Here is a 1153433-nt window from a genome sequence, read left to right on the forward strand (position 1 = left end):
GGGAGAGACTCAGACAAGAACCTGGAAGGGTAGAGGGAAAATTATTGTCCCTTCCTTACATACATGACACAAATTTTGTTGTTAATCATGACAGCTAAGTACTTAGAGTTCATTTATATTAATTTCACTTATTAATTTAATTTAAAACTTGTTTAGTTATAACCTTTTGGCCAGTTATAAAAATGTGGATAATTATAAACTTTATGTTAAGACAGAGAAAATAAGCTCAAATCTCACCATATCAATATACCCACAACTGCTTGTTAAATGAGAAAATAAAAGCAATATGCATAAGTTACTGCAATTTTATTTCTCCTTCCAGGGTCATATTTTCACTACCAAAAAGAATGAGTATTTAGTAAAATAGAATAGTCTTGGGGAAAATACACATAATTGTCCTAATTCTATTTATAGGAGATAAGTTTCAAATCTCCTAAGTTGTACATTATTTATAATTAGCTTGTGTTTTGCTTCCTTTGTTTAAAATTTTGAGGTTATCCCTAGCCAGTTTGGCTCAGTGGATAGAGTGCCAGCCTGCAGACTGAAGGGTCCCAGGTTTGATTCTGGCCAAGGGCATATGCCTGAGTTGCGGGCTCAATCCCCAATAGGGGGTGTGCAGGAGGCAGACAATCGACGATTCTCTCTCATCATTGATGTTTCTATTTCCTCTCTAAAATCAATAAACAAATATATTAAAAAAATAAAATTTTGAGGTTAAACTTTTTATTTTGAAAATATTTTTATAAACTACAATAAATGAATGAGCATTTAAACCACTTTGATTTATTTAAACTGTTTATTTTTTTTTCCTTTATGGGAAAGTCTAAAGTTTGTAGTATTAATTACTTATACCAAATGCTTTTTTATATGCTTATAAAAAGGTACAATTATACGTATATAACAGTAAATCAAAGTTACACATTCTGACATGGTCTTGTTATTGGAGAAAAGTGTGTTTGGTCTTTCTCTATTGCTAGTGGGAGTGTGGTTCTTGGAGCACCCCTGGAATGACCATGGGAGGATGAAATATGGCAGAAAGCTTTATTACATCCCTTCAGTAAAGCCAGCAGCAGAGTCAGAGTACAGAGTTTCCATTTCATATTGCAGCTGGGTCCAGTGCAGTATCAGGCCAGTTGCAGTCCATCAGTCCATTGTGTGGGGTCCACATGACTCTGGGCCACATTGGTGAATGCAGTCGCATGAGAGTGCACCCTCTGCAACAAGAATCCCGAGAAAGCAAGAGAGTGAACTCCTTTATTTAGGGGATAAAATATCTTAAATCTCCTGCCATGACTTCTCTGGCCAATGACCTATTCCCAGGTGTGACTGACAGACAAGTACCTTCCCTTTTTCATCCAGACTTTCCTGGGCATGAGTCTATTCTCCCCGTCTGGTCCCTTCCCCCATCAATCTACAGGGGTTGGGTCGGAGGTTCCCTGGGGAATGATAATGCAAAGCTGCACATATGACAATAATATTTGGTCTCCCCTTTGCTCCTTTCCTGTTAGTTATAACTAAGTTGCTTACAATGGTATCAGTCTGATTGAAAGTGGGACCTGAATATTTCATGAGAAGGAACTAAGCAGAACTTTGGTTTACTAAAAATCCTTATTGAAACAATTACCTTACGGTTCTATCCAAAGTAATTACTTGACCTTTTCTAAACTATCCAATTGTCCATGCAAACACAGAGAAGAAAATGAGCATGTGCTCCTGCTGGGAAAGCTCTTCTTTCTAGCAGTCACTTAAAGCAGTCTTATTTCTGACCCAGAACTTCTATGTGTACCTTCACAATGGCCCAACCATTCTTTCTTTTGAGTTTCCTTGTAAAAAATATCGAAGACCCTTTCATTACATGAAACAAGCAATCATTCATCATATACTTTTCATGAATAAGATATATACATATGAACATGTGTAAATACCAGTATGTATATTAATTCACACATGTAAATATATATGTATATACTCATTCTCAAAATGAATTGTTTCTTGGTATATGTTAACTTTGAAATAAACCCTAGTGAGTGTTTTCGTTTGTTTTTTTTCATGTTAGGAAGGCTCTTTGTGAAATTTATTCAAGTTGTCAAGAAATCAGATGAAAATATATAAAAAAAGGAAATACAAATTTTACTTTTGATTTTCACTAAAAATAAATATTCATACAATTTTATACAGTGTCACCTAGTGAGTGTTTGAGATTTATTTTCTACTAAAAACTATGAGGTTGCAAAACCTTTTCAAGTCTAGATTACTTAATATCTCATTTTAATTAAAGTAGTTATCACAGACTTGTAGGTTCCAAATAAAAGAAAAATTTACTAAAATAGAAACTATATTTATTTTGAACTTTCATTGAAAATTAATTTATCTGATCTTAAATTACACCATTCTTTTGTATTTTAAGTAGACTTTGACTAATGGTGATATGACTTAAAATGACATTTGGCAATGAGAGAAAGGCATATGATTAAACAAATATTATTTGCCATCATCCATTTCCAGGACTTGTTTAATCTGAAGAGCTAGAATGGCACTTTTTTTTCTTCGTTTAGTTTTCTTTATGATCTTGTTATATATTCAGCTGCATGATCTGAACATCATAAAGTGTGTGTGTGTGTGTGTGTGTGTGTGTGTGCATGAATGTGTTAGAAGGGGAATGAGAGGAAGGAAGGAAGGAAGGAAGGAAGGAAGGAAGGAAGGAAGGAAGGAAGGAAGGAAGGAAGGAAGGAAGGAGCAAAAACAAAAACATATAGAGACATGAAACAGAGAAACAAAAAACAGAAACAGCAAGAAACACAGAGTTTACATTGCTTTTTAAGTGCAGTTTGCATAAGACTATCCAGACTGAAGTCTAAATTAATATCTGCATCTCAATCCAAAGCCACATTCGTCCATATCCAAAGCTTGAAAGGAGGCCAATCATCTGCCCACAATCTTTGTTACTCTTTAAAAAAATAATAAAGACTGAGGCAGAGATTTAATAAGAGATAAACATGTTTAATGTCCACCTGTTCCCCTTGCATAATTTTCGATTGGAGCCTGAACTTATAATTTTATTAACAGCATAAAATAAATGAGATTAACTAAGTTCTACTCTATAATAACACAACAAAAACACTGAATGGATCTTTAAAATGGATTTGCCTATATATTTTTGGTTTTTCAGTTGAGATGATATTTTGGATTTAATTTGAGGAGGGTTTTGCAAGAATCAGAATTAATACTTAGGAGAGAATTGGATGATTTTAGAGACAGAAGTTTTTATCTTTTGCTTTGAATTTAGATTTTAACTGAATAAATAAGAAATATTACTGTGTATAAGCCAGTAAGAGAGTTTAAGAAGCATGGATTTTAAAAATTTTTATCTACAAACTGAGTAGTTGAGAACTCACATGCAAAGTATTTCTGGGCTTGTTTCACTCATGGTCCAACATCTTAGCCTACTCTTATAGCCCCCGCTCCCCACCCCCCTCCACGCCAATATGTTTTGAAACCTAGATTAGAATTTCTAATACCTATATATATATATTTTTTCTCCTTTCCATCATCTCTTTTTCTTCTTTTTCTTTTTTTTTGTTGTTAATCCTTACCCAAGGATATTTTTTCCATTGATTTTTAGAGAGAGTGAAAGAGAGGGAAGGTGGGGAAAAGAGAGAGAAACATCCATGTGAGAGAGACACATCAATTGGTAGCCTCCTGCAAGCAACCCAACTGGTACCAGGGATAGAACCTGCAACCCAGGTACCTGCTCTTGACCAGAATCAAACCCAAGATCCTTCTGTGTTCAGACTAACACTCTAACCATTGAGCTACACCAGCCAGGGCTCACTTCTCTCATCTTTATCCCTTCTCGTACTTGGGGCTTACAGATTCATATTCTCTTTAATATAGATAGTTAGGAAAATAGTTTTCAGTAAGAATGTATGATAAATACTTAGTTTATAGAAGTCCTTACAAAAATGTTTTCTAACATATTTTCTTTTCACCAACACACAATCTGAGAAAAACTTATTCTCCTCTATTCCACTCAGCATTTCTAAGCTTTTAGCACTTTTTTACATTTTTCTAAATAATTGATTTTCTCATCTATTTTTCTTCATTTATAAGTCCATTGAAAGAAGATATTGTTACTTAACCATCTCAGAAGAGTCAGCACATAGCCTTTTGGTGATATTGTACTAAGAATACAATCCATATTTGAATGAATGAATGAATGAGTAAATGGCATGAGTATAAAGGGAGAAATAATAGAAATCCACATTTCTCATAAGAAGTATTGAGGAAACTAATTTTTAAGCACTTGGGTGTCTATAATTTTTGCAGAGACAAAAACAGACTAATTTATGGTTCACTCTTACCTCTTAAGATTTTTCCTGTCTTCACAAAATCTCTTGGAGCATGCTATATATCATGGCTGAGTATAATGAAAGGGTTCCAATAATTTAATCAGTTAGAAATTGGTGAATAAGTAGATTCCCCTAGCAATAGTTCTTGTTAAGATAAATGTATTGTTGTATTTTTTGTTGTTTCAGTCTTTTCAAGTTTCTTTCTCATCATCTTACACAATATAGGAACTGCTTAATCAATGACATGTTTTTAAGTTTCAAGACAATGAAGAAGCATAAGAAAATCAATTTGTAAATTTGTAATTCAAGATTCAGGCTTGAACACTTCTTGTTTACAGCTATTCTTTATGATGTTAACTAGTTGGTATTATCAGAGGGCATGTAATAAAATTATTTTTGGTTTTTGTTGATTTCAATAAAATAGACTTGAGCAAAGTGAAGTTTTACTATTTGGTTGTCAAACACAGCATAATTTTATTACGTAAGTTAAGGTTAACTATGCATTATTTTAAACCAAACAGAGTGACTAGCGTTTAGATCACAGACATAACCATTAATATTGTTTGGTGTTAAAGCACTAAATTATCAGGTAAATTTCTATTCAAAAAATAAACAGGACAAAATGGAATCACTTTTGCTAAGCCATGTCACCTAATTGCAGTTTGGTCCCTCCCAGGAGTAGAGTTTTAAACCAATCAGTCTGGGTTTGTTCCAGATTGATACTATTGAAATAATTTGCCTGGTAAGACCTCCTGCCTTCCCCTAAGAGAAGGTATTCTAGCTTGAAATAATCCACTCTTAACTTCTTAGTTAGGCCCTCTTTCTGCCTATAAAACCTTTCCATCTTGTACAACTCAACACAATCACATTTACTCCATTGAATTTTGTTCTTGAACATTTCTGAAGCTTTTCTTTCTTGGGTACTTTGAGGGGAGCACAGGAATATAAGAACAGTTGTGAGATTGAGGAGACAGAAGGATGCTAGGTAGACAGGGGTGGGACATGGGAGGAGGAAGTAGAAGCCTGGAACCTAACGACGTGAAGTTACTAAGACAGTAACTTCCCAACTGGGCGGGGAAAGAAGGGCACTTGTGGGAGGCATAAGCTTTAAAATGTGTGGATGTTACTAAGACAGGCAGCTTACAGCAGTGAGGCGTGTAACCAATCCCAGGGACGTTACTCAGGTAAAATTCTTTGAAAGAACCAATCAGAAGCTAGCAAAGATGCGTACAAAACAGCATGCACTTTTCTCTCTCTCTCTCATTCTGTCTCCTGGCACTGGGTTCCTGACTCTTCTATGGCACAAAATGTGCTCCCCTGGGCCCACGTGGCTTAAGGCCATGTGGGGCTGGCTCCACACACGGACTAAGAGACTTTAACACCGGCTGTAACATGGAAAGGAATCTCTGGACACTGGCCTGACCATGGAACTCCAGCTGCACCTTTTCTAGGACCGGCTTCTCTCAATAAACTTTGCTCCTGCTAACCGTTTTGTCCATGAATCCATTCTTCAGTTTTGTGAAACAACGAACTCAGACTCAAACCCCATGTTCTGGTTTCAAGATGTTCAAAATAAAGGAACATTTGAACTCATCAAGTGATAAAACTTTTTTATTTATTTACCCAATAAGAAATCAGTAGAAAGCCATAAACCAGTGTTGAAATTAGCCCTACTGAACAGTTGATCTAAATCTTTGAGGGGATAACTAATTCTGTAACTAGTTTACTCTTTTCACATTTGCAATAATGATAATGTTGTGGGTGGCAGGACCAGCACCAGGTGTCTGACCAATGAGGTTAGACCAAACCTGGGTTCAGCAACCTTCATACTTGGGTTCTGGCTAGGAAAGAACAGAGACAAGACCCAAACTGTAAGAGAACATTTATTTGGTAAATCACAGAGGTAGAAGAAGTAATTCCTAGATGAAACTGGTTTAGGAAAGGAAGGTTGGTAAAGGAAGGGCCCTTGGAGTTTGGGAGTGAAGCTAACGGTGAAGTGCCCCGGGCAGGGAGGGGTAGGGGAAAGGCACGGGTGTACTCCCAGCAAGGAGAGCACGCTGGGTCCTCCATCTGAAGGGTTTTAGGGTGGAGACTTTAGGGGCGGTCCCAAGAGAATATCTCAATAGAATATTCAGTAGTTTTCCAGATGTGTACTTTCAGGGTTGTGGTCTCCACTCCTTGATTGGCCAGCACTAGGACAGGGGATCATCATTCAATGCAGCTGGTCCTGAGGCTGGTTTTGTTGCTTATCTGGGTTTGGAGCTGAAACACAACTTGAGGCATAGATGTTTTCTCTAGAGAGGAAAGGTCAGGGGGTCCTGGTCCAAACGCATGACCAGCCATATGCTAGGGGAGGAAAAGTCACCCTGGGGGGCTATGTCCCACCCTACAATTGTCCTTTGCTGGGCACCTGGGGCTTTGTACCCTGGTGACTTGCTGTACCTGGCTCATGTCTTTGCTCTGCTCATGTCTTTCTAACTGCCTATAACAATAACACTTTATAAAAGCATATATTTCATTTAGCATTTTTATATATCTTCAAGAACTTTTAAATAAGTTAACCTTAATAATCATATATTTTCTTAGTTTATGGATCACTGGATTGAAAGGATTGCTGAAAGTAGGGTTTCCAGATAAAATATAGGATGTATTTAAATTTTTTTTTCAGATAAATGATACATAGTTTTTAGGATAAATATGTAATATTTGAAACATACTTATAAAATTATTGATTGTTTATCTGAAATTCAAATTTAAAAGGGAATCTTGTATTTTTAATCTGGCAACACTAGCTATAAGGGTTCTTCTCTTAGAGTGAATTATAATGAATTGCTATTTACTAGAAATTTTACTTTCCTTAGTGTACTACTCTCTTAAAACTATTAGCATGAAGCACTACAATACTCATTTTTTAAAATTTTATTGTTGAAAGTATCACAAATGTTCATTCCCCCCCCCCCCCCACCAATTGACTCCCTCGACCCGGCACCTGCCCCACCCAGGCCTTCACCACAACACTCTTGATGACACCTAACATTCAATATATTAGAAGCAAATCTATAAGCTTCAGAATATTTGGAAATTATTTGGTCTTACTATTAGGCAAGAGTAGAAATGAAAGAATTAAATTCGTGGTTAGAGTGTTATGCAGTTACACTTTTTTTTTCTTTAAGGCGGAAGTTTAGTGAAATATGTTGGAAAATTCTGCGAAAATGCTAAAGGTAGAACATCCTTTGTATAGAAAAGATTTTAACCTTTCCCCAAAGGAGGTCTTACTTTTGTCCTTGGCTTCTAGGAGATAATCTCTAAACCCTTGGGATGTTGTGCCAGATTGGAGAGTCTGTTTGCCGGGAGCCTTGGAACATCCAGATAGTAACAATGTGATAGGGGGTGGAAACTCAGCTGGATCAATAATGTAATGTAGGGTGGAGGTTTGAGGTCGAGGGGAATCAGCTCAAACCCCTAAGGGGCTGGAGAGGAAAGGCACTTGGACAATCAGCGTGACTTATGTGATGACATCCTGTAAAGACTCCAGACATCCAGACTCCGGTAAGCTTCCCTGGCTGGAAGTACTCCATGTCATACAAAATACCACATGTCATACAGTGGTTCTCAACCTTCCTAATGCAGTTCCTGTTACTAATGTTGTGGCCCCACCCCATAACAAAGAAACAGAATTTCTGGAGGATGAGACCCAGAAATCAGGATTTTAAAAAGATTCCCAGGTGATTCTAATGTGCAGCCAAGGTTGAGAACCACTGCATTAATCTATACTCTTTTCCTATAATACACTGTAACCATGAGTTCTGGGAGTCCTTCTTACAAATAATCAAAACTGGGGGTGAACCCTCCCAAACCTGAATTATTGAGAATAATTCTTAATACCCTTAATCTTGTTTTACCTTTAAAGTAATATTATTAATTACTTTATTTTTTAAAAAGCCTTTCAAAAACAAAATATACTCCAAAAGGGAATAATTTAACTTTATACTCATTATCTATTGTTGCATAATACACCAGATCAAATTTTTGTGGCTTACAGGAACATTGTGCCACATTGTGCCACTAGTGCGAAGCACCTGCCATCATAAAAGCACTGATGGACAGTCCCGCAGGTACTTTTAGTCGTTGTTTGTTTGATTGTCAGCCCTCTGTGCCTCTAAACCTAGAAAGCAACTTGGGCAAGCGTTTTAAAATTTGAAGAAACATTTTAAGGTTTTTAAAAATAAAGATATGCTGTATAAGTTAGATGAATGTAGTGTGTAACTGTGAGGTCCAAGATGACATTTTTAACCTGCTCTTGAACAGGCATTAGTTGAGCTAGATAAAATAGAAAACACTTCTTCCACAGAGTAGCTAAGATAGGTTAGAACATTTTACTAGCTCTCACAGTTTTGAGGACAGATTGAACTCAGGAATCTGTCTCTCTCCATGAGACTAGCTTAAGGTTTACCTAATGAGTACATTGGTCAGAAAGAAAATAATCCCAGATGGAAGTGCTGTGATATAAGAGCAGTGAGCAAAAACATTGGTAAGTTTGTTGCCAAATCAAGTAAGCATTGACTGAAAAAGTCAATGATAATAATGTCTTAAAAGGTGAGATTCAAATAACAAAAAATAAGATAGATATATAATTTGGTTCAGGGTATTTAAAATAGCCTAAAATGGTTATATTTTTCAGAGGTAAGAAAGATAATAACTTTGGATATTTATAGGTATACTTATCTAGTGTATAGGCAGAGTATAATTTCCAAATAAGTGGAGGAGAAATAGAATGTGAATATCTACTCAATTGATCCCAAATATGTCAAGAAAAGGAAGAAAGATCCAAATAAGAAGCAAGACAATAAGACAGACTATCTTTAAAAGACTAAGTGTTCCAACTAAAATCAAAGATTTTCATATCAGCTACATAATGTTTAAAAAAGATATAGTTAAGCATCAATATGCTAAAATATTAATATTCAAAATATTCAAAATTCAGGCAAATTAAGCAATAAAAATGTGTATTACTATAATAATCTGAAACATGACAGATTTTAAACAAGTCATTAATTATAGAGATAAAGTAATCACCAAAATTTTTTTCAAAAGTTTCAATTTAGCAGAAAGTTATAACAAATTGAAATATGTATGACTTATTAACATAGTGATATATTATAAACACATAAATAAAAACATCATAGAATTATGGAGAGAAATAGCTAATCACTAATAGACTGTGAGACTTGAACATATTTTCTTAGTAAGAGGCATATTAAATGGACAAAAATTAGTAGTAATAATTTAGAAAAACTATATAACAGTACAAACTTGATCTAATGACAGATGTCAACTTCCACTTAAGTTGACAATACAAAGCATTTTTAGTAATAAAATCATTAGTAAAAGTAATTTTAAAAATATAGAACATAATTATTTGTAATAAGTGTTAAAAGATAATACTTAGCCAGAATTGGAATGCATGAGCATATAACTAAGAATGTATAGTACTATAACTCAGTTTTTCTGACCTTAAAAATTAGTACCTCTCATTGATTGTCTCTATATCAAGTAGAAGAGTATGACTTACACTGTGTTCTGAAGATATAAAGCTTACTAAGAATAAACCCCTAGAAAATTTTAAAATTCTGAATATATCAACAGCCCTAAAATGACATTTAAAAAGTTCTTAAGGATTCACCTCCTAAAATTGCTCTGGGACAGACATTTTAAAGATAAAATTATCTTAAACTTTCTAGAAATAGAAAACTTACATGTTTTGATACTGTGATAAAAAATAAAAAAGGGCATGTTATGCAACTTGGTGCTAAAATAGACAATGAGAACATAAAAAAACAAAAAGCACAGATAGTGACAGCAAGTTTTCAGTCTCATTCCAACTCTGATTCATTAGTAGTAGCTGCTGACAAGTATTATGTAAATAATAAATCATTAGCCTCATTTGCTTTCACCAATTACAATATCTGCCATGAATACACGTGGCTCTACAGATGACAGCATCCCATTCTTACTATAAAAAACTATTTTGAAATAAATGTAGACATAAATTCCTATATAACATCATCAGAATCAATTTCAAGACCACAGTAGAAAAGGATCAGCTACTATGATTAAGATATGTTCACCCCAGGAATCAATGAATGGAATTATCTTGGAAAATCTATTTATATATCACATCAATAGATACAAAAAAGAAAACATGTAAGTCTCTCAAATGATGGTATACATTTTTAAAAATATATATTTTTATTGATTTTATAGAGGATAGGAGAGGGAAAGAGATAGAAACATCAATGATGAGAGAGAATCATTGGTTAGCTCCTTCCTTCCCTCCCCCTACTGAGGATCGAGCCCACAACCCAGGCATGTGCCCTGTACGAAAGGCTAACATAGGCCAAATAAACAAGTTTTAAGTTTATGTGGGCCATCAAAAAACAAAAGCTTCAATTTTCATAGAAATATAGGTTTATTTCGATAGAGATATGCTGAATACAAAGAGCTGAAATAAATGAGTAATTGTTAAAATAATAGAACATTTTAATAAAAAAATTTTTTTTCTTGAACATTAAGTGAAACACAAACCTATTTTTCTTGTCCTCCGAAAGCAAAATATTTCCTGTTGCACACACCAAACAAGTCAGTCCAAGACTAATGACGTGGCAATCGGCTGCTAGAATATTCGCTGCTAGTATTAATGGAGAGAAATTGTGTGCCTGCACGTTAGGCGCATAAGGGAAATGAATACAACACTATTATAGTAATTAGTCATTAGCGAATGTTGTAGTTCATTATTAATTATCCTGTCTAATAAAGAGGGAATATGCAAATTGACCATCACACCATCACAATGATGGTGGTGCCCACAAGCAGAGGTGGGGTTCCCGTAACACAAGATGACTGCACCCATAACGGAGGCAGGGTTTCCATAACACAAGATAGCTGTACCCACAGCAGAGGCCAAGTTCTTGTAATGAGCCTTAATGAGCAATCAGAAGGGACCTGAGGCTGTGTGCCACTGGCTCAGGGCAGGGGACCTGAGGCTGCACCCCATGTCCTGGCACCAGGCTGGGGGACCTCAGGCTGCTCCCCCTGCCCCGGGCTGGGGGAACTCAGGCTGCACCCCCCCACCCTGGTGCCGGGCCAGGGGACCTGAGGCTGCACCCCCTCCCAGCAGGACTTGACGGGGGACCTGAGGCTGCACCCCCCACCAGGCAGGGTTTGACGGGGGGACCTCAAGGCACGTCCCCCACCCGGTGGGGCCTAATGGTGGACCTTAGGCCATGCCCTCAGCCCGGTAGGGCTTGACGGGGGACCTCAAGGCATACCCCACACCCCAGTGCCAGGCCAGGGGACCTCAGGCCACGCCGCCTGACCTGGTGCTGGGCTTAGGGACCTCAGGCCATGACCCCTGCCTTGATGCTGGGCCGGGGGATCTGAGGGTGCACTGAGGGACCTGACGCTGGGCCCCCCACCTGATGCCAGGTTAGGGTACCTGAGGCTGCGCCCCCCCACCCAGCAGGGTTTGGCAAGGGTGGGGCTGGTCGGGTCTGGATCTCGCCCAATAGGGGTGGGGACGGCTAAGTCTGGGTCTCACATGATTTTGAGGCACCAAGGGTGGGCAGGTACTTGATTTTGGGTCCCGCTGCAAGCCCCAGACTCTGACAGGAGGAAGATTTTCATATACATTTTATTAATTTTCTTTCATCTCTGATGCTTCTATTATAGAGAAAGGGCAAATAGCAATATTAAAATATTTCTTCTAATTAATTCCCTTTTAATGTGCACAAATTTCATGCACAGGGCCACTAGTTATATGTACTAGGCTATTGTAAAAATTAAGTTATGAAATTTTTATTAAAATATTTCTTACACACTGTTATATTGGCTGGGCAGCAAAAATATTCGTTATGGGCCACATGTGCTGTGAGTTTGACATTCTTGCTGTAGAGGAATCGAACTGTGAACTCCTGGTTCATAGGTAGACGTTCAACCAATCAGCCACACCATCCAGGCATGATGGTATAAATTTAACAACTCTTCCTTGTAAAGTACTCTTAAAATTAGCAGTAGCAGGATCTTTTCTTAATATGTTAAAAATTTTCTGTCATAAACTAATAGCCAACATCATATTTTATGGTGAAACTCTTCTGTCACCAGCATAGTATTTTTTGTAGGTGTTTTTGCTTTGCTTTGTTCCATTTTAGAAATTCTATCCAATACAATAGTCATAAAAAATAATTAATTGGTTTAACTTTTGAAATTAAGGTACAAAATTATCATAATTCAAAGTTATAATGCAAAAGTGATATTTTTGCAAGAGGAATTAAAACATGAAATAACTAAAAATAGCCCTAACTGTAAATGCTTAGACTTCTTCCAATGAGGATACAGAAAGATGTGAAAGGCATGTCTCATGATAATAAGAAAAACATGAACAAATAATAACTATACTATTTTATGTGGCTAACACAGAGCAGTAGACAACAGAAAACCTTGAAGATGTAATTCCAGAGAAAAACAAGCCTTTCTTACATGAGGAACAAGAACTACAACTTCCATGTGTGGGGTGGACATTGGGCTGGGATAAGTAAATTGAGGAGTGACCCTGCCATAGAGAATTTTTGCAGGAAAAAACAGAAGGCAGCTGAGACTTACATGGGCCATGAGTAGAAAGAATGGAATAAAATCAGAAAAGCTCAAATACAATAACACCAAATCAAATGGCCAAACAATTCTTCCCTTACATAAACCCTCTGATTTTACCTGGAAAGTGCCATGGAAGAGGGGCTAGATAGCAGAGCGTAACTGCATCGTCCCACACATTCTCACAGGGCCAGATTCCAAAGCCCTAACAAAATTGAAATGTAAAGTGAACAAAACATATCTCAAACAGTAGCCCCCTGTCCAACTTAACTACTATCAAGAGCAATACCAAATACGTTCAAGATGGTGAAAGTTTTGGCTTGAATACAGGTGAACCCATTCCAACTTCAGCTCAATTTGAATTAAAGAATCAGAATGATTAGCTATTACCTTAACTAACTGACAGAGGGAAGGGCTTGTGTCATTTGAAAAATAAAACAAATAAAAATGCTATACCTATATATTGCTGCATTATAAACTACCCCTAAACTTCATGACTTAAAACACTAATAATTTTATTATATTTCACTATATATTGCTATAAAGTTTTACATAAAGTGGGACTCTCCAAAAATGTCTTGTGAATAGGTAAATATTTTAGAAACGTGCAAAAAACTTTAGGTTTATGCACAAAAACACAAGGATAATTCTGCCTTTGTAAAATCTTTCAAAACTTCTAACTAGAATATTAAAAATTTACTACCAGCTTAAATTAGGAATCTTAACTCGATGAAAAAAATTACATTTTATTTTCTGCAAACTGCTGCTTTTGAGCTCTCTATAACTGCCCTTTTCTGTGTTTGGCAAGTCTCTTAATGATATCTTAGCCTGAGCTCATAAAATTTTAGTTATTAAAAGAGTCTAATTTCAGTGATTATACCTTGGTCTTGCTCATTTAAATGCTTCAATTTCAAATTTGATTCAAAGTGCACTAGAAATAAGTACAAGTTAAAACATGCTGAGTATGAGAGCATTTCTGTGCTTCACAAGGTGAAGGGACAGGCTGCCTGTGAAGTTACTTAAGGCTCCTAAAGGAGCATACTATGACCAAGCAGGAGGGATTGGAGTTCAGGGATCCTCTCAGAAGTCAATGCCATGTAACTGTGAGGTGCCCAGCCAGTGTGGCTCAGTGGTTGAGTGTCCACCTATGAACCAGAAGGTCAGGGTTCAATTTCAAGTCAGGGCACATGCCCAGGTTGTGGGCTTGATCCCCAGTGTGGGTGTGCAGGAAGCAGCCGGTCAATGATTCTGTCATCATTGATGTTTCTATCTCTCTCTCCCTCTCCCTTCCTCTCTGAAATCAATAAAAATATATTTTTTAAAAATGTAACTCTGAGATAACTCACTTGGGTCCCCTCCCTGCAGTAAGAAGCTTTTCTGTAATAAAACTTTGCTTTTACTCAAAAAAAGAGAAAGAAATATAACTGTGAAAGATTGAAAACTAAGGTACCTTACAAATCCTATCTAATAAAAGAGAAATATGGTAATTGGCGTATGACCGCTACCCTTCCCATTGGCTAATCAGGGCGATATGCAAATTAACTGCCAGCCAAGATGGCAGTCGGCAGCCATGCAGCTGACGCGAACAGGGAGTCTTGCTTGCTTCAGTGATGGAGGAAGCCAAGCTTCCCCGCCTGCCTTGCCGGCCTCTCAGCTGCACTCTAAGCAACATTGTAACAAATATAGAAGCTAAACAAAACCCCGGGCTTCAGCCAGCAGGACTGCAACATTGTTTCAAATACAGAAGGTAAACAAAGGCAAGAAACCTGCTTTCAGCAGCGGAGGTCTCATAGCTGGAGCCGAGCCTCAGAGCTAAAGCTGACCCAGAATTTAAAAAAAAAGGAAAAAAGGACAGGTTGGGAGCTTCAGTCACCCGCCAGCCTGAAAATGGCCCTCAGCCCCTCACCCAGGCTGGCCAGGCACCCCAGTGGGGACCCCCACCCTGAAGGGGGTGTGACCAGATGCAAACAGCCATCATCCCCTCACCCAGGCTGGCCAGGCACCCAAGCAGGACCCCCACCCTGATCCAGGACACCCTTCAGGGCAAACCAGCCGGCCCCCACCCATGCACCAGGCTTCTATCCTATATAGTAAAAGGGTAATATGCCTCCCAGCACCAGGATCAGTGGAGCCGCGAGGCCTCCCAGCACCAGGATCAGTGTGACAGGGGGCAGCACACAAACCCCCTGATCGCCCTGCGGCTGTGTGTGACAGGGGGTGGGGCCACAGCCTCCCTATCCGCCCTGCTCTGTTAGTGACAGGGGGGAGTTCCTCAACCCCCTGATTGGCCCTGCTCTGTGCGTGACAGGGGGGAGCTCCCCAACCCCCTGATCGCCCTGCGGCTCTGTGTGTGACAGGGTGTGGCACCCCAACCCCTCCCTCATCGTCCCTGCCCTGAGTGTGACAGAGGCGGCACCCCAACCCCCTGATCCGCCCTGCTCTGTGTGTGATGGGGGCAGTGCCCCAACTCCCCAATCAGCCCTGCTCTGAGCCCAACCAGGGGCTGCACCTAGGGATTGGGCCTGCCCTCTGCCACCCGGGAGCAGGCCTAAGCCAGCAGGTCATTATCTCCCGAGGGGTCCCAGTCTGCAAAAGGGCACAGGCTGGGCTGAGGGACCCCCTCTCCCCCCTGAGTGCACAAATTTTTGTGCACCAGGCCTCTAGTTAATAAATAAACACAGAGATTTGAAGCAGATGCTGTAAAGTTTAGAAAATACCCAGCAGACATAGAAGAAACAAATTGCTGAGTTCCACCTATAAAGACGAGCTAAATATTGCACTGTCAAGTTGGTTTGGAACATCTGATCTCTCTCTTAATTTGAACTTATAAAGCTACTAGAGGCCTGGTACATGAAAATTCATGCACTGGAGGGGGGTCCTTCAGCCCTGCCAGCCCCCTCTCATAGTCTGGGAGCCCTCAGGAGCAGGAGGCGACCCGGCGATCAGGGGAAGGCAATGCCCCATCACACCTCTGGTGCTGCCACTGCCAGCAGCGCAAGCCTTGGCAGGCCCTGATTACCTAAGCCTCGGCCGGCCCTGATTACCTAAGCTTCGTGTAGCCCTGGCAGCTGGGCAGCTAACATCTGAGGCTTGCCTGTGCCCTGGGCCGGCCCTGGGTGGCTGGGGGGCTGAGGGGACTGGGGGACTCCAGAGGCAGGTGCGCGGAGCAGCCAGGGCCTTGCCACATGCCTGCAGCCCCGCCACCATCTTGTGGCTGTGGATACCGCCATCTTTGAGGTCGGGGCAGTCAGTTAGCATATTCCCTCCTTATTGTTTGTGGGCGCTGCCATCTTTGAGGGCGGGCAGTCAGTTAGCATATTCACTCCTTTTTGGCTGTGGGTGCTACCATCTTTGCAACAGCATGAGAGTCAATTAGCATATTCCCTCTTTATTAGATAAGATTATACCAACAAACAAATTAGGAAATTTTACATTATAAAGCCCTTGGAATTGTAAATTGTAAAACAATAAATAAATTGAATTGCATGGGGAAAAGGGAGTGAAGACACTTTGTCCTCATTCCCAGCAATGCTAGGCTGAAAGCTCTTGCCATGCGTTTGGAGAGGACAGTGGTCTGCCCTTTCAAATCACCGTCGTCTTCCCAATACTCTTCCCCTTGTCTTGGGACAGGCAGGAGAGGATGCAAAGGCATTTCTTTTAAGTGCTATTCTTGTTGGACAAGACAATGTGAGTACCTTGATACCTCACATATCAAGGATGGGGACAGTGCTGAGATGGGTCTAGTTGTCATTGTTTCTCTACCTAATACCAACTGGCTCTGTGCTTTTTGTATTTTGTGTGACCGAATGCCATCTCCTAGTGATACCTTTCCTGGTTCATCAAAGGACTGGATTCTGCCTCCACATGACCTCCTGGCATGGGAGAGTCACTTAAAGTGCAAGCTTCTCCCCCACTCCAAGCCTTGCCAAGGGCCACCTACCTCCCATCTTGTGCAGTTGGGGTCCTCTCCCAGGAAGTGGCTCTCTTAGAAGTTTGGCAAGAACACCTAAGATGATGTAACCATCCAAAGTGTCCATCAGATCTATGGGAAGGCACTTACCTTTGCCAAATTAAGTGGAGGTGATCTAGGCTCTAATTTCAGCTCTTCCTCCTCTCTTAGACCCCTTCTGTTTAAAGCAGCAGAAGAAAGAGATCTATCTGACTCAGCAATTTTCTGATAAAAAAGCATTATTTATTGGAACTTAAAAAAAAAAAAAAGCATATTTCAGGCACTTTCTAGTGAAGAGGTTGGAAGAAAAAGAGACCAAATGGTTGTTGCTGCAGAACTATGTTCTTCTGAAGACCATTTTCTTACTTTTAGTCTACTTAATATATCTCTTGATAGTTCACCAAAAGACTTTAACCATCTTTCTTATACCAAGAAACATGAGTTCTATATAAAGAGCCAGGTATTCTTCTGACTCTGGAGCATTTAGAAACTTTTCTGTATGCCTACTTTAATCACTGCATTATTGAGTTAGCCACCCTCCTGCGCCCACTGAAAATATAGATCTCAATTAGTACGTCTCAAGCACATTTATAAGTGTACCTCTGTGTTGGAGATTTATGAAAATGAGGAAAAGTTAACTATGGCATTTTTGATCCTCTGCAATCTCTATAAATGCAAAATGTACACAAGCTTGTATCTGAAACCATTTCATATTGTCAGGAATAAAATGGAGACATTCTACCCAAAGAGATGGATGGCAAATGTTTCTTTTGGGCCATTTTTAGTTGCATAGTTGACATTTCAGCATAAATAAAATATTCAAAGTAGCATGAAAGGTGCAAATTAGGATCGGTAATAGCTCTGGCATCAGCCATATTAATATCATTTTCTGAAGTTATTATCTCATAAAAAATTCTCATGAGAAAGACAAAGAATGAGCTATATAATTACACAAAATATAGGCATCTTACAATTGCTCCCTGTGATGGCTCTTAAAATGATTGCTCTCCATGTGAATACTTTAGTAGTTGTAACTGTCTAATTAGAAATACTTAGGTATAGTAAATTAAAAAGTTTATTCCATCTACTGTAACTCTTGAATAAATCACACCAGCAATTAAGCAAAGAAAAAGTATTCAGAAGTTTAAATCAAAGTAAAAGAAAACATATCATTTTCAGTTTTGCTGTACTTTCTGAACTCTTCAGTTAGACAGATTGTCATTACCACACCTATGCCTTTAAGGGACATGTCTGGTTTTCTCACTGCCACAGAGCAGAAAAGTGGTTTTATGGTAGCAACACTAGCATTTCTGCCATTTCCTAACACCAAATTTGACACAAATGGAACACAAAATCCTATAATTTTCCAAATAGTGACACCAGAGATGTGGCACCATCTTAAATTACTGTCAGCTCTATTCCCTGGATTGATGGCTTACAGCTGAAAGAGGCAGAGCTGGAGATGAAATTCTCTCATGACGACTGCACAGGATCTTGGTCAACATTTGGAATGCTAAGAATTTTTCAATACCCTGATTACATGTTAAGAACCTCGAATACTAACAAGTAAGCAAAAATACAGATATTGGAATATTAATGAAGGTTTTTGTTTCTTTTCTTAGAAAGAAAAATAAATAATCATACTATATTGTATATTATTATCAATCACATTCCTAAGGTTATAAGGAACAGGTAGCTAAAACTCCATTGCAATGAGATAATTTTATTTGTAACTTGCATTCTATTATAGCAAACCTTATCTTTGTCTAATAATAACTAATTATAAAACACATCTTGTACCATTTAATCCTTCAAATAACCTGATGAGGCAAATGGTTTTCCCATTCCATAAAGAAAGAATTGAGAGACACAAATATTAGTCACCTTATTTCAGATCACAAAGCCAGTAGCTATTTGGCATGGAAATTGAAATTCAGCTTATTTCAAGGTTAATACCTTTTTTATATGCCACTGTTGTTTTTACATTATAGAAAGGGTATAGGGAGAGTGGTAAGAGGACATACTTTTCAAGGTTTCAACCAAACACAGATAGGAAACTTGGATTTTGGAAAACATAAATATCTTGGCTTTTGAACAACTGTTTTGAAAATGTATGGGTTGATTTCATTATGAAAGCACCTATATGAACTACATACCATAAAAAACAAAGGCAGGTAGATGGGTGCTGGATACACTTTTATAATTCAGCTTTCAGATGTGGGGATGTCTCTTTTAGGGCACTTCTTTATTTTTGTTTTGTCGTTGCTATTTATGGCCTCTACTGTCTGATTATAATGTCTCAAAAAAAATCAAGAGAAAATATATTCTGCTTGCAGCGACTTAGATGTTTTATTTTCCCTTTAATTTAATAAGTAATTCAAGTTCTTTATAAGTCTCTAAAAATCAGGCTTTTAGAAATAGCAAACAGTCTAAGTTGGCAAATCAGAAAGGGACATTTTCATTTGATTTACCATCTCGTTAAAATTTGCGACACTGCACTGATTAATGAGGATGTAAAAATAGAAACCAAGAAACTCGAGACAGAGAAAGATGATTCTGAATTAGAGTGCTATTACCAAATATCAAACAAGAGGAGATGGCTTTGGAGTTTCAGTGGGCATTGGCTCTCTGTTGTCTGACCAAAGTAGGTGAATTCCAACTTCGTGATTTTAAAAATCACAATCACCCTTAATTTCCTTTGTCTGTTATAAGACTACATGATCAGAATAGAAGACAGATTTTTAAAAAGTCAATATAAGCAATAGTGTCAGAGAGAAATTGGCAAACACTTGGCTATTTTCTTTCAGCCCAGCAATTTATTTTTAAGGGTACCTTCCAATTATGACATAAAACCTTACTTTAACAATAAAGCTCTAGGTCTTTTTGAAAATAACTTGCCAGTGGCTCTGGATACTATAATGAACACCAAATGCTGGGGATCCTAAAATCATGAAGTCTTGGGAGGTAGTCAATAATCTGACACAAAACAAATGTTCACATCCACTTGGCTTTGCTTTACTCGGACTACTCACAAGCCTGGCAGGCAGAAACTGGAGCAAAGTGGCAAAAGGAAGTACATTTTGAGTAAATGCTGACTAGGAAATAACAACAGGAGGGAGCCAGGACTAGTGTGTGTAGCAATTGGAAATGAGAAAGCTCAATTTGAGCTAAATTGTTGGGCCATCCATGAATCATATAACGAACGAACCTTTGAAGTTCCAACTGTGTCAGTCATTTCCATCACTAGGCAGCATCTCTCTGCCCAAATCCACATTTGAGCAGATATGGGAAATGTAAGGCTTATAAAATACTTAGTGACAGTGATGGTTGTTGGATATTAAATGTGTGCTCTTGTTAGAAAGCAGCTATTTGGATGTGGTGCTGTCCCTTTGTATTTACAAGTGGCTACCATTACTATATTTGAAGGTAAGGCCATTTCTTTAGGGCCAAAGTTTTGTGTGAACATTGAATAATACTTACAAAAAAAACACACACATGAAAAACACAGAAAAAAAACCCCACATAGCCCAGCTGGTGTGGCTCAATGGTTGAGTGTGGACTTATGAACCAGGGGGTCATGGTTCGATTCCTGGTCAGGGCACATGCCCGGTTGGGGGCTTGATCCCCAGTGTGGGGCATGCAGGAGATAGCCAATCAATGATTCTCTCTCTCATCATTGATGTTTCTATCTCTCTCTTCCTCTTCCTTCCTTCCTCCCTCTCAAATATTAATAAAAATATATTTTAAAAAATAAAAAATAATATAAAAACACATAAATAAGCAATAACACTCTGACTTTTTTAAAAAATACATTTTTTTTTTTTTAGAGAGAGAGAGAGAAAGGGAGAGGGAGAGAAAGAAACACCCATGAGAGGCTGCCTCCTGCACGCCCCCTACTAGGGATTGAGGCCAATGCTGGGGAACCAGCTACAATTCAGGCTTGTGCCCTGAACAGGAATCAAACCAGTGACCTGTTGGTACATGGTATGAGCTCAACCAACTGAGCCATACCAGCCAGGCAATAACATTCTGTCTTAATGGAAAGTCAGGACTAAAACACAGATTGTAAACAGTGGTTATAGCATAAACTGAATGTACCCATTTATTGTGTCAAGCATTGACCTGTGTGGTAGCCACTTTAATTCACAAAGGGTCTCTGTTTTATGTGTACAGTGCTATGTGTTTTAAAAAGGTATATAATTAAACAATCATCAAAATTAATGTGAAAGAAATTATCAGCATATCATAACGTTTCTTATGCTTATTTGCAGACAGCCTCCACCCACTTTCCCCTTTCAGAATCTACTAATGCTCTTATTATTTATATTACCTGAACTTAGTGTTCTTATCCTATCCTATATAATAAAAGGCTAATTTGCAAATCCACCAAATGGCGGAATGACCCGGTCACTATGACACACTGACCACCAGGGGGCAGACGCTCAATGCAGGAGCTGCCCCCTGGTGGTCAGTGTGCCAGAAGCCAGGCTCACAGCTGGCGAGCGCAGTGGCGGTGTGCCACCAAGGCAGCCCTAAGGGTGTCTGACTGATGGCTTAGGCCCAAAGGGAGTGGGCCTAAGCTGGCAGTCGGACATTCCCCCGAGGGCTCCTGGACTGTGGGAGGGCACAGGCCAGGCTGAGGGACCCCCCCTGAGTGCATGAATTTCATGCGCCCTCTAGTAACTTTATATAAATGCAATTATACAGTATATGCTTGTTTATGCCTGGCTCTTTTACTTTGCATAATTTCTTATTATCACCAGCATGATGTAGGAGGAAAGCTGACATATTTACTTTTGAAATTCCAGAGATACAAACCACCCAGGAGATGTCTTGGATTATGGTAGAATATTATTGCATTTACTTTTCATTTTTGCAACATCTCTGACCTATGGCTTGGCCAACTCTTACAGTGATCTTAAGGTCAAGAGTACTGGTTTTTGCAGTTTAATGGCTAAATGATATTGGCCAATGATTTACATTCTCTACCACTTAATTTCTTATGCATATAACGAAGATGATAGTAACACACAAGATTCAGAGCTTTAGTAAAGATTAAATAACAATTGATCTCAACATGCGAGACTACTAGTTTTTGCTTAGCATATACAAAATAGATAATCTACAAAAATCATAGCTTTTCTTCAAACTGTCAGAGAGATCAGGTCATAAGCCAAAAAAAGGCAGGCACTTTGAAGGAGAAGTGGAGTGTGCGTGCTGACTTATGTAGGGCAGACCACAGGAGAAAAATGAAGCTTCCACTACAGGTGGGAAAAATAATTCAGCTAAACTTTTAATGAATGCTACAGGCTCTGTGTGGCCTAATGTGAGAGTTCAGAAGCCAGGGAAGCAGACCCAGGGAACTTTACACTCATTCAGTGGCTCTTCTGCACAGATCTTCACTGAATGCTCATGAAAATAGTTAGACTAGGATGGTTGACCCAAGAAACCACCTCAAATTTGCAGGTTTCTTGGGGGAGAGTACTTGTCATCTATGTAAAGTCAAGTAAGGTTGCTTGAATCTTTTTTTTTTTTTAACAGAACGAAAGCCCTCATATTTTGGGGGAAGGGCAGCAAACACTACTCTCCTCAAGACACATGCGGAGATTGATGGTGGCTGGGGAAGAGAAATAGGAACTGTTCCTCTATCTTTGAGAAAGGGACAGGAAATAGGCCTGAGCCAAGAATTAGACATTTTGTACAGGGGAGGATGGACAATAGTATGTCTAAATGTTGAACATGAAGACACATGGGTACAACATCTGCTTAAGTGTGAGACTGGATCAGGACAACAGAGAGAACTTCCCCTGGGCTGACAAGCATTAAGATAACCGCATCAGCTATCTGGTTTCGGAAAGGAGCAAGAGCCTGGAAAAAGTCCATGAGGTAGTGAGGACTGGACAGGAGGAATTTAAGCAAAATTCTCAGGCAACCAAGCCTTACTCAAGGTAAAGGTAAAGAAACATGAAACTGGAAGTGCACCAAGAGTAACTACAGCAAAACAAAATCCCGAAACAACTCAACAAATGAGTAGATTGACTGTACATCTCACACTTAGTGTCAAGCAGAAAAAAGAAGTATGTCGGTCTCCAGGTCAGAAAATAATTTACCTCTGTCATTAATACGCACAATGTCTAGAATTCTAAAACTAGAGACACAAAATGGAAAAATTAACAACCTAGGTTAAAAATACAAAGTAATAAACAAAATCAGATTGAGAAATCATCTATTTTAACCATTGACAAAAAATTTAAAGAAACTATGATTAATAAGTTAAAGGCTCCAGTACAGATGGTATAGAACATACAAAAGAGGATGGGTAAAATCAGGAGAAGGAAGCTACAAAAAGTGTCAATTTGTAAGACTAGAAAAAAAGGTGGCATGAGAGATGAGGAATGCCCTTAATAGGCTATTTAGTATATGTGATACAGACTTGGATAGAAAGAGTAAACTTTCAGGAAGTTCAATAGAAATTAACTAAACTGAAATATAAAGGGAAGAGAGAGAGATAAAGAAGAAGAAAAAGAAGAAGAAAGCGAGAGACCAGAGTAATGCAACATCAAGTAGTCTAAAATATGTATAATTAGAATCACAGAAGGAAAAGAAAGAGTAGAAAACAAATATTTCAAGTGATAATGGTTAATAGTTGAGGTTAATGGCCAAGAATTAGACAAAAACAATGCAAGACATCAGACTACATATCTAACATCAGAGAACTCCAAACAGAATTAGTACACACACACACACACACACACACACACACACACACACACACACACTATATTTAAACAACAGAAAATCAAAAGTAAATAAAACAATTTTATAGGCACCAATAAAAAAGACACATTACATATAAATAAAGATAAAAAAATGTAGCAAATCTTATGTGATAAATTTTTCCAGCAAAAAGACAATAGAGTTGCACCTTTTAAAGTACAGAAAGTAAAACATAATTTTCAATACAGAAAAATAATCATCAATAGAGAATTGTATTTCTGGGACAATATCCTTCAAAAATAAAATAGAAAAAAGACTTTTCCCCCAAATCAACAACTGAAAGAATTCATTACCAGTAGACCAGCCTTATAAGAAATGTTAAAGGAAGTTCTGAAGACAGAAGTAATATTGTAAGACAGAAATTTGCTTATATATAAATCAATGTCCATGGAGATGACCCAGGCTATATAAAGACCCCTTACAACTCAATAGTATTTAAAACCCTAATTTAAAATATAGACATAAAGTTTGAATAGACATTCAGATGTATGGATGGAAAATAAGTAAGTGACTAATTGTTCAAGATTCATTATCCATCAGGGTAATGGAAATTACTTATAGCCACAGTGCTATATCACTACATACCAATTAAAATCACTAAATGAAAATGGTTAAAAATATCAAGTGTTGGAGAGGAGGCAGAGCAATTGGCATTCTCAAATATAGCTGATGGGAAAGCTATAAAAACAGTATAAAAAACTTTAAAAACATATGGACATATCTTATAAAGTTAAGATCACACATTCCATGTGATTCCAAATTTTACTTTAGGAAAATGAAAACACAAGCTTACATAAAGATTTACATAAGAATATTAATTACATTTTTATTCATGAAAGTCCAAAATTGGAAACAGTACAAATATCGTGAGCACATAAACAGCTAAAAGAAGTTCTGATATATTTGGAAAACAGAATTTTACTTTAAAAAAAAGCAAAAAATAATATTGATATATACAATAACCTTAATGAAATTCAAAATTTTTATGCAGAATGTAAGAAGCAAAACACATAAGATTTTATACTGTTCATACATATATACATGAAACTGCAGGAAAGACTAATCTATAGCGAAAGACAGCGTATCAATAGTTGCCTGGAGCTAGGATGATTGTTTAGGAAGCAGTGATGATGAAGATGAGAAGGAAGGCACAAAATTAAAATATTTTTACTTTTGGAATATAATTGTTTATTTTAATTTACTGTTGCTGTTCAGTAACTTTTGTATATACCTTTTATTTCCTATTAGATTTTATGTTCTTTGATTCCCTGAAAGCTATTTAACTCAAACTTTTGAGCAGTTCTATTTATGTAGTGGTTATTCAATATTTATTGGCTGACCAAAAAATGAATGAGTAAAGTAATTGTCACCATTTATAGCACCGAACATGGGGAATGAAGCATCATTCATGTTTAACAGAAAGTTAATTGGAATAACTAGCTGTTTTTGATTAAGCACCTTTCTCAGTTATTTAAATCCTTTGGAAGCATTGCACTTGGCTGTGATATAAAAGGATTACTTAAGATGTTGCAGACATCAATTAAGGTGCATTTGTTTGTGTATAATTAGATGAGGACCTTACCAATAGTAATTTCACTGAATGCAAATTATGGCCCTATTTAGGTAGTGACTACTGAAATCTCTTCCTACAAAGCCATTAAACAATGAGCATGTCATTGCATCTCTAAGTTGAAAGTTGTTATTGGTTTTATTCTTTATCAGCAGTTTCTTGTTCTGCTACTAGTTTGATAAGACAAATAGAATAAATTCAATAAATTTCCAAAAAGGGCTTTAAAACATTTTGTTAAAACTTTCCCTAAATTATAAGAAATATTCATTTTCTTCTTTTTCCATTTTTTATTTTGGTAATTTATGCTCAAAGTTCATGGAAGATATATTTCCATAAAATATTTTACATTAGTAGAAGATAGTAACTAGTTGATTCATATATTAACTCATAGAAAGCTACTCATCATATGAAATGAATCTTCCACAGTGAAGATTCATCCTGGAATTGTTACCCACATGGGATCATAATGTGCCTTTTCTCTATATTCTGGCTTGGATAGTAAGAGTATATTCATATTGATTTGCAACAGTCAATACATGTAACATATGAGTGTTCACTCTTTCGTATAAAACAATTACACTTTGAAATAATCTTTTGAGAAAACTGGAAGACATTGAGGTGAATGTATCTTTGAGTGTAATGTTCTGTGCTAATGAAAAAAGTAAGTGACCGAAGCTTATAGTCTCAAAAATATTCTGTGTTGTAAAATTAGAGACATCTCCAATATTCTGGTATTTGCCTACTGATGGGGAAAAAAGGTAGCATATATTTCTTCTGCAGACACTGAGAGTGTAAGGAAATGACTGCTGTAAAGATAAAAAAGGGATAGATTGTGACAGATGAGAATTTATTATTTGAAAGTACAAAGCAAACTTGTGTGTATAAAAGAGAAGCTTGAGTGAGGTCTCTGAAAAACTTAAAGCTATAAAAATAAGTCATCAACATATATAAACAAAATGAGCAGAAAATTAATAAGCTAATTTTAAAAATAAATGTTAGTTAAAGCCTATTTGTCATGAACATTGAGATACTCTTTTATTTTGTAAGAGGTTATAAAAATATTTTAGTAAAATGCTTTTAATAGGGTAATGATATCTGTATATCACTGTCATCTTTTACAATGTTTTATTCATTAGAATAAAGTAGAAGGAGTAATCAGTGAAGTTGTTAGTAGAATGATAAGCTAAAAATCTATCATTTCATTTTTCCAAACTTTTAGCTTCCTGTTAATTTAAGACAATAAATATCCCCATGTATACAGTGCATTTTCCATATATACATATAGAGAAATATGCATATATGCATATATATAGAGAGAGGGGGGGGGGGGAGAGACTATCCTATATAATAAAAGCCTAATATGCTAAGTGTCTGACCTTTTGCTCAACCATTCAACCAGTCGCTATGACGCACACTGACCATCGAGGGCAGATGCTCCAACTGGTAGGTTAGCTTGTTGCTGGGGCCTGGCTGATCAGAACTGGGCTAGATGGGCCGGACATGCCTTGGAGCGCCCCCCGCGGCCCCTCCCCAGCCCCAATCATGCACCAGTGGGTTCCCTCGGCCTGGCCTGCACCCTCTCACAATCCAGGACCTCTTGGGGGATGTCAGAGAGCTGGTTTCAGCCCAATCCCCACAGGCCAGGCCAAGGGACCCCACCAGTGGGTGAATCCATGCATCAGGCCTCGTGTGTGTGTGTGTGTGTGTGTGTGTGTGTGTGTGTGTATTACTTTGAGAAATACATTACTTTGAGAAATGTAAGCCATAAAGTATAATTTCGTGTTATTAATATACTAATTCTTAAATGTTCACTACACATGGACATGAAGTCTAGCTACAAGTATACTTATGGGTGTTAGAATTGCTCTATTTCTAATGTCTGCAATTCTAAAATCCTCCAAAAACAATCTCCATAGCTCCATGTTTTGTTTTGTTTTATATATTTTTATTGATTTCAGAGCGGAAGGGAGAGGGAGAGACAGAAACATCAATGATGGGAGAGAATCATTGATCAGCTACCTCCTACATGCCCCCTATTGGGGATCGAGCCGGCAACCCCCGCATGTGCCCTCACCGGGAATCAAACCAAGACCTCCTGGTTTATAGGTTGATGCTCAACCATGGGCCCATACCACATGGGCCATAGCTCCATGTTTTAACTTATTGTTTAGCTGCCTCCCCTTACCCCCCATCAACTGGCTATGAGCAGTCTTTGCCCATCCCTTTTGTTCTAGTTCCTGTGCCACTTCTAGAGCTTCCTGACTTCTCTGTCACTAGAACCTGGATTTCCCTCACCACCTTCTTTTTCTCCCTTTGGTATTAGGCTCCCAAGCACTTGAGAGCACCAAGAAATGATCTTCTCTGACTTGAGAAGATCCTGCTATTTTCTTCACAATCTTCAAACTGGTCTCTACACAAATTCTTATTACATGATTCACAATGTCTTTACAATTTTCTTAGTAGTAGTAATAGTAAACAGTTCTATATTGCCCACATCATGCAAGAGAGAGTTTTAAGGACTTTACATACATTAACTTACTTAACTCCCATAGACACATAAAGGTGTTCAGGTGGGAGCATTTTTAGGAAAAAAATTAGCATACATATGCAGGAAAAGTAAGTATTTATTATGTGTAATGTGACTTTGTGACCCACTTTTTCAAAAAACTTATATAAATCAATTATTTTTTCTCATTTAGCCAATTCAACAGAAATTGTAGAACATATTCCTGAATGAATACCTTATACGGCTTGTAAAATGTAGTACTTGATCAGACTTCCTTCCAACATTCTTTCCTTTCTTTGCTTCTCTAACATTGCTTTGACTTAGTTCTTTTATTCTCTTCATATTATATAAACTCTTTTAATTTTCTTATTTTCCTTCTCTTGTATCCTACATAAAGGTATCCTAAAGCTTATGCTTTGACCCATGGGCTGAAGCAGATGCCTCTCATGAATGCTTCCCATCCTCTCAGCCTTCTGACTCAAGCGTGAATTCTGGTAGACAGTTCAGAGCAACCTTAGACTCATCTTGGCTGTCAGTATCCCACCTCAAGTGCATAATGTCTTTCAGCATTCCCCTTCAGGTCATTTTCTGAGCTGGGTAGTTCACCCACGGAGCAGTCAAAAGATTCACCAAGAATTAACCTCTAGGTCAATCCTCTACCAATGGGAACTGGTTGCTAAATGCTCTCTAGCCTCTAGCTTTTAGGTGAACAAATCTAGGAGACATTTTTATTCTTTATTAAGTCCTGGGGCAACTGAGTCCTATTATTTACAGCAGCGATTCCATTCTCCATCTCTTTTTTATTTTTTTTTAACATATTTTATTGATTTTTTGCAGAGAGGAAGGGAGAGGGATAGAGAGTTAGAAACATCCATGAGAGAGAAACATCGATCAGCTGCCTCCTGCACACCCCCCACTGGGGATGTGCCCGCAACCAAGGTACATGCCCTTGACCGGAACCGAACCTGGGACTCTTCAGCCCACTGTCTGAAGCTCTAGCCACCGAGCCAAACTGGTCAGGGCCATTCTCCATCCCTTAAATTTCAGTGATATCTATACACAGATACCATGGTCAATCATTTTTTAAAAAATATATTTTTATTGATTTCAGAGAGGAAGGGAGGAGGAGAGAGATAGAAAGATCAACGACGAGAGAGAATCATTGATTGGCTGCCTCCTGCATGATTGGGGATTAAGCCTGTAACTCGGGTATATGCCCTGACCACGGAATCAAAACGTGACATCCTGGTTCATAGGTTGACACTCAACCACTGAACCACCATGGCCAGGACTCCTTCTTTACTCTTGTTACCTATCTGTGACTCAGGCCAGCCACTTTCTGAGCAATAGTGTGAGGGTGGTGTGGAGGAAGGACATTCAGGGACAGTCACAGCTTTAGTTCAGCACTGTTGTGAGAGCACTAAGCCTCCTATATCTATTATCCTTTAAGACATAGTTTCCTTAGGTTGCTTACATTCAGTCAATTGATATGACATGTATTAAAGCCCCTTAATTCATCGGGTCATTATGTTATAATAATTGCTTTTCTTCCCTTTTTTTTTGTCAATTCACTTTGGTAAAAGCCTGTACCAAATTGAAAAAAAAAAAAGTACATATTACTGTTTCTTCTTCAGTTTTAATTTCCCCACATTTATGTGCTGAACTGAAGCAATGCCCATGTTTCTTCTATGACCTCCCATCTCTATATTTTAAAGATTCACAGGACATATCTTTTAGGAGCCTGATTCATACTTTTAGGGACATGTTAACTCTCCCTTACTCCTTGTATGTAATGAGTTACATTTAAGACCTTGTGTCCCTCTATCTTTACAATTTCAGAGCACCTAACAGTTTTTTGATATAATATATGCATTGAAGTCATGATCTCTTTTCTGCCTCATTAAAGAAAGGTTTCTTTGTATATATTTTGTTCATTTTATTTATTTGATAGAAGTCAGTGAAAGTAAAGAAAATTAAAACAGCCTCATGTTGTTAAGTTTAGACCTGTATTTATAATTACTCATTATACCAGTTATTAAGAATCACTTTTATAGTACTAATTTTCATAAGCTAATAAAATTATAACCACGTACAATACGTAGGCTTTAGCAAAATTTCTTTTATCCTGCTGGAAATAATAATGGATCCAACTGCTTTCAGTCTCAATTAGTAAAACTACTCATCTTCAATGCAATTTTCTGTCTTACAATAGCACAGTAAAGTGTCTCAAATAAAATACTATCTAGAGAGTTGTACTTCAAATTTGGCTTTAAAATTCCATTTTTTCCTTCATTAAAGGTCTTTTCTTGAAGATGTATTTACTTGGCTAAAATATGGCTTGAGATTTACAGCTAATTCATGCGGGAAAATGTATAGTCTAGCTTATAAATATTCAAGACAGTAATAATAGAAAGAAATATAGAGAACATATTTTATCATTAGAGGTCAGTGGTTCTTTTTACATTATACTGTTGATTAAATACCTTAGAATAGACATGAAAAAGAAGAAAACATTTTTCCTTTGCAGAAATAAAAAATGAATCTTAGAGTTTCCATTTTTATGAATTTATATGTTCCCTGTGTTCTTAGGATTTATATTGAGAAAGTGGTATGTTCTATTTTTGACATGCAGAACTTATTTAAATATTGTGAATCTCCATGTTCCATTTGAGAAAGCTCTCATTTATAGCATTTTCTTTGGATCCTCAATTTCTAAATGTAGATTACCAAATAAAATTCTTTGCCACTTAACTTAGATGGAAAAAAATTAAAGCTTTGTTCTGGTATGCTTTATTGTTTTGGGTAGAAATATATTTTTCTCAAATAGTATCCAACAGTGATAAATTACTGAACCACCAAAATTATTTTGGTAGGCCTTATATATGGATTCTAAAGGTATAGGAGGCTCCAGTGTGATTCATGTTTAATGACAACATCTATTAGAATATTGTAACTAATACAGTTGCATTCCCTTCTGTGAGAGGAAACATGCTTGTTTTATGTTTACAGGCTGGATCCTGCTTACAGTTCAGCTTCCTCCCTTTACAAGAGCCATCCCATCTCAGATTGCTAATATGCCAGCTTGGTCTGCCTGTTGCTATGGTTTCCCAGCAGTCATTGGCTATGCCCTATTGCTTGAAATTATGCTTAGGCATGTCCTCATAGAATTTCATTGTTTTCCTATAATTTTGGTTGTTCTCAATTTTGCATAGAGCAGTAATCCATTTTTTGGTACCCATTTTTCCACTGAGTTAATTTGACTACAGCTAGAATTGAATGTCACCAAGGTTTGTCTGGCTCAGGATTTATGGGGGTTTGTCTTGTTAATGGCAGACCCTAGACTTGTAATATCCCTATTGCTCATGAAGTTGAACAAATGGCATGACATCTGAATTTGTTTTAATGGCCTCTTGAACCTGTAACATATTATTTACATAGGACGAGTTTCAATGTTGACCCAGCTGTTGGTTTCATCTAAGGGCTTACCTTTTGTTCATTGTGACATGGTGGAAATACGACATTTAGCAGCATCTGTGAAAATCTAGGCCTCACAGTCCAATTACAAAATGCATACTACCACCGTTCCATAGGCTATTAGCTTGGCTGGGAGCGTTTTGCTCTGTTGGTGTCATATTTTGTCAGCTACTCTTTCTGGGAATATGCTAGCTTTCTTAATTTTGTTCTCTATTCTCTTTCCTTTTAAAAAATTTTTTTATTGATTTCAGAGAGTAAGGGAGAAGTATAGACAGAAACATCAATGATGAGAGAGAGTCATTGATCGGTTGCCTCCTGCACACCCCCACTGGGGATCGAGCCAGCAACCCAGGCATGTGCTCTTGGCCGGAATCAAACCTGGGACCCGTTAGTCTGCAGGCCAATGCTCTATCCACTGAGCCAAACCGGCTAGGGCTGTTTTCTATTTTCCGAATGGCATGCTATTTGATGATATTGTATCAAGAGTAAAATTTAATAATCAATTTTTATTTTTCCATTTCCAGTAAAGTTCTTATGGTCCTATGCTATGATGCAGTCTTACACTTCAATGGACTTCAGACTCATTACCCTATAATATTATTGGACAACAATTGCTGAACATTTATTAATATAAGATCATTTTAAAAATAAGTACAAATAAAAAGAAAAGAAGAAAATCTTAATTTTTATTTTTGTATTGTTTAACATTTTTATTTTCTTCTACTTAAAGTTAATTTTTACATGATAATGTTGGCAGTGGTAGAGTATAAAGAGAAAAAAACAGTGAGAACGCAGGAGAAATAAATTCAGGAAAAACAATAGTATGACTTAGTCTGGTTAGGATAATTAAATATTATATAAAGCTATATGTCACATACTTTGCACATATACATTTATATTAAAACCTTTAAAATGATCTAAGACATTTATCTTACTCTCAGATATATCTGTCTCTAATTTATGCTCAGCCACTCCCCATAAATATCTTACACTTAAATTTATAAGACTAGTTTTAGATGGAAAGAAACAAATTACAATCCCTATGTTCTTTAATTTGGCCATGACTAGGAAGCATAACTTCGTTGTTAGTTTATAAAAAAAAACCTTGAAAGAATGGTGAATTTTTGACATAGGTAATTTGAAAGGTCGGCCCATAAGCCAGTGTATTCTGTTGAAAAACAGGAAAGCAGCAAATATGTACATATTCCCTTAAAAGTTAACTTAAATTTAAATGTATCCTATATCTTGGCATCATATATTTGAGAATCATTTAAGTCCATTTGTTAATTGGGCCAAATATATTTTTTGAATTATTTTAAAAAGTTATATTAATATTGTCAAGGATTATTGATTTGTAACCTCCAGATTTTAACCTCTAGAGAATATTAGTTATTACATTTATTAGGATTTTTATGTCGAACCATAATTACTCAGTTCAAATTTTAAACCATGTTTCTATAAAGGGTTCATTTTCACTGCAAACTTGGTGATAAATTAGCCCAATTTAGCTGTAACAAAACCAATCTGTATAAAAAGAGAGCACAAAATTCCTTTCAGTTAGGAACATGGCAAAGGATCCATTTCTCTTACTAGAGTATAATTACTGGTAAAATAAAAGGATAAGCAAAATAAAGATGGCCTTGAAAGTGATACAGATTTTCAATTGGTGATCACAAAGGATTTTGAGAATATTCAACTGGACAAGGGCACCAACAGAGAACTATCTTCTAGATGCAAAATCTCTGCATTAAACTGCTACTGTTGATGAATTCCTGTTCATAATGCTGCTTTATGATACATGCAATTTTGTATTATTTCATGTGTACTCCTTGCCTTTGCTATTATGAGTCTATGTGGTGTGTCACGAAATTTGGAGTCAGAAGTACTGGACTGTCTTCCTTCTACCACTTGCTTCCCCTATTACCTTAAATATGTCATTTTAATTTTCTGATTCTCTCACTTATCTGTAAAATGAAGAAAATTTTTTGTGAGAATTAAATGGAGGGAAATTTTGACAAAAATTTTAAACTGTAAGATAATAACACAAGTGTTAATCAATTGTTAATTTAACAGTTGTGGAGACTTACCTCCTGGGTTTCTGAGGATGGCATGTATTCTAAAGTTGAAACTGTGTTCTGCAAGAACACAAGACCATATTTATTTTACTCTATGGAAAGTATTCTTAGTCACTACAGAAAATGCATGAAATTGAGATGAATGAATATAACTATTTTAAGAAAGAACATTTTTTTCCTCAAAAATGGCTTTGCAAGCCACTTTCTACTTTCACTTCCAGTCTCTCAACATAACTCAATACTTTCAGAATTTTTATTATTTTAGCTTAAACAAATTTCTCTTCCTTGGAGTAATTCATAGTCATTACAATGACATAAGGTGTTAAAAAATGTAAATAAGGTAAAAAAAAAAAAAGCCCAAACTAGTATATTGAAAATAATATGGACTAGAGAGTCCAACTGATATGGGCTCAAATGCCAATCCTTTTATTTTCTTACTCTGATCTTTATGAACAATTTTTAAATAATTATACCTTAATTTGCTGTTTATATGATAAGAGCAATAATATTCACTTTTCCAAGATATTTTTATGAAAGTGATATGAAATAAAACATACAAACTATCTTCTGTAGTGTACAGCACATAAATCCCTAATAAATGACAGCTTTTGTCATCACAAGACTTCCACTTCTCATGGGACTGTTGTTGATATTTTTATTTATTTAGTTATTTTTTTTTTTGCTTCACATTTTAAAAGCAGTTTTCAGCTATAGTAAATTATATAATTTTTATTTTTGAAAAGCAACTTAATGTTATTAATTCTTCAAACTTTCTTTTCCTATTGCTTGCCTGCTTAGCCTTCTAGTTTACAGTTTCAAATACCTTTTACTTAAATAACAGTTCCCAGGCATGTTTACCCTCTAGGTAAGCTTTATTTATTTATTTTTAATATGTTTTTATTGATTTCAGAGAGGAAGGAAGAGGGAGAGAGGGATAGAAACATCAATAATGAGGGAGAATCATAGATTGGCTGCCTCCTTCATGCCCCCTACTGGGGATCAAGCCTGCAGCCCGGGCATGTGCCCCAACCAGGAATCAAACCAGGAATCAAACTGTGACCTCCTGGTTCATAGTCTGATGCTCAACCACTAAGCCATGCTGGTCGGGCAATAAGCTTTATTTTTTAATGACATATTGAAAATATATGCCTCAAGTGTTTAGATTCATAAGTATTGGAATGGACCTAATCTCTTTGTCTGGTTAATAAGTTTCTGTTAACAGCACTTCTTTGCCAACTTCCACTTTTATCCTTAAAATCTCAAAGGACTGACTACTGGTTAAGCTTGAATTCCACTAAACTGTCCTACCTGCTACCCCTTGAAGAGTTGTCAGTGTTCTTTCATCTAATATCTATGTTTTAAACTGCAAATATAAATGAAAGTTTTTATATTTATTGTTAATAAACCTTAGTTGACTTGTTTTAGCACATTATTCTAGCCTAATTTTATATACTTTTATTCTGATCCTGTCAACCAAATATTTTAACAATTCTCCCTGCTTTGTAATATTGACTGAATGTTTTATGTATCTTTAGAAATTTTTTTACTTTCAAAAAAGTTAAATAAAGCCCAAAGATAATCTTATGACATACCTCTAGAGCAATTTCTCCACATTGACCACATGTATAATAATAAAAGCATAATATGCTAATTAGACTGGACAGCCAAACAACCTTCCAGATGTCCTTCTGGACGACCTTCCAGAATGATGAGTGGCAGTGGGGGTGGCAGGGCCAGTGAGCCTGTGCTGACAGGCCAGACATGGCAGTCCTGGCACGCCCCCCCCCCCCCCCTTTCGCAGAGGCAGTGGGAGAAGCTGCAGCTCAGGGCTGGTCCCTGAGCTGCCCCTTCCTCCCTTCCATAGAGACTGGGGGGACAAGGAGCAGCATGGTCCCAGAGCCTCTGTAGAGCTGTGATGGGGTGCAACCATGGTGCCTCAACCTCTCATGGCCCCTCCCCCAGCCAGCCCAGCCCTACATCCTCCCCCACCGGTGGGCAGGGGGTGGGTCCAGTGCTAAGGAACAGTAAGCCCAGCTTCTGGTTGAGCAGCACTCCCACCCTTTCCCCTCAGCTCAGCCAGAAGCTGGGCTCATGGTTGGTGAGCACATTGGAGGTGGCGTGAGCCTCTCCCACCTCCACGGCAGGCTGGCAGTAAGGAGCAAAAAATCCTGGACTGCGAGAGCCATGGACTGAGAGAGCCCTGTCTGAGTGCCAGCTTAGGCCTGATCCCTGGGCGTTCCTGGACTGTGAGAGGTCACAGGCTGGGTTGAGGGGGACCCTCCCCTCCAGTGCATGAATTTTGTGCACCAGGTCTCTAGTTTCATCAATAAATATTCATTTTTAGGTAAGAGTTGCTCATTAGTTCACATGATTATAATATAACCCCATGTCTATTTTTCCATCTTATCCATGCTGCTATGAAAATATTTTGCTGAATATAAACTGAAATAAAAATATGCTATTTATAGAGCAGTCACTTAATCCATTGGTCTAATGGTCCAATTGTGACATAGTAAGTTAATTTTTACATGATGTTTTTAGTAAGGAGGGTAGTTATCAATATTACTTTTATGTTCCTTAACAAATCATTTATTTAATAATTCATTATGGAATTTTTACCTAGATATCAAACATATTGATTTGTTATGATAGATTCAATTAATTTTTCTATTCAAGAGTCCACTGCCATGTATTTTTATTTCCCCAACTATCATAATATTTTTATGTTATTTTATAGAATAACAAATATATAGGGAGCAGCACACATGTGCCAAGCCCAGTGATGAGACAATGTTGAACTAGACATTTATAGTATGAAATTTATATGACAGAAAGTTAGACAATAAATATATCGTCTAATACATAAATAAAGGAACTCTATAAAGAAGTAGAATTGGAAAGAAAAAGAACAGATTGCTATGATAAAGAATAATAGAGGCAGTTTTTCATAGAAAGAATAGGTAGACAGTCATTATTTAAGGGAGCAATATATTAGATTAAAATGGGTCAGCTGAGTAAAGAACCAGGAAAATAAAATTTTAGGCAGAGAGAACAATGCAAAAACCCTATACAGAAAATATTTTAACTTTTCTATAGTGGGACTGAGATCCAGGTGACCGACTAACGTGGTGAACAGGGACAGGTGGTTTGAGATGAAGTTAGAGATGCAGTAGGGAGTCAGGTCACTAAGTGACCTTAAGACTCCTGACAGGGAGATTCAATTGTACTGTGTAAACTGGGACTCCATTAAAGGACTATACATGGGCAGTGACATGATCATCGTACCTTCTCAAAGTGATTATTCTGGCTGCTGTGAAGATAGAGGGTTGGTAGAATTGCACAAGAACAAAAGAAGGAAGGCTAGTTAGGAAGATTTGTAATATATTCCAGTAAAGATATAATAAATGAGTGATTTTAGCTCAATTTGCCCAAGAGAAAACATGCATCGATTCAGAATGACTGAATCCTTTAAAATAAGTCATAAATATGTTGAATGGCCAAATTGCAAATTTAACAATTTACTGAAACCATTATTTATTTATAAAGTTTTGAGATATTTTGATTGAATTGAATAGCTTTAATAAACTTTGAAAATTTCTGAGATATTTTAGTCAAGCAATTTAAGTTTTAATTTATTTTGAATTTATTTTTTTATTTGTTATGAGCCATTTCACTGTGGCAAGCCAAAATCTAGTATATTCCTGAATGTTTTACTATTCCCTGGATTGGAAATATGAATGTCTTCTATATCTCCCATGATAATACTTGTGCATACATATTAAATATTGGAACTTTAAAATGAATGAATTTTTACCTTCCAATAAATTTACAGGCACTAATTCATTAATAAGCTCAACCAAATTAATATTTGAGAATTTATTAAGTACTGAAATGGGAACCACTCCAAAAACAGACATTTAAATTAACTTTATCAACAAATTCACTGCAAAACAACTAAAGATTTAACCATATTAAAACTACTGTGAATCAACTTATCTTATATATAATGAAAAAGTCCTCAAAAATCTCTTGAAACAACAATGTTTGAAACTATATAAATATTTAGTATTAATGTGTTGGAATAAATTTACATTTTTGGCCATTGGGTCTTTATGAATTGGCCTTTAGACAATTAATTTTATGCTAATTTTAATTAAAAGATAAACAAGGTTTTGGTAAATTGATCATTTGGCTTGAATTCTGATATTGGCAAGTTCAATAGAGGGTAGTGGATATAATACTCTGGCTGGAGAGACAGTAAGATTTGACCCAGGGATCATTTTGAAGAGCAGGAAGAAAGGAGAGGCCAGTAATTACTCCTACAATTTTGAGTTTGAAGACATGGTAAGTGCTAGTACTATTTACTAACCTAGGGAAATTGAGGGCACAATTGTGTTTGCTGACAAGAGGAAGGAATATTTCCAAATTGATATTTTTATATACTTGGAATGCTAATATAATAGCCATGTAGAGATCTCAAGTAGATAGTAGGATATACCCATCTGGATCTAACAATAGAAGACCAATATGAAGGTAAACATTTAGGAATCATCAAAATATGGATGGCAATTAAGAACAAGAGTGGGAGGTGAAGAAAGAAGCAATAAGATTCACACCTGAGGTTCTCAACATATAGACTGTGTCTAGAAGTAATTCAACTGGGAAAGAAGTCTAAAAAGAGTAGCCAGGGAAATGTGCTGCTATTAAAAATAAGAAAAGAAAGTTCTCAGGTAGACTAAAGTTGTTAGGTATCTATAATAATAAAAGTGTAATATGCTAATTTGACTGGAGAGCTGAACAACCTTCCAGACATCATTCCAGATGTCCTTCCAGACAAAGCCGTGGCAGCGGGGGCCACAGCAGAGGTGGTTAGAGGCGATAAGGCAGGCTGAAAAGCAGTTAGGGGCAATCAGGCAGGCAGGCAGAGTGGTTAAGGGCCAAGGCAGAAGTCATTAGGGGCGATCAAGCAGGCAGCGAGCAGTTAGGGGTGATCAGGCCAGCAGACAAGCAGTTAGGGGTGATAAGGCAGGCAGGAAAGTGGTTAAGGACGATGAGGCATGGAGACAAGCAAGCAGTTAGGGGAGATCAGGCAGGCATGCAGAGTGGTTAGGGGCAATCAGGCTGGCAAGCAGTTAGGAAGCAGTGGTCCCAGATTGCAAGAGGGATGTCCGACTGCCGGTTTAGGATTGGTCCTAAACCGGTAGTCTGACATCCCCTGAGAGGTCCCAGATTGTGAGAGGGTGCAGGCCAGGTTGAGGGGCTTCCCCCAACCCCCTCATGCACAAATTTTGTGCACTGGGGCTCTAGTAGCCAATAAAACAGCAAAGTTTTATCTACGCCATCCTATTTGACTTCCCAATTCCCCTTTCTCTTAAGCCTTCCACTTCACTATTACTCATAATTTCTGTGCTTTATTTTATGAACACACACACACACACACACACACATATGCATGCATATATACACAAATGCAATGTGTATGTATGTGATTATGTCTACATTCTATTTCATCCTTAACTATGAATTCTTTAAGGACAGGCACTCTGTCATCAGTCTTTATATGTCCAGCACAGTATCTGGAAAAGAAAAAGTGCTCAGAAATATTTGTTGAATTGTATCATACTATTTCTCATAAGAACTTTGTATCAGTCATCAAGATACAACTATTGGTGAAACTTATAAGAGCATCTTGCATATTCAAGCTGAAATAAAAAGTATATTTCAATTCTTAGTGGGCATTTTATCTTTGCACCTGAAAACCAAGACTACCGTTTTGGTTGAACACATCCTATCTAATAATAGACAAAGATGCAAATTGACGGTACCTTCGCTACACCCACCTTTGGCTAATCAGAGCGATATGTGAATTTACCTCCAACAAAGATGGCGGCTAATTTGCATATACTGGCTGGAAGAGAAGACTGAAGACAACGTAGAAGGAAGCCAAGAAACAGAGCCAAGGTAGCGGAGACGGGTGGGAGAGATGTGGCAGAAACGGGCAGGATAGAAGGGGCAGAGGCTGGTGGGGTAGGAGTGGCAGAGATGGGAGCTAAGTCCTATTCTTGCAGGAATCTTCCTGCAATGGGCCTCTAGTCTAATCTAATAAAAGATAAACATGCAAATTGACCGCAGCTCCACTATACCCACCAGCCAATCAGGAGCGAATATGCAAATTAACCCAACTAAGATGGCGATTAATTTGCATACTAGGCACCAGTGGCCTGGGTCTGGGAAACATCATAGGGCACCCAGGTCACTCCGAGGTAGGCCCCTGAGAAGCCTAGGAAGGGCCTGAGCCAGGGGGCTCCTGGGCAGGGCCTGAGCCTGCAATCAGAACCGAGGGGGGCCCCTGCCCAGGCCTAACGCCCTGGCCAGAGGCCATAGGCCTGGGCAGGAGCCGAGCTTGGGATTGGTGTGAACTACAGGGGAAACACCTTTTCTTACCGTTCATTGGCTAAGCTCCCTGTATGCCACTGGTAATATTCTTAGTGACTTGGGTAATAAGAATCCAAGAAGGTGAGCTAGGTTTTTTCACCACACTCCTGGAGAAAAAAATGGAGATCTGCTGCTGGAGGGCTAAGAAATGTCATATCCTGCCCTAGCTGGTATGGCTCAGTGGATAATGACTCAGCCTGCAGAGTGCAGGGTCTGGGTTCAATTCTGACCAAGGGCATGTACCTAGGTTGCAGGCTCCTCCCTGGCCTGGGCCCAGGTCAGGGCTCATGCAGGAGGCAACCAATCAAAGTGTTCCTCTCACTTTGATGTTTCTCTCTGTCTTTCCCTTTCTCTTCCACATTCTCTAAAAATCAGTGGAAACATATCCTCAGGTGAGGATAAAAAAAATAATAAAGAAATGTCATATGCTATGAAAGACACATCTTGAAAATGCCTAAAGAAAGTTGTCATTTTTTCATGGTGAAGGAACTGGAGTCCGTGTTGATGAAAACACCTTGGTGGCTGCGGTGACTGGCAGTAGCTGCAGCAGCAGGGTGATGGGGTTGGCGCCTTCCCCTGATCATCTCAGTCACCTCCCACTAAGGGATACCAGACTGTGGCTTAGGCCCCCTCCCCAAGGGGAGCAGGGAGCGGGCCTAAGCCGTCAGTAGGACATCCTCTGAGGGCTCCCAGTATGTGAGAGGGGGCAGGCTGGGCTGAGGGACCACCCCCACCCCAGTGCACGAATTTCGTGCACCAGGCCCCTAGTACTGTTTATGTTTATCTCTAAAGTTCTTCCTTTGACTTTTTATGAACATATTTTGAGAGTATGTATTTAAATCACAAACACTGATCTCAGAGCAGAAAATTTGCAAAAATCATGCCTACATGCTACACCGGCTACTGGTCCAAAACTACAACCTGCACCTGTAGCACTAAAATTGTTTTTACTCATCCTTGTATATGTCATCAAGGTCAGCATGAGTTTGAACCATTACTTAAGATTTTGTTATAAAATGTTAAAAGTTGTAGCATGTGAGAATGATTGGTTTTCTGAAATGCTTCTCTGCTCATTTGCACATAGACAAAGGCCATGCGTAAGCTCCTCGACAAGGTATAATCTTGGCATTATGCCATTTTATGAGCAAAAATTCTAAAGATTTATTTGTTCCTGCTATTGAAATATTCACTGAAACTATTGTTAAAGAGAAAACCACAGGCCCAAAAATGGCATCACTTGAGCTAAAGCCCACGATACCAAACCTAGATTTAATACCTGATCTAATTGCTGTTGCAACCTCTCCGAGAAATACAATCTTAATCAAACAGGGTAGATTTTTCTTGCCTACACCAATAATCTGCCACCTGCACTCTCTCCATCCCATATATAAAGAAGAGGCAATTTGCATGACAAAAACCTTTACAGTTCTCACTGCTAACCCCCTCCCCACCTCCAAGAGGTTCTGGTCTAAAAATAATCCTTTATTTTCTTTAGTTAATAGCTCCCTTGCACCACCCTTCTTCTTATGTAAACCTTCCATTTTGTACAACCCCTTCTGAGTATCCTTCTAGATGCTAGATGGGAATCTGACTGATTCATGAATTGCTTAATAAAACCAATAAGATCTTTAAATTTACTTGGCTGAATTTTGTTTTCAACTCACTGAAATAAGAATGCGTTCCAATCTGTGAATAACACAATAAAATAATAGAATAATGTAGCCTAGTGCATGTGAGAAAACAATGTTAAATCAAAATGGAATGGGAAAAGTCCTCAAAATCGGTAAGCATACTCCAAAGGATATGTGTTTAAATTGGTCTGAAGGTGAATATACATGTAATAGATTTTCTAGTATTTCAACTTCATCTTTTGGGGTTATGGAATCATAAAGCCACATATCAGCATTAAGATGAATCTTAGAAATCCTATGACTCAAAGGAGGAAAGCCATAGGATGTGAGGCAATATTAGGGGGAGCAGGGAAAGCTGCATTCATATGTCAACTTTGATTGCTTTCCTACCAAGCCACATGCTTGTCAAAGTAGAGATGAAAGCTTTTTCATACCAATCTTGTTCAGTACCTTAAAGGTTCCCAATAAACAGTAATGGTTGCCAGATAATTATCTACATTTATTTATACTTGAAATTTAGGTACCAGCAACAATGGAAAACATTTTTATGTAGCATATTACTAATAATAGCAGCATATCAATCTACTATTTCAAATGGTCTTCACTGGCTAACTACACACAGAGAGAAGTGAGAAACGAGGGCCAGTGTTAATTCAAAAATTAACATTTGAAATTGATCAACAATGAAGCGCATCATTTCACATGCAGTTATATTTTGAAATATTTGAATTGTTGATGTTTATTCTTCATCTTGTCCTATGAATTCTGTAAAATAAAAAAGAGAGTAATTCAAAGTGGATAAAATAGAAACTGACTTTTAGTTCATTACCTTTAAAGTATAAATCACCTATAATAACTCCCATTAGCACTAATGGAAATTTGCATGTATTAAATCCTTTTGGTGCCTGGAGAATATACCACCGCTCTTTTAAACCGTTTGGTGCTTTTACCCCTGGGTCTTTCAAAAGTGATGAGCCAGCAAATAGTGTTCCTGGAGTGGAGTAAGATGATAAGTAAAGTATCTCCAATTTTCTGTCCTTGAATATAACAGTCATTTTCCCCTCTCAGAAGTACATGCTTACATACCTTAATACTCTCACAAAACTATACTTCAGAGGAGCTCAAGTAAAAATATACTGAATCACATGAGGGGGACGATGGTTATTACTTATGAGAATCTTATAAATTTCTGTAAGTATAATTACAGTTGGTTATAAAGACATTTATTTATACTCTTAAGTACATAATAGTTCACTTTAAAATGACCATTTTGCTTGATTAACTTAAAATTGAAAATATCTACCAAAAAAAAGTCATACTTTAATGCATCCAGTTTTTGTTTTATAGGAAATTTTTTTTTGTATTCCCACTAACACTGCACAATAGTTTTAATTTCTCAACATTTTTCCAATACTTGTTATTTTCTGTTATCATGATAGTAGCCATTTTAATGGGTATAAGGTGGATCTCATTGTAGTTTTGATTTGAATTTCCCTAAAAATTAAGCATATTGAACATCTTTTTTTCATGAGGACCCACTAGATTGTTAAGCTCCTTTATTTTTCCAACAATTTTTATACTTTCTAGGAGCCCTACCTGGCATAGCTCTGTGTTCAATTTCTCAGCTCAGTCATAGGTATCATGCCCTCTTCTTACCTATTCATCATTTATGTAGAGCACTCTATCATTTCTGAATTTGCTGTAGTCCATATTTGTTTCAGCTTTTCTCAATTTATTCTGTGATAAATTAAATGGTAGTAGTGTAAGTGAAATAATATCATGGTATTGTTTTTATTGATAGTGTTTTTTTCCTAATGGCTATAAACACATTTATTCATAAACTTAATCTAAGTCTGAACTTCTGATCTTTCCTAATAACCCTGACATTTTCTCAGTGTAACAACTCAGTTCCTCCAATGGAGATCAACTTAATCACATGATTAAAGAATATCAAACACAGGTCAGGGCTTTGAAATTAGAGTGATTTGTTTATATCCTTCTTTCGGAGCTTAATAAAACCAGGGCTGTGGAAAAATCACTAACTTTTTCAAGCTTAAGTTTACTCAGGTGTAATTGGGGGCCCACCTAGCTTTTCCTCTAGGTGGGTGGTAGAGAGTAGAAACTGACATAAATTAGACATATAAAACATTTTTTTAAAGAAAGTTCTCATATCAGATATTTCATTGCTGTCTGTATAAAACTTGATATATTTCAAATTTTCAAACATTTCATAATGTGTATTTCATCCTCAAGAGAGAATTTCAAGAGTTGAGGAAGAACAAAAATAATTTATCAGTTTATGTGTTCCAAGATTGTATTGGAAAACATAACATTTTTAATCAAGATAGTGTTATATACGAGAGACTATTAGGGAAAACTAATGGAAGTGAAAGTATTAGTTAAAAAGCTATAACAATTCCCTAGCCAGTTTGGCTCAGTGCCTAGAGCTTTGGCCCATGGACTGAAGGGTCACGAGTTTGATTCTGGTCAAGGGATGTACTTCAGCTGCAGGCTCGAACCCCACCTCGGTCGGGGCGTGCGGGAGGCAACCAATCTATGCGTTTCTCTTACATCGATGTTTCTCTCTCTCTGTATCTCGCCCTCCCTTTCATTCTCTCTAAAAAAAAAATCAATGGGAAATATCCTTGAGTGAGGATTAACAAAACAACAAAACAAAAAAGCTCTAACACTATTTCAAGTGAGAATAAATAAGGCCTTAACAAAAGACACGAGATGGAGAAGTAAGGGCATATCTTAAAATTAGGAATAAATTCAACAGCAGCTGTAGGTGACTTTTACTTGGGAAACAAGGAAAAGAATGATTCACTAGAAGTATGTGCTATGGTGTCAAAGTGTGCCTCTCACTTGGTGATGCTCTTAACAAAGAGAGAAGAAGGAGCATTGAAGGATTGGAAGAAATGGAAACACACTTGTTTTCCTCACAGAGTTTGATATGCTGAAAGAGTTTCTGGGAAGAGAGGTGCAAGGCCTAGAATTTGGGGAATTTACAGGGGCAAGATAATAGATTTGGCAGAGATGAGAGTTGCCATCAATGTGCATGAAAGATAGGAAAAATAAATACAAGAGAAACAAAGATAAGCCACGTAAAGATTGTTTTTATGACTAATTTAGATGATAAAGAATAGAAGCTGAAAACAAGAAAAACAGTTGATGGAGGAGTCCAACAGGCATCAGGAGGAAGCACTGTTCTGCATGACAAGTAAGAAGAGCAGAATAAGTGGGAAAAAGCGCAATGATGCAAAACACCAAAAGCCTTAAAATGAAGGTTTATAAGAGATCTTTGGAATCAGTAATCAAAACTGCAAAGAAGTTCAGTAGACACAGAAGCAGAGTGCATGGGATTTAAAAGTATCTCAATTTTTATATTTCCCACTTGTATCAACCTTTATTATTGCTTTTGAGCTACTCTGAACTATCTATTCCCTGGGTAACTTTGAACACATTTCAAAATTACATTTCTTCAAGAAATTGAAGTAATCCTTTAGATTGGTAATGTTTTGTTTGAGAATACTATGGCCCTATGAATATTCTACACATGTATGATCTATTTGCCATGAGTAGAAAAAAATTTGAGTTAATCACTTAATTATTTTAAGCAAAAATGACACCCAAATTATTATGGTATAAGTAACTTTACTGAAAATTTTCCTCATTATTAGAAACATATATTTAATAATACATGCAATGTACACACACAAGCACAATTGCTATAGTACTTTGTATATTGAGCTCTTCTTTATCTAAAATAGTCAATTATACTAAAAGCACAGACAGGTAGTTTGACAAAATAGTGAATACTATTGGGCATAAAGAGGAGATGGTAGTGGCTTGGGTATAAAGAAGAGTGATGGGCAGGTGCTTTAAGAATGAATAGCTGACAGAGTACTGGACTTCTAGGAACACATGGCCAGCAAGATTGCCCTGGGATCCTACATGCAGATTCAATGCAACCTTGGGAGTTTTAGGAAACAATTGTCAGCTGTCAGCTCAGAGCAGACTGGAGCTCTCAGCCCATCTTTAGTCCTTGACACGTTATCTGGGACAGTGAGGACCTGGAATGGGACATATTTCAGACTATAATTTAGGCCTGACCTACACTCCAGTTTGTGTGTTAAGAAACAATTAAGTACTTTGGTCCAAAGATGAAAATTTACTCCTCCTTGGGAAATATTAAGAAGGCCAAATTTTTTTTACTTAAAACCTTTCATCAAAGTCCTAAAGTCCGAGACAACGTCGTAAAAATTGTCCTTCAGTTTTAAGTAACAATATCCATAACCAATTATAGCAAAATACTGTGCAGTGGTCTAAGTCTGCTCAGGCTGCCATAACAGAATATCAGATGCAGATTGGCTTAACAGACACTTATTTTCTCACGATTCTGAATATCCCAAAGTTCAAGATTAAGATGCCAGCTGGGTTGATTTATGGTGAGAGCTCTTTCTAGTTTGCAGACAGCTGCCTTCTCACTATGTCCTCACATGGCCTTTCCTTCATGTGCTCAGGAATAGAGATCTCTGGCGTCTCTTCCTCCTATCAGTACACAAGTCCTATTGTATTAGGGCTCTAACCTTTTGACCTCATTTAACCTTAATAACTTTCACAAAGACCCTATCTTCAAATATTGTCACATTGGGGATTAGGGTTTCTATATATGAATTTTGGAGGACACGATTCAGTCCATAACAGATGGGATCCATCTGATACAGAACTTCTCACTGACAAAAATGGGAAATTTCAAAGATTAGTAAACTCTCTTTTATATGCCTTGGTAAGTAAAACTCTAATTTTAAAAAGGATAACTACCAATCAAAATATATTAATAAAAATATTATATTGCCTGAGACTGACTTTTAATTCTGCCCCAATTCATCTTTAGTCAAAGCACACAAATTTATTGATTTGTATTGATCCTGATACAAATATAAATAGATAGCAGCAATGGTAGATTTATACATTTGTATAGAAATTATGTGTTAGGTAGGCATAGTGGTGTAACTTTCAAGTATTTATAATTAAGTCTCTGACTAACCAAGCAGTCAGATAACAAAAGTTCATGATGTCAATTCATATTTCCCTATTATAAATAATTCATTCTCCTCATATTAAGGAATAATGTTTACCTCCTTTAAAAGCATCATGCAGCCCAGCAAATGTGGCTCAGTGGTTGAGTGTCCACCTGTGAACCAGGAGGTCAGAGTTCAATTCCTGGTCAGGGCACATCCTGGGTTGAAGGCTAAATCCCCCATGGAGGCCGATCAACAGTTCTCTGTCATCATTGATGTTTCTATCTCTCCTCCCTCTCCATTTCTCTCTGAAATCAATAATTATATGTATATAATGCATAGGAAAATTTCTGTATATGAGTATGTCAATTCAAATTAAGCTATAATTTTAATGAATATTTCAACATTTATTTTTTAATAAAGTTATTTTCCCAATAAATCAGAGAATCAGATAACTAAAGAGCTTAAAAACAACCTAGTCCTAGACAATATTTATTTTAAAGAAAAATCCATTTGCATATGTACTTCTTAAATATATTTAACAACAATAAAATGATACTTAAATACACTAATAAAGCTTGCTAACAAATATTTTTTGTAGAAAAGTCAGTATTCAAAGTGAATATTCAACAGAGTATCTGTTAATTCCAGTGGCTAGGGTAGTTTTCTAATAACAAAAATTATCTTTAAAATAATATTAAATATTATAAACATATACACACAAAGTCATAAAGGAAAAGAGCAAAATTATCCATAAGGACATCATCCAGGCAATCCATACTGATTTGTTAAAATGAAAGTGAAAAGTCCATATAATTAGAATATTTAACAAATAATAAGTAAAATCCTCCCTATCCAAAACCTGCACTCATTTTCTCTTCCAGCCATAGCCACTTTAAGTATTTGTGTGTTATCTTACATTTTGTTATACATAGGAGCATATCAATTTGAATTGAACAAAATTGCTAATTGTTGACCATCAATTTTATGTTACTCAAATAAACAAGTACATCTCAAATAATGATAATTTTGGCAGATGAAACACTGACAGTATAGAAAAAATAAGTTTTAAAAATTGTATTAAACAATGCTAATGATTGAATTCTCTAGGAGGATAATTTATAAAAGGTATAGGCCTAATGATTAACCTTTGAAAAATGCCAAATACAGTTTACATTTAATTTTGAAAAATAAAACAAAGCAGAATTTTTTTCATAGGCTTAAGAAAAGAACCATCAGTGTATATTGTTGCCTAAGTCAGTGAAAAACCAAGACAAGAACACTAAAACGGACAAGAAAAGCAATTTGGGTTTAGTTACATACACAAAACATTAAAAAAGATTAACAAGAGACTAGTATGAGTAAAGGATGTCCGAGTTTATAGATTATTCTATCTAGAAGTTTCATATTAAAATAACAACAACACAGTGCAAATTGTCTTTGAGTCAAACAAAGATGTTTTTAATCTGGATCAAGACTTGGGCAATTGTAAAGGCAAAAGAGAAACCAGAGGAGAGGCAGTGGGTAAATGAGATGAGTTGAGAGCGAGGAAAGAGTGACAAAAGAGTCCTTCAAAGTGAGGAAGGATTAAAAGCCGTGGTATCAGTAGGATTTTGAGGGAAATGGGCAAGCTAAGGACAGAACGCCAAACTAAAATATGCTCTCCTGTTCCACAGGGTTTGGCTAGGCATTTGGGATTCTCTGAAACAACTAATGCGAAAATTAGCTGAATGACATCTAAACTGATAAAAGTATGAAATATTCTAACACAGTTCAAAAATATCAATATTACTTAGTTATTATCCATAACTTTCATGGAAAAAAATAACACAAAGAGAAAACATTTGAAATATTGCAAATGGGGATTTAGGCAAAATTAAGGGCAAATTTAAACATATAGAGGCTTTAGTAACAGAGAGGAGAATGCCATTAACCTGAACCTATGTACATAAAAGTCTTCCTCGGGAGTACAACTTTTAACACATTAAATTATAAAGACTAAGGACATTGAGTTTATTATTAAATATCTGTCATATATTTATATGCTAATAAATAATTGATTTTGATTAAAAAAAATTTTATCAGTATATGCATTCAGGTACCTACACCTGTTGGGACATTTTTGTGTTTTTTGTGGGTACTAATAGGTTTTATTTCTTCCTAATATGTGTGTATGTACCAGCAAATAAAAATTCAATATGAGTATGTCCCAAAAGGAATATTGAAAAATTTATTTTCCAAAATAATACAGCATTTATCTTTTATCTAGAGTAAACTTAAAAATTAATGGTGACTTCAAGTAATGTTGCAAAACAATTTTAAGTGTTTTTTTCTCTTTTTGGTAATTTTTGAATAAATAAGTTTAAATTTTTCTATATTCTACATTAGGCAATATTTATTTTACTTTGATTGAATTAAAAATGTGTTATTTTTTCTCTGTTCCTGAACATTTCAAAGTAACTGAACAAACATCTCATTAATCTTTCCCTGAGCTAGAATCATTTAAAAAATTATTATTTGTACTTAAATACAAAGGAATTCAATGTAACAGACAGGGCCCACTGTGTTTTAAGAATTATTTTTCCCCAAATCTCCCTGACATTTAATTAGATAAAGAAGAAAACCAGACAATGAGGAACTTGGTAGCGTTATCCCTTCCATTTGCCATAAGTTTAGGCTTCTTCCTGAATTAAATTCGCCATAGATCAATATAAATTTTTTTCATTTTGGGAGAACACTTGATCTTGTTACAGGGAACATTGATATATCAGTAGATAAACTTTCATCTTCTTATAATTTTAAAATTGAAAACAAACTATTCTACATTTATTCTTGAGTGTGTCTTTCTATCAAGTTCTTGAATGTAAAGTAACTCTACCTTTGGTCTTTATAATACTCATAATGTTGGAGTTTTTTTTTTTAATATATTTTATTGATTTTTTACAGAGAGAAAGGGAGAGAGATAGAGAGTTAGAAACATCGATGAGAGAGAAACATCGATCAGCTGCCTCCTGCACATCCCCCACTGGGGATGTGCCCGCAACCCAGGTACATGCCCTTGACCGGAATCGAACCCGGGACCTTTCAGTCCGCAGGCCTACGCTCTATCCACTGAGCCAAACCGGTTTCGGCATAATGTTGGAGTTTAAAATAGAATGTCTACCCCTTTCTCTTGAGCCTGCAGCTTTCATGAGGACAGACAGATATGATGCAGATGTACTAGAGCCAGCCTTCACTTTTGGAGTTCCCAAGAACTTTTCCATTGAGAAACTATTTGCAGCATTCATCTTTTATCCAAAGCAAACTTAGATATTAATGGTGGCTTTCAGAAAATGATGACAAAGCAATTGGGCTTTATATTTGGAGGAATAGTTCAGCTTGAAGAGAGTTCTGTTTATTTTGTAAGAAATGTTGAAAACACATTGCTCTGATTGATAATCTTCTTGGGCTTTCTAGGAATTAATATGCAAATTCAATTTTTCATCGACAAGGGATTTTCCCACTTTTCATGTTGTGTTCATTACTTTTATGTATGTGATGTTAATATAACAACACCTTCCGTTCCCTACTAAGAGAGATAGTTGAGTGTTGGGCTCTTTCATATTTGCCTTTGATCTTTATCTTAAAGAGCTCCTTGTAGCAGAAGCTTAATGATTTTGAGCCATAACCTTGACAAAAATCAGGAAGAAAAATAAAATTGGAAGAGAAGATAAAAGGGTGAACATAAATAAATGTAGAATCATATACTTTTCTTAATAAGCTCTCAGGAGTTCTTGGTTGAAGAGATTATGCTGGGAGTATGAGGAGAATTGTAGATGATACTCCTGCAGTTCACAGGGAACAGAGACAACCTACTTCAGAACCGGGCCACGGGTGCCAATGAGTGGATGTGGGAAGCATAGATAATGAGGACTAGGAAGAGGGGGAGACACTACATTCCAGGAGTGCTGAACTGTTCAAATTCTTCCTGACAGCTCCTATTCACCGATATCCAAACTGAAATCACAGTTGCTTTTTATCTGCAGTGGGCAAGTGGGAGATATTGGCAGGAAGAACACAAAGAGAATCATCCAAACAATGATGTGAGGACAGGATGACTGCTCCAAGGTAGATTTTGAAATTCCATAGAATAATCTTTCAACTCAAGCATCTAAGAGCAAGAATAACTCATTTTTGAGAACAGAGCACAAAATAAATACTTGGATTATCTTGACCACAAAGTTTGTTTGTTTAATAATGGATAAAATTGAGACAATAGATAAAAATGGAAAAGGAAAAGGAAGTAGAATTATGTGGTATAATGTATTTGCAGTTATTCAGTAATGTGGTGACTATATTTTTTACATTTATCAACCATTGAAGCTAATAACCTTTATTTTTTGAAATATTTTATATTATTGACATTATCCCCTTAGATAGTTTGTCTTTCTAAAAAATGATCAACTGGAGTAAATTACTTCTCTATGATACTTTCAGCTGTTTGAGTTAACGATCTAAATTTTGCATTCAAATTTATACTGGCAACCCACATTCTTTCAATAATGTATACAAGTTAATCGTATTTCCCAGAAATCAATCCTTATTCTTGAAAATATTAAAAGTTAATGTATAACATCATGAAGTAATTTCTGTCATACACTGAAAAGAGGATAAAGAACTGGGATGAGATGAAATCTCTTAAACTCATATCCTTCTATCAACAAATACTCTTTAAGCACTAATTTTATGCCAAGCAGTTTTTTAGGTTTTATGAAAGATAAACAGATAGTCGTTCCTACCCTTAAAGAATGTTGCCAATGACCTAGTTCTGATTCCCATTTTTTCTTACCTTGGATGTTGCAATCATTATGTTTTTTCTTGATCCAGTTCTTTCTCTTTTATGGTTACCTGAGTTCTCATGTCACACACTGCTTAAAACTTTTGTTTCTCCTTGCCCTAAACTGTTTAACACGCAGTCTGAGATTTTCTAATATGTAATTCCAATTGGCCTTTCTAGCTTTATCTTTAGCAGCATCCCTCCCATGTTCACTACACACCTACATCACCAAAATACCCATTCTATAAGAATTTTGTGATTTTGTAGCTATTACTTTGACCTGATATGCCTTTTTCCAATCTTAAATATCTTCTTACAATCAAATGTGAATTCAAATCCCACCTCCACCAAGAAAGGCTTCCTCTATCTCAGTGGTTCTCAACTTTCCTAATGCCGCGACCCTTTAATACAGTTCCTCACGTTGTGGTGACCCCCAACCATAAGATTATTTTCGTTGCTACTTCATAACTGTAATTTTGCTACTGTTATGAATCGTAATGTAAATATTTGATATGCAGGATGTATTTTCATTGTTACAAATTGAACATAATTAAAGCATAGTGATTAATCACAAAAACAATATGTAATTATATATGTGTTTTCTGATGGTCTTAGGCAACCCCTGTGAAAGGGTCATTCGACCCCAAAAGGGTCGCGACCCACAGGTTGAGAACCGCTGCTCTATCTCTTCATACCTTGAAGGAAATATTTTTTATTTTCTATTCCAATACCATATAGTATATTAAGGCATTTTTCAATCTCTTCTTGCACCATATTTAATTGATTTTTTGTGTCCCCCTTGCCTTGAAACTATTTCAATTGTTATTATTTCTTTCCCTGGTACAAATGTTTTTCTTTGAGGACCACTTGAAATCCCTTTTTCAGGAATAGGAATATTCTAATGCCTTCCCTCTAGGTTGGACATTACATCATAGGACTACATCATAGTTACTTTTGTCATAATCAATAAATATATAATAATTGGATTGCAGGTAATATAATTTGACTTGATTTCAACAACAATTAATTGGAAAATCCTTCAAAAATAATTTTTATAAAGGAGTAACCCAGAGGTTAGCTGTACAAATTAGTATACTATTAATGAGTTACTTTATTTAATATTTTGTTGGATTTAATTTGTATTCAAATTATGAAAGCACTGCAAGTTATGGTTAAGAATAATTTCTAGTACAATAAAACATCAAAGCAAGTCTTTATTTTATTAATAATCATGGGTTATTTAACCCCCGATATTTTTGTTTGACTACTACTGGGTCTGGCTAATGAATGAGAAATTATTAGAGAGAAAATAAAGGAGCACAAGTGTACATCAGATAAGAAATATCAGAATGAGGATGACCCATGGTTTAATTAAATGTTCTAATCACACTTGATGGCAAGGACATTTGCCTAGAGGGCGATTTCTCCATGAGAATAATATTTAAATATATCTATATTAATTTATTTGATTCTATAATTAATTATAAGTCATATATATATATATATATATATATATATATATATTTCAATACCCCTTGAACTTAGTAATGTTTTCAACTGTATTATAGCTTTAACAGATTCCTGATACTGATTCAAGGCAATCAAATCCAATAACATTCACCACGTGCCTATGATAAACAGTCTCTATATACTGAGCAATGTTATACAAAGACATAATAAAAACGTCTGTTTTAAGAAAGTTGACTAACAAACACTGTTATAAAATAATGGGATGGAACAGTGGTAATTTTTTATACACACACAAAAAAAAAATCATAGGAGCCCTAAAAAGAAGCTCTTAACTTGTGTTGGTGTGGTTAGAGATGGCTTTCAGGCCAAACTAAAATCTGTTAGGAAATGTGAAATAACTTTAGGCAGTTGGAAATGAGGAAAGATGGAGGGAATGGAAATTCCAAGTAGAGGAAAAAGTGTCATTAAAAGCAGAGCAAAGCATAAAGCAGCCACGCTAGAAACTATTGATAGTGCAGGGCTACTGAAAGACAAGCCATTCTCACACTGGTGTCAAGTATTGGGCAGTGTTTCTAATGTCTTAGAATTTGGTGACTAAACTATGGTTGCTTTTTCTTTTGAGTTAGACCTTCCAGAATAACAGTATAGTAAGTATAATGATAATAATATATCATTAAAATATATAGATTTCATTAAACTTGCAATTGTGTATAAAATATAATGCATAATAACATTTGTTGAAGGCTTATGTGCCAGACATTGTGCCATCAAATTGAAAGACAATCTGTCATCCAATTTTATCCTCACAAAAATAATTTTAAATAGTGTTACCAACTCCATTTGACAAAATGAAAAATAAGAAATAAAGAAATGAATTTACTTGTCAAGTTCTAATTATTACGAAGTATTGGAATCCAGATCATTTTAGATGACTTTGCTGAACACTTTAAATCTCTCTGAATCACCTTGAGGTGATAACCTTTCACTAATTGCATTTTCCAGCAGAGAATTTTTAAGTGATGAGTTTTCAGTTTTAAGGAATGGCTTGTCAGTTGCTGTGTTCTCCACAACGATGTGGATTTTTCTATGAAAAAGAATAGCAATCACAATTGTCCCTGACTTTCTTAGAGAAATAATTATTTTTCTCTCTAAAACTCTTGAAAATTATCCCATTTTTATCACTTTGTAGGTTATCATTGTCCATTCAGTCATTCAGGGTTAGATCATGATTATTATATTTTAAAGTCTATATCATTTTCCTTCTTTGAGCTGCCATGTTTCTCTCCAAAAGTGAATGCACTATTTCTGCTTTTTAAAGATGTTGTACTTAGTACCTAAATGACATCAATACTGTGACTTGCTAACCTTGATTAAATTAACTTTCTATTCTGAAACTACCCCATATCATATTTTTCCCTTGAGTTCAGATAAAATTAGCATTAATTTGTGTTGTCCTTAACTTGTTTTCCACCTTTAGAAACGTCAAAATTTCTGACACTTATAGAACTATGTCAACTTTAGCACCTTTCCTTCTCGATGTTATAAATAAATTCCACATAGTCCCACCCAAAATTCCTCCCTTTCATTTCTCAATCTTTCTTTATTCAATAAAAATATTTATTATGTGTGTGGCCTTTACCTTATGCTTCAGGTTTATATTATTTCATATGCTATTTTGGTTTTGAAACTTGAAAGAAATGTTTTTTTATTATTATGAACAAATTTATAATTTTCTTTATATGTTTGACACAAACCATGGCATCATGCTATAATGAAATCCCTACTTGAGCTTAAAAATATCCAACTTTTCACTTATCTGTAACCCAAATCCTTAATGTACTATATCATTAACTTGAATTACCTATCTCTTTTGACTAGGGGCTCTCAAATGTTCATATGAAAATAACCACTTGAAGACCATGAAAATGAAAATTGTCTGGCTGCAACCTTAGATGTGTAAGAACATCTGTAACAAACTTCATTATATAACACTAACAAAGAGGGGTCCTCAGCCATATTTAAGAATCACTGCATAAGATTGACACAAAACACATTCACAGAGCTATACATTTGCTATGGCAGCTCCTTGACACATCTTCCCTGGAAGCTCACATAAGTTGTTTATTTTTAAATAGTTTTATTGGGGTAAAAGTTTATGTATAGTAAAATGTATTCATTATAAGAATACAATTCAATGATTTTTAGTAAGTATATTAAATTGTTTAATTATCATAATCCAACTTTAGGATATGTCTATTAGCTCTAAAAAGTTCCTTAGGTCCTTTAACAGTTTGCTGTTTTATTCTGTTTGTATATCCAGGTGTCCCCCAAAATAGGTATGCACACTTTAACAGCTGAGAGCTCAATTTTGAGAATGAAATGTATTTAAATAAGCACTGCCTTTATAATTATTCAAAGTGTGTGTATACAGTTTTTGGGACACCCTATATTTATTTACCTTTTATAGACATTTAATATAAGTGGAATCATTCACTATGTGGTCTTTTTAATCTGGATTATTTCACTTAGCATAATAGTTTAAGATCTATTTGTGCTATAGTATATATCTGTGGTTTGTTCCTTTTCATTGATGGATAGTATTTCATTGTGTAATTTATGTTTTAAAAACATCTATTCACCAAGAGACAGACAATTTGAATTGTTTTAAGTTTTAGGCCATTATGAATAATGTTGTGAAGATTTATGTATGGGTCTACATGGACATTATTGTTTTTCTTTTTGGGGGAGTACTTTTAAATAATAGGATTTTTACAATTGATTTCAGAGAGGAAGGAGATGGAGAGATAGATGAAAACATCAATGATGAGAGAGAATCATTGATTGGTTGACTCCTGCATGCCCACAACCTGGGCATGTGCCCTGACTGGGAGTTTAATCGTGACCTCTTGGTTCATAGGTCGATGCTGAACTACTGAGCCAAATCAGTTGGGCTCAAATAATTGATTTTAAAGGCTACATTTTATTTTCATAATCAAAATATTAAAAATAATTTTTATTCCTTAAAAGGTTTATTTATATACATTGCTTATGTTACATTAAATATACAGTTTATGAATCATGTGCCAGAAATCAGTATTTGTCTAATCTAAGCTTCATGTCTCCTTCCTTCTTAAGTAACATAATTTTTTACTAGATTCATTGTCGTTGAATCAAAAGACTTCCCAAATTCAACTGCAGTAAAATGTGGCTATGTAATTTCTGGAAAGGCTTCTTAGAGAAAGTTTACTTAAACTTGGAGGGACAGCTACTTGCAATCATGCCTTTTATACTTCTTTCAGTATTTAGTGATGGTATAATATCTGGGAATCCAGCAGCCATCTTGGGCTAGACTAACCAATAAAATAGAAGCCATAAGCTTGGGCAGAAGAAAAAAATAGAAGTTTGGTCCCTGCCAAGATAGAGGGAACAGTCAATAAAAACACCCTCATTTCCGACACCAATTGCAAATTCAGGAGTCACAAGGACCACTCTCGATAATTTGGTAGGATGATTCACAGACCTCACTGAAAGCTCATAGTTATGGTATACTAGAGGCCCGGTGCATGACTTCAAGCACGGGTGGGGGCCAGTGGGGGAAGGGATCTCAGGTGGTTGGCTGGATGGCCCCACCCCCTGCTCAAACTCCTGGCTGAACTGCCTGTTGAACTCCCAGTCCAGGGGACAATTTGCAAATTAGCCCTTTATTATATAGTATTACAGTTAGATACAGACTAAAATCATACAAGAGAAGAGGCACATAAGACAGAGCTCAGGAAATTTTCAAACACAAAGCATCTAATTTCCAACTGAGTGAGAGAGAAAAGTAGAGAGAGAAACATTGATGTGAGAGAGAAATATTGATTTGTTGACTGCAAACATGTCCTGATTGGGATGGAACAAGCAAACTGGGTACGTGCCCATTGGGATGGAACCTGCAAACCAGGTATGTGCCCTGACCGGGAACCAAACCCGCAACCTTTTGGTGCATGGGAGTACACTCAACCAACTAAACCATACCATGCAGGACAAGTGATATATTTTTTAAATGCTAAAAAGATAATTTTTTCTTAGATATTTGAGGATCTACTATTTCAGCCTAGAGTACGGTTTCCTGATTGAGCCTCCCGACTGCAAGGTCTCTTCCATCCAACACCTATTGCATTATTCTTTCAGAAACATCTGTTTATTCCATTCCATTTGAACAAATTGATGCATCATACTGCAGTTTTTGGTAACATGAGAACAAATTCTGAACCTGAGCACACTGCTTTCATCATTTGGATAATTCCCAGAACTTATTCATCAGCTTGTAGTGCTCTTCTCTCAGCACATAAACTGTTTTATTTTCCTGACATCCCTGTTGGTAATGCCCATGGTCTGTTGAATCTCAATATGACAAGATTTCAAAACCATTTGCTTTAAAATTTAACTTCCCTTTCTTGGCTTGATATTTTTCTGCACAAGTCATAGGTTGTGTATATAACCTTCATTTTTCTTTTTAATTGAAAAAATTTAGAATATCAATAAACACTTCAACAAATATTTTCCCTGATTTTCAATAAACATTTTCTTCTGACAAACAATACTATAAGAGAAAAGATCCTATCATATAATTACCAAGTAATGATAATTAGAATGAAGAGCCTTGAGTCCGTTTTAAACATTGCTGCAAAAATATAAACCGCAGCATGTACCTTTCTTATTTGTCCATCTCTTGTCAGGTAGAAAATTTTTATCCTTGATATAATTTTAATTATGTTTCCTGAATTATTTATGATCTCACCAAAATAACTGCAAATGTTTCAGAGAGGTGCCAGAATTTTAGATAATTTCTGATTAATAAAGACAGCAAAATCCATCGTGTACCCATGTGTCCTAAACATTGTGCTAAGTATCACTCAGTCCAGATGAAGCAAATCATCACATGAGGACACTGAGGTTTGTATAATGACCTAACTTGTCTATGACCACAGAGCCAGTTGTGAGAATAAAATACATGATTTGTCCGTCTCCATAATTAATGTGACAAACTTAAGTTTGGAGACCTTTCAGAAGCTGGTACCACTCTAACAATATTTTTCATTTTGATCTGTCACACGTCATCTTCTAACCCTTTGTGCATTTATCACATCAGGCTTCTGAACTTTACAGCGTTGACAAGAGTTTCTGTAACTTTCTCATATCCTTAGTGTCTCTCTTAATTTAAATACACAGCCTTCTCTTTTTTTTTTATCATAGTGGGAAAATGTAACCTACCTCCCCATCACTGTTAAATACCACCATCACCTTTCTTTATTGCTTCTGTCTCTTCTGATATACTTTGTTTTGAATCCTTTTATTTCTCACCTATAAGCTTAGTTGCTTTCTTTTCTAGTTCCTTCTCTTTCCCATAGAAATATGCTTAAATATCTTCTATTCTTTTTTTAATACTATTTTGAAACAGGTGATACTTCTTTAAAACTTTCTTGACTCTTTCTAGGGTTGGAATGGTGGAGAGAAGGAGGTTGAGCCTTTAGTCAGGGGTGGGCAAACTTTTTGACTCGAGGGCCACAATGGGTTCTTAAACTGAACCGGAGGCCGGAACAAAAGCATGGATGGAGTGTTTGTGTGACCTAATATAAATTCAAAGTAAACATCATTACATAAAAGGGTACGGTCTTTTTTTTTTTTAGTTTTATTCATTTCAAATGGGCCGGATGCGGCCCGCAGGCCGTAGTTTGCCCACGGCTGCTTTAGATTGACATACTGGTGGCCCTTGCTGTGCAGAACTGATAAGGGCTGAGTTTGGGGAGGCCAGAAATGGTCAAAACCACAAAAACAAGTGGAGTGTAGATTGACAGAGGAAAGGAGAGAGCATTCTAGATTGAGGAGCTAGAATGGGCAAAAGAGGACAGGTTTGGGCAAGTACAACAGATAAGGTCATTAGCCTTTATTAGCAGAGAGAGAAAGTGGGCATAGTTTGTGAGAGAGCTTCAAATTCCATCCAAGGAGGTGGAATTAAATTCAAATATCTGGAATGCCAAAGCTATAAAAATGATTCTGAAAATATTGTGGTGGAAACATCAGAAGAGACACAATACCCAAGTTAATACTGGAGGAGAGGTATACAGGCAGGATACAATAAAACATAATAAAAATAATTCCCAAATTTCAAGAATGATAAGCCTGGAGATTGATAGTCCTTAAGGAATGGTACAATTTTGTAGGATAATATCAAAGAAAAGTACTTAAATTCATATTCCTGAGAGCTAGAAAATTCCTGAAGTTCTCAGAAAAAAAAAGATTTTATATTCAAAGACCAATTTCAAATGTATAGTATATTTTCAAAACTAAAATTCTAGGGGCATACACACTAAAATGTTGAAATTATTTCAGGTTGTGATGTATTTAAATATAGTAATTTGTGTAAATCACTTGCATATTCAATTAGTTGACCTTTTGTGACTAGATCAATAGTCTCAGGGTGATCATTAAATATCAGCCTCATTTTTCTGGATATCAAATTAGCTTTCCAACCACTTAATATTTTTTTATGTTTTTTTATTGATTTCAGAGAATTATTGATTGGCTGCTTCCTGCATGCCCCCTTAATATTTGTTTTTAACTCTTAGAAAGTTAATCTAAGAAAATGAAGGCCTGTTGTATCTTGACGTAGTAGGCCTGCTACTTCTTTTTTTCCTAAACTTGTGTTTGGTTACTGACCCCAGTGTTTTACCCTGACATGTGAATACAGAAAGAACCCAACATTTAAATATCTCATTAATAGATGTATACAGTATATCAACACAAGTGATGGATTCACCTAGTCACTATCGTGAAGCAGGAATTTGGGAGGAATATAAGCAAGCTTAGGGATTTCTTAGAATTGGGGTCCATAGAAAAGCGCTGGGCTGCAGACTGGGAGAAGGTGCATTTCCACAACACAAGGAAGCCAGGTGCAGTTACATCTCCATAAGACAAGGGAGCTGCAACAGCTGCGTTTACATAAGACAAGGGAACTGGACTAGCCAGGAAAGGTCTATATTTACAAAATAAAGAGAACGAAGCCCTTCATTCAGTTGGAAAAGAAGAAAGCCCAGAGAAATGGAAAGACTATGAGGGAGGAGGGCTTTAGGAATCACTATAGTAACCAATTTGAAGGGGGATACTGACCAATCAGAGGGGTATCAGGACACAGGAATTGCAGCCTTTATAGGCCATAGAGAAAAAGGACTCAGTGGGACCCTTTCCCCTTCCCTACTTGAGAGTCAGTTTTGTGGGACTCTTTCCCTCTCCTCATGTGGGAGTCTGTACTTGTTCTTCAATAAATCTCTACCTTTGCTATACCACTTTCTGTCCATGGATTCTTTCTTCGATTCTGGCGGACAAAGAATCCGGGTTCCAGTCCAAAAGTTCGGTATCAGTTGGATTAACAGGAATTTTCTACCTCTGATCTGGAACCCTGTAGGAATTTGCCTTTTTTATCATTTGCCATTTATTACTCTACTAGACGCCCAGTGTATGAAATTCGTGCACTGGATGTGTGTGTGTGTGTGTGTGTGTGTGTGTGTGCGCGCGCGCGCACGCGCACCTTCCTCAGCCCAGCCTGCACCCTCTTGCAGTCCTGGAGCCCCGTGATAGATCGCCCCACAGAGGGAGGCCCCACCCACCCACCTCAGCCCACCAGCTGGGTACTCTGGGCCTCCCCCTGGCCGGGGCTCTGCAATCCATCCCTCCTGCAGAGGGAGGCCCTGCCCACCCACTGCAGCACCCCAGCCAGTGTCCTGGGCCTCCCTCTGCAGGGCAATCGTGGGCTGATGGCGGCACCCCCTCACCAATCTCATCTGCCTTGGCTGGCCTGACACCAGTGCCTGTCATAGTGTGGTCATCCGGACCGTCATTCTGCTGTTCGGCAAATTGGTTGATTTCCACATTACCCTTTTATTATTATAGATTATTTATTGAGCACCTAAAAAGTGCTAGTCCTATTGGCCCAGCAACAATGCAGCACTTTGAGGAATTATATTCTAGTGTGTAGAAACTGACAATAAGTTAGCGAATAAATAAACAATAAATAAGTAAAGAAGAAAGAAGTAAAGAAACAAACAAACAAACAGAGATTATAAAATGGTGTAATTTCTGATCATGGAAACTGCTCTGAAGGAAATAATTATGGTATTGTGAGAGAGAAATCTGTAGAGAGAAAAGTCAACATTGAGTGGTCAGTGAAGACCCATCTGAAGACCTGACGTTTTGAAATAAGACCTGAAGAATAAAAGAGATAATCACTCTAAAACCAAGTGAAGAGTATCCCAGGGAGAGAAAATAAGAATTAAAAGCTAAAACTATAAAATTCTTGGAAAAAAATCATACAAATAAATCTGCATGACCTTAGATTTGACATACAGAATGGGGAAAATATTTGCAAATCATATATCTTTACAAGAAACTTGTACATATAGAATACATGAAGAACTTTAACTACTCAATAATGCAAACACAAATAAAATAAAAATTGATAAAAGATCTATGTAGGCAATTCTACAAAGACAATGTACAAATAATGAATAAGCATATGCAAAGATTCCTGACATTATTAGTCAAGAAAATGTAAATTAAAAAAAACACAATGAGATGCAACTTCACATCCTGTAGGATGGTTATAATGAAAAAAAATAAAGTCAGATAATATCTTGGCAAGGCTATGAAGAGATTGAAACCTACATGCACTGCTTTGAGAATGCAATATGGTGTAACCACTTAGGAAAACAGATGGATAGCAGTAATTCAATTAAATATATACTTACCATAGGATCCAGCAATTCCATAACTCAGCATTATTCATAATAGCCAAAAGGTAGAAACAAGCACATGTGCATGTTAGAGACTGTGGGAATGAGAGAGAGGGACACACACACACACACACACACACACACACACACACACACGAGTGAAAGAGACAGATAGAGAAAGAGAGAAGAGCACTGACTCCCTGAATCACTTGGGGTGGAGGAGAGAGAATTAGTTGTTGAGGAATAACTCTGCTGGATTAAAGGAAAAAGAATGTAAAATAACCCTTCTCTTTCCCAAGTTCAGAGAGAGAAAGGTAATCTGAAGGGTTTGGAAAACTGAAATTTGGTTAATTTAAGTAATATTATATTATGAACTAGACTCAGACAAAATTATCTAGCAATTTTAACTCCTCTGGTCCTAATTCCAAAGGAGAGATGATACAAAGGCACTGGTTATAAGAGAATAGAAGGAATCCAAAGGCAAATCATGGCAGTCATTTTCACAGTGGTTGGCTCTGGGGAGGGAACATGGTGCTGAAATGGGGTGGGATTTATAAATGTACATTTCTTAACTCCGTACCTCATCCATGGAGAGTTTGGCATATGTCTTCGATGTAAAGGATGGCTGAGCATATGGATTAACAGATTTTACTGCATTGCCAGGCTCCTGTTATCAATATGTATGATGCATAGTACCAGGAGTGGAAATAAATATAATGTAAACTTTTGTTAGGAGAAGATCTGCATTAATTTTTGTAGGGCATGTATAAGACTATGGACGATGTAATATTAAATCAACATTAGCTACAAAGAGATGATGAGGTTTCCATGAGAAAATAAATCATAATAATGCCTTGCATTTGTATTATACTTGAATGATTACCACATGCAATCACATAGCTGAGCTCATTTCATTTTCACAACAGCCCTGTAATCTAGGCAAAATAGCTATTACACTATTTTAACATTTTTGCAAGTCAGGATAATTCATGTGTCAAAGTTTACAAAGTAAATAAGCAAGAACTTATTGAGTACACATCTAATGCTCTGTCTATTGCAGCACAGCTGTTCCCCATGGCAGGGAGACCAGGAATGGAGGGAAATGCGGGCTACATCCATTACTGGGCTAGCAAGAGCCCCATGCCTTCATTACAATGGGTAGTTTCTGTTTTCATGTCTTAGGGTTTTGTTAAGGCAATAACCTAAAGCAGAATGCCCTAGGGCAGTGATGGTGAACCTATGACACACGTGGCGAACTCATTTTTTCGGTTGATTTTTCTTTGTTAAATAGCATTTAAATATATAAAATAAATATCAAAAATATAAGTCTTTGTTTTACTATGGTTGCAAATATCAAAAAATTTCTATATGTAACACGGCACCAGAGTTAAGTTAGGGTTTTTCAAAATGCTGACACGCCGAGCTCAAAAGGTTCGCCATCACTGCCCTAGGGCAACTCTCAGAGGTGCCAAATAAATAACCAAAATCTTATCGAGGCAATGAAATTCCTAATGCTTTGTGTAATTTTTTGAAGTCCACAAATACAGTCATCTTTAAAGCACTGGAACAGAGTTCTAATACCCAAACTCAGCATTGATATTAGGCTTTCTGTGACTTCAAGGGACTTATGGAGATTATGAAACTGTCAATGATATATTGAAGTTTTGGGAAAGCTTCATAAGGTAGTCTTCAAGTAATTAGATAATTAGGGTGTACGTGTGTGTGTGTAAAAGAGAAAATATAAGCACTCAGCTATAAGGTAGATTATAATCAATAAGTAAAATGACAATCTATACGCACTATAATAATTTATAAATCTGCTATTGAAATAAGTAAACTAAATTAATTAAATCTTTATAATTTACCACTATCAGTCTTTTCTCTTTGCCTACAAAACTAACTGTAGGAAACAATATGAATTGACTACTTTCACTGGATCATTTGATATTATAAATTAAAATTTTATTTTAGCATTATATTTCAGGATTGGCAAAATGTTTCATTACTGAAACCAATAATTTTTAGAGACATTTAGAAGGACATGGACATATTAGATTGTTAATTACTCAAAACTGGAATGTTTGTCTTTGATATACTACAGGAAACATCGTGCTAATGTATGCACAAAATGAAGTGAGATAAAGCGCTGACGCTCACGGATATAGCCCAAAGCTCTGGTGGCTTGATGCCGAGATACTGAGTGTAGTTCCAGGAGAGGAGCTTGGCAGTGCCTCTCTCCTGCTGCAGAGAATGCTGCCCCCATGATGGTTCCTGCAAAACAAACTCCAAATGAAATTTTAGCTTTTCACCTTTTTCGTAAAAGTGAAAATCCCCTTTGGATTGTTTTCGGTGTAGGGAAACAAATGCTAATTAGAGCTTTCTTAAAACGGAACTGGCATAAAGTGAACTTTCAAAAAGGGGGGATGCCTGATTTTATTGTCTGTGCACTGAACACATGTCTGGCACATAGGAGCCTTGACTAAACGTTTAATCAATTGAATTGAAGGCAATGCATTACCACATTCAAGAGATTTGAGGCATGATTTTATATTATAAACATTGCAGTATTCCAACTGAATACATTTCAGTCAGTCTGGAAACAAAATCAGAAAATAAGTAATCATGAATGGTTAGCAATATATAGCTATATATCTGTACCAATCTTTTCCTTTAAAGACATACTTTGAAAATCACCTTGAAAATGGTAAAATCCTATTGAAAAGTTAGGTTTCATTCAACTATTTAAAAATATATATATTTGTATTGATTTCAGAGAGGAAGGGAGAGGGAGAGAGAGATAGAAACATCAACGATGAGAGAGAATTATTGATCAGCTGCTTCCTGCATGCCCCCTAATGAGGACTGAGCCCACACCCTGAGTATGTGACCTTGACCGGAATCGAACCTGGCTGTAGGCCGAAGCTCTATCTACTGAGCAAAACTGGCTAGGGCTCAACCTTTATTATGGATGGTTTTCCCCAGTGGAGAGTGTGTTTCTTAACAGTGAGAACTGTGGCTGATCTGTGGGTGCAGATTAGGCTTCTCGGAGCTGAGAGCCTATAGCAACATGTATTTCCCTCCACAGATCACCCTAGAGAATAAATGTGCATATTAAGTGCACATTAGAATACAATTCTGAGAAGTCGAGCATTGATACTTGTTTTGGCACCATTGTATACCCAAGACCATATATATATATATATATATATATATATATATATATATATATATATATACACATGTGTATATATATATACACATGTGTATATATATATGTATATATATATACATATATATGGCATATAAAAGGCATTCAATAAATATTTATAAAAAATCAAAATTATAAAAGTTTTAATATAATTTTGCAGTTTATATCATCTTCTTTAATAGGATGTATCTAAGGTAAATTACATTTGATAACATTTATTGAGCCATCATTCTGTGTAGGAAATTGAATCATACACTTGGAGACAAAAGAAATATTTTACAATGGCATTAAAATAAAGCATATGGAATTGCTTAAAAGACTATGAACAGATGTTCTGGCATTTGCTAAATATAATGTAAATAGATTATTTTTTTTTCCTTTAATTGAAGTATAATTGGTATACAATATCCTGTTAGTTTCAGGTGCACTAATAGTGATACAATATTTATATACATTAAGAAATTATCACCACAATAAGTCTAGTTACCATTTGTCACCATACAAAGTTACTATGATATTGTTGACTATATTCCCTATGCTGTACAGTGCATCTTCATGACTTATTTACTTTGTAACTGAAAGTATGTATCTTCACATATTTCAGCTCAACTCCTAACCCCTCTGGTAACCACCAGGTTGCTTTTGTATCTGAGTCTGTTTCTGTTTAGTTTTGTTTATTTGCCTTATTTTTTAAATTTCATGTAAGTGAAATCATATGCCACTTGTCTTTCTCTTTCTGACTTACTCCACTTAGCATAATACCGTCTGGGTCCATCCATGTTGTCTCAAATGGCAAAATGTGATTATCTTTTATTACTGAGTAATATTGCATTGTATGCCACATCTTCATTATCCATTCATCTATCAATAGACAGTTAGGCTGCTTCCATATCTTATCTATTGTAAATAGTGCTGCAGTGAACATAGGGATGCATATGTCTCTTTAAAGCAGCAGTTCTCAACCTGTGGGTCGCGACCCCTTTGGCGGTCAAATGACCCTTTCACAGGGGTCGCCTAAGACCATCCTGCATATCAGATATTTACATTATGATTCATAACAGTAGCAACATTACAGTTATGAAGTAGCAACGAAAATAATTTTATGGTTGGGTAACAACATGAGGAACTGTATTTAAAGGGCCAGAAGGTTGATAACCACTGCTTTAAAGTAATGTTTTTGTTTTCTTAGGACAAGTACCAGAAGTGGAATTGATGTATCATACAGTAGTTTTATTTTTAATTTTTTGAGGATCCTCCATATGGTTTTTCATAGCATCTGCACCAATTTACATTTCCACAAACAGTGCATGAGGGTTCCCTTTTCCCTACATCCTCACCAACACTTTTTATTTCTTGACTTCTTGATAATGGCTATTCTGACAGGTGTGAAGCGATATCTCATTGTGGTTTTGATTTGTATTCTCTTGATGATTAATGATGTTGAGCATCTTTGCATGTGAGTGTTAATAGATTACTTTTCTTTCACCCACTTGCAACAGAACTGGCTAGGAAAAAAATAAGAGAAGACCCAAATCAATTATTTTTGGATTCCAGGGCTGTATCTGTCTTTGTACCTAGTCACATGCTGTGATTCATTCAGTTATTCCTGGGGCATTCTTTTGTCAGAATCTGGAAACATTTCTCCCTTATTCTTTATATTGCCTTTCTTGTCTAATCCCAAGAAGAGAAAACAGGATGAACAAGGAAAACTGATACTCAGGCACAGAATGTCAGTGTGTAAAAGTGAACTAAGGTGAATCCTGGCAAGGGTTAGTCATGTCCCCTTTTGCTTCCATTCTGTGGTTGAAGTTTAACTGGAGCTTCAGGCTCTTTGTAAACCTATGAGGAGTCATTATGACCCCTACCTCAGGCAGATCCACAACAGCCAATGCAGTAGCTGACCCCCTGCTATCCTTTCATTAAAACCTCACTTTAGGGCTAGGAAGAAAAGAAATCAAATTGATATTTAGAAATAGAAAAAGAAAGTTGTGATTGGCAATGCATCACCTCTGTATCACACAAATGCTCTCTAGATTTATATAGAACAAAAGTAACACATTGATTAAATGTGAGGAAAATTCATATCCACAACTTTTTAATATCTCAAGCAGATACCAACAAGACTTCCAAAATCTCTGTTTTTTGTAAATTTTGAATTAAAAATAAGCAAATCTCTTGGAAATACAAGGTTGCAAAATTTTCTTCTCTTTTTATATTTTCACGTTTTCAGCCTCACAGTACTTTTGCTTCTCACCCAAGACACTAAAGTAGTTCACAGATGGTCTCCAACTTGCCATTTCTCAATTATAAAGTGTCCCAAATGTAGCTTATAGAGTAATTTTCCTTCACATTCAGTTTAAGAACTACATTTATTCCAGAGGCTACTTCCAAGTCACTAGACTAGATAGAGGGGATGAGATGCACTGCCGGGCAGCCTGAACTCCTGAGGAAACTACTTTGGAAAAACAAGAAGAATAATCCTTAGACCTGGCAGCAAAAATGTAGAAATACATCTTTTTTCAGAGATAATGTAGACATGATCTGGGAGTTCATTCCTGGAAGGAAGAATAAGAAATAGGAAATAGAAAAGAAATGGGAAATTCCACTGGTTGCAGGGGTCTATTTGAATTGATATATTAAAATCAGATGATCATAAAGCCTGGCTGGCATGGCTCAGTGGTTGAGCGTAGACCCATGAACCAGGAGGTCATGATTCAATTCCCTGTCAGGGCATGTGTCCAAGTTGTGGGCTCTATCCCCAATGGGGGGACATTCAGGAGGCAGCCGATCAATGATTCTCTATCATCATTGATGTTTCTGTCTCTCTTTCCCGCTCCCTTCCTCTCTGAAATAAATAAAGATATATTTTAATAAATGATCATATGGTCTACACAAGCCCCTAGGAAAATATTCATCATAAGAAAAGAGATCTTGCCCTAACCGGTTTGGCTCAGTGGATAGAGCATTGGCCTGCGGACTCAAGGGTCCCAGGTTCGATTCCGGTCAAGGGGGTATACCTTGGTTGCGGGCACATCCCCAGTAGGAGGTGTGCAGGAGGCAGCTGATCGATGTTTCTCTCTCATCGATGTTTCTAACTCTCTATCCCTCTCCCTTCCTCTCTGTAAAAAATCAATAAAATATATTTTAAAAAACACACAAAAAAGAAAAGAGATCTGATTATAAGATAGTGACTGCTGTGGGAATTATTTTTCATTCTAATTCTGTAGATTTGGTCTGAGGGTTAGGGTGAGGGCAAGCAAACCCTGAGAACCATTTCATTGGCATAGCATCATCAGGTGCAAAGAGCAAAGCTGTCCTGGCTCCTTCAAATGCTTTGTGCAAACACAGTCTCCCAGATGCAGGTGGCTGGGGGTGTTTGACAGAAAGAGAAAAATGAGCTATGAGTGAACAGAGAAAAGCAGAGGTGGCAGACAACAGTGCTACCACTGCAGGGAAACCAAGCGGATTAACCTAAGACACCTATATGAGAAGCACAGTTGAGAAGAAAGCCTTCAGGGTGGTTGAAGTGTGGTGATTCCTGCATTCCTTGGAACAGTCATGCATTCTGTGAGGGATTTTCTTCCCTCTCAAGGTTTCAGCCTGTCTGTGCAATCCCAGCATTTGTATTTCTATCCCTGATTTGAAAAATGAATTTCAAAGGCATAATAACTGCTCTGCCTGTATGACCTACTTGTACCTTGTGATCAGCATGGGCAAACCCTAATTTATTACTTTGGCTCCAAATGCAGCAACTCCCGGTGACCTGCAGGTTTTGATTAATGGCCCACGCACTTGACTTACCCAGAATAAAACCCCGAGACATCTTGGACTCTTCCCTATAGCCACTTGATGAGTGGAAAAATCTTCAGTTACCTCCAGCATGCTTTTTACTTGCACATTCTGCTGTTTTCACTTGGATTGTTATCTTTAAGATAATACTCTTGATAGATGACAATAGCTCTGATTATTTGGCGAGTGCTTACTTACTAGGGGCCAACAGTCCTTTCATAGGACTGACCTTGTGCAATGCTCAAAAAATCTAAAATGAAGGCACTAATGTTTGTGTTCTCCGGGTGAGGGAAATGATCCTCGAAGAGATTTAATGATTTGCTTATAGTTACCAAACTATCAAACAATAGAGTCAGGATTTGAACCACAACAGCCCAGCTCCAAAGCCCCAAATCTTACACATGTGCTCATGTGCCTTCCACAGAAATGTGTCACTTTCTAAAAGAACAATATCAATAGTCTCTTGCCTGAATCCTGTCTTTCAACACAGTCATGCTCAACATTAATTTATCCTAAAGCTTGTTGTCAGAAAATGTTGTGATGCTATAAAGCGCTAGTTGTGTCCACCTCATATAAAACTTCCATGGCTACCCACCGCCCACACAGTTCGGTAAAACTCTTCTCTCTGCAATTCTAGAATTTCTATGTTTTAGCCATGAACTACAGTTTTCACCTTATTACTTTATTTTTTATGTATAACAATTCCTAAGCAATCTCTAACTTTTCTGATATCATAACTCAGTGCCTACAGCTTCTTCTACCATCATTGCTACCATATTGATTTCCTACTCAGTCTTTAAAGATATTTTGAAATAAAGTCTTAATGACCAAAGATGCACATTTTTCTTGACAAAATCTTATAGGGGGAGCATTATGTCTCTTGGGCCCACATTGTACTTGGTATGTACATCACTTAAGACCCTTAACTTTCATGGCAATCACTTGTGTATAGGTACTATTCAATTTATCAGAGAGCAAATCCTCCTAAGATTAGAACTTGGCCTACCAGTCATTTCCACTTTTATTTTACATATTGATTAGTTAATTAGTTAATTAATCACATACTGAATTACCCTGAGCTGACAGGAGGTAAAGGGAAGGTGTTGATGAGGGGAATAACAGAACAGAGGCAAAGATGCAGCATGGCCAAGGGAAATGGTAATGTTCAACAGGATAGAGTCATGAGTGGCATATGGGTTCCAAAGCAGGAAGGAATAGGTCAGGCTTACAGCCCTAGCTGTAGAGTTGTGGGCAATGTCAGCTATAGGCTGGAGGAAAGGGAATGAGTTGGTGAAGCTACCAGTATGTTTTGTGGCGGTACAAAGAATGTTAGGACAGAGTTGTTTTGAAGGAAAAACAGAAATATGTGAGACTCACACTGGATGGTTCAATTTTATAAATAAATTATTGATGGAGCCATCTTCTGGGGTTAAAGATGAAACAGCAAGATTATGACTTATGGAGAAGGGAACACATTTACAGTATCTCCTGAGCGAAAGGATATTAGAATCCAACAAAGTGGAGGAAAATATTGATGTGCAGCAAGGAGACTCAGCTGAAGGTAAAATGGATTCTAGTGGATCCAGTGAGTGTGATTTTCTTATAACACAATACTCAGAACAATTAAGAAACATGAAGTTATCATATAACACTATAAAAATTGCATAGAAACAGTTAATATTGATGTTACTTTTTAAATAAATAATGTGCTTTTGGGGTGTGTCTATGTCCACATGGAGTAGCTCTTACTTCTATGGAATAGTGTATTTTATAGAGGTAAGGTATATGTATAGATATATTAATAAACTTTGTAGTAGAATTAAATTATATATTTTAGTTAAACATAACATGCACATATTAATCAAATGTCAGATTACAGATGAGAGGAGAACATAAATAATAAAATCATACTTTTTTAAAGACAGTATTATGTTAATACTCAAATGTATCTGCTTGTAACAATAAGTATATTTGACTAGGATGATAATGATGCAAATAGCTCAAATGTTATAATTATTCTTAGACTAACAAGTTATATATACTTTACTTTTTATAAAACTAGTGTTCTACTAGTATATTATACAGCTACATCTATTTTCTAAATAATACACACCCATGCATATAACAAACACTTACCAAAAGATGCCATTGCACACATCTTATCACCATCAAATAAACAAGATCTAGATACTATAGCATTTGTCAAAGGTCATTTATATTTGAAATTAACTTCAGGCTCTCAACCCTTGCCCTCCTCTTTATCATGGCACTAATTAGCTGCAACACTGCCTTGTTTCGTCTTATTTTATATAGGGAAATAAAGAAATATTCTAGCCCAGCCAGTGTGGCTCAGTGGTTGAGCATCTACCTATAAACCAGAAGGTCACGGCTCGATTCCTAGTCAGGGCATATACCTGGGTTACAGACTCAGCCCCTTCTGAAGGAGGTAGCCGATCAATGATTCTCTCTCATCATTGATGTTCCTATCTTTTTCTCCCTTTCCCTTCCTCTTTGAAATCAATAAAATATATTTTTTAAAAAAGAAATATTCTAGTTTTGTTGCACAATAAATCAGCCTAAAATCAACTGTATCTTAATCCTATTTTGACTCTGGAACCAAGTTCCATTAAATTTCTGTCATATTCCTTGTGACTAATTCCTTGCCTTCTATTCATTTGCTCAATCCTTCATTCATATTTATTGGTACATACCCTATGGCAACCACTGAACTAAGCCCTCATGAAACAAAGACTTATGGGATCCTCTATCTTGAGGAACAAATTGAAGAATCTATCTCCCAGCTTTTCAGGGTCCATATCTTGCCATCAGGTTATAAACTTGTTTATCCCATTTCCTCCTCAACTCCAGGACCAGATTCTCACAGTTCTTAACTTCACCATTGAGGTTCCATAATTCACCCATCACACAACCCCTCCACTGGTCTGCATTGCTGTGCTTATGTAGTATACTAGAGGCCTGGTGCATGAAATTCATGCACTGGGCAGGGGGAGAGGGGGTGTCCCTCAGCCCATCCTGTGCCCTCTTGCAGTCCGGGACCCCTCAAGGGATGTCCACCTGCAGTCTTAGGCCCCTCCTTACAGGGAGCAGGCTTAAGCAGGCATCAGACATCCCTCTTGCAGTCGGGACCCCTCACTCCTTACCGCCTGCCTGCTTGCTTCTCTTTAACACTTGGCTTGCTGCTTCTTAGCACTGCCATGGAGGCAGGAGAGGCTCCCGCCACCACTGCTGTGCTCGCCAGCTGTGAACCCGGCTTCTGGCTGAGTGGCACTCTCCTTGTGGGAGCACACTGACCACCAGGGGGCAGTTCCTGCATTGAGAGTCTGCCCCCTGGTGGTCAGTGCACATCATAGCGACCCGTCATTCTGGTCGTTCCACCGTAATGATCGCTTAGGCTTTTATTATATAGATGTTGATAGGACTCATTGGAATCTTCATCTTAGATGTTCATCTTTGACCACCAGTTGATGTCATTTTTTTGCCCTTTCTACTCACAAAGGATCAGAGCCCTAGCACTTTCCAAAAATCCTCCAAAAATTATCCAATTATACCAGCAGTTGTTTTAGACCCATCTCTCCAGGTTTTATTTCCTGGAATACCTTTTCATCGCTTTACTTTTAACATATTTATTTCCTTGAATATAAAGTGTGTTACTTGTAGAGAGCATACATTTAGCTCTTTTTTTTTCTTTTCTTTTCATCTAATCTCCCATTCTCTGCCTTTTGATCAGAATGCTTAATCTTTTCCCTTTAATCATTTCCCTTCCCAATGCATTGACTCAGTCATTCTATGTTCTGTCATCATGTTCGTTAACCCTGTATCCTGTTGTGTCAAGTCTTCAGTTTATTCCCCTCCTATGATTTCTTTATTTCTGACATATTTTTAGTTCTAGGATTTCTATTTTATTCCTATTATTCAACTTTGTTGAACTTTCCCATCTCATATATTCTGGCCATATTTTACTCAAGTATTCTTTTATTTCCTCTACTTATAATATACATAGTTACTTGTAAAATGTTGTTTGCTAAATCCAACATCTGGAACATCTTTAGGTCTTTTTTTAATTTATTCATAATTGAACTTTTTTTCCTGCTTCTTCATATACCTAATGGTTTTAGTATATGCTGTATATTTTGGAAAATACCTTGATGACCTGTGGGTTATTTTAATATATTTTAGATAGTATTAAGTTTTGTTCTGGGGTGGAGTTATAGTGCCATCAGATCACACTAATTCAGTCAAGGGTTGCTTTCAAATTTTATTATAGGGGGTCAGGTTTGGTTAGCACATACTCAACCTTCTGGGCCTTTAAGTACAGTTCCTCATGTTGCGACCCAACCATAAAATTATTTTCGTTTCTACTTCATAACTATAATGTTGCTACTGTTATGAATCGTAATGTAAATATCTGATATGCAGGATGGTCATAGGCGACACCTGTGAAAGGCTCGTTTGACTGCCAAAGGGGTCGCGACCCACAGGTTGAGAAACGCTGTCCTAGAGCATAATAACTATTCTTACAGCATAGTTTTTGTTTGTACAGTGTGGCCCTATTTCAGTTTCAATTGAAAGCCTGGTATGTCTATCCAGGGGTCTGTCCATTCCAAAAGGGCCTAACCTCCAATCTGTATTTAATGGCTTCACCATTGTGCAGCTTCACAATCTTTTCTAGTCTTTTTTCTTTTTTTCTCTTTTGTTTATCCTCACTCAAGGATATTTTTTCCATTGTTTTTCAGAGAAAGTGGAAAGGAGGAAGGGTGGGGGGGAGAGAGACAGAGAAGAGAAGGAGAGAAACATCAATGTGAAAGAAATACATCAGTTGGTTACTTCATCCCAACTGCGGCCAGGAATCCAACCTGCAACCCGGGTTGCCCTTGACTGAGAATCGAACCCATGACCCTTTGTTGCATGAGCCAACGCTCTAATCACTGACATACACCAGCCAGGTCTCTATTTTAGCCCTTAATAGATGTTCTCTATTAGTTTTTCTAGAGAACTACCTGTGTATTCACAGTTTAGATGCTAAGCAAAAGCTCTGAGCTAATTTTACAGAAATTTTTAGGGCTAACTCTCTGAGGTCTCTGATATCTTCCTTCAACTTTGTTGGCATTCCTGAACCACAGTTTATGTTTTTATTCAGAGACTATCACTGTTTCCTTTCTTTCTTTCTTTTTTCTTTTTTTTTTTTTTTTCAGGGTGCTATTTCCTTTAACTGCAGTTTGTAAAAAAAAAATCGCACAAAGAAACCTGGGAGATATGCATTGTTAAACGTGTGTTCTTCTTTGTTTTAGGGACTAGAAAATTCAATTGGTTACTGAATACTCTTTTTTTTAATCCTCACCCAAGAATATTTTTCCCATTGATTTTTTTCAGATAGTGTGGGAGGTAGTAAGGAGAGAGAGAGAGAGAGAGAGAGAGAGAGAGAGATCTATGTGACACACGCCCTCTTGGGGCTGGAGATTGAACTCACAACCCAGGTACATGCCCATGACTGGGAATCGAACCCGTGACCCTTTGGTCTGTGGGGCTGGCACTCTAACTACTGAGCAAAACTGGCTAGGGCTGAATACTCTTTTTAAACAGTTGTAAATTTGTAGCTTGAATAGTTATTTAGCATGGGAGGGTTTCAGTACCATCTAAGACAGCGGTTCTCAACCTGTGGGTCGCGATCCCTTTGGGGGTCGGACGACCTTTCACAGGGGTCGCCTAAGACCATTGGAAAACACATATATAATTACATATTGTTTTTGTGATTAATCACTATGCTTTAATTATGTTCAATTTGTAACAATGAAATTGTGGGTCCCCACAACATGAGGAATTGTATTAAAGGGTCGCAGCATTAGGAAGGTTGAGAACCACTGATCTAAGATATCATGGCTATAAATGGAGCCCCATTTTCTCTGGGGTTGCATCTTACTCATTTATTCCATGTCTCACAAGGATTTTGCCCTTATACCCCACACCAGCTACTAAGGAAGCCTGTGTCTAATACCAGTGGTCTGAATCACTATCTGTTGTTGCTAAACCCACTGATCCTGTACATTATCTACAATTATTTTATGGTAAGTGCACAAGTATTATCTTGATCTCTACTTTTTCCACTGTTCTCTTTATTGGACATTATCATTCCCTATCTAACCCCGGGTATCTTTCTAAGCATCTGATTCTATTTGCTACGAATTTTACGATACATTAAGCTGATATCTGCTTTACAATGAAAACTTTTTGATATTTTAGAACTTTTGAGATGTAAATTGATGGGGAGCAACACACAAATCTGAGTAATTGATTGGCCTTACAGAGGAGAAGGGACTCATTAAGCATGTATATTTGATTTCATATAATAATAACACTTGTAGATTCTTTCCTATATTCCAAACACTACTCTAAGCTTCCCAATGTATTGACTCAGTTATTCCTCACAAAATTTCCCTAAGGTAGGAGTTCTTACTTACATTTTACACAGATGAAGACCTTCACATTACAAAAATGATTAAACTTTTGAGTGAATGCAATATAAAGGTGAGTGTAATGTTGTGAGGCATAAAATTTTAGTGAAGAAGAAAGTACAATGGGAAGAGAAGATGAGAAGCTGGGCCTTGCAAGTGCACATCAAATGTTACCATTATTGTTCACCAAGTTATCTGTTCCCTTCTAGTAACAAACTATAGAAATGATCCCGGAAAGTATAGTCTTATCTGTTCCTTTCTAAACAGAGCAAATGCCTTCTATAGCTGTAGACTGATTTAGATTAATGAAGTGTCATTTGAACAACATTTCTGTGTATTTATTTGAGATACAAGAAAAGACTTAAATACATTCTCTGCAACCAAGATTTTAAAATGTTAAGATTTTATATAAAGTGCTTCATTGTCCACATAAAATAAAAATTGGATTAGAAACTGAATTAATTGATGGTTCATTAAGCAATAAAGTGAATTAAGTATTGATCCTGAATACTTTAAGAATGAGAAACTAATTCACATCTGAATTTGATGGAAGGTATTCCTCACATTAAAAATCATTCATTTATTAAGAGATAGAATATAAAGATTAATAAAAGTAATTCCTAGTTTAATGAGTGCTAAAGAGGCCTCAATTGGTTCAGATAGGAAGCTCATAAAAACTGTAACAAAAGATTGATGACATTTTTTAGGGTGAGATCAGGAGTGGTTAAAAGAGATTTATGAAAAACAACCATCTTTACATTATTTTGTATTTTGCTATGACTTCCTCTTGCCTAATATGGTTAAAATGGCAGAAGCCAGAGTGATTGTCTTGAAATCTACATTGAAATACCTGAACAACTGGAAAATATAAAGGTGGAAAATGATGTGATTAGACTTGAATTAAAAAGAAAAAACAATCAAATTTTCTCTAAAAAAATAATAAATTGTAGAGAAGGAGCTAAAGGTGGGAAGAGAGTAAAGTATTTAAGAGGTTATGGCCCCCCAAAAAAGGTTATGGCAAACTGCAAAGAAACATGGTGACAATATTAATTAAAGCAGTGGCAATAGGAAGTTGTAGAGGAAGCAATACATATGTAATATATTAAAAAGCAGAATCCATGGCCAATAGGGATGGGGTGTTGGAAGAGCTCAGGAGATTTATCTCAGTGCAGTGGCAGATGCAATGGTGTGAGCACACTCCGCCTATACAAGCTTCCTCGGCACACGGGGAAGTGGCAGCGCCCGCCTGAGCAAACCTCCTAGAGCCCTTACATAGTACCCTGATCTTTCCTACTATTGGCTGCCCTAAGGATTGTGTAAACTTCTGATTGGTCCAAAATGTTATATATACTGCTGCACTTACACAATAAACTTAGATCTGGTCACTGAACCTGGTCTCCGGAGTTGGGCATGCTTCGTTAGGGCTCCGTTGGCCTCACCCCCGCGGGACCCCCTGCTTCACAATAGGGATGGGGTAGTAAGAGACATGAGAGAATCAAACATGCTTACTGAGTTTTATACAGCTGTGTGCATGGAGAAATGCCAACAAGTACCTTGTGCTGGATATCTGTCATTCCCTTTGCAAGTCCTTCCTGCTTTGTGCTTAAGAAGCTGAATTACATAAAATTGTTTGATACTCTCCTTTGCCCTATGACTTCTGGTTTAGATTTAGCAGAAGAAAGGAAGAATGGGAGAGAGTGAGTACACTGTATTTCCTTGGTCCCTCCCTTCAGAGTCACCTCAGGTCATGTGTCTTCTCTAAGAAACCTTTTCAACTTTGAATCTCTCCTTCTGAGTTCTAGTAAGTGTCTTTTTACCAGCCCTAAGGAGATTAGGGTTAGTATACTGTTTATTGTGGCCTCTTCTTATGCCACCAAACCTCTGTAAATAGTCCACTTGAATATAAATATTCTTTACATTTTTCTGATTTGTTTGACACCCACTTCTACTGGGACCCTGACTGAAATGTAGAATTCTGCTTTCTACAAAGATGGAGAAACAGGAACTAGATTTATCCTTCTGCTGAAGCAAACAAACAAAAATAGTGGACAACAGATAAAAATGCACAATGATTCCTGAGAGATAGGATACAAAAAAGGTGAGCTCCAAGGTTACTCCTCACTTTGACTGCTGTGAGGAAGTTCTAAACCAAGGTACAAGGACAGTACACAGCTGGATATGTAGGTGACAGTGCAGAGAGATCAAGGAAACTAGAGTTTATAAGGCAGAGTACAAAAAGGAGAGAGCTGTACACAGAGAGAACTCCAGAGATCTGCAGAGAATTTCCCTCAAGTATCAGACAATGAACTGATTAGCCTATGAACTATCCAGGCCTGGGGCAAGAACCATCTGGAAGTATTAAAGATAACAGTGCCCAGCATCCAGGAAGGACAGAAATAGTTGCTCCAACCAATCACACTGAAAACAAACAAACAAACAAACAAACAACCCTCATAATTTACAGGATATTGAGGAGAGTATTCAGGTAGACTTGCCCTGGTAAGGGACAATACATAGTCCTAGATTTCACAATGCTTCAGAACCAGTAACTAAATAAGCAGGGAAAGGGGATGAAAGAAAGATAATATGAAAATGTTGAAATAACTAATGAGAATTATATACTTAATATAAATATGTGTATGTATAGTAAATATAATATATTGTCTATATATTAAATATAATATAAATATGTTATCTTTATATTAAATATAAATGCTGTAATTATTCCAATTGAAAGAGTTTGTCAGAGAGAATAAAATCATAAGACCCCACTTGATGCTGTCTACAAGTAACCTAAATAAAAAATTTTAAAACATGCTAAAAGTAAAATCTTGGAAAAAGATAAACTATGAAAATCTTGTTCATCAAAAATCTGTAGTGGCAGTATTATAAAAGATAGAAATACATTACAGGGATAAAGAGAATAATTCCATTATGATAAAGGAGTCAACTTATCAATGTGAGGAAGTAAGACCTGAGCAACTGGGGTGGGACCTGCCCTTGGGTCCTGAAAGGGGTCAGACCAACATTGCCTTCAGACCACCTCTCTATGGGCAGCCAGGCAGGCAGGTACAGAGCCAGTCAGGTCTTGATGCAAGCTCAGAGGAAAACAACATGACCTTAATGCGACCTTACTAGGGCCTTGGACTAATTATAATAAAATTTGCATTCTGGTTTTGACCCCACCCCCCATGGGCTTTTCTGTATGCATTATAGGTAAGGGCATGCCCAGAAGAAAGATAGTTTCTGTCAATCATCACTGACTGCATATGAAAGTTTCCATCCAGAAAATCCCTCTTTTAAACCCAGGAATTTGAGGCCATTCTCTCTCTCTCTCTCTCTCTCTCTCTGCACTGGCCTGCTCCTCACTTGGAGTGTGTTTTCAATAAACCCCACTTTGTTTTATTTTCCTTTTTCATTGACGTTAAAAATCTTTTCTGTGTCAACAAAAAGCACTGAGGTACCAGCCGTAACTCCAATTGGTAACATCAACAGCCAATAAGGATCCTAAATATGTATGTACTTAACAACTGGACATTTAAATACCTGAAGAAAAATTTATAGAACTTAAAAGATAAAAAGAAAAGCACACAATTTCTCTTTTATCTAGTACTGATAAAATAAATGGAAAGAAAATCAGTTAGATATCTTAGAAATATATAGATATCACATTTTTCTGTGTATTAATCATATGTATATCTATTTTATCACATTTAATATACATCTATATAGCATATATGTATATATATCTTCAATATATCTATAGATGTAGATGATATATATAAATATGAATATATCTGCAATATCTCATACATGGTACATCAGATTCTATCCAGCAACCACCCAGAGAACATTAACAGATATATAGATTTTATATATAGAAATAAAATGTCTCAATACACTTAATATGATTTACATTACAGTATGTTCTCCATCACAACAAAATTATAAGCTACTGATCTACCAACCATATGAATTAACCTAAAAAACTCTATGGTATTTAGGGGAAATCTAGTGAATTCTATAATATATAATTAAATGAATATAAACTTTTCATTTGAGTTTATAAATGAAAAGGCAACAAACAGTATATTCAAAATGAGTGAATGTTCTTATATGTAAATTAATTTACACATAAAAAATACTAATTAATTTTTAAAATCCTAATATTCTTTAAGATTTTGGATTGTAAACAGCATACTCTTATATAATTCATGAATAGAATAATTTTGAAGTAATTTACAAATAATTGGAATTAAATGGAAATGACAACTCAGTATACAAAATTGTAGTCATAATATTCAATAAGATTCATTAAAGCATTGCTCAATAGGATTTATAATTTTAATGTGTATATTAAAAAACACATTTAAACTCAGTAAAATGTATAAAAACTTTGAACATATTCTTCAAAGTCAAGGTGCACAAATAGTAACATATAAAAATGCTCAACATCATTTGTCATCAGGAAATGTAAATTTAAATACATTAAATACTCTACTCTTTCATTAAAGTGGCTAAGATAAAAAAGAATGACAACATTGTGTGGCCCAGGATTTGGAGGTTAGCTGGCAGGAATGTAAAGTTGTACAAACTACTTTATAAAATGTGTTATCATTTATTTGCAAAATTAAATATTTACTTACCATTTTATTGAGAAATTTAAGAAGAACATACCCTATAAAAGTGAAAACATATGTCCATGCAATGACTTAGTTATACATGGATCTCATACTAGCTTTATTCATAATAATAAAATATTGGAAATAGCCTAAGGTGTCCAACAACAGGTGAATGGGTAACCAATTTGTGGTACAATGCAATAAGAGCATAAAATGAATAAACTACTGATCTACCAACCATATGAATTAACCTCAAAAACTCTATGGTATTTGGGGGAAATCTAGTGAATTCTATAATATATAATTAAATGAATATAAACTTTTCATTTGAGTTTATAAATGAAAAGGCAACAAACAGTATATTCAAAATGAGTGAATGTTCTTATATGTAAATTTTATTTCAATAAAATTTATTTAAAACAACAACAAAGTATTGAAATTGTATATTTGAAGTACTAAGGGGAAATAAACCCTGCCATGTATAAGTGAAATCATATGGTATTTATACATTACACTTTAATCAAAAGTTAAAATATAAAACAATCATTAACAACTGGAAAAGTCTTTGCATCCCCTAATATAATGGGCATTTTTCTTAATATATAAAGTGTGCCTATGAATACATAAAAAAACAACAACCCACCATCAACTTCTTTTAGCATCACCAGTTGACAAGAACAGAGTTCACAGAGTAGGAAATGAAAATGTCTCAAATACTTAGGTGCTCAATCTCTATGATTAAATCAGCAAATATCCAAAAGTTTGACCATACACCATCTTTACAAAAGTATGAAGAAACAGAAATTTGGTAAATTATTGGTGAGAGCATTAGTCTTTAAAAAAGGAATAGAGGGGGCAGAAGCAGCCAGGGAGAGGTCAATTTGGGGAGAAAGGAGACATATGTCATACTTTCAACAATAAAGAATTTAAATTAAAAAAAAATAAATGAATAGAGGACACTTATTAAAGAATCACCCAAATCCAGAATGCTGACAACACCAAATGCTGGCAAGAATGGGGTGGAACTATCATTGCTGGTGTGAGTGGAAACTGGTGCAACCACTTTGGAAGACAATTTGATGGTTTCTCACCAAACTAAACATACTTTCACCTTATGATCCAGCAATCATGATCCTTGGTATTTTCCCACAAGAGTTTAAAATTTATCTTTACACAAAAACTTGGACAGATGTTTACAGCAGCTTTATTCATAAATACCCAAACTTGGAAGTAACCAAGATGTCCTTCAGTAGGTGAATGGTTAAATAAACGATGGTACATCCAGACAATGGAATCTTACACAGCACATAAAGAAATGAGCGATCGAATTATCAAAGACATAGAGAAAACGTAAATGCATTACGAAGTGATAGAAGCCAATCTGTAAGGCTGCATGACATTCTGGACAAAGCAAAACTGCGGAAACAGTAAAAAGATCGCTAGTTGCATGGAGTTGGGAGGGAGGATATATAGGCAGAGCACAGAGAATTTTTAGGGCAGTGAGAACATTCTGTGTAATACCATCATGATGTATCCGTATCATTATACATTTGTCCAAAACTATAGAATGTAGAGCACCAAGTGAACAGTAGTGTAAACTATGAACTTTGGGTGATTGTGATGTGTCAGTGTAGGTTTATCCATTTAATAGTTGTACCACTCTGGTGGGGAATGGAGCTAATAGGATAGGCTAAGCATGTGTGTGGGCAGAGGATATATGACAAATCTCTGTACCTCTCTCCCAATTTTGCTGTGAACCTAAAATGCCTCTAAAAAGGTAAAATCTTTATTTAAAAAAGGAATTGAGGCTCATTTGGAAATATTTCTCCATATTTTAAATATCCACGTTCTGCTTGTAGGAAATTGTCTTAGAGATGTGTTCATATACATGAAAAATAGCATCACTTACACAGTCTCTCTCTCTCTCTCTCTCTCTCTCTCTCTCTCTCTCTCTCTCTCTCTCTCTATATATATATATATATATATATATATATATATATATTTTTTTTTTTTAATATATTTTTAATTGATTTCAGAGAGGAAGGGAGAGGGAGAGATAGAAATATCAATGATGAGAGAGAATCATTGATCGACTGCCTTCTGCATGTCCCCTTTTGAGGATCTAGCCCAAAACCCAGGCATGTGCCCTGACTGGGAATCAAATCATGACCTTCTGGTTCATAGGTCAATGCCCAACCACTGAGCAACACCAGCCAGGCTGTCCTGTCTATATAATAAAATACTGAAAACTTCCTAAATGCGCAACAGTAGGTAGGTGGCAGAGATAGCTCCTATGTACTCACCAATATTATTTTATTTTTCTCTTGGTCATACTGCATTTATTATTCTCCCTATTATTGGATGGGCATTGGGCTGAGTTCTGTGGGCCAAAGGAATGTGGGCAGAAGTGAGGTGCCTGATTTCTAAACCCACTCTCAAAAGTCTCCAGTGCTCTATCTATACACAGGTATTTACATCATAGAGCTCTAGGGGTGGGGGAGTTGGGTGAATGCAGGGATTGGAATAAATAACAATCACTACAATATTATAGCAATAATATTATATAAATTATTAGTTTAAGCTTCATATTCTCTCAATTTAAATAGATTCACATGTCTTCCTGTTTTTTAAAGTTTTCAGTAATATGTTTTGCATTTTGTGTAATGCTTCCCAGCTTATATTTGTTTCCTTTTTTAATGACATGTTGTGTTGAATTATTAATCCTTTCCCTAACACAGATAACTTGAATAATCATTACTCCAATACTGAAGTCTCCTAATTTTCCTGACACTGTCTTAAGTGTATAACAGTATTAATCAAACTAAATCTTTACAAAACTTGCCCGAGATACATAATAATAGCCTGATATTATAGATAAGGAAAGTGAGGCATGACAACTTTCATTAAATTGACAGAGTTAAATATCCAGCCAGTAGATGAGCTAGACTTCAAACTCTTTCCTAAACACAGATTTATATTCTCTCTTATTAAACTGCTTTTGCATTCTGGAGAATCGCACTTGATTGCTAGAAAGTATTTTAATACACTAATGAGTATATTTGCTTATATTAAATATGTGATTTATATTATTGTCTATAATTGAAATTGAGATGTTAAAAATAAAGTTTTACTTCACTTGTACCAACTTCTTAAAATGATGACAATGCCATTTTTTCTTCTGAAATATATATTATAGAATATGAATAATGCTGTTTTAACAAAGTGAGCCTGAGCTCAACTATACAACACTCTCAGAGTGGAGATTTCTGGACGTCATTCTTTCAATCATTTTCATTCTCTTACTTGACTAGTGTCTATTCAGACTGTGAAAGTTCTCTGTCCCACATTTGGTAAAATATATTCTCCCACAGAATTATTCTGAACATATATATTCTTAAAACTAAAAAACAAACAAACCAAAAAGAACTGCTAAAATTTTTGCATAAAGCTTCTCTGAGAAATGATAATTTTTAATTTGACCTTTACCTATTTGAATGGGTATCTGGTGTAAGATTAGAATGTTCTGCTTTAAGAAAGTTTCTTCTCTCTTCATAGAATAAAAATAATTAGTTTATATACTTAAGCCTTCCAGAATATTTGCTTTTTGTGTTCTGTATTAACATACCACATGATCTCACTCAGATGTGGAATCTAATGAACCAAAAAAACTGAATATCAAAAATGGACCCAAAGACATAGAAGCATGAACAGATTGTTAATACTCAGAGGGAAGGCAGGGGAGTGTGGGAAGAGATCAAGCAATGAATTTGTATGCATTTATGCATAACTAGTGGACACAGACAATGGGGTGGTGAGGGCCTGGAGGGGAAGACTGGATCAGGCTGGAAGAGGTTAAGGGGGGGGAAAAGGAGGACCTATGGAATACTTTCAACAATAAAGGTTTAAAAAAGAAAAGAAGATATTGCTATCAGTCTATTAAAATTTTAACTTTAAAATAATGTGCAAAACATGATTTAATTTTAAGTTTAAAATGACTTTTTATTGAGTTTTAAAGTGCATTATATATTTCCAAATAAGCATATTTTCTTTAGTACTAGCATAAAAATACATCCAAATGTCAGGCAATTAGAAAATTTTCATTTTAAAACATCTCATCTATTGTTGTCCATTTCTTTTGCTGTGCAGAAGCTCTTCAGTTTGATATAGTCCCATTAATTTATTTTTCCTTTATCTCCCTTGTCTTTGGGGTCAAGTCCATAAAATGTTCTCTACCACCCATGTCCATAAGTTTGGTACCTATATTTTGTTCTATGTGACTTATAGTTTCAGGTCTTATGTCTAAGTCTTTGATCCATTTTGAATTAATTTTTGTACATGGGGACAAACTGAAATCCAGTTTCATTCATTTGCATGTGGCTTTCCAGTGTCCCCAGCACCATTTATAGAAGAGACTATCTTTAATGTGCATATCTGGCTCCTTTGTTGAAAATTATCTATCCATTTATGTGTGGTTTTATAGCTGGGCTTTCTATTCTGTTCCATTGATCTGTGTATCTGTTACTCTGCCAATACCATGCTGTTTTGATTATCGTAGCTCTGTAGTATATTTTGAAGTCAGGTAGTGTGATACCTCCAGCCTTGTTTTTTTTTTTTTTTTTTTTTCAGGATTGCTTTGGCTATTCTGGGTCTTTGTGGTACCATACAAATCTGATGATTTCTCATTCTATTTCTTTAAAAAGGGACATTGGGATTTTGATGGCGATTGCATTAAATCTGTATATCGCTTTGGGTAAAATGGCCGTTTTAACTATGTTGGTTCTTCCAATCCATGATAGAGGGCTGGATAAAGAAGATGTGGTATATATAGACACAATGGAGTACTACATGGCCATAAGAAAGGATGAAATAGCGTCATTTACAACAACATGGATGGACCTTGCGAACATTATGCAAAGTGAAATAAGCCAAGCAGAGAAAGCTACAAACTATATGATTTAACTCATATATGAAATATAAAAATGAAACTTATGTACACAAACAGCAGTGTGGGGATTGCCAGAGGGAAGGGGGTTGGGGAATAAAAGGGCCCTAATATATATGGTGACAAAAGATTTGACTTTGGGTGGTGGGCACATTTTATAAATCTATATACAGATTTTGTAAATTAGTAATCCACACATGTAACCTGTATGTTCATGTAGACTAATGTCACCCCACTAAAATAAAATAAAAATCTATTGAACTTAGTGATCATACTAAAAAGGATTGCTTATGTATGTACATTAATTTCACTTTTACAGATGTCTCTCAAACTTTGTTTCTTTTCCCAATGCATTGAAACATACTAAAAGATAGCAGTGAACTCTAATTGTTTACATAAAAAATCTTGTAATTTCTGTTTTGGTCACAATAATAGGTTCCTGTAACATAGTCTTATTTTAAGAAAAAAGTTTCTCACCAGACTCCAGATCTACTGGCACCTTGATCTTAGATGTCTAGCCTCTCGGAACAGGGAGAAATAAATGTCTGCTTCTTTAAAAAAAAATCATTGATAAGATAAATTCATAGAACAACCAAAACCACGGAGAAAAGCCTATATTTAAAAAAAAGATATTATGAAGATTGTACTTTTTAAATGTTAAATGACCTCAAATAGTAGTATAACTTCAAATATACAGAAAAGAGTCTATCTGGAGGTTTTGGGTTAAGATTGGACAAAGCAGGAGTTAAATTTGGGAGAGGGCAAGGGATGCCAAACTTAGTTCAAACAGGAAATGCAGTGGCTTCCAGGTGTCATGACCTTGGCCTGCCTCCTGTGCTCCTTCAACATCAGAGGGAGCCAAGCCAGGAAGCTACCTTGCAAGTGATATGGGCAAGGAAGGCTGCAGGTGAAAAATGTGTTCTCTGTCACTAAAAGTACATAGTTTCCTAATTTAAAAGAAAGGTTAAAGCAGGAGGAGGCTGGCCTGATGGAAGCCCAAAATAAATTAGGAAACATCACTGAGAAGGAGTAGTAATATAATGGATAGCGGGGAGAAAGTGTTGCTCTAATTGTTCAGCAGTCAGCTGGAAAGTCTTCATTTAGAGTAAAAAATGACTGGGTTGTCAATGTGCCGTGTTCAAATATGACAACTGAGTGCAAACTGAAGGTCCTTTATAAAGATACAGAATTTATTTGTATGTTAAATTATTGTTTATTCCTCTCACACTACCATTAGTAGTGATCCACATACCAAGTAATTCAGCTTATTTCTGTTCACTTAAAACTATAGCATGCACATGACAGCCTTCATTTGAATACAGTTATATATATATGTATATATGTATATATACATATATATATAATTTGTATATATATTTTTCTGAGCTATATTTTGTTTTAATATGTTTTTATTGATGAGAGAGAGAGAGAGAGAGAGAGAGAGAGAGAGAAAGAGAGAGAGAGAGAGAGAAAGATCTATGTGAAAAAGAAACATCAATTGGCTGCCTCCTGCACCTGGGCTTGTGCCTTGACTGAGAATCCAACTCTCATCACTGCATGGGAGGATACTCAACAAACTGAGCCACGCTGGCCAGGGCTATATTTGTTTTTCATAAAACATGCTCACACATATATAAAACTTTCCACCAGGATATGAACTTCCTGAGGTAAGAAACTATTAATTTATCTTTTGTATCCACTCATCATTTAATGTAAATCTTTTCATATATGAGCTCTCAGTGAAACACAATGTAGTTTGTGTTTTTCACAACCTCTTCACATTTGAATCTAGTGCTTAGGAAAAACAAATCCCACGTTTGCTTATATTCACAGTGAAATAACTGAATTCCAGGACATTGAGCAATTGATATACTAAAGAAAAGTGGGCATTTAAAAAAAATTATTGATTGATATGAGAAAGAGAGAGAGAGAGAGAGAGAGAGAGAGAGAGAGAGAGAGAGAAAGAGAGAGATTTGTTGCTCCACTTATTTTTGCATTCATTGGTTGATTCTTGTATGTGCTGTGACTAAGAATCGAACCCACAACCTGGGTATATTGGGGCGATGCTCCAACCAATACTCCTACCAACCGAGCAACCCAGCCAGGGTGAGCAGGGCATTTTCATTTCTTATTATTTAAAAATTTTAATATATTTTTATTGATTTCAGAGAGGAAGGGAAAGGGAGCGAGAGATAGAAACATCAATGATGAGAGAGAATCATTGATCAGCTGCCTGCTGCATGTCCCACACCCAGGATTGAGCCCATAACCCAGGAATGTGCCCTGATCAAGAATTGAACCGTGACCCTAACTGGTTGGACTCAGTGGATAGAGTGTTGGCCAGTGGACTAAAAGGTCCCAGGTTTGATTCTGGTCAAGGGCAGGTATTTTGGTTACCGGGCACATCCCCAGTAGGGGGTGTGCAGGAGGAAGCTGATTGATGTTTCTAACTCTCTATCCCTTTCCCTTCCTCTCTGTAAAAAGTCAATAAAATATATTTTCTAAAAAAAGAATTAAACTGTGACCTCCTGCTTCAGAGGTGGACACTCAACCACTGAGCCATACTGGCCAGGCTAGCAGGAAATTTTTAAAAAGAAAGAATTTAGTGGAAAGAACTCTCTATATTACTAAGTTATTGTTTTTTTCTATAAAAATGTATTCCAGCCTTCTCCCTCACAGAGGCAGATAATTTCTGTTGTCTAGAATTGGCAGTGCCCTTTTATTTACTCCTCTTACCTCTCATTTAAATATCATGCACTAGACTATCATTCCTGATTTTACTACTTTTTACTGCCTATGGGCTTTTCTCAACTCATTTAAAAGACATTATGCTTTGATAATGGACTGTCTGAAGATGGAACTAAATTATAATTTTTTTAAAACTTCAATTTAATCAATGCCAGAGGCTACCTAGGGATATAGGGCTTCTCATGAAAAGTTCTATTCTAGTTAAACTCTTTATATATTGCATCTTATTAGAAAGTTTTCAAAGTGTATATGTAGGGTGTGGAAAAGTAGGTTTACAGTTGTTCATCTAGAAAATAATACAATAATTAATAAGTAATAAGCTCTGTTTCACATACTCCCAACTGCAAGCCTACTTTTGCCACACCCTGTACAATATGTGTTGATAAACATGTAAATATATTGCTAAAGTAATATTCATCACTATAGCTAATATCATTAATATAGTGTCTTCGAATTTGTTTAACTTTATAGAATAAACATACAAGAATGAAGCCAGTTTTAACAGTAGGAACACGGGCCTTAGCATTTGGCAGATACAGCTTTGAATTCTTACTCAGAGTTTTTCCAGCTATGTAACCTTGGTGACATTACTTAACTTCTCTGAGTTATCCATCTGGAAAATTATGACAACAAGCCTTATAACAAAGGTCTGAATTAGGTAACATTATAAATCACTAGCCTTCAAAAACATTAGCATTCCCCCTAGAGAAAAGTGAGAAAAGCTACTAGTCTAAATATAGATCCTATTTGGTTATTTTTTTCTCTCTCTAAAATACATAACCACCAAAAGAAAATGACATGTTTACCCAGCACCTTAATCTACTTATGACTAACATAAAGACAAAAATACAAAACAATATACTAAAAACCAGATTCAGTAAGAATTCCTAAACTGGCTATAGATCTTCTGGTAAAATTATAATTAACTCATAGTTTCATAATGAATTTAGAAAGTATGTTTATTTCTGAAAGTATATATACATTTCTTGATGGGTTTAGCACAGATTTAAAACAAAAGTAGGAAAATTGAGTAGTTTTGAAAGACATCCAAGGTGAAGTTTTTATGTCCCTTCAGTAATGATAATTAATACTCTCTACCAAATGGTTGTTCAAGCCACTTATCTTGGGTTAATTTTTCATATTTCTATTTCCCTCACTATGCCATATTCAATATGTTGTTAAGTCCATTGTCCTCTACTTCCAAGATATATCTCAAATATGTCATTTACTCTCCATACCCACTACTATAATAGTACAAACCACTGTTATCTCTCATTTGAACTATTACATCAATCTCCTGTATTACATAGTGGCTGCAATAAAAGAAACACCCTAAGTAACCATTGCTTTCAAAAGTTAGCTATTTTTTGTACATATATGTCCAATTTCCCCACAACCATTTATTGAATAAACTATCTTTACCTCATAGTATGTTTTTGTCTCCTCTATAAAATATTAATTGACTATAAAGGCATGGGTTGATTTCTGGGCTCTCTATTCTGTTCCATTGATCTATATATCTGATTTTATGCCACTATCGTGCTGTTTTGATTACTATGGCCTTGTAGTATTGTTTGATATCAGGTAGCATGATTCCTCAAACTTTGTTATTCTTTCTCAAGAATGCAGTGGCTATTTGAGGTCTTTTGTGGTTTCATACACATTTTTGCAATATTTGTTCTTCTGTGTCTTGATAGAAATTGCATTGAATCTATAGATTGCTTTGAAAAGTATGGAGACTTTAATGATGTTAATTCTTTCTATCCATAAACACAGTATATGCTACCACTTATTTGCATCTTCTTTAATTTCTTTCTTCTGTGTCTGATAATTTTCTGAGTACAGGTCTTTTACACCCTGGCTTAAATTTATTCCTAGATATCTTATTTTTTTAAGCCATTGTACTAGTAAATAGATATACAATGCACAAGAACAAATTCAAAATGGATTTAAGACTTCAGTGTTAGAATTGAAACCATAAAAGTTCTAGAAGAAAACATAGACAGTAAAAAAAAATCTCAAACATTTCTCTTAGCAACATTTTTTCTTATATGTTGCCTTGTGCAAGTAAAATAAAAGAAAAAATAAACAGATGGGACTACATCAAACTAAAAAGGCTTTTCACAGCAAAGGAAACCAACAAAATAAAAAGACAACCCATTAAATGAGAGAACATATTTGCTGATATATCTGATATGGGTTTAATATCCAAAATTTACAGGGAACTTACAAAACTCAACACTGAAAAAAGAAACAATTCAATTAAGAAATGGTCAAAGGACCTGAGTAGATACTTCTGCAAAGAGGACATACAGATGGCCAACAGACACATGAAAGGATGCTCAGCGTCACTAATCATCAGAGAAATGCAAATTAAAACCACAGTGAGATATTGCTTCACATCTGTCAGCATGGGTATCACCAATAAATCAACGAACAGCAAGTGTTGGCAAGGATGTGGAGAAAAGGGAACACTGATGCACTGCTGGTGGGAATACAGATTGGCGCAGCCACTGTGGAGAGCAGTGTGAAGTTACCTCAAAAATTAAAAATGGAACTTTCTTATGACCCAGCAATTCCACTTCTGGGAACTTATCCAAAGAAACCAGAAACACTAATTCGAAAGAATAACTCATTGCAGGGTTATTTACAATAGCCAAGATTTGGAAGAAGCCCAAGTCCCCATCAGTAGATGAGTGGCTGAAAATGCTGTGGTACACTTACACAATGGAATACTACTTAGCTGTAAAAAGAAGGAAATCTTACCTCTTGCAACATCATGAATGGACCTAGAAAATATTATGGTAGGTAAAGTAAAACAGTCAGAGAAAGACAAGTACCTTATGGTTTCACTGACATGTGGAATTTAATGAACAAAATTGACAAAGTGGAGACAGACTCATGGATAGAGATAACTGACTTAAGAGCTGTTAGAGGCGAGGGTGTTGGGGCCTGGGTGGGAAGGGTAAAGTAATTAAGCAAAGAAAAAAATAAAGACTCACAGACACAGACAACAGTATGGGAGGGAAAGCTGGTGGGGGGAGAGAGGAGAGGGTAAAGAGGGGGTAAATGGTGATGGAAGAAGACTTGATTTTGTATAATGTATTTTGGTAAACACAAAATACACTATACAGGTTATGTATTGTAAAATTGTACCCCTGAAAAATATATATTTTATTTAGCAATGACACCTCAATAAGCTCAATTTAAAAAAGTTGTTTCTTTCCTAAGATAAAGTAAATGTAAAGTTAAAATAATCCAGAGCTGGCATGATGGTTCTACAAAGTTATTAGAGAAGCAAATTCCTTCCTTTTCACCATGTAGATGTGTCTTTTAAAGCTCATGGTCCATGATGACCTCAAGAACTCCAGCCCTCACCAGCAGCAATATGGAAAAAAGAGGGCAGAGGGTGTGTTTATTTCTCTTTAAAGGGACTACCTAATAATGCACATGACATAGTTTTGCATAACACTGGTCAGAAATGAATTTCATGGCCCACAAGTTACAGGGCGCCTGGAAAATATCTTTAAGTCAATGTGACCAGCTAACAGTTTGGGTTCTGTGTTTATCTGGTTCTCATCTACTCTCTGCATACTGTTGTAGTATGTTCCTATTATGTCTCCAGCTATCTAATTATATACTAAACCAGGGGTGGGCAACCTTTTTGTGAATGCGTGCCAAAACCAGCAAAATCTCTGACTCAAAATTCTTCTGCGTGCTTACCCTAATTTTTTGAGAACGTGTTATGCCTACTTTATATCTCTTAAGGTGTACGTATGTGAAGAACCTTGAAGAAATAATAAAATTCATTCGAGCGACAAAAACACAGTATATGATGATGAAAAATACATTTATTTTTTAATGTATACATGTACACTGATAGTCCGACAGAAAACTTTATGACTCCGTTTGATATTGCTGCTGCATCACTGATGACAGAGATTTTACATCAGGTTTATATTTCATGACTTTCAGAGATATGCACGAGCTACTACTTTCAACCATCAGGCTACTCCTGTTACAAGACTTAACAAAATTCATCACTGAGAACAAAGATTCACAAGCGCATGTGGATGAAACCAAAACACTGGTCAGATCTAGGCAGGCAGGGAGAGTTAAGGCAGAGGCATAGAAATTTGCTCTTCCCCTTTCTCGTCAATCCATGTCTATGGTCTTTAAAATAACTTGTTATGTAAAATTATTTATTTATCTAAGATGCACCTAAAATGAATTTATCTGAAAAATTAAAAAGTCGATATTAAGAAAAAAAATTGTAAATGGAAGATTATAAGAAAGGGTTTCACGTGCCAGCAAAAGTTACTGGCGTGCCATGTTTGGCACGCGTGCCAGGGGTTGTCCACCCCTGTACTAAACTATATCCCATTTCATGGTCTTCATACACTCTATGTTCTCTGCTTAGAGGTTTCTAAACACTATTCCTCCCCAAATAACTTCTTATATTTTAGGTTTTACTGTAATATCACTTAATTGAGTGGATCTTCCCTGATAATCCAATGAAAATTGCCTCTTTCCATCAACTCTCTCTCAGAGGACCAACATTTTTTCCTTCATAACACAAATTATCAATGGCATTTATTTATCTGCTCTTTTTCTTGTTGGATTTCAGTCTAAAAGGTCTATGAGAATGTGGAATATGTTTCCTTTTTATCAGTGTATAGTGCCTAGTACATAGTAGATGCTCAATAAGTATTAGAAAGTGAAAAAGTAAGGCATAAGAGAGGGATTAAGGAAAGAAGAGAGAAAATATAAAAATTTTATGGGATGATTGATAGTTTACCTTTCATCTTCCTATTAGTCTATTTTCCATTTTTCTTGTCTAACAGTTATAATTCAGAAAAAATACATTCAGTTCAACAAATATTCATTGACTGAATCATTTGATCATAATGTGAAAACAATCAGAATTGTTCTTAAAATGCTTGTTTTTTTGAAATAATGTTTTGAAAGTCATATCCACTGGATTCACCTCTCCAGGTGAAAATGAAACCGAGTGAATCCAAACGTTTTAAATCATGTTTAACACAATCTCCTAAGGAACTACTCTGAATAGCTTTCTGAATCATATTTATGGATAAAACCTAACAGATCTCTTTACAAGTTCAGGCACAAAAATATAGGGATTAATTTCATGAATGCTTAAAAACTGCCCTGTCTGCTGCTGTATTTGTTTGTAAAGAAGTAAAAGTAATTAAAAGTCTTTTCCCTATACGGTAAGGAATATGAAGGTATTCTAGTGAATATAAAATCACTTGTTTCCTCTAGAAATCAATCCAGTTGGGGTAAGTGTCCCTGAATATCTTATGAAAGTTTGCCAATCCTAAACATCTCTCTTGAACTTGCTTTGTGTTCAATTGTCAATAGCAATATCTTGTTTTTGCCTTTCCCTGAAGAACACTTCAGTAATGAAATAAAAAAACTAATTGAAACCAATATTTGTCCTGAATAACATTCTCAGTGCTCATAACTATTCTAGTTTGTAGTATGATTAGTTAAATTTAAAGGCATTTCTGTCATATTACATTGGCTTCATTTGGAGTTTTCTCTATTTTTTTTCATCATTTATTTGGGTTTGCTTGTTATTTTGTTTAGCCTTGTCGGAATTTAAATTTCCTCTCATTTTACTTCCCACAAGCCATCTTTCAGATGTTCATACATTTTTTAAAAACTTATGCCAAAGAACACTTTATAGCATTGGTGAAACAGTGCACTGCCAATACTTTTAGTTGAGCTGTATTTTATTTTTAATGAAAGGAAGTATTACTATTCATTGGAGAATATGTTTTCAGCTCAGTCACATTTCCAGTTGGCTGCTTTGTAGACATATTTTTTTTTTCCTTAAGAAGGATTTATCAGAGACTTATAAGAAAGGAAAAGACTTCTGAAAGCCATTACCCTACTACCAGAAAATGAGTACATTTTTGATGTAGTGGTCATCATCATGTATGAAAATTATCTTCACCTAAATAGAACATAATTTTTCAGTGTCTTATATAATTAAAATGCATATTTAATAACTCATTTGCCTCAAAATAGGGATGCTGTAGTAGGCACAATGATATCTCTCCCTGCCCCCCCACCCCCCCATGGATATCCACATCCTAATCCCAGGATTCTGTGACTATGTTAAGATTGCATTATATTCATTTCCTATGGTTGTTGTAATAAATTACCACAAGCTTAGTAGCTCAAAACAATATAATTTTATTATGTTACTAGAGGCCTGGTGCACGAATTGGTGCATGGGTGGGGTCCCTCGGCCTGGCTGGTGATAGGGGCCAATCAAGGCCGATCGGGGCTGGCCGGCTGGGGGGAGGGACCACGGGAGGTTGGCTGTGGGAGCGCAATGACCACCAGGGGGCAACTCCTGCATTGAGCATCTGCCCCCTGGTGGTCAGTGCATTGTCATAGCGACAGGTTGACGGGTTGTTTGGTCAACTGGTCGTAAGGGTCACTTAGGCTTTTATATATATAGACTAGAGGCCCGATGCACGAAATTCTTGCAAGGGACTTGGTCCCTGCTGCTGCGGCAGCCACCTCTGCCTCATCCCCCACCTGCTGCCTCAGACTTTGCAGCCCCGTCTTTGTTCGTTAGGTCGTCCAGAAGGACGTCCTGTCTAATTAGCATATTATGCTTTTATTATTATAGATAATTTTGGAGGTCAGAGTTTTAAAATGGGTCTTCAGGGTTGCATTCCTTCTAAGGGTTCCAGGGTAATATTTTCTACTTATCTATTTTAGCTTCTAGAGGCCACACTCATTCCTTGGCTAGTGGCTCTATCTTCAAAAGAGTCAAAATAACAGCTTTACAGCTTTCTCTTTATTTTCTTCCCTTCCTCTCCCTCTCCCTTAATTTGCTTTCCTCTCCTCCCTTTTTCTCCCTCTTTCTCTCTCTGTCTGTCTCTGTCATTTTATCTCTCTTTGTGTGTCTCTGTCTGTTTACCTGTCTCTGACTCACCTGCCTCAATTTATAAGCACCCTTTTGATGACATTGGGCCCCCACATGAATAATACAGGATAATCTTCCCTTTTCATGGTCCTTCACTTAATTGCATCTGCAAAATCTCCTGTGCCATGTAAAGTAACATATTCACATGTTTTGGGGATGAGGATGTGAACATTTTGAGGGGGTGTTGTTCAGCCTACCATAGTTGCAGATAAAATCATGGTTGCTAATAAGCCAATTTAAGCGAAGGAGATTATTCTTGATCATACATTTAGGCCTAGTGAAATTACAAGGGTCCCTGAAAGGAGAGGGAGGCAGAAGAGTAGGTCAGAGTGATGCAACGTGAGGAGGACCCTATCTGCTGTTGCTGTCTTTGAAAATGAAGAAAGGAGTCCATGGGCCAATGCAAGGAACCTCTAGAAGCAGGAAGAGTCAGATCTCCCATAAAGCAATACAAACAGCCTGGAGAACACTTTGGTTTTTAACCCTGGGAGACCCATGTGAAACTTCTGACTCATAGAACTGTAAAATAACTTTCTGTTGTATTAAGCCACTAATGTATAGTAATTTGTTAGCAGCAGCAACAGGAAACAAAAACAAGAACCCATTTTTAAAAATAGAAAACTTTTGCATAGTCTCATAACATTTGTCATGCAATTCATAATACATTTTAAATAATAAATCAGATTATGAGAGGTGTGTACTTCCATGAGAGCATTGTTGCTTCACTTATTCTTTGGGCCACTTGAGTGACTCGGGCATTGGGAAAAAGACTTCTTGAGTTGATGAGTTTGTGTCCATAGTCATTGTCTTGCTTTAAATATCATACAGGGAGAATATAGTGCCTACTGTGACATTCAGTGCATTTGATATCTTTTAGACATATTTAACTATAAATTTGTAATCTTCAATTTGGTATCAACAATCCCAGGCAATCAGAGAAAATATCTGTTTCTGTAATTCAATGATATTCTGAAATAGTTTAATTTAGTTAAAATAATAGTTTGTAATCCGCAAAGGTACATATCTTAATTTTATAATGCTACTTTTTGATTATTCTCTTACTAGAGGCCTGGTGCACAAAATTCATACACAGGTATGGTCCCTAGGCCTGGCCTGCGATCAGGGCCATCTTCCCTGGCTTCCCGCAGCTGGCCCTGCCCCCCACCACCGCCCACCCCAGTTCCCCCTTCACCATGGGGTGATCAGTGCCTGCTGGCCCGAGAAAGGGACCAAGAGGTGATCAGTGTGCCTCATAGTGAGTGGTCAAGTGGGCATTCTGGTTGGTCTGCCGTTAGGGTCAATTTGCATATTACCATTTTATTATATAGGATATTTTATAGTTTATGTGGTATTTGACTAATAGCCACACCTAACAAGAAATCCTAAAAAGATGGATGACATTTTATTTTGAAGATATGTTATCCACAAAGAAATGACCTTTAAAATGGCATTGGCTATAGTTAATATAAGAAATGTTTGCATTTCCCACAAGTACTCAGAATTCTGTGTGTGATACCATTGCTATCTATATTATATAATTTTTAACATCATGTGGTTCTCAGGTGCTCATTTTTGGATCCAATTACCAATGTTTGAATATTAATTGAGCTACAAGTCAGCTTTGAGACGTTGGGCAATTTAAACTTCCCATTCCTCAATTTTTCCCCTTGTAAAAATGGGAGGGTGGTAATAATATCCACTTCAAAGTGAATTAAATGTGTTGTGGTTGCCAGCCTCACAGATGGCCGCCTATGATTGATCCCTGCCTCCTGGTCTTTACTGTGTGTAATCCCAATCAGCTGCCCTGTGCTCAACCTGTCTGTGGGGAGCACCGTGTCAGGACAAACTGGGGTCTCTAGCAAACAGCTGCCACGTTGGAGTCCTATGTCTTCATCAAGCCTTCAAATGACTACAGCTGTTCTGGCTATTTCATGTAAATAGATTTACAGGTTATGTACATTTTTCGCACTCGTGGGGGTTTTTGTTAACTTAGCATAAATGTTTTTACAGTTCATCTACATTGTAGCATGTATCAGTACCTTATTCCTTTTTATGGCTGAATAAGTTTCCGTGTGTGAATAGAGCACATTTTGCTTATCCATCCAATGGATGGTGGATATTTGGGCTGTTTCCACCTTTGACTACTGTAAATTGTGCTATAATGAACACATATTTGCCTGAGTACCTGTTTTCTATTCCTTTGCATATACAGGGTGGGAAAAAGTAGGTTTGCAGTTGTATGTGAAACACAGAGTTTATTCTTATATTATTATTTGTCTATTTATTATTGTATTATTTATCTTATTATTATTATCATCATTATTATTTCATATCCTTACTTATGACTTACTAGTATCTTTTAGGTAATGATGGCTGGTAATTTAACCAACAACTAACAAAAGTGGATACTTAAACCTATTTTTGCTCACCCCTGTATATTTAGGAGTAGAATTGCTGGGCTATATGGTTATTTTATGCTTACATTTGGGAAACTGTGAAACTGTTTTCCACAGCTCTACCCCATTTCACACTCTTATCAGAAATGTATAAGGATTCCAATTTCTCTACAACATGGACAAAATTTATTTTCCTTTCTTAAAAAAATAATAGCCATCATAGCGGGTGTAAAGTTGTATCCCATTGTGAGTTTGAGTTTAATTTTCCTAATGATTAATGAAGTTGAGAATCTCTTCATATGACTGTTGGCCATTTATAAATCTTCTCTGGAGAAATGCCTATTCAAGGCAAATTTTTAAAATTGGGCTGTCTTTTTGTTGTTGAATTGTGAGAGTTATTTTTTAATATTCCAAATACAAGGCTTTTATCAGATATTTGATTTGTAAATATTTTCTCTCATTCTATTAATTGTCTTTTCATTTTCTTGATAATATCCTTTGTTGCATAAAATTTTAAAATTTGCATGAAATCCAAATTACCCATTTTTTCTTTTGTTGCATGTGTGGTTTTCTTCTAAAAGTCTCATGGCTTTAGATTTTATACTTAGATTGTTGAACCATTTTAAGGTCATTTTTGTATATAGCGTGAGAAAGGGGTCCAACTTCATTCTTGTGCATTTATATATCCAGTAGTCTCAACATCATTTGTTGAAGAGAGCATTTTTCCCCTTTGAATGGTCTTTGTACCCCTTTATAAAAATCAGTTGGTCATAGATGTATAGGTTTCCTTCTGGACTCTCAATTCTATTTCACTATCTATGAGTCTATATGCTTATCCCAGTACCACACTTTTTTGATTACTGTAGTTTTGTAGTAAGTTGAAATCAAGAAGCGTGAATCTTTCAAGTGTGTTCTTCTTTTTAAAATATTGTTTTGTAAATTTGAGATCCTTTGCATTTCTATATAAATTTGAGAATCGACCTTTACATTTCTGCAAAAACACTATTGAAAAATTGACAGAAATTACATTGACTATGTAGTTTGCTGTAAACAGTAATGCTATCTAAATAACATTAAGTCTTCCAATCCATGAACAGAGGATGTCTTCCCATGTATTTAGGTCATCTTTAATTTTTTTCAGTAATATTTTGTCATTTTCACTTACATGTCACTCATTTCCTTGGCTAAATTTATTTATAAGTATTTTATTATTTTGGATGCTAGTGTATAGGATATTTGTTTTTTTAAATTTCTTTTTAAGATTGCTCATTTCTTGTGTATACAAACACAACTGAATTTTGTGTGTGGATCTTAAAATTACAAATTTGCTGATTTTTTTGTTAGTTCCAGTAGTTATGCATTCATTGGGATTTTCTACCTGTAGGATCATGCTATCCATGAATACATATAGATTTACTTCTTTGTTTCAAGCTTGGATTCATTTTATTTCTCTTTATTGCCCAGTTGTTCTGGCTAGAACTTCTAATACTAAGTTGACTAGAAGTGGTGAAAGTGAGAAGCCTGTCTTGTTCCTGACCTTAGTGGGAAAGTTCTCAGTCTTTGACCCTGGATTATGATGTTAGCTGCTGGTTTTTTACAAATGTCTTTTATCATAGTGAGAAAGTCTCTCCTTTTCCTATGTTCCTGAGTGTTTTGATGATGAAAAGGTGACTGCTCCCAAAATGCCAGTCAGATGACAACATTTACTGCTCCTAAACTTTGCCACAATGGTAAACTTTTGTCATAGACAATGACTTTTGTCCTTATATCCCATTACTTCCATTCCTGCCCCTAATTTTTGAACCAGCCAATTAAATATGTTCAGGAGCATGCAGAGCACATTATGATATAAAGGAACATACACTTTGCCTAATAAAGTAGAAAAAGTATGTAGAAGACAGAGAGTAAAATCAGGAATGCAGGGATATTGTAACATACTCAAAACCCAAGACCATACACAAGGAGCATGAACTCTAGTTTCTTCTCGTTTTCTTTCCATATCATTAAAATAGACATATATTTACTTCTAACATCTATTCAAAATAAATGTTTTTATGACTATAGTTAATCTAAAGAAATCATTTTAAAATGGTTAATTTTATAGTGAATAGCTGCAAATGTTATTTTAAAGGAAATAATTGAACCAACATAATTAATTGTATTCTATATTATTTGGAAAAATTACAAGTAGGTAATTTACAAATATATGTTTGCTTTTCTAGTGAGATTTGTAAAGTCATTAAAAATATTTGGTAATTTGTGGCCAAATTCATGAATTCAGTGCATGGTATGACAAAGGCTACATGATGGAAATATAGACTTGTGCTCTCTGTTGCTAGCTACTAAACTGAGGTTTGGATAAGATACTTTGAGATTATTTTAGGTAATATCTAGATTTAATTTTTTTTATTTTTAAGTAATTTCAGGTTCACATAAAAGTTGCAAAAATAATAGAGACTATTTCAATATACCTTTCATCCAATTTATCTAAATGTTACTGTTTTATACTATTTGCTATATCACTTTATCATGTTCTCTGTCTTTCTCTATGTTTCTGGTTCTGTCTCTTCTCCTCTCTCTATATCTATCTATATCTATATCTATATCTATATCTATATCTATATCTATATCTATATCTATATCTATATCTATCTACATCTACATCTATATCTATAGCTATATTTATATCTATATCTAATATGCTAAATGTCCTTCCCTCCCTCAGAGTAATGATGTCACATAACAATGCCTGGCTTCCTCTCCCTGGTGACCACTAGCCTCCTTGCAGTTTCTTCAGCCCAGGAACACGACTTGCTTTATAGCCAGGTGCAAACATTTCACACTTTAACCAAATGTCTGTGAAGCATTTTTCCATGCCTCATCTCATTTGACCCTCACAAAAGTCCTGGAGTAGGTAGATAGGAGACTTTATGGAAGCCTATTTTCTTTTCATTAGCTGGAAAACGGAGATTTAGAAAGTTTGGAAACTTGACCCGACTGAAAATAAGTAAGAAATGATGGACCTTGAAAGTGACTTCAAGTTTTCTCACTGCGCAGAATATAGTCAAACACTGCTGCAGTTAAACATTTTACTATTTGTCCTCCCTGCGTGATCTATAATAATAATCTGCTTCGTGTTGATATTTACTGCTGTGTTGCTGATAATTACCTAAAAGTTGGAGTGCTTCTCTGGGCTAGAAAAAGTTCAGCTAAATCAGAAAGCAGGTCTAATTAAGCAAGTTTATTCTATATCTATAAAAGGCTAAGTTGACTCGCACATGCATGATATATATAAAGCTCTAGCTGGGGCCAATCGAATGCGTGGGTTTCCATCTGTCATTGTCGATCGTGAATTGGGTTGACACTTCTATTATAGAGAAAGGGTGAATAGCAATATTAAAATATTTCTTCTAATTAATTTCCTTTCAATGTGCATGAATTCATGCACGAGGCCACTAATATATATATATTTTTTTCCTTAATTATTTAAGAGTAAGTTGCAAATGTGATGTCCCTTTACCCCTTAAACATTTTATTATGAATTTTCAAAAAGCAGACACTCACTTATATAATCACAATACAGTTAGCAAAATCAGTAAACTGAAACTATAAGCCTTATTTACATTTTGCTAATTATCCCGTCACTGTCCTTCATAATAACAACAGCAGCAATAACAAAATATAAACAAAATCTTGCCCAAGATTCAATCTAGAATTACACTTTATGTTTAGTTGTCATGTATTGAGATAATTTTCATGGTAGTGGTTGGATGGCCATGATAGTCAATGTGTCATTGATTTTTTGTTATTTTTCCTCTGTTGGGCTGATAAGAATCTTGTCTCTGATGTTTTTTAATTCTATTATCATTCTCTTCAAATGGATGTACTCACTTTGTAATAATTATTTTATACAGTAGGTTTTCATAATGATGGTTTTCTACATGGTAATATCATTTAATGTGAGAGACCAAATAATAAAAAAAAATCAAAAATTGTTTGCAGTAATTAAAATCCTTAAATGTGATGGTATTCTCTTAAAATACTATTTCAATATTAACGAATCCTTTCCAGGATTAGTTTATTAACTTATTTAATGATATAAAACAATTTCTTATCCATCTGCCTCTGCGGCAAAAGTTTTAGTGTACTTGAATATTGTATTAAATAATATTTTAATCTTCATCTATTTATTTATACTGAATACAAGAGAATTCAGATCTTCATTTGTTGTGTATAAATATATTATATTTTATGGATGTGGTCTCACCTTAATATATTGATCTCTAGAAATAATCAATATATGAGCTACAATTTAACAATTCAAGGAATTAATTTGAAAAAGACAGTCAATAACTGTCACCTTGAAACAATAGCTTCATTCCCCTTTCTCATAACGCAGTAACTGCTCCTCTGCTGCTATCAATGTCACTAAAATTGTGTCAGTGCAGTGATTATAACTTGGTCAGTTTTCCAAACAGAGATAATTTCAACATCATAAATGTGGTATTTGGGTGTTATGCCACTTTAGAATTCATATCAGCTTCTTTCTTGGCCTTCCTTCCTTATATTTGTGAAGATTTAGAATGGCAATATTCCAAGCACAATAGTCAGTCCTTTCTCTCATTTGCTGTTCTTACATTTGTATCTGTTAAAATTCAATATGATAATTTTAAAGTTTTCCAATCAGTAAACACTTTTTTCCCCGTGTATATATATAGGCCAGCTATGGGTGATGAATATTCATTCTGTGGCATATTAACATATAACATACATTTTTTGACTCTGAACATATTACCTATGAGAGATTTTTCACTGAACTTGCTACTGCTGCTGTTGATTGGCAGCACAGCCCAGTCCCCATACCCTTCTTTCCTACTTGTGACCCTAACATATATTATGAATGTTATAAAAGAAACTGGAACTGATTTCACTAGTTTAGTTAGTGAAACTAAAATAAATGGAAATATTAAAACAGCACTTTCTATGTAAAGGGCTCTGCCAGATTCTTCAGTAGGTGACAATCAGTCATTCAACATTTTGGTCCTTTAATATATCCTATCTCAGGCACCAAGGCATTAGAAAGCTTAATATAAATGATTGGGCTGCTAGGATTTTATTAACCCATGGTTCTTTTGTAAGTTCTATGGAATTCTTGGTGTTTATAAATGATTGGGCTGCTATAACTTTATTAACCCATTGTTCTTGTAATTGGGGTCTACTGAATTCTTGGAGTCAGCTTAATGAGGTATACCTAAAGTTGATGAGAACTCTGAAGTGGAAACTGTGTTTTATTTAATAATATAGGTTAGGTATTTTTATTAGTGTGCAAAGATAAGGTGATTAAATGCCCTTTCCCTTGGCTTTTCTAATAAGGTTCTGTGAAAGTATTGGATATATAGTTTGTGCATTAGCTACAGAACATATTCTATAATGTATGCCTTACTTATCCTTCAAAACAAAATTCGTTTGTTGCAAAATTTTCCTTAATATCCCATTGTTGAAATAATAGTGCAGTAAATGGAATGCCATTTAAAAAAAACAACCTTTCAGGACCAGAACTTGTTTAATACGAGATAAATCTTTATCTAAGATATACAAATCAATTCAGTGGCGATTATGGTTAAGTTATTTACATCATTAGAAGAAGAGGTGGGTTTACCAGTAGTTATAATTTATTCATGTATAGATATGATACTTTCTATTCAATAATGATCTATAGCCAGCTCTCAATTTATTTACATATATGTTTATACAATGTTTGCATGAATAAGTTTGCTCTGAGAATATTCACAATGGAATTATGGTACCTGTAAAATAGTTATATGTGAAATAAGTGGAGAACATGGTAAAATAGAGTCATCTAATGAAAATACATGAATCTGCCCTAACCGGTTTGGCTCAGTGGATAGAGCGTCGGCCTGCGGACTGAAAGGTCCCAGATTCGATTCCGGTCAAGGGCATGTACCTTGGTTGCGGGCACATCCCCAGTAGGGGATACGCAAGAGGCAGGTGATCGATGTTTCTCTCTCATCGATGTTTCTAACTCTCTATCCTTCCTTCTCCCTTCCTCTCTGTAAAAAAATCAGTAAAATATATTTTTTAAAAAAGGAAATACATGGATCTGATGTTTGTAAGTGGATGTGTAGGGCACTTGGAGAGTATTCTATTTTCAGCCATATCCTGTTTGGAAATACATTTCCCCTGTTAAAATATATTTTAGGCATTTTGATGAGAGTTTACCTAAGAAAATAAAATCCTAACTTTCTTGATAATAACTAGGAAAATAAAAATCAGCCGGCTTACCATGCTTATAATGATCTGGATATCCAGAGACATTGTATAAGAAAGTCAACCCAGGGACTGTTGTCAATTGTATCTTCTTAATGCAGCTTTAACATGAAAAAGAGGACTATGAATAGATAATGTAATTGCTGTTGCTGGATATAACAAGAGTTACTGCATCTTTTTAATTTATAAAACTGGATTTGTATATGTCTTCATCAGCACCATATGCTTTTAATCTTTTGGTATGCTGCAAAGCAAAATGTGATTACAACTACTGCACAATAATTTTTCTAATTTATATTCATCCCAAATGTTTACAATGTATTAATTAGCTGTGGTTGGCATCTTATTCACCCTCCACTACTATTGCTACCTGTTTAAAGATTGGTAATATTCCTACGGTGAAAAAACAAAAATATCAATGAGTCATGGTTCTACAGCTTATTTCTTAAACTTTAATAGTCTTATCAAACTTGTTAGCTATATATCCTCCTATCATTGGCCCCACGATAGCATATACTCAACTTCTAAATGGGATGAACAATGGCTGGTGCCAAAAGAGGTCATATTTATATTGCTGGGTCACTGAACTTCTGTCTCTTTAGTTTCCATGCCTATAAAACAGATAAAGCAATACTTGCACATGTTTTTCAGAGTGCAAACCGAGATAATGGATGTGAAGACATGTTAAAATTTTAAAACATATGTAAAAGATAATCTCCCAACCCTATCTTGAAAAATACAGAAAAAAAATTTGAATCAGTTAGAGAACTTGGAAAAGTTTCGGTATGTTTTATTTGTAGAAAAGTTAGTCCCCATTCTTAGGAGGGGTAGAGGCAAAATTGGAAAATGACTTTATGAAGAGACTGAGGAAACATTTCAGTGACATTTGAAGTATGCATTTTCAGGCCCCGATGGTGTTACCTGGAGAGTTTCACTGTCCTGAAATAGAGGTGGGATAGAGACAAAGTACCTCAGCAACAACATCTGGTGAAAGAGGCTGTCACATCTAAAATAAGGAGAAAGGGGCAAATTAGAGCAACCGTGGTTACCTATTTTCTAGTCTCTTCCTTCTTCCACATGTCTTCCCAATTCCTTCACAAACTGTGGCTTTTTGTGTTGCTTTTTAGTTTTAAAGTCCAGCCACCTCCCCGAACCCCCTCCGTAGTTAGGGAATGGGGAAGGAAGGCTAGGTGGGAGAGAAATCAGAACTAAGTCAATACCCCCAACGATTGTATGCTAGAAGCATGTTGCTGTACAACAACATCGCCTGGGGCCTCTTTATTGGTTTATCAATGAACATCCTACTGCTTCCCGGAGATGTAGGTCAGGCTCATTGAAGACAGGAGTCACCGATCACATGCAGTCTTCGTTACGTTTCCAGACTGGGTGCGCTGCTAATTCCTGCACATTGGAGCGCATCTGAGCCACAAGAGCGGAGACACCTGTGCCTTAGGGACGCTGGGAAAGTCCCATCTACCTCCGGGAGACTTTCCCTAGTGCTTTTCCCATCCCCTCAGCTGCTCACTCCTCATCCCCATCCTTCCTGCCGTCTGGCCCCGAGCTTCTCTGTTTAGCGGGTGCTTTTCCCGCTCTCTCCCCTCTCGAATCCCAGCTGAAGCCCCAGAGCTCCACACAACTGGGCATGTCTAACAAGCAGGGAAGGCTTGAGCTGCAAGAAGAAAGCGCTTGCACCTTCTGCGCTCCCCTCCCCTCTGCAGCTGTCGCCTGCCAGTCAGGCGATCCGACGTGCGGGGCGACCCAATGAGGGCCCGCGTCCTTCGCGAGGGCCCCGCCTCTCCCGGCACCCCCACCAATGAATGGCTGGCGGAGGTGGGACGCGTCCTGCTCCCGCCTCTCCAGTTAAGGCGGCTCATGCGAGTGGGGGGGCTCGGCGCGAGCGAGGGACGACGGAAGGGACGGGCAGGTGTGGGCGCTGGGCCGCGCAGCCCGACGGCTGGAGTCGCAGGTGCTCGGTGCTCGGGCCGGTGCGGACGCGCGGAGATCCCCTCGCCGCGGGAGGCGGAGCAGCGCGGGAGCCAGGCGCTGCCCCGCGACCCTGCGTCCGAGAGAGCGGAACCCAGCGCTTCGCCCGTGGACTGTCCGAAGTCCGCGCTATGGAAGAGGAGAAATATTTGCCTGAGCTGATGGCAGAGAAAGATAGCCTGGATCCATCTTTTGTGCATGCCTCGCGCCTTTTGGCGGAAGGTAGGACTTGTCCCCGCAGATGGGCGCAAACCATCGTTCGCCCATCTCACCCGAGGCTGGGTTCGGAGAGTGAAGTTGGGGAGGGACGCCTGTCTCCTTCGCAGAAACTGTTCCCCCGAAGATGCTAGCTCCAGAGCCTGTTCTCTGGGCGGGCAGCGATGCTCCCACTCCTTTATGTCTTAATTTGGGGCAGACCGAAGCGACCAGATCTAATGGCAGTGGTGATGTGACCTGTTAGGATCATTGATAGAGAAACCATAAAGTGTATCGCGGTTTGCAGGGATGTTTTCACTTCGCAGAGGGAAGGGGGATCAGTTTGGGAGTAAATAGTGACCAGTGTAGTGTTCTACGAGCTTCTTGCTGCATATCAGCATTTTTTTTTTCTTTTCTTTCCTGCATTTGGGAAGTGATGTGAAACCCTTTAGTCTAATTACAGTCTTTCCTATGGAAAGTCTTGGAATTAGCCCAGATTAAACTATGCACGTACTATGCATGTTCTTCTATGTTTGTGAATGTGGCAGAGGCTAAAGTGGTTATCAGTTTATTTGAAGTGTGATAATTGGTTTACTCTGCGAGTTACTGGTCCCTGGGAACACTTCACAATTGATCAACTGTTTCAGCAAGTGTGCATTTTCTTTTGTGTACCTGTAATGCCAGAGGAGATTTCATTCCCAGAGGAACATATATGTCTTGTCTTTTGCGTGGCTTTGAAAGGTTTTTTAAACACACACACACACACACACACACACACACACACAAACTTCATGAGAGGAATATTAATCAAATTACTCCATTTATCTCATTATAATGCCATCTCGCTGATAAAGATACAGTATCTGTAGTAATCTACACAAGCCTTTTTAAGAACAACTTTAGATTTTTTTTTTTTGATGAGTGCTTCATTAATAATGAATTGCTTCATTATTAAACTGACTACAGTGCAGTTTTGTAGCTGAGGTTTTTATGGACTTACCTATAGCCAAACTAAAAGTGACAACTTCCTCTTCCTCAGCCCTTCAGCATTAAGAGAACTGTTTTCTTTTTTGAGACTTAGTTGTACATGGCAGGGAAAATTCTGATCCTCCATGTGTGATTCAAATAGACATTAGGTTTATTCAAATATTTTAATAATAGATTATAATTTTAATCATAAAGTATAAGGTGTTTTATTCCATTTTTGCATACTAAACAATTAAAAAAGATTTATAATCAAAATACTGAACTTGTGAAACAACTAAACTGTTTTTCAAGAAACAAGTTGGTATTGTAGAGGATTTGGGAAGGTAAAAGACAATTCTGCTTACTACTCTCAAAAATAGAAATTAAAGTTCAAAAGTAAAGTCAATTACAAAAACTATTGAAAAAGTAATACATAAAATAAAGAGTATTGAAAATTAATGAATTATTAAATGCTTAGGATTGTTCAAAATAATTAAAAATGAAACTAAGCTTGCAAGATGGTTTACTTCAATATGTTTTCCAGAAGTGTCTTTAGCTGATAATGTCTTTAAAGTGAAAATAAAAAAAAACAACAACAACAAATAAAAAGTGATCATTTTCTCTGAACTGCTCTTTGGGACAGCAGGATCAATAATTAATTCATCTCTCACTAATGAGAGTTAGTGTACTTTTGAAAACTGCCACGCTAAAGGGATGCATGTGAGAAAACCTTAAAAGAGTACAAAGTCTCCTGTGGTTGCTGAAACAGTCAGAGAAATCTATGCGTCTGGTTCCTTAACATTTTTATCTTACCCAGGAACCTGATTTTTTGATACTTAGGAACCTGTTCAGATGTCCTTGTAATTTAATTTTTTCCCAGTAGGGGGAAGTATGCCCTGCTTTTGTAAAGCCTGAAGCTCCTAAATAGAGAGAAAAGCATCTAAGAAACAAAGAGAGATGTCCAAATTTCACAGAATCATAATGAGGAAAAGAGAATGAAATAGATGATGGTAATAATCTTGGAGTTTATAAAGAGGTGTGCAAAGAGATGCACAAGGTATAAATTAATTTTCTAATTGTACTTTTTCTGGGCTTATTAAAAAGTATCAGGTGAGTGTGCTTTGGAATCTTTAATACATCTTAATGTGCATTTTACATTATAGATCTTTCATTATCATTTCAAAGGCCGTTTGCCAAGATTTCCAGGTTTCTGTTCAGATCTCTAGAGGAGAGTATTGTTGAGATGATTTTATATCTCATACCTGGAAATGCACTGATTGAAAGCAGTGGCTATAAATAAACCTGACATAGATATTCATTTGGAAGGAAGGTGCACACTGAAGTACATTTCAGTCAGTACTGTGCAGACAGTCTCAAGACTGAGTGAGTAATAAAAATGATCCAGATGATTCACTTCGGAATGATTTTTCCGGAAACTGATATCTGTAAGGGTAGTGATATGAACCAATGAGCTTTCATAATGGTTTACTTTGCTGTTGTGATTGGTGATAGATGCCAATTAGTGCTCAATATTGATTGCTTTGTTTGGAATTGAAGGCCATGGGGTTTAAAGTACTAGTACTAGTTTTTTAGTTCTTTTGTCATTTTTGTTGTGTGTGTTTTTATTTCACTGGTTTCTGCTGTCTGTTTTCAGTAGGAAGGATCCAGAGAAAGCTAATGGAAGAGCCTAAACATTTTATGTATTTTAACTGTTACTTAGAAAATATCTTGAATAATATGGTTCAAAGAGTATTTATAATATGTTTGATTAATTAAAATAATTATTTTCCTGTGATTATAATATTATTTAATTACCCATTTGTTATGGAAGGTGCTTTTGAATATGATAAAACAGCAAACTCAGCATGATCCTTAAAGTTGCTTGCCAGATGAAATTAGATGAGGTTATTTATACCTACTACTTCTGGGAAGTGCACTAAACTGTGAATTCAGATACCTGGATTTTAATTCCACTTTTGCCTAAACTGATTCTTGATAAGTAAGTTTCCCTTCCCTGGGCCCAGTTTCCTTGTCTCTCAAATTAAGGAGTTGGACTAGATGATCTATATGTATCTTTGTAATTCTAGTTAAGTCTGGGACTACTGCTGATACAGAGGAATGGTGTTTGTGTATTCAGAACACTAAAATCAATGGTTGAACATTTTTTTGAAAAATTTTTCTTCCTTCCTAGTTTAATGATTAATGTAATTTGAGGCATATACATTATTTTGGGCACTCGGGACAGATTTATGTTCTGAAGTCTATTGAACTGTTATGGAGACTTGGGGCTGAAAATGTATATACATGGAAATATTCTTGTTTGCATTCAAGCAGGCCTATCTGCTGGCAGACATAGATCTGTTCAAATCCATAGATCCCATTATAGTGATTCCATACCTTCTGGAGGATTAATAAGTTCTTATCAAATTGAGAGTGTTTTGGGTCCTCTGATTGGCATGGCTTTGTAACCTGAATTCTTCATCATTGTTTTTGACTCAAATATTGCCAAATATCCCAACAGTTCAAATGTGTTTTTTTAATTTTTGTTTTTTAAACTCTAGGTTCTATTTTCAAATTTTGGTGAAAAGCTTGGCTGTCCATTTAGGATTGGACTCCAAGCTGCCGATATAGCTTTTAAAACCACACAAGAAATGGGGATTAACATTTATTTCAAACATTCATTTGTAGTGACTTATCTACATTTAGATTCTCAATAAAGATCATTTTTAATTTAGATTGTGTTTATTAAAATATTTTTCATAAAGCATGGTGCGTTCTTAAGTGAAGATATTGGTATAATGTCTAAAATCAGCTTCTGATAAGAAATGATAATCATGTGACTTTTCCTTTAATTAATGTAATCTCTATTTTTTTTCCCCTCTCAATGTATTTACTTATGTTTCTTAAAGAAAAGAAAACTGGCAGAAAAGCTAAATTAAAGGTTTAACTTTGATCTGCAATTAAAAAACATTTACAATATTGTAAAAAAAAGTCTGATTAAACAAACAATACATTCAGGATAGGGTGGTGACACTTCTGCCAACTGTAAAATTTCCTCCCTGACTCTCATCAGGCCTAGTTTTTTACAGGTTAAAAATGCTGTTTCTGACAATATAGGTGGTATTTTATACAAGTATATAAATGGGATATTTTGTTCAAATATAACAAAAGCATAAGCAGAAATTATATAGATGTAACATGATGCTTTCAAGATTTCTCTTAACATGTTAATGGCATCATGGACTGGACCTCAGCTTGAAGTTTGATTTTGTAAGAAAATAAACACTGCCTTATTTTTTACTTACTTCTGAGTGAAATTTGAACTCATAAATCAAACTATGAAATAAATAACCTTATGAAAAAATGACTCCAGTGAAGGTTTTAAAATATCATGTTCCCTTAGTCAATGGTTACTTGTCAGTATTTTACTTGGGCTTGATTAACTCTAGTTCTGTGTCTTAAAGGTTAATTTCAAATCTCCTGGGGCCTCTTCATAAACCCATATATCCTTCTTTCTGGGAAGCTGATTTCATTCTCTGTTTTCTGGGGGGAAGCGGATGTGTATTTTCTGATGCCTTCAACCTCCTACTATCTAAAAAACACCATACTTCTTCCTATTATCTTTCATTCTCAGAAGATGAACTGTTTCTTTTTTTGTTCAAGGCGGATTTGTTCACCCGTATCCTTAACCCTGATACCCACCATCTCCGCCAGACTTGTTCTATAGTTATATCCTTACTCCAGTGTCTCTAACTTCTTCCTCCCTGTCTACTCTTTCCTTGTAGCAGTCTGTAAACATGATCCAATCTGAACCACTTTTAAAAAGTAGAATTCTTTTTTCACTTGCCAAAAGTAATAAAAGTAATCTTTCTTGACATTTATCTTCCTTCATTTTCTTAAACTTTTCAATAAGTCTATACTAAGCTGCCTCACTATTTCAGTTTACCTCTTCAAAGCTCATCATAAAACCAGTGTCCCTAGTGACAGAATCATCTCTTAATTGCCAAATCCAATAAAATGTTTCTGACCTCTCATCAGGTCTCTTGGCTGCATTTTCCATTGTTGACCTTTTTCCAATTTTTTTTTTTTTGTGTGTGTGTGGCTTTTCCTTTGACTTCCAAGCATTGCAGCACTATTGGTTTTACTCTTCTCTATTTCTTACCCGCACCATCCTCCATCCTTCTCCCCCCTGCCTGAACACATACTGTGCTATCAGAGTGATTCATTCAAAATCAAAGTGTGACCATGGCACACTTTTTAATAATATTCTCTTTTAGCAGGTCACCTCTGACACAATGTCAGCAGAGGGAGAGGGGGCACCACCCTGATACTTCTGGGTGGAGGTGAAAGTTCAGTCTTTCCACCAGGTGTCCATTGACAACACTGGCAAGGAAGGGAGGAACACATTGTTCCCCTTCCCTCGTGTCCTCTGGAGGAGTGGGAGACCTCATTCCTGCTGGAACATGTTGAAAGTTCCAGAAGGAGTGAGACTTCTGATAACTCCTACTTTGGAAGGAGAAGGGTGGCTTGTTACTGTTCAGAAGGGTGGAAATCCAGGATCTCCATGTGGCCCCATTGACACTCTAGGAGGCCTCCTTATTGTGGGTGGAATTAAAATCCCTATTCCCCATTCAATCTTCTTTAATTCTGAGGAGACAGAAGGAAGCTAGGTAGATAGGGGTGAGACCACAGGAATGGAAGTAGAACTGGGAACCCAACTAAGCGGAGTTACTAGGCCGTGGTCGGCAAACTGCGGCTCGCGAGCCACATGCGGCTCTTTGGCCCCTTGAGTGTGGCTCTTCCTAAGCCTTAGGAGTACCCTAATTAAGTTAATAACAATGTACCTACCTATATAGTTTAAGTTTAAAAAATTTGGCTCTCAAAAGAAATTTCAATCGTTGTACTATTGATATTTGGCTCTGTTGACTACTGAGTTTGCCGACCACTGTATTCCAACTGGGAGGGGAAGATAGGGCATTCATGAGAGAGGCATGGACTTTAAAATGTATGGATATTGCTAAGACAGGCAGTGTGCAGACAACCAGTCACAAGACAGTAAGGCATATAAACCAATCCAAAGGATATTGCTCAGGCAAAATTCTTTGAAAAGACTTATTAGGAGTTAGCAAGACTACTCACCCCTTAAATTAAAAGGCACACACTTCCTCTCTCTCTCTCTCGCTCTCTCTCGCTCTCTGGCACTCAAGGGTTCCTGACATTCCTTCCAGTGATGGGGGAGCACATTTCCTACTTTACATGGCTTATGGACATATGGGCCTCCACACATGGATCATCAGACTTTAATTAGCTTGGATACTAAACTGCTCCTGGCTGTCACATGGAAAGGAAGCTCTGGACACTGGCCTGCTCCTGGAACTCCAGCTACACCTTTCCCAGGACTGGCCGCTCCCAATAAACTTTGCTCCTGTTCATTGTTTTTGTCTGTGACTTCATTCTTCGATTTTCGCAAGACAAGAACTCGGACTCAAGCAACACCCACACTTTTTGGTATCAATTCCACCCAGAGGGCAAAAGGATGCCTCTTAACAGCTGGGTCAGATTGGAAGTCTAGGCTCCCTATTTAACCTTTCTTGACAGGGGTGAGCAGGAGACATCTTTTGTTTCTTTTTATTTTTTTCCAATGTTGCTTAGCTGGCGCAGGAGGCTTGTTGCTAAGTGTTTTCTGTTTTTCTAGGTTGCCCTTTTTCTAGTCCTTTGGCCAGAGAAAGCAGGCTTTTCGTAAGGCTTTTGTTTACCTCTTTTGTCTGTTTCTATTGATGTTTATGGATTGCCAGCTTTCCAGTACCCACTTTGGCATATATGAGATACAAGAAAAACTAGGGAGACCATTGCCTTGCTGTTCCCGGGTCTTGTGGAGCCCAGTTAGCTTGCCGCCTTCATTCCAGACTGTGGTTTATCTATATTAATAAAAGGGTAATATGCTAATTAGACTGGGCATCTTCCAGACGTCCTTCTGGACAAAAGCCACAGCTGCTGCAAGGGCCCGTGGTATGGGAGAGGCGCTGCTGCCGCCATGGGAGAGGCCTTGCTGCAGGCCAGTCCAGCACCCGGCTCCTGCGGCCCCTTTCGCAGAGGCAGCGCAGGAGCGGTGGCAGTGTGGGAGAGGCCAAGGCACGGGCTGGTCCAGCGTCACGGCTCCCAATGCAGAGGCAGTAGGGGAGGGGGCTGTGTGGTCCCGGTCCCAGTACTGCCCCTTCCGCAGAGGCAGCCACAAAGGCAGCAGCTCAGGCCTGGTCCTGGCACCACACCTCCACAGAGGCTGGATAGGATGCAACCTGCTGTGCCTCAACCTCCCTAAGCCCACCCCCCAGCCAGCCTGGCCCCAGATGGCCCACCACCCACCAGTGGGCGGGGGGCAGGGCCAGCAGTAAGAAGCGAGGGCCGAGGGCCAGCAGCCGTGGTTGGCTGGCAGTGGCACCAGCAGTGGGGTGATGGGGGCAGTGCCTTCCCCTGATCAGCCCAGTCACCTCCCGCAGAGGGAGGCCAGACTGTGGCTTAGGCAAGCTCTCTGAGCAGGCCGTCAGTAGGACATCCCCTGCGAGCTCCCAGACTGTGAGAGGGCGTAGGCTGGGCTGAGGGGACCCCCCCCTCCCATGCATGAATTTTCATGCACTGGTCCTCTTAGTTGATATATAATACCCCATCTCCATTTATTTGTGTTTCTTTATTTATCGGCCTTAATTTATTTCTTTATGACATTTTCTTGTGAATGTATGCTAGGCCTAGTACATTAATATTTCATTAGCAATTTATATAAGAATAAGCATAACTAGGATAAATCCATGTTAATAATGGGCACCTATTTTTTTATATATATATTCGCTTTATCCAATTTCAAAGAGACTTTGTGACATGGTACCTGAGAGTGGGAACAAAGTGAGGTCTGATCATTATTTCTAGTTTCTGTTGAAGTATACAATCTAGATTGAAGCTCTTTCTTCCCACAGGAGCTGTAAAAGGGAAGAAAGTTTTAAGAAACACTTGGAAATAAGTCTACAGTGTCACCAGCTTTCTTATGCCCTTATTTGTTTGAGCATCTGATTTGATCTTTTTTGCCTGAATATATATTATGAGAAATGTATTTTAATTGTCATATTCTGATACCAGTTTGCTTTTATAAATGTAAGATTTAATATATTCATAGATTTAAATGTGTTCCTTTTGCTCACATTGTGAATTTTAATAAAATAAGCATGATGTGGAAATAGATTTAAAAAAATGACTACCAGGTAATAGCTGATTTCCCAAATTCATCTTAGCAAATACCCATATTGTATCACTTCTTTTTCTGGAGAATGGAGAATCCTGAAATGATCATGTATTATTTGTCAAAAACTTGAGAACTCACAGCCAAGCATCCTTTGCTCAATCATTATTAACTATCATGGGAAATAAGTCATTTGTAGCATATCCACCATTGCTTACCTTTGCCTCATGAACATAACTTTCAAAAAGATTTTGTTGTAGAGAAAGATAATAATCAAGAACACCTGAATGACATTTTTTAGGCCATTTACTATAGATACCCTTACAGTTTAGCTACAGTTTGGGGGAGAAATATCGACGGGCGTGGACTCTGCTGTATTTGACTATAACATACATGCCCTTGAATGTGTGTTGGTAACACCTGTCTGGAATATGTGCTTTTGGTATATGAAGAGGTATCAGATGTGTAATTTATTAGTTTTTAAATTGTCTGGGGAATTCAACAATATGCCTAAGGTATAAATAACTAGGATTGGGAAGATCTGCTGGATTTTATGTACTTACGATATGCTGGGAATTTAGAGGAGGTATGACTCTTGTTGGACATGGTAATTATAGATTCATCATCATCATCATCATCATCATCATCATCATCATTGCTGTCCACATTAAGGGGGAGATTACTCTTTATCAGGTACTGTGCTAACATGCTTTGCATGCATTATCACACTTAACCCACCCACCAATGAGATAGTTATTAGCATTAACTTTTTTTAACAAATGAGAAAATTAAGAATTGAAGAAGTTAATTTATCATAAGTCACAAAGCAAATGAATTATAAAGCTGAAACCTGGCTTTCCATATGTAACCATTACACCAAAGTCCATACGTAACCATTACACCATACTGCTCCTGCAGGGGAGACACAACTGGAATCAGGCTTGGAAGGAAGCCTAGATATTAATGTGTGACGTATGTCTAGGAGGTCAACATGGTTGTTGTCCTTACCTTCTGAAATATGTTCCTGATGCAAGTATTGGATACATTATTACACAGTATTGTTAAATAATTAAAGTGCATATGTAAAAGGCAAGTGCAATTATAAATAGGAAAATTGGTCCGAGTGCAGAATTGTGTTAAGGATTATCGAGGCAGCTTAACTTTTCTGGATGTCTTATATTGACTGTTGTTTCTAAGGAAGTTTGGTGATTCCAGGCGTATTGTTTTGTTTTTTGTTTTGATCCAAAAAGGGATTGGAGAACTTCGTGTGATTTTCTAAGGTATTTTTCTTATTTTCTGGATGCTTCTAGAAAGGAAGAACAACTATGAGTCTCTTTCTTGTGTGTTGAGGCAGTGTTGGTTTGTTTAAAATTTGGAAGCAAGCAGATACACATATTGTCAGAAATCAAGAACTCGGAAACATGGTTTGGTTTAAATGTCATCTACCGGTTTTTGAGGTTTTAGGATTCAATAACTTCCAAACAGATTGGTTGGTATTAGTATACTGTTATCAGAAATGGCACAGTTGATGCTCATCTCCTTTAAAAAATTAAAATTTTACTTTTCTAATAGAAAAGCAGAATGAGTGTGTTTCCTGTGGAGTGTAGATATATTTTGCAAGTTCATAGAATTGTATAACAGAAAATGATGTGTCCTGACTACAGCTCAGGAGAGGGAGCCTCTATGATAAAATTTAGTAAAGAGGATGAAGGAGAAGAAAATTTGTTAATTTTGAGAAGAAAGGGATAAATCAAGTAATAGCTACTTTAATTGAACATGCATTCTGACTGAGGTCCTTATCCTATCTAATAAAAGAGAAACATGGTAATTAGCCATACATCTGCTACCCTTCCCATTGACTAATCAGGGTGATATGCAAATTAACTGCCAGCCAAGATGGCGGCCGGCAGCCAGGCAGCTTGAAGCGAACATGAGGATTGCTTGCTTCAGTGACGGAAGACTCCAACGTTCCCTGCCTGCCGCTGCCGGCCTCTGAGCTTGCAGTTTGAAACATTGTTACAAATATAGAAGCTAAACAAAACCCCAGAAACCTGCTTTCAGCCAGCTGGGATCTCAGAGCTGGAGTTGAAACAGTGTTTCGATTATAGACCCCAAACAAACCAGATACCTGCTTTCAGCAGTGGAGGCCTAAGAGCTGGAGCCAACCTCAGAGCTAAAGCTGGCCCAGAATAAAAAAAGAAAAAAGAAAAAAAGGAGCGGTTGGAAGCTTCAGTCACCCGCCAGCCTGAAAACAGCCCTCAGCCCCTCACCCAGAGTGGCCAGGCACCCCAGTGGGGACCCCCACCCTGAAGGGTGTGTGACCAGCTGCAAACAGCCATCATCCCCTCATCCAGGCTGACCAGGCACCCCAGTTGGGACCCCCACCCTGATCCAGGACGCTCTTCAGGGCAAACCAGCCGGCCCCACATGTGCACCAGGCCTCTATCCTATATAGTAAAAGGGTAATATGCCTCCCAGCACTGGGATCAGCATGACAGGGGTCAGCGCCCAAACCCCCTGATCGCCCTGTGGCTCTGTGTGTGACAGAGGGCGGGGCCACAACCTCCCTATCCGCCCTGCTCTGTTCGTGACAGGGGAAGGCGCGCCAACCCCCTGATCAGCCTTACTCTGTGCCTGATAGGGGGGAGCTCCCCAACCCCCTGATCGCCCTGCGGCTCTGTGTGTGACAGGGTGCGGCTCCCCAACCCCCTGATCGGCCCTGCTCTGTGTGTGACAGGGTGCGGAGCCCCAACCCCCCCCCCACCCCCACGGGCCTTTCTCTGTGTGTGACGGGGTAGAGCCATAACCTCCCCATTGGCCCTGCCCTGTGTGTGACAGTGGCGGCGCCCCAATCCCCTGATCCGCCCTGCTCTGTGTGTGACAGGGGGCGGTGCACCAACTCCCCTATCGGCCCTACTCTCTGAGTGACAGGGGGGAGCTCCTCAACCCCCTGATCAGCCATGCTCTGTGCGTGACAGGGGGCAGCGCCCCAACCCCCTGATTGGCCCTGCTCTGTGCGTGACAGGGGGTGGCGCCGCAACCTCCCCATTGACCCTGCCTTGAGTGTGACAGGGGGCGGTGCCCCAGCTCCCCAATCAGCCCTACCCTGAGCGTGACTGAGGGTGGTAAAGCAACCTCCCGATCCGCCCTGCTCTGTGCATGACAGGGGGCGGTGCCCCAACTTCCTAATAGGCCCTGCTCTGAGCCTCACCAGGGGCTGCACCTAGGGATTGGGCCTGCCCTCTGCCACCCGGGAGCAGGCCTAAGCCAGCAGGTTGTTATCTCCCGAGGGGTCCCAGACTGCGAGAGGGCACAGGCCTGGCTGAGGGACCCCTCCCCCCCGAGTGCACAAATTTTTGTGCACCGGGCCTCTAGTATTATATATAAAAAGGCAGCTAATGTATCTATTTTATGGGGAAATATAAAGAAGCAGACTAGAGGGTAGCATAATCAATTAATATTTCTTATTTTTTTAAATATTCCCTCAGTATTCATATTTATTTATTTATTTATTTTCCATCACCATTTATTAATTCCCTTTATGCCTTCTTCCACCTCCACTCACCCCTCAAATTAAATGTTAGGCAAATGTCCCATTATAATGTGAAAGAGTGTCAAAAAGCAGCCATTAAACATAGAAACATTTAAAGATATTTAAGAATATTACTTGTTTAAGGAAATACCAAGATATTGCTTTGAAAAAACTTTTAGAAGAGTTACATATCTGTTACCACAGAGTCTATTGTTTCCTTTAAAATACTTTTCTCCAGGGAATTTAAGAAATTTGTTTATTTAGAAAATTGATTTATATGCAGTAATACACTTATTGTATAATAGAAGACAAGTGATGGCTGGTTACATAATATAATACATTTCTTATTATATGTTTAGGCATGTAAGTATTATAAATAGAGAAATTTCAATGATTGTTATTTTGAATTAAAGAGCATTCATGTCTTAAGAGGGACTTAGGTTTTTCTTTTTGGAAGGCAAAAACTAGAGCTGCCATTTATCCTTCCAAGTTCTGATGGAAGAGGGGGCCTTTAAGGAATTGTGTGAAGATAAAAGAGCATTTGGTGTGCCAAGGGAAGATGGCATTTTATTAAATGATAGTGTTTTGGAATGGACTTCAGAATGATAGATGGCTATGCATTAAGCTAGTATTCTGAAATTAGAGCAAGATTGGAAATTATATAATACCCATATAGGGAAAAGCTGGTAGAATAAAACAGTATGATAATGAAAAGCCATTTAATGAAATTATATGAAATGGTAACTATTTTGAATGATTTGCAATAAGCCAAATGGTATAAATAACTGGGATTGGGAACATCTGCTGGATTTTATATACTCTTTGAGTAAAATGAGTAGGTGTGTGTGTGTGTGTGCGTGTGTGTGTGTGTGTGTGTGTATGTGTCTGTATGTTTTTGTAAAGCATATGCTAGACAGGTAGTCAGTGAGAAATAGTACAGAGTTGGTCTAGTTGGTTCTTAATGCCTGTGACTGAGTTCTGTTTTGATTGAGGAGGAGGAGTTACAATTAAGTAAACAATTTTCATAGGATCTGCAAAATGCAATAATAAGGAAAATTGATGATTTTTAGGAGTCCCAGGAAAGGCCCCTAAAAACATCTCCAGAGACCATGGAAAGCTTCAATTGGGAGGGGCATGTTGGTTGAGATCTAACAAATAAGTGGGATATGGCCAAGATTCAGTGAAGAAGGGGCTATAATTGAGGAGAATTATACATGGATACAGCAAACAGCATCTCTAAACTCTGAAAAGAAAAAGAATATTTATTTAAATAGGTAGGAGTTCAGTGTTATATTGTGATTTATAATAAGAAATATATATTTTTGTCTTCTTCCCTGGTCCCTGCACTGAGCACCTAAAACCCTTGTAATTTCCTAAGTGCTGAGAGCTGTAAGATGTCCTTTTTATGTTAATGAGGTAGCTTTTGTACCCCACCTAAGGATGGAACCTGTAACTTCAGTCCCACTTCCCTAACCTCCAGGAAGGTGAGAGGGGCTAGAGGTTGAATCAACTGCCAAATGGCCAAATTATTTAATTATTCATGCCTATTAGTGAAGAGCTTTATAAAAACCCAGAACTGGGTTCAGAAATCTTCCCATTGGTGGAACACATGAAGATTTAAAAAGCTCAATCATGGAAACTCTGTGCCCTTCCTACAACAGTCCCCCCCCCTTCCCATGCATCTGTTTCATCTCTGTGCTCCCAACATACATCCTTTGTAATAAACTGGTAATCTAATAAGTAAGATGTTTCTGTGAGTTCTGTGAGCTGCTCTAGCAAATTAAGGAAACCCTAGGAGGAGATCACGGAACCTCTGGTTTATAGTCAGTTGGTTAGGAGTACTGGTAACAACCTGGAATTGCAACTGGCCTCTGAAGTGCAAAGGAAGCATTGTTGGAATCCCCAATTTATATCTGGTCAGTCAGAAGCACAGATGACCACTTTGCTTGCAACAGGCTTATAAAGTGGGGCATGGGGCAGGCTTGTTGGGCTGAATCCTTAACCTGAGGAGGCTTATGCTATCTCTGGGTAGATAGTATCAGAATTCAGTTGATTTCTTGGACATCCTGCTGGTGTCTGAGAATTGCTTGGTATTGTTTGGGACTCTCCCCTACCCCACTCCCACCACACACACACACACACACACACACACACACACACACACACACACACACACCAGGTTGGAATTTGGTCTAGGAAGCCAAAAGATTAAGTGTGTTTGAAAGATGCAGTAAAATAGCAAGCATCAAGAATAAGTGGGTCTAAAGAGAATGGTAGATGCTTATCACACTTATCTTGTCAACTGTGCTAGAAAGTTTGCACTTTATGCCAAAAGCAATGGTAAATCATTTAAAGGTTTTTAAAGGGGCAATTGTGACATCAGAATTTCATTTAAAGCATAATGTGGCTGTACTGTTGGGGAAGGATTTGACAGATAGTAAGACATGGGCAGACCATCAGATAGATTGCGATCTAGGAGAGGATTTATGGTGACATGAATTCAAATAATGAGAATGCAGATGAGATGAAGTAGACAGAGCTAATAGAAATTTAGCAAGTGAAATATAAAGAATCATACTGAATAGAGAGGATGAAAAACAAAGGGTAGTGAAGGCTATTGTCTAGGATGCTCTTAGTAATTTGTTTAATGGTGGTATCAGTTATTGAGACAAGAATTAAAAGGACATTAATGCTGAATTCAGTTGGATATGCATTGAAAGGCATGTGGGGTGTTGAGGTATAAAGGCAGGTGGAGAGCTGGGTCTGGAAAAAGGTCTGGCTGCAGGCAGTGGTTTAGGTTTCATTAGCATGTAGGTCAGTGGTTCTCAACCTTCCTAATGCCGCGACCCTTTAATACAGTTGCTCATGTTGTGGTGACCCCCAATTTCATTGTTACAAATTAAACATAATTAAAGCATAGTGATTAATCACAAAAACAATATGTAATTATATATGTGTTTTCCGATGGTCTTAGGCAACCCCTGTGAAAGGGTCATTTGACCCCCAAAGAGGTCACGACCTACAGGTTGAGAACTGCTGATGTAGGTGATATTTGACCTTAGGAGAAGAAGAGTTCACTCAGGGAGAGCATGGAGAGAGCAACAGGAAGGAGATTGAGGATAAAACCCTGAGGAACATCAGCATTTAAGGGGAAGACAGAAGAAAAGTGGTCTGCAAAGCTGAGGAGTTCTTAGAATGTAGGTAGGAAAGATGAAATGTGTCCAGAGTCAAGTAAATACAATATTTGAAAAATGAGGGATTTGGTTAATATTTTCAGGAACTGTAGATAGGACAAGTGAGACAAAGATTTAAAATGTCTAGTGGATTTGGCAACAAAGAACAAATTGAGAGAGGAGTTAGATAAAATTCCAAATCCATTGCATGCACCTACTCTTTTCTTTGACAGTTCTTATTGATTTTTTGGCGCATGTGACTTTGTTGACCACTGCTCACTTTAAATTTGGACACTATTAGTTCTAAACTAACAAGTTAGTGACAGCCACTTTCTCGACACATTTCCTCCTGAAATGTGTGATTCTACAATCAATGTAGAAATTTACCTTCTTTATTCTTGTCTGTGAAACTATGATCAACAGTGAGCATGAGACCAGCACCTAAATCTGTTGTATGCATAGATCCTTAAAGCTTATAGTATAATCACTTATCCATACTGAATAACAATAGTATGTGAAAAGATACATGTATTATCTTTCATAGGTTTGTTTCAAGGCTGGAGAAAATACCAACTTTATTGGACCTGAAAGAAGACATGTGCTTCTGCAAAATTTCAATTATATATATTTTAAGGTTAATCACTATTTTATGAAACGTGTGTGTGTGTGTGTGTGTGTGTGTGTGTGTGTGTGTACTGTGGAATTTCTTATTCTTTATTGTGGTAAAATCAGTTTCAGAGTTACTGTTATAGTAGAAACAATATGGTCGGTGAAGTGAAAATACTAGTGTTTGAAACCCAGATCTGCTACTTGGCTGCTTTGTGATGTGGGCAAATTTCTAAATCTCTTTGAGTCTTTGTTCTTATCTATGAAATATGATCTTGTCAAGTGTTTCATAGATCAATCAAGCATCTCATGAACCTCATGCTAGTGTATGTGCAGTATTTATGGCAGAAATCAATGAAGAGTCTTTCCTTTACTCCACTTTGTCTGGTTTTCTTACTTTAACAAAAAAAGTATCCCTGTTTGGGTAGCTTAGGTTGGTTAGAGCATTGTCCCGATATGTCAAGGTTGTGGGTTCAATCCCAGGTCAGGGCACATGCAAGTATGAACCAATTAATGCATAAATAAGTGGAACAACAAATTGATGCTTCTTTCTCCCTTCCTCTCTCTCTAAAATAAATAAATAAAAAATAAATAAAAATAGAGGCAAAATTTGTGAAGAATGAAGTGCAGCTTTTAGGTATACAATTTGATGAGTTTTGATAGTTGAATATTCTTGCATGAGCAGTGCTCTTGGCAAGATAGAGAACATTTCCATCAGCTCAGACTTTCCTTATACCCACTACCTATTAATCTGTATTTCCTTTGGCAACTGCTGTTCTGATTTCTACCATAGATCACTTTACTGTTCTTCAACATTATATAAATGAAATAATTCACTATATACTCTTCCTTCTTTTTAAGTTCAATAAATTTTTGAAAGTCACTCAGGTTGTTGCATTTATCAAGAGTTCATTATTATGTTTCATGCTGAGTAGTGTTCCATTATATAAATGTCACAATTTGTTGAACTTCTTGTGGATGGAACTCTCAGCTATTTTCAGTGTAAGCTTATCTATCCTATATACTAGTAATAAAAAGGTAATATGCAAATGGACTGAACAGCAGAACAACTGGTCACTATGATGTGCACTGACCAGTAGGGGGCAGATGCTCAAAGCAGGAGCTGCCCCCTGGTGGTCAGTGTGCTCCCACATGGGGAGAGCTGCTCATCCAGAAGCCCTGAGACAGGCTCACGGCTGGCGAGCGCAGCTGTGGTGGCGGGAGCCTCTCCCGCCTCCACGGCAGTGCTAAGGATGTCCTGGAGGGAGCGGGCCTAAGCCGTCAATCAGACATCCCCCAAGGGCTCCCAGACTGCTAAAGGGTGCAGGCTGGGCTGAGGGATCCCCCCCCTCCACCCGAGTGCACGAATGTCGTGCACTGGCCTCTAGTATATATAAAAGCCTAAGTGACCGCTCAACCACTCAACCAGTAGCTATGACATGCACAGACCACCAGGGGGCAGACACTCAATGCAGGAGCTGCCTCTAGTGGCCAGTGCGTTCCCACAGTGGGAGCACTGCTCAGCTGACCAATGGCGCCAAACACCGGGCTCAGGGCTGGCAAGCCTCTCCTGCGGGCACTCCCCTTGCGCGCGCCTCCCCCATATGGACCGGGACTAGGACTGGCATCGGGACTAACTAGGTGCGAGCCCGCCGCTGCTTCTCGGTCATGGGAGAGCAGGTATTGCCCTAGGATGGCACATGGAAACCGCAGCAGAGAGGCAGCAAACCTACTGAGCAATGGCAGCGGCAGGCACAGCGGGGCTGGGATGAGCGGGATCGGCCCGGTGCCAGGCCCGGGCCTGGGCTCCTCCCCGGCCGCCTGCTGCTTTGAGCACTACTATATCCCTCCAGGAATGTAGGACTGCTGGTTTCTGCCATCCCCGCAGGCCAGGCCGAGGGACACCACTGGTGCACGAATACATGCACCGGACCTCTAGTTACAATTAAACTGCTATGAACTTCCCTGTACAAGATGTTTTTGCACATGTATTCTCTTTACTTGGAGTGAAAATGGTGGGTTTTTGAGTGTGTATAAATGGTTACCCTTTTATTACATGGGATTGTCAAATAGTTTTCTAAAGTGTGTGTGCTATTTTACTCTCTCACCAATGATATGAAAACTCTGGTAGGCCCCCTTCCTTGCCAACATTTGAAATTCTCAGTCTTTTTAACAACAGCTGTTTTAATGATGTCAAGTGGTCGCTTATTGTGGTTTTTTAAATTTTTGTAAGATACAGCTCTCTCTGGAGAAAGAAAGACTGCCTCTTATTTCTTTCTTTGGAAGTTCAGGCATCACAGTAGCCTTTCTTTTCTTTTTTTTTAATTTCCATTTTTTTTCTTTATTCATTAAGGTATTACATATGTGTCCTTATCCTCCCATTGCCCTTTACCTACCCATCTGCTCATGCCCTCACCCCCCAGGTGTCTGTGTCCATTGGTTATGCTTATATGCATGCATACAAGTCCTTTGGTTGATCTCTCCCCTTTACTCCCACCCTTCCCTACCTTCACTCTGAGATTTGATGGTCTGATTGATGCTTCTCTGGCTCTGGATCTGTTTTTGATCATCACTTTATATTGTTCACTATATTCCACAAATGAGTGAGATCATGAGATATTTATCTTTCTCTAACTGACTTATTTCGCTTAGCATAATGCTCTCCAGGTCCTTCCATGCTGTTGCAAATGATAGGAGTTCCTTCCTTTGTAAAGCAGTGTAGTATTCCATTGTGTAGATGTACCACAGGTTTTTAATCCACTCATCTGCTGATGGGCACTTAGGCTGTTTCCAAATCTTAGCTGTTGTAAATTTTGCTTCTATGAACATGGGAGTGCATATATCCTTTCTGTGTTTTTTAATTTGCATTTCCTTTATGATTAATGATGTTGAGCATGTTTTCATGTGCTTTTTGGCCATTTGTATGAATTCTCTTATTTGAAACTAGAGGCCTAGTGCAAGAAATTTGTGCATGGGTAGGGTCCCTAGGCCTGGCCAGCGATTAGGGCCGATCTGTGGGGCGACCAGTGGGTTGCTTGGGGGGCCCCCGCTGGTACCTGCCATGGCTGGCCTGGCACCCCCACTCACCAGTCAGCCCTGCCCCCGCCCCCCCACTGAAGGTCGCCTCCCTCTGTGGGGCGACTGGCAGGGTGATTGGGGGAAGGGGCCTCTGCTGGCTCCTGCCTTGGCTGGCCTGGGGCCTGTGGGCTGGGGGCAGTTCCTGCATTGAGTGTCTTCCCCCTGGTGGTCAGTGCGTGTCATAGCCACTGGTTGTTTCGCTATTCGCTCAATTTGCATATTAAGCTTTTATTATATAGGATAGGATGATTGGTGAGATTGTTGTTGTTTTTTTTATTGTTGTAAGAGTTATTTATATATTCTGAATTTGCATCCTTTTTCCAGTATATGTACTGCAAATATTTTCTCCCAATATGTGGCTTAGCTTTTAATTTCCTTGTATATTTTGAAGAATAGAAGCTATTAATCTATTCTGAGGTTTAATTAATTGTTTTTTTTTATATGTAGTGGTGTCTGTATCCTCTCTAGGAAATTTTTGCCTTCCTCAAGGTCATAAAGGGCTTCTCAGTATTTTCTTCTGGAGGATTTATGGTTATAGAACTCATAGGCTTTATCTGTGGAACTCATTTAGCATTTAAGCATAGGTTTATAAATTATCTAGAAGTAATTTTTATGTAAAGTTTTTTTCTTAGATTTGAATATCCACTCGTTCTGGCATCATTCACTGAAAATACATATTTTGCTCACTGTCATATTTAAAGTGTTCACAAATATAGTGTAAACACATAAACTGTGACAAAATAAAGATCACAGTGTTTAAATATATGTGAACTACCTTACAATATTGACCATTTATAGGTCTGTTTCAACATAAAAGGAAAAAAATAACTGCCTTAGAATTATTAAGGATGACATGTGTTTATAATATGCTTTATAATTATATATAGTTCTATGAAATTGTCTTTTTCTCACAATTTAGAATATAATCCTTGAGGAAAATATGAATGCACTTTTCTTATTGTAACTGAGGAGAAGACTAGTTAGTCATCGTTGGTGGTTATTGATTCTGACAAGTATAGCATTCTACCAATAAAGAAGTCAGGTATTTGCTTCTAATGAACAGTAGTGGTATCTAGAAAAACCTGAGTAATTGCACTGTCCTGAGTAGCAGAATAGGTTGTTGTATCACAAAATAGTAGGGAAGAGTTGTACACATTAAACATTTTAATTTTAAAAGACCATATAGTTTTAGATAATAGGTTATATGCTTTTTCTATTTTTGCGAGGAAAAAATGTTATATAGAAACAATATATAGGTTGGGGCAAAAGTTGGCTTACAGTTGTAAGTATGTGAAACACAGCACTCATTCTCGTATTATTTCTTAACTAGAGGTCTGATGCATGAAATTCGTGCATGGGTGGGGTCCCTAGGCCTGGTCGGTGATCAGGGCTGATCAGGTTCCCCACCACCCCACCTCCGCCTCCTCCTTCCTTCACTCCCTCAGTGCCCTACAGTCGCTGCTGTTCACCTGCCATGTTCCACGCCACCCCCTGGTGGTCAGCACATGTCATAGTGAGGATTGAACCTCTGGTCTCCTGGTCGAACTCCCGAGGGGACACTTTGCATATTAACCTTTTATATGTAGATTATTGTATTATTTTACATATGAACAACTGTAAACCTAGTCTTATCTCACCCTATATTGTACAGAATTGACAGTCTTTTCCTGTATAAAATAGATATACCCAAAGATGAATAACTGAGACCTACATCTGCATCCATAGTGATAGCCCATTTATATCTCTTGATCTTCAGTGGCATGTTAACTGTCAGCATGGCTATCACCCTGAAATGTGACATAAAGATTTTGAAATTGCCCAAGGGCATAAGTGACTGTTGACTTTACATTAATCCTTAGAGCACAGGTACCAAACCACTGTCATTTAGTAAACACATAGGTAGTCATCATGTCAACAGTAATAACCCCAAAGAAGATTTAACAACTATCCAAACTGACAGAATACATCAGTGCTGGTACCTGACAAGCTAATTCTTGGGGAGTGTGTTTATACAGGTAGGAAGGCTGCTCCCTGAAGGAAAATGATCTGATAATGGGGTTTAGAAGTAGGGATGCAGTAGACAATTTTGTTTGCATTTGGAAAGGAAAAACACTGGACTTAGATGTCACCAAGTGAATGTAGCATTAGAAAATGTGTTACCATGGAGGTATTTAGAACCTCCTATAGATGTAAGAAAAGGAAAAATAGTTATTTTATTTTCCTCAAAAGATATATAGTGATACTTCCTTGTAAATGAAAGTTTTGATTAGGTGTCCTATGAATATCAATTTTATGTATATTTTAAAATGTTCATAGCATTGACAATAATTCCTCATGTTACCATAACAGAAAACTGCTTTTGAAATGTAGCTCAGTATGAAATGTTTGAATGTATGACTATATTAAACAGTAGTCCACAGAGATATTTAAATCTGTGAAGGAAAAAAAATATATATATATATTTAATAATATTAGAGAGTTTAAGATCCATATAGGTGAATAGGAGAGAAAAGGGTTCTTGATGCATCTAATGTTTACTGTTGGTAGCTCATTTTGACTACACCTAATTAGAAATGAAAAAATAAGTACAGCTTTCTTAGATGCAATTCACCTTTAGTCCCTAATAACTGATCCTATATATTAAAAGGGTAATATGCAAATCGACCGAATGGCAGGACAACCGGTTGGCGGGGGACAGGGTGACGAGCAGGTGGCACCAGGCCAGCCAAGGCACGTGCCATCAGGCAGAGGGCGGTGATGGCGATGGGGTGGGGGGGCGGTTGGCAACCAGCAGCAGGGTGATGGGGGCTGGCGCCATCCCCTGATCGCCCGTCCGGTCGCCTCCTGCAGAGGGAGGCCACTGGAGGCGGTGGCACAATGGGGTCAGGCTGGCTGCTTGCCACTTGGGCTGTACCCTGATCGGCCCACCAGTCACCTCCTACAGAGGGAGGCCATACGTGGCTTACACCCGCTTCCCCTGGGGAGCGGGCCTAAGCCATCAGTTGGACATTCCCTGAGGGCTCCCGGACTGTAAGAGGGCACAGGCTGGGCTGAGGGACTCCACCAAGTGCACAAATTTTTGTGCACTGGGCCTCTAGTATTATATAAGTGGTATTTTAGAGGATTCTCTACTTGTTTTGACCTGAATTCTCTCTGTATTCTCTTAGAACCCCACCCCCTTCTTAGAGCACTATATCACATACCATTGTCCACCTGCCTGGAACCAAATGGATGAGTGGCCATCTGACACTTTCTGAAGAGGAATTGGCATTAAAACCAGGAAGCCACCAGTTAGGGCCAGTTCCTAATAGAGAGAAATTCTAAACTCTGGAGTTGTAGGTCTGATCTCCAGACAGACCAGAACAGATGCACTGTGTGAAGCCAATATGGGAGAGAATTTACTGAGACTATCCAATAAGTCTTTTAAGGAACCGAGCTGACCTTGGTTTCTGAGAAACCCCATTATTTTTCCAAGATTTTCACTTTTTGATCAATATTTAAGATGGCTCCAATTGGTTTATGTTATTTGTGACCAAAATAATGTTGACTAAGAGAAAGCAGGACTGGTTCTAGGAAAATAGCAATTTCTTATAATGTTTTAGTTTGAGTTTACCTAAAAGCAGACCCTGAGATGAGGATTTGAATGTAGAAACTAGTACTGATAGAGAGCACTAAAAAGAACTAAAATGTCGCCCTAGCCGGCTTGGCTCAGTGGATAGAGCGTCAGCCTGGGGACTGAAGGGTCCCAGGTTCGATCCCAGCCAAGGGCACATGCCTGGGTTGCGGGCTCGATCCCCAGTTGGGGGTGTGCAGGAGGCAGCCGATCAATGATTCTCTCTCATCATTGATGTTTCTATCTCTCTCTCCTCTCCCTTCCTCTCAGAAATCAATCAATAAATAAATAAAAAAAAAGAACTAAAATGTCAAAGCAACTTCATTAATCTCTAAAGAGCTGGAATTTTTTGTTTGTTTGTTTGAATGCTTGTGAGTCTAGTTATCCTATCAAATAAAAGAGAAATATGGTAATTAGCCGTACGTCCCCTACCCTTCCCATTGGCTAATCAGGGTGATATGCAAATTAACTGCCAGCCAAGATGGCGGCCTGCAGCCAGGCAGCTTGAAGCAAACATGAGGCTTGCTTGCTTCAGTGACGGAGGACTCCAACGTTCCCCGCCTGCCTTGCCGGCCTCTGAGCTTGCAGTTTGAAACATTGTTACAAATATAGAAGCTAAACAAAACCCCAGAAACCTGCTTTCAGCCAGCACGGATCTCAGAGCTGGAGTGGATACAGGGTTTCAAATATAGAACCCAAGCAAACCAGATACCTGCTTTCAGCAGCAGAGGCCTCAGAGCTGGAGCCAGAGCTAAAACTGGCCAAGAATTAAAAAAAAAAAGAAAAAAGGGGAGGTTGGGAGCTTCAGTCACCCGCCAACCTGAAAACAGCCCTTAGCCCCTCATCCAGACTGGCCAGGCACCCCAGTGGGGACCCCCACCCTGAAGGGGGTGTGACCAGCTGAAAACAGCCATCATCCCCTGACCCAGGCTGGCCAGGCACCACGGTGGGGACCCCGGCCCTGATCCAGGACACCCTTCAGGGCAAACCAGCCGGCCCCCACCCATGCAGCAGGCCTCTATCCTATATAGTAAAAGGGTAAAAGCCTCCCAGCACCGGGATCAGCTGAGCCGCGAGGCCTCCCAGCACCAGGATCAGCATGATAGGAGACAGCACCCAAACCCCCTGATCGCCCTGCGGCTCTGTGTGTGACAGGGTGTGGCGCCCCAATCCCATGATCAGCACTGCTCTGTGTGTGACAGGGTGCGGTGCCTCAACAACTCCCCCCCCCACGGGCCCTGCTCTGTGTGTGACGGGGTAGAGCCATAACCTCCCCATCGGTCCTGCCCTGAGTGTGACAGTGGTGGCGCCCCAACCCCCTGATCTGCCCTGCTCTGTGTGTGACGGGGGGGGGGGTGCCCCAACTCCCCTATCGGCCCTACTCTGTGAGTGACGGGGGGAGCTCCCCAACCCCCTGATGGGCCCTGCTCTGTGCGTGACAGGGGGGAGCTCCCCAACCCCCTGATTGGCCCTGTTCTGTGCGTGACAGGGTATGGAGCCCCAACCACCTGATGGGCCCTGCTCTGTGCATGACAGGGGGTGGCGCCGCAACCTCCCCATCGACCCTGCCTTGAGTGTGACAGGGGGCAGTGCCCCAACCCTCCAATCAGCCCTACCCTGAGCGTGACTGAGGGTGGCATCGCAACCTCCCGACCCACCCTGCTCTCTCCATGACAGGGGGCGGCGCCCCAACTCCCCAATCAGCCCTGCTCTGAGCCCGACCAGGGGCTGCACCTAGGGATTGGGCCTGCCCTCTGCCACCCGGGAGCAGGCCTAAGCCAGCAGGTCGTTATCTCCTGAGGGGTCCCAGACTGCGAGAGGGCACAGGCCGGGCTGAGGGACTCCCCATCCCCCCCTCCCCGAGTGCACAAATTTTTGTGCACCGGACCTCTAGTCCTATCTAATAAAAGAGAAACATGCAAATTGACCATAACCCCAACAACCTTCCCATTGGCTAATCAGCATATCCTTAAGCAAATTAACTGCCAACCAAGATGGCGGCCGGCAGCCAGGCACTGAAGCGAACAGGAGGCTTGCTTGCTCCAGTAATGGAGGAAGCCAAGGTTCCCCGCCTGCCGCTGCCGGCCTCTGAGCTGCACTCTAAGAAACAATGTTGCAAGTGTAGAAGCTAAACAAACTCCAGAAACTTGCTTTCAGTCAGCAGGGCTTCAGCCAGCAGGACCGCAACAGTGTTTTAATTATAGAACCCACACAAACCCAGTACCTGCTTTCAGCAGCCGAGGTCTCAGAGCTGCAGCCGAGGTCTCAGAGCTGCAGTGGAGCCTCAGAGCTAAAGCCGGCTCTCAGCTCCAGTGACAGCCATAGAAGGTAAATAAATCCCAGAATAAAAGAAAAAAGAAAAAAAGGAGAGGTTGGGAGCTTCAGTCACCCGCCAGCCTGAAAACGGCCCTCAGCCCCTCACCCAGACTGGGCAGGCACCCCAGTGGGGACTCCCACCCTGAATAAACAAGATTGCGGCTAATTCGCATACTGAAGGCGGGCGGCAGCGGGAAAGGCTGTCCGAGGTCCCTGGACCCAATCTGTGACCCTGACGGGTGGGGGGCAGTGCTTGAGGCTCTCCGCAGTCCTTGACCTGGATCTGTGACCCTGCTGGGCAGGGGGCAGCGCGGGAGGCTGTCCACGCTCTGGGACCCGGATCTGTGACCTGGCATGCGGAGGGCACCACAGGAGGCTGTCGCGGTCCCGGGACCCAGATTTGTGACCCTGCCAGGCGGGGGGCAATGCTTGAGGCTGTCCACCGTCCGGACCCGGATCCGTGACCTGGCAGGCGGGGGGCACCGCGGGAGGCTGTCCACTGTCCTAGGACCCGGATCTGTGACTCTGCCGGACGGGGGGCATCGCTTGACACTTTCCGTGGTCCCGGGACCCGGATTTTTGACCCTGCCGGGCGGGGGGCAGTGCTTAAGGCTGTCCGCGGTCCCGAGACCTGGATCCGTGATCCTACCCGGCAGGGCGGCAGCTCGCACAGGGGCGGATCAGCCAGGGTTGGACAGGGCAGGACGCCTGGCTTCCGCCCAGCCCGTCACTCTGGGCAGGTGAGCAGCGCAGAGAGCCTTTGGACAGGGGAGGCAGGCTGGTGGAGGGTGGCCTGTACTCCCCACATGGCAGTGGTGACAGCTGTGAGTGCACCAAGCGGAGTCTGCAGGCTGAGCTGAAGTAGCGCCTGCAGGCCATCAGAGCCCAGGAGGGGCTGCGCAAGATCCTCCTCCTGGCCCAGAAGGTGCAGGATCGCAGGGACAGCCACTGTGGTGGGCCAGACTGACATCCTCCTGGCCGCACCACGAGGGTTTGCGGATCTGCAAAGCCAGAGGCCTCCGGTGTGCACACCCCCCCCTGGCGTGCAAACATCCCCCAGCACACTGTCACCCTCCCACACCTGCAACAGTTGCAAACCAAGGCGTGCACAAGTTCCCCCTGCCTCTCCAGAGCACTTCCATCAACCCGGCATGCCTATCACCCCCACAGGATGTGCACACATCCCCTCTGATATGCTCACGTCCTTTGGAGAGTGTCTGGGTGTTCTGGGTACTGAGGGTGGGCGCCTGTGAGATGACAGTGAGAGGGCGGAGTGGTGATGCCCTGTTCCCACAGAGGCCAGTGCAGCTGTGAGATCACCTCTGGGGGGTTAATGCAGGTGCTGAGGCAGGAGCAGGTGCAGATAGACACACCTGGTGGACACGGGTGGCCCTCACTGAGGTGCCTTCAGTCAGCGTTCAAGATCAAGAACCCAGAGGCGGAGAGGAATTCCGTCCTCTCAGTGAAACAGTGGGATAGTCCGGGTGACTGTAGAGGAGGAATGTGCACTTTGGGTGCCAGCACCCATGAGCAAAGGCTGCCCTGACTGAGCCTCGCTTGCTTGGGGCCTAGCTCACTCCTGCCGGGCAGCTGGTGACAGGACGTGCTTTTCCGAATTAATGAGAGAAAACGTTGATTCTCCCGCTGCCCACGAAGGTGGAAAGTGAAGTGGGGAGACATGTGGGGAGTGAGTGAGGTTCCCTGTCTGGGGGTTCCAAATCTGCTGTTGGTTTCTTTCACCGCTGAGTAGAGATATACAGGGTGTCCCCCCAAATGTATACACACTTTGAATACCTACTAATTCCAATGGTTTTAAGCATAAGAAAGAAACAACAGTGGAGCTGTTATCTGTTAAAAGTGTGGGCACAAACAGGCAGTTGGACATTCCCTGAGGGGTCTCAGATTAGAGAGGGTGAAGGCCAGACTGAGGGGCCCCTTTCGCCCCTTACCCCAGTGCACAAATTTTGTGCACCGGGCTACTAGTCCTATAATAAAAGACTAATATGCAAATTTTCCCCTTGGAAGTTTGATTGGGAGACCAGGAGTTTGACTGCTCACTATGATGTGCGCTGACCACCAGGGAGCAGGCGAAACATGGCGGGTGACCAGCTGTGGTGGGGCATTGAGGGAGCGAGGGAAGGAGGAGGTGGGGAGGCGAGGAACCTGATCATCCCTGATCCCTGGCCAGGCCTAGGGACCCTACCTGTGCACGAATTTTGTGCATCGGGCCTCTAGTAGTTATACATAAGTTAAAACTGCCTGTATTAATCTAACAGCATGGAAATAAGAAGGAAAATAATACAGCTATTGGGTTGTCTTATTCTCTGGTGACATCTTTATTGCTGATGGCATTTAGGATAAAAAATGTATTCTATTCATTTTGGATGAAGTTAAGTCCATACTTATTTATTTATTTATTTATTTATTTATTTATTTATTTATTTTAAATATATTTTATTGATTTTTTTACAGAGAGGAAGGGAGAGAGATAGAGAGCCAGAAACATCGATGAGAGAGAAGCATCGATCAGCTGCCTCCTGCACATTTCCCACTGGGGATGTGCCCGCAACCCAGGCACATGCCCTTGACCGGAATCGAACCTGGGACCCTTCAGTCCTCAGGCCGATGCTCTATCCACTGAGCCAAACCGGTTTTGGCGACCATACTTATTTAGTAATAGGTACATAGTATCTTATAATTTTCTCCAGAAGTAGACCTTGAAACAAATCCTGGAGTGCAAGTAATTTATTTTGAAGGTGATCTCAAGAAAGGGTGAAGTTAGATATGAAGGAAAGGCATCCAGCAAAGATTTTTTCATTTGTTTGTTTGTTTGTTTTCCTCAAGCAAGTTACTGATATAGGCAACTAATTCTTAATCACATTGGAAAAATTTGGGAGTCAGTGTAAAACATACGCAATCTGAGATTGTGAAAGATTGTTTACACCGTAACCCATTACCTATTGGTTGAGAGTAGCTCATCAATTTTATCCCATTTCATGCTTCTCATTTTGGGGTAAAAAAGCAGACTGATGGCCAGCAATAGCTCTTAGGCAAGAAATGTATAGGCCAGTGATGGTGAACCTTTTGAGCTCGGCGTGTCAGCATTTTGAAAAACCCTACCTTAACTCTGGTGCCGTGTCACATATAGAAATTTTTTGATATTTGCAACCATAGTAAAACAAAGATTTATATTTTTGATATTTATTTTATATATTTAAATGCCATTTAACAAAGAAAACTCAACCCAAAAAAATGAGTTCGCGTGTCACCTCTGACACGCATATCATAGGTTCGCCATCACTGGTATAGGCCCTGGATATTAGAAGATGGGCAGATGTGCCCTGAAGTTAAAAGGATGAGGATAGGCAAGTATAGACACTGAATTGAATAGGATGGTATAATATGAGATTGCTTTGATTCATTTTTTTTTGGTTGTATTGGACAGACAAAACATGTGAAAATCCCATGTGCGTTAGAAAAGGGTCAACTAAATAGGGAGAATGATGGTTTGTCTACCTGCCTCTCCTGTCCTCTCAAACAACAAATCGATCAACAGGAACTGGGTTTGGAAAGTACCTCCCCTGAAATGTTTCTGTATGAATGAATTTTAGAATAACACTGTTCTTTATTGAACTGAGGCAAAATATTGTAGCTACTTGATAACAGCCTGCCACATTACAAATCACCACTTGCAAGGTTACACAAGGTGCCTTTAGAAAAGCTAAATGAATTACTTCAAACAGTGTGTTTGTATTCAAAAGGGAAATAGCTGGTAGTTTGAGAGTGACAAGTCTTTTCTTTGGGTTTCAAAAGGCCCATTGCCATGCTCTGCTTTTTCGAGTGCTGCTGGGAGCTGAAAGCCTGCAGTGAACAGGTAAATGGAAGATATTTGTAATTGAGAAAGAAAATTAAAAAAGAATTTTGGTGAAACAGTGACAAGGTTATTCATTTTCCTATTGTAATATTTATAGACTTTGAGGTTGGTTAAACTAAATGTAATTTTAAATATAACATTTAGTTAATTTATTTTCTTAATCCTTCTTCAATTAACTTTCTTATTTAAAAGGTATTTCATCCTTTTTAAATATTTTTATGTTTTAAATCTGGAAGAGTCTATAAAATTTAACTGCCATATGTCTCAAAAAATATACCCACACAAACACATGTACATATGTGCGTACATGGCATTTAGGGGAGGTGTACACACACACACACACACACACACACACACACACTCACACCAGGTTACAGTAATCCTGTCATTTCCGCCTATTGGGGTGGAAGTTAATCATTAGCAACATTGGTTTGTAGTTGAGAGGAGATAGCCACTTGTTCAGCAACAGTGGCATGCAGGAGATAGTTTTTCAGTGTTCTGTTGTATCCTTACCTCTTATTATCTAATGACTTACCATATGGGCAAGATCAAATAAATTCACTTTCTGCCTAAATAATGTTTTAGGATATATTGTACCACAAATACCTTCAGGGATTCCTATTGTCTCTCTTAGTTTACTTAACAATGTTTTATGTAAAACGTTCAGCTTACTAGTTCTCTGGTAGTTTGTGAACCCCACCTCATTTTAAAAATAATTTTTTTTCTTAACTTATATTAGTCAAAGTACACATTTCCTGCTATTATTTCTCTGAATCTATTGTGTTTGAGAATGTATCTTTATATTAGGTAATTGAAATGGTTGATTTGATGAACCTTAGTGGGTAGAAGTAGGGACATGAAACACTTGCTTATTCAATTGTTAGTCATAAGAAATTATATTTATGGGATTTCTGGAAACACTGCCACCTTAAATGTCTTAATCTGTGAACTCCTTTTCTAATTTTAGATTCAATTATTGTAGTAAGAAATGGGACAAGATAAGACCAGTAAATTTCAAGATAAAGGACCTAATGAATTAAAAAAAGGTAGATTTGAAAAAAATAAGTCAAGATGACCAATCAGTCTACTCAGAATTACATGATACTATAAATACCTCAGTAATTACAAAGCCACTCTACTATCATGTTTCACAATAATAATAACTTGAAACTATCAATAGTTTTGTATTAGTGCTTGCAAAAAAAATAGAGATTTGTAGATTCTGAGAGGATGAAGGCTACAGTAAACGAAACAAGAACAGCCAACATATGCTCCTTAGTATTATCAGTCCCATACGTATAGCTTCAAAAAGCTACCAAGTTGAATTTGAAAATCACTGTGCAAACAAGCTTTTACTGAAATGATTATAACGGCTGTATTAGAATGAATAGAATGTGGATAATTTTTATTTGTGTCTTAGAATTTTTAATGAAGGGAGTAAGTAATAAGTGATTTTGGTGTGACATGTTCCTACAAAGAGAGATACACTGAAACACTGATAATTGTGATTTTTAAACCTAGCATTAATATTTGTGATTTCAAGTAAACATAATAAACTTTCCAGCTAGTATTTTTAAAAAAGTAATATGATTCAATCACTTCTTATACTCACTGCTTTTAGGTGATTATATAAAACCTATTGGCTTGGCCAGTGTGCTCAATGGTTGAGCATCAACGTATGAACCAGGAGGTCACAGTTTGATTTCTGATCAGGGCACATGCCCGGGTTGTGGGCTCGATCCCCTGTGTGGGGCGTAGAACAAAGAAGGCAGTTAATGTATTGAGCATTGGTTACAGGCTAGTCAATGTTCGAGTGCTTTACCTTTCCTGAAATCCATCTAACAGCCCAGTAACAGGGTTGATAATAAGGACAGCAATAGTAACAATGGCATTTTTTTGCTCACAAATGTCCAGATGAATGCTAAAGTTGGTGCTTAAGCTTGGGACTGAGGGTGCCAGTGTTCACATCCCAGTGACAGTATGTGCTCTCTGTGCCACCTTGGAAAAAGTTCTTATCATTCTGCATATCTCATTTTCTTCTTCTGTGAAGTGGAAATTATATTTGTCCTAACATCAAGGTAGTTTTGAAGATAGGTCCATATGAATCCCTGATAAAGTGCATGCCATTCAGGAAGCACATAGAGAAATAGCTGCTACTTCTCCTCCCCCACTGGTTTAACATCATTCATTTGCACAACAACCTCCAGAGGTAGATACTATTTTAGCTTCATTTGGGGAGACTGAGGATCAAGAATACAGATAACTAGCCCAAAGTCCCACAGCTTATATGAATTCAATATTTTCTGTCTCCATAGCCCGTATTATTTCTCTTCTTGTGCAACCTGAGTGCACAGAAATTATTACTTTGGTCCCCTTCCTCTGACTACTGGCTTATCATTGCTGCCACTCTGGCAGTTTTTGAGAAAAAATAAATTATTCAAACGTAGATGCAGGTAAGAAACTTGGCAAAAGTTCCTGCTGACAAGGGTCCCTGGATTACCCACCCAGAGTCAGATATCTGGGCCGAATGCCCCCTATAGCTGCTGCTTAATGTCTAAAACTCTTCCTTAGCCCTGAGATGAAGGGTTTTGTTTGTTTGGTTGTCTTTTTAGTTTGTGTCAGTGAAGAACTTCATTCAGTTGGCCAATTTACCATGTCATATAAGAGTATGTAGGATGCTTTCCCTGGAATACAGTAGGACACCTACCATGTATTCTGAGATGGAGCACCAGGATCTAGGAATAAATTTCCCAAAATAGGCAAACAATGGTTATTTCTACAGATTCTTTTTAAAGCATGAGGAATAAGATTAAATATACTACTGCATGGTTGTTAGGACAGTTTAAAAGAAAACAAGCTTGGTTTGAACTGCCCGGGTTTGACTCTCTGCTCTGCAGCTGCTGACTACATTGGCTGGTTGTTAACCTGCATTTCTTAGTGTCTCCCTGTAGAATGGACATACCAATAGTTTTCTTTATTTACTTTACTTTGTGATGTTGTAAGAGGCTTCTATTAATCAGCACTTAGAATAGTGTTGGTACTCATTTAGCATCCAGTCAATGGTGGTAGTTGTTTTCTTCTTATATATCATATAGACCTCTGACTCCCAAATCAAAACAGGGTACATTATAGATTAAATAGAACACTATGAACTATCCTGGGAAAGTAACCAACATTCATTATGTCAATGAGAATGTGTGCCCTAGATTTACAATTATGAATGAATGAAAGAACTTTTAGAAAATGATCCATTTGTCAATTGGAAACTGCCTAATTTATTTTCTTATTTTACAAAGTGCCAGTGTAATCAGTGATCACATTTGCATGTTTACCTTACCTTGAGTGTCAGGATTAGGTCACAACTCACATCCCAAACTTCAGAATTCATGGGGAGAATAAAAATAAATTTTTATCACTGACATTTATTTAGGACTTACAATATGCCATGTACTCTATCAACATTTTACATGCATTATCAATTTCAGAATAGCTTTATGATAATAGGTACTATTGTTCTTATACAATGCATCCATAATCCATTCTTTCAACTGCTTTCAGGCATTTCTGAGCATATTGTCAATGTTTTATAAACTGCCCATTGCAATTAGGATGAAATGCAGTGTCTAAATCACACCTACTCTGTTCCTCTTTCCTGGCCTCGTCCATGTTTCTGATCTAATTTCACACCCCTTTCATTCCACTGCTCATTTTATCCCAGCAGCACTGGTTTCCTTTCTCCTCCTTGACCAGCTATTGGCTCTTTTCTGTGTTAGGGACTTTGTACTAACTGTTTACTTTCCCAGGAAAGCATCATCCCAGAACTTTGCGTGGCTGATTTCATCTCATCATTCTTTCCTCAGCCCAGAGTGGCCTTCCGTGGCTAGTTCAACTTAAGTTGTCTCCTTCCTCACCCTCCTCTGTTCCATTATTGTCTTTTTTTCCTTTCTGAAAACATCGGTCACTAACTGAAATTTATTAACTTACATATATTCTTATTGCCTGTCTCTTTTTACACATTGTGAATTCCATGACTACAGAATCCTTCTCCCTTCACTGTATCTAGAAAAGTACTTGGCATATATTAAGCATTCAAATATTTGTTGAGTGGACAATTGGGTGCAGTTTAGAAAGATTACAAAATGTGTCCATCATCTTGAAGCTAGGGAAGTGGCAGAACTCAGTATATTGAATTGAAGCCTATTGCTCTCTAAGGTAGAAGGACATATGAAATGCATGAACAGCAACTGAAACAAAAGCATAAAGGTATCGATGTAATAGCTTTTTGACATTTGTTTTATTTTGTCACCCTTTTTGCAAGAAAGAAATGTCCTGTTTTACTTCTTATTGCACCATTACCTCCCATGTGTATGAGTTTCTGTCAACAGTGATATTCCGGGGCACTCGTTTCTGTCTCTGTTAAAAGTTAGAATACTTGCCTGTGCTATTCTGCATGGCTGTTGACTAATGGGAGAATTCCCCAAGAAAAAGAACTCTGGCATCTGATCCCCATGGCTGTGTGTGTGGAGGAAAAAAACAATCCCCACAGTTATATCAGAAATAGCAAAGTTTTATTTTCTCCCCCAGAACAACAATGCTAATTGCAGTAGTTTGTAAGTCCAACAGTCAAGTACTTTAAGGAGAGGTGGGAAGGCATTTGCTTGTCAGGATCAGGTGAAAGTATACACTTCATGGGCACAAACTATTATTGCAATTATTATAATGATAAAAAAGTTTTAATTGTAAGGACTACTACAAATTACAGTGATGATAGCATTATTTTCTCTTTCTCCTGCTCTCCTTCTCCTGTGTGTCATTTTTTTTTCTTTCCATATTATAGATACTTTTTGGGATGAAATGGGACCTGAATCTCAAAAATTTTTCAAGTTGTACATCTTTCAGTTTTATTTGAAAGAGAAAGAAATGAAGACATAAGGAAAGGGAGAGGGACAGAGAGAGGGCAAATAGAGAGAGATAGAGAAGGAGAGGAGAAGAGAGGAGAGGAGAAGAGAGGAGAGGAGAGGAGAAGAGAGGAGAGGAGAGGAGAGGAGAGGAGAGGAGAGGAGAGGAGAGGAGAGGAGAGGAGAGGAGAGGGAGAATTTTTCTGATCCCCAAAAGCAAAAGAATCCCAGTGAAGAGTCTCAGTGACCAAGCTCTGTCTCAACCAGCTCTTTCCAGGGGATGGACAAGAAGAGAACAAGGTAAATGAACTCACGTGTCCCTAATTTTACGTGAATGGGAATAATATATGTATAACTCATACTTTTTCATACATACAGCAAAAATCCTCCCATTTTTAAGATGTGAAGACAGTCTTTATGCTTGAAAGCAGAACTGTGTGCCAAACACAATCCTAGAAACGGTGTCAAGGAAATAAATGTAGAAGATATTCACTGGCCTTTATAATTTCTAGGGAAATTTGGGAAATGTAAAACAAACAAAAATTATAAAGCCAAAATGTTCTTTTTACAAAGAGTATAATGTTATATATGCTTTTTATGGTGTGTGTGTGTGTGTGTGTGTGTGTGTGTGTGTGTGTCTGTGTGTAAATAATTTTTATTTACTTGGAGGGAGAAAAGGAAGCCATAGCCAAAATTAAACAAGAGAAAAACCACCCAACATTCCAGTCTGAGACTATCCTATCTAATAAAAGTGTAATATGCAAATTGACCATCACTCCAACACACAAGATGGCCACCCCCATGTAGTCACAGATGGCCACTACAAGATGGCCGGCAGGGGAGGGCAGTTAGGAGTGAGCAGGCTGGCAAGGGAGGGCAGTTAGGGGTGATTGGGCCAGCAGGGGAGGGCAGTCAAGGGCATTTGGGCCGGCAGAGGAGTATTTAGGCATCGATCAGGCTGGCAGGGGAGTGGTTAGGGGCAATCATGCAGGCAGGCAGGTGAGCAGTTGGGAGCCAGCAGTCCTGGATTGTAAGAGGGATGTCCGACTCCCCGGTGGGATCGGGCCTAAACAGGCAGTCAGACATCCCTCGAGAGGTCCCAGATTGGAGAGAGTGCAGGCTGGGCTGAGGGACCAAACCCTCCCCCCCACACACACACAAATTTCGTGCACCGGGCCTCTAGTTAATGATAATATGTTTATATATGCCATTCTAGTTGCTTTATAGTATAATTTTTTTAGTCATGATCATATTTTACACACACTTTTGTTTTTTGTTGATTCAAGCTATCAACTGACCAACCAGGAAAAGACAAGGAGTAAGTTGAAAATTTTATGAAGCCTTTCTTTGAATTGAATTTTTAAGAAATTGAATTTTAATTAGAAGAGGAGGACCATTTACACTATTTGTTTTCTTTTAAGTAATCAAGAGTACCTTCACACAAGATTTAAAGTCATTTTATTTTATTTAAAAGTATTTTTTTATTTATTGATTAAGATATTACATAGGTGTCCTTATCCCCCCAATGCCACCCCCCCCCCACTCATGACCTCACCTCCCTAGTGTCTGTATCCATTGGCTTGTATGCATGCATACATGTCCTTTGGTTGATCTCTCCCTTTTATACCCACCCTCCCCTACCTTCCCTCTGAGGTTTGATGTTCTTTATATTCCACAAAAGTCATTTTAATGTTCTTTATGAAACTTTGAGACAAATTAAAAATAAAATCAGTAAATAAATATTGAATTGATTCATTCAGAGGCTATTAGGCATTATTATTAATGCAAAGATATCTTATATAGTTCTTGGTCTCAAGGAGATTATAATCAATTTGGTTGGAAATTATAGAACTGGTAAAAAATCTACAATAAGATTTAAAAAAGCTGTTCAAAGTTATGAGAAGGCATTATTTATTACTAAATGAATGAAAATACTTGAGTCTGAAATAGATAACATTTTTTTTTCGAAGAGGTGACACCAAATTATTTTGAATGGATGAATAGGGAAGAGTAGAGATGTTATTCTGGCTGCATGATGGTGGAATGAAAGCATAGAGACCCACAAAGTACGAAGCATTGCTGCAGACCCATCGACCGTGAAATGTTCTCCAAGTGTAAATCTGGCATCCATAATATTGAGTAGTATCATCAAGCAATGAATATTATCTTTATTGTTTGACAAGGCCTATTAAAAATATCAAAGCCTAAGGGAAAGAACACATTTCTAAGAAATTTATTACGCCTCTCCTCTTATTAATGCATTCAATAAATATTATTATGTGAACTGCTGACAAGAATAATCTCCTCCTGTATAATAGGTAAGCTGTTCATTCATGTTCCCAAATGTCCTACTTTAAGTTATTATAAATGGTAATGGAATTGGATTTTAAATTACTTTGAATATTTAGTCTTCTGTGGGATTCGTATTATTCTCACAACTTTAAATATTATTTGTCCTCTTATCTTTAAAACTGTATCTACTGTTTTCTTTTTTAATAATTATGCATTTGAAGTAAAAAGGTGATGCCATGCATGGGTGCAGGAAAACAGTTTTTGTTGGTTTTGAAAATGATTTTCATAATGTGTGATTATATCAAGCGTAAAATGTTAGGCAAATTTGTAGGTGAAAGCTTTAGTACCTGGAGTTATTATTAAGTAGTTATCCTCTAACCCATTTGTGGGAAAGTTGTGCTACTTCATTCTCATCTTCATTTATTAAAATCCCTGAGATTCCTTGGCAATTTCTACCAACCTGACATCCAGTATATTGAATGAAACCGAGTTGTCATGAAGCCAGAACTTTGTATTCAGGCTCTCTAGGTTTGAATTTTGGCTCTGTCAATTATAAGCTATATACTTTGGGACCAGTTGTAGACTACACTGTGTCTTAGTTTTCTTATTTGTAAAAACAGGGCATGTATCTCAAAGGGGAATCTTAAGGATTAAATGAGTGAATAGCTAAAGCTACTCATAGAGCACATCTTTGTATGTTTGTTAAATTTTAAAAATGCACAAACATACTAAAAGTGCCAATCCATCTGCCATGATATTATTTTAACATTTTATTTAAAATAATTTCATACTTAAATGGAAGTTACAAAAATGAAAATGTTACAGAGAATATTAGTATACCCTTTATTCAAATTCAACTCTAGGTAGCATATAGGATATTTTCCAAGGTTAGGGATATTCTATTCTATAACTAACATTCAATTGTCAACCTCAGTAATTTAATTTTGATGCAATGTCATCTTCCATTCTTAATCCACCTGTATCAGTTGACACAATAATGTCCTTTATAGCATTTACTTCTCCGGTATAGGAGTCAGGTATTCCACTGAAGAGTGAGTTATGTATGTCTCCTTACCCTCCTTTATCTAGAACCTTTCCACAGCCTCACTTTGTCTTTGATGACTGACGTTTTTGAAGAATACTGTACCACTATCCCCCTTTATAAAAATGGAAATGTCCCTGTTTATTTATAATTAATAGTTTTTCTCCTTGCATCCTATAAGAAGTCTGTGAGGCACTTGAAGATCCCTCTAGATTTAACATCCATTGATAATTCGTGCTTGATACAATCTTTAATATGATGATGGAAAAAATGCTCATTTTGCAACTCTAGCACTCCCTCTGCATATACCTGCCAGCCTTTAGCATTCCACTGAAAGCCAAAGCCCCCTCCCTCCCTCCCTCCCTCCCTCCCTCCCTCCCTCCCTCCCTCCCTCCCTCCCTTCCTTCCTTCCTTCCTTCCTTCCTTCCTTCCTTCCTTCCTTCCTTCCTTCCTCCTTCTATTTGAGTTCTATATTTATATCAATATTTATATTTCCTAAATTAGGTTATAGAATTCCTCATTAGAAGTTATCTATTTAAATAGAATTATAAGACACTTGTCTAATTACACTCAGATAAGGGAGTATCATCAAGAGAGGACATTAGGCACATGCACAAACAAGTCTAAACATGCTTCGGAATTACAGTATTTCATCAACAATGGCTGACCTAGAGGAAGCACCTTGTCCTCTCTTATAACTAAATCTTTATTCATTTGCCAGGAGAATCAGTATGCGTCTTACATTCCCGGGGGTTGACTTTGGAAGATTTTCTGAATGGCAGACCATTGCCCTTGGAACCACTCCATTTATCATTTTAAGCAATAATAAAAGTATTTTCTTCTAATTTAATTCTAGTCCTTGGTGCAAGAACAGAGCACTACAGTTAATAAAAAGATAATTAAGAGACAACATGTGGGTAAAATCAGTGCCTCAGTAGAACTTCTGAACATATGAGAAAGCTGCCTCTTTAAGTGTGAACTTTAATTAAATAAATTTATCATATTAGTTATTTGAGGCAAGGCGTTTTTATGAAAATGTGCAGCATGGACTTAATCATTAGTAGAGAGTATAAGAGCATGCTCTTTTCATAAATATGAAAGCCACTTTTCTGAATTATTCCACATGGTGAATAAGACCTTTATTGAAAAATAGAAGATATGTAATGTACTGGTTTGCACATGGACAGCAAGGGGGCAATTTTCAATTTGGTTTAAATGGCAGCCTGAATCCCACAAACTTATAGGGGGGCAAAGTGAAAATTAAACTTTTTTTGGTTTTATTTTATCTTATTATAGAATCAACATTGGATTCCTAAATTAGTAATTGTCATATACTCTTGTTCTATACTATATTTATTTATAAATGGAAGGAAGAGAAAAATAGACAATATTTTCTCAATATTGCATAGTTTCTTTTGAAAAATTAGGGTAGACATTAAGTATACAATTATCAAATTAGATTTTGCTACATTAATATGTGTGATTTATGAAAAATAGCTTGTAGTGTTTAATATACTACCTTAGAAAGTGACATTTAAAGATCACTTTCAGGTTAAAAGTTCTATGATCTTAGAACTTTTTAAAATGTATTTTATGGTATTTGTTCCAAAATCTACTGAGGAGGGCATAAAAGTTGAGACTTTCCTTAAGGATATATGAATTTTCTGTATTTTTTATCATTTTGACTACAAATATTATACATTAAAAATAAATGTATAGTGACATATACACTTATAAATCATCATGACACTGAAGCAATAGTGGAATACTTTTACTGAGAAATATTACACATTTCACCTATCAATTACTTTAGAAAATTTACATAGAAATGGGTGAATAGACATGTTTAAAGTATCTTTTACACAGGATTTTTCAGCACTGAGTTGTAAAAGATTGATGAAACTGATTATTTTTCTAGAAACTCTTTTGCTAAATGTACGTGGCCAAACTTTAAAGGATTATTCATCCGAAAGTATTACATTAAAGAATGATAGCATGTGAGTTAATTTGTTCTATCTTCTTTCACTATCCCAAGTCCTTACATGCCCCCATTCCCTTTTGAACACAGTCTTTCAGCATCTACTTTAGGAGACATCAATTCTCCCCTGCTTGTTTTCCTTGCTTTGCAGTTGCAGTGGGACAGCATGCTTCCTTTTTAATTATTTTGTAATAAGTCTGTTGCCCTTTGGGGTTTTCCTCCAAGTAAAATCAGGCAATTCAATTGAGTTCTGCACCAGTCTTTTGAAGTTGAAGAAATAATTCCATCAATAATAATGACATTAGAACAAACATCTTGCTGGGTCCAAGTTTAATAAGAAAAAAATCCCTTCTTTGTATTAGTAATTTTACCTAATTCTATTAATTTCTCAAGCTGTTGTGTTAGTAACTTTCTTTTTGTTACAGAGGTAATGAAAGCTAGGCATAGATACAACTTTTACTTATAGTATTTTGATTAAATTTATCTTGACTATACACCAGCTATATGCAAATGTAGAAAAATAACTGAGAAGTGTTAACTTATGTGTAATTTATTTGCCAGTTAGCAGTTCTGCCTGAAAATAATGTAGAGACTGAAATTTGAATTAGGAGTATTTGTTCCAGGATAGTATTCCATTAAAGAATATATAAAAGGGATCCTAATACATTGACAAGAGAAGATTTGACTTTGGGTAGTGAGCGCATGGTGCAATATACATATCTTGTAATATAGAAACCTGCACCTGAAACCTTTATGTTGATGTTGACCAATGTCATTCCAATCAATTTAATTTTAAAAAAGAGAAAACATAAAGGAAAACTCATTTTTAACTAAATGAGTAGCATTGTAGGAAAACTCTTTTTCATTTCCACTGAAGCTTTTGGATTTGAAAAATTGAGCTATTCTCTATAGAGTCCTTCAAATAGGAAATTAATGCTTACCTACAGCCTTTTTATTGATATCAGGAATAGTGGTATTCTAATTGAATGCAATTATGCAGTAGTGTTGGCTAAACATTTAAGCACTGATTTTGTACCTGTACAAAGTGCTTATATCATTTATCTCTTTTCATAGTGGTGATTACTCTGTGTAGTAGAAATTATAATGTGCTTTCTTTTACAAAGGAGGGATCTGAGACTTAGAGAACCTAAGGTAAAGAGGTAAAGCAACATGTACGATCCACGTGTGCCAGATCCCAAAAGCCTACGTTCTAAATAACTTTATGTATAATATATCCTTGTAAAATACTTAGTGCACTTGATGTCTTTAAGATATTCCCATATTATCTATCTATCTATCTATCTATCTATCTATCTATCTATCATCTATCTATGTATCTATCTATATAAAAGGCTAAGTGTCCGTCTGTCTGACTGGTTGCTATGATGTGCACTGACCACCAGAGGGCAGAAGCTCAACGCAGGAGCTGCCATTACGCTCACTGGCCATTTAAAAATAAATGGCACCACGGACCTGGTGCCGACAAACCAACACTTGGCTTCCCCCAAGTGGGACACAGGCCCCCCACCACTCCGGAGCGACAGCCCACCAAATCGCAGCCAATACTGCCGAGACCCCATGGCACAAAATGCCGCCCATGGCCCAGCCCAGCCTGTAAATGGTGGCTGTGGGCACTGGGTAATGACATCACATAGCAACGCCCAGCTTCCTCTCCCTAACAGTTAGCCTCCTTGGAGTTTCTTCATCCCAGGAACCCAACGTGCTTTATAGCCAGGTGCAAACATTTTACAGTTTAACCCAATGTTTGTGAAGCGTTTTCCCGTGCCTCATCTCATTTGATCCTCACAAAAGTCCTGGAGTAGGTAGATAGGAGATTCGGTAGAATCCTATTTTCTTTTCATTAGCAAGACACGAATAGCGATATTAAAATATTTCTTCTAATTAATTTCCTTTCAATATGCACAAATCTGTGCACCGGGATGCTAGTCTATATATATAAAAGGCTAATATGCTAAATGTCCCTCCTACCATCCGACCAGTCGCTATGATGCGCACTGACCACCAGGTAGCAGATGCTTAACGCAGGAGCTGCTGAGCTGCAGTGACTTGGCAGAGGCAGTTCTCAGGCGATGCACCCCGGAACCAAAGAGGAGGGAGCCTGATTCCTCACGGGGCCACATGATTTCACCTTTGGCCGTGGGTTATGTTGTTGCTGGGGCACTGTTGGCCCTGAATCTGGTTTACTGCACACTTGGCGTTTGCGTTTCACACCCTGTACGACAGCAACTTTGCAGGTGCCCTCTTGTACTCCAGGACTCCTCAGGGGATGTCGGAGACCTGGTTTCACCCTGATCCTCACAGGCTAGGCTGAGGGACCCCACCTGCCGGAGGAAATCTGCTCACTATGCAGATGGCAGATGCTCGGAAGGGACCATGGGAGGTTGGCTCCAGGGGGTGTCTGGGCCATCTTACCCAGTCCTGCCTCTGGCCACCTTCTAATTAATTTCCTTTCAATGTGTACGAATCCATGCACTGGGTCACTAGTTTTGTATAAATCTGCAAAATTTCCTTTTCTTATAAAGCTAGAAATTTCTTGTTTGTGTTAAATTACTTCAAATGAAGGACATGCTCTTTTTGGCATAATCTTTAGTATAAATATCCTTGGAAGTAGAGTAGAGCCTAAGCTTCATAGTAGAGCTGTGGCTCTGGTGGGCAGATTTAAAAATGTACCTGAAATATTAACCACAATACTATTATTTACCAGAGGAGTCAGAGCAGACATACTTGCTATTGCCCTAAGCTTTCAAAGGAAATCCCTGTCCCTTCTCTCCCTAGAGACAGTTTGTGTGTATGAATGAGTTTGGGAATTGATCAAATAGCCCTCTTCTTTATAAGGAGTGTGATAGTTATTTCAACCAAATGTTTTGGCCTAGCACTCCTCAGAAAAACTTTAAAAAATTCACTGTAGGGTAAATTATTAACTGTTGCCATTTTTCATGGCTTGCCTGATGAATTCATTTTCTTTTATTTAAAAGATGCTTTATGTTTGATTAGTATATTTGATTAAAATAGAAATCAATTGAGGAGGGGCATGACATTAATATTTTGCTTTACCAAATTAGGGCAAGTATTTGAAAAATCAGAAAGCACTAAGATATATATATTTCCTCCTGAAACGTCATTAAAGATACATGAGGGTTCATTTTTCTTTTCCTACTTTGTCAGCATTTGAAAATGGCTTTATACGTTTCTTCTGAGAGCTGACTTTGATTAAATGCCCTATGTACTGAAAAGTTTCTTATTCCTTTTATTTTGCAAAGCAGGATATTTAAAGTTATATGCTGTAGATTGCACAGAACAAGAAACGAATTCCTGTTATATATTCTTTCAGTCCATTTGATAAAATCTGGGAAACCACAGTTGAAAAAAAAAAATGAACTGTTAGTAGAAAAGAGGGTTGTGGAGGTTTTCCTTATTTTGATATCTCAGGTTTATTTTAGCTAAGAGAATATGTTTCGTTTTTTAAAAATATATTTTTTATTGATTTCAGAGAGGGAGGGGGAGAGAGAGAGAGAGAGAGAGAGAGAGAGAGAGAGAGAGAGAGAGAGAGAGAGAAAGAGAGAGAGAGAGAGAGAGAGAAGCATGAATGATGAGAGAAAATCATTGATTGACTGCTTCCTGCACGCTCCCTACTGGAGCCTGCAACCACCCTGACCGAAATCGAACCATGACATCATAGGTAGAGGCTCAACCACTGAGCCATGCCAGCTGGGCAGAAAATATGTTTTCTGAGGTGCAAAATCATGTAACTCCATGTAGCTTATGTAACTGGTTGAATAATCAAAAAAGATCTTGTCCACATCATGGAAATCCTCAGCTTGGCTATGTTTACCTGTCCTGGTTCTCTGGCTCTTACAACCTCCCTTTTCTTCTTTTAGAAGCAGTTTACCATAACAGGAACCCCTCATTTTAATATATATTCTTCCACTTTGATGAAATTATTTTACTGATCAAACTAGGTTAATACAGGCTTCTGGGTATAGTTTTAACACTGATTTTTATCAATAAAATTAATTACATTAATATTTGTAAATTTTCCAGTTAGAACATATTATTAGGCATGAGTGCATATATTTGTATATATTATGATGGCCATATTTCTAGAAATTCTCCTCAAAATAGAGGTATTGGCATAATTTCCCTCTGTATTACATTTAGAATATAGATCAACTCTTTTAAAGATGTAAATAGCCAGGCCAGCGTGGTTCAGTGGTAGAGTGTCGACCTATGAACCAGGAGGTCATGGTTCGATTCCTGGTCAGGGAACACACCCAGTTTTTGGGCTTGATCCCAAGTTGGGGACATTCAGGAGGCAGCTGGTCAATGATTCTCTCTCATCATTGATGTTTCTACCTCTCCCTTTCCCTTCCTCTCTAAAATTAATAAAAATATTCCTTTAAAATATGTAAACAGACATTGTTTGAACTGATCCTTGCCAATACATATGTCAATATTCACATATATTTAGGCCAAGCTTTGCTTTCAGCTGAAAGTGATTGAAGTGGAGACAGAAATAAGATCAAATGTAATTATTTGATGCTATGTTTTCAAAAGGCTTTAGCCACAGTTTTGAATAGAGGAACTACATTTAAAACAATATTCAACAAAGTCTCTTTTAGAGTAGTAAAGCTAGGATTTTCTTTGTGTAGTCTGCAGAAGGTTTAAACATTTAATTAGCATTTTCTTTTTATGATATCTGGGCAACAGAAATGAAATTTATGAGATCAAAATGCTAAAAAAAACACCAGAAAATCTGAGTGTAAAAGTCACAGAGAATAGCGAAAACAAAGAGAATGCAGCATTCCTTCTTGTATGCATTATCACGATGAAGAACATTTCTGAATTGAACTTTGCACCTGTGTTCAGATATTTAGTCATCAGTCTTCAAAGCCCTTCCAGCTTCATGGAAATAAATGGTCGCTGTGTTTTTAGTTTTCTAGTATATGAACATTTTGGGAATAAGCCATAGAACTCATAAAATACCATAATTCACATCTCCTCCTGCACAGAAAGTTACCTTTACCTCCTTAGTGTGAGCAAGGGTGGAATGTGCTATCTGGCCCTGATGACCACAGTTGCTGATGTGAAAATATTTATTTGCCTGACTCTGCCCATTAACCCACTTAATAGTCATGGCTGCTTCAGATGCAATTGCTGAAACATGGCAAGGCAAGTGCAAACTGCTGTGTTCCATAGAGATTACATTCCCAAAACATGAGATTTGGATGCAAAAAGGCTTAGGTCAGAGATCTGTAATGGTGATCTTAAGAAACAGATTAAATCTATTGCTTAATCTATTTCTACTTATCAGCCTTCAGTAGGGCACTGAATTGATACCATGGAGACTCAATTCACCTACCTCCATAGAGAAGGATGTTGGATATTAGAAAAAACACATTTCTTCTTTTATACCGGAGCTATGCTTTCCTTGAGGTCTAGCCCATTGTCTTTAATTTATTCTCAAAATAAATGAAATTGCCACTTGACAGTGCCTGTGTGCTTTCCTTATTACCTCATATGGTAATAGTTGTTCAACTCTCACTTCTTTCTCCACCTTCTTTGTTTTTAAGGCAGACTGAGACCATGTGGGACATTATAGACAGATGGATTTGAACTTTCCTTAATTTTTAAAAACAATCTATAGTTGCCTAACAATGGAAGGATCCATTTAAACATATACAAATGCCTTTTAACTCTCCTTAAACTTTGGCTCTTTATGATGTATAAAGACATTCCTAAGATAGAAAATACAAAATATTTCAACTTAACATTTGTGATAGCTAGCAAAACCCAACCTCCCAAAACTGATAAAGCAGATGAGAAAGATTACAACTTCATGTATACATTTAAGTGGGAAAACTCTAAATAAATTATTAGCAAACTCAGCAGTCTTTTTAAAAGTAGCAGATGACAGGAACAAGTATTGTTTTGTTGTTTTGTTTTGTTCCGGGAATGACAGCATGATTCAATAATCAGAAATATGATTCATATGCTCTATCACACTAAATGATTAAAGGGGAAAAGAAGGCACGAAATGCTCTTAAAATCTACAAAAAAAAAGGCATTTAAAAAACACCAGTAGATTCTTATTGCCCTGGGCATAGGGTGTTTCCTTCATCTGTGAAAGATTTCGTATCCACCATGTAGTGAATATACACTGTATCAAGCCCTTGGCTTGGCATTTTATATGCTTCCTAACCCATTCTCATAGCATTTAGCGGGGTCAGCGATGACGTCTTTACTTTATATATGAAGACCCAAAGGATGATGAGGTAAGAGGTGGAGGTTTTAACCCATAGAGTGTGACTTCAAAATTCATAATTTCCATTAGTTCCTTATTACAGCCCTTCTTTTTCCTTACGGTTTTCTTTGTATCTTATTAGAATGAGTTGTTATTGTTGTTTTTTGTTTTTGTGTGTGGAGGGGGAGGAAGTTATTAAGTCTTGTTTTCAAGTCTTCTGAACATTGTGCTTTTATTTTTCACACTTCAAAGTAAAGGTGAAATGACAGGAAACCGTCCTGGAGAGTGGACTTCTCAGTACAGTCACTTCCCGTCTGCAGTTGGTTTCCAGCCTGATGAGCAGTGTGATTGTTTTCAGTTTAGGTTTCTATGTTGAGGCCTCTGAATCTTAGTGCACCTACTCTATTGGATTCATGTTTGCATTAGGGATTTAAAATGGACCCACAAGCACATATAGCTGTATCATGTCAGATTTAAGAGGTTCTGTGACCACTGTAGAATCACAGAGAAACAGGATGTTTTCTGCCTTATAAAACACTATAAGTTTTTACAACAAATATCCCAGGAAGGTATAGCTATTGTGTGTTGCGTGAGCTATAGCCACTTGTGACCAAACTGCATCTTCTATTTAGACCACTATGTCACTTCTCTTTAATGTCAGACTCAGTGGCTAAACTGACACAAATTTCACAGGCTGGGAAGGCACTTCTGAATAAATGATCTGAGTATATGCACTGTTTCTCCCATACCTTTTGCCATTCTGTGAGGGTTATGGTTGTGACACCTGACGCAGTATCTAAAAGCAGAGGCATGTCCTGCAGGGGTAACATGTAGGCCAGCTTTGGTTTGGAGTTTAAATTGTGTTGATGCCATTAGGGCAGATGTCTTTAAAGAAACAAGCAAAGCATTGGTTTTTAGAGTGCCTTGTTCATTTATCTACTTGTGAGGGTATAATTTATAAAAGAGGTATATTTTATTTTTCTTCAATGCTGCTGAGATTGACCCTGTTTAGGAATAAAATTTAGTCAGTTAACTCCTGGGGTGAGGGTGTTTGTTTTGTTTTGTTTTGTTAACTAAATAAGAGTTTTCTTCCTTGCCGTATTATCAAAGGTCCTCCTATTTAAATTCAATAAATATCATTCCTCTAAGGTTTGGTTCTCAATCAGTGGTTTTCTATCCATTTTTGATGAGTACCTTCTTCTGCATCCTTATATGATGTCTAGTCTTGTCATTATCTGTAGTTTTTCTTTGGAAAGTTACCATGAAGATACTAAAGACATTATTAAGGCTTAAGCTTCAGCATGCTGCTTCTCTAGTTCACTGCAAATACCTGCCTTCAACACTCTTTTTTTTTTTTTAAAGATGTTTTAATTAATCTTTAGAGAGAGAGGAAGGGAGAGGGAGAGGGAGAAACATAAATGTGAGAGTGAAACAATTGGCTGCCTTCTGCATGCCTATCTAATTAGGATCAAGCCAGCAACCTAGCCACGTGCCCTGATTGGAAATCAAACTGGCAACCTCTGGTGCATGGGGCGATGCCCAATCAACTGAGCCACTGCCTTCAGCCTTCTTATTCAGGGTACCTGAGCACTCAGCTCTGCGGGCTAGTACAGGTATAAATATATTTTCCAATCTTGGATGGTTTACTTAATAGTCAGTTTACTTTATTTTTTCCTTCTATTTTTCAGATGAACTATTTAGTGCCTTCAGCACTTTTCCTAAAGTTTATCTAGAGCTAATTACTTCAAATATATGACCTTATATCTTTCATCACAGAAGGAAAAAAAGGGCAGTTATTGGAGTTTGCTATTAATTCTTGATGAGCACCTTCTTCTGCATCCTTGTATGATGTCTAGTCTCATCATTATCTTTAGTTTGTTCTCATAAAGTTAACATGAAGATACTAAGAAATTAATAAAGTTTAAATCTCAGGGTCTCTCTTTTATATGTTCTTTACATAGGAACAGGGAGGGCTTCCAGCAAGGTTTCCAAGGTTTTATGATTTTATAAATTTGCCAAAATAAGATGATTTTACTTTATTTTCAACAGTTTTTAATTTTTTATTTTGAAATACTTCAAACCTGCAATAAGGACAAAAAAACAAACAAAATAGGGGAAAAGAGTGTTGGTCCAACTGTGGAATTGAGTGCAGTCTGTAAGATCAAAGGCACTAGGACCTGCACATAAGCACTGTATTCTGTTGATGAAATTGTGTCCTGTGGAGATAAGGTTAATAGTTCTGAAACCTCTCACTATATATGTACAGTGGAATTGAACAAGGGGGTACATGTATGATGGATGATAGGAGCCATGTTTCTCATTGTTGGAATGAGAGATGATAGACAAGCAAGGAGAGAAGCCTAGAAGGATCCCTATGGTAATGGATTCAGGTTGAGGATTTAAGTATGAACTCAAATGTTTACCATAATTGATATTAATTATATATTATATGATATTAATTATAATTAGGTTTAGATTTATAGATATTGTATATTATGTGTGCATGATCAATATACACAATGATCAATATACAATCCTTGCTCTGTCTTCTGAGAGAGCCTAGAAACAGTGATACCCCAGGAGCAAGAAAGCACACCCAGCTCATATTTTTATAAATGTCTACTTATTTATATATATATATATATATATATCTATATATATATATATATATCTATATATATAGATATATATATATATATATATATTTAAAAAACCGAAAACAAAACAAAACAGGATCCTTGGAGAAACTACTGATGTGGAACTGGAACAGGATATAGACAAGATGAGTCTAAGCATCTTGTAAAACTAGAAAGTAAGGAAGTTCTTTCAAAAAAAAAAAAAAAGGGAAAATCCCACAATGATAAGAATATGTCAAAAGGATACAAGAGCCTAAGGAGAATCCCCAGTGGCAAATCTAGAGAAATTTGGGTAAAAAGTAAATAAAGCACTACTTGACTGTAACCCAAAATATAAAATAAATATCCATGAGTTCACACTGATATAAATAATTAATATACAAATAAATAAATGGGGAAAGTACACCAATATCCTATGCAAGAGAATTCTAAATAATTGATGTAGACATTTTGCCCAAAGGAGGAAGAAAGTGAAGAATAACTCCTCTCTCTTTTAAGCGTGGGCGGTGCATAGTAACTTCCTACCTAAGAATACTGTGAGGGAAGGGAGGAAAAGAGTAACTTTACAGCAAAGAAATCTGACAAAGGCTGCCTCAGCTAGGTAATCAAGGTCAACATCAACTGTGCTGTCACGATAAATAGTATGTGTCCTTGTTATAAGGTGATGAGAATGTCATTTTAATTCTGTGGTCTTTCTCCCTAAAACACATTACCCCAGTTGAATGTGAAAAAAAAACAGCAAGAGGCAAATGCTATTTGAGGGGTAGCCTGCAAAATACCTGCTGAGTACTCCTCAAAACTGTCAAGATCATAAAAACCTAAGAAAACCTCAAAAATATCAAAACCAGTAGAAGCCTGAGGAGCTTGAAAACCAAGAGTAATGTACTGTCCTGGATGGGAATCTGAAGAAGAAAAAGGACATGAGACAAATCTAAGGAAGTCAGAATAAAGCATGGACTTTAGTTAATAACTAGAGGCCCAATGCATGAAATCCATGCATGGGGTGAGGTCCCCTCAGCCCAGCCTGCACCCTCTCCAATCCGGGATCCCTTGGGGGTTGTCCAACTGCCGGTTATCTCTCTCACAATCCGGGTCCGCTGGCTCCTAACCGCTTACCTGCTTGCCTACCTAATCGCCCCTAACTGCCCCCCCTGCCAGCCTGATCACCCCTAACCGCCACTGCTTGCCAGCCTGGTCGCCCCTCACTGCCCCCCTGCCGGCCTGGTCCCCCCTCACTGCCCCCACCCCCCACCATCCTGGTCACCCCACACAGCCTGCTGTTTGGTTGTTTGGTCGCCCCTCATTGCCCACCCTGCTGGCCTGGTCACCCCATGCAGCCTGCTGTTCAATCGTTGTGTAAGGGCATGCCGGTCAATTTGCATATTACCCTTTTATTAGTATAGGTAATATATTAATTTTGGTTCACTAATTACAACAAATGTACCATATCAATATAAGCTATTAGTAGGAAGAGGAACTGGGTGTGTGATATGTGAGAACAGTTTGTACTATCTTTCTGTGCTAACTTTGTTCTGTAATAAAATATTAAAATGTTAAAAAATGCACTGGATTAAGTTTGCCACATTTGTGCTTTAAATGTGTGTTAGAGGGTATGTGAGGGCATACATGTTTTTGTGAACTACTTGAAAGTAATTTATTGACATCAAGACACTTAAACACTACCCTAAACATTTCAGCATGTACTTTTGAAAACAAGGTCATTCTACATAACAGTGCCACTATCATACCTGAGAAAATCAACATTATTCATTAATATTTAATTTATATAGTTTATTTAAAAAGAATAAGGATCAAATCAAGGTTTACGTAGTACATTTGGTCGAAATGTCTCTTTAGTCACCTTTATTAAATGACTTTCCTCACCTTTGTCTTTCGCAATAATATTGAATTTGTTTAGCAATTCAGTCAAGTTATTTCATTGTTCTCTTACAATGTTTGGAGTGTCTACTTAAGATTACATTCAGGTTAAACTTTTTTGGCCACAGAGGAGATATGAATTTCCTGTGACATAACTGTAGAAGGCACATGCATTCAATTTGTACCATTATTGCTTTTGCTAAGTTTATTAATTTGATTAAAGTGTTGCAGATATGTCAATTAAAAATAATAATTTCAACACTTTAATAAGTAAGTTATAGAGCTATAGTTTGAGACTATGTATATATACTATTCAAAAATATCTTTCTCCCAGTGGTCTTAGCATCCATTGATGATGATTTCCTTAATCATTGATAACTTGAGTGTTGTTTATAATGTTTTTATAATTCTACTAGGGTCCTGTGCATGAATTTGTGCACCTTGGAAGGAACTATAGGCCACGAGGCTGCGGTGGGCACAGGGGTGGGTCTTGGCCCATCTTCTGCAAACCTGCCCGGCCCCTCCCACCACGGTCCCTGGTCCCCTATCTGCCAACAGCCCCGCTCCTGCCACCACTGCTCCCACGTGCTGACGGCGCCCTCCCCGCTCACACCCGTTGATGGTGCGGAGTGATTAGGGCTGGTGCTAGCAGTGGTTGAGAGTGGAGGCTGCTGCCCCAATCGACCCTCAGGAGCAGGGGGAGGTGGAGAAGTCCTCAGGGGCGATTGGGGATGGCGGCTGCCGCGCGCACCTGCTTATATTGGTATGGTACATTTGTTGTAATTAGTGAACCAAAATTAATATATTACCTATACTAATAAAAGGGTAATATGCAAATTGGTCGGCATGCCCTTACACAGTGATTGAACAGCAGGTTGCATGGGGTGAGCAGGACAGCAGGAGGGGGGAGTGAGGGGCAACCAAACGACCGAACAGCAGGCTGCATGGGGTGACCAGGCCAGCAGGGTGGGCAATGAGGGGCGACCAAACAACCAAACAGCAGGTGATCAGGACCAGCGCTGGGTGCCAGCAGTGGGTGCCAATGGGGCTGGCACTGGCAGCAGGTGCGAGTGCCGGGTGGCACCACAGCATGTGGGAGCAAAGAATTTTCAGTAACCAACAGAGGCTTGCCCCAATGACAGCGACCAGCACCCCGCCTTGGTCTGGCACTCCTCGCTCACCTGCTCCACTGTCCCGTTGTGACAGACGCCCACCATGTTCCACACTCTGCTGCCTGCTGCCAACGCCCACCATGTTCTGCGTGCATCCCCTGGTGGTCAGCACATGTCATAGCGACTGGTTGTTTGGTCTATTTGCATATTAGCCTTTTATTATACAGGATTTTTTTTCTACATTTAACTACTTGGATACTTAGTAAATACATTTTTCCTTCCTTGTTAAATTTTTCATATTTGAATATTTTTATTATTTCATGAACAATTTTTAATTTAATATTTTACACTTTATTAGTTACATTGTTCTCTTTTTATTTAAGTTGTCCCAAGTTTGGTCAATGGGGGTACATGTAAAAGAAGACATTTGAAGCTCACTTTTTACTTTTTTCACTAGAATCCTGGAATCAAGCATTTCTCTAATAATTATAGAATTTTCTCTAGTTTATTTTAGGAATAAATTCAAGAGGATGGGTGTGGTTATTGTTGCTGGGGTGCTGTTTCTTCTGGAATATTAGGGTACCCAGCTATGAAATGCACACATGTGTACATTCATCACATGAATATATACATATGTGTATGTATGCAAAAATAGGCGTATTTGTGTTTGTGTTTTAATAATTAAAAGATAATTTTCATCCTTGTAATTCAAATCCAAAAATTCAGAGTTCTTACCCATTTTACCCCATTTCATATCTGCTCTCTTCCATAGTGAAAATTTTGATTCTCCAAACATCAGTATATTTATTCATTTGCTTTGCTTGCACTTAAGTTTATACTATAAACTAGTTATGGAATTTCTACACTGATGTCACTATCTACTAGTTTAAAGAGTACTACTAATTAAAGTTAAAAATGCTTGGCAATTATTTTTATTTCTATGGCATATGTAAAAAGGATTATGATCATAGTACTGCATCTAAAATAGGTTTAACTTTGCCGAAACCGGTTTGGCTCAGTGGATAGAGCGTCGGCCTGCGGACTGAAAGGTCCCAGGTTCGATTCCGGTCAAGGGCATGTACCTGGGTTGCGGGCATATCCCCAGTAGGAGATGTGCAGGAGGCAGCTGGTCGATGTTTCTCTCTCATCGATGTTTCTAACTCTCTATCTCTCTCCCTTCCTCTCTGTAAAAAATCAATAAAATATATTTAAAAAAAATAAAATAAAAATAAAATAGGTTTAACTTTTATTGTGTTTGTGTTAATATCATTAGTTTGATATATGATGATGTGTATTTGGTTCTCTTTGCATGTTATTTTAGAATTTTCATTTTTAATTAATTTTGAACCATGTAAAACATGGTTCCTATTGTTCTGTTTTCTAAATATATAAATTAAATCATACAACATATAACTATTGTTTTTCAGATATAAAAATGCATTTAAGTTTCATACATGTTTTGCATGATTTGGGAGTTTGTTTCCTTTTCATTCTGAATTGTATTCTATGATAAGGATGTATTACAGCTTGTTTATTCATTCACCTAGGTTCTTTCTAGGTTTTGTCATTTATGAATAATCAATCTAGATATTTTCTTAAGGGTATCTGTACGAACATAAGTTTTATTTTAATAGGGTAAGTACCATGAAGAATGATGGCTATGTTTGTATGGTAAATGTATTTTCCTTTATTTATTTATTTATTTTTTTGATGGAAAGAAAGTGATTTATTCAGGTGCCGACAACTTGAGAAGATAGTAGGATCATGCCTTATCAGCCATCTTAATATCTCAGGGTAGGCGAAAGGGATTTTTAAAAAAGTTTTAATTTAAATTTTATTTATTTATTTATTTTAAAGTCTTTATTACAGAAAGTATTACATATGTCCCCCTGTGTCTTTTCAACTGTGTAAGACACTATCAAACTCTGTTTAGACAGTACTTTTTAATTTCATCACTTCACTTATTTTGTTTCTTTCTAATGTGATGACTTAGAAGTGCTATGTTTTTTTTAAAAAAGCTTTTCTTTTAATAAAACAAAACTGTTTTCTGAGAAAATGTAAAAGAACTAAAGTTAGGCATACAATTAAAATTTTATATATATACACACATATATTTATATAATATATATAAAATAAAATTAAGGCAAACTGTATTTTCTGTAAAAACATACAGGAGCTAAAAATAATGACTTAGTTTTTTGGAATAGGTTGAAAATAACGCTACTGACATATTCAGTTGGGACTTAAAACCACAAAGCTTTGTTCTCTCTTTTTTTCCTAAAGGCATATCTATGACTTTTTTAAAAGTGAGAAATGACAAAAAGAAGATAAAATGAGAGAGATAGAAAGAGATGCCATTCTGACATAGGAAATTCTAAGATTTTTTACATGAAATTATTGCATTAGACACCATGTGAGGGAGGGAAATATTACTGATATTGCCATTCATTTTGTTAACTTTTAAATGGGTTCAGAATGTTTTTTCTATTATAAGCTTTTAAATGAGTGTCACTGAAAACATTGTATTATTCTATTAAGTTCTTGGGGGTGGTGGTTTGCATTTCCACTGCTTTCTTGGGAAAATTATTGGGAATACTCAGTGAAAGAACACAAGATAAGTGCATATAATATCTTATCACAGAGGAAATAAATATAATTCTAGGGCCAGAAGATAGAATTAGCAAACACAACATTCTCTGTAATAATTATCCTCAGAAAGTTTTGAGAAGATAATGTGAATTCCAGTTTCAAGACTGCTAACATAGAGGCAGAATGTTGGTTGGTAAAGGGGCAGGTTAGGACAAGTGGCGTGTTGTGGTACCAGCTGACTGAACATTAAGATCCAAACAGTATAAGAATATCAGGAAGTAATGGTGAAGTAAATATGATACAAGGTATAAGAGAAGGGTGTGAATTGGAAGGTAGAAAAAGAGCAGCATTTCTTTAACAATTTATTACCCAATCTATCAAGTATGTGGTCATCTTTAGATTTAAAAGTTAAAATGGAAATAGATCATGTGAGCATTAGTCTACTGTTTTGTTATTTTGAGCTAGCTCCAGGAAAACCTAAAAGAAATTGCAACATCCTTAGTTTGCAACATACTAAGAACTCTATGATTATGTAGTACAATTTGTGTTAAATCTTTTCATAGGTATTCATAGTTATCAACCAAACCACTTAAAATGATGTATTCTAACACAAAAAAAATTAATGATTTTATATTTGAAATTTTAATTTTAGTTGGGTTTTGGTCCAGAAGAAGAATCTTATGGGACTTTCACCTGACTCCAAAGCTCAGATTTAATCTTTGTTAAAATCTATTTTAGCTATTAGAGATTGCTATAGATAATGATTTTGTAACGATGTTGGAAACTGTGCTGGGTGATTTATTTTCAAGTACTTTTCTTTTTTATTGAATTTATTGGGGTGACATTGGTTAATGAAATTATTGTTCTTCAGGTGTACAACTCTACATACATCATTCGTGTACTGTATTATATGTTCAATTACTCCTGTGAACTGGTCACTTTTCACTGCCCCAGTCAGCTCCAGAGGAGCAGTACAGATTTTTATTTTTTTTAATATATTTTATTGATTTTTTACAGAGAGGAAGGGAGAGAGATAGAGAGTTAGAAACATCGATGAGAGAGAAACATCGATCAGCCGCCTCCTGCACATCTCCCACTGGGTATGTGCCCGCAACCCAGGTACATGCCCTTGACCGGAATCGAACCTGGGACCTTTCAGTCCTCAGGCCGATGCTCTATCCACTGAGCCAAACCAGTTTTGGCGCATTACAGATTTTGATGATGGTAATGCTTATTCTTTCTGTCGAACTTGTCCTCTCTACTTTGTGACTATTAATTTCAACTTTCCAAACTAGCAATTTTTAGTTTACCACTATAGTATTTTAAAAATAATATTTCGTTTTTTTAAGTTTCAGATTGAGGCCTGAGGAATATGAGATATAATCCTATCTAATAAAAGAGAAACATGGTAATTAGCGTATGACTGCTACCCTTCCCATTGACTAATCAGGGCGATATGCAAATTAACTGCCAGCCAAGATGGAGGCCGGCAGCCAGGCAGCTTGAAACTAACATCAGGCTTGCTTGCTTCAGTGACGGAGGACTCCAACGTTCCCCGCCTGCCGTGGCAGGCCTCTGAGCTGCAACTCTAAGCAACTATGTAACAAATACAGAAGCTAAACAAAACCCCAGAAACCTATTTTAGTCTGCCGGGCTTCAGCCAGCAGGATCACAACATTGTAAGCAAAGGCCAGAAACCTACTTTCAGCAGCAGAGGCCTAAGAGCTGGAGCCAAGGCTCAAAGCTAAAGCTGGCCCAGAATAAAAAAGAAAAAAGAAAAAAAGGAGCAGTCGGGAGCTTCAGTCACCCCCAGCCTGAAAACAGCCATCATCCCCTCACCCAGGTTGGCCAGGCACCCCAGTGGGGACCCCCACCCTGATCCAGGACACCCTTCGGGGCAAACCAGCCAGCCCCCACCCATGCACCAGGCCTCTATTCTATATAGTAAAAGGGTAATATGCCTCCCAGCACTGGGATCAGCGGAGCCGCGAGGCCTCCCAGGACCGGGATCAGCGTGACAGGGGGCAGCGCCCAAACCCCCTGATCGCCCTGAGGCTCTGTGTGTGACAGGGGGCGGGGCCACAACCTCCCTATCGGCCTTGCTCTGTTTGTGACAGGGGAAGGCGCCCCAACCCCCTTATCGGCCCTGCTCTGTGCCTGATAGGGGGGCGCTCCCAAACCTCCTGATCGCCCTGTGGCTCTGTGTGTGACAGGGTGCAGTGCCCCAACCCCCTGATTGGCCCTGCTCTGTGTGTGACAGGGTGTGGCGCCCCAACCCCCCCACCCCACGGGCCCTGCTCTGTGTGTGACGGGGTAGAGCCATAACCTCCCCATCGGCCCTGCCTTGAGTGTGACAGTGGTGGCCCCCCAACCCCCTGATCCGCCCTGCTCTGTGTGTGACAGGGTGTGGCGCCCCAACCCCCCCACCCCACGGGCCCTGCTCTGTGTGTGACGGGGTAGAGCCATAACCTCCCTATCGGCCCTGCCTTGAGTGTGACAGTGGTGGCCCCCCAACCCCCTGATGGGCCCTGCTCTGTGTGTGACAGGGGGTGGTGCCCCAACTCCCCTATTGGCCCTACTCTGTGAGTGACACGGGGGAGCTCCTCAACCCCCTGATGGGCCCTGCTCTGTGTGTTACAGGGGGGAGCTCCCCAACCCCCTGATGGTCCCTGCTCTGTGCGTGACAGAGGGAGCTCCCCAACCCCCCAATGGGCCCTGCTCTGTGCGTGACAGGGGGGAGCTCCCCAACCCCCTGATATGCCCTGCTCTGTGCATGACAGGGTACGGAGACCCAACCCCCCTGATGGGCCCTGCTCTGTGTGTGACAGGGGATGGCGCTGCAACCTCCCCATTGACCCTGCCTTGAGTGTGACAGGGGCGGTGCCCCAACCCCACCAATCGGCCCTACCCTGAGTGTGACTGAGGGTGGCATCGCAACCTCCCAATACGCTCTGCTTTGTGCATGACAGGGGGCGGCGCCCCAACTCCCCAATTGGCCCTGCTCTGAGCCCGACCAGGGGCTGCGCTATGGATTAGTCCTGCCCTCTCCACCTGGGAGCAGGTCTAAGCCAGCAGGGCGTTATCTCCCGAGGGGTCCCAGACTGCGAGAGGGCACTGGACAGGCTGAGGGACCCCCTCTCCCCCCCGAGTGCACAAATTTTTGTGTACTGGGCCTCTAGTCTATATATATAAAGGATAATATGCAAATTGACCAATGGCAGAACGACTGGTCACCATGACTTGCACTGAACACCAGGGGGAAGACGCTCAATGCAGAAGCTTCCCCCAGCCTGTAGGCCTCGATCGCCCGAATAGGGAACCAGGGGTGGGTAGCGGCAGACGCTGGCAGTGCCAAGCCAAGGCGGTGTGAGCAAGCAGGGCCTCGTTTGCCTGGCTGGTCGCCCCACACTCAGAAGGTGACTGGTGGTGGGGGTCCGGGGCTGGTGAGCAGGTGGGAACGGCCAACCTCTCGGTCCCTCCTCCGGTCAGCAGGCTCTGATTGCCCGATGGTGAACGCGGAACTGTGGGTGGGGCAGAACAGGTGGTGGGGGGGTGGGTCTGGCTTCTGGCAGCGGGGGAAGATTGGCCCCGATCTCAGGCCAGGCTTAGGGACCCTACCCGTGCATGAATTTCGTGCAACGGGCCTCTCATCTATATATATAAAAGCCTAAGCAACCGACCAACTGAACAACTGGTTGCTATGATGCACACTGACCACCTGGGGGCAGTGATACATCTGATATGAGGTTAATTTCTAAAATATATAAAATACTCATATTTCAACAAAAGGAAGAAAAGCAATTCATTTAAAAATGGTCAGAGGCCGAAACCGGTTTGGCTCAGTGGATAGAGCATCGGCCTGCGGACTGAAGGGTCCCGGGTTCGATTCCGGTCAAGGGCATGTACCTGGGTTGCGGGCACATCCCCAGTGGGGGATGTGCAGGAGGCGGCTGATCGATGTTTCTCTCTCATCGATGTTTCTGACTCTCTATCTCTCTCCCTTCCTCTCTGTAAAAAATCAATAAAATATAAAAAAAAAAAAAAAAAAAAAATGGTCAGAGGACCTGAATAGATACTTCTCCAAAGAAGACATACATATGGCCAAGAGACATACAAAAAATGCTCAAAGTCAGAGAGATGCAAATTAAATGAACAATGAGGTATCACCTCAAACCTGTTAGAATGGCTATCATCAATAAATCAACAAACGACAAGTGCTGGCAAGGTTGTGGAGAAAAATGAACCCTAGTACATTGTTGGTGAGAATGCAGATGGGTGCAGCTACTATGGAAAACAGTGTGGAGTTTCCTCAAAAAATTAAAATGAAAAGCTGCTATTTTTTGAGGATTCCATAGAGATCCCAACAGGACTTGAATTTGTGATTATTGTAAGCATTACCAATCTGGAACCTAGTATTGATTAGATTTTTGAAAACTGTGATATTAATAATTTTTAGAGAAAACTATTAAATTTCCACTTTATCCTTTCAAGAGTCCAGAAATACTGAGACAATAATGGGGTGGACCATAATGGGAGGTTCTGAGAAGGAGACTGTTGGATGTTTACGTTGCCTACTTGTCCATTATGCCTTCTGTTTTTCTAATAGAAGCTGGATTTTGTTCTAGTACCTGAGCCTCCTTCATGCAGCTCTGTACTTCTGAGGAAGCTACCTCTCTCACTAGCTTCATGGATGGATTCCAATTTAAATCGGTCATTGTGATATTTTCCTAGCACCTGTGGGCAACCTAACATAGTCCGGTAAAACTGAAAGGCAGGACTATGGTCCTGGATCCAAGAGGGGTGTCTTTCTCTTCAGGTAAGATGTGATGAGGAGCCACGACTCTTATGAGCTTCTCTTTGGTTGGGTGGCAGATAAGGAGAGTCAAGTGCTCTGTAACCTAATTCGACTAGTACTTTGTGGGTGGACTGTAGTTCTCTCATGACTTGCCATAATTCTAGGTGTCTTAATGTCTCAAATAATCAGTTTCCGTATTGAAACTAATTTGTTTTCTGTTACTAGCAGATAAAACCAAACTATAGATTCTTGTAAGATAGTTTGAGAGAAAAAAAAGTTTCAAAGTAGAAAATAATGAGCAAAGGAGAATAAGAATCTACTTGGTTCCATCTGTGAAGGTGTTTATAAATGAAGAAATACAGTATTAAGGACAGTACAGTCATTAGGTTTCAGATGTTTGTGTCTTAGGTACATGTGTGTGTTTCAAGTAAATGTAAATTTTAGATGTGTGTGTGTGTGTGTGTGTGTGTGTGTGTGTGAGATTCAGGTATGTGTTTTGTTTCAGTGAGAAAGTGACTGGCATCTTTTATGTTTTGGACTTAACTTTTCTTAGAGTAATTCCATAATTAGGCAATGGCTTGGTCAAATGATTATAATAATTTTATTCTATTCATATTGGGATTGGGTAGGACGAAAATCATTCTCAATTACATGTAGAGAGGACAATTAAACTTATTTATTCAATAGCTATTTATTAAGGGACAGTATTTATCACATACTATTTTGAGCACGGAAAAGAGAGGTCTTAATAAAACGTGTTTTTTTTTTTTTTTTTTTTTTTCACGGAGCTTATAGTAGATAGACAAAAATTCATGGATATTAAAATGTTATATAGTATTTGTTTGAAGTTTAAGTAAAAGTTAAAATGTTTTCTCTCTTCTAAGAATAATCATTTGTCCCAGTAACTTCTGTTTTTATTACTAAAAATAAGAGTGTAACCCAGTTTCAACAGTGTAATCACCCTCATAGAATACAGCATATGAACACATTAGAAAGGCAAATTGTTAGAAACATATTAATTTAGGAAGCCCTGTATCAATTCATTACTATGAAGTATGATAAATTAATGTTTATAAAAAATATCTTAACATGCTCCATAAGAATTCATCAGGAGACAATCAAGACAGATGGATGTCTTTAGCAGTCCATCATCACTAGGTAAACCATTTATGCCACTTTATCTTAAATAAGTACTGCAAGTTAATGCTTCCAGAGAAAGCAAATTCTTCAGAGAACAAGAATAAAAGGAAAAGGGAAGTGATTAAAGATGTTCTTTGGATATTAAGAGGTGCTACAAACAATATTTTATAATTTTTGCCAATAGTTTTCAGCTACAACTATATATGCAGAATTTATTAGGCATGATGCAAAATACTGTTGGTGATTTTATTTTCCTTACTGTTGAATATTTTTCACATGTTTGATACTGCTGGGGAAATTGTATGTTAGTGCTTATATTTGGACCTCTCAAACAGTGATTGAACTATGCAGCATGAGCATATGAGGCATGGACTATGCTGTGACCTAGAATGGCATTTTGCATGTCCTTTAACACAACTCCCAGTCAATTACAATCATTACAGATATATATGATCATATGGTGATTAGGGTCCTAGGCTATTCAGGAAAAGCAAAATAATTAAACCAGTCAGGCTGTTAACATGTGTAGCTGTTAAATTCCTCCAAGTGGTAGTATCACTTGATTTGGTTAAGCTAAAACATCATAGTTTGTGTGTGTGTGTGCGTGCATGTGTGCATTTTTTAATCCTCACCCGAGGATATTTTTTCATTGATTTTTAGAGAGAGTTGAAGAGAGAGGTAAAGACAGAAATATCGGTGTGAGAGATACACAGATTGGTTGCCTCCTTCATGAGCCCTGACCAGGATCCGGGGAGGAGCCTGAAACCGAGGTACATCCTCTAGACAGGAATCAAACCTGGAACCCTTTGGTCCTCAGGCCACTGCTCTATCCACTGAGCCAAACCAGCTAGGGCCATAGTTTTGTTTTTAATTGACCTCTGAATTATGAATTGATTTTTATTTTCCCTTACTTTTAGAAGGTTTTGGAGGCTAGTGAATTGGATAAATATGTAATAATATTTAAACATTAAATAAAATATATTAAAATGATTAGGAATTTCTGCTAATTGCTAGGGACTGTTCTACTCACTTTCCTCATATCAAATCCTCCTGACTTTCTCTAAAGTGGCAGAGCTAGGATTTGATCACTAGCAGTCTGAAATGCAGGGATAGCCACCACTATGTTATTGTTGCTGTAGTCTGCTCAAAACAATCCTGTATAATAAAAAGGCTAATATGCAAATAGACCTAACAGCCAAATGACCAGTTGCTATGACATGCACTGACCACCAGGAGGCAGACGCTCAATGCAGGAGCTGCCCCCTGATGGTCAGTGCGCTCTCACAGGGGGAGTGCCACTCAGCCAGAAGACCTGAGCCAGGCTCATGGCTGGCTAGCACAGCAGAGGTGGTGGGAGCCTCTCCTGCTTCCGTGGCAGTGCTAAGGATGTCCGCCACTAAGGATGCCCAGCTGCCAGCGCTAAGTTGTCAGTTGGATATCCCCCAGGGCTCCTGGACTGCGAGAGGGCACAGGCTGAGCTGACGGATCCCCCCACCCCCCAAATGCAAGAATTTTGTGCACCTGGCCTCTAGTTTTTCATAAGAAGAAAAAAGTAATTACTCTATTACAAACTGAAAATCCCAGCTGAATCTTGGAGTTTTAATTTTTTAACCATTGATTTACATTTTAATTGTCTCTAGACATACATAAAGAGAAACTCCAGGTTTCATGAAGATCGTTATGTTTCTAATGCCAATGTGAAAAATATGAAACAAATATTTACATTTCTATTTAAATAAGCACATCTCAAACTGATATAATAATCATATTTCTCAATTAGTCAGATATATGATTAATAAATTCTTTAATGAACGTTGTGAATAGGTCACTAAAATTATATTGAGGGACCTATGAGAATAAGTATATCCTAATTTTTAGATCTTAGAATTTTGACTAAGTTCAAATTTTAATCCCTCATCTAAGGATGGACTCTGTCCAGTCTAGAAAACATGAAAGAAAGCAACACAGGGTAACTGTCACAAGATTGGTGGGGTAAGAAAACCCTGGACTGATCAGATTAGACCAGGCCTTCTGGGTGAGGCTCTATGGGCATTTTGGGGATAATCCATTCTTGTGGTGGACTGACTGTATTGTAAGATGCTTAACAGCTTTTCTGGCTCCTACCTTCTAGATTCTGGTAGCATCTCCCTCAGTTATAAAGAACAAAATATTTCTGGACATGTCCCCTGGGAATGAAATGACCCTCAGTTGAGAATTACTGGATTAGCCAATATTAGAAGGAATATCAAAGAGAAGAATAGTCCAATCAGGGGTGATGAGCAAGCCAGGAGGAAATGTGTGTTTTTTTTAAAAAAAATACTGATAGGTCAGATATGAATTCCTTTGAGAATGCAACTTTTCTTTCTATTGATATTTGGATAATGATTTAAAAAATTTTTTTTTTGAATTTAAATGCATTTTATTTTTAGACAACCTACATGACATCTTTTTTTTCTTAAAAACAATGCCTCCGCTCCAAATTAATCAAGGTCAAAATAAATGAAGTGCTCAAGATAACATCAGTCCCATTTGTCCTAGTCTTGGTGTGTGGATGAAAAGCAGCAGCCAGTTACAATGACAGGTGATGGAGCCAAACTGCCCAATTTGTTAACATTTTCCCATTTCTAAACCATCCTTAAAATAAATATTTGGATCATTTTATCATCCAGTTTACTCACTGTTTTCTTTCACACATTTGAAGACATTATTCAGCTGTCCTTTGGCTTGCATGGCTATTTTTGAGAAGTTAGCTGTCAGTTCCCTATCAGTAAATTTCCTCTTTCCTCTAACTCAGCGGTTCTCAACCTGTGGGTCGTGACCCCTTTGGCGGTCGAACGACCCTTTCACAGGGGTCGCCTAAGACCATCCTGCATATCAGATATTTACATTACAGTTCATAACAGTAGCAACATTACAGTTATGAAGTAGCAACGAAAATAATTTTATGGTTGGGTCACAACATGAGGAACTGTATTTAAAGGGCCAGAAGGTGCCCTAACTGTTTGGCTCAGTGGATAGAGCGTCGGCCTGCGGACTGAAGGGTCCCAGGTTCGATTCTGGTCAAGGGCATGTACCTTGGTTGCGGGCACATTCCCGGTAGTGGGTGTGCAGGAGGCAGCTGATCGATGTTTCTCTCTCATCGATGTTTCTAACTCTCTATCCCTCCTCTCCCTTCCTCTCTGTAAAAAATCAATAAAATATATTTTTTAAAAAATAAAGGGCCAGAAGGTTGAGAACCACTGCTCTAACTACTTATATTAAATTTCTCTTTAATTTTTAATTTCATGTTGATGTTATCAGACATATGATTTTGTTTTTATTTATCTTTCTTAGGATTGATTGGAATATTGAATGTGTGGATTGATGTCTCATCATTTTTGGGGAACCTCTTAGATATATTTCTTTCTTTTTTATTTTTTTGCTTTTACTCCGTTTTCTCTGTTCTTTGGACTTCTGTTACAAATTTATATTATACTCTTCCCTCTTCTTTCTATATCTCTTATATGCTCATATTTTCTTTATGCTTCTTTTCTTAAAGTTTCCCAAGTTCATTAGTTTTTAATTTAGGTATGTTTTATCAGCAGTAAATCTTTCTGTTTATTTTCTAATTTCATTATTTAATATTTATATTCTGAATACTCATATTCTTTTACAAATCTTTAAATATTACCAATTCCTATGTGAAATTTTTAGTTTCAGACTTTTTCTCCATAAATATTGCCTGCCAGTCAGCTGCTGACAATTTTCACTTCTTGTGCTGCTTACTAGTCTGTGCCTGTTTTCTGTTGTTTGTGTTCTGTTCATATTGCGTTGACTTATTGTGTACATGATTTTCTTTGTTGCTGGATATTGTTATTAAAAATTACCTGAAGACATAATTATTTTTCTAGGATGATGATATCTCATTCCAATGTGAATATTCTTTTGCTCTGTTAGATTCCCAGAGATTCAAAAATCATATTAATCATGTTTCAGGGCCTGAGATATTTCTGGATTGTTCAAACAACTAGCAGCCTGGCTGTCGTTCATTGCGGGCTGATTCCTTCTGGGATACCCTTACTCCTTTTGCACTGTATCCACCCTTGACTCCACATTTTTGTCTCTGTAGCTGGAGAGACAATCAACATGCTAATGGTCCCTTTTCTGTCTCTTCTGTGTTGGCAGATGTCAGGAGAAAACCCAAATGCTAACCTTTTCTCTCCAGATTTCACTCTTCTCCTGGGTCTTGGCCCAGTAATTACTTTCTTTTTTGTTAGTCCTTTATTGCTTTTAATATTTTAAAGGTATTAGGTCTAGTAGGAGGATAGGTTCAAATTATCGAGTCTGCCACTGTGAAAGCAGAAGCCCTCTCCTAATGCCAATCAGTAATTAATTTCAAAACTTCATTTACTTAATCATTCAGGATTCCACATTTTGATGCTTTATGGTTCTGTGTATTATACTTTTTCCTTTAGGTTTTAAAAAATAAGTACTCATGATTATGAAAAGCAAACTATGTGTTCATGTTACTTATTTAAGACAATATGACACATTCTTTTAGACTCAAACTGTTCTAATCAAGACATCTGCTGGTCATTCTTCTAGAAAATGTCATTTTATTTATGTGCCTATTTCCAAATACTCTAGCTAGTATTTAATTCTTTGAACCTTTTGTATTTTGTTAATTCTTCTTATCACATATACCACATTGTATTGCCAATTATATGTTTGGAAACAGCTTCTCAGTAATAAAGATTGAATATCATTAATATGTATATCCACAGAGCCTACCACAGCATCTGGAATTTAGTAAGTCCACACTAAATGTTTAAATAAATTAAAAACATAACTTTTACTTCTATGTCAGAAATGTTCATCGAGAATAAGCAAATGAACTGACATTGGATATAGACCTGCTGAATACAAAAACCACAAACCTGTTGTTAAAGGATCCTGTTTTTTTAAGCTTTATTTTTTTTCCTGCTCCTTTAAATATAGAGTCGTTGGATCAAAAAGAATCTTGTGACTTTAACGTGTGATTTTAGATTTGTGGAGAGACTTGGTTTCCTTTTGAAAAGAGCACAGAGACATTTCCTCTGCATTATTTAAGTGCATGTATTATTCTCTTTGAATTTATTCAGTGTTCACAGCAATAAATGATAATGTGGTAAAGATGTTGAAGACAGCAAGAACATAGCCCCAGATTTTGTTCTTTGACACCTTATTTTTTAATCAGATCATTTCTTTTTGAAAAGATATAAAGATTTCAGGCCATATAATTTTTATAGTCCACCTGCTCTTGATATCAGCTCCTGTAACAACTGCGACTTATTTGGGGTCCTTGATTTTAATAATAGTACTTGGCTCTTCAGAGATCGGAAATTAAGGATGCCTGGGAAAATGTGTCTAGGTACATATCTCAGGCTCCTTATATCCAGCCAAGGTTGAGGGATGCAGATTCTAAGTCTACTCAAGCCTACCCCATTTTGTTTGAAACTTGCTCTTCTTCCATTGGGAGAAAACTATATAAGCTCTGAATAATTGGAAAAAAGAAAGAAGGAAGGAAAATAAATATACTCAAATATTTTAAAGAAAGAGGATCCAATCTTAGCTGTGTGATTTTTTTGCTTTGCTTCCTAAGACCACCAGTGTCACTATGAATCATTATAATGAATCCTATGGAACTTCAGTCCCCAGAGACCTTTAAAAAAATACATTTTAAATGCTGAGGGCATCTTGTTTAGTTAGCTATTTTAGACCCCTAACCTTTAAATGGTCTATTGTATATTAACATTTCTTTGTATTTCATAAGAATTTTTAGATTTCATGTTAAAAAAAACAGATTAGATGTGCTTTGCTGAGAGATTTTAAAGGTCCACTGAATAAATCATTGTGTCACTAGTTTTATTTAGAAGTAGCACTCAACCTTATTCTTGATCATATTATTCAGCCTTTTGTTGAATGATTTCAATTTGTTACTGAATGTTACATGTAGCTGTGTAAATGTTTTTCTGTACAGTGATTCTTATACTTGAAAGTCAGCTTTACTGAGTTATTTTGGGATTTAACTATAAAACCCAAAAGGATTCTTAAATCAAATCTTTTATAATTCACGTACAACTCATATGGCTTATGGTGAAACCAAGATTAAATTGTTGAGTCCAGCCAGCATTAGATCAACTTAACATGTATGAAAATACTATGTCTAAAATGTTTAAAAACGTAAAAAATTATGCAATGTCATTTTTAAATGTTATTTGTAAATAAAATACACATTTTATTGAGAGATAGTTTGTGGCATATAAATGATAATAGAACCTTAAATTTATCTTCAAATGTCTTGTATTAATCAACAAGCTGAAATTCCTGAGTGACTTGCATCATTGAAATATTATTTGTGTTTTAAAGAAAATTCCAATTTAGTAAATAAACCAACACTATAAAATCAGTTAGTAGATTAAGAAGATTTTAGTGGATTAAGGAAGATTATGCAGAAATCCATAAATTTGGAATGGTTTAAATAACCTACAAAAATATTTTTTAATTTCAATATTATATGTATTATTTTTTAAATGGACATTTTCTATTTACTATGTTTGGAAAGACTTCTTCCCAGTACCTGCTGTGTCTTTTCATATGAAAAAATCTTCAATGACTTTACACAGGAGGTGGCTCTCACATTCCTAAGTCACTTATCTCTGGGAGGAGGACTTAGTAGTTCAGGAAGTATCTAAGCAATCAAACCCAGCTCCTATCTCCTCCTCCTACAGCAAGCATGTCAAACTCACGGCCCACAACAAATATTTTTAGGGCCCAGCCAACATAACGGTATGTAAGAAATATTTTAATAAAAATTTCATAACTTAATTTTTACAATATCCTGTTATATATAATTATTAATAACGAACTACAAGGTTTGCTAATGACTGATTACTATAATTGTGTTGCATTCATTTCCCTTACGCGCCTTAGGCGCAGGTGCACCATTTCTCTCCACTAATACTAGCAGCGAATATTCTAGCAGCCGATTGCCACGTCATTGGTCTTGGACTGACTTGTTTGGTGTGCGCAACAGGAAATATTTTGCTTTAGGAGAATAAGAAAAATAGGTTTTTTGCATTACACTTATTAATTTGAGCAGTTATTCAGTGACTGGTAAGTTAATGTTCAAGAAAAAGTATTAATTTTTATTAAAATGTTGTATTATTTTATGTTAATGATTACTCATTTATTTCAGCCCTTTGTATTCAGCATGTCTCTATCAAAATAAACCTACATTTCTATGAAAATTGAAGCTTTTGTTTTTTTGTGGCTCACATAAACTTAAACCTTGTTTATTTGGCCCATGTTAGCCTTTGAGTTTGACATGCGTGTTCTACAGACACTCTCCCATAGGAAATCTGTGTTTTTCTCTCTCTATCATGCCCTAGTACTTAATGGGCAACACTTCCCACCCAATGAAGAGGTGTGAAGCACATTATGTGAATTGGTGAGGAGATAAGGAATGTGGAATTCTAGGGTTCAGAATTGGAAAACTCGCTTGTATTAATGTTATCATTTTGAATTTCTAGTTTATCAGTAATAACATGATATTTTGGCCTTTCTACTGCCTCACTTTTATTTATCAACTTGAATATTTATAGGGAAAAATAATGCTTTCTATTGGAACCCTCTTAGCTTTCTAATACAACAATGTCAAGTTCAAAGAAATTGTGATTTTTATATTTTTTAAAATTTTCTTTCACTTATGTCTTGATTTGTATGTATAACTCTATCCCTAAATTAAGTGAATGAATGAACATTGTCAGAGACAAATGAAGAAAATATTATTTTGGGTATTGTTGATGAAAGATGAAAACTTTTATGCATTCAAGTTTGAAAGAAGTGGAACTGAGAGGAAATAGATTATTGTGATCTGTTTGGGTGGGGAGGAGAGTATAGGTGAAAGTACCTATTGTCCAGTGAAATTTTGCTCCTGTGGGTCAAATGTGTATGTGACAGAAACTTGCTAGATGCTGCTTAGCCAATTTCCTCTTTCTGGACAAAAAGGAAAACAACTGCCTAGGTCTCCCTTTCATATCAGCTGCAGCTGTGTGAATGAATTCTGGTCAAACAGATGTGAGTGACAATGATGTGAGCCGTTTCCAGGCATGCATCTGTTCCTTTTCTAGTGCATTCAGTCAGCTGCTTTTCTTTATGATGCCCAGGTTATATACTTTTTTGCTATCTGAGGCAGGATTGGCCTCATAAGATCATACTCAGCCTTTTCCACCAGTTGCCTTTTAAGTAGGTTTAGATTTCAGGTACCTTACTCATTTCTAGGCAGTTTTATTCTCTGAAATTTTATATTATTACAGCTTCTTAGGGTTATAATCTTATTTTGTATTAAAATAATTCTGTAATATATCAACATTTCATACATACATTTGTATAATCATAAACAGTGGTTCCAATATGATATATAATCCCTTTTCTGCATTGGTGAGATGGTATAAAATGTGTGTAGTGGAGTTCAAAAAATAAAACATACCAGCAGTCATAGCAATGATATACTTTACACAAGGAAATTTTACCATGGAGGCATTTTCTGCAATATAAATCAAAACTCAAAAGTAAATAAGTGAAGCATCAAAAGGGATAGAACAGGATTTGACTATACAAAGAGAAATATCTGCAAAGGATAGAAGACAAGGCTGTCCAATTTGCTGTGGACAAAATCTTATAGTTTGACTAGAGGCCCGATGCCTGAAATTGGTGCAAGGGGCTTGGCCCTCCAGCCCCGCTGCCTCGGCCCTCGCAGCCCCGGCTTCGTCCGGAAGGTCATTTTGACGGTCATCCGGACGGTCGTTCTGCTGTTCGGTCTAATTAGCATATTAGCTTTTTATTATATAGGGTAGTTACTTTTGAAATACATCTTATACTTGAATTGAATGCCAAAGTGTTTTATCATCATGTGTGTCTCTTGGCATACTGGTAAAGCCTATTTGAGAAAACAAACACACATAAGACATTTAAGTTATTCATTTTCTATTACAATGGAGATATATGGTCCAGACTTATTTCATCTCTGAAATTTTATGACTACTGGCTTCCCCCACTCTATGATCCCACTAAATCCATTCTATCAAGGGCCAGTTCTTCCCTTTATAATTTTGTTCACATTGTATTTTACTTTCAAAAGAATTGAATGTTCCAGGAAGATGTTATTTGATAAAGACTACACATTATCTGTTTAGGTAAAGATTGATGTTTACAAGAATTCAGATGATTAATTTATGACATAAATTTATTTTGGGGACATAGCCCAATATAATAGATAAACTGAAGGGGATTTTTAGAACTGTGTGTTTTTTGCACATATTTGTATTTATTTATTTTATTTTTTAAAAATATACTTCTACTGACTTCAGGGAGGAAGGGCGAGGGAGAGAGTGATAGAAACATTAATGATGAGAGAGAATCATCAATTGTCTGCCTCTTGCACGTCCCCTCTCCCCCTCCGGGGATCAAGCCCTCAACCCAGGCATTTGCCCTGACTAGGAATCAAACCAAGACTACCTGGCTCATAGGTTGATGCTCAACCACTGAGCCACACCTGGCCAAGCTGCACATATGTGTATTTAGAGGAAGAAAAAGAGAGAAAGAATTTAGGTTGGGTTTGAAATTTGCATAGCTTTGCTTTTTTAAATTTTGAGTATTAATTATAGATCGAATTTTGTAGTGCTGTAAGAAAAATTCATTAGTTTAGTCATCTATACCTGGGCCTGACTTTCTACTCCATCGATAGAGAATAACTCTGAGAGAGGTTCTTAACCTCATGTTTAAAATTATTGAAATGAAATCAGTGATTGTGTTATGATTGTTTATTGAATCAGTATGTTAGTATATTCATGTTCAGGTTTCTCTGATAAAGTAATTTGCCCTGTGATTTACTCTTAACTGGGAACACCTGAAGAAATATTACATTTGTAGAAACATTATTTGTTGAGGATTTTCATAATACTAAAATAATATGCTATTTATTTTTCTATGGTGACTAGCACCTATAAGTGTTTACCAGGAATTTATTATTCAACCCACAAAATTCTTAGGAATCTCATCTTTATTTTCTACTGTTCAATCCAATAGAAATAGGTGGTCTGAGATTCTCTTGAGAATAATTTTTCTCACCAGATAAGTAAAAGCCAGACTGTTTTTCAATATTTAGATATTAGTTCTAAATGGTATTTTGTTTTTGCATTATCAATGCCTAATGGTGGTGTGGTGGTGCATGTGTGTGGGCACATGTGAGCAAACACTTTTATGTACAGATGAGGTATGTATGACCTTATACAGCACTTTGAAGAATGGCCTGTAAATCACCAAAAATGAAGCTAATCTGCTTCCACAAAATAATATGATCTGCCTCCATTATTCTCTGTCTTTGATTCTTCTCTTCAAAGCTCTTCCCCTTTGCCTGATGTTTCCCACCACCAGAAAGGAGAGTGGTGGGGTGAGAGATACTTAAAAACATGCTTTGCTCTTCCCACCATCCATCTCTTTTTCAAGGAATCATTTACTACTTTTTCTTGTTATTTATTTTTAAAATTTTTATTTTTCAATCACAATTTATTTTCTGTATGATTTTGTATTGTTTTCAATTATCTTTTAAAATAATTGTTGCATGGAATTCTCAAAATATAGAGATGGCAGTATGTTTTATAATATGAAAATCATTGGAGGTTACAGATGTCAAAGATAGCTTACCTTCATATGAGGGTTAGATAGCAATAAGAGTTCTGTGGATTAAAAACAGAATTTTTGGAGTTTTCATTATGTATTAGAGGCCTGGTGCATGAATTCATGCACCAGTGGGGTCCCTCAGCCTGGCCTGCGGATCGGGCCGAAACTGGTTCTCCGACATCCCCTGAGGGGTCCTGGATTGCGAGAGGGCGCAGGACAGGCCGAGGGAACCCATCGGTGCATGATCGGGGCCGGGAGGGATGTGGGAAGTTGGCCAGCCGGGGAGAGACTGCAATAGGGCTCTAGGGCATGTCTGGCCCATCTTGCTCCATTCTGATGGGCTCGACCCCAGTAGCAAGCTAACCTACTGGTCAGAGCATCTGCCCCCTGGTGGTTAGTGCATGTCTTAGTGACTGGTTGACCAGTCGACTGTCTGCCCCCTGGTGGTCAGTGGACATCATAGAGACTGGTCGACTGTCTGCCCCCTGGTGGCCAGTGCACTTCATAATGAGCGGTTGAGTGACCTTAGCATATCATTAGCATATTATGCTTAGATTGGTTGAATGGCTGACCAGATGACCAGACACTTAGCATGTTAGGCTTTTATTATATAGGATACCTTTTATTTGTTGTAAAGCTTTGTTTAAATTTAAAATCCATTTTCACATGGATTTTCACTTTGGCTTCAGGCAGTTTTTGAGATGAACTGGTGGAGTTTTTATCCACTCACCTCTAAGGCTTAAGAGTATCAGGTTTTGTAATTTAAGGGTACTGCTCCCATTTCTTTCACAGTCCCTGACCTAATTCTAGAAGAGCCAGCAGTCTTGCTTGCCATAGAAACCAAAGTGGCCTTTGAGTTTGTGGTTAGATATTTTTAAGGCATATTGGAGTACATGTCTGGATAGCAAATTATACCATTTAAAATAATTAATTTTGATGTTATTGATGTGTCTCTCTCTCTCTATGTGTGTGTGTGTGTGTGTGTAATAATCTAATTTTTATATATGACATACAGAGTCCTTTATGCATTGTTTTATTCACTGATGTGTCTCAGTTATTTTGAACAATGGCTATCATATAATAGACACTCAAAATATTTGTTTAATATAAAAAATAATGTCTTAAATATGGATGAGAGAAGTTTGACAATAGCAACTGTGGTATTATTTAATCTGTTTCTGCTCATTGCTTATTTGCATATTATTTTTTTCTGCCAATAACATTTTTATTACTTTATAATATAAATTATTTCTGTATGTGTAGGTAAAAAATAGATAGATAAAAATGGTTAGATAGGAGGTTTTGTTAAATGGTGCATACTGCCTGGCCAGTGTGGCTAAGTGGTTGAGTGTAGACTATGAACCAGGATGTCAGGGCACATGCCCAAGTTGCAGGCTTGATTCCCAACAGGGGGTATGCAGGAGGCAGCCAAACAATGATTCTCTTTCATCATTGATGCTTCTCTCTCTCTCTCTCTCTCTCTCTCTCTCTCTCTCTCTCTCTCTCTCTCAGCTCCCTTCCTCTCTGAAATCAATAAAAATATATTTTTAAATGGTGAATACTGCCATACTGCCTCTGCCATGCCTTGGGTGTCTGGACATGAAGAAGATACACTCATAGCAGTGTGTGAACATGTGAAGTTAGACAGCTACACTCAGCAAGCCAGTGGGGGGGAAAATCACATCCATTCATCCATTCATCCATCCATCCCTGTCTGTGCATCTGTATGTCTATCTATGTATCTATCAATCATCTATCTATTTATATGTGTATTATATCTATTACATAGGATACATATTATTTCAGACTTGAATATGGATATGCATGTGAATATGCATGTACATAATTATTTGTATCCTGAAAATATTTTTAAATGAAGCTGGGAAGGTTGAGTAATGTCTTAGCTATATAAGGGTAAAGAGATAAATGAGGTCAGGGGAGTTGCTGTGTTTCTAATTTTGACGTACCAACAGATTATGAAATTGAATTAGGAAGTCAATTATTACTTTGGTGTGGGAAACAGAACACAGTTACTGAAAAAGTAACAGCCAAATTCCTACTCACTGTTTATAAAATTTTGGAAATGGTATAACTATTATAAAATACTATTTCAACTGTAATGGAATGAGTGTACTAATTACAGTGTATAATTAAAGTAAGCCCAAGCCCTACATTTAGTGCCAGTTATTTTTAAATAAAGTTATTTTCACATATAGCTTGGAAATTACATCTTAAAAAACAAATACGTATTGCATGTGCATTTTAAGCAACTATATAGAATTTTTTTACCCGAAAGGTTATTTAAAGATGACTTTTTGAATATCAATAAAAAAACATTTCTAGAATCAAGGAGACAAATTACACACCCCTGAAATATCCTTGTGTCATTAATTTTATGAAAGTATATAACTTTGAAATGTGTAAACATCTACATAACTGAACATTAGCTATCTTTTATAAAAATAGTTTTCTCCCCTAATAGCTCTAGGCATTATGCATAAATGCCTTTATAATAGTGATTCATGGTTTAAGGTTATAGGGTAGACTATGTTATTCTGCTAATGTATTTGGCCAAAGCAAAAGTGAAAGCTTAATTCTCAAATTAATATATTTTAGTTAGAAGCATGTATTTTCCCCTGTGTAGTTCATTTTCTCTATTATTTGAATTAGCTAGATGTCATTTATGTGATGTCTTCAAGTATCTTGGACATTTTAATGTGAACTGCACACAATTGTTTGAAACATCTTTAAAAATTCATAACCCTTTCTTACAAATTTCAAAATGTCTTTCAAATGTCTGCCACATTTTAATTATACCTTTTCTGTTCTATTTTGAATATAAACTTCTTTCATGTGTTTACATAAGATTAGAATTTTTATCCCCACATTAAAGTCTGTATTTATAAATTCATGGACTTTTTCTCTACTAAGCACACTAGAGGGCTTTCATGTTTATTAGTCGGAAAGACCAAGCTCAGGAAAGCTCATTTTTAATGCTTAGTGTGACAAATACTTGAATTAGCAAATGTGTGTCTTACTAGAGGAGTAAACTCCTTCAGGACCCATTATTTCCAGAAGCAGTGCTCTTAGAGTAATCTTAAAGAACACTTCCCGTAAATGATTGATGATATATTGTATATGTACCAGTTAGAATTCATGTTGATTTGATTGTACCACAGTGTTTCCTCAGTAAAATACAGGTTTTCAGAAATACAGATTGATCTATGTTCACAATTGAGTTTGCAAGTTTTACCTTGATATTATGATACATATCTTTATCACATTTGCCTCAGGTTGTGATTAAATTTTAGGGAAAAACATAAGACTGTTAAATTTGCTTACATATCCAAGGGGGACCTTGAAATTAACTTTATATGACAAATTCACTTATTATAATCTAATACCCCCTTTTTGAGGGAAATGTTCCTGTTCTGAATCCCTGTTCTGATTCTTTCCCATAAGATAAAAAGCTTAAATAGTTGCTTTAATTATTGTAGAAGTTCTTTGATTGTTGTGATTTTTATCTTGCATGATGGAATGCGTAAGGTCTAAGCAGGTTATCATCAACCTGCTACCATCCTTATTAGACCTGGGCCAGGGGGCCCCTGCTCTGAGCTTTATGCCTTACAGAAGCCCCTTATGGTTCTTATCAGGTTGTGCCTTTCTCGTGGGGCAAGGATCCTTGTAGGGTCAATTCGTTTTGACCATATAAAGTCAGAATGCCCACTCTCAGTCTCTAGAACATTTTCTGAAAACTCAAAATCCCTGCCTATTTGGCCCCAAGCCCACTTCTAGGGCCTATTTAAATATGTTCCTCGGGTCCATCTTTCTGAGAGCAGACCTCACTGCTAGTGTATGAGTATTTGGCTTGTAGGATTCCAAGGCATGCTTTGTGCCGGGGATATATGACTGAAACTTGGCTATCTGGTCTGGGTGTTCATCTTCCCATGGACAGACCACACTATAGATGTGTAGGCCCAGAGCGAAAGAATCCCAAGACATGGCTGTCTGCAGGGATGGATTTGGTGGTGTGGAATGGACATCCACACAAATGGAGGCATGGCCTTTAGCAGTGCTACACAGAGCGGAGAATGTGGCTCTTCCTATTCCATGTTCTTGCATAGAACTTGGAAAAGTACTAGACATCTAAATTCTATCAGACCATTTACCTAATTGAAGTATGTTGACTAAGAAGTAATGAATAGCAATACCAATATTAAGTAAAAAGGTCTATTTATAAAGTAAGAAGAATAGGATACATTTTACAGTTTCTGAACTTGGTTTACAACTTCTAAGTATTTAGACTTATGTATAGGGGTTTCTATTTGCACTACTATCCCAGGTCCTGCAAATGGTAGGAGTTGGTCTTGATAGAGGTTCCAAATTCAGTTTTCTAAAAGCAACATTTTCTTTTTATTAGAGACTTGCATTCTTTTTTTAATAGAATTTTAGATCCTACAGGAAACTTTGAGGTCATTTCGTCCACTCCAAAATGAATGGAAAATCACTTTATAGAGTCCATGACCAGTTCTTATTCTGCCTCTGTTTTAATCCTTTTAGACACAGACAACAACTTACAAGTCAGTGCTTCTACTTAAATCATTAATTTAAATTAAAAAATAATTTCTAATAGTCCTTTTATTTTTTCTCCATTTGTTCATATGAAATAGAGATAGGGCTCAGTGTCCCTATTCTCCAGTCTACACCAAGAATTAGCGCTGGGCCCATTTTGTCTGCACTGAGACTTTTTCTGGGGATGAGAAGTCATGGATTTTTCTTAGTTGGACTGTGCATACCTTATGTATTTTTATACACCCCATTCATTTTTATATTCATTCAATGAAGATTTATTGAGTGTCCAATGCCCAAGGGCTTTTTTTACATTCCTTAGCTCAGAGAGCTGTCATTATTTCACAGTATTAATTTAATTTTACTACAATAAAAAAATTAGCTCTGCTTTATAAGAAATGTGTTTGTTTTTCTAGGGGAGTTTTGTTTGGTGACTAAGAAATTTCTCATTCAGGCATGCCGGGGTCCAACCCCAGCAGGTCCAGGGGTCCCCAAAGGTGTGGACGGAGTCGGCGAAGAAGGAAGGACACGGAGACAGCGTTCAGTTGATCAGCAGCCTAGCCAGGATCTCTAGCCCGGATCTCCAGCCAAGTTCTGGTCTGGATCTCCAGAGAGGTTCTGCTTCGGATCTCCAGCGAGGTTCTGTAGCCATGTTCCCTCGCTAGGTTCTCCAGCCAGGTTCTGTCCAGGCTCTCCAGTCAGGTTCAGTGTCCAGGTTCCAGTCAGGTTCTCCTGCCAATCTCTGTAGTCAGGTTCAGTCCAGGATCCCTTGCCATGTTCTCCCCCTAGGCTCTGTCTCTAGGCTCCGAGGCCAGTCCCGGTCCAGGATCCTCTGGCATGCTCTCGCCAGCAAAGTTCTTCTGTCTCTAGGCTCCGTGTAGGTTCTGTCTTCTGAATTCTGTCTCCTGAGTTGTGAGTCTTTCTGTCTTGTTACAACTGTATTTATACCAGTTGATTCAATCCTATCAATCTCTATTACAAAGGTTAGGGCGTTTCTTATCTCCATTCCAGGGAGAAAAGATTATGTAGTTTAAGCATGATTGTTCGTAGTTAAAGGGATTAATTACCCGCCTGGCACTTAGTTGAGGGGTTTTATTCCCTCCCTAACTTCAGGGGAAAATCCCTACCTGGGGATTCAACCTTTCTCGGAGAGGTGACTTTGGTTAAAACACAGCGCCAAGAAGGTGAGCAAACAGGCATTGCTTCTTCCTTAAATTTATTTTATTAAAAACTTAGCTGATGGAGAAGAATATTGTGATTTTACTCCCTCTTCCAAAGACTATGTGGTGGGAAATCAGATTAATGGATTGTTAAGAGAATGTAAATGTTAAAATGCAATTGATATAGAAAATCTTAAGGAAGTCATGCCAAAATTTTAAAACTAATTAAAAAATAGCAAAGTTCCAGGATAAAAGATCATACAAATATAAATTGTATTTCTATATCAGCAGGGAAGGATCCAAAAATGAAATAAAAAATAATTTCATTTACAATAGCTTCGAAAAATAATAAAATTCTTAGGAATGAGTTTTTAAAAAGGAGTTGTAAGACTTGTATGCTGAAAAATCACAAAACATTGTTGAAAGACATCAAAGCAGACCTAAATAAAAGGAAATGAATCACATTTTTATGATTTTAAAGGCTAAATACTGATAAGATGGCACTATATTGACCTACATATTTAATGAAATGCCTGCCAAAATTCCAGCTGCTGTCTTGCATAAACTGGCAAAATAAACATAAAATTTATATTGGCATCCAGGGATCTATAGCCAAAACAGCCATGAAAAAAATAAGCAAATTTAGAAAACTCACACTTAATGATCTCAAGACTTACTGTAAAGCTATATGAATGTCAATGGCATTAACATTATGTCAGACAGAGAGATCAGTGGGATAGTTTTTGAAGTATAGAAATATACCTTTATATTATGGTCAATTGATTTTTGACAAGGGTTTCAAGAACATTCAATGTGGAACAACTAGTTTCTCAACAAATGGTGGTGGTACAATTAATTTTTAAAAAGTAGAAATAACCCAAATGCCCATCAAGTAATGAATGGATAAACAAAATGAGATATATTCATACAATGGAATATTATTTGACCCTAAAGAGCAATATAGTATCAGTACATGCTGCAGCACAAATAAACCTTAAACATTATGGTAAGTGAAAGAATCCAGGCACAACAGGTTACATATTGTGTAGCTCCACCTATATGAAAAGATCACACTCAATTCTATTTAAACACCTTATGCTGTTGACATATTAGGAATTTTTATCTTCAATTAGTAATAGCTCACCTTTATTCAATTCTGCAAAATTGATTTTTAAACACAAGGAATGCCTAATGCAATTAGGCTTTTGAACAGGATTGAGAATAAATGAATACAAATTCAAGCACATGAGGTATTGTATTTCTATAAAATTAGTTTAACTGCAGAATGAATGCTGATTTAGATAAATATCACAATAAAAGTCTGCTCAAACATGGTCTTTTAATTTGAACCTAGACAATGAAGATTGAGCTGCTACTGATTTTGAATGTTTTTCTTTCTTGTTTTCTTTTTTTAAACTTTATTGTTGAAAGTATTACATATGCCCCCCTCTTTCCCCCATTGTGTGTTGTTTTATTTGTATTAAGATAGTATATCTCAAGATATCTTTGGCAAAAGTAAAATCTCTCAGTTATTTTTTTTCTTATAAATGTGGGATATATGTTCTATTCATGCTCTAGAAATAAATATGGTTAATATGGGTATGAGAATTTCAGAAATAAATTAGTAATGACTAAAGACTGCTTCTGCTTAACAGTAGTAATTCATTTTTAAAAAGTGAATAAGTTGAATAAAAAGGCTGAGAGATTATTTTCTAACATTTTACATAAAAATTATAATGCATGACATGTCAACCAATTTCCTAAAATATAACCAAAATTACAGTTAAACAACATAAAGGTAATAAGAGATAGCCTATCTAATAAAAGAGAAACATGGTAATTAGCGTACATCCGCTACCCTTCCCATTGGCTAATCAGCGAGCTATGCAAATTAACTGCCAGCCAAGATGGCGGCCGGCAGCCAGGCAGCTTGAAGCTACCATGAGGCTTGTTTGCTTCAGTGACAGAGGACTCCAAGGTTCCCCGCCTGCCTTGCCGGCCTCTGAGCTTGCAGTTTAAGAAACATTGTTACAAATATAGTAGCTAAACAAAACCCCAGAAACCTGCTTTCAGAGAACCAGGATCTCAGAGCTGGAGTTGATACAGTGTTTTGATTATAGAATCCAAATAAACCAGATACCTGCCTTCAGCAGCAGAGGCCTCAGAGCTGGAGCCAGAGCTAAAGCTGGCCCAGAATAAAAAGAAAAAAAAGGAGCAGTTGGGAGCTTCAGTCACCCACCAGCCTGTAAACAGCCCTCAGCCCCTCACCCAGACTGGCCAGGCACCCCAGTGGGGCCCCCACACTGAAGGGTGTGTGACCAGCTGCAAACAGCCATCATCCCCTCATCCAGGCTGGCCAGGCACCCCAGTGGGGACCCCCATCCTGATCCAGGACACCCTTCAGGGCAAACCAGCCGTCCCCCCCATGCACCAGGCCTCTATCCTATATAGTAAAAGGGTAATATGCCTCCCAGCACCAGGATCAGCGGAGCCGAGAGGCCTCCCAGCACCGGGATCAGCGAGACAGGGGGCAGCGCCCAAACCCCCTGATCGCCCTGTGGCTCTGTGTGTGACAGGGGGTGGGGCCACAACCTCCCTATCTGCCCTGCTCTGTGCCTGATAGGGAGGAGCTCCCCAATCCCCTGATTGGCCCTGCTCTGTGCGTGAGAGGGGGTGGCGCCGCAACCTCCCCATCGACCCTGCCTTGAGTGTGACAGGGGGCGGTGCCCCAACCCCCCAATCGGCCCTACCCTGAACGTGACTGAGGGTGGTATCGCAACCTCCCAATCCGCCCTGCTCTGTGCATGACAGCGGGCAGCGCCCCAACTCCCCAATCGGCCCTGCTCTGAGCCCGACCAGGGACTGCACCTAGGGATTGGGCCCGCCCTCTGCCACCCGGGAGCAGGCCTAAGCCAGCAGGTCGTTATCTCCCGAGGGGTCCCAGACTGCGAGAGGGCACAGGCCGGGCTGTGGGACCCTCCCTCCCCACCGAGGGCACAAATTTTTGTGCACCAGGCCTCTAGTTTGGTTATAAAAATGCAAAAAAATGTCACTTAATGACCACTAAACAATGAGGTTGTACAAAAAAAAAGTTTCTTTGAACACTTACTGCCTCTTTCAGAGGTCACTCTCATTTTCTTTATGGTTTTCAAAACATGTACATGAAATTAAAACTAATCCAGATTATAAAAATGTTGTATTGCATTTTGTGGAAATATATATGAATTTTAAAATGTGTCATAGAAATAAATATATGTTTTCTTATGTAAACAACAATCTAAAGATCTTCATATTGGAATTCACATATAGTCTGTTTGTTTCTTTTTTCAATTAAAAAACAAGAGACAGTTTTTTAGAAAAATTTATTTGAACAGACAATTTCATGATTAGGCCTGATGGTAAGTGTGTAATGAGTGCTTGGAGTAAAAAAAAAAAAAAAAAAAAAAAAAAGTGTGATGTGGTCTCTGACCTCTAGAAGTCACAGTTTAATGAGAAAACACTTGTAAATGGCACATTACGAAGTGACGCAAGTGCTGTATTTTAAAACTACAAAGTGGTAAGGGAAGCCTGGGATGGGGTAAGCATGCAAAATGAGCAGGGCCTGCATTAAAGAAAGAGTTATCCTTTATTGGTTAGAGGAAGAAGAAAAGATCATAAGCAAAGCCTGAGACTCTCAAAGCACATGGTTTGCTAGGGTGTGTGTGAGGATAGAATGCAATTTTTCCCTCAGGATGTCAAAAAATAAACTAGAATGTGGCAAGAGACAGTAACGGAATGGTTGATCAATTTTTAGTGGCAGGAAAAAAATCAAGAATTTCACCTTCAGGTAATGAGAAACAGGTAAGTGTCAGAATAGCCACACTCGTTCATTCAACAAAGGAAATTCTAATGTTCAGTATAACCAGGAAATAAACAAAACTCAAATACCACATTCCAGTAGCAAAGAGAAATATGCAATGCTCAAGTCTGTGTTTACAAAGACAGCTTGGATGTGAAAGACAAGTTGTGCATGGGTCTTCAGGGAAACTGTGGCTCCTGCCATTGGTGAAAATGATGGCAAAGGGGAGGGAGCAGTGGCAGAGCAGCTGCAGGGAGAAGCTGGATTTGAGAGGAGCTGCAAAGATGGAATCAGTATGACTTGAAGACTACTGCATGTAGAATGGTGAGGACCAGGGAGTACTAAGGCTCAAGATTTGTGTTCTTGATTTTGGGTGACTAGGAATAATGTGGTGGAAAGGAATACAGGGCGAGGATAGTCTTTAGAGTTAAGATGAATTCACTTTGAGGTGTATGAGTTTCATATGTCTTGGAAATTTTAGAGTGGATATGCAAGAGTAAGACATTGAAGAGATTTAAAACTCAGGAAGGTTGTTTGGGCTTGATGTCGGAAAAGATGGAAGATGGTAGATGCGGATTGTGAGAGTGGATAAATTCAACTGAAGGTGTGCTTAATTCAGGTCAACTCAAAGACAGTGATTTAGGTCCTAAGTTAGAAAGGAAGGGGAAAAAATGTTATCAAATTAAAGGACCTGCAGTACAGGTAGGTCTCAAGGAGGTTAGAACAGGGTTTAGGAAGGCAATGAACCAGAGTAGCAGTAGGTGGAAGCTTCATATTTACTTGATACACATCTTCTCCACCTATTCTCTCCTAAATGTACGCCCAGTGACTGAACTCCTTATTAGAAAGATCACCAGCATCCTTCTCTTGCCAAATCCAAGGGTCAAAATGCAGTTTTCATTACTAAACTTCTCTCTCCTCCTTCTGCCTCTCTCTCTCCCTTAGTTCATAACACTGAACTAGTCATACTTCTAAATTCATGTTATGGTATTAGATAGTAGTTTTATGAAACAATTTCTTCTTTTATACGTTTTAATTTTTTTCTTATTTTTACTGTTTTCATTTTCATCTTCTAGGAACTCCAGTTATACATATCTTGGTGAGAGGTAATTTCTCCTTTTGAAAAATAAGTGTTTGAAATTTGAATTTCTCTTATGATTAGTGATCTTGAGTATCTCTCCATATGCTTATTTCCCATTTGTGTGTCTTCTTTGGAATTTTATTTTTTAAAAAAGTATATTTTTACTGATTTTAGAGAGGAAGGTAGAGGAAGACAGAGATAGAAACATCAATGATGAGAGGGAATTATTGACTGGCTGCTTCTTGCATGCCCCCCACCAGGGATTGAGATCTCAACCCAGGCATGTGCCATTGACCAGAGTTGAACCTGGAACCCTTCAGTCCATAGGCTGAGCCAAACCAGCTAGGGTTGGAATTTTCATTTTTATTCATCCATGATCTTCCCATAATTGCTTTTCCACATAGGACCCAGCAGAGTTCCTACTATTTTCAGTGTTTTGAGAAACTCACTTTTATTATAGGGTTCTTCTAGAATACCTGGATTGTGGGGATGTTTTCAGAATTCAGTTTTTTGTTGTTGTTGTTCTTTTATTATCCTAGGTGCTCTTTCTTGTTTCTATAAGAGAAGTAGGTGAGATTCAAAAATTAAGCCATTGAAGGAAAATGGAAGTCATAGAAACACTTCCATTCTGTGGAATGTGCCTGATATATTTTGTAGAACAAAGTAGCAGAACTTTGTCAAATTAAGTTTATGCATAATTTATGAACCACAACTCTTCTTTTATGTACATATTCTAAAGAAATCCTCACACACCTTTTTCACTTCAAGATGGATCTAGTATGGGTAAAAGATATTTTACTGATTTATATCTAACATTTTGCCCAACAACAGAGGATATAAGCCCTTTTCATATAATATTCACAAATCCTGATTAAAAATATACAGTCATGCCCTAACTGGTTTGGCTCAGTGGATAGAGCGTTGGCCTGCGGACTGAAGGGTCCCAGGTTCGATTCCGGTCAAGGGCATGTACCTTGGTTGCAGGCACATCCCCAATAGAGGGTGTGCAGGAGGCAGCTGATCGATGTTTCTCTCTCATTGATGTTTCTAACTCTCTATACCTGTCCCTTCCTCTCTGTAAAAAATCAATAAAAATATATTAACAAAATATACAGTCATTTGGAAAACAGTGTAGAGATTCCTCAAAAAGTAAAAAAAATGTAATTACCATATGACCCAGCCATCTAATTCTGGGTGTATATCCAAATAATTAAAGCAGGATCTTGAAGAGATATTTGCATACCCATGTTCACTGAAGAATTATTCATAATAGCTAGGAGGTGGAAACAACCCAAATGTCCATTGAGAGATGAATGGATAAAGAAAATGTGGTATATAAAAGGGAGCATTATGCAGATTTTACGAAGGAGGAAATTCTACCACATGCTACAACATGGATGAACCTCAGGGACATTATGCTAAGTGAAATAAGCCAGTCACAAAAAGAACAAATGCTGTTTTATTTCACTTATATGAAGTATCTAAAGTGATTAAAATTGTAGAAACAGAAAGTAAAAAAGGTGGTTGCCAAGGCTTGGGGGACAGTGAGAGGGGAAGTGAGTGTTTAATGCATCTAGAGTTTCAGTTTGGGAAGATCAGTTGCATGACAATGTGAATATACTTAACACTACTGAACTGTATACTTAAAAATAATTAAGATGGTAAATAATGTTAGGTGTTTTGACCACAACAAAAAATACCTTCTTACATAGCTTGCATCTGACTTACCCATTGGGTGAATTGCAAGGTGAATGACCAGCATGACCAAAGGTTGACACTGTGTAATCACATGATCCTAGTATTGTGGGGATAACCACTACAAATAAGTCAATGAATGCTAAAATAAATTCTTGAATAAACATATACAGTAAGGGACCAATAGTGAAAGCAGAACAGAAAATACTAAAATCTCTGAGTGGTCCTGTGGCTGAGCTGGTAAAAGTGCCTGTCTTGTAAAATCTATGTAGTTTAACATTTTTAAAAGAAGATAGTTGTCCTACCTTAATGTATTGAATATGCTTTCTCAATAATATAGCAGCCAATTTTAAACAGACTATATAAACAAGTATAAAAATGATTTAACACTTCTACCCAAAACTATTCAGTTAGTGCTGAATGATAATGGGTGCCTTGCAATTTTTATGGATACCTATGTTGTCTAAATGTTCCACAGTGAGCATGCATTAATTATGAAATAAAAAAGAATTACTTTACAGTAAACATTTAAAAAATAAAGATGATGTATACATCATTTTCACTGGTTTTAAAGCTAGGCAAGCTTGGCATACACTGTTCTGTGACTGTGTTGTTTACAAATGCGATTACTGAGCTATTAGTTGTGTAGATATATATGTATGGACAGACATCTCCCCAAAACTATAAGAAGGGCAAAAGAAATATCAAACATTTTGAAAGGAATGTATGAAATTGAACAGAAAAAGCAGTGGACATGTTACTTCATTCAGCTCTATTTCTTGATGGAAAAGTTATTAATCAAAAATTGATCAAATTTCAAAATCTAAAAATGTCTAAGGTAGTTTTGTAGAAAGCAAATAATATCAGACATATCAATTTATTTTTATAACAGAGTGACAAGGGGGAAGCTATACATTTAAGAGATTGGGAATTGAGCCAGCTTCTTCAGTGTGAACTGTTATAATTACCCTAGCGATCTAGGAAGTACAATGTTATGTAGGTGCATGTACCTAAAGGACAGTGATCAAAAGTTTATTGTCAGTATCAGAAGACATAATGAATTTTCTTTCTTTTTTCAGTTGTCAGGGTTTTGTATGTAATAATTATATAATGGATTGAAATTCTTAAATAGAGAGTGCTTCTTGTTTTAAAAAAAACAGTCAAAGTGACTTGTTAATACTCTGGAGTACAAAAGTAAGAATCTGATGCCATCATAGTAAGGAGATATTATAGACATACAAATAACTTCTTTTCAGATAGCTCAGTGTAAGATGATTGTTTTTAGGAAGATTATAGCATCTAACTGAAAAAGTATAAAATGACTTTACACAAACTATGCAGTGTGGCATTCATTCAGGCATTATCTGGTAAGAAATGTAATCTTACTTAAACTTTTTTTTAAATTTCTCATGGATCAAATAAATAATATGCTGTAAGATTACTACCTGGAATGTTGTAGGGATTTTACATATGCTATATGAAAGTACTTTGGGAAAGATGTTAATTAAAAATTAAATAACAAAAAACAAAGCTGTTTTATAATGTAGTATCTCTCCTAACTGCAGAAGTAGTCAGCCCTTTAACCATAATTGTTAAACATGCAATATAACTTAATATGAATTAATTTCTCTCTCTAAAAACTATCATCACTTATTTGTCTCAAAAATAACAGAAATAGGAGGTTGTTTCATCTATAAGAAAACTAAAAAACTGACCTATTCATATTTTAATTAGGGAGTGCTTTGAAAAAGTACAATTGACCAAAAGCAAGGAGAACATAAATGTTTATAGGTGACTTTATGCTAATAATAACTGTCCAATAATCATAAAATAAATAAGGGAAATGAATTTTCCAAGAATTCTTCAAAACATTGATTTTACATAGTGAATTCTATGAAGTGATTCTAGCTATATACATTCTTCTCACCATTTCATTTCTATTATTTTAGAATAATTCACCATCATTTCTCAGCTAGACAAATAAAAGTTGGTTTTCTTGATTGCTTGCTCCTGGCTATGATGGGTTTTGCATATTACATCTGGTGTTATCTTTACAAGTAAAAATCAAGTATGGCTTCCTCCTTCCTTTACCAAAACCACCCAATGGCTTTCCATTATTCACAATAAAAAGCAGAAAATCTCACTTGTCTACAAGGTCTTACATAATCTTTCCTCAGAGTAAGTCAGGCTGTTTCTCCAGCCGACTATAAAACTTGATTTCCAATCTCTCCTGACTTTATTTTTCTCATTATTTAGGGTTCTGCTCATCTCAATCCTATAAATCTAAAGTAATAACCCCACTCCTTGACTTAACTTCCCTTTATATTTTTAATAGCTTTGTTGTATTTATTCTTTATGCCCATATATAAATATGCATGTGTACATATATTCATTTTCTAATTGTTCATTTGCCCTATCAGAGCATAGATTTCATAAAAGCAGACACATTTTCTTGTTTTCTGTTCTAGCTGTGATACCCACAGTAGAGGTTTAAAAGTTTTTGTGGAATACATTAATTTTTAAAAGAAGCAATGTATAAATCGTGTACATTTGCTCAAAAATATTCATTTTGGGAACATTGCCATAGGGCAAAATTAGTAATTCCTCTTAAACATGCAGACAGACAATTTCAGGTTGATGAATGTGAATGATAGTATTTACATATTTAATCCTTTATGTGACTTTTCTGTGATCTCCTTGGTAATTGCCTTTAAGTTTGATTAGAATATAAAATAACATGCTATTTATCTTTACTACCCTATCTTAGATAATGGATAATTACTATTTTCAGTTACTTTTTTCTTAGGAGTAATTCTAAGTAAAAATAAAACATATAATTTCAAAGTATATTTAATTATACCCATTGCTTCTAGGGAAGTTATTAATTCATAGAAGACAGATCTTCAATTATCCCATTTTAGTTTTGATTGGCAGGGGTCCTTTTACATCAGTTGCAGCATTCATGTAGCTGTTAACATGGTGCTGTTTCAGCCCTTTTATCAAGATTCTTCACAGTCTCAAGAAGGGAAGTAATAACAACCACCATATTTTACAGTGGCTTCCCATTTCACTTATTGTTGTTTTCTTGTGATTTTTTTTCAGAAATTGAAAAATTCCAAGGTTCTGATGGAAAAAAGGATGATGAAGAAAAGAAATATCTTGATGTCATCAGCAACAAAAACATAAAGCTCTCAGAAAGGGTATTGATCCCTGTGAAACAATATCCAAAGGTATTGCATTGCATGCTTTGGTCTCATAAAATTCAGAAAAAATAAAACAAGAGGATATTTTATTCATTGACTTTTATAAACTAAATATTTAAAGTTTCATTATATTGGTGTACACAAATATATGATACTTATATAGAGAAAGGAAAACTTTTAAAAGGACCATGATGAGAATAATTGTCAGCTGAAGCCAATAGCATTTTTGTTCTGTGAGTGTGGGAAGCAGCATTAGATATTTTAATAATTTATTTAACATGCTAGTAGTTCAGTGTTTAAATATGTACACTCATTTGATTATTTTTGGTTCATGTTGGAACATGATTGGTTCATGTTAAAATGTATATTCTTATTATAAAAAGGAGTGGAATTTAGAATGGTACTAAATATGTAACACTTGCCAATCAGAAGGAAATTATTTTATACAGGGATGCAATAGAGTCTTTATTAGATCCTTGGATTATAACCATCAATCTTCCGTAATCAGGAGACTACATAGAAATAATTATGATATTGTTCTCTTCTAAGTACTTTTTTACTAGACATTTTGTCATATGAGGTTTAAATCACCAGATTCAGGATTATAAAATATATCAACCAATGGCATGATTTCATTGTTATATTCATAAATTCCAATGGGTAAAGAGAGGTTTTGATTCTTTTAAAATGCGTTAAGTAAGCCACAAATGGAAACTCAAATATTCAAGCTGGTAATTTACTTTCTGAAGAGTGAATCTGAAGCAAGGACCATGTAATTATTCTAATAATAAAGATTATAGAAATAGATGCTGTACTTTACCAATTGCCTTCTAATGTGATACATTATAGTAAATATAATTAAGTGGAATGTTATGTTTATAATTATTTCAAACAGGGATAAAACTGTTGCAGTCTACCAAACCATGAAATTTAACTTTCAAATGAAGTTTTCAGGCATGAAAGTTTTTAGTTTTTGTCTGTTTCTTCCTTTTTTTTTTTTTTTTTAGCTAGATTGCAAGAAAGGTGCATTCAATAGATATACTTTCACATTAAATTATATTAGATTTACTTTATAATCACGTTTTAATAAATATTAAATTAAATTGAGAAGTCAGAAAAATAAATGAAAACTTTTACATAATAATTAAATATGGTAGAAATAGGGGGTATTAAGAAAGTTGTATCTTTTATTAAAGAACATAATTACCCCATTGGGTAATTATAGTCTAGAGTGCAAGGTAATTATAGTCTAGAGTGCAAGGATTTTTCTTTAAATAATACACTTAAATATTATATAAATTGATACTGTTTCTCAGAATAACACTTGTCTATTCGCTGGACATGAAAAAGTCAGTGAAAAACTCAATGTCTGCTTCTGAATAAAATTCAGCTTTATATCTTTGACCAAATTAGGTTGTCAAGTAGTAGAAGGCATGTCAAGTTCAGATTGCTCTGCATGTGACAGTATGTGTGATTTTATGCTGACTATTAAAGTAGTTTATTTTAGTCATAGTAATTAATATTGGAACAATATTTTTCAATTTTTAAAATTTACAAATAGTTGATATGAATCTTATATAGGTTATATTAGTTTCAGGTGTACAACATAGTGATTCAACATTTTATACCTTACAATATGATAATTCCACTAATTCTAGAAAATATCTATCACTATGTAAACTTATCAGACTATTATTGAATATAAAGTATTTTGTGGCATCTAATTTTTGAGATTTACTTTTATAATTTATCTCAGAAGCAAATTATTATACCTTTAGAATCACAGAATCCTTTAGCTTGGACTAAACTTGAAAATCACAGAATACATAAAACTTTCATTTTGGATGAGGTACCTGGGAGGTTATGAATTGTTCAAAGACATAGTTTTGATACACATGGAGATACTTAGAGAGATTGCTGTTGATTTAGACTAGAGGCCCAGTGCATGAATTCGTGCACAGGTGGGATCCCTTGGCCTGGTCAGTGATCGGTGCCGATTGGGGTATCTCATCCAGTCCTGATTGGAGCCGGTAGGAGGGGGATGGAGGTTTGGTTCTGTGGGAGGTTGGCTGGCTGGGGGAAGGGGCCGCAGGAGGCTGGCCGGCTGGTGGGGGTGAGGGGCCACAGGATGTTTCAATTGGGGTGATTGGGGCTGGCCAGCCAGGGAGAGGGGCCACAGAGGTTGGCTGGCCGTGGGAGGTTGGCTGTGGGAGCACACTGACCACCAGAGGGCAGCTCCTGCATTGAGTGTATGGCCCCTGGTGGTCAGTGCACGTCATAGTGACAGGTCAACCGGTCATTCTGGTCTTCAGTCATAAAGGTCGCTTAGGCTTTTATATATATAGATTCCTCAGTTTTTGTGAGTCATTACATTTTTAATTTGACTAATAATGCTCACATAGTTCTGTTACTTTTTCATGTAAAATATGGAAGAATGAAAAAACTATAGGTCCTAGTAATTAATAGCTTTATGTCATATTATCAAATCTCAGTTTATGCTTTAGAGAAATTACCATTTTAATTGATGAATAGAATGCCAAATCCCTGCATTATTTTTTAAAAGACTGTGCATTTCATACATCTAGTTATCACACATAAGAGAACTCTTATTAGAGTTTTTACAGGAAATAAATACTGAGAAACAGAACAGAATTGTCTATGTTGACCTACATTTGTTTTCATTTACTCTTTTACTATATGATAATAATATTAAAATAAATCTTTTGAAAAACCATATTTTATTTCAAAAGTGCTAATTCTCTCCTACTGAGTGATTTTTGCCTGCTTCTCACAAAAGTATCAGTGTGATTGAATTAAGATATGAACACTAAACTTGAGCCTTAGTTGATGTATATTTGTGAGCTATAAAATATGTGTTGTGGATGATACTGTGAACTGCTGAGAAGAGCACACCAGTATTTATGGCTTTAAAGTTTAATGTTTATAATAAAAAGGTATTTATCCTTCTGGGGATTTATTGAAAACAGATCTGTTTTTGATAACTTCTCTCAGAGCCATCTTTGCCCTTGATGCCTGCTGTCTATTTGAAGTGCTAATTAATGTGGTCCTGACCCAGTCCTTTCCAACAAAGGGCAATAAATAACTATGGGGGTTCTTGAGGAAATGACTTTCTCCTGACTTTACTATATGACCTATCCAGATAGATTTTGTTTCAGTTAGTCTTCAATTCCTAGTTAATTTGCTGACTTAATTAAGTAATAAATGGAATGGAAAGAAGTTTAAGATTTAAAATTATTTAACATATAAGGATGGTTTTATACTATGCTAGAGGCCTGGTGCACAAAAATTTGTGTCCCTCAGCCCACCCTGTGCCCTCTCACAGTCTGGGACCTCTCGGGGGATGTCCACCTGCAGGCTTAGGCCTGCTCCCTGGGGGATCGGGCCTAAGCTGTCAGTCAGACATCCCTGTGGCAGCCTGGGAGTCCTCAGGGGATGTCCACTTGCCAGCAGCGAGCAGGCCTAAGCTGCAGTCGCACATCCTTAGCACTGCTGAGGAGGCAGGAGAGGCTCCCGCCACCACCGCTGTTCTGGCAGCCATCAGCCTGGCTTGTGGCTGAGCAGAGCTCCCCCTGTGGGAACACACTGACCACCAGGGGCAGCTCCTGCATTGAACATCTGCCCCCCGGTGGTCAGTGTATGTCCTAGTGACCAGTCATTCACAGTCTTTTTGCTGTTAGGATCAATTTGCATAGTACCCTTTTATTATGTTGGACTAGGGGCCCGGTGCACGAAATTTGTGCACTGGGTGTGTGTGTGGGGGGAGTGTCCCTCAGCAGAGTCTGCCCCCTCTCACATACTGGGAGCCCTCACGCGTTGACCCCCATCACCCTCCAATCGCAGGATCGGCCCCTTGCCCAGGACTGACGCCTCAGACAGAGGCGTCAGGCCTGGGCAGGGGACCCTCATTTCCCCCCATCACTGGTTCTGCCCCCAGCCCAGGCCTGATGCCTCTGGCCCAGGCATCAGGCCTGGGCAGGGGACCCCCAGACCCCTCCGATTGCTGGCTCTGCCCCTTGCCCAGGCCTGATGCCTCGGCCAGAGGCGTAGACCCCCATCACCCTCCGATCGCCTGATCGGCCCCTTGCCCAGGCCTGACGCCTCCGCCAGAGGTGTCAGGCTTGGACAGGGGACCCCCATCTCCCCCCAATCACTGGCTCTGGCCCCCGCCCAGGCCTGAGGCCTCTGGCCCAGGAATCATGCCTGGGCAGGGGACCCCCATCTCCCTCTGATTGCTTGCTCCACCCCCCGCCCAAGCCTGACGCCTCTGACCCAGGCTTCAGGCCTGGGCAAGGGGACCATCATATCCCCCTAATCCCTGGCTCCGCCCCCCACCCAGGCCTGATGCCTCGGCCAGAGGAGTTGACCCTCATCACCCTCCAATCACCAATCACCGGATCGGCCCCTTGACCAGGCCTGAGGCCTCCGGCAGAGGTGTCAGGCCTGGGCAGGGGACCCCCAGCTCCCCACAGTTGCAGGCTCCGCCCCTGCCCAGGTCTAACGCCTCTGGCTGAGGCGTCTGGCTCGGGCAGCAGGGACCCGCAGCTGCAACGGCCCCACGATCGTGGGCTCCGCTTTAGGCCCAGGCAAGGGACCCCTAGCTCCCGGGACTGCCAGCTTCGACCGTGCCCAGCTCCCATCACTGGCTCCACCCCTACTTCCTGCTATCACTGGCCAGGGCAGCAAAGGCACCTGATTCTCCGATCATGGCTGGGGGGCAGGGCAAAGGCGGCCCCAGGGCCGCCTTTGCCCTACCCCCCAGCTCTTAGCTCCCCCCTGGGTTTCCGATCACTGTCAGTGGCAGGGGGCTTCTTCCTGCTTTCCCTTTCGCCTCCCTGCATTGTCCCTACATATGCAAATTAGCCGCCATCTTGTTGGCAGTTAACTGCCAATCATAGTTGGCAGTTAATTTGCATATAGCCCTGATTAGCCAATGAAAAGGGTATCGTCATACGCCAATTACCATTTTTCTCTTTTATTAGATAAGATAGAGGCCTGGTGCACGGGTGGGGGCCAGCTGGTTTGCCCTGAAGGGTGTCCCAGATCAGGGTGGGGGTCCCGCTGGGGTGCCTGGCCAGCCTGGGTGGGGGGCTGATGGCCGTTTTCAGGCTGGCCACACTCCCTGGCTACCCAAGCTCCCAGTCTCTCCTTTTTTTCTGGTATTTATTCATCTTCACTAATTGAAAGTTTGTAGCCTTGAGCAGAGCCCAGGGCCAGCCAGGGCAGGCGGAAAGCTTGGCTTCCTACATCGCCGGGGCAACCCAAGCCTCCTGCTCGCTCCAGCTCTGTGGCCACTGCCATCTTAGTTGGGTTAATTTGCATACTCACTCCTGTTTGGCTTGTGGGCATGGCTTGTGGGTGTGGCTTGTATGTAGTGGAGTGATGGTTAATTTGCATGTTTCTCTTTTATCATATAGGATTAAGAATCATTTGTATAGCTCTAATGCTTTATGTTTAATCGCATAACTTAGAGAAAATATGCCCCATTATTAAATTATTTTTAAAAAATAGGTTTTCTTACTTGATTTTAATATTTTTGTTTGTAACAAATTTTTGTTTGTAAATAAATAGACCTTGTACATCTATTGTTTGCATTTCCAAATGTTTTAGAATCAGAGAAATTATTCCTGGATAGTCAAGTCTCCAAGGAGGTATAATGTGGCAATATGTTATTCTATAATCCTAAGCGATTCAAGCAGAAAACTCACCATCCTTAACATTGTCTCTTTTTCCCCAAGTTCACATGTATTATATTTTATAGTCAAATTTTTTTAATTGTTTTTTTTAATTTTATTTTTTTTATGTTTTTTTTAATTTTAACATCTCTAACTGGTATGCATATTATAATCAAAATAATTTTGCATCTTTATCAGGCAAGCAGTGGTCAAAACTCATTGTTTTGGTCTGTAAAGTGGCACATGTAAACTTGGTCATGGCTTCGTATGTTGAGTTATTTATGGTATTGGAAATATGCATATTGAATTTAATCACTGTTTAAGATGTTTCCAAAGGTTGCATTATGATTTAGTGTTGATTATGATTTAGTGCAAAGCTATTACATTTGCAAAACAGAATAAAACCGTAGTGTGGGGTATATATTTGGTATTGCTGAGGACAACATTCATGCTTGGAAGAAGGAGAATAATACTGCAGTTTCTTTGCCCTCAACAAACAAGTGCCTTACAATACCTAAGAAACAAAGATGGCCCTGGCTGGCTTGGCTCAGTGGATAGAGCGTCAGCCTGTGGACTGAGGGGTCCAAGGTTCGATTCCGGCTAAGGGTACATGCCTGGGTTGTGGGCTCCATGCCCAGTGAGGGGTGTGCGGGAGGCAGCCGATCAATGATTCTCTCTCATCATTGATGTTTCTATCTCTCTCTCCTTCTCCCTTCCTCTCTGAAATCAATAAAGAAATATATTAAAAAAAAAAAGAAACAAAGATGGACATAAATGGCCAGAGCTATATTATGTTTGTTACTGCTAGATATGCAATGGGAGTGCCTATCAAGCGTGGGCAAGTTGAGAGAGCATGAGAGGATAGGAAGGTGTACTTGCTGGGAGAGATCTACTTGTCATTTGCTACTTTACCTCTCTATATTTCAGGCTCTCAGTGTCTTTTAAAAATATCTTTTTGATGTTGCCTACAGAATTCTCTGAAATACATCAGAACTTCTCTAAATTAAATTTGCCCCAAGGCCCACTTTTCATTTCTCTCCTTGAGTCACTGCCAACATTTTAAAGCAGTAGATTGCCAGGAGTATAAATCGGCCCCAAATGTGGCCCTTTTTAAGATCAAACGCAGCCATGTTCCCCTGTGCTGCTTTGCAAATCAATTCCTTATGTAGATTAATGCAGAAAATTAAAGTTCTAAAATATGTTCAAAAGCATCACACTTGCTCTATATTTCATCTTACTCTGCGCAGTCCCAGAGAGAGGGGCTGCCTTCCTTGCTTGGTTGGAAGCAGTTCCACAACCAAGCCTCTCATACCACAGAGCTGTTTCCTTCTTTACACTTTGAAAAATGAAAATGTAAGTCCAAGTCCTTGATTAGTGATATTTTTTCTGACTTTATAAGTAACTATCAGATCATTCAAGGGTAGGTTATGGAGACGAGGGGTACTAACCGAGGAAACTATGACCACATTTCAAAGCCAATATAACCAGAGGTAGAAACACCTCTCTATTTTTCTAAGCAATGTGGTTATCCCAAACCCACTCTGTAGTTTACATCTTAAACCCATTTCATCTTTACTTGACAGAGACCATTGCATAGCATCACTTTGATTTTCTAAAGGAAACGGAAGAAATAATTCAATGAGATTTATGATTTCAGTTTCATTTATATCAGTTTCCTAGTCCCTCACCTATGAATTTAAATTAAACTTATGGACACTGACAACCATATAGTGATTGCGGGGAGGTAGAATGGAGGAGGGTAAAGGGTGAATAAACAGTAATGGATGGAGACTTGTCTTGGGTTGATGAACATACAATACAGTGTAGAGATGATGTAGAATTGTACACCTGGAACCTGTATAATTTTGTTAACCAGTGTCACCCAAATAATTTCAATAAAAAGGAAAAAAATAATTGAGGAAATAATGACACTCAGATTTACATTTCCTATAACAAAAACCAAAGTGCTTGTGGACTCTATTCTTTCCAGTAGAATGATATCTGAAATAACCCTGTTTTCTAGCAAAATTTAGGTATTTGCAGTGATACTGTCTTTTCTGATGAGTTTCTTGTAATTAATGCTCATCCCATGTATTCCTTTGAGAACTTAATTTTTTTGTCTCTATCTCACATTGACCCATGGATTTCTAATTCTGGTTTATATATGCTTCTCTCCACATCCTCTTTTTTATGGGCTCAGCCACTTCCTCACAAAATATGTATGTCCTCATACTTCTTGAAATAATCTGTCCTTCTTTTCTATGTCTGTTTTAATGGGTTTTATCCATCTTGTGAGGAGGTCATTTCACTTTCATTCTCAACTGAAAAGCTAAAAACTACTTCAAAGGATCATGAAATTGCAAATCCCTGTTGAAATGTCCACACCTATATCTTTACTCAAGGGTTCCTTGAGTGCCTAAAGATCTTCCACCTCACATCCCAGTCTGTAATCTTGCCATTCATTATTTGCTTGTTTCATCATGTGTTTGTTTGTTTAATAAACTTAAGTAAGTTTCTCTGTACGCATTAGAGCACAGATGGCTCTTTCATTCCTTTTGATGTTGCAGTAGAAGTGGCTTTGACATAAATCTTTAAGAGACTAGAGAAGAAATATAACTTTTAGGATCAAGAGGCAAAATGTTACCAATTGAATGGATTCCTAAATTATTGTTAAATTTGAAGGACTTATTGACATGTAGAAACAAGTGAATTCTATATAAATTCAAGTAGTTATATGTTAATATCTTGAGATTAACAGAAAAACAAACTCTCTAGAAAGATACAGGAAATATACATTAATGCATCCCCTCGAAACCTGCAGGTAAGGGTTAATGCTACTTGCATTACTAAATTATGACCTTACTACACCTAACTTTTGAAAGAAATTTAAATCTATGTAGAAAAGTTATGAATGAATGTGACTTTTATGTTTTTTTTTAATTTTAAGTAATGTTTAAAAGAAATGTCTATAACATTTGTATTTCTATCATTTTGTAAGTAATTTCCTTAAAAAATATATGGGTTTCACAAGTGTCTCACCCAAATAAAACACTACCAAACTCTTATTATTAATATCCATGCAAAAAATTTTAAAATGTTACCAAATGTTCACTAGTGTTCAGAGCATCACTATTCACAATAGCCAAAGAGTAGAAACAACCTAAATATTCTCAACAGATGAATGGATATATAAAATGTGATATATAGGTGCAATGGAATATTATTAAGCCTTAAAGAGCAATGTAATTCAGATACATACTACAACATGGATTATCATTGAAAACATTGTGCTAACCAAAATAAGCCAGACACAAAAGGACAAATATTGTATTATTCCACTTACATGAGGTACATAGAACAATTTTATAGACACAGAAAGTGAAATAGAGGTTACCAGGGACTTTGGAGAGAGAGGAATGGAGAGTTATTGTATAATGGCTATAGACTTTTGTTTGGGATGATGAAAAGTTTCTGGAAATAAATGTGGTAGTGGTTGTTCAACATTGTGAAAGTACTTATTAACACTGAATTATATATTTAAAATAAATTTATGTTATAATATTTAATTGAGGCAGAGCATTTCTAAGAAAGATGGAAAATTCTGAAGTCATACGTAAGTTATTAAAACATTTCACAACATAAAATTGAAACTCCAGTACAAGTAAAAATGATGATGACAACCAAAACCCAAAGGCACAAAAAGTGCCAAACTGGTGTGACTGAGTAATATTTGAAAAACATGACAGAATGATCATTTTCTTTATATGTAATGGACCCAATTTTATAAATTAAACAAGAAACCAGTGATATCACCAGATAGTTTTTACACATATAATGTTGAAAGCAAATAGGAAAGGAAAACAAAACAAAACTTGCACTTCACTTAGAAAACTGCAAGTTAAGATGAATATGTAATGCTTCTATTCTTTATCAGACTGACAAAAAAGGTTGATAATAACCAATAATATAGTTAGTGTATGGGCAAAAATATACTTCACTTTATAACCTGTTCATCAGAGCACTGAGATTCAACCATTTTGGGGATCAAATTTGCAAAATCAATGAAAATTTCAAAGGTACAGACTTGGAAGCAGTTGATTTATTTTCGAATTTATATATTTAGTAGAGGCCTGGTGCACAAAATTTGTGCACAGGGTTTGCCGGTCGGGGGAGGGACCTGGGGTGGTTGGCTGGCTGTGGGAGGTTAGCTGTGGGAGTGCACTGACCATCAGGGGGCAGCTCCTGCATTGAGCATCGGCCCCCTGGTGGTCAGTGTGCATCATAGTGACTGGTCTACCAGTCGTTCCGGTAATTCGGTCATAAGGTTGCTTAGGCTTTCATATATATATGCTCGCGCACCCGTGTGTGTGTGTGTGTGTGTGTGTGTGTTTGTGTGTGTGTGTGTGTGTGTGTTAGAATGGTAGGTAAATGATAGGAAAACAGATATAAGTAAAAGGAAAGGTTTCTTTTCTGTTACAGGCACTTTTGTGCTATTTGAATTATTATTAACAGGTATTTTTCTAGTAATAATCATATTTTAAAAATTGTTTGGTCTATTGAAAACATTTAAAGTAGAGAAAATTAGTTGGGCTAATTAGTGATGGGCTGCCTCCTGCACACCCCACATTGGAGATCGAGCCTGCAACTCAGGCATGTGCCCTAACCAGGTATTGAACCATGACTTCAACTACTGAGCAACACTAGCTCTCTATCCTTCCCATTATACAGAAAAAGAAATTAAGTCTCTAAGAGCTGACTTGCCAAAATCACGTAACTAGGAAATGACCAATTCAGGATCATATCCAGCCACTCTGAATTCACAGCTTGTTGTCTTTGCCTCATTACACTGTATGATTTTGCTATTATTATGTAAGGAAATAGCATCTTCAAACATCCAGTACAAAATGTAACCCAAAGTATGACTCCTCAAAATCTGTTATGAACTTAAAAACCAGGTGAAAATTTTTTCTTTATAAAAAATCATACACTTCTATTTTTTGGTTTATGAGTAAACTAGTAGCCCTTTGCACAAAATTCGTGTACTCGGGTGGGGGGGAAGGGGGCCCCTCAGTCTGGCCTGCACCCTCTCCAATCTGGGACCCCTCGGGGAATGTCCAACTGCCTGTTTGTGCCCTCACTTTTAACAGATGACAGCTCCATTGTTGTTTCTTTCTTTTCATGCTTAAACCCTTTGGAATTAGTATTCAAAGTGTGTATACATTTTGGGGGGACACCCTGTATATCTCTAGTCAGCGGTGAAAGGAACTAACAGCAGATTTGGAACCCCCAGACAGGGAACCTCGCTCACTCCCTGCATGTCTCCCCACTTTTCCACCTTTACAGGCAGCGGGAGAATCAATGTTTTCTATCATTTACTCGTAAAAGCACGTCCTGTCACCCGCTGCCTGGCAGGAGTGCACTAGGACCCAAGGCAGGACTTGAGCAGGCACTCCTCGGCACTGATGGCCTGCAGGCACTACTTCAACTCAGCCCCCAGGCTCTGCTTGGTGTGCTCACAGCTGCCACTGCAGCCATGTAGAGAGTATAGGCCACTCTCTGCCAGCCCACCTCCTCTGCCCAGAGGCTCTCCTCATGCTGCCCACAGGCCCAGAGGGCCTGGGCAGGGTGGGACACTGGCACGCACTGCTCATCTGCCCGGAGTGATGGGGGCGGAGCGGAAGCCAGGCGTCCTGCACCGCCCAACCCCGGCCGCTCTGCCTCTGTGCACACTGCCCACTGGCCCGAATCGGCCGGGGCGGGGCAGGGCGGGATGCCTGCCCCCTGTGCTTGCTGCCCACGTGCCCCAGGCAGGGTGGGGTGGGGCGGGACGCCTGCACCCAGCCTCTCGGAGCCTGTGCACATGTGCGCTGCCCACAGGCCTGCCATCTTTGTCGGAATAATTTGCATACTCACTCCAATTGGCTGGTGAGTGTAACACAGAGATGGTTAATTTGTATGTTTCTCTTTTATTATATAGGATATGCTTAAATGAAGAGTGTAGTCTAAAACTCCAGTTTAGAGAAACAGCTAACTTTAAAACATCATAAAATAAATCTTTCAATCTGGGACCTCACACTTAGACAGTTAGGGTTTCTGTGAGTGCCCACTATGTCAAACACTGAGAAAGCACAGTGAGCTACTGTTCTATTCCTTCAAGAACACTGGTGGTGAGAGTTCTGAAGCTACTAAGCTTTAAAAATATTTAAGGAAATTTTCTAAAGCCACGCATTGTATCATTGATAGTGTTAACATTGCAGTTCAGGTCTGTTTGCCCCACAGCCTCTCCTCTTTGCATTAAACCATTGTTATAATTCACTTTCTTTTATATGAAGAGGCATTGAGATAATTCTGAACGCAGACTACTAAGGCCCACAGATGGAAAAGCAGATGTATTTCTCCTCTGGTGTTAAGTGAGGCAGAAATAATAGACTCATTAGTTGGAGTGTATCTCATAGGTCGTACAGTCTAATCTTCTACCCAATTCAGGAATCATTTTTACAAGATCTGCGATACTCATCAGCCTGTCTATGAATACCTCTAGTGATTAAAAAGAAAATTTGCTGTATTATGAAACAGCTGGATGTAATATTGAGCAGTATTGCTGTTCATTGTTTTTTCTCATTGAAGTAAAACCTTTATCCCTGGAAGTTGACAGTGGACCTGGTTCTGCTTTCTGCATCACTAAAGAACTTACTTGAACCATGGTCTTACTTGAACTATCATTGATACGTCGTCTTCATTTGGCTGCTGGACACCACAATTTATTTTTATCTCCTGTTGTAAAATTTATTTCATTTCTCATCCTCTTCTCCTGGTTTCTCCTCTTCCACACAACTTCTTATTGTTGAAGTTCCCCAGGAGTTATCTATCGGTGCCCATTCTCTATCTACAACCTCTCGGTCATCTTGCCCATGGCATGATTCTGGCCAAAACCTCTCTCCAAGACTTAGATATGGAATTGCCTACTCAACATCACCTCACGGATGTCTAGACATCTCAGAATCAACCATTACTTTTCTTACCCCAAATGCCCTTCACTTGTAGTCTACCTGTCTCAGTTATTGGCAATAGCATCCTTTTACTTGGTAAGGTCAGAAATGATGAACTCTTCCTTGACTCCTCTCTTTTTTCTACACATTCTATCCAATTTGCCAGGCAAACCTGGTATTCCTTTCTTCAAATCAGATAGCTCCCATAATCTTTACTGCTATTACCCTGGCCTAAGTCATCATCTTTTTTTACTTGAATTACTGTGATAGCCTCTTAACTCATCTTTCTGCTTCTATACATGCCTTCCTCTATCCCTATCCAAGTACTCACCATCACGTGTTGTTGTGTTCCCCCCCCCATAGAATGTAGCACCTTTTAACATAATTTGCAATATGCTTATTTGCTATTTTTGTGGTTTTCCATACTAGAATGTAAATTTCAAAATGCCAAGTCTCTTTGCCTTTCTTGGTTAGTTATGAATCCCAATCATCTAGAACAGTGGTTCTCAACCTTGGCTGCACATTAGAATCACCTGGGAATCTTTTTAAAATCCTGATTTCTGTGCCTCAGCCTCCGGAAATTCTGTTTCTTTGTTAGTAATGTTGTGACCCCACCCCCTAACAAAGAAACAGAATTTCTGGAGGATGAGGCACAGAAATCAGGATTTTAAAAAGATTCCCAGGTGATTCTAATGTGCAGCCAAGGTTGAGAACCACTGATCTAGAACAATGCCTAGCACTTGGTAGGTGGTTAATAAATATTTCCTGAATGAATAGAAGATAATTTTATATAGCCTCTTCTCCAGACACTCTTGGGGGAAGAAATGCAGTTCCTATACATTGGATCTAGAACAAGGATCTACTGATTCTTACCTCTTGCCTCTTCTTACAGAATTTCCAGGGGACCTATCACAGTTGCAGCAGTGACATCACAAGTCCTCTGAAAGAGACCCCAGTATTACTGTTCTCATTGAAGCCCTGATGCTATGCTAATCTTGGCAGAGAGTCCAAGTACTGCAAAAAGAAATTACAGTGAAAATGTCATTCAATTCTAATGCCTACATAATCGGTTACTTGGTTTAACCAAATTTTCTAATTAAAATGATATTAAAAGGTTAACTCAGAAATTACTTTCAACTCATTTCTGAATATCATGTTATAGTTTTTATTATATAATTATCCATTTTTAGTAAGTGCAGTATATTGAACATCATTTGACCTTTTACAAAGAGCCTTATGAAGCCCTCCTTATTTTCATTCTGAATATTAATTCCAGTTAATTATTTCAGTCATCCAGGAGATAATTTATTGGGTCTATATGGCAGTCACTTTGTCTCCAACTTATAAATGTGAAAATGGAAAAGTTGATTTCACTGGTTCCAGAAAGACCTGTAGTACACTTAAACTACTGTTCTAACATGGCTTCAACCAGAATGGATCCAGAAGCTTCAGGATGGTGTTAGTTTACATAAAAGCCTGAAGGCAGATTGTCTTTAACAATTGTCTTTAAAGTTTAGAAGCTAAGACCTGAAAAGGAGGCAAGGAAATAGAATGATTGACCTTTTTCGAAAAACAGCAGAAAGGAGTAAGAGAGAAAGGGTATTGTTTCAGATGTAGGGTTGAGTGGAGCAGAGGAGTTAAGATCATGGTGATGTTTGCTACTACTGTCACGTCCTCTCAATAGAGAACCCTTAATTTATATGGATGCTTTTGGAACTAGGTAATTTTTAGTCTGGCCTCTTCTCCTATAGAGTTTCTATGTTCTGGGAAGAAATCCGTAAGAATATACTAAGATACAGAGTTTCTTGAGATGCAAAAGAGCTATGAAGGCACAGTATAATATAATGGGAAAATAATAGCATTTTGAACTTGAGACTTAAGTCACAGCTCTGCTTTCATTCAAGGATGACAGTGGTGAGCTCTGTAAACAACTTCATCCTCAGTGTTTTTTCAGCTGCAACATGAATATAATGGCAAGCCATGAAGTTTCATCAGGAATGCAGAGAATATATGTACATACTTGGCATGATACGTAACGGCACATACTGTAGCTTGCATGAGAGTAATCCCTAAGTAAATATTATTATTTTTTCACTTAGTCACACTCTTTTTGGCTGGGAAGCACATTTTTGTGCCAGATTCTGTATGTGTGATAGTTATAATTAGTTCCTCAAAGGGAGAACAATTAAGACATTAATAAAAATAGGGATAAAATAAATGAAAGGTGATGATGATGATATTGGCAGTAAAAAGTCTTTTATTTGTTGACTATTATGTATTAGGCATTTTTTCTGGGTTTTATATTATTACCTAATTTAGCCCACTTAATATCTCTGTGGAGTAAGTGCTATACACAGAAGGAAATTTAGAAACAGATCATTACACTGTTCAGTCCCATGGACATTTCATAATGAATTAAGACTAATGAAAAGAATAAATTTTAGGCATGAATGCTATCTTCTATAATTATAGTATTTAATTATAGTATTTTTATAAGCTAAATTTCATCCTTATTTATTTTTTATTTTTCATTTTTATTGAATTTATTGGTGTGACACTGGTTAACAAAATTATACAGGTTTCAGGTGCACAACTCATCATCTGTACACTGTATTGTGTATTAACCACCCCAAATCAAGTTTCCATCCACCACCATTTATCCTCTTATACCCTCCTCCAACTCTACCCCACCAACTCCCCCCCCCCACCGCCCCGCCCAGCAATCACCACACTTTTGTTATCCCTATTTACTTAAAAACATTTTGAAAGAGACCATGTATACTCCATGTCCTTGTTTTTTTTTTTTTTAATTAAATCTTTATTGTTCAGATTATTACATTTGTTCCTCTTTTTTCCCCCCCATAACTCCCCCCCTCCCAGTTCCCGCCCCACCCTCCGCCCTCACTCCCCACCCACTGTCCTCATCCATAGGTGCACGATTTTTGTCCAATCTCTTCCCGAATCTCCCACACCCCTTTCCCCCACAAGAATAGTCAGTCCATTCCCTTTCTATGTCCCTGATTCTATTATAATCACCAGTTCATTCTGTTCATCAGATTATTTATTCACTTGATTCTTAGATTCACTTGTTGATGGATGCATAATTGTTGTTCATAATTTGTATCTTTACCTTTTTCTTCCTCTTCCTCTTCTTTTTTTTTTAATTAAATCTTTATTGTTCAGATTATTACATTTGTTCCTCTTTTTTTACCCCCCCATAACTCCCCCCCTCCCAGTTCCCGCCCCACCCTCCGCCCTCACTCCCCACCCACTGTCCTCATCCATAGGTGCACGATTTTTGTCCAGTCTCTTCCCACATCTCCCACACCCTTTCCCCCCCCAAGAATAGTCAGTCCATTCCCTTTCTATGTCCCTGATTCTATTATAATCAACAGTTCATTCTGTTCATCAGATTATTAATTCACTTGATTCTTAGATTCACTTGTTGATAGATGCATATTTGTTGTTCATAATGTGTATCTTTACCTTTTTCTTCCTCTTCCTCTTCTTAAAGGATACCTTTCAGCATTTCATATAATCCTGGTTTGGTGGTGATGAACTCCTTTAGCTTTTCCTTATCTGTGAAGCTCTTTATCTGACCTTCAATTCTGAATGATAGCTTTGCTGGATAAAGTAATCTTGGTTGTAGGTTCTTGGTATTCATCACTTTGAATATTTCTTGCCATTCCCTTCTGGCCTGCAAAGTTTCTGTTGAGAAATCAGCTGACAGTCGTATGGGTATTCCCTTGTAGGTAACTGAGTTTCTTTCTCTTGCTGTTTTTAAGATTCTCTCTTTATCTTTTGCTCTTGGCATTTTAATTATGATGTGTCTTGGTGTGGTCCTCTTTGGATTCCTTTTGTTTGGGGTTCTCCGCGCTTCTTGGACCTGTAAGTCCATTTCTTTCACCAGGTGGGGGAAGTTTTCTGTCATTATTTCTTCAAATAGGTTTTCAATATCTTGCTCTCTCTCATCTTCTGGCAGCCCTATAATTCTGATGTTGGTACGCTTGAAGCTGTCCCAGAGGCTCCTTACACTATCCTCGCATTTTTGGATTCTTTTTTCATTTTGCTTTTCCGGTTGGATGTTTTTTGCTTCCTCGCATTTCAAATCATTGACTTGATTCTTGCGCTCCTCTGGTCTGCTGTCGGGCGTCTGTATAATATTCGTTATTTCAGTCCGTGTATGCTTAATTTCTCGTTGGTTCCCCAATATAAGATCGAGGGTCTTATTAGTTTTCGTGTAGATCTCATTAAGTTTATCGACAGCTTCTAAACAGTTCTTGAGAGACCTTAAAAGTGTGGTTCTGAACTCTATATCTTCCATTGACAATTTTGTCCTGTTTCTTTGTCTCCGCATTTTGTTATGCTTCCTTGGTGTCCATGTCCTTGTTTTAATGTTTGGAATTTGAAATTGAAATTTGTGAAATGACATAAATTAGAGAATAAATATTATACATATAATATTACATTTTGAAATGAGTAAGTTTATATAAACCATGTTGGTATTATACTTTTACATATTTGTTTTTTGACTTATTATGTACTGCTTTGTGTTAAACCATATGAGTACCTACCACTACAGTACTTTTTGCTTATTTCTTATGTTCTCATTTGAAGACATATCTCTTAGAGATAGAAATTGATGCTGCTGTTGGTTTATTTTTTAATTGTATGTACTAACTGAGAGCAAAATATTCTGTGTTTTAGTTAGTTGGGTATTTATTGAATCATTCCAGAACTATCCAACAAATATCAAAGTTTCACAAAGTTCTTTATTATCGCTTGTCTGATAGTAACTTTATTTCACTCATATGCTTGGCTGAGTAATATGAAATTAGAATGATAATCCATGTTGGGTTTAGCATACCTCATTTAATTTTCTTTTTTAGAGTATGGTATTATATTTAATCTAGTTAAAAAATATTAATCCATGGTGTCATAAAAATCTACAAAATTACCTGTTTAGAACAGTAACTCTCTGCACTAGAAAAATCTAATGATTTTTCTACTAAAAACTCTAATAAATGTTCTAATAATTTGTTCATTGTATGACTTTAGCAGTAGAATCTAACAAAATACTTGGAAGAGTATTTCCTTACTGCAATTCAAATAGAATCTTAATGTTAGGTCAAAAAATCAGGATTCATATTTTAAGGTAAAGTTTTAATGAGGAAAATTTAATTTCTGAAATGGCCAATACACATTTTAATTTTTATCAAATAAAAAATCCTCAAATTTATGAATACTAATGATAGTTATGGTTACCTTTTAGAATCTAATTTCAAAATCTTGAAATAGTTTTTGATTTTATAGTTTCATACAGTTGACTTTATCACTGACATTTAATCGTGTATCCCATTACCACTTGCTTTAGTTCAATTTACTTAACTATTCAAAGAAATGTTTTATTAAGATTTAATGTAATCTTCAAAATTCTCTCTGAGGTTGACTATTTTTATTATTATTATTTTAAAATACATTTTATTGATTTTTTTTACAGAGGGGGAGGGAGAGGGATAGAGACTTAGAAACATCGATGAGAGAGAAACATCGATCAGTTGCCTCCTGCACACCCTCTATTAGGGATGTCCCCGCAACCAAGGTACATGCCTTTGACCGGAATCTGGCCTGGTACCCTTCAGTCCACAGGCCAACACTTTATCTACTGAGCCAAACCGGTTAGGGCTGAGGTTGACTATTTAAAGTGTAACTTCTTGGTTGATAAAAATATAAAATATGGTGCAAGACACACACACAAAACACATAGTTTAGTGGAACTTGGGAAATATTTTTCACATGGTTATCATTTTTATATTTGTATCACAGATGGTTTGAAATTATTAAAACCTTCTTTATACACTAATTCTGTACCTAAGCTATCAAGTATAATTGGGTTGATGGCATTACTAAGAACTTTTTATTTTTTAGTATGTATAGAGTTGTTTTTGACTACATTGTTGGAAATGTATGGGGAAATGCATTAAATTAACACACAAAATTCTGCTGCCAAACAATATGTTGTCTAACTAACTAGACAGGTGAATTGCTACAACCGTATTTTACACATGTCAGGAGAATAAGCCTATTCTGTGCTCTGAAATCATGATGGGATTTCCCCCAACACACACCTGTGGGATAGAGCTCTCCAGTCTTCACAAAAAGGAAAGATCCTGCAGAAACTATCACTCCTTCACCCCCATTTTTATCCTTCTTGCAAATGACTTCTGTGAGCTCTTGCATTTTTGTAAACTGTGGAAGACATATCTGGAAATAGTTTATTCTGTGCATTCTAAAACACTTATAGGAGCACAATTGTTTTAGGTGATCTGAATAGTGTTCACACATTAAAGAAAATGAATAACTTAGCAATGAAGCAGGGATTGAGAGGACATTTAAGTTAGAACCCTTCTTTTTTCAATACATAGTCTAAAAATCGTGGCTTATATTATTTGCTGTTTTTAATTAAAATTTAATATATTCTTAAAGTATCTGGCAAGATGTCCTATAAAATAACTTTGATGAAACAATTTCAGGGCTTTTTATTCCATTTTTCTTCTATGCAAATATAGGTTTAAAACTAAATCAAGCAGAAGAACATAGGAATGGAAGAGGGAGAGATCAACAGAGAACAGACAGAATCCGAGTGACACCTGGGTGCTGTTGTGTCCCTGGGGCCCAAGCATATTTATCTGACCTCACTTGTGCTGGAGTCTTCTTTGGTCACTCCTCATGCAGCCTCATTATGTGCCACCAGCCCTCTGCTTGCATCTCCCATTAGTCTTGTCCAGGAAGTGTTGCAGTATAGTTACTAGGAAGATAATTAACCCAGTGATAAAAGAGCTTCCACTAGTGAAAGAAAGAAACCCTGTGCCCAGGATTCTAGTACCCCAAGCTCCTTAAGAGAGACCTGTTTTGTGACTCCAGAGAAGGTGGATGGGGAGATGACAGAGTAGATCGCCTATGAACCATGTGTGGGATTGTTGCCTGTAAAATCTTTCTCTCAATGCTTTAGTCGAAGTCTGGGTGGAGGACTTCTAGTGGTAGCAAAATAATCTCCCTTAGCCTACACTCATGGTTCAAGAGAACTGAGTATAATTATGTCAGGTAATAAAAATAAAGTGGCAAAATAGTGTTCTTCATTGGGTTTTGAGGACAAGAAAAAGGTGACATCAAGTAGGGTTGAGTGGGTCTCAGTGTAGCTGCTCTCAGATCCTTGTCCCTTTTCCCAGCATACCATTATATAAGCATGGTCTTAGGAGAAATCACTGATTATCTTTTACTATTTTCTCCAAGTCTTTAAAATAATTCAACAACAACAAAACATATTGGAATGCATGTTTATATTATTTCTCTTTAAACACATATTCTTTTAAAAAGGGAGAGCCATTGTGCTTAGTTATCATACTTTGTTCCCCCTTCCCCCAATGTAAAGGCTGAAACTTCTTATATTTTTAAGGGCCATGCATTATGTTTTCATAGCACAATGCAGCACAAAGTGCTCTTTTGCTATTTGATGTATGCATAGGCCTCAAAAATATGACTTCACACTTACATATATTTTTATTAATAATCATATTTTATTTTATAATATACAGGCATTAAGAACATTCATCATTTGCTCAGCGTTAAATTTGCACAAGCAAATGTGGATTTGGAATTTGATTGTGCAGAATGTTCTATTTAAAACACTAAGCGGGTTATTCTCTCATGCTTGTGCAATTCATTCCTACTTTATAGTAATGAATTTAAGACTTGGAAGAGAGTGAAGCTAATCCTTGAGAATGTGAAGTTTAATGTTTATCCCATTGAGCAAGCTATAAACTGTGAAATAATGTTTCAAAATCCAGAGTTGCCCCTCCAAGCCCTAAATTCACATACATAATCACTAGTGAGCCTCACATGACCCAAAGCCTTGATGCTATCAGGTGGATCCAGAACTCTGAATCTTTACCCTGCTGTGTTTATGGAAACTAAATGTGCAATTTAAAGAACTTGTAACAGGATGAAGATATTAATTTGTTTATTTCAGATCTGAGTTATGTTCCCTGAGGATTCTTGTCATGCACAAGTTACTTCTCAGTCATTCCTACCTCAGTAATGTGTGCATATGAGTGACAGCCACAGAGCAGCCTGTGCCAATTTATGGCCACTGTCTCCATGGAGCAAGCAGGTGGCAACGAGATAAATGAACTGCAGAGAGGAATTTACTCAGGTCAAGATTGGAATACGGATTTTCCATCCCTCATCTCTAATTGTATTTTAGACCATCTCCTACAAAAACTCTACATCTTCAACTTTTTGGGTAAACTGATTGAGTAGTAACCATATATCACAGTAAGAAGAGGTTTTTTTTATGTCAATTAAATATTTTCCTGAGAGTCAATAGATTATTAAGTAAATAAATAAATGCCTTTTTTTTAAAAGGAAGAGAACTCATATTTAACCCATTAGTCTTAATATGGATAAGAATTAGCATTTAGTGAATTCTTATTGAATTCCAGGCATTGTACTATCTAATTGTATTATCTCAATTAAGCATCACATAGCCCCATATAATAAGTATTCCTCTTTCACAGATGAGGACAGTATGGCATAGAGAAGGAAAGTATATTGACTAATCACATAGCTATCAAGATTTGGGTATATGTCTCAAACCCAGAAATCTGACTCCAGATCACATACTTACATTAGCTGTTTCTCTTCTTTATATGTCTCTATATATAATAAATATTGTCTGCATAAAATATATCTCTTTGCAGATACTGCCTTTTTGCTGCATGTTAATGCCATTCTTATTTTAAATTATACACCAGTGCTGATGCTGATTCTTTGTTTAGATGGTCTACTTACATTTTTTTTTATGCTGCAATATTTGAGATGTGTGTGTGTGTGTGTGTGTGTGTGTGTGTGTGTGTGTGTTTACGCACACATGTATGGACCATTTTTCTTCTTGTGCCAATAGGGACTACAGTTCACCACCCAACATCTTGAATGTCTTGCTGCAACTTCTTACAGAGTTTGTTTAATTAACTTGTGTCTCCAAAATGTGTGTTATCATCCATCTTAGATGGTACAGGCCTGCAGAAGATTAAACAGCATTTTTCCATGCCTCTGGTTCTATTTTATTCATCAGTTTATTTTGTTCATTAGATTTCTTGTTCATTTATTTTGATTTTTAGATTTAATTGTTGATAGATATGTATTTATTGACATTTTATTGTTCATGTTTCTTCTTCTTCTTCTTCTTCTTCTTCTTCTTCTTCTTCTTCTTCTTCTTCTTCTTCTTCTTCTTCTTCTCCTCCTCCTCCTCCTCCTCCTCCTCCTCCTCCTCCTCCTCCTCCTCCTCCGCCTCCTCCTCCGCCTCCTTCTCTTCCTCTGCTTCTTAAAGAACACTCTTCAACATTTCATGTAATACTGGTTTGGAGGTGATTAAAGGAGTTTTTTTCTTGTCTGTGAAACTCTTTATCTGACCTTCGATTCTAAATGATAGCTTTGCTGGGTAAAGTAATCTTCTTTGTAGGTCCTTGTTATGCATCACTTTGAATATTTCTTGCCACTCTCTTCTGGCCTGCAAAGTTTCTCTTGAGAAATCAGCTGACAGTCGTATGGGTGTTTCCTTGTAGATAACTAACTGCTTTTCTCTTGATGCTTTTAAGATTCTCTCTTTGTCTTGAATCTTTGGCATTTTAATGATGATGCATCTTGGTGTGGTCCTCTTCAGGTTCCTTTTGTTTGGGGTTCTCTGTGCTTCTTGGCCTTGTAAGTCTATTTCTTTCACCAGGTAGGGAAAGTTTTCTGTCATTACTTCTTCCAATAGGTTTTTAATATCTTGCTCTCTCTCTCTTCTCCTCTGGCATGCCCATAATGTGAATGTTGGTATGCTTGAAGTTGTCCCAGGGGCTCCTTACACTGTCTTCATATTTTTGGATTCTTTTATCTTTTTGCTCTTCTGATTGGGTGTTTTTTGCTTCCTCATATTCCAAATAGTTTATTTGATTATCAGAATCCTCTACTCTACTGTTGAATCCTGTAAATTGCTCTTTGTTTCAGTTAGTGTATGCTTAATTTCTGAGTGGACCTTTTTCAGGTCTTTGAAATTCTCACTAAGATCCTTGAAAGTATCACTAAAGATCCTTGAAGCTCTCATTAAGATCCTTGAACAACCTTATAACCATTGTTTCGAACTCAGTATCTAGTAGTTTGCTTGCTTCTATTTCATTTAGTTATTTTTCTGGAGATTTCTTCTGTTCTTTCATTTGTGACGCATTTCTTGGTCTCTGCATTTTGGCTGCTTCCCTGTGTTTATTTGTATGTATTAGGTTGAGCTTCTATGTCTCCTTGACTTGGTAGAGTGGTCTTGTGTATTAGATGTTCTGTAGGGCCCATTGGTTCAGCCGCCCCAGTCACCTGAGCTGGGCACTCTAGGTGCCCCCTATGTGGGCTGTATGCATGGAACAGACTGAAGAATTTCAGAGGGAAGGTGGAGGAGGGTGGGAAGAGATTAACCAAATAACTTATATGCATATATGCATTACCTATGGACATAGACAATAGGGTGGTGAAAGCCTAGGTAGGGCAGAACCTGGGTGGAGGGGGATAGTGGGGGGTGGGGGAAGAATGGAGGATATCTGTAATACTCTCAACAATAAAGATTTAAAAAATAATAAATATCATTTTTCTTTTCTATAACCTTAGAATTATTTTTTTCTTACTTAAACTTTAAAGTAATTATCACTGAAGAAAGAAAACAAAAAAAATCTTAAATCTAGATGAAACCCTATTGTTTATTTTTCAAAAAGACATCATTTCAGGAATATTCTCAGGGAGAAAAGAAAAAGATTAATTCTGAGACTCTGATTGTGAAATATAGAAACATATGGGTTTTATGCAACAGTATGGGGATCCAATTTGGTTTTTTGTGCCAGAAGAAGGAAGGGAGAATAATACCTAGTAACTGCATAATAAAAGGCAAGTTCTGCCATAGTAAGTTCTTACATCTAATTTAGAGATGAGGAGATCAAAGCTAAGGGAAATGAATTCATATCTCAGGATTACATTAATGGTGTGTGGTTAAGCCAGAATTTGAGAATCTGAGTTCAGAGTCCATCTATACCCCCCCCCCCCACCCGCCCCCCCCCCCCCCCGATCCTGCTGCCTTGTTACAAAACATGCAGGTAAAAATTTCTGGGGGTGCAGGAGGGAAGGAAAAGTTACAAAGTGAAGCTGAAGGAAAGAGTGTCCTGGGAGAATTGAGATCAAATTAAGATCAACCATGAATCATAAAGGATTATCTTTGGCTTTTAAATGTATGTAAGAACAAGATAAAGATCTTTCAGTTGCTTACAGAACTTAGATTAAAATCATTAACACATTGATTTGGTGTCTCCTTTATAAACACTCACTGGGATCTGGGGATATAAAGACTTCTCTGACAAACCCTAAAGGACTAGCAGTCTCCTTGTGGGAAAGCGACTTACACATTCAAGCAAAATATCCAAGTCAGTGGTGATAAAGGAACCAAAATTTTTTTATTTGGGGGCTTTGAAAGTTGTCCATTTAGATCAAGTATTTTTCTAAATAATTCAGATTTCAGTCTTTAGTGGAACACAATTTAGAAAGCAAGGACAAGATTGTGGTTTGGTGTTTTATCCACTGAAATAGGAATACCCTGAATTCTGATTGCTCTACCACTTGTTAGTTGCATGAATGCAGGCAAGATATTGTCCTTCCCATGTCAATGATCCATGGCCATCTTTGAATCAGGGATACAAGGAGTACCAGCCTCACAGGGTTTCCTATTGTTGTTACTTTAAAAAAAAATTAAATGAGATAATGCATGGCAAATACTTAACATATCTTCTACTAGACCAGTGCTGAGCACTGGTCAACAGAGCCAAATATCAACAGTACAACGATTGAAATTTCTTTTGAGAGCCAAATTTTTTAAACTTAAACTATATAGGTAGGTACATTGTTATTAACTTAATTAGGGTACTCCTAAGCTGGCCTTTGCTAAAAACGTCCTCAATCTGATTGAGGTACGTTCGCTGAGGTCGACCCCTTCCAAATCTCCCATCCATACTCCTCTTGTATACTTGTTTCATCTATCTCCTTTCGTTCATCCTCTCTATATGTCCAAACCATCTCAACATACCTTTCTCAATCCTGGACACTACATCTTCTTTCACTCCACAACGTTCCCTGTACGTGAGCGCCCGCATGTGGTATTTTGTGGAAGAGCCACACTCAAGGGGCCAAAGAGCCGCATGTGACTTGAGAGCCGCGGTTTGCCAGCCACTGTACTAGACTATGGTAAATGAGCTCCCAATGCAAGCTATAGTTTCTAAAGATTTAAAAAAATTATCAAATAGACACTTCTCCAAAGAGGACATACATGACAAGATGCTCAATGCTGCTAATTATCAAAGAAATGCAAATTAAAACCACAATGAGATATCAACTCACACCTGTCAGAATTATTATCATCAATAAATCAACAAATAACAAGTATTGGCAGGGATGTGTAGAAAAGGGAACCCTTGTGCATTGTTGGTGGGGATGCAGATTGGTGCAGCCACTGTAAAAACCAGTATGGAGTTACTTCCAAGAACTAAATATGGAACTGCCTCGTGACCAAGCCATTCCAATTCTGGGAATATATCTGAAGAAACACTAATGTGAAAGAATATAATCACTCCTATGTTTATTGCAGTGTTATTTACAGTAGCCAATATTTGGAAGCAGCCCAAGTGTCCATCAGTAGATGAGATGATAAAAAAAAGCGGTGATGCATTCACACAATGGGATACCACTCCACTGTACAAAAAAGAAAAAAAAAAGGAAATCTTAGCCTTTGCAGCAGCATGAATGGACCTAGAGAGCATTATGCTAAGTGAAATAAGCCAGTCAGAGAAAGACAAGTACCATGTGATTTCAATCATAGTACAATCTAGTAACAACAGGAACCATCAAGCAAAATAGAGACAGATTCATAGATAGAGAGCAGGCTGACAGCTGTCAGGGAAATAGGGGTTAGTGGGTTGGGGGCGTGAGGGATTGAGCAAAGAGGAAAAAAAGAAGAAAACTCATGGACATGGACAACATGGTGATTGCCAGAGGTGAGGGTGGGCTGGTAGGTGGCGGGGGAAGGAGAGGAAGGTATATGGGGGATAGGTACTGATGGAAGGAGACTTGACTTGAGGTGGTGAATACACAACATAGTGTACAGATGATGTGTTGTGGAACTGTGCACCTGAAACCTGTACAGTTTTGTTAACCAGTGTCACCCCAGTAGATTCAATGGAAAGGAATATAAATCTATTTAGCTTGATTCCCACATCCACTGCCACCAACCACATGGTGGCAGCAAAAATATTATCAGGGCCATCACTGAAAAGAAACATTTGCTCCCCCAGATAATGAGACTGGAGCATAGCAATAAATGAACCAGCCTAACTTAGCTGGATTGAAGGTAGTATTTCTTCTTGGCTAGTAACTTTCTAAGGTTCTTCCTCACCCACGCACATTACTGATCTGTTTTTACCATGGATTTTAAAAAATGAAGAAAGGACATTAAGTATGAATTCAGAATGTACTACATGCCCATCACAGAGCTAAATACTTTTCATCTTTTATTTAATCTTTTTAACTATTTATGATATAGACACTATAACGTTACTTCACACATGAAAAAAAAATATTTCCGTTGAGTTAGATAGATTGTCTACTGCTAGTACATATTAGATGTAAAAGGTTGGAACACTTAGGTTTATACGGATGAAAATGCTGTATCTTTGCATCACCATGTTTCTGGTATATCTTTAATTGGGTTATTTATTTATTTATTCCTTTTTCCTGTGATGTAATAAGTTTTACATGCTGCACCATATTATACTGGACTTTAAAAGAACCAATGTTTTGTGAATTTTTACCAAGTGCTTTATTTTAATTATATCACATATATTTTTCCATAAGTTAATTTGTTTGGTGAATATTTATTGAGCACATTATTGGTGTCATGCACTATGCTAGGCAGTGGTACTATAAAGAGCAGTAGTAATTCTTGTTTTTTAAATGCTCACTTTTCCTTGAAAGGTTTTTTTTTTTTTTTTGCTTGGGAAATAGACAAGTTATTGGACCACTACAATACAATATGGACAGACTCTGAGAGGTGAACTGCCAGGTGGTTCGGAAGCAAGTAAGGTAGCTACTGTCCTACACCTCAGAATAATAAAGGACTCTTCAGAGGATCTGAAAGTGGTCTAAGACACTTAGAAATTAACACATAAATGGGAAGAGGCAGGAAAAGGGCAGAGATGAAGGGATAGAATTCTAGGTGCTACAAGTGAATACCCAGAGGCCTTTCTGCTATTGCTGTGATGTTAATAAGCAACTTTGAGTGCAAATGAAAGAAATCTGAGGGTTTACTTTTTTTCCCCTCTTGTTTTATTTCTTATGATGAACCTTGTGCTGAATTGTATCACCATGCTTATCACATTGCCCTATAAATTTCTGGTAAAGTCCAAGACTCATGGGCTTCTTGAGGCCAGGGCCTGCGTTTTATCTCCTTACTGGAGGCCTGGTGCATGAAAATTCATGGACTGGAGGGGAGTTCCCTGAGCCCAGCCTGCCTCCTCTCACAGTCCGGGAGCCCTCAGGGGCGGGAGACAACCCAGGAGATCAGGGGAAGGTAACGCCCCCACCACACCTCTGCTGCTGCCACTGCTGGCAGCGCAAGCCTCAGCCATCCCTGGTTACCTGAGCCTCAGGCCTGCCCTGGGCGGCTGGTCAGCTGCATTGGCGGCTTGCCTGCACCTTGGGCTGGCCCTGGGCGGCTGGGCAGCCACCATCCAAGACTTGCCTGCACCTCAGGTGGCCCTGGGTGGCGGGGCAGCTGCCATCCGAGGCTTACCTGCGCCTAGGCTGGTCCTGCTTGCCTGAGCCTCAGTCAGTGGCGGGTACAGGAGGACCCGAGGCTCCCGACGGGGCTGAGCGGACTCTGGTGGCAGGCGCTGAGCGGCCGACCCCACCCTACTGTGACAGTGTGATGGTCGATTTGCGTATTACCTCTTTATTATATAGGATTCTTAGTGTCTGTCAGAGTGCCAAGCTCATAGGAACAGGCAAAAAGTGCCTTGGTAAATTATCTAATTTATGTGCATATTATGGGCCTTGTTCTTTATATTAGTAAATAATGAGAACTAGAGATTTAGTCTGTGGTGCAACACTAAACTGTTTTAAAAGTGGATACCAGGGCTTCAGCATTATTTATATACTAGTGGCCTGGTGCACAGATTTGTGAACATTGAAAGGAAATTAATTAGAAGAAAGATTCATGCGGTAATGACGTTGCTGCAAATATTGCATGTCAAAGTGGTATATATAATATAGCATTATAAAACCAAAACATGCGTGCGATGGGCGCCAGCAAGAGCTTTATATGTATTGCTCATGCGCGGGTCAACGTTTATTTTTAAATTGCCAGTGTGCATCCTATGTACCAGTCTGTCGGTCGGACATACGTATGGTCAGTCACTTAGCCTTTTATATATATAGATTGGCTATAATAAATTAAAAATAATCGCTAAAGATAATCCAGTTGCAAAGAACTCTTTTTAAATTAATTTTCAAAGCCAATTCATGAAGTCAGTATGTTCTATAAAGGTTAACATAAAAATGCCTCTTAACCCATTGTGGCATAATAGTACTTACAATTCCAGTTTGCTTGCTTCAGAACATTTAATATTTTTCCTGCATGTCTGTTTTTATTTATTTGGTCCTAGTTTCAAAATGAGTAACATGTGTAAGAGCTTTATATTATCCTTTCATATGGAGACTTTTTAGTGCTGAAATGAATGATGTAGTCACTGGCTATTTGGCCTCCTCAGATATCAGATATAGCGAAAAGCAAAGAACCCTTGCTGTAAAAAAAAAAAAGAGAGAGAGAATGTTTTCAGCATTATCACTTACATGCGCACCCTTCTTAACAAGACACTGTAAGTGGTTTAATGATTACATTTATCATCCCCTCTAGCCACCACACTTTCCATATTACCCAGGAAACCCTCTCAGACATGTTGGCAATTCCAGCCCTTTAAGAATTGAGTTCTTTGTTGTTACATATTCCTCTTCTGATATAGCATCAGGGTAAAGGGCCATTGAATAGCAGTGTGTTTTGTGATGTTCCGGAAGAATCACAGCCACAGCTTCATTGATTTTAAAAAAATAAATAAATAAATAAAAAGAAGAAACGCTGATGGAACTGAACGAAGTGAAATTAAGCAGTGTCTAATGACTGGTGACTTCTGGGATGTGGGATCTTTTCTCTTTCTCTCTTTCTTTAAATATATATTGATAATGTAATTTATATATAATAAGAGAACACTAGCTTACTAAACATATTGCCCTTATTTGGCAGATTTAAGGAAGATCTTCTGCTTAGTAGAGCATTTCTGGGAAGAGTTAGGAAACAAAGCTTGCTTACCTCAGTTTGGGCCATATCCAAAGTCTTTGAATTCCTAAGATTGATCATCCTAGGGAAATTTTGTCAACACAGTGCAAACTTATAAAAGTCATGAGAGCAGGCAATTCCATAAGCAAGAATAAGTGAAAGATACCCAATACATAATTTCTGAAGAGGAACTCATCTGAGGACTAATGTGCATATGGTCAGGTAAATATCCTTTTGTAGATCATATATTGTAAGCATTTTTGTAGGAAGGGATCTAAATAACTGAGTATAAATATGACTGCTGGGGTTGTGAACTTAGACATAAAAATGTAGCCTCTTACAGTGGGAGCTGCTCATTCAGAGATTCACTAGGTCAAAGTTTGAGACCCCTTTATCAGTAGAGGACCCTATGCTTACATCATCATTATTAAACAAGAAACTTGCACAGCTGAAAACTTCTTTATAAGAAACTAGAGGCCCAGTGCATGAAATTTGTGTGTGGGTACAGTCCCTAGGCCTGGCCTGTGATTAGAGCCATCTTCCCAGGCTGCCCATAGCCGGCCCCACCCTCCGCCACCACCCACCCCGGTTCCCCATTCACCATCAGGTAATCGGATCCATCAGAGGTCGGCCATTCCAGCCCGCTCACCAGCCCTGTCCCTGCTGCGGGCTGCTCTCTGTGTCTGGGGCGACTGGTGGGGCAGGGGTCTTGGCCTGGTGCCACCTGAGTCACCCACCACCCACCCCTGGTTCCCCGTTCGCCATCAGGTGATTGGAGCCTGCCAGCCAGGGAAAGGGATCAAGAGGTGGTCAGTGAGCCTCATAGTCACTGATCAAGCAGTTGTTCTGGTCATTCCGCTGTTAGGGTCAATTTGCATATTACCCTTTTATTATATAGAAGATGGTTTATTGGGCTATTTTGCTAGCCATAAAAGGACCAGGTCCTGGAGCATGAAGTCTCAATGACCGGCAGTATGACTCCGTGGAGAAGACAAGCATGCCAGTCTTCCTGGACTCCATCAGTGCTTTTATACGTGATATTTTGGGAACGATGTAAGTTGTTTCTAAAGAATTTACATTGGTTACAGATAAGGGGGATGGGAAAAGCTGAAACAGGGCAGTTCTATGGTAGGTGCACAGTCTGTAAGGAAGCAATATTTAGTATAATTGATGAGTTTCAGGACAGGCAGCAGTCCTGAAGGTCCATGCGTAACAGTGCAGTGGCATCTAGTGGTTGGCTATCAGACTCCTGGAGGTTGATTGAAACTCCAACATACATTCAGGAATATGAGCAGTCTTTTGTTAGCTGGCCTACAGCTTTTAACTAGCTAACTGGTCTCTTTTTCTCACTCTCTGGCCGGCTGTAATTTAATTTAGAGCATCTCAAGAATTTTTTCTAATCGTTATAAAAAAATGTTCTTTGTATCAGCATGTGAAAGTATCTGTCAATATTTGCAAAAGTTAGCGTTGCTATAGATGTGTAGACTTGTCATTTTTTTTTAACCCTTGAATTGGGGCTGACTCGGAGGAAATGAATCTTATTTCTCTGCTTCTAGGGCATAGTGCTGCCATTACTCCTATGCTTGATTATGATAATCAGTTTAGGTATACTAATGAAAGATAAAATTATGATTTAGGAGACACCTTTCTTTTAGTCACTTTACACATATTAGCATCTAAGTGAAGTTTTTCTGCATGCATCCCCTTAATTTTTTTAAAGATAAATAATTCATTCCTGTGTGGACAAGCAACCTTGGCTTTCAAATGAAAGTATTGTAGTAGGTAATATATTTTATAGGAATGGGGATCAAGTGTGTAGAAACTCATATAAAAGCTATACTTCAAAGTTGAAAAGTATGTAAAGAAATTTTAAAATCTTTTTATTTTCTTTAAAATCCATATATAAAGTCATTACTTAAAAGCAAGACTTGGTAAAATAAGTGAAAGCTGAGCAAAGAGGTTGGAACCAATAATTTTAAAAATATTTTCTTTGGTTAGGTGATTTGGGACACTGGTCACCCAAGATGCAACCTTGAATGACATGCAACTTGGGGAGAGATTATGAAAATAGAAAGATAGTGAGGAAAGTTTAAATGTTAATGGAGCAAAGATAGTCTCTTCAACAAATGGTGCTGGTACAACTGGACATTCAAATTCAAATAAATTAGTCTAGACTAATTTTAGGGGTTTTATACCCGGCCTAGACAAAAGTTAACTCAAATTGGATCATACACCTAAATATAAAATGCCTAACTATAAAATTCCTAGAAGGAAACAAAGGAGAAAGTTTAGATGACCTTGGGAATGGTGATGACTTTTTAAGTAAGACAACAAAGGTATGATCTCTGGGATAAATAATTAAGAACTGAACTTTATTAAAAACTTCTGCCCTGCAAAAGACAATATTAAGGGTATGTAGAAGACAAGCCACAGACTTGGAGAGTTTGTGGTAAAAGAGATCTGTTAAAGGACTCATTCAAAATGTAAATATTACATTTAAAACTTAACAATAAGAACATGACCTATAAAATATTGGCAAAGACCTTTATAGACATTTCAGCAAAGAAAACATACAGGTGGCAGATGAACAAATGGAAAGATGTTCTACCTCACATGCAGTCAGGTAAATGCAAATTAAAATGAGATACCACTACCTTGCCTATTAAAATGGCCATATCAGAAACACTGACCACACCCAGTGATGGAGAGGATGTGGAGTAACAGGAGCTCTCATACCTTGCTGATGGGATTGCAAAATGGTGAGCCACTTTGGAAGATAGTTTGGAGGTTTCTTACAAACTAAATATATTCTTACCATATAATCCAGCAATCATGCTCTTTGATATTTACCCAAAGGAGTTGAAAACTTATGTCCACACAGAAACCTACACACAGATGTATGTAGCAGCTTTTCTTTATAATTGCCAAAACTTGGAAGTAACTATGAAGTTCTTCAGTAGGTGAATGGATAAACTGTGGTACATATAGACAATGGAGTATTATTCAGTACTACAAAGAAATGAGTTTTCAAAGCATGAAAAAACATGCAGAGAATTTAAATGTGTGCTATTAAGTGAAGTAAGCCAATCTGAAAAGGCTTTATGCTGGATGACTTCAACTATATGACATTCTGGAGAAGGCAAAACTGTGGGGGAAATTAAAGAGCAGAGGTTTTCTCCAGCCAGCATGACTCAGTGGTTGAGCATCGACCTATGAACCAGGAGGTCATGCTTTGATTCCTGATCAGGGCACATGCCCAGGTTGTAAGCTCAATCCCAGTGTGGGGTGGTCCAGGCTTATATTTTTTCTTATTTCTAACAATGACCCCTCTGTCCTTCCAGTTGCTTGATCCAGATATTAGGATGTTATCCTTGATAACTCCTTTTTTCTTAACTCTCATAGTGATTCTGCTTCCTCAATATGGTTGGATTTGCTCATTTCTCCTCACCTATTCTGAGATACAATCATCTTATTTGTATTTGTACTAATGCAACAGCTGGGTACCCAGCTTTCAGTTTTGTCCTTCATGGTCATCCCATTTTCAAACAGTAGTCAGGTGACCTTTTAAAAATACAAATCCAACTATGAAGCTTACTTTTAAAAAATGTGGTGGCTTCCCAATACATTGTATTTCTAATGTTTGACAAGGTCTGTTACCTGGTCTCCCTTCCCGATTTTATGAACATGGTACTGTTTCCCTTACACGTTGTTATTCTTTATCCACTGCACTTTCTGTCAGGCACAGTCTCATCTCAGAGTATTCATATCCTTGCAACTTCTTACTGGGATATGCTTTTCATTCTATGTAATCTCCTTATACCCCAGAACTGCTTATTTTTAAGATATTAGATTAAATGTTATTTTTGCAAAGGAACCTTTCTTAAATCCTCAAATTAAACTATGTAATATCTGTCATTCAACAAATTAGAGTAAATATTAATCAATAAGATGAAATTGAGATTCAAATAGCTGAGTAAATTTTTAAAGAGCATGTAGCTATTTCACATGAACTCGAGTCCGCTAGAACATAGACATGACATATCCAGGTATTGAGGGTGATTGCTGATAAGATTTTTGAGCCATTTTCAATGTTTGTTAAGGAAAAGAAACATGAGTATTAGTAGTTCTGAGGGACTCGATATAGACAAATGCCTACTAAGTTTTATAAAACATTAGAGCAGCGGTTCTCAACTTGTGGGTCGTGACCATCGGAAAACACATATAGCATATCAGATATTTACATTACAATTCATAACAGTAGCAAAATTACAGTTATGAAGTAGCAACGAAAATAATTTTATGGTTGGAGGTCACCACAACATGAGGAACTGTATTGAAGGGTCGTGGCATTAGGAAGGTTGAGAACCACTGCATTAGAGGATAGAGTCTACAAACCATTAACTGGTTAACTTGTTGTAAATGCTGTATGCTATCTTAAAAGAGTTTATTTAAAAAATACATATCTTGTTAGCATATTATACAGGAAAAATATGTTGTTAGAAAAACTGGCATAGACCTCTAAATAGAAATGAGATACAACTAGCTTTTTAGGCAAGAAAATAAGGGAGACTTAACAGTGCTATCTTTTATTAAGGCACTTACTTATTTCTTCATGATATAATGGAGGAGCTATTTTCAACCTTTTCCATCTCATGGCACACATAAACCACTGAAATTCTGCGGAACACCAAAAATATGTTTTTTGCTGAACTGACAAAAAATAGATATAATTCTGATTCATTCACACCTGACAACTATTGTGTTGGCGATTGCCATTTTTTAATTTGATAATCTAAGGGAAAAGAGGTCAGTGCCCCTGACAAAATAGTGAGGTATTGTATCTTAAAAATTCTTGTGGCACACTGGTTAAAAATCACTGTAATAGAGAAATATGAGGCAGAGGTAAAAGTAATTAAGAATATTCAACTAATGATCCTGATTTTATGTCAGTTTCAGAAAATGCATTTATTGGTGGGCTATGTTTACTGCTTTTATCACCGGCTTGAATGAGACACTGAGACTAGGATCATCACACTGTGTTGTGGTTTCACGGGGCACAGGATGGCAGTTGTGTTAAAAATCTGAATTAAAAGATATATTGTACCTTTAAAAAGGGTATATTTTTAAAGGACTAAATATAAGAACATGTGTTTTGTTTTTGACACATGTCATGAGTACTGTTGACATAAATCCATAATGTAGGGCAACTTTAAGAGCAGCCTGTTATTCAGAATAAGGGAGCCCGTAATCCTATTCTGCACTGCCTAGACTCTTAGAGTATTACACTCTGCTCTGAGGCTGACATTCTAAAGTAATAATAATAAAAAAATTAACACCAGAGACTTCATAGAATTACCATTGTATGAATAAGAGTTGCTCAAAATTAACTCCTATGAAAAAAGAGTGAAAGATCTGCAGGGAAAACAATACCAAATGAACAATAGTATAAACTTTTGACTACTTAAAACTATATAACTACATAGGTAGAGTGTAGAATGGCAAAATGTAAAAATCAGATCATTATACAACATTAAATATCCTATATAATAAAGAGGTAATATGCAAATTAACCCTCATGCCCCCACAAGATGGCTTCCTATGACCAGGCCAGCAGGGGGGTTAGTGAGGGACGACCAAATGACTGAACAAGCAGGCTGTATGGGGTGACCAGGCTGGCAGGGGGGTTAGTGAGGGATGACCAAACGATTGAACAGCAGGATGCATGGGGTGACCAGGCCAGAAGGGGGGGCAGTAAGAGGTGACCAGGCTGGCGGGGGGGGGGGGGCTTTTAGCATTGACCAGGCCAGTGGGGGGGTGCTGTTGGGGGTGACCAGGCTGGCAGAGGGGACCATTGGGGGCAATAAGGCCAGCAGGGGTGAGGGCAGTGAGGGGCAACTAGGCCAGCAGGGGAGGCAGTTGGGGAAAAACAGGCCAGCAGGGGGTGGGAAGTTAGGGGTGACTAGGCCAGCAGGGGCGGGCAGTTGGGGGTGACCTGGACAGCAGCAGGGGGAAGTTAGGGGCAACCAGGCTGGCAGGGGCGGCAGTTAGGGGCAACCAAGCAGTCAGACAGGTGAGCGATTAGGAGCCAGTGGTCCAGGATTGTGAGTGGGATGTCCCATTGCCGTGGATTGGGCCTAAACTGACAGTCGGATAACCCCCAAGGGGTCCTGGATTGGAGAGGGTGCAGGCTGGGCTGAGAGTATCCCCCCTCCATGCACTAATTTCATGCACCGGGTCTCTAGTCTGTATATATAAAAGTGTAAGCCACCATTATGACAGGTCAACTGGTCGACCAAACGACCAAATGAATGATCGCTATGATGCACACTGACCACCAGGGGTCTGACACTCAATGCAGGAGCTGCCCCCGGTGGTGAGTGCACTCTCACAGCCAACATCCCGCAGCCAGCCAACCTCCTATGGTCCCTCCCCCCAGCTGGCCTGCCCTGATGGGCCCCAATCACTGGCCAGGCTGAGGGACTCCACCTGTGCACGAATTCATGCACCAGGCCTCTAGTTTCATATAAATGACCATCTGCGATTTCCCACATTATCTGCGATTTCCTCTTCCATGGTTTTCGTTACCTATATTCAACCATGATCTGAAAATATGAAATGGAAAATACCAGAAATAAATAATTTATGAGTTTAAAATTGTGCACTGTTTAGAGTAGTGTGATGAAATCTCACACTATTCTGTTTCTTCCCTCCCTTCATCCAAAGTATAAATGCCATACATGCTACCTACCCATTAGATACTTAGTAGACATCTTAGTTATCAGATGGGTTTTCAGAAAAAGAAAAGAAGACCACATTCATCTAACTTTTTTTATAGTATTCTAGAGGCCCAGTGCACGAAATTCATGCATGGGAGGAGGGGGAAGGTTCCTCAGCTTGGCCTGCACCCTCTCCAACCCGGGACTCCTCAGGGGATGTCTAACTGCCGGTTTAGGCCCAATCCTGCAACCCGCAGTTGGACATCTCTCTTGCAATCTGGGACCGCTGTTTCCTAACTGCTCACCCGCCTGCCATCCTGATCCCTCTAACTGCTCTCCCCTGCCAGCCTGATCCCCCTAACTGCTCTCTCCTGCTGGCCTGATCCCCCTAACTGCTCTCCCCTGCTGGCCTGATCCTCCTAACTGCTCTCCCCTGCCAGCCTGATCCCCCTAACTGCTCTCCCCTGCTGGCCTGATCGCCCCCAAACTGCCTCTGCCTCAGCCCTGCTACCATGGCTTTGTCTGGAAGTTAGTCTGGAAGATGTCTGGTATAATTAGCATATTACCCTTTTATTAGTATAGATTGTTATAATTATTCTACCATTAATTACTGTTGTTAATCTCTTACTGTCTGTAATTTATAAGTTAAACATTATCATGTGTGTGTATGTATAGAAAAAACATAATAATAGAGAGGTTTGGTACTATCCACAGTTTCTGGAAATCATTGGGTCTTAGAACATATCCCCAACAGATAAGGTGGGTTACTGTGAAATAGCAGCTTCTCAAAAGTAGACATAGCAGACACTGATTGCACCCCACCCAGTATGTACCCAAATGGCGTCCTACCTGAGGTACCTTCAAATTGCTTTTTGAGAGCTTTTCCTCAGTTCACACACAGATCATGTCAGATGTGCCAAGGAAGTAATGACTTTGATAGCAGCTCTTGGACAGTGACAGAAGGCATTGAGGCATAATTACTAAGGTTCTTCACTTCTTGGATGGATAGTTGGGAGGGATGGTCTATACTGCCTCACAGAGGTCCCCAGTGGGATTGAGCTGGAGTTGCTTCCAGAAATACCTGATTAGTAGGCTTTTCTTGGGTTTCTTACCTTCCTTTTCTGACTTTCTCACTTTTCTAAGTGCTTGCTAAAGTCCCCTCCAACATAAACTAATGACACTAAACCTTTTGACTCTGCATCTAGGGCAATCCAACCTAAGACAAATGCTTACTGACCCTCCTAAAGTTCTCTTTGAAATGCATGTAAATATACCCAAGGAGATGCCAGGTTGCAACACTGTACAGTCAGGGGATATTAATTAGCAATCTTTCAGGCTACAGACACATTTCTACCCATCAAAACACAAATAGAAACCCAAACTAAAACAGCAATCTGGAAGAAAGCAGAGGTTTGTCCTTCCATCCTGATTTTGTCTCTTATTTGACCTTGGTCTTTGACAAGGGGAAACTTGGCTACAGTTTACCAACTACTATTTTACAATATCTTGACAGATTAAGCCCACTTTTCTTCCCTTATCAGTATTCTTCTTTCGATAATTTCCAGAAATTGAGTATAATCAGGTGAAAAGTGTGGAAGTTCTATAGCAGGAGAAGTGGTATAGATGCAAAGAATACTAAGATCTATGGTTGTAGCCCATGTTCCCTCCTCCCCCATTTTTGGTGAGTTAAGATGCATGGATTATTTACAATTACTCACTGATATTTCACACTCCCTATATTTTTTGATAAAGCATTAGGAAAGGCAACATTTTTAGCCCAGGGAAATCACACTAGAAAATCGTTTTTAAATAAAATACATTTAGCTAAGCATTCCACAGATCAGCTTTCCTTCTAATTTAATATCCAATTATTTTAGTCCCATAAAAATGAAAGATGTCACATGAAATCCACCTACTCTGTATTTTAGCATGTGCCAAAGTAAAGGATACTATAAGTGCACAGAGAAAGCAAGTAAATAAAAATTTATAGATTGACTGCATAGATATATCAAGACTGGCTATATATTTATATTTCAGAGGGCTTATGAATTCTCTGAAGCCTATTAATGGATGTTGGATTAAGAACCTGTGATCAGGGGGTGGGGGTAAAGAGACCCGAAAATATGGTGACAGAAGAAAATTTGACTTGGGATGGTGGGCACACAATGCAATATGCAGATCTTGTAACATAGAAATCCACACCTGAAACCTATATGATCCATTAACCAATGTCACTCTGATAAACTTAATGTTTAAAAAGTTATATAATAGGCTGGCATGGCTCAGTGGTCGAGCATCAAACTATGACTCTGGGAGTGATGGTTCGATTTCCGGTCAAGGCACATGCCCAGGTTGTGGGCTCAATCCCCCAGTGGTGGGTGTGCAAGAGGCAGCCGATCAATGATTCTCATCATTGATGTTTCTATCTCTCTTTCCCTCTCTCTTCCTCTCTGAAATCAATAAAAAATGTATTTTAAAAGTTATATAATAAAAGATATCCATGATCATCTACTCCTCAACTATCCATTCATAGCTCAAATTTATTTTATTTCTCTCCATGTTTATTATAGAAGTTTCCTGACTGTCCCTGCCTGTAGCCTTGTTCCCACAAATGCACCCTCCATTCAGCTGCCAGAATTATTTATCTAAAATGAAAATCTGTTTGTAAAATCTAAAATCCTTAATATCATGTGGGATGTTTCCCATTATTTGTATGCTACTGTCTCTCTTGTTTTATCTCTTGTCATCTCCTGCATATAAATACTTTCCATGGTATGCTTGCTATGGGCCAGAAACTGTATCAATCATTTCACTCTGTTTATCTCAAAAAGCTGCATAATTTTAAAGTATTGCTATGAGATTTAGGATTCTTTATGTAAACTATAGAATGCTAGGAGGTTAAGAGACATACAGAGGAAAAGCAATATTGAAGGAAAAGATTTCCTGGAAAATTGTATGTTTGTATTTATGGAATAAGATTAATAGACCATAGGGTTCAGGCTATTTTTAAGTTTATATTCAGATGTTTAAAATATTCTAAATGAATGTTTGAAAATAAATCAGATGAGCAGGGTGAAAGGATAGCAGTTGCAAAGCTGGAATTTCACATGGTATACTATAGTCGGAGGGCGGATCTGGCATTCAAGGGCAGTAACAGAGCATAAACCTTCAGCAGAGAAGCTGAGTTAATTACTGCTAAGGCAGCCCTGATGGTGAGCCATCATTTAGTGGAAGGTTTGACTTAGGCCATGTGACTCTAATGGTTTAAAAGTCAATGACCTTCTCATCAGTATCAAATAGCTCTGATGAAGTGTATATTGTACTGATAAAGGTGCTGCCTAATGAGAACTATGGAGATTGAATCAATAGTTAGAAGATGGGGTGATACATTGTAGTCTCAGAATATATATTTTTTCAGGTTTGTCATAATGCATAATGATAAAAAACTTTCTCACTCAAATTAACAAAGTCATTTTTATAAATAATATATATTCTCTCTCTTTTAGCCTTTCCACTGGCTTCTTAGGGAAACTTTTTTTTTCCCTGAAGTTTTTTGTCAGTGGCTCTTAAAAATGAAATAAAATCTTAAAGTAAAGGTATAAAATTACTGTGTTTTCAAATTGTTTCCCATCTTAAAAAAGTCAAACAATTTATTTTCAGTACTGCCCATTTCAGGATGAAAAGAGCAGCACTATATTTACTAAGGGAAAAGTGCATAGCAAGCAATTACTTATGACTTGCCAGTGGCCATTTTATATACTGTCTTGGAATAATTTAAAATAACCAATTTTACACTCCTCCTGTAAAAACTTGCTGGCAGTTTGATAAGATAAAACGTCAAAGATGCGGGTTTGTTTGTAGTTAACCTTATATTTCGCTATAATGGCAACAACTATAGTTTTTGGTGACATTTCTCCATTTTCCTTAAATTTTTCTTGAGGGATTAATCTATATAAGTCATATCTGCAAATTTTAATGGTTCCTAAATTCTAGTTCACAGTCAATTTCACACAGAACCATTTCTAGGTTTAATTAACCTCCTAGATGGTCTTGACAAGCTTCGGTTATTCTGTTATTCCTTTTGTTTGACAATAGACTTCTATTTTAGGATTAAGTGAAAATGCAATATGAACAACTCACTGTAGAATCACTTTTTTTTATTAACCTTTGAATTGGCACAGTAATAGGAGATAAAATTTTTAGTTAAAGTTTGCATAAGTAGAAATTTAGAAGCCTACTTGGTTTACAAATAACAAGAATTTCACATAATTCACAGTTGATGGTATGATTTTCTCCTGAAATATGGATCTTTTAAAATACCAGATGACTCATATCAATATTGGTTTTATTGCAGAAGTGGCATTGCATCTTCAAGTTATCTGATTATTCAAAAGAGCAAATGCATTCCAAGGGCACAACTGTGGGAAAGCAAATGCAATTACAGAATAATTGAAGTTTGTCCAGATCACCTAGATGGCTGAAGAGGAGTGTAGGATAATGTTTATTCATACAATATTTGGAACCAAGAAAACAGAGGTTATTGAGTGTCTTTACATGCTATTGCTTTGACTCTAAGTCTTATTCAGAACATAGGAATCAATCATGGTTGTGCTCCTATACCATGGAAGAGTTAGCCTGCAAGTCTATGATTGACATCTGTCAACTGTGGCCCTGGGCAATGACAGTATAGGAAACGTGCAAATGAATAGGGCAGGAAAACAAACATGCATAAAAGTAAACATGGGAAGGTAACCCATTGTAAACATTCCGATGTGATCTGAATGAATCTCATTGAACTATAATTAAGCCTTTTAGAGGAAATTTGTTTTATTTAGTTTTGGGGACATCAGGGATGTGAACTCAAACATTCGAAATAACTTATTAAACCTTAAGTTAGAGTTTCTAAAGTGGCAGCCCATGAAGTATATGTTTAATCCTCATAGTGCAGTGGTTCTCAACCTTCCTAATGCCATGACCCTTTAATACAGTTCTTCATGTTGTGGTGACTCCCAGCCATAAAATTATTTTCGTTGCTACTTCATAACTGTAATTTTGCTACTGTTATGAATCATAATGTAAATATCTGATATGCAGGATGTATTTTCATTGTTACAAATTGAACATAATTAAAGCATAGTGATTAATCACAAAAACAATATCTAATTATATATTCAATATGTGTTTTTCGATGTTCTCAGGTGACCCCTGTGAAAGGGTCGTTCGACCCCCAAAGGGGTCTCGACCCACAGGTTGAGAGCTGCTGTCATAGTGTTTAAGAAACAGGAATTAGTGGGCAGCATTTAAAACATTGGTATTTCATGTAGAAAATCTACTGTTTTAAAAAATTAATGAATGAAAAAAAATGGAAAAGAGGGTAATTCTGGGCTCCTGTAGCCTAAGGCCATTAATCAGTTGGTGAAAAATAGATTTTTTTTTTTTTTTTAGATAGGATATGCCCCTTTTGATTCCCCAACTCTTCACCTTCTCCTGTTGTTCACACTGCGGCCAAATAACAGTTTAATATAAATCTTGCAATACTTTTTAATTTATATCCGGCATTTACATTCAGGTTATACCTGAATAGCCTCTGAAAATCTTGAAACTACAATTCTTCTCTAAATAAAACTGACTTTCAAATTATGTAGCTTAATATGAATCATCTCCCCAAAGTTTATCTCCTTCAGATGCCAGGAGTCTGCAAGATAAAACAATCAGTCACAGAGTCTGAGAAGTACATTGGTTTAAGAATCAGCTAATTTTCATGAACAAATTGGACCAAAGCAGGCCAAAATCTGCTTCAAAATTATTTTCATGTCATGTGAAGTCAATACAATGAGGTTTGGCCTCCAGAGACTCACACCAAACATTATGAATGGGACAGAACGCATTTTAAATAGGGAGCTCAGGCCAACTTTGCAGGTGCTGTTACATATGTCACCAAAGAGCTATGAGCTTGGCCTCAGGGAACAGACCAAAAAAGGGTGTGCTTAAATTACTATGCTTTTCAAGTGCTTGGCAAGCCTATGCCAGGCAGAAGCCAGAATCTGAAGTGATTGTGGCTGTTCACTGCCATAAAGCACCTGAGCTAACCACTCACTGACACTTTAACATCCGTGATAGTCTTATGTTGTAGTTGGTTTTTTACTGTTCTGTTCATAAGGGAGAAAAAAATTAAAGCCTTATCATCAATAAAATATAATTATAAGAAACTAAATCTATTCTCTAAGCAAAAGTAAACACTATTCCTTATGCAATAGTCATACAGAATTAAGATAATCTTGAATAAACTGTAATGGATAAAAACGTATTTATGTAATAATGGAATGGTACTGCATCTTGAGTTATAATGAGTTCCTCATATTTAAAGGTGAATATCTTCTGATGGGGGATCATTTAGTGAAACTGCCTTTTATTTTATGATTTGAGAAAAATCCTTCACCTGCCTTAGTTCCATTTTTCATGTGTAAAGTGTTGTCATTACATTCCTCAGTCCACAAAAGCTTACAAACTATAGCCTGTGGACTGATTCTATGACTTGTTTGGTAAAGTTCTATTACATACCCATTTGTTTGCATATTATCTACAGCAAATCGTTGTTACAACATAGCTGAGTAGTTCCAAGAGACCAAGTGGTCTGAAAAGCCCCAAACATTGACTGTCTGGCTGGCCCTTCATAGAAAAAAAATGACCATGCCTTGATACTCAACTAATTTTCGTGAATAAGTCAGACTAAAACAACCCATGGTAATCTGGTTAATTAGAAGGTAAGAGAATGAGAGACCTGATCCTTTTTAAACCCATTATAATAGATGCATTATGAAAATAATACTATCCTATGTTTCTACTAGGTATCTTTCTGGAAACAGAAATCTAATAGTCAATAGATTAAAATGGGTACAGATTAATCATTTTTATTATTTTTAATATGTTTTTATTGATTTTTAGAGAGAGAAGAAGGATGAGGGAAAGATAAAAACATTGATCAACTGCCTCCTGCAAGCTCCTACTGGGGATCAAGCCCACAACCCAGGCATGTGCCCTGACCAGGATCCAACTGCTATTTCTTGGTGCATGGGATGATGCTCAATCCACTGAGCACACTGGCTGGGCAGATTCATCATTTTAAATCAGGCTAAAACTGTAAAAAGTTCCATTAGTACACTTTGGTTCCTTCCAGATCCCCAAGTTTCAGCTATGGTGGCTGCCAGCAGTTAATCAAAGGCAATCCATTTGTTGACCTAAGAAACATCCAAACCTATTGAGAATTTTATAAAAGTTTATTTGAGCCAGACATGTGCTCTGGAGAATAATAATTTTTAAGCATCTTCTGTGCAGTTGAAATTAAGGAAGGAATTTAAAGAAGATTACATGGAAGTGGGAGAAGCCAGGTGAGGACTGAATTACAGAATACATAGATTATGTATTTTCTTGATGGTGGTTATAGTTTATTTCAAAGGTGCGTTAAACTAGATGCACACCTCGCTTAAGCAAAATATAAGCCTTTTACTAAAAAGTTATATGCCTGGGGCATGAAAACCCAGCAGAACCTGCCCAGTTAGGAATTTATGATCAGATTACAATTAGTTTCCATAAATCCCCCCTTTATTTGTCCACGAATTAAAGGAATGGTTCTTAAACTTTAGTTGACCTTAAACTTTAGGTCACCTGGAGAGCTGAAGATTCTTGGGCTCCACCCTCAGAATGTCTGATTCAATAGGGACAGGTAATAATGTTCATTTCTAACAAGTTTCCAGGTGATACTGGTTCAGCAGCTTGGCCAAGGGACCTCATTTTGAGAATCGCAACATTAAGTACTTAGTGATCAGAAATTGACAGATGTCCACTTGACATATTCACATGCACATTTCATTATAAGCATGGTTTTAAATGACAAATAGATAAATCATTTAAGCAAATAAACAAAACCTTAAAACAACAATGAAGAGTTGAATCTGGGTTCTGGCTCTTTCTCATGTACTCATTAGCCAATTAAAAACTTTGTTTTCTCACAATTAAATACTGGAAATGAATTTCAATATCCCTTACAGAGTCATTTTGCACTATTATTGATTATTTAATGACCTGAAAATTACTCTTAAAATGTAAGACATTTACAAGCATTTCAAGAAGATTTGCTAGTTTTTAGAAATGTTCTTACTTAAAATAAACTAGATTATTTCGCTGATTTATATTTCAGCTTATTCTCAATATCTTGTTAATGATCAGTTTTTATTTATATCAGTAGAACCTTCATCTACTCATTCAGAACACAACCCACCATAAAAATAATAAACCATTCATTAAAAATTAGACAATGTACTAGATACCTTATATGTATGACATGTATCTCCCATTTACTTCTCAATTTCCACTCTTTACTGGTCAACACCCTGTTTTCTGCTACACGAGGCTGAAAGACATGGACTAGATCAGCTGGCTTCTATGTCCTCTTGCTTCCTTGTGGGTTCCATCAATTAGGTTCCAAGCAGAAAGTCAAGGGTCAGAGGAGAATAGAGAATGCAGTGAGGGTATCTGTTCCCCTTTTTCTTCTCTGTGACATTTCCTAAGGAAGGCTATGTTCTATCATTGTCACTGTTGCTCTCATGATGCCTTACTTATAGTACTTATTGTCTTTCCTGGTAACCTCTCCTCCCTCCTCCCTTCTGACCTGATGGAGGTATAACTCACCTGTGCTACCTCTATGTACTACTTTTCTCTTTTTAATTAGCTCTCTTTGAATTATTGGAATTTCCGTGGATCTTGGTGGGATCCTAATAATGACACCCTCACAATGATCTTATGTTACAGATGAGGAAACCAAAGCTTCAAGATGTGGCAGTCTGTACATTCAGACTCGGTCCTAATTCCCCAGTATGCTCTCTTTCTGCTACCAAACGTTCTTAAATTTTGATACATGTAAGGATTACTCAGAGAGTTTGTAAAACATATTGATTAGTAAGCTCCATCAACAAATATTATGATTCTAGTATGAGAGATACATTTTCAATATCTGCATTTTAACAACAACAACAGGTTTTTCTGGAAATAATAATGTTAACAATACTAATCTTACTACCTTTATACATATCACTACTAATTAAGATTTATGTTCCCTATTAGCTGGTATCTTCATAATAATCATAATGAAGAATGTACCATTCTTATCCTGATTTTACAGAACTGATGAATAGAGAGTATAAGTACCTTGGTTAAGATTATACACCTCAATTCAGTGGCTCAAGTATATAATTATGAGCCCTGTTGTTGAATACCCCACTATGCAGCTGACTTTTGGACTATTTTAAGTGAACTGCAGCAAACTACCAATTGGTCCCCAACTCCTCTGCCTCTCTGTTTTCTCACCTTATCACATGTCCCTGTTACTTCTTAAAAGGGGTGATTCCACCATGATATGGCCCTAGCATTTCTGATTTACCTCTTCATGCCAGGAGTGTTTTTGGTTCTTTGTTTATTAATTTGAATAGGCAGTCACATCTAACCATTTTGGAATTACAAAGAAAAGCCAAATAAGACCATAAGCAGTGAAGTGAGTCCCATTATATCTGAGTTTAGTATTTATGTACAGATATGTGTCATGTCTTAAAATATGCACAGGCATTATTTTAGCTGATCGTATAAAAGGAACTTCAGCTGCTGCTTCTGCTTTGAAATAGCATATTAAACATCTAGAATTTTGACATCAAGTGATAATAATAATTTAGTTCTTTATCCCTAAATCCCCAGCATAGTGTTTTCTGAAAACCTACAATACCATTCTCCAATAGAATTTTCTGTGATAATGAAAATGTTCTGTCTGTACTATCTAATATATTAGCAATTAACTACATGTGGCTTTTGAGCACTTGAAATATGGGTAGTGTGACTGAGGAATTGAATTTTTAATGCTATTTAATTTCAATTAATTTAAATTTAAATAGTCACAAGTGACTAGTGGCCATCATATTGGATGGAATGGTTCTAGAAACCACATTAAACAGCATTCTTTGGTTACTGCTTCTTTTACTGAAAAATTTAAAGAATATTTTAATATATACGTTTTTTATTGATTTCAGAGAGGAAGGGAGAGGGAGTGAGAGACAGTAGCATCAATGATGAGAGAGAATCATTGATTGGCTGCCTCCTGCACGCCCCCCACTGGAGATCGAGCCCCCAACCCCAGCATGTGCCCTTGACCGGAGTCAAACCCGGAACCTTTCAGTCCACAGTCCTGTACTCTATCCACTGAGCCAAAACACCTAGAGCTAAAGAATATTGTGTTCTTTTTAAACTTGGACCTGGTTAAGATATTTGTCATTAAAAAGACATCTTCTTTGTGCGTGGCTCTTTTTCTGTTGTTATTTAAGTTTAACCCTATGTATCAAAACCATACTTGGTTTATGTATTCTGTGTCTAATAACATATTCTTTTTTGCTCCTCTGTAATATTTTTTTATGACTGCATTTTTTATACATTGGAACTTCACCTTCTGTAGCTGTGATGGATATTGTCAGAGTGCTCTGATATGTGAACAGTTCCCCATGGAATCATGACAGTTACCTATGAAAATGCAGTCCAAAGGTGTCTTCCACCAATCTTTAATCAAGTGTATCACTTGTTGTGGAGTTTTAATGAAGTTATAAACATAGGAAATTTAAAGCTATCATTTCACACTATTTTAATCCATAAAACATAGAAAGGTGGCTATTACTTTATCCATCTGCAGCAAAATTGAGTGATTGTAACAAGCCTTGGAATGAATATATTGAACACGATACTCATTTTTCAGTTGAGTTTGATATTCGACTTCATGAATAAAGAAGGTCCTATTTATCATGCAGTGATAGTCACACACATATTTATCATGCCTATAAGGGAATAAGTTATTCCTGAAACTGTTATGTTACTACATAGTAATTATATAATATAAAGTAATTATAAGCATATTAGGTATATAAGTAGAATATAAACACGTCAAATTTGCCTTTAATTTTATGTTAATCTGTTTTCGGGCCAGTATGTAGTTTTAATGTGTTCTTGTAATTATTTTCATCTGGGAACATTATTAATTCTGTCTTGCTTATAAATACCACATTAAAGATATATTTAGAAAGATGCACATTTTAAATTTATCAAGCTGAATGTAAAATAATTAATGCAGTTCATTCATTGAACAGAGTTGAACGGCTGTTATTTTAAGTGTCTGTGGTATTTCCACATTTTCCATACAAGCTATTATTTAAGAGAAATGTACAGTCTTTGGCTTAAATATTGTCTAACTCTTAAAAATCACCTCTCATATATTTCTACTAACATATTTATTAAAATATATCATTAAGAGAAAATTGTACACAGTGACTATTTGGCCTTAAAATCCATGTATATCCAAAATCACAAAGATCCTTTTACCAATTATAAGACCAAAGGAAATAGACTGAAAAATTCAATAGCAGAAACCATTGCAGCAAAGCTATGTAGTTACTAATAATATTCCCATTTAATAGCCTGGAAATGGGAGCATGGAGTAATTTGCCTGAGGGCCTGCAGGGAGTAAGGGTCAGAGCCATGATTTGAACCTAATCTGGCTCTCAAGTCCACATTCTCAACCACAACTACATAGTATAAACTAGAGGCCTGATGCACAAAATTCGTGCAAGGGGCTGGGCCTTCACAGCCACCGCAGCTTACCTTGGCCCTCGCAGCCCTGGCTTCTTCTGGTAGGTAATCGGGAAGGACATCTGGAAGGACATCTGGTCTAATTAGCATACTATGCTTTTATTATTATAGATACTTAACTGCCCTTGTCCTGGATGAAACTGTGGCCTAATAGTAGGGTGATTCAAAAGCATTTAAATGCAGGAAAGTTACTGGTTGTAGGTTATACTCATGTAAGCTGATATAAAACAGTGAAAGAAAACGTGTGTAATTCTATAACAGGTAGGAAAGATATGGCAAAATTTATTTTTCAAATATTTTAATGTTAGTGATTAGCTATTTTTAGCCGCTTCTCAGCACAATCCATGGTGTCTGGCAGGTTCTAGGTATATAATAATTGCATAATTGAATAAATGAATTAGTCAAACAATGACTGGATCAATCAATGAGAGACTTTACAGAAAATCCTAGCCAAAGTTTTCAAGGATCTTGAAATATTATAAGGAAACCAGCAATGCTAGGTTTGAGAGGTAAAGATAGCTTTCTTACTAGTAAAAATCTTTCAGAGATTTTTGAAATTGAAGACAACTGGATTTGTAATGTATGGCTAGAGAGGGCAAAATAGTACAAATTAGAAGTTGCAACACAGCAAATTTTGACACAAATTAATAAGCAATTTTCTAATTGTTGTTCTCATTTGTATCTTAATTTATGAAATGTAAGAAACCTTGGTATGATAAAAATGTCAATCCTTTCTAAATTGAATATATCTTACACTATCAATTTGTAACCTATTAATACATTTGTTAGGTTTTAGGGTAAGAAGTTTTTTATTTAACCAATTCAAATTGGCCGTTTTTGAGTATTTCATTTGCCTTTAAAATGCTTCAGTATTTTTAAGTCTAAGAGGAGTTTATTTGGCCATGACAAAGAAGGAAATCCTGCCGTTTGACAACATGGACGGAGCCCAGAGGCCATATGCTGAGTGAAATTAGCCAGATTGAGAAAGACAAATACTGCAGGCTTTCATTTATATTGGAACTAAAAAAAGTCAAACTCATAGCAACAGAGTAAAAAAATTTAAAGTTTACCTGGGGTGGTATGTGGAGAAATAGGGAGAGGTTGGTAAAAAGGTACAAATTAGCTATAAGAATAAGTTCTGAAAATCTAATGTAAAACATGGTGACAATGGTTGTTAATATTGTATTATGTAATTGAATTTGCTAAGAGAGTAGAACTGAAATTTTCTTAAATTTTAAATAAGACTAAAGAAAGTAAAAATAAATATGTTAAAAAAATTTTAAATTTATTTTGAAAGCCTGTGCTCCTAAGAGAGATTCAGTGTTTAAATTGAAGGAACATTAGTAGTACATAGAATTATGAATATTTCTATTTTAAAAACACAACATATACATAGTCATTATACATGTCTTTTGGTTCCATTTTAGGATTTTAAATCTTTAATTCTATCAAGATAAGCTGACCCTCTTCCTGCCATACCCCTACTCTGAACCCCAACAAATGAAATTTGTCTTTAGAGTTAAAGGTGTTTCTCATTATCATATACCTTCTCACCATATTGTGAAAGATGCCTCAGTCCTCTTTCATGACTCCCTTATTCAACCACATAGAGGAAGGCTAATTTTACAAAAGAAGAGATAGGAACAGGAGGACTCAAATTAATAAATGTTGTGCATATTTCTTTCTGGTTGTTCAGCCAGGGAAATCTCTTTATCACGTTAAATAAATCATGTTTCGAAAACTAAAGTGAAGATTGGCAGTCTCTCTCTCTCTGAATGGGAACCATCAAAATGGCACCCATAAAATCTCTAAAAAAGATAATAGAAGGTGAGGGAACCTGTTTAGCTCCATGAAAAGTAGAAAACTGAGATTTGGGAGAGGAAAAAAAAGCCTTTCAAAGAATATGTATTTTTTTAGGAAGGAGACAAAATATGCCAGAGGCCTGTTAATATTGAATGGTGTATTAAGATACCTCACCAGATTGTTATTAAGTTTAGAGGAATAATGAATACTCTTGAACTATGACTTGAAAGTTTATGAATCAGATAAGAAGAGGGATGGCAAAAAAAAAAAATCCAAAAGACAAATACATTTATAGGTGACAGAATAGACTTACACAAAACCATTTTTAATCAAAAACAAAATTGTATGGATAGCACAGCTTAGATGGAACATCACTATTTATAAGACTCAAATATCAGTGCTAAGTTTAACCACAGTATACATTATCCTTTGTAATTACTGAACTACATGTTCTGATAATAAGAAAAAATATAAAAAATCCAATGCCTGACCTTAAAGAGTGGCTGATTTTAAAACCAGGGGGATCACGTGCAAACTTAGAAGTGCAATGCAGTGTGGTGCCTGTGGGAACACACAGAAAAAGGTGGTAAGGAGGAGGGCTCAGGAATTATTTTCTAATATCACTGATTCTTAAATTGAACAAGTTTCCATTGAATTACAAAGAGACAGTCCAGGAGCTCTAGCTGGTTTGACTTAGTGGTTAGAGTGTCAGCCCGCAGACTGAAGGGTCCCGGGTTCGATTCTGGTTGGTTGCAGGCTCACTCCCCAGTGGGAAGGCAGCCAATCAGTGATTCTCTTTCATCATTGATGTTTCTATATCTTTCTCCCTCTTCCTTTCTCTCTGAAATCAATAAAAGTATGTTTAAAAAATAAAATAGTTTAAAACACACACACACACACACACACACACACACACGTGTCCAGGAGATATGTGAATAAGTCATGAAACAAGTTGGCATAATAAGACATTGGAAATGTTTTGTGGCACAGAGTGCAGAGTTCAAGTTGAGAGGAACACTTGAGAGTAGTGGATGACTTCCAGCTGGTAGGAAGTTGCAAATTGCTTGAGATTGGGTTCACCATTGAGGCTCCAAGTCAACATTTACTTTGTAACACTTGAAGCCAAAAAGATGGACAAGGTCGCTCAGGTCGGAGCAGAAGGCCACATTCAGATCCCTCGGGATATGATATTTAGAATCTCCGTCTCTTTACAAACAGTCAGAGTGAGATGAGGACAGAAAAGTGTCCATCAAATTTAGCAATTTGGAAGTCACTTGTAACCTTTGCCAAAGCAATTTAAACACACAAGCACTGAAAAGGGCATGTGCAGGGAGGAAAAAAAAATCAATGAATCATTGTGATGTTTTATCTATCCCACATCTTATCAAGGCTCAAAAGGGCAGTTGTTTTACAGAGAACACATGCCATTTGTTTGTATTTTAATTGATAAATGCAAATCTGTCGACAAAACAGAACATAACTGAAACAAAAGGGATAGTGTTCATAAATGTTCACAGGATCGAGACTACCTGATGGCTGTCAAATAGCACCAGAGGAATTGCATGGCTCAGCACAAGCATGTGAAACGCATCTCATTGCAAAGTGCTACCAGTGATAAGGGTCAAATGTTCTCTTTTGTGGCCTAATGATCGTTAAAAAAATCAAACAACTTGGGCCAAATGTAATTTATTGATTGGTGTACAATATAAAAATGACGGCATCAATAATTCTAAGTGAGATATTAGGGGTCTGGATATACTGTTTTAAAAATGTCAGTCAAAATTTAAGGATTCAGGATTAATTTGTAGCATGTTTTAGGAAATTTTAAAAAAATAAATCATTCTCAATTTGTTTGATGATAAAACTGACCTTGTTTAAAATGCATGTTATGCACCATTAGTGGACCCTGGTGTTTTAAGAAAATAAGGAGTAAGGACACATTCACTTGGGAGCCACATGGAAATAGCTTCATAAAATAAGGTCTTTGCTAATTAGAAAAATAATTTATCTGGACTTTTAAAAAATTCTACCTTTGCCAAACGCTTGCAGAAGGCAAGCCAACAGTATGCATACATAGATTTTTTTCCTCCCTCTGATTGATTCTGCCACTTGGTTTTGTGTGAAGGATCATATCACACTTGTAAGATTAACTGATTTCATCCTGTTGCTTACAACTTTGAAGTTTGACTTTTTATAACATCTACCATTTGGCTTTCTAGCCTTGGACAAGTTTCTTGCCCTCTCTATACTTTTCTAAAGCTTTATCGGTAAAGCCAAGATAAAGACAGCACCTGAGTCAACAGCACATTCTAATCCCCATATCAGGAGTAGTAAGCCTGAGGTGAGCTGGACCATTAGTGTGTAAAGTACTGAGCAGAACATAAACATGTCATTTGACTCTCCTTTCTACGGCCCCATAATATAAAAATTAATTGTAGTTTAAACTTAAACTCATTCTTTCTTGAAGTAAAACTGAATTTTGAAATAAATCAGAAAGTAATCAGAACATTAATTTTGGAATGGAGAATTTACATCTGCTTGTGAATATTTTTAAAAGAAGAGATAAACTGGCAATTCAGAATCATTTTAATACTGCAGTTGAACCACTCTTAAATCGAATTATGGCTAATAGATTGGCAACCAAGAAATAGTTATTTACATATTACAATCAAGATACACCTATTGTAGGTTGTTTTGTTTGTTTCTTTATGATTTGAAGTAGTTGAGAATTCACACTCTGTAATCAATGTGTACTAATTCATTTCCCCTGATTCTTGGTCTGTAAAATGGGCATAATAGGCCTGTTAATAAGTTAATCTAGGTAAAGTGCTCAGAATAACACCTGGGATATGGTCATTAATATCAGATGTATGCTGTCATTGTCACTGTTGATAGTACTTTGTATACGACTTCTTTCACTTAGATCACCCAATATAATAAAAACCTAATATGCAAATCGTCCAAACAGTGGGTGGAATGACTGGTTGCTATGATGCGCACTGATCACCAGGGGGCAGATGCTCAACTCAGGAGCTGCCCCCAGCTCGCAGGCCCTAGGCCAGCCAAGGCGGGTGCCAGCGGGGGCCCCCCATTGCCCTTCCAGTCACCCCACAGAGGGAGGTGACTGGCAGCAGTGGCAGTGGGGGTTGGGGCTGGCCAGTGAGCAGGGCCGGTTGAGCTGGTGGTACCAGGCCAGTCAAGGCAGGTGCCAGTGGGGGCCCTCCGATCGCCCTGCAGGTTGCCCCACAGATCGGCCCTGATCGCCGGCCAGGCCTAGGGATACTACCCATGCACAAATTTCGTGCATTGAACCTCTAGTAATATAATAATGTGATGAATAATATTCTTACAGGGTTTCAGGGTTTTAACAGTTTTTTACATATTTTATTCTATTTCAGTATTTTTTGTGATTGCTATTATTGTCATCCTATTTCTCAAGTGAGGAAAAAATAGGCTCATAAAAGTTTAATGACCTACTCAACGTGACAAAAATATTATATATTGGAGCTAGGTCATTAAGACATGCCTGTTTCTCCTTTTAATCAACTCACAGTTCGAAGAAAATACCTACAAACTCTTATTATTTAATTTTCTTTATGGAAAGTAAATATTTCTTGTAGGTGATGTTGGATTTGGTCATTACAGTATTTTCTGGACACTAATTAATTCCCCAGAATGGAAATTATTTTTAAAAAATTCTCTTTGCATTTACTTTTTTGCAAGCTTGGTTGAGATATTATTGACATACTAGAGGCCCAATGCACGAAATTCGTGCAAGGGGCTTGGCCCTCAGTGGAGGCTTGCCTTGGCCCTTGCAGCCCCAGTTTCATCCGGAGGGTCATCTGGAAGGACGTCTGGAAGGTCTTTTGGCTGTCCGGTCTATTTAGCATATTACGCTTTTATTATTATAGATAACATTGTGTAAGGTTAAGATAGCACTAACCTTACCTGGCCTCCAGAACTATTACAGCTTTCTGCAAGGGTTCACCAGCCATTTGCCAAAGCTCTCTCTCTCTGGTGCCATTGGGAATGAGCACAAAGAGCCAGCCCTGGGGTGGTAGTATGTGTGGTGAGGTGCACACAGGGCCATTCGAGAAGAATCTGTGAATTAGGCATTTCCAGTGGCCCAGGGTGGGCTTTTGATGGAATCCACAATGCAGTTGGTAGATCGATCATATCCCTTTAATGCCTTCCAAGAGTCCTATCTGTCATCCTCCCAGTCTTTTCCTGTCCTGCAGTGTGCAACTCAGGATTCAGTACTCTTGACGGGCCAAGAGAGAAATGGGCTTCTTTGGCAGCATCTAGCACAGGTGGAGAAGCCCAGGTGCTCATTGAAATGCAGTCACTTCCACCCAACAGACAGATGACGGGGTAAAAAGTCCTCTCCGCTCTGAGTTGTGCCACCTTGGAGGGCCGATGCAGGTAAAGTCTCACTGTTCCTCTTACCCTCTCCAATGCATACACACTCATGTTTTGCTCCAGGGGAGAGCTGGAACTTCTCTGCTAAAAAACCTTGATTTCCAAAAAGGTTCACTCACTAGTGAGTGATTAAGACAATGCTTTTGAGAGGATCCCAGACCTTGGCTGAGAGGGATTGGAACTGGTCCATGGGCCACTGCAGAATCCAAAGCCAGAATTGAGGTCTAGTTGCCTATTACCTATAGCACAGCTGGACAAGATTCTTCTTGGGTCCCAGGTACATGGTCCTGGATCCCTCATCTCCCACAAAGGCACTTTGTCACTGGATGGATACAGAATCTTTCTGGCTTCTGAGAGTCATTACTAATTGTGTCATTGGTGATTATGTTAGAGACTGGGATTTGAAAATTCTCTGGTACTGGAATATGTCTTGTGAAATCTATCTTTTCTGTTAACTTGTCAGGTAGCTCATCTCAACTGATATATGCAAAATATCTAAGGTATTTCATATATTTTTAAAAGTCTCTAGAGAGTCAATTGTCTACAATATTATGCAGTTATGGGCATAGATGTGCTGTAATTATTTAAAAAGTAGCATTGGGAGAAATATGAAAGAATAATAAGCTTTATTATTTTCACCTAAAAATGAGTTGGCATGATTCTCTGGAAGACTTTTGGGCAAAACAAGACTATATGTTTATTACGTTATTCTGTATTTAATGTTAAGGCTAAATGTATGTCTCTGAAACCATTTTTCTAAATTAGCATTTCATGATTCAGGTTTTCTCAGGAGTTTGTGATATATACATATATCACATTAAAAATTTATGTTCTCATCTGTCTGCAGCAATTCAAACCTGACTCTAATACTGTTTGCCCTCTTCCCTTAAGTTTAGATTTTGGTTATCCTAAATTTATATAGATTTCAATATATTCCAGGAAGCAATTGTTTAAATAGAGCCCGAATACTGTGACATAATGCGTGCATAAAGAGTGTCATTTCTAATGAAAGGATTCTTCTAGATTTTAGTCTGTAATATACCATCCGTGTAGTAGCACAATTCCCTTGGCTTAAGTCTCAAAGAGATATTTGTGATAGTCCATCCACTGACAGCATCATTGGCTTTAATCAAATTACCTCAAAGGATTTTGAATGACATGTACTAGAAATAAGTGGTGCTTAAAATAAAGTAATAGCTAACGATATAGATAAGGTGTGTAGAATGGATGAATATGAAGATGGCCATCACCGTTCTGGCTCATGTTTTTGTTTTTCTGGAAAGTATATCAACTTATAGTAGCCCCCCGCTCCTTATCTGTGGAGGATATGTCCCAATACCCCTAGTGGATGCTTGAAACCAGATAGTACCGAATCCTGTATATGTTATGTTTTTTTTTCCCTATGCATACATACCTATGACAAAGTTTAACTTATAAATTAGGTACAGAAAGAGATTAAAAGCAACAATAATAAAATAATTTCAACAATACATGATGATAATAAAAGTTATGTGAATGGTATTTCTCCTCTTTCTCAAAATACATTGAAGTAAGGGGATGGTTCACATCCCAGGCAGGATAGAGTGGGATGGCCGGAACGCTCTTCATGCCATTCAGAATGACACACTATTTAAACTTTATAAATTGTTTATTTCTGGAATTTACCATTTCATATTTTTGGACCGTGCTTTAAGCCTCAAAAACCAAAACCATAAGTCAAGGGGAACTACTCTATATAGGAATTCCAGTGAAGATCTTTGGTTGAAGATCCTTTTGAGGCACTGGCTGCTTTGTTATTCAAAATCTGTTTGCATTGCACCCTTTTGCTAAGGACATAGAATCCATTGAACTTTCTGGAGTATACTAGTAGTCATGTTTGTTGCCACAGAGTAGTCTGTGAAATAAAAATACACAGGAAGCTTACAAAGTAATTTAGGATCTTTATTAGGTTTTTCTACCATCCTTTTCATTATCTAACTCTTAATTTTTTTGAAAGGATCATTGTCTAAGGTATGGGGTTCTTTTTATTACCTTTTTCTATTTCATTTTCAGTCTCCTATTTTACTCTTCTCATGGGAATTCAGTGAACAGATTTTCTGGTGTATAAATCCCAGTGGAGATGCCTTATTTATTCAGCATTGCTTGAATCTTTTGTGCCCAAAGGGTTTCTCCTAGTTTCATTGCTTTATTTGATATTTTAATATTCTTAGGATAGAGATATATATGACTAAAGCCACAGGAATGCTCAAATATACAGTATTCATTTGCCCCATCAAAGTTACTGTAATATGTTTTCCTTTAACTGGAGAAATCAGTCAGATTTGTAGATTATAGGTTATTTCTTTTCCAATCTTGTGGAAAAATATTGCAAATGTAAATGCCAAATTTAGGAGTATAGGCTCAGTTTAACTATAGATCTTCACATTTATAATCATGATACATTATGTGAGGTGAGATTTAAAGTGAATAATAGGTATTTCCTCTGTAATATATGTATTTTTTCTATCAAGGTATCTTGCCTCATTACTTACCAGGTTTAAACTTTATTCTTAATTATTCACATGCAGTTATAAAATGATTTATAATAAATCATTGCTTCTCAAAGTATGGTTCTTAGAGCAGCAACATCAGCCTTGCGTGGCCACTTATTAGGAATGCAAATTCCCGGACCAAACTCAGACATTCTGCGTGAGAAAGTCTGTGGTTGGTGTCCTGCAATGTGTTTTCTTAGTTGAAGCCAATGCAGCTAATGTATGAGAACCACTGTAATAGATCATCTAACTTACCAACAAAAAATTAGGTATATCTGAACTATCTAAATTGCCTAAACATATTGTCTGATTTAACAGGATAATTGTTGGATCTCTCCATCAAATGATTTTGTATAAGGTATACTATGAAAGAGGCAACACATAAAATAGACATTCAAAAACATTTTTTGAATGAATGAATGGTTTTTATGTGGAACTAATTTGTGTAAGCCTTATTTCAGAGATTTACAAAATGATGCAATGTCTAGAATATTTGCATTCCATTATCTGTGTTTAAGGGAAAGGTTAATACATTGTACATTTTTTCCTAAAGTGGTAATACATATAGGTTTATCTGTGAATCTAGGAGTGTATGTGTATACTTTACCTTTTAAAATAAGCATACAATATCTGCAATGTATATTATTTGAAAAATAGAATTAAGTTGTAGCAACTGATCTGGTCTGAACTTGGTTGTCACAAGTTGCCATTAATTGCTGTAGTTCCTTAGCTATAGAATAGTTTACCGTAGAACTGAAATGTGGGATTCGAGGTACAGACTTCTGTGGGTTCTTGCCCTATGAAGTTTGAAGAATAAACTCACAGACAAAAAGGTTTCTTTAGTAAAAAATGTAGAAGTTTATTGGAAGCAGATACAAACTCCATTTGGGCAGGGAGTTCCCCAAAGGTATTATATATTCTGGAGACCACCCTTTCCCTTATTGTGCCTTTCCCACCTTGGGAGCTTAGCCTTGTAATCAGTTCTCAGGATCCCCACATCCACACTTCTCCCCTTTTTTGTTATCCTATTTGTTTATGTTGGAGCTACTTTAGACCTCCCAGTGGCTTCCTTTCAGTTGTCCTAGCTGGAGACCTTTTATTAATCCTTAGGTCAAGGCTGCTTTAATTATTTAGGCCAAGATATTTTTCTGAACCCCTTACTTCCTTCCTGTCTACCTAATTAAGCTAGCTAGTTAACCCTTATCAGAAGAATAAAATCCTCACTTCATATAGTTAATGTAGTTATTACAAAAATCTACTATAATTAGAAAAAAAAATTTCTGTCCATAAGATTTCATTGTAATTCATCACTCCTCCCCCTCACTACTTCTCTTAATTTCTTGGCAGTTACTGTTCTACTTTCAGTTACTCTAAATCAGTTTCTATATCCTCAAATTTGTACAAATAGAATCATACAATATGTGGGGTTGGGGGAGACAAGGCTTCTTTTGGGTTAATTTCATACAATTATTTTGAGTATCATTCATCTCCTACCATGTGAATATGTAATTCCTTTTTTGTTGTGGTGTAAAACTTCATAGTATGGGGGAGAGAAACTAAGATGGTGGAATAGGTAAATACCGAAATTGCTGCCTCCTACAACAACTTAAAAAATACAACAAAAAGACAAAACGGACATCATCCAGAACTACAGGAAGTCTGGCTGAGTGGAAAGTCTACAACTAGAAGGAAAGAGAAAAGCACACTGAGGGTCAGGAGCTGCGGAAGTAAAGTGCAAAGGTACGGAGGCTCGAGCGCACACGGAAAGGGGCTGGTACCTGAGGACGCGGCTGTCTTTTTGAATCGGGAGGGAGTCACAAGCTCCCAACTGCTCTGAACTCCAGTTCCGGGAAGTCTCTGGGGACCCAGGACTCATATGGGGAGAAACTGGATTGTCTGGCAGCAGGAAGAACTCGGAACTCGAGGGCAGCTTTCCCTCGGAGGTGCTTGCAGCAATTAAATTACCAGGACACTGAGACGCACGCGGTCCCCTTGCTCCGCTCTTTGATTCCCTGAGACCCCGCCCCACCCAGGCTGCAGTAGAGGCTTTTGCATATGAATGCCCTGGCCCTTTGCAACCTGAAAATTACCTAACAAATTGCAGCTGGGCCAGAGAGACCCAGAACTTCCAAGAGAAGGTCCAAGGCCCCACAGCAGCTTGCATTGCTTCACAGCTGGGCCTCATCAGGGCACCTCCAAACTCCAAAAAAGGAAGGGGAATCTGCAGTTCTCTTCATAGCTCCTGCTGGGTAACCTCAGGCAGATGCTAAATTAGCACCTCCTTAGATCCAAGAGCCAGTGTACCCAGTTGTCAGAGGGGGACCATCCAGATTACAACTCCTCAGATCCATAAGGGACACACTCAGGGGGCAGACTCAGTGAGCACCAAAGCCCCACTGAAGCAAGTCTTGCCCCAGAAGGGTGTCTTCAACACAGAAGTTCTCCCACTGCAGACACAGCTGATTCTCACTGCCAATTGGCCTGGAGGTCAATTTCTCCCAGTGATCCTACAACAAGCAAGGCATAATTACAACAAGACTGTGCACAAAGCCCACAAGGGGGTGCACCAAGAGTGTCTACCTCAGGTAACTGGGGAGACTGAGCCACTGGGCCCTACAGGACACCTAGCACACAAAACCACTCTACCAACACAGGGAAGCATAAAAAATGCAGAGACAAAGAAACAGGTCACAAATGACAGAAATGGAGGAAAGCAAACAACTGGGTATAGAGTTCAAAACCACGTTTTAAGGTTTTTCAAGAATTTTATGGAAACCACTGATAAATTTAGTGAGACCCTGGAGGATATGAAAAAAGACCAACTAGAAATTAAGCATACACTGACTGAAATAAAGAATAATATACAGAGATCCAACAGCAGACAAGAGGATCCCAAGAATCAAGTCAAAGATTTGAAATACAAAGAAACAAAAAATACCCAACCGAAAAAGAAAAAAGAAAAAAGGTTCCAAAAATATGAAGATAGTGTAAGGAGCCTCTGGGACAACTTCAAGCGTACCAACATCAGAATTATAGTGGTACCAGAAGAAGAGAGAGGGCAAGATATTAAAAACCTATTTGGAGAAATAATGACAGAAAACTTCCCCTACCTGGTGAAAGAAATAGATTTACAAGTCCAGGAAGCGCAGAGAACCCCAAACAAAAGGAACCCAAAGAGAACCACACCAAGACACATCATCATTAAAATGCCAAGAGCAAAAGACAAAGAGAGAATCTTAAAAGCAGCAAGAGAGAGACAGTCAGTTACCTAAAAGGAGTACCCATAGGACTGTCAGCTGATTTCTCAACAGAAACCATGCAGGCCAGAAGAGAGTGGCAAGAAATATTCAAAGTGATGAATAGCAAGAGTCTACAACCAAGATTACTTTATCCAGCAAAGCTATTATTCAGAATAGAAGGTCAGATAAAGAGCTTCACAGATAAGGAAAGCTAAAGGAGTTCATCACCACCAAACCAGCATTATATGAAATGCTGAAAGGTATTCTTTAAGAAGAGGAAGAAGAAAAAGGAGCTCTTACCATTTGCCACAGCATGGATGGAACTGGAGAGTGGATAAATACCACATGATCTCACTCATTTGTCGAATATAATGAACAACATAAACTGATGAAGAAGGACTGATCCAGAGATGGGGAGGCATTGATTGGACTGTCGGGCCTTGGAGGGAAGGTAGGGGAGGGTGTGGGTAAGGGGGAAAGATCAACCAAAGGACTTATATGCAAGCATATAGGCCTAACCAATGGACACGGACAACGGGGGGTGTGGGGGCGTGAGGGCATGAGCGGTGGGGGGGGGGGCAGGGGTAGGGGGTAACGTGGGGATAAGGACACATATGTAATATCTTAATCAATAAAAAATATATTAAAAAAAAACTTCATAGTATGGGAAGTAGTATATCACAGGTGGTTCATTCATTGATATATTAATGAATATTTGGTTGTCCAGATTTGGCTATTATAAATAAGGCTGCTAAGAACATTAGTGTGCAAGTCTTTGTATAGTCACAGGTATTTTTTCTCTTGGGTGCTTAACTAAGATTTGAATGGCAGGATCATATGTAAGGTGTACATTGGCATTTTAAGAAATTGTCAAAACATTTAGCAAAGTGGTTGTATTATGTTATTTTTCCACCAGCAGTATATGTGAGTTCCTCCACATCATGATCAACACTTGGTATGGTCACTCTTTTTAATTTTAACCCTTCTACTCTGTAGGTAGGGATATCATTTTGTGGTTTTCATATTCAATTCCCTAATGACCAGTGATATAGAACAGATTTTCATATGCTTATTTGCTATCTATTTTTTTTTCACAAGTTGTTCAAATTTTTTGAATTTTGGACTTTCTTTATATAGTCTGTGTACAAGTCCTTTATAAGATATGTAGGGTGGGGCTAAAGTAGGTTTATAGTTGTTCATATGGAAAATAATACAATAATAAATACTAATCTATATATGTAAAAGCCTAAGCTACCATCCATTTGACTGGAAGCTATGACACGCAGTGACCACTAGGGGCAGATGCTCTGACTGGTAGCTAAGATGCACACTGACCACCAGGGGGCAGATGCTCAACGCAGGAGCTGCCAAGCTGCAGTAACTTGGCAGCTGCGGTTCTCAGGTGACACACCCGGAACCAGAGAAGAGGGAGCCTGATTCCAGGGTGTGTCATCCAAGAATCATCCTCTTGCAAATCGGGACCCCTTGGGGTATGTCAGAGAGCCGGTTTTGGCATGATCCCTGTAGGCCAGGCCCAGGGACCCCACTGGTGCACGAACTGGGCCTTTAGTATAAGAATAAGCTGTGTTTTGCATACTCATAACTGTGAACCTACTTTTTTTCCCACCCTGTATGCTTTGAACATATTTTCTCCCAGTCTGCAACTTATCATGTTATTATCTGATCTAGTGTTTTCTGAAGAGCAGACATTTTAATTTTGATGACATACACTTTATCAATGTTTCCTTTTATGGACCTTGCTTTTGGTTTCATATCTAAGAAATATATTTTTTAAGCCTAAGATTACAAAGGTTTTCTCATATGTTTTCCTCCAGAAGTTTTAAAGTTCTAGGTTTTACACTAAGGCATATGATCCACAACTTTTAGTTAATTTTTATAAGTAATGTAAAGGTTAGATATATTTTTTCTTCCCTTCCCCCTTTTCCTTCCCTTCCCTTCCCTCTTTTTTTCTTTTGTCTTCTGGTCCGCTCCCTTTCATTCTTTCCTTCTCCCCCCTTTCCTGCAGTTTGTTGAAAAGACTATCCATGCTCCCCTAAATTGACTTTAAGCCTTTGTTGAAAAGTAGTTGTTTATATATGTGTAAATATATTCCTGGACACTCTAGTTTGTTTTACTGATTTATTTTTCTATCCTTATAATTAGCCTCAGAATAAGTAGTGTTACTCCTCTCACTTTGTTCTTTTTCAGAGGTATTTTGGACATTCTTATACCTTTGAATATTAAAGTCTAGTTGTTAATTTCTATTTAAAAAACTAGAGGCCTGGTGAATGACATTTGTGCACTCCGGGGGGAGGTTCCTCTCAGTTGGACATCCCCTGAGGGGTCCTTATTGCTGCCGTGGAGGTGGGAGAGCTCCTGCCACTGCTGCTGTGCTCTCTAGCCATGAGCCTGGGGAGCAGCACTCCCCCTGTGGGAGCGCACTGACAACCAGGGGGCAACTCCTGCATTGAGCATCTGCCCCTGGTGGTCAGTGTGCAACATAGTGACTAGTCATTCCACTTTTGGTCGATTTGCACATTAGGGTTTATAATATAGGCTACCTGGTGGTTTTTTTTAAATATGCTTTTTATTGATTTCAGAGAGAGGAATGGAGAAGGGGAAAGAGAAATATCAATAATGATAGAGAATCGTTGATTAGCTGCCTCCTGTGTGCCCCCTATCGGTATCAAGCCAAAACCCTCAACTTGTGCTCTGACTGGGAATCGAACCATAACCTCCTGATTCTTGGTCAACATTCAACCACTGAGCCACATTGGCCAGACCACCTGTTGGGGTTTTGATTGGAATTATATTGAATCTTTAGATAATTGTAGATGATACAGGTTTGGGAAAAATTGACATCTTAACAATATTGAATCTTTTAATTCTTGAACACAGTATATCTTTACATTTATTTAAACTTTTGTTAATTTTCCTCAGCAATATTTTGTACTGCTCTGCATATTTTGTCAGATTTACCTAAATAATTCATATATTTAGATGGTATTATAAATTATATTTTAAATCTTGATTTTTTATTGTTTGTTGTCATTATACAAATAGAATTTTTGTATATTGATTTCATATCTTATAATCTTGCTAATCTCACCTAGTAGCAGCTTTTCTGTGAATACCATTGGATTCTACATAATTAATAATGTCATCTGTGAATAGAGTTTTACTTCTACTTTTCCCTATAAATGCCTTTTGTTTCTTATTCTTGCCTGATCTCACTGGCTGGAAACTTCAGTGCAATCTTGAATAAAAGTGGCAAAATCAGACACTTTTGTATAATTTCTCATTCTCCATTAAGTATGATATTATCTTTAGGATTTTGGAAGATGCCCTTTATAAAATAATAATTTTTCTTTTCTTCCTAGTTTGGTGATCATTTTTTTCCAAGGAATGGATGTGGAATTTTCTCCAATATTTTTTTTAGCATTTCAGCGAGATGATTGAAATGATTATATAGTTTCTCTTTTTTAGATTATCAAGTTGAGAATTTTATTGATTAATTTTCTGTTGTTAAAAACAACCTTGCATTTCTGAGGTAACAGCCCTTTATATATAGTTGGTCCCATTAAAAAAATATTTAGAATTTTTGAGTCCATGTTTATGAGACATTGATCTTTAGTTTTTTAATAGTATTTTCATCTGATCATGTCATCAGGCTAATGCTGGCCTGATTGAATGAGTTGGGAATTATTTGCTCCTCTTAAATTTTTTGGAAGAGATTCTGTACAATTAGTATTATTACTTCCATAAATCTTTGATGCAATTCACTAGGGAAGCCATTTTGACTTATGATGTTATTTATGAGAAAACTTAAACAAAAAATATATTTATTTAATTGATGTAGGACTAAATAAATCATCACTTTTTTCTTGAAGAAGTTTGTAGTTTGTTTTTCAAGGAATTTTTCATTTCTTCTATTGTCAAATTTATAGCACAACATTATTTCTGGTATCTTCTCATTTTTCTTTAAATATCTCAAAATTCTGTAATGATATCACTTATTTTATTCCTGATACAATTTTGTATTTTTCTCTTCTTCCTGACCACTCTATCTGTAGGTTTATTCATTTTATTGATCTTCAACAAGAACCATTGATTTTTCTGTATTATTATTAATTTTTGCTTTCTATTTTATTTATTTCCACTTTGACTTCTTTTGCTCCTTCTGCTTCCTTTTGATTTAACTTGTTCATATTTTTTCTGTTTCTTAAGTTGGCACCGGAATCATTTATTTGAGACCATTCACTTTTATTGTAGGTACTTATTGGTACCTGATCCCCTTAAGGACTGCTTTTTGAGACCCCACAGAATCTGATTTGTTGAGTTTATTTAGTTTAATGAGACTTGAAGAATTGTCAGACCATGGTCTATCTCGGTAAGTAATCCATTTATACTTGGAAAGAATGTGAATGTACTTTCCTTGGATAGAGTGCTCTAAAGACTTCAATTAGGTCAAAGTGATTGATAGTTGTGCTTATGTCTTCCATTATCTTACAGATTTTCTGTACTCTGTATTTCTGTTTAAGCAATCTGTTGTCTTTTACAGTCATTTGAATAATGAAAGTCTTATATATTTTCCTATAAGCTTATCATTTATAGTATTCATTATTTTATGTAGATATATATTTCCCTCTGGTTTTATTTTTCTTATAGCTGAAAGGCATCCTTTACATTTTGGGTAATAAAGATCTGTTGATGAATAATTTCATTGTGTCTGAAATAAATTTATCTCATTTACATTTTTAAGAGATATTTTACTTTGTATAGAATTCTAGGTTGACAGCTTTGTTTCTTTCAATACTTTTTAGTCTTGCTTTACTTTCTTCTCCCTTGAGTCATTTCTAATTGAGAAATATGCTCTTAACCTTATTGTTTCTGCAATGTATCTTTATCCTCTGGCTGCTTTAAATTTTTTTAAGGAGAAACCAAGATGGCAGCATAGGTAAACACTGGAAATTGCTGCCTCAAACAACCACTTCAAAAATACAACTAAAAGACAAAACGGACATCATCCAGAACCACAGGAAGGCTGGCTGAGTGGAAATTCTACAACTAGAAGGAAAGAGAAAAGCACACTGAGACTCAGAGGAGGTGCGGAAGTAAAGTGCAGAGGTATGGAGGTGCACTCAGAAAGGGCTGGCAACTGAGGACACGGTTGTCTTTTTCAATCAGAAGGGAGTCTCAAGCTCCTGACTGCTCTGAACTCCAGTTCCGGGTGAGGCTCTGGGGACCCAGACTCATATGGGGAGAAACTGGACTGTCTGGCATTGGGTGGAACTCGAGGGCGGCTTTCTCTCAGAGGTGCTTGCAGCGATTACCTGGATACTGAGACGCTGGGCCTCTTAGGATAGGACTGAGGAACAGCCATAGCTGCTTGCTCCACCGTTAATCCCCCGTGACCCTGCCCCACCCAAGCTGTGTGCAGAGGCTTTTGCATATGAGTGGCCTGGCCCTTTGCAATCTGAAAATTACCTAACAAACTGCAGCTGGGTCAGAGCGACCCAGAACTTCCAAAAGAAGGCCCAAGGCCCCAGAGCAGCTTGCATTGCTTCACAGCTGTGCCTCATCTGTGTACCTCTAAACCCCAAACAAAGAAGAGGAATCTGTAGATCTCTCCATAGCTCCTGCTGGATAGCCTCAGGCAGAGGCTAAATTAGCACCTCCTTAGAGATCCCAGAGCCAGTGTACCCAGTTGTCAGAGTGGGACCATCCAGATTATAACTCCTCAGATCCATAAAGGACACACTGGGTGGGCAGACTCAGTGAGCACCAAAGCCCCACTGAAGCAAGTCTTGCCCCAGAAGGGTGTCTCCAGCACAGAAGTTCTCCCACTGCAGACATAGCTGATTCTCACAGACAATTGGCCTGGAGGTCAATTCCTCTCAGTGATACCTACAATAATCAAGGCTTAACTACAACAAGACTGTGCACAAAGCCCACAAAGGGGTGCACCAAGAGTGTCCACCTCAGGTAATTGGGGAGGCTGAGCCACTGGGCCCTATAGGACACCTAGCACAGAAAGCCACTCTATCAACCCAGGGAAGCATGAAAAATGTGGAGACAAAGAAACAGGACACAAATGACAGAAATGGAGGAAAGAAAACTACAAGATATAGAGTTCAAAACCACACTTATAAGATTTTTCAAGAATTTTCTAGAAACTGCCGATAAATTTAGTGAGACCCTCCAGGATATGAAAAAGGACCAACTAGAAATTAAGCATACACTGACTGAAATAAAGAATATTATACACAGTTCCAAACAGACTAGAGGATCACAAGAATCAAGTCAAAGATTTGAAATACGAAGAAGCAAAAAACACCCAACCGGAAAAACAAAAAGAAAAAATAATCCAAAAATATGGAGATAGTGTAAGGAGCCTCTGGGACAACTTCTAGTGTACCAACATCTGAATTATAGGGGTGCCAGAAGAAGAGAGAGAGCAAGATATTGAAAACCTATTTGAAGAAATAATGACAGAAAACTTCCCCTACCTGGTGAAAGAAATAGACTTACAAGTCCAGGAACTGCAGAGAACCCCAAACAAAAGGAATCCAAAGAGGACCACATAAGACGCATCATAATTAAAATGCCAAGAGCAAAAGACAAAGAGAAAATCTTAAAAACAGCAAGAGAAAGACAGTCAGTTACCTACAGGGGAGTACCCTTATGACTGTCAGCTGATTTCTCAAGAGAAACTATGCAGGCAAGAAGGGAGTGGCAAGAAATATTCAAAGTGATGAATACCAAGAACCTACAACCAAGATTACTTTACCCAGCAAAGCTATCATTCCAAATTGAAGGTCAGATAAAGAGCTTCACAGATAAGAAAAAGCTCAAGGAGTTCATCACCACCAAACAAGTATTATATGAAGTGCTAAAAGTTATCCTTTAAGAAGAGGAAGAAGAAGAAAAAGGTAAAGATACAAATTATGAACAACAAATACACATCTATCAACAAGTGAATCTAAAAATCAAGTGAATAAAAAATCTGATGAACAGAATAAACTGGTGAATATAATAGAATCAGGGGCATAGAAAGGGAATGGACTGACTATTCTCAGGGGGGAAGAGGTGTGGGGGGTGCGGGAAGAGACTGGACAAAAATCGTACACCTATGGATGAGGACAGTGAGGGGGGTGGTAAGGGCAGAGGGTGGGGTGGGAACTGGCTGGAGGGGAGCTATGGGGGGAAAAAAGAGAAACAACTGTAATAATCTGAACAATAAAGATTTAATTTTAAAAAATTAAATAAATTTTTTTTTATCTTTTTCACTTGTTTTGAGTAATTGAATTATGCTGTACCTTGTAGTTTTTTCTTCATGTTTCTGGAGCTTGGGGAGTAATGAACTTCTGCAGTCTTAACAGATTTGGAAAAATTTTGTCCATAATATCTTCAAATATTTATTCTGTTCATTTTAGGTACTTTACTTACATGAATATTTAGGCTCTTGAAGTTGTTTGCAAGTGCACAGATTTTTTTGTTGTTGCTGTGTTTTATTTTAAATAGTTTCAATTGTTATGTTTTTAAGTTCACTAATTTTTTGCACTGCAATGTTTATTCTGTTGCTCACCCCGTCCCATGTATTTTTCATCCCATATAATTTTGGTTTTTGTCTCTAGAAGTTATTTGAGTCCTTTAAAAGTCTTCTAAATCTCTAACTTTTTGGACATATAGTTGTTTAAGTCGAGGGCATATATAAATATGCAAACATCTACTTACACAAAGATAAATGCTATAAAATGGCTTATCCTTCCATTGATTTCTTAATATTAATTACGCTAATAGTATAAAACTCTCCAAATCTTGCCAACAGCCCTTTAAAATTTAACCTGCATGCCCTGGCTGGTTTGACTCAGTGAATAGAGTGTCAGCCTGTGGACTGAAGGGTCCAGGGTTCAATTCCTGTCAGGGGCATGTGCCCAGGTTGCGGGATCGATCCCCAGTGGGGGGCATGCAGGAGGCAGCCAATCAATGATTTTTCTCTCATCATTGATATTTCTGTCTCTCTTTCCCTCACCCTTCCTTTCTGAAATCAATTAAAAAATATTAAAAATTAACCTGCCTGATGTTCCATGGTCAATTTTATCTAAATTAGCACATGAATGAAAGTTAGAGGGAAGACACTGGATTTTTTATTTTTTATTTTATCTTTATCCATCATTCATATGTCTTACAGATTAACTGCTAATTGATCCTAAGTGTAGAATTTATTTTTCTGCAGTGCAAATTAAACAATTGCCTTCCTCTTACATTATTCAATGCATTTTTCACTTTTGCCTACAAATTAGTTAGAGAAGAGTGATTAAGATAATTGTCATTTATAAATTGATATCTATTCCAGAGAATGAAGTTTTAGGAAAACATGTAGTAGGAGAGGCAGAAATACAATGAAATATTATGGTTCCTTGAATCAGGTAGGTACCTTTTTAATTAATAAACTTTATTTGTTAGAGCAGTTTTAGGTTCACAGCGAAATTGAGCAGAGAGTACAGAGTTTACTCCCATCAGGTAAGCAATTTTGATTAGATGAAATATCTGTTTTTCCCACAGGCAGAGGCCAGAGGGGAAATAAAATAAAATAAAATACATTAATTCTGACCATTCATAGGAAACTATTTGAGAATATGGAAAGTTGCTTTGTGCAATGTTTGACTCAGCTGTGGCCATACTTTCTGATATCAATGAGAACTGAGAGAAAAATACCTGAAACTGATTACCTATTTGGAGATGTTCATTTTCTTAAAGTTATTATGTATTTCCAGGTTGTGTTCACTAAATTATTCTCAGGAATAAGCTTTTGTAGGCCTCTCTGTAGTTGTAGCATAGCAAATGTCATTTAGGTGAGTTATGCAGGGGCCAAAACCTTCATCAATGGAGTCTGGCATGTTCTGAATGAACAAGGGAGCCTCAGGTTGCTTGGAATTATAAAAACCCTTTGGAAACAGACTGGCAGATGAACAAACAAACAAACGAAGGAATGAAAACCCTGAAGAATACAAGAAGCACAACTTTAGGAAATGTGTAATTGGAAGTGACTGGAGATCAACAACAATAGACTTAGCTAGCAAGTAGGGTAATTTTATACTGAATTTGCAGTGTGCTCCCTACAAAAAACCAGTCCAATGCATCTGCCTTGGCCCTAGGGGCTCCTTAATCTACTGAGGTTTCATTGGTCCAAAAACTGGAATAATAATTATGATTAATAATTAATATGTAGTGAGCATTGGTAAGCCCGGTTCTTAATGCTTTACATATAATCCTCAAAACAAGCCATAGTGTTATTTCCGGCCTTGCTTTGTAGGTGAAGAGATGGCAGCGTAGGAAGGTAAGTAATATGTTAAGAGACTCAAGAAGCAGAGCAAGGATTAGGCCCAAGTTGGCTGGTGCTTTTTCTGGTGAAAACTCAGTATCTATTATTAACTGTTAATTCTGACAGCTGACTTGCAGCCATGAATTACAGCCATATGGGCTACCAAGTAATTGGGGAAAAACACATTTTACTGCAAAGAAAATTAAAAATGTCAACAATTTCCATTACTCTGGAATAAGTGACTTATTAAATTAATTGGATAACTTTCTATTAAATGCCAGGGGAATAATAGTTTCAAATTACTATTACTTTGATTTTCCTCATGAGTAGCAGAGAGGTAATTCAATAATTATTGATATTTCAGGAAAAAAATTATTACAGAATTTAATCTTTATGTATATTATACAACCTAACTGAAAATGTAGAAGAGTATAATGCAATTATAGCCCCTATGTATATGAACTCAGCAACCTTTGAGGCCAATTCTAGCTCTAAGTTTTTAGGATATTCCTCGTAAGGCCCCCAGCCTGTTAGTACATGTACTGTTCTGAAGGCACTGTTCAGGGAGATCAGGACTATGGCGGTGTGTGTCCTTTGAGAAGGGTAATGTGCTCTTGAATCGTCCACATAGGCACCAGATGGCATTGCAGCTACGTTCCCCCATGGCAGAGCAGCTGCTGGGTTGCAAAGAAGGATGGGACATGTTCTTCCATTCCCGATTATTTTATCACGCATAGGCTGTAGGAATGATGTTATGCCTGTGGTAACTTTATTTTGCTATGGGAGGACTTGCCTTTCTAACCCTACTGGGTAATATCTGAATTGTTTCTTGGTCAGTCTTCTTTGTGACACATGCTAAAATCATGCACCTAGATATAATTCAGTGATATAGTGATGTTTCTCCTTTTATTTTCATTAGTTTGAAATAAAATTGAAGTCAGTAACATCAGATTTCAAGCTCCTTGGAGGAAATGTCCATTTAAATGCAGGCTAACATTTGTCATGTGCATTGCATTTTAGTAACTTCTATTTCTTTTAAAAATCAGACTCTTAGATAATAAAAATTATACCTCTGTACTTTTTCTCTCTTCTTTCTTTTTGATCAGTACAATTTTAAAGAAATTTTTATTGTTATTTTTTTAAAATCTTTATTGTTGAAAGTATTACAGATGTATTACAGATGTTTCATTCCCCCCCCCCGCCATTGACCCCTTCCACCCCGCTCCCACCAACACCCCAGGCTTTCATCTATTGTCTGTATCCATGGGCTATGCATATATGCATATACATTATTTGGTTAATCTCTTCTCCCCCTTCCCCCTTCCCTCTGAGATTCCTCAGTCTGTTCCATGTTTCCATATCTTTGGATCTATTTTGTTCATCAGTTTATTTTGTTCATTAGATTCTACATATATGTGAGATCATGTGATACTTAGCTTTCTCTCCAGTTCCCTTCATGTTGTCTTAAAGAATAAAGAGATTCTTCTTTTTTATAGCTACATAGTATTCCATTGTGTAAATATACCACAGCTCTTTTGTCCACTCATATACTGATGGGCAAGAGAGTAAGAGGTTAACCCAAGAACTTGTATACCTACATGCCTAACCTATGGACACAGACAGTAGTTCAGGGAAGGCCTGGGGAGTGGGTGGGAGTGGGGAGGAGGGGGGTCAACCTGAGGGAAGAAAAGGGGACATCTGCAGTACTTTCAACAATAAAGATAAATTTTAAAAAAAGAATGAATAGATACTGAAGTGTACCCTTTTAAATCCTAAAGAATAGAGTAATAAGTAAGTTTTAATTTCTAGAATCTTAATAATATGCAGATTATTTTATCATAAGATGTTTGAGTCTTATCTTTAAACACTTAAATGTGTGTGTTTTTTGTAGTGATTTGTGTAGGCACCAGTGTTAATTTACTTGTGATATAAGAATTAAAAAATCACTGAATCATTTATTTCTCTTGAAGGGAAAGGAAAATAGTTGTAATTTAATTTGTCATGAAAATCTTGTTTCTGTAATGGGCAAAATAAATTTAATGAACTATATAATGGGAGTTCTGTTCTCAACTGAAGCATATTTTAAGAAATGTGAGAAACCATTATTATAAATCCACACAATACTTCATTAGGACTATTTACAGAAAACACATTTTTCATCTTTAATGATGCAACATGAATAATTTAATGTATTTTTTCTTTAACTTTCATTATTAGTTCAGAACAGTTATATTGATTTCTGAGAAACCTTTAAGCAAATACTACCTCTTCTACTTCTTGGCGCTATAATCATATGTTGGAAATAACACATGAACATCTTTCTTTCTTTTTTTAAATATATTTTTTATTGATTTCAGAGAAGAAGAGAGATGAAAACATCAATGATGAGAGAGAATGATTGGCTTCTTCCTGCACTCCCCCACTGGAGCTCAAGCCCACAACCAGGCCATGTGCCCTGACAGGGGATCAAACTGTGACCTCCTGGTTCATAGGTTGATGCTCAACCACCAAGCCAGGCATAAATATCTTTCATATTTCCAGAACTGGACTCTGAGTTCAGTCTGCAGAGTCTCCTGATGTCTGTTTTTCCTCTGGGAACAGGTTAATTTCCACTGGGTCCTCTCCCCTGGACACATGCAACAAAGTGTTAGTAGGGCTTTCTCTCTTCACTGAGTCTATTGGGGGAGCTCTGTCTTATTCTACCCAGAAATGGGGGAATGTCCCAATTCTGGTGGAGTTTCATCCCCAGAACTCTCCAGCATTATTGCATAATGATGAATCTCCAAAAACCTCTTTGGCTTCTGCATGTGGTCTTTTGTTCTTTAGGAGCTAAAACCTAATCCATGAAGGTAAGTGGGGGCAGGCATTAAACCATCTCCTTCATTGTCCTCTTTTTCACAAAGCATTACCCCTTCCCTTCAGCAAAACAATATCAAATACATACCCGGGGCAGATGGGAACAAATTGAAAACCCCACTATCCAGTGCCTTTTTGGATTTGCACCTTACAGAATCATATGGCCACACACAAATGTGTGCTCATTGGAGGAGAGTAAGAAAGGAATAATAAACTATTTTGTTTATATCCTTCTCTAACATATGGTAATTAGGAATGTGTTATATTTACCATGTAATTTGGTCCATAATTATATTTAGTATTTAATCTTTCTTGATGATATCCATTTTTCATTCTTTCTAATTGTTTCCAATGGGACAATGTGAAATTTGACAAACAACTGGTGTGGTGAAGTACCTTGGTGATAGGCAGCTTTTTACAAGCCTATAAAGTACGTGCTCTATAATAAACTAGAGGCCCAGTGCAGGAAATGTATGCATGGGTACAGTCCCTAGGCCTGGCCTGCGATCAGGGCCATCTTCCCCAGCTGCCAGCAGCCGGCCTCACCCCTGCCGCCACCCACTGCTGGTTCCCTGTTCCCCATCAAGCGATCAGAACCTGCTGGTGGGGGGAGGGACTGAGAGGTTGGCCGGCAAGCCCTAACCAGGGGCCTGCGGGCTGGGGGCAGCTCCTGTGTTGAGCATCTGCCTCCTGGTGGTCAAGGCACATCATAGCGACTGGTCGTTCCACTGTCCGGTTGATTTGCATATTACACTTTTATATATGTGTATGTGTATATATATATATAGTTTACCTCTAAAATATAAATCTACATTTTTCAAGATATTATTTTTACTGCAAGTGAAAAATCCAATTCCTCAATTCTAGTTTTACACAGTTTCATTTAAGCTCCAATCAATTATTGTTCCCCCAAATTTCTGTCTTTGACAGGGGCATCTCACATACTTGAGGAAAGAATTGAACATTCAAATTCTGGGACATAGAGGATGGAGCTGGGTCTCAGGATCAACTAGTAGGCAGGGCTCAAACACAATAGTGCACTATTTATTTCCTATCACCTTTCCCCCTTGTATTTCAGCTCCATAATCTCACACTATATACAGTACTTCCTATACATGGCAGGAAATTAGGTTTCTCTCAGGTCTCAGTTTAATATTTAGAACTCACACAAGAAGATAGGCTCTCTTGCCCAATTCTATTTTTTTTTTAAACACCTAAACTTTTACCTAAGCACTAAAATCTTTCTTATTGAATTCATTGGGGTGACATTGGTTAATAAACGTATATAGGTTTCAAGTGTGCAATTCTATGATGCATCATCTATATATTGCATTGTGTGTCTATCACCCAAAGTCAGATCTCCTTCAGTCACCATATATTTCACCCCCTTTACCCCAGCCCACTTCCCTCTGATAACCACAATACTGTTGTCTGTGTCTACGAGTTTCTGTTTGTTTGTTTGTCATGTTTATTTATTTGTAGCTGCCAGTTTTATCTCCCATGTATCAGTGAAACCATATGGTTCTTGATGTTTTTTCCTGTTTGATTTATTTCACATAGCATGTTATTCTCAAGACCCATCCATTTTGTTGCAAATGGCAGTATTTCATCTTTTCTTATGGCTGAGGAGCAACATAGAATAAAGAGGGAGAAGTGTATTTACTAGACATTCTTATAGTTTATTATCCCTGTTTTTCAGTCCAGACCAGGACAAAGCATACATCTTATGAATAAATAAATAAAATCTTCCTAGCAATGTTTATATAATATGCAGCAAAGTGGTTTATTAACACACACACACACACACACACATTGTGCATTAACTTCCTCAATAAACTATAGATTTTTTAGGCTTGTTTTGTCTAAATATTTATTTTAATAATTTTAATGATTTTTACAAGAGTGGTTAATTTGCCAATCTGTAAATAATAGTATATCAAATTCATAGAAAAATCACCTTCTCTTTAAAATAAGAGAAAAAAACATACTAAATAAAACATGGAGCAACACATATCGTTACACAGAGAAACCCAAGACCTACATTATTCACAGTGGACAGACAGTTATGGATTACAGTGAGCAACTGTGCTTAGTTCACAGTTTAAAGCAATTGGTTTCAGATATGCTGCACAGAATTTTACCAGTGGACTTTTCCACATTGATTGTCATCACATTTCAAGTCAGTTGGAATGCAGTTTGCCTATGGAGAAGCAAGATATTATGATACAGATTTTGAGAGGAAATCAGTTAAAAATATAGCTGGCTTCTCTATGAGCAAGTCTCCCAACAGTGACATACAAAAATGTTCCCTTTTAGTAGAAAATGCAAAAAAAATATTGATTGTCTCTAAAGTATATCATTTGCCATTTTTGCATCAAAGCACTTTAAAACCTTTTAACACCACGGAAGTAGAAACTAAAGTACATTAAATGTACTTTCTGTGGTATAATTTACTTCATAATATTATATCTTAGATATAGAATAATTATTGCATTTTATGTACTCGTTCACAAATTCAGTAACTTTTTCTTTGAATTCCTGTCATAAATAATCACAAAGAAATTTTCGTTTTTGTGCTTGCCTGATAACGAATAAATCATAATTTAAGATGCTTTGCTTTTAAAAGTCAAGTAATCAACAGTTTCATCTTTGTTTTGAGGAAAATTGTTAAACATTATCCCGCTACCTAAAGATGAAATTATATATGTGTAATAACTTAAGTAATCAAAACTACTTTACGTATTTAATAATATAACTATTTTCTAAATCTCTGGTAAAACTGTGTACCTCTGATAAATATGTTAAGAACCTTAGTAAAAAAAAAGAAATTGTACAAATGCATACACAATCCCAAAATAACATTATTTTATATTATTATTAATTACTTGTATATTGTTTTATGATATTGGTTATGGATTCTAAAGCAGAGTCAGAAATTTTTAAATTTCTCAATCACTTAGGATTTATATTTAGGCTGTTTTATGTTCATAAAATATGTCAAGGTATTATGTAGTCAGAGTGAATTACAAAACTGCTGAAGACTTTGGGTGATTTTGCAAATGAGATATGCAGATATTCTCAGTCAGCAGCATTTATTAAGTTATTTTGCTGAAAACAACAAAAATGCCATTGTAATTATCTTACGTGTGCATTTTCAGATGTACGGTAAGATACCTTTTCCCTTATGTTGCAAATGCATTTAGAAAGATAAATGCTGTAGTTCTTAGCTTCTAAAAATCAGTGGTACACTATGCCTGTTGTTATTAAAGATAAATGTTTTATTTATTTACTTTTTTAAATCCATGATACACTATGCCTAATGTTATTAAAGATGAATGTTATATTTCTTAATTTTTTTTTTAAATCAGGGAGACACTATGCCTATTGATAATGTGCATTTCTAATGTGCCCCACTCTCATATTGCCTTGTAACGTAATCTTTCTCTTACTAGGTCATTATTTATTTATTCATCAATGCATTCCTTTTTAATTAATAGAGCACCTATATGCTGAGTTCTCAGTTGTTGAGGTGGTCAATTAGGATAATAAGTCAAACTGAAAGTTAACAATAAGGCAAAAAAAATGCCTCTAGCCATTTTTCTTCATGAAATGACACCAGGTGAAAGTCAAATGGACACAAAGCAGATGTGGAAATTATCTCACTGTCAAGGAGCCTTAACAAAACTCCTGTCTTTTGTGGATTTGGGGGATGAAGAAGAGGGGGAGAAGGAAAAGGGCTAGGAATGGAAATTACTGAATCACAAATGGCAACCTTGCCTCCTCAGAAAAGGACCCCAGAAAAGGAACTCTCCCTGGAGGTATCTGGGAGCTGATATGTGCATGAGCATGGCTGGCCTGCGTGAGCCTTGGACTGCCATTCTTTTTAGGAGCCTGCAAAGCACTAGCTGTGCACCATCCTGGTATGGGAAGGGCAGCTCCCCCACATGAATCCTGGCAGGTAAAGCCTTTCAGTTGCCTATGGTCAGGCAACATTTATATGTGCAGAAGAGGCAAATCTATAGAAACAGAAAGATTACTGGTTGCTTAGATCTAGGGGTGGAATGGAGAGTAACTGCTGCTGGGTAGGACTGTCTTTTACCAAGGACTTAAATGTTTTAAGGTTAGATTTCAGCAATGGTTGCACAACCCTGTGAATCTACAAAGGAAGGAATTTTTTATTTTTAATGGTTGGATTTTATGACTTATATCTTAATAAATCATATTTTAATACATGAGTTTAAAATATTCAGACACTTCTTGAATGGGGTATGTCAGAGAATGATGACTGGGCAGAAATGACAATTTAACATTTACCTGCAGGATTCTTAAGACAATCTTTAGACAGTGTCCATTGCTTAAAGGAATCATGGCCAAGCAGAAGGGTCATTGAGTTTATTACGTCATGTTTCTGGTTTAAGAAATTTCCTTTCAAATATGTGGTAACTATAATATTTTCTAACTAGAGGCCCGGTGCACGGATTCGTGCACTGGTGGGGTCCCTCATCTCTCAATCCAGGACCCCTTGGGGGATGTTGGACTGCCAGTTTTGACCCGATTCCCACAGTCCAGGCTGAGGGACCCCACTGGTGCATGAAATCTGTGCACTGGGCATCTAGTATCCATATAAGATCTTTGGTTAATCTCTTCCCACCCTCTCCCTTTCCTCCTTCCCTCTGAGATTCATCAGTCTGTTCCACGTTTCTATGCCTGTGAGTTGAGCATCTGCCCCCTGGTGGTCAGTGTGCATCAAAGCTACCAGCCAAATGGTCAAACAGTCGAATGGTTGCTTAGGCTTTTATATGTATAGACTAGAGGCCCGGTGCACAAAAATTTGTGCACTCTGGGGGGAAGGGGGTCCCTCAGCCCAGCCTGTGCCCTCTCGCAGTCTGGGACCGCTCGGGAGATAACGACCTGCTGGCTTAGGCCTGCTCCCAGGTGGCAGAGGGCAGGCCCAATCCCTAGGTGCAGCCCCTGGTCGGGCTCAGAGCAGGGCCAATTGGGGAGTTGGGGCACCGCCCCTGTCATGCACAGAGCAGGGTGGATTGGGAGGTTGCGAGGCCACCCTCAGTCACGCTCAGGGTAGGGCTGATTGGGGGGTTGGGGTACCTCCCCCTGTTACACTCAAGCCAGGGTCGGTGGGCAGGTTGCGGCGCCACCCCCTGTCACGCACAGAGCAGGGCCAATCAGGGGGTTGGGGCGCTGCCACTTGTCACTCACAGAGCAGGACCCATTAAGGGGGTTGGGGCTCCATACCCTGTCACGCACAGAGCAGGGCCCGTGGGGGGCGGTTGGGGCGTTGCCCTCTATCAACCACAGAGCAGGGCCGATCAGGGGGTTGGGGCGCCGCCACTGTCACACTCAGGGCAGGGCTGATGGGGAGGTTATGGCTCTACCCCATCACACACAGAGCAGGGCCTGTGGCGGGGGGGGGGGGGTATGGGGCGCTGCACCCTGTCACACACAAAGCAGGGCCGATCCGGGGGTTGGGGCGCCACACCCTGTCACACACAGAGCCGCAGGGCAATCAGGGGGTTGGGGAGCTCCCCCCTATCAGGCACAGAGCAGGGCTGACCAGGGGGTTGGGGCGCTTTCCCCTGTCAGGAACAGAGCAGGGTGGATAGGGAGGTTGTGGCCCCACCCCCTGTCTCACAGAGCCCCAGGGCGATCAGGGGGTTTGGGCGCTGCCCCCTGTCATGCTGATCCCGGTGCTGGGAGGCATATTACCCTTTTACTATATAGGTTAGAAGCCTGGTGCACGGGTGGGGGCCGGCTCGTTTGCCCTGAAGGGTGTCCTGGATCAGGGTGGGGGTCTCCACTGGGGTGTCTGGCCAGCCTGGGTGAGGGGATGATGGCTGTTTGCAGCTGGTCACACATCCTTCAGGGTGGGGGTCCCCACTGGGGTGCCTGTCCAGTCTGGGTGAGGGCTGAGGGCTGTTTTCAGGCTGTTGGGTGACTGAAGCTCCCAACTGCTCCTTTTTTTCTTTTTTTTTTTATTCTGGGCCAGCTTTTGCTCTGAGGCTCCAGCTCTTAGGCCTCCACTGCTGAAAGCAGGTTTCTGGCCTTAGTTTACCTTCTGTATTTGAAACAATGTTGCAATCCTGCTGGCTGAAGAACGGCGACTAAAGCAGGTTTCTGGGGTTTTGTTTAGCTTCTATATTTGTAACATAGTTGCTTAGAGTTGCAGCTCAGAGGCTGGCACCGGCAGGCAGGGAACGTTGGAGTCCTCCGTCACTGAAGCAAGCAAGCCTCATGTTCACTTCCAGCTGCCTGGCTGCCGGCCGCCATCTTGGCTGGCAGTTAATTTGCATATCGCCCTGATTAGCCAATGGGAAGGGTAGCGGTTGTATGCTAATTACCATGTTTCTCTTTTATTAGGTAGGATACCCCTAAAGGGGTATGATGAAGGACTTTAAATTTGGATTTTTTCGTTTTCTCTTCTAACAGATTCATATCCGTTTCAGTTAAAGATTTCAGAAGAGCAGGTAGGAATACTACCTGTTTTGGGTATAAAGCAACCCAAGTAATCTGCTCATAGTGCCCAATCCTTGAACTGATACTGACCAACTCGATGGTATTTTAAATGAGCTAATAAAATATTTTAATTATACTACTGAATTTATATCTAACCTTAATGTATTATACATATTCTTTTAGAATGATTGGACCCATTATTATATAAAATAAAATACTAAACAATCTGGTATTTGATTTTTAAGTAGCCTAAGCTTTGAAAAAAACTAGATGCCATCCAAGAAACAGAACAGCATTAGGCTATTTAAAAGTGTTTCAGTTGGAAATAAATGTAGATATAGAGTGTGAGCTCCATAGGGACAAGGACCTTTGTTTCATGCACTTCAATATCCCTGGTGTAGAACAGTGCCTGGCATGGAGTAGATGCTCAGGGAGCAATTGAATGATTATGTACTTATCAAACATCAGCTCATATATTGATTTCATGACAGTGTGTAGAGCGAAAGAAGTCCTGTAAAGAAAAACATCTCTAATTTGGACAAGTAAATGCAGTTTACAGGAGACTTATGTGACATTTAGATAAAAGATTTACTTTATAAATTCAGTATTCCATGTGATGGCATCATTGTGGCTTATTTAAATGAATAGAAAATTATAAAATGTAAGAATATAGCTGATATTAAGGTATTATTTTTGTGACTGTTTGAAAAGCCAAATAAATATATGTGAAGTATTAAAAGTGAAAGGATGCAGATAAAAAATGAATTATGTGCCTGCATGTCCCTGTATGGAGTAAACATTTAATCATCTACCTCCACCAATGACTCCATGACAATGTCATCTATGAAAGTATACTAGAGCCCTAGCTGATTCTTCTCAGTGGATAGAGCATCAGCCTGTGGACTGAAGGGTAACAGGTTCGATTCCATTCAAGAGCACATGACCGGGTTGAGGGCTCCATCTGTAGTAGGTGGTGTGCAGGAGGCAGTCAATCAGTGATTCTCTCTCATCATTGATGTTTCTACCTCTCTCTCTCCCTTTCCCTTCCTCTCTGAAATCAATAAAAATACATTTGGAAAAAAAAGAAAGTATACTAGAACTATTTTTATTTAGACAACTAGAGGTCCGATGCATGAAATTTGTGCAAGAGTTGGCCTTCCTTCCCCTGGCTTCTGGCACCGGTTTCCCTCTGTCACCCAGGACCTGGGTTTCCCTCTGGCCGCCAGCAGGCACCCAGGACCCAGGATTACCTCGCAGCCCAGGCTTCGTCCGGAATGTCGTCCAAAGGACGCCCGGAAGGACGTCCAATCTAATTAGCATATTATGCTTTTGTTATTATAGATTGTACATGCTGAACAAATTAGGGTTTGTGTTTGAGCTGTGGTTATAATTACAATTAGTACTGTTTCTTGATACTTTTCACTTAATAGTGTTTTAAATTAATCTTTTGAAATAAAAATAATTTGAGCATGGAGAAGGTGTCCTTAGAGTTGTATAAATATGGCAAAACATATGGCTCAGAGACATTGAGGAATGCTCCACACAGGATGAAAAACATTTAAGACATGACCAAACCTTAGTTGTCTATAGAAGCAAACCTTAGTTTTTTTTATAGAAGCAAAATGTGATTTATACACAAATATGCTGAAACATAGTAAAATATTATTTTTTTATTCTTTAAAATATATTTTTATTGATTTCAGAAAGGAAGGGAGAGGGAGAGAGAGATAGAAACATCAATTATGAGAGAGAATCATTGATTGGTTGCCTCCTGCACACCCCACACTGGAGATCGAGCCCACAACCTGGGCATGTGCCCTGACTTGGAATCAAACCGTGACCTCTTGGTTCAGAGGTCAACACTCAACCACTTAGCCACACTGGCTGGGCAGTAAAGAATTATTTATAACAAAATGAACAGGACATCATTAAATTCATGTTGAATCATTTTTATCAGCCTATTCTCATTTCTTTAACATTTCTATAAAACACAGATTATCTGTAAATGACAGTGTGGTTTTAACACAGCCCATGTTATTTTAAAACTTCAAATATGGAATAAGCACAAGATATACCAGCTCAACACGTTTTAAAGGACCCACAATTTGTTTACTTGATATAAATGGATTCTTCTTCTCCAACATTGTATGCTTTTTTTCAAATTTAAGTACATCCTTTTGATGAGAGCAATTTCAAATGGGATTTTTGTATTTAACATCAAGCAGAAGTAATTGCCTTTTTCATTTTTGGTAGGCCTTTCTACCTAAACTCTCTTAGTTATATGCATTGACATTTACTGTTTTATTTACAAGTGTTTCTCAAGTTTGTCTCCTGGGCTTTCTATTCTAACCCCTCCCGCTTAGCAATTTCATGACTTTAAGTGGCACCTTATGTAGAAAATTGCTAGGCCTGTATATTCACCTAAACATTTTCTCACAGTGTCTATTAATGCATGGCTACTAGATTTTTTTTTCATATGGAGGACACCTCAAATTGAATATATCCTGAATTTTCTCTATAACATTTTCTACTATCTTCCACAGTTTTACTCATGATACAGTACATTTTCAATCCTCTGGGTATCGGATCTAGTTTGATTACTAATTCTTTCTATCCTGCTTATATTCACCCAATTCAATTAATTGTCAAGTCTTACTGAGTTTTGCTAGTCTTTCTCTTATTTTGTCTTCTGTTTTCTGTGACCACCATTCTACTTTATGCTCCTTTCATCATTATTAGGTTATACCGAACAACTTCTGACTGGCTCTCCCATTTTTATTTCCACCCAATTCCACTGCGTGTTTTTCATTCTGCCTTTTTTTATGCTCCTGTCTTTTCCCATGCCCAGTTCCCACCTCCCTGATCACAGGTCAACCAACCATGTGGAAGACATTGTTTTCTTTCATTGAATTCTCATAGCGTTTACTTTGTACTTCTGTTATGACATATCATTGTTGCTTTTTTATTCTAACAGTTTATGTACATCCCCTGTTCCTTTCACAGCAGTGTACATTTCCTGAAAGAAGTATTTACGTCTGGGTCACTTTATATCCTCCATACATTTCACAAGTTTTAGGCTAAACCATTGTGTTTAGTAAATAACTGAATTCATTCCATCCCTGATTATATATTGATTTATTTTTTGAATAAAATTTAGTTTATGACAGTCTATTAGTATTATATCTAATGGCTAATTTAAAAACGTTTTTATGTTTCCCTAGTTTCTTGAATACTCATCCTTGTCAATTTTTTTTAAATTGAAAGTGATTTTCCCTGATAGAATCTTCTATAAATTCTAAATGATTTATTTGCAGTCAAATAAATCTCTATCCCATTGTTTGATGATTGCTGAGATGAGAACCTAAAGTGTTGTCTTATCCTCTCTTCTTATACAGAAGAATATTTTTTTTGATCTGCAACAGTGGTCTCTCTCTGAACAATCTGCCCAAAATTGCTTTACTTAGTTGGTTATTTTTGTGTGTGTGTTTTTTAAGGTATATTTTTATTGATTTCAGAGAGGAAGGGAGAGGGAGAGATAGAAACATCAATGATGAGAGAGAATCATTGATTGGCTGCCTCCTCCACATCCCAAACTGGGGATCGGGCTTGCAACCCAGGCATGTACCCTTGAGTGGAATCGATCCCAGGACCCTTCAGTTCTCAGGCCAATGTTCTATCCACTGAGCCTAACCAGCTAGGGTGCTTTACTTTGTTTTAATAGCAACAAACACAAAGGTACAATGCTAAAGGTTGATTTATTGTTGAGTTCCCAAAGTGCAGAACAGAAGCTCTATGAATCTCCTGACCAAGAAAGGGATTCATTCCCCAAATCAGGAATAGGATGGAAATGAAAATAGTGTTCCAATAGTATCAACATGAGGGCAAGAGGGATTTTAGGATCAGGAAATGAGGGAGTTCAAGTCCAGTTGTGTCATATGAAAGAGGAAGAATGAGATGAGGCCCTCAGCAGAAACCATCACAGATTCTTCACAAGTAGCCCTTGTGGTCACACAGCCCTCTCATCATAAAGCAGATGTAACCCTAGTGTCCCTGCAAAGAGAAGTAAGTGTAGTGAATTACCTCTCCTATTTGAGGAGGAACAGAGTTGCTGGAATTAGTTCATAAACATTTGACCAGAAAAGAGAAAGGTGTAAAAGGAAAAGAGGGGGGTGGTTTGGTTTTTATACATGCATTGATGAAATATTGTTAATCACGAAAAAATAGTGAAATGGGAGATTATAGATAAGATATTCTGGGGTATCCAATACTTAGAGGATGAATTTATAAATTTTGAAATATGTATACCAAATATTACTGAAAAATTTTTCACCCAATTTTAAACTATTCTTGGGGTTTCTGTGTTAAAAGTGTCTCCAAAATATTTTTTCCAAATGTCACTATTTTTATAAGCCTTGCTTTGTCACAAATTATGTTTCGTTTCTTTAAAAATACATTGAAATGTGTTATTTTGGTTAATTTTACTCAACACAATCCAAATATTTGCTTTTAGAGAAACTTCTAAAATCTGATTAAATTGCTCATAAGACTTTTTGAATATAAAAGTTATCACAAAACTTAAGCCTAAGTGGATTTGACATACAGATTTAATTTTCTTAATACACATGTGGACAAAATACTTTCAAATTATTTGACAATATCTAACATACTGAAAATACGATGGTCTTCATTCTGAGGCAGGCTAAGCTTCTCTTAAACGAATGGAATGTTCTTCAGTTATTCTTTTAAGTCTAGACAAGTTTAAAGTTTCTCTTGAGGCACTGTCCAGAGATCTCCATCCTGCCTGTGCCCTTCAATGCCAGCCCATAGTGGGAACTCGGGAGGCAGGAGCTCTGCTCTGCATGTGCATGAAGAGCCCAGCCCTACATAATAAGCCAAATCCTAACAGCAGTTTGGGGAGCCATGCTTTTCCTTAGTGTGTGCTCCCTCCCGTTCTCCTTCCCCTACACCTTGTTGTCAGTGAACCTTTTCTTTTGAATCTGTTTTACCTCTTCTCTTGCTTTTTATCTTGGGGGTGAAGTGGGGGCGGACAGGGGGGTGGAAGCAGAAGGGCAAGAACTCCTTACCCAGCGACAACTCTCTTAAGCCTTAAGAATCTGAGAAATCCCAGAGTTACTAAATTATGGTTAAATATTGAAGACACTGCTGTGTAGTGCATGAGTTGTTTTCTGTGTTTAAAAGAGATTTGTTTCAAAGAAAGGATTTGAACCAACTGTTGTCTGTGAACTGAGAATTCACCTGTCAGGGATTATGTCAATTGCTTTGTTTGAAGGGGGACTGAGTATACATTAAAGCAGATGAGAGAAAAAAATCTCTGGTTAGAACAACTTTTGTATCGGCTCTTCAAAGTTTATCTTAAAATAAATTTCCAAAAACTAAGCACAGCATCAAAAATATGTAAACCACTGCATGATTACTTTTGATGTTTTAAAATCTCAAATGGAAATCGTCTCCAGTCCTTCCTGAAAAAAAGGCATTCTGAACCATTTCTCATTGTTGGTTCCAAAAACTCCAGATATTAGGAAAAAAACATAAAATCACTTAAGCAAACTTAAACTATGGTAAACACATACTCATTAGCAAAAGCAACGGTAGATTGTATATTCATAAATTCTAAAAACACATTAAAAGAAGGATGGCTGGCTTAAAATAATGTTATGTACTCATTAAAAGTACTTTATGTCAGTTTATGAAAGTAAATCTCTATGCAACATCTTTATTTACTTGAATGTTTCTGTTCTATTTCAAAAGGTAGAGTGTGTAAAAAAATTAAAGAGATCTCACAGCTTCAAGACAATTTGTTTTCAAATTGGTTATTAATAATAAACAAAGCTACTGTGTTGAAATAGAAGTTTTGAGAAATGTGTCATAATAATCAAGACAGAACACAAAAACTTCTGAGAGTAGGGACCATGTTTATGTTTTGTCAACAGCCTGTCCTCAGCCAGAAATGAGTGAAATGCTACCCTTTCCTTTCAGAGTCATAGTTATCAGTAGAAACATCACTTTTCCTGCTTTGGTATTTTTGCATTTGGTGGTTTGTTACCACCAGTAAAGGGGCAAGAAGCTTCTGTAACAGAGTACTGAAGAGGAATTTGGTAAAATTTTGCTCAAATTTAATTGCTCTCTTTGATTTGTTTTTAAAGTTATGCAATATTTTTTATTTTTTAAAATATGTTTTATTGATTTTTTACAGAGAGGAAGGGAGAGGGATAGAGAGTTAGAAACATCGATGAGAGAGAAACATCGATCAGCTGCCTCCTGCACGCCCCCTACTGGGGATGTGCCTGCAACCAAGGTACATGCCCTTGCCAGAAATTGAACCTGGGACCCTTCAGTCCGCAGGCCAACGTTCTATCCACTGAGCCAAACCGGTTCAGGCTAAATTTATGCAATATTTAATGCATTCAAAGAATATGTGTAATTTTCATATAGAGTGTAAAGCAAAGTAAAATTAATACTCATGAATCCCTAAAATAAAATAAAGTCTAAATGTTACCTACTACTTTGACACCGTCTGTATGGTAGTCCACTTGATTACATTTCCTGCTTTACTTTCCCAGAGGTTATTAATATGTTGACTTTTTTGTTAGTTACCATTGTTAATTGAGGTTTAGACTTACTACTTAGCCATATATATATTTACAAGTAAAATTGTATTTGATTTTTTTTTGTTTTGTGTTTTATAAAAATAGTGTCATATATCTAGAGTTTGAATTTTCATTCAAATTTTATTTCTCGGATTTGTTAATGAGATTTCATAGTTATCAGTAATTTGTGTTTGTCACTGTATAATATTCTACTATGCTATTTCACAGTTTACTTATTTATTTGTACCAGTCATGGTTTTCTCAGGAAAACAACCCACTCTATATCCAATAGTGATAATATATAATTCAGGACTAACATGACTTTTGAAAGAGATGGGGGGGCGGGACTTTAGGAAAGTTACCGTGTATGGGCAGTGTAGATGTGAGCCTGAAACCTACCTGCACCTACATCTGGGATGTTATGGAGAGGTCTGTGGGGCTCCCATATCCACCCAGTCGGAGATCATGTAGAGGTCAGTAAAGCAGTCTGACCACCAATGGCTTGCCAAGAGTAATGGAATACAATTGTCCATCTTCCGATTCTCATGCAACTTGCAGTTATTGACAAAATCCAACACGAAAGGAAGAATATGTGGGGGAAAATCTGGGAATTGTTTCTGAGACATAAACAAGTGTTGGTATGGTATCCATTTGACAGCACACCATGCTTGAATTAATGGGCATTTCTCCCCAATTATTTTTACACTTCAAGTATTGAGACTTTGAATATTCTCGTACATGTGCTCACATTTCTCTAGAGATTTTACTAGGTTTACTGCATTCACACAGTTTTAATGCATTTACAGACATTTACAAGACATTGCCAAAATGGTTGTGTCTATTTACATCCCTGCAAGCAGGGTCTACCAGTCTCCATGGCTCCTCCACATTCTGGCCTTCGTTTGCTTTCTGACGTCTTCATTTCTGCCATCATAGTGCATGTAAAATGATATCTCATTGTCGTCTTAAATTGATTTTTGTTTAAATTCTAATGAGGTGAAGTATTCATAAATTTTTTCTTTTGCCATTCTGCTCTTTTGTGAATGACATTTTTATGATTTTATCTACATATAATGTCTTTTCCTTACAGTTTTTTACTTATTTTTGTAAACTAATACTATATTAGTAACATGTAATAGAAATAGTTTCCAACTTTGCAATATATTTTCACCTACTTTGTAGTGTATTTTAATTAATGGATATTCTTCATTTTAACTGGAGTTTTATTTTACAGGTAGGAGATTTTAATGTCTTGTTTTAGTACTCTTAGGCATTATTTCCCTCTATTTTCATCTTAGAAATTGTAAATTGTTGCCTTTCACACCTAAGTCTATAATTCATCTATATATATTTTTCGTTATAGTTAAGGAAATATTTTTCTTTTTCTTACTATGGATAGTCAGTTTTGCTATGTGTTGAATAGGTCCTTCTTTTCTTGGCATAGTCACAGTTTCCTATTATTGCTGTAGCAGTCACTGCCAGCTTAGTGGCTTAAAACACAACACACTTATTATTTTACAGTTACAGAGGTCAGAAGTCTGAAATGGTTATGATGGGCTCCAGTCGGGTGTTGGTAAAGCTGCAGTCCTCTGGAGGCTCCAGGGGAGCATCTGTTCCTTGACTTTTTCAGTTTCTAGAAGCTGCCCTTATTCTTTGGCTCAGGGCTGGCCCCTTCCAAAATGGAATTGTACCACAGCAACCTCTGACTCTGCTCCCTCCTTCTTAAATTTATGTGGGGGTTGTGCACAGCTGGATCATCCAGGATAATCTGTTCATCTCAGAACTCCTAATTCAATCACAATTGCAGTGTCCCTTTTGCAAGCTAACATATTGCAGATCCTGGATATTAGGACATGGCTATCTGTAGAGGACCATTGTTCTGTGTCAGTGGTCAGGAATGTCACCTGTATCATACAGAACTTTAACATCAGCAGAAGTCTGTTTCTGTATTCCATTGTTCTGTTGTCTGTCTATGCCCTAAGTCTAGGACTACACTTACACACTATCATAACTGACGCAGCTTTATCATGAATCCTTGTATGTCATAGGAATAGCCTTAAGTTACTCTTCTGCTTCAGAATGTTTTGGCTATTCTTGGTCTTTCACCTTTTCATATAAATGTTAGAATAAGTTGATAAATTTATTAAAATCCTATTGTGTTTATAATTAGAATTGCTTTGAATTTATAGGTGTGATTGAGAACACCAGAAATCTATGTAAACAGTGTGGTTTCCAATTCATGAACATGACCAATCTCAATTTATTTACATTCATTAGATAGCTTTATTAATGTATTTTCTATATTTTAGATAATCTCCATAAATAGTGTGACCATACATAGTTAAATTTATTCTTAGGAAGTCTATTTTTACTTTTTACTGCTGTCCTAGATAACATCCCTTAATTTTTTTCTAATGATATGTTTTGATATACACTTGAATTTTTTATATTGAATTTGTATAAAACACCTTGCTAAATTACTTGAATAATTCTGTAATTAATTAAAGCTTTTTATGTACTTAATTATATAAACCATAAATGGTACTTGTTTTTTACTTACAAACACTAATAACATTTACTTTATGCCATGATTTGAACTATCAACGATAAGTAGAACACCAAGAAGATGAATCTTTACTTTGTTTCTGATATTATTTTACTAATTAAGTATATCATTCTTACTGGTTTTCAGTAGAAACCTTTTTTGGGTAGAGGAAACTTTTACTCATTTTGAAAATGATATTTTTTATAATGATTGAATTTTATAACAGTATTTTTCTGTTCAAATAAAATGTTAACCTTTTTTTTCATTAATTTGTTAATGAGCAAATTGCCATTGGGGGTTATAAATCTTAAACTACCTATGTACCTATCTATGATAGAGATAACTCCGACATCATGTTTGTTTGTGTGTGTGTGTGTGTTTTGTTTTGTCTTTTTTGTATACAACAGGCCTTGGTTATGCTACTGTTTTGTTGAATAGGTTTTGTTTCATGAGTGAATTTGGTCTATAAATTCCATTTTCTGACTTGGTTTTGGTATCAAGGTTATGCTGGCCTCCTGAAGTGAGTTGGGGCAATTTCCCTACTTCTTTCTCTGAAATAATCTACATAGATTGGAATAATATATTTCCTAAAGCTCTAGTGATACTCCTTTATACAACTGCTTGGGACTAGTATTTCATGGTAGGACATTTCATTATGATATATATTGAAAATATTTATGTGAGCTTTCAACTTTCTAATTTATTTTTTCTCCATTCTTAATTGAGGCACTATTTACATACAGAGAAATGCACAGATGGTAAATGTGGAGCTTGATGAGTTTTGGACAAAAAATATACTATACTATACCGTCAATGAAATAGAGAAGAGTTTCATCACCTCAGACATTTCCTTCATGTGACTTTCCAGCCATTCAACCCCAACTTCAGTTCTCAATAGGCAGCCACTCTTCTGAATTCTAACACTGTGTATTCCTTTTGCCTCTAAAATTTTGTATTAATGGAATCTAACATGAGATAGTCTTTCATATCTGACTCTTTCATTGGACATAAATGTTGGTGACATACATTCATGCTTTGTATCAATCAGTAACTACTTCATTTCTGTTTATGCACTAATTTTTTGATCCACTTTTCTTGGATGGGGATTGGTTTATTAATTTAAAAGGGATTGTGAATAAGATGTCATATATATTCTTGTGCAAGTCATTTTGTGAACATATGCATTTATTTCTCTTGGTTAAATACTTGTGTATAGAATTACTGGGTCATATTGGAGCTTTATATTTAAATTAATAAATAACTGCCAACTTCTTTCCAAAGCAGTTAGTTAGTTGTTTCATTTTTAACTGCCAACAGTGAGTGCTCCAGAAGTTCCACATTCTCATCAACATTTGGCCTTTTTTCTTTTCTTTTTTTTTGTTATATCAATTCTGATGTGCATGTGTGTGTGTTCAATTATCAACTTGTTGGAGTTCTTTATAGATTCTAGATATTAGTCATTTTTCAGATTTATGCACAGGGAGTATTTCTCTCCATCTGTGGCTTGTCTATTTAACTTTTTAACGGTTTTTAGATCAGCAAAAGTTGTAGTGAGTGCTCTTTGCTTTCCAGTTAGGTAACATTTCCCAGCTTAAGTTTGCAATGACATTCTTATATGCTTTCTCCCTAGAATCTTTATAATTTTAGCTTTTATGTTTAGATCTATGATAGATCTCAAAATAAGTTTTGCCTTAAAAGTAAGGCATACATTTTTGTTTTTGTTTTTGTTTTGCATATAAATATCCAATTGTTATAGCACCACTAGTTAAAAACACTTTACTTTTCAAATTTATTGCTTTGGCACCTCTGTTGAAAATCAGTTGACCATTTATGTGTTGTCTGTCTGAACTTTATACTGTTCAATTTATCTATTTGTCTATGGGCACACAATCCATACTCCAGTACAGTATTGAATACATGTGGTAAGAGCAGACATCCTTCTTTTACCCTGAAAGTAGTAGCAATGCATTATTTTCTCACCATTAAGTATATTTCTTACTGTGGAAAATTTTTGTTTTAGAAGGCACTTAGTTAATTTTATTTATCTTGTCCTTCATCCCCCAGCTTATTTTTTGAAACATTTTAAGCCATGTGTATTTCTTAAATCAGTTACTGATTATCCTAGTGATTTGGTTTGATAATATTCCTTTTAGTAGATAACAACATACTCTGATAAGTGCTCTTAGTTCACTTGTTTTCAACCATGTTTCAGGCTGAATAAAAAAATTAGATAGACCTCCCCCACACTGTTCCACTTAGACAAACTGTTTTGTATATATGCTCTATCTGCAGTGTTTTAAACTTTTCTTTATGCATCCAAATCCTTTATTTGCTGATCCCAAAATCAACTCTTTAACACAGAGAATGTAAGACTAAAGAAAATTTGAGTCTCTTTTTCTACCCATCATGAAATTTGCAATAGAATATAGAGGGCAGTGCTTAACAAACATTAATATCAAGTTTTGTTTTAAACATCAATTTTAAAGATTAACTTTTGAAATTTTGAAAATGCATAGACATGTTAAAATCATTTATTTCAAATGTGACTAGTAAAAAATTGCCTTTAGAAACTTTTTAAACCATAGTGTTTCTCCCTACTTTCTTAAATAAGTGAGTTATTTATTTGATACTAGGGGCCCGGTGCACGAAATTCGTGCACTGGGTGTGTGTGGGGAGGTGAGTGTCCCTCAGCCCAGCCTGCCCCCTCTCACATACTGGAAGCCCTCAGGCGTTGACCCCCATCACCCTCCAATCGCAGGATCGGCCCCTTGCCCAGGCCTGATGCCTCGGCCAGAGGCGTAGACCCCCATCACCCTCGGATCGCCTGATCGGCCCCTTGCCCAGGCCTGACGCTTCCGCCAGAGGTGTCAGGCCTGGGCAGGGGACCCCCAGCTCCCCGCGGTTGCAGGCTCCGCCCCTGCCCAGGCCTAACGCCTCTGGCCTAGGCGTCCGGCCTGGGCAGCGGGGACCCGCAGCTGCATCAGCCCCGCGATTGTGGGCTCCGCTTTAGGCCCAGGCAAGGGACCCCTAGCTCCCGGGGACTGCCAGCTTCGACCGTGCCCAGCTCCCATCGCTGGCTCCACCCCTACTTCCTGCTATCACTGGCCAGGGCGGCAAAGGCGCCTGATTCTCCGATCATGGCTGGGGGGCAGGGCAAAGGCGGCCCCAGGGCCGCCTTTGTCCTGCCCCCCAGCTCTTAGCTCCCCCCTGGGTTTCCGATCACTGTCAGTGGCAGGGGGCTTCTTCCTGCTTTCCCTTTGGCCTCCCTGCATTGTGCCTACATATGCAAATTAACCGCCATCTTGTTGGCAGTTAACTGCCAATCATAGTTGGCAGTTAATTTGCATATAGCCCTGATTAGCCAATGAAAAGGGTATCGTCGTACACCAATTACCATTTTTCTCTTTTATTAGATAGGATAGTAAATGATAAGTTTAGCATATTACTAATTTGGCATTCATTTAGGAAGGGACATCCGTTTTAAAATAGATGCCAGATTAGAGGTCTGAAATAGATTTCTATGTGTGTGCATGTATGTGTGTGTGTGTGTGTGTGTGTGTGTGTGTGTGTGTGGTGTGGTGTGGTGTATATGCATATAGCAAAACTCTCTTCTCAATGATGAACTTTGAAATGCCCATAACCCCTTAATTTTTCTTGGTGCAAATTCTTCTTCTTCTATGCCTTAAAACCGCCATTCTATTGATTTTGTTTCCTAGTTCAATTTTGTGGGGAAATTGCTTGGACCAAGAGGAAACTCCTTGAAGAGGCTACAGGAAGAAACAGGTGCTAAAATGTCTATCCTGGGCAAAGGATCAATGAGAGACAAAGCAAAGGTACTGAACTTTGAATTTGATATTTAACACACACAGGAGGTTACCTGTACCACTGACAGCCAAATTTACAAACACATCTCAATGGTTCTCCCATCATTTCCTATGAGTTTCACCTTCTGCTGCCACTCTGTTTCCTTTCAGATATGCCCTTTATTTACATAAAAACAAATTATCAGCCCTTTTTTTCAGAATATGTAATTCTGTGTTTTTATTCTTTCTAATCATTGGTGTAGGTTATAATAAAATGTTTTTGCTTTTTGAGCATCTTCTGTGGGATGTTTCTATATGTGTATGCTTATTTTCTTTAATTCCCCGATCGGATCCCTTTTCTCTCTTCCACTGTGTCACCTAATCACATTCATCTTATCCCTCTGCTCTATGGCACTTTGATCTTTTCATCAGAGGCAACTTTATATACTTATCTCCCAATCTAAGAGAGTTCCACTTTTAAAAAATGTTTCAATGATATTAAACAACGTACCTGGCCCCACAAGAACAATAGCCTAAGAAATATATCAACTTTGATGTTTGAAATGATTTATTGCACATCTGAACTTTATCATTTCTCCATTTTATAAATTGATAGCAATTGTCCGTGTGTTAGAATTCAACACTTTGGAAAATAAGTATTTCTAGGGATGTACTCCTAAAGGATCATTTAAAATTCATTGAGAAATGGTGGATGTTTTATGGTATTATCATTTGACTACGCCATACTTTTTTAATTTGTTTGTTATGGAAAATAAAGTGTTCATATATTTTTGTGACTATGGTATTACTTAGACAATTGCTTAGGAATTGTGTCTTCTAACTATTAATGGAACATCTTAAATGAAGGAATTTATAATGAGAAATATCACTGAACTGGTGCATGTTGCATACATAACTTCTTTTACCTTAATTGTAATAAGTCTATATATGGAGTTTGAGGCAGACTCTCCAAATGATGCTTTGTTTGAAAGGACTGATAGTCCATTCCATTCATTTCAAAAGGGATGCTTCTTACTAGTCTCTTATTTTAAGTAACTTTTGATTACTCTATACAGTATATAATTGCAAAAGTAATTACATTCTTGTCAATTCTCCTGCCTGTAGATTATCTGAGTACATGTAGAAGAAATAATAAAAGTATTTAAGAGGTGGTAACCCAAGTTATAAGCTTTAACCCTCCGCCAAAAAACTATTTAGATTTTCTATAGATGAGGACAGAATGACACCATAATCTATATCTGTTTGTTGTATATTGTTTGATATTGTTTTTTGTTATATTTTCTCCAGATATCTCACACTCTTACAATATAAACTTGGTATTGTGTGTTTTCGATCTTTGACATACTCTTCAAGATTTAGATCAGATATCATCTCCCCAGTAGGGCTTTCCTGAACAACTATAACAGGCTAATTACCCTATTTTCATGTCATACATTTTACTGACATTTTCTGTTTTTCTCCTTAAACTATAAGCTTCCATTGGCCATAGAAATGTCCCAGTCATTTTTGCCAACCAGAGGTTTTCATGCAGATGGCTGTATATTTTTTACTCACTTATCTTTTACATATATACTTGGACATTTTTTCCACTTCATAAAGTTTTAAATTGGATGCCTTTCCCCCGTGAGCATATTAAGTACTGGCATGAATATTTAAAAATTTAGCATGAAGAAAATATGCTTCTATTAAATTTCTATTAAGTTTAAATTACAGATATTACCCGTTATTTAAGGTCCTGTTTTCATTGATTACTTTTTGGCGGTTCATCACGTTTGGCTATGCTTTGTGTATTTATATTGTTTTTTTACAAAATAAAAACATTTAATGATAACAGTAGCAATAATAATAATAATAATGATGATAATAATGTATTACATTATAAAATACATTTCTTTAGAATATAGTTAAGTCCTTAACTGCAAGGGGTGTTGGACACACAGCTGAAATAAAAGTACACACATGGGTACATAAAAGTTTACCTTAGTAAACACTTTAAAATTAAAAAAAAAATCATTGGTAAATTTTAGATTACTATGCTGATATTTGCTTCTCTGCAACATTGCCTGAACAGGCAGGAATATTTCATATGATTTTCTTTTTCTAACATATACATAAAACTCAATGGATTTTGCACTGTAAGTGTGTATGTGTTTATGTATATACACAGCTACACAGGCATATATTTATGCATTAATTGAAATAATTACTAGACATACTGTGTGCCATTCACCATTCTAGTTGACAGGTAAAAATGGGACAAAAATTGTTTTCCTCTTGGAGCTTACATTCCAGTGGGAGAAGCAGACAGTTTACAAGTGAATAAACACATTTTATACTTTCAGGCACTGATCATTATTATGGTATAGGCCCAGTACATGACATTTGTGCCCTGGAGGGGGGGAGGGGAGGCGAGGGGCTCAGTCTGGCCTGCGCCCTCTTGCAGTCTGGGACCCCTCGGGAGATATCCGACTGCGGCAGGGAGCGGCCCCAAGCTGGCAGGGGGATACCCCCTGCGGGGTCCTTAGCGCTTCCATAGAGGTGAGGAGGCAAGAGATGCTCCCGCCACTGCCACTGAGCTCGCCGGCCATGAGCCCGGCTTCTGGCTGAGCCGCGCTCCCCCTGTGTGAGCGCACTGACCACCAGGGGCAGCTCCTGCATTGAGCGTCTGCCCCCTGGTGGTCAATGCAAACCATAGCGACCAGTTGTTCCACCGTTAGATCGATTTGCATATTAGCCTTTTATTATATAGGACTAGAGGCCCGATGCATAAAGATTCGTGCAAGAATAGAACTTTCTTTTCCTGGCTGCTGGCACTGGCTTTCCTCCAGCACCCAGGACCCGGGACTTTGCTCTGGCCACTGCCTCCCGTCTTCGCTCTGGGCTGGAGCCACCTTCCACCTTTGCTCCGGGCTGGAGCCACCTCTCGCCTGCTCTGGCCAGCTCCATGGCCACCGGACCTGGCCCTTGGCAGCTGGCCAGGGCTTGTGGGAGGCTTCGCTTCCTTCATCACTGGGGCGACTACGTGTGCTATGAGTGCCGCCATCTTTGCGGCTATGATTGCCACCATGTTTGTGGCTATGAGTGCTGCCATCTTTGTGGCTACGAGTGCTGCCATGTTTGCGGCTACGAGTGCTGCCATGTTTGCGGCTACGAGTGCTGCCATGTTTGCGGCTACGAGTGCTGCCATGTTTGCGGCTACGAGTGCTGCCATGTTTGCGGCTACGAGTGCTGCCATGTTTGCGGCTACGAGTGCTGCCATGTTTGCGGCTACGAGTGCTGCCATGTTTGCGGCTACGAGTGCTGCCATGTTTGCGGCTACGAGTGCTGCCATGTTTGCGGCTACGAGTGCTCCCATGTTTGCGGCTACGAGTGCTGCCATGTTTGCGGCTACGAGTGCTGCCATGTTTGCGGCTACGAGTGCTGCCATCTTTGTGGCTACGAGTGCTGCCATCTTTGTGGCTACGAGTGCTGCCATCTTTGCGGCTACGAGTGTTGCCATGTTTGTGGCTATGAGTGCTGCCATGTTTGTGGCTAGGGGCACCGCCATCTTTGTCGTGGAGTGACAGTTAATTTGCATATCAGCCTTTTATTAGTATAGCTTAAAATAAAACAGAGGATGGGCAAAGAGGTTACTTGTGGTGGGAACAATATTTTGATACAATGATCAAGTAGGACTCTGCATAATGAAAAGGAACCAACGATAGAAAAATCAGAATCGAGAGATAGAATTCCAGGTGCAATGACTCTAAAGGAGAATCTGTATTTTTATCTGTAACCACATCTTTGTAACTATTATGACAACTGTAGCCATATCTTTGTTTATAACTATGTTTATTCCCATTTAGCTACCACCTTATTTCTTTGCTCACCTTTATAGCAAAACTCATTGAAAGAGTTATTTACACTCAGTTAACTCTCATCAATTCTTTATTGTTTTTTCCTCAGTCCTCATGACTGGCTCCTCTTTCTCGTCCAGCCCTGCAAACCCAGGGATTAGTCTTCAGACTACTTTCTTCCCTTTTGTGATCTCATACCATTATATGTATGCATATATTTATGTAAGAAGGTGTATGCATATGCATGTATATTAATGGAATACATATGTATTATACATTTAACTACACATATTATATCATATATTTACCCATATATAAAATAAATATAAATGCCACATAGAGAGAGGGAGAATAAACCAACATATTAAAAGAGAGAGCTAGAAATATTTAGAGAAATAACTTTGCCAACTTTTAGGGCCTCAGTGAACACAATATGAATCATGTAAGTCTTGAGATTAAAGAATACCCCCTCTTTTTGTTTTTTTGTTTGTTCAAAGGCAAAACTCATTGAAAAAGGAAATGAAAAACCGCTTGTATAAATTGAATGGTGCTTGGTAGCTCAAGCCTACATAAGTTAGTGGTGTTTGTTTGAAGATTATATCAGCAGGCATTAAGGAGCTTAATACACACACCTAGCCTGTTTTTCAGAATTGTATTCAACAAATACATATTCATCCATACATCCATACATCCATACATCCATACATATATACATAAACAGTTGACTCACTGAAGCATACCAGGTGCTCCCTGTGCACCTGCAGGCAAAGCCTGGGTCAGCATCTCTTCTGAAGCCCCATAGTCAGATACCTTTGCAGTTGCAGACTAACTGGTTTAATAGCCTTGCTTATAATTACTGTCTTAGCTCAACTTTCTAGGAAATATGCAGATGCTTCTCTGTGCTGGGTATACTGCTGGGATGCTACCCACTGTATGTCATAAATTTGATCCTTACCTTGAAGGAGATATTTGAATAGTTGTCTAAGTCAGCACCAAATAATTGTGCAAAAATATTTCTTACATATTTGCTATGTGTCCAACTAGAGATAAATATAGAAAATAAGAATTAGACATGACTCAAGCCCTCACAGAACTTAATTAAATGGCCTGATCTGGTTAAAACTTTGTTTAAAAAAAGTAAGAAATTGTCAGTTATTTGAATCAGTAGGTGAAAGAATGATAAACTCATTTGGTTTTGTTTTTATAGGTCTAACAAGACTTTTTAATCTTTAGAAAAATACAAAGTTTTAAGATTTGTTACAGGATCATCATAAAATTAACTACATAATATAGAAAATAGTTCTAGAGTTCTGGTGTAGTAAGAAGATTATAACAAGTTGAATGTTTTTATTCATTATTTTTGTTTTTGGCAGTGATGGGTAAACATTTATTTTTAGTTTGTTATACCTAGCGAATAACTCTATATGCAAAGAAAGAAAACAAAAATGAAATAAAATGTAGTAGTATCCAAGATAACACCAGTAACAAAATCATACCTTATATTCATGAATTCGTTCCCAAATAGGTCAAATCCCAAAATATGTGAGCTCCTTCTATTCAATCTAAAACCATCTAGGAATCTTGAAGAGAAGTTAAATTTTCATTTGTGTTGATCAAAGGTACCTTAGAACATCTAGAAAGTAAAATATACAGTATGTTTGCAGTATTTGAAAATACCTGAGGAATTTAACTGGCAGTGCAGAAATGTCTTTAAAGTCTAAGTTCCCTGTGCACCATATGGCCAGCTGGTTCTAAATAACCACACATCTGCCGGCTTCTCTAACAGCAGCTTCTAAGGATTCTTCAGGGTTAACTGACTTTAGCTTCAGATAGAGTTGCTATTTTTTAGTGATGTGGATGGCAGAGATGGGGAAGAAGAGAGGAAACAGTGGTTCCACAGTCTTATCTTTTTTAAAAAATATGTTTTATTGATTTCAGAGAAGAAGGGAGAGGGAGAGAGAGATAGAAACTTCAGTGATGAGAAACAATCATCTATCAGCTGCCTCTTGCACACCCCCTACTGGGGACCGAGCCACAACCCTGGCATGTGCCCTTGACCGGAATCAAACCATGACCTCCTGGTTCATAGGTCAACGCTCAACCACTGAGCCACGCTGGTCTGGCTACAGTCTTACCTTTAAAAAGAGTGAGAAACAAACATATGTCCAAGGGAAAAAGGCTAGAGAGATTTGAGAAAATTAGACAAGGGCTGAACACTCCCAGGTAAGAATGAGGAAATAGCAGGAAATCATGAAATCATATGATTTGCATGCTTTTCTATTGTTCTTAAGTGGAAATCACAAATGGCCACGTTGAAAATAAAGTGCTTTTGTAATGAAAGGTGTTTTGGCACACTATTAATAAGCTTGGTCGAAATTATGGCATGTGGTTTTAAAACATGTGAGTTAAATATATGTTCAAAGCAAAGCGCTGTTTGGTCGTGTTTTATTTGACAATGTGTGATAATTCTCCAGGCAAGTCTTTCTCTCTTTGATATGCTAATAACAAGTGCAGTTTCTATTTCATAGCATGTCATGTATTTGGTGATGGCAACTATAGTAAATCCTTTCTGATTCCATGGCACAATTGATTTTCATCAACAATAAAATCAGCTAAAAATCTTCAAAGTAATGCGGCTGCCTGGTGGGCAATGGGAGTGTGCACCCCTCACCAGACATCCTATCTCATTTGGCTTCTGGGCTAATGCCTCACATCAAACAGTCTGGTAGTCTCTCAGATCCTGAGGGGTGAGGCCGTGCTCACTGCTTGTCATTCAGGCTGGGGTTGGTTACATAGGCTCCTGTTTCAACTCTTTAATATCTTCAACAACAAAGCAATTTGTAATCCCACAAAATCAAGAGCCTAGATACTCTGATTTTCATTTTGGCTGTGTCCCTGATAATCTGTCCAGTAGATCAACAACATTTCTGTCTCAAGATTTCTGCCTCGCTCATCTTGGCTTCCAAACAGAGACAGAGAAATAAGCATAATACTGTACTGTGCTTGACTATCACTTGAATTTGTGAAGAACAAAGAGTGTATCATAAATTACAGGTAGGTAGGGTGTTGACTTTTGGCTTTTTACTGTATTCTTATGTTTCTCTTATCTGAATTCTGAGAACTTATAGTAACATAGCCCACTTGAACAGGAGCAGATGTCATGAGCAACATTTTGTTATAAATATATATATATTTTGTGAGGACACACTGAAACCTGTGTTTCCATGGTGAACCAATACAATATTATTTCAACCTATGATATATTTGGATTGCAAGTGACCAAACCATCAAAATAAAGTTTGTGTTGAAGAGTGAAATATATCATGATATTAGTGAGAAATAATTTTTCACATTAGCATCTTCAACCATTTTATATACAGTCATTCACTATAATGTGCTTTGATCTTTGAAAAAAAAACACTAAAAGTCATAAATCTACTCATGCTCAGTTCTTCATGAGCTTTAATGACAGAGCATGAGGTAGCAATGTTTTATGTATTGGGAATCAAAGTTATAGTTTATTTTATTTAACTTTTAGCTGAAGAACTTTAATATTTTATTTCTTTTTAATTTTATTTCCCCATCACCATTTATCACTTCTATACCCCTTTTCACCTTCCCCATTGCCTCCTGCATTTTCTCTAGTCAGATTTTATTCACAGCTAAAACATTTATTTTAATTTTTATAATTAAGACCTGCTTTTGGAAACTTTTAAGAACTAATGTCTCATCCATATACCCTGGATTATATACAAAAATATACTTTTTAATGTTACTAGCACAGTAGTTTTTTCACCATTGTCATTTGTTATTTGGGCTGCACCCTTGTTTCCCACAAGGAGTGAAATAAGGGAATCACAGAATCAAGCTATCTCACATCATGTTGGGAATTTTTATTTATTAAGCTATTAAACATCTAATATAAGAAAACCGAGAAATTTCTAAACATTTCACATTTTATAAAACAGAATTATAATGGATTTCTTTTTTCAGAGGAAGCCTATCTGTTTTTGTCCTGTTGTTCACCCAAAATATTACAACCGAAATTCAAATGAGATATAACCAATCTCAAAAGAGGCCATATATGTCTTGGGAATATTTAAATTTCACATTCTGTGACAGTTTGAAAGATGGCTGCAAATTCTTTGGCTTCCACTTAAAGATAGATAAGTAGTGTCTAATTCTCTTCCCCTTAAATCTGGATGTTCCAGCAACTTGCTTATAACGGACTGCAGAGGAGGTGTTGCTTCATGATTTCTAAGCTTAGGCTGGAACACAGTGCATCTTCTGCCTCATTTGCAAGAACACAGTTTTGGCGCTCTAAGCTGCCTTGTAAGGATTCTGACAACCCTGAGCTGTCCCCTGGGAGGAGGTCAGAGTTTATGGAGAGGCCTTGTATACGTACCAGTGGGAAGTCCCAGTTGAGCCCAGCCTTTGAGTCACCTCAGTCCAGGTACTACACATGCAAGGAAAGAGCTCTCCAGATGTTATCAGCCTTTAGACATTTGGGTGATCACCAACTGCTTGAATCTTCCTGTCTGCAGCTCCAGGTTCAGGGAGCAGATTCGAGTTATCTCCATTGTACTCTGAGTCCCATACCCACAGAATTCACACACAATAATAAAATGGTTATTTTAGGCAACTAAGTTTGGCATGGTTAGTTATGCAACACTAGATAACTGGAGCACATTCCTACTGCTATATACATATATATTCTTCTCAACATTGTTAGCGACTTTCCAAATACTAGACCCATTCTCTGGCATTTCTACTGCCCTCACATGGCAATTACTATAGACTCAGATAATGTCTGGGGTTTTGTTTGAATTTGTGTGTTTTATGTTTTGTGTTATTATCCTATAACTTACCACTTATTTTCAATTTATTTATGCCTGTTCACAAATCAAATGATTGAAGCACCTGACAAAGTTTTATTTCAGAGTTTCCAGTAAGAGAGAAAGCTTCCAAGAAAGTTAATTCAACAATTTCTTCTTTGTACAGGCATTTTATGAGACATAGACCCCTCACCCCCCACAATAGAACATTCTAGTTAAAAAATATTGTACCTTTGAATGTCTGGTTTAATGTCACATGACTTAAGGTTAATTGGGTAGCTAATTCCAATTTCTTTGTAAAGCTTCTTAATTTCACTACAACCTAAAAAAGCAAGAGCTCCTGCATTTATCAGGGATGCTAGATGGATCCCAGAAGGGAAATAAACTGCACTGTATAGAAAGCACCAAACCGCGATTGAGACAATATGTGTGTTTTTTAGTCCCTCTTTTTTACCAAGTTGGTTTTTTAAAGATTTGTCTTAGTCAAAAAAAGAACCATATGGCATTTTTGTGCTGAGAATATGAACTAAATTTGTTGCTTTATAAGTAATTTATTATATTTCTTATAGATAGCAAAACTTAGATATGTATTAAGTTATACAGTACATGGGCCATCAATATTACCTGCAATATATAGACCCATTGTAATTACTTATTTTTTACCAGTTTCCTATATTAGAGAAGAATTTCTAAGCAGAATATTACAGTGATTCAATTTAGTGATATACATTTATATGGTGTTACTATATTTTATGGCATTTAGTACTACATATATTACATATTTAGTGGCTTTTCTCTCTCACTACATGTTTAAGAATATTAATAATATTTGCCTTATTTTTTTTACCTTGGATCCTATCTTTGCATTGCTCACATATACAGTAACCAAAGCAATTGGCCCATCTAAATATGTCATTACTCTAATAGAATTGGGTATTAAAAGAAATATTTCCTAAATAGCTTTACATTGTGTATAGTAAGACATAACACATTTTTTTTTTAATTTTTTGAGTGATTTCAATGTCAAACCAGGTGAGGATGGTTATCTAAAAAGTTAAATAATAATGTTATGTAATATCTTAGATAAGCCTTTGTTGGAAAAGTTGTTGCTGTGTATGTTTTTAGAAAGATGCCATTGAAGGTTTGCTTTAAATTGTTGAAACTTGACCCCGATATAAGCTATGTTCTTTGAAGAGAAACTTGGACAACTTGTTCTAGCACAGCTTGGGGAATTTAGAGATACTAGCATTTGGGTAGTTAAGAGGATAATGGGCCCAGAGTGAAATTGCTAAAGAGAAAATCCTGCACTTAACTCAAGTGCACTATCAGCACTAATTTGGATTCTGGATTTTATTAGTTGTAGTGATGTTTATTTGATTTCTTATTCTGTTTTCTCCTTATAACTTAATTTCACTAGTCATTTAAAAGTTTAATGGTAGTTTTCTCAGATTATATATATATATATATATATATATATATATATATATATATATATATATATATACACATATAATCACTCCTCAGCTAAGTAGAGTTGTCATGAATACTTGAGAATTGTTTGAGCTCTTGACAATCTTGATAAAAACGAAAGAAGTCTGTACTCAGGCTACAGGTAGTGATGCTGAACAAAGGACTCACCAGCTCCTCAGCCTCATGAATAATAACATGAATAATAACAAGTTCACTTCTGCTTTCTGTGAGTATTGGTTCACTAAGACTGAAGTCGAAATGAGGAAAATGAAATGCTCAGGATACAAATGAAATTTTACATATTTTGCTATGAACACAATTGATTAGCCCACTTGACTTTTTGCAGCCAGGACAATGTTTTTACTCTTCCAGGAATGCATTCACAAGGCATTATTTACCAACTGTGCCCACAATTGTCCAATACTTCTTGTTAACAGCACTTAATTTGTCTAGGAGCATACCAAATGTCAATACAGAAAACACTTTTATGTATTTTCAATTGATATCTAAATATCAGAAACCACCTAGACTTCATAGGTATATAATGAACATCTTCAATTCTAGCATCACTATGGGATTTAAAGAAGAAGCAAACAGCCCTATCTGGTTTGCTCAGTGGCTACAGTGTCAGCCCATGGACTGGAGGGTCATGGGTTTGATTCTGGTCAAGAGCATTTACCTTGGTTGCAGGCTCAATCCCTGGCCCTGGCCAGTGTGCATGCAGACAGCAACCAATCAATGTGTCTCTCTCATGTTGATGTTTCTCTTTCTCTGTCTCTCCCACACCCTTCCATTCTCTCTAAAATCAATGGAAAAATATCCTCAGGTGAGGATTAATAACAATAACAAAAAAGAGGCAAGCAAAATGTAGGCCTTGATCAGAGAATTTGGAATGTCTTCAAACGCTTTAATGTTCACATTTCTAGGCTCTATTTGCTGCTTCCTTTTTCTCTATAACAGGCTTACTGTTTTCCTCTTATAACTTTTGCATGTTTTGAAAAATATTTTATTTCTATCATTTGGCACTTTTATGGAATGTCTTTCCCAGTCTTTCTTAATTTTTTCTTTTCACCTATCTACCTTTAAAATAACTTAAAGCTAAAGTAATTTAAAACCTGAATAATTTTCCAGTGTTTGAATAACTCTCATTTCTGTCTTATTGAATATTACTAGAATATGTGAGTGATGTTTATTTATGCAGCAGCACCACCAATATCATATTTACTTAAATAAAACTCATCTAAGTCAACAGTTACCCGGATAAATCCAGGAGCATAAACAATAAAGAATAAGATAGTAAGCAGTCAACTGAATAGACATATCCTACCTCATCTTGAGTTAATATTTTCAGGATTGCAGCTCTATACATTTCAGACTTAAAAGTTTTATTCATACTTTATTTAATAATAATAATAATCATAAAGAAAGTATGTGGTGCTCTGGCCAGTGTGGCTCAGTTGGTTGGGCATTGTTCCATGCACCAGACGATCACTGGTTCAATTCCTGGTCAAGAGCACATGCCTGCCTTGTGGGCTCTATCCCCAGGAGGGGATGTGCAGGAGGCAGCCACATCGCTGTTTCTGTCTCGCTCCCTTTCTTTTCTTCTCTCTCTAAAAATCAATAAACTATTCTTTAAAAAATTAGTATTGCCTGGTTGGTGTGGCTCAGTGGTTGAGTGTCAACCTATGAACCAAGAGGTCACAGTTTGATTCCCAGTCAGAGCAAATGCCTGGATTGTGGGCGCAATCCCCTGTAGGGAGTGTGCAGGAGGCAGCCAATCAATGATTGTTTCTCAACATTGATGTTTCTATCTCTCTCCCTTCCTCTCTGAAATCAATAAAAATACATTTAATAAAAATTTTGTATTATAAAAAATGAAAGAATGTGCAACCTTTTCTTATGATTATCTTTTTCTTAAAATTTTTTTTATTGATTTCAGAGATGAAGGGAAAGATAGATAGATAGAAACATCAATTATGAGAGAGAATAATTGATCGGGTTCCTCCTGCACGCCCCCACTGGGGATGGAGTCTATAACCCGGGCATGTGATGTGCCCTGACTGAAAATCCAACCAGGACCTCCTGGTTCATAGGTCGACACTCAACCACTAAGCCACTCCTGCCAGGCTGATTATCATATTTCTTAAAGAATATTTCACAGTATGAGAAAAGTAAAACTACATTTTTATGGATTTTTGCTCGTTTGTGTTTTGAAACTCTTTGGCTTTAACATAATATTCTGGGACATAGTAATTCAACTTGAGCAACTCTAAATATTATGAGGAGCCTGTGTGGTTGTTAGTTTCTATTCAGTTGATCAGAGATATAACATGTGTTTCCAAATCATACACACCCACAGGCACATAGTATGTTGGATTATACACTGTTAAAGTTGACAGAGAAACGAAGACATTAGTTTAATTCATTCATTTTTAAAAAAATATTTTTTATTGATTAAGTTATTACATATGTGTCCTTTGCCGAAGAGACTGTAATTTGCTTGTGATCACTGAGAAATTGCTAAAAAAATTTAATTATTAGATGTAAGAAAGAAAATAAATATGAAGACCAGCCAGTTTCATGAAAATCTTGCTTTAACTAGGAGATTCATATCAAGAAACCATACTATTACAACAGATAGACTTTACTAGGTTGCCTCTTGATGTTACTTAAACTATTACACCCAAGGTACATCAATAGAAAATGGATGCACATTATTTTAAACATAAAATTACCCATACACTATAGAAGGTTGAGTTGACCCTGAGTCTTCATCATGATCTGGCCTCTATACAATTGAGTAGTTTATTATAATTTATTTATGAAAATGTCTTGATTCATCCTCTCTTCTGTTTCAAAGATAGTGAGTACCGTGGATGGAAAAGGGGAATAGCGCACCCCGTGCTGGGCTGCCTTTGTCAGCAGCCAGTGCACTGGGGCTTGGCTGCTGTCTGCATTTAGCGCTAACACATGCAGAGCAGTGAGGTAACCACTTGGCAACCCTAGCTCCATCCTCAGGGGAAGACTAGGATCAGCCTGGGCTCCTCTAGGAAATCTTTCTGTTTGGAGAGCCCAGTTTCCTTTTCAGGAGCATAGTTTTTCTCACTTCTTCATCCCTATATAGTTTTATCGGTTAGAAAATTGACCACAGTATTCAACATTTCTTCTACATTGTTATAAAATTTTACTAAAATTATAAGCCAAAAATGTAAATTTAATGCAGATATTTTTCCTCTAACCATTGATTTTATTAAAATCACCAGGGCCAGATCTTTTTTTTTTTTTTTTTTTGCCTCACCTGTATTAGGGGATAATTACATATATGAAGACCTCCCACTTTAAAGTATACAGGCATACATAATTATATTTGTATGACTACAATCCAGATAAAGAAAACTTTTGTCACCCCCAAATTTCCTTTGGGCCTTATTCTACCCCTGGTCCCTAGTGACTACTGGTCTGCTTTCTGTTGCTATTATTTAGCCTTTTGCCAGAATTTCATAAAATGATCTACGCAGTAGAGACTTTCTCCTCCATTCTTTCACTTACCACAGTGTTTTTGAGGAGTGTCCATGTTGTTGTGTGTATGAGTAGTTTGTTCTGTTGCATCACGGAGAAGATTTCCATTGTGTGGCTGCACCACAATTTAGAATTACTTCTTTAGATGGTAGTTTAGATTGTTTCCAGTTTTGCCCTCTGTGAGTCAAACTCTTATGAAGATTTATATCTGTCTTTGTATTGATGTACAATTTCATGATAGAGACTTTTGAAATCATCAAAAGTTAAAGCACAAGGACATGTATACCACCTTTTTCATGAATATAAGAAATGCATTTATCACAGGACTGTACATTTTTCAGAAAGTTAAGAAAGATGTACTCCTAATGCACTGGATGAATATTTACTCTCTGATTTTTTGCATGATTTACTTGACATTAGTAATATTTATTAGTTCTCTGAAATACTCTTTTATTAGTTATTAATTTTTCATTATGCAAATAATCATTTCTAAATCAAGTTTGGGGAGAACATTTTTCCAGCAATGCTCTAAATTAAGATCCCAGACTTTATAAGCAAACTGGAGATTCTGATTCCCTAGTCAAAGAGATTAGATTTGTTAGATAAATGAAGCCTTCTGCATCAATTTAAATAGTTCTACCAAATTGATTCATGAAGTGTCTAATATTTCCATGTAATTAGCAGTGGCATTTTCAAAACGCTATAACTGAGAGGGAAATTTAACCTTCTCTGAAGAATTGCACACTCTAGGGTTGATACTTTAGAAAATTATATTGTTCTAAGGGAATGCTCACTGAAGAATTACATCAGACTTTGAACAGATGCTGCAAGATCCTTGTTTTATTGCCAGTGCACCGGTGTGGTGATATTAAAAGTCTTCATCTCCTCCCTCGCATCTGATGTTAAAGCAGATTTTCCATTTCTCAGCTCTGACAGTTTAGTGGTGAATCTCTTGTGGCTGTTCCAGAAAGATACTGCTTTCTCTTTTCTTGTCTCCTGCACTGTAAGATTAACCTCTAGTCATTAAGTTCCATGGATAGGTTTTTGTTGGGACTCTAAGGAGTATTTTCCTCTAATGCAGCGGTTCTCAACCTGGGGTCGCGACCCCTTTGGCGGTCAAACGACCCTTTCACAGGGGTCGTCTAAGACCATCCTGCATATCAGATATTTACATTACGATTCATAACAGTAGCAACATTACAGTTATGAAGTAGCAACGAAAATAACTTTATGGTTGGGTCACAACATGAGGAACTGTATTTAAAGGGCCAGAAGGTTGAGAACCACTGCGGTGGAGGCTTTATTTCAGACGATAGTACCTGTTTTTCTCTTACTCAAGGAATTTTGTTTCTTAGTAAAGGATTTTATATCCACAGATGCACATTCACTTAAAAAAATTAAAATAAAAAATCTATGTATGATATTAATAGAGTTTTATTTATGGTATGATAATCCAGGAGTTTCATATCATTGCTATACTCGGGAAAAATCCAGGAAATTGATTTATTATGAAAATCCACAAGTTTGTTAATATGCCTTGTTCACTTCTGTTTAACCTTTGCTGCTTAGATTTCTGATCTTTGTCTCCTTTGTGCTACATTAGTGGTACTGAATGCAGATGCATCACTCAGCTATTTTATGAAATGGGAGATAATCTGCAGAATGTTTTTCTTCCATGGGAGTTACAAGTCAATTTCTAAACACAATTATGACTCCTCATAATTGTACTTATTCACAAATGCTATATTTTGCACATTATACTAGAGGATAGGCATTGTTTATTCAGTTAAAAAATATTTGATACCTTTCATAAAACAGTTTTATAACAAGAATATTACATAAATAGGGCATATTTGAAGATTTTCTAATACATCATCTATATGGGGGGGGAGGAACTCTCCCCCAAATGTCAAGTAATACAAGACAGCTGGCTGTATTAATGTTGACAAGTAAGTATTATTGCTATCCTTATATTTTATTGTACCTGTTACTAAGATTTGGTTATGAATTATTTATATCTGAACATTATTAAAGTATTTGCTATCAAATATTATGCTTGGATAATTATTATATAACATTTCTAAAATATGAGACTATTACCCATACTTAGTGGGACTATACTTTAATTTGTGACCATGGTTAATTTTTTTGAGGATTGTATATCCTTTTTTTAGTATTGGTTGAAGGATATAATTTGTCAGATCCATCTGCACATAAAAATGCTACCATTCTCATTGTTTGTCCAAATAATTGAACAGAATCCTAGTTGTAGGTCAGAGAAAGTAACTTCAAGTCACAAGAGAAAAATAAAGTATTATTACTTCTCAACTGTAGCTGTCTGTGGACATGCTGCCAAAGGAATTTGTGACTTATCCCATGTGTTGACCAGCAGATGTTCACAGTCTGCCGAAGTGATTAGTTAAGAGTGGAACACTGAATTATTTAAGCAGGTTATTTGCTAATGTCTTTAAGAAAACAAGTTACCAGTGAGCATTACTATTTGACATTGCACATACACACTCTCAAAGCATGATCTCCTATTTTTAAAAAGTAAGGTAAAAGTATATTGCTGAAAGGTTTCACTAACGATGTATGTTAAATATAAGCATATATAGGAATTAATGGCTTTAGAGTAACTATGGATTTTACATTGCAGGACTAGTTATATAATAACCACAGAATATTACAATTACTATATGTAAGCACAGAAAGTCCTCATAAAAACAAGTAGTTAGTTTTCAAGTTAACCAACAAGCCAATCAACAAAGGATCAGATCTGTCCACAAACATGCAAATGACATGTTACAGTATTGGGTTCTCAAATATTTTTATTGAAATAGTCTGTTCAAAAAAAAGAAATAATAATAAGAGACTTAAGTTTTATCCAGGTTTTACCATTCTCAGCTTAGTATTCTTTGAAAATTGCAGTTCTGTACAATGTTTTAAAAAACAAAATATGCATTGCATTTACATCCATATTTATCTGATTACTTAATTTTAGATAGGTACTTATTAAATACAATTAGAACTGAAAAAACATCCTACATTTTTCCTGTGGTTTAATGACCTTTATAATGTTCTTCAACACACTATCCCTACACAAACCACTACATTCCAGCATTGATCCCTCACTCTCTTCACATTGCATGAGGAAAAGAAAATGTATTCAATGGGTTACTTATTTCCAAAATGAGTATGTAAGTTATTTCTTAAGCTCCAATGTACTAGACCTCTCTGTGTATCTGATATTCTGGATTATTCACTATTTTATTTTCATTTAAAAAATACATTTAGGCCCTGGCTGGTATGGTTCAGTTTGTTGCAGTGTTGTCTCATACACCTAAAAGTTATGGGTTTGATTCCAGGTCAAGGTACATACCAAGGTTGTGGGTTCAATCACCAGTTGGGGCGTGTGACAAAGGCAACTGATAGATATTTCTCTCTCACATCAACATCTCCCTCCCTCCCTCCCTCCCTCCCTCTCCACTTCCTTTCTCTAAGTAATATATGTAGAAAAATAAATAAATAAAAACATTACAGATACCATAGAAAAAAAACAAAAATATAAACAAATCAACATCTGTACTAAAACTAAGTGATAGTTATTCTCCACAAACCCCAAAGCACAAGTTGACAGAAATAAACCAATGAAAGCTACAAGATCCTTATTCTATCATCATTTGTAGGGAGGAAGTGGGGGAAAACAAAAAAAAAAGGTGTCTGATGGCACAAGAACAGAAAAATCCCCAAAATTTTATTAGGTAAATCTAAGAACAGAAGCTAAAGGTGTTTTTGTATCTCAATACATGGGTGAATTAATTGGGTCCACTTCAAGATCTGAAGATCCTAAAAAGTCTAGGCCTTATGAACTTTTGAAATTATAAGACAGAGCAACACAATGAGAGAAATTGCCAGAAAAAACACAGGGGCAAATTAAATGGAATATTTGCTTGAAATGGGCTATTGAGCAGAGAAGGTATATCTCAGGATGCAAGAGGCTATATTTCCTATCTCTTTTGATAAGTAACAAAGAGGGAGTGGTAATGGTTATTGCACATAACAAAAAGTGAAGAAAATTTAAATTTACTTTTTAAATGAACAACGGGAAAGGATATTGCCTAAATTTTATAGGAAGTTAAGAAACATTTATGAAAATGAACACAAAATAAATTAATCATTTAATTTTCTATTTATTGTCACGCTAAAAAAAGAAATATTGAAATTATTCAGAAATAGAAAGCCTCAAAAACGATTTAATTGGGGAAAAGAGAAAGTAAAACTAAGAGAAAAAAAAAGAGCAACCAAACACAAATAGTAATGTATTATATTTAAACTAGAGGCCTAGTGCACAAATTCGTGCACAGTTGGGATCTGGCCAGCTGGCCTGGCACAATAGAGGCGGATCAGGGCTGGGCCTGTTGGGAGGAGGAGATGGCGGGAGGTTGGCCAGCCAGCCCACCCCGATCGGGGCCCAATCAGGGCTGGGCGGGCTGGGGGAAGGGGCCACAGGTGATTGGCTTGTGGGCCCCGCCCCCAATTGTGGTTGGGGAGTGGATTGGGGGTGAGGCCAACCATGGGGAGGGGCTGTGGGTGGTGGGTCGGCTGGCCCTGTCCCTGATCGGGGTGGGGGGGTGCGATCAGTGACGGGCCAGCTAGGAGGAGGGGCTGCAGGCTGATCAGGGTGGTGGAGGCCCATCAGGGGTTGGCCGGCCAGGGGGAGGGGCTGCAGGAGGTTGGCTGGCCAGCCCCACCCCTTATTGGGGTGAGGGGTACGATCAGGGGCAGGTAGGCTAGGGGGAGGGGCGGTGGGCCTATCATTGTGGAGAGGGATGATCGGGGGTGGGGCTGGGGGGAAAGGGAGGGGCGTTTGACCACCCGCGTTTGATGGGGTGGGAGAGTTCAATCAGGGGCAGGCTAGCAGGGGAGAGGGGCTATGAGGTTGGCCGGCCGGCCCCACCCCATGATCGGTCTGGTTTGCTGGGCACAGTGGCCATCATAGCAACTGGTCATTATGGCCATTATGGTAGCTGGCTTCTTAAATATATATAGACGTAAGGGGAGAAAGAGATATGTGTATAGAATAAAGGCAAAGAAATCCTCCATATGTACAATAGCAATTCTCAAGAAAGGGAACCAAAGCAAAGGAACAAAATAAAAAACCATTATGACATTAAATTTTCCTGGAACTAAAAGCAAAGCCTGGAACTACATATACAAAAGTACTCACCATGTGCTTAGGAATATTGCCCAAAAAAAGAAAATATATTATTTTAGCAATGCTTTTTGCCAGCTATCACCAAGTAGCTTATATAAAACTCGGGGCCTGGTGCACAAAACTCATGCACTGTGGGGGGTGAGGGTCCCTCAGCCCAGCCTGCCCCCTCTCACATACTGGGAGCCCTCAGGGGATGTCCTAATGACGGCTTAGGTCCACTCCCTGCTCCCCTTGGGGAGCAGGCCTAAGCCACAATCTGGCCTCCCTTTGTGGGAGGCGACCGAACTGATCAGGGGAAGGCCGCAGCCCCATCACCCTGCTGCTGAGCCACTGCCAGTCACTGCAGCCACCAAGGTGTTTTCATCAACATGGACTCCAGTTCCTTCACCATGAAAAAATGACAACTTTCTTTAGGCATTTTCAAGATGTGTCTTTCATAGGATATGACATTTCTTTCTTCCTTTATTTTTTTTTTATCCTCACCTAAGGATATGTTTCCATTGATTTTTAGAGAATGTGGAAGAGAAAGAGAAAGACAGAGAGAAACATCAAAGTGAGAGGAACACTTTGATTGGTTGCTCCCTGCATGAGCCCTGACCTGGATCCCGGCCAGGGAGCAGCCTGCAACCTAGGTACATGCCCTTGGTCAGAATTGAACCCAAACCCTGCGGTGGGCAGGCCAAGGCATTATCCACTGTGCCAAACCAACTAGGGCAAGATATGACATTTCTTAGCCCTCCAGCAGCTGACCTTCGTTTTTTTTTTGTTTTTGTTTTTTTGTTTTTTTTTTCTCCAGGAGTGTGGTGGAAAAACCCTAGATCACCTTTTTGGATTCTTATTACCCAAGTTACTAAGAATATTACCAGTGGCATACAGGGAGCTTAGCCAGTGAGCGGTCAGAAAAGGTGTTTCTCTGTAGTTCATAGCGATCGTCAACTCGGCCCCTGACCAGTCCTAAAGCCTTGGGGCCTTGGCAGGGGCTCCCCATCTCCCTCCAATTGCTGTGAACTAAAGCCTCTGGCTGAGGACCCACTGACCCTCCAATCACCGGCTCCGCCCTCGGCTCCGATTGCAGGCTGGGCCCTGCCCAGGAGCCCCCTGGCTAAGGCCCTTCCTAGGCTGCTCAGGGCATATGGGACCGAGTGACCTGAGTGCCAATGAGGTTCCCTGGACCCAGGCCACTGGGCACCTACATATGCAAACTAACCATCATCTTTGTTGGGTTAATTTGCATACTCATCCAATTGGCTGGTGGGCACAGCGGAATGACACCAATTTGCATATTTCTCTTTTATTAGTGTAGATACTTAAAGAAAGATAATCTGAGCCAGGAATTATATATATATATATATATATATATATATATATATATATATATATATATATAATTGATTTCAGAGTGAAAGGAGAGTTAGAAACATTAATGATGAGAGAATCACTGATGGCTGCCTTCTGCATGCCTCCCCCACATGCCCTGTCCACTGGGGATGAGCCCTTGACCTGGGCATGTGCCCTGACTGGGAATTACATTGTGACTTCCTGGTTCATAGGTCAATGCTCAACTACTAAGCCATGCTGGCTGGTCTGAACCAGGAATTTCTATTCAGCCATACTAACAATCATAAAAGGTATATATATTCACCTTTTTTTGTGATTACCATATTAAGTCTAGTAACCATCTGCCACCAATGCAAAATTATCACAGTATTATTGACTATTAGAGGTCCAGTGCACAGATTCATGCACAGGTGGGAATCCTTCGGCCTGGTCTGCATCCTCTTGCAATCCGGGGAACCCTGGGGGATGTCAGACTGCCAGTTTCGGCCTGATCCCCACAGGCAGGCTGAGGGACTCCACCAGTGCATGAATCCATGCACAGGGCCTCTAGTATGCATAGAAGATCTTTGGTTAATCTCTTCCCTCCCCCCTTCCCTCTGAGATTCATCAGTCTGTTCCATGTTTCCATGCCTGTGGTTTCCACTCCTTCATTTAACATCTTTCCCCAGGTGTTCAATGTGCATCATAGCTACTGGCCAGTTGGCAGATCCAATTGTTGCTTAGGCTTTTATATATATAGACAAGAGGCCCAGTGCACGAATTCATGCATGGTTGGGGTCTGGCCGATTGGGGCCAGGTCTATTGGGAGGAGACGGTGGTAGGTTGGCCAGCTGGCCCACCTAGATTGGGACCCAATCAGGGCCGGGCTGGGCAGGGGGAGGGGCCGTGGGCGATTGGCTGGTGGGCCCTGCCCCTGATTGGGGTGGGGAAGCTGATTGGGGTGGGATGGGTCTGTGGGTGGCCAACCCCACCCCTGATTGCCATGATTTTCACTCATCTCTGCATCCTCCCTAACCTATGGCAACTGTCAATTTATTTTTTCTTTCTGTGAGTTTTTGCTTCTTTTTATTTGTTTGCTTGTTTGTTTTTATTTTTCAATAAAATTCTGCATATAAGTGAAATTGTGGTATTCGTCTTTGTCTGACTTATTTCATTTAGCATAAAGCATTCTAGGTCCATCCATGTTGATGCAAATGCCAAGATTTTCATTATTTTTATTGCTGAATAATCCTATACAATAAAAGGGTAATATGCAAATTGACCCTAACAGCAGAACAACTGAGAATGATTGGTCACTATGATACACACTGACCACCAGGGGACAGACGCTCAATGCAGGAGATGCCCCCTGGCGGTTAGTGCACTCCCACAGGGGAACTCTGCTCAGCCACAAGCCAGGCTGCCGGCTGCCAGTACAGCGGTGCTTGCGGGAGCCTCTCCCGCCTCTTCAGCAGTGCTAAGGATGTCCGACTGCAGCTTAGGCCTGCTCCCTGCTGGCAAGTGGACATCCCCCGAAAGGCTCCCGGGCTGCCAGAGGGATGTCTGCCAGCTTAGGCCCAATCCCCCGGAGAGTGGGCCTAAGGCAGCAGGTGGACATCCCCCAAGGGGTTCCAGACTGCAAGAGGGCACAGGCCAGGCTCAGGGACCCCCCTGAGTGCACAAATTTTTGTGCAACAGGCCTCTAGTATTTCATAAGAAGATGTGATTATCTTCTTTTAAAAAATATATATTTTACTGATTTTAGAAAGGAAGGTAGATGGGAAGAGAGATAGAAATATCAATGATGAGAGAGAATCATCTATCGGCTGCTTTGTGGGGATTGAGATCATAACCCAGGCATGTGCCCTGACCAGTTCATAGTTTGACACTCAACCATTGAGCCATTCCAGCTGGGCCTTATCATTTTCTTTATTTATCATCTATTGATGGACACCTAGATTATTTCCATGTCGTGGCTAATGTAAATAATGCTGTAATGAACATAGCAGTGTATATATTTTTTTGAATTAGTGTTTTTGTTTTCTTTGGATAAGTACCCAGAAGTAGAATGCCTGGGTCATATGATTCTATTTTTAATTTTTTAAAATTAAGTTTAAAAGCAAATTTTAAATTTAAAATAGTGATAACAAACTTCTCCTCCAAGAAATGGAAAGATAGCAATATCTTTAAATGTAATTTCATAGTGTATTAAAATTAGAAAGAGGAGATTTATAAGCAACTGAGAGTATTAAATTGGATAAAATAGAGATTGAGAAAAACATGGAAAATTGAAAAGATGTCTGAGGCAATATAATTTAAATTATCACTAGGTTAATATTTTAGAAGAATTTTATGCCATTTTCAGACTATCTGTGATAGTGTCAAACTGGGATAATGACCCATCAAAACTAAATTTCAGTTTCATTAAGTATATTAATTTCACAATGTTGGTAAGATTAGAAGTATTTGTTCATTATTAGAGTGTTTTTTTATTTTTATTTTTTAGGTTCCTATTGATATGGCTTTCTTACATGTAGACAAATTAAGAGAGATTTTTCTGAATTATTTGTAGCAATTATGCATCTTGGGTTTCTATTTGTTGTGTTATTGGTACTCGTGAGGATCATGATAAATACTTTTAATATACTTTAATGGGTTACTGTTATAAGAAATTTGCACTGCCACAATAAAGACGGCATTTACATTAAATTACATTACAGACCTACAATTAAATAGAATGATGAAAAAATAAAAGCTCAGAGCAGCAGTTCTTTGGAGCCCAGAAAAATTATATTCCTTGATAAACAATTCAAAATGATCATCAGAATATATATACCAAATAAAATCATTTCATCTGTAATATCACTATTAAAGATTAATGATCTATACTTTAGAAAGATTGTTAAGTCTATATATTATTTTATCTTAATAAATTGCTGTAATAATATATTTTGCCTTCAACATGTATTCATTGTGAATCATTTTAATTTTAAAGTTATGACTTTAAATAGGTCTATATGGCAAAAGTGCAGTAATTTATGGTTTCCTTAAAAAATTCTTTAGAAGAATTTTTAATTTGTGCTTCAGCTAACTGCCATATGCTTGGAAATAGAATGGTAAATGATGTTCCAAAAAACAAAAATGCATATTTTTCAAAAAAATTTTTAAGAATAGTATTAATAAATTGTTAGTAATATTAATTTAGTTGTCCTGTTTTTAAATATATATATTTATTGATTGATTCCAGGGAGGAAGGGAGAGGGAGGGAGAGAGAGAGAGAGAAACATTAATGATGAGAGAGAATCATTGACTGGCTGCCTCCTGCACATCCCCACACTGGGGATCAAGCCCACAACCCGGGCATGTGCCCTGACTGGGAATCGAGCCATGACTTTCTGGTTCATCAGTCTATGCTCAACCACTGAGCCACAACAACTGGGCTAGTTGTCCAGCTTTTATCTCTATATTAAAATCTACTTCCTTTGTACATTAAAATCACAAGTCAGCCCTGACCAGCTTGGCTCAGTGGATAGAGCTTCGGCCTAAGGACTGAACGGTCCCAGGTTCGATTCCGGTCAAGGGCATGTACCTTGGTTGCAGGCACATCCCCAGTAGGGGGTGAGCAGGAGGCAGCTGATCGATGTTTCTCTCTCATTGATGTTTCTAACTCTCTAGCCCTCTCCCTTCCTCTCTGTAAAAAATCAATAAAATATATTTTTTAAAAATCACAAGTCATTACTTGTTTATTACAGTAATATTCAGTGTAGGTGTATAAGAGATATATAAGATCATCAGTGGGTGGAGTAAAGAGTAAATATTATAAATTATTTTCTTAATTTTTATGAAAATGATATTATTTGCTAAAATAATATACTAATTGAAATTGTATACATATATAATTTATCAATGTATTTTCTTTTATAAGGAGCACATGTCCAACAAATTATATTGTTAGAAGCATATGATCAATAAGCTTCAGAAAAGAATGTTCTAGTGCCTTAAAGATGCAAATAACTACATAGATGCTAAAAATAATGGTATAGTTTTAAACAACAATGGAATATAAGGTGAAAACATCTTGTTCTTTGTTTTTTTTAGCAATAGTTATGTTTTATAGAATAAATTATTTTCACACTTAAATTTTAAGAACTAATTATGTAGCTATGCAAAGAATAATGACTATATAAAATATTCTCAAATTCATTATGATTTTATTCTGACTCAGACTTCATTCACATTGTAAATATATTGCTGACTGAAAATTTCATTTACATAAATTTACTTTCATGGATTTTGTTGATACTTTAGTGATAAATGTATTATAATAAATATAGTTTGTCTTTGATCTCTAAAAAATATATCTTTACTTAAGCACTTCAAAAGGAATACCACCATAGTTTTTGAGTAATTTTCTTTTCAAAATAAAGTTCTGTTTTAGGTCACACTTTATCCATTAAACAAAAAATTATAAATTAGAAGCTGTGGTTATAATGCAAAGAAGATAAAACATTTTGTCAAGATATAATAGACAATAGCAGAAAAATTACAATTGAAAATAAAAAAGCAACGTTTAAACAATAATCTTAATTGTCTTTATAATATATATCCCACAAGTAATTGACCCAGAAATTCATCACCTAGTAAGAAACCAATATAATATATAAAATTCTGGTTTACCTAGAAACTGAAACAGAGGAATATAAACATATTATCTAGAGTTATTATCTAGATGCGAACAGATTGGTTAACTCAAATAGGCATTTAGCTTTTGGCAAACCTGATGATGTTTTAGAAAATGATATATTCACACTGCAGGTAGCTAATTAAGAATTTTTAATTCATGAAGAGAAACTTTGTTTTCAACACCAATAGGAAATCTTCTAAAAGGTGAAATCCTAACAATTCATTGAGAGCTTTTCTAATGATGTAGCATATGAATAATTTTGTTTGTGCTCATCAAGTATATAAAACTACTATTTTCCAAATAATATTTAGTTCTTTCTTCAAGGGTCTTTCTTCCTCAGAAGTTTTGTTGCTATTTCTCTTAAATTCACATGAAAAGATTTATTTTCTTTTCATACACTCTAATTTTGCTTCTGTACAATTAATAGGACTAAAATGACTCTTGAAGGCCTTATGTAATGTGTTATGTTCATCTATTTTAAAATTTAACTTTTTTACATCTACATTTTAACCTTCAAAATGTAAATGCATTTAGGGTGACATCATTTTGTTGACATTAAAAAGTATGGATGTGCCTTTGTTTGGCAAGCAGATGACTGCTATTTGTCATGACACATTATCCTGTCACAGACATGCTATTTCAATACATTGAGACCCTCACAGTTTCTATGTATGCAGTGCAAATGATAAATTGTTCTGTGTTCTATTTTATTTTCTTACAACTTGTAGGATGCTCTTATTCATAGATAAATTATGACAAATGTGTACTTCATAGCTCTTCCTATTCAGGAGTTGTGAAGGTGCATTGTTATTTTTCTAATTAGATTATTTAAGTAGTTAGTAATATTGGGATGAATCATATGTTCTTTGAATATTTTGTTCTCTTTAATATTTACATTCTCTTTTAACTTTGAAAAACACATTAAATTTCTTACGAATGTATTAGTCTAATAGGTCAATGAAAAATATGTAAAGTTTTCTTTTATAAAATGAAAGATGATCCTTTAATATTAACATGACTATTAATAAATCCACATTTTGTGATGCTATCAAAATATCTTTGGTTTTCCTGGGCAAATGGGACAAGACAGATTTCACCTTATGAATATGATTAAGAATGGCCAGAAGATAACACAATCAAATTGTTACCTTGGTTGCTATAAGCAGTATACCAATGAAGACATGAAAATAAGCACTGGTCCAAGGGCTTCATTATCTTCCAGGAAAAATAAGTAAATTCTAATAAGTCACTCGGACATAGTTTCTGCTTGTTTTACCAGAATAAATTGTAGGTGTAAAAGAGGATTTATTGAAGGTCAAGGATATGTGTGATCACTTAGACTTATGCAGTGAACAGTAGTTATTTTGACTTAGACATAAAAAGAATTTATCTTCCTTTTTAGAATTATTCAAATTTTAGATCATGTTCAGCAATTTTAGTCAGCCCCTATGTAAATGAGCAGCTCTATCTTTTTTTGAAGTAAAAGTATATATATATATATATATATGTATATATATATATATATATACATACACACACATACATATATATATAGTCAATTATATTTATATGCCCTACTGTGACCATGACTAAAAAAGAGAATATATATAGATGGTATAGATATAGATGATGATATAGATATAGATATAGATATAGATATAGATATAGATATAGATATAGATATAGATATATAGATATAGATATGCTAGAGGCTCGTTGCATGAGATTTGTGCACTCGGGGGAGAGGGGTCCCTCAGCCTGGCCTGCGCCCTCTCACAGTCTGGGAGCATCCATGGGGAGCAGGCCTAAGCCATCAGTCGGATAGCCTTAGTGCTGCCGCAGAGGCAGGAGAGGCTCCTGCCACCACTGCTGTGCTCGCCAGCCATGAGCCCAGCTTCTGGGCTTCTGGCTGAGTGGCGCCCCCTCTGTGGGAGCCCACTGACCACCAGGGGGCAGCTCCTGCATTGAGTGTCTGCCCCTGGTGGTCAGTGCCTGTCATAGCGGCCAGTCGTTCTGCCATTCTGTCAATTTACTTTTATTATAAAGGAGATATATATATATATATATATATATCTTTATAATAAAGATGTAATATGCAAAGGGTCATAACATAACAACCAACCACATAATGACCGGATCACGGATCAGCAGGAGGTTGGAGCAGCAATCTATAAGCGGCTGGCAGAGAGCTACAGGAGCGGGCAGGGCAGCAAGATATGGGGGTGGGGCAGAAGGGAGGGAGAGTGGGAGGAGCTATAGGAGGGCGAGGTAGCGGGCAGAGAGCTACAGGAGGAGTGTGACAGCGAGCTACTGAAGCTACTGGCTCACAAATTCATGTGCAGGGCTACACACACACACACACACACACACACACACACACACACACTAGAGGCCCAGTGCATGAAATTTCTGCACTGACTGGGGGGTTGTCCCTCAGCCCAGCCTGCACCCTCTCTAACTCTCTAATCTGGGGCCCTTTGGGAGCTGTCCGGCTGCCAGGGGATCAGGCCTAACCGGCAGTCGGACATCCCTCTCACAATCCAGGACTGCTGGCACTCAACCACTTGCTTGCATGCCTGCCTGATTGCCCCTAACCACTCCCCTGCCAGTCTGATCAACGCCTAACTGCTCCCCTGCAGGCCCGGTTGTCCCCAGTTGCCCTCCCCTGCAGGCCTGGTCGCCCCCAACTGCCCTCCCCTGCAGGCCTGGTTGCCCCCAACTGCCCTCTCCTGCAGGCCATCTTGTGATGACGTGAGGGTGGCCATCTTGTGATGACATGAAGGCATCACACGAGGATGCAAGGACTACCTAGGCTTTTATTAGTAGAGATTTTATTTCAGATTCACATTTAAACAATGAAAGTTTGTCTTCACAGTTAAAGTTTTATGATACGTGTTCCTCTGCTCTCCATTTTATATAATTTTATCATGTTTTGGTAGCAAGTCTGATTATTCTGCTATCCAATTTAATTAGTTCCTGCCTAAAGCAGTTTCACCTTCCAGAAAGCTAGTGAAGGTCACCACCGTGAGTCCTGAGAGTACAGGCACAACTTATAGGTGTAGTGTGCTCCATCAACTGGCAGATTTGTGCGAGGGAGCGGAGTCTATCTTGTTGTTTTGCTTTCTTGTCAATTTGGTTCATTTGCTATATCTTATAAAATAGAAACCAGTAATGGAAAATGAGACAAGATTAGAGAATGAAAATTACTTGATTAAAAATAATTAAAAACCTAGGTGAATTGGTTCCACCAACATAAAGTTGTATTCATTTGATTTGTTGAATGATTTTTATTAAGATATTTTATTTTTTTTTATTTGTTTGTTTATTCCTCACCTGAGGATATTTTTTCATTGGTTTTTCAAGAGAGTGGAAGGGAGGGGGAAAGACAGTGAGAGAGAAACATCAATGTGAGAGAGACACATCGAGTGGTTGCCTCCCACAAGGGCCCAGAATAGAGCCTGCAACTGAGGTATGTGCCTTTAACTGGAATCAAACCCCAGACCTTTTAGTCCACAGATAGATACTCTATCCATTGAGCCAAACTGGCTAGGGCAGGACATATTTTTTCAAAGTAGCAAAATTTGAATAATAGAAATGAAGGTTCTACTTTGACTTCATGTAATGTTGGGTGAGAGACACTGCCTTAGAAATGGTAACATGTTACCATTTATTGTGAACACAGTTATGGCCACTGTTTATGGCCGAGTATCTCTTTGGATTGCTCAGTGTCCCGGGCTGTTTGGTCAGTACACATCACTGATTGATCATTGCTCATGCTCTACTAGCTCTGAAGTACTTGAATGTCACCCTTGATCAGATATTTCCTGTTAAGTCTGCATGTATAAATATATACATATTATAATTATGTATATATATCTTTTATTTTCTCATCCACATACTTTATTAGGCCTTTTCCAAAGCTAACAGTTACCAAATATTTCTTCTAGTATGGCCAGAACTAAATTTATACTCTAGAATATGAGTGCAAATTAGAGAGCCTCCTAAATTATTTCCAGAAAATATTGATGTGATAAAACTTTTTTAAATGGTTGAATTTTATTATCTCACCTCATTTTATCATTGAATATATCCCAGGTTGAAAGTTGAAATCCCCAAGGATAAGCCAGTAGGACCACAGGAAACGAAAATATCTGTTTAGGGGGGGAAAGTGAAGGAAAAAGAAACGACTCTTTTTGAGAAAGACTCTTCCTTATTTGTCACTATTTGTGTTCTTTTCTGTCTGGGTCCAGCTCTTCAGGTTAAATGATTGATTGAAAAAGCATCCTTGGAAATCTAAACCCAAGAAAGGGGTGCCCACTGGAGGGACTTCAGAAGAAAGGCTAATGACTTTAAGCATAAATGGCACCATCCATCTTTGCTGACCCTGGAGTGAAATAATTGAAATTATCAGAGCAGGATGGAAACTGCTCATACAGTTTAGCCTTTATGATTCAAGAGGGAATGCTAATTGTACTTACTCTAAGAGAAATTTAGAAATGACTATTAAATCTTTCTAATTTTCAGATCTGTGGATAATACTTTTGGCTGTTATCAGTAGGATTGGAAAATATAAAGGCTTTCCTATATTTTCATGCAATTTACATCTTGATAAAACTGCTATTTTTGCCCTCTATATGGGCCCTGCTTTGTATCTCTGAGTACCTAACCATGAAATCAGAGGCAGAACAGGTGAGTGGAACGCAAAGATTCTCAGAGTTTGGTCTGGAGCTCTGGAAATAGCCACTGCACTGGGGGGAGGATCACAGGACCTTTGGATGAAAGGCTGATTATGACTAAACTGATCCTGATCAGATGTTTTTTACTAGAAGAAGGTAGCACACGTAGTATATTAATTAAGGTACAGAATGGAGGGTGAAAAAATACTATAATAGATGTGTCTCCATCACTTTTTCTTTAAATCTTGAAAAGCTAAGTGGACCAAGATGTGGGTTCTAAGAGGCTAGGCGACATGTATAAAGCTACATGACTTTAAATATTTTACAACACCGGACCTCAGTGACTTTATCTGTAAAAGTCAGGTTGCATAAATAGGAAATTCTTCTTACTCTATAATGTAATATGCACGCTATGTGTGTACTAATTTATAATTTTAGCAGCTTTAAATATTACTGAATTAGTGCTACAATAATAATTTAATTATATATTTTTGAAAGATACAAAAAGCAGGAAAGAATCACTTTTTAAAATATGCCTGTTTTTGTGTTAGTGTCAAATATGTCCACCCTGAATGCATTTTCTGGTCATAGTTTGTCATCATAAATGTTTCAAGCATTCCTGGAAAACATTCCAAGGTGGTTTTGTTTTTTTTTGTTTTTTTTGGCCCAAACAGAATCTCACAGTAAGACAACAAAGATTGGGAGGCTAAAGGAGAATAAATTTGCAAATATATCTTTGTGTATTATTAAGAATCTTCCTAAATGAAACCAGATTCTTATTGTTTTCTTGTATAGTATGATTTATACAATTCATCAAATAGATGACAGTTTTATGACCAACTATCAAAAATAATTGCATTCAAATGAAAATATTTCATGAATTATCTGACTAGACAGAAGTAAAATCTAAGATTTTTCAGTTCAAGAAAGAAGTGATTTTACAGTCCAAATTAAGTGTTAAATATTAGTTAAAAATGAGAGATTATTTAGTTAATCTTTGTTATGCTAGTCAAATTAGTTAGATTTCATGTTAAATTAAACTTTTAGGTATTTCATTACCATATGCATTAAATTATCCTTTTTTTCTGTTATTCATACTCTATTTAGCCAATAATGTTATAAAATATGCAAAAGAAAACAGATACAGCAATATATGCCTACATTTCCATGTAAGTTAACTGTTATTCACAAAACAACTTTGAGCATGCATTTTGACTAATTGTAGGATTCTCTTTATAAAACCCCAATTAAAATAATTAATAAAAAAACCAAGTCAGAAAGAAAACCCATGTCTATGCCTGGGAAAACATGAGTAAGATCTTCCAGTACACTTATCCCTTATTTACAAGAAACAATAAAACCAAAAAGTTAGTATAATTGATTCTTTTTTTTTTAATATATTTTATTGATTTTTTACAGAGAGGAAGGGAGAGAGATAGAGAGTTAGAAACATCGATGAGAGAGAAACATCGATCAGCTGCCTCCAGCACATCTCCTACTGGGATGTGCCCGCAACCCAGGTACATGCCCTTGACCGGAATCGAACCTGGGACCTTTCAGTCCGCAGGCCGACGCTCTATCCACTGAGCCAAACCGGTTTTGGCAGTATAATTGATTCTTATTAAACATATTTAAACTAATATATTGAAGAGTGTGAGGAAAATGTACATAACTCCATGATGGTAGAGATACCACCTAAGAATTATATGGAGAAATCAGTAATACTTTTATATCGTTATACATTTACAATGAGAACACCCACCATGCATTTAATCACAAGTTTTATCAATATTCTTTTAAGATATTAATTATTAGTATCATTCATATGTGGCTGCATTAACCCATGTACTTGTCAGATCTTTCCCTATGTTCTTAGCAGCATTATTTACAATAGCTAAAATTTGGAAATGGCCCAAGTGCCCATCTAGATGAATGGATTAAAAAGTTGTGAGACATTCACACTATGGAAGACTATGCAGCTGCAAAAAAAGAAGGATCTCTCAACCTTTGGGACAGCATGGATGGGCCTGGACAATATTATGCTAAGTGAAATAAGTCAAACTGAGAAAGACAAATATCACGTGCACTCACTTATTTGTGGAACCTAGTGAACAAAATGAATTGCCCAACAAAATAAGACCCGAAGCAGGGAGGCATGGAGCAGACTGACACACCTCGATGTGGGGTTGGGGGAAATGAGAAGAAGGAAACCAAAGAACTTAGGTACTTATGTGCATGGCCCATGGGCACGGGCAGTAGAGTAGCGAAGACCTGGAGGGATGGCTAGGGGCTGGGAGAAGAGGTGAGAAAAGGGCGCAAATGGGAGATATCTGTAATACTATCGACAATAAAAGTATATTTTAAAAACTAAAGATTAAAACTCTTAGTGAGACTGTAACCTAGGAACCAAGTGTGAAGAGAAGGAGAGGGATATACTTGTCTTCTTCTCATGGCTGCAAGCTTCTCTCAGGCCTGCTCCCAGATTTGAAACCTTGTTATGCCACTTGCTGTGTCAGTGATCTGTGGTGAAGTCTTTAGTATTTTTGTGCTTATAAAAATGTTGGTATTGACAGCATGGTGATACTGTGTGAATGATGCCCCAGTGTTAGGTATTGCACTGGCAACAGATAGAGCCACCCTCACTGAATTATTGTAAGGTATAGACAAGATAGAATTTGCAAAAGTACATAGAACAAGGTTCTTGAGTGACAACTTTGAACAGAGAGAAAGGATTGGTTAGAATTATGATGTGTCTCTTGAATCTCTCAGAAATACTTGGTGAGGAAGGAGAAAGGCAGATTTTACGGGAGGATACTTGGGTATCTTGTAGGTGTTAAGTGTAGGCAAACCAGAGATTTTGGATTTTTGCTGTTAATGCTAAGATTTCTTTTTTAAAACACAGACTGGGTCTGGGGAGGAGCATTTCAGGTAGAGGGAAGAGCTAGTGCAAAGACCAGAAGTAAGGTACTTTCTTGGTATGTCTGAGACATTTAAATAAGTTTTTCTGGAATGTGATGAGTAGAGAGAAGTGTTACAAGATGAGGTCAAGTGGGATGTTTAAGACAGAAAGAAGAGTCTGGATTTTGCTCTAAGTGAAATGAGAAGACTTTAAATAGACCCTATTTATATTTTTGAAACAAACTCTCTGTTTAAGGAAAATGTCTGTGGGAGAACCAGAGTGAAAACCAGGTAACTCGTTAGGAAACTGCTACAATGATCAAGCCACACATAGTGGTGCTTTCTCCTAGGAGACTAGGAGAAAGAGAAATACATGACTTTTTTAGTGTCCAGAGGCCTTATAGATGCATGTGGTTAATTAGTGCGTAAGACCAAATAATAAAGGTAATTCCTGAATTCTTAGGGTAATATGAACAATTGTTATCTGGTAGGGCTGTACCAGATAGTTTAGTTTTAGGTTACTTACAGACATTCACATGCACGTGTCAAGAATGGAGTTACGAGTCTAAAGATCTGGGTAAAATCAGTTCCTTGGTTCAAGTCAAGAAGCGTTTACTGGATGCCATTTTCTGTCTGCTTACTTTCTTTTTAAAACTTTTCCATTGATTTCAGAGAGGAAGGGAAGTGGAGAAAGAGATAGAAACATCAATGATGAGAGAGAATCATTGATCGGTTGCCTCCTACACAGCCCACACTGGGGATTGAGCCCACAACCCCAGGCCTGTGCCCTGACCGGGAATGGAACCGTGACCTCCTGGTTCATAGGTCAGTTCTCAACCACTGAGTCATGCCAGTCAGGTTCTGTCTGCTTACTTCATATGAGCACCTCCTGACACTTTCTTTTTGTTTAGGGAAATATAGTCCTAAATTTGTTTGTAGGTCATTTAAAATCTGCACTACTCTTAGAAACAGTTTTAGCAACTTGATTTGCTTAACTTATTGCCTCAGAGTACTTTTGATAAACTTCATAAAGAGACTGTAAATAATAAACTAAAACACAAGGTGATACATAGCTAACATTTATTGAGTACTTAGTATGCATCAGGCAATGCTACAAGGGCTTTGAGAGGTCCGTTATCAAATTTAATCATCACAGCAGACCTAAAAATTAGCTTCTAATAAAAATAGGAAATCAGCACCATGAAGGTAAAGAAGGAGCAACTAGTATACTAGCCAGGGGTATTAACGGTGTCACTGCCATTAAATCCAACCTAAAATTATGTTTTCTATCATATATTTTATATTATTCTAGTGATTAAAAAGGAGAAAACATATTAGTTTTTCAAGGGAGATAGGTATTTTCCTAGTACTATATAATGAAAGTATTTTTCCATATGGAATATTATTTAGGGAATATTGCCTTGCCATATTTCAATAATTTTACCATGCATTGTTTTTCACATCGCCACACTTCTGATTGAAATGAATATTGCAGTAATGAAAAAGCAGGGAGCAGCATGATATAGTTGTCATTATCCATGGGCTTCAAAACTTTACAGAAAGTGTTTTTGAAAGAAAGCCCTGGGAACAGTAGTGAAGCACTCTTAAGAAACGCTGATTCATCACATATTCCTGATGGCTGGGAGATCCTATTGTGTGGTGGGGTAGACTGTACCAGTGATCCAGTTCTTCACCCTTCTCTGTATTAACCCCTTTACAATGTCACTTTGCAGTGTCCACTTACGATGACACTGGGCCCCTGTTGGACCAATAGAGGGTTAGTGTACATGATGTAAACAGAGCTTGAAAAGGAGCTTATTTTCTTGCATGCATGTCATCAACATAAGAACATTCTACAGTAGCCTGCTAGTGGTGAGACACATGTGTTGATGAGACACACGACCAAAGACAACCTCTACCAGTCAATAGCCAGTTAACTCCCAGATCTAAGTAGCCCTAACCAACATCAGCAAAGCTATGTAGCCAACATCCAGTGAATTGCAGATACATGTAAACAAAGCTTTGTTGTTTTATGCCTTTGAATTTGGGGAAGTTTGTTACTCAGCAAAAGGTAATTAATATTTATGGGAGGAAAAACAGATATCACTGATTCTAAGTCAAAAAGTGATTCAGGAAATTCTTGCACTATGAAAGAATTTCCTTTCACTGTGTGAAATTCAGATGTGAAAAAGTTTTAGGAATACCTGAACCATTTTTTTGCTAATATTTTAATTTTTTGCATTTGCACAAGAGATATATAATTTAAACAGGTCTTTCTAAATAAGTATAAAAGCACCCTACCCAGTGTAGCTCAGTTGGTTGGATGTCAACCCGTGCACTGCAAGGTTGCCATTCGATTCCCAGTCAGGGCACATGTCCAGGTTGAGGGCTTGATTCCTAGTTGATGTTTTTCTCTCCCTCCCTCTCTCTCTCAAAATCAATAAAAAATGTTTAAAAAATCTAAAAAGTACCCTGTCAGTAATATAAAATAAAAATTGTGTGGAAAAAGAAAGCAATATTTTGAGGTTAAATTGCAGCATTTTTTAGTAGTGCATGACATATAGTTGGGCATTACAATTGATAATACCTTTATATGACTTGTAAGTGCACAATTATGTTATTTCCTTGTTCATTTCTTACTTTGAAAGGCAGAGGCTACCTCATATATATCATTGGATCAATCTTACCTAGGGTAGTGACTTGCACACAATTAAGTCAGTAAATATTATCTAATCTGTTTTCATATAGCAAAACATTAATTATTAATTAATTAGTATGGCCTCCTGTCACTGTCTCTTTCATATAATTAAATGGAATTCAGTATTAAAGTGAAAAGTTACCAGTTATTTCATCTTCTTTTAATATAGAAGGATGATATGAGGGATAAGAAAAAGATTTTGGAGGTTGGCTGAGAAATTCATTTTAATTATTTCAAAATATTATTTATTGGAGAGTCAATTTTAATGTGAATGGAAATAAATTTACTTTGCATACAAAAATTCATTAGTTAAAATGTATTCTTCTATCATGAAATATTTATTATTGGTTGCATGTCACTAAGCTGCATAATTGTTTACTTTCAGGTTTTATTTTCATGTGCATTGTGTAATATTAATTATCGATATAGTGTTTATGGTCATAATTTTGTCAGCATCACAGGAAGAATCATAAGATCCATTTCTACCTGATTCATTCTACATGCTAGCTGCTCCTACAGTTCAGCATTTGTGATTCTGAACAGATGGCAGAATCCTGTTAAGATCAATTCTAATTTTTTTTTCATTTCTAGTCCATTTTTAAGGGGGACCATAAATTATCAAAGTGTTATAATCAATATAAAACTGCTTATTTATTTAATAATGAGCTCTTGATTAGAAAGCACAAAGTGAGAACCTGTGTGGGTAAATTGAAACACACAGCACCAAAGTGAGAACCTGGAATAAAAGACACAGATGTGTTTATGTTTGGAATACTAGAGGTGGTGTATTTAGGCCTCAGTTTTTATTTATGTATACATTTCTCTTCATTATTTTTTAAAAGGTGAATTTCAAAAAAATTTTGTTTATTTTGGGTATTCATTGTACAAAAGTTTAACAAATTCTCATGTATTAATACCTTAATGAAAACTATAAAAATTATTGGTTATTTGTGTCCTTTGTCATATGTCCCTATGTGTTTAGTTGACTTACAATTTTCAATCACATTTTAAATATACTTTGGTAATAATTTTTTTTTCATAAAATATTTCACTTTGCATGATCCTAATAATAAGCTAAATTAGAAGTGTTTTAATTTTCAAGAAAGACTTGGCTTACTTTTTATAAGAGCTCTAGGGTTTGCTAAATTTAATATAAAGTTAATTACACATAAGATTTAAAAACCTCTACCTTCTTATTCTGTGAAACCAGGCACTTTGAATAATATGGCAGAGTAAAGGAGTTATGAGGACTGCCCAATTGATATAATTATAAAAATTGGACAAAATATTTCAAAGAAACTATTTAAAGATGCCATTAGGGTTCTAAAAATCAGGAGAAGATGGAAGAAAATTAATTCTCTAAAAAATTGTAACTGTAAGGCAAAAGGATCATGACATATTTATATAGATAAACAGTTTTATTTTAGTCAACATCGCCTGTCTTAGCTTTTTTTTTTAATGTTATTGTATCCCTGTGTTTTGGTTAGATTTCTTATAAATATAAAAAGGTGGCTTTTTTAAAAAAAAAATCCCAATCAGATAACTTCTGCCTTGCAATTTAGGATTTTATGTTGCTCATTTATATATTTAGACCTTTATATTATCATTCTTATTTATCCTATTTGTTTTGCTTTATTATACTTGTTTCCATGTGGGGCGCGGCCAGAGTGTTTTGGACAGGTTCAAGCCTTGGTCTAATGAGAGACCACAGTCCTCTCATGGCCACGTGCAAGTCCCAGCTTGGAGGGCAGGGCCCTCCCAGCACAATTATAGCCAACAGCTATATGTAGTTGTAAGCTTGAGCCTGTGGTCCGAACCCGTGGCCCCACGTGCCTGAGTGATAGAGTTCAGGTGCATGTAGTGGAGTGGGATTGAAACCAATGAGAATGTTGTAAACAACTTGATCACGCCCTTACTTTGCCTCGTGGCATCTGCTATAAAATAAAGACACGGCTTGTGGGCGTGGTTGCTGTCTCTCTCCATCAGAGAGGGCAGCGTCCCACCAGACTCAGCTTTCATTCTCATGTCTGTCTTTTCTAAGCCTTTCATCGCCCCCACTCAGGGTCACTGAACCAGGCTGAGCTGGCATGGCACATAAGGCGCCCTGGGGCTGTGTATGCCATGGCCATGCCGGCTACCCACATTTCCATTTTATCTTATAAATTTTAGTTAGAAAGTTATAATCATTTTTTTTGTTCAAAATGCGTTTGAATGTTATATTCTCTATATTACACTTTATTATGTTTACTATGCCCACTTAAATGATGAAATTAAATAATATTTGGACCCCCACCTGTAAGCAGTAAGAAGGAACTAAGGACACTGACCAGTGAGTATTCCCATTGAATCAATGGGTTCCAGTATTTTAGATCTGTGCGTGTGTTGTGTGTGCATGTATTGTAGTATGTGATGTGTTCTAAACCATCCTTTAGGCATTATTATTGTTGTTATTGTTATTTTAACATAGTCTGTATTTGATTAAACTTATCATTATGTTTACATATTTCATTGCTCATTTCTCCTCCTTCTCAAAGTATATATTTTTCAATTTCTTTGGAAAAAATATGGATGGATACTTAGCTTTTCTTCATCTAAAAATGTTTATCTTGTTGACTTTTATGTTTAATTAGGAGCCAGTCCCTCATGCTGCAACTGTGATGTTAAGCTAATAGGCCTCTATTTTTTTTTTCTCATCTTCTTATATCTCTGTACTACATTTGGGATATTTTCTTCAGTGTCTAGTTATCTGTAATGCTGTGTCTCATCTTAAGATTAGTCCATCAATTGAATTTTAAATTTCACAACATTTTTATTTCAAAAATTTCTGGTTTGGCTCAGTGCATACAGCGTTGGCCTGTGGGCTGAAGGGTCTTGGGTTCAGGTCTGGTCAAGGCACATGCCTAGATTACAGGCTCAATCCCCAGTAGGGGCGTGCAGGAGGCAGCCAATCAATGATTCTTTCTCATCATTGATGTTTCTATCTCTCCCTCTCCTTTTCTCTCTGAGATCAATAAAAAAATATTTTTAAGAAATTATATTTTATGATTTTAAAATCTGCTTTATTATTGTTCATTTTTATTCTATATGGTTTTCATTCTCATATTTTACATTGCAATATTATAAAATATAGTTATTTTATATTTTTATGGATAATTTCAAGATCTAAAAACTCTAATTTCTATATGTATTTGTTTAACTTTTTAACTCACTTGCAATAGGTTATTTTTAATGTTATTGATATTTAAATCTAAATTTTATCCCTTAAAGATTTTCCTTCCTTTCTAGTGAACTCATAAAAATATTGAAAAATAAGTCTGTTGTTATTTTTATGGGACAATTGATGTTTTAGGGAAATAGTTATTTAAAAGACATAATCCTTCATACTACCAAAGCATATTGGGATAATTTTTTATAGTAACAGTAACTTGTAAGTTTCCTTTTTAAAAAATTTTGGAGTATTGTAGTGGCTTCACAATGATGATGGACTTGGGGTGGTAAACACACAATATAATATACAGCTGATAAACTGTAGAATTGTGTACTTGAATCCTATATAATTTCATTAACCAATGCCTCCCCAATAAATTCAATTACAAAAAGAAAAAGAAAGATATGTTTGTTTTGAATTGCTGAAAAAAAGATGATGGTGGTAGAAATAGTAATACAAATGATGAGGTTAATAACAATAATGTCAGTGTATGGCTGTTATATTTGCATGTATAACTGATTATCTTTCTTATAGTAGCCATTTTGCAAATGTTACTTTGTTGATTAGGAAGAAGAGTTGATTGAAAAGAAATTTACTATTTATTTTCAGACATAGCACAACCGATAAATGTCCATTAATGTCAGATTTATGCACCAGGAGCATTAATAAATTGGCAGCAGACCCTCAGATCTCTTAAGTGAATTTTGAAAATGAGTGTGTTTTGCCTTTACCTAAGTTAAAGAAAAAGACAGACACAATTATCAACCATGAAGGTAAAATATTTCCCACTGATTTATTTGTTTATTTAATAAGAGTAATATTTCAATTGGGTATGTGATTTTTCCTCTTTATTTACTATATAAAATTCATCTATTGGGGTATAAATTTTATTAACTGAGTTGGAAGAGCTCTATGTTGTCTACTTTGGTAATATTGATTTAACTAAAAAAAAATAAAATGGTGGTATTTTAGGAAGCAATAGTGATATATTTTGCTAATAACACATGCTACATATAGCAACTGATAATTGATATTAATTGAACAACTTCAGCAAGCCTTAATTCAATACACATTTACTGTGTTAAGTTATGCTTTTCTTATTATTGATTTTAAGTCAATGCTCTCTATTACATCCATTGCTATGGTTACTTAAACATTTTAATATAATTTTTTTATGGAGCGGTCAGGTCAGAGGGAGATAGGGTTAGTTCTATGAATGTTGTATTATGGATAATCAATACTAATAAATATAAATCTTAGTTCAGTGATCCTACCAGAATGCCTATATTTTACTCACTGACAATGTCTGGAGAAATGATGATTCTCCCCAGTGTGAAATTTTAGGTGAAATTGGTACGTTATTCTTCAAATCATTAAAGTAAGCAAAGTTCTAACATCCAAAGACTTTATTTGTTTATTATTTATTTATTTATTTATTTATCTTGAATTTTGGAGGGTTGCATTGGTTAATAAAACCATATAGGTTTCAAGTGTATGATTCTATAATACATCATCTGCATGCTGCATGATGTGCTCACCACCCAAAGTCTTCTCTTTCTGCCATCATTTATCTCCCCTTTGCCCTCTAACAATTCCCCCGACCCCCTATTTAAAATGATAATTTAATGGATAAGAAGACTAGTGATCTCCTAAATATCAATTATTCTGTCAAGTTAATTTGCCTAATTCTTTTATTCCTTCAGGGTTGGGAAATTTCTTTTTAATGTAATTTTGTTTTGTTGTTTTATACATTCTCTTTTTTTAGTAAAAGCCATGTCAGATAACCCACTTTTCTTTGACCTAAGTATGAAATAGATGTGTCAGTAATAAGGACAAAGAAAATTGAAACAAAAACTCAACAACTTTTTACCTCTGCGGTTTGTTCACTTGTGTCATTTTAGTTCATCTTCTGTATACTGGCTGGGGCAAAAGTAGGTTTATAGTCATTCATATGAAAAATAATACAATAATTAATAAATAATACAAGAATAAACTATGCATTCCACATACTCATAACTGCAAACCTACTTTCCCCCACCCTGTGTGACATTATGTGTGCACAGATTCTATTGGTCATATTTTGTGGAAAGGCCAAATTACTCAATTCATATATTTTTTAAAAAAAGTAATGTGAGTAGAGTCTATAAATAACTTGGGTTAACATTCAGAAGTGAATGTATTTACCAAGTGTCAAAAATGTATTCTTATTAAGACTATGTTCCATGGTATTGTCACTGAAGCTTGCTTTGCTGTTATTATTGTAAATCTTGGTTTTCTTTTTTTAAAAAAAACATTTTTTTAATTTTGTTTTAATGCTTAAAATATTACAAAGAGTATTACATATGTCTCCTTTTTTTCCCACCCTTGACATTCCCCCGGCCTCCCCTACCCCCCAGTGTCTTATGTCCATTGATTATGCTTATATGCATGCACACAAGTCCTTCGGTTGATCTCTTACCCCACTCCAGCCTCCCAACCCTCCCCAGCCTTCCCACTGTAGTTTGACAGTCTGTTCGATGCTGCTCTTTTCTGTTGTGTTTTTTGTTTGTTTGTTCCATTCAGGACAATTTAGAATTCTTATTTTAGTAGTTATTACCCTCTCACAAGTATCTGTTATTTTGAAAAATATTTTAAGTTTTCTAACATATTCAGTGTTTATAACCAGTGTCACATAAAGAGGAGTCCAATCTATAAAGAACAAATGATTGTAAGGCCTTCAATTTTGTGGACAGTGGTTTTTATTAATTAAATATATTGGGGTGACATTGGTCCACATGATCAAATAGGTTTCAGGTGTGGGTTTCTATGTTATAAGATCTGTATATTGTGCCCTGTGCCCACCACCCGAAGTCAATTTTGTGTCATCAACTTAAGTAGTAGATTTCTTTAGTGATCCTCCAAATATAGAAATAATGTGTTACCTTCTATGATGAAACTCTGGGTATATTTGATGGTTTTTAAACTTTAAACCAGAGATTACTGACCCATTAACTCCACTAATTAGGCTGAAACCTAATTTGCATGTTCTTTAAGGACTTTGCCCTTGAGTTTCTCATCTACTTTTATATTTCACTAATCATTTAAATTGTCCTTCCCAAGTAAGGTGACTAAAAAAGAGTAAGTTTCTCCAATAATACTCTGAATGGTGTAAGAAAGGCTTGCTTCTCAATCACCATATATCAGTTTTGATTCATAAGTGTTGTTACCTTTCCAGCCAATATGTCTTTTGACAATTTTTCCTTCTTTTAAAAATGCATTTCTTTGTATGTCAGCAGACCATGTTTCTGCTGAATTTTAGACAGATTTAACAGTACCAGCTTTTAATAATAGCCAAATTTATTTTTGTTATTGAAGAGCCATGTTTTTGCAATTTTGCATTATTTGAAAACTGTTAAACCTATACTTGATTAAATCCCACAAATCTGTATGATGCTGGATTTGATACTTCTATTTCCCTTTCCCATTATTTCATTATTTGATACCAAAGTTGTAATAAGTTGTTTTTCAGTTTAATTCTGAAGTCCATTCTCATTGTTGCTAATTTTCTCTTTTTAATCTTCACCCGAGGATATTTTTCCATTGATTTTTAGAGAGAGTGGAAGAGGCAGGGAAAGATAAATATCTATGTGGAACATATCAATTGGTTGCCTCTGGCATGCGCCCTCACTATGGCCTAGGTCAGGGAGGAGCCTGCAACCAAGGTACATGCCCTTGACTAGAATCCGCAGTCCAAAGCTCTATCCACTGAACGAACCGGCTAGGGCATAATTTTTTTAAAACATATTTTTTATTGATTTCATAGAGGAAGGTGCTGGGGTTCTTGTTCCAGCATCTAGAAGGGTTCCACAATCTGGAGAAAGGCTGTGTGTAACTTAGGTAAGAGTCCAGAGGCAAAGCATAATTTTGAAAGGCATTTGGGGGTCAGAGGAGCCTAGCTAAAGAAACTAAGATCTTCTTGTCTCAGGACCCCATGCTTTTTATTAACACAGATTGTCCTGAGGCGAGGCAGAGATATACACTTCAAAGGGTCCGGTTTTGTATACACAGTCCATTGTCAGAATGGGGAGAATTAGCCTACGGCTGTTCAGGTGTTTGGCCAGTAGGAGGCAATAACGTAGATTAAGATACCCTGAGCTGTCTGGCAGCAAACAATCAATTTAACGCATCCTTTTCAGGTTTGAGGAAATGCCTTGCCACTCCAGATTTCAGCCCTGCTGAACATGCTGGAATTGGCTTCCAGCAGAAAGGAGAGGGAAAGAGATAGAAGCATCAATGATGAGGAAGAATCATTGATCAGCTGCCTCTTGCACATCCCTCACCAGGGATCGAGCTGCAATCCGTGCATATACCCTACACCGGAATTGAACCAAGGACCCCTTAGTTTGTAGGCAGATGCTCTATCTACTGAAACAAACCAGCCATGGCAGGGCATAATTTTTAACAATAATGAGAGATGGTAAAAAGTTTTGAATTTACATTCCAAATCAAATTAACATACTTTGTTGGACTCTGTTGAGAAGGATTCTGGGGATACCTTTGAGTTTAGCACAAATAAAAGTAAGAACAAGCAGTGATACTATATACTATGGCTGTGTAACTGAGAAAATGGTAGAATTTTGCTCTACACTTGCCTGTCACTTAATCTAGGTGAATGTTTCTGATTTTTTTGAAACAAGAACTCTCAGTAAGAATTATGTTTTACAACATGACCCAGCACACACCCACACAAACATACACACACACACACACACACACACACACACATAATTGTGGTAGGATGAATAATAGCCCCCAAAGAGGTCCACATCCTAATAAACCTGGAGAGTGTAATGTAGTTATCTTACATGGTAAAAGAGACTTTGCAGATGTAATCAAGGTAAGAACCTTGAGATGAAGAGGATGTGCTGGATATCCAAGTGGGCCCAGTGTAACCGCAAGTGTCCTTATGGGACAAAAATAGCAGGATTAGAGTCAGGAAAAAATAAATGTAAATATGTAATGAGGAGGTGTGAAATAGAAATAGAGGTTGGAGTGACATACTTTCAAAATGGAAGATGGGACCATAAGCCAAGGAATGCCAGCAGCCTCTAGAAAGTGGGAAAGGCAAGAAACTGTTTCTCCTCTGAAATCTCCAGAAGGAATGTAGCCCTGCTGACACCCGGATGTAGACTTCTGGTCTGAAGAATTTTAAGAGCATATATTTATAAGTTTCAGGTAAAGTATTACAGCAGCAATAGGAAACCAATACAATAATATATAATTGAAACACAAATTTTATCAAATAATACTAGGGGTGTGTGTGTGTGTGTTTACCAAACCTTACTATATGTCATGCTCTTTGATATTATGATTCCATTGTATTCTATTCTCTTTCACTTTTTAAAGTGTCAGTTGAAATCCAATAAACTTTTGTATTGACCTGCAGTTTGATACACCAATGATCTGTTACATGCACTTTAAAAACACAGGTCTAAATTTATTTTCTTATTTTTTTTATTGTTCTAAATCTTACTTAAGATTGGTTATAAATATTTAATCTTAGATTCATAAATTTTTCCACTTTTAAATCATGGCACAGTTGTTGTTTGTAATTTTTCTCATTCAGTATTTCTGCCTATAAAAAGTGGCCTTTCAAAGTTGCGTATCTTATTTGCAAACACACCTGCTATAAACATAAATTTTATAGATTGAGTCATTAGGTCAAGTGATGCATTTACTTATTAAAAATAGTTTAAAGTATTAGTTTGCATAGAAGCCATGCTATGAAATTACTAATGTTGAACCAAAGAATCATGAACCTTATAGTCATAGATCATATTTTAGTGAGAATTAGAAACTGTTTTCTTTCTAGATAGTTTATATATTTTTGCTTTTATTTGCATTTTACTTTATTATAACTTAGATTAGCTATTCACTTGGACTCAGCTATAGTTTTATTGATATTTATCTTGTTTTTGTCTTTGTAATTGTAGGGGAAAACAACTTCTTTAATGTCATTTTATTTCCACAATATTATAAGGAGCATCTAATCTTTAAATTTGTTTTAATAATAAATATCTAATATTTTTTATTTTTAGTATAAAGTTTTGTCAAATAAACACGAGAGTAAATTTGGTGGGCAGAAAAATACTTTAAAAAGAAAATATATCCTTTTATAATTTAATACATATATTGTTTTTAACTGGTTTTAATATTCAGTTTGCTCTAGTACCACCAAAACCTTCTTGTGTTAATGATGTATTATCTGATTTGAGTTGGTTGGTGAAATCGATGTAATAGATGGGATTAATAATAATAATAATAGTAAGACTATTTATAACTTTTAGCACTTAGAGACCAATTCTGAAATTTAAGAGGGATTGTTTTGAGAGTTCAGAAATGCAGCATGTGCCTACAGTATATAAAGGAAAGGGGTACAGTGAAAACATCTTTAAGTTATAGCAACATTGTTGCTTATAATAATGATGCTTGATCACATTTTAATTTATAGAAGAGGTCCCATATATAAGGAATGAACATTAAAAATGTCAATTGCCCCTAGCTGGTGTGTTTCAGTGAATAGAGCATTGGTCTGCGGACTGAAGGTCCAGGTTTTTTTCCTGTCAAGGGTACATGCTCCAGATTGCAGGCTCGATCCCCAGAAGGGGTTGTGCAGGAGTCAGCCAATCAATGATTTTCTCTATTCATTGATGTTTCTATCTCTCTCTTCCTTTCCCTTCCTCTCTGAAATCAATAAAAATATATTTTTTTAAAAAAAGTTCATTTCAATCACTATGCAAATTTAATTAGAATATTTATGAGATTTCTTGTTTGTTAATACAGAAAGAAAATATTGCATTTCTGAAGGCACTTGAAAGTCACAGATCTGTAATACTTTCTACACAAAAATAAATTAAAACTTAAAGTCACTTACAAATGTTTTTCTTTGTTGAAGAAGTAGTTGATCTTGATGTAATGGAAAAGTTAAAAGTTAATTGGTCGCCATACATTTATTTTAATATAAATGAGTTAGGTCACTTTCTCAGTCAATTTATATGGTTACTTTAGGGTTTTTTTTTTAAATTAATGAATACATTCAAACTGATCTCTATTTTGCATTAGTGCCAAAAAGTATTTTAGCCAGTGCAAATGCATAAATGTAAGAGGTTCAGAAACAAGGTAAATAAGATATAGTCAAAGAAACATAGATTTTGGAAATATGATGAAGCCTAAAACTGGTTTGGTATAGTGAAAAGTATGTACATACATATATTTATATCTCTGTATGATAAAGTTATACTTAGGTGAGCATGTAGCACCTGGTTTTGAATTTGAGGTGAATTTGGGTGAAGGGAAGGTCAAGAGGAGGAAAAGGGTGTCCCTTTTATCCTGTGATCTGCAGATCCATTTCAAATGGACCTAAGTTCTAATTTTTTAGAACCAAGATGGCCTGTTTTATTCTTTCCATGAATTTGAAATGCACAAATGAGAAGACATACAAACAAAATATATTTTAAAAAAATATGTCAGAAATGAATACAAAAACAATGTTCTGGAACTTCTATAAATATAATGTGGTTTAATACCATGACTTCAAAAAATAAAGGTCAATAAAGAAGTTTGTTTTCCATTGCAATAAAGAAACGCCATGTCAAATTTGGTTTGTTTGGCCCACTTGGTTTTGTTCAGAAGTATTATTTAAAACAAACATAGATCCTGTGATTTTTTAAAAAAAATCTATTTTTGCTAGAGAGAATTGGATGCCTTCCAGAAACTTTGACTAGAATTTTTCAGGAGCATAACAAATAGCAACAATATATTATGGGTAAAATTTTGTCAATGAAGTATGATTACAAATTGGGGATTAAACTACTTATGCCCTGAATTAATCCAATAGTTTTCCACTGTTTAAAATTGCCTTAATTACACTGTTTTAATGACTTTTTATTTTACTCATAATCTTTCAGAATGCTTTGAAGTTTTCAATAAGTCTCCTTCATTCAGGTTTTGAATTTAACTAATTATACTGAAGAGGAAATATATTTTATTTCTACTATCACTGTATGCATAATGATTAAACTATTTAATGTTCATTCATACCTATAATTCAGCTTTAAAATTAATTCTGATTACTATATCTCCACACACTTAGTTACATTGTCAAACAGTGAGCCAACATGTTGATTGTAGTTGATGGTAGGCTCCAACTTCTGTGTGCAAAGCATTTTTCTCAGACATTTTTTGGAACCTAATGCTTTCTGAATGTGCTATAATCATTTGTCTCTGTAATACTGTGCATATCTTGTGGAAGGGTGCTCTTCATTTCTGTATCATGGCAGCTAAATGTCTTTGGAGCTTAGGAAGAGAAAACGTAGCCTGGGCTGGGTGTTAATTGGGAGAACTAACGTCCACCTGGAGAGAACACTGAAGTCTTGGCATCTGCCTTGAGAGAACATTCTCTAGAGTCAGTCAGATATGTTGCCTCTCATCAACTCCTCACGGGCTGTATTCGGGATTAGGAGGATTCATAGCTGGTTGAATCCTCAAAGTGCTTACTTAATAATTTGGTGTTAAATTGGAAGAAGGTCCTACATTGAGGCAAGATAATGTTTTCAGTGGAGTTAGATGAGAATATCAATATCATGGGCACCAAATTCGCACAACAAACAAGTATAGATAAACTTAAATAATGAGCTGCATTTGACTGATTCTTCCCATTAAAAATTTTAACAGCCAATTTCAAATCATCAGTGATGTTACCTATAAGCACTAGCAATACATGTGAGAGAGTTCTGGTGACCTCTGTTGTCTCCTGGTTAAAGAGGAGTTGAGAGTGGGACAGTATGTTAGCTGGTATTTATGGACCTTTTTAGCCAGAATCAATAAGATAATAATTATTTTCTCTGTACTGTGATAAAAGATACTAAAAATAAAACTGTAGACAGTTCTAAAAACTACACTTTAAGAGGGTTGTTAAAAACCTAGAATTCATCTAAATGAGAGTCCAGATTAGCAAGAGGTTCCCAAAAGAATGATTCAACTCAGAAAACAAATGATGGAAATGTTTTAGTTTGAAAATATATGTTTCTTTATTTGTTTAGTAGTTAAAATGCTATCACAATGAAGAGATAATCAAGCTCTATGTGACTCAAGAGAGCAAAAATTGAAGTTGATAGAAGTTTTCAGTTCTAGATTTCAACTTCATGTGGAGAATTTAATAAGAAATAGGGGCACCCTGAATTGGAATAAGTTGCTTTTGCAGAGGGAAGACATTTCTGTTTTCTTGTCTGCTAACTGTTCTTTGATATAATAAAATTTAAAATATAAAGTGAATACCTACTTTTCTAATAAGTCCAAGAAAAAATATTTTTGGCAAACTTGATTATAACAAAACTTAGGATATACATATAAAACCAAATAGCTACTTATAAAACTGAACTGGATACAGAGATTCAGTGTTGTTTTTTTCCCTACTCGTTTCATATATATAATATCGTTATCAGAGTGTTGACATCAGTTCTTTACTCGCCAATTTTTGGACCATCTAAAGCTTTCCTGAGCACCTCATTTCACGTTCATGTAAGTTGTTTGTGCTACAGCTCTTTTTGAGTCTCTATATGATACTCTAATTAGAAATTCCAGCCCAAATCACAAATGCTTTTTAAAAAAAATATATTTTTATTGATTTCAGAGAGAAATGGAGAGGGAGAGAGATAGAAACATCCATGATGAGAGAGAATCATCGATTGGTTGCCTCCTGCACACCCCCCAGTGGGGATTGAGCCCACAACCCAGGCATGTGGCCCCGACCGGAATCAAACCCGGGAACCCTCAGTCCACAGGCCGACGCTCCACCCATGGAGCCAAACAAGCCAGGGCCACAGATGCTTTTTTATAAAGCATTAAAACATTTTCAGCATTTGCCCTGTAAGCAGATTACACATGATAATATTGCTTTTAAAAGTGATCTTTTTTGTTTTGGTCATAGCTGGTTTTTCTCAGTGGATAGAGCATCAGCCTGTAGACTGAAGGGTCCTGGGTTTGATTCTGGTGAAGGGCACATGTCCAAGTTTTGGGCTTGATCTCCAGTGGGGGCATGCAGGAGGCAGCCAATCAATGATTCTCTCTCATCACTGATGTTTCTGTCTCTCTCTCCCTCTCCCTTCCTCTGAAATCAATAAAAATATATTTAAAAACTTTTAATAAATAAAAGTGATCTTTATTATTGTTGTTGTTAATCCTTACCAGAAGATATCTTTCCATTGATTTTTAGAGAGTGGAAGGAATCGGGAGAGACACACAGAGAGAAAAATGGGCTCGGGGACCTAGCCTGCACCATGGGGTATGTGCCCTTGATCAGAATCGAACCAGCGACCTTTCAGTCTGTGGGCCAATTCACTATCCACTAATCCAAACTGACTAGGTCTAAAAGTGATCTTTTTTTAAAAAATATTTTATTGCTTTTTTACAGAGAGGAAGGGAGAGGGATAGAGAGTTAGAAACATCGATGAGAGAGAAGCATCAATCAACTGCCTCCTGCACACCCCCTACTGGGGATGTGCCTGCAACCAAGGTACATGCCCTTGACCAGAATCAAACCCGGGACCCTTCAGTCCACAGGCTGACGCTCTATCCACTGAGCCAAACCGGTTAGGGCTAAAAGTGATCTTTAAAACACTAGTTTACATAGTCAATTTTGAGGTCATAATATCCCCAGAAATAATTATAGTTATGCTCCCTTTTTAAAATTTTCTTTCTTTTTGAATCAGTATTACTTGGTGACCCATAAGTATCTTGAGCTAACATGCATTGATGGAAGTTTTTACAGATTAATGTATCTTCCATGAACAGTAATTTTTTTAAATAAAGCAATTTACAAAGCCCCATGTAATATGAAAGTTTGAAGGACATATGTTTAAGGCATCTCTCTAAAGATTGATAATTGGTGGGAGAAGGTAGTGAATCAACTTAAAACCAGACAGATACAGCATTTGATAAACTGCCTATTGATTGTTTTCTCTGAAAAATGATACTAATTAATATTAAACTCCTATATCCCCCAAATCCCTTCTTATATTAGATAATTAATACCCATTTAAATCTCCAGTTATGACAATGGGGCCTCCACTCTCAGGTCCATTCTAATTCTTTCATATTAGATCACATTGCACTTCTTGCACACCTGCCTCGTGAACCTTGGCAAGTGCTTTTGCTGTTTCAGACACAAATGCCTTCATGCCTTTACTGGTGATTAAGGCTGACCATCTAATTTTTTGTCTTAATCCTGAACGCTTGAGAGTGAAAGGGGGTACTATTAATTCTCGGATAAAGGCATTGCTGTGAACCTGTATTCTCTAAGACAAACAGGTGAGATTATAATCACACTATTCTTCCTTCTTGACCTACTTACTACCTTCTCATTTGCAAACCCCAGCCATCCTTCAAATCCCAACTTAACCATCCTATATAATAAAAGCCTAATATGCTAAATGTCTGGTCGTCAGTTCAACCAATCAAAGCGTAGTATGCTAATGATATGCTAAGGATGCTCAACTGCTCTCTATGATGTGCACTGACCACCAGGGGGCAGACACTCTGACCGGTAGGTCAGCTTGCTGCTGTGGTCCGGTGATCAGCACTGAGTGAGATGGGCCGGACATGCCCTGGAGCCCTCCCACAGTCCCTCCCTGACTGGCCAACCTCCCATGTTCCTCCATGGCCCTGATTGTGCACCGATGGGGTCCCTTGGCCTGGCCTGCACCCTCTTGCAATCCAGGAAGCCTTGGGGGATGTTGGAGAGCCGGTTTCGGCCTGATTCCGCAGGCCAGGCTGAGGGACCCCACTGGTGCACAAATTCGTGCACCGGGCCTCTAGTATCTCTTATATAATACTTCATAGATTATGAAAGTAGACATTACATGTGTTGAAAGTAAAACAAAAATAGTCATTTATAGTCTGAAGTACTCCTTTACCAATGTTTGGAAATGTTATGTCAGCAATTATATCCCTTGGAAATGGAACAATTATTTCCATTCTGATCTTTTCAACCAATTGCACTGTTTTGTGGTTTCACACAATTCTGTGGCTACTTTTGTAAAATATAGGGACAAAGCTTCCTCTCCCCCAAAGAGACAACATACACATATCCACTTCGAAAACACCTCTCCTGTTTTTAACATGGTCTACAAAGCCCTTTATTAGTTGTCTAAATCTTCTATTTCAGACCTCTATTGCTTCCACATTCTACTTTATTCTCTAGGCCAGTGGTCGGCAAACTCATTAGTCAACAGAGACAAATATCAATAGTACAACTATTGAAATTTCTTTTGAGAGCCAAATTTTTTAAACTTGAACTATTTAGGTAGGTACATTGTTATTAACTTAATTAGGGTACTCCTAAGGCTTAGGAAGAGCCACGCTCAAGGGGACAAAGAGCCGCATGTGGCTCACGAGCCGCAGTTTGCCGACCACGGCTCTAGGCTCAAGTCAACCAGCTTTTTTTCTTTTCCTCAAACATGCCAAAATTTTCCTGCTTGAAGACATTTTCTCTTATTCTTCACTTTGCCTGTAATACTGCCCCCACCTACCCACTCTTCCTCTGATTTTTTAGTAATCCAGCACCCTCTCATTACGCAGTACTAAGCTCAGAGTAGCCCCCTGACTACCCTATGTGAATAATGCTCTATCCCCCTGGATTCTCCTACCCTTCTCTCTTCTTTATTGCGTTTATAATATGAAATTATATACTAATTTTTGTATCCTTTTATTATTTGTCTCATTCCACTGAAGTCTAAGCCCTGTGGGAAGACTGGCTTTGGTTCCTGCTGGGTCCCCCCACGTTGGACCAGTGTTCCCTAGGTAGAGAGGCCCAGTAAACATTGCTGTGTGAATACATATGCCCAGGAATGAACTCGCATAACTTTTCTTCTGACCTCTGGTACTCACCAGAATCTATACATGATGCCTAATCTCTCCCTGTAAATGATGAACTGTCTGAGCTCAGGCTCCACCCCAAAAACTCACAGCACAGATTATTTGCATGAAGATGCATTTAAAATATGTATTACTTAAATAAATTAACATATGTGTTAGTGACTATTTAGAGTAGAACCATCAATTCCATCCTTCTAGATATTTTACAGAAAAATCCAATGTTTCAAAGGGGAATGATTGAGAATTTGTAAATAACCACTAGATTTCCTTTTATCAGAGTTGGCCTCTGGAATAAAAGTAATCCACTGTCAATCCATGCTGGCCCTGAGAGAAGTCTTTTTAGAGTTTAGTTATATTCCAGTGCCTGCCGTCATTCCAAACAGTGTATTTAAAAGTGGGTGGCTATACCCTTGGTTACTCCTCCTTGAAGAATTCCTCCATTGACAAGGCCTTATTAGAATGCCTATGACCATTTTAAACAGGAATTGATCTCTTTGAAATTCAAAACTATATTCACTTCCCCATCCTTTTGTTAAGTATGTAAGAGAAACTTTCCTCTTAGACATTATCAATATATTTTGGCTAAGACAGAGTGAAAGACAGAAACAGAAAACAATCTATATACACTAGAGGCCCAGTGCACAAAATTTGGGCATGAGTGGGGTTCCTAGGCCTGGCCGGCGATCAGGGCCGATAAGGTTCCCCGCCTCCCCATCTCCCCGCCTCCCTGCCTCCTCCTTCCCTTGCCGCCCGCATCCACTGCCACCCACCCCCGATTCTCCATCCCAGCCCCGGGGCCCAGCCCTAATGAGGTGATTGGGACCTGCCGGCTGGGAGGAGGGACCAGGAGGTTGGCTGGCAGGGCTTGATCAGGCGATTGGGGCCTGGTGGCTGGGAGGAGGGACCCAGGAGATTGGCTGCCGGCCCCAAGGAGGGAGCTGGCCCTCAGCTCCCCTGGGAAAGGGGCCGTGTCTGCCGCTACCCACCCCCAGTTCTCCATCCCAGCCCAGGGGCTTGGCCTTGATTGGGTGGTCAGGGCCTGCAAGATGGAGGGAGGAATCGGGAGGTTGGCCAACAGGCTCCATCAGCGATTGGGGCCTGTGGGCTGGGGGCAGCTCCTGTGTTGAGCGTTTGCCTCCTGGTGGTCAGTGTGCGTCATAGCGACTGGTTGACCAGCCGTTCAGTTACTTAGGCTTTTATATATATATACTAGAGTCCCAATACACGAAATTCATGCACGGGGGGTCCCCTCAGCCCAGCCTGCACCCTCTCCAATCTGGGACCCCTTGTGGGATGTCTGACTGCTGGTTTAGGCCCAATTCCGGGGACAGGGCCCAAATTGGCAGTCGGACATCCTTCTCACAATCTGGGACCACTGGCTCCTAACTACTCACCTGCCTGCCTGCCTGATCATCCCTAACTGCCACCCCATAAGCCTGATCTCCCCTAACCACCTCTGCCTGCTGGCCTGATTGCTCCTAACTGCTCTACCTGCTATCCTGGTCACCCCCAACTATTCCCCACCCCCCACCCCCCACCGCCACCCTGGTTGCCCCACTCAGCCTGCTGTTTAGTCATTTGGTCATCCCTCACTAACTCCCCTGCTGACCTGGTCACCCCAGTCAGCCTGCTGTTCAGTTGTTTGGTCATCCCTTACTAAACCCCCTGCAGACCTGGTCACCCCAGGCAGCCTGCTGGTTGTTATAGTGTGATGGTGTCCCAGACAATTTGCATATTCCTCTATTATTAGTATAGATATAAAAGCCTAAGTGACTGTTACAACAGAAAGACCGGAACAACCGATCGCTATGATGCACACTGACCATCAGGGGCAGACGCTCAATGCAGTAGTGGTCAGTGCACTCCCACAGCCAACCTCCTGCAGCCAGCCAACCACCCATGGTCCCTCCCTCTGCATGCCGGCCCCAATAAGCCCCAATCAGGACTGGACAAGACAGCCCCGATTGGCCCCGATCACTGGCCAGGCCAAGGGTCCCCACCTGTGCATGAATTCGTGCACCGGGCCTCTAGTCATATGATAAGACATTACAATATCTAAATGATCCAGATTCCTAAATCTTCCATTCCCCTTGGAAAGTGTTTATTATCCAAGTAACAGAAAACAGCTGTTTATTTGATTAAGAAAATTAATACAAAAAGTATATAGAGGTTATACATCTTATTAAAATTTATATATGGTCTAAGAAGCCTCACTTAAGTATACTGTGCCCTAATCTACCTTCCGATCTTTTTCTCTCTTCTCTTGCAGATACATTTAGCTCTCCAAGGAGAGTTTCTTTTCTTTTATTAAATATTTTTAAAATTTTTATTTTTCCATTACAGAGAGTTTCTTGTGTACTGAAAGACATTCCATTCCTGATAGCTAGCTCCTTTTAACAGCTGACAATAGGGTAAACAGCAAAATGTCAGCAGGTCAGAATCCATTCTGGTTTGATTGCACATGGGATAATATATGATTATTAATTGAGCACTTGACAGTTATCATTGAGCCAGTGTTTGAGTTATTCCATTTTGTAAGATTTTGTCTGGTTCATTGAAGAACACTCTTCATTTCCTTAAAAGTTGAAATACAGGCACATTGTGGATAGTCAATATATGTAATTAATATATTTTTCAGACACTTAACTAGCAATGTTGGCAGCAGGAGCAAGACAGCTAAATATATATGCTCCCTTCAAAAAAAAAAAAAACCCAACATATTTTTTGGTTTATTTTTTTAAAATATATTTTTTGTTTATCTTTTATTTTTTAAATATATTTTTATTGATTTTAGAGAGGAAGGGAGAGGGAAAGAGAGATAGAAACATCAATGATGAGAGAGAATTATTGATCAGCTGCCTCCTACACACCTCCCACTGGGGAGCAAGCACACAACCCTGGCATGTAGCCCTTGACTGAAATTGAACCTGGGACCCTTCAGTCCATAGGCCCACACTCTGTCCACTGAGTCAAACCTGCTAGGGCTTGGTTTATTTATTTATTCGTTTTTGTGGTTGAAGAGGTGGAGGGCAGTTGTGTGGGCCTCTTGTCTTTGACCTGTGTTCTCTCTAGATATTCATCATTGCTGACTGCCACAGCCAGAGGCATGCTTGCTGTCAGGTTAGCTGTGGAAGGGTAGGCGCTCTGCTGAGAAGAGATTGCATTAAGACTTTGCAGACTCGATTATTATTTTTATATTCATTCTCTCTCAGTGCTACAGGGTAAACACTGGTTCTTTAAACTATTCTCATTCCATTTCTCCCTGCTGTTTATGTAGCATCCAAAGAGGCTCGTTACCCTGAGGTAAAGAGTGAGTCTAAGCCCCATTTAAACGTAGGTAGGTGGTGATGAACAATTTCCAGATGATGCAATGAAAATAGCTCTTGTCAGGGTTAGTGAGGGGAAAGTCCTTCTCCTGAAAGAGATATTTTCTGGGTGACTTGAGGCAAGATGTGCTATGAATAGCCCAAGCCCAGGACCTTAGCTGCTCCTTCCATACTTATACTTTTTCCAAAAAAATGTCCATTTCACACATGTTAAGAAAATTTTTTGAATCAAGGGTTTTCTACATCCCAGGTAAATTTTGTGGTAGCTGTAGTGTTATATGCCCAAATTCAGATTCCTGGCCAACAATGGCATATGAAACAGTTACAAAAGGGCACAAGTAAGTCCTTTCCCTCTTGTGCTCTAAAACTTACCTTTCTGGCATCTCTGGTGCTAGGTTTGTATTTTCCAGTCCTGACAGAATATTCTGTAAGTAGAAAGAAACAAAGCAGAGATGAACTCATAAGAAACAAATTGTGTTTATAAACAGCATTCACTTTCTACAACGTTAGTAATGGATTTCTTTGAAATTCAAAAATATGCTCACCGCCCCCCCAATCTTTTTGTTAAGTGTATAAGAGAAACTTTCCTCTTAGACATGATCAATATATTTTGGCTAAGACAGAGTGCAAGACAAAAAGGGAAAACAATCATATGATAATAAATTACAAAATCTAAATGATCATATTCCTAAATCCCCCATCCCCCCTGGAAAGTGTTTATTACCTAAGTCACAGAAAACTTAGCTGTTTATTGATTAAAACAATTAATACAAAAAGTACATAGAGGTTATACATCTTATTAAAATTTAGATATTTGTAAGCCTCACTTAAGTATACTGTGCCCTAACCTACCTCCCATCTCTCTCTCTCTTTTTTATTCTCTCTCTCTTTCTCTCACAATGCTTACAGAAAAAAAACCAAAACAACAATAACAAAACAAAAAAAAACCCACTCGCTGTTTAATAAGACCCATGGAGCCAAATATTCTGATGGAGGATACTATCAGTATTAGTATTATAATATCAAATATTTATGACTTAATATTATTCAGAAGATGTCATACTGAAGATTCTGTGGAGCAGTCGGTTCTGCAGTGCTGGCTGTGTGCAGTCTAGATGAATATATTTGATCTGAAACTAGGAGTAGAACAGAGGTCCACAGGGGTTTGAACGAGGATGATGCTTTCAGAGAAAGGTGAGGATTTTCTCCTTTAGTGATTTGAGAATAGTGTCTGGGAAAGGATGGCAGAGATGAAACTGGCGACCTAAGCCAGTGCCAGATTAAAAAGGTCTGCAATGCCATGTTGAAATTGTAGAATTTTAGGTAAATAGGATATCAGCAGAGGCTTGTAAGCAGGAACTAATACGATCCGAAAACCCTTTTTTTCAGAAAGCTAAAAGTGACAACCATATATGGTATTTATTCATCTGCGCCTATGCTATAAATGTGGATGCCCTTTCACATCGATTCCAGGTGTATTCTAGTCCGTGGTTAGTCACTTTCTAGGTCCTAATTGTGTTCCCTTCTCAGTCTCGTTGCTTGATGAACAGCATAATGCGTTTGTTCAAAGTACAGTCTTCCATATTAGATTTTCAAGGGCCAAGTTGACCTGTCTGCTGCCCTTGCATTCCCGGTGGGCAGCATCTCTACAATTCTGCAGGGGCTTCTGCAGCAGCTTCTGTGGACTTTTTGTTGCTCTCTTCTCCTTTTGGCTGTAGTCACTCCACATCAGCACCCAGGATGTAGCTCTTTTGGTTTCTTGCTGTGGTTTCCTCTATAAATATGTCTGGCTGCATAAGACATCCTCTCCCAAATTGCTATCCCAGTGCTAAATGTTCTTTCAGATCTGCATTCACCTATTGCTCCCTGCCAACTGGGATTCACTCATATTTGCTTTTCTATTCTTGGTTGGCAGTGACCCCTTGGGGCTCAGAAACAATTCTGGCAATAACTCTGGGTTAAAGATGACTTTACTATGATCCTCTTAGCCAGCTCTCACGTTGTCTTCACTTCTTGATTGGTTCATAGGTTCCATTTCATCCCACCTTTCTCTCTGGGCCCTACTCCAAATTCATAAGAGGCCTGTCTCAGGATTCATGAAGACTTTTCATCCTTGGAGACACCTCTTCTTGAAATGGAAAATGGGATGCTGGTACCCCGAGAACTAGCTTGCTAAGTAATGTGATTCGTAAAGTACTTTCCATCTTCTCCCAGGTTCTTGGCAGACAGCTTTTGTTTTATTTATTGCTGTAGTCGGCATATACTCAGAACGTTTTAGGTCCTCATTAATTCTAGACTACTGAGACTTCTTGGAAATAGGCCTTGTCTTTTTGCATTAGTGGAAATGTTTCAACAGACTTAATTCCAGGTAGTCTAAACACTGTATTTCTTGGAAGAGCATATTAATTGTCATAATTTGTAGTGAACTAGATAAAATAATGAATTATCATCTTATTATATCATCAGCATCCATGGCCCTAGGAACTCTGCAGCCATTGAGTCCTCGGTGCTTGAGAAGGGTTATTGAATACTTTATATCATTTCTGGAAAGTAAATATAATTATGCATATAAAGCACTCAGCACAGGGCCTGGTAAGTGATCCTGGTAAACATATCTGTATTTCTAAATTCAAAATTTTATAGGTGAGATGTCCGTTGCTGATGATATTTTTTCTCTTTGTACATCTAGTTCTAGAACCTTGCAAGAGTGTTTTGCTGTGGGCTTGTTTGCTTGCTTGCTCTTGCTTTACTTAAACTTCAGGGATTATGCTGAGATATACCTCAATGTGAATCTTTTTCTCTTCAATCCTGGATGGAATCAAGTGAGCCCTTATAATCTGCAGATCATAATTTTTATTATTATTATTATTTGCTTGTTTTTGCTCTTCCTTATGTTCTGCTTTCTTTTTGTGGAATTTTTATTATTTACATATTAGCTCTATCCTCCATATCTCTGATATTTTTTCTTCATTATGATTATGTACTCAAGTACTTTTCTTTGCATTCATCTTTCTGAAGAAAAATTCTGCTTTTGATCATTTTCTCCATACTTGAATCTACTGAATTGCTGTCTCGGTTTGCGTTCCCCTGGAAAAAGACCTGTATCAGGACTTCATTACATGAAGTTTATGTGGAAGGAGTTGTCTGGAAACTCTGGTAGAGGAGTGAGGGAGTAAAATGAGAAGATGAAGGAAACCGTTTGATGTGCCTTTCCAAACAAGTGGAACTGTGAAAAGACTGAACCTTACCCCATTGGGGTCCTTTGAGAAAGAAAGGCATGTACATTACCCCATCTAAGGACTGAGTAAGCTGGGGTTTAGAAGCCAACTGTACCCTATCAGTTGAGAGATGCTCCTGGAGGGAGTTAATTCCCTGGACTGTCACTCTGCTACGTGCATGATAAGTAGGGCTGTTATTCCCAGCCAGACCAGAACTCTGGCAAAAAGATAAATAAGTGCTGGTTGCATTGAGATAGTAAGGCAAAGGGAAATAGGCAGAGCATCAACATCATCTGTTGCTATTCGTTTCAGTGAGTGTTGGGGAAATATAATTAATGACAAAGTCTTCTCCCAGCCCAGAAATCTTTTCCACAGAGCTAGCAGAGAAGGAACCACTTTTATTATTGAATAAGCATTAAACCAGAATGGGGTAGACATCACAGGCAACCCACTAATATTGAAAAAACAGGATGAAATTTCACTCTTTTGTGTAGAGAAGCAGATACAACCCATTGTATACTTGTTCTCAGCATAAACAAGAACTGGTCCTCAAGTAAGAGGACTTGACAGCACCGTTGGTCACAGAGTTCTTCCTGACTTTATCTGGTTAGTGGGGATGACCATTTGTGTTAGCTAATGGCTTTATCCAAAGGAAAACCAAACTTCTCCTATCTTTATGACAGGAGGTAGTTTTGCAACTTGGAGCAAGGCACCCACCAAAGTTAGGGTCCTCCCCTCCCACAGAAACCTAGAGAGACAGGGTGCTATTTCCCTTGATGTTTACATTTCAAAGATATCTCTCCTAGCTCCTTGAAAAAGACATGCTGGGTCTTATAGCTGACAAAAGGCCCATTCATATATCAAAGAGAGAACTTAAAATCACACATTTTATAAAGTAAGTGCTCTGAAAAATGGAGGGAGGGAAGTCTCTTGCAAGGAGAAGTAAGCCTCATGCTTTTAGTTTCCTTTTGTCCTTACCTTGGAAATTTTTGTACCTGCATTTTATTTCAATTGCTTCCTGAAATGTATTAATTCAAGTGTTCCTCCTTTACTTCCTGCGATTTACCTGGCAGTGTTTAAATGGCATGTGTTCTCATGTTCTGCCTGCTTTTCCTTCTCTGGCTGCTAGTATTGCATGTTATTTTTGTCAGCTTAGAAAAGGTTTTGGAAATTAAATATTGAAGTCCTTTAAATTGTGAGTGGGAGACAGAGAATTTCCCACCCCTGTTGACCTCTGGTCTGTCCTTGGTTTCCCTTATTTCTCCCAGCCTCAAAGGCAACCTCCTTCTTGGTTTCTTTTTATCCTTTGAGGTCTGGGTGGACCATTATGGGATGTCCTTTCCCCATGAAGTCCACAGATGTCTAAGTTCCAGCTTCTTCCCAGGATCCACTTCCCACTTTCTGGATCCACTGGGCTTCAACACTGTTCTCCAAGTGCTTCCACCTCCCATACAGTCCCTTGCACTGGACCTGACCAAAGCCCATTCCCATGTGTTGCATATGAAAAAGAAGCTAGAGAAGCATAGTTAGATAATTTGTTTTCCCAGATGGTTCTATTCCTAAAACTGTGTTTGTGAGCCTCTTAATTACTTTTATTTATTTATTTTTTAAAAACTCACCCAGAGATATTTTTTACTGATTTTAAGAGAGAAAAAGGAAGGAAGAGAGAGAAGCATGGATTGGTTGCTTCCTACATGCGCCTGGACTGGGAATCAAACCCACATTGTATGGGACAATGCTCCAACCAGCTGAGTCTAAGCCAGGACTAAGCAAATGGGTTTTAATTAAAATGTAGGGACATGACCTTTTATACGTTAATTAAGGAGGATGAGTTGTAAGTCTTTCCATAGGTTCCATTTTTGTCAAAATCAATTGTTTTCTTTTCCTTGAAGAATGAAATAGCCCTTTTATTCTACCAAGGTATTCTTTTCACCATTTGAATAACAGGCCTTCATAGTCTGAATAGTTAGACTAACCTTGATGAACCCAAAGTATATGATTTGATTGTCCTCAGTTGAAGGTTTCAACCTCTAGTAAACCCACAACTTCCAATACTAGCATAAGGAGTCTTCTGTTTGTCATATCTCCTTCTCCACTTTCAAAATAGTGACCTACTTCTAAAAACATAATCCTTGGTTACATTGATGCTTCTGATACTTTACCCTTCATGAATCTAGATGGTGCTAGAATTGGTGTGCAGAGTGAAAAGATTTCTCTCTCATAATTGACCCTTTGGAGGATGGATGGCTATAAGGTGCAAAAGTTATTGCCATCTTCAATTCAAGAGAGCAGGGCCCAGCTGGGTGGCTCAGGGGTTGAGTGTCGCTCTATGAACCAGGAAGTCACAGTTCAGTTCCTGGTCAGGGCACATGCTTGGGTTTCAGGCTCCATCCCCATTAGGGCACGTGCAGGAGGCAGCTGATCAATGATTCTCTCTCATCATTGATGTTTCCATCTCTCTCTTCCTCTTCTTTCCTCTATAAAATCAATAAAAACATATTTAAAAAAACAAAAACAGAGAGCAGGGATTTGTAAGTGAAGGCCACAAGAACCTGCGGTGCTCTTTGGAATTAAGCCATTGCTTCTCTATCATGTATGTATGTATATCCATTTGTGTGCATAAATTTTGTGTGCATAAATTTTGACAACTAATTTATACATAAAAGAATTTTCACATATGTGTATTTAAAAATGCTTTTAAGTTAGTGATTCAGACAAATCCCAAACAGGCCATGGTATAAATAATAAATGTGTGTTTATTTCAATTTCTTGATGGAGAAAGCTGTGCAGACAATAGACTTATTTATTTCTGAAGAGGATTTATGTTAAAGGGAATATTCCCTGGGGTGTTGAGGAGAAAAAGCCTTCAAAAAGCACTCTAGTAAATTATAACTCTCAGGATAAAATATGACAGTAATAATTGCTAAAGTAAAAAACTAAAGTATAAAACTTGCACGTACTTTATATCATGTGTTTTCAACTTCTTTTTTTTTTAAAAAAAATGAATGTATTCCTGTCACTGGAAGAGCTACTCCTGGGAGAATAATTGAGATATTTGAATACATTAACTCTTTCAGCTCATATATAATTTTATATATAATTTTATATATAGATTCCAATTTTAAATATTTAGCAGTGTTCATATTTGGTTAGTGCTTACTATGTTACTCCTACTAGTACTGTCATTATTTTACAAGTGAGGAATTAAAAGCCCAAAATTGTGAGGTTAGTTGCTCTAGTTTTCACAGTATTAAGTGGGAGAGCTGGGATTTTAACCCTGACCATCATGAATGGAACCTGGGATGTTAAAACTGCCACCATATGTGACCTTGCAATATTATATGGTCCATGTGACATACTGTAGACTATAAATTAATGATAAATTTAAAAGTTAAAATTCAAGAAGGCATATGCAATGATGTTAGTTTTTCCTTATCTTCCCAAAACATGTGTGAGCTCTTTAGCTTACAGTAGTTTAAAATGTACATTCTCTTAAAGTTATACACTTAAATTAACTCAATAATAAGTAAACCAGCATCAAACTGATTCACTTTGTTACAACTCTTTGAAGAAATACTTAATTAGAAAGTTTTGTAATTATACTATTTCAAGGGAATTTAATTTTCATAACCAACAGCCATGGCCATAAGAGTATGGCTTCGAAGTCAGTCAGGCAGACCAAATGCCATTCTCTCACTTCCTGAATCACTGCAACCAAGTCACTTAGCTCCTCTGAGAGAAAACCTTTCATTTCTTTGAGAGTTTATAGTGTACCAGGCACCATACTTGTGATCTATACATATTACCTTCTGTTATCCTTGTCTGAGAAATCTAGAGTTTCCTTATCATGTAGATTAAGAACCTGAATCTCAAAAAATTTAGTAACTTTTTCCAAATACTATTGGTAATAAATATCAGTACTGTTAACTTAAATATAGATCTCTCTGACCTCAAAATATTTTTTTTTTACTTCCACTACACCTTAGTGTTCTATGAAGATTAAATGGTATAATGTGTATAAAATATGCAACAGCAGCCTCATTCTAGATGTTCAAAGATTGACCTGAATAGTTGCCATTTAGAGTTTCGATTTTTCTCAGTACTATATCTTAGAACACTGTTTGGAAAGTGGATTTTCTAATAGTAAAGTCTACTTTGCAGGATAAGGATGTCTCTGAAGAAAAGTCATATAGTGAGTCATAATTTTTTAAAGCTATGAGAAACCTTTGACATTATCATGTCTACCATTGTCTGTTGTTTTTAGTTTGTTGATCTTGTGGAACAGTATTCCCTTACCTGACATCTTATGCATAAACAGGTGTGAGTTGAGCTGATATGGTTGAATGGGATGCTGGAGAATCCTCATTTTGCTCTAACATAGTCCATAAGGCGCCTTTCTGTAACCCTCCTGGCCCCAAATATCACCACTTGAAAACTACCTCTCTAGTACATAACCTTCTCTGTTCATCCTATCTAATAAAAGAGAAACATGGTAATTTTCCTACGACCGCTACCCTTCCCATTGGCTAATCAGGGTGATATGCAAATGAACTGCCAGCCAAGATGGCGGCCGGCAGCCAGGCAGCTGGAAGCGAACATGAGGCTTGCTTGCTTCAGTGACGGAGGACTTCCAACGTTCCCCGCCTGCCCGCTGCGGGCCTCTGAGCTTGCAGTTTGAAACATTGTAACAAATATAGAAGCTAAACAAAACCCCAGAAACCTGCTTTCAGCCGCTGAGATCTCAGAGCTGGTGTTATACAGTGTATCGATTATAGAACCAAAACAAACCAGATACTTGCTTTCAGCAGCAGAGGTCTCAGAGCTGGAGCCAGAGCTAAAGCGGGCCCAGAATAAAAAGAAAAAGAAAAAAAGGAGCAGTTGGGAGCTTCAGTCACCCGCCAGCCTGAAAACAGCCCTCAGCCCCTCACCCAGACTGGCCAGGCACCCCAGTGGGGACCACCATCCTGATCCAGGACACCCTTCAGGGCAAACCAGCCGGCCCCACCCATGCACCAGGCCTCTATCCTATATAGTAAAAGGGTAATATGCCTCCCAGCACTGGGATCAGCAGAGCCGAGAGGCCTTCGGCACTAGGATCAGCGTGACAGGGGGTAGCACCCAAACCCCCTGATCACTCTATGGCTCTGTGTGTGACAGGGGGCGGGGCCACAACCTCCCTATCCGCCCTGCTCTGTTCGTGACAGGGGAAGGTGCCCCAATCTCCTGATCAGCCCTGCTCTGTGCCTGATACAGGGGAGCTCCCCAACCCCCTGATCGCCCTGCAGCTCTGTGTGTGACAGGGTGCGGCGCCCCAACCCCCTGATTGGCCCTGCTCTGTGTGTGACAGGGTGTGGCGCCCCAACCCCTCCCACCCCCCAGGGGCCCTGCTCTGTGTGTGATGGGGTAGAGCCATAACCTCCCCATTGGCCCTGCCCTGAGTGTGACAGTTGCGGCGCCCCAACCCCCTGATCGGCCCTGCTCTGTGTGTGACAGGGGGCGGTGCCCCAACTCCCCTATCGGCCCTACTCTGTGAGTGACAGGGGGGAGCTCCTCAGCCCCCTGATGGGCTCTGCTCTGTGCGTGACAGGGGGGAGCTCCCCAATCCCCTGATCGACCCTGCTCTGTGCATGACAGGTGGTGGCACCGCAACCTCCCTATGGACCCTGCCTTGAGTGTGACAGGGGGCAGTGCCCCAACCCTCCAATCAGCCCTACCCTGAGCGTGACTGAAGGTGGCATCGCAATCTCTCAATTCGCCCTGCTCTGTGCATGACAGGGGGCGGCACCCTAACTCCCCAATCGGCCCTGCTCTGAGCCCAACCAGGGGCTGCACCTAGGGATTGGGCCTGTCCTCTGCCACCCGGGAGCAGGCCTAAGCCAGCAGGTCATTATCTCCCGAGGGGTCCCAGACTGCGAGAGGGCACAGGCCGGGCTGAGGGTCCCCCCCTTCCCCCCCGAGTGCACAAATTTTTGTGCACCAGGCCTCTAGTATATATATAAACACATAGGTGTTTAAAAATGATGAATAAGGTATCAACTCAGTTATTCAGGTGTTCTCTCTACTGACAGTGTTGGTGATGGGATTCCTTTCAGGAAATTCTGGAAAAATACCAAAATCTGGAAAACACAGAGGAGGAATATATGGTCTATATCATATTATGAACAACTTATAACATATTCTTAAAAAAATGCCCAAAGCACATGACTATCTTTCTTAATTTGACAAAATGAAAACATTTACTTTTTCTAAAATCACACTGTCAAAAGTGCTTTAGTGTGTGTATGAGTGTGAGTATGTGTGTGCACTTGCGTGTACATTTCTATACTGTGACTTCTAATGTGTCATTTACTGGTGTTCCCCTTATTTCATTGAGCTCCATAATGACCTGGACATGTGAGCTTGGGAATTAGCATTCAATAACTAAATTACTCTGTTTAATAGAGGTGAAAATAATTTTAAATTCCCTAGGAAATTTCAGACAGGAAGAGAGAGTAATATGAGCATTAGAGATAGAAGAGAATACAATTTTTTTTTTTTAGTTGTCCCTAATGAGATTATCAATATGACCTCTTTGCTTTGTGCCCTATGATAGTTTCCTTGAAATCTATGTTACCCATAAGTGATTTTGAGAGTGGGTCTTTTAGGGCATTTTAAGAAATTTTGAGTTTTGCATTACAATTGGCATTTGGCAAATCCAGAGACCAAATGGCTGGACTCAGTGCCAGAGCACATCTGATTCTGTGTTCTGGTTGGGAATTTGTCTTAAATCGTCTGAACTAAGGTAGAAGAATACCCATTTGTGAGCTGACTTGAGTCCCTGCCCCCCAAAATAGAATCAGGGTGTGGAGGGTCCTAAACAATCCTGCCACCAGTATTCAAGGAAATAGAGAAGATCCTTCATGAAGCCCATTTGTTTTAGGAATACAACATGAATATTCATGAGAAATTATGCAAACTAATCTGAACTCACCCTTCAAAAAAAAACTTTGGATGAAGGCCTTGTTTGGAACCCTTGGTTGCAAACAGAGAGTTAGAAATAAACAATGTGATGTGAGAGCACACACATTTTAGGTAAGCCCTTCAAAAAGGAAATTAGTCAGAATGTTGAAAATAGTAGTTTCACCCCCCACTGATGGGCACACAGCTACTAAATCAGGCCTTTACGGGGGAGAGGAAAGGACATTCATGGAAGATGTGCCTTTTGTGTAAAAATCTGTAATCTGCTGGAGAGCACAGAACTATAGGGCCGGGATACCAGGAAATTGCTGACAGACCACTGGCCGAGTTCTTTCAGAAACTAGAGGTACCCCCGGGGAAATATGAATGTATAAAAAATTTACTTGCACTTGTGTACCTGTAGCAGCAACACACCTCTAGTGATTAACAGTTTGACCTCTGGATATCAAATTACCTGGATGGTAATGCAACTCGATGATGCATACTCTATGTAACTCTTGGTAAGCTTCTCTCTGTGCCACAGTCTCCTCATTAGCAAAAGGAGGGAAATAACATTATCTAACAGAAAGTGTAGTCATGCAGAGAGAATTAGATAATCCATGGAAAGTGCTTTGTAACTTTGACCTAAAAAGCAATACCAAAATTATGACTTCTATTTCATTACTATTATAGTAAAAGGAGACTTGAAAAAAAATACCCTGAAAATGATAAAAGTGTATCTTGAATTGTGTGGTTGTTGATTTTATAAAAAAACAAAAAACATTTGTACTTTTGAGGACTTTTTTTCAGGTTTTCTTCAATAAACATGCTATTTTGAATTAAGAGCAAAAATTTCTAATTGTCAAATTATTTACATGTCAGGAATATGTCTGTTGTAGAAGGTAACATACAAATAATATTTCTGATGGAAAAGTTTCCTTTTAATTTCTTACCAATTAAATACAAGAATGCAGTTCCAGTTATACTCTATTTAGTGCCATGTTAGTCTCTGTCAAATAACTAATACAAACTGATGTATTTTACTTACATTTTTACCTTAGGGCGTAACATGGGGATTGGTTGGGGGATATATAAAACTGGATTTGACATTTTCTAATGACTTGGTTTAGAATCTCTTATATTTAGTAACCAGTAATTTTTTTAAAGTGTGTTTTTTTTTTTTATTTTAGAGAGAGGAAGGGAGAGGGAGAGAGAGATAGAAATATCAATAATGAGAGAGAATCATTGATAGCTGCCTCCTGCACTCCCCCTACTGGGGATGGAGCAGGAAACCCAGGCATGTGCCCTGACTGGGAATTGAATCATGATCTCTTGGTTCATAGGTTGATGTTCAACCACTGAACCACACTGGCTGGACTTTAATGCCTTTTTTTGTTGAGGTAAAGAAATCAGTGTTATGATTCTTATGCCACACCTCACAGTACATAGGCCTTATAAAACTTGGCTAGTGAGGAACCCTTAATAACCAGCTGGAAATCAGCTTAGGAAGTATTGAGAAAGGATCACAATCAGGCAACCTCTGGTTTAACTATCCCAGCAATTATGTGTAAATGAAGCCGACACCAGAGATAAGAAGCAGCTTGCCTCCCAGTGGAACCCAAAGAGGAAGGAAATGTTTCCTATACCCAAGGGTGCATACTCCTTTAGTCAAGCCTCGCTTTTCTTCCCCAACTGAGAATTTGGAACCAAGAAAAACTCTTTTAAATAAAAAGTCCTAGTTAGATATAGAGGGTTGCTAGCAGAGTGGAGTGTGGATTACCAGGCTGAAAGATGTTGATATTCCCGAGGGCTGAGTACTGTAGATGAGAAATGAGCAGGAAAGGAGGCTGCCTCTTCTACCCATCTCCGTCATGGACTTTCCATGTGTTGACATGATGGGCTTCTCTAGTCAGATAAACACATTAACCTGGGCCCTACAGTTAACTCATCTAAAATCAATAGCAAATTTGCTTTTGTTTATCCGGCTTAGGTCTACTTGGGTCATTTTTTCAATTTAATTTCCATATAAGACTGAAAAATGCTTTTTTATCCTTTGAAATTTAATGAAACAACCACTAGATAATTGGGGAGGGGTGTCAAGAAACATGTTAATTATGTTAATTATTTAACCAAATTTTGCTTCTTTGAATTCCTAAAAGAAAAATGCAACTCTGATTGAAAAATGAGCTGGGTTTGAATCCTAACTTTGCTGAAGCTACTAAGTCTTTTAAACTGAGTTTCCTAATCTCAAATCTGTGAGTAATGTACAAGATTATTGTGATATTAGAGGTGACATGTGTAAAATACATAGCACACACTAGCAAAGTATATGGATCAGAGGCTGATTGGCTCTTCACCTGGATTGAAGAGCCAATCAGGCTTCACTAATCACTTGGGTACAGGACTGTGAAAAAACTGCTCCAATAGGAATGCATTGTTAGTTCAGCTGAGGATATGTAGCTCATGCATAATCAATGCCAACATAATACTTATCCATCATCTCTTTAACGTTCTCCTGTTGACCAAAATGAGGCAACACATTTTACAGAGGATGTGGGTGTGAAGCTCAATGATAATCTGGGTTAGTGGAATTTGTTGGGGAGATAACCATTGGTTTTGCATATTTTAATAGCAAACAACCTTTCACCACTTAAAGGTTACTAAAAAGTTCTCGTTCTATTAAAGAATAGGGACAATCTTTGGTTTATTATTTGCAAAATCTTACTTATCAAATATAAAAAAAAATCCTTTTTTTCCAAAATGAGGTGGTGCACACTGAAGAGTTAATGGCAGTTCTGCTAAATCTTCTCAGGGATTTAACATTTTCATTTAGCTGATTAAAATCTGTTGTAGATGATCAGTATGCCAGCTTTTTTTTTTAAAAATCATTCACTCAAAAATGATTTTAAAAATCTTTAAATGGCTTGTACCTGATTTTTATTTCTCAAAGGGTTTCTACTTATGGAAAATTTGCTTAGATTATATCCTTTTGTCAGTCTCAATGAATGTTAAATCAATGCAAAATGAGTGGATTTGTATTTCTAAAAATAACCTCTTTCACAGGAAGAAGAGCTAAGGAAGAGTGGGGAAGCCAAGTATGCCCACTTGAGTGATGAACTTCACGTGTTAATTGAAGTGTTTGCTCCACCGGGGGAAGCTTATTCACGTATGAGTCATGCATTGGAAGAGATTAAAAAATTCCTGGTTCCCGTAAGTGTTTTTCTTTTTTTACAAAGAAGTTTCTCAGCGGTTTCTATTTTTAAAAATGTGCCTTTGAGCTTCGCTGACTTTTTAGAAGGAAATGCATATTGCAAACTAATTATTCATAGAGTTGATATGAACTATAGAATATCCAAAACACTTGGCACAGGACCTGGCATGTTGCTACCTCATGATGGTTCGACTTCAGTATTTGTCTTCAGTACATCATTACCAGCTGTGCATCAGTACACAGCCATAAAGAGTAAGACAGTGAACACATAAACACAGAAACGTAACTGAAGTTGTATACTTTTCTTTTGTGTCTTAATAAATGGGTAATTGACATGTATTATTGGAAATTTTTAATTATTAAAGCATTTGCATTTGTAGTGGGAACAAAAAGATTACATATGCCATACTTGTAACAAGACAGTGATGTTATTTGAAAACATCAAATGCATTTTTATGTGATGGTATGCCAAGTGCTGGCTCATTATAAATGTAATGTAAAATAATCAGTGTTAATAGAAACAGACATTTGTTGACATGAAGCAAAATTTGGAAAAATAAATGCATTGCACTAAGTGAGAGCAGTAGAGAATATTTGGTTAGTAAGGCAGTAAATTCATGGTTGCATATTGAATAGAATTCTGCATTGATTTTCAAAAAAATTGAGGAAGATTAAATGATGAAGCTTTTCTAAAGGTTGACAGTTTAGCATTCTAGGAAGAGGTCATTCAAACAGAAATCTTGGCATCAGGCTTAGAGCCAGGAATAAAACAAACAAGAGAATGCTGAGGAAGGTTCTCTGGAGTACCTAGGCAGAAGTCTTCAGGGGAGAGAGGGAGAGGGGGAGGGGGAGGGGGAGGGGGAGGAGGAGGGGGAGGGGAGGGGGAGGGAGAGGGGGAGGGGGAGGGGAGGAGAGGGAGAGGGAGAGAATCTAAAATTAATCTGTGTAACAAAGAACACAGTAGGTTTCTAAACTGATCCATAAACTCGGAGGAAATGATGCATAAGATTCATTGATTGACAGTGATTTTAAGGATGGGAAAAGAAAAAAATAACTATTTCAGAAGGTAAAAGTCTCAAAATCTAACAACATAATTAATTAATTATATGCCCAGTTTAAAAACATCTCTCAGGACAAGGTTCTGAATAATGCCATACCATTCATGATTATTCCCTGACATTACATGCATGCTGAATTTCTGCACAAGTTAGTATCTGGTGCTCATCTGAACCCCTCCCTAAGTAGATCCTATATTTCTTAAGAATGAGGATGCTATGTATGTTCTCTCTTCCTTTTTCCTCTGAACAAAATGCCTAGTACTGTTGTGTAAACATTTTTACTATGTTTACCTCAGACCAAACTTCTTGTGATATTGAATGTGTAGAAAAATGCTAGGACTGCCGACATTACTAATTCATTTCATGAGTGTGGACAAGGCATCTAAGTTCCAAGAGCTTCAGCTTATTCATCTTTAAAGAGAAGATAATTATAATTGACTGACCTCTGTGACAGCTATTGTGACTATTACATGGGGTACTGCATATGAAAGACATAGACAATTATAAAGTACTATGTAAATGGATGTTTTTTTAATCTATTTTATTTTTACAGTAGATAATCTAAGAATGACTTTTTGGGGTGAAATATATAAGATGGAATACTATTTTATTGCTACATATATCTTGGACCTAGGCTGTAGGCTATATTAACCCTATTTTATTATAAATATCACTAATACATTTTCCTTCGTAGGCCTCGTGATGCTTGTGATCATTTCATTATGTCTTTGCCACTGAAATATATATATATTTATGGGCAGGGATAGCAGTGCCTCTGTTGGATTCCCATCATTCAGCATCATATCTGGCAAATCAGTGTTTGTTTGATTGTCTGACTGAAGCAGTGGCGGCCGGGGTCCCATGGAGGAAGGCAATAGCTCTCTGGGCCAGGTTTGGGGAATATACCCCACAATCAAGGTGCTCTCTATAGATACAGACTCAGATGAAGGCTGAAGACCTTACATTGACCAGGTTGACTTGTTCCTGTCTATCTCTGGGATTTTACCTCTGCCTGTCCAACTGCTCACTTCCTGGGCTCTTGCAGCCTTCCTTTCATGTCATCCTCCAGGCTCCCTCCTCATAAGGGCCTGTGAAGATTCTTCTCCAGTGTACTGGCAAGGCTATCTCCTTGTCATTCGGGTCTTGGCTCTGCTGTTATCTCTGCAGGAAATCCTGCCCTGACCACACAATTCTATTATGTGTGTACAATTCTATTCTGGTTCACAATATCACCGCTGTCTGATTTCACATTGCCATTCATTGTCTCATTTTGCCCTAGCCTTCTTCACTATGTATTTCCTCAGAGCTCTTATCACCTTCAGATTATCTTTAATATATATATATATTTAACTCGTTTGTTAATTGTTGATTTAATATATATGTCATGAGGGCAAGTTATCTAGTTTCACCACTTTATTCCCCCATTTTGAACCATGCCAGGGACATAAGAAGCACTTAATAAATATTTTTGTGAGTGAATAAATGATTGAATGAAGAGCTTTTACAAATAACCATTCTGATATCTCTCCACGTTGTATGAGCAAATTTTACAATCACTGAAGGTCCTCTATATCATGAATTAACAGAACTTGACAAGTATTTGTCATGCCCGGGTTAAGACTCTAATGATCATCCTTGGAGGTTTGTATCATTTAAATAAAAGGCATATACTAGTATGTTCAAAGGGACATTCACAACTCCCCGTGTTTAGTTTCTTCTAAATGCCAGAAAGGAAACATAACATGTGACATATTTTTTGTGCCTTCTATAATAACACCTAGTATGGCATGAATATGTAAATACTTTATGTATATGAATATATTCAAATTATACATATATGTGCATATATATAGTATATCTGTGTGTGTGTGTGTGTGTGTGTGTGTGTAAAGTTTATATCTGTGTTTGTGGTGTATATGTATCTTTTTGTTAGTCTCATCAATTTTACATATAATAAGACTTTAAGTAAATTCAACAGAAAATAAAATCATCAGACCTGGTTGTTATTTTCTTCCTGAATTAGATTGGACGTATTTCTTGGTGACAGCCATGATTCTTGAAATGGGGCTATTAGAGTTTATTGTATCATTTTGAGTTTGAGATATTGGAAACCTATATAGAAAACCTACCAAGAATGTGACTATGGAGGAAAAGTAAAACCCTTTTCCTCTTTATGTTAAAAGCAAAAAGAGGATATTCTTGCCATCTATTCTTCAAAGACTGTAATCCTAGCTCAAAAATGGGAAAATGACACTTATTGCTAGTAGAAATCATACAAAAAAGTAAGCAGATATAAGGAAATTAGAAAAGAGAAGCAGGATATTTTGAGTCTAGGAGGTGGGAAAAAAAATCTACACTCTCATGCACTGAAAAAATTTTTGCAAAGTTTTGAAAGATTATAAATGTAAGAATGTATCTCTGAAATTTATACTATAATTTGATAAGAAATGACTATTTGGTCAGAACCTTTTATGCTGGTGAATATGTAGGGGAAACAGTTTATTAAATGAAAACCTACCAGCCAGCAAAAGCAACATTGGTAAATGGCAAGACCCACAAGGTGCAGAAGGACAGATGCATTTTGGCTGGCTGCTGGCAGGAGTTCAGCATGAATAGTAACAACATCCCACAGGCAAGAGAATGATCAGTAATAATAACAAAATAAAGTTCAGTGCAGAGAGGAAAACAGGATCTGTGACCTGCATATTGTTCCTTTATTGTTGTGGTTATTGTAAAACAGTTGTCAAGAGTTTTCTCAGATTGTTATTATCAAAACCAATTAATTTCCTTTTCTTTCCCATAATTAAGCATATTTTAATAGTGTGGTAGGTAATAGCACTAAGCACAAACCACATATATTTATGTAATTATTGCTTGCTCTGAAATGTCTACTACATTTCTACACACTATGATTATTTTCTGATTACATCTGGATAAATGTATAATCATCTAATATTGAGAATTTTTAAGCCTGATACCTTGTAATCTACACTAATAAAAGAGAAACATGCAAATTGGTGTCACTCCGCTAAACCCACCAGCCAATCAGATGAGTATGCAAATTAACCCAACAAACATGGCGGTTAATTTGCATACGCAGGCATGGAGTGAAGACTGAAGGCTCCGACCGGAGTGAAGACTGAAGACTGAAGACTAAAGAGGCTTGGTTTCTCCGCTGAGGCTGTAGCGGAGAAGCCAAGCCTCGCTGCGGCTGCAGCAGAGAAGCCAAGCGGCCACAGAGCTAGAGGCTTGGGTTGCCCCTGGCGATGGAGGAAGCCAAGCTTCCCACCTGCCCTGGCCGCCGCTCAAGGGAGAGAACAACACACAGTGGAGGCCAGGAGCCTGAGAGATCAACACAGAGGGACACCTGCTCCAAGCCTCCACGGTGGGGCTGGGGGCAGCCACCAGTCATCACACACACACACACAGGGCGCCTTCTCTGAGCCTCTGTGGCGTGGCTGTGGGCATCCACCAGCGGACACACACACACACACCACACACACACACACACACACGGGGTGCCTGCTCTGAGCCTCCGACGCAGCTGGGGGCAGGCCCCAGCGGACACACACACACACACACAGGGTGCCTGCTCTGAGCTCTGCTGCCAGACTATGGCTTAGGCTGAGTGGGCCTGAGCCTTTGGTAGGACATCCACTGAGGGCTCCCAGTCTGTGAGAGGGGGTAGGCTGGGCTGAGGCACCCCCACTCCCCAGTGCACGAATTTTGTGCACTGGGCCTCTAGTTCTATATAATAAAAGGCAAATACGCAAATCGGCCGAACAGCGGAATGACTGGTCACTATGATATGCACTGACCACCAGGGGGCAGACGCTCAATGTAGGAGCTGCCCCCTGGTGGTCAGTGCACTCACACAGGGAGAGCGCCGCTCAGCCAGAAGCCGAGCTCACAGGCAGGTGCATGCAGTTGTGGAGGCGGGAGCCTCCGTGGCAGCGCTAAGGATGTCCAACTATTGGCTTAGGCCCACTAAGCCTGCAGTCGGACATCCCCCAAGGGCTCCTGAGCTGCGAGAGAGCGCAGGCCATGCTGAGGGACTCCCCTTGCCCCGAGTTCACAAATTTCGTGCACTGGGCTTCTAGTAGTAACAAAAGCCTCTGAATTAGAAAAAAAATAAAATTTTGTTAGTTCTTAGAACAGATCTAATAATTATCATATAATTAATTACATGATAATATAATTTATTATTATTATTATTACTGGAGGCCCGGTGCACAAAAAATTGTTTACTCGGAGGGGTGCCTCAGCCCAGCCTATGCCCTCTCCCGGTCTGGGACCCCTCGGGGGATGACCACCTGCTGGCTTAGGCCCGCTCCCTGGGGAACTGGGCCTAAGCTGGCAGTCAGACATCCCTCTGGCAGCCCAGGAGCCCTTGAGGGATGTCCACTTGCCAGCGGGGAGCAGGCCTAAACTGCAGTCGGACATCCTTAGCGCTGCTGAGGAGGCAGGAGAGGCTCCCACCACCACCGCTGTACTGGCAGCCATCAGCCTGGCTTGTGGCTGAGCAGAGCTCCCCTTGTGGGAGTGCACTGCTCACCAGGGGGCAGCTCCTGCATTGAGCATCTGCCCCCTGGTGGTCAGTGTGTGTCATAGTGACCAGTCATTCCCAGTCGTTCTGCTGTTAGGGTCAATTTGCATATTACCCTTTTATTATATAGGATTAAAACCCAAGGTCACTTTAGCATTGCTAATTGATTGACATAACCTGGAAGACAGATAAAAGAAATGCAAAGACAGATAAAACCAACCCTAATACAAGTATCTTCTGACTCCTCACCAGTACAGATAATCAGATATTCTCTTTACAAATCTAGGACCAGGCATCCACTTTGTATCTTAAAAATAAATTCTCACTAATTATCACTGGTCTCATTTGATGCCAGTGTTGTGAATTCTCTGAGGCCACTCTTTTCCTGAGTTCTTAGTGCATTTTACATGCCAGCATTGTTTGCCTATCAGCACTTAGATTTCATCTTGATGAGGTACTTCTTCACCATTAATTGACATTATAATTAAAAAAGCAACAACGTGCTTTTTGTAATTCCAAATGTTGTTAGCATGAAGGCTTAGCAGCATTCCTAAAAAGTTATCTATGTTGTTAAATATCTGCACTTCCTAAGAATGCAGGTTTAATCTCCAAGGCGAGGATCTCACCTCTTAACTTTATCAGCTTTTAGTGTAAGGAAATCTTAGAGGATTATATAGAAATTTTATATAATATTCAAATCATTTACTAATTACTAATCCTGCAGTTTTATATAATAAGCATGTCAACACTGACCTGTTAATATTTGCCAAATGGAATCAACTAAAAAAGACTCATAGTTATTGAAGAATTTGGTACAAAAAGAAATCAAGACAAAAAAAGTAGCTGAATAATCAGAATTGTTCATTAAAGTAATTTTTAACTGAGTAAATAAAGAAAATAAATGGTAGTAATTAATGCAAGGTGAAAACCTTATTTACATTCAATTCAACAAATATTTCTAAGCACCAAATTATACGTCAGTCATGGATCTAGACATTTGTGTTACATCAGCCACTGCCCTTGGAGAATTTAAGAGCCAGATAAGTATATCCAGAGATATTTGGGAGAGAATTGGGATGGGAGACCAAACTGGATAATATGGTCAATAGTGATGACAGACCAAGCAACACTGATCAAACCAAAAATGTTATTTTCTAGTCAGGAAAAATCAATTGCTGACAAAGACCACCACCAACCAGACAAGGGTCTATAGCAGGGGTGGGCAACCTTTTTGTGAGTGCGTGCCAAAACCAGCAAAATCTCTGACTCAAAATTCTTCTGTGTGCCAACCCTAATTTTTTAAGAACATGTTACTCTTACTTGATATCTCTTAAGGTGTACGTATGTGAAGAACCTTGAAGAAATAATAAAATTCATTCGAGTGACAAAAACAGTAAATGATGATGAAAAATACATTTTTTTAAATGTATACATGTACACTGATTGTCTGACAGAAAACTTTATGACTCCGTTTGATGTTATCAGTGGGACTTTTGCTGCTGCATCACTGATGACAGAGATTTTACATCAGGTTTATATTTTGTGACCTTCAGAGATATACATGAGCTACTACTTTCATCCGTCAGGCTACTCCTATTATGAGACTTAACAAAATTCATCACTTTTTTGAACAAAGATTCACAAGCGTATGTGGATGAAACCAAAATACTGGTCGGATCTAGGAAGGCAGGGAGAGTTAAGGCAGAGGCATAGAAATTGCTCTTCCCCTCTCTCGTCAATCCATGTCTATGGTCTTTAAGATAACTTTTTATTTAAAATTATTTATTTATCTAAGATGCACCTACACTGAATTTATCTGAAAAATAAAAAAGTTGATATTAAGGAAAAAATGTAAATGGAAGATTATAAGAGAGGGTTTCGCCTGCCAGCAAAAGTTACTGGCTTTCCATGTTTGGCACGTGTGCCAGGGGTTGCCCACCCCTGTTATGCAGTAATTCAATGATTCAGAGAGTGATAAAGAAAGAGAGTTTTGGGGGAAGAGAGTTTTGATTATTTTCTTGGGGGCAGTTGATGTCCCACAAAGAGTCTATTTTATATCGAATGTTTTTAATGCAACAGGAACATCTTAGAATAGCATATTTTAAAACATTATTTTTGAAAAATTAAATATTCCTAAAATGTGTATTCAACTTTAGCTCTAGCAATTAGTTCTTACTTTTTTAAAAAATATATTTTATTGATTTTTTACAGAGAGGAAGGGAGAGAGATAGAGAGTTAGAAACATCGATGAGAGAGAGAAACATCGATCTGCTGCCTCCTGCACATCTCCTACTGGGGATGTGCCCCCAACCAAGGTACATGCCCTTGACCGGAATCGAACCTGGGACCTTTCAGTCTGCAGGCTGACGCTCTATCCACTGAGCCAAACCGGTTTCAGCTAGTTCTTACATTTAATCAGCTAATTTTGATTAAGATCCACAGTGTTAGCTTATTTTGAATTGCCCTGCCTGATTCACTGATCTCATTTCATGTCTCTGAAGTTTCTTTCAGCAAGCTACCATGGACAGTGTATTGATTCTTCCAGACAGTATTCAAACTAGAAGTCCGGGGAACTTGGATATATCTCTTCCTCCAAGAACTGAATCTTCTTTCTGATCTCTAATCTTTGTGGGTTTTTTTTGTTTGTTTTGTTTTGTTTTTATCTGTCTGTTCCACCCAGCCTCTCTACATAGTATATGTAAGGATGCATATACACCACTTCCTTAAAATACAAGTGGAAAAGGCTCACTGGGTTGTCTGTACTAAATACAGTACACATAGGAATTAGTTTATATTTTTCTGTGACCACTGTCATCCTTTCATTCCTATTACCAACAGCTTGAGCAAATCAGAGTTTTCCACTTGTTCTCCTGTAAGAAGCGTCTTAATTTATGCAGTTCAGGTTTAAGCCCACTTAGTTCCAGTTTATGATTTCGATTTCAAATTCCATTCAATTCAAAGCTCTACTCCTCTCCAAATTCACAGCGGGGGGAGTAGCAGGAGAGAAGGAGGCATGGACTCCTTGTTTATCTCCTTCCACTCTCTACCCCAGGGGTCCTCAAACTACGGCCCGTGGGCCACATGCAAATACAAATATTGTATTTGTTCCCGTTTTGTTTTTTTACCTCAAAGTAAGATATGTACAGTGTGCATAGGAATTTTTTCATAGTTTTTTTTTTTAAACTATAGTCTGGCCCTCCAACGGTCTGAAGGACAGTGAACTGGCCCCCTGTTTAAAAAGTTTGAGGACCCCTGCTCTATCCTCTGGCTTCTGATGCTTCCAAAGCTTTGTGAATAGTCTTGGCAGATGGGGTAGGAGTTGATATGGGATTAAAGAAAAGTGGGCCATAAAACTGGTCAAGTAATAATCTGGTTAGTTTGAGTCTTATTTCCAGTATCTTCTTCTGATGAGATATATGGAGGATGGACTAGCAGAATCATGGCCAATCCTCAAATAACTCGATTCCTTTCTTTCAGAAAGCTGAGGGAGCTTAGTGTTCTCACAATGCAGGCCTTTCTCTCAGTAGTCTCTTGATGCTATTCTACCACCTTCCTGCTCCCAGTCTTACAGATGAGCCATGTCCTGTCTACCAAACTTGTTCTTCCTCTCTGAGAGGTTGTGAGAATATTTTACCTGTCCTTCAAGTTCATGAATTTTACCAGGATCTGCTCAGATGTGGCTCTCTTCTCATGAGCCCAGCCTGAAAATCAGTGAGCTCTTTCAATTGGTGGCGTTAGATCTTTATTTCAAGGGAATTCTCTCTTTGTGATTTGTATATTTTCTTTTCTCCATATTTTCCCTTTTTCTGTTTTTGTAATTCCTATTACTTATAGCAAGTCTCTGAGATCTTTTTTCCAATTGTATTTTTCTAATATTTTCATCTTCTTATCATTTTGCTTATGTTTTCTAGAGATAGATACCTTCTTCAAGGTTGTCTAAGTCACAACCACAAATTCAGTATTTAGGGTGATGATGTTCTATTCCATCCTCTTAAATTACTTAGATCAAATTATGTAGATATTGTGCTTACTTTTTTGTTTGTGTGTTTCTTCAGAAAGTACTAAAACTGTATCTTAGTTATCTCTTATGTTTTTCTATTCAGGTTTATTTCTCTCTTCTCCAGCAGTTTTATTTCCCTGGGCAGATGCTCTTACTCTCTTTTTTCTTTCTTCTCCCCCCCCCCACCTTTATTTTGTTTTTATCTCAATTCAGTTCTTTTTAAAAATATATATTTATTGATTTCAGAGAGGAAGGAGAGGGAGAGAGAGAGATAGAAACATCAATAATGAGTGAGAATAATTGATTGGCTGCCTCCTGCATGCCCCACACTGCGGATTGAGACCACAATTTGGGCATGAGCCCTGTCCAGGAATCAAACTGTGACCTCCTCCAGGTTCATAGGTCGACACTCAACCACTGAGCCATGCTGGCCAGGCTAGTTCTGTATTTTTATGTACCTTTAGTGACACCAGTCCTCTAAAGTTAGAAAGTAAAGCAGTCTTCCCCACATAGATCAAGAATGTAGAGCTAAGCAGAGCACCAAAAAACTTGTTGAGAACCTAAAAATGCCTTCCTGTTCTTCAGTCTCCTTTTATCTTTCCAGACTAAGGGCTCATCCATTCTGGTCCTTCTTAGCCTCTTGCTGGTCCGAGGATATAGCCATACTCAAGTGGGTCTACGGTAACTTTCCACTTGGATGAAGTATAGATCCTTGCAAGTCAAACTCTTTCCCAAATATCCACGCTACCATTGCCACTCTGGGGTTTAACAATGCTGGTTTTCAGGTACTCATTCAGCCCACAGGCAATAAAGGCCTGCGCCAGTCAGTTTTCTTACCTGAGTCTCAGTGAACTCAAGGCCTCATTAAGTTTCTGATGATCCCAGCCTGTATTTTACTTAAAATCTGCTGGTGTGTTAGAGTTGGTAAACAAGGGAAAGGAACTTAATTTAGCTCACTATCTTCCCATAATTACCAAGGTCTTCTACAGTTAGTTTGATGAGGTCTCTTTATATTTAGAACACGAAAGAAAACATCCAAAGTAGCTTTATAGGCACCAGAGGTTTTATATTTGAACTCTACATGACGTGAAGCTTCTAAGAGGACTATTTTGTTTTATAATAAATCAGAAATTACATATTAAAAATGAAATAATGAAATAGTCCACAAGAGAAAAAGCATAGTATGCCATGAACATCTACCTCTATGAGTACCTGATACACAGTTGTTCCCATGTGTTTTATACAGATGTTGTCAAGTTAATATGCACAAATACTAATGAAAGCCCCTCCATAATGGTAGAAATACTATGATAAACCTATTTGGGGATTCAGACCATTCACATAAGTGATATATATATGACAATAACAATTCCCATTTACCATTAATAGCCAATTCTGTGGGTAATGTTCATTTTACTATGCTTTTAATAGAAAAATTAAAATGCTAACAGCTTACTTCTACTCTCTTTGTATACCTTTTACCTGTAGATTGTTCTTTAGGGAAAGAACGGTGACATTTGTTTGGAATATAACACCTGCTTGGCATTCCAGTGGGTGGCTTATAGACATTACCTTTTGTTATCCTAACAACAAGACTGGAAAGGATGTGTGATGCTTATTATATCCATGAGGAGGCTGAGGCTGAGGAAGATTGTGTAGCCGTGTAAGTAGCATAAGTTGCCCAGCATAGCAAAGTCTACCTGACTTTAAAGCCCATAGTTTTTTTGTGTTTTTTTTTTGTTTTCACAATAGCATATTGCTTTCCACATTAGATAATAAAAGAAGAATTGAATGTCTAAGATTTGATCCAGCTAGGCATCTATATTTAATTACAATACCATTGATAAGTGACACAAACTAGATTTGAAAAAAAACAGAAAATAGCACCTTTGCATATTTCCATTTGGTATTCCAGAGTGCATAGAGATAGCGAGTGTTTAATCCACAGTGCTCAGACCAGGGCCAGGGAGGGACGCGGGAGGTTGGCCAGCCAGGGAGGGACTGAGGGATGGGTCAGATGCCTCCTCATCAGGGAAACTTTCAAAATATGAAGGCCCAACTGCTATAAGATCTCTCAAATGCTACTGGGGAGGACTATGCAAGTTGCTTACAGGTGGCAATGTTGGTGTAAACTGCATTAGGCTCCCCCATACTTAGAGCATCCTATGTGCCTATTCTCACATAGACACCTCTGGACTTCTTATCATTCAGTAAGCATTAGCCGATATTATTTTTAGTGGTAAAGCAGGTATAGTTTTCCTGCTCATTCTTAGATATTCATTAATTCAGTAAGATCCCCATGCGTCTGCTCTACCTGGGGACTTCTTCCTTGCTTTCACTTTCTTATTTTCATGGCACAAATGCGTTATAACCTTGGTCAAATCACTCTGCAATTGTTTTACACATAGGTGAGGAATTTGTAATGGAACTTTTATGGTAGGAGTAGAAGCATTAAAATAACATATGTTGAAATTATACTTTGCCAGACTCTCTAAGGAATACTCTGTTATCTCTAACACGCTGATACCTCCTTACATTATAATGTGGTCATTCTCACAGTTAATAGTAGTGGTTAACAATGTAGCACATTAAAATATATTTAGAAAGTTAACTCCAGAAGGCAAGAAGGGGACTGACACAATAATGAATATATCATTGGTTAATCTTAGGAATAAAAACCAAGTGCTATTTGAAATCACCATTCTGAATTTCAGGGTCCTCTTATCTAGGTAACAAAGTTACAGAAATAGCCAATATTCCACAAGCTCTGGACAAGGTTGTTCTGTTTTGACCCTTTGGGTTGCAATGAAAAGGGATTTATTAAGATTAAATCACAAAAGCATGTGTGGAGGAAAGGGGCATTACATAATTTAATAAACTAAGAGAGAGGGGAGGGGAGAGAGAGAGAGACTGGGACTGGAGGCAGGTTCCCATGGAAATGTTAAGAGCAGGAAAAACAAGAATCTGGAGCCTCACAAAGAACTGCATCCTGGCTGCCTGAGAAGAGTCTTCAACATTAAAATGACACACCTCTCTCTGTGTGTCTATTTACTTCTCATCTTCTCCCCAACCACCTTCCTTACTTACCACTCTCTTAGTCTTCCTCTAATTCACAGCTTCTCCTAAATCATGCTCTGTGATTCCTCCAAACTTTGGTTTGCATAGGAACTCTGGCTCCCTCTCCCCAGCCTTTTAAAGCTCTCCTTCCAGCTACACTCCCGCTGCTGGCTTTGTTGTCACTCGTATGTATATACAGATAGATATATCTACGAGGACTGATTCCAAGTGTACAGCTTGGAAAACTGTTATAAAAATCAAAACATTTTCAAGTAAATCTGATAATTTTTCTGCCTCAAAGTTCATTGATCTTTGTACTGCCGTCAGAAGTTATTTCTCAGTCTGGCCTGGTAGCTAAGGTTAGAGCTTTGTCCCAATTTACCAAGGTTGTGGTTTGACCCCTTTTAGGCCACATAGAAGAGTAAACCAATAAAAGCATAAATTGATGTCTCTCTCTCTCTCTCTCTCTCTCTCTCTCTCTCTCAAATAAACAAATAAATAAACAAGCAAATAAATACATACATTATTTTTAAGTAAGTTATTTCTTTACTTTTTTCCTTCTTCCCTTTTAAAATTTGAATGGAGTAATTTATTTATTTATTTATTGTAAACTTAAGGGAAATAAATCCTACTCCAGTCTAATAATTCAACCATAACACAATGTTATAATTATAAATTCACATATGTTGTTATATTTGAATGACTTTGAAAAGGATAATTTTTAAATTTTTAAAGAAAATAGCACAAATCCTATTTTATTTTAAAATGTGTTCCAGTTAAAATAGATTTACAGATATTAATTTATAACACTATTCTATAAATTTAATAAATACATATTAGAAGTTATTTGATAAATTGCCCAAATATATTCCTAAAGTTGCTTAAGTTAGGCCCCAAATTACTATTTTTCCTGCTCTTAATGTTGCTTGAATTTTAGAAATTATAAATAAACAAATGAAAAGAATCTGATTATGACACTCCTTAGGGAGATGTTTTCTGTAAATAGGTTGAGGTAAGAAAAAAATGAAATATCTGAACTAGGAATACTCATTCCAGTGGTTCCACAGACTCTTGGATCTTTCAAAATCCACCTTCCAAAAAGATGAATTCGGGGTTAGAATGGCCATGGGGTCCTCATGCAGCTAGGGACAGTATTAACAATTTCAGGGGGGAAAGGTAAATATGTAAGGTGATGGATATGTTAATTAGCTCCATGGTGGGAATCTGTTCACAATGTATACATGAATCAAATCATCACGTTGTACACTTTAAATATTCTACAACTTTATTTATCAAATATACCTTAATAAAGCTAAAAAAAAACCCCTTTGTATTGTTTATAAGACAAAAAAGAATTGGACTGTCATATCATATCACCTTATAAGGACCTTGGCTTCTTAAGATACTTTCATGTTTATTTTCTACTGCCACATAGATCACTGGTCACTTTAGAATCAGATGAAACCTCCAGATAGTCTTCCCACAAAAATGGGAAGGACGTTAGTATTTTACACAGAAGTCCAGGGGATTTGCATTCATGGATCCAAATTAAGGGCTTTACACTAGAAACATCGAACTCTCTGTATGGGAGCAGGAAATAGAAAAATGCATGTCTAAAATTCATTAAAATGCTAAATTTATTCTATATTAGAAAACTAAATGATCTATATTGAAAAGCACAGGTCATTTTTCCTTAAACTAGCTGAAGATAATTATAATAGAAAAGTAGTTTTTCTTACAGTCATCTTTTTAAATGAATGAATATTTTATCTTATGATGAGGTAATTTTACTACCTACTATACTTCATTACCTTTCCGCATAATTCTCACTTCCAAACTTTAGTTACAAATGCTATATCAATTATACTACATTTAGAATGTATTTCCCTCAGACATTTTCCTCCCAATATCAATCATGAGACTTTGTCTGATTGAACAGGAATAAGATTCCATATATGCTGAATAAATGTGAAGATTTCCTGTCTATTGCCAACTGACCCTAAACTTCTTATCACAGTAATAAAATCAGGAAATGTGGCTCTTGATAAAAAAATTCACAAGGGTGAAGAAACCTGACTATGGGTTCTTTATTACATTTTAGATTAATTCATTGCAGTCACTCAAACTTCCACCTCTAATCAAAGTGATTCTCTAAACATTATCCATCACAATATCAGCAGTTCCATTGCTCTCTACTCTCCCCTGCAGTAAAATGCCTGAAGGTCCTCTGAAATAGGAAAGCATTGCCATAGTCCAGAATATCCATATGCAAAAATTGTACCTATTATTTATTTTTGATTCTTTGGGATTACAAATAATTGTATGTTATAGTGGAAGAAATGCTGCCATATATTGGTGACCAGAGTGACTGTTTTTAGGATGTCAGATTTTTCACTGCCCGACATCCAACCAATCTGGAAAATAGCTCTCCTCCTTTGCATTGTAGTCTCCATTTGCATGCATTGAACTTGGGTTATAAGGGAAAAAAGCAACTGTGGGAAAGAATGTTGACCTGAGCATTAAACATCTCTCCAAATCCCATTTGACTTTTATTATCTGAGTGAAAGCACTCAGAGGTAAGGAAGAAGCAGGAAGCCTAATGTATGTCCTCCTCCCAGGCCTGGTTCTGGGCCATGCCTGCAGCAGTCTGGAATCTGGGCCTTTTTGTCTCTTTTCAAGGCCTTCAAGCTTTCACACTTGTAAAGGTTTTGATTCACTGGGGGGTGGGGGGTGCAGGGGTTGGGGGTGGAAGATGTTTCAAATGTTCTGAAACTGGCCCCTGGCACTTGGCAAGCCCTAAGCCCTTGCAGACACTTATGTGCAAACCCTCTGAACTCCTGTCACTTTAATTTCAGCATTTTCCTTTTACTGTTTCCATCTCAACTCTAGGAAGTTAACAAAAAGCTCCCCTTTTCCAAACAGCCACAAACCTTAGCTTCCCCTCCTCATCCAAGTGCTTGGATTAGCAAATTCACCATAATATACAATGATATTCATGAGTTACATGTATAATGCAATATAAAGTAAAACATTAAACTTTCTAAATATTTCTAGGGATCCAGGTGTTTACCCATATGTAGAAAAACAACAATACATATTTGACTAAAGATTTTTTTATCCTATTGACAGATTCTATTTTTGCCTAAACACCTGTGTGGAAATCTGCTTAAGTGGTTTTCTTTTGAAGCACATTTCTGCCACGCTGTTTGGCTCATTCATCTGTAATTTGGTTACAATTCAAATGTCACAATCACTGGAAAGCTAGACCAAGACAATGCTTGCTTCATTTATTTAAAAAAATAATTCAATGTCTGTAAATCACATTAGCTCATTAAATTCCGCAGAAGTTGCTTTTTAAAAAAATTGAAAATTCCAATCAAAACATGTAATAACAAGCTGTTAATTTCAAGGAGGAAACTGCAGTTTATCTTTCAGAAATAGTCAATCTACTTTCAGGATTTAAAATGTGATGGATCGATGTGAGGGCAGATCCGATGTGCTGCAGAGAAGTATGAACTGACAGCGGATTGCTATCTGCACTTGTATCTACCCTGTGTTTCCCTTGAAACCCAGCTCCCTGAAGTCAGACCTCAGAGCTAGATTACACGTTACAAGCCACATGCTGCCTGATACTACTACATACACTGTCAGCTTCAATAAATATTGATCGATGGAAGTGGAATCTCACAATGTGAGCAAGTTAAAAATATGTAACGGAATTTTTACATTTGCCAGAAATTCTTCTACAACAATATATGTACTTATGATATGCATGGGTCACTAAAAAGCAGCGTTATCCCTCTATAGCAGTGGTTCTCAACCTTCCTAATGCTGCGACCCTTTAATACAGTTCCTCATGTTGTGGTGAGCACCAACCATAAAATTATTTTCATTGCTACTTCATAACTGTAATTTTGCTACTGTCATGAATCGTAATGTAAATATCTGATATGCAGGATGTATTTTCATTGTTACAAATTGAACATAATTAAAGCATAGTGATTAATCACAAAAACAGTATGTAATTATATATGTGTTTTCCGATGGTCTTAGGTGATCCCTGTGAAAGGGTTGTTCTACCCCCAAAGGGGTTGCGACCCACAGGTTGAGAACTGCTGCTCTACAGCACCGATTTTGAAACAAGGGACAATGTGTTATTGACCTTTGAGCTTCATTCTTGATGGTTTCTGTAAGTGAATCTATGTGGTAAATGAGCTGCAGTATAGGAGGTTCGATATTTTGTATTGCAGTCAATTCACAGAGAAAGGAGTACATTTATGGATCTATAGTCTATTTTTAGGTATCATTCATTTCAAAAATCAACCTGAAAACATTAAATTAAAATTGGCCATTTCATAGGGCATACAGCATGAGATTCTTAAAAGCTGTCTTTATGTATGGAAAAGCTTCTGTAGTTAGACATAAAGGAAAAAACAAAATTTCCCCAGGCTTACTTTTTGACATATTGCTAAGAAATCATTCTAAGTTATAGGTCACAGGTGTGGTTATCAAGAAGAAATCTTTATTTTTGGATTTATCGGGACCCATATACAAGCTTTCACATCATATGTTGAGGATCATAGAGGACCTATAAAACCTGCAGGCTATGTGTTCCAATCAGACCACGTTAGGGAACTGTCTTCATGTAGATGATGGGAAAACATCATTTCCCAAAATATTCTGTGGAACATTCATTGTAGACAGAGATCCATGGGAAAAGAAAAAGTTAGAGGGCCCCTGTGGTCAATTAAGTTTAGAAAATGCTTGTATTCAGTGTTTCCTTCTTCGATATTCACAGTCTGAATTACCATTTTAAAGGCTCTGATTGGTCCTGAAGTAGAGAAGCTGAACTAACTTTTAACCCAGGATTTGCAATATTTATTTGGCCAAGTATCTCTTTGTTCAGGATATTATCTCACCCAGTCACAATATATAATATCAAGATCTACATTTATGGAAATTTAATACTTGTAACAGTTGTATTTACCTCACCCTGAAATTTCTGTATTCTCAGGTAGTCTCTTAGATGACTAAAATGCTATTGTTTATTTTTTCATAACATATTACAGAACACTAAATGCCATCATTTATAATGTGGCTACATCTCACGTTCTGAACAGGGTCAAGGGAAACCAAATTGACAGGAGATATCCTCTGCTTTCGCATGTATTTGACTGCACCATTACCCCTGTCAAGACTGTTTACTGCCATGTTTTATTTCACTGCTGCATAGTAACCAACTCAAGTGGTATTCGATAATTAACAAGCCTACTATTACTTTTGTGAGGAGTAAGAACAGAATAATGAACAAACGTGCTTATAAAGTCATTTTTCTTTAATCATACTTGCCTCCATAAGAACAGACTTCTTCATACATTTGATATCACCTTTAAAATGTAAATGATGTTGAATCTCAGAGGGAAGGCAGGGGTGAGTGGGAAGAGATCAACCAAAGAACTTGTATACATATGTGCATAACCCATGGACATAAACAATGGTGTAGTAAAGGTTTGAGGCCGGGGTGGAGGTTTGCTAGTAGTGGTCAATGTGGAAAAAGGGAGACATACTTTAAACAGTAAAGATTAGAAAAATTAAATACATAAAATGTAAATTAATTTTCCTTTTGATAAACTGAAAATCTGGGCTTCCAGAGTCAATATTCTGCATAGAGCAGGTGGAATATGGATTTACATCTGATTTGTATAAAATTTACATATTATTCCACTGTCACAACCTAAGACACCTGGCCTAAATAATTGGCATTACTACCTAATTGTTTTGTCAAAAAGTAATGATGAAAACAATGATTTTTTGCATGTAGCTCCCAAATGTATTTATATCATTATTGACCATCCTCTAACTCTAAAAAGAGCCCCCCGAATTGTAAATATGTTGAATGTTGGGACATTTAATGGATCTTCCACACATAGTAGTTGTACTTATTTAAAATAATTGAAAAGTAAAATTCACATGCAAATGTGGACAAACAGACACCTTTGTAAAACCTTGACACCGCCCACTAAGAATCTGACCTCCTAGGGTCTGCAGTCCATGGATAGGAACCAGTGCAGTGGAACACAGAATTGGGGGCTTCATGTTATTTTCTCTATATTAGAACAACAGTTTCCTGAGAATAATCTTGAATGTGCCCATAGTTACTGCTTCATTACAAGTTGCTCAAGACGTGAGGTCATGTTTCCTTGTACCTAGACAGGCATCCTAGGAGACCCCTTATTTATTGTTACTGCCACTTCATCTGTAAAGTAGTGATAACCAAAACTAGCCTTTGTCAGCCAGTCCAAAGCCAGCTCTTTTCCAAATTAACTGTAAACTTTCAAAGCACATGGTTATACCTTTGATTGACAGCACAATGGATCTGCTCTTCAGATCTTGCCAGAGATTACAAACTCAAAAGCTTGGCTGCACAATTCCTATCAAAGTTTAGTTGTGAGAAATGATGTTTATTGAAGATCGCCTATATAAGATATGCTTGCCCTAGGTCACAAGTACAGTCTTAGAATATTTTCCATGGATCAAAGGTCCTAGTAGTGTCTCTGCAAAAAACACACATATGTAGATGCATATATGTAGATATATACATATACACATATTTGTGAATGATTACATTATCCTACTCAGTAATATTTTATAAGCTAGTCCTATAAAATCTGCTATTGTATTTATTCCATGGCTTCCACACAGTCTGTTTTCAACATAGCATAGCATCCAGAATGATCCATCTAAAAGTGTGAGCCAGACCACATGGATCCTGTGCTCAAAACCCTGCAGTGACACTCTGCTACATGCCCAGTGACAGTTAAATAATGTATGATGGCTTTCAAGACCCTGCATGACTTGGTCACCCCACAGTTTCATTTTGACCTCATGTTCTGTGACTTTCCTTTGCTCCCTCTGCTCCAGCCACTGTAACTTCACCCTGCCTTGAGCAGGTCGTGCTGGTGACCACCTTAGGACCTTTGAGCAGGTGGTGCCTGTTTATGAACTCCCCTTGATTCAGCATTGTAGACTTCCTCCCCTTTTGCAAGTCTTTGTTCAGATGTCATTGTTTTCCAAGGAGTCCTTCCCCAAACCCTACTTAAATTCATCTTGCTCACCCTGCCGGCCGATTCCCCTTACCCTGCTTGTATTGTCTTATCAGATTAGAAAGCACTAATCACTTTCTAAACCACAATATAATTTGCTTACTTATTCGGTCTATTGTTTATTGTCTGTCTCCTTCTACTAGAGCAGTGATGGCGAACCTTTTGAGCTCGGCGTGTCAGCATTTTGAAAAACCCTAACTTAACTCTGGTGTTGTGTCACATATAGAAATTTTTTGATATTTGCAACCATAGTAAAACAAAGACTTATATTTTTGATATTTATTTTATATATTTAAATGCCATTTAACAAAGAAAAATCAACCAAAAAAAGGAGTTCACTTGTCACCTCTGACACGCGTGTCATAGGTTCCTTATCACTGTACTAGAATGTAAGATCCAGTGATCTCTGTCTGTTATATGTATTGATTCTCACCTGAGAAAGAACTAAGAAAAGAGCCTGGCTCATAGTAAGAATTCAGTAAATAATTGTTGCATGAGTCAATGAAGGAAAGTTTATTGTAGTGCTATTGTCTCAGCATAATATGATGATCACCTTCTTGAGAAATCATAGAGGAAATTCCTCTCAGGTTTCTCTTTATCTGGACAATGCTCACTTCCAAGTCATGCACTGACTTGAGTCCAGGCCAGGGGATATATGAAGAGGGAAAAGTAGTTAATTCATCACCAGTTTAGTGTTGTTTCAAATTCTGGTCGTCTTCTTCAACGTGCATGATATTTTTAAGAGTCCTAAAATAACTACCTCATGCATTCATTGGGAGGAATAATGTAGAATGTGCTAATTCCATCTTACCCTGAAGCAGAATTTCTCAAGGTGCTTTTTTTAAAAAAAAAAACTCTTTACCTCATTAAGATGAAGACTTGTGGCTCAAAATTTGCTCTCTAATGTACATAATCTTATAAAAAATAAATTTATGTTAAGGGAAGAAAATTAGTTCTTTTCATGGAGAAAATTTGTTAAAATGTTAGAGTAGTTTATTTGTTGCTGAATTTGGGCATTTTTATGGAGACATACTGCTTCTTGTTGAAATGTTCCAGATCTGACCTTCATATTTATTTTATAAAATCCATCAGTGTAAGCTACTCATGTTTTTATTGATCTGAGGTCCAATGTGTCTATTGCTTATGAGTTATTCCACTTCATTTGACCACAGTGTTGTGGAAAACATCAAACCACACATAATTGTAATTATTAACAATCAGGTACTTGAGTATAAAAACTTCTTCCCACATGAATGCCATTTTTCACTGTGTAACTTCACAAATATAAATCAGAAAAGCATCTTAACATTCTTATTTATAATTGTTCCCAAACCCAGTAGAATGGGATTAGTGCTTATGATCTTTTGAATATCCTTTAAACATTGCTGTAACATGTTTATGATGAACTAGAACCAATTTTCAAAAATTCTACTTTTCATTTATATTACTTTTGGACATGAAAATTATTATGGTGTTTTAGTTAGATTCTTTTAGAAAAAGCAGCTTATAAAGATCTCAAGATTTTTTTACAAATATATATTAAAATGAAGTGTTTATTTTTTAAAACCACATATTCAGTGGAAATTTATCTGTTATTTTGGTTCTGATTTTGAACTCCAAGATACAGTTAAACTACTTTCAAAATTAAAAAGACTGTAGCCAAGAATGCTGTCAATATTATATGCCCAATGTACATATTAACATAATTTATATTAATTAACATTTGCAGAATGGCATAACAATTAACAAATTAATGAGGTCAGTTTCTATTAGTAATATTAGTGTGAAAATATTCACAACTTGCCTAAAACTTTGTATGGATTGCAATTTTAAATATATGAAAATGTTGATTGCGACTAGACTCCATTTGTGTGATTCAAAGGGGAAATAAAATATTTTTATTATTCGGCAGATTTAATGACTGAATACAAAGAAATGGTTGAAATCAGCCTTTAAATGAACTAAAAGCATAAAAGCATGATTCTAAGTTTCCCATTTGTTTTCATACCCTGATATAGAATTCAGTTGGTATCTGCTGATTATTCTAGACCAGTGATGGCAAACCTTTTGAGCTCTGTGTGTCAGCATTTTGAAAAACCCTAACTTAACTCTGGTGCCGCGTCACATATAGAAATTTTTTGATATTTGCAACCATAGTAAAACAAAGACATATATTTGATATTTATTTTATATATTTAAATGCCATTTAACAAAGAAAAATCAACCAAAAAAATGAGTTCGCGTGTCACCTCTGACACTCGTGTCATAAGTTTGCCATCACTGTTCTAGACTATTGCAAAAGTTTGGGGGTGAGGCCACATATATCCTTTCTGGAGTCAGATAGTTCCTGTTAGCTGTCTCATATCAATAGGATACATGTCTGAAGAGAGCAGGGGCAGAGGGACTGGGAGTTAGCCAAGCCTGATAGGGTGAAGGGCCACATATGGCAGGGAAGACAACTAGACTATGAGAAAAGGACAGGTGCTCTAAATTCAGGTGGGGAAGAAGCTATCAGAGTACAGGAGATCAATTCCAACAAGAAATGCCTTAATGGAGGGTCTAAAGGAGGATGTCTTCTGAGCCCTGGGGATTGTCACAGAGAACCATGAAGCCTCGTCAGGTTTATGAAGAATTCAGAAAAACATATACCTGGATAGAATATAGGAGCTTAGAGGCAGGGGACCCAGAAGTTCCTGACAGTGGCATTTAAATACATTTATTGTTTTATTATAGAGCTAAAATTTACTTTTTTATTAGAATTTCCTATTAATATGGCTTCCATTGAATGCAGATTTGACTTTTGTGGCAAATCTAACATTGTATTACATTTCACCTACCTTGAAATCATCTTCATATTTTCACTTGTACTTGGCAGAGTTACTTTCTATTAGGTTTATCTTTTATTCTTATTCCTATTATATAAGCAAGAGTAGTAGAAGTATCAAGAAACCAGACTGTATGATCTCATGAAACTCTTATTGACTTTCCTATTAGCTTTTCCAATTTCCCTGCAGAAATCGTTTTTATCGATATTTTAATTTCATGTGAGTCGAATGACAGGAAGTAAAGAGATTTCAGCAGATGGTTGCCACAAACTGCATACTGCATTTCAGAATTGGTCTACAAAACTCTGCAGCTTGGCAGTGTGCAGTGGATCGTTTTACTGCCTGTTAATGCCAAAAGAAATCTGGCTTTATATGTGTGTTTTTCCATTTAATTTATTCTGACGTTATTAAGAGCTACCAGACTTGGTTTACTTGTATCTGATGTATCCATAAAATTTAAATTCAAGAACTTTCACAAGTCAATTTTTTTCCATCTGCATTAACTGAGATTTCATCACATCTAAGATTAAATCTTTAAAGAAACAGCCGATAGCTTTAAGTATAGCTTTAAATATTCTTTTCCATAGGCTGTTCTTAATGCCGGTAGTTGAAAACATCATCGAGTAATGTGGTAAGACTACACCCTGATATTTTTAACCCAAATCAATATTTCAATTCTTAAAGGTCCCATCCAATAACTCCTGGTGAAGTAGGAAGTAGTGTTATCTACTAAGTGCAAGGGCAGACAGAGATACTGGGTCAGAAGACTGGGGACATGTAAAAATCTCTCAGATAGGTGTGGACAATAGGAGAGACTAGGCAAACCCTAGAACATTTGAAGAACCAGATGCTGTCTGGTGGCATCAGTTGAGGTTATGTAATGCCACTGGTGCTGGAGCACATCTTCCGGCAGCATTGTCTGTTCCTCCAGCTGTTCATGGTACGAGGCAGAGATTTGGCTCAACCCAGAGTTGGGTTTGTGTCAGGCGGTGTGCTGTAGGAACAAGAGCCAAGAAAATTGAAAGCCTTGTCAAGGGCATGGTTTTTATTACAGATCATGGGGTCAGAGCTCAGCAGAGGAGGGAGTAAAGCCAGAAGACAGGAGAGATACAATAAAGAGAAGAAATGAGATAGAATGCAGTAGTGTGTTAAAAAAGAACAAGTGCTCTAGATTGAATAGGAACAAATGGATAAACAAGCACAGTGCTGCTTAAATGGAGTATTTGAGGTAAACTAATACCAAGTCATGCAAAATCAAGAGTATGGCCATTAGAATGTGGCATTGAAGTTGAATAGAAGTAAATATCACTGTGGATGAGATCACCATATGGCTATTTGTAATATATTATGTTAATGAATATGTGTTTTTTTTAAGAATAAACTAAACTTTAAAGTCACAAATGAATGAGGTTACACTGGACAGTTTACAGAAAACAGTGTGAGAATAAGGGTGGCCAAGTAGTCTTCTCTTCAAGACTGCAGGCATTTTGCAACCCACCAAACAGGAATTTAATCCGTGGGAGCAACACTGATGAAGATGGAGAAAACACTTCTCTTTGTGACCTTGACAGAATAAAGATTTACAGAAACAGCCTCCACTAACTGGATTGCAGGGAAGGGAGAGCCAGGCTTTAGTTAAGAAAATGAAAATTATATCCACTAAGAGATTGAGACTATGGGGGATATTGCTCTGTTTTCTCTTTTGTTATACTATGGAGTAACACAGTGAAATAGTTTAGGTTTGAATGGAGAAGTCAGGCTGAATTAGGGACTAAAACGGTAAGAACTTTTTGATTGAGATTGGAGTATAAAGGTAGATTATAAAAATAATGATGTTGATGAAGAAAGCTAACAAGTGTTGAATGCTTGCTATGAATAAGGTGCTGTTCTAATTGACTTAACTCAGACCTCCAAACAATCATGTGACATATTACTGTTTTAAACTTTAAAATGTGGTTGAACTGATGGTTTGAGTGTTTTAGAGACCTCAGGCACACAGCTAATATGTGAAGAAGCTAGGAATATTGGTGGAGTGTACCTGTTTGCAATCAAGGATATAAGGATGTATGGAGAATAGTGAATTTACCTGGTCCCGTGTTGTGTTGTGTTCGTTTTTAAAATACTAGTCTTATTAATCTGGTGTACTTTTCTTGGTATATGTGAGGCAAGGGTGGGAAGAGGATTGGTGGTCTGGATTTCATTCCTGAGTGCTCACTGTGGCTCTGATTGTGGCTGGTGTGGTCAGTAGCCTCGAGCAGCAGCAGTAGATGCACTGGGGGAAGTTGCTGGAGATAACAATGCCACAAATGTGACCCATGGAATCAGGAGATAGAAGAGGCAGGCTGGCTGTTTTGATTTCAATGTCATCAGTGAATCATATGAAGTTTATCAGTTTACATCTTATGATGTTCTCTGAATGTATTAGTTGATGCTACAAAGTAGAAGTCATTAACATCGATTCATGAGAATCAGAATTACATAAGATGGTCTCTGACTTAACGATGATTTGACTTACAATTGTTTGAATTTACCATCGTACAAAAGTGATGCCATACAGGAGAAGCTGTGCTTCGAATTTTGACATTTTGACAGGCTAGTGGTATGTAGCATGATACCCTGCCGTGATGCTGGGCAGCATCCATGAGCCGCAGCTGCCAGTCAGCCATGCAATCTCCAGGGTAAATAGCGCTCTACAATGTAGTTATTGTGTGAGATGATTATGTTCGACTACAGGCTACAGTGAGTATCCTGAGAACTATTTCAAGCACACCATGCTAAGCTATCATGTTTGGTAGGTTAGGTGTATTAAATGCACTTTTGACTTAGGATTATTTTCAAGTTATGATGGATTTATCAGGATATAACTCCAGCATGAGTCAAGGAGCATCTGTAGACTGGAAAAAATACACTGGCATGTTACTACTATACCTTGAACATATAATAAGAACAAGTTGAGAGCATGATCTCTAGTGCCAGACTGTGTGCATTCAAATCCTTGCTCTATGGGCAAAGTCACCTGTTTTATGCAGAAACTTCAGCATCTGTAAATTGAGGATAATTATAGTTCTGATCCCATAGGATCATTCTGTGCATTTAGACAGGTGATTGGCACTAGCTACGTAAAAGTACTCAGTAAATTATTATTTACATTATCGATCTATCTACACATATATGCAAGCGCACACACAAATACATACACACGCGCGCGCGCGCACACACACACACACACATACACACACACACCCACACCTATGGGCAGATTTTTCATACTAAAATAAAAAGGAAGCACTGCAGACAGTGCCAAACTTGGCAGGTGCTTCCGGAAACAGCGACATGCCACTGAAGCGTGTTCCTCAGAGCTATGCCTGATGGCGCTGAGACGCCTGTGGAGACTCCCTCTGCCAGGATATTTTTCTGTTACTGTTTGACAGATCCTGATTTTGTGGCAACTTGGTCCTGATGTCTTGTTTAGTCACTGCGAGGTTTGCATCGCCATCTGTCTCCTTTCCCCGCCGCATTTATTTCCCCAGTCTAGAAACTTGTAGGTCTTCTTTAAATGAATTGCTCACAGTTTTCCCTCCTCTCTGCCAGCAGAAAAAAAGTTAACCGTGCCTCAGGTTTTATTTGCTGGTGGCCCAGGACCTTCCCCTGGCTCTTGCTGAGATGGCCTCTAAATTCATTCTTTGTTAAGCTGCACTTGTCTATTCTAAGAAGGCAGAGGGGTCATGGCCCTATATTCTCCAACAGAATCAGCAAATTCTTTTTATTTCTAGAGCACGGGTGGGTCATATGCTTTCTGTTTTCCTATGGAAGAATACATTTTATCAACACAAAGAGAGAGCTTCACTTTTTACAGTTTTATGGCTGAGAGCAATTTTAATCGTGCCCACAGCCTGCTTTTCCAGTTGGGGGCTGAAGGGCACCATTGTCATCAGGCCTGAGAGCAGCTATGTCAAGATGCTGGCGATATTAACTGGCGTCCTGCATCTCTATCAGCGCTAAGCCAGCATAACAGGGGTATTCCTTAGACAATTTGAAGAATTACAGTGATCTTTTCAAATTTCAATGTCTCTCTTTAAGTTTAGATGGTCGGTCCTAAGTGGATATGCATATTCGTGCATGTATGGAGGAGGGATGGTGGCAAGTCCAAAAATTCTTGGCATTCCAATCTTTATCTTTCTAATGCTTATAATATGTATATCAAGAGCTTCTAATAATATTTAAAGCCCACAAACTGCATGTAAAGTCACAATCAGACCATATGCAGTCTGAGTGATATCACTTATGCCATGATTTTCTCACCTTTAAGACAGAAAAGATAAGAGTTTCCTGCCTTTCTCTGGGCCATAGTGAATCTCCATTTACCTTATATATATGAAAGTGCTTTGAAAATTCTAGATAAATATAATATTCCATATTTAGGTAAATATATAAGACATTCTTAGAATTTTCTAAGTGAAATCAGATATGAACAGATTTTCCTTTTAACCTTTGAGTCAATGTTATCATAGTTACTTTTTTTGGCAAATACAATAAAAAGAAGTAACTTCTAAAGTATGTGTTTCAGAGTAGACGTGATAACAATATTGTTGTACACAGCTCCCCTGGACACTGTGAATGGAAAAGATAGGATTTCAACACAAGTGCTATGAGATGAAATGAGACAAAATAATTACTAGGAAGACTAAACTGGTTGATGTATTTTGATTTGTTTAGTTATTTAATGGCTATTATTATAGTAACACTTTGGCAACATGTGTAATGCACTTGGCATTTTAGGTTGTGGTAATCATTATATAATCTTCATAGTTCTGTTTCAAATATTTATCGATATCCATATAGAAAATTGTACTTGGTTTGAGGATATAGTGTGTAAAGGAGATAGATGTGAGTCATGGGATAATGAAGTTTAAAAAAAAATTAAGTAGTGTTTGTTCATTTTGAATTTATATTCAGTGATTACTCTTAAAAGTCCAAACTGAGAAAATTAAAAAAAATATTATCATGGCAGGATGATAGAAAAAAGATTAGATAGAAGATCCAGAAATATTTTGTGAGTCCCGTCTTCAGTATATTGACATCAAGCCATTGTCCCTAGTCAAATTATCTTTATTGTGCTTCTATTCTTTTGTTAACCCTTACCAGAGGATATTTTTCCCATTGTTTTTCAGAGCGAGTGGAAGTGAGGAAAGGGGGATTGGGCAGAAAGAGAGAGAGATGAGAGAGACACATCTACTGGTTGTCTCCCACATGCACCCTGATGGGGGTTTGGGAGCGAACCCGCAACCCAGGTACGTGCCCTTGACCAGGAATCGAACACATGACCCTTTGGTGCTCAGGCCAAAGCTCTAACCACTGAGCACACTGGCCAAGGCTCATTGTGCTTCTGACTAGTATATCTGCAGTTAGCCATTTCAATATAGCTTTTAACTGAAAAGCTCTCCTAACCAACCTTTTAAAATACTTACTTAAATTATCACTCAAAATTGAAAAATGGAACCAAATGCTCAGCAATGTATGCTTCTGATTAGGTGTAAGTAAAAATGAACTGGAGAAATGCTTATGGATTTTCTCTTAGTCATGATCTTCCAATATATCAGTATTACTGATAGCTGTTACATCTTTAATCTCCAATGCAAGGTGTGGGGTATAATTACAGAATTCTGATAAACCACTTGGTTCTTGGCCTAAGGATTGGTTTTCTTTGATTGTACAGATAATGTTTTAGTTCACTTTAGCAAGACTATTTAAACTTCAAAAACTATAATTACAGAACCTCTCTCATGTGGTTTCTGAACTCCTGTGATAGTAAGCCAAATACAAATCCCGGAACAAGAGAGTGAGGGGTTACTTTTGTGGACACCGATGTGATAAACACCTTTCATTCACTTCAGGTTAAATTGTGCATTTTAAACATGGCTATAGATAGCTCTGTCAAGGTCACTTTCTGGCCACTATCCCAAGATCTGTGCATCCTATAAAAGTGTTCAGTAATTTACACTGTTTGCTGATTTCCTAATCTTGTCTTTGAATTTCTTAAAGTGCCTTTCTGTGAAACTAATACATGTAAAGGGACTGGATTAGGGAGCCATCAAGATTATTAGTATGGCAGGATGTTGTACAAATCCCCTATATTCTTGACCATTATGCTAGAAGGCAAGTTTTCAAGCACCTTCTTAAAAAATGCTTGTGATAAAAATAAAGTAGCAATAATATTAAACCATTTATAGTACAATGCTAGTACAGATGAAAACTAATTTTTATAAACTAAAATGTGCTGTTTGCACGCCAATCAAAAGTGATTGTAGATTATGAACTATAAATTATCCAATTCCTTCCTCAATATTTTTGAGAGCCTCTTTAAAGTCATTGCAAAAATCTCTTCTCCAAGAGATTTACTCCTGTTTGCACAAGGAGTCATTTGTCAGTGTCAAAACTACCTTTCTAGGGCAGCAAAGACACTGTCTACAGTAATTGTTTTAGTATAAAAAATTTGCCCCTAATACAATTTCATTGATATAGAACAAAGTTTCTCTCTTACTCATTCTTCCCATCTTTGAATGATGGTTACTGTCTTGTAGTTCAGAGGAAAGAACCATGGAACAGAGTAGAATAGCATGATTTGCACCCAATCTCCTGCTTATTTGGGGAGAATTTTCCAAATAAATGAAAGGCTTACCTATAAGCATTTGTGTGTGTGTGTGTGTGTGTGTATATATATATATATATATATATATATATGGAATTGTTATTTCAGTCACCCCAAATTCGTTCCTGGTTAGTATTCCCTAATCATGAAAATCATGTTTGTGAGATTTTGTCCCTACAAACATCACTAAAATTAAATTGAGAACATAGCATACTTAAGCTTATCCATAAACAAAAACAAAGAATCACCACCCAAACAAATGGCAATGGAGCTCAGATTCCTTCCCCTCTCTGAAGGGAAGTTCGACATCCAACCTCACCTCAAGGAAAATCAACTTAAAATAACTATCACTTAATATCCTCAAGGGATATCTTGTCTTACACTTTCTAAGTCTTATAAAGACAAATCATTCTTTTCTAGGGAGGGCACCAAACCAAAAGCTAATGTAGTTTAAAAAAATACAGGTAGGAGAATTTTAAAGAAAATATACACTTTCATAATACTCAGTGTTGTTTATTAACAAATACAGAATCCAGAATCACATCAGCATCAATTGATCAGGGGAACAGACGGTAACTCTTATCTGTATGAAAAAAAAAGTCTAGAATTAATTGCCTTAGAACATCTGGAATGTTAACTTTTAGTGAACATTTCAACACTCTACTATCTTAATTCAGGAAATTCATTTCCTAGCATCTGTTTCAGAAGGAAGTCGGTGATATCAGTAGTGATTACTATACGATCATTTACACCAGAGTAATATATTGAATTCTCAACATCAGCACTTACTGTTAAATAGCAAGCCATTCAACTCTTGGAACTGTACTGTATCCAAGTGAAGAGAATTAAGATGCAAAAAAATAAATAAATAAAATAGGATTTTCACACAAAGAGTCTTTTCCAACAGTATATCAGCTGTCATACAATAAGCTTGCCAAAGACAACTCTCTCCAAGAGACAGGAATTTTTAGTCACACAGCCACCCACCTTCCTGTTGAGTCTGGTATCAGGCTTTAAAAAAATTAACAACCATCAGTGCATTTGATGCCTTTCAGAACTTTCAGCTGTAAGAGAATACCACATTTTATTTTTGAATATTGGGATAAACTTTCTGCTAACTCAGCAAAATATTTTTTAATAATAAATCTAGCTATAGGTAATATTGCCTATTTCTATTTCAAGTTTAAAACATGAGGTAAGCAAACTTGTATGCATTTATGCATAACCCATGGGCACAGACAATAGGGCGGTGAAGGTCTGGGTGGGGGATAGGGGGTGAGGGCGGGCTAGAAGAGGTCAATGGGAGGAAAAAGGGAACATATGTAATACTGTCCACAATAAAGATTTAAATAAGTAAATAAATAAATAAATAAATAAATAAAACATGAGGTAAGAGAATGGTAGATAAAACAACTTATAGGTGTTTCACATGGAAGATATTTCAACCTGGAAATTATTTACAACTGAGAATATAAATAAATTGTTGGGGGCATGGGCTATTCATTTAAAATTTAGTCTAAATAATTCTATATAAGTACACAAAAACTATCTAACTTGCATGTAAACATAAATCTATAAGTAAAACTATAATTAGTGATTATGGACTACTAACCACAAATGACACTTTATGGAAAGAATTAGAATCTCTATTTTACAAAAAAAAAAAAGGATGACAGAATTTAGTAAACTTGCTCAGAGATACATAGATTGTTGGGTATGCCAGCTTTATGCCTTTCACTCTTCAACCAGGAATTACACTTTTGTAACCTAAATGAATTGCCATCAAATGGCAAAAGTACTTATATATAAATATTTAATAGAGACTTTGACTAGGATTTTCTTCAGCGAAAAAGGAGAACTCTGTATTTTATATCATGCCTAATGTAATTATCATTGGTTACAAAACGCAATGATATGAATTACACAGATGAAAGAATAATTAAGTATTAAGACAAAGTTTAGATTCAAAGACAATTTAGTTAGCTACATATATCATTTATCTGTACAAATATCCTATGTGCTTGAATTTTATATAATTTTTATTTCTTATATTCATTTGCCTTCCCACAATAGTTTCTTCCCAATTATCTTTCAGTCTAAAATATAACTAAAATGCCAGCTTTCATAGGCTTTGGATTCTTAAATATTGTTCTTGTGTGAATTATTAGAAAATATTTTCCTTTATGTACCATTCAGAAATCCATGCTTATCTTTCCACAGCTACCATAGATCTCATTTCCCATGGTTTGCCGTGCTCAACTGAAATCAGAGTGGACCTGTCTAGCTGCCATATGCCAAGTGGTTAACTGTTTGAGAGCTACAATGCATTTCATATCGTGACTTTGCATAGTCATGTATATAAACATGAGATAAAAGTTTCATAATGCATAGCCTTAGTGTTTGTGCTATACACTGAAAATGCACATTTTCCCTTTTCATTATGTACTGACATTGTTGTCAAAACCCAGTAAATTTGAGTTTTTGATCCACTCTTCAGATGTGACCCATACAGTTTAAGATCACAATTTTAAATTCTCTGTTAGGGACTCAGCTAAAAGGCAAGATGCTACATTTTCTCTAAGCCCTCCCACACTTGTTTTATTTCCCTTCCCTGACTAACTCATTAGTTCATTAATAATACCTGTACCTTATGCTATAGAACTCAATTTTAAAAAATATTTAGCCCTAGCCAATTTTGTTCAGTGGTTACAGAGTCAGCCTGTGGACTGAATGGTCTCAGGTTTGATTCTGGTCAAGAGAATGAACCTTGGTTGCAGGCTCAATCCCTGGCCCCGGTGGGGCACCGGTGGGACACCTGCGGTAGGCAACTAATTGATGTATCTCTCTCACTTTGATGTTTCTCTCTCTCTGTCTCTCCCCCTCCCTTCCACTCTCTCTAAAAATCAATGGCAAAAAACAACAACTATATCCTCAGCTGAGGATTAAAAAACAATAAAAAGATATTTAGTGAGCTTTTTACTTTTGTTGGGATTGTGTCAAGAACTGAACCTATCAGAATGTCAATATCTGTGCCCTGGTATTGAGTAATGAAATGGGCAGTGTCATTACTAGTGAAATTGGATCGCCTGTACAGTCTTTTTGAAATTATTATTTGGGGGCTGTTATATTCTGTGGATATTTTGTTTGCCAATCCATATTAACTGACAGATGAGCATCTACCTGCATTTTGCAGATGGCTTATAATCTATAGTGATAGGAAATGGACAGTTGTCAGCTAATGTCAGTGGATAAGTTGTGGATGACAAGATTGACACATTTTAGCCAGAAGCTTTGGTCATATTTTCCTCCTTTAGAATATTATTCTAGAGCGGAAACAAAAATACAGATTTTTGAAACTGAGTATCTCTGTTGGAATTTTTATCCATTTGCCCACCCCCAGCCCATTCTCCTCTCTTTTCTTCTCTGCTCTAATACCAGGAAGGCTGATCCCTGAATCTGGTGCCTTCCATAATTCCTAACCCTCTGGCTTAAGTGGGGTGCCTGATTTGGACAATGAGAGGCAACAGCAGGGATGCAGAAGGTGGGAAGAGGGAGTGAGAGGTCTGGGTATTCCTCCTTGCTTTGGAGCTACAGGTCTAGCAGTAGCTCCATCCCTCAGGACTAAACATCCACTGGGGAATCCCTCCACTCTGGTTCCAGCAGCCCTGTCGCGATTTCCTCCCCTTGTCCCTTCAGTGTCAGTGATGGTCATGTCTTGTCCTGTTGATAGATTCAGGGTAGCTTGTGTTCTCCAGCCCCTGCCCCTCCAAATAGCCCTTTCATTCAAGTCTGTTCATATGAACCATCAAGGTGATTTTTTTTTATTCTCGATAGGATAAACATTACTATTTGATGGAGATAGGATTCTTCTTCATTTTTTAAAAAATTAGATTTAAAACATTTTAGGATAGGCTTGACTTTAGGATAGTCTTCTGCACTACTTGTAAGCGACTAGCAAAGAAGCTGTCCTAGACATAGTTCCAGTGTCAAGCACAGTGGCAGCTCAGATGAACTGAGGCTTTAGCTCACTTTGGTTTTAACCTTTTTTTTGTTTGTTTGTTTTTTCTTTACCATTCTATCTTAAAAATTTGAAAGGAGAGGGGGAAAGAGATGATTCTGAAAAGGTGGATTTGGTGCATTTATATATGTGATATTTTTCTATGGCAGTATTGCTGAAGGAATCTGGCCTAGGTGATTAATTTAGTGGACAACAATGTGGAACTCAGTTATAAGAAGTACCGAAGTGGTTCCCAAACATGTGTTTAGTGTTTGGTTGTTTTAAATGTAGTGGAGCGTATTGATTTTGTGACCTCTAAGTAGATTTGTGAATCACAACTGGTATCTATGCCAGGTACTTTTATCTACACAGTTTATTTCCTAGTACCTCTGTAAAAGTGTTAGCCTGCATCTTCTCTCTTTTCCTCCCCACACCCCTCTCTCCTTTGTGTGCATATGTACTTAAGCACACACACAGAGACAGAAAACATTAATGTGATGTATAAAGGCAGACTTACTAGTTCTTTATTGACCTGGATTGTGACATTCTGTGTGCAACTTTAGTGCTTTTTTTAAGTAAAAAGTCATTTTTGTATGAATTAACTGAGTATTATTATTAATAGATTCCAACTGTTGATATAACTATTCTAGGAATCCTATCTTATGGGTTTTTGTACGTGCGTGCATTTTGCTTAGTTGTATTGTTTTAGGTATACCAAACACATATCTATTTATTTTGAAAGGTGTTATTTGGCTTAATTTCATATGGAAATAATATAAAGAAAATTAAAATCAATAGGAGACAGTTTAATTAAATCCATGGAAATTCAGCTTCTAGGGAACAAAGGGAAACACATTGCAAAGAAAATGCTTCTTCTATCCTAGAAAGCAGAAACACCGATCAGAAAGGATATGTGCACCCCTATGTTCATAGCAGCACAATATACAATAGCTAAGATTTGGAAACAGCCTAAATGCCCATCAGCAGATGAGTGGATTAGAAAACTATGGTACATCTACACAGTGGAATACTATGCTGCTATAAAAAAGAAGGAATTCTTACTTTTTGCAACAGCATGGATGGAACTGGAGATCATTATGCTAAGTGAAATAAGCCAGTCAGTGAAAGAAAAATACCACATGATCTCACTCATTTATGGATAATAAAGAACATTATAAATGGATGAACAAAAATAGATACAGAGGCAGAGAAGCATCAAACAGACTGTCAAACTACAGTGGGAAGGCTGGGGAGGGTTGGCAGGGGGAAGTAAGAGATCAACCTAAGGACTTGTATGCATTCATATAAACATAACCAATGGACGCAAGGCACTGGGGGCGGGGCAGGGGGTGAGAGCATGTGCTGGGGGGGTTAGGAGAGGCCGGGAGAAGGTCAATGGGGAAAAAAAAGTAGACATATGTACCACTATTTGTAATACTTTAAACATAAAAATAAAATTTAAAAAAATGTTTCTAAATAAATAAAATTTTACATGCAAACATTTCTGTATGCACTTGGGTATTAAATTCAGTAAAAAATAAAGATGAGGTTCAATTGTGTCTTAATGGAAAATATAAATAAAGCTTGCAGAAATGGAGAAGCTAAGGGAAAAGTGATAATACATTTTGCCTTCTGGCTACGCTTAGCACATTTTTAAGTATAATAAATATTTGAACATAATTATTTCCTTGTGAAAATATTGTTTATAAAAATTTCAACAAATGATCTTCCAAATAAGGCAATTCTGTTTTATTTGTATGAAGTTCATTCACCATAAAAATATGGTTTTAAAATATTGAATTGTGTACTGACTTATTTTAATTAATAAAACATTACTATTTAAAAATAAAGGTTAGCAAGGTAAGACTTCTTGTGTATGCTTTTATGATATAGTTCCATATAGGTTATTTAATATAGGCAATACATTCATTTTTGAACATTGATTTAGTTATGTACTATTATTAAAATTTATATTATATTCTCATATTCTAATATCAAACTTTTTATTGCTACATTAAACATATTTATTTGATAATTATTATATTTACCTTTATTGAAAAAATATATTTTTGTTGATTTCAGAGAGGAAGGGAGAGGAAGAGAGAGATAGAAACATCAGTGATAAGAGAGAATCTTTGATCGGCTGCCTCCTGCATGCCCCAGACCTGGGATCCAGCCCACAACTCAGGCATGTGCTCTGACTGGGAATTGAACCCTGCCCTCCTGGTTTATAGGTCAATGCTCACCCACTGAGCCACAACCTCAGGGCTTATCTTTATCTTTGATAAATTATAGAGTTAATATTATTTACATAAAGCCTAATAAATTTGAATATATGAATAGACACTTTGCCAATAATGTGACTATGAATTTTTGTCTTTATTTTTTGATTTAGTATCATCAGGAATTGTGTCACAGGATTAAGAATAGGGGTTCAGAGGAAGAACCATGAGGAAGAAGGAGAGGACTTTTTTGTGGGTTGCATGTCAGTGGAACAAAACATTCTGCTACTATTTTTCTTAAGAAAATACTAGAATACTTCTGCATTGTTAGAAAATCGATAATTTTTCACCTACATGGTTTTCAATAACTGTTATCTTTCTTCCAATGTCTAATGAACCAGTATGTCCTTTGGTTTCTGACCAAAGTTTTATAATCAGCATTAAGGAGTCCTATACATCACATTGGTTCCTTAAAGAAAGGATATTCTTGCTGCCTAAAATCCAGTTTTATTTAAAAGTGTAAAAGAACAAAACAAGATGTGAGAAAGATAATTTATAGTCATACCTACTCTTCCTTCCTCTAGGTACCTTAATTTTTAACTACAGTGCCATTAGTTAGACCAATAAAAATTTGTGCCTTTTTACTACATTCATTTATTCATTCATTCATTCATTCAGTTATACAAAAAGTATTTAAGAATCTGCCCTGTGCAAGCACTGCCGAAGGGAAACATTAGTCCACAAAACTTACAAAGATCCCTAAGCTGATGGAGCTTATGTTCAAACAATTGCAGGGGGGTGAGTAAAAGAGATATAAAAAATAAAAGTACTATAGTGGGTATAAATATATTAAGCTGCCTCCATCAGTTTTCTCTTTCTTTTCCACTTCCATTACCAGTCTCTTAGTCTGAGTCTCTGTCCTTTTACAATTGAATTATTGCAATGCTTTCCTGCCTCTGTTCTATTATGTCATGATGTAGAACGCTGACAGATTAACCTTCTCAGAGCAACAATTTCACAATGAGGCATTCTAACTTAAAATATCCTCAATAAAGGAAGCTCAGGCTCTTAGAAATAAAATACTTCAGAATCGTTCCAGGTCTTTGCTCTCAGTTCTGCTCCAGCTGAGGCAATAATAATTATTATCCCACAATATTCTTTGCTCTTCCTCATCTCCAGAGCATATCCTGTTTCTTTAAACTGGAAACACTTTTTCTAACTTGACATTTTTTAAAATCTTTTCTAATTTTTATTTTTATTTTTATTTAGAGCAGTTTTAGGTTAACAACAAAATTGGGAGGAAGCTACGGAGATTTCCCTTGCCCCCATATACATAGCCTCCCCCATTATTAATATGACCCACTAGAATGGTACATTTGTTACCAAGAATGAACCTATATTGATGTAGCATAATCACCCAAAGTCCGTAGTTTACCTTAGAGGCCATTGTTGGTGTTGCATATTGTATAGATTTGAATAAATATATAACAACATATGTTCATCATTATAATATACAGAGTACTTTCACTGCCATAAAATATTCTGTCCTCTGCCTATCTATTCCAACCCCACTCCCTCTGGCAACTACCGATCTTTTTATTGTCTCCACAGTTTTGTCTTTTCCAGAATGCCTTATAGTTGGAATCTAGCAGTATGTAACCTTTTCCTATTGGTATCTTCACTTAATAATATGCATTTCCCCCATGTATTTTGATGGCTTGATAGCTCATTTATTTTTAGTGCTGAGATAATCTGTCGTGTGGATGCAGCACAGTTTAGTTATCTGTTCAGCTACTGATGGACATCTTGGGTGCTTCCAAGTTTTGATAATTATGAATAGAGCTGCTATAAACATCCATGTGCAGTTTTGTGTCAATGTAAGTTTTCAACTGTTTTGGGGTAAATACAAAGTACTGTGATTTCTGGATTATACAGTAAGTGTATGTATAGTTTTGTATGACCCTGCCAACTGTCTTCCAAAGTAGATATACTATTTTGCATTAACACGAGCAGTGCATGAGAGTTCTGTTGCTCTACATTGTTGCAGCATTTGGTATTGTCAGTGTTCCAGATTTTGGCCATCCTAATAGATGTGTAATGGTATTTCTTGTTGTTTTAATTGCATTTTCCTGATTAACTATTTTGTGGAGCACCTTTTTATAGCTTATTTGCCATCTGTATATTTGGTGAGATGTCTGTTAAGATGTTTAGCCCATTTTTAATTTTATAGAGTTTTTTTAATATTTACTCAGCTCAAAGATTTTCACTTCTTTATCAAGTCTTTTTAAAAATTATATGTTTTAGGTGTACAACATTATAATCCAACATCTGTATGCACTACAAAGTGATCACCCCCAATTTATTTGTATATTTTGAAGGATTCATTTATCAGCTTTGTCTTTTGTAAATATTTTCTTACAGTTTGTGGCTTGTCTTCTACTCACTTTATATTGCCTTTCACAAAGCAGAATTGTTTAATTTTAATGATGTCTGGCTTATCAATTATTCCTTTCATGGGTCATATCTGGTATTGTATCTAAAATGACATAAACATATTCATGGTCACGTAATTTTTCTCCAAAACTATCTTCTAATTTTATTGTTTTGCATTTTACATTTATGTCTCTGATTCAATTTGAGTTAATTTTTGTGAAAGGTATAAGATCTATGTCCAGATTCATTTTTGTTGCACGTGGTAATTCAGTTGTTCCAGCATCATTTGGTGAAGAAAGTTTCTTTGCTCTATTTTATTGTCTTTGCTCCTTTGTAAAAAATCAGTTGATAATATATTTGTGAGTCTACTTATAGAGTCTTTATCCTACTTTATTGATCTATAGGGTGGAGCAAAATTAAACAGTTGTTAGTATGGAAAATAATACAATAATTAATAAAAAATGATAATACAAGAATGAACTCTGTTCATGTACTCACAACTGTAAACTTACTTTTGCCCCACCCTGTAGGTCTGTTCTTGTACCAATACCACATAATGGTGATTACTGGCACCTTATTGTAAGCCTTAAAGTCAGGCAGAGTTAGTTCTCCAACTTTGTTCTTTACCTTTAATACTGAATTGACTCTTCTGGTTCTTTTGCCTCCACATATAAACTTTAGAATTACTTTGTCAATGTTCACAAAGTAACTTACTAGGATTTTGATTGATATTGCATGGAATCTATAGTCCAAGTTGGAAAAAACTGATACCTTGACAATAATGAGTCTTTTTATCCATTACATGTAATATCTCTACACGTTTAATTTAATTGATTTCTTTAATCAGTTTTGTAGTTTTCTCATATAACTATTGTACATTTTTTGTTAGATTTTCACCTAAGTATTGTATTTGTGGAAGTGCTAATATAAATGCTACTGTTTTTTATTTCAAATTATACTTGTTCATTGCTAGTATAGAGAAAAATGTTTAACTTTTACATATTAGTCTTGCTTTTTATAACTTTGCTATAATTGCTGTTTTCTCAAATAGATTTTTGTTAGTTCTTTTAGATTTTTTACATAGATGATCATATCATCCATGTAAAAAGATAATTTTATTTCTTCCTTCCCCACTTGTATAACTTTTGTTTCCTATTATTGACTTATTAGCTAGAACTTCCAGTATGATGTTGAAAAAGAGTGATAAGAAGGAATATCCTTGCCTTACTTCTGATCTTAGAAAGTTTTGAGTTTCTCACCATTAAATATGATGGTAGTTGAGGTTTTTGTGGACATTCTTTATCAAAATCAGGAAATTCCTCTCCAAGTTTCCTGAGATTTTTTTTTTGTCTTTATCATGAATGAGTGATGATTTTGTCAGATGTTCTTTCTGCTTCTATTGATATGATCATGCAATTTTTATTTTATAGTTGGTTTATTTGATGGGTTACATTAATTGTTTTTTCAGATGATAAGCCAGCTTAACATACCTGAGATAAATCCTATTTGCTCATGTGTATATTTCTTTTTACATATTGTTAGATTTGATTTATTACTATTTTATAGAGATTTTTTTGCATTTATGTTTATGGGGAATTTTTGTCTGCAGTTTTCTTTTTCTGTAGTACCTTTCTCTGATTTTTATATTAGGGTCACTTAGCTTCATAGAATGAGTTAGGAATTATTCCTTCTGTTTCTCTTTTCTGAAAGAGATTATACAGAATTGGCATAAATTCTCTCTTAAATATTTGGGAGAGTTTATCAGTGAATCCACCTTGGCTTTGTGGTTTCTTCTTTGTTGTTATTGTTAAAGGTTATTTGTTATTGATTCAATTTCTTTAGAGATTAGGCCTATTCAGATTGTCTATTTTTTGTGTGTGTGAGTTTAGACAGATTGTATCTTTCAAGAGATTAGTCTATTATATCTAGACTAGAGGCCCAGTGCGCAAAATTCGTGCGCGGGTAGTGTCCATAGGTCTGGCCTGCGATCAGTGTCCCAGCCTCCCCGCCTCTTCCTTCCCTTGCCGCCCTTGGGCGCCACTACCATGGTTCCCTGCCTCCCTGTCTCCCTGCCTCTACCTTTCCTCACTCCCTCAGCACCCCACCGCCGCCGCTAGTCACCTGCCATGTTCCGCACAGCCCCCTGGTGGTCAGCGCACATCATAGCGAGCTAGCAATCTCCCGGTCTCCCAATCAAACTCCCGAGGGGACAATTTGCATATTAGCTTTTAATTATATAGGATCATAAAATATGTGGGAATAGAGTTTGTTCATAATGTTTCTCTATAATCCTTTTTAGTGTCCATAGGATGTCCTTTAATTTTTGGTATTAGCAATTTATTTCCTGTCTCTTTTATTCTTAGCCTTGCTAGAGGCTTGTCAGTTTAATTACTATTTCCAAATAAACATATTTGGATTTCATGATGTTATTCATTGATTTCTTATTTTAAATTTCTTGATTTCTGTTTTGGTTTTCATTTTTTTCTTTGTTACTGCTTACTTTAGATTTAGTTTACTCTTTTTCTAGTTTCCTAATTTAGAAACTTAGGTTATTAAATTTAGATCTTCCTTCTTTTCTAATATTTGCATTATATACTATCAATTTCCCTTGAAACACTGCCTTTGTTTCATCTTTTAAATCTGGATAATTTGTGTTTTTATTTCATTTTTAGTTGCTGGATCTATCTGTTTTTGTAGCAAGTTGAGGTTTGACTCTTCTATGAAACCTTTACATGTCATTCACTCAAAGTGATGCAGCCCTTCTTGAGTAGTCACTGATCTTAGTGCATTTTTATATTTAAATTTTGTTAGTATTTAAATGTTTAATCTCATTTTAAGTCACCACTAGATTAGAGACTCTTTGAAGAGAGATAGTGAGACTTATACTTACTTTTTGCTCAGCCCCCCAGTGTGGTAAACATGAAAGCGATGCAATAAATCATTAGTGATTTGATTGATTGCTTGGAGTTGTAGATTGCGCATTGGGAGCTTTTGTTCAAAATGGTGAAATTAGTTGACATGGGAAACAACCTCTCACATCTCAATCATGTACATATGCTAATTGAAAAATCGGAAGCAATACAAATTGAAAGTAAAAAAAAAAAGAAAGTTAAGAGGAAATTTATTGCATTACCTAGGAATGGACCTTTGTAGCTTCTGGGTATAAAGCTGCCCTCATATAAGCCATAAATGATGGATTTTAATTCTGTTTAGAGGTCAGACTACACTCAATAGAGTTCATATAAGAGGTACTAAATCTGAGCTTCTTTTATAAATATAGTTACAGGACAAACTAAGTCCCACTGGGACACTTTAGCCTGTTGGCCCAAGGCTATGAGTACAGATTCAAATGGAAAACCAGTAATTCTAGCCATTTAACACAAACGGGTGTGTGATCTCAATTCTTGCCCTATATACATATAGCCAAAATCCCTAAAGAAGAAGTTAGTAAAAGAACCCAGTAAGTTAGGGGAACAGAAGGTACAACAGACCCCAAAGCAAGTTAACAAATACAAGATGTATGAAATATGCCCAATGACATCATGCAACAGTCAAGTAATAATAGCTAAGGAACCATTTTTAGTAGAAAAATCTGAATGATACTCTAAAATAAGAATTTTAAAGTGGTCATTTAAATAAAAGAAATATAACAGGCAAAAGAAATATGATTCATAAGGCAAGAAAACACCTGATAAAAGAGAATCCTTTACAAGAGACCCAAATATAAATTCTAAGCAGTAAAATGAACTAAAATTAAAAAAATTCAATAGGATAGACAGAAACTGAGGAGAATGTTAATATACATAAAGATTGGTCTAAGGTGATTACACAGAATGCAGAACCATGAGATGAAGGAAAAATCCTGGAGGAAGGAATGAGAAGTTTCTACATGTCTACTAGGAGTTCAAAGAGAGTGTTAAGAAAATGGAACAGATGCACTACTTTAAAACATATTGTCTGATAATTTTTCAAAACTGAAAACAAAATTAAGATTGAAAAATATAATTAAAAGTACTGGAAAGCATAAATGAGACATATGTTTGTGATAATATAGATTATCAAATAAAATTTTTTTGAAAATTAAAGTTCTTTAAGGAAATCAAGATTCACAAAGAAATATACATTAGACTAAAAAACTTATCATCAGCAGATATAGAAAAAGGACATAAAGGAATAATATTTTTAAAGCAATGACATAAAACAATTATTATCAACTTCAACTTGTACTCCATGCTAACTTGACATTTCAAGAATTAGAGAACAGTGATATAATTTAGACCGGTGAAAGCTACAGACCCTCCTTGAAAGAAGTGCAAAAGTTGTACTTCAGCCCAAAAGTAAAATTAACATAAAAGAAAATAATATAATGCAAGACACAACAATAAGTCTAAAGTTAAGAAAGCATGATGGCCAAATCAAAATAATTATTGACCTGAAAAATTAATAAATATAATATAAGGGAGATGCTTAAAATAACATAAATTAAAATATAGGAAAATACTAAACTGGAAAATAAAAATTGAGTGGCAGTTTAAGGTAAAGTACAAGCATAATTAGGAGGAAGAACTATGGAAGAGACTGTATATGACAGGCTAAAGATATTAAGGAATGATATGCTTTATTGGAAAAATTTGAAGTCAGTTTGTGAGTTTAAAATATGTAATAGAATATGTACTAGTACTTTACAAATCATTATTGGAGGGAGAGGAAGAAAACATGGTAAATCTATTAGAAGGTAAAAAAATGGAGGAGCAAAGAAGGAAACATAAAAATCTATGTATATACTATAATTATATGTGTAATACAGATAGATCTTCAAGACAATGTTGACTGAAAACAGAAAGTTGCTAAAACATTTGCAGAAAATACATTGTTGCTTGATTAGGCGTGCATAGACATATGATAGAATATAGATTAAAGACTTTAAAACATGAATTGGAAGGATGCACACTCAAGAGAAGGAAGATGTGAAATGGAATTGAAAAATTGGAAACTTTCACTTTAACATAATTATTGTATAAAATGTACTAAAATTAATATGACAAGATCGTTATTTTCTGAGTTTTCTATAGTTAAATAATTCAGAAAATTACTCTCTGAAATTCTCTGTAGTTAAATTTTGTTTCTAAAAATAAAGATGGGGATGAGGAGCCATGCATTCTAGTTCCATCTTTGGCCTCAAGTAAGTGTCTTTTTACTTACTGGTCCTCAAATTTTATTAATTTTAAAATGAGTAAGTTGCACTAACTTGTCTCACAAGGCTCATTCAACCGCAGCACAGTGGGCAGAATATGAATAGTTTCTCGGATTTAGCAGCATTGATACAATTCCACTCAGGGGAATTTGTTTCCCATTTGCAGGATAATATGCATAATTTCTATTATAGTATTGTAAAACCTCAGATAATATAATCTGTGACTGTAATATTCTAAGTAATAAAACATTAAGCATCATGCCTATTTTGACAGTCTCCAGCACAATGTGTGTGCAGGAATGACCTTGGGAGAACTCCCTGGTTGGACATAGCATCTCCATTGTTCCAGGTGCTCCTGTGCTTGTTCTCACCTCTTCTCTTCACTGATCCCCACTGGATCTTTTTGCTACCTGGATGATTCTCAGTCATTATCTGCCTTCCCACCTTGTCCTATTGCTAGTGGAGGACAGGATTTACAGAGATGAGACTAGCAATGGCAAAGGGGGCGGGGGGAGGATAAAGACTCATTAAGAATATCTCTCATTCATTCAAAATACGCTAACTTTTTTTTCCTTCTTTCCTTGGATTATTTTTTAATTAAATCTTTATTGTTGAAAGTTTTGCAGATGTCTTTTTCCCCCCATTAACCCCATCTTAGCAGCCCCTGTCTCTTGACCCAGGCCTTCACCACCCTATTATTGTCGGCATCCATGGGTTATGCATATACGTTATTTGGTTGATCTCTTCCCACCCACCACTGCCTTCCCTCTGAGATTCCACAGTCTGTTCTGTGCTTCTATGTCTCAAAATCCACTGACTTCTGCTAAATTCCAGGGATGATGACTTGCAGGAAACACTGTCTCATGGCCTCTCTTTAGAGGTCTGTTCGTCACCCTTAGTCTTCCAAAAGTCTACTTAAATTTGCTAATGAAAAATTGAGTCTTAAAAAAACATTAGGAGAGGTATGATATGGGTTTCCTAGATCTTCTATGCTTCTATGCTTCTTTCAGTCTCCTGAATCTTGGCCCCAATACATCCAAGAGAATTCCAAGTTTCTGTTACCCAATTTGAAATTCTGAGTGACTTTTCCCATTAATGAAAAAATAATAATAATGCAGTCTCTGGTAACTTGAAGTTAGATTTCTTTTAGTTTCTTATACAATAAATTCTGACATTCTTAACCAGTTTTCTGTTAATCAAGAAAACTGACATTTTAAAGTCAAGACTAAATTTTAATAAGTAAATTCATGCTACACAGGATTGCACAATTTATGGAGAAGAAAAGAACCTGCCTCTTTAATTAGACAGAATTTGTTGAATATATTTCCATATGTCCTAGAGAAGAGATTATGACAAACATTTACTCTTCTATCAATGTGATATCCCACTTTTCTGACATTTAAGAATTCACTATTCTGCAATCTTCTCTCAAAAGCATGAAATTATGGTATTTAAAACTCTTTATTACTAAAAAATATGGGTATATAAATCTAGTTAAAATAACATTTAATATAATATATAATATATATAAATTATATAATATATACATTATATAGTATATACATTATATATACTTGAAATTCCACACACTTTTTTAAGTCCAACATTTATTTATTTTTTTGTTTCTTTTTGGTAGTAGTATTCTTTTCAGACTTTATAAAACTTCCAAACCTGTATTAAAAGTTCAGTTAATAGAAAGGTTTACCAAATAATTATTAGAGGTTTATGGATAAGTAAACACCAACTCTAAATCAATCCTATCTAATAATAGACAAACATGATAATTGACTGTACCTTCACTATGCCTCCCATTGGCTAATCAGTGTGATATGCAAATTAACTGCCAACAAAGATGGTGGCTAATTTGCATACTGCAGGCAGGGAGGGCCTGTGTGAGCTGCCATCCGGACCCCTGTGTGCTGCCTAAGCCCCGCTCCCAGCCAGGACCCCCGTGTGCGGCCCTAGGCAATGGGACCCTGCGGCCGTGATCGTGATTGTGATTGAAACTGGGCCGCAGGCAAGGTGGCAGCCTGGGACCCAGGAGCAGCCTTGCCTGCAGCCCGTGATCGTGATCGAAAAGCCGGGCCACAGGCAAGGCGGCACCCCAGGAACCAGGAGCTTCCTTGCCTGCAGCCCGTGATTGTAATCGTGATTGGAAAGCCGGGCACAGTCAAGGCGGCACCTCGGGACCCAGGAGCCGCCTTGCCTGCAGCCCGTGATCGTGATTGGAAAGCCAGGTCGCAGGCAAGGCAGCCCCCTGGAACCCAGGAGCCCGTCGGCAAGGTCTGCTGGCGAAGCAGTGATCAAGCTATGATTGGGAGGGTGGGGGGCGGAAGGAGCTACAGGAGCAGCTCTGGCCGGAAACCGAAGACTCCCGCCAGAGCAAGGAGCAAAGACTGAAGGCTCCAGCCGCAGCGAAGACTGTGTCCAGAGTGAAGATGGAAGGTGGTGGCAAGTGAAGGTCTGGGTCCCGGGTGCCAGAGGAAAACTGGTGCTGGCAGCCAGGGAAAGAAGGCCTATTGCATGAATCTTCGTGCAATGGGCCTCTAGTATTATTATATGATGATATATAAAGGAATCAATTCATACTTTCTTATAGTGATGTTCTGTGAAAATTCATAGGGGTATTTTAGACATGGCTCTTTATATATTTATTAAAATACTAGAGGCCCGGTGCACACAATTTGTGCATGGGTAGGGTCCCTAGGCCTGGCCGGCGATCAGGGCTGATCTGTGGGGTGAACGGGGGTGATCAGAGGGCCACCACTGGCATCTGTCATGGCTGGCCTGGGGCCTGAGAGCTGGGGCAGCTCTTGCATTGAGCATCTGCCTCCTGGTGATCAGTGTGCATCATAGTGACTGGTCATTCCACTGTTCAATTGATTTGCATATTAGGCTTTTATTATATAGGATCTTTTTCCATTAAAAAGACATAGAAAATATTTTATTATTTATGTTTAATATGATTTAATTCTTTGTTCACATTATTATGTCAAGTTAGGATGGTGTTTATTTCAAATATGCAAAAGAGTTGCTCATTGAAACAAAAATTGTCAGCAGATTATTTCTATCCACCTGAGTAGAAAAATTGCATGTGTTAACTTTTAATTTTCTTTCTTTGAGTACAGAATACATTACTAAATTTGACATTGAAATGACTCAAAACTCTCCTGAAGCTTGGTACTTAGCTTTCTTCAGGCAACTCATGAACTAATTTGTTTGAGTTAACTCCTTTATTTGTTTTCATTATGATTCTCTCTTTTTTTTCTTCTGTGTATATTCTCAAACTTATAGTCATTAGTAATATTTATTTAGGGGATCTATGAAGTCTATAATCACTTGCCAGTTCATTCAGGAAGTTCACCCTTGGCAAACAATGGTGGAAATTACTCTCCTTGAGCATTTCCCATAAGAATTGCTAATGGTGCACAGTTGTAATAGCTTGGGCACTTCTCAACACTTCTATTTTCAGTGCCTTTACAAAAAGAAGTGACAAGCTATAAGGATGTTGGCTTTGAGGAGGAGAAGGTTAAGAAATCAAATAATCTTGATCTTTTATTTAATGGATGAGAAGACCATGAAATCCAGAAAGATACATTTATGCAAAAGTTAATACAAACAATGGCTTTATCCCACAATTTGAAAATATTACATACCTATTTTTAGTACATAGAGATTAACTTTCCTCTGTTTAAACATTGGTTAAAGGGCAGCCATATCATTTTTAGTTTACAATTTTCTGCTTGGCAGTGAATTTGAATTCACAGTTTGGTTTTATGTTATATTTTGTGATAATGTTTAAGAACCTAACATCACAGAGTCCTGCTAAATTAATCCATTTGAATAGGCAATGTTGTCTCTCCTGTGCTACATTCTATCTCTGGATTCCCCTCCCCCGGCTGCCTACTTCTTGGTAAGTTGAATATGAATGATTGAAAAGGTCTTAATAACCCATAGGTATCCAGATGGTAGAAAATGGCCTTTGGGCAGACCCTTATTATACTGCTATTAAAATGACTAAGTGATGGAAATTAAGTACTGTAATAAAATGTTCTCTAAGCCAAATTTGTTAGCTTTTGATTTTGGCCTACACCCACACATGTTAAACACTGCCATGGAAAAATCAATCAAGTTTGCTTTTAAGGTTTAACTATCAGTAAATTTAGAATCGTATTCCAAAGTTGTTTTTTTCTGATAAATGCTTGAAAGAAAAAGACTTTACACATATGTGATTCAGATAGACTATGACATCAATTAGGTACATTCCTCTTAACATTTAAGATTGCTTTTAACACGTAGTTTAACTCTTTTAAAAATAACAAACTCAACTGAACATTTCAAAATGATATATAAGACATACAAACAACAAGGAAAATAAATGCCACTGGTGCTTAGAATTTGCATCACTTTGTAAAAGTTTGGTTTCATCAGGATGGCTAAAATACTCTTTAACGTATTTTGAAAATACATAACTCCTATGACTTAAACAAAAAGGATAATATTGGTCAGTACATTTACATTGAGTACTTAAGTAAGTAAAGCTATTACAACTGTGCACCATAAAACACTGCCCTTCACTCAGATATACTTTGGTGACAGATGGGACAGTTGTTGTACACTCAAGCACAGAGATGGCACAGGTTACACGGATGAAATGATACACTCCTGAGTTCTAATTTCCAATCCGCCATGACTATTTTCTTTATGGCTTCTCACATTAGCGCTTTTCCCCTCTCTATTTTCTGGTGACTTTGACAACCACACAGGAGCAAAACTGCACTGTATTGTACTTCCTCGCCTAATTTGGATCCTTGGTCAGCCGTCTCTAGAGGAAAGATATTTTCTTATAACAGATTTGTCATTTTTATACAATTGTAAAAATGTGATATGTATAATAAATAGTACTATTTACTTTTACATTTTATTACCAAAGAACTGCCAGCAGTCTTTAAAAATAGTGGTAACAATGGAAACAATAATAAGATAGAAAATAAATCTTATGGCCCAAAACCACTCATAGTTTTATAATATTTCCAGAGCATCATGAAATCTATTTTTCAGTAATAAATATGGCATAGATCATAAATTATTTTTGCCTTAAACATTTAGGTAGAAATACAACGCATGATAAAATCTAAGAAAACATACATGCCCTGAATGAGTAATTAAGTGTTCTTTCTATAGTGCAAAAACATAATGACTTGCATGTATTGCATGTATTTCTGTTTCAAATCCATGTCATATTGTAGCTGGCACCCCCCTAAAATTCATATTTGTTATGTTTATATGATCTGAAAATTTGCTGGGAAATATATTGTCAGTAGAGTAATCTATATATGTAAAAGCCTAAGGGACCGGCTGACCAGCCAACTGGCTGGTAGCTATGACACACAATGACCATCAGCGGCAGACATTCAATGCAGGAGCTGCTGAGCGACTCCAGGACCCCTTGGGGGATGACAAACTGCAGGTTTTGGCCCAATCCTTGCAGGCCAGGCTGAGGGACCCCAGCTGCCTGAGGGACCCCACTCACTCTACAGATGCCTTTCGAGCCCTGGTGCCACCCCAGGTGTGGCTGGCTGAGGAAGGACTGCAGGAGGTTGGCTCCAGGGCACATCCAGCCCGTCTCACCCAGTCCCACCCCACTGGCCACCTTCTAATCAATTTCCTTTTAATGTGCATGAATCTGTGCACTGAGCCTCTAGTATATATAAAAGCCTAAGCGACCATCTGACTGTTCGACTGTTTGACCATCCAACCTGTAGCTATAACCACCAGGGGGCAGACGCTCAATGCACAGGCATGGAAACATGGAACAGACTGATGAATCTCAGAGGGAAGAGGGGTTGGGAGAGGGCAGGAAGAGATTAACCAAAGATCTTACAAGTATACAAGAGGCCTGGTGCATGGATTCGTGCACTGGTGGGGTCCCTCGGCCTGGCCTGTGGGGATCGGGCTGAAACTGGCTTTCTGACATCCCCCAAGGGATCCAAGATTGCGAGAAGTTGGAGGCCAGGCTAAGGGACCCCACCAGTGCACGAATCGGTGCACTGGGCATCTAGTAGTAAATAAAATAAATAAAGTCACTGTATGAGATATTTGATCATTGTGAATAACAATATGAATAATTTAGAACTTGAAATACTCACGCCTCAACAGAATGGGAATTATACAAGTAGTAGACTCATATTTCCTCTTCACCACCCTGTTTCCACATAGAAATTTTATAATTTTATCATTAAAAGTAGTGTTTTTCTCCTCTGAGGATTGGAGAGTTGTAAATATGGAGACAGAAAAAGGAGTGATTTCCTCTTGAATTTATTCAGCTTTGCTTAGCATTTTACACTAAGAAGTTTTAGGTACTATAATTACTAAAAAAGTATACATTTGAATTTAGAAGACAAAAAGAATTGCTGTATTATATACTGAATTTGAATAGGCAATCAAAACATGAATTGATAACAATCACATTGTTTTCTATGGGAAGCTTCCATTTTCCTGTGGAAGTTTCAGCACTGTATATAATGAGGTAAACACAAGAACATGGTTTGCCCACCAATCAAGCAATGAGTAAAAAACTAGCTGGGATTTCTTCTGACACCAGAAAGCAACTCAGGTGTAGGAGTATCCAAGACTAGGCAGAGCTCAGAAGAGGTCAACAGTGTCGCTCTCAATGTCTGTGAAACAAATCCCAATACTAATTAGCTGCTTCTCAGTTACTACTTTATTTGTAGATACAGAACTACCACATACTACACTTTTATGACTGATTGAAAACTTTAGCAATAAGATTTAAAATAAATATCTCATCCTTGTTTCCCATTTCTGTGCAACAGATGTACGCTATACAGTGTTATGTATTACAACATATTTTCATCTATTTATTATGAATTGAAACAACCTGTGTTTTTAAAGTGATGGATTATGAGTGTGGGCACAGGACTCCTGTGGCCCACAAAATTGTTAGTGTGTTCAGGGACATAGATTTGGAATTTGGGCAATCAATTATTTAACCTAGTCATTTAAGAAAAAAATTTATTTTCAAGGTTAGGAGAATGTGATTCTATTTATTTAAAAAGGTGTGGTTAATATAGAGACTTATTAGAAGGAGATATTTCCTATTTTCTGAGTAATAAGCACCACTGTCTTAATACCACATGGAGAGTACTTATCAATTTTTATTGTGTAACATTGACATGACATTTTTTTTGTGTTTTGTAGGGTAGCTTATAATTGAGATATTTATGATTTTAAGGGCAAAAGGGTGACTTGCTGATAACAATCACCCCCTTAGTTACCATGAAGTAGTTATTTTATTGTAAAATAAGTCTACAAACCTATTTAGGTGCTTTATATTTATTTTTATCACTCACCCGAACAACTCTATAAGTTAAACTGTGTTTTTATTATTTTTGTTATTGTTTTTGTTGCTATTTGTGAAAATGTTAGCACATTTTTCTGTTCACCGAGCTCATCATAGACAAAGTCAGTGATCTAAAGTATGTCCTATTCCAAATTTGTGGCAGTTTCTCCTCAGCTATATGTGTCAACAAGAAATATGTGGTGATTGTGGGGGGAAGGGGATAGAGTAGAGGGGGGATGGAAGTGGAGGAGGGCATAGAGGGGATAAATGGTAATGGGAAAAATGTATAATAAAATACAATAAAATTAAGAAAAACAACCAGAAAGCCAGAGACGTGTTTGAAAACTTTCCCCACTGTTTTCTTGTTTGATAATTTTTCCCACTGTTTTTTTTTTAATTTTTAATTTTTTTAATCTTTATTGTTGAGATTATTACAGATATCCCTCTTTTTTTGGCCCCCATTGCCTCCCTCCACCCTGTTCCTGCCCATCCCAGGCCTTTGCCACCCTATTGTCTGTGTCCATGGGTAATGCATACAGGCATATAAGATCTTTGTTTAATCTCTTACTGCCCCCCACCCCATGTACCCTCTTCCCTCTTAGAATCTTCAGTCTGTTCCATTTCCATGCCTCTGATTCTATTTTAATTCACCAGTTTATTCTGTTCATTAGATTTCTTATTCGTTTAATTTTTGATTCAATTGTTGATAGATGTATATTTGTTGCCATTTTGTTGTTCTTTTTTTTTTTTTTTTTGATCTTTTTCTTTTTCTTCTTCTTCCTCTTCTTAAAGAATACCCTTCAACATTTCATATAATACTGGTTTGGTGGTGATGAACTCCTTTAGTTTTTTCTTGTCTGTGAAGCTCTTTATCTGACCTTCAATTCTAAATGATAGCTTTGCTGAATAGAGTAATCTTGGTTGTGGGTCCTTGCTATTCATCACTTTGAATATATCTTGCCACTCCCTTCTGGCCTGCAGTTTCGGTTGAGAAATCAGCTGACAGTCATATGGGCATTTCCTTGTAGGTAACTAACTGCTTTTACTTGCTGCTTTTAAGATTCTCTCTTTGTCTTTTGCTCATGGCATTTTAATTATGATGTGTCTTGGTGTGGTCCTTTTGTTTGGGGTTCTCTGTGCTTCCTGGACTTGTAAGTCTATTTCTTTCACCAGGTAGGGGAAGTTTTCTGTCATTATTTCTTTAAATAGGTTTTCAATATCTTGCTCTCTCTCTTCTTCTAGCACCCCATAATTCAGATGTTGGTATGGTTGAAGTTGTCCCAGAATCTCCTTACACTATCTTCATATTTTCGCATTCCTTTTTTCTCTTCTGGTTAGGTGTTTTTTTGCTTCATCATATTTCAAATTGTTGATTTGATTCTCAGAATCCTCTACTCTACTGTTGAATCCCTGTATATTATTCTTTATTTCAGTCAGTGTATGCTTAATTTTTGACTGGTCCCTTTCCATTTTTTTGGAGGTTTCTAGCAGATTCTTGAGTGACCTTATAACCATGGTTTTGTATTATATATTCAGTAGTTTGTTTTCTTCCATTTCTTTCATTTGTGATATGTTTCTTAGTCTCCACATTTTGGCTGTTTCCCTGTATTTGTTTCTATGTATTGGATAGCTGCTATGTCTCCTTGAGTTGGTAGAGTGGCCTTGTGCAATAGATGTCCTATAAGGACCACTGGCTCAGTCTCCCCAGTCACCTGAGCTGAGAGCTTTGGGTGCACCCCTTTGTGAGCTGTGAGCACAGTCTTGTTATAGTTGAGCCTTGATTGCTGTTGGTGTCACTGGGAAGAATTGAACTCCAGGCCAATTGGCTGTGGGGACCAGCTGCAACTAATGTAGTAGAGCTGCTGTGCATGAGACACCCTTATGGAGTAGGACTTGCTTCAGTAGGGCTTTGGTTCTCACTGAGTCCACCCACCCCTTGAGTGTCGCTTATGGATGTGTAGAGTTGTAGTCTGGTATGTTCTGACACTGACCACTGGCCCTTGGGTCTCCAGGAGGTGCAAAGTTGGCCACTGCTTGGGGCCACCCAACAGGAGCTACAAAGAGATATGCAGATTCCTCCTCTTTGGATTGGGTTTGGAAGTGCCCTGAAGAGGCCCAGCTCTGATGCAAGGCAGGCTTATGCAGGTGCAGGATCTTGAGTCTTTTATTGATAGGTTTGGAGCTCCCTGACCCAGCTGCAGCTTGTTTGAGATTGTTAAGCACAGGCTATTCATATGCAAAAGATGCTGCAGGCAGCTTGGGTGGGGTTATAAATTGGATGAGGTGGGGTCTTAGGGAATCACCTGGGAGGAGCAAATAGAAATGGCTGCTAGTCAGCTCTGGGACCCGGAAGGTCCCTGTACGGGAACATTAACTGCTGTGAGCACCTCCGTCTGGGAGAAAGCCACCCCCAAGTTCCTTCCCTGATGCCAGACAAATGTGTCCCCCCAGAGCCTCACCCTGCTGCTGGAGCTCAACGGAAGCAGAACCTGGTAAGTTCAGTTCGTGTACTGGCCTTTTAAGAGAAGCAGCTGGGTCTTCAGCAGCGCCTGTGTCACTGAGCCCCAATCTGCCCTGGTTTTTACAGCCTGTAGTTGTGGGGACTTCTTTTCCCAGCTCTGGGACGCTGGGCTGGGCATCTGTTGTGGGGCTGGGACCCCTTGCTCCTCCAGTGGCCTCAGCAGAGATGATCTCCCTCCCGATTAAAAAAGCAGCACGTGTGGGTGCCGGACCATTCCGTTTCGTGCCTCTGCACCTCCTACCAGTCTCAGTGAGCTTTCTTCTTTGCTTCTCTAGTTGTAGTCCTTCCATTCAGCCAGCTTTCCAGCGGTTCTGGATGGAGGTGGTTCTGTATTCTAGTTGTAATTTTGATGTGGTTGTGGGAGGTGGCGAATACAGGCATTTGCCCATACCACCATCTTAGTTTCCTCTCCCCCACTGTTTTCATTTATACACACAAAAAGAGGTCACTATTCTTTAAAAAAGTTAAGAATCCAGGAAAAGTGTGGTTAGTTTGTGGCTCATTTGTATTTCTCTCCAAGTTTTTGAGTTCGCAGGCTGACGCTCTATCCACTGAGCCAAACCGGTTAGGGCTCTCTCCAAGTTTTTTTTTCTTTTTTTTTTTTTTTCTTCAGGACAACATCCTTTAGTTTCTTAGCTCTGACTCCCAGCTACTTACTGAAAACACAAAAATTCTTGCTTCAGATTCACTCCTGAGTTTTAAACCCATAGACTCAGTGCCCATCCTACCTGATATCGAGAATTTCCATGGCCCATAATCCCAAATCCCTGCTGCCTCATAAGACGCCTCAAGAACACTTGAGTTTGCGGCAGCCTTTTGAGTGTAGTGATTGCACTTGAGCACTCCTCTGGTAGCGCCCCTGTCCCTGGTTCAGTATTTTCAAATTTGTACATGCTTGCTTGCTGTCCATCTCCCAGCATGTCATACAGTTGCCAGCTCTTCAGGAAAGATCTCTACACTTTTTTAATCCATTGTCTTTCTAAAGCACGTAACTCTACTTAAAACTCCCTCACCCACAATATCATTTTCATGCTCCTAAGAATGGTACTTTCCCACTCTGCTTACAAACTACCAAGCCCATCCCCTCCTTCACCTACACTCACCCACTTCCACACCACCATCCAGCAATAATTAATACTTTTCCCAAAGTTCTTTAAAAATATTAACAAACTGTTCCATTGCACATGGTTCCTCCTGTCATGCTTCTTGCTTCTTTTCTATCACTCAGAACCCAACCCATGGGTTCCTTTCTTCCTTTGCTATATACATTGAACCTCAGTCTATAAACCAAACAGTACTTTACTATAACACCAAAATATTATTTACAGTTATTTTCATAGAAATCATTGTTTTTACAATTATTTGTAACCCATGTGTAATTATAGACATGCCATTTAAGTTGCATGTTTCTCATTTTTAAAATGGCAATAATATTATCACCTACTTTATAGGTATATGAAGTTTGGAGATATAATACATGCAAAACAAAATGCCTGGCACAGAGTATGTGCTCAATAAAGGTCCCAAGTGATACTAATGTGCTTTTCTTTGTTAGAAATTTTATTACTCAAAATAACTAATACTTTCTTAAAGAAAATATAATATTTTTCTTTGTAACTATAAGATATCTCTTCATTACTGGCACATAATTTACAGTCAATATATTTTTATAAAATAGGGAATTATTATTCCTTAACACTTCTATGGCACTCATTTTGAATCTTGCCTTTTCAGAAAGTGTGCATTGCACAAATAATCAATGTCAACTGGATAATACCACTATTAAGTAGTGGTTTAAAATACTTCGCATACCACTACACATAACACATACCTGTGAAGTAGAAAATAGAATATCCACTCAATTGTTCTGCCTTTTGTTAGAAATCTTAGTGATCATTCTTCTAGCAAGCTACTTTTTCAAGTACTAATGTCAACAAATTCAATTACAAGTTTACATGTTGTATAGAGGCACCACATTATAAAAAAAATGTTCATTTATAGTTTTAAACTCAAGCCCATATTATGCCCTTGGTTTAATTAATCCATCCCATTAATACCTGACCACCCTGCATAATTACCAGTATGGCGCTAAGGAGAGTGGTCTAATTGCTATTAGATGGAAACACAATGAGTGGTCATTGGATACCTAGAAAGAGTCCCTCCCACTTGGTCTGGCTTTTACTTCCATGGGCCTGGTTTGTCTGGGGACTAGACTGCAATAGAAAGGTTATTGCATCAGCAATGCTCTGCCCACTTCTGCCATGAGCTCTCATTCTGCCCACAGCCTATTGTCAGCACAGCAGACCAAATGATCCTTTTAAAAATATACATCATATCAGTATACTGCTCTGTTTAAAACTTTCCTGTGCTCCCTAGTTGAGTTGGAGTAAAAGCCAAAGGCTACTTCAGCACACTCACCTCATCAGGACTTTCTGATTTGACCCTATTTAAAAATTGAAATTGATTCCACATTTGCATTTTTTATTTTCTATGTTGTGTTATCTATTACAGGCCATATCTCATGTATTATTTATATAGCACTTTTAATACTCAATATAACACATCAAAACGTATTTACTTCTTTATTTGTTGTCTATTACTTTCCTACTACTAAATTTTCAGCTCACTTCAGGCAAAGATTTTTGTTAAATCAGTTCACTCCTGCATCTCCTGTGCTGATACTTATAGGTTCTCAATAAATATTAAGCAAATGACATAATTGATAAATAAAAAAGCAAATGCAAGGATAATTTAGCTTAAGTATGTTCCAAGTTTTAAGTTATCATGTATTTCTGTATAATCACTAGTAATAATAATCAAATGTATAGTAATTAACATATCTCTAGCTCCATAGAATTAATACATTAATAAACTAATAAACTCTAAGTTGAATAAAATCTAAACAATATTAAATAAAATATGAGAGAATAGTTACATAATCTTATTTTTTTGCCAATGTAATTAAAGAGCCCCAGATTTTATAACTAAAAGGTTTTATATAGCCCTAAGTGGTTTGGCTCAGTGGATAGGGCATCGGCCTGCAGACTGAAGGGTCCCAGGTTCAATTCCGGTTAAGGGCATGTACCTTGGTTGTGAGCACATCCCCAGTAGGGGGTGTGCAGGAAGAAGCTGATCGATGTTTCTCTTTCATCGATGTTTCTAATTCTCTATCCCTCTCTCTTCCTCTCTGTAAAAAAAATCAATAAAATGTATTTTTTAAAAATTATAATGCTCATTACAGTTTAAGGATAAGGAGTGTCTAAAATTTTTAAATCAGATTTATTATAGCATAATTAACTTTGAAAATTGCACCTGGCTAAAGTGGACAATTTGATGTTTTGGCATATGTATGCATCTGCTAAACAATCACTAAACAAAATGATGATTGTCTCCACAACCAAAAATTTTATTATGGCCCTTTATAAAAGTCCCTTCCTCTCAGATATCACAATGGCCCACTTACTATCTCCAAGATGATGCTATAGATTAGATTGCATTAAATAAATAAAATAATTTGAGGAGAATTGACTACTTCCCAATATTGAGTCTTCCAACACATGGCATGGCATATTTCTTGGTTAGGTTTTCTTTAATTGACCTCAACAAAATTTTATAAATGAGAGTGTACAGTTTTTTCACATCTTTTGCAAGATTATAGCTATTTTATATTATTAATGCTATTGTAAAATATATGTTTTTGTATTTTCAATTTCAAATTATTTGTTGCTAGTACATAAAAACAAAATTTATTTTTCTGTATATATTTTATATCTTACAGTGTTGCTGAATTCATTCACTTATGGCTTCTAGTAACTTTTTAGTAAATTCTATTAGCTTCGTTATATAGATGAATTGTCATCTGTGAACAGAGGCAGTTTAATTTCTTTCATTCCATTCTGCATGCCTTTTATCTTTTATTTGCCCTATTCCATTAGCCAAAACCTCCAGTATAGCATTGAATAGAGGTGGTGTGAGCTGACTTGCTTTTTTCCTGATTGTAGGGAGAATATAATTCAGACTTTCATCACTAATATGATATTACTTATAGGTTTTTCATAGGACTTTTTGTCAGTTAAGCAAGTTTGCTTCTATTTCTATGTTGCTGAGATTATTTTATTTTATTTGTCAGACGACTATCTTATACCCTTTAAATTTCTGAGTTTGTGGATAATTAGTATTTCTTTTGTAAAAGGTTTGTAAATTTCATAAATGAAGACATTCAAGTTTGGATTTTCCTTTTTGAAAAGATTTTTAACTATAAATTCAATATTTTTAATAGAAAAAATGCTATGTGCGCTATCTATTATCTATATCATCTTAAGTGAACTTGGAAACTTTTGTCTTTCAAAGACTTTGTTTACTTTATTTAAGTTGTTTAACTTTTTGGTGTAAAGTAGTTCATAATAGTTACTTATTTTACTTTTAACACCTATAAAATCTCTAATGAAATTACCTCTCTTGTTACAGATATTAGTAATTCATGTCTTCTCCTTTGTTCATTATTTTTTAATTCTTATTTACATTTGGTGTGTATTTTGGATAGTTTTTATTGCTTTGTCTTCAAATTTATTCATCTTTTTTTTTCCTGTAGTCTCTAATCTATCATGATCATATTTGGTGTATTTTTGTATCTCACACATTGCAATTTTCATTTTTAGAAATTCAATTTAGGTCTTTCTCCCCATGTTTACTTAAGTATCTCATCAAATGGAATACAGTATATAAACACTATTTCAATATCTTTGGCAGTTAATTCTAACATCTGTATCCATTCTGGATCAGTTTCAATTCATTTATTTTTTTCTTTCTGATATTTTATCATATTTTACTTTTCTGTGCTTACCTGGTAATTTCAGATTGATTACTAAACATTGTAAATTTTACCTTATAAAGTACTGATATTTTTATTACTGTAAATATTCATTAACCTTATTCTAGAATGCTGTTCAGTTACTTGAATACTGTTTGATTCTGTCATATCTTGTTTTTTAAATTTTATTAGGCAAGATCAGGGAGTTTTTTAATCTAGGGCTAGTTATTTCTCCTCACTGACACCAGATCCTTTGAATACCCTTCCCAATAATGCATGAATTAAGTTTCCTAGTGCAGTTGGTTGGCCTCCACTCCTGGTTCTGTATGAATAATGTGTACTGATCCCTGTAGACTCTTCTGTTGGTTTATTCTCGGACCCAAGTAGTTTCCATTCACACAGGTGCTAAATAGGACTCTATTGAATTCTCAAAATGGATCATCTTTAGATCCTTAGAGTTTCCTGTATTTACAGTTCTTCATTACTCTTTCCTGGGAGCTCTAGCAACCTTAGTGTCCCTGGACTCTCACCAATCTCCCTACACCTCAGGAAGTTTTCGGGGCTCTGTCTGGATTATTCCTCTCTGTGTCTTGGCTTCATAGACTTTACCTCATTTGTTTCCACCAGTCGGGGATCACATGCTCCTTAGTTGCCTGAAGTCCAGCATTTTGAAACTATTGGAGTTTTTAAAATTATTATTATTATATTTTTCAACATTTTTTAAATTTTTTCCAGATAGGAGGAACACATCTATTCCCATTAGTTCCATCTTGGTTTGAAACAGAAGTCCTTACAAATAGATTCTTAAAATTACAAATAATCCTGTGGTGAAATGAAAAGGCTTTTCAGAAATACAGATATCCAAATAGCTAAGAAAAAAAGGTATTCATCACAAGGTACAATGTAGGTGGAAAATACAAAAAATGATGACTTACTTTGTTAGCAAATTAGTGGGAAATAAGCACTTTAATATACTGTTGATAATAGTGTGAATAATCAAACCATTTTGGAAAGTCTGACAAAGTATATTACATTTTTAAAAAACACACACATCATTTGATACAATAATTCCTTTCAGGTAATCTAACCTCAGGATTAAAAGAAACAATATAATAGAATGATAATCATATCATGGTAGTCAACTCTTAAACACCCATGAATGGAAGAATGGTCACTTGTATTAGTAAACTACACGTATGCGGTGGAAACTAATTAGCTACTAAAGATAGTGAGTTCTGTCTCACTGACTTTCACAAGGAATGGCCATGGCATATTGTTGAGTTACAAGAGAAACTTGCCAAGCAACATGAATAATATGATCATTTTTAAAGAAATATAATGAAAAAGTGAGAGGATAAACATCATCTGATAGTGTTAACCTACAAAAGGTATTTTGGAGACGTGTCATGGCAAGATTCCTAATTTTTTAATTACTTATCTTTGCATCACATTACTTGTTACACTAAGCAAGTATCACCTCAAAATTAAAAATAAAAATAACGATTTTAAAATCTCAGAAATGTTGGCAACCAGTGTGCAATGAAATTTGCTAATACACATGTATCCACATACATATTGACAGAAAATCAGTAAAGAAGGCCACTCCAATATGAAACTTGAAAATTTAATAGACTTTATTGTTTATCTGGAATTGTAAGTGAAGTTAGCATTTGAATAAAATAAAAACAATTGCTGATAGGAACTATTTAACATTTTTTATTAAAATAATAGTATTTAAAAATATTTTAACATATCCTGTAGTTTTAACCTGTGTTGCTCATTACCCAAGGATATTACCATACAACTAAAAATAAGACTACTGATTTGACCTAATGAACTGATACTTTACATTTTTTTTTTGTTTCTACATCTCTCCTAAATGAATTGAATTTAAAACATTTGTCTTGAGTGTTTCTTTTCTTTTCAAATTCTCTTTGCCTTTTTGGTTTTCATTTTTATTTTAAACAATTCTGATTTTGAAATGGGTAATGCCTCCTCCCCATAAGTATTCTGGCTTTTGGTGACATTTTATTAATGTTTGCTTTTATGAAGTGATTTACACAAAGCTTCTATTTCATCATAGGTATTTCACTGTACACTCTACTGCGTTTCTACAAAACCTTCTTTTGAAACTAAGTACTTTTGTTTCATCATTTTCTGTAGACCTTCACTTTGTACCAATGATATTATGACCACTAAGTCTAAATATGCGCTGGCTGCAGACTCTTTTAGGATGGTATCCTTTCTATATACTCAGTCAAGAATAGCTTCAGACCTGACTGTTGGGTGAATGTACTGTACAAAGAAGCAGCCCTTAACTGATTCATGGCTATGAATCTTCCTGAATTCATCAATTCGGATTTGCCTGTAACACATTCTCACCCAAGGCCTTAACCTTTCAAGGATGAATAGCCAAAAACAAATTTCTCATATTTTATCATTTGCCACTTTAGAAAAGTATGGGGTAAAGGGTATTCGCGTATAGGTAACACTTCAGGATTACCGTTTTAGCTAAAATTCTTCAAAGTACTAAAATAAAGTGGATGCAACAGACCTGTCTTACAATTTCAAACAGGTGGTGTATCAGAGGAGGGCATCCTGTAATCTGCATGGGGAAAATAATGGCTAACATTTCTCTTGTGCTCAGTATGTGCTGCTAGACACTATCTTAGCAACTCACATATGTTTGTTTATTAATCCTCCCCCACATTCTACTATTTTGTTTATTACTATTATTAATCCCATTTTATAGGTAAGGAAATTTAGATCCCAAAGGCTTAGTGTTCTATGTTAAGCCACACAAATAAATGCCAGTTTGTGAATCTGACTCAGGCAATTGGACCACACTTTCACATTCATAATCGCTCCATGATATCCTCTCTCCAGAGTCTATTACAGTTATACATTCATATAGCACATTCATACACTGAATATTTTGCTCACAGTTTTAAGCTTAACTCTTCTGAAAATTGTTGTAGCACCAATTTTTTTTTTTAGCATGCTACCATTGTACAGTACTGCTGCAACCATGTTTTTATCCTTTTAAAGCTCTTGGGGTCCTATATTATCTTTTTAAGTAGAAATTGATTTTTGTTTCAACTCCAAACACATAAAAATAGATTTTCTCATACCACTCTTTGAATTATAAAAGGGAATGAAAGGAACTGTGATATTTCATGCCCACGTCCCTCTGAAAGACCCAGTGATAGGCCCCCACATGGAGAATGCCAGGCTTTTAGTTCCCACAGAGAGAGGGCAGGTCTTCTTCTTACTTCTTAAGTAGGTCAATGGTTTTCAAAATGTGGAAAGGTGTGATGGTTCAGTGGTTATTCGTTTTAAGTTTGAAGTCACAGTGAACATGGCCAGAAATAATTCAAAATGAAGAAACTGGTCAATATTATACTTTCTGGAAAGGAGATACTAACTGACAGATCATGTGGTAGCCATGTTTCTACAAATAAAAGTTATGCCAGAAAAAGAGCCAATATATAAGAGCTTAAAAATAGTCTTATGACATAGCTAGCTGGTTTACATGAATTATTTTGATGTAACAATTTCATCTCATCACAGTGTGAGTTTAGATCTCTTCAAACTTTGTACAGTTGATTTCCAACATGTCAACAAATGACTATGCTGACATTTATTCCCCTTTTGTGATAATGTGAGCTACTCAGCCTTCCTCTGGGCCACGAATCTCTGTTGCTCTTGATAATTCTTTCCTGACTCCTTTACATGTCTTTTGTATTTGTTGAAATTTTTGCACAGTCACATATTTCGTATAAACCTCGGGCTGTTGTGTGTTTTGCTTTTCCACTTACCTTGTCCTTGCTCTCGGTTTTCATTTTCTTTCTAATCTTATACAAACACGCATGCATGTCAATGTACATATGTTAAACTAATGGTACCTAGAGTCTCACAGTATAGTTTGAGTTGTCTTCAAATCTTTGGACATGGAGTCAGGTTTTATTAATTTATTTTATTTATTTACTTCTTTATTTTTTTAGGGATAAGGAAATAGTAAAGGAAAGAAAGGTAACTTGTAACGTCAGACAGACAGAATCTAAACTAGAGGTCAGAATTCCTGTCCCCAGGTCTAAAAAGCAGCCTATCCAGTTTCTACACTTATTTGCATCACTTGCTTATTTCCCTGGGCTAATTCATGACTCAGAAAACTAACATGCACACATTTTACACACGTGTCAAACATGCACTTACACCATCAACAACACCATCGATAACAACAACAGCAGTAATACCAGTTTAGCAACAATGTGGTATTCTTTCATTTCCTTTTCTGTTTCCCAAAAGAACACAATGATTAGGAAGCACAGCCCCCATACAGCCCATTATAATGTGTGTAGAGTAAGGGGCTTGGAGCTCTGATTCAGGACCTGTGCTTTTTTGATTCCAGCATGCTTACTTTCAGAGTAGCATTAGGCTGACAAGGTCTTAGAACAAGAGGAAAATAAAATAGGAATAATTTAACTGAGACAAGATGAGAAATGTAAGGCATTTAAAATGTTTTCTACCACTAAATCCCTGCTTGTGATTTGCCTCACATTCATCATTTAACCTCTGAGTCTGTAAATGAGGGTAATAATCCTCCAACCCTTCATCATTCACTGAGTTGCCATAAAGATGAATTCATGATGCACATAGGGCTCTGTGCAGATCTGAAGTGTGTATGCAGGGGGGTTGAGCAGCCAGCCTTCTACCTCTGATTAGAGGCAAAGTGCTTTTCTACCACCATGCTTTTTTTTTAAGCTTGCAGAGATTGTTTAAACTTGATAAAAAATGCTCTTTATTTCATGGCATCGCACATCAAAATCGTATCCTAACTGCGCTTTTAAATACCCTTTATTGTTTAGGGAAGTTTTAGGTTCAAAACCAAATTAAGAGGAAGGTAAAGAGATTTCCCATATATCCCTGCCCTCACATATGCATAGCTTCTCCCATTATCAACATTCTCCATCAGAGTGGCACATTTTTACAATTGATGAACCTACACAGACACATCATTATCACCCAAAGTCCATTGCTTACATTAGGGCTCACTTTTGGTGTTGTATCTTTTATGGGTTTTGACAAATGTATTATGATATGTGTTTCTCTAGACTGAATGTTGATGTCCCCCTGAAATTCATATGTTGAAATCCTAATCCTCAAGGCGATGGTACTAGCAGGTGGGGCTTTGGGGCTGATTATTTCATGAAGTTGGAGCCATCTTACATGGGTTAGTGTCCTTAGGAAAGAGACCTCAGGGAGATCCTTTAACCCTTTTGCCATGTGAAGACACAGAGGAAAAGAAGTCCATTCATGAACCAGGAAGTATGTTCTTGCCAAACACTAAATCTGCCACCTCCTTGATCTTGGACTTCTAACATCCAGAATTGGGAGAAATAAATGTCTGTTGTTTATAAGCCACTCAGTCTATGATATTCTGTCATTGCATCCTGAATGGACTAATACATGTATCCACCATTATTGTATTATACAGATTACTTTCACTGCCCTGAAATTGTCTGTGTTCCATACATGCTTCTACCGTAACCCTCAGCAACCATTGATCCTTTTACTTTGTTCATAGTGTTGACTTTCTCAGACTGTCATACAGTTGGAATCAAATAATATGTATCCTTTTCAGTTTGGCTACTTTCAAATATACTAAAGGTTCCTCTATGTCTTTTCATGGCTTGAAAGCTCATTTACTTTAAGTGCCTGGATGTAACACAGTTTTGTTTTATTTTTTTAATATATATTCACACACTGAAGGACCTCTTGATTGCCTTCAAGTTTTGGTAACTGGAAGTAAAGCTGCTATAAACATTCATGTAAAGGTTTTTGTGTGGACATACACTTTCAGCTCCATTGTGTAATTACCAAGGAGCACAGTGGCTGGCTTGTATGATAAGAGTACATTTTGTTTTGAAAGAAACCACCAGACTATCTTCCAGAGTGGCTGTGCCATTTTGCATTCCCACCAGCAAAGGATAAGCGTTCCTGTTGCTTTACATCCTTACCATCATTTAGTGTTGTCGTTGTTTCAATCTTTGTCATTCTATTAGGTGTGTAGGTGTAACTCGTTGTGTTAATTTACAGCTGACTAATGGCATATGATGTTGAGCGCCTTCTCATATGCTTATTTGCAATCTCTATATACTTTTTGGTGAAGTATCTGTTCAGACCTTTTGTCTATTTTTTTTAATTGAGTTGTTCATTTCCTTATTGTTGAGTTTAAAATTTTCATTGTATATTTCAGATAACAGTCCTTTATCAGATATGCCAGTCTGTGGCTTATGTTCTCATTCTCTTGAAATCATGATAGATTTTTTATATTTATCCTCCATTATTTTTCAGATTAATTTTTAGTTTTCAGATCAGTATTGCATTGATAGTTATTAGTAATTAATATGAACATTTATCTGTAATGCTTAGTTAAGCAGGACTTGACAATTCATCTAATATTGGTTTACATTATATTCCATAATTATATTCGAAATATACTATAATTCTAAATAGAGTAAAAAACAGAAGTTTATGCATCTAGAAAATTTAGATGGAAACCCAAAGCTCTAGTTGTGTTGCGAAAAATTTAGAGAAATAGCAAGAGTAATTTGGTAAGAGTTGGATTCTCAGCCTTCACATGCACATCATCGCCTGTATAACTATCATTCAATAACTTAGAGCAATATAGGTCTTTAAGCCAACAAGATTTTACAAATATCATTTTTTAATTCTTACCTGAGGATATATTTTTGATTATTGTTGATTTTAGAGAGAGAGGACAGGGAGGGGAGAGAGAAACATCAATGTGAGTGACACGTATTGATTGGTTGCCTCCCGTACATGCTCCCACCAGTTGCTAGAAACAGCAACCTAGGTATGTACCCTGACCGGGAATTGAACCCACAATTTTTTGGTATATAAGGCGATGCTCCAACCAGCTGAGCCACCTAGCCAGGCAGGGCTACAAATATCTTTTTAGCTTTTCAGAACAAGGCCATTACTCAAACTGAGTCCTGTGCCTCAAAATGGCTACTTGCAAAGTAAGCATCAAGTGAATTAGGTTTAGAATTAAGTGAGTTTAGAAACCTATAGAAATCAGACCTCCTGGCAGAATGTTTTTTGTTCATTGTAAAAGCAATATCTGGGTATGTATTTTTAATCTATAAATTATCTGGAGGGTGATAGAGGAAAGAGAACCATAGATCTGCTCTGTACTTACTGATGCTTTGGAAGCAATATCCGTAATGGTGCAGAAAACAGCCAATTAATGGCTTTTGTGGTTTTCTAAATGCCTGAGTAAAATTGAGGTGTTTAATAACCACAAAAGCCCTTTACTGCCACTATAGTCCTAAAACTCCAATCACAATTCATATTCTATACCAGCATTAAAGCTGGTCCCAAAAAAACCAAAGCATAAATCTCTTTTCAAAACATCCCCTTTCTCCTCAAGAGGGTTATGATACTATTTTTAAAGCTGTATTTTTAATTTCTTTCTGTTTATCTCAGTGACTCGGTAGCAGATAAATATGTTAAATGAGATGGCTTGCAAAGCCAAGTGTTGACCATGTGCTTTATGAAGAAATTACTGTGTAAAAAGACAAGGACACAGCACGTTTCTATTTTACTGTATTTTGATTCTACTATAGGGAAGTAAAAACCCAGTAGCCTGCCCTCCTGTTGATATCTAAAGCAGAGAAACTCTGGTAGAGATACCTTGGGGATTATTTAGTTGGATCAGATATGAAAACGAGGCCAGAAATGAGTTGTTTAAAGAGATAAAACTAGTTAACAATAAAACTTGAATTCTGTCCTCATTCCCACCGGCATTGTTTCATGTCTGGATTTCTAGAAAAGTCTTCTGCAATAATTCACTATTTGTAGAAGAACTGAATGACACCTCTTTAACTCCAACCCCTCATCCACATTCCTGAGGGAACCTTCAAAGTCTGTCCAGGGTGATGCCTACCTGTGAGTACTAATTTTCTTGAGAACACAAGGCTCCAGGCTCCCAACCTATGTTCCATCCACAGGCCCTTTAGTGTCCACCTCAGACATGATGCTTTAGGAATATTGGGTTATCACTATTCCCCAAAACTACCACTTTCCTCTCATGGCCTCACAACTTTATGTATGGAAATATGCCTGATTTTCTTTTTTCCTTTAACAACTTTTTTACCTCTCTCTTTTTGATCCCTACATGCCTCCTATACTTACTTTTCCTTTTATGATTAAGAGTCTATGTCTTTTCTTTTTTATTATTATTTTTTTAAGCAGGGTTCTTAAAGATTTGCATGACTACCCAGAAGATAACTACCCACATAGGAGAAAATCATACCACACCTTAGAAATTCCCAATTTAAAATGGCTCCTTGTCAACAGACAATATTTGATCTCATTTTTAAGAATAGAGAGAAAAGAGGAAAAGTCGCAGTTACTATCTTGCTCTGTTCCTTTTTATTTGTACTTTATTACTGTCTGAAATGAGGTTTCTTACTTCTTTGTTTGTTTGTGTTTTATCTGTTTCCCCACATTAGAATATAAGCTCAATGAGGGCTCTCCTGTTTACTGTATCCTCAGTACCTGGCACAAATATGTAAACAAATAAGCATATTGTTATTTGAAATCTACATAATGTCACTAAATGTATTAATAATATTTTTCTTCACTGAAAGAAGCAATAAAAGAATCCCAACTGCCTTCTTCTCGGTTCTTGTTCCTGTTATGTTTGTACAGGTTCAATAGAAACCCTGCCTTCTGTCCCCATCACTAAAGGGTATGAGACTGTATAGTGATACAATAGACTAAAACAAAATAGGAATCCCCCCTTCAAACAAAGGACAGGAGTGTTGCAGATAGTATCCAGATCTTTCTTGATCCTGAATTTCATAGAAAATAAAGAAAAACTGAAGCTCTTTTGGCTGATCTCCACCTTTTGAGAACCTATAATTTCTCTCATTGGGGTGAAAACAAATCAGAATATAACCTTCCTCACACAGCACAGAACTAATGTCGCAACAATTAATTGGTTACCTTCTCCCAATCAGGTTTTGCAGAATAAATTTTAAAAATTAGTGTGAAATGGAGTTGGGGAAGATCGTGATCTGAATGCTAATTTTTTAAATTTCTTTATTGATTAAGGTATTACATATGTGTCCTTATCCCCCCATTGTCCCCCACTCCCCCCCCCAATCATGCCCACACCCCTGTTGTCTGTGTCCATTGGTTAGGCTTATATGCTTGCATGCAAGTCCTTTGGTTGGTCTCTCCCCCTTACCCCCACCCTCTCCTACCTTCTCTAAAAGCTTTGAAGGTCTGATGGATGCTTTTTGAATGCTAATTCTTGATACCACTTTTCCCATGTCTTTAATGAAAGGACTCAATAGACACAAGCATCTTGATAGGGAGACTAAATGGTCTTAAAGTACCTAATGTTGGAAGTGATTCCAAGAAAGAAGGTGCTCATTACCTTTACTCTTTACTCTTTGAGATGCAGGGTGAGAGAGGGAGGAGATCCAAGACCTGAAAGGAGCCTAGAAAAGGACCATGGATCCCATGGTTGCTGAGAAGATCTGGTGGCGTCCCGCAGTATACCCCTTCTATTTCTTTGTTATGGGGTGGGGCCACAACATTAGTAACAAAGAAACAGAATTTCCAGAGGATGAGGCCCAGAAATCAGGATTTTAAAAAGATTCCCAGGTGATTCTAATGTGCAGCCAAGGTTGAGAGCCACTGGTGTAGAGGAAGGAAAGTGGTTGCCTGAATCCACTGACTCAAGTGCTGCTGAGAACAGCTGTGGGATTAGGGAGTCTTGGGGGGAGCCCGATAGCAGAGAGATGCATTCACCCTTCAGAGAAGCAGCCCAGTGAGCCAACCAGAGCAAATAATCCAGGCCTTCCTTGCTTAGACGTTTGCCCCTGACAAAGAGGTTCCAACATAAGAGCGTTCTGGATGCTGAACAAATCCACCTCACAGATAAGTAAATACAATTTATTAATCATTGAAAGACCTCAGCAAATTGAGGAAGAGAAACCCAGCTGAGTAATCCAACAGATGATTCCCATTGAGGCGAAGCCAATGGAAACAAAAAAGGAATAAAGGAATAACTTTACAATTATGACATTTCATTACATGAAACTTTCATATCATATATGAACATGATTTTTTCAAATATTTCTTTCTCTGTATTGTACTCATACATTACAAGTCCATTTCTTCAGTTACTAACCATGAAACTGAAATTTTCAACTATCCTTTCCTTTCCTTCCTGAGTATTCAGCAATTGACATTTTCCACTTCACATCCTTCATCCTAGCGCCAGATACTTCTATTCCTACTTGCCTGTGCTCATTTTCTGTGCTAGTTCACCTTCCACATCTAGGACATGTTTCTGCTCTCCTCTAATATGTTGTCTGAAAAAGTGGTACTTTCATTACTTTAAAGGACTATTCTACTCTAATCTGAATAAATATTTGGGGAGAATTATATGCAATTTTTTTTAGATTAATTTTGGAGGTAACTAGGAGCTGCCAAATAAAAAATTCACTTAAGCCTGATCACTGGGGCGCAGTGGTGAGCATCAACCCATGAACAGGGGGTCACTGTTAGATTTCCAGTCAGGGCACATGCCCAGATTGTGGACTCGATCCCCAGTAGAAGGCATGCAGGAGGCAGTCGATCAATGATTCTCTCTCATCATTGATGTTTCTATCTCTCCCTCCCCCTTCCTCTTTGAAATCAATAAAACTATATGTTTTTAAAAAGGCATGCACAATAGATTTTATACCCTCTTCAAACAATGTTTTTAAAAGTTACCATGACGGAGTAGCTGATTAAAAGATGCAGTCAAAAAGAATCATTAAAACAGTTTCATTTGGGAGAAAGCAGAGTAGAACTTCTAGGAGAGATTTTCTAAAGAGCCATCTATCTCCATAGTTTTGTCAGTTAATATTTTCATTTCTAAAACAAAAATGTGGATTTCAAAATTTTTTCAATAAAATAAAAATTTAAATTTGGCAGCCACTAAAACAGTAGTATAATGTTGGGAATAAAGTATTTTTTAAACTGACAAAAAAAAATCAAAGTTGAATTGAGTGTACAATGATTCAGAGAATATGAAGAAGCCTTCTTTCCTTGTCTAGGTATCAGAATGTTGCTCACTCTGACATTTCATGAACAAGTGTAGGGATCTTGTCATCTGTATTCACGTAAGCTCCACTGGTTCACAGGCTTCCCTCTACTCTGTCTCCAGCACCTACATCAGCACTAAAAAATACATTGAATAATTAAAAGGATGATTTATTTTAGCAAAACTCTTTTAGGAACTTTTAAAAATCTGGCAGATTAGATTCCTTAATATCTTGAATATATAAAATTTCCATATCTAACAGAAGGCCTAGAATGTTAAGGTTATTGATAAAAATCATTCATATGGCCCATACCCTATCAATGCTCAGAATCTTCATGCACAGAATTTGCACTGTCCTCTAAACCATCCTTATCATGATAGTTTCTTTGTTAAGAAGAATTTGGGCCCATTGGGTTGATGTACCAGTAAGCATCATTAATTCTATGTTAACAAAGAGTTCATATTTTGTACTTGTAAATTAAGGTAGATATAATGTGCCAAAGTATAACATTAATTTTTATTTCGACTTAAAATACAGCTAGAGATCCTGTATCATGTTCACAGTGACTTGCCAAGAAAATTTGCTGCAGAAAATATAGCATTTGTCTGCACCAAAACAAACAAAACTTAGTATTTTTAGAAAGCAGCCCAAGTCTCTCATTTAATATTATCTAAATATGTATCTACCAATCTAAATTTAAACTGGTGTAGTGACTGACTTGATACACTAGGATGGGTGAAGGTATAACACCAAAAATGTGAGATGTTTGATGCCCATTCAAAAGGTCTTGGTTCCTAGACTGCATATGTCAGTGGCCAATGGTTACTAAAGTAAAATAAAACAAGGTAGAAAATAATCCTTTCCAATAATCCTGCAAAATATCTACATAAAATCTGTATAGTTATCTTATTTTTTTAATCTTTATTGTTGAGATTATTACAGATGTGTCTCTTTTTTTCCACCTATAGCCCCCCTCCACACAGTTCCCACCCCACACCAGGCCTTCACCACCCTATTGTCTGTGTCCATACATAGTGCATATAGGCATATAAGAGCTTTGTTTAATCCAGGGGTGGGCAAACTTTTTGACTGGAGGGCACAATGGGTTCTTAAACTGGACCGGAGGGCCGGAACAAAAGCATGGATGGAATGTTTGTGTGAACTAATATAAATTCAAAGTAAACATCATTACATAAAAGGGTACGGTCTTTTTTTTTTTTTTTTTTTTTTTAGTTTTATTCATTTCAAACTGGCCAGATCCGCCCCCAGGCTGTAGTTTGCCCACAGCTGGTTTAATCTCTTACTGCCCCCTGTCGATCTCCACTTCCCTTGGAGAATTATCAATCTGTTCCATTTCCATGCCTCTGATTCTATTTTATTCACCAGTTTATCCTGCTCATTAGATTTCATATTCATTTAATTTTTGATTCAATTGTTAATAAATATGTATTTGTTGCCATTTTGTTGTTTATATTTTTTATCTTTTTCTTTTTCTTCTTCCTCTTCTTAAAGAATACCCTTCAACATTTCATATAATACTGGTTTGGTGGTGATGAACTTCTTTAGCTTTTTCTTGTCTGTGAAGCTCTTTATCTGACCTTCAATTCTAAATGATAGCTTTGCTGAGTAATCTTGGTTCTAGGCCCTTGCTATTCATCACTTTGAATATTTCTTGCCACTCCCTTCTGGCCTGAAGTTTCTGTTGAGAAAACAGCTGACAGTCATTTGGGCATTCCCTTGTAGGTAACTAACTGCTTTTACTTGCTGCTTTTAAGACTCTTTCTTTGTCTTTAGCCCTTGGCATTTTAATTATGATGTGTCTTGGTGTGGTCCTTTTGTTTGGGGTTCTCTGTGCTTCCTGGATTTCTAACTCTATTTCTTTCACCATGTAGGGGAAGTTTTCTGTCATTATTTCTTTAAATAGGTTTTCAATATCTTGCTCTCTCTCTTCTGGCACCCCATAATTTGGATGTTGGTATGGTTGAAGTTGTCCCAGAGGCTCCTTACACTATCTTCATATTTTTGGATTCTTTTTTCTTTCTTTCTTCTGGTTAGGTGTTTTTTGCTTCCTCATATTTCAAATCTTTTACCTCTACTCTACTGTTGAATCCCTATAAATTATTCTTTATTTCAGTCAGTGTATGCTTAACCCTTTGAGTGCCAACCAATATCCTAGGAACTATGCTAAAATTGCCAAGGCATTTTTGCTGGTTTTACAGCAGTTTAGGAAAAAAATTATGAATCACAAGTAAATGAAGTTACACATTCAATATCTTCCACAAAATCGTCATCTTCACAGCAAGAATTGACATACTTAGCAATATCATCATCACTAATAAAAGCAGACTTAGAACTGGACACTTCAGGAGGAGCGCAATCACGCTCCCCTGCACTCTAGAACTCTATATTCAGTAGTTTTCTTTCTTCCATTTCTCTCATTTGTGATATGTTTTCTTTGTCTCCACATTTTGGCTGCTTCCCTGTGTTTGTTTCTATGAATTGGGTAGACCTGCTACATCTCCTTGAGTTGGTCAAGTGGCCTTGTGTAGTAGGTGTCCTATAGGGCCCAGTGGTCCAGGATCCCCAATTACGTGAGATGAACACTCTAGGTGCACCCCTTTGGGGTATGTGTGCACAGTCTTGTTTTAGTTGAGACTTGATTGCTGTTGGTGTCACTGGGAGGAACTGAACTCCAGGCCAACTGGCTGTGGGGTCCAGCTGTGTCTACAATGGAAGAGCTGCTGTGCATGAGATACCTTTATGGGGCAGGACTTGCTTCAGTGGGACTTTAGTGCTCACTGAGTCCGCCTGCCCCTTGAGTGTGTCGCTTATGGATGTGCAGAGTTGTAGTCTGGTATGTTCTGACACTGACCACTGGGTACACTGGCTCTTGGGTCTCCAGGGAGGTGAAAAGTCGGCTACTGCATGGGGCCACCCAGCAGGAGCTATAGAGAGATCTACAGAGTCCTCCTCTTTGTGTTGGGTTTGGAAGTGCCCAGAAAAGGCCCAGCTGTGAAGCAAGGCAGGCTGGTGCTGGTGCTGGTGCTGGGCCTTTTATTGATAGGTTTGGCGCTCCCTGACCCAGCTGCAGCTTGTTTGAGATTGTCAAGCACAGGCTATTCATATGCAAAAGATGCTGCAGGCAGCTTGGGTGGGGTTATAAATTGGATGAGGCGGGGGTCTTCAGGAATCACCTGGCAGGAGCAAACAGAAATGGCTGCTAGTCAGCCCTGGACCCGGAAGGTCCCTGCACTGGAACATTGACCTCTGTGAGCACCTCCTTCTGGGAGAAAGCCACCCCTGAGTTCCTGCCTGATGCCAGATAATCCGGTTCCTCCTCATATCTGTCTGGGTCCCCCAGAGCCTCGCCTGGCACTGGAGCTCGGAAGAAGCGGGACTTGTAAATTCAGTTCCTGTGCTGGCCTTTTAAGAGGAGCAGCTGGGTCTCCAGCAGCCTCTGTGTCACTGAGCCCCAGTCCCCACTGGATTTACAGCCCAGCCCGTAGTTAGGGGGACTTCTTTTCCCAGCTCTGGGTCCCTGCGCTGGGGCTTTGGTTTGGGGCTGGGACCCCTTGCTCCTGCGGGCGGCCTTTACAGAGACAGCCTCCGTCTGGATTAAAAAAGCAGCACAGGTGGGTGCTGGATCAGCCCTCTCCTTGCCTCCGCACCGCCTACCAGTCTCAGTGCGCTTTCTTCTTTGTTTCTCTAGCTGTAGTCCTTCCGTTCAGCCAGGTTTCCGGTGGTTCTGGATGATGGTTGTTCTGTATTTTAATTGTAATTTTGATGTGGTTGTGGGAGGTAGTGAGTACAGGCATTTGCCTACGCCACCATCTTGGTTCTAGTTATCTTATTTTTTATGCTTGTTACATAGTGTGCAATATATTTAATAATGTGAAAAAAGAAGAAAACATTCTTGAGCAACAGAAATTACCCTAACTAGCAGTTCTGTATAGAAAGTCCATAACATTTTACTTTGTGTTATTCAATCTCCTTTGATGAATAAGCTTTGGGAAGCCTTTATACAGATCTTATGCAGAGTCATGCACCAAGCAGATTCTTATTAAACCTTAATTGACTGTTTTGACCACATTTTGTTAATGAGTTTTTCTAGTCTCTAGTCTGGGATGATTAAAACTCACCCTTGTATTGGCTAGGTTATTTAATAGCTAAGATATTTTGCTAAATAATATTCAGCACAGCTCTAGGTGTTGTCTGAAATAGCTTCCTACCCATTTCAACTCGGCTATAGACTTGATATTGGCACAGGACCCATTGCTTCCCACAGTTTCTTGTTTATTACTCTGATGAAAGTGTGGTAACCTAGCTGTTTGTAAGGGCTGAGGACATCCCAGGTCTCTTTGTCATGGCCCAGACGGGTTACAGTCTGCATTTCATTCTCCCCTGATATCATCTGATGGTCTTGGCATTGGAAAGGCCAAATATGCACTCACATGTTACCAGTGGTTATAATCACAGTTTTAAATGTGCAGCAACAGTGCCCATCGTCGTCTCAGGAGAGAATTTGGCAGGAAAATGGTCCTTCACTGTGCCTCCAGGTAGACTGTCTACACCTGTCATTACCTGGCATCTATACACAAGTGGAATAATCTTCCCAATTTGTATTTGGGCACAATGCCATCCTAGCAGATGGACATGAGTGTATGTAATTGGGAAATTATACATATACATTAAATAGGCAGACTAGAAGCATGATTCCTTTCTAGGAACATCCAAACATCTGTCTGCTCTGAGCTCTTGTGTGTACTGTCTGCACCATATGTCATCACAGTGGGAGGGCCTTGTCAGAGATGAGAAAGGAGCACTCATGAATTCCATGAAAACTGTTACATAGGGCAACTATGCTTCACCCGGAGCAAAAGAACCATACAAGTATTGTGAATATCTTTGTTATAATTTCAAGATAGAAAATTTTAAGAATTGATTTTGGTAGCAAAAAAAAAAGGCAAAACACGTCTCATATTACAGGAAAATTAAAATTTGGATCAATTTAAAAAATGTCTTTATATGATATGATTGTGTTATTTAGGCCTTGATAGACTCATTTAAAGGTTTACTATTACTTATTTAAATTGCTTTTGCCTGAAACCAAAGCCATCATACCAATCAGCACTTTTAAAGCAACTTTGTAACTCATCTTGCAAGGCAAGGAGTATTTTTAGCCTGTGTTTGTTTTATTTACTGCAGGTGTGCCCCAAAGTAGTAAAGCAATCTTTATTATTTGAAGTATAGAATCTCAATAATTTGGAATCCTGTCTAAAATAAGATTAAGGTATATCCATAAGTATGTTTTGTCTTTTGACCAGAAGTTTTTTTTTTTTAAATTTTGAAATATTTCAGCTTTGCATATAAATTAAAGGATTATATTAAATTGTCTTTTAATATTTATTTATTTTTAAATGACTGAAAATTATTTCTTCTGGTTATTTTTTCAGCCTGAATTGCTGTAACTTTACCTTTCTTTGTCCCTTATGAACTTTTCACATGCTTAGGTGATTGTCTATCTCTTTCTCACAGCTCTTTCAATATGAAATTAATGACTAAAAGTATACTAAAATAATATCATAAAAATACAGATCATTATTATAATTACTACTTGTGAACTTACCTTTTTACTTTTCAGTGAATATATGTTAGAAATTTTAACATAAATGTAAATTTCATAAAACTACAACCAACCATTCATAGGCATTTTTTTTATGACTCCAGAATCTTAGAACTCAATACTACTCAAATGAATTCATATGTGGTATATTTCTTTTTTTCTCTCTCTTTTTTTAAGTGCAGACATGTGATTTCCAAACCTGCTATGATTTTATTTTTTTTAAAATATATATCTATATATTTTATTTGAGAGAGGAGGAGAGAGTGAGAGAGATAGATAGAAACAATAATGATGAGAGAGAATCATTGATCGGCTGCCTCCTGCACACCCCACACTGGGGATTGAGCCTACAACCCAGGCATATGTCTTGACTGGGAATCGAACCTAACCTCATGGTTCATAGGTTAATGACAACCATTGAGTCACTACAGCCAAGCCAATATGTTGTTTATTTCTAATAAGATAACACAAGATAAACTTGGAATGTTTTGTTTACTAGTATCTTTGAAGTTTATATACACGATGCATTGGCAATGCATGTGACAAATGTTCAACAGGATGTTCTAGCTCAACTAGACTCATGTAGTAGTTATGAAACATTAATGAAAAATTAGGCCTGGCCAGTGTGGCTCAGTGGTTGAGCACTGACTTATGAACCAGGAGGTCACGGTTCAATTCCTGGTCAGGACATGGGCCCCAGGTTTCAGGCACAATTCCCATTAGGGGGTGCACAGGAGGCAGACAATTAATGATTCTCATCATTGATGTTTCTATCTTTCCCTCCCCATTTCTATGAAATTAATAAAATATATATTTTTTAAAAAGTTAGAATTGTGCTTATTGAATGACTGGAAATAAGCACTATCATATAAAATTACAGACTTTGGTGTTTAGAAAATTATATATACAGTGGGGCCTTGACTTACGAGTGTCCCGACTAACGAGTTTTTTGAGATACCAGCTGTCTCTCGGCGGATTTTTTGCATTGAGTTGATAGAGTAATTTGAGTTAACGAGCTCCTTAACGAGCTCGGTCTCGGAACAAATTAAACTCGTAAGTCAAGGCCCCACTATAATAAAAATAATGTACATGATCTATGTAGTCTAGAGAATATTTAGAATTTTAACTATCTCTACACTTGGGCATTTAAAATAACTTTCTTCTGTATTTGTAACATTTAGATGCTTTATTACTATAAATACAGTGGTATATATTTTGGTTGTCCAATTATAAAAACATGAATTTATTAAAATATCTGATCATTTAACATTTAATGATCCAAATACTGAAATTAATAAGCTAACTGGTCATCTTAAATTATACAAATTTGCATTATAAGTATGATTAGAAACTTTCTGTCACTACATCATTTTACTCTTCTCTTAGGCAATCTCTGCGCTTCAATGATCACAAATACATGTAGATGACATTCAAATTTACTTACCAACCCAGACTTGAATTTCTAAGGCAGCCCTAATGTCTCTTTGGCACTTTAAACTTAAGGTGATCATGATCAGATATAGATTCTTCACCTCCAAACTTTTTTTTTCATTTTTTTCTTTATCCGATTAATGGTGTCATTGTAATCCTAGTCATTTCTGATCCTAAAAATGTTTTTTGTTCCTACTTTTCCCAGTCATACCTTCACTTTCCACTATGTACTTTTAAATTTCTTATAGTTGCCAGTATTTTCTCTCTCTTACACCAAAACACAAATGTACACACCAGCCTTTTCATTGTTGCCACAATTCATCTGTGCCAACCATGTTGTTCTACTCTCCAGCCCAAAATATGCTTTGTATTTTCCAAAGTGTCACTCTGAATCTTCCATATTTTCTTAAGTAAAGAGTTTAAAAATGCAATTTATTTTATTGAAAACTAAACCCTTTTTGGTATTCAGAAATCAGATTTAATTTAATTTGTATATAATGATTTTTAAATAGGCGAATGGCAAGTACTTCAGTTTTATCAGATTATGTTGATGTAATTGTCTCCATTAACATTAACAGATTTACCAAAACTCTCAGTTTAGTTATCTTAGGAACTTGATTGTGTCAACACTCTGTATGTTAGTTTGGGTTCTCCAAGAGGCAGATGGCAACTTGGGATTAAACATGTAAGCATTTTATTAAGGAGCATTCTCTGTGACAAAAATAAATAAATAAGGAAGCCAAGGAAGGCTGGAAAGCCCTCACACTGTGATATCTGACCCAAAGGAAAGAGAGGTGGGAGCCCCTAGACTTTCCTGGTGCAATGGCATTCTAGGGACATTCCTTACGATTATATAGTGAATAGGACTCCACCAACCTTATTATATTGTTTGATTCTGGCCTCAAATATATATGCTCTAAAATAGATTTTTACATATATTAAATTAATCTGCAATTTGTTCATTTTTATCTCAACCTTCAGTGTTGCCAACAATGAAAATGCATCCATTTTTAACAATTCATAAGGATCCTGAGAGTCCATCAGTTTTCCTCAGATAAGAAGCTGCAAAGGTCCCCTTTCTTATTAGGAATATCCATGGAAAATTATGGAATTTTTCATTTTGTTGGTAGCTTGTCAGTTTATTCAGAAATAGCAATTCATCATATTCCCTGATCTTAATAAAATAATAAGCATGTTTATTCTTTAGTCTGGTTGTTGCTTGAGTGAGAAAATTCAGAGGTAGAAATTTAATAATTCATGACTGACTAGAAAATATAATTTTTTTCTGTATAGCTCTTTTGTCAGCCAACTATGTTGAGCCCATTATTATTATAACCAGGTACTAAAGAGGATAAACATAAATGAAACATGTTAAAAAGAAGGACGTAAATGCCTTTGGATGGACTAGTACTTTTGCTTGTAATCAAGACAGTTTTTGTAGGCAAACCTGTGTTTTAGAAAATCTTACAGGCTGAATGCAAACCTGCCATTTTCTAGATATAGGTGTATAAGAGAATGCACACAGTTTTTATTTCATGTTAGTATAACATATATAAGTAGAGCTAAACTGGCATAATTTTTTTCAATTTTATTTAGTCGCAGTGTACAGTCAATATTATTTGGCATTAGCTTCAGGTGGACAGCATAGTGTGCAGATAATAATATGCTTCACAAAGTGGTCCCTCCAGTATTTCCGGTACCCACCTGGCACTCTACTTAGTTAAAACAATATTATTGACTATATCCCCTATGCTGAGCTTTACATGCTGGTGACTATTTTGCAACTACCAATTTGAACTTTTTAATCCCTTCAACTTTTTCACTAAGTTCTCCCAACACTTCCCTTCTGGCAACCATCAGTCTGTTCTCTGTGTATATGAGTCTGTTTCAGTTTTTTGTTTGTTTATTTATTTTGTTCCTTAGAATCCATATATAAATGAGATCATCTGGTATTTGTCTTTCCCTGTCTGACTTATTTAACTTAGCATAATACCCTCTGTCACAAATGACAAAACTTCATTCTTTTTTTATGGCTGAGTACTATTCATTGTGTACATGCAGCACCACATTTTTAACCATTCGTCTATTGATGGACACTTGTGTGACTTCCATAGCTTGGCTATCAACACTAATAAAAGAGAAAAATGGTAATTGGCGTACAAGCTACCCTTTTCATTGGCTAATCAGGGCTATATACAAATTAACTGCCAACTAAGATTGGCAGTTAACTGCCAACAAGATGGCGGTTAATTTGCATATGTAGGCACAATGCAGGGAGGCGAAAGGGAAAGCAGGAAGAAGCCCCCTGCCACTGACAGTGATAGGAAACCCAGGGGGGAGCTAAGAGCTGGGGGGCAGGGCAAAGGCGGCCCTGGGGCCGCCTTTGCCCTGCCCCCCAGCCATGATCGGAGAATCAGGTGCCTTTTCCACCCTGGCCAGTGATAGCAGGAAGTAGGGGTGGAGCCAGGGATGGGAGCTGGGCACGGTCGAAGCTGGCAGTCCCAGGAGCTAGGGGTCCCTTGCCTGGGCCTAAAGCGAAGCCCACGATCGTGGGGCCGCTGCAGCTGCAGGTCCCTGCTACCCGGGCCGGACGCCTAGGCCAGAAGCGTCAGGCCTGGGCAAGGGGCCGATCCTGCGATTGGAGGGTGATGGGGGTCAATGCCTGAGGGCTCCCAGTATGTGAGAGGGGGCAGGCTGGGCTGAGGGACACTCCCCCCGGCCCCACACCCAGTGCACGAATTTTGTGCACCGGGCCCCTAGTTGTAAATAATGCTGCAATGATCATAGGGATGCATATAGTGTTTTGAATTAGTGTTTTGGGATTTTTCAGATATCAACCCAGAAATGGAATCACTGGGTGGGTCATAAGGCAATTTCATTTTTAATTTTTTGAGGATCCTTCATGCTGTTTTCCTTTGTGGCTCTACCAATCTGCATTCCCACCAATAGTGAACAAGGGTTCCCTTTTCTCCATATCCTTGTCAACATTTGTTGTTTTGTAGATTTAATGATTATAGCTATTCTGACTGTTGTAATGTGATACTGATTGTGTTTTTAATTTATACTTCTCTGATTATTAGTAATATTGAGCATCTTTTCTTATGTCTATTGGCCATCTGCATGTCCTATTTGGAGAAGCCTATTCAGGTCCTCTGCCAATATTTTAATTAAATTTTTTGTTTGTTTTTGTTGTGAGTGTGTGAGTTCTTTATAAATTTTGAATATTAACCCCTTATTAGATGTATCACTGGAGAATATCTTATGCCATTCAGTAGGTTGTCTTTTTGCTATGTTGACAGTTCCCTTTGCTGTGCAAAAACTTTTTCATTGGAGAGAGAGAGAGAGAGAGAGAGAGAGAGAGAGAGAGAGAGAGAGAGAGAGAAAGAGAAATTAATTTGTTGTTCCATCCATGAATTCGTTGGTTGATTCTTGTATATGCCCTGACCAGGGATTGAACCCACAGCCTTAGCATACTGGTTCTATGATCGAACCAATCAAGCTACCAGGCCAGGGCTAATGTTGAAAAACATTTTAGTTTGATGTCGTTCCATTTGTTTATTTTTTTTTCTTTTTAAACTATGATGTGATAATAGACTTGATTTTTGGTCCCACAACTAAGTCTCAAACAACATTTGTTAGCTTGGCCTTTATAAATATTTCTAGTTTCATCTCCTAAACCTCTTATCAGCACTAGAAAATCTACTAGATTAATTTCACTTGAATATATATTTACTGAAAAAAGAACTTAATCAGATTGACTATTTGGCAAAAACCCTTGCAGAAAATCCAAAATATCCATAGACACATTTGGTCCACGCCCAAAAGATTATTGATATGTGCTGACATTTTAACAGCTCATGCATCAGGAGATCCCCTCCTCAACTTTTTGTCCTCTGAGCGTTTCTCTAACTACAGGATTCTTCTCAGAAATCATGGTTAATATAAATTTTGTTCTTCTGCAAGATTGGAACCTTAACCCATGTACCTAACCTCATGAGCCATTATCAGCTGGGACACCTAGGCAAGAAGGGTTATTTTGGGCAATACAGCCACAGCACAATGATTGGACCAGTAAAAAAATAAAAGATATTTTATGTATTAATTCTATAAACTAAAAATGTAAATAGACATTATGGTCTATTTTAACTCAGGGACATTTTATAAGCATGGATATTTTTGACACCAAATAGCAAGGACCATCTGGTTTGGACCAAATAAACTCATGGATGTTTTGGGCAGATGTTTCAAGAACATTTTGATATGAATCAGCTATCTCAGTGGATGTTTTGCACAGAACCAATTACTCAGTTTTGTAGTATTTAATCAGGTTCATGTGTTTATTAGTAAAAGAAGAAACAGGTAAGACTGACATTTGGTGTGTGTTTTTTTTGAAGATAGCGTTTATCTTCAGCACTGTCAAAAGACCACTATTTTAATATTTAAATCATAAATACCTCAAACAGTTTCATACCAGAAAAAAAAGTTAAGAATGGTAAATTTCCAAATAAAACATGCAGGCAATAACTATCTTCGGTCATATTGAAATAACTGATAGATTTCCACATTGAAGAAGGATGGGTAGTTCCTTTGACTTTGACTAAATCTTTGGTTATTAATGTGAAATTTGTCTTCTGCTATCACTACCACTCTCTGTCAGTCTAATGCTAGAACACAGAAAATGTCTTATTTTTAAACATTGCCTATCAACTTGGTTGGATTTGACAGCTTCCCAGTTGCCTGACACTGTCCCTATTATTTGCACTTATTTATTATTTTAACATAATAAAATATCTACTCAGTATCTACTGTGGGCCATGAGATTGCCCCTTTTTGGTTTATGCATCAGGAGTTATAGGGGTATCATGCAGTCATTAGTTGTTTTTCATTAATTCTATTGTTAGCAATCATCACCTTAGTTCATGCCAAGATTTTACTCTAAATCATTATCTTCCCTTTTCTGGCTAACACATCAAGTGATATCCCAACCAAAGTCATCTGAGTTCCTGCTGAGTACTTACTTCCTTGATAAATTAAGCAACTTCAATGTCTCTATGCAAAAAAATAAGAATTTCAAGTATATGCACTTTTATATCATTTTAGATCTTTGTATACAAGGTCCAGAAAGTACATGAAAAATTTCCTTTTTTTACTGTGTTTGTTAGTCTCCAAGGACCCCAGACCCCCTTTTAACTCATCAGGTCGTGTTCTTTTCTTTCTAGGACTATAATGATGAGATTCGCCAGGAACAACTACGTGAATTGTCTTACTTAAATGGCTCAGAAGACTCTGGCCGTGGCAGAGGTATTAGAGGCAGAGGGATCAGAATAGCCCCCACAACGCCTTCAAGGTACCTTGGTTTTTACTTTAAGTAACTTAGCAGCCAGTGAGGCGGGCAAGCTTTTGCTGGCTTGCTCTGTGGCATGATCACAGCAAGGAACAGGCAACAGCGACCTCAGCAGCAATAACCCCCACCTCTACAACAACAACAATGAATGCTTATAAAGTACATAAGAACTTTCAAAAATTAACTCATCGAATCTCCAAACCAAGATTAAATATTATGTACAGACGTAAATGGAGATACAGAAAGATATCAGATTTTCCCCAGGTCAGACAGGAATCACAGTTCGAGCTCTTAACAACTACCCTAAGAAAATAAGAGCAAACCTGAGTCTTTCTACTTTTTGGTTCTGTCCCTAGGATTAAGACATGCAGATGGCACACTAAATGCTTTTGAATCAGGATGACCTTGTGTAAAGAGAAAGTTACCAATGTTGCCTGTGCCTTAAGTAACCCTTGAATTAATAGTCTTGTCAGCTATGTATAGAGATAGTTGATGTTAGATAAATAGATAGATGATAGATGAATATATATATATATATATATATATATATATATATATATATATATATATATAGCCATTACAGAAAGCCAGAAGCATACTTCTTGCTTGGCAGATGGTAAGAGTATTTAAAGTTTAGTTACACTTGACTGTGCAATGTCTTTGGCCATCAGAGAGGATTTGTTTTGTAGGATTCTAAAATTGTCAAGCTTTCAACAGAAAGCATTGGTTTGCAAAGAAGTGAAGTAAAAAATACTCATAGCCTTCATACGCAGACATTGTAATTTTGTCATTCTCTCACCCTGTTATAGTTGGCCTTCAAATCTCTGAAAGACATAGATCTAGAATACTATTTCTTATATTGCATAGAAATCATCTTAAGAGAGTCTAGGATACTTTGCTGTTTCAATTTATTTGTTAATTATGCTCCAAATATTTTCAACCAGCACTGTCAAAAGACCACTATTTTAATATTTAAATCATAAATACCTCAAAACAGTTTCTTACCAGAAAAAAAAAGTTAAGAATGATAAATTTCCAAATAAAACATGAAGGCAATAACTATCTAAAGGTAAAATGTGGCAATTCTTGAAATTACATTTGACTAAAGGAAACCCTTCTGAAAATGTTCTAGAGCTTAATTTTACACTGTTATCTTTAAGAAATAAAAACAGAATTCTTAATGTTATTCAGAAACATTTGTTTATTGCTAAAAATGTGACATAATATTTTTATGGACATACTTTTTATGGAGTTAACCTCTTATTAAAACAATGTATGGTGCTAACCTCATTATGGAGGGTTGTAAAATCACATAGCAGGTACTTTCAAATGATTAAATCATATGCTTTAAATCATGAACTTATTGCTCTTATAATTCAAAAATGACAATTTATGTCTACAGAAGAGATTTTTGTTCCCATTTTATATTCCTTGAGACCATTTTAAAAAATAATACATTGACCTGTTTTTGAGATTATAAAATAATTGCATTAATAGATTTTATTTTGTTATTAATGTTGCTTAATGTAATATTACATTTGCCATATTTGAGTGAACTAAATGAGATTTTTATTTGAGTAAGATGTTGTACTAAAACTTCAATCTCTTTAATGACTTAATAAAGAATAGTGTATTATCTAGATTTTTAATTATTTTAAAGGAAAATTTTGACTGAAATGTTTAGGTTTTTAATATCCCGTATACTTACAGATCTAATACTGCATACATAAAAAGAAAAGACAATTATTTTTGAAAATTAAACCTCACTTTCAATGCCTTATTGATATCTTTAATGTATTAACATTAATGAAAGTAAATGGAGCAGAGCTCTGTTGTCTTCTATTTTAAACCACATGATGAAATGTATCTACAAATAAGGAATAAGGAAACAGCTTCTCAAATAGAAAATTATATTGATCAGAAACCCCTTCAAAACAGAAGTTAAGAGGACAGTGGGTGGGGAGTGAGGGCGGAGGGTGGGGCGGGAACTGGGAGGAGGGGAGTTATGGGGGGAAAAAAGAGGAACAAATGTAATAATCTGAACAATAAAGATTTAATTAAAACAAAACAAAACAGAAGTTAATGTTAATTTTTACATATTAATGAAATTGTGTCTTTATTAAGTTTTCAGTTACACATATTAAAAAAAGAATGGTACCTGGAATATTTTTAAACTTCTATAATAATTTGTTGAAAAATTAATTTAAAAAATTTTGTTTCAATAAACATATCTATGAAAACTAATTCTCTGATAATACATACAAACTAGAAAACAAATTCTCTGATAATACATACATAAAGAATTTATGTTTCACTAAACATAACTATGAAAACTAATATCTAATAATATATACATACTAGAAAACACATATATATTATAATAATTTCTATCATATAACTAAAGACTTAAGATATATGACATGTCTAACACCCTTCACCACTACATGCTGAGTGAGGGCAAACAGAAGAAAATGAAACATTAGGGGCAGATTTTGAAGGCTTTGTTTCCTTTAATGAGAATCAATACAGAGAACTAAAGGGGTTTATTAAAGAGGGGAGTAATCATATTTGTTTCTAAAAAAGGCTACTCAGTCATCACTGTGGGTGATGGAGAAGAGACACTGACTCATGGCAGGAAAGCCAGGGAGAAGACAGGTCCATTATCCAAAAGAGAAATGAACACCACTCAGAGGGTAGATATATAGGACTAGATTAGAGATTAGAATTTGTGGGAATTAGTGCCTAATTAGGTATTGGAGAAGAAAGAAGGCCCAAGACAAAGATAACTTTGTGATGTCTATCCCGGTTAGAGACTATTATATCATCAACTAAGATTAGGTGTGACAACCAAGTTAAATGAAGGCAATAATTATTCCTATAATTAAATCTAACTCTTTGGATGTGCTTCATGACCTTTGGCAGGTGACTTGTACTTTCCATGCCTTTGTTCTCAACTGTTAAAATAGCTTAGAAATGGCTATATAAAAAGCTTGTGAGGATTATAAATTTAGATGGTGCGTATAAGGCAGGGGTTCTCAAAGTGCCTGCACATTGGGATCACTGAGGGCTCCTGCTTCTAGATATTGTGGTTTAATTGGCCAGAGGTATGGCCCAGAATTAGGAAGTTGTCAAAGGATATCAGGTAACTTTAATGTGTAGACAAGTTAAGAACTTTCTGATGTAAAACCCATAATCTGGGAAATGGCAAGTGTTAGGAAGGAAGCAAATAGCCATCATTAGAGTTAGGGACTGCAGGGTGTACCATGAGAAAAAAAAAGGATGGAGGACAGAAGATGGGGACACCCATATTCCAAGGGGGACCCAGGAATAGAGAAGCCAGTGAAGGAGGTTAAAAAGTAAGAAAGAGGAGAGAGGAAATGTGGAGAAAAACAGAGTATTAAAGTCCAAAGAAGGCATTTTCCAGATAGAGGTCTACAGTGATAAGTACAATAGGGGAGGCGAAGTGGAAAGGGGGCTGTACACAAATTGAGTGGATTTTGAAATCAGTAGGCTATTGATGAGGTCAGTCAAGAGTATTTCCAACAGAGTGGAAAAAACAATACCTAGATGACATTTTTAAATTTTATTTTTCAATTACAGTTTACATTTAATGTTATTTTGTATTAGTTTCAGGTGTACAGCATAGTGGTTCGACAGTCATGTACTTTACAAAATGTCCTCTCCTCTGATATTTCCGGCACTCTCCTGGAACCATACATAGTTATAAAGTATTATTGGCTATATTGGCAATGCTGTACCTTACATCCACATGATTACTTTGCAGCTGCCAATTTGTACTTCTTAATCCCTTCACCCTTTTTTTTTAAATTAAAGAATGGGGATTTGAAGAATTAAAGTGGGGACATTTCAAGAAGTCAATAAAATGAGGGAAAGAATACTATAGTGTGGGTGCAGCCAAGGCCCATATCCTAAAATAGGTTATTTGAATCTTGAGTTGAATCGGAGAAGAGAGATGTGGGGTTAATACCGAGGGGAAGGACATCATGAGTCAGATTCTGGAGACAGGTTTGCTAGGGCTGTGTCTTGGAGACATTTGATGAAGGAATGGGATAAGAAATTAGATTTGATGCAAGGGTCATAAAATTTTAAAAAGATATTTTTATTGATTTCAGAGAGGAAAAAGAGAGGGGAGAGAGAGATTATGAGAGAGGACTGCTGCACCTTGCGTACCCCCTCCTTGGGTTCGAGCTGGCAACCAGGGCACATGTTCTTGACTGGAATCAAACCTGGGACCCTTCAGTCCACAGGCCAATGCTTTATCCCCTGAGCCAAACCAGCTAGGGAAAGATCATAAAAGATGAATTGTTACAGATTTAGAATCGGATTTGAATCATCAGGAAAAAAAAATCCACTTCAGGCCCAGTGAGTTATAATACTTACCTGTGATTATTCAGTGATATGCCCTGGACTTGTGAATGTAGTTTAAAGTAGGTGACATATAATTTACTAGCCCCACATGGACACTTTTAAGAGTGTTAAAATGCTAAACTGAACAGCAAGCTAACACAACAGCTGTAAATCAGAACGATACTGAGCAATCGTTGAAATATACTCACCCTGTTTATGAGGAAACATACAGATAGTTGTTCGGTCCAGTGAAGGTAATATTGGTCTTTACATGCTTCTTTATAGATGTGTTTTTATATTACCATGATAATATAGAATATGGTATTACATTATCATGATAATGTAGAACATTGCCTCCTGGGCTCTGTTGTGCTTGAAGCAGGCACCTGGCCTTCTGGGTCTTTTATATTTCAGCTTCCCCCGGTCTAGGAGCGCATTTTCTATACATTAGACTCACAATAAGTTCTCTGATAATTCCTCTATTCCTCAACTCTGTAATCTATTTTAAACTTTTAAAAGCTTTACCAGCATTCTTACTGTTCACTGGTAAAAGCTCATTTTCTGCAAGCAAGAGAGAGCCAGCTGACTGCTATTCATAGCAGAAAAGCATAACCTACATTCCCCATCTGTAGGTGCAGCCAAACCGTGTGATTGTTGACATCCCAATGATCATTATTTTTCCCAAAGCTTTAGTGTTCCTGCTGAAAGCAGTGCTTTCTGCAAGCCAGCCTTTCAGACACAATAAAAAGTGAAATAACCATGCTTCTGCCCAAAGACTTCAGACAAGCACTCCACCTTTCCAAAGGCCTCGGAATACCATAAAAATTGGCTGCATCCATTTGATCTAGGGCTTTTAGTACAAGTTACTTTTGTGCCAAGCACTGTAGTACAGAGTATTCAGTCTATTTATTTATTTTTTATTGCAGAGTCCTAATGTGTTTCACTAGCGCCATAGTTACCAGAGGAAAATAAATTGTATCAGGGACTCTACCAGTTCAGGGGATTACATGCATGACAATAAATCAGTGACAATGAGCTGTGACTTCAAGTGACCTCGAGCTTGAGCTACTATAATAAACAGAATGATATCACCATGGTTAGAGTTTCGCCTTTTATTAAGTATTAAAGTGCAGACAGATTTTTTTTTTTGGTAAATGACAACATTGCACATCACTGTCAATAAACTCCAGCATGGAGGGGACATTGACATTTAGCAGCTCAGTTTCCTACATGGTCCAGTGTGTCATAGATAAGACAATGCTCTCATTTGGGTCTTCATGGTAAGTTTGGAATAAAAAATGAGAGTGGGTTGGTTTTTGTTTGTTTATTTGGTTTTAGAAAAGAAAATATCAAAGTATTTAACATGGTTTTCATAACTAAGTCATCACCAGTCTTTAAAAAATTTATTTACCAGTATTTACTGTGTAGATCAAAGTAGTTACATTCTGAAGAATCAATTACACACACACACACACACACACACACACACACATACACACACACACACGCCTGTGGTGATAAATGTGGTTTCTTCCCCTTGTGTGGAGGCTATGAAAGGAGCACTTTATCTGTGTTAGTCCCTTTCTCTCATCATGTGTTTCCCATCTGAGCATGTCCTGTTTTCCCTAGGAGTCGTGGGGGTGCCATTCCTCCTCCCTTACCACCTGGACGAGGTGTTCTCACTCCTCGAGGGACCACTGTGACCCGTGGAGCTCTTCCAGTGCCCCCTGTAGCCAGAGGTGTCCCTACCCCACGAGCTCGGGGGACACCAACAGTGCCAGGATACCGGGCACCCCCTCCTCCAGCCCACGAGGCGTATGAAGAATATGTAAGTACCCTCGGCAAGTCGGTTGTTAGGAAGATTTTAATGAATTAACAAGCTAAGCCTCAAAGACTTATATACTATGAATATAGCAGATGATGTTTGTTGCAGAAAGTGAATGTCATTTGCATCAGAATTTAAACAGTGCACGTAAACGGTAGTATTTTGAGAAAGGCTTTCATTTCACAAGGTACCATGATTGTTGTTAGTGCCAGTTAAATAGCTTACATTTTAAGAATCAAACTATCCTGAAGTTTTCTCATCTCTATAAGACTCCATCAGTTTCCAAATGGAAATAATTGTGGACCTAATGTGAATCGTCATATATTCAGATGCTTCTCCTGGGATATGATGAAGGTCAGCATAAAACGCTCAGCAATATTTGACGAGTATAATGTGATTATATTATAAACTTTGGTAATAACGTATAACCATGCGACTGTTCTTTTGTTTAAATATCCTTACTTTCTCTTTCACTATATGAAAGACATAGGATTGGCAGATATGAAGAATTTTAAAAAAATATAGAATGAACAAAAGAAATGCAGCATCTATAAATATCTCCCTCTCTTCCCACCCACTGTATCCTTAATACACCCTTTGACCATTCAACTAGGCTTCTAGTATTCCATGGGTCACATTGTATTCTAGTCCTGTATCCACTCCCCCTACCTGATAGTGAAAATTTTAAAACAATTTCCTATTCACTTCTGTGATTAAAATAAGTCCATTGTAAATGTTAAATTGAATTGACGCAAGCCAGATCATAATTCTGTGAAACAGATTCATTTTGCCATTAACCTCTTCAGTGTTCTCATTTCCTAATCTGGGTGTTTGTTTCATTCAACCACCCACAGACACGCTGTCCTCTTAAATGTCCTCTGTAAATGATTACTTATTAAATATAAACTCATCAAGGACACTTACTGTCACATGCTGGGTACTCAAAACAAATTTTCTATGGATTCGTTAATAACCAAGTAAAACTTAATCCTACACTCAAGTGAACATGGTTGATAGGTATCAATAAGAATATATTAATGCTTAGAGTATATTAATTTTTAGGAATAATGTTACTGCTTAAATAGGAAACACTGACTAGTCTCTGCAAGAGTGATGAAAATTTATTGTTATAAATCCATTTCTACTGGAAAAAGGGAAATGTGTTCATCTAAAGCAAGGATGGGGAACCTTTTTTCTGCCAAGAGCTATTTGGATTTTTATAACATCATTCTCGGGCCATACAAAATTATCAACTTAAAAATTAGCGTGCTACACTCTCGCCAGTTTGGCTCAGTGGATAGAGCGTCAGACTGTGGACTGAAGGTTCCCAGGTTTTATTCTGGTCAAGAACTGGTACCTTGGTTTCAGGCTCAATCCCCAGCCCTGGTCAGAGTATGTAGAAGGCAACCAATTGATGTGTCTCTCTCATACTGATAGTTCGCTCTCTCTGTCTCTTCCCCTCCTTTCCACTCTCTCTAAAAATTAATGGAAAACTATTTTTGGGTGAGGATTAATGAAAAAGAATAAAAAAATTAGCCTGCTATATTTGATCCAACGTTTAATTAACTCACCCCTAATGCCTCGGCAGGGCCAGACCACATGGTTTCTCAGGCCTGATGCAGACCCACGGCTGGATGTTCTCCCCCCCCCCACCCCCCCGATCTAAAGTATCTTTTCTATAACATCAGGTCTCAGTATTTAAAATTTTAGACAATCTGGAAATTTAAAAATCAGAAGCAAAAAGCATTTTCTACCCTAAAACCAGCCCTCAGGCCAGGAAAAACAGAGCTGAATCTTGGTTCTGCCCTCTCTTCCCTGAGACATAGGATGTACGAAGTGAGTACTTGCTAAATGAATGAATTAAAATCCACAAAGGGCATGATGAGATAGTTTTTAATCTCTGAAGAATGTTTTCCACTCTACCATCTCTATGTACATTGCCACCATGGCATTTCCCCCTTCTAAATAGAGCATTCAACAGTTATGTCTTTATTTCAAAAATTAAAAGAGAGAAAAGCAGTTTCCTAGTGGTCAGCAGTGTTATTAATCAGAAAATTTACATGGCATACACAGGGCACCATGAAAGAGAACAAGATTGGCAAAACATTATAGCCTTTCACATGCATTCCAGTTTACAGTGAAGAAATCATTGGAATACAAAGTAAATAAGAGCAAGCTAAAAAAACATCAAGAGTTTGTAGAAATGTGGATGGAAAAGGTTATATTCTGACAGGAGAAATCTAGGAGGAGGGTAGCTCTTAAAGAAAATCAAAGAAATTATGTAAAGTCATGTAATCTGATTTTTTTAACTTAGATTTTAAAGTATCTATTCCCTTGCCTTCGTTCACTCAATCATTTCTAAGCCCATATCTTATTTCAGACACTGTTCTGAAGGTCCTGGAGATATAGTTGTGAACAAAGACCAAACATCTGCTTTTGTAAAGCTTACATTTAGTTCTCGTCACCTACAGATACTGACTGGCTGTCTGTCTCTCAATCTAATCTAGATCCCCCAGGTGGCAGAATCCTATTGTCAGGTGTCTCACACTAGTGAATCAGCTGTGACAATAGGTGGAAAGTTTCTGGAAATTATGCCTGGAATCTATCACTCATCAGCCACCAGTGAAGAGGGTAGGAGAAGGGTGAAGTTCACAAAATATAAGCATGGTTATTGGGGACCTAACCCCAAGGCTAACAGGGGGGAACACTATTTTCCAGAGGAGAAAATATTATGAATTTGGCAGGTATCCCAAAATAAATCTATGATAATTACTGTTGATAACAGGAAAAAGTAGATAACCGTTTTTGTAAAAACTCTTTTTTGCTATATTTTTAAAACCTGTCATATGTTATATTTTAATTCTTTTTCTATAAACCATTCAATGAGTACATACAACATTTAATGCATGGCTGGTAAGCTGCTTACAACAACCTCAGAAGTCTCAGTACCAAGCCCTGATTAACACTCAAGAGCTTCTACTCTGTGCTAATTTTAAACTATTGATTTCTCTGTAAGGGTAGGAAAAACAAAGTTTAAGTGTCTTGGTATCAAAATAATAGCACCATGCTGAGTTGGTGGTGAAAATCTCTAGGAGTTCTTAACTTTCAAATAAAATTTCTTAGAAAAGGTTTCCCTTTATTATAGATGACACCACAAGCCAATTCACTCTTCTTACTTTTCCTTCTCCCCTGCTGAGTCTGAACATTAAGCTTCTGACCACATAGAATGTATATAGGTGATCAAATCCATTCCTTGTAGCTTGCCTGACAAGAAACAGCTTACTGTAAGTGAGATTGCTGTTTACAACCATCATTAGTGTTAACTTCAGTCTTTTAAAAAATGGGGATTTTAGTTTGATACACATCCTAATCCAGACTTAAAGATTTTAAAGCTTCTTTTCATTCACCTTCTGCTAAGAAGAGTTCCTTTACATTTTACAGGTTCATCACCACGATTGAAGTAGATTTAGAGAATTGAAAAGTACATTTCAAAAAAACATACCCACACAACAAAATTTGAAGCTGATTAGCTCTACAATGGATAATATGTTCAGTGAGAGACAACTAAAACTTCATCTTTTGAATACTTACTAGGTTCTGGTCACTGAATATTAATTCACTAGGTTTCGTGATATCATGGACTATCTAGTAGATGGGGAAACTGAGCCTTGGAATTGAGGATGGCATCCAGTTTTCTGTTTCCAAAACTTCTGTGTCTGTCACATCAAAGTATTCTACAGTCTTATCTCACGGAGAACCGACACGTACCCACAGGTCTGTGTCCTCCATACTTTGCATCCAGACCACAGGTCAGTGTTTGAATCCCCTTAGTGATTTGTAGGACATACCCCAGCCCCAACATGAACACCTCCAACCATGGACAGCTCAATTCCTGCAGAAACTAAGCACTGGAAACATGAAAACTGTGGCCAAAGAGACCTAACGAGACGCTGTCTCTACTCTCAAAAGCATGCCATCTAGTGGGAGAGACTAAGGTTAGTCTAACTTTCAACATACAATGTGTAATTGCTGTGCAGGGCTCTTATCTTACTCTACCCTCTAGTAGAAGTAATTTTTGTTATCGCCTCCCACTTACAAGATTAAACATGCAGAAAGCATTTCTTAAATGTATGTCATTGTTGTAGTTCTAAGTGCTTGGTAATAGCCATTGAATTGAACCTATTTATGATATTGTTAGAAAGACGTTATATATACATATATATAGTGAATATGTATATTCATATACATACAAATACATATTTTATAAAAATAGTAAATGAATGAAAGTATAACATAGCATATATTAAGTGCCAAAGAGAGACTACAGGGTTGGGTAAAAGTAGGTTTACTGTTGTTAGTATGGAAAATAATACAATCATTAATAAATAATAATACAAGAATAAACTCTTTTACATACTCACAACTGTAGCCTACTTTTGCTACACCTTGTATATCTGCTCCTAAAGGGAATTATCACTATGGCTATGGGTGTTTTAAAAAACCTCTAAGAGGGTAAGGAAAAGAATAATAGAAATCTAAGATGAATAATTATAACTCTGAGAAGTAGAGAGAAGAGACAGGAAGTTCCATGCACAAAATAATAATAATAATAATAATAATAATAATAATAATAATAGTAATAATAATAATAATAGTAAAGGCAAGAAAAAGGACCGTTCAAAGCAAATCTAAAGAATCTGTATTTGGGAGACAAAGTTCATTTAAGATAGCAGGAGGAGTAATATTAGAGTTACAGGGGACCTCAATTGCTGACATTATAACTTCTCTTATTGCAATAAAAGGTCACCTGAAGGTTCTTGAGTGGAGGGTAAACTAAGGTTTTAGGGAAATTTATAATTCTCAGTTGTTTAGGGTGAACTGGAGACTAGAGTGAAGAAGGGATAAAAGATTTAGGGGATGAACAAGAATGAGACTCACTGAGATGTGGCCTTGGCTCTGAGCATTGGAATGGATTGAAAATATCAAGGTGAAGGATGGTACTGAAAATGGAAACAAATGGGTTTAATGGCAAGTGGATGTGGGGGAAAATAAAAATCAATCAGTTCAAATGTGTTAGTGTATGAGAGTGGGGAGACAGAAGCAGGGCTGTGGTGGGAAGGGGTGGGCAGTAAAGGACTGACCTGGAAGCAAAAGAATCTCCTTTCAAAGACTCAGAGGATCATGCCTCTAGTTGCAAAGTAAGGTATTTTACCTGCCTTCAGTTGAGATCATTTCCCCAGCAGTCACACTTCCCCTTGGGTCAGGTGGGGTTAGAGTGGGCAAGACTATTTGTGAGATTGTCCTAACTGAAGTTTGTGTTGGAGATTCACTTAGTTTGCACTTAGTGGAATATTTTTATTTGTATAAATCAGGTGTTCCTAACACTCTGTTATAGAAATGATTCCAGGGATACAGTTGCGAGTATTCATGGATACAAGTTTTCATGGACCAAGGTCAGACTATTTGATGCTTAACTGCAGCACTAATGCAGAAAGTTGTGTTTAGTGATGGAGAAACAAGTTTTGAACCGTATTGGGCCAGATTTGTTCTGCATAAACCTCTTCCATATCATTCAGCTCAACTATGAAAAAACTTGATAGAATTTTACCTGATTTTGACAATCATCGTAATAGTCTATAACAACCAATTAATAACTTGTGAAACTGAAGCTTTTCAAAAATTTATTAAAAAATACCAAACTTTTCTATCAATCATTCTAGAGGGGGGGAAAGAATTTGAATTTTCGCCCTGGTGGTTTGGCTCAGTAGATAGAGCATCGGCCTGTGGACTGAAGGGTCCCAGGTTCGATTCCGGTCAAGGGCACATGCTCTGGTTGCGAGCTCTATCCCCATTAGGGGATGTGCAGGAGGCAGCCGATCAAGGGTTCTCTCATCATTGATGTTTCTCTCTCTCTCTCCCTCCCTCTCCCTTCTGCTCTGAAATCAAAAAAAATATATATTTAAAAAAAAGAACTTGAATTTTCTGTCCTCACTTTAGAAAATAATTATAATTTTAGAAGGTGATCAAAAAAATAATTGTTCCAAAATGTGGAAAAATAGTATAGGGGTATATCAAGTAGTTAGTTAATAAAAAGACTATGTTACTTTCAGGATTTTGTAAGATTTCATCTTTTTAAGTTTTTCAATATATTCACTTTCATGCTTAATTTGTATTCATAATTTTGTAAAATTTTTCTAATAGAATGCATACTTGTATAATCTTCAGGATCCACAAACTGTGGATCTGCCACCCCCTCTCCTAGAAAAAAAAACACAACAGTGTCAATGTTTATAGGGGAGTATATATGGAGGCTGGAGGAGGGGGTGGGTATTGTTTAAAGAAAATATTGACTATGTAATCTTAGTTTCTTTCTAGTACTGAAAGTCTGTCTGCACTGTTGTGCTTAGCTGTAACCATGTTAGCATCATTAATAAGTAAAAGTTGATGCTGTCTTTTTAACAAATGTTGAATGGAAAAATTAAATGTGCAGATAAAGGCACATAACATCTGCAAGTGTCCATCAGAATGTCACACCCTGACATAAATTGACAATATATTGACAATATAAATATTTGCTTCAATGCTCTCTTATTGTTTATATGTTGGTGTAGCATGAAAAAAATAAAACAATAACAAAAACCCCTGAGGTGCAAAAATAATTTCTAGTTTCCAAAGACATAGATCCAATTTATTTTTAAATTACCTCATATTTTCTCCAATGATTAATACTCCGATATTAAAGAGTTGTATGGGGCATAGCAAAGCAAGAAGAGACATGAATTCAATGCTACATAAGAAATTTTGGCCAAGTATAATCAATCATGTTAACCTAATTTATAATACTCGTTTTGACAAAGTTTTGAGGAGCTTTTCTCTCCATCAGTCTTAAGTAAGCCTATTGGCATTCCAGCCCATCTTATCATCTAATTCTGACTCTGAGGCATCCTTCCAGTAGCAATGAGAAAACTAGAAAAATTCACTGGTAAATCAATAGTCCTTAAAATTCCATAAATGAGTTCAGGTTGCCAACCTTCAATTTCATGTATATGGGACATTTTTTTTGACAGGAGAGGGAAATAAGTATTTAATGATAATTGAAATCAATTCTTGTGCCATTTTTGTGGAAGGAAGGATTATGAGCCTGATCTCTAATGCATTTTTGGGGGAGCCACATGTTGTGGTTTTCTGTGTAATAGCCAAGAGCCTTCCCTCGACGAAGGGAAACTTTTATTAGAGTTTCAAGATTGGATATTTGTATTGCATTATACAATTTTGTTTGAGTTTCATGCTCTCTTCTCCTCTCAGTAGATAGTAATTTACCAGAATGTATCTTAAGGTTTTGTGTTTTGAAATGTAACTAATATCTAAAATAACCAAAACATGTGAGGTTAATGAATTTTTTTTAAAATGAGAGAATGGGCATAATACTACTGTGGTCCAACTCTCCATAGAATGACAGTAGTATTTATTTTTTAAATATATTTTTATTGATTTCAGACGAGAGAGGGAGAGAGATATAGAAACATCGATGATAAGAGAGATTCATCGATTAGCTGCCTCCTGCATGCCTTCCCCTCCCCGCACTGGGGACCGAGGCCACAACTCGGGCATGTGCCTTTGCCTGGAATCGAACCTGGGACCTTTCAGTTCGCTGGTGGAGCTCTATCCACTGAGCAAAACCGGCTCAGGCTGATAGTGATATTTAAATGCTATTAAAATATTAAATGATTGCCCCCCCCCAATATAAGATGCTATCTTTTAATATCGTGTGCCTTCTGAAGTTGAAGCTTAAATAAAACATCCTTCTTCTTCCATTATGTCTTAGATATTTTAGTTATCTTAGAACAGATGCAGATTCTTTTATTGGCCACAGCACTCAGGATTGTAGCCAAACCTGTGTCTTATAATTACGTGATGACTAATGTCTTTTGTAACACTTACAGGATGAAAATGGGTTTCCTCTCTGTACCTTTTGGAGATGACTGTTAGCTGATGGAAAATGTTACCAAGCATTTTAGAGTTCCTCCAGGAGCGGCTGGGGAGAAGGACGGCATGATGATTTTGCAGCATCTGCTGCAGACATGGGGGGAGAGTGGTGGCAAAGATGCCAGAAATAGCTACCGCAGCCTTAGGGAACCTCCATTCTTTCGTTGTTAACGTTATAAATGTATTTCAGGTTATATTATCGTTTATCTGTTGTTCATACACGTGGCCTAAGGATTAGTAATGAAAGTGAGTTGGGCCTTTATTTTTACAAGAATGTTATTACAAAGCTTTGCTGGTACAAATTAAGACTTTACATCTGAGTTGACTGATTTTAATGAATGTATCCCAACTGAAAAGTTTAGACCCTGTACAGGGTGACAAGTCATACCCAGGAATCCTAAAATTTATTTTTTTATTTTTATTTTGTTGTTTAAAAACCATTATTCTTCATGTTTTTATCAACTCCACCCTTATAATTTTCTGGAAGGAAAACGTAAATACAACTCGCCTCGCTAGTTAGCTTGTCAGTGGCTTTTGCAGACAAACAAGTAGGAATGGTGAAGTAGGATTGAGTTCTTGTCTACATGTTGGCCCTCTTCCATTATGGATGGATTCCTCACTCAGTAGAAAACAATGGCTGCTAACTCTTTCCATCAGCCACAGATATTTGTGGGTATTTTTGTTCGTTTGTTTGTTTTTGTGATATCATATGAGCTAAAGCTTTTTCCTAGGAAGTTACAGTTACAAATGTTTTTTGCAGTAGTTTTTTAATCATCTCAATGTTTGAATTAAGACAATTTCTCCTGCCCTGACCAGTTTGGCTCTGTGGCTAGAGCGTCGGCCTGTGGACTGAGGAGTCCCGGGTTCGATTCTGGTCAGGGGCATGTGCCTTGGTTGTGGTGGGTGTGCAGGAGGCAGCTGATGGATGTTTCTCTCTCATGGATATTTCTGGCTCTCTGTCCCTCTCCCTTCCTCTCTGTAAAAAATCAATAAAATATATTTTTTAAAAAAAGACAATTTCTCCCTATAATTGAGGATGGAAAACTGTACTTTCCCTTTATATGAAACCATATTATTACTCAACTAGAGGCCCGGTGCATGACATTCATGCACTGGAGTGGGGAGGGTCCCTCAACCCAGCCTGCACCTTCTCGCAGTCTGGGACCCTGTGGGGGATGTCCGCCTCCTGGCTTAGGCCTGCTCCCTGGGGCTGGCCTAAGCCAGCAGGTGGACATCCCTCAAGGGGTCCTTAGTGCTGCTTCAGAGGTGGGAGAGGCTCCCGCCACCACTGCTGCGGTTGCCAGCCCTGAGCCTGGCTTCTGGCTGAGTGGCGCTTCCCCTGTGGGAGTGCATTGACCATCAGGGGACAGCTCCTGTATTGAGTCTCTGCCCTCTGGTGGTCAGTGCATGTCATAGTGACCGGTCGTTCTGCCGTTTGGTAGATTTGTATATTAGGGTTTTATTATATAGGATTTGGCAGTGGAGGAACACAGGACTCACCCTTATTTAACCCACTCTGCCTTGTATTTCTTAGAGGCAAACTAGAGAATATACCAAAAGCAGGCTTTTGATTTCTTCACATTCCTTCATGTTTTTACATTCATTCTTCTGCAGAACCTCTGACTTATACACATTCTTGTAAAGTGAGTTGCTCCCTGTGTTGCACCATCATGGATACTAGCAGAATTGGACAGCTGCAGATGCAACTAGTGTGCATGCTGGGTAGAAGGGTTAGGATGCTGGAGGTGACCAATTTGTTTTTCTCAGGTGGTCTTTTCTTGCTTCTTCTCTATCTCTATGAAATCCTGAGATCTTTTCTGTTTGTTTGTCTTTTCTTTTTTTTCTGTTCTTGGTGTAAGAAAAAATTTAAAATGACAAACTCACAAAATATGAATCATGGGGGTTGTGTAACAGAGAGAGTGAGAGAGGTTTTGCTTTTGCTATTCTTGCTGTTCTTCCCTGCTGCTGCAGCACTAGATGTGACTACTTGAAAATAAAAGCGAATGCCCTTTGCTATAATTTCAGCCCATGTTGTAGTTTCTAGTGATCAACGATACTGCAATATTTTTTTATTAAATAATACAGCTTGAATTTATGCCTTTGCAGAATAGTAAATAGTAAACCAGCCAGAATGGTAACTGCTACCCACCACTGATCTATTCAGCTGGTCTGCACCAGAACGGGTCACCAGTTGGTATCCATTCTGCTTGACCAGACTTCAGATCTGATTGGTTGGGGCCTGAGCCATTCTGGCCGTGAAATGTTGTGCCACCTCCATACTGGTGAATTCTAGTAGAAATACAGTATAAGAGATTTTCACAAATAGACAAGTCCACCAAGCTTAGCGATTAGGAAGATTCCTTAGCCAAGCCATTGGGCACTTGTCCATGACAGATGGTTGCCCTGCACCAAAACCTCTTTTACAGCTGATGGCACGTGTGACTTCAGGATTCCCAGTACTGCCTGTCGTGCTGAAATTCATCACAGTCTCTTTACTGGTTTCCCCGTGTACCCCACATCTGTAGAGAGAGTTGCATATAACCCAGTGCACCTCACCTATGACACTTCATCATTTCTATAGAGTATCTTGAATGCAAAACACCATAAAGCACTTTGGGATGTCATAAAGGGCTTAACATTATTTTAATGTTAAAGAAATGAAGGTTCAGAGAATGATGACTAAACCTAAGTCACACACCTGGTAATGCTCATAGGTCTCCTGATATTCCCTATAATGCTTTTTAAAATGGCTATTAAAAGAGAGGGGGGGAAAGTACAAATGTATTCACCCATGTGTTTTCCAAGTAACTAGATTAACCATTTGACACCATGTTGAACTGAGTTTCAGCTTTTCTAAAATTTACAGGAAGTAGACAAAGAGGATGACATAGAAAAATGTTTGAGCCTTCATCTTCAGCAGATCTGGCAGTGAGGTCCATGGGTTCCAAATTTCTCTTGTTATGGTGTCTTCTCTCATAAGAAGTCTGAAGGTCTTGGGGGCGCTTGCACACACACACACACACACACACACTTTTTTTTTTTTAGTTACACTCTTATTAAGGAAACAAATAAATGCCAAAAGCAAAATAGAAATGGGAATATAGTTTACTTTAATGTAGCTAGCACAATCTGGATGTAGGAAAAGGTTTCAAGAGGTTTTTTGGGGGATTTAGTAGGTAAAAGAATACTTACTCACTAAGTAGGAAGTGATATCTTCTATCTTTGAAGCCAGATTTTCAGCAAACATATCTTTTTGGTTGTACATTCCAAATATAAGTTAAAGCATTTTAAGCAATGCATTATATACAGAACAGAATTATACATATAACAGTCTAAATGCAGTGAAACAAAAATATTTTTACTTCAATCTGTCTCATTTAAGATTTTCTTTTACGTAAGAAAATATACTCTTAAAATTTAGACAAGTAGTTTTCATTTGTGACTTAAGCACCTACTGTCATCCAAAATAAATCTACCAAATTCCCTTCCTCCCAGAAAATAATCTCCATGAAAATTTCTTCCCAAACTAACAAGATTTATCCAGCTATAGTCCCCTTTTTTTCTATTCTAAGCTCTTTGCAAGGCTACCCTAACACCCCATTTTCAGCTTTCATCTCCAAAACTGTCTTAAACCTTGACTCTCTGATTGACATATTGTTTGAGAGTTTCCAATTTTTTGTGGACCTTTTATTTAAATAGTATATCGTTTCTTACTCCCATGCACCTGTACCAGTCATCAAAGTCTTCCAAGTTAGGATTCCTCCTGATTTGTCTATTTCTGTTTAGTTGAACTTTAAAAATCCAAAAGTCACCTTTAGCTTCTTTCGTTGCCTTGATGCAAATGCTAAATTATGATTAGTTTTCCTAACATCATTAATCTCTCCCTGTTGACCAGACTATAAAATCCCAACTTCTTAATTTTAATACATAATATTATGAGGTGATGAAAATAATTACTTTAGTTTTATGAGCTTACTTATTTAACTGTGTTTCATTTTCAAATGAGAGTTGACCAAGAATAAACATAAAATGAATGATCAAGCAAGAGAAAAAAATCCTAAATTTATATATATCAACAAAGTTAGCAGCAACTTTATAATTCTTAGTATGTTAAAATATATTATGCTATTTGATTCAATTCAACTTGACATTTACTTGAATGCACATTCTATATTATGCTAATTTCACAGGAAGAAACAATAAGAGATTAAAAAAAGGTGGTCACCTTTAATAGATGTTCATTGTATGTTAGGGCTTTAATATACATAATCTCATAATAATAATAATGGGTAAGTTACATAATCCTTGTTTCCCATTAAGGAATTTGGGGATCAAAAAATTACATAAAAGTATTGGTAACCTGTATGATAGCAGAGACAGACAGGTCTGTCCTCAAAATTAACAGCTTGTTAGATTCACACATGTAAAAGGAAAATTTCCTGGCTTTAAAGGGGTAACAGATAGCTCACCTAGATTAAAAAAAAAAAACTCACAAGGTCAGTGCAGTGTATAATTTGTGAGGGTGGGCTGAAAACTTTATTTTTAGATAAATGCTGATGTTTTCCTGACCTACCTCACAGACTGGGTATAAAATAGTTATGACACCTGCTGGAAATCCTGTTGAACTAAATGTGTCTGTAAAACTTTTTATTTGCTTTGCTTCCACTCAGAAAGTTTGAAGAACTGATTAGTTCCACTGCTATCTATTTGATATTGTGCACATATAGAAACTTAGTGGGAAAGCAACCAGTAATCTTGATCTTTATAGTGGTCAGACTGAAGCAGTTAGATGCACCCTGAAGTTCTTTGGAAATCTAGAATATTAAAAGTAGTCGCCATAACCGGTTTGGCTCAGTGGATAGAACGTCGGCCTGCGGACTGAAGGTCCTAGGTTCGATTCCGGTCAAGGGCATGTACCTTGATTGTGGGCATATCCCCAGTAGGAGGTGTGCAGGATGCAGCTGATTGATGTTTCTCTCTTATAGATGTTTCTAGCTCTCTATCTCTCTCCCTTCCTCTCTGTAAAAAATTAATAAAATATATTTAAAAAAAATAAATAAAAGTAGCCAAAGAATCCAACAATGGTAATAATAATAATGATACTGATAATAGAAGCAACGGATATAATTCAGTACTTATTATAAGCTGGACACTATGAAAAGTGCTTTACCTTTAGTGTTTAATTTTTACAACAACTATTATGGTGATACTAGTGTCCCGGTGCACAGATTCATGAACATTGAAAGGAAATTAATTAGAAGAAATATTTTAATATCACTATTTGCCCTTTCCCTATAATAGAAGTGTCAACCAAATTCACGATCAACAATGAAAGATCGAAACACATGCCTGTGATTGGCACCAGCAAGAGCTTTATATGTATCATGCATGTGCAAGTCAACTTAGCCTTTTATATATATGTATAGAATAAACTTGCTTAATTATACCTGTTTTCTGATTTAGCTAAACTTTTTCCAGCCCAGTGAAGCACCCCAAGTTCTCTTTCAGTTGTCAGTAACACAATAGTAAATATCAAAATGAAGCAGATTATTATTGTAGATTATGTAGGGAGAACAAAGGGTAAAATATTTAACTGTAGCAGTGTTTGACTATATTCTGCACAGTGAGAAAACTGAAGTAATTTTTAAGTTCCACCATTTCTTACTTCTTTTCAGTCTGGTCAAGTTTCTAAACTTTCTAAAGCTCCATTTTCCTGCTAATGAAAAGAAAATAGGATTCTACCAAGTCTCCTATCTACTTACTCCAGGACTTCTGTGAGGATCAAATGAGATGAGGCACGGGAAAATGCTTCACAAACACTTGGTTACAGTGTAAAATGTTTGCACCTGGCTGTAAAGCAAGTTGGTTCCTGGGCTGAAGAAACTCCAAGGAGGCTAGTTGCTAGGGAGAAGCCAAGGCATTGCTATGTGACGTCATTACCCAGCACCCATAGCCACTATTTCTGAGCTGGGCTGAGTTGTGGGTCGCATTTTGCTCCATGAAGTCTTGGCAGTGTTGGCTGCAATTTGGTGGGGTGTCACTCCAGGGTGGTGGCAGGGCGTGTGTCCCACTTAGAGGAAGGCAAGTGTTGGTTTGTCGGCACCAGGTCCATGGTGCCCGCCAGTGCGCGTCATGGCAGCTCCTGTGTTGAGCGTCTGCCCCTTAGTGGTTAAAGTGTGTCATAGCTACCAGTTGGATGGTTGGATGGACAAGTAGGCTTCACGATCGACAATGACAGATCATATATTAGTCTCATTTTACATGTGAATTGACTGAGTTATAAAGAGGTTAAGTAGTATGCCCAAAGTCACCTAGCCAGCAAGCAGCAGAGCTAGTATTCTTGAGTTCCATTTCAAGAGAGGTGCTCAGACTGTCTAAGCTACAACAACGTGGCATTTAACACATGGCAGGCACTTGCCTAAGTCCTTAACAGGCCTATACTTAATTTACCCTATTGGCACCTCTATGAGTTAATTACTATTACTTTCTTAGTTACAAAAGGTTACATTCATGGAGAGATTGAGTAGCGAGCCCACATCATCCAGGTAACCTGCATCAAAACGGATTTCAAACCAAATGGCCTGGCTACAATCCACCTTGCTCTGCTCTCTCTCAGGGGAAGCTAGCAAAAATATCATTTGGGCATGCAGTGCAAATGATGCAAACAGGGGGAAAAATGGATAAAATACTTCAAGGAACCATCTAATAAATCTACCTGGGCTGAAATGAACATTTAAAAATGTGGAGTGGGGCCCTAGCTGGTTTGGCTCAGTGGATGGAGCATCGGCCTGCAGACTGAAGGGTCCCAGGTTCAATTCCAGTCAAGGGCACATACCTGGGTTGCAGGCTCAGTCCCCAGTGGAGGGCATTCAGGAGGCAGCCAATCAATGTCTCTCATCATTGATGTTTCTATCTCTCTCTCTCCCTCTCCTTTCCTCTCTGAAATCAATAAAAATGTATTTTAAAAATGCGGGGTGGGGAAGCTTGAAGGATGAGTTGGGAGAAAATACTAAAATGAGCTGTGGAAAAAAAAATGCCTAGATGAGAATTTAGTAATTCAGTTGATTGTTAGTGAGAAATGCTAAAGGTTTTGAGTTACCCGAGGATTAATGTGGCTGTGCACGTCATAGCAACTGAGGCAGGCAGACACCAGAGTCAGGAAATGCCCTTGAAAGCATATGCAGTGATCTCAGGAGGAGTGAATTAGAAAAGATGGGACCATGGGAAACATTATGGAAGATATAGTAAATTAATTTGACACTCTGGAACTAATTCCAGAATTTCAGTTGTGCAAAGCATTTTAGGTAACCTAAAAATTGAACATTATTCAATATTACTTCTTTTTTAGACTTGAAAATAATTTTAGAAGATGTCTTTCTTAAAATTTATTTATATATATATATATATCGTAGCTAGGTTTTTGCCAGCTTTACTGAGATATGATTGACATATAACATCATAAGTATAATGTATGCAATGTGATGATTAGATACAGGTAGATATCACAAATGATTTAGAACAATAAGGTTAGTTTACATGTCCATCCCCTAACATAATTACCATTTTTGTGTGTTTGGTGACAACATTTTATATCTATTCTCTTAACAACTTTCAAGTATACAGTTTTGTTAGTTATTGTCACCATGCTGCACCTTAGATCCCCAGATTTTATTCATCTTCTAGGTTGGAGTTTGTATCCTTTGACCAACTCCCCCCTTTCTGCACCCTCAATATTACTTTTTACCATACTTCTTTATATTGTAGATCTTGTTTTCCAATTTATCTGCATTGTGATAACAGCTTCAGTTAGGAAACATTTTAGACAATTGTTTATGAAAACCATAGCCTTTAAATGAGACTTAAAAATGAGATTTAGACAAGAAAAGTGATGATTTTTTTTTTTTTTGCTCTAAGTAAAATAATGTAAGGTAGTCATATTATGACTACAGGCTTCTTTTCATCCAAATGCTTGACCACTTTCTAAATGGATGTTTTAAACATATGATCACTATAACACCATGAGTTTTAAACTGTATTTTTTAGAGACACCCATCTGTCAAAGGCAATTTTAGCCCTTGCTCCTGTTGCGTAACAGTGAGGAGCAAGGTTGTTTCATCTTTATCATCAGAAGTTGCTTCTCTGTTTGTAGGACCTTTGCAGCCCCTGAGGGGAGCAGGGTAGGCCCCAGGGGGTTGTACACCCGCACCCTCCCCCCAGGGAAAGAACATAGACTAAGTCAAAGATGGGAGGCCCCAGGCCCAAATGCCATGCAGGTAAGGAGAGGAACCAGGACTTTCTGATTACTAGAAATGTAGTTTCCATGGAATTTTTCTATGTCTACTTCTGGGAAAACACTGAAAGCATATTCTATAGGAATTGTGATTATCCCAATATCCATATTTTTTTAAGCATTCCCATCCTCTGGCTTCCTACCTTTCCTCCTATTCCTTCAGGGCTGGTCCAATACAGGGGTCAAGGAATAGCTCCTGTAAAAGACCTGAAAGTAAACGCTTTGGGGGAAATACAGTCTCTGTCATGACTATCTAGCTTTGCTATTAGAGCACAGAAGCAGCCACACACGATACACAAATGAATGAGAGCGACTATGTTCCCGTCAAACTTCACTTGAAAAAAGCAGGCGGCAGGTGGGTCATAGTTTGATGATCTCTGGCCTAATGTGAAGCATCCATTATATTTTGTATGTGACAGATACAGATTCCAATTAATAAGGAGGAACATATATTCTTCAGTAGTGACCAAAAGAAGACCCTGGAATTTTAGCTTATGTGAATTACCTGAGGCTACTGCTTTTCTAAGAGGAACTGTATGCCGAAAATAATGGATAAAACATTCCATAAAATCATAGCGAATCTACTCCGCTAGTTCTCAGAGATGGTGATTTGCATAGAATTATTTTTATTTCAAGCCCCCCAGCCCTGCCCTTTACATCACATATGCAGCACACTGTTAAACTGCTCACAGCAACAGCTGAATACCATTAAAAAAAAAATCTCATTTTCCGCCGACCTCTGAAGGCTGGGTGACTGAGGCAGTGTGCAAGTGAGTGTCTTGCTCAATGATAAATGACCTTGGATCCTCATTTTTTTCTAGCAGAATGTAGGTACAGTAATACCAATATTCTACCTACTTCTGATGATAAATTCTCCGGTGTCACCTCACTAGTAGTGCTATGTCGCGGTCATTTGTAATAATCTAGTATTGTAAGCTACTGTCAGATAAATATTCACACAAGTGCACTACTTGTTTTCTTCTGAAAGAACCTGTTAGCCATCGTGCTTCCGACAGACTCAAATTTAATGCATCCTTTAAAAAATGTATTTGGCAGTAAAAATGTGGTGGAAATTGATCTTGTTATAAAATTTAGCACCTGAGATTTGACATTAAGGCCACTTAGAGACTTCAGCAATCAGTAAGGCAGAGAGGGAACAACTGAATTTCAAGGTAATGGCTCTGAGACCATAAAGTGAGAAAGTGGAACAGGTTACAAAACCTAATCTTTCAAGTCGGTCATTTATTTGTCAACTACTCCTGTGCTAGGATGCTCCACATATACCAACAAATAAATAAATAATGTCTCCCTTGCTGTCATTTTTTTTTGAAATATAATCTGAGGGAAATAAATCTGAGTCTTCAAGACTACTTCAATTTTACAGAAGATAAGCAGGAAAAATCAGAACTACGCAACAAATGACAAAAAAAAAACAAACAGAACATTTAATAGTAAATAAATAGAATGAGGTGATTATAATTCAATTTAAATTTATAGAGTTATAATCAAATATGCTAGCTTGACCTCAGAAATTAGGTAATATAGAATTAACTATTATGGGCATGGAGATGAAAATAATTACCAAAGTGACAAAAGTCCTATTTGATGCCTGTTAGAAGCTTCATTTTAATGGCATGTTTGAGTCATGAAATAACTCAATACAGATCTGATATTTCATGGAAATGTGGAAAATATCTTGTTCAAGGCTCTCTCTCTAGCCTGTGAAGGACAGGCAGTTATAGAGATGTAATTGCAACCGATTTCTCAGAGTTAAGCCTGGAATCGTCCTGAGAGTATAGATTGTACAATTTTCTGGAGTGTCACCTTCAGGCAGGAGTGGGGTCTGAGTGAAACAGATCAACAGGGCTTCACTTATTAGCACCTGTAACGCATATACTATGTGTTGTTTTTGTTTATTCTAGAAGTGGGTTTTCTTGGGCAAGCTTGCCTTCCTCCTTCATTTTCTCCCACATACTGATTGTATAAACCCTCTCTCTGCCTGAAATATTTACTATCCCAAAACATTGCATGCAGTTTCACAACCCCCTGCCTTTACTCTCTACATATATTCCCCCCACCTTTCAAACACACACACACACACACACACACACACACACATTTACATACAATGCATATAATGGGGTCTACTCAACCTTTCAGGTCCCCAACTCAGAATTTGTAACTAACGCATTTAAAAGTGACCTCTGGTTCAACCTGTCTTTAATGTAGTCAATTACATACTTGCCTCTCCCTTATGCTACATTGTAAGGGCTTATTCTACTTTATTTCTTACATTACGTTGCAAATAATCTGTCAATTACAAATCAATTAAATGAATGAATGTCATCAGTCTAGCCAGCCGGTTGAAAAGAGATGTTGTACCCCTGCTGAGGGTAGTAGGAGATAAGAAATCCCAGAAGGCTTTTCAACTAGACTCTCAGACCCAGGCTGGGCTGCAGTGTGGTAGGGAGAGGCTGTGTCAGATCCGTCTAGGCTACCCTCCCCCTAGTTTCCCCTGTTACTCACATGAGCTCCCTCAGATCTGTTTGACTCTCATCACTGAGACCTTTCAGATGCATTTAAATGAGGTGCTCAGCTCATCATCTATGTAAGACACAGCCTTCTCTACCATGATCACTGTTGTAGTGCAGACACAAAGAATAAAGAGGCACCTAAATAAATATTGATTAGGAAAAATATTACTGGTTTGGGTGGAGAAGGAGGAAGAAAAATATTATCATTTACTTAGGAGTTGGCTAAATAACATCAACTAATTCTTGTTTTAAATTAGATAGTACTTTAAACTATTCTGTTTAATCAATATAAATTTTATAGGATATTGACAAATGGTCTAAATGATGTACTTTGCAAAAAAGTATCAATTATTAGATTTCTTAGAAAATTTACTTCTGAGGATTTATTATGAAAGTTATTTTTGTGTGTATGTGTAATGAATGTTAGTCACTATTTCTTATAAGAAAAATTAGTTAACAAATGAATTGGCTCTTCTGGTATCCTATATAATAAAAGCGTAGTATGCAAATTGTCCCATTGACTGGGGTTCTTCTGGGAATTCAACCAGGGGGAGGGCCAGCCGGGGGAAGGGAGGGAGGCTCCGGCCAGCAGCGGCAGCAGGTGGCCAGGGGAAGGGAGAGACCAATGGCAGCAGGCAGCCGGGGAAAGGGAGGGAGGCCCTGACCAGTGGTGTCAGGAGGCAGCCAGGGGACGGGATTGAGTACCAGGATAGCAGCCTGCAGCTGCTAGGGACCCTACCGGTGCATGAATTTTGTGCACTGGGCCTCTAGTTTTATATAAGCACAATTTTGAATCAAAGGTTATTTTTAAAAATAAAAAAATTCAGTAATTTCATTATCCTAATAGCTGCTTCCATTATTCTTTATTGCTGTGAAAAGTTAAAAGCCTGTAAGAGTTTATATCATTATTGTGTAGTTTAAAGAATAATCTATTCAAAAAGTAAAAACATTAAACACACAGATTAAGTCTGAAGCCTCCCATGCATCCCTTCCCAACCATATGCCCTCATCATTCCCCAGATATAATGTCCTGAACTGAATGATAATCATCACCTTGCCTTTTCTTTTATCATTTATACATATATCTCAGGACAATGTATTGTTTTCATTTTGTTTCTTTTTAAACTTTATAAAAAGGGACTCAGACTATGCATATTCTTTATTTTAAAGTTTATTCATTTTGTAGCTGTAGTTTATTCGTTTTCACTAATGACTATACCAGAATTTTAAATATCCATTTTGTTGTATGGGAACATTTGATAGCTTTTCATTTTTTCCTTTTATGAAAAATACTGTCATGAACATTCTTATGCTAGCTTCCTGGTGCTGGGCCCTTGGGAATGACAATGTTCAACTTTCTGAGTTAAACTGTTCTTCTAAGCAGATGCACTAAATTATCTACTATATTATTATAGCCTTTATTACTCCATATTCTTGCCAACTAATCAAATATGAATTAAAATTGTATTGTGGTTTTAATTTGCATTTTTTATGATTACTAATGAGATTTTTTGTCTGTTGCTGTTTTTTTCTTTGGGGAAATGCTTGCATGATTGTTTGCCTGTTTTTCTATTGGGTTGCTTTTGGTATTTATTTGTAAAGCTTCTTTATATATTCTAGATATATTAACCTTTTGTCATTTTTATTTGTTTTTAAATCATTCCTGATTGGTGCTTCATTATATCACTATTTTTTATGATGGGTGCTGAATATAAGTTATTCTTTGAATATGGTAGAATTGATCAGTTTTCCTTTTACAGAATGAGAGTTTTGTGTTTTTATGTAAGAAATTCTTTCCTATTCTGAGGTAATGAAAATCTTCCAAAAATTTTCTTTTAAAAATGTATCAATTTTCCTCCCACATTAATTGACTGGGAACAGATTCTATGTACAGTATGTAAAGAGATTTAGGTTTCATTTTTTTTTATCACCAACTTCACATCAACTTAATTTCCATAGTTTTTTTAATAAATTTTCATTTATTTTTATAAATCCTGATATTTAATCATTCAAGGCCTCTTGTTTTCTCTTTCTACTCAGGACCACCTTAGATTCTCTTGGTCCTGTTTCCTTCATATAAATTGAATTGATATACTATTTAGGAAGGAATTAACATCTTTATGAGATTGAGTTCCCTACCCTTATACATGGCATATCTCTACTTATTTAGATCTTTGTTAATTCCCTTCAAAAAGTTCTATGTACTTATATATGTCTTTCACATATTTTATGCTTAGTTATTATATGTTTTGTTGCTTTAACACATAATTATTTAACATATTAATCTAATTATTCTAAATGTTTACTTTTATTGTATAGAAATTAATTAAATTTTGTATATTAATATTTTCAACAATATTATGAAGCTTCTTATCAAGTCTAATAATTTGTCTAAAGATTATTTGAGCTGATAAATTTGGATCTGCATGCATTACATTTAACTTAACAAAAAATACAGCTTATCAATATTGTAACCTTCCTCCAGAATAACAAGTGCACAATAAATTAATTCCAATATCCCTCTAAAATCACATCCCATTGTACAATAATTTTTTAGTTTATCCTGAATTTAGAGTTTAATTTATTGTTTTACATGCCATCTTTCTACATATTTACCCTATCCTATTTTCTGACTCCCTTATGCCTTCTTGCTCTCAAAACTTCTTTTCATAAATTTTCTCCCTTGTACAATTCATGATTTAGAAGTTAATTTTGTCAGTCTGTTAATACTAATGTTCTGTCTTTAATCTACCTAAAATGTTTCTATTTTTGCCCTTTTCACTGGAAGATACTATCACTGGATAAAGAATTTCATGTTGCCAAGTATTCTCATTATGTTGAAGATATTCACCCTGCTTCTCTTATTGTTGAGAAGTCAGCCTTGACTCTGATCTCTGCTTGTAGGGCATCTGTTTCTCTCTGGTTGCTTATAAGACCTTATCTTCTTCTTTGATGTAGTTTTTACTATGAGATAACTAAGTGTGGATTTATTTTTATTTATTCTACCTTAGATTTTTAAGGTTTACTAAATTTATGAGCTAGCATTTTTCATCAATTATAAAAGCTTTTGTAATTTCCAGTATTTTCTTATTCCATTTGTTATGTCATTCTCAAACATTGATTATAATACATTGAACTCCCTCATTCTCTTCTCTGTGTGTTTTAAATACTCTCACTTATTTCCCTCGTTTGCAAGAATCTGTGTAATTTCTCAGATTTATTTAATCTGAGATTTGATTTACTTTTATTACTATATCTGTAACTTATAAAAGTTCTGTATTTTGACTCAGTTAAATTATATTGCCTCCTGCTCCTTTTGCTCAAGTACCCTCTTCTAGATATGTAGTCATATTAAACACACAGACATCCTTTTCATAACTCTGACATATGAAGTCTTTCTGAATAGTACCCATTACTTGGATGTTCGTATACACATTTGCCGGTATACCTCGCCGGCTTGTGGAAGCATTGCCAAACAGGACTACCTAACCACATTTTTGGCACAAGGAGCTTTAGGCCAATTGATGTTATGAATATAGGTCCAAACCCCAAGTGAATAGATGTTTCTTTTCAGTTTCACTCAGAGATAATACCCTTTCAGGGAGGAATGCCATTGGTTTTTTTTTTCTGTTATATTATTTTTTCCTATTTACCTACTAATGTGTCATCCTAAAGTGGTTCCAACATTTTATGGGATTTTCTTTTACCTGATTTTTACCTTTCTAGGGCTAAAGGTACTATCTCTCCTGTCCCAGGCATGTATGCAGCCTATTAAAATCAAACATTACTTACTTAGCATTGGTAAGTAGATATTTTAAGAAAAAGCTTTGGCTACAGAGCTTTATAACTTGTGTAGAATCACACTTGCTAATTATTTGAGGGTCCTGAGGAATTTATTTTATCTGTTCAGCTATATAATTTAATATATATTTTGTCCCTCTTGTTCCAGTCTACAAAAAAGCTTTCCCTGAATTTCTTATCCATAGTATTTATGGGAATAACTTATTTTTTCTCTATGTTTTAGCCTTTATCAACATCTAGACATTATTTTAAATTTATAAATGAAAATATATATGATGACTTGAATATCGGTCAAATAGATTACATATCACTTGCACAGGTTCCTAGAATATCTTGCAAATATATAACTCTTATATAGAAACTAGCTATAATATATAACATTATAAAGTTAATAATTTAGGGAAGTTTCATTTTCAATATGAAAACTAATCTCATAATTTTATTATATGCACTGGTTTTCTTATTTACACAAAAATAAGTGGAACATTTACTTCTCTGTAGACTTCATTAAAAGGAAAGCAAAATTTCAACCTTTAGAAAGTTCATATGGGCAACATGCAAAATCGATATAATAAGATAGAAAGCTACTTTTTTAAAACTTTTATTGAGAAATAGTTGGCATATATCACTTTGTAAGTTAAATACAAACAGCATTATGGTTTGATTTACTTATGTTGTGAAGTAATTACCATAGTAGATTCAGCTAACATCTATAACCTCAGATAGACACAGGAATAGGAAAAGAGGGGAAAAAAGTTCTCTGGTGAGAACTCTTAAGATTAAATATCTCTCTTAACAATGTCCCTGTATATCATGCAGCATTAACTGAAGTCATTACATTGTACATTAGATCCCTAGTACTTATTTGCCTTGTGATTGGAGATATGTATCTTTGACCACCTTCCTCTAATTCCCGCTCACCCGTCTCCACCTCTGGTGACCACAACTCTGATCTTTTTTTCTGAGCTGTGTGCAAGTTTTTATGTGTGTGTGTGTTTTTAAGAATCCACATATAAGTGAGACCATAATAGTGTTTTTCTTTCTCAATTTGATTTATTTCTCTTTGCATTAATGCCTTTAATATACATTCATGTTGTTGAAAATGATAGGATTTCCTCATTTTTTATGGCTGAATAATATTCTAGTGTGTATATGTGTGTGTATGTGTGTGTGTGTGTGCATTTGTGTGATATATATCACAACTTCTTTATTCATCCATTGATAGACACATAGTCTATTTCCATATCTTGGCTGTTGTAAATAATGCTGATATTAACATGGAGGTATTACAGGTATCTTTTTGAGTTAGTGTTTTGATTTCCTTTGGATATTCCCAGAAGTAGGCTCACTAGATCATAAGGTAGTTCCAATTTTAACTTCTTAAGGAGTCTACATACTGATTTCCATAGTGACTATTTACCGTCCCACCAAGAGTGCACAAGCGGTCCCATTTATTTATATCCATGCCAGCATTTGTTCCCTGTCTTTTTGATGATGGCCATTCTAACAGCTGTAAGGTGATATCCCATTGTCGCTTAAATTTCCATTTCTCTAATGACTAGTGATATTGAACATCTTTTTATGTGCCTGTTGGACTTTCATATATCTTCCTTAGAAAATGTCTATTTGGGTCCTTTGCCCACTTCTTAATTATTTATTTTTATATTAATTTGTATGAACTCTTTATGTAGTTTGCCTATTCAGCCCTTATTAGATATATGGGTGTGTAAATATTTCCAGGAATTGTTTTGTTGTTTATAGGGTAAAAGATGGTTTTGATACCATATATTGCAGTATATTAAATAATATAAGTTCATGCCTTTCCATAACATCTTAAGTGATTACATTTTTATGAGTCAAAAATAAAAATTTTAACTAAGTTTATTTTAAAGTTATAGGGAAAGTGTTGAAGGTAGTATATAGAAAAAAGCTAATACCAAAAAACAATAAATAATTGATATTATGTTAAATTCTAAATTGCTCAGGTGATGAACATAAAAAAAGTGAAATAAGATTCAATATTGAGTAATATAGTACCTTATAAGTAAATTTATCCTTTCTAAGATCATAAAGAAAGAAAAAGCTAGACTATATGACACTGGGTTTGGTGTGTTTTTTAATTGCAAAGAAGATTCTTGGAAGTAAAATATCAATTCTCTTAGATACAAATGGCTTTCAAGGGAATGTAGAATGGGAAGTAAAAAAAAAATACTTTTGATGTGCTCATTTGGTTGTGTCAAAGATAGAAAATCAATCAAATAAGTTCTGTTACTTGACAGTAGGACTAATTTAAAGCCATGACATGACACCAATCTTGAATGCATTTAAGTCTTCACAGTAAGCGTATGTTACCTGATCTATGAGTATGGATTCTGGAATTTTTCATGTTATGCAGTTATAACATCATATGTTAGTTTGCATGACATATTGTGTCATAATATGACGTAACATAAACAACTTTAAATAATACATTTAGCAAGTTAAAATGATTTGTCATATTCATAGAAGTATACTATTTACTGCCAGTGACAAATCCACATTGTGTTGTACTCTTTTAATGAAGGAGGTTATTTGAGACCAAGAATTTCAAATTATGAGGGAGCAGGAGTTGCCACAAGTGATTTATAATCACATCGGCATTGCCTGCATGCGGTTTATGAGGTCATACTGTTTGATCAATTCCAGAAGCTGCAAAGGGAAGCTCTATGTAAGTTGCTGGGGTCGCTCTGGCAAAAATATCAGTATGTTACTAACACGGCTTTTTCTTAAAAGTGCTGTGACAATTTTAATTGTTATTCAAAAAATATGAAGTAAATAGTCATATTACCCATGGAAGATTGATTATAGATTCTATCAGAATCCAGATTATTTTGAAGAGACATGGAAAGAAAATTAGGCTGTTATGCTAGCCTTGATTTTTTTTATTTCTTCACTAGATATGCCCGTTCCTTATCAGGAATGGTAATTGATCATTTGTGACAAATTTTAAGCTGTAGCTATAGTTAAGTTGATGACTTATGCAAAAAGTAATGTCATTAAAAAGTCATGGAAATTTAAGAGAAAGGGTTTATCATTCTTTCTAGTCAATCTATATAGTCATTTCACTACATTAGTTGGAAAAAATGAGTATGCTATTATATCCAAGACTTATTCAGCATACATTTTTAAATATGTTTCTGAAATATATCCCAAAGCAAGATTGTAGCCATGGTCATCAGCACAACATTTGAAGAAGGCAAGTGACTTGCCTCATAGAACTGTTCTTGTATTCTGGACAGAAAAACTGTTTCTTCCCGAGATGTTTTGCCAGCACTGTGTATAAAAACAGAAGGATTAACAAAACCACTACATTGTATTTCTGACTCTACTCTGCCTCAGCAATCCCAGGAGTGTTCCTTGACCCCTTTAAGTGCCTGCAAGGCTTAAAAGTCACTGCTATTGAAGTATTGAAGTCTTAGCAGAAAATACACCTATACACCAGGGGAAAAACAGAAGCAAAAAAAACCCCAAAACAGATGGTTTTACAAAACAACACACTAACTCAGTAACCTGGGAAGAAACCTTCTAAATCTATCTTCTTCCAAAAACAAAAGAAACTCTCCAATACAACACTCACTTCTAAAATAAAATTAAAAAATACTTCAGCCCCGTCAGAGTGGCTCAGTGGTTGAGTGTCGACCTGTGAACATGGAGGTCATGCGTGGTTCAATTCTCTCATCACTGATGTTTCTATCTTTCTCTCCCTCTCCCTTCCTCTCTGAAATAATATATAGGGGACCCTCTAAAGCGCCATTTGGAACCCACCTCAGACTTTTCCCACCAAAGAAAAGAATTTGGGACATAAATCACTGTACTGCTTCTCCCAGACCACTGAATGCCCGTGACCTCACTGTTGTTACTGTGGGGACTGTTTTTTTTTCCCCAGGCTTCAAGAAAACAGCAACAAAACATTAGGCATATGATCTGGTTCTGAGCAAATATATAAGTCCTGAAAGGCATAAAGAAGGAGAAAAGGAAAGAAAATTCTAAAATAACTAAATCCAAATCAGGATGATATAAGACAAATGAGATGGCCATAGAATAAGGAAACTGAAGAAAAATTTAATCTAGGGTATGAAAAGAACAAAATTCCATAACTTGCATTTGAAAACTTTATTTTAAAATTTGCAGAATTCCTGACATTGTGCCAGAAATGATGTTTTCTCTTTAATAACTCTTCTGTATATCTTTCATAGGAATAGTTATTTAGTTGTCACCATGGAAATCCTGAACCAAGACTGGATGGCCCATACTTCCTTGCAGCTAGGTGCAGACGTGTGGCACGATTCTGGCCAATATAAATATTCTATGGGAGTTTCTAAAAGTCTTTCTTAAGATAATATTAAAGGTCCTTTTTCTCTTATTCTTCATTCATTCAGCCAACTTCTAGTAAAACAGATGCCACCCCATGGTCTTTGAAGTCAAAGCCATGCAGGATAGAGCAATAATAATAGAAGGAACTGACAATAAGAAAACCAAATCAACCTAAACCAGCCACCTTAATATTTAGATGAAAAAGCAATGAAATTTCATCATGTTTAAACTACCTCTGTTCAGGTTTCATCTCCCTGCCCCTTAACATAAACCTACTAGATATAGAGACAGAATGCAGCAAATAAAAAATGCAGTATTCTTGCTGCATATATATATATATATATATATATATGTATATATGTATATGTATATATATATGCATTATAAATGTGTATATCTACATTTAATGTATATTTCATACATACAGGTGATATATGATGCATATGCATTTGATGTATGTATCTGATGTATATATTTGTGTACATTTTATATACATTTGATATACTGTATATTTTATGTATATCAAATTTCCTAAGTAACATTTGCTTTTCATTACATTTTTGCACTCAGTAGATTCCAAAATGTCATCAGAATGAAAGAAGGGAGGAAACAAAGGACCATGTTACTAGTTTAGTTCATTTCCTTCTAGTCTTTTTTTTCCAGTGCCTAGGCTTTTGTTCACATAAATGTAATTGTGTTTATGCAACATTTTATTATTTTATCAGTGTTACATAGTGTTAATACCTAATTTTAATGGCTATAAGTTTTTAAGCATATGGCAAGTACATTTAATGGTTATAAAGTGTGGAGCTGGTAACTAAGAATAGGTTTGGTAGGCAACAAACTCAGTGAATAGATTTGTGGATAGGCTCCAGAGAGCTGTTGCTTAAGCAAGAATTCACTGAAATACATAAGGGCAAAGTAGCAGAGGATGCTAAAGCTGAATCCATAGAGAGGGCTGGATCCAAGGCAAAGGTATCGAATGCCAACTTCTTAATGACCAAAGTCAGGGCAATCTGTGATCATGACCAAGAATGTATGTGTGTGTGTGTGTGTGTGTGTGTGTGTGTACATGTGTATAAGGATGGAGGGACCAGGACCTTGACATTTCAGTAGGTTGTTCCTGCTTCAGTGATTAGGTGTGTCAGACAGAGTTAAGATTAAAGCCATTCTTTACATACCATGGTCACATTTGCAGGTGGCTTTTAATTTTCCATTATAAATAATAATTCAATGAAGTAAACATAACCCTGTACAACAAACACACACACACACACACACACACACACAGACACGCACGCACATACACACACACACGCACACACACACACACGCACACACACACGCACGCACACACACGCACACACGCACACACACACACACGCGCGCACACACACACACACGCACGCACACACGCACACACACGCACACACACACACGCGCACACACACACACACACACACGCACGCACGCACACACTCAATTTTGGATATTACTTCCATAAATCATTTAAGAGAAGTGGGATTCCAGGTCCACAAGTCTGTTTTATGTTTTTGTTAAGTCTCCTCATAAAATTTTCTTAATTACTTTCCATAAAGGTTCTAGCAAATGAGACTGCCACCAGTAATGGATGTGACCTTCTTCTTTAATCTCACTGAGTCTTGTAAGAAATAATTAAAAGGAAATTATATTTGATAGGAGATAAAAATCAATGTTAATCTGGTATACATTTTTATTACATACAAAGAAGTGGACATTTTTTCTAATTATGTACTAAGTTTAGTTCATCTTTAATAAATAGCATCTTCATTTCCTTTGCCTGTCTGCCAAACACAGACTGCATTCTAGTTCACTGGTGAAGTAGTACGCAAGGCATAAAACCGAGTGAATGTTTCTTTGTTGAACACATGTGTATTCGTTTGCTAGGGTTGCCCTAACAAAATACCACAGGCTGGTGGCTTAAACCACAGAAATTTATTTTCTCAGGTTCTAGATGTCAGAAGCCTCAGCAGGTGTGGCTTCCTCTGGGGCCTCTCTCCTTGGCTGGCCAAAGGCGGCCTTCTAGCCATGTCCTCACTTGGTCACCCCTCAGTGGGTGTTGTCTGTGTCCTAATCTCCTTTTCTTATAAGAACGCCAGTGATAGGGGATTAAGGCCACACACACACATATGACATCGTTTTCCTTACCTCTTTAAAGGTCCTATCTCCAAATAGTCCAGTCACAGTCTGAGGTACTCGGCCAACTTAGGACTTCAACATGTGAATTTTGTGGAGACACAGTTCAGCCCACGACAATATCCAAATGACAAAAGGCAGCATTTACATTGTATGAAAGCAAGCAGTGTGAATTTTTTGCTGTTTTCCCAGAAGAGGCTTTTTAGGCAAGGAAGTGAAATAATCATACTTGTTGGGGGTAGTTAATCCTAACAACACTGTAGTGTAGAGGGTGAACTGGATTAGAGAAAAAATGGAAATAAGGGACCAGCTGAAAGACAGCTAGGAAGGCAACTCTGAGGTCCTCACCCTTATTGTGGTCAGGGTACGAGTAAGAGGACCTTTCAGGAGGCACGATCTCTTTATTTGACAAATTGTTTACAACCTTCTGCAATAAGAACAGGTGTGCAGGGGCATAAGGAAATCCCTTTGGTGGCTTGTGACAACAATGATGTGCGAGGTGGGGGGAGGTGGTCAATGTTCTAAAGCATCCCTATTGTCCCGGGGAGCCCATTATTACTCCCTATAGAAGCTTTACCTCAGACTCCTCGCGGCAGTTGTTTGAATTAGATTGGCAAGAGCTCTGTGCTAGATAGCTGACAATTTAAAATCGGACTAGTGTCTGAATGTACAATAATTCAATTTTAAAAGAGCTCTGTATGTCTTAAATAAATTTTGCAACAAATGACCCTGATAATTGACTCTGAACTTGCCAGAGAGTAGATACCTATCATCCTATTTGGAAGTATGATTGGTACAAATTATAAGTAAATTATTTTAAATAGCCTCTTTGGATATTAAGTCAACATAACAAGACTAGATAATGCTGGAATTATTAACAGAAAGATTCAAGCTAGGTAGACTAATTTTTAGGATTAGTTTTCTCCTTGCTAATTACTTATTCATAATAAGTGCAAATGTATTTTCCAATGGTACAATAAAAACAACAATTTTCCCTTGAATTATAGGTATCTGCACTTAGGCAAATATAATAATAGTGACTTAGGGCTAGTAAAATGGCAGATGTTAAAAAAAATAGCTGAGCTATATTGGAATTTAGCTATGTGGGTACCAGAGTTTAGGCTAGTTATTTGCATGAGTTTTCTCATTTTGTCCTTCCAGGGGATCCATTAAAGTGCAGGTTTCCATTTTCATTCTACTGGTAGAAGATTGAGGCCTTAGAAAGTTATCCTAGGACTAGAGGCCCGGTGCATAAAAACTGTGCACTGGGTGGGGGGATTTCCCAGCCTGGCCTGTGCCTTCTCACAGTCCAGGACCCCTTGGGGGATGTCTCACTGCTGGCTTAGGCCTGATCCCCAGACACCCCTCTCACCGTCCAGGGCTCTTGCAGCCCAGACCCCTCACTCCTTACCACTCACCTGCAGTGGAAGCAGGAGCGGCTTCAGCCACCACCACAGCGCTCACCAGCCTTAAACCCTGCTTCTAGTTGAGCAGGGCTCCCCCTGTGGGAGCACACTGACCAGCAGGGGGCAGTTCCTGCATTGAGCATCTGCCCCCTGGTGGTCAGTGCACGTCATAGCAATCAGTTGTTCTGCTGGTTGTTCCGCCATTTGGTCGATTTGCATATTAGGGTTTATTATATAGGATGGAGAGTTTGTAAGTGTCAAGTCCAGGATTTGATTCAAGTTTCTGGGTGACAAAGCCTTATCTCATACTATGCTGAGGAGCTTTGATTTTAGAAAGTGTTCATACCTGAAAACTAAAGTTTAGACAGACTAAGTGACCTGAGGATGGTCATTTACATCAGGATGGTCTGTAGATATTGTTACTCTCATCCCATTCAGTGAGCCATGGATCCTCCCACAACAGCTGTGCAGCTATTTCCTGTTTCCAACTTAAGGTTAAAATTAGTTCTAATAAACCTTTAAGCATAAAGGAAATCTTAAGAGATCTTTCTCCACTATACTATTCTAGAGAGGTTGAATCATGGTCTATGATTCATATTAATAGCATTTTATCAGTATCATTGAAAGTTCCTTCTGTGTCTTTAGGAAAGGTTCATTTTTTTTTATAAAAACCTAATTTCTCTAAGGGACATTACTTGTCAGGTCATTGAAATCAAAAGTCAATACTAAGGATAGATACATTTTCTTAGACTTAGCAAGTTAGTGATTAAAATAAGCCCATTATTGGTAAACAAACAAAAAAAGTGATTCTAAATTCTCTATTTTAGAGTTCATTAAAGAGATTTTTAGTTTGTATAAAGTTTATGTTTATATACTTTTTAGATAATTTTTATACGGGAAATGTTCCAAAATCACATGACTTTTATTAACATGTAAGCAACTTCTAAGTGTTGTTTGAAAACATATTTTTTTAATAAAGTATTACTGTTAAAGTGAGGAAGGGAGAGGGATAGAGTTAGAAACATCGATGAGAGAGAAACATGGATCAGCTGCCTCCTGCACACTCCCCACTGGGGATGTGCCCGCATCCAAGGTACATGCCTTGACTGGAATCGAACCTGGGACCGTTGAGTCCGCAGGCCAATGCTCTATCCACTGAGCCAAACCAGTCAGGGCTAAGTATTACTGTTAAAGTTTAATTTTCGGAGGTAAAATCATTATCCTCAGGTAAATATTATATAAATCTGTGTCAGTGATTCTATTTAACTCATTAATTAATGATGGAAGCAGTGATATTGTGGTCAGGACAAATAGCATTTAAGAAGTTAAGGTAGTTATAAGCAACATTACAAGGAAATGGTAAATAGCATACATAATGATTAATTAGATACAAACTGGTTAGTATCCAAGAGGCTATCAATCTTTACAGTTATCTCTTCCACCAGAAATTATTTGCATCTCTACTGGATAAAATCTGGAAGTTAGTAAGCAAATTCTTGGAACTTTAATTAAAAAATAAACAGTGAGATGAAACAATTCATCCCTAGACAATCTTTGGCTAGTTGTAGCTCCTGTGTGATAATTAAAGATTGTGCTGCCCATCTTTTTGCTTTTCCCCCATGATTCCATTAATTTTTCTGGCAACAACATGCTTGAATTCAAATTTGTGTGAAAAATGCATTTATTTAACTATTCTATGTCTGCTTTTCTACTCAACATAGGTTGAAAATATAAATAAGAAATTTACCCTGTCTTCTAGTAGTTTACAGTATGAAAGGGACATAAACAGGTATACAGAGTATTTTGATAAGTACAGTAAAAGAGATATGAATGAGTTATGGTAGGATTCTGAGGTGGGTCAGGGATTTCAGGTATCAATGATCAGGAAATTCCTTAAAGAGATGACATGAGCTATAGTACGTGCATTGAAGAACAGATAGGATAGACCAAACTCCTGGAATTCAGCAAAAAGAAAATATACTTCCATCCCTCTCAATATATAATTTTTGGTGCATTTCCTTCTATCTTCATTTCTCGATGAGGAGTTTTATACATGTTAATATTGTACATGTAACACTGTGACCTGATTGTTCATGTGCATATATGTTAAGCAATTTTCTATAGATATGTGAGGTTTTAGGAGTTAGAATGTAGAAGGAAATAGAGGCCGGTTAGTCTTTTTTAAAACGGCATTTCATAAAATGTGGGCTATAGGCACCTGTATCAGAATTAGAGACTTGTTGAAAGGAAGGTTTCTAAGACCACTTCCCCATGTCCATCTTGCCTTGTCTTATACTCACAACCCCAGGACATAGCTGGCATATAATGATATTTAACCAATTGCTTACTAAACTGAACTTTAGGAGCGAGTATGGTAACAGATGGTTGGCTAGGCGGTTAGAGATTACCAGAAGTCTTCCAGTCACTAAACCAAGGAAAAGAGGAATTCAGAAGTATCTAACTAATATTATTAGTTATAGAAGGGCAGTGATTTCTCAACAACAATCAAATCATCTTATAACATTAAGCAGAAGCAATCATTTTTAAAGATTTTATCAAATGTTTTCTAACTTGTAAAATACAATTAATTGATTTCATTTGTTGCTCTGAAATAACATACCTACATATGTTAAAATCAATAAATTGTGGGGTAAATATATTTGAAAGTAAAATATCCCAATCCAGAAATCCCCTCCACAAATGTGGTAGAGAATAAAAAGTTTTATTCTTGAATAAGCATTAAGCTAGACTGTGATGGACACCACAGGCAATCCACTAAGAGATTGCAAAGAAATAAGAGATAGCCAAGAAGATACAATCCATTGTACACATGTTTTCAAGATAAACAATCCACTAAGAAATAGCCAAGAAGATACAGCCCATTCTATACATGTTTTCAAGTAACTACCCTTTTACTAAAATAAACAATGACTAGTCCTTAAGAAAGAGCACTTGTCAGCACCATTTGTCTCACTGAGTTTATCCTGACTTTATCTGGTAATTGCGGTGATCATCTGTAGCTAACTGGTTTTATCCAGAGGGGAGAAATATAACTTCTTATATATTTATGATTGGAAACAGCTTTGCAACTTGGAACAGGATGCCCACTGAAGTTAGCTCCTACCATCCCACAGAAACTGGAAGACAGGGATATTATCTCCCATGCTGTTTACATTTTATTTATTTTTTGACATAAACTGGTTAACATTACACTTTAGACTTCACAAATTAATTTAATTGATGGCATTAATAGGGGATCCGTTAAAGTCATAAAAAACAATATACTTAGAAGAAAATATATTTATAGCATCCAAGAGAAGTAAAAAATCTCCAGTAATCATACAAACATAATTAAAACATAAATGAAGCACTACCTTTAATCACTAAAGTAGTTTTAAAAGTATAATACTCAATTTTGACGAGGTTTTAGTGAAATTGGTATACATTGTTTGGCAGGGGCATTACATTGATACAATGTGTATTTAAAATATGGATTGGATATATATCAGTTGTCATAAACGTGTTTATACCTTTTGGTTTAGGAATTTCAAGTTAGTATATTTTGCCTAAGAAAATTATCCAAAAGGAGCTTAATCAAATATACAAAAATGTTACTATACCATTATTTATAATTCTTAAATACTAAAATTATTGAACATAAACTTAATGGAATATATACAGTCTTTGACCTTACTAAAACAGATAATTTTATCAGGAGATAATTTAATGCATGGAAAAAGTCATAGAACAATGTTAAAGTATATCCCATTGACATTGATGTTTCATTTTAAAGGGGTGGCTCTCAGGTCCTTCAGAAAGACATTCCTAGCTGACAAAAGGTCTAGGACCACTTTCTTTGTAGGTGAATGTGTGTGGTTTTTATTCAATGACCATATCTATATTAATAAAAGGGTAATATGCTAATTAGACCGGGTCGACTGGCCATCTTCTGGATGTCCGACTTCCTTCTGGACAAAGCCATGGTAGTGGGGGCTGAGGCAGAGGCAGTTAGGGGCGATCAGGCTGGCAGGGGAGGGCATTTGGGGGCAAGATCAGACAGGCAGGGGAGAGCAGTTGGGGGTGTTCAGGCCAGCAGGGGAGGGCAGTTAGGGGTGACCAGGCCAGCAGGGGAGAGCAGTTGGGGGCAATTAAGCTGGCAGGGGAGCAGTTAGGGATGATCAGGCAGGCAGACAGAGGTGATTAGGGGCAATCAGGCTGGCAGGGAGAGTGGTTAGGGGTGATCAGGCAAGCAGGCAGGTGAGGCAGGTGAACGGTTAGGAGCTAGCGGTCCCAGATTGCGAGAGGGATGTCCAACTGCCGGTATAGGCCCAATCCCATAGTGAATCTCTCATTTCCTTACTATTACTGTAACTAATTTCTAAGCAAGGGTAATATAGATCAAGTTATTGACTACTTATCGAATTACATTCTGGAGAATATTTTATATGTCAAATTATAAGTGAATTTCTCATATAATGTGATAGAAAATCTAAACCATAGTTGCTACTCTTATTTATCCCAAAGTGGTTACTATTTCCATAAAATGAGTCATACATACTAGTATACTACTAGTATGTGTACCTTTTTGACTGGTTACACAATACAGGTCCCCAATTGGAGAGGGAGCAGGCTGGGTTGAGGGCAACCCCCTGTGTACAAATTTTGTGCACCAGGCCTCTAGTATACTTTATATAAATGAAATTTTATTCAGTAAATGTTTGAAACTAAGTTATCTTTCTCAGGAAAAACTATAATTGTAATGTATTTACTCTCTGTCTCTATGACACTGGAAACCATCATATGTAAATTGTCATAACTGCCCTTTTACTAGAATAAAAATAACATTGTTTCTATTTTTAAAGGCAGTGAAGAAAAAATAATTGTAAATACAATTTTTAAAAATTTTTGCTGTTTTATGCCACAAATTACTCAATAATGGGCTATGCTTATGAGCTGTGTATATTTTTTAGCAAGGGCTCTATCTGATATTTTTAGAAACAATGGATTCAGCAGTGCTTATTTTCGGAGTCCTTACATTAGCAACTATTTAAAGCCTATAAAAGAAATGTCTTCTAATTTTGAGAATTGAATTACAAATATCTGTAATTATTATAGGACTTCCTAGTGGATAGATAAATTTGCATTTGCAAATAATTTACTATTAAATCATGTAAGTTATTCTTATACATTAGTGTTTTTAAGTTTTAACTCTAATTCCTCAGATGGAAATATATTTAAATACAGAAATATTTTCAATAGGGCAAAACCCAGCTCAGGTCAGACTTTTCTGACCTCATTAACCAACAGGTAGACAACAGCCACATACTGTGTAACCAGTCAAAAAGGTACACAAACTAGTATACTAGTATGTATGACTCATTCTATGGAAATAGTAGCCACTTTGGGATAAATAAGAGTAGTAACTATGGTTTAGATTTTCTATCACATTATATGAGAAATTCACTTATAATTTGACATATAAAGTATTCTCCAGAATGTAATTCGATAAGTAATCAATAACTTGATCTATATTACCATTGCTTAGGAACTAGTTACAGTAATAGCAAGGAAATGAGAGATGCACTACATGTCCTTTGAAAGAATAATGAATGAACAGGCTTTCTCAGAATTAGTCCCTACACATCCACCACCATCATCTCCCACCTATAACAGTTAGTGAGAAAAATGTCATGGGCATCAACTCTGACCTCAAAGGTGAGTCAGAATTGGGCAGTGATAGCCTCTGTTATCAGGCTATTGGCAAAGTGGGACAATCCATACACTATACCCGTTTACCTTCGAAAGCCCCAGGCTTTTGAATGTTTTTTTTTTAATTAAATCTTTATTGTTCAGATTATTACATTTATTCTTCTATTTTCCCCCCAAAACTCCCCTCCTCCCAGTTCCCACCCCACCCTCCGCCCTCACTCCCCACCCACTGTCCTCATCCATAGGTGCACGATTTTTGTCCAGTCTCTTCCCGCATCTCCCACACCCCTTTCCCCCCCAAGAATAGTCAGTCCATTCCCTTTCTATGTCCCTGATTCTATTATAATCACCAGTTCATTCTGTTCACCAGATTATTTATTCACTTGATTCTTAGATTCACTTGTTGATAGATGCATATTTGTTGTTCATAATTTGTATCTTTACCTTTTTCTTCTTCTTCCTCTTCTTAAAGGATACCTTTCAGCATTTCATATAATACTGGTTTGGTTGTGATGAACTCCTTTAGCTTTTCCTTATCTGTGAATCTCTTTATCTGACCTTCAATTCTGAATGATAGTTTTGCTGGATAAAGTAATCTTGGTTGTAGGTTCTTGAGTGGTTTTAATTGGAGTGGGCTCGTAGGTCAACCATACTTATTTGTAAAAGATACATTCTGTAAAAATTCAAAATTCCCAAATAAAACATATCTATGCACTTTACATAAAAACTAAGTAATTAAATGCCCTAGAGTTTACTTCATTTATTGTTAAGTAAAGTTTTTCTCTTTCTAATCATGTAATATTTATGTAAACCCTCCTGCAGAGGATAAAAATGCATAGCAAATACAGTTCCCAAGTGGGGATATGGAGCTATGTTGATTAACTTAATTCAGCCAATATTGACTTTACAGAGACTAAGTTCAAGGTGAGGTATGATAAAAGGCTGGACATAAGAGAGTATGAGACAATCAAGGAAAAGATAGTCAACCCAAATATACAGCAGGATATTAAGTGCAATGAAAATTAGTTTTATAGGATTTTTAGGAGGAGCAGAGAGAACTGGGGTATCAAGAAGACAATAAAGAAGCTATTAGTGCCTTCATTTAATTATTAATTAATTTTTACTTATTTGCTTATTTATAGCTTGAATTTCTACTTTGTGCTAGGCACTGATCTAGTCACTGGGGTTAAACTAGGAAATGATGGAGTTCCTGATTTAATGAGATTTCTGTGTTGCCTGTTATTGATATACTAGTATTTGAGGCCAAGTGCACAAAATTTGGTCCCAAGCAGCTGCCAGCTGCCAGCTGGGTACTCCCTTCCTTCCCCCAGCCACCTGCTGCTGCTGCAGGCCAGGGCCTCCCTCCCTTCCCCCAGCACCTGCCACCATCAGGCAGGGCCTCCCTCCCTTCCCCCAGCCAGCCCGCCCCTGGGTCAAACTTGCAGAAGAACTCCAGTGGAGGGGACGATTTGCATACTACACTTTTATTATATAGGATGCCTTAAGAATTGGGTGGGATATCAAGAGAGTGATTGAAATGAAACCATTCCAGGCAGTAGGATGTTGCCAGGATCACAGTAAAAAATGGGTGAAAAAATAGGAAATAAGAAGGGAGCTATTTGGTTGAAGTATAATGTACACGTAGGAGTTACTGAGATATAAAATGGGAAGAAAAGCCAATTACCATACTGAAAATTATGCTAAGATCAATAGGAAAGTGGTATTTATTGACGGTTTCTGAGGAGAGGAACACTAACAGAATGTGCTTCGGGGAAGATTAAATGTGTAGGAAAAATTAGAGTGATAGGGCCAGAGAGTGAGTGATGCCAGTCAAGAGATCATTTTATAGTCCCAGTGAAAGGTAATAAAATATCTGAAATCATATAGTAGATTTAGAGAAATATGATAATTTGAGGTCTTTATAATGTGTTTTTTTTTTGTCTGAGAGATAGAATTCTATTTCCATTAAACTTCTAGAAACAGAATCACAAAGTAGAAACAGCAGGGTCATTTTCCTCATCTCCCTCTCCAAAGGCAATAGGAGAAATTTAAAATCAGCTCAGATTTTAAACTAGTGTGAATATTAACAATGATGTGATGCTCAATATCAGAAACACAAAAGATTGCCACATTAAGCACACTAAGGAAATTCAAACAAAGGAAATTAGGGCTTCTTTAAAAAAAAGAGAGAGGTGAAAAAAATCAAATGTGATATATCAAATTATAATTATATACATTAAAAAGTATATTTAAAAAAGTAAGTCCTGGGCTTTTTTCCCCCAGTTTTGATATTAAATATTTTTAAAATATATTTTATTGACTTTTTACAGAGAGGAAGGGAAAGGGATAGAGAGTTAGAAACATCGATCAGCTGCCTCCTGCACACCCCTTACTGGGGATGTGCCCACAGCCAAGGTACATGCCCTTGACCGGAATCGAACCTGGGACCCTTGAGTCCGCAGGCTGATGCTCTCTATCCACTGAGCCAAACCGGTTAGGGTGATATTAAATATTTTTATTAAAACCTTAAAAAACAAACAGTAGAAATATTATTATGAACCCCCACATACAAACCGCTCCACTTCATTAATTATCAACATTTTGTCAATCTACTTTCCAGTTCTCTTTCATTCTTTTTTTATTGCTGGAGTATTTTAATGTAAATCTGGATTCTTATAATTGCATAAACATATAAGCATGTATCTCTAAGACACAGGAGCACTTATTTCTTAATAACCACATTGACATGATCACCCTTAAAAAATTATTTCTAAATATAATCTAATTAACTCGGTGCATGTCCACATTTCCCCCACTGTCTCCAAAATCTTGTTACATTTTGTTCAAAGTAGTTCCAAGTAATGCCCACATACTAAATTTAGTTGATATGTTTCTTGTCATCTTTTAATCTAACAGTTGCCCTTCCTTTCTTTTTCATGCCACTTCTTAGTTGAAGAAAGCAGGTTGTTTGTAGAATTTTACACATTCTGGAACTGTCTGGCTGCTTGGTTGTGTTGCCATTTTCTTTATTCATCTATTCCACAAATTATTGGTTTAAAATAATTTGATGTAAAGGTTTAATTCCTTCAGTGCATGCTGTTGGAAATTAGGTTTTATGAGTAGTGTTGCATACTTCTATTGCATTCTTTCGGGAGGTGAATAGTCTGATAGTCCCACTTTTATCGAGGCTAAAACAGATGAACAGATTCAGAGGTGATCAGCTTGATAAATCCATTCAAGCACTCTCACTATAAAATCTTTCACTTAATAGTTGTAATATCTACCGATCATTTTCATTATTCCATTAGGAAACTAGAGAGTTGTGATTTTTCTAATCCTATGAATCTCTCTGTATTTACTAGAGTAAAAAATTTATTTGATGAGCTTTTGATGGCTGTGAAACTTGGTTCAAAAGGGAAAAGCAAAAAAATTATTTAACCCTTGCCAATTTTAAGGCACCATCCATAGCTGACCAACAGTACAGTCATAACCAAGTAAACTAACTTGTAGGGGAGTCACTTCAAAAGACCCAGTTTCCACTGGTTGAAGATGGAACAATTTGAGCACCAAAATTACATTGACTGCAATAAAATGTTTTCTTTTATATGTTTTTTATGCACATAAACACATACACATGGATATGCACATAGAATATTAAATTTCCAAATGATTCATTTCCTTTTTGCCATCTTTTTGATAGTTTCTAATTAATTTTAAATTGTACTCAGACAATAGAGATAATAAAATCTTTACTTTCAGGAATTTATTATGGGGAAATAATTTCATGTTTCTCTTTGATTCTTCAATAGTTGTACTCTTCACAGCTTCATACTCATGAGATTCTTAACACTTTCTTTTCAGCATGAAATTTCTGATGCAGCTTAAATGATGAACTTTTCATATTCAATATAACATCCTAGGTTTTATACAGAATAAATTAAATAAATGCTGAGCAGTATAGGAGGCATTTCCCAATTTTTTACTCCTATAGGAAATTCTTTTCATATGAATTCACTAATATTAATGATAACAATTACAGATAGTATGTACACAAAACATGCTATGTGGCTGCTATTTTTCCAAGTATTAACTACTTAATCCTTATAATTCTATTACAGTGCACACAGGCTGACTCTCAACTGGCCCCAGTGGTCCTACCTCTTCCCTTGAGTGTAGGCAACCTAGAAATGTGCTTCTATCCAGTAGAAGACACAAGATGGTGAAATATTCCCTCAGTGATTAGACTACACAAGATTATACATTGTATGATTCTAGCAAACTATTTGCTGATGAAGCAGCCATGTTGAAGAGGTCTATGTGGCAAGGCACTGGGGTCAGCCTTTTGCCAACAGTCAGAAACTTAGGACCTCAGTGCAGTAGCCCTCAAGAAAATAAATTCAGTCAACAACCATAGGAGGTTGGAAATGGATCCCTTCCCCAGTTGAGCCTTCAGATGAGACCCAGCCTTAGCTAAAATCTTGATTTTAGCTTCATGAGAAATTCTGAAGCAGAAGAGTCAACTAAGTTATACCCAGTCTCCTGATACATAGAAATTGTGAAATAATATATATGTATTATTTTAAGCTACTAATTAAGTTGTGGTAATTTATTACACAGCAATGAATAATATACATATTATCACCATTTTGCAAATGAACTAGATGAGGCACAGAAGTTTAAGTACCTTGTCCAATAACACAGTGGTAGGACAGTGGGGCCTTGACTTACGAGTGTCCCGACTAACCAGTTTTTCGAGATACGAGCCGTCTCTCAGCTGATTTTTTGCTTTGAGTTGCAAGCTAAAATTTGGGTTACGAGACAGCTTCAGATACCCCACCGCCAGTTGGTGCAGTGAACGTCACAGTGAACGCCACAACATCAGCCCGGCATCACGTGTCTCACTCATTCACAATTGATTTGACATACGGGTAATTTGAGTTACGAGCTCCGTCACTGAACAAATTAAACTCGTAAGTCAAGGCCCCACTGTAAAGTGGTGAAATTGAGATAGATATAGATATAGATATAGATATAGATATAGATATAGATATAGATATATGTATATATATATATATATATGTGTGTATATATATATATATATGTCTAATGTGCAAATTGTCCCCACAGGAATTCAACCAGGAGACCAATTGCTCGCTATGACATGCACTGACCACCAGGGGGTGGTGAGGAATGAAGGAAGGTCCCAGCTGGCAGCTGGCAGCCAGGGAAAGAAGGCCCTAGCCAGGTTTCTCCCTGGCTAGGGAAGGGAGGCCCCGGCTGGCAGCCAGAAGGCCCCAATCGGCCCTGATCGCCAGCCAGGCCTAGGGACTCTACCCATGCACGAATTTTATGCACCGGGCCTCTAGTGACAAATAAAGCTAAAGTTCTTCTTACATTAATGTATTATTCTCTGACATACATTTGCCAGAGACAATGTTTGAATGGTGAAGGAAGGCTTTTAAAGCAAAATTTTTTTCTGCATATAAAATGTCTTATGCTTAGATGTGAGCATGAAAACAATTCTCAAACATGAATTTTGTGATATTCTGTAACATAATGTACACTTCAAAGCTTTCTTGTACTAAATTCCAGTATAAGTTTTCTGATGTTGACTAAGGTGTGAATACTATCTAAATACCTTCTTACATTTGTAGGGTTTCTCACCTGTATGAATTATCTGATGTTGAGTAAGTTGTAAGTGCTGTCTAAAGGGTTTCCTACATTCCTTACATTCATGGGTTTCTCACCAGTATGAATACTCTTATGTTGAGTAAGTTGAGAAAGCAGTCTAAAGGCCTTCCTAGTCCTGGTATTTTTAATAAAAATGTAGAATAGTGGCTATTAAAGTTGAAATGCCTCTTAAAAGAAATTAATCTGAATAAGCTTTCTTTTATAAGCATGTGGAAAATATTGGCCTAACAATGACTACCATGAAGATGCAAATCACATGAAAACATCAGTAATAATGTGAATTTTATGCTGTTGTTTGTCCTCACCCAAGGATATTTTTTAGATTGATTTTTTTCTTAGAGAGTGGAAGGGAAGGACAGGGGGAGAGAGAGAGAGACATCAATGTGAGAGAGACACATGGATCAATTGCCTCCAGCACACACCCCAACCTGGGCTAGAGATTAAACATGCAACCCAGGTACATGCCCTTGACCAGGAATGGAACCTGCAACCCTTCAGTGGATGGGCCAATGCTCTAACCACGAAGAAACACCAGCCAAGGCAATAATGTGAATTTTTAAAAAATATAATTCACATACCATACCATTTATCCATTTAAAGTGTAAATTCTATTGTGTTTGTTATTTTCAAAGTTGTGCCACACTACAATCTAATTCCAGAATTTTTTATCACTCCAAAAATAAACTCTATGGCTATTATCAATCACTCACTCCCCATTCCACTGTCCCTTCAGCCCCTAACCAATACTGATCTATATGTCATACCTACAGATTTGCTTATTCTGGACATTTCATAAAAATGGAATCATATGACAGAATCTGTTGTCCTTTTGTGTCTGGTTTCTTTCACTTAGCATAGTGTTTTCAAGGTTTATCCATTGTGTAGCACGTTTCAGTACTCTATTCCTTTTCATGGCTGAACATTATTCCATTACATGGATCTACTACATTGTGTTTATCTACTCATCGTTGATGGTATTTGGGTTGTTTTGACTTTCTGGCTGTTATGAGTAATGCTGCTATGAATGTTTGTGTACAAGTTCTTGGGTGGATCTACATTTTCTATTCTATGGGTATATACCTAGGAGTGGGATTGCAGGGTCATGTTAAAACTGCGTTTAACTCTTTGAGGAGTTGCCATGTTTTCCAAAGTAGCTGCACTATTTTATATTCTTGCCAGCAACGTCTCAGCGTTCCAATGACTCCAAATCCTTGCCAGCACTTGTTATTGTTTGTCCGGTATGTGTATTTTGTCTGCACATTTAGAAGCATACTTCATGCTGTTTCACACTGTGGCCTATCTAGCTCTTCAGACTATAAAACAGCTACCAGGTCAGTCACAGAATGCCTTCGAAATCCTTCTCCTCTTTACTGTGAGATTTGGGTCACACATACAAAAGTAGTATAGACTGTCATTATTCAAAACAAGTTTTGAATGTGAATGTTTGTGTCTCATTGAATAAGCAAAACATGTATCACACCGCTACGAAGCCAAGGCCCTGCCAGCCTACCCAGAGGTAGCCAATTTTGCTCTTCAATATGTATGTCACTAGAAAACTGCATAAGTAATAACTATTAGATTCCCATGCTAAACTGGTGTTCTGACCTTGTTTTGTCATAGGTGGCAGCACGCAGAACCTTAGCAGCTTTCAGATTGGGGAGCTAGGTAAACATTGCTTTCCGTTAAGATCCAGGAGGAAAGTAATAAGGCAGCAATTTCAGATGTCATAGGAGCCAGGAACACATAGGGCGAGGTGCATTTTCTTTACACAGCGAACAATATAAAGGACAGACATTCTTCATCTGCCAGTATACCGAGGAAGGAACAAAAATGGTTTAGCATTGTTTAACGCTCATAAACTGCAACCATAAATCAGCAAATTAGCTAATGATCGCCTCTGGGTAGTGATTCATGATGAAAAACAAATGAGGAAAGGTACTCAAGCATTGCACTTGGTAGCTACTGAAAAATTAAAGTTCCATCTTCATAAAAAAACTGTTTAAGGGATGTTATAAAGGGCTGTGCCCTGGTAGCAGAACAATTACTGCTTCAAATGAGTATGTTTTATAATAAATGCTACCACATCCACTGTGCTTTTCAGTGCTAACTGTTGTAAATGATTCATACTGTTCCCTGGAAGATGCGAGTGTGGGCTCATTTGGGAAAATGCAGGCAATCCTGTCTCAACAGAGTGCATGGAGATAGCGAGTGTTTAATCCATAGTGTCCAGACCAGGGCCACGTCATCAGTCAGATCCCAGTAAATATTCATTAATGAGGTTGCTTAAGAAATCAGAGGGTAACATTCATCTTTGTAAAGCCAAATTAATCTCCTGAATCTTGTTTCCCCTCTACATCTACTTTGCCACCTTATTTTAAACACTAGAGGCCTCGTGCACAAATTCGTGCACCAGTGGGGTCCCTTGCCCTGGCCTGTGGGATTGGGCCGAAACCAGCTCTCCGACATCCCCTGAGGGGTCCCAGATTGTGAGAGGGCACAGGCCAGGCCGAGGGACCCCCCTGGTGCACGATCGGGGCCAGGTAGGGACATGGGAGGTTGGCCAGCCAGGAAGGGACTGCGAGAAGGCTTCACGGCTGGACCCCAGCAGCAAGCCAACCTACCGGTTGGAGCATCTGCCCCCGGTGGTCAGTGGATGTTATAGCAACTGGTCCACCGGTTGACTGCCCCCTGGTGGTTAGTGCACATCATAGCGAGCAGTTGAGCGGCGTTAGTATATCATTAGCATGTTATGCTTTGATTGGTTGAACGTCTGACCAGACTACCAGAGAATTAGCATATTAGGCCTTTATTATATAGGATAATGATGAAATTCTAAAAGGTTGAATTATTTTCTGTTGTTAATGTATGCAAGAAATATTTACTGAATATTGTCCACATGCAAAGCACCATTATAGAAAAGAAGGTAAATTTGAAGACATGGAGTCCGCCTTGGACAGGGCTTATAATCTAGTAAGCATGCAAAATGACACACAGTGTATTTTTGTTACCTATTTTCAGGTTGTTTAAATAGCAGTGAGGCAGAGTATGCTGGAAAAGAAGGCTTAAGCTGAGAGTGGTTGGTTACAGTTACAACCTGTTTAGATGCTTGGTTTACCTTAAAAAATAAGGAAATCACCATTTCTTGTCTTTAAATTTTTTTATTGTTGACACTATTACAGGTGTCCCCCATTTCCTCCCCTTGATCCCTCTCCACCAGCCCCACCCTTCACCACATTGTTGTCTGTGTCCATGGGCTATGCATATATGCATATACCATTTATTTTGATTAGTACCTGAAGAGCTCAAGTGCCCTGAGATTTTGGAACTTCAATTGTTTTAGGGCTAGAAATCTACAAATTGAGATTTATTCTGACCAAAGTTATATTTAACTCTCACAACTTAAAATTATATTGTAAAACTTTTTTGAAAGTGCTTTGAAAATGGCCCTTTGTTTGTATTCATGTAAATTGTTTTTATTTTTGTGTTCTTGCCCTAGGAATAATTGAGGACAAATATTACTTTATAAAGACTTCTCAAAAACTAAATACATTATTTAACTGAAAATATTTTTATGATAATTAATGCACAAACAATTTCTGGAAGTTTCATTCTAAAATAAATACTCACTCAAATGGGGAAAGACACAGCAGAACCAGAAGCACTCTTCACGAACTTCTCTTGCGCTCTGTGTTTCCTAGGAAAATCCATTCCTATTTCCTCCTTTCAGTATCCGTGTGATACGGTCTCTCCTTTCAGGCAGTGTGTGTTTCTTTTTCATCTAAGGTTATGCAAACACCTGTGTTTTAGATCTTCCACTGACTTTCAATAACTTACTAACACATTAATTTCCCCACATTCTCTTCACATTACCTCTTTACTTACTTGTTTTTACTCTACAGATCATTTCAATTGCACTATTATAATAAAACCAAACATAAAGTTAAAAAAAAAAAAGTTTTGAAAGTTTATTCACTCGTCAAATCTCATAGAAAAAAATAAATAACAAAGCCAGATATTTAAATTAAGTCAATTATGAACCCTATACACTTGACTATTAAACACTTTTGCTTCCTTGGAGATTAGCTTTGGGCTCTATCTATTCATCCACCTACCTATCTCTTCAGTTGGTCATTCTCTCACAAATATTTATTATTTACTGGTTTGCTACTAACCATGCCCGCGCTAGGCACAAGGTAGTCAATGCAGAGCAACTAGAAACACCCATGAAGTAGAGTGAGGTGACAGAGAAATAACAGAGATAATGACAGAAATAAATACATAACTACAAGTTATAACCCAATTCCTATGCAATAAAGGTAGATATTGCCATGCGATTATGTAAGATGAGTGACTATTTTAGATTGGAAGTTCAGAGAAGCTTTTTCTGAGGAAATGGTTTTAAGACGAGATCTGAAGGATATGAAAAATTAGCCAATTATAGGAAAGGGAGCAACATTTCAGCCAAAGGAAAAGCATCTGTAAAACCCCTCAGGTGTGCAAAGGGTTGCCCTATTAAAGGAAATCTGTAGTTACGGAAGCATTGTAAGCCTGGAGAAGAGTGGGAAATGACTCAGGACAGGTGGGCAGGGCTAACTTAGCCACTTTTGCTCAAGTTGAGTATATTTTTACACTTATGCAGTAAAAAATCTTTGAACTTTAAGCAAGAGAATATATGAGCACATTGGATTTTTGAAAGATCACCTACATAACACACTACTCCTGATACTTCTTTAAAGATACTTTTTTTTTTATCATTGTCAGTATTACAGATGTCTCCCATTTTATCCCTTTTCGTCCCCCGCCACCCAACCCCCACCTCACCCGAGGCTTTCTCGGCACTACTGTCTGTGTCTATGGGTTATGCATATATGCATATATGATCTTTGGTTAATCTCTTCCCATCATCTACCTCCCTCCCCACTGATATCTGTTATTCTGTTCCATGCATCCAAGCTTTCATGAAAGATTTTGTCTTGGGGTATTTCACTGGGAGCTGGCAGGCTAAGGCTTCAGTCAGCTTATGTGTGTGACACTGGGCAAATCACTTAACCTCTCTCGTTTTAGTCTCCCTGTCTTGTAAGTGGAAGTAATTCCTACCTCATAGGGTTGTTGTGGGGATCAATTATATATAATTTCTGTAGAGCATCTAAAATTCTTGAAGAAGGTGCTAAGTTAATACAAAATAATATCTATGATAAAGTTGGTTTATTTCTTGTTGTTTTTTTAAAAATCACTTAATTGCAGTATATAAAATGAATTGTAATTAAGCAAGTGAAGAAGTAGAGACAAGTTATGCATCCATTATGTTAGTCCAAGTGAAAGATGGAAGTAGACTGGCTTGCTGTGGTGGTGATGCAGATGGAGAAAATCGCAGGAATCTGGTATATGTCTATTTACAGGGAATCACAGGAGCCTGAATAAGTCACAAATCATTCCTGGCTTCAGGGTCTCCTTTATATCTTTCCTGGATTCTACACAATGTACAAGTTGAAGAAGGAAATAGAATTTAAAGAGCTTTGATTTCTTAGAAGAGACAATAAGGTATTCTGATAATGGTGTATATATATATTTTGAGGTAAATTTTATATGGAGTATTTCCAAGGTACATGAACTAATATTAAGAATAATAGAAAATTGCCATGCCCTTTGTTTATAAAAGAGTTAGTGATAGGATGATAGCCTTTTTAAATTTTTTTTTGTATTTCTGATTTAGGCACTAATCTATAATAATAAAAGCATAATATGCAAATCGACCAAACAGCCACATAGCAGAATGACTGTCCAGACGACCATACTATGACACCCACTGGCGCCAGGCCAGCCAAGGCAGGTGCGATGCGATTAGTCGGGGGCTTCGCCATCGTCCCATGATCTCCCTGCAGAGGGAGGCCCAGGCCACTGGCCGGTGGGGCAGTCAACCGGGGGGCTCCACAATTTCCCCAAAGAGGGAGGCCCAGACCACCTGACCGGTGGCGGGTGGGCGGGGCCTCCCTCTGTGGGGTGATCGATCGTGGGGCTCCTGGACTGTGATAGGGCACAGACTGGGCTGAGGGACCCTCCCCCACCCAAAGTGCATGAATTTTATGCACTGGGCCTCTAGTCAAATATAAATGTAACATGGATTTTTTAAGTTTGAATAATTCAGAAATTTAGATTTACATAATATGTCTTCTCCAAAGAGGACATAAAGATGACCAGTAGACATATGAAAAAAATGCTCAAATGCTAATCATCAGAGAAATGCAAATTAAAACTACAATGAGATTATCACTTCACACTTGTCAGATGGGTGTCTTCAATAAATCAGTAAACAAGTGTTGGTGAGGATGTAAAGAAAAAGAAACCCTAATGAATTCTTGGTGGGAATGCAAATTGGTGCAGCCACTGTTGAAAGCAGTATGGAGTTACCTCAAAGAATTAAAAATGGAACTGCTTTATGACCCTGTGACTCCACTTCTGGGAATATATCTGAAGATACCCAATTCATTAATTCGAAAGAATATATGCACCCCTATGTTCCCTGTGGTGTTATTTACATAGCCCAGGTTTGGAAACAGCCCAGGTGCCCACCAGTAGATGAGTTGACAAAAAAGATGTGGTACATTTACACAATCGAATACTACTTGGCCACATGGATAGACCTGGAGAATATTATGCTAAGTGAAATGGCCAGTCAGACAAAGACAAGTACCATATTATTTCACTTAGCTGTCAGAGGGGAGGAGGGCTGCAGGGCTATAAAGGGATTAAGCAAAAAAAGTAAAAGAAAAGAAACACCGAAACCTCATAGACACAAAGAACAGTATGGTGATATGATATAGGGAAAGGGGGTGGGGGACGGTAGAAGAGGATATAGCGGGGGAAAACGGTAATAGAAGGAGACTTGACTTGGAGTGGTCAATATAAATATACAAATACACACAATACAATATACAAATTATTTATTACAAAATTGTACACCTGAAACCTATATAATTTTATTAACTGTCACCCTAATAAATACAATAAAAATTTACATAATATGTTTCAAAACATAAGGTTTTTAGAACAAAGTTGGGCGCATCCCCAATTTTTAACTTCATAACACTTGTTATATATATAAAGTATTGCGTGTCAACACTGAACCAATCTATACCATCTATCATTAATTCCCATGGAAGAGTCCACATGCAGGTGGAACTAATTTGATCAAATTAGTGTGCTTGTTTTGTGCCTTTTCCAGATTGTTCTTTCCTTTTCTTAGTTCTGAAGAACAGTGTGCTATGTTTAAATTCTTTCTGACTCTTACATTTACTTGTCCCAGAGGAGGATCTTTTGTCACTGCCCAAGAATAATGGGTGTTCTCAGTTATATATTTTCCCTTCTTGGTGAGCTAAAGGGGCATCTACTTCATACACTTCCTATAGGTCTCCGGGTTCTTCACCCTATTTCTGGTTTGAGTGGTAGGTAGGTACTATAGTTTCCAGAACTGTTGTTGAATGAGGTTTGTTCATAGAAATTGGTCAGGATGGATTTTCCTGTACCTCAGGCAGTAGTCTGCTGCAAGCTGTCAGTTGTCTTCCAAAAAAAAAAAAAAAAAAAAAAGCACACAAGTGGTAACTGGTCACTGACTCTGTTTCTATATGGTTCCAGTGCTGAGGGAAATGGCAGGTGGCTTTTTGGCACTTGTAATCTTTGAGTCAGGAGCCATTCCTGGTGTGTGGTCTCTCGTCACCTGTTCCCGCCAATCAAAAAGGGGAAACAGAGCAGGAATATTCACTCTTAAAGAAAATGTTTGAACGTTTCTGTCCTACACTAAAGCTGGTGGCTTTTTATTTCATAGTTATGGATCTGTTTCCTTTGATTTTTTCTATTTTATTGTGACCCTTTCCTCCACCAAAACATTAGCTAACTCGTGTATAGCCATTTGTACCTAAGAAAGAGTGGTCTCCAGAATATAAAAGTGCTGACAACAGAGGCAGAAAAGCATGAGGAATCCTTTGTTAAAATTATATCCCACATATTTCCTATTATTTCAGTACCTGCTGACCCATGGAACAATAAGGTTCCATTCAAATACTAATGGTTTGTCTTTAGTTAGTGTTAGAATAAAACATGTTCTGGTTTAGAGTTATATTTTAGCTGATATTTAAAAGTTAACAATTAGTATTAGCATATCCAATGATACATACAAGTTTAAAAAATATGAAACTAGCTTTAAGTGGAGTCTGAAACCTATATAATTTTATTAACTGTCTCCCTTAAATATACAATAAAAACTTTACATATGTTTCAAAACATAAGCCTTTTAGAACAAAGTTGGGTGCATCCCCAATTTTTAACTTCATAACACTTGTAATATATATATGAAGTATTTCGTGTCAACACTGAACCAATCTATACCATCTATCATTAATCCCCATGGAAAAGTCCACATGTAAGGGAAATCTGGGAATGTATATGGAATACATACATTTAGGGTTAAATCCAGAATGATACTCTACATCTAGTTTCTGTAATGCACCTTATAATGCATTAGAGATCTTCTTAACATTCTTTATACCCCTAGTCTAGAGGACGTGCCATGGTTGAATAAATTCTGCTACTACTGCTCAATAGATAAATTCTTAAACTTCAAATAATTTATGTTTAATATATAAATGTCTAAAGAAAAATACTATTCTATATGCATAATATGATAGAAGAATTGTAAGCCTCTTGTCAACACCAACTAATTGGAGTATAAATACTTTGGTGTCCTAAATCTAATAGGGTGGTTATGGCTTGCTTAACCTTCAGTGCTATTAATCTATTGTATGTATGTGTGTATATGTGCTAGTCCATCTTGAATTTCTATCTAAGTGGTGTAACACTAAATATAGCCACAGCATCATTACTTTTAGCCAATTGACACTTCATCCTTACTAAATAATTGAAGAGAGGTCATAGACATCCATTTTATTTCTCTAGTTAGTTATAGCACTGTTGTTTGAATACAAATTAGCTTCATCTTTTGCAAATAACACAAGGCAGTCACAGGATTTTTCACACTGCAAGCACATTTTTCTTGTTTATTGGAAGCATTAAAAATAAGTCCCACCTAATTTTGTGAGTAGATAGATAATGCAATATGAAAATTTTCATTAAGTAAAAAAATAACAAGCAGGCTGACTGTTCTTCATGTAATTTAGTCAGCGTTTTAGGTCCATTTAATGATGCATGTGTCTTTCATGTGAAAAAAATACTAAACTTGACTTATATGGAGTCTGTGTATAAGAATGTTTATTGAATACAACAACTAAGGTTTCTCTTTTGGCTACCCAAACAGCCACATAGAGAGGAGATGGGTCCAGAGTAGTTTGAATTGCCACTTTGTGTCCAACAAAATGATGGCAAAGAAGAGACCATGCTAGTTGATGTTTATTGAACAGACACATGAATCCCGTAATCATCTCTGATTCCAAGTGGCAGAGAGTGAAAAGAAAACCTAGAATGAGAATCAGAACACATTATCATTCCAGCTCTACTTCTCCTGAATTAGAGGTGACCTTACCTGTAGCACTTAATCCTTTGTGAACCTCAGGATTATCACGTTAAAAACTAAGGAACACAGTTTGACATCAGTGGTTTATTAAGTTGCCCACAATCAATGTTTGTTATCCTGGGGAAACTTCCCTAAGTTTAAAAATAATAAAAATAAACAACATCTCAATATGTGCTTAAAAGGCTGAAGAAATGAATGAAGGTCATTAGATTTGCAAAAATGACTAATTCATCGATAAAGCTGCAGCATATTCTTAATTTTCTTAGTACCTTAACTTTTCCTACAGAAATTTGGAGTATATATAGATAATTTGCAGTGACTGACACAGTACACTTAAGTCTATGTTCTTGTAATCCGGAAATTATGGCAATACAATATTGTTTTAAGTGAGTAAACCAAATCCCCTCAAAGGTTTAGAAAAACACAATGTACATTCTATGTTGAAATAATAGATCCTTGTCTTTCTGCATTACCTTGTACTATTTAGAGCTTTTTCATATTCATTATCTCAGTAGATCCTGGCAATGACACTGTGAGATGGCTCCAGCTTACAGCAATAGCTCTATGCCATGGATTAGAGAAAGGCACCACTGTGACTAAGGAGCTATGTCCAAGGTTCACATACCACAACTGCTTTGTAAAATACCCCTGACACTCAACTCTTCTTATATCTCACTGCTATTCAATTAAAACACATTTTATGAGAAACATTCCATAAAGCATTACTATGTTGGCATTGTTATTGATGGAAGTGGAGTTCTTGCTGCTGCAAGGAAATGAATTTCCTGGAAATTTTGTGGAAAGCTTTATTGATGATGTAAAATTAAAGGGGTTCCCCTCTAAGGTCCCATATCTGTCCAAATTGCCATGGAAGAAGTCCAACCTTGTCTTCAGCAAAGGCAACTGCCCGCAGTTTCTGCTCCATATTAAAGTCCAGTCCAGTTAAGCATCCTTCTAGCTTAGCTGTGTTTCCAGCTGCAGTCCATTGTGTGTGGGGTTTGCAGGGCCAGGGCCATGCAGCTGCATAAGGCCACATGGCTATGGAGAGAGAATAGGTGAGTGCACAGGCAAGTGTGGATTATGGAGCAAGTGAGAGCAAGAGCAAGAGAACAAACAAGAGAGGGGATTTTAACCAGGAGCTTCTTCAAACTGACCGATTCATTTTCAAGATTTAGCAAGCTCCTGACAGGCAAGCACCTCCTGCGTCACCCCAACTCCTATTGCACACATACATATATCCCTCTTAACCCCGCAACAGCCAGTACCGGATAGGGGAAGAAAGGGATACTAATTCCCTTAGAGGTACAGTGCTGTATGAGGTTGTAGCTTCCTGGTGAAGCGAACAGGCTTTTGCTTCCCAGCTGAATATGCTCAACAATATCTTACTCTACCTTTTATTAATATTAACTAGCTAATTACAATGATAACAGCACAAGAACAGTTTTTAAGGATACCCTCTGCAACTGATCAGTCTGAAGTTGTCATCTCCATCTGCCTTAGTCAAAATGTCAACTGTAGATTTTGGATGTATCTCTTCAGACTTAAGAGCTCCAAAATTCAAATGATGAATCTTAAGCTTTTCTCACTTTTCTAATCAACTTGGCAAGTTTAAAAAAACCTGATGAGAGTAAAATCTGTGATCGCTAAAGTGTCATTCCTGAAAAAAAAAAAAAAAAGAATTCAAGTTCCAGGCCCTGAGGAGTGCACTTTGCATTCCTTTGCTTTGCTCATTATGGATACTTCATGTTTGACAGCAAGGAAGGAAGACTGAAAGAAAGAGGGAGATCAATAGGTAGGGGAAGAAGGAAGGAAAAAAATGAATTTAATAATATTTAAATTCTCTATCAACAAATAACATGCTTATTATTTTAAAAATGTGTAATACCAAGTTTCAATAAACCTTGTAATAAGTAAATATGATTCAAATTTCTAAGTAAACATAAAATAGAATTACAATTTTTCTATTAAATTATCTTTTTTACAAAAAAAGATGCCTATGCATTAAGATTTAATCGACCAGATTTACTCTTTTATTTATTCTCATCCAAGAATATTTTTCTATTGATTATTAGTGAGAGTGGAAGGGAAGGGGAGAGACAGAAACATCAATGTGAGAGAGTCACATCAATTGGTTGCCTCCCGCATATGCCCTGACCAGGGCCAGGATCAAGCCTGCAACTGAGGTACCTGCCCTTGACCAGAATCGATCCCATGACCCTTCCAGTCCATGAGCAACATGATACTCTATTCACTGAGCCACACGACACTCTATTCACTATTCAACTAGGGCTGGCCTTATTTTCAATATACCTGTCCTAAAGAGAAGAATGAATGGTCAACTACTAAAATTATGAGTAGGCAACCAAGTCTCTACCTTATGATTTTCATCTGCTAAGGATGCTGATGCAGTGACATATTTGCATTTACTTAGCAACAAACATTAAAAAGGCAAATACAATAGATGCCCTTAAACCAAAAGGAATTAACTTTTGAGAATGTTTTTGGTTGCAATTATAATAAAGAAAATTAAAATGGAATCAGAACTACCAAAGGTGAAAACATACATCCTCTCTGCTGTTAATTAGTTTTTTATGATGCTAAGTGATTACATTTGCATGTTTACCTCATTATGTAGTTCATTGTATCTTATATTTCATGTCCTGCATAAATGCATGTTTTTATTTTTAAATAACAATAATGAAAACAGAATTTGGGTTCCAAAAATAAGGAAAGTATATTTAGCCACACAAAAATAGTTCTCTTTATTTAACTCTACCTTAAGAGCATTTCTTTTCTCAAAGCTATTCTGTTTACTAATATATCCAGAAATAATATGAATGGTTAAATAAAAACAAAAGTACTCCTAAGGTTAATGGTAGTATAGGTGAAATCTTGTTTGCATGGAAACTGTTCAAAACATTTACCAACAGATATAGGTCAGGTCACCAGTATTTATCAGATGCTTGTCTATTTTTATGTCCATGTGGAGAGTCAAAGTCTTATTGTTATTTAGAAACACTGTAACAGTCATTTGAAAAAAAGGTTTAAATGAAGGGTAGAGGAAAGGGAGGTGGAAGAGAAAGAAAAATGGAGATAGGAAGGAAGGGATAAAGGGAGCGAAAGAGTCTTTTTCAAATTTTAAAGAAATTGAGATTTGCTCAGGAATATTGTTTTTCGTTTTGTGTGTTTTTTTCAAAAAGTCCCAGAAATATATTGTATTGGTGAGAAACTGGGAACAATTTCAGTGTAACTGGTACAGACGGGAAGAGGTCCTCATCTCCACCTGTTGCTCATGGGAGTGGACTTCTTGTGACATCCCCAGAAAAAGAATTTTCTGAGACTCTCAGAGGAGAACTAGTGGGGCTCCTGGACTGTGATAGGGCACAGACTGGGCTGAGGGACCCTCCCCCACCCAAAGTGCATGAATTTTTGCACCGGGCCTCTAGTCAAATATAAATGTAACATGGATTTTTTAAGTTTGAATAATTCAGAAATTAAGATTTACATAATATGTCTTCTCCAAAGAGGACATACAGATGGCCAGTAGACATATGAAAAAAATGCTCAAATGCTAATCATCAGAGAAATGCAAATTAAAACTACCTGCACATCACTTGGGGAAAGGGCCCAACAAAGGGGAGATAGATGCATGTGCAGTGAAGCTGGGGTGACTAGGGGAGGTGTCAGTCAGTCACACCTGGTAGCAGAGATCATTGGCCAGAATGGGAGTAGCCACTGGAAGCCATGTAAATTGGGACTACGTAATCCCCTAAACAAAGGAATTTGCTCTCTTGGCTTTCTTTTGTGGCACTTGGCTCATGGGGCTCTCTCATTCCTGCTTCCTTGCATTTGCCTGTGCTTCTTCTATAGCCATGTGACCCTGCAGAGCCCACACGCAAAGGACTGACAGATTGGAAGGAATGTTCTAACTCATGACCAAATGTCTTCCAAATTAAACGCAGGTTTAATTCCACACAAATAAACATCCCTGAGGAATGTGAAATTGCAGCTTCCTGGTGAAGCTTCCCAAATGACATGCCTATAATGTCTGGCCTTCCCTTTGCTCCTTTCCTGTTATTAATAAGCTAATGATAGCGGTATCAGAATCATAGTATTTTTCACAACAAAATGTCTGGAGCTTTCTTGCCCTTGGAAAAGCTTTTCAAGTCATTAAAGCCTGTCTTATTCAACTACCTGAAAATGATGAATGAAGGAGAAGTATATGCTGGGGTTTCATTTAATTTGTATCTGGAAGGAATGTTCTAGCTCATGACCAAATGTCTTCCAAATAAACACCAGGTTGATTGATGTGATGCAACCTAAAACAGAAGGTTTTCTTGAATTGGGAATATCTGATAGAAGCTGAACATATGGTATTATATAGGAAAAGAAACTCTTCCAGAATGTGTGAATGAAATAGCATTTTCAAAGCTATTTCAAAAATATTACATTTTGTAGATGTTAGCAATTGCCATGCCTAAAATTTAATCAACAGCAAGTGCTTTTGAAAAGACTCCAGGACAAAGAGTGTAGGTAATGTGAAAAATGTCACTCAGGCCAAAAAGCATCGCTAACAAATTGGCATTACTCTGTGCTACAGGCATCATTCATACCAATGTCAATAATAGCTCCACAAACTATAATTTTATAGATATAACAAGATATCTAATGTAAACAGCCTGCCCATTTTTCCCTTTGAACATCTATTCTGGTAAATTCATTGAAATATTAAAAAAGAGAAGATGCTTTATAGGAAAGTTGCAATAAAAAAAAGAATTTATAAAATTGTAATTAGTGTGTATATTTGAGAATCAGTGTAAACTACATATGCCTGATCTAGATATTTATAATCTATTGAGATGTTTATAAAATTTAATTTCAACTTACTATTTTCTAATTTTAAAATACTATTAATTTTAATTTACCATTTTGGCAAAGAGACTGCTTGGAGTAGTGGGTCCATGATGCAGTGTGCAGATGATGGTTTGTTGAAACCTGCATGGTTTTGCAAACCAATGTCACCCCAATAAACTCAATTAAAAATCAGTTGCCATTTTAAAGGTAAAGGTATAGAACCTAAATCTCACTTTCAAAAGCACTTAGGAATTATATATTCTTTGCTATCGACTTAAAATAAAAAAATTTAAGATTCAATCATACAAGCCTCATTTAGACACAAAAGGCTTTGAGACACCCATTTCACAGGTCTCTTATGTTCCAAATACACATGGGTCAGTAGCAGCCAGATCATGACTGACATTCAATCAGTCATTTATCTTTCTCCATTTGGACCATTGTTAAGGACTTGAGCTATCAATCAGTGGGCCCTAATCCCTAAAATAAGTGCTGAACATGACTCTTCACAGTTTAGAATAGGCTTTTACAAACATTTTCCCCTGTGCTCCAACCAGAAATCCTTTGATATAAGTATTCTAATAATCCAGTTTGAGGGAAATAAAATCAGGGCTTTCCCAAGGCAGAAATGGCAGCCTTTATTTACTTTGTCATATTTTAATACTTTTGAAGCTATTAGTACTTGAGGGTTTGAGACACACACAAAAGACAAGAGGGAAGAGACTTTTAAATAAGAATATATGCAAGCCACACTCTAAATCATGATTTAAGTGGCCTCATTCCTAAAACTAGCCCTGAATGAAATAGCTGTTCCTTATAATATTTAGAAATTATTTAGAATAATTAATACTTCACCTTATTAGTGTACAGATACCTTCACTTCATATAATGACTTAATACCCCTAATTATGCTTAGAGTATGTTTATAGTTTATTATGGTTAAAATTGCTCTTGGAAATTGTTATGTAAAATTTTCACTTAATTCTATATTGGCATATTTAAGTAGGTAGATAATTTCATTTCTTTGTCAATAAGGAATTATTTTATTAATGTACTCATAGTACCACTAAAAGATTTAAGATGTTTGAGAAATTATAGCTAAACCTATTGACCATATTTTGTATATCTAATGTAAACTGAACATATTAATCACATTCATGAAAATCAGGAAGCTCCCAAGTTTAATTAAATTATATAATAAGGTCTTGTATTAATTGGTTGCTTGGAATTCATTTTTTCACTGTAAAATAATCTTATAAATATTTACTAGTATATCAGGATACCATCAAAAAGTCTCTTCAGTCACAGTACAGATGAAGGAAACAAAGTACATAATTGAAATATATGTTTTACAAATTAAAAGTAAGGATACATTATAAACCCTAATGTATACAACACACACACACACACACACACACAGTTTTCTTTTTGTGGCCTTCAGGAACTGTGCAATTAGTGATTAGTTAAGTATAAGTAGGTATATCACTTTAGTAAGATATTGATAATAAGCCAACTATTCAATAATCCTCCAGAATTAAAACAGCAAAAATGTATTGCCAAATATCCTTTAAAGCTAAGAATTCCTTTGGTATAGAAATTACTGAGCATGTCTTTTAAAGGCTTAAGGAGCCTTAATGCTAATAACAGACTTACGAACTTTGAAAAGAAGAAAATCATTGAGCCTCTGACTTATTATTATGTTCAATGCATTTTTAAGTGTGTAAAGAAAAAGAAGTATCTGATCTACAACTTTTCTAAAATACTCAGATATTTTTCACATTTTAACATCTCTAGAAAAGAGGTATAGCTAGAGTCAAACACTTAGCTGGGAGCATTTTATTTTTCTTAAGTATATAAAACAACGACTTATCTTAAAATCACCATCTATAGTAATCTATAATAATAAAAGTATAATATGCTAATTATACCGGACATCCTTGCGGACAAAGCCGGGGCTATGAGGGAAGCCTTGTTCCCAGGTACCTGCTGGCAGCCTGGGGAAGGACAGATTTGAGATCATGTGGCTAGATGCTGGAGAAAAACACCTCTTGAACTTTTAGCTCTCAGTCTATCATTCATGTACTTCACTCAGGACTGGCCCTAAACAGGAAATACAGAAACTAACCACTCAGAACCTGACTAGGCTGAGGATGAACCCACATCCCTTTCTCCTAAGAATTGGCTCCCCCCTCATCAATATACCCTTGAGCTTCTTGTTTTATCTGCTTCAAAAATTTAATTAGAGAGGACATGAAAAGTGTGGTTTCACATTGCAATTACCTCTTTGCCTGCAAGCTTCTCAAGATGGTATCTATATGTAGTGTGAACTTGTCTATTTTTTCAACTTATTGCAGAGTAGATTCAGAGTAGAAGTCAACTTCAGTAGGAATTAGAAGAAATTCCCTTTCAACTTTTCTGGCACATTTATGAGTGGGCATAGGAAATAAGAGATAAAAACAGATTTTGATATTTTGGCTCCTAATCTCTGTGTTGCCTTCCAATGCAGCTTATCCAGTCACAATACCTCTTGTTCTGGATGAACTCTGCGTAAGGTCTCAGACTCTGAGTCCATGTTTGCCCTGACCATTTTTACTGCACTAAATAGTGAATAACCAGTTTTACAATGATGCATTGCTATGGACTCATATGAAAACGATTTGGTACATGAGTTTATGGGGACCATTTTACTTTACTTCTGGCCTTAACATCTGATGTAATTACATAACTTTGTTTTCCACAGTGCTTAATAGACCTGTAGATAAATAGTTTTAAGAAATATCATTATATAATTACTTTGTTTTCTTTTATTAGATCATTTTGATTTCTAAGCTTCTTGGGTTTCTGTTTCTTCTTTGAGTTTATTTTTCAAAGTAAAGTCAATGAAAAATAGGACTGCTTAAAATCCTCAATCCTCAATACACACACACACACACATAATCAGTGTTATATTAACAAATATTACCAAATTAATGTGAATAGAGAATAGCCCTATAGAGCTCTCTGAATTCAAAGACTAAATAAAATTTTCAACAATAATTTTACTTGAAGTTAATGTTTTCCAGGATAAAATTAATAATCCTAACCTAATGGAATACTAATGAATATAATTGTTTTCAACACTTACAACCTAAGGTACATTCATTTATTCAGCAAACATTTGTGAAGCATCACCTATGTGCCAGGTATATAAATAATACAAATGTAAATAAAATTATATGGAACAAATGGAAGATAGTAACAATGTACAAATATACAATTAAAAAAATGGCCTCTGACATCAAGGGTCTCTAGGTAGACAAGGAGGATCACTGGGATAAGAGCTGTAACACAGGCACATCAAAGGGGCAAGGGGCAGAGTGGACTAGAGGGATGAACTGAAATGTGGAAATGGGTACATCCTAGCCACCTGGGTGCCACAGACACAGAAGAAAGAACCTTTGAGCTAAGACTTGGAGTATTAATAAATACTTTGTAGTGAGTTAATCATCACATAAGATGAGCTCTTGATATTTTGTCAAATGCTAGGTTAATAAGGAAATGAAAGAAAACTGATAATCAAACATACAAATAGAAATAATATATAATAACCCCCCACTGCTCCCCCAGCCTGTAACCCTCTATGCTAATCTGAACCTAACATTCAGGTCTTAATCCTGAAGTCACCTCAGCAGAGAAACCTTAGTTCACACCCAAGTCTATATTTGGTCCTTTTTTTTATCCTCTCTTAACATACCTCGCAGTTTCCCTTTATAGCCTTTATTAAAATTTGCAATTAGATGTTGTGTGTGTGCTTATTTGTGCACACATCCTCGCTAGACCAAGGACCAGATTGCTAAATCAGATCCATTGGTCAGGGTTTATACCCAGCATGAAGGATCTAGACAATCCAGAGACTCTGGTAAAGGCCAGAGAGTTCTGGAGCATCACAAGCATCTCCCAGGTTCTTCCTTCCTACATCAGGAATATCCCAGAATAACCATGTCTCGGTGTGAGGTCCTCATAGTTACCTTCCAAAGCAAAGGAGCATTAATTTATGCAATATCTCCATTTTATATCAGCTGTGGGCGGAACCGTGCCTCCCTCGAACTTCATATGTTAAAGCCCTAACCCTCGATGTTTTGGTCTTTGGAAGGAACATCCTTATCTCTTTCTCTTCTGTACTTTGAATTTTTGCTAGTGCCACCCCTTGGCCTAACCAAGAGAAAGCCAGGTGGCAAGAGAACCTAAGTGACAGCCTGTGGAGGTCAGCCTCCTGGGGCACAGAGCATAGTGGATCAGGCAAAATAAGGGAAATAGGAAGGCAAACAGGAATTAACCCTCAGAAACACCCCTAAAATGCCACAATTCTTTATATGAAGATCAGGGCCAAGGTCTGAAAATAAGGAACATTTGGAAAATAAGCAGAATATATTTCGGGATGGGGCTTCTTTCTTTCTTCTGTCTTTTTACATTGTTTTATCAGGTACAGGATATCCTGTCTCCTATTTTTGGAAGGGTGAGAAATGTTTTTAGTGGTGACAACCTAATGTAGCACTGTGTCTTTAAAATATTATTTACAGTCAATTTCATAGTGCTTATTATGTGATGTGGAGCTGCTTTAAAAATTTTTATACAGACTGACCTATTCATATAAACCATTTACAGTGATGTGAAGCAGACACTTTTCTCATCAGCCTCATTCAGTATCTGAGCACCAAGACCCAAAGAAGTGAAGTCTCATGATCCGGTTCACCCAGACGATAAAAGGTGCTGGGGCCACCATCTTTCCCGGGCTCTTGGGCTCTAGTGTCTGAACTCTTAGCAGCTACAATGTGCCACCTTTTTTATGGGGACTTGTTACAGAACCAAATTCCCAGTACACATTTTAAAGTGACCATGTTAATAAATTAGAGATGGTGATTGTTTCCCCATAAATTTTCACAATCCTCTCAACTATATGAACTTATTATAAGACCTTTAGAGAAGACACATCCTCTACTCACTGTCAAACCTACTAAGAAAACTGTTTAAGATGATTTTGGTGTAAGTACACACAGATTGGGGTGTTCTTTGCCAGAACTGGAGATGTAGAAGCTCATTGCAAACATTAAAGTGGGATCTGATACAGAATGATGGCAGCTATTAATGCGAACAAATCCAGCAGGTATATCATCAATCCCAAAGACTCAGAATGAGTTTCCCAATATGGAAACCCTATTTTAAGCTGATTCATTTTCTTTCATAAAAAAAAGAAAGTATATGCATTGTCACATGAGAATTCTTTGACAAATATAATTTTTAAAGACCTCAATGACATTTTATAAAAATACCCTTTTAACATAAATGAATTCCATTTCACAACCTAAATTATATCCTTTCCCACATGCTCTTGGCTAATGAAATAATTTATCCCTGGATTTCAACTAAAATAAAATGAATATTAAAGTGAATACCGAATTAAATTTGCAATAAAAACATGAATCTATGAAAATTTCCTAGGTAAGAACTGTGAAATTATAGATTTAAAACCACCTAACACAATAAATCTGCCCAGTTTTAATATTAGTAAAGTGGACAATCAGTCATTTGAATGAGGTGACTATCGTTAATGTATTACTCTAATTTAAAAATATGTAGTAAATTTTATTTTTAGAAATTTAGGTTTCCAGTACAGGAAATTTTACATAATCAGTCATTTGTAGACAATCCAACAACTGAATTTGGACCACATCATAGTATCACCTGAAACAAATAATTTGAATGTCTTATTATTAAAACATAAAGTCTTCTTCCTAGTTATGTGTGTTGTATGGATTTTCAGGGTACTTAATTTTCCTGATGTAGTTGAAAGTGGAGGTTCTAAAATGCATGTCTTCTAGTGGTCAGACTCTGATACAAAGGAGAGTCCAATATTTTCTTTTTTGTTGTTTGTTTTATGAATTTTCTTTTTTTTTATTAAATTTGTTGGGGTGACATTAGTTACGAAAATTATGTAGGTCTCAAGTGTACAATCCATGATACATTAACTGTATGTTTAGATATTGAATAGACAAGATGCATAAAAATAGGAGCAAGATTCAGAACTTTTTGCCTATAAACCTAGGTTCTTGATCCTCTTAAAATACTTTTTGAACTTTTAAAGCCATGCATATTTTATTATTAAAATAAGGAGAGAAAAAGATGTCTTCAGGGCCTGGCTGATGTTGCTCAGTGATTGAGCATCAACCCCAGTTCAATCCTGGTCAGGGCACATGCCCAGGTCCGATCTGAGCCATCATCATCCGCAGTAGGGGCAAGCAGGAGGCAGCAGATCAATGTCTTTCTCTCTCATTGATGTCTCTATCTCTCTATCTCTTTCCCTTCTTCTCTCTCTAAAATCAATAAAAAACATTTTTTAAAAAGAGTTTAAAAAAAAACTGTCTTCAGAGAAAACTCTGAAGATAAAAATAAATGTTTTTTCTTATTACTAAATTAAGAAAGGATCAATGGTAAACATTTCTACATGATTTACCTTGGAATAGAGATCTGCTATTTTGGAGCATGTTATTTCAGGCATTATTTCTTTATTAAAAGAACCATGCACATGTTTCACTGGCCCCTAGATTCTAGGTTTTAATTTTATAACTTCCAGATTTTATAGTAGCCACACATTTTGAAAACTGTAAATTTGAGCAACCTTTACTTCCAACACAAAGTCATAAAAAATGCACACAAGTATTTAGGAGGCAAATTATGTTACGAGGAAGTAACTGTTCACAGATATTTCCTGATAGGAAATGAATAATGTAAAACCATTTTAACACAATTACCCCATTGATGAATAGAATCATGACACTAGTTTGCTTATCATGTGTATCACACTCTGAGAGAATTAACCCATGTTAGGGGTACTTTCTGGAAAAGATCGTTTGTTCCTGAGTTTGTTTGCTTGAGGTATTGGCCTGTGATCTGTAGCCATTAATAATTTCTACCCAATCTCTACATCTAGAAAGGCTTTATTCTTTTAATGAGAACTTTATAAAAAATAGCAATAATATATTGCAAAACACTGAACCCACATGCTTTATCAGAACAAAATGTATTTTTAAAAAATATATTTTTATTGATTTCAGAGAAGAAGGGAGAGAGGATAGAAACATCAATGATGGGAGAGAAGCACTGACCTGTTGCCTCCTGCATGCCCCACACTGGGGATGGAGCCTGCAGCCTGGGCATGTGCCCTGACCAGGAACCGAACTGTGACCTCCTGGTTCATAGGTCAATGCTCAACCTCTGAGCCACACTGGCCAGGCTAAGCGTGGTCCGATCTGAGCCATCATCATCTCTTGACTAGAATTCCATGAAAGCCTTCAATGGCTTTCACTCCTAACCTCTAACAATTATCCATGCTTTCCCAGCAGTAGGAATCATTATTCTTAAATATAAATTAAGTCACTCAACTACTCACAACTCTTCAAAATCTTCCCATGGCAATTAGACAAAACCAACAACAAAATGCAATTTCTTATCACAGGAAACCAAGGCCTTGCTCCCTTACCTTGCACATCTTCATTAAGTTCTCGCTTGTTCAGCCAATTAGCTGTAGGTGTTGAGAGCAAGTTTCTGGAAACAGGTTATCTAGGCTTGCATCTAGGTTTTACCACTTTCTAGCCTGGGAAAGCTAAAGAACCTTTCTGTACCTCATCTGAAAATAAATGATAAAATGGAATGTACTTCAGAGAGTGTTTGTTTAAAAGCTCCCATTTGTTCAGTTTGGTTTTTGTTTTGTTTTGTTTTGTTTTGTTTTTGTGGCCTGATGCTTCCTTTACCAGGACTGCTCATCCTGGATCTTGCCTAAGTTATCTCCTCCTTATCAGTTGGTTTTGGTTTGAAGTTTGCTCCTCAGAGATATCTTTCCTCATCAGATTGCTTTTTACTCTCATATCTTCTAACTTCAACAATTACCACGTTGTGTTTGTTTATTTTCTGTATTTTTTCATCTAAGTGCTAGAATACTGAAATTGCTTTTCCTACTACTGAAAAGTACCTACTAGTATAAACAGGAATCAAGCTTACTGTAAAGTCTTATTGGGATAAAGAAGAATGTTTGTGGGTATAATTTAATCTCAGGGAAAGCAATGTCCTCAGTTACTAGTCAATAAAACAAAAAACAAAATGTTGAAAACACAATGTTGATATTATTTATAGATATCTAGGTACCAAGCATAACAATATTGACAAAGAAGAGACATATCAAACCCAGAATTTTGGACATCTTTCTAGAAGGAGAGGGGGCAGAGAAAATCACAGTAGGAACAAAGTGAGCTCCAGAATTTTGTTTTATTTCCTTAAGTTAAATTATATTTGATAATATTTTATCCTATCTAATAAAAGAGAAAAATGGTAATTGGCGTACGACGATACCCTTTTCATTGGCTAATCAGGGCTATATGCAAATTAACTGCCAACAAGATGGCGGTTAATTTGCATATGTAGGCACAATGCAGGGAGGCGAAAGGGAAAGCAGGAAGAAGCCCCCTGCCACTGACAGTGATTGGAAACCCAGGGGGGAACTAAGAGCTGGGGGGCAGGGCAAAGGCGTCCCCGGGGCCGCCTTTGCCCTGCCCCCCAGCCATGATCAGAGAATCAGGTGCCTTTGCCGCCCTGGCCAGTGATAGCAGGAAATAGGGGTGGAGCCAGCGATGGGAGCTGGACACGGTCGAAGCTGACAGTCCCAGGAGCTAGGGGTCCCTTGCCTGGGCCTAAAGCGGAGCCCACAATCGCGGGGCCGCTGCAGCTGCGGGTCCCCGCTGCCCGAGCCGGACGCCTAGGCCAGAGGCGTTAGGCCTGGGCAGGGGCGGAGCCTGCAACCGCGGGGAGCTGGGGGTCCCCTGCCCAGGCCTGACACCTCTGCCGGAGGCCTCAGGCCTGGTCAAGGGGCCGATCCGGTGATTGGTGATCGGAGGGTGATGAGGGTCAACTCCTCTGGCCGAGGCATCAGGCCTGGGCGGGGGGCTGAGCCGGGGATTGGGGGGATATGATGGTCCCCTTGCCCAGGCCTGAAGCCTGGGTCAGAGGCGTCAGGCTTGGGCGGGGGGTGAAGCAAGCAATCAGAGGGAGATGGGGGTCCCCTGCCCAGGCATGATTCCTGGGCCAGAGGCCTCAGGCCTGGGCGGGGGCCAGAGCCAGTGATTGGGGGGAGATGGAGGTCCCCTGTCCAAGCCTGACACCTCTGGCGGAGGCGTCAGGCCTGGGCAAGGGGCTGATCCTGCGATTGGAAGGTGATGGGGGTCAACGCCTGAGGACTCCCAGTATGTGAGAGGGGGCAGGCTGGGCTGAGGGACACCTCCCCCCCACACACACACCCAGTGCACGAATTTCGTGCACCGGGCCCCTAGTAGAAATATAAAAAGTTCTTATTTAAATTATCCATTAAAAGTAGATGGGAAAAATCTCTGCCCTCAATTCATTATTACTTATGCCTTCTTCTGGACTCCTTGATCACATTCATTACCCTAAACTCACTTATATGGATGGAATCATTATTTTATATTTTATAAATAAAATATTGCCTGCTTTACAAAAGGGATAAAGGTTTCCCAAATGTCAAAATATTATACTTAAAATAAAGATTTTTAAAAGGAAAAAATATTGAGAAAAATTGAGAAGAGGAACATTTAGAGGAAGTAGTTCATTCAATTATGTACTACATTTGCTATTGAGGATATTATAGATTTTCCCAAACCTCTTAGGATTCAGTAAAGCAATTCATAGTAATATATAGAAGGATGTGTATTTTCTTTAAGCTATTATCCAGACTACAGGACATTATACTGAAGAGAAAATGCTATAAGAATCAAGAAAAAAGCATTTGTTAGAGAGAGACAGGGTGGACAGTACAATCTTTTATGCTTATTTTGTTCACTCTGTAGATTTAGAAACCCAGTCTTACTATTTTTCTAGACTTAGCAGGTTCGGGAGGAATGGTTTCCTTTAACCAAACCCAGAAGAGATAGATGAGTACAATATTTAAGTGTCACTTTAGCAATTTACAAAGGGAGGCACACATTTCCAATGACCTTTGTGTCATTTCCATTGTCCTGTGTCAAAACGGTCTGGTGAACGTGAAATAAAAGCAAAATGAGGTACATAATCTTGAAGTGTATTTCATCTACCCTGACAAACCATGTGAATTCACTCTACCCCAAACCAAACACACCTATCCCGACAGCAGGGCTCCACCCACTGGATGCTAGTTCCTTAGTCTCTCAGTGGCAGTGGAGTTCACACTTCCAATTTCCCACTGTTGGAGCTTCCACTTCACTTCTTAGTCACTCCTTCGTCTCATCATCATGTACTGTTATACCAACTTTCAGAAGCCTCCTAAGTGTCCCTAACATCCTTATTCCCATCATCCTTCTGGTGCCTGCTTTCTCTTTCTTTCACTTCATTGTGCTTCCCCTGCCTAATATTCTCATTTTAACAAAGGGAAGATTTTTTTTTAACCAGGGAGCAAAATTATCCTTTCAGAATTGGAACTGATGTAAAGAACAATAGAATCACATCTTACTTATTGCAGTAGATATTATCTTGGCAAGATAAATATGAACTAGTAAGTGAAATTCCTATTGTAAGTTTGTGGCATTTTTAGGAATTTTCCCTGTGATCCAATCTATGGGATTTGAAATGAAGAAGAGGGGCAGTGTATTAAAAAAAATGTAACGCCTTTAATCTGTGAAAGTTGTCAATCAAACTATAGAACTCCACATAGACAGCCTTGGGCATATCAACACCCTAATTACAGAAAATCTGGCTCATCACCAATGTTTTAGCACTTGATTTATTTCCTGTTCAATTTGTTCAATAGAGCCAGAGTTAATTGGTTTTCCAAATGAGTGTTAAAAATATAAAGACCTAGCTTCATTAAGTGAAGGCTATACTTATTATGCACCAGTGACTTGTAAGTCTGTGTAAAGGTTAGTAGGGTGTGCTTTCAGGGCATTGTGTACAAAACCGCAGCTTTGACTTGGTACTAATATGGCTAATAACTAATAAATATTGAAAGCCGCAGTAGCTGGTAAAAATAGAGAGTTGTTTTATGAATTGAAATTTCCCTAAAACCAAGTGTATTTAGTAAATAGACTATCAAAAACAGCATTTTCTTCTTCAAGCCTAATGTATTTTATTTTTCTTCTGGAAAATATGTTTAAATTTTTTCTATAGCAAAAAAAAAAGATGTTTATACACCAGTGGATATTTAGCAAACTGTGAGTTTTCTAATATAGTGCTTAGCATTTTCAATAATTCCCATTCTACTATGGGACAGAAACGCATTTAATGTGACGATTTGACACCATAATGCGAAATGGAGGACTAAACAAAGAAAGCTAATGTGTATTGGGGTAGTTTTGGAATTCTACATGGGTAAAGGCATATCATAAAGCAATGATTTTCATCATATTTTCTAACAGCAGGGCTTAAAAAAACTTCATAATGCTGGTTTTCATTACTGTTAAATGTAATTCTCAAGAAATATCATCATCACTTTGCAGTAAGAGTCATCGTTTAGGGGGCAGCCTTTACATTCCTCGTAGAAAAACTAGAGAAATCAGATTATGTTTGGGAATTTTTTTCAGAAAAGCTGAATATTTTCACAGGAATCAATACTGATTTCATAACTCTGTGCCTCCACTAATGTTTCAGCAGCCACCGCCATGTTACTAGTGTCTGGAGACCATGATAGAAATATCAGCAGGTAAATTTTCTTAAATAGAAGCACCAAAACTGAAATCTACTAACTTCTAGCTGTGTTATCATTTGTAGAAAATATATGGTTCAAATCAATATAACTCACATACATTGAAAGGATCATTTTTTTCACATGAAAATATTAGTATGAAGAAAATTTGTGTGGGAAGATTGTCAATGTCACACATCATATGAATATGGTGAGTTAATTTTGTTTCATTACATAAGATCATGGAATTCCATATTTTAATTGATTTATTTTATAAGAGTAGGCTCATTTTACTTTGGCAAATTTGATTGTAAAAATAGATAACACTGTTATATTAGTTTTCTATGGTAACTTAGGACGGTGGTAACAAAGTACCACAAATTGGATGGCTTAAAAAGAAAATAGAAAGTTGTTCCCTTATAATTCTGGAGGCTAGAAGTTTGAAATCAAGAGGTCAACAGGGCTATGCTCCCTCTGAGAAACTGGGTAGAATCCCCCTTTGCTTCTCCCTAGCTTTGGGAGATAGCTGTCAAATGGTGTTCCTGGGCTTACTGTTGCATCACTTCAATCCCTGTGGACACATGTAATTCTCCCTGTATGTTTCTGTCTCTACATGGAGTTTTCTTTTCATGTAAGGACATCAGCCATATTAGATTAGTGCCTATCTTAATGATCTCATATTGCCTTGATTATACCTGCAAAAACCCTACTCCCTCATAAGATCATATTTATAGTTTTCAGGGATGAGAATTTCAACATATCTTTTAAGGAAACATTATTTAAACCATAACAACTCTTTTGTGGAAGTTTTTTCTAAATCAGAAGTGTTATGTGTAATTATATACTTTTTTGTTTGTTCGTTTTGACAAGTAAAAAGAAGTCTGAGAGATACATTACTCCATCATCAGAGATTTGGTGGGGTGGGGAATGAAGGTGAGATTTGGTTCACTAAATCTGACACTTATGAGACCTCTGTTTAATTGAAGAACATGGTTGACAAAAACCTTCCTATAATAAAATCTGAGTTTTTTAAATTGATTTTGCTTTCATATTAATAAATATTCTAGGAGAACATATTAAATACATTTAGTAGGGGGTTTTGGTGCACTGGTTATTATCAACATAGGGTTTTATGGTGGATGTGCAGGGACAAATTATACAGAGCCTAAATTTATGTAACCTAGCCAAGGATAAAAAAGTCCCAGAAGTTTAAGTAGAGTCCAGAACTCATCTACTTGGCTGAAAAAAAAATTAATTATATATATTTTTTTCATAAAAACAAGAGCACATAAAATTTCCTTCCTCAATAATACTTCAGTGGTAAAAGAATTCATAGAGATCAAGTCCATACTAGTCTTCCAATAATGGTCTAATGATCATGCAATTGAACACCCTGGGGACCAGTTATTGCCATTCATGTCCATGGCCACTAACCCTACGGATAATCCCAGTCAACCACTTGCAAATGCAGAGTGAGTCCAAACCACCATAAACATATGAATAGATCAGCAAGAACTCATAACATTTGGTAAAACTACAAGTTAAAATATATACTTAGCTACCTATGGGCAAATATTGACATTTAGAGGGATAGACCATTATTACTTTCATCAAGTTATACTTGCTTCCCACCACAGTCTATACAACTCAAACCCTTATAATTCAAATGTTTGGGTAAGGCCAAACTATATTAGCATCATGTGTACATTTTTTTATAGTGCTTATTTACTTTAGCCCATGGCCTGGATTATAGTTATTTATTTCAATTTCAGTCATGATGAATTTGTTGCATTATATTGTTATAGAAAGCAGTGGCAGCTCCAAGTTGCAATTTTTGTTGAATTAGTAAACAACAGTTTTGCCTTGAAGAAACCATTTGCCATATTTTTGTCACAGAATTCAAAGAATCATAGAAACGCATTTGAATGAAACTTGAAGGTCAGCTGCTATAAATTTTCATCCAGATCTCCATAAAGGAATAAATAAATTCAGTGTTTTCTTTCATTAATCTTGCTGGAGTTCAATCAATCAGACTAAACCCAGGACTGGAACCTTTGTTACTGATATGGAGTCGAGAGAGTGGCTCAGCAGATTCTGGGCAGCAGTGGGAGGTGAGGAAAAACAGAAACTGATAATGGAAGGATGGTGCCACGTGTATACAATAGCACCACTTCTATGAATTGGAATGCCAATAAGGAGGAAAGAAATCTTTCTTTGTTATAATTAGCTCCTGACTAGTTAATTCTATAACATGAGTTCATTTCATTTAACCCTTATGGGATTTGATTACACTGATGCTAATAAGTATAAGCAGTTCTGCTAATGGCTAAGTGATGAGCAGAGGACTGAGAATTCAAATAGAAACCACACCTTGAAAGATTATACTGTGACTTGCATAACAGATAAATGGTACCAAATAATGGCATGCAAGACAATCTATCTAAGCTCAAACTCTTTTACTATCCGTTCATTCAGACCTATCAGATCTAAAAACTACAGCAAACAGTAACACCTCCCAGGCTGATGTGTTCCCAGCAATTCCTTACTTTAAAAATTCTGGTTAATCCTTGCCAGTTCAAGGGTCTACCTAGTTATATGGTCTTCCTTGCTATAGCAAGCTAATAAACCCAATTTTATTTAACTATAGTTTGTTTTCTTGTGATCAGTGGGCTTTAATAATATAATAGCAAGAATAATTACAAGTACAATATTGTCACATAGCAAGAGTAAGTCTTTCATCTGAGTAGTATCTGACTCATTACTCATTAACTTAACTAAACCTAACCTATATTGTTGGACCATCTTTTGTTTCCTCCTCTATGCCATTCTTAAAATACCGCAATGACTTTTCCATTCTAAGTCCTGCAATTTTATTTTTTATTTGAAACAGAAATCACCTAAATACATTTTTTTTTGAAACAGAAATCACCTAAATGGTAGGCTCAAAATTTTAAATTGGGGATATAAATCCTATTGATTGCAGACCATTTTAAATTTTAAGGAGTAATCAAAGTCAAACTGGGTAATTTCAACTAACTTAAAATATGGTAAAAATAACATACATGTAAAAATGGTATAAGAATATATGTGTGAAAATATGCTAAGGCCAAGGGTGGGTATAAAAGAAAAACATGTAAATGATCATATCTCATCTCTCAAGTTATAGTATATTAATATTTTTTTATGTTTGTTCCCTTGGATATTTTACTATATTATATGTGTATTGATTCTTTTTTCCAAAGTAGTGATTTGTTTTATATTTCGCCTTTTAATTGGTAAGGTGGATATGGATAAGGCATTTTAAACTAGAAGGCTATTAATGCAATGGTTTTGGACCTGGAATAAGAAAATGTACATGAAGGAACTTCAGATTTGATCATGTGCTGAATATAAACCTCAAAGGAGTGCAAGTTGGAGTTTTGTGACATTTAGGTATCTGAACTGATAGAAATATAAAAGGCAATGAGAAAAATGTTAAATGGATATAAGGCTAGGAATAAATGTCACCCACATAGAGAAGACCCAGATTGAGCAAATGATATTGAAGCTGAAGTATCAGGACACATGTTGGCTCTCGATGCCCTTCCCTCGGAACCCTCAAAGGACCTTTATGCACAACTCCTGAGATCAGTGGTTCTCAACCTTCCTAATGCCACGACCCTTTAATACAGTTCCTCATGTTGTGGTGACCCCCAACCATAAAACTATTTTTGTTGCTACTTCATAACTGTAATTTTGCTACTGTTATGAATCGTAATGTAAATATCTGATATGCAGGATGTATTTTCATTGTTACAAATTGAACATAATTAAAGCATAGTGATTAATCACAAAAACAATATGTAATTATATATGTGTTTTCCGACGGTCTTAGGCAACCCCTGTGAAAGGGTTGTTCGACCCCCAAAGGGGTGACCCACAAGTTGAAAACCACTGCCTTAGATCATACTGTATCGCTTTACTTTATTCTGATATACAAGAGGTAGCTTATTGTATTTAATTCTCAGAAACTCTAAATGTCTTATGTTTTTGTTACTAAGTCAGTACTTTTGCCATGTCTTTGTTCTTTTTTAAATTTCTAAGAAACAGTATCCACTTAATAATCTATCCAAAACCTCTTACGTATTTGAGTATTAGTATTCTTTTAACACGATTTTTCTTGAGATCCTGCCACAAGCTATTTTTCTCCTGTGATATTTTACAAAAAAATTTCTTTGCATTACAAACTCTCTTTACAATGACAAAACTAAAAATATCCAATGACTGAAGCACTAGCATTTCTCCATGATTTATACAGCTTAAAACCCTAGTTGTAGTATAAAGATCACTGCAATATTTATTCATAGCCTTGATGTAATTGGAAAGAAGAGAATCCCAGAGTAGGGTCTTGATGAGAATGTGTCAAAGAAGCTCCATCACATTTGTCAGACAATTTTTTGAGGCTGACATTTTTCAGCCACAATAGTTTAACCTGACATTAGTTTGCAAAGCTTTAAAAAAATTGCAAACCGTATTAATTCAGATATCAATAAAGCATTGGGTTTAGATTTCTTTATTGATTCAGTGTCAACTCAGAAGAAGGCAGGTGTTTGAAGGTCAATGTTTTCTTCAGGTATTTTGCAAATAGTGATTCTATTAACTGGCTCGGATTTTAGAACAGCTAATATTTCAGGCTTATGTGTAGTAATATCTTTTGCATGAAAAGTTGCCCAAGTTTCTAGCTAACCAAATGTTGAGGCATGTACTTGAGCAATAAACTAATTGGTAGCAAACCTCATTAAGAATTCTGGGTGCAGTAATCGCCTTTCTGCAATTGTTACTGCCTTTAATGAGAAGCAGAACAACAGAAGCCACATTGCTGGTCTGACAATTTATTCTATTGATTTATTATGCCAGCTTTGCCGCCATCTACATGAAGGGACTACAAAGTATTATGGGCTGATATTAGTACATTTAGACTTCTGCAAATATAGTAAAAGGAGGCCGGTACTTAAATGTGACCCCATTGCTTGGTTTTTACCTTTTATATTTCAGTGGAATCCACTGACTACAACTTAGATAAGAAACTTATATTTAGAAAATCATTATTACAGAGTATTTTATTTCAGTCTTGGAAATAAAGAAATCAATGTTGCATTTAACAAGATGCTATAAGCACATTTTATGCCAATTTTAATTAAATTTTATTTACTTTTCTACCTTTTCCTTCCCTTTATTCCTTTTAAAGACGAGGAATATGTATGCTGCTTCAATCATATATATATATTATAAATGAGGAAAAATAATTTAATATAGAAAAACAGCTAAAATGTATGAAATGGCAATCTGAATATTTTTTCACAATCCTGTCATCTCATTTACAAAAAATTATCGAATTTATTGGGGGTGACATTGGTTAATAAAATTATATAGGTTTCAGGTGTACAATTCTGTAATACATCATCTCTATATTACAGTGGTTCTCAACCTGTAGGTCGAACGACCCTTTCACAGGGGTCGCCTAAGACCATCGGAAAAACACATATATAATTACATATTGTTTTTGTGATTAATCACTATGCTTTAATTATGTTCAATTTGTAACAATGAAAATATATCCTGCATATCAGATATTTACATTACGATCCATAACAGTAGCAAAATTATAGTTATTAAGTAGCAACAAAAATAATTTTATGGTTGGGGGTCACCACAACATGAGGAACTGTATTAAAGGGTCGCGGCATTAGGAAGGTTGAGAACCACTGCTATATTATATTGTGTGGTAACCACGGCCAATCTCCTTCCATCACCATTTATCCCCCTTTACCCTCTTCTGCCTCACACCACCACCCTTGTCCCTCTGGTTATCACCATACTGTTGTCTGTGCCTATGAGTTTGTTTTGCCTAATCACTTCCCCTTTTCCATCCAGCCCCTGCATCCTCTCCCCTCTGACAGCCATCAGTCTGTTCTTTGTATCTCTGAGTCTGTTTCTATTTTGTTAGTTCATTTGGTTCATTGGATTCCACATATGAGTGAAAAAAGATGGGATTTCTCTTTTTCTGATTGTCTTGTTTCACTGCCCAAGCCCATTCATGCTGTCACAAAAGGTAAAGTTTCCTTCCTTTTAACAACCAAGTGATATTCCACTGGATAAATGTAGCACAGCATTTTGATCCATTCATCTATGGATGGTAGGTAACTGGGGCTGCTTTCAAATCTTTGCTATTGTACTAGGTGTACAATAATGGCAGATTTTGAAATCAAAGAAAATACGATAATTTCAAGAGAAACATCAAAAGTGCTTTATTCAAAGTAATGTCCTTCGCTAGCTACTCATTTCCCCCATCTTTCAGGTAATTTGTGGGTACTGTCTCAATAGAACTTTTCTTGTTTTGAGGCAAACCATTCAGAGACCCAATTTTCCACATCTTCTCATGTTTTGAAGTGCTGCTCAGAAAGTGTGTGCGCCATTGATAGGCACAAGTGGTAATCTGAAGGAGCAAGGTCTGGTGAATACAGTGGTGGGTTAATACTTCCCAGGCAGGATCTTTTAACGTATCTTTAACTGGTTTTGAAGTGTGTGATGGTGCGTCATCATGAAGCAAAATTTCTTTGTTGTGTCTTCTGGAACATTCTGGTTGTTTCACAATCAAAGTGTGGTTTAAATTGATTATTTGTTGTCAGTAGCAATCAGTATTAACGGTTTCACTTGGTTTTAGAAGCTCGTAATATACCACATCCCACCAAACATAGAGCATTGTCTTCTTTCCAAAGCTATTTGGCCTGGCTGTTGATGTTGATGGTTGACCCGGATCAACCCATGATTCTGTGCATTTGGGATTCTAAAAATAAATCCCCTTTTCATCGCCAGTCACAATTTGATGCAAAAAAGACTTTCATGCTGTTGAAGCAACATATTACTGATAACTTTTCAGTTTTCCATTTGTCTTTCGTTCAGTTGATGTGGCACCCATTTTCTTTCCTTTAAAATCTTTCCCATTGCTTAAAAATAATTGGAAATTGTTTGCTGAGCAACGTTTAATCTTTCTGCAAGTTGTTTTTGAGTTTGACATTCATCTTCATCCAATAATGCTTGTAATTGTTGGTTTTCAAACTTCTTTGGTTGACCTGGACATTCTTTGTCTTTCACATCAAAATCATCACTTTTAAAGCATTTAAACCAGCATTCACAAGCATTATTCACTGATACACCTAATGAATAACACTGCAGTGAACATAGGAGTGCAGATATTTTTTTCAATTACTTTTTCCAGTTTCTTGAAATATATTCCCAGAAGTGGAATCAGGGTCATAAGGCAGTTCCATGTTTAATTTTTAAGGAAACTCCATACTGTATTCCATAGAGGCTGCACCAATCTGCATTCCCACCAACAGTGCACAAAGATTCCCTTTCTTCCACATCCTCGCCAACACCTGTTTGTTGATTTATTGATGATAGCATTCTGACAAGTATAAAGTGATATTTCACTTCAAATAATAAAATGTCCTATTTTTTTCTTTCATTACAATTACAGTAATTGAAATAAAGAAATATAACCTAAAAATTTCCAAAAAGAAAGCATTTCTCATTTATTTATTTTCAGTTTTTTATCCATAATGTGCACACACTCTGAAGATATGACTATGGCAATGACTTCTTTGGTGTCATTACACAGTTGCATTTAGGAGAAAAAAGATCATGTCATTGAGAGAAATCCCACTTTTCCTTTGGTCAATATTTCTTCAGAAACCAAATGCTGAAACTCAATTTCATTGTAATTACACTGACTTCTAGTAAATATATATATATATATTTACTGGAGCTAGAGCTATAATTTTGGATATAATTTCATGTTTATTACCTCACATCATGTAAAATCAAAGCTTTACACTTGTTTTAGGGCCCATTTGAATACTCCAAGGTCATATTAAGGGATCAGTGTTAATTTCTGTATCATTTTAACAGGCATACATGGAAACAAAGTACTTAATATGATTGTCCTCTGGAAAAAAAATCACCTTAAATATTTAAGGTGAATCAAGTTCATATCACTGATAGTAGTTGAGTTTACACTCTCACGTTTTGTTTGATGCATATATTTAAAATTAAGAAGTGTGTAAATTTGACAGAATATTCCTACTTGAATAAGATGATCACCGAGTGATAAGATAGTGCCTACTGGGTAAGCATTAAAGCAGTTGCTTCGTTTGAGTTAATGAGTGGGAATTTAATTTCTTCTTTAAATCTCCCCCTAACATGACAGTTGATTTAATATTATTACCCAGTAGGGGTTTTTCTGACTATATTATTTATCCATGGGTACTTTATTCACAAAATAGAAATGTTTCCCAAAAAAGGGGTGTTTTTTTGTTTGTTTTTTTTTCAGGAATGTAGACAAAACCTTTTATCCTGAAGAAACAATTTTTTTGTTAATCCTCTCTTGAGGATATTTTTTCCATTGATTTTTTGGTAACGATTGGGAGGAGGGCAGAGGGAGAGAGATCGAGAGAGAGAAAAAGAAACATTGATGTGAGAGAGATGCATGGATTGGTTGCCTCCCATAGGAGCCCCAAACTGAGGCTGGGAATTGAACCCAAAACCCAAGCACGTGCCCTTGACAGGAATTGAACCTATGACCCTTAGGTGAGTGGGGCAATGCTCTAACCATTGAGCACACCAACTGAGACCTGAAGAAATAATTTGACAATAGAGGAACATAAATAAGCTATATTAATTTTCAAAGTTGAAAGTGTTAGAATATAATTACTATAATTTCAATAGAAATTAACCCATCCTTTGAAAAAGTAAAAAACAAAATAAAACTGATAACTGAATTAAACCACCTTTTGAGATTCAAACAATGAGATCAAAGCAAGAATATTTCTGTTTGGGAGACCAATACATATATAAACATACCATCTTAACGCATTTTTAATGATTACATACGGTAATTGTATATAATTCATTTTTAACCAAATGCACTTATCTTCTATAGGAAAGGTGTAGCAATTATCTATTGCTACATAACAAGTCACCCCCAGGGGTTGTGGAGGAATCAGTGATCTGGGAATTACTTGGCTAAGCAGTTCTCACTCAGGCCTCCCATGTGGTTGAAGTTAGATGGTGTTTAGAGCTGGAGTAGTTGGGATGCTGAAGCAGTTGAGGGCTTCCTGGCATCCCTATCTTCATGTAGACCAGGGGCCTCTCCATGTGGTCTCCCTTTTATGGTTTAATTTGGGCTCTTCACACCATGGTGACTCCTGGGATATCAGATTTCTCATACAATTTGCTCAGGACTGGAGAGGTGAATAAACCAACAGAGAAGGTGAAAGCTCTATCACCTTTTATGAGCTGGCCTCGAAAGTCACACAGTGTCATTTCTAACTTAGTCCCAAACCCTGCTCAGGTTTAAGGGAAAAAAGCATAGACTTCAATCATTCAGGTGAAGTGTGTCCCAACAGACAGGTGAGTGGGCTACTGCAATGCCGCATCTAGGAGCTGACGATACTCAGATTCCCCCAAAGCAATCTGCATTAGGAAGTAGGGCCACAGTCACGGGGGTTCAGAAGCAGGAGTGCTGTCCCAAGTGTGAGGGACTGGCAAGAGCAAGATGGTGTCCCAATTCTGAAGAGAGAAATATTATAGGTAGGAATCTCAAAAAAAAAAAAAAAAGAACTCGGCAAAGGTGAACAAATTAAAAATTGAATTTCAATAGTAGGATTTTGGGTGGAGATGCTTAGTTATGAAACAGAGGTGGACACATGAAGGCTGTAGCCACATGGGCCCCATATCTATATAAAGTAGATCCAGCTGTTATTAAGTTGGAAAAGGTCCGGAATCAGGAGGATTCTGAAAGTAGCCCATGAAAGTAAGGATTTTTTCAAAATTGTTCATGTTAAAAAAGGAAAGTGTAATACTACCTACACTACTACATACCTACCCTCCACTCGGTTGATTTTGAACATAGTGATTCTGAGACACATGTAGCGTGTGCTTTTCTGCTCATGAGGAAAGAACTGGGGGAGTCAGGACAGGGCAGAAAAGGATCACCTCACTTAAGTTTCTCCTGTGAATTGTGAGAGAAACTCCTTTAAAATGTATTTTTAGACAGAACCACCTAGCTTTCTATTCTAGCAATACAATATGGAGCAGTATGCAATTCATCAGTATAGATTTGAATCACTAAAATTAACTTCTTAATCATTCTCTTTGTAAAAGTTTTGCAGCAAAGTTAATTATAGACCAAGAACTCTGATTATCAGATCAAAGGCTAGAGAACCTTAAGACACTAGGGCAAGTACACCAGCATTATTATAATTACAAATTTGAGCTTAGGATGTAAAAAAATGTCTTTTCAGTCATTCTTATAGGTATATTTTTGAGGAAATCTAATTAGATAGAGATGTGTATGTATCCACATAGCTTACTTGTATGGTTTGTTTAATATACATAACTTTCTACTTTGTAACTTTTACATGTAATAATACTCATAAATAACATGTGCATAGCACCGTTGAACTGCAGTGGAATTATAGTGTTGAAAGTTGAAGGAAGTGGATGTAGGAGGAAAAATAAAATGATTATACCTCAAACCTTTCTTTACTGCCCACCCAGCTATTTCTTTCCTTCTAAACATTATATTAGTGCATTCCACGCTTGAATGGATATAACAATATGGAGAAATTCAGAATCATGGTAATGTTGGTGAAGGTTTGGGTTTTATATGTCAAGATATTTATTTGAGAACTGTAATTGAAAGGGAACTACTAAAAAGGAATCTACCAAAAGAGGTATGCTTTAAAAAAAACAACTTAGATTTCATATTAGAAAATCTAAGTCATTATTTTGTTTCATTAAGGTGTCATACGATGATAATATCTCTTGATTATTTTATTGAAGATATGCATTATTCACAAAACCATAAACTATGTTAAAGGTAAAGACTTAGTAAGTTGAGAAATAAGAATAATTTTTTAGGTTACAGCAGTAGGAATCTGTAATGAAAAGCCCTCAAGATATAAAAAATGATGAAAAGAAAAGAAAAGGGACACTTATATAGCTTATATCTGTGCCTGCTTATATCTCTGACAGCCTAGTTAATGCTTTCTAAAAAAATACACTATATAATGTCTTGGAACTGATACCTTGGGGACATAAAACTACAGCATTAAAAACTTACTCTACTGTCATTCATGATCAGTGCTGCAAAGCCTCCTGAAAGAAGACTAAGCCTCAGAAAATGTTTCAAGTCCAGAACTGTTTTTCATTTGTTACTTTGATTCCACTTTTAAAGGGCTTTCAAATATCCCACACAAAAAAAGTGAGGTTAAGGCATGTCTTCATCATCAGTTCTTTAATTTTCTATTCATTTTCATGCAACTTAACATTATGACCATAACTATTTACTTAAGATTTGATATATTGAGCAATTTTTTATTTTATACATATAATAGTACTTTTCTATATATACTATAGGTATATACTATGATAAAACTATGTAAGGTTTTTTGTTTGTCAAAGAGAAAACTACAGAGTAATAACTGAAAAACATAAAAGTAGTTTCCAATTTTATCTGTTAAATATTAAATAAGCTAAAATGCCACATTCCCCAAGACAGTAATGTATTAAGAAAGAAAAGGCACTTATTTGCTTTTCTGATTATTGTGGTGGCCAAGTATAATAACCATAAATGTATAATTTAGAACTCATTCGAATATTTTTAAATTCTGTAGTGCCTTGGAATACTTTAACAAACAGTATAAAATGAATTTCTGCTGAAAAACTTTTATGTGTTGTACTTATGAACTAAATATAGTATTCTTTAACCAAACTAACCATAACTAATGGCTCTTTACTAATGACGTTATATGGCTTTATACAAATTTCACTAGTACAAAATGTGGTCTTGCATATTCTTTGCTGTTTTGGCAGTAAAAGCACAGATTAGGCACCTTCATACTCAAGAATATCAAGACAAAATAATCCGCACTGAATAGGGATCTTTGTTTCTCATTTGTATGTCTCTTCTCATATGGAGAATGAGCTGTACACATAGTGATACTAGGGTGATATAGATATATCAAAATGACCACTCTGGAGAGTGGCATCAGCAAAGAGCAGCATACAATGTTCCTCCTTTTCGTGTCCCCTTTTAAACAAGAAATAGATATCCACCCTCAAACAAAACTTTGTGGTGTTGTGGAATCTAGCACTATAGGCCAAGGGACCCAGGAGTTGCATGCACTTGTGCACCCACTAATAGATAGACAGACCTCAGTATAAGGGAAAATGGTAAACATTCCCAGACCTCTCTCACCCTGGTTAAAAAAGTCTGGAACATGCTGATCAGAGCAGATAACCACACATCAGAGAGAATTTGCAGGCGTCCAGCCTTTCCTAGGGGAGATTCAACCACACCATTTGAGGGGGGAAAATACATATTTGGTCACAGGGGAAGCAGGAATAAGAGAAACTTCCCAGCACCACTCCCTGTTCTAAGGAAACACAGCATGAGGCTCACATATCTGGCAGCAGTAACTTCTCTACCAAGGAAAAGGAGAGCAGTGGTTGATTGCCTGACTATTGCCTGGATCTAGAAACCCATTTCTCTCCACTAGTAACCAAAGTACTGAAGTAGGGAACCACCAAGACTTGGGGGAGGAAGGAGATTGGGAAAGAGCAGATACAGCATTCCTTTTCCTTGGATAAACTCTTCAGAAAGTCTATCCAAGAGCCTCTGGGTGTACCTACTAGGTCCCCAGGCCTGTAGGCAACATTCAGAGGGCTATACCCACTGCCTCCTCTCTGCAGCTGGCTCCTTGTGTGCTCCTAAGTCCTGCAGCAAGAGAGCTCTGATAGAGAGTACACTCAGAAAACAGGCCACTGTCCATGGGGAAGAGAAAAGGCACAAAGTCGATTTGTAATCCCATCTTCTGGAAACAAAAAATAGAGGCTTCCAGCAGCCAACCTGGAGACTTTTAAGCACCAGAGACATGAGAGATGAAGAATCTTGCCACAAGAGGGAGCAAGCACAGTAGAGCAGATTTACCAATACAAAGACAGAAACCCCATGTAATACAAATACTGCTGAACAAAATACCCCATCTCAAGGCAAGTAGCAAAGATTTTAGGGGGTGTTTGCTATGTTAAATGTTGAAAGCATTAGCACAAAACTACAAAGAACATGAAAAATCAAGGACATATACTATCACACAAAAAATAATAATTATCCAATAACCAATACCAAAGGTGTGAATTATATGATGTAGCTAATAGCTATTTTGATGAAACTCAACAAGCAGGAAGAAAACTCAGACAATTCAATGAAATCTCAAAAAAAAAAAAAATACCAAAAACCAACATGGTCACAATGAGATTTTTTTCCCCCTCAAAGACACAGAAATCATATAAAACAACCTAACAGATATTCTGGAGCTAAGAAAACTTAACAAGTGAAATAAAAGATGCAATAAAGAACAGCTGCAGTATACTAGAGCAAATGGAAGGTAGAATAAGTGAGCCAGAGGATAGGAATTTTGAAGTCACTTAGAAGAGGACAAAATAAAAGAATGAAAGGAGTGAAGGAAGCCTATGTGACCTATGGGATTTCATCCAAAGGACAATATGAGAATAATTGTGATTATAGAAGGAGAAGAAAGGGAAAGGGGGTGGAATATTTATTTTAAAATATCATAGCTGAGAAATTGGCAACCCAGGGAGAGAGTTGGGCAGCCAAGTTTAAAAAGCTAATAAATCACCCTATTATCTCAATGCAAATAGACCTCCAAGATACATTACAATGAAACTACCAATGAAAAATCAAGGTTAAATAAAGAAATCTAAAAGCAGCCAGGGAAAAGCAGTTGTAACCTATAAGGAACCCTCATTAAACTATCAGTAGATTTTTCAGCACAAATCCTATAGCCATGGAGAGAGTAGAATGGCTTATTCATAATGTTGAAAGAAATAAAAAAAAACGATGCCAGCCATGATAACTTTATCCAGCAAAGTTATCCTTCTGATATGAAGGAGAAATAAAGATTTTCCTAGACAAACAGATGCTGAAATACTTCATCAACACTAGACCTGGATTCGAAACATGCTAAAAGCAGTTTTCAGGCTGAAATCAAAGGACACTAATTAGCAACATGGAAAACATATAAAGGTGTACAGCACACTGATAAGGGTAAATATATACTCAGACTTAGAAAACTCTCAATTTGTAAAAGCATGGTGTGCTAATCACAAACATAGTGTAAAGGTGAAAGTAAAAGATTAATGAAAGCAATTTTAGCTACTCTACTGTGTAACATATATAATATAAACGTAAATCATCACATCAAAACTGATACAGAATTTTTGGACTGGATCCTGGATTCTTTGTATGCCGGAGTCAAAGAATGAATCCACAGCCAGAAGATGTTATAGCACAGGTGGAGATTTATTGAAGAACAAAATATATATATATATATATACATATATATATATATATATATATATGTATATATGTATATATATATATATTATAAGTATATTTATATACTTTGTTTCCTTACTTCTGTTCTTTTGCAGCCCTACCTTAGTTAGAATGGGGAAGTAAGATTATAGCTAAAGGCCTGGCCTGTGTGGTGCTAGTGACCTCTCCTCTGGCTAAACTGTTAAATTCTTGGTTTGTGGCCCTTGTAAACCAGGAGTATTTAGGAAAACAGATTATTGCCTAAGGAAGGGGCAGTGACTTAATTATAGGCTAACAAGAATGTGCACTAGGTCACTGGGACAGATTCAGATTGCTGCCCCCCCCCCCTCAGGTTGCCCCCTATATTCCTCCTCAAAAAGGCAACCTACAGAATGGGAGAAAATATTTGCAAAACATATATATTGGATATGGGCTTAATATTTGAAATATATAAAGAATTCATACAATTCAGTTGTTAAAAAATTGATTTAAAAAATGGGCAGAGGAAGTAAATAAACATTTCCCCCCCAAAAAAATATTCAAATGGCCAACAAGTACATGAAGAGATGCTCAACATCACTAAGCACCAGGAAAATGCAAATCAAAGCCACAATGAGCTAGCACATTCACACCTGTTAGAATGGTGATCATCAAGAAAAGACAAAAGTGTTGGCAAAGATATGGAAAAAATGAAACCCTTGTACACTATTAGTGGGAATGTAAATTGGTTCAGTCATTATGGAAAACATTATGGAAGTTCCTTCAAAAAATTAAAAATACAATCTTCATATGATCCAGGAGTTTCACTTTTGGCTACATATCAAAAGGAAATTTAAACGAATTTAAAAAGATATATACACTCCCTTGTTTATTGCAGCATTATTCACAATAGTCAAGATGTGGATACAGTCTAAGTTTCTATCAATGGATGAATAGATAAAAATGTGTTAGTATACATTCATAATTGAATATCATTCAGCCATGAGGAAGAAGGAAATCCTGCTATTTACAATAGCATGGATGGATCTTGAGGGCAATGGTAAGATAAAGACATACTGTATGATATCACTTATATGTGGAATCTAAAAGAACCAACATTAGCCCTAGCCGATTTGACTCAGTGGATAGAACCTCAGCCTGCGGATGGAAGGGTTCCTGGTTCGAATCCGGTAAAGGGCATGTACCTGGGTTGCAGGCTCATCCACCAACTCAGACCCTGCTCAGGATATGTGCAGGAGGCAACCAATCTGTGTGTTTCTCTCACATTAATGTTTCTCTCTGTCTTTCCCTCGCTCTTCCACTCTCTAAAAATCAAAGGAAAAATTCCTCTGGTGAGGATTAATAAACTATAAATAAGAAAGCCAACATTATAGAAACAGGAAGTAATGGTGGTTATCAGGGGATGGGTGAGGAGGGATTTTGTGTATATTGTATAAGGGTATACAAATTGAGAACTAATAGATAAAAAAGTCCTGGAGAGGCAATGCACAACATAGTGATTATAACCAACAAAACTGTATTAGAAACTTCAAAATTGTTAAGAAACTAGATATTTTTAATTTTTTATTAAATAATTGGGGTGACATTAATAGAGTCACATAAGTTTCAAGTGTACATTTGATACATGATCTGTATACTGCATTGTGTGCCCACCACCCAAAGTCAAATCATCTTCTGTCACTATATATTTAATAAGAGACTAGATCTTAATTGTTGTAACCATAAAAAAGAAATGATAATTATGTGATGCTTTAGAGGTGTTAGCTAATGCTAAGGTGGTAATCATATTGCAGTATATAAATGTATCAATTAACATGATGTACATCCTAAATTTATACAATGTCACTTATAAATTATATTCCATTTTGAAAAATGACTACTACCTGAAGATAAACTAATTGTGGCACGTGCTATTTCCTCTTTCAGTTAAAAGACTGAAGTTCCCTCTACCAATACATGCATTTTTATCTTGAAGCAATTACATATTGTGTGTGTGTGTGTGTGTGTGTGTGTGTGTACCATTACCAACATAAAAACATCAGGATATTTTGTGAAGTCAGTGAGTTATTCTGAGGAGACATTTATGTAAAACTAGAGGACCAGTGCATGAAATTCGTGCACTGCTAGGGTCCCTAATGGCTGAAGGTGGCTGGCTGGGTAATCCCTCCCTTCCCATGGCCAGCCCCGCCCCCTGGTCAAACTCCTGGAAGAACTCCCTGTTGAGGGGACAATTTGCATACTACGCTTTTATTATATAGGAAGGATGGATCAATATTAGATGATGCGTATGAGGTACAACCAATGAAGGAGGAACTTGGCATTTCCTGGAAAGGACCAGACAGCCCACAGATTGGGAGTAGAAAAGAAAGAGCACTAATATATTTGAGAGCATGCCCAGGACTTGCTTATTGCTTAAAAGGATGTTCATGGAAGGAACATGATTGAGTCTTAAAGATCAGTTACCATTTTTCTTTGTAACCAGACATGCTCATTCTTCTCTAATCTCTTACAAATTAAAAACTCTGATCCTGTGTGTCCTTGTTGATAAAGACAGAAATATGAATACCTAACTTACCAAGTTGTGATGAAAATTTTAAAACAAGATGTGACTCATATACCTAATGAGCTCTTAGAAAGCTGTTATATGTGGATGGGGCATTGCGGAGCACTGTGTTTGGCACAGTATCTCATCTCATACTGAGCAAACATTTCCCTGATTCACCCAGTTTCTTTCTGACTTCCCCTAACTGCAACATGAAACAGGATCCTAATGTTCCTTCTTTTTATAGGCAAAAGAAAAAAAAAATATGTTCACCTATGTATCATCAGTGCTATTTCATTTTTTTTCAATTTCTCTATTTACAAAGAAACTGTAGAGAGATGCTGCATTCAAGCAGAATCTTCTTTCTATAAAAAACAGACTTCGTAGTTTTACTCTCTATTATCACTTCCATAGGCTAGAAAACTGCAGATGCTTTTTATTTCTTCAGAAGTGATATAAGGCAAGTTAGCTTGAAACATGTCATTTAACTCTTTTCAGGTGTGGTTATCTGTTCTTATAAAATGTCCGGCCTGAGAAATAAAAAGCCAAATTATGAAGATCTCAGTCAATAAGTAAAATTATAAAATACTGGTATTTCCTATGTTCTGTAAAGTGGAATTTAATATCTCATTTAGTCTTAGAGAAACCTTAATAATATTTTAATTTTCCAAATGAGGAAACCAAATTCTCTAATGTCACACAGACAAAAGTGACAAAATTGAGACTCATGCTCATTGCATTTTATTCTAAATCCCATATACTTTTGTTCATCCTCATCCAAGGATTTTTACCTTGATTTTTAGAGAGAGAGTGGAAGGCAGGGGGAGAGACAGAGAAACATCAAGAGGCACATCGATTGGTTTCCTCTCACACACACTCCTGGTGGATCAAGCCTGCAGCCAGGGTACAAACCCAGGACCCTTCAGTCCACAGGTTAACACTCTATCCACTGAGCCAAATCGGCTAGGGCTAAATCCCATATTCTTAACCACTAGACTATGTCTTTTTTTTTCTTACCTTCATTTCCCTTTGAACATCCTAATATTCCAGGATTCTAATCTTGTAGAATAATAATAACCCTCACTATTTCAGAAAAAAAATACTCAGGTCTACTGAAAAATAAGGTGATTGAATAGAGCAGACCAAATAAACAAACAAAGAGTCTAGTATATTATTTGTTGCTCAAATATATACTCTGCAGTATGAACAACGAGATAAAATGTAAAAATGATCTCCAGGGGAAGAACAAATTATAAGTTTCATTGATCTGGAGAGGGTATATATAAATAAGAAAACTGTGTAAGTAAAACCTTCTGTGAAACTAAAGGAAGAGAGAAAATTGAAACAAAAGTGGCTTCAAAACCATCTTCTTCTTGTTACGTTAGTGAGCATTGATTTTTTTAAATATGATTTGTATCAGTGGATTCAATATGCCTGCCTCAACCAAAGCAGTGTTACAGATGCGCAGGCACTTGTGTATGACAAGCACAGCTCTGACTGTATGCACTCCCATCAAGTTAATTTCTGCAAAGTGTTTGGCAGCAGGAGCTTTCATCTTGTGTAGAAGCTGACGTGCCTCCCTTCAGGTGATTTTTGTGTTGAGTTTTTGCTGCATTGAAAGCCATGCGTACTCGTTCATTTTCTTTCCCCAGCATTTCTTAATAGTGTGGCCTTCAATACTTCGAGTTCAGCCTTTCTAATGTATAGACAAGATGTGGGCACATAATTAGACGATAGGATGAAAATGTGTAAACAAAATGACATTAGATTTCTTTTTTTTTTAATTGTGGAATTTCTTTCACTTACCACAATTCTCTGATTAAACAATCTTTAGGGGCATACTTTTAAACAAGTCATGTATTTGTGCCTACACCCACTTTCTATACTTGCAAAGAACTACTTTGGTTAGTACTTTATGAAGAAATCTTAACTACATTTTAAATTGCCAGTGATTTCATAATTTTCAAAGCTTCTATTCTAATTCCACATTCTTTTTATATCATTAGATAAGGTTTTGAATATTTTCTGAGATAAAAACACTATTTCTAAAAAAAATGTTTGATTTATTAGTTAAATCTTATTTAGACAGGTAAGAAGCTATTTCATTTAACTGACTCGTTTCAAATTTGATGCTAGATATATGTTGTCCACCACTAAAATGTATAGGTGCTTCGACAGCTTAGAATACAGCTAGCTAACTGCCACAGAAAACATCATTTTTATCCATTCATCTATTAATGGGCACTTGGGATGCTTACAGCTCTTGGCTCCTATAAATAACACTGCAGTGAACAGAGGGGTGCAGATAATCTTTCGAATCAGTGTTTCAGGTTTCTTCAGATACATTCCTAGAGGTTGAATCACAGGGGTCATAAGGCTTGAAATTAAGTAGAGAAAACCCACAGTACTCTTCTTAATTGTCTTCAAAATTTTCTTGGCTACTCCTGTCTCTCTGAATTTCAGGATGTGCACACACACAAACTTTTTAGAATTTTGACTGAAATTGTATCATATTGATAGGGATGGCTCACATCTTTATGGTAATGAGTCCTCCTATTCAGGAACATAATATATTTTTTTCACTCAGAATAATCCATAGTAAATCCATACGTATTCCTAACTTACTTATGGAGAAAGCATTTTAAAATTTTTATTATATTTTCTAATTAGTTGTTGCCATTTGACTTTTCAACAGCAACAATGGAAATAAGGTCATACGAATGATACTTTAAATGTGCCAAAAGTAAAAAAAAAAAAATCATCAATCTAAAAATATGTTTCTTATGTGATAAAAATAATGTAAAATTTAAATATAAATTTATACATAAGTAAGTAGTATTTCCATCAGAGCAGTATATGAGTGAATGGAATTAAAGTGCTCACATGTCTTATTTTTCAAGGTCATACAGACATTAATTAACTTTAAGCTTTAGACTGACAAAGTAAGTTTGTTAACTATAGACAAATTAAAGACTTTAATAAGTTGGAGAGACAAATAAAGAATGGAAACAGAGGGTTTCATTTCTAAACTAGTAGAGAGCAAAATAGAATAAAAAATGTTTTTTCAACAGATTTAAGATAGAAGAAAAAAAACACAGAACAGCAAGTCCGATTCAAGAAACAAGAGAGGATGGTGAGAGAATTCTTTACCCTAATAGCTTCATGGATGAATTATATGAAACACTCAAGAAACAAATGTCAGCATTTATACATACCATTCCAGAAAACAGAACTTCAGAAATGAGTCAATAAATCAATTTTTGAAGCTACATACCTTTGACACCCAAACCTGACAGGGGCAAAGCGTGTAAAGTAAATTACTGAACACTGTTACTCATGTGAGCACAGATGCAAGAAATCTTAAACAAAATACTAGTAAATTGCATTCAGCAATGATAATGGTAATTTAACAAAAGAAAATATGCCATCAAAAAATTAGGTTTATGCCAAAAACACAAGGTAGTTTAATTTAAAAATCAATGAATGAACTCTTGAGAAGAACAGATTAAAGTAGAAAATTCAAATGATTAATTTGGAGTTATTTTGAGGCCCAGGTGGAATAGTGCAGGTGAAGAGTTTTGTGTTTGTTTTTTAAGTTGAACTGCTATTAGAGAATTATTCTTGCTGGTTCAGGCTACTCCCGTCTGGCTCAGCTTTTGTTTAAAAAGAAATTGCAAGTAAGGTGTATTGTGAGAGCTTTGATTAATTCCTTTAGCAATTGCTGCTTTACATTGCACTCACTTAAGCATCTTTCAAATCGAATGGATCAGAAATATTGGTGAAACTAAAAGACAAATACTTCAAAATAAGAAGAGGGAAAGGTAGAAGAGCACCTAATGAGGAAATCTTGGTAGTATTTTACTTTATAAGGATTTCTATTTTATTTCCAATAAAGACATCCTTTGAAAAGTACCTTTAATCTAGAAAGTGCATTACTCATTGTGGTCAATAGAATCTGTCCTCTTGTTCTGGATATAAAACACCATTGATTTTACAAAGAGTATAGGCTTGAATCAATTCAGTAGTACCCAGAACAACTTGAATAATAGATTATTTACCCTCCCTTTTTTTCTAAAATATCATTTCCCAAGAATTTCAATTAACTTTATAGTAATACTCTCATGGACGTTTACAATTCCTAATTAACAGTGGGACCTACCCTTTTGTTTTATGAACGTGGATGATTATTAAATTATCTTGTTAGCTGTGTTAGTTTGTTTCAGCATCTGCCTTTCCTCAGAGTTTGAAAACAAATGCGCCTCCTTGTCTTTTTAAAATCTATGCATTATTTCCAATGAACAGTGTTTGAGATCCTCATGTTTTCCTTTTCCCATTCCATTCAAATTCCTTATGATTTCTCTGTTAATGCCTCCCTCTGAGTTTTATCAAGACAGTGTAATTTCTGCACAAAAGGCTCAGCTTAGAAGTAAGGCAGAACTTCAGGTAATGTGTGCTTTTTGTTTGTTTGTCTGTTTATTTGTTTTTTTGCCACTTAGCTATAAGACTAGTAGCACAGGGGAAAAAAAAGTTTCCTCAACTATAAAGTAAGCATAATGGTGCCTTTACTGGATACTTGTGAGATAAATGTTCTTAGGTAGGTTTGAACTGGTCACTAATGTGGATGGATGTGATCATGCATCCATTAAAGTTACTCCATTTACATTTAAGAGTAAAGAAATTATGGCAGACCAGCTTGATTGCTTACAGGCATTTGGTTCTGTCCAAAACATCCGCAGAGACATTTAGTCCATGCCCGATGATCCTTGATATTCAGTCATGTCCCAAATGTCCATGTGAACATGTGGTCCCCACCAGCAGGTCCTTGAGCATATGCCATTACCAACTGGGCTACCAAGGCAAAGGCGTTCTTACTGGCAATACAGCCACAACACAAATACTGAACCAATAAAGCATGATAGATTCTCTATGTATTAGTCTTGTAAGCCAAACATATAAATAAACGTAATGGGCTATTTGAACCAAGGGATGTTTTTCTGAGCGTGAACATTTGGCGGGGTTCTTGTCCCAGCCTCAAGAAGGTTCAGGAATCTGGAAAAGCGCTGTGCGTAGATGACATGGGAATCCGGGGACTAATAAAGAGTCCAGAGACGAGATAGAATTTTGAAAGGCATTGGGGGTTAGAGGACCTTCAGCTAAAGGAACTGAAGACTGCCTCCTTGTCTAGGACCCTTGCTTTTATTAACACAATTTGCCCTAAGGCAAGGTGGAGGTAATACACTTCAAAGGGTAAGGTTTCAAAGGGTAGAGAAGCATTGACAGTTTGAGGGAATTAGCCTAAGGCTGTTCAGGTGTTTGGCCAGTAGGAGGCAATAACATGTAGATGAAGATGCCTTTTAACTGTCTGGCAGCCACAGTCAGTTTCCTATTCAGGTTTGGGGAAATGCCTTTAGCCATTCCCAGATAGTGACTACATGTGTGACTCAATCCTGTTGAGTCCCCAAGTCTCATCAACCTTTTGATGAAACTCTTGAAATTATGACATGCTGGAATTGGTTCCCGACAGACATTCTTGACAGGACCAAACACCAAGAGCCCTTTGGGGTGGCCCAAATGTTTCCGTGGAAATTTACGACAGGACCAAATGTCCTGCAGTGGCAACATTCTTACAAGAGTAGCCCAAAGCCTCAACTTTATGTGTCAAAATAAAATATTAGAAATTTTTTTTACAAGGCCTCTAATTTATTTGTTTCTTTTGAGCTATCTTTTGGCTAATCACTGTAAATCGATTTTTTAAACATGTTACCTGACTATACCAATAGTTCCTTTAAAGTAATAACACTTGTCCGGCTGATGTGGCTCAATGGTTGAGTGTTGACCCATGAAGCAGGAGGTCACAGTTTGATTCGCAGTTAGGATACATGCCCAGGTTGTGGGCTTGATCTCTCTCTCTCTCCCTCCCCCCTTCTCTCTGAAATCAATAAAAACATATTTTTAAAAAATAAAATACTAACACTGCATTTTCCTTCTTTCCAAACTTGTGTGTTTAGCAATTTCACTTTTTAGATTTGTTTTTTTTTCTTTTACATTTACTAATAAACCTGTGCTATTTAATTTTGATTTTTGCCTTCATTGTCAATTGCCTGATAACTTTATCTACTTTCTCACTATGTCCATGTTTATCTCCTACTATGCTTTCAATTTTAAATACCCAAGATTTGCCTTTTCAATTTATCTTTGCAAACTACTAAGATCTACATATACTCTAAATATATTGGGTTTTCAACAAATAACTAATGACTGAATATATAACTTTTCAAAATAGGCCACTACTAATATGGTGTTAATATTTATTGAAGGTTATTAGATGCTAAGCACTATTCTAGTTAAATAAGCTGTAAGATAACAATTTTGTGGATGAGAAAATTTAGGCATAAGAGGTTAAGAACCTGTTTAAGTATGTAAGTGGTAAATTCATGTTTTCAATTCCAGGATATAGTTTACAAACCTCACTCCTAACTTCAATCTACTGCAACTCTAATACGTCTTCTCCATTTTACATGGATCTTGGGTTTAATGTGTAAAAGAAAATAGTTAAGGGAAATTTTCACGTGCTTTTCAAACATTATGATATATGATTTCTATAAATGTAAGCTATGAATATTTCACTTCTTAGCAATGTCTTATTTTGAATAAACTCCAGTCAAATTGGTTTTAGTAAAACTTCTAATTGAAAATTATTCTCCTACATCAGCATGCTAGTTTAAGGAAAAAGGAAAAAGCTTATAAGTTTTAAGTTTAAATAAAATTAGCCTACCTGAATTTACTCTATTATGGATTTTTATTTACTTAGATATGTGCTATCTTTGAGAACAAGGGAAATTATATTTGCATAAAATATGCAAAAACTCTTTTGCAAAAGCCAGATAGAAATATGTGAGATACTACATAAATATCTCAAAATTAGATGTCAAATGTATACCAACAAATTGTTCTCACACTGATACTTTGCATGATAAAATAAAGCAATGTTTGAGCTACAGCTGGAAAAAAAACTATTTTCCTACTCATTAAAATACAATAGTGTTAAGCAAATGATGTGTTTGAAATGACAATAACTTTAGAAATAATCACAGAAAATCTCATCTAACAGCTTTAAGTAGTAGTTTTCAGTAATTTGTGTTCACAATAGATATTTCTTTCTTTGATAATAGATTACACAGGCCAGAGGCCAAAAACACACACAATATTTCAGAGTATGAGAGCAGCTGAGTATGGTTTGCTTTTCCCAACAATATCTAATAGGAGATTTTTTAAAATAACTTCTGAGATCACTATTTTGCCTACACCTATAAGTAGACAAGCCAACTTGGTTTTTCCTGGCCAACATTGATTTGGAACAAATGCAGAAAAAAATTATTTCCAACAAATGTATTAGTGAAATTTCACTAAAATATAGTACTTAGATAAATAGAATGTCTCTAAAAATTCTGTATTATGATTCACTGTGCACACTTCCAGTCTGATTTTAAAAACTCACACTTTTACCATAAAAGTAACATTTCAAAGGAAGAAGAGATTAACTTTTCCAAATGAATCTGATGGGGGAAAAAGCCAGAAATATGCAATTACTCAAACTGGCATTGGGCCAGAATACAGGTTAAGACCTTGACATTAGTAAAGAATAATAGCAAGGTTTTTTGGATTGATAATAGGTCAGACCAATTTAAAAAGTAAACAAACCAGAAAATGTAATTAGATAAACGATGAAGTAATTGATATAATACCTTTGAATTTTTTTAATGAGGCATAAATAAGGCTGTGTATTCACTTTCTAAATAAAATCCATGGTTTTCATCTGTAATGAAAAACCATGAGTCAAAATGTATAAATTATTCATTGTCTGTAATAGCATCTATTATACAATACTATAAAAAATTATAAGATTGAACTGTGGCCATGGTAAGCTCATATATAATTTCACTCATAATGTTGTACTACATAGAGATGGACACTCTTTGACAATTAATTTTATTACTAGAAATCTGTCCTAACAAGATAATGAGAGCTAAGAGCAGAGATTTATATGCACAGATGTTCATTACAGCATTCTTTATAATAATCAAATGTTGAAAACAAACTAAAGGTCAAATGAAAGAGACCTAGTAAAATAAATCATTGTATATTTCTAACTATTTTTTTAGGAATTAAGAAAAAGGAAAATAGCTTGCTTGATATTGATATATCATTTTATATATACATATGTACATATTACCTGTAATATGTATTTCATATATAAAATGCCTCCAATTATATAAATGTATACAAATTGTATGTAAAGGAAAATATAGACAATGAAATTTGCTTAAATATTTTATTGAGATTATTTTTGGATTATGGAACTTTTTATTTCTGTGCTAAACAATTCTGGCAAAGCATGTATTCCTGGTGTGTGTGTGAGTGTTAAGCAATACTAAAGAAAAGCAAAACTATTGAAGCTATTGTGCTTAATTCTGAAAATTAAGACTGAACCAACTAAATAATTTACTTACCAAGACTAACTACTTACTCATGAAGACAGAATTCAGAACCTCTCCCTAATTGTTCCTTCCCACCAATCCAAAGTTATTATGTCATAAACTCTGCCAGATCCCAACTAATTCCCTTACTTGCAAGACCTTCCTCAAAATCACTTATCCCATGTCCTAAAATTCTATACATAATATATTCCAATTTTCTATTTAAAGGCATGAATAAATTTGGCTTTGCTTGAGCTAGCAGTTTCTTTGACATTTGCTTTTCCAGCAGTCTTGACAGAATCACGAATGATTTTAATTTTCAAAATATTTTACAAACTTATTAAAAATGTTTATTATAGCCCAACTGGTGTGGCTTAGTGGTTGAGTGTCATCATATGCACTAAGACAGTGATGGCGAATCTTTTGAGCTCGGCGTGTCAGCATTTTGAAAAACCCTAACTTAACTCTGGTGCCGTGTCACATATAGAAATGTTTTGATATTTGCAACCATAGTAAAACAAAGACTTCTATTTTTGATATTTATTTTATATATTTAAATGCCATTTAACAAAGAAAAATCAACCAAAAAATGAGTTCACGTGTCACCTCTGACACGCGTGTCATAGGTTCGCCATCACTGCACTAAGAGGTCACTGGTTCTATTCCCTGTCAAGGAACATGCCCAGGATGCAGACTCAATCCCCCGTAGGGAGCATGCAGGAGGCAGCTGATTGAAGTTTCTATCTCATGGATGCATCTATCTCTCCCTCTCTCTGAAATCAATTAAAACATTTAAGAAAGCTTATTATAATGTTACAGTTCATGAGTAAATATGACCCCTAAGCATGAAAAAGACTCTCATAGAAAATTCACTTAAAGAAACATATGTTTGGAAGGTATGGAATATTTTCAAATACATTTCAATTGACTTAATAGCAACTTTTTCTACTCTGCACTCTATCTTACTTTTGTTCTTCCTCTCTTCCATTATTTCTCTATCATCTATCATCTGCCTTTTATCATGTGATTATAGAAACTAAATAAATACATGTAATTTAAAGGTTAGCAGTGTTCATACTTTTGAAACTACCTTAATGAAGTATTTGGTACCTATTGTGTGTAGATCAGGGATGTGTGTGTCAGAGAGACAGAAAAAGACTGTGCCTATGTGTGTACTATATGTGTTCTGACAAAGATCAAGTCAGCAGGAGAACAGGTATAAGTCTTATATTTGCCTGAATAACTTCAACTGAATAAAATTGGGAGAAGAAAAAAAAACAGAGGTTCACCACACCAGACAATGGAAGTTTATTTTATACTATTATAGTCACAAAATTTGTATACTTTTTTTCTTTTGATTATGGTGGAGGATAGGTAACATTTATTGTCTATGTTCTAAAGCAATTTAAATATAGATGGTGGTTTTTAAACATACACAATAAAGAAGCTAATCTCAATAATTTTTTTTGGTTTTGGTTGGAATATTTTTTAAGAATCTCCCCCATACCAATCCCTAATTATTTTAATAGTTATGAAGTCTTTCCAAATTTTGTATGTATACACAAATACACACATATTATTTTTCCAAAAAGGGTCTAGTTGCACTTTTACTAAGGTATATTGTAGGATAGAATCAACACTAATAAAAGAGAAAAATGGTAATTGGCGTACGAGCTACCCTTTTCATTGGCTAATCAGGGCTATATGCAAATTAACTGCCAACTAAGATTGGCAGTTAACTGCCAACTAATATTGGCAGTTAATTTGCATATGTAGGCACAATGCAGGGAGGCGAAAGGGAAAGCAGGAAGAAGCCCCCTGCCACTGACAGTGATCGGAAACCCAGGGGGGAGCTAAGAGCTGGGGAGCTAAGAGCCGCCTTTGCCCTGCCCCCCAGCCATGATCAGAAAATCAGGTGCCTTTTCCGCCCTGGCCAGTGATAGCAGGAAGTAGGGGTGGAGCCAGCGATGGGAGCTGGGCACGGTCGAAGCTGGTAGTCCCTGGAGCTATGGGTCCCTTGCCTGGGCCTAAAGCGGAGCCCACGATCGTGGGGCCGCTGCAGCTGCAGGTCCCCGCTGCCCGGGCCGGACGCCTAGGCCAGAGGCGTCAGGCCTGGGCAAGGTGCCCATCCTGCGATTGGAGGGTGATGGGGGTCAACGCCTGAGGGCTCCCAGTATGTGAAAGGGGGCAGGCTGGGCTGAAGGACACTCCCCCCCCCCACACACACACACCCAGTGCACGAATTTCGTGCACCAGGCCCCTAGTTCTATAAATAAATTGCTAGGTTCTAGGGTATGCACAAAATTATTAAGTTTTTATAAATGGACATTCTTCAAAATTTATATTTCCATAATCAAAGAATAGGAATATTACTTTTCATATCCTGGGTATAATAATAGCTAGTTGCAATTTTTGTTGAGGTGAAAGGCAAAACAATGTTTATTCATCTTATAAAAATTGCCTTTCTCTGAATATTAGATTCTGAGTAGCATATCTTACACTCTTTTTCCCATGTTTTTCTTATTTTCTTTGATTGCCTGTTTAAGCATATATTTTTAAAAACAAAATTTATACTAACTTAAAAATCCTAATTTGGTAATCATTTCAAAATGAAAGACTAACATTCCTATATGGCTACACATACATCTGTGCTGTTTTCTGTTCATCTTTTTATTAGATTGAATCATGTGAAATTACCAGTTTTGTTGGTAAAAAGAACAGTAAATATTGGCAACTTCATTTGATTTGATCTAATATACTCACCAGAAATTATATTAACAGTGTTAAGGTGAAATAGTTAATATTTATGAATTTAATTATATTCACTGTTCACAACATTTATTCATTGAAGAATGTACAATATGCCATGATAACTTCTAGATTAAATAAATTTATTTAAAAATTGTTATTAAATCACATTCTGGGGAAAATCCATCATTCATATTTTAAATTATTCCTCATTCTTGTTATACTCTTGGTATAGATTTTTTTTTTAATTTGCTACTTCAAAATAATTAAAAGAAATAATCTTTGTAAAATTACTGAAAGAGTGCATTCTTAACAAAGTCATTTTTTAAAGTTATCATTTGTTAATATAATGATTGAAGTAATAAATACTTTCAGATTCTTAATTGGAAGTTTTATCACACAATATGAAGCTAAGATTGCTAAAACACTAAAAATCTTTATATATATGCAAATTAAATAATTCATATTTTAATACATCTCCAAGACCAAATATTAAAGCAATTATGTTTTAAATAACTATTTTCAAAAATTGTTCTTAGTTTGGAAGTCTATACTTACTGCTATGTTTAATTTTAGAATATATTTCTTGTAACTGAATAAAAGAAACTTGATAGAGTTATTCTAAGGTGTGTTTTCATAGCTTTTTAATGATATTTAAGAGCTGTGATTTAATTGCTTCAATGATTATAATTTAAAATGGTAGAATTTGATGTTATCAAGTAAATCTTAACAATATTCATACTAATTAAATAGTATATGTTCAGTAGTTTACAAATGATTTACTGAGCTCAAGCTTGTATAGTTAATGGCTATTCTTATTAATCTCCTATACATATTACAGTTCTATATAAATTAAAATGCAATTAGTTTTAGAAAATAAATACATATGACATTGTTTTAAAGGAGGTAACATGGCACTATATTATTTTTAAATGTATAAACTATATAGTCATGTGACTTCATTTCATTGAGAAAATAAGTTTGATTTTATCATTTAAATACACTTGAATAAAAGTATTGAAAAATATGTTTTTGAGCATAGATCATGAGTTTTGAAGGCAGGGACTTTGTCTTCCTGTCATTTTTTTTTAATATATTTTCTTCCTTCAGTAAAAATATACAGTTGACCCCTGAACAACTCAGTGGTTGGAGGCATTAACCCTCCTCCCCTGCACAGTTGCAAATTTGCATATAACTTTCGACTCCCCCAAAACTTAATTTAGCCTACTATTGACTAGAAGTCTTATCAATAAAAAGTCAACGCATATTTTGTATGCCAAATGCATTATACACTGTATTCTTATGATAAAGTAATATAGAGAATGGAAAATGTTATTAAGAAAACCAAGAGGAAGAGCAAATTCACAAGCAGTACTGTACATATTTAGTTTTTTAAAAGTCCATGAATAAATGGACCTGTGCACTTCAAACCCATGTCAACTGTAATGAGCATTTGCTACATGCTACATGTCATGTTAAGAATAAAATAAGATTCAAAGGCACTCCCAACTTGTGGAGAGACTAACATAGATGATGGCAATGCAAGATGGAAAGTGTTGGGGAGCCATCATGTGTTCCTGACATAAACTAGAATAGATGGAACATACTTTTTATAAAGGTGACGCATGGGTTGAGCTAAACAGATGTGTAAAAATGCGTGAGATTGAGAAAGGGGAGCTAGACATTCTAGGTAGGAGAAGGAGCCAGGTGTGGGAATGAAGGGTTGATAAGTTCTAAGAAGCAGTTGATTACAACACTAAAGGCTGAGAATTTTTATTCTTTCAAGCAAAGTGATTATATTTTGTAAAAATTTCATTTTCTCTCCCAAGTTATGGTAGTTTCAAGTATTGTACTCAATTCTTCACTTCCCCTTCCCCTATAGTAGCATTACACATCCATACTTTTGCCATAGCCTTAGAGTGGACAAAGTGTGCTTCTCCACCCTTTGACTATGTCCTTGGCCAATGTGATATAGTGGAAATAAAGTAAGGAAAGGCGTGGAATGTGCTTGCATCCTCCTCTGCTTCCACCATTTTTATGAGAAGAATATGGCCTGTGTAGCCTTCTAGTCCAAGAAAGATGATAGACATGGATATATCCTTCAGTTTGGGGTAAGTTCAGCCATTCCAAGCCTAGATCAGCCCAAGCACAGACAATTCATACCTGAGTAAAGTACGTGAGACAAATGAGTGAACAATATGTGCTTATCGTTGTATGCTACTGAAATTGTGGTGTTTGTTATGCAGTAAGAGCTAACTGATACACAATTGTGAGCACAAATGCTGCCAATGTAGGTGGTCAATACAAATTTTTTGAGTGGAGGGAAGACCTTTATCTGTTACAGCTATTTTGATAATTGGATTATTATAGTTTTTTATAAATCATATTAACTTCTTACATATTCCCCTGGAACTGAAAAAACAAAGCAAGGCTCTAGTATACAAAGTTTACATTTGGGCCCTTCACATATGGCATTTATAGTCTATAAAAGGAGCATAAAACTAGCAACTAAAATCAATTGATTGATCTTAAACTCAAAAGGTGAGAAATCCTGGCATGGCCACTCAACTTGATGACAGGAGTACAAACCTGAATCCTGCCAAAACAATGATGACTATAACTGATGCTTTGTTTATACAGCAAGACCACTTCCCGGAAAAAACAAGCAGAGACAGCTCATTGCCTACACAACATGTCACCAATCAGCACAATAGCTGTCACCAAAGACTTTGATTTCCTAATATGTGATACTCTGGACTTTCAACTCTTAAAAACAAAACAAAACAAAACAAAATAAAATAAAAAAGCATGAAATAAAACCAGGCAAATCAACCAACCAACCAACCAACCACAAAAATACTTCCCAATTTCCCTTCCTGGAGATATATCCTTCACTGTGCCCTCTCCTAACATTTTTCAAAAATATTTAAATTGGCAGACAGAAATCGTTAGTCCTCAGTATCATGTTTCTATTCTCTGGGTAAAATTAATTTCTCCTCCTCCTATGCAGAGGTTTTCAAAGTGAGATTCTAAAGAGGATTTAAAGTCAGTTCTTAACAGGGTCCATTCTCTACATCAGCAACAATCTGTCCTCCAGTTTTAAAGGTTTGGAAAGTGGAAAGTTTGGGAATTTCTAATATGGAAAACGCATGTTTGTTCATTTTATTTTTTTATTTGCTTGTTTTGAAAAATTGGTCTTATTGATGGCGTAAGGTGTCTACACTTGATGTGATTTTGAAAAAGAAATTTGTAGAAAAATATTAGCTTGAGTTAAGCTCAGATTCTGTCTCTTTTTTTAAAAATCCTCATCCAGGGATATTTTTCCATTCATTTTTAGAGAGAGTGGAAGAAAGAGGGAAAGACAGAGAGACACATTGATATGAGAGGACCACATTGATTGGTTGCCTCCTGCATGTGCCCTTACCAGGGCCTGGGCCAGGGAGGAGCCTGCAACCGAGGTCTGTATGCTTGACTGGAATCGAACCTGGGACCCTTTGGTCAGCAGGTGGATGTTCTATCCACTGAGCTAATCTGGTAGAGCAAGCTCAGATTTCTTAGAATTGACTTTTTTTTCCTAGAGAGATTCAGTTTATATTGGGAATATTATCCACTTCTGATCAATTTATACTTCATCTTTTGTTTTAGAAAATCATTCCCTATAAAAATGGATCTGAGAGTTATGGTAGAAATAAATTATTTGCACATTTGTCTTAAATTCTTAATGTCATTCTGGTGCTGAGAGATAGAATGAAAGGGATATTAGGAAATCTATATCAATAAAATTAAATTTCTGTCTTTGTGTTATTACATCATGTAAAAATAGTTGGACACATTTTCTTCAAACTCAGAACATACTGTTTAGAATGTAATGTTTTATATTTTGACTAGTGGCCTACATGGTTCTCACTTTAGGAACTTTACCAGGCATCTCAAAATGAGATGCCATTTTCTGTAATAATTCCTCTGAGGTTCAATGAGGGACTCATGTCTATAAAACAGGGTAGATGCCTTATATCAGTGGTTCTCAACCTTGGCTGCACATTAGAATCACCTGGGGATCTTTTTAAAATCCTGATTTCTGGCCTCATCCTCCAGAAATTCTGTTTCTTTGTTATGGGGTGAGGCCACAGCATTAGTAACAAAGAAACAATTTCCAGAGGATGAGGCCCAGAAATCAGAATTTTAAAAAGATTCCCAGGTGATTCTAATGTGCAGCCAAGGTTGAGAACCACTGCCTTATACAGTGGGGACTTGACTTACGAGTGTCCCAACTAACGAGATTTTTGAGATACCAGCTGTCTCTCGGCCGATATTTTGCATTGAGTTGATAGAGTAATTTGAGTTAAGGAGCTCCTTAACGAGCTCTTTAACGAGCTGGGTCTTGGAACGAATTAAACTCGTAAGTCAAGGCCCCACTGTATACTGAAGACGCCACTGAGCTTTCAAATAGAAGCCCGCATGTAAAACTCACAAGGGCAGACACTCTGATTGTAGGTAGGGTGCTTCTCATACGGACAACAGTAGGTAGCAACAGGTATATGTTTATTATAAATGAATTATTCTTTTCCCAAGCAGATAAAATATAGATTTCAGAAGTAAGATCCGAAATTTGGACGTAAATGACTGACTGCTGAAGAAAAGTGCTAGGAGCCATGATTGAATTATTTTTGAGGGGAGTGATGAAAATGAATCTGGATAGATTCAATGAATTCAAGAAGAGAAATATTAGTCACATGTGGAAGTATAAAATCTTACATAATTTTAAAAATCAACAGGTGTTTTGCATATTGTAACTGGTGATATATATTTTTCCAATTTTTCTCTAAAAAAACATGTCCTAAGTTTAACTGAATTTAATTTATTATACTACTATTCTTAAGTCATCCAACAAATAAAGTTATCTGCCTATTTCTTGGGTCAAAATGTACTAAGACTACAGTATGTATTTAAAAATATCTCTAATATGTTGTGCAGAGAGTTAGTGTACTGAAACGTAACCCAGGAGAGGAAATATAAAGTACTACAATTTGGTGAGTTTCTTCTATTCTTATAGTGGTTTATAACTGGGATATGATTGCTAAGCAATCAGCTTTAGTCAGACAGATGTGGGTTTAATTCTCAGCTTGGATATATACAAGTTGTGTGGTTTTGGACTTTATGCCTCAATTTTATGATGAGTAAAATGGGGATGGATAATATCTACTTCTTGGGGTTATAAACCGAACAAATTGTGGTAATTAATGAAAAAAATGTGCATGCAGCATAATATGCATTGAATGTAGGTTGTTATTAGTATTAATATAAATTTAAGTCTACCTCATTTATTTTGCATTGCCATATTTTCTAACTGGCGGTTTTCTGATTGAGTGGTTTTGAAAGAAAACAGTTTACACATTTTCTGGTCAAGTGTTCTCAATTAGTCTTTACTTCCCAATTTAATTCCTTCATAAGAAGTATATTATTTGCCACTAATACAGATTGCCCCACTTTTTTCTTCTTGTTATATTAATTAAAATTTTCTTGAACCACATACTCATCTAATAATCAGCACTCTTAATTCAATACTTCACATACTGTCTTCATCCTTATATTATTGTTACATTTATTAAGACAAATGTCTAGCTTTTACTATTATGTTATCCTACATCATAGCAACAAATATGTCTTTCATTGCTGTTGTTGTTGGAGTTATAGTAAGTGGAGGAGAATTGCTAGTTTAAAATATTGAGTCATTTTATTCATGAATAGTCTACAAAGCAAAAGGAGTTTAACCCATTTCTCTCACACATACACACACTACCTGCCTCAGATTAACTAGTGTGATTTTAATTATCATCACCTGATCAAATTTATTCAGCTTTAATTTGAGGGATGAAGTACTTGTTTCCCCAAGTTATGCTAGGGAGTTCCACATGAGGTAAAGACTGAGAAAGCCCCCCTCACAGTCCTGGGCATATTCGGCAGTGCCAACATGGCTCAGTTTCCTTAGTGCCAAATCCTGTGTGAGTCCATGGAGTTAAATAAGTCTTAAAAAGTCTAATTATTGCAGCTGGTATTATATAGTTCAGTAGTTGTTCATTGTCTCAAAGACATGCTCTGATAAATTGTTTTTATTAAAATGTATGGCAGCTAATATATAATCAAAATCTTACAATCTTTCTTTTTGTAGCTTATGTGATATTTCATGGCCTTAATATAAGAGTGCTAGGCCCTGGCCAGGTAGTTCAGGTGGTTAGAGTATGGTCCTGATACGCCAAGGTTGCAAAAATGAGGGAAACAAAAAAGAGATGTTTCTCTCTTTTCATCCTTATTTCCAGAGTGAAGCAAACCAAAGCCAAAAAACTTACCTACACAAACCTGGTAACTCCTTTACTAATTTACTACCCAAGCCCAAACTACGTTTAGATTCCTCACTAACGAGCACCCAAACCCAAGTGTCTTTGTCTCCTCAATTCTTCACAAATGTATTGTTTCTTTGTCTAAAAAAATAAAATGTTGGCTGGCTCATCCAAAAATAAAAAAGAATGCTGAAATCCTGGAAAGATACCAAACATATGTTGCTATGCTCTTATCACGACAAAGAGGGTATTTCCTTTGAGGTTTCTATCACCTGAGACAATAGACGCCCTGGCAATTGTTTAGCCTCAACACAATGGATCTCTCTGGATGCTTTCATTGTTGTGTTACTTTATAATTCCACTTTGTTCTTTCCCAAATGAGTAAGTAGTAGTTAGAAAGAATTTTTTAAACACTTTCCTATGGTTTCTTGGCATTCTCTGCTTCAATGCTTATTTGCAAATGAGGAACAAAATAACTTTATTACTCTTTTTCTGTCTTGGCAAAGGCTCCTAGTGTTGCTGCCTCTTGTCAATGGGTTACTAGCACGGCATGGCAACATACGCTTTTCCCCTCCTTTATTCAGGTCCTCCTCTAAAAATGAAACTGAGAATTTATATTTTATGAAACCCAGAGTAGTTTTTAAATCTTTTTTATTGCTCCTTTTCTTTTTGTCTTTCCAGTATAATTTTAATCATAAGTACTTTTAGGTGATCTCCACTTCACATTAGCCTAAAATGCAATATATCAAACTGAAAAGATGAATGCATACAGCATGCCCTTTACCTGAAAATTATATCTGTTATGTATAAAAAGCATCAAAGACCCTGGAGAAAGACTAGAAGTGAGCAAAGTTCAGCAATGTGATTCTTTTACTTTCAGAGGAAGATGATACTGATGTATTTTGAATTAAGAGGAAAGTTCCTTCTAAATTCTTTGTAATTTGAATCAAATTTTAAAATAGAGGAGTTCAACATTTTAAATTCTGTTTTTGTTCACAACTGAGAGATAACCTTTGCAATTGAAACAATGGGCTCTAATAAGTGAAAGATCATCCCTATTCACCCAAGTGTGCATAGAAATTTACAACCTGTGCTTTTCTTGGATACTCATAAAACTCAATATGTCCATGTAATTCTAAAAAGTGGTGGATGAGATCCTCCATATACATTAAAAAAGTTGTGATTCTCTATTATTATTGGTTTGATTTGTATACTGCATGACTCACATGCTCTTTCACTGTATAAAATGGTTCCCCTGATATATATATATATATATATATATAAAGGCCGCCTTTGCCCTGCCACCCGGCTCTTGCTTGCTTTCCTGGGTTTCCCATCATGTTTGTCCTTCCTTCCCCTTTTGCCTCCCATCATTGCGCCTACATATGCAAATTAACCACCATCTTTCTTGTCAGTTAATTTGCATATCGCCCTGATTAGCCAATGGGAAGCATAGAGAAGGTATGGTCAATTACCCTTTTTGTCTTTTATTAGATAGGAGGATATGCATAACCCATGGACACAGACAATAGTGTGGTGAAGGACTGAGGCAGGCAGGTGTGAGTTGTAGAGGGTCAATGGGGAAAACAAAGGGGGCATCTGTAACACGTCCATCAGTAAAGATAAATTTAAAAAAGAAAAAGCCTAATGGGACAAAACAAATGTAGGAAAAATTATGTCTTGTGTGATTTTATGGTACCAAGGCATTCATGTTTAGTTGTGCAGATTAACTGAAATCCCACCCCTCCCCCTCAAATACAATGGATATATTGTTATCAACATTTTATAAAATGGAGAAGTATTAAAGCCAAAATTCAAATAATGATAATCTGTCTTCCAATTCCATAGTTTTCTAAGCACACTAATCAAGCATTTCGTGACTTGCATATGTAATGACTGTTCCCTGTAATGCATACATACTTATTTCATAGAATTTCCATCAGCAGGTTTAAAAAATCTGAGCAAGGTGACTTAATTTGACATTTATGGTGTTAGTCTCCAGACCAATAGTATACCAATAGTATCAAATACCTTAATGTAATGATATAATTTCCGTATTATAAATATTCAGGGACATATTAGTTGGTATATACAAAATCTTCCAGATTAAAATGATCTATTCGCATTTTATAAGCTGGTATAACCAGCGTATTATTATTTGATGGGAAACATAACCAAATGCTATATCACTGGCACAAAATCTAAAAGGCATTTATAAGAATTGCTAAACAGACATGTACATGTTTTCTAAAATAAATAACAGTCAAAAGTGTCAGTTCAATTCAAACCCAACTGCCTTGATGAATGCCAAAGAAGGCCAGCCCCTGACAACATCTTTCTCTAATCTGCATCCTTATTTGCATCAGATTGGCATTACATCTCTTCACTGACCACAGGGCTTAAAACTCAAACACAGCTTCTCTAGAAAGTCTTACTGCGGACAACAGAAAGGCCTGTTCTCTAGCATATGAAACTGGTACACTAAAAATACAGTGTACACAAAAGTGAAGCTGCTGCAAATTTCATTTCGATTATTTTCAATCCGAACTTTTTGCCTGGATCTCAGCACTAAACTATATTTAATATTATAAATAAACAACAGGTGATACAAAAAACAATAATCTTTTCCACTCAATTATTGATGAAATTTTCAGAACTCCTCAAGTATTTCCCGAAGTATAATTCCGTGTGTTTGTGTGTATCTGCCAACATATTTAGATTTATGCTTAATGTGAAGGTGCTCTATCAAACTAATGATTTTCTATAAGTTTCCATGATTCTTTATTTCCAACTCATATAAGTTAAAACCAAGAGCATCATAAACTATTTCCGAAGTGCATGATTTTCTATTCTGTTGGTAATGGCTTTTCTTTTAAAAATTCCTCTCCAGAGGGCTGCTGGTATAGTGGGATAAAGAAGAGTGTGAGGCCTTATTCTTTGTTGTTTCTACACTTGTTTGCAAACCTTCTCTAAGGGGAATAATGCAAATGCTTTTCGAAAAACAATTATAAATTTATAGAACTTCTCTCACCTGTAGTAAGGTCAGAATGTTTGGGCATACCATGTGTAATTGAATTTACCAATTAAAAATACCGTGGCATGCATTTTAAATAGCTCATCTCTTTTTAGATGAAGTTCAACATTTGGACTTCAAGAAAGTTAAGTGCTTGTGATTTATTTGAAGTTATTTTTGTGAATAAGTAAACAAGTACGAGAGAAATGAATCTTCTCCAGCGAATCAAGTTTGCCATTTACCTCCTGCCCAAAGGCTCAGACCTTCACAAAAGTTTGGCCGGGCTTAAAAGACAGCCTGTTCTGGGCGAAGACAAAAGTTAATTAAAACTGAAACAACAATCCTTTGCACACATTCTGGTTCCTTTAGGCTGCAAGTGTTCATTTAATTTTTGTTGATTAGCCAAATCCTGCCACTATGATGCCCATCAATTGTATCCGGCTGCAGCCTGCTCACCGTAACTTGCGGCTAAATGTGCTACCAGGGGAAATGAAAGAGCTTTTGTGTTTTTCGAAATAACTTGGTGTTTTACAAATGCCAAGTAGGAACTGGGAGCAAGTGGCTTAGTGAGGTTGACTTCATGGACTTAGAAGGAAAGCTGGCTAACTTTTGGGGTCTCCTAATACCTCCCAGACGAAACACAATTCTTAAATCTTGAAAACTGAGAAAAGACTTAAGAGCAGTAAGTCCATTTTATTTGCTTGGTTTGTTTATTGCCTTTTGTTTTCTATCCCACATATGAGTGAGATCATATGATTCCTGTCCTTTTCCAGCTGCCTTATTCCACTTAGCATGATACTCTCAAGATGCTATTTTAAATTATGAGATGCAAAAAGGCTCTGAATTGCTATTAAAATTGCTTTCTTGTGTGTGATGCATTTATAAAAGTACTACATGAGAGGAATAGACATAGCATTTCAGCTTTTGCATTTTTAAGAATCACAGAAGGATTGAGTCACAGAAATAAATGCATAGAGCAATGTGGGAGTGTAAGGACTTTTGGTGTAGCAGTGTTAGGTAAGTCAGGACTCAGTATTCATCGTAGTTATCAACTATTGCTAACCTGTAGACACAAGCAGATGTCTAGTTAAGGATGTTGTGTTTGTTCTTTTGAACAAAGAAATAGTGACGATTCCCTTATGCATTTTCCACTGAATTCTTTTAAAAGATTGGAGCCCTTTGAACATCAAAGTATCTATATGCAAAATCATTTTCATTAATATTTTAGAAAGCTGCTGAGGGAATATCATCTATTACATACACACCGAGCTTTCATTTTTTAGCCATACAATGATCACTTATTGAGAGCCAGCATAATTATATCCATTTTATAGATAGATATAAACCATCCGCCACAGGTTGATAAATTTGCTTAAAAACATACAACAGGACTGTATTTTATGTCGGACTCTTATTACCTTTGGAAAAGATATTAACCCTTTTGGGCCACATTTGACACAGTAATAATTATGGAAAGTAAGATGAACAACATTTAACAAATCCCAACTTGGAGCTTTGGAGAAATGTTCAAAAAAAATTATCAAATGCTTCATATGAAACACTGTGCTGGCAATGGGGGCAGATATTAAGATGAAAACTCAGAGAATCTGTCAAAAGCTCATGATCTCATAGAGGAGAGTGGTAAAGGTTGTATTCGAAGCAGACTGTAAGTTCAGATAGCAAGTGCTTCTGGCAAAATGGAGTAAGTGAACTAAATTTACTCATTTACCTAAAACAAAGAAAAACACAAAATATTTGAAATAAAAATCAATATATAGAAGTTATTAGTAGTTGTAGCAGTGAGAAAACTGAGCATAAATTCTGAAAACAAAAATTCAGGTTTACTCAAGAACTTCAGAAGTTGAGCACCTGTTTTTTTTAGGTAGTTATGATTTTACTTTAGAAATTATAGCTGGGATTCACAGTTATAAAATGGGGATGATGAAAGTGGCAGCCTCCTAGCCCTGGCCAGGTGGCTTATTTGGTTAGAGCACTATTCTGATATACCAAGGATGTGGTTTGATCCCCGGTCAGGGTACATAAAAGAAGCAAACAGCCTTGGTAAGTGTTGCTCAGTGGTTAGAGTGTTGGCCCAAGCACCAAAGGGTCATGGGTTTGACTTCTGGTCAAGGGTACATATCTGGGTTGCAGGTTGAATTCCTAGCCCTAGACCAGGTACATGAAGGAGGCAAATAATCAATATGTCTCTCTCACATCGATGTTCTTCTCTCTCTCTCTTTCCCTCTCACTCTCTCTCTCTCTCTAAAAAAAAATCAATGTAAAAAATATCCTCAGGTAAGGATTAACAAAAATAAAAGAAGCAACCAATGAAAGCAGAAATAAGTGGAACAACAAATCAATGTGTGTGTATCTCTCTTTCTAAAATCAATCAATTAAAAAAAAAGTGTCAGCCTCCTAACAATATGTGGAATAATAAATAGCATTTAGCACAGGTCTCAGAATATGTTTCAGAATATGTCTCTCAAAATTTTTTACTATGCTACTATGAAATATCCTATATAATAAAAGCCCAGCGACTGAACAGCGAAACGGCCTGTCGACCAGTCGCTATGATGCACACTGACCACCATGGGGCAGACTCTCAACACAGGAGCTGCCCCCTGGCGGTCTGTGCACCACCACAGTGGGAGTGCCGCTTGGCTAACCAGGATGAGCGGCTGCTTCTGCTGCAAAGCCCTGGCCGATGGGTAGGAACCTGGGCTGCAATGGTCGCCTCCTCGCCCCAGGCTCCTCCTCATCACTGCCTGCTGCCTCCTTTGGACACCCACAGGCCGTGCAGCACCGCCACTGGGCTCTCAAAGCTGACCCAGGAGGTTGGGAGGGGGTTCCTGGCTGCCACAGGACTAAGGCCTACTCTGCCGCCTCTCAGTGCTATTGTCCCTGGGCCCGGCCCAGACCAGGTTCTCTGGAGAGGCCAGTGTTCTGGCTCCATGGAAGATGCAGGACCAGGGAGCAGCCACTCAGAGGGCGGGTCCACAACCACTTGGCTGACTGGGATGAGCGGCGCTTTTTACAGCGGGCCCATCCCCGCAGGCCATGCCCCCCACCAGTGCATGAATCCGGTGCACCGGGCCTCTAGTTATAAAGTTTAATATTTGTGTACTTTTGGTTGTATATAATAATAATATAATAACATTATAGTTACTATCATTGTGTACCTTGTTTTCAATACTGACATATTATAACACCATTTATACACAGGGCCACTCAAGATAAAATCAGAAACACAGCAATTCAACCTTGGAAAGAATTGTAACATTTGTCAATTTTGGCTATTGCTGTGATGATTTATTGCCTACTGGTGTTTTTATTTTTCATTTAGTCATAAATGAGAAGAAATGAGGCAGGTACTCCTTGGTAAAGAAGGAAATTGTGAGCGAGGGAAATTAAGAAATGTAAAGAACTTAGAAAGGAGATATAAAGGCATAAAATCGGGAGATGGATTTGTCTGGATACACTTGATTGCTCTCCAAATAAGTGGAGTAGAGAGGGTGAGCACAGCCTAATGGATTAGCGAGTAGAATGAGCATAACTGTGCATAAGGTCAAGAACATAGGAAAAGAACAGCAGAAGCTCATGAAGGCGAAGCTCACTATGAGCTCCATGGCTAGAAGAGTCTAATCAAGTAGGTTTAACAGGAATCCAGGCAGAGAGCCTGAACCCTATAGACTGACCTGATGCGTTCCTCTTGTTGTTCTCTATATTTACCAATCCTTGCACAAGCCTCACCACCATCACTTCATTCCCTTACCATTTGCCACTGAATAAAAGTAAACCTCTTTTCATTTGCTTCAGACTTAGCATATCACAAACTTTTAAAAAACTACCTTTCATCTTTTGTGATGCTCTTTTTAACCCCTGTTTTTTTTTTTTCTTTCTGTATATTTAAGTTCCTCCTTGTGGCAAGAATGTTGTTTGACTGGTGTTATTCTTTTTTAAAAAATGGATAGTATCACACATAAAATGTCTCTGTTATCTTCTACCTCTTTCTACCCAGTAATCTTATATGTTCTTAAAACAACTCTTTTTAAAGTCAGTTCCATGAGGGTTGAAAACTTCCTTAAGGAACCAACCCAGAGGTCATTCTACTAGTTTATAAAGAAGTAATGAGAAATATAATAGAACTGACAACATAAGATTCTGCTTTAAAATAGCTGTCTTTAAATCATCAAAGATTCAAACATGTGGATCTATTTTTTTTCTCTCTTTTGTTGATTCTTTAAAAGGGTTATGAAAGGGATAAGTACAGAGTCAAGAAGTGTTCTCATTTTCTCTATGTTCATTGCTTTTTGCTATTGTTTGGATGTTTTTATATTGAAATTTTCTAAAAACTACTAACAATCTTATGTCATTAATGGTTTCTTCATTTTATTTTTTAATACAAAATGCCATCAAAGCTCCCGATCCACCTCACTCACTAGAAGGCAAAATCTCTCAAAATAACAAAAGAGAAAAATCACGGGTAATTTCTACAATGAGACAGGAAAAGATAAAAGGGAGTGCATGGCAGATTCAATATAAATATTCTTTTAATTATCAAAATTCCTTCATTTATAAAATCCAAGTCCTTTAGCTATTGTCCCTCTAAGATTAAGTTTGAACTGAAAAAAGAAAACAGACATTAAAAAATGTCTGGTCAGCTTCACCATCTAATATGGTAATCAGTAGCCACATATAGCCACTTTAATTAAAAATTAAATTATTTAAATTGAAATAAAATGAACAATTTAGTTCATCAGTCTATTAGCCACATTTTTGTGCTTAATAGCTATATGTGGCTAGTGACTATCATACAGGACAGCAGGGAACAAACAAAATTTCTATCATCAAAGTTCTGTTGGACAATACTGCACTAGTATAAATGAGGTCTCTATGTAGGAAATACAAGAGTTTTGACATTATAAGCCAACATAATGTTAAATTTGGAAAGAAATGAGTCACCACAGATAAAATGAATAGTTAATAAAATAACATAGCAATTTGAATGATCTTTTGATAGAAAATTGAGCATCTAAATGGCAAACTGATGTTTTTAGCCCAAACATCCTCCATTTGGTAGTTACAATAGAACATGTAAAAATGTTTACTAAAGTCAAATTCTCTACATCAATATATTTTAAATATTTTAGACTGAATATTTTTAATGTAGAAATGTAAAACTTAAAATATAGCTAGTCTGGTCAAAGCAAAGATGGAGGGATCCTGCTTGCTCAGATAGTCTACCTCCAAGGTTGCTGGTTTCCAAGGCAGCCCTAAGTCACCAGCCTCAAGGAGAGCTGGTGATGTAAAAAAAAAAAAAAGCAATCCCTGCCCAAGAGAAAGGAGAGAGTAGTTTAAAAGAAGAACCCTATATAATAAAAGGCTAATATGCAAATTGTCTCCTCAACTGGGAGTTCGACCAGGAGGCGGGGCCGGCCTGCCAACTGTCCACAGCCCCTCCCCCCAGTTGGACACACCTTGGGGGTGGGCCTGGCCAGCCAACCTCCCGTGTCCCCTCTTCCCGGCCAGCCTGGCCCTATCGGCCCCAATTGGGGTGGGCCAGATGGACCCTACCCATGCACAAATTTGTGCACCGGGCCTCTAGTATTAAAGATCAGACCTAAATTAATTCAGCAGTGAGACCTTTCCTATTCAAACAATGTCAAAATAAATACTTTATTTGTAATAACTTAGTTAAATTTGGTGTTTATATTTTCTCTGAAAAAATAAGCACAACATTCCAGCAAGATAAAATTGATAATGCTTTCATGACTAAGAACAGAATAAAGTTTGGGAAGACAACTCATGTTTTTTACTCATTAAGTATCAAAGGTTAGACATGGATAGAAAGGCATTGTCATATCTTAATATATTTCTAATCTTTGGAATCACAAAAAATTTAGAAATGCCTAGCTTCCAGGATTATAAAGGAATTTTTGTGATATATGGTATCATGTTACAGAAAAAAAATCAACATAAAAATGAAAATTATCTAACTTGTTTATATAAAATTATTATTTAATTTTAAGACTCATTTGCCTAATGCATAATTTATTAGAAAGTGATAGTTATGTAAAACAAAATATCAAAATTGCTTCATTTATAAATGTAAATTATAGATTCTTAAATTGCTTTCTAATTAAAAAATGTTACTTAAGATCTGAACTCAAATACTTTTGGAGAAGAGATATTGAAAATTATTAAATAGATACATCATGCCGTCATACTTTCGTTTTACAGAAATAAAATTCCTGTTTCAAAAACCCAAATCATGTTAGCAAAAAGTATGGCAGGAGTCATTACAGGATGTTGAATTTGGGATTCTGTTTTGTTTTGTTTTTCTAATTTATCCCCTGCCATATACAGGTTGATTTAAATCAGATCAGTTGCGATGGTGTTTACAAATTTAGGTTTTAGTTTCCTATAACCTAAAATAGCAGTATAAATATAAAGCACACAGCAGCAACCTCAAGGTACTATATAGATTATTGGAGGTAAAAATACCTTAAAGTAAAACCTCTCCCCTTGTGAGGCCAGCAGATTAAAAATATATTAAGATACAACAATGCCCTTCTTCTATTCATCTTTAACCTTTTGGTACTTATGAGTGAGAAACATGAGTTGTCTTCTCAAACTTGACCCTGTTCTTAGTCATGACAGGATTTATCAATTAAATCTATCTTTTTCCTGTTGAGTGTGTTAGAAGACCTTAGAGCGGTGGTCTGCAAACTGCGGCTCGTGAGCCACATGCGGCTCTTTGGCCCCTTGAGTGTGGCTCTTCCTAAGCCTGAGGAGTACCCTAATTAAGTTAATAACAATGTACCTACCTATGTAGTTTAAGTTTAAAAAATTTGGCTCTCAAAATAAATTTCAATAGTTGTACTATTATTTGGCTCTGTTGACTAATGAGTTTTCCGACCACTGCCTTAGAGCAGTGGTTCTGAACCTTGGCTGCACATTAAAATCACCTGGGAATCTTTTTAAAATCCTGATTTCTGGGCCTCATCCTCCGGAAATCTGTTTCTTTGTTACTAATGTTGTGGCCTCACCCCATAACAAAGAAACAGAATTTCCGGAGGATGAGGCCCAGAAATCAGGATTTTAAAAAGATTCCCAGGTGATTCTAATGTGCAGCCAAGGTTCAGAACCACTGCCTTCGAGCCTTATACCACTGTTTTTAAAGCATTTGTTGAGATCTAATATGAAATAGTAATGCTGTCTACAATGTGTGAAATACATAAAGCATTAACATGTAAAATGGATCCATTAGCATACTAGCACTCATTAGTACATTATCCTAAACTTCCGATTTCATTAGTCATAGTTCTGTTCATTAACTAGATTGAACATATTGCTGTGTGATTTCTAAGGTGTTAAAAACACTTATAAAAATGGGGGTGGAACAACCCTACTGACAAATGAATCCTTTTTAAAAACACACAAAAAGTTATCAAACTTTTATAGCATACTGGGTAGGGAGTGAGGGTGGGGGGGGGGTGTGACTGAAAGATTACAGGAAATCTAATTTTAATTATATCCTATAAACATTCTATAAATAGCTACTGCTTCCCCTGTCTTCACCAACTACCAGGTTTTATTAATTCAGTCCTCACAGAGGATATTTTTTCATTGATTTTTAGAAAGAGTGGAAAAGAAAGGGAAAGATATTGATGTAAGAGAAGCATGTCAATTGGTTGCTTCCTGCATGAGCCCCAACTAGGGCCCAGGCCAGGGAGGTGCCTGCAACTGAGGTACATGGCCTTGACTGGAATCAAACCTGGGACCCTTCGGTCAGCAGGCCAATGCTCTATCCACTGAGCCAAACCGACTAGGGCCGTTTTACTATTGTTATTAGTCTAGAGTTTATGATGTACCTTGGTTTATTATAAAGTTGTTTTAACAGAAAATTAATACAGTGTTTATGACCAAGAATCACTTACCTGCAAGCTTAAACTACATTAAATAAATCCATCACCAAAAATATAGTTAGGTGACCTCTGAAACTTGGAAAACTTTGGAAATTAATGTACACTCATTCCAATAGAGGAAAGTAGGTTTGAAATCATGTTAACATTCTTCAGGGACCAGGGAGCCTTACTAAAAATATTTGTCTGTGTTTTAGGAGGTAGTATATCACAAGTGACAATGTTTATTGCTACTGATAGAAAAGGGTTGCTGTCTGAAATGACCCATGGGTAAAATAGTATAGAAAGCAAGGAGACAAAAGCAAAGCAGAATAAGAAAGAGCAAGCATGTTAAATTTTGCTGAAGAGATAAAATTAAAGACACAACTGCTGACCCAGCCTTCAGATGTTCACTAAACAAGGAAACAATATAATAATCTATCCTCCTTTCCACAATACTGTAAATCAGTAAAAGACTCCTCAATTTCACCTGTTTTGCTCATCTCCTTGGCAGAAGCAATTTGCCATGGACCTTGACTGGCCCTTCACTTTCTGGCTGGGTATGCCAATAATACAAGGTCCTGACCACTCTTTACTCCTCCTATTTCTCAGGACTGTGCTTTCAGCAAGAAACACTGAGGGATAAAGTAACACCATCTCCAGACAAAGAGTAGATTCACTTCCATTTAAAGATTCTCTAAGCCAGGGGTGGGCAAACTTTTTGACTCGAGGGCCACAAGGGGTTCTTAAACTGGACCAGAGGGCCAGAACAAAAGCATGGATGGAGTGTTTGTGTGAACTAATATAAATTCAAAGTAAACATCATTACATAAAAGGGTACGGTCTTTTTTTTTTTTTTAGTTTTATTCATTTCAAACAGGCCGGATCCGGCCCGTAGTTTGCCCACGGCTGCTAACCCTATGGTTCCTTCCCATGTAATGCTACCCAATGCAAGCAGATGCATCCACTTGGCCCACCTAAGCTGTACCTGTGGGGTGTAGGACACATAGGGAACTCGCTCAAACCAGTATGAAGCTCTGGCTATGACTTTGCTCTGAGTAATGAAGTCCCTTATTTCTGACCCAGGAGTCTTGTGTTTTCAGCCAGAATCCATGAAACAGTAACAGGCTAGCCTTGTTAACTTATAAGTCCATTAGAATCTCAGACCCTGCAGAGTCCTTGACAGTTAAAAACAGAGCAGTGCTTTTAAGAAATATAGGATAAAAAAATATAGAATGAAAAATAACCCAAAATACTTTTACATTTATGTCCTCATATCTATTTTAATAGCTAAAAACCTCAAACCTTATTTTATGATTAAAATTTACATACTCAAATGATTTTAAAGTGGTCATGAGAATTAGATTTTTCCATTACTATTAGACCTTTAGTAAAACAACAAGAGATTAAGCACTAGACAGTTTCAGAGATTGGGTTTGAATTCTGGCCAGGCCACTTGCTGACAGGCTATGGCCTCAGGAAATTATTTCCAAATCTGTAAAATGGGTATAAAAATACAGAGCATTCCTTAGAAGTTGATTTATGTTTTTAATGAAAAAACTATTTGTATGAGCACTTCACAAAGCATCACTAAGTAGCTCCAATTGCATGCTTATTGTATATGGATCCAAATGTTGTTCAGTTGGATGGAATGTTATTAATTTCATCTTTAAATGTGCATAATCTCCATATGCACATACTGAGGTTTGTTATTTAATTTTACTGGTCTGCTTTAAAAGTTAGAATTAGCCTCTTGCAAGATTAATTTTAAAGTGTTGAGTATGCACATGCATGGCTGTCCGAGATGGTCTTGTAGTTCCTTGCGAGCTTTGATTTTCCAAAGAAGTATCAGGAATATGTCCTTTCTAGCCTTCACATTGAGTGCATATTTATATGGGGAAATTGTGTAATAGCTACAATCTACCCAGGAGATGAAGATGTAATAGAGAACCTTTCCACTTATTAAAGAGTTATTTGTTGATTTCCACAGAAAACATTCAGAAATGGGAAATATTGCCTCATTGAGAAGCTAGACCATTAGGTGTGGTGATTTCCCACTGCCTGGGTGGACCATCATACTATAGGATGACTTTGAACAGATAATGACTTCCCACCGTGAGTAAGTGAGCTGGCCTACTGCATCAGTAACAAAAGCCATGTTGGGAGGCATCTGTTGCTATGCTATTCCAAACCAGCCAGTGGTTCATAATAGGCAGCCATTCTTTCAGTGGAAAAAAGAGATGGAAGACATTATTAAAATCCTTTCTATTTTATGAGAAACTTATCTATTTGACATGAAGCCAAAAATGTATGACAAAAAATGTAGGGAGATATTTACATAAAAGAAGCATTGATCATTTACATCCTAAGGAAATATTGACTCTTAAAGCATAAGCATTCTGAGTTTAGTTTTTGTCTTAATACTGTTTCATATGTTTTAAAGTTTAAATTATTGCAATAAAGTGCTTTCATAAAAAGACTGTATATGTGAAATGAGCATGCAATGCATTTTGTGGTTTAACTCATTACAAAGGGAACATATGCTTATAAGAATTAACCACACTTAATAAAGAAAGTTAAAAGTCAAGTTCCTATCTGACCTGTTAATTATATTCAATGACAAAGGGCAGCATTTGCAAATTGCTTCTGTGCCTAGTATTTTAGTGTTTGATGACAAATTTATTATTTTGACCCTGATAATTAAATTACTTAATTCTGGAAGGTTTTACGATTCTTGATTGCATGCTTGACTTTATTTTCTTTTTCTCTTGATTGTATTAGAAATTTCCACATTATTATTTTCTTTTATTTTAATACCCACTGACCTTTTACAGAAAATAAAAACCCCAAATGAGAATAATGACCAAATGCTAAATCTGTCACTGAGGCCTGTTAAATTTAAACATCTTCCAGGAAAGTGTGGGCATAAAACAGAATCAGGATGACATTTTATAGCATTAAAATTTTCAAAAAAAATGTCTTCTGGAAGTCACAATAACTTACTCATATCACAAGTAATTTTTGCTTCTTTTAGCTGAAAAAAATGTCAGTTTTATAGTTTCTAATATCACTATGAGTTTTAACTATAGCATATACTACACACGCACACACACACACACACACACACACACACACACTAGGTGTACCGGTTAATAATGCAGATTTTTTTCAATAGATGGAGTTACACGTATGTTGATATATATGCAATTTGATATGTATACTGTTTTGTTGTATTGACAACAAGCTTGAAAACTTCATATGTCAAATTTGCTGAAGGTGTTAACATCATAGATATTTTTACACTTAAAAATGTCGAATTTCATGCCAAAAAAAGAGCATTTGTGGGAAGTTTTAATTCATTACTTTGTTTTGGAGAAAAGTGCTGCTGAGATCTTTGGGAAGCTTATGGTGAACATGCTCCATCTCAAGATACTTGTGAACGCTTTAAAAGTGATGATTTCGATGTGAAAGACAAAGATTGCCCAGGTCAACCAAAAAAGTTTGAAGACCAATAATTACAAGCATTATGGGATGAAGATGAGTGTCAAACTCAAAAACAACTTGCAGAAAGATTAAACATTGCTCAGCAAACAATTTCCGATCTCTTATAAGCAATAGGAAAGATTTTAAAGGAAGGAAAATGGGTGCCACATCAACTGAACGAAAGACAAATGGAAAACCGAAAAGTCATCAGTAAAATGTTGCTTCAACGGCATGAAAGTAAGTCTTTTTTGCATCGTATTGTGACTGGCGATGAAAAGGGGATTTAGCCCTAACCAGTTTGGCTTAGTGGATAGAGCATCAGCTTGAGGACTGAAGGGTCCCAGGTTCAATTCCGGTCAAGGGCATGTACCTTGGTTGCAGGCACATCCCTAGTCGGGGGCATGCAGGGGGCAGCTGATCGATGTTTCTCTCTCATCGGTGTTTCTAACTCTCTATCCCTCTCCCTTCCTCTCTGTAAAAACTCAATAAAATATATTTTTTTAAAAAAAGGGGGAGGATTTATTTTGAGAATCCCAAATGCACAAAATCATGGGTTGATCCAGGTCAACCATCATCATCAACTGCAAGGCCAAATCACTTTGGAAAGAAGACAGTGCTTTGGGTTTGGTGGGATCAGGAAGGTGTGGTGTAGTATGAGCTTCCAAAACCAGGTGAAACCATTAATACTGATTGCTACTGACAACAAATAATCAATTTGAACCACACTTTGATCGTGAAATGACCAGAATGTGCCAGAAGACACAGCAAAGTAATTTTGCTTCATGATGACACACCATCACACACTTCAAAACCAGTTAAAGATATGTTAAAAGATCTTGCCTGGGAAATATCAACCCACCCGCTGTATTCACTAGACCTTGCTCCAGATTACCACTTGTTCCGATCGATGGCACATGCACTTTGTGAGCAGCACTTCAAAACATACTAAGAAGTGGAAAATTTTGTCTCTGAATGGTTGCCTCAAAACAAGAAAAGTTCTATTGGGACGGTATCCACAAATTACCTAAAAGATGGGGGAAATGTGTAGCTATTACTTTGAATAAAGCACTTTTGATGTTTCTCCTGAAATTATCCTATTTTCTTTGATTACAAAATCTGCCTTATTAACCAATATACCTAGTGTGTGTGTGTGTGTGTGTGTGTGTGTGTGTGTGTGTGTATATATATATATATATATATATATATATATATATATATATGGCAATTCCTTATGGTATTCATAATCATTACCCAAATTTTCAGTAATATAATATTTTAGAAACAGATATTTTCCAAAATATGTGGTGAGAGATGTTCTAAACCATTTTTGTGATGATTCCCTTTTCTGAGTTACAAGAAATATTCAAAAACTCCATAAATTGGTGCTGATTAGAAAAACTATATAGCTAGAGGAAATTTAATACATATTTTGTTTCTGTTCCCATTTGTTGTGAATTTTTTCATTTATTTGGTGTCTGTGGTTAGTGTACACACGGTATAACCAGAGATTCTCACAGGTCGACGTTAGGAAAATACATATGCATGGGGATTTTGCAGCTGGCCCTCCAAGTGGTAGCATCTGTTTTTTTTATAAATTTAAGACTGATTTTCTTTTTATAGTGGGGTCTTATTATAGAAAACATGATTATATTTATAATAGCTGATGTCTGTGCCTTCATTTCCCAGTGATATAGAGACCATTTAAATAGGGGTTTATAATATTGTGTTCATGTTGAGCATGGTATAGCCTAAGCTTCTCTCTTCTCAGTAAACACTCTGAACAATGATTATTTCAATTGTTAGCTACATGTTGATGACTTTCAGAGCTCTAGCTCTAGCCCAGACTGTCTGAACTTCAAACTCCTTATATTCAATTGCCTAAAACCACCTCTCCATGGCCTCAAGGTTATCTGCTGTTATTCCAACTGCCTGCCAAAAGAGACTTAATCTTATGGAAGAAAATATCATCAGACAAAATCCTTCACAAGTTTCCATACATAATATCAAGAGTTTAGTGAAAAATTACAAGGCAAGTTGAAAAAATATAAAATCAAGAAAAACCAAGAGAAAAATAAAGACATTGGTGATTCAAATTTTGGAGTCATCATCTAGGTGTTTTATAGTGACTACTAGAGGCCCAGTGCATGAAAATTCATGCATGAGTAGGCCTTCCTTTCCCTGGCTGCTGGCACTGGCTTCCCTCCTCCAGCCGCCGGCAGGCATCCAGGACTCGGGCTGGCTTACCTCCGGCCCTGGCTTCGTCAGGAAGGACATCGGGAGTGACGTCCGGAAGCTGTCGGGTCTAATTAGCATATTACCCTTTTATTATTATAGATGATTAACATGTTCAAAAAAAGCAGAGGGGGAAAATGGAGCCTAGTCCCCAAATACTTGAAATTTTTAAAGAATCAAATGAAATTTACAAAATACAGATGTGTATATTGTCATTCTACTGCTTGAAACTTTTCCATGGCTTCCTGACCTATAGGATACATGTTAGAAAGGAGCACTTCAGACTTGACTCTACCTATTTTATATATATATATGTTTATATTGGTCTTTAGAGAGAGAGGAAAGGATAGGAAGAGAGAAACATTGATTGGCTGCCTCCTGCAAACCTACTCTGGGAATCCAGCCTGCAACCCACGTAGTATGTGCCCTGACTGGGAATCGAACCAGCAACCTCTCAGTGCATGGGACAACACTCGAGTAACTGAGCCACACCAGCCAGGGCCCTACCTATTTCTTTAGACCAGTGGTCGGCAAACTCATTAGTCAACAGAGCCAAATATCAATGGTACAACGATTGAAATTTCTTTTGAGAGCCAAATTTTTTAAACTTAAACTATATAGGTAGATACATTGTTATTAACTTAATTAGGGTACTCCTAAGGCTTCGGAAGAGCCACACTCAAGGGGCCAAAGAGCCACACCACATGTGGCTCGTGAGCCGCAGTTTGCTGACCACTGCTTTAGACCAACTGCCTATCATTTCATAGGAATTCTGTGCTTTAGTTAGACCCAAATACTAGCACTTCACCAAACACAGTGCTTTCTTTCATGTGGCAATGCATTCATATTCAATGTTCTTGGAAATTGACATACACTCACATTACCCACTTGTCCACCTAGAAAATATATATTTATGTACAAATAACCATCTCAAATAAGGCCTTACCAGAGAAATTCTCTATAAAACTATTGGATAGACTTAGACATTCCTTCCATTGTTCCCATAGCACCAATTACATACTCTATTGAAACATTTTCCATTGGTATTTCATTTTCTAGACCTCGGTGGGTCTCTTGTGGGCCAAGAGCAGTGATGTACTAGAACTGATGTGTGCTGGCTCATGAGAACCTTTGTAATATTTTTAAGAATATTGGCCCTGACCTGGTGGCTTAGTTGGTTGGGGCATAGTCCCTTGTGCTCAAAGCTTGCAGGTTCAATTCCTGGTCAGGGAACAACTAGATTGCTGATTTAATCCCCAATTAGTGAGATGAAAGGCAACCAGTTGATGTGAGACATCAATGTTTCTTTCTCTCTCTCTTTTTTCTCTCTCTAAAATCAATAAACACACTCTTGGGAGAATAAAAAAAAATTTTGTGAATTTTTTGTGTGAGGAAGAAAAATATAATAGTCTTCCACAGACCAAATGGAAAAGCTATTAGGTATAAATAGAGACAATACTACTATATATTCATCATATGAAATATCTCTTTCAGTGGTGATCGATTTCAGGCAATCCATATCTACACTGGGTGAGATAATTTCCTTTGTGCTAATTAAAAATTCAATACATATTTATTGAGTGAATACTATCGGGAATACAGTATGCTAAGCACCGCAAGTATTAGTCCTTGAGTTTCAGAAGTTTAAATTCTAAAAGGAGACAAAGGTATAGAAAAATACAGTATTTGTTTGCACATTCTAAATACTGGTGAGAAAAAAATACCACAGGCTATTATAATTCACAATGTAGAAAGTTGCCATATGCTTAGAAGGAGCTGGAAAAACTTCCTGAAGATGGTGTAATACAAAATGGCCTTTAAATCAGTAGATTTTAACAGATGGAAACGACCCCCTACGTCAGAGCAAAAATATGAAGAGATGGAAATCATGAATGAAAATATTAAAGTCAGACTCAGAAAGCCTCATATATAAATAATAACATTATGTAAAGGGTAGAACAGATGAAGTAATAAAAAATAATTTTAAGAATTTCTTAATTTGATGAAAAATATTACTTTTCAGATTAAATGAGCTCAAGGGTCTTGGTCAAGACTAATGTGGAAACTTACATCTTCACATTTTTGTTTATATTTCTGAACAAGATAGAGAGATTTATAAGCCTCCAAACTTAAATGAAGTTATGGATTTGTGGGTTGTATAGAAATCCTTCATTTTAGAGAAAAGAAACACACCAGCAAAGGTCCAGAGGCAGAAAAAACTAGAGGTTTTTTCAAAAGTCATCAAGATGAATGGCTAGGATTTAGAGTAAAGCCCATGGCTACCAAGAGAAGTAAAACTAAATAACACAGAGGCACTGATAACTACAGTGTATAATTGTTAGCTTGCTTGTACATGCTGCACTGAAAATACACATTAGCTTTGTTAGCATTAATTTAGTCAGGTAATCAAACTTACCTTACAACATTATTTTACTTATGGGATTTAAAAACTATAGAATGCATAACAAACCAAAGTCTTTATTCTGCCTCTTGTTCTTCCTTCCTTCTTTTTTGAGCAATTTGACTATATCCATTTTGCAGGAAGTTGACTACAATTTAAGGGGTCTACATTTTATAGTTTTAATCTTAATTATTCTATGTAATAAAGGCTAATACGCAAATCAACCAAGTGGCAGAATGACTGGTTGCTATGATGATCACCGACCACTAGGGGACAGATGCTCAATGCAGGAGCTGTCCCCTGGTAGTCAGTGCACTCCAACAGGGGGGAGCATCACTCAGCCAGAAGTCAGGCTCATGGCTGGCAAGCGCAGTGGTGGTTGTGGGAGCCTCTCCCACCTCCGCAGCATCTGGACATCTCTCAAGGGCTACCGGACTGCGAGAGGGTGCAGGCTGGGCTGAAGGATCCCCACCCCCAAGTGCATGAATTTTGTGCACCAGGCATCTAGTGATTACAATAAATGGAAGAAAAAAACTCTCAATACGGTTGTAGCAAATATGTGAGCACTACTATTAGGTTCTTACAATTGCTTTTATCTACCCATAATATTTTCAATAGAAAAACATGTTTTGAATTTCTTAAATTGTCTTCATTCGTATCAGTCAAAATTCTAAATAAAGTATAGAATAGGTATTGTTACTTCAATGGTATACTGAGTTTAATTATTAAGCACTAGAAGCCTGGTACACAAATTCCTGCATGGGTGGGGTCCCTCAGCCTGGCCGGTGATTGGGGCCAATCGGGGCAGTCTTGCCAGTCCTGATGGGGCGGATCAGAGCTGGCCAGCCAGGGGGAGGGATCATGGGAGGTTGGCCAGCTGCAGGAGGATGGCTGTGGGAGCACACTGACAACCAGGGGGCAGCTCCTGCATGAGCATCTGCCCCCTGGTGGTCAGTGCACTCCATAGCAACCAGTCAAACAGTCGACCGGTCGTAATGGTCACTTAGGCTTTTATATATATAGATTACTATGTAATCCATGAAATATTATTCAAAGTTATGGAAAATTGTTAATCTAGTAAAACATGATGCAGTGTAACTACCCAAACATAAAAACTAAATCAAGGTAACATTATATAATATCTCATTAAGGAAAAACAGATAATCAAATTGATTGCTAATAGGTCTTTCTACCATTTTCTGCCGCAGGGGTATGATGATGGCTATGGGGGTGAATATGATGACCAGACTTATGAGACATATGATAACAGCTATGCCACCCAAACGCAAAGGTAAGGCATTTGCTGCCTAAATAACCCTTCCCCAGTTTATTTCTAATCTTGTTATTTTGTTTCTTGTATCTGAATATCAGTTATGTTATGTGAGAGTTTCTGGTAGTGGTTTTTCTCCATTGTCTGTCTGAATTATGAAGTTGCTTACTAGACTGTGAGAGGTAAAAGATAATAGCTTTCAATTGTTAATAATGAAGTAGTAGTGTGTTATTTTCAGGACAGATAATTATCATAACCAATCAACTCATTAACAAGCCTGTATTTAATGAAATTGTTGTTTTTGAAGATTATTTTAGTGAACTCATAATTAAGTTAACAATAAAAACAAGTTACTTTTTTGATATAGCTATTTTTTCCTAAAATGTAATTTTTATTTGTAATACAAAAGATATAGGAAGTGTTATTGGTGCTCTGAAAAGAGAAAAATTCATAAAATAATTTAATGAATCAAGAATTCCTTTCCTTTCTTAATGGATCACTAAATGATTATTGAATATAACTTGTCAGATTGACTCAAAAATTTTGATATCAATGAACTTTTACTTTTTTTAAAGTTGGATTTACTTAGATGTTATTTACATGCAGTATGTTTTGCCTGTTGTGGTACATTTTGGCAAATGCAAACTAATAAATTCAGATAGAGGGCCTTTTCATCAACCCAAGATGTTTCCTTCCAGTTCTTTATAGTCAACTTTTCAAACCAGGTCTTGGAAACCATGACTTGTTTTGTGTCACTACAGTTTTGTCTTTTCTAGAATGTCATATAAGTAATATGAAGTAATATAATATGTGGCTTTTTGAGTCTGGTTTCTTCATTTAGCATAATGTATTTGATATTTACTCATGTTGTGTGTATCTGTGTTCTGATTCTTTTTATTACTGTGTAGTATTTTGTTGTAAGGATGTACTACAGTTTCTTCATTCACCAGGTGGAGGACATTTGTGTTGTTTCTATTTTTTGCAGTTATGTATAAACTTGAAATAAAACATGCATTTTTAGAAAAAGTATTCACTTAAGTTTTTTTTCTAAAAAAAATTATTTTACTTAGTTACAAATTTCATGAAAAAGTAGAAGTCCATATACCATTAGTTGATTCTCCTATTTGTGGTTTATAGAAACTAGTATAACTGTCACAAAATCATTAGAGTTGATCATTTATTGATCAACTTTATTGGCACCCAGAGAAAGTTGTATGATTTGTTAAGTAATATTTGGAGGAGAGAAGATGGCAAAGAAAGAAGCAACTGCAAGGTCATTACGGAGTGAAGGAAATCGACATGTATTGCACAAGTGTTTTTCGTGGCCTGAGGGACAGCATAGTGAAAGGGGTAAAGGGAAATTCTATTTAAAGGGAATACTGTAGACAATTAGGAGAAAGATGAGTGAACTGATACCTTTAAAGCTACGCATAACATATCATTATGGAAATGACCATCTTCAACTTTGAGTAATTGATAAATTTATAGTAGGTTAAATAGAAAAGCCATCACGAACTAAGAGCATTTACTGTGGGTAGTATTTTAATTGTCCCAATTACATATTGGAATACAGCACACTTAGTTAGGATTGGGGAAAGTTTTGTGTCACATCACAGATAGTAAATAGAGTGGTATATGCAACTTGGCTACATATTTAAAACAACTGCTAATATTTTCAATGAGATTGCTAGTTCATCACTATATATTAGTACATAAAAAAATAGTGATAATAATGTTCTTGAACTTGTTTCAGAAACTATTTGGTAGAAAACACAATTACCACACACTACTAACACAACCAGAAAAGAGTAAAATCATTACTTAATGTAGCTCTGCAGAGTTACATTCATCTTATAGAGATTTTGAAATCATTTTCTGGAAATTAGGAACTTTCTAAATCTTTCTTCCTGTTAAATTTAAATGGGCTTAACTAGTGCTAAGAGAAAAGAGAGAAGAAGAAAAAATGAAAATTAAGATAATTTATCTTTAAATATTTAAAAAGTCAAATAATTGAACATAATTATGTTTAAAAAGTAATGCCAATATAGAATAATTTGGGGAAAAATTTATCTTGTTTTAATCAAGTATGATTTTAAATGTTAAAGAACACTTTCTATGTCCTTATATTACCTTCTTATTTTTTTTTTCCTTTTCTATCTATTCAATTTTCTATGACTAAATCCTTTTCATCCTCCTAGGTCTAGCTCAAAATCTAAGTCTTCCAAATCGTCTTTCCTTAATCCTTTATTTAGGAATAACCTGTTTCTGAATTCCAATAGCACCATATCTTTATTTCTCTATGGCACTTTCTATCTTTGTCTTACATTAGGATCATTTGTGTACATATCCCTTAAATTCCTCAATCATTTACAAACAATATGACTATTACTACTTGTCCAGAATCCATGCCTGATCCATCCCTGTGTGCTTTCTGTATCTATAGAGACTTTCATGAGTTATGTGTTGAATAGATGATTGTTGAACATGTGAATGTCAGCCCCAATGTAAACCTACACTATGAAAATTCAAAAAAGAGCTTCATGTCTCAAAGAGAATACACTATTCAGAATTGTATGTATCATATTTACTGACAAAATATTTATGTGTTTTGAGATATGTTAGTGCTAAACAAGAAGGTTAAAGAAAGCAGGTCATGAATTTTGTTGTAATGATACTAATATTCTGTAGTATAAGTATAAAATAATGTTCTATATTATAATAAGTATAAATTATCTATTTTCATAAAAACATTTTCAATATTAGCACACTAGAGGTTCTTAGTAAAATTTGTTGAATAAAATGAAAATGCATTAATGAATGTTTGAAATTAACACTATAATCTCAGAGAACTGTGGAAAAATTCTTAAATATAATACAATTTGAGATAAAAATGGATAAGCACTGAGACATTTTATTACATAATGTATTTAATATCTACTTTTAGATTATTTCTATTGATCCAACTATGCCAGCAGAAGGTAAGATGAACAGTGCAGTTAAATAAGCATTTATTATTATATAACTATGTGTGCCAGAATGTATACTCACCATACGGTATACTTCTTTAAAAATGTTTAAATACATTTTAATATTTGCTCCTAATAATTTGTTTGAGGAGTCATTTGTAAGCTGTGTATACATTTAAATAAATATAAGTAAAACTACTATAGGATAGTCAACTATTAAGAATTAAAAGTAAGAGACAACAAATTTTCTACAGGGATTGTTTCTTTTCAAATCGTAGCTCATTAATTGGACTTTAAAAGGTATGATTTGGATTTATGGAGGAAAATGGAGAAAGTTTCTAAAGAATTGGAATAAAGAGGACTACATGAGGTTAAAGTTTCTCCATCATTTACAAGCAATATGACTATTATTTTAGTACTGTCGTGGTCAAAATCAAAAGAAAAGCTAATTTAGAATCTTGAAGGTAAGACAATAGATTATGAGTGACTTAACAGAACTGAAAGACAAAAATCCTTAAAGAAAATGGTCTTTAATTGACTAGTCAGCACAAGTGAATACAGAATTGGTGGAGATTATGAAGTAGAATCTGGCAGGTGCCTAAATGGAATAATTATATCATATTTAATAGAGTCTAAGGGAAGTTCACAAGGTATATGCACTACAAAGGTTCACCTGGAGTTCACCTGGAGAAACTATAACAATTTTAATTAATCTCCACTTTTCTTGTAAGGTGTCTTTAGTTCTGGAAAATTTCAAATGGAACAGAAAAGGAATTTCACTAAAGATTCCTAAGAGGTAGCTCAACTAAATGACAGGAAGGACTGGTCTCTAACCATCATTTCCTCTTGCTCTGTGTCTATGAGAGGAAAAAGTAAGGAAATAGATTGATGAGTTTATTATACAAGCTTCAAATTGCAGGACTAGAATTGCAGTTTCCAGAGGAACTCAATTACTTGAAGTCTTTGCCTCAAGACAAGTTACATCCTGTGATTTACACCTTTAATTGGACCGAATATTAAATTCTATTCATGTTCTGATACCCCATTTTTAATGTACTCTTCAAAGTTATTAATGCTTTCAAAGATCAATCTTCTAAAATTATGCAAATTCACAAGGTTTTACAACCACATGGTTTTTCTCAATGCCCAGATTTTAAGCAAGAATCTATACTAAACCAAATCATAGATGTAGAAAAGAATAACTTTCATGTACAGTACTTATAAACAAGAAATAATAATGTAAACTAATGTCAAAAGGTCAATTCTGACCTAACTGTAATTTAAATTGAATGTTAAATGTTGATCATTTATAATTCTCCAGTATAAACTTTTTAACTACAGGTTGATGATGTAATAAGCAAAATATCAAAACGAAAGTGTTTACTTTCCTTGAAGCATGAATCAGGTGAGATACTCACACAACCTAGGAAGGGAATCATCTTTTCTATAGATTAAAAAAGGAAGGTGCCAAGAGTGCAAAGATACATCTCTCTCTGATATCCTAGTATAAGACAGAAGTTCCCAAATTTTCAAAGATGAAGATCCTTTTTGTTTATATATATATATATAATTGATTTCAGAGAGGAAGGAAGAGGGAGAGATAGAAACACCAATGATGAGAGGGAATCATTAGTTGGCTGCCTCCTGCACGCCCCCGACTGGGGATCGAGCCCACAATCCAGGCATGTACCCTTGACCGGAAACGAACCTGGGACCCTTCAGTCCTCAGGCTGACACTCTCCCCACTGAACCAAACCGGCTAGGGCTGAAGACCCTTTTTGAATATCTGTCTACACACTAGGGCCTACACAGCAAGAGGGGAAATGAGACTTTTAAATGAGGATAATCTGGAGAGAATTTAGTAAGACTATTTTCAGTGGCAGAGTATAGTGGAACCACAGGAACAGTGTATTCCTCTGGGGCTAGTTTCCCTGGGACAAGGTGTTTGCCACCAAAACTAGGAGTGAAAGGCAGACACAGAAAGCTGTGAGAGAGGTGTCCTGTCAGGAGATTCAGAATGGCACCCGTGGCCATCCCACAAGTAGGACACTCCAAGCAGTCAATACCCAGACCTCACTCAACTCTCCTTTGTCTCCTCCCATTGCTCTCATTGGCTGAACTCATTCAGAGGCAGAGGACAAGAGACCCAGTAGATGGAGTTGCCATTAGTCATCCAGGGTTTAGGGCAGATTGGAGAGAAGAGTAGACATGGGGAGGTAGATGCAAGAGATCCAGCCCAACACCCAAAGTTTTTATCACACCCCCAGCAACTAGTCATGGACATATTAGTCTCAGTTGCCTGAAGATATAAATCACAACATGAAATTGCTATGGAATCAGTAATACTTTGAAATGAATTTGTGTCTTATTAATGAGAAAGTATCCATCTACTAAAAAAAAGTCAGAATATACAGTGAACAAATGGGCTCTTGGATCCCCTGGCACAACTTCTTAGCCTTTGAGGGTCAGATCTCACACAACAGGAACCACTGCTTTGTTGCTCAGAGGCTAGTTGGCATTAATGATTCACAATAACTAACGTTAGCTTTGTGCTAGCTGCTATGCTAATTATTTAGGCACTCTATGTCATTTAATCCTTGCAACAACACCTAAAACAGAGAAAAAATGAAGCTTAAACAATATTAAGCAACTTTCCCAAGTTCAAGTAGTAAAGTTTGGATTCAGAATCATATCTGCTGACTCCAGAGGCCTCAGATATAAAGACTAATAAATAGCGTTTGAAATCTAAGTCAATTCATTGGTGTAACAGGTTTCTGTTATGCACCTGAACATGCCAGAGAGAATATGCATTTAATATACTAAGAATGTAACAAGTTATTTGCATGCTTTGCAAAAGGCTCTTACTAAAGGGCATCTATGAAAAAAAATGAAATTATCTTACATTAATTATTGTTTTTAGGCTATAAGTTTAATGTGACACTAAGAATATACATGCTGAAACCGGTTTGGCTCAGTGGATAGAGCGTCGGCCTGTGGACTGAAGGGTCCTAGGTTCGATTCCGGTCAAGGGCATGTACCTGGGTTGCAGGCACATCCCCAGTAGGAGATGTGCAGGAGGCGGCTGATCGATGTTTCTCTCTCATCGATGTTTCTAACTCTCTATCTCTCGCCCTTCCTCTCTGTAAAAATCAATAAAAAATATATTTTAAAAAAAAAAGAATCTACAGAACCCTTTGGATGAAAACTTAAGTGTAAGGCACTGCAGTTACCCAATCTATAATAATAAAAGTGTAATATGTTAATTAGACTGGGCAGCTGAACGACCTTCCGGACGTCCTTCTGGATGACCTTCCAGATGAAGCCAGGCCTGCGAGGACCGAGGGCAGCTGCTGTGGCTGCGAGAGCTGAGCTCCTTGCACAAATTTTGTGCATCAGTCCCCTAGTAATTTAATAAAAGTTACAGTATTAAGTATATAACAGCTTGTCCTACTCATTTAAGTGGAACTACTTGCTATAAAGTGATTCACTCTCATTTTGTAATTCAATTCTCTTAAGTCTCAAACTATCGTCAACAATGAGATTGAATTTACAGATGGTTATTGAATTTGAGATATTTCCCACAGTTACTCTACAAGTTAGCTGTATTTCCGTGCCAAATACAGACCTCTGTATGCATAAAAACAATAGCATTGTTTAAAATTATCTCAACAGAATGAGAATCTAGCTCTGGATACACACTATATTTGTTGTGGTGGTTCTCATCTGACATTTATTTTAGGCATATAAGATAACTGGTGTTAGTTTCAGGAAAGAAACTATATTTCCCCAAATTACTCATTATGTATTCATTGTATTTTATTTTTTAACTAATTTATGGTTAATTTTGATAACTAAACTACATGCCTTAATAGTCACTTTCATATTTAAAATTTAACATTACAGTACTTTTTATGAGACTAATGAGAAGGGTTAGAAAAACCATTTTTGAATGAGAAGTCTCCCAAGAGAACTTAAGGAAGTGTCCCAGTTAGTAGTGAAACCTGCTTAATCATTTATCAAGATCAGGACATGTCAGCATATCAGTCATTTCTCCTCAGCAGATTAGATTAGAACTGGAGATACCTCTCAACAAGTAACAGGAAGGTATTGGGCAAAACACTGGCCAGATGTTTCATATTCAGAATTGTTTGTGTTTTAGAAAGGCAATACCATACATATACTATATATTACATATTACCTACAGTAGCATCTGGACCAAAAATATATATTAATATAATTGTATTGAAATATAACAATAAATACACTAAGCAGATGTACATAGCTATAAATAGCTTCTGATCACTTCAGATCAGAGTTTTGTTGCCTTATGATTTCAAACACCCAACTAAAGAAAACAATTTTGGTTTCGAGCTTTTGGACTTTGCATCCAAATATAAGTAATAGTAGACTTATATAAAATTCAGTTAGATTTGAGTTATAGATGATGTGTGAAAGAAGCAAGAGAGACGTTTGAAGGGCTAGACCAGGAACACTTGGCCGATACTCAAGGTAGTTAAGTGTTTAATAGTAATAGCTACAAGGCAGAGTAGTTATATGCAGATACCTACATTATCAAATTAAGTGAATAGTTTTATCCTCATGTTACAAATAAAGAAACTAGGACTCAAAATGTTTACCTGGCCCAGGACTTTATAGCTTACTAGGTAAAAGGTAAAAGCTTTGAACTGATTCCTGTCCTGTGCAAAAACTGGACTCTTTGTACTAATACCATATTGCTTTCCAAACACTTTATTTTTTTTAACACTTCAGCTTATTAGGCAACTCTTAAGTTCAAAGGCGGTTACATCGCATTGTTTACCCATATCTTCAGAAAAAACTCACTTCTGTCGTGGTAAACAACCTGCTTCCCTATTTATAATGGTCTGGCCCTCTAGCAACTTCAGCGAGAAATTATAGCTAATTTGCCTACCAACGTCAGGTGGTCATTGTAATCTGGCCACTCAGTGTATATATCACTAATCCACTTTGTGAAACTACATATAATACATCTAGCTTTCTTCCACATACCAGCCTTTTTTTATGGAGATTATGTCCCTCAATCATTACCCACTCAGAGTTTGAGAGTGCATTCTTGGCTATAATTCTTCACCTTCCTGTGCCTTGACTTTTCAGTCCCTCCCAAGAAAGAGGCAGGAGATGTTTTTCCTGACTCCTTATAGCATGTGCCTTGCTTTAGCGATATAGAACACTGCCACCTCTAAGCCTATACGTGGAGAAGGCTGTGTGTGTTCCCACTCGCCCTCTTTCCAGAGAAGAGCTTCCCCAGGTAGCTGCTGGCAAACCCTTCGTCTGGGCTCCAGAATGAAAGATCAGAGGGGCCAGGCGCAGCTCCAGCCACAGCTTAGAACAGAAACCCCAACAAGCCCAGCCTGGATCAGGGAACCTCCAGCCAAACCAAAACACATGACCTAAACAATTACTGTTATATGATCTAATATTCTGTGATTGTTTGTACCAGTAACAAACCAGTAACCAGGATGAAGGCCCAGATAGACATGATTTTCCTCAACTTTTCTTGATGTATTGTGACCCCTATTTCACCATATACTAGTACCCTGATTGCTCTCTTCTACAACCATTTCAGTTGTCCAAGTGTCCATCTTAAGTTGTGGCACAGTGACCTTGAGGAACATTATATCAGCAGAGAGCTGACTGGTGCACAGAAATAACATGGTTATATTTTGTGCTTCTTGCTTTAAAGCCCTTCAAATCATCTGACCATGTGGTTTTCTCTAAGTGGTTATGTAACATTATTGAGTTTTATTGGATTTGTTTTCAACTAAAAACCTAGGTTCTTTCTAAATGAACTGCTGTCAAGCCAGTTCTAACACCATCCTGCATCTTTGCAATTGATTTTTTTTAACCTAAACGCAGAAATGTACATTTATCTCTATGACAGTTCACCATTTTGTTTAGACCTTCTGTTGTTAATTTGGAGCTATGATTTGGAATACTAATTTATTTTTATTGACTTCATAGAGAAAGGGAGATGTAGAGAGATATAGAAGCATCACTGATGAGAGAGAATCACTGATCAGCTGCCTCCCGCACGCTCCCTACTGGGGTTCAAGCCTGCACCCCAGGCATGTGCCTTGACCAGGAATCAAACTGTAACCTCCTGGTTCATAGGTCGGTGCTCAACCACTGAGGAACACTGGCTGGGATAGAATACTAGTTTTTAAAACCAGAACATTAGTTATAATTCTTAACATATCTTGTATTTATCAAGTACTTTTCAAAAAGAAATTTTAAACAGAGAGTAAACTTCATTAGCAACATTTAAATTGACATTGGCCACTAATTAAAATTCTCTAAGAACAGCTGAAAACATAGACACAAATAAGCATGGCTGTACTGTCAGGCAGTACACAAAGAAATCATGTATTTTAAAACGACTTATTTATTCAAAAAGCATTCATTCAATGTCACTGTTCTGGACCTATGTATTCAAAACAAGTATCAAATGGCCCAGACATTGGTTTATTCACAAGTAGTGTAGTGTGTTTGTTTTACAAAGTATGGTCTTGGATTTCTGCATTAGAAACAAGGCAAATAAAATTGCATATTTCTGGGCCCCTGCTGGTGTCAGCTAACTCAGAAGCTACAGACTAGGGCTCCGGAATCCCCATTTTTGGCACAGTGTCCTTATGATGCTTATGCACACTAGATATTGAGAACCATGGTGCTAGAGGAAAAGACAGACTAAAAAATGTACTGATAGAATGAGATCTGTTCTACATGAAGATGTGAGCAAGATATTACAGAAGGCAGGGGGGCAGGAATGTCATCTTGCCTGGGAGGTTGAGTAGTGTTAAGAAGCTGACCATTGAGCTGGATCCCAGGAAGATGATGAATGCCTTTCAAAGTGAAGAAGTGCCTGGAGTTCCATCTAGATAGAAGGATAACTATGGTCAGAGGTATGAGGTTATGAAAGGATTTGTGACCACAGGAGGGACAACACTGAGCCAGGATGGAGGATACAGTAAGAGGGAGAGATAGAGGAGAGACTAGATAGGTTTTTAGAGCATAGAAAAGGGACTAATGTGTCGTATGAAGGAGTTACCACTCACAGTCTGAGGATTTTAGAAGAAGGAGACAATAAAATGCATAAATAGCCTAGCTGGCGTGGCTCAGTGGTTGAGTGTCGACCTACGAACCAGGAGGTCAGGGTTTGATTCCCGGTCAGGGCACATGCCCGGGTGGTGGGCTCAATCCACAGTGTGGGGTGTTCAGGAGGCAGTGGATCAATGATTCTCTCTCATCATTGATGTTTCTATCACTCCCTTCCTCTCAGAAATTAATAAAAAATATATTTTAGAAAATACATTAAGTACAATTCAGTTCAAAGCATGCCACAGTGGCAGTGCATGACAGAGCCTCACCTGACTTAAGGTATTTGCTGAAAGTTTCTGGATGAATGTGGCCTGTTTCTTCACATAAAGAAAAAAACTTGTGAAACACAGTAATTATTTTCAATTGGTATCAACTTTCCCCAAACTCTATTTTATTTATTTAAACTTCCAAAATCTGGTGCATGAGAAATATTTTTTAATAAGTAAGAGGTTATTCTGGAACATTATGCAACACAGGTGAGATTCCATTTGTGATTTGAGTAGAGAATATAAATCACCATTAACACATAGCCATAGTGCAATTCACACCAATGAATTCAGTCTCAAAGTCAACTAGATTAAAGTATTAAAGTAATTAGAAATTATGTTTATGTTTACAGTACTGAAATATTACTGATCCTTATGAATTATGATTCAGACAAAGAAATATGGCTGTACAATTAAAATTATGTCCATATCAAGCTAAGGTTCAATAGCTTCTGTGTATTTGTACCAAAGGCATGTAACAGTTCATTTAACACCTGTACCAGTGAGACTAATTAATCAGCCAGTTGAAGGTCATATTTATAGAAAAAAGTTGCCATGTTTAAATGATAATTCCACATAATAAAACAGAAGATTAATGCTTTTGTTATGATTGCTCACCTCTCATTTATGTAATAAAGGGTCAAAGTAAGCAAAAAATACAAGCTGAATTAGAAAAAAAATGATTAAAGAGTGTCTATAAAAAGAGACCAGACCATTTGCTGAAATGTATGTGCAGTGTTGAATTAAAAAAAACAAAAGCTTATCTAAATGTATTTCTCATTTGGAGTGTTAGGCCGATTTCTCAAAACATCCATTTTCTGTAAAGGAGATCATTGCAAAGCTGATCATAATTCTATCCTTGATGCCTTATATAGATCATCTATCTTGATCTTTAATCTATGAGCAGAACAAATATGTCACTTCCCTCATGAATAATCAGCCTATATTTCATCCTGTGAACATTAAATTCCATCAACTGAAACTTAAGAGGGCATGTATGGTTATGTCATGTTTCAGAATCTTTTAAGAAGATGAAATCTCTATCAGCACTGCCACCTTTATGAATATGAAAAACAGGAGTTTGATGTCTATGCCTTCATTGATTGGACAACCACCCATTATTAATATTTATTGAGTGCCTGCTATGTACCAGGCAGTTATCATGGAGCTGTCACAGGTTATCTCATTAATACTTGAGGTAGATATCATTATTGCTATATTAAAGGTGATGAAACTGGAGTTCACAGAGATTAAATGATTTGTCCAAAATGACACACTCAATAAAAATAGCAGCTCTGAATTTAAGTTCAAATACCTTTTTTGCTGTATTCTGTGTACTATTTTTAGAAGCAATACTGATTTACCTCCAAATGGATCAGAGACTGGAGACCTTACTGTTGTTCTCCATTCAAAACTGTGGACTTTGTCTTTCTCACAATGAGTTCTGTCTCAATGAATATTTAAGTGAGAGAGATTTATATTTTTGACTTTCTCAAATGAACTAGCCAGAAAGATTATTGCAGTGAGTTATTGTGTTATCTATCTACCTATATATACATCACCTATCTATCCATGTATCTATCTATTGATCTATGTATGCTTATAGCTTACTAGTTCATTTTGAGTACACAAATTTATATTTGTTCAAAAATGTGGCTGCTTTTTATCATATATCACTATTGGTTGAATGAAATAAATAATTCAACAAGAAATTTCAAAATTATTTTTAAACTATGTATGCAATCATGATGGAATTTTAAAGATACATTAGAAATACAGAATCTAAAGCATTGATCTTTGCCTTTGTTAGAACTCTGAAAACCACTGATATTAGAGCATGAAAAAGGGCATTTGCAATTTAGTTGACACACATACACACACAAAAAGAACATATTTTACTTAATATTGTTGAATACACACAAATTATCAAAATTTTAATTTTTAAATAAATATATTTTAAGAGAGTGTCATTTTTTGTGTCTATTTTGATTATTTCTGTACCAGAAATGTATAAAACTTATAAAGAAGAATTTAAGGGTTTAATATGTTTTATTTTCATACCAAGTTTTTATTTACTGACAAAATTCATGCAATGATAGTGAATTTTCAACAAATCAAATGATCAATATTAATCTATCCATACTTCCTTGCAACACTGATATTTATTATTTAATATATCTCAATAATAGATTATTAGTAAGGAGATTATATAAATAATCAAAAGTCTCCCAACAAAGAAAAGTCCATGACCAGATGGCTTCACTGATGAATTCCACCAAAATTTCAAAGAAAACTTAATAACAATTCTAAAACTCTTCCAAAAAAATAAGAGGTAGAAATTCTTCCAAACTCGTTATATAAGGCCAGTATTATCCTGATACCAAAACCAGTACCCCTATTGAACATAGGTGCAAAAAGTCCTCAACAAAACATTAGCAAATTGCTTTTAACAATACATTAAAAGGTTCACACACCATGGTAAAGTGGAATTTGTTCCAGGGATACATGGATGGTTCAACATCTGCGAATCAGTCAGTGTGTTAAAAATAAAAATTAGATGGTAATCTCAATAGATGAAGAAAAGCATTTGACAAAATTCAACATCCTTTTATGACAAAGCTCTCAAAAAATGGACCTAGAGGGAACATACCTCAATACAATTAAGGCAATATGTGGCAAGCCCCCAGCCTACATTATACTCAATGGAAAGAAGATGAAAGCCTTTCCTCTAAGATCAGGAACAAGACAGGGTGGCCCACTCTGACCACTTTTATTTAACATAGTATTGGACATCCAGCCAGAGCAGTTAGGCAAGAAAAATAAATAAGGAGCATCTAAATTGGAAAGAAAGAAGTAAATCTGTCACTATTTGCAGATGAAACAATATTATATATAGAAAACCCTAAAACTTCATCAAAAAACTATTAGAACTAATAAAATAAGTAAAGTTCCAGGATATAAAATCAATATGCAAAAATCTGTTTTATTTTTATTCACTACTAATGAACTACCAGAAAAAGAAATAAAGAAAACAATCCCATTCACAGTTACATCAAAAAGAATAAATATCTAGGAATAAACTTAAGGAGGTGAATATTTGCATATTAAAAAACTACAAGACATTAATGAAAAATTGTAGAAGACACAAAGGGAAAGATAGTCCATGCTCATGGATCAGAAGAATCAATCAATATTGTTAAAATGCCCATATTACCCAAGACAATCTACAGATTCAGTGCTATCTCTATCAAATTCCAATGGTATTTTTCAAAGAAATAGGACAAATAATCTTAAATTTTGTATGGGACCACAAAGAAACAATAGCCAACGCATTCTCAAGAAAGAAGAACGGAGCTGAAGGCATTACACTCTCTGATTTCAAACAATTTTGTGTGCTTGGGATGGGCCCTTGATCTTGATGGTAGCTGAATTTTTCTGAGAAGGAGGATAGCATGTAAATATACCATAGAGGAGGGCTCATGGCTCATCTAATCTTTCTAATCCCAATTAGTCCAAGATCATATTGACTTTAAAGAAATTATTCCCCATATTTTTGTCTGGTATTATGCAGATAACATTGAAAATGATGTTTGAATACATGTAATAGACTAGATGAATAAATTGTCCATGTGATGGTGTTTGGGAATTTCTATTGAATTTATTGAGATGATATTTGTTAATAAAATTATATAGGTTTCTGGTATACAATTCTATAATATATCATCTGTATATTGCATTGTGTTTACCACCCAAAGTCAAGTTTCCTTCCATCATCATTGATCCCCCCCTTTACACTCTTCCACCTCCCCTCATCCCCCTTTTCCTCTGATAATCACCGTACTGTTGGCTGTGCCTATGAGGTGTTTTTTATCTTCTTTCACATTTTCAACACAGCTCCGCATCCCCTCTCCCTTCTGACAGCTATCAGTCCATTCTCTGCATCTATGAGTCTGTTGCTATTTTGTTTGTTTTGTTTATTGGATTCCACATATAATGAAATCATATATTCAAGGTATTTGTCTTCCCCTGCTTGGCTTATTTCATAGAGCATAATACTCTCCAAGTCCACCCATGCTGCCATAAAGGAAACCATCAACAAAATGAAAAGACAACCCATTGAATGGCAGAACATATTCAGCAATGATATATCTGCTAAGGGGTTGATATTAAAAATTTATAAAGAACTTATACAATTCAACACCAAAAAAAATCTAATTTTAAAAATGTTCATGTGAATTCTGCCATCAGCTACATCAAGGTTCAGATCTGAGATTCACCACAGAAGGGCTGCATAGCTTGGGACATGTGACAGTGAGCTAAACATAGATTTCCTCTCCTGAACCTTGTCTAATACCAACTCAAAAATTGTAGGGATGATTAAATAGGATAAGTTATGTAAAGCTCCTAGCAGTGTTTGGCCTGTGTTAAGTGCTGGAAATGAAATTGATATATGTTTTCATGGTTATTACAACTATTATTGCTTTTGTGAGAGGAGAGGAAGGAGAAGAATTTTAAAGAGACAAGTAATTTAATTTCTTGTTTAAAGCCCCTTCACATTTAAAAGTTTCAATTCTAAAAATCAGGTGGTAGAAGGGGTGAAGGAATAGGAAAGAAGGTTTAAGTCAACAAGGAAATAAATTTAATTTAATAGCAAATATTTAATTCACTGCAGATGTTAATAAAACACGAGCAAAAAAAACTTAAGCAAATTGTGTTTCTTTATTATTCATTCATTTGAGTTTGGGCCTTCAAAATATCAAACTTAATTTATATATTACTCTCAATAGCCACCAAATCTTCCAAAATGCTTTTTTGAACAACCAACTGAAGTTAACCAGAATTATCCTCTTTTTTGTTCTTGTACTTTAATTTCTGCAAAGATGTTAGGGGTGGGACATTTAGCAGTTCAAACTGCAGATCCTAAATGAAGCAGCTAATGAAATGTAATAATTATGATTTATGTTCACAAATAATTTAAGCAAATAGGCAAATTTTCTCACATGTTTTAATTTAACAAAAAAGTTCATGCTCATGGATCCAGAGGAAATGGAGATGTAAATACACAAGGGAGGGAGCAATTAGGAAGAGAGATGTTCATTCTGCAGGCATATGCTTATCCAGTCATTGATTCAATAAATATTTGTTGAGCACCTATTATCTGCTTGAAGTTCTGGCAGGTGCTGATGATATAGCAACAGAAAAGAAGGATACCACCACCAGAGGGGTTTGTTTTAAGGCAAAATATAATCATGTCTGTCCCCTTCTTCAATACTGTCTTGTCTTCAATGCCTCTTAAGAGAAAAGACTCCTCACCAGGACTGAGACAAGGTCCTTTGAGATGTAGCCTCTGTCTCCTTCTCAAGATACAAGGTTGAGCTTCTCTCATTTAAACTAATCCCCTGGCTATGCTGGAGGACTAGTTGCCATTGCCATGCCTTTTCCTGCTTCTGAACACTTCCTGTAAATCTTCACTCCATTTACCTGGGAAGGTAATTTCTCCTCCATTTCAGGTTTTCATCATTTGGTGAATGAAATAATAATAGTAGTAGTAGTAATCTACACTGAGAAAAGACAAACATGCAAATTGACCATACCTTCACTACACCTTAAGCCACACCCACCAGCCAATCAGAGTGACTATATGCAAATTAACCCAACCAAAAAGGTAGCCGACAGCCACGGAGCTGGAGCAAGTAGGAGGCTTGGTTGCCCCAATGATGGAAGAAGCCAAGCTTCCTGCCTGCTCTGAGCTCCACTCAAAGCAACAAAGTTTCAATTGTAGAAGGTAAATAAATCCCAGATACCTGCTTTCAGCCAGCCGTGGCCACAGAGCTGGAGCGAGCAGGAGTGGGTTGCCCCTGGCAATGGAGGAAGCTAAGCCCACCCTGGCCAGCTCTGAGCTCCACTCAAAGCTACAAAGTTTCCATTATAGAAGGCAAATAAATCCCAAAAGAAAAAGAAAAAAAGGAGAGACTGGGAGCTTTCATCGCCGGGGGGGGGGGGGGGGGGGCGGCTTGGCCAGCCAGAAAACGGCCCTCAGCCCCACACCCAGACTGGCCAGTGACCCCAGTGGGGACCCCCCACCCACCCTAAACAGGGTGTGGCCAGCCTGAGAACAGCCATCAGCCCCTCACCCAGGCTGGCCAGGCACCCCAGCGGGACCCCCACCCTGATCCAGGACACCCTTCAGGGCAAACCAGCTGGCCCCCACCCTTGCACCAGGCCTCTATTCTATATAATAAAAGGGTAATATGCAAACTGATCCTAACAGCAGAACGACTGGGAATGACTGGTCATGATAACACACACTGACCACCAGGGGGCAGACGCTCAATGCAGGAGCTGCCTCCTGGTGGTCAGTGCACTCCCACCGGGGGAGCTCTGCTCAGCCACAAGCCAGGCTGATGGCTGCCAGTACAGTGGTGGTGGTGGGAGTCTCTCCTACCTCCTCAGCAGCGCTAAGGATGTCTGACTGCAGCTTAGGGCTGCTCCCCGCTGGCAAGTGGACATTCCCCCGAGGGCTGCCGGGCTGCCAGAGGGATGTCTGACTGCCAGCCTGGGCCTGATCCCCCAGGGAGCGGGCTTAAGCCAGCAGGTGGACATCCTTCGAGGGGTCCCAGACTGCAAGAGGGCATAGGCGGGGCTGAGGGACCACCCCTCCCACGAGTGCACAAATTTTTGTGCAACGGGCCTCTAGTATAATAATAATAAAATCACTCCTTATCACTTGTTTAAAGGCTTTTCTGGCCGATTGTAATTTCCCTGAGGGCTTTTTTATTCCTGCCTATTTGGTTTTTCAATGTTTTACAAAACAATGCTAGGGTTTTTGTTTTGTGGGTATTACACCATTAATTTGTACAGTTGGAAATAAATAAAGTGAAGATTAGTTGGGGGAGGTGAGTGATGCATGATATAGGTAGCCAGGGTCTGTGGGAAGCTAGAATTTGTTCTGGAAGGGACAGACAGAAGAAAATAATTTTGAAGAAATCATTCAAAAATAAAACTGCTCACAAATAGTTCCCATTTTTCAACATGACAATTAGGTTGATCCCATGTTGGTACACTTCACCCTTAGTGCTGGAAATAACAGGAGATGTCCCTCCAGGGAAGACCCAGAAATAACAGAATTAGCAGGTAACATGACCATAATGTGATGTGGAAGAAAGCGGTGGGGCCTTGAGCTATTTGATGAAGTCTCCCATTTCTCCATCCCAGAAATGTTTGTTTAATGTTCCGAATGGAATTGAGGGAGGTTTGTGGTTGGTGGTGAGAAGTGATACACGTGTGTGTTGCTGTCATTATTTTACACACTAGATTTACAGCTTTGTAAGTAGCACTTATATGGAGCTTTAAGAAATTTAACAGAAAAATGTTATTATCATATAAAGGAACTAGCAATTTTCAATTTGAGGATGGAACCTGGGCTGAAAATGTATCTTTATTTGACAGGTATTTCTGGAAATGCAGTGTAAATTCACAACATAACAAGGTTTCAGCATCCATGCTTAAGAGAACAAATTTTAAGAACGCCCTTTCTTAAGTGCTAAATATAGTTAGATTGCTAAAAGTTTTTCATATTAATACTTTAATCAAGTCCCTTTATTCATTCTTCTAAATTATTATTTTGTGTTTCTTACTTTTCTTCAGTGCAAAAAATAATTAATGAATCTTTAGTTACAACTCAGCCTTATCTGGTCCTATTTTCATATACATAAATCTTTAGTGTAGTAAAGAGACCGGAAAGGCTGCAATGAAGGACAACATGGCTGCCGGGAGCCGGTCCATCCTTGCTGTTTCAAGGGACCTGGCATATATGGCATACGGTTCTTAATATGTTTGCTCACCTTCTTGGCGCTGTGTTTTAACCAAGGTCACCTCTCCGAGAAAGGTTGAATCCCCAGGTAGGGATTTTCCCCTGAAGTTAGGGAGGGAATAAAACCCCTCAAGTAAGTGCCAGGCGGGTAATTAATCCCTTTAACTACGAACAATCATGCTTAAACTACATAATCTTTTCTCCCTGGAATGGAGATAAGAAACGCCCTAACCTTTGTAATAGAGATTGATAGGATTGAATCAACTGGTATAAATACAGATGTAACCAGACAGAGAGACAGAATTTAGAACACAGAACCAAGAGAGACAGAACTCAGAACACAGAACTAAGGAGACAGGGCTTGGAAGACAGGACCAAGAGAGACAGAGCCTAGGCACAGAACCTACACAGAACGTTCTCTAGAGACAGAAGAACTTCGCTGGAGAGAGCACGCTGGAGGATCCTGGAGAGGGACTGGCCTCGGAGCCTAGAGACAGAGCCTAGCGGGAGAACATGGCAAGGGATCCTGGACTGAACCTGCCTGCAGAAATTGGCAAGAGAACCTGACTAGAACCTGGTGACTGAACCTGACTGGAGGACCTGTACAGAACCTGGCTGGAGATCCTAAGCAGAACCTCTCTGGAGATCGAGACCAGAACTTCGCTGGAGATCCAGAACAGAACTTTGCTGGAGATCCGGGCTAGAGATCCTGGCTAGACTGCTGATCAACTGAACACTGTCTCCGTGTCCTTCCTTCTTCGCCGACTCCGTCTACGCCTTTGGGAACCCCTGGACCTGCTGGGGCTGGACCCCGGCATCTGGCGCCCGAACAGCGACCCCTAGGTGAGCGCCCCGCACTCGGGACGGATCGGACTCCACCGTAGGAAGAGGGTGGATAGTCTTCGCCGACTCCGTCCACACCTTTGGGAACCCCTGGAACAGGATTCCCTTAGGTAAGCCGCCCCATTGAGAAACCTCCACACTCGGGATGGATAGGACTCCACCATAGGAAGAGGGTGGATAGTCTTCGCCGACTACATCCACACCTTTGGGAACCCCTGGAAAAGGATTCCCCTAGGTAAGCCCCCCCCTATTGAGAACCCCCACACTCGGGACGGATCAGACTCCACCGTAGGAAGAGGGTGGATAGTCTTCGCCGACTCCGTCCACACCTTTGGGAACCCCTGGAACAGGATTCCCTTAGGTAAGCCCCCCCATTGAGAACCTCCACACTCAGGACGGATAGGACTCCACCAGGGTGCTACAGACCCCCCTATAGAGGATAAGTAGGGTAAGAAGGTGGATAGTACAGAACTTAGATTGAGAAGATGTGCCATACTGAGTCTAAAGAAAAAAGACTCTGTATTGATCATTTAACACATATGCTTGCTAGCAGAGGAATTAAGGTTACTCCCAGTCAGACAGAACGTTTTATACAAGAAGTATGTCCATGCTTTTCTGAGGAAGGAAAGGTAAATGTAATGGCATGGGAGAAGGTAGGCCCAAGGAGCCTTATCCTTAACCCCACTGCAGCCTTTCTACCCTGGAAAAGTGCAGGATTGGCAAGCTCTCCCTGGGATGATAGATCAGGACTCAGGTAATAGCGGAAAGCGCCAATCCTACTCTTAAAATGGATATAAGAGAGCATTTCAGGTTTTTCTTTTTAATGCCTGCTTTTAAAAAATAAAAAAGGGGGAATTTGCCGGGAGCCGGTCCATCCTTGCTGTTTCAAGGGACCTGGCATATATGGCATACGGTTCTTAATATGTTTGCTCACCTTCTTGGCGCTGTGTTTTAACCAAGGTCACCTCTCCGAGAAAGGTTGAATCCCCAGGTAGGGATTTTCCCCTGAAGTTAGGGAGGGAATAAAACCCCTCAAGTAAGTGCCAGGCGGGTAATTAATCCCTTTAACTACGAACAATCATGCTTAAACTACATAATCTTTTCTCCCTGGAATGGAGATAAGAAACGCCCTAACCTTTGTAATAGAGATTGATAGGATTGAATCAACTGGTATAAATACAGATGTAACCAGACAGAGTGACAGAATTTAGAACACAGAACCAAGAGAGACAGAACTTCAGACACAGAACTGAGAACACAGGGCTTGGAAGACAGGACCAAGAGAGACAGAGCCTAGGCACAGAACCTACACAGAACGTTCTCTAGAGACAGAAGAACTTCGCTGGCGAGAGCATGCCGGAGGATCCTGGACAGGGACTGGCCTTGGAGCCTGGAGGCGGAGCCCGGCGAGAGAGCATGGCAGGGGATCCTGGACTGAACCTGACTGCGGAGATTGGCAGGAGAGCCTGACTAGAACCTGGTGACTGGACCTACCTGGAGACCGACCCTGACAAGAGGAACCTCGCCATGCTGATCAACTGAACGCTGTCTCCGTGCCCTTCCTTCTTCGCCGACTCCGTCTACACCTTTGGGGAACCCCTGGACCCGCTGGGGCAGGACCCCGGCACATGGCAGAAACCAAATGTATGGAAACTAAGAGTATAGAAACTTTAATTTTATGAGAGCCACACAAGCTATGGTGTAATTGTAACTTTAAATTATCTCTGAAAAAAGTTTATATTCTTCCAAGTAAACAGTTGAAATATTAAACAAAGTGTTGGGTTTTAAAAAAAAAAAAAAAAAATTGCATCCTCTATTATTTTCCCCACTATAGGAGTATAACTGGTTTGATTGTATAACACATCAAATAGAGCAGTGTTACTGTTTACATTACTGCCAGTATCTCTATTTGTAACAAATGGATGTCAAAATAGCTTCCTTTACAAGCTTGGTTAGTCTCACTGGCTTCTGGGCACGTCTGTCCCACCATCAGCATGGTTTCTCCTGTTCACAGGAACATGAACACCTACTGCTAAAGTGTGAAGCACTATAGAAATATAAGTGCTACTGTGTCACAGGTAGGCTCACTAAGAACTTGCTTGCAAAAATAGTGGGATGATGGTGAAGATATTATTTGGCTTACTAGAAACCAAACTACACCCTAATTTTTTTCCTATTATGCTTATTTCCACTTAATTAGTTGCCTTAATAAACTAGCATAGCCTAGTTAGGGCAAAATGCTCCTAAATAAATAAATAAATACGTGAAAATTTTCATTTCTCATTTTTTTCTAGTTTTACATTTGACCATTAATAAATTAACCTGATATTTTTTTCTGATTCCGTTACTCCAGTTTTTCATTATTTTTTCCAAACGTTTATTACTGTCTATGGTCTTGATGTTAAAAAGTCAAAATGTTTTGTAGAATTTTACCTGTAATAATTAGATGTTGTTTAATGTGCCAGTGCAGCTACACTGTTATATGCTGATGATATATATATTAATTCCTAGAGAAATCATGTCACCATAACTGCCAGAGTAAGTTTCAAATCACCAATAATTGTCATAATTTTATTTAACATTTCTATAATTGTAACTGTATTTCAAACCAAGAGAAGAGCGCTCTGGGTTCCCCCTTGTTAAGTGGACTAATCCCATTCATATGGGCATTAACTTCATGATATACTTACCTCCCAAAAGCCCTACCTATTAATACCATCACCTTGGGAGTTGAGATGTCAACATACAAATTTGGGGAGACACAAAGATTCAGCCCAATGCTCCATGATTAACATTAGACTTCCAAAGTCACTACAATCATTGGCATTTCCAGGCAGTTACATGAAGATTGAAAAGAAGTAGAGGACAAGGAATTTACTTTTATGCAAATCATGAAGAATTTGTACACCTCTCTCTGCACATGGCCTCTCTCAAATGTAAGGAACACTAGAAACTGTAGTCTTGAGACAGCCTCTTTTATTAAATAAGAAACAAGTGGATTTTAGAGGGGAGCAACTAGAAGTCTTCTATGGCCCAAACTCTAATCATGCAAACATGCATGAATACCCTTCTCATTAAACAACCAAACAAACAAAAAAAAAGATTCCTACCTTCTATCCAACAGAGAAAATCTAAGCTCAGTTCAAATATCTGCAACCAGCTCAAAATACAGAATCTCTGGAAAATATGCAGACCTCTACAATGGGTCTTGATGTGGTTTTTTGAAGTGTGGTGGCCTAAATAATATGTTATATTTCCTTCCCTCTCCCCCTTACAAAATGCCCAATGTAAAGCGGTGGAAAAGGAACAACAGAAACTTTTGGGGAAATACTGAAGGTTCCACAGGAAATAACAATTACAGAATATTGGCACGCTGAGATTAAACGACACCTAAGCAACAGCGTTGAAATGAGTTTTCTGATTAACGCATCTGACAGCCTGGGCTCTCTTTTCTGAAATTTTTTTGAGATTTACTGGCAGGTTCTTCCTCATCTTAATGGATCCATGGCCTTATCCTTGGCTGTATGTGAATCGGGTAAAGAAGAGCAATGCCCTCGCTGGGGACTTCACAGTTTTCGCAGCATGCTTCCTCTGGTGCATGTTAGGGACCTGAGGATTGTTCCAGGGCTCATAGTCTAATGGGAAGAGGCGAGGGCATCTCTGGGCAACACTCATTATTTATTGCTATTAGAAAGAGAAACCATTGACGTATCTAAGCCCATTAAGCCCCACATTTCTAAACCCACTCCCATTTTAAATGATAAAATTAACACATAAATCAGGCAGAGATAACTTCCCTTAGTCCCGTGCAATTCACTTTTGTTTCCTCTAGAAAAATGACTCATTCCTATTTGAGCATACACCTTTTGTAAACCTTCCTACAAGTAGCAAGGGTTACTAACAGGATTTGTTCCGTGTTCCCCTCCATAGTGCAAAGTATACACAAGCTTATAGGCTTACGGCCAAGGGTTCTCTGGCAATGGCATCACAATCGCCATCAGCTTTCTCTTCTACAGTACTTTTTCCTTGCATTCTTCACCCTCCAATTAAGTTAATGCCTCATGTTTGGGGATTTTAATGGCAATTCCACACTTCTACATACTGATTTCAATATTCAACTAAATTGTTATAACAGTGAGGTTTAATATTCAGTGAGGTAGGCAGTGGTTTAGACTAAGTCTGTTCCAGAGTGATCAGTTGCAGTGGTTCTCAACCTTCCTAATGCCGTGACCCTTTAATACAGTCCCTCATGCTGTGGTGACCCCCAACCATAAAATTGTTTTCGTTGCTACTTCATAACTGTAATTTTGCTACTGTTATGAACCGTAAGGTAAATATATGATATGCTATATGTGTTTTCCGATGGTCGCGACCCACAGGTTGAGAACCACTGAGTTAGAGACAAGTTCCTCTGATATTTCATTCCATGACTTCCTTATTCATTCCCTTTATTTTCACGGTAGATGTTAGATCATCAGTTTGAATGCATTCTACCAACTGAGGAGGTGATGGTGCACAAGTCCAAGATGAGGAGCTTGTTCTGAAATTAGAAATGGCCCCAAAGTTGCCCCCATCTCTCCTGTGCATATCCCATGACTTAGTCACAAGGGCACATCTACCTGCAAGGGTGGTTGGGGAGTGTATTTTTTGTCAATGTAAATTACTCTCCTATAGAAGAAATCGGGAGTAGTATTTGGATGAGCAAAGGTATTAATGCTGAGAGGGTTCATTGTGATTATTTTCCATGATTTTGCATTACCCATTACTTCACAAATATCTTACATGTTCCACTTTCTCCTTTTTAGACTTCTGAGAGTTCACCGTCCCTCTTGGTGTGTATGTATAATGTATGATAGATAATAACTGTCACTACTCTTCTTTTACCCCCTCTCTTATCTTCATCAATTAAAGTTGGAATCTAGTGAGAAACATAGTAATGCTACATAGTAGTTTTGGGGGGCTACTGGTCTTCATATAACACACTTTGGGAAACATAATCAGGCTTTCTCATGGAAAAATTATTGATTGTGAGGAAGGCAGGGAGAAGCGTCTAACAATGCCTTCATTTTTCTCTTCACCCCTAAAATGAGAATGCTGCTTTTCAAAGCTTAGTATTCTTAGGGCTGCCACTTCTTGATTATCCAGGGAATCAATGTAACAATTCTCAGGAATTTGCTACACATTTATAAGTGTTCTCAATTGGGTTGCATCATTCTTATTAAGACAAGCATGTAGGGGAAATGGGGGATACTGTAATAGTGTCAACAATAAAATAAAAAAGATAAGTGTGTGAAAGAAGAGATAAACATCCAGCCACCAGCCAATGGCCTTAGGTTTCTACAATCTGAAACCATTAGAAAGATGGGAAGTGCCATACATTTTTCCTAGATAGTTTGCATATAACTATCCTGGGCAAAGAAGGCTGGGCTAGGTAATCTTTGCATTAGCACTTGCCTTCCAGAAGATAAAAATGGCCAAACTTCTCTCTCTCTCTTCAATATATCGACTTTTCCTTTTTTGCTTCTCTTCACTTACTATCAATGAAATCTCAAGTTTCTAAATAAAATGAGACCTATGAGATTGGCACATAATTAGAGGCTTTTCTTCCTTCCTTCCCCCCTAACCCTTTGTCGTCTATCATCCACACTCAGCTCTTACATAATTTAGTTTTTGATATAAAGCCATTTCCTTGCTACACTTTTGTATACTAAAAGGAAATTAGTAATCTTAAGGTAATTGATAAATTCATAAATAAGATTTAGGCAGAAGACTTTAAATGAAGGAACTTGAGGTTAAAATACAGTGTATCATAAATATTAATAGATCCCTAAGTAAATCAAAATATGCATTCACTATCCACACACTAAGCTCAATTAAAATAACATCCACTTTTTGTATATTATTTTTAAAAAGTATAACTTGGGTACATTAGGCTACTCATGTAAATGGTGGCTAATCTTCCTCTGAGCAATATGATCGATTATCCCATAAAGATTTATTGAGCAGCTATCATATGCCAGGCATTGTAGACCAATCATCCTGGAAACAATACGAGCAAGTGAACTAAGGAGAGAACAAATCCTACGCCAGGGAGCTGTTACATTCTACACGTGGGAAACAGCCAAATAAGGGAGTAAACAAAAGTGTGTTTGTTGGTTACATAATATGTACATTAGTGACAGATAGTAAGGTGAACAAAGCAAGGTAAGGATGGGTGGATGCTAGTTTAGATAGATTAGTGAGAGAAACTCTTGCAAATGACATTTGAGTGGATTCTGAAAGAATAAGAAAAGAGACGGCTGCATGTTTAGGAAGTGTGTTCAGGTGGTGGGAATGGCTAATGAAAAGGTGCTGAGACGATAATGTTTGTTATATTCAGGAAGTCGCTAGGAGGCCAACCTGCCCTATGCAGAGTGAACCAAGGGGAAGTGGGAGAGGTCTATGTGTGCAAAATACGATTTTTAAATTTTTCCTAAAGGACTAGGGAAGCTATTTATGGGCTTTTAATAGAGAACTAATATGATCTAATTTACTTCTATGATAATGACTTTGGCCCTATGGCTCGATGGATAAAGTGCCGCCTGCGGATTGAAGGGTCCCAGGTTCGATTCCCATCAAGGGCACATTCCTGGGTTGCAGCCTTGATCTCTGGTGGGGGGCATGCAGGAGGCAGCCTATCAATGGTTCTCTCTCATCATTGATGTTTCTATCTCTCTCACCCTCTCACTTCCTCTCTGAAATCAATAAAAATATATGAGGGGACAAAAGAATTCCTTTGACTGCTATGCAGAAAATTGAAACAGAGGAAGCAGGGCACAGAGACCAGTTATACTGTGTTTATGTGAAAGACGGTGAAACTAACCATAGTCATAGCTGTGGAGATGTTTAGAAATGTTTAAATTCTGGATATATTTTGCAAAAAGTGAAAGAATTTGCTGATGGATTAGACATTAGAAGTGAGAGAAAAGGAGAAGACTCCACAGCTTTCAGCAAGAATAACACTAATTAAGGTGTCATTTATAAAGATGGAAAGCATTTGAAAAGCGCCAGTCTGAATGGGAAATATTTTTAAAAAAATTTATTTATCTTAGAAATGAGAGAGAGAAAGAGAGAGAGAGAAAGAGAGAGGGAGGGAGAGAGAGAGAGAGAGACATCTATCAGTTGCCTCCCAAACATGTCCTAACAAGGAATTGAACCAACAACCTGGGTGTGTGCCCTGACCAGAATTGAACCCACCACCTTTTGATGATGCTGAGCCACACCAGCCAGGGAAAATTTTTATATTTGGATATGTTAAGTTTGACCTCCAAATGGAAATATGCAGAAGGCAACTGGATATACGAGACCAGAGTGGAGGGGAGGTGCTAAAGCTGGACATATAATTTGGAAATCATCAGAGTAGAGATGGTTTAAAGCCATAGGAACAGATAAGATTGCCTAGGGAGTATCAATAGCAAAACAATCCTAATAACTGAGCTCCAGTAGTCTTCAGGATTAAGTGGCTGGGAAATAGAGAGTACCAGTAGAGAAGAATGAGGAAATGGAGTGAGTTAAGGAGATCCAAGAGAGAACATCTCAGTAGCAATTGAAGTGTTTGAAGGAGCAGAAAATGATCAATTGTGTTAAATGTGCTAACACAAAATGAGGAGCAAGTCTTGGCCATTGGATTTGAAAATGGCAAGATATTGGCAAAAGCTGTTTCAGTGGAGAAAATAGCCCGACTGGAATGTCTTCAAAAGCATGTGAAAGGAGAGGCAGTGAAAAAGAGTGAATGAAGTCACATCTTTTCAAGCAGTTTTGATATAAAGAGGAAAAGATAATCACTAGAAGGAGATCTCGGGGTGAAGGAAGGTTTTTGAGGATGGGAGATATAAAAAATGCTTGTAGGCTAATAGGGACGGTGCCTTAGTGGGGGAAACTTGCTGTAGGATGAACTGATGACAATTGTGGTGGGGGAAGACTTAAAGTAACTTCAGTAAGAAACGGAGGAAGAACTCCTTTTTTCTGTTACTGAAATGTAGACGCATCTACCAAAATGCTGAGTAAAAAGAAACAGCTTATATATTTGAGAACTACATGAACATGCCGTGGAAGGGCTAAAGAGGAATATAACCATAATTTCAATGTTTGTAAGTGAAGATGAAATTGATGCAACTTTTTAGGATAACAGCATTAAAAGGCATACACTGTTGACCAGATTGTCACCTTATACAGCACCTTTTCTTAGAAATATACCTTTTATAACTCTCCTCTTGACAAATTTGGAAGAGTACACTTGTATTTTAGGGGAAAATTGATTTATAAATTGAAAGAAGTACTGAGGTGGCATGAGAAAATCATAGCACTCCTTGTCAATAACCTGTTATTTTTCTTCCTATTTCTTTAGAATTCTGTTTTATGCCTACAGGTTATTGGGATACTACGTGAGCACACATTTGCTTTCAAATCCCATCTGAGTTTCTGGGTTGATCCCTCCTGATTACAGTAACATTGATTGCTGTCTAAATCTGTTGCAGTGTGCCTGAGTACTATGACTACGGTCATGGAGTAAGTGAGGATGCCTATGACAGCTACGGTAAGACCTTTTCTTTACTAAAACTGTGAAATCAGAACATTCATCAGTCACTGACAACTCAGAAATTACTTCTATCTTTCTCGCCCCAGTTTTTACAGAAGTCCAGACTCAGTTGATTTATGTAATTCCAGGGTGAGATTTGACATACAGAACCAGTGCCAGAAAATTGGACAGATCAATTTTGATCAATATTTCAAAAGCAATTATTCACAATCATAGATCATTTTCAACAGCAACAATAAGTATATCTGAACAGTGTCTTATAAGTTTCACTGTGTCCATTGTCTGACTCACTGATTTGACAATAATCATGTGTCTTTCCTGCTTTCAGAAAGATCATCAGAGTAATACACAATTGAAATATTTAAAAACTTTTAAGGGCAGATATTGTAGCTTTCAAGTTATTTTTTATAGTGTGTGCTATTCTTAAAATTGCCAGGTAATGCTTGGCTCATGAGAATTAATACTCAATAAATATATTAGCCTATAAAATTAATTTTAAAAAGTACATTGTTTAATTAAAATACATAAAACTTAGAATTAATTGTAATTCAATTCAGTAAGATTTTACTGAGTGCCTTTGAAACGTATAAATATAGTACATCACTTTAAAGGGTAGTCACTCATTTCTTAAAAGACATCTAAAGCAACTACAGTTGACCAACTTGAAAAACATTCATTTAAGGGTTTCCAGGCCCAGATTTTTATTAACATAATGCCAATGCCACTCCATACCCACTTATGGGAAACAATAAAGGAGACAATACATGTTCCTCATGTGGGGCTCCACATCATGAAGGTGTAGCCCTGCATTAGGATGGCATTTGGATGGTCCAGACATCAGGAGGACTTACACTCTACCTGGACCCGTAGTCGCCAAACTGACTAATTTCTCTCAGTGGAATATCACTAGGCTGAGCTCAAAAATAGGAGTAGAAAGGTAAACCAATATTACAATTGCCATTCATAAGCTGATTACTTATATATTTTTCCTCATGTATTGCTGTATAATAAATTGTAATATTAAGTATTTTTTATCTCCACTTAATAGTGAGGAAACTGAACCACAGAGGTTAAGTCAACTTCTGTTTTTATATTCTCATCAATGGTTAGAACGCTATTAATTAATTGTTGCAACCACACACAGGGTACCTCATGTAGCTCTGTGCTAAGCAACGCATAATGAGGATTAGAGGCCATGGAGATAATCATCATTATGCATTATATGTGTATCTATAAACCAATCCCCATTATTACCCTGCAGGGTACACACTCACATTGTCATCTGCATGTTACAAATGAGGAACTAAGGCTTAGGCCATGCAATAACCCGCCTCAGTTAAACAATCAGCAAAAGACATAGCAAGAATGTGAACTCAAGTTTGTCTCATTTTTGTTTCTGTTGTCGGGAGTTGGGGCAGAGTTCTGTGGACTGTGGGAGAAAGAGAACAGGATCTGGTACTTTAAACTTGAATTTGTTTTAAAGAAAAGATATTCAGCTTCGTGAGATCTTATCTAAATCTTGCCAACTGCTGTCCTACTAATCTAAGGGGATGAAGATTTTCTACAGTATTTCACAGGAAAAAAATAAAGAATTAGTAAACCATGAGCACCAGACTGAGAGAGATAAGGATATTCTTCAAAACAACTTAAACATAGTTTCAGAAATTATTGCACAGAAATAATAGTGGATGGACACCTTTGCATAGGTCCAGCCCAGTTGGTGAGCTACCATAGAAAGTACAGCTTTAATTTTGTTCTCTATATTCTTCCCTCATTGGAAAGAGGGATCAAAGGCATCATCTGGTCTTTATAAAGAACAATAATATCCCCAACCCAGGCCTTCTCCGAAGCCACATGCCTGGGCCAGCCAGGCTGAGCTGAGAGATTGCCCAACACCCCAGGGTAGCCCCGCCCAATACTGCAGCATTCTCTGAATTCAACGCAGCAATAAGTGTATCTCCATTGTCCCAGCACATTCTCTTTTTTTAATATATTTTATTGATTTTTTACAGAGAGGAAGAGAGAGAGATAGAGATTCAGAAACATCGATGAGAGAGAAACACCGATCAGCTGCCTCCTGCACACTCCCCACTGGGGATGTGCCTGCAACCAAGGTACATGCCCTTGACCAGAATCAAACCTGGGACCCTTGAGTCCGCAGGCTGATGCTCTATCCACTGAGCCAAGCCAGGTAGGGCCCAGCACATTCTTAATCAAATGGGAATCAAGCCTCTTATCTTGTAAGATTAGTTACTAAGGATGATAGATGAATAGGACACAATAGGGGCCTTTTAAAAATTCATTCAACTTTAGTTTAGTGCACATAAGTATTAACAGGTTCTTAGAATATGATGGTGTACAAGATAGACTTTGTCCCTCCTGGGTTCTACTGTCTGTCTACTGTTGAGAAACATGGCTACATATAAAAAAAAAAATGGTGCCATGTTTTAAACTGTGTGATGCAAGAGTTCTACAGAAGGTCAGAGAACTTTACTCTTGAATATTTATTTAATGGGTAACACATGTAAGCCATTGTGCTTAATCCTGGGCATACTGCAGTGAACAATCTCTTGCAGTTGCATGCTAATGAGAAGACATTATTTGCGCATCACTTTTAAAAAATGAAATTTCATTTGCAAAAGCACAGTTACTATGCTTTTTACACTTGTCACATCAACCTGAGAAAAATCACAACTATGAGCTTGACTGTACAGCTTTGCCTGGTGGGGATGGAGTTGATGATATATGACTGGGTAGTTGGTAATGAGATGAGATTTCTTTTTTTAATATTTTTTATTGATTTTTTTACAGAGAGGAAGGGAGAGGGATAGAGAGCTAGAAACATTGATGAGAGAGAAACATCGATCAGCTGCCTCCTGCACACCCCCTACTGGGGATGTGCCTACAACCAAGGTACATGCCCTTGACCAGAATCGAACCTGGGACCCTGGAGTCTGCAGGCCGATGCTCTATCTACTGAGCCAAACCAGTTAGGGCAAGAGATGAGATTTTTTATTCCAAATTCTTTACATTTTATTTTTTATTAAATTGATTGGGGTGATATTAGTTAATTAAATTCTGCACTTTTCAAATGCACACTTCTGTAATACATCATCTGTAAACTGCATTGTGTGGCTACCACCCAAAGTCATATCTCCTTCCATCACCAGATACTTGCCCCCCTTTATCCTCTATAGGCTAACACCATCTAAGGCAGCGGTTCTCAACCTGTGGGTTGCGACCCCTTTGGCGGTCGAACGACCCTTTCACAGGGGTCGCCTAAGACCATCCTGCATATCAGATATTTACATTATGATTCATAACAGTAGCAACATTACAGTTATGAAGTAGCAACAGAAATAATTTTATGGTTGGGTCACAACATGAGGAACTGTATTTAAAGGGCCAGAAGGTTGAGAACCACTGCCTAAAGCACTAGGGAAAAGTGTGTGAATACAAGCTACTGCTTCTCAGACCTAATGGAAATTCAGGAGCCACCGGCAGGAGATCAGAGCTTACCTCTGCGAACGATGGGGCTTACTTTGTTTTGGGGGGGTTTCTTTTGTTGTTGGTTTTTGTTTTTTTGTTGTTTTTGTTGTTGTTGTTGTTGTTGTTGTTTTTGCTGAGGAATGAGGCTGCTCACAAGCCAGGATTCCAACCTCCCTGGTTCAACCCATCCCCCAAAATCCTCTGGGCTCACTGTGGTCCATCTGTGGTAAATACTGGGCAACAGCGTAGGGTTCAGGGAACTCTGAACAAAAGTGTCTAAGTTTTAAATGATGCAGATGCATACTCATTTTATTTTTTAAGAGTTATTTTTGCCACAGGTGTTTAGAAATCTAAGCAGATACAGAAGTCTGACTAACCTAAAAATAAGTTATTTATTTTCTTACTGTAAAACTAATACAGTATAGAAAATTTAGGTCAAAAAAGAAGGAAATTTAAATCACCCTAAATTACACTACTATATTTATTTATTCTTTACTTTTTGTTATACATTTTACCAATTTTTAATCATCATGATACATATTTTATCTTAAAAGGGTTCACAACTTAGACTACTTTAGAAAAATTCATTTAAGATTTTTCTATCCTAATATATTTCTATCACTTTCTTTTTAATCTTCACCCAAGGATATTTTCTCCATTGATTTCTAGAGTGGGAGGGATGAGCAAGGGGAGAAGGAGAGGGGGAGAGAGAGAGAGAGAGAGAGAGAGAGAGAGAGAGAGAGAGAGAGAGAGAGAGAAACATTGAGGTGAGAGAGACACATTGATTGGTTGCCTCCCACACATGCCCCTACCGACAAAGGTATATACATGCCCTTGACCAGAATCAAACCTAAGACACTTTGGTCTGCTTTAAACACTAAGCAAAACTGGCCTCTTATTTTGTACCAATACAAAATACAGAGTTTAAAATATGTTCACATGTACTATCAGAATTAACTATTAATATGTTCAATTGAAAAGGAATAGTCCCTTCTTTTATGTAACCAAGAAACAAAGAAAATACTTGCATGTCAATCCATGTGGTCATGAGATTTAAATTTGATAACTTTCATACTCTCATATCCTACGTACATCGACAATAGAAAAGGGATCAGGTCAAACAACAAGGAAAAGTAAGTCCTCAGCATCATAACCTGGAAGCCTAATTAAATCAATAGACATTACGTGCACTCAGATTTTGGTATTAAGTATTATGTAGAGTGAGATTTAAGTACGGAATACTGGCTGTTCATCCTATGCTAGCCAAATAGGCAGAAGAAAAAAACTTAAATAAGTATGTGGAACAGTGATTTAAGGAGCCACTTATGTCATATATAGGTTGATGTTGCTTAGTTATTTTTCTATACCTCACATATTAACTAGTATCCACTTATAGATCATCTTTAATAAAGTCTGAACAATCTTTAACATCAACAACATTTATTCCCAAATGTAAATCTTGCATCTCCATTTACTTGTTCACTTCCATTTTGAATAATTTCTAACATTTGGACTGTATAATGGGTATAAATATTATATCTCAATGGAATGTCTGTATTTTTATAAAATCATAACCCCAAATCTCAGTTTCCCAGCAATACCATGGATTCAAACAGTATGTGGGGCGGCTCAGGTCAGTTTTTGCTGCAAACTCCCTCCTCTCCCTCAAGCTGGCGGAAGAACTGTGGGGCAAATTGGGGTATGGGCAAGGGAAGGAGGAATGCTGACCCGGATAATTGTGTGCTGCACTCAGAAGACTCACAGATGTATCGCTCATTCAGGATCTCTTACAGTGGTCGGCAAACTGCGGCTCGCCAGCCACATGCGGCTCTTTGGCCCCTTGAGTGTGGCTCTTCCACAAAATACCGATTTCTGCGCATGAGCCACGAAGTTTCAATCACACTGTACATGCGCGCCCGCACGTGGTATTTTGTGGAAGAGCCACACTCAAGAGGCCAAAGAGCCGCATGTGGCTCGTGAGCTGCAGTTTGCCGACCACTGCTAGGAAATGGCCTTAAATAAACCAGTAGAAAAATCCAGTCATTCACTTTGAATCTTTATACATTGTGTTGTGTGCATCAGCAGAGGAAGTAGTATTTGTCTTTTTGGGGCCTATGATTCACATTGAAAGAAATATGTCCACTTCCAAGAAAAACAAGTATCATTTGGGGCTTCAAAGCAATTAAATTATTCAAGATATTTGAAGAAATATAATATTAAATAGTATACTATTTTTCTTATAGCAATGTAAATATAAATGTTTAAATAAATATTAGGATGAAAATAAATATGATTATTATTTATTATATTATTTAATGTGTTAATATTTGTTAAACATTTCATTACTATTTACTAACATTTAATTAATGTTACATAATTATTTAATTAACACTTAAAATATTAAAATACTGGTAACTTGAATTTGTTTTTGGAAGCTGAATATTTGACTTACAGGAATTGCAAATCAGTTTCTGCATTTTAAAAATATTTCCTAATTTATGATTCATCACAGTTGTTTTGGATAAGTCTAATTAGGTCATAATTCCATAAGAGAGAATTTTAAATACAGTACATAGATCAGCTTGGCTAAGCAATGCTCCACATAAGAGACACCCTCTAAATTCTCCTGGAGACTGACAGCTAAGAACGGGCAGCAATAGTCTCTTCTCGGAGAAAAGAGCTGTTTATTAAAATGTATTTAATGTGTGAGCTGAAGAGCCAATTATGCATCCATTCTTTAGTGGCATTTTAGATGACAGCTGTGTGGAACCAAGGAGGATAATATTAATACACTGTCTTAAAATCAATGAAAGCAAAAAGAATTTTGTGTCGTATTCTAGGACATTTGAGTGCCTCACTTCAAGTCAATTGCAGAACATGAATGTATTAATTTTGTGCTGAGAAACTGGAATGATTATTCTCCCGGTGTGAAAATAAGCCCTACATTAATTAATCTGTAAAACAGCGAAGGAAAATGGAGCTAACTGGCCATCATGCCAGCCATGTGACTCCAGAACAAAGACTCTCTTTTCAATAGTAAATAGAAATACGAAGTTGAGGAAATGTGCTTTTACAAATGAAGCTGAGTTTTCTTAATATGGGCAAGATTTTATCGTTTTAAAAACTAATACAAACAATACATTTTTCTTAGGATTTATAAATATTGAAGTTGTTACATGATAACTTTTGAAAACAATACTATGATTTATTCTATTTGATTTTAATATAGGTTGTTGAATTTTATTTTTATCTGAAAGGATAATGATATTGCATTTTTAAATTCGGTTGTAAAATTAACTTAAAAATTTTAATTTTCTGTTTCTTACTATCTCAGAGGTTGCCATGAGGTGGATATCCAATCCAACTTGTCTTGATAATAAATGCAGATTATGTTGCCTAGGCAAGAAACTATCTAAAAGAGCCATGTGCCCTAGCACTATTTCATTGCTTGCATTGCTAATTTTGTTAACTGTTTCAATTATGTTTTGAATTGTGCACTCCTAAATTCAGCAGTTTCAGGCAAAACTGGAACCTGCTTGTCAGTATTTTAGATCAGAGATTTTTTTTACCTTAATTACACAATTAAGAATCACCTGGTGAATACTGAAAAAATACCAAGGTCCAATTACCACCTCAGATCAGCTATATCATAATCTTTGAGGATGAGAACTGGGTATTAGTTTTAAAGATTCCTGGGTGATCCTACTGCAAACTAAGGTTCAGAGTAAGTTTTAAATAGATGCATGCATGGGAGCCGGATGAAAAATAGCCTATGAACTTAATATGAATGTGCCATTCATTTGCATTATTGGAGGTCATACTTAAGTTATATGCAGACCACTTTTAGAAAATTTGGTATTTTGTAAGTAAACAAAATGGCCTAGAACCTGGCATTTTAAGTTAACATTTAAAAAAAACTATACAGTGAGGTAATGGAAATAGAATTTAGTCCCTTTTTGAACAATTGTGTGTTGGACAGTTAAATCTCAGACTTGACTTTGTCTAAAATGTGCCCAACGGATACAAAGTCCACAAAAAAAATTAGAGTCCACATGCATCTAACAACTCTCATGTTGAGACAATAAAACTAGCCACAGGAATGTTTATTTTTATCACTTTCTCTCCTGCTGAGTTCATGGTACAATCATTTTAACTGAGGGGGAGGGGAGAGTTGAGAGATCTATTGTCAGAATCTTGGGGTGAACAAATAATGTACAAAAAGTATATTCAACATGGTATAGATTTATATTTAGAATGTTGAAAGAAGGAACTGGTTTTAAAACACAAAGTACAGAATACAAAATACAAAGCTAGGAAATCACTGTCTTGCCCTCTTGGAAATACACCAGCTATGAAAGTATATACCCAGGAGATATGCCTCCTTAGGAAGTCTTCACATAATTTCCAGAGTTTGAGGAGATTTTGTGTTTACTGAAAGAGGTCATGGATTTTTAAAAAGAAACATTGTTTGAAATAAATATAATACACTTCATTTATCATATATGTCATTATTTATTGAATGACTCAATAGGGACTGCTGAAACTACGCCAGCTGAAAATATAACTATTATTATTGATGATTTATAATCAGTGTGTTTTTGTATTAAACAAATGACTTACATAACCAAACTGGTAACTTGTCAAAACTTTAGCTCAGTTGGTAACAAGATATGCCAGTAAAAAACAAAACAAAACCTAGACTAGATAGGTCAGTCTCTCTGGAGAAAGATCTCAGAAGGCTCTTCATGCTCAGTGGAGGGCAGGAGCAGCCAATAGACAGATAGCCCAGGAGGCTTTTGGCATTTGGAAGTTCTGTCAGAGATAGGTCCCATCATGGGCAAAGAACTAAGATTCGGGCTGCTGAGAAGAATGGGGAGAGCAAACAAGAGACTGGGTGAGGGGGTGTTTCATAAGTTAAGGGCACATGTCTGCACGAAACTGCCTTTCACGTCACAACCAATCACAGTCTGGGAGACCCCAGGCCACCCTTCCTTCTCACCAGCTGCCTACAAATTTGGCAGTTCCTACTACCCCATCAGGTCTGATAATTTGCCAGAACGACTCATGTAACTAAGTAAAGCGCTATACTACAAATCATAGTCTCATTATAGCAAAAGGATAGAAAGCAGAACCAGGCAAAGGGAGAGACACAAAAGGCAAGGTCTGGAGAGTCCCAAACGTGAAGCTTTTGAAATTTTCAGGCCTGCATTATTCTCCAGGCAGTCTGATGTTTAACAACAATGTATTGCCAACCAGGGAAACTCATTTAAGCGTCGGTGTTCGGAATGTTTTTACAGTTTCATTGTGTAGGGATGATTGACTGAACCATCTCAATATCTATCCCCCTCTCCTCCCCTCCCCAGGTTGGGTTGATATCACATGGTCAAAGCCCACCCCCTAATCTCATGGTTGGTCTTTCTGGCAGGACCAGCCCCCATCCTGAGTCATCTCATTTGCATCAACTATCAGGTGTGGTCAGAGGGATCTACCATGGATCCAGTTGCTCCAAGAAATTCTAGGGTTTAGAAGTCAACTCACAGTAGACAGGGACAAAGGCTAGCCAAAATATTTTGGGACACAGGTGGTAAGATGAGAGCACCGACCTAGGAAAGGTGACATATAGGCAGTTTGGGACAAAATCCCAGAGATTTAGAGCTAGTCAAACTGCCAATTTAACATTTCTGTGAGCTTAAAGCCTGATTTTTTTCTACCTCCCATGTGTTGGTCTGAGAATACACTGGGTTCATTTCTGTTCTCAAACATAGAAAGGAGGGACTTAGGGAGAGTAAGACAATCAAATAACTACAAATGCATTCTCTTCATCTGTGAAGCTTTGTCATCAAGCCTGCCTTCTCCAGTGAATTAAAGACATTAATGGAATTCTTGGAGAAGAGAATTATTATTTTATATCACCATTTTTATTCCTTCTTCCATTATTTCTCATAAAGTCAGTGGCTGAATTCTGTAGGCTTTTCATTGATTCTGGATTTTATTTGACAATAATAAAAGTAGTTTTTAAATCAAGCAGACAAGCTTCTATGTTGTATCCAATTATTATTCACTATTTTTTTCTGTACCTTCCATTTTGGAAATCCCTTCTCTAGCTGGCATCTCTTTCTCCTTTTTACTGAGATGAGATCTTAATTCCAGTCTAAGAAGATAGATATTTATTTAAATTTGAGAACTACTGGCCTGCATTACTTAACAGCTTCAAGATATTATATAGCAGAGTCAAGAATAAAATATAAACTTAAATTTTAAGTACATATGTCAGTCATTAATACATGGTAATTAGAAATTAAATGGTACAAATTGAGTCAGTTTATTATTAAATATAATAATCTGTAAAATGTGTAAGGTAGGGATTAAAACTGAGTAAGCAATTTAAAAATACCACCACTATGACCAAAGGGAAGGAATCTTATACTAATCACAACATATTTCTCTTACAGTGATTTTTAACATTCCAAATCATGGTAGCCTTGCCTAGGAAGCTAATAAAAATCACCCACTGAAAGCTAAACTACTTGGAATGCCATTCTTTGTGCAATTTTTTTTACCCTCCTGGAGTTCGTAATCAGAAACAGCAGTAATTCAAACAACCTAGGCTTAACACTAAAGATAAAATTGTAGACCATACTATGATCTGGAAATTAGGTATATGCATGAAGTAAACTTGGTGGTATTAAACAAGGGTGAGTAAATAAATGGAGATGGGTTAAGAAAAATGGCTCTGAGATTTCCATACCAAAACTTAAAAAAGAAACTGGGTTTAATTCCTAGGTTAAAAATTCAAGCCATGGCTACAAACCCACATTACACTAAACCAAAGTAAAGTTAATAGAGAAATACCAAGCATCAATTAGTTAGTCCATGGGTGTATTTCAGAACTTTACCCTCAAAAATTTTAATAATTTTCCTCATAATAGATTATTCATATATTTATCAACTGTCATCTTGAAGTTACACATTCATATTTTCAATATGTAGCACATTTTAAACATTTATATTTGTTGTTTATGTAAAGTTTGAACTTTGGAGTTAGTTGTTATTTATTTATTTCATGGTTAAAATGACCAAATGGAAACATCTACTTTCAAAAGCCACTTAGGAATTTCATATAAAGACTTCTTCAAAGATGAAAAGGATGTGGCTGCTCTTGAATAGAATTTTAGTATTTAGGACAACATCCTCAATAGCAAGAGAGGGTTTTCTTCAAAAGTTCCAAAAAACCCAGCCCATTTCTAGTTTATAAGATCCCTACCAGAAATCATTATCTTTCTTAAGATGAATCAAAAAAGCTAATCCATAAGCATTTACTAATTGTTAAGGAAAGTAAAATTTTTTTCAATACATTAAGTAAAGTGGAATCATGCATTTGCCAAAATTTAATGGGTATCTAAAATCTTAAATGGGTTTGTTCTCCTGGTTCCATCTCCAAATTGACTCTGAGTCTATTTCTTTGCAAAAATAAGATGACTTTCCTTTTGAGAAATATATTTTAAAATTTTAACTTTACCAACAACACTCCTGTATTTCCAGACCCAATAATTTTTTCAATGAATATGATAGAATACTTATACTTTAAGAGATCATTGTAGTCATCAACTCCTATTATCTAGAATGAAATCAGGGTCAGCTCAAGCTAGGCCTAGCATGGAATTTCTTGCTAAGGGATTTGGGTTTGATCTTGAATGTGCTATAAGAGCAATTGAACAGGCCTAATCAATTGTACTTGGTAATGTACCTCTACCTCAAAGGTAGAGAAGAGCAGAGAGTATATATACCTACACATACATACAAACATACACGCATAAACACATATACACAGTATGGAATATATATAAAACATATATATGATATCAATTAATTAAATATATAATAGTAATTAATATACAATGTTTTATACACTGAGTGGCCAGATTATTATGATCAGCCAAATTATTATGACCACCCCATCAGTACTTCATTGGGCCACCTTTTGCCTTCAATACTGTGGCGATTCTTCTTGGCATTGACTCCACAAAATGTTGAAAGGTGATGCGAGGAATCTGACACCATGCCTGATGAATAGCACTGTTCAGTTCTGTGAGATTTGATGGTTGTGGAACCAGCTGCCTGATGGCTCTTTTAACTTTGTCCCACAAATGCTCAATTGGATTGAGATCTGGTGATTGTGGGGACCACCTAGGCAAGGTAAAGTCTCCCTCATGTTCTTGAAACCACTCCTGCACAATACAAGCACCGTGGCATGGCGCATTGTCTTGTTGGAAGAAGCCATCTCCATTGGGATACGCCATCAACATGATAGGATGAACCTGATCAGCAACAATACTTAGGTATGTTGTGCTATTCAGAAGTTTATAATGGTCTGGCCCTCTAGCAACTTCAGTGCAAAATTATAGCTAATTTGCCTACAAACATCAGGTGGTCATAATAATCTGGCCACTCAGTGTATTTTATAATTATATATTTATATTACATATCATTTATTATATAATATGTTATCTATTTTGTAGTTTAAAATATAAATATTTCATATTGTGTGGTATATTATAACTATAAAATATATGCAATATTAATTTTATATATCTATATGCTATAGCATGGATAAAGTCATGGAAGACACAAAAATTAACTAGGTAGCTAGCTTTCTGGGTGAATATAATAATGGTTTGCATCATTTGCCAATGATAAACTTGAGAAGAGTATTAGGCAGTATGGAGAAAAAGGTAAGTTTAGTTTCAAAAAGTTGACTTTGAGACACCTGAAGAGATGTCTGACGGGCAGTTCGATATGCATGTCAGCAGCTCAGACTGTTTTGCAACAATTAAAATGTGTCATCAGAACTTAGAATAAGAGCCTCGCATAGGGGTCTTTCAACAAAGAAGAGGCTGAACTGGAATCCAAATGCAGCCCTGGAGGCAAGACTCTTGGGACTCCCACTGCGAGCGAGGAATCCATCTGAGGGAAGCCTGGGGCTTCCTTTGTGGGTACAGACTAGAAATGTAAGCTGCTTAAATATGATTAATGTATTCAATAAACAATTACCAGGTGTCTGCCATGTGCACAAGATTCTATAGTTGAGAAAGAATGTTTAGAAAGATCTAGTCCTTTATTATTCTCAAAGTGGATTATCTCAAGTGTTACTTTTTTTTAACGGGATATATCTAATTAAAAATTTGAAATAGTGATAAAGGCTGTAAATGCTTTCCACAGACTGATTGAATTTCCTGAGAGCATTAACTGAAGGTGCACTTAAGTTAACTCTTCTTGGAACATAATTCATTATGTTCATCTGTGAAAACAGATGGTGGTCATATATTTTTCCTTCAGTATTTTTCCCTTTTACCATCTGCATCTTAAAACAATAAACTCAATGATTATAAATAGTGGCCATACAAATTGTGCGGATGAAATAGTTGAACCATTAATATTTTTAAATGCTCAGAGCAGAGCAGATAATTCTACCATTCACTTTGAGTGAATGAACACCTAGATTTGCACCTTAACAAATTCAATTCATGCAGCCCACATTCTTGTTAACAACATTAAAGCTACAATCTCACTCATTTAGCTAATTAATTGTTGAAATCACCAATTAGTATATAAACCACAGGGAGTGAAATAAAATTAAGTCCTATTTTTAGGAAAGGAAAGGAAAGGGTGAAGAAGGGGCAGTCAGGAATTCTTTTGGATGAAAGGGGTGGTGGAAAGATGGTAAGACAGTTACAGATAAAAATTCTGAGTTATAGACTAGCCAGTGTGTGGCTCAGTTGACCTATGAACCAGGAGGTCATGGTTTGATCCTGGTCAGGGCACATGCCCAGTTTTCAGGCTTGATTTCCAGTGGGGGCATGCAGGAGGCAGCCAATAGATGATTTTCTGTCATTGATATTTTTTTCTCTCTCTCTCTCCCTTCCTCTCTCTGAAATCAATAAAAACATTTTTAAGAAAATTCTGAGTTATAGTTTCCTCATCTTAAAAAGGAAGGCAACATTAGCACGTATCTTGCAGGAAACTTGTATTTGCTGATAATATACATAAAATGCCTAACACTGCGCTTCACCTTTAGAAGGTGTGATGGTAATATCTTTATTTTTAATAGGATAGATAGTTTAAAATTACATAAAGAAAACAGATATTATATGAATTACAACAACAATAAAATATCTGAGTAACATATTTTCTTTGGGAATAAATAACCATAAAACAACAAGTATATATTTGAAATATGTTTTCACAAAGAATTATATTCTTCAGAAAGTTCAGAAACTTAACTGAGACCAACCAACTGGTCTCACTGGCTTAGAGTCAGTGTGAATTTTCATCAGCCTTGTTGTAATGCTCTTTAATGACTGACAAACCAAAATACTGGCAGCCAGTAGTACTAGAGCAGTGGTTCTCAACCTTGGCTGCACATTAAAATCACCTGGGAATCTTTTTAAAATCCTGATTTCTGGGCCTCATCCTCCGGAGATTCTGTTTCTTTGTTACTAATGTTGTGGCCCCACCCAATAACAAAGAAACAGACTTTCCGGAGGATGAGGCCCAGAAATCAGGATTTTAAAAAGATTCCCAGGTGATTCTAATGTGCAGCCAAGGTTGAGAACCACTGTTCTAGAGTTTAACTTAGGCTTCCTACTTTACTTGTGGTTTTTGCATATTGCTTTATAATGCACCAAAAATAAACAGCATGCGTGTTTTAAAGGGGTTTTTTTGGATTATTTTTCATGTCTCAGAAATATAAACAACTAGCTATGTTGGTCTAGCAAAGTGTGAACACAGAGCTGTGCTCTCAGGAATCACCATGATTCCTACATCCTTTCTGAAATGATCTTTAAAAGTTAATTTACTCAGAAGGTGGCATTTTAAACCTACTTTCAGAAAGATAAGCATTAAAAGTTTACTTTGCAGGTACTTAAATAATGCAAACTTTTCCTAAAATGGCTCCTTGTTCCTATACTTGATTTTCCCCCTACTAACTTCAACATTTATACTATCTCTGGAGCAATCAGAGAATATAGTTTTGCAATGTTAAAAACCATCCAGATTTTCCTTTCCAATTCTGCATGCTCCCCAAAGTACCTGGTCCCATAGCAGGAATGAGGACACTTTGAGAAATGGACACCTCTTAATAGGCCGGATTCTGCTGATAGCAGAGTACTTGAGGGCAGACACTTTTTAAGTCACCAGAGTAACATTTAATGCACCAGAAGAGTTACCTGAGTAATTTGCACCTCTTTATCAAAAGAAAATGCTCCTCAGTGGTGCTTATTAGCATGTAATGGAGATGCACTCTATGGTATTCTATAAAACTTGACTCAACTGGGTAAAAGAAATCAGAGTGAGTTATAGAACCAGAGATGGAGTAATTTTTAAAAGAAATATTGCTATATTTCAAATATATGTAACACTATAATTGCTAATAATGTGTTTCTGAATAAGAGTCCTGTTTTACTTATTTTGCATAATTGATTTTAAAACTCCTATTTAGTAATAGCATTTATGTGTACCTTACAAATATTGATGGTGTTCTTACCACACGTCTGCCACCTTTACAATTAGTCTCTTTTCTCATAGATCTTATAATTCTGTTTTAAAAAAAAAACAAGGCCAGAGGACACAAAATAATTAATACAGAAAGTATTTAAAGAAAGTGAATTCTTGTCCTGGCCAGTGTGGCTCAGTTGGTTGAGTCATCCCCATGCACCAAAGGGTGGCCGGTTCCATTCCTGGCCAGGGCACATGCCCAGGTTGTGGGCTTGATCCCCAGTAGGGGAACTGCAGGAGGCAGCAGATCCGTCTCTCTCTCACACATCAATGTTTCCTCTCTCTCTTCTTCCTCTCTAAAATCAATAAAAAAAATTTTTTTTTAAAAGAAAGTAATCTTAGTTTAAAAAGCATCTAAATTCATATTTGCTCAGAAAATTACTTCTCTGAGATTAATAAATGCTAGATTTCAGTCCAAGTTCCATTGAATGATGGAAGTTAGTAGTTCCCTTCTCTAGACTTTCCCCAGCATTTTCTTCAAATACAGTGGGGCCTTGACTTACGAGTGTCCGGACTAACGAGTTTTTTGAGATACCAGCTGTCTCTCGGCCAATTTTTTGCATTGAGTTGATAGAGTAATTTGAGTTAACGAGCTCCTTAATGAGCTCGGTCTCTGAACGAATTAAACTCGTAAGTCAAGGCCCCACTGTATCAATTATAATTGTGTTGTAATCTATTAAATTTCATGTTAGCTTTGTCCTGTGATCTCCTTGAGGCTCCTTAAAGTATCCTCTTATGCTGGGCTAAGTACAATGACTGGCATATAGGAGATCCTTCATAAAGAAGAAAGAAAAAGTTTATTTTATGAATGCTTTCTTTGTCCCCTTTCCTTCTTATTTCACATACAAATTGTACATTAAAACCTGAATTAGGAAGTCTAGAAATGGTGGGAATTTGATCAAGGCACTTAAGCTCCATTTCTCATATCCTAATTTGCTATTTCCAGATCCACAATTCTGTAAACCATTCCAGTAATTTAAACTTTGCAGACAGTTATTTTTCACCTTCTCGAAGTAATAACTTACTTATTTGCTTGATTTACATGCATAGTCAGTGCTTCTCATCTGACAATGATCCTGATATTGAGAGCATTTACTTCCTTGTTTTCCAGGAGGACAAAGAAATATTATCTCTAAATTTCATTGTCTTCAATGATTTTTCTTTTAACTGACATCCTAGAATATGTCATGGGAATACATACAATTGGCCAGGACTCCAAAATTTGCAAGAAGCCCTAAAATATTTTAAATCCACCTCATCTGCTGAATAGGAGAACCCAAAGAAGACAGATTTTAAGTGCATTCCTAGTCCTTTATAACTTCAAATTTTAGAGAATTCCCACTATGAGAACCTTATAATAAGTTTTCTTTTCCTGTGTGTGGATTTTTCCCATGTGCAGCATTCCATAGTAGACTCAAGTTAAAATTCCTTTTGATTTCTAAGAATCATTTATATCTCTAATACTTATAGGGTGGGCCAAAAGTAGGTTTACAGTTGTGAGAATAGAGAGTTTATTCTTGTATTATTATTTATTAATATTGTATTATTTTCTATACAAACAACTGTAAACCTACTTTTGCCCCACCCTGTACAGTGAAGAAATCCAAGAGTTTCTGGTGAGCAGTGAGGGGGCTGGCAGGCCATATAAGGTTCAATGACACACTACATGATGACAAAGGAAAAACATCCAGTACAGATCACATACCATACATTTCACTGAGACAAGCTGGCTGGTATCACTATAGGATAATATGGGTGTCTATATTGTGTATAAAACCATGATATTAGAAAAAATATAGACCACGGAAATTGGAATAGAAATATTTTCCTGATCTCAATTCACTATTATTGTTGAGAACATGTAAACAGTGAACCCAAGACCTGAACTAAGTGAAATAAATCCTTGATTTCCTCTACTAATGGTAAGGAATCTCAGAAAATCTAAAACTCACTTTGCCTGGGTAAAAATTCATTTGGCTGACTATCTGGTTATAATTTCAGTAGACTATTTCCCCTCTTCCTAGCCTTTTCAAGGAGGAAAGAGCATAGTGTTAATTTGCATAAAGAAAACTATAGAAGAGCACACTTTTGTGCAATGAAACATAATGTTTTTACACCGTTTTATAATGGGATTCCACTGTGATTGTTTCACTGCATCCAGTAGTGAATACTTTTGGTACACAGCTAATTAACCCTTGAGTTAAGAAGCCTCACTTCAACTCATAGCTAAGATTTCTAGTTATAGAGCTTTTAAAATTCATGCTGAATTTCTTCCGCTTAGTTGTTCCTGTTTTCAAAGTTGTCATTGGAAGCTCTTTCTGCCTTAGTTCCTAAAGTTAATCATTCATTCATGTAATCTTCATTGCATTCAAGCCCTATTAGGCACTGTATATTTTCCATGCACTTGGGATATAGCTGTGAACAGGGACACTTCTCATTTCAATCTTGGTCAACAGTTGAAAAGTGTAAGATTTTAGCCCACCAATTAGCTGTCTAGAGCTTTAGATAAAGTCAAGTAAAGCCAAGTCAGTTAGTTCATGTTAAACATGTTCTGCGGCAAATCCCCAAGATGATGCCAGTTTACAAGTTCTGACAGATCTGGGGGTGGATGTGGCTGGTATTGCTGTCACTCTGCTCAAGGTTGTTTCACTATTTTGCAGAACCTACCAGGAACATAGAGCATCTGAAAAAGGATCCAGAACTTCCATAACCTGGGAAAACCTAAAACCTATCTTATCTCCGCTCCTAAACCCTATAGACTGCAACCTTGGGATCTCTAACACTCTAGAACAAAAGAAGCAAAAAGTGGTACATCCCCTTTGTTAAAAATAATAATAAAATAGGGACGATTTTACCACTAGAGGACATAGTATTGGTTATTCATATACAAAGTATAAAACTTTTATTTCATAAAGCTAAGAAGGCACTTTTGACCTTGTAAGCAAAAATTCATTTTCCATTCTAGTACATCAAAGAAAGTTTTATTTAATTCCAGTCAAGTACACACATAAAATTCTTCTCTGAAATGTCTCTGTTGAGAAATTCTGGCAGCTTGAAGTCAAGTCCTCCCTCAGGAAATCACAGCTGAAAGACCAACACCCACAACCTTCCACCAAAAAAGGCAACAGGATCCAGAACAGGGGCTGTAAACCTTTTCTGTAAGAGCCCAAACTGTAGCTAATTTAGGCTTTGCAGGCAGTATGGCCTACATCATATTCACTCAACTCTGTCTTTGGAGAGTGAAGCCAACCTTAGACCACGTTAGTAAATAATCATGCCTGTGTTCCAGTAAAACTTGATTTGTGAAAATAGGCAGCTGACCAGATTTTGCTCACAGGCCACAGTTTGCCTGATCTAGGTGGTCTGTGTTCTGAGTAAGGGTAACGTTTCTCATATTAGGTCCTCACTTCTATTTTACTCCCTGTCACATATTGAAATAAACATAAGCATGAATCTTAAATAGTGAAAGACATAATGTTTCATTTATCATCAGATATCATTTGTAATAAAGATTTCCTGGTGAAGGATATATTTAGAAACCCAGTGTTTACCTATTTAAATGCTATTTATTGCTACACTGATACACTTTTGATCATTTTTCTGTATTGTCGATCGTTATCCCATGCTCGTATAGCGAGTGTAAGTTACATTTTTCTTACTGTTTTTGCTAGAGATATTCTCAGGGTACTTGAACTATCTGGGGGCATATACCCCATCAGTTGGTCTCAGCCTGCAGTGATTTTCCAGGTGATATTGCCATTACCACCATCTTTTGTATCAGCCATCAATGTCAACGATCTCTTTCAAGTAATCCTTTTTCTTATGGACATACTTCCTCCCAACATAGCCCCATGCATCAAGTCTGCTCTCTACTCAAAAACTGAATTCTGTTCAAAAGACCCAGATAACTTAGTTTCTGGCATCACATAAGTCACCACAAACCCAATATTAAGTCCTTGACCCTCTGATGGAGTCATATTTATTTTTGGGGGCCATAAACATTACAAACACTATTTTCCACAATACTCAAAAGCTTAGTTGCTTGTTTTTTATGTGTTGGCTAGGTTCCAAAATGTTGCAGTTCCTGAAAGTCTGATGAACCAGTAAATGATGAGTTTTCCTAGAGTATTAATACCTCTTTATTTTCTAACTTCTTTATTTGGAAAAACTAAGATGATATTTTTTTCTTTACCAAATTTGCTCAAAATTTACTCTTCTCCATAGCCTGCTTATTTCTGACTGACTTTGCCTAGAACAGTTTTGCACTATGGATCTTAACCCAGGCCTATAAAAATGATCTAAAGAAGCATTTGAAAAAAATACCAAACCCTGGTCCCACCCTATAGAGTTTTCTAGTCATTTGGTAAGGGATACATTAGTCATTTTTGGTTTTGCTTTGTTTTGTTTTGCTTCGTTTTAACCTCCCAGGTGATTCTCAAGTTAACTGAGGCCTAAGAACCACCAGTTTTCTAAACCTGATTTCTTTTAGGAGTCTTTATAAAGGATTAAATATGATATTTCTCTTTCTACTTTGTGGTATGGAAACTTAATACAATAAATGTGAAGTTACTGAAGAACTTCAACTTTCTCCTGTTGAAAAATGCCCTGCAAGTTTAATTCCAAATGACTGCATTTCAAAATATATATCCTTTTTGGATTAACGCACTATGTGGAACATGTAGTAAGGCTTGAGCTGTCGATGCTGAGATCTTGCACTCTCTCTTCTCGGGTTGACTATTGTGTCTTAAACATTTTTGATACCTGTGAAGCCACGTGAATGTTACTGTTTTTCTCTTGTTCATAGCCCCAGAAGAATGGGCCACGACCCGCTCCAGCCTGAAGGCACCACCGGCAAGGTCAGCCAGAGGGGGATACAGGGAGCACCCCTATGGTAGATATTGAAGGTCCTCCTCACCCGTGACCTCACCTCAGAGACAATGCATAGCCTCTGGTCTCCACATAAACAGCAACAAGACAAGTAATAGTCCTTTTTTTTTCCTATTCTAGGGATAACTCCTTTATGATTACTCCCATATATTTCTTGTATTTCCTCTATACTGTTGGTGTGACATTGACACTAGTATTAATTTTTAAAATGGACTGAAAGAGACACTGGCAAGCATTCTCTACAAACCATTCAGTAGGATGATATTCTCTTGGTTGTTTTTCATTGTTGTGTGTAATTTTTTTCTTTTTTCTTTTATTTTTTTTCTTTCTTTTTTCTTTTTTTAGAAAGAGCATGAATCTGTTGACAGATTTTGAGTCTCAATCAACTAGCAAAAACTTTGTTTAGGGTTGCTAAAAGACTGTAACATGATTTTTGAAGTAGCTGCTAATAAAGTTGTAGATAAGATGTTTTAACCTGTCTTTTAATATCTGTTAGTTAGATGAAGATGTTCGATATTAAGTTTGTAAATTTAATTTTAAATGCTGTTTTAATGGGGTTGAAAACAAGCAGCTACTGTATGTATGTAGCTAACTGAATTTGTTCAGTGTTTTAACCTGTATTTGTTAAAAAAGAAAAAAAAACACATAAAGTTCCATGTGTAAGCTTCTCTAAATAGGAAACCACAATTTGTCAAATATGTTTGCCATAATTTGTCAATAAAGCTGAAAACTTTTGTAAAAACTAAATTTGGAATTACTTGTTTTCTAGCTTTAAATGTCTGCTTTATTTCTTCTTCAAGAGATGCCTAAAATGTTTTCTATTTAAAAATTACAAAAATGAACCCAAGCCTGTTTTAAGATATTTGTGTAATACTTAAAAAAATGTATTAATAACTTATGGTTGTTAAATAATTTAAAAGTTAACAAACTAAACTGTTACATGAATCATGGTTAGTAAACACTAATGTATAACTTGTTAATGGAGAAAAATGGATTTAGAATAATAAATGGATTTTAAACTATCCTCTAAGCTTTATCTTGCTAAACACAAATTCTGATTGACTTGTTTGCATTAGCATGTCTCTCGTGAGAAAGAGTAATGGAGTATAAAGAGGTAAGATTACCACTTACCACTGTCTAAATGCCTAGTTCTTCAACCTTTGAGTTTCCCCGCACATTAAATATCCCATCCAACATGTAAGCATTGCGTAGATTCACTTTATTGTTTTCACTCAAAGGAGTGCGTGGACTTCATTTGCGTAGTTTATAACAATTTGTTTTGACAAACAAATCATCAGTGTCACTGGCCAGTTGTTGCTATTCAACCTCAAAAACTTTATTTGTAATTTTCAGTGCTAAATATCACCGCCCTTGAAGGCAGTTTAGAGGGCTGATATTTCTTTTGAGACTATCAGACTTGATGGCTGATGATTATTAAGGAAATATGTCGCAGGACTCAAAGGATGACTAAACGTTAAACAGGTAACACTAATAGTAACTCTGTAATTTTGCCTATGTAACAGTAATGTTAAATATTCTCAGTTATTAAGTTCCTGATAGTTAAAAAAGTAAACCTACAAAAACATAACAAATAGGTCTATAGGTTATTAAAACAACTAATTAACATTAACTAGAGGCACCAAAATTATTTTACAATATATAACCCTCAAGGTAATAAACAGAACTAAAATTAATAATAATAGTAATGCAACTCTTGCTAACATCAAACGTAAGCTAAATTTTGATGGAAAACAAAAAAAAAGAAAGTAAAAGACTTGATGGTAGGGATGAATGCCAAAACTGTTAATCTTTTAAATACAGTTTTTTTGTTTATGGTGGCTTTTGTCGATGTGATTGGTTTACTTTTTTGCTGCTAACCAGCTTAGGCATATTGCTGTTCGGTTTTTGCAGCTGGAGTTGCATGCTAATAGTCTTATGAAGTGTGTGTCTGTCATCAATTAAAATTGTAAATATTTGCCTTTCACAAAATGCTATTGAGTTATATTTAATTTTCTTTTTTTATTCTTTCTCACTATTTCAGGTACCCACAAGCAAAGAGCATATAATTGAATAGCAGAAGTGATGGGCTAAGAAAAGTAGAGGTAAGCTTAATTTTTATCATCTCTGAAATAGACCGTCTTTACCAACATGAAGCTGTGGCAACTGAACTGCAACACCAAATGCCACTTGGTGAATAACTGAAAAGGTTTAGATGGTTGTCAAGGAACAAAGTTATTTTTATCTCCCTTGAAATAAGGTGACATACCTTGGTGTTTACCTGGCAAGACTTTCTGAGCTTGTCCAGAAGCTTGTCAAATGAAACGTGAATTAGTAGTTAATATTCAGCCCTTTTCTTTGCTGCGAACTACCACATATCACCTCCTCTAAATTTTACGAATAAATAATATTAAAACTTGCACTCTTCAGATATAAGAGAAGGAAATCACAATTATTGGCTGAGGTGGAGGGATGGGAAAGGGAACCCTATAACAAACCCCTCACCCACCCCTTATCAATGAGATAAAATTTACTAACATTAACACTTATTTAGTAAGATAAAAATAACTAAACTGACCATTATTTCCCCCATTTATCCCACTGGATATATCAATAAACTTGTTTCTTAACTGTCATTCTATTTGATTCTGCAAGTATTTACTGAATACAAACACTATTGGAAATGGAGACTTGATTCCTGTACACAAGGAATTGGAAACATTAGCCAAGAAACCTCCCACTGAAAACAAGGCAAGGGCACATATCAACTCCACAGACTGACCTGACATTCACAGAACGGAAATGGCCTTGCTATGATATTTGAAAAAGGGTAAACCCCAAGTCGTCTCCTCTGGGGCTTGGTCCTCTTTTTACTACACAAATATCCAAATATCCACAATACAGTGCAGCTGTAAACAAGTGCCACAAAAGAGAAATGAGAGAGCGCGGAGATTCGTTATGACTGGAGGTAGGGCAGAGAAAGGAATCGTGGCATGAAAGAGGTAGCCTGTTCATTCACTGATGAGACAGAGAGCACCACTGGTGAAGGGAGTAGGTTGTCAACTTGTGACACAAAAAAGTTCAGCAAGTGAGAGGGACCCTGAGGACCAGACTCATGAAGGCAGCGTGAAAGCAAAGCCTGGAGCAGTGGGGTCCAGTCAGGTCATGGTTGCCCCTGAGCAGTGCGATAAATTGTTCGGATTTCACTGGAAAAATAAAAAGAAGCTGATGTAGGTTTGTAGTAAAAAATCAGAGTTATCCCTCTAAGGAAATTATCCCAAGTAACCAAGCCATTTAGCCAATTTTATAATTACCAATGCCACTTCATCTGAGAGAGCTTTCCCAAAATTCAAATTTGTGAAAAGAACTATTTAATACAATATTGCTTCAGTTAAGTGCCTTTGTTAAGCTGCAGAATCAAAAATCAGTTTCAAAAAATGCATTTTTGAAATTGTATTTATCAGTAACATTCCATATCTGACTTAACTCTCAAAAAAGGTTACTGGCCCTAGCTGGTTTTGATCAGTGGATAGAGCACCGGCCTGCAGACTGAAGGGTTCCAGGTTTGATTGCGGTCAAGGGCACATGCCTGGGTTGTGGGCTCAATCCCCAGTAGGGGGCATGCAGGAGGCAGCTAATCAATGATTCTCTCTCATCATTGATGTTTCTATCTCTCTCTCCCTCTCCCTTCTTCTCTGAAATCAATAAAAATATACTAGTATGTATAAAAAAGGGTTACTGTTTTTATAAACCAAGGGGATAAATAATCTCTAATCCAGTTATCCTGCATATTATTCTCCTTTGATCCTTTTCCAACCATAGGCTTGATCTTGTAAAGCAATGAAAGAGAAACCAGTCAGAGTTGGTTACTATTTTGATATATTCATCAATATGGTTTGTTGTTGCAATTGTTGTTGTGTCATAACCCTGTGACTCTCTCACCATTCAACACAGGGCAGAGCTATCACAGCAGAAACACAGGTGTTGAACAGGAGAAGAGAATATTCTTGTCTGTAAGCTCAAAAACAATGATTTGTGAGAAAGAGAATTTTGTGTTTCAAAGCTTCCATTTTTAGTAGGCTTTAAGTAGGACAGAAAGTTTGTGTTAACTGTAGATATAAAAGACTCCCATCCATCTATAAATATAATACCCTAACATGCAAATAGACTGAATGCTGGAACTGAACAAACAACTAGTCACTATGATGTGTGCTGACCACCAGGTGGCACACAGGGAACATGGTGGGCATCGGCCGCAGCAGGAAGGTGGAGCAGGTGAGGGGGGGAGGGGCGCCAGACCAACGCGGGGCACCGGTCGCTGTCATCCGTGCGAGCCTCTGGTGGCTACTGAAAATTCTTTGCTCCCGTGCACCACAGTTCCGCCCGGCGTTTGCACCTGCTGCTGGCACTGACCCTGCTTGCAACCACTGCTAGATCCAATGCTCGGTGCTGTCAGTGGGTGCGAGTGTGAGCAGCAGCTGCCGGCCCCAAATGCCCCTCAGGGCTTCTCCACCTCCCCCTGCTCCTGAGGGACAATTGGGGCGGCAGCCACCGCTCGCACCTGCTGCCGGCGCTGGCACCAATCACTCTGCACTGTCAGCAGGTATGAGCCGTGATGGTAGGAGTGGGGCTGCCGACAGACAGGGGACCAGGGGCCATGGTGGGAGGGGCCAGGCGGGGGCATGGAGGATGGGTCGAGACCCGCCCCTGTGCCCACTGCAGCCTCATTGCCCACAGTTCCTTTCAAGGCGCATTAATTTGTGCACTGGGCCCTAGTAAATAAATAAATAAATAGACTACTACCCACCTCCACACATCAAAAGGTAAATGTTGTATACCACGCTGAGAAGAAAGCCTAAGAGGCAGCAGTAACTAAGGTATTAGTGTAAGATGTTAGTGTGGCCTCAAGTATGAGGTCTGCACAATATGTCAGTTATCCAATAAAAACCTGAAATAGTTTTGGAGCACAAAGGGGACCTTTGCCTAAAGAGGAGGCTGGGGAGGCAGCAAGCTTCTCAGAGTTCCCCCACATCCATGTGTTCCAGGTGCAATCCTGCAGGTGGATGTTTCCGTAGAATGTTTCGCCTTGCTGGCAAGAGTGAACAAAGCAGGGGTGGCCAAGAGAATCACACACACAGTCACCTCTACAGGTAGGCAGGGAGGACCCAGGAGCCTCAGCATGGGCCACCCCTGACCAGGTGTATCAGTGGATACAACCTGGGAAGGTAAGAAGATCAGCTGCTCTCTGCCACCAACACCTCCAAAACTTAAATGCCGTCAGAAAAAAAAAAAAAAAAGAGAGAGGCGGAAACATGAATTTCTGAGTTAACAGAGGAAATCCTGACCAAAATTCATTTGAACTGGCTGAGATTATTTTTCTCCATCTGGCAGTATGGCAATTTGAGAATAAAATTAAGTTGAGGTATAGAAAAATATAATTATATATACACTAGAGGCCTGGTGCACGAAATCTGTGCACTTGGTGGGTCCCTCAGCCTGGTCTGCGCCATCTCACAGTCCCGGACCCCTCGGGGGATGTCCAACTGCTGGCTTAGGTGTGCTCTCCACAAGAATTGTGCCTAAGCCGGCAGTTGCATTACTCTCGCAGTCTGGGACCCCTCGCTCCTTACTGCTTGGCTCGCTGCTCCTTAGCTCTGCCGCGGAGGCGGGAGAGGATCCAGCCACTGCCACTGCGCTCACCAGCCATGAGCCTGGCTTCTGGCTGAGGGACGCTCCCCCTGTGGGAGTGGACTGACCACCAGGGGGCAGCTCTTGCGTTGAGCATCTGCCCCCTGGTGGTCAGTGTGCATCATAGTGACCGGGCATTCTGGTCATTCCGCCTTAACGGTCACTTAGGCTTTTGTTATATGGGTTGCTATCATTTACTGCATAACTTGCCTGACTCTTAAAATAATCAGAAGTGAATACAGCAGGTTTCCCTGGCAACAGGAAATGAGAATTTCCTTAAGTTAGTGGCCTCTCAGCCAAAACCACTGATAGCCTTCACTGGTGTAGCTCAGTGGATAGAGTGTCAGTCTGCAGACTGAAGGGTCCTTGTTCAATTCTGGTTAAGGGCATATACCTCAGTTGCATGCCTAATCTGAGGCCCTGGTCAGGGGCCCACGGGAGGTAACCAATCGATGTGTCTCTCTCACATGGATGTTTCTTTCTGTGTCTCTCCCCTTCCCTTCCACTCTCTCTAAAAAACAATGGAAAAATATCCTCAGGTGAGGATTAAACAAAAAACCCACTGATAGAATGAAAACTTTTCAGAGTGGCACTAACTGATGAACATCTGCCAGACAGGGCGCCTTCTTCTCCTCAGTATCAAGTAATGATGCGGGGTCCCACCTGGATCCCTTTATGACATCATGTCTGCTCTCGCTAATTTCAAAGTGCTGGCTCCCAAAGATGGCAGAGCAGGTACTTTCCTAGTTCTAGAGCCATGGCCCATACAAACATTCTCAGGTTTGACATTCATCTTGTGCAGTTCATACAAACTTGCATAGCAAATTAAAGTTTTTAAATAACAGTGTGTTCCATCTAAGTGTAGTTGAAGTTGTCGTGGCCATGTTCCATACATTCTATCAGGTAGTGCTATAACTCTTGATATACTACTGATGATCCTATAACAATCAGGAACTCAGAAAACACCAAAGGTAGCTAGCTTGGGCACTAAAAAAAAAAAAAATACTTTAAATAGTAATAACAAGAGTAATTTATATTTGTCCAGCAAAAAGTTTGACTACACTCAATTATGATTCAATCAAAAATCAATTTGATGCCAATTAAGGGACCAAATAGTGCATTTAAGTCTTATTTGTACTATTTAGATAATTTTTACTTTTAGTGTATTAATGGAAGTAAGGCCATTTAACTTAATGATAATTGAAGGACTAACAATTTTTAAATACATTTGGAATAGAATGACAGTAAATGTTATTAATTCTTTTAAAAGAAAGGGTTTTTTTTTAAACTATTAAAATGTTACTCTTGTTCCTTTAGTTTTTCACTATATCTATGTCTGTTGGTTAATGTAACATAGAGCTTATAGGGTTTGTTTGTTTTCTGTGCTTTTTAAACAGAATAGAGAACAGTGATCAGGAATCTGAATTGTCTAAATACCAAGTATCAGTTTCAGTATCAAAGGGCTGTCTGTTACTAAAAACTCCATCTGTTTGACACTCTTGCAGGTTCCATAGGAAAGTTTAATTTTTACTGCAAAATAATATGTAGTAAATGATTTCAAATATCCAATTGCATGGTAATTTACAAAATTGATGACATGATTATGTTTGATATGAGGACAGAGTATTAATAATGGAAACAATAGTAATACTAGGGCCATCTGTTTCACAAACATACATGCCTGGCAAGGTACTAGAATTTTCACATAAAGACTAACATGAAACATCTGTAATCTTACAACAAGCTTACAGAGGAAGTACAATTAACCCCATTTTATAGAAGAAAAAATTGGAATTCAGAGGTTTAACTAATGTCACACAACTTATATGTAACAAAGCCAATATTTAAAACAAAGTTTGATAGCCCACGTTTTCCAGAATTCTTTGGCGATTCCCAACTTTTCATGAATTTGATTGAAATGAGAATCTAAAATTTCAAATAGCCTTAATATAAGTTCTCTCCTATAGCAGTATGATGAATAGTGACTAAAAATATTACAAAAATATTTAACTTGAAGTGCATCTTTACCTTGATCTTTCCTCAAATTTGTCATTTTTTCAAAAGTTCTGATTTCATCAGAGAAAAATATAAATGAAAGTATCCTACATTTGTCATAAAGCATGAATTCATTTGTAATCTAAACTCTATTTTAACATTAAAATCTCACATAATTAAAAAAGCATGAAAGCAATTTCAGGCTTTTATTCTTCAACCTATAAATAAGAACTCAGCTTTAAAGTATGAGGGTTAATTTCAAATCAGAAATATCTTTGTGTAAGTCATGCAGCCATGTGTTAAGGACACAAACTACAAGTATCACTCAATGTTAAATATTTTTTAAAAAAAGCATTTCCTATTGCCAATGCAATGTGTAACATTTTTCTAGACATCCTAATGTCCTACTAAAGTATCTGAGTTAATGGTAAGATAGCTATTTTTGTTGACTAGCAGACACCAGTCTTCCATACCATCATAAAGTTTAATTTTCTGAACTCTTTACATGCAATTTATTAAGCTGCACATGGATGATTACAGTGAGAGGAAAAGGTCATTCTATTTGACATGCTATCTTATATCTCAGTCTCTTATACTTCCTTGTGAGAGAAATTGAGAGAAAAGGAGAGGGAGTAATCAGATTCATACACCACTGGATGCTTTAATAATAGCTAGCTTATCTGTCTTTTACCAAAAAAAAAAAGTACAGAATGAGTCATATTAAAAATTGGTAACAAGTCACCCAATAACTTTTTCAAGGTTCTATTCCATCATGGTTCATACTAAACACTTCATAATGGGATAGAGTGAATGGTCTGTTTTCAAAAGGTATTTGGTGATTCTTGGATCCCCTTCTTAGAACCACGCAACGCAAATTGCAGCACTACACACAGATGCCTCTCAAGGTGACCTCTATCAGCAAGTTCCCTCCCTTCTCTTCTGTCTCATTCGCTGCCTGCCCCACACAAGTGATCCATATGTCCTATATTCTACCTGTCTTTTTGGACATGACATTTTTCAACTTGTCTGATATATCTTGCCCTTCTTGCCCAATGTCTGCTGTCATCCCCTCTCCCCTCCCCTGCACATGGAGATGTGAAAAGACAAAGAGAAAGGCAATTAGTGACTGTAGAGGAAGAAGTACTGTGCAATCTACTCACCAGAGCCATTAAGAAATGTTTACTGTGTTAATTATGAAACCAATACATGTTCATTGTAAATCAAAAAGTATGGAAAGGAAAAAAAAATCACTTTTAATTAAAACAGAAATAACAACTATTTACATTTATATATAACCTATTAGTCACAAAGTCTTGATTTCTTAGCTAAAACATTTAAGGGGATACAATAGGTGAAAAAATTTCTCCTATTAGTCTAAGTTCTCCATTTCAAAGTCTAAACCTTAAAATTAGAAGTAAACAAACTTACTTATGGAATTCACTAAGATCAGCATATATCTGTGACTGGAATGGAGCCACTTTTAAATGTCCTTAAACAGGAAAGATTATATTTATGTTTCATAAAGATAATCCTCATAATGAATTAATGTTGAATTTTAGACTGGTTATTTCAACATTCCTGTTGGGGGAAGAATATGAATTTGTTTTTTATTGACCAATAGTTATTTGAAACTAATATTAGGCATGCTGCTTTATGCTTTCTTATAAGACAACTAGAGGCTCAGTGCATGGATTCGTGCACCCGTGGGGTCCCACAGCCTGGCCTGCACCCTCTTGCAATCTGGGACCTCTCAAGGGATGTAGTAGTTCGCGAAACAGCAGGTGGCCCGGGAAAAGCCCAAGCCCAGGCCAGATGGTGCGCCGCTCCACTTGATAAGCTCGCTGAGCAAACTGACCACCAGGGGGCAGCTCCTGTGTTGAGCATCTGCCCCCTGATGGTCAGTGCACGTCATAGCAACCAGTTGTTCGGTCATTCAGTCGCTTAGGCATGTGTGTGTGTGTATGTGTGTGTGTGTGTGTGTGTGTGTGTGTGTGTGTGTGTGTATTTTTGTACTATATTCTGCCAGAGAAACTTCTCTGGAATTCTTTCATACCTGATAACCCCAAAGTACAAATTGGTTTAAGTTCTTAAAAAATTTTCTTTCATTTCTAGTAAGTTTATCATTCATGTACAAATAATGGTTATATTAGACTATGGCAGAATTGCTGGTGAATTGGTGTGGATTTTTTTTGGATGGGTTATTTTTTAACATGTGTGTGCATGTATGTTTATGTGTGTGTGTGTGTGTGTGTGGGTACTGTATCCTTTTTTATTATAAAAGTAATCCAAAATCAGGGTTTTTAAAAATTAGACTGTATATGTAAATATTTAATCTAAAACTCAAAAGTTTATAATTCTCCTCCTCAAGGAGAATTATGTCAACAGATTGGTGTATTCCTCCTGATTTTCTTTCTCTCCCTTTCCTTCTTCCACTCCACAGCACCTGTTACTTCTTTACTCACTTGAAATGGGATTCTGCTGTTCACATAGATGCAGAAGTGAGACAAATTTTGTTTCTTTGTGAACTAGTACCGATTTCCATGAGGCAGATTTTTGTGTGGAGGATTAAAGCTGTACTATTACACTATGAAACTTTAACCCACACTACACATACTAGAGACTAAGAAAAGTTACTTTACTTTTCAAGCTTCAGTTTTCTTATAGGTAAATGGAGATAATAACAGCACATACTAATAGAATTATGAGGCGTGTAAAGTAAAATCACACAGATGTATTTATATTCTCTGCAAATTTAGTTAATATTCTTCCCCAAAATTATTTTTCCTTGACTACAAATTTTTATGCTTTAAGATATCATCATGGTGTGTATCAAATATAAAAATAAAAGCTATTTAACCCATAAAAATATTCATATTACCAAAATCAATTTGCAACTTAGACAATATTTTTAAATCATTCTTCACTAAAATATTCAGCTAATACAGGCTTTAGAACAGTTGTAAAATTTATCTTTTTTCATTATACCTACTAGCAAGCATCTATTGTGTATCTTCATAACAAATATTATATAATATGCTTATACACAATACTCTTATAATAATGTTGCACATATATGGTTCACACTAAAAGTGAAAGTGAGACTCAATAATATGGTATACTAGTTTCAATAATAAGGTGAAGAAACAGAAATTTGCAATAATGGAATGCATAATACATGTCAAGCATTTTATTATTTGTAAGAATGACTTCATATAGCCCTAACCGGTTTGGCTCAGTGGATGGAGCATCGGCCTGCGGACTCAGGGGTCCCAGGTTCGATTCTGGTCAAGGGCATGTACCTTGGTTGCGGGCACATCCCCAGTAGGGAATGTGCGGGAGGCAGCTGATCGATGTTTCTCTCTCATCGATGTTTCTGACTCTCTATCCCTCTCCCTTCCTCTCTGTGAAAAATCAATAAGATATATTTAAAAAAAAGAATGACTTCATATATTTTCTCAATGACCAGTGATATAAATTCTAAGGTATCCTCATTTTCTAGTGGCAGAGCTGAGCCTGAGAGAGAAAGAACCCATGCCAGGTCACATCCCTGGTCAGTGGGGTAGACTCTAAACCCAGGCAGTCATAATCAGAGGCCTCATCCTTATCCCCTACGGTCCCCTCTGACTTCAATGATAAGTTTTAGAGCAAACCAATTTGAGAGGAGACCAAAATGTGTATGTGTAACTCATTTTTCAAGCTAATAAAAAGGAATTAGAAGAAATTCTCTTACTTTGAATATTTCCAAGATAAGTTCTAACTTTAAAGTCTGGTGATAAATTTTTAAACATGTCTATATACATAAGCCAAAATATTCAGAATATTTCCTTTCCTTGGATTACTTAAAAGTGAGTTTTGTATAATAACTCAAAAACTCTATATATATTGTGCCTGAGTGTGTTTATTTGCCCATCTTGCCATTGATTAAATGGAAGCTATGTGTATCGAATTTAGCCTTCATGGAGGTTCAGATGTCGAAAATAACAAAACTTCAATGAAAAATGAAAATTATAAAAATACATTTCTAGGAAAATAGCCATGGTTGCTTTTTCTTTACTAACAGCATTCTCTATTGTACTGATTTGTCCCAATCTGTGTGATTGCAAAAATAAAATGTACTTTTCCTTTGCTATCTCTTGTTCTATAGACAATCCACACTATTGAAATGTATTTTATACTTTATTGTAACAGAATGAAGGTGAACATGAAAATAAGAAAAAATTAAATTTAGAAGAAAAGGGAATGTAGTTGGAAGGCTGAGAAAGATCCATTAGAAGTGGAACAGGTAACAACATGAAAAAGAAAAGACAGACCACCCCGTACAGCCTTCAAGGAATATAATGTCCTGAGTCTAAAAATTATCTTAAGTCACCATAATGTGCAACTTATCACATAAGGCAGTAACTTTAAAAATTAAAAACTTGCTTTTCCTTTACCACAAACACAGAACATTCCACTGTTGAATATATCTGGAACTTCTGTTGTCTGTCTCAGAGCAGTCACTTTTAGAGATCATTGCATTTTCCCTTCACTTCCACCAGCAGATGTTTTTACCACTTTAAAATTTCTATGTGTCCAGTGTTGGGTAAAAAAATATTCACAGCAGCCTCTCACAATGCATCTTAATTCAAATTGTGCTTTTAGAAAATTACAAATTATTACACATCTTATATTGATGTTTGAGAGATACTGTCCCAGTTATATTTGAAAAATCCTATATTTTGGCATACTGTATACTATGAGTAAAAAATAGTAATGTTGGAAGCATTAATTCTCCAATGTTCTCAAAAAGAATTGCTTATTTGTTGTATTTAGATTCTTAAGAAGATATGTAACATAGGATATTATAAAAGGTTAATTACTAATGAACGAAACTTGGTGATGAATCGATTTGATCTCTCAGAAGTAGGAGAGGTTTGTTAATTCTCTCAGGATGTAATTCCAAGTATCTGTGTATTTTAAGTAATATTCAAATGACTTACTGAATCCTTATAGTTTTTCATCTCTATTTCTAACTGTTCGTTATATCACTCATGGAAACAATTTAACCTGCAAATGAGACTAGAAATGATTACCTCTGACAAAGTGAAATGGATTTAAAAGAAAGTGGCCTTATGATAATTTTCAGCTAAAATAATAGTGGATGGAAATTAGTTTGCTGAGCTAAACACATTGCTGGCTCTCATATGAGGAAGCCTGTCATCAAGTGCAGCATCTTGGTTTAAAATGTTCAAGAGCTTGGCCTGTGTAGCTCAGTGGTTGAGCATCGACCTATGAACCTGGAGGTCACGGTTTGATTGCCAGTCAAGGCACATGCCCAGGTTGCAGGCTCGATCCCCAGTGAATGTGCAGAATGAAGCTAATCAATTATTCTGACATCACTGATGTTTCTGTCTTTCCCTCTCCCTTCCTCTCTGAAATCAATAAAAATATATTTAAAAAATAAGTATGTTTAAGAAATATTTAGAGAAAGAATACCCATACATTACCTTCTGAATACCAAAAATTAGAGCCCTCCTTGAAAAAGGCTTAACTTTTTTTATCTTCACTAGAATAGAGATCCAGATTTGTGGGAGGCATTTATTAAATATAACTAAATGAATAAATATTAATTTGCCTCCATATTTTTTTAATCTTATATTTCTTCTGTACTAATTATGATATATGTATAGTATATCATTTTTATGTAAAATACAAATATTGTATATGACATGTACATACTTACATATAGTATGTATATGTAGATACCTATATATGCCTTGATATCTTAAAAACTTTGAAGATAGTATTGTTTTTAATTATCACAACAGCTCTATGAAGAAAGCAGGGCAAATTTTCTAACCCTCATTTTAAAGATAAGGAAACAAAATTTCATAGGGTCAAGAGATTTGTCCAAAATCACCTAAATTCTAAATGGTAGGACATGTTCTGAACATTAACTTCTCCAAAATAACTAATCTTATTTTTTTGTAAATTATAGCATCAGTGGTGAAAGACAGATCAAGTTTGTATGAGAGAACATTGTCCATATGTAGTAATTATTAAACAGCTTTTAATAAAACACACTCTATAAGTAATCCAAAAGCTCTGAGATGTACATTTACCTATATATAAACATTCACTCATAACTTTAATAATTAACATATACCTTCTAAAGATGTGCCGTAATGTTAAATAATTTTTTATAAAACAGCTTACTGGTATCAGATCCATATGTAATTAATTACTAAAAATCAAGAGCCTAATGATTACAAAAGTGGACAGTGAATCAAAATGTCAAATATATACCAAATTGAGTTTTTTTTTCTGATTTAGCTGGAAGAGGAAGAAATTAAAATGAATTAAAAGTGTAAAACATTAAGTAAGAAATTATTGGAAGCAATGCAATTTTTATTTATAATACATCAAAATTAATACTTGCTCCATTTTTTTTAGCATCTGTGATTCTCAGAACTTTAAAAAAAATAGTGAATTATTCTGCCACTAGATAAAACATTAGCATAACTTTGGCTATCACTTTTCGTATTCACATTAGTCCTTCAATCTTTTAAAATTTAATCCTTGAATAAATCAGATGTTTAAATGCCCTGTGAATTTCAAAGTCTAATTTTGGCTTAGTTTGCAAAGGCCAAAAAAAGTCACTGCAATTTTCTAATTTTAAATCAAGCGCCCTATTTTGAGAAAAAGATCTCTGAATGTTTGAGTCTAAATTAAACAGATCAGCAGTTGACTTTGATTTAATTTCCTAAACAATTTCATTTAGCAGTGGAGAGACAGGCTTTTTTGTGCGAGTGTAGTCATCGGGGAGGATTCTATTTGATTCAATTTATCTCTGTTCACCTTTATTATTAAAGTGCATTGCTTGGACCCAGAAATACCTACATGTCACAAACTCACCGTTGAAGTAATACATGGCATTTCAATACAGATTTTACAATTAATCTGGTGTATTACACTGTGCAGAAAATATACTAGCTGCTCTAACATAACAGCAGCGTATTAGAGTCTTAGGCTTACTTAGTTTCCAGGTCACACCTCATTCCTGAATTTGACATGATGTCCTGAATTCTTGCTCCTGTGGTCTGTCGGATAGCTGAACTGTGCTATACATTTCAGGTTCTGATGTGTTTAGAACACAGGTTTCTGGTTAACTTCTGAGATCAGGAAGTGAACTTTTAAAAATTAAGCATAGGTAACCAATTAAAACATCAGGGTTCATTATATAAATAAGATATACCACCTAAGTTTCAAATAGTGTAACAGACATAAATATTTGGTAATGAAATCATTCTTGCTGCCTCCCTCTCCCAATGTAGAGGAGAGAAGGGTTACAAATGAGAGATGACTTTAATTATGTCTACGATGTTCATCCCCCAGAAAAAGAGAGTAAGATTTTTGTATATGTTGCAGGGTGTTTCTAGAGCATGTATTTATTTCTAAAGATATATTATTTGATAATGATATTTGCTAAATATCTAATTGGGCATTATTTTCTTCTCTTCTAAAAACAGATTTGTTTTTAGTATTGTCAAAATATTATAAGTGCCTTGTTTTATTTATTTTCTAATTAGACTCCATTATTACTGAAGTAGAAGTATAACTTATTTCTCAAAGTAACCCTCATTAACATTAATATATTGCAGCTGTATTCAATTTTACAGACTTATCAAGTTGTAGAAAACACTTACCTTAGTTTGCAAATAATTTGTATATACAACTAGTATATTTACTCTTAATAGGAACATAAAAATATAATCATTTAACTTATCAGACTATTGCTTCCTAAGTACAGTAGTTTTTTTCATTATTAATCATCTTTAGTGTACAAATAGCTAAAATAGAATTTGAGAACAGAAACTTCAGAACAAGGTACAGTCCATTAAATTGTCAATGGCTATATATAATGATGGAATTACACTTTCAAAATCAAATTATTGGAGCACAAAATAAGGTATTAATGATCCTTATGATTAAAATATGAAAACAAAATAAGATCTTGCTTACATTGTATAGAATATCTGTTTCATAATATCTTTAATGCTGGGTACACTTATCCCTTCAAAAGATTCAGATCTTACCAGAACTCAAGCAAATGAATAAGATTATTATTTCATACTTTAATGGAATTAGTATAAATTTTATATTTTCCATATCACATATTTACCCAGCCTTTAATTCTATTGATTAGATAGTTTTAAAAGTTTATCTTTTTCTCACTTTAAAATGGTGAAGTTTAGAAACAAGTATTATCTATTGAACTGATCATCTAAAATAGAACATTTGCCAAACTTAGCCAATTCTCATGATAAGCATTACTTATAGTTGATGTAATTCCTTTCATATTTTAAAATAGACTTTTATAATGGAGTTAACAGAAAAAATGTATGACATAAAACACTTAAGGATCATCTAATAGTTCTGAGTACATTTAACATTAGTGACATATGTCTTATATTAACATAATAACACTCAAGTCTATTCCTCATATTTAATATCCTAAAATATTTTCCATTCTAATTTTTGATATATGAAAATCAGCTATAAAATAACTGGAGAGACATACTATATGGGTTTCTAATTGGAATTAAAATTAAGGATTTATTATGTCATTCCTAATCAGGTCATCTACCAAATGCCCACCCAATATATTCAAAATTATATGTCACATATTAATTGCTCAGTAGTTTCAAAACTAGACTAGACATGAATTAGAATATTAATTAGTATCTAACAATATGTAGAATTAAAAAAAAATCCAGTTAAGGTACAATGAATTTGGTTTTAATGTCAAGCAATGATACATTTAAAATGATAATAAAAGTCAATTGCTCTGCTAAAATGTTTCTTAATGTGTTATAAACCATAGAGCCACCTTTATTTAATAACTGTAATACAAGTGCTAAACTAATCAAATTCAAATCAGCCCAACTATATACAAGGAATACAAAATAAAGGGAGAAAATGGGAGACATCTGTAATACTGTCAACAATAAAATATTTTTAAAAGAAATACAAAATAAACTAAAATATGAAAGGTTTATTGACTTACATTCAAAAGCAGTTACTTTTAAACTTGAACCAACCAGGTGATAAGTTTGTCATTTCTCAGTTGTATTCTTAGTAGAAATTTGTCAAGAATGTTTTGACATTTTTTAAGCTTGCTATCTGATTTATCCCTTTTTATGAATGACAAGTTGATATGTTACCCGTGGTCGGCAAACTGCGGCTCACGAGCCACATGCGGCTCTTTGGCCCCTTGAGTGTGGCTCTTCCTAAGACTTAGGAGTACCCTAATTAAGTTAATAACAATGTACCTACCTATATAGTTTAAGTTTTAAAAATTTGGCTCTCAAAAGAAATTTCAATCGTTGTACTATTGATATTTGGCTCTGTTGACTAATGAGTTTGCTGACCACTGCAACCATAGGACAGGGAGAAGAGGGCAGCCACAGTTCCACTGAAATATATACATTAGCACTTGTAAGTACCACGCATGGTGTGAAAGTAGCCTTAATTTCCAAAAGGAAATGAATACTCTCTCTCATTCCCTCAGTTCTTGTGGTCTTTCTCCTTTCCCTTTTCCTTTTTCTTTCCTTCCCCTTCTCTTCCTTCCCCTCCCCTTCCCTGCCTGCCTGCCTTTTTTCTTTGTCTAATGGTGCCAACTAACATGGAACAGTAAGAGATACTATTAATTGCCCACATGTTGGAGACATCAGATCTCTTATATTAGAATGGAGACGAGTAAATAAATATATTTTTGCCATATTCAAATAACTATAAAAACCAGAAATCATTTTTTCATAAATTCAAAAATGGCAGTCTTTCCGCAAAAATATATTTTCAGTAATTTTACAAAACTTCTACCAAAGGAAGGGTGTTGAATTTATACCATCAGCTACTGCTGTGCTATGTCTTATATAAGGAAAGTAGACATATCAATAGGTTTGGAGTTACAAGCTAAAAAAGCAATCAAAACAAAAGCTGAGCATTTCTAGCATAATAAACCAAGCCTCACCTTTTGACTTAGTCTGACCAGGTTATTTCTATTTTAACCCCGTTTTGATCTTCAATTTGAATGCAGCAAGGCTCTACCTATATCGACCATTTGCTCCCAATATTTGATTTTTCTGTCATTCTTATGGGAGTGTAGAAGATTTTTAAATATCAATGTCTGGTCTGTATCCCCTAGCTGATAGTTTGAACTACTCTAAGAACCTGGGGATTTTTAATAAGAGTGGAGGTTCCATGAAACTTAGTTCTCAAATAGCTTCTTTGAGTTTATTCATCAAATAATTCAGGGTGTAAAAGTAGCACATAAACATTAATTGAATAGCCATTAAGCAGTATGACTATTTGGTTTGGGTTGATAGAGGACATAAAGCTTCGTACCCTGTGGTGGAAAACAATTAGGTCTTATGATGAGCATGCCATTAAATATACTACTACCAGAGTAGACCAGTTCCACTTTACAAAATAGCAGTCAGCTGCAGTCAAAAGCCTGCCCGCGTTATAGGATGTCATAATTTTACTGTCATGGCTTAGCTGCTTATAAATATTGTAGTGTGCCTCATGCCTCATGCTAATGCGATGACTAATGGTTGTCATTATCTTCATTCAATCTCATAAAAAACTTCCTCAGGAGAGCCTGATCCTAGCTTGAATGCTGCTTAAAGCTAAACTGTTTTTCTAAAACACAGAATATAAAAAGCACTTAAGTACAAGAGGTTGGATGGATAATTTATTTTGTTTTGAGTATGTTTGACAGCTGCTACTGTGGTTAAATTTGCCATGAGCCGAATTGATATCCCTTATGGGAATGCCTTATAGATGCCCATATGTGTAATTGCATAATGCTTTAGAGTTGTTCTGCTCATCTGGGACCATAGGTGAAGATGTGTGATAGAAAAACTAAAAGCTGGAATAAATTGGACACTGACTGTTTGGAGGGTCCAAGATTTTAACCATGGAGGTGAGTCCCTCGTAGAATATAAACCATTTGTGATGTCATGTGTGCACTTGACTTACAAGACAGGAACAGAACACTTCATTAGGGGCCCAAAAAGAAATGCTTAAGTGGATTAAGCAGCTCTTTGCATCTGATGGAAAGCAAATGGAACATGAAATTAACGTCAAACATGTGAGAGACTTTTTGTTTAATTCTACACTGTAGCAGCATAGCAGCAATGCCTTGATTCTCAAATGCACATGGTTTCGTATGTCTTATAGCACCAGAACTTAAGGTTATGCATTTCTGTATTACAGAGTAAAAACTGAAACTAAAATCCATTAATAAGAAAATATATGTAGTTGAGGGAATGTGATAAATATTCACATGATTTCTGATAAGCAGGGGACACGGTGTTCCTGAGGAGAGTAAATGTCACCCACCATACCTGAACGGATCTTTCTGGAGCCCTGGTCTGAAGAGTTACTATCATTGTCCTTCCTAATATCACCTCCGTGTATTAGAAGAAAAGTTGTTTTTTTGGCGAGAGCGCTGATGAATAGTGGGCTTCCAATAACTGTTTGTAGAATGAAATGGGGTGGAATGGAGCAGAATGGGCCAGCCTAGGACCATGATTATTTGTTCCCTCCTAAAATTCTAATTTGTTCGAAAACAAAAGGAGGGATAAATGTATGGCTCATCCAGGGATAGAGGTGGTTCAGAAGAGAAGTTTCCGTTTTCTTCTTTATACGAACTTTTATTTTAAAAAGACTTACTTAGAGAGTATACATTACAATGTATATGTTTGTTTAATGAGGCAGGGAACTGTGTGAGATAAATCAGAAAGCTTCTCTTGAAAATACTTAAAGTAAAATTTAAAAATGTTGAATGGAAGCTCATTTCCCAGGACCTTGTTTTCAGAGAGAACTTGGGAGAGACTTCAGCTGAGGTATGAATACCAGAGAGACACCAGGCCTCCGTCTATTTTGTCTCAGAGGAGTTTTGATGGAGGCGCACCATGCTTTTCTGCCCATGTTGAATCTGACCCATACATAACATCTTTCCAAAAAGTTCCATGTAAATTCCCCCGCACAATATAATACTCCCTTGGGAACTTGCTTTCAGCTAGAAAATATATTGCCGATAAGGTGACCATGCATTCTGGTTTATTATGCCTGCTGTCCCAGCACAGTTATTAATAGCACCACCATTCACTCTCCGATGTGTCCCCAGTATGCATGACAAATTATGGTAACCGTATCTATAAATAAGAAGTGTTCATAATAATAAAATAACCTTTATGGGAAGCTTGCTCTTCGTCAGAGACTTTGAAATGCTTTCATGTATAATGACTTCTTCACAATAACCCAATTAGAGAGGTATTTTATTTTCCTCATTTTACAGTTAAAGAAACAAAGAGATGGAGAGCTTAGAGAGATGGAGAGCATTGGGCTACTCTCATAGTGAGAAAATCTGAATCCAGATGGTCTGACTCCGTAACAACATACGCCTGTGGATGATATGCCCCCTTCCTGTTTTCTGGCCAACACTAACTGGGTGTTGCTATTCTTTACTTTTTCTAATCCTCACCTGAGGACATGTTTATTGCTACCAGAAAGAGGGAAAGGAGGAGAGAGAGAGAGGGAGGGAGGGAGAAAGAAACATTGTTGTGAGAGAGAAACACTGATCAGTTGCTTTTCCATGCACTCCTTGGTCAGAGATCAAACCTGAAACCTAGGCAAGTGCCCTGATCCAGAATTGAACCTGCAAACTTTGGGTGTATGGGATTATACTCCAACCAACTGAGCCACACTGACCAACACAACATTAACTTTTTTTATTCTTCCTAGTTAGTATAGCTATATTTTAATAAGTACTGTGCATTTTAAGAGGCAAGCAAAGAGCACCTAACTAAACTAGAAGTTAACTGACATTTTTACTACTATTACTGGCATTTTTACTACTATTACTACTACTACTACATTAATGACAATAACAAGTGACTAGTTTACGGCAGGCACTGTATTTGGGGTTCCCTGTGTTCTCTCACTGACACTTAAAACAGCTCTGCAAGGCAGAACACTTGAACCCCACAAAAGTGTATAAATTGAGTGCCCTGCGGTCCCAGATCTGTCTCTTGCTTCAACAGTGTGTTTGGACGGAACAGACCCAAGGACACCCCTTCTTCCAGCCTCCGGCCACTCTCCTGCGTCTTACCCAGTCACCACCTTCAGAACCAGCCAACACACCATTATTGTTTTTTTCTACCTTAACCCCTTATTGCCGCACAACCATGGCTCCCAAATTCGTCAGAATTACCCCACCGAGGTGGAGGCTGCGGTCAACCGCCTGGCCAACCTGCCTCTGCGGGCCCACACCTACCTCTCTCCAGGCTTCTATTCCGACCGTGACGGGGCGGCTCGGGAGGGCCTGGGCCTCTTCTGGGAGTCGGCAGAGAAGAAGCCGAGGGCGCTGAGCGTCTCTTAAAGTTGCAAAGCCAGCGCGGTGGCCGCATTCTCCTCCAGGACGTGCTGAAGCTTCCCGAGATGAGTGGGCCAAACTCAGGACGCCATGGCAGATGCCCGGCCCTGGAGAGGAGCCTGAGCCAGGCCCTTTTGGAGCTGCAGGTCTTGGATTCCACCTGCTCAGCTCAGACCCTCAGCTCTGACTTCCTGGGGAACCGCTTCCTGGGTGAGGAGGTTAAATTCATCAAGAAGATGGGCGACACCTGGCTCACCCCGCAGCTGGCCCGCCCCCAGGCTGGGCTGGGCGAGTATCTCTTCGAAAGGCTCCCTTGAGGCATGTGGGGGCCCCTCTGCATTCCCCTGGTGTCTGGCTTTTACCTGAGCCTCTTCCCGAAACTACTAGCCATTCTTTTAACCACCCTGAAGCCCTCTCCCATGCAGCGGACCAAATGGAAACAATAAAGCTTTTGGCAGAAAAAAAAGTGTATAAATTGCTTAAGCTATTAGCCCTAAGTTGGTTCAGCAGTTAAAAATGAAGACTGTGGGATTAGTTATTTCAGCAGGCCTCTCCACCTGACGTTCTATGACTAGATGAGACATCTCTGGAGTAATTGATTATCAGGATGTCAGGCACAAAAGCTGATGCTGAGGAAGTTCTCGGGGCCAAGAGACTTCCCTAACACCTCATATTCTATAAGCTATCCTGCAACGCACTGAGTTTACTAATGGCGTGCCCTTTACAACTTTCATCTTCTGTTTTTCTCCTCACCGTAGGACAAATGAGAAGAGAATTTGGATTTGAACCAAGGTAAGTTTCACTGTACTGTGCTAGAAAGAGCATCCTTCTCTGAAAGTCTCTAGGAATTGCCCTGAAACTTTCTGAAAAGCAGTATTAAATAAAGATGAATACATGATGTTTGTTCATGATCAAATTTTTCCCACCACTATTTAAAGAATATGAATAGAAAAACAGATATGATAGTATTATACAGAGGTCATTGAAATTCTTTGTTATTTTTTCAAAGAAGTGTGGAAATTCTTATTAGTGCAGAAAAAATTCTATGTAAGACGATTCAGTTCACTTGGGGATATGATCATATAAATGCACAAATAGATTATGTGTCATTATAAGATGCCAAATTGTCTAGTGTAATTTGAACTGTTGTTCTTAACTGTGAGTGTGTTATGTGTGTTGTGTCTTAAAAATACAGATGCTAGACTGTTCCTGCCTTGACTGAATAAGTCTGTGATGTTGAAGCCTGAAACTGCGTATTTGTTAAACTCCACAGGTGATTCTGAAGTGCACTATGAATAACAACATTGGATTAAAATACAGGTGGAGCATATTAACATGCTAATTATGCAGATTACAAAAGAAGAGGTCCATTTAGGCTGAGATTTTAAAAGATGGCTTATAGAAGAGATTCGATTTCAGTGAAAGGTCAGATATGGATAAGAGGTTGGTGAAACAGAACTTTTTCTTCTTTTCCTTTTTTAGTTCAAAATTAACTCTTGCCTTTGAGGTTGCTTTTTCTGCATTCCAGATTTCCAATTGGCTTATATAGATAATAAAACTTACAACAATAAATACCTGGGAATGTTCCATTATCTAGTAATATATCTACATCATGGCTACATGCAACTCAGGTTTAAAGTCTTGCTTGAAAGCTTGTATAGTATTATTAACATTATATCTGAAATAAAGAAATTTAATCACAATTAGTAAATTGTGATTAGTAAATTAAGACTGAAAACTGCCAATGGGTAGGTAGAATCTGTGTTTTATTCAAATTTGGATGCTTAGATCTTAAGCTTAGAAACTAGACTATGCAAAATGTATTTTTGTTGTTTGAATAAAAGGTACATGTGAATTTACTTGGTTTATTCATTCAGCCTTGTTTGTGGGGCAGATTTCAATGCTCTCCATGTGAAGGATAAAGTATTTTGCCTCAGAAGGTCTGGTTCTGTTTGTTTGTTTCTTGATGTGGGACCCATGACCTAGCAAAGACTTTTAATACTTTTAGCTCAGCAGAGTTAGCTTTTAGATGTTTTCTTTCCCTATAAAAAGACTAAAGGGGGAAGGAGAGTAGATGGAGGTAGAATGGTGATGGGGGGAAATAATGAAATAAAGAGAAAAAAAGGACTGAAGGGAAAGAAGAAATGTGGAAAAGGCAAAGGAGCTGCAAGGGGCCTTCTCCATCCATGTTTATGCCCAGAACAGCTGGCAAATCCCACTTCTCAGGCCAGTCTTTCCAGAGGGAGGAGCCATCCTGCCAATGGGAGGAACAAGGCTTCCCACACTTTCCCAGGTTCGATCTGCTGACCTGCATTTTTATGGAATGGGATTATTTGTTTTTGTTTGGTTTGTTGTTAATAGGGATTTTTAAAGGCATGACTGTCAAAAAGATCACCAAAAACTTTGTCTTACTGTATTACCTCTACCCAGCCCCAACCAAGCCAAACTTCCCTTTTTGTTGTTGATGTTGTAGAAGAAATGTTAGGAGATATTCATATCCCGCCCCCCCCCCAGTGGGATTTCATAATACTTTTCAAAACAAGTTCTTGAGGAAGAAGGAATGATAGAAAGAACAAAGAATGGAAGGAAAACAAAACACAGATGGAAAAAAGAGTATGCTGAGCTGATGACAGAAAGCTTTGATTGTACTATTCATCTATGTGTTGTGGAGGATAAAGGAGGAAGGCATCCTGTAGTGAGTGGCTGTGGACATGAGTTAGTAAAGCATTTTTAGTGGTGATGCAGCTTTAGACTATGTAAATGCACAATAAAGAAAAATACTCTGTTGATAGTAGAGAAAGAACAGAGAGGATACGGAAGAGGGAGCTTGGGCAAAAGCCACTGCCAGAGTACTGGATGCCTGAGCTCAGCCTCGGTGCCACTCAAGGGAAGTCCTTGTTGGCTCTCCCCATGTGTCTGGTTTGGTTGACACTGTTTGGCTAATGAGGTTACAGAAGTGGCCACTCCTCCCTAAAGGACTAATGAATGAACTCTTGAGGTGATCATACTCTGTAGGAGACACATGAAATTCTTATTTAGACCAGAACCCAAGCCTTCCAAATTGCTAACTGGGATCTTAGTAACCCTACTAGAGGCCTGATGCATGAAATTCGTGCAAGGGGCTCGGCCCTTGCAGCCCTGGCTTCATCCGGAAGGTTGTCCAGAAGGATGTCCGGAAGGTCATTTGGCTGTCTGGTCTAATTAGCATATTAGGCTTTTATTATTATAGATGGGCTGCAAAATGACCTAAGAAACTGTGGTTTTGAAAATGTCTGGCTCAAGGCATTATCTACTAGCCATCATATAAATGCTTACACTTTTTCAGCCTCCCCTCTCCCCTCTCCAGCTGTTGTGCGATTACCTCATCCCAGACAAGCCTGATTATCATCAGTAAAAACATACCGAAAATAGACATGATTACATTATTCTTCCTAAGCAGTGATTATACATGAACATATCTAAAGCAGTTTAATTCACATTGAATTTTATAAAACAGCTGAAAATAAAAATGAATTCACATTTGAAGAACATTTCAAGGGTGGATCATCAACTCCATGGCATACCTTGAGTACAACAGTAATTTAATCATCCCAGGGTGTGCTGGAGCCACAAGCTCACAAGATCACTAGATGCAGACATGTGCACTTCTTCTCAACGAGGCATCCAGTGGCTTCACTCTGGTAGCTTGAAGTGGATGCTGCTGGGAGTACTTACACCATAGAAACTGGCAAACGCTATGTCTTTGTCTGAGGTGTTATAACAAAATGCCACAGGCTGGGTGTCTTATAAACAACATATATTTATTTCTCATAGTTCCGGAAGTCTGAGATCAGGGTGCCAGCATGGTCAAACGAGGGCCTTTTTCTAGGCTGCAGACTTCTCGTGTATCCTCATATGGCTGAAGTAGCTAGGGAGCTCGGTGGGATCTCTTTTAGAACATGAACTCCATTCAAGAGGACACCACCTTCAGGACATAGTCACCTCCCAAAGGCTCCCTCTTCTAACGCCATCCCATTGGGCATTAGGAAAGGATTCCAATACGTAAATTGGGGGGGGGGGGGCACAAATCATCAGGGCTTTTTTTTTTTTTTTTCAGAGAGCCAGTGAGCCAGTTTACCAGCACACCACTGAGTTACATGCATATGTTAGAAGACAATATAAAATGTATGTCTCTGTGATGAAGTTTGTTGCTTAGCTTTCTGAGTACATATTTAAAGAAGACAGTATTTTGTTAGACTTTTAAGGCTCATATCTTACTAATTGTGACTTAACCTCCCTTTGCCTTAGTCTATCCTTAAAATGATAACATAAGAATACCTACTTCATAGAATTGTTCTGATGATTAAATGAGTTAATATATGAGATATACTTTAAAAAGTGCCTGGCACAGAGAAGGTGCTCAATAAGTATTTTCTATTAATATCAATGGGAGATGAGACTACATGGTTTCTTACAGTGTTCTCCTGAAAGACTCCTAATTTCAGTTTTTGTTCCTGGTTGAGCTTTTACATCTTTCCGAAGCCCATACCCAACTTCCACGAGTCCTGTGAAGAACCATTCAATGAAAGCACATCAGATCACTTTGAGATGCGTAAAGTACTCTGTAAATGAAAGGTGGAATAATTATGTGAAAGCATCATCTTGAGTTTTGTTTATACTGCATCTTTGAAATGAGCATCAGATTTTTCTCTAGGCAGTTACTGCTCCTACAGAAACAAACACAGATGGTGCCCAAGCTTCCTACTGCATAGTTTTAGGCAATGGCATTTATCACAATACCGCAGGTCACTAAATGCACAAAGACTCAAAACAAACCCACTTCTTCATGTTAGGCCCACATGGTAATTTAGGCAAATAAGCCTTTGTTTGATAATTCAAGGATTTTCTGATGTGTAGAACGCCCTAGCACAACAAACGGAAAATCTTACAGGTCGGCAAAGTTTTACAAAATAGGACCTTAAAATGAAATTTCTTTTAGAGACAAAAATCAGATTGTCATTTCTGATGAGTGTTTCTCACCAAATTAAAACATGGTAGATGTTCCCATTTTACCATGACCTGGTTAAGCAAAGCCCAGAAAGTGAGAAAACATGTGTAAAAAGATATTTTTTCTTAGACTCAAACCTTCAGAGAACCCAGTCTCTGGAATGCAGGCTTCCTTTTTTTCAGCAAAATAGGCCTGGGAGTTCCAGAACCTAACTCTCCTAGTTGGTTCTTGGGCCAGTCTGCCCTTGGATCCATTCCTGGTCTCTTTCCGGCCTCCCCCCCCCCCCCCCCACCACCACCACCACATGCACAGGACAGAGGTCTGAGCCCAAGGCTTCCCTTCCTAGAGTTCTGTCTCAATTGTCTCACGGCTGGCTTCTGCCAATGGGGACTTGGGGGTGGGGGCAATGGCAGAAGACTTGAACTTGGGAACAAGGGAGAAGCCAGGGCATTTCTCTGGGCATTCATTTGCCTCCTGCACCTTCCCAGGCAGCACTGAAGCCTGCCATGGTTCTGGTTCTCACCAAGTAACCCAAGTCCCTCCCTCCTCATCCTGTGTCCTTCCAGCCTGGGGTTGGTTATGACCTTTTCCTCTTGCTAAATCTATTGGCCTCACTTACCTCTGATTGGCTTCTTCTGTCTCTTTCATTACCTATTTCAGGCTTTCATCAATAACCTGCATAAGAATCCGGCATTTATAAATTCCAGGTGAATCCTATTTTCCTTGATTGGACCCTGACTGACCCGAGGTCTAATACAGGCTCCTGCTCAACTGAATTCTTGGGCAAAGTACACTGTTGGAAGTGCAGTTACTCTGTGTTCATCCCAAAGATCTCAGAGGACCGTCTAGAGCAGTGGTTCTCAACCTTCCTAATGCCGCGACCCTTTAATACAGTTCCTCATGTTGTGGTGACCCCCAACCATAAAATTATTTTCGTTGCTACTTCATAACTGTATTTTTGCTACTGTTATGAATCATGCAGGATGTATTTTCATTGTTACAAATTGAACATAATTACAGCATAATGATTAATCACAAAAACAATATGTAATTATATATGTGTTTCCCGATGGTCTTAGGCAACCCCTGTGAAAGGGTCGTTCGACCCTCAAAAGGGGTCACGACCCACAGGTTGAGAACTGCTGATCTAGAGTATGAACTCCCACCGTCACTGTTCTCTTTGCAGCCCTTCTCCTTTAGTTAAATGAAGATTCTACCTTGAGTCTGCTCTGTGCCATGTTCCTAAGATGAAAGCAGAGAAAAATTATTTTTCTTCATTTCTGCTAACAAGACACTCAGCCATTACACTTGAATGTTAGTCCAGCCGCTCCCCCTTCTTCAAGCCACACTCCCCAAATTCACCACAGGGGGCTGATTTATGAGTGATTCTGCTACCAAATGGTGGTATCCTTCCTAGAAAGTCACAGAGGATGACAGGGTGCCCAGCTTATTTCCACAGGGATGATGGACAGGGTGGGAAATGGATCTGTGAGCAGCTAGCATTCTAAAATTCTATTCCTGCTGCTTTCTACCCAAGGGCCCCAAAACGACTACAAATTTTAAAATGGCTTTAGGGAGTTTAAATTAATTCTAGGAATATACTCTTAATGCCAGAGTGTCAAACTTGGGATGTGCATCCCGTGCTTTCATTAAACTTATTTTGGAATTTGAACACTGAAACCTAAATTGATGAGGAGTTTCTAAAAAGAATATTTTGTGAACATGTTCACCTTTTTGCACACTCCCCATCCGATTGCATTGCCCAATGCTTCTCCCCTTCCTGAAATGATCTTTTTTTCTTCTATTTTCTTTTGTTGTGTTATGAATTCTCCACCAAATAACCACATTTCCAGGAGTGTTATCTGAACTTCCGTACTCATTGTCTGGGCGACTCCACTTGTCCTTGTCCATGCCCACATACTGCATTGTCTGAAATACACTATGTCTCTGCCTCCCATTAGCTTTTATGCTCCAAAATGAAAGGACTGTGAAGACCATGTTTCATCTCTGCAGTCCCGTGCACTGTAACTTTCTAGGCACTTAGGAATCATTCAAAATATATTTGTTGTACTATTTCTGAAAAATATTCTGACAGTTCCAAGGCCTCTCAAGCTGGCCAAATGTAGTATTTCGGATCACAGGATGAAAGATTTTGATTGGTTTGTTTTTTTGCACTAGGAACATTTTTTGCCAGCAAACATATAGCAGACACTGGCTATTTCACAGAATGCCTGGTGTTTGTGCCCCACATATAGAAGTTCCTGTGTTTTGTTGATCAACATTGATCAATAGGGAACGAGGCACACAAGAGGAATGGGAGCACCTTAGCACATTTAGGACAAAGATTCTGAATTCATTGTCTTGTTTATGTTCTCCTTCTTTATACTTGCATCCTCTTTCTGTGTTTATCTTCCTAATTTGAACCCTTATTTTCAGTGTCCATCCAACTATATTCCCACTGCTTCCACCATCAATTAAGTAAATTCCATGTCTCTGACTCATTTCCCTTAGAAAGGATGAGCTCAATCATGCTCTTTTATTCCATAGATAATGGCTCTCTTTGTACATTTTGGTCCATTGCCTCCAGTGTCATTTCTCATGCATCTGTTTATTCTACCCAATTAAACTCATAGCTTTGTGGTCAGAAGTACATTTTCTATCTCCTCATAGAATGTTCACACCACTTGTGAACTAAATATCTTCTGGATTTTACCAATATCTGTGCCAGCATTTTTAGTCCTTGTCAAATGAACACATTGCTGAGTTCACTCTGAAGCTGCTAGACCCTTGGGTGTTAGGTCAGTCACACAGGACATGGCTCTGGGTGCTTCCTTTATTCCAGTCCAGAGTCCATGGGCCTGGCTGGGCAGCCCAGGGGCTTCAAGACCCTTTTACCACTTTTCTCTAAAGCCAGGAATATCCCTAAGCCACTTCTCTCAGGGACTCACTATGGCCCTTCAAGTAATCCCCATCTTTGATAATTGGTTCTTTATTACTAGACCTGTTCATTTTTTTCATAGCACTTAGGATAATTCATAACTATATACATTTACATAATACATATATATAAAGTATATGTAGAATAAGCATATAAATAAAGAAGTTAAATGTATTTATGCATATATACATATATTTATACCTATATAAATAGGTATAGTTATATATAAAGTATATGTAGAATAAACACATAAATAAAGATATTAAATTTATACAAATAAGTGAAATATATAGTAGCTATAAAGTATATGCACATATGTTTATAGGTAATACAGAAAACACCTATATGTGTGAGGGTACATATGTGTGTGTTTTATGCTTTCATTTTCTCTTTCCATCCACATAATTCTTTCACAACGACTTGCTTCACCACGTGACACCCAAGCCTAACACAGAGCCTGGCACATCGTGGGTTATCAGAAATGTTTGTTGAATAAATAATGTGAACGAATGAAGCTGTAAGAGCGGAGAATTCTTTCCAGTCTTAGTCATATCAGATCTTAAGTCTTACTGTAAAAAAAAATGAAAAGAGGAGTAGAAGAATAGAAAAAGAAAGGAGCCAAGGTGCTACTCTCTATTCTAAAATTTCATGGATGGATAGTGTCTCCTCCCAGAAAGAGTCTCGCAGACTTCTCAGTTGGTTTTTATCGAGAGGGGAAGGGGAAGACAAGAAACTCTCTGCTATCCACTGTTGGTGCTACCCACTAAGAAAGACTACAAATATCTTAGCAAAAAGTTAATTATTTTCAAAAAAGTAATAAGGCATCCCTACATTTACTGGTACAAACTTCTTTTGTCTTCTCTATGAGCACAACCCTGATATCTTTAGAATATACCTGTAGCATGTGCACTCCTTTCTCCTACCTAACAATTCTGATCACTAAACAGAAAGAGTGTGGCATAACTACAGGAGGAAGCAGTAGAGGATGGTGGCTGACAACAGGGACTGTGAGGACAGACTGGTTTCAAGTTCTCACTCCACTCTCTGGAGATGGCAGGCAAGTCATGGAACCTGCTTTGTCTGTTAACTCCTTTGTAAATGGGAGATAATAATACCTAACTCATAGGACTGCTTATGGGATTAAATAAGCTTGAATATGTAAAGCCCTTAGAATAATGCCTGGCACACAGTAGATATTCAGTAAGTGTTCAGTAATCATGTTCTTATTCTTGATGTCACTATTTTTGCCACCATCTCCGAATTAAGGCAGGTTTACTTCTAATACAGAATAGATGCATTCCCATTAAGCATGAGAAAGGGAAAGAAAACAGACATTAAATACATAAGTAATAGTAAGCAGGAAAAAGATATAGCAGTAGATGCATCATCAATGTGAAAAGGCATCATTGAAGGTCAGAAATAAGCAATAAAACAAACAAAAAAAGGAAATAAACAAGGCAGAGTCTCTGTTTTCATGAAGCCTAGCATCTAGAGGAGGTTTGAAGCAATGAACAAAACACATAATATTTCAATTACATATTGAGATCATCATTATACTGGAAATAAATGGAGAGCTTGAGATAGACTAATGAGAATGGGTAGTAGGGAGGGTGAGGGCTATCTTAGGCCAATTACAGAAGGCCTCTCTGAGGAAGCAACACAAGAAACTCTTGAGGAATTTATGGAAAGGGGCTATGAGTAAAGTGAGAAGACAACCTAGCTGGATATTAGAGTAATCCAAGCAAGAGAGATTTGTGGCTTAATCTTAAGTGTTGGCAGTGGGGATGCAGAGAACTAGATATGAGAGATGATTAGGAGATGGAAATGACAAAATTGGATGAATTAAATTGAAAAGGTAGGAATCATGTTATGACTTAAGTTTCTGCCTCAAATATTAGATGATGATTCCATTTACTGAGAAGGAAAAACTGGAGAGGTACCAGGAGTTCTGTCTTGATCAGGTTAATTTCATGAAACTTATGTGACGCCCCAATGAAGATGTTAGATAAGCTTTCGATACTGATGTGAAGCTGTTATACAAACTAGCCAAAGATGGCTTGTATGTATTGGCCCCTAGATCTTTTATTTCTTCATTGGAGGCTGAGACCCAAAAATCAGCCAGGGGAAAAAAATCAAATTTTTACACACCCATTTATTTTTTAAATAGGCCAAACAAGCAGATTTTTTTTTAGCCATTTAGCACCTGCCTGTTTTGCATACCTCTGCAAAATCTCACCCCACATCTGATAGCAATAGCTAAACCCAGGCCATAAAGACCCCAAACCACCGCTGCCCTTCAGAGCTCTCTGACCCAGAGACTGCCTGTCATGCAGCTTGGTGACTAGGCCCACATTCAGAAGTCCCTTCTCCAACCACCCTCTCCCAGGAATCCCCTAGTCCTCCTCCATTTCTGCATAGCTGCCCTGAGCCTTTGTCTCTGAATAGACTCCTGCTCTGAGGGACTTTTCCCCAGTGAATTTGTCAAAGCAGCTCCCAATAAAATTTGTGTGCACTACTGCCATCTTGTGGTCATTTTTCCCCTTGATCAGCTGCAAAATCTCCTTAACCCTCCACAGAAGCTCAAAGATCTGACTTCAGATGACGAGATGGAAATAATTAGTATAGAGATGGCCCTAAGGCCATGAGAATCAATGATATTATTTCAGGAGAAGAGTACAGAAAGAAAGCAAGAGGGCCCAGGACTAAATCTGAAGTTTCAAAATGTGAGCTCTAGTAAAGAGAAAAAACATACAACTATAACCACTCGGTGAATTTCTCCTCATATTCTATGACTCAGGCCAGACACTGGTTCCTTTGGGACAAAACCCTGTCTCCTCCTCTACTAAGCCATTCTGCGCCAGAATGACTGCCCTCCTCTTTGCTCCTGGGTTTTTCTATGTTATTGTTCTACCACAAGTTACAGGAAGTACCTAGTTATTTGTCAGTCTCCACATGAGGCTCTCCTCAAAGACAAAACATGTGTTCATCTCTAAATTCCAGATATCCACCATAGGATTGCTAAACAAAAATGTTCAGAATTTGACTGAACAAGTGAATGAATCACACCATCTGACTGTGTTAGAATGGGCTGCTAATGTGGTGATGGAACATTAGTTCATCATGTGTTCATGATGATGGTACTACTATCCATTTCTCCTTCTCAATCTGTAGATTCTACCTCCACCCTAAATAAAGACATTAGGGCAATGGACTTACATATATGCAGCGATAATGAAATAATGTGAAAATATTTCAAGTAATTAGAAAGGCAGCTAATTCCATACAAACTCAAGGTGGCATAATATTATATTAATTCAGTACTGCTCCTTTACAATTTTTTAAAATAAAGAAAAATGGCATTTTAGATCTGAGACAATTCTTTATTCTTAACTAGATCCCCTTTTTGTGATTTCAATGCAGTTACCTTTTGATTATCATTTGAGGGAGCAAAGCTGGTCCAAGAATATTATGGATGTGTTATAGTTATAGCATTGCTTCCATATATTTTTCACTAAGATACATGTTCATCATTCACAATTTGGCCTTTGAAAACAAAAATTAACCAATATTGGGGAGGTCTGTCACTTCTACATCACTGAATTTAATGACTAAGGTAGAGCAAGGCTGATGTGGCTCAGTGGTTGAGTGCCAACCCATGAAACAGGAGGTCATGGTTCTATCCCCATCAGGGCACATGCCAGGGTTTCAGGCTGAATCCCCAGTAGGGGGCATGCAGGAGGCACCAATTGATGTTTCTCTCTGATCATTGATGTTTCTCCCTTTCCTCTCCCTTCCTCTCTCTGAAATCAATAAAAACATATTTTTTAAAAATTACTAAGGCAGAATAAGCATTCATAAATACTTCACAGCAAAAAAACAAACAAATGGAAAGCATAAAAGATCATGAAGGCTAATTGAGTAATATAAACTTATATCTACAAAATGTTTCTGACATGTGGTGGTACAATATCCTCTACTTCCTTCATTATGAAACAAAATTGATTGTAACACATAATTAATAAAAGATTTTTCAGTATAAAAGGTAAATAATCAGAACAATTTTGTGCTCTTGATTATGAGAAGCATCCTGATATTAAAATTTAAAAATGTAATGTCTTACAATTTATTTTTTAAAATGTATGTGTACAATGAATAACTGAACTGAATTAATTTCTATGGCTGGGAGGAATGGTTAATGAATGTTTTAGAATTCTGTATTTATGCTAAGTAATTATCTATGATTATATAACTGTAGATAATTACATATTAACTTACATAAACATATGTTTTGATTTATTTATCTCTGTTTGTGAAAATACTGACTAAGGTTGGTCCCTCTTTGCGATATAAACAAGTAAAATTATAGATTTCAGTATAAAAATCCAACATACCAATTTATTGTTGCTATCAGTAAACATATATTTATAATAAATTATTATTTACACAATGCTTTCACAATCATTTCTCAGTGATCCTACTTTATCATTAGATCTATAGCAGTAGAGGTTATAAAGACAATAGTAGTTGCACATTTAAATATATACCATATATTTAAGTACTCATTTTCTACTTGTTCTTTATTTTTTGATTAAAGTTAGACACAAAGGAGTACAAATCCTATACAATAAAAGCCTAATATGCTAAGTGTCTGGTTGACCAGTCGGTCACTCAACCAATAAAAGCATCATATGCTAATGATATGTTAAGGTTGCTCAACTGCTTGCTATGATGTGCACTGACCACCAAGGGGCAGATGCTCCGACGGTAGGTTAGCTTGCTGCTGGGGTCTGGCCAATCAGGACTGAGCGAGATGGGCCAGATACACTCTGAAGCCCTCCCACGGTCCCTCCTCAGCTGGCCAACCTACCATGACCCTCTCTGGCCCTGATCGTGCACCGATGGGGTCCCTCGGCCTGGCCTGCGCCCTCTTGCAATCCAGGACCCCTTGGGACATGTCAGAGAGCCAGTTTCGGCCTGATCCCACAGACCAGGCCTAGGGATCCCATTGGTGCACGAATTCGTGCACTAGGCCTCTAGTACCTGATAAATCTTTCTGGTTGTGTAGGTGAAAAAAGTGTGTATTTTTGGAAGGTAAAGATTGTATCATGGTTGACAAGGAGCCTCATAAACTTTTCTGACCATATTCAAAAGCCAAATTACAAAGGCCATATACTTTACAACTCTGTAAGTTAAAGAAATCAGAATAATTATCTTCTTCATAATGGACAGATCAATAATATGTACTATGGCACCTCTCTGTAATTCCCAAGTACTATCCTATACATTTGTATAACAAAAATAATACCCACATAAATGTTTGTTTTCTTATGTAATAAATGATCCTCTAGAGCAGTGGTTCTCAACCTGTGGGTCACGACCACTTTGGGGGTCGAACTACCCTTTCACAGGAATCGCCTAAGACCATCAGAAAACACATATATAATTACATATTGTTTACAGTAGCAAAATTATAGTTATGAAGTATCAACAAAAATAATTTTATGGTTGGGGGTCACCACAACATGAGGAACTGTATTAAAGGGTCACGGCATTAGGAAGGTTGAGAACCGCTGCTCTAGAGGTAAGAAGGAAATGGTGTATTTGTTCTAAACCACGCAAAAAGCAACACAGGAGAGAGAACAAAGGTAGCTGTTGCCTGAGGGACAGACACATCCTGTGCAGATCTGGCCCTTCCTACTCCTCTGGATCTGGGAGGGCTCTCCACACCACCTGTTTTAAGGTTCCCGGTGCTCTGGGAACTTTCTAGAGTTTACTGCGGAAAACAAAACAAAACAAAACAAAAACACCTCTGTTTACAGCACTGTGCTCATTCACATAACATTCCTGTAATTCAGTGGTTCTCAACCTTCTGGCCCTTTAAAAACAGTTCCTCATGTTGTGACCCAAACATAAAATTATTTTCGTTGCTACTTCATAACTGTAATGTTGCTACTGTTATGAATCATAATGTAAATATCTGATATGCAGGATGGTCTTAGGCGACCGCTGTGAAAGGGTCGTAAGGCAGTCGCGACCCACAGATTGAGAACCGCTGCTGTAATTGGAAACTACCAAAAGGACAGATTGCCTTTGTGTGGGAATATGAATGATTTCTAGCTGGTCAGCAGGAATTATCCAAGGTCATGTCATTATCAGGTGACTGGACATGTTTCGAAGCACTGTGCATGGACCAACTCATTTAATCCTTTCAACAACCTCCCGAATAGGGATTATCGTATCCCTATTTTACAAATAAGGAAACTGAGGCTTAGATTAAATAATTTTCCATAATCACACACTTGTAAATGTCACACTCAATAAAAACACAAGAAACTGTACAAAGCACAAAAATGTGTGTGTTATGGCAAGGACTATGAGAGATGCATCACAATGATCAGCCTTAATAGCACAGTTCTACTTACCTGGATAATTTGGGGTGTTATCAAAGGTTATATAAAGAAAGGGTGATCCATTATTTACAGATTTGGGAACATAAAGTTAAACACTTTTTTCTTGTCAAATATTTCTGAACCTTTAATATGCTGTTACACTTTATGTCCCAAGAGGGAATGTAGTTTTCCCAACAATTTGACCACAGATCTCTCCTCTTCCCCTTCTAAATACAATAGCATCTTATGGGGCCAGCACTCCAGGAAATGCTTTAAAAAATACTGACATGAATATTAATAAGGTTATCTATTGCCAATACCAAATCTCCATGGACTACTTAAATACCACATTTATTCATGAAAACATTTTCCCTCATCCCCAGAATAAATGTGTTTTTTTCCAATCTTTTTTGCAATTTCTGATCTATAGTAGTTAATGATATAACCTGTAATTAAAGAACTTTTAAAAAATATTATATATATGTAAAAATATATAATTATATATTTATGTGTATATGTATGTATATCGGAAAACACATATGCATAAACACCAGAATTTACATATTCAAAATGAGCTCTCTTCCATGGGGCCAAATAACTTTTTAAATTCCTTTTTGGAGCTGGCTTTAAAGAATTAAATTTTAAGTATCCCAATGGTGTTCTCATCTCAGGATTGAAGAATTTCTGGAAAGAACCAAAACTATGTGGAACAAGTTGAAATTGAGACTATCAAGTAATGAAATTTACTTTCTTGTGAGACTTAGAAATTGATTCTAACATATATATATATATATATATATATATATATATATATATATATATAATGAATACAATGAATATAATTACATTCTTTAAATAGGGATGAGGGTGATGTCATGCCTATTTTGGGGAATAAAATGCAACTTGTTACATTAAGTGAAAGGATATAGATATAGACATAGACATAGACATAGACATAGACATAGCTATAGATTAGATAGGTATAGGTATAGGTATAGGTATAGGTATAGGTATAGGTATAGGTATAGGTATAGGTATAGGTATAGGTATATAACTTCAACAAGTTAAATATGTGAAACCCTTGGGTATAAGATAATAAGTAATAAAATAAATAATGAAAATAAGAAAGTGAATGTCCTGCATTGCAGGTAAAAGTGAAAAATAAACTTCACAGCAAAAAAAAAGAAAAACAGAAAAAGAAAAAAAGGAAGCTTCTGTTGTCAAAGTAGGGGCTGAGGAAGGGCGATATCTTCTGGTTGAGCCTTTTTCTTTTTTGTCCCTTGGGTATCCTTGGAGTTATATTTGCTAAATCCTAGGGCTTCCCTGAAACATTGAATATTAGAAAACTGACTGTGTTTCATTTCAGGCAAACCTGGATTTGAATCAGACCATTTACAGACAAGTTACCTAATCTCTCCAAGTTTCCGTTTCACTTGTTTCACTTTTCTCATCTAGAACGTTATTGAATTGAGATTAACATGACAATGCAAAGAATGCACTTGGTCTAATGCCTGGCACAGCCCCTATTTAAATGGTGACAATGCACTGGGTAACAAGAATTTAAACATCTTAATGTTTTAAATTTGTGAAAGCACTTTTTGCCTTGATTTCTAGCTGTCTTTACATATACTTTTAAAATATTCCTCCACCATATTTATTAAACATGTCCTAAGCGCAGGTCACTCTGCCAAAGATGAGGGACACAGAGATGAAGTAGATAAGTTGTGTCCTGAAAAGCTTATTGCTGAATGGAGAAATGAAGCTTATACCATGTAATAATACAGTGAGAAGAAAAATTCCCAAGAAAGATAGAACTCTGTAGAAACTTACAGAGTAAGAGGCCGATGCTAACAAGGACCAGGAGAGCCTTTGGGGTGGGGGTCTCAACTGGAAACGAATGGAAAGAGATGCTTTAAACAATAGGAACACTAATAAGACAAAGAATTGAGGCCCAGAAGTATAGAGTATTTTCAGGGAAGGCCTAACTACTAGTTCTGTTGGTTCACAGTTTTTAAAAGAAGTCACAAGTAGGTTCTAGACAGATTTGTGAGGCCTGAAATGCTGAGTGAGCAAAAGTTGACCTTTATTTTTATATATGTATAAGCAATGGTGAGCCACTGAGAGTTTTGAACATGGGAGTGGTATGATCAATGCCATATTTTCGGAAACATAATCTGGAAGCTCCTGATAGTGTGTGTTGGAGAGGAAATGATTAGAAGCAAAAACCCACAGGAAAGCTTTGATGTAACCCACAGAAAAACGGAGGTGCACCCTGTCAACGGAAGAAAGGGCATACTGGTGGTAGAAAGCTGGGAGTGTAGAGGACTTCTTTCAAGGTTGTGTATCTTTATCAAGCCCAAGAATATAACAGATTTTATACTCTTTGGGGGCAGGTGTGATTTGGGGCATGCTAATGGAGGTAATCAAGGTTAGAGGCTTTGAATCCTTTCCTGAACAAATGCTAAAGAAGACCTTGTCTAGGAAAGTGTCAACAAAGATGCAAGGACAGGAATGAGTACAAAAACTTGACAATAGCTAAGTCTAGTGTTCTGTTTTCTGTCCCTGCCATCTTTCTTTAGCATTTCCCACTTGGCCAAGTCTATGACTTATATAAAAACTTCCCTGATTCCTGGAATATCTGTTAAAGGAAAGTTTATTCACAGCATTTGCCTTCCACGACATTGATGATGAGTGGATCCAGTTCAGCAAATGAGGGGAAAAAGTATTCTTTGCTTTTTATAAGGTTGTTGGTCATTCTCAGAATAAGTGAGTAAGTCATTTTGGGTTAGTGGTTGACTACTTGACTATTATACAATCATGAATAATAAAAATGGGGTCCTTAAGGATAAAAATTAGGACTCACTACCAAATAGTCTTCTGTGGCATATGAGGAAGTAGGACATTGTGCAACTACTGTAATGTTTTCACATGTTGAATTGGTTCTAAGTGTTGGGTTAAACACTGTAAATGAAAATTTATTCAAGTTACTGGAGTCTTTTATAGGTAACATCTTAATGGCTGAAAGATTATTCTGCTACTGTGAGAGTGATTAAAAGGTTATTCTCCTACAACACATAACATATTTCTTAATTTTTATGGAAATATTATTTAAACTTACACTGAAGTAGGGAGATGTAATATAATGAACACTATCTATCCTTAATGCTGCTTCAATAATTATCAATATTTCATCAAACACTGTCAACTGTTTTATTATCTCTCATACTTTTTATTGGAATATTTTAAATTAAACATTTAATGTGTAAATAATTTAGTATGAATTTCTAACTGATAAGAATTATTTTTGACATAATGAGCATGTATTTGTCATAGATCCTAAATATCATCTATTACTCATTCCATATACACAGGTCTCCAAATATTTCAAAGATGTTCCTTTACAATTAGTTTGTTCAAATCAGTATCTTAACAAGGTTCACACATCCCTTTTGCTTATGTCTTCAACAGTCCTCCCTTAATTTTTTCTTCATGTTTATTTATTGGAAAACAAATTTAATGTCATATTTTATAACCAGTTTTCTACACTATTTCCTACTTCTAAAGAAAAACCATAATTCATTCAACAGTTATTCAACTACTATATAATGAACAATTGCTATGTTATATATAGGATAGGGTAGTGCTGCTGATAGTGATTCAAAGATGTATGTGAATCATGGCCTCTACTATTAGGACATTACAATCTGGAGGAAAGGGAAAAATAATACTGCACAAATATAATGACAACAACATAACATAGCATTAAGTGGTATAAAATACTATGGTTCTAAAGGCAGAGGCATTGTTTAGAAGATAAAGGGAGCCTTTTTAGAGAAGTTGGCATGTAACATAGATGATTTAGAGTGACCACGTCAAGAGGCAGTTGGATTTTAAGAAGGGTAAAAAGAAAAAGTTTATTCCATGATTGAAAAACCTAAAGAAGAAAAAAAAAAGAACATAAATCTTAGAGGTGAAGGAAGTAATAGATACATTAAAAGGATTGTAAATTAAAAACCTTAGCTGCAGCTGGACATTTGTGAGCTACACAGACAGGTAGGGGGCAGAGGAGGAAGGATCTTCAATGCCAGGCTAAAGAGCTTGAATATGTCCTCAAGAGCAGAGAGCCGTTAGCTCCATTCATTTTTCCAAATACTGGAGATTCTTGACATGATGTAAACATATATATTCCATTAGTCAGCAAAAATGCATCAGCTTTTTACACAAGAAAATTTTAAAACTGTTAATGCATTCCAATAGCAATCATTTTCAAGTATTTATAGCAAGTTGGCAAGACAATTTAATGTTTTATTTTTCCCAAAAGCTATTGATGCTCTACTTAGAGGAACACAAACAAATTGGAGTTGATTTAACCAACACACACTGCCCAGCAGCTGAGAGGCCTTCATAAAGCAAAGATTAATTGTTTGTGGCATAGTATAAAACAACAACAACTCTACCATAGGAGAAGTAGAGGATGATGCTGTTAAAGATAGATGCACTAGCTCTGCAAACCTCAAGCTCTACATTTTTCATCTACTATGGAAACATAGTGAAGTTTGTAATATGTTTGAGTTTGCGTGTTGTCTTTTTTTTTCTTTTGGCCTATTAACAATAAACATATCTTGACCCATACATTTTCTCTTTATCAGCATAATGTTAATTGACTTTCATCGTTAAAAGATCCTCAAATGACAACTGAATTATCCAAGCCTTCAAAAATGTATACATTCAACTTGATTGGTAAGTATTGTCTTCTTGCATGTTATCTACACTAATAAAAGACAAACATGCAAATTGACCATACCTTTGCTATGCCTTAAGCCATGCCCACCAGCCAATGAGAGCGATCATATGCAAATTAACCCAACCAAGATGGTGGCCAGCAGCCATGGAGCTGGAGCAAGCAGGAGGCTTGGTTGCTCCAGTGATGGAGGAAGCCAAGCTTCCCGTGGCTGGCTGTAGCCTCTGAAAAAGGCAACAAAGTTTCAATTATAGAAGGTAAATAAATCCCAGAATAAAAAAAAGAAAAAAAGGAGAGGCTGGGAGCTTCCGTCACGGGGGGCTTTGCCAGCCTGAAAATGGCCCTCAGCCCCTCACCCAGACTGCCCAGGCACCCCAGTGGGGACCCCCCACCCTAAAGGGGGTGTGGCCAGCCTGAAAACAGCCATAAACCCCTCACCCAGGCTGGCCAGGCACCCCAGTGAGGACCCCCACCCTGAAGGGGGTGTGGCCAGCTGCAAACAGCCATCAGCCCCTCATCCAGGCTGGCCAGGCACCGCAGTGGGAACCCCCACCCTGATCTGGGACACCCTTCAGGGCAAACCAGCCGGCCCCCACCCGTGTACCAGGCCTCTATCCTATATAATAAAAGGGTAATATGCAAATTGACCCTAACAGCAGAACGACTGGGAATGACTGGTCACTACGACACACACTGACCACCAGGGGGCAGATGCTCAATGCAGGAGCTGTCCCCTGGTGGTCAGTGTGTTCCCACAGGGGGAGCTCTGCTCAGCCATAAGCCAGGCTTATGGCTGCCAGCACAGCAGTGGTGGCAGGAGCCTCTCCCGCATCCTCAGCAGCACTAAGGATGTCCGACTGCAGCTTAGGTCTGCTCCCTGCTGGTAAGTGGACATCCCCCAAGGGCTGCTGGGCTGCCAGAGGGATGCCTGACTGCCAGCTTAGGCCCGATCCCTAAGGGAGCAGGCCTAAGCCAGCATGTGGACATCTTCTGAGGGGTCCCAGACTGCGAGAGAGCACAGGCCGGGCTGAGAGACCCCCCTGAGTGCACAAATTTTTGTGCACCAGGCCTGTAGTTCTTTAATAAAAGGTGATCAACTTATTCCATATCATACAGATTTTAAAATATTTTTGAGTGTCCACATATACCACAGATTGTGCAAGACTTTTGAGGAAATAACATTGTGCATAAAATACGGTCCTGGTTTCCACAGGCTTGTCTTCCAGTACAGATGAGTAACATTATAGGCAGGATTGAAATAGAGCTGTCAAGTTGCATTGTTAGGGTTTTTCAGCTGTCATTTTGAATCAGGTCATTCTCATTGGTGGAGACCGAGCTTGTATATTGTGAGATGTCTTAAAGCATCCCTGGCCTCTACCCACTGGATACCAATAACACCTTCCAGTTGTGACAACCCAAGATATCTCCAGATAGTGCCAAGAACTGAGTTAAAAATCACTTGCAATTTTCAACCACTATATTAGATGGAAAGTCCTAGGTATATTTTGCTAATGAATATAACTTCTAATTGGAGAAACCAAGTAAAGTCCATGGAAGAAAGGGTGGCTGATATGAATAGGTTGAAAAGAAGAGAAATTCAGGACCAGAGAAGATAATGATAAAGTGGCTAAACTGATGATGGGAAGCCAAGTGGATAAGTATGAATGATGTTCCAGAGTCATGTAGCACTGGGTGGTTAGTAGAGAAAAACTGATAAAGTAAAAAAGCAATTAAATTATGGAGGTCCTTGGATATAAAATAAAGAGAGATGGTTTTCATTTTGTAGGGTGGCCATTTGCACATAGAAGTGAAATGAATAAAGCATCATTTTGGAAATGTTAATATGGCAGTTCTGGGCAGAATGATTTAGGCAAATAAGAAAGTTTATTTTAGGTCTGGGACTCAGTTAAGGACATAATTTGGCAGAAATTGGAGAATATATTTGTGAGAGATGTATTTCCCAACATGGAATGAGAGAAGAAAAACGAGTGAAGAAGTCTATAACTTGCTTCTATGTTTGATCTCATAAATTGTTGTTGAAATTGTTTTCTCGTAATACAGCTGACACTTTATAATAGAGCTGATGGGCAGATGTGCCCAGATTCTCTGGGACTCCATGAAGTGGAAAGTTATAACTGATGTTGCAGAGTTGTGAAAACAAAGATAATATCATTCTCAAAAACAAGTCTCCATTGACATAGAAACTAGGAATCTAAGAGTTTAAATAATGTCGTTCAAGAAAAGTACTCAAGTATTCTAAAGGGTTAAAATGTATGCTTAGCAAATTTATTCTTGATTGTAACTACACTGTTCATTTTCTCTTAAAAGATTTTCTATCCCTTTGTACATTAAAACCTCTCATGCACAGAATGGCTTGGGGTAGGGTGGGAGCTAGGTAGAGGGGGACCAGGGGAGGGAGGAATGGGGGATATCTGTAATACCTTCAAAAATAGATTTTTAAAAAAAGATTTTAAAAATAAAAATAGGGAGAAGAAGAAGCAACTGTGAAATAGAATGTCATCACTTCCCCTTCACTCCCACATCTTCCATTCTTGCCCAAGTCACCTCTGACTTACTAGTAGATCTAAGAAAGGAGCATTTTCTGAAATCACAGAGACTTTCTAACACTTGTTTGCCAACAGGCTAGTATACTTATTTTTAGACACTCTTAAGCTTCCATTTTTTAGAATATGACACCAAAAAAATTTAAAATGTTGGTAGACACCAAAAAATTAAAATGCACTTTTTGAAAAATGTAGAAGCAGGGAAGCAATAAGAGACTAACTGAATTGAAAGAAATGAACACCTAGGGAAACCATTGGAAAAATTTAATCTCAGGCACAAAAATCCTGATGTTGTTAAATAAGCAAACTCTAGTTTCATAAGCAGGGAATTAAGAATTGGTGGAAATTCAAGAGAGGTTTTTTTGTGGTTTTTTTTTATTCCTGTCAGCTAGATATAAAATAGATGATAATTGGAAGAAACTTGAATAAGTGAAACAAGGTAAGAGGCTGCTGCAGTAATCCAGATGTTGCTCATTTATCAAAAGCAGTTTCTAAGTATCCTCTGTATTAATAGCACTTTATGAGATACAAATTAATGCTTACTTGAACTAGGGCAGTGACTTCAGAAATGGAAATGTCCTCCTGAATATTAATAAAATGACAAAACCGGCTCAGTGCCCATTTTTTTCTTGAGGTTGTTATTCCTACACTTATCAGACTTTACATATTTGAAACAAATCCACACTTTGGGGATGTTTTCCTGAAATAAGTTGCATTAAGAATCATGGGGAGAAGTCTGCTAATAGTTGCCAATCAACTGCCTGTCAGTCTGTACCGATATGACATATTTTCTGAGTTAAGCAGCGCCGAGTGCTCAAGATGAGGGGGAGGGGAAAAAGTAGGGAGCAGTGCCACCCCTCCAGGTTTTAGCAAAGGCTCTATTTCTGTCAATCACCAGAAAATTAAAATCCTTCCTGGTCCTGCAAGAATGTTATTAGTGAGTGAGAGTGTGTTCATGAAAAGAAATGAATGAACCAAATGGCCACAATTATTGATTCTTTCTGCCCTTGTGGCTTTAGACTAGAAGTGGTTTTCAAGGGTCCCAAAAGCTATTTCCAATTTTTCCCCCCTTAATTTGATCTGCAGCATTATGGATGCCCTCAGTCTAGCCACATCTGATCTGTTCCATCAGGCCATTGGGAGTGACTGTCAATTAATAAAAAGACTGCATTTAAAAGCCCTTTTCATCTTTCTATATAATTTAAAATGTATATTGAGCTACATAAAAAGACAAAACACCTGGATTGTCACAAAACTAAATTTTAGCCCCACTTCTGACTGTGGCTTAAAGCATGAATCTAAAAAAAATCTAAACTATCAAAAAATCTAAAAATGTCGTTGTGGTTGAGAAGTAAAACCTCTCAGTCATTCTCCTACCCTATCAACATAATATTCACCATTGGAAATGTTTAAGTAATATTAATTACAATTAAATGGCTTTTGGTAAGTTATAGAACTGTTAAGTGCTATAAATGAGTTTTCTTTTATGTAATATGAGTATCTCGATCTATAAATTAATATATACTCTTTTTATAAAGAACTGTCCCTGGCTCAGGGTTTGTTTCCTCAGGCCAATATTCTGTAAGCCTTTGTTGATAACATGTTATGTGTTCTGTGCCGTACAAGGGACTGGGCACATGGGGGTGTGTAAGATGGGGATCCTCTTTCTTCAGGAGTTGATAGTCTAGGAGAAGAGAGACAATTAACCTGGTACATGCAGAAAATGTAAAAAGTACTACCATAGAGATGAGCACTTAGGAGAATATATAAGTCAGAGTAGTAAGGGTTTTGTCTTGTAACGATGTTTGTTTCCTTTTCCCAGTATATTAAAAATCCTAACAAAAACCTTAGCAGTTTCCTATGCAAAATGGCAATGTGAACATGTGGCTTCCATAAACTGTTGAATATTCTCACAGTAGTAAAAGGCTTGAAGGGATCTTCAGTAACTACAAGTTTCATTTACATAAATTCATCAGGTATTTTCCATATTTTGACATTCCTAAGAACCCTTTTAAAACCTACCACATTTTGTTTGGGGAGTATCTTTCCAAGTCAAAATTCTTGTACTTTTCCCACTCTGTTTCTTTCCCGATTTTCCCCTAAATAAGTCGAGAAGCATTTATTTTCTGTGGCTGGTAAATATGATTTATCGGCTTTTGGAAGAAAAAAAGAAGAAAGAAACACTGAAAAGCCTGTGGTGCATTTTCTGCTTCAGTAAATGGGTCACACTTTGTCAAATTCTGACTATATTAAGCTTTTGTGAAGTTCTGTTTTTCTCAAATACTAGGTTGCTGCATTGGATATCGAAGGGCAATTTATTTTGTTCTAAGTAGGCTTTTACTCAGTTCATTTTTTTTTACCTCAAATAATGAATACTTCAGAAAAGATAAATCAGATAAATTAGAATGCTAAAAGAAGGAGAATATTATTTTCATTTACATTTGGGCAAGTGCACGCTGCCCCATATTTGGAGATGGTTATTGCAAACTGAGACTTGTAAGATACTGACTTGTTAATTTTCTTGTGGCAGTGATGAATTTGAGGTGATCCATCTTTGAGAAAAATGGCCCTGTCAGAAAGTAGCTTCTATGAACAGGAAGGTCAAAATTTGCCATCCTCATAGAAACTGAACCTAAATCATACCCACCAACAATTATTACTGCATACAAATAAAGGTAGAGAGTAGATATAATCAAGAGTATGCCATTCACAAATGATTGCTTAAATGTTTTTAAATTGATCTGAACATTTACTTTTTGATTCTAAACTATTTTTCAAAATTGTCTTGCTATCACCTTGTTAGGATGAGTCTTTCTCAATTAAAATGATAACATACAATACACATTCAAATGCAAGATACATTTTTGTTCTAGTAAAGTGCTCAGCACAATGTCTGGAATATTATGTGTTTGTTAAATATTTTCTCTCTCCTTTTTTTCCATTTGTCATGATAAACTACTTTAAGTTGGCTTAGTTATCATCTCATATGAGGACTAAACCCAGTGTAAAATAACCCACTCTTTTCCAAAAATCACTTGGTATTAAAATAACATTTACCAATTATTAGGTATGTTAAAATTTGTTTTCACTCACACATTTATACTGGTCATGCATTATCTGGTGCCAATCTTTTCACAAACATAGTCATTCTTGTTTTATTTTAGAACATTTTCATAATGCTGCAAAGCAAGAAGGGCAGCAACGTTAAAGGAATAGATAAGCATGTAAGTGGGCATTAATACCTTCATCTTGAACCAGCTTCACCTTCTCTTTTTCAAATCCTCTGTTTACATCTCAAGAGTTTCATAGTCCTGAACAAGTTATCATTTGGGTGCTCCTGTTGATTGATTTATGGCTTTCTTCTCTCCTCTAGTTTCCATCAAATGGTCATCCCTGAGCAGAAAACATTTGAGAAAAACTTGGAACTCATACACACATTCTGACAACGTGTGCTCTTCCCCATGACCAGCATTCTAGGTCTTCATTGCTTCATACTTAAGTTGTTGATAAAAACAAATTATTAGCCTACTTCCCTGCCTTCAGTCTTCCTTTCACCTAATTGCCCTACTGACAGAGAGCCTTAGAAACATTCCTGCCATATTATTGCTTCCAGTTTAACATCTCAAATGATCCCCCATTTCTATCAAATAAAATTCCCCAGTTTGATATTCAGGGCCCAATACAAACTCCTCTTTGAATGCCTCTGGTTTATGACTTATCACATTTCAACAGATAGTCCTGTCCACAAAGCCCCAAGCATATATATTTAATATTTAAACTTGTCTCAGCCACTACTTTTTGAAAATGCTTTCTGTCCCTTCCCACCTATCCCTGATGTGGGTGAGGTATGCCTCCCCTCCTAGAGTACCTTCAGCAAGTACAACAGAGAATGGAACAAACTGTATTGTCATTTTTTGCTTATTTGTCGGTATCCCTTCATTAGGATGTAGGTATCTTGTGGGCAGAAATATGTTCTATTCATCTTTCTCCCACCTTATAAACTTGCATCCAAGTTAACTTCTTTGGAAATAGTAAGATGGTCATAAAAAAAGGAAGAGATGTGACTTGGAGCTCCCAATATGAAGCTGAAAATAATTTGTTTCTAAAGCAATACTGCTTCTTACAGAGGAGCCTAAAAAGGTCACAGAATCAAGAGACAAATAGGCAGTATATGCAGAATTCTGAAAGTCTGACATATGGATTCAGCACTCAAATTAGTTGCCAGGAACATGTACCAAACTCCAGGATATTGTTACCTGGGACTGTGTATGTCCTCTATACACAGAGCCCCTGTTCTTCCCTCTGGATGACATAATTAGATCTGTTCCCTGCTTGCCTCTCTTACCACCATGCCCTGGCCACTCTCTTCTCTGGTCCAATATCTGAGGATCCCTAAGACAGAAAGCTCATTTCGCTAATATCTATTCTAACACTTCTTCATTTTAGGCATCATTTCAGAATTTGCTCTGCAAGCATGCACCACACTGTTGTTATAATACAACCTTTTACTGCATGTGAGAAATTTCCTAAGAAGCATTTCTCAGTCATGTCCCTCTGGTTTGGTTTCAGGTCCTTCCAAAGACAATCCTGTTCATCATGGAAGACATTGGAACCCCCAGTAGTTGGAGCTGAGGGTCTTTATCAGAAAGCAATCATTCACCTCTGTTTTAGCCCTACCTTTCATTCCTGATATCAACTGTGGTCCAAGTATGATCTTCAGTAACCAGATCCTGTCATACATCTGTAAAATTTGAAAATAAACAAGTGTTTAAAATATGTACGTCTACATTTATTTCTACTACTCTGATTTTCTTGTAAGCTAAACATAATGCTTAACAACTCATTCAAGAGGCAGGAATATGACAGTAAAAAATAACTGAACTTCTCAGTCACCATCGCACGTTATAGACCATTATACCATTACAGAAGTACATAGTTTTGTTATCCCTTTGAGTTGATAGGAGTTCCTACTGTTTTTAAATATGTATTGACCTGCAAACCTACAAATGGTGGAAAGTACTATTTGAGAGAAACCATTAACTGAGGTGTAGGAATATGAAAACACTACAAGACTATATTTGACAAAGCAAGATGTGTAAAAATGTATTTCCACTGGCAGTAAGTAAAAATAATGTGGAATCTTACAAGGCAATTTGAAATTTATTAGATAAGACTTCCCAGAGAAGTAAGTTTTCACAAATCCCTTTATATTTATTTTCAAACACATTCATCTTTGTTCACAAACTAGATGTGCTGGACTTTGAAATCCAGCTTTATAACATCCCAGTATTATTATGGATCAGTCACTTTTGGAACGTATAAACTTCTTTAAAACAAATGTAGACCAAATGCCCCAGAACTCACTTGCCCGAAGGTTTAGTGAACTCCCTTTAGTCACTTCCACAATTTTATTTTTTAAAAGGTTGTGTTTTCTCACAACACAGACATTTCTTCCCAAGGCATATCTCCTAAATGAGTGCTGAATTGTGTATCCATCTTGATTAGTCAGACTGGAATCTTGTTTTTCTTCTCTTTGCCACAAAATAAGAAACTTAAAGAATTCCAATATGTAGTCTTCATTACATGTGGGTACGCAGGTAGTGTAAGGATACTAGAATATGCCAAATTAAGGATTGCAAAGCTGCCTAAAAATGCTGTGTTGCTTAAACAATGTTTGAGGCATGGTTTCTTCCCTGTTTGGAAGCAGTGAGGGCTGCTGTATTATGATTATTGGTTCATTTTCTGCTTGATTCCATGGTGGGAAGTGCGAGCCTTACTGACTTTAGAAATGCAGATGAGAAAAGTTTAGATTAGAATAAGTATATGAAAAAAAATCACGCCTGTCTTGTCAAAGAAAAACAAATGAATATTAATTTCTCTGTAATTCTGGCTAATAGCAGGGCAGTAAGGAAAATATTACCTCTGAAACTTCAAAGACATTAAGTTATTGGGTTGGTTAGAACCACTTCTGAATTAGGAAGTTATTTTCCTCATCTTCATTGTGTATACAGATCAGACTTGGTTGCCTGTGATGATTAGACAGAATAAAAGAAAATCTATGTAAAAACTGAAAAGTTTATGCATGCTTTGCATGTTAGTCCTTGAGCTCACAGAAAAAATAAATTATCACACTGGCCTGTTTTCAAAACACCTTGGGATAGTTTTCCAAAGAACCAGGAAGGATAATGCATGCAACATGTGCTAAGAGAATTCAGAGGTGAGAGCAATCCCTGAGGAATGGAGAAGTACAAGAAGGCTCATGGAGGTGGAGCTGAGACAGTCGAGGGCGAAATGAGCATTTCAGATCCACAGTTTGTTCAGTGGAATGGAGATGGACCCATATTGTTTGGGAGCAAAGTAATTAGCAAAGTAATTGGGTTGAAAGAGAGGATTAATTTATGGAAGTAAGAGAAGACAGAGTTAAAGAGGTATGTAGGGACCAAAACAAATAAATGAGTGCTATTTGAGAGGTGTACTGGGCACTAAAAAGACATCTCTGAAAAAGGTGTTTGAGCTTGAGGGTAGGGTAAAGGAGATAAATTTGACTGAACAAAACGGTATAGATTGCAATGAAAATAGACCAGTTTAAGTTGTACTGAACTGAAGGAGATGCATGTGAAAGCTGCTATGAAGGAAAAAGAAATTGGACTGAATGGTTGAGAATGTGGGAAGAGAAATAGAAAGTTCAGCAGGTAAGTTGGTTGGCTGTTAGGGGGAATTATGTTTTGCTTTAGGATTTAAAGAATGTGCAATGCAGTTCTAATGCTACCAGCCCACGTTCAGCCAAACTTCATGGGTTAGGGCACAGTCCCCCACAAGACTGCCCTCACTTCAGACTCTAGCCTCAAACTCTAGTGTTCCCAGATCACCCACACTTGGGACCAACTGGCTACAAATTTGGGAGTTTCCTCAGTTTTATAATTTGACAGAATCATTCACAGAATTCAGTAAGGCACTAATTTTTATTATAGAGGATAAAAATTAGGACCAGCCAAATGAAGAAGCATATACAGGGAAAGATCTGGAAGCCTTCCAAACATGAAACTTCTGTGTGCTCAGGGTGTATCACCCTTTCAGCATATCAGTGTGTATCACCAGCCAGCTAGCTCATTAAGCATCACTGTGCAAAAGTTTTATTGGAGTTTCATTACAGAGGTATGATGTTTTTTCAATTATTTGCTATGAAATTAAACTCAGTCTCCAGCCCCCTTCCTCCTCAAAAGTCAGGCTGATATCACAGGACTTAAAGTACTAAACCTTTAACACATTATTGGTCTCTCTGCCATGGCCAGTCTCCATTCTGACCCCTCTTGTGAGCAAAAACGATCTAGAGGCACTCCATGAGTAATCTCATTAGCATAAATTCAGGTGTGGTCCAAGAGGCCCACCATAAATAAAACACTCCTATCACTTGGGAAATTCAAAGATGTAGAGGATCTCTCCTGAAAACCAGAGACACGGATGCAGCCAAATTCTTTGTTACACAATAGAATGAGTTTGGAGTAACTCTAGGTTCTTTCAGGCGGAATCTCTGGCAGACAGTTAAAATGTCAAAACAAGCTGGAGAGAAAGAGAAAAAAGGACTAGAAAGGTGACTTTGGCCACAAAGTGAAAGGTCAGTGTTCATAGTTATTCAACAAGGGCTTCAGTTGGGATATGAGTCCTTTGCAAGAGAATACACATCAGAAAGCAACTACAACACATGTAACTTATTTGTCTAAAGAAATCAATGCTTGGCCTGAAGCTAACATTAACTTGAATAGAAACAATTCTTCCTGCATCTTCTCTGATAGCCAGATGTCTAAAATATGTATCTTTTACAAGCATATCAAACAATCCCTAGAGAAAATGTGATAAAAATATGTAAATCCAAAATTGACAGAGCAGTGACTTAAATACTTCATTCTTGTTCAACAAATGCAAAAGTGATGAGGTAAGCATCACTAATGCTCACTTGCTCTTCAACATTGTAAACCAAATGACTGAGTTCCTTAAGAACAGACAATGTTTTGTTCAATGTGCTGTAGAAAATGAAATAGCAGAAAACAAAACAGGAAAAAAAAAACACCTTTTGCCTTCATGAAGCTTACATTCCAGTTGGAGAAATAAATAATAAGCCATACACACACACACACACACACACACACACACACACACACACACACACACACACATATATACACATATATATACACTAGAAGCCCAGTGCACAATTTTGTGCACGGGTGGGATCCTTTGGAGTGGCCTGTGGGGATTGGGCCCCAGTTTGCACACCTAGCCTCGCAGCCCTGCAGCCCCGCCTGGCAACTCGTCGTGGCCTGGTGCCGCCCCCTCACCTGCTCCACCATTCCGCCTGCGGGGCGATCGATTGGGGCCAGGCTCCCTGTCTGGCTCCCTCAAAGGCTGGGAGCCAAGCAGCGGTGGCATCAGGGTGTGGGGACGGCTGGTTGCCATCTGCAGGGTAATCGGCGGGGTGATCAGAGCCCCCGCTTGCATCTGCCTTTGCCTGGTGCCACCCGCTCACCTGCTCCACCATCTTGCTGTGGTCCCACTCTTATTGGGGCCCATCTGGGCCAGCAGCACCTCCACTGCCGCCCACTGCCAGTGCCATGTCGCTGACACTCACCATGTTCTGCGCCACCCCCTAGTGTTTAGTGCACGTCATAGCGTGCAGTTGAACTCCCAGTCAAACTCCCAGTAAAACAATTTGCATATTAGGCTTTTATTATATAGGACTAGGGGCCCGGTGCACGAAATTCGTGCACTGGGTGTTGGGGGGGGGAGTGTCCCTCAGCCCAGCCTGCCCCCTCTCACATACTGGGAGCCCTCAGGCGTTGACCCCCATCACCCTCCAATCGCAGGATCGGCCCCTTGCCCAGGCCTGATGCCTCTGGCCTAGGCGTCCGGCCCGGGCAGCGGGGACCTGCAGTGGCAGTGGGGGAGGGGGGGCCCCGCGATCGCGTGGGCTCCGCCCCTGCCCCTGCAGAATGCCTCTGGCTGAGGCGTCCGGCCCGGGCAGCGGGGACCCACAGCTGCAGCGGCCCCACGATCGTGGGCTCCGCTTTAGGCCCAGGCAAGGGGCCCCTAGCTCCTGGGACTGCCAGCTTCGACCGTGCCCAGCTCCCATCGCTGGGTCCACCCCTACTTCCTGCTATCACTGGCCAGGGCGGAAAAGGCGCCTGATTCTCCGATCATGGCTGGGGGGCAGGGCAAAGGCGGCCCCAGGGCCGCCTTTGCCCTGCCCCCCAGTTCTTAGCTCCCCCCTGGGTTTCCGATCACTGTCAGTGGCAGGGGGCTTCTTCCTGCTTTCCCTTTTGCCTCCCTGCATTGTGCCTATGTATGCAAATTAACCGCCATCTTGTTGGCAGTTAACTGCCAATCTTAGTTGGCAGTTAATTTGCATATAGCCCTGATTAGCCAATGAAAAGGGTAGCTCGTACGCCAATTACCATTTTTCTCTTTTATTAGTGTTGATAGTTAAGGCATTAGAGAAAGAGCTAGCTATACATGTGGGAAAACAACCTAGGGTCAGTTACATAGATGTCAGCTGATGCTCACTAAAAGGGCTGCAACTTCCTGAGTGGCAGACATATCTCAAAAGGCGTAGCCACATTAAGGCCAGTAATTGTTTAACAAAAAAGTGTCACAAGAAAAATCAAAGTATTTTCAAAATTCCTTTAAAAACAATCCTCTTCCCTGAAAACTGGCCACATATGCCTGTGTCCTGAAAAAAACACCTCATTCTATGTGTAATGGCAGACTGAATTCTAGACCTTCTAGATGCCCACCAAGTTAGAGAAAGCTGTTTCCCAAAGGTACAGCCCCTGATGCTACTACTGGGTTCAAAATGGTCTCTCACAAACGCTAGAGTCAATATTTATTGATTGATTGGTTCGTGAGCTTGTATAGGACGAGTTTTCCTTCAAACATTTTATAATTGTTTAAAGAGCATCATTGCCCTGGCCAATGTGGCTTAGTTGGTAAGAGTATCCTCTAGTACACCAATATCCCAGGTTGGATTCCCATCAGGGCACATGCCTGGGTTGAAAGTTCCAACCAGCCCTGGTCAGAGTGTGCAGGAGGCAACTGATCTCTATCTCTCTCTCAAAATCAATGAAAGTGTCCTTGAGTGAGGATAAAAAAAAAACCCAAAAACATCATTATTTATTTTTGTGACTTTTTACTAAGGTTCAAATTCCTTCCTAATTTCAAAAACTCACCTCTATGTAGAGAAGAACTTGATATGAAAGTATGAGAATCTTGGAAACAAAAAGGAAATAAATTGCAAATTCATTTAAAATAGCACTAAATTTTCTGTTCTGGCCAGTGTTGCTCAGTTGGTTGGACATCGTCCCGTGCACCAAAAAGTTGTTGGTTTGATTCCTGGTCATGGCACATGCCCTAATTGAGGTCTCAATCCCCAGTAGGAGGTATGCAGGAGGCAGCTGGTCAATGTTCTGCTCTCACATTGATGTTTCTCTTTCTCTCTCCCTCTCCCTTCCTCTCTCCCTAAAAATCAATAAAAATATTTAAAAATAAAAATAGCACTAAATTTTCTTAGAAAAGATTATGGTTTGAGGAAAAATTAGGATTTATTGCTTAATTTTAAAACTTTAATCTTATATAGTATTCTTGAAAATCCAAAGGTTGGGAAAAACAATAAAATTCTCTATTTCTAGAAAATATGTGGAAATTAATGATTACCTAGTGTCTAGACATAGGCAAACACTTCTTCATACAAATTCAATTTTATTTGTACTTTTATAAGTTATTAGCATTCATTTGGATACAGTTATTTTTGTTAAATTGCTTTACTTAATGAGGTGTGCTATGAACATGATATTGCTGACACTAGATACTCAAAATAGATAAAAATAAGAGACTTCTTCAGTTAATAAGCTTTCAGAACAAAATAAATTAACATTCTTCTTAATTTGTATTTTTAATATTTAATTCTAACCACATACTCTAGCTGTCTAACATATCAAAATAAATGTGGTTTCTAAAAGATTGGAATGTTATAAAGCACTGTTGCAATAAAATATTCAGAGGTAATTACTTTAATAATAGGTAGCATTGTAGAAAGATCATCAAAATAAGTTGATGGCTGAGACAATGAAATTGGTAATCTGGGTGAAAGCATGGCTATCTTTCAAAATCAATTATCACAATATATACAGACAGCCACACTGGTCAATGAGAAGGCTGAAATGAATTCATTTTTCATGCATCAAGGTGAATAGTCCTATGGAGAGACCACAGTTTAAAATGTGTATGGGACCAGTTTTACTGTTTCTACATCTAAGACAAAACCCCACAGTTACAAATACCCAAATAGACAAGTTATATTTTTATGTATTTTTAAATCCCAATAGTCCAATTATTTCTGATGAAAATACTTGATTGCTTCACATCTGCATGTACATCCTCATTTCTCTTGTTTTGAATCAGACCCAACTGACACTAAGTTTTGGTTGTGATCTCCATCCTGATTACTGTATACATAAAAAAAGAAAAACAAGCAGCTACTCAATCAAATAACTGTCCCTGAGAATTAGAATAGTCATCTGAACATGGATAGTTTTAGTGGGGCCAGATCTTGCATAATAAAAGAGATCTTTTGCAAAAGTTTTAACATTTTCTCCACTTATGCTGAGACCTCAAGGAAGAAAGCTCCATCTGAGAATGCAGGGAGCTGGTCTCTTCTATACCTGGAATCAAAGGGCTAAGTGGACTTTGCAAGACACTGACTCCTGTGAGCTTCAGACTTGTCATTAATCTGACTCTCAGCAGGGTTGTTAGGATGAAGCAAAAGAAAATAATATAACAGAGGAGACTTTACATATTTAATATATGTAAGTTTATCATTCATATTTGGCCTTAGCAAAAGGCTAAGGATACATCTTTCTTTATCAGTTAAATTAATTGTCATTTGATCAACTACAAATACTTAAAAGAGTAGTTTAGGCTATGGATGGTTTAGAATGCAATAGCATTTTAAACATATTTTTCCATCTCCTAAATAAAATGTTGTTAAACCATTCTTACTATTGGATCATCACATTTCATTTTTCTAGCTAATTATTTGCCAATCCTTCCCTCAACCCCACACACACGCCCAAGTTGAGTTCAAGATGAAACACTACAGTAGTATTATAATGTAATCACATGTCCTAATCTTCCAGAAAGGCATTCAAATAGGGGAGGCGTTAGTGTATTTTGAAGCAAACAATAAATTGAGTCACATTCTTAAGACATAAATATTTAGCTCCTAAAACTCTCACCCTCATTCTCATTGACACTTGATGTTTCTGCTGCTAGTTTAGGGGACACAGGAACATAAACATTTGTCTATAGTCAACTCCTTATGGGAAGAAAGTACCATTTTTAGACAGAGCCATAATTTATCCAACTCAGGATTCTGTCTCTTAACAGAAATAAAAAGTGACATTTGGAGGGAAAAAATGACTGTTACTCTTTATAATATAGTACCTGGAACAGCCCTAACTGTCCTTTCCATAGACTTTTATGGATTAGTCAACTTTGAACCTACTCAACTGACATTATAAATGCTTGTAAAGATAAAAGAGCAAAGCCAAACATCTACTAAAATTTGGCTGTTTCTCCAAATTCTTTCTTTGATAGGTGATGTGTGTAGACTATTATCAATCAATAGCATCTAGGGATTCAGTGACTCCCAGAGGGAGTGTATGTGACTGTAGAAATGGGAGCAGACAAAATATGAGGACACAACACAGTGGCTTGTTTCTTCATTTGTTTTTAGTTCTGATTGTTCATGTTTTAGATTTTGAATTATATCCACCTACAGTTTCTCAAATAATATGAGCAAAGAAGAAAGTCAGCAGACTTTGGTAGATAAAGTTCACCAAATAGTAAAATATATTTTAGTGCTTATCATGAGCCAAGTACTGTTATCTGCAGAAACTCATTTAATCTTGACATTAAGCATATAAAATATATTATTATTGTTGTTGTTGTTGCTATTTTCATTTTGAAGAGGAGAAAATTGAGGTTCCTCTAAGCTAACTTGCTCAAGTTCACAGAGAGCTAAGCAAGGTCAGGCTGCCTCTGGAGCCTGACTTTCTAACATTGATGCAAAATCCCAAGTTTGTGATTTTAAAGCAAAACTCCATTGTACTCTTTGAAGAAAATAAAGAAATCTGATGCTCATGATGATATCCCCATCTACAAAGAAAATGTTAGTGGATTAGGCACACCCCATCTCCCCATTCCTTTTGTTTGGCTGTAGCCTGGAATGTCATTAATGCTCATTATAATTTAAGTCCTACCCTGAAAGACTAAACAGGAAGTCACTGAAGAGATGAATCTATCATCATTCCACAAATTAAACCATTATATTTAATAAGAAGAAATAAAAATAAACACTTTATCTTGTAGTGAATTAAGATCATCACACTAGGAAATCTTTGGAAGCATTGTTACCCCTGGCAAGAAAGTTAGGAAAAGTAGCAGATTATAAATCTATTCTGATAATCATCACGGCAGGTGAATTAACAGCTGAGTCAACCTGAGTATTTATGTTATCACAGGACTCAATAGTGATGTCTGCACTCCCGACCCACCATCCCCACAAGCATGGGAGATCATAGGAAAGGGAGGCCACCACATGTTCAGTAAAAAAAACACAGCACACTGGCTTCAAATTGTGATTTTGCTCTTAATATGTGATTGTGGGCAAATCATCTTTGGGAGCCTTGGTTTCTCTTGTTTAAAGTGGGGCTAATGGTAAGGATAAATAAGTGAATGAAGTAATATATCTTAAAGTGTTAAGCACCATTTCTGGGTTAAAATCTTTCTGACATGCATCAAAATAAATGGAATTATAAATTGGCTTTATTATTGTTAAACAAGATGATGAATTAGTCATGTGATAGGCCAGCTAATCTAGGAAATGGAGAAATGACTTAAAACATCATGTGGTAAACTGTTTGAATAGAAACGGCCCAAATATTGCTGTTTGTTTGTTTGAAAGTTCAAGGGAAGAGTTTATACCATGGGTCAATCTGGTATACATCTTCTGGTGTCAATTGTTTGATATGCAATAGCTTTCCTCTAGTTCTTTGAGACACAAATTTGGATTATCCAGTAGTATTAATACTGACCAGAATCAAAGAACACCTTTATTTAGAGTTATGCACACTAAAAAATAAATAAATGGGGGTTTCTTATACTAAAGAAAACAAGATTATAGTGACAGTACAAAGATAAAGTAAGGAAAGGCAGGAAGAAATGTGGACAGTCAGAAATAGTCTGACAGATGTGAGTGCTGATGCCTCATCTAAGCATTGTAAAAATTGGTATGATTTTACACAATTAATGCAATGTCTCTGGGCCATGGCTGCCTTATCTGAAGAACAAATTAAATAGACTCACTAAGTTAAGTCCCAGGGTCTCAAGCATTCTATGATTCTATCAGGTTGTGACAACAAACTATTGCAAAATTAAATGAATAAAATTTTATATGGTAAAACATAAACATTCACTCACCTAAGCATCCAGGAAACATTTATTGAGCAACCATTCAGTGTCACACACCATTTTAGGAAGAGAGGTTATAGCAAAAACTGAGTCAAACAAGGTGCCTGTCCTCATGACCCTTATATTCGAAAGGAGAACACTTAAAAAAATAAACAAATAGATAAAAGCTACATTTTCTAATGCATTAGACTGTTTTATCTACAGGGAGCAGATAATGGGGTGGTGGTAACTATGAAATTTAGGTCCATGAAAATGTAAATAGGAAATTCTGAGCATTGAAAGGTAATAGAAACGTGTCACTTTCCTATTGGAGGTCATCTACTGGGCTGCTCACTGGTGGTCCTGCTCTGCAATTCACAATGATGTTGAATGCTTTTCTCCTCATTCTGAGGGCTCCATAACCAGGGAGTTGAGGAATACTAATGAATTTCCAGAATAAGTATGCTCATGACTAGTATCAGAATCATCTTTCAACCTCATGCTCATCCCCTACCCTGCCTCCCATCCATTTTTTATTTATTCACCCACCCATTCATCCATCAATCAATGATTCATTCCAATGATACGGGGGCTCAATATATATATACACACACACTGTATACACACACACACACACATGTAGTGCTACATTATATATTATTTTGCAGTGTTCTCAAGGGGTTCATTAAATAGTGGTCAAAACAAACAGTGCAGAGATAAGTGACTACTAAGAGGTAAAAGCTAAAGTAGATCTCTAAGCCATTACTAAGGGAACACAACAAAAGGTCCTCCTTTTCTTTCTCTGTAATTGGAACTCTCCTTAGAGCTTGGCTGCGGAACTGGTAATAGGGACATGAATTATTTTTTCCTGATTATCATAGAAAAACATGATTAAAAAAAATACTAGGACAATTATTTGACAAACTCCTACATTCAAGACAATTTTGAAATATTTAGGATGTTTTCTAAATCCAATGTGATAGGGAAAGAAAAAGAAGACATTTTATGGGCATGACTGTGTCTCATCTACAGTGCTAGAGAAGGCCCTTTAAAGGCCCTTTGTAAATGTTGACAAAACAACATCAGAAAGAAAATTTATATAGGCCCTGTTGGTCAAAGTAAACCCACAAGATATTACTTGTTTCAGAAAAGAGAGGTTCTCTTTGTTTTGAGAAACAAAGTTAAACAGATATATTTAATTCTTGGCTTCTCAGATTCCTTCATTGTTATGTACAACATGTTGGAGTCTTTAATAGTGAGATGTGATATAGAAATAAACTTATTTGACTCCAAAATTATTTTTTTTTTCAGAGCAGCTCACAAAAACGTATTTCTTCAGACAATACTTTGGGAAAAGGTGCACTAAAGGGAAATGTCACCCTGATGGTTTCTTGGGTGACCAGACCATCACCCTATTATGTGTCCACGTGACAACTTGAAGAGATCTTCGTGCATGATGTAATGATGAGATTTTAGCACTCACATCTTGCTGCAGTCCACACTCCATAAGAAATCCTGCATAGCAACAGTGCTCCATACTTTTAATAGTCCCCATCATTTCCCACCATCACAACTTATTTTTCAAGATCCCAGTCCCTCAGGCCTTGTGACGAGAATGACTGATCCAGGAATGTAAAAAGAGTGTTAGTAGGTTAAACTGTCAGTTTCCTCATTGAATATGTGTTTCTAGTGCAGCTGCTTATGTTGTTTTTCAGCAGATGCTTCTTGGAAACACAAACCTTGCCCCTATAAAGAAGAAGGCACTTTCAATGGTAGGATTTCTGTTGGGGCTATTCCCCCCCATCCCCATTGATCTTTTAGAGAGAATGGAAAGGAGGGAGAGAGAGAAACATTGATGTGAGAGAGACACATAGATTGGTTGCCTCCTGAAGGAAAGGTCTGTGACTTTGACCAGAATGGAACTTGCAACCCTTCAATCTGAAGGCCAGCATTCTAACCACTGAGTAAAACCAGCTAGAGTTGTTGGGGTTACTTTTTAGCAGATGAGCATCTGGGAATTTGAAAGGATACCATAAGGTTTCCTCTTTCCACTGTTTGTGATTGTGACTATCACAGAGGGATTGTTTTTTATCCCTCTGTGGGGAAAATAAATCCAGGCACAGTGTAATTAAAATAATTATTTCTCAACAGCCACAAACCTTTCTCTATGGCAAACAAATGTTTCCTCTTCTTCTACCAACTACCTACTGCAAGGAAGGCACTGAGACAGAGCATCACCCAGGTCTGGGGTTGGGAGGATTTACTTCCTTCACTCTTTCCTACTCAGATTATGGCTTATTGTCCAATTATATCCAAGAGATAAAAAAGGCACTTGTGCATAAACTCTAGTTATGTAGCTAGTTAAGAGGGCTTTTCAGGTTGCAGAAAAAAATTGTTAACAAAGAAAAGGAAAGTTATTAATGATAAGAAAATTAAGAAAAAACTTACTAGAACTAAGTTGCTGGAATACATATTCATTCTCAATTATTGCAGGATATTCAAGTGTTGTCCCAAGTTAGGCAAGCTGTCTCCCAAGAGGTCTCCCCAGTGACTCTCATTCTCCTTAATAAGCTAGAAGTTTAGCCTTGGCCACTGTGGCTCAGTTGGTTGGGTGTCCTCCCACGAACCAAAAAGTTGCTGGTTTGATTCCTGGTCAGGATACATGCCTGGCTTGCAGGCTTGATCCCCCTCGGTAGAGGGAGTGCAGGAGGTGTTAGATGGATGTCTTGCTCTCACATTGATGTTTCTCCCTCACTTTCTCTCTGTCTCTCTCTCCCTCATCCTCTCCCTTCTTCTCTCTCTCTAAAAAAATAAAATAAAATCAATAAGAAACTAGACGTTCAGACCTAGAATTATCTGAATCATCTAACTATAATCGAGAAGTTAACGGTATCTCAACATTTATTTTTTATTATTACAATACGAGTATAATTGTGGACATTTCCAATTTAGATCACAGTACTTCATAAATGAGCACTGTCACATCCTCAGGCAATGCAACAATAGTCACAGTTATCATAGTAACTGTCAAAGAAATTTAGTTTTTCCTGAATTTGTGTAATATCAAAAGAAAGTGGAGAGGAGAGGGAAGAGAACACAAAGCAAACAGCAGCAGCTGCACTGAATGCCCTCTTCATCTTCTTGTCATTTTTAGAATTATTGACATAATATATTACTTATATTTGCATACAGCTTTATAATGTACAAAGTGTACACAGACAGTAGTGATATGAATTATAACTGAATAATGCATCAAAAATCCTAATAAATGGACAGTTGACTAAATGCAAATAGAAGTCAAAGCTCCCCAACTCATCTTTCATCAGCTAGCTTGGTGACCATAGGGTGTGGCCTTTTCTTGTTTGTCATGGTGTCTGGCTCAGAATATGCACTTGATAAATATCTGTATGTGAAATGAACTGGAAATTGATGACAACGAATGAAGCAGTCCGTTGTCTGAAATGCAGTTTTGTAAGTATAGATTTGATGCTAGAATAGAAAGATGCCAATTATTAGTTTTCTAAGCACCTGTAATTAGAAGGTAAAGCCAATCTCTAGAAGAGAAAGATTGGTCATTGAAAATGATGTAAGTGCATGGGATAGTGGAAGGGCAATTGGAAGAGAGATACAGTCAGAGAAAAGGACAGGGACAGTTTAGTATAAAGATATGTACTATAACAAATTACATTTTGAAAGTTAACCAGCCCATTGTTCTTTTAGAGTTAAAGAACTGCAATTTGTCAAAAAAAAAAAGCCATCTATTTGGCCTCACTAAGTACTAGGACTATTAAACTGATGTCAGGTTGGGGAAGGTAGGGGCATGGAAAAGGTAGGGGCATCTATACCAACCTCAGGGTCACTTCTGAAAATCTATAAATAAATGAAAAATAAAAGTTGTCCATTAAAAACAAAAATAAGGATAAAATTCAATATCAAGGTAGACTTATGCAAGGTGATGACCGAGTCTGGGTGTTTCCACTGGTCAGGGGATGTGATTTGATAGCTGGATCTGCCACAGAAATCTGCTTGCGAAGAGAGGTAAAAATGCTGTATCTTCATAGTCTTCCTAGCACCAGCTGACTGTCACTGGGCACCAGGTCAGCAAAATGATAGTGAGACTTTAGTTAATCAATTCATATGGAGGTCAGTATGTTTGATTTGAGAGCTCCAAAAGAAATGTCTGCTAAGCCTAGTTGATCCAAGGCTCCATGCTGTGACTCAAAAAGCCAGCGATGGCTGCTTCCTCATTGGGAAACTTACTATCAGGACAGGCATGGGCAGCATAGAGTGTGGGGAGTGCATAGGGAGTTCTATCAGTTTTCACAACACCATGGGAGCATCAAATGCTGAGAAAAAGATACAAATAGCAAGGAGAAAGTGAAATAAGCAGGTGTGCAGCTAAATTAGGAGGTATCTTTATGTACACAGAAGTTTGAACAGGTTTCCTTATATGTTATTAGTTAGGTTTTGAGAAGGACAGAAATCTTACTTGTGCTATATTAACCTCAAAAAAGAGTCTATCCTTCATTACAAAGGAGGGGTTGACTGAGGTCAGAGTCCCATGAGCAGAACTAGCTGGGCATAGGATTAGATCCTAGGGAGGAAATTCCCAAGAAGGTAAAGTGAAGGACTGAGGTTCCTAGGAGCACACACTTGTGCTTCCCAGCCACACTCCCACCATCATCCTCATTCTACATTCAAACTTAGCCCTGGCAGCCTGCCTCCCTCTCTCCCTGCTTCAAGGACCAAATAAAACTAATATTTTGTGACATGCTGTCACACTCCTAGCTTGTTTAAATAGGGATAAGACTATTACCGACCTTCCTCCCGGGCTGAGAGAGGAAATTACCAGTAACATGTAAATCCCAGGAAAGTACAAGGCGTTAGATGCAAATGGAAAGTGTTAGCTAAATGTTAAAGAGGATGGAGAGGAAAGAAAAAGCAAATCCTCTTCTTATTGCCTTCAATAAACTGGAATCCCTTTTATTTAATTGGTGAGGATAGTTTCATTGTCCAAGCATCTGATTGTAATTGCTTTACTACCCACGAATCTGTGAAAAGATAATTTTATCACATTTAAAATATCTTATCACTACAACCCTGATACAGATGCAATGGAGCAGCCACACTTCTTATTTGATGAATCCAATTTGGTTTTTATAAGGCAAAGTTTTACTGGAAGATAAAAGCACGTTTAAATGAAGTGTGGAATGCAAGGGCAATGGTATCCACAACGCTTTATCTGGCAGAGAGCTTTACTGCTCTGGAGGTATAAGCAACCGACCTAATAAACCAGAGACTTCCAAAACTCATCCTATAAAAGTCAGGGATTTTACAGCCGCAGGGCCTTTTCAATTTCAAACGCAATCATGACATGTAATTGTCACTATAACCGCTCACACACATATTTTTGACTACAGTACTGTTTTTCGGAATGATTACTCTGAGTCCTTAAGTGCAAATAATCAAATGATACCAGAAACACTTGACAAAATGTTAATGCAATGTGCCAATGATGAACTCTAAAGGTAAACTGTTTTTCCCCTTTTGACCTGACCCCCACTCCACCCCCACCACACCTCCACCATCTTCCTCCGCCCTCATTGCTTTAACACAGCTGAGGTCCCTACATTCAGCCTTTTCTTCCAGAAGTCCAATACCTTCTGCCCTCATGACTGAGGCTTATTTATAATTCAAAGGTCAAAAATACATATTTGCTTAGTAAAATAGTAAGGTGAAGTTTTATTAATAAAGATAGGCTTTTCTTTACAAGTAGTTCTCAAAAGCTGCCTACTAATGATACTAATGCATTCAAGTTTAACTTTGTGAAATAAAGGATACATTTCTATACTCTAATCTTAATTCTATGAAAACTATATGTATGTATATATATATTGCCAGCGACTGAACACCAGAACAACCAGAACGACCGGTGGCTATGACGCCCACTGTGCTGGCCAATCATCCGATTGAGGGTGGGGCCAGCCAGCCAATCTCCCAGGGCCCCTTCCCCCAGCCGGCCCCTCCCCCAATCTTCCCCATCTATGAAAAAGATGTAATATATAAAGAGCATGTCAGTTGTTAGTACAATTCTGATTTTAATATTTCTGTATGGTATAGTCTGATTAGAAGATGATATTTTTTGAAACTATCTTTAAATATATGTTTCTGAAAAAATGCTCACATCAATCATATATAGTCATTCAAAGTCCTATAGAAAGTTATTTCTGAGGTCAGGCATGGGGAGGGAAGTTTGTTGGCGTTGGCTCAGTGACTGTAATAGCATTGTTAGGTCTCTAACATTCTCTAGGCCTGTCCCTCATGGCAACCAGATAGCTGCTATGGATTGATGTTTATTCCTCCGATTGAGGCTGTGAACTCAAGTATCTACTTTGTACAACCTTTATAGTGAAGGCAAAGAGGAAGGTGATTTGGATGTAGTGCTTACCCCAATAATAAACCAAATCACTACTTCATACAAAAACTAGTTAGAAGAATTAATAGAAGGAAGAGGCCATATTTCAAAAGTAATCTTATCTAATAAAAGAGAAACATGCAAATTGACTTACCTCAGCTACACTCACAAGCCACGACCACCAGCCACGCCCATCACCAAACAGAACAACTATATGCAAATTAACCCAACCAAGATGGCGGCCGGCAGCCAGGGAGCTGGAGCAAGCAGGAGGCTTGGTTGTGCTGGCGATGGAGGCAGCCAAACTTCCCACCTGCCCTGGCGAGCTGTAGCTTCTGCTTGAGGCAACAAAGTTTCATTTGTAGAAGATGAATAAATCCCAGATACCTGCTTCCAGCCAGCCTCCACTGGGAGTTTGGGTGGCTGGGGGCTGTGGCCAGCCTGCAAACAGCCATCAGCCCCTAACCCAGGCTGGCCAAGCACCCCAGCAGGGACCCCCACCCTGAAGGGGCTGTGGCCAGCCTGAAAACAGCCACCAGCCACTCACCCAGGCTGGCCAGGCACCCCAGCGGGACCCCTACCCTGATCCAGGACACCCTTCAGGGCAAACCAGCCGACCTCCACCCGTGCACCAGGCCTCTATCCTATATAGTAAAAGGGTAATATGCAAACTGACCCTAACAGCAGAACGACTGGGAATGACTGGTCACTATGACACACACTGACCACCAGGGGGCAGACACTCAATGCAGGAGCTGTCCCCTGGTGGTCATTGTGTTCCCACAGGGTGAGATGTGCTCAGCCACAAGCCAGGCTGACGGCTGCCAGTACAGCAGTGGTGGTGGGAGCCTCTCCTGCTTCCTCAGCAGCGCTAAGGATGTCTGACTGCATCTTAGGCCTGCTCTCCACTGACAAGTGGACATCCCCCAAGGGCTCCCAGGCTGTCAGAGGGATGTCTAACTGCCAGCTTAGGCTCAATCTCCCAGGGAGTGGCCTAAACCAGCATGTGGACATCTCCTGAGTGGTCCCAGACTGCGAGAGGGCACAGGCCGGGCTGAGGGACCACCCCCCCCCCCCCAGTGCACAAATTTTTGTGCACCAGGCCTCTAGTTCAGCCATAAGTGTCTAGGAATAAACTTAAGAAAAATATGTAAAAACTAAATTAAAAGATTTAACATACCACCAAAGAACATACAGGAACACAATCAAATTGAAAAGGCTTACTATAATTTGGGTAAAATGACTCAGCATATTACAGATAGCAGTTCTTTCAAAGGTAATATATGAATCTAGCATGATTCTAACCAGACTTTTTGGTAATTGACAAGATGTTTCAAAGTTTTACATAGAAAAATAAACAAAATTAAATAAAGATTTTTTGATAAATTAAAAAGAACAACAATATACAATTCTATTTAACAACATATAACAACATATTTTATAGTGCCACAAAAAATTAAAACAGTGTGGAACTAGGCCACAAATATACAGCAATTGAGTAATAAAAAGTCCAGAAATACACCCAAACTCATACTGGAATTTGGGATATGACAAATAGCTATATTACTCAATAAATGATGTTACAATAATTAGAGAGCTACAAGTGTTTGTGTGGAATGGGTGGTGATAGGGATGCTGGCTCTACACTTCATATTTTACTCCAAAATAAAAATTCCCGAAAACCAAAGGAACAAAGTTATTGAAGAAAATGTGATGCTTTAAAAATAATCTGAGCCCTGGCCAGTGCTGCTCAAGGGTTGGGGCATTGGCCAGAGGGTCAAAGTTTCGATTCCTGGTCAAGGGCACATACCTGGGTTGCAGGTTCATTCCCTGCCCCTGGGTCGGGACATGTGGGAGGCAACCAATCAATGTGTCTCTCTCAAATCAATGTCTCTCTCACTCTCTCTCTCTCTCTCTCTTCCTCTCTCTCTTCTCTCTCTCTCTCCCCTTTCACTCTAAAAATCAAGGGGAGGAAATATATCCTTATTCCTTGGGTGATGATTAAAAATACTAATAATAATCTGAGTGTTAGAACACAAATACCAGATGCCTCAAGAGAAAAAAGCGTTAAATTTGATTACATAGGATTCCACTTAAAGAGCAGCAGGGACTGAATTTATCCTCCATCTGAAGACCTACACCTGATACATGTACGGAACAACAGTTTTCTGGGCATTAGAATCAGGCAACAAAACACAGTGATCTCTGAGAAAGGAGAAACAAACTACATAAGCCTTAGTTTCTTCAAAAGTGAAATTTAGAAAGTATTGTTCAGGCTGTGAAAGGAGTATTTAGAGGAATTATCAAGGAACATGAAGAAACTTTTTGGGTGGTGTATACTATAGTATGTTCACTATCCTGACTGAAGTGACAGTGTCACAGGAATAATCAGATATTAAAACTTTATCAAATTGTACACTTTAAATAAGTGCAGTTAATGATACATCAATTATACCTCAATAAAGCTATGAAAAAACACATCTTACATACGGATAGAAAGGTAAGGTCCTTAGTGGTCAGAGCACATACAAGAAGTAACCAATGAATGCATAAATAAGTTGAACAACAAATTAATGTTTCTCTCCCTCCTTTTCTCTCTCTCTCTCTCTCTCTCTCTCTCTCTCTCTCTCTCTCTCTTTCTCAAATCAATCAATTTTTTTAAAAAAATAATGTCCTTAGAAAAACTATAAGCAAAGTTAAAAAAACTCCAAGTTTTTAAAAAATGTATGCAACTCATATTACAATCATGGTCTAATTTCATATATATATATAAAGAGCTACTATAAATCCTATATAATAAAAGGCTAATATGTAAATGGACCGAACAGCAGAATGACTGGTAGCTATGATGCATACTGACCACCAGGGGGCAGATGTTGAATGCAGGGGCTGCCCCCTGGTGGTCAGTGTGCTTCCACAGGGGGAGTGCCGCTTAGCCAGAAGCCAGGCTCACAGCTGGCAAGTGCAGCGGCAGTGGCGGGAGCCTTTCTGGCCTCCACGGCAACACTAAGGACCCCTCAGGGGATGTCCAAGTGGGCCTAAGCCATCAGTTGGACATCCCCCTTGGGGTCCCGGACTGAAAAAGGGTGCAGGCTGGGCTGAGGGACCACCCCCCTCACCCCTCAGTGCATGAATGTTATGCACTGGGCCTCTAGTTAATAAGAAAAAGACAAACTTCAGACAACAGTAAAAATACATGAAGAGATGGCACACAGAATAAATATGTTAAGCAAATGGAATATGTTTAACCTCCTTCACAATAAAACAATGCAACTTTTAAATATATATATATATATATATATATATATATATATATATATATATATATGTTGATTTCAGAAAGGAAGGGAGATGGGGAGAGAGATAGAAACATCAGTGGTGAGAGAGAATCATTGACCGGCTGCCTCCTGCATGTCTGTTCCACATTGGGAAGTAGTCAGCAACCTAGGAATAGACCCATGACCTCCTGGTTCATAGGTCAATGCTCAACCACTGAGCCATACTGGCTGGCTTAGAACAATTCAACTTAAGAGTATGAGACAATACCAATCAGAAAGTCTGATAGTACATTATGTTGATGAGGATGTAAGGAAACAGAGATCCTCATCTACTGCTGTTTTATTGTAGAAGTGTAAGTGATGCAGCTCTTAGAGAGCAATTTGCAAATAGTCAACAATTTTAAATTCTGCAATTGAATACACACACATACATATATGTATATACTATATAAATCCTAAATATGCCTAGAATATTACTCTGATAATAATCTATGGATTGCTAAGGAAGAGGGCCATACACTATTGAAAACTTGAATATATTTTTTCAGTTTGCATGTATTTTTTATTCAAAAAAGGTGTTAAAATAGTTTTTGGAATACTTTGGGTGTTTTTAAGTAAATTTAAACTACATGGAAGCAAGTATTAGTTTACATAGCAAATTATATTTTATTTGGTACATTGTCAAATTATGTAACATTCTAAATATTAATAAATTAGAGGCCCGGTGCATGAAATTCATGCGGGGGGGGGGGTTCCCTCAGCCCAACTTGCACCCTCTCCAATCCCAGAGCCCGCAGGGAGTGGGCCTAAGCCGCAGTCTGGCCTCCCTCTGAAGGAGGCAACCGGGCTGATCAGGGGAAGGTGCCGGCCCCATCACCCCACTGCTGCTGCCACTGCCAGCCACCATAGCTGCCAAGGTGTTTTCATCAATATGAACTCCAGTCCCTTCACCACGAAAAAATGACAACTTTCTTTTTTTTTTTTTTTTTTTTTTTTTTTTATAAATATCTTTTTATTCTTTTTATGGGTACCCCCCGCTGTGCACTTACTTTGGGGAAACATATATGTATGTACACATGACAATTATATAATTGTAGTTATATTTTACTGGGAGCCCAGCGCACTGTTCGAAATCGCATGGCACCAGCTACCCTCCGGCCCTTGAAGCAGCTGTGCCTGCTGCTGATCAGGCCCTCCCCCAGCACAGGTGTGCGGAGGCCCCTGCCACCCGCCCCCGACTCTGCATGCACAACCTCCTGTCCAGTCGACCTGTTATGGTGTCCTGGTTAATTAGCATATTTCTCTATTTTCTATATAGATGACTTATGTAGCATTACAAAAGCTTCTTTTCTCCATAGTTATCCTTTTTTTTTTTTATTGCTTAAAGTATTACAAAGGATATTACATATGTATCCATTTTATCCCCCCGCCCTAGACAGTCCCCTAGCCTCCCCTATCACCCAGTGTCTTATGAATGACAACTTTCTTTAGGCATTTTCAATATGTCTCTTTCATAGGATATGACATTTCTTTCTTTCTTTTTTATTATCCTCACCTGAGGATATTTTCCATTGATTTTTAGAGATGAGGGAGTGGAAGAGAGAGGGAAAGACAGAGAGAAACACCAATGTGAGAGGGACACTTTGATTAGTTGCCTCCTGCATGAGCCCTGACCTGGGTCCCACCCAGGGAGGAGCCTGCAACCTAGGTACATGCCTTTGACCAGAATCGAACCTGGACCCTGTGGTCAGCAGGCCCAGGCTCTATCCACTGAGCCAAACTGGATAGGACAGGATATGACATTTCTTAGCCCCTCCAGCAGCAGACCTTTGTTTTTTCCTCCAGGAGTGAGATGGAAAAACCCTAGATCACCTCCTTGGATTCTTATTACACAAGTTACCAAGAACACTTGTGAGTGGCGTACCAGGAGCTTAGCCAATGAGCATTCAGAAAAGGTGTTTCCTCTGCAGCTCATGCACAGAGGCGGGACTGCCAGGACTGCGGGTGCGCCCCTGTTCTCTGCTCCCTGTTGGCAGAACCTGTTCTCAGCTCCCTGCTCTCTGCAGGTCTGCTCTGCCCTGCTCTGTGCGGGCCCTGCTGCGCCCTGCCCTCTGTGGGCCTGCACCATCCATGGCTTGCCTCACCACGCAGCAGTCCCCTCCCGCCCACCTGCACACACAGCCTCCTTCTGAGCAGTCATGACTTACAGTGTCCCGGCTAATTTGCATATTACCTCTGTATATATGTTACCATGATAAAAGTAAAAACAATGGACCAGTATAAAATGCAACTTATACAATCATTAGGCTCAACTCATATTTATAACAAACAAAAAAAGAAAGTTGGTCTATTTCACAAAGAAAAGTAATTCTCTTATTGTATTAAAATGAATGTAAGCAAAGTATCTACATATATTACTAGGAATAAAAAAAAGAATTTGTGAAGAGCTTTAGAAATGAACAGTGAGGGGAATTGGTATAAAATTGTGCTTTAAACTAGTCATCAAAGATATTGTGAGTGACATAGAAAACAATTCTAAAAGTTTCATCAGTACCAGCTTTAAGTCTTTTATCTTTTAACTACAAGCTATTGTAGCAGAAATACAGTGAGAGGTTTTTGTTCTTAGAGCCTATTTAGAATGTACAAAAGAAACTTTGTGTAATTTATAGAGCCAGGGTCATTTTTTTTTCTAAGTGCGTTAAGCCACTATTAACTCCCAAAGTCCTAAAGTCTCTTTTTTACTCTTTTATTTTTTACATTTAAGCTAGGTCTTTCCACTAAGTCTCCAATTACTCTCTCATGGGATGCCAGGCATATTTGGCTGCAGTGCTATTACATACATATCCTGAACTGCCTTCCTCACTTTCATCCACTGAGATCTTATCCACCTTCAAGGATCACCTTTAAGCACTTCACTTGATCCCTTTACATTAATGGAGGCATTTACTCATCTGGCAAGTTAAACCATAAGGTCATTGTTAAGGGTGATAATAGCTACAATGTAGTTGTATTTTTTTTTAGCATTTTCCCCAAAACTGTGGGATCATAAGTATGAGTTTTTAATAGTTATAAATATTAATAACTTTTTTATCATTTAATACATGACAAGTAAATAAAATAATTTTTCTTACTATAATATTCACACAGTCATCAGTAAAACATAGCAACACTCATTGTTTAATGAGCTTTTAAAAATAATCATGATAGGCTTTCTAGGAGTTGAGAGGGAAGAAGCTAAGTGCCAGGTTTAGGAATATAGACATTATCCTACAGGCATTAGGGAGCCATTGATCTTTAATTAAACTAAAATATAATTAATGCAATTATCGTTAAATAAGGATATGGAAGCACTAATACAGAATGTCCAGACTTTCTTTACATCCTCTGAAGACCAAATTGTATATCTGGGTGACTTAGAATTGCTAGGAACACCATTTAACATCTGTAGGCCAGGGATAAAAAAATCTTTATTTTGTTGCAATGGCTATCTTGGCTAATACTTATTAAGCATCTATCATGCGCCAGGCAGCATGCCAGGAACTGGGAAGATTTCAGTAAAGTGCCTATGTAGAGATGCTTCTTTTACACGGCTACTATATTTGAATCTGCCCTCCTCCATTAGCCCGGCAGCTGCTGAACCATCTAGACTTGGAGGACTGCCACTCTCTACAACATGAGATTCAAGAGCCACGGAAGAACAGAATTGGAAGGGAGAGAACAACATCCATTTCCTAGGGCCACAGAAGTAAAGAATGTCTTCCCATGCCCGCCTCCCATGCTATCAGGGGCTGGAGGGTGGGCTACCTTGTTTATGGAGTTTATACAGAATTATAACAGCTGTCATGCACCTCTCCCTCCTCCACTCCACCTATACAGATGTTAATTTTATGAGAACGAAGAAAGTACATTTGGGGGCTGAAGGTTTGGGGACTGGCTTTCAATCTGAGATATTAAGAGAAACCAATGCAGAAACAATGGAGAGATGGTCCTTTAAAGTTTGCTTTGGGATTTCATTGAGAGGAGGGAGGTGAAAATGGGGTGGGGATGGGTAAGAAAAATTATTTCCTTCTGTCTAGCCCCATCCCCTGAGTAATTTAAAGAGAATTCTGGATAAAAGCTCAGCTCATGGAATTAGGGAGTGCATTTGACCCAAATATCCCTTTATATTATTTATTTCAGGACATGGCTGATTAAAGGTCACAGATAATCAGGTAGGTAGCCCTGTCTTTCCATTGCTCATCCCTCTTCCTCCAGGCTTCATCTGGTGCTTTACTGTTTCCATATGCAAGTACTTACCTAAAAGTTAGTTGTATAATTTAAAAGTTTCATGTGGAGCACAGTAAGCTCTTAAAGGGAGAGGTGTTATATCAATTCAATAATGAGTAAATATTTGATGATTCACATGTAGTTTGTCAGCAGTGTTCCTGTCAGCAGGAATAAAATAAACAGGCTCACAAAACAACCCACCCACTGGGATCACAACCAGTCACATTATAAATATGTAGGACTCGAGTCAGCAATGATTACATCATCCTCTATCACATCCTTAGCTCCGTGCCTTCCTGTTCCTTTTTATTAAATCAGCTCCTTTGAGAAAGAGGCACATACCCTTTGATTACCAGTGTGTGCGCTCCGTATTCTGTCTGTTTCCAGCGCAATCACTGAACAGCAATTCCCACTAGTGGGAAGAGCATCCATCTTCTCTTCTTTCTGATGGAAGATGAGTTTTATTATGCTTCCTGTTTCCACTGAAAGGCAGGACTACAATTGAGATGCTTTGTGCCTCCAAATCCTGTGCCTTTCTACCTCCCTGTTGGCACATTAAATTTCCCAAGCTGGAAAAAAAACATGTAAGTTACAGTTGAATTTCTATTAACACAAGAAATTGTCCTCTACCTTCAGGGTTTGGGGGTACATGTGTGGAAAGACAAGCATATCCACTGTGTAAAAGCATCTAAATGTTCACATATAGAAAAGTGTATAGGAATATTTCTGTATTCATCTGTGCCAGAATTGGGTTACTCTAACAAAAAAACAAACAAAACAAAAAAGAGTCTCAAAACATGTCATTTTATTAAGGAACTAAAAGGTTCCTAAAAAGGGAGGAGGGAGATCCATATTACTGATGATTATGGGGGATGAGCAGCTGAGACACGCTGTAGGCACATAGGAGGCAAAGGGCGGTGTGGTCGAGTACAGAGGCTGAATGCCTAACACATGTAGGCGTTGATGAAAAATGACAGTAAACCGGTAAAAAGTCACGAAATACGAATATTCCCGAATGGAGTCAACCGTGAATCAGGAACTAATCTGGCATAGAGAAACCTCAATGATTCTAAAGAATTAGGCAAAGTGAGATTTCAAAACTTCTGATAGGTAATCAATGGCCAGGATACTTACAAGACCCAAAAACAGGACAAAGAAAATGAAAAACCAAATATGAGGAGCTTTAAAATGGGGGTAACACTTGAAATTATCAAAGGAACTTTTATGCCCTTCACTCAAAAGCTAAACCAAATTCCTAGGCATGATTAATGGGAGTGGTTTAGGTAGAAACTATAAATTGAATCATTAAAACAAAGCAAATAAACAAACAAAACAGCCCTCACAGTTACCGAGTGCTTCTTATCTGTCAATCACAGTTCTAACTGCTGTACATTTGTACTGTGTCTATTGAACAAGCTTGACTGCTGGGATTTAATCAAACTGCAACTTGATTTTTTATTCCCTCTCTCTATGAAATGAACTCAATTGGGAATTTTCTTCCTTGCCTCTGGAAGAAAACTTGGGGAGGCCCTCTGAATTTTCTGTCCCTGGCAGTAGAAAACCCTGCCATCTCTTTACATTATAAACACATCTTCAGTTTAGTAAATTTAAAAAATTCCCCCGTCCATGTAATAATCAAATTTCCCATCTTGAGAGGGGAGAGAGATGGTACAAAAAGGTAAGGAAGGCAGAAAGTTCTTACAAGAACGTAAGTCTCATAAAATAATGCCCTGCCTACTAGGTTCCCACACTTGGGTTCCCATTCTCCCATAGGGCTACTAGTGGCTACTACTTCAAAGTTCCCCCCTCTCCAGAAAAATGGATTCTGAGATTACTTTCTCTCTCCTTAGCTCCTAGAAATTGCATGGTCCATGTTCCGTTTCTCACATGTTAGGGCCTCTTTGGACACATCTCTCAAAACACATCTAGTCCAGTCTAGCCACTGTGGCTCAGTTGCTCAGTTGGTTGGGTATCATCCCATGCACAGGGAGGTTTCCAGTTCAATTCCCTGTCAAGGGCACATGTGGGCTCAATCCCGGGTGGAGGGAGAGATGGGGGTGTGCAGGAAGCAGCAGATGGATGTTATGCTCTCACATCAATATCTTTCTCTCTCTCTCTCTCTCTCTCTCTCTCTCTCTCTCTCTCTCTCTCTCTCTCTTCCTCTCTCTTTCTTAAAATCAATAAATTATTCTTAAACACACACACACACACACACACACACACACATCTAGTCCATGTCTAGTCCACAAAAACATTCATGCAGAAAACAAGTGTTAGAAGCACAGGGTGCAGGGCAAAGTCAAGGAGCTAAGTTTGACCTAACTCTGTCAGCCAAGTTCACCAGATTACTAGGATAGGAATAAGATGTCAGTTTAGCAGAGCCAATGTGGTTTAGTGGTTGAGTGTTGACCCATGAACCAAGAGGTCAGAATTAGATTCACAGTCAGTGAACATGCCAGAGTCACAGGCTCTATCCCCAGTAGGAGGTGTGTGGGAGGCAGCCGATCTATTTCTCTCTCTCCCTTCCTCCCTGAAATCAATAAAAACATATTTGAAAAAAAAACTTTACAAAAGATAACAGTCTAATGTATCACTCAAGTGAGATGACATATATTAAGCTTTCTTAATCTCATGATTGAAGCTCCCTCCCTGACCTGAAGCATCTACACTCTTATACCTTGGCATAGTGGTAAAGGGAAGATAAAGAGCATTAGCTGCTCTCTTGAAGAAAATTCTACTCACAAATATCTCAATCTTCAATAATCTTTACTCTTTTATACATGTGATATATCATCATCTGCTTTGCTTTGACATTTCTATAGAATGATTTATTTACAAAATCACTTTAGCATCTCTTCTATCTTGTGGTGCTTAAGTTGAGATTGCCAATGTATCTTATTATTACTTAACTAGAGGCCCAGTGCACGAAATTCATGCATGGGTAGGGTCCCTAGGCCTGGCCAGTGATCAGGTCTGATTGGGGCTTTCCCCCTGCTGTCCAGGGCCTTCCTTTGTTCCCCACCACCCTCTGGTGGTCAGCGCACATCATAGCAAGTGATAGAACTAGTCTCCTGATCAAACTGCCACTGGGACACTTCGCATATTAGCCTTTTATATGTATAGATTTGGTCTTCATACAAACCCTGCCCTGTGGGTACTTTTATCTCCCTACCGAAAGATCAGGAAACTAAGTTTGAGTAACTTGTCCAGGTCATGAGGTTAGTAAGTAGTAGGACTACAATTCAAACTCAAGCAGTCTGTCTCCAAAGCCTGTGCTCCTTTACACCATGCCAAGTTGTCTCCCAAATATTCAGCTGAAACACAAAATTGGGACATGAAAGTATCAGAGTCCTCCTTGATGTCATTTTTGAAAGCTATACTACATCACTGTTACTTTTGGCCTAAGGAATTGATTGTGATCCAGAAGGCAGGCCCATGGCTACCTCTGTTAGCTAATACAGAAGTGGATTCTGGCCTGCTAAACTTGGGCTTAGTTACATGAAAGGTTCTAACTACTCCATAGCCTTGACTTTTTTTCTTACACTTCTGAAACTGTTAATTTATTATTTATTATTTTTCTCTGCTTTTTCTAAGTAAAATTATTTACTTGACTTTTGACCATAGCATTTCTCTGTTTAGATTGCTCTTGGTTAAACTTTTACTAATAGGCAACAAATAACCTACTGATCCTGTAAGAACCAACAGAGAATCATATGTAATCAGCCCTAGAAAATAAAAGGGGGTTAATAATCAGCCAGATCTTGACTGGTTAGGATTATTAAATTTTCTGATTATGAAGATTAGTAGAAGCTAAAAATTAGTTTTAAATGGAAAAATCATGTTCTTTAAGAATGTGGCCGAAACCGGTTTGGCTCAGTGGATAGAGTGTCAGCCGGCGGACTGAAAGGTCTCAGGTTTGATTCCGGTCAAGGGCATGTACCTGGGTTGCGGGCATATCCCCAGTAGGAGATGTGCAGGAGGCAGCTGATCAATGTTTCTCTCTCATCGATGTTTCTAACTCTCTATCTCTCTCCCTTCCTCTCTGTAAAAACTCAATAAAATATATTAAAAAAAAAGAATGTGTATTTGGGTTTAAATGAGTAAATCACACAAGAAAATGAATTGGAATCAGGGTTGTAGGGGAAGAATAAACTTTCCTCTACCCATCAATGTTCCTTAGTCTGGTCTAATAATTAAGTCTATGTATGACAGATTAACAGGAGAAAATAACCAAAATAATAATATGTATGTATGGAAACTTCACATAAGAAGAAGATGTGTTTAGTAATTAGTAGTATGACCTGCCATATCCTATATAATAAAAGGGTAATATGCAAATCGACCCTAACAGCAGAACGACTGGGAATGACTGGTCACTATGACACACACTGATCACCAGGAGGCAGACGCTCAATGCAGTTGCTGCCCCCTGGTGGTCAGTGCACTCCCACAGGGGGAGCTCTGCTCAGCCACAAGCCAGGCTGACGGCTGCCAGCACAGAGGTGGTGGTGGGAGCCTCTCCTGCCTCCTCAGCAGCCCTAAGGATGTCCAACTGCAGCTTAGGCCTGCCCCCCGCTGGCAAGTGGACATCCCCCCAAGGGCTCCTGAGCTGCCAGAGGGATGTCTGACTGCCAGCTTAGGCTGGATCCCCCGAGGAGCGGGCCTAATCCAGCAGGTGGACATCCCCCAAGGGGTCCCAGACTGCGAGAGGGCACAGGCCCGGTCGAGGGACCCCCCCCCCCGAATGCACAAATTTTTGTGCATCAGGCCTCTAGTAGATAGATAAAAAAGATTACCCCTGTTAATCCCTTATTATGGGCAAGGATCCTAATTTAAATTCTTCTAGGTAGTTAAGAGGGGCAGAAATTTCTCTTGAACTTGCATGGTCTTGATTGCCTTTAGCTCAAAAATAATCCACATACCACAAAAGCATATCTTGCAGTGACTTGTTCTGAGCCCCCCACATAGAGCATTGGTCAGGTAGTTCAGTTGGTTAGAGCATTGTCCTGACACACCAAGGTTGTAGATTCACTCCCTGGTCAGGGCACATACAAGAATCAGCTAATGAATGCATACATACAATGCATAAACAGAATGCATAAATAGAATGCAAAATTATTTTGTACATTCTAGTCTCAAACCATTAACATTATAAAATAACCAAAATTAATTTAGGGCATTTAAAAATTATGCAGGTAATAGTGATTTTATTTATATCTCACAAAATATTTCAAATATCTTATGAATGATAAATCAATCATATTTTGTGTTGTGATAAATATATTTTATTACACTCTAATTGACTATTGCTAAATGTATGATTATTATAATAATTTGCTCTTGGTCTGAATGCCCATAATAAAATAATACAGGGTTTGTAGTTTGTTTTTGTTTTTTAAATGTACATAGTATGGTTTCATAAACTGAAAAGAGAGAAAAATAATGTGTGTATGATGAGAGAGGTGGGTAGAGAAGGAAACAGGGAAGGAAGGAGAGAAAGAGAGAGAGGGGTAAAGAAGGGAAAGGAGGAAAAAAATCTTAGCCGTGTTTTGGATTTAGTATATTTGTGATCAAGGTGGCCTTAACATCCCCTTCAGCTTGGCTGAACTTTAGACAGGCTTCTTCCTTATTATGGACTCCTGATCCCCCTTTCTTAGTACATTTACTTCATAAAATTTGCAATTATAGATTCTTCCTCTGCCTCTTTGATATATAAATATTCTACAACCTGGAAATGTCTTTCTCAAGGAACTGGCAGTCAACTCTTTGAAATATAATTATGGAAGACGATAGGACCCTCCCCCCTCTCCCAGTCTCCATGGGCCAGTGGCAATCTAACTTCAATAAGTAATAATTAGCAAATATAGATGGCTTAATCTCACTCACCAACCTTCCCCCACATTTAAAAAGCCTCCTATGTATTGATTCAGAGGAACTGAGTTTACTCTCTCTCCTATATTCCAATAGTCTTGAATAAAGTCCCCCTTGCCAATTTAACTGATCTGATACAATTTTTTTTTTTTTTTACATTTGCCATTACTCTAACGTTGCTTAGCATATCTTTAATGAAGACTCTAACAAGTGAGTGTCAGGACCCATTTATCCACCCTGAAGCTATGGTTCCTTAGATCCTTGAATAAATTACGAAAGAAGTAGTTCAATTGGCTCAAAGAATGGGACATTTTTTTTAACTACATGGTATCCATTAAAGGTAAGCCTGACCTTGAAAGGGAAAATGCCAGGGCTAATTGAGAGCCCCATTTAAAATTAAAACATTCTATACAATAACCTCTTAAACTTGCTGAGTTTCTCTCCATCTCCACAGCCTCCTTTCCCCTGAATAAACAGAACAAAAGAGATAGGAGTAGATATTTCTTGCTTCGTCTCTTGAAATTTTCTTCTCTTAAGTATTTCAGGGTTGTGATACTACCCTTTCCTTTCAGGAATCAACTTCAGCTTTTGCTTTGGAAGAAACCAGATCACCTATATTTTTTCTAAAAGAGTGAGGTACTCATCAGAGAGTCATAAAAATGCTATAGACAATAAATTATTTGGAACAACAGGAAAGCCATCATGCAAATGTAAGTCATTTAAAGTTCATCCTACCCAAAGGAAATGATGTAAATGTCTACTTTTTACACCAAGAAAGGTTGGAAAATTATTTCTGGATTTTTGCTCGGTTCATTCTGTAACTGCACAGGAGCATCATTCCTTTGATATGACCTTTCCCTTGATTCAAACTAGTCTTGTCCAGTTTAATAGCACCATGACTCCCTTGCCTTTTTTCAACCAGACCCTTCCACCTTGCTCACCCTGCCCACCAAAGCCACAGGTGTATTGATCAAGAGAACAATTTCCGTCAAACTGAAGATAACATCTTGACCTTGATTGTGTTTCAGCCCCAAACCTATGAAAGCATAATGATCCTACCAACCACACCCTCACTAAACTAGATAGAACGATGCCATGGCTGACATCAGGACCTGACACAATGATCAAATACTGTCTACCTGGCCCCAGCCAATCAGTAGAGGCCAAGACCCCAACTCTATTAGTCACCTTGATTAAGGATTTTTCCCATATACAATCTATCCCCTAGAGACATCAGGTCTAGACTCTGGCTCACCTATGTTTCCAGGGTTGGAGCCATTTCATGAAATAAACCTTTATTTTCTTTGCTGCAGACTCCTGTCTGCATTTTATTGGGCTTTGATGCACCCAGGCAATTGAGACCCCTTTAGTTTCACACCTATATTAATTCTGCTTGAATACTGCACTCTTTTAAAGACCAAAACTATATCTTGGCAAAGGCATATAATAGGTGCTTAATAAAATGTCCACTAAATTCAATTTAAATGAATTGTCATGTTTATTCAAGCTAGACTTGTGGGGCTGATTAGTGCCTTTTAGGATTTTGACATAGATTTGTTTTGTGTTTGGCCGAGTATTTAACACAGACAACTACATGTTTTCTCCAAGCTGATGATTTCATAGCAGTAATCACAGAGGTACAGAAAATCCTTTTACTTGACCGGACATTAATGATCACCACATGGAAAATAAGATGGACTACTGGCTTTAACCGGCCATCCAAGGGCATAATCAGACTCCCATTCTTCTATTGCTGCATGTTTCAAATTATAACAGGCAGTAGTGGAAAAGCAAGCTCTTCATTTATGTGTAAATGACCTTCAAAATGCTGTTTCACGTGCTACAGTGAGTTCTTTTGGCTCAAGTTAACTATTCCCTATCCTCTTAAGCTCTAACAAACACTGTAATGTATTTTCTATAACTGGATCCCAGTAATAATAGCCTTGGAATATATTTTAATAGGACTGTTTTCTGTATATACTCTGTCTGAAAAGTACAACTAAAAGTCTGTTTGGAGGGAGGTAAAAAGTTCTCTGGCTTGGATTACCGTTAGAACCTATAAATCCATATTCTATTGACCATGACTCTTATTTGGAATGCCTGTACCTTCCTTCCACTTGTTAATATGTTAAATTGATCCTATCAGTGTTAATATTAATAAAAGGTCAGCAATCTTAGTTAAAATTCAATCCAAGATTAGCAATTAACATTTGCCCCTTAAAATTGAAGGCAGAGAACTTTAGAAGTTATTCTTTCCCTAACTAAAATTAAGGAGGTTTAAAAAGACCTAACTGAGGAATGTAGAGAAGGTGGATTTCATAGATGGCATTTGCAACACACATTTCTATTGAAAACAGAACCTCCTAAGGTCCCTAAATTTGCACAATTTTCCTAGTAGCAAAGAGAAGTTGATATAGCAAGAATAATGAAATGCAGAAGAGAAAATGGTAACTTTTAAGACCACATTTGAGCAATTTCAGATGGAACATGGGAAGATTAAAGAGTTATTATTGAGATGAAAGTAACCAGTCTGATATCAACAAGTATAGAATAAAGAGTCCTGGAGAACCAGTGTTGAGGAAATGGAGTTAAAAGCAAAATCTTCTCCTAATCCAGAAATCCTCTCTACAAAGGTAGTAGAAAAAGCCCTAACTTCCACTGTGGCTGTATAGGGGATGGAACTTCTAAGTAATTAAGGTTAAATATGGTCATAAGGGTTGGGCCCTGACCTGATAGGATTTATGACCGTATAAAAGAGACACCAGAGAGCGCTCCACTTTCTCTCACCAAGGAAAGGCCATGTGAGCACACAGTGAGAAGTCATGCTCATGAACAAGCCAAGGGGAGAACTCTCACCAAAAACTAACCAGGCTGGCCTGGCCGGAGTGGCTCAGGTGGTTTCGTGTCATCCTGTGCACCAAAAGGTTGCTGGTTTGATCCCCTGGTCAGAGCAGGTACAAAAGGCAACCTATTGCTGTTTTCCCCCCTCCTGCCTCTCCCTCTCACCATGTCCTTGGGTAAGGATTAAAAACAAACAAATGACTACCCAGGCTTGCCCCCTGACCTCTGACTTCCAGCTTCCAAAACTGTGAGAATATAGATTTCTGTTTCTGAAGCCATCCAGTCTGTGGAGTTTTGTTATGACAGCCGAGCTAACTGAATGCTCTCTCTAAATGTCTGTACTTTTAAGAAACACATAATGAAATAGGACAATAAACTAAAAAATGAGATCTATTATCCTTCTGCTTAACCTGAGGTTGTTGATGATGGTAAGTTTCCTAGTGGAAGTTTTCTGATAACAATGTTTAAAATATTAATATTAAAATATCCATTATATTTTGAATTTTATTTTAATAGAATATATATATTTTATCATATATTAAATACATTACTATGAAGTGTATCTATGAAATAGAATCCAAAGCTGACATGAAACTTTAACAAACATAAAACTATAAATAACTTCAGGTTATTGTATGAGGCTAATATGTGTTTATGTCTTTAGTCTCAACTGAGACTATATATTTATATTTTGTTTTAGTTGGAGAACAAATTTGAGGAAATTGCCACATTGATTTATCCTTACAGTCTTTTTAGTTTGATACATAGAGAATAAACTTTAAATCAGCAATTTATTACATTTTATATGATTTATCTCATAGTCTAGCCTCCTGATCTTTGTCTAATCTTCGTAAAGGTAGGTTAAAGACAGACATTTCTGTAATTCCTAGAGATACATAATTAAACTTGATGGGCCCAGCTGACAAATCTAATCAGCATACGTGAGCACAGGCTGAGTACAGAAACTGCTTAAGGAGGGAGAAGGCTGTCAGTAAGGTGCCTGCCCAAGGGCGCTTCTTCCTGACTTTGCCACTCCATAGAGCTGTGACTCTCAGGCTTCTTCCTGACTTTGCCACTCCATAGAGCTGTGACTCTCAGGCTTCTTCCTGACTTTGCCACTCCATAGAGCTGTGACTCTCAGGCTTCTTCCTGACTTCGCCACTCCATAGAGCTGTGACGCTCAGGCTTCTTCCTGACTTTGCCACTCCATAGAGCTGTGACGCTCAGGCTTCTTCCTGACTTTGCCACTCCATAGAGCTGTGACGCTCAGGCTTCTTCCTGACTTTGCCACTCCATAGAGCTGTGACGCTCAGGCTTCTTCCTGACTTTGCCACTCCATAGAGCTGTGACGCTCAGGCTTCTTCCTGACTTTGCCACTCCATAGAGCTGTGACGCTCAGGCTTCTTCCTGACTTTGCCACTCCATAGAGCTGTGACGCTCAGGCTTCTTCCTGACTTTGCCACTCCATAGAGCTGTGACGCTCAGGCCCCGGGGTTGCACCACTTGGAGAGTTTAAAAAAATACTGACACGTGAAAATAACATTGTGTCAATTAAACCAGAGTCTCTGAGGAGGGGCTCCAGTCCTAAGGCTTCTTAAAAGCTTCAAGATAATTCTAAAGTGCAGTCAGGGTGAGATCCTCTGCCTTAGAGGGACTTCATTAAACCCCTATACATGTGTTCATGCCTTTTATATGTATTCTTCTTTGGAAAAAATGTCCCATTTCTCTGTGAAGCTCTGGAACTATATGGGATGACACAGAATTCAGAGGCAGAGCATTTTAACCCTTGGCTAATTTAGTGACACGTACAAGTGAATCTCCAAATCAACAGAGATAAACAAATATGTTCCAGCTCCGATCATTCCACAGAGCATAAAATTCATACACTGATATTCTCAAGGAGACACCAATCTAATAGGAACTGAAATGATGAATCTGATGCTAGAAAAGAGGATAGAAGTTGTTTTAAAGAAAATGGATTATAATAACACACAGAAACATCCCAACATTCAAAGAGACTTAATTTCAATTAACTAGGGAAATATAAGGAACGGCTCAGAAACAAGGTGGATGTAATGTTTTGACTAATACCTTGAAACATAACACACTTTATGAGGGTCATATTTATACAGTAAGCATTTGCCAGTCTAACGCAGGCTGAGATCACAAGGGCTCAAATCACAATTACCATAAACCAGTGTTCACAAACCTTATGTCCATGAGAATCATCTGGAACTCTTGTTAAAATGCAGATTGTAATAAAGTCCCCAGGTGAGGCCTGAGAGTCTGCATTTCTAACAAGGTCCCAGGGGATGCGGAAGCTGCAGTTCAAGAAATACACTTTGCCCAGCCAGTGTGACTCAGTGATTGAGCCTCAACCTACGAACCAGGAGGTCACAGTGTGATTCCCGGTCAGGGCCCATGCCTGGGTTGGGGGCTCCATCCCCAGTGTGGGGCGTGCAGGAGGTAGCAGTGAATGATTCTCTCTCATCATTGATGTTTGTATCTCTCTCTTCATCTCTTAAGTCAATAAAAATATTTTATTTTAAAAAGAAATACACTTTGAGTACAAGGCAAACTATTTCTCTTTAAAGTTCTCGCTGATGAAGTTATCCAGATAACAACAGTCAAGTTTAAAATTCAAAGTGTGTGATGTGAATTTGGCTCTTCCAGAGCATGGAACATTTGATACCTTTTATAGCCTGTGTAATGCCAGGTGTCTCCACACCACACTGAGGGTCCAAATGTCTAACTGCTGGAAAAAGAGAGGTAAAAAAACAAAAAAAAAAAACAAACAAAAACAACAACAACAACAAAAAACCCAACCTGAAGTTAATTTTTGACAGAAATGGCAGCACCATCGCAGATAAAGTTCTGGATGAAAATAGGAAAATATGGAATTATCTTTTCTTAAACATGAAAGACAGAAATCACTTGCCATTGATAGTGACGTGGGCCAAGGGCATGCTGGAGCCATTCCCCTCCACTGAGGAGAGTCGACTGTTCGTATCTCTTCCCAACTCCTGCTCTGTGTAGAGTGATGCCAACTTGTCAACCTGGTAGCCTAAAGGCATCAGCCAATGCTTAGAATCAGGGCTTTCTTCCTGCCCCTACTCCTCCAAGTGGGTTTACCAGCATATCATGGCACATGACTTCTGAATTACCACATAATCCTGGAAGAAAAGAAGTAGGAACCTACTGTAAAACACAATGAGAAATGCATTAGTCCTGGGGATCGTCGTGATTTAGAAAGCACAGGAAGCTTAAGCAGACTGTCTTCTTATCTGAACAGTGAAAATAAATATTGGAGAACAAACCACAGTATGGAACAAGGGGGAGAACACAAAAAGTAACACGTGGATCGAAGTCTGAATGTATTAATTAAATGGGATAATGTTAAACAATGTGTTTTAATGGTTTCTTTGCACCAGTGGCTTCCATGCACTTGATCTTAGGACTCCTTGATATTCTTAAAAATTACTGAATACACCAAACAGCATTTATTAATGTAATTGCATCAATTGATGTTTATGGTATTTGAAATTAAAAGATATTTTTAACTTTTTATTTATTAAGCAATGTAAAAATATCAGTAATAAATCCATGGCATGTTCACATTCAAACATATTATTTACAAACAATCCTATCTAATAAAAGAGAAAAATGGTAATTGGCGTACGACGATACCCTTTTCATTGGCTAATCAGGGCTATATGCAAATTAACTGCCAACTAAGATTGGCAGTTAACTGCCAACAAGATGGTGGTTAATTTGCATATGTAGGCACAATGCAGGGAGGCGAAAGGGAAAGCAGGAAGAAGCCCCCTGCCACTGACAGTGATTGGAAACCCAGGGGGGAGCTAAGAGCTGGGGGGCAGGGCAAAGGTGGCCCTGGGGCCGCCTTTGCCCTGCCACTCAGCCATGATCGGAGAATCAGGCGCCTTTGCCACCCTGGCCAGTGATAGCAGGAAGTAGGGGTGGACCCAGCGATGGGAGCTGGGCACGGTCGAAGCTGGCAGTCCCGGGAGCTAGGGGTCCCTTGCCTGGGCCTAAAGCGGAGCCCACGATCGCGGGGCCGCTGCAGCTGCGGGTCCCAGCTGCCCGAACTGGACGCCTCAGCCAGAGGCGTTAGGCCTGGGCAGGGGCGGAGCCTGCAACCGCGGGGAGCTGGGGGTCCCCTGCCCAGGCCTGACACCTCTGCCGGAGGCCTCAGGCCTGGTCAAGGGGCCGATCCGGTGATTGGTGATTGGAGGGTGATGAGGGTCAACTCCTCTGGCCGAGGCATCAGGCCTGGGTGGAGGGCGGAGCCGGGGATTGGGGGGATATGATGGTCCCCTTGCCCAAGCCTGAAGCCTGGGTCAGAGGCATCAGGCTAGGGCGGGGGGTGGAGCAAGTGATCAGAGGGAGATGGGGGTCCCCTGCCCAGGCATGATTCCTGGACCAGAGGCCTCAGGCCTGGCGGGGGCCAGAGCCAGTGATCAGGGAGAGATGAGGGTCCTCTATCCAAGCCTGACACCTCTGGCGGAGGCGTCAGGCCTGGGCAAGGGGCTGATCAGGCGATCGGAGGGTGTTGGGCGTCTACGCCTCTGGCCGAGGCATTAGGCCTGGGCTGGGGGCAGAACCAGTGATGGGGGGAAATGAGGGTCCCCTGCCCAGGCCTGATGCCTCTGTCAGAGGCGTCAGGCCTGGGCAAGGGGCTGATCAGGCGATCGGAGGGTGTTGGGCGTCTACGCCTCTGGCTGAGGCATTAGGCCTGGGCTGGGGGCAGAACCAGTGATGGGGGGAAATGAGGGTCCCCTGCCCAGGCCTGACGCCTCTGTCAGAGGCGTCAGGCCTGGGCAAGGGGCCGATCCTGCGATTGGAGGGTGATGGGGGTCAACGCCTGAGGGCTCCCAGTATTTGAGAGGGGGCAGGCTGGGCTGAGGGACACTCCCCCCCCCCCCCCCACACACACCCAGTGCACGAATTTCATGCACCGGGCCCCTAGTAACTATATATTCCAAAACAAACAAATGCAACAAAAAGAATTGTATTGTCATTGCAAATCTAATGTCTTCCTTAATAGAGATGGCTGAATCCTCCCAGTTGCTTTTGCATTCATTCCATTGCTGTATGTTGTTTTAGTTGTAGTATATGAAGAAAAATTGACGATGCACAGATAAGTATTTGGAAGAAGAATTTCATAAACTTTTCCATGATAGAAGATATTTTTCTTTTATTATTCACCAAAACATGACATGCTATAATTTCAGATCCAATTTTGTAACTATCCTTTAGGAAATCATATCAATGATCTCTTTGTACTGTTACATTTAAATATTTGGTCTATCTTTTACTCATTGCATTGGTCATTTGAAAAGTATTGTTTCACTGACTTATGCAGAACTTCCAAATATTGACGTTTCAATATGCAATATCAAAAAATCACATTCATTCATATCACTCCTGACCTCATCAGAAAACTCAGTAGGAATTGGAAAGCAAGCTCATGGTGACAAATGCAAGTTTTTAAAAAATTCTAATTAATTTTCACCTTAAAGCTCAAATACATTCACTAGAAAACATATTGTGAGTTATTTTCCTTGAAGTAATTAAGAGTCTCCTTCATCCATTTTTTAGAAAGTGTCAGCCCTAACAATATCATAGTTTGTCTGTTTGTGGTGTGTTGTCGTTGTTGTTTTGAGGAAAAGATAAACTTTGATTAAAAAAGAAGCTAGTTCTGCTCATAACACAGTGCTTTTCCTCAAGACAAACCATCAACTTTGGAGAGCAGCTGCAGTGCTATAGGAGGCCCTGCCTCGGTTTTATCTTACAAAATATTAAGAAGACATGTCCTCAAGGGTTACTATTTATAAAATTAATAGTATTTATTGCTTTATCAAGTCTATCCCTAAGTGAAACTGCTTTATTTTACTTTATTTTTCCTGCAATACATGGTAGTGAAAAATACAATGACTACTAGCACAGTTTTGCTTTGGTTCATGCTGAAGGACCAGCAGTTTTCTCCACTATTATTTTGCAGCCTCAGTGCAAGTGTCAGCACAGTAGAATAGGGCACATAACATCTTCATATTATTGTGAAAATCTTTAGACTTCACATGCCCCTGAAATATTCCTGGGAGGCACAAGAATCCACTGCTGCTGTACAGTATTGCGTCAGCTCAGGATTCTGTGTTGTATTTTAGTATGATCATAATACTATTTCACTCTGTTTGCTTATACTTTTGTTATAGTACTTTGTAGCTTCCAAAGGATCTTCATGCATATTATCTTGCTTTAATTACAATATGATAATATAAAGCTCCCTGGCAATTCTCATAAATAATACTGATACTGCAAAAAAACTGAAATAAAATGTCTAGAAGTACCGAGAGAACATAGATGACATAGCTCTCTGCTATGTCAGGAAGACAGACTCTAAGATAGCAATTGTTGTTTCTTGAATTATCTTCAGTAAGTGCAAGAAGACACATTTTTGGAAGCTTCCAGGCCTTTCCCCTTTTATTTAATAAAACACTTCTTGCTGCAGCCTCAACCCATATACCATGTTCTGTCCTTACCAGCTAACAGAATAATTCCTATTTAATTGTATAACATACCTATATATACCTGAGAGTTAAGCTTTCCTCCAGTATTGTTTTTTCTTCCCATTAAAGTCAACTCTCCTAAACTCTACTCAATTTTTCAAAACTCTGTGAGCCTTGCAAATTCCCTGTGAAATTTGTGGTGAATGCATACATATGTTCCCCTTATTAATCTGTATATTCTAAGTTTCCAGTTAGAACTTCCTTTGGAATCAATGAAATTCCATGAAAATGTTTAGCACTTTGGTGGGAGGTTCAAAAATAAATGCATAATATTGTACTGTGGAAATTTTTGAGTCCTTAGTAGCATAAAATTAAGAGAAAATAATATCTTTGATTTTTTTAGTTATTTTATTTTGTGTATGTGTGTGTCTATACTCATAGGTAATTAAATATTTATATACTGTATAAATTAATGCAACACCCATGTGTATGAATGGTAGTGTGAGTTGCCTGCTGGAATTCCCATGCACTTTTATGTCACAAACAGCTAGTTAGCTAAGCTTAACTTTGTATGTTTCTTACTTTTTTCCAAGTAAAATTTTTTTTGCTCATGATTACTTGAAATTTCTTAAGTCCTTATATACCTATTCTCATTTGATTTAGGAGGATGTGGCATTTATTATTTTCTTCTACTTTATTATGAGGGATTCAAATTTTATTCAAAATCTAGCCTCCTGTGCAGCTAGATACAGGGGTGGGGAACGTTTCTTCTGCCAAGGGCCATTTGGATACTTATAACATCATTCGCAGGCCATACAAAGTTATCAACTTAAAAATTAGCCTGCTATATTTGCTCAAACATTTCATTAACTCACCCCTAATGCCTTGGCAGAGCCAGATCAAATGATTTTGAGGGCCTTATATGGCCAGATGTTCCCTATCCCTGATAGCCATATGACATAAATATGGTCTATGGCCATTAAGATGTGAGTCAAAGTCTCCTGGGGATTTCTGGAACACTTTGGATTGCTGATATAACCTTGCCTCTTTTTCATTGTCTCTTTCTCCTTCCTCCTGCCTAATTTATAGATGTTTTAACTGAAGGTTTAGCAATTACCTGGTAAGTTGAAGGAAAACCAAAGGAACAACGTAGCTGTGGCCTCAACATTCTTGGGTTGTTCTATGGGCTCTGGCTTATCCTTTCAGTTCTTATGTGATTCAAACATTACACCATTTTTTTGTGTGTGTATGTGTGACATGCTGCCAGATATATTTCCTAAAGGACATAGAAGGTAAGTATTATTAATTTATTTATGTAGATAAGGAAATTGAGGCCAATTTGTTTTACAGCTATATAACTAGTTTATGTCAAATCTCAAATAGGAGAAAAAATTTTAAAAGGGTAAATCAGACCAGTATACTTAAAATGCACAAAAAGCTCATCTAATACGTATGTGAGGTAAGAAATTGGTCAACCTTAAATCTGATCTGTTTATGAAATAAAACTCTAATTTCTACAATTTTCCTGCTTTCCTTTCAGTTGCTTTTTAAAAAAGGTAGAATTGCCGAGGCCGGTTAGGCTCAGTGGATAGAGCGTCGGCCTGCGGACTGAGGGGTCCCAGGTTCGATTCCGGCAAGGGCATGTACCTGGGTTGCGGGCACATCCCCAGTGGGGGATGTGCAGGAGGCGGCTGATCGATGTTTCTCTCTCATCGATGTTTCTGACTCTCTATCTCTATCCCTTCCTCTCTGTAAAAAATCAATAAAATATATTTAAAAAAATAAAAATAAATAAAAATAAATAAATAAAAAAGGTAGAATTACAAGCCAGAGATTCCTAACATGTACAGTAAATGAAGAATAGTTAGTTGGTCATAAATGGGCCCTAAAATGACAGGTCATATATGAGCGCATTAATATTTCTGACTACTCTTCTCTTAGACCAGTGGTTCTCAACCTTCTGGCCCTTTAAATACAGTTCCTCATGTTGTGACCCAACCATAAAATTATTTTCGTTGCTACTTCATAACTGTAATGTTGCTACTGTTATGAATCGTAATGTAAATATCTGATATGCAGGATGGTCTTAGGCGACCCCTGTGAAAGGGTCATTCAACCGCCAAAGGGGTCGCGACCCACAGGTTGAGAACCTCTGTCTTAGACCATTTAGCCTTCCTCAAACTCACCATAAATCTTAATGCTGCTGAGAATTTTCTTAGCAGGTTTTCTTATGTTCAAAAGCCCATTATTCATTATCATGACTTAGTTTAAATATCACTTTATTGGGGGGAACCCCTAGTTTTTACACTTCTTTTATAGGAGCTATATTCATAAGTTTATTTTATTTATTAGTTGTGAAGGTATTAACCTTGGACTTCTTAGATGTCCAATTAGACTCTTTATCAATAACACATACTTAACACCTAGAATATGTTTAAATGTTTATTATGTTTTCATGAAAAAAAAAAAAGAACAGAATCAAGGACTAAAAATAATATTGCTTTCACAGTCTTACATTTGTTAATCAGTGTTTCTAAATTGTAGGTCATGAAATCAGTTTAGTGGATCATGATTAGCACTTTACAAAATGAAATAGAAATCAACTTAAAAGACTAAAATAGAATAGAAACATCAGAGTACATCTGATAGTAATATTTTGTCAATGACTATGTTCATTAATTTACCCATTCAACAAATATTTATTGAACACCTACTATGTTCTGATATGGGCTTATGTGTGCATGTATATACTGGGTTATGTAAAATGTACTTTATTCACATTTATTTCAAATATCTGAGATTCCTTCTCTGACAACCAACTCCTTATGGTTATACTAGAGGCCTGATGCACAAAATTCGTGCACGGGGGGTGGCTCTCAGCCCAGTCTGCACCCTTCCCAATTCGGGACTTCTCGGGGGATGCCCGACTGCCTCTCGCAATCTGGGACCACTGGCTCCTAACTGTTCGTCTGCCTGCCTGTCTGATCACTCCTAACCACCTCTGCCTGCTTAATTGCCCCTAACCACCTCTGCCTGCCTGCCTGATCACCCCTAATTGCTCTCCTACTGTCCTGATTGCCCTTAACTGCTCCCCTGCTGGCCTGATTGCCCCTAACCGCCTCTGCCTTGCCCCACACCCGGGGCCCAGGATTCCCTCCTCTGGGCAGTCACAAGCACCCGGAACCCAGGCTTCCCTCCCTCTGGCCAGCTGCAGGAACCCAGGACCTGGGCTGGCTTTGCCCAGGCTGGCCACAGCCACAGGGGACCGTAGATGGGTGACTTCACCCGGGCCGCAGCCACAGGGGACCGTGGATGGATGACTTCACCTGGGCTGCAGCCACAGGCACCTGGGACCACAGGGCGGGCAGCTTGTCCCTCTCCCGGGCCACAGCCTGGCGAGTCCCCATTCTTCTCTCGCGAGCTCATTTGTGCCTGGCTGGTCCCCATTCCTCTCTCCCCAGTATTGAGTGTCTGAGCCATTACGGCGTGACAGCGTGATGGCGTGAGGGCATGATGACCATTTGCATATTAGCTCTTTATTATATAGGACTACCTATCCCCGTGGCCGGCAAACTGCAGTTCATGAGCCACGTGCGGCTCTTTGGCCCCTTGAGTGTGGCTCTTCCTAAGCCTTAGGAGTACCCTAATTAAGTTAATAATGTACCTACCTATATAGTTTAAGTTTAAAAAATTTGGCTCTCAAAATAAATTTCAATCGTTGTACTGTTGATATTTGGCTCTGTTGACTAATGAGTTTGCCGACCACTGACCTATCCCATAAATATTGGGTTTGGCCTTATGACTTGACTTTGTCAATTAAATATGAGGGCAAAGGATGTGTGATTTTCCAAGCAGAAAATTTAAAAACACCTCTGATCTTTTCCCTCTGCTATAAGTTTAATATCCTAATAAAACCTTACCATTGCCCTGTGTTTCTGAGTAAAAATGGCATAAAGCGAACCTGTAATCAACTCCCAATGGACATATAGGAGCAAGAAACAAAGCTTAAAAAAACTAAAAAGAAAAAAAAACTTGAGAGTCATTTGCTACCACAAACTCACTTCACCTAAACATTATCTGCTTAACAGATACTGAAAAGGAACTCCTTGATTTAATGAGAAAACAATATGAGTGTGAGTGTATGGAGGAAAAGGTAGGAATCTTATTCCCAGGGCATGAGACAATGGGTTCCAGGCAAAGAAAACCCAATTACAGAGAATAAGGCATATATAAATACAAATGTGTGAGGGTGTGACAAATAGTCAGAAGGGAATTGTCATCATCAATGTTAATTATGAATATGTGCAAATAAAGTGAAAAGATAAAATTCTAAAATTGGCATCTGTTTCCATATAAAAATTCAAAATAAAGTTATTTATGTGAATATCTTACCATCTTTGACTACTTATCTCTCAGTACAATTATGTATATCAATAGAAATATGTCACCATAACTTTGTTGTTTTATTTGATTACTAAAATTAACACTGAACACATGTTTTCATAGTTTCTGGCTTGCACTGTCTGTTCTTATTTATGGTTACAGCATAACAAAAAATTATACGGAATAATTAACTGTCAGACCTGAATATTTCCTCTCAATTCACAAAAGCTTATATTTCTTTTCCTTAGAAACTACTAATATATGTTTACTTAAAAGGTTTACTGGGCAAATTTTTTCAACCTTACAGTCTCCAAATTTGGCCTGATATAAAAATTCAGTTAATAAAACTTAAATCAGCCTCATTTCCATTCTCTTTTTAAACACAAGTATGTATTAGAAATCTGGCACAGGCTTCTGTCAAAATGAACTATTGAACTTGGGGCAGTAAAAATCCCTCCCCCAGCAAGAGATTTAAATCATTTTCAAAGTTAATTTCCTGCTCCCAGATGGAGAACAAATCTAATCGGGTTTACTTCATTCTTCGGATGAACAGGAAAATGCCACTTGCATACGCAAAAAGGGAAAAGAAAATCTCAGGGTATGCAGTGTTTAATCCACATCACAGCAAACAAAGAAGGTGATTCTGAAATTGAAATTGAGTATATTGGGTCATTTTTAATCTAAAAGCAGATCTGAATTTAATCTAGACAAATCTCCAAGCTTGCTTCCAACCTTGTTCTATTCAGAGACTGTGCCAGTTTATACCAGAAATACATACATATTAACTTAATAATCATTTTCCTTTAAGGAGACGAAAAACATTTGCTAGACCCCAAAGGGAATCTGAGTAAAGTTCCCAAGCTTCATCTGTGAAATGAGATCAGAGCCTTCCAAAGCCCTATATACAAAGGGAAATTTTGTTCGTTATTGACTAAGATTTAAAAATAAGATGGGATGAGTTAACATTTGAATCACAGAATAATAGGACTATCGGAAGGATAAAATAAATATTCTTGTTCTTCATTTAAGAGCTGCTGGATTCTATTTAAAGGTTTGTTGCTATGTACCTGTTAGAAAAAGATTCCCATCTGCTGTCAGTCAGATGTTGATTACCTGCATCTCTCAATTGTGTTTTTCTTGGTAACAAAAGCATCCTCAGCAAAGAAGCAGGTATATCATTAGATCTTCTTGAAGCAGGTTAACAGTGGCTGGGCTGCTCTCAATTTACCCTACCACATATGGCTTTGCACGGCTTCCGGTGAAAAGCAAAGCAGTAGGTTGCAATCTAAAATGGTAGACACTTTCCTAAGTAACCTATTTAACGCTGTCTCTGAAGGACAAGTTACCCCTGAAGTCAACAACACAAACATATATTTTCTGAAAGGATTCCAATGGACTCGATAATATTAAAGTTCATCTTTTCTTATGAATATAAAGCAGGAAAACAGTTATGCTTTAAACTGATGGTAAAGGAAAGACCTTTGGCATTTAAAGGAAGATTCCATTCACCCTTAGTTTTAAATGTCAGTTCAAGTTGTGGGATTCCAGTTTATTGTCTAAAGTAAGTCTGTTTGTCTCAATCCATTGCTTAACCCAAAGCATGTCCAGACAAGTAAAAGTAAATTGTCTGTCTAATAAGTAGAATATTCAAAGTCAATAATATAAAAATGGACAGATTAAAAAGGGGACATCAGGGATGTATTCTTTCTGCTGAAATACAGATTGCTCAGTCGAAACAAGGTAAGTTTTAAGATATGACCATGAACCATGAGTCATCACAAGCACTTCTGCTGGAGCAAGAATATCAAAGCAGAGAAAGTAACTCGGCATTCTGGAGAACCTACTTCTGTGTCAGGTAGGAAGTGAAGCACTTTTTTCCTAAAATATCTCATTTAGTCTTTACTGCAATTTCTGTTACATAAAATTCTGAGAGTGTGGCTTCAGGGTCACGAAATAATGAATGGTGAATGGAACCCAGCTCCTGACTAAAAAGCAGTTATACTTTTGTATGGTACCATCACATTTTTAGGAAGACTAAAATAGAATACTTTGTTGTTCCACAAGCAAAGGTACACAAATGAATAGAACATATTAAAACTTTTAATTATAAAAAATATTTGTCCAAACATGTGTATCGTAGCTCTATAAATTAAACAGCAAGCTTGACTCCCCACACCCTTCAGGTTCTAATCCCAGATGTGTGTTAAATTATGATAGCTCCTCTAGTTTTATGGATGAAGAGTAAGCTATTACTAGCCATCTACTTAATATAAAATATTCCTGACAATAGATACAAAGTCTGAAAAATATTTAACTTTTACATTTTTTCTTTTTTTAAAAAATATAGAGTATATATTTTTTGTTGGTAGTATTACAGATATCTCCCTTTCCCCCACTCCTCCTAACCCCTACCTCCCCCAACCCCCATAAGTAACTTTTACATTATTATTGGACCATAAGGGTATGAGAATTTGAAGGGATAAAGTTCCAAAAATAATGACATTAGTTCTTCATTAGTCAGTAGAGTGGAGGCCCTTTACACTATCAGAATAGTCTCACTATATGTACTAGCTCAGATTTTTACTGTGGGTGATTATAGGTTAATAATTTGTTCTTATCTATAGCCATGTAAGCAAAACTAATTTTTTTTTAAATATATTTTATTGAGTTTTTACAGAGAGGAAAGGAGAGAGATAGAGAGTTAGAAACATCGATGAGAGAGAAACATTGATCAGCTGCCTCCTGCACACTCCCCACTGGGGACGCGCCCGCAACCAAGGTACATGCCCTTGACCGGAATCGAACCTGGGACTTTTCAGTCCGCAGGCCGATGCTCTATCCACTGAGCCAAACCAGTTTCGGCAGCAAAACTAATTTCAATGGATATTTTTTCAACTAAAGGCACTGTCAAGGTATTTTAAATTTGGTACTAGCTTTGTCACAAGTAGAAAAGCCATTAAATATGATTAATAATAAGAAATAGTTTAAGAAAAGTACTTTTTTCAGTAGACCCTTAACATTCCCAATGCATACATTCCCAATCCTCTGCGAATACTTTGACATTATTAGCATTTGGACAGGATAATCCTTTGTTGGTGGTGGGGTCAGAAACCCTGTGCATTCTATAGTGTTTGTGTTAGGCAGCGTCCATGGCCTCGCAGTAGATACCAATAGCATGTCCTCCAGTGAATGCCTCCAGATCCAGCCAATTGCAAAAGTATCCTCACCTGAGAACCACTGCTCTAAATGTTTGAGGACCATTCTTTAAAATAATGTTAGCATTCAAACTAAGTGAGTTTTGTGAATCCAGCAATGAGTTGACAATGGCCAGACCATCTTGAAATTTCTGAAAGGTTTCTGTAGTCAGCCAGTTTTTTCAGGAAAATCACTTAAGGTCATCCTAAATACAGATGAGATATAATTCAGTTTTTTTCCCCTGGAAATCATTTTTAAGATTTTATTTATGCATCATATGCTATTGCAACTATACACTGAGAGCAAAATGATTTATCTGAAAGATCATTAACGATCTTATCAGGAGTATCCAAAGTATTTACAATGATGCCATTCTGCATTCCTTCGCAGTCACAGGATGTACCCAAACTGTGCCTCACTGCTCAGTGATGTCCCTAGACACACAGACCCTTTCTATTTCTCTGTTTGCCCTGGGTGTGTTGGCTTTTATTCTAATTTCTTGTCAAAAGATTGCTGTTGCATGAGGTCCACATTCAAAGAAGGCAGAAGGATGGGAGAGGCCAGGGGCTATGGGGCTCTTCTAGGCATATTTGTCCCCTTTTGCTACCTTTGTCACAAGCACAAGCCAGCCCTTAAGTATGACTGATATTAAGAAATCATTTTTAATAAGAACAATATTAAATGCCTTCTCAAAAATGTCATCAGAAAACGTCTGCCTAGATGTTATTAGCCTAACTTGGGCCTGTCAAAAAATAATAAGTGGAGACACTTTAAAGAGGAGCCCGAGCTGCCAAGCCACAGGAACTGCCTTGCATGTCTCCTGCCTCAGCTCTTTGGATGTTAAAACAGGGTAAAGGGCCCTTTGGACTGGGCCTAAGCAACACTGTGTACCAAAGAACTGTCTGCAAGGATAACAAGAGAGCAGATACCATGACTACCAGACTGAAGGCTACCAGACTGAACTCTGAAAACATTCTTCAGAATAAACATCACTAGGTTATATTATCTACATCAATAAACATTCCTTCCTTCTATGGATGCAATTGTTCCCCTTCCTTTTCTCATAATTACCCATCGCCATGTCTCCTAATCAAAACATTATTTGAGTTTCAGCCTGAATCAATGCTTCCAAAATGCATGTTCTTTGATCTCAAATGAATGCTTGTTGCCTCTCACTTTGAAAGGCCATTTATTTCTAGATTAACAGGTCCTTTGGCTGCACTAGCTGCAAGGAATACTGGGAAATTAAGAAAGAGTGAGAAACGGGATAGTTATTACTTCCTAAAACTAATCATGGCCAAAAACCTGAGGCAAAGACATCACTGCTTATTGCTTTGATTTCAAATCCCACTTCTGTGAGCCAGGAAGACGGGGGAATTTTGTAGCAATTAACTACACACAGTAATAATAAATACAATGACAACAATGGTAGCAACAACAACAATACCAAGAGTAATGGCTGCTGTATTAGGAGGCAGTTATTGAATGTTTAGGGTGTGACAGGCATTCCTCTAACAAGTTTAAATTAGGTTCTATTATTACCTTCACTTGACAAACAAGGAAAGCAGAGCCCTTAGTTGAACAACTTGCCCAAGGTGAGACAACCGATCTGCTTAAAATTCTTTGAATGTCTGTTAATCAGGGTTACTTTAATAATAACTAATTCTGGTGCTTCACCACTAATAAGTTTCTGACTTGTTAAAAAAAACAACTTAGTGCACTGCCAAATAACATTTATATATGTGCGGGCATTTGCTACTTTTTAATCAATAAACATAAATGTATGTACCAGAAAGAGATGTAAAGAATATAGGTTGCGACAAAGGTAGGTTTACCATTGTTCATATGGAAAATAACATAATAATTAATAAATAGTAATACAAGAATAAACTGCTTCCCATACTCATAATTATAAACCTAGTTTTGCCACACCTTTTATATGTAAGCAGGCAACAAATAATACCCAGTTACAATGTAAAATCACATACATATATTATTAATATTACGTGGAAATAATTTTGGAGTTTTCTCAGTGGACTAAAGCAGAAAAAATATATTAGTTCTGCCCAGCTGGTGTGGCTCAGTAATTAAGCATCAACCTATAAATCGGGAGATCAGGGTTTGATTCCTGGTCAAGGCACATGCCCGGGTTGTGGGCTAGATTCCCAGTGTGGGGCATGCAGGAGGCCGCTGATCAATGATTCTCTCTCATTATTGATGTTTCTATCTCTCTCTCTCTCCCTCTTCCTTAAAAATATATATTTCATTTCCCATAAAGATTAGCATATTAGGCTGATGTACCCAGCTGGAAAACTGCTGAATTATATCACATGCATATAATTATTTAGTAATTTAATGTGAGACAAGTAATAGCCACCATGTATGTCATTGCGATAAACCAAATGTTATAAAGAGAGTTCTTCTAAATCTTAGAGAGAGAGAAAAAGAAAAGTGTATTCAGAAATAAGTACCTCTTGCAGCAGAGAACAGTAAATTGGAGTAAAGATCTTTATGAACTGAGGATATCTTGCCAAAAGGTGAAAGACTAGTTCAGGGTTCAATCCTATTTTGATAATAGTGAATTAATAGAATATCAATTTTGCCAAATGGAGATGTTAACATTATTAAATTTTAAAGAACTAAATTAAACATCATATACTTAGGTAGAAGGAAAAATCAAACAAGGCAACCCACAAAATTTTGAACTTGTGGGATCTGAATGAGAGATTGGACTAAGACCAATAGGAAAGAAATTCTTACAAAAATCAAAAAAGAAGTTCCACAATGAGGTCTATAGTAACCAAAAGAGTGAAGTGGTATGAAAAAAGCTGATGTCATCCAGGGCTGGATGTATAATTGTGAGACTTACTGCAAATGGAAATGAGAGACCCCTTGTTCAAAAGGAAGGAAAAATATTACGTAAAAAATATTTTAAAATGGAGGACATTTGTAATACTCTCAATCCTATATAATAAAAGGCTAATATGCAAATGGACCAAAAGGAGGAAAGACTGGTGACTATGAAGCGCACTGACCACCAGGGGGTAGACGTTCAATGCAGCAGGGGGAGCGCCACTCAGCCAGAAGCCCTGAGCCGGGCTCGGTGGTGGTGGCGGAAGCCTCTCCTGCATCCATGGTAGTCAGATATCCCCTGAGGCTCCCGGACTGCGAGAGGGCACAGGCCAGGCTGAGGGACCCCCTCCCCCACCCCCCACCCTTGAGTACAGGAATTTCCTGCACTGGGCCTCTAGTAATAAAATTTTAAAAATAACTTTTTTCTTAATTCTGTGGTTCCTCTCATGACTAGTCATAATGTTTTGTTTTGTTCCTTTTTTTAAAAATTTGCTCCTTAGTATAATTCTAAGTAAAGAAAAATTAGAAATTTTCATTAGTGTGCATTTTGCCACTCATCTTAAATTGTGCAATGCCAGTTGTAAATACTAAATATAAGACTATTTAACTTATATGCAGAATCATCAAAACTGCCCAACTTGTATTTCATAGTTCCTATGTGAATATGCATTTTGGTTTTATCAGATAATAGAAATGCTGCATAGAACTCAACTTTTTATTTCAGTTCTTTATATGCACATATTCTACAACTACCTCAGGCTTACTGGTGAGTAAGAAAGGACTGAAAGGAAAGGAGCTATGGTGCTCTTTCCTTCACTTTTCTTCTCTATCACGTTCATCATAGGTGGTTGGCTAATACAGGAAAGTAATAAGAGTGAAAACAATATTGCAGCATTTTGTGATCGTTAGTGTTTTCTAGAATGCCACTGCATTCTTTCTGCATTTGAAGCAATCTCTGGTTCAAACAGCAAGCACAGCCTTCCAGGACTTACTAAGTTGGTGATGTAACGTGCTTCCTTGCACTGGCTTTGAGTCTCTCTGAACTTCTCTCTCTTTTTTTTTTTTTTGTGAAGAATTTTATTTTATTTTATTTTAATTTTATTTTTTTTATTGCTTAAAGTATTACAAAGGGTATTACATATGTGTCCATTTTTTCTCCCCGCCCTAGACAGTCCCCTAGCCTCCCTTATCCCCCAGTGTCTTATGTCCATTGGTTATGCTTATATGCATGCATACAAGTCCTTTGGTTGATCTCTTACCCCCCACCTCCTGCCCCCCAACCCTCCCTGGCCTTCCCGCTGCAGTTTGACAATCTGTTTGAGGCAGCTCTGCCCCTGTATCTATTATTGTTCAAAAGTTTATAATGGTCTCTATTATCCATGAATGAGTGAGATCATGTGGTATTTTTCCTTCATTGACTGGCTTATTTCACTTAGCATAATGCTCTCCAGTTCCATCCATGCCGTTGCAAATGGTAAGAGTTCCTTCCTTTTTAGAGCAGCATAGTATTCCATCATGTAGATGTACCACAGTTTTCTAATCCATTCATCTACTGATGGGCACTTAGGCTGTTTCCAGATCTTAGCTATGGTGAATTGTGCTGCTATGAACATAGGGGTGCATATATCCTTTCTGATTGGTGTTTCTGGTTTCTTAGGATATATTCCTAGAAGTGGGATCACAGGGTCAAATGGGAGTTCCATTTTCAGTTTTTTGAGGAAATTCCATACTGTCTTCCATAGTGGCTGCACCAGTCTGCATTCCCACCAGCAGTGCACAAGTGTTCCTTTTTCTCCACATCCTCTCCAGCACTTGTCGTTTGTTGATTTGTTGATGATAGCCAGTCTGACAGGTGTGAGATGGTACCTCATTGTTGTTTTGATTTGCATCTCTCGGATGATTAGCGACTTTGAGCATGTTTTCATATGTCTCTTGGCTTTCTGAATGTCCTCTTTTGAAAGGTGTCTATTTAGGTCCTTTGCCCATTTTTTGATTGGATTGTTTATCTTCCTTTTGTTAAGTTGTATGAGTTCCCTATAAATTTTGGAGATTAGGCCCTTATCAGATATGACATTGGCAAATATGTTTTCCCACACAGTGGGTTTTCTCGTTGTTTTGTTGATGGTTTCTTTTGCTGTGCAGAAGCTTTTTATTTTGATGTAGTCCCATTTGTTCATTTTCTCTTTAGTTTCAAGTGCCCTAGGAGTTGTATCAGTGAAGAAATTGCTTCGGCATATGTCTGAGATTTTGTTGCCTTTGGATTCTTCTAGAATTTTTATGGTTTCCTGTCGTACATTTAAGTCCTTTATCCATTTTGAGTTTATTTTTGTGTATGGTGTAAGTTGGTGGTCTAGTTTCATTTTCTTGCATATATCTGTCCAATTTTCCCAACACCATTTGTTGAAGAGACTATCTTGGCTCCATTGTATGTTCTTGCCTCCTTTGTCAAATATTAATTGAGCATATTGGTTTGGGCCGATTTCTGGGCTCTCTGAACTTCTATGTGTCCATCCAAAATCCACAAGAATTCTGTGCTCATGAGAAATCATGAAGACTCTACACAAACGAGGCAACAAGGAATGGTGCACACATATTGCTGGATGTGCATGTGCTTCGCTGTCCCATTGGACTTCACTTACAAAACACACATTCAAAGATAAAACTGTTAAGCATCTTAAGAAATTCTCAATAGAACAACAACAACCAGAAAAAAAAACAAAAACAAGTACTAGTATATGGCTTTTCTGAGCATGGGTCTGAGCCCATCCAATAGCTCAGGCCGAAAGTCCTGAAGCCAGCTTTGATGACATTTTAGCATAAGAAACCTTTGTTTGTGTTAATCTTCACCAGAGGATATTTTTTCCATTGACCTTTAGAGAGAGTGGAAGGGAGGGGGCAAGACAGAGAGAGAAACACGAATTGGTTGCGTCCTGCACGCCCGCTCCACTCCCCCACTCCTGCAACTGAGGTATGTGACCTTGATTAGAATTGAACCCAAGACCCTTCAGTCTGAGGGCTGATGCTCTAACCACTGAGAAAAACAGCTAGGGCACTTTTTCTTTTTTTTTGTGCTCATCTTAACAAACAAAATAGAAAAATCCTTAATACAATTTGGATAATAATACTTTTATTTTAGAAACTTTAATATATTTTGAATGTGAACTAGCAGCCAAGGTTTTTTTAATTGGAGGTCTTAACTAGAACTCTTTTGTTTTTCCCTTAAAGGACTTTACAAAGCTCTGCCTCACTATATGCAGTTCTAAGAAAGAATTATTATTTCCAAAAAATGGTAAGAACAGGGAGTGAAGTTTGGAGTCACACCTTATATATAATCTTCTAATTTTAAGGTTTTTTATTCTTTCAATTATATTTTTCAATATTATACTTATCACTATATTTTTAAGATCTTTAAAGATGTCATTCACTGTAATAATTTTCTGAAATGCATGTGGAATCAGCAATGTTCAAATCTCATGGAGGAGCCAGAGTTAGAACTCAAAATTCTTTACTTTCTCTTATGTCTCTTGGCACTGTAGAAATCCACAATAAAACCAATAGTGATAAAGGCATCCTGGATCATTTATGGAGAGCAGTGGTTATGCTACTTTTGGATAGAATATGACCCAATTGATTGGTTTCCACTTAACTTTATTATTAATTTAAAAATTATTATCCTGTTGTCTGTTCCTAATGCAGCCGTGTTAATCAATAGAATACCCATATAGTCCATTTTTCCTCCACCTTCACCACTTCCTCCCTGGGGATGCATTAATTAGAGGAAAATGGCTAAGATTTTTAAGGATCATTACCCACAATGTTTCAGTGAATATAAAATGTCTTCTCCTACTTCTGGAAGTAGCAATGAAATGGAAGTCATAGTGGGGGAAAAAAAATGCCTCCATGGTTTTTAATCAGGGTTGGCTGTGAATCTTTTACCTTACAAATAAAACACTAAATTCAAAAAAGGTCACTTATGGAAATTGCAATAATGAATACCTATCACTTAGAACCCTATGAATGTAAGTAGTATATGAACTGCAAAAAGATAAAAAGCTACTTGTTTTCTATATTAATATCTAAGCATATCTAAAGTCATTTTATTTTTTGTTTAACTAATGACAACTGTTACAAATAGCACATGAAAACATAGGATGCCCTCCCCCCAAATGTATACATACATTTTGGATAATTATAAAGGCAGTGTTTATTAAAATACATTTTATTTTCAAAATTGAGCTATCAGCTGTTAAAGCGTATAAATATTTTTTTGGGGGGGGGACACCCTGTATATAATGAAATTAGCACATGAAAATGGACTTGTGTTCCCCATGGAGAGTTAGATGCAATAGGAGGACATGAGGTAAGCCACATAATAAAAATGATGAGAAGATCCTGGAATCGAAAAGAACAGGAACCACTGTCAGGATAAATTAATTCCATAGCTTTTCAATCTTTGGGTCCCAGGGCCACCCTTTGCTCGGAATAGGTGGAGTATCTCTCCCATTTCCACTCCTCACCCTCCTACTTACTTACAGACAAAACAAAATCCCTGGAATGAAAACAGCTAAAGGGAAACTAACAGCCAAATGTAACAAACAGGGTCTCCAGGGAAATAGAACCAAGAGGCGAACATATGATTTATGTGAAGGAATTGGCTCACATTAAAAATGGGCTGGCAAGTTCAAAATGTGTAGGTCAGTCCAGCAGGCTGGAAACTCAGGTAAGAATTGATGTTGCCATCTTGAGTCTGAAATTTGTGGACAGGTCGGCAGGCTGGAAACTTAGGCAGGAGTTCTATATTACAGCCTGGAGGCCTAATGCCTTTTTTTTCTACTTGTTTCCGAGAAAACAAGTTTTTGCTCTTAGGGACTTACAGTGATTGGATGAGGCTCACACACAGTATCGAGGGTAATCTGCTTTACTGATGGTAGACGTTAACCACATCTATAAAATACCTTCACGGCAACACCTAGATTCATGTTTGATTAAATTACTGGGTACTGGAGCCTAGCCAAGTTGACACATAAAATTGCACCACCTTAAGAGAAAAAAAAGTTGAAACAAAAGAGAGAGAGAGAGAGTTTATGGTTTATGATAATGGTATTGGGACAGCATAGCTTTAGGAACCGAGACAGAAATACGGAGTCCCACAAAACCTAGTTATTCATCAGAATCAACAAGCTCTTTCATTGAAATGATAAATATCAATTACTTAGCACATTGACTGGAATTAAGTAAGTGCACAAAAAATATGGATCAGTAGTTGGCCATTTTACATTCGGGGCAGCCTCTGGGATATCCAGGCAATAACACTCAGTTGGATCTATGGCTCTGAGGCTCATACCAAGATGTTAATCAGTTAAACCAGCTTCCTCCAAGACTTGGACTACATAATATGGAATATGGAAAAGATAATCCTATGTAATAAAAGGCTAATATGCAATCGACCCAACGGCGGAACAACCGGTCACTATGATGCACACTGACCACCAGGGGGCAGACACTCAATGCAGGATATGCCCCCTGATGGTCAGTGCGCTCCCACAGGGGGAGCGCTGCTCAGCCAGAAGCTGGGGTCACGGATGGCGAGTGCAAGGGCGGTGGCAGGAACCTCTCTTGCCTCTGCGGCAGCGGTGAGGATGTCCAACTGCCAGCTTAGGCCCATGGGGAGCGGGCCTAAGCCAGCAGTAGAACATCTCCTGAGGGCTCCTGGGATGCAAGAGGGCGCAGGCCAGGCTGAGGGTACCCCCTCCCCCACCCCAGTGCATGGACATTTTGTGCACTGGGCCTCTAGTTTTGTTACAATGACAGAATAACGAAGTCAACATAATATAAAAGCAGAGATGACATTATTTGGGCTGGCTATATAAAGCAGAGTGTACAAGAAAAGAACAAAATTGGGGAGCTATTAGGTACACTTCGCAATCTTCACCCTCCCATTCCCCCACCTCTTGTATTCATTATTTCAAGAAATATAGCCTAACCATCCTCAGGTCTCTGTCTCTATTTCCTCTGCCACTTCCAGAATAATTATTCTAAACCGAAATATCCCCATGTCATTCCCAGTTTGAAACCCATCAATGACTACCCATAAATCTCTTTCAAACTTCATAACATGGAGCCTACAGCTGACAGGCCCCTGCCTACTTACATGGTCTAATTTCCAGCCATTTCTCTCAGCTTTTGCATTGTATTCTTAACACATAATAATACAAATTTCTTCAAATATGCCTTGTCATTTTTGCCTCTGCTCCTCTGAACATCCTTGTATTTCTCCTGGCTATCCCAATGACCAACTAAAGATAAATGGTTTAGGGTAGAAACTATCTCTTACTTCTCTCTGTATCTTTGGTGCCTTGCTCAGTACAAGGCACATACAGGTGATAATGACACCTGTCCTACCCTTCAGATGCCAAATTCTTTTCATTTCATCTTTATGCCTCTCACATTTTCATTTGCAAAGTACTTAATTCTTAGTTTCCTCAAAAATTCTTCCGGAATTCAGTGGAAGAAGAGATGGAACTATAAACATCTATAATCATTTAAAATAGGGAAATTATATCCCAAGTGTTACAATATAGGTATAAATGAACCATATGCATTGATTAAATATGGGAAACAAATATGCTATAAAGTGCACATATGATATTACTCAACGTGAGTCACGTAAAACTAATATGCTAGCAATAAGTGTTAATTACACATTCAAATAACCCCTTGCTTGTCCTTTTGAAGTGGAGAATGGTTTGAAGGGGATTATTTGGGTCTCTTAAAAGCACTTTTCTGGTTAATTTAAGTTGGTATTTTTTTCCTCTCATTAATTTCCTTCAAGTGTACAAAGCCAACGAAATTGCTCTATTGACCTCAAAGTTTGGCTCTTTCACTTCAAGAAGAGGTATTTAGAGAAGCCCACATGCAAGCACACACAATTTCTAGTGCTTTCTTTCAGAAAGTTTTGGGTCCTCTGCTCTTTGACCAGAATTCTGGATATATTTTATATCTCCCAATATGGCTAAGCACATACACACGATTACAAAGCTGCTCTGATACAAATCACAGTTATTCCAGTGCATTTCTTTTGGGATGGTTTCAAATCTATTTTCATGATAATTTGAGGGGTCTGTGATACCAGACCTGTCCAGTCAATCCAGCAGCTTCTCAGCATTTCATAGACTTTGTGTACAACAAGTCTGTAGACTCTGCAGGGCCAGGAAGTGCCCATCGTGTTATCTCTAGTGCCTGGTACTAAATATGGTACATAGTAGGTACTCAGTAAACCTTTATTTGTTCACTAGGAAAAGGGAGTATAGATTTATAGGGCTGAGAGCATACATACTCCCTACTCACTCTCAAGGATACTTGGAAGAATAAATATTATGGTACTTAATCACAAGCCAACAAAACAAACAAACACTGTGTATCCACGAGTCCTTCAGTAATTAAGGATTATCCATAGGAAGGAAGTGAGATTCAAATAACATTCACTGGTTGACAACGGAATCCCAATGCAGACATGGTAGCTGACGCTGGCTGAAGTAAAGTGAATGGGAAAGAAAAACCACATCGTGACTGATACTTCATTGCATCAGTTCTAAAATACATATTTTTACATAATTTAATATCCCTAAAATATAAGATAATTTTAAAATTAATGATATTCATGTAAATCAACAAGACCTGAAGGAATAATAAGTTGCTCCTAATTAGCCAAGTGCAGCAAAAAACAAACAAAAAAAGCCTCTGAAAAACTGCTTCAAAGCTAGTATGTAGGAAAGTAATCCTCTAGATTTTTGAGGGGACAGAGCCCCTCTCACAACAAGAAGCAAGAATCCCAGGAATGGCAAGCAGGTTCAACACTCTGACAGGTGAGTTTTCATTAAACAGCATGTTTGCCTTGAGCAAGACAAAAAAGACACCACTTCTTTTTCCCAGTAACTTAGCTTTAAGTAACTCAGGGATGGGTGGAATTTCCCCGCTGGTGTGAATGAGGCCTGGAGAAAGTGTTCCAAAAACAGGGAATTCAAGTTATTCCTAGGAAATATGTTTTTTCGCATCTTATTGTCATTCTCAACCACGGACAGTAATGATGCAAACACCATTGCCTGCACATGGTCATGGCTGCTTCTATTGTCATTTTAATTGAGTTATGTTAGGACTACAGGTGTTACATTTAATTACCATTTTAAATGACTTTAAGAATTACATTATGATTCTGCACTGAATGAGAAGTTCTGTGTTTAGCAAGGCACAGAGGCCATAAAGCAGGACATATATTTAAAAGTCCAGAGGTAAATTCCCATCCTAGAAAGAATGAATGCAAATATTTACTTCTTTAAACAGCAAGAACAAAGCAATTTGTTGGAGCAGAAGACAAAAGTTGTTATAAGAAGATAAAAATGTGTTGTCTTTTGCTCCTAATGACCATTCATGCCAAACAAGAAAGTGCCAGCAACAAATTTTGCAGAACAGATGTCAGAAACATGTGAGAAAGTCCCAGAGACGCTACTGAGCACTTTTTTAAAGAAACACTGCCTCACTAATGCTCTTGATGTCACAGGGGACCATATTCTGTGACAAAACACAGATAGGTATCAATAACTCTGGACTTAAAAGGGATGCAGAAAAGTTGCACTCTAAATGTGAAATTGTTTTAGGAATATGTTAAGCAATTTGTTTCACCAAATCAAAAATATACATAAATCTGATAAATGGTAAAACATCTACAACAACAACAACAACAACAACAAAAACCTTTGAAAACCTATTTCAATAGATAAAAATTCCAAGAGAGCCCTAGTTGGTTTGGCTTCATGGATAGCACATGGGCCCATGGACTGAAGGGTCCCAGGCTCGATTCCGGTCCAGGGCATGTACCTCAGATGCATGTTCCCAAGCCCTGGTCAGGATGTGTGCAGGAAGCAACTAATTGATGTGTCTCTTTCACATCGATGTTTTTCTCGGTCTCTCCCTCTTCCTTCCACTCTCTCTAAAAATCAGTGGAAAAATATCCCCAGCTGAGGATTAACAAACAAAACAAAACAAAAGTCTAAGAGAAAAAGTATCCTGTCACAATTTCATGGGAAGCACGTGTTTTTTCTTTCTTTGTGAGCCATAATGATGTCTTACATTAATACACTTACATTATATTTTAATTATGGTTGGACCCTGAACTATTTGGAAAATCTTGGGGAGAGGGGGAGAGATGAGTGTTCATCAGAAATACAGAATCTAACCATGGGGATAAGAAGAAAAATGAATGAATCAGAAAAGACCGAAAGACTTTAAAAAAAAAGAGTTCCAAGTGTTCTAAAGACAACATAAAATCACTCTATACAGTTAAATGAACATTACATGCTGGTTCCCAAAGCAATTCCAAGTTTGGAATTCAGTCTGGAGGGCTTACCCCCAACAGCCTATTTTAGAGTGTGTGCTCTTAGTGGATCTTTGAAGGAGACACATGGCAAAGCGGGGAGAAGCAAGCGAGTGCAGACCCAGGCAGATGTATTATCTAAGTCAGCCCTATCATCTCTTGAAGTGGTACAAGTCGCAGCCACTCTGTGATTCTTTTCACATTGTAATGGCATCTATGGCTGTTCTGGCCCAGCACTCAGCCCAGGAATGCTGGTGATGGTATGTGGCTAGGTGAACCATTTTTTAAAAGTACATTTTTATTGATTTCAGAGAGGAAGAGAGAGAGAGAGAGAGAGAGAGAGAGAGAGAGAGAGAGAGAGAGAGAGAGAGAGAGAGAGAACATTAATGATGAGAGAGAATCATTGATCGGCTGCCTCCTGCACATCCCACACTGGGGATCGAGCCCACAACCCAGGCATGTGCCCCAACTGGGAATCGAACTGTGACCTCCTGGTTCATAGGTCGATAGTCAACCACTGAGCAAGGCCAGCTGGGCTGAACCATTCATTTTAAAGTGAAAGCATATGTCTATGGCATGGTCTTACATCCTGTTGAATACCTAGAACAGCATTTCACTATATTGCAAAATTAACTAGAGTTTCATGACCCTACATTTTTCATTGCCTTTGAAGTTGCCACACCCTCTGGGAAACAGTCTAGCTCAAAATGACTCTGGCAGCGAGGCTTCCATTTCTCCCCCTGGGAAACTAATGTACAGTCTAATAGACTGTTAGAAAATTGTTTTTGATATTCAGCCTACATTTTCTTTTCCCTAATTGCATCCCATTACTACATTCTAAACAATTTTTCTTTCTTCTTTATACCCTTCAGATTCTTGTCTAGGAGCATTTCAATTTGGCCAAGCTTTATAAATTGAATTGTTTTTGTTCTTTGTTTCCACTGGAAGTCAAATTTCTTGTTTCTAGTTTACTTGCTTGATATTTTGCAAATTCCCCTGCTGCTGTTACTAAGATAGTTGAAAGACTACCATTTACTAAGGATGGTCTGACCAGACCAGCATAGGAAGCAGTATTGTCTTATCTATTTCATTATTTATTTATTTAAATTGAATTTATTGGGGTGACATTGGTTAATAAAAGTATATAGGTTTCAGAGGTACAATTCTACGATACATCATCTAAACATTGTATTGTGCGTGCACCACCCCAAATCAAGTCTCCTTCCTTTACTATTTACCTGCCCTTTACCTTCTCTTATCCCCCCCTCCTTACCTCTCAGTATTGTCTTCTTATTTTGAATGCAAAAAGTCAGTGACTATCATGTTAGCTGTATATTACACTTTCTATTTATTTTTAACCAAACAGCCACTATCTATATTTTTTCTATCTACATATAGGTTTTAAAATTTGACATTATTCTAATTATTTTACCCTAAATTATATTTTGATTTCTCTTTCACAGTTTTTGTCTTGCATTATACTGCTTTTATGTTCTTGCATGTTTTTAATAGATTATAGTTTATCAATAAATATCAAATAAATATACAACTTAGCTCAACTGTATGGTGCAAATAGCTTATAGAGAACAAAAATACACCCTAAAAGAAATTATCAGTAGTTTAAAGCTTCTTATTGCTAAGTGATGTTTTCCCTTTTTGGGGGGGCGGGGGGGAGTGTTATTAAATATACCAAAAATTTATACAACACATTTTATTATCTACAATCACTTTCATATTTATTACCTTTGTTAACTTGGCTCTTAATTCTGTGATTGATTACCATGATTTGAGTCCCAAGAATTAGTGAGTGGTCATGCTAGCATTCATACACACACACACACACACACACACACACACACACACACACACACACACACCCTCTCCTGGCAACAAATAAAGTGTTTTTTTCAATCTATCTTGCCTTATAATAATACATTAAATATCATTTATGGGAAACTAAACTTGAATTTTGGGCACTATACCTAATGGACTATAGTAAAATATTCCTAGATTCCAGTCATTCTCTGAAGTTGAAATAGAAAAAGAAAATCTACTGTGGAGTTGGGGGACTCCTGAGGGATGGTTTGTTATAGATCGTCAATGGAAACACAGTTTCTCCAGCATCTTATTAAGAAGAGAGGACACTTTTGAAAACTCTGACACCTACTAAATCATATTGTAAGGTGTCAAAGATAAATGTGCTGGTCACCAAAGGGTGCTCATCTGACTTAAGTCTAGGAAAACTGCCACATAATGAGTATTTCCCTCTGTGAATATGTCATTTTACTTGAAATCTGCAGCATTCACAGTGCAAGGCTTTCACTATGCTTTCCCCAGCCTCTCTGATTGCCTTTCTCTCAGAGCAGTGAGTAACACACCAGAGGTGAGAGCCTGGGGGCCACATTCCCCAGAACGGCCTGAGGGTTCAAGCAGCACCTTGCAATCTGATGAGGTACTGGGGTCCTTTAAAGAAAAGCTTTCATTCTGTTTTCATTTGTTCCTCTTACCTTGGAGGACAGTCATTAGGGGAAGCATCCCCACAGGGAGTCATTCAATTTTTAAGACGCATTTTATCATTTCCCTCCTTCTGTTCCCATAGATGCTATTGCATCTTGATGATGATTGGCTTTGCCTCATTCCTGTTTGGAAAACTATGAAGATTTTGTTAAATAAATTAATTTAAAGAGATGTATTCTATTACAATTTTTGAAGCTTTTTTTTACATTTAAATAGGTATACGTTGTAAATTCCAATCTTGAATATGAGAATTGATGAACAAAAATTATAATGATGGTGCTTAACTTACAAAAACTCACCTGTCTGAGCCAGAGAGGAGAGAGAATAAGAAAGGGAAAGAGAATAGTGTTGCTAACCTTTTGACTCACCACAGCGATGAGAACATGAAGACTGAGAAGTGCCTTTCTCTGAGTTTTGTCTCGCTGACCTAATGCCTCTCACAGGAAGAGCATCTCTCTGCCAATTGTTATAATAAAATTTTATATCTCTCCATCCTACCTGTCCAATCAGCTGTGGTTCCACTTGCAGAAAAATTCCCCCAAAGAGTGGCTTATCCACACCATTTTAAATTCCTTTCCTCAAATTCTATTCTCTAATATTTTTCTTTGACCTAATTTCAGACTTACTTACAGAAAAGATGTAAGAATAGTTCAAAGAGGTCTTGTATATCCTTCACCTGGATTTCCGCATTGCCACCTTATTATCTTTGTGTTATCATGCCTCTCTCATGTGCACATATTATGTTTTTTGAAAACTACTTGAAATGTCCCTTAACACCTAAATACCTCAGGGTGTGTTTCCTAAAATCAAGGTTAGTCTCTGTGCATAGTGTTATGTGCCACTGAGTCAGCTCCAACTCCTGGCAACTATGAATACATGAGGTCCACTCCACAGGGCGCTGTCCTCAACAGCCCCGCTCAGCTCCTGTGTAATCGTGCATGTGGCTTCTTTTATGGAGTCAATCCATCCCACACTTAATCCTCCTCTTTTCCTGCTGCCTTCTACTTTCCCACCATTATTATCTTTCCTAAGGAACCCTCCTTCTCATGGTGTGCCTGAAGTAGGACAGCTTCAGCTGTGTCATTTTGTCTCCAGCACCGTTTCAGGCTTGATTTGCTCTTGGGCCCACTTGTTTGTTTTTCCAGCCATCCAGGTGCCTGTAAAGCTCTCCTCCAACATTGCATTTCAAATGAATCAGGTTTTCTTTCCCTATCAGCCTTCTTCACTGTCCAATGTCTGCAACTGTACACAGTAACTGGGAATATTAGGGTGTGTAGGACCTTAGCTTTGACTTCTAATGACCCATCTTTGTTCCTGATGATCTTTCCTAATTTTTCTATCGCTGCTCTCCTGAGACTCAGCCTTCTCTCAATTCCTTGGCCACAGTCTCCATTTGAATTGCTGAATGAATCCAGGTAAGCAAAATCTTTAACAAATTCAATGCCTTCGTTGTCTATCTTAAAATTATGTATTTCTTCTGTAGTCGTGATTTATATTTTCTTGATGTTCAAATGCAGTCCTGCTGTGCCACTTTCTTCTTTCAATTTTATCAGAAGTTATTTCAAATCATTGTTACTTTCTGCCAGTGAAATGGTATCATCTACACATCTTAACTAATTGATATTTCTTTCACCAATTTTCACTCCTCCTTCCTCTGAGTCTAATCTAGTTACTCATATGATATGTTCTGCATACAGTAAATAAGGACTTAAATGCATTCTTATTTGAAACTTTCGCCTACAGGAAACCATTCTGTTTCTCCATATTCTGTATTGACAGTGGCTTCCTGTCTATAGTACAGGTTCTACATCAGGGTAAGTGCTAAGACATGCTGATTTCTCTCAGAACAATCCATAGCTTTTCAGAATTCATACTTTGAAACAGCATGGATGGAGAACATCATGCTAAGAGAAATAAGCCAGTCAGAGAAAGACAAGTAGCACATGGTTTCACTCATAAGTGGAATTTAATGAACAAACTGAACTACCAGGCAAAATAGAGACAGACTCATAGATAGAGTGCAGGCAGGCTAGAACATTCAGTATAATGTTGAATTAAAATGTTGAGAGTAGAAATCCTTGTCTTGTTCTAGTTCTTAAGGGGAAAGCATTCAGTCTTTCATCAATAAGTATTGTGCTAGCTGTAGCTTTTCTGTAGGCACCCTTTTTCAGGGTCTGGAAATTCCCTCTTTAGTGAATTCAATGGTAGCCCCCTAAAAGATACTCTCATGTTCTTGGGCCCTGGGAGTATTATTCTATTTTTTAAAAGGTCTTTGCAGATGTAACTAAGTCAAGTATCTTGAGAGAAGAGCATTATGGATTACACAGGTGAGCTCTAAATTTAATGACAAGTGTTTTATAAAAGACAGAAAAGGAGAGGCGAAGGCAATGTGAAGATGGAGGAGGAAACTGGAATGATGCACCAAGAAATCAGCAATAGCCAGAAGAACGGGGAAGAGGTAGGAAAGAATTCTCCCCTAGAGCCTCCAGAATTAAGTGCAGCCTTGCTGACACCTTTATATTACACTTCTGACCTCCAGAGCTGTAAGATAATACATTTTTGTTGCTTTAAGCCACCCAGTTTGTCATTATCTGCTACAACAGTCACAGGAAACATCTGCACCTACTTTGCTGAGACTTTGTGTTTTTTTTTATTTAACCAGGAATGGATATTGAAGTTATCAAAGGTGTTTTTCTCCAACTGCCTTTTTTTTCCTTCAAGTTTGTTAATGTGCATTGCATTGATGGATTGCATTAATTGATTTTCAAATGTTAAACCAACCTTTTATTCCTGGGATAAAACCCATTCGGTCATGATGAATTACCCTTTTCCTGTACAGTTGAATTTGTTAAAATTTTGCTCAGCATTTTCACACCTATGTTTATAAGGGATATTGGTCTGTACTTTTTTTGGACTGTCTTTGGTTTTGGAATCAGAGTAATGCTAGCTTCATAAAATGAGTTTAAAGTATTCCCCTCTTTTAAATATCTGAAAGAGTGTGTATAGAATTGATATCATTTATTCCCTAAATGTTTCGTAGAATTCACTAGGGAAGGCATCTGGGCTTTGCGTTTTTCCTGTGGGATAGTTTTTAATTATAAATTATATTTTTTAAATAGATATGGGGGTATTTATTTTAGCTCCTTTTGAATTAGCTTTAGTAGTTTTTATCTTTAAAAATGTTTTTCTATTTCATCCAGATTATTGAGTTTATTGCTGTAAAGGTTTCCATAATATCCCCTTATTATCCCTTTAACATAGATAGAATCTGTAATGATGTTACCTCTCTCATTTCTATAAATTCTCATTCCTGGTGATTTATAATGTCTCCCTTTTTTGGCTTGATCACTCTGGCTAAAAGTTTATCAATTTTATTGATATTATCAAAGAACCAGATATTGGTTCAATTGATTTTCTCTATTATTTTTATGTTTTCTATTTCATTAATTTCCACTCTGGTGTTTTCATTTACTTTGACATATTTCAGATATAATTTGCCTTTATTTTCTAGTTTCTTTGGGTAGAAGCTGAGGTCATTGACTTGAGACTTTTATTTTTTTCAAATACACATATTTAGTGCCATAAATTTTCCCCAAGTACTTCTTTAGTAGCATGCCCCAAACTTTGATATATCATGTTTACATTTTCATTCAGTTCAAAATACTTCTTAAATTTCCATTTAGACTTCCTCTTTGATCCATGAATTATTTAGAAAAGTGTTATTTCATTTACAAATATTTGGGAAAATTTCCAGAGATCTTTCTACTATTTATTTGTCATTTAATTTCGTTTTGTTTAGAGAATGTGTTATGTGTGACTTGAATTATTTTAAATTTATTGAGACTTGTTTTATGGTCCAAAGTATAGTCTACCTTTGCAAATGTTCCATGTACACTTGAAAACAATGTATATCCTACTTTTGTTCGGTGGAGTATTATATAAATGTCAATTAAGTCAAGTTGGTTTGTAGTGTAATTCAAATATTCTATTTCCTTCCTTCTGAGATCTTCAGAGCCCAGGCTGTTTCACTACCATATAAGATCCTGAGAAAGTGCTTGGTGATTTCTTACAGCTTTTCCTCCTTGTCTGCAGTTTAGAGTCTGTGTAAAATTTTCTGTGTTTCATTGGTTCTTCTTTACTTGCCTGGCTTCCTGAGTTGAGTGTTAGCTATAACCTACTATATTCTGAGGTTTGTGGGAATCCTGGTCATCTAGCTTTGTTAAAAACAAAACTAGTTAACTGGTTTTTGTAAGAGGATTAATTTTTAAAATGTCACTACTGTCATATTCTGTCAGAAGAGAATGCTTTTTAAGTTAAAGAAGTTATACTTTTTTTAATCCTCTCCCAAGGATATGTTTTTATTGATTTTAGAGAGAGAAGATATGACAGGGATAGATACATACAGAGAGAGAGAGAAAGAGAGAGAGAGAGAGAGAGAGAGAGAGAGAGAGAGAGAGAGAGAGACATGTGAGAGAGAAACATAGATCAGTTGCCTCCTGTACATGCCCCAACCAGAGACTTGCAACCTGGATATGTGCACTGACCCAGAATCAAACCAGTGACCCTTTTGTGTACGGGACAATGCTCCTACCAACTGAGTCATACTGACCAAAGCAAATAATTTATACTTTTTAATTTAAATAATGTGATTGGTCCATAAAAGAAAAAGCATAATGTCCAAAAATTTGATTATGAAGTCAGAAAAACATACTCTCTGAATTGAAAATCAAGAAAAATAAATTTATATTATTGAAGATTAGTTTAATTCAGTCAAGTATAATTTGTTTGTTAATATTATATATAAGAGTTAATGAAAAATAACATTTTTATAAGCCATAGTTCTTTCAACTTACTTATATTTTAAAGGAAATTAAAAATAATATACATAAATAACTACTAGATAAGTCATGATATGCTATTAAAGATAATTATTTATCTTTTAATTAATTGTTAATTAATATCTTAGGAGAGAATTATTCTGGCCAGAGGAAGAAAGAAGGCCTCCTGGAGTAAGTGGCATTTCATATAACCTTGGAAAATGAGCGAAATGCTCTAATTTATTGTTTTGAGGATAAATGAAAGTGAGAGTAAAAATGAAAAAAATGAACAAAGATGAAAAAATATATGATTGGATTTCTTGAGTAGTAGCTAAATGTAGACATACCTTGCTAAGAAAGAGAGAGCCCTTTCAGACCAAGATACCTTTTAAAAAAATGATATGTATACTCTTCCTTTATGTTATAGGAGAATGGTGGAGTGTGTTAGTCTATGCCTATGATTAATTTGGGGTAGCTTTTATCAGTATTGATATTTGTGCTACTTATCTTTAAATACACTTCTTCTTTAAACAACAATGTCCCATATTTCTAAAGAGGCTAGTTTAATTTAGAAGTATAGGCTATACTCTGAAACAGGATAAAGATCATTGCCTCCATTCATGGTTTTATTAGCCAAAAAAAAAAAAAATGACTGATAAAACTAAATAAAATGCAGCTTTAGAACACAGTGCTAATGAGGCCATGGTCACAATCTTTACATAGGACCACTGACTTCTTTCTAGCCCATGGCAACAGAATGTTCCCCAATACTCAAAATGTTTCCTCTTGACTAGAAAAAAAAAGCCTGAGTAATGAGCAGGAACAGATAACTGCCAATCTATCACTTCTACTAAGCCTGCTCAGTTATTATCAAGAACATGATATTCATATATGAGGAATAATGAAAATTGAAAAGATGCTAATCAGATAAGGTGGGATCAGCTCCATAGCAATTCACTCTGAGAAAGAGAATCAACTGTAAGTCTCTAAGTCAGCCCAGGCACTTGGATTGTACTATGCCGCTGTACATTGCTACTCAAAGCATCGTGCACCAATGAACAGCACTGACTTCACTTGGAAGTTGGTTAGAAATGCAGAACCTCAGATCCCATTCCAGATATATGGAGCCAGAATCAGAAGCACAATCTCCTGGTAATCTGTATGCACATTAAAGTTTGAGAAGTAGTTGGCTAGATCCATAAATTTACAGCATCAATTTTTATATTTATAATATCATATCTGAAACCATTATATTCCTTTAATAAGAGAAAATAAATATCTTCCTGGAACAACATAGTCAACATTTTTCACTTGATAAGAGTACGATAACATCCCATGAAAAATTAATAAAATTAAAAATGGATTACTATTTTTTATTCATTATGCTTTTTCTGTTAGTCCTGTTTTCTCTTTCACTATGGATAAGTATTCCAATTGTTATTTATGCACCTGTCTTCCTTTGGCTCTATGATGAAGTGGAAAATTTTTTTTAAAATCCCAATTCTGTTTTCTCCTAATGCCGCAAGACTTAAAAAAACAATTGTCAAATAGCTTATTTTAATCTATTACTAAATTTATTTAAATGTCTAGATAAACTGTAGAGCCATTCCACAGTTAACGAGATTTTACTTAATACATAGAGTTTTCTATTGAGACACCTGCATTATTCTCCCTTTCCTGGAAATACCCAATTACTTCCATTTTCATTCATTCCTACTAGTTTTCTTACTAAAAATTACTTTAAGAAAGCAACACTGTATTTTATTTTATACACACACACACACACACACACACACACACACACACATACTCTAGAGGCCTGGTGCATGAATTTGTGCACAGGTAGGGTCCAGCCAGCCCGTCCCAATCAGGGCGATCAGGCCACACTGGCCAGGGGGAGGGGCTGCAGGCAGTTGACCAGCCAGCCCCGCCCCCAATTGGGGTGGGGGAGCCAATTAGGGGCAGGGTTGAACAGGGGAGAGGCCGCGGCAGTTGGCAGGCCAGCCCCATCCCCAGTCAGGGTAAGGGGGCTGATCAGGGACAGGGCTGGCCAGTTTAGAGCCTGTGGGCTGTTGGCCAGCTGGCCCTGCCCCCTGTCAGGCCAGAGGGAGGTTCGCTGGCCAGCCTCGCACCCAATCGGGGTTGGAGGGGCAATCGGGGTTGGAGGGGCGATTGGGGGAAGGAGCGCACTGACCACCAGGAGGCAGCTCCTGTGTAAGCATCTGCCCCTTTTTGGTCAGTGCACATAATAGCAACTGGTCGTTTTGCTGTTGGGCCAAAACCAGCTCTCCGACATCCCCTGAGGGGTCCCAGATTATAAGAGGGTGCTGGCCAGGCCAAGGGACCCCACCAGTGCACCCTAGGGGCGGGGAGGGACATGGGAGGTTGGCCAGCCGGGAAGGGACCATGGGAGGGCACCAGGTTGTGTCTGGCCCATCTCGCTCAGTCCTGATCAGCTAGACCCCAGCAGCAAGCTAACCTACTAATGGAAGCATCTGTTCCCTGGTGGTCAGTACATACCATAGCGACTGGTCGAATGGACAACTGTCTGCCCCTTGGTGGTCAGTACATATCATAGTGAGCAGTTGAGTGGTCTTAGCATATCATTAGCATATTATGCTTTGATTGGTTGAACAGCCAACTGGATGACTGGACACTTACCATATTAGGCTTTTATTATATAGGATATATATATATATATATACGTGTGTGTGTGTGTATATATATATGTATATCCTATCTAATAAAAGACAAAAAGGGTAATTAACCATACCTCCACTACGCTTCCCATTGGATAATCAGCGAGATATGCAAATTAACTGCCAACAAAGATGGCGGCCGGCAGCAATGCAGCTGAAGCAAGCAAGAGGCTTGCTTGCTCCAGTGATGGAGGAAGCCAAGGTTCCCTGCCTGCCATGGCCTTCTCTAGGCTCCGAAAGCAACAGCTCCAAAAGCAACAAAGTTTCAATTATAGAAGCTAAACAAAACCCAGATACCTGCTTTCAGCCAGCCACAGCCTCAGAGCTGGAGCAAGCAGGACGGCAACAAAGTTTCAATTATAGAAGGTAAATAAATCCCAGAATAAAAAAAAAAAGAAAAAAAGGAGAGGCTGGGAGCTTCAGTCACCGGCCAGCCTGAAAACGGCCCTCAGCCCCTCACCCAGGCTGGCCAGGCACCCCAGTGGGGATCCCCATGCTAAAGGGGGTATGGCCAGCCTGAAAACAGCCATCAGCCCCTCATCCAGGCTGGCCAGGCACCCAAGTTGGGACCCCCACCCTGAAGGGGCTGTGGCCAGCTGCAAATAGCCATCAGCTCCTCACCCAGGCTGGCCAGGCACCCAAGCGGACCCCCACCCTGATCCGGGACACCCTTCAGGGCAAACCAGCCGGCCCCCACCCGTGCACCAGGCCTCTATCCTATATAGTAAAAGGGGAATATGCAAATTGACCCTAACAGCAGAACAACTGGGGATGGCTGGTCACTATGACACACACTGACCACCAGGGGGCAGACACTCAATGCAGGAGCTGCTCTCTGGTGGTCAGTGTGCTCCCACAAGGGGGAGCTCTGCTCAGCCACAGCCAGGCTGATGGCTGCCAGTACAGCGGTGGTGGTGGGAGCCTCTCCTGCCTCCTCAGCAGCACTAAGGATGCCTGACTGAAGTTTAGGCCTGCTCCCCGCTGGCAAGTAGACATCCCCCGAGGGCTGCTGAGCTGCCAGAGGGATGTCTGATTGCCAGCTTAGGCCCAATCCCCCGGGGAGCAGGCATAAGCCAGCAGGTGGTTATCCCCCGAGGGGTCTCAGACTGCGAGAGGGCACAGACCAGGCTGAGGGGACCCCGCCCCCACCCAGTGCACAAATTTTTGTGCACCAGGCCTCTAGTATATGTATATATGTGTGTGTGTGTGTGTATATATATATATATGTGTGTGTGTGTGTGTGTGTGTGTGTGTGTGTGTATGTATATGTGTGTGTATGTATATATAACTTTCAGAAACTATTTCCTATTATATTTGTGTAAAAAAATAAAATAATATCTTAGTGTGATATCAACAGCTTGTTTTCTTGGGATGATGACAAGATTTCTGAAAAGTGACCCTTATCTGTCATCAGATTAAATGATGATGCAAACAGAGGAAAGCCCTGTCTTCACACTCCTCTATGTATTACTTCACACTCTAACATAGCAAGCTCTCAAAACATCATTGATGTCTTCTCCCACAGGGCTTGTTAACAGGCTTATTTAGCCTGTGGCTTACCCGCACAACACAACACTATCTTTCAAGGCTGTTGATGCAGTCATTTAGCCTAGTCCTTAGCCTAGAGCCCACCTCTTTTTTTATTATTTTAACTAGAGGCCCGGTGCACAAAATTCATGCACGGGGGTGGGGGAGTGTGGGTGGGAGAACCATCAGCCCGACCTGCACCCTCTCCAATTCAGGAGCCCTCAGGGGATGTGCTACTGACGGCTTGGGCCCACTCCCCATAGTTCTCTGCTCTTTGCGGGGCCTGCCTGCTCCACAACATGGGGATGGGCAAGCAGGCCCTGCTGGGTGCTGCCTGCGGGCCCCACTTGCCTGCTCGCAGGTCACTGCAGTGACCGCCCAGCAGGCCCTGCTGGATGCTGCCTGCCGGCCACTTGCCTGCTCCCTGGTTGCCGCGGCAACCACCCAGCAGGCCCTGCTGGTTGTTGCCTGTGGCCCCGCTTACCTGCTGGGCTCACATTGCTGGGGTGAAGCCGCCAGCCTCCTGCCCAGCTGCTATGGGCGCCGCCATCTTTGTTGTGGAGTGATGGTTAATTTGCATATTACTCTTTATTAGATAGGATATTTTATATATTAATATAATTATATTCTCATTTTCTCTCTCTTCTCGATTTATTTTTGTCTGTTTTGTTTTTAAATAATTATTTTATACTATAGGGACTTGAAGGTGGGTTCGTAGTGAAAAGTTGAAAAAAAGGACATTTCATGAAAGGGTTAACCAATGATCTTCTTATTCTAAAATCTCTTGGGTCATTCTTGGTTCTCATTTTGCTCCTTCTCTCAGCAACTTTTAATGTATTTTATAACTTCCTTCTTTCTGAAACACCTTCCTCCATTTTATGATGCTGTCTTAGGACTCGTCCCTCCTCACTTGTTGCTTCTTCCAGTACCATAACTAATATAACCTCATCTTCTTTACCCTGACATTCTGGAGTGCCCTAAGAACTTAGTCCTCTGATCTACTCCCTTCGCGATCAGCACTTACCGTCTAGGTAAGTTTATCTATCGCTGGGCTTTAAGTGCCTCTACATGCAGCAGACTCACAATATTAAATTTTCAGCCCTTCTAACTCCAAGCTCATATATCCTATATTATAAAAGGCTAATAGGCAAATCAACTGAATGGCTAAACGACCGGTAGCTATGAGGCGCACTGACCACCAGGGGGAAGATGCTCAATGCAGGAGCTGCTCTCTGGTAGTCAGTGCGCTCCCACAGTGGGAGTGCTGCTCAGCCAGAAGCTGGGCATGCAGCTGGCAAGCACAGCGGCGGTGGAGGGAGCCTCGCCCTTCTCCATGGCAGCATGAAGGATGTCTGACTGCCAGTCAGACATCCCCCAAGGGCTCCCGGACTGCAAGAGGGTGCAGGCCAGGCTGAGGGGACCCCCCACCCATTGCACGAATTTCATGCACTGGGCCTCTAGTATATATATAATTGCCAATTCAACTTCTGTACATTGATATACAATAGTGTCTCAAAATTAATACATCCAAAACTAAACTCTTTTTGCCCCTACACACACATACCTGTCAATGTTCCTTATCTCATTATGTGTAAACTTCATGCTTGGAGATATTTTTTATTCCTCTTGTTCACATCCAATCCATTAATATATGTCATCAGACCTACTTTTGAAATTTATCAGAAAACCTCATTACTTCTCCCACTTAACAGCTACCACTACTGCTTAAGCTACCAGTATTTCCTATCAGGCCTATTGCCAAAGCTTTCTAAATTTTCTTCCTGCTGCTTGCTTTACTTCCTAATTCTACTCTAAACATAGCAGAGATTTCCTTTTATAGCACAGATCTTATCATTCCTATTTCCTATCTCATACAGAGTAATTCCAAAGTCCCTATGAGAGTCTAAAAACCCTTCAATAAAGCTCCCACTATCTCTGCAACTTCATACCATGTCACTGTCTTCCTCTCTCAATCCCAACCAGCCCTGTGGCCTCCATGCTGTTCTTTGGACACACCAGGCACGCTTCAGTCTCAGTACTACACTCTTGCCTGATCTCTTTGCCTGAATGTTCTTGGCATACTTTCTCAATTCATTCAGGTCTCTATTCAAATATCATCTTTTCAAAGAGAACTATTTTGACCAACTCCCCCTCTCCTATCAACCAATCCCCCTGCATCCTCTTACTTTGATGTGTTTTCCTCCTTAATCTTTATGATTACTGATATGTTGTGTCTTGTCTTTGTCCATTTTTTCCAACAGAATGCAAGGACGGAGGCTTCGTGTGTCTTATTTCACTACTATATCCCTGGTGTCTAGAATCTTAGGATCATAGTCACTCAACAAGTGTGGTATGAAGGAAAACCTGAGTAGATAAATGTAGGAAGAAATATGCAAATGCTCTTTCTGAGGGACATTCAGTGTGTGAGGTATGTGAACACTGGACAGTGCTGGCTATGACCGGCAAACTTCCGTAAACATGAGTTGTGGTCATTGGGCTTCTTCTCTGAAAATGCGGTTCAGTGATGTTGGGCTTATATTTTAAAATTTATAAACAATGACATTTGAATGCAGGTTAAAATAGCTTTAGAAACCATTCATTATACAAGCATTTGTAAAGATTTTTCTTTATGTTAAGCAGTATAGTTACAAACAGGGAATATGATAACAAATTTGGGAGATAGAAAGTTGAGGGTTACCTAGGATAACCTAAAGCATCTATATAGGGCTTCACCATATAATTCCTCTCCTTCCCTGGTTAAACCCCAATCTGGCTTATCCCCACAAATGATGAGAGATGGTAAAACCTGAGAGTGGTAAAGAGGTCAAGGCTGGAGACAGGCTGGAGTCTTCTGTAAAGAGATGCTACAGCCTGGGAGTAAAATCCCTACATTTTTAGAGCAAAACATAGTGCTCTGAAGTTTGACAGAACTTGCTATCAGTAACATTGTTTAACAATAAATACAACAGGCCCCTGCCTTGTTCTTTTATATATCTACAAGGGCCTGATGCACAAAATTCAGGCAAGAGTACACCTTCCTTCCCCTGGCTGCCAGCACCGGCTTCCCTCTGGCACCCGGGACCCAGGCTTCTCTCACAGCCCCAGCTTCATCCGGAAGATCATCCAGAAGGATGTCTGGTCTAATTAGGATATTACACTTGTATTATAATAGATGTCATCTCCCATTATACTGCATACCTTTGGAGGGCAGCTGTCAAACAAAGTACCTATATTGCCTAACATCCAACATACCTTTTATGGTTTGATTAAATAAGGGGCTCAGCAAAGTACACAATAAACAATTAGAGTCATAACAAATCCTGGGTTAATAATCATCATCAGACATAAAATGTCCTCCTGTTATTTAGAGCCTTTCATGATTATCATCTCTTCCCCCACGGGAGTGAAAATCTTCATAGATTTGAAAAACCACAGAAGACTGAACTAGAATTCTTAATTTTTTTTCAATTCTAGTATTAAAATAATCCAAGAACATGCATCTGTCAAAATGACAAGTTGGATATGGACTTCAAATAACACTGTGTTCTCATATATTTTTATCCAACATCCTCCTCCTCCCATTTCAGACTTTCAGTGAACCGAAGTCTAGGATGCAAAGTAGCTCCTTCATATTTTAATTCTGCTAAAGAGAATATGAACTTAACCTAAAGCTTCCCATATAATTGTATTATGAATTTATAATAGCAGCTCCATAAGTTATAGGTTGATGGGACATATAACCAAAACAACCTGGTATGACTAATGAAACCTGGTGTCACAGAGCAGCAACTGAATAGGTAATGCAGCTACAGGGCTTGATTTCTAAATCACTGAACTCATGATGAGCAGATAGGAGAGCCTGAATCCTCCATGATAAAAATAAAGAAGGAACATGTGACATGAACTCCGATGGCATTAGGGTTGAATAACATGCACCAAATATCTGTTTATATTTGCAAAGAGATAAAAGAAACCATTTCTGAATTTTCATATTTGGCAAATATTTTCAGAGATAGATTTCTCAATTGAAATAAAAGTGATGATGATGATGATGATGATGATGGCTGTCATTGACTGAACATTCACTAGGTGCCAGGCACTAGAGCATTAACATAAATGTAGTACGATACTCAAAAAACTAACAGCAAGATGTCACTACCTCCTAGCTCCATTTTACTGGTAGACATGAAGAAACTCCTTGTTTTTCATCCATTGACCTCCTAGTTTAACAGTTCTTCCATCCACATACACTCTTATGTGTCTATCTCTGGCCTTGCGCTTATAGTTAGATCTATGACTTTTTTTCTAACCTTCCAAAAAACTTCCGATTTCTGGCTCTGGTCTTACCTTTTCTCTCCTGGCAACCTTAATTGCCTTCCCAACCCTAGTAGAACAATAAATATATTACACTTTAGGACCCATCATTAACGTATTCTTGCAACAGAGAATTCTCAAGCTAACTCCTATTGGAAGGATGATAATTTTTCAGTCTTAAATTGAAGAGATACATAAATTAAGAAGGCTTTCCCGGTAAAGGCACATATCATAACATAAAATAGAGCATATGCTCTCTGCTCCCAAAGCCGGCCCTCAGGCCAGAATCTATGGGACAAATATGCAGACCCTGGAAAGATCACTGAAGATACATAAATCTTAGTATTCATTTGTGGTCCCATTTAGATAAGATGTAAGAAAATAACTTAATAAATGAGGATAAAATCTATCATTAGGTGAATCAAATAATTTAACCCATTTTTGATAGGAGCGCTGTAATGCCTTCTACCAAAAATAACACTCTAATAATGTTTCAAGCTCTTGAATTGTGTGTGGGTCAGAGTCTGAAGATGCTAGTGAGGGAACCTGTCCATCGATTCCCCAAGCATGTCCTTTAGAATCCTACGCTATAACTGGTTAAATAGGAATAGTTATGTAGTCACTGAGCAAACAAGTGTTTCTTACAAAGTATCTCCTCTTGCTTACACAGGGAGAATAATTGTTCATTTTAGAGGCAATCTAAGAAAGCCTCTCTCACTAGAGTGCTGACCTTTGAGTAGAAGGAAAATATGTATTGTTATATAAAGGAACCACAAATCCTAAAACTGATTTTTTATTAATAATGATTCTCATTAAATTACTTTGCCTCAAACCTCCAAATGCAAGGTCATCACACTCAAGTTAACAGAAACAGAGTTCAGAAAACCGACTATATACCTGGAGAAGAAATGTTTAAGATGCAAAAATCACAAGATGTTCATAACAGAAAAGGATTAAAATAGGGGTATTAAGTCAAAAAAATAGACTTAGCAGATACCTGTTTTTCATAACCAATTAATAGTTATACAAGCAAGTGGACTGGTTAAAAGACTCATAGTAGTAGGTTGTTTATAATAAATTCAACCTTAAATGTTAAAGGAGAAAATTAAAAGGAAAATTGAATAGTCTGTTTTAAATTTTATGGCCATAGGGCAAAAACATATTTTGGTAATGAGATTAAAACAAAAAGTGATAGATTTATAGGATTGCAAAGAGTTCTTATAAAGGAAATGGTAATAATAGCAAAATAGCATGTGTCAGGCACTGTGCTTGACTCTCCATTCATTATCTCCTAATAACAAATACACAGGCTGAGGGAGCATTTTTATGTTCATTCCAGAGATGCGGATATAGAAACTTGCCAAGATACAGCAATCAAGGAATAGGAACCAGGTGAGTAGAGAGCACAGCTAGAAAGTTTGAGTTCTAACCTAGACAATGATTCTGACAGCAGAGAGCTGAAATTGGACATGTACCAAAACTACTGGAGTCAAGTTTAAAACAGGAGAAAAAAGAGACAACTGCATTCACATTGAATATGAGTGGTAGGTTAGGAGCCAAGTAAACTGTCAACCAAAAATTGGTCAAGCAAAACTGAGCTCAACTAATAAATCCTTTAGGTGATGGGAAACTGAGATACTAAGATGGTTTATTTCATAGTGTCTAGGAAAACTAAGCATTTGTGGGCAGAGGGGGGTAAGGGTGAGGGGGCAAAGCAAAGAGAATAAGAACATTTAGGTGTAGGGCACTAAAAATACAGAAGCACTTGTTTCACACATATAAGGGCAGGTTTCATGATACATGACCTGTGTCCTGAGTTCTGTGTTCAGAACTATGCTTGGTTTAATTCTCTGCTGTCAATGTCTTTAAAAATCTCAATAACTGGAGCATTCATGTGAACGTGCAATATGCCTATCCAGTTTTGGGTTTTATTTTACTGACTTGTTTGTATATCATTCCCCAATGTTCCAGGCATACAGAATGGCAAGAGATCAAGAGGTAGGTATACCAAGAAGTAGGACAGCCACAGATAAAACAGGTGTTGTAGAAGATTCTTATGATTTCAAAGAAAGAAAATTTCTTCTTGCTTTTCTTAGAAATGACAAATAAATGACATCTGATCTTAATACTGGAAGTTCTAAAATTGATTATTAAATATATATAGAAAAAAAATGAATTTCCACTTTTAGAAAAGTAGAATTTACTTACTTTCCTCTATCTCTCCCAGAAAGCCTCTGGACATTTATATAAAACAAACATAAGACACAAAAAGTTGCATAGAAGGAAGCAGACAGGCTAGGGACCTCAGGTCCTGTGGAACAATATGTTGGTGACTTCTGTGGGTTTTCTTTTTGCTTCATATATTCCATATTGTTTGGAACCAAAAATAGAAACCAAGAAACACCAATGAGTACAGACAAAAAGAATCCCAACAAAAGCCTGGTCTTTCTAGCCAAAAATAAAAAAAGAAAGGGCCAACCTTACAAGGCTGAAAACTTTTAGGCAATAACTACTCTAATCAATCCAAAAACCACTGAAGAAACTGTAGACACACCTTCACCCATTCCAGCAAAGTCTGAGTGGGGATCCTTGACTTTAACATTTACCAGGCTGTACTGATGCCACCCAACCCTCTCTCTAGATTGGTGTTAGGGGAGACCAAGAAGAGAGCTGGGACTTTCATTCCCACCAGGCAGTATGAGGTCTGAAGGCCATATGCATCCTCATCGGACAGTAATAAGATATCCTTCCATATCCCCACTGTGTTGAAGCCAGAGGAGGCCTGATGGAGAAGCAGGACTTTCATCATCATGCAGTGATACCAAGGCTACCCTTCATCTTCCCCCCAACCCACCATGCTGTGTCAGCAGAGGTCACTTGAGGAGCAGTAACAAAACAATCCTATGCCTCCAAGGATGGTATTGGAAACTGGCTGAGAGCTAGAACTCCCTTTTACACTCAGCAATGAGGAATGGCTTCTCAAATAAAGGACAGGTGGGGAGCATGGACTTCTATCCCCACCTGGGAATATCAAAGGCACTGCATGCTCTCTTAGCCAGTCTGAACAAGGTTAGAGAAAGCCAGCTAAAACAAGGTTTAAATAAGAACTAGCATCTCATAACATAAAAAGAAATGTCCAGATATATTTTCAAAATATCTGGTCATACCAAAACCCAGGAAGACCTCAATTTGAATAGAAAAAATAACCACAGAGGCCAATATAAGATGACTGAGACGTTAGAATTATTTGGCAAATAACTATAAGCATCCATTATCAAAACATTTCAATAAGAAGTTTTGAACATGCTTGAAATAAATTTAAAAATTAATAATCTCAGGAAAGAACTAGGGAGTCTAAGCAAATAGTAGACATAATGAAAAACCAAATGGAAATTTTAGAACTAAAAAATGTATTACTGAAATTAAAGAGGAAAAAAACTAAATGGGTGGGCTCAAGAGTAGAATGCAGGGGGCAGAAGAAAGAATCAATAAATTTGGAGAAAGAGAAATTAGCCTATCTGGACAAAAAAGAGAAATTAGGAGAACTGAACCTCGGGGATCTGTGTTACCAAAATCCCATGAGGAGAGGAGAAAGATTGCAGGGCAGCAAAATTATTGAATAAGTAATAGCTACAAACCTTGCAAATTCTGCAAAAGGTTTAAGAAGCCAAGCAAATCCCAAACATGGAAGAAATTCACACCAAGCAAATCATAGTCAAATATTTGAACTGAAGACAAAGAAAAACCTTTGGAAGCAATGAGAGAGTACCTTACCTATAGTGGAAAGCAAGTTGAATTACACAGTATTTCTCATCAGGGACCATGAAGGTCACAAAAAGTGGAGCAAACCTTTTTTAAGGCTGAAAAAAAAAAAGAATTGTGACCCTTAAATCCTATACCCAACCAGAATGTCCTTGAGGAATGAAGGGAACAATCAAGGCATGCTCAGAATAAGGAAAACTGAAGGACTTGTCATCGGCAGATTTACTGTAAAAGAAGGGCTAAAGGAAGATCTTTAAACAAAAAAGGAAACAATAAAAGAAGGACTCTTGGAACATCATTAGGAAGAAAGGACAGAATAAGCAAAAATATGGGTTAAGTTGATTTTCTTCTTTTGAGAATCATCTTTTTTCTCTCCTCTGAATTACATTTGAGAGTTAGAGCAAAATGAGAACACTGTCTGATATGACTCTAAATGTATGTGGAAGAAATGTATAAGGCAATTATACTATAAATGGGGAAGAGCAACAGGCTATAAAGGGAGGTTTCTGCACTTTACTTGAACTGGTAAAATGACACCAGGTCATCAAGATTAAGGCCAGCAAAAACAAGGCAAGCCTGAGAAACTGTCAGAGCCAAGGGGACTAAGGAGATATTGCAACTGAGTATAATGTGGTGTCTTAGATGGTATTCTGTAATATTAAAGACTCACCGAGTAAAACTAAAGAAATCTAAATAAGCTATTAACTTTAGTTGATGCCAATACACCAAACATTGGTTCATTAATTGTAACAAATGTAGCACCCTAATGTAAAATGATAGTACTAGTGATAGTGGAAACTAGGGTGGAGAGGGAATAGATGGGAACTCTCTGCATTATCTGCTCAGTTTTTACAGAAATCTAAAATTCTTCTATAAAACAAGCCTATTATTAAAAAATATAGTAACAGTGACAAATGCTGAAGGGGCTGTGGAGAAACTAGATCACTCATACATTGCTGATGTAAATGTAATATGGTATAGCCACTCTGGAAAATAGTTTGGCAGTTTCTAAAAAAAATGGAACAAGAAACCACTATACAACCCAGCCATTTATCCCAGAGACATGAAAGCCCGTGTTCACACAAATACCTGCAATCAAAGACTTATATTAGTTCTATTCACAATAGTTCCAAACTGGTAACAACCCAGTGTCTCTGGGCGGGTAAATAAATTGTGAAACAAGCCGGGACACATCCGTGCCATGGAACACTACTCAGCTATAGAAATAAATGGGCTATTGCTACATGCAACAATCAGAATGAATCTCCAGATGATTAGACTGAGTGATAAAATACAGCCCCCAAAGGTTAAATACTGTGATTCTATCTATATGACATTCTTAAAGTGAAAAATGATGGAAATAGTGAACAGATGAGTGGTTTCCGGGGGTGAAGGTGGAGCGAGGGGTGGGAGGGAAATGTGGGTGGTTAAAGCATAGCAGGAGAGATCCTTGAGGTGATGAAAATGTCCTGTATCTTGAGAACATCGGTATCAAAATCCTGGTTGTGACGAGAGCTATAGTTTTGGAAGACGTACTATCAGGAAAAACTGGGTACAAGATCTATTTATACTATTTCTTACAACTGTGTGTGACTCTACAATTATTTAAAATTAAAAGCATAATTTGAAAAAATATATATATATTTAAACATCTCCTCTCTTTCAGTAAATGCCCAAGCTTATATGAAGCCAAAATTTTAGAAAATTTTCCAGAAAACATATTTTGTAGTATATGAAGAAAGAGAGATAGTTTATACGACTTTTTAAAGAATCATTAAATAGGATATACTACAGGATATTAACTACTTTATAGCTGAGCATCAAAATCACAGCAAGCCATAAACACCAGTTCTCACTGCACGCCCTGGGCTTATACCCTTCGACTCCTGATTTTCCAAGTGATCAGCCCTTAGGACCACATAAAGGTTTAAAACTGATGGAGATTTAAAAGGTCATGTAGATAAAATTTCTCATCTAAGAGATAAGAAAACACAAGCCAGAGGAGTTTAAATGGGGTGGCCAAGGTCCTGTGATTAACCTGAGGCAGAGCTATGTCTGAAACCCCAGCGTCTTGGTTCCTCAACCATTGTTCTCATGCTCTATTATATTTAAAAAATTTTATTTCCTTATAGATGACCCATATTTGAACCATAAATACAACTGTTTCTAGGAAGCTGACTTGCTTGTTGGGTTATGTAATTGAGAAAATGTGTAAGAATTTGCTTAATAATTTAAGGAAAAGGAGACTTTCAAATTGTTTCTTTAAATGTGCCTGCTCTTTGCCAAAAGAGCATAAATTTATCAAAAGATAAATTTGGGTTAATGGTGACATTTGAGTCTAAGTTGAACTGTATGGAACTGAACATTCAAAATTGTAAGATTCACTTAAATGGTCTTAAACTACAAGTTGGGGCAAAAGTGGTTTGCAATTGTGAATACACAAAACAGAGTTTATTCTTATATTATTATTTATTAATTATTGTATTATTTTCCATATAAACAACTGTAAACCTACTTTTGCCCCACCCTGTATTGGATGGAGGCAAGCAAATAAAAATAATGTTAAAGGGCACATTATTTCACTAGTCTTCAAAAACTGTTCTTGTTTTCCTTATACCATTAAATTAGGAGTATATAAATGTAACTTGAATAGAAGTTGGCTCTTTCTGTCACTTCTGGGGCCAGTTCATTTACTGCCAAATTAAAAAAAAAAAAATCAACCCAAAAGCATTTATTTGCAGAGATCTTAGAGAAACCAAAAACTCAGAAATATCTTAGAGAAACAGAAGAAATAAATTATAGAGCACCTAACATTTCCAATTTACTACTTTGCTATCACTCTTTTCCTGGGATTTCTTAACCCCTCAGAGCTGCCAAACAAATTCCTATTTCAGTTGGTCAATGTCTGCTTTCTGTTTCTATCTCTGTATTTCTTTATCTGTTTCCCCCACTCTCTCTTTCTGTCTTTTTCCCCCCCTCTTTTCCTTCCTTTCTTTCTCTATCCCTATTTTTATTTATCTCCCTACTCTTCCTCTCTCTCCCTTTCCCTGGCCTTCTCCTTTCTCTTTCTCTCCCCCTTTCTCCCCCGCAAACCCCCCCCACCCCTCCACCCCCACACACACACTTTCCCTCTCCTCTCTCTCTTTAGCAGTCTTCTTTCGTACTGGACACTTGATCACAAACACACACACACACACACACACACACACACACACACACACACAACCTCTTTTTCTTTCCACATCATCTATTGCCCTCCCAACATAGTTGTATGCTCCAACCGTTTTTCTTACAGGATTGCATTGTTCTGGAAAACACAATTTTCCATCAATAGTTGGTCGGTTGACATAAAAACATAACTATAAGATAATAGAAGTGTAAATTGGCTTTGCTTTCTGGCTGACTGCATGTCTTTGATTAGAAACCGGATAATGACTTATTGAATATTTATGCAGTGAAGTCTGCTATACAATGTTACCAAAAGCACCCAGAAAGTACTCACATCTTGATCTTGTAAACATAATAATGGCCCTGAGTCACAGCCTGAGCGCTCTAGGCACAGAAAATACCTTTGGTTCTTGCTTCTAGTATTTTTTCTTGCTATGTTGTTTAGTAGGACCTCCACATTTAAAACAGCATTATATTAAGAAACTTGCCCCTTGCCCCCATTGCATCAGAACTTCAGGATGATAGTGATTTCCAACCACAGAAGTTGTGCATCATAGGTGATTTAATACATGGCAACTTGGTTTAGAACACAGCAAAGGAAATATTCCCATAAAATGAATTAATAAATAGCCACCAAAATCAGGTAAAGTATTCTATAAATTCAATAGAATATACTGGCTGAAGGGAGCATTACATATTTTTGTCTATACATATTCTTGACAATCCCTCTCAATCCAATTTTTCTCCTTAATTGAAAGTAGCTAGGGAGCACTAGCTATCTCCTCATATTGCTGATTATTAGGAGAAGAATTACAGCACTGTAGAGCCCTGCAAATTGTCAGGGCAGCTGGAATTTGTTAAGAGAAGTGGGGAGGGGAGGGATATGAGTTGTGGTCAACTCATGATTAGAGAGAAGCAGTTGACCTGGACAGATACAGAGAAAATGGGATTTACTGTATTGGTAAAAAAAAATATGTGCTTGCTAATGCTTTCATTTGATATTTCAGTGTGATCCTGAGTTTAGGTACTATTAACAAGTTCATTCATCTGTATAATTTTCATTCAAGTAATGTTAATACAGTTGATTCACAAGGTTATGATCCTGTTCAACATATTTTCTTTTTTTTTTTTTTATTGCTTAAAGTATTACAAAGGGTATTACATATGTATCCATTTTATCCCCCCGCCCTAGACAGTCCCCTAGCCTCCCCTATCACCCAGTGTCTTATGTCCATTGGTTATGCTTATATGCATGCATACAAGTCCTTTAGTTGATCTCTTACCCCACTACCTCCTGCCCCCCAACCCTCCCCGGCCTTCCCGCTGCAGTTTGACAATCTGTTTGAGGCAGCTCTGCCTCTGTATCTATTATTGTTCAAAAGTTTATAATGGTCTCTATTGTCCATGAATGAGTGAGATCATGTGGTATTTTTCCTTTATTGACTGGCTTATTTCACTTAGCATAATGCTCTCCAGTTCCATCCATGCCGTTGCAAATGGTAAGAGTTCCTTCCTTTTTACAGCAGCATAGTATTCCATCGTGTAGATGTACCCTGTTCAACATATTTTCAATCGGAATGAGAAAACAATTCTCTTCCAATATCCAACACCCCTCTCTAATACATTATTTTCAACTTTCTGGGAGATGATGTGTAGATTTATGCAATTTAGAGATTGAAGAGCTAAATTTCCTTTTGACTCTCTAATGCATTCAGATGGACTCAGCAGTCTTTCACTGTCATTATATAAACTATTTCAAATGTAATTATTGTTTGTGTAGTCTTTCTTTAAAAGAGATGTTAACAAATGATTTTGGTATATATGTATATGTATATATATGTCCATAGTATATTTTTACACTATTTTTTGTCAGAAAAAATTATTCTTTCTCACACAAAAATGGTGAATTATTTCCTTTTTATAGATGCTAAAGCTTGGAGAAGTGATAAAAGTATCTGAATTTACCATTTATCCAATGCTCTAAAAATATAGATTAGTAGAAAGAATCATCTCTAATATACTTTCTCAAAATATACAATGAGGATTGATAGGAAATACACTTTTGGTTGTTAAATAATGACAATTGTTGGGGTTAGTGGTTTTTCAATAATGGTGTGTTTAGCCACATGATGATTTTATTCTGGTATATAGGGAAATTTCTTATTAAATAGTGAAATACATTACCACTTAATGATGGTACTATCTTTTGCAGTTTACTGAAGTATTTAAGTAAATCTTAGCCATAAACTATTTAATATATATGTTATGTACTTCAGAGGAAGAGTCCTAAAATAGTAACAAAGTTTTAATCTAGAAATGGGTCTTCCCTAGAGCTTCAATTCTTTCATCAAAATGCCATGGAGAATGTTGCAACTAATTCACTCAATTATCTTTTCCATATATTGAGTTTGGAGGGTGCTTTGTTTCTGTGTTTGTTTGTTTCTAAAATTTTCTCATGAATGGAATGTAAATACATCCAAGAGAGTTTAAAGAAACTGAATGTTTAATGCTCCTCCTTCTCTTGACATCTTAATGACTAAATTGGTATTTTTTAATACAATCCCTCCTCTTGACCAAATCCTCATTGCTTAAATTACTTATCATTCATAACGTTAAACTATTGTGTATTTTCCACTTTAGAGTGAGTTGGTTTAGTCTATGAATTTTAATATGTTTTTGGATAGACTGTTTCTTTTCAATTGTGGTAAAATATACAAAGCATAAAATTTCTCACTTTAACCATTTTTAAGTGTACAATTCAATGGCATTAAGTTGTGCAACCATCACCACCATCTCCCTCTAGAACAGCGGCTCTCAACCTGTGGGTCACGACCCCTTTGAGGGTCGAACGACCCTTTCACAGGGGTCGCCTAAGACCATCAGAAAACACATATATAATTACATATTGTTTTTATGATTAATCACTATGCTTTAATTATGTTCAATTTGTAACAATGAAATTGGGGGTCACCACAACATGAGGAACTGTATTAAAGGGTCGCAGCATTAGGAAGGTTGAGAACCACTGCTCTAGAACTTCCTTTACCTTTTGAACTGAAAGTCCCTACCCATTAAACAATAAGTCCTGTTTCCGCTCCCCTGAGGCCCTGGAAACCACCATTGTTCTTTTTATCACTATGAATTCAACCACTCTGGGTACCTCATATAAGTGCGGTCATATAGCATTTGTCCTTTTGTGACTGGCTTATTTCACTAAACATACATAATGTTTTCAAGGCTCCTCCATGTTACAGCACATGTATGAATGCCTCTCCTTTTTAGAATTGAATAATTTTCCATTTACCACAGTTTGCTCATCCATTCATCGACTGACAGGCAGAACAGAGATTGGAAAGTCAAAAATTTTTTAATTCCTATCTGTCATAAAATTCTTGTTTTATGTTGATACTAGAGGCCCAGTGCATGGATTCATGCACCAGTGGGGTTCCTCGGCCTGGCCTGCAGGGATTGGGCGGAAACCGGTTCTCTGACATCCTTCAAGGAGTCCTGGATTGTGAGAGGGCAGTTCTTGGGTGATACACGCCGGAATCAGGCTCCCTCCTCTCTGGTTCTAGGTGCGTCACCTGAGAATCACAGCTGCCAAGTCATCACAGATCGGCAGCTCCTGTGTGAGCGTCTGCCCCCTGCTAGTCAGTGTGCATCATAGCTACCGGTTGGAGCGTCTGCCCCCTGGCGGTCATTGCGCATCATAGATACCAGTCAGATGGTCGAACGGTCAGACAGTCGCTTAGCTTTTATATATAGTTTCTTAAAATAAGACATTTTACTGCCATCTGCTGGGAAATTTTTGTTGGAATAAATATGCAAACTATGTTGCCTATACTGTGAACACAGCCTTGCTAGAGCTGGTACCCTCATGCCATATACAACCTGTGTAACTGTATGTGGCAGCCCTGGGCTACAGACTAATGCCTTCTAATAATGTGCTTACTTTCCCCCTGTTGCTGTGGTTGCAATGGCACCAATGGGATGGAAAATGTGATGTATATGGACAAGAAATGAAAAGTATCTAATTACAGTGGTTTCAGAATATTATGCCAATTACTTATGCTTAATTAGCACATTGATTATGACCGTGGGTATAGCTAAATAATGGTGTTTCTTATTTACAAGCTATTCTGCATACTAGAAAAGTTTTAGCTAACTGAATGCTCACATTGAAGCACCTTCAAATATCTTATTAATTAGATCAGTTTCCAATGGAAACTATGATGAGATCTATTTTCTCAGAATTAATAAAGAGTGGAATGCAGTGGCCAACTTATTATGCTACTTATCAAATATTGCCACATGCTCTACGCACGAATTACCAGTTTAGAAAGCAATTTAACACAAGAAGTATACTGGTCATAATTTAATTCATTGCTCATGCTTCAGAAGGTACTTCATTATCTTATGTTGCCTAAAGTCATGTTTATATACAAAAATTAAAATTAGAACGATGTTAAAAATACTATGTTTGAGTTTTATGGCAGCTATGGATTAAATTGTGTTCCCTCAAAAATTCATATGTTGAAACCATAATCCCCAATGTGTCTGTTTTTGGAGATAGAGCCATTAGGAGGTAATTACAATTAAATGAGGTCATAAGGTGGGACCTTAATCTGATAGGATTGCTTGCATTGTAAAGAAAGATGACAGAGAGGTATGTGAATGCAGAGGAGATCATGTGGACACACAGTGAGAAGGTAGTCACCTGTTACCCGAAGGGGAAGCTCTCATCAGACACCAATCAAGCTGGTACCTTCCTCTTGGGCTTTCTGTCTCCAAAATTGTGATAAAATACATTTCTATTGTTGAAGTCACCCAGACTATGGTATTTTGTTATGGCAGCCCAAGTACACTAATACAATTAATAATTATATTCTAGATCAGTGGTCGGCAAACCGCAGCTCGCGAGCCACATGCAGCTCTTTGGCCCCTTGAGTGTGGCTCTTCCACAAAATACCACGTGTGGGTGCTCACGTATAGTGCGATTGAAACTTTGTGGCCCATGAGTAGAAGTCGTCTTATTGATGAGAACCTGGAATCGTGCCTAAAATTAAAACAACAACATACAAACCTGACTTACCCAAACTTTCCAAGGAGATGCAAGGCCATTGTTCACATTAGTGTTTGTCAGTCATGGTCATGATTTAATTTCATAGATATTGTAAGGTAAATTGTAAGGAATTTAATTTATCAACAATAAATAATATCATTATTAAGTATGCTATCAAGTTTTATTCAACATACCTATAGTTTAAGACTTAAAACTTTAAGTAAAGTTTATTAAGTTAATTTTAGGGAACGTTGTGGAGTGAAAGAAGATGTAGTGTTGAGGATTGAGAAGGGTATGTTGAGATGGTTTGGACATATAGAGAGGATGAATGAAAGGAGACAGACGAAACAAGTATACAAGACGAGTGTGGATGGGACAGTTGGAAGGGATCGACCTCAGTGAACGTACCTCAATCAGATTGAGGACGTTTTTAGCAAAGGCCAGCTTAGGAGTACCCTAATTAAGTTAATAACAATGTACCTACCTATATAGTTTAAGTTTAAAAAATTTGGCCCTCAAAAGAAATTTCAATCGTTGTACTATTGATATTTGGCTCTGTTGACTAATGAGTTTGCCAACCACTGTTCTAGATCAATGAGATTTTACTATTCATTGACATCTAGAAAATATTTCAAAAATTTCAATTTTTTAATGTGAGATAGGTAGTTAAATATTTGAGGTAGCTAAAACCAAAATATTAAAGAATTTTCAGTTTCAACGAATTCTTTTGAGTTACACTCCAAGCAAACCTGAGGTATAAGTAGAAATATATAGGTGTCCTTTTTTCATCAGCTAATTTTTTCTAAATGTATCAAATATATCTTATGTTACAACTCAAATTTGCAGAGAAGATATTTCTGTAGAACAAATCTGGTCTTTCTTCCAAGCCCTGATCTGCTAACTAAAAGAAACAAGCAATACATAAACAAACCCAGTTGTCTTAATAGGCTTAAAGATTTAAAACTTAATTCGCTAGTCTGATATAATTTTAGTATAGTCTTTCTGATAATCACCTCTCTCTTCCTTTACTCCTCTTCCCAAGATGTCATTCAGGCACATGGTGGGAGAGGAGGGTTGCATGCATATTCTCATAGTGGGGGTTGGAGAGGGTCTGCAGATGTGTATGATTCTTGGGGGTGTGCCAGCTAGCATGCATGCGTCACCAAGCCAAAGCCCATGTACTGCCGAGTGAGTGGAGAGATGCTTTGTTGGCCGCCTATGCTGAAATCTTCAGCTGATTACTCATGGTTCTTCTACGAACCCAGGCAAGGCTCCTGGTGCTACTCCCTGTTGAATTTGACCTCACCTTGGTTCTTGTCATCTAGCTTTGGTTCCCATTCACTCTCAGCTCAAGAGGTCTCCTCCGTGCCATACTCCAGGGTTACTCTGTACCAACACGGTTTCCTCCTCTGTCAAGTTTACTAGCCAGACCCATAGTTCCATCTGGGTCTGTTCAATGTCACTCAGGAGACAAAAACGGCTCAGGAAAGCTCCACGCTTGGGCTGCCCAACCTTCTTTGGATGCCAGTTTTATGTGATGTAGCTGTGGTCCAAAGTGTTGATTGCAAGAGTCCCAAAACAGGAAGCAGGCGGACAAGAATTCGCTTCCTCTGAAGGAACAAAGCTTCGAGAGAGAAAAATTAGCTCACTTTGCACTTCCAATTCTCTTCCTTCTTCTTTTGCTCAAAATTCCCTCAGCATCAGAAAGAGGAAACTTTTCTTCTCTCTCCTGATCTGTGTCTATTGTATGTAAAACTCTAAGATCACCCACCAAGTCTGTCCCTTGTAATGAGAGTTAAAGAAATTTAGACAATCCTTCCTCAAATGAAGCGTTTTGTACAAAACTCTATTGTTGTATGAAGAAGTTATATTTTTGAATGTCAGAAGCTTAATATTAGTCAATATCACTCTTTGAACTATTTTCTGTAATTTATTCTAATCTCTCCCTTGTCCAGCAAATGCCTCGTGAATCTAGAATGAGGATCATGTACTTAAAAGCAAAAGCAGCAAGCAATTTCCCCCCCCCGCAATATTTGTATAGGTTTCTTTAAGCATGGCAGCCAAGAAACAGCTTAGTAATGTGTGTGTGAGTGAATCAACATGCATGTGTGTGAATATGTGTGTGTTGCCCTTTGTCTAGGGTGGGACCCACGCTTTATAGTTATTTTTAAAAGCCCCCATAGTTAATTCTGATGTATAGTTGAGGTGGAGAGTCATAGCTGTATGTGCGTAAAGAAAAACAATACTGGCACTTAAAATGTAACACATAGTATCTTTTGGAGAGAGGTTCATCTTTCAGGGCCTTCCAAGCTTATTTTTAAGATATTTTCATCTATTAAGACAGTAGTGACTACATAAAATGCCTTTGTTTAAACATTCTGAAAGGGCGAGTCATCGAGGGGCCTACGTGGGCCAGCCGCCGGGCCCCATGAGGCACAGCCTGACCACGCTGCTGGCGGCCTCGGGCACCGACTCCCCAGCCCATGGCAGGAGCCCGGCACAGGCCACCCGCCTGCTGCCCCCGGACCGGACCCACGCGGCAGCGGTAGCGGTGGTGGCGGGGCGGGGCGTGTGCCCTCGCCCGAGGAGATGGAGGAGGAGGCAATCGCCAGCGCCCCCGTGGACGAGACGGAGGATGTGGACTTCCTGTCTGGGCTGGAACTGGTCGATCTGCTGGACCGCCGGCAACCGGACTGGCCCTTGGAGCCCGGGCTCAGCTCGCCCTTGGGGGGCGAGGACTGCGCCCTCCATCTTGCCCTGGGTCCTCCATTTTTGGGCAGAGCCATGTCCTCGGCAGGGGCTTCTTCCTGGAGGCCCAGGCCTCTGCTGGCCACGCCCAGGATTTCTCTGGACTAACCAATGACAATCAAGGGAAGTGCAAGCCATCAATACGACCACATCCTGTGTAACAAGACCCGACTCGCACCTGGCCAATCAGCGGGGCCCACAGTCCCCTCCCCTGCCCTTACTATAAAACCCACAATCCCATCAGGCCTCGGTCTCTTTCGGCCACTGGGCTTACCGTTGTTGTATCGGTGAGTGTGGTCGGGGAGCTGAACTAGTTAGAAATGAAGGACTCTTTGCTTTTGCATCGGACTCGCTGGCTCCCTGATGGGCTTTTTGGGAACCTTGAAATCTGGGCACAACAATTCAAATCTAACATCAGGTTTCATAACAGAGACAGCCTTATCCCATGTGGCTGAGATGTAAATGGCTTAGAAGTTTCCACATTCCCAAATATCATGAAGACTTTGAAGGCACGTGATTCAAAATAGAATCTAATGCCTAGTAAACATTCTCACTTTTAAATATTATTGGTCTGAATCAAAAGTCTGAAATCCTCCTGTCTCTTCATCATCCAGTTTTATTAGACTCTTTAGTGACAAAATTCACTTAATGTTATACTGAAAATATTTAATTGCATGAATTAAGTTTTTGTATTATAATCATTCATTCATGATGACTACAGAGAAGTGATAGAGAAATGAACATTGCACAACAGTAATAAGGCTATGGACTAAGACACTGGACAAATCCCACTGTCAATCTATGTATGGTTCTGGCTCAACAACATAGGCCAAGCAACACCCCCAGCACTGCCAATATGGACTTTCCCAACACATCACCAAGAGATATCATTCTTTAAATGAAAACCTGCAAGCATAGTGGAACTCACTATAATCCAAGAGCTTGGTTCTGTTATACCCTAAGAAACCGAATGCACTTTCCCTGAATGGCCTGTGTGCGTCCATGTTCTCAAAAATAAAAAAGCAACCATCAGGTTGAAAAAGAAGAGGCTAGGAAGCATGTGCTACTGCTCACAATGGATTTTTACAGTCCTCACCGGAATTAATTACTGAAAACTTGCACACGTAGTAATTAATTTTATGCAATTCAGTACCATCTGCAGATGCATATTTTCATTCAAAATTAGAATAATCTGATATAAAATTGAAATTGATGAGAATTTTAAGAAAACTAACATCATTGCATCTTTATTTATGCTAACCAATTAGATAAGGAAATTACAATTTATAGAAAAGAGTCAAAAATACCAACTACATTACCTTTAAGATAGACGTCAAGAAAAAAAAAAGAAAACAGACCACACATTCCAAATGTTGACCTTTGCTTCGGAGGTTATTTAATCTAACTTAGATTTCTAGGCCATACTGATATATTCCTATTGCAATAACACTATACAGAGTTTCCAAAACTCTATAGACTCACAAAGTTTTATACAGCCCGCAGAATTTATATTGCTTCCATCCACATTAACAATCCCCAACTACTGCTCTCATAACACTGGTCTGTGGAGAACAAGCATGCTCTCATCTCAAATACACTCCACAGTTCGCTCCCCAGAGCCTGATAAAATAAAATAATTTTAACAAATAAATAAATAAAGTGATCAAAAGAGGGTATAAAAGGAAAGTAGAGAATATTACCTTTTTTTTGTAAGATCCCTGCCTGGTCACCCTTTTTGTGGACCCGTCCTAATTTATTTTAGGCCTTAGGCATGTGAGTCACACTTTAGCTTTTCATGACTGATTTAAATATGCAGATAAGCTCTGCTAGAACAGAGCCCACTGTGCCAAGATCTGAATTTATCCATCAGAGAGTGTGGACTGCTAGAGTCCCTGATTTATAAACCCTGCAACTATCAAAAGCAGTTTACAATCAAGGACAGGACACTGCATGGTGTTATAGCCCCTCAGGAAGGATTGTGAGCCAGCAGTGAGAGATCCAGGAACCTCTCTTCCCCAGAACATAAAACATCCGTGTTGCGTTTGTGCTCTCAAAATCATCCCATGGCAGAGAAGTTGCAGTGTCGTGGGGCAAGGTGGGTGTCCACCTAGATATGCTATCTCCCATCCCCGGTGTAAGGAGCACACAGGCAGATGCACTGAAAAATGGAGCTAGATATCCCAAGCCTCAATCACAGAAAGTGCTTTCCTTCTATTAAATTAGCAGTATTCACTTTCCTACAGGAGTCAAACATATTTGCAGGCAGAGATACACATCTTTACTGCTAGAAAGCATGTATTCTGAAAACTCATCTTTAACACTACAACTGTAGTATTTAATTTAATTTTTTTCTTCTTTTACATGTATGTTTCTTATCTGGTAAATTATACATGCCTTCGTATGCTATAGAATGAGTTGTAGAGAAGCAACAGTCTATGGCTGTTACATCTTTTTCTTTTTTTACATTGCCTTAAAACTCATCACAGAAAATTATAACAGCCTTTTTTTTTTTTACAGCACAGAGAGAAAGTAGTGAAACAAAATTAAACGATTGGTTCTGGAAGTAAAATTTTTGGAAGAGACTATTTATAACTTCCTCACTATTTATATGGCCAATGCGTCCGTGAGCCTTTTTCCAATCACTTTAATTAAATAAATCCCACTTCTAAAAGCATAAAGGTGACAGCAGAACAGATTCTGGGGCTCTGTAATTTACTCCCCCAGGCAAAGTAATTCATAGCAATCCTAATGCCATTCTTAGTAAAAGAAAGCTATGTTGTTTCAGACATTTATTTACCTGACATTTATGGTAGGAAATTTCACCTAGAAGAAACCTTAGGAACGTGAAAACATAAGTCACCAATTTCTCTTTCTTGTACAGGTAATTTGATCTTTATCTCATTGTTTCACACTTCAACACTGGAATGAAGTCTTTGTACTTTCTAAACTAAGTGATAAGATTGAAAGAAACAAAGTCAAGAGGCTCATGAGGCCAATTCACAGTGAGCACTAGATAAAATCATCCAAGACTAAATGCTGCTACTGAACTAACTTGGCACAATTTAACACTGATTTTGGCATCAGGAGACTAAAGTTCATGAAATGTTTTATCATTTAAAGAAGAAATCTACAATCTTTTTTGGAAAACAGTTGATTTTTTTTAATCAATGCCTTATTGATCCATATTTTTTATTGTAAACTTTAGCTGTAGAAACTGGTTAAAGATTTCCATTAGTATGTTTTGATTTATAGTTATTTTCAACAGTTGAAGATAAACTAGCAGGCTACATTTTGAAATAAAAATGTCCATGTATGCATTGTTTAAGATATTTCTGAACTAGAAGAACAGCTAACAATTCAAGTTTAAAAGATACTCGTGTATTTGAGTTGATTATTTATCTCCCTTTTTATGCTTTAAAATGTAAGATTGTAGTTTTATAAGCGTAAAAATAGAAATCCCTCTTTCTTGCCCCCAGAGTTCTACAAAGAAATGAAAGTAAAAGACTAAAGCAGATGAAGGGTGACAGAACAGGAGAAGAGTCAGCATGAGATGTCAAGAAAATGTTGGAAGATGGAAAACTAAGAGGTAACTGCAAAAGCAGAAGAATGGAAGTTGAAAATCAACTGTCTGTTTACCTTAAACAAATAGACAGCCAGATATTTCTCCAGCAAAATTCAGGAACAACAGATGATTGAAATTCTGGACATGCAGTCAGTCTAATGGCAAACCACATGCACATCCAGAATAACAAAGAAGGATAATGCTCTTCTATGGACTAGGACAGGGGGTGTTATAGAGGAAAAATTCATTGGAGGAAACAAGTTCAAGCATAGTGACTTTTCTTTGGCTGAGTTATGGCCGTCTCCCATTGGTTGAGCTGTTACTGGGCAAGAAGGAATCTTTCCTTCCTCTTGCTGAAGGTTGTAAAGTAGTATCACTTCCTGTGGGAGGTATAAGGATGTCTCTTCCTATGGGGGTCATTCGTGTACATCAAGTGACACATGTATGAGGAATCTCTCTTGTAAACTTCCAACTCCATTTTCAATGAGATTTCTCTGTATTAATTTTCACATCCCTAAAGAATGAGGTGCACCAATTAGAGACAAGCATACATAAATATTTTTAAACACCCCCAATATTAACTCAAAAAAATTTCCAACTTTAGTCATATCACCGATAATTTCATAAAACATTTTATCAATCAGGATTTAACCAGAAAAACAGGAACCACTATTAGTATTTAAAACAAAAGGGATTTGGTACAAAGAATTGGTACACAGATAATACAATTGCTAAGAAACCAACTAGGGATAGTGAAGCAGAGATTAGCAATTGCAGAAAGAGGGAACCATCTCTAAATGGGAGATAAAAAGGATGAGTGGTATTACCACAGCCCAGAGTCCATGGTAGAAACGTAGGCCCTAATGGGCCTGTCTAAAGAAATTAGAGCCAAAGAGGAGACATAAGAAGTACAGAAGGAGAAACTAAGATGGCGGCATAGGGAAACACCGAAATTGCTGCCTCTTACAACAACTTCAAAACAGAATAAACAGACAAAACGGACATCATCCAGAACTACAGGAAGGCTGGCAGAGTGGACATTCTACAACTAGAAGGAAGGAAAAAAGCACATTGAGGGTCAGGAGCTGCGGAAGTAAAGTGCAAAGGTACGGAGGCTCGAGAGTGCGCAGAAGGGGGCTAGTACCTGAGGACGCGGCTGTCTTTTTGAATCGGGAGGGAGTCACAAGTTCCCGACTCCTCTGAACTCTGGTTCCAGGAAGTCTCTGGGGACCCAGGACTCATACGGGGAGAAACTGGACTGTCTGGCAGTGGGCATAACTCGGAACTTGAGGGCAGCTTTCCCTCAGAGGTCCTTGCAGCAATTCGATTGTCGGGACACTGAGACGCGCGCGGCCCCTTAGGGCAGGGCTGAGAATCCGCCATAGTTCCTTGCTCCGCCCTTTGATTCCCTGAGACCCCACCCCACCCAGGCTGCCGCAGAGGCTTTTGCATATGAATGCCCTGGCCCTTTGCAACCTGAAAATTACCTAACAAATTGCAGCTGGGCCACAGACCCAGAACTTCCAAGAGAAGGCCCAAGGCCCCACAGCAGCTTGCATTGCTTCACAGCTGGGCCTCATCAGGGCACCTCCAAACTCCAAAAAAGGAAGGGGAATCTGCAGTTCTCTTCATAGCTCCTGCTGGGTAACCTCCAAGAGCCAGTGTACCCAGTGGTCAGAGGGGGACCATCCGGATTACAACTCCTCAGATCCATAAGGGACACACCCAGGGGGCAGACTCAGTGAGCACCAAAGCCCCACTGAAGCAAGTCTTGCCCCAGAAGGGTGTCTTCAGCACAGAAGTTCTCCCACTGCAGTCACAGCCGATTCTCACTGCCAATTGGCCTGGAGGTCAATTCCTCCCAGTGATCCTACAACAATCAAGGCTTAACTACAACAAGACTGTGCATAAAGCCCACAAGGGGGTGCACCAAGAGTGTCCACCTCAGGTAACTGGGGAGGCTGAGCCACTGGGCCCTACAGGACACCTAGCACACAAAACCACTCTACCAACACAGGGAAGCATAAAAAATGCAAAGACAAAGAAACAGGTCACAAATGACAGAAATGGAGGAAAGCAAATGACTGGATACAGAGTTCAAAACCACGTTTATAAGGTTCTTCAAGAATTTTATGGAAACCGCCGATAAATTTAGTGAGACCCTCAAGAAATCTAGTGAGACCCTCAAGGATATGAAAAAGGACCAACTAGAAATTAAGCATACACTGACTGAAATAAAGAATAATATACAGAGATCCAACAGCAGACAAAAGGATCCCAAGAATCAAGTCAAAGATTTGAAATACAAAGAAACAAAAAATACCCAACCGAAAAAGAAAAAAGATTCCAAAAATATGAAGATAGTGTAAGGAGCCTCTGGGCAACTTCAAGCGAACCAACATCAGAATTATAGGGGTGCCAGAAGAAGAGAGAGGGCAAGATATTGAAAACCTATTTGAAGAAATAATGACAGAAAACTTCCCCTACCTGGTGAAAGAAATAGACTTACAAGTCCAGGAAGCGCAGAGAACCCCAAACAAAAGGAACCCAAAGAGGACCACACCAAGACACATCATAATTAAAATGCCAAGAGCAAAAGACAAAGAGAGAATCTTAAAAGCAGCAAGAGAAAGAAACTCAGTTACCTACAAGGGAGTACCCATACGACTGTCAGCTGATTTCAAAACAGAAACCATGCAGGCCAGAAGAGAGTGGCAAGAAATATTCAAAGTGATGAATACCAAGAACCTACAACCAAGATTACTTTATCCAGCAAAGCTATCATTCAGAATAGAAGGTCAGATAAAGAGCTTCACAGATAAGAAAAAGCTAAAGGAGTTCATTACCACCAAACCAGCATTATATGAAATGCTGAAAGGTATTCTTTAAGAAAAGGAAGAAGAAAAAGGAACTCTTACCTTTTGCCACAGCAGGGATGGAACTGGAGAGTGGATAAATACCACATGATCTCATTCATTTGTGGAATATAATGAACAACATAAACTGATGAACAAGGACTGATCCAGAGATGGAGAGGCAATGATTGGACTGTCGGGCCTTGGAGGGAAGGTAGGGGAGGGTGTGGGTAAGGGGGAAAGATCAACCAAAGGACTTATATGCAAGCATATAGGCCTAACCAATGGACACGGACAACGGGGGGGGGGGTGAGGGCATGAGCAGGGGGGGGTGGGGAGGGGGTAACATGGGGATAAGGACACATATGTAATATCTTAATCAATAAAAAATATATTTAAAAACAATAAAAAAGAAGTACAGAAGATGATACTTGAGGCAGTGAGGGTAAGAAACACCCTGTCTGCTCCCTTCTTCCTGCTCCCCTGTCTTCTTCAAGGCTCTCTTATTGTCCAAACCCAACTGGAAGACAGTGACATGGAAGCCTGGGAAACATAGTCCATAGGGATCAGTTCTACTGTTTAGAAAAGAAGGAGGAAGCAATTGACTTAAGGGCAAATAAGTCAAGGCTTGGATCAGACATTAAATCAAAAATCTTTTATACAAACCTGGATTTGAATAATATCTTTCTTCTGGTGAATAAAGTACCCATATTTTTTCCCTGAAGCTCTTAACAATTTTAAAGGGGTAAATTAATTTTTAAAAAAAAAAAAACTATAATTCTGCTGTTTTATGTGATAAACAGCACAAATCCAAATTCTGGCATAAATCTTAGCGTTTGTGTGCCAGGGAGAAAATTTTATATCAATTATCTTCTATATGCATAGAATGAAATGTTTCTGCTTTTCAGCCTGTATATAAATAAACATGTATAATCCTTAAAATTTGTCTTTCTTTATTGAGTCATTCACTTGTTTGTCCAACAGATCTCTCTAAGCACTTCCTGTGGGAAAACAAAAATGAAAACACATATCTAACCTGGGAGGCAAGAGGGAACAGAAAAGCAAGTGTGGATGCCTAGAAGCAATTGTAGAATAATGGGCGAGAGTTTGGATCTGAAGTCAGATACATGTGGGTTAGAAATACAGCCCACTATTTACTCCCTGTGTGATGCCGGGAAAGTTTCTGAGCTCTGTGAACCTTGGGCTCCTCCCATGTAAAATAGGGTAATAATATTTGCCTCACAGGGCACAGTTTTATGAGCACTAAGTTTGGTAATTCATGACTCATGTTTAATGGAGCAGTTAATTTAGTCATTCTTTAGTTGTATATCTTAAGTGGAATCTTTTTTTATTCAATAATCTTCTCTGACCAGTTGTATTAAACTTATTAAAATAACAGAGTGAACCCCCAATAAATATTACCTATTATTATTATTATTTCAATGATGAATAAGACACAGATCTTTCCCTTAAGGTTGTTTTTTAAAAATCTTTATTGTTGAAAATATTACATATGCCCCCTTTTTTCTCCCATTGACCGCTTCTCCTAAGATTGTTTTTTAATTCTCCCTGAGGATATTTTTTGTTGCTGCTGTTGTTTTTTTAATTTTTAGAGTGAGAGGAAGGGTGAGAGAGTGAGAAACATCAATGTGAGAGAGAAACATTAATCAGTTGCCTCCTATACAAGCCCAAACCAGGGATTGAATCTGCAATCTGGGTATGTGCCCTGATTGGGAATTGAACCCACAACCTTTTGGTGTATGGGACAATGCTTCAACCAATTGAGCCACCCTGCTAGGGTCTTCCCTAAGATTTAAAGGAAACAGGACTTAAACTCAATGTTAATGTTACCCAGAAAGTGGTAAATGTATGTAAAGAATTACAGATGCAGCGCTATTCTTACATATTAATGACTAGTGGCCCAGTGCATGAAATTTGTGCACGGGGAGGGGGTGTTCCTCAGCCCGGCCTGCACCCTCTCCAATCTGGGACCCCTTGAAGGAAGTCCTACTGCCCGTTTATAGGGATCAAGCCTAAACTGGCAGTCGGACATCCCTCTCACAATCCGGGACTACTGGCTCCTAACCACTCACCTGCCTGCCTGCCTGCCTGATTGCCCCTAACCACTCTGCCTGCCGGCCTGCTTGCACCCAAATGCCCCACTCCCCACCACACTGATCACTCCCAACTGCCCCTCCTGTTGGCCTGCTCGCCCCCAACTACTTCCCTGCTGGCCTGCTCACTCCAAACTGCTCCGCCCCCCCGCTGTTCTGATCACCTCTAACTGACCCCCACTGATGGCCTGCTTGTCCCCAACTGGCCCCCCTGCTGGTCTGCTTACCCCCAACAGCCCCGCCCCCCACCAGCCTGATCACCCACAACTGCCCTCCCCTCTTGGCCTCTAACCGCCTCTACCTCAGCCCCGCCACCATGGCTTTGTCCAGAAGAACGTCCAGAAGGTCTCCTGGAAAGTCTCCCAGGCTAATTAGCATATTACCCTTTTATTAGTGTAGATTAGAGAACAGAAAGATTTTTTTCAACTTAGAATACCAGGAAGTCTACACAGGGGGTGGAATTTGGGCTGAAGCTTGAAAGAGATGTAGGATTTGGACATAGATGGAAATTGTGTGGGCAAAGGCATAAATGTAAAAGTGTGGACATGCTGGATGTCATTGGCAAATGGTGAGTGGGTACATTTGGAACAGAACATCCAGTGGGTAATAAAGAGCAGTTGGAGTCAAATTTGAAAAGAAAAGAAAAAATCATGACTGGAGAGCATTATGCTCAGCAAAGTAAGCCAGTTAGAGAAAGATAAATATCACATGATCTCACTCATTTTTGGAATACAATGAACAATATAAACTGATGAACAAAAATAGAACCAAAGTCATAGAAGCATCAAACAGACTGTCCAACCTATGAGGGAAGGTAGGGGGTGAGAGGGTAAGAGATCAACCAAAGGACTTGTATGCATGCATATGAGCATAACCAATGGACACAGAAGGGGTGGGGGGTAGGGGTGAGGGCATGTACTGGGGGGTGGGGGCGGCTGGGGAGAAGTCAATGGGGGAAAAATAAGAGTTATGTAATACTTTAAACAGTAAAGAATTTAAATTTTTAAAAAATCATCAAGGACTAGCTATTGAGTCCTGCCCGTTCGAAGGCAAATAGGATGCTGATATCTAGAGCTGGGCTTAGAGATTGTAGAGGCATCATTTAGAAATAACGATTAGAATGGAAAAAAGAGTAAAGCAGAATCAAAGACAAACTAGGTACTTTTTGCAAAAGATGATGCTGGGACAATAATTAGAAGCTGAATTAACAAAATTCTGTGTATGATCCGGAGCTGTGTACTTGGGTAGGAAGAAAACTCCAGAATTACCATGAGCCAACCCTAGAATTCAAGGGAGCTGGTACTCACAGATGAGCATACGTTATCCTTCTGATGTAACATCTCCGGATATTCTATAATCACATACTTTGACTTCTACTTTTCTCAAATAAAAAAAAATGGCTATTTTATTTCTAATATTATTGCTGGTATGCTCTTAACCCAGGCCTCACTTTACAGAGCATCAGCCTACTCACAAGTCAATCCTATATAGCAGAATAAGAGTAATCACAAATTTCCTTCAATTTGATAATTGAAAAAAAAAAACCTTTCTCAGATTGTACAATGGTATGATCTATTTCTGAATGAAATTCGCAGCAATTTTCATCAGTCTCTAAGAGCACAAGCAGCCTAAACCTGGATTTTTCTTTCTTTACTTAATTGATATATATGCAACTGATAGACTGAAACTAAAAGGCTCAAAAATAATAGCTAAGGATATGTTTCATATGATGCAGTAAAAGTATCTTTTCTTTTTTCATTAAAGGATCTAGGTGGACCTAATCTGTACACATATACCATATTCTTAGCTTATTTTTATTTGTGTGATCCAGTGCTTAATGAATATCTATCAAACAATGGGTGCTAAACAATGTTTGATGAATAGATGAATGAAATATCAGGTTTGATTTGATTCCTTTATATCTCCAGTACTGTTTATTTCATTGGCTCTTAACTGCAGATTTTAGTTCTTTTGTTTAGGTGTATTTTTATTAAAAATTGACTCAAAATATTTTAGGAAGAAAATGAAGTATGAATTATACATTACATATAAATGCTGATTCTCAAGGCAGTTTCATTTATGGAAGGTCTAAAAAAATCCAGAAATATTACTTACATAATGAGGCCAATTTAATAACCTGTCCATCAATGTTTGGAATAACCTATTGAGACTTTACCAAGGAGAATAATTTATCTGGATGAGAGAAATCAGTACAAGTTTGTATTTTTTCATTCGTTTGTTTTCCACCTGACCTCATTTTTATGGGTTTTGATGCTACCTACAGAACTGGAGAAGAAAACCTCTAGCTGAAAAATGGATATTGCTTTAAGGTACTTGAGAGAAATCTGGTAAAGCCTGGGTATCACATTTCCCAAGAGGTCAATTCACTAAAAACCAGGAAAGAATAGTCACAACAATTCTTTTATGCTAGAATGAGATATTAGAAAAATAAAAGGAAATCTCCACAAAAAATCTAATAGGTAAAAAAGATACAGTAATGATATGGGTAGAAATACTTATGAAGCAGAATACTGTGTTACTTCTGGGAAAAACAATCTGAATACCTCAGAAAAAAATATGGAGATCATTTTACTGGTGAAATAATAAAACTGGATGCAAAGGGGAGATAGAAAAGAGGGAGGTAAGATTAGGGTAATTATGAGAAGAAGGAGGGAACAAAGTTGATGGATACCATACGGAGGAGGATAATTACCATGACTAAGATAGATTTAAAGGGAATCCATGCTAAATATTATGAGGACACAGGAAAGGAGACATTGGAAAGAAGTTTACTCATGTGATTAATAGAGAACAGTTAAGATCAATGAGAGAAAGAGCTGTGTGTAATAAATTTACTATTCGGGAATGTCACTTTCATTTTTTCACAAAATGACTGGGGCATCTTAGACTTTGGTAGAAGAAAATTTGACAAAATGATAATTTTCAAGCAAATCACAAAGCAGGAACTAAAATAAGATAATTTTAAAGTCTCATTTTAGAAATTAATGATTAGACAAATCTCTTTGCATTCCAAATGGGAAAGTTATGGTATATTCTATCCTTAATTCAAACCCTATTGGCTTCTATAAGAAATGTCTTAACTTGTAGTTAAGATTAAATAATAATTAGATTGTAAATCCCTCAAAGAGAATGATTGCTTTTATATTCCCTATTATCCTGGAAACCTTTGAAAATCCTGCATTTATAGGCAAAGATGATGCCTGTGGCTGTTTTGCCATGCGGCCACTCTGTCCTCATCTGTGAAGTAGTAGGAGATTGCATAAACTCTCACTAAAATTCCTAGAGTGTGACAGCACAAGGCTTTACTTTAAGTTTCAACAAAGGATGTAAATGAAAGTATGACCTGTTCTACAAAGTTATTATATATTTCTCTCTGTCCTGAAAAATTATGCCTGGTTTCTACTCTGTGATATAGGAAACTAGCCCATTCGTTTCCCAAATGAGAAGAGAAATGTTGGACTTGCCTGTTAACACCTTCAACATCATAGTTATAAAGACAAGCTCATCTTGCCCTTTGGAAGCAGTGACCAGGTTATTGCTAAAACTTCGACCTCTTTAACCACTCTTCCTAAAATGACAGAGTAATGAGGGGCGGTGTCCACTAGAAATACTTTTTATACAAGATCACCAGTAGAGGGCTGGAAACCAGTGAAGGTGATATTATTACCCAATATTATTTTAGTAGAAATTAAAAGATAATTGTTGAAAAAATGCTTTAGATCTTATAACAGTGGGGAACTGTAACCCACCCCACCATTCTTTTGACATTGTTTTTGTAAATGCTGACTCTAATATGTAGCTTGTAGATAAACACCATCCTATACAATAAAAGCCTAATATACTAAGTGTCTGGTCATCCAGTGACTGGTCGACTCTTCAACCAATCAAAGTGTAATATGTCAATGATATGCTAAGGCTGCTCAACTGCTTGCTATGATGTGCATTGACCACCAGGGGACAGACAATTGACTGGTCAACCTGTCACTATGACATGCACTGACCATCAGGGGGCAGACGCTAAAACTAGTTGGTTAGCTTGCTGCTGGGGTCTGGCCAATTGGGACTGAATGAGATGGGCCAGACACACCCTAGAGCCCTCCCGTGGTCCCTCCCATGCCCCAATCGTGCACCGGTGGGGTCCCTCGGCCTGGCCTGTACCCTCTCGCAATCTGGGACTCCTCAGGGGATGTTGGAGAGCCAGTTTGGACACAATCCCGCAGGTCACTCCCTTTGGGAGGGAGCCAGACGCAGGGCTCATGGCTGATGATCACTGCTGTGGCAGCACAAGCCTCTCCTGACCAGGACTGATTGGGTGCAAGCTCGCGGCAGGGGCAGTGGGGCCGGGATGAGCAGGAGCAGCAGGTAGGAGCTGCAGGTGGCATTGGACTGCGGGTTTTGGTCTGATCCCTGCAGGCCACCCCAAGGGACCCCACCTGTGCAGAATTCATTCACTGGGCCTCTAGTGTTTGTATAAGAATCCTAGAAACTAACTTCAGAAGTGCATACTCTGACCTTTAGTCATCCCAGTTCTGGGAGATTTGCTGATCTTCAGCTGTAGAGGCAGAATGATGTAGAACCAGGATGATGAAGACCAGGATGACGCATACCAGACTATCACTTGACCAATTTCAAGATCCTTATCAGAATGAACTATTGCTGGCCTGCACATAGAGAACTTTTCAACTCCCTTGCCTTATTTCTTTGTTTGGTTTTCCCTCTCCCTCTAATAAAAACCTCTGCCTGTACTGAGATGGAGCAATGGGCTTTGCAACAAGAGTCCTCCATCTTCTCAGGTGTCCAGCACTTGAATAAACCTCTTTCCTTTTTCATCAGCATCTGTCTCACAAGTTTGCCTTGCATGAGGGCAGGCAGCCCAAACTTGGTTTTGGTTACAATCTTTGGTTACTACTCTAAATGTCAGAAATGCAACCTCTCAAGCCTGCCCCAGATCTACTGCATCAAAATTTTCATCTTAACAATATGAAAATTGATTACTATGTACATTAAAGTTTGAGAAATACTGTTTTAGTGTGCCTCTTTAAATTCTGATTCATTGCTTAGAAAAAGTAAACCATACCCTTAATTTTAGTAGGAAACATAGAAGAAATTATTTCCTAATCTCTGTTAACAATTTCCCCAAGTACAAACAACACAGTGTCTAAGTGGGCAGATAGTAGATGCTCAATAAACACAATTCAATGCATAAGAACTTTAATTATCAACTACCCCAAGTCCTAACCCCACCTAAGGTTATTCAGGCAACTTACCAATGAAAGAACTAATTCTTAAAGTATTTCTGACATTTATAAAATATTCATCTACCTGTATTCCAACCTTGGATTATACATGGTTATTAACAGGAATTCTTTATGAAGCTATCAGAAGACTATAAAAGCACTCATTTGTTTAAGTTGGCTTATATCAAGGTTTCAATGTATGTAGTTATGTTTCAGGAGATGTGATTTGAGCTGCAGTATATCTGATTTTGTAAAACATAATTTTAATGGTTTTATATTTGTGGAATCTGTAGAGGAAGACATATGTAAATAAAGTGCAAGAAAGCAACAGAGGGGGGCTATATAAAATAAATAACTGAAAATTCAAGTTGAATAAAAATAGAAGTTAAAAAATATTGTGATTAATACCAGCATATTTAGACATGCAAATCAAAGAACGTTCATGTATATTGAACAAATCAGGGTTGGAATTAACTTTACACCTACTAGTTTTTATAAATAAGACTTTTTTAACAAATAACAAAAGCAGTTTTTATCTGATGTATTAAAAATTAACAATTTAGTTTTTTTTTTTTTCCCCAGATGCAAAGTTAATGAAAGGTTTTATTTTATGGTGTACTGTTATACAAAAACTACAATATCTTAAAACTGGGATAATTACATTTAACCATTGAATGAAATTATCTCATATTCTGGCTTTTTCAAAAGCAGGCAATATTAGTATCTCCTTAATGTCATTTCTAATTATGACACTGTCAATCTAAGTAATGATGTACATAAAATATTTTTAAATAATTAACTGCAAATAACCATGCAACAGTCAGCAGTACTAAAAATATAAATGCTATAAAAGTCAAAGTTTCTAATATAAATTAATTGGAGAGGCAATTGCAACCTAATAGATTGATTGCTAATCCACAGCATGGACTCACTGAGCATGTCCACAGAATTGGAACTTATGAAATGTTAGTTCTTTCAGGATTTATGTTAAGGTTTCTTTATAAATTTCAGCATATTTCAGGAAGAAGAGAAATCTTTATCTCAAGAAAGAATTTCCAGTCCTAGAATTCTTCGCTCCCAACCCCTTGAATCTCCTTTCCTGAAAAATCTATAGTAATATAGTTTTACTCTGAGCTTTTCAGAGGTAAGTGATGAACTTATTGAATAATTAGGAAGCCAGAGAATTCTTTAGAGAATTATTTTGTCCTCCAGAGAAATTCTGCAGTGTACACATATCCTTTGGGTGCTCAATATACATTTGTTAGAAGCTACTATTATTGACCTGTGCCTAATAAGACTGCACACACTAAATAACAACTTAGAATTTAACAAGGACAACTCCATTTTCTTCGTCAGGTAGTTCAAATGTTATTGATTCTTTAGGTTTTCCTTGAAAAGATACATTGCTGAAAATTTTCTTTATATATAAGCAATGTTAAATTGAAAACATTATAATCGAGTACTCCCAGGAATTGATAAACAAGTATTTATAGAGGGTTTGTATGCTGTATCTGATTAAAGGTTAATTAATAGTTATATGAACCCTGAAAAAGCAATGATCAAATAATTGAAAAAAGTAACAATTCAGCTGTATTAGAAATCTCCATACACATACATTCTATTTTTTAAAAAAAGATTTTTATTGATTTCAGAGAGGAAGGGAGAAGGAGAGAGAGATAGAAACATCAATGATGAGAGAGAATCATTGATCGGCTGCCTCCTGCACTCCCCCTACCGGCGACTGAGCTTGCAACCTGGGCATGTGCCCTTGACCAGAATCAAACCCAGGACCCTTCAGTCTGTAGGTCGACGCTCTATCCACTGAGCCAAGTTGGCTAGGGCCACACATAATTCTTAAGAATTGTTGTAAAATAAGGGAAATGAGATGGTTTTATCAGTTTAAAAGTCATAAGGTAGGGACAAAATTTAACATTTAAAAACTACTGTCATTAAGTAAGTTATTAAGAGGAATAAACACAGAGGGACTATCATTAAGTAAGTTACTAACAGGAATAAACACAAGGTGACTATCAACAGAAAAGTAAGGTGTAGGACCAACAGTACTTGAAAATTAAATATATCATAAAGATGGCATTTAATTCAATGGGAAAGATTGATTACTCAATAAATGATGTTGTCTATCCAGTTATATAAGAAAAAATGTACACTACAAATATATATTACTGAAAGATTAAAGATATAATGTATGAAATAAAACAAAGTAGAAATAATTACATATAATTACATATTAAGTCATTTAAAAAATAATGCTGAAGTTTCCTAAGCAATGCATGTAGCCGAAAAATCATGAAATATTTTGACCAAGTTGACTTTCCAAAATTTAAAGCTAACTCATTATAAAAAAAATACAACAAAAAATAAGCAATGTACTGAGAGAAAATATTTGCAATATTTTTTGCAATTGTTTAATACTGCAAATATACCCAAGAAGTCCTATTTCTAGAAAAGAAAACCAGTGCTGTAGAAAAAAATGAGTCATGAATAAGAACAGATAATTCACATGGGAAGGCATAATAATGACCAGTAGACTTTAAACAGTTGTTCACCTTTACATCTAATTTAAAAAATAAAAATTAAAACACAATTTAAATGTCATTTTAAATGTATTCAATTAATAATGTTTCAAAAGGTGCACTATTACGGGAAGTTTAAATTGGAACAATCTTTTTGGAAGATAACAGTACCTATTAATATTTTTTGAATGTGACGCTCAGTAACTATTATTTTAATATTTAGCCTAAAAATAGAAAAAGCAATACACAAAATGTATGTACAAAGATATTCAATGCATTATTGTTCTCAATATAAAAAAATTGGAGATATATAAATATACAGTACTGAAAGAACAGTTAGTTGGTTACATTCACACCATCAAACTATTATGCAGCCATGACAATGAAATACTAATTGATAAAGAAATCCATGATAGAATTGGTAATTGAAAAATGTAGGTTCACACATAAAAGTAAGTACATTTTTCTCAATAAATGAGTAAGTAAAGTAAATGTTTGATTATTATCTTACTATGTGCATGTGTAAAAGCATAAAATATTCTGGACTCATTATCAGTAGTTCCTTTATAAAGAGAATTGGAAGAAAAGGATGGGGGAAGGGAACTGGCTTTATATTGTCTTTAAATGATAAAATTATGAGGAGATTTTCATTATTTTGATAACTTTGACATTCTGGAAACTAGTAAATATGTGAATCTCTAGCAATGAAAATTTATTTTCTTTGAAAACAATGTATCATATCAAATAAACTTATGACTTCTTAGTATAAATAGAACTGTCCACTTTTCAAGTTTACTGATTTGATTTGAAAATAATCTTAAATGCAAAGATTCTTGTAATTAAAAATTTATTTTTTCATGCAAAAATGAAAATGTATGTAAAAGCTAGTAACTTTTGTTGATTTTCTTGCACTAGGGGCTTTTGGGTGTTAACTTCTTAAAACTTCCCATTAGCATGGACAGGTAGTAAAACTAAAGGTTTTGATGTAATGGAAAGATGGGTTTAAAAAAACACATAAAAATCATTTTTCTTGAACACAATAGACTCCCATAAAAATAGTGAGGTACATTCAATTTTATGAATAAGAATTTAAGGTCTTATACCTCTAATAATAATACCTTTAGCCAACATAAACAGGCTTATGATTTACATTTCCAGCATTCTTAATTAATTTATGTTCCTCTTTTCTTCTTTGGACCACCATATCAAACGCATGTTGTGATATGCGTTTCTTGACATACTTCTTGAATATGATTGAATGGCAATCAGCATTCTTTTCCAGATGTTTCTAGCTTGTGTTATTACAATGGTTAGCAAACTTCAATGTATCAAAATTATAGGCTGTTGGGCCAAATCCCCATAGTTTCTGATTCAGTAGGTGAAGAGTGAGCACAATTTGCATTTTTCAAAAGTCTCAAGGGGATGCTGATGCTACTGCTCAGAGGACCACGCTTTGAGAACCACTATCTCATTGTGCTGCAGAAACTGGAAAGTAAAAACTACATTATCCAGATTCTCTTGCAGCTAAGGACCTGAACGTGAATTAGGTTCCAATCAATTAAATGCCATCTCCTGTGATTTGGAGAATTCATGAAAGAGAGAAGCTAATTTCATGTTCCTTTTGACTATTTTCTGCCAGTAAACAAATGTGTAGAGAACTGGAATTTTTCTACAGTAACATTCCTGTGTCCAGCTCCCAGCAGAAGTGGCAGGGACAGCGGCAATAGCAGCTGGTGGCCCATTTCAGCTTCATATTCCCTGGAACACAGTGTCGGCACTGAGATTCTCACAGTAGCCATCTGACTTGGCAGAGATGGTAGCTCCCCTGACAGGTCAGTTCCATGGTGTTTGGGGAGTCACACTTAAAGGCCTAGCATAACCCCTACTTCTTCCAGCCCTTCCAATGATTTCATAAGCACCGAATTATCTTTCTGCTTAAAATTGCTAGAGAGGTTTCCGTTTCCTGTGTGAATCCTGACCCAATAGAACATGCAAAGATGTTAAGAAAAGGTTCCATCAAAATCAAGAGATGTTATCTGTGATCCCATCCTACTATGAGCATGTTTACACACAGTTTCCATAAATATACATGTCTTAAACTCATGCTTGCAGAAATGCCAAAATATTTAAAATAAGGGCAGTTTCCCCCACAGCTAATTAGCCTCTAGACTAGAAGTTCACTATTTATTATGGACTTGCTAGTCCTCAAATCAAAAAGTATTAGAGTTGGAAGGGGTCTCAGGTTATCTCGTCCAACTGCTCTTCCTGCCACTCCTGACCTTGAACAGCAGAAAAGGCCACTGACATTGGGAAAACATAAATGAAAACATTCATGAGCCTCAGCATTTCAAACTAACTCCAAATCATTGATAATGAGATGAGTGTGTTACCTGATTTACTGCCAGAAATATTCACCACCGTATACACTACAACATGTACATACTCTCTTTGCTTACCATACGTTAGTTCATTCTGGTATTAGAGCATAAGGTAAAGTGTGTTGTATCAGATGATAAGAATAGATTTCATGGCTATTTGAAATTATATGCACTTTATAGTTTATGGTATTTTTATGTTTCTTATCTCATAAACTCAAATGATTCTTTCTTCCCAAATGATTCTTTCTACTGCCCTATGGACAGTAATTACTGCTCAGGGGCATCAGAATAGAAATCAACTTACATTCTACTTTATTATTGAGGAGCCTAACGAATTTGACTCATGCCAAAAATTTGTTGAGTTTCTTGGAAGAAAGGTAATCTGCAAGACAGTCATATGATGCAAATTTATTTTACACTGTATTATATGTATTTGTGGGGAAGGAAATAGCTATCTTAAATCTTTGGAATCCACCTAGGAAAAAAATCAGAAATACAAAATTGTCTGAGTCCATTGAATCAGTGTAGTTAGTGTCTATAAGATACCCGTGGGCTCAGAAATTATGTGCTCAGGAGAGAAAGCATACTTCTAGAAATCAGGGCTTTGTTCTCCAGGAAACAGTAAAGGTAGTAATCAAAATGAAATAAAGGCACCCAATGAAGAGTCCCATAGGTAAAACTGCTTCCTAAGTGGATGTTTGATTGCTCTCAGCTTCTCCTTTTATGTTCATCTTTCTACCACAAAAGCCCATTCTCTGTGGCATTTCATAAGGTTGCTAATGATTTACTGTTGGGAGATGCAGGAGTCTAGAGGAGAGATACACAGAAATAGTACAATTTTTTTTAAGATAGGAATGTCAGACAGAAATAGATTTTAGAATTCTAGTTTCATTACTTTTATTTTTTAAAAAAAGTGCTTTATCCCCACATTTTCTCTGGTTATTTTAAATATCTATGTTCATCTCAATACTTCAGTGTGATTAGTATATGGATTACTATACACAAATTATAGAAGACTTTACCTTGACATGTTCTTTCACTTTCACCTTTTTCATGGGCCCTGAGGCCCTCCTGCAGGAATGCTGTTGTTATTGGCTTTGACCTCCCTCTCTTTGACTCTGTTAACATGCAACTATTCATTGTGGCTGACTTTACCTACATGTTAAAAGAAAGGTCATTTAATAAACAATGCATACTAAAGTATAAATGACAAATGTCCCCATACATTTCCACTTTAAAAGAAGTCATTTATTAATCAAATGAGTTTCTAAATCATTAAATTTTAATCTGGATGGGTGAGACTGAAATTTCACTGCAAACGCAGTTTTCTTTTTAATCTTGTAAGAGGAAAAAATTACCCAACCATAACTTGTTTTTCTCAAAAGTTTTTTTCTTCAAAATAAACAAGAAAATAAATCAATTTTAAATTATAACAACTGGCAACCAATCTTATTAACAGTATGAGCCGCTTTTTTGGTTGATTGTCAGCCATATGGGGCATGCCTTAAACATCATTTTTAACAGAGATTAATTTTCAATTATGGCCTCATATCATTTCTTACACTCCAGATCTTAAGAGAAGAGGAACTGAATAGACATTTCTCCAAAGAGGACATACAAATGGCCAATAAATAGTAAAATTTAAGGCTACCTACTATATCATCCTTAAATTGAAAAAATCAAAGCTGAGTCTAATCTCCCTCCATCTAGTTTGGGAGGCTGAATACTAATACCACCTCTTTCCCAGATTTTTACTGAGTAGGTTATATGACCTTAGGGAAATGTGGACCTTTATTCTGACATCATTATCATATAGGTGGGAACTAGCTTGAGATTTTATTATGTGGGAAATTTTTTTCTTAAAATCAGAACTCATTTCTTTTTTGGAGGTCAGAGTATTCACCAATGAATCCTTAGATAATAGTCTTTGGGATGTTATTAGTAACTAAATCTAACAGATCATGTACACAGAGTATTGGATCCATTATAAGATGCAACCTAGACATAGCTGAGGAAATGGATATACTGGAGGTACTGAATGCACTTTAATGTTCAATTCAAATGTATATAAACCAGAGGGAAAATCTACTCACTGGGTTCTGAATCCTGCTAGCTCTGAGATCTGTTCTACCATAGCTGGATTTTCTTTCTATTCAAGACAGCCAACTGCTGCTCTTTAGATTTTCACTATCCTGAAAAGCACCCTTATCTATCCATTCCCCAAGTGGGTGTACCCCTGCTCAGACCATCATGGAAGTTTTAGGAGTTACAAAGTAAGGGTGGGCTTGGGGAGAGCCAACCAAGAGTTTGCACAACCAAGAGTTTACTATGGGAAAGCAGGCATTCATGTTTACACACCATCCTTCAGAGCCATGCTCATTTGCCATCACACTGGGACTGCATAGCATTCTGGCTCTCCTTGAGTTGCTGGCCTCCTTTCCCCCCCTTCCTTTAGCATTTCCCCCTTTTCAATCTGTTGTCAGGTAATTCACAAAGTCTCATTTTACTATGAAGAAAATTTTAATGTGTGCTTGTCTCTCTCCTCAGCCCTCCCAGGTATGCCTAGATCCTATTTTTCATTAGTGTCTCATCAAAGTATTTTGCCAGGCATAAAAAGTAAACTTGAAAAAAATGATTCTGTTCCTCTAAATTATAGAAGCAAATATTACCTGTATTTTCTCTTCAACATCTATAATATATAAAAGCCTAAGCAACTGAATGACTGAACAACCAGTCGACCGGTCACTATGATGCACACTGACCACCAGGGGGCTCAATGCTGGAGCTGCCCCTGGTGGTCAGTATGCTTCCACAGCCAACCTCCAGTGGCTGGCCAACCTTCCATGGTCCCTCCCCTGAGCCAGCCAGCCCTGATCGCCAGCCAGCCAAGGGACCCTACCTGTGCATTAATTCATGCACCCAGCCCCTAGTATATGTATAAATATATTTTTTAGTCCAGCCAGTGTTGCTCAGTGGTTATACTCAATTCCTACTAAGGGATATTGGAGCATGTTTTTCAAATGAAGTACACACAATAACCATGCATCAAAAGGTTGCTGGTTCAATTCCTGGTCAGGGTACATGCCCTGGTTGCAGGGTCAGTCCTCTGGCGTGGGGGCGGGGGCATGAAGGAGGTAGCTGATCGATGTTTCTTTCTCATCAATGTTTCTATATCCCTTTCCCTCTCCCTACCTCTCTCTTTATCAAATCAATAAAACATATTTAAATATATATATTTCTAAATACATCATATGTATATATTTCAACAGAATTAAATTTGGTTTAGGTTTAAAATAGGAAGTAATTATACGCAAGCTAAATAACATGTAAGTAAACTTCTTCAAAAATATATATAGCCATAGGTTTGGCTGGTTCATTACTGTAACAGATTCAAATTGTGTTAATAAAAAATTATTAAGGATCAGTTTTCTAATAGGTATAGCCATTAATGTATATTTTTCTATTAATAGAAAATACTTTTTACTATTCCCTGAGAGAGACTATAGATCAACCTGAAAGAAAACTCAATAAATAATTTTGGACTATTAGTTTATGATTAAATATCATGAGTAACCAAGTGAGCTGTATTTGAGGTAGTTAGTAGTCAAGGACAGATTTTGGAAATAGTTTCAGTGTAAGTTCTTCCCACATAATTGACAGACCACTATAGCAACACCAATTGCTTCTACCTCTGTATTAAGTAGAAAAAAAGAGAAAAATACATAAAATTATTAAGAGCAAATATGAAGTACATATTTTACCAGAAAAAGTTTTATACCATGGCTCTTAAGACCCAAAACTACAATGGGGATACTTGGGGTCTTAATTATTCCTTCCTTCATTCATGATTACTTATCAATGCAAATAGCAAGAAAAAAATTATTTTAATTAATGTGCATATTAAAGGGAGGAAGAAACTCTGCCTTCATGACGGATGTTCTCCATAAGAGTAATTGCTTCATTAACCTTACAGTATCAACTCCACCTCCTTATGAAGGTCAAATAAATGGATTTATGTATTTCTAAGTAGCAAAAAATTTTATAAAAAGTATTAAAAGTGCTACTAATTCATTTTTTAGAGATATAAAATTTAAAGGACAAACCAAAAAATTAAAACAGGCTTAAAGCTATAAAAATATAACATATACTATTGCTATTCTTTATATTATTTGTGCAAAGAAAGGTATCTTTTTAAATAGACTTTTCAGTCAATCAACAGGAGCAACATGCATTCTAAGAATAAAATATGATCAAGGCAGGAAGTGTTCCCTCTATATATAACATTAAAAGTATAAGGACACAAGTCCTAATAAAGGAGTGTAAAATATAACTTGAGATATGACCCTGGCTGTGGTTATACAAAAATTAAGTAGTCTAATATTTTTAGAACATCACTTTAAGAAATATCAGGATTCCTGGTCTATGCTCAATGACCATATCAATATTGTTTCCCAAGAATTTTAAAAGTAATTATCCTTCCCATTGATGTTAACTCTCTCTGCAACAAATTGAACATGAACAACAAATTTCTCACTGTAAGAATCTCAGAGGAAAGGCAGGGGTTGGATATGGGATGTGGAGAGAGTAACCAAAGAAGTTATATGCATACTAGAGGCCCAGTGCACAAAAATTCGTACACTGCAGGGGAGGCGGGGAGGTGTCCCTCAGCCTGGCCTACGCACTCTTGCAATCCGGGATGCTGCATGCACCAGTGACCATACTTTTCGTACAGGTGAAAGGCATCTTGCTGTTGTATGGGCAGCTACACTTTTTTGCCAATTATAAAAAGTAGTACATAACATGATCCTTCTGAGGCAAGTAGTACCATTTCCTCCATATTATGGGTGGAAAATCTGAAGCAGAGAGAAGTTAAGTAATTGGCTTTGTCACACAGTTATGTGTCAGAATCGGGACTGACCACAAAATGTGCAAGCCAGAGTCCATGCATGTCATCGCTGCATCATCTTGTTTTTTCAGTGTTAGAGTAGCCTTGCCAGGTTTTAATTTTTAAATCTAAGAGGCTGTTCCCAATATATAGGGTAGGGTCCCTAGACCTGGCCAGTGATCAGGGACATCTGTAGGGTGACTGGTAGGGCAATCAGGGGGCGGGCCCTGCTGGCACCTGCCTTGGCTGGCAGCCTCGCGTTGCCCGCTGGCCTGCACCAACTGGGGGCAGCTCCTACGTTGAGCGTCTGCCCCCTGGTGGTCAGTGCACATCATAGTGACTGGTTGTTCCACCGGTTGTTCTGCAGTTATTAAAACCCCAATAATTTGCATATTAGGTTTTTATTATATAGGATATGCATAACCCATGGACACAGACAATAGCGTGGTGAAGGCCTGGGAGAGGAGTGCAGGGTGGAGCAGTTCAACTGGGGGGGTGCGAAAGGGACATCTGTAATACTTTCAACAAATTTAAAAAATCGTCTAAAGAATTTTTGTTCACTGTACCTGGACTCCACTTTCATAGAAATTACTGACTAATAAGGAAACATCGATTTCATTTTAAAAGGCTGGATCCTGGGTCAGAGCCCATGTGGGAGACAACTATTTGATGATCTGTCTCTCTCTTCTTCTCCTTCTCTCTCTCTAAAGTCAATAAGAAATATTAAAAAGTAAATAAATAAAAGGCTGGGATGCTTATTAAACCTACTGGATTTTCAAAGGTCTGGAGAAATAACCAACCTAAATACTAACATTATCATCACCCCAAATTCTATAAAGGACTTAGTCATTATAATAAAACAGGACAAACATGCATCAAGGTATTCTTGATAAATGAAAAAGCATCTTCCTATCCTTGGATGATTTTTATTATGTTTAAATAAAATTCTAATTTTAGAATAGATTTTTACAGGAAAGTTACAGAGATAGTACAGAGTTTTCCTATACCTTGTAGTCAGTCATTCCTATTATTAATTTCTTATATTAGTACGGTACATTTGTCATAACTAATGAGCCAATATTGATTCTGTATTATTAATTAAAATCCACACTTTATTTGAAGATCTTTGCTTTCTCCCTATTGACCATTTTCTGTTCCAGGATCTCACTCAGAATATCACATTACATTTAGTTGCCATGTCTCCTTAGGTTCCTCTCAGCTGTGACCGTTTCTTAGACTTTCTTTGTTTTTGATGACTTTGGCAGTTTGGAGGAGTACTGGTTACAGAGCTTGTAGAATGGCTCTCAATTTGGTTTTGTGTGATGTTTATCTCATTGTTAGAGTGGGGTTATGGGTTCAGAAGAGAAAGGTCATACAGGTAAAGTGCCATTTTCAACACATCCAGGTTACATGTAACCAACATGACTGTTGATGTTGCCTCAGTTACACGGCTGTGGTAATGTTTGCCACCTTTCTTCAGTCTAAAGCCTGTTGCTGAATTTTTAATAAGCACTACTATGCATTACAAAAGTTGAGTTTCTTCTTCTGAAAAACAGGACACACACCCAGATATTTAGTAAGGATTAGAACTGTGTCTGCCTGGAGGCGAAGGGTTAAGAGAGGTCTCAAATTCTCTTCCAACTCTCGAGTTCAGAACTCACATTCTCCCTATATTCACTCTTGCTAATAGAAGCTAAGTGCAATCACTGTGTCATGAAGAAACTGATGGATGATTCTAAACACATGTCTTAAGGCCAAGAACTAATTGGGACCTCATACTGAGAGTGTTTGGATCAGGCTGAATTGACTTTACTTTTTCAACTTGATTTTTGGAATGATGTCTGGATTCAATAGTGTTTTTAGGTAGAAAGGCTTATGACACAGACAGAATGTCTAACTCACAATAACGGATAGCCTGTAGGCTCCAGCACATCAATAAGAGGAAATAAAGCAGTGGGCAAGCAGGAAACTTACAGGAAAGAATTGTGGCAGGATAGGGGAGGGTGATTTATGGGGGAGAGAGGGTTGTCAGAAATGTATTTGCAAGTAGAACAAGTCATGGTCCCACAAACATTCAAGTTCCCCATACTTTAGTAAGTGAACTGGAGATTGCTTTAAACTTATATAATTGCACTCATTTAAAAGCTGCTTGTCTTAAAAGGCTTAGAGTTGAGTAAGAGGTACAAGGAAAGACTAAATAAATATAATGATCACAGAAGAGCTATTACACTCATCTGACTAGAAGAAACAGGTCAAGAAAGGCTCTGTATATGTGCTAAGGCATGAATACACTTCAGAAAGAAAGATAAACTAGATTAAGTGGGAATAAAATAAATCTCTTGGAAGAATTTTTTTCCAAAATATCCTTTGACACCCTATCATTCCTAGATGTTTTACACACACACACACACACACACACACACACACACACACACACACACACACACGTACTTTTTATTAAAACACCCTCTGTTGTGGTTTGTTGGTGGTACTTGAATGTGTCTTTGTGGTTTTTGTGTGTACTTCATTTGGAAAGCATGCCCCAGTGTCCCTTAGTAGGAAATGAGGGCAAATAACACTGTTAACAGCACACATGGAAAGAACAGCCCGATTTCTCCAAAAACACAAAGCTAAAGTGAGTCACAGATGACCTTTCCTGAGATGACCTTATAGTTATCTGCCATTTCCCAAACAAGTCAATAGAACAGAAAATAAGCTTAAAAGGACTGAAAATATAAAACCATTGTTTCCTTGGCCAGTTACTAGTTGCAGGGTAATCACACAAACATCAGAGAAGACAAATGAAAGCTACAATAGGAACCAGCAGGTCAGATGGTAACACGTGACCTTGTCAGCAGTGATTAGAAGTTAAAATAGAGTGTGGGGGTTCAGATCTTAGCTCTGCCACTTTCTAGCTATATGACCTATCTGTTCCTCTATTTCATCATCTATAAAATAAGGATAATAATAATACCGATCTCATATTTATAAAGTAGCTATAGGAAATAAATGATGTAATCTCTCTGGTATATTTAAGATTAACTCTGTCATGTAGTAACAACCTCATAGTGTTAACAGTTCTTCTTATTATTTCTGGTAGTAACTAAGGGTGTTACCCTACAGCTGCTCTGTTGGCAGTCTGGAATCCAATAAACGTAAGTTTGAGTTCTTACCAACTCCATTGTAACCCTAGGCAAATCATTGATCTTCTCTGAATTTGTTTTCTCAACTTTAAAATGGGGCTTTTGAGGAGTAAATAAAATCATGTAAGTATAATCCTTAAGAAACCAGCTCACACTTTAAAAAGAAGCAGTAATAGTGTTTGTTGTGATTATTAACATGCCATTAGCACTGACCAAATAAAAACTAGCAGCAAAACAAGTGAAGAGAGGTCTTTTATTGGAAAGTGATAGATATTTATCTCTGGCCTATGGAGAGGGGGAAGTGCCCTGATGTTTTCAAGTCCACAGAGAACATTGCTTATTGTTGTTATTGAAGGATATTTTATAAACCTAAGTTTTACTCTGAAAGAGGAGCACACAATTTTCCCACAGGTTGATTTTCCAAGATGTGGGGGATATGGACAGCATGCAAGAGAAACATAAGCCTACAGAAAATTATTTGTACACATCATGCTTTAAATAATATTTTTGTACAATAGTTATAATCACTAGATTTTATTATGAAGTTGCTTCTCAGTGGTGTATCTTGTCTTTATAACTGTAGATTAAGCGATTTGTAGACAAAAGATATGACTTCATCCATAAAAACATAATTTTCTCATTCCTACTAATTCATATATATCATGTAGACAGATACATGGTAATGGCTTTTTAGATAAACACAGAATATTTTGGGTGGGTTGCAGAGCATTGTTATAGAAGGACTAGAGGCCTGGTGCACAAAAATTTGTGCACTCAGGGGGGTTCCCTCAGCTCGGCCTGTGCCCTCTTGCAGTCTGGGGCCCCTTGGAGGATGTCCACCTGCTGGCTTAGGCCTGCTCCCTTGGGGATCAGGCCCAAGCTGGCAGTCAGACATCCCTCTGACAGCCCAGCAGCCCTCGGGGGATGTCCACTTACCAGCAGGGAGCAGACCTAAGCTGCAGTCGGACATCCTTAGTGCTGCTGAAGAGGCGGGAGAGGCTCCCACCACCACTGCTATACTGGCAGCCATCAGCTTGGCTTGTGGCTGAGCAGAGCTCCCCCTTGTGGGAGCGCACTGACCACCAGGGGATAGCTCCTGCATTGAGCATTTGCCCCCTGGTGGTTAGTGTGTGTCACAGTGACCAGTCATTCCCAGTCGTTCTGCTGTTAGGGTCAATTTGCATATTACCCTTTTATTATATAGGATAGAGGCCTGGTGCATGGTTGGGAGCTGGCTGGTTTGCCCTGAAGGGTGTCCTGGATCAGGGTGGGGGTCCCTCTGGGGTGCCTAGCCAGCCTGAGTGAGGGGCTGATGGCTGTTTGCAGCTGGTCACATCCCCTTCAGGGTGGAGGTCCCCAATGGGGTGCCTGGCCAGTCTGGGTGAGGAGCTGAGGGCCGTTTTCAGGTTGGCCAAGCCCCCCAGTGACAGAAGCTCCCAATTTCTTTTTTTTTTTAATTCTGGGATTTATTTACCTTCTATAATTGAAACTTTGTAGCCTTGAGTGGAGCTCAGAGCTGGCCAGGGCGGGTGGGAAGCTTGGCTTCCTCCATTGCCAGGGGCAGCCCAAGCCTCCTGCTTGCTCCGGCTCCATGGCCACAGCCAGCTGAAAGCAGGTATCTGGGGTTTATTTATCTTCTATAATTGAAATTTTGTTGCCTTGAGTGGAGCTCAGAGCCAGCCCTGGCAGGCGGGAAGCTTGGCTTTCTCCATCACTGGAGCAACCAAGCCTCCTGCTTGCTCCAGCTCCATGGCTGCCGGCTGCCATCTTGGTTGGGTTAATTTGCATATAGTTGCTCTGATTGGCTGGTGGGCATGGCTTAAGGTGTAGCGAATGTACAGTCAATTTGCATGTTTGTCTTTTATTAGTGTAGATGTGTGGGTTCAGGTAGGAGGAATAGCAGGGAAGCAATTACATAAAGGTGTTAAATACAATTGTTAAATGAAAAAAAGTAAGCTTCTAGGCAATATAAAAAAATAGGGACCAAATATACCCTGACATAGAAAGTACCCCCCAAAATGAACAAACTATATGAAGTAATAATTTAAAGTCAACAAAGACAGTGGTCCCTGAGAGATGGAAACAAATAAGGCAGGTCCTACAATTGTCCCAGCTCACTGCCTTGCCAGGATTTCCAGGTCATGGCATAAGTAGGGGAACTCAGAGAGCCAAATGGATTGAAGAGATGGAGCTAAAAGTCCAAGCTGTGTTTGAATCCATTTATATGAAATGTCCAAAATTGGCAAACAAATAGAGACAGAATGTAAATTAGTGGAAACCAGGGCCTGGAGGGAGAAAGAAAATGGAGAGTGGTAGCTTAATAAGAATGAGTTTTTTGAAGTGACAATAATGGAAATCAAGCTGACTAATCAAATTCCTAGGCCATACATCACATATAATAAATCAAAATCTGAGGGTGAAGTTTTGAAATATGTCTTTGAATAAGCATGTCAGATGATTTTAATATATTTTGAATTCTATGTATAAATAAATAAATAAATAAATAAATAAATAAATAAATAAATATTCTTGGCATATATACACATATATATTCTTTCTTGGAGGATATGAATTGGCCCATAGTATAACTGAATATGATGTTTAGTAAGTACATTTCATCATATTTATCAAGATGGCCTCTAGGTTTTACTAAACATTTTCAAAAAGGATACTGAAGTATACATACAGAGAAAGTGTAACAATAATGATCTAAATATGGAAATGATTGTCAGAGATATCTGAATTATATTCAATTTCATTGCATGGCTCCTTCATATATTTTGTTCATTTTTTTGTTTGTTTTTGCTTTTGTGTGAGGATATATCTGGTTCCTATTTTTCTAGATGTTCTCTCTGTTTTCTCAAATGTGAGGATGGAGGAAAATGTGATAAATGATATTATATAAAATACATAAGATGATTAGCATCTATAATTCAAGTAATTAAGCTCTCAATAAATCCTTCCACTTTTCAAGTTCTCAGGAGCTAATTACAGAGTTTGCATTTCTGGCCTCCCTCTTGCTGCCTGCCCCTCTGCATTCCAGTGCTCATTCACACTCCCTCCTGAGAGTGGGCATCAAAATGAGCAGGCGGAATTCATGTCAATCAACCATGACACTTCTTTTTGTTCCATTCATTTCTCACAGTGAGAGAAAAAATAAGGAGAATGAGACTGGACATCTTTGTGATTATATAGAAAAAAATATATATGGTTTACTAGCATGTTCAGAGTAAATATGCCTACTCTAAGCATGCTTGTTGGCTAAATGAATAGGTATTGGGCTTTGACACATGCAAATGGATTAAGCGGGTAGTTCCAGGTGGCCCTGAAAAACAGTGGAATTCCATTTGCTTTCATTTATTCTTTTCTTTTCTGTTCAAAAATAGTTTAAATGGTGGTTGTGTTTCAAGAGAAGGTGACTATTATCACAATGTGTCTTCTAACATGATGTATGGGAACTACAAGCAGATATGCCATTATCACATTCTCATGTCCTAATAATCGGGTGCTATTCTGTATTACATTTATATAGCTAACGGGACAGGTTAGGGCTCCAGAATTCCTGGGTTCAAATTCTAACTGTGCCATCGGCCAGGCAAATTTGAACAGTGTGCTTGCTGTCTCAGTGCTTCAGTCTTCATGTGTATCATTTTCAAATCACAGGCCTCCTACAGAGATTAAATGATATAATGCATGTAAAGCATTTAGACACAGGAAGTGTTAGCTAACACATGTTAGCTACTATTAATGTATAGTACTTGACATTTTTAAAAAATAACTTTCCCATATTATCTTGTGTGACACCTTTAAATTTAAGTGAACATGATCCTTTTTTCTAAAAAAATTTCCTCTAATTATCAAAATAATTAATGTTCATCCTATCTACATAGAAAATCTATTTACATAGAAAATATAATAAATAATAAAATATGAAGAAAAGAAAACCACTCAAAACTCCTGAAAAGAATTGCTATTACTGGTTTTGTGTTATTTCCTTTGTTTCTTTTTTTAATTTTACTTCTGTGTGCATTTTTATCTCATTGAGATTATAATAAGTTCAAACCCATAAACTGCCAATACTCAAATTTTAGACCCAGAGAAAATGTCAATTTTATTTAGTATATAATGTTGTACCTGGCATTTTTTTTCCTACTTACTATAAACATAATTAACTAGAAGAATAGAGATTATTCCTACTTTGTACTTTTAGAAATGGAAACTCAGTATAGTTAAATAATTTAAATTAAATAAGAGAGATGACTTACCAGTGGTGTAGATAATAATAGGGTCTAGGTCTTCTGATTTAAAAGAATATAAGGTGGGACAAAAGTAGGTTTATAGTTGTTTGGATGGAAAATAATACAATAATTAGTAAATAACAATATAAGAATACACTACTTTTGGCCCACTCTCTATGTACTTTCTTTAAAGTTGAAATGGGTGTGCTGAATAAGGACATAATTATTCTTATTTCCAAATGGCCTCCTATCATTCTTCTGTCTTTATAAACTACCCATCTTCTCATATCTTTTTCCCATTTCACATAGTCCCATAACAAGCACATAAAGTCTCTTCATTGCCAATTAACCCAAGGTCACATATTAAATGCCTAACAGCTAGTCCTAGGAAGCATTAATGCCCAGGAATCATTAAGTTCACATTAAGTTGGTATATGATAAGTTTTAAAACTTCATATTTTCCTACTGCCTCAAAATCTTCACCAACAGGCTGTTTCCACCCTACCCAGGTGATCAGAAAGAAACTCCAGCATAAGGCTGGTCCCTGTCCAAACTTCCCTTCCTATCTTTCTTTTGGTTTTTTGTTTTTAATATATTTTTATTGATTTTGTAGAGGGAGGGAGAGGGAGAGAGAGAAACATCAATGATGAGAGAGAATCATTAATCCGCTGCCTCCAACATGTCCCCTACTGGGGATCAAACCCTACAACCCAGGCATGCACCCTCATCAGGAATCAAACTGTGACCTCCTGGTTCATAGGTTGATGTTCAACCACTGAGGCACACTTCCCTTTCTGACCTACTGAAATTCAAACACACCAATGAAATCCCCTCCCATCTTTTGCTTATGTACTCCACCCTGCCCCCCCATAAAGTCACTTCTCCATGGGTTTTCTCCTTTTCTTTCCCCTTCCTCTTTCTCCTTCACCTCTCCTCTCTCTCTCTCATGCTTGGCTGAGCCTGCTCCCTGGGGACTCCCCCTGTGGCCCACGTGTCTCCCCTAATGGTGTGTGACTCTCCTGTGCCTTTCCTGTGTCCTCTCTTGTGCTCACACCTGACTGGCCATCTTATACAACAACATAAAGCAATAGGCACTAAGAATGCAAGGGATTTATTCCGGATAAGAAAGAGAGAGAAAGCAGGATTGGACAAGGGAACCAGGATGCAAATGTAACAAAATTTCTGTCAGCTCACCAGGAAGCTTAGGGAGAAAAGACTGCCCTTTAGAGGCGCCTCACCTTGGGCAAAAATGGCCAGGCCCCTGCAGTACTACTCTCGTTCATTCATCAGCTGGAGATGAGAGAAAAGATGACAAGACCTTATGGAAGCTCACATCTGGAGTCTGTCATCTAGCCGCACTGATCACACAGCAAGGTAATACGTGGTTTTTTGGAGGATCTGAGAGATGCGGCTCTGTGCCTGCCACAGTGGTTATCTTCTAAGTCTCTCTCACTCTCTTTTTTTTTAAGCTACTGACTTATTGAAAGAACTAATCAAGGTTCCTACAAACTGTCCTACATTCTGAATTTGTCCACGTAGTGTTTTTAACTTGCATTTTATCCCTCGTATTTCTTACAAACCAGAAGTTATCTATGAAGGCTTGGTTGGATAAAGGTTCAACATTTTTGGCAAACATACTTCATAGGTACTGCTTGAATCTCAAAATGTAGCCACATGTTAGGGAACAAATCCGTCTACTATATGCATCGGCTTTTTATTTAATTGTTTTTATGCAATGATTATATTATGCCGGGAGCCGGTCCATCCTTGCTGTTTCAAGGGACCTGGCATATATGGCATAGGGTTCTTAATATGTTTGCTCACCTTCTTGGCACTACGTGTTTTAACCAAAGTCACCTCTCCGAGAAAGGTTGAATCCCCAGGTAGGGATTTTCCCCTGAAGTTAGGGAGGGAATAAAACCCCTCAACTAAGTGCCAGGCGGGTAACTAATCCCTTTAACTACGAACAATCATGCTTAAACTACATAATCTTTTCTCCCTGGAATGGAGATAAGAAACGCCCTAACCTTTGTAATAGAGATTGATAGGATTGAATCAACTGGTATAAATACAGTTGTAACAAGACAGAAACACTCAGAACTTAGAACAGAATCAAGAAGACAGAACCTACACGGAGCCTGGAGACAGAAGAACTTCGCTGGAGAGAGCATGCCGGAGGATCCTGGAGAGGGACTGGCCTCGGAGCCTAGAGACAGAGCCTAGCGGGAGAACATGGCAAGGGATCCTGGACTGAACCTGACTACAGAGATTGGTAGGAGAACCTGACTGGAACCTGGACACTGAACCTGACTGGAGAGCCTGGACAGAACCTGGCTGGAGAACCTAGCGAGGGAACATGGCTACAGAACCTGGCTGGAGATCCTAAGCAGAACCTCTCTGGAGATCCAGACCAGAACTTGGCTGGAGATCCTGGCTAGGCTGCTGATCAACTGAACGCTGTCTCTGTGTCATTCCTTCTTTGCCGACTCCGTCTACGCCTTTGGGAACCCCTGGACCTGCTGGGGTTGGACCCCGGCAATATTAAGAATCCCAAAATCGTAATTTTATAATTCTCTAATTTCTTCTGCATTTATTAGCATACCTTTTTCTGTAAGAATAACTTTCTTTTATCAATATAAGCTACTCAGTTACCCTACAATGGCAGTTTTACAGGAAAAACAAAATAAATACTTGTTTTCCTTCTAATTTGCAATTTTTATAATAAGGAATTGTCCTAGCTACTTCCTATGGTCAATGAACTGTTGAGTTTTGTTTTGTGTTTTTATTTATATTCCTTTTGGTTTTCTCCTTCTTGTGTAATATGAACTCACAGGTTTTGTTCTGATCAATATTTAAGAATAGAATTTATTGAATCAGATGTGATCATTTCAGTATGAAATTCAAAACGTATCCATCTGTTCTAAGTTACTCTCTACTGAAATTTTAACTGAAGTAATGAACTCTTACCACTCAAAATTATTAAATGCACAGATAAACACTTAATTCTTCCCCTCATATTAAGAACTACTGGCCCTGGCTGGGTAGCTCAGTTGGTTGGAGCATCAACCTGTACACCAAAGGTTGGGGGTTCAAGTCCAGATAAGGGCAAATACCTACGTTGTGGTGGGTTCTACCCTCAGTTGGGGCATGTATAGGAGGCAAACGACTGATGTTTCTCACATCAATGTTTCTCTCTCTCTCTCTCTCTCTCTCTCTCTCTCTCTCTCTCTCTCTCTCTCTCTCTCTCTCTCTCTCTCTCTCCTTCTTCTCTCTACAATTCAATAAACATATCCTCAGGTGAGGATTTAAAAAAAAAACTACTATTCTAAATACTCTTTATTATTTTTAAAACTTAATGCATTTTCTTGGCCAATTTAATCAAATCAAAATGGTTCCCACTCCTCCAGTTGAAAACCCCTCCACTCCTCTGTATTTTTTAAATTAACTTTTCATTTTGAAATAAATTCAGGTTTAAAAAACCCTGTAAAAATAGTACAAAGAATTTCTGAATACCCTTCGTCATCCACCCTCTTGGAACAAAGGCTATTTTGGAAAACATGTCAACCTTGAGGAGTTATGTCACTAACTGAGGATGGCAGAGTAAGAGACTGAAGGAACCTGGGTTTTGAATGAGTATGCAGGTGGCAAATGAGCTGAATACTATCTCTTCTAAATTTCTCATTTTGGGAGGGAAATAAACCTCTATTTTGTGCAGTCACTATTCTAGGCTTTCAGGTACATGCAGGATAATTGAATCTTCACTTTACCTAAGCCTTCCCATATCTTATTCCCAATGCAATCATTCCTATAACATCCTGCAATATATTCTACTGCATATTCAACTTTTCCATGTTATGCTATTCCATAGTATTGCTAGGAAGGAATTATGTTCTGAAATGCGGCTTCTTGGATATTCATACTAAATAGTCACTAAAAGTTTTTTACTCTTTGATGCAGTTTGCACACTTTCTAAACCCTATAAATGGTACTAAGTTTACCTTGATTTTATGTCATCATTATCCCAAGGCTTCTTTGAACCAGAATACCTCCCTTTGCCTTGAAATCAGATGTGCTTTGACTATTCAGTAGCTCTCTAATTAATCAAAAAGCATCACAAATTCTCTATGTTTTAATAGTATCATTTGACCACTAATTCCTACCAAGTTTTAAGGTGGACAGGATAGAAATTATTGCGATTTAATAAGTAAATAAACTATGACTAGAAAATATGAAAATCATTTTCTCATGGCTGGCAAGTTACAGACTCAGTATTAGAATATAGGGTTTCTAGCTTCTGTTCTATATGTTTACTATTTTAATATATATCAGAATAAGCATCTATATATAATAAAGACCCATGTGGTATATTAAAAAAAAATTGGATTTTATTACATGATGATTTCCAAGCCCTTTAAATCATGTTATTTTCAGTATGTCATATATTATTTATTTATTTGCATTGTAATATTTAATTAAAAATAAGTAGTGACATTTTTAATATATTAAGTGAGACATTGTTTCTATGAGAGCTAAGAAATCCCATACTTCAACTTAATCTACATTTTGAATGGTTATTAAAGATAAGCCATATTATTTTTTATGGTGGTAGCCAAGTTGATTATGTGATTGCCTCATTTCTGTAAGTTAGTTGTGACCGATATAATATTACTTATTCCACAAAAATTTTTACACCATGAATACATAATTTTAACAAGAAATACTGTGCCTTATGTTTACTTTTTACTTCCTATTGCAATTCATAAATCATACAGAAAATTTAAAATAAATTCAATTTGGTTAATTTGCAAAAGCTGTTTAGCCAACTTTCCAAGCCAGGGAAGCTATAATAATCACATGAAAGTGTTTTCACTAACATAAAAAAATAGGTAGGTTGTTTTTATTATAATAAGACACACACATATAATCAGAATATTCTGTAACTAAACCCAAATTTATATGTTTACTGGGAGATGAGATAATTACTCTAGAATTGCCATGGAAACAAGGATATTTTAAGGCAGTCATTATTGAACCTTTATGACCATTTATGTTATAGTCTCTCTATGTTTCAAATTTGCTCATACAAAAATGTTGCTAGACTTCTAAAATAATTCACAAATTATTACACAGTTATTACCTTCCATTTGGTTCCCAGAAATGCAAAGCTCGTGTTTACAAAGAATATTTCTAAGCATTTTTCCCTCATTTACTATGTGCTTGGCAATGTAGTAAGAACATTACTAGCATTTACAAACAGGAACATATAATGTAGCATATACATGATTTTCCTCATTTGTTGGTTCTTTCTAATTTTTTGTCACATTGATCTACACATAGCAAAATAGCTTATCTAAGAAATTAACTGTATCTTTGTTTTCATTATTCTGTGCTGAACATGAAAAAAATATGAGAGGTTTTCCCATTCTCATTTCAAAATGAGGAGATAGCATTACATCTTAGAGATCTGGGTTTTCCTTGACCCAGAGTAAAGGATCTTGTTTTTGTAAATAAAGGACTGAGAAGGTATTGTGAATGAGATGAGAGTATGGATATTTAGGTTAGGTGAATGGAAGTAAATCTCCCTGACGGGTTTTTTGAGATCATTGCCATTTCACTCTTTACACAGCACCCCAGAAGTGGCAGAGCCTCTAAACAATGTGAATGTGTGTATGTCTGGCACTAGGCATAATACAAGAAACTCAGTATGAAAATTAGACAAGATAAAGTGGATGTTGCCACTCGCTCTTCAGTGTATCACAGAAACTGAGTAAAGAGAGAAAGCAGACTGGGCCCCATAGAGCTGCACGGTCTAATTTGTAGCCATTACCCACACATGCCTATTTCCTATCAAATGTAAATAAATTAGATGAAGTACAATTAAAAATTTAACTTCTTATTCATACTAGCCACACTTCCTGATTTCAAACCATACTACAAAGCTATAATAATCAAAACGGCATAGTACTGCATTTACATATATAAAAATAGACACATAGATCAATACAACAGACCAGATATAAACCCATATATATATATATATATAGTCAACAAATATTTGACAAGGGAGACAAGAAATCTCAATGAGGAAAAGACAGTCTCTTCAATAAATGATAGGACAAAAGGGCACATGCAAGAAATGGAAATGAACTTCTATTTTTATACCATTCACAAAAATGAATTCAAATTGGATTAAAGATTTAAATATAAAATCTGAAACTATAAAATTCCTAGAGGAAAACATAGGGTAAAAGATCCTTGATAATGGTCTTGCATTTGATGTATATGACATGAAAAGCACAAGCAACAAAAGCAAGAATAAACAAGTGGGACTATATCAAACTAAAAATCCTCTGCACAGCAAAAGAAATGATCAACACAATGGAAAGACAACCTAAGGATGGGAGGAAATATTTGCAATATATGCAGTAAGGTGTTAATATTGAAAATATATAAGAAACTCATACAACTCAATAACAAAATACCAAATAACCCAATTTAAAAATGGGCAAAGGCCTATAAATGGCCAATGGATACAAGAAACGATGCTCAACTTCACTGTTCATAGGGGAAACGCAAATCAAAGTCACAATATCACCCACCTCACCCCTGTTATATGGTTATTACAAAAAGAGAAGAGATAACAAATGCTGGAAAGTACATAGAGAAAAAGGAACACTTGTGCACTGTTAGTGGGAAAATAGATTGGCACAGCCACTAGGTAAAGCAGTATGGAAGTTCCTCCAAAAATTAAAAACAGAAATACCACATGATGCAACAATTTCACCTCTGGGTATATAGGAAATATAATCAGTACATGATAGATAGATAGATGGGTAGATGAGGATGATGATGATAGATAGATAGATAGATAGATAGATCTGATCTTGAATAAAATAACTTATGAAGAATATACAAATATACCATTACTACTAATAAATAAGTTCAGTAATGTTGTAGGACACAAGATCAACATGCATAAAACAACTATGTTTTTATACATTAGTGGTGAACATTAAAGCCACAGTAATCAAAACAACATGGTACTGGTATAAAAATAGATAGATAGATCCAAGGATTAGAAAAATGAATTCAGAAACAAACTCATACATTTATGATGAATTGATTTCTGAGAAGGCTGTCAACCAACTCAATAAGGAAAGGATAGACTGTGAACAAATTATAACAATTGGATATCTACATGCAAAAGAATGAAATTGTACTCCTATCTCAAATCATACAAAAAAATGAATTCAAAATGGACTGTAGACCTAAATGTAAAAGATAAACAATAAAAATCTTAGAAGAAAACATAAGATTATATTTTTGTGACCTTGCATTAGGAATACTTTCTTACTATCAAGAAAGTGCAAAGACAACAAACAGAATTAAAGAAAATACTTAAAAATCAATTATCTGATGAATTTCTGTCCATATATATTAAGTACATTTACCCCTCAAAAGTAAATAAACAACCCAATTTTAAAATGAGCAATGTGATCATTTTGCAATGTACATAAATATCAAATAATTATGTACGTGAAACTAACATAATGTTACTAGAGGCCCAGTGCATGAATTTGTGCACCAGTGGGGGGTCCCTCAGCCTAACCTATGGGATTGGGCCAAAACTGGCTCTTTGACATCCCCTGAGGGGTTCCAGATTGTGAGAGGGCACAAGCCAGGCCAAGGGACCCCAACAGTACACAACTGGGGCCAGGGAGGGTTGCAGGAAGTTGGCCAGCCAGGGAGGGACTGCGGGAGGGCTCCAGGGCATGTCTGGCCCATCTTGCTCTGCCTGATTTGCCAGACCCCAACAGCAAGCTAACCTACCAGTAGGAGCGTCTGCCCCCTGGTGGTCAGTGCACATCATAGGGACTGGTTGACCGGTCGACTGCCCCCTGGTGGTCAGTGCACATCATAGTGAGTGGTTGAGCGGCCTTAGCATATCATTAGCATATTACACTTTGATTGGCTGAACAGATGACTGGACAACTGGACACAGCATATTAGGCTTTTATTATATAGGATACCTCAATTATACCTCAATTTCAAAAAATGGGCAAAGTATCTGAATAGACATTTCTCCAAAGAAGATACGCAAATGGCCAATGATCAAAAGAGAAGATTCTCAATGTCACTTGTAATTCAATAAATTACAAATCAAAACCATAATTAGATACCATGACATACCTACTAGGATGGCTCTAGTAAAAAAGATAAGTAATAAAGTATTGTCAAGGATATTAAAAATTAAAAATATATTTCTAGTGAATATGTGAAATGGCTCATTGTTAGAAAATAGTCTGGGAGTTCCTCAAAAAGTTAAAGATAGAGTTACTATAGAACGCAATTTTGAACTCCTAGATATATACCCCCAAAATTAAAACATCTACCAAAAAAACCTTAACACAGTATTCATAGAAGAATTATTCATAATAGCCAAAATGTAGAAACAATTCAAATGTCTATTAGTGAATCAATGGATAAACAAAATGTAGTATATCTATACAGTGGAATATTATTAAGCTATAAAAAGAAATGAAATATCAATACATGCTATAGCATAAATAAACCTTGAAAACATTACAAAAGAAACTGGTCACAAAAGGCACATATTGTATGATTCTATTTATATAAAACTAGGGGCCCAGTGGGTGGGGTCTGGCCGGCCTGGCCCCAATCCGGTTGGATCAGAGATGGTGGGAGGTTGGCTGGCCGGCCCACCCAAATCCGGTGATCAGGGCCCCCAAGCAGAGCTGGGCTGGCTGGGGGAAGGGACCGTGAGTGATTGGTCAGTGGGCCCCGCCCAGGATTGGGGTTGGGGGGCCAATTGGGAGTGAGGTGGCCATGGGGAGGGGCTGTGGGCAATTGACTGACAGGCCCTACCCCCAAATGGGGGGAGTGCGATTGGGGGCCAGCGGCCTGGGGGAGGGGCCATGGGTGGTTGGCCCGCTGGCTCTGCCCCTGATTGGGTGGGGGGGCTGATCTGGGGTAAGGCCCAGCAGGGATAGGGGCTGCAGGAGATTGGCTGGCCAGCCAACATTGCCCCCTATTGAGGTGGGGTGGTGATTAGGGGCAGGGCTGGTCAGGGGGAGGGGCTGTGGGCCTATTGTGGTGGGGTGGGCTGATGGGGGCATGACTGGTGGGGGGGGAAGGTAGAGGACATTTGCCTAGCAGGCTCTGCTCTTGATTGGGATGGGAGAGTTCAATCAGGGGCAGGCCTGCAGGGGGAGGGAGGAGGGGCCGACAGGTTGGCTGTCGGCCCCACCCCCTGATCGGGCTCGTTCGCTTGCTACAGTGGGCGTCATAGCGACCGGTTGGCCGTTATAGAGCTGCCTTTTTATATATAGATGACAGAAAGTAGATTAGTGGTTGCCAGGGGTAAAGGGATTCTGGGATGTGAAGTAAATATTTTTAGGTATAGAGTTTCTTCTTTGAATAATAAAAACATTCTGAATTAAATAATGGCAATAGATGAATATAATGAATGTACTAAAATCTCTGAATTTTGTGTTTTAAAGATTAAATTTTATGGTATATAAATTTATCTTGATAAAGCTGTTTAAAAAAAAAATGTATCTAGTCCTGGCTGGTAGTGTTCAGTGGTTCAAGTATTGGCCCTTGCATCAAAGAGTAAAAGGATGAATTCCTGGTCAGGTATGGGTGCATGCAGGAAAGAATCAATTTCTCTCTCTCTCTCTCTCTCTCTCTCTCTCTCTCTCTCTCTCTCTCTCTCTCTCTCTCCTGCCCCCTGCCTCCCTCCCTTCCACTTTCTCTTAAAATCAATGGGAAAAAATCCTTGGGTGAGGATTAACCAAAAATAAAAAACTATCTACATGAGGGGGGTAGAGGAGGTGGAGGGGAGTATAAGGTGGATAAATAGTGATGGAAGGACACTAGACTTGGGGTGCTGAACACACAGCACAGTGTAAAGGTGATGTGTTGTGGAATTGTGCACCTGAACGAACCTGACTAATTTTAACTAATGTCACCCAATAAGTTCAACAAAAAGGGGAAAAAAAACATGTATCTACCTGAAAAACCTACAATGCACTATTGAGAGAAATTAGAGCTGTACATAAATGGAGAAATTTTTATGTTCGTAGATTAGAAAACTTGATATTGAGCATGAGTAAATACTTCCTGAATGTCTTTAGATTAAATACAGCCTCAATACATTACACATTTATTCTAAAATTTACATAGAAATGCAAAAGTCCAAGAAGAAATATGGTATTTCTGAAGTAGAACACAGAAGGTAGTCTTATTTTATGAGACATGAAGATTATTAAAAACTATATTAGTAAAGATATCGCAGCATAGGCACAAAGTTAGACAAAGAGACCTGCCAGTGTTGTAGGAGGCCTCAGCCAGCCACAGGACCTTGTACTGTTTCTATAAAATTTAAGTGGAGGGACAACAGCAACCAGAGGAACCCAACCATGACTGGAAGGGACACTTTGGGTATCACACAGCAGGACCTCCAACTCCCTGCCAGGCTCCCCCAGAGAGTTCATTATCCTCACAATAACATGACCCAATACTTTTACTTTTATTTTTTTAAATATATTTTTATTTATTTCAGAGAGGAAAGGAGAGGAAGATAGAGATAGAAGCATCAATGATGAGAGAGAATCATTGATCGGCTACCTCCTACACACCCCCTACTGGGGATTGAACCTGCAAAAGTAAACAATATACTTCTAATTTAATAATATCCTGGCCAATTCTTTATTATTTATCTTTTTCACCATAGTCATCCTAGCAGGTATGACATGGTATCTCATTATGGCTTTGATTTGTAATTTATTGAATTATAAATGACATTGATAATATTTTCTTTCGCTCATGTGCCCTTGACAGGGAATAGAACTTGGGACCCTTCATTCCGCAGGCCGACACTCTATCTACTGAGTCAAACCAGCAAGGGCCATGACCCCATACTTTTAAAACTTTCAACTCCATTATCACATTAGGGAGCTTTTGGTAGGCATTCCTCAGGGGCATTTGGGAAGGGAATAATTATGGAGAGCTGGGAATGCAGTTGTGTGTCAGCACAGCTTCTGTTTAGTGTAAGCATCTCCCAGAAGGCCTAGTCTTCTAACCCAGTTTATTCAGGAATGAGCTGCACCACTAGGGACGCATCATTCCCTCCAGCTATGCAGCCACACATTGTTGAAAACCCCTGCAGTTCCTAATCACTGGAGGAAATGCTCCATCCTTGTCCCAGGGTCAGCCCTTATATTTTATGTCTTCTACCTGCATATTTATATACTGTGGACTCCTGTCTCAAACCTCAATAATTCCACTCAATCTCTCACCTATAGTTGATATTTGCTGATCTTTCAAGTCCTATAAATCTATCTGAAGCATAATAATCCCTCCTTTAGAAAAACTGCTATTTGTAACTGCTGTTTAAAATTTTTTGCTAGTCCCTTGTTTTGTAAGTCAACTCTGTTATTTTTAGATGGTCTCTTATTCTGTAAAATGACTTTGCTTTTTAGCTTGAATAACAGAGAAAATAAACTTAACTGTCTGACCTTCAAGCTAGCCATCTAATGTAAGGGGCTGATACGCTGGTACTGATAATACTTCCATATTCTCATGCCAGGTGCTTGTTAGATATGATATGTGCTCAAGGTTACAAGCTGTCTGCAAAAATAACTTACACAAAGACCTGGAAAGATATAAAAAAAGAATACTTCTTCCTTTGTTTGCTCAGAAATTTGGGAGACATCTCCCTCTGGGCCCACTGGCATAATAAAGACTCCTAATTAATTTGGCTTGTAAGGCATCTTGTATATATCTCGCTAATTTACATTATAACAATCTTGAGCTTGATCCTAAGTCCTTGATAACATTACTTACTTAATTCCTTTATTTGGAAATGGGTATAAAAATATGTCATACAAATTGTAATCAAGTAAGTATGTAAATATGTTTTGTGAACTGTTTCAATTATAAGGTAAGATCCCTGTATCAGTTAAGGTTGGATGACTGCTATAACAAATGCACCCTAAGATTTCATTGACTTAAAACAGTACAAGCTTATTTCTCATTTGTGTAAGTCTAGACTGGGTTCAACTGGTAGGGGAGGTGGTCTGTTGCAGTTATTCAGTGACTCAGGTTGCTGCCATTTCTACCATCCATAAATGGCTACCTGAGTTCCCCTAGGTACTGGCATTTTTCTGTCAAATAGTAAAGGAATACTGAGAATCACTTGGGAGGTTTTATGGACTAGGCCTAGAAATGACATTCCCTATTTTCACTGATTTCTATTGGCTAGAACTTGGTCACATGGATGCATCTAACTGAAAGAGAGGCTGGGAAATGTAGTTTTCTTGTATGCCCAGGAAGAAGAGAAAATACTCTGATTATATGCTAGCACCACAAAGTTAAAGCTCTCTATTTCCCAGGTCACCTTGAATATTCCCTTTTATGTATAATCATTTCATTTATACTCAAGTGGATTCAGAGAATGAGGCCTAGTTAATATGAATGAATTGTTTGATATATAGCTTGGCTGAAGAGGAGTAAAAATATAATCCTAAGAAAAGGGTCAGAAGCTGTTACCTGCCAAGTGGTAGTGAGCAGTTTGGTAGTGGGATAGGAGGGAAAGTGTGGATAGGAAGCCTGTGGATAAACCTGTTTGATGGACAAGAGATAATAGAATATGTTTTTGAAAAGTAGACATACAGAAATAGCTTAAAGGACCAGTGAGTAAGTGAAAGCAAAAGTAGTGGACTCGCCGAAACCGGTTTGGCTCAGTGGATAGAGCGTCGGCCTGCGGACTCAAGGGTCCCAGGTTCGATTCCAGTCAAGGGCATGTACCTGGGTTGCAGGCACATCCCCAGTGGGGGATGTGCAGGAGGCAGCTGATCAATGTTTCTCTCTCATCGATGTTTCTGGCTCTCTATCTCTCTCCCTTCCTCTCTGTAAAAAATCAATAATATATATATATATATATATATATATATATATATATATATATAGTAGTGGACTTCAAAAAAACAAACAATAGTGTGAGAAACAGTCAAAGCTATAGGCTACTGTTTTTAAAAAAATGACAAAACATAATATCTTTCCTTGCCAAAGAGCATAGTTTGCCCACCATTAAACCAGCTTTGATAAGCCACCTTTTGATGTGTGATGGGTGTGTGTGTGGGGCGGGGGGGGGGGGGTCATGGGAGGGGAGAGAATGCTTCTTTATTCTAAAAGATAACAAAAGTGCCCCATTAAAAATTATCTTAAAAACCATTTTCTTCAACATTTCAGCCATGCAATAAGCTTACTCACATTTTTACAAGATCAAACTTATGTTAACACTACACTTCTTTTGATCCTTCTGTAGAAGAACGTAGGCAGAAATTTCAGACCATTACAAATAAGTGTCCAGCATTTATTCTAAGATTGATCAAAGATGGGATAATAAGTATATGCCTTAAAGCCCAGTTTACGGTGCCAAACCAAAAAGAGGAATGAAGTAGATGGGAGTCAGGTGTCATGGCATCCAACCCCACTTCGGGTGCTAATGTCTTCTCTCATTTTTAAAATGAAGAAAATGGTAACACTACTGAAGAGTTTACAGAGTATCAAGTATGTTAATTCTGTTATCCTATTAGGTATTTCAAACAATTTTGTATGCCTTTGATGCCTCACATCCCTCCAACCTATCTCTGATTTCGGCTGCAGCTTTGGTGACGTTTTATGCACACTAAGAGATTTTTCATCATTATTCTGCCTCCACAGCTTCAAGAGCCGGCTGTGATCATTTACAAGAGCAGCCTGAGAGTGGGGGAGTTCATGTCCCTGGGAACAACCCTCAATCAGTGGGGACAAATGCCCCAGCCTCCTATCCTTTGGAGCAACATTTCTAGAAGCTATTCTGGACTCTTCTCAGAAGCGCTGGTAGAATCAAGACACGGGTACCAAGAACAGCAAACGCAATAACTGACTCTTATGCTCTTGGGTTTGCCTCCTTCTTAGCCTCATTCTTCCTACTGGGCTCATGTCCCAAAGAAGCTACCGGCACCCAAGTTCTTTGCTCAGGCTCTACTTTTAGATAAACCCATTCTAAAGAGAGTATATTTGAAGAATTTAATTTTCTTTTATCTAAGGAAACTGATACTCAGTCCAAAGTCACCAGCCAATAAATGATGGAGCCACAATGGCAAACTTAGAGCTATGCCTCTAATGCTGCACCATTCCAAATAATCTCTGAGTTTTTTTCAGTTCTAATAATTTTGTATTCTATATAGATTCAAATTCATTTTTTTCTTCTTTCCAGTATATTTTCAACATCATTCACAGAGTGGCTAATACCCTGACAAGTATAAATGGTTAAAAAAATGACACTATATTCTGAATAAGTTCACTGTTTAAAACAGAAAACGGTAGCACACATATTTGAATATTCAATAGCAACTTCAATGTCCTATTTTTTTTCTTTTTAGTATTTTTATTAGTCTTCTGGGACAGTGCCAGCATTCTTAGAGTTTCCAGCATAAACTGAAGGGCAGCCTATTCCTATAAGCTGAAAGTAGATATCTTAACCTTTCCTCCTGATGTCAACAGCAAAAAAAAAAAAAAAAAAAAAAAAAAGATATTGGATATGAAATCCTCTGAGATTTATATCCTGATTTAAACACTGACCTTGCCCCAACTATTATTTGTGCTTTTCTATATTTGCTCCATCCTGAAAGATGAAAGGACATGAGAAGTATCACCAATGGCATTTTATTTCAGGAAAAGCAATGTTTGTAAATATCATTTGAAACACTCTAATCTCAATCAGGTGTAATTTATCACCGCCATAATCAGCCTGTTGTTGTTGTTGGAAAGGCTGTGTGTCATATTCTGAGATAGTGAAATAAAAATACCCATCATCAGCACCATTTCGGATTCATTTAAAAATACATGACCACTCATAAAACAGACCCTATTGGTTTCAGTGTCGTTTCTCTAATGTAAAGTACTGTATTGGGTGTGTTTTAAATGTATGCTTATAATACTGAGTAGTTTTCAAATAACTTGTTAAGAAGGGAAAATTAGCTTAATGGCCCTGGTATGTGTTACCATAAGTCAAGAAGGGTGGTCTTAAATTTATTGGTCTCAACACATTTCAGCATAACTTGTATATATCTTCATTGCCCACTCACTGCTTCCCTAAATCTATTTTTCAAGTCAGTATATATTATTTTAGTTTCTTGGTCACTTATTTTGCCTCACATGACTGCCTCATTCTAGTCATCTCTCTTTCAAACAATCAGGTGTGCAGCTAGTTTGTTACCACTCTTGGTAGCTTCAACTGTTTCTTCCTCATATTATTTTCCCCTTCACCATGCTGGTTATTAAAATAGGAGACATTATTTTTCTCCTGGATGAAGTTGCCATGCCTCCCTCTTTCTGGCCCTCTCTCATCTATTAAAGTGTTCTCTGGCTTCTTTGAAGTGGCAACAGCTGGAGGAAGGTGGCTGCAGACAGGAGCAGCCATTCATAAGAGAGCCAAATGATAACTCTGTCAGGTTATTTTTGAGAGGCTTTTATTTATTGAATCATCAGCTGAGAAAATAACATTCTCGTCCATAGTGAACTCTCTTTCTTTTTTTCTTTTACATGTATCTCTAATATGGAATTAAAGTGATCGTGGAACAGAGCCTATAAAAGACAAGAATAATATGGTTCCCATATTTTATTTATTTATATCTCCACCAACTTCCAAAAGTATTTCATGAAACTTACAATAAAAGCTGAATGTGTACAGGGTATTAAAATAAGGATGAAAGAACAAAAGCTGAATAAATATTGTCATATCCTTAATCTTTACCACCTGGAGAAACCAGAAAACTCCAACTAAATAGATTCTGAAAGTACAGATCCTAAAGTCAGACAACTACAGATAGTGGGCATAGCTGATTGGTTAGCAATGGATCAGAATCCTATATAATAAAGCGTTAATATGCAAATTGACCATCACACCCTCACAAGATGGCTGCCTATGACCAGGCCGGCAGCGGGGTTTAGTGAGTGACGACCAAACAACTGAACAGCAGGCTGTGTGGGGCAACCAGGCAGGTGGGGGGACCGTGAGGGGCGACCAGGCCAGCAAGGTGGGGGGGGCAGTAAGAGGTGACCAGGCTGGCGGGGAGGGCAGTAAGGGGCAACCAGGCTGGCGGGGGGGGGGTGCAGTTGGGGGTGACTAGGCTGGCAGAGGGGCAGTTATGGTGACCAGGCTGGCAGAGGGGGGATGTTGGGGGCAACCAGGCCAACAGGGGGGGCAGTGAGAGGTGACCAGGCTGGTGGGGAGGGCAGTTAGGGGCAACCAGGCTGGCGGGGGGTGCAGTTGGGGATGACCAGGCCAGCAGGGGAGGGGGCAGTTGGGGGCAATTAGGCTAGCAGGGTTGCAGTGAGGGGTAACTAGGTCAGCATGGGGGCATTTGAGGGAGACCAGGCTGGCAGGGGGGGGCAGTTAGGGGTGACCAGGTCGGCAGAGGGGAGCAGTTGGGGCAACCAGGCAGGCATGCAGGTGAGTGATTAGGAGCCAGTGGTCCAGGATTGTTCAAGGGATGTCTGACTGCCAGTTTAGGCCCGATCCCCAGCATTGGGCCTAAACCAGCAGTAGGACATCCCCTGAGGGGTCCAGAATTGAAGAGGGTGCAGGATGGGCTGATGGGACCCCTCTCTCCCATGCACGAATTTTGTGCACCGGGCCTCTAGTACAGTATAACTGCAGTCAGAAACGAATCTACCACAAAGAAACTTAGCACTGTGTGAGATCTGTGGGTTGAGAAAGAGAAGCAGGTAATACCATAAAAGCAGAAATAGCCAGGGAGAACTAATGTTTGGAACAACCTATAAGGAAGCCCTCCCATCCAGAAAAGTTCATTCCCTTTCCTCTCACATGCACACTGCTTGGCATTTTTCTCTTAGCACTGTAATAGTAGCTGAAATTCCAGAATAGGGGTTCGTTGAGATTAGTACCACCTTTAAAATGCTAATAATTAAGGATTGCTTAATAATAATCAGTCATATAAAAATCTTAGAACACTCCATAGGCAGCAAAATAACAGACATATGTTGTAGCAATATCTTCACCAATACAGCTCCTAGGACAATGGAAACTAAGGAGAAAATAAACAAATGGGACTACATCAAAATAAAAAATGACCTAAATAGACCCTTTTCGAAAGACAACATACAGAAGGCCAAGAGACATATGAAAACATGCTCAAAGTCACTAATAATCTGAGAGATGCATATCAAAACAACAATGAGGTACCATCTCACACCTGTGAGAAAGGCTATCATCAACAAATCAACAAACGACATGTGCTAGAGAGGATGCGGAGAAAAAGGAACCCTCTTGCATTGCTGGTGGGAATGCAGACTGGTGCGGGCACTGTGGAGAACAATATGAAGTTTCCTCAAAAAATTAAAAATGGGACTTCCATTTGACCCAGTAATTCCACTTCTAGGAATGTATCTCAAGAAAACAGAAACACCAATCAGAAAGGATATATGCACCCCTATGTTCATAGCAGCACAATTTACAATGGCTAAGACTTGCAAAAAGCCTAAGTGCCCTTCAGCAGATGAGTGGATTAGAAAACTTTGGCACATCTACACAATGGAATAATACTATGCTGCTGTAAAAAAGAAGGAATTCTTACCATTTGCAACAGCATGGATAGAACTGGAGAGCATTATCCTAAGCGAAATAAGGCAGTCAGAGAAAGATAAATATCACATGAGCTCACTCATTTGTGGAATATAATGAACAACATAAACTGATGAACAAAAATAGAACCAGAGACATAGAAGCATCAAAAAGACTGTACAACCTATGAGGGAAGGTAGGGGGTGAGGGGGTAAGAGATCAAGCAATGGACTTGTATACATGCATATGAGCAAAACCAATGAACACAGACACTAGGGGGGTGAGGGCTTGTGATTGGGGGAGGGGGTGGCAGGGGAGAGGTAATGGGGGGAAAAGGAGACTCATATAATACTTTAAACAATAAAGAATCCTATATAATAAAAGGGTTAATATGCAAATTGACCCTAACAGAAGAATGACTGGGAATCACTGGTCACTATGACATACACTGACCACCAGGGGGCAGACACTCAATGCAAGAGATACCCTCTGGTAGTCAATGTGCTCCCACAGGGGGAGCTCTGCTCAGCCACAAGTCAGGCTGACAGCTGCCAGCACCACGGTGGTGGCGGGAGCCTTTCCCGCCTCCTTAGCCGCACTAAGGATGTCCAACTGCAGCTTAGGCCTGCTCCCCGCTGGCAAGTGGACATCCCCCGAGGGCTCCCGGGCTGCCAGAGGGATGTCTGATTGCCAGCTTAGGCCCGATCCCCCGAGAAGCAGTGGACATCCCCTGAGAGGTCCAAGACTGCAAGAGGGCACAGGACAGGCTGAGGGACCCCCACAAATACACAAATTTTTGTGCACTGGGCCTCTAGTTAAAATAAGAGTTATCAGTCATTCATACTGTCATCTCAGTTGTTGACTTGTGTTCCAAATGGAGAGAAGTTCATATTTTCTAATGGAGACAAGGAGCTACCTTCCAAGTCCCATTAAAATGCCAACTCCTCCAAGGGTTGGAGTAGTAGCAGTTAAGTAGAGAGATTGGAGTTAAGTAACTTTGGAACATACCTCACTTTCTCCTTCTTGATTTAACCCAACATGTTACATCAGAATAGTCCAGAATGACCCTGGTCATGTCATTGATCCTCCTTTAAACATAAACCAAAATACACAAATATATTACATAATACACAAATACCCTATCTAATAAAAGAGAAACATGGTAATTAGCCATATGTCTGCTACCCTTCCCATTGGCTAATCAGGGCGATATGCAAATTAACTGCCAGACAAGATGGCGGCCGGCAGCCAGGCAGCTTGAAGCAAACATGAGGCTTGCTTGCTTCAGTGACAGAGGACTCCAATGTTCCCCACCTACCGCTGCCACCCTCTGAGCTTGCAGTTTGAAACATTGTTACAAATATAGAAGCTAAACAAAACCCCAGAAACCTGCTTTCAGCCAGCCAGGATCTCAGAGCTAGAGTTGAAACAGTGTTTCAATTATAGCACCCAAACAAACCAGATACCTGCTTTCAGTAGCCAAGGCTTCAGAGCTGGAGCCAAGCCTCAGAGCTAAAGCTGGCCCAGAAAAAAAAAAAAAAAAGGAAAAGAAAAAAAGGAGCGGTTGGGAGCTTCAGTCACCCGCCAGCCTGAAAACAGCACTCAGCCCCTCACCCAGACTGGCCAGGCACCCCAGTGGGGACCCCACCCTGAAGGGTGTGTGACCAGCTGCAAACAGCCATCATCCCCTCAGCCAGGCTGGCCAGGCACCCCAGTGGGGACCCGTACCCTGATCCAGGACACCCTTCAGGGTAAACCAGCTGGGCCCCACCCGTGCACCAGGCCTCTATCCTATATAGTAAAGGGGTAATATGCCTCCCAGCACCGGGATCAGCGGAGGCGCGAGGCCTCCCGGCACCGGGATCAGCGTGACAGGGGGCAGCGCCCAAACCCCCTGATCGCCCTGCGGCTCTGTGTGTGACAGGGGGCGGGGCCACAACCTCCCTATCCGCCCTGCTCTGTTCGTGACAGGGGAAGGCGCCCCAACCCCGATCAGCCCTGCTCTGTGTGTGACACGGTGTGGCGCCCCAACCCACTGATCGGACCTACTCAATGCAGAAGCTGCCCCCTGGTGGTCAGTGTGCTCCCACAGGGGGTGCTCTGCTCAGCAACAAGCCAGGCTGACAGCTACCAGTACAGAGGTGGTGGTGGGAGCCTCTCCTGCCTCCTCAGCAGCGCTAAGGATGTCAGACTGCAGCTTAGGCCTGCTCCCCGCTGGCAAGTGGACATCCCCCGAGGGCTCCCGGGCTGCCAGAGGGATGTCTGACTGCCAGCTTAGGCCCAATCCCCCGGGTAGCGAGCCTAAGCCAGCAGGTGGTCATCCCCCGAGGGGTCCCAGACTGTGAGAGGGCATAGGCTGGGTTGAGGGACCCCCCTGAGTGCACAAATTTTTGTGCACGGGGCCTCTAGTATTATAATAAAAGCCTAATATGCTAAGTGCCCAGTCATCTGGTTGTCTGTTCAACCAATCAAAGCATAATAAGCTAATGATATGCTAAGGCTGCTCAACCACTTGCTATGATGTGCACTGACCACCAGGGGGCAGACACTCCGACTGGGAGGTTAGCTTGTTGCTGTGGTCCAGTCGATTGGGACTGAGTGAGATGGGCTGGACATGCCACGGTCCCTCCCCTGCTGACCAACCTCTCACATCCCTCCCCGGCCCCCATTGTGCACTGGTGGCATCCCTTGGCCTGGCCTGCACCCTCTCGCAGTCCAGGACCCTTTGGGGGATGTTGGAGGGCGGGTTTGGGCCAGATCCTGCAGGGCAGACTGAGTGATCCTGCAGGCAAGACCAAGGGACCCCACTGGTGCACGAATTCATGCATCAGGCCTCTAGTATATATATTATATTTAATAAGTCACTACTGCAGTGGTTCTCAACCTTGGCTGCACATCAGAATCACCTGGGAATCTTTTTAAAATCCTGATTTCTGGGCCTCATCCTCCGGAAATTCTGTTTCTTTGTTACTAATGTTGTGGACTCACCCCATAACAAAGAAACAGAATTTCCGGAGGATGAGGCCCAGAAATCAGGATTTTAAAAAGATTCCCAGGTGATTCTGATGTGCAGCCAAGGTTGAGAACCACTGCACTACTATTTGGTATGAATTCAGGTCCTTTGTAACCTGTCCTCATATACCAACATTTCTAGGATTTTGTTTATCATCATCTTCCATCATACATAAGGTACCAATGATTGTCAAAGTGTAGCCCCCAGAGAAGCAGCAGCAGCAGCACTGGGGATACATGAGAAATTCAAATTCTCAGGCCCCATCCCAGCTGCAAAGAATCAGAAGCTCTGAGGGTGTATCCCTGTGTTTAAACAAGCCCTCCAGGTGATTCTGATGCAGATAAAGTTTGAGACCCAGTTCCCTGCTCCATTCACCGTTATCCTAATTCACTTTATTTTTGTTTGTCTTGCTTTGGCTAATGGTCTTTCCTCTGCCCTGAATTATTTTTTTTCCAATCTTCTACCTGTTGAAACACTAGTGACCTTCCAAAGTCTCACTAAAATGCCAACTCCTCCAAGAAGGGCTCATGTGTCTATGCAGCTCAATGATTATCCAGATGTCAGGAAAGGGGCTTAATCAGTGCCAATCACACAGTAGGCATTCAATTGATTGGCTGAATAGCATCCTCTTCCGAGTAACAGAAAATCTACAAGTTGTGTGTCATATATTATTTACAGAGGCAATGTTAAGGTCCGTGTCTAAAAGCTGCCTGCCTGTCATTCAGTCTAACATGGCATTGACCCTTTTTACTTTAGATTTGTTGTGGGCACACCCAGGTGTTATTCTCCATCATACTGAAATTTTTACAGCAGTTGTTCACAAACACTCCCTGCTGAGCCCCACTTGCAGAATTCCTGTTGCAGTAGCCCTGAGACTAGGCATTTCTACAAGTCCTCAGAAGTTGCTGATGCTCTTGGAGGGACGTGTTGAGAATCAGTGATATAAAATAAAACCTAAAATAAATAAAAACCTAAAAATAAATAAATAAATAAAATAAAACCCAATAAAGCACATCTTCAAACTGACCTGATCATATAATTCAGCCAGAGCATTTAAAAAATATAGTAATCCACCACTTTTAGAGAATCTGATTCAGTTAGCTTGGGCCGAAAGCAGAACTTTGTGTGTTTAATCAAGTGCCGCAGGATTCGGATGATAAAGCATGTTTGAGAAACACCGCTATATTCAGTAGTAGCATATGAAGTTTCCTACTACTGCCTTTATACAATCATTTTTTTAAAAGCACAGCTTTTTTACTATTTTTATTTTTCCACTATGATTTTTCAACCCCACTAAGATCTGAGACATTTAATACTCAAGACTGAATATAGCTCACAGTGGGGTAAATGTTTGGGGGAGGTACACAAAGGGAAGTGTTATTGACTGGACTGGATGTTCAAAATCTCCACTCCTCCCATACATCTTCATCTTGTTTCTGACAATGAAGGCATTAATTAACTTTCACCACAGAAGTAAAAAATTAAATGATCTGGAAATTAGCAGAAGTTTCAATTTAATGTGCACACACACACACACACACACCACAACGCAACACAACACATATACTGCTGACCTGATGATGTTCAGCAATCTCAAAGTACTGGCTGCAGAAGGACCTATATCCCTTCGGCAGAATCATTAGGTGGTTGGTTTTCCTGCTCAGAAACTGAGAATTAAGTCACCCTTTCTCTAATAGACTTCATCTAATTCTCTGAGTCATGCATCCAGTCATACTTTCCTTGAGCTCTTTCTTCTGCAGGAATTGCTCTGGGGCAGTGTCCTGTAGCTCTCCTTCTTCTGCAGGAATTGCTCTGGGGCAGTGTCCTGTAGCTCTCCTTCTTCTGCAGGAATTGCTCTGGGGCAGTGTCCTGTAGCTCTCCCATAGCCTCACCTTTTGAAGGTACAGTTCATTTCATTGCCTCTCATTGCTACCAAACATGGACTGCTGACTTTCCTGCTTGGGATAGGGTGATCCTCACTCACCCCAGCTCAATGTGGCTCCACGGTCAAGTCCCAATTTTCTCTGAGGGTAAGTTAAAATAAAATGTCACTCTAAGTACCACTTTCATTGTTAAAATATTGTTGATTGCTTAATTGCTAGGAGAGTGAAGAGTTTGATATATAGAATTAGAAGTTGCCTGCATAGACATAATACTAAAAGCAACACAAGCCCATTGAGGAACACTTGAAAATGTTGTTCATGTCAGTCAGCTATTGCCACGAGCTAGCTCTGTAACCACCTCAAAACTCAGTGGCTTAGCCCTAACTGGTTTGGCTCAATGGATAGAGCGCTGGCCTGCGGACTCAAAGGTCCCAGGTTCGATTCCGGTCAAGGGCATGTACCTTGGTTGCAGGCACATCCCCAGTAGTGAGTGTGCAGGAGGCAGCTGATCGATGTTTCTCTCTCACCAATGTTTCTAACTCTCTATCCCTCTCCCTTCCTCTCTGTAAGAAATCAATAAAATATATTAAAAACAAAAAAACAAAAAAAACCTCAGTGGCTTAAATAGCAAGTACTCATCTCTCACTCACAGATCTGTGGATTGGCTTCAATCAGACAAGGCTGGACTTTAGGCACCAGGCCTCAGGATGAATTCAGGTCTGTTCCACATGCTGATTTTATCTGTTAGGACCAACAGCTACCCAAAGCATGTTCTTCTTGAAGTGAAAGGTAGGGGTGCAAAAGCCAAGTCAAACCATACAAGCATACTCAAGACTGCTGCTTGTGTCACATTTATTAACACCCCATTGGCCAAAAGCAGGAACGTATCTGGTATAATCTAAAAAAAAACACTTTGTTTCTTTACTCCATATAGCATCTCTAATTTGTAATAACATATTTGCTTGATAATTGCCTTTCTCCCCCACTAAAATCTATTTCAACAGTATCTATCATGTAGCTTCTTAGATGGATAAACTAAAAAAAATGTGCATTAAATTAATGAAGTACAAGTACTGCCACAAACATGCATATTCACACAAATATCATATTATCCATATTTTATTAAGAAAGAATGACTTTGCCCTAGCTGGTTTGGCTCAGTGGATAGAGCGTTGGCCTGTGGACTGAAGGGTCCAGGGTTCAATTCTGGTCAAGGGCACATGCCTGGGTAGCGGGCTTGATCCCCAGTGGGGGTGTGCAGGAAGCAGTTGATCAATGATTCTCTCTCATCGCTGATGTTTCTCTCTCTCTCTCTCTCTCTCTCTCTTCCTCTCTGAAAACGATAAATATATATTTTAAAAAAAGAACAATTTTAATTATAAATAACCAAGACTATGACTAACCGTATCATGAATTACAAGGACATTTATTGTTTACTAAACAAAAATAGAGTCATAGGCTTTCCATCACTGATTTAGTGGCTCAACACGGACCCAGAGACTTCGTTCTTTTTGTTCTGCCATCCTCTGCATCTTGGCTTTTTGTCATCAGCCTTGTGCCCTCATGCCCTTAAGTGGAGGCTGTAGCTCCAGCTATCAAATCCTTGTTCTAGTAATTAAATCAGGAAGCAGTGTACATTATGGAGCCAATAGAGGTCTTCTTCTCGGACTGGTCTCTTCCTTTATCAAGAAATAGAAATTTTTCTAGATTCTTCCATCCTTTTCCTATGATATTGCATTAGCCTGAATTTGGTCCATATTCACCCTTAGAGAAGTGGATTCAACCCACTTTTCTGAGTCCAAGTAAAGTTCTACACCCAATTTCAATGCATGTATGGAGGAGAGAATGGTGATTACCATGCCACCAAGAAATTTTCTAATACCAATAGCCTACAATTCAACTCAAGTCTAATACTATTTACCTGAAGATAGCATCAGATTCCACAGGTAAAGGGCTCCCTCCTACAAGACCCTCCCATCCCCCTTCCCCAACTTCAGGCATCAGTCTCAAGCCCAAGTTGTCACCTAAGCTGCTGACCAACTAGCTGTAGATCAGAAGTTCCAAAAGCCCCCTCCTTGGGTTCAATTAATTTGCTAAAATAGCTCACAGAACTTAGAGAAACTTAATAAAACTTACTTATTAGATTATTCACTTAGTATAAAAAAGGGTGTGAAGCTTCCATGTTCTCTGAGTCCAGCACTTCCCCTAGACTTCCACTGCTCAACATGGAACCTCTCTGAACCCCAGCCTTTGGGGTTTTTATGGAGACTTCACTGCAGAGGCATGTTTGATTAAGTCATTGATTGTTGATGACTGAACTTCTCCAGCCCACTTCCCTTCCCAGGATGTCAAGGAGATGAGACTGAAAATTCCAGCCCTCTAATCATGGTTGATTCTCCTGGCAACCAGCCTGCATCCTTAGGTACTATCCAAAAGTTGCTTCATTACCATAACAAAAGCACTTCTATTTCTTTCATCACTTAGAAAATTTTGAGAGTTTTAGGAGCTCTGTGCTAGAAAAGGGACAAAGACTAAATATCTATTTCTTATTATAAATCACAATATCACACCAAGAACTCTTGCAGCAATTTCTGCTACATATATTTCAACTTGTGTTCCCCCCCCAGATAATGTCATAAATATTCCCAGGGAAAAAAAGATATATGTAATTTTACTTTATTTTTCTTCATGGTATTTAATTAAATTGATGTACTACATTTTATATTATTTCTTCTTTTTCTTTTGAATATTTTGTTTTGTTGAAAATGATGCTGTGTGAGTTTATGTTGAGGATAATATCCTAAAAATATAATTGCTGAATAAAGGCAGTGAGCATTTTAAAAATCTGAATAATACTGCCAAATTGCCAAACACAGCATTGCATCAGTTTATATAGTAATCAACAGTTCATGAGACTATTTGTTTTCATACATTCATCAATATTAGATACTAGAGGCCCAGTACATGAAATTCGTGCATGGGTAGGGTTTCTAGGCCAAGCCGAAGATCAGGGCCCATCAGGGCCTTCTGCTGCTGGCCAGGGCCTTTCTTCATTCCGCACCGCCCCCTGGTGGTCAGCGCATGTCATAGTGAGCAATCAAACTCCCAGTCTCCTGGTTGAACTCCCGAGGGAACACTTTGCATATTAGCCTTATATATATATAAATTAATTTTTTGAGTATTTGCCAATGGTAGATGAAAAGGTATACTGTTGTCCTAATTTGCATTTCTTTAATTATAATGTATGTTGATCCTCTTTCGGTAAGACTTTAATTTTTCTGTGAATTGTTACACTTTTCTGTTTTTATACTATAATGTCTATTAGTGTTCTTACTAATATATAGGAACTGTTAGACTATCATAGAAATTAGTCCTCCGATTATAATACAAGCGTCCACCTCTTTTGAAAATTTGCTTTACAACACTTTGCTTTTATGAAGGACCTACATTGCCATCTGTTTTCACTAACCAAAAAGAAATCCAAGAGGATTTGCTTTTACAAAAAAGGGCAGTAAGTGAAAATTGCATTCAGTGTTTGTTTTGCAGTGAATCTTTGTAGAGGCAGCATGCACTCCCATCAGTGAGCCTGGCACTGCCAACCTCCTTCCTGGAAACTACACTCAGCATCTCAGCATCAAGCCACCAGGATCCAAACCAGATCACACATTGAATTTAGGTGATATGTCTCTTGTTTTCTTTCATGTAAAACAGTTTCTCAGCCATTCTTTGTCTTTCATGATATTGTTCTAGAAAAAAAATAAGCATAAAAACCCCACAGCCAATTAATGACTTACTTTGCACTCTCAAAAATGTTCTTATTTGGACAATACACTATTATATGTCACCTTATTCAAAAGTGTTGGGAGAACATGCGCCACGAATATTGATTGTCGTGTTTCTGCTTGATTTGAGCTCTCTGAGCAAAGAGTACTGGCACTTGGATTAAACATGATTCAACAGCAATCCCCAAAGATAGAGACCTCTGGAGAGACAGAGATGTATCTCCCCAGAACCACTAGTCTACACTCCAGGTTAGTGGCCTTTTCCTCTTCTGCCCAGAGAGGATTTGTTTACATTCCAGAACAAAGATCTTTTTTCCATGGGGAGGTGAGCAGGCTTGCCAGCCACCCTATATAAGCTCTAAGGTTCCTCTTTCAGTGTTCCCCTCCTGTAGGCCAAGTCTGGCTCTCGCTTAATGACCTGCAGGGATTTGGGACAAGAAACTAGCACAAATGGTTCAGTGAGTAAAAGTTCTGCCCTGATCCAGAGGTCTCATGTTTCTGTGTCATGCTAACTCCTTAGCTCGCAAGTAGAATAACACTCCAGACCCTTCAGAGTTTCACACTTAATCTGTCATTAGCATCTAATCTAAAAAGTCATAAGGGACACTAAAGGTAAAGGCCTGATAGCTGGTCACTAAGAACTTATAAACTAGTGCAGGAAACAGTCCTGAATTAAAAGACAAGGAGGAAAATGGAGTATGTGCTATGGTCAAAAACTGGGCTTTTCAAAGAATTGCTATTGAGAAGGATGAGGCAGGGCTTCCAAGAGAGGGAGACTTGGAGGTTGGACAATAATGAGAGTAAAAGAGCTTCAGTCACTTGCACAAAGCCACGAAGATATACGGTCTGACTTAGTACTCTTATTTTTTCCATCTCAGTGAATTTTCATTTATATTAACTATATTTCACAGTTGATTAATAAAGATTCAAAATGAGAAAATAAAAATGAGTCAGGTAAATTTCACTGTCTCAGAGAAAAGTAGTTTTTTAGTGCATAGGATATGATGGTGCACGCAAATATTAACTCAAGTATTTTAATTTTAATACCTGTGTAAAGTATTAGCCCTCATAATATATCAATTTGCATATACATACATTTTACATTAATGAAATGTTCACATATGCTTTGAGAAATATATGTCCTTGATTTGTATGCAATGCCACAATTGCACAATAGTTGGAAAACAATTTGTATTTTAGTCATAGGTTTAAAAGATAGGCATATTTCAGACAGTTAAGTCTCCAGAAATATCTATATGTTGAAAAAGACATATCATCTTACAATGTAAAAAAATTGAGCCCTGGTTTCAGATATAAGAAGCTAATTAAAATTTTCATTACATTGAGATTATAATACATTGATGGACAAGAAAACTATTTCATACATACATATATGAAGGAAGAAATGAATAATAAATTCAGATAAGCAAGTTTAGCATGGAGCAACTCAATGAAATCATTAATATAAAATCTGATGTGTATAAAATATTCTAATGTCAGTGTCAGATAAGATATCATTACATCTTATTTTTCAGCTATAGAAAAATTAATTTTAGACAACTGTCAATTTAAATGCAATTATTGTGAGATATTATTATATAGACATCGTATAAAGTTTTATAAGTAAATTGAATATTTTATAAAGGTAACATTGTACCACTTGTATTTCCAATGCAAATTACATCAATGTGATGGTTAATTTTGTGTGTCAACTTTACTAGATCAAAGGATGCCTAGATTTCTAGTTAAATATATATACACACATTCCCTCATATATCTGTGAACGTGTTTCTGGAAGAGATTTGCCTTTGAATTGGTGGGCTGAGATGGCCCTCCCCAGTGGGGTATAGGAGGGTGTCATGTAATCTGTTGAGGGACTGAATAAAACAAAAAGATGGAGGAAATTTAAATTCTCTCCCTGCCGACTGTTTAGTTGGGACATCAATCTTCCCCTGTCCTCAGTGCTCTTGGTTCTGAGGCCTTTGGGATCTGGACTGGAATTCACACCATTGGTTCTCTAGCTCTTATCAGGCCTTCAAATTACAACACTAGGTGTCCCAGATCTCCAACATGCAATGGCAAATGGTAGGATGTTTTAGCCTCCATAATGACATGAGCCAATAGCTTATAACAAAGCTCCTTCTATACAGACTCAGATAGAGATAAAGTTACCGATATACCCTATTGTCTCTGTTTCTCCATAGAACCCTAACTCAATAAATAATATGTTCAGAGATAAAAATTGAGACATATAGTCTAAACACTATATTTATGGTAAAAATAGAATAGAATCTTGGAAAATTAGGCTAAAAAATCCAGCATATGTGATTCTTCTAAGATTTCTCATAAAATGTTGAAGCTTTACAGTTTATTTGTAATAGTTTTTAGCTATAAAAGTATTCCATTTTTCAAAACTTCATGGGGGGTAAGGAAGGAAGAGATCAACCAAAGTACTTGTATGCATGCATATGAGGATAACCAATGGACACAGATGGGGGGAGCGGGGAGGGCATGTACTGGAGGGTGAGGGTGGCCAGGGAGAGGTTAATGGGGGGAAAAGGAGACTTATGTAATACTTTAAACAATAAAGAATTTAAATTAAAAAACTCCATTTATATTTATTTTCATTGAAATAAAATATCTATCATGGATAGACTGTACACATAGGTATATAACTATATCTTCTAGGTCAAGTTATAAAAACACAGGTGAGCAATTTTTGTGACATGGATACTTAAATTCATGTTTTATTGGGGTGACTCAATAATATCTGGGTGATGATACTGGTATACTTAGTTAATGACCTAATACAAGAAAAAAAATGGAAAGCAATATCCTGTGAAACACTAATACACCTTAGTAATATCAATGGAGAGTAGGTGGTTAAAGGAAACGGTGGACAAGACCAATCTCTATGGTTTCTGGGCCTAAAACAGAGAAATTACTTATCTGAAAGCAAAAGGCAATAGCTGTGAAACACCAGAAAAGGAGAATCTTTTATAAACCTAGAAAGGGAGTCAAAGGGCTGAATGCAAGAAAGAAAGGGAAGGAAATAACAAAAAAAGGGAAGGAGAGAGGAAGGAATAGACAAGGGGAGGGGAAGAGAGAGAGGAGGAGAGAAAGAAGCATCATCTCCTGCATCTTCCATTAAGGAAAGCTCCACTTTCAAATTTGGCACCTGAACAGAACAGGTGCATTCAGTTTCAGGTTGTTGTTTACTGTCTTACACATTCACCCAAGTGCCTTTCCTGGTCTCCCAAATGCGGCCAGAACACGTGGAATCAACTTCAACACCAGGCAGTCTCACCAAGCAGGCTAACTCTGTTCCTTCCACATCTCTTTGACAAGAAGGAACGGCAATGATGAATAATTTTTAAGTGTTAAGTAAATTATAATAATAAATAATTTAAATAAAGCAAAATAATTGGGGGTACTTTCAATCTATATTATTACTGGGAATCACTCAGTGCTTATTTTAAATGATGTAGCATAAACCTATTTTACAATACTTTACTGTCTCATTTTCTTTCCCTTTTCGTGAGAATCAAATACCTTGAACATATTTCATTAAGCGATTCATTCATTTAATATATGTTCAGTTATCTACCAACAACCTACCCTACCAAGACACCCTGCCCAGTATCATGGGGTCTAAAAGTTGTACACAAACATAAATGAGGCTCTGTGAATATAGTTTTCTAATCTGTAAGGATGTTATTAAAATAAAGAGTAATCAGGCAGAGTCCAGTATCTATTCTGAGGGAGAAATACTTCTTGTGAAAGAACATTTCCATGCTTAGGTTAACTATCCATTTGAGATAAGTAATGCAAAACCTTTAATTAATAACAAGAATACTTTTATAACATAGTTTATTTTTTTCTTTATTGATTAAGGTATTACATATGTGTCCTTATCCCCTCATTGCCCCCCCACTCATACCCTCACCCCCCCCACTCATACCCTCACCCCCTTGGTGTCTGTGTTCATTGGTTACGCTTATATGCATGCATACAAGTCCTTGGTTATAACATAGTTTCTAAGTGCATTTAATACTGTTAGAATAACCTGGTTATTAGTAACAGGAAAGGAGTAAAGGTGAGACTAGAGAGTATAGGCATGCCATTTATATAGCTTTGCCAGGAAGCTGCAGTTAGCACTCTCCAAGTCTGTTCCCCATAGATCCCTGGAGGAAGGGCCTGGACAACAGACACATGCCCAGGAAGGTCTGGGTGACTTGGGAAGATGTTTATCAGTCACATCTGGGAAAAGTCAGTGGCCAGAACAGGTGTGGCCACTGCAAAAAGGGAAACATTTTATATTTAAACCCCTGAACAAAGGTAGCTCTCTCTCTTTCTCTCTTGCCCTTGTGTTCTTGGCTCTCTTGCTCTCTTGGGGCTCCTGTTGCAGGGCGCAGCTCTCCGTGAGCCACGTGGGACCCACACGATGGACTTATGGACTAAATCTAGCCTAATGCTACTTCAGACTCAGCTCCACCATGGAACAGAAACTCTGGACACGGGTCCTGCTTTGGCTCTGCTGGAGCCCCAGCTACATATTTTCCAAAACTGGTTTAAGGACAATGTGGGACTTTACGAACTGAGGGATATAACTCTTCGCAAAGAAAAACTATTCATTCTCTCCTTCGAGTCTTAGAAAATTCCTTTTCTGAAGTTATTGCAAGAGCCACCCCATTTCCACTGGTAACAGAGGAATCCCACCAATCTAGTCCTCTGGCAACACTTTCTTCTGCATTGCCTAGTTTAATCATAAGAAACTTAGTAGATAGGCAAGGTCTTACTTCTGCTGTTTATAGAAGAAGAAAATGAGACAGGCCTTGTAAATTGTGTAAGATCACATGCAGAATCAGTGGCATAAGCAAGATGAAGAGCCAGGCCCACTTAACTACTTGCCCATTGCTTTTCCCACTACCCCACTGTTTTATTTGTGTACTATGCAAAATTGTTGGCCTGGCTGCATTAAAAGAATGAAACAAAATAAGAAAATAAAGGCTAAATTTTCCCTATGACTTCAGTGTTTTTTTCAAAAAGAGAAATTTTAGACAGTCAACTACCCAATTAACATTAAGGTAATGAACTCAAATTTTACTAAATGTTCCTCCTCCTTCCTGTCTTCTAGTGAAAATGTTAAGCAATCACATTCTTGTCCAAAGACTCACGATGGATAATTGGCCATTAAATAATTATTTTTTCTCCTGTTTGCAGGACAATGGGTATATTAAGTAAATATAAGATGGTTTGATAAAAGCCTAATAAGTAACAAATCAAGAACTTGAGTACATTTAAGGTATAAAATATTAAAAATAAGTGTAAATTAATAATCATTATTATAGCTTATAATTCCATATGCATAATTTAAGTTTATCAAGGTCCTGTTCATCAGAAAAGTAATACAAATGGTTATTTCTATTTACTTTTAATTCTAGTTCCCCCCAAAAAATATCTAAGGTCATGCATAATAGATCACTGATAGAATGTAGTGAACAATGAGAAACCTCAGCAAATGCATTTTCCTCAATTCTATGCTGATATAAGTTAATATAAACATTTTTCAACTAACACAGAACACAAGTAAGATTTTTAAAATTTGCTATAGAGAAATGCACTGCCTGTAAAACAGAAACAAATAAAAACTGTATAGCGTGGAAAATCTCTCTCCATGAGCACTGTGAGCGACAGAGAAAAAGAAGAAGAAAAAGCGAAAGTCCCCAACTTCCTCTTACTTCTTTGTTTATTGTCTGTTTTAAAATTCCAAGGCGTGACTGCCTTACAATTACACCTTCTGGGAGACGTGCTGATGCGAAAACCTGCAGGATCCCAGGGCTGCTACCTGTCAGCGCTTGGCTTTAAGTCAGCTGCAGGTTCTTCCCTTGAGCATTAGCACAAGAATGACTTGACTTTTGTATTTTCAATGGATGCAAATGTCAGCCTTATCACCAAGGAAGACATATGGTACCCAGTTCTAAAAGCCCAATTCTATCTCATAATGTGTTCAAATCTCCCGCTGCGATCAGAAGTTGGTGCTGGGAAAGGCCGAGGTCACCATGCTGAGAGGGTTGCTTCAGTGCCCCACGCAGTGCCTGGCCCTGCCTGAAAATGTCAGTTTTCAGAACATGTCTCTGCAAGTTGCTGTTACAAAAGTGTGCATCTAAAATAAATGCAGAGACGAGGAAATAAACTAAACAAAACATTTTTTGGGGGCGAAGAAAATCATATAATGGAGGGTCGTCCAATTAATGTGAAAGTGTTTTCAGCCTTTCCCCCCAATATTTCTTTGAAATGTGCAGGAGAAAATTGCTAGGCCATAAATTGTAGTTAAGATAATCTCCATTGGATTTCAACTGTTGTGCTTGGATAGCTACTGGCATTGTCTGGTTCTACAAAGGTGATAATGTGGCCTAAATCTTTCTTTCTACACAGTTCACTGGTACCCAGACTTGGTTAAAATGCCTTCTGTGCCCTGAGATCCATCTAAATGGTTTTGTTCCCAAATTACAACCTCCATTGTATTAGTTTGCTCAGGCTGCCATAACAAAATATCACAGGCTGCTGGCGTACATAACAGAGATCTATTTTCTTGCATTTATGGAGGCTGAAAGTCCAAAATCAAGATGTCCACAGGTTTGGTTTCTTCTGAGGCCTCACTCCTTGGCTTGCAGATGCCACTTTTCTTGCTGTGTCCTCACCTGGTCTTTCCTCTGTACATGCACCTGCCTGGTGTCTCTCTGGATGTTCAAATTTCCTCTTCTTACAAGGAGGATGCCAGTTTGATTGAAATAAGTCCTGTCTTATGGACCTCATTTTAACTTAATCACTACTTTAAAGGTCCCATGTCCAAATACAGTCAAAATCTGAGATAGTGAGAGTTTAAGACTTCAATATATACATTTTGAGAGGGCACAATTCAGCCCATAACACATATCAGGTTATATTAATAAACTGGTTCCTACTACGACTGATCCACAGGCAGCAGGCATGCTCAATCTTCAGGTTTATAAATCATGTTTCTGTTTTCATCCTGAGTATTAAGAAACTCAAAGATCTAATTAGTGGTCTTTGCACTAGTTTCCTGGTACAATTATTGCTCCCATTTCCTATGCCTACTTTTTAATGTAAGATTTTTATTTTACTATACCTATTCCATAATGTTCTTAAATAGCAGACAATGGGTGTATAGTCTAGCTCCACTCATTGTATACTGTGTGATCCTGGCAGGCCCCTATGCTTCAGTTTTCTCATCTGTAAAATGGGCATAATAACAGTATATCACTTACTGATGTGTTTTTCCTGTTAAATGAGTGAGTGAATGTAAAGCTCTTTGCACCAGACACATTGTAGGCACTATATAAGTGATTGTTATATGTAAGCTAATTTTATGCAACATCTGTATAATATGGTTTTTTAAATGTATGAATAAATAAACAAATTTCTGGCAGGTAATATATTTTTAGAATACCACCAAAAACAAATTACATATACATACTTGCATTCACAAATTTGAAAAACTGATAGTTTATCAAATCTCATCCTCATTCCGTAGCTACATTTCCTTTACATTTCTTTGTTTTCTCACTTCACTTAGGATAAATGCACATTCTCTTACCACTAGAAGTCCCCCAGCTGTTCTGCTTCACCTCCCCGTGCCTGTCTCCAGGGAGACTACAGAGCTTGTCACCCAACTCAACAAACACTATGTTTTCTATATCTCATGTATGGAAGCACGCGCTTGAGACTCATGCTGTCATTACTCTCTGAAAGCCAGCAGGCTCCATTCCTCCTGCCTGATGCCCTGTGGATGCTTAACTGTCAGTATCCAAGATGATTTATATACTTTGGGATCTGTTTTTCATTTCATGTTGAGCTCCTCAGATCTGTGTGTGTGGAGATCATCTCCAGGCCTCTGGAGGATTTTCTTCTTTCGCCATTGCTGACTTCAGCCTTATTTTCCTGTTCCTGAGGCTGTGCTCCCTCCATAAAGCAAACAGCCCAGACTTCATACTGTGATTTTCAGAATAGGACAGAGACTGCGATAGATTCAGTGCAACTCACTACTGTACTTGTGATTACACCCCCTTCCTGCTCCTCTCAGTTGATAATTTTGCTTCTTATTTCACTGAGAATGAAAAATCAGGGAAGACCTTCCTTGTTTTCCCAGCACCCAACCCACGAGCCTACATCTGTGCCTGAGTCCTCTGCCCCAATTCTGTTACAATAAACTTTCACCACTCCTGTCCACAGACCACTCCTCCACTGGTGCACTGGGTCCCAGCCTTCCTTATATCATCATTTCTCCCCTGTCTCCCGGATCACTATTATCAAGAAAGAAAACATAAAACCAAAAGTCTTTCCTTCAACTCCAAATCATTGGCTAGTCACTACCTTGTTTCCCTGCTTCCCTTTCTAGACAAATTCCTCTAAAAATGTGTCTGTCTGTAATCCATGTTTCCAATTTCTCACCTCACATTTTCTCAGGAATCCAATCTATCAAGAATTCAGCCTCAACAAAACTTGGGAACTGCTCATCTTAAAGCCATCAGTGACCTTATTGCCATCTCCAAAGGTCAGTTCTGAGCCTTCTTACTTAACCTCTCAGTAGCACTGAACAGGGCTGACCAGCTCCTGCTCTTAGAACTTTCTTTACTTGGCCTATACAGTATGAACACCCTAAAAATATCACAAGCTTTAAAATTAGATAGATATGAACACAAATTCTGTATATTCTACACTGTAGTTATATAACTTCAGTCAAATTATTAAACCTTTCTGAGCCTCATTTTTTATATTCCTATAAGACAGGGACAATAATAGCTTTTCTGTAGGATGTAATAAGTATTAAATATAGTGTTAAAACATGTTGGCTTAATTTCTGGCTCATTGTAAGTACTCAATAAATACCATCATTAACATTATTATTATTGTTTTATTTATTTCCTGTTTTCACACTACTGCTTAAGTTTTTACATTTATGTAGTAAGTAATGTTTCTCTCCCTAACCTTTTACCTATGGAAATTCTACCACAACCTTAAGACCAATCAATCTTTAACCTCTTCTCTTTCCTAAAAACTTATTTGCATGCTTCTCAAAGAAAATGACCCTTTCTTCCTGTGAATCCTTAGTTACTAATTTTATCTATCACTAGAGGCCCACTGCACGAATTTGTGCACAGGTGGGGTTCCTCAGCCTGGCCGGCAATCAGGGCCAATCAGCGCGATCAGGGCCAGCTGGAGGAGGGACCGCGGAGGTTGGCTGGCCATGGGAGGTTGGCTGTAGGAGCACACTGACATTGAGCATCTGCCCCCTGGTGGTCAGTGCATCATCATAGTGACCGGTTGACTGGTCATTTGGTTGACCTGTCATACCATTCACTTAGGCTTTTATATATTGAGATTCCTAGAGTATCTATATTATATTACTGTTATTTATGAACATGTTTTCTTTCTCTTACTACTTTGTTAGTTCCCAGTGGGGAAAACCAGCTATGTAGAAGAAACCAGCTAAAAGAACCCTGATAGGTCTCATAATTTGGAAATGTCTCTAACCTAAAAATTTTTTTAAACATTTGGCCAACAGAGTCATACTACATAACCACGGACCTATGAAAAAACATTTAGCATAAATGAAAACTTTATCCAACTGCTTTTGGAAGCCAGTGTTTCTAGCAAAATCAAGTACTTAAAAGGTCTATGTATGCCTGGAAAGGTCTTTGTATCTCTTTTTTGCAATCTTCCCATGTAACTGACTCTCAAAGGAGAGAAAAGAATAGAGAAGGTGAGGGCTCCACAAGAAAGTGAACAAAGGATGTTACTGGAATATACCTTCCCACTCTGCAGCATTATAATTTGTTATTATAATAGGCTTTGTGAATTTTAAAGTGTTCTTTCTAATGGCAGCACCATGAATACTTTTTATCTACAGTAAACATCTATGTATTCCTGTATTTATTTGGCCTTGACCACTAAAACACTGTTTACTTATTATCACTGCTTGGCCATACTCATGTCTTTATATTTCTGTTGTCTACATGAGCATCAAGGTATTAGTCTGATATTTCTTCCCTCTCTACGAGTGTGTGTTTGATCCCTGTTAAACTCATAGCAAAGAGTTTTTATGATCATTACAAGACTATCATATGGAGTTACTTCTTCCTGTTTGAGACAGCAATTATGTCTCTATATGTTGATATTATGCCATCTTCTCCATGTATTATTAAGTGAAGAAAAGAAATAGGCCAAACAACCTATAGTGTATGTTCCCATATTTGTACAAAAGGGATCTATCTATGTGTATTATGTATATGTGTGTAGATATATAGATATAGATAGATGATGATACAGATAGATATAGATATAGATATAGATATAGATATAGATATAGATATAGATATAGATATAGATGGATATGGATATAGATATCTCTTGGCAATGCATAAATTTATCTTTGGAAAGATTCATAAGAAATTGTTGATAGTGACTGCTATGAGTAGGGTTTAAATATCTAGAAATGAAACTTATCTTCACCATACACCCTTTGTTCTGAAGAGTTTTTGACAATGCATATGAATTATTTTTCCATTAACAAAAATTTGATTGAGAATAAATAGATGTATCACATTACTTTAGTAGGGACTTGAGCAAATCTAAAACAAATGCATACCAGGAATGGGCATAGGGTGCTTGAAGTCCATGAGAACACTGAGTGATTTCCCAGCCATCCACCAGTCCACTCTACAGAGTCTAACCTCAATCTACCTTCAGAGTTTGACTTCTAAACAAATTCAACAACTGTCTTTGATATTTTTTCCCAATTCTATGCCTTTGCCTAGCCTATTTTTTTTCTACCAAGCATATTCTTTCTTCACATTTCCATATGCCCCAATTCTACAAATGGTATCAAGGCAAGTGTGGTAGATTGTTTCCAAAGATGGCCACCGATAAGTCTTCCTCTACCTATACACACATGACAGTCTCCCTCCTTTTGAATAAGGCCTACTCGTGTGATTTGTTTTAACCAAAAGAATGTGGCAGAAGTGAAACTTTGCCAGGTCTCAGTCCAGGCCTTACTAGGCCTGTCAGTTTCCATAATCACCTCCTTTGAATGCAGCAAACATGAAAAGAAATCTGATTGCCCTTCTAGACAGAGAGGCCATGAGTGAGGTGAAGCTCTGGAGAATTAGAGACTGTGAAGGGCTAGAGAGAAAGGCCAGCCAACCCAACCATAGGATCCTCCGACCCAAGTCAAGCAACCCTAGACAGCATCACTTAAAGCAAAAAAAAGCCATTCCTGTTGAGCCCTACTCAGATTGCAAATGAATGCTTGCTGTTTTTAAGCCCCTAGGTTTTAGAAATGATACTCTCAGATAGAAACGATTCAAACTGTATTAGTCTGCAAAATCCTGTAGCATTCCTCACGTGTGTGTGTGTGTGTGTGTGTGCGTGTGGCACATCACTTTCTATGCTTTGCAAAATAAAATATCTCAGACTAAATTCTATATAACATCCTTGAGATGAATTTTCTGTGTCTTATTTATCTTTGCATTTCCCAGCCAGGACAACTTCTTCTTGTTTAGGACTCAACAAACACATTAATACAGGACTAACTGTGTGTATGCCAATCACACACATGAACTCTATATAATGCAGTTAAATAGGGACAATTCCCTCCTCACCCAAAGCAATCAATGTCTCTTTCAGCACCTTGGAGTATTGCTGCATCAACCAGCTCAGCACAAGGTGATATTGAACTATTCCTAATAGTATTGGTGTTTGCTGCATAACAGCTTGAGTTATTAAGATATAATCAACTATTAGATTTCATTTGTTTTCGGTTTACCTTCCTGCATATACATATTAAAGTAAAATAATTTTAAAGAAAATGGTCCTGAGGTCCATTTTCTACTTTTTTACATATTCATTATCATTATTTCCTGCGGGTTTTCACATTAGAATGATGCTGTTTTCCCCCCAACAATGATGGCAAGAGCAGACACTGGCTCCCAGGAGAGGTTTTTACACTCCACTGCATGATGTTGGCTTGTAGCATGGAGGGAATAAAATAAAGATTATACAGTGGTAAGGAAAAGAGTAGAACATGGGGCAAACATGGGCAGGATGGAAAAATTCAGCACAAAGTTACAGCGATGATAGCCCAACTCCAGTCTGACCATGAGCACCTGTCAGTAATCATAAGTCAGAGAAAAAGAACAAGGGCGTAGCTTGAGGAGAATGGTCAGAGGACGTGCACAGTCCAGGTATCCTGTGTCATTAATCGGGTATGTCGGTTATGTGTAAGGGGGGGAATGTGGAAAACAAAAACTGAGCCCTAGCAAAAAGCTGGCAGGATCCTCATAAGTGAAGGCAGGTCAAAGCTGGCCACCTGGGTCACAGACCTGGACCTTCCATAGATGACAAAGATGACAAGGTCTCTGAGTGAAGGCATACTGGACAGCCTGCTGTCTTCTCTGGAAAAGGAAGAGGAGGTAAAAAATTCAGCAAGCTATCTTAACACACACACACACACACACACACACACACACACACACACACACCAACAACAACCTTCCAAAATAGGAAGTTTTTGTATCAAACTCCAGGTCCGTCAGCCCTTTTGGCATGAAAAAAAAGAGAACATTATTTTTGAGTATCACAATTTGTAATGATAATTACCATTTATTTTTTATTACCATATCAACCCACTAGGTAGATAAGATCTCATTTTTCTCAATAAGAAAACTGAGGTGATGAGAAAGGGAGTCACCCACCCAGGATCTGAACATAGGTTTATTGACACAAAGCCCAGGCTCATCCCACAAAACCTCCATCGCCCTGAAAGCTTTTATTGCTCTGCATGGCAAAGCCCCAAGGTGTTGGACTGTGGAATCCTGAAAGAGGGGAAGAACTATTGCTACCAGAGATGTGTGAAGCCTGAGGTAGGAACTGACATCTACATCAACATGAAAGATTTGCTCCATAACCTACTAAGTGAGGTGTACCATGCCCAAAATGATGGCCTCTGAATTGAAGGGAGAAGGGAGAAAACAAGGATATTGAACACAACAAACAACTTCATCAAGACACACATGCTGAAAAACACATACATGCAAACACACATACAAATCCCTTTTTACATCTGTTTTGGACTAGTTCTGGTTATAAAACTAGAAATGCATGACCTAATTCTTTGTGTTGGACTGAATGTGTCTCCTCAAAATTCGTATGTTGAAACCCTAACTCTTAATGTGGCTGTATATGCAGATAGGGCCTCTAAGGAAGCAATTAAGCTTAAATGAGGTCATAGGGGTGAGGCCCTGATCTGATAGTTCTTTATTTGTGTGCACAAGGAAGAGACTGTATGAGCACACAGCAAGATGGCAGCCAACTACTAGCCCAGAGGAGAGACCTTCAGAATGGAACTTATATTGCCAACACCTTGATACTGGATTTCCCAGCCTCCAGAATTATGAGAAATAAATGTCTGTTGTTTAAACCACCCAGTGTGTGGTACTTTGTTACAGCAGCCAGAGCTGAGTCAGAGCATAAGACACTGAAAGAACTTGCTCAATGAACACAAAGGCTCCTTGTGCACATCAAACTGTTCATTTTTAAGTTCCCATTGTGGCTCTGATTTGCAATGATGTCGACAAGTATCTAAAATATGGATACTCTTTCTCCAATTGGCATGGTATGTCATCCTGGGCCTTCAAAAAGTATTCATCTTCATTTCTTTTGACATATTACTACTCCTTCAGAAACTGGCTCTATATTAACTTCTCTCAGTGTTTAATATCTTGAACTTTGGAGTAAGATAACACTGGGTCCTAATCATGGCTCTGTCATTACTAGCTTTGCCTAAGCTCCTCAATTGAGCAAAGACTTGATTTCCCTGCATTTAAAAAGAGACTGATGATACTGACCTCATTTTTGCCCTGCTACCACTGCTTCTATGCCACTGCTTCTCTTACTGCCATTATTGCTCCAACGAGAACAATTATATAATGCACTATATAGTGAGGGTTTACTATGTGCTTGCCAACTTTTCAAAGAGGCAGTATGCTTATCCCTCCTGTACAGATGAAAAGGTTTAGAAGCTAAATATCTTAAGCAATTCAACTGGTAAGTTCTGAGAAACTAGGATAAATATCTAGATTTGTAGGGTTTTTAAAAGGTGTACTCCTCACCACCAGGCAATACTGCCTATATTAATGGAATGAGCTAACATATGTAAAGTGCTTGGCACAAGCCTGAGATTAGGAACTTTATTAAGCATTACCGGAACTATTTTTTCCCCACAGTGGAGCCTTTTCCACCTTCCCCATATACTCATTCACTCTTCTGTGCTCCCAAAGTACATATCTGTACATGTACATGTCTTCCTCTTTCTATACAAATCTTTATTAAAGCAAGTTTTTTTGTTAAGATTCAGACCAGGAGCTGCTAGAGAACAAGAACCCTAGGAGAGCCTGCTCTGCACTCCTGTACTCACCACCTCACCGCACTCCTCCACCCAGACAGAGTTGTCACCTTTCTCCTCCAAAGACCCTACCTGACTGTAGGTATTTGTTACATGCCTATATTATAATACCTATGACATCACTATTACTCACTTTGATACCAGTCTTTACACAAAGGCAATAATTTCATCATCTTTAATTTTACACTTTAAGTACCTTCCATATTGTAGGAACATAATAAATATCAATGAATGAATGAGTTGATAAGTGATTAAATAAATGTTATTAAATATCCTTATAGTGTCCTTTCTCTTGCATTTATTCAATAGCGACAAGTTATAAAAGCCCTAATCAGAAATCCATACCCCCATGGCTCAAAATATAAACTGGAATGAGATCAATCAGTATAAAACATTTACATAACTGTAGCAACTTTTATTTAAGATCCTCACATGTGAAATGACAAACCACAGAGGACATACCAAAAATATCGTTCATTTACACTATACTTTTGATTTTTACAGTGATGCTATGGTAAATGAGCTCTTGTTTCCTTTTGATCCATGAGTAAACCAAGGTCTAGAAAGATGAAAAAATTTGCCCAAGCCCTGTAAGGTGTTTCTCAGTGGTTAGAGCCTCAGCCTGCACACTGAAGGGTCACAGGTTTGATTCACAGACAAGGGCATGTACCTTGGTTGTGGTTTCGCTCCCCCTCCTGGGACTGGGCAGCACATGTGGGAGGCAACCAGTAGATGTGTTGTTTTTTCTCTCTCTCTCCCCTTCCTGTCCTCCCTTCTACTCTCTCTGAAAAGCAATGGAAAAAAAAATCCTCAGGTGAGGATTAACAACAACAACAACAACAACAACAAAGATTTGTCCAAGGTTCCAGGGCTGACAAATCTTCAAGTCCAATTCTCTGATCTAAAGTCTGGATTTATGCATAAACTAATGCTACCTTTCTTGTTATATTAGATCTAAAAAAAATTTCTGAAAATGGCCACCAAAATAAACTTTATTTAAGCTGAAAAGATAAATAATAAAAAAATGAAAAATAAATTTATTCTTTCTTTCTTTTAATTTAAGCTGTCCAGGTAAAGTAATCAAATGTGTAATTGTGTGAATGGCAGTTTTGCAAACAAATAAGCTTTTTTCTTCCATTCATCTATGGGATTTGGAAATGGATGCCTCGTGCCTTTATTGGCTAACTCTGCAGATGTCCTCATTCACATAGGCTGTTTGTAAACCCTACAAGTAAGTGAATAAGCAGACACACGTGACTACTTATTCTCAAACCTAAAGTGCCTACTTAATAAAATAATAAAATTACTAAAAACTGCTCTCCAGTTGTGTAAAAACAAACAAACAAACAAAAATACCTCTGGATCTACCTAAAATACTAACCTAATTTTGCATTCATGTTTCTTCTAAAACAGCAATATAGATAAACTTATACTATAGGAGAATACAGATTCCCCAAAGGCATAAATTTTATTGAGTGGTACATCTCATCATCTAAAACTATTCTAGACCAAACCATCCTGATATTTGGTACCTGAAAGGAAATGATATCTTAATTCCTCAAGACTCGCTAATGCAGCTGAGACACAATGGCATTTGAATATTTCAAAATGGAGAACAATAACTCATTCCCTCATGAATTGTTTCCAAACAAATTAACCCAAAAGCCATTAATGAACCAGCTGCTGCAATTAACCAATACTTTCAACCTGCTGACTTGGCAATTTGGAATGGAAAGAGAGATATAGGGAAGCTGAGAATACTATAGTTCACAATTGACTGTGGAGAATACTGTGGAGATAAAGCTCAATTTCAAAATCCAGGATGTCAGGAAAAAAGAAGCACTGTACATCACTTGATGAGCAAACACAGAGCGCTCACACCTCCAGAATGACGGACCATGTTCACATTTGGAAATCAAAATGGATGAGACTTAAAGACACATGTGGTTGTGCTTGCCCCATCACAGTGGATTTGCCATGTTAATCAATGAAGGTGACTGTAGTTTCCATAATGTTTTATTCCATGTTTCAAACCAAAAATTTGCTGCACCAAAACAGCATGTTTCTGCCTATCTTGGATATCTCTATAATGGGCTGCTCCCAGTCTGAATCTCCATGTAAAATAACCTGTTTAGTGCTTCTGGGCTGCTAAGACCCTCTAAGCATGTATTGGATTGTGTTATTGTTGTTGGGTATTGCATTTCTCCCCTTTGAAATCATGCTCTGCTAAGAACTGCCGCTAAGCCTACATGTGTAGAGATTAAAGCAGGCCTACTGTGGCTTTTAAACATCAAACGGCCTAGCTGTACATGACTCAAGTAAATTGCATGGTGCTGGGTGTATTTTTTTTCCCTTCATGATAGAAAACCTTTCATTATTATTCTTGTTGTGACCACTCTCCTCTACTCTCCTGGCGAGGGTAGACACCCATTGAAAGTGATAAACACCTTGTCTCCAGAGATTATGTGCTCTAATCCACGGCACAGGGGTTGGTGGGAAGCAAAGATGGGAGGGGAGAGGTAGGGGGAGGACCTACAGGACAGGGAGAGGGAAGGGAAATTTGAATTGATCAACTACAGCTTTTCAGAAAAGGTCACATATATGTCCTGTCAGATAAAGAGTGCAAAAACAGTTCTGTTCTGAATCCCAAAATCTGATTATAAGCATGATCTGAATTTGATGCAGTTACTCCATATTAAAGAAAAATTCCTGTGGAGATTGAGCCTTTGTTGGGGAGTAGAAACCACTGCTAAAATGCAGCTGCTTCAATCAGATATGATTTATTACTTAGCTTCGAGAAAAGAAAGCCCAAGTAACAAGAAGTAAAAAACCCTCATTCATTCTGACACAATCTTTGGAACCTTGAAGCTGAACCACAGAATCAGTGAGGTTGCTTCCTAATGAGGTCCCTGGTGCTAGCAAACTTGAACCTGCGTCTCTTCTCAGAAACCTTCATGTTCAGTTTCCCAGACAAAATGTAATGAAGGATATGTGCTGTGTACGATGAATGCTCAATAAATGCTGTTGACTTATATAAGTTTAACAAAAAATTGTTTCCTGCTCTGGCCAGGTGGCTCAGTTCGTTGAGAGCATCGAGCCTTGCACCAAAAAGGTTGCAGGTTTGTTCCCTAATCAGGGCACAATACCTAGGTTGTGGGTTCCATCCCTGGTCAGGGTATATACAGGAGGCAATAGATCAATGTTTCTTTTTCATACTGATATCTCTCTCCTCTCTCTCTCTCTCTCTCTCTCTCTCTCTCTCTCTCTCTCTCTCTCTTTTCTTTCCTCTCACTCTAAAATCAATAAAAACATATCCTTGGGTGGGTGTTAAAATATAATACTAAAAAAATAAAATTAAATGAAAAAAATTGTTTCCTGTAAATCCAATAGGGGAAGGTCTAAAAATGTGAAGGCAAAATATATATTTTCCTATTGTAGAAATTCCCTGAGTATAATCTCTTTCCAATTCACACACAATTGGCAGGGCACCACTTTGAAGTCATTGAATTAAACTGCTTATAGAAATCAATTGTGTTCTTAATATTTCTGAGGTCTTTTTTATTGTTATTATGTGCTCTGGATTTTCTATAATCCTGGTTTAGTCTTTCTAGTTTTCATATTATTCAAGGAGTTCAGAGTATTCTGACCTCATCTACTTATCTACTTACTTACTTGTGTCCACTTCATACCTGAAGGAGGGAGACCAGGTGCAGCTCATCAGACCTGGCCTCCTTCTGCACTCACTGTCATCTCCCTCACCGATCCTGCATTTGCCCTACATGCCTCAGGAATGCACAGAAGTTTGTTCCTTTATCCAAGCAGGTAAGTCTAATAAGCTTGGAACAAAACTGCATAGGCCTATTTAGAATCTCAAGGCTGCAAGAGGACAATAATATAACTTCAGAATACTGTTGCCTTAGTTTCCCTTAGGAGAACAGTTTCTTGGAAATCAACACAAAACCACTTGAAGAGATAGACGAAGATGAAGGCAAACAAAACTAGTCTTTTAATTAGCATCTCCCATGCACATACACTTAGCCAAAGCTTTTTCCAACCCTCTATTAAAGGAAGATGGCCCACAGGATCAGATCTTAACAGTCTATCCTGGAGAACCCTGAGCAATGATCCACCTTATTCTCAAAGCCTACAGTTGCAAGTTCTTACATATTTCCATGACTTCACGTCAAGTTTCCCAATGCAATTAAGGTTGCTGTAGCAGACAAGAACCACTGTATTCTGCCAAATGGTGATTTCCTAACTTGACTAAGGAAAGCCAGTCATCCGTCCTGGGACCCTTGTCCTTATTTGCCAACCATCACAAACATTTGTCCCAGGCCCTATCTTTCTTTGCAGCCATCAGAACCCACAGCTGTATTCAATATATTGGGGGGGGAAAATCACAGGAGAAGCAATATCCAGAAACATATCTGCCTCAGATTCTGAAACTCTTCTGGAAATGTGCAGGGTGTAATTTTCCTACTGGAATCCTATTTTTTATGTTAATTTAACATACATTCTAATTCATTGAGGCCAACAGACAAGAGGTTTCCTTAAACTGTAGTGCTACTACAGCAGAAACTATTATGTGGGTATGCTGGTGAATCACAAATTCTAGCTATTATGGGAAGAGCACTCTATTAAAGTCAGGCTATTTTTTTGCCATTCATCTTTTTTAAAAATCGTGCAATATATTCGTCTCTATAAGGATTCATTTTGAAGCCTAACAGAAGTTGTTAAGATATCACTTACAGTACCATTTAAGTGCTCGCTGCTGAATCTGTAGTGTCTGAACACAGGCTGAATTATGGTTCGTTCTGTCAAAGATGCGCATCCAGCCAAAGGGCAGTCGGGGGAAGCGAGCCAGGAGAAGAGCGGGGAAAAGTGCCCCATCTGTATTCATTTGTTTGTTCCTACTTAAGTTGATTTTAATGTCAGACTTTGCTTACACTTTTAAACTATGCAACATATTTCAAAGAGACAGGCTCAATTTTCAAGTCCAACAGCAGATAATGGCATCGGGGATGTCTGCAACCACAGAGCAAATACACATACAGAGGACAAAAAGCAAGTTAAATATTTGTGTAAGCAGCCAGATGGAAATGAGACTTCAAATGATCCACTTACTACGTGGAACTTGTTCAACACTATATATATTTCAGGACACTACCTGGTCATTAAAATCACACTGCATTACTGTTCTCTCTATCACACATACTCATCAGTTCATAAGAAACCAAGATATTAAGTAATTTGCTGTAGGCCAAACAGTGCAAAGTTATGAACGGCCCTGTTCAGAGGTGAACTAAAATATTTTGCTCACTTCAGGAGCACGGAATTTATTAACTACCCAAAATTTTGGAATTAGGGTTCTGAGAGCCTAAAGAAAGTTTGGTTTTGAACTAAAGTTGTGTAAGGCAAAAGCATGTTCTGCCTTATTTACTACTTATTCACTATTTATTCACTACTTATTTACTACTATGTCATTAGCACCTAGCATAATGTCAGGTCATTGAATGAAATAAAAAAAGGAATGAATCACAAAAAAACAAATGGAGGTGCCCTGACCAGTTTGGCTCAGTGGATAGAGCGTCGGCCTGCGGACTGAGGGGTCCCAGGTTCGATTCCGGTCAGGGGCATGTACCTTGGTTGTGGGCACATCCCCAGTAGGAGGTGTGCAGGAGGCAGGTGATAGATGTTTCTCTCTCATCAATGTTTCTAACTCTCTATCACGCTCTCTTCCTCTCTGTAAAAAATCAATAAAAATATTTTTAAAAATTCCTTCAAGAAAAAAAAATGGAGGTATCTGACCTATACAAACTTGATGAGCATATTCAGTTAAAGTTTTAAGTAAGAATTTAGGAAACTAGATGATATTCCCTAGTTTGGATTTTCCCTACCCAGTACATTTTTGTTTTTTGTATCTGTCTTGAAAGGGGAGGGGAGAACAGCAAATATGAGAGAAAGGATAAATTGCAAATAGATTAAAAGCCACGAGACTTTATAACCAGACTTTGCAGTGTAACCTCTGAAAAAGGGCTCCGGAAGACAGAGCAACCATGATATACCAAGGAGAATCAGCAGAGTGAAGAATAATTAGGGACACGTGGTCTTGAGACAGCCAAGCTCTTTCAGATCATTACTTCCATTGAATCTTGGGTCCTTTTGTATATATACTAAGAGAATAGTAAGTTAATTTCAGAGATGACTGACCCTGCGTTTGTTAGGGTGAGGGTTAGGGTTAGAGTTAGGATTGACTTTCCTGTGCCTGGATGGGCTAGAGGCAGAAGTAGGAAGAAGGGGGGATGAAAATGAAAGTAGATGAGCACAAGATGGAAAAAACTCTGGCACTGAGAAAATGAAGGAAAGAAAACTTACGTAAAGACAATTAGATTATGGATCACAGAACCCTTTGAGAATCTGGCTAAAACAATAAATATTCAACCCAGAAATATGTACTTATAAAAATATTCTGTATATTACTTCAGTTTAAAGAAGCTTCTTAAAGCAATCACTGATAGGAGCCAGATTTCTGCATCAGACGTCTCCACAGACTACTCCATCTCTCACTGCTATGACCCATAAAATATAAATTTTCAACTTGATGGCCTTTCTGAGATGTCTTGAAGTCAAGCATATCACAAGGTGTCATTCCTCTTAAGGTGCCAGCACAAAATTATTTTTTCTGTCGTAAGTTTGCTTGTCAAAGCAAAGTCTTGAGATTTCCTAAATATAATTAAGCTATAGAAATAAGGGGCCAAATATGTCAACATTTCTAAATCATCATGCAGTGGTGATTGAGAGTGGAGACGCTACTGTCAGATGGCATGAGTCTGAATCCCAGTGTACCTGCTATGTGACCTTGAATAACTTACCACTCTTTGCCTCACTCTCCTCATCTGTAACATAGAAATAATAACAGAACCCATTTCAAGGACTTATTTTTTTTGTAGTATCCTTTTTTTCTTTATTGATTAAGGTATTACATATGTGTCCTAAGGACTAAACGAGTTGTGATTACTGTATGTGTTCATACCTGTCAAACACTTAGAATAATGTCTAATACATTTTGAATTCTCAGTGCATGCTAGCTTGAGCATCGTCATTGTTTTGCCATGTTTGGAATAATTACCTGAGCTCCATTCAGGGGAAGATCTGAGGAGCCCGGGTTCACTCTCAGCCAACATTTTTTGATGGTTCAGTGTTGTCCACCCACAGAGCTGCTCCAAAGCACTCTAGAGTATATGGCCATAAATTCCAGGAGTCTCTGTCTCAAAATTGGGGTTTGAGAGCCACACCCACTACCCCCAGTCTTTAAGCTTCTACGGGGTCTGACTTGGAGCAAGCTGTGATTGCAATAATCATGTCCTTGTCATTGCCGTCCTATGGCAATACCCCTGAGTCTAATTAGTGTCAGTTTAGCCACCCCATGTATCACTTTAAAAACACAGGGTAAATGAGCTTGGTACATTTTTAAGTGCAAGCAGTAATTACTGCTCTGCTACCTACTTTACATTAGAGCAGTTTTAGTTACTTACTGGGATTTAAGGACAGCCCAGAATTCATTTCACAGTTGGAAGGATAACATAATGTCAAACACTCAGAAGGTGTGAGACACTGAATATTGTCTTCACTCTAATAGCCCCAACCCCTGGAACCGAAGCACATGACCAAACCATTAAGTCATTTTCTGAAATCCGGCTGCTACTAGCTGACTCCACAAACAGGCACTTAGCAGTAGTCTCCCTGGGCTTGCCACTTTGTGGTTGTAAATAGACACCAATCGAAGCTGCGTTAACTCTTTCAGCTACACCCCCCACTCCTGCCACTGAATAGAAAGTATAAAAGCAGCAATTTACTAAATGGTTTTGAATGATTCTCAACACGATTCCTGGAAAATGATGGTAAGCCTTAAAAATTTTTCAAAGAGAAGGAGTATGAAAAAATTATAACACTCAGAACTTGTGTTAGCTGTAAGAGCAGATATTGATTCTATGCAAGCTATGTAGCAAATCATGCATGTTTGCTATTGTAAAAAATGACCACATGGAAGAGTTCATGGCTGGAGGGGCCAAATGGCTCGAGCTGGGTAACGAATCTGCTCAACAACATTTTTCTCCAAACCAAAAGTGTCAATTCCCACCCTCACTTTTAAATATGAGTAAATTATTAGCCATGGCATTCAATTCCAAGCGAAATAGATGACTCATTGACAACTGTAAGAATTATCAAAGGATACAGTCAAATATTCAGTAAGTATATATAAGCCATCTAAAGAATCTGTAGGACAAAAGCAGACAAACATTTTTGTGGGAAATCAAAAACTGGTCTCATGATTGTTATTCCCTCTTCCTGATTATTACCACTTGACCGCTTAGAAATAATTACATCCCAGGTTTCTGATTCCCAGCTCCTTAAATTTGGCCAATCTGTGGTTTTTGAAAAACCTTCACTTAGCATCTTTGAAATTTTGTTAGAATGCTTTCCCAGATCATTCATGAAGGCATTCTAGGAGTCCAGTCATCTGGTCTCACAATAACCACTTCCTCCAAACACAATAGAGGGTTATTTTTCAGCAATCACTGTGGTCTTTCCATCCTTTTTTATAGGAATTTTAATCCCTAGTAACTGTTAAACACAATGAAACCTAGACAAACTTCCAATAGAAGAGCAGTTTAATCTTGATTTAAAATAGACTTTTTAAATTGCCAAACGCTGTGGTTTCATTGATTTTTTCTCATCTTTCCTCAAGATCTCTCTATAAAACAAGAATGAGTCTTCTATCACTAACCAACTAAAAAGCATCTAATGACAAGAGAAGAGAGTTTTAGACTATAGCTAGTTATTCTGAACAGATTTTATACTTAACTGGTATCCCAAGGTCAAGTTATTAGAACTGCTCACAAATACACTGGTTTCCTTTCAGACTTTATTTTTCCTAAAATATTATCATATTCTAGTTATCTGTATGGTAGGCATATGTTTTTAAGATGAAACAACACGAGTTCAAAAATAATATTGCTTGCAGAATAGAAAAACATGCTGAAATATGTGCCTTTGCCAGTGCTTGGCACATAGCTGTCCCTCAGTGATGTTTCTTAAACAAAGTAGACCTTTTTAACATGAATATAATTAGGTAATAAATATGAAGTACTACCCTGCAGTTACATAGTGCTATAATTAATTTTAAGACACTATTATGAGTTACACAAACTACACAGTGAAGGAAACAGTCTACACAACGACCACTCTCGCTTCAAACACTAGCCCAGCCGTGGGCAAACTACGGCCCGCGGGCCGGATCCGGCCCGTTCGGCTGTTCTATCCGGCCCGCGGAGCCGAAAGAGCGGAGGGTTCTCCTGCTCTCCCCTCCGCTCCTTCACCAGCAGCAGTGTTAACATGTATTAGTTCACACAAACACTCCATCCATGCTTTTGATCCGGCCCTCCGGTCCAGTTTAAGAACCCATTGTGGCCCTCGAGCCAAAAAGTTTGCCCACCCCTGCTACTAGCCACAAGTTTGTGTGTCCCCAAGGTCTCCCTCACTTGAGACCAGCTAGCTATCAATTTGGAGATTCTCAAGATTACCCCCAAGTTTGATAATTCACTAGAAAAACTCACAGAATTAAAGGAAGTTCTGCATTGATGATGACAGTTTTATTATAATAAAAGGGTACCAATTAGAATCAGGCAAAAGGAAGAGATGCAGGGTGGAATCTGGGAGGTCTACAAACATGGCGCTCTGGTCCACATCTCCTGTGGCGTCATGGATGATGTTACCTCCTTCTAGCTACTGCCCACTGGGAAGCTCACCTGAGCCTGTGGAGTCCAGAGTTTTTGTTGATCCCATACTGCCTGTATGGCTGACCTTTATTCATGAGCTCTTCCTGGAGACCCAGCTAATAATCTTTATTAGTCCTCAGGAAGCTGGAACAGATGAGGTACACTCCAAAGACCCCATCATAAAGGACACTGTTGGACAGTCCTGTGGTGAAGCCCCAGGCAGTTAAAGATACTCTTATTAGACAGGACATTCCAGAGGCCTGGAGATCACTTCCTAGCAGCCAAGGAGAAGGGCCAGATCTCTGCTTGGGTAAAGTTAATCCTTCACTCCATAGATACGCATCATTATTTCTTAATGGGAATTGGCTATTGGGTAGGAAAAGGACGCTAGAATAAGGACAAATCTTCCCCTATATTCACGAAGAATTACACGCACAGAGTATCATAACCAGTTTTAGCCAAAGTTTAAATTTAAAATTCCATAAAAGGTCAAAAGTAGAAAAAAAAATCAAATTTGTTTTAAAAAATCAAGCATATGATTAAAATTTTTAAATTAAAGGACACTGATCCTTAAAATAAAAGTGGTGAGTCAAAAATACTCCCTTAAGCCAAAGTTAATTTTATCTAGCAGCTATCAATGAATTTAAGCAGATCAAATACTAATAGCCATCAATATGAGAAATAGAGTTTTGGGGCACTGAGTAGAGAAAAGCACCTTGGACCCTATGAGGATAAGGTGTCTGACTTTAACTGGGCCTTTGAACCAACTGATTTTTACAGAATCTTCTGGACAGTAAAAGAAAATCACTTAGAAATTAATATATTATTTGAGTGAAAACATGATTCAACATTGGATAACCCTAAAAGAGATAATACAACCTCAACTCACATAGAACTTTTAAAATAGGATAAATAAAGTTGTTGTTTTTTAATAAGTAAGAATTGAATGGCCTTTAGGTCTAAACTTGAAATGCATAACCTTTTTGGGGCCTTGAAATGCCACAAACTTCTTAATAAAACAAAAGCAAAACTCTCAGATTAGACAAAGTAAGTCAATGATAAACTGTCTGGAACAGAGAAAAACCTTTAACAAATTTTATAAGGAAGAATATTAACAAGCATTTAATTTTTAACATTACTTCTTTAATAAAATTATATAAAAAGAAACTTTTGGATAAACAAAATAATAAGTAAACATAATAAATGGTGAGTTGATATTTTAAAGTTATTGAAGAGTCTAACGAACACTCATATATTTTTTATTAAAGGTATAAGCAATCAATTAATTTATGCATTTTCAACATTTTCTCAAACGTATCCAAGAAACTCTTGATAGAAAAATATTTAATAGTTTAGTGAAGTCGATCTAAAAGTGTCAGCAACAGAATATAACAAATATGCTTCTTGGCTTAAAGATGTTTTTAGATGATAGGTGCTCGCTCTAGTCTTATCGTAGAGGAATGGGATATCACTTTATGAGCTTATCTCTGTCTTATAAACTATAAAGTTCCACAGCTTGAAAAAGAATCTGATTCTGCTGAAGCCGAACCTGCTACCACTCCCCATCTCATCCTCCCAAAGAGGCTTAAACGGATTTTAAAGGCTCAAGAATAACTTAATAAATGGAAAGATATACCATGTTCCTGGAAAGAAAGACTCAGTATTATGAAGCTCTCAAATCTCTATAAGTCAATCTATAAATTAAATTCCATTTAAAATTCCATTACATTTTTTATGAACTTAATGGAGTAACTCTGGTATTCTTTTTCTACAGGAACCACAATATTTGTGAAAATTTAGAATTATGGGGAAAATTATATAGATAGCAAATCAAATGGTATCACAAAGCTATAGTACTACTTCCCAGTTGCTACTTTATAAAATTCTACAAATTTTGCGAGGTTTGTTTTCATAGAACATAAATTCACATTAGAATAAAAATCTCAATAAAGACAATTCTGTAGGAAAACAATATATGTCCTATATTTGAAATTCTGCCCTACAAATTAATTATTAGAAAAGATAAGCTCTACAAAGTTAGTTGGTCCTTTATCTTTCTTAAAAAAATAATTCTTACTTGCCTTCTGCACTATATAGAAGTATACAACTTCTGTATAGAAGCAACTATTCTTTATGTATTAAATATGTTCCCTTGTTGTATAATGAGATATATAAATATATAAAATTATCTTTCCAGACCTATCTTAAGTTTTTCTTTTCTACATCCCAGTGATTTCCACATGTGATAATATATAACATATTTTAGTAATGGTGCAAGGGATATACTATAATCAATGGTGAGAATGTAAATTGTAACTTTTTTTTTTTTTGGAAAGCAATTAGCAGCATCAATTAGAATTATAAATTTTGATGCAATGATATCATTTCAACCTGTAAGTCTGACAGACCTCACAAACTTTATATATTCAAGCATGCTAAACACTGTTCTAGTGGCAAAAACTGGAAACAAGTTGGATTTCCAATATAATAAAGGTTGAGTAAGCTTTCATATAAATTATATATATATATATATATATATATATATATATATATATATATATATATATATATATATATATATATATCATCACCATGGAATATTATGCAACTGTTAAAATAATAGTTGCCATTGTTGCCTAAAGGGATTTCTATGAGGACATGATAAATGAAAAAAAAAATGAGAAGCAGAAAAATGAATATAATGTAATATTATATTTATAAAGCAAACAAATGACAAAAATATGTGTCCTTTATATGTACATTTCTTATGAATATATAAGTATAGAGAAAATACTGAGTACTACACAACTGATTGTCAACATGCAACCTGAAAAATAGGAAAAGTCAGGTGATGAAGGGGAAAGTCAGATAGACAAACAAAATAAAAATTATTTATATACTGTATAGCATTGATAAATTTTTTATTGTCAAATCATCATTAAGTTCCTATGAAAAGTAATAATAAGCTATTATTGTTATACAGTTCCCAATCCAGTTTGCTAATATTTTACTAGTACACATATTTTTTTCATAAGTGAGATTGATTTATTTGTATTAGATGGTAGAATAAGAAAACATATACCTTTTGTTGTTATACAAAGAGAATTTTGTAGTTGGGTTTTTATAGCCTTACCCTACTTGACAATCCAGGCTTTATTGAGCAACTAAATAGAAAACTGAATCAAGAAACAATGTTCAAAGTTATACACTGAATAAACATATCATATGTATTTATAAATAATGCAAAATTCATACTTTTAGAAAGCATACAGTATAAGTATCAACTTTTTGAGAAATAACTGTGAATATGAATCATTCAGATTTGATAGACATTGTTCACAAAGACATAAAAAAAGTTGATTATTTCTACTAAATACCTTCAAAGGGAAAAAAAAGTTACTTCTCATATTTCTTTTCAGTGAAGCAGTGAGAAATAGAAAGGAAGAAGAAATGAACCACGATTTTATGAAATAAGTTTTCAGCCAACATGAATTACAGCAGTTCCGTACTTAAATCAAATGAACAGCTGTCTGAAAGATTTCTACCACCCCATTCTCATCTCCTCCCACCTCCAATCCCTGCTCAGCATGAGTCCTCTTTCTCTGTTTCTGCTATATTGGACTAAGAGTTTTTACGTTTTTCCATTCCCAATAGGGATTATAGATCCCCTGCTATCCTTTTCTAAATTCCAGCAATTCCCATACATTTTACCTTCCAAATAATGTCCAATCTGTCCATTTCTCTCCTGTGCATCAACTACAGTGTTGTTCAGGGTACCCTTTCTCACCTGCACTGACAGAGCCAGGGGTCTAGGGGTCTGAAGCATCTAAAGCAGTGGTTCTCAACCTTCCTAATGCCCTGACCCTTTAATACAGCTCCTCATGTTGTAGTGATCCCCAACAATAAAATTATTTTCGTTGCTACTTCATAACTGTAATTTTGCTACTGTTATGAATCATAATGTAAATACCTGATATGCAGGATGTATTTTCATTGTTACAAATTGAACATAATTAAAGCATAGTGATTAATCACAAAAACAATATGTAATTATATATGTGTTTTCCAATGGTCTTAGGCGACCCCTGTGAAAAGGTTGTTCGATCCCCAAAGGGGTTGCGACCCACAGGTTGAGAACCGCTTCACTAAAGTCCCTTCTGATTCATTACTTTATGTCCTAGCCAGCATGTGACTATCAGATCATGTTACCCTCGTTTTCTCACATGGCCTTCCCAACCATTGCCAAGCTTCCTATTGCTGTTTAGACAAAGACAACATTTTCCAAACAGTTCATTAGACTTTGCATGGATGTATTTGATTTGTTTTGTTTTTTAACTGTTTTTTCCCCCGGCTATATATGCTTCTCTTCCCTTTACACCAGAAAGTTAACTCCTTCAGATTTTAACTCAATCACCACTTTCTCAAGAGAGTTTCTTCTGACCTTCATGACCAGTTCAAATTCCCCTCATAGTAAGTCAGTGCACAGTGTGAGCCTTTGCCTCACCAAACAGGTCAAAGTGGTCATTTTACATGTGCTAGTAATTAGGAATTATTCTATTTTATCTGTAAACCTGTTGGACTGTAAGCTTTATAAGAAAACAGACTCTCCTTTTTTTAAAAAATATTTTTTATTGCTTTCAGAGAAGAAGGAAGAGGGAGAGAGAGATAGAAACATCAATGATGAGAGAGTCATTGATCGGTTGCCTCCTGCACACCCCCCACTAAAGATTGAGCCTATAACCTGGGCATGTGCCCTTGACTGGAATCGAACCTGGGACCTTTCAGTCCACAGGCTGATGCTTTATCCACTGAGCCAAACCAGCGAGGCCAACAGACTCTCTTGTTGTTGTTGCTGCTGCAGAGTGTTCATATATGTGTGACTGATGCCTAGTACTAATGGTTTAGCAATAAATGGTGGTTGAATGAATGAGCGAACCCTAATTTTTGATTCTGAGATCATCCAGGAATTATCCATGATCCTGGATATAATCTATGGTGACAAAAGACTACAGGTGACAAACATAAAGGAGGAAAGAAGACCATCTTGATGAAAGCATAGCTCAGCTTGGGTCTCATAATCAGGATTCCACCATCCAGCATCCTCAAGGAGGTTCAGTTTGCTTAGCTTCTGATCCAACATTCAGCTACACTTCTTAGTTGCAAGCCCTTGATACACTCAAAGTCCTTTTTAAATGTATGTAAATAGAACTTGAATTCTTCACTTACAGAAAAAATAGTCACCTACATCAATTTGTCTCTTCCTACAAGTTTTAAGTGAGTAAAACTTAATTTCAAGGTTTTGCTTTACACTATCTACTTTTCAAAGCTGAACAGGTCACTGTTTAAATGAGGAAGCAAAAGCTAGATGTTTTAAATAAACTGCACAAAGCCACTTAGCTAATGAGAGATTAATTAACTTAAATCCAAAGACTACTTTTCACTAAACTGCTGTTACACAACCTGTAGAGTCCCCCCAAAAACTGTAGATGAGCCATGTGCTTATCTAGCAAATGTGATGGTAGAAGGAAAACAAAAGAATTGTTCTATTAAGAAAAAAAATGAATAAAATTCTCCACTGTAGAAACAGGTTAATGGTAAAGAAAAGAAACTTGGCCCTAGTCAGTTTGGCTCAGTGAATGGAGCGTCGGACTGAAGTCTGAAGGTCACAGGTTCTATTCCAGTTAGGGGCACATATGTACTTCAGTTACAGGCTCGATCCTCCACTAAGGGAGGCAAGCAATCAATGTGTCTCTCTCACATTGATGTTTCTCTCTCTCTGTCTGTCCCTCTCTCTTCCAGTCTTTCTAAAAATTAATGGAAAAATATCCTCAGGTGAGGATTAACAAAAAGATAGAGATAGAGATAGATAGATAGATAGATAGATAGATAGATAGATAGATAGATAAGAATCAGGGGAGATTTATGTGATCAGAGGCTACATAGAGCCTAATACACACCTTTCACTTCTTACACTCACCTTCTTAGAGACTCAAATCATATAAGTTACATATAAGTTGTCCATAGTAACTTGAATCCTGGCAGGAGTACAGTGGGAAAAGTATGTTCCTATTATCTCAAGGGAGATCTCCAAACACATTTTCCCTCTGAAATATCATTATTCACAGTGATTAAGGTCTTACACTATTTGCAAAGATAATCAGATATAGAATATCCTAATATATAAAGAGCCATGGGCTGTCACGACCGAAACAACCGGATGGATGACCCAACAGCAGGCTGTGTGGGGAGACCAGGCCAGCAGGGGGGTTAGTGAGGGACAACAAAATGACTGAACAGCAGGCTGCATGGGGTGACCAGGCTGGTGGGGGGATCAGTGAGGGTGACCAGGCCAGCAGAGGGGGCAGTTAGGGGCGACCAGGCTGGAATGGGGGGGCAGGACAGTTAGGGGTGATCAGGCCAGCAGGCAGAGGCAGTTAGGGGTGATCAGGCTGGAAGGGGGGGCAGTTAAGGGCGATCAGGCAGACAGGCAGGTGAGCAGTTAGGAACCAGCGGTCCTAGATTGTGAGAGGGATGTCCGACTGCCAGTTTAGGCCCAATCCCCAGAATAAGGCCTAAACCGGCAGCCAGACATCCCCCGAGGGGTCCCAGATTTGAGAGGGTGCAGGCTGGGCTGAGGGGACCCCTCTCCTGCATGAATTTTGTGCACCAGGCCTCTAGTTAAGTATAAAAGATTGTCTTGTTTTGAAAATGCAACTACCATGTAGACTATTTTATCTGTTGAAAAATACAGCCATCTTTGAAAAAAACATGTTAATTAAAAAAGTTATTTTGAAACACAACCCATTAGAAACTTCAACAAGTGTTGAAGTTCAGTGTCAGAATCCCTGGTTAAGTCAAGCAGCTCTGACGAACACTTCATATTTCTTAGATCATAATAGTATCATTGGTAATAATGGCATTACTTCTTTGGGAACTTTTATTTGGAAAATTTTTGTAGTAATTAAAATACCTTATGTTCCTGTAATTTTCAAAAGCACTTTCTTTTCTACAACAAATATATTGGACAAAATGCCATAAGTAGAAAGTTTTGAATATTAATGTATCTTAAGGACATCAGGATAAAATTAACCCACATTTACTTAATTTTGACCTCTGGTCTTTTCCTACAAGCAATTAAACCACAGAAGATATAAAACCTTTTTTACAAAGCTACCCTTGATTTTTAAAGTCTTTTGAGAAAAGCAAAGAGGCAAGTCAAACCAATTGCTTCGTTTCTGGCCAGCTGAGCAGCAATAACCAGAGGATGGTCATTAATCATCAACAAATTACAAAGAAAAAACCATGCCAAGTCAAAGGTAAAATCAATTACAGTGACAATTAAAGTACTCAAACATCAAACTCAAAGCCCCTGCAGTTAATAGACAGCCTAATATGACTTTATAGGGAATTCAAGCATGGAATTTTCCATAATGCTAAAATACAAAACTAGATTGAATGAAAGGATATAAAGCAATAATTTGTATGGTAAGTTGAGGGGGGAAAAGACTCCTATGGCAATAAAGTTGACAGTTATTTGATCCACTGTGTTATCATCAATTATTTATATTGTAGAAGGCAGTAGTGAGTACATATTGATTACCGCGCTTGTGCTGCAATCAAATCTTTGTGAAGAAAATTCCGTGCTTTCTGTCTCGATGTTGGCATCCAGCACCAAGGCTCAACAAAATAACAGTTTGCAAAGCTATAGGGCTGAAGGACAATCTTATCACTTTTTGCTGTCAGCTGCATCTCTGAACTCTTTTCTGACCTTCAGACAAAATCACCCAAGTGAATAAAGTCTAGAGAAGGGTAGAGTTTTACAGACCTGTACGTTTTCCCAGATGAGTTATATTGTCATTCACATTTCGCCCACAGTCAACCAACATGAATATTTCTTCTAAGGTTCTGCAATAAGAGAAATCTTCCCCCAAAAAGATCAGTAGAGAGGAGAGGTGCTTGCTTCTGCTGCCCCCCATTGTTTAAAATAGGTTAGGAGCATTTATATTCAGTGTAGCATAGCTGAAAGAGGCTGCCATGTATTCTCCCACTTAATCTACCCTATGTAAGCATTTTTCTAAGAGAAATACAATTTTAATAGCATTTGGTGAGATTATCACACAGATCTGGTAAGAAAATCAAACTAGCTGTATTTTAATTCCACTCTTACTGGTTGAGTGATTGATACTGGATTCATTATTTAACCTTTCTTCTTGTAAAAAAAAAAATATCTCTAAAATGGAAAAAAATTACTTTTTCTATGTATTATGCAGGGAAGTCGGACACATAATTCTGAAAATGATCTTAAGATAACAATTAAAAAAATATCCTATAACTTACTTTAATATATCAGCAATATAATAATACTAAATTTCCAAATTATCAATACACATTAGTTACACGTGACTCAAAAAAATCCTTTTGAGTTTCTGAAAAGGGTTGGTGTTATTATCATTTTAATTCATTTTGCACCTTGGAAACTCCTTGCATGGATAAAATTCTCTTTAAAGGCAAACCTATCCTCAGATTTGGTTGACTGAGAACTTAGCAGTAACCCTGATCATCTCAGTTTATCACTGCACCACTGATCTGTCCAGCAAACCCACAAATCCCCACACTCCCTCAGCTCTCTTCACCCACTGTAACTGCAATTTTACTGTCTGAGTGATGACTCTCCCCCATTTTGCAACAGTTTTCATCTCTTTTTTAGCTACTCATGAGAAGAGAATGTGTTAAAAAATGTCTCAAATTGCAGCCGAAGGTAACAACAAGCTTATCTCTGTCCTTGAACAAAAGAAACAAAAGCGGCCACATTCTGAATTAAACGCAATGGATGAGAATTCTGTTGTGTTCCATGGCACACATGGTTTAGGTATTTTACACTTATTAACTCACTGACTTTACCCCTAGGACGTAGCTAACATTTTTGTAATCATATCACAGATACAACATTGAGGCTCAGAAAAGTCAAAGTCTTGTGGAAGGCCCTTCACCTCCTAAGTGCCAGAGGCATATGTAGAACACAAAGCTGACTAATTTTAAAACTTGTTTTTGTTCTTGTACATGAACATTTCTCATAGTAAGTACAAGAAGTAATCACTTTTAGGTTTCCACTAGGAAATATTAACTCTGGTTGGTTTAAAACAATTCTCAACATCTTTCCATACTTAGAAAAGACCTGCTATCAATCTGAAATTTGTTTATACAAATAGATTGGGCATAAAATTACCTCCCCACACAGACCTTCAAACAGGCCGTTTGATGGGGGTAACATAAACAAACCTTTCAGTCCTTTAAGACACCGATTGGCTACTAAGTGCCAGGCACTATCTTAGACACAGGGGATAGATCAGTAAGCAAACCAGAGAAAGATATCTGCCCTCAAAAGGCTTACATTCTAACAGTGAAAACCAAAAATAATAAACATAATAAATAATTAAATTATATCATGTGTTAAAAAAAAAAAAAGGTAGGCGCTATGGAATAAGGAAAAACAGAGCAAGGTAAAAAGGATTGGAAGTTGAAGGGGAGGTACCAGGGAATGGGCATGATCCAGTGCTTGAGTTAGAGGCAGTCAGGGGAAGGTAGTAGGAGATACGGTCAGAGAAGAAGCAGGGAGAAGCAGATAGCATGAGGCCTCATAGACTTGCTTTTACTGTTAAAGAAGTAAGAAGTCTTTTCAGGGCTTTGAGAAGAAAAGTGGCATAATCTGACTTACATTTCTAATGATTACTCCTGATGTTTCATTGAGAATCAATGGCAAGAAAGAAGAGCAACACAGGGAGAACAGATATGAAAATGGGTAAGAGGCTACTGTAATGGTCCAGGAGAGAGGGGATAGCTGCTTCAGTCAGAGGGTAGCAGTAAAGTATTGGAAGGTACTTGGATCTTGAAGTAAGGCCAATAGAATTTCCTGATGCATTGGATATGGAATGTGAAGAAAACACTGAAGGATGGCTCTAGGGTTTGGCCTGATCAATAGGAAAGATGAGGTGCCATTAACTGCGATGGATGTCTGCAGTTCTGGAAAGAAAACCGAGAGCCCAGTTTTGGGGGTTAAGTCCAAGAAGAGAGATTAAGTTGGGCTAAATAAAGTCAGGTTCTGAAGAGAGAACTGGGCTGGACATAGAAAGTTGTGAGTTAATCAACCCATGGATGGTATTGTAAACCATGAGCCTCAGGGAATCATGAAGGGAATGGAGATAGATAAAAGAGAGAAATAAACTTCTTTATCATTATATTTATAGTAAGCACATTGCCTCCTCTTGATAGAGATTTAAATCAAGATAGTGTTTTGTTTTTATGAAATGAGATGAAAGTTTAGTGATTAGGGGCTCTATATGTGATTATTTCTAATTTCCCATTGGAGTAAAAATCTTCAGTTACTCTTGTTCAATGATACATCACCTCCTTACTGAAAACCCAAGCTGTCTTACACACTTTAAGTCAACACCAATGAGCTAAGAGTATCACCCTAAGAGTAGAAATACAAAAAGCACATTTCCAAAATGTGGATCTCTATTTCATAGATGCTATTAATAAATATCCGATGGAAGTATGACTAGTAGTTTAGCTTCTCTGCCAATAAAGGAAAACCCTATAATAAAAAACTGAAACATAATCAAGTTGAATTTTAAAGAATATCCTTTTGCTTTTCAGTAAAAGAGAAAAAATAATGATGGTTGACACATCTTAATATTAAAAAAAAAAACCCAAAGCCTTTAAACATGCACACTGAAAGTGAAATGTAGAGTAAATACTAACACCTCACTATTTTGTCCTTGATAAGCACTTTTTCCCATATTTATTTTAAATGTCAGAGAATTCATGGAACTAAGATCTTTAGTCCAAACCTCTAGAGTTGCCTAAGAAAGCAATTATGTAGTTATTTGTCAGAAACTGAACTAATAGCTCTAGGAAGTTAAGTTCACATCTAGAATATAGTTACATAGATTTCACCTCCAGCCCACTGCCCACTCCCCACCTCTCACCCCATTACTACAAACCAATTCTGGGCCTTTTTCCTTAAGAATCAGAGGTAGGATTGGGGCAAAGATGTGATAAAAAAAACATGCAAGTATGTAACTGGTAGGCATATAAGCTGACTCAGGCTTTGTGGAAAGTTGGCAATGACGTTCTGGCCTTATTGCCTCTTGTCACTCCAGTGCTGCTAGCTTTACCAGTTGGCCCCCACTCTCCTGAGCTGATTTCTACCGTGTCTCTGGATTAGAAGGCAAATGATATAGAATGAAAGTCGGTAGAGTCCAGTTTGTCTTCCCATCAAGTCATAATTTTTCAAACTCCAAGCTATTTATCTTTTTTTAGATAGCATGCATAGATTTCTCCTTTTTTTTTTTTTAAATAACTGTATATGTCAGTCAGGGTCCCTGCATGAACATTGAAACTGGATAATTTAAAGAGAGTATAATAAAGAAATTATTTAGAAACCAAATGAGTTGTGGTTTTTGTGGAGTAAACTTTCTTCCAACCCTCTCTTTACCACACTATTATTTGTGTCCATAGATAACGCACATATGCATATAAGTTATTTGGTTAATCTCTTCCGGCCCCTTCCCCATCCTTCCCTCTGAGATTCGTCAGTCTGTTCCCTGTTTCCATGCCGTTGGTTCTATTTTTTTCATTAGTTTATTTTGTTCATTAGATTCCTTGTTCATTTCTTTTGATTTTAGAATCAATTGCTGATACATACGTATTTATTGCCATTTTATTGTTCATATTTTTATGTGTGCATGTGTGTGTGTGTGTGTGTGTGTTTCCTTCTTCTTCTTCCTCTTCTTAAAGAATACCCTTCAACATTCCATGTAATACTGTTTTGGTGGTGATGGAATCCTTAGCTTTTTCTTGTCTGTGAAGCTCTTTATCTGACCTTCAATTCTAAATGAGAGCTTTGCTGAGTACAGTCATCTTGGTTGTAGGTCCTTGCTATTCATCAATTTGAATTTTGCTTGCCATTCCCTTCTGGCCTGCAAAGTTTCTGTTGAGAAATCAGCTGAGAGTCATATGGGTGCTCCCTTGTAGGTAACTAACTGCTTTTCTCTTGCTGCTTTTAAGATTCTCTTTTTCTTGAACACTTGGCATTTTAATTATGTGTGTCTTGGTGTAGTCCTCTTTGGATTCCTTTTGTTTGGGGTTCTCTGTGCTTCCTGGACTTGTAAGTCTATTTCTTTCACCAGGTAGGGAAAGTTTTCTGTCATTATTTATTCAAATAGGTTTTCATTCTCTTGCTTTCTCTTTTCTCCTTCTGGCACCCCCATAATCGAATGTTAGTACTCTTGAAGTTGTCCCAGGGGCTCCTTACACTATCTTCAGATTTGTGGATTCTTTTTTCTTTTTGCTGTTCTGATTGGCTGTAATTTGCTTTCTCATAACCCAAATCGCTGATTTGATTCTTGGCATCCTCTACTCTACTGTTGATTCCCTGTAAATTATTCTTCATTTCACTGTATCCTTCATTTCTAACTGCTCATTTTTCATGTCTGGTGTTTTCACTAATTTCCTTGAAATTCTCACTAAGTCCCTTGAGCACTCTTATAAACATTTTTTTGAACTCTGTACTTAGTAGTTTGCTTGCTTCCATTTCATTTAGTTCTTTTTCTGGAGATTTCTTCTATTTCATTTGTGACATGTTTCTTGTCTCTGAATTCTGGCTACTTCTTTGTGTTTGTTTCTATGTATTAGGTAGAGCTGCTGTGTCTCCTGGAATTGGTAGAGCGGTCTTGTATAGTAGGTGCCCTGTAGGGCCCAGTGGCTCAGCCTCCCCAGTCACATGAGCTGGACACTCAAGTTGTGCCCCTTTGTAAGCTGTGGGCACTGTCTTGGTATAGTTGAGCCTCAATATCTGTTGGCATCACTGGGAGAAATTGAGCAGTGAGGACCAACTGCAACTACAGTGGAAGAGCTGCAGTGCAGGAGATATCCCGATGGAGCAGGACGTGCTTCAGTGAGGCTTTAGTGCTCACTGAGTCCGCCCCTTGAGTGTGTTGCTCATGGATGTGTAGAGTTGTAACCTGGTATGGTCTGAAGCTGTCCACCAGGTGCACTGGCTTTGGGGCCCTTCTGGAGGTGCAAAGTCAGCTCCTGTCTGTGCTCTGCCTTGGGCCACCCAGCACAAGCTACAGAGCAATCTGCAGATGGCTTGTACTTATGTTGTGCTTGGAGATGCCCAGCAGAGGCCAAGCTATGAAGCAAGGCAGTCTGCTGATAGTACCAGACCTGTGTCTACTTATCGAGAGGTATGGGTCATGCCAAGTCCAGCTGCTACTTGTTTGAGATATTCTAAGAAAGTCTGAAGCCTAAGCCAGGACAGGCCATCCATATGGAAAAGCTGTTGCAAACAGCTTAGGTGGGACTGTAAATTGAAAGGGGTGGGGTCTCTGGGAATCACCAGGTCAGAGCAAACAGTGTGAGCCAGGTTGATGGAGACTCAGATATAACACCTGCCAGTCAGCTCTGTGATGGGGGTGGTCTCTGCATAGGAACAATGATTCCTGTGAGCACCCTGTTTGGGGAAAGCTGCCCCCAAGTTCTTGATCTGATGTCAGACAATCCAGTTCCTCTCCACATGTCCCCATATGTCCCAGGATACCCCCAAGCCACTGCCCCAGAGCTGGAGCTCAGAGGGAGCAAATCCAAATAAGTCCATACACCAGGCCTTTAGGAGGAACTGCCTGGGTTTCCAGCAGCTTCAGTGTCACTCAGCCACAACCCCTGCTGGTTTTTAAAGCCCAAAGTTATGGGGGCTTCTCTTCACAGCTCTGGAACCCTGGGTTGAGGGGTCTGGTGTGGGGCTGGGATCCCTTGGTCTTCACAGGAGGTCCTTCACAGCCTAGATATCACTCCTAATTGAAAAACCTCTACATATGGTCAGAACAGCATGTTCTGCACCTCCGCCCCTCCTACTAGTCTCAATATGCTTTCTTCTTTAATTCTCTAGTTTTAAGACTTCCATTCAGTGAGATTTCTGGCAGTTCTGAATGATGGTTGTTCTGTATTTTAGTTGTAATCTTAATGTTGTTGTGGGAGGCGGCAAGTACCACATTTAACTATGCTGCCATCTTGGTTCTCTCTCCCATAATTTTTTGTCTTTATAAAATGCAGTAGAGAAAATGACACATGAAAAAATGTTGAACTGGTAATAAGGAGCAAAGGCCAGAGTTTTGTTTCTGCCACTGACTCTGTATAAGCATATGGCAAGTCTAGTTCAGGTAACATTCTTAGGAATTTCTTATTGACATAAAAGTGGATTTATGAGCTGACTTTTTAATCCTAGGAGGACTTAGGGAGCTATTTTCACCAATAAAAATATAATGACGTATGAGAAAGTATAATATTTTTTATTTTCTAAGACAGTTGTCACACATAAAAAAAGAAGTTTATATGTCATAGCAACTATTGGTTTACAAGTTCACGCTGGCTTAACTCAAACTACATACTATAAAATCATACTTATTCAGAATCATTAAGAAATAAGTACACAGAGGAAAGTATTCTAAAGAGTCAAGAGTTTGGCATATTTAGTAAAGATTTAAACTATTTTTATATTTTATTTTTTTAAAATGCATTTAGGACTGTACATGATTTAATCTTCTCTAGATGCCTCAAGCTGCGATAGCAAGTGTCAGTGATCATGCTGTGCTACACGCACTTGTGCTCTTGAGAAATATGAGAGGCCGTGTTGTCCTATGTGAAAGGGCCCAATTAGTTTTGGAGGGTATTTGTGTATTTTGGAGAAAAGGTACAGTCAAACCTTGGTTCCCAAATTCAGTTCCCGACCAAGTTGTTCACAGAGGAAAAAATGTCTGTTACTAAATAAAACTTCGGTTCTGGAACCGACAACCCTTTCATGCTAATACCTATATGATCAGTCATGTGTCTCTCAGTGACTAACAAAGGAGAGAATGTGTCAGTATGAATCAGTTTAGTGCTAAACCTGGAGTTGATAGCATCTCAGGAAATTGTGCTGTGAATATTTTCATGAGTCTTTTGTTGTTTTTTGCTGTTGGTGCTGCTTATGATTAAGTAGCAAACTATGTGATAAACTTGTTCAATGACAATGCATTGTTTCACTTCAGGGAAGTATTAAAACCCAGGCAAAAACCAACATCATCGGATAAGCTGTTAGTGAGACAGAACCCTAGTGAGTCTGAAGTAAGTTCTAGTGAAGCAAAGAGACAACAGGGAGAAAGAATCCCAGAAGAAAAGCTACCTGATGTTTTTATGGAAGGGGAACCTCCTTTAAAACAATAACATTCCTCCATCCCTCCTCTCTATATTCAATCATCAACAGTAAATGTAAGTTCTTATGTGTATGTGAATTTTTATTTTTTATTGTGCATTTAATTTCCTTTTTATTAAATGTTCATTTACATTTCATGTCCCTCTTATTTTTAAAGTATTTACAGATTAAACAGTACATCGGTCATGTACTGTACATAAAAAAGGTTAAAAGAGAGACTCCTTTGGGGGTATGGAATGGATTAATTCAATTCACATTATTTTTAATGGAAAAAATGATTCCATTTTTTGAACAAATCCTTTCTCAAATAGCCTTCTGAAGCAAATTAAGTTCAAGAACTGAGGTTCCACTGTATCTCCTGTCTTGCTGCCACACTCTCTCCGCACTCTGTGTGTCTGCTTGTAGGGATGACACTTCAAAACTTGTAAGACTCCCACTAGTAAAGTATCCAGGCTTTATATTATGTATCATCAACTTTGGCTGGTTTTCAATTTCTTCCTTTCTGGTTTTGAGGCCATATGCTGAAGATTGAAGTTTTTGATATACTATGCTACAGCTCAATTAAATTAATTGTAATTACTTTAACTATACATCCCAAAGATTATGTTCTATTTTTAAAAATTAATATAAAACTAAGAAACATCTCAAGCTAAAATTAAAATACTTAAATCTTGCTAAGTCGCCAATTTAGTCCTAACATATTGCCTTCTCTCATCAATTTAGGTCTCTGAAAAAAAAATGGAATGGTTTTCAAAAGACTATGCAGAAAAAAATAATGATTATAAAGCACAGAAATAAATATACCCATGTATTGATTTATATATTACTTTACTTTTACTACATTCTGCACAGTTACTGACATTACTTTAGAATTCTTAGTTGAAACAGGAACATTTCCTATATCATTATTGGGAAATTCCTAGAAGAGAGAACAATTTGCTTTCATGTACTATCTGATTTTTAAAATGGTAGATTACAAGAATTTCACATTATTAAGATTCTTTTTACCTTTCTTTTTCCCTGGCGGTCTTACAGTAGACCTAATACAATACACCCAATTCTTTTCACTGTTGTGATTCAAGGTCACTCCATAAATAATTTGCATTGCTGGCATACAAAAAGTTGAAGGTGGTTGCTGTCACCTTGAATAATTTTGCACATTTTTCTTTCTCAAAAAAAACAACAACAGTGAAACAGCGGTGACTTTATTTTGCACGACTCTACTACAGATTAATACTGTACTGTGAGATTCTTGAGAAACCCATTTTCGAAAATGGTTTTGCCTTGTTACAACAAAGGAAAAGGGAAACAAAAATCTTCGTGCTACACAGTAGGTGCAGATGGACAGACACAGGAAAGGGGCACTTGACCTTGGCAGCAGTGTATGGGCGCTTCTGAGGGGAGGTCGAAAAGACAGATGGTTAGTTCGGCTTCATGTCTAAGAAACATTAGCCTGAGAGGCTGCTTTTGTTTTCAGGCACTTCAAATTCTCAAACCTCTCTTAAGAATTTACACAGCTATTCTTCTCTTCTCTGCCTCACTTCTGACTGCATTTTACCTAAGAGATAATAAACTTGATTGTTTCATGCTCAACCCAAAAATCTTCGTGAGTCGGGTTGTTTTATGGAGCAGGGTGGTTTCTTTCCCAGGTTCTTGTCCAGATGGATTTGAAGACTGAAGCCACAGACAAAAGGTGAAAAGTACAGAAGCTTTATTGCAAGCAAACACTACCTCTAAAACCTTAATTTTAAATTCTAAGCCTAAAACCCTGTCCCTCTTGGCAGACAGAGGGGGCCCTAAGAAGGAGGACTGCTGCTTTCTTTGTCTTGAGGCATTAAATAGGCTGGAGCCCCCCCTTTTTTACCGTGGGACCTTAGCCCTGTGATCAGCTCCCACCACCCCCACACCTGCACTTTTCCTCGTGTGGTCATCTGATCTGTTTAGGTTGGAGTCACTTTTGATTTATCCCATGGTGTTCTCCCAGTTATGCTGACAAAGAAAGCCTTATCGTATAGCCCTCCCGGCTGCGCAGGTCAGGGCTACTTTTGGTCTAAATTATGGTCACTTTAATTGCTCAGGCCAGAGATGCCCCTGTCTGTCCTCGGTTTATGGCTGTTTTAATTGCTTAGGACGGATATATTTCTATCTGCCTGTTGCATTTCTCTATCCTCTGTACAAGTAAGATAAACTCCCTCGCCTCTTCAAGTCTCCATATATATTCCTCTCCCATGGACCATCCTCATTCCTAAAACACCCTAATCCTGCCTACTCTGTCCCTAAAACTCCTTTCATTAGTGTACACTGGCCCTTCTTCAGAGCTCAATTTGCATATGCCATCATTCAGTGTCCTGTCCGACCACCATGCTTCCTTGGAAGCTCTTACTTTCACTGTATGTGAAATGAGGCACATATCAGGCTGCTTGCACACATTTCCAGAACTGCTATGCTGACCAGGTCCTGGTCACATCGTTCCTTTTCCCTACTCCCAATCTATATTAGACCCTACTATCAGATAAAAGCAACACAAATTCTCTTCCTTAAGCATTAGTGTTACTATATAACTTACCTGTTGAAAATGTAGACTCAGTTCAGAGAAGTTCAATAAGCAATGCTGTGTTTCACTATGCTAAGCATATAAATAAATTATAACATGACTTTTAAGTGTATTATGGGTGGTTTGTTCACCCTTTTCACTCCTAAAAAATTAATAAAGATCCCAAAGGACTTTTGTTTATATGGATTATATCTATTGGTGCTTACCATATGAGATAAAAAAAATTAAATAATTACTAAGTCATTTTAAATAATAAACCCACTACATGTAAACATACACATTTTATTAAAAGTAACTATATTTTCTAGTTATAAGTAATTTACTGAGAAAAGTAAAGCTATTTTTCTTTTTTAAAAATCTCTTTAGTATATACCGAAATAAAAGACAATCATATCTTTCACATCTGCTTCTATATTCAATTTTTCAATTTGTTAGAATATGTTATTGTGGTTGAATTATATAAAGAAAATCCAGGTTCATACAGTTACATACTTAGAAGTAAAATTTTAAAGTCCTTTGAGATAAATTTGGATATTGTTCTTTGATACTACGCTCAAATTAAACCAGAAATAATTTCCTAAAGGTTAGTTGCACTGTGGTACCTAAAACCATACCAATGAACTTTTTATGCTGTTACATTAAGACTAGTGGTCCTTTTTGTCCTTTGAGTAGATCTTTTGTTCATGCATTGTAATATCAGGTATTTTTCATTTAGAAAATATTGTTTCACCAACTTACTACTCAGCTTTTTCAAATGTTGACATGTTTCATTATTCAATATTTTAAAACCACATTCATTAATATCATCACTAATTGCAGCAAAAAGTTTTTAAGAGTTTGGGAAGTTGATACAAATTTTATAAAATTCTAATGTTCACTTGAAAGCTCATTTTATCTTTAGCAACAAATACCATCAGAAGTGTTCTCTGACTTGACAGGTTCACTTTGTTCAGGTTTGAAAAATTGTCTGCCAGATACCCAAATCTGAATAACCACAGTTTGTCTGTCATTCTTTTGTGTAGAAAATGGTGTTCTATAAAGCAGTGGTTGGTTCAGCTTGTGACTCAATCACACAATTCTTCCACCATACTTGGATGCAGCAGAAGTGTTTTATACCTGTTTCCCATTTTGCCATGCAGAATATTAAGAAGGTGCATGCTCAAGAGTAAAGATTTAACACATTTAAAAATTTTTACTGCTTCACTAAGAGCATTCTCAGAAGAAAGAGTTTTTTTTAATGACCTGGCCCATGGTGGATCTGCCCAGAGCCAGCTAGTAGTGTGTGAGTTCTTGACTTTGTGCAGGAAAGATTTCACAACGTGAGTCCAGGTGGGTTTTGAGAATATGTTTACTAAAGCGGGGGTGGGGGGATGGGGGGTGGGGGTGGGTGAAACAAGGAAGGGCCTAGGATAGAAGAAGCCACAGGAGAGACCGAGGCTAGGATGCGTTGGCTCTCTGGAAATGTTTTAGGCAAGAAATGAGCCTAGGCTGGGCTGCTTTGGCTCACTGGAGAGTCAGAAAAGAGGGGGCCTTAGAGACAGGTTCAGGGGGTTAGCCCATTGCTCCCCTGGTTGCAAGACTTGTGAAGCCCCTTACAGTTTAGGAGGTGCACCCCTGTGGAGGGAGAAGAGGGAAGGGAAAGGCATAGGCATTCTCCTGAGAGCGAGAGCACTCACTGGTCCTTTGGGTGGAGGGTTTGTAAAGGCCAGGAGGTCTTGGAGGAGGATCTCAATAGAAGATTCATCAGCTTTTCCACAGGTGCCTTTTCAGGGTGGTCGTCTCCCCTGATTGGTCAGCACCAGGGAGGGTAGGGGGACTGTTAGCCTTCGCAGCAGGTGCTGGCCTTGCCCACCTGGTTTTGCTGCTTTTCTGGGCCTGGAGCTAAAATACAACTGAGGCCTAGATGTTATCTCTAGGGAGGTGACCTTCGGTATCTGGCTGTAGATGGCTCAGCCAGTTTGTTCAGCTATTTGTCTCAGTTTCCCCATTCTACTTGCCAAGGAGGTTTTTAACATCTTACTGTCCTGTCTCAAGGCCAGCTATAACTCTGAATTATGATCTTTAAATCATTCTCTATCACCCAAATATGAAGGGATATAAGGATAAACATCATGAAAACACATAAATTGATAATTACCTTGGAGAGTTATAGACAGACAAAAACTCATAGGATAGTAATGAGAAGGAAAAGGGGGTTCTATGGAAAGTAACTTTTCCTCACAGGGTGATTTGATCATAAATTCCTCATTAGGCAGGTCATGGTGGCTAGTCATGCCCCGGGCATATAACTTCTTTAGTAAAAGGCTTATCTTTCCCTGAAGCAAGCCCTGTCCATTGTTTCTGTGAATCTAGGTTAACACACCTTTAAAATGCCCCCTTTCAAGCTCCTCCTTCTAAAGTGTGAACACCACACACTCCAGAGAGCACATCATCTTAACTATTTTGTAATCTTATCCCTGCCTTCCTTCCTCCCACTCTCCTGTAACCTTCCTTACATTCCCTCTGTCATTTCCAATGCATAAAGAAAACTGCAAAACTGTTTTTCTTGGGAGCATTTGAGATCTTGTTCCCTAACATATGTCATCAGATTGGCTCAAAAAAACTCTCATAAAAATTCTCTACAGATTAGGACATTTTTTATGTCCATAGCCATGCATGCATCTTTGAAGAGATGATATTTGATTTGAGACTAAATGACAAGACAGAGTCAAGCATAGTAAGGTCATGGCAAGAATATCTTATGTAGAGGGAAGATCAAGTTCAAAGGACCTGAAGCAGGATCAGGTTAGATTATTTGAAAAATCACAGGGTGAACAATGTTGTTAGACACACATGCTAATAGGAAGAGCACAATGGGTTGAGATTAGAAAGGGGTAATTTGGGTCCATTTATAATCCCTGGGAAAGAGTTTAATATTTTTTTCTGAGTGCAACAGCAAGCTACTACTATATTTTAACCTCAAAAATGAAATAGTCTCTTTAAAATAGGTTCCAAAAGGCACAGAGACCACACTAAATATGTATCATCTTCCAGAAGAGTAAATACCTAGATCTGGTAATCATGAAGGCTTCGGGTTGGAATGTATTAGGAAATATGACCACCTTCTTTAATATGTGTGGTAGGCTAAATAATGTCCCACCAAAATGTCTGTATACTAATCCCGGGAACCTGTGAGTATGTTTTGTTAGTGGCAAAAGAGACTTCAAAGATTGAATGAAAGCTTAGCTTAAAATTGATTATACTAGATTATCTACCTGGCCCCAGTGTAATGCTATGAGTCATTAAAAACAGGGAACTTTCTTGGCTGAAGGCAGAAGAAATGCAGCAGAAGTTAGAGAGCTTTTAAGCATGAGAAGGACTCCATACTCCATTGCTGGTTTGAAGATAGGAAGGACAGTGTGATGAGAAATGGAGGCAGAGCCCTAAGGAGCTGAGAGAAGCTCCCAGCTGACAGCCAGCAAAGAAACAGGGGCCTCAGCCCTGCAACTACAAGGAACTCACTTCTGCCAACCCCTTAAATGAGCTAGGAAATGGATTTTTCCCCAGAGCCTCCAGATAACAGCCCAGACTGGCTGACACCTTGAGGTTGACCTTGTAAGACCCAAAGAGAGAACCCAACACCTGCTTCTGGCCTACAGGACTGAGATAAATTAATGTTATTTCAAACTGCTGTGTTTATGGTAATTTTCCATGGCAGCAACAGAAAACTAATGAATATGGTTTGATAAGTAGAGAGAAGTTTTTAAAAAGTAAAACTCAAGATAGCAAAGTAGGTAACTTCATTCATCTCCCTGAATCCTAGTTTATTAAATAAAATGAAAAAGAACCTCTATATTTAATAAAAACAAGAAACATCCTTAACACCAAATCACAGACTATAAAAAATATGTAACAGCAAAACTTGTACCAAATTTAGGAAAAATCATGAAAACTGCTAAAAATATAAAAAAAAGTGCAACTTTCTCTAAAAATAGTTAGGTTTTCCTAGAAGACCCTATTAGCAATTTGTTGGAGTCTCAGAATGTTCAGGTGAAACGGACTGAGGGACAATCAGAGAGCAAATCTATACATAACCTCTTTCTACTACACAGGGTGACCATCGAATCCCAAAGTCTAAAGCATCCATCATTGCATCTGTGCTCAAGTCCTACACTAGCAACATTAGCCACCAGGACCCAGAGAAAAGTATAACAAATAAAAAATACATGAAATATTTGCATCAAAAGTAGAATTACAAAACAAGAAATCTTGAAGAAAATAATTTGGGCATTTTAACAATGAAACAAATAGAAGGGACACATAAACAAAGAATAAAAAAAGATACAAAGTTACCTGGCAGAACTAAGGCAAGAAGTAGATGATGAAAATAAACCATACAGAAATGAAGGGCATATCAGAAGTTGAAATAAATGGACTGAATGCTTCTGAAAATAGGGTAAGGGCTAAGGCTAGAGAAAATTACCAAAAAATGAGATAGAAAATAGCAAAGATATATGAGAAAGTAGAGAGAACATGATACATATGGGCAACTAAAAAATAGCTTAGTGTTTCTAAAGAAGAAATTCAGCAAATGTAATAGAAATTTAAAATAATAAAATAAAACCATTTCTAAAAGGATAAATGTGTGGACCAAAAAGAAATTCTGCATTTCACTTAAAAAGCTGTAAAAATGAATAATGTCAAGATATACCTAGTGAAGCTTCTAAACACTAGGAGAAAAAAAATTATCTCATGACTACCTAGGAAATAAAAACAAGTCACCTATAATGAGCAAAAATTAGACTGCCTTCAAACTCTGCAGATGATTTTATTTTATAATGTAAAAAGAGTAAATCAATATTTACACAATTCTGAGGAAAAGCAAGAGTGATCCCAACTTTAAACACCCAATTTGTCATTCATTTATAAAGGCAATGGAAGCAATTTCAATTAAGCAAAAGGTTAGAAATTATAGTTCTCATAAAGTATTTTTTTAAAAAAACATGTATTTAATGCTAAAAACAATCAATCAAAAGATCAAATGAAGAATCAAATAAAGAATTCATAAACTGGAGAGCTATTTATAAAAGAATTTAGAATGAATGCTGAATATATTTAAATGTAGAACTAAGAAAGATAAACTGTAAAAATTACAGTAACTGAATATAATAAAACTAGAGACCTGGTGCACGAAATTCATGCACTGGGAGGGGGGATTGTCCCTCAGCCCAGCCTGCACCCTCTCCAATTTTGGACCTCTTGGGGATGTCTGACTGTCGGTCCCACAGAGGATATCCCACAGTGATCGGGCCTAAACCGGCAGTCAGACATCCCTCTCACAATCCGGGACTGCTGGCTCCCAACCGTTCGCCTGCCTGCTTGCCTGATTGCCCCTAACCGCTTCTGCCTGCCAGCTTGATCACCCCCTAACCACTCCCCTGACAGCCCGAATGACACCTAACTGCTTCCCTGCCCGTCCAATTGCCCCTAACTTCCCTCCCCTGCCAGCCCAGTCACCCCTAACTGCCCTCCCCTGCAGGCCTGGTCTCCTCCAACTACCCTCCTCTGCTGGCCTGGTCGCCCACAGCTGCCCTCCCCTGCAAGCCATCTTGTGGCTGTGGGCACTGTCATCTTGGACGATGTAGCAGTCAATTAGCATATTCTCCCCTTTAGGCTGTGGGTACTGCCAATTTTGAGGGTGTGGCAGTTAATTATCACATTCCCTCCTTATTGGCTATGGGCACCACCATCTTTGAGGGTGAGATGGTCAATTAGCATATTCCCTCCTTATTGGCTGCGGGTGCCACATCTTTGCGATGATGTGACAGTCAATTAGCATATTCCCTCTTTATTAGATAGGATATTATAACCCTGACAATGAAAAAATTAACATGCCAAAATTTCTAAAGTAGAGAAGGATAGGCAAGAATTAAAGAAGCACAAGCTTATAATTTTATTAAATTTCATAGGTGGGAATCAGTGGATAATGTTAAAGTTTGAACAAGTTACTGAAGAATAAGAATAGTCTATAATCATTCAAAATATAATAAGGAAAAGTAAAGATACATGCATATTTACACACACACACACACACCAAAGAAAATACTGATTATATAGCATAAGATATAAAAAACGACTTCCATTTCCAAATATTTAGTGGGACAGACATCATGAAAAAGTCAATAAAATGTTGATGAATGACAAAAATAACTGTGACAGATTTTACTTTAATTCATCACTGAGTTCCTATGAAAGTAAGGGAGCACCTGAGTATTCCCCACAGGAGCCAAAACCACGGAGTTCACTAGCTCTGGATCCATGACTGCCCTGGATGTTTCTGGACACAAGAAACTGGACGGAAAAAAAAGGGTACTATGTAAAGTAACCTCACAAGGAGATCTGGTCATAATTTCCTAACTGGGCAGGTCATGGTGGGTCATCATGCCCCAGGCACATTACTTTTTTAGTAATTAGTAAAAGGCTTATCTTTGCCTTAAACAAGCCCTGTCCATTTTTTTCTGTGCATCTAAATTAACATGCATTTGAAATAAGCCCTAATGCCCTCAAGAGAGCACATAATCTATTAACTATCTTGTAATTCAATACTTGCCTTGCTTTCTCTCACCTTCAGGTAATCTTCCTTACATCCCCTCCTTAATTTCAAATGCATAAAAGAAGCTGTAAAATTGTTATTCTTGGGAGCATTTGAGATCTTGTTCCCCAGCATAGGTCATCAAGTTGGCTCAAATACACTCATAACAATTTTTGACAGGTTTGGGTGTTCTTTTGTGCACAAAACCTAGAACCTGGGTTCTCATGTCCATATCAGAGACAAAAGATGAGGCCTTGGGTCCACATAAAATGAGAGCCTGGGCTCCTAGATCCCTTTACTGAATGAACCAGGACCCTCCACACCTGCTTTCTTAGGAAAACAGTAGAGTAGAATTAAAGCTTCCTGCCAGCAAAGAGAATATATAAGTAAATGCGTCTGTTTCAGCCTCATACATTTATAAAATCATGTCCAGACACAATTTGTAACCACAGATGTCCCTCAAATTGGTTTAGGGCTCCCAAACAAGAATAGTAACTTAAACGGAGACAGGGACTAGAGCACCTGGGGAATCACAGTAGATACAAAGCAAATGTGGGAATATACCGTCAAATCGGATTTTTAAGGTTAGTCAGAAACAAATACAAAAACTATTTCCAAAATGTATGGTGGTACAAGATGACCTCAATGAAGTTAGCAGACATAAAATCAGTAGAATTGTCACCACAAAGATACCAGCTATTGAAATAATCAAATCAGAATGCAAAAATAACTTTTAAAAATATTTAAAGTAATAAAATAGCTTATTTAACAAATACATTTGTAATCTTTTTTTAATATATTTTTTATTGATTAAGATATTACATATGTGTCCTTGTCCCCACGTTACCCTCTATCCCCCCCCCCCCCCCGCTCATGCCCTCACCCCCCCCCGCCCCCGTTGTCCTTGTCCATTGGTTAGGCCAATATGCTTGCATATAAGTCCTTTGGTTGATCTTTCCCCCTTACCCACACCCTCCCCTACCTTCCCTCCAAGGCCCGACAGTCCAATCAATGCCTCTCCGTCTCTGGATCAGTCCTTGTTCATCAGTTTATGTTGTTCATTATATTCCACAAATGAGTGAGATCCTGTGGTATTCATCCGCTCTCCAGTTCCATCCATGCTGTGGCAAATGGTAAGAGTTCCTTTTTCTTCTTCCTCTTCTTAAAGAATACCTTTCAGCATTTCATATAATGCTGGTTTGGTGGTGATGAACTCCTTTAGCTTTTTCTTATCCGTGAAGCTCTTTATCTGACCTTCTATTCTGAATGATAGCTTTGCTGGATAAAGTAATCTTGGTTGCAGGTTCTTGCTATTCATCACCTTGAATATTTCTTGCCACTCTCTTCTGGCCTGCATGGTTTCTGTTGAGAAATCAGCTGACAGTCGAATGGGTACTCCCTTGTAGGTAACTGACTGTCTTTCTCTTGCTGCTTTTTAGATTCTCTCTTTATCTTTTGCTCTTGGCATTTTAATTATGATGTGTCTTGGTGTGGTCCTCTTTGGATTCCTTTTGTTTGGGGTTCTCTGCGCTTCCTGGAGTTGTAAGTCTATTTCTTTCACCAGGTAGGGGAAGTTTTCTGTCATTATTTCTTCAAAAAGGTTTTCAATATCTTGCCCTCTCTCTCCTTCTGGTACCCCTATAATTCTGATGTTGGTACGCTTGAAGTTGTCCCAGAGGTTCCTTACACTATCTTCATATTTTTGGAATCTCTTTTCTTTTTCGGTTGGGTATTTTTTGTTTCTTTGTATTTCAAATCTTTGACTTGATTCTTGGGATCCTCTTGTCTGCTGTTGGATCTCTGTAAATTATTCTTTATTTCAGTCAGTGTATGCTTAATTTCTAGTTGGTCCTTTTTCATGTCCTCCATGGTCTCACTATACTTATTGAGGGATTCATTAAATTTATCGGCGGTTTCCATAAAATTCTTGAAAAACCTTATAAACGTGGCCTTGAACTCTATATCCAGTCATTTGCTTTCCTCCATTTCTGCCATTTGTGACCTGTTTCTTTGTCTCCGCATTTTGGCTGCTTCCCTGTGTTGATAGAGTGGCCCTGCGCGCCAGGTGTCCTGTAGGGCCCAGTGGCTCAGCCTCCCCAGTTACCTGAGGTGGACACTCTTGGTGCACTCTTGGTGCCTTGGTTGTTGTAGGATCACTGGGAGGAATTGACCTCCAGGCCAATTGGCTGTGAGAATCAGCTGTGTCTGAAGTGGGAGAACTTCTGTGCTGAAGACACCCTTCTGGGGCAAGACTTGCTTCAGTGGGGCTTTGGTGCTCACTGAGTCTGCTCCCTGAGTGTGTCCCTTATGGATCTGAGGAGTTGCAATCTGGATGGTCCCCCTCTGACCACTGGGTGCAGTGGCTCCTGGATCTAAGGAGGTGCTAATTCAGCCTCTGCCTGAGGCCACACAGCAGGAGCCACGAAGAGGCTCAGCTGTGAAGCAATGCAAGCCGCTGCGGGGCCTTGGGCCTTCTCTTGGAAGTTCCGGGTCTGCCTGGCTCAGCTGCAGTTAGGTACATTCACATGCAAAAGCCTCTGCCACAGCCTGGGTGGGGCAGGGTCTCAGGGAATCAAAGGGTGGAGCAAGCAGCTATGGCTGGTTCTCTGCCCCGCCCTAAGGAGTCCCACGTCTCAGTGACCCGATAATTGCTGCAAGCACCTCTGAGGGAAAGCCGCCCTCAAGTTCGCCCACTGCCTGACCGTCCAGCTTCTCCCTGTATGAGTCCTGGGTCCCCAGAGACTTCCCGGAACCGGAGTTCAGAGCAGTCGGGAGCTTGTGATTCAAAAAGACAGCCGCGTCCTCAGGTGCCACCCGCTTTCCGCGTGCGCTCGAGCCGCCGTACCTCTGCACTTCACCTCCGCAGCTCCTCTGGCTCTCAGTGTGCTTTTCTTTCCTTCTAGTTGTAGAATTTACACTCAGCCAACCTTCCTGTTGTTCTGGATGATGTCCGCTCTGTCCTTTGCGGTATTTTGCAATTGTTGTGGGAGGCGGCAATTTCCCGGTGTTTATCTATGCCGCCATCTTAGTTTCTCCTCTGTAATCTTTACTTTATGTCAGGCAGTGTTCTAAATGCTTTGTCTATATATTCATTCATTTAATCCTCAAGAACTCTTATTCATTTTATGGATAAGGAAACTAAAGCTTTGAGAAGTTAAGAAACTTGCCTAAATATACATTGCATAAGTGGCGGTGCTAGAATCCAAATTCTAGGAATTTAGCTTCAGAATCTGTGTTCCTAATAATTAGGTTGTAAGCAGGAAATAAAAATATATTAATAATTTTCTGGCCTATTTTAAAATAAAAGAATAGAACTACTAGGGTGAAACTATAATCATTGAAAGTAAAAACTCAATGGTCAGTTACACTGCAGATTAGACACAGCTGAAGAGAGAATTAGACCTGCAAACCAGAGCTGACATAATTAATCAGATTGCATTAAAGATAAGGAAATGGGACACAAAATTTAAGGCACTGGAAGAGAAGATAAGACTGAATTGCCAAGTCACTATCTTAGTAGGAGAGAATAAAGAAAGTGAAAGAAAAAGGCTATTCAAAGAGATAACAGCTGAAATTTGTCCAGGACTGATAAAAGAAATAAATTCACAGAGGCATGAAGTACCAAAAATCTCAAACTGTACAAATACAAATGAAGAGACCAGGAGAATGACAAAAGGCTAATTGTTAAAATAGGAGGAAGATTGAGGACAATGATGGGTTTAGTGTTCTCTTATTTTTTGTATGCTTGTAAATTCCCATAATAAAATAAAAAGTAAACATTTTGACTAACTTACAAAAAACCTCCTAAAAGTACCTAAAGAAAAAAAGACTGACAACTTACACAATGATCAGAATGAGGGCCAACTTCTGCACAGCAAGCCTCAAAGGCAAACATGTGGTATCTTCAAATTGTTGAAACCAAATAATGGTCACCCAAGAACTATGCAGCTAAGTTTTTAATCAAGTGCTATCTTTTAAAAACTGACATTTTCAGACATGGCAAAATGGGAAATTTAATACCAATAGTCTCTCACTAAAGAAATTTAAACGAAGTTAAATAATGTTCTTCAGCAAGAAATAAAACAATCTCAAAAGAAAACTGAATAAAGCAGGTGGATAGTTAAGTGGTGATCATTTAAAATAAGATGAATAATGCTTGAAATGGAAGATAAAATGAAGGTAGAGAACTTCTGCTCATGAAAATGAAAGAGTGACTTATAACAGGCTCCTCATTAAATATAGTTAAAGGAAAGAGAAGGAAAAGGAGAGAAAATCTGGAGGGCAAAACGCAAACAGCTATTGGAGAGTAACAGAGAACTGAGGGGCTGGTTGCCTTGAGGTAAGCCTGACACGCCTACTGTTTTTCCACTGGAGGCATTTCCTAAGTGGCTTGGGGCGAGGACAGCGGTTCTCAACCTGTGGGTCGCGACCCCTTTGGCCGTCAAACGTCCCTTTCACAGGGGTCGCCTAAGACCATCCTGCATATCAGATATTTACATTATGATTCATAACAGTAGCAACATTACAGTTATGAAGTAGCAACGAAAATAATTTTATGGTTGGGTCACAACATGAGGAACTGTATTTAAAAGGCCAGAAGGTTGAGAACCACTGGGTTAGGAGATATAGCAAAATTAGTGACTCAAAGTGTCAGCAATTTTGGGGGGAGACAAAAACTGTAGGTCGGTGATACCAAGCCATTAGAACACAGAGGGCTATGATCCCAATGAAAAGCCAACTGAGAGTAATAAGCCTAACTTTCCAATTTACTCATCCCCAGAGGCATTTTTTATTCCTCACCCTCATAGGACAAGAGGATGGGAAGCCAGGCACAAAGTGGTAGCCAAGTAGCTAAGAATTAAACAAGAGAGTTTGTCACTCTTAGGATACTGGTGTCCATGCAAGAAACATCCAAATCTTCTGCCCTGGCTGGGTGGTTCCATTGGTTGGAGCATCATCCTGTACACCAAAAGATTGCAAATTCAATTGCCAGTCAGGGCACATAACTAGGTTGCCATTCAATCCCTGGTCGGATGCATACAGGGTGTTTCTACCTCACATTGATATTTCTTTTCTCTCTCTCTCTCTCTCTCTCTCTCTCTCTCTCTCTCTCTCTCTCTCAAATTAATAAACATATCCTCACCTGGCCTTAGTGGCTCAGTGATTAAGCATCAACCTATGAACCAGGAGGTCACGGTTTGATTCTGTCAGGATACATGTCCAGGTTGTGGGCTTGGTTTCCAATGTGGGGCATGCAGGAGGCAACCAATCAGTGATTCTCTCTCATCACTAATGTTTCTATCTCTCCCTCTCTGAAATCAATAAAAATATATATTTAAAAAAAAACACATATCCTCAAGTGAGAATAAAAAAAAGAAACATCCAAATCTATAGATAATTTTTATGAGTTTATTTGAGCCAAAACTGATGAAAATTCCCAGGAAGTAAAATATCAAATGCTCTGGACATTAGGTTAAAAATTACCAGGCATGCTAGGAGGTAAGATCAAGTAGCCAAAAGGAGGAAAAAAGGAGAAATAAAAGCATAACTAAACATAGACTTTATTGTTAAAAGTCAACTCATGGAAGATGATTCTTTTAAATGTACAATTAGATGAAAATGTTTACCAAATAATTGAAATCATGAGAAAAAAAATCCAGAAATTCCTAGAACTTAGAAATATAATTATGAAAATTAAGACCTCAGTAGGAGTATTCATATTGAAAATAAATGTCCAATATGTTGTGTTTAGTGAAAAGGAAAATCTGAAAAACATTTATGAAAGGATACCTCAAAATTTTAAGAGTAATTTTCATTACGGAGAGAATCTAAGGAAAGCTCAGGGGAAGGGATAGAGCTTAATTATACTTTTATCTTTAAACCCTTCACTTTTTAATTTCTTCCCCTCAAGAAGCAATATTACTTCTATAAAAATTTTATTAAAATTGAATGAATATGTAAAATTAACACTTGCTGGTTACAGAAGAATTTTAAAACTACAGAATAATAGGGGGAAATATACCTTCCTTCATAATACCAATGCTGAGGGATAAAAACAGTTAATATGTTTTGCTTCTTTCCAGGTTTTGCCATACATGTTTTATTAGTTGTGGTCAAATGATACAAGAGGCAGAATCCTAAAACTTCTTGCTGCTCTGGTGTACACACCCTTTATAATTCCCTTCACTTCTGTTTGGGCAAGACCTTGAATATATTGGATAGTTGCTCCCTTGATTAGGTTTTGTTACATAAGACTTCATCTTAGCAAACTGAAGAGAGATTCTCCTACTGGCTTTGAAGGAGTAAGCACCATGTTATGAGATGACCCAAGGCTAGGGCCCGAGGGTGACCTCTAGCAACTGAGAGAAACTCATGGCTAAAAGCTTACAAGAAAACAGGAAGGAACTAGAACTGCAAGGAACTGAATTCAGTTACTAACCAGTGAGCTGGATGATACCCCGAGACCTACCTAACACCCTGATTTTAATCTGGTGAGACCATGAGCAAAGATCTCAAATAATCTGTGCCTGAACTCCCATGGAAACTATGAGATAATGGATTTATGCTGTTTTAAGATGATATTTTATGGTAATTTTTATGTAACAATAGAAAATTTATGTATATTATATAAAACTATGATGGATTGATTATGTAAGAAGCATAAGAGAAATGTAAAAAATTTATAAGTATAAAAAAGTATAATAAACACTAAAAGACAACTGGACCCAGATAAAATCACACTTGATATTTTGTTTAGCTTATTAGAGTCTTTATTTTTCATCTATACATACTTTATTATGTATCCTTAAAAGTTGTCATATTTTTAAAAATAAAAATAACCATAATACTATTATCCCACTGTTGTCTCTGTGCTTTTCCAAACTATACTCACTGTAGTGGTTAGTTTTATGCATCAACATGGCTAGACTATATCCCCAGTTATTCAGTCAAACACTGATCTGATCTAGGTGGCGGTGTTTTCTGTGAAGGTATTTCATAGCTGTGGCTAACATCTACAATCACTTCAATTCAATAAAAGAGATTATCTTCCATAATCTAGGTGAGCCACATCCATTCAGATGAAAGACCTTAGGAACAACACCGTGGTGGCTTTGAGGAAAGAAATTCTGCCTCAAGATTTTTTAAAGAATATATGTTTTTATTGGTTTTAGAGAGAGAAGAAGGGAGAGGGAGAGAGAGGAAAACATTAATGTGAGAGAGAAACATTGATTGGTTGCCTTTGCGCGCATCCTGATCAGGCATCAAACCCACATCCTGGGTATGTGCCCTGACTGGGAATCTATCCGGCAACCTTTTGGTGCACAGGAGAATGCGCAACCAACTGAGCAACACTGGTAATGGAATCTGCCTCAAGATTGCAAGAGCAGCTTCTATCCTAGTTTCCAACCTGCCATACAAATTCAGACTTGCCAGACCCTGCAATCATGTAAGATGATTCCTTAAAATAAATTGTGTGTGCATGTGTGTGTGTGTGCAGTAGTTATAGATCTGTTCACAGATTTCTTATTTTAGAATTTGCTTCCCTGCTAAAATGTATTAGTAACCTTAAAAATCAACACTCATGGTCATTCCTGAACACATGAGGAATAGTAAAAAATATAAGTCACCAGATGAGTAGATTCCCAGTTGAGATTAAACAAGGCCATTTTCTGTCTTTTTGCTTTAGTTCTCAAACTATAAACAACTATTCCTTTCAGTTTACTTAATGTCACTTTTTTTTTTTTGCCTTTTTGTGCATGTGTTTGGTGATTTCTCTGTTTAAAAATGAATGCATAAATAAGTGAAACAACAAATTAATGTCTCTCCCCTTTCCTCTCTCTCTAAAAATAAATAATAAAATAAAAAGAAGAAAAAGATAATGACCTCAAGTGTGGGGCTGAAGTGCTCTCTAGAACTCTTAATCACAAGAAGGTTATCATGTATCTTACAGAAAAGGTACATGTGTTAGATAAGCTTCATTCAGGCATAATTTATAGTGCTGTTGACTGAGTTCAGTGTTAATGAATCAACAATATATATTAATTAAGATGTCTTTAACAGAAACATGCATAAAACAAGGATTGATTGGTTGACAAAAATGTTATGACTAGAGGCTTGTAGGAACCACCCTGAATTTCTCTTAGAAAGTAATGGAGTAATAGTTCATTACTCATTGATTCAATGTTCATAGAGACTTGATAGAACATAAGTACAGTGAATAGCAAGAACAAGCTGTGTTTGTATGGGGGGAAAGGGTGTACAAAATTCTACTTGTTCTGTTTGTCTTATAGAACCCTGACTAACATACATGTCATCCTTCTCCTGAGACATTCTGGGCCCTTGGTTGAAAATTACTACCAAGAATGGGTACTGTAGCCTGTATTCCTTTAGAACAGGGGTAACAAACTATAGTCACTGTTTTTAATAAGTAAAGTTTTATTGGAACACAGACACATCTGTTGATTAAAGCTGAAAATGTTACTATTTGACCTTTATAGAAAAATATTGCTGGCTCCTGCACTAGAATATTAGATATTAGAATAAAAAGGCTGGTCGAATCAGTCAGAGGAATGGCAGAGTGAGAGATCCCCTTGACCTCTCCCCCTGAAATTTCAACAAGTTAAACAACCATAATTCAACAAAGAATTTCCTACTCAATATAGAGGCACATCTGAGAGACCCATGCATTGAAGCATCTAAAGGTGGACAACTGGAAATAAATGGGAGAAAAATTCAGATGGCCACAGACACAGCCATGCAGTGGGGAGCTCACAGCTCCACCTGGAGAGGGGAGGAAGCTGGTGGTAGCAGGAGCTTCCTTTGGCCTGGAGGAACAGAGAGCTGTAGGGGCAGTCCAGCAGGGCAAGCAGAGCAAACAGTGAGCCAGCAGATGCCTGACAGAGCACAGAGGTTCTGTCTGCAGCTGTCCACTGTCCGGTGGCGAAGTTTCAGACAAAGAAACAAAACCAGAGTCCTGCTGCCTCTTGGACTCCTAAAACTCACTTCTCATTACCCTTGGTGTCAGGTTGAGGAGCACATTATCTGTAAACTAAGAGCTATTGCAGTGGAACCACTATTTCCCTCTGTGATTGATACCCAAGTGTGGCTCTTGGGTGGAGAAGGGGCCGGTCCGGGTGGCCATTACCGCGAGGGCAAAACAAAACCCACCCCCCAAACAGACTGCCTGTCCTGTCTTACAGAAAATTGTGAAGGTCAAATCTAGGAAGACTACAGAGGTAAAAATCTTGTGATTCAGTGCCATCTACAGGAAAACAGTAGCACTATCCAGAAAAAGCTGCTAGGAAAGGGCCATTAATCTAGACATATATACATGCCTAGACAAAGGAGACCAGCCAATACCATGAATAAGCACAGTAGTAAGGATGCTCAGAAAGAAAATGAAAAATCCCCAGAAAGCAAGCTGAAACACATGGAAATATGTGATATAAATGACAGAGATTTCAAGATTGCAGTTGTGAAAATACTCAACAAGATGTGAGAAAATACAGGCAGGCAATTCAATGAACTCAGAAAATAAATTAATGGACAAAATGAGTATTTCATCAAAGATATTGAAACTTTAAAAAAGAACCAATCAGAAATCCTGGAAATGAAGTATGCAATTAAGGAGATTACAAGTGAACTCCTGAGCATAGAACACAGAGCCCAGCAGATGGAGGAAAGAATTAGTGATATCAAAGATAGGAATCAAGAAATGACACAGAGGGAAAAAGAAAGAGACCTGAGCATAAAGGGAAATGAAAGAGCTCTCCAAGAACTATCTGACTCCATCAGAAAAGCAATCCTATATAATAAAGAGGTGATATGCAAATTGAGCCTCATGCCCTCACATCACAAGATGGCCACCCCCATGTCATCACAAGATGGCCGTTCCCATGTTGACACAAGATGGCCGCCACAAGATGGCCACCTCCACCTTGTCACAAGATGGCTGGCAGGGGAGGGCAGTTGGGGGTGATCAGGCCGGCAGGGGAGCAGTTAGATGTCAATCAGGCTGGCAGGCAAGTGGTTAGGAGCCAGCAGTCCCAGATTGTGAGAGGGATGTCCAACTGCCAGTTTAGGCCCACAGGGGATTGGGTCTAAACCAGCAGTTGGACATCCCATGAGGGGTCCCAGATTGGAGAGGGTGCAGGCTGGGCTGAGGGACACCCCCAAGTGCACGAATTTCGTGCACCAGGCCTCTAGTATTAGAATAATAGGTTATCAGAAGAAGAAGAGAGGGAGAAGGGAACAGAGAGTCTATGAAAACAAATAATGGATAAGAACTTCCCAAACTTATGGAAATAATTAGATCCTCAAATCCAAGAAGCAAACAGAACACCTAGATACCTCAATCCAAAGAGGCCCTCTCCAAGGCACACTTTATTCAAACTGTCAAAAATTAATGACAAAGAAAAAATTCTCAAAGCAACCAGGGAAAAGAATGAAGTGATGTACAAAGGAAAAGCCATCAGAGTATCATCTGACTTCTCAGCAGAAACTCTAAAAGCCAGAAAAAAGTGGAACCAAATATTCAAACATCTGAAAGAAAAATTACCAGCTACAAATAATATACCCAGTAAAATTGTCCTTTAAATATGAAGGAGAGTGCCGAAACCGTTTGGCTCAGTGGATAGAGCGTCGGCCTGCAGACTGAAAGGTCCCAGGTTTGATTCCGATCAAGGGCATGTACCTGGGTTGTGGGCACACCCCCAGTAGGAGATGTGCAGGAGGCAGCTGATCGATGTTTCTCTCTCATCAATGTTTCTAACTTTCTATCTCTCTCCCTTCCTCTCTGTAAAAAATCAATAAAATATATTTTTAAAAAAATATGAAGGAGAAATAAAGACATTCCAAGATATTCAGAAGCCAAGGGATTTTATCACCAGAAATCCTCCATTGCAGATAATACTTAAGGGAGTTATTCCTGAATCAAAGAACATAACACTATGAATAAGTTCACCAAAAAACTTACAGCATAAACAGAGATAAACTGTAACAACAAGAACATTGTACCTTTTATAAGACTTTGGTTTTTCTCTCTTTGAAATTGGGAGCCATCAGATAGTTTTGATTAGAGGAGTAACATAATCTTATCACTCTAGCTGCTGAATTGAGAACAGAATCTAATAAAGCAAAGGGCATAGAAGCAAGAAAAGAAAAATTGTACCGGACAAAGTTAAACAGGCAGGTAAATTATCTTTTAAGATTATTGCCATAGGTAAGAGGTCAACTCTGTTGAAACAATATTCAGTAGAGTTTTTAAAAGCTTTTAAAGGCCATTTTTGTTTGCTAATTGACTTTACCCAAATAAATAGTAAAACTTCTACTTATCTTCAAGATAGGATGTGGTCTTATAACTTGGAGCAAGGTGCCCACTGCAGAAGCTAGTCTCCTACCCTCCAACCCACACAGACTGGAAGTTAGAAGTGTTATCTTCCTTGATGATTACATCTTTAAAAAGATAGCTTGGAGGTTCTTGAGAAAAGCATTCCTTTGTTGTAAAACTGGCAAGAGACTTTTAAAATGGCTTACATTTGAAAGAGGCATTTTACAAGTTTTCTCAAGTAAGTGCACAAGAAAAGGGAGGCTGGAAATTTTTTTCTTTCTTCAATTTCTTGCTCTTTCTTTTCTCCTTCCATTACTCTCATGATGCATCTATTGATACTATCCTTACTTTTGGTTTTTATGTTCTGATTGGGTGTTTTTCACTTCCTTATATTGCAAATCGTTGATCTGATTCTCAGCTTCATCTTCTCTACTATTGATTCCCTATAAATTACTCTTTATTTCAGTTAGTGTGGCCTACATTTCTGACTGGTCCTTTTTTTATGGTTTCCATGTCTTTTTTTATGCTTTTGAAGTTCTTACTATAAAGAAGAATCCCATCTAAAATTTAGTCAAGCTGAGGGAACATTAAGGTCATCTTGGTCACAGACTATTCCAGGGAAACTAAGTGAAAGTAATGGTAGTTTGAGCCAGACTGGTTGCAGTGAATGTGGTGAGAAAGAAATGGATTCTCAATACATCTTGAAGATAGAGCTAAATAATTTGTGGAGGGATTGTATGTGGGGTTCCAAAGAAGGGGGGGGGGTAGGCAAGGACAACACAAGGTCATTCTACATATACCTTCATATGTAAACACAACTATGTCACCTTGAGCTTTGTGCCTTGGTATGGTATCTTCCACTCTGAGGATGCTCATAGTCAAAAGGAAGAAATAAAATGATGCTTTCAAATTGCTGAACAGTGTCTATCACTTTTAAGTTTTCAATAATATTTTTGGTAAACTCTGTAAGCATTATTTAATTATCTTTTGATGGTATTACAGGGGAGAATTCCTATGTTTATACCTTTTCAGGGGATTTGTTAGATGTTAGTAGGACAATTTCTGGCATCTTAAAACATTGCTAAGATTTTTTCATTATGTTTCTATTTTAATTTATTTCTCCTTAAAAATCATATTTTTTTCTATTTGCTTTCTCAGAAGTATAGTTAATGTAGGAAACATCTATGTAATTTTATATTTACTTATTATATTTATTACTCTTTTAGAAATATGGAAAATCATTTTTAGTAACATTTTTCCCACCAATTTACCTTCTCTTCCTTTATTTTGTGTTTGTCTTATTCTATTCCTTTGGGAGATCCTTTTCAGTTCATCCTTCAAATCAATGATTGATTTAATTTAATTTTCCACAGTGTCATTTTTCCTTTTTATTATTTCACTGCTTATAGCAATTTAGGTTTCTTCAGATCATTTCTCACCTGATCAGTGTACATTTTCACCTAGTCCTCTGTTCATCTTGTCTTCTTTTTCAACATGTTTCTCTGTTTCATAGAAAACATTCTTCTTGTATCCTATAGAGATCATCAAGATTGCTTTGGATTGTGAAATAAATCCTTTGCTGAGATTCACTCTTCCTCTGCATCTTCAAGATGATGTTCCCTTTTCTGAATCTTATAGAGCTTTTCCCTGAGTCTCCTTGTTGATTGTTTTCTCTTTATTCCTTCCATAGAGGGGAAAAAGCTCTCTTCAGTTTTTATTTTCAAAACCTACAATTTGGGGATCATTTGTGTACACATAGAATGTTTATTCAAACCCCTTCTTAAATCTAAAGTTACATAACAGGATGCTGTTTTCAGATTTTAGCCCAAATCCCAGTGACCAGTAGGCTTTCTTTCAGTGTAATAATGCTGTAAAGTGGTGGATTCCATCTAACCCAGTGTCCTGCTCTCTAATATGCTAAGAAGATACACCACAAGATCCATGATGCACTACCAACTGTCCCTGCTCTGCTTGTGAGAATTTTACAAACTCTCACATGCTGTGCTCCACACCTAGGTCTCTCATTTCCTTCATCCCTATGTGGCTTTTAGGATTTTAGTTTCTGAATACATGTAATAGGAGTATTGGTAGAGATGCAACACTTCATTGCATGTCATTCAAGAGACATCACTGAACATTGAGGAAGACTGACCAGGATCTGCTGGGCATTTTGGAACCAGTATTCTCATTTGTGATGCTTGTCTTGGGGAAGGATCTTTGAAGCCATGTGGAGTTTCCATTTTCCATCTGCTGCTTCCTCTTGGTCCTAGCATCTCCCATATTATCCACCTGGACCCTATTCCATACTAGAGGTTTAACTTCTGTGTGGGAGGCTTCTCAGTTTTTTAAGTATCATCACTATTTCTTTCATAAATGTGTTTGAAAATATTTTATGTCTCTGTTCATCCTTTAGCACTTATCATTATGAATGTAGGCTTTGAGCAGAAAAATAAAATGATAAAATGTGTGTTTTAAAAGATCAGCCTGGTGGTGTGCAGGATGGACTGAAATTGATGAGGTCTGTAGTGATTTAGGCATTAATGAGGATGGAAAAGGTGAGACAGATAAATGGAAAAGAAAATTTAAAAGAAGAATCAAATTTCATAATAAAGATAAAGGCAAAAGAGTCAATTATAGAGCCAAGTAATTTTTTAAAAATAAAATACGGAAACTATTAATAGAATACTTACATAAAATTGAGAATGCAGTCTAAAAAACAAAATGGAGTCAGTAGCCAAAACCAAACAACAACCAAAAAACACCAAACATACGAAACATCTAAAGATGTATTGAAGTAAAAGACGGAATTCTGGTTAAAAACAAATAGAATTCTTGTCACTGAAAGCTGATCTATGGCACACCCCTGCTAGAGAATATGAAGATGAAAAGCAGGATTGTACCAGCCAAGAACAGATGGCATTGTCACATGGAAAGAAACCTATGAAATATGATCAAAAGAATTGGTTTCTATCTCACATTCAAGATGACCCATTTTTAACCTCAGCCAAGTCATTTAATCTCTCTGAGTTTCAGTGTTCCATTCTCTGTAAAGTTAGGTTAAGATACTAAATTGTAATTTGGGGGCAGTGACTCTACAGGCCAAGTTTGAAAAACCTAGACAAGAGTTAATCCGGTACTGTAATGGGGGGAAAAACTATGGACTTGGACTTCTGAAAGGAAAACCAGTGAATTCCCTCAATAAATTAAACCCAGTCTTTCAAAGTTGACGAGAGAGAGAGAGAGAGAGAGAGAGAGAGAGAGAGAGAGAGAGAGAGAGAGAGAACGAACAGTCTCCTGGTGAAGCATAGCTGGCCAAGAAATTCCTGACTCTTGCCCTGGATGCTGTGGCTCAATTGGTTTGAGTATTGACACTGAAAGGTCACTGGTTAGATTCTTGGTCAGGGCACATACCCAAGTTGTGGGTTGAATCCCCAGTCCGGGAGCATGGAGGAGGCAACTGATTGATGTTTCTTCTTTACATTGATGTTTCACTCTCCCTCCCTTCCTCTCTCTAAAAATCAGTTTTTAAGAAATCTCTGACACTTGTCTCCTGGGGCCAGGATAGTGGAGGATTTGGAAGAGATAAGAATCTCCACAGTAAGAATCAGGGGTATTGGTCCAACTATCCATTCTACCTGGAGATTCCCTTTCAATGTTAATCTCACAATCTTAGTATGCAGTTATATTATGGGAATCTATAGTTTTCTTTACAGTTCTGCTCCCTGTCTCTGAGCTGTCACCATCTTGAAGAAATCAATCATTTGAATGTACAGAATAGTGGTGTAGGTAACACACAAGTAAGATTGAAGAGCTGTTTTCCCGGCCTCCTAGGAGTTCAGACTCTAACAGAGGAAATGAGGACGCTGCTCTAAGTCAGAACAAGAAATTATATGCCAGTGCTTTGAAAAAAATATTTGAACAGGTTTGAAAATGTGGCTTATAGTAAAAAATAGGCACTATTTATTGTGTCTACCCTTTGTTTAAAAATGTTTGTTTTTGCCATTCTGAGCTACCCTGCAGTTCATTTTCCAAATTATGGCCTTGTAATTCACTATTAATGATGCTAAACATTATACTATATTTGCGTGATTCAAATCCACCCACAATACACACTTGGATATCAGTGCTTTCATATAGACCCAATAAACCTCCTTCTTAGGGATATTCATTATATACAAAAATATAATATTGAAAATTCCCCCAAAACAATAATTACATGTTATTTACTTGAGTGCATTGCATCACCCTTAATAGTATACCCATTCAGCAGGAATCATAGAAAAGGAATTATATTTTTGTTAGGATCATAATAATACTTTTATAAATATCATTACTTAAATTGAGGATATCAAATTGTACCACTGGCATAAAATTAAGTAAAAGAAATGGTAGTATTGATAAAGTATCAAGTCACTAAAGTTTCAGTTGAAAATAAAATATGCAAGATATTTCCAGTGCATCCTAAGTACAAATGAAGCCCTTTTAGAAGATAAACCATTTAATGAATTATTCCTCAAACATTAAATTAAAAACTGGTAACAAAACTTATTGATACAGATTCTGGTTAAGATGGCGGCGAAGATAGACACCATACTTCCTCTTATGACAACATCAAAATTACAACTAAATTATAGAACAATCAACATGAATAACCACCTGAAGACTAGCTGAACAGAAGTCCTATAACTAAGGATATAAAGAAGAAGCCATACAGAGCCTGGTAGGAAGGGCACAGATGAGGAATGGACTTGCCCATACCCACATTGCAGTTGAAAATCCAGAGGGATATCATAGCTACAGGGGTCTCCCCTGAGGTCTGAGGATTCTGAGCCCCACAGAGGGCTCCCCAGTCCAAAACACCCAATCCACGGAAACTGGGAAACGATAAAAGTCTGTGTTTTAAACTGCTAACATATTATACAGTAATTTGTTACACAATAATAGGTAAATACATCATGCATAAAAATAAAATTATATGTGTCTGGTGCATCTTTTAATATTAAAAGGATATCTGGTTGGTGGAAATATGAACCATTTAAATATTATGCTTTACATTTTATGCTAAAAATACATAAATAAAGTGGAAAAATAAACCATGACACAAATCCTAAGAATTCTATCACTATTAATCAAGGAAGTCATTTTGCAAGGAGGAAAATTATAAACTACTTACTGGTCTTTATCACACTAGTTCTATTAGTGCTGGGATATTATCATTAGGTCAAATTTACAACAACAATGACAAAAAACCTGAATAGTTACATGATTTCAATTTCAAATGTCCTTAGTAAAAAATCACACTTTTCTCATTTAACTATTATTACAAATCCATCCAGTTTATAGCATAGTAGGTATTGGAAGAAAGTGGTACAAAGAAAGAATTAAATGGTTTAGGTCAAATTGTTCCAGATTCAGTAGATAATCTATAAATAGAATCTATATAATAAAAGCCCAAGCGACTGTTAAGGTGGAATAACCAGAATGACCGGTCACTATGATGTGCACTGACCACCAGGGGGAAGACACTCAACACAGAAGCTGTACTGCTCAGCCAGAAGCCGGACTCACAGCTGGCGAGCACAGTGGCGGTGGCGGGAGCCTCTCCCGCCTCCATGGCAGCACTAAGGAGCAGCGAGCCGAGCAGTAAGGAGCAGCGAGCAGGCGGGCAGTAAGGAGTGAGAGATCCCGGACTGTGAGAGGGATGTGGACTGCTGGCTTAGGCCCCCGAGGGCTCCCAGACTGCGAGAGGGCACAGGTGGGGCTGAGGGGCTCCCCCACTCCAGTGCACGAATTTCGTGCCCCAGGCCTCTAGTAACTATATAACTTATCATCCATACCAAGAAACTTTGGACAGTGAAGAGGGACGATAGTAACAGTTAAGCTAAAACAATTGGCATAAACTGGGATTGTGCTGGGCAAACCAGGACAAATCTCTGCCCTATGTGTGAATCTTAACAATATTTATCCAAAAAGTAAGAAACATTTATTTTTATCACCTCTCCTCTTAAAACTCCAGGTAACTCAGATCTAAGACCATTTCTACAAATTTGATGATAGAGCTTAGTCCATTATATTTAGATTTGCCCATTGTAGTAGACTTTTAATGAGATAGATCTGTTCAGTGTGGTATGAACGAGATAACTGTCATCAAAATTAAGTACAGCCCATCCCTACAAATGATACTTCTATGAGCTTTTCAGCATTTTTGAAAGCCAATATTCCTGCCAGTGAATGTAATACTGAAGATTGGTACAGCACTCGAAAAGTATAATTATAGTTGTTAAATGCCATCAAATCTGAGCCAGGGAGGTGAGTCATTTTGTGAATGCAGATGCTGTAATGTGATAGAACTCAAATGTAAATTAAAAAAAAAAAAAAAGGATGGTACATCAGAAGAAAGCCAAATTCAAAGACAGATGTGATTCTTGCCAATAAACACACACATACACACTCATCACTAAGTTTCCCATGGAAAAAAAATATTTAAAATGCCACCTGGTGTGGATAAGCAACAATTTCACTTCCACCTCCTGAGACATTTTTCTTCTAACATCAATTTTTGAATTATTTAAATTAATCTATTGTCCACTATTTAGGGTGAGTCTCATCTAGTTTAATTCTATTATGAAAAGCCATAGGTGTTTTTTGTTGTTGTTTTTAAATTTAGTGACTTAAAACATTTGGCAAGTGCATTGAAATGCCTTTTAGGTATCATTCAGGTTACTAGATTACTGGCAGCTTCCAGGGGGCAGTGGAATTTGAAAATGCAGTTTAAATCTGAAAATATGGCACAGGTACTCTTGGTCTCAGGAAAGTAACTCTAATGGCCTTCGTTGATGAGAGATTGATTAAGAGTTTAAAAAATGACTATTTGGGGCAGGTTATATTGTGTACAAGGTTTTTATTTCATCCTGACTCATGCTAAACATAGGGGGTTAAATCAATCTCAGAATGAGCCTACTTTTATTTCCTTCAAATATAAAATTCATTAGGACGTGACATGCAGTCACTTCAAGTGGCTTACTGAAGCTGTTGAAGAAGCGCTCACCCTTTCAGCTGGAAATGGGATAGAAAACAGAGTTTTCAGAGCAGAGCTTCCCAAAGTATTTTCCACAGGATACTGATTGCTTTAAGATGCCTTATGAAAAAACAGATGTGCACATTTGGGGAACACTGAACAACCTGTGGGTCGCGACCCCTTTGGCGGTGGAACGACCCTTTCACTGGGGTCGCCTAAGACCATCCTGCATATCAGATATTTACATTACAATTCATAACAGCAGCAACATTACAGTTATGAAGTGGCAACGAAATAATTTTATGGTTGGGTCACAACATGAGGAACTGCATTTAAAGGGCCAGAAGGTTGAGAACCACTGCTCTAAGAGATTTGCATTATAGACTTACATAGTAAGTACCTCCCACATTCTGCAAGGAAGAAACCTGTTTCATTTTGTTTCGTTCTGTATTTACCAAACTTACTTGACTATACAGTGCTGACTCCACGTTGTGTGGAACCTGAAACTTTTATAGTTTGAGACTCCTCTTTATGAGAAATAAAAAATAAAGTTAAGGACATCTATAATAATAAAAGGGCAAGACGCTAATTAGACTGGATGTCCTTCCAGACGTTCTTCCTTCCGAACAAAGCCGCAGCGGGTGGGGGCCGAGACAGAAGTGGCAGCGGTCCCCGGCCACTGCAGCGGCGGGTAAGGGCCAGCGCCAAGGCCCTTGAAAGAATTTCCTGTACCAGGTCTCTAGTAGTACATATTTACTTAGAAATCACTTTAGCCGAAACCGGTTTGGCTCAGTGGATAGAGCGTCCGCTTGCGGACTGAAAGGTCCCAGGTTCGATTCCGGTTAAGGGCATGTACCTGGGTTGCGGGCACATCCCCAGTGGGGAGTGTGCAGGAGGCAGCTGATCGATGTTTCTCTCTCATCGGTGTTTCTAACTCTCTATCTCTCTCCCTTCCTCTTCCTCTCTGTAAAAAATCAATAAAATATATTTAAAAAAAAAAGAAAAAGAAAAAGAAATCACTTTAAAGTTCTTAGAGATTTGTGTCTCTTTTCTTCCGGGTTGGCTGTGGGCAGTATACCAGAAATGCTTCCTTAGAAATGTTCCTGGCGGTAACATTTCCGCCCCTTGCAACAACTCAGCAATTCCCAGTATTCTCACTGCGCTGTACACGCGAGCAGAACTGAAGTTGAAGCTTCATTACCTTAGTTGTAAACTTAACTCTGTGACAAGGTAACCTTTTAATCTGGCTGAAATAATGGTTTTAGGTGTGTGCTCTAGAAAATGGCAATATATAAAGTTGTATCTAGCTCCATGCTTTACAGCATTGAAACTAAACAATATTTATAATATATCAGACAGATATGGTAATTTGGAGAAAATTAATTTAGGGAAGAGAAATAGAGTGCCAAGGAGGGGACAGCAATTTAAAGGTGGTGGTTACCAGGTTTGATCCCTGGGGCACGTGCAGAAGCCAACCAAATGAGGTGTCCCTCTCACATCGATATTTCTCTTTCTGTATCTCTCTCCCCATACCTTCCACTCTCTCTAAAAAAACCAGTGGGCCTAGGGCGGAGGAGGCAGGGGCTGATTAGAAGGGGTCTTGGGGAAAAAAGGGTTCATATATAATACTTTCAACAATAAAGATTTTTAAAAAATAATAAAAATAATTAAAAGTCAATGGAGTAAATATACTCAGATGAGGATTAACAAAATAATAGATAGATAGATAGATAAATAAATAAATAAATAAATAAATAAATAAATAAATAAATAAATAAAAGTGGTGGTCAAGGGGAAGTTGAAGGTGGGGGACGGAGTGAACAAAAATAAAAAATAAAAAGAGAGAGAGGTGGGAAGAGATCAACCAATGAACTTGTATGTATATATGCATAACCCATGGCCACAGACAATGGGGTGGTGAGGGGCTAGGGGTGGGGGGACAGGATCAGGCTGGAAGAGGTTAATGAGGGGGAAAGAAGGACCTATCGAATACTTTCAACAACAAAGATTAAAAAAAATAATAAAAATTTAAATTAAAAAAAAAGAACGTAAGCTATTAAAAAAATGAGAGAGAGAACTCATGGACAACAACAGTGTGGTGAATGTGGGGAGTGGGTGGAGTTGGAAAAGGGCATAGAGGGAATAAATGATGATAATAAAATTAAATTAAATAATTAAAAAATAAATAAAGATGGTAGTCAGGGAAGGGTTCACCGAGAAAGTGAATGTGAGGTGGGAAGCACATGAGAGGAGAAGGTTCTGCCTGCTGAGCTTTGCTCTGACTGTGGAGCAGATCTGGGGCAGTGGATAGGAAGGCTCTCCTCTCATTTAGATGGAAGAGATTACCGGATGTTTGAATGCTAGTGGGATGGTTGTGGCAGTGAGGAGATCACTTGTTATGCAGCAGGTTGGGAAATTGCTGGATGATATCAGAGGAGCTGGCATGTGGCTCAGAGAGCAGGCAGACGCTTGCACAGAGATGAAGGGATTTGTGTTTGTGGGAGCAGGAGAAAGGTCTCTTCTGATTTCCCAGGAGGCAGACGGCTCTGCAGACACACGCTGGGTGGGTGGACTATGTCTCTGTGAGTAGAAAAGGGAGTCTCTTCCTCTAGGAACACACCAGTCCCCACTGGGGCCCAGGGCTTGCTGAGCAGAGAGTAGTCTGCATTTCCACCCCATTGGGCATCCCTGTGCAATGCACGAGCTGTTCAACCATATGCAGTGGTGCTGCCTAACTGAAAACATACATCTCCATTTTTTAGTTCCAAGAAACAGTATGAAGAGTGCTGGGGTAAATAGGTAATGTGGCAAAGGCAATCCTGTTTTATTTTGGAGCCACCCCCTCCCCACCCTGGACAAACAACTCTACACAGACTAATCACACAGAAGAAAAATGAAGAATGTATTGTTGAGGTAAGAAATGTCCAAACCTGTAGAGAATTTTTATAAGTGTTTATTTGAGCCCAAACTGACAATTGTCAGGAAATAAGATCTCAGATGCTCTGGAGAGTGACAGTTTCATTTACGCATTTGAAATTGAGGAGGGATATAAGGAAGATTCGAAGGAAGGTGGGAGAAGGCAGGGTGGGTATTGGATTACAGGATAGTTAATAAGATTACATATTCTCTGGAGGGTGGTTAGGGCTCATTTCAAAGGTGTGTCAACCAAGATGCACAAAAACAATGGACAGGGCTGCTTCAGGCAAAGATAAACCTTTCACTAAATAAATTATACGCCTGGGGCATGACGATCCGCCATGGCCTGCCTAGTTAGAAACAGGATCAGATCACCTTTCCAGGTTATTCTCTGTAGAATCCCCTTTTCATCCACAATACATTTGAAAATGTACCTCTATAAGTAAAGAACCATTTCAGACAACAATGATTTTGCATTCCTACGTAAATTTAAAAAACACACAAAAGCTGCACTGGAAAGGCAATATACTGAGAAGAAAAAAGTGTGCAATGTGATAGAAAATTATACAGTGTTATAAGCAATAAGTAGAAGTGACATGCACAGAATTAAATTCATAATGACAGAATTTCTGAAAATGTATCAACGAAATGATATCTGCTAATAAAACTACGGATTCAGCAGTAATGTATAGTTACAGACAACTTGATACGGTTATTGGGCATTGTAGAGTATTCGTTTAACTTTTGTGTCTGTGAATTCGAAGTGAAGCAAATAAACAGAGTTATATCGATTTTCTGAAGCAGTTATTTGTCTAAAGAGAACAGATGTGAAGACAGAGGCTGCTTGGGCCCATCCCAGTACAAGACTGATGACATGAACATAATGGAGGGAAAGTGGGGCAAGAAGGTTGAAGTTATTTTCAAGGCGTGCGAATAACAGTGGGCCATGCACTCTCCTTGGAATAAAAAGGGAAAAGGAGTAGCTGATGAACTTGGAGAGTATAGAGGGATTATTGGATGGCAGGTGATGATGATATCTAAGAAATACAGCAGTGAGGTCACTAAAGCCAGTGTTTCATAAAGATAGGGGATGATCTGGGTGGGATATTAGAAATGGAGATTGGGAGGTTGTCCACCTGCTCACAATAACAAGAATATTATGGGAGCTTCTGGGAAAGCCTCTTCCTAGTTTTCCCCAGTGCACTGATCATATTAGGATCTTCTTAGAAGAGCCCAATAGGATATATTCCACAGAGTAGCAGATGTGGGTAATGTAAGTAACTAAACATAAACACAAGCTATTTCTGCAGTGTGACCAGCACTGCAGTGGAAAAATCAAACATTTGTTAAACACCTATTCTGAACAAGACATAGAATCAGGTTCTGGGTGAATAGTAGTTGCCAAGAAAGATATTGCCCTTTTTTCTATGGAGTTTATACTTGAGTTGGAAGACTCATTAAAAAAATAAATAAATTTAAAATCAAGCTAGATGCTACAAAATAAAGTACTACCAGGGAAGAGTTTGATCCCAAGGCAGGAAAAATGTCCTCAGGTATTTAAGCTAAGATTTAAAGATTAGTAGGAGCTAGGTAAAAAAAAAAAAAAAAAAAAAAAAAAGATAAAATGATTTTAGGTAAAGAAAATATCTAGGTAATAATTTTTGTTTTCTTTAAATAGTAACTATACCTCAAGGCAAATGACCCTGATGTAAAAATCAGGGTGTTAACTTTAATTTCACTCAGGCTCTGCCTTAATGTTACAAAAAGCTGCTTATTGGGTTTCAATTTTTTAATTTAAGCCATAAAATTATAGAGCAGGATACAAATATTACTTTCCCAATATAAATATATATCCCAGCAGTTGAGAGATGGAGGGGAGGAGGAAGAAATGAAGCCAAATAGAAAATAAAAATTCTTCATCTCACCTAGTGAATTAATATCTTAAACTGATTGATCAAGAAATAAAGATCTACTTTTCAGGAGTACAAAGAAATAAAACTTACCAATCATTTTTAAGAGAACATTATCCAAATGTCAAAAGCTGGCATAGATAATTCCCAAAGATAAACATGATAGACCAAATCACTTAAAACTATAAATGTAAAAATACTAAAGCATTCATCAATAGAATAAAGACTATTTCTAATAAATATTGCAACTATAACAAAAAATGGTTAATTCCAAGATATTTCAATATTAGAAAATATATTCTATAATTTCCCATAATTATGGCTAAAGAACAAATAGGTAAATTCCATATTCAAATGAAGAAACCAAAATTTTTTTTTTAAATCACCAAACTAAAATAACAGACAGAATGAAAAGGGAAAAGAAACAATGGACATGAAAAGAAACCAGAAAACACACAATAAAATGGCTGTAGTAAGTCCTCATCCTATCTAATAATAGACAAACATGGTAATTGACTGTACCTTCGCTACGCCTCCCATTGGCTAATCAGCATGATATGCAAATTAACTGCCAACAAAGATGGCGGCTAATTTGCATACTGCAGGCAGGGCGGGTCAGAGCCATCTCACCTGACCTGCCACCATCCGGGCCTGCTATTTGCCACCCGGGGCGGTGGGCGTCCCGTGTGTGACCTGACGTGGGGCGGCCTGGTGGGGCAGCAGCGATCGGCCAGCCTGCCCGGGTATCCCGTGTGCGACCCGATCCAGGGTGGCGGGGCGGGACAGTGTGGCTCCTCTGTCACCCCAGCTTCCTCATCACTGCTCCCTTGGGGGCCTAAGCCTTTAGTCGGACATCCCCCAAGGGCTCCCTGGCTGCCAGAAGGATGTCTGACTGCAAGCTTAGGCCTGATCCCCTGGGGAATGGGCCTAAGTTGACAGGTGGACATCCCCAAGGGGTCCTGGACTGCAAATGGGTGCAGGCCGGGCTGAGGAACCGCCCCCAGTGCACAAATTTTTATACTCTAGTATATCAATAATCACTCTACACGTAAATGCACTGAACTCAACAATCCAAAAGCACAGAGTAGAGGGATGGATTAAAGAACAAGACCCAACTATAAGGGCCTGCAAGATACTCATCTCAGCTCCAAAGATAAACACAGGCTCAGAGAGAAGAGACGGAAGATAATACCTCAAGCAAATGGCAACCACAGAAAAAGGGGTTATAGCAGTGTTTATATCAGACAAAATAGATTTCAAGATAAAAAAGGTAACAAGAGACAGAGATGAACATTTTATAATGATAAAGGGGACAATTCATTAAGAGGACATAACACATCAATATATATGTACCCAACCTGGGAGCACTGAAATGTATAAAGCAATTACTAAGAGACCTAGAAGGAGAAACTGACAAAAATACAGTTATAGTATGATATTGATTGATAGCAACAGATGGATCATCCAAGCAGAAAGTCAATAAGAAAATATTGGCCTCAAATAGCACATTAGACCAAATGGACTTAATATTTTTAAAACATTCTGTCCCTAAATGACAGAACCTTCTGTCATTTATACAACCTTCTCGAGTGCACACAGAACATTCTCAAGGGTGAACCTTATAATGGGGCACAAAACTGCTCTCAATAAATTTAAGACTGAAATCATACATACCAAGCATATTTTCTGATCACAATGGTATGAAACTGGACATTAACTGCAAGAAGAAAGCTAGAAAACACACACACAAATATGTGGAGACTAAACCACATGCTACTGAACAACTATTGGGTCAAAGAAGAAATAAAAGATGACATCACAAGATAACAAATAAAATACATTCCAAAATTTTTGTGATGTAGCAAAAGCGGTACTAAGAAGGAAGTGATACCATTATAGACCTACCTCAAGAAACAAGAAAAATCTCTCAAATAAACAATCTCACACTTCACCATGAACCAGGAAAAGAAGAAATTAAGCCAAAGGTAATAGAAAAAAATAAATGAAACAAAGAGCTCATTCTTTGACAAGATAAATAAAATCAACAACCCCTGGCTGGACTCACTAAAGAAAAAAAGAAGATTCAAATAAATAAAATCAGAAATGAAAGAGAAGTTACAATGGACACCATATAGAAATATAAAGAACTATACAAGAATACTATTAAAGTGTCACCAAATTTGATAACCTAGAATAAAAGGACAAATTTTTTTAAATGTATAATGTGGATAGAAAAGAACTGGAAAACCTAAATAGACCCATCTTTAGTAAGAAAATTAAATAAAATAACAAATTACATAATTATACACATACTAGGAAATTTTTAGCACTGTTTACAGTAGTGAATAATTAGAAATATCCCCAAAATCTCACAATAAAGTTATGGTATAATAAATTATATACCAAAGAACAGTTACAAATGATAATGTAAATCATTTATTTACTACCATAGAGAGATATCTACAACACATTCTTAAGGGAAATTTCATATAAAAAATAAAATTATAAATTTTCTAAAAAAATAAAATTTATATGCCTATGCTGGGGTGTGAATGCATTATTTCTCAGTAATAAACTAGCACATTTATTTATTTTTCTACCAACTATACACAGTCTCTCTTGGTTTCCTATTGTATAATGTGATATCTGCACCTCTGACTTTCCTTTACCTTTTCCCCACTTACCACCTCCCCACTTCTGTCATCTGTAAGCTTTTATTTTTACTTTAACAGGGATGACAATATTTATGTTCTGTTTTGTAACTACAATTATTTCACACTAGAGGCCCGATGCACAAAATTCGTGCAAGGGGCTCAGCCCTCGCAGCCCCGACGGCTGCCTTGCTGCCCTGGCTGCCTCGCAGTCCCACCCCCCACCCACTGGTCGTTCTGGAAGGTCATCCTGGAAGGTCATCCTGGAAGGTCGTTCTACCACCGTCTGGTCTAATTAGCATACAAGCTCTTTATTATATAGGATTTTGTCTTTATTGAAAAACAATAGTGCTTATATCATTATGCCTTTGTAATTATAGGCTCTGCTGCGAACAATAATTCAAAATCATAAAAATGCAAACATTATAATATATATTATTATTTTTCCTGGAATGTCTAATGGCTTTTTAAATTGCCTCCTTTTTTCCTTGCACCCTTATCATACTCCACTTTTTTGGAAACAGTCTTTTACTCCAACTCTTTTAGAAACTTCCTCCCTTCTCTCTCCACACAGAATTCCTTGCTGGCATCTTTGATCCTTGCACTCCACCCTGGACAGCTGCTCTCTGGATGTGCCAAACCTTGCTTCTGAAACTTCAGGTCTCTGCTCTCTTTGATTGCATTGCCTCTTTCTGGGTGTCATGTCTTCCCCTTTCTTGCTTATTTTTTGGAATATGTCTTCAATTAACTTCCTAAGGAAAGTGCTTAGGGAGTAAAGTTTATAAATCCCTGAATATATATGTTTTTTATTCAGATTTTATATTTTCTTTGGGTATTTTTATTATATTTTTCATTCCTTCATACATTTGAAAGTATTTCTATTGGGAGACAATATCCAAATGGACAGTGTCTAGGCCATATATAAAAATAGAACTCTGACCAACAATCTGAAGCAACCAGACTAGGAAACCAACCCATTATCTAACCAGCCCAAGAAGCCAGCCTACTATCTATAAGTCAGACAGGTAAGAAATCAGATCAGTATCTCCAGCAAATCATCTGGGAAGATCAAACATAAACACTGACAAAGTCAGCCCAGAAAATGATTAATAACTGAAAGTTACTCTAATTTTTGTTCCCACTTTCAAATGGGAAAACCAAATATGCATCCCTAACCAACCATAGGATGCCTGGCTTTATTCTTATTTAATAAAGGTAATATCTCTCTAAAATATCTCAAAAGATACCAGATGTAGAGACAATTTTAAAGTTCTTGTCTGTTTCCTGAATTAATTATTCTCTCTCCAGCCACTGTTGCTAATTATTAATCTTGATCTTTCTCTTTGACATTCCTCATTTGTCTGATCCTTCTTAGTTGCCTATTTGAATGTAAGGTTCAGACAACAGAAAATGTAGCTGAGGGCAAGAGTTTACTGATTGCAGATTTCATCTTATATTGAGTCAGGAGCAAGACAAGCATTATGAGTGGCTGACATATTGAAGGCTTTACTCTAGATGCCAATTGCCATAACTGTCCTAGTTTTACCAGACAGTCCTCTTCATTTCTATAGATAAGAAATCTCCTTTCATTTTTTCATGGTGATAAATACACATAAAAATTACCATTTAAATGTATAATTCATGGACATTAAGTACGTTCACATTGTGAAACCATCACCACCATCCAGCTCCAGAACCTTTTCATCATCCAGTACATAAAAACGTGTGTGTATGTGTATATATATATATATATTGATTTCAGAGAGGAAGGGAGAAGGAGAGAGAGGAACATCAATGACAAGAGAAAATCATTGATCAGCTGCCTCCTGCACACCCCCTACTGGGGATCAAGACCAAAACCTAGGCATGTGCCCTGACCAGGAATCAAAACTTGAACTCCTGGTTCATAGGTCAATGCTCAACCACTGAGCCACACCAGCTGGGCATCATCATCCAATAATTGAACCATTAAACAATAACTTCCCACTCCCCTATCTCCTAGAACCTATTAACCAATGTTCTACTTTCTGTGTTCATTGTTATTATTTAACTGGAGGCCCAGTGCATGAATTTGTGCATGGGTGGGGTCCAGCTGGCCTGCCCCAATTGGGGCAGATCAGGAGCCGGGCCAGCCAGGGGGAAGCACCATGGGTCATTGGCCGGCCGGCCCCACCCCCCAATCGGGCTGGGGTGGGCTGATTGGGGCAGGGCCAGCCAGGGCGAGGGGCCATGGGCGATTGGCAGGCTGGCCCTGCCCCCTGGTCAAACTCCCAGTTGAACTCCAGGTTAAACTCCCGGTGGAGGAGACAATTTGCATATTAGCCTTTTATTATATAGAATTTTACTTTTTGTTTGAAGGCATTTTTTTGGCTTTGAGTTTTGTGCTTGAAGGAAAGAAGGATATATGGGAAGTTAACATTATCCATTACCCTACATCCCCTTGCTTTTGTCTATTCTAATATAAAGATATACCAAGTAACTGATGACCTGAGGTTTGTTGGTTAGGCCCTTCTGATTTGTGTCCCTCTTTGGGCATTTTCTAAGCTGGGGTTTCCTCCCTTTTTTTGAACCAGTCTCTACTAATTCATACATTCTCTACCTCCCGTTAGATTTGATCAAATCTTTTACACACTATTGACTTTCCCTCCACTTCCTATTTGTACATTTTTTTTCCCATTACAATGAGTTTGGGAATACAGTAGCAGGTATCAGCATATGCTCAACCTACCATATTAAAACATAAGCATGGCCCTAGCCAGTTTTGCTCAGTGGATGGAGCGTCAGCCTGCAGACCAAAGGGTCCCGGGTCATGTACCTTGATTGCAGGATCCTCCCTAGCCCAGGCCCTGGTCGGGGCACGTTCAGGAGGCAACCAATCAATGTGTTTTTCTCACATCAATGTTTCTCTTGTCTATCCCTCTCTCGTCCACTCTCTCTAAAAGATCAATGGGCCCTAGCCAGCTTGACTCAGTGGATAGAGCGTCGGCCTGCGGACTCAAGGGTCGCGGGTTTGATTCTGGTCAAGGGCACATGCCTGGGTTGTGGGCTCGATCCCCAGTTGGGGTATGCAGGAGGCAGCCAATCAATGATTCTCTATCATCATTGATGTTTCTATCTCTCCCTCTCTCTTCCTCTCTGAAATCAATAAAAATATTTAAAAAAATAAATAAAAGATCAATGGAAGAGTATCCTCAGGTGAGGATTAACAAAAAATAAAAATAAATAAATGAAATATAAGTCTGTGCTAAAAATTTTAACCTCTTAAGTGTTACCTGGTATACTTAGCTAGAAATCTAGCAGTGCTATATCTAAAATCAGTATCAAAATTCAAAGAGCTATTTTGAAAATAAGAAAAATTTAGAGCGGTACTAAGAGTCAGTATATGGAGCATATTTTAATGTATTTTTTTCACAAATAAATAAATCCTAAACTACTGTCTATAGCAGTGATGGCGAACCTTTTGAGCTCTGCATGTCAGCATTTTGAAAAACCCTAACTTAACTCTGGTGCCGTGTCACATATAGAAATTTTTTGATATTTTCAACCATAGTAAAACAAAGACTTATATTTTTGATATTTATTTTATATATTTAAATGCCATTTAACAAAGAAAAATCAACCAAAAAAATGAGTTCGTGTGTCACCTCTGATATGTGTGTCATAGGTTCGCCATCACTGGTCTATAGCATAGATATAGATGACTTTAAAATCAACTATTTTGTGACTAGCATAGTTAAGTTCTACAATAATTATTTATGATTAAAGTGCCAGCAGAGTAGCATCCTGTCTTTAAATGCATATGTGCTATGAATTAATAAAACATAACAAAAAACTGGAATCCCCTTTTTCATGATGACCATTGTATCTAGCACAGGAAAGGGATCATACAGAGTAGTGATACAGTCTATAAAATTCAAAGGGCCTAATTTTAAAGTCTAGGTTTGGGTATATATTAACTTTACTTAGGCAATTTTCTCAGCACCTCAAATTATTAGTATTCTTCATCTGTAAAATGGGTTTAAAATAATACCTACTCATGGAACATCTGTGAAGAATAGATGAAGCAAGTGTAATCCTGAGCCCAAAGTAGATACTGAATAAATCTTAGCTATTATTATCCAAAGTTGGACTCCAGCATCATTCATCTGAGTCAAGATCCTGGGTCTAATCCCAGCTTTCTAACCTTGGCCATGCGACTCAACCTCTCAGCTTGCTTCCTCATCTGCAGAATGGAGGTAATACTGAACCTACATTAAAAGGTCATTTTGAGTATTTTTTTAAAAAATATATTTTATTGATTTTTTACAGAGAGAAAGGGAGAGGGATAGAGAGTTGGAAATATCGATGAGAGAGAAACATCAATTCAGCTGCCTCTTGCACACTCCCCACTGGGGATGTGCCAGCAACCAAGGTACATGCCCTTGACCAGAATCTGAGACCCTTCAGTCCGCAGGCCAACGCTCTATCCACTGAGCCAAACCGGTTAGGGCTCATTTTGAGTATTACATGCAATAATATAGATATAGCAATGAAGCAATGCTCTTATTATCATCACCTGAATCATCATTATATAACTGTTTGGTCTCTCTAAAGCAGAACATATTATTGAACCTAATGCCTACAGAGTCACTGTGAAAATCTGCATCCCAAATAGTATTTTATTATTGTGCCTCCTTATTATAGTCTCTTTCCTGGCTCCTCTTTCCTCCATTCCACCTCAAAACACTTAAAAATACTTATATTTTTACATGTTGAACAAATATTGTATTTAGAATATTTCACATATTTCACACTTAAATCATCACCAATGATATATGGAATCAATAGTTCACCTTGTCATCTTTAAAACAACTGAAATCTACAAAAAAAGGAAAGCTGTTTCAATTTTAACTTCTACTGCTTCTACATTTCACTGACTTTTAAGCATGCTGCCATGTTATTTTTTTTCTTCAGTAAGTAAAAGTGTTAAAATTCACTGCAATATCCTTTAAAAGCTTTTAAAATTTTACCTTAACTTGATCTAAAAATAAAAAATCTCCATTTCCCCTGTAGGATTTTCTTATAACTGGAAACCAGTTCAGTTTAATAGAAATTGAGTTATCTAGGATAAGTTGCACTGGCTCCCAGCCAAAATGGACAAACAACTCAAATTTTACCCTGAGTCAGGATATTTCCAACTGGCTTGCTTAAAAAGTCTATTTGATTATAATATAAATGCTAGCTAATATATAAGAAGATGATACTCTTACTTTCATTTTCAACTTGTCTTTGTACCAGCATTTCCCTCTTACGGTGTTTCTTTTCCCACTGTGTCACTCATCCTCCAGATCTAGCTCACTGTCACCTCTGGCATAATCTCTTTAAATTACTGAGTCCCGCCCTTGCCAATTTGGTTCAGTGAATAGAGCAACAGCCCATGCACTGAAGGGTCTTGGGTTCGATTCTGGTCCAGGGCACGTACCTTGGTTGCAGGTTCCCTGGCCCTGGTCAAGGTGCGTGCAAGAGGCAACAAATAGATGTGTCTCTCTCACATCGATGTTTCTCTCTGTCTCTCCCTCTCCCTTCTACTCTCTCAAAAAAACTCAATGGAAAAATATCCTCTGGTGAGGATTAACAAAATAAAAAATAAAAAACTATGAGTCCCACTTAGTTACTCATTCCTCTTGGCTCCCTCAGAGCTTCATTTCTACTTCCTCATAGCCCTTACCACTATACATAGCAATTGTTAAAGACCAATGCCACCACTGGACTGAGTCTATAGAGTGGAACTTAGTGTGGGGTTCCTCACTATATCTCCAATATTTTATCATCAAAATGCCTGTTGATAAAAGGATTTATTAAGTAGCTCCATTGGAGGATATCAAGTACTTTTTGTTTTGTACAAGCATCTCCGCCTTTGGGAGAACCATGCCCAGACTCTGATGTATCCTCAGATACCCATGAGGTGATACAAACCTTGGTTCCAAAGATGAATGTATGGTCCAGAAGTGGATAATCAGAGAGCTCAAATTATTTCATCCCAGTGGCCACTGTAATTAAGTCAGGAAAGGGTGTGTGAGTCAGTCCAGGCCAAGAAGTACCATCCTTGGAACTTTCGCAGGGGAATTTGGAGAGATGCACTTTCTTTTTCTCTTGGGCCACTAGATGTGAGGATGAGCTAGATCTAGAGTTAATGATGGCTATCTTTGCCACCATATAGGGAGCACTTACCAGAATAAAGTTGATCCAGAAAAAGTCAGAGCTACGTGATGGATCAAGACAAAATTCTACTGACATTATTTTAGCCTTACATTCAGGCATTCCTGGAATTCATTGCTATCCTTTCCAGTTACATGAAATTTTTTTGTTTTCTTAAGCTAGTTTGAGTGTCATTTCTGTCACTAGCAATAAAAAAAAATGTCCTGGAAAAACACAGTTATGCTTTCAAACAAGGAAATAAATTTTTAAAACCATGGAATGAAACAACACTATTACTGACCACATAGGTATACAACTTATATCTTTGAATTCAGTAGCATGCTGTTGTAAATAATGAGCTAACCCACCACCAACTATTTTTACAAGTACAAATAAAAGGTAAAAACAAATTGTTTCTTCTTCTGTTTGAAATATTATGACAGTTCTATTAGATCAAAAGCATATGCTCATATGCAAAAACAAATGTATTGTTATTTTTCTTATTAAGTTGATAAATGAAAGCAAAGAAGTGAAAACACTACATCAAGAAACACATTTTTAGAAGATAACTATTTATTCGTGTCAAGATTTTGCCTGAGGTATTGCATAAGTAGGGAGGGTTGTTTTTTGTTTTGTTTTGTGTATTTTTTTATATTTGATAACATGAACATAAACCATAGCTACATACTGAAACCCCAATCATGAAGATCTATTGCATATATTCTTCTTTTTTTAAAAAAATATATATTTGCCCTAGCCAGTTTGGCTCAGTGGATAGATCATCAGCCTGTGGACTAAGGGGTCCCAGGTTCAATTCCGGTTAAGGGCACGTATCTTGGTTGCAGGCTCCTCTTTGGCCGGGGCCTTAATTGGGGCTCTGCATGAGGCAAGCAATCGATGTGTTTCTCTCACATCAATGTTTCTCTCTGTCTTTCCCTCTCCTACTCTCAATAGAAAAGTATCCTCAAGTGAGGATTAGCAACAACAATATATATATATATATATATATATATATATATATATATATATACACACACACACACATACATATGTGTATATATATACATATAAACATGTGTATATATACATATATATAATGATTTCAGAGAGGAAGGGAGAGGGAGAGATAGAAACATAAATGATGAGAGAGAATCACTGATTGGCTGTCTCCTGCACACCCCCTACTGGGGATCGAGCCTGCAACCAGGGCATGTGCCTTGACCAGGAATCCAACCATGATTTCCTGGTTCATAGGTCAATGCTCAACCACTTGTTGGGCTATTGCATATATTCTTGAACTTTAATATGCATATGAATCATCTGAAATTATTTGTTAAAATTTAGGACTCAAAGAGTACCACCCAAGGATTCTCTAACTCATTATGACAGAGTTGGAGCCAGGAATCTAAATTTTAAGCAAGCACCCCAGGTTAGTCTGAATTAAATGATGCCTTGCTCTTTGAGGTAAAGAGAATCATAAAAGATTATAAAACTCAGAGCTGACTCCTTCTTTACAAGGTGAGAAATGAAACTAATTTTCACCAAAGAAATTATTAAAAAGAGAAAGTGTCATAACTTAATGCACTATTCTCTTAGATTCTATAGGACAAAAGATACAGGCCTCTTTTTACTAGAAAAATATAAATCCCCAGTTCTGTTCCTTTCTAGTTTAGGAACTAGTTTATTTTTTACTAAATGAGACATGAGAAATTGCTTAGAAATAATATGGCTTCCTGAACCTTATATCTAAAGCATAGAATTTGGTAGGTACATTCTTAGAAACAGAAAATGTTAGGTTTCAGAGGAATCTTACAGGTCATTTAACCCAACCATTTTCAAATATTGGACTCTTTTTCTGCACTATTCCCTAAAAGTGGTCATTCAGTCTCTACCTGAACACCTCCAATGACCCAGAACTCATTACTTCATGAAAAAAGCAATTTTTTTCTCTTGTGGTAAAAGTTTGTTTGTTGGTTGGTTGATGATTGATTGGTTTTTCCCTTCCGCTAGGCTAAAATCTACCTCCCAATATAGGATTTTTCATTAACCTTAAGTCGGCTTGCTCTGTTGACACACAAAAACAATATAGCTGTCCTATATGAAGGGTCTATAATTATTTGAAAAGTTATCAGTATACATCCTAAGTCCTCCTTTTCAGATTAAACAACCAGTTTCTTCAGCTATTTCTTTTCTGGTTTGGTTTTAGAAACTTTACCTGATAACCCTCTGTACCTTCTCCTACTTGTTCAATTTGCTCCTTGAGTCACAAGATTTTTTTTTTTTTTTGAGGTCACCCTTTCAAATGGAGCCTTGGGCTGGGTGGGAGTGGGGGCATATAAAAATCACAGATCTCCAGCCCAGAAGCTCATATCACTATCCTCTTTTGTAGATGAGGAAACTGAGCTTCACAGAGGTTAAGTCACCTCCCAAGGTCACACAGCCAAGTGAACAAAATGGGACTGTGGAGTCTGTGTGACTTCAAAACCCTCTATTCTTCCCCCTCTAGCCTGATGCCCCTCTGGCCTTCTCCTCACACCACCCAATACCTGCATATCTCTACAAATGCACATCCAGTCTCCACCAACACATCTCAATGTCAACGATGGCTTTGTGGAATAGAACAATTTTCCTCGCTTTGAACTAAAAACCACTTAGCCCTTAATTTTCATATTCGTCATGTGAAACTGAACTTAATTTTGTTGTCCTTTATTCATCCCCCAAGGCACAGTTATAAAGAAGACCCTGATTCACTTGTATTAACAATTCATGCCTTAGATTTGCTTTTCAGGCTGCAAAGAACTTCCATGAGCTTCAGGTTAGGCCTCAATTAGGCAAAGCTGACAGTATCTAAAACATATGTGTACTATCTGGCATTTACCACAAAAAAATACTTACCTGATATAAAGTGATAAGTGCTACAAGGGAAATACAGATAAAGTATTTTGGAAATACAGAAAAAGAAGAAATTGTTTCAGAATAAAGTAATTAAGGAAATGTTTAAAGTTACAGAGAAGGAAGAGCAAGAAACTCCTGGAAAAGGACCCTGTGAGAGGAAAAGGGGGGAAGGAAGCTCAGTGAGTGTGGTGGCCTTATTCATGAACTAATACTACAGATCAGAAAATAAAATATTAGCGCTAAAATAAATAGACCACAGATCTTAAATATTCTTTTAAAAAATGATTCCCTGGCAATGTTGTTAAAAGAAGTAAGAAATGATTTCTATCCTTTGTAGTAAAATCAATGAAACAAATTCATGATGCAAGTGAGCTATACTTTTTCAACTAAAGGGGGTTAAAAAGAAAACTATGGCACTATTTTTAGGAGCCCTACAATGCTACCATTCATTTGCTTTTACTAAAAATAGACTGGTTTTGACTAGACAGATAAGATAAAGGATGGTGCATAAGAAATGTAAAACTAGCAAGTAGATATTATATGATGCCAATAAAGTTCATAAGCATAGGTCCATGGCTTAATTAGTAATATTTTACAAATTTTATATGAAAATATTTTGAGACTACTACATGGATAATCACTACCACAACTTACTACACTAATTTAGCATCCAATCCATGCCTGCACTTATATACACTGAGTAGCCGGATTATTATGACCACCTGACATCGGTAGGCAAATTAGCTATAATTTTGCGCTGAAGTTGCTAGAGGGCCAGACCATTATAAATAGGGAAGCAGGTTGTTTACCACGACAGTAGAAGTGATTTTTTTTCTGAAGATATGGGTAAACAATGCAATTTAACAGCCTTTGAACGTGGGATATATTTGAACGTGAGTGGCCAGATTATTATGACCACCCCATCAGTACTTCGTTGGGCCACCTTTTGCCTTCAATACTGCAGCGATTTTTCTTGGCATTGATTCCACAAGATGTTGAAAGGTGATGCAAGGAATCTGACACCATGCCTGATGAATAGCACTGTCCAGTTCTGTGATTTGATGTTGTGGAACCAGCTGCCTGATGGCTCTTTTAACTTTATCCCACAAATGCTCAATTGGATTGAGATCTGGTGATTGTGGGAGCCACCTAAGCAAGGTAAAGTCTCCCTCATGTTCTTGAAACCACTCCTGCACAATACGAGCACCATGGCATGGTGCATTGTCTTATTGGAAGAAGCCATCTCCATTGGGATACACCATCAACATGACAGGATGAACTTGATCAGCAACGATACTTAGGTATGTTGTGCTATTCAGACATTGTTCCACACGAATTAAAGGGCCCAAATCATGCCAGGAAAACATGCCCCAAACCATAACACTGCCCCCACCAGCTTGAAGGGTTGTACTCATCCATGTGGGGTGCATGCTTTATGCCGTTTCCACCAAATTCTCACTCTGTTATCTGCATGATGCAACTGGAAACGTGATTCATTGAATCACATGACTTTTTTCCAAAGCTCTACTGTCCAATCTCTGTGTTCCTGTGCGAATTGGAGACGTTTTATCTTGGTAACTGCAGACAGCAAAGGTGTTCGAACAGGCCTTCGGCTTCCATATCCCATACGATGCAGTGTACAGCTAATTTGCCTACAAACGTCAGGTGGTCATAATAATCTGGACACTCATGTTCAAATATAGCCCACGTTCAAAGGCTGTTAAATCGCGTTGTTTACCCATATCTTCAGAAGAAACTCACTTCTACTGTCATGGTAAACCACCTGCTTCTCTATTTATAATGTTCTGGCCCTCTAGCAACTTCAGTGAGAAATTATAGCTAATTTGCTTACAACTGTCAGGTAGTCATAATGATCTGGCCACTCAGTGTATATATTTGTGTCTGCATGAGCATATAAAATATACACGCATAATATTATTTGATTAACTGGTAAAGCATGTTAATGGCTAGTGAAATAATTACTAACAAACTAGACACTGGTTGTTTAGGACTTGTCTAAAAATAACTATATATTTCTTACCACAGCTCCATTGAAAATTTCTTGCATTATATTAGTTCCAGTATGGATAAAAATCCCAAACCTGTGCTATCCTTGTGCAATTCCATCTACTCTTTTCTTTATATTGGCGATAAAATTTACCAACTTTAAATCTAATACTTAACTAAAATAAGGCTGTGGGCCAGAAGTAATGGTAAGAGTTAACATTTATTGAGTATTGACTGTATACTAGGCATTGTTCAAGTATTAGAGATGCCCCCCTTTTTTCCCTGCTTACCCCTTACCACCTGATTCCCACCCCACCCCAGGCCTTCACCACCCTTTTGTCTGTGTTCACAGGCAAAGCATATATACATGTAAGTTCTTCGGTTAATCTCTTCCTGCCTCCCTTCCCTCTGAGATTTGTCAGTCTACTCCATGTCTCTATGCCTCTGGTTTTATTTTATTCACTAGTTTATTGTGTTCCACAGAGAAGTGAGATCATGGGATATTTGTCTTTCTCTGACTGGCTTATTTCACTTAGCATAATCATCTCCAGGCCCCTCCATGCTGTCTCAAAGGGTAATGTATTCTTTTTTTACAGCTGCATAGTATCCCATTGCCTTTCATAACCAGTCCTTCTGTGCTATTTTATTTTCCATTCATGTACTTGTATAATTAGATAAAAGAATTAATATAAATAATAAAGACACTGAAATTTGCTATGTGGAGCCAAAATTGAAATGATGTATAAAATTGTTTATATTGTCCAGCAGGTGGGATGAGGCAGGCAAAGGGGGGCTAGGGACATCTTTAAGTACCAACAATAAAAATGAAGAAAAAAATGTTTACATTGTTGAAAAATAGCAATAAACACACAAGCCAATTTTTTGTGTGTATTTTTCATTTATTCTGGAAAGCATCCTTCAAGTGTGACTATTTCTGCTCTGGGAGTGTGAATTTGAATAAAATATAAAATAAATTTCATAGACATAGTTCAGAGAAGGAGGTTATATCTCAGAGGGTTCATGTTTTTTTCTTTCTGGGTTTATTTTGATTTTTTTACTGTTCAGTCCTGGTTTAACATCAGTCATTTTCTGGTGGGTTGTCACTGCAAGAGACCCACAGAATACCTATGCTTATAAAAGCACCTATGGGAAGTTATCTGGTTACAAAAAAGAAAGATAACTTCCAAAGAACCAATGTACAGAAAAGAATACACAAAAGTGAGATTAGAGGATGCCAAAGGGAAGTTTCTGTTAGGAGTCTGGCATAGGCAGAAGCCACGATGATTTCTGTTATCACACTGAACACAGAACCATACCTAAGATTGTTTGAGCATTAAAAGCAAGAGTCATTGCTTTATACGTCAGGTTTTTAATCTGCTTTTTTGGGTAAAGCTACTGAAGCAAAGAGACTTGAGAAGCTTAAAGTCTGTTTCACCTTAGTTACTTCCCATAGATTTTATTCGAAAGATTGAACATTTCCCAAAAAGTCCCTTTTCATTTCTACCCATATTAAGTCATTCTTTAGATAAGGCTATTATACTTTAAAAAAAAATGTTAAATATATTTTTATTGATTTCAGAGAGGAAGGGAGAGGGAAAGAGAGATAGGAACATCAATGATGAAAGAGAATCATTGAATGGCTGTTTCCTGCAAAACCCCCACTGGGGATTGAGGTTGAACCTGGGCATGTGCCCCAACCGGGAATCAAACTATGACCTCCTGGTTCATAGGTCAATGCTCAATTACTGAGCCACACCAGCCAGGGAAGGCCATTATACTTTTAAATATGCTGCCTTTCTGTATGTACATACACAGCTTAAGCACTGAGGTATGTATCCAGTAAACTGGCACTAACCACCTGAATTCACATGCATTATCCTCAGTAACCTAAACAAAAGCATTTGGGGGTCCCAATTTTCAGGATATTTGAACTTTTCATTTTACATGGCGCATGCAATTATGCAACTCAAGTTAGAATCATACTTGAATGTTAGTATCTATAATGATTTTCTTCATTTGACAAAACTGTCCCATTTATCAGAGATAATTTAGCCATCTCTATGGATTTGCTTTTGAGTCTTTCTTAACAGAAATCTCATTATAAACAAGAATCTAGCCATTCAGATGGAATAATTAGCAGGTAAGGTTAAGAGGCCTGGAGAGGCTTCTACCTTCTACCCAAACAAAAAATGAGTAACTTGTCAAAATCCAACTGAATAGATTTATCTCTATTTTACGGCTCATAAAATCTGCAAATTCTCAGAATGTTCAATAGCCCTTGGGTTTTTTTGTTAAATATCTTTTTTCTTTAAGGGACAGTTTTTTGTTGACTATATTTTATGAGAAATAGTAAGGTACTAAATAATACAATAGTATCAATTCTTAGAAAAATCCCCCAAAGTACAGGTCAGAGAAATGAATGAGAATTGATACCTATGATGATAAATAGAAAAATGAGGGCTGGCAGAGTATAAGCAATTATTTTAGTGAAATGGGGCCAGACTCTTATTCTTATGTGGGAATCATAACTTTAATATTTTATGGATACCATTTTATTCAAAACTAGAGGCCCAGTGCACAAAATTTGTGCACTGGGGGGGGTGTGTCCCTCAGCCCGGCCTGTGCCCACTCACAATCCAGGAGCCCTCAGGGGATGTCCGACTGATGGCTTAGGCCCATGGAGAGCAGGCCTAAGCCGGCAGTCAGACATCCTTAGCTCTGGTGTGGAGGCGGGAGTGCTCCTATCACAGAGAGGCTTCTATCACTGCCACTGTGCTTGCCAGCCGTGAGCCCTGCTCAGGGCTTCTGGCTGAGCAGCACTCCCCCTGTGGGAGCGCACTGACCACCATGGGGCAGCTCCTGCATTGAGCATCTGCCCCCTAGAGGTCAGTGCGCATCATAGTGACTGGTCATTCTGCTGTTCAGTCTATTTGCATATTAGCCCTTTATTATATAGGATGATATTCTCTATATCAGCACAATGAGATTCTAAATTTTAATCTTAATCAATTTTTTATTATAGTGTAAAATAGAAACCAGTTGGAAAAAATTCATTTCATTTTGAAGTTGTCTATTCTTTTAATTTAGTAAGGTAAGCATTCTTACCTTAAATTACATATCCTTACAATGATATTTTCAATTTGTTTAGCAAACATTTACTCTGTAGCTGCTATAAATCAGAGCTGTATTAAGCATGAGAGTTTCAAACATGAAGCAAAGACATGCAAGAAAGTAGAGAAATATTTTTCTCATACATAGTGATGGGAATTTAACAGAGAAGTGTTTCAGGAGAACAATTTAGAGGTTATGTATTAAAAACCTTAATACTCTTTGATCCAGGAATTCCACAAGTTTAGCTTAAAATAACAGGATGGACAATGCATGTATAAACATTCATTATATGACATTTATAATTCTCCCTTTAAATGTAATTGCCAACATATTTTTTAAAATTTTTTTCTACTCTCTTCACTATGGGGTCATATATGTAACATGGCTATAAAATCAAAATTTACTGAAGGATAAAGTAGTTTAGAAGACTATTTTTAAAAGATCCTCAGAGAATTATTGAAGAGAAATTCTGAAGGTCTCTGTAAAGAAAAAAAAAACAAAAAAAATTCATAGAAGAAAAGAGGAAAATATCACTATCATTAGAAAATTTTAAAAAATCCTCTCTCCCTATTCCCCACCGAGAGATGACCTATAAGAGTCACAGTATATAAGGATGACAAACATCTGAGGTAACTATGTCTGCATTGTAGCTCACATATCACTAAATCACATAAAATACAACAGCTCCAGGAACTACAGTATAAACTTTAAGAAGAAATGCTGCAGTTTCCAGCAAATGCAAAAAAAAAGAATCTCCCACATATTCAGGACTAATAATAAAGTTTTAAGGATGCAATTGGCATTTTATACAGGGTGGGGCAAAAGTAGGTTTACAGTTGTTTGTATGGAAAATAATATAAAAACCCTATATAATAAAAGGTTAATATGCAAATTGACTGGATGGTGGAATGACCTGAATGCCCACAGCCCCTCTCCCCGGCCAGCTCCAGCCCTGAGCAGGCACCCCCACCCCTATCAGGGGTGGGGCCACCAGGAAACCGCCCATGGACCCTCCCTCCAGCTAGCCCGCTCCCCCATAACCCTGACTGAGCAGGCCAGTAGGACCCCACTAGTGCACAAATTCATGCACCAGGCCTCTAGATAATAAATAATACAAGAATAAACTCGTGTTTCATGTACTCACAACTACAAACCCACTTTTTCCCCACCCTGTATGTCTACCAGAGAATATTTTCTTTTCATATTAAGTATAATGCTATGAAACTTGAAGAGCACTTACTCATTTATTACAAATATTCCCAAGAGTATTGGGCAGGGTAATAAAAGGAGAGGAAAATAAGTACGAGGAGAGGCAACAGAAATAAAACAATTTTATGTTTATCAAAATCCATATAATTTATATCCTAAAGTGGGTGCCTTTTACAATACATAAATGATGCTTCAATAAACTTGGCTTTTAAAAAAATATATTGTTATTGATTTCAGAGAGGAAGGGAGAGGGAGATAGAAACATCAATGATGAGAGAAAATCATTAGTCGGCTCCCTTCTGCACATCCCCAACTGGGGATCAAGCCCACCAGCCATGCATGTGCCCTTGACCAGAATCAAACCTGGGACCCTTCAGTCTGCAGGCTGACCCTCTACCCACTGAGTCAAGCCAGCTAGGGCTAAACTTGGCTTATGAAATACAATAAAATTCAATCATCTGGGAGAAATTTGTTTAAGAATTTATCAGATTTCTGAATATTCTAGTTGTTCAAGTGACTAAGATTAAAGTTAAATTCATAGTTGGTGTGAGGAAATAATTTTAAACCTTCATTTTTCAGAAAATCCCACTGCCACAGTTGAGAGATGAGAAAATTTGGCTGCTTTGTCCTAATCTTGAAAGTCTAGGCACAAGTTTACAAAAGAAATTCTATTAAAATGTTTCATTGAATTTAGAATTAAAATTAGCCTTTAAAGGAAAAGTTAAGGATTTGTAAGAATGATAACTAATTGTATTCTAAAATTGCTTCTCTAAAATCGTCAAAGAGTACCAATTCCTTCAAAGATAAAAAAATACCAAAACTTACTCTTGAAGAAATAGATAACACAAATAGTCCTAAATCTATTGAAATCCTATATAGTTAAAAATCTTCCAGTAAGTTAAAATCCAGGCCAAGATGGTTTCACCGATGAATTCTACCAAATATTAAAGGGGGGGAAAAAGGGGGTTTTAATTCTACACATTCTTGTCCAGAAAAATAGAAGTAGAGAGAACACTTCTCTACTCATTTTCTGAAACCAATATCACCCTAATACAAAAACCAGATGCATTACAATAAAATAAATACACAGACTAATAGTCCTCAAGAGCATACACACATATTGGAACATATTTCAAAATCATTAAACTGTCTTCAAAAATACAGTTTTATTAATTATACATTAACCTATGGTATTAAGCATAATAATAATTTTTTACTACTATTGGAGGATGTCCTAAAGAAGCCAATTATTTCCTCTTTTTCATTCAAAAGTCTGTGTATTCCTTGTGTTATAAGTCAGATTCTGGTTTGGTTCTCTCTCAGGGGAACTTGTAATTGAGAGACTAAGAAAACTGAATTAGCCTTGGGAACTACATCTGTCAAGGATCTGGGGAGCAGCCATTATAGAGTCATAAGTACTGATGAGCAAAGCTGCAGAGAATGGATCAAAAAAGCTGGTTTTTAACATTAATACTTATTAAGAGTATCCTGAATGCCCACACAGGTTTCTGGAGCAGAACTGTTTAATTATTTAATTTACAACAAATAACCTCAGTTTCTTAGGGTAATGAGATGAAAGCTTGATGTTATCCTATACCAAGTATGTCAAACTTGTGGCCTGCTGACCGCATACAGCCCACAAGGAATATTTTTGAAGCCCAGGCAATATAACAGTATGTAAAAAACATTTTAATAAAAATTTCATAACTTAATTATTACAATATTCTGTTAACATAATTATTAATAATGAACTAATGTTCGCTAATGATTGATTACTATAATCGTGTTGCATTCATTTCCCTTACACGCCTTACACACAGGCGCATCATTTCTCTCCACTAATACTAGCAGCGAATACTAGTATTTTAGCAGCCGATTGCCAGGTCATTGGTCTTGTACTGACTTGTTTGATGTGCACAACAGGAAATATTTTGCTTTTGAAGAACAAGAAAAATATGTATATTTATGTTACGCTTATTAATTTGTGCAGTTATTCAGTGTCTGGTAAGTTAATGTTCAAGAAAAAATTAATTTTTATTAAAATGTTCTATTATTTTATGTTAATGATTACTCATTTACTTCAGCCCTTTGTGTTCAGCATGTCTCTATCAAAATAAATCTATGTTTCTAGGAAAATTGAAGCTTTTGTTTTTTTGCGGCCCACATAAACTTAAACCTTGTGTATTTGGCCCGTGCTAGCCTTTGAGTTTGATGTGCTTATCCTACACAAATATGGGGGTCTGTCCTACTGGCAAGAAAGGCAAAACAATGAATCCAATTGCTGAAATATACATTTTATATTTCCAGATAGAGGAATGAGCCTGTGGTCCTTGGGAAGGAACCTGGGTTTCCACTCTAACCCTTTGGAATGCAAATAAAATTATCAGAAGAAAGATAAAACCACTGTCTTCAGCGTTACAACTTAGGGATGTCTCCACAATCCAGATCTCACCTTACCCCTTGATATCCAAAGTTACCCCTAGTTAGGTAAATTTCTCAGAGTTCTCACAGTTATAAATTGTCTTCTATTGCTTATTCTTTTAGCCAACCTCAGGTTTCAGCGAAATTAGGTCAGAAAAATCCCTAACTGCAGAAACACAAAGCTATTTCCTCTACAGCCTCATAAAAGCCAGGCGAAAACAAGAGATTATGAAGCATTAGAGACAAATATGAAAAACACTGCTGTCCTGTATACAAAGGGCTTTTTTAGTTTTATTTTGGGTTCTCATGGACTCACTTATACTTCCTGCCCTTGGGTTCTATGAAATATCTATGAATGGCGGTGCAAATCTCCTTTCCCATTCCTTAAGCTAGGCACAGTAGGTTGCAGATGCATGAAGCAAAATGACCCCAAATGAGGAGCGACATTTAGGTTGCTTCCAATTTTCCATTAAATTGAAAATATACTTAACATATGTATTTAAAAAGAGGATAGGCTGCATATTATGGTACAGACTCTTTAAAGTTCTTGATATCTGCCCAGCTGGTGTGGCTCAGTTGACTGAGTGTTGTCCCATGCACCAACAGGTTGCTGGTTCATTCCTGGTCGGGGTACATGCTTGGGATGCAGGCTCAATCCCCTGCAGGAGTCCTGCAGGAGGCAGCCAATCACTGTTTCTCTCTCATCACTGATGTTTCTATCTCTCCCTCTGCCTTCCTCTCTCTCCATAAAAAATATTTGAAAAATTAAAAAACTAAATAAAGAAGCCGCCTTAAAAAAAATAAAGTACTTCTCTTACTATTTGCAACAGCATGGATGGACCTGGAGAGCATTATGCTAAGTGAAATAAGCCAGTCCGAGAAAGATAAGCATCACATGATCTCACTCATTTGTGAAATATAATGAACATAAACTGATGAGCAAAAATAGATTCAGGGACATTGAAGCATTGAATAGACCGCAAACCTCAGAGGGAAGGCAGGGGAGGCTGGGGAGGGAAGCGGGGAGAGATCAATTAAAGGACTTGTATGTATGCAGGTAAGTATAGCCAATGGGCACAGACAGTAGGGGGATGAGTGCCTGTGCTGGGTGGCGGGAGTCGGCGGGGAGAGGTCAATGGGGAAAAAGGAGACATATGTAATACTTTCAACAATAAAGAATTTAAAACAAATAAATAAAATAAAGTAGAAACTTAAAAAAATAAAATAAATATAAATATCTATTGACTTCCAGGAAGTTAGAAAAAAATTTACAATCCCAGGATATACAAGTGCTCATTTTACCACATATCTCTAATACTGAATATCAATACCTAAAACTGCTCATTTGTTAAATTATTTTATAGGTATGAGTTGCATTTCTACAACTGAAAGTAATGCTAGATATTATTACACAATGATTTTTTACATACAAAAAAATCTATTCCTTGCCCATTATAAGCCATAGTTGTGTTGATTTTTATGCCTACAGCACATTGTTTTTTATTATAGTTTGTAACACATTTTCCTATATAGTAGTGCTTGCCTTTCTCACTACTTTTGCTAAATTGTATTGGCTAGTATAATTTTATTTTCCAAAATGAACTTCACATGAATTTTAAAATTACTTTGTCTAGCTTCAAAAAAGCATAATAATGGGGCTTAGAATGCAATTATGTTAAAAATACAAATTAAATTGGGAATAAGTCAGCTGTGTTCTGGAGGCAGCTTTTACCAGCTTGGGAAAGCCAATTGTTAAATAATTCAGGAAATTTTCCAGGTGCTATTAAACACTTGGTATCTTGAAACTAACCATGGTGGGAGCTTTTACACCATGAAAATCAACAAATTCTACAAATCATGGCTCTCCCGCTTTTGACCTCACAGAAAGCCAATTTACCAGTACACCACTGTAATAATTAATGACATGTAGTCATTCCATCCATCATTATATATTTCATATCTTATTTTCAGCTATTTAAATGAAGTTTTGTAACTCACTTATTAAATTATTTAACAAATAATTTATTTTGGTCCATACATGATTCTTAGGCAGTTTGTAATTTGTTAGCGTTTCCCTCCCAGTAAAATGATCATACAACAAAATATTGACATTTTACATATTTTTTCCACCTGAGGAATATATTGACCTTTCTTATTATTTCTTAATACATTTTCCAAGAATTTTCTTGGGTTTCCTGGATAGATCATTAAATTATATATAAATTATGGTAATTAAATGTTTTCTTTACCAAAAGATATACTACTTTGTTTTATTTCTCATTGAATTGGCTAGAATTTCTGAAAATATGTAAAATAATATGAGTCAAGGGCATACTTGCCCTGCTCCTACGTTTGCTATTTCGTTGTTGACTGTGATGTTCATTTTTTAAGTTGAAATAGACCCTATTTAGTATGTTATATTTCTACTCCCAATTTTATGTTATGGTACTAGTAGTGAGTGGTTGGTGAATTTGTTGGTAGTGATTGTTGCTATGTGGTTTTCACCGTTGTTTTTAATCAGAAATAGAATCTGTGAATCTGTATGCCAGTAGATTAGAGTTCTTAAGTCATATTTCCTGGGTTCATGTTCTGGCTTTACCATTTCTTAGTTGGGCAACCTTGAGTAGGATACTGAAACTATCTGTACCTTAATTTCCTTGGTTTCTGTAAAATAATAATGATAGCACATATTTTGTGATGGGTTTGTGAGAATTCAATGAGTTAATATGGATAGAGTGCTTAGAATAGTGCCTGGCACAGTAAGCATTCAATGAAAGTTAGAAATTATTATAACTTAATAAAGTTAATAATTATCACTTGAGGAATTTTGTCCTTTTACTTGATCAAACATGCTAAAGTTATATATGTAAAATTTATTCCAAGTTTAAAAATCTCATAAAATTATTTACCATTTCTACTACTTTTTAAAAATTTTCCAATCTAGCAATGCAGGTGCTGGTTTTTATCAAACCTTTCTTTCATCTTTCCATTGGCTTGTTTATTTCTGTTTGTAATTTCTTTACCTCAACACTTAGTTCATTTATTTTCATACTTCCTTGTTCAGTAACAAAGCATGATTTATTGCATCTTTAAAATGCATATTGAATGACCTGAGTCATTTTTCATTTGTAATTTGGAAAATTAAATACATCAGTGATAGTATAGATGTCAAGTCCTGTCATATCATCCACCAAGTACCTAAGAATGTTAATTGGAAAATTAAAAAAAATAGTAGAAATGATAAATAATTTTAAGAAATTCAATTAAAAGATTTCTATCTGGTATTAAAAGAAAATCTGAACACTTTCTACAATCTGTTCCACCTCCATTCTTCCTTGTCCTATGATTCTTATATATAAAAACATGGGCTCCTATCATGTCCCCTACAAAACGTTCATTCTTTTCCTGCATGTAAAAGGTTTCTCTTGTCATTCTCCCACACATAGCTTTATAGACATCATCTTTTCCTCAACAAAGTCAATTATCTTTACAAGTCTGTGTTTAACCTGTTTCCTATAAAATCTCAGCCCTATTGACTCCATCATGATCTAAAATAAATTGCCTCCTTTTTAACGACTAATTCAGCAGATAATCAGAGAGCTGATCTTTTCAACATCACCATTTACACAGTCATGCACCTCATAACAGCATTTCAGTCAACAGTGGACCGAATATACAGTAGTAGTCCCATAAAATTATAATGGAGCTAAACATTCCTATCATCTAGTGATAGCATAACCCCTTACTCAGGTGTTTGCGATGATGATGGAGTAGGCAAGCCTGTGGTGCTGCCAGTCCTATAAAAGTATAGCACACACAGTGTGCTCTCTCTCCCAGGAGCATGCCTGTGCCTTTCCCTTCCCCCTCTCCTTCCCCCACAGGCATGCACCTCCTAAACTCCCAACCAACCACAGAGCAATGGGCAGCAGCAGCCCGTCCTAGGCTAACACCTTAAACCTGTCCCCAAGGCTTCCTTTTCTCTGACTTCTTAGTGAACCAAGCAGCCCAACCAAGGCTCATCTCTCCACCTAGTCCCTCTCTCCTGTTGCTGCTTCTATCCTAGGCCCTTCCATGTGTCACCATCCCCATATTTAATAAAGGTCCTCATTAAAAAAAGAAGAAGGTATATCACACATAATGTTGTACAGTATATGATACTTGATAATGATAATAAAGGACTGTGTTACTGGTTTATGTATTTACTATACCTTGGAGATACTGCGGGTTCAGTTCCAGACCACTGTAAGAAAGCGAGTATCAATAAAGTAAGTCAGAATATAATTGCTGGTGGAGGGTCTTGCCTTCAATTTGTAAAAAATTCAACATCCATGGAGTGTGATAAACCAAAGCACAATAAAACAAAGTATGTCTGTACTATACTTTTAATCATTATTTTAGAGTCTACTCTTTCTACTTATTAAAGAAAAAATGTTGGCTGTGATACAGTATGCCATGTTATGCTGGCAGCAGCCTCAGTACATCTCATATTGACTGTGTCTCTTGATTGCACCATTATCTCTTGTGCTTGATTTAACTTGTGTGTTTTTTATACAGTAACATGCTGTTCAGGCTTATAGCCTAGGAGTAATAGGTTATACCAAATAGCCTACTCATGTAGTAGACTACACCATCTGGGTTTGTGTGAGTGCACTCTATGATGCCCATACAACTAAATGGCCTAACAGTGCATTTCTCAGAATGTATCCCTGTCATTAAGCAGCACATGACTCTATTGCTATTTCCCCCTTTTATTTTTAACTTGTTACACATACAATAGCTTAGAATTTGTTTTCAATTGCTCCTATAACAAATTATCACAATCTTGGCAGCCTAAAGCATCACAAATTTGTTATAGTCCTATCAGTCAGAAGTATTACACAGGTCTCATCAGACAAAAACCAAGGTGTTATCAGGGCTGCATTCCTTTCTAGAGACTGTAGAGAAGACCCCGGTTCCTTATTTATTTGGTTGGTTGTCAGAATTCAGTTCCCTGTGGCTGTGGGACTGAGATCCCTGCTGTCTGTCAGCTGAGGGCCATTCCTAGCTTCTAGAGCAGTGGTTCTCAACCTTGGCTGCCCATTAGAATCACCTGGGAATCTTTTTAAAATCCTGATTTCTGGGCCTCATTCCTTTTGAAATTCTGTTTCTTTGTTACTAATGTTGTGGCCTCACCCCATAATACATCTGCAAAGTCTCTTTTGCATATAAGCTAATATGTTCATAGGTCCAGGAATTACTGTATATCCTGGGCTTGGGGAGTGCTATTCTATCTACCACAGGGTCTATACTATAATTTAAACTAGATTATACTATAGACTCAAACCATCCAATACTTTGCACAGGGTCCTACACATTGTACAGAAGACATACAATACTTACTATATATTGTATATAGACTATAGTATATAGACTATACCATGTAGTTAACCCAGGGCCATATACATTATACATGTTCAATTAACATTTATGGATTATTTAGAATGTTATCAGGAGTGAATTCATCATTCCTTTTTAGTTCAAATACTCTTCTTGTTGTTTTCCTCATTGTCTCTGATAAAAAAGCTATTAATCTACATTAGAGAAAATGTGACTAGTCCTATAACTTTTAGAACGTTCCGAAACCCGAGTCTGTCACAATTCCTCTGTCCTTCCGTAGCTTATCATTTACAAATCACTCCTTATCTTCTATTTTTCCTTCTTTGAACAATATTTACAGTCTCTTTTTCCCTTTCTTTTTCTAATAAAATTGTTACGCTTGTCATGCATCCCTCTTCATTACCCTTTACAACTTAGCCCATATAACAGACGATTTCAGTTCTTTGCAGAAAACTACAGAGCTATCAAGGAGTTAATAATGGAGAGCCATTTGCTGTATCAATTTCATCTGAAACACAAGGATAATGTTCCCAGCTGTGGCATCTGGCTCCTTGGCAATTTCATCAGACACTGCCAGCAGTTGCAGTAGAGTTCTGGGCTTGTCACAAGGATTAAGCTGTTGTGCAGCTGTTTCTGCCACCTCAGTGCTGTATAGGTACAAGCTGGCTTTCAATTTTTCCTCTGAGTAATTCCTGTTTTTCTCTCTATTCATGTTTTGTTAAAATACCTAGGAGATTTGTGTCTAGATAAAGTCTGCATTCCAACACATGCCTCCAGAGGTGGAGAAACATGCACCATATTCACTTTCAGTAGAATTTCAATATAATTTCCTTTGCAAATAAAAGTAAAATGCAAAGTTTTTCGTGCTTTTGTTCTAAGCATTTTTTATGTGCAAGCATAGCTTTTCAAAAACAATAAGCAAGTGAAATCTACAAGTGCATTCCTCTACTAAATAATTTTTTAAAATATACAAATTACTTGTTTAAGTAACTTTTCTAATCTATTGTTACTGTCAACACATAAAATAGAAAGTGTTGCTTAATAGAGTATATTTTATGAATGTTCTCTTTATCTTTCTCATGAATTCATTTGCTAACTACGGTTTTTTAAATTGCCAACTAAACATCAGTGTCAAAAGGATTGATCTAGTGTGTTCATTTTCAACTCAATTCTAATGTTCTCTAAGCAGCCTCATTCCTTTTGACAGTATGTTGGCTCAGAGGAAGAGATACCATAGAATCCTAGGTTTTAAAACTGTGATGGAGCTTAGAAATTATTTAGGCCTTCCATTCATTCTACAGAGGCTGGAGCTGACAGCCAGTAATGTGAAAGTATGCCTAAAGTCACACAAATAGTGACAGGACTCAGTCCTAGTCCAGTGCACATTCCCCACTCCTTCACCGCCTCCCCTAACCCAAGTCCATAGCATGTGATTCTTGGCTCCATTTTCCTGTCTAAAACTTTAACCTGTGACCCACACCCACCTCCATACACTACCTTTTCAAAACACTGTCCTCGCGAGGCCTTGCTCTCCCTCTGTTCTGTTTCTGCCTCTTAGCGTTCAGTTTCATGATTCTAACAGAACTCTATGGACAACATGGGCTACCTCAAACCTTCTCCTGCTTTAGGAAGCCGAAACAATTAGAGATCCATCTACTAATTATGAAAAATAAAGCACTTATAGGACTCAGAAAGTTCAGGAACTATGACAAAACTCAGTGTTTTAGATTGTATGAATCTTGAAATAAGGGCTCTCTTAAAGAAAGGATGCTATACATATAAAATTCCCCATCTCATTCTGCCTCCTACCCCGGGAAGGCTGTCTATGAAGCATTTCTCACCTTATTCTGCATTCTACCCTGATGATTTAAGTCCAGCCTTTACTCTGAATGCCAATTTGATTCTTCTCTTTGAAATAGATTATTATTACCCAATGCCTATGCAAAGAGTTGGACTAGTTCTATACCTCACTTACTTTCCTACTCCAGCTATCACACCTATAATTTCCAATTCTTCAGGCGTGTTAATTGAAAGTTTTGTGTTTGATTTTTGGAAGGTGATTAATTGTTTCATTAGTTAGCTGTTCTCAGGGAACAAGGCAAAAATATTTCTCCGCAGGTGAGGTGTCATTAAAGAAATTAGGTCAGAATTCATCAAAGTGTGGCACAGCCCCACAAACAGGGGATATACACACTGATCAATTCATTACGTCAAGAAACTTCAGAGCAATGACATCCACACTCTTCAACTCCCTCAGGCATTGAGTTGTAAGGTAAGGACTGTGCACCTCCAAATAAGAGGAATGATATTTCTTGAGATGAGAGTAAACAGAGTAGTTAATAACCAAAAGGTAACCTGAAAGACAATTCTGCTGAAAATAACAGAGTCATATCTTTGCTAAGCGGGAAAAAAATTTTCTGCCTAACAATGAAAAAGGAGAGGAAAAAATACCCATATAATCAGAATTCTTTAAAAAAAAAAAAAAAGGTGCAAGAAAAATGTGTTTTCCTATTGGCTCCTACTCCTTTCCTATTTTGCATAACATAATATATCAAGGTAATAAAAAAGAAAATAAACAAGATATGTTAATGGATAAAAATAGTCAATATGTGGACGAAAGGGCCCACGTGCTAACCTGACAAGCTCAGGGATGGCCTGCTTGGCAGTCTTACAAACTCAGAGACCTAAAGTAACCACAAAGGATGGTCTGAAATTAAACTTTAACTAAAAGCAGTTATGGTGGACAGTTACATCCTAGACTGGTATCTTCACTGGCAAGGTCAACCTTTATCTTAATTGAGCCTATCTGTCTTTTTGCATCTATATAATAAAAGACTAAGGGACCATTACGGCAGAATGACCAGAATGACCAGTCACTATGACGCACACTGACCACCAGGGGCAGACACTTAATGCAGGAGCTGCCCCCTGGTGGTCAGTGCACTCCCATATGGGGAGCAGCTGCTCATCCAGAAGCCGGGCTCATGGCTGTTGAGCGCAGTGGCAGTGGCGGGCACTTTTCCCACTTCTGTGGGAGTACTAAGCAGCGAGCGGAGCAGTAAAGAGCCTTCCCCTAAAGAGCAGCGAGCCAAGCAGTAAGGAGCAAGCAGGCGAGTGGTAAGGAGTGAGGGATCCCAGATTGCGAGAGGGATGTCTGACTGCCGGCTTAGGCCCAATCCCCAGAGGGATCGAGACAAACCTGGCAGTCGGACATCCCCCAGGGGTCCTAGACAGCAAGAGGGCACAGGCCGGGCTGAGGGACCCCCTACCCCCGGTGCATGAATTTCATGCACCAGGCTTCTATTCTATAATAACATACCATTGAAATGTCTGGGTAACTTATAACTTCCCTTTTTCAGGACTTCTTGGGGCACAACCTAATGTACCAGGACAGATACCACAAATTCCTTTTTTGTTATCATGTTAATTGTTCCTGCACCCACCTAAGTATGTGTCTATCATTTTACTTTTTATCCAATCCCAGGGTTTCCCCACTTTGCTTTCTCCTTCCTCTCTACTCTATCACCAATGGATTTCATGTAACCCACCTATGTCCCTTCCTTTGATTGCAATCCTAATATATAAAAACCCAGGGTCTGTAATGTCCAAAATGACCCAAGGCTCGGCTGAACACCAGACTGCCACATGCAGCAGGCTCTGGTGGGCAGGGACTGGTGAGCAGGCTGAACTGATGACCTCTCAGGGAGAGAGAAAGGCGGTGGTGGCGGTTGGGGGTGGTGGGGCTGATCAGCAGCTACTGCAGCTGCTGGTGAGGCCTGGAGAGAGAGAAGCAGGGTCCTCGAGGCTGCGGATCAGACCCTGCTTCTCTCTCTCTCCCGGGCTCGCCAGCAGCCGCGCCTCTCTCTCTCCAAGATATCAGCAGTTCAGCCCGCTCACCAGCAGCCTGGGGTGGCAGTTGATCAGCCCCGCCTCTCTGATCAAGCCCGGAGATAGGCCCGGAGACTCTGACTGGCATAGAAACTGACCAATCAGAACCAAATCTGGGTCAACTGCATGGAGCCAATGACTGCCTAGGAGGTGGAGCTTCTGATGCTGACTGGCATAGAAACCAACCAATCAGAACCTAATCTGGGTGAACTGTGAAGGCAGAACCTAAGGTGGGGGCTGTGGAGGGGTTTTAAGGGCAACAGCTGTTTGGTGTAAGGTGTAAGAAAACAATTCAATTTTTTAATGACTTGTTTGGCAGTATAGTGCATATGGCTGGCTATCAGTCCAGATATAGGGATTATGCTGAAAAAGGCTCTCCCCCCCCATTTAAGCAATCCTATCCTATATAATCTATCTATACTAATAAAAGGGTAATATGCTAATTAGACTGGGTTGACCGGACATCTGACTTCCTTCCAGACAAAGCCATGGTAGTGGGGGCTGAGGCAGAGGCAATCAGGTTGGCAGGGGAGGGCAGTTGTGGGTAAAATCAGGCCAGTAGGGGGTTAGGGGCAATCAGGCCGGCAGGGGAGGGCAGTTGGAGGCAAGATCAAGCTGGCAGGGGAGGGCCATTGGGGGCGAAATAAAGCTGGAAGGGTGAGCAATTGGGGGTGAAATCAGGCCGACAGGGGAGGGCAGTGGGGGTGACCAGGACAGCAGGGGAGGGCAGTTGGGGGCGAAATCATGCCAGCAGGGGAGGGCAGTTGGGGACAAGATCAGGCCGGCAGGGGAGGGCAGCTAGGGGCGATCAGGTAGGCAGACAGAGGGGTTAGGGATGATCAGACAGGCAGGCGAGTGGTTAGGAGCCAGAGGTCCCAGATTGCGAGAGGGATGTCCCACTGCTGGTTTAGGCCCAATCCCTGTGGGAACCTTCAAGGGGTTCCCAACTGGAGAGGGTACAGCCTGGGCTGAGGGGAACCCCTCCCCCATGCACAAATTTCATGTACCAGGCCACTAGTGTATAAATATAGATGCAACCCACCATTCTCCAGAGCATTATCTGAATTTGTTGAGGTTCTGCTTTCCAGCATTTGTCGGCAGTTTGGCTCAAATAAACTCACAAAAATTCTTTACAGGTTTGAATGTTTTTTATGTTAACAAATATATATTAAGGTTTAATCACATGGCATTGGACATAAGTTAATCAAAGCTTATACCACCCTTGCTTACTAAGAGTTTATGACTAAAACAATAGTGCCAAATGGCATAAACTTTTAAAAGTCAGCCTGATTTATTCAAGGAAGGTTTTTTTTAATACATAACAGTTTTTGGTTTTATTTTTTACTACTTGGAAATATTTTCAAGTCATACTACCATGGCGTTGAATTACCCCAGAGAGTGTGAAAGAAAATAAAGGACAGTTGAAAATAAGTAATTTACTGATAAGAATGCGAAAAAGGAAAAGGACATCTTTCTTAGAGGTAAGGCCTAACAAAATAAGCAAATACCTCCAGCAATGCAGGTCTTGAAGCCAGTTCAAACCTCTACCTCTTCTAAATCTGTATCGTTGTCCTAGAACTGGGCTAAACTGAGGCCATTACAGTAGAGCCCCCATATGTCCCTCTCAGCATGAACTAGAAGAGGTCTGACAGCCCAGATTGGCCCACGGACTCTCAGATTCCTAAACAGCTTCCAAACATGGATAGCTTCTGCACCAGATCTGCTCTCTGTAATCTCAGCCAGAATCAGTCTAATTTTCTCGAAGCCAAGAATGGAGTGACTTTTACCTTACCAAAGAGTTTCTCTACAGAGTAAGTTTCTACAAAGGGACCTGTTTCATCAATTTATTGGTATCAAGAAAGCATAAAATGACAATAAAATTATATAGCCTAAATATAAATAAACATTTAGTTCAACCACCTATTATTGAATCAAACTTTACTAAGGATTTAAAAATCATGGTGAACCTCTCATTTCAATCGATATATTTGGATCTCCCAGGCAGCACGAAAGTGTGATGACCAGATGGAGGGGTTCTCACCTGTCAGTAAGTAGGCTGCACTGCATAAAAATGTACTTTTACATGAAAACAAATGAGAAAACGATATATGGAGGGCTGACCAGAAATTGTTAAATAAATACAAGAAACCTAGAACTGAGAAGAAAATGGGAAAAAAATATAAAACCCTTTATTTCAAAGGATAGAATTTAACAACTCAAGGTTTAGTGGTAAACTGACTTGCATTCTCTCCTTTATTTGTGGCCTGAGGGACACTTTTTGTTGTGCTGTTGTATCAGAATGAAAGGGTTGTCAGATTGAGAACTAAAGTTTTGTTTAACAACCGAGACATTTTTCCCATGAACAACTTGGTCAAGAATTGAATTGTTCGAGATGGGAGTCTTTTGAGAATCAAGGTTTGACTGTATTTATATATTTTGGATATTAACCCTTTATTGGATGTATCACTGGCAAATATATTTTCCCATTCAGTAGACTGTCTTATTGTTTCGTTGCAGTTTCCTTTGCTGTGCAAAAACATTTTCATTTTATGTAGTCCCATTTGTTTCTTTTTCGTTTGTTTTCTTGTCCAAGGAGCGAGATCAGAAAAAAATATTGCAAAGAGAAATGTTAGAGTTTACTGCCTATGTTTTCTTCTAGGGGTTTTATGGTTTCAAGTCTTATATATAAATCTTTTTTTTAATTAAATCTTTATTGTTCAGATTATTACATTTGTTCCTCTTTCCCCCCCCCCATAACTCCCCTCCTCCCAGTTCCCGCCCCACCCTCTGCCCTCACTCCCCACCCACTGTCCTCATCCATAGGTGCACGATTTTTGTCCAGTCTCTTCCCGCATCTCCCACTCCCCTTTCCCCCCCCCAAGAATAGTCAGTCCATTCCCTTTCTATGTCCCTGATTCTATTATGATCACCAGATTATTTGTTCACTTGATTCTTAGATTCACTTGTTGATAGATGCATGTTTGTTGTTCATAATTTGTATCTTTACCTTTTTCTTCTTCTTCCTCTTCTTAAAGGATACCTTTCAGCATTTCATATAATACTGGTTTGGTGGTGATGAACTCCTTTAGCTTTTCCTTATCTGTGAAGCTCTTTATCTGACCTTCCATTCTGAATGATAGCTTTGCTGGATAAAGTAATCTTGGTTGTAGGTTCTTGGTATTCATCACTTTGAATATTTCTTGCCATTCCCTTCTGGCCTGCAAAGTTTCTGTTGAGAAATCAGCTGACAGTCGTATGGGTTATTCCCTTGTAGGTAACTGACTGTCTTTCTCTTGCTGCTTTTAAGATTCTCTCTTTGTCTTTTGCTCTTGGCATTTTAATTATGATGTGTCTTGGTGTGGTCCTCTTTGGATTCCTTTTGTTTGGGGTTCTCTGCGCTTCCTGGACCTGTAAGTCTATTTCTTTCACCAGGTGGGGGAAGTTTTCTGTCATTATTTCTTCAAATAGGTTTTCAATATCTTGGTCTCTCTCATCTTCTGGCACCCCTATAATTCTGATGTTGGTACGCTTGAAGCTGTCCCAGAGGCTCCTTACACTATCTTCGTATTTTTGGATTCTTTTTTCATTTTGCTTTTCCAGTTGGGTGTTTTTTGCTTCTTCGCATTTCGAATCTTTGACTTGATTCTTGCGCTCCTCTGGTCAGCTGTTGGGTGTCTGTACAATATTCTTCATTTCAGTCAGTGTATGCTTAATTTCTAGTTGGTTCTTTATCACAATATCGAGGGTCTCATTAGATTTCTTGAGGATCTCACTACATTTATCGGTGGTCTCACCAGTGTTTTCGAGGGCCTTACTAAGTTTATCGGCAGCTTCTAGACAGTTCTTGAGAGACCTTAAAAGTGTGGTTTTGAGCTCTATATCTTCCATTTCTGACATTTGCATCCTGTTTCTTTGTCTCTGCATTTTTTTATCTTTTCTTGGTGCACCCCTAGTGGTCTTTGTGCGCAGTCTTGTTGTAGTTAAGCCTTGATTGTTGTCAGTCTGCAATACCGGGGGTGATTTGACCTCCAGGCTGACTGGCTATGAGAGTCAGCTGTGTCTGCAGTGGGAGAGCTTCTGTGCTGGATCTCTAGGGCGGTGCTAATCTAGCGTTTGCCTGAGGCTATCCGGCAAATGGGCTTAGGCGGGGCGGGTCCCCGGGGATCTAAAGGGCGGGCCGGAGCGAGCAGTTATGGCTGCTCTCAGTTCCCTCCCTAGGGGCTCTGCCTCACAGAGTCCCAGCAACCACTGCAAACCTCGGAGAGAAGGAGAGAAAGCTGCCTTCGAGTTCCGACCAAAGCCAGACAGTCCCGCTTCTCTTCTCCCGTTTGAGTCTGGGTCCCTAGAGACTCGCCCGGATCTGGAGCTCAGAGTCTGAAACTCCCTCCCAATTGAAAACAACAACCGCACCCTCTGCCGCCAGCCCGCTTCGCACGCACTCCGCACCTGAGTATTTCACTTCAGCACTGCACCTCCTGTGAGTCTGGGTATGATATTCTCTTTCCTCCTAGTTGTAGAATTTCCACTCAGCCAGCCTTCCTGTGGTTCTGGATGATGTCCGTTCCGTCTTTTAGGTGTACCCTTGAATTGGTTGTTCGAGGCAGCAATCTCTGGCGTTAACCTATGCCGCCATCTTGGTTTCTCCAGAAAGAGAGAATCTTAAAAGCAGCAACAGAAAGACAGTCCTATATATAAATCTTTAAACCATTTCGAATTTATTCTTGTATATGGTGTAAGAAGGTGGTTGTTTCATTTTCCCTCCACCATTTTCAATTTTCCCAACATCATCTATTGAATAGACTGTCTTTACCCCATTGTATGTTCTTGCCTCCTTTGTCATAGATTAATTGGTCATACAGGTGTGGGTTTATTTCTGAACTCTCTGTTCTGTTCTATTTATCTTTGTGTTTGTTTTTATGCCACTGTTTTGATTACTATAGCTCTGTAATATAGTTTGATATTACATAGCATGATACCTCCAACTTTGTTCTTCTTTCTCAAGTTTGCTGTGGGTATTCAGAGTCTTTTGTGGTTCCATATAAATTTTAGGATTATTTGTTCTTGGCCTGTGAGAAATGCCAATGGTATTTTGACAAAAATTGCATTGAATCGTTATATTACTTTGGGTAGTATGAACATTTTAACCATGTTAACTCCTTCTCTCCACAAACACACACACGCCACCATTCATTTGTTACTTCTTCAATTTCTTTCTTCAATATCTTATAATTTTCCCAGTAAGGACTTTTACCTCCTTGGTAAATTTATTTCTGGTATTTCTTTCTTTCCTTTCCTTTTTTCCCTTTCTTCCTTTCTTTCTTTCTTCCTTTTGGAATTGTAAATGGGATTGTTTTCTTAGTTTCCCTTTCTGATAGTTCTTATTGGTGTATAAAAATGTAACCAGTTTCTGAATATTTATTTCATAGCCTGCTACTTTATTGAATTCACTTAGCAGTTCTCATAGTTATTGGTGGAAACTTTAGGACCCTTTAAGTCAGTGGTTCTCAACCTTGGCTGCACATTAGAATCCCCTGGAAATCTTTTTAAAATCCTGATTTCTGGGCCTCATCCTCCGGAAATTCTGTTTCTTTGTGATGGGGTGGGACCACAACATTAGTAACAAAGAAACAGAATTTCCGGAGGATGAGGCCCAGAAATCAGGATTTTAAAAAGATTCCCAGGTGATTCTAATGTGCAGCCAAGGTTGAGAACCACTGCTCTAGGCCAATCCTTCTTAAACTGAACATTTATCCCACTTTATTTCACCAGATAATTAGGCCTGTTCCCTAAATATGAACCACTCTTGGAATATGAATGAATACACATAAGATTTGACTAAAGGGCAGTTCAGACTGCAACTAATAACAGATCATTTGAGAAATATAAACAAACACTTATTGGACCAAAATAGAAATATACTATAACTTCTAATAGTCCTAAGGAGTTATGTGCGCTCCCTAGTTCAGTGATGGCAAACCTATGACATGCGTGTCAGAGGTGACACACGAACTCATTTTTTTGGTTGATTTTTCTTTGTTAAATGGCATTTAAATATATAAAATAAATATAAAAAATATAAATCTTTGTTTTACTATGGTTGCAAAGATCAAAAAATTTCTATATGTGACATGGCACCAGAGTTAAGTTAGTTTTTCAAAATGCTGACACGCCGAGCTCAAAAGGTTCGCCATCACTGCCCTAGTTAGTGTTTTCCATGAATCACAAGACTACCAAAATATTTTCTTGTAACATGAACTGCACAAAATGAATTGTTTTGGTCTTGAGAGTCAAAGACATTTTCTTAGGTTGAGCAAAACTATTTCATGAGCCAAGGCTACAGTTTGTCAACCATTTTCAGAAACACATTTAAATGCCCTAAAATCCCTATAGATTTTTCCCCTCCAGTGAATTGGATCCAAGTTAATGGGAACCATTAAATCTACTTTAGTCGAATCTCTTAACTGAGTTTCTTCAAGTTGTGTGGGGTTTTTTTCCAGATGCCTTTTGAGATTTTTTATTTGTTCCATCAGAGTCGCTTTGAATTAAAACCTTTGCTGCCCTGTGAAATGCATGATAAAGCCAAAACACCTAACAATATTTAGAGGTTAAGTAGGTATGATCTGGGGGCTCATCGTGTACAGCATTGTATGAAAATGCAGCTGGGTGCAATGTCTGATCTGCTATGACATTCAAGTTTTAAGTGATGCTTAAGGAGATGGAAGGATTGGCTCCCATCGTGCACTGGTCTTCTGTCTGTTAACTTGCTAATGAACCATGATTGAGTAAAGTAATGAGTTTACAGAGAGCCCCAGGAAACCAATTTCCAATTTTGCAACCAGCAGGCTTTAACTTCACTGCAGCCTTTGCTAATTTAGTCTGGAAGCGGGCTCGGATACTAAATGCCATCCCTGCCTTGTGACTCAGACAGACTTTTTTAATCCCCATATACTTGCCCATTAATAAATGTCTCTTCACACAATCCATTTTATTTCTCTCTTTCGTTGTTTTAAATAGGCTGAGTAGCTAAAAATTATTATAATGAAAAATGAAATTTTAACCACTTGGAAAATTAGAAACATTGAAAAACATTGACCTCATGTCTGCCCTATGTAAGGCAGGAAACCCAATGTGAGAGTACTGCCTCAGATTAATTTATGATGAAATTAAGCAAAAATTGTAAAATAATTATGTAGTGCTTGTTTCTATGGTTTAAAGGAGATTATTTTTAATGTCATTCAGTGTTTACCAATTCATTTATTATTTTTTTTTACTTACAGTAAGTTTACTATTCTAATATTTTTAAAAGCACCCTTTGTATACTCAACAAAACTTCTGAAAAATGAGCATGAAATTTTGTACAAATTGGGGCTGCTGACAGGCAAACTGTGTAGCTGATAGTCATACCTTCACATGGTAACATACACAGGATTCCCTGGCCGTCCTGCAGACACACTGGAATATGCTTGTGTGTCCCTGACTAGTCTTAATCTGTTTAAACAAAATTGGTTCTGTTTAAATGTTTGGTAAATGTGAGTACATTCCTCTCTAATTCCAAGGAAATTCTCCTCCACCCCCCCCCTCCCCTGCTTTTGGTATTAGAGAAGCGCCAAAGTACAATTCATTTCTAGAGACTCCTAAAAATGGACTGTGCTCTCACTTACAGCAGAATAGGAGAAAACCCTTTTAGATCTGACTTTAATGACTCAAAAAAGGAACTGTTTGCGAAGATAAAGAAGAAACAGTACACTTTAATGTCGGTGTGGTGAAGATGTAAGTCAGTATTCATCGATAATCACCAGGTAGGTGAATGAGGCAGGTTCCCTTCAGACAAGGCTAAAAATCTTTTAACTGGAAGGCATAGTAAAAGATAGAAATAGTTTCTCCTTTTATTCTCACTTCCATTAACTCCTGCCTTTAAAAGTATCTGTAAATGATAGCTCATCATCAAGAGCCCCTCCTGGTTAAATATATCAAAGAAGTGGGAGTCTGTCAATAGCTTTTCAAGATGTAAGCTATGTTACTCAATTATATAAAAAGAAAAGGAACATGGCTTTTTTTTTTTTCCTTTCCATTTTAAAGGTGTATACAGTAAAACACATCATCCAGATGAAAATGACTCTAGACATTCTGGCTATAACATTGTTATTATCTCTGAGATTCGCCTCCACTTGTTCCAGCTGAGTGAAGGCTGCAGCCCTCTTGGGAATAAAAATCTAAATGCTTCGATGACACGGAAGATGCACACACCCATTAGCATTCGCATAGCTGGACATTTCTTTTGCATTTTCCTTGTTTGGGTATGGATCCCTATTTTAAATTATAATATACAAGAAGGCAGGGTATGTAAACCTCAAAGCCTATGCATTTTCAATAACCTTTCACACATTTTAAATTCCTTTTTTGCTTTCACAGTTCCATGCTTGTCCAGAGTCCAGCCTAATAAATGCTGACACTCGTGGCTCAGTTTAATTAACAATGAGCAAGCTGTGTGAAAACACAGTGGGAGCACTGAAGCAGGGCCATGTAGTGCTGCAAGCATGCTACTGCCAATCAAGGATCTGAGTCCAGCGTCCAAAGGAGCCCTGGGTAAGGCATTCTGGCAAGGTCTCTGCTGGCATGACATTTTTATTGAAAGTGCTTTTCATTTGCTCCATAATAATAACTGCCTTCACATTTTATAATAATTCCAATATTTTACATTTGGAAAACTCTCTAGAGTTTACAAGTGCTTTTCACGCACTATCTCACACAATCCTAAGATAAGGGTGTGGGTCTGGTAGTGACATAGGAGAAAACTAGGCTCAAGAAATAAAATTGATTTACTCAAAATCGTAAAGCTGCAAAGAGTAGGAGCCTGGATTTGAACCTAGGTTCTCCATCTTCAAGACTACCTCTCTTTATATTTCATGAGAGCTGCCTAGAAAGTTCAAGCCCAGGTACATAGGTACATATGATTATAAGCATTGTACATAAAGATGGTAGCCAGAGGGCATACACTATAACCCTGGCAGCGCTGGCCATGGTTTTATTATCCTGCACAGAACTTAAGTGCCACAAAGACACGTTAAAATGTTTACTAAATCAGATTTTGTATATGAATTCAGAAAACTGTCACGATATTATAAAACATTCTTCCTCACTTCATGTATCATGAAACTCCAAACAGATGTCATGAAAGTATTGCTACTCTTAATTGTTCTTTAACTCGCTCACCCATAACCATAAATGCAGCAAGTACAAGTTTTTCTCAATGGAGGTAGAGGGTGCTAACAATTAATATTGCTTATTGCAAAATATTATTATAGTCCCAAAAATGAGATAATGAGCTCTAGATTAAAAGACACCCCCCAATTGCAATATACTAAAAAGTGTTAATATGAATTCAACAATATTTTCTTATGAGGAAAAAGTTCAATTTCCAATCAGAATAACCTTTCCAACATTTAGCTCCATGAGATTATATCTCCATCTCTCATGCCACAACAAATGGATCAGTAGAGAAGAGATGCCATCTAATTCAGTGATACAAATAGCAGTGGAATTAGGGGAATTCTTCCACTTCTGGCAGCAACCACAACAACATGCACACTGTGTCGCTGGTGCTATTTTAGATATTTATTTTTTGCGTGAAGACCAGCAAACAGAGTAAAATGTAAATCATGTGGTGTTCATAAACAAACTTCACAGGCCTTGAACAAGCATATCCCCCATGTCAGACAGGAGGAGAGAATGAACATGCATAAGACAGACTATATTCAGCTGAGGACAATCCTGCATGACTTCTAAGGATAAGCATTAGTGTATACCTGGCAATATAGGGAGTGAAAAAAATATGTGGTGGATGAAGACAGAGACCTTGCCCCCTCTATGTCTTTCTGCAGTTCAATGTTTAGCTAAGGTAGTGGTATCTTGAGTTATAGCCCTCCTCCTTTATTCATGGAGCACGCATGCCTAGGGCGAGCTATTAAAATCTTTTCACTTCCACTCTGCCAACTAAAACACCAAAAATACAAGTTCTTACAAGAGGTTTCCTGGTGATTTGATCATAGAGACAGAATAGAATCATGGTTTCTTTCTTTACTCTGAATGAAGAAAAATGCCAAAGTGATAATTATGCTAATAGAGTTATGAAAATAATTTCTATCAATGCCCTCAGATATTCACACATAAAACATCTTTAACTCATTGGTGAAGTTCACAGAAATTACTTTTAAAATGTATCCTCTGGCAGGCGAAAGGTCAAGAAGCTGAGGTAAAATACATTTCTAGGTAAGCACCAAATATTACAAGAAAATAAAGTTTGTAAAAGCTGATGGACACAACCATTTGAGTCACTAAAACTGAACAAAGATAAAAATATTCAGGATGGAAGGCTCTCTTTTTTTTCATACAATGGTCTATTTTTACTGTAATTTTTAAAGAGCATATTTTATATACAAACCCTCTACTACTAATTGAAAATATATTTTGAAGGAAATGCATCAGTGAAACCTTTTATTCATTTTCAGCAACAGATTCAATGACATTTGCAGAATAGCTCTCCATTATCTACATTGTATTACTTGGTAAATTTAGCAGAAAGAAGGGGATGGAAAAATATGAAAACACAAAATGTGAAAATAATGAAACTTTAATGTAGCACAAAAACTGTGACAGATGTAAAGCCACAAAGAGTCATTAAATTCTTCCCAGTCCATCTCTTTTTATCTCCCTCATCCCTTCACTATCAATTGTTCCTAATGTTGTTCCTTTTTCCTGCTAGACTCACAGAAGCAATAATAACTTACAAAACTTGCTTGTTATCTCTCCATCTAAACCAATCTCTGGCACTACAAGAATAACCCCCAAATCATGTGGCATGGAATTTCTATAAGTGAAGAAAATTATAGTAATTTTATCAGAGGTGTTTTTAGTTATTATAGTAGCCATAGTGTTTATTCTTACATTCATCAAAAAAGGAACTAATGTTGTATTTTGCTACATTCAGGTAACTGACTCATCATATATTTGTCTATTGTCTCTCAGACTCACAACATATTGCAGTAAGAGCTATCTTGGTCTTTTTAGCATGGATCAATGCATATGAAAAGAGCCTTACGCTGTGCTCTTTTGTCATTGTCAACTATAGATAACCGCCTAAGTAAGTACTTTTAAAATAAAATTATACTGGAATCATAATAACTATTAGGTCTTTAGAGCCCAATTTTTAATTGTGATAGCTGGCAAAGGTGCCCATTCACCCACAGTAATAGCATATACAATTTATAAAGAAACAATTCCTTATGTTAAAGCCTCTTTTCTTTCAAAGATTCTCAATGTCACCACCCTGCTTTCAAATACAACTCCTAGTTCTACAGAATCATAAGAAAAGTTCAGGCAGAGGCAATAAACGTGGATGGTTGGTAGTTACATGCTACTAAATAATGGTAATATCCATGTATTTTGCTCTCTAGTGGTCTTGGGCCTGGGGAGGGGCAGAGTCTGGTAGGGGATGAATACCTAGAAGGAGCAAAGGATATAGATAAGAGCTATCAGAGGCTTCTTTATTCATATCCTTCTTTTGTAGATATCACTATTTGAAAAATGTACTTCCCAGAGTGGTTAAGCTTGGCAACCCTCCAAATTTTAGGATCACCTCAGGAGGCAGAACAGCAAAGCAGTTGAGACATGTGTCCTGGGATTGATCTTGGTGCTGACATATATCTACTGTGACTTTAGGAAAATGACTTAAATTCTCTCTCACAATATGCACAATAGAGCCACAGCTTACATGGACAAGTAAGCGTTTACATTAAAGGCAAAATCCCTGATTGTAAAAATTACTCTTGGGCATTTTTGTGCTTTATAAATTCTTTCCATAAATTCTTCTTCAAGGATGTTGACAAAGCTTTGCAGGGCTCTGAAATACATGTCTCATTTTTTTGTTGTTGTTAGTGGTCAGGAATTCCTAAAATTGCTCGCACATGCTCTTTTTACTTTTTGCCACTGATTATTTCAGATGCTTCGGAAAGGTGTTTACAGGTGTACCCCTGGGATATTTCAGGTTCAGTTCCAGACTACTGCAAGAAATCAAGCCTAGAAACAAAGGGAGTCGTAATCTTTGCTGGTAGAGAGTTTTACCTTCAATTTTATAAAAACTGCAACATCTGTGAAGCACAATAAAGTGAAACACAATACAACAGGTATGCCTATAAACTCAGCCTTGTACGATTTCACAGGAAAAATTCCACCATGATGGCCACATCTTTTTTTCCCACACACAAGGCCATAGACTTGACTTTCCAACTTAGTAGAAGTTCTCCAGTTGCAAACAGCAGAAACTCATACAAGCTCCTTAAATAGTGGGAATTTTGTTGTAAGGACACAGGAATAGTTTGTGGAACTCATGGATAATTGGGTCTCATGAAGGTCTCATGGATAGCTGGGTCCCATGTTATCTTATGAAATAAGATTAGTCTCTTTGACTTCAGGAGACTTTATGGATTTGAGTTTGCTTCTCTGTATTATCTGTCCATTCCCTCTCTTTGAAAATCAGGTTTCCCTCTTTCTGAGGAGATTATGAATCAGAGTTTCTCCAAAATTAAAAACTCATCCAATGAAGACTGCAACTCACTACTGGCTCAAAAATTCAAGTCATAGGAAAGAGAATTTTATTAAGATGAGCCTTAGCTCAGAGCATTGGGATGATGGGATATAAAAATAACTACATGTGTTCAATCACATAGAGGAGGTTTTTTCAAATAGAAAAATTGTAGGGAGGCAGGTGCCCCCAAATATCTGTAAAATGGTCTTTCAAAATACCATCAACAGCAGATACTTGCATATGGAGTAGGTAGCAATTCTTAGAAGAGTTTCTCTAGAAGAATTCACCAAAAAAGAGGTAAACCAGATGATCACAACAGAAATATTTTGAGGTACTTAGAAATTAAGGGATTAAGATTTAACTTTGTGATTCCTTCAAAAATGATCACCCAAAGGTTATCAAACTCTTGTATCTATATGTAGCATAACAGAACATCAGAGGAAAAAAAATAAATTTTAAATTATTTAAGTGACTTCTTGAGAAACTTCCTCTGAGGTGCTGCTCAAATATAGCCTGGTTTTGTTTATGCTTATAATGTGCCATACTTCTTTGCTAATGACAACACTGATATTAAAACCCGAAATAGTTTAATATAAGTAATAGCATGTTTCTAAAACAAAATAAGAATCTTTAAAAACCCAAAATGTATAATAATAAGTTTTCTATCATGCCTGCTGAAAAACATTTCATTTTGATAGTCACATGAATGCAAGACTGAATTCTTTTTGGATTTATGACAACAATTTTTAACCTTTGGATGAGCTGCTGACTGTAAAAACTGTATTTTCATATAAATTACATTTTTTAAAAAAATCACCTGATTTATCCTATTTAAGCAAATAAAGAAAACACTAGGATATTCTATTCAATGTATACACTAGATTTATTCCCTCCAGTCACTAACTTTTACAGAATTTATTTAAAAAGTTAATATTCCCCCCAAATAAACCATACTTGAATATAAGAAAAACTCATACAATGTGTCATTAATATTTCTCTATCCATGGCTCTCAAAAGGGGGAAGAATGTAAATGTTTTAATAGATTAGACAATTCTACCAAAGTTTATAATAATGTTCTAGTGGTGAATTTCAAAATAATGTTTTCTCCTAAATTTGTATACCTACCTTTTGAGAATCTATGTTATATTTGCACTATTGGCATAATACTCTATGGAAATTTTTCATTCTTCTCTTTCTGTCTGTGATAGGACTGGCTAAAATCATAATCTGAAAGACCTCCTTAAGGTTGTGTTTTCAATCTTTTCTTCTAGAACCTAGACTGTACTTCTTCAGATAAATAAATTTGTCAGCCTCTGGATCTCATCTCTGAAAACCAAAAAACGGGAGAGGGGAATGGAAATACTAGTCCTTCCTATAGAAGCCAATCAAGGCAGGTCCTTGCTGCCTCAACTCTGCCCTTCAGGGAGCAGGACAGGTTACTAGCACTTGCAACTGACGCACCCAGACCTCATTGAGCCCAACTCACAAAGTCAACTGAGAACATTTTCATAGCTTCAAAGCTCTGATTTTATTTTAACTCAGAATATTTTATGTACTTTTGAGACAGATTAAAGAGAATTTTCAGCAGAAATATTTATTTCATAGTTTTGCAGCTATTAATTCAATGCCTTGGATAGACATCAAGCACTTGCAATTTAGAAAATGTCCTTGTAATTCCTGTATTTCTTTTTCTGAAGCCTGACATATTTAGAATATCTTTATTTTAATAGAATATTTGAGTCTTAATGAAGCAGTTAGAATGACCTCTTCTAAAGCTCAGACAAAATATTCACACCATATTGTCAACTGACCTAGTTATCATCTTCTTATCTTTCAAAGACTAATTTCCTGCCAATTTGGATGAAAATTCTATTGCATAATTACCAAGAACCTCAGGAATCTCTATACCCTTTGCTGTCTTAATCAGACCTTAAATTTTGCTTAATCATTTTCTGGTCCACAAGGATTGAAATAGAGAATGTCTGTCCTAGAACTTTTCTAACTTCTTTCCTAATGAACAGATAAAGAATCTGTTATATTTAGAACATTTTAATTTTTGTACTTTCATGATGCTATGGACCTTTTGAGTTTTTCAAATTAAGTATGGGCATCAATGACAAACAACAGAGACACTGAAGACACAGCATAGATGGTTCAAGTTTTCCTCCCACAACAAGTCATAGCTAGATTTATATATTGTTCTTTAAATGAATACATACTGATCCAAGCACAATGCATGCTGAAAACCAGAAAAAAAATCAAAGAATATGGAAAAATAGAATTAGCTATTGTTCATCTCTACTTTTACAGTAGTCTTATAGCTTGGCTTCCCACATCTATTCTTGCTTTCCTACAAACTCATCTCTACACAGAGTACACTTTTAAAAACATAAACCTGATCACACCATACTTACACTTAAAGTATCCAATAGTTTCCTATGATTTTCTGGCAAAACCTAATATTTAAAAGGCCTAAAAAGAGATAATTTGATTCATACCTCCCCCACCAATATTACTGCACTCAAATGACTTCCTGTTTAGGCCTCATTGGTCTTATTTTGGTCTCTTCAACATACCATCCTCCCTCTCACCACAGCACATTTGCACATGTGCTCTTTGCATGGAATGCTCTGTCCTCATCCCCTCCACCTAACCTTCTAATTTCTTCATTCTTCAAATTCTCATAAAGATACTGCTTCTAAGGGCAAACCTTCTTTGAATGCCTCCCTCCAACTAAACTGAGTAAAATTTACATGCTCTAACTTTTCCTAAAATAGGTCTTTCATTACTATAACTGTATTTGCAATTTTTCTGACTAATTTAATATCTGACTCCCCTGTCTAGTGTGCAAGCCCTAAGAGGACATAAAGCAAGCCTGTTTCTGTTTATCATTTTATCCCCATCACCTGACAAAGGTCCTGGCAAATAGAATACTGTTGTTGGTTAAATAAATGAATCAATGTCTGTGAGTCAATCTTTTCAAAACACAGGTTAATAAAATCATTATGTTTCCTGTAGTCTACATTTAGAATGCCAATCACCCAGAATACTGCAGCCTGAACGTTTCATTATCATAACTCAGCTAAGGGAAAAAAAGACTTTTCAAGCTGCTAACCATAATGTTTAGGTTTATTCACATTATTATTTTTTCCTATGCTATAATTGTAGTCTGGAGTCAAGAAGCATAATCAGTTCACAAGACACCTGGGGTAAGCAGGGCAGAAAGACAGTTGGGAAGCAATCAATGACCATCAATATCTGTAGACAGACAACAGGAAGCCAGCCACTGGGCTGTGGTCAGCATTAACGCAACGGCAAGAGCAATTCAGGACTACAAGAATCTAACCATAACACAAAGCCTCAGAATTGAGGAACCTGTAAAGAAGAAGAGATAAAATAAAGAACAGCTGAGGTCAGGGAGGGAGTTTTAGTTTTACATAGGAACCCAACGATTACCACCGGGTTTCAGATTCTGGGTCTGGTTATCTGAAAAGGGGGACCTTGGATCAATATAAAAGCTAAGGGATCTGTTCCATATTGTCAAAGTCTTACATAATGATGAAAGGTAAATTCCTTAAAGTGGAAGAAAAAAACACACACAATTTTTGTGTAGCTTCTTTCATAGCTTCCATCATGCAAATGCACCTATAATCCATGTATTAATGAGAAAAAAGTCCATTTTAAACTTCTCATCTCAATATCTGCAGACCAGAAAATATTGACATAGCAGACAAGCTCTATATTCTAGAAAACATCCAAAGTTGTGGATAGCAATGGTTACAATCACCTAATCTAAAATATACACAAATTCTAACCCACAATTCCTAACAACCCTAAATCTACACAAAATCCGCAAGTTTCACTTTTGTGTTTTGTAACGTTCTGACTCAGACCAAATTGTCACCAAATCTGTCACTTTAGATTCTCAATATTCTTAGTTATGAATATTGCTAACTCCTTAAAAGAACTATTGTTAGTAATTTACATCATGACATTTATCTATTAAACATCCTGGTAGTACTTGAATAATGTTAACTAATAAAAGATATTTAATAAGAGATAATTAATAAAAGATACTTGAATAATGTTAATTAATAAAAGATAACTGCATTCTAATCCCTAAAACCTGTGAGTGTTATATGACCAAAAAAAAAAGGGGGGGGGGGCTTTGCAGATGTGAACAAGATAAAGATCTTGAGATGGGGAAATTATCTTTGATTATCAGGGTGGACAATGAATACAATCACCTGAATCCTTGTAAGAGAGAAGCAGAGGAAGATTTTACTATAGATGGAAGAGGAGACGGCAATGTGACCATAGAGGCAAACTGGAATGATGTGGCCACAAGCCAAGAAATGGCGGTGGCCACCAGAAGCTGGAAGAGGCAAGGTGCAGACTCTGCCCTTGGAGGAAATGCCTCATGAGGAAATGCAGCCTTGATCTGGCCCTCTCCATGAAACTGATACCAGACTTCCTGTCTCCAGAACTATGAGGGAATAAGCCACAAATTTGTGGCAATTTTTTATAGGAGCTACAGGAAGCTATTACAACTTGTTAAAGTTGTTATAACTTCTCATGATATAAGAATCAACCAGTTGCATTTATGCCAACATTTGGTCAACTAGAAAGAAAAGTGCTTTCTCTTTAAAAAAAATAATATACATGTTTTTATTGATTTAAGAGACAGAGGAAGGCAGAGGGAAAGAGAAAGAACTGCCTTCTGCACACCCGCTACTGGGGATCAAGCCCTAACCAGGAATTGAACCAGTGACCTCTTGGTGCATGGGATGATGCTCAACCAACTGAGCCACACCAGTCAGGGAAAAAAGTATCCTCTCTTTTAACTAGTAAGTCGGCTTCCCAGACGTCTAAGTCAGGATACCTAAGAAATATCTGTACATTTGTTCATATCTGTAAGCTTCATTAGACAGTAATAACTCTTACTTGAGGGGCTCAGACTAAGGAGTTTCCCTTCAAGTATGTATATATACACTATAATTTAAAGCAAAGAAAACTATTCAAATTGTCTAGTCATTGACTGTAATACAGATGTTGATCAGACCACCTGAGAAATATGACTGCAAAGGCTACAAAATTGTTTTAAGTCTTTTCATAAACAAATTGTGAACAGACATTAGGATAAAATAAGCCAACTAAAGATAAGTCCCCCTGTCCTCACTTCAAGGTAACCAAATTGGGAGCAACAGACCCAGGAGGCACTAGCCATACCAAGGTGAACAGCAGCAAGGGGAAGGCATAACAACAGGTCCGAGCCCTCTTCACATACTGATGTTGCTTTATATGTATACTAGAGGCTGGTGCATGAATTCATGCATAGGTGGGGTCCATCTGGCCCACCCTGATCAGGGCCAATTGGGCCCGACCAGCTGAGAGAAGGGGCTGCGGGTGGTTGGCAGGCTGGCCCCGCCCCCTGATCAAACTCCCAGTCGAGGGGACAATTTGCATATTAGCCTTTTATTATATAGGATTGTACCATGATGATTTAAAATTCCACCCTATCCCCATCCTCAGGACAGAAGAGACAATCCACAGAGTCTTAAATATCACATGCACTGAAAGAAAAATCCACCAGAGGAAATAAAACCTGCCCTGAAAAGATATATTCCCTGGGCCTGGGGTTGGAAGGAAAAGGGAGAATCTACAAATTGATATTACCTCATTTGCTTATTTTTAAAAAGACAAATGGACCTAATATGGTTTAAAGTGTCTGATTTAAAGCTTGCTGAATATGATTTACACATAATGGTATGCTAAGAAAGACTGGGATAAGTTGGTTCAAAAACCAATTGGTAATACAAAAATATCTTACCACTGGAGGCATCTTGGTTGTCCCCCGGACTGACTCCGGTAACACATTCTTCTCTGCATTATTTTTACTTTGATATACTACTGCTCAAAGTAATGCTTTTTTCTTCCTTAAATTCACACCACAACTAACTCACTCAACTCAATAGAAGCAATGACTATTAAGGCAATTCACATATCCAATACTTACTTTTCACCATTAGGAGTGAGTGGGAAGAAAGGCTTAAAAAGGCAGGGATGAAGTATGCCTGGCAGAACAGAGAATCTAACATCCAGCACAGTTCTCCCTAATATATAATTACTTCGGATAAAACACAGTATAATTGATGGCAAAATCACCTCTTCTTGGTCTCTTCTGCTTCCTCTTTGGACACTTGGATCTAGTTATTTTGATAGATGACTAGTAAAAACAGTTTGATTTCTTTCTCCTTCATGCTAAAGCATTAGCTAGGCCATAGCACCAGTGGAAATTACAACTTGAGTTACTTACAAGCTATCAGCAAGAAAAAACAAATGCTTCAAAGCAGCTGAAAACTCTTCTTCAAAGTTTCTAAACCACTAGGGTAAGGACATTTTTTTTTTTTACCCAATTGCCTGTTCATCCAAATATGCCACTTGTTTCAAAAAGCAATAATAATAGAACCATTCTGGAACATGAGAAATGTTTCCAAGGAGAAACATCACAGCTGCCTGTAACTTTCTGTCAAGAGCATAACACACATGAGAATGTATTTATAGGCTTATTACTAGCATCTGTGGTTACAGTCTACATTTTTGTTTTTAGTGACCTGACAAGAAAATGATTTTGCCTAATTATTATAGATTTTACAGCTGTGGAGCTGTGAGACCTTGTTTGGATGTTTCAGTAGGATAAAGTCTTAACTCATAATACTCTTGTCCAAAGAAGGTCCTATCGTGTGAAGAAAGGTAATCCTTCTTGAATAAGTGAACTATATCAAATAAGACACGTATAGTATGGACAGGAAGAAAAGAAACACTCCCCACCCCTCCAATCAAGTTAGTAGAAAGAATGGAACCTGGTTACCTATGAGGTAACAGGTGTCAGTTCACCCAGTGTCTTAGCAGTTGTAAGATGGTGAACACCACAATTATGGTGATAAGAATTACAGTTACCATTTATTCAGCGTTTAAAATGTGTTCAGGCCTAGTAGATCCAAAGCATCAAAGAGAAGCACACCTTTGAATATAGCTACTAATAATGGAAGTCTGGGGTCGCTGGTGACCAGAGAATGAGGCGAGGTGGAGTTTCCTATTGACTGAAGAATTCTAGATGTGGAAAGGGCAAGGAAAACTGAAACTCACTTCTTCATTAGAGCTGGTAGCAGGACAAATAAAAACAGAAGAAAATTAGATAAAGAACTAAGGTAATAATTATGAATTACACTGCCTGGATGAAGGTTAAGTGAAGGGAAAATTTATTTTCAGCAGTTCTGAGTCTGTGTCAAAGATTACTTGCATAAGAAGCAGCTGTACAGTGCTGTGGAAAGCAGGTCTTGGGGAATATACTAGGATGAAAAGATCAGGACTGTTTTGGTTCAGTTGCTTAAGGTTAAGTAAAAGTGAAGATGTCCCAGAAAACCAAAAGATCAGCTTTGTAAAATATTTTATGGTCCACTGCCAAGATCAGCTTTACTCCACCCAAAAAGGTGGTACTAGCCCTGGTTGGTGTGGCTCAGTTGGTTGGAGCATCATTCCGTACATTGAAAGGTCACAGGTTCAATTCCCGGTCAGGGCACATATCCAGGCTGCGGGTTCAATCCTCAGTCAGGGTATAAGGGTATATACGGGAGGCAACCGATCTCTCTCACATCAATGTTTCTCTCTCTCTAAAATCAATAAAAACATATTCTTAGGTGAGAATAATAATTTTTACAAAGTTGGTTCTCAATCAAGCTTAAGGCCAAACAGAACATTTTGCAGAGTGAAAAGACAAGGAGAGGATCTGACTTCATGTAGTGGATCCAGGGACTCAAATGCCATCCAGATGCTCTCTCTTCCTCTACAAATGTCATCTCTGCTCCCTTGGTCCAGCTGTCATTAGGGATCTGCAAGAATGACTTGAGGCGGCTCTAAGCTAACATCTTATTGCTATTGACAAGAGAAATTTAAAAATAAAAATAAGAGTCCTTTCTCAGGTTTGCAAAATTTCCAAGCAAGATAGATCTGGTTTGGATGTTAATACAACCTTTTGATACTACAATCACTTGTGGGCTGGGAGGAGGCTTAGCCTGTTATTTGTAGTCAGAAGTGGAGTCTGTTACCTGAACAAGGAGAGCAGCATATTCATGACCAATTGGGGAGTTATGAGCAAGGCAACCACTCCAAGTTGTGTCTACTACAAACACATTTACTAATAACTATACTTCAGAAATACGTACCAGACATGCTAATGAGGGTTCAGAAACCAGGTCTAAGTAAATAAAGTTTGACCTATTTGGAAGAACAGCAAGTGTTGATCAAAAAAAGTAATAACTCTAAGTCATCAAGAAAGAGCCATTTGGAGAATACCTTTCATAAAGCTATTTGGGGAGGAGAGGAGGAGAAGTGGAGATGAGTACATTTGTGAAAATGTTTGGGACATTCTGCATATGAAAGTTGAAAGAAAAGTTTTGCTGGATAATTGTAAACTCAGCCTGTGCTTTTGTCCCAGTTTTCATCTCTTTTAAATTAAAGAGCATAGGATTAACAGTTGATAAAACAAAACTGCTGAAATACTAAACATATATTATCCAATTAAAATGCCACTGGTAATAAGTTCTCTGAAAAAGCAAGTAATTCACTGGAACCCACAAATTCATTAAACAGCTATCATATATTGGAGTATGAAAGTATAATGAAAATACTGTAGTAAATACACACTGAAAATGTTTGGAATAATACCTAGGGGGATGTTAAAGAACTATTTTGGAAATAAATGAAATCATAAAGGACTGATTACATTAAACTTGAATATAATTAATACTTATCATTATTCCACCAACTCTGCTAAATGCTCTCTGTATATTTTCTTATTTAATCCTTACTATCACCCTGGAAAGTCAATCTGGTTATTACTCCCCATTATAGAAGAAATGTAAGTACAGGGAGCTAGTCTGTTCAAGGCCACACTGTGCCCACCCCTCACCTTGGATTATGAAAAGAATCAAATCTTGTAGAATCTGATATTCTAAGCGATTTCCTTTACCTGAACTATCATACACTGAAAGACTAAGCAGTCAACCTAATAAGGAAGTTAGACTACACATTTCTTTCCTCCCTGAGATAATTTACAACACAGGGTGAGAACCACAGTTCTAGTAACAGCTCTAAACCAACAAGTGGGCCATGTTGTGATCAGTACATTTTGTTCTCAATGCCTCAGGTACCCCTGGCTCCCTCCCACAGCAGTGCTGTCTTCTCTACCTAAGAAGTATTCTTCCTCAAGGGACCAGACTCTTCAAGCTTCCTTCACCTTCTCACCTTGCTCTCCTGAAAGTATAGACAATCCATACTAACATGCAATAAAATAATAGGCTTAAATTTGGATTAAAGCCAAAAATACTGAGTCAAATGATTCCAAAGTAACAAAATAATCACTCATGAGCTGGGGAAAGATGCATTTTGGGATTGGTGGGAAGGACAGGAACAAAGTTAGAGACCTTTATGGCACTGTTGAAATCTACCCTCATAGTTGCTAAGAACTACACGTAGTTCACGCCGATGGTGCAGCTACATAAAAGGACTCAGGCAAAGAATCAGAAGTGAAATAACATTTGCTGAGTGGAGGGATGAAGACTTAGGACATAATACTGCTGAGGGCATTGCATAATGAAACTGAAAACATAAAATGGAAAGGGGCTGAAGGGTGATACCTGCTGTTCACAATTTCCCAAGCCATCCTGGTATACCCACAGTTGCAGCAAATAAAAACGAATTCATCTGCAGGGTACAGTACCACCCTGGCAAGGACTCATTGAAGTAGAACTCTCTGAGGCTCTGATAGATGTGGACTTGTTTGACTTTGTTTGTATTAATGGCTCAGTAATAACTTTCTGTAGGTAGGACTGCTCACTACTGGGTTCTTGCACTAGTGATACATGCATACATACATACATATATCTCACTAGTAGATACTAGGAATCTAGTGGGTTGGGGGAGGGATTAATAGGGAACGGAATGGAGTTTGAATACAAACCTACCTGGAACAATAAATAATGATGCATTAATTTTGAGAACTAGCAATAAAGAGCCATTAAAACTCTACAGCAATGCCAATGGGTTTTGAGAGAGGAGTGATAAAAATGCAAACCTGAAGATGACTAATAAAAACCGAGGTGGAGAAAAATCAAATCTCTTAGACAAGCTCTATTTCCACAAGGAAGGGAAGCGGAAGGCAAATGGAGGGAAAGCGGGTAGCTCAGAAGGCTGTGAGACATGACAGCTATTCCAACATTAAAGTTAGGGCAGAGGCTAAGATTCTAGGTGATACTGAACTGTGGAGCTGTGAGAGAACTTATAAAAATGCTAATACAACTGAATTTAGAAACCTATATGAATTTCAGAGGGAAATATATTTGGATACTAACTTTTCACACAAATCCCTCATGATTCACCTATGATTGCTTTGAACTAATCTACAAGTCATAGTTTCTAATATTTTTCAAACTCGAGGTCATTGAAGTATTCCTTTGATTCTCCTAAGCTAAAGCTGAGTGAGGTGTTTTGAGACCTTTAAATTCTCAGCAAAAAGTACCAACCTACTTTAGAATGTTATAAAGAAATTTGCATTACTATAATAAAGGATGTTTTAAAAACAACTTATGGTTTTCAGTTATTAATGGTTTTATGTACTCTGTGCCATTCATCTGAATATATATTTATATATTTCTCAAATTGCTGACTGACCCAGAAATCAAAGCCAGTTTTCCCAAGAACTTTAAAACTCGAGTGGACTAGAGGATTTGTAGAAGAGTACTGCATTGAGTTAGGGGGTCAGGGTTGAAACCTTCTCTCTTCAAATAACCAGCTGTATGATTTGCACAGATGTGTAGCTATCATAGCTCTCTGGGCTGAACCCTTCTCCACAATACAAAGCAAAGAACCAATTATAAGATGAATGTTGAATTATCCCAACCTCCAAAGGAGTTGGTGCCGGAAACCATTTACTGTCTTCACTAGCTGAGTATAGACAGAGACCCCCAAAAGCTAGTAACATTTGAAAGCCCTAGCAAAGGTCAGGGCTGTGTACCACCCAGTTAATCTAGGTACTACCCAGTTAATCTAGATAATGATAGCTGAAGCAACCTCCCTACCTTTAATCATGTAAATTGCCTAAGGGTGATGTTATGACCTAATCTGTGTGTCATTGAAACCTCCTTACCCTAGGGCTACCCCAGACCAAATAAAAGGTTGGAGCGGCCAGAGCATCCGGGGGGGGGGGGGGGGGGGGGGGGGGGGGGGGGGGGACTCTCTCTCCTTGAGTTGGACTTGCCTGCGGCTCCTCTTTCAGATACCGAACCCTACTCCACGCAGAACGTGGAGGGAGTCTTACTCGACAAGTTGGGATTGTCAATGACAATCCTTTCATGATAAGCAAAAGCATCCTACCCATGGAGAGACACAGATGTCTAAGCATCAAGTCATGCAATAAAATGACCTCAAAACACCAGTCTTGTTGCAATGACATTACAGAAATTCTTATTGTCTCTCTCAAGCAGGATGCAAGAGAAGCACTGAAATTATTTTGCTTATAAAATTTCTAAATTCAACCATGCAGTGGACTAAAATTTCCATACTGAGTAAAAAAATTGGAATGCATGCATCTATCTGTTTAACTGATGACTCAAAGTGACATTCCCTGTCATAACATATTTTGAAAATACAGGAAAATGCCTTTAGGAAGTGTGTTGCTGTTCCCCAGATTCAGTTATTCTCCAGACTCATCACATCCCCTATGTACTCAGAGATACAGTGCGCATTACACTCACCACAAACATGGGAAACTGTCAGGTGTCGTCATCAGCCCTGGACCATGGCAGCAATGGTGAACCAGTGCATCTCTGTGGGAGGCTGCATGTAGCGGATAATGAAACTGAAAATATGAAATGGAAACATTTTAAAGATTTAAAAAAGAGAACCACTAACATTAATCAACTTACCTAAAATAAAAATAAATATATATACTCCATGCTTCTTAACAAATAGCAACAGCCCACAACTTTGGGAAAATCTGTCACAGCATGAAAACCTTGGTTTAAACAGATTCTATTAGCCACTGAAAACCCCATTATGCATTCCTTTATTTGAGGAAAATTTCTTTCTGATTTAATTAATTTTTGAACAATAATGGCATTTGTGCTTCGTATGCTAATATTAGCAGGGAATTAAAAATAATAGAAGTATGAAGCTGAGGAAATTGAAACAGTATTTATATACAAAGAGTTTTTGTATTTATTTCAAATATACTGCCGTTTTTCATTTTATCATGATAAGGGATAGCTTAGAATCATAAACTTTCTAAGCTGAAAGGAAACAAAAGTTAGCTAGATAATCTCCTTTAATTTTATTATTTTGTAAATAAGGACATTCAAGCCAAAAGAGAGATTTCCTGAGTCACACAGTTAATTTATTCATTTACTGATTTATTCATCACATATTTGAGTGCCTATGAAGTTTAAGGCAATAACTTACAGATTGTAAAGAATATCAAGTTGATAAAGATCCAGTCCAGCCTTATACAATTTAGGTCCAAGGGGCAGATGTAAGACATCTGGCCTTATGCCTATAACAGTTGTTATAATGTAAGAGCAACTAGAATGTATACAATATCTTCAAGGAGATTAGAGCTAGGGAAAATCAGAAACAGGAGCAAAAACTGCATGAAAGACATTATTGGATGGTGAAGGCTGGGAAGACTGGGAGAGAGAACAAGGAGCATGAGCAATGGGTAGAGGAGGAGACTAATTTGGTTTATCTTGGTTGGATCAACAAGGTACATAATAAAGCCGGGGAGTTAGCCTGGGGTCATATCACAAAAGTCTAGATTACCCTGCAAAGATTGACTTTATTTTGTTAAAAAAAATGAGGAAGCATGGAAGGTTGCCAAGCAGGGGAGAAACAGAATCATAAGGAATGGTGCTTTAATTCAGTAGCAGAATATCAGATGGTTTGCATAGTTAAGATCTGAAATGGAAGGTTACTGCAAAAGCCCAAGTTACATAATATGCACAAGGGTCTTCACTACTGTGCCATCTTATAAGGGCTGAATTCAGGAAGAGAGAAGGGGAAAGTTAGTCCAATTGATTGAAAGTGTCCATGGGAGAAAAAGTTGTTCTGTGGGAAAAGAAGACTTCAATCTGGATGTACCGATAGGAGGGTGGCTTTTTGAATTCAGGTGTTTGGTCTCTAAAGCCCACTTCCATTTCCCCTATATCACACAGTCTTTCCTAAAAGTTAATTAGGAAGGAATTCATTGCCTAATTTCTAATCACAACCTATTTGTTCTCAGCGATGGACCAGAGACTCGATTATGCCTATCTTTCATGGTTTGTAATAACAGTAATTTTATATTTATTTAATAACAGCAATTTCATTTTATTAACAACAGTAATTTTAATATAACAATAAGCATTTGTACAGTGCTTATAGTATCCCGTGTATTATTCTAGCTTCTTTAATTTTCACAGCAATCTAATATTATTTCCATTTTATAAACAAATAAACTGTAGCTCAGGGAGATTAAATAATCTACCTAAGGGCATACACCTAGTACCTGAGACAGGGTTCATGACCTGAGGCAGACTAAATTCAGACTAATACTTTCAACCACTGCATATGTTGCTACTCACAACCACCCCCAGATGTTACTCCCCGACCTCCTATCTTCTCTAATGAACTAAGGAGGTTGTGGTGTTGCTCCTTCTCTCACTAAGATGCAGAAAGTTAATTAGACTTCGCTCTCTCTCTCTCTTTCTTCTCCAGAGAGTCCATCTCCTCAAATGCTGCACATAAAATCAGAGTTGCCCTCAGGCTTGAGCCAGCATATGTATATAAACTCACTACCCATCATTGGCAGGCTTCTGGACCTTCAAAACAAATTTCTGTTTACTTTTGGTATCCTTCACATCTCCATGGGTAACTTCATAGACTTGAGCAAAAGCCCCTTCTCCAAGAAGGTGATCAATATAGACCAGCAAAGAACCCAGCTGAAACTCAGTCTTGGGCTTGATGGCAGGAAGTTTACACTGCCACTCGAAAGCATTTGGACTGGAGCGCACTGGTTGAGAAAGCCCGGACAGAAGTTTGAAAATCAATCGATCATCCCATGGATTCTCAACAGTGAAGTTTGAGGTATCCACATTCCCAAGTGACCGAGGCTGCACCCATTCTGTTTGGAGTCCAGCACTGGTGTCCGATGGTTTCCGCACAACAGGAAGGTTAGTATCTGTGAGTGTACAAGCTTTCAGGTTCTGCTCTGCCTCGCTGGTCAGCATGCCACCTGCAGCTGGCTGGCTCGGATGCAGTAAGGATGCTGAAGATGCACTGATGGGGAATGCTGCTTCTGGGTTTTTCTCTTGAATTGGACTGAACTTTCTGTCTTTTGAGGGTTGCACCACGTTTTCTTCACATGAATCCAAAGGCACCCATCACTGTCTTATCCATCTTTTTTATTTTTTCTTTTCAAATCATACATGAGAACAAGGTAGAGTAATGAAGGGCTAAGGGAATATAAGTGTAGGCTGTTTCCAGAAATCCTCTTCCCTTCAGGTGATTAGTTATATACTTTAAACAAATATTTTAAAATATTTCATTCTCCTTTATCTTAACATCATTGATTTCTAATGATTAACTTCATCCTAGCTCCATATACATAAGGCAATAACAGTTGGAGCTTCTATACTCTACATCATACTTTTAATTTCATCCTTCTCTCTCCTAAAAATATTTTACTTAAAATTAATAGTGTCAAGTGCATTTAATTAATTCCAAACCAACTTTTGAGTGAGTGCTATATATTTAAATTTTATGTTTCCTGGTGGTTTGCATAGTAAAGGTGGGGGCTACTAAATACAGCAAGTTCATTAACAACAATATGTCATTTAAAATCTATTGAAAACCTTCCTGGCATGATTGATTATGGGTTATTCAATTTTACATACTGTATATGTCAGATAGCTTCTTAAATCATCTCTAGCGCTGCTATAATTCTTTAATAGGGAAGAGCCTGATCTTCCTGAGACCAAAGTAATTGCTTCTCTACCTTTCAAATCTCCATGCTACAACAGGAGATTAAATTGAACTTTTGGAACAAGCAGCCCATAACAGACTTATCAGTAGTTGAGCCTGCTTTCTAGGTTATTTTCCTATACAACCCAAGCTCATAGTTCTTATGTTGGTATGGTGATACATGATTAATAGTGTGAGTTGTTTGCTAGTCTGGTGTTTCTAATCTTCCTTTACTCCTGAAAAGCCTTCCTAAGCTATCTTGCCCTGTCTTTCTCAAGTACCGAAGTTTGAAAAGTCACAATGGTAGATTACATTTGTAAATTCTGTAAAATACCAAAACCCATCCATGAGATAATTATAAACTCATGGGGAGTAGAGATAAGTGAGAGAACATCATTCTGAGCCACATGCCTCCTGATAGATTCACCGACTGCAGATCATCTGCAAAGTGGACCCACAAGGCATAATAATTAGCAGTTTAAAGTACTTTACATTCACTAATTACTTAATCCAATCACCTCCCTACGGAGAATATTTAATAACTTGCTGACCTTAACATAAGAAGATGGTCCTGCTGAGCCCCACCTGCCTCCCCCAGTGTGTGCCAGGAACTGTTCTGCTGGTAGCAGGGAAGCAGCTGATCCTCTTTCTCACCCAAGCCTCCGGTAACCAACAGCAGCATCCTCATTGGCTGACAAGAGGGAGAACCACAGATGCAGGCCTTGGCTGGAGATAAGGCTGAGACAATGAGCAGTCTTAGGAAGCGAGATAATGGTGTTGGTTTCATTTGCTCTGTGCACTAATCAGCTTAGCTACTACCACAGTAGACTAGTGTGAATGCTTTTCTGTATAAGTAAAGCCATAAAATGAGTATTAAACATTTTTTAAAAAATCTGGTTAAGAGTTATGTGCCTGCTAATCTCACCTTCTCAAATTTCTCCAACATTGATTGAATGTGAGAAATTATCATTGGTATTAATAGACATGGCAGAAACCAATCCCCTCTCAGTCTATTAGAGTTCCCAGACATTGATTATATGTCTGTGAAAGAAAGTCCACAATCACAAACAGAAGGGTGGGCCGGAAGAACAAACCCGGGGAAGAGTGGAGGCAAAACTGCAAATGTAACAAGAAATATATCGGTACATTCACCTGGAAAATGAGGATATTATTTTAAGCTGGGTATTATAAAAAATAGCTTAAACCTGGCAAACTCCCATATAGGTAGGATGTCCATGTCATCTAGACTTTTGCAAAAAATAGGAGACTCTATTAATAGGTAGGACAACAAGAATTACCAAGTCTATTATCCTGGGTAACTAGGACGAATGCTCCCTCCTATATATAGCTATAAGAAATGTCTGAGCATAGACATGAAGAAACATTTCTCATACTTAGAAACATTACTTGTGATGGTTCATTTAATGTGTGAATTTGACTGGACCACAGGGTGCCCAGATATTTGGTCAAACATTATTCTGAGTGTTTCTGTGAGGGTTTTTTTTTTTTTGTATGCGATGAACATTATTTTACATCTGTAAACTGAGTAAAGCAGATTGCCTTCCCTAATGTAGATGGTCCTCATTCAATCAGCTGAAGGTCTGAACAGAACAAAAGGCGGACTCTCCCATGAACAAAAGGAAACTCCTCCTGCCTGGCTGCCTTGAGCTGAAGCATCAGTCTTTTCCTGTCTTTGTGCTCAAACTGAGACATCAGCTCTTCCTGGGTCTCAAGTCTGCCGGCCTTTGCAGTGAAACTTATACCATTGACTCTCCTGGCTCACAGGCCTTCAGACTTAGTCTGGTACTAGACCATTGGCTCTCCCAGGTCTCCAGTCTGCCAATTTTCCCTACAGATCTTGGGATTGGTGAGGCTTCACGATCACAGGAGCCAATTCCTTATCATCAAACTCTTTATTAAAAATAAAATAAAATAAAATAGATGTATATAGGCATCCTATTTGTCTTGTTTCTTTGGAGAACCATGACTAATACAGTACCTATATTTACTCATAATGAGTAAACATAAAAGAAGCATATAATTTCTCAAATCATTTTTATAAAGTTATTCCTTTTAGCCTGGCTGGCGTGGCTCAGTGGTTGAGCATCGACCCATGAACCAGGAGGTCACGGTTCGATTCCCAGTCAGGGCGCATGCCTGGAAGGCTAAAAGTGAGGTGAACCGCCTAAGCTGCACTAAGTAAGGAATGAATGTACCACCCTAGGGGGAAAGGGGGTGTTGAGTTCACACACTGGCTCACAGGCTCACAGGAGTAGAACTGGGGCCTGGGTCACCCCAGGAGAGTGGAAACCTGAGAGAATGAAAAGAAATGTGGAATGTGAATGAGTCAAATCATAACAATGAAGCCTGGTTGCAAATTTAAAGGAAGGCCCAGGCAAGGTAAAGCCAGCACGAATAGCCGTGAGAGAGCATGTAGGGCAGCTTCTTGAGAAGGCCTGGGCCACATGAATGGCTATCGCGCGCAGGCACATCTGGTGGGTGTAAAGCATGAGCTTGTGGAAGGCGAGGGACTCCTCCTCATCCTCCTACACAAGGAATTGCCTGCAACCTATCTGCCAGAGATTGGGAAAGAGCAGAGCCAAGGAGTTAACTGGATTCTACAACTACAAATTCTGATTCTACAACTCTCTGTGTGACTGTAAACAAATGGTTCATTTTCCCTCAACTTCAATTCCCCAATATGTAAAATGGATATCATACTATTAGTTACTGTTTGTCTCTTTTAAAGAAAGTATTGCTTGCTCTCATTTAAAAGGCCTGGGATGGACCAGGAGGAATAGATGTCACTTTGAGTCACAAACTCCTCAGTTTGCTTTAGTCTTCCATTAATTCCACTGTAGGACAGAACAGGAAGCTGAGAGTATTGGTGTCTGTGAGTATGTGGGAAGAGAGGTGGATTAAAAGGGAGAAAAGAGATATAGAAAACTATTGAGAGAGGAATATTAATTTCATCTATTGCTAACTTAAGCAATTCTCCTTGGATCCAGCCCTATTTGCCAAAATCTCCACAGGCAACAAACATTGACTGATTGTCTGACTGAATGACCGGTAAAAACTTTCTGTGAGCAAAGAGTCCTTGCTGGAGTTAAGGACAATGTTTCTGACTAAGGAACAAATAAATCTAATGGTGAACCACTCACCCTTGGCCTCTATGCCTGGGTCTCATTCATAGCGTCCTGCAACAGAGATAACCTATCACTTCCACGTACTGGGCCTTTATCATGACTAGCATAGAACTAAGGTTCTGTATTGCTTCAGGGCATCCTCCTTCCTGGGAAGCATTTTAATATTGATTATCATTATTGCATTTTATCATGTGCCAGAAAAGATGACAACCTTTAAAGTCAATTTGCAGTCTTTAGTACTTAATAAAGACTTTTATTTACAGTAATACCCTTCAGATTTTTGGCACACTTACCCTGTTATCGAAAGGCCAATCTGAATCTATTATTTTATGACCATAAGTAGTTTCATTTCCCCGAAGTGGAATGTGCTTGCTTTAAACGTAAGGTTGAATATACAAAGTACTTAGAAAATTTAATTGAAAGGCCTTAGGTAAATGGTATCTAGAATGAGCTATTTGTGTCCTGAACTGTCATTAAAGACAACCTATCGTAAGTTCATCCAATATTTCACTTTTTGTCATAAGGTCCATTACATTTTCATAAGAAACAGATAAGCACTGCTAATGTCGTTCCTCTTTCAAAAGTGTACCTAAGCCACAAGCAAAGTGTCCTTCTTGAGAAGTCTGCCTCAAAAGTAGCTTTTCTGTAAATGTTCATCATGAAAGCCAGGCCTATTTATGACCCCAAATGCAAAAGTAAAAGAATTATCCTACCAGGTAAGGTCCTTGTTCCATCCTATTTAATTTCAATTACTAATAATTGAGCCAAATCCTGGCTAATTGAGGAATGCCTAGCCTAGCTGCTCTAAAAATGCTCACAGGTGGCATGAGCTTAATAAATTACTCACTAGGTAAAATTTTTATTTCCTTTTATTGTCCTAGTAGTGGCCCAGTGCACATCGTGCCCGGGAGCGAAGAGAAGGGGTGTGCGGGGGTGGGGGGCAGGGGGGTGTCCTTCAGCCTGGCCTGCACCCTCTCCAATCTGGGACCCCTTGGGGGATGTCCGACTGTCAGATATCCCTCTTGCAATACGGACTGCTGGCTCCTAACCGCTCACCTACCTGCCTGCCTGATCGCCCCTAACCACTCTGCCTGCCAGCCTGCTTGCCCCCAACTGCCCCCCCCCAGCCAGCCTGCTCACCCCCAACTGCCCCCCCCCCGCCGGCCTGCTCACCCCCAACTGCCCCCCCTCCTGCCAGCCTGCTCACCCCCAACTGCCCTCCCTTCCTGATCTGATTGCCCCTAACTGCCTCTGCCTTGGCCCCGCCACCATGGCTTTGTCCAGAAAGATGTCCAGAAGGTCTCCCAGTCTAATTAGCATATTACCCTTTTATTAGTATAGATACTTTCCTTATAAGCTTCAATGATTGCCTATAGTACTAACATGTAATTTGGCAAATGAGTCTATATTTACCCATCCAATTCCTTAATCATACTCTCCACCCATCCCTGCCCATCAAGGTTATGTTTCAAAGTATTAGAAAAAATAAACTAATGATTAAAACAAGGTATTACTTGTATAATAAACTACTATACTTATTGTTTTTAAATATATATTTTTATTGATTTTTTTACAGAGAGGAAGGGAGAGGAATAGAGAGTTAGAAACATTGATGAGAGAGAATTATCATTCAGCTGTCTCTTGCACACCCCCTACTGGGGATGTGCCTGCAACCAAGGTACATGCCCTTGACCAGAATCGAACCTGGGGACCCTTCAGTCTGCAGACCAACGCTCTATCCACTGAGCCAAACCAGTTACAGTATATACTCATTGTTTTTAAAAGAATGAAAGAAAAATAATCCAACAAAGGTGTATCCTCTGAACTCATATAATTCTTATATAAACATCCTTTCAAACCTAAGAGAAATATAGTATATTCATTTTCTCTATCAGTGATCTAGATATCAGAGCATATCAAATCTGGTCCTCCATTCAGGTTCAAAGAAAGCTGAGAGCTATGTGGCGTTAAACGAAGTGACATCTCTCGCCACAGTTGGACATATGGACTCAAGAAAAGGGCTTATTGTTCATGGTCATGGGAGAAGCATATGAGCTTTGTGAGCACCCATGTGCATAAGCAGTCCACCTACTTGGGAGCTGACACATGGATTCTATACACTATATAAACTTCTCAATAAAAATTTGAGCTAGAGCCCTTGCAACATCTATCACATATATCAATGTGTGTGTGTGTGTATATATATGTGTAGGTATGTATATATTCACATATATATATATATATTATTTAAATATTTTAAAACATTATTATGGCGGGCTCGCTCATACTTGAAAGCCTCAGAAAATTCAAAAATAATAATGTAAAATCATAAAGAAAAGACACATAGAACAAATCATATAGCCTCCCAGCCAAAACAGAAACAATTGGTGTTCCTGCATATATAAAAGCTATCCTGAGTTCTTCATGGTAGCTATATATTTTAGCACATACAGTAAAATTAAAAGTATCTTTTTTGGCCTAAAATTTGAATTGGATGGAAGTTATTTCATTTTCTTTGACCAATTTTTATTGTATTCTTAAATTTTCTGACTTGGAAGCTACTATGAGAATAAAGGAGAGGGAGAAATTTGAAAAGGAAAAACAGAGTGAACTAAATGGGAAGAAGTGATAACAAAGAATAAGATCAAAGAAAGAAACAAGTGTGTCAGAGCATTGAAAATGCCCTGGATTCTATCTCAGGAGACTTGGTTCAACTCCCAACTTGGGAGTAGAATGCCAACAATGAGTAATATTATTATCAGTCACAAAATGTGAGATTGGAATGAAAACAACTTCCAAGAATGTCTCCATTTCTAATAATCACTATGATTCTAAAGGTGAAAAACATGTCAGTGTGTGTGTGTGTGTGCACGTGCGCACACACACACATATATATGTAATCATACATACCTAGTATAAAATATTTTAAAACATTATTATAGCTGGCTTCCAAACTTGGAAGTTTTAGAAAATTTAATGTAAAACCATAAAGGAAAGAAACATATAGAACAAATTATACAGCCTTCTAGGCAAAATAGGATTGTATATTATCAATAACCACCAACTTTTCTCAATACCAACACCTATTTGAACACACCAGAGACCTTAAAAAGGACCTAATATCACAAAAAAACTTAATATTTTTTGAGTTTTATGTGTAGCAATGCTACCTACCAGTTTGGATTTATAGCATGCCTTTCAAAGCCCTTCCTTTATGTTCTCATTTTTCTTTCCTACATTCCTGTGATCATTTTAGAGGTTAGGTTTTAAAAATTGTTCTATTTTATAATTGGGGAAATCACAGAATTTTAAGTGATTTGTTCAATCACAACCAGCTAGTGCAAGATATGTGTTAGATTTGGCTTCCAATTTATAGTACATAGACTATTTTACAAATGTAATAAAATCTTAATATTTTCTATGGATTCGAATGCAATTAACTATATATAATCCTTGCAGCATTAGTTGAAATGTTTCTTTGAAATGTCTTGAACAACTTCACACAACTATTAAGAAGATAAGATCTAAAACATTATCTTCTGTTTTTAAGACTAATATTAAATTATCCCAGAGAGTATTTTATCTTCATGGCTGAATCAGGCCCAATATATTAATGTTTGTCTTTTTTATTTCTTAAAGCCATCTCTTTCAAATGAGTCAAACTATTTTACATATAGAGATTGAGTACTGCCACAGAGTCGTTAAAAATGGGGGTTCTGGGATCAGAGCCCATATGACATCATTTTTTAGCAGTGTGTCCCTGGTTTAATAATTTAATTTATTTGTACCTCAGTTGTCTCATTTATAAGTGGGAATAATTTTAGTACCTACCTCATAGTGTTAATATAAACAAATTGCTTAGAATAGTTTCTAGCACTATATATAAACTACACACACACACACACACAGAGAGATATACATACATACATACATACATATATACACACATACACATACACGTTAATGGAGAAAAGAAGATATAAAAAGAACTTGGTTGAAAATCACCTGCATAATCATGCCAAGAAGAGGAAAAAGAGGTACTACGAATGCACTGCACTTAAGCACCAACACCTGAGTAAGAAATGCATTTGAACACTACCACTTCTGCCCCACACTGATTATTTTTGGGGGAGGGGAGACAAGAGATGAGGGAATTTCAGGGATTCTGCACTCTATAGTACCATAGAAATTACAGAAAAGTGAGCAAAGACTGTTAATCACAGAGAATGCCTTTGGGAACTCCTTTGGCCTTGCATGTCATTCTTGACTTGGGCTGCTCCTTTTTTTCTAAGCACTGAGAAATCTAATTTTTCAATCTGTGGCGCTATTGGTATAAAGCATGCCTCATTAGCTTGTAGGAGGTAGCTAGTCTTCATTAATTCATTCTCACATCATTTGCTTTGCACATAGTCATAATTAGCTTCCAAATAACTTTGGTAACTTCAATAGATTTATGACCAAAATTTTATTCTATATTTCCTTTTTTACTCCCTTTTTTCTTTCTTTTTTTATGATATTCTATAGAAGTTAAAATTTAAAAGGACAAAGCTACTTTGGGGAGTGATTTGATGTAAAGATTTTTGGCATTCAATTGTCTTATATAATTAATACACAGTTTTTTAGGTATTTTAGTAATCTTTTTACTTTACAAACTCTGATAAAAGTAAGACAAACAAATGTTTGTGTGTTGTTGTTGTTGTTGTTGTTGTTTTTCAAAAAAAACTGTTGAGAAACATTTAAACTAACAATTCAAGCAAAGAAGATATCCAACTTCATGCCATTTAAAAATCCTATATTTATTGCATCTGTCTATGTAGAACATCTTAGTGGGTTTTTATTGGATATACTGTTTTCGTATGGGGCTGATACTACAATAACAAAATCAAGGCCATAAGTTGATACTAATATTGTGATAGACAGAAAACAAAACAATAGTCAGAGTAGTTTGCAGCTCATTTCATGGAGAAAGAGAATCCATTTCTCTTTCTCCTAAAGCTGGACTTAGCCATGTGACTTCTTTGGCCAAAGAACCTTAGCAAACCTGAGATAGAGACACAGAGAATGCTTGTACACTGGAGTGTGTCCTTTCCTGTTGCTTCTGGAACCTATAAAGAAGTCTGGCCTGCCAGCTGACTACAGCCACAGGAGTGAACTTGAGTATAAGACCATCAGAGGAACTGCCCAGCTCAGCCTACCCAAATTGTCAATCCACAAAATCGTGAGTGAGCTAATGATGTCTTTTTAAACCACTAAGCCTGGGGGTTATTTGTAACACAGCAAAAAGTTGGCAAGTTTATATTTTTAAAAGCATCAAAATAAATCTCAAAGCCTCTCTTTAATAATGACCATAATTTTAGAATCAATTAATCAATGAAAAAACTTGTTAAAATTGGCAGGGAAACTGTCCTGTGGTACAACTTGAGTGAACCCACCATAAAGAAACTAAAATATATTCATTAGATGCACACTGACTATTCAACATAATAAACATAGTAATAAATAGAGAGTAATTAAACTACCAAATATGGCTGCTCCACATGAAAAACCCACTTGTATAGAAAAGACCGTCAAGAAATCTTATCTAGCTTCATCAGTAACAAACAAAAGTAAACAATGTGCTTAACATCTCGAACTCCATTCAATAGAGCTTCTTCTCTCTCTCCATAGGTGAGTTCTTAGGCCTTCACAAGAGCCTTTTAGTCTAATATATGCATAACTCTAACATTGGATCACCTGGTTTCCAAGAAAAATCCAGTTAAGACATCAAGTTAGGAAAAAAATTGCTTATAGACACAGGCACACTGACACCAAAGAGAAGAGCTGCTATAAACAAAGAAATTGAAAGAAAACATTTAAATAATCTACCAAATAAGCAAGAAATCTAAGGCTATTGAAAAGCCCTCTGTTCCTCCATGGTTTTCTGTGTGTCACGCACACAGTGCATTAGTTCATGCTCCCTGTGATGACTTAGTCTTCAAAAACATGTTAAACTTTTTCAGTATGTGCTATTTAAAAAGTTCTCACCAATAAATTTTAAAAGATCCCATTCAAATGCATGCAAAGATGGCCAATAAGGACAGTAAAAAACAGTCAACATCACTATCATTAGGGAAACACAAATCAAAACCACAATGAGGTACCACTACAAACCCGTTAGGATGACTATTATCCAAAAGTGAAAAATAAGTGTTGGCAAGGTTATGGAGAAACTGGAACCCTTGTGTTTTGATGGTGAGAATATAAAATGGTGCTACCACTGTTGAAGACAAATGATAGTTCCTTAATAAATTAAGCATTCAAGGATCCATAAATCAACTTATGGGGATACACACAAAATAATTGAAAGCAGAGACTAGAATACATTTTTGAACACCAATGTGTATAGCTAGATAATTCCCAATAATCAAAATGTGGAAACAACCCAATTGTCCATCAGCAGATGAATGAACAAACAAAAGGTGGTCTATACACACAATGAAATATTATTCATCTTTAAAAAGGAATGAAATTCATACAATATGGGCGCACTATGAGAACCCTGTACCAAGAGAAATGAGCCAGATACAAAGTACAAATATCATATGATTCCACTTATTTGCAGTACCTAGAATAGTCAAATTTATAGATAAAGGAAAAATGGTAGAGGCTGAAGGAGGAAGGAATAGGGTGTTATTGTTTAATGGATACCGAGTTTCAGTTTGTGATGATAGAAACTTTCTGGAAATGGATATTGCTAACGGTTGCCACTAAATTGTACACTCAAAACTGATAAATTATGAATTTTATGTTATGTCTTTTTAACCACAATATAAAAAATGCCAGGGGTCAGTTAGTTGTCTGCATAAAAATCACTGGCAAAGGAGTACTATAGACATAATTATTTGGCAAGTTTACAAATAACTTGGATTGAAAGTTTTAAGAGCAGAGAAAAACCCAAATGATCTCAGAAGGATGGGTGGGGCATAAGGAGAAGCATGGTGGATGAGGGGAACAGTCTGGAAGACAGGCCAGAATAAACAAGGACAGCAAAAACAAACAACAAACAAACAAAGCCCTCCTTCCTGAAATGAAAAAGAATGTATGAGGAGGGTTTTGGGGGGGAGGGGAAATGTTCTTTTTATAAAGAACCATAAAAATGAGGAAAGAAATTAGGGCATGAGCCCTGCCATCATGGTTCAGTGGTTGAGTGTCGACCTATGAACCGGGAGGTCATTGTTTGATTCCTGGTCAGGGCACATGCCTGGGTTGTGGGTTTGATCCCCTAGGGTAGGGCATGCAGAAGGCATCCAATCAATGATTCTCTCTCATCATTGATGTCTCTCTCTCTCTCTCTCTCTCTCTCTCTCTCTCTCTCTCTCTCTCTCTCCCCCACCCTTCCTCTCTGAAATAAAATATATATATATTAAAAAAAGAAATTAGGGCATGATATAATTTAAATATTTGTCAACCTGCCCAAATTTCCTTTTTTTTTTTGATGGGGGGGGGTATGATATGTTTTTCAAGGAAAATAAAAATAATCCAAGTACTATAATGCACATCAAATGGAAGGGGGAAGTCAACTGTCAGAGATGCCTGCTAGAGATGATTGCTTGCTCAGTATTCCTTGCATGAGGTGGTAAGAACCCAAACTAGACTTGTGGTATTAAGAAGATAAATAGAAAAAAACAACAGACATTTCAAAAGAAAACAATGGGATTTGTAGATTTATTGGAGTTAAAAATATACTTTATCCCACATCATTGACAGAGGCATGTCTAAGTATAGAATTAAGAAATTGAGACAACATAAATATAACCCTAGAGCAGCAGTTGGCAAACTGTGGCTCACGAGCCTTATGAGGCTCTTTGGCCCCTTGAGTGTGGCTCTTCCACAAAATACCATGTGCGGGCGCGCATGTACAGTGCGATTGAAACTTTGTGGCCCATGTACAGAAGTTGGTATTTTGTGGAAGAGCCACACTCAAAGGGCCAAAGAGCTGCATGTGGCTCGCAAGCTGCAGTTTGCCGACCACTGCCCTAGAACAATGGGTAGCAAGACCAAAGAACAGAATTTAAAACCAGGACTTTGCTGTTGCAAAATGCAAATAGATGTGCTGGGAGCCACCACATCTCAATTCTTTAACACATCAACATTAGGGCTTCTTTTATCCACCTTTTACATATGACAAAACAGAGACTAAAAGAAAATAAATGAGTTGTTCGATAAATGTCAGTCAAGTGTTAGAGCATTCTGTCTGTTGCTTTAGTAGTGAAAGAATGCAAATAAAATAAATAGCTTTTCAAGATATATTTTTGGACAAACATCCCATAGTACACCAATAGTGTTCTCCAATCTGAAGTGTTTTGAAATTCTAAAGTGAACTAGCATAGGGTATGTTGAAAACCAGCCACTGTCTAGCTAACATACCTCCAATTTCAGCACAGTATCTATAATAATAAAAGTGTAATATGCTAATTAGACTGGACAGCCGAATGACCTTCCGGATGTCCTTCTGGACAAAGCTACAGCAGCAGGGTTCAAAGCAAAGGCGGTTAGGGGCAATCTGGCAGGTAGGCAAGTGGTTAGGGGCAATGAGGCAGGCAAGCAGAGTGGTTAGGGGTGATCAGATAGGCAGGTGAGTGGTTTGGGGCAATCAGGCAGGCAGGTAGAGGGGTTAGGGGCGATCAGGCAGGTAGGCAGGCAGGCAAGCAGTTAGGAGCCAGAGGTCCCAGATTGCAAGAGGGATGTCCGACTGTTGGTTTAGGCCCCATCCCAACTGCCAGTTTAGGCCCAATCCCTTAGGGCCTAAACTGGCAGTTGGACATCCCTCAAGGGGTCCCAGATTGCGAGAGGGTGCAGGCAGGGCTGAGGAGCCCTCCCCCTCGGCACCCTCCCATGCACAAATTTCATGCACTGGGCCTCTAGTACTAAAATAAAATGTGCTTTAGTTCAATGCTGTTTTCTAGCACTAAGTAAATAAAAATAGAATAGTAATCCTAATTTTACTATCAAATAAATTATCTGATAATTTCATATGTAAACCTTAAATTCTGAAACTGATAATGCAATCTTTCTCAATAAATATAGATACATTGTATAGGTTATTTTTTAATAACGGTGACTAATTGCTTCTGAACTATACATTCTCCCTCATTCCTCGTCTAATTATTAAACTCATTAATATGCACAGAGACATTTCAGAAGTTTCATAATGAACCCAGACTGTGGAAACAAAATTATATTAGTGAGTATCAGTCAGGCACTGTGGTTTTTTATTTGTATTTTATTATTGGGTGCACCCCTTTTAAAAAAGGATAGTCCTGGTAATTTTGAAATTCCATAAAGATAATGTGAATTTCTCCAGCCCTCAGCAACCTTTGGAGAAAGAAGCTGCATTAACAGTAGACATCCAAATTTCACTGGTCACTGTCCTTACCAACTCATAGAGGAAGGACTCCAGCCCCCAAAACGGGTCCCCTATCCAGGCATTTCTGGGAGTTCCTAAAAGGGAAACAATAGATATGCTCCCAACTTTTCCTTCTGGAGTTGCTTCCCTGCATGAAAACTGCTCGCCATTGCCATTGCTTCATGTGCCCTGTGAAATGTCTGTGCCCATGTCAAAGAGCCACCTCTCTGTGTTCCCAGAGTAGCCAGTCTTTGAAGACTCAGAGCTTTGCTGGTCACTGTCTGAGGGGAGAAGGAAGTTCTCTTGGACGCTCTGATCAATGCTGTCACTGTCCTTGCAGCAGCCTAGCTACTCTCACAAGTATCAGGCAAGTATGGCATGTCCCATGAAAGCAGCTCCTTAGTTTTTTCTTCTACTTTGCTTGGCCAATACTCAAAAATTCACCTGGTTAAGCCCAGCTAGATCCCTGGTAGGGGGTGTACAGGAGTCAGCCAACCAATGATTCTCTCTCATCATTGATGTTGCTATCTCTCCCTCTCCATTCCTCTCTCTGAAATTAATAAAAATATATTTTTAAAAAAATCCGAATGGGCTGTAGTCATGCTGCTCCCTCCATTGTTCATATTTACCCACTTTACCACCATGTACTCCTGCAATTAAAAAAAAAATTCTTCTTCTTTAGCCTAAAACAAAATCTCTTAGGCATATCACTGCATACTAATGATATCCGTATAGGTCACCAGCTCACTGGCTCAGAAAACAGTAAGATGTTTGTTCTCAATTTGAGCTCAGTGAGGATCCATTGCAAAGGGCCAGGGACTAACATTTTTATAATTTAAATGGAACAGAACAAATACTGAAACCATAAATAGAGGCATAGTTATATAACATGCTGATGCATGCCAGCATCAGGGATTACATATTAGTCAGAAATATCTCTTTCTCTATTTATCCATTTCTATTAACAAAAGAAAATGAACCACTGCCTGAGATCACCTGAAGGAGGGCCATTGGCTATTTCCAAAGCACAGTCTGGAAGTGATAAGCTAACATATTTTAATAAAACATTTTATTCTCTGAAATTTGAATTCAATCCCTGCATGGTTAGTTGGTCATAGAAACCCTCTTTTCTTTGGATTTACTTTTAGAGTAAATGCTTGCTACTTTATGTGAGAATCCTAAACTTGTGGGTGTGCATTGGGGATAAAATACAAAAAGTCATTATTTTCCTTATACACTTTTTTAAAAGACAAAGGCAATTTGATTAAAATAGAAAGAGAAAAATTATAAAATTATGCAAGTGAATTGCAGTGTAAATATACATATATGCATCTATATAATCAAATAGAAGCCCAAAATATAAACTTCTGAAAAAATTAGTATACACACACACACTAAAGAAAACCTCTTCACACAAGTGAATTTGAATGCATATGTTGTGTGTGTGTGTGTGTTTCGACAGTTTACATATAATTCCAAAATTAAAGATAATTAGTCACTTTTTTTTCTCATTTGGATTAATAGGCTCAATGTCAATAAATTCAAATATGTAACGTTTTTCACTAATTGGGTCCATTCAAGTATCTAAATATATATTTTCTACAAAGGTTTAGTAATCTGTCCTCCAAATGAAAATGGTTATAAAATAATCTATCTGAAAACTAACTAAATATTCTTCTAGGAAAAAACAGAAGATTATATTTTAAAGAAAAAAATCAGTAAGATTCAAGATATTCTTTATATAACAAAAGAAGACTGTGGGCCTGCTTTTGTTATATGATGTTTTTCTTTGGGATGTTTCAACGAACTGGGGGTGAAATGTTAGGACTTTGACAAATCCAAAATTCTAGAACTAAAAGGAAATGGAGTTTATAGCCATCTGCTCATCAAAACTGCTCTATCAAAACTAAAATGCTCTATCTAAAAATAAAATGACAGTATTTTAGGGGAACCATTTATTAAGGAGTTTGTTATTAGAAGTACACATTAATGCACTGTTTAATGCATTAGAATAGACATCAGATAAGATAAAGTCAGTGGTTAACAAAATATTAAACATTGAAGAAATTTAATGTGCCTAAAAATATAGATTCTCCTGAAAATTCTAAACCAAAAGAAAATGTCCCACCTGTTCTCTCCTGGAAAAGAGAGACGATACATTACAGGGCTGCAATAGGGCACAGTTGATAAATAGGCCTAAGTCTCTATCAACAGTAACTTCTAGAACAAGACACAAATCATTATTCCCATTCCACAGGGAAGAACTAAGGTATGCCCAACAAACAACAACTAATTGGAAGTATGCCCATCTCTATTCTGTCTCCTGAGAAAATGCCAAAGGATAGCACACTTTCCTAATGTATATCAATCCTTTCACCATCACTATCCCCATCCGCACTCTTTCCATGGACAGCACTCACTTCCTGGAATTTTCCTTTTCCCACTCTGATCTTCCAACCTTCCAACCTGCCCAAAACCTTCCCAAAGGCATTCTCTCCACCTCAGTCCTCTCCACGTGCCCTCCAACCTCACACCATCCCACACCATCTCCTTTCCAGACATGACCACGGAGATTTCCATTGTAACTCACTGGGCCAAAGCCACCAGGGAAAGCTAGATGTCTCTTTCCCTCCACCATCTTACCATCCCCTTGATGCACAGGGAGGGAAGCACATGGGGAAGCCTAAGAGGCCTGATTGTTCTGTTCCTCTGACCATCTTTCTTGTAAGAACGTTTCATGAAGAACTTGTGCACAGCTTGGTTAGCGTCCCTCAGTGGTTGAACATCGACCTATGAACCAGGAGGTTACAATTTCAATTCCCAGCCAGGGCACATGCCTGGGTTTCAGGCTCAGTCCCCAGTAGGGGACATGCAGGAGGCAGCTGATCAATGACTCTCTCTCATCATTGATGTTTCTATCTCTCTCTCCCTCTCCCTTCCTCTCTCTGAAATCAATAAAAATATTTTTTTTAAAAGAACTTGTGCATTTCAGAATCAGACTTCTGAATTATAAAAGCAGTGTTTAAAAACCCATCAATGTTCGCTTGCAGGGAACTCTTCCTCCATGTCCAAGTTGATGTCTGAAATCAGGGTACAGGGAGAGGTCTTTCTTTTGATAATTAAAATTAATGTGCATGGGCTTGCTTTAATAAAGCTGCTTCAAAGGCAGGCAGGCAACTAGCATCTATGACAGGTACTAGAACCTTACGTGCTTTTATAGGGTAGGTGTAGGAATGCTTAATGTGTTGCATACCTAAAAGGAAAAAAAGTCTCTACTAACGTGGGAATGGATTCAGAAAATGGGCTATTGGAGAGCAGCAAACAATCTTTGCAGGATTAATAACCCTGTCTAGGAAACTGAATGTTACCTGGAATCTCTCTCTAGAGAAAAAGTTGTGACAAGATGTTTCCTGGTACATTCAGCTGGAGATGCACATCAACTCTGTTTGAATGATTTATGAAGACTTGTTGTTGCTAATTTTAAACACATAAACACATTCTTGCTATAAAGAAGCTTGTTTTAAAAATAATTTATGAATCAAAATATCACCAAATTTACACACACACACACACACACACACACACACACTGTTTTTAATCAAGTTTTAATATCTATCACTCTGAAACTATGAGATAGGAGATAGGGGTAGAGGGCAATATACAGACCCAACTCCAATGACAAACTAGAGTTGAGAGACTAATTGCAGTCACATAATCCATCCATACATTTCTTAGTGACTATATGAACACATATGTATCCTTCTTAATTGTTCATTGAAGGGATGATAGTGTTTAAAATTATAAGTATACTTGCTTTTCTTTTTCATATATGAAAGTTCAACTACTGGCCCTGGCCAGGTAGCTCAGTTGGTTAGAGTGTCCTTCCAATATGCCAAGGTTGAGGGTTTGATCCCAAGTTAGGGCACATACAAGAAACAACCAATGAATGCATAAATAAGTAGAACAACAAATCCCCCCCCCTCTCTCTCCTTTCCTTTCTCTCTAAAGTAAATAAATAAAAATTAAAAAAAGAAAAGCTCAACTATTTATTGGTCATTTAAAAAGCATAGTCATTCATACATAGAATATTCTAATAAAACCTAATGATACTTATCTAAATATAACAATTGTTTATGATTTCACCTCATAGGGGCCAATCTAAATATTTCTTCCAGTACAGTGGTTGTTAATATGGGATGTCTTTGCCCCACAAGAAACATTTCGCAATTCTGGAGACATTTTTGTTTGTCAAACTTGAAGGATGCTATTAGCATGTACTGGGTAGAGGCCAAGGATGCTACTTAACATCCTTAAAGGCACATGGAGAGTTCCTAACAATAAAGACTACTTCAGTCCAAAATGTCAATATTACTGAGTTTGAGAAACCCTCTTCTACAAGAAGAGTGTATGCTACATTGTGACTATTCTTCCCCGTTTTCCCATCTGCTGCTCCAAATCCATTCCCCAGTCTTAATTGAAATGTTAAATTGTCTACATGACTTAACATGGTTACTTTGAACTATTTGAACCTGCATGATCATTTTTATGGTCCTGTACGACTGTGCAAAAAGAGCACTGCTGGTTTTCATATTTCTGACAAGGACCTCAGGCCAGGTGAGTGTCTGGGCGATCTGTGCAAAGGGGATCTGTTGAAACCATAATCTGCCAAGAGGCCAGACACAACTTGCCAGGAGGCTCATACTCAAGGAATAATGAAGTTCTTTTTAAATTATTGAATCATGGTAGAAGTTAACCAAAAAATCAAAATAAAAAGCTTCTGCACAGCAAAAGAAACCATCAATAAAACAACAAGAAAGCACACTGCATGGGAGAACATGTTTGCCAATGTTATCTCTGATAAGGGTTTAATCTCCAACATTTACAGGGAACTCATACAACTTAACAAAAGGAAGATAAACAACCCAATCAAAAAATGGGCAATGGACCTAAATAGATACTTTCTGAAAGAGGACATACAGAAAGCCAAGAGACATATGAAAACATGCTCAAAGTCACCATTCATCCAGGAGATGCAAATCCAAATGACAACGAGGTACCATCTCACACCTGTCAGAATGGCTATCATCAACAAATCAACAAATGACAAGTGCTAGAGAGGATGCAGAGAAAAAGAAACCCTCCTGCACTGCTGGTGGGAATGCAGACTGGTGCAGCCACTGTGGAGAACAGTATGGAATTTCCTCAAAAAACTAAAAATGGAACTCCTGTTTGACCCAGTGATCCCACTTCTAGAAACATATCCCAAGAAACCAGAAACACCAATCAAAAAGGATATTGCACCCCTATGTTCAAAGCAGCACAGTTTACAATAGCTAAGATTTGGAAACAGCCTAAGTGCCCATCAGCAGAAGAGTGGGTTAGAAAACTGTGGTACATCTACACGATGGAATACTATGCTGCTGTAAAAAGGAAGGAACTCCTATCATTTGCAACCACATGGATGGACCTGGAGAGCATTATGCTAAGTGAAATAAGTCAGTTGGAGAAAGATAAATATCACATGATCTCACTCATTTGTAGAATATAATGAACAACATAAACTTTATCAGTTTATGAAACAGATCCTGAGACAGAGAAGCATCGATCAGACCATCAAACCTCAGAGGGAAGGCAGGGGAGGGTGGGAGTGGAAGGGAGGGAGTAAAGGGGGGGAGAGAGAGAAACATTGAAAGAGACCCATCAAATGGTTGCTGCCAGCATGAGGCTGGGAATTGAACCTGCATCCCAGGTACGAACTTTTAATCTGAAATTGAATCTGAGACCCTTAGGTGTGCAGACCAACGCTCTAATCACTGAGCCACATCAGCCAGAGCTAATAGACTTAATTTTTAGAGCAGTTTTATGTTCACAACAAAATTGGCAGGAAGGCAGAGGGATTTCTTATAATATCCCCTGCCTCCACAAATATATAGCCTTCCCAGTAGCAACATACCCCACCAGAGTGGTACATCTGTTACAACTGATGAACCTACACTGACACATCATTTTCACCTAGAGTTCACAGTTTATACTGGGGTTCACTCTTGGTGTTGCTTATTCTATGGGCCTGGACAACATTTTAATGCTACATACTCTCCACTGTAGTATCATTCAGAGTATTTTCATCATCCTAAAAATACACTATGCTCATATATTCATCCCTATTTACTATCTCCATAGTTTGGCCTTTTCCAAAATGTCATATAGTATTTAGCCTTTTCAGATAGGATTCTTTCACTTAGTAATATACATTTAAGTTTCCTTCTTCTCTTTTCATGGTTTAATAGCTCATTTCTTTTTAGCACTGAATAATATTCCATTTTCTGGATATATCAGTTTATTTATCCACTCACCCACTGAAAGACATTTTGGTTGCATTGCTTCAAAGTTTTGACAATTATGAATATTAACATTTGTTATTTAAAGAGAAATTATTAATACAAAGTCTCTGGGAAAGAATGGCCATTAGAAGTATAGTAGAAAGAAACATTTGCTCATATTTTGGTCATAGTATTTATCAAATACTATTGCATTGATTTGTTTTTTCTGTCTCCTGTTCTAAACATACAAATGTATACAAACCATATAATACTTTTTTTGTACTCCTAGTCCCTAGTATGGTGATGGCACATAGTAGGTTCTAAGTAACTATATGATGAACAGATACAGTGAGTTGGTTTCCTCAACTGAAAATAATTAAATTTGATGAATGATATTGAAAATGTATTATGTGATTTCGAATTGGTAATTGTTTGGCTAGAAAAATAAGACAAACTTATCTCCTTCCTATTCTAATTTGAAATACTCTTTCTGCCCCATAAATAAAGGTCCACAGAAAAGTTTTGCATGTAAAGTTAATATTATATCATGTCAGGCATAAAAGAAGGATAGGTTAGGATACACACTGAGAAGGTGATAAAAATTCTGTAAAGTGTTGGAGTAAGAAAATAAGATTTAATTAAGCTTTTATTTATTGCCAGACACTGTGTTGAGGGGGAAAAATGAGTAGAATATTATCTCCTTTCTAAGCAACCCACCCAGGCAAATGAAAAATGCTATGAGCAGGTTTTCTCAGTGAGAGGGTGGATTAGAGAAAGGAGAACCACCTAAGAGGCTGTAACATACTCCACACCCTCCTCTTCATTGCACCCAATTTCTGCCTCTATAGAGTGACTGGGCTATATTATTTTTAAAATATGTTTTTATTGATTTCTGAGAGGGAGGGAGAGAGAGAGAGAGAGAGAGAGAGAGAGAGAGAGAGAGAGAGAGAGAGAGAGAGAGATGATGAGGGAGAATCATTGATCAGCTGCCTCCTGCATGCCCCACACTGGGAATCAAGCCCACAACCCAGGCATGTGCCCTGGTTCATAGGTCAATGCTCAACCTCTGAGCCATGCCAGCAGGGCTGGGCTGTATTATTCCTCAAGAACCAACAAGGTCACGTTGGTTAAAAGGCTGATAATCATTACTAGATTGAATTGGAGAAAAGAACAAGATAAGTAATAACCATAACTTTTTAAATTTTCATTTAAAAAGATGTCATTGAAGCAAGGTCACTACAAATTTGTACTTTAAGGTCAAATAGATTTCAAGACGTATGACTGTAGTGTTTTGTAAAATGCTGCTAAAAATAAAGTAGTTCTCAAACCTGAGTCAGTACCAAAATCACCTGGAGGATTTGGTGCGAGTACAAAGGCCCAGGCCTCATCCCACCTGTCAAAGTAAAAAGGCTTTGGACACTTGGTAAAAACTGTGAGACAATTTTATTCAGGATACTGCAGTAAGGGAGGGAGATTTCTGTACGGGACTGAGCTCAGCTCTGCAGAAACAAAAGGTGAGAGGGTGTTTGAGTGCTAGGATGAGCTAGTGGAAAAGTACTGAAGGATGGGGTGGGGGGCGGATTTGTCAATGAGATTAGAGTATCCATGTTTGCTAATTGTCTGTTATTGAAGGTAGGCCTCCCACAGAGATGGGGAGGTGGAACATTATCCTCCTTGATTATAGTTCAAAGGCATGGCTCCCAGATCCTTGAGAAAGACATGAAACAAAAATGGCAGGAGGCTGGGAGAAGTTTTATATCTCAAAAGTGCAGAGAAAGAATTTACAATTGCAAGTTGCTAAAGTTAAATGCCCTAAAAAAGAGAGATCAGGCGCCTCTAGTGTAGTAGAAGACTATTCAGGAAGTTGCCCAAAAGGAGCTGGGGGACGACAATGGTCCAGGAGGCTAGTGGCAGACTGTGCATCGAGGATGTCCCAGAGTCGGAAAGTGCCACTGCGCAAGCAGCAGGGCCTCAAGGCCACCTGGGCTTTGCCTCAATCAGGTTCCTAGGCAACAGCCAGTTGCAAGGGAGCTGGGGCAGCAGAGGCAGAGGCTCCAGCGTGTCTTTCTCCTCTCGTTCAACCTGAGCCTGGGGAGGCCCGGAGGCCTAGGTGTCTGGAAGAGGTCTGCTGCCCGAGAATGGGAATTCTCTTCACCAGGACATAGAGACTGTTCATTGTTGGGCTGGATAGAGTTATCATTGTTGGGCTGGATAATGCAGGGAAACCTACCATTCTTTATCCGTTTTCTAAGAATGAAGTGATACATACATACATTCCTACCATAGGAAGTAGAAGAGATAATGATCAATAATACACGATTTCTAATGTGGGATATTGGTGGCCAAGAATCTCTTCACTCTTCCTGGAACACTCACTACACTAATACAGAGTCTGTAGTCGGTGCTGTGAACAGTACAGATAGAGAAAGGACTTCCTAGAGCAGAACTGTACAAAAATGTTAGCCCATGAGGACCTAAGGAAAGCGGGATTGCTGATTTTTGCTAATAAACAAGATGTAAAAGAACACATGACTGTAGCAGAAATCTCCCTGTTTTTTTAAATAACTTCCATTGAAAACCACCAGTGGCATGCTGTGCTCTTCCGGGTGAGGGATTATGCCCAAGGACTTGAATGGATGATGCCACAAGTTAGGATGAGATGATCTCTGCTGACCTCTTCTCAGAGACTTTGTAAAAGCAAAGTGCTGGACTTTACCTGAGAGCTGCAGAAATTAATGGTGCCGCTATATTCATAGTAAACTTAAACTTTTTCTATAAGAAGAAAAATCAAGACCACTTATTTGAATGTGAAGATTGCTTTCTCATTCATTATTTTCTTCCAAACCAAGGTCTCAAAGCTGTGATTGACGTTTTCCTCATAATGAATCCTCTCCGGACACGGTGTAGCCTGTGGTATGTGTAAAGGGAGGAAGACATTTTTAACTTTAAGAGCTTCATTGTGAGTATCACCCTCCTTAGATGAATGCTGTTCTCTGATGGTTCCTTTAAGTCAAAATACAAATCAGCACAGATATTTAGTTTCCAATATTTTAAAATGCAATGTTACTTATGAAAAGTATTTTTGCATAGTGCTGTGTATGTATTGTGCATATACCTCAAGTTCAAGTTAATGGCTTTGATTTATGTTCTGAAAAAGTGAGTAACAAAAATTTGTAATATTCTTATTATAACCCATAATGAGTTAAGTACTGCCAAGTACTTTTCCCTATGTTTTCTGTATTGTACTAATCAACTCTCAAAAATCATCGAGTTGCTCTTTAAAAAAGAAAAGGAAGGAAGGAAGGAAGGAAGGAAGGAAGGAAGGAAGGAAGGAAGGAAGGAAGGAAGGAAGGAAAAAATATTTTAGAAAAATAAAAGGAAGAAGCCTGTGTAAAGTTTAGTCTTGATCTAATCTAAGGGGAATCCTAAGACCGTCTTGATCATTCTGTTATTGATAGAAGTGGGGTTCTGTTGGAATAAGTATTTCCAGAGGCCCCCATGAGAAGATGAGATATGGCAGAAATTTTTATATCCATGGAATTAAAATCTTTGTGTTTCCAAAGTCCCATTTGCCTTAGTCCAATCATAGAAGAAGTGTATCTGGGGTTTCAGCAGGGCTTGAAGCAAAGCCAGGGTCCAAAGTTTTCTTCTTATGTTGGAGCCAGGTCCAGTACAGCATCAAGCTAGCTGCAGTCCATCAGTCATTGTGTGCGGGGCTCATGTGGCTGTGGGCCATGTGGGCAAACACAAGGGGAGCCTCACAAACCCAAAGCCACACAAGTCCCAAGAGTCCCAAGAGCAGTGAGAGCAGAAGAGAGCGAACTCCTTTGTTCAGGGGATATCCCAAATTTCTTGCCCTTGCAGTGGCCACACCCATTCTAGCCAATGACCTTTGTTCTCAGAAAGCACCTTCCCTATGTCACCCCAACTTTACTGGGCTTGTGTCTATGTCTTCTTTATTGGACTCCTGGGGAATGTAAAGTTGTATCCTGGTGAAGCTGCCCTAGTGACATGCCTATAATATCTGGTCTTCCCTTTGCTTCTTTCCTATTATTAATAACTAGTTAATTACAATGGTATCAATACCTCAATAAGTTTTATTAACTTTCCAAGTCAAAGTACAATAGGTACTCAGATTTGAAACCACTGCTTTGAAATAGTTACAAAAACTCTCAAAACTGCCCCCAAGCTAAATCAAGTGGAATGTTAACCAAGTAACATAATCATACCCATTTGACTTTTTTAATTCCCTTACTACTAGTATTTGTGATAGGAAAATAAGTGTAACTGTTATGTGAGATTTAAAAAATAAAAATAAAACTCAAATGTAGGGTTTCCAGATAAAATAAAATACAGCAGGGCACATGCACATACTTGTTTTCTGCAATTCAAATGTAACGGGGCACCGTGTATTTTGATTTACTAAATCTGGCCACTTAGGCTAGACATCATGGCTGTGCTCCCCCTAAGAGCACAGAGAGAGTTCCTAATTAAAAATCTCAAACCTATTGCCTCAGTATTTTCATGGAGAAGAATTCTTGTAAGTGAGTCAAGACAGACAGGCGTCTTTAGCCTATAACGATAGGAATCTTTTAGGAGTTTCCATTTCCTGAACTTCCATTCTCCACAATTCAGCTGGCTTCACAGTGCAGTCTCTAGATGTGCCTGTGGCCAGCTGTCTCCCAGCCATTGTTTGTGAGGCACACCTCTGCTGCCTGGGATACCTTGATTTGTGGAAGCCACTTATTCTGTGTTAAATGTGAGGAGCTCAGCAGGCTGAGATACAAACCTTTTTTTATTTTTTTCAACTAGGTTCAAAGAACATGAACAATCTACAAAGGACATAATCAAATGCCTTCCAAACTGCAAAGCCATAGGTTCCAGACCCCACCGGATTTCGGTTTTGTGAATATTTTATCTGCTTGGCTTAGTTATCAAAGGGATCTGTTGTTACCCTGTAATCACAAAAGTGGGTCTACATGACAATTTAACAGCAAAAGCCATTTCGTTCAATTGTATCCTTTAAAAAACTGCCAGGTAATTAACTTCACAGCAGTTTTGTTAGCAAAGTAATACTACAGATAAAATGAAGCATTCATTAATAATTGACCGTGAAAACTGTAGTTAAGTACTGTTGAGCGAATAGAATCACTAACAGGGGTAGAGAGAGCTGGATGGCTGTGAGATGCTGGAAAGCAAAAGCTATCATAGGGGGCCAGCTCCATAGGCAAGAAAGGGGGAGATCAAAAGCAAGAGGTAAAAGCCTTACTTACAATCCCTGTATTTTTCACATATTAATGGGCTAAACAATGGATTATAGTGTTCAAAGTGCAACATGAATTCCCCTTTAAAAGACACTTCCTCGGGAGAGTTTCATTTGCGTAAAGACCCAGATACGGGGACAGGATAAACACGGGTTATTATGATCAATAACCAGAAGCCCATGAAGGCCCATGAAATACCCATTGAAGACAGCGAGAAGGGTTCATCAAAGCAAGCACTTTGACTCCACTCTAAGGCCTGTGTCTTCTCCATGTTACTGTCCTTCAAATAAATGCTATTGACCAAGACTCTACTTCCCAGTTACGGTGTGACTGTTGTTTTGTTCCCTATACACAGACTTCTAAATTACTTAGGCCAAAAATGGTCTGAGTTCAAAGAAATCCTTACATAAATAAAACCTCCCATCTATAACAGAGTGAAATCCTGGGTCTCTCGGACCCCATCCTCGCATGGGCCTGCTTGGTTGCCATGGCTCCTCTTTTAGACCTGCTAATTGGAAGAGGAATTCTGCTTGGGACTTGAGTTTGTATAAAAACAGCGCCTCCCATTTTCCCTTCTCTTGATTTAAAAGAAGCCTGAACTGCCCTAACTGGTTTGGCTCAGTGGATAGAGCATCGGCCTGCGGACTGAAAGGTCCCAGGTTTGATTCCGGCCAAGGCCATGTACCTTGGTTGTGGGTACATCCCCAGTAGGGGGTGTGCAGGAGGCAGCTGATCGATGTTTCTCTCTCATTGATGTTTCTGACTCTCTATCTCTCTCCCTTCCTCTCTGTAAAAAATCAATAAAATATATTAAAAAAAAAAAGAAGAAGAAGCCTGAACTTTGCCCTGGGTTAAGATGGATGTGAGGACCAGCAAGCACCCTCCCCCACCCCAATCTTCTCCAGCTGGCACACTTTTAATCACAAACCTTTCTTAACTCCAAGTTCTAGCATTTTGAATATTGGGTTTTTTAAAGTGTATGTTATTGTCATACAAAATATTTGCTAATTTATTTCATGCAGAAAACTAACAAAACTAAAGGTAAAAGAAATGAATTCCTCTTCCTCAAAAGAATGTGTAGCTCAGTTTTAGTATCTAGGTTACCATGCATTCTGAGAAAAATCATAAGGAATGGGAAGACAAACCTTACACTAAAGACAATTTCTTAGCTGTGACACTGTGTTGTTACTGTCACAACTAGCTAGTTAATATTAAGAAGAGGAAGAGAACAAAGGGGAAGCTGGACATTATAAGCATGGTCATCTGGGCTGCTTCACCAGGAAACGACAGCTTCACGCTCCCCAGGGAACCACTGGTCCATTCCCTGCAAATAACAGGTGGAAGGAATCAAACAAAGGGGGAGATGACCACATGCACAGTGAAGTTGGGGTGAAGTAGGGAAGGTGCTTGTCTGTCAGTCCGGGAAAAAGATCATTCGATATGAGTGTAGAGCCACTGCAAGCACATGAAATCCTGGAAGGGTAAAATCCCCATAGAGTTCCCTCGCTCTTATTGGCTCTTGCTCTTGCTCTCTTATTCTCCACTTCCTCTCTCTTGCTTGTTCGCTCCTGTGCTCTCTTGTTCCGTGACCTGCACTGGCCCTGTGTGCTAGCCTGCCGTGTGGCCATAAGCAACCACAGGGCCCATGGCCATGCAGACCGCACTTGCAATGGACTGCAGCTGGGAACACAAACTAAGCTAGCCAGATGCTGAACTGGACTGTACTTTAATATGGAACAGAAACTCTGGGCAGTGGCCTTCATCCTGGTCCTGCTGAAGACAAGATTGAACTTCTTCCACGGTGGGTTGGACGGAGATGGGACCTTGAAAGGGAACCCCTTCATTTGTCACCATCAATAAAGATTTCCAGGAAACCTCATCCTCAATGGGGGCCGCAGGGAATTCATTTCCTCATGGCATCCCAAGAACTACATTTACACCGATAATGGAATATTATTAGAATGATGTGTGACATACATCACTTGATCTGAAGCTCACTAAATAGCATCAAGTTTTCCTGCCAGTAGTTACCTTTGAGTATAAACAATAAACTTCTATTTTTTGTAATAGTGAGACCCAGATACTAAACTGCTATGGGCAAAGCTCAGAAATAGAAAATAAAAGTTTCCATTTTTGTTAATCTGTTCTAAGCAGCAAGCCACATTATATCCTTGGGAATTATTTTTAATAAGTTCTTAAAAAGGAAAAAGCAATGATGTTGTAGAAAAAGCATATAGGGCAAGGATATGGTCATAAACAAAAATCTTCATTACAAAAGACTTCTGTGGCACCTATAGTGACATTAGAACATCAACAATCTGTTTTAAACTGGTCCATAATTCCTACTGCAATTCAGAAATAATCACTGATGTGCTTTTTAACTTGCAATTTTCAGAGCCATAAACCTTAAAACTCACTCTGGAAACATTGGGGCTCTTTATTTTAAAATTTGAGAAAGGAAATGTCTGATGACTTTTTTGTCTATTCTTGTTCAAAGACAAGCAGATCCCGCCCTAACCGGTTTGGCTCAGTGGATAGAGCGTCAGCCTGCGGACTCAAGGGTCCCAGGTTCGATTCCGGTCAAGGGCATGTACCTTGGTTGTGGGCACATCCCCAGTAGGGAGTGTGAAGGAGGCAGCTGATCGATGTTTCTCTCTCATCGATGTTTCTGGCTCTCTATCCCTCTCCTTTCCTCTCTGTAAAAAATCAATAAAATATATTTTTAAAAAAAGATAAGCAGATCCCTGGATCTGTAAGAGGAAGGTAGATTCACTCTATTACACAAAGAACCAAGGGAAGAAGGATAACAGAAGAATAAAAAAGGCAAATAGAGATGAGTACTTAGCTGCCTCACATCAAATTAATGCACAAAAAGCTATTATTTTATGATTCAAATATTATAATCACCCTTGATTCCTAGGTAACAAGAACAATACATAATTGGTTTAAGTCAAATATAGCCCAGCTATTTGACTTTAAGGTGAGACAGATCATCTCATTGTTTAAGCCAAAACATCTATATATATAAAACCCTAATATGCAAATAGACTGAATGGTGGAACAACCGAACAACTGAACAACTGGTCGCTATGACATGTGCTGACCACCAGGGGGTGCACACAGAACATGGCAGGCAGTGCTGCAGCAAGATGGTGGAGCAGGTGAGTGGGGGCACCAGATCAAGATGGGCGCTGGGCGCTGCCATTAGGGCGAGCCTCTGGTGGTTAGTAAAAAGTCTTTGCTCATGCACACCACAGTCCCTCTGGGCACTCGCACCTGCTGCTTGCTGCTGGGCTCACACCCACTACTGGCCCCAGCACCAGCCCTGATTGCCCCTCAGGGATTCTCTACCTCCCCCTGCTCCTGAGAGGCAATCAGGGCTGGCAGCCACCTCTCACACCCACTGTCAGTGACAGCCCTGTTCACACCTGCTGCCAGCACTGGAGCTGCCGCTCGCACCCACTGCTGGTGCTGGTCCCGATCACTGGGTGCCATCAGTGGGTGCTAGTGGTGGCTGCCAACCCAATTGCCCCTCAGGGCTTCTCCATCTCCCCCTGCTCCTAAGGGGCGATCAGGGCAGCAGTCACCATTCACACCCACTGACGGCACCAGCCATGCTCACACTTGCTGCTGGCACCAGCCCCAATCGCTCTGTGCTGTCAGCATGTGCGAGTGAGGCCAGCGCCATCAGCACATGGGAGCAGCATTGGTGGGAGTGGGGCTGCCGGCAGACAGGGGACCGGAGGCTGTGGTGGGAGGGTCTGGGTTGGGGTGTGGAGGATGGGCTGAGATCCACCCCAGTGCCCACCGCAGCCTCATGGCCCACAGTTCCTTTCAAGGTGCACAAATTACTGCACTGGGCCCCTAGTAAATTATAAATGAAGATTTCAGCTAGATAGCCCAAATTCTAGAAAATAAGTTATTATGGATAGTTTGGGAGGTTTTCTTTAAAGAATTCTAACAATATACAACATTGCACATTCTTTTTTTTTTTCTATTTAACTAACTTGAAGTCTTTTTCACAAATCTGAAGCAATTCTGCCTGTGATTATGCTATTACATACACAAGCCTGAAAAAAAAAAATCACACTGATTAAATTTGAAATAAATTTCTAAGATAAATACTGGAAGCAAAATGTTTTTGAAAATGGCCTATTCATTTCTAGTCTAATCAGTTGTCTTTAACTCAAATGGACAGACCTCAGCAAACTATTACATTATGGGCCTCAACCATAATTACAAACCTACAAACCAGTTACATCCCTGGGGATTCAAGGCTCCTCGACTCTGGGCTCCTATAATTTCTAGATTGTCTTGGCTGAGAGTACTGAGGAATGACCTTGCCACTCCCTACCCTCATGCTGCAGCTGCACACTGGGGCACATGCCATAAAGGACACCTCTTATTATAACAACCTTTCATATGAGACACCCTTCTACAAACACACACACACACACACACACATGCACAAGCACACAGGTCCATGTGGTTCTGACCCTGTAAAAGGCTCTGATACACTTTCTGCTTCTCCTGCTATGAACTTTTCACATTAGAATGAAGAATTTGGGTTTGTATGATCTTTAGTTAGATACAAACCTCCAAAAGGCAAAGGTCTCCCTGATGAGTCTGGGCCCACTTCACTATTCCATATGAGCACAGATTTGCCTCAAAATAGGCCCATGACAGGTTTGTTTCTAACCAGACACTTACATGTGGAAAGGTTCATGGACATGTCCAATGTCTTGTGTAGATCTGAGGAGAAAGATTACTCAAATTATTGTTCCTAAAAACTATATAAAAAACTCCTTTAGTTTCATATTATTTCAGATTATAGGTAAATCTTTCAAATTAGTTTATGAACAGAAAATATATTACATATGTTAGGGATTCTAAAATTTAGCTTTTGCTATCCTATATAATAAAAGGCTCATATACAAATAGACCGAACAGCAGAGCAACTGGTCGCTATGATGTGCACTGACCACCAGGGGGCAAACACTCAACACAGGAGCTGCCCCCTGGTGGTCAGTGCACTCCCACAGGGGGAGCACTGCTCAGCCAGAAGCTGGGCTCACAGCTGGAGAGTGCAGCAGTAGTAGCAGGATCCTCTCCTGCTCTACAGCAGCACGAAGGACCCCTCGGGGGATGTCCGACTGCCAGCTTAGGCCCACTCCCCCTGACAGTCAGACATCCCCTGAGGGATCCCGGACTGCAAGAGGGCACAGGCTGGGCTGAGGGACCGCCCCCTCCATGCACAAATGGCATGCACTGGGTCTCTAGTAAGATATATAAACATATACACTAAACTCCAACACCATTCCTTTGTATTTTTTTTATATTTTTATTGATTTTTTATGGAGAGGAAGGGAGAGAGATAGAGAGTTAGAAACATTGATGAGAGAGAAACATCGATCAGCTGCCTCCTGCACATCTCCTACTGGGGATGTGCCTGCAACCCAGGTACATGCCTTTGACCGGAATCGAACCTGGGACCCTTCAGTCCGCAAGCTGACGCTCTATCCACTGAGCCACTGAGCCAAACCGGTCTCGGCCCCTTTGTATTTTTGTACGTAATTCCAACTGGAACATAGGTACTAATTTCTACAAAATTAGCTTACAAAAGATAAATTTTCTGAAAGTTCTCGTGTGGTTAAAATAATTTATAAAAACAGATTTTCCATTCCATTGAATTACAGTGTGAGATGTATTCTACATCAAATCATTCAATAAATAAATTTTGAGCCATTGCTAACTTCAATAGGCGAGGTTCTAAAATTAGTGTTATTTGTTTCCCATAATTAGGTTACCAAGGCTTTTTAACGTTAGATATGATTTTATGACAGAGAAAGGGCTAATGAATATTTTTAGGGGTTTAGGTTATTGTTTCCCTTGCCAGGGAAGTACACTAACTGACCTTTGGGCTGGTTCTGGATAAAAGGATAAAAATAAAAGACAATAATTCCTATTTCTCCACCTGTCTGGAGTTCTGTATAATGCACCTTCACATGGCTCAAGAGAAAAATCATGCTACCTCTGTAAAGGCTTAATGAAAAGTAGAGTTTTATTTGGTTTTTATGGCCTAAAAATAATGTGGCCTGATCAGCACACTAAATATTTTACCAGAATTATATGATGTGTGTTTATAAATAAATTATATACTAGTATATATACATACAATGGGACCCTGTCATATTTATTTCTGTATCCCAATACCTATGATGTTTATTATGTATCAGGTTACTCAATGAATGTAAATTGAATTGACATTAAACAAATATCAGGAAGTAGGAGGAAAGAGAAGAATGAGAGACCTATATATGCAGATATTTATTCACCCAGTAGTCAGAATATGCATACAGAAATATATTTTTATATGCAGATACTTATTCACCCAGTAGTCAGAATATGCATACAGAAATATATTTTTATGTACAAAAAGTGAAACACATTCCTAAAGTTTTCAAAAAGCAATAAAAAAAAACAACTTTTTTTTTTTTTTTTTAAAAAACGTTAACATGGAAGGCCTGTTTTAGGGGATAAATATAGCCTCACCTGCTCAGGAAGGAAGGTATAATGAGAGAAGGACAGGGCCCAGAGTGCTGATTTACTGGTCTCCAAGGTGCCTCTCCTTGCTGATTTATTGAGGTGCCATGGAAATACCTTTGGAAGAAGCCTGTTCCCTTTTTCAGGGAATAGCTACTGCTCTGACACTCAGCCACTGGAGCAGAAAGATAAAAATAAGCTACAGAAATTAAGATGATAGAAAAGTAGTTTTTAAGTAAAGTATGTATTTTCTTCATGCCCTATTAGTTTTTATAAATCATTAGTATTTGGACAACAGCAGGTTCTATGGAATTATACTCTAAAACTTCACTGCCAGAAATAGTACCTGTCAGTATTGTAATGTCATTAGGTTCTGACATTATTCCAAATAAATTTCAGGTGACAAACCCCTGCAAAACAGACTAGTAAAGATGAGAAAAAAAATGTCAATGGGTAAAACTGAGCTACTTTTTTGTTGTTGAGAAAAATAGATAATTTTTCTGATTAAAAAGTGGTCCCTGATTATAATACAAAATCTATAAAACGTATGTTACCAATAGCAAACAGGAATGTCCAATGCTAAGACTGTGTGAAATTCTGGGAGGTGGGAACCCCTGCTTCCCTCTGGTCTCGAAGCCAATGCAACTACTAATTATAATCTTGCCTTCCTCCCCCACCCCCACTGCCCATAACATATATCAGCAGCCTGTGAGCCTAACAGGCATGTCCCACCTTGTGAAGCAGAACTGCCAGAGGCAAAACAATCACTAAATGAAAAACCAGTAAGCAGACATAAGAAGATTGAAATTCAGCATGACAAAATACTTTCTAAAAATAAACAACATGATTTTCAAATTAGAAATTCATTTTAAAAAATCTCTTGGGCCACTAATTTAGGTACAGATCAGAAAGGATAGGTGGTTCAGAGGGGCATAATAATATATGATAATGACACAGATAGTAGATAAAATTTTTCTGAGCTTCAGAAAAACCTGAGTCCTTTAAGTCCCCAAATTCCAAAAATGTTTGACACACACATAAGCACAAGCTAGCACATTTACTAAGTATTTGAATAAATGATTCAAATTTTTAAGAATGAATGAAGAAAATCTTGCAACCTCTTAACCACAGAGTGCACGACACCTTAAATAGGAAGTAAACCACACCCAAATTAGAGCATATACTTCAGGATAGGGGAAGATGAAAAGCAGAGGAAACAATAGTAAGGGGGGAGGGGACTTTATAATAATATAAACAATCTATAATAATAAAAGCATAATATGCTAATTAGACAGGACAGCCAAACAACCTTCTGGTCGAAGCTGGGAATGTGAGGGCAGAGCCTATTGCACAAATTTTGTGCATCAGGCCTCTAGTATAATAATTAAATTGAAAGATAATAAGTCATTGAAGTGCTAAGTAGTCTTATTAAAACTTAGGAGGAACTAGGTCTCATATGTGTGAGTATATACATTTTTATGATACATGGCACAGTGGTAATGGGTTTCCACCAGATTCATGGACGTAACATAATACTAGTATAATCTGATTCTTTATCCAGTGTTGGGATCTGTACACTCTGATCCATTCGCCTTTGGAGATTCTGACGGTATTGATTCCATGCCAGAATTTGATAAGATGGGTGGTCAATGAAAGAAAAACAAATCTCAATTTCTCTATATTGTCTGACACTTAGATTAAGTACCAGTACAACTCTTCCTTGGTCTGAACTTGAGGTATCACTGTTTTCCTAATATATAAAAAGCCAGGGGCCATAACGACTAAAACGACTGGACAGACGACCAAACAGCAGGCTAGAGAGCTGAGGGAGCGGGAAAAATGGTCACCATGAGGGGACCCCCCACCTGGATCAGGGGTGTGGCTAGCCTTCAAACCACTGCCAGCCCCTAGCCTAGGCTGGCCAGTGCCCCAGAGGAGACCCCCACCACGATCGGGGGGTGTGGCCAGCCTTCAAACTGCATGCGGCCTCTAGCCCAGGGAGGCCTCCTAGCGAAGGACGCCTGACCTAGGACCATGCTCTCCACACGAGTGACTTGGAAGCCACCAGTGTCTAACTGCCAGTCTCCGGGAGGTGGATGCGCTCACCATCCACCAAAAAGTAGGGCCATCAAACTGTTCACAGTCTCAGTGAGGGCACAGGTCCATGGATGACCGGGTGGAGGCCAGACCAAAATAAAACAGCAGAAACACCCTGCCCACCTCGGCAGGTGCAGCTGCAGTCCATGCGGACCTGGGCAGTGTAGAAAGCACTACCTTCTCCCAGGTCCTGTGCTGGCACTGCCACCTCTCTCACCCTCAAGCCCCCCTGAGTCCTGACAGCGAAGCATGTAGGGAATCCTGCAGGAGTAGTACCATTCTGGGTGCTTTTGCCCAAAGGCACCCTTTGGGATGAATTCAGAGCCACATCTCACTTCCCATGAGACTGGAAGAACCATGTAAAAGGAATTTGACAAAAGCTTTTGAATCCATAAAACAACCTTAAAAAAAGCATTCGGGCCAACTAAGAGAGAATGCACTTTCTGGCCAGAGCAGGCAGGATTCTTTTGCCCAACAGGTTAAAGGAAGCAGAGAGCGGGCACAGTGGAAATGGCCCTGGTGCCCTATGAGGAGACCGCGGGAATGGGGTTGCAGAAATTCCACAAGCCTCTTTGCACCTTCTCCTTTGCAAACCAGACCATCCAGATCCACCAGGACTGGAGGCAACTGGGAGTCGCAGCCGTGGTTTGGGACACGGTAAGCAAATCTTGGGGGGCCTCTGAAAAAACCTGCAATTGATTATAAGACTGGTCTTTATTTAAAAAGAAATAAAAGAACAGCTTTGTTGAGATATAATTCATATACTGTACATGTCACCTAAAGTGTACAATGAACTGGTTTTTTAAAGTAAATTCAGAGTGGTACAACCATCACCATGCTAGATTTTTAAATATGTTCATGACCCCATCCCCTCCAAAAAAAAAAAAAAAACTTCTACCCACTAGAATCACTTTCCTGATCATTTTCCACAAAATAGATTGCATTTTAAGGGTGGGTAAAGGAAAGTTGAGGGAAGTTAAAATACTGCACAAAGGATATTGTAAAATGACAAAGCCCAAAGTGAAGATCATGTGTTTTCTTTTTTTCTTATATATTTTTTATTGATTTCAGAGAGAAAGGGAGAGGGAGAGATAGAAACATCAAGGATAAAAATCACTGATCAGCTGCCTCCCGCAGGCTCCCTACTGGGGATTGAGCCCGCAACCCAGGCATGTGCCCCTGACCAGAATCAAACCTGGGACCCTTCAGGCCACATGCCGATGCTTTCTGCATTAAACCAAACCGGCCAGGGCCATGTGTTTTATTTAAGTTCTGCGTGGTTGTAATGGTCCCCAAATCTATACTAATAAAAGGGTAATATGCTAATTAGAGTGGATGTCTTCCAGACGTCCTTCCAGACAAAGCCGCAGCGGCTGCGAGGGCCCGGGTTAGGCAGCCGTGGGTGGCTGCTAAGGGCAGAGGCTCAGGCCAGCAGTGGCAGCAGCAGCAGGGTAATGGGGACGGTGCCTTTTCCTGATTCGCCAGGTTGCCTCCTGCAGAGGGAGATCAGCCTGAGGGCTGAGGCAGAGGCAGTTAGGGGTGATCAGGCTGGCAGGGGCAAGGTAGGGGCAATCAGGCCGGCAGGCAGAGGGGTTTGGGGTGACCAGGCAGGCAGGCAGAGGGGTTAGGGGCAATCAGGCAGGTGGGCAGGCAAGCAGTTAGGAAGCCAGCAGTCACAGATTGTGAGAGGGATGTCCCAGATTGGAGAGGGTATAGGCCGGGATGAGGAACCCCCACCTCTGTGCACAAATTTTGTGCACCGGGCTGCTAGTATATGTTATATTATTACTGACCACTTGGAGTATATGTTGGTCCTAGATATAGATCTCTCCTTTTTAAGAACAAGGAAAAAAGGGGGATGAAATAAAAATTTTGGTAACATAAAATAAAAAGATGAGCACATCCCAGGAAACAGAAGTATGTGTCCTCTTTATGTCCTCAATTTTAAAACATGTAAATGATTGTAAAAACACAGAAGAACAAAAATGAACTGATAATAAAACAGTCTAAACTAACAGACTACCTTGCTGAGAGGCAGAGGAGCTTGATAAGATAAAGATTTTAAAGACACAAAACCATGGCCATTGAATTTAAACTGAAGGTCTTAAAAGCACTAAAGATTAGAATCATCACAACAGAAAATATTATTGGAGAAAAGCTTTAGAAAATTTACTTATAATACAGAGAGAATAAGAGATGAATGGCATAACAGAAAATAGTATTTAGGAAATGATTTACCATTATAAATGACTAGAGGCCTGATACACGAAATTTGTACAAGAGTAGGCCTTCCTTCCCCCAGCTGCCAGCACCAGCTTCCTTCTGGCACCTGGAATCCAGGCTTCCCTCTGGCTTCTGGCAGGCACCCAGGACCTGGGCTTCCCTCGCAGCCCCGGCTTCGTCTGGAAGGTTGTCCAGAAGGATGTCTGGAAGGACGTCTGGTCTAATTAGCATATTATGCTTTTATTATTATAGATTGGAATTACAAATGGAATCAAAACAGTACAAAAATTTATAATACAAGGAAACTTTCTGCAACTTAGAAAATACATATTAATCTATATATTAAAAAGAACTCATCATAGTTAAAGCAATAAAATGAAAATAGGCCAACATCTGGTCATATTTTGGTAAATTTTCAATTTTAAGAATAATGATTCATGTAACTTATGAATACTCAATAAGGAAAGAATAAACTTCATGTAAAAATAAAAAGGAAAACCAAGTTATCTTCATTAAAGAACAAGACACAATGGAGCAACGTCTACAGAATTTTGGGTGAAAAATCTGAACTCAAGAGGTCTGTACTTAACCTTGCTGGCATGTTTAACTCATTAAACATGAAAAAATATGATCAACCCTATTTTTAAGGAAAAAAAGAAATCTGAATTAAGACTAATAGCAATTATTTTTTATTGATAATGTTGATTAGAGTACTGGGAGGTGGATATTTTCATATACTGTTTCATGTAATGTAACTTGATATAACTTTCCTGAAGAGCTTTTTGACAACATGTACACTATCTTTGAAATATGTGCACACCTTAGCAGAGCAATTCCAATTTCAGAAAATTTCCCAGCATAGTTTATAGTGGTCCAAAGGGTGATCACCAGAGAAGACCAACAATGTTTGACTGTTTGAACAGATCACCATGCTTCTAGAGAATAGCCACTAGAAATAGTGTGGAAGAATATTTAAACTGATGAGGATTTTCAATAAATATTAAGTAAATTAATGAATAAATGGTGAATTGCTTCAGTTAAAAACAATAGAATACCATAAACATTGCTAATTTCATCTAAATTGACAAGATACTATGTGTAGAATATGCATAGAAAAACTAACTAAAAGAGCTATGCTATCCAGCTGGCGTGGCTCGGTGGTTGAGTATTGACCTATGAACCAGGAGGTCGCAGTTTGATTCCCAGTCAGGGCACATACCCAAGCTTCAGGCTCAATCCCCAGTGTAGGGTGTGCAGGAGGCAGCCAATCAATGATTCTCTCTCATCACTGATGTTTCTATCTCTCTCTCCCTCTCCCTTCCTCTCTGAAATCAATAAAAATATTTTAAAAAGAAAGATCTATGCCAAAGTAATTATCATGACTATCTTTCAGGAATGGAGTTATTGGTGACTTGTGTCCACTATACTTTCATGAAATTTCCAGAATTATTATAGTATGCATTAACTGATATAATAGAAAAAGTACAAAGATTTTATGTAAAGTATTGGAGAGTAAGAAATCAATAAATGTAGCTATTTTAAAGCATTAACTATAATATCAATATAATCATTTCTCTCTTTAATAAAAAGCAGCTCATCAAATCTAAAGACAAAGACAGCTAATATTACAATACATATAGTCCTCGGGTTACGTTAGACTCGACATACGTCATTTCATGGTTACATAGCCATCTCCCATTTATTGATAAAAAAAAGTCCCATCATTTCGACGTATGTACATATGTGCTCCATGTTTTTTATTATTTATTTACCACAAGTAAAGGTCAGGAATTGTTATCTTTCTTTTAATTTTTTTTTTTTTTTACTGTTTCACTTCATTATGGCTGTGTATGTGCTCCATGTGAGTGACGCAGGTGCTTATGTAAGTGGGTTCTGACTTACAGCGAAAATCGCATTACATCGCACCGTAGGAATGTATCTCTGATGTAACCAGAGGACCTACTGTTAATATTTACTGAGCACCTACTTTTTATATTAAACCTTATAATAGCATTTACAGTCCTTTCCCTCTTATATAGAACTAGAGGCCCAGTACATGAAGTTCGTGCATGGGGGGGTGGGAGGGTCCCTCAGCCCAGCCTGTGCCCTCTCGCAATCTGGGACCCCTCGGGTAAGATCCCTAGGCCTGACTGGCGATCAGGGTCTATCGGGGCTTTTCTTCCCCTGGCTGCCGGCAGCTGGCCCTGCCCCCTCCGCTTACCACTGTTTGCCATCTGTGCAGCGCTGTCCCCTCACCCCCACCACTGGTCACCTCCCTCTGTGGGTGACAGGTATGGGATGCAATCGCTTGGCTGGCCTGGGCCTCCCTCTGCTGTGCGATCACTGGCTGGCCCCACACACCTGCTACAGCATCGCTGGCTGGTGGCCTGGACCTCCCTCTGTGGGGCTATCCATCCAGGGTCCCCAGGTCGATCACCCCACAGAGGGAGTCCCCACCCACCTGCTGCACAGCCACCAGCTGAGTGGCCTGGCCCTCCCTCTGTGGTCACTGACCGGATGGCCTGGGCTCCCTCTGTGGGGTGATTGATCACAGGGTTCCGTAATCAATGGCTCCGCAGAGGGAGGCCCCACCCACCCAGCCAGGGCTCTGCGATGGATTGCCGTGCAGAGGGTGGCCTGGGCCTCCCTCTTTAGAGTGATCGTAGAGCTACCCACCTGCCATCAATCGCCCCACTGGCTGGTGCCTGGGCCTCCCTTTTTGGGGCAATCGATCGCGGAGCCCCCCCAATCAATTGCCCCACAGGGCGTGGCCTGGGCCTCCCTCTGCAGGGTGATCATGGGGCGATGGCAGCGCCCCCGACCAATCGCATCGCACCCACTTTGGCTGGCCTGGCACCAATGCATGTCATAGCGTGGTCGTCCGGAAGGTCGTTCTGCTGTTCGGTCGTTCAGTCGATTTGCATATTACACTTTTATTATTATAGATTACTATATTATATCTGAGAATTGTTAGTTCCCAGTATTTGAAATCACCATTCTAGAGTTTCTTAAGAGCTTGATATGGAGATATTTCTAGGACATAGTACAGTACCTCTTTTAATAACACCTGGGATGGTTAATAAAAGTTACTTTAACAGAACTGATCTGCTGGACTACATTTATCAGTTATATGATGGCACAAGAATTGATTTTTACATAAATTATCACCCTGAAGCAAAAGAGATGATGCTTTCATTATGAGAATGTTTGAAACTATCAGACAGATATTAGGATAAGACAAAGTGAGGAAAACTTTGCTGTTTTTTATGAACAGTTGCACACCATTAAAACTCATGTTTTCTGTGCGCCACAGCCATTTCTGCCCTATATATAAGAAAGTATTTATTTACAAGGGTAAGCCTGCAACTCCTTGCATGTGTAGTATGCAAGTTGTAATCCAACTTCCAAGGCAGAATTGGCATAAAAATAATTAGTTTTATAGAGCAAACAAGACCTAGTACTAAAATTATACGATAGCAATAATAGCTATCAGAGTGATCACAAAAGCAAGCATACATCAGAGAGAACATCCAACATAAAATCAGCCACCACCTTGACAGATTTATCTAAACTCCACAGACAAAACAAATGAAAAGGAAGTAAAGGAAAAATTATAAGGGGAAACTAAATATCCATCAAGGAAAAATATCTGAAAATAGGTACACGTGGTTAAAATAAGCAGATAACGGTCTCCCAGCACCACAAAAACGTCCCTTATCTTCTTCATTCGTGAGCTCATATTACATCAAAGCTGATAAAATCGGTGTTCTCCCATTCAAGGTTGGAGTCTGTACATACTGTACAGCTAGCCTGGAGACACAGCAGGAACAGGGGGAATGTCAGACAGAATGAATGTGTCTGTCAAGAAAGAAAGAAAAATCCCAGTTTCCCCCATCTCTTGAGCTTTAAAATAAATGGATTTCTTCATTAATCTGTGCTTGAGACATTTTTACTGTGCATATTGCATTTTCCTATAATGAGTGTTTACAGATAAACACTTGGACCAACATACAACCTCTGACCTGAGCTTATGACAAACAAGCATAAAATGTTTAAACCAGCAATCAAAATGTCAAGTTTTGTGGGTACAGCATATAAATAGAAAATATTTACACTCATTTCTCTATTGTAAATTATAAATTATGGACCTTTTATAAAAGTATAAATTTTATGAAAAGCATATTTTAACATAAATACATCTGTAATACTTTCAACAATAAAGGTAAATTTAAAAATTAACACAATAAAAATTTCAGAAGTTCCAGCCAATGTAACGAAGCTAGAAGTCTTCACTACAGAAAAAAAAACACTCAAAAGAATTTGGAATTCTACCTGGATAATATAAGAATTAACTGAAGATATTATTGGAATTCATAAAGTAAATTATTTAATACAAATATACAAACTCCAATAGCTTTTATATATTCTTGCAAGGACCAATGAGAAAAAAAGATAGAAAAAGATCCAACAAATACAATAAAATATGAAACAAACATGAAATCTCCAGGACCTAAACAAAGAAAACTACAAAACTTTATTAGGAGTGATAGATAAGCCTTGAACAAATGAACAAACACAATAAACATGTTCTTGAATTAAAGAGTAAATATTACAAAGATCCCAAGTCTCCCTAAAAATTAATGTATAAACTTATAACAATATGATTTTGAAACTTAGGCTTTACTGTAGTATAGAAAACATAGACTAACCCTCTTCTGAAATTCTTTGGAGCACTACAGTATCCAGTGAATGCTTGCAATTAGATCTAGACTGCCTCTTTCTTTTCGAAACATCTTTTCTATTTTGAACATCTGCCATTTCTTGCTCCACATAAGGTAGACATCGTTACATCACCTTGACCATCACTTTACTCGTGTGGGAAATTAGGGCAATGGTCCTATAGATATTGCACTCCTCAGCATCTCCCTTCTTAAAGGCTGGGTTGTATAACTGAATGTTTCCAATCTGCAGAACAGTGTTTTGCTTTCCATATTTGTTGGCATAGTCTTGTTAGGACTTTAACAGATTCAGTGTCAGTGGGTTGAAATAATTACACTGGTATCCTATCTACCACTGGTGATTTATTTCTTCCCCACACTTTCAAGACAGCTTTCACTTTACTTTCTAGAATTACAGTCATCCTCATAGGAATCTTCTTCAAAGGTGCCTGTCATTCTTTTGTCTCCTCTTATATATATTTTTAGTATACTGCTTCTACCTTCCCTTTGTTTTCCCCTGGTCAGATAATGTGCTTCCTTATTGGCTTGAACTTCTCTTTTATTTCTTGAATTTTCTGGAAGCAACTGTTTTTCCTTTGTTATTGTTCTTTTCTATCTCCTTATATTAGCATTGTAATAATTCTCTTTATTTCTATGTGACAGTTGTTGAAAAAGTGAGTTCAGGATTCTAACCTTGCTTTTGTCACCCTTTGCTTTTGCCTCTGGTCTGGCTCTAACAATTTTTAGTGTTTCTTCTGTCATCCATCTCCTTTTTACTTCTGGTATTTTCTTTTCGCATTCTTCCCTAATCATTCCAGTTCCAATGCACAGTTCTTCTGGTTCTTGGTCAACTAAATTTAATGGTGCAAATCTGTTTTTATGTGAACTTTAAATCCAACATTTATATTATACTAGAGGCACAGTGCACAAAATTTGTGCAGGGGGGAGGGGGGTCACTCAACCCAGCCTGCATCCTCTCGCAATCCAGGACCCCTCGGGGGATGTTGGGCCTAAACAGGCAGTTGGACATCCCTCTCACAATCCAGGATGCTGCATGCATCAGTGACCATATTTTTCATACAAGCGAAAGGCATCTTGCTGTTGTATGGGCAGCAACAATTTTTGCCATGATTATAAAAAGTAGTACATAACATGATCCTTCTGAGGCATCTTAAGGTGGAAAAACTGAAGCAGAGAAAAGTTGAGTAATTGGCTTTGTAATACAGTTATAAGTGTCAGAATCAGGGCTGACCACAAAATGTGCAAGCCAAAGTCCATGCATGTCATTGCTGCATCATCCTGTTTTTTTTCAGTGTTAGAGTAGCCTTGGCAGGTTTTAATTTTTAAATCTAAGAGACTGTTCCCAATATATAGGGTAGGGTCCCTAGACCTGGCCAGTGATCAGGGACATCTGTGGGGCAACCAATGGATGGGGCAATCAGGGGGCGGGTGGGCTGCTGGCACCCACCTTGGCTGGTGTCCTGGCAGTGCCCACTCACAGGTCCCACCCCCTGCCCCCTGCCACCACCGGTCATCTCCCTCTGGTGGGGCAGATGCTTAGTGCAGGAGCTGCCCCCAACCAGGAGTATCTCCTGCGTTGAGTGTCTGCCCCCTAGTGGTCAGTGCACGGCATAGCAACCAGTAGTTCCTCGGTAGTTCTGCCGGTCGTTCTGCCATTTGGTCGATTTGCATTTTAGGGTTTTATTATATAGGATTTTAGTGCCATGATTCCTTTAGGGCTGTTCTTCAGCTTTACTCTGATGTCTGATACTAACAGTTCATGGTCAGTACCACAATCTGCTCCTGATCTTGTTTTGACAGAGAGAACTAAGCTTCTCCATCTCCTGCTTCCAGTTACACAGTCTATTTGATTTCTATATTGGCCATTTGGTGATGTCCATGTGTGCAGTCATCTGTTTGGTTGTTTGAAGCATGTGTTTGTGATGGACAAGTTGTTGGCTTCACAGAAATTCATGAGTGAATCTCCTGCTTCATTTTTAACCCTTAGTCCAAATTTTCCAAAGACATCTGATTCTGCTTTATTTCCTACTTTTGCCTAATCTATAATACGAGCACATCTTGTTTAGGTGAGATCCTACCACACCCTAAAGCAGTTCCTGAAGGTCTGTGTGGATGCTGAGACACAGCGCACTGGCACTTGAAACAAAGGCATATACCCAGAGTCGCGCTCAGAAATGAAGCCCTCTCACCCTACATGACTGAAGCTCAAAGTGTTACTCCTCCAGTGTTCACCTTTCAGTTGATCTCCCAGACATACTCAATAGTATGAGCCAGCTCCCAGAGCCCTGGATCCAAAGACTCTCTAGTGTTGTGGTTCTCAACCTGTGGGTCGCGACCCCTTTCACAGGGGTCGCCTAAGACCATCGGAAAACACATATATAATTACATATTGTTTTTGTGATTAATCACTATGCTTTAATTATGTTCAATTTGTAGCAATGAAATTGGGGGTCACCACAACATGAGGAACTGTATTAAAGGGTCGCGGCATTAGGAAGGTTGAGAACCACTGCTCTAGTGCCTTCTACCCCAGAGTTCTAAAGCCTCACTTCCCCTAACTTACCAGGTGAGCCACACACTTCACTCCAAGTCTTGAAACTCTTTTCTCCCAGGATAGGCAGGGCTTCTCCCTTGACATGATTGATTTTGAGATGCCCTCTGCGTGCCATCTATAAGGAGACAATGCTCTGTGAATCCAGCAGGTGTTCAAGCTCCCAACTCAACTGTGTGTGGCACAGAGGCAACTTTTCCCTCTGCAAAAAATAAAAATAATGCAAATTTAATCTCTGAGAGGATTTCCACTCTCATCTCCTATCAAATCCCACCATAGCATACTATTCCATGGGACCTTGTCACAATTTCAATTTCCTGAACCCCAACCCAGATCTACAGAATCAAACATTTGGAGATGGAGTACAGGAATAGGCATCTTTTAACAAGCTCCCCATGGAACACTTAGATATGGAAACTTGAGAATCATCACTCTAGGCTTTAATTGCTTTATCCTTGTCTCTTTCCCACTTCATTAGCATAAAACAATATTAGATATTTTCAGTTCTACTTTCTATTTCTGTGGCTTCGGCAAGAACACCTTGTCCAACTTGAAAGAAATGGAAGGAATAGAAAAACACGATGGCAATGGTGGTGGAAATAGCTATCAAAAGCAGGAATAGTAATCATGAACTTTCTTAAAAAAGAAAAGAGAGAAGAAATGTTAACTGCAGGGTAGAGGCAAACTAGCATCTTGCAGGGCAATCACTTCACTGCTGCAAGCAGAGAAAAACTTTGCATCTCATGTCCCCATTCCATGCACACTCTCTTCACTGATTCACCCATTCAGTAGGTTGTGCCAGGCAATGTTTTACTTTCCACTTATTCTACCATAAACAAAACAGAAAAGACCACTATCATTATGGAACTCACTTATCTACACTAATAAAAGAGACAGATGCTAATTGACCATACCTTCACTACGCTCATCAGCCAATCAGAAGAGTATGCAAATTAACCCAACAAAGATGGCTGTTAAATTTGCATACTGCAGGTAGATCCTGCTCCTCCACCCTACGTGGGCGGCAGTGCGATCCACAGCCACTGCCCACCCCAGGCGGGATCCAGGCCTGCCATGTGCTACTGGGAAGACAGGGCAGGCATGGCGGGATTGGGCATGCCATCTGCCACCAGGGGAGTGGGCCTAAGCCAGCAGGTGGTTATCTCCCGAGGGGTCCCAGACTGTGAGAGGGCACAGGTTGGGCTGAGAGACACCCGCCTCCCCCCCCCCACACCCGCTAGTGCACAAATTTTTGTGCATCGGGCTTCTAGTAAGCACTATATGAGCAAACACAAAATTCAAAAAGTACAAAAACTTAACAAATGAGTGTATATGATAAAAGAGAAGGCCTCCATGAACAAGTAACATTTAAACAGAGTAGTTACACTATAGTGAAATAGGTAGGGAGTGTGGAGACAGGCTCAGCATTTTGGAGAAAAAATATGCAGACAGAAAGCAAAGCATGTAAGACCTTAAGGCCATCGTCAAGCTATGGCATTTTATTTTATGTACCACTGAAAATCAAAAGGTTTTAAGCTAGGGAGATTAATCTTTTTTTTTTTTTTTAAGATCACTCCTGTTGCTGTGTGAAAAAATGGATGGAGGTAGCCAAGAAAGGCAATAAGATAAGTATTCTAGACAAGAGATGATGGTGGTTTTTATAAGGGTGTATCTTGTGTAAGAAGCTGGAAAGAGAGATGGCACCAATTACTAAATGGAAACACAGCAGGTTTGAGAGATAAAACTCAGGAGTTCAGCCTTGAATATAGTATATGTGAGATGTTTGTGAAAATATGAAAAATGTAGGCAGTATAATATAAGTGTCAAGAAAATGAACCTTTGGATTGACCTAGAGATATGAATTTGAATCATTTGCCCAAAGGTGGTACTGAAAACCATGGAAATGCATGAGCTACCAAAGGAGACTGTGCAGCCAAAGAAAATAATAATGAGGCTAAGATGGAGCCTTAATAACTCCAACATGAGAAGCCTGTGGACAAATAGCCACTTCTATCTAACTAGTCCCGAAGAATTTATATCAGTGAGCAATGGCAAGTACAATCAACCAGATAAGAAGATTAAGAGCCCCTATTGTAGGACAAACCATAAACCCTTTGATTGCATGTCCCATAACTGTCGACCAGATAAGTTGACAGTTCTATATGCATGATAGCCCAATAAATGTGGTTCAAGAAGTTACCAGTTATTGACTGATTATCATGTACCAGACATTATACTAGGTCATTTGCATGCATGAGGAGAAACGACTGGGCTTCAGAGAATAATGACTGAGCACAAAGTACAAAGTTAAAAGAAGATCTACAACCTTGGTACCAGGCAGCAGCACTCTGGCCATGAGAAGCAATGACAGCAGAGGATGTCAGACTCCAAATCTCTCTGCTCACATGTATAAGACAGACTCCTCTCATTTCCCCACTTTGAACTAAATAAGGTCACAAGAGTCATTGGGCAGTTCTAGGATGGCAAAGCCTCAAGAAGAAGATACTAGATTTTGGCTAAAAGAACAAAAGGGTTCTCAAATGAACTGTTATCACAGATACCCAAGCTGATAGTGTCATATGAGTTACACATATGTGACCAGCATATGAATAAGCGTATTTAGTCTTGTACAACCTACGAGTAGACTTGTTCCCCTCCTCACCATTGTGTTTCAATCTGTTCTATTGTATCTCCTATCCCTGATGGTGGGTTGCAGTGGAGGCAAGCTCCTATTTTACAAACAGTGGGGCAAGAGTGTTTCCTGATGGCCAGGGCTGACATGCAGAGGGCACAGAGCCATCTTGATAGGACCCTGTTTTTCCAGAACTGCCTGCAGGAGTGAGACCACAGCATTGGGAGAACCTGTGGTATATGGGACATACTGAAACAGGAAGTCAGGGTCATGCCTTTTAGACTGACAAATCTCTTCAAATAAATCCTTTTTCTTATCAGCTTAGCCTGAAGATCTTCTAAAATATGTATCCTTTATATCTCAAGATAGCTTTGGCCACTCTTTAAGTAAGTTATTCCATTTAGAATGTTTGGGATCTTGTCACCTATTACTTTCAGCATTGTGTATCCATCCAGACCTCTAGAAAACAAGATCCTAACCCATTAAACAAATCCTTTCTCACAGATGATAGTATCCCAATTTCCGAATTAGAAAATCGAGGCTCTGAGAGAATGAATGACTTCTCCAAGCCACAGAGTTGCAGAGTGGGATTTGCTCCAAGTCCAGCTGAACCCCTAAATTGCTTCAGTTGCAGTGAACTGTGTTTTGTAGATTGCAGTGAACAAATGGAATATAATTTAGAATCTACCCACCATAATAAGTAGTTAATATGAATGTAACAAAACAAAAAGAAATTGCAACCAATGCATGGATTAAAACCACTTCTTAAACTTATAGATGCCAAAAAAATAAAATAAAACTATAGATGCCAAGACTCCAATACCAGAACTTTGATTTAAAGTATGAGACGGGCATTAATCCATATCTAGTTTCATTTTTAATGTGGAAGCTCCTGGGTTAAACTTTTAGCTTTTATTTAGTATGTTATTTTAAAATACCTCAGAGTCTATTTGGGCTTTTAGTGAATAAATCTGTTAAGAAACCTGGAAACCTAGGAATGGAAACACCCAAATGATATTTATTGAAGGCAAAATGGAGAAGAAAATATTGTTGGAGTATATGTCACTCAGGCACACAAAGAATAAGGAGGAGTCCTTCTAAAGCACGTGACAAAACCAGCACAGAGGCAACTAAAGCAATGATTAGGACTAACCTGACATCTGCTGAATTCTGTCTGAATTTGATCAAAGTATAGCATAGGTACATGCCTAATTTACCCTGCTCATACCTTCACCTTTTCAAAAGGAAGAGAAACAACCAGCAACATTTCTTATTTAAATTGGCACTTGTTAACAACTAACATCCTCTAATGCTGCCTCTCCTATCTTTTCACTAAAGCACTTATAAAGACTTAAGAAGATATGCACCCACACCACCACTCCAAAATTAAGATTGACAGACAACTTAAAGCAAACATCTCGGAAGAATCTCCACAAAGCAGAGGAGAGATTAATTTAGTTTGCCCTCAAATGAAAGCCTGAGTACATTTTTTTCCTCAACTTGACTTCAGAGTATAAATCTGAGAAGTGGATCCAGTCATGACTCAAGTAGATAAAGAGATGAAAAAAGACAATCCAGCATATTGTCTGTTGAAAAATACAGTCTGGATAAATAGCACTGCTTTCAAAACGTGAAACCGATAAAATATTATTTCTTCATAAACTTATTTAAGGTCATAACTCCTTTTTCTGAGTACTACTGTTCCATTCTAAAAGTTTACAACCCAGGAGTTATTTAGGAATATGTTTCTTTAGTTTCCAAACACATTTTTAAATCCAATTTTCCTTTTATTGCTAATGTATGATCAGATTGTTATAAGATCATGGAAAATGCTCCATATGATGTCTATTTTTTGAAATTTGTTGAGGCTGCTTGTGAGTCAATGTGTGATCAATATGTACTTAAAAAGAATATATTTTATATCTTGTACGCATGATTTTTGTGATTTACCTTAGGTCAATATTATTGATCTACAGCTAGTCCAGAGATAACAAAGCAGAAAAATTCTAAAATCTCACATTATAAATAATGAAAAAGAAAGTTAGACTATGAACCAGACAAATTTGGTTTTCCAGATGCTGACAGAGCCTTTGGATGACTATAGGCTGCATAAGAAGAAGCTATATATATAAAAACCAAGTGACCGGAATGACTGAAATGACCAGAACAATTGGTCGCTATGACACACACTGCAGCCAGCCAACCGGCCTGATCGAGGGCGGGGCTGGCCAGTCAACCTCCCACGGCCCCTCCCCGCAGCTGCCTCAGCCCTAATCATGAATTTGTGCACTGGGCCTCTAGTAATATTTATAATCTTCTAAGTCCAAAAGATGTTCCCAATCACTAAAATTCTGTCCTGCAATGCAATTATATGGGATTCTACAGTAACAACCCTGTATATTGTCTTTTCTTCTGGATGTTAAGAGATTATATTTGGAGGGGAAGAAAAACAAGTTTTGAAAGATTTAAAGTTATATTTTAGGAAGAAGCAAACTTCCTATCAGCCAGTCCAGACTTTGAGGTTGACCACTTCTGAATGGACAATTGAATAATGATTTGTCCACATACAGAATAACAATATTAGACAGCAGATAAGGTCTGCTTCCTAAAAGAAGTCAGAAATAGCTCAAGTTTTAATATATTGGTAGTGACTGCCACCTCTCACGAGAGAAACAGAGTCTCTGCACTGATGGTTGCCATCTGGGAGCACAATTCAGGGTCAATTTCATTGGGAAAGAGACAGTCAGATTTTACCTGAGTAGGAGATTGTTACAGGTTGAATTGTGTCCCCCCAAAATTCATATACTAAATTCCTCACCCCCAGTACCTCAAAATATGACCTTATTTGGAATAGGATCATTACAGATACAATAAGCTAAGTTATAATGAGGTCATACTGGGTAGGGTGAACCCAATATGACTGGGGTCCTTTAATAGAATTTTCTCTTTTCTCTTCGAACTATAAATCAATAGTAAGATTAAATATAAAATTGAATCCTTCGTAAAATAATGATGCCAACACAAATGCCTTTGCCCACCGAAGTTCTCAACCTTGGCAGCACATTGTAATCACTCGTGGAACATTAAATACATATAAAATGCCTGGATCCCACTCTCAGAGGTTCTGATTTAATCATTCTTAAGTGTAAATTGGGCATTTGGGTAGGAAGAAGCTCCCCCATGCTTCTAGGTGTAGCCAAGGCTGAGAACCACCACCAGGTCTCAATGGCCTCATAACCTTCTCTTCTATCTGAGGACGTAGACTTTCATGATCATGGGGCTAAAAGCAAATGATGTTACAGAATATTTAACAAGTGAGGATATTCACTAAGCATACTATGTTTAGCTATGTTTCACCCCTTCTTTTTCACACCAACTCTAAAATAAGAGCTGCTCTTATTATGAATCCTCACGTTGATGCAATACTAACTCCAGGACATATGACTAATCAATACATCTGTCCTTTCAGTATCTTGTCCAATCAACCCAACAACCTAGAAACCTAGAAACTTGAAATCTCTCCCTTGTCTAGAAAGAATCAAACATTTCTTCTTTTCTCAAGAGAGCTGGGCAATTAGTTATAAAAACTGTTTTCTTCCTTTAGCATATTCATGTGCCAAAAGAAAAAAAAAAATAAGATGGAGCAAGTTTCAAACTGCCTCTAGTAAGAGGGGCAAAAATGAAAGTGGCCTTGTTGGCCTTCAATGGCTTAGAGAATTCATGCAATAGGTCACAGTTCTTTGATTTCCACTTTCCTCTATAGGAATATTAGGTACGATGGATAATAAGTATGTCAAGGTCGCGTATACCTAATTCTAATGAAGCAAAGCATAAATCTCAAATTGTTAACCATCTGCAGGGAATGAGTGGATCATTTTTTTTCCCAGAAGCCAAGTAATTAAAAAGGAAAAATGTGTTTAGTGTTTAAAGAAACTGGAATGTTACTATATTAGATAAGGGAGCAGTCCATGACCACATAATGTCATTAAAGTGATCGGAAATTATGTGGTCCTTTAAATTGCTTTATTTCTCTCAGCAGAATATTAATTTCAGGTGAGTAATTTAAATTGCATTAACAGCAGACTCCTTAAGATGACACTTCATTTAGTCTGGAAAGTTGCTGCTGTTCAAGACATCCCCCAGCCTGCCATTTCACACTGGTGCTAACTTGTGCCAGATTGTATATTGGTTTTTTTCAAAATACCATTGGGGTGTCAAATGCTTTATTGCAAACCTGCTGCTTTATGGGAATATACAATGTAAATAAACCAGAGAGACACTTCTCTTAATTGCCTATTTTAGATGGAAAACGTTTCAATTAGTTGTATGAAATCAACTGACAGTTTTATGAACCAAATCATGTTGGAAATATCCTTCACATGCACTGGTATCATCATATTTTCAGAGACCATATGGTCTGAAGTAGATCCACAAGATCTTCTTCAAGGACAGGCAAACTTAGGCTCAGCATGAATCTCGATCACAGTACCTGTGTTTCCTTCACTAATAAATGCCCAGGTGAAACAACTTTCAAAGCCGCTAATTTGGTGGAAAGGAAGTATCAAACATATTGGTATGAGAAATTATTTATTGTGGTTATTTTTCTTACAAGAACAAGGTAAGTGCATGTTCCTCTACTCTCCCATGAGCCAGCAATCCACTGACTCAGTGACAGACCATTAGAGCTTGGGCCAAAGAGGTGACAGGGGCTATAGAGTTAAGGACATGTTTGCTTTGTTAGGACCTTCGAAGATGAACTTTGAACATGAATAATTATTTGCATGAGAACAACAGTTTCATGGATGACTGAATGAGAGTACTAAGTCGTTCAAGAAACTTTAACCTAGTGGCAAATATGTTATACAATTTAATTTCCCTTTGACCGCCAAACCGTCCTCAGATAAAGGGAACGGTATGTTCTAACTTGGATATAAGAAAGTCATTGGTTCAACCCCCTGTCTTTATCAAATAATTCTCTCTCTACCTCTCCTATATCTTCTTTCCTAGTATTACAGGAGGTTTATAAGCACCTTCAGAGAGATATAACATTCATTTTAATACAATACAGCGCCTTTGCTTTCTCAACCATAGTCCTGTTGCTTTCCTTTCCTCCTATAAGCTCCCACTCTAATCTGTAATACCTCTCTCCTATAACTTGCCTATGTACTCCTGGATTTTGCTTTTTGGCTGCTGCATCCCTTGCTGTCACTGCTTTTTTTCTTCTAAGCTGTTCCCATGCTGTTCAACTCAGTTGCCGTAATACTTCTGTCCCTGCCAACTGCCTCCTGAATCAAGCTCACATATTTCAAGGCCATCTCCCCAGCAAGGAACTTTCAGACCATAAATCCACCCCAGCCAACCACTCATTTGACTGAGCACATCTAAATCTCATCTTTCATGATTAAACAAATCCTCTCTCCAGGAATCCTAGGTTTTATTTAGACAGAGGAAAAGCCCAGCCTTCCCAGAAGACCAACCCCAGGATTAACATTTCCAAATGCTAACTTGACAGTGCTTCCTGTTTACTTCCTGGAGAGTCATCCCTGCTGCCACTGTGAAACCACCCAGCCACATGCCTGCCACCCAAGGGTTATAAGGGATGTGTAAATTCTCCAACACACTCAAAGAGAGAACTTTGAAAACCCTCAAGTACATAATGACAAAGAAGGAACTCAGTTAAACAGTAGGAGACCAATATCCAAGCAAAAACCGTATCAGTATCTGGGATATTCCTGAAATTAAGAATAATCCAAAATTAGTGTCTGTTAAGACTATAATATAAAGTAACCTAGGAAGAAGAAAACACATTCTCTTTCTAATGATGAGGACCAGAATACACTTCCCCAAAAATATGCTACTTTGGTATAATGATTATTTTCAGCTAAAGGCAATCAAGAAACAGCAGACACAGAGAAACTCTATGTCCTCCCCTTTTTGCCTAAAAACAGGAATAAATTTCCTACACTGAGACTAACCACAATTATAATTGTCAACATAAGAAACACTCAAACCTGTGAATAATTTTTGTGAGTTTATTTGAGCCAAACCGTTGACAACTGTCAAGAAGCAAAATCTCAAAGGATTGAGATAAGGTTTTGCACCTTATTTTATACATTACAATGTTTGTAGCTTATATGAAATCCATTGAAGATATATTACAGAGACGCGAGAAAGCAAAGCAGGCTGGGGGGACCCCCTGGGATTGGATAAAAAGTAATATGATAACCCTTACCGGTTTGGTTCAGTGGATAGAGTGTCAGCCTGCGGACTGAAGGGTCCCAGGTTCGATTCCGGTCAAGGGCATGTACCTTGGTTGCGGGCACATCCCCAGTAGGGAGTGTGCAGGAGGCAGCTGATCGATGTTTCTCTCTCATCGATGTTTCTAACTCTCTATCCCTCTCCCTTCCTCTCTGTAAAAAAATCAATAAAAAATATTTTAAAAAAAAAAAGAACAAAATCTTATAAAAATTACATTCAGAGGTAAAAACAAATTCTTGAAAAAAAAAGTAATATGATAGACACATTTCTTTTACATAGGTGGGTGCAGGATAGTTAACAGTCAACAATTAACTCAGTAACAGTGAGGGGATTTGTGGTCTCCACAGAGCAGTATCTGTGCTTTGAGGGGTTCAGAGAAAGGGAAACTCATTTGGCATTCCAAAGATATGTCATCACAGATGCAAACAGACAACAGACAGGCTCAGCTAGGGTAAAGATTAACCTCCGTCAGGGACGAGGCCAGCCTAGGACATGACTTCCCACCATAAACTGCTTTTAGTTAAAAAGTTTTAATTTCAGACCATCTTCTGTGGTGACGTTAGGTCCCTGAATTTTCAAGGCCTCTCACTCAGGCCTTCCCTGAGTTAGTCAGGTTAGCATGTGGCCCCCTTTCACTCTCAAAATCATGTTTTATCCTTCAGCAAAAACTAGCAAAATGCTCCAGAAATCTGGTATGTTTCTTTTGTAGTAATGAAATGATGCAAGGAAATAGGAAAGGGAAAAAAGATGAATACTTTCAAATCTGTCTTAGCTATGGCATCTTAATTCTACGTATTTCCTTCATTTGCTCTTAGGATGCTTCATTTCTTAAAATGTTGTAGAGACGAGGGCTAATCTAAATGAAAAAGCCCTTAGCCACAACCCTTGATAAATATCATCTGTGTCATCCGTCGCTGTGGTCTTGACACACTATGTAGTGAAAAGCAGCGGGATTCCAATGACTGACGCTGCACTCGCATGGGCTGAGCAGCTGACAGAAATAACACCACTTAGTCTCTGAGGAACTAAAGGCAATTTAAAGACTTATTTAATTTTAGTCCATCTTCAAATGACACTATAAAGTTGTAGGGGAGCAGATATTGTCATCACAGTGTGACATGAGAGAAAACAAGACTCAGAAGAACAGAGTGAATGCGACCCTTTGCAGGCCAACGAATCAGAAACTCAGGTACCAGGCCAGAGCTGGAGAAGCTGCTGCTTTAAAACAGAGCCAGGCCAGCAGGACAGACTGTTAGGAAACCCTTGTTCCAACAAGAGTCTCCCTCTTTAGCATACAATGCCTTTAGCCTGAGATAATACTTAAAGTGGTTTGTGCTCCCGTCTTCCACCACTGCATTCTATAACCCAACCCTTCAGAAAAGTCTTTCCCCAAAGGACCGGCTGCTTTCCCCCCCGGGGCATCTTCTAATTCTTATAAAACTCATTCAGTTTAGAAAAGAAAATGCTTGCCTCTTAAGGATCCTATTTGATATATCAGAATTTTTAAAAATATATTGTAATAAAATAGACACAAAATTTCCACTTCTCATTTCTCAGTGTAGAGTTGACTGCCAGCAGGTACATTCACATTGTTGTGGTGCAACCATCATTACTCTTCATCTCCAGAACTTTTTCATCTTCCCCAAATGAAATTCTGTACCCATTAAACAATAAGTCCCCATTTCCCTCTCCCCAATTGCTGGTAACCACTATTCTATTACTTTCTCTATGATTTTGACTATTCTAGCTACTTCATCTAAGTGAAATCACAGTATTTGTCCTTTTGGGTTTGGTTTATTTCATTTAATGTACTCAAGGTTAATCCATTTTGCAAAACGTATCATAATTTCATTTATTTTTAAGGTTAAATAATCCATTATATACCTATAAACAAATGATAAACATTTTGGCATCCTTTGATTGACATTTGGGTTGTTTTCACATTTTGGCTATTGTGAATCATGTTATTAGAAACACTGGTGTACAAACATCTGTTCAAGTCCCTGCTTTCAATTCTTTCTTGTATCTCCCACAAGTGAAATTGCTAGAGCATATGATCATTCTCCATTTCATTTACTGGGAAACCACCATACTGTTTTCCACAGTGGCTATGCCATTTTACATTCCCATCAGCTATGTACAAAGGTTCCAAGGGTTCTAATTTCTCCACATCCTCATTAATACTCCTTGTCTTGTTTTAGCTGCTGTTGTTTTTACAATAGGCATCCTAGTGGGAGTGAAGTTACATTTCATTGTGGTTTTAGTTTACATTTCTTTGATTAATTAATGCTCAGCATCTGATATAGCAGATGAATGGCAATTTTATTCATTTAATTTCCATCATTTTTATCTAATTTTGTTCTTTTTAGAGCTTTACTGAAGTTCCAGTTCTTCCATATTATTTTCAACACCTGGTATGGTCAATCTTAAAATTTAGCCATTCTACTCTGAGTATGGTAATATCTTACTGTGATTTAATTTGCATTTCCCTATGACTAATGACGCTGAGCATCTTATCATGTGTGCATTTTCCACCTGCATATCTTCTTCATGGGACTATCAATTCAAATCTTTTGTGCATCTTTTAGTTGGGCTATTATATGTCTTATCAATTAAGTAGTAAGAGTAGTATGTGCCTTTTATAGATTTATCACTTATACCACACAATAGATATATATCATATTGTCAGATACGTTTTGAAAATATTTTCCCTGAGTCTGTGCCTTGCCTTTTCATTTTTTAATGCTATCTTTTGAAGAGCATATGTTTTCCTTTGATAAAATCCAATCTATTCATTTTTCTCTCCTGTACTTTGTGTATTATATTTTGTGTTAAATTTAAGAAACCTTTGCTAAACCTTAGACCACTAATATTTTCTATGTTTTTTCTTATGTGTAATTAATATCTTATTTCTAAAAAACTTTTTAAGTAAGTCAATACCAAAACAGGAAACAGACTTTGACTATCCACTCTTACCCTGAAGTAGTGCCACAGACTCTGCATTAGTACCTTAAACTCCCTATCTCTGATGATCCTATTGGTTTAAATGACTGTAACTCTGAAGAAGACAAACACTGTGATACATAAACAAAGTCTAAGAACTGGGCTAACAAGAATCAGTGTCCTCTATAAAGACTCCTCCTCATTAATGCCTGGTTTAACATCCTAACTTATACCCAATTCTTTTCTCTTTTCCAAAGACTTTCCTCATTCTGTATATCTAGCTGACTATTTAATGACTGTCTCCCTTCCTCAGGGCAGCAGGACTAGAAATTCTATAAACTCAAACTGTAAGAAAGTAGAATGAACTGAAGTGTTGAAAGAAAACCTAAAATTCTATGTCCAGAAAATTATCCTTCAAAGGTAAAGGAGATATTAAGACTCTCAGCCAAACAAAAAGTGATGGAATTCATCACAAGCAAACCAGGCCTGCAAGAAATGCTAAAAGAAGTTATTCAAGCAGAAAGAAAATGACATGTCAGGATCAACATAAAGAAAGGAAGTGTCAGAGAAGAAATGAATAAAACTAAAAGTAAAATCTTCTATTTTTTTCTTATTCTTAATTGATCTAAAAGATCTCTTTCTTTAAGAATCATAACAGTGTATTGAGTGATTACTGATTATAAATATGGATAAGTGAAATGAATGATAGCAATGCCGCAACAGCAGAGGGAATTGAAAATGCAGTTAGAAAGTAACTACTCCATATAAAGTGGTATACTATCATTTAAAGATAGATTTAGATTAGTTTCAAAATGTGTATTATAAACTGTAAGATAACCACTAAAAATTTAAGTTATTGATATGCTAAGAAAGGCAATAAAATGAAATCACATAAAATGCTCAAGTAAAACCAGAGAAGAAAGAAAAGGTGTGTGTGTGGATGGGGGGGAGATAAACAAAAAATGCAAGGAAATAATTACCAATATGATAGATATTAATTCAACTATATAATAATCAGTTTAAATGTAAATGGTCTAACTGGGTAAATATTGATTCTCTTGCCTATTGACTTCACTGAAAATTTTTATATGAGAATTATATAGGAAATCACTATACTACCTTTGCAACTTTTCTGTACATTTTAAAATATTCTAAAATAAATATTTATTTATTTAAAAATAAAGCCCTGCCCAATGTGTTCAGTGGTTAGAGCATCGGACCTCGCACTGAAAGGTCTCGGATTCAATTCCCAATCAAGTACACGTACCTGGGTTGTGTCATGGCTCCCCACCCTTAGTTGGGCACGTGCAGGAGGCAACCAGTCAATGTGTCTCTCTCACATTGATGTTTCTAGCTCTCTCACTCTAAAAAGCAATGGGAAAAATAGCCTCAAGTGAGGCTTAACAAAAACAAAATGTTCATAAAGAGGTTATTTTAAAAAGGAATCCAGCTAAAAACAAGAATCCATAATCTTAGATACTTTTAAACACTCCTCCCAAAATGCATTGCATTAAAAGCAATGGTATTTTAGTTTATCAGCTAATGTAGATTTCAAGACATGTCTGGATTAGCACTGTCCAATAAAACTTACTGCAATGACAGAAATGTTCCATATCTGTGCTATTCAATATAGTAACAACTAAGCACATTTCCACTGAGTACTTGAAATGTGACTAGACTGAGAAAGTGAATTTTTTAATTTTTTAAATAATAAATTAAAATTTAAACTTAAGTAGACAGATGTGGCTGGTGACCACATATTAGCCCAAGTCTCCTGTAGAAGTCAAACACACCTCTTCATTTAAACAGTCCACTGACTCTTCTATCCAATCTTAGCATTTTTTGTCTTTTATAGATTTTAAGATTTTCATGATTGGAATTCAATGACTTCACAAATTTCAAAAAACATTTTGTCAGTCTTTACCAGACTATCTATATAAATAAAATTTTTTCAAGTATAATATCCTAAAAAGAGAAAAAAATAAGGTTAATCCCAATTTTAGAAACACATGTTTTCCCCAAAGTTATAGACTTTTATTTTGCTGTATTCTCTCTAAGTCCAACTTTTATCTCAATAAGAATTGTTTATGCACTAAATTGTGTGACTGCAGAATGAATTCCAAATATTATCACATCTTTAAAGCTTGTAACATAGTACTATTAGCTTTCAGTTGAACTGAATCTGAAATAGGGTAATCTAAATTTTCTCTGAAGGCAGGTACAAAGACTATACACAATAGCACTGAAAACTAGCACTTTTACTAGAATTGGAAAGAATTCCTAGGAAACTGGAAGAATTTTCATTGGTCAACAGACCAGTAGAACTGGATTGGGAAACACAGGCTTTCTCTTCTGTCAACTTAGTCATAAGAAATGGAGGCAATATATTTGCCTAAAACAGGGGCAAATGGCTATTAGTCCTCCAAACATTACCTTCATTTTATGAAACAAGATCTTTATTTACCTGACTAGAGAACTATCCCTCTACATCAAAGAAGTACTTATTAAGGCAGTCCCAATGAATACTCCTCTTTCTTTACATACTGAGGAGTCAAATTTTTCAACAACAAAAAAAATTGGTCTGCAAATGAAGACACTAGAGGTGGCACTAACCCAAGGAGAAAGTGCTATCCCCAAGAGGTGGAAGCCAGGACAACTCTAGTGACATGTGAGAATGGTCTTGACCAATGCAACCTGAGGAGATGTGGGGAAAAAAAAAATCTCTGTGTGGCTAACACGCTCAACGTCATTGGAAACTAAACCAGGACAGGGAACCTCTACCCACTCGCTTCACAAGAGGGTTCACCTGGCATCAAATGGAATGTGAATTATAAATATAAAAAACGGTGCATTGACCACAGGCTTGATAAAAGATTATCTGAAACTCACAAAAAAAGAGATTAAAAAACACACAATAAAGATACAATAAATGTGGAGCCAAATCAATGAAGAAACCAAGTTAAGAATTACAATTTTCCCAAAAGTTGTAACCAGAAATCATATAACAGAGCCTGCAACCTGGGCATGTGCCCTAACTGGGAATCAAACCACGACCTCCTGGTTCATAGGTCGATGCTCAACCACTGAAAAACACCAGCCAAGAAAGTTATTATCTTTTTAAACTCATAAAGCAATACTCTCAAAAAAATTGTTAAAGGAAAGAAAGGGCTATATATAACCTAAGTTATATAACCTAAGTTATATAACCTAAGTCTATAAAACCACCGAGTTGTCATGCACATGTGAAGATAGTAGAAAGACATTTTCAACTACAGAGGGGATTTGCATGCTCAGAAACCCTATCACTATTTATTATACCACTAGGGGCCCGGTGCATGAAATTCGTGCACTGGGTGTGGGGGTGGGGGAGTGTCCCTCAGCCCAGCCTGCCCCCTCTCACATACTGGGAGCCCTCAGGCGTTGACCCCCATCACCCTCCAATCGCAGGATCGGCCCCTTGCCCAGGCCTGATGCCTCAGCCAGAGGCGTAGACCCCCATCACCCTCCGATCGCCTGATCGGCCCCTTGCCCAGGCCTGACGCCTCCGCCAGAGGTGTCAGGCTTGGACAGGGAACCCCCATCTTCCCCCGATCACTGGCTCTGGCCCCCGACCAGGCCTGAGGCCTCTGGCCCAGGAATCATGCCTGGGCAGGGGACCCCCATCTCCCTCTGATCGCTTGCTCCACCCCCCGCCCAAGCCTGACGCCTCTGACCCAGGTTTCAGGCCTGGGCAAGGGGACCATCATATCCCTCCAATCCCCGGCTCCACCTCCCGCCCAGGCCTGATGCCTCGGCCAGAGGAGTTGACCCTCATCACCCTCCGATCACCAATCACCGGATCGGCCCCTTGACCAGGCCTGAGGCCTCCGGCAGAGGTGTCAGGCCTGGGCAGGGGACCCCCAGCTCCCTGGGGTTGCAGGCTCCGCCCCTGCCCAGGCCTAACGCCTCTGGCTGAGGCGTCCAGCTCAGGCAGCGGGGACCCGCAGCTGCAGCGGCCCCGTGATCGTGGGCTCCGCTTTAGGCCCAGGCAAGGGACCCCTAGCTCCCTGGACTGCCAGCTTCGACCATGCCCAGCTCCCATCGCTGGCTCTACTTCCTGCTATCACTGGCCAGGGCGGAAAAGGCACCTGATTCTCCAATCATGGCTGGGGGCCGCCTTTGCCCTGCCCCCCAGCTCTTAGCTCCCCCCTGGGTTTCCGATCACTGTCAGTGGCAGGGGGCTTCTTCCTGCTTTCCCTTTCGCCTCCCTGCATTGTGCCTACATATGCAAATTAACCGCCATCTTGTTGGCAGTTAACTGCCAATCATAGTTGGCAGTTAATTTGCATATAGCCCTGATTAGCCAATGAAAAGGGTATCGTCGTACGCCAATTACCATTTTTCTCTTTTATTAGTGTCGATTCTATATAATAAAAGCCTAATATGCTAATATATGCTAAGGCCGCTCAACTGCTTGCTATGATGTTCACTCACCACTAGGGGGCAGATGCTCCAACCAGGTTAGCTGGCTGCTGGGGTCCAGCAGATCGGGACTGAGCGAGATGGGCCAGAGACACCCTGGAGCCCTCCTCCGGTCCCTCCCATGCTGGCCAACCTCCCATATCCCTCCCTGGCTCTGATCATGCACCAGTGGGATCCCTCAGCCTGGCCTGCAACCTCTGGCATTCAGCCCGACGGCAGAACAACTGGTCGCTATTATGTGCACTGACCACCAATAGGCAGATGCTCAACACAGGAGCTACCCCCTGGTGGTCAGTACACTCCCATAGGCAGTGGTGGGAACCTCTTCTACCTCTGTGGCAGCACTAAGGATATCAGACTGACAGCTTAGGGGCATGGGCCTAAGCCAACCGTGGGCAAACTACAGCCCGTGAGCCGGATCCGGCCCGTTTGAAATGAATAAAACTAAAAAAAAAAAAAAGACCATACCCTTTTATGTAATGATGTTTACTTTGAATTTATATTAGTTCACACAAACACTCCATCCATGCTTTTGTTCCAGCCCTCCGGTCCAGTTTAAGAACCCATTGTGGCCCTCGAGTCAAAAAGTTTGCCCACCCCTGGCCTAAGCCATCAGTCAGACATCCCCTGAGGGCTCCAGGATTGCTAGAGGGTACAGGCCAGGCTGAGGGAACACCCGCCCCCTGAGTACACGAATTTTATGAACTGGCCTATAGTTATTTTTTTAAAAGATCAAGGGCAGGTATGTTGGTAGAACCCTTTTCCTTCACTCTTCACATTCCCATCTCAAACTACAAAAACCATAATTCTGCTCAGCTCAATGTCTACCTTCCTGGGGAGGGTGGTGGGAGAGTGGCTTCCATCCCTCTCTCCTCTCCAAGCTGATCTAAGTGGGAAGAGCCTGCCCTTCATTGATCCTCATTTCTGTGGGACAGTCACTGTGCCTCAAAGCAAGAAATGGGCTCCACCCACTCTCTCTGACCCTCCTCTCTGCCTCTGTTGTAATGGCCTGCTCTGTGGAACATGCCCTCTTCTTCCTGTCCTCACCTGGTAGACAAGCAGTACAGAGCCTCCAGGCTTAGGAAAAGGAAGCCTGCAGTACATCTCTGCTTTTAACTGAATAGATAAGTTCATTTCTGGCTGACACATCCTTTCTCAGCTATAAAATTGTGGCAGATAAGAGATTTGGCTTTGAACACCCCTTCCATTCCCTTTCTAGAGAATATTCCTGTACAGCAGGGACTGAAAAAGTAAATGATTCAATTTATAGGCTCTTTTGCTAGCATTTGTAGGTACAATTTAGGTTGGACCAATCAAATACACTCACAGGAGATTTGGAAAAGAAATAGTGTTACAGAAGCCACCTTATCCGGCTGCTGCTGCCAATTCTGCTGAGGAGCACAGTCGTGAAGGCCCATGGTTTTTCTGGGGCAGCATTAGCCGTCAGTCCCTAGCTTCATGGCTATCAAAAGGCAGGCTATGGACCATCCATTTTGCTGGTACATTTTGTAACAGATGGGGCATGGTTGTGTAGCCAGCGGCAATAGAAGCAGTTTCCTGATCATGGCCTTGACGGGATCGCTATGGAGCTGAATGCTTCCTGATTATAGGAGAGGGAGAAGCTCCCTAGATGGCTTGGTTCTGGGCTGTGGCTTGGGACTCGCTCTTGTAATTTAACCTAGATAGAGTCTCCTTCTTCAACCTTTCTGATGATTTTATAAACTATTTAACACTTTATGATTTTTCCTGCTTAAACTAACAGAAGTGGATTCATTTCTCTCCACTGAATTCTCTACAAATGAACTCTGACTTGGCAAAGTCACAATTAAGATTCAAGTTATTAAGTGGAAAAATATAGTCACTTTAAAAATCTAATTTACAAAGAGGGATATGGAGTATCATTTGATGAAATATATGAAATAAAAGCTAAAAAGTTCCAGGAGAAATGTCTAGGCACACAATCATTTGGGAAGTTCATAACTTCAAGTTCTAGCAGACCATACTACCGTTAACATAGAAAAACCCGCACTTCTGTGGAACCTAGGTTCTTGAACTTAATTCAGTCCAGAAGGCTGTTTGAAAATGGAATCATTTTTTCCCATTAGAAATAATGTAAATTGAATTAATCCATTCCCGACCCCCAAATGATGCCCTGTTTTAACATTTCTTATATACAATACATATTTAATGTACTGTTTAATCTATAAATAAATACTTTAAGAACAAAAGAGGACATGAAATGTAAATGAAAATTTAACGGAAATAAAAGGTACAATAAAAAGTGAAAATTTAATAATAATAAGCAGCAACAAAAAGAAAAAAAACACACACACACAAAAACATTCACAGCACAATTTCCTGAGATGTTAACAACATGAGATTTAGTCGTACTCACACATTCTCTCCTTTGTTTGTCACCTGAGAGACATGTGACTGATCATACAGGTATCAGCACGAAAGGGTTGTCAGGCTGAGAAGCAAATTGTTCAAGATGGGAGACATTTAAAAACCGAGACTTGAATGTAATAAAGAAAGGGAAAGAACATTTATTCCTTATAAAAGGAGAATAAACTGCCGTAACCAGTTTGGCTCAGTGGATAGAGCGTCGGCCTGTGGACTAAAAGGTCCCAGGTTCGATTCCAGTCAAGGGCATGAACCTTGGTTGCAGGCACATTCCCAGTAGGGGGTGTGCAGGAGGCAGCTGATCGATGTTTCTCTCTCATCGATGTTTCTAACTCTCTATCCCTCTCCCTTCCTCTCTGTAAAAAAATCAATAAAATATATTAAAAAAGGGAATAAGCTAAGAATAACTTGTCTGTTCCTAGTAATAGTGTAAAACAAAAGACAGCTGTTTTTGAAAAAAATTGACAAATTCTGTTAGAAACCTTAAAACATTTATAATACTAGATACAAATACTCTATATTTACACAGATAAAAGATACTGCAATTCTAGATACAAGATATTAATAAAGCTACCATTTGAATACTTACTATCTCTTTTTAAGTGCACTGATCCCATTCATGAGGGCTCCACCCTCATGATCTAATCACCTCCCACAGGCCTTACCCCTTAATACTATATTGGGGGTTAAGATTTCAACATGAATTTGGGAGATATATATATATATATATATATGAGGTGATTTGCAAACCGTTCAGAAGGAGGAGGAAGGAGACTGCTGCACGGTGAGGAAAGCCATGGATGGCGCAGGCTGCTGCCCAGAGAGGAGAGGGTGGGCCTGGCCAAGGGCAGGCCTGGAGAGAAGAGGGCCTGCCAGCCACAGCGCGCCAGCAGTCCCGCCTCAGCTCTTGAGCTGCAGATGAAACACCTTTTCTGACCACACATTGGCTAAGCTCCCGGTACACCACTCGCAGTGTTCTTAGTAACTTGGGTAATAAGAATCCAAGAAGGTGATCTAGGGCTTTTCCACCTCACTCCTGGAGGAAAAAACGAAGGTCTGCTGCTGGAGGGGCTAAGAAATGTCATATCCTGCCCTAGCCGGTTTGGTTCAGTGGATAGAGCCTCGGCCTGTGGACCACAGGGTCTGGGTTTGATTCTGATCAGGGGCATGTACCTAGGTTGCAGGCTCCTCCCTGACTGGGGCCCAGGTCAGGGCTCATGTAGGAGGCAACCAATCAAAGTGTCCCTCTCACATTTGTGTTTCTCTCTGTCTTTCCCTCTCTCTTCCACGCTCTCTAAAAATCAATGGAAAAATATCCTCAGGTGAGGATAAAAGAAAGAAAGAAAGAAAGAAAGAAAGAAAGAAAGAAAGAAAGAAAGAAAGAAAGAAAGAAAGAAAGAAAGAAAGAAAGAAAGAAAGAAAGAAAGAAAGAAAGAAAGAAAAGAAAGAAATGTCATATCCTATGAAAGAGACATATTGAAAATGCCTAAAGAAAGCTGTCATTTTTTCATGGTGAAGGGACTGAAGTCTGTGTTGATGAAAACAACTTGGCGGCTTCAGCAGCTGGCAGTGGTGGCAGCAGCAGCAGGGTGATGGGGGCGGCGCCTTCCCCTGATAAGTCTGGTCGCCTCCTGCTGAAAGAGGCCAGACTGCAACTTAGGCCCGCTCCCCGTGGGAATCAGGCCTAAGCAGTCAGTAGGACACCCCCTGAGGGCTCCCAGTATGTGAGAGGGGGCAGGCTGGGTTGAGGGACTCCCCCCTCCCCCCCCTCCCCCCGTGCATGAATTTTCGTGCACCGGGCCTCTAGTTTAATCTATAACACTATATACAAGGCTATGACAGGCCCTAAAACAGGCCATAAGAACATCCAGATTACTAAATAGTGTCACATGCCTACTCTTAAACCAATGCCTATAGCCAGGAGGATATAAATTACACTGACAGGCTCAGGCTGCATGCCAAATTCAGCCACATCCGGAGAGCTTTACAAATAATAACAACAATAATATCAAAAGGAATAGAGGCCTAGCAGCCCCATAAGGATGTCTACTATTGTCAGATTTCCCATTTGAAAAACCAGACAAAAAATGAACTGAGATAAAGAAATGAGCTTAGGAAAAAATCGCCTTAGCTTTACTTTTTAAAATCTTGGTAATTGCTAAGTACTCTGCTTTTCTTCAGCCATGCAGCTCTCACTCACAATGAATAAGTGCACCTCAGGTGTCCATGGAGCTGAGGAACACAGTCAAAGAACGCTGAGTAGTCTGGCAGCATGGCTCAGGGATTGAGGGTCGACCTATGAACCAGGAGGTCACGGTTCAATTCCCAGTGAGGACATATGCCCAGGTTGTGGGCTTGACCCCCAGTGTGGGGTGTGCAGGAGGCAGCCAATCAATGATTCTCTCTCATCATTAATGTTTCTATCTCTCTCTCCCTCTCACTTCCTCTCTGAAATAAATTATATATATATATATATATATATATATATATATATATATATATATATATATATATACTGATTAGATCAGTAGAATGTCCTTAAGATTTTTATCTTTTTAAAAAATCTGTATTAGTCCACAAATTTCCAAACACACTTTCAGACAAATCAGCATTTGTAGCAGAAACTGTTGTCAATTTTTATTAAAAGTCTCATTTGCCAGTAGCCTCATATAGTTTTTAAATGTCTGGCCTAATATCTTCAAATCTGCACTATCACATATTTTTCCTGGCTATCATAACTCATTAAGACTTATCAGCTCAGGAGTAACTCCAAGAAACTCTTACAAGTCAGCACTGATTTTTTTTTTTTGATATTTTTCTTGACTCTCAGGAAAAGTGTTTGCTTTTTTCCCCCTGGAAAAAAAAGCCACCACAATAGGTTTCTCTTTTTTTATCCCTTGAGCATAGTTATTATTATTAGATGGTAGCATTAGTATAAATTCTTAAAGTAACACATCAGAAGGATTGCATTGAGTTTAAGCAGCCTCTCAAGTCTGTGACTACAGTGTGGCAAAACTTCCGAGAGTCAGGAGAAAAGCAAGTTGAAACAAACCCTTTACCAGCTGCTACATATGGGGTGGATCAATAACACTAACTGACAACTTTTCATATGAAATTCAAGCAGCCTGAATTTCCTTTTTCTATTCCCTGAGTATCTGTTCTCTCCACTTCAAAGGACTGTGGGCCGCAAAGCAAGGAGAGGTGGCTCATACACAACAGCATTCCTCCTGTGTAAATTGTAACATCCGGCAGTGCTGGGCTGCCAGGCAATGATAAAAAGGCGCAGGACTTTGATTGTTTATTCTTTAGTAGTGAAGGCAGAGGAGCGCTGGGAACAAGGGCACACGTTTAGGAGATGAGCATAGCTGGGTTCCAACCACAGCTCGGCCACCGAGCAGTCTGGCGTGTGACCTGCAAATGACTGAACTCTCTGAGCTCTTCCTTTCCTCATCTTTGAAGTTAATCTATAATAATAAATGCGTAATATGCTAATTAGACCAGATGACCTTCTGGACTAAGCCGCGGTGCCCCAGGGGCCAAGGCTGAGGCAGCTGCCATGACAGCGGGGGCCAAGCCCCTTGCACGAATTTTGTGCATCGGACCTCTAGTATAATAATAATATTTCTCTTTCCTGACTGGTAAGAGAATTAAATATCTGTTATGAACTGTTTAACCTAAAACTTGCACTTTAAAATAACAGCTAAGCCATGGCCAGGTGGCTCAGTTGGTTGGGACATTATCCCATACACCAAAACGTTGTGGGTTTGATTTCTGGTCAGGGCACATACCCAGGTTTCGAATTTGATCCCCAGTTGGGGTGTGTACAGGAGGCAACCGATCAATGTTTCTCTCTCACATTGGTGTCTCTCTCTCCCTTCCTCTCTCTAAAAGTCAATAAAAAATAAAGATATCCTCTGGTGAGGATTCATAAAATAAAATAACAGCTAATATTTACCGAGCATTTTTTACTTACCAGGTATAAGAAGCACTCAATTCATGTATTTATCCAATAAACAAATATTTATGAGCATGTACAATGTACAAGGCACCATTCTCGAAGATTTGAATATGTCAGTGAAAAAAGTAAGGTTCCTGCCTGGAGCTTAATACAAGTCTGATGGCTATTAAGACTATAATATAATTAATAAGCATAATACACATTATATATAAAACCAACTACAATAATAAAAACAATAAAGAAATTCCTCGAAGTTGATTGATATGATAAAGGCTTGCTTAAAGTCCTTAGGAGCAGTTTGCCTCTGCCAACACTTCAGGCATAATGGCACAATGAAGCCAGCCAAGCAAACCTCAGGAAACAGAGACTCTTTCGCACCAGGGCTTCTGGTATCATTTTTCAGCTGAGTTCCTTCTGACTGGAGATAAATGAAAGCAATATGAAGATTTTCTGCAATGCTGAAATGCTACTAATGTTCTGAAGATCTAAGGAAATGTAGTAGACTATTCATCTTTCTCAGTTCCTAGGAGAGTTTTAAGATAGTCACTGCTCTCCCACAATTTCAAATTATCGCAAAGGGCCATTTATTTAGCAATATACTAAGGTTGAAGTGACATGTGGAGCAGAGCTGTGACTTTCAGTTTCTATTCATTGGTATCTGCTCTCACTCACACACAAAATTAGATTTTCATATTTGGACACTACTCCAGTTCTTGACCTGAATATATCTTGAGTGTCAACTATCCAAATCAAGAACAGGGTCAGTATTGCTTGAAGGGAAGCTGCCAGCCATTGTGTTAATCTCTATAGGTGCTTAGCTAGAAAAGGAGAACAGAAGAAATTTCACTGAACAAAAAACAATGGAACCATGTCTGTCTTGTAGCTAAAGGAAGAGGGTACAAAGAGTGTTGGGCAAGCCACCTGGGAAATGTAAATCAAAACCACAACGAAAACCCACTTTATGCCTACCAACATGGCTACACTAAAAAAAAAAAAAAAAAAAAAAAAAAAAAAAGACAGAAAAACAAGTTTTGGTGAGAGTGTCGAATAAATGGAATCCTCATGCATTGCTAATGGGAATTTAAAATCATGCAGCTGTTTTGGAAATGGTCTGACAGTTCCTCAAAAGTTGAATAAACATAAGAGTTACTCGGGGACCCAGCAATTTCACTTGTAGGTATACACCTAATAGAAATGAAGACAAATGTCCACACAAAAATTGTACACAAATGTTCACAGTAGCCAGATTCAAAACAACCAAAGAGTGGAAACAACCCACATGTCCACCAACTGATGAATGAATAAACAAAATGAAGAATATCCATACAACGGAGTAATTAACAATAAAAAGGAATGCAGTGTGGGTAGCTGCTACAACGTGGTTGAACCTTAAAAACATTATGCTACGTGGAAGAAGCCAGTCACAAAAGATCACATATTGTATGAAGTGATCAGAATAGGGAAATGCATAGAGGTAAAGTAGATTAGTGGTTGCAAAGGGCTGATGGGAGGAAGAAAGACTAGGAATGAATGGGTGCAGGATTTCTTTTTGGGATAATGAAAATGTTCTAAAATTGGATAGTGGCATTGGTTACAGAACTCTGTGAATATACAAAAAAAAACTAAAAAAAACATTGAAATGTATACTTTAAATGGTTGAATTATATGGAATATCAGTTATATCTCAATAAAGCCATTTTTTAAAAAATCTTTGGGCACTGTAGGCAGAATGTCTTCACCCAAAGTATTTCTATTTTTGTCATTATTGAGTATTTCTCTCCAGGGTGTGATTTCACACTTGTGGGAGGGCTCCGTATCCCTGAAATATCTCTTGCCCTTGCCCTATACCTGTTTCACTAAGTTTATAAAATTATACCTTATTAACTTCACAATTTTAGGGAAAGATTTCTCATTGAACTTTATGAGTCATGTGCTTTTCGGTACGAATGAGTTTGTCAGATCTTTTGCTGAGAGAGGGATTTGGTTGAGGGCAAACAGAATCAGGATAAAGTGCCACAGGATGAAGGAAGAGGGCACGGAGAGAAAAAGGTTGGGGACATGCACGTTTTCATCTCAGTATTTTAATAGCATTGATCCTATGCCTACCTGTCATTGCTAATGCTCTGACCTGTCTGCTCTTTCTCTTCCTTTTCTCATCCACTGGTCCATAAAAACCTCTGTATCCTGCAGGGCCTAATTCAAAGGCCATTTATACCAAAAAGCATGATTGCATAAAACTACTACTCTATTTCCATTTCCTCTGCATTTGGGTCATATCTTTATTTTAATTTTAAATTATACTTTTATATTCTGTTTTATATACACCAGTTCTTCTCGTAGTCTAAAAAATTAGTTTTATAATATGTCTATGTTATAATGGTGACTAGGTTTTCTTTGGAGAATTAATTCCAGCTGGTAGTCAGGAGCTCTCTGAAAAGTACTCCAGACCTTGTCCACCCTCAGCAATGAGTGTGTGATCAATTAGCTATGTCTGCAATGAGCATGGGAGGGGGTGAAGAAAATGCATGTCATCCCTGACAGTTGTGCCGGCTTATGGAGTCTTTTGTTATTTCATATTTCCCTCTACCTTATAATCAGACATGATTTTTTCCCCACACGGCAGAGAAACTTGCTTCATTGTTGCCTACCAATGTGAACTGGCTTACTAGTGATGCCATTTGCTAATAATCCTAACATTCTATACTCTAATACACTATGTGAGCCACAATATCTCATCTTTATAAACTACTTATATGTCCTAGACCTTCCAACCTCCATGAATAAGAAACATAACTTTAAATATATAACTCTGGCATATTGCATAGCAAGGATTATTGATTGCCTTACCCAACATCCATCTCCTGACCCTTCCTCCCTCCTTCTGGAAACAATTACAAAGTTATATTATACAATCTTTTTCAATAGGTCCAGGGGGTTCATGAGAGGGTAGTGCCACTACCAACCAAAGAGTTGAAGACTGTTTGGATGAAGCCAATTATGACAATTCTATTCCTCCTTCTGGAGTCGATTTAAACTAAGAATGTGGTGCAGTTCTGACAAGAGAGGGCTAGGAGGTGGAGGAGGAGGGGGATCTGGGAAAGTCTTCTACCCTTTTCATGATGTTCATGGGGATGAGGACATACTAGGAGACAAGGTTACAGGGCCCCGGAGTGTTAAGAAGAACCTGAAGCCATTGGGGTTTTAATTAGCTAAGTGACAAGATTGGATATACATACACTTATAAAGGACGCTAGATTAGAGGCAAAAGTGAAAGGTGTAGATGTGATTATTGAAGAGTAGCTGAGAAATGATGGTGGCTTAGACAAACTAATTAATTTGTCTTTCTCTTTCCTAAATGCCTCTGCCACTCAAGTCCCCCTGCACTTCAAAGCAGTGCTGTCTCCTGTCCTGGAAAACAGCACAATCCACAAATCTTCATGGCACTGGGATTCAATTGGCTTTCAATCCAAGACAGTGGACGAGAAGCACAGAGAAGCCTTTGCCTGGGGCCTGCAGGTGGATTACAAAAGAGGATGTCCAGAGTTGGAGGTCTCACTGCGCCCACCTGTGCGAGCACAGGTCCTTACACATCTATTGTCCATGAGGTTGTGGTCGGGCTTCTCTCACGCCCAAGGCTCATGCCAGGGGCTCTCCGGCCTGGGTCTGAGAGCCGCCTTTCTGAGTAACACCAGACAGGGCAATGCCCAAGAACATGCCTAAGTAACTCAATGGACTACGTTGAGAAGAAGGGCAGGGTTGTTCAATATAAGCTGGTTAACTGTTGAGGAACAAGGATCCCAGATGACTGCCTTAGACCTGCAGCCCTCCTCTTTGTGGGTAATTCTATGGCAGACTGGGCGTTATCCGTGTTATCCTAAGGAGCCTGCTGTGCCCATCAAGGGGAGGCCGAGGCAGGAGACTCACCTGATGCATTCACTCCTGGGCAGGTGGACACAGGCTTGGCGGGGGCTGCAAACAGAGCGAGGGGCTGGGGGCGCCTGGCGGTGGCGGAGACCTCGCTGCCCTGTGGCAGCGGGTGCAGCCATCCTGGCCTGCTTTGGTGTAGTCCCTCTGGCAAGGTTGTGCATGACGGCCGAGCGGAGTCCGCACTCCCAGCAGCTAAGCCTCCTGTGGGCACAGTCCCCGCCCACCCCTCCTGCGTGCGCGCGCGCGTGGCACCTGGGCTGCCAATTAAGGAGAAAGCGGCTCGTGGGAGAAGGAAGACGTCCAGTCCCAAGAGCCAGGGAGGCACAGGGAGATGAAGTCTTTGGAAGTCAAACTGCCACCCCAAATTGTTGCTCATGCCAATGATTTCACCTTGAAGGCATGTGGAAGGCACAAGACTGGAAGTTTTAATATTTGGGAAAGCCATGTAACTGGTTTTAACATGTGGAGCAAGAGTTCGAAATTAAGTTTAAAAAAATCCACAAAATACAGCATTACGGACTGGAGGCTTCATGGGGGACGTTTTCATCATGCTAATGCACAGATACAAGTAGTAAAAATCAGCAGCTCAAGGGAAACAATGCCCACTTCTTGTCTAAAAAAAAAGTGAAATTAATCCTGTAGGATTAAATTGGCCCCAAGGTGTTGTCCCTATAATGAAGAAAGCAAGAGTTCCAATCACAACTGAAGCCTGAAATTGAGAGGAAAGTACCACAGAAATGTCACTGTAGTGCCTATCTGTCGCCTCTGCCCTCTGCTTCAAATGTCGGTTGCAACAGCATGGATGGACCTAGAGAGCATTATGCTAAGCGAAGTAAGTCAGTCAGAGAAAGATAAATTTTACATGATCTCACTCACTTGTGGAATATAATGAACAGCATAAAGTGATGAACAAAAATAGATCCAGAGACAGAGAAGCATCAATTAGACCATCAAACCTCAGAGGGAAGGCAGGGGAGAGGAGGGGGAAGGAGGAGAGATCAACCAAAGGAATTGTATACATGCATATAAGCATAACCAATGGACACAGACACTAGGGGTTGAGGACTAGAGGGGGGGAGGGGGGGAAATGGGGAGATAAGGACACATATGTAATACCTTAATAAAGAAAAAAAAGTATGTTCTGTACATCAGTACACACAAGAGGAAAAATAGAGATCAATATACCAGGTAATAGCTTTGTGATGATCATCACTGACCAAAAAACATGTTGGTTGGACTTGATTCAGTCATTTCGTTCAGTGATGATGATGATGACAATAACAGGACTAATAGAAGAGAAAACATACCTCCTGAATTATATGATTCAGCATGTTCTTCCCTAGAACCATCTCCTGGAAAAATAGAAGCGGCACTAAATGAAATACCTGCAGAATAGAGCATGAACTTCCAACCATTCCAGCAGATTCAGAGTTAAACACAGTTATAAAGCAAGAATGAAATTACAGCTTGATCGTTCTATTACCAACACACCTTTAAAATGTCATCAAGTGATACCTCAAGAAATTTTAGTTGATCCTATATCTTCAAGCCAGAAGCTCTTTTGAATGTGCCATTCTAAACTGTGGAAGTATCTACCTAATAGGAACACTCTTCTGGCTATTAATAGAGCCTGTAATTTTTTGTTGTTGAGATTTTATTAAGATACAGCTAGAATAACCAAAAAATGATCCTGTAGATATGACTTTAAATACCTCTGGCCTAACTCTGAATGGTATAATGTCTGAAAATCACTGGTAGTGTTTCTACAGATGGTACCAGCATTTTATCAAGGGGTGAGAATAAGCCTACAAAGAATTAAGTTTGAAATTATTGCAAAGGAATAAATGAGTTAGCAGTTCTGGAAGAACAATCTATTACTTTAATTTTTAAAATTGGCCTTGATCCTCTGGCAAATACGGTATTTGAAATTATTATTGCTAACAGTGATATCAGAGATGATGTTTCTAATTTCTCTGTGAAAATTCCCTTTGAAGAAACCAACAGCAGATGTGTTGCCTGTGAAGGAACCATCAAAGGAAGGTGGGTGCAAAAAGGAAACAAATTTTTCAATGTGTTCTTTGAATCTAAAATACAACTTTGAAACAAACCAGAATGCCAGTGTTTTGATGGGAAGAAACTGTAGAGAGCCACATCATGTCCACTGGCCCTATACAAAAAAAAATTGGTAGTGTATCAAGGACCTCCAGCTAAGAGGGGCTGTTATTAACAAGGACCTGTACTAACTCAACTTAAAAAAAAAAAAAAAGCCAGAATTTTTTAATGATATTATCACAGATTTTTATTTGAAGTAAGTTAATTTTTCTCTAAGCTTTTAGCAAGTCTTTAGCTTTCTATCAAATTGTATATATTTGCTTTCTGGTGTCGAACTGTTTGGGTTTTGAATTCTAACATGGCCACTTACTGTGTGACATTGGAGAATTTACTCTGTCTCTACCTGTGTTTCCTCATTTTTAAAATGAGAATACTAATGTCTCCCTAAAAGGGCTGTTGTAATAAGTGAGATAAGCCCTCGGAAAAGTTCCTGGTACATGTGAAGTGTTCAATGCTAGCCTATTATGTTATTATTGTTTACAGTGTTTTAAGCCTTTTAAAAAGATGTGGTTTTAAAATAATAATAATAAAATAAAAAGATATGGATTTTTTTAGATTAGGTAGTAATTTGTTGAGCAAGTACAAAAGTATGATTTTATTCACTTCCTTTAATAAATATTCTAAGTGCCAAAAACATTACGTCACCATCATTATCATCATCATGTTTGTTATTTTACGTGAATAAACATAAGCTAATCTAGAACAACTATCAAGATATGGTAAAATTATTAAGAAGAATCAGAACTCTGTCCCTCTTTTCTGTACAAAAGCAATAGTAAGCCTCAAAGTTAAAACAAACAAACAAAATTCCATCAAAGTGTTCAAGAAAAAGAGCCCTTTGTTAGGTCTAAATAATATCCCTCTGTCTACCAGTTTCCCCACCTTGAGTATAGACTCTAACAAACACAGGAGGAAAAAAATAAATAGGTTACCAGGAGAAAGGCCATGCCTTGTCTGTTGTAATACAATCTGATCACCCAAAGTGATTGATTTCTTGAAAGAATCCATATCCATGGCTCTTATAGACATCCTGCTATCCTGCAGCCATCCACAAGGAAGCTCGCGTTTCTAAGGTCATTCATAGAGCTTGAATCCCTGTGGTTCTCTCAGGAAATCCGAAGTTCTGTGGACTCGCGTTTTTATGAAATGGGGCTTTTCAGTCCTTTCCCCCCACCCTCAACCTCTGATGGTAAATGGGGTTTGAAGGTAATGGCTGCAGAGCAACTGGTCTGGTCTTCTTACACTACTCAGGCCAACATTTGATCACATTCATTTTTATTTTTTGGCAGGAGGTGTGACTCACTGACTATCATCACTGAAGTCCTTGAACTCACCCACTTACCTCTAGTCATATAGTATCAGACACCCCCTCTAGACACCACCTCCTGACAGCCCTCCCTACATCTCCCCAGCTTGCCTCAGAGCACACAGACATTTTCAGATCCCTTTAATAAATAGCCGATTTGAAACTGGTATATTGAACATTCCCATTGTGATCAAAACACAACTGTTTAAATAGTCCTTTCTTGAGACCATTTTTAGATTAAGAAAAGAATCTCCCACCCTAACCGGTTTGGCTCAGTGTATAGAGCGTCGGCCTGCAGACTGAAGGGTCCCAGGTTTGATTCCTGTCAAGGGCATGTACCTTGGTTGCGGGCACATCCCCAGTAGGTGGTATGCAAGAGGCAGCTGATTGATGTTTCTCTCTCATCGATGTTTCTAACTCTCTATCCCTCTCCCTTCCTCTCTATAAAAAAATCAATGAAATATATATTTTTTTAAAAAAGAATCTCCCCCTGCACTTAAGACTCAAACTTTATAATTAATCCTTCAGTCATTAGAACTCACAAAACATTCTAATTTGGTAAACTAAGCTCGTGTATATGATAAAACTCAAATCATGATCTTAGTATCTCTCCTTCCCCTTGCTGGGTCCTGAGCTAGGCACTTGCAGTGGGAAAGGAGGGGCAGGGTCCTCCTCTATCCATGCTTAATCCTACTCCTTTTCTCCCATCAGTTCAGTAAGCAATGGCTCCAAGTACTCTCCAAGGTTGGGTGCAGAGGGAGAAAGGATTAAGGGAAAGGGCACAGACAATGGCAAGTACCCTTGTTGTCTGGTAAGGGGGCCTCCTTTGGGGAAGATACTTCCTCCCAGGGAATCTCATGGGCTCCTTGGAGATGCCTTCACTGAGAACCTCCATTTCTGCCCCTGTGACATGAGAACCACTGCCCTTCTCAAGCCCCTGACTCTCACAGTGGCTCCTACAATTTAGGCTTTCACTATTAAAAGATGTTTTATCCTCCCAACTCTGAGCAAAATTTTCTTCCCACATGGACCACCCTTGCATAGGAAAAACTCGTGCATCCTTTGTCTCAATAAGCTCTAGAAATGTTAGCCAGTTCTCACGCTGCCACCTCTACCCTGCTGTCAGACAGGCACAGTTCTCTGTGGTACCCATGTGTTGGGCATTTCCAGCTCTCTGAGTGGCCCCACTGAAACCTCCTCCCAAACTGAGCTTGAAGTGAAGGAGTTAGAATGCCCCCTGCACACACACACACCCCTCCTCAACAATCTCCCTATGACTACTCTCTCCACCTTTTTATAGTCAAAAAAATGAGGGACCCCTAGATAAGAGGTCCATAAAATGTAAAATTTGGTATTTTCCATTTCTTTTGTAAATTCAGTATATCGTAATCTAGCACCTCACTTTGGAATTATACATATAGTAATTTTACATGTGTGAATCCCAAAACTTGAATTTTTTTATTTTTTTAAAATATATTTTTATTGATTTTAGAGAGGAAGGGAGAGGGAGAGAAACATCAATGATGAGAGAGAGAGTCATTGATCGGCTGCCTCCTGCACACACCCCCAATGGGGATCGAGCCCACAATCCAGGCATGTGCCCCTGACTGGAATCAAACCCAGGACCCTTCCGTCTGCAGGCCGACGCTCTATCTCCTGACCCAAACCAGCGAGGGCCCAAAATTTGCATTTTAGACTCCTGTTACGTATCTGTTCTTCTCTTTGACTTGCGCCATCCCACTTGGGTTATGCTAAGCTGTGGCACTGAGCTGAAGAAAGCTGTTTTCTCCCAAGTTCCTGCAGTCTTTCTAACAAGTCTCTGGGCTGCTTCCAGCACCTACGTGGTAAAGTTCCTCCATATCAAAGTTTAATTGAGGGGAGGAAATTAGACACACTGTTGACTGACTTGCCCATCTCCTCTCTCTTCCTGCCCACAGTCCACCAGGATGGGAAAGGGGGGGACTCCCCTCTAGTTTCCTTCTCATATCCTCCCATTAAGTCTGCCAGGCTTTGCCATCTGGGAGCAAAGTCATATTGTTTCTGCCAGGAATACTGTAATAAGCAACAGACCCGCCGAAGCAAATGTCCTCTGTTATATGTATTGATAATGTCAATGCCTGAAATTCTGCCCTTCTAAAATCATCAAGGCATTTTTTTGTATGTTTGTTTGTTTTTCCCCTTTTTATTGTGGCAGTAGGAAATCTGACCACCTCTATACTTAGTCCAAATCTGGCTTATTACCAGAATCACATGGTGAGAGTTTTAAAATACTAATTCCTGCCCTCCCAACCCCCACCAACAGATCATTGAATCAGAATTTCTGAGGGTGGGGCTGGATATCTTATGATTCTGATGGTTAGCTATGCATGATAACCAGTGTCTTTGCCATTAAAACTCAAAAGTCTCTTCAGAGGCCATAAACTACTCTACAAACAGAGAAATATTAGATATAGACAATAAGAATCCTCTGTAACTTTTTATTCCCCAAATTTTAATTTCCCCATACTTCCAGCAATTCCTAAAATATGAAGATTCATGAACATTCCTAAAGTTTTGCTCCTGGTATATAATTAATATAAGCCTATTAAGTCAGCCTTAATTTTGGACAGTCAAGCACATGCTTCTATTGTACAGTAGTTCGCTCAGTATATTTATAATGATAATTTGAATTGATTGGGGGGAGGTATTGCCTTACTTTCTTCTGTAGAAAGGTCACAGAGAGCATTAATAAATTTTGATACAATTTTTTTAAATGCTAAAGGAAAAACGATGAATAACAATTTGACAAAAAGTACAAAAGCTGTGATTCTCACACGATAAGGAATTCAAAATCTGCTTGATGTCGAAAGGATATTTAATATGTGAAAGGAATATGTTCCACTCTTTTAATACCTAAACCTCATAAGTCAGAAATAAGAGAATGTTATTATCAAGAAGCTTTGAGAATAAGAAAGAGTCTTCATTGTACCTCTTTCCAGATGCACTTGCTGACTTTACACAATAACATAAAAAGAGACTTTTAGGATCCAAATGTAATAGACTTCTATCTCAAGAAGTTACACCTCCTGATGCTAGCCTCTTTTGTACTAACAAACTTAAATAGTTTGGATAGATCTCAAAAATTCTTAAATCATAATCTGAAGATAGTTTTAAGTTCAATTGTTCCTGCAAATAACATCAGGGGACCTTATGGTATTTTTATAACATGTAGCTACTGCTTCGCCCATGACTTATACTTCAAAAGTTAGTAAGCAAGTACAAAATATTTTGAGAAAAAATATAGAAAAATAGACTGTTTCATATTTATCTCTGGATTAGGGGAAGCCATGCTATCTTTCCCAGAGTTACATATGTTGTATCCTAAGCTTTGAGAAAGTGCTTACAAAGAAACTTTAATGCTATAGTCATGTAGAATAATGATCTCCAATTTTATGTTAAAAACAAGTCATCTTAGCAATTTAAAATCAAGGGGAAGAAAGCAAAAGTTTTGTTTTAGATGCTTTCTCTCTCCAAAATAACATCCTCAATCTTTTCTATACCCATTTTCCTTGAACCAGTCTTGTAAGATCAATTACATTAGTAAATGTTTCAGCTCTTCAGCAGTCTCGGAGCAGCAGTCTGTATCTCATTAGAACTATCTTGCAGCTCACAAATTCAGTTCCACAGTATCTGATTTTATCTGGACCCATTAGATCCATAGAGACTGATAGCATTTTTCATAGATGTTACTTAATAAATTCAACACCATATCTTAGCAAATGTACATTTGAGTTAACCTGTACTTTTTTTCAGTTTTCTTTTTTTTCTATTTTTTTAATGATTTCAGGGAGGAAGGGAGAGGGAGAGAGAGATAGAAACATCAATGATGAGAGAGAATCATTGATTGGCTGCCTCCTGCATGCCCTGCACCCCAGGTGCATGCCCTCAACTGGAATCGAACCTGGGATCCTTCAATCTGCAGGCCAATGCTCTATCCACTGAACCGAACCACCTAGGGCTTAACCTGTAGTTTAATTAGAATGTAACTGCTAGACTTCTGTTCCCTAAAAAGTAGCTGTAATGGAATTCATAGAGTAGCAAAGTTACATGAGGTGATTCTGAATAGTTATCTGGAATCACAGCTAGTGCATTAAAGAAATACTGGGATTTCTTGACCATGATACTGGTCTTTATCCTATACCCATTACCATCAAATAAAAGAAGATTCATCATAAATGGATAGATAATTTTTATTACATTATCAACTCTATTACATTATTAAAAATAGTGGCCTTGGTGACTCCACTACCAGGGGGTACACAAGGCAATACAAAAATATTGAAAAGAAAATATTAAAATCTCTATTTGTTTAATAAAAAAGAAAAAATCTCTATCCATTTTCTAGTACTTAATATTCAGACAAACTCTCACATTCCCAACCATCCATGTGTCAGGTGGTCACCATCACAAATAGGAGATGAGGTATCTTGAGGGAAAAGAACCGATTCCCAATGTGGAGGGCCTAAAACTAGTGCCTCTCCTGTCTGTTTGCTTGTGGTGCAGTGTGCATAGCAGACTTGAGGTTGGACTAGCTATGTAGAATTATGGATTTTTCTAGTTTTAACTAAAGAACTCTTGTAAACTATACAAGTAGCTTAAAAACACTCCTGCAAAGACCCCAGGTTGAATACAATATTAATAATGTAAACATGGGTGAACAATAAATGTCAGAGCTGATCATTATACTCCTTACATGAAAATTTCCTTGTAAAGTAAAAACAATAATAATCTGGCCAACAAAAGAAATTTGATTTTATAAAAAATTATTTGAAATATAGATTTACATTTGTCCTGTCTTAACTCTTTGTAGTGCCATAAACTATTAACTGTTAAAAAAAAATTAACACTCTAACCAGTTTGGCTCAGTGGATAGAGCGCCGGCCTGCGGACTGAAAGGTCCCAGGTTTGATTCCGGTCAAGGGCATGTACCTTGGTTGTGGGCACATCCCCAATAGGAGGTGTGCAGGAGGCAGCTGATTGATGTTTCTAACTCTCTATCCCTCTCCCTTCCTCTCCGTAAAAAATCAATAAAATATATTTTTTAAAAAAACCAATTAACTATTATCAATTGCCAAGATGTTTTAAATGATGTATTGATTTGTGTTCAACTGTGTCTTTATTATTATGTATGCTTTTTAATGCACACAATATATTAATGTAATGGTAAATGTATTTAATACATAAGCAAATAAGTATATATAAAGATATTTGTGGAGTGTATATTAAAAGTATTTCAAGAACAGATGCTTTACTAAAATAGTTTATAGATCAGTGGCCAACAAAATGACAGAAAGAAGAAATATAGTAGAAAATAACAAGTAATTCACAAGTAAGGTATATGTATACACACATACATACAGTGTTGGAAGTGTTTTTTCTGTTTTCATACTTATTCTGAATACAAGTGTGCTTTATGTTTTGGGAATACACACAAAGCAAAAAATAATAATCCCCACACTAAAGATTTCACTTAGACTTAAAATTTCAAAATATCACTTTTATCTTCCGTTCTACAACACACTTCTTCATTGCCCAATTCAGACTGAATAAGAAATTACTCCTGAAATCTAAGAAAAACAGCAACTTGAGAGCCAACGCAAATAGGTTCTCCAATATGTTTCTGGTTTAAAGGAAGCCATGGTTACTTAATCCGAGATTTAAATATTCCCTGAGGAGCTAAGGAAGAAGTATAAGCAGGAAAATATCTCTGCTCTAGTTTACTGGCCATGCTTGAAATTATGGCCCAGCCTGCAATGCCTGAGATTGAGGGAAAGAGTTTTCACTATATGAGCATCTCCAAAGAAGATTGAGATAATGGTTGCCATCACCTGTGAGAAGAGAAAACGTTATGACTAAAATACCAAACACTTTAACTCTAGAAATAGCAAGAACTCCTTGTGATTATAATGAAATCTAAAAACAAGACACCTGTGAGCCACTTACCACCTGATCAAATGTCTCATCCTTTTATAGAAGTTAAAATATTCTCAGCGAGTTGAACTTTTCACTTGACTAAGAGTTCCCCTAAGGGTAAATCTTTAGTAGAAATAATCTGAGAACTTCTCTTGCATATGAAAGCTATCTTTTCTTGTCTCCTATCATTTTAAAAGGTATTTTAAAAATGTTCCTGGGATCAGACTTTATGTGGAACATGTCACGAGAGAGTGAATATTTATGACCAAATTGCTCTTCTAAAATGTATCATAAAACCAGGTTTATAGTAAATGTTCCTCAGACCATTAGCTACCATAATTCTCTAGTCCCTTTCTTAGCTGTTTTATTAATAGTGTACAATCCTCATTACTACTAACTGTTACTTGTTAAATACAGACTCATCCACCATAAGCAGGATTCTCTTTCTGCTGTCTGTTTTACAGGATACCTATAAATAGCCTTAAAACCCATCTGTCTGGGATGCTCCAGGGCCCTCCCTGCCTAGAAATAAGAGAAAGAGGCTCAATGGCCTCTTCTGGACTTTTCCATTACTAGAACTTAGAAAGCCTCAAAACTCAGCCTGGAATTAGAACACATTTGGTGGAAAAAAACTTTTTTTAAATTTTAACTGATCTCCTGATAACTTGCTGTGCAGAAGTAAAAAAAAGGAAATTGCCATTCAGACAGAGCAACGAAAAAGTGTAAGAGGAAAACCCAGAAACAAGAGACGTCCTTTCCTCCTTCCATCCTTACTTTTGATGTCAGTGTCACCTTATAAAGTCCACTTAGTAAAACTGGCAGCAGTGCCTCCAGGCTCTGTCATGTGCGATCGGGAGTAAATGGAGGCACCTTCTAGAGGTCTCTGACAATCCCCGAGGAAATCTTTCTGCTTCCTCACTGAAGCCCAGCGGGGAAGGCTCATGGCAGTTCGGCTGAACCAGATTGCTTATGTGATGAGGACAGACAGCAGGAGAGTGAAACTGTTCTGCAAAGTGGATAGCAAATAATCAAAGAGACGATAGATAGCAGGAACTTCAAAGGCTCAAGGGACACCATCTGAAGCAAAGTGACATTGATATCAACATCTAGGAAGCGATAGAGGCAGATAAATTGCTCAGGCAAGAAAAAAGAAATGGGATGACCCAGTTTAAGCAAAAGGTAATTTGCTAATCACAAAGCAGAGAAATAATACAATAGACTCCTCTCTCCACTCGCACACAGCAGGTGTGGCCATTGTCCAGATACGGCAGTAGACAGAAAAGGAGGTCCACTCAAATGTGACTGGTGCTCAAACCACAGAGGGCTTCTTTGGAACAAGAGCTCACCCCCAAGAAAAATTGGCAGCCAGTGCCACCTGCAGAGGAAAGATATATCTTCTGCAGGCACCAGCTCTCCAAAGCTGACAGCCTGATATATTCTGCTGAATAAATCGAAAAACTTTCAAGTGGTCTAAAAAAGGTAGTCTGAAGTAGACTGCACTGCAGGGATCCAATCAAGTTAAGAATGTCAGGAGCCTGTGGCAACATCCACACCAGGAAAAAGGCTCCCAAACTCTGAGTTAAGTGCAAATGAGAAAATATCATGGTGGGTTTTGTTTCTTTGTGTGAGTACGATTTAGATTTTTTTTTTTTTTGCAGGGTTTGTATGTTGTGAATTTTTCAAGAGACACAAAACTGCAAACTGTTCTTTTCATATATGGTGAAAAGCAGGCACAGAAAATACTTTTTCCTGGAACACATAGCGGGTGTGTTCCTTTCTCCTTGAATTTTTTTTCTTCAGCTTTTGGATGCCATCTAGAACTGACTTTTGCATCTTCCAGGCTCTGTGCAAGCCCTGACTTCTACATGACTTTCTCCTGAATGAACCCAGCCTTCATTGATCTCTCCCCTCTCTCAACTAGTAAAGTTACTTATTGGTTGAACCATTCAATGAGGAGCTAAGTTAAATATTCATGACTCACTTAATACAGGGATAGGTTCTGGGAAATACATTGTCAGGTGATTTTGTCATGTGAACATCAGAGTGCACTTACACAAACCGAGATGGTATAGCCCGTGGTCGGCAAACTGCGACTCGCGAGCCACATGCGGCTTTTTGGCCCCTTGAGTGTGGCTCTTCCTAAGCCTTAGGAGTACCCTAATTAAGTTAATAACAATGTATCTACCTATATAGTTTAAGTTTAAAAAATCTGGCTCTCAAAAGAAATTTCAATCGTTGTACTGTTGATATTTGGCTCTGTTGACTAATGAGTTTGCCGACCACTGGTATAGCCTACTACATACCTAGGCTATACAGTATAGCCTGTTGTTCCTAGGCTACAAGCCTGTACAGCATTTTACTATAAGAATACTGCAGGCAATTGTAACACAAAGATGACATTTGTATTACTAATATTTATCATATCTAACTATATCTGAACACAGAAAAGGTACAGCCAAAATATAAAATACAAGATAAAAAATAGTACTCCTGTATAAGGCACTTACCATGAATGGAGCTTGCAGGACTGAAAGTTTACCTGGGTGAATCAGTGAACCCGGGGGCCTGGGACATGACTGTCCACAGCTATAGACTTTATAAACACTGTACACTTAGGCAACACTAAGTGTTTAAAAATGTTTTTCCTTCTTAATAATAAATTAATTTTAACTTACTGTAACACTTTTTACTTGATAAATTTTAATATCTTTAACTTTCAATTCTTTGGTCTTAACACTTAGCTTAAAACACAAACACATTTTACAGCTAAAAAAATATGTTCTTTCTTTATATCCTCATTCTATAGGCATTTTTTTTCCTTTTTAAACTTTTTAGTTAAAAAACTAAAGTACAAACACACACATTAGCTTAGGCCTACACAGAGTGAGAACCATCAATATCACTGTTTTCCACCTCCACTTCTTATCCCACTAGAAGGTCTTTAGGGGCAAAAAAGCACATGGAGCTGTCATATCCTATGATAGCCATGCCTTCGTCTGGAATACCTCCTGAAGAACTTGCCTGAGGCCCTTCGTGAGGGGGTGTCACTGTTTTCAGAAATATGCCAATGCTGGTTTGCTTGGTTTGTTTCCTTTTTTAAAATCATATGTCAGCTTGTAATCTGATGATGCACCATGAAGATTTCTCTCTATTAATTAAAACCTTTTGGTGTTGTGGTCCAGTTTTTCAAACTCTTTAAGGAGCTTGTTGAGGTCTGCAAAAGCTTTTGTTAAACCATTCACTGTGAATTTTCTTGGGGGTTCTTGTTTATTTTTTTTCTCCTGCAGTTTCCTTTTTTTCTTGCCTCTTTTCTTCAGCTACGCATTCATGTTCCAGTTCCAACAACTACTCATTGGTCAATTCCTGAGGAACCCCCTGTAGGGAACCCAGTCTACACCCAGGTTAAAGAAATTTGCCATTTCAGCCACAGCCTTGTTGATTTTTGCAATGTCCTCATCCTTGGCAAATCCTTTGAACTAATGAACCTCTTGAGTGTCTTCTTCCAGATGCCATTCATAGCCTCCTTGGTAACATTACCCCAAACCCAAGCAAGATTCTTGAGGTAGTCATAGATGCTGTAATCCCTTACAGAATTTCATCAGTGTCTTCCTCCGTTGCAACAATATGCTGAGCAAAGGTCTTCCTTAGGTAGTAGACCTTAAAAGATGCTTTAACTCCTTGATCCATTGCTTGGATAAAGAGATGGTGTTTGGAAGTACCACTTTGATATTGGGATGATGATACCAATAAAAGGAGGATGTTTTGACGTCAAAAAGCAAAATGTCATTCTTTAAGTAGTACTTCTCCATTTTGCTGGCATAGCAATTCAGGAGGGCATTTTGGAAGAGGAGCTGGGTCACCAATGACTTCTTACTGCTTCCGGGCAATGTGTGTTTATCAATATGCTTGAAGGCCTTGGGGTTCTCATTGTGCCAAATCACAAGGCTTTCAGCTTGTAGCCTGCAACACTGTTCCCAAGCAACACTGTTAAATTGTCCTTAAAAGCCTTGAAACCTGGCATTGACTTGGCCTCCTTACAGATGAAACGCCTTTCAGGCATTTCTTTCTATAATAGAGAGATTTCAACCATAATGAGTATTTGCTGGCAAGTAATTTTCCTCCACAATCAAGTTACCTAGAGTTTACAAAAGTTCTTCAGCTGCCTTCATATCAATACTCACAGACTCAACACTCCCTTTCACATTATGTAGTAAATAATGTTTCTTGAATTGTTTAAACCACCCAGAGTTTACTATTATTGTCAACAAAGGTCACACTAACTGCTTACTATGGACTAAAGATTACATCTAATTTTTTTCTTTTAGTTATCACACAACCATGAGTAGACTGTTATTGCCCCATTTTACAGATGAGCAAACCACATGGAGATGTAAATAACTTGCCAAGATCACATCATCAGGAAGTGATGGAGTCATGACTCAAACCCAGGTCTTTGAATCACACAATTACCTTTGCATATCATTGCAAAATAGTTCAATTTACTGTGAGATCTGGGTTTAAACTACCCAGAGCTCCCAGTAGATGAGTGTTAATCCTTTAGTGGTTCACCATCACCTACAAGGTAAAGTTCACATACCTCCTGATGGCATGTGAGTTCTTTCATCATCTGGCCCATTCTTCCTTTCTAACCTTGCCCTGACTGACACCACTGAAGCATTCCACAGTCCTGACATTCTAAACCATGGAGGTTCCTCATAATATACCATGTTCTTCCATGCCTTCTTGCCCTCTCACAGGCTATATCTCTGTTCATAAAGCACTATCTCTCCTCTGACAACCCCTTCCCCAGTCTTTTTCTTAGCATCTTCAAGACCCAGATGAAATATTAACCCGTCAGGAATCCTCTCTTGGGCAGTTAAATGCTTCTTCCTATGCATGCACCCGTGCCACATGCAGCTCACAACAGATATGTTACAAATATAGCAACTACCACACTGCTTTAATTACTTGTTTATGTCTCACTTTGATATAGATCTTCATAATTCGTGAAACCCTAGTACTGTGTCTTATTATTTGCATTTTTAGTGCTCATCACATAAGGGATATTTTATAAATGTAGGAAAAGTGATTTGCTGGCTGGATAAATGGATAGATAGATGGTTTCTAGATATTTGCCTATATTAACACGACTAAAATTGTTCAAATTAATTTTCCAATAGAAGAGACCTTATGAAAAAAAAATGTATTTTCTTAATCCTAGCTCATCTAGTGCTTTAATCTATTCTTTTAAAATACATGCACACACACACCTGCACACCTAAGAAATTGCCTTAAAGGGAAAGTGTTGTTACAGAAAATATGCTAAGCATTTACCAGTCATTAATACTAATAAATATTTAAAAAAACACTTAGCTAATAATAACTACACTTATTTTTTTACTATGAGCCTCTTATACACAACACCCTGTGACATGATTATTATTCCCATTTTATAGATGAGTGAACTGCCTCTAAGAGCACATAAGGACATATGGCTAAGACAAGGTCACATGAGGATCTGAAACCATGAATCCCTGACAGTCAATGCTTTTATCACTGCTAGGCTCAACTCATCAAAATACGCAATACAGTTATATAGGATGTGACTTTCTCTTTAATAACTATGTAAACAGTTTTAGTATTTCCTTGGACATGTTAAAGACAGGGTTTAACCAACAGCTCCACCATGAGTACAACAAGAAAGCAATATCAGAATTGGTCAATATGAAAATTCATTTTACACCACACAGTTTACACTGCCGGATTTATAAGTTGTTTTTAAAAAGACAAGTTTAACAACAATAATCTTTAATTATTTCTGTTTCAGGCCATGTTCTCTAAATTATTTCCAAACAATCCAAAAATGCTCCTAGCATGTTAGAGAACAGAATTCTCAGTAAATATTGCCATGACTATTTCTAGTTTTAAGAAATGATTTCTGCTTTTTCCCCTAATGAGAATGAAAAACACAAATAAACTGGAGTTTGGCTATACTGTGGAGGGCCTTTGTATAGATTTTGGTTTATTCAGCTTTGTCTCAAAGAATTGTTTAAATATGGACAAACATTAGAAGCTCAAAATCAGAAGAAACACATACACGTTACCCAAAGAGCCCTTTTGTTCACACCTGTGTAGTCCCTTCACAGGGGAATACAGAAGTTATGATGTATGACTTACAAGGCTAGGTCATAAAAGGTATTTTGGTTCCTCTATCTTTCCCCTCTCCCAGACCCTCCCTCACTCTGGGGGAAGCTAACTTCCATAAAGGGGGCCTCTCAAGCAGCCCCACTGAAAAGTCCACATGGTGAGGAACTGAAACCTTTGAAAAGATTTAGAGAGACTCTGAATTTGCCATTATACTTATGGACATTTGATTTTTACAAATTTGTTTTATAGAACTTAGCTATAAAATGTCAAATAAAATAAAATATAATAAATTTTCATCCTAATCGGTTTGGCTCAGTGAATAGAGCATCAGCCTGCGGACTGAAGGGTCCCAGGTTCGATTCTGGTCAAGGGCATGTACCTTGGTTGCGGGCACATCCCAGTAGGGGGTATGCAGGAGGCAGCTGATCGATGTTTCTCCCTCATCGATGTTTCTAACTCTTTACCCCCCTCCCTTACTCTCTGTAAAAAATCAATAAAATATGTTTAAAAATAAATATATAATAAATTTTCTATATTTTTAGATTTTACTTCTATATTTGAATATAAGTACTTTTGGTGTTTAAAGATTGTTCCCAATAAAAATATGAAGCCGAAAAAATTCAAAGAAATGCCTTATGTCTGTCCATGATACATTAGACCCATGTGAATCTTTGTGAAAATTTGAAAAGGCTGGGATTTTACTAACTTGGGTTTTACCCAACACAGAAGTCTTGTCTTGAAGCATTGGAAAAGAAGCCGCACCTGATTGAAAGGATCTCACTGAAATCGTGCGTTCTGTTTTGTGACTTGGAGCAGAAAAATGATAATGAAGCAGTGTCCTTGTCAAATAATGTCATGGACTCCGTGAAGCAGGTCATGAATTATAGGCAGCTATGCCATTTGCCTACACCTGAATGAAACGACCCAGAACTATTAGTGTAGCCAAAACCTTGGCTTCTTACATTAATACACACTGACTTTTTTGGTGAGGTTCTTTGGGATGTTGTAAAGGCTATATTTTAAAAAGCAAAATATTTCATTGTTTAGAAAATATCTGACTTGAAAAATATCATGATGATCTTTCAGAGATGCTGAGCCACAAATGTGTGTCCTTCTTTGTTAAAGAAAGCAACTCCACACATCACCAGAATTCACTGCTTCTAATTGCAACATAACCTGATATCAAAGACTCTGCCAATACCCCTGAAAAAATTCATAGTTATCGTTCTGAAAATCATTAACGTGAATAGAGTCAAGGCCTCTATTAAAGAGACGCTCACTGACATTTAAGAAGATACAGTGTAAAGAGGCCAACAGAACTGGATTTTAATCCCAGATTGGCCACTTATTAGTAATGTGACCTTGAACAATTTCTCTAACTCCTCTGAGTCTACAGTTTTCCCATTATTAAAATGGTAATGATACTATCCATCAAAAAATTAATGCAAGGGATCAAACATGATAATATGTAAATATATCTAGCAATGTGGCTGGCACTCAGTAAATATTTGGTTGCTTTGAACTGATTAAAGATCTTAAAACTTCTTTCATTCCTTCTCCTGAGGTTCCAACTCTAAATTCTCCCAGGGGGCCGAGAGTTACTTTTCCCTTAGGCCTCACCGCCATTACCTGCAGTGCCTTCAGGACTGGCAAAACAAATTTCTCCTAATCCTCAAGCCAAGAGGGCCCCTTTTCTCAAGGTCAGCCTGTGGCTGCCCCAACCAGGGGACCCTGAAAGGTGTAACCTCTTTTCCCTCTTAGATCTGAACACTATTTCCACCCACACCTACCTATGTTCTTAGTTGCTCTTTCAAGGTATACAAGAAAGCCATCCACTTAACAAGGCAGGGTTTCTCTCTGAGCTCTGTATAGCTGCCTCCCCTGGATGAGCAGGGCTGCTCCAACTCTACATCTGTCGTTTTAATTCTTATTCAGTTAGCATCTGGCATCCATTAATCTCACCATCCTCTATGCATATGGGTTAAGATAGAATATGACAAATGCAATCTTCAACGGAACCCTTAATTTACTTCAGATTTTACAACTCACCATTTGACTATTGTATAGTTCTATTGTTTTTAACTAACATTCATTGAGTGTCTTACACTTCAGCAAACACTTTCAAATATCTATTTGATCTTCACAAATAATCCTATGTGGTAGGTAAGCCAGCTATTATTGGTCTCCCTTTTTTAAAAAATATATTTTATTGATTTTTTACAGAGAGGAAGGAAGAAGGATAGAGAGTTAGAAACATTGATGAGAGAGAAACATCTATCAGCTGCCTCCTGCACACCCCCTACTGGGGATGTGCCCACAACCAAGGTACATGCCCTTGACCGGAATCGAACCTGGGACCTTTCAGTCTGCAGGTCGATGCTCTAACCACTGAGCAAAACCGGTTAGGGCTGGTCTCACTTTTTTAAAGATAGAGCTCAGACAATATAAGTCAACTGGCTACCACTACTAATCCATTGTCAAATAAACTAGATCCTAGGTCTTGTGGTTTAAAATCCATGCCTTTCCCACTATACTATGTTGTCTCCTAGCGTCACTGAGTACTATCTTTTATCCAACTGGTAATAGAAATAGTCAATGCAAAAGGAAGCCTCTGAAATTAGCATCAGGCTATGTGTATCGAACCAAGTGATTAAAGAAAGCAAAACTGCACCAAGAAATGCTTTCTTTAATTTGTATTTAAAATGTTATATCCCTTATAAAAGTAAAAATGTAAAGCCAAATTATTTTTCAGATTATAAAATTACACATGGTAATTACAGAAAATACTGAAAATGTAAACAAGAAAATTAAAATTCACCTGGGTACTGTTTGGAGTGCATTGGATATTTACTGACCATTTTGGGGATGGCAGTGATGTGAGGTGACATGTTTTGAACCCTGTAGCTGCTCTGTGGAGAGCTGAGAGACAAGTTAGGGGGTGGCTGCAGGTCCAGCAGAGAGTGAGAGAGGCTTGGATCAGGTGAGACCATTGTAGGTGCTGACATGTGATGTCTGGAACTGGGGTGAAGTGGAAGGTATAGTTGATGGAGTGGCAGTAGGATGTGAGCAAATGAGAGAAGTCAAGAACACCTCAGGATTTTGACTCAATAGGAAAGAAAGGGGAGGAGTAGTTTTGGCAAACAGAAGTCAAGAATTCTGTTTTGGATGTAAAAGTATCTGTTGGATATTCAGTGGATTATCCAATGGGCAGTTAGTTAGATATATGAGCCTAGAAAGTAGGGGAGAATTGAGGCACAAGATAGAAATGTGGATGTATTATTATTATACAACACCATCTCAGAGCACTAATACAGCTTGAAATTTATCTCAAACACTACCTATAAAATTCAAATAGCTAAACAATCAGCACAGGTATTTCAGTCACCTAAGGAGATCAATTAGATTCAACTTATTTAAATTAGTAAACTATGCAGCTAAAAGTATTAAATTGATAATGCTACACTTGAACAAGCTGGGTAGAGCTTATATGAAGACATTTACCTCCCCAATAATAATCTGTTTGTTGATTATTATAGAAAATTTTCCCAAACATCATTCACTCCCACTTGCTTTGTTAGTTTTCTTTTTGTTTTGCTTTGCTTTGGAATTGAGTATATCCTCATTTCTTTGTATTTATGAGGCAGACATAGTTTTTAAGATACATAAAACTATTTTGTTGTATTTTTAAATTATTCATTTAAATAGCAGCAATTGCAAAATCTTTAGCTGTCTGGTTTAATATTAATTAAAAAATGATTTCTGAACAACTAAGTACTTTTATCCTCCCAAGCTTGCAGCAATGATGGCTGAATCAAACAGCTGGGGTGGGGGAGGGTTCTGGTGGGGGTGGTAAAGGAGACATCTTATATCTGTTAAACTGATCCCTGGATCACCAAGCAACCTTCTGATGATAATTTATTTAGCTTCCTCTCCTATGCCAGTAAGAATATGCTGGTCTGCATGAGACAAAATTCTCATTGAAATTATTAAATTTATTTTCTAAAAAACAATTCATACATACATACATACATAATTAAACTTTTCACATGAGAAGCCAAAAATCAAAAGAGATGTAATAAGATTTGGAAGAAATAACAAAAGGAAAAGATAGAAGATAGACGCAAATGGGCCACTTCAACATCACCAATTAGAAATAACAACAAGGATTTGACAGCTGATGGTGTTAGAGAAGGAAGAAGAGCGGTAGTAATGCACAGCAGAAGAAAACGAGAAAATTAAATAACTTTGAACCCTAAAAAGACGCCTGCCCCAATGGACACCTGCACTAAACTCAGGCGAATGTTACTGAAGGAATGACACATTGCTGCCGTGGGTTAATAGCTATCTCCCCGAACCTTATTGGTCATTGATAGCAGCAGGGTGTCATGGGAAGAGCAAACCAAATGTTGTAGTAGGGTAGCATTAGAGGTTCAGGAGAAACTGCAATACACTGCATAGTCTAGTGACAAGCTAGGCAACTGATGATACAATAGTGGAGCCACAACAATTTTTTCTTTTTTTTTTTTTTTTTTTTTTTTTTTGATTACTAATCGTGTATTGAAAGCAGTAAGAGGTTCCACGACACCAGATAAACCAGTTCTGAGGTTTTCCCCAAGATAAATTTTAACAGCTCTAATTTCTTCAGTGTTTATCAAAATACAAGAGAAAAAAGTAGAGGTTGTTGTTTTTGATGTCAATCTGACCCTTGCAGGCTGAGGGAGTGAAAGCACATGTGGACGGGGGCTCTGAGGAGCTAGGCTCTAAGATGACCGGTCACCTGTCTGCATTCCTACTGGTGAGATCCAGACAACCTGGAGCAAGTGAGTGTGTGTAGGGACCATGGGGGTCTCCCGTTCTGGCCAGAGTGGTCCCAACAAAGCACCTAAGCTGACCCACACTGACCGAAGGGAAGGCTGGGGTCCCTCCAAGGGGCCCACAACAATTTTTTCTAATGTGTACTTCATGATAGGCACCATGCTCAGTGCTTTACATATATATCTTTTTTAAAAATATATTTTATTGACTTTTTACAGAGAGAAAGGGAGAGGGATAGAGAGTTAGAAACATCGATCAGCTGCCTCCTGCACACCCCCTACTGGGGATGTGCCCACAGCCAAGGTGCATGCCCTTGACTGGAATCGAACCTGGGACCCTTCAGTCCGCAGGCTGATACTCTATCCACTGAGCCAAACCAGTTAGGGCTATATTTCTTTATTTACTCCTCAAACAACCTTGGAGATAAGTTCCATCACCTTTTTAAAAATACATTTTTATTGATTTCAGAGAGGAAGGGAGAGGGAGAGATAGAAACATCAATGATGAGAGAGAATCATTCAATGGCTGCCTCCTCCATGCCCCACACAGGGGATCGAGCCTGCAACCCGGGTATGTGCCCTGACCAGGAATCAAACCGTGACCTCGTGGTTCATAGGTCGACACTGAGCCACTCCGGTCAGGTGTCCCATTACCCTTGTACGGCTACAGCAGCAGAGTCCCTGGGAGATTGTGTAATTGGTGTACACACAAGCAGTTGTATATAACACAACAGAGCTGCTTTAGGCAAGCATCAGTGATAGAAAAGCATCTGCCATTTCCCCCTGCTTTCCCCACTGTATTGGCTCAGTTCCCTCTTTCTTCAAAGTGGCTTCCTCCTCTTGGTGAGAAACAGGGCTGCCAGCAGCTTCTAGCTCACGTCTCCCAACTTCAACAGCTGAGAGAGATGTCCTCTTCCTAAACCTGGAATGGTTAACTGGCCAGCGTGGGCTGCCGGACTACCTCGCTATTCAGTTGTCTCGAGCCTCTGCATCAATCATGGCCAGAAGGGCAAGGCTGCAGCACAGACAGGTCTCTGGGGAGTCCCAGTGCTGGAGACCCACATGGTGGGCTCTGTATTGTCTTAAGAAATGAAATCACTTTCCAGACAAAGTCAAAGAAAAGAAGCAGATCGTTAAAGGAAAAGAAATGGGACCTCACTATATAACTATGGAAGTTTGGTTCCAGAATATTCACGATAGATTAGTTACTGGTTTGTCTGCATTATGTGATACCAAAACACAAGAAAATAAAGCGCAGTCGACCCTTGAACAACACGGGGATTTGGGGCACCAACCTCCTCACAGTCGAAAATAAATGAAGAAATTTTAACTCCTCCAAAACTTAATTACTAATGGCCTACTGTTGACCAGAAGCCTTGCCAATGGCATAAACAGTCGATGAAGACATACGTTGTTAAGTATTCTGACAATAAAGTAAGCTATAGAAAAAAATGTTATTAAGAAAATCATAAGAAAGAGAAAATACATTTACAGTATTCATTGAAGTAAAATCTGTGTTGTTCAGAGGTCAACTGGTTTTCAGAATACTCAGATTTTCATTTATCTGTATCTAAGAAGCAACACCTCCATACATAAAATCATCCTCTTCCCCAAATATGAAGAAGTAGCGAGTAGAGGTTTTAACCTTTGGAGTTGAGAATTTGATTAAATCTGTGGACTACCATCCAGTGATGCAGGTATTATCTCTGAGATTTAAATCCACCCCGCTCTGAGACGCTGCAACCACATTCTGCTCTGCCAGCGGGACGCCTATTGGAGTCCACCAACAGGGGGAGCTTCAGGGACACTGCAAGATGGGAGGAGGAGAAAGGTCTTGCTTTTTTTTCCTTTCAATTTGCAGGTTCCTTGAGCATCTCCCAGCAATGCTTTTTCACCAAGCTGGGGTAGTTTGCGTCTGAAGCTGAAGTTGAGTCTGGCATGAAGAACCAGCCTCATGGCACCCCCTTAAAGACCCCATACCAGCTCCCTGATGTTCCTCCTAAGAGTTCTGGATGCCAGCACCAGATGAGAAGAGGCTCCTCTGAGATTCCAGTTTCAGGCCTGTAGGGTCCTGTGTCCATGTTTCTAAATTTTAGTTATACCAGCCCCCTTCCTTTGTTTCTCTAGCTCTAGGAAGAGCAGCAGCTCCCGCAATTGCTACTTCTGTGATAACTTAGAGTTCTCTTTTTGCCTTTTCAGTTACCTTGTTAATAATTTATACTTAGTTAATAATTCCTTATATAAAATTCTCTCTAGTAAAATAGCTGGTATGATTTCTGGTTCCTAAATAAGTAGTCATGGCCATACTTCCAGAAATATGCACATTGATACACTAAAATTCATCTACAGCCACTTATGGAATTCATGAACCCAAGATTAAGAATCTAGGGGGCTGATGCAGGACATGTTCAATAATGGTTCTTAGAAACAATTTGGAAGTGCTTGTGTTCTAGGCTAGCGCTCACAAAAAAACGTCCAAACAGTTTTGTAAGTAAATGCATTTACCTGTGTCGTGTGCTGTTTTCCGAAAGGTGGCCTTGGCATATCAAGTGAGACATCACATTAGAAGACTATATGTTCACCAGTGGAAATGGTTAATAAATCATGTTCCTGAAGGGGAATTTCATGGTCTTGAGGGGCTTCCTTTTGATCATAGTTTATTCTCTGAATAACTTTAGAGAACTGATTTTTTAAAAGTCTATTCTTGTAATATTTTACAACCTTTATTTTGGCAGGTCCCAATGAATCAAATTCCCCTGGTTTAAGTAGACTCAAGGTAAAAGCTGATATTAAGATCTAGAAAATTGTAGCACTGGTGTCATGTGAGAAGTGTCATTGTTTTCCTCTAATAGAGAGAACTCCAAGATGAAGTGTGGATTCCCCAAGAAGAGGGCAAGATGATCTTCTGAGGCACAGAAAGAACTTCTAGAGCTTCGATTTATATTCATGTTTTATCTCATGCTTTTTTAATTTCTGTTTTGTGCATGTTTTATAATGCACATAATTTATTAGTTTGGTAAGGAATGTAAATACTTTATACATAAACATTGTGAGTACATTCTCAAAGCTTTTAATAATAAGGGTCCACTTTTTGAAAATTTGAATACCACTCCTCTAATGATATAGAACTGTATGTTTGGAGCAGGGACCACCAAAATTTGGCTGCAGGCGAACTCATGGTCTATTCTTGTACAGCCCTCAAGGCTAAGAATGAAAGAAGGAAGAGTAAGGGGAGAATATGTGGCAGAAGCTGTATGTGGCCCTCAAAGACTAACATATATACTCACAATCCTTTACAGGAAATGTTTGCCAACCTCTACTCCGGAGTAAACCCACTTAAAACGCCTCCGAATATCTTTAAAAGGAAGAGGGAGATTCCCTTTCTCATTTCATTAATGAAATTAGTACAAATGAAAAGGAAGCATAGAGACAATATCATAGCTGAGTGCTTATGGTCCAACTTCAGATGTTACAAACTTGGAAAATAATTATTTGAACAGGGATAAAAAGTCAAGAGCAAATGGAACAACAGTGAAGACAATGATAACTTCTTTGAGGGTGATAAAGGCTATTACACTGGCTCAAAGGATCTCACAATTAAGCTTCATTCTATGAGAAAGGAGCAAGAAAGCAAAGAGTAAGCTGACAATAGGAATTTTATATCAATATTCATGACTATAAAATTTCATGATGACTACTAATATGCTCAAACGGTGATTCTAAATTATCAAAATTAGGGTAAATTATTTTCAGTACCCTCTATTAAGGAGGGAGAAATACATGTATATCAGAGAAAATGGCTGAAATAAATATTCCTGAATTTAATAGGTTAATTCACATCCAAGAAACTTGGCTACGCAGAATGACTTGATACCCAGTTGACCAATTCTTGGTAATATAAAGATGAAAACAGAAGCTTAAAGCCAAAATGCTGAGAACCAATTCATTGAAGCTGCCCCTTAGTACCTGTTAATGAAGAAGAGAAAATTAAAATACAAGGTAATTAGGCTACCTATGTTAGGGGCAATAAGTCTTTCCAGTGGGCCTAATTAGCTGTAATATGTTACTTCTATTCCATTTTCAAGTTCACTGAATAGGCTATTCATAGTATCTAAAATCTGGAAACTGGGAATATATCTGTCCTTCGACCACAAAATCAAGTAGAATTAACCTTTTCAAATTTAAATATAAATGGCTAATAGAAAGCATATACCAACTAGAGTCTGTGACTGCCAGGACGGAACATTTTATTGCTCACTGAAGCACCATACTAGAATGTGAACAGCTGGAACACAGGTTGCTACCAGTATCCATTCTAACTTCTTCCTTTCTAACAGAACCTCTGTTTTGTTGGGGGCAATTAAAAATATCCAATAAGCCAGCTAAGAATGACCATGTAATCCAGAACCTGCCAATTAGTATATAGATGAAGTCCCTAAGAAGGGCATTCCCTCCAGAATAAAAATGCAGAGCTTGCAAGTAGAAGGCTCTTGGTCCTTTCACCTTCTTTCCTTCTGAAATATAGTGTTAGACCTAGAGGAACGGCAATCATTTGCCACCATAGCAGGAACCACATGCTAAGGCAGAGCAGCAAGAAGGCAGAGCAAGCCTGTCACTGATAGCATTGGGAAGGAGTTAAAACCAGTTCTAGGGTATCTATCTCTGATCTTATTATTTTTTTTATGTGAGAAAAGAAAACTCCTTAATTTTTTAAGATATTGTTGATCAAGTGTCCTGATACACTCGAACTACTGCAGTCCTAACTTTTACAATGTGTTATTATTGTGCTGAGTAGAGTATTAACTGCTTTAAATACACTATCTAATTTCATTTTTTAAATAGCTCTAGAAGGAGAAAAATATCTTCATTTACAGGGATGTTAAATATCTCCCCCGAGAAGACCCAACTAGTAAAATAGCAGAACTAAAACTCAAATCCAGATTTCATGGTCTCTATTGCTTCTTCCACCAAGCTAAAGCCAGTGCATTACATGTAGATAATTGTGCAATAACCATTTTATTGGGGAAAGTTTGCATTGTAGACAGCCATAGGCGCTAGAGGTCTTGTCACTCTCCTGGTCAGAGAGCATATTTATTTACTCACTTAGGATAATAAAGTCTCTCTGCTTTCCTCAGAGATTTGCTTGAATTCCAAGGTAATAAAAATAACATCTTCCTTGGGGGCAAAGATGGGGCAGGTTTGCCCACAGCCCCTTATAAGCTTAGGATTTCCTAAGCTCAGGGTTCCTCAGCTGAAACCATACCCCTGTGTGCACTGTTTTCACCTGGGCCAATATCTGCACCGCCCATGAGACTTGGGGGCAAGGAAAACTGATGTTAACATTAAGCTCAGGCATAAATTTTCTAAATACACTTTAGCTTGTTGTCTCTTTACTGAAGGAATCTATGGAAATGTGGCGAGTTGACCTAGCAGCTGCAGTAGTCATTGCTGCTTAGAGTCTGCTTGGCCACTTGACAATAGACAGGAGATATTTTGGAAATCCAGTTGAGATATCTCTTTTGGCCCAACAGGACGATGTTCAAAGTATCAAAAACCTGCCATCCAAGTGCCTCACACTATAATTTTTTAAGATATAATTCACCCAAAGTAGTAGTTCTCAACGTTTGGAATTAATCACACTCTTGAATTCTAGATTTTTGGCAATATACTTGAAGGGATTAAACACCAAAATCATCATCACTATCAAAAACCAGTGACAACAACACAGATTACTATTGCAACATATCTTACAGTTTCAATAAAGCTTCCCAGTATGGCTTCACTCATTCCCTTGTAGCCTTTCTACAGGGGCTGTTGGGACAGAGCTGTCTCCTGCCCTGAGCTTATCCTCTTATATTCTCATGATGCAGAAGATTTCATATGTCCCAATACACATGCGCTCTTTCTTTAATGCAGGTTTTGTATTGACTAAACTGCATCATGCAGCAACCCATTCACTCTACCTTATATCTCACAGAGCTGTGGGTGATGGTATTGAGTCATAGCAAAGACAAACAGGTTATACTCTGATAAAAATGTTGTGTCATGTAATTTGGCGGAGAGCTACGCCCGGCACACCAGATGGAAACCACTGTTCTGGAGGCTCTGGGCAGCACATGGATATTTGCAGAGAGTGATATTCTAGGCACAAGGAAGGAGGATGACAGTTATTTTTAAATGGTCCCTGTCATCAAAGACATAATAAACTTTGGAAAATAGGACATACGTGAAATATCCAAAGAATTAAACTATACATGATATCATTATAAGAACTAATGAATGCAGTGGGTATAAATCTCAGTCCACAACCCAGGTGCAGAGGAAACATTGAATTTCTTTATTATCTTTAAATAAACTAAATCCAGCTCCAACTATCCACCCTACTAAGTTTTCCCTCCTTCCAGAATGCACAGAGGTTATGTGTGTTATAGAACCACAGATAGGGAGGAATCCCCTTGCCACCTGGTCCTGGTTCATCCATTTTCACTAACTGCTGGTGAGGCCTGGCTAAGATCATCCCTTCAATGGGACACGGGAGTCTTTGGTGGCTGGGGGACACCTGTTCAAACTGAAGCCTCTGTGTGAGCCATGTAGTCTTCTTCAAAAAACTCTTCCACCCACTCAGCATTTGTTTCCATGGAGGAGCGCCAGGGAACACACCTGCTGTGATCTGCCAAGGTCTCTCCCCTTCCTCATCAGAGAGAAGATCCTCTTTCTCCTGCCTTCCGTCTTCCTCTCTATCCTTCCTGCCACTTCTTTTTTATTGAACACTTAGCATCATCACAATTATAATTATACTAGAGGCCCGGTGCACAAAAATTTGTGCACTCGGGGGGAAGGGGGGGTCCCTCAGCCCGGCCTGTGCCCTCTCGCAGTCTGGGACCCCTCGGGAGATAACGACCTGCTGGCTTAGGCCTGCTTCCGGGTGGCAGAGGGCAGGCCCAATCCCTAGGTGCAGCCCCTGGTCAGGATCAGAGCAGGGCCGATTGGGGAGTTGGGGCGCCACCCCCTGTCATGCACAGAGCAGGGCAGATTGGGAGGTTGCGAAGCCACCCTCAGTCACGCTCAGGGTAGGGCCGATTGGGGGGTTTGGGCACCGACCCCTGTCACACTCAAGGCAGGGTCGATGGGGAGGTTGCGGCGCCACCCCCTGTCACACACAGAGCAGGGCCAATCAGGGGGTTGGGGCGCTGCCCCCTGTCATGCACAGAGCAGGGCCCATCAGGGGGTTGGGGAGCTCACCCCTGTCACTCACAGAGCAAGGTCGATCAGGGGGTTGGGGAGCTTTCCCCTGTCACTCACAGAGTAGGGCCGATAGGGGAGTTGGGGCACCGCCCCCTGTCACACACAGAGAAGGGCGGATCAGGGGGTTGGGGTGCCGCCACTGTCACACTCAGGGCAGGGCCGATGGGGAGGTTATGGCTCTACCCCGTCACACACAGAGCAGGGCCAATCAGGGGTTTGGGGCACCACACCCTGTCACACACAGAGCCGCAGGGTGATCAGGGGGTTGGGGAGCTCCCCCTATCAGGCACAGAGCAGGGCCGATCAGGGGGTTGGGTGCCTTCCCCTGTCACGAACAGAGCAGGGTGGATAGGGAGGTTGTGGCCCCGCCCCCTGTCACACACAGAGCCGCAGGGTCATCAGGGGGTTTGGGCGCTGCCCTCTGTCACGCTGATCCCAGTGCCGGGAGGCCTCTCGGCTCCACTGATCCCGGTGCTGGGAGGCATATTACCCTTTTACTATATAGAATAGAGGCCTGGTGCAAGGGTGGGGGCCAGCTGGTTTGCCCTAAAGGGTGTCCTGGATCAGGGTGGGGGTCCCCACTGGGGTGCCTGGCCAGCCTGGGTGAGGGGATGATGGCTGTTTGCAGCTGGTCACACACCCTTCAGGGTGGGTGTCCCCACTGGGGTGCCTGGCCAGCCTGGGTGAGGGGCTGAGGGCTGTTTTCAGGCTAGGACTGAAGCTCCCAACTGCTCCTTTTTTTCTTTTTCTTTTTTCTTTTTTATTCTGGGCCAGCTTTAGCTCTGGCTCCAGCTCTGAGGCCTCAGCTGCTGAAAGTAGGTATCTGGTTTGTTTAGGTTCTATAATCGAAACTCTGTATCAACTCCAGCTCTGAGATCCCAGGCTCGCTGAAAGCAGGTTTCTGGGGTTTTGTTTAGCTTCTATATTTGTTACAATGTTTCTTAAACTGCAGGCTCAGAGGCCAGCAAGGCATGTGGGGAACGTTGGTTTCCTCCGTCACTGAAGCAAGCAAGCCTCATGTTAGTTTGAAGCTGCCTGGCTGCCGGCCGCCATCTTGGCTGGCAGTTAATTTGCATATCTCGCTGATTAGCCAATGGGAAGGGTAGCGGTCGTACGCCAATTACCATGTTTCTCTTTTATTAGATAGGACTAGAGGCCCAGTACATGAAATTCCTGCATGGGTAGGGTCCCTAGGCCTGGCTGGTGATCAGGGTCTATCTGTGGGGCGATTGGGGGTGAGGGGCAGGGCCCCCACTGGCACCCACCTTGGCTGGCCTTGGGCCTACGGGCTGGGGGCAGCCTCTGCATTGAGCGTCTGCCCCCTGGTGGTCAGTGAGCATCATAGCAACTGGTCTTCCCACTGGTCGTTCAGATATTTGGTCAATTTGCATATTAGACTTTTATTATATAGGACAATTATTATATAGCTCAACAAAAAAACCTGACAATTAGATTGTGTTTATTACATGTCAGGCACTCTTCCAGTGCTTTATTATATTCATTCATCTAATCCTTATACAACTTTCTGAGATAGCACTATTATTATCCCCATTTCACAGGTGAAGAAACTAAGGCATGGGGAGGTGACTTTGTTCCAGGTCTTTTAACTGGTAAAAGTGCTCATTTTGACTTTAGTACAGATAAGGGGAGCCACTGAGCTCAAGAAGTTCTGAGGCTTCCTCAGTAAATATGAACCATAGACAAAAATAGCACATAAACATGGTCCAGTTTTTCCCAGTGTTTTATTTTTTAAACCATAAATTAGAGTGAGCCATACCTTAAACACCATTCTAAAAACCTTACCGAGTTAGTTTTCTTGTGCTAGTTTAGATTGGGGTGGGTTTAGATTTGACTAACATTATCAGGTGAGAAAGGTTTAACTCAATTGTTCAAAAACAAGGAATGTTCAGCTTTCTGATTTATTACTGAATTTTATCTGGGCTCTGGACAGCTGGGTAGTAATCCTGTGGTAATGAGTGTTGACAGTATTAATTTGTGGTTTTATAAGAAGCAAGGTCAAGAATGTTTAGATTATAAATCCTCAACCCTGAACCAAAGGTTTTTAGGTTCACCATCCACAAGAAATTTCAAATAACATTCAAGTAAAAAGCAATCTCCTGGACTCCCAAAAAGTACTCCTCTGAGGGCTGCTGACTTTCTGAGGTATAGAAAAGCTAGTCTCTGTCTCTCTGTCTCTCTCTCTCTCTCTCTCTCTCTCTCTCTCTCTCTCTCTCTCTCTCTCTCTCATTTTAAAAGCTAAGACCAAACCAGTATGCTCTTAATACTTTATCTCCATAAAGTGAGATTTCTGGGAAATCTGGAATTTGTTTGCATCTACATGAATACTAAGAAGAATCAGAAGAACCGAGAATTTTCTCCTTATAATTCATCCAACATGATTAAATGTAGAAATAGTATAAATGTATTGTGCCTTCTTTTTCTTATTCCCAGTACTATTAAGAGGCAGCCTTCATTTTTAAAGGAGAAGTACAAAGTCTGATGGGTATTTCAAGAAGAAAACCAAGTACAATGTATTCACTCTATCATAGCCTGTCATGTAACAGCTGAGCCTTGGCACCACCAACAACAAACAAATGTGCCAAAGACAGCAAGATGCATTAGGGAGATAAAGCACAGCTTCCCTCATGCCAAAGCACCCACTTGAACAGATGTAGAGAAGGCGTGACTCCTGCTTGAAGAAGGTGGATGCTGAGAAGGCAGTAGAGACAACGCTACACTGGGCTGTAACTGAGAATGTCGGTCTCTTTCCAGACCTCGGAGACAGGGCAGCTGCAATGTGTCTTTTGACATTGGCACTTGGAACCAAGTCATCTTTCTCATTAGGCTCTTAAAATGCCACCTGGACAGGCTTAGAAACCTGCAACACAAAGACGAATTTCAGTGTTTCCCAAAGAAAGGTGCTGTAAAAAGCTAAACAAAGACAATGTTAACACAATGCAGCGCTCTGACCTGCCACTGACATATGATCATGTTGTCACAAATTATGGTAGCTGGATCTGAGAACCTTAGTGCAAATTACAGAATGGTTTGGCAGTTTCTCCCTTCTGTCATTGCTGGGAGAATTATTCATGTGCTGAAGCTAACTATGCCCACAACTAGGCTCTGAGTGTCATCTTTTAAACTCAAATCAAGAATTTGGTGGCTGGCCGCTCTTTCCAGATGTAGAGCAGCCAGAATATGTTTTAATCCATAGCCAATCTAAGCATCCAGAAAAGAGCTTTGTCAATTTCTTAAACCATGGAAGGTTTCTTATCACGAAGGCCCTGATTCTATGTGTACCTCCTAGGCGACTTTGCTATTCTAGATAAGAGAGCCAAGAAGAGAGGGTGTTGGGGGAAAGAGAGATCTGAGATAAAATAGGTTAAAGTGATTGCTGTTATGCATTCTCTGACAGTGAAAAGTAAGGAAATTCTAAGTATATAACAATTAGCAATGCTGTTACTATAATTAGAAGTGTGCTACATTACAGAGAAACTTAACCAAAAAAATTTCCAACTCGACTGGGATGATTATCAACCTAGAAGTAAGGACCACCGGGACACAACCTAGTACTAAGGAGATCTGTAAACACATTCTGGATCCTTGTCATTAAGGCTTCTGTGATTTTATATATTTAGGACAGCAGTTCTCAGAGTGTGGTCCATAAAATGGGTAGTTTAGTCTACCCACTAGGAGTCTGCAAGATTCTTTCAGGGGGAACATGAGGCCAAAACTATTTTCATAAAAATAAGAAGCAACCATTTTCCTTTTTTTATTGGGTTAATATAGCACTTATAGTGCAAAAGCAGTATGAATTAAAACTACAGGCACCGTTGCCTGAATCAGTCATTGAATTCTTCTGTACCAAGTGTGGGGGGAGGTGTTGTTTCACTTAAGAATGTTCTTGATGGTTCTATAAAAATTACTAACTTTATTAACTCTCAATCCTTAAATTCACTTTTTAAAAATATTCCATGTGACAAAATATGCATAAAGCTCTTCTGTTCTTTACCAAAGTGCAATGGTTGTCTCAAGGAAAAGCACTCACATGATTGAGGTAGAAGTGAACTAGCTGGCCAGACATTTTAGTCCATCGAGAATGACAAGCCATTCACTCCCCCAACTAATAATTTCTTGAGCTCAATGTTTTTCTTAGTCTAGATTAGACATAATCTCCATCAGCTCTCTTTCAAAGTTGAATGATGCATTGGTGAGTTCTCAATCACTATTTTTTATAATGACAGTTTTATTGACATATAATTCACATACTGTATAATTCACAACTTTAAAATATACAATTCATTTTTGTTGTTGTTGTTGTTAATCATTACCTGAGGGTATTTTTTCCATTGCTGTCCAGAGAGAGTAGAAAGGAGAGAGGGAAAGGGAGAAAGACAGAGGAGAGAGAGAGAGACAGAGAAACATCGATGTGAGAGAGATACATCAATTGGTTGCCTCCCACATGTGCCCTGCCCGGGGCTGGGGATTGAACCTGCAACCCAGGTACGTGCCCTTGACCAGGAGTTGAACCCATGACAATTTGGTGTACTGGCCAATGCTCAATGGTATTTAGTATAGTCACAGAATTGTGCAACCATCACCATAATCAATTTTAGAATATTTTTATCACCTCAAAAAGAAACACCCACAATCATTAGCAGTCTTTCCCCATTCTTCCCAACTTTAATTCGAATGCAGGTAATCACTAATTCATGTTTTTTCTATATAAATTAGCCTATGCTGGACATTTTATATAAATCATACAGTATGTGATTTTTACTGACTGGCTTTATTAGCATGTTTTTGAGATTCGTCCATGTTGTATAGTATGTAGCAGCACGTTATTACTCTTTATTGCCAAATAATATCCCATTGTATGGGTAGACCACATTTTATTTCCTTCATCAGTTGATGGAGATTTTAATTGTTCCTACTTTTGGGCTATTATGATAATAATAGTCATGATAATAATAAAGTCATGCTATGAATTTTATGTACAAGTTTTTGTGGGGGTTTTGTTTTCATTTGTCTTGGTTATATAGTACAAAGGAGGGCAATTGCTGGGTTATATGGTAACTCTATGTTTAACCATTTGAGGAACTGCCAGACTATTTTCCAAGGCAACTTTGCAATCATTCATGAAAACTTTCAGCACTAATTTATTTACTCATTTAGGAAATATTTATTGAAAACTTACTATGTCCAATTCCTTGTGCTAGACATTAGTGATACAATGCCAAATAACAGAGTCTCTGCCATAATGGGAATTTATCAGGGAAGACAGACAAAATAATAACGTTTTGGATCATTATAATGATACAGAAAGCACAGAGTACATAGGAACAGGAAATAGAGGGGTCTGACCTGTTTAGATGCCTGGTAAGTTCTCCCTGAGGAAGAAATGTTTTCATGGACACTCAAGTGAAGTGGTAATTGGAATTAACTTGGCAAAGAAGGGAGAAGCATTTGGTACAAAAGAACAAACTCATGTAAAATCCTAAAGGTAAGGAGCGAGCATGTTCTGCTTGAAGAACCAAGAGAAATTCAATGTAAATTGTATAGTGAGCAAGGTAAAAGAGGCTCAAAATTGAGCCTAGAGAAGTCGGCAGGGACCAATGAAGGGTTTTTAATAGAGCAGTCACGCAATTAGTTTGTGTGCCTTAAAGAACATACTTGACAATAGAGGGAAGCAAAACTAGAAGCTAGAAGCAGCTTAAAGTTATAGACAAAGATAATCGAGAAGTTATGATGGCCCAGACTATAGTGGTGGTAGTGGGCCTAGGGGAATGGGATAGAATCAATAGGACTTGGTGATTGATTGCATGTGGAGGGCAAGAGAAAGAGGGGAATCAAAATGGATTTTCTATTTGGGTACTGGATGGATGGTAATGCCATTAACTAAGACAGAGCTATATGGAGTATGCCAAATCTCGATCCACAAGTCAAGTAAATAAAGAAGTGTTTCCTGTATGCTCACTATATGCAAGGCACTGGGATGGAGCTGTGTATATAAAACTAAATAAAATAAACAGAATTATAATACCCCAGACATGTCCACATCTTAATCCCTTAAGCCTTCAAATATGTTGCCTTACATGGTGTACAGAAAAGAGTTAACATAGGAGTCCTAAACTGCTATCCTTGAAAAGACCTACTTGCAAGATTAGCCCTTGAGAATTTAGATTGTATAGAGTCCCACCATTAACTGATAAGAGTGGCTCACTTGTGTCTAAAATGTTTGTGCAAACAATATAGTTCATGATAAAGACCTGCTTTCCTCCTGGGACTCTGAAATTTTGGTACAAGGCAAGCAAACAATGCTCACATGACCAGCCCCAGTAAAACTCTGGACATTGAGTCTCTAATGAACTTCTCTGGTTGGAAACATTTTACATGTATTGCCACAACTCATTGCTGGAAAACTAAGTACATTCTCTTTTATTCCACTGGGAAAAGACCCTTGACAGCCTGTTCCATTTCCCCTAGCCTTTGCTGCATGTGCTTTTTCTCTTGGTTGACTTTACTTTGTATTTTTTTCACCCTACTGAATCAAGGTTGTATGATTACATGCTGAGATCCATTCTCCTAGCAAAGCATCAAACCTGAGGGTGAGCTTGGGGCCCTCCAACACACAGAGCAAAAGGGAATTGGCAGATGTAACTAAGAGCCTTAATGTAAGGAGATTGCCTTGGATTATGAAAGTGGACCCAGCGTGATCGAAGTAGAAGCAGAGTAAAGTGATTGCTGATTTTGAGGACGGAGGAATGGGTCATAAGCCAAGGAGCACAGGCAGCACCTAGAAGCTAGAAAAGATAAGGAAACAGATTCAACACCTTGTGAAACTCATTTAGGACTTCTGACTTGCAGCACTGCAAGATAGCGAATTTGTACTGTTTTAAGCTAATGAGTTTGTGGTAATTTGTTATAGCAGCACTAAGAAAATAATATAGATACCCTAAAGGACCATGAATTCTTATGGATGAGACAAATATACAAACCCATAATAATGTCCAATTTCAATTCCAAGCTTTAACTATTGTGCACTATCCAGTTTACCATAACTATTCTCTTTCCAAGGATAATGACAATATTTCTGAATAATCAGAAAGTAAAGCCTTTCCACGCGACCCAAAGAGGGGTCCATACGGTGTTGTCGGGGTTGTTGTCATAACTTAAAGGGAAACTTCCACAATGTCTGGAGCTGCTGCTGTCCTGTAAATGAAGGAGTAGGATGTCCTTAAATTCCTTGCAGCAGAACCCACTTAGGTGGCACCCATTTTGACTTGATATGCAAAAGGCAAAGCGATGGCCTCTACATCATAAATCTGCAAAGAACCCAGGAAAGCTTCTGCTGCCAGCCTGTATCATTTGCCATTAAACACCTGGCTGATGTCAGTGTCATGTCATCTAGGAACACTGGCCAGGGAGCTGTGCTGAAGTTTGTTGCTGCTACTAAAGCCCCTCCTATTGTTGGCCACTTCCCTGCTGGGACCTTCACTAACCAGGCAGATCCAGGCAGCCTCCCAGGAGCCACAACTTCACTGGTTATGATCCCAGGGCTGACCACCAGCCTCTCACAGAGGCGTCTTATGTTAACCTGCCTACTGTCGCTCTGTGTAACACAGACTCTTCTCTTGCTGTATGGACATTGCCTTCCTATGCAGCACTCGGGCTCACTCCGTGGGTCTGAGGTGGTGGATGCTGGCCCATGAAGATCAGCACAAGGCGTGGCGCCATCTCCCATGAGCACCCGTGGGAGCTCATGCCTGACCTCACGTCTACAGAGATCTCAAAGAGACTGAAAAGGAAGAGCAGGCCGCTGCTGAAAAGACTGTGACCGCGAAGGAATTTCATGGGGAATGGACTGCTCTAGTTCCAGACTGTACTGCTCCTCAATTCAAGGTCACAGGCTGACCTGAAGGTGCAGGTGCCCTCTGACCCTATAGAGCAGCTCCCTACTCCCTACTGAAGACTAGTCCACAACCCCACTGCTCAGGCCACTGAATGGATACGAACAACCAGAGTGGTCTTAAGTTGATCTTATTTCCATTTTGTGTTTAAGACTCTTAAACAGAAAATGGAAATAAGATTGATGGAAAATAAACAGTTTCTTAAAAACAATACAAGAAAAAAAGAAAGTAAAACTTAAAGAGGCAGTTATAGATTGACGTAGCTTGACAACAATAGAATCAAACTGTCTCACTGGACATTCCAACTCTCATCACACATAACAACACTGTGCAACACAACATTTTAAATGACATACTGGTTTATCAAATCATGAGTCAGAAAACATAATACATAGGCTTAAATGCATGCTTTAAATATTTTGGGGGGGATGGGGAAAAAACCCTAGCTGGCTTAGAAAACTCTTGTAGGTTTTCCTGATATAAAGTAGAAAGTAACATGATGTTAATTATTGTGAGACAGAGTTAATTGATGAACTGGCCAATAAAACAAGGTTTCTACTACCAAGAAAGCAGGTGTCTGCTTGCTGGAAAGGCACAACCACCCTTAATTTCACACTCTGTGATTCTTCATAAAAATTTTAAAGATCAATTATGTCCCATCAATGTTAGATCCAAGCCAAACTAAGTGATTTATGTACAAATATCCTCACACGTGAAGTAATTGTTGATGGAGTAACTTATCTTTATTGACTATGAACTCAAGAGATTATGCTGGGAAGTAATTTACACATATGACTTTCTCTACATTTTTAATACACCTCCACTTTTTGTTTTAATAATGTACCCTTTAAATAACTAGAGGACAAGAGATATTGCTTTTATTTCAGAAATAGATTAAACACAGAAGTTTAATACAGTGATTCAAATATGTTCATAAAATTTAGGTGATATTATATTTATTCCAGTTTTTCAAAATGAAAGCTTTCAATGGAGCTGCACAGCAATGAAAATTCTAGTCCCTGAGAGTTGGTTTGATTTATTCATTACACAAACATTCATACAGTATTTACTACTATAATGAAGACATAGTGCCAGGCACAGATCAGTCAAGAACAGCCTCTGATCTCAAGGAGCTCATAGTCTAATGGTGGGAACTAACACAGGAATAGATAATTATGAACATGAGATGAAAACATACAGTGATGGAGATATGCAATAGACAGGCACCTAACCCAGCCTGAGGGTGACACAAAAAGTACTGGGAGTCAGGACCTCTTGCTACTAGCCTTAATGACTGAGGCAGGATTATGTAGACTCCAGAAGATGGGACTAAGTCAGTAAAAAAAAAAAAAGGGGGGGGTGGTGACTAAAACCACCTAGTGTGTTCAGGCAACCACAATAGCTGAATCTGCTGGAGGGTGGGCCATTTCCCTGATCACTACAGACCTAAGTTGGAGTTATCTCGCAAAGGACACAATTCTTAATGAGTAGCTGAAGTGTCATAACATAGTATACAAGTGGTTAGAAAAAAGATATGTAAAACTCATTTTTGTTTTAATAGCACCATTTTGATCCATACACTACATAATTCACTAAAAACAATGTTTGGGGTCAGTTTAATAACTTCCCTAATTTTTATTGCCATCTTTTTTACTGTATCCTGAGTGATTTTATATTTAAATGTTTAGTCATAGAGAACCCTAAGTCTTCTTTTGCTATGCTTCTTGACAATCTTAGATTGAACACCACAAAAGAAAAATCCCTTGGAAATAAGGTTAAGTCTGAGAAGAATACAGGAAAATAACCATATGCAGGCAAACACACCAATTTTAGCATTTCTAAATTTTTATTGTTCCCCAGTTCTCGTGTCACTCTGCGCTGTAAATGAGTTCAAGTGTATCTACAAAATCCACCCCGTGGAGACAATCGGATTACTAGGAATGTGCCCCTGGAGCAGACTGCGGCAATAATACACTTACCTACGCATTACCCTGGAATACCTAGACCTTAAAGGAAAACCTGAAGCTCCACATAATAAGTGGGCGAAATAATACCACCATGAAAAATGCTGATAACAAGTTATATAACCAGCTTATGAATAAATATGTAAATAGAATAAGTAGAATTAACTATATGTCTTCCCAATTATATTCCCAATAACCTATGAAAACAACCTATAAGAAAAGCATATCACTATTCAGTATATTCTCCATTAAAGTGTAAAGCGCAACATTAAGAACAATGTAGGCATAAAATTTAAAATAATTATGTATTGCAAAATCTCAAAATGTTTTCCATTCCTTTAACTCAGATGCTGAAAAGATGTGAGGCAACTGGACTATCTTAATCTTTCAGGTGTAACTCCTCTATCAGAATATAAGAAAGAAAAGCCTAGAAATATGGAAAAACATGAATTATCTTTTAGTATTAAGATGCAATTCCCAGCTGACTATAAACTCAGCAATGCCTAGGGTCACTGGCCTCCTGAGAGCTGAAGGGATCAATATCTCAAGGCATTTCTTCAGCTCTGTACAGTCAAGGGTTAACTTGGCAAGTCTAGGTTGCTCAGGCACTAAGCTTTCCAAAGAAAGGCCTGGCCCTGGACTGGTTACTGGGTGTTAACCTCTGAGCTCTTGGAATAGCCTGTCTGATGTGAATGTGTTTATATGCCTGAGGCCCTGGCCATGCTGATTAGTTTGATCTCAGGGGGCTGGACACTAGATAACTAACGTCAGTCTCTCAGGTGCCGAATGCTTTACTGACCCCCCAATAAAAACCCTGGCTACCAAGGCTTGGGTGAGCCTACCTGGTTGGCAACACTTTGCACATGTTGTCACAGATCATTGCTGGGAAGATTTAATGTATATCTGTCCACGCACCTGGACATTTGCACCTGGTTACTCCTGAACTTTGCTCTGTGCACCTTTGTTCATTTGCAGAAGTTAATCTGTATCCTTGCACAACAGACCACAACCATGAATGACTATACGGCTTTCTTGTGAGTCTTTCTAGTGAATCATAATCCTGAAGGTGGTCTTAGTGACCCCAAAGAAAAGCCCATTCATGGCTCAACATGACACCCATTGGGAAGCTCTGATCTACACACCATGGCTCTCCCAGAGCTCACTGAGTCAGAGTCTCTATCCAGAAACCTTCCTATTTTACACGCTCCCTGGGTTAATCTGACACAGCCAGTGAGCCACTAGTTTTAGAACAGGCTTTTAGAAGCTTCTGATCTTGCCAACCAGCCTTGTGCTGCTTAAATTACCTCAACAAAGTCCCTGTCATTTGGTTTGTAAATTTCCAGAGATAGGAAATTCACAATCTTTCAAGACAGCCCTCTTCAATATTTAAGTGGCTCACATTGTTAGAAAATTTTCCCTTATGTGTATGTAAAATATCTCCACATGACTTCTAATCCTTGCTCCTGGTTACACGCAATCAGGCCATTCAGAGTAAATCTCATCTGCCTTCCACATAACAATCCAAACACTGCAGTTTTCTAATTTCTCCTAAGTTACCCAGAGCCTCCTAAATCAGACTGATGGAAAAGGAGCTCTCTAGCAATCATCTATATCAAGATCCATGGGACAATAACCATAAAATATGAGTATGTCGCAAATGTATTGGTAAGAGAAAGAGTTCACAATTTTTAAGTACTACAATCTTTATTCTAAAGCTTTATTTTTATAGTTATAATGCTGTATCAAACACAGAAAAACTAATTTAACAATTTTAAAAAATGTACATTCAATATGCATACATGCTGACATCACAAAAATGTACAGACTTGAAGACAGATAAATAATGGTGGTGTTTCCCTGTGTATTTGACTGGTTGCACCGAAATCAACTTACAGAGCCCATTAAAGATAGAATGAACTCTAGGGAATAATACGGGGCAAGTGGATAGGGGAGATATATACAGGGCTTGGCTACAGTAGGTTTACCTATGAAAAATACAAATTAATAAACATTAATACAAGAATAGACTCTGTCTTTTGTATACTCACAACTGTAAGCCTACTTTTGCCCACCCCTGTACTCCCAAGAAAGGATAAATTACTTTTCTGATTGGTGAACTTTGGAAAAAGTGGGAAGCCAGTGAGATAAGGTACTTTCTGTTTCTCTTTCAGAGTTGCCACCTGCAGACAGAGTGCATTTTATCTGTTCTCTGTCATAAGGTAAGGCCCTGTCTCCGTGGAGTATGGCCTATGCTGACCAGCTCACCCAGTGATGGACAGCTAATGTTGCCTATGTCAGCCCTAAAGTATTAAAATGAATGCAGCCACACGTTATTCGTGTCCTTCAATTGAGTTTCTATCAGTAATAAAACTGATATTCTCTCCAGGTATCTGACGCCTGTGTTTTTCCTCTCAATATGTTTAAGCTTGGGAGGGCAAAAAGGGGTTACTTATTAGGTCCCTAAAATCCATCTTCTTTTTCCATCTAGGCTTTCCCTGGGTCACAACCCTCCGCGTCTACACGATTGTGAGTGCAGCACACAATGAATATAAATTGATCCTCTAAAGTTATAGCTCCAGCCCCATGTTCTCCTTGAAGCTGCCCTGACCCCTGTAGACTGGATGGAGGTAACATTTATTCTGTTACTCATTTGGGACCTTTAACGTACTCCTTGCAAAATTTTATTTCCATTTCATATTCATATAGTATTGGTTTGCAACCCTGGCCAATAGCTTTCCAAATGTAATTTGAAACCAGCCCCCATAAAAGGAGTGCAGGAAGAGACGGACAAAGAGGCAGACCCCTCCAGATTGGTAGGTGGCAGGTTTAATGACAAGGAAACTTAGGACCTTTGTCTTGGGAGGCTGCAAGACGAGTTTTCCACACCTGTTCAACAAATCTTGGACATATATAGAGAGAGACCTTAACTGGGTTCAGTCATATACCTGGACCAGATAGTCTCAATATCATAATTCAATTTCAAGGATACAACCTTGGAACAGCTTCTGGGAACAGGGAATGCACATTCCAGGGTACAGGATAGGGACTGGGAGCCTTCAACTGCCAGGGTCCAGCTCGTCAGTCAGACTGGCAGACATATCTTGATGACCTTCCCCAACATATATGTACTAGGTGTACCGGTTAATAATGCGGATTTTTTTCAAAGGATGGAGTTACACATATGTTGATATATATGCGATTTGATATGTATGCTATTTTGTTGTATTGACAAGCTTCAAAACTTCACATGTCAAATTTTCTTAAGGTGTTAACATCATAGATATTTTTACACTTAAAAATGTCGAATTTTGTGCCAAAAAAAAGAGCATTTGCGGGAAGTTTTAATTCATTACTTTATTTTGAAGAAAAGTGCTGCTGAAAGTTATTGTATACTTCGGGAAGCTTATGGTGAACATGCTCCATCTCAAGATACTTGTGAATGCTAATTTAAATGCTTAAAAAGTGATGATTTCGATGTGGAAGATAAAGAATGTCCAGGTCAACCAAAAAAGTTTGAAGACCAACAATTACAAACATTATTGGATGAAGATGCATGTCAAACTCAAAACCAACTTGCAGAAAGATTAAATGTTGCTCAGCAAACAATTTATGAATGTTTACAAGCAATGGGAAAGATTTTAAAAGAAGGAAAATGGGTGCCACATCAACTGAACGAAAGACAAATGGGAAACCAAAAAGTCATCAGTAAAATGTTGCTTCAACGTCATGAAAGAAAGTCTTTTTTGCATCGAATTGTGACTGGCGATGAAAAGGGGATTTATTTTGAGAATCCCAAATGCACAAAATCATGGGTTGATCCAGGTCAACCAACAATGACTGCAAGGCCAAATCGATTCAGAAAGAAGACAATGCTCTGCGTTTGGTGGGATCAGGAAGGTGTGGTGTAGTATGAGCTTCTAAAACCAGGTGTAACCATTAATACTGATTGCTACTGACAACAAATAATCAATTTGAACCACACTTTGATCGTGAAACGACCAGAATGTTCCAGAAGACACAGCAAAGTAATTTTGCTTCATGATAACACACCATCACACACTTCAAAACCAGTTAAAGACACATTAAAAGATCTGGCCTGGGAAGTATTAACCCACCCGCTGTAGTCACCAGACCTTGCTCCTTCAGATTACCACTTGTTCTGATCGATGGCACACGCACTTTCTGAGCAGCACTTCAAAACATACGAAGAAGTGGACAATTGGGTCTCTGAATGGTTTGCCTCAATACAAGAAAAGTTCTATCGGGACATATCCACAAATTACCTGAAAAATGGGGGAAATGTGTAGCTAGCAATGGACATTACTTTGAATAAAGCACTTTTGATGTTTCTCTTGAACGTATCGTGTTTTCTTTTATTACAAAATCCACATTATTAACTGGTTCACCTGGTATTTCCTACATGTAGCATGTGACTGTAAGATCTTTAGGGAAAAGAATCTAAGTGTTATACTTCTTTCTGACCCATGACTGCTTTCTTAGTGTCATACACAGAGGAAGCAATCAATAACTGTGGATGGCCGAGTAGTCCTCCCAAGCATCTCGGACATCCACAATTGAAATGGTTTATGGGGCACATTAATCTCACAGTTTACAAATAACTAACTTCTCCTCCTTCCCAATATGATCCATGGCAGGATACAAAGCTGACTGCCATGAATTCCTGCCTCTCCACAGGGCTGCTCTGCTACTTTAAGTTCGGTGCCAATGTGCCCTTGAAGCATGTCTGCCCATTTCGTATGCAATTACATCCCTTCAGTTCACCACACGCCAAGAGCCCTGGCATCCTGGTATCATCCATTCTCATTGCTTTGTTGGCCAAGCATCATGGAATGGTGATAGGCTTGGCATGAATGCCTATGGAAGGTCTTTGTTTCCAAACCTCTTCACTAAAGGCAGTTTGCTGTGAAATAAAGCAAGCAGGTGTGGCAATGAACTCTTTCCTAGTGCCAAAAGCATATTGGCTGCTAAGAGGTCAAAATGTCACACCCCTACCATAAATAGAGCAAATTTTGCTTTTTTGACCTTTGTATTCTTTAAAGGCCCAGCTCTCTTCTTTGCTATAAAACCTGTTAGAAAATTGCCTCTAGGAGCCAACTACAAAAACCAAGTGTTTCTGTGCAGAGTGGAGCCTAGGAGGAAAGTGTTAAATAATGCCAGCATTCTTTATTCCTCCTAACATGTTCCTACTATTTTTTCATTTGGTTCAGGAATTGCGATTGGGCATAGACCCTTCGGGCTGAACTGCAAAGGCATCAGGATACATCTAACAAAGCTGACAAGCCAAAGGCACTAATGGAGACTTGGGGTTAAACAAGCTGCTGGAGTCAGAAATATCAGGATCTGGATGCAAAGTAAGCATTCAAGGTCAGGACTGAGAGTGATACAGGACATAGGCTCACAGGAATCCAGTTTATTGGCCACTAAGAACTCAGGAATCAGCCTGGAAGAGAAAGGCAAATCAGCAGGGATGTCCAGCTCACCTTGACCATGTAGACTAGTTAAAGCCAGCCCGAAATACCAAAACCAACATTTATATAGCAATGCTTTTTCAATAGGAATTTTGTCAATAGGAATGCATGTCAATAGGGATTTTGTTGAAATTCAGATGCTGGCGCCGTAGCTCTGGAACCGGGCCTAGGGACCTGCGTTTCTGAAACGCTCATGCTGCTGGTCTGCAGACCACACTTTCAATAGCACCCATGTGCCAGATGCTGCTTTACACTCTTTGCATGAGTTCACTCATTTCATTTTCATGACAGGTATTCTGCTGGTATAACCACTGAGCAGCACTGCTCTTCCAAGGCCATGCTCCTCAACATCTCCAAGTACAACTAGCGCTAAGCCGAATCTGGATGCCCTGGCAAAGTTAAATCATTGTAACTCTCACTCTAGTATCCAACTTAATCCAACAGAAAGAGAAAGCAACTCTGATAATACTCATACAGTTAAATAAAAGTCATGTGATCTGCAGTGTGCTGGCTACAAGCTCCATAGACAAAATGGTGTGTTTGCATATACATTCTCCCATCATTTGTTTATTGCATCATTTCTCCTGAACTTGTCCCTGAGAATTGAAAATAGGCAACAGATTAGCACAAAGAACAAAACATGGATTTGCTCTCCTTCCCTCCCACCCCACAAGAGAATCTGGCTTAGCTTCCTCCTCAACACTTTGTATTTTACCAGCCTCTGTGTTTGTACAGTTTTGCTTGTCTTTGTGAGGCAGAGAAATACTGGCATCTCCCGTGGATTAAAATAACTGTAAAAGCCCTGATTTGAAAGGGCCTCTGGGCCTGCTGCCTGGCTGCTCCAGGCAACTAAAGATTTGAATTCTATTGAATTACCATCTAATGTGGTCAGAGGCTGTGGTGGTGGGGAGGGAGGAGCACCAGGCTAGCCTTCTGATAGTGCAGCTGCCCGAGCCTTTGCACAGCTTCCCAGCAGCCCTCCAGCCTTTAGTGGCAACTACACAACCGGCCAGGCAAGGGCTCTGTCTCAGTAATAGCAACCCTCATAGGGAGGCTTAGCTGACTCTATGCATTCCCCAATGCACCCAGAGAGGCTCCTTGCAGTCAGTCACATGCCTGGAAGCAGAGGGACAGAGTAGGGCAGTGAGAACCAGGGAAATGATGCTGTGTGCTACCCTGCAGAGAAAGAGTAAGTGAATAAAATATTTCCTTATAAACAAGTGGAAACAAAAAAATTGCTCCCCATCCCTTTACATGAGAATACTTCCCCCCGTCAATATTTATTGAATTGTTTCTGATAAATTTGTATCTTGGGCACAAAGTAATAACATGGAATAGGCAGGAAGCTTAAATGTGGAAAACAGCATATGATTTCAGTCAGTGTGAACAACAGGCAAATACGTAGTGATTTGCGTTTTTCTGTGATGCTATCAATTGCTTAAAAAGGAAGCCACTTTGCTATAACAACATAGTTTTAAAGATATATTTGGATTTTTGAGGTAAATTAAACTATAATGTGTATATTAAGTCAGCCTATGAAATACATTGTTATAATGTTTAGAAAACATCCAATTTACACCCCTTTCAAATGTTAAGATAAAGTGCTTTTTACTTGTTATAATTGATTCTTTCAGGATAAGTGGATGGAAATATATATGCATGTTTGGATAACACAAACATTTTCCAATCAGCTGAGAGTTTGAAATGTAATAAAAAGTTTACATAGTGTTCTTTTTAGATTTTTCTTTTAATTCATTAATCAGTGTAGCAGAATAGCAAATATTTAATAACAAATCAATTCAAATGTGCAGAAAAAAATGAAATGTCTTGACTTGTCAATAATTAATCAGCCTTCCCCTCAAGCTGATTAGCAAGAAATAAAAATCTACATGTCCAATCTGTTCATTTGAGGCTTGATCCATAGTTTAAATAGCACCTTTCAGTATCACTCCGTTTCTCTTGAATAGAAGTGCTTCTCAAAGGCAGCACCTCCTTCTACTTCTCTCCATGAGTTTGGCTCTAGGTGCTCAGTGGTGAAGGGGAACATGGGGCTCTGGGGTTAGTTGTGGTCCTTGGATCCTCACTGAATCTTACTCTGGTCTCTCTGATATCAAAGACAGTATCCCTTGCCGGGGCCGGTTTGGCTTAGTGGATAGAGCGTCGGCCTGCTGACTGGGGGGTCCCGGGTTCGATTCCGGTCAGGGGCATGTGCCTGGGCTGCGGGCACATCCCCAGTGGGAGATGTGCAGGAGGCGGCTGATCGATGTTTCTCTCCCATCGATGTTTCTGACTCTCTATCTCTCTCCCTTCCTCTCTGTAAAAAATCAATTAAAAAAAAAAAAAAAAGACAGTATCCCTTATCTGACTGAAGAGAGTGGCACTTCTGTCATTTAAAAGCTGACTCTATGACAGGTGTAAGTTGTCATCTATTTTCTCTAGCTGAGGGCCTGGTAGGGTTCTCTGGGTAATTCAGCCTCATCTCAGTTGGCACTGGTGGTATAGACTCACTCCTTTGAGGTCTAACTTGGACTTCCCAGTCATTGTGCTAAGGAAAATAAGCCAGTCACAGAAAGACAAATACTGCCTTATATATGTGTGAGATGATTAAATATATATACACTAGAGGCCCAGTGCACGAAAATTCATGCACTCGGGAGGAAGGGGTCCCCTCAGCCTGGCCTGCACCCTCTCGCAGTCCCAGACTGCCTGCTGGCAGTCGGACATCCTTAGCTCTGCTGCAGAGATGGTAGAGGCTCCCGCCACTGCCGCTGCACTCTCCAGCCATGAGCCTGGCTTCTGACTGATTGGTGCTCCCGCTGTGGGAGCGCACTGACCACCAGGGAGCAGCTCCTGCATTGAGCATCTGCCCTCTGGTGGTCAGTGCATGTCATAGCAACCGGTCTTTCCACTGTTTGGTCAATTTGCATATTACCCTTTTATTATATAGGATTGGTCTCTTCCCCCAGTTCCTAGCACAGAGCTCCTGAAACCCTTATAATCACCCAAGTGGTATGAACACTGGGAGCAGCCTTTGTTCTAGTATTTAGTCTTGAACCCCAGTTCCTGACAGGGGGCTCCTGAACCCTTTGTGATTCCCTGAGTAAGAGGAGTGCCTTTTATTCTAATGAAGGAACTCTGTGTGGACTCCTGGAGGCTCCTGGCAAAGGCCGGTCACCAAAAAGAATAAGCCATGAATAGAAGCTTAAAATTTTCAGCCCTGCCCCATTCTCTTGAGAAGGGAGGATGGGATTAGTGCCTTTATAAATGAGACTCTCAAGAGCTCATCTCCCCTGCCCCTTCCCTGTTATGGGGACACAGTGAAAAGACTGTCTGTGAACTGGAAGCAGAGTCTCACCAGACACTAAATCTACCAGTACCTGAAGCTTGGACTTCCCAGTCTCCAGACTCTGAAAAGTATGTTTCTGCAGTTTACAAGCCAGCAGGTCTATGGGAATCTGCTACAGCAGCCTGGGAAGACTAAGGCAACCTCCTCGGGGTGAGTCTCTGACAAAAGCTGTGATGATGAAAGCTCCTCTGCTTCATATCCAACCAGACTGGGTGGAGGCAGCACTCATCTGCTTTCTAGTAATTATAAGCAATGTTGCCTCAGTTCTGTGAAACAGCAGCAACCCAGACCGTGAAAGCCATGGAATTCTCAATGTACCTTGCAGAATGACTCTTTTCTGGACCTTTGTCATTGTGGTAGTTTTCCAAAGAAAAACCACAGTGGAAGATATATGTATATTAAATAATCTAACATCCTAGCCATAAACTGAGTCATTAGGAACTTCTGTTTTGCCTGGAAGAGCCATCACATTAAGCTGTTGAAGAGTGTAGTAGAGACAGCTGGAGCCCATAATATCTTTGTCTCTTCTTCTGGGCACCCAACTGAACTACATTTTCAACTCTTCTGCAGTTAGGCTAAGACCATGTGACTCATTTCTGGCCAACAGGATGAGTGGGGGGAAAAGATATGCTACTTCTATGTCAGAATCATAAATAAATCTCACACAAAACTAATCTAGCAGTCAGCAAACTGACTATAGCCTGGTGGCTAACCCCAGCCCACCGTATGTGTTTGTACATGAAATTTTATTAGGACAAAATTACAGTTACAGCTGCTTTTCTGTTACAATGGCAGATTTGAGTAATTGCAATACAACTTTGTGGCTTGAAAAACCAAAATGTTTAGCTTTTTACATAAAAAGTTTGCCAATCCTGCACCAGTCCCCCTCTCATCCCACTATGTGATAACCTTAAGAGGGCATATTTGAAGGTGTTTGCCTCACAATATGAAAGAAGTCTAAGCCTTGAATTACTGCATGTAACAAAACTACTCCTATCCCCCTGGACCTTATGTGAGTGAAAAATTAGCTTTTATTGTTCAATGCCACAGAGATTTTAGGATTGTCTCTTAACAATAGAGAGTGTCACTTTCCCCAAAAGCTCCCAAGGCTATCATGAATATACCTGTATCTATTTGGTTAATCATTCTGATTCTTTATTGGCCTGCAAATTAGAAATAGGTCACTCTACAATGGAATTACTGAAAATATCTTCCTTATCATAACAGTATACAAACTCTCATAACTTCCAGCTGCCCAGGATCTAAACTCACAGGTGACTCTATAAAAAAAATATAGTATCATCTCTGTGTACTCTGTCTCTACAGAAGTCAACATTCCCACCAGATAGGACTAGGAGGGCTGATAGATGACTCTCAAAGTCTTTAGTTGTCAGTGTAGATTTATAATTGAGCAAGACTGTGAAAGTGCAGAGCTCCCAACAGGACCACTTCACAACACATTCCAGAAAAGCTGTTGACCTGCAAGGCCACACGGGAGTTGTTGATGGCTGTTACCCATTATCTCCCACACAAGATCAGATGTGATAGACAAGGACAGAACCTTGGCAACTGTGCCTGTGGATTTCCCTAGTCAGAACGCCGCCGGCTCTCCTTCAGCAAGGCAGGAATTTCCAATAGTTTTAGCTACATCATCTGATGTATACTTTAAAACTATCATTTGGATCCTAAGATGAGAGGAGAAACTATCTCAATCAAGTCCCAGAGATTTCTTGACTCAGAGAACATGAAAAAGTAGAACATAAAGCGACTGTGAGACCTTCATTACCTTGTTCCTGTGCAGTGGCTGCAGCCAGAAAAAGCACAAGATCACCTTCACCGGAGCCAAGTAACTCTGCTGACAGCGGGGCACCAGGAGGAGGTTAGCCTTGAAAATGAGCTCTCAATAGGACCGGTGTGTCTTGATGATGAGAATAAACTGCCTTCTATAATCTGATGCCAAGGAAGTGAGAAGGGTGAAGCAAATCAGTCAGGAGGAGAAGCACATTTCCGATTTTAAGTTGTCCCTTCTTGGATGGGTTGGCAAGAAAACCCAGGAAAGATGACAAAACAAATCTGAAATTGTGCAATCCAAAAAAGAAGGAAGAGATTCCAGATGCTCCACAGCCTGTACTTCTGAAGACTAGTAAATGATTTACAAACCCTCTTCCAGGCCTGGTTTTTAGCAGGCATGGTATATGTTATGTACACATAGTTATTTTTGAATTGCAGTATAATTGCTAATCTAAGCGTATTGGTTTTCAATCAGAATTGTACTTGTAAAAGGACATATGAACATTTATTCTATGTACAAATGTCCTTATTGGAAATCTCTTTAAAATGTTTTTCAACAGAACATCCTATATAATAAAAGGCTAATATGCAAATTGTCTCCTCGACTGGGAGTTTGGGAGTTCAACCAGGAGTTCGACCAGGGGTCTGGGCCGGCCGGCCAACCACCCTCAACCCCTCCCCCCCAGCCAGCCCCACCCTTGATCGGCCCTCCCACCCTGATCGTGCACAGGGTCTCTAGTATGTAGATTAAAGTAATATGTTCCCTAATCAAAGTTTTTTGGTAATGATTCTCAGAAGAAATCATTTATTATATTTCAATCTTACTAGGAGACTGTTCAGAAAATTATAACAATGCATAAAACAGACCAAAAAAAAAGTATACTCTCATTGTCACCCTGCCCCCTTACAAGGATCACCTCCCTCTGTTATATTGGCAGGAAAGAGATGGGTTTTCTGCGTCCTTCCCATAGTGCCTGTTCCACAGTCTGTCACCACCAGGAGCTGTCCCTGGCACTTAGAGCACCAGAATGGACCAGGCTGATGCCCCTTAGGCCCCTGGAGAGCTGATGCGGGGCAAGTTACATTTCCCTTTACTCTCACTTTATTCTTAACATATCACGCACAGCTGTACGGGAGTATTCAACCTTACTCAAGGTTTGGAGAAACGAAAGCGAATTATGCATAGGAGAAAACTGAGCTGTATAACAAACATGGCTTTTCTCAGTGTCCAAAGATAAATAACCTTTCCCAGGACTCCTCCACCTCTCACATCTCACTCACAACCTTTCTCTGCTATCCTCAGGTCTGCCCTCTTCTCCTTGTTCCTTTCTATTTCACTCCCAACCCCATGTGTGTCTGGGGACCCACCTCATGGTAAATCCCACTATGTGTCCGCAGGTGCTGTTTTCAAACCAGATTCTTCTCTTTCTCCCAAGCAATACATTTCTCCAAATCAGGTGAGTTTGGCCTGGAACAACATCTTGGAGGGCCTCAGCTGTGTGATCAGTGTCTGTATTTGCCTTGAGAAATGAAGTATAAACCTGATACTCCAAAGTCCTCCAGACAGAGAGGACTGACACTCTTCAAAATTTCTCTGTCAGATTTCAAGCTACCTTTTCATTTTCCCAGCCATTGCAACACTTGCTCACCTACACACAGAGATACATATACAATCACCAACGTCCATAAGACAAGTATTAAATACCTTAATATGTGCTAAATACTAAGTTGTTTTTTTTCTTTCCTTTTTTTTAAAAAAAAAAATCCTTTAGTATCAAATTATGTCTGCTGAGACCTGCTGAGACTATAAAGTAGACACAGCTCAGCTATCCTTCTCTTAATAGCTGCTCCCTTAACAGCACAACGACTGGGTCAGTTTCCCAAGTCTGGCCGCAGTGAACTAACAGGGCCTGATTCACCTTCCTGGCCTTCCAATGAAAAGACCCGTGAAAACAGAAAAAGACTCGAAGTTTTAACAATTTAAGTAAAGAACATCAATAAAGGAATTCCCCAGTTTGGAAAAACAATTCATCTCTAAATACAAAGCAGATGAATGGATCTGAGAAATAATTAGCACCTGAGTCATTTCTAAAGCACTTCAATATGTAGAGATAAAAGGTGGGTAAAGGCTTCCAGTCACCCCTAATCTATATGTTTGAAACTGCAATCATATGCCACATAATACAGCTGAGAGTCACTCTTCACCCCATTCTATAAGGAAGCTCTTTACACAAAGGAGCTCTTATATCAATGTCTCTTTGCATCCATCCAGGAGCCCACAGACCCCAGTAATATAACATAGGGCAGTAGTAGAGCAAGAGTACAACTCTGGTGGCCCAGCGCCTGATTTACTGCATTGGCTGACAATTGTGATGAAGGCAGTATAGTTTAGCAGTGAAGATTATGAACACTAGAATCAGATAGATGTGAGTTCTAGTCCTGACTCTTCTACTTACTAGCTATGTGACCTTAAGAAAATTTTTTTGTTGTTCATTCTCACCTGAGGATATTTTTTCCCATTGATTTTTAGAGAGAGTGGAAGGGAGAGAGGGAGGGGAAGAGAGAGAGAGAAACTTAGATATGGGAGAGACACATCATTTGGTTGTCTCTTTCATTTGCCCTGACTGGGGCTGGGAATTAAACCTGCAATCCAGGTATGTGCCCTTGACTGGGAAGCAAACCCAGGACTTTTCAGTACTAGGGAAAATAATTTAAACTGCCCGGGTCCCTACTTTTTATTTGCAAACTTAGAATAGTATCTCATCTGATTGTTTTGAAGATAAAAAAAAGTTAAGAACTTTTCATAGTGTCTGGCACATGGTAACCATTTAATAAATAGTATTCAACAGTAGGCAGGGTAATGAAATAACTTTTCAAACAGTTGGGATCCTGAGCCTCCCTACCAGCTAGATGTGATTAGGTTCAGCTCTGTGTAACTAAGTTCTGGCCAATTAGATAATGTGAGCAGAAATAATGTGAGCATCATTGGGATCATGTCCTTGAAGAAAGATCCTCCTCTTTCAATTTTTATTTCTGCTGGATGAAATGCTGACATGGTAGTAAGCCATTTTGGACAACACTGATAAGGACAACACATCAATGAATAAGACTTCTGCTCCAACTTCAACCATTGCTCTCTAGACCTGACCCACGGTTGTCATTCTGAGACTGCCTGCATTTCTCTCTTTAGTTATTACTTTTGTTCCAAGATTTCAGGTCCTGCCTTTTGTTCCCTCATTTTGCTTCATTCGAGAAGAGTATATGGAAGGTAAACTTTCTATGTCTCTGCATACCTAAAAATGTATTTTCTCTTCATGTTGGGTGATAGTTTGGCTAGGTATAGAAGTCTAGGTAGAAATTCCTTTTCTGACATTTTTAAAAAATATATTTTTAGTGATTTCAGAGAAGAAGAGAGAGATAGAAACATCCATGATGAGAAAGAACCATTGATCGGCTGCCTCCTACATGCCTGCTACTGAGGATCAAGTCTGCAACCCGAACATGTGCCCTTGACTGTAATGGAACCTAGGATCCTTCCATCTGCAGGCCGATGCTCTATCCACTGAACCTAACAGCTAGGGCTTCTGTCATATTTTTTAACATTATGCTCTGCTGCTTTCCAGAATCCACTATTTCCCTTGAGAAGTCTGACGAATATTCAGTAGTTCTCTTCCATTTTAAGAATCATGTCATTCTTTGGCTGTGAGAAGCTACATGCTTTTACTGCTTTTAAAACTTTCTTAGTTGAATCTTTCTGCTCTCTCTTTCTGGAAAACTTATTATCATATGTTGAAATTTCTAAAATTATTCTCTATGTCCCTTAACTTTATCACATATTTTATTTTTATTGTCTTCTCATTTTTATTATATTTCCTGAACTTTTCCAGTTTTTCTATTAAAATCCTATATTAGTAAGCATAACAATATTTCCTAAGAATGTTTTATTGTCTATAGGCATTCTTGTTCACTGCATGCTGCTCTTATCTGTGCATGCAATGTTTTCTAAAATTATCAAATTATGTCAAACTCCTTATATGGATTATCTTATTATTTCCTGGAATCACTCTCTGTGTGATGAGTAACAATTATTATTACTTTACACATAAGGAAAAAATCTTAGGCAAAATTACATTAGTTGTTTAAAAATCATAAAATAAATTAATCTAAATAATTAAATTAGGATTCCCCCCTCAAGTAGCGTAAATTTAAAATTGAGCATTTTAGTGACCACATTATAATAACCTCATTTTATTCAGTTGGATTATAGCAGGTTGAATAATGAGCTCTCAAATATTTTCACACCCTAATAAACAGACCCTTTGAATATTGTACCTTACATGGCAAAAGGGACTTGGTAGATGTGATTAAGTTAAGGATCTTGAGGAGATTATTCTGGGTTATCCATGTAGATCCAATGCCATCACAATCCTTAAAAGATGAAAGAGAGGCAGAAAAGCCTGAGAAGAAGCAGAAGTTACAGGGATGTGACTGCTGCCTTTGAAGGTAGAAGAAGGGGCCATAAGCCAAGAATGCAGGTGGCTGGGAGAAAAGGGGAACATTCTAATTTCCTTTTTCCCCCATTGTAATTTATTTGTGATAGGCAAGAGATTGAGAGGGGACTCCCCAAAGTATGGTCTTTGGTTACTATTTACTGAAATAATACTTTGATTAATTCAAATGTATCTCTAAATGAATGATTCCATATAAAAGCTAAGTTTAAAGGAGATTCAACATTGATATTAATTTACTTCACAAGTTTCAGTATGACAGGTTATTCTTCTATATAATTCTTAGAGTTAGGTAAAACCAATAAAAAAAGTATTTGGATACCAAAAAACTAGGCATCCTTCTCCACATCGCACTAAGAACTCAGCAACTATATTATATAAATTTAAGTGTTTTTAGGTACAAATGACCTTTTTTCTTTTCTCTTTTTTTGGGGGGGTGGGGAGGTTGGTGGTGGTGGTGAGGTATAGAATCCAGTCTAGGGCACTGCCTGAACCAGTCTTCCCAGAGGAAACCCAATCTTTTGGTTCTCAGGAGTTCTGTGAGGAGTCCTGAGATAAGAAACACCTGGGTGCCACAGTTGGCAGAGACCTTTGTCCCAGACTTATGGGTAAGATGTCTCCCTAAAACCGCCTAAGAAGCAATGATCAGTTGTACCTCAAAACACTTGGATCAGTTCTCACCATACACAATTGAAGACATGGATTTTTTAATTTTTCTTTTCACCAATTCTAAAGTTTTACAGATAGCCAAACCCAACCAACTGTTCTTCCTTTTTAGATTCACCAAGCCCTGTATATTCTAACTCTGGCACATCCCTGGCTCCTTCTCTGCATTCCTGTTGTCTTAATTGTGGCATCCCCACCACCCCAAACACTACCACAAGCTCCAGTCTGATCTCCCTAACTCCAGTCAAGCTACCTTCCAAAGCTTCCAGCTGATAAATCACAAGACTGTATCCTCCCTAACCGAAGATACCTAAGAGCAGCTGCTTTAAATCACCTTAGTCAGGAAGATAGATAAGAAAAATAAAAAAGCAATTAGAGCCAGACAAATCCAAGATAAAGGTGAAATTAACCAAAAAATGACCCCAGACCCCATTATACCCTCATTTTAATACATCAGCATACTAAACACACCCAGAAAACTAATGAATACTCTATTGAGATCCTCCCCTGGGACCTCCCCTAAAATTCCCGCTGATAGAAAATAGATAAAACCCTCAGGACAAAGGATACCAACCCTCCCTTTTCTTTGAGCATGCCCTCACCCACCCCCCTTTCCTCAGGCTTGTACTTTGCTTCTTCTATCCTAAACTCTAAGAGTACCCATGAGACTTGCATGCAGGGGAGCAACGGGCAGCTCATCCTGGGCTTACCCCCTAACCCTGTCTTCAGGGGCCCTTCCTTTGCCTCACTGTCCCAAGCTTTACTAAACTTACTGTCACTTTCACCTGGACTCAAGTCTTGAAATTATTCCTGCACAAGTGGAGAACCTGGAGGTCACCTGATACGGTAAAGGTCCCAGACAGTGCTGGAGAGGGCCAGCCTCCACAAGGAACTGTCCAGTAGTAACAAGAGCAAAGCAGGTCAAGATTACTGGAAAACATGACCTTCAATATTCAATAGCAAATTGCACATCAATACACTGATCATTCTCACTGAGGAGAACCTACCTTTTGACAAGGAGCTAGTCTCTCTCATTGAGGCCCAAACCACCAAAGTTTTATATCTTCCACAGTCTCCTATTCATCTCCTACCCTCTGATGTTAGGGTTGGCCTCCTCCCAGGTCTCGCTTCCACCCAAAGGGGAACAGTTACCCCTTCAAACCTCCACCTTTCACTCTGGCTTGGTCTTTGGCCCAGGCTTCCTGCACGGATGAAGGTCTTTGGGGAGGGGGAGATTTAAAGGCAGTTTGATGTGGGGAAGTAAGAGTTAAATCCATTTTTTAAAAAATACATTTTTATTGCTTTCAGACAGGGAGCGGGAGAGAGAGCTAGAGCGATCGATGATGAGAGAGACTCATAGAAAGGTTGCCTCCTACACTCCTGCACGCCCCACACTGGAAATGGAGCCTGCAACCCAGGCATGTGCCCTGACCAGGAATTGAACAGTGACCTCCTGGTTCATAGGTCAACACTCAACCACTGAGCCATGCTAGCCAGGTGAGTTAAAGCCATTTTTAACCCCCTGGTAACGTGGGGAGAATCTTCTTGTCCTCAACCCCCACCCCTTACCCTTTTAGCAAACTGTCTCTGTGGACCAGGGAGTGGGCTGTTGGTGGATTGTAATAGGGCATTGATCTTAGTGGAGCAGCCACCCAACAGGAGCCAACTTGGTGCCTGAAAAGCATGTGAAGTGAACGGAAAGGGAGGAAAATAGCTCCACTGCTGTCCAGGCAGCTGCGCACACCTGTCGGCCCCATTTTGGGGTGGGTGACTTGATAGAACTTTTGTTTTCCTGTTCAAGTGTTGGCGTGTCTAAGTTGCCCACCCATGCGGGAGCAACATGTCACATAAGTAGAGTTGTTCTTAAACAGCTATCATGAGTTTTAATAGATTCCCAGCACTACGTTTTAAGTTTTTTTGCAAGCTTGTACGTATGTTTTATTTTTCCCCCCTCGTTGTTAGTGATTGAAATGATCAGGATGGGCCTCCATTTAGCAGAATGAACTTTTAAAAGGCCACTTTAACAATAATCACCAATATGTTGGGTCTTTTTCTGTAAATGTATTGTCCTTATTATTTTCTTTTCTCTTTGTATTCTATTTTATTTAAGTGCAGTTGGTATATAATATTACCAATATATTGTCCACAGGTGATTTCTGTCTAGTGTAAAACCGATGGTCTGGCTTAATAAATGGTTTTGCAGTGTGTGATTGGTATTATAAAATTATGACTAAAACATAAAAAAATTTAAAAATCATCTCCTCTGAAATATCTGATAAGCACTCTCTTCTCCAGTGGGGTTCGATATTAAAGGTGGCCTTTTCGAGCTGTTAGGGAAGGGAGAATCAGGGGAGAGGAGTGAGTTTTGGAGCCAGACAAGCACAGAGGAGCTAGCGCTGAAGCATGCTGGGAGAGGACCTGCGTCTACCCACACTCAACAGTATCAGCTCCTGAAACCAACTACTCCTCTCCTCACCTCTCCTCTCCTCTCCTCTCCTCTCCTCTCCTCTCCTCTCCTCTCCTCTCCTCTCCTCTCCTCTCCTCTCCTCTCCTCTCCTCCTCCACCCTCTCCAGCAATAATCAGCTTTGTCCTCCGAAGAATGTCCAAACCTGTAGTGGACTTTTATGAGTTGATTTGAGCCAATTGATGACAATTGCTTGGGAGTAAGATCTCAAATGCTCCTGAGAATGACAGTTTGCAATTTCTTTTATGCATTTGAAATCAAGGAGGGGATGGAAGAAAGATTACATGAAGGTGGGAGAAAGCAAGGCTAAGATTGGGTTACAGGATAAGGAGATTATGCTCCCAGAATGTGTGGAAAAGAGGAGTACCTCTGACATTTCAAAGGTGTGTTAATCTATCAGCACAAAACAATGGCTTGCTTAAAAACCTCTTACTAAAGAAGTTATAGGCCTAGGGCATGACTACCCTCCATGACCTTTCCACTTAGGAACTTATGATCAGATCACCCTGTGAGGTGACTTTCAGTTAAGCTTATTACTGCACCCCTTTTTCATGCAGTCTAATTTCTGAACTTCCCCAGGGAGGTCAAACGTTCCCTAATTCTTATTGAACATTACTTCAGCTAAGCCAAATCTTTGTCAGAGTTCCCCATCTATGAAAATGGTGAGTTCCTCATCTTCTGAGCCCCTGTTACTTTAAAAATAAAAAACCTGTCTCAATATCAAGGAGACCCAAGATAAGGTAAATCATGGGCATTAATTGAGGGAAGAGCAGGATTTACACTTTGCTCCTTTTTGAGTTGTAACTCATTAAATGGTGAGAGATTGAGATGGGTCAACCCAATATTCAGTCAGCTATAACATGAGAGAGACTACAAAAGCTTTAATAGAAAAGCTATTGCACTAGAGTCTCTCTTTGCCATGCCAACTTGAAACACACACACACACACACACACACACTCATAGCCTCTGTCTTACTAGTAGTCTACTCAGGCTACCATAACAAAATACCACAGTCTGGGTGGCTTAAACAATAGAAACCTATTTCTCACAGTTCTGGAGGCCAGAAAGTCCAATATCAAGGTACTAGGAATGTAGGTTTCATTCTGAGGCCCCTTTTTCTTGGTTTATAAGAGCCCAGGATCTCACTGTGTGCTCACATGGCCTCTTCTTTGTGTCCACAGTGGGTGGGTGAGGGAAGAGAGGGAGAGAACAATCTCTGGGATCTCTTCTTAATGGGGCACTAATCCCCTCATGACAGGCCCACCCTACTGACCTTATCTAACTCATTACCTCCTTAAAAGCACCCTCTCCAAACACCATTGCATTGCAGGTTAGGGCTTTAACATATGAATTTTGAACACAAACATTCAGTCCATGATATCCCATAATCCACAAAATAAATAGCATCTAATACTTTGCATGACTTGAGTTCTGTGAATCATGTATTCTTCACAAGAAAGTGCATTCCCTAGTGTATTACTTTTCCAGTGTATGCCAAATATATATATATATATCCTATCTAATAAAAGAGAAACATGGTAATTAGCGTACGACCGCTACCCTTCCCATTGGCTAATCAGGGCAATATGCAAATTAACTGCCAGCCAAGATGGCAGCCAGCAGCCAGGCAGCTGGAAGCAAACATGAGGCTTGCTTGCTTCAGTGACGGAGGACTCCAACATTCCCCACCTGCCTTGCCAGCCTCTGAGCTTTCAGTTTGAAACATTGTAACAAATATAGAAGCTAAACAAAATGCCAGAAAACTGCTTTAGTCAGCCAGGCTTCAGCCAGCAGGACCACAACATTGTTTCAAATACAGAAGGTAAACAAAAGGCCAGAAACCTGCTTTCAGAAGCCGAGGCCTCAGACTGGAGCCGAGCCTCAGAGCTAAAGCTGGCCCAGAATAAAAAAAGAAAAGAAAAAAAGGAGCGGTTGGGGGCTTCAGTCACTCGCCAGCCTGAAAACAGCCCTTAGCCCCTCACCCAGACTGGCCAGGCACCCCAGTGGGTACCCCCACCCTGATCCAGGACACCCTTCAGGGCAAACCAGTTGGGCCCCACCCGTATGGCTCTGTGTATGACAGGGGGCGGGGCCACAACCTCCCTATTCGCCCTGCTCTGTTCGTGACAGGGGAGGGTGCCCCAACCCCCTAATCGGCCCTGCTCTGTGTGTGATAGGGGCAGGTGCCCCAACCCCCTGATCAGCCCTGCTCTGTGCCTGATAGGGGGGAGCTCCCCAACCCCCTGATCGCCCTGTGGCTCTGTGTGTGACAGGGTGCAGCGCCCTAACCCCTGATCGGCCCTGCTCTGTGTATGACAGGGTGCGGCGCCCCAACCTCCCCCCCACCGGGCCTTGCTCTGTGTGTGACGGGGAAGAGCCATAACCTCCCCATCGGCCCTGCCCTGAATGTGACAGTGGCAGCGCCCCAACCCCCTGATCGGCCCTGCTCTGTGGGTGATAGAGGGCAGTGCCCCAACCCCCCCCCTCCGCCCCCCCGCGGGCCCTGCTCTGTGTGTGATGGGGTAGAGCCATAACCTCCCCATCAGCCCTGCCCTGAGTGTGACAGTGGCGGCGCCCCAACCCCCTGATCTGCCCTGCTCTGTGTGTGACAGGGGGTGGTGCCCCAACTCCCCTATCGGCCCTACTCTGTGAGTGACAGGAGGGAGCTCCTCAACCCCCTGATGGGCCCTGCTCTGTGCATGACAGGGGGGAGCTCCCCAAACCCCTGATCGGCCCTGCTCTGTGTGTGACAGGGTACAGAGCTCCAACCCCCCTGATGGGCCCTGCTCTGTGCGTGACAGGGGGCAGTGCCCCAACCCCCTGATCGGCCCTGCTCTGTGCATGACAGGGGTTGGCGCCGCAACTTCCCTATCGACCCTGCCTTGAGTGTGACAGGGGGCGGTGCCCCAACCCCCCAATCGGCCGTACCCTGAGCGTGACTGAGGGTGGCATCGCAACCTCCCGATCCACCCTGCTCTGTGCATGACAGGGGGCAGTGCCCCAACTCCCCAATCGGCCCTGCTCTGAGCCTGACCAGGGGCTGCACCTAGGGATTGGGCCTGCCCTCTGCCACCCGGGAGCAGGCCTAAGCCAGCAGGTCATTATCTCCCGAGGGGTCCCAGACGGTGAGAGGGCACAGGACAGGCTGAGGGACCCCCTCTCCCCCCCGAGTGCACAAATTTTTGTGCACCGGGCCTCTAGTGTGTATATATATATAATATATATATATATATAATATATATATATATATATTCATATATATGGCATATAATATATATATTATATATATATAATATATATAATATATATATAATATATATATATATAGAATGCATCGTCCATCTTCCTTAAGTATTACACAAATGCATAGTACTCTTAGCTATTTAAACACAAGGTGCCAAAACATTCTTATATAAAACAACATTTATTGTTACAGAGATTCTACAGGGATCATATCTTCATTAATATTTTTATGGAAGTTTTCAATTCCCTGAAGCAGAAAGGTAATTTCTGTTTGGTTTATTTTCAGAAAGGAAAAAAAAAAAAAAACTTAACGCCTGTAACCAGCTTAGAAGAGACAAGATGGAAGGGAAATTGGTGCAAACAGAATGAACAGAAGTGCAGCCATTTGAAGTCAGCAGAGAACAAATCCTATAGTACTGTAACATAAAAAGAAAAATCTATCACTGACAAAAGGGACTGTCTGAGGACACTGGTCTCCTTTGAAGGTGTGGAGAAGCAGTTCAGAATAACAATGACGGCCATTGCAATGACTACAATTTGTGCATTATAAATGGTATGTTTTTAATAAGTTCTTGCACTGATCTATCTCTTTGTTAGAAATATCCTATTTCTCCCCGGGTCATTTTTCATGTTCTTCTCCCTGAACACATCCTCTTTTTTCTAACAAAGCAGCCAGATCCACATTAATGACACAAAATGGATCTGAGTAAAAAACAAATTGTGTAATGTAACTAGAATAGCACTGTCGCTGTCAACCGAACTGCAGTTGACCTTGAAGGGAAGGTTAGGAGTTACAGCCCTAAGGATGTTCATTGGAGCTGAAAAACGCCGACTGTGGAGGTGACAACACACTGAAGAAGACAGAAGGAATGACAGCTGGTTTGTTCTACCAATATGGATGCTGGATAATTCATGGTGCAAACAGTAAAGCCAGCCTCCCAAGATAGTTGTGAGCCATGGAATGGCTTCCCCTCGACATCAAACTATTCCTATTGCAAAATGAGAGTAAACCAGCCTTAATTTAACAAACCTACAATGTATATGCAGTCAGCCCTCTGTATCTGTGGGTTTCCCATCCTCAGATTCTACCAACTGTGGATCAAAAATATTTGGCGGGGGGGGGAGTTACATTTTTGCTGATGTATTATAAGCCTATGATGGTTGTCTCTGTATTGGACAAACACAGATTTTTTTCTTGTTATTATTACCTAAATGATATAGAATAACAACGATTTTCATAGTGTTCACATGGTATTAGGTATTGTAAGTAATATAGAGATGATTTAAAGCATACAGGAGAAAGTGCTTAGGTTATATGCAATTACCAGGCCATTTTATGTCAGGGGCTTGAGCATCTGCGGATTTGGGTATCTGCAGGCATCCTGGCACCACTCTCCCAGGGACGCCAAGGGCCAACTATATAGCCAAATGCGTGTTGTTTCCCAGAGGCGTCATTGGGAGCTTTATATGTATGCTTTATTAGAGACACTATTTGTCAAATAACTCCAAGATGAAATGGGGTAGGCATTGCAAGAAGAGGGGAGAGCAGTGAGACACGCAGAGTTTAAAGGGCACCATGGCCAGCATTATTAGCAGAGTGAGTGGGGTGATGGGTAGAAGAGGCAGGTGGAGTGGCAGGAGCAGCTGGGTACCCTATTGGACCTGATGGGTTATGAAATAGTAGTTTAGAATTTATTTTCAGTTTGATGGGAAGCCATTAAAATATTTCACCATCGAAGTGATACGATACATGTAAAAATCTCTCTGCTATGTGAAGAACAGAGCATGGAAGGGCAAGCATAGCAGCAGAGACCTTTGCTAGGGTGCAATGAGGTCATGGTGGCTCAGTAGTGGGGCAGCAAAGGAGGGGGTGGGAAGGCATTAGACTGGCTTTGTGATTTGGATGTGGATGAAACAAAAGGAATAGTAGATGTGAACAAGTAAAGTGAGTAAGACAAGTCCTTTATTACTCTTTCAAACACTGAAGGTATGAGATTAGGAGACTCTGTTTTGTTTCTTTACAAATATTTACCTCTATCCTTCTTAAAGAAATAGTAAGAAAAATATTAAATTAAGAAAAATAGTGCTGTTTGAAGTTTGAAATTAGTATACTTTAGTCCCAATTCTTCAAAATTTCCGAATACCCACTTGTTTTATTTATTCCATAATGATTTATTGATCACTTATTATATATATAGTGCCATGGTAAGTAATAGAAATTCAAAGATGGATAAGATACAGTACAGTTTAGCAACAGTGTCAAATCCATAAAATACAGTTCGCAAGTATAAACACACCTAAATTCTTGATTGCCATTTCATGAAGGTATCTACCACCTCTAGGTCAAATTCTACATCCCAAACATGTGTTTTTTAATGTAATATATCTACATTTTTTGTAGTAAGGACAATAATCATGTGAACTCTTGGTTTGGTTTGATGTCCTCTTATCCTATACTAGAGGCCCGGTGCACAAAAATTTGTGCACTTGGGGGGAGGGGGGAGGGGAGTCGCTCAGCCCAGCCTGTGCCCTCTCGCAGTCTGGGACCCCTCGGGAGATGACCACCTGCTGACTTAGGCCTGCTCCCCAGGGGATTGGGCCTAAGATGGCAATCAGACATCCCTCTGGCAGCCCAGCAGGCCTCGGGGGATGTCCACTTGCCAGGAGGGAGCAGACCTAAGCTGCAGTCGGACATCCTTAGCGCTGCTGAGGAGGCAGGAGAGACTCCCACCACCACCACTGTACCGGCAGCCATCAACCTGGCTTGCGGCTGAGCAGAGCTCCCCCATGTGGGAGCGCACTGACCACCAGAGGGCAGCTCCTGCATTGAGCGTCTGCCCCCTGGTGGTCAGTGTGTGTCATAGTGACCAGTCATTGCCAGTCTTTCTGCTGTTAGGGTCAGTTTGCATATTACCCTTTTACTATATAGGATAGAGGCCAGGTGCATGGGTGGGGGCTGGCTGGTTTGCCCTGAAGGGTGTCCCGGATCAGGGTGGGGGTCCTGCTTGGGTGCCTGGCCAGCCTGGGTGAGGGGCTGATGGCTGTTTTCAGGCTGGCCACACCCCCTTTAGGGTGGGGGTCCCCACTGGGGTGCTTGGCCAGCCTGGATAAGGGGCTGATGATTGTTTTCAGGCTGCCCGCACCTCCTTCAGGGTTGGAGTCCCCACTGGGGTGCCTGGCCAGCCTGGATGAGGGGCTGATGGCTGTTTTCAGGCTGGACATACCCCCTTTAGGGTGGGGGTCCCCACTGGGGTGCCTGGCCAGTCTGGATGAAGGGCTGAGGGTTTTCAGGCTGGCCAAGCCTGCCAGCGACTGAAGCTCCCAGCTTCTCCTTTTTTTTTTTATTCTGGGATTTATTTACCTTCTATAATTGAAACTTTGTTGCTGCTCCAGCTCCGAGGCCATAGCCGGCTGAAAGCAGGTATCTGGGGTTTGTTTAGCTTCTATAATTGCAACTTTGTTGCTTAGAGTGGAACTCAGAGCCCGGCGGCAGCAGGGAGGAAGCTTGGCTTCCTCCATCACTGGAGCAAGCAAGCCTCCTGCTGGCTTCAGCTGCGTGGCTGTGGCCGCCATCTTTGTTGGCGGTTAATTTGCATATCTCGCTGATTAGCCAATGGGAAGTGTAGCGGAGGTATGGTTAATTTCAATCTTTGTCTATTATTAGATAGGATAATAAAAGGGTAATATGCAAATAGACCAAATGACAGAACAACTGAACAACCAATCAAAGCGTCATATGCTAATGATATGCAAAGGTGCTCAACCACTTGCTATGAGATGCACTGACCACCAGGGGGCAGATGCTTCTACTGGTAGGTTAGCTTCCTGCTGGGGTCCGGCTGATCAGGACTGAGCGAGATGGGCTGGACATGCCCTGGAGCCCTCCCTCGGTCCCTCCCCAGATCAATCATGCACCTGTGGGGTCCCTCAGCCTGGCCTTCACTCTCTCAAAATGCAGGACCCCTTGGGGGATGTCGGAGAGCTGGTTTCAGCTCAATCCCACAGGCCACTACCCTTGGGAGGGCGCCAGATGCAGGGCTCATGGCTGGCAAGAGCTGCTGTGGTAGCACAAGCCTCTCCCAATCGGACTGATTGGGCGTGAACCCACGCAGGCACAGTGAGGCCGGGCTGAGCAGAAGCAGCAGGTAGGAGCTGCAGGCGGTGTTGGACTGTGGGTTTCAGCCCTATCCCTGCAGGCCACCCAGAGGGACCCCACCTGTGCACGAATTTGTGCACCAGGCCTATAGTAATTATATAAGAAATGAGCGATTAGGAGCCTTAGAGAAGGTACAGCTAGCTCTACTCCCACAGTTAGGGGAGGTATATCTTGAAGAATCCATTGTCTTTTTTACAAGACTTCAGTGTCCTCATTCTTATGATTAGGATAGCAATACCTACCCAAATACCTCCATGTCATCTTTTCTATCTCTATATGATTGCCCTCTAATATTCTAGTCATGGACATTTACATAATTATCTCCTCTCATAACTCTCAATAATCATCCCTTTCATTATTAAGTTGACTCTCCCACTAAAGGAAAGTTTCAGCCTCATGAATTTCCACATTAGCTACCCTTGTCCACTTTTATTTTAATTTTGCAGTTGAGTTCTAATGTTATTTATCCTTTGTGCAATTAGATTTCAAGTTTCTCAAGGCAGGAATTTGATTAATTAAAATACAGCCATGGTGCCTCTGTCTAGAAGGCTTAATATATATTAATAATCATTTAAATATCAAAACAAATTAAAGGAAAGCCCAAGCTATTAACATTGTACCTCGGGATAAATTCTGTATGTAAACAGAAATGTTGCAGTCCTTATCTCTTTATGTACATCTTTAAAATATTACTTTTTCTCTTCCAAAAATAGTATGTTTAGAAAATTAGTTTTTGGAGACTTCCATTTCTAGTCAAGATGAGATAACACCCTGTCTTACATTAAAACAACAACAACAACAACAATAACAAACCCCAAACAAATAAATGTAACAAGGATTCAAGAGTCTGGACGTGAGAAATAAAGAACTGTGTTCCCTGAGAGGCAGAAACAGAAAGCATTTCCAGCCTCAGTACAGAAAGGGGAACCCAGGCTGAGCCTGATGAGCTTCCTGAGTTGAGGAGACACAGTTGAGAGTCCAGGGAAACCGAAAAAGCTACAGTTCATAGGACAGAATGTCAAGTAGGCAAGAGCTACATGGAAAAAAAATGCAGAAACAGAAGGTCTCGACCCTTGAGTATTCAGCTGAGTGTAGATTACCCCTGTGTGGGAGGAGGTTACCCACAGCCTGAGAAAGAACCCTTTGAAATGATTGGAAGGAGCAGTGCCATATGTGCACACAGGCCTGGAAATAGTGTCTATTCACAGCTGCCAGACCCTGAAACCTAATTCATGGGGCATTGGGAGTAATATTTGGAGGGTCTTGCCTCAGTGGTGGGGAATAACTAGTCCTGGACTGAGCATTACTCCTGATCCACCTAAAAATCATAAAAATACGACCTGGAACAATCAAACTAATCCTAAGTAAATTAACAGTGTCCTAGAACAAAACTTGAGAAGACTTATAAAAGCACAAAAATATTCAATGCTTAGTAAGATAAAATTGATAATGGCTGTCACCCAATCCAAGATTATCAGTCATGCAAAGAAGCAGGAAAGTATAATCCATAGTAAGGAGAATCAGTGGACTCAGAATTGACGCAGATATTAGAATTATGAGATGGATGTTGAAACAGTTTTACAACTATATTCATATGTTCCAAAAGTTACATGGAGACATTGAAGTTATAAAATAGGTCCAAATCAAACTTTCAAAGATGAAAACTACAGTGCTGGCACTGAGAAATACACTGGATGGGATGACAAGCAGATTTATGTTGCAAAATAAAAAAGTCAATGAACTTGAAGATATGGCAATAGAAAATTTACAAAGTGAAATACAGAGAGAGAAAAAAAGATTTTTTAAAAATAAAAAGTGGATCAGTGATCTTAGGACAACTTAAAGTTTTTATGTACTTGGAGTCCCCAAAGAAGCAGTGAGGGGAAAATAGAAAATATATTGAAGAAATAATAGCTGGATTTTTTTCAAATTTGATGAAAACTAAATCCACAGATGTAGGACTTCAACAAACCCCAAGCACAAGAGAAAAAAAAAAGCTATAGTAAAGCACATCATAATCAAACTGCTCAAAACCATGATAAAGAGAAAATCTTAAAAGCAACTAAAAAAACATATTTATAAGAAAACAAAAATAAGGATAATAGCAGATTTCTCTTCTTAGAAAGACACAAGACAATAAAAGTACAAACCACAAACTAGGAGAAATTGTTTGCAAAGGCTCTATCTGATAAATAACTAATATATAATATATAAAAACTCAATAATAAGAAAACAATCCATTTTAAAGGGCAAAAGATTTTTAACAGACACTTCACCAAAGAAGATATATAGATGGCAAATAAGTACACGAAGTTGCTCCACATCATTAATCATAGGGAAATGCAAATTAAAATTATAATTGGATACTCTTCATGCACCCATTGGATTGTCTAAAATTAAAAAGACTGACTATATCAAAGGTTGTCAAGCATTTAGAGGAACTGGAACTCTATATTACCGCACCACTAGTAGTAATATAAAATGATATTTTATACTGGAAACAGTTTGGCACTTTATTAAAAAGTTACATATACACACATCATATGCTCAGCCATCTCACTCCTAGTTCTTTTCCCAAGACAAAAGAAGGCATATGTCCATACAAAGACATGTATACAAATCCACCTTTATTTGCAATTGCCCAAAACTAGAAACAACCCAAACTCCCATCAACAGGTAAATGGGTAAACAAACAGTGGTGCATCCATACAATGGAAAAATTCAGCAATTTAAAAAAAAATGATAAGTGTAATTACACAGATGATTTTCAAACTAATTATGCTGAGTGAAGGGAGAGAAAAAGATTACATACTCTACAAGTCCATTTTTGTAAACCTTAGAAATGTACTTAAACCTTATATCACTTAAAGATGAATTTATCTGTAGAGACATAACAGTGGTTGCTTGGCTCTGGGATCCAGTGGAAGAGAAGGTGGGATTTGAAAGGGGCATGAGGAAACCCTGGGAGGTAATGGAAATGTTCACTGTCTGGATTGTGCTGATACTTTCACTAATGCATACATGTGTCAAAACTTGCCAAAATATATAATGCAAATACGTATGCCCGTTATACTTCCAACAATCTGTTAATAATTTTAATATTAAATAAAAATAAATAAAAGAAAATGGGGGGTTTTTAAAATAGATTTTCTTTTTAGAGTAGTTTTAGGTTTATAGCACTAGTGAGCAAAATATGCAGAGATTTCTCATATACCTCCTGCCCCAACACATTCCTCACCAGAGTGGTATATTGTTACAATTGATGCACTTACAGTGACACATCATTATCACCCAGAGTCCATGGTTTACATTAGGGTTCAGCTCTTTTTGTTGTTGTTGTTGAACCTCACCTGAGGATATTTTTTCCATTGATTTTTAGAGAGTGGCAAGGAGGGAGGGAGGGAGAGGAAGAGAGAGAGAGAGAGAGAGAGAGAGAGAGAGAGAGAGAGAGAGAGAGAGAACATTGATGTGAGAGAGACACATCTATTAGTTGCCTCCTACATGCACCTGGGGATTGAACCTGCTACCTAGGTATGTGCCCTTGACCAGGAATTGAACCCATGGCTCTCTGGTGTGTGGGCCAACTCTCTAACCACTGAGAACACTGACCAGCCAGGGTATATGGTTCACTCTTGATGTTGTACATTCTCTGGGTTTGGACAAATGTATAATTACATACATTCATTGTTATTGTGTCATACAGAATAGTTTTGCTGCCCTAAAAATTCTCCATTCTCCATCTAGAAAATAAAAGTTTTATTTAAATTTTTAATACTTTAATTTTTATGTGATAGTGAATATAAAGTGACATTTTTATCTTTTTTATTAACTCAACTGCCTTTTGGAAAATGAGTAAATGCTTGAAGAATATATATCTTGGTACACTTGGAAAATTCATCTTAAGTGATATATAGGTTTAAGTACATTTTATGTAAAACTTTCTATGCAAGAATTTAGGAGTTCGTGTTTCTTTTAAGAATTTTGTCATTGCTTGGTTGATCTCCTGCATGCTTTGGGCTTTTTGACTCTGTTGAAATAATTCTTGATGGGAAAGGATCTCAAACTGAGACTCCCTGGTGGACACAATAATGAAGGTTGTTTAGTTGATATGTTTATTTTTTTCAAACTTTACCACTACACTGACCCCCCAAGTATTAAATCTCAGCATGAAGATGTTGCCAAGTTACATTTATACAGCATAGTCATCCATAACACTTCAGGGATTTTATATTATAGTGTCAAGGTTATCTTCTCTTAGCCACTGTAGTTTTTCATAATCATTGGGCCCTAACATTATGGCTGCTGCTAATAAAAACAGCATGTTTAAAGATTTTTCTTTTCAAGGATATGCCCACCATGAATGTTAGTGCACATTTTCCTGTGTCATTATAAAGTAAAATTCTTTGTTACTTAATTTTTCTCTGCCTCGCTGGATGTAAACACAACACACGTTTTATAGGCATGGAATTTTTCAAACATAGCGTTTATTGACATGATAATCTTAGAAAAAAATGTCCTGTGATCTCTCTTTCAATTGTGTTTTGATCAATATACTACTAAACTGGTTTCAGTACTGGATTTTGTCATGCTATTTATGTGTTAAACAATGATTCTTCATAATTCTCCCCTCCCCCACCTAATAAGAAAGAAAGGTATTACCTAACAGCTATACAATGATTTTGTTAGCACAAATCATATTAAACTTCAGAAGATCCCAGGCTAACACTCAAACGTAAAACAATTACATGTTATAAATGCATTTGATTTCTTGTTAGGACTAAAACAACACAAGTTTTCAGGAGGTCTACAAACTGTTTTGATGTTTTTTTCTCAGTATTATTGTAATAGTACCATTTTTCAAAGTTTTGGTACAAATCACAAAAAGGTAAATAATCCATGACTTCTTTTTTTGGTGGAAGGGGGACACTATACAAATGTTGGTGTGATTAGAGTTGCAGTAGCAAGAATATCCAATGTTTAAAATCATCTTAATGACATTATTTTATTCCTGATAGGAGAATTCTATTATTTATGCATTTAGATTTCTTTCAACAAGCCTAAGTATGAATTGCAACAGGAAACTCCTATTTCACTTTCCAGAAAAACCATGATGGTCAGATACATAGGTTTAGCATATATAAACATTTTTAAAGGGGGAGTCTAAAGAATTCCTCGTCTAAGATTAACTAAGAAACAGCACAATGGATTGATAGCACTCTTTTATTCAGATCCAATTATATATATATAACTAGAGGCCCAGTGCTCAAAATTTGTGCACTAAGGGGGGGCGGAGGGCGGGGCAGGTCCCTCAGCCTGGCCTGCACTCTCTAGCAGTCTGGGAGCCCTCTGGAGATGTCTAACTGATGGCTTAGGCCCGCTCCCCACTGTGAGAGGGCCTAAGCTGGCAGTCAAATATCCTTAGTGCTGCCTCAGAGACAGGAAAGTCTCCTGCCACCACTGCTGCACTCGCCAGCCATGAACCCTGCTCAGGGCTTCTGACTGAGTGGCACTCCCCCTATGGGAGCACACTGACCATCAGGGGGCAGCTCCTGCATTGAGTATCTGCCCCCTGGTGGTCAGTGTGCATTATAGCCACCAGTCGTTCCACCTTTTGGTTCGGTCGATTTGCATATTAGCCTTTTATTATATAGGATTCTTGGTATTTTTAACTGTTGTGGTAAAGTGTACTTCCTGATGTTGGTATTCCTGGTGATACAAACTGAAGACTCAAATATGGCCTGAAAGTGGGAGAACATTAACTGACAGGAGGTAAAAGATAAATTGTATTGCATGAGAAATCTAGAAATCAAAGTAGCTACCAAAATGTACTTATAAACTTGTTTACTGGCTGGTTAAGCAATAGTGGTGGGTGGCACACTATTGGAAAAGGAGAGTAAGGACTTGGGAGAGAAGAGGCTTTCTCTGGATGCTGGAAACTTCTCTCTTCTCTGGCAGTTAAAGGCTATCGTGGGAAATAGCTAGGAAATGGGCATCTTCATAAGAAGAAAACTTGGGGACTGTAATTAAGGAAATAAGTTTAATCCCTGATTTTATCAGCCAATGTTCAAGACATATTATTTCTGGATTTCAGAGTAAGTGAGCAAAGAGATGGTTGAGGCAGCTAGGAACCACCATGTGCCCAGAGCCAAGGAGACTAGATAATCTCCAATGTCTGGTTTCAAAGCATGAGAGTCAAGAAGATTTGGGGGTCTGTCAAGAATGCTCAGATGAAAACACTTCATATATGTTCAGCCATCATAAACAGCTAATGACTTTGGCAGTATGTACATCACTTATAATAGAGAAACACAAATTATAACTAAAATGAGATACCATAGGTTATATCAACTTGGAAAAAAATTTAAAAGTTTAATGTTGTTGTTGGTACATTGCTGACGGAAATAGAAATTTCTACAACTTCCAAGGAAAGCAATTTGGCAATATGTGTCAAAATGACAAGTACCCACACCCTTTGACACTGCAATTCCTCTTCTAGTAATTTTTTCCTACAAATGTGCAAAATGACCTAATCATTTAATAAGTATACAGAGTTAACACCAACTATATACCAGGACTTATTTGCTGGAAGTAGAGCAGCAAACAGTAGTTGCATGAGGCTTATACTGGTTGTGGAGATAGGCTGTAAATAAATAAACATATAACAGGTCAAGTGTTGGCATGAAGAAGAGGGCTAGGAAGTGGTGAGGGAAGGATGCTGTTTTGTATAAGGTAAGGAGGTGACATTTAATATGTTTTGTTTGTTTGTTTGTTTGTTTGAGTTGATTTTTGAGAGAGAGAGGAAGAGAGAGGGAGAGATAGAAACATCAATGATGATAGAGTATCATTGATTGGGTGCCTCCTGCATGCCCCCACTGAGGATGGAGCCCGAAATCTGGGCATGTGCCCTGACCCAGAATCAAACCAAGACCTCCTGGTTCATGGGTCATCGCTCAACCATTGAGCAACATTGGCCAGGCAGGAAGTAACATTTAAATAAGACCTGAATGAAATGAGGAAATAAGCTATGCAGGTATCTGTGGGAAGAGTGTTCTAAATACACATCATTGCAGCAGTGTTCATGAAAAATTTAAAACAACCTAAATGCCATCAATAGGGGCCTGGCTAATTGAATTTAGATAGGTAGATACATACATACATACATACAACATTATAGTATTAATAAATCCATTATGTACATGTGTGTGTAAACAGAGAAAAAATGATAAAGTGATTCTGGAGGAGTCCTGGGTAGCTGAGGTTACTGACATTTTTTTTTAATTTTTAAATTTTTTAATTACAGTTGACAGTCAATATTATATTAGGTTCAGGTGTGTATCATAGTGCCTGGACACTTACATAGCTTACAAAGGGATCCCCCCAATAGTACTGACTTATTTTTCACTAAATCTCTCTTTGTACCTTTCAAATATGGTACCACATGCACGCACTCAGTTTCATATACAAAACATTATATTACATGGCTTATGTTAAATAAACATCTACATTTGACTGAGGCAAAACTATCTGTCCTGTGTAAAATATTTCTGGGAGTTCTAGAAATCCCAAATAATAATATTCTACAATCTAAAGTACAGGGAGAAATTTACATACAAATACATGTCACATGTGTGACACCAAGAATATTTCTAGACTTGCAGATAAAGATATATTACATGGAGAATATTTCTGGAATGCTTTTAACAGGGGGAAAATATTGTACCTTTGGAGAGAGCAATTTGAGCAATATCATCATCTATATCACTAAACGAGACTGAATCTCACAGATCCATAGCATCTTGTCAAATTTTTAAGAATTCATCGTACTACTCTTTCACATGAAAAAAAGATATGCTATATATTTCCCCCTTCCATATTTTAATTTAAAAAATAATCGCAAAAAAAGGCCTCAGACTGAAAACAAATTCCAGCCAAAAACCTAACACCACCAATCAGAACAGACACACCAACCCCAAACTCAAGGCTCTCACGAGCACCTAATGTTAAACACTCTGTACATTCCATTTCCCTGTCTTTTTCTTTTTGTAGGAATATGCATTTATTAGGAAGCCATAGATTTGCTGTTGACAGATAAGCTACAGGACATAAGATGGCTTTAACCATTGGACCAATTTCCAATACTTAACTGATGGAGCTTGCTCGTGCTGACTTACTCTATTGACTGAGTGTACCACATCCTGACGGCTGTAATCCACGTCCCCTCAGGTGTGAGGCTGGCAGCAGCCCACGCTGGGAAAGGCGCCAGCAGGCTTATTAAATGAACAATGGTGGTGGCTACACACCAATGGACTTGGACGCTGCGCTCCTCAGGACCCATATCCAGTATCAGGCGGCATCCTTCCCCCACGGCCAACAGCCAGCCTGGAAGGCTTCTGCACTGAACAGCCGTGGTGAAGCAGGCCTTCGGGGATTCTGGTCATTTTACTAAATTGTGTTCGAGTCTGAGGACGAGAACTGCAACACGTGCAGAGAGGGGGCTGAGGCTGGAGTGGTGGTGGTAGAGGCAAACATTTCCCCCCAAGTCTGTTCTCTCCCAAACTATTCCTTTGTGGAGCTCAAGGGTTCTATTAGCTTTGGGTTTAGGAGATAAGCGTTTGAAATCAAGCTCAGAATTTTCTGCCGTTACCACTCTTAGGGTTTTGTTACATGCGTGTTCTTCCTTTCTGGTGTTTTACCAAATATATGCATCTTCAAATCAATAGAATGAGACATACACAGCAGCTACCCTTCATGTGGCATTCCCTGTGACTGACAGGAGTGTCCGGTTTGCATCCTGCTACTCATTGTAGAACATTCTCATCTTCCCTCGGTCACCTCAAGCCCAACTCAAATAAACCACCAACATCAGTCTGTGATGTTTTAAAATAGCATGCTATCCATCTATTTTTTAAGAGCTCAAAGTATAGTTGCATGATACTGTTTTTCTATAGCCTGGTAACCATAGGGTGCAGCCGAGTGAATGGTGTGTTCCAGTGCAGATCTAAACCCAAATCCTTTTCAGATGTCAGGGAAATTAATGAATCACAAACCGCATGCGTGGTTTGTACAATACTTCATAATAACATTAGCTGAAACTGCAACACTACTTTTCTTTTATTGTATTATTGCATAAATATATAGCTTTACAAGTTTTGTATTCGAAGAGAGGAGTGAGGAGGAGGCAGAAAAACTAACAGCAATGGCAGGGGTTGCCCAGAAGCAAATCGCTAAAGATGAAACAGGCCCTTCTAAAAGCATCTCTCTGCGGCCCTGACAGTTTCAATGATGAAATCAACATGATGTTGAACATGTTCACTCTCAAAATTCCTTCCCAGAATGTACTGCACAGCCAGCAGATAGGAACATGAGGGACCAAAGAAAGACAAGGGGATCCCCGATCTTGCTCATTGCCCCTGGAAATGACAGAGTGGAAAACACGTCTAGCTGCATCATTGTTTTCACTGAGTCCCACAAACTGATTCAGGGTTTGGAAGCTTGTGCTGTTCTGGGCCTTATTTTTTCCTGCGCAGATGTAGGTACACATGGTGAATAACAATAATCCCTGAGCTGTAAAACTGAAGTTGTAGCTTTTTCAGAATGCATTCTGCACAAATTTGTTTCCAAGGCAATTGGAATTTTATACCTTAAATCTCAAGAACACATAATAGAATCTTATTGAAGGAGACTTCATCTTGGGTGCAAACTTGGAGCCCCTAAAATGTGACGGAGGATCCTTCATCAATAAAAGATCAGAATAAGCTTGTTAGATAAAGTTGGAATATTTGTGGTAAGATCTAAGCATGCCCTCTGGTTATAGCAAAGAATTTGTAATAGTGATACAGAAAAGGACAATTAGCCCGGCTGGTGTTGCTCATTGTCTGAGCATTGACCCAGGAACCAAGGGATCACGGGTTCAATTCCCAGTCAGGGCACATGCCCGGGTTGCAGGCTTGTTCCCCAGTAGGGGGAATGCAGGAGGCAGCTAATCAATGATGTTTCTCTCTCATTGATGTTATTATCACTCTATTCCTCTCCCTTCCTCTCTCTCTAAAAATCAATGAAAACTTTTTTTTTAAGAAAAGACCAATTAAAAGGGGGGAAAAGATGTGAAACTCTTCATGACAAAGAACTGTGGCTACTAGGTAACTAAAGAGTCTACCATGAATGTGGCTACTATGGTTTAAAACACAAGACACAGTTGCTCTGACCATGAATTAACTGTTAAATGTGCAAGGAATTTTTTTTTAATGAATTCTTTTTATTGCAAACAAATGTCTAAATTAATTTCTCCACCCACTTTCTTTAGAAAGAAAAAAGAAATCAGCAGGCTAAGGAGATACCCATTCAAGAACTGACATGATTAAAAATTAAGATATAAATGGGTGACTCACAATTGCATTAGCTTACAAAGATGGTGGAGTCAACTACTACAAGCACACTAGTTATACAGTATTTTGTGGGAAAGGGCATACAGACATAGCTAACTTCATATAGATCCCATTAGACAACTGGATTTACAACAAGTTTTTTAATAAGAAATGGGCAAAGCCAGCTTTGAAAAATAAGTTTTCAAACACAGCACAGTAAATTCTGACCATATACCCAACAGCCTGCTTTTACCAAGCAGAGCTAACAAGAGGTTATGTGCAGAGAACAAAAGTACAGAGACCTATGCCACAACCCAGTTTACACAATGCCCATCATCAATTTAAAATCAATAGATTTTTCTGTGAAAAGAATTCTTCAGAGGTTTCTGACACTTGAGAATCAACTTAATAAGTGGTATCTGGGGATATGGGTTATAGAGCTAGGAGAATCTTAACTTATTAGTATACTAGTGGCCCGGTGCATGAAATTCGTGCGGCGGGGGTGGGGGGTGTCCCTCAGCCTGGCCTACACCCTCTCCAATCTGGGACCCCTCAGAAGATGTCCGACTGCCAGTTTAGGCCCGATCCCGGGACCAGGCCTAAATCGGCAGTCGGACATCCCTCTTGCAATCAGGGGCCACTGGCTCCTAACCGCTCTCCTGCCTGCCTCCAGATCGCCCCTAATCACTCTGTCTGCCGGCCTGATTGCCCCTAACTGCCCCCCTTCTGGCCTGATCAATCCCAACTGCCCCCCCCTTACTGGCCTGCTCACCTCCAACTGCCCCCCCCCCAGCCTGCTCGCCCCAATTGCCCTCCCCTGCCATCCTGATCGCCCCTAACCACCTCTGCCTTGGCCCCGCCACCATGGTTTTGTCTGGAAGGACGTCGGGAAGGTCTCCCGGAAGGTCTCCCGGTCTAATTAGTATTTTACCCTTTTATTAGTATAGATCATTATATGAAGAGTTTCCATGGGCTATTCTTCGTTATATATGCCTGATTTATACATGTAAACACACAAAAATGTTAAGACTAATCAAAATAGTAAATGCCAAGTATTTTACCTTTTAATTCTCAAAGGACAACTTTTACTTTCAAAATAAGATTTGGCTCTTCTTATGATCTCACACATGGCAATTACCACTTTAAGGTTTCTTTGAAAAGAGGGGAGAAAAAAAGCATTTGTAGAGCAAGATGAGCCCTGTTGTCCCTGCAACACATTCTCTGGGCTTCTCACTTTCCCATCCATGAGAAGTTTTCATTGATTTGTCATTGAGTGCTCCCTGGAGTCCCATGAAAGCATAGAAAATGCGACCATATGTTTCAGCCGTGCCCTTGGTCAGAGAGCAGCTGACACCTTCATTGTCCAGCCTTCAAGATTCTTTAGCACATTTTATGTCTTGGAGACAGAAGTTATTTTAAAGTGATTGACTGAAGCAGGGCTTCTGCAATTAGAACAGGTGTGATTTGCGTACACATCTGCTTGGTCATAAAATATTGGCAAGTAAGTGGAATATCCAGGTTCTCAGCTGCTTTCCAAAACCCCACACTGCAGTTAATACCCTTCTAATACAACAAGAGTAGGAAATAAAACATGCTCTCATTGTAGACAGCAAAAATTAAATGGTCTATGCCTTGCTTATAATTTATCCTATATTTCTAAATTTTAATAAAATTAGCTTATCTAAATTCATCGATTCTCATTTATTCCTTTCTATTAAAATGCCCATTCTGTTTTCTTGTGGAACCCATCAGGCAGAGATGAAATACACAACAAAATAAACAATTTGAACCACACATAATGATGTGGTTTCATCATTTCCTTAGAGTCAACCTCTGAGGAATAAATATAATATTTCTTCTTAAGAGGGAAGAGTATCCCCCGAGAACACACACATGCACAAACGTAGAACCAATTAGGCCATTCCAGATATTTGTTTCTCTTTTTTTCTTCTTTTGTAAAGATAGATTTAATAAATATTGACCGATGTTGAGATGGAGGTTTCTAGGAATACTCTATTAATGTGTTCAGGCAGCCAGACCTTTGCATTTTAGTAGTATTATAACACATTCTCAGAGAAAATAAGTTTTAACTCTGCTTCTGCAATTCCCTTTACACATTTATAAGCAAATATTTTCTCAGGCCAGAAAACAAACCGCCAAAGGAAAAATCATCCTGCCTTTCACACCAAGATGTAAGTTCCCCTTAGTTTCTCTCTCTCTGCAAGGCCAGGATTTCCGTTGAAATAGGTTGCTTATGGCAAGAATTCATATTCATTAGAAAATCGTGCCTCAAAGGTTATTTTCATTTGTTTGGCACCTCTCAGGGAACTTGACACATAAGCCATTTGATTTTAAGTAGCTTAAGGTGAAAAAAACACCTCGCTAGCAGTAGATCCCTCGCACGTTATTCTTTCCCTCGACCCACTATAGATGTTTGTTCCCCAACTCTCAGCCAGCTCTGGTGGTCATCAAGACCCTAAATGAAATTACCAGGAGTTTCACATTAAAATTCCCTAGCAGTTTTGAAGGTATGTAAGAACTAAGCACAATGCCAAATGTAAATTATGCCTGGCAGACAATGTGGGCCAATGCCCAGACAGAACAATTGAAAGATAAGGCACTACCAGCCCTCTTCCAAGGGCAACCTAATACTGTTGCCCTAGAGAAAGAGGGGAGGTTTTCAAAGGCTCACAGACACTAAGGCAGGAAAATTCAGACTGGAGAGAAGCTGATCTGCTCAAATGCCCCCCTCAGGCCTCCAGTAGTGTAAGAACCAAAAACCCTCTGAAGATCTAGATCAGTAACTACGGATCTCCCCTTTGGCAATTGCCCGGGAATACTGACCAGGACTGCATCAAGATTTACTATCCATGCTGTCACAAGGACACGCCACTGGAGTGTTCTATAAGCCAAGTTCCACACCCAATGAGGTGACAGCCATCTCCCTCTGGTCCCCAGCCAACTGAGAAGAGGCAACCTTCCCTTCAAACCTGCTTCCATATGCCCCCTTAGGTAATCATTCGTGTGTGTGTTTTACATCAACCCACTGAGCCTTGGCTGTTTACAGCTGCAGTTATACTGTGTGAACCAAAGTCAATCAGCCTTCACCTCATTCTTTTTTTAAAAATCTTTTTATTATTATTTTTTAGAGAGAAAGAGAGAGGGAAGGAAGAGATATCTATCTATCTACTATCTATCTATCTATATATATATATATATATATATATATATATATAGAGAGAGAGAGAGAGAGAGAGAGAGAGAGAGAGAGAGACATCAATGTGAGAATGAAACACTGATCAGCTGCTTTCTGCACACCGCCCCCCTTAAAGGGGAATCAAGACTGCAACCCTGGCATGTCCATGCCAGGAGTCGAAGCAGCAACTCTTTGGTGCAGGGGATAATGCCCAACCAACTGAGGCTCACAGACCAGGGCCTTCACCTCATTCTTGATTGGACTCAAGAATATGTAAGCTACAGCTCCGAATGTAGGACATTATACTTGATATGTAGCTGACCTTCAACAAGTCATGTCTTCCTAGACCACTGCTTATCGCACAACTTTGATGTGGTCAAATATATCCACGAAAGCACATATGCTTCTCTACCAATCTTCCTGCTTCCACTATTTCCCCCAATGACCTCCTGATTAATCCATCTGTTACAAATACAGAGATCCTCTGGTCTTTCCATGTGAAACTGGTATTTGCTTCAAGATCATCAATACCCATTATATTTAGTCAGAAGGTTTTATAAAACAGCATGTAGTGACAGCATTCAGAACAAACCCTGTGAGTTACTTAGGCATTACATTTAATGCTTTATCAAATGTTTTCCTATCCAGGGTCATTAGGCCGAATAGGTGATGCTGTGGTTCTAGCATTGGACCAACCTAAAAATATGTAACAGCTTGAACATATAAGACAAATACAGACATGAAGGAAGTTTTATTTTAAGATGAAGCTCTCTTAAAGTTCAGCACTCCTCTTCTATTGCCTTTGTTAACTATTTCCTTACCCAAATCAATCCAGTTCCTATCTTTTTAAACTCTTTAATGCCACCATAATGATAACGACTCAAAGGTTGATGTCCAGCCCCGAAGTGGCATGTGTATGTTCCATTGTACTAAATGCAACACGCCTACCATTAACTTCTTCAGAAAAACTAAGTGGAGAGCTCAGGGCTCTCTACTTTCAGTTTCTTGTCCCTCATCTTTTCCATTATACCAACACATTTTAAATTTCCATAAAATATTTTTCAAGTTATCCTACTGCCTAACAGCCTCTAAAGATTCCTGTTTGCAAAATATGTGATCTCTCTAGCTAAGATGTTCTATAATCATTCTCTAAGTTACCTATTTCTGACTTCTCCCCAAGTTCTACCCTACATTCTAGACTAATTATTATTTTTCATTCTTTTGACAAAATGTTAAGCTTAGTCTCCATTCTAAGCTTTTGGCCACACAGTTCCTTTCCCATAGAATACCTTTTCCTTCCTTTCTAGCCAATTTCTGCCCAACTTTTAAAAAGCAGCTCATTTAACATAAATAGAATCTTTCTGACCATTGCTGGCTTTATTAACTTTCCCCTATCTAGACCACTCATTTTGGGCCATTTACATATTAGTATCCATTGTTAGATAAGTGTTTATGTGTATGATTTATATTTCTAACTATAATGGTTCTTCCTAGAGAACAGGAAGTATTCCTTACATTTCCCCCTTAGCATCGAGCATAGTAGGTACTTTATAAATACTCTTAGAAGATGAACAAGTGAGCCAATGTACAGTTTGATTTTTCATGGAGTAAAGAACTCTGAAGAGATCAGAACAAGAGTTTAAGCTGAGTCAGGTCTGCAGAATTTTCCCTTGCTACATGTCCATGTGAACTGCGAATCCTTAAATGCATTGCAAAAGCCAATCAAATGTAAAATTACTTCACAAAAGAAAAAAAAAGTGAGAGAATAAAGATACCACGAAGCACCAGTTTCAATCTAACATGTTTGAAAAAAACATATTTGGCTCATATATACCAGGGTATATATGATGGTATATGTAGGAAGGAAATACATATTATACAACTGCACATGATCAAAATAAAAATCCTGGAAGGACAGCAGATAAATAAACAATGTTTGTTACCCGCATTTCCATGTAAAATGTTTAAGGCTAGGTAGAGGCTGGGTGGAGCGGGGATGAAGGAAGGGGAGGAAATGGGGGACATCTGTAATACTGTCAACAATAAAAAAATATTTTTTTTAAATGTAGGGTTAGTGTATAGGGGCAATAATAGTCGAGTCATCCTGGCATGTAAATATGAAAATTGAAAGGAAAGTGATATCTGTAAAATATAAACTATTTTAAACATTTCAGTCATTTGAGAAATAGCTAATTGGCAAAATGGCACTTAATAAAAATAAAAAAATAAAAAACTGTGCTTACTATGTACAAAGCCCTGTGCATTCTCATTTAAATCTTAACCCATCTATGAATTAGATATCATTATTCCCATTTTTCCCCTGAGGAAACAAGCCAGCCAGCTAAGTAACTTGCCCCAAATCTCGCAGCAGTGGGGGGCAGAGCAGGCAATAGGGGCAGAGCAGGATGCAGATCCAGCCATCCCACTGCACTTGCGGAACAATCCCGTGTTGGTTCCTTTGTCCAGCAGGTGGTACTAATAATTATGGTGACATCCTGATCCATGATGATTTGTGGTTGAAGACGAATCCTCGCTAACACAGAGGAACAGAAGGCTGTCATTTCAAAGTATTAAATCGCCTGGAATCTGTTCTAACACTCGCCTTATTGTTCACTGCAGCATCGTTACCACCTATTCAGTAGATCTGAAGGACTTCCAGCTGCTTCACCAGTTAATGACCTGGGTTAAGACATAGAAAGCGTCCCTACTGATATTTTAATGCCGGCTGAACTGTGAGAGAAAAATAGCAGGTATAAAAAAAAGAAAAACAAAATCTTTGAAAGGTCTGTTTTCTCTGATAAAGTGTGATACAATGAGCTTTCTTAAGCCAAGAACCTGAAAATAAAATTTAAAGTATTCGAAGAACCATATTTGAGGGTCAGTTGCTGTATAAAGCTCACAGAAATGTAATCTTACACATCTTAAGTGTGACTGGAGGGGAGTTTCATTTGTTCGTGGATTTATGTCTTCATCTGCTGAGTAAAGAGACAGATGGTTTCTACTTACATCATTTATTCCTTAATGTACTTGTATATTTATTTTTACATTTGTCTTAAATTATAAATAATTCAAAATAATTACATGATCTATAAATACCCCTATATATCAAAATGATGATTTAATGACTTGATGGTGAATGTTTTATTTGTGTTTTATCCCTCTACCATATTAATTTTGAAAAAGTGCGAAGCTATAAGAAATTGAAAGAATAGTTCAGTGAACACCATGCATTCTTCACCTAGATCCAGTTGCTAACATCACAGACACATACCCTTTTTGACAAACCATTTGAAAGTAAGTTATAGATATCATAACAACTCACCACTAATTATATACCATACATCTTCTTAAGAACATTCTCTTACATAAACACATCATTATCATACGCAAGAAATTTAACATTGGAATAATACTGTTTACTATACAGTCCATATTCAAATTTCTCTGATTACCTACAAAGATGTTCTTTGTGGCTGTGCTTTTTAAATCCAAGCTCCAATCAAGAATCTCACATCTCATTTAGTTGTTGTGTCTCTTGAGTCCTCTTTAACTTGGACTGTACCCTGCTGGTGGTGTGTCTGTTTTTTATGACACTGACATTTTGTGAAGAGTCCAGGTCTTAGGAAATTTTCTACAATATGGACTTGTCTGATTGTCTCCTTGTCATTATTTTTTTATAGTCAAAGTGCTATAGTTTATTACTGTCAATATTTGTTTTTTGATGTTCATATTGTCTCAAATTTCGTCAGTCAAGTAGTATTCCTGTGTTCTTTTGACATTTTCCCATCATTCTTTCTGCACTTTCTTGCTTTCTGAACCAAAATGCTTCAGATTTATCTTATGTTCTCTCGGTGCAAGTCCTGGAATCACGCAATACTCCAAAGAGTCCTGGATCCTTTTAGTGAGAAAGGTATTTAGAAACTAATATCTCAGCGTCACTGCGTCTTTGCCCTTTCAGTGGACAGCCTTAGGAAACAGAATCTATAAAATGTATAAAACTTTGCTAAAATATATGATACATTTGAAACTTTCTAGTTTGAATATGGACTTTATTTTCTCCTTTTCAAGGTTATCCAATTGTTCCAACATCACTTACTTTAAAGTCGATCTTTTCCACAGCAATTTAATATACAGCTTTGTTGTTTACTTATTTTCTATATTTACTTGGGTCTAATTTTTGTACATATTTGGGTCTGTTTCTGAACTTTCTATCATTTGCAATGGTCTATCCATTCATGTCTCACTTTCATAGTTTTTAAGACAATTTTATTTTATTGTGGTAAAAACACTTAGCATGAGACCTACCCTGTTAACTTTTTTTATCCTCACCCAAGGATATGTTTATTGATTTTTTTTTTTTAAGAGAGACAGAAACAGCCCTGACCGGTTTGGCTCAGTGGATAGAGCGTCAGCCTATGGACTGAAGAGTCCCAGGTACGATTCCGGTCAAGGACACGTGCCTCAGTTGCGGATACATCCCCAGTAGGGGGTGTGCAGGAGGCAGCTGATCAATGTTTCTCTCTCATCGATGTTTCTAGCTCTCTATCCCTCTCCCTTCCTCTCTGTAAAAAAATCAATAAAATATATTTTAAAAAAATAAATATAAGAGAAAGAGAAATATCAATGTGAGAAAGAAACATCGATGGGTTGTCTCCCACACATCCCCAACCAGGTATTGAACCTGAAACCTAGGTATGCACCTTGACTGGGAATAGAACCCCAACTTTTTGGTGTTTGGGATGAAGCTTCAACCAATCGACCCACCCAACCAGGACTACCCTCTTAACAGCTTTTTAAGTGTACACTGCATTATTGTTGACTATAGGTACAAGGTTATACATCGTATTTCTAGAAATTATTCATTTTGCTTAATTAGAACTTAATGTCAGTTCACTAGTAACTCCCCAGTTCCCCCTTCCCTGGCCCCTTGGTAACCGCCACTCTTTAATTCCATGAATTTGGTTATATAGTATTTGGAATCACACAGCATTTGTCTTTCTGTGACCGTTGATTTCACTTAGCATGATGTCCTCAAGTTTCATTCATATTGTCCCATATTGCAGAATTTCCTTTTTCTCTTTTTTTCTTAATTCTGAACCGAGGAAACTTTTCCATTGATTTTTAGGGAGAGTGGAAGAGAGAGGGAAAGACAGAGAGAAACAGCGATGTGAGAGAAACACATTGATTGGTTGCCCCTTGCACGAGCCCCAACTAGGGCCTGGGCCAGGAGGAGCCTGCAACCAAGGTACATGCCCTTGACCAGAAATGAGCCCAGGACCCTTTCATTTGCAGGCCGTTGCTCTATCCATTGAGTCAAACTAGCTAGGCAATTTCCTTCTTTTTTAAAGCTGAATGGTATTTCACTGAGTGTATATAACTACATTTTCTTTATCTACTCATCTGTCATGGACATTTAAATTGCTCCCCTATCTAGGCTCCCCTATTGTGAATAGTGCTGCAGTGAACATAAGTATGCTAAAATCTCTTCAAGATTTTAATTTCAATTATTTTGAATACATGCCCAGAAGTAAGAGTACTGCATCATATGGTACCACTATTTTAAATTTTTTGCGGAACTTCCATTTTGTGTTTCCATAGTGGTTGCACCATTTTGCATTCCACAACAATGTACAAGAGTTCTAATTTTCCACATCCTTGCCAACATTTGTTATCTTTTTGATAATAGGTACCTGACAGATGTGAGATGTCAGTATCATAGTCTTTTAATGACAGAAGGTTTAGAATGTATTTTAACATACAATCAATAATTCTCTTCACACCACTCTTATTTTTTTAGGACTTTTGGTGCATATTTACTTTTTCCACATGAATATTTTTACAGTTCATTTTTAAATAATTTCAATTTTATATAAAAGTTGCTGAAATAACACAATCTCCTCCATATACTTCATCCATAACAAAAACTAAGCATGTGGCAAGTTAGCTGCTTCAAACCTTTAACATACTTTAATGGCTCTGAGCTGAAAGAATTCTGAATGACAGCTTATTCACATCAATACTCAAGAGTCCTCAGGAATTTTTATTTCATTCTTAGGTGAATCCAAAAATAATTAAAAGTTGAGACTATGATATATCAATGTTAAAGAGAATTAATTTTTAACCATTCACTAAGGCCACTTTAGAAAAATTATATCCATTTTTGTACATTACCTTTTAATCCTGTTCCATGTGCTCCTGTTTTTTAATGTAATAAATATAATGTACCTCTTAATTTGAATTTTTATTAATCATATAAAAATATTTTTCTGGGTTTATGTTATAATCTATATGATTATCATTTTGAAAGATTTAAAATATTCTGAATTGTGTCAACACTTATTACATTATTCCTATCACTGGACACCAAGTTTTGTTCCATGTTGTTTACCCCACAGCAACATCACCTCTTCACCTCTTTACACCCCCAGCGAAGGTAACTGTTATCCTAAATTTGTTTCTGTCACCCACATACTTTTTTTTTTTGCTACAAGTATAGAAATGTATGTATTGCTAACCAGTATTCAACACTGTTTTAAATGTTCCAAAGCTTTATAGGACTGGCATATATTATATGGGTTTCCCTATGACTTCCACTTTTCATTCAAAATTATATTGTAAGAGCACATGGGTAGATATACATTGCTCTAATTCATTAATTTTCACTGCAGAATACCATTCTATTATTTAATTACCATTACTAATTTATTTACACATTTTTTCTTATCACACATTTATCATTTTTGCTATTACAAATGCTATCATTCTTGTAAATACATCCTTGTATACCTGTGTGGGAGCTTCTCTAAAATTTAAATGTAGAAATGGATTGCTGACCCATAGGACATTGTAGCTTAAATATTATTTATTGCTATATAATTGCCCAAAGTACTTGTTCCATTTTATTCTCCCAGTGTAAATCTGGTAGTCTAATAACAGGTGCCATGGTCTGAATGCGTGTCCCTTCAAAATTCATATATTGAAATCTAACCCCCAAAGGCAATGATATTACTAAGTGAGGCCTTTGAGAGGTGCTTAAATCATGAGAGTAAAGCCCTCATGAAGGAAATCAGTGCCTTATATTAAAAAGGGGGGGGGGGCGCACGGGGGGCTCCAGAGAGATCCCTTGTCCTTTCTGTCATGTTAGGGTACAAGAAGTCTGTGACCTGGAAGAGGGCCTACACCTGACCATCCTGATACCCAGATCTCAACCTTCCCAGCCTCCAGAACTGTGAGCAAAACATTTCTGCTGTTTATAAGCCATCCAGTCTATGATATTTTGTTATAGCAGCCCAAACAGACTGAGACATTAGGTCTTCTGACTTGCAATAGTTGCATGTCTGACAGATATTTCATTTTGGTTTTACATTGTAATCTCCTAAACACTAGTAAAGTTAAGCATTTATTGGCTACTTATGATCCCTTTTCTGCAAATTACATTTATTTTTCCTATTTTGGGGCCTTTTCTGATTAATATGAAAGGATTATTTTACCTTTTCTTCCCCAGAGTCCAGTTGGAAACAAACAAGTGCCTTTTTTTGCCTCCCTTTTGCTATCCAATGGACATGCCCAGCATGGTCTCTTTGATAGACTCACCTTTCCCTGGAATGTGATTACTAAACCCGCCTGTCCCTAGAATGGCGATGACTTACTGTAAATGTGATATGGCCCCGCCCCAGAAGGAACACCTTGTACGGACATACACATTGACTAACCAACCAGCTCTCGCCAAGTACCCCAAGCCCTTGTGCCTTCCTCATTCTCCTTAAAAAGAGCTCTAACCGCTGCAGGGGCTGCTGCTCTCCCTTCGCGAGACAGCCGGCAGGTCTTTCCTCTGATAAAGCCTGTGTCACCTGGTTTTCGGCCTCCGACTGATCTTTCACTCTTCTCACTGGAAATCCACCGCAAGGAACTGCTCTATTCAGAAGCTGCAGCTCCATCTTGCACAAGCCCAGGCCTTGTCTCCTCTCCACTATTTCCAGTCTTTGCTATGAGCAAATGCCCTCAGAGCATTCTTGGATGTGCTTAACATTCTGGTTTCCTAATTCTTCCTTTGGCCCCTAAGAATAGTTCTTACTTTCTTGCAAGTTAAACCATGCCTTCCAAATGGATGTTTGTTGTATTTTATCCGGCAAAGTTTTTTTTATATCTAATGTTTCATTTTGGTGGAAATACTTTTTATATGGTATCCCATCTAGTGGATGTACCATAATATAATTAACCATTTCCCTGTTGGTGCACATTTAGATTGTTTTAAATTTTTCAGTATTAACCGAAAAGTTGTAATAAACATTCCTGTGAACATGTTATGCCTACATGAAACTGCTTCTGTTGTATAAAGTATAAATTTCTAGAAACAGACTTGATGTTTCAAATTGTTATGTGCATTTTTAGTTTGCTCACCAAAAAGTTGCATAAATTTACATTTTCATGAACTTTGGGGTGACAGTGAGTGCGTTTCCAGAGCCTTAACAATGCTAAATCCTATCAGTCTTTATCAAGCATTTATATTTCTTCTTCCTCATCTGAATTGGCTATTCATATGCTTTGCCTGCTTTTTTATTATTGAATTATTCGTGTTTTGTTTCCCTATTACTTTGAAAAGGTGGTTTTATCATTTACTTTTATTCCTTTTTCCTCCAACTTTATTCATAATATCTTTCTCAACAGAAGTTTCAAACTTATATGAATTCAAGTATGACATTTTTACCTTTCTTTCCATTCTCCCAAGATTATAGAATTATCACCCTTATCACACACATTGAAAGAAATTTCAATACTCTTTAGGTTTTAGAAACCCACTCGGAAACTATTTTTTGTGTAATATGAAGCAACTATCAGTGTGTTTAAATCAATAACTAATTGCGCCAACATCATTTAACTGTTTCCCTCATTGACTTAAAATTATATATGAATGTGTGTCTGCATGTGATAGAGAATTTTCTACTCTACTCCTTTAATCTATTTGCCTTTCCTAAGCCAATATCATGCTGTCTTGATTATTATAAATATATTTATAATGTATTTTGATATCTGGTGGGGTAAAATCCCAATCAAAAAATCATAAACTTACAAAACAGGAAAAGAGGGAAGATTGAGAGATTTTTTAATTCAAGCGAAAAATAAATTGGAGGAAAGAAAAAGAGGATCCTCCTTTCAAAATTCTCTCGGCTATTCTTGTGCCTGTCCTGATGAATTTTGGAATCATTATTTTGTCAACATCCTCTCAAAGGAATTTCATTTTCTTATTTTCTGAACAGACACACTACCTTAACCAAATTGGGTGCTTAAAGGACCCTTTATAATTCAATTAGAAGTCCTGAAAATTGAGATCTAGAGAAGAAATAAAACGTAATAACAAAATCACAATTCCTTTTTGTTCAAATGCTTAGTAAACATGATCTCACATCTTTTATCAACCCGGGTAGGGATGTTTTGTTAAACTCATTCATCAGTGATGAAACGGAAGTTTAGGGAGCTTTCTCAGAGGAGAGGCCACCCAGCTGGAGAGCCATTGAAGCGGGATTGTAAGTGACTCTCAAACTAGAACACTTAACCCCTGTAATCTCTCTCATCTCGGTGCAGAGGTTCCCAAAGTGCTGTCCCTGGACCAGCGGCATCAGAATCTCCTGGGAACTTGTTAGATATGCAAATTTCCTGGCCTCACCTCAGACCTACCAAATCAGAAATGTGGGGGATGGAGTCCGGCAATCTGAGTTATAAAAGGCCTCCAGGTGTTCTGATGCAGGTAAAATGTGAGACGCAGGAGATGCACTGATCAAGAATCTGACGACTGAGGCGTAGTGAGAGGGAACAAGGAATATTGTGGTGGTGGTGGGGCGGAGGGGGGGGGTGTCGGGCGACAGAAAAGAACAGCACTTACTGTTAAGAATGAGAAGAATGTTAGAGATGTTTGAGTTTTTTTTATTAAGTGACTATTGTGTTGGTGATAATCTGTACAAGGCTCCCAGTAAAAGATAAAATAAAAAGTGCTTAGCTATAAAGGGGTCCCTCATACTTTTCAGTTCAGAAACACTGAGAAGCCATTGCACTAGATAAATATCCAAGATGTATCCTGAAAAATCATTAGCAAACCTTGGCGAAGACCCAAATGCCAGCCCGTATGAATGTTGATCTCCTTCAGAGGACAGACAGAAACAGGTCTAGGACCTGAGTGAGGAAGAAGTTGGGAAAAAACCCTGAGAAGAGAAAACATTGACAGATAACAGAAAAGCAGGGGAAACTATTGGGAAAGACCAGCATACAGCAGCAGAACAGCTGGGAGGCTGAGGAGAAGGGGTGAGGGCCCAGGGAAGGAGTGAGGGCCGCCAGAGTGGACCTGGGGGAGGCTGGGCCGGCAGCACCATCTGGGGTGGTGAGGTGAGCCATATGCCCTGTGCATTTGGGGCCTTCTACAAACGCCTCTGTGATTAAAGGAGAACAAAAAAAAATAACTCTTTCATTATTATTTTTTAATTTGATACATTTACCATTATTTGCAGCAACACACAGTTTGGCCAAATTCTCATTTAGTGAAATTAGCACATAGAACCAGCTGGGTTTGCCCATGCAAAAAGGACTTGGCGGGTTCAGGTGTTTAGCCTCTTTGTAAGAATTACCTATTAATTAAGCGATTAAAGATAATTAGCCTTTTGGTTGGGTATCCTGTCAGAATTGGGGATGAATTCTTGGAGAAGAATGACTGTTAAAGGCACAGGATCGGATTGAATACCTTTGAAATATTCCTGGGTCTTTTATCTGGTAGTGAGGTGCTTGCTTGGCTAAGACAAACTCAGCACACATGATTTTTGAAATGACCCTCTGAACAGGAAGACTGTTACTGTAGCATATCTTTGCCACCCTCTTGGAATTTAGAGCAGCATTTTCAAGGCTTATTATTTGTATTGGTTTTAATAGGATTCTTTTATGAACCAGTTTAATGAGGACTATACAATTATTGCTTCCTGAAAACACTGCTGTAATATCAGATTCCGTGCTGTGAGGCCTCTTTCAGTGAAAGCGTGTGTGATCTGAATGGAAAGGGAAAAGAACTATTAAATAGCCATTCCTTTCCTGTACTGTATCACCCGTTCTGCCTGCCAGTGTGGGTGACTGTGGATAATATATGCAAATATTCCATCTTTCTGGTTTGATAAAGCCACTGCACGTAAAAAGAAAATGTATTTAAATCTTAAAATCCATATGATGTGACACATCAGATAAGCACTTTATTCAAACTAAGACCTTCTCTATTTCCTTTGACAAATCAGAAAGGATTGGGCCGAAGTATTCTAAACCTCTGGGATGATTAATTAGAGAGGGAGCCCGAGGCAAAGCTCAAGCATTCAAAATCAAACAGGCACCTTTAATATGTAGAACTCAATCTGGAGTTTGAAACTGGGTCCAGCATCTCAGAGCATGTGCCCCAAGGTGAGACTCAGACACTCCGCTAAAGAAATGAGACAGACACACTGAGGGAAGAACCTAAAACCATGAATCCGCTTTTAATCACCACTCAGGAGAATCTTTGTAAATGCTTGATCAAACAAGCCAGCATTCTACTTGAGTTGAACGTGTTACTCACCTTTTATGCCTATTTAATTACAAGCTATGAAAGCTCTCAAGAGCTCATGTACATAGTAGATAATATTTCATTTTTAGGAATGATGACTGGGGACGTTTAAAACCAGTTGGGGAAGTTCTAGAATAAGGCCACCATTGGTATAATGGTTGGGGCAGGGGGAGCACTTGTATCCCGATCAAATCAAGACCATCCTCATCACCCTTCCCTAATTATCAATATGTAATATTCAGACTCTGAATTCTTGTAGAGATGGGAGAATTTTAACCCCTTGTCACCCAAACACTTGTTATTTGATACCGGACAATTTCCTATACGATGTGCTACGCGCCTCATAAAAGAATTTCATTAACATCCATGAAGGCTTTTCTCCCTTTGCCCTTTCAGTCTTACACAGATTAGCATTATCCATGAGAGAGTGACATGATACAGAAAATACAGAACAAATAACACTTCCTTTGAACAAAGACTACACAAGGACTATGTCTGCAGTAGTTGTACCAATGAATTTAAGTTATTCTGAGTTCTGCAAAGGCGAAGCACCATGCATCAGCATTAAGAAATAGCTTGTGGGGAGTAAAGAGAGGGAGTGAGGCAGCTTGAGACACCCCCATCCCTCCTCCACCTACCTACCCATCCTTACTCTGATTTTTGCAGTTGTCATTTTCTCAACCTTAGATGAAGTCTCATACCACGGCAACCTCAAGACAAGTCTCTAGCCTCCCACCTCTTTCCAACTAGACTGCCACCTGCCTTCTCCAGAGAATTTCTGGCACTGGTATCATATAAATGGTAAGTACTGTTGGGCTTTTCTTGTTTGTTATTATTATTGTTATTACAGTTATTACTGTAATTGTTCCCAGGTGAAGTGAGGAATCTCAGAACTTCCTGCGCAGTTCTCTCCCTCCTATTGAGCTGGAGATTAGCACCTCATTATGCCAACTTCTTATTCATCACCAAAGGGATGCATTGGCATGGGAATCTTTTAATTAAAATATTTTTCATGCCGAAACCGGTTTGGCTCAGTGGATAGAGCGTCGGCCTGCGGACTGAAAGGTCCCAGGTTCGATTCCGGTCAAGGGCATGTACCTGGGTTGCGGGCATATCCCCAGTAGGGGATGTGCAGGAGGCAGCTGATCGATGTTTCTCTCTCATCGATGTTTCTAACTCTCTATCTCTCTCCCTTCCTCTCTGTAAAAAATCAATAAAATATATTTAAAAAAAATATATTTTTCATAACAGCCTGATGATGTGGTTAATATGATTATAATACTTAATTGAAGGCAGAGGGGGTGGGGGGAACTTAGGCAAATAGATGTCATGGATTTCCCTAAAGTTTACCTCAAGTTAGAATGTTTATGTCCTGACTTTCTCACTAGTAGTCAAGCCAGTTATAAAGTAAACAAACAACAAACAAACAAACAAAGAGCACTGCCACCCAAGGAAGTGTTTATCCTAGGGTAAGACAAACTGATATAAATAAACTTACCTTATTAGTTCACGGGAGCACTGCACCTTAGCACTCATTCATCAGCTATTAGACAATTTCATTGCTATTGAACACAGCCTTAGCAAGGAGAGAAATGCCCCGTCATCAAGAATGTGGCCCAATCACACAGCAGTGAAAAGACACCAAGGCCAGGGTCTGTGAGATTTTCAATGGTAAACAAAACCTTTAAAGACTCCAATATGGTCCCACAATTTTGTTTTTCCCATCACTAAAGTCATGTCTGCTAATTACTCACTGGACCTGTTAACACCTGGTACAAACACCCCTTCAGGCACTAGGTTAAGAGATTCTTATAACCCATTCATTCGTCCACCTCTGGGAAGTGGATCTTTATCAAATTTACATTCCTGAGCTCATTCTTTTCTTTTACCACTTGGTCCAGCTATAATAGGAGCAACCAGCCAATCTCATTAAACTCATTAGTTTGTCAAAATGTTCAAACTTATCATATGCAGTCCCCAAACCCTTGCTTCTTATAAGCAGTTGATTAGGAGTATTCAGTGATAATACTTTTAGTGTCTCTATTGCCAGATCAAACATGAATTATCATTGATGTCTGCACTGCTAGAAACAGTTAACATCTTTAAAACTAATCAGATTAGAGGGGCAAATCTGGAAACCCCAGAACCGATCCAGGAAACTCACCCTTAAAATTCTGTTCCCATGCCAGGCCGGCATGGCTCAGCAGCTGAGCATTGACCCAGGAATCAAGAGGTCACCAGTAAGATTCCAGCAGGGCACATGCTCAGGTTACAGGCTCCATCCCCAGTAGCAAATGTGTAAGAGGCATCCAATCAGTAATGTTTCTCTCTCATTGATGTTTCTATCTCTATCTCTCTCCCTTTCTCTCTCCCTAAAAACCAATAAAAATTATTTTAAAAAATAAAATAATATTCTGTCCCTCCAGAACCACTCTTGCAATCAAAATCTGTATTAATAACATTCTACAAAGAAACAGAACCAATAATAGATTGATAGTAAGATAGATTTGTTATAAAGAATTGGTTCACATAATTATGGAAGCTGACAAGTCCTAAGATCTACAGTCAGCAAGCTGGAAACCCAGAAAGCCAATGGTTTAAGTCCAAGTCTGAAGGCAGAGACCAATATCCCAGCTCCAAGACGGTCAGACAATGAGAGCAAGTTCTCTTACTCTGTCTTTTGTTCAATTCAACCTTCAGGGATGAGAAGAGGCTCGCTAATATTGGGGAGACAAATCTGCTTTGCTCAGTCTACCGATATAAATGTTCATCTTACCTGGAAACACTCTCACGGACTCGCCTATAATAATGTTAAATATCTGGGCAACCGGCGGTCTAGCTAAGTTGATGTATAAAATTAACCATCAGAAAACCTTTTAGGTTCCTCCCAGTAAGTTTAGAGTTTACCAATTCTGTCATCTCTGTTGTTCTAGTCTCTGAAGACCAGCAAAGCAGAAAATGCCCAAATGTTAATAATCACACACACACAAAAAAAGTTTAGATTGAATCAAAATCAAGTTAAGCAATAATTCTGAGAGCCAAATGGGTGATATGCAGAATTAGGAACCAACACTTCTGTGTGGGTTATATAAGAACCAGAAGCCCAATGCACGAAATTTGTGCACGGCGGGGGGGGGGGGGGGGTGTCCCTCAGCCCAGCCTCCTGCACCCTCTCCAATCTGGGACCCCTAGAGGGATGTCCAACTGCCCGTTTAGGCCTAATCCTAGTCCAGGACTGCAAGTTCCCAACCAATCGCCTGCCTGCCTGCCTGATTGCCCCTAACCACTTCTGCCTGCCAACCTGATCAATGCCTAACTGATCCCCTGCTGGCCTGGTCACCTCTAACTGCCCTCCCCTGCCAGCCTGATCTCCGACATCCCCTGAGGGGTTCCAGATTGTGAGAGCCACAGGCCAGGCTGAGGGACCCCACTGGTGCACAATCAAGGCCAGGGAGGGATGCAAAAGGTTGGCCAGCCGGGGAGGGACTGTGGGAGGGCTCCAGGGTGTGTCCAGCCCATCTTGCTCAGTCCTGAATGGCCAGACCTCAGCAGCAAGCTAACCTACCAATTGGAGCATCTGCCTGCTGGTGGTCAGTGCACGTCATAACAACTGGTCAACTGTCTTCCCCCTGTTGGTCAGTGCACATCATAGCAAGCAGTTGAGCAGGCTTAGCATATCATTAGCATATTACACTTTGATTGGTTGAATGGCCAACCAGACAAGCAGACACTTAGCATATTAGGCTTTTATTATATAGGACTGGAGGCCTGGTGCACGAAATTCATGCACTGTGGGATGGGGGTTTCCTCAGCCCAGCCTGCCTCTCTCACAGTCCGGGAGCCCTCAGTGGATGTCCTACTGATGTCCACAGTCTGGCAGCAAAGGCTCGGAGCAGGCGTCCCGTGTGTGTGTGTGTGTGTGTGTGTGTGTGTGTGTGTGTGTGTGTCTGCTGGGGCCTGCCCCCAGCCGCACCACGTAGGCTCGGAGCAGTTGCCGTGTGTGTGTGTGTGTGTGTGTCTGTGTCCCTGCTGGGGGCCTGCCCCCAGCCACATTGGAGGTTCAGAACAGGTGCTGTGTGTGTGTGTGTGTGTGTGTGTGTGAGTGTGTGTCCCCACTGGGGGCCTGCCCCCAGCTGCGTAGGAGGCTCAGAGCAGTTTCTCCGTGTGTATGTGTGTGTGCGCGTGTGTGTGTGTGTGTGTGTGTGTGTGTGTGTGTGTGTCTGCTGCTTGCCCCTAGCCACACCGTGGAGGCTTGGAGCAGGCGCCCCTCTGTGTTGATCTCTCAGGCTCCTGCCCTCCACTGTGTGTTGTACTCTCCCTTGAGCTATGGCCAGGGTGGGGTGCTGCCTGCCGCACTTTCCTGCTCACAGATCGCCAGATCGCCGCGGAGACACGGGGGCAGGCCCTCCTGGGTGCTGCCTGCAGGCTGCACTTTCCTGCTCTGGGATCACCAGGGCAACTCAGGAGTAGGCACTCCTGGATGCTGCCTGCAGGCTGCACTTTCCTGCTCTGGGATTGCCATGGCAACCCAGGAGCAGGCCCACCTGGGGGCTGCCTACAGGCTGCACTTTCCTGCTCACCACTGGATCGCCACAGCGACCCGGGGGCAGGCCCTGCTGGGTGCTGCCTATGGGCAGCACTTTCCTGCTCTCAGATCGCCATGGGGTCCCGGCTGGCAGTGAGGCTTAGGCGGCGCAGGGCTTAGTCAGCACACGGGGGTCCCAGCTGGGGGCAGGGCTTAGGTGGCGCAGGGCTTAGGTGGCACACGGGGTCCTGGTTGGGGGTGGAGCTTAGGTGGTGCAGGGCTTAGGCAGCACATGGGGTGGGGCTTAGGCGGCACACAGGGGTCCCGGCTGGGGGCGGGGCTTAGGCAGCCCAGGGCAGCACACAGGGCCCAAATGGTGGCTCCTGCTGTCCTGCCCTGCCTGCAGTATGCAAATTAGCCATCATCTTTGTTGGCGGCTAATTTGCATATAACACGGATTAGCCAATGAGAGGCATAGCGAAGGTATGGTCAATTACCATCTTTGTCTATTATTAGATAGGACTAGAGGCCCGATGCATGAAATTCATGCACAGGGTGGTGGGGGTCCCTCAGCCCGGCCTGCACCCTCTCTAATCTGGGACCCCTCGGGGGATGTCCAACTGCTGGTTTAGGCCTGATCCCTGCCTGATCATCCCTAACCCCTCTGCCTGCCTGCCTTATCACCCCTAACTGCCTCTGGCTGCTGGCCTGATCACCCCTACCTTGCTTCCCCACCGGCCTTCTCGCCCCCAACTTTCCCCCCTTGCTGGCCTGATTGCCCCCAAATGCCCCCCTGCTGGCCTACTGCCCCCAAATGCCCCCTGCCTGCCTGATCACCCCCAACTGCCCCCTCACCAGCCTGCTCGCCCACAACTGCCCCCCCACCAGCCTATTCATCCCCAACTGCCCCCCACTGCCAGCCTGCTCACCCCTAACTGTCCCCCCTGCCACCCTGATCACCCCCAATTTCCCCCCACTGCCAGCCTGCTTGCCCCCAACTGTCCCCTTCTGCCAGCCTGATCGCCCCCAACTGCCCTCCCCTCCTGGACTGATCACCTCTAAGCACCTCTGTCTCAGCCCCCGCCACCATGGCTTTGTCCAGAAAGATGTCCAGAAGGTCTCCCAGAAGATCTCCCGGTCTAATTAGCATATTACCCTTTTATTAGTATAGATACTGACTACATTTTTACTGTATATGTTTAGATACACAATTACTTACCATTGTGTTACAACTGCAGCATTCAGTGTGGTCACATGCTCTATAGGCTCGTAGCCTAGGAGCGATAGGCTATCCCGTATAGCATAGGTGTGTAGTCGGCTCCACCACCTAGGTTCCTTAAGGGAAACCCTATGATGCTCACACAATGAGTAAGTCACCTAATGACCCATTTCTGAGAGCATATCCCCATCCTTAAGCAATATATAACGATATGTGTACATATATATACATATGCACATACATATGTCACTGAAGTAGTTTCTTACTTGTGGCATGCAGCATCTGTCTTAAGTTTTACAGACACGCATTATATGTAATATCAGCTTGTACACTGCCTTGTAATTGGCTCCCCAGTTAATTTTATGGATTTCTTGTCTCTCTAACAAGATAGTAAGTTCCTCAAATATCAAGGATCACAACTTCCTCTTCTTTTGAGTCGTATTTATGAGCTAAAATTGTAACTGTTTAATAAAAGCTGAATAAATCAGACACCTTTGTATTCCTGCTTGAATAAGTGAAAAATTAAATGAGTGCCAAACCCTCTAAGGGAGAAGTGTAGGAGAGTGTCCATCCTATAATTATTAATAAAGAAGTTTCTCCACATAAAAAAGCTGGAAAATTAATCTATTCTTTTTTAAAATTTACATTTTAAGCAATATAAATAACAGTCTTATTGAAAATTGTATTCTCTAAAATACTGCATTATTTAAATAAACTCTCAGTTATTCAGGAGCTAATTATTCAAGGGTTGTAACCCAAAAATCCAATACTTATTCAAGTGGTCTTTCACTGACAGTGATCAAATGCAAGGTCTCTAGAAAGATATACCCTTCTATTCTTCTTGAAAAATTACTTGAAGACAAAGAGAAGAAATATAATTAACAGGTCAAGAACAGAAAGCTGACATAAAGGAATAGGCAGGAACATGCAGACCAATTAAAATAAGATACCTAAATAATTGTAAATCGGGTCATAAAACTAGAGGCAAATGTCAAAAGAGAAAGTTTCTTAGTGGGGAAAAAAAAGCCTTAGTAATAATATAGATCTAAACCCCAAGATTTTATTAACAAAGGCTGGGAAGTAATGAGGGGAAAATAAAAATTCTCTTAAATAAAAAGGTTTCAAAATAAACGATTTCATTTTTGATGTTGACAATTATGGGAAATGACGCTTTAAGAAAACTTAAAGGTAATCACATATAAAATGAAACTCAAGATATATAACTTTAAAACATTGAAGAAGATTAAAAGAAATAGTTTATTTATTCACTTATCAGATATCTGTTGCACAATCACTGTTGCTAGCCCTGCTCTGGTTTGTGGGTTTACAGTAGTGCTTGGCAATCTCTTGGAGGTGGTAGGTAATGACTTTTAAATTGGGTCTAAAAATGATTGATAAAAAATATGCTATTTATAAGAAACAGACATAACACCCTGGCTCAGTTGGTTGGAGCATCATCCTGTGCACTGATCACCAATTTGATTCCTGGTCAGGGCACATACCCAGACTGCTGGTTTGATCCCCAGTCAAGGTGTGTACGGGAGGCAACTAATCGATGTTTCTCTCTTTCTTTCTGTCTCTCTCTCCTTTTCCCCGTCCCTTCCCCCAAATCAATACAAATATATTTTTTTAAAAGAAAGAAATAGTCATAAAACAAAACCAAAAGGCTAAAAAGTAAAGACCTACTAGGTTCTAAGGAAGGAAACTGCCGCCCTTTGAGCATCCACTGTGTTGTAGACTTCCTGGATGTCCTGCCCGTCTTTCCAGCCTCCCCTTGAGCATGCTCTCCATTACTCATAACACTCTACTCCAGCGGTTCTCAAGGGTGTGGCACATTCCCTGAGAAGTACTTTTTGTTTTTTTGGTGGAGGAACTACATTTTTATTTGTCAGAGTGATTGGAGGCCACTCTTGACGTTAATAGATGAAGCTAGCATAGTAAGGAAACTTCCTACATGCCAAACAACTTAAAAATATTTCACCAGGCATTGGTGTCAGTAAAACAATTTTTTCAAGTTTATTATTACCTGACCCTAATTATATTTTATCTATGAAAACAAATTATCTTTGTAGGATTTTAATATAAACAACTTCTGTCTGTCAAGAAAGTGGAATTTTATTTTGTTCAACATTTTATCAAAAGTTGTCTGCCACGTAGTAGCATCATGTCATCAGTAGCAACTCATCTCATGGAACTGAGCTGCCCACCGATACTCCTGAATCAGTCTGCGTTCATAACTGTAGCATTTATGGAGAGACAATATTTGGGTACAAACATCTGATACTTTTATTATACCTTCTAGGATACTTATAGCCAAGAAGTATATTAATAATATTTATTTCATTTTGTTTCTTTTTGTATTCCAGTTAGGGTATTATTTTTTATTTTTATTATTTTTAGGGCATCATATTTTATTAAAATTGTGTATATATTATATGTGAACTTCATTTCAGCATAGTAAAAGGGGTACCACACAAAATGTTATTATGAAAGGGCTTCCTATTGGCCTCTCTTAAGTTATTCCAACATACCAAGCCTTTTCCCAACTCAGAGTTTTCATACAAGTGAAATTTACTACTCTCTGCCTTTTCTCAAATCCTAAAACCCCTACTACCTATCCAAAAGCTGACTCCTTTTCCTTTCCCCAGCCTTCCCATCATGGCTGAGTTGTCACCTCTGCTGAGAAGCTGTCCCTGACTCCCCTAGCAACTGGGTTTCATGTGTTACCTTCCATGATTTCATATCTGCACCTTGTTCAACACTTTTAGAGCTCCTATTATCTACCATTGGTAATGACTGTTGTGCTGGTTTATGTGTTTAATACCCATCTCCCTCAATTAAAGAAAGACCAAGTCTTTTTCATTGTTGTCCACCACTCTATAGCCAGGGCCTAGTACAAGACCTAAAGCATAGTGTGAGCTCAATATATATTAGTTGAATGAATTAAAACTCTTAGAACTAATTTTTTTAAGTCTTCTTATTTTATAGGGTGAATTGAAACACAATTCCCAATCTTGGGGGTGGGAGGGAACATTATGAAGTAATAAATAAATAAATGCAAAATCTGAAAAATATGATTAATAAGGTTGTTTTCAAATGCATACACTAAACTTTGTGGTCTACAGGATGTACCTTTTCTAGTGATACGGGAACATTTTTAAAACAGATCAGGCAATAAACCACTTAGAAAAGCTCAATTATTTCCAGAAAGCAAAAGTGGACTACCCATATCCTATGGTCACCGGGCAGTAAAGCTAGAAATTTATTTTTCCATTCAACAAATATTCACAATGGGCTATTCTGTGCCGGGTGCTTCACTAGGCATTGAAGATATAGCAGGGAATAAGATAAGAAGGATCCTTGCTTTAATTGTGTTTATCTGCTGGTAGAGAGGGAGAGACAGTATATAAACAAATGAGTAAAAAACAAAATAAGTCATTTTAAAAATATTAAGTGATTTCTAAAAACCCAACCACTTAGAAATTTTAAAACACTCCCTTAAGTGACTCCTACATTAAAGATGAAAACAAAACTGCCACGATGCTTTAATGAAGTAAAACTGTCAGGATATTGCAAATCAAAATTTTGGGAATGCTGCCAAAGTTGTTCTTATAGGACAGCTCCTGGTCTTAAGTGCTTTTATTATCTTAAGAAAGATAGGAACAGCAAAAAGTACTAAGAATTTAACTCAAGCCAATAGAAGAATATGAATAAATTGAACAAAGATAAAGTGAAAAGATTAAAAACAAATGTAAAAATTAAAGAATTAAATTTAAAATACTATATATAAAAAATAGTGTTCTAACATGTCCATTAATCATAAATTTACTCAAAGTTAAATTAAGTGAATTTGTAATATTGTCACATAAAACATTTAATAAAGTACCAGTTTATGTACATATTTGAAATAATATTAATCTCTCTCAAGTTAAAAGTTTGTTGAGGCGTATATAATTTCAGCAATCATATTAATATTACTGCTACCTGGACATGACATGTTGTACTATCCACAATTTTTTTTAGTCTTGAGTTATACAAGTTTTGATTTATGGGAAGTTTATGGGAATAGTTTCATCCCTTTAAGAAAAAAAAAATGATAGCCCTATAATTATAGACGCATGTATATTGTGTATAAGAAAAGATTGGAAGGGAGACTTCCATGATTAAACAATGGTTCTTTCTGAGTAGTGGAATTGTAGAAGGTTACTACATTTGCCTTTGTGCTTTTGGCCTTTTTCACATTCTTTATAATAAATGTGACTTCTTTTTTAAATTAAAAAACAAAATATAGAAACATAACTAATTTTTTATCTTTCAGTAACCTAGGGGATTCTTCTTTTCATCCTTTTCACTGCAGGCTCAGAGTTTACTCTGTGTCTAATTGTATGGTGTCCCTGTCCAATCATCTTGCTACAGGGACACCACAACCCAGGGGTGAAGACAGGGGCTCTAGAGCCACACTGCCTGGCTTGGAATGCTGGCTCTGCCTTATCTCTGGACGGCCTTAGGTCTTAGTTTCTTCATCTGTAAAATTAGAATAACAACGGTCCCAATCTCATGGGATTCTTATGAAGATTAACCCAGCTCATAAAGTTGTTATGACTATTAATTGAAGTAATATGTAAACTGCTTGAAACAGTGCCTGGCTCATAACTCCGACTATGGAAGAGTAATGTGGTTATTAGAAGAGAGGCTAGGAAATGTGGTTTTCAGCTGGTTGACTATGGGCCCATTAACAACAAAGACCTTGTATTTTAAGGGAGGAAGGGGAGACTGCACTTTGATCCTCTTGATAGCATTATAATTAACTAGTCATTAATAATAGAAAAGGAACAAAAGGAAGGCTGGACATTATAGACATGTGTTGCCTGCAAAACACTGAGGGAGGGAACCACATAGGGAAGGTACTTGTCTGTCAATCACACCTGGGGACAGAGATGGTTGGCCAGATGGGAGTGACCACTGCAAGCACGGAAATTTGGGATATTTATCCCCTAAACAAAGAAGCTCATTTTCTTATGTTCTTGGTTGCTCTTGGCATGTTTAGCTCATGGCTCATGCTTGACTTCCTAGCATTCTCCCCTGTGCCTCATGGCCATGCAGACTCCCCCTCACCCCACCCACTCCACATACACACACACACACACAATGGATTAATGGACTGCAACTAGCCTGATGCTGTACTGGATCCAGCTGTAACATGGAATGGAAACTCTGGATACTGGCTCTGATTTTAGCTCTCCTGAAACCCCAGCTACACTTCTATGACTGGACTAAAGGAAATGGGACTTTGGAAACCCAAGGATATAATCCCACACAAATAAAAATCACTTGTTCCCCTGTGTGAGTCTCAGAAAATTATTTTTCTGGGGATACTGTAAGAAGCCCACAAAGAGCACCCAGTGGAGAAGGGGAGCACCTCCTCTCCCCCCTCCCCCACCACACACTCTTCTGATATTACTCTGGTAGCACTCTTGACCTCAATCTACAAACCAGGTAACATGTTCTAGATCGTCCAAAGTTGTTACTAGGGATTTTCTTCTCAATTTTGGTTAATCTAGAACTGATATTAAAATCTCATTCCCATACTACATGTGCAGGAATTAAATCTTAGAGATGTTAAGTAATTTCCCACAAATCAAGAGCCAGTAAGTAGATGTGATGTTTGAATCTTTCCCTTACTGATTCCCATGGTGATGACAGAAGTCATACTCCAGAACAGCCCTGGTATCAGTGATAGGCATCAATACTGGCTAATGATGTATTCTTGAGAAGGTCATTTTTGCTATAATTATAATAAGTGAGTGTTCTCTACGGAAGTTTTAAGAGCCAGTTATAAACAGCAATGAAAATTTGCAGAACATAAATAGTATGTCCTTTAAGATTACCGAATTGGCATCAGAAACACATTTGTAAAAGATCAGCCATTGGCAATGGATGCTGAAGAATCTGTTGAGCTGTCAAAATTTGGTTTCATAATTAGATAGCTCAGTAAATTTTACTTTTTGGTTGTCAATAATAGAAATTCACTTAATCCGATGAGCAAAGAGGACAAAATGTTATGAAGACATTGAGATGTGTCTTGGAACCAAAAGCCTATTGTTGGCATCACAAAAGACTGGGACTAGAAAGAGGAGACCTATCAGAGACCAGCACAACTGCTCTCCTCGCCTCTCTCTTGCCCTCGCTCACTCTCACTCTCTCCATTCATGTCTCCTCTCAGCATGCGGGCTTCATTTTCCTCTTTCTCCGAAAATCTGTATGATGCAGAGAAGGGCCCCACCTCTGCCAAGCAGCCTCTGTTCTGCAATTTGTGTCACCTCAGTCAAGAAAACTAAAGAAATTAACTAATATTTCTTAAGTCCAAGTTCACATTTCCAGTAAAAAGACTAAATTGAACCCAGTCAGTTAAAAGTTTACTTCTAGTCCAGTCGGCTAAGGCCACAAGGCAAAAATTGTGTACAGACTTTGTGGGCCGGTATAGATAGTACAGCTGTCAGGGAAGAGGACTGGGGGTTGGGCAGATACCCTAAAATGCATCTCCTGAAGTTTTTTATTAAAGACTATAATATCAGAGAAGCAGCCAAACGTGTGTTCATTTTTGTGAGGAAATTAGTAAGATAGGACTATTTCAAAACTAAGAAATAATAATTGGCCTGTAGTTCCCTTAAAAAAAAAAAACCTCATTATAAACTGCAACGCCAGGGGCTATGAAGACTATAGAGGAAAGTGTGGTGTCCGTATTGATTTTTAACATCAGCACAACTTTTCCTTCATTGGAGGGAAGCTGGCATGTAATTAAAGGAAAAGCTCTAAGACCATTTCCAGAAAGCTCAGGATCATCCAAAAAAAGAAAAAGAAATTCTGCATCTCTGTTTCTACTCCTTGACTTTTTTTTTTTTTTTTTTTGCAAGTAATAAGCTGAGTTCAGCTAGAAAACCTTTTACAGTATTCAATGTCTGGAAATAGCAACAGAGAAGAGCTTTTCAAAATAAGAGACTTCTCACAGTCCCTGAAAGGTATTTCCTAAGAATTTGTCATCGGTTTCTAATTCTGATGAGTATGTTAAACTGTTACCTTGACACTGACTCCAGGAAGTTGTGCCACAAGAGAAGACTATTATGTCCACTGTCCACATGTGTTAGTTGAGGATTAATCAGATGATCGCTGGGAACGGAAATGCGGTCTATAGCAGGAGGGAAGGTTCTGCCCTCATTATCCATGGATGATTTCACTCCCTCAAAGAACTAGTAGGTTTTTTGAAATGAGATGTGGCTTCCAACTTCTGCCTACATTTGTGAAAGCTAGAGAAGCACTTTAGAAACTAAACCAATATGTCATCTGTGAAGGTGGGACCAGAGAATGGTGTGGAGTAATGTGGCACTTCACATTGGCCAACAGTACCTTACAAAATAAGGTAGTGAACAAGCTTATTATGTAGCATATTTTCTTGAGCCCTAATTTCGTACCCACCACCAGATTTTATAATTAAGTCAAAGAAGTCTCTTCTATTGGACACCTTTTGTGGACAGCTCACATGGTTACAAATGTCTTCTCCATAATAATCCCTGCAACTTGCATCCGGGTATCCTAACACCATCCTCAGCGCAGCCATTATATTGAACAAGAGCAGCCTCAGTGTAACAGAAAATAGCTTTATTCTTTCCCTCATTTTCCCATTTAAGCCTACTCTGAAGGGCTGTTTCTTTTCTTTTCCTGCCCCTCTGAACACTTGGGAAATCTCCATGACTTTTCTCTTTACTCTCCTATAATAAAATATATAGCAATATTATTTTTATATATTATATTATTCTTATTATGTAGATGTACATGTGAGTATCTATACAGTGATATAATGAGAATAAAATTACAGCTTTAGTTAGAGAATTAAAGCCTTTTTCCTCCTCTACCCTCCATGCCTGCCTACAGTCTGTCCTGCTTTGGGCTGGCAGCTGGCAGTGGTGAGGGGGGATGTTGTGCTCACCATGCTCTCTCTTTCCCTACCTGGAACTTCTCCTCACAGCCACCCACTAGGCTACCTCTGCCTCCTCCAGGTCATGGTGTTATAACTTGGTGCTGCCTGAGCTTGGCAGATGTTTAGAGTTGGACTTTCCTCTCATAACATACTTTGCAGATTCGTTGGAGCCCCTTTACATTCCTCCGTTGCTAGATCTCTCACTGTAGTTCCCTTGACATGGTGAAAGGTGACCACTTTATACAGTCCCTTAGCCTCTATGTATTTGAAAGAACAGCCAGCACCCTTCTCCTGTGACTCCCTTGGACAAGACCCCTATAACCTTCTGGAAGTGTAACCTCATCCAGCTCAGAGAAACATTCCTGCGGCCTTAGCTGGACAAACCCTGAGTGTGCAAGTGCAGTGGTCTAGTCAGATGTCATTCAATCCCAATGCCTGAGAATGTCACTGCCCCTGTATCTACCTCTCTTTTCTCCTCAGTCCTGGCCAGATGGCCCTAGTCCTCAGCTGAGTAGATAGTTTTCAGGAATAAGCAGACATCAGCTGTCAGAGAAGCATGTGTGGCTCTCCCCAGGGGTCCACTGAGCTCCTTCCCTTGGTGTGAGGAGAGAGAAAAGCACTCTCTTTACTCCTGCTCCATGTCACCAGGGAAGGGAGACTCAACACACAGCGAGAACCCTCTCCAAAAATCATCTTCAAGACTCCAACTCCAGTGAGGAGGAGGAGGAGCTAACAGTTGCCTGACTGAATTTTGAATACCTCCTTACAAGTCTTTCATGATGGCTTGCAGAGTAACTGGCCATGCGTGCTTGGGGCTACAGCTGAAAGTGAAATTGATAGAGTTCCATTTAAATCGTGGTACCTGTGAGAACACAGACAACATGGATAAGCCTTCTTCCACAGGAAAGCCCTTTAACAACCCTTTGCCAAGACCCTCAAGGCTCCTCAGCGTTTTCAGGTCATTCACATCCACTGGGGTATTTGAAATTCCTCTGCAAGGTAGTAAATGAGGATCCCAAAGAGATCGAAGTAACTTTTTCCATGACCTGTACAGAAAGTTCTTCTGAACACAAATCCAGGGTCCAGACATAAGCTGAAAATTTTTGAAGGAAGTGGAACTGCATGGTCAAGTAGAATTAAAAACCCAGCTATTGAAGAAGATACTGCCACCCCACCTACCAAACTATGAAGGGCCCTCATAAAAACAATAACCTCCCTAATCTAGTGATTCCTATTGGAGAGGCCTACGTATGTGTATTTTGGAAAAAGTTTTCTAGGTGATATTTTTCTGATGTCTACCCCTCCTAATTCCTTCTACTATTTTCCTCCATATAGTCCCCACCCTATACCTTCTTCAAGAAACACTACTCTAATATATACGTTTGAGAAAAATGCTGATAGTGAATTAAGACAATTAACCAAAACCTTGAGATGAAATAGTAGTTGCAACTCAGAAACTACTGGTTGTTTGGATACATTCACTTGCTAGTGTATAGAGAGTGGCAAACAACAACAACAAAAAGGCCAGAGTCTATGTGATAGCTGTTTATCATGATATACTTAATGACCAAGCACTTCTTAAAGTATTACATAAAATAGACCAAAGATAAAGAGGTAGCTGCCTGTGACCTTTCTCTTGTCCTTATATTTAATTTCCTTTTGTTTTTCTCTTTTAATTTTTTTCCTGTCAAGTTGCAGCATTAAAAGAGATTGAAGAAAGCAATCCTAGGCAATAATTTAGTTGTAAACAATTTTATTTGTCTTAGGTATTTTTTAACACACAAATCTTAACTAAGAATATGAAGAGCGCACAGTCACTGCAACAGATGACCCAGGACAGAGGATGAGAAAGGGTAATTTTTAATTTTTTGTGCATGCAGTAGAGAAAGGGTATCAAATTGTGGGAAGAGATAGGTAAAAGGGAATGATGTCAATGATTATGCATTAAACACAGAAGATATATAAGAATTTAGTACCTGAAAATGGGTTGCTACCCTAATAAAAATGTAAGATATGTACCATTGGCTCTGTGACTGGGCACCAAGCGGAAACTCAAAGGGCCTAGGTACATTGCTGGTGAGAGTTTGAAGGAGGTGAGGAAGATATTATATAGAGGTGGAAAGTTTAGCAACACTGACACCTGTGGTCCTATGGAAAACAGAAAGGATATCTAAATGAGTTCATGGATCTGGCTGAAGAAACTGACAGGCAGAATGTAGAAGGTGCCAACTTGCTTCCAGGTACCTATGACAACATACTAGAAAAGATAGATGACATTTAAAAACTATATGTTTTATTGATATTTTAGAGAGAGAGGAGGGGAGAGAAACATTGATGTGAGAGTGGAACATCCATCAGCTGCCTCCTGCATGCCCCCTACCAGGAATCGAGACCACAGCCCAGGCATCTGCCTTGACCGGGAATCAAACCTGCAACCTTTGGTGCATGGGATGAAGGGTTGAAAGGAAGAAAATATTGGTGTAATTTTTGCCTAAAGAAGTTTATTATAAATTAATACCTCAGAAACCCAAAAATTTTATAAAATAATTGTATTCATTTGGACTGAGCAGGACAGAGACTGCAAAATAAAAAGATAACTTTGGATCTTGACTTTATCTGAGAAAGAAGGAGGTTGAGAAACTACTCGGCTTGAAACAGGGGGTACATAGAAACGGGAGGATAATTTGACAAAACCAGGAGCCCATAAAGTAGAGCCAAGAGCTGTGGAAACCTTCCCACGGAGCAGAACTGGGCCATAATCAACCAACTGGCAAAATGTGGTCAGTGGATTTTAGAATTTCTATGGACCAGTGACAGCATGCTCCTTCTTGAATGGGAATGTCTGTGGGGGTGACCTTATCTCTGAGCCAACATTGTGTATGGGGAGATGTGAGAATGATAACATATCTCTTGAGGTCATGGGTCTTCACATAGAAAGTTACTGTATGTAAGGAACTGCACTTAAGGGGGGGGGGGGTTACACTTGCACCTGGACTTGGAGCTGATAGCAGGGTTGGCCAGATTGTAAATACACTAGGCTTACAGGCCATAAAGTCTCCACCACAGCTATTCAACTCTGCCTCTGTAGCATAAAAGTAGTCATAGATCACCTACAAATTATTGGGCATGACTGTGTTTCACTAAAACTTTATTTATTCAAAGAGTGGTGGGCCACAGTTTGCCAACTCCTGATGTAATGAAAAGAGATTTGGGGGATCTTAGATGGATTATCTTGCATGTGAGAGAAATATAAATAATTTGTGCCTAAATTGTAGCAGATTAAAGATGGCCAGAAATTCAGTGAGACTCCTCCCTGAGAATTTGGGCAGACTCTCTGACTGCTGTGATCAATAGAATACAGCAGAAGTGACATTGTACCAGTTTCCTCACCCCTGAGACTGGCAGCTTCCTCTTTCTATCTCTGGGAATTTTTGTTCTTGGAGAACTGAGTCCTCATGTAAGGATTCCAATTACCTTCTGGAGAGACCATGTGAAGACTCTTGGACTACCAAGTGAGTGAGAAGGGTCCAGTGCAGCCACTGTGGCCAAGCATGTGAGTAAAATTCTCTTGGACCCTCCAGACAAGACTAGTTAAATACTACCAAATGACCTCAGTCAACACCACAGGGGGCAGAAGAACCACCCAACCAGGACTGCCTGAATTCCTGGCCCACAAAGCCACAAGATATGGTCAAGAAGTTGTTCTTTAGCCAGTAAGTTTCAGAGTATTTTGTTACATATCAATAGGTAGGAAACACACACACCAATATTAGGAACAGTTTAGGAATGATGGGGGATTTAAGTTTGTAGTTTTCTCTTATTTTGTGCTTTATGATCTATTATATTTTTCAAGTTTTTAAAAATAAGCCTAAAAATTTCCCCTGTCAAAAATAGCAATTGAGAGGCAAATCTGAACTCAAATACAGAGAAATGACAGGGTCAAAATGACCCTTAAGAGACAGCAATTATTTTTGCTGCCCTAAGAGAAAGGACTCACAAGAAGGCTGACATAGGAGGTTTATCACAGCCAGGAGGAAAGCAGAACAGGATCTGGCAGTGAAAATGAAGGAAAAGAGGCAGATATTTTTTAATGTTACCCCAAAATAGATGAAACTTGCTTTCCTCATCTTTTGTATTTACATTCATAGAGATGTGAAAAGGCTTCAGGAATTATACCCAATGGCAGCAAGACGGTGCGTCTCTCCATTTTTCTGTTTCCATCCTACATTTAAGGAATCAGTGAATATAAGAACAGAAACATTTTTGCATTCCATAAGACTCCTGGGGACAATATTTGAGGGGTTTTTTCCAAATAGATTCTTTTATTTTGATAGTCTTTAAACACGAACATGATCCTAAAACGTAGGCCATCTGCTCTTAATCTGCAACAGCCCCTATTTCCACCCCCCATTTAGCTTTTGTTTTCAAAAACAGATGCCAAACTGGATTTTTTTTCTACAGCCATTAAACTTTTCTTTTACATACAATCAAAGGTCGCAGGTTGCCTCATAATAGATATTTTAGAGACATATTGTCTCTAAGGTGATTTTTTAGGGAGAAGGAAACAAGGGAAGCCTCTGTTTTCTTCGGCAAAATGTCCAGGTAATCTGTACCCCCCTTGCTGTATTCTAAGAAGCCATCTAAGACACTTATCAATGAAGACATTTGCATTCTAAGACATTAAGTCCTAAAGGCAAGTATTTGACCTGATTTGCAACACCCCAATATTTTTAAATGCTTCATTTCTTTTCCTTATTTTTATTTTCCAATCTGCCCTTACACAGCAACAACAGGTAGCTTATTGATGTCCCTGGAAATTTAAATTCTTGCTTTGATTCTCCGGGAAGAGAGAGATGAGACATCTTAATGAAGGACAGCAGAACACATAAGAGAAACTAATGAAAAGAACATGATGAGGCCCCACGGGGGCCTAGTACTACACTGTGAATTCCATTATAAATGAAATCTGATTATTTTTTGTTTCTTATCAGATGCATCCTCTAAGCTTGTCTTTCATTCCTGCTGCAGGAAATTCTTTACTGACACGGAATTGAAGAAATGGTTATTTTCCCCAACTGATGGTTTTGTGTTTTTGAAAAGATGACTTTCAGCATGTAAATTGGATGCATCAAAAATCATTCTGATGCAAGACCAGAGCTCCCCACAACTCTTTTTACAATTTCAAAATGAGTTTGCTGCCCAAAGGAAAACATAAGACACACCAAAGCTGGAGAAATGGCTTAGAAATTCCTTCCTGCCTGGTGAACTGCTTTTATTAAAGAGTTTACTGTTTTTCCCCCCAATTTTGAATAAATGTTTCTAAAAATGGATGAAAGGTGAAAAGGCAAAAGAAAAGAAATTGACAAACTTGTAACCACAGTAGTATCCAGACTCAAACAACAGGGATGGAATAATAAACCAGGAAAGATGCTATTGATACAATAATGATAGCAAGTAATTACATAGTGCTTACCTTTCTGTATAGTAACTATTTAATCTTCACAACAGCAATAATTTTAATTTTCATCTTACAGATGAGGAAATTGAGCCATAAAAATGTTAAATAGCCCGGCTAGTGTGACTCATTGGTTGAGCATTGGCCCATGATCCAGGAGGTCACAGTTCAATTCCCTGCCGGGGTTGCAGGCTCAATCCCCAGTAGGGGCAAGCAGGAAGCAGCCAATTAATGTTGGCATTTCTCTCTCATTGATGTTTCTATCTCTCTCTCCCTCCCCCTTCCTTTCTCTGAAACCAATTTAAAAACATCTTATTAAAAATAAGGTTAAGTAAATTGCCCACACGATAGAGCCAAGGATAAAAACACAGGCAGCTCTGACTCTAGCTAAAATGATTCTGTAGGTCTAGGAGATAAAGAACTCCATCCTTACTTATCTCTTAAAAGTCTTCAGAGTTTCTTAAGAGCAGTTGAAGAAATGTTTCCCAGGGTAAGCTGGTGCCTGGGGGATGATAAAAATGGCAATGCTGACTAAAGCTTCATAAATCATCTGCTAGGAATCCCATAAGAAAGCACAACAATGGTCTGCTTTCAACAATCCTGCTTACTATTTTAATAGACCAAGATGTTTAGATATATTTCTTTCAAGTTTTTATAGCAAAACGAGGTTTGCAGACAATATGTTTGGGGAAGGAAGCCTCGGAAGAACATTTCTGTGTCTCAGTGGTAAATGTACTTTTGGTTGGCACAGGAATTTTTGTTACTGAGAATCAGCAGGGCCCCTGTGGAAGTTACTCAGGCTCTCTGCTCCTCCCGCTTGACAGACAGCCCTGTCTGCCTGGGCAGTGCCAGCCGCGACCCTGAGACATGACGATGAACATCAGAGTGAACGAATTTGACCACATTGAGCATCTGGTCACCAGGGCTGCTTTTAATTCTGACCAAGTGGATATTTTCACCATCAATGACCCCTTTGCTGACCTCAACTACACACTCTACAAGTTCCTGTATGATTCCACCCAAGGCAAGTTCAAAGGCATAGTCACGGCTGAGAATGGGAAGCTTGTCATCAATGGAAAACCCATCTCCAGGAGCAAGGTCTCACCAACATTAAATGGGGTGATGCTGGTGCTGAGTATGTTGTAGAGTCCACTGGTACCTTCACTACCTTGGAGAAGGCTGGGGCTCACCTGAATGGTGGAGTCAAGAGGATCATTATCTCTGTCCCTTCTGTGGGAGCCCCCATGTTTGTGATGGATGTGACCCATGAGAAGTATGACAACTCCCTCAAGATTGTCAGCAATGCCCTCTGCACCACCAGCTGCTTGGTCCCCATGGCCAAGGTCATCCATGACAACTTTGGCATCGTGGAGGGACTCATGACCACAGTCCATGCCATCACCGCCACCCAGAAGTCCGTGGATGGCTCCTCTGGGAAGCTGTAGTGTGATGGCCGAGGGGCTGCCCAGAACATCATCCCTGCTTCTACTGGTGCTGCCAAGGCTGTGGGCAAGGTCATCCCTGAGCTGAATGGGAAGCTCAGTGGCATGGCCTTCTGTGTGCCCACCCTCAATTGGTCATGGATCTGACCTGCCACCTGGAGGAAATTGCCAAATACCATGACAACAAGGAAGTGGTGAAACCAGCATCAGATGGCCCCTCAAGGGCTTCCTGGGCTATACTGAGGACCAGGCTGTTTCCTGCAACTTTAACAGTGACACCCATTCTTCCATCTTTGATGCTGGGGCTGGCGTTACCCTCAACAACCACTTTGTCAAGCTCATTTCCTGGTATGACACTGAATTTGGATACAGCAACAGGATGGTGGACCTTATGGTCCACCTGGCCTCCAAGTAGTAAGAGCCTCCTGAACCACCAGCCCCAGCAAGAGGAACAGAGGCCCTTAGCTCCTGGGAAGTCCTTGCCCCAAATCAATCCCCCAACACACTGAGACTCTCCTGACCTTCCATCCCAGCTCCCTTAAAGGGGGAGGGGCTTATGGAGCCCTACCTTATCATGCACCATCAATAAAGTTCACTGTACCCCACTGCCCCCCAAAAGAAAGTTTTTCAATACACAACAGGTCCACTGAGTTATATATAAAAGCCGTAAGTCATCAGGGAAGACTAAATGTGCTGAACTGTGTACTATAGTGGGGGCTTTTGTCAACATGATGAACTTAGAAAGATGTGTGCCTGAACAGGTTTTGTGTTCATGGCTAAATAGAAATCACAAGTTACTTTGAAAGAAAAGCATACTTACATCTATCCTTTCACATGGCAAATGTTTTTCCCAGGATTTCATTTGTTTCAAATTACTATTTTTCTGGGAAGGGGGGAAGAGAGAATCTAATAATATATAACTGAAAATAATGTTTAGTTTATTTAAAAAATTCAACCACATATTTCTCTGCCTTAAATTAACTTTATTATAGAATTTTAGAGCCTCTTATAATTTTAAATAGGGATTGTTCACTCCCCTCAAACATTCTACTTAATCCTTTTGAAAGTTCTTTGGGGAGAAGAGAACTCAACATTTATTGAACATCTACTCAGGGCTGGGTACCATGCTACATATATCACTCAGGAGATCATTTCATTCTCATTAAATATTACTATTCTCCGTTAGCATTGAGAAAAAGAGACTCAGAAGTAATATTCTTTTCCAAGGTCATATAGGTGAGATGTGTCAGAACTGGAATTCAGCCCGCGGTTCTCTGAGAGCATAGCCAAAGCTCTCCCCACAGCAGGCCCCTGCCTTCCTCTGAAACACATACAAGCCAACTGGCATTTCCCTTCCCCAGTCACAACAGGGAGGGGAAATGGAGGTTGCAGAGAAGGCTGGGAGGTGGCAGCTGCTGTGAACAGCATCCTTGGCTTCCTCAAGGCAGCCTGGAAAAAAGCATTAAACACTATGCAATACGAGGGCTGGCGCTGCCCTGCTCCATGCTGTTTATGGTCAAGGCAACAGTGAGTTTTTGTATCTGTGATCATTTGGATTATTGTTCAGAAATATTTAGTTTCTGCCCACCTCCCCCACTTCCAGGAAGGTGTATCCTCATTTAATGAAGGACTTGGTGATGTGACACACTTTAGCCAATTCTCATTGATAGCAGAGGATTTGATGCAAGTAGAGACTTCACATGGTTGGGTTTGTTCTTTTGGGCTTCCATGATCACCCTGAAAACAACATGATCCAGCTAGGAGATGAGAGACATAAAAGCCCCCCATAATGTATAGCCAAGATTAAAAGTAAAACATGCTATTTTAAACTATTGAGATCTGGGTTGGTTTTTAAACTATTGAGAAAAAGGTTTATTGACTCACTATCTCAGCCTACTTCACTGAGATTTACCTCTCTAAAACTCCCTTTTAACTTCAGATATTTTATTAAACTGAATTTTCCATTGCAGGGTAATAGTCCAAGGCAGCGATTCTCAACCTGTGGATCGTGACCCCTTTGGGGGTCGAACGACCCTTTCACAGGGGTCACCTAAGACCATCAGAAAACACATATATAATTACATATTGTTTTTGTGATTAATCACTATGCTTTAATTATGTTCAATTTGTAACAATGAAGATACATCCTGTATATCAGATATTTACATTACGATTTATAACAGTAGCAAAATTACAGTTATGAAGCAGCAATGAAAATAATTTTATGGCTGGGGTCACCACAACATGAGGAACTGTATTAAAGGGTCGTGGCAGTAGGAAGGTTGAGAACCGCTGGAAGGTAACAGGCTCTGGGACGCTATTCTCAGATGCTAACCTTGCCACACAGAGATGGTTTAAAATAAATTGATATAGATAGATAGACACACAATTATAAAGTTGTGGGTGAGATGGTATACTGGGTTTGTTGTATATGTTCATGTGTGTGTGGTTTTAACAAAAACTACAGCATTGATACAAATAATATCAGCCTCATTTTTGCGAGAAATATGCTTTGCTTGACAATTGTAGGAACCACACTGGATGCCATCTAATATGTTTATTATATTCCTGTGAGGAAATATCCAATTGATATAGAGCTTTCTTATCTAAAAGTCCACTTATAGTATTTAATGAATTTGCATTTCTAGCATTTATAGTAGCATTTATAGAACCGTTTCCTACCAGAGAGCTCAGGTGCCACTTAAGTTCTGTCTTGGTTCTTAGATAGACTTTAAAATAGAAAGTCACTTACCACTCAGGGATCCCCAAGGCACAGCTGAGAAAATCACTGTCCTGTTTGCCTCATTCTATTGCTCTCTGCCAATCTGGTGCTAGACAAAATTCCATTTCAAATAGAGAAAATTCTATTCCCCTCACATAATGGTGAATAGGCTAAACCTCACAATGTGTTTATTTTAACTGTTAGTCACCTGATTTGTCTGTGGTTTCATTCCATATTACAGTTTTTAAAAATTCATGTAGAAGGCACAAGTCATTACTTAATCTCCCTGCCCCCCACCCCCCTCTCTTTTGGATGGAGAACTTACTAAAATATAGTCTATAGGATTCATGGTTAGAGCTCACCTTTGTGACTAAAAAGAATTTTTTTTAAAACACCTTGGGAATAATGTATTACAATTACGGCTAAGTTAGTTCTCAGATATGCAACAATTGTAAAAGAGTGGGAGAACAGGTGAAATGAAACAAAAATTTCACTAAGATAATGATAACCTGGCCCTTTTCTCAACCAGTCTGCCAATTTCCACTCACCAAGTAGTGACCTATCTGCTTTTCTCAGCTATTTCTTGCCATCCATTCTTCTGTAATTGCCAGTATTTCACTCTAAGCTCTCAATTTTGCTGGGCAACATTTGCCAGTGTTTTGAAACTTGCATTGTACATGGATCAAAAAAAGCCATCATTAGCCTGATTTTTACAGAGATAACTCCATTCCAGCTATGTTCTAGCAAATCTATAGTTTCTAAAAACTATGGATATTAAACTATTGAGCAAAAAAGAAAAAACATAATCTCAAAACTCTACTGCCTTACCTTTTCCTTTCCCCATACAGAGAAATATTTATTATAGCTGAAGTCCAATGACTGATTCATCATTAAGACTTTCTGAAAACTTTATAAAAATCCTTTAAAAGGTTGTTTAAAATATTTTAAAGACACACACACACACACAAAAAGGGAGTTCTTTCTAAGAAGTCAATTTGTCACTATGATAAAATGTAAAGAATACTTGCTTAGAAGTCAAAAGACTTCGGCTGATATCATTGGTCTACTCAAATTTTTGATTTGGGATAAGGCACTTACCTTTACTAAATGTCAGTGTTCTCTTTTATAATGTAAAGATAATACCAGTTATGCCAGCATCATAGAATTGTTGGGAATGTGAAATGACAGGATGCCAGGATTAATCTATGTTTAAATGGTATCAGAAAAAATTTTCAAATCAGTTAAGAAATAAGGATTAAGAAAAACAATGGAAAGGAATAATGATTAATTTATATTTAGTGATACTTGATTCTGACAGGTATCATTATGTAGGCTACTTAATATCGATTTCGAGGATGGTTTAGTAAGTGTACTGAATCTCATTATAGAGTCTTAGAATTCACAGTTTGAGAAATCTACAAAAGCAGCTGAGAAATGAAGCCCTGCCCCCAAAGATATCCATGTCCTAATCCCTGGAACCAGTAAATGTTACTTTATATGGGGGGAAATTGGCAGATTGAGTAAGTTAAAGGTCTCAAGATGGAGGAATTATCCTGGATTATCTGGGTGGACCCTAAGTGCAATCACAAGTATCCTTATTAGTGGAGGCAAAGGGAGATTTTACACACACAGAAGATAAGGCAATGTATCATAGAGACAAACTGGAACTACAAGCCAGGGCATGCTGGCAGCCACCAGCAGCTGGGAGAGGCAAGGAATGGAGTCTCCTTTAGAACACCCACAGGGAGCATGGCTCTGCTGATCCTTTGATTTTGGCCCAGCGACATTGATTAAAGACTTCTAGACTCCAGAAAATGAAGAGAATAGTTTTGTTTTTGTTTTCATTTCAAGCCACTAAATTTGTAGTAATTTGTTACACCTGGCTTAGAAAATTAATACAGGTACTTTAGCCCTACATTTACCAGATTTCCTTGTATAGGAGGCAAGACAAACCTGCTTTATACAAAACATAGCTTCATAATAAGTTATGTAAAGCAACAGGTTTACATTAAATATGAGCACTACTATTCTATTGAAAATTATTCAAACAAGGTTTTACCAAATAGCTACGTATTACTGAGAACTTACCATAGCCAAGTACTTTTTAAAATGTTTTTGTGCATTATTTTCATTTCATCCTAACAATAACACTCCCATCTCATTTTTGAGATGAGGACACAAAGATCCTGGAGGTTATATAACGTACCCAGCTCACACAGGAATTGGCGGAGCCAGAGCTCAATCCAGCCAGCCTGGTCCAGAATCAATTTTTATCCACTATACAACACTGAGTCCCCATGTAGCAGAGCAAGACATAAATGTGATTCTCAAGGGAGTTACAGGCAGGAGTCATCAATTTAAAAGCAATGTACTTTATCAAATTATCTGTTATATAATACACTCAGTTTAAAAAAAAAAAAAAAAGCCACAGGGAGCCATGCTTCTTTGGGTACTCACTCATCCACAGCCCTGTGGGTATTCGTGCAGTGACACCTCCTGGCCTCACGACGTATTTCTGTGGGTCTGCTCTGCCTGTCCCAGAACTCCTTATGGCAAATTTACAGCCCTGATTAATGTGGCCTGAAACCTGTTCCTCATCAGTGTAGTCAACAGTGTCTTTCATTCATCCAATCAACAGGTGGTTATTGAGTGAAGAATGCTAGCCTGGAGTTCCTGCAGGTGATGCAAGGGTGAACAATGCCCACCTCCTGCCTGAACAAACCAACGATGTGGGGAGGGATCCAGGCTGGCGTTTTGTTTCTCCAAAGCACATAAAGATCCAGCACTGGACATCTGAAATCCATGTGGTTTTCAGTGCTTATCATAGACCAGGGCAAGATGAATATTATTTGGTATTTGAATCAGTATTATTTGTAAGCAATGCCAAAGGTCTTATTTTCACCATAAATAAAGTTTTTCCTTGGAACATTTAGAAGAATATTTTAAGGACAGGTGTTCTAGGATATGCTGGTTCTATTTTGTATTCTGCCCACAGGCATGGAGCTAGGGAAGTGACCCTGTGAATATCAAGAATGCATGTCATCCTATTCACATACTAGTCAAGATCTGAGTTCAGAATTCTGTTCCTCCTGAAAGAGTTGGGGATAGTAAACGCATCTAAAGCAGTTTGCTCCGACACTGTCTATGGGCCTTCAGGTCTTGAGATAATAAACAGACACTTGCTGTGTTTTTTCCAAAGTAAAAAAGAGAAGACTGGCATCTCAATTTTTTTCAAGACAGTCTGATTCCTCTTCCTCAGAGCAATGTCAGAAAACCTTGACCTGTTTTTTGAAACAGACTGCAGCGGTCAAGATCTTGTTTCACTTAACAGCCCATCCTAAGCCTGGAGAGAAGTAAAATGCATTTCACTTCTATGGATCATCTTTTATCCAACTTTAGAAACGTTACCCAAAAGTCCCAAAATATCCTTACAAGAAATTAAGACAATTATTGCTTGCAATTTTCATGAAATTTGAGAACCTCTTCTCTAAAGCGTGGTTCCAATGTTCAAGGTATTAAAAGATAGCCAATTCTTAACACCAACATAAACAGTTTGTTCTCACAAATATTGCACACACACACACACACAAAGGCATTTTTAATTGAGAGACCATTTGTGACTTTGCATTATGAACAAGTACTAGAAGCAGCAGCCTTTCTGTCACTGGACAATCAATGGGTCTGTGCTGCCCGTCACTACTGAGCCAGCTATGCAGAGACAGGGTTGAATCATATATGAGTGTTTATTCCAATACGGCCAGCAGTATGGGAGAGCAGCAGGTCATCCACAACATCTGCTCTGCCTCCCACCATAAGCCAGCTGCTTATATCGGGTAGAAGGACAAAGATACATGGGGAAGTAGGCAAAAGGGATAAGAATGGGTATGCAAAATAGGCAGTTTACAGGTCATGCAGCCTGGGGGCTTGTAAAGGCCTGGGGGTATGTACAGGGCTAGGGGTTGAAAAGGCCTGGTGGTTTGCAAAGGCCTGGGGTTTTCAAAAACCTGGGGGTTCACAGAGGGCTGATGCCTCTGGTTTCTGCAACAAGGTTGTTAATCTTTCCATGATAATGGGCAACTCTCAGGTGTAGAGGATAGGCCAAATTTCCAGGTGAGCTCCAAAGTCCCTCGAGCAACTCCCAACCTGGTTAGAATGTGCTGTCTTTAATCAGAACAAAACAATCACAGTTAACAGAGCATGTGTAATATTTCTTATAATGATAGCTGGTCCCCAATATTCTACTTCTGCCCCTAACAGTTTTTGTTGGAAAATTGTAAAATTTCTCATATTTAAAGACCCATATCCACAGTTATCTATCTTATACTATGAAAGAATATATGCAATATAGAGAAAATGAATAAAATATAATTTTTGTATCTGTCCCCAAAAATAAGTATGGAGCACTATATACAGGGCCCTGTGCTCAATGCCTTCAACATGTGATCCCTTATTCATAAGATGAACATGCAAACAGATACAGGCCAGTCATAAAATAGTCACAGGGCTATAAAATTCAGCACAGAGAATTTAGTGAATAACATTGCAATAACTATGTACAGTGCCAGGTGCATACTGGAAATTTTAGGGATAACACTGCAAAGTATAGGATTATCTAACCACTATGCTGTACACCTGAAACTAATACAAAAACAATATTGAATGTAAACTGTAATTGAAAAATAATTTTTTTTAAAGATTAAAAAAACAGATATAGGCCTTTTTTCAAAATCCTACTATGTGCTAAGTACTGTTACAGGTGCTTTATACATATTATTTCCAATTCCCTAACATTACTGAGAGAGAGAGATTTTTTGGTCCCCAGTTTACAGATGGGATTCTGAAAGGTGACAAGGTCAGTATTTAGAACTCCACTCTATGACTCCAAGCTCTTCTTGTTTCTCAGTATAAAAACATGAGGCAGTGTGTGCTATAGGTGCTATAGGATGCAGCTACTAGTCCCTTCAAACCCATCAGAGAAGGCCTGCAAACCCCAATGAACTTTATCAAGTGCAAGGGAAAGCAGTGGAATTGCAAAGGTACAACTGATGAACAAGATAGACCAGATACTGTGTATACTTAGGAAACATTAACCATTTCTAAAACTACTTGTGACGAGTTAAAAGTCATTGTGTTCAGTTGGCCAGGACTCTCCAAACACAACTTCAAAAACTTATATATCTATCTACACACGCCCATTCATACATACATGTGCATACACAAACACACACATATTAACAATGCATCCTTTTCAGAACTAGACTACCAATAGCCAGCAATAGAGGGGATAGGAAATACATGAAATGAACCATAATAACCTCTTCCCCAACCCTAGGCTCTTTGTCTGCACGGAATCTCTCGGGTCCTTGAACACAGAGGTGCAAAAGTCCTAAGTTCCCAGTTCACTGTAAAAAAAATCTGCACCAGAAATGACATCGGCAGTTTTCAGGACCAGTGGGAAAAGCCTGATGATGCTTTCCATATGAATGGCATGAAAATGTGTTCACTCACAACTTCTTTGATGCATTCACATGATCTGCTTCGTAAATGAGATTATCTATGTTAGAGGATAAATATGATCCTTTGTTGAGGTACTAATATATGCAGAAGTGACATGTCCAGTATTTCAGACATGCGAGATGCTCCATAAATTAAAATATAGAGCCTGCAAGGACACTACAGTTCTTCCAAGTGATCCTCAGAATTTCTAGGTAAATCTCAAAAGCCTAATCAGCCTCATGAGAAAGCAGTTGTTTGTATAATGATGATGGAGGTGCTAAAAAGGTTCCCTCACATCACAATTTCCCCATTACCTTTAATTCCCCCCTAAAGAACCATTCCTTTGAGTTTTAAAGCTTTTTTGGTCCTTAGAAGACTCCTATTAAAATGCACCTACCACTGGGGCCTTTGTTGGCTGATGCTAGAAGAAATTCTTATCAGCTGGTGTTCCTACTGTGACAGCTGGCAAAGAATAACATTCTCCAGGAACAAGATGTGGGACTTGTGCCCTGCGGTGACTGTGGAGCTTGGCATTGAGTAGTGTGGAGGGAGAGAAACAAAGACCAACTTCACCTATTTCACAATATTGCTCAAGGGCAGCCCTGCTAACTGATTTTATCATAAAGATATCTTGCTTGACAATTGCAAATCCTATGACATGCTGCTATGTAATACTCAGCACTGCTTTCAGGTTACTAGCCAATTACTGCTTTGGTGTGCTGAATGGTGCCCCAGTTGACTGAGGAGGGACTATAGTTCCCTGAAGAACACAACTCACTCCAAAGGTATTATTTTACACCCTACTAGAGTCTGACTCAGTAATATCTGTCTTTTACTGCTCCACTGGAAGCTAAATTTGAGTCAATATATTCCACCTATGGGTGCCAAAAAATACCACACCAAATCCACATTCTATCACTATAGTAACAACTGTGGACGAAAAAGGGCCACATGCTAACCTGACAAGCTCAGGAAAGGCCTGCGTGGTGACCTTGTAGACTCAGAAACCTAAAGTAACCACAAAGGATGGTCGGAAATTAAAACTTTTAAATTAAAAAGCCATCTCTGGAGGGTAGTCATGTCCTAGGCCAGTATCTTCCCTAACAAAGATCAACTTTGATCTTCACTGAGCCTATTGTCTTTTTGCATCTTCGATAACATACCTTTGGAATGTCAGGGTGTCTTGTAACTTCCCTTTTTCTGGACCCCTCAGGGCACAACCAATGCACCAGGGCAGAGACCACAAATTCCCTCATTGTTATCCTGTTAATTGTTGACTGTTAGGGATCCTGTACCCACCTGTGTAAAAGAAGCATGTGTCTATCATTCTGCTTATTATCCAATCCCAGAGGATCCCCCTTCTCAAAACCTCCCCTCCCACCTTGCTTTCTCCCACTGCCCTAATCTATCACCAATGGATTGCATGTAACCCACTTACATCTCCTCCTTTTATGGTAATTTATAAAAATAGGTGAAAAACACCATTTTCCGGAGCATTATCTCAATACCTTGAGATTCTGCTTCCCAGCAGTTGTCCACAGTTTAGCCCAAATAAAGTAACAAAAATTCTTTACAGGTTTGGATGTTTCTTACGTTAACACAACTATTAATTACCTACTGTAAGCAGGCATACCCACATACTCTAAATTCTAAAAAAAATTTGCAAGCTATTTGTATGCCCATTTTGCAGATATTAAAATTGAGGCTAGAGAAAGATAAGTCCAGGTCACAAAAGTGCTAAGGAAGAGAGTTTGAATTTGCTGACAGGTCCAAGCATGTCCCAACATATTACATTGCTTGTCTACAAATGGGAATGCATTCTCATTATTTAGTACTCTGGTCAATGTCACCATTATCATCAGACAATATGCGGGCCCACTGGTCATCAACCAAACAGAACACAAAGAAGCAGCTCTTTAGAGAACACATAGACTAGTTGGGCATTGCAAAGAGATGATTAGTAGTTCTAGACAACACGCACTATTGCTTAAGGAGCAATGCAAACAATAAGGGCTCCAAAAGGTTTTGATCACTAAGAAATATGATGCACAATATTAAATTACTTTCAGGTATCCAACCCCATGATTAGGCATTTATATCACTTACAAAGTGATCCCCTCGATAAATCTGGTAGCCATCTGACACCATATGTAGTTATTACAATATTATTGACTATATTCCCTATGCTGCACTTTATATCCCCATGGCTAGTCTGAAACTGTAACTTAAAAAATATAAAATTAAAGAAAATATTTCTAATTAAAAAGAAGAGATTAGTGGCCAACACATTCAGATGTCCCTTAGAGTTTAAGTATGACGAGAATTTTTTTAAAAATAACTCTAATGATGAGAATAAAGGACATGAGAAGGACCATCTCATCAGTACCAATTAAAATGACATAGAAGTTTCTTAACCTTGACAACTATTGACATTTTGGGTTGCATAATTCTTTGTTGGGAGTGGAGGAGGAGGGCTATCCCACATATTGTAGGATGTCTAGCAGCATCTCTAGCCTCTACCCATTAAACACACCAGTAGCACTGCCCATTTATGACAATCAAAAATGCCCTGGCCCGGTAGCTCGGTTGGTTAGAGCATCGTCCCATACACCAAAAGATAGTGGGTTTGATTCCAGGTCAGGGCACATACCTACGGTGTGAGTTCAATCCCTGGTTGGGGCTTGTGTAAGAATGCTCCTCTCTCTTTCTCTGCCTTCCCCTCTCTCTAAAGTCAATAAACATATCCTCTAATGAGGATTTTTTAAAATGTCCCCAGACATTGGCCTCTGGAAGAGCAAAATTACTCTAGTTGAAAGCCTGTGGTAGAAAAATATTTAGAAACACAAAGTTTTATAGTATATTATTTTTAAGCAAAATGATTGTAAAATAAATTATAGTATGTGATTAATTTTTTAAAGTATACGTACTCCAAAAAATAGAACGTCAAAGTGTTAAAGTGGTCAGCCTCATGGTAGGAAAATAGATAATTTTTGTTTTCTTCTTGGTATGTTTTCCAGGCCTTCCATATTTACCACAATAAATAGAAATTTCTTTTGCAGCATATTATGGCATTCTGGAAATTCTAGGCATTCATTTATTTTAAATCTACTTGTCTAACTTTAGACTGGAGATAAAGAAAGAGAGAAAAGAAAAGCATTCCCTGATAAATGTAAATTCCAGATTTATAAGTCACACCATCTACCTTTGTGGTCTGGGGAACACCAAATTGAGAAATTACCACAAAAACCAGACCTGGATCAGTGGACACAGACACACACACACACACACACACACACACACACACACACACACACACGGCAAGAAATACATCTCCCCCAAACAGTCGCAATGACCTGGGGACAAACTCACCATGGGAAAGTCAATAAACACAGACAAGAGGCTGAAGCTGCAAGACCATGAAATGACTGAAAGACAATATGAGGAGAATGGAGAAGGAGCCTGTTTAAAGCCACAGGAGAAAGAAATAACCACCCTGGTCCAAAAGGTAAGACATCGTGAAAATAAATAAGTAGCCAATAACTTTCTGGAAATAAGTCAAATGGAGCTTTAAGAAATGAAATGTGTAATTAAAAAGAAAATTAGAGAGCTGAAAGATCTGGGGGAAAAAATGACTGCACCCCAGAGATGGAGATCATAAAAGATAAGTTAAAAATCATAGGAAAACAACTAAGAAAGTCCACTATATCTTAAATATAAGTTTCCAGAAGAAAGGAGTTGAAAGAATGAGAGGCAATATTTAAAGAGATAATAGCTAAGAATTTTTTTTCCAGAATTGATTGTAACTATGAATACTTACCTTCAAGAAGCTTCAGGTAAACAAGCTAAAAAGCCATAGCTATAAACAGAGCAGTGGATTGATAGAACGTGAGAGAGACAACTAGATTGATAGCTGATTTCAAATGTAAAAGTTAGAAGGCAAAGGGGAAATAACCTCATGTGGATGAAAAAGGGGCCACATACTAAACCTGACAAGCTCAGGGGAGGCAGGCATGGCAAGCCTTACAAATTTAGAAACCTAAAGTAACCACATAGGATGGTCTGAAATTAAAAGTTTCTAGCTAAGAGCGAATCATGGCAGGCAGTCATGTCCTAGGCCTTGACAAAGGTCAATCCTTCCCTTACCTGAGCCTTTCTATTGTCTTTTTGCACCCAAGGTAACATACCTTTGGAATGTCAGGGTAATTCTTTTTTTCCAGACCCCTCAAGGCACAATCTCCAATGTAAAAGAAGTATGTGTCTATTCCTTTTACTTTTTTTTTAAATTTTGTTTTATTGCTTAAAGTATTACAAAGAGTAGTACATATGTCTCCTTTTTTTTACCCCCTTGACCTTCCCCCGGCCTCCCCTACCCCCCAGTGTCTTGTGTCCATTGGTTATGCTTATATGCATGCATACAAATCCTTTGGTTGATCTCATACCCCCCCATCCCCCCATCCCTCCCTGGCCTTCCCACTATAGTTGGACAGTCTGTTCGATGCTGCTCTGCCTCTGTATCTATTTTTTAAAATATATTTTATTGATTTTTTACAGAGAGGAAGGGAGAGGGATAGAGAGTTAGAAACATCAATGAGAGAGAAACATCAATCAGCTGCCTCCTGCACACCCCCTACTGGGGATGTGCCCACAACCAAGGTACATGCCCTTGACCAGAATCGAACCTGGGACCTTTCAGTACGCAGGCCGACGCTCTATCCACTGAGCCAAACCGGTTACGGCTGTATCTATTTTTGTTCATCAGTTTATAATGGTCTTTATTATCCATAAATGAGTGAGATCATGTGGTATTTTTCTTTCACTGACTGGCTTATTTCACTTAGCACAATGCTCTCCAGTTCCTTTTACTTTTTATCCAGTCCCAGAGATTTCCCTGCTTTGCTTTCTCCTGCTTCCCTTATCTACCACCTATGAATTTCATATAACGCCTTATGACTTCCCCTTTGATTCTGATGTATAAAATAAGTGGTAAACCTGCCATTTTCAAGATCATTTTCTTAATCTGTTGAGATTTTGCTTCCTGGCAATTGTTGTCAGTTTGGCTCAAATAAACTCATAAAAATTCTTACAAGTTTGGACATTTCTTACATCGACACTCAAAATGTTATGAAAAATAACTGTCAGCCAAGTATTTTCTTTAGAGATAAATGTTACTCAACAAGGAGAGCACATAAAGAAAAAAACTTGAGACAAAGACTCAGAATTCACAAAGAGCCACAACCATTCAGTTTATCAAGCAATTTGACAATCCCTAGAAAAGAGGAATATGGGTATATCCTATGAGTCTACAATCCCACTCTTACTTACAGGCACAATATGATGCACACATGGATGTTCATAGGAGCACTGTTGGTAAGATGTGGAAACAACTGTCCCTCATTAGAAAAATAAACTGATAAATTGGCATGTTTACATAATGAAATATTGTGCAGGTATTTAAACAAAGGCACTACTATATGAATAATTTTAAAAAACAATGTTAAAAGGAAAAAAGCAAATTTCAAAAAGGATATATACGATATGATGTTATTTATGTCAATTTTTAAAAACAGGGAAAGTAAAGCAAGTATTGTTTTAAGGATTCATGCGTAATAAATATAAAATGACATGCAAAGGAATGCTAGACACCAAATTCAGGAGAGAGGCTAACTCTGGGAAGAGAAGGGGTGGGATGGCTGGTAGATAGGTAGATATAGATGAGATAGATAGATAGATAGATAGATAGATAGATAGATAGATAGATATGGTACTTGTTTATGAAAAAATGAGAAATATTAGGCAAATTTGGAAAAATGTGTTATTTATGTAATCTCAGTAATGGATATGTAGACATTCATATAACTTTTTATAGGTTCCTATTATGTTTATTTTGAATATTTTGAATTGTAGCTAGAATCAGCTCTGGCATTAAAAATTGTTTCTCCTCAGTGTTTTATTGAAATCTCAAAGGGAAAGAGTTCATTTGAAGGTTTTCTTTTGCCTCTTAAACTGAGGCTTACCTATTTAAATTATATTTTGAACCCCAAGCATCTGCACCATCTCTCATCATCCAATCTTCTCCTTTTCCTCCCCCATTGCATCATACTTCAAAGTTTTATTGAAATGCAGGTGTGAATATGACACTAGAAACCAGATCCTAACAACAAAGCAGATTTTTTTTTTAATAAGGCATAGAACCTACTTAGGAAATTAAGGCATATCCTTACAACATGTTACGTATCTCTACAAGAGGCTTCTAGTCCAACAGCCCTCCTATGCCTTAATCATTTCCCAGCTGTAATTAAGGATAGACTGCATTTCCTTCTTAACTGAAAAGCGGGGAGGGGTAAATAAATAGCACCCAGGAATTCACTGCCGGGCTTCAGATAGTATCATCCAAATCCTAATTCTCTTTAGTTTAGAAATTACTTTTTCTAAGCTCAGAGTTTTCAAGATTGTAACAGTCATTGAGTTAAATGTCTAAGCTACTACTAGACACTAAGGAACCATTGCAGCCTGCTATCTAAGAAAAAAGAAAAAGTTCCATTATTTGTCTAATTAGTTAAAAGGTCTAAATTCCAAACAAGAGAGTTCGGATTAGAAAAACACTGAATAGTAGATCTGAATCTGATCAACTATAAGTGATTTACTTAAGAGAAGCAAATATAGATTTAAAGTTTTATCATATTTTTGCTCTGGCTGGGTGGCTCAGTTGGTTGGAGCATACACCAAAAGGCTGCAGGTTCGAATTCCTGTCCAGGCACATACCCAGGTTTCAGGTTCAATCCTTGGTTAGGGCATGTACAAGAGGCAACTGATTGATGTTTCTCTCTCACATCAATGTTTCTTTCTCTTTCTAAAAATCAACAAACATATCCTCGGGTGAAGATAAAAGAAAACTTTTTTTAACAAAATAAAGTTTCATCATATCTTTATACGTATCGGAAAACTCAGGTAGCAGTCAACCAATCAATGGGGGATATGTGAGTAAAGAAAAGAGACACAACTGGCACTTTTGACTTAGTTTTCTCATTACATAAACTTAAAAAAAGAATTAAATTTTGTCCACAGAGCACAACAAATTATTTTAACTCAATAGCTTATTTTAAAAAGCTGCCCAAATACTTGGCTTAACTTATTGTTTGCATTAAATTGCCTAAACTTTATTTTTTTTCTTCTTTTAAACATTCAACACTGAATAGACCAAATTTACATCACAGGTGGACAAAACAATTATCTCCCTTTATATTGGACTGGTATAGTACGCATGACTTATGGTTGCCTACATTCTCCAGACTTTCTAATAGAGTATCCTACATTAGATAGTATCCTAATATTATACCCAACCTTTGTAATATAGTGCCCTATATTACAACTTCTCTTTGTACTACATAACTTCCAAAAAGCTTGCATGACTCATGAAATAACAGCAACCTTCATAAAGAAACTAATTTCATAGAAAAAAACAATAACAGTGTTCAGCAATTACCTGTTGAGCTTTTATTAGAAGAAAAAATGGCCCTTAAAATCTGTTGTACATATCTCTGCCTAAATTTGACTAATGTACAAATTATATATTTTTCATTTTTTTAAAGAAATAATTCAGCTGGAAAATTGAGTAAAAAATAAAAAAAGCAAGAGGAGTGATAGCAAGGCCAGAGCTTCTTGAAAACAAAGCTTTGTAAGCTAAGTAAAATGCTATCTGTTTGTTTAATATGTGTGGCAAAAATGTCAGAGAGTAATTACATTTTCTAATAATTTTGTTTTGAATGTGCGTATATAAATCAATAACAGCTGCAAGATATGTTTCAGCATTGTGCTGGTGTGATTTTTTTTTTTTAAGCCTTTGGAATTGCCAGAGAAGCTTGTACCTGGCAATTTACCCTCATTTATCTTTTATTATTAAGCAAAAATCAATAGGCTTTTCCCCAACGTTTTTTTCTTTTCCCTTAAATTTTCCAGCGAATATAAACATGACTTTTTACTGCTTCTGTGCCTTACCTACGCTGTTCCCTAAATTGCGTGTCTCACTTCATTCCTTGCCTTCATCTATCTCATCCCTAGAGTTCCATCACCTCTAAGCTCAGGGCACCTTTTCACAAAAGCCTTCCTTAACTCCCTTTCCTTCTTCACATTCACTGTGTCTCTCCTTAATCCACATCTTCTACTTGTAGCTTCTTCCCCTTTCCTAGCCCATATCTCCTCTGCAATCTCAATTAACAACCTGTATTTACTACATCATTGGTATCAATTAGTAACCAAGTAGTTACTACATCTGATGGGTAGTTCACAGTCTGATGGGTAGGAGAATCTCCCCAGGAGAGCTAACCAAGACCACAGGCTCACTGAAGTGGTAGGGCCTGGGTATTTCTACAAAGTTCCCGTTGTAGAAACAGACTCATTAATACAGAGAACACTTTGACAGTTGCCATATGGGTGGTAAAGGTGAAGAGATTAAGAAGTACAAATTGATCATAGGGTTGTAAAGTACAGCATAGTAGGTAATATTCCAATAACTATGCATGGTGTCCTATAAGTGCAAGATTTATGAAGATGATCACTTAGTAAGTTATGTAATGTGTAATCAATCACTGGGGTGTACACCTGAAACAAATATAATAATGTATTTCAACTATAATTTAAAAATAAAAATGATTTTAAAGGGGGGAGGGGTAAATAGGTAAGGTGATGGATAATTTAGTTAACTTAATTGGGGGAATTATTTCACAATGTACACAATATATATCAAAACATTATGTTACATACCTTACATATACAATATGTATCTGTCAGTAAAATTAAAACAACCATGCATGTCACTATAGAAGAAAAAAAAGACTCAGTATAACCAAGTGCCAAGTGAAGATTGTAAACACTTCTCAGAGTCCAACTCTCCCCACCGCTGGGGTGGCTGCCCCTAATCCCAGTCGGATGGGAATGGAATGGTGCCTGTGATGATTCCAGCAGAGAACAAAGGCGGGTCTATAGTATAGAGCCGCGGTACCTTCCATGTCGGTGCTCTACACGTCTCTTCTTGGTTTGAAATATAAAAACCTATGCTGTTCTAAATTTTGCTACCAGCCTCAATAGATCAAAAAGAAGTAAGCCAGGGACTGTAAGAAATATACTTCAAAAAGTTTTGTTTGGTTATATGAAAATAGTAAAGGCATTCAAATTACTATGACAAATTCACCATCTGATAAAGATTTCCTTTAAGAGTTTGATTTTATTGGTGTCTAAATATCAATACCTAGTAAGATGTAGCGCTTTGGATATGAAATTGTAGGGGAAGAAACTGGTGAACTTACATGCCACACCAACTTGATATTTGAATCATCTGAAAGCGGTACTTCATGATTTCTACTATTATTTTTAGGATGCCTTTCTCAATTAATTTATAACCCAAAATTGGTAAGGAAGCATTGATGGAAAAAATTCTTATATACCTTTTTGCTTGTGTGGTTGGTTGGTTTTTTATAGCTTCTTAGAAAACTCTAAATGTGTTTGGAATACTTCTAATAACATAAAATCACTACCATGTTCTAGAAATTACTAGCTTTCCTTTTGAGTCATTCATATACCTTGTCTATGAAATGATTTCTTAAACGTTTGATTGACAGACTGCTATAGACAACAAAGACATAGTTAAGCTCTTTTATATGCTAATTTAAAGGAGCATTTATGGATTTATTTAGAAAATTTGTTGTCAGCTACATAGAGTAATGACACTAGGGTACAATATCAAGGACAGATTTCAGCGATGACTAATCTGATCTCTGGAGGCCTGAGGTGATCTTCAGAATGGTGACCAGCCAGAGCAAGGATGGAGTATCATGCAATTCCCAACTAAATACTGGATCTTCACTTTAGGTGGTATTTTTATGATAAGAAAACATTATAAATTATTTGACAGATACAAGTTGAAATTCCCTAATTATTGGTTTCAAATTTTAAAGTTTTCTCTGGTTCAGCATTTTGTTGTTTTTGGTGGTGTTGCATGTTGTATATTCTAGAAATATGTAATCCTATATCTGACTTCCCAACTCAATTCCTGGAGCATGTTTTATTCATAAATTCAGAATGACAAAATACATTTTAAGCCAGTAAATGTCCTCCATCAGGTCTGTTTTCCAGGCTTGGGAGGATGTACATTTGCTATTGTAGGGCCAGCATGTCTTTGTGCAGTTGCAAAAAATCAAGTTGAGCTTTTAAAAAATTGAATCTTAATTTTGTGAAAGTGACTTGTTCTTTAAAAGAAAGAGGAGGAGGAGGAGGAGGAGGAGGAGGAGGAGGAGGAGGAGGAGGAGGAGGAGGAGGAGGAGGAGGAGGAGGAGGAATGGGATAAAAGGAGTACTCAAAACTGCCAAATATATTAAATACCATTTTAGTAGAAGAAAGTGACTTAATTGTATTTTCCTTAAGATTGTGAGGGAGTGTGGATATAGTAGAATGAGCCAACAGTTTCTTTATAGTAAACTAGAGGCCTGATGCACAAAATTTGTGCAAGAGTAGGCCTTCCTTCCCCTGGCTGCCGGCTGCCAGCACCAGCTTCCCTCTGGCACCCGGGACCCAGGATTCCCTCGCAGCACCGGCTTCTTTTGGAAGGTCATCTGGTCTAATTAGCATGTTACACTTTTATTATTATAGAAAAGGTCTACAATACAATTATTTCACTAGCTCTAAAATCTGTTCCCTAGATTTTGGTTTCTGTTCATTTCTTTGGGTACTATGGTGGTACATGCTAGATTATAAATTAATGTTGGCATGAATTTATGATTCAGAAGAGTATTATGTGTAGTTTTTAATGGTAAATTTAAGCTGAATGTCTGTGTAATGGATTAGTGTATAGTTTTACATATTCAAAAGCATTTAAATACATTTTTAAACTTATATAATATTGCTTTTATACTCGTGTTAACATTTTCATTTGTGTCTTTGGGTAATTTAATTTTTATTATGAATTTCTGGTGTCTATGAGCTAGCTATCACCTGAAAGGTACTTACTTAAAGGTGAAGTTACTGTTCCTAAAAATGCATCACTGTGGCACCTTTCTATCCTCACACTTTTAATCTTGCCTCCTCTTTTAGTTACAATTGAATGTATTGTGTTATTCATAAAGATTTTAAAATTTCAACACCCCAACACTCTTTTAATAGAGCACAAAGTTTAATAAACAAATTTTTCAAAAAAAATTTTACCTAACAACCTGGTGGAATGTTGTGTGCCTTATGGGCACGTGAATGTTTGTGGAATCAAATACCACACCACACAGTAGTCTGAAATCTAATCTCAAAGCTGCAGAGAGAGTAGTCACTATCAGAGGTCATTTAGTCAGTGCAGCCTCCAGAGCAGCAGTTCTCACCCTGTGGGTCGCAACCCCTTTGGGGGTCGAACAACCCTTCCACAGGGGTTGCCTAAGACCATCAGAAAACACATATATAATTACATATTGTTTTTGTGATGAATCACTATGCTTTAATTATGTTCAATTTGTAACAATGAAATTGGGGGTCACTACAACATGAGGAACTGTATTAAAGGGTTGCAGCATTAGGAAGATTGAGAACCACTGTTCCAGAGGAAACTGCATCTAAAAAATGCCTGGCAGGTTGTATATCCAATGCATAAGATCTGCAGGAAAGGATAATCAACAGATTCCCTTGGTACCCACCATAGGCCCTACAACACAGCCATTAGTATATTTCTCTTGTCAGAACCCAGGTCCTGATTCCAAGTGCTGTCTGTGATCAGCTACAAGGGCATCACCTGGGGGCTTGTCAGAAATGCAGAATCTCAAGCTCACCCCAGTCCTACTGCATCAAAACCTGCATTTTAACAAGATCCCCAGCTGGTCGTGTACACTCTAAAGTTAGAGATGCTCTTCCCTTGTGCATCAGGCTAAGAATCTCAATAGGTAACTAGGGTTTCCAAGTCATGAACTAGGCCTCATAAGCATTCAATCGAAATGCAGAACATAATTGAAGTGTTCTCTTGACTACATTATAGGTTTTGGGAATAATCAATGTACCCACAGGATTTATTGCTGTTTATTCTGTATTGCTCAAGTACAGGCAGTAGGTTCTGACTAAAAATACCCAGGACCTGAAGGCAGGGGTGTCCATGGAAGATGGGGTCTTGAGGGGGTGTTTCCTGAGTTAGTTTTCAAGGGGAGGAGGGAGCAGCTTCTGCAATGTTTGGCTAGAAATTAACAACACATGTAATTATTTACACAGGTACTCCTTTCTGTACAAATAAAAGATTTTTCTCAGAAAATGTGAAATTTCTGGGAATTCAATACCATTTCCGAAGTTTTTCTAAATCCCCTTGAAGATTTTTAATTTCAGTTTTTTACATTTATTTTCTAAAGTATTTTCCTCTCAGTTACTAAAAAATCTATAAAGGAGAATATAATCAACAGAAAAAAAAGCACATCTTCCATAAACAGATGATCTTAACAACTATCAATACATAGAATGCTTACTGTGTACCAAGCATTGTCTACAAAAATGTATACACATGTTAACAGCTGGTAGCTCAACTTTGAAAAAGAAATGTATTTTAATAAACACACTGCCTTTTTAATTATTCATTATGGGGACACCCTATAGATTAAATAATTTGATGCTCACAACAAAAGTATGAAGTAAAAGCTACTACTGCCCCATTGTACAGATGAGACAACTGATTTATTGCTAACTAATTTTATCATTATAATTTGTCCAAAGTCACACAGCCAGTAAGCAAGAAAACCAGTTTTGAACCCATACTCTTATTCACTGTACTCTACTTCAGTATACAAACACAGGGCATTCAATAAATGGCACATACTTTCATTTGTTATATAGTTCACCTTAATTTCAACTGCAAGCTTCCATCCAAATGGGCTCATCCTTGGGGCTCCCCCCATTCATGCTCTCTAACACTGTGCCAGTCCTAAGATCATACAGGGTGCCCAGCTATGGCGAGGTTTCTTGTCATTGGTCATCCCTCCACAGGGGTCACATCTAAATTATTCTGCACATCCCCATGTGGTCCTATCAGGTTCCTTGGTCTGTTACTTCTATGCTACTCCAGGCCATGGGAGACTTGGGCACAGCTTCCCGGTGCTTTTGGGGCGGTGCTCTCTGGTACTCCACAAGACTGCCTCCCTGATTCCTGCCGTATCTTGAATACAGTCTAGGTGCAGAGAGCAATCACACAGCCTTCCTCTCTGCAGCAATTCCAGTGTACTCCATCGTTTATGCTTTTGAAAAACAGAATAGGAATCCCCTGGAATGAAGTTTCTCTGAGGCAAGGAAAACCAAGGAGTACTATCTGCTTGAATTGGGAAAGGAAACATGAAGACATATTTCAGAATTTTGCCACACATGAATCCTAGTTACCAGATAAATAACAACTGAGGGCAACAAGAAGGGAGAAAAATTGGTTCTATTAGGATAAAAAACACACCAGGTTACCTAGATTAACCTTGGGCATGAGGAAGCTGAGGTCAGTGTGGCCTCTTAGGGACTGACGTGGACTGACAATGGCTGAGCAAGAGGAAGTGGTGGCCGTCTTTTAATGGCATTCTGTCTGACATCATCGAAAGCAGACCAGGAATTGAACCTGAAGGAGGGAAAACCATGTTGCCTGGGTGTCCTTGGTGAGCCTCTGGGGGTTGGTGACCTGCCCCTTGGCTGTAACCACATGGCTTCTCCATCTCTACACTCCAGAGTGGCTGGTCTACATTCAGGATAAAGGAAGAAATCCTGTCCAGACGAAATAATGAAAGGATCTATCTATGATCTTAGCTTCCTCTCAACCTAGATGGCCAAATTTCTGTCATCTATATATATAAAAGGCTAATATGCTAAGTGTCCCTCCAACTGTCTGACCGGTCGCTATAATGCGCACTAACCACCTGGGGGCAGACGCTCAATGTAGGAGCTGCCGAGAAGTGCACTGGCCATTTAGAAAGAAATAGCACCGCAGATCTGGCTCCGACAAAGCAACACTACTTGGCTTCCCCGAAGTGAGACACAGGCCCTGCCACCACCCCAGAGCAACACCCCACCAAATCACAGCCAATGCTGCCAAAACCCCATGGCACAAAATGCAGCCCACAGCCTAGCCCAGAAACAGTGGCTGTGGGTGCTGGGTAATGATGTCACATAGCAACGCCCGGCTTCCTCTCCCTAGCAACTAGCCTCCTTGGAGTTTCTTCAGCCCAGGATCATGACTTGCTTTATAGTCAGATGCAAACATTTTACAGTTAGTAGACTTAGTAGAATCCTATTTTCTTTTCATTAGCCAGAAAACGGAGATTTAGAAAGTTTAGAAACTTGACCAGACTGAAAAGAAGAAATGGTGGACCTCGAAAAGGACTTCAGTTTTTCTCACTGTGCAGAATATAGTCAAACACTACTACAGTTAAATATTTCATCCTTTGTTCTCCCTGTGTGATCTACAATAAAAACCTGCTTCGTGTTGATATTTACTGTTGTGTTGCTGATAATTACCTGAAAGAGAAGTTGGGGTGCTTCACTGGGCTGGAAAAAGTTTAGCTAAATCAGAGAGCAGGTCTAATTAAGCAAGTTTATATATAGAGCTCTTGCTGGAGCCAATCACACACGTGGTGTTTCCATCTGTCAGTGTCAATCATGAATTTGGTTGACAGTTCTATTATAAAGGGCGAATAGTGATATAAAAATATTTCTTCTAATTAATTTCCTTTGAAACCGTGCACTGGGCCTCTAGTAAAATGTCATAAAAGAGCCATTTTTCATTTGTCTTCACAAATAGTGGAAGCTAAAAAATATAGCTTATATCAACTGTATGTCTCCCCACCAAATGTAGCATTTCTCCTAAAGCCAAAAAGATATTGAATAACCCATGGACACATGGCTGTCTCTCTTGCAGAGAGCAAGGCGGGCCTTGGAAAACAAGAGAAAGCTATTCAAATACAGCTCAGTTCAGCTGCTTGGCTTACTGATGTACCCTAAGAATCTAGAACAATGCCTGCTTCAGCGTGTATAATGGACAAATATTTGGAGTCCCAATGGATGACTAGAGGAGCTACATAATGTCCTGGGACTCTGATTTAGGCCTGGGTATGGAACAGTGTAAAAAGAGTTTTCTTGTTTCTCTAGAACAGAAGCCAGCTCACTGCATTGTGCTTCTGAGTCTCTGGGGAAAACAGATGTCAGAATCACCATCTCACAGGACTTGGGAAGAAGACAGGAAACTCTTGTTCCTTTCATGCCTTAGATAGTACAGAACTCTATGGGCCAAGATTTAGTTTGGGCTTCAGTGAAACTCCTTATAACAGTGGTTGGACCAAGACAGAAGTTTGTTTCTCTTTGATGTCAAAGTGAAGAGGGAGGCAATCCAGAGTTGTGTGTTGGCTCTGCTCCACAGAATAGGTTTTTAACCTAAAAAAGCCTTGGGAATCTAGGCTCTGCCTTGCAACTCTGACTTGCATGGCTTCCATTTTCAAGTTCAAGATGCCAACTCCAGGTCCAACCATCATCCTCGACTTCCAACAAAAATATACAAGGAGCCATGACTGGTTTGGTTCTGTGGATAGAGCTGGACTGAAGGGTCCCAGGTTTGATTCTGGTCAAGGGCACATGCCTGGGTTGCAGGCTCGATCTCCAGTGGGGGGCGTGCAGGAGGCAACCAATCAATGATTCTCTCTCATCATTGATGTTTCTATCTCTCTCTCCCTCTCCCTTCCTCTCTGAAATCAATAAAAATAAAATAAAAAAATAAATTAAAAAATGTACAAGGAAAGGGAAAGTAATCAAAACGGCAGGGGACATACACCAGCTGTCTCTTAGAAAATGTTCCAAAAACTGCTACTCGTTGGCCAGAACTTAGTCTAACAGACACACCTGAGTGCAAGGCAGGCTGATAAAAGTGGGATTTGTGTCCTTAAAATTTCTATTATTACAACAGAAGGAGGGAACAGATATTAGGTGGCAGTAACAGTCTCTGCCCCAACAGCTAATCCTCCTGAATCGAAATGGAGTCTAAAATACTAAGGAATACTTTGCTTACATATAACTAATGACAGCAGGGAAGACCAAGTACTGTTACTTTATGAGTGCAGACAGAGGCCATGTTAAGAAATAATGATTGTTACTAATATTATTGTTACCATCATATTTAGTCCTCATCTGAGGACTTTTTTTTTTTATTGCTTAAAGTATTACAAAGGGTATTACATATGTATCCATTTTATCCCCCCGCCCTAGACAGTCCCCTAGCCTCCCCTATCCCCCAGTGTCTTATGTCCATTGGTTATGCTTATATGCATGCATACAAGTCCTTTAGTTGATCTCTTACCCCCCTACCTCCTGCCCCCCAACCCTCCCCGGCCTTCCCGCTGCAGTTTGACAATCTGTTTGAGGCAGCTCTGCCTCTGTATCTATTATTGTTCAAAAGTTTATAATGGTCTCTATTGTCCATGAATGAGTGAGATCATGTGGTAGTTTTCCTTTATTGACTGGCTTATTTCACTTAGCATAATGCTCTCCAGTTCCATCCATGCCGTTGCAAATGGTAAGAGTTCCTTCCTTTTTACAGCAGCATAGTATTCCATCGTGTAGATGTACCACAGTTTTCTAATCCATTCATCTACTGATGGGCACTTAGGCTGTTTCCAGATCTTAGCTATGGTGAATTGTGCTGCTATGAACATAGGGGTGCATATATCCTTTCTGATTGGTGTTTCTGGTTTCTTGGGATATATTCCTAGAAGTGGGATCACAGGGTCAAATGGGAGTTCCATTTTCAGTTTTTTAAGGAAACTCCATACTGTCTTCCATAGTGGCTGCACCAGTCTGCATTCCCACCAGCAGTGCACAAGTGTTCCTTTTTCTCCACATCCTCTCCAGCACTTGTCGTTTGTTGATTTGTTGATGATAGCCAGTCTGACAGGTGTGAGATGGTACCTCATTGCTGTTTTGATTTGCATCTCTCGGATGATTAGTGACTTTGAGCATGTTTTCATATGTCTCTTGGCTTTCTGAATGTAATCTTTTGAAAGGTGTCTATTTAGGTCCTTTGCCCATTTTTTGATTGGATTGTTTATCTTCCTTTTGTTAAGTTGTATGAGTTCCCTATAAATTTTGGAGATTAGGCCCTTATCAGATATGTCATTGGCAAATATGTTTTCCCACACAGTGGGTTTTCTCGTTGTTTTGTTGATGGTTTCTTTTGCTGTGCAGAAGCTTTTTATTTTGATGTAGTCCCATTTGTTCATTTTTTCTTTAGTTTCAAGTGCCCTAGGAGCTGTATCAGTGAAGAAATTGCTTCGGCATATGTCTGAAATTTTCTTGCTTTGGATTCTTCTAGAATTTTTATGGTATCCTGTCGTACATTTAAGTCCTTTATCCATTTTGAGTTTATTTTTGTGTATGGTGTAAGTTGGTGGTCTAGTTTCATTTTCTTGCATATATCTGTCCAATTTTCCCAACACCATTTATTGAAGAGACTATCTTGGCTCCATTGTATGTTCTTGCCTCCTTTGTCAAATATTAATTGAGCATATTGGTTCGGGCTGATTTCTGGGCTCTCTATTCTATTCCATTGATCTATATGCCTATTCTTGTGCCAGTACCAGGCAGTTTTGAGAACAGTGGCTTTGTAATACAACTTGATATCTGGTATTGAGATCCCACCTACTTTGTTCTTTTTCAGGATTGCTGCAGCTATTCGGGGTCTTCTTTTATTCCAGATGAATTTTTGGAAAGTTCATTCTAGATCTCTGAAGTATGCTGTTGGTATTTTAATGGGAAGTGCGTTGAATTTATAGATTGCTTTGGGTAGTATGGACATTTTAATGATGTTGATTCTACCAATCCATGAACACGGTATGTTCTTCCATCTGTTTATGTCTTCCTCTATGTCTTTTTTCAACGTCCTGTAGTTTTCTGAGTAGAGGTCTTTTATCTCTTTAGTTAAGTTTATTTCTAGGTAGCTTAATTTTTTTGGTGCAGTGGTAAACGGGATTGTTTTAATAATCTCTCTTTCTGAAAGTTCACTATTGGTGTATAGAAATGCCTCAGATTTCTTGGGGTTAATTTTGTATCCTGCTACATTGCCAAATTCATGTATTAAGTCTAGTAGCTTTTTGATGGAATCTCTAGGGTTTTGTATGTATAATATCATGTCGTCTGCAAATAAGGACAGTTTTACTTCCTCTTTTCCAATTTGGATGCCTTTTATTTCTTCTTCTTGCCAAATTGCAATGGCTAACACTTCCAGTACTATGTTGAACAGGAGTGGTGAGAGGGGGCATCCCTGTCTTGTTCCTGTTCTTAGGGGAAATGGTGTTAGTTTTTGTCCGTTGAGTATGATGTTGGCTGTGGGCCTGTCATATATGGCTTTTATTATGTTGAGGTATGATCCTTCTACTCCCACCTTGCTGAGAGTTTTTATCAAAAATGGGTGTTGAATTTTGTCAAATGCTTTTTCTGCATCAATTGATATGACCATGTGGTTTTTTTCTTTCAATTTGTTTATGTGATGTATCACGTTTATTGATTTGTGGGTATTGTACCATCCTTGCATCCCTGGGATAAATCCTACTTGGTCATGGTGTATGATCTTTCTGATGTACTGCTGGATCCGATTTGCTAAGATTTTGTTGAGGATTTTGGCATCTATGTTCATGAGGGATATTGGCCTGTAATTCTCTTTCATTGTGTTGTCTTTACCTGGTTTTGGTATTAGGGTGATGCTGGCTTCATAGAATGAGCTTGGAAGTGTTCCTTCCTCTTGAATTTTTTGTAGTAGTCTGAGGAGGATAGGTTTTAGTTCTTCCTTGAATGTTTGGTAAAACTCCCCTGTGAAGCCGTCTGGTCCTGGGCTTTTGTTTGATGGAAGCTTTTTGATGACTGCTTCAATTTCTTCCATAGTTATTGGCCTGTTGAGATTTTTAGATTCTTCCTGATTGAGTTTTGGAATGTTGTATTTTTCTAGGAATTTGTCCATTTCCTCCAGGTTGTCTAGTTTGTTGGAGTAGAGCTGTCCATAGTATTTTTTAACAATCATTTGTATTTCTGTGGGGTCTGTTGTTATTTCGCCTCTATCGTTTCTGATTTTATTTATTTGGGTCCTCTCTCTCTGCTTCTTGGTGAGTCTGGCTAGAGGTTTATCAATCTTGTTTATCCTTTCAAAGAACCAGCTCTTGGTTTCATTGATTTTCTGTATTGTTTTTTTGGTCTCTATGTCATTTATTTCTGCTCTAATCTTTATTATCTCCTTCCTTCTGCTCACTCTGGGGTTTTCTTGTTGCTCTCTTTCTAATTCTTTGAGTTGTAGAGTTAGATGATTTACTACTATTTTTTCTTGTTTTTTGAGATAGGCCTGTAGAGCTATAAACTTCCCTCTCAGGACTGCTTTCAATGTGTCCCATAGGTTTTGGATTGTTGTGTTTTCATTGTCATTAGTTTCCAGGATGTTTTAATTTCTTCTTTGATCTCATTGGTAACCCAATCAATATTTAATAGCATGCTATTCAGCTTCCAGGTGTTTGAGTATTTTGGGTTGTTTTTATTGTAGTTTATTTCTAATATTATGCCATCGTGGTCTGCGAAGACGCTTTTTATGATTTCAATCTTCTTGAATTTGGGGATACTTTGCTTGTGACCCAATATGTGGTCTATTTTTGAAGATGTCCCATGAGCACCTGAGAAGAACGTATATTCTCTGGCTTTGGGGTGAAGTGTTCTGAAGATGTCTATTAAGTCCATCTGATCTAGTGAGTCATTTAGGATTGCTGTATCTTTGCTGGTTGTTTGTCTATAGGACTTATCCAGTGCTGTCAATGGTGTATTAAAGTCCCCTACTATGATTGTATTGTTGTCGATCTCTCCTTTGATATTTTCCAGGAGTTTTTTTATGAATTTGGGTGCTCCTACATTGGGTGCATATATGTTTACCAGGGTTATATCTTCTTGTTGTATTGATCCCTTTAGTATTATGAAGTGGCCTTCCTTATCTCTTGTTAAGGCCTTCACTTTGAGGTCTATTTTGTCCGATATAAGTATTGCTACCCCAGCTTTCTTTTCCTTTCCATTTGCCTGAAAGATATTTTTCCATCCTTTCACTTTCAGTCTGTGTGAGTCCCTTCTCATGAGGTGGGTTTCTTGTAGACAGCAGATGTATGGGTCATGTTTTTTTATCCATTCAGCCACTCGATGTCTTTTGGTTGGAGCATTTAGTCCGTTTACGTTTAAAGTTATTATTGAAAGGTACTTGTTTGTAGCCATTTCTTTTTTTGTGTGGCTGTTTTCTTTCTGAGCTTTTTATTTCTTATTTTTATACCAGTCCCTTTAGCATTCCTTGCATTGCTGGCTTGGTGGTGACAAACTCCCTTAGCCTTTTTGTCTGCTTCTTATTTCCCCTTCAAGTTTGAATGATAGCCTTGCTGGATAGAGTATTCTTGGATTCAGTCCTTTGCTTTGCATCACTTTGTAAATTTCAGTCCATTCTTTTCTGGCCTGATGTGTTTCTGTTGAGAAGTCATTTGACAATCTAATGGGAGATCCCTTGTATGTAACTTTCCGTCTCTCTCTTGCAGCCTGTAAGATTCTCTCTTTGTCCTGAACATTTGCCATGGTGATTATGATGTGTCTTGGTGTGGGTCTTTTCGGGTTCACCTTGTTTGGGACTCTCTGGGCTTGTGTGACTTTTTTCTTCCCCACCTCAGGAAAGTTTTCTGATATTATTTCTTCAAGTAGGTTTTCTAATCCTTGTTCATCTTTCTGTTGTTCTGGTACTCCTATTATTCGTATGTTGTTTCGTTTCATGTTGTCCCAAAGCTCCCTTATGCTCTCCTCCTGTCTTTTAATTTTTTTCTCCAATTGCAGTACATTTTGGGTGTGTTTTGCTTCCTTGTCTTCTAATTCACTTATTCGGTCCTCCGCTTCTCCTAGTCTACTGTTGATACTTTCAATGGAGTTTTTCATTGCAGCTATATCACTCTTCATTTCTTCTTGGGTCTTACTTAGGTTGTTGATTTTTTCATCTGTTTCTTCTAGCTTCTTCCATATGTTATCGATTTTTTCATCTGTTTCTTCTAGTTTCTTCCATATGTTATCGATTTTTTCATCTGTTTCTTCTTGCTTCTTGCAGAGGTTGTCAATTTTTTCCTCCATCCGGTTTATGCACTCTAGGATCCTTATTCTGAATTCTTTATCTGTCATGTTGCATGCCTCTGTATTACTTAGCTGCTTTTCTGGAGAGTCCTCCTTCTCTTTCCTTTGGGGGTTTCTTTGTCTACCCATGTTTGATCTCACTGACATATCTAGATGTTGAGTTGTTCAGTGGTTGCTCCCTTGGTGGCAGTGACTCCTTGGTCTGTGGTTGCTCTTCGGGCGGTTGCGGTAGCAGCTGCTCTTCAGTTGTCAGCAGCTCCTCTGGTGGGTGCTGTTCACAGCTGTGGTGGCTCTTCTGGCTGGTGGGGCGAGGTTTCACGTACAGCTGCTGTTCCTCAGCAGAGGATGTGGTGCTCAGGAGGTTGCTGTTGCTTGGATCTGCTGCGTTGTTTTAAAGGCACAAAATACAACACAACAAGGCACCACGTACCAGGCACTATACACAAATATATTCACGATATTAATAACCCCAATTAAAGGTGACCACCTGAATTAAGAGAATTAGGGGATAAGGAAGAAGGAAGAGAAAAAGATAAAAGAGAGAAAGGAAAAGAAAAGTAGGGACCAAAAAAAGGGAGTGCAAAAATGAAATTGGGAAAAAGGAAGGGGGAAAATAAAAGCGAGAAAAGAAAAGAAAAAAAAAAGAGCGAAAAGAGAGAATGAAGTGGAAGAGGGGAAGAGACTTTTTATATGAGGAGAATACTCCTATAGAACAGCCATTAATCCCAACAAATTCCAGCAACAGCTCCCTGGATATGAATGCAGACTAGAAACAACCAATAATATAACGATGAAAATAGAATGGTGAACACTAATCCCAAAATAAAATAAAGAAAAAATAAAATGGCACTTTAAAAAATGGTAAAATGGTAGCAGTAATAATACTGGTTAAAAATAAGAAGGTAGTAATTAAAAGGGCAAAATCAGGTGATGGAAAAAGAAGAAAAGACAAAAAAAAAAAGAACAGAAAAGAAAGAATGATAAAAAATTGGTTTCTTAGTTAAAAAGTGAAAAAAGAAAAAAAATTGCAGTAGTGAATGTCCTTCGTTTCTTCTATTCTTCAGTGTGGCTCGCCTTAGACCTTCCAGGTATTCAGGAGAGTGTTGAGTTTCCCTGCGATATACTGTTCCTCTGTGTTGTAAACCACAGTCCTTATTTTAAAGCATGCCGCATTTATTTCCCAGACTGCCTTATTTTGTGTTTAGCAAAGAGTCAGTTTGTGGGTCAGCCTCTGGGTGGCAGTGTTCTGGGGTTGGCCTCTGAGGCTATAGGGCCTCTCTGTCTAGTGGAAGTTCACTGCCCAGAGCTGACTGCGTAATAGTTAGTTACTGGCGCTATGTTGTTGCTGGGATTCGACTTTTTTTTTTTTTAATATATTTTTATTGATTTCAGAGAGGAAGGGAGAGGGAGAGAGAGATAGAAACATCAATGATGAGAGAGAATCATTGATCTGCTGCCTCCTGCACGTCCCGCTCTGGGGGTCGAGCCCACAACCCGACCATGTGCCCTTGGACAGAATTGAACCTGGGACCCTTCAGTCTGCAGGCTGACGCTCTATCCACTGAGCCTAGCCAGCTAGGGCTGAGGACATTTTCACTGATTTTTAAAGATAGGGGAAGAGAGAGAGAGAGAGAGAGAGAGAGAGAGAGAGAGAGATACATCGATATGAGAGAGAAACATTGATCTCTTGCTTTCTACATGCTCCCCAATGGAGGCGAGGGATCAAACCCCCAACCTAGGTATATGCCATGACCAGGAATCAAACCCATGACCTTTTGGTGTACAGGATTATGCTCCTACCAACTGAGCCACACCAGCCAGGGCTCATTGTTTTTATTTTGACTATCACATATTGAATGCCAGTCACCATGCTAAGTAGTTTTTGTCATTGTCCCATTTAATCCTTACAATGATCTTTGATATTGATGCCAAAGCTGAGGCTCTCAGAGGTGAATAACTTGCTAATAATTGGCGAAGTGGAATTGCTTCTTAGGTATGTTCATTGTAAGAACCTGTGCTCTCAAACACCATCAGTATATGTGGCTAACCCAAGAGTGGATTAGCAACTGAAGGCCTGCTCTATAAGAGCCCAGTTGTTCAAACAATGATTTATTTAGAAAATATAATTTTGAGTATGAAGTATGCTGGCCTCTGGAGCTATAAACAATGAGAAAAAAACTCCCGGTACATAAACACTTGTGGGAATTAAGTCATTAATCAACTAATCTCAAGAATAACTGTGATGACTATCACAAAAGAAACTTTCATAGAATTCGAAGATTGGCCTAGACTGGTGGATCTGAGGAGGCTTTCCTTAATAAGGGACATTTGAACTGAGATCTGAGAACTGAAGATGGGCGATGGAGGCTGAAAGTGTTTGGGGTGAAAAGTACAGACTGTGAAAGGGCAGATAGCATAATTAGGGAACAGAAACAAGGCCAGGTGGTTAGAGTGAAGTGAATGTTGATAAAAGGTGATGCTAGAGGGATGGGGACCTGATCATGAAAGCCATTATATTTCGGTTTTTATCCTAATAATAACTAGAAATCTATCAAAGTGTTTTAATATGAAGTTGGAGGGGGTGGGGGGAGAAGCCTGATAACAATTTGTTTTGCATTTTCATAACGGAAGAACTTCATCTTTTTTCCCACTAGATCTTTTACACATAGTAGGCACTACAACCATATTTGTGAGATGAATTAATACATTAATAGGTAACTTTTGAGAATATCATTCTGGCTACAATGTGGAGAACACTGATTGGAGGGGGAGCAAGTGGGTGCAAGAGAAAGTCACCTAGGGCCTATTCAGGAACTAAATAGAAGGACTTTGTGATGGATGGAATATAGCCACAGGGAGTAGACGGTATCAGGATAGCTCCTAGGTTTCTGGCATGAGCCACTGGGCAGATGACAGCCCTATTCACTGAGACTGGGAAAAGAGCCAGTTTTGAAGAGAAAGGTCACATCTTGTCACCAGAAGTAGTTTCCATTTATATAACAGCAAACTGAATTCTGTGTACAAAGGTAGCAGGAAATAATGAAAATACATCCCAGCAAGCCCACACTGCACATCTGGAATGAGAATCAGCCCTGGGTCTCCTGACCTATTAAGTTCCTCTGATAATCATCACTGGAAGTTAAAATAAAATCTCCCTATGGACACTTAGCTTCAACATTTGTGATATGGCGCTCAAATAAATCTGAAAAGTCAGTATGTATTGATTGGATGTATGCAGGAAATAAAGTTGTTTAAAGTACACTGGCTTGATAACAGGACAGGTAGTGTGGGGCTGGTGGGTGTAATAGTTTCACACCTTTTGAAAAGATAAAATAAATCATCAAGAGAAAACTTATCACTTCACTGAACCGGTGGCCTTTCTAAGAAACTGCTGAATTACCAGCAGGGTTATGGCTTATTATGCCCCTTTTCTCCAGCCTCCATTCTCTGCCACAATCACAACTACTCAAAACAGGTTTCATTGGGTCTGAGAACCTTGGCTGTCAGACTTGATAATACAGTATGTCTTAGGAAGGAAAACGTATGACCCAGTAGTAGGCATAAAATGAACTGCTTTCATAGGCTGGGAAATTATTCATGTACTTCAGAATCCTAAATTTACAAGCCATATATCCAGGAATCCATCTAAAATAAGACATGTTACAATATCTCTACCACTGGCATCCTGCTTTATCTTTCTACAGGACAGTAATTTTCCAAAACTGAAATCGCATGGTCTCCCTGAGGTGAGAATGATTGACAACAGTTTACACCACAGATGGCTAAGCAGATGTGTGCATAGGTATGCTACCTCCCTGCAAACGAGCTGGCCAATCAGAGAGGAGCTGAGAACTGCACTCTGAAGCAATTATAAATTCTATCCAGGGAGATCAGAGATCCAATTTGAACAGAATGGTCCTGTTTTCAACTACATTGGAATACACAATTAGGCTCTACTTGAGTCTAATCAAGTATTCCCCACATCTACAACTAATATCTCCACCACTATGAGTTATACAGAGAACTCCAAGAAATCCTTTGCTTAAACAATATTAGGGGTTAAGAACCCAGTCCTTGGAGACAAACAGACCTGACATGGAATTCCTGCTCTTTCTGTGAAAATGTAGGCAAATTGCCTCTCTAAGGATCAGAAGCTTCACCTAGAATATGATGTAGTATTGCCTACTTTGCAGAAATGTTGCAAGTATAAATGAGGAACAGTGATAAGCGCAGTGTTTGGCATATACCAACCACCAAAAGGGACTTAGTAATTTTTAGAACTGCAGAGTCAGTGCCTGCAAATCATGGCACAAAAACACTGCATTGTTTCCCTAGATCAGAGGTAAGAAGGCACAGCTAATGAATCTTGAAAATTCCTACCAAAGGAGAGTATAAATGTAAATGGATGATTCTGCATTTATAGTCCAAAACAAGCAGTTGCAAAATGATATTTCTTAGCATTCTCCTACTTTATCTTTTTAAACGATGGCAAATTACTTGTTTTGCTCCATAATATGTCATGCATATTTTGAAATTTAAATTAATTACCCTGGAATAAAATGTCCCCCAGGAAAATATGGCGTGTTAATCCCACACTCCTCGGTGGAGTTTTCTGCTTGCCTCTAATAAGCATATTGAGGAAAGAACAAGAACTTGGGCCAGATATGGCTTGCAGGCTTGAATTTGGGCTCTTCCTTTACACGAGCAAGTAACTTAGCTTTCTAAGTCTTAGTTTTCCATATGTAGAATTGTAATAGAAAATATTTTCTTCACTGGTTTGCTTCCACTCCCTTTTTCCTACCTATTCCCATCCTTATACATAGTGGTGTAACAAGACACTATTTTTTTAATAGAAAATGTAGTTCTAATTTTTTAATACAACTTTGTTATTTTAATTAACAAGAGCATCGTACACACTAAGATTTTCGCATATATAAACTTAGGAATATGATTTTACAGTAAATATATATTTTATTTCTGCCCACTTGTTAAAATTTTATGCTAAATCTTGAATAGAAGAGAATAGTTAGGAGTCCCACTCTGGGCATCTAATTTATTCTACCAAACAATTCTAGCATTGTTTCTGTGAAATTTCCCCCAGTAATTACTACTTTCTGCGCTATTCATTATACCAAGATTATGTCATTAAATTCTTTTTTATTTGAAATTTTAAACTTTTCTAAATTTGAATAAAGGGATACATTTTTAAGGTATTCAGTATTTTTTAAAATAATTTCTACCTTTTCTATTAAAAAATAAAGAAATATAACTCCACCAGCTTTTTCATAGTTAACTATTTTAAACATATTTATAGAGTCTAGTGTCAGGTACCATGGAAAGGCTGAATTACTAAAGGTAATTTAATGTCAAAATTTTAAAAGAGAATGTCCACAATGAGATCTGGCCTTTTCTGACCTAACATGACACTCATACAGCATCACTCCTACTGCATTCCATTGGTTACAGTCAAGTCACTAAATCCAGCCCAGATTCAAGCGAAGGGGACATAAACCCCACTATTTGAAGGAAGGAATGCCCAAAACATGTGGACATATTTTAAAACAAGTGCACAGGCAATCTATTCTTAAAGAGATCAAAAGAAAAGAGAAAAGAAGGAGATAAATAGAAGAAGAAAAAAGAAAGAGAGGAGGGAGGGAGGGTTGGGAGCGAGGAAGGTTGGGGAAGAAAGAGGTCCAAGACCTCTACACAGAAAACTACAAAACACTATTGGGATTCACAAATTGCAGGACTCATTATTGTAAAGACAGTAATCCTCTTATTTTTTTAAGATTTAATAAAGACCCAATCAAAACCTCAGCAGGCAAAAATCAATGTAATTGACCATATTGAGAGACTGAAAAAGAAAAATCACATGCTAATCTCAACAGATACAGCAAAAGCATTTGACAAAATTCAACATTCTCTCCTGATTTTTTTTTAAAAAACTCTCTGAAAATTAGGAATAGAAAAGAATCTCCTCAACCTGATAATAGACACCTACAAAATACATAGAAGATCATACTTAATGGTGAAAGACTAAATACTTTTCTCTAACACCATGAACAAATCAAGCATTTTCACTTCCACCATTTCTATTCAAAACTGTGGTGAAGAATCTAGCCAATGCAATAAGCCCACAAAAAGAAACATAAGGCATCCAGATTATAAACGAAGACGTAAAACTCTTTGCATTCTCAGAATACATGGATACCCATGTAGAAAATCCCAAAGACTCTACAGAAAAGCTATCAGAACTAATAAATGTTTAGCAATGTTACAGGAAAAAAGAGCAAGTACAAAAATCAATTATATTTATAACATACTAGCAATGAAGATGTTGAAGTTGTAATTAACAAACAAATACCATTTACAAGTAACATCAAATATGTGAAATGATTAGGGATAAATCTGTCAAAGTTGTGTAAGACTTGTATACTGAAAATAACAAAATACTGCTAAAATACGTTAAGGAATATACAAATAAATGGAGCAATATACCATGTTTATGGATCAGAAGACTCGATTTTGTTCAGATGTTAATTATCCCTAAATTTATCTGTTGATTCAGTGGAATCAGAATCAAAATTTTAGCAAGTGTTTTTGGTCGGAAGTTGATAAACTTATTCTAAAATCCATGTGTAAATGTAAAGGGCCTAGAATAGCCAAAATGACTTTCAGAAAGAATAGGTTGGAGAACTAACATTAATGTGACTTAAGGACTAATTAAGAAGCTAGAGTAATAGAGTCAAGTATTGGTGCCAATATAGACAAATTAAAAGTACATTTGCATAAAAAATCAACTTTGATCCATATCCACACCATATAAAAATATTATTTCAAATGGACAATAGACCTAAATATACAACTGAAAATGATAAAATTTGTATAAGGAAATGTAAAAGAAAATCTTTGTGACTTTGGGTTGGGCAAAGATTTCTTATATACAACACCAGAGATATGCTTGATAATAGAAAAAAAGATAAATTGGGCTGCACCAAAATTAAGAATTTCTGCTATTCAAAATGCAGTCTTTAAGGAATAAACAAGCCACAAACAAAGAGAAAATAATTGCAAAGCATATATATGATAAGGCCTTGTATCCACAATATATAAATAATTCTCAAGACTCAACAATAAGAAAATAAACCAATAAAAACTAAATAAAATATTTGATGGACACTTTAGCGAATAAGATATACAGATGGCAGATAAGCACATAAAAAGATGGTCAATATCATTAGTCATTAGGAAGCAAAATTAAAATCATGTCACATTTATTAGACTGCCTAAAATAAAAAAATACTCATCACACCAAGTTCTGGTTGGGGACATTGAGCTGTTGGAATTCTTCTACGTCACTGGTGGAGATGCGAAATGGTTAACCAAGCTGGAATGCAGTTCGGCAATTTCCTAAAAAATTCAACATACAACAGCCATTCCACTCCTAGGCAATTTATTAAAAAGAAATAAAAGTATATGTTTATATAAAGACTTGAATATGAACATTATTAGCTTTATTTATAATGGCAAAAAAAACTGGAAACAATTCAAATGTCTCTGAACAGATGACTAGAGAAACAAACCCATACAATGGAAAGCTATTCAGCAATAAAATGGTATAAACTATTGATAAACAACAGAATGGATGAATCTGAAAATAAGTATGCTAAAAGAAAGAAGTTAGACAAAAAGAAAAGCATATGCTATATGGTTCTAATTACATAATAGTCTAGAATATGCCAATAAATCTATAATAATCTATAATATTAGTGGTTGGCTGTGAATCAGGGGGTCTGGGAGGAATGGGATTGAGTACAAAGGGGTACAAGGAAAGTTTTGTGTATAATGGATAGATTTATTATTTTTTATTGTGATAATGGTATGACAGGTGTTTTTATGTGTCATAACTTACCAAATTATGCTTTTAAAAGTAAGGTTTTATTATATGTTGATTATACTTCAATAAAGTTGTTACAAAATTGCAAAAGGCTTTTTGGTGGTAAATTAAAGGCTGTTTTCAAAATTTATATGGAAAATACAATGTACCAAATATAGATCAGACAACTTTAGAGAACAAAATTGGAAGACATACATTACCAGACAGCAAGACTTATTATACAGCTCCTTAATTAAGAAAGTATGATAATGTCACTAGGATGGAAAAAGAGACCAACAGAATAAATTAGAGAGTTGACCTATAGTCACTTGATTTATGAAAAAAGTGACACTATAGAAGAGTGGGTGAAAATGGTCTTTTCAATAAAAGGCACTGCATAAATTGGGTATTCATAGAGAATAAAATAAATCTTGACTCCTAGCTTATATCATACACTAAAATCAACTTTGGGTGGATTATAGGTCTCAATATGAAAGACAAAACAATAAAGGCATCTTGAGAAAAGGCAGAGATTTCTCAAAAAGGGAACAAAGAGAAGTAATCATAAAACAAGAGACAAAAAAAATGGACTACATTAAAATGTTAAATTTATGCTTATTAATAGACACCATTAAAACAATGAAAAGGCAACCAATAGAGCAGAGAATCTATACAATGCATGTTGAGCCCTAAAAAGATTTGTATCCTAAAAATCAATAAGAATAAGAGTTACATCACATGTTTTAAAATTGGGCAAAAAACTTAAATAGAAAGTTCACAGTGACCAATAAACATCTGGAAAGGTGGTTAACTGCTTTAGTCAACCAGAAAGTGAAGAATAAAAGTGAGATACCATAATACACCCAACATATGACAAAAATTTCAGTATGTGACAATACCAAATTGGCAAGGTTGTAGAGCAACTAGAATTTTCACATATTGCTGGTGGGAATGTAAATTGGTGTAAAAATTTTGGAATACTGTTTGGCACTATCTAAATTCAAACATAAACATTCATTACCTAGGACCCCACAATTCTACTCCTGGTGTTAAATTCAACAGAAATATATTATTAGTGGTAATATAATTGGTTCAGACTGTAAGCATAAAATTTGGCAGTATCAAGTAAAATCTAGCAATTCTACTCTTAAGAATCTATCTCACAGAAATATAAACACAAGTACCACAACAAATCTATGTATACAGGTGTTTGTTACAGAGATATTTGTAGTGGTGAAAATCAGAACTAACTTGAATATTATCAATTGGTGAATAGTTAATTAAATGATCCATGGAAATTACCCAAGAGTTTAAAAGAATGAGGTAGATCTAAATGTACTGGTTGGAGAGAGATCCTAGATATCTTATTAAGTAAAAAAAAAATTGCAGAGCAATATACATAGTATGATTGTTTATTAACAGAACATACAATTTTAGTTTTAAATATTTTAAGTTTACATGAATGCAAATATAGAGTAAGATCTGTAAAGATCAACACAAATGGTTAATAGTATTTATTTTAAGAAAATAGAATTGATTGAGGGAGAGGCCTGCAAAGGGATATTTGGTTTTTTACTATATACTTGAAATAACAAAAATATTTTGAAAAATTCCTTGCATATATATTTTTAAAGATTAGTTTTTGTCATCACAGGGAGATTCCCCAGATGAAGAAGTAATGAGAGATAAGCATCAGATGAGAGCTGCCTCTTGCCTGTTGGTGGGGAGGAGCTGGGAGATAAACCTATTTGACTCCAGCCACACAGGTCACTTCAGAGAAGACAGTAAGAACAATGGCTCCACCCCCTGCCCGTACCAGTAAGGAGTCCTAGAGAGGAACCTTCATTAGCTTCATAGCAAACTTACTCCTATGTGGAACATTATTAAATAGCATGGAGATTTTGGATGTAATAATGCAACAATTTCCAAACAGAGAAGACAGAGTAATATAGCTAAGGGACAAGAGGACTGTATGTTGCCAGTGATTTTATTTCAGTTTACAGCGAAAATAAATTTATACGTATTCAAACCATAAACTGTTAAAAGTTCACAGTCATGTTCTATGGTAAACTTCAAGAAAAACAACAACAACAAAAACCCACAGCTAATATTTTTTTCCAACCTATTGAATATTTCTCCCTGCTTTAATAAAATACCTTACAATGGATTCAGTTTTACTTAACCCTTTAAAAATTACTTGTCATTCTTTGGAAACGTTATTATCAGAGTATACGAATATACTTATTCAGAAAGGAGTGTATTAGAGCCTCGCTATTAGACACATGGCACCCGAGAGTTGGAGCTGATGTGAAAGCAAAAGGCGTTATGAAAGTTTCATGAGATCAGGAATCTTGACTTGTTTACCACTGAGTCCCCAGTGTCTCCTGCCTGTCAGAGGACACAGCAAACCACAATGATGATTCCCACATATAGAGCCAGATTCTGTGATAAACGCTTCACAGACAGTATTCCTCTCAACAGTCCTGTTGGGACTGTTATTATTCCCTTTATTAATGAGTATGATGAGGCTTAGCTTGATTAGTGACTGACCCAGAGTCACACAATTATTAAGTGGTAGAACTGATACTACCGTTTCCCAGGCAGACCTCAATAAATATCGGTTGTGGGCATACTTCTTTACAGAGAAGGAAGAAAGGAAGGGAAGAAGGAGGAAGGAAGGGAAGGCAGGGTAGATGAGAAAGCCCCATGGTATTCACTTTCAGAAGTAGAAACATTTTCCTATGGGTCTGATGGGTGACCCTAACCCAGCATTCTTGTTTACAGAAGCCTGTGCTGAGCAGATGATCAGGACAGGCCTAGGGAACAAGATCTGTTCTCTCTCGGGTTTATTTTGTACCACTCTCTGCCTTGCTTTCTCCCTTCGGCCACACTGGCTCTTCTCCAGGGTTGTGTCCAGCAGTCCTTCTCCTGTTGTTTGTCCACACAGGCTGTCTTTGAGCTGTCCATTGTTCTGGTCTCCTCATCCATTTGGATGCTACAGTATTACTACCTGTATTTCCAGGTTATAGGAACCTTTGATGGGGCTGAATCCAACCCCCCTAGGGACATACAATCATTCTCCTGAAGGCCACACCCATGGAGGTGCTACCCAGGTCTCTTGCAGAGGTCCTCACAGGCTTCTCTCCTCCCTTCCTAGGTGGGTTATTCTCCTTCCCATCTCCTGGTCCTCAAAAGCCTTTCCCTTCTCAGCTCCTCTCTGAAACTGGGTTAAGCCATTTCCAAAGACCAGCCTTAGACTCCAGGCCAATACTTCAAGCACAGCCAAGATCCCTCAGACTTGGAGTCATATTGACAAAAAAAATGGTGTGAGACAGTCACACCATTTTTAAATGAATTGGAAAGGAAAAACACAATTCAACATTTCATTATTCTGCCAAATTTCACTGGTTGAAAGGTTAGACCTTTTACCAAGGAAGGAACATAACACGATGACTAGGTTTGAGGCAGGTGACCACAGGTCTTCTTTCTGGTGTGATGAATTGAGTTGCCTTCGATATATCAAACAGGAGAAATGAGAAGGAGACAGTCCTGAGTCTGGACCTCTCTGGCTAGCTTTTTGTAGAGCCCAGTGCGAAAGCCCAGTATTTTTCCACTTAGCCATTTCCGATGTGGACAAATAATGTTTTCTTACTGTGCAATAGGTTATAGGACCAAGACTATTTATTTCCAGCACTCTATTTGATTCTCTCGTTTCACCAGTATTTTGAAAATCACTTACAATTTCATGTTGGAAGAAAAGGACAAGAGCAGAAATTCAACAAAATAGTTTTTCCCTGGGAGTAGTTAAGGCCAATGAACTTATTTAAAAACTCCTTTACTTGAAAACAAATTATCCCAGGTGAAGAAAATTATGTCCTTGGCGATCAATATCTCATTTTCAACTCACTACAATCTCCCTTCTGTCTCGCCTGATTTATACAATGCATTGTTAGACCACCCCCCACCCCCAAAAAATTGACTTATAAAATATTTAAGAAATTATAAGAAACTTTCACTCAAAATTTTAACTGCTGGGTTAAACCATAGATATTGCCAGCTGGCTAACCTAGTCCCCAACTTCCATCATGACTATCACCGACTCCTTAATGTTCCAAAGAGGGGAGAAACACAAAGTAATGGTTTGTCGGGTAAAAAGTTTTAAGTTCTAAACATTTGCGATATTATACAACCATGCCATGGACACTCTGTACTTGCATTTTTCTGTGATGTTGGTAGATTTTTATCTACATCATTTATATCACAATGGGATTAAGTTGTAAAACCAGGTCACAGCTCCAGCACAAGAAAACAAAAACTGAGAAATACCATGGAGTTTATTGCATATTCGGGGGGCATACACCAAGAGCAGGGTCCCCTGGCAATGCCGCAAGGCTCCTGCGGCTTCCAGCTGCGGAGCTGATGCAGAACTTCATCACCTTCTCAGGGTGGAACAAACCCGCCTAGTGAGCCCAGCCCACGTTCCTTCATTACTGAACACGGGAGAGAAGTGTCAGCATGAAAACTGTGTCATTTGAATCTCTTTCCCCTGCAGAAACCTCAAAATCTGGCCCAAACCTACCATGAGGGTCTGCAGCCACAAACAGTACTTTCTACTATCAATTTTATGAAACTGGGTCATTTTTCATGTGTTCCAAAATCCCAGATACATCAGAAAACACAGCTGCCTATATAACAAACAGAATGAGGTCAACTTCCCAGTGCAGTTATCCTCTGTGATGTTTAAGGTGGAGGTAAGATTTTTGGCAAAGTACTGATGGCATTACGGACAGAGACCCAGAAATAATCAGTTCCTGCCTGGTTCACCCATGCTCCCTAAGAAACTCTGGACCGAGGGAGTTATGTGCAAAATATAACAGAAGACTGGGAATCAAAGTAAAACTTAAATAATAGCTGGGAAGACATCCTACCCCCCTGCCCCCGCCCCCCACCCAATAAAATGACTTTTGTAAAAGCTAGATTGTAAAGCACAGCTGAGGCTCCTACCCTACCCCTCATGTGCCCCTGCCACAGTGTAAGATGGCTGGAGTCCCCAGAGTAGGGATAGATTGCAGCCCTACTTTTATGCAGGAAGAAAATGCCTTTCTTCCTAATACGTAGCCCAACGAATGACCTGACCAACTTGATTAACCAAACAAAAAATCCTTCCAGAAGAAGCCTGGCTGAGGCCAGACTGATGCAGAAGATGGGTAGAAATGTCCCTGCTCCTAATAAATGTCTCTTATTGGAGTAAATAGTGGATTTTATCAAGACAAATTTATATAAATTCAGCCAGTGTTACTGATCATAACTTACAGTCAAAATGTTGCCATAAGTGGGCTTTTTTTTTTCTTAAGTGCTTATTACCATGTAGCATATTAAATAATTAGTTAATTAAAATATGATACCATAGGATATTATGTGCAAGATACTGGAGAGTGCTGGGGGAAATATAGCAATAAATAAACACATAAGCGCTCTCTTCGAAGGACTTAATCTGGAATAAAAAGACAAGATAGGCAATTTATTCAGTAAGTGTGTCTACACTAATGCCAGACAAAAGGTGATGAGCGCAGAGAAGGCAATGAGAATGCAGGTTGGAAGTCCCTTTTGGATTGTCGATATCAGGGGAGGCATCAAGGATCTAGTTGGATTTGAGTGGGGCCTGTAAAGTTTGGTAAATGTTCAAAAATAAATATTATATGTTTTTCCCCTAATAAGATTAGTGCATACTCACAACATAAATGATAGCTCTTCTGGGGTGGGAGGGGGCAGTTTAATGAAAATTTTGGAAAACAAATCACCCATAGTCCCACCAGATTGCAAAGGGGGCTCACTTCAAGAGAAGAGAGCACACACTAGGGCACAGAGGTTGGGGAGACACAAGCGGAGGAGAGAAAACATCAAGAGATCCAGTTTCGTTGAGATATATGGGCTATGTAAGAGAAAATGCAACAGTCCTATAGACTGTAAATCAGCACTGAAAGCCCTAAAAACCCTTACTGGAAACCCCAGTGGGTTAAGATGCTGCCAGAGAGAGAAGTGGATGACAATCACCCTCCCCACTATTCCAAGACCCATTTGTCCTTGAGGGTTAGATTCTCCTCAGCATTGTAGCCAAGCAGCACCGCCTTTCTATATATTTATTAGTATGTTCTAGTTCCCTATGGGGCCAGAAACTCTGATTCCCTTCAAGGACCAAAGATATCGCAGCATATCAAACAGACTGCAGCAACCATGACGAAGGCCAAGCTATAGAAAGGACGATGGGAACCCTGCACAGAGCTCACATGTTAACCAGGAATCCATGAACTACAAATCCAGGGCTCCATAAACTTGATAGGAAAAATGCATGTTTATTTTCACTGATCTTTAACTGCAACATAGCATTTCCTTCTATTACAAAACAGAGCAGTATCTGTGACTTTGTAACCAATAGAAAATGCAGATATTTTCATATCATAACAATGGTTGCTGTTAATTCAAAATAGTATTTTATCACCATTTCAAAATTGCTTATTAGGCACACCACTGGATCTTGTTATTAAATGTATAAAGAAGTACATTTTTAAAATATTTGGTTAACTGTATTTTATTCTAACTAGACTGCTATATAATTATATGTATTTTCTTAAGCATTTAAATACATTATCCTGGCAAAGGCCCACAAGCTTCAGATTACCAAAGAGGTCCATGGCACTGAAAAAGTAAGGACTTGTGGTCATATGGTAGTAAGGAATTTGGTCTAAAAGTCAGACACAGCACCAATTCTGGCAAGTAGATAGGAGTTTGTTCTGCAGACAGCAAAGTCATCCATCTGGAGTAGGGAATGAGAAAGGACAATGGTCGCCCTTTAAGTACATTCTCCAAAATGACACCATTTATCAAGATAACATGCTGATTGTCTCGTCCCATGTCTTCCTCAAGAGGTATAACTGAGGGAAATGTTTCAGAAGATGATGAAACCGTTTAATGGGAGTTCTATGAACCATGCAGGTACCCCACCTGCACCCACCTCCATGTCACTAAGACACCTCTTCCTGATTTGTCAGAGAATAGGTAGAGAGATACAACATCAGAGCTAAAAGAAAGCACTCATGGAGAGAAAGAAAACAACTGTTCCTTTAACTCTACAAATAAATACACATGTCAAAATTAAATCCAATAATTGGTTCTAAAAGTTTCCAACTGAAGTCAAAGTTTTGCAAGGACATCAAAGCAGGAAGAACTTGAAGTGAACTTTAAAAGAGAATATTCTACAGAATAGTAAAAGAAAACAAGTTTAGGTTCATGGACACCAAATTAAGTTCTTTATCACTCTTACTAGAAGATCCTCGTTTATGGTAATATCTAGCTAACTACATACTCTTTTGTGATAATTGGCACTTAACACTCCCAAACAAAGCAGTGCTAAACAACAGGAGGACAAAGGCAAATCTGAAGCCCACAGTCTTTCCATCTGAAGACTCCTGTGTTTTATTAGGAACAATGAGAATGTGGGACATAAAGGATCAGGAGGGAAAAAATGCAAAGTAGTTTAACATGTTCTTTAATAATTGATTATGCCTTTTCAAAGAAGAAAGCTGAGGCCTCAATATTGAGAAAATAAATTTGAGGTCATTTCTTTTTCAATAGAAATGCTTCCTGTATCCATCACCAAACAGCACGGCTTGAAAATTTAATTGAATGTTTTCTATGCCGAGGGAGATGTGAATAATGACAACAAGGAAGGTAAATAATAACTCAAGGTCCTTTGGAAATTCTTAACTTTCAAGTAAACAGCAACACTCACAATATTTCCAGGTTGAAAATAACA

The 1153433-nt window shown here is 38.1% G+C and overlaps 1 protein-coding gene and 4 pseudogenes across 1 annotated transcript; 4 read left to right on the forward strand and 1 right to left on the reverse strand.

Annotated features, from left to right (window-relative positions):
* Positions 1 to 75120: 75120 nt before the first annotated feature.
* On the reverse strand, positions 75121 to 75207 carry LOC132237878 (small nucleolar RNA U3; annotated as a pseudogene).
* A 29620-nt stretch (positions 75208 to 104827) lies between these two features.
* KHDRBS2 (KH RNA binding domain containing, signal transduction associated 2) lies at positions 104828 to 608331 on the forward strand. The gene is made up of 9 exons (XM_059701296.1): positions 104828 to 105128; positions 190256 to 190383; positions 281394 to 281510; positions 349313 to 349459; positions 430644 to 430771; positions 436766 to 436964; positions 559765 to 559847; positions 587365 to 587423; positions 607273 to 608331. Exons 1-9 carry the CDS (start codon positions 105038 to 105040, stop codon positions 607368 to 607370), a joined length of 1050 nt encoding a protein of 349 aa, XP_059557279.1. The 5' UTR covers positions 104828 to 105037; the 3' UTR covers positions 607371 to 608331.
* Positions 608332 to 951664: 343333 nt separating this feature from the next.
* LOC132236516 (ADP-ribosylation factor-like protein 5A) lies at positions 951665 to 952189 on the forward strand (annotated as a pseudogene).
* Positions 952190 to 1000750: 48561 nt separating this feature from the next.
* LOC132237603 (sentrin-specific protease 6-like) lies at positions 1000751 to 1001752 on the forward strand (annotated as a pseudogene).
* Positions 1001753 to 1107810: 106058 nt separating this feature from the next.
* On the forward strand, positions 1107811 to 1108800 carry LOC132237604 (glyceraldehyde-3-phosphate dehydrogenase-like; annotated as a pseudogene).
* The last annotated feature ends 44633 nt before the right edge of the window (positions 1108801 to 1153433 follow it).

Source organism: Myotis daubentonii, chromosome 6 (assembly GCF_963259705.1).
Source record: "Myotis daubentonii chromosome 6, mMyoDau2.1, whole genome shotgun sequence".
Taxonomy (NCBI): Eukaryota; Metazoa; Chordata; class Mammalia; order Chiroptera; family Vespertilionidae; genus Myotis; species Myotis daubentonii.

What these genes read in the sequence shown, in the direction of transcription:
- KHDRBS2 (XM_059701296.1), top strand. Translation starts at nt 105,038, where the DNA reads ATGGAAGAGGAGAAATATTTGCCTGAGCTGATGGCAGAGAAAGATAGC. An exon ending in CTCGCGCCTTTTGGCGGAAG is followed by an intron (nt 105,129 to 190,255) that starts GTAGGACTTGTC and finishes ATTTTTTTTCAG; the next exon opens with AAATTGAAAAATTCCAAGGT. An exon ending in TTAAAAAATTCCTGGTTCCC is followed by an intron (nt 349,460 to 430,643) that starts GTAAGTGTTTTT and finishes TTTTCTTTCTAG; the next exon opens with GACTATAATGATGAGATTCG.